Genomic DNA, 1,056,508 nt, shown 5'->3' with positions numbered 1-1,056,508 from the left:
ACAAGTTATTACAACTTATATTATTCCCTTTCCGCTTTGCGGGTGCGAGTGCTTCCTTGTAGCGGCATTAGCCTACTATTTTTTTGAAATCTACAAAGGTGTCCTTTACGCTCAAAGATATTGCTCATTCCTAACACGGATCAGCCATTTATCGTCCCCTTCCGAGGGACTATCATCGTTTTTCAAGACCATATCCGCAAATGAGGTCAAGGGAGAGCCAAAAGTTCAGTTCCTGAAATTTTCTCCCCGAAAGAAAGAGAAGTTGGTATATGGTGTTGGTACTTTCTTACTGAGAAAACATATGTTTACCTCATTTTGTTAAGAGGGTTACAGTAGCTGTTCTGTATAAAGAGATTTTGACATAATGCCAACACTGTCGTATTTATCGTTATTAAAATCCCAAATAAAACCGAGTGTGACTGTGTATCTATATATCAGAATCCGAATAGCTCTCTAATAGAGATTTACAATAAGTGTATGACTCCGACCCGAGTCTGAATACGAGTCGCAGTAAGACATTTTAGATGGAGGGAGCGATCTAAAAAAATAAAATTTATGTGAACATTCAATTTTAAGATGTTTAATCCTTATAGTATTAATCTAAAAGTTTTCATAGGCCGATGCGGCTCTCCGAAGCAGGGGCAAAATATTTTGTTCGCCTTCTACCTCGGTAAGCAATTTTCATAGGCCGATTGTTCGTCGATTGACAAAATAATGACTACCGAAAACATAGCTTAAAGTTTGTGACGAGGGAGGATCCAACGAGTTTCAATGACTTAAATTCGCTAATTACATGTTCAACGGAGACCCGGTATTTTGCAATGAGTCTGTTGAGTTTTTGTGTTACGATTTTCTAGTTTTTTTTTTACGGTCTGGGGAATGTCGTTTACGTCTGGTGAAATAATTCAAACTCTTTTATCTTGACTTGAAGAACCCAGGAGCCTTCTTGAAGCTACAAGACCCTCTCTAAAGGAATCTTTAATGCAATTGGTTCGCTATAACCATGAAAGACATGCAGCATTATTTACAGAACACGTGCCAAAGTTGTTTAAAAGCCTCGGAGTTGATTTAGAACATTCTTGCAACCGTAAAACAATCGTTCAGAAAACTTCAAGTCGTTTTTATTTGCCTTCATGTTCAATTATTGCCAGATTTATTTAATATAAAACAAAGGTGTATATCAGAGGTGTCTCAGACACTTCGTAAATTAGTGTTCATCAACTAAAACGAGATATGTTTCTTTCCATAGACAATTGAATTGTAGGTGTTCTCACGAATACAATTCGTGCCAGACATTAATAAAATTTGGTATTGCCCTTGGACACATAAAATTTGTGATTCTTGGGGAACATTGGAACTCAATGCGAAAACGAGTATGCATTACTACAGAGCCCCTTAATTAAGTGTCATGTAAATACAAATATTTTCGTATCAAGGAGATTTAATCTGGTGCGGACCAGTTTGAAAAATCTTGTTCACGACTTTGAATGTCGTGCGCAATACTTTAAAAATGGTGCGATCGACTTTGAAACGCGTGGACACGACAATTTATAATTTGTGCGCATAATTTTTAAACACACTCTATGCGAATTTGCACACGAGTTTGACAGTGGTGCGCATCAGATCAAATCTCCGGGAAACAAAAATAGTTATATTATCATATCACTTAATAGGCTCCTATCTATTGTCCAAGACTATACACAGTGGAAACAGATAGCTCCAATACAAAAAGAATACTACTAAATAAAACAAACTGATCTATAGTATTTAACTTTCTCAAATTAAATAATTCGGTAGTTTTGACTGGAGCAAGAAATACAAGTTTTGTTTTAATTCTGAACATATCTGTTAGAAATCTTACACGAAAAAGTGCAACTTCTGTCCTTTAATATAAAAAGGTCAATGAATTTGAGAAATTTATCCTCTCAACATTATTTATCTTTTGGTCCATTTTTCTTTATTGTCCATAGTTTGTGCTCTTTATTATCTAATCTGTAAACCGTCACTTACACATTCTTAAACATTTGTATGGCCCTGGTTGAAAATCGTGCTAAATGACAAACTAAGAATTTTATTATCACAAAGCATGACAGATTACAAGTCTACTCAGAGAAATGATATACTTTCGAAATTTTACAGTTGATCATAATGTTGGAAAGATAAATCAAATAAACGTGGTGCTAATATATATAAGGAGATATGATATTAGTGCCAATGAGACAACTCTCTCATCCAAGTCACAATTTGTAAAAGTAAACCATAATAGGTCAAAGTACGGTCTTCAACACGAAGACTTGGCTCACATCGAATAGCAAGTTTAAAGGGCCTCAAAAATAACATGTGTAAAACCATTCAAACGGGAAAACCAAAGGTCTAATCAACATAAAAAACAAAACAAACGAGAAACACGTATGAACCATCAACAAACAACATCTACTGAACATCATATTCCTGACTTAGGACAGGTTCAAACAAATGCAGAGGGTTTAAATGTTTTAATAGGTACCAACCTCTACCCTAATCTGAAACAATGGTGTAACATAACAACTTAAATAAAAAACACATTATAAAATATCAATTGAAATGGCTTAACTCTATCAAAGGACATATTAACACAAGTGAACGAAAAAATGTGATCTATGACGCAATGTAAATGACTAGATAATTGAAAAAAATGATACGTTGTTGTTTTTGTTTAAAATTACGTGCGTCCGAAGCGCTTTTCAATATTGCCTTTATAAGGAACGTCAAAATTCAAACATTTGAAAGCCAAAGATGTGGTCGTACTGAAACACGTGAATTTTATGCAAACTTTGCCTTGGGAAGCTGGAAAAGTTATCAAAGGTACCAGGCTTATAATTGGATACACCAGACGCGGGTTTCGTCTACATTCGACTCATCAGTGACGCTCAGATCAAAAAAGTTAGAAAGTCAAACTTTCTTTCTTATAATTTCTGAATATATCAACGGAGAAATTAAGAAAGTGTTATTAAAAAAACATATAAGTACCGAAGAACTGACTACTGAGCCTACCCCTTTTGGTAATAACATTAACGATACCATTTTTTTCTGAAACCAATTTGTAAACGTAGAATACTATTATCGAATCAAAATGGCATATTTAAACGCCTGACATCGATGTTTTTGTAATATTCTTCATCAGATACTCTTGAGACCAAAACTTTGGAAAGTAAAATCTAGAGTAAAATGTGTTAAACACAGACAAGCACCAAGCAAAAAAGAGCAACAACTGAAGAGGAAAAATAGGAAGGGTCCAAGACAACAGCATTCAAATTTTTCAAACAATTAAAACTATATAAACCGAAAAGTTACAATAAAAACATTTTCCAAATGGATTCTAGAACAACACAAATTGTAGAATTAAGGAGTTTGAAACGGAACTAAAAGAAAATCCCTTTGTATACATTTTTTTTTTAATTTTGTTTTCAGAATTACAAATATAACCCTCTCCCTTTATGGTATGAGTTTGATGATAAGCCCGTCAACAAATCAGTGAGAATGGCCATTGTATTCACATGTATATCTGAAAGGCAACACTGCGTTACTTTTAATTATCATTCTAGAAAGCCATTAGTTATTTAGTGAATCCGTAATTAGTACATAGTTATATGCCACAATGACAAATCGGAAAAATGACAAATTTAATAGGGAAATAACTAATATGAGCTATTGTATTGTTACAGCATTTGATTTAGTCAAAAATAACTTGTTTTCTCTTATGGTTGTGGCCTGTTGTCTATTTCTTGCATGAATAGATAAATCTCTTATCACACTGCACGGAGTTTGATACAAAAAGGTGATACAAAAATCTGCGTTAATTTGATTGGCTTATCCAGTATCACAAAACGATATAACGGTATTTCAATTGGCTATTTGATAGGTCATTGATGAATTTCAAAGGTTAAGATAATGTACATTTCGTCCATGGTAATAGACATGTATGATTTCTTCAGTAGTATACAAACCACTTAGACATGTCACCTGACAGTCTTTTTTTTGTGAAATTTGATTACATTCTTAAGCGTACAAAACGTCTTAAAATGTCTGATAATTAAGTTTGACACCGGAAAAGGACATACAACGTCATACGAGAATGTGGAACAGACTAGATTAACATTTCGCAAATTTTTTACTTTACACATTGAGAGTGTTGACCATAAAAGAGATAGGTTAAACAACTTGTGAAAATTAGATATCGCTTGAAATCAACTCTCTTTATTTAATTTAAATAGTATTAATAAAATAGCCAAAGGCTCGTTTATTATTATATTGAAATTATATAACTCGAGTTGATATCGAGCGATATCCAATTCTAACTCGTTGTGAAACGTATAATTATCAGTTGATTTTGACAATTTAAAGTATATAACTCTAGAATGATAAGTCTAAATATCATTCTAATATGACGTGCTTTTTCGCTTTGTATACAACACCGTGATAAAATTTTCGATATATCTGTACTTAGACTCAGGGAGATACATAATAATGGATGTCACAATATACCTCCCACGTAAATCCACATGTATCAGAATCTATTTACAAACGCTATGCCGATATATTTTTTTAAAAACTGAAATTGAAATAAGACTACAGAACTTTTATTCTTATTCGAATGCATATCAAAAAGAATTAATGCACCAGAGATCGGAGTAATCTACAAATCAAAATAAAATAAAATCCGCGAAAGTTCATGAATGCTTTTGGCGCATTTAAGTCATTTCAAAACATGACGACATATAAATGAACACGCTAAAGCTAAAGGTTTTTCCATTACGTAAACCATTGAAATTCGTATACTTTTACATCAAAATGATTCATTGGGGTAGGTGTTGTTTTATTTTCTATTCAAATGCATTATTCGCATATTTACTGATTTCAGCAAGTCAACATGGCGGCTCCTTAGTTACGAAATGTCATCTTTGGATTTGACCGTAGCTTACGATAAAAACATGTAGATTAAAAATGGCAAATGTTCGGTTTGAGAATTAAAAGAATAAAGTTCATTTTTTCTAGCGGTTATTAACGAAATAATTCATGCAAGCAACAGATTTATTAGAAAGTTAAAGTTTTATCTAACAGGGAGTAAAAAAGAACAGCAGCACACACGTCATTCCCACTATCGCTTCAGTTTATAAATGACCGTATTTGTCCTATTAGAATCGAAATAATTCATGGAAGCCATAAATTTGTTGTAAATTTACACATGGCCTGGGCCGTGATATCCGTTAATTTTATCCCTTGCTAACACTCAGGAAAAAAATCGAATATCACGGCCCAGGCCATGTGTAAATTTCCAACAAATCTATGGCTTCCATGAATTATTTCTTAATTAACATAAAATAAAAGCTGTCTTTTTAAATCAATAAATTGGGTAAAAAGTCCCCCAGAATAAGTTGATTCAGAAGCATAGTCGGTTATCATCAGATATATTTAAAATTGAGTAGTTTTTGGCGTTGCAGCATGTTTGAAGTAAGAATTATGTAAAAATTGTCAAAATCGTAATTTAGTTAGTCTGTATGGAACTAATGAGTAAATGTTTGTAATGAATATATTTAGCAAAGTTTAACAATTGGAAGACGTGCTCAGACAGATAGTCAATAGTTCATAGGAATACGCATGCTTATAAATGAATATTAAACGCAATAGGTACATGTAGCAGTAATATATTAACCCTTCCTTAGAATATATATATATATATATATATAAAACCAAGAATGTGAAACAAATAGTAACTCCTCCTTCAGAATATTGATCAACAACGAAAACAAAAGACGAATTAACTCCTCATTCAAAGCATTGTTTCATGAATATTGACTTTTTCTACAAGGTATAGGTATAAATCAATACACGAAATGAATATCATCTTCTCTTTCAAAGAATGGCTACAAAGCAAAAGACGGAAGGAATATTAACTTCTCCTTCAAGGCATAGGTAAAAAATAAATAGACAAAATATATATGGAGATTAAAAATGGCAAATGTTCGGTTTGAGAATTAAAAGAATAAAGTTCATCTTTTCCAGCGGTTATTAACGAAATAATTCATGCAAGCAACAGATTTATTAGAAAGTTAAAGCTTTATCTAACAGGGAGTAAAAAAGAACAGCAGCACACACGTCATTCCCACTATCGCTTCAGTTTATAAATGACCGTATTTGTCCTATTAAAATCGAAATAATTCATGGAAGCCATAAATTTGTTGTAAATTTACACATGGCCTGGGCCGTGATATTCTTTAATTTTATCCATTGCGAACGCGCAGGAAAAAACTCGAATATCACGGCCCAGGCCATGTGTAAATTTCCAACAAATCTATGGCTTCCATGAATTATTTCTTAATTAACATAAAATAAAAGCTGTCTTTTTAAATCAATAAATTGGGTAAAAGGTCCCCCAGAATACGTTGATTCAGAAGCATAGTCGGTTATCATCAGATATGTTTAAAAATGAGTAGTTTTTGGCATTGCAGCATGTTTGAAGTAAGAATTATGTAAAAATTGTCAAAATCGTAATTTAGTTAGTCTGTATGGAACTAATGAGTAAATGTTTGTAATGAATATATTTAGCAAAGTTTAACAATTGGAAGACATGCTCAGACAGATAGACAATAGTTCATAGTAATACGCATGCTTATAAATGAATATTAAACGCAATAGGTACATGTAGCAGTAATATATTAACCCTTCCTTAGAATATATATATATAACCAAGATGAAACAAATAGTTACTCCTCCTTCAGAATATTGATTAACAACGAAAAATAAAGACGAAATCACTCCTCATTCAAAGCATGATTTCATGAATATTGACTTTTTCTACAAAGTATAGGTATAAATCAATACACGAAATGAATATCATCTTCTCTTTCAAAGAATGGCTACAAAGCAAAAGACGAAAGGAATATTAACTTCTCCTTCAAGGCATAGGTAAAAAATAAATAGATAAAATATATAATTACATTCCTGCAAAGCATGTGTATGCAATACAATTTGAAATGACAATTAAGATCTCATTCATAGCACTTGTATAAAACAATAAACGAAAATGGGAGAAAACTGAATTGCATTTAAAGCATTGACTACATCGGTATCAATGTAGCAGACTACAACATATGCTTGGCATAAAAGGTTACGCCAAGAAAATTAATTTTAGTGTTAAATATTTGTCATCAACTCTATTGGCAGAGAAAGGTTTTAATAAAATTAGATGCAATAATGCATGTCACCAAATCCAAAACCAACACATCATTAATCCACATGTAGAGGAATAAAATTTATTATTTTTAAAATACATCACTGTTTTTCTACCATAATGTTCTTTTCCAGTTTTTGTTTTCTTCAGACTAATAAAAAGTATGATTTGCATTCCCTATATCGCCATTGTGATATTCCTTGCAGTCGTATTTACCTCAATTCAAAATTTGATATTATCAGTAGAGACCTACATTCATTCTAGAGAGTCAATATTCTATATCAGTAATAAGCAAGGAAGATGATAATTCAACAATGCCATAAAATGTATATACCCCGGTAAACTTTTACTACAACGAGGTCTGTACAATTCTAGATTTAAAACACTGCATGAAGAAATAAAACCTGAATAAAAAAGACATCATTATGTAGTGAAAGATTTTATTGTAATCACAGATATACATGTTTTCACAATGTTATTCAAAAACACAAAATTACAAGCCAGTCTTAGAATCCAATCATAAAATAAATTTATGATCTTCATAAATGACTAAAATATAAATGTCTTAGTTGATGTTATAACAACAGTATATGAATTTATTAAGTTTGATTACATAATATATAAAAAGCATAGCATGAATTGCTAAAAATGTTTGACAGTAATAACAGATCACACCAACCACACACCCCTGCTCCTCCCAAGAAAAACCAACAACACATATTTGGTCCTCAATGCTCTTAAACTTTGTACTTGTTTTGGCTTTCGTACTTTTTTTATCTGAGCGTCACTGGTTAGTCTTGTGTGGATGAAACGCGCGTCTTACGTATTAAATTTTAAACCTGGTACCTTTTGTTAGCTATTATTCGTATGTTTCTCTGTCCTATATGTTCTCCCATTTATTTGTATTGTAGTCCTGTCATGTAATGTTGTCATTGTAATGTTATATTTAGCATTGCCATAAAAGCGGGAGGTTTGGCTAACCACAAAACCAGGTTCAACCCACCATTTTTTTCTTAAAATGTCCTGTACCAAGTCAGGAAAATGGCCATTGTTATATTATAGTTCGTTTCTGTGTGGGTTACATTTTAATGTTGTGTTTCTGTTGTGTCGTAGTTCTCCTCTTATATTTGATGTGTTTCCCTCAGTTTTAGTATGTAACCCGGATTTGTTTTTTTCTCAATCGATTTATGAATTTCGAACAGCGGTATACTACTGTTGCCTTTATCTATTCCAGATAACCAGATTTTTACAGACACAAATTTAAAACTACGATTAAATAGGAAATTTAGAGCACATAATCACATAAATTGAACATAAGTTTAACGCCATAAAGGCTTGTTTGCATAGTTTAAGCTATGTTTAATTTGACATCCTGAAAAGTAGGCAATTTATGGCATATTATATTTCAGTAATGGATACCTGTATGTAATTATTTTAATCTCAAGAACATCTTCTTTCGTTAAAATGGTGTTTTCAAGCTTTTCATTAAAAGTTTAGTTATGTTTTTCATTAACTACATCTACGATGTAATTTTTTAAATTAGAAAGAAATATGATTGTGCATGTTTTCTTTCCTTACTGAACAACGGGTTTCTGGAAATTAAGACTTTGATAAAAACACAAAAACACAAAATTTTCACTGCAAATCATCCACAACAAATAATTGAAAACATACATTTTTGAAAATAATGTTACTTTTGAATCTGTTGAATTTCATGTTCTATATAATTATTAGTTAATCTTAAAGAGAAAGTTTTCATTTCATAATGATGTTAGTCAATTTTTTTGGAATTAACAAAGTCATGGCATTAGATTCTTATATTGCAGTTTCTATAAAAGTTATTCATTTTATATCAAATCAATTGACCAGAAAAAATTGTGAATGTAAAAAAGTTACAGCAAACTTTGCAATTAAAATCTGTGCCTACAAATAATGGTACACTGTTGTTGTAAAAAGTCTCTTAATCTGATGATCTGTTTGATTTTGCAGAGCATAGATTTATATAACTAGCAGTTTTTGTTAAAAAGTGGCGAGAGATAATAGAAACTAGAGGCAAAGTCCAGTAAAAAACGGTTTAGTTAAATGAAAGTTTATCGTCTACTTTCACACAATCAAGTTGATTCAATTTCGAAAAGTTGTCTTACTCATATATGTCATATCTATCATGTGAAAATTGTAAATATTAGAAATTTCTACAGATACGAAGAAATGAATAAGAAAAGTAATTAATATTTTGATGAATGAAATAAATCAGAAAAAAATCATGTACTTGATGTAAATGAATAAAATGACAATATACTGCTGTATTCTTACAAATAAGAAAACGAAATTTTCAATAACTTGAATTACCAAATATTTTCAATAAAAACTGGAGAACACGAATACAATCATCGTATCATCAGTAAAAGTACCATAAAACAGCTTTCAGTAATAGGCAGTCATACCAGAAGTTATATCTTTAAACTTCGTAAAGTTCTCACACAATTATGTACACAATCAGAAAATATACTGCAAGTTATTATCCAATTATAAGTCCTATACCAAAGCGATATAGAGGTCTTTGAAAATTAGCAAAACTAGCCATTCCACTTAAAGCAAATGTGAACGGAAAAAGTGGTGATAATTCTTCTTCCAATGTTGCTTCTAGTCCCCAATTCGTATCTACGCTACCTGGAAACAGAAAAAAATTTATATCAGATTACATGATTCAATTTTTATTTTAAATATATAGAATAGTTATCTATGCCTGGGATAAGATAATCCTTAGTATTCGGAATAATTTATACTTTTGCAAACAGTGAATTTATAAAAATGACCATATAATTGATAATCATGTCAACACCGAAGTGCTGACTACTGGGCTGGTGATACCCTCGGGAACGAAACGTCTACTAACAATGGCATCGACCCAGTGGTGTTAACAGTTATCAAAGGTACCAGGCTTATACTTTAAAACGCCAGACGCGCGTTTCGTCTCCATAAGACTCATCAGTGACGCTCAAATCAAAATAGTAAGAAAGCGAAACAAGTGCAAAGTTGAAGAGCATTGATGCCCCAAAATTCCAAAACGTTGTGCCAAATACTGCTAAGGTTATCCATGCCTGGGATAAGAAAATCCTTAGGATTTCGAATGATTCATACTTTTGCAAACAGTAAATTTATAAAAATGATCATATAATTGATGTTCATGTCAACACCGAAGTGCTGACTACTGGGCTGGTGATACCCTCGGGGACGAAACGTCCACTAACAGTGGCATCGACCCAGTGGTGTTAACAGTTATCAAAGGTACCAGGCTTATAATTTAAAACGCCAGACGCATGTTTCGGCTACATAAGACTCATCAGTGACTCTCAGATCAAAATAGTAAGATAGCCATACAAGTCCAAAGTTGAAGAGCATTAATGCCCCAAAATTCCAAAAAGTTGTGCCAAATACGGCTAAGGTTATCTATGCCTTGGATAAGAAAATCCTTAATATTTCGAATAATTCATACTTTTGCAAACAGGAAATTTATAAAAATAATCATATAATTGATATTTATGTCAACACCGAAGTGCTGACTACTGGGCTGGTAATAACATCGGGACGAAACGTCCACCAGCAGTGGAATCGACCCATTGGTGTAAATAGTTATCGAAGGTGTCAGGCTTATACTTTAATACGTCAGACGCGCGTTTCGTCTACATAAGACTCATCAGTGTCGCTCAGATCAAAATAGTTAGAAAACCAAACAAGTACAAAGTTGAAGAGCATTGATGCCCACAAAATTCCAGATAGTTGTGCAAAATACGGCTACGGTTATCTATGCCTGGGATAAGAAAATCCTTAGTATTTCGAATAATTCATAATTTTACAAACAGTAAATTTATAAAAAATGACCATATAATTGATATTCATGTCAACACCGAAGTGCTGACTACTGGGCTGGTAATAACATCGGGACGAAACGTCCACCAGCAGTGGAATCGACCAAGTCGTGGAAATAGTTATCAAAGGTACCAGGCTTATAATTTTATACGCCAGACGCACGTTTCGTCTACAGAAGACTCACCAGTTACGCTCAGATCAAAATAGTTAGAAAGCCAAACAAGTACAAAGTTGAGGAGCATTGATGCCCCAAAATTCCAAAAAGTTGTGCCAAATACGGCTAAGGTGAGGTATGACTGGGATAAGAAAATCCTTTTTATTTCGAATAATTCATAATTTTGCAAAAGGTAAATTTATAAAAATGACCATATAATTGATATTCATGTCAACACAGAAGTGCTGACTACTAAGCTGGTGATACCCTCGGGGACAAAACGTCCACCAGCAGTGGAATCGACCCATTGGTGTTAATAGTTATCAAAGATGCCAGGCTTATAATTTAATACGCCAGACGAGCGTTTCGTCTACATAAGACTCATCAGTGTCTCTCAGATCAAAATAGTAAGAAAGCCAAACAAGTACAAAGTTGAAGAGCATTGATGCCCCAAAATTCCAAAACGTTGTGCCAAATACGGCTAAGGTTATCTATGCCTGGGATAAGAAAATCCTTAGTATTTCGAATAATTCAGAATTTTACAAACAGTAAATTTACAAAAATTACCATATAATTGATATTCATGTTAACACTGAAGTGCTGACTACTGGGCTGGCGATACCCTCGGGGACGAAACGTCCACCAGCAGTGGCATCGACCCAGTCGTGTAAATAGTTATCAGAGGAACCAGGCTTATAATTTAATACGCCAGACGCGCGTTTCGTCTACATTAGACTCATCAGTGTCGCTTAGATCAAAATAGTTAGAAAGCCAAACAAGTACAAAGTTGAAGAGCATTGGTGACCCAAAATTCCAAAAAGTTGTGCCAAATACGGCTAAGGTTATCTATGCCTGGGGGTAAGAAAATCCCTAGTTTTTCGAATAATTCATACTTTTGCAAACAGTAAATTTACAAAAATGACCATATAATTGATATTCATGTCAACACCGAAGTGCTGACTACTTGGCTGGTGATACCCTCGGGGAAGAAACGTCAACTAGCAGTGGCATTGACCCAGTGGTGTAAATAGTTATCAAAGGTACTAGGCTTATAATTTAATACGCCAGACGCGCGTTTCCTCTACAAAGACTCATCAGTGACGGTCAGATCAAAATTGTTTTTTTTTTTATTATTTACCCGGAGACGCTTACCGTTTCGATGCACCCAGTCTCCCTTCTTCTGGGGTTGAGACGATTTTCTCTTTTTTTTTGTTACCTTGAATTGTCTTTTTTATTGATTTAATTTATTTATATATTTTTAAGCAAAACTTGTAAATGGATAGATTTTACCTTCACGTATCCAGCTTTGATGATCTTTTGCTTTTTGAAAAAATAACAGTGGCGCATTTAGGACTGAACTGCACAAAAGCTACATATTTGACGTTGAATCAGAATGTGCACCGTTCCGAAATTTTCAATACCAACGAAACGGGTCTTTTTGGGTTCAGAACTTGTGATCGGCACGTACGCCCGGGAAATATCTCGATATTTCAATCGACTGGTGTTTTGAACGAAGATATCGCGGCATCGTATATGAAAAACCACAAAACGACAAAATATAGACCTACTTCTGAAATGATTCATACGAGGATCCATGTATCGACTTTCGTTGATCGGGTAGGGAGGGGAATGGCATGAAAAAATGGGATCCAGACCACATTTGTGAATGCCGAAAGCTTAGAGTAGCCTAAAACTACGCTACCTACTACTTTTCTCCCTATCAGCCAGTTTCCCATTTTAATCTAATGATTCCGGGGATTATGACAGGCAATATTAAATGCAAATATCATTTATTATTTAGCAACTTTGTTCTAGTAACGAATTACCATACCTCTGAATTTCATTGAAGCTTCTGGGAAATTCAACTGGTAACCAAGCTTACAAACACTCTCTCCATGTGCAAATCTAGTTTCTATCACCGCTCCTACGTCTAACTCTTCTGTTATTTTATGGTGATAACAAAGATGAGCATCACCAACTAAAGGACTGAAGTTACCAGACAAAGTCCATTCATCACCTACAAGAAAAAGTGTTTGCATAAAAACTGAAGTCACGTAACTGCTATCCATAGGTAAAAGTATTGTGATCAGATATATCAAATTAAATCAGTCTTTTCAATTCCACAGGCAAAGTTTCATTTATATCTGTTGAATGCACATGAAAATCAAGACTGTTGAATCAGATAGAGAAGTTAAAAAAATGCTTATCTCTGCATAATATATAAAGTGTTCATTCTCATTTCAAATAAAATTGAGAATGGAAATGGGGAATATGTCAAAGAGACAAAAACCCGACCATAGAGCAGACAACAGCCGAAGGCCACCAATGGGTCTTCAATGCATCGAGAAACTCCCGCACCCGGAGGCGTCCTTCAGCTGGCCCCTAAACAAATATGTATACTAGTTCAGTGATAATGGACGTCATACTAAACTCCAAATTATACACAAGAAACTAAAATTAAAAATGATACAAGTCTAACAAAGGCCAGAGGCTCCTAACTTGGGACAGACACAAAAATGTGGCGGGGTTAAACATGTTTTTTGAGATCTCAACCCTCCCCCTATACCTCTAACCAATGTAGAAAAAACAAACGTACAACAGTACGCACAGTAAAACTCAGTTCAAGAGAAGTCCGAGTCCGATGTCAGAATAGGAAACAAAAGAAAATAAACAAAATGACAATAATACATAAATAACAACAGACTACTAGCAGTTACTGACATGCCAGCTCCAGACCTCAATTAAACTGATTGAAAGATTATGTCTTCATCATATGAATATCAGGCACAATCCCTCCTGTTAGGGGTTTAGTATTATACTATCATAAAATATATGAGAAGAACATAACCCGTGTCATGCCAACAACTGGTTTTAGAATAAATATGTTTAATTCCGATGCAAAGACCCTATAAGTGAATCAATATTAAAGCCAAAATATGCAATCTTTAATGACCTGACAACAGTATCGTAACTATATCCCTTCTTAATAAGTCTGTTTAAAGGTTTTGTTAGCTTTTGAGGTGAATACTGACATTGTTTGTGCTTTGTAAAGAATATTACCATACATGCATACTTGAAGCAGAAAGGATTCCTTTATTATATATAAAAAAGGGTCTACCGTAGTGGTTATGATCAGGTTGGATGCCTGGTGTTGAGGATAAATAGAGCCTTTCATAATATATGCATGTATTTTTATGCGTTAGCGCTGTCCATGTAATGTCAAGCTATATATAACTACAAACCAGTAAAAGTCTGAAATGTCCTATACCTGTACTCGACTGTACTGATTTTTGCTCAACCAGTCTGCATTGGTCTGAATTTTTCTCGACATTACTCGACCCCAGTCTTAACCATGCTCGACTGTACTGATAACTTGAACCTTATCTATGTCATTGAAAATAGTCTGAATTATTACTCGACCAGTCTGAAACAATCAAAACCCATAATCGACCTGTACTCGACCTATATTTTCAGCCTAAACCAATACTCGACCAAAAGTCTGAACATCTCGACCAGTCTAACCATACTTGACCAAATAAGCTCTATTTTTTTTAAGTCTAACTGTTAAAACAAATTTCATTTTTTTTACCTAAAAACCACACCTATACTGAGGGTTATTAAAACTTATTAAGCTGCAACTTGTTTTCATGTGTGTGGGTTTTTTAAAATTAATTTCCCTAAATTCCTAAATAAAACCTACAATAGTTATATAATCATCTTTTCAATGAGGAAACAACAACCAACAAAATAAATGAAATTGTTTAACCAATTATTATAATTTGGGATATTTTATATATAATATATATCAAAAAGGGATAAAAAGAAAAATGAAATTAATAAAATTCTTCTGATTAGTGGTGATCGAAGTATGAAGTAATACCTCCTGCTTGGGACAAACTCGTTAAAAAGATCACACCTAGTCAAAGAGTATTAAATTTTAAATAACATTTATTCCAAATTGCAACATCCTGTTTAAATTAGTTTGCACGGCCTTTTGAATTCACTAGATAAGTAATACACAAGTTTAAGAAAAAAGGGCTTTCTTTTTACCTGTAAAACACACATGTACTGATGTAATTAATCATTATTAAAGTTCTTCTTGTTTGCCATGTCTTTAATTTTGACAAAATTTATTTAAATCTAATTGAAATGAATTTTTACAGTTACTTTGGAAAACACATTTCCTTTTTTAAAAGGTTATCAAGGATAGCTACGGAAGTTCCATTATTTTCATTATAAATTCAAAGGTGTCATTTTTTAAATTTATTAAGTTATAGCTTTATTTACTATTCTATATTTATTTTAATAAAAAAAAAGTTCACTGCATTATTAACTAAACTCAACTGACACCATAAATTAGCCTAGGTTAATGGTGAAATTAGTCCAGTAACCATAAAATATGTTTGAAACATTCAAAAAATTTTGAATAATATTGAATCTATTAGTCACAATCCAGTTTTGAGATTATATGGGCAGATTGTTTTATTTTTATTTTAAAGGTGATATATATACTAGTATTTATAAAGTGTTGATGAATATGGTGTTGAAGTTATAATATTTTTATTGTAAACTTTTGGTTTCAATGCTATATTGAATACATTTTTAATTTCAAATTGTTGTTTAAATTTCTAGCCAGGGGAAATAGCTGTTATTAAAAATAGTTCTTAAATTGATGAAATACAATAGATCAATACAAAAAATGGGTCTAGGTTGGTAAAGACTTGGTCGAGTATGGTTCAGACTAGGTCGAGTATGGTTCAGACTAGGTCGAGTATGGTTCAGACTAGGTCTGGCATGGTTCATATTGGAAAAAAACAAAGTGTAGTTCTTAAACTGGATAAACAGATCCAGGAAAAAACATAGGTAGAAAATATAGAAGTGAAAATCACAGATGCAGATGAGTTTAACTTATAATTTGAACCTTTTTACGACGCTATAAGAAAGTAACACAAAAAACTGCACGGACATGTGCAGAATTGTCGCATAAGAGCATCACAAGTGCAAGTCCTGTCCTGCCGGCGCGCATGAAGTACACCCAGGACCACGGCTTGTAATGAAAATTGAAACATGTAGCTTTTTATCGCAGACCAGTTCAATGTCAGGTCAAAATCATTGCTGGCCGAAGAACCCGTCCTACGTTTTCTAGGAACATACTTAAGTGGAAATACTTTAAGAGTCGTTCAAAACCACCATTTACAACAATCATACTTTAACAGATTTAGCAATTTACCTACCTACAGTCACGTCTTTGTGCAAACGCTAGGAATGTTACAACTGGTTTGAACTTAGACCGTAGAATTATTGATAAATAGCTTCGAAAAAACACACAAAATTTGCGAGCACCCTCAGATACATTTTTGGAAATGCAAGTATTCGTATGGTTGTTTTTCGAGACAAGTTATGCATTGGAAACTTCTCATTACCATGAAAAGCAACATAACAAGAGAAAACGGAAACGATGACTGGCACCTTAGAAATCTTCGATAGACCATACAAAGAGAACTATCGATTCAAGAAGCAAGTATACATGCAAAAGTAGCAAATGTTTTCACTACCGCAAGTTTTTATGCAGTTATCAGAAAGAGAAATAACTTATATAAACCAAAAATTGACAACTATCCCGAGAGTAAAAGTTGGATTTATTGCAATTGGTCAGTATTTCCCCCGCAGAATTGAAACGTTCACAGATTGCAATTTAAGAATGGAAATAATAAAGAAGAAAAATTTATGATTCAACTGTTAGATTTACCATTAGATATCAGAATGTAGATCGAAAAACACTTGTCGTGAATGTCACCGTATGCACAACACACGATTGTGTAATGCATCATCCAATCAACAATCACAGAGTCAGCATATTACTAGTTAAAGAGAAAATGGCACATCGATCATGCATGCCTCTGCTATTTAACAAAATTCGACCCTCTTCTTGAAAACCGAACAAATTCCCTTATGATCACAAAATCAGAGCGCCGACACTAACATATTTGCACCAGACGCACGATTCGTCTACAAAAGACTCAACAGTGACTCTCGATTAAAAAAAGGTTTAAAAGGCCAAAGTTGAAGAGCATTGAGGACCAAAAATACTAAACGTTTTGCCAAATACAGCTAAAGTTATCTATTTACTAGTCACTCAAAAGAGGACTATGATAATGAAAGGTGTAAAATTAAAGTCCATTCAAATAAACGAAAACTACAAACTAAAACAATAAAGAAGAATATCAAAGAACTTTCAACAACATTGATAGGATATGAGGATGAAACACAAGTAGCAAAACTCCTTCGGATTGAAGAATGTTCTGAACAAACAATAAACGATAAAGTTGCAAAACAGGAGATCAGCAGAGTCGTTAACCTCTAAAACCAGGGACTAAACTTTTTAAAATTTTGTGGCGACATAAATACAGACCAGGAGAAGCGCAGTTTCGTCGAAACGGTAGGAGGCAACGAGGACGAGCCATTCATTACATTCTGCACCACCCAGTAAAGAAAGATTCAACAAGTACCCGGAAAAGAGAAGAAAAAGAGGAAGAATGCATGTCTACACTCATATCAAACAATTTCAAATGAACACAGGGAAATCAAGGACACTAGAATAACACTAACGTTTGCACGAGCATTAAAGTGAAAGAGCTTATACACCACTATCGGACGAGATGATAGAAGAAGTACCTAACATCACTACGGGAATCCCAAAGAGCAAGAAGAAATAATATACAGAGGATAAATAACGTAGACATCGTATGGATTCATGATGAACTGTACGGAACAGTGGAATCATCGAGGACTTTGTGCGCGGTGGCGATGGTTTGACTATTATAAGCAATTAGGCGTAAAAAATTGGACTCACTAATAGACCGTTTGTCAAAGTACCTACTGAAGATAAATCATAATGACAAGGTTGGATCTAAAATACTTAGAGGAGTGTTCGTTTACAAAACAATAATCATAATAGACTGTTATCATAATTGAGAACAATTTCAAACGCAACTTGATTCAGTTATAATTTGATGTTGTTTTTAGAGTTTCAGTAATGTTATTTATATTCATTTCACAGACATTTTCTTAAGTTTGATACATTGTTGATTTAAACTTCAACTGTCGGTCCCGCTTATGTTGAAGATAAATAGACTAAAAAGTTCCACGGGATAGATCATAAGTGTATGTATATGAGTTAGCACTGTCTACGTAACCTCATGGCATCTATGTGTTAACGTCTTTAATATTGTCGTTTATTATTAAATCGTTCATTTGTATAGATGTTTGTTCTACTTCATATAAACACAACGCATTTTACTCTATACGATCACGAAATATGGAACAGTATGATATTGGAATGTTATTCCATAATTCATAAAAGTAGATTGATTGATTTTTGTTTGCTCAACGCATATGACAAACATTTCATCCTAATTCAAAGGGGGAAACAAATAAGAAATTACTCCTAAGTAGTTGGCGAAATAATGGATCATAATAGGGGTGGGTCGGAAAGTTCGACTATCACAGGCAAATGATGGAATATTGGATTAGATTGCATTTCACAAATATATTATATTCATAAAATCTACGAATGATTCATTGATTGAAGTAAATGTGCGTTAACTGAACAGTGGCTCGAACCCTATGTACATTTCTTTCCTCACCATGTCAGTTCAAAAATTGGTTTACCTTGTGTGTGATATGCAATATATATCTCAAAGAATGTACTTGGGATAAAAACAGTGTGGATTTGAAGTAGGTACATAATCTCGGCAGTCATCTATTTTTTTTGCCCAACTGGCAAAGAACATGCTTAAGAAATAATTTACCAGTAAATTTAGCAGCTAACGAAAATGCGGCTGTATATTTAGCTTGCAATACTTCTGGATAAGATCGAAGACAAGAGCTATCAGCATTTACTGTTGATACGGTTATGTTTTCACCATGTGGTATTTCCGGATATTGACGATATAAACCCTCGCAACCTAACGCTAAGTGTGGTGTAACTTGATGTAAATACTGTCCAACTAAAATACCTGTAAAAGAATTTTATTATTTTTGTCATTGAGTTTCTGTTTTGAGGAACATGCTAACGAATAATTTAGGGACGTTACAGACAATTAAAGGAAGAGGCCCGAGCTGTCAAACTTACTCAGGCTTGCACACATACTAACAAACTAACAGATTTGCAACCGACAATTTAACTCATTTTTTGAGAAATGTTATGAAAACTAACTCTATTTTTTTTAAGAAACTTGAAATACGATTAAGATTTTTCGAAGATAATGGCAATCTTACTAGTAATCATGCTTCAAGAGCATATATATAGATAATTGGCAATGGTTTCCGAAAAGGTTATCCTCTAATGGATTGAAATTCTACTTTGGATCAAATTTTGGTGACTTTTGTGACATTTTCACCGCCTTTTTGCAATATTGCGTATCATATGAATGCAGATTGTTGTCATGGTTACACCAAAAAAAGATAATATTTCACCACTTTAACTATTGGAAATAAAATCTATAGCATCACACAAATATTAAGCGTTATTTCTTAGAAAGCAATAGAAAGAGGGAGGTTTAAAATTATGAGTGTCAATTTTAAGTTTTTTCCTGATTGTGTATTTCTACCAAGTCTTGAGGAAAATACTGAAAATTTAACTCAAACTTTAGGATCGTACTGAAAATTTAACTCACACTTGCGGAACATACTGACAATACAGCATATACTTGAGGAATATTCTTCCAATCTTACTCAGACTTGCGGAACAACCTACATTTATCTTGAGGAACATTTTGAAAACCTTGATTAGCATAAAGTCAAACTAACTTAGACTTGATGAACATACTGACAATATATCTTTGGCTTCAGGAATAAACTGACAATACAACTCGCACTTGAAGAACATATAAACTATCTACCTCAGATTCGAAACTCATGCTAACTACATACCGTTGACTTGAAGAACCTACTAACTAAATACCGTCGACTTGACGAACACAATAACAATCTTTCACGGACTTGAAGAGCAAGCTGAAAAGCATCTCTAGTTTAAGAAACAAACCGACATCCTATATTTGACCGTAAGAATAAAAACTGACATTTTAATCAACACTTTAGGAACATATTGACAACATATCTCTGATTTTAGGAACGAAACTGACAATTCAATAAAGAACTAAGGAACATACAGAATTTATATATATATTTGACTTTAGGAATAAAAACTGGCACTTTAATGAAGATTTTAGGAATATACTGGCATCATATATTTGACTTTATGAATAAAACTTACAATTTAATTAAGACTTAAGGAACATACTGACAACATATCTTTGACTTTAGAAAAAGATACTGACAATTTAATTAATAATTTAGAAACATATTAACAATTCAGACTTTATGAACATACTGACAATATATCTTTGAATTTATGAACAAAGCTGACATTTCAGTTAAGTTTTTTATATAGATTATACCGTTGGTTTTCCCGTTTGAATGGTTTTACACATGTCATTTTAGGGCCCTTTATAGCTTGCTGTTTGGTGTGAGCCAAGGCTCCGTGTTGAAGACCGTACTTTGACCTATAATGGTTTACTTTTATAAATTGTGACTTGGATGGAGAGTTGTCTCATTGGCACTCATACCGTATCTTCTTATGTCTATTGACAACATATCTTTGACATAAGTATCAAAACTGAGACTTGAATACGACTATTTCTTTACTGGAGATGTTTTGACTAAGTTTCGACCAGTCTTGACAGTCACCTTTAAAATAATTTTTTTAACTTTTCCAAATTAACTTGGATTTTCATAAAACTATAGATTTATCTTAATTATATATTGATCTTACAGAATACCAGGTTGTTTGGTCGTTTAATGTATTGCTGTCAATTCTAATTAGTAGGTAGAAAAAAAGCTAAAATTTTCAGAACAGACTAAATTCAGATAGTCACCTTTAAATTTTTTTATAACTTTTTCATATCAACATGGATTTCATCGAACTTTACAGCTATCTCAATTATATACTGATCTTATAGAATGCCAGGTTGTTTTGTAGTTTGGTGTATTGCTGTCAAATTTAAGGAATTTTATTTATAGGTCAAATAAGTTAAATTTTCAGATCAGACTAAATTCAGACAATCACCTAGATAACATAAGTATACAGCGGTTCATAATTCGATTTAGCAAATTCAAATCCAGGTAACAAACAAAACAGAGGGGAACAAATCAACTATGAGAGGAAAACAACGGAACAACAGAAGCACTGAAGTGCAACAAACGAAAAATGCCAACATCCATAAAACCGGCTGTAGATGACAACTGCCATATTTCTGACTTTGTACAGGACATTTTTGAATCTGGTTTTATATTTTGTAATTTGTATTGCCTTAGCTATATAATGTCAAGATTGTCCACAATTACTGAAGTTTTTGTTTGTCTGAGCTTTTGACTATGTCACGATTATCTACAGTAGGTGAACTTTTCGTACATTTGAGCTATTGACTATGTCTAGATAGCCTAGAGATGGTTAATTTTTTGTTTATTTTGAGCTATTGACTACCTCTAGATTGTCTACAGACAGTCAAGTTTTAGTTTATCTAAGCTTTTGACGATGTCTAAATTGTCTACAGGCAGTGAAGTTTTGTTTATCTGATATTTTGACTATACATAGATTGCCTTCAGTTGGTAACGTTTTTGTATATCTGAGCTTTTGACTGTCTAAATTGTCTACAGTTAGTGAAGATTTTGTTTATCTGAGCTTTTGACTATGCATAGATTACCTACAGTAAGTAAAGTTTTTATATATCTGAGCGAGTTTTTGACTATGTTTAGATAGCCTTCACTTAGTTAAGTTCTTGTTTATCTGATATTTTGACTATTCATAGATTGCCTTCAGTTGGTAAAGTTTTTGTATATCTGAGCTTATGACTGTCTAAATTGTGTACAGTAAGTGAAGATTTTGTTAATCGGAGCTATTGACGATGTCTAGATTGGCTTAAATTAGTAAAGTTTTTGTATATCTGAGCGAGTTTTCGACTATGTCTTAATTGTCTACAGGCAGACAAGTCTTTTTTTATCTGAATTTTGGAATAATTCTAGATTGTCTACAGTCAGTAAAGTTTTTGTTTATCTGAGCATTTGACTATATCAAGATTGTCTACAGTTAGTAAAGTTTTTGTTTATCTGAGCTATTGACTATGTCTAGATTGTCTACAGTTAGTAAAGTTTTTGTTTATCTGCGCTATTGACTATGTCTAATTTGTCTACAGTTTTAAAGTTTTTGTTTATCTGAGCTATTGACTATGTCCAGATTGTCTACAGCTAGTGAAGTTTTGTTTAAATGAGCTTTATGTCTAGAATTTCTACAGTTAGTAAAGTTTTTGTTTATCTGAGCTATTGTCTATGTCAAGATTGTCTACAGTTAGTGAAGTTTATGTTTATCTGAGCTATTGACGATGTCTAGATTGTCTAAAGTTAGTAAAGTTTTTGTAGATCTGAGCGAGTTTTCGACTATGTCTAAATTGTCTACAGGCAGTCAAGTCTTTTTTTATCTGATCTTTTGAATAAGTCTAGATTGTCTACAGTCAGTAAAGATTTTGTTTATCTGAGCTATTGATCATATCAAGATTGTCTACAGTTAGTAAAGTTTTTGTTAATCTGAGCTATTGACTATGTCTAAATTGTCTACAGTTTTAAAGTTTTTGTTTATCTGAGCTATTGACCATGTCTAGATTGTCTACAGTTAGTGAAGATTTTATTGATCTGACCTTTTGACGATGTCTAGATAGTCTAAAATTAGTACAGTTTTTGTTGATCTGAGCTTTGGAATATGTGTAGATTTTCTACGGTTAGTAAAGTGTTTGTTTATCAGAACTTTTGAATATGTCTAAATTGTCTACAGCAAGTGATTTTTTTGTTGATCTGAGCTATTGACTATGTCTAGATTGTTTACAGTTAGTAAAGTTTTTGTTTATCTGAGCTATTGACTATATCAAGATTGTCTACAGTTAGTGATGTTTTTGTTTATCTGAGCATTTGACTATATCAAGATTGTCTACAGTTAGTAAAGTTTTTGATTATCTGAGCATTTGAATATGTCTAGATTGTCTATAATAAGTAAGATTTTTGTTTATCTAAACTTACGAGAAGGTCTATATTGTCTATGGTAAGTGAAGTTTTTGTTTATATGAGCTTTTGACGACGTTTAGATTGTCTACAGTTAGTAAAGTTTTTGTTGATCTGAACTTTTGAATATGTCAAGATGGTCTACGTTCATTGAAGTTTTTGTTTATCCGAGCTATTGACTGTCTCGATGTCTACAATCAGTGAAGTTTTTGTTAATCTGATCTATTGAGTATGCATAGATTGCTTACAGTTAGTGAAGTTTTTATTTGAGCTTTTCACTATGTCTTTATTGTCTACTGTTGGTGAAGTTTTTGTTTATCAGAAATTTTTTAATATGCATTGATTGTCTTCAGTTGATGAAGATTTCGTTTATCATAGCTATTTGAGCTATTGACTGTCTAGATTGTGTACAGTCAGTAAAGTTTTTTGTTTATCTGAGCTTTTGACTATGTCAAGGTGGTCTACAACAAGTAGACGTTTTGTTGATCTGACCTTTTTATTGTCTAGATTATCTACAGTTAGTGAAGTTTTTTTCTTTATCTGAGCTATTGACTATGTCTAGATTATCTACAATTAGTAAAGTTTTTGTTTATCTGAACTATTGACTATGTCTAGATTGTCTACAGTAAGTGAAGTTTTTGTTTATCTGAGCTATTGACTATGTCAAGACTGTCTTCAATTAGTGAAGTTTTTTGTTTATCTGAGCTTTTGAATATGTCTAGATTGTCTAAAATTAGTAAAGCTTTTGATTATCTGAACTTTGGTCTAGATCTATATTGTCTATGGTAAGTGAATTTTTTGTATATATGAGCTTTTGACGATATTCCCTACAATAAGTGAAGTTTTTGTTTATCTGAACTTTTGGCTAGGTCTATATTTTCTATGGTTAGTGAAGTTTTTGTTTATATGAGCTTTTCACTATGTCTATATTGCCTACAATAAGTGAAGGTTTTGTTTATCTTGCCCTTTGACTGTCTAGATCATCTACAGTTAGTGAGGTTTTTGTTCATCTGAGCTTTTGACTATGTCTAGATTGTCTACAGTTAGTAAAGTTTTTGTTTATCTGAGCTATTGACTATATCAAGACTGTCTTCAATAAGTGAAGTTTTTGTTGATCTGAACTTTTGAATATATCTAGATTCTCTACAATTAGTCAAGTTTGTGTTTATCTGAGCATTTGAATATGTCTAGATTGTCGATAGTTGTTATTGAGGTTTTTGTTTATCTAAACTTTTGATTAGGTCTATTTTGTCTATGCTTAGTGAAGTTTTCGTTAATATGAGCTATTGAATATGTCTATATTGTCTACAGTAAGTGATTTTTTCGTTTATCTGAGCTAGCCCTTGTCTAGATTGTCTACAGTAAGTAAACGTTTTTGTTTATCTGACCTTTTGACTGTCTACATCATCTACAGTTAGTGAGGTTTTTGTTTATCTGAGCTTTTGACTATGCCTAGATTGTCTACAGTAAGTGAAGTTTTTATTTACCTGAGATATTGACAAGGTCTAGATTGTCTATAATTAGTAAAGTTATTGTTGATATAAACTATCTTGACGATATCTAGATAGTCTACAGTTAGTGAAGTTTTTGTTTATCTGAGCTATTGACTATCTATATTGTCTACAGTTAGTAAAACTTTTGTTTATCTGAGCTTTTGACTATGTCTAGATTGTCTACAGTGAGTAAAGTTTTTGTTTATCTGAGCTATTGACTATCTCTAGATTGTCTACAGTAAATCATTTTTTTATTCTTGGAGGAAACTGCAGTACGCAGAGAGAACCACTAACCTTCGGCAGGAAAAAATTACAATCCTAGTCAAGCACACCTGCCACATGCGGAGTCCAAACTCACAACCTCAATACTTACAAGCTAGTTATACAGATGTTTGACTACTTAGATCACTCGGTCACAGAGAATCCTTGTTTACTTGAGAACAGTTTGTGAAGTTTTATTAATTATAATTAGTTCCCATCGATAGTAAAAAGATAAGAGTTTTTCTGAATTATAATAATATTCAGATTGCCTACAGCTAGTTATTTTTGTTTTGTTTACATGAGCCATTGGATATGTCTAGAATATCTAGTATTAGCGAAGTGTATACTTACCTGATTTATTCACTATGTCTGGATTGCCTACAGTGACAGATAATGTTTCATTTATTCCCCTATATTCCATACTGCCTTGGAATGCTACAAACTTGTTGCCTTTAATCTGGAAAAGAATATTGACAATAAACTGAAAAATCATTATGGGCCAAATTTCTACATATCAGTATGTTTACAAAGCTTTTAGTTATTCAACTATTGCCAACTATATATCTTTATTGTCACCAGATACATTGTATAATTACGCATTACTAATCAATTTTATTCCAAAATATATGTATTAAAAGTATAATTGACCTGAAAATTTGGCGTTTCTATTCTATTTCTGTGTCTTCCACAAAAGTCTTGTAGACTTTAAATCTATACACATTGTACATAAATCAGATTGTTTTGGGTTCTATATCACTTATCATTTGTTTAAATGAAGCTGCATTTAAACGTGCTTTTTTTCTTGAAGTTTTAACTTTTGACGGAATTTTTTATTACTCCTTGTAAATAATTTCAATAAGGTGAAATATACGTAATTTGAGAAATATTTCGCAGTTTTTTTTGTTTTTTTGGTTTGTACGTTTAACTGAACCTGAGTATCGAAAAATTATGTATGTAGCTTTATTACTTCATAAGTTACAATCAATTAAAATAAAAGCCTGAAACGATTGCTTGGCAAATGCTATTTTGATTTTTGCATGTTCTCATGTATTCCAATATTTCGTTGCTGTATATCTTATTTGTTTTTCATTCATTGTCAATTCGGGGCTTTAAATAACTGATTATGCGGTATGGGTTTTGCCCATAGTTCAAGGCCATACGGTGACATTTAGTTATCAACTTCTATGTCATCTGGTCTTTAGTGAAGAGTTGTCTCATTGGTGGTGATCATAATACCACATCTTCTTATTCTTATAATAACTCTATCAAACAGTTTTTTTACAGTGTCAGTAATGCTACCAGTTTGTATATATATGATGGTTGCTATTAAATTCTATCTATCTATTATATATTTGAAGATGATACTTAAGTAGGTTAAATTTGTTAAATATTATCATTTAAAGATATTAACTTCTGTAAATTCATTATTGAACTTTTCGTTCATATTGTCATTATTGTATATCTTGTATTGTAAATCATTTTTCTGTTGAAGGCCTTTTGTACTACTAGTAGTAGTTTTCAAGATAATAGGCATACACGCTACAATTAGTTTAAAATTGCCATATTTTAAAAGAGTTATATCTCCTATCGGAAGTCATTCTATGGATACAGTCATTTTTGTTTTTGTTTTGTATTGATAATAAATGTTTACCTTTTTTAACATTTTACATTTTCTGCCTCACAATTAAGGTTTTTTCGAGATAAAAGGCAAAATATGGAAAAAGATCACATGTGGAGAAGGATCTGCTTACCCTTCCGGAGCCCCTGAGATCACCCCCATTTTTTGATGGGTTTGTGTTGCTTAGTCTTAAGCTTTCTATGTGTGTTTTGTGTACTATTGTTTGTCTGTTTGTCTTTTTCTTTTTTAGCCATGGCGTTTGTCAGTTTGATTTCGACTTATGAGTTTAAATGTCCCTCTGGTATCTTTCGCCTCTCTTTTTCAAACATTTTGATTTAAAGATAAACTATCAAAGACGACGTCGTCAAATGTTGTCGGTTATATGCATTTGTTTTAGATATTGTAATGTTGATCTTTTGGCTATTATCATTTTTATCTTATCTGTTAAATGTTTCGAGAGAATTGAAAAACAACTACAAAATTAGTCAAAAATCGTCATCTAAGGGGATGACTCTTATAATAAATCATCTTGACTATGGGTCCAGGTGAGTAAAACACAATCAAATTGGAATTTCACTAAATTTCGTCCATAAAGTTTTATTTTAAACTGATTTGCTATTGCTTACAATAATCCCGAATTAATGATATAAAAATGACAGCAGTCAACGGCTTTGGTTTTGCTATCTAAATCATTAACGTTTGTGTGCTGTATGACCAAAACATAAAAAACTACGATCTTACAACATGCCTTGGCTTTGTCACGATGTTAGACTTATTATTTGTTTACTGTTTATATCGATAGTACTTGGTATCTTTTAACCAAATGAGTTCTGTCATTAAACTTTAAATTTTCATAGAAATAACATATTATTTTTTAAATAAGTTCTGGGAACAGGTTTTCGAAAAAATAGCGATTTAAAGTGACATAATGCATATTTATGACGCTTTTTATGTACATTTATTTTATGTTAAAAGATGTATTTCACAGTTTTTTAAATATTTACGTAGGATAAAATCCGAAGTAATGATATAGACCAATTCCTTGACTGTCCCGATTGCTTTTGATTTCTGAGTAGTGCGTTTAAAACACCTTTACTGCGTAAATACGCTGACGTTATCGAGTGCAATATAGCATTCCTTATTTCTTCATATATATTATTCTTATCAATCAATGAAATTTCATGAACATTTATTTTTAACATCAACATGTTTTGTCGTGAGAAATATATATCAGTATAAAATCATGAATATCTGTGCACGAGGGAGAATTAGTCCGAAAAACAGTCGAAAATATTCAAAAAAACCAGAACACGTTTTTACTTCCAAAACATTTAACCATATTTTCTTTTCAAGTCAATTATAATAAAATAAAGAAACTAATTATTGGGTTGCATATCTGTTTTACTAAATTTCAACATAATATATGTATGGTTTTTATAACTTGTATAAAATTGAGAATGGAAATGGGGAATGTGTCAAAGAGACAACAATCCGACCATAGATCAGACAACAGCCGAAGGCCACCAATGGGTCTTCAATGCAGCGAGAAACTCCCGCACCCGGAGGCGTCCTTCAGCTGGCCCCTAAACAAATATGTATACTAGTTCAGTAATAATGGACGCCATACCAAACTCCAAATTATACACAAGAAACTAAAATTAAAAATGATACAAGACTAACAAAGGCCAGAGGCTCCTGACTTGGGACAGGCGCAAAAATGCGGCGGGGTTAAACATGTTTTTTGAGATTTCAACCCTCCCCCTATACCTCTAGCCAATGTAGAAAAAACAAACGTACAACAGTACGCACAGTAAAACTCAGTTCAAGTGAAGTCCGAGTCCGATGTCAGAATAGGAAACAAAAGAAAATAAACAAAATGACAATAATACATAAATAACAACAGACTACTAGCAGTTACTGACATGCCAGCTCCAGACCTCAATTAAACTGATTGAAAGATTATGTCTTCATCATATGAATATCAGGCACAATCCCTCCTGTTAGGGGTTTAGTATTATACCGTCATAAAATATATGAGAAAAACATAACCCGTGTCATGCCAACAACTGGTTTTAGAATAAATATGTTTAATTCCGATGCAAAGACCCTATAAGTGAATCAATATTAAAGCCAAAATATGCAATCTTTAATGACCTGACAACAGTATCGTAACTATATCCCTTCTTAATAAGTCTGTTTAAAGGTTTTGTTAGCTTTTGAGGTGAATACTGACATTTTTGTGTTTTGTAAAGAATATTACCATAAAAGATTGGATGTGAAATACCCGAACGTATAAGATGTCTGCATGTTGAGTTATGTTTACGAATGATGTCCTTATACCGATGATAAAATTTAGTAAATGTTTTGACTAGTTTATGATATCGAAAACCCTGGTGTAATAATTTTTCAGTAATACATAAATTTCTTTCGCTAAAATCTAATACGTTGTTACATACACGAGCGAATCGTACAAGTTGAGATATATAAACACCATAAGATGGTGACAAGGGAACGTCACCATCTAAAAATGGATAATTAACGATAGGAAATGAAAAATCATCTCTTTTATCATAAATTTTTGTATTAAGCTTCCCGTTAATGATATAGATATCAAGATCGAGGAAAGGAGAGTGGTCATTGTTAGTATTAGCTTTATTTAAAGTAAGTTCAACAGGATAAATTTCTTTAGTATACATACTGAAGTCGTCATTATTGAGAGCCAATATATCATCCAAATATCTAAAAGTATTGTTAAATTTTTGTATCAGATGTTGTTTCGATGGGTCTTTGCTGATTTTAGTCATAAATTGTAACTCATAACAATACAAAAACAGGTCCGCAATAAGTGGTGCACAGTTAGTCCCCATTGGAATTCCGACAACTTGACGATATACGGAATCTCCAAAGCGAACAAAAATGTTATCAAGTAAAAATTCAAGGGCAGATATAGTATCAAAGCATGTCCAATTGACATAGCTCTTTTGTTTGTTGCTACTGAAAAATGACCTAAAAGGGTTTGAACATATGTATTCGCATTCCGACTTTTTAAATGCCCATTTAATCAGGTTTGTGAATTTTTCTTAATAAGAATATGAGGCAAAGTGGTATATACGGTAGAAAAATCAAAACTTTGAACAGATTCAAAATCACCAATATATGCATGCAATTTATCAAGTACTTCCAACGAGTTTTTGACACTCCAAAAGTAGTTAATTCCACTATTTTCAAAGGCCTTATTTGAACAATTTATTATATGGTTTTTGATTGTACCAAGTGTACAAGTAAGTAGAATAGACAATTTAGTAGTGGAACAATGACTTGAAGACGAAATAAATCTATATTTGTAAGGTGATTTGTGTAGCTTCGGAAGCCAGTACATAGTTGGGACTTTCATTGTATTTGGTTATGCTTGTAAAGAAGTAGCTAATAGTTTATGTTTGTTACAGATATCGTTTTCTGAAAATGAAGTCAGTTGGAATGTTGGTGAATTCGTGATTTCCTTTTGCAGAACCTCAATGTAAAATTTACGTCAAACTATAATGATATTATTAGCAGCTTTATCAGCCGGGACAAAAACAAATTCATTGGCTAGTTCTTTTAGTTTATGTTTGATACGAGAAATAGGATTTTTATGGTTGTTGTTAAGAGTAAAATGTTCTTTAAAATGTTGTATACGTATATCAACTATCTATGGGTATGCATGTTTCGGTGTGTTCCCATTTCGCCTTAGCTGTGAATTCCAGGTAAAAAAGGTAAAAAAAATATTAAGGCGAGATGGGAATTGAACTAAGGCGAAATGTGAATTTAGATAAAATTGTTTACCGCAGTCCTCAGTGATAGACTTACATAGTTCTCTGATGAATTTTCCATTCTATGTGAAAATCAGTGTGGATATAGGAAGATGTGGTATGAGTGCCAATGAGACAACTCTCCATCCAAGTTACAATTTATAAAAGTAAACCATTATAGGTCAAGGTACGGCCTTCAACACGGAGCATTGGCTCACACCGAACACCAAGCTATAAAGGGCCCCAAAAATTACGTGTAAAACCATTCAAACGGAAAAACCAACGGTCTAATCTATATAAAAACGAGAAACGAGAAACACGTATGAACTCCATAAACAGACGACAACTACTGTAATCAGATTCCTGACTTAGGACAGGGGCAAACATTTGCAGCGGGATTAAACGTTTTAATGGTACCAAACCTTCTCATTGGGTTCAGAAAACATTATTCCACATTAGATAATTTGTTTGTATTGCAATCTTTTTTTCATATTTTACAATCAAAAAAGAAAAAGATGTACTGTGCATTTGTAGACTTCGAAAAGGCATTTGACACTGTCTGGCAAGACGGGTTATGGTACAAACTGTTTTTAGTAAATAACATGAATGGGAACATGTACAACGTCATAGTAAACATGTACAAAGATACAAAATCCCGAATCGTTTATATCAACGAAGTATCAGAATATTTTTCCTGCCTAAATGCAGTGTACGACAAGGGTAAAATATATCGCCTTTTCTTTTTGTTATTTACTTAAATGATCTTGATAATTTTTTCAAAAAGCTGTAACGTCATCGCCTAACCTCAATAAGCGCAGAAGTTAACGAAAAATTAGAAATCTATATTCAATTATTTGCTATTTTATACGCGGACAATACTGTTATCATGGCTGAAACACCCTCTGACTTGCAATATCAGTTAATTGTGTTCTCAAGTTATTGTGTAAAATGGAAACTAAAGGTTAATGTAGACAAAACATAAATAGTAATATTTTCGAGAGGAAGAATTCCAAGTGGAATAGAATTTCGATATAGAGGAAACATAATAGAGACAGTTAAAGATTTTAACTATCTGGGAGTTTTTCTTAATCGTAATGGAAACTTTAAAAAAGCAAAGGAAAAGGCCTCTCGTAAAGGTCTAAAAGCCAATGTATGAGGTTTTAAAGCTAGGAAGATTACACAATTTGTCTATTAAAATACAGTCAGACCTATTTGATAAAATGGTCGTGCCTGCTCTTTTGTATGGTTGTGAAATATGGGGAACAGGTAACAACGATATCATTGAAAGGGTTCACTTAAAGTTTTGTAAGATGCTTTTACAACTAAAATCGTCAACACCGTCTTTTATGGTATATGGCGAACTTGGAAGGTTTCCTCTCGAAATACAAAATAAAAACAAGAATTTTATCATTTTGGATAAAATTAGTTGAGGATAAAAGTTCGAAACTGTCCTCTATAACATACAACCTGATTTATCAATTGAATATTGTCAATAATGTTGGGTCACCATGGTTATCGAGTATAATGAGTATACTCAATAATTGTGGATTGGCATATGTATGGAACACACAAACTTTTATTAACAAGGGATGGTTGGTAAAAACAGTTGTTTAAGATCAATATGAACAAAATTGGCATAGTGAAATGGAAAATTCGTCAAAATCACTTTGTTACCGGCAATTCAAACAAAAACGTGAATTTGAGAGTTATTTTAATATTTTAGAAACCAACGAAATAATTGAACTCTGCAAGTTTAGGACAACAAATCACAAGTTGCCCATTGAACAAGGAAGATGGCAAAATATCCAACGCGAAAAAAGAATTTGCACATTATGCGACTTGAATGAAATTGGGGACGAATTTCATTACATAATGTCATGCAGGAAATTTGCCAACACTCTAAGTTTATTAACCTATTACTACTGCAAGACATCACTCTACCACCAAAGGTCACTCAACAGACCCTTCCTACCCAAAACAACTATCGACATCGACCTGCAGGATGAATGTTGCCTTACTACTACAAGACAACAGTTCCTTTTACCGTCGGACAACATCTACCCGACCATACTAATCTTCTCAAAAACAAACAACTTAACACACCTTGCTGCTGCCAACACGATCTTCTGCGGCGGCACATTCTACTCATGTCCAACTATCTTCCATCAGCTGTAGTACACAGTTCATGCAATGGTAGATGGTTCTACGTTCCCACTAGTGTATGCTCTACTACCAGGAAAAGACTAGGTCATCTATTCACGCTTCTTCGGCCACATACGATACATCGCTCAACAACATCAGTTACAACTTCAACCAGAAACAGTATTTATTGATTACGAGACAGTAACCAACAACGCAGCACGGACAGTGTTCCCAGGGGTAACCGTGAAAGGCTGCTTCTTCCACTTTACCCAGTGTATTTGGCGAAAGGCACAGGAATGTGGACTATAGTCGTATTGTAAAAAAAATGAAGACATCACTCGACTTATACGACGAGCCGCAGTATTACTTCTTGTTCTACCCCACCTTGTTGAGGATGTTTGGCTTACAACTTTAGAAGACATTGTTGAAGCTGACAACATACCCGCTACAACATCATTTACTGATTACGTGACAGAGTTATGGGTTGAAGTATACCGCTTTCTATAAAACCATTACCACACAGAAGGACCACGCACCACCAATCACCTTGAAGGATGGCACAACAAAATTAAGAAGAGACTCCAACATGCCCACCCCAACACCTACGAGATCATTGAGTTACCAGGTACTAACAGAATGTAATATTATCCAGTATGCAACAGGAGGAGCCCGCCTACCAAAAAGACGAAGATACAGAGTAATAGACACCAGACTCCAACTACTGAAAGACAGATACCAACAAGGACTCATCAGCGTGCTCTGACGCAGCATCCCATCTCCTCCATTTGAACTGAACAACTTAGTGAAATATTGTAATGTGTGACTTTGTGAATATAATTATAATGTTTTGTGACTTTGTGAATATATATAAAATATTGTATTTCCCATCATTATTCATATAGTGCCCCATATTACTTATTTTACCATAGTGCTTTATTTATTTCCTTATGCAATGCATTTATAAACTTGATTCATATATTATATAAATTATGTTTGCAATAAAAGAGAACTTGTATTGGTGTATTTATATCATGAAAATCATTCAGAAACTAATGAATTATTAAGACACTTTTATAACTGAATGTCATTGTTTAGTCATTAGTTGTACATGTATGTTAAATGAATCGATTGAATTGATATTAAATTATTGAGAGAAAAAATATTTGATTTTTTTATTTTTCAATACAAATGAAAATAAAATTACAAAATAAAAAATACCTGAATTTATAGAAAACACTAATAAACTATATACCTAAGTTGGAACAGACTATACAATTGTATGTTCATTAAACCTTTTGTCTTTTTTGTTTTCTTTACTAATAGATAATTGGCATAATTAAAAGTGGGCAAACCAATACTTATAATATTTAGTAGTATCTTTTAATTATATTCAAAACACCGTGTCCAATACACAGCTTCCAAACTGTGAACTTTCCATTTCTATGTAACAACATTCCAGCAACGCCTGCATATGGAATATGTGTATTCTTATTGATACGATATTCCAAAGCTTGCATTTCCTATCATGATTTCCTTGATACAGGGTTGCTGCTCCCTAGCAAGCTATTAAACCAAGAGTTCCAAGTGGTGGAGTTGAAATCACCAATTCGAAAATCTAACGGACGCCATCGCGAGTTGGTTGACCATAACGGAATATCTGTTTCACAGATGACGACGAATATGTTCCAATTGTCGTAACCACATCCCGTCCTGTTTCCTCGAATGTGACCTACAGAATTGGAATTATCACCAGGTTTATACTCACATGATCAACTAGACGGGTACCACATGTGGAGCAGGATTGGCTTACTCTTCCGGAGCACCTGACACCTCCCCTAGTTTTTGGTGGGTTTCTTTTGCACAGTCTTTAGTTTTCTATGTTGTGTTTTGTATACTGTTGTTTGTCCTTTCGTCCTTTTTATTTGTATTTTGTCATGGCGTTGTCAGTTTAATTTCGACTTGTGAGTTTGAACTTCCCTTTGGTATCTTTTTGCTTTCCTTGGCTATATCATATCATTTTATAGAAGAATTGTTTGATAACGAGACTATGAAAAATTATTTTAAGTAAACGCTTTAATCAAAAATAAAATGTTGTCCCTTTCCTTGGTATTTGTTAAATGCTTGTAAGGATTAGTTAAATTTTGTGTTTCACAAATTATACTTCATTAGTTATACATGTCACCAGTGGTGGTTTCAGGATACCGATTCATTCTGTAATTGAGCTAAAATTTTATGTCAAAGTCTGTCAACATTATGTTCTGTCATTACTCATGGAAAATTGAAATAAGACTAAAGGAAAGTGGTATGACAAATTTCCCCTGTATACATGATTGTATTTGTTTCACTCACGGAGTAAAAATCTTAAAGTTGTCAAGTCCAACTGGAAATTGTATACTTTTTTTCAACAATTTTAATCATGTTTCCATGAAATCTAATTGGAATTTGGCTTTCTATTTTGAAGTCAGTTTGATGCAGAAATATACATCTTAAATGTTTTTATAAAAACATCGCAGGACGTCCCTAATCAAAATGAAATAACATATAACTGACAATTTACAACATTAGTTCCAACATAATTTTTGTTTTGATTATGAATATCTTTCTAATACATTTTTGGATAAATACTCATAATTTACCAATTTTTGTCAAACTTGCGGTTTTGGGCTATATAATTAGCCATACTATTGTAAGATTCTCAAACTGCAAACATAGAGCCGTGAAGCTGTTACATTAACTTAAGATTAACATTTCGTTTAAAATGGCCGTATTGTTAAATAAATTACGGTAACATTGGCACATCCTCTTTGATATGAAAGTCAAATCTATCTTTAATATGAATTCTCACAAACCATGCACTCAAGCAATATGCACACGGCCTTAATAAATAGAGATGTATCTATACTATATATATCAAGATCAATATCGAGTATTAAAATGTAAAGTTTAGTTCTCTATGATGTTACCATTTTAAAGAATAGATAGAGTAGAGAAGGATATGCTTATCATTTCGGGAATATGAGATTACCCCCAGTTTTTTTGTGCAACATTGTGGGGTTCATATTTGTCAGTCTTTCGTTTTTCAATGTAGTGTTTTGTGGACTTGTTTTTCTATTCTGCGTCTTTCGTTTGGCGTTATCTGCTTCCTTTCGTCTTTTTAATACAATTGAGAATGGAAATGGGGAATGTGTCAAAGAGACAACAACCCGATCAAAGAGCAGAAAACAGCCGAAGGCCACCAATGGGTCTCGAACACAGCGAGAAAATCCCGCACCGGAGGCCAGCCCGAGCTGGCCCCCAAACAAAATGTGCACCAGCTCAATGAAAACGGACGTCACACCAAACACAAACATATAAATGAACTAAAATAAAAATAAAACATACAAGAATAACAAAGGCCAGAGGCTCCTGACATAGGACAGGCGCAAAAATGCCTAAATGGTATCTTCCGCCAATTTTTATAGGTATATATGAATTTTTGCAAAAGTTAGTTAGTCAAAATAGACAAAAAAGACGAAACATATAAATTGTCCCAGTTCAGTGCATATTAAAGACATAGCTAACAAAATAACATTTTATTAAAATAAAAAGTGCAAGTCATATATATTTTCGAGCAGTAGATTGTTTGTGAAGTCTTGAAATTGCGTAGGATTAGACTGAAAAGAGTAAGTGTGTGTGTGTGTTTCTGGGGGGAAGGGGGGGGGGGGGGCATTGCAATATGTTTAAAAGAAAAACCTTTTTCTATAGTCTATTACTCTAGAAATTAGTCAGTTTTGCCTCTTCAATGCCCCAGCTCCTACATGCCTAAATTATACAAACCCCTTTATTCCGATGTCTGAATTCTGGCAATCAAACAGTGTTTCCGATAGATTTTGAATTTTCAATATCGCAAAAGTCTATAGATGTTTATGCGTGTATTTTAAAGAGTCTTTACGTTTTGAACAGACATGTATTTTCCACTTAACTCTGGCTGATGAAGATATGTGAATGTTCTAGCCTTGATTGAAATATTATCATATTCACATGTGTAAACTAAACAAAGGTTCCAATTCTCCCAGTTTAACTTGACCTTCGAAGGTTTATGCAATTCTTTGTGTTCAAATAGCTCTTCAAGTATTTTAACAAGCTCTTCAAGTAACTTAACAAGCTCTTCAAGTAACTTAATATCCTTGGGTGTAGAAAATTGTGGGTATATACATTCCTTTGTAAATTAAATCCCGGAAAGCGCTTCCGACGCATTAAATTTATAAATGTTATTCTCATTGCAAATACCTGTGTTATAAGCTTTGACCTTAACTTTTGGGTCAATCCATAAATCAAGGTTGCATTAAGGTTACCGTTACCATCAATATCGCCTGAAACCACTGGATACATCTGTAAAAAAACCCAAAGCAAAAGTTATTTTAAAGTACAATAACAATTTAATTGTTTAAAACAAAACAAAATAGATAAGAAACGAGTTTAACGTTAGGTAAAATTAAAAAAAAAATACTGATAATTTTTTTCTCGAAAATATCGAACACATGTTCACCCCGTATAACCCCGATACAAATGAATCCGGAGTTTGACGCGTTCGAATCGAACACACTGTAACACTGAGTTCAGACTGTGGAGAATTTACACTTTTAAAGAAAGTCCAATATTTATTCTTCGGATATTTTGCTCCAAAATATTCTTTGCCGTACTACTCTTACTTGCTGCAAGGTTTTTCAAATATGTGATATTTTTATAGGCAAACAATAAAAAACGCACGACCATGCCACTGATAAAAGCATGCTTGATGTTTTTATTTAATCAAAATTTTCAGTTTCTTGTGCCTCATATTTTTTAAAACATACATTTTTGAAAATACCCTTGTTTAAAATTAACAAACTAATTAAGATCGTGTACGGTTTGTTATCATTACACTTTTTATACTGTACGATTCATTGCGACAATATTGTATTGGTCAAATGAATTTTGCATGTATTAAAGTATGCTTTCATATGTTTTTAACCAATATACATGTTTAAAAAAATAATTTATCACCATAACATGCATAACTTGGTGGATAATTGTGTCATTGGCAAGCACACCACATCTTCTTATTTTTATATAAAGCAATATGAATAGGAACCTGATGTTCAGTGGTTGTCGTTTTTTGATGTGGTTCATAAGTGTTTCTCTTTTCTCGTTTTTATATAGATTAGATCGTTGGTTTTCCTGTTTGAATGGTTTTACACTAGTCATTTTTGGGGCCCTTTATAGCTTGCTGTTCGGTGTGAGCCAAGGCTCCGTGTTGAAGGCCGTACTTGGACCTATAATGGTTTACTTTTACAAATTGTGACTTGGATGGAGAGTTGTCTCATTGGCACTCATACCACATCTTCTTATATCTATGTTATATCCGTTGTATTGTTGAAATATTCTTGGAGGTATTTTGTACATGTAAGAAGTTTCATTATCTATATGAAAGTGTAAATTGGTAGGAAAATACAATTGCTCGACAAATGCAAATAGCACTGGCTGATCATACGGATCTATAGACGCGTCCGACTGCCAATATGATATCATTTTTTAAAACGTTTACCGTACGACATTCAACAATGAGCAACCCCATACCGTATAGGACCGTATAGGATGAACAAACGTGAGCTAATTAAAAAAGATAAAAACAAGAGATCTAATCTATACTAGCAAGAAATGAAAACATGCAAAACATGGTAGACAGCAATCAAAGACGACCATTGAATTATAGGCTCTTGGCCGGAATCTCAGAGGCGGATTCAATAGGGTCATTCAATACAAATACAATATATTTACATTAAGGCTCAATGACATGTTTATACAATGAACATGTAACTAATTGCCATCGTAAATTAGTAATTTGGTTCCTTTGTTGTGGAGATGTACAAATGGAGAAATAATTCTCAATATTAACTGGTTTGCTTTCTTCAATTATGTTTTTTTTTATCTTTAAGATATAAACGTTATGCTTAATTTCCCCGAACATTACAGTTTTGCTACTGTGATGCCAAAATCCAATTGATTTGTAATTCGTTCTGATTATTATAAACATCTTAAAATCTATACCCACCCATATGAATTTCATTCAAATTTTGACTTCTTATGTGTTTTACCCTCTTAAAGCCCCAGTCACACTGTCACGTTTCGACAGCTAGGTTTTAGTACGTTTAGAAATGCTACGTTTCATGTAATTTTTTGTAATTTTTTGTCATTTTTTAACGGTCCGTACATTTTACTAGGTTTATGCCACGTTTTGGTACGTTCTTCTACGTATTGTTACGTTTTGTTACGGTTTGTTAGGTTTTCGATAAATACACGGGGCACGTTCTACTAGGTTTCTATACGTTTCATTACGTATAAACTACGTTTTACTACGTTTCACTACGTATTACAAGGGTTCAGTACGTTTCTAATTCAGTACATTACGGTTGAAGTACGTTTTCGCACGTTTTCCTACGGTTTTGCACGTTTATTCTACGCAGTATCACGTGTCACTATGCTGTGATCATTGACCTATGAAACGGCGTCATTAACTAATAAAAAACAGAAAAGACAGAGATGCAGAGAGGGAGCAAAGCAACTCCAGAAAATCAAGAGACTTCAACAGAAGTACACTTTATTAATATTAATACATCTGTCATTTCAATTAGATTATTTTGTTTCTATTTTATGAGGGGCCTGATGGGTAATTTTCGTTCTTCGTGATCGGCGCATTTTCGCTATCGTGATCCGTTTTTCTACAGATTTATTTTTTATTATTATTTTTGTGATCCGTGATCATGGAAATTTATTTTCTGTGAATCGTGATTGACAAAAAAATAAACTCGTGAATCGTGATGAGACCCCCCCCCCCCCCCCATATCAGGCCCCTCTTTTATGGTCTAAAAATTTTGATTTTTTTGTACTCCAAAAGCAAGATTTTTGTGTTTTTGGTTTTTTTTTCAGATAACATTTTTGTTGAGGGGATACATGAATCATGAAAAAATTTCAAAGCCATCGTGGGAACCTTGTCAATGCTTTTCCTTTTATGTTAATTGCTCTTTTGAAATGTTTTATGTTGCACATTGTTGTTTTAATTCCAATTTTCCTCCTACCGGTATTTGATTTATCTTTTTAGTGTGTTTCAAACCATACCGTTCTGATGAGGACCAGAGGCAGAGGAAGGGGTCGTGGATGGCGTGGTAGAGGCCGCAAAGTTAGTCCGTTAAAAAATTAGTTAAAAAATTAATGTGACCGAATTTTTTCTTCTCTTTCAGCTCATTATCAGTACAAAGATACAGCTCTCAAGAATACACGATGGCAAGCAAAAGAGAATGAGCTAGGGGTAGAGGATAGGACAAGTCTCAGGATATGGGTTGAGTCAATGAGAACTCAGCTCGGAAGACTGACACGAGAAGGAAATAAATCTGGTTCTGGTAGAAAAGAAGATACACCAAGAGACAAATGGATTAAAGAGAAATTTGGCTTCTTGGGTCCCCATATTGCCAGAGTAGAAACCAGAGGAGGAGTAAACGTGTGCATTACATTTTCCTATTACTTAATATTTCAGTTCACTTCTTTGACCTTTTATTGTTGTTTCCTTTGTTGATTTTCCCGTACCCTTTCTTTTTCTAAATAATACCAAATGTTCTGATTGTACGAAATTCATTTTACAGCTCTTTCATTTCAAAACGTTTGACTCTATCTCTCTGTACTCTGTACGAATACATATGTGTTCAGATTATGTCTGTATATTTCAGCTGAAAGAGAAACTCAAGGCAAAATACGGAACATATGATTCTCCTAGTGAACATGAGGACGAAGAGGAAAGTCAAGAAGACGATGATAGTAGGTCAGTAACCATTTACCTCTTTGTATTAGTTTATATCTACACATTAGGACGTATTATAATGTTTTGGTCCGTCCGTCCACCCATCCACCCATCACACTTACATTTGTAAATATTTTTCAGTTAAAAGTAATTGTATATGAAAGATTATGCTTGATCTTCATAAAAATTGATTGTACTTCCGGCATTTCTTGTTTTCTTGTTATGAGATAGAGTGTGTTATTGTATTGTTTAGATCAATATATATAGCTTTGATCGTTTAATAATTCTTTAGATCGCAACGATGAAGTACGGAATGTCTTTGTCATCATTCGGAAGAGGCTCTGCTTGTAGTATGTGAATATTCTCATCAATTATATGATTTTTTAAGTCTGACTGGTTCCAAATTTGTGCATCAGAGCAATCGCCTGGTGCGCCAACGTTAACCCATTTGAATTTATAGTTAGCGTCTACCAAGCCCATTAGAACTATATAATGGAATCCTTTATAATTATAGTATTTAGACCAACCACCAGCCGGACATTTGATAGCAACGTGTTTCCCATCTAGTGCACCTAGCACAAGATGAAACTGCCACATATCACTAAATTCTTTCGAAATGGCTCGCCATTCAGCTTCTTCCGTAGGTGTGTTGATAACATCTTCAGCATACTCGGAAATAATTCTTTCACAGACTTGTACTACAAGATTGGATATCGTGTTGTGCGGCACCCTAAATAAATACATAAGTGAATGATAACTGTCTCCTGTAGCGAGATGTCGAAGGGTTATTGCTACTTAAAGACCAACTGGCAATGACTTTCGGTACCACGTATCTTTCTTTTGTAGCCTTGGTGTTAATCTATTAACAATTTTCTGAAACATGGTCGGATCAACTCTCAAAACGATTTTGAAAGAAACAATGTCTTCACATCTCAATTCATCCAACAGCTGTGCATAAACACCAAATTGAGATCTTCTACCTATCCAATCCCTTACCCATATCGTGCGCACTCTGCGATCCATTTGTCTATGTCTGCACCTGTTTAACAACATTCTCAATTGCAAAATGTATGTGTCTAACAAGAATTCATAATTTGTCAATTCCATCCATTGTCTGTCCATCTTGCTCTTAGACTGACAAAATATTTTAGCAAATGGCGGAAAATATGGATAAAACGTGGTTTGATTATACGTAGAAGAAGGTAAACATGCGTAGTAATACACATCGACACGTAAATATGCCTAGAAAAACCGTAACGAAACCTAGTATTGCGTAACATGAAGCGTAATATACCGTACAAAAACCTAATGAAACGTGGCAGATACGTTCTAAAACGTAATAACACCTAGTGATTAGAATCAAATACGTTTTAGTACGTATCAGGTACGTTTCTAATACGTATTTCTACGTTCCTTCTACGTTTTACTGCGCTTTTCTACGTTCCTACTACGTTTATAGTTTTAGTCACGTTTGTATTGTGCAGACCAATACAAACGGGACCGATCACGTATCAATCCACACATAGCTACGCATATAGCCGTTTTGCAACGTTTTGAAAACGTAGAAAAACGGGATAGCCGAAACGTGACAGTGTGACTAGGCTTTATCTTCATGAAAAACCACAAATGAGCATCAATCTGAAGAACTAACGACTCTTGATAGACTTAGCATTGTTATGGACCTTGTTCTCGAACCCTGACAAACTCAGTGTTTCTTGATTTTTGTTAGCCGGACTTCTTTAGTTCGAGTGAACTATCATTCGAATATAAAGTGTTGTTGTATTTGTCGTGAAAGACAAATTCAATGTTACCAAAGTCAGCAACTACAAGCATTATAAACACAAAAAGTCTTGATCGGGATGAGATGGTGGTGGTGGTGGGGGATATAGGTGGATTAAGACTGGCATTTGAAAATAAAAAATGCCACCTATGGACCCCTCAAAGAATTGTTGCAGTGGTTTTAGACGTGCAGAGGGCATGGCACTCTCTACTCGAGGCATCGGAGTGTAGTCCCAAATCTGACCGGACGTGGCTGCTAACTTAGACACTCAACACAGCCAAACGAACACCCCACTTCGGCGTGGGTTTTACTGCCGGTCGGAAGAAGACCAAAGTGACCATATGTATATTCCATCGTCACCATTTGGGTCATCGGTACATGATACGGTTGGATGAAACATCAATCATCTACCTAACCCAAGACATTTGTTGCTAGGTTCATGTCTTTATAATTACCAATAATAAATGAAACTTTTGAAAGTTCGTATTGGTGACACTGCCCTGAAAAATTTCTGGACCACCCTTTGTCAATGACACCGGTACGTAATGGTTGAGTGTTGGTTGGTTAACGCTCACTTGCAAATATTCCATGCATGTTCAGTATGAGCACAAATTAACAATACATGCAATAGGTAGTGACAGTAATAGAGGTCGTCCAGAATTACGTCGGGGAAGTTTGGACTGCCACTAGATAAAATGAAGGTATCTTGGATAAGGACAAACATTTTGCCTTGCAACAGGCCACCTACGGACCCCTCATATATTTGTTGCAAGGGTTCTTAAAGTGCACAGAGCGAGGCACTCTCTCTACACGAGGCATCGGATCTAACATCCCCATTCTGACTGGACGTGCCTGCGTACTTGTACATCCCGCACAGCTAAAAGGGCGCCTCACTTCGGCGAGGGTCTTACCACCGGTCAGAAGAAGACCAAAATTACCAAATTTATATTCCCCAATCACCCTTTGGGGTCACCAGTACACAATGCGGATGGATTAAACATGTTTGCAAGTCAATCATCTGCTTGAACTGAGACAGTGGTGTAAAAAGTATGACAATAGACTTTACTTTATTCTTTCATAGATAAAAAAAGATTTGGTTAGAAAGTTTGGCTGAACCTGTCGAATTCTTATTTAAAACGAGATACCATATCCTAATTTTTACGGTGATGCTGTTTAAATAGCCCGTAAATTTATACTCGATCCATGTAAACTATTTGACCCTTAGAATAAAATTATTCTTAAAGGAAAACTTATCAATTTAATAGTAGTAAAATCTTTAAATATTGTTTTATTGGTACTAACATTGAATTTGTGTTTGAAAAATCAAAACATAACTAAATACATATTACTATACATGCACACTTATGAGAACTCATGAGATCGTACATCCTCTCGATACTATTTGCTTATATTTTGGCATTGCACAAGTTCATGCTTTCTATGACGACTTTACTCTTAATCCGTTGGATAAATACTGATTGATACTTGAGTCTTGAAGAACATGACTTATCTTTGAGTTGTAATAGGCATCTCTTATTTCGGTACTTTATGCGTATTGTATTTATGTTAGATGTGTTTGTGCCTCGTACCGATATTTTGAGCTAGGCCAATTGCAACTGATTTGTACAGTTTGTCATCTAATTCATTTCGCAAACAATGTTCAACAAGCCTCCCTGGCCGGTTCCGTTTAGGTTAAATTAGACCAACATCTGCATTTAAAAGAGCCTCAAATTGTGTAAAAAGTAAGAGGTATTGAAATTTTATTGGCTGTAATATATTTTTTAAAACTTTATTTCATCTGGAATAACGTTGAAAGTCCTAGTCTTCAATATAAAAGTTGCCGTCAGATGTGCGCTGGTTAAAACATTTCAATTTTGGCTTTGGCTGACTGATAATTTTATGGTCTACTATTTCGACAAAGTTTACAGATAAAAATTTACAATAAAACACAGAGAAAGGGTCGCCGATGCCATTCGACATCTCGAATACATTAAAAAGAAAGGGATTGATGACGGTTTTTGTCAACGAATTGTACAGTGAATATGTGTAAGAGAACAACGAACACGACACATTTAGTGAAACGAACGGTAAAGTAAGAGAACACTTATTTAGTATGATATCGTATTTATTCTGAGTTCTAGAGAACATTTGAAGGCACGTAGTAATTTAACGTGTAGCTATTTATTATTGCTTAAAGTATTGCTACGAAAAAGTTTATGTAAGAAAAGATATTCATCATTGTTTACCTCATAAAACGTAGAACATTGCACCATGTATGTGCGTTTTGCATCTAGCAGTTTCATCAAACGTTCTATACAAAATCTGAAACTTGCAACAGCTATATAATTGATTAGATAAACTACCATGTGCATGTACACATTGATATATACTCAAATAAGTTATAGAAAGTCATTCAAAATTGTTGTCATCCCAAATGTTGTCCTGATTATTGCTTCTAACGCGTCAACGTCCGGATTCATTTGTATCGGGGTTATACGGGGTGATGTTGTAATTTAACATTTCATAACCAACAGCACTTTTAAATAAAAGAGTAAGTAGTTAACCTTTAACACATTCTTTTTTTTACGTTGGTTTAAAGACTAATAATACTGAAATTGAAAAAGGGGTCAAGTGTTTTTATTTCCTACTCACTTTCGACAAAGCCTTAGGCAAAGGAACGTCCATATTACTAGCGTTCTTTTTGTCTTAGTCACAGTTAGATTTTATTCTGTATTTTTGGCATTTATGAATGTCAAATTAGCGCTTCGGATGCATACAAATTATAACGTGTTAGTTAAATGTTCCTGCTGTAAGCATGCTTATAATGTAATTCGCTATTTATTTTCTTGTTCCGTTCTGTTTTGTGATCTTTGCTTTCACATTCTTGTGTATATTCATATAGGGAAAACGGTAGTAATATTTCCTAAACATTTTCTGAGTTTGCTTTTTTGTATGATAAAAATTTTGACAAGAACATTATGTTTCATAGAAGAATTTTATCAAATGGTGGCATGGCCATCTAGATCACCCCCAGTTTTTGGTGGGGTTCGTGTTGCTTAGTCGTTAGTTAATTATGTTGTGTCATCTGTACTATTATTTGTCCATTTGTCTTTTTATTTTTGGCCATGGCGTTGTCAGTTTGTTCTGGATTTATGAGTTTGGCTGTCCCTCTGGTATCTTTCGTCCATCCTTTTCCAACTAAGCTGTTATAGTATCCATAGCAACCCGGGCCTCAGTGGACTAGTGGTCTCAGTAGTCCATTGACAGGTGATGACAAGCATTTCAACACTGAGGTTGTTAACTCGGACCAAGTTCGTGACATGTGCGCTCAATCTCAATTGACTAAAACTGCCGAAAGTCGATGGTTTTCTTCTGGCATTCAATCAATCAAAATTGGCTGCCATAATATAGCCAAGGATGCGTTAAACACCAACAAATAATAAACCAAAACTTGCAACCGTCATGCTACAAAACATTTACAAAATAACTGAAACCATTACGAAGAAATATCAAAAGAATATGTGTTTCAAAATATGTATTGTAAATACACGTAGCAGTGATGCATAGTTAAATAAAACATTAAAAGTATACTTAATTATCAAATTACAGTCCTCAAAAGTTGACTTCATTCCCCTGAGTGGGATAAACAAAAGGGCAATATAATGCCAGTTAAATTTAACACTACTATTTTCCTATTACAAAAAGCGGAGAGTGCCAAGGTGATCAAATAATCATTATTAGGACATGATTGGTTTATAGTTAATGTTGATCATACAATCTCATAAATATTGAATTAGAATCAAAGGATAAGGGTATTGTATCTATTATTTCTGATCGGAAATAAAATTCGTAATTAACTTTCATAATGCTGCGAAAGTATTGTGTTTTGATTCAAAGTTGTAAAATAAATGTAGGGACACACTTGTAACGGATGGAGAAGCATCTAGACTTTTTCTCTTTGATGTGGAAGATTAATTCTCATATAAAAAAAAATACAAAATATACTTAAGTGAAATAAAAAAAAAGGCAACAGTAGTATACCGCTGTTCAATAGTCATAATTCGATTAAGCAAAATAAAAAAAAATCCGAGTAACAAACTTAAACCGACGGAAACACATCAACTATAAGAGGAAAATAACGGAATAGCTGAAACATTGAAATACAACAAAAACAAACGCCAAGCTACATAGAAACGCACTGTAGAAAACAACTGCCATATTCCTGACTTGGTACAGGATATTTTAAGAAAAAATGGTGGGCTGAACCTGGTTTTATGGCTAGCCAAACCTCCCGCTTATATGGTAATGTTAAAAATACCGCTAAAATGACAACACTACGTGACAGGACTACAGTACAAACAAACGCAAGAACACTCAGCACTGAGAAATGCACAAATTAATAATATAATAGTTAATTACAATATGTAAACTGCAGAATAACAACGGACACCTCCCATGAATTTACGACCGCACACCAGGACACCACGAACAAAATATTAACTGCGCATCACATGAATGGATCAACGTCACAAAAAGTGTCGTTTTTTTGTGAAGTTTATATTGTTACAGGTTTATTTCTAAAAATGAAATAGATTTTTGTTTTATTTATAGACATTTACAAAAATATCAAATTTGGATTGAGTTTGTAATGGTGTTATTTTGTGTATTTTCTAACCATGACAACAACATTAATATGAAATTGTGTTTGTAATGATGTTATTATTTGTATTTTCTAACCATGTCGGTTTTTCTTCTAAATCAAAACTGTATAAACAAAACAATCCTGTACATATAGTTGCTTTAAACTTAAAATCATATAAATGAAGTAGCTGATTTTTTTATCTTAACTTTTGCATACATATAGAAGATAAAAAAAATATAACTGTAATATAAAGCAAAATCATGTGAGACCAAACAGTAAACACACATGAAAACAAACAACATGAAACAAAAACCCTGTAGACGAAACACGAGTAACTCGACTATACTGACATATAAGACATATTTGAAATGTACCGAAAATACAGAATTCAAACCACAAGCCACAAACGAAATAAACAGACAACAACTCAGCACACAATGACATACCGGACCCACGTCGTCTCCAACAACGAACATAAGACATAACAAAATATCAAACAGGACTTACAAAAGAAACATCATATAATATATATATATCATGTACTATTGTATCATTATACACGTTTAGTTTAGTGTTGTAGATATTTACAGATATATTTAAATTTACGAACCAGATTACTTTTAAGGATTAGATACTCCTTTGGTGTTCAAATGCCAAACATATATGGAAAACTCTAAGAAAATCTGCAGAATTGTACTGTCATATTTTTAAATTCGGTACGTAATCAACAATGAATTATTGCGTCATGCAAGGCTATTTTCCTGATCAAGTTTTTAAATATAGATATTACCACGATATTTTTTATAATTAAGGTAGTGTCACACTTTCCGCGGACAATGAAAAAGTGGTGGGAGATCAAAACTAAGTCCAAGGGAGACAGACAAAATCATGAGAAAAACGAAAAACGACGAAAAGACGAACACCTGACTACAGAGCATAAAATAAAAAACTAAAAACTAGGCAATATGAACCAAACGAAACCTGTAGATTATCTCATGTGCTATGCAAGAGTAAACAGATTTTGCTCCATATATGGTACCTATCATATTGCTCATAATATGGAGAAATTCGGCGACAAGTCTTATTTGGTGATGTCATGATCGAGGAAATGAGAACTTGATTGTGGCTACGACAATTTGAACATATCCGTGGTCATGTGTGACAAAAATATTTCATAACAGGCGATCAAATCATAATGACGCCCGTAATTCCTTTAACTTAGGGATAACTTCACCGTTACCACAGGTTACCTTTGTTTCAAGCTTCTTTGTAAGCAGCAACCTTATATAAAGGAAGTCATGATAGGAAGCCAGCTCTGGAATACCTTATCACCTAGTCGATATATTCCCTTTATGCAGGCACTGTTCGAATTAAACTATATTGAAAATCCACAAATTGAAAGCTAAAACCATCTCTTTAGTCCTTACATTGGTTCTTAAACTACCCTTATTATCAATTTCTAGATGCAAGTCAAGCTATGAATTTATGCAACAGTATTTTACCAATGGTAAAATATCCTGAATCGATTAAGAAGATACAAATCAAGATGAGAAACACAAACTGAGGGAATCGCATAGACTCTTTAAAGAGCGGGACCGGCCCGTCGACAAAGATACATTTCACATATGTCTTATTGTCAGTATAGTCGAGTTAATTTCCATTTTCCATGGATAAAGTATTGTGTTAGTCCAAATAATTATGACGTCGTCACAGCATTAATTAAAAATAGCCTTTCAAGACCGTCATAATCATGATAATTATTAGGACTAGTATTGTAAAAATAATTATGAATTTTTGGATCTCGTTCCATGTAATTGTATTACGTTCAAGATTATATATACGTGACAAAAATACGTCGCTGTTTGTGGTGTCCTGTGCTGTCGTTAATGGGAGATGTCCGTTGTTATTCTACGGTTTACATGTTGTAATGTACTATTATGTTATTTATTTATACATGTCTCTGTGCTGAATGTTCTTGCGTTTGTTTGTACTGTATTCCTGTCACGTAGTGTTGTTATTTTAGCGATATGTTTTTAACATTGCCATATAAGCGGGAGGTTTGGCTAGCCATAAAACCAGGTTCAACCCACCATTTTTTCTTAAAATGTCCTGACAGTTGTTATCAAATAATCCTATGTATGTTAGAATTTGTTTTTGTTGCAGTACAGTGTTATGTTGTTCCGTTGTTTTCCTCTAATTGTTGATGTGTTTCCCTCGGTTTAAGTTTGTAACCAGGATTTGTTTTCTCTTAATCGATTTATGACTTTTGAACAGCGGTATACTACTGGTGCTTCTATTTAGCGTCTCGTGCTATGCATGCAAAAATGTCCATTCAAACCCACACACAGTGAAAATGTCACATTCTTCCACAATCAGTAAAATTAATAATTTGACGACTAATTTGTACTAAGACCTATGACAGCGAAAAAATGTGGCTTGTGTTTTGTAACTCAGACACATCGTATCCATGGAAAAGTTTTTGTGGTAATAATCGTAAAACTGTATGCATTGTCGATTTCCAACGTTCAGTAGAGATAGACTCAACTGTATCTGTAATATCCTATATTTCAAGTTCGATAGAATAGATGTTTTCAATATAGTCACCAAATTTTAAAATATTTAGCGAGAAAACATAATTTTTATAGTGTTACCTGAATTTGAAGGATAATGCTTTATTCTTTTCATTCTTCATGAAAAGCTTCTGTATGAAGTTTCATATGGATTGAAACAAGTTGGGAAGAAAAGGAGAAAAATTGGTTCCCATAGAAATACAGATTTTCTGTTGAAAAACAAGTCCTCAAAACATAGCAAATAAGTTGTCAATACAATGATGTAGCATTTTGATGATGTCTTTTTCAGAAAAGATATTGTTTGAATAAGAGTGTTGTTTTTTAATTAAGTACGATCTTTTCCGTCCTAACACAAGTTATTTGCATTCACGTTTTCCTTTCACTCTTTTGAAACAATGTTGGATTAATTCTTCCTATCTGCCTTTAAATTTAAAACGATGAAAAGTAGTTTAACGGTTGATAAGTTAACTGCGATTTTTTATGATATTGCAAAGGTAAAGATACTTAGATCAAATTTGAAATCTAACAAATCTTTGGATTTTTAAGTTAAAACCCTCGATATAGTAGGTAATTTCACAAAAACGATGTTGTTGAGGGCTTTATATGTTGTATTGGTACAGCAGCACATTTGTCATACAGGAAAGAAAGGTATTTAGTAACATTTGGCTCTTTAAAGATAGATGCAGCATAAGTTTTCATATACACGGTAGCATAACAGGAACAAATAGGTGAGTTATCTATATTCAAAATTTTACATAGAAAATTCAATTAAAAAATTTAAAAAAATCAGTTTTTGTAAAACAAATTTTATGCAATGAAACAATAAAAATCATTGTTTTGAATGATGTTTTCTCGTGGTATATGTACCTAATTTGATAACTGTTTTGTTCCTTTCTTATGCAGTTCTGATATCATTTGTTCAAAATTTCGCAATACACAGCCTAGAAAAAGGAGCATAAACCTTTCAGTTTCGTTTGCCTTACTAAATAATTGTTATGAATTACCTCATTTACAAGAAACATCTGAAGGAAAGGATAATGTTTATGACTTTTCTTGTAAACGAAGAGTATAAAAATATGTTCACATAATGTCAACAGACTTGAACACTTTAGATGAAATCAAATACAATTTAATGTTCTCTGAAAACCCTCCAGATATATACTGTTGTTGTGAAACATTTTGGACAGTAACACCCAGGATAATTTTATACAAATTCCTGGATTTATTTTAAAGAGAAAAGATAGAATATTTGAAATAAGTGACATTGAAACAATGTGGTTTGAAATTAAACCAGTTCACAAAAAATCATTTTTATTATGTTCAGTATACAGACCTAGTTCATTAATTAATTGGATTGATGAATTTGAAAAAGGAATAATAACTGCCATCAATCATAATTCAGATATAATTTTAGTTGGTGATTTTAATATAGATTTTTTTAACCTAATAAACAACCACAAAAATGGATAAGTTTATTAGAAACCTATAATCTCAACCAGATAACCAAGAAGCAACAAGAGTTACACCTGATTCTAGTACACTGATTGATCATGTATATGTCACCAATAAGGATTTGATACTAGAATCACATGTTGCTAAATTCTCGATAAGTGATCATTATCCAGTGTGTTTAACTAGAAAAGAAAAAAAAATCCACTTACATTAAAAAAGATATTCATACTACCATTTCTTACAGAAATTTTAAAAAATTCAATGAGACAAATTTTCTAAGTGACTTAGCTATTGCACCTTGTGATAAAATTGAACATGAAAGTCACCGAAATACATGTATGCAGATGTGGTATGACATATTTAATGGAGTTCTAGATAAACATGCACCAATTGTTACTAAAAGAGTAAAAAGAGACAGACAACATGAATGGTTCAATAATGAAATTACATATGCCAGAAAAATGAGAGAGAAAAACCATAGACTAAGAATATTGTTCGAGTTAAAATTTTGGCAAAACAGGACAAAACACATAATTAATGAATCTAAAAGAAATTTTACTCAAAGATGGTAAAAAATTTAAAAGCTTCAAAAGATTTGTGGAAATGTATTCAGTCTCAACCCATCCCAATAAGAAAAACCATATGAACTTTTAAATGAAGATGGTGATAAAACAGACAATGTCAGTGACATTTGTAATGTTTTTGATAAGTTTTTTACAGCATGTGTTCAAAACCTGAGAACTGAGAGATGTATGAGCAATAATCATGATTATGCAAAATTAACTCAATTTGTACAAAAGAAATTTACTAAGTCAAAACATGTAAAATTTTCAATTCTATCAGTCACAATAAATAATCTATTTATCGAGTTGATTAAACTTGACATTAATAAATCCACTGGATCTGATAACATAGGACCAAAATTTTTAAAATTGAGTGCTCCTTTCATAACTTCATCTTTAATTTACATTTTTAACAGAATTATAGATACAAGTACATTACCCAGTGTTCTAAAGAATGCAAGAGTAACCGCTGTTTTTAAAGCTGGGGAAAATTCATGGCAACAAATTATAGACCAATTTCTGTACTTCCTGTTTTATCAAAACTTTTAGAAAAGCATTTGTGTGACTATCTAAAAAGATTAGATCTTTTACACCCAGCACAGTCTGGGTTTCGACAAGAACACTGTTGCCAAACTGCCCTTATAAATATCATAGATAAATGGGTACACGATATGAATGACGGTAATATCAACTTAGCAGTCTTGTTGGATTTTAATAAAGCTTTTGATGTAGTAGATCATGATATTCTCTGTAAAAAACTTGAAATTTATGGATTTGATAATGCTGCTGTTTCTTTTCTTAAATCCTATTTGAATGAAAGAACTCAACAAGTACAAATTGGTAATGCTCATTCCGAAAAACTTTTTATCAAATATGGTGTCCCTCAAGGCTTCATATTAGGGCCCCTTCTGTTTATATTATACATAAACGACCTTCCTATCTATATGAAAAATTATTGCACTGATTTATATGCTGATGATTCAACTTTACATCTTTCTGGTAGTTGTTATCAAACTCTGCAGTCAAAGGTACAAAAAGATTTACATGGTGTTGAGGAATGGTGTAATGATAACAATATGTTCATCAATAAAAATAAAACAAAATATATGATTATTGTAACCAAGCAAAAAGCAATGCCACAGTACACTGAGAGTTGTTAAACTATTAACAATCAAGTGATACAATCTTCGACATGCAAATGTCTCTTAGGCATTAAAATTGACCCTGCCCTCACATGGACAAACCAAATTGATTTTGATCTGCTCAAAAATTTCATCTAGGCTATATCTACTATTAAAGATTAAGAAATTTCTAAATTTATACTGCAGAAATTTATTCTATAATGGTTATATCTTGCCACTAATTGATTATTGTTGTATAGTGTGGAGTAGTTGTAACAGTGGGGGTTTAAATAGGATTTTAAAATTACAAAAGAGAACTGCTAGATTAATACTAGAAACAGACCCTTTCGCTTCTTCCGAGACCTTATTCAAACACTTAAACTGGATGACAGTTGAACAGAGAATAAAATAACACAAGTTTGTAATGACATTTAAGTGCATCAATTATGATGCCCCATCATATCTTACTAACAAGTTTCATTATGTTTCAGACAGAAATCCATATCCCTTGAGAAATGCTGTTCAAGGAAACCTTATACTCCCTAAACCAAAAATAAAATTGTTCAAAAAATCTTTTAAGTATTCTGGACCATTCTTGTGGAATAATTTGCTAATACCGTTAAGAAATATAACAAATGTTAATTCTTTCAAATACAAAATAACAGATCACTTATTGAAATCAACCTGTTGAAAAAAAAATTGAAAACTGATTATGTCATCACGTTTATTTTTCATAACATTTTATCAAGTTGTATTGAACATTATTATCATACTTGACTTTTTATAATAATGTATGCAATGTATATGTTTGCATTTTGTTTATGATTTTTTTATGATGAGGGCCTGCGGGAAGATTAGTTATATAGCTAACTGTATAACCCTCTTAAAATAAAGTATTGTTGTTGTTGTTGTTGTTGTTGTTGTTGTTGTTGTTTCTTTTAAGTTTAAAGTATAATTCAAATCTGGTTTTGAAACTATTATAGATAGTGTAGATTTTGTTCTCGTCGAGCTATGTAAATTGATAAACCTTTCAAAGTTATGATTCGATTTGTGTCATAATCTCGGTCTGCAATCTTGCCAAAGACTATGACTTTCAGCGATATTATCTTTCTAAAATCAACGATTTTCATTTAATTTGATATTTATTCTAGAAATCTTTAACAAACTTGCACTTGTGATAGTTATCTGTGCATATGAAATTTACGTTTCGTGTATTTTTCACTGCAAAGAATGGTAAATAATTGTACAGTTTGTAGTGAGTTGCCATTTTATAACTCCATTGTCGTTGATTGTTTTCTTTATAAAATATCTATAAATGTTTTGATTGTCCAGTATGTAAATTGATATGTTTTTTTCCCGAGGCAGTCAATATAGTTTCGAATTCGAAACCTTTAACCCTAATGATGCAGAAAGATGGTATCCGTGTGAGTTTGTTCTCTGATTGGACTAAATGTCATTGTCGATATTCCAACATACCTTCGTTTAATATTTTGTGACGAACAACAGGTGATAGTTTAAGATATAAATATCTGAGATAAAAACTATCGTATAGCAATGGTACATTTAATATATTCTCGATAAATGCATTTTTACTACAGCAGAACATATTACTTATGGACAATTTCAAATTTCATTACAAAACTAATTAGAAGGTATAAGTCCATGCTATATACTTGGCGGGGTTTTAAAGACGGTAAACATTCAATCCAAAAATCAAAACGAAAAGCACATACTACATAGAAATTCATATATAAATAGACTAATTTACGGACGGAAATCTCAAATCTTTAATCACAAATCGAAATCATTTCCAAACTTGTATGTTTTCAGTTCACTAACATCGCGATAGCGTACTCTAAATAATGTATGACTGATAATACCGTCTCTACAAGCAAATCAGATTCAATATATCTACAACTGAAGCTTTATTAGCTCAAATGCTAAAAAAACTATATTTCATTGACACTTCTAAAGGGAAATTTTAATTTCCACATTAATACAATTTGCAAGTTCAGTCAAAAGTTGATGAATATCTATGGGTATAAATAACACTTGAAATAAAGAGCGTCCAAATACATGTAAAAATTTAATAACCTGTCAAAAGACAATAGATCATCTTCCTTCGGAGTCCGTCCGTTATACACGCCTAAGGGGTCTCTTATTGTAAGATCTATGATTTACATTTCTTCTATGTTCTTTAACCTTTTCGAGTTCAAATTGTTATGTGTTACATTGTATATGTTTTATTTTAGCTTAATTTAACAGGCAATTACCTCTGAGAAAACACTCTACATATATGTATATTTGTGTGAGACAAGTATGTGCGCTTAATTTTCACAATTGTCAGACTTTGAACGTCACATTTTGAACTAAATATGATGAAAAAGACATAAAACATTTAAGTTTTGAAATATGCTCCCATCTGAAAGAGTCGAATATCTGTTTAAAAAATAGTACTGGTTTAATTTTACTTTTTTCTCAATGTTGAACTAAGTTTAAAGAAAGTTATTGGGTATTGCTTGTTTGAGCATTATACTTTGGCTAAATAGTAGTTTTTTGTTTACTTTGCATTGTTGCAGTATTGTGATATTTCCGATTTTTTCAATTAAATCATTTGTATAGGTTATACTGCTTTAATTCAGTTCAATTTCAGGTCTGATATCTATGTAACTTTGACATATTAACTACCCTACCATACAGACACCTTGTTAACGCAATTCATCTTAGAACGTTAAACGGAAAGCTCTCATTCTTGTAAGGATTGTCTGCAATCATGTGTAGTTGACCAGAATGTACAGTCATTCTGATTTGATCATTTTTACGGACGAAATGGGACTAAAACCATGTATACAACAATAACAAGATGGTTAGCCTTTTGAATTCCGATTTAATGTTGATTTCTGAATGTGCAGAAACACCACATTTACTTTGTAATGACAACACTTACAGCAACACACACAACAGCTCTAACTTCAGTTTGTAATGAAAGCTATGTTCCTGTTTCTCAAATTGGTACCGCGTAGAAATCTTGTCTACTAAGTCTTTACATTTGTTTAGTCTTCCTACCCATATGACCTCTGCCAAGTTCTTATATTGTTTGAAACTAAAAGGTGAGCCTTTATTGTCGATTACATTTAATGCTTTTAGAATTTCCTTCTTTGATTTGAGTATTACTGTACATGTGTCGTCCACTGTTTATTTTTTTTTAAATTGTGTTTTTATTTGTCAAGTTTTTTTTTCGATCCATTTACATTTTTTGTCATATCTTAATTTTTAAGCCTGGTATATAACCCGTTATAATTCTACAAATAAAGGCAACAGTAGTATACCGCTGTTCAAAAATCATAAATCGATTGAGGGAAAACAAATCCGGGTTACAAACTAAAACCGAGGGAAACACACCAACTGTAAGAGGAAAACAACGGAACAACAGAAACACTGAAGTGCAACAAAAACTATTTGATATTTATCATGATTTTCAATAACATATGATCAAAACGCCCTCAGGATGTATCTAATACAAACAGAACTAGTTGTTTCCGTATAAACCATTTAAGTCCTATGTAAAATACTGTTTTGAATCTGAAGTGTTTGACAGATTGGTTAATTAAGTTCATGTCAATATCTTAAATGCCTTTGAACAATCTATTGAGAAAGTTGAGCCTCCGACCTTTGATATGCCCGCGTAATCGAAGGTGTATTTTTTTGACTGAGATGTATGCCAATATGTCGCTATATGATTCACTCTATTCGGTCTGCGTTTATGATCAGATAAAGAACATTTCATATTCTTTTTAAAATTTCATCATCTGAATTTAACAAGGAAAGGAAGTTAGTCGACAGTTTGAAAGATCAAGTGGATCATTCGTGGTTTTTTTTTAAGGAATATTTTGTCTTTTGGAAAATTAGAAATTCCGTAATAATTTGTTTTGAAAATGTTTACTTGGATAGAATCTGTTGATTTGCTAGATTATTTTTATTTTTTTGTGTGACACCGTCTGTACCCGGGCTATTATTTGGTTTTGAACTATTAACTGCGTTGATAATTTCTCGTATGAGACATATATGTTGCACATTTGGTTTTCATTTTGTGAATTTTTGTTTGTTTTACTTTCTTGTAAGGAAATTAGACAAATTAAAAACCTGTAAGAATATTGTGAGGGAGGCGGAAGATACCAAATGGATTTTCAAACTCATATGTCGAAGAAAAATTGACAACGCCATGGCAAAAAAAGGAACAGATTTTTTCCAGGTTTTTATATCAAGTTTAAGTGTATTTGAAAGTAGATTTAGAGGAAAACATACATCTTGAAAATTGAAATTTTAACGCGTGAAAATCATGAAATTAGGACCTAAAAAAAAAGCTCACTGATGAAACAATTTATCTACCTTGCCTTTATATTATTGACGATATCTTTTTTCATGAAATACTTGAAGCAGAACCAGACATGTCCAAAGACTGCATGCAGTAAAATGTGTCCGATATATGCGGAAACGGATTTGGAAAAATTTATAGCGAAAATCAATAAATCGCACGGGCTTGGTTCACAGAAACAAGATCATATGAGACATTAACTAGTACACTTTGATTATTAACCGTCATAACCAAAGTTGGTTCTAAAATTTACAAGCTAATCTATACCAACATTGGCATATTCCAAGAGTCTCAAAGGAGTGCTAACTTGATAAGTCAAAAGGATATTGTGTATAGCATTATTTCGTTAGATACAATAAACACGTAAATAAATGCGTTTCTACTCCTTTATATTATTTTATGGAAGTTTTCAGTATTCTTTGGACGTCTGGGGTCTTCATGAGTATTTCTACGGACCCTCTTTAACCACGTGGATGGAAATGTAAATTATAACTCATCTGCTAATGAACGATAAATACCGAGGATGATCTGTATACAATAATGGCCTTGCAAAGTATTTTTATCTGTAAAAATCTATAGAAACTCCCTAGTAAAGCTTTAAAAAGACCTTTATTGTTGATTCTCATATAATATTCTTATATATTTAATTTTTATGCTTTAAATTCTTTTAAATAGTATTTTTTCTAAAGTAGAACGTTGAAGTTTGTAGTTTTTCGGGCTGTTCATTTTGACAGACACCACTTCGTAATTTGAGAGATACGCCTTTTTGATCCGTATATTCAGGCAAAGTTGACCTTAGATGATTTTGGCTATTTGTTTTAGGTATTTTTGTCATATAGCTCTTCAACTGTTTCGGTACTTATGCATCCCTCGGATTTCAAATGTTTGGCATTGAGCGTTCCTGATGAAGGTAAATCCAGAAAAGCGCTTCGGACGCATGAACTTATTAAACGTGTTGTCTTCAATTTTTTTAATTAGCGTTGGTATCATGTCACTTGATTTTATATTTCAATGCAACAACAAAATCACTTTTCATCTAGAGGAACGCAATTTATATTGCATGATTGAAATTATATGTCTTTTAAACATAAATAAATCTTATTTGGATTATACTATCACCCTTTATCGATAAAGAGTTTTGTTTAATGATTTGATGAAGACAACAATAGTTTATTCAAGAGCTTACAGCTGCTACTCAGTCTTTGTAAAACGTCACCACTATCTGAGCAGAAAGTTGATAAACCAGCGTTATTTTAAAGAACGTCTCGTCCTTTTTCTAAAAAAGTTCATTGGAAGATACCAACACCTTGTTGATTCATATTCCGTATCAACTTCACAAATAATACACGATGGTCTTGAAGTATAGATTCTAGTTAAGATTCTAGGAATTGACGTTGTTTTTCATCTCAATTACGTGTTAAAGTGTTCTTTTATCTGTCTTTGTAAATTATTACTTTGTTCTGTTTAGTCTATTTTTGGTAATAGGCATTTGACGTGGCTGGGTACTTATACATCCCGTCATTGTGTTATTGTGCTATGGTACATTTTGTATTCTTATCTTTCGTTTTTGCTTATGTGCTTTGTCTATATGTGTTTTCGTGTTTTTCTTTGTTGGCATATTTGTTTGTTTTTATAGTGATTAAGATTATAACACAATGTTGACTGCTGTATCCCTATTTTAGACATTTTAACCTATTATGTATGTTTGTTTTGTTCACTCAATGGTGTCAATATAATGAAATTTCATGCGACTGTCATACAAGTGAGAGGTTTAGCTTGCTATAAAACCAGGTTTAATCCTCCATTTTCTACATAAAAAAAATACCTGTACCAAGTCAGTAATATGACAAATGTAATCCATTCGTATGATGTGTTTGAGCTTTTAATTTTGCAATTTGATTAGGCTCTTTCCGTTTTGAATTTTCCTCGGATTTCAGTATTTTTGTTATTTTACTTTTTACCGATACTCGAATCTCGTGAAAACATTAAGATGAGACAAATCGAAGTAATAAAAACAAAAACTGAGGGAACTGCATGAATGAACGAGACCGGGTGCTTCGACAGGGTACGCGTCTCCTGCTATGCGAATCAACACTGAGTCAAAATGTCACAAAACCAAGGAATACAAATTTCATATCAGACGACACACATGATATCTGAAGGTTTAAATCTCTAAAACATGTCGGTAGACAGTTAAAGTACAGACACATTGTATTTGGCAACCAAATCGTGGTGATGACCGTAAAATTATGAAGCATCGATTTCAGTACTTCTTCCTCATAACTGTGTTGGATCAGTTTTTTGAAAGGAGCACATTACTGTTAATGCAGTTCGTATATTGAAACTTGCACGATTGTTACGTATTAATTGAGATATTTCAACGTTATATGATAGGACAGAGGATATGTTACTGCAGAGAAATGTGAAGCTGACAATTGGAAAGTTGAAATCGTCACGTTTTCAATGATTCCAGTTAAAAGTCGTTCACCTGCGTCGACAACGAGGAAAATATCAAGATATAAAGCAGTTTCTAGTTTCGGGTACTACCCTTAATTTCAAGTTTACTAAAGTATATGAGATTCGAAAATTTTCTTATTTGTCAGTATAGTTGAGTTGTTGAAAAACACGTCCTCAAAACATAGCAAATAAGTTGTCAATACATTTATGTAGCATCTTGCTGATGTCATTTTCAGAAAAAATATTGTTTGAATAAGAGTGTTTTTTTCAAGTACGATCTATTCCGTCCTAACACAAGTTATTTGTATTTACGTTTTCCATTCACTCTTTTGAAACAATGTTGGACTAATTCTTCCTATCTGCCTTTAAGTTTAAAACGATGAAAAGTAGTTTAACGGTAGAGAAGTTAACTGCGATTTTTATGATATTGCAAAGGGAAAGATACTAAAATTATATGTAATCTAACAAATCTTTGGATTTTTAAGTTAAAACCCTCGATTAAGTAGGTAGTTTCACAAAAACGATGTTGTTGGGGGATTTATATGTTGTTTTGGTACATCAGCACATTTGTCATACAGGAAAGAAAGGTATTTAGTAACATTTGGCTCTTTGAAGATAGATGCAGCATAAGCTTTCATATAAACGGTAGCATAACAGGGACAAAAATTCCACTTTCATTAGAAAAGATATCCATACTACCATTTCTTACAGAAATTTAAAAAAATTCAATGAGACAAATTTTCCAAGTGACTTAGCTATTGCAACTTTTGATAAAACTGAACATGAGAGTTACCAAAATACATGTATTCAGATGTGGTATGACATATTTAATGGAGTTCTAGACAAACATGCACCAATTGTTACTAAAAGAGTAAAAAGAGACAGACAACATGAATGGTTCAATAATGAAATTACATATGCCAGAAAAATGAGAGAGAAATACCATAGACTAAGATTGTGGTTCGAGTTCAAATTTTTGCCAAACAGGACAAAACACATAATTAATGAATCTAAAAGAAATTTTTACTCAAAGATGGTAAAAAATTCAAAAGCTTCAAAAGATTTGTGGAAATGTATTCAGTCTCAACCCATCCCAACAAGAAAAACCATTTGAACTTTTAAATGAAGATGGTGATAAAACTAAAAATATCAATGACATTTGTAATGTTTTTTATAAGTTTTTTACATCATGTCTTGAAAACCTGAGAACTGATAGATGTATAAGCAATAATAATGATTATGCAAAGTTAACTCAATTTGTACAAAAGAAATTTACTAAGTCAAAACAAGTAAAATTTTCAATTCCACCAGTCACAATAAATAATAATTTAATGAGTTGATCAAACTTGACATTAATAAATCCACTGGATCTGATAACATAGGACCAAACATTTTAAAATTGAGTGCTCCTTTCATAACTTCATCTTTAATTTACATTTTTAACAGAATAATAGATACAAGTACATTACCCAGTGTTCTAAAAAATGCAAGAGTAACCGCTGTTTTTAAAGCTAGGGAAAAATTCATGGCAACAAATTATAGACCAATTTCTGTACTTCCTGTTTTATCAAAACTTTTAGAAAAGCATGTTTCAAAACATTTGTGTGACTATCTAAAAAGATTAGATCTTTTACACCCAGCACAGTCTGGGTTTCGACAAGAACACTCTTGCCAAACTGCCCTTATCAATATCATAGATAAATGGGTACAGGATATGAATGACGGTAATATCAACTTAGCAGTCCTTTTGGATTTTAATAAAGCTTTTGATGTAGTAGATCATGATATTCTCTGTAAAAAACTTGAAATTTATGGATTTGATAATGCTGCTGTTTCTTTTCTTAAATCCTATTTGAATGAAAGAACTCAACAAGTACAAATTGGTAATGATCATTCCGAAAAACTTTATATCAAGTATGGTGTCCCCCAAGGCTTCATATTAGGGCCCCTTCTGTTTATATTATACATAAACGACCTTCCTATCTATTGAAAAAAATTGTTGTACTGATTTATATGCTGATGTTTCAACTTCACATCTTTCTGGTAGTTGTTATCAAACTCTGCATTCAAAGGTACAAGAAGATTTACATGGTGTTGAGGAATGGTGTAATGATAACAATATGTTCATCAATGAAAATAAAACAAAAAATATGATTATTGGAACCAAGCAAAAAGCAATGCCACAGTACAGTGAAATTTTTTAACTATTAACAATCAAGTGATACAATCTTTGACATGCGAATGTCTCTTAGGCATTAAAATTTACCCTTCCCTCACATGGAAAAACCAAATTGATTTTGATCTGCTAAAAATTTTTATCTAGGCTATATCTACTATTGAAGATTAAGAAATTTCTAAATCCATACTGCAGAAATTTATTCTATAATGGTTATATCTTGCCACTAATTGATTATTGTTGTAACGTGTGGAGTAGTTGTAACAGTGGGGGTTTGAATAGGATTTTAAAATTACAAAAGAGAACCGATAGATTTATACTAGAAACAGACCCTTTCGCTTCTTCCGAGACCTTATTCAAACACTTAAACTGGATGACAGTTGAACAGAGAATAAAATATCACAAGTTTGTAATGACATTTAAGTGCATCAAAAATGATGCCCCATCATATCTTACTAACAAGTTTCATTATGTTTCAGACAGAAATCGATACCCCTTGAGAAATGCTGTTCAAGGAAACCTTATACTCCCTAAACCAAAAATAGAATTGTTCAAAAATTCTTTTATGTACATTTGTATTCTGGACCATTCTTGTGGAATAATTTGCCAATACCGTTAAGAAATATTACAAATGTTAATTCTTTCAAAGATAAAATAACAGATTATTTATTGAAATCAACCTGTTGAAAAAAAAATTGAAAACTGATTATGTCATCACGTTCATTTTTCATAACATTTTATCAAGTTGTATTGAACATTATTATCATACTTGACTTTTTATAATAATGTATGCAATGTATATGTTTGCATTTTGTTTATGATTTTTTTATGATGAGGGCCTCAGAGAAGATTAGTTATATAGCTAACTGTGTAACCCTCTTAAAATAAAAGTATTGTTGTTGTTGTTGTTTCTTTTAAGTTTTAAGTATAATTCAAATCTGGTTTTGAAACTATTATAGATAGTGAAGATTTTGTTCTCGTTGAGCTATGTAAATTGATAAACCTTTCAAAGTTATGATTAGATTTGCGTCATTATAATCTCGGTCTACAATCTTGTATCCAAAGACTATGACTTTCAGCGATATTATCTTTCTAAAATCAACGATTTTCATTTAATTTGATATTTATTCTAGAAATCTTTAACAAACTTGCACTTGTGATAGTTATCTGTGCATATCTGTGCATAATAAATTTACGTTTCGTGTATTTTTCACTGCAAAGAATGGTAAATAATTGTAAAGTTTGTAGTGAGTTGCCATTGTCGTAGATTGTTTTCTTTATAAAATATTTATAAATGTTTTGATTGTCCAGTATGTAAATTGATATGTTTTTTCCCGACGCAGTCAATATAGTTTCGAATTCGAAACCTTTAACCCTAATGATGCAGAAAGATGGTAACCGTGCGAGTTTGTTCTCTGATTGGACTAAATGCCATTGTCGATATTCCAACATACCTTCGTTTAATATTTTGTGACGAACAATAGGTGATAGTTTTAGATATAAATATCTGAGATAAAAACTATCGTTTAACAATGGTACATTTAATATATTCTCGATAAAAGTATTTTTACTACAGCAGAACAAATTACTTATGAACAATTTCAAATTTCATTACAAAACTAATTAGAAGGTATCATTCCATGCTATATACTTGGCAGGGTTTTAAAGACGGTAAACATTCAATCAAAAAATCAAAACGAAAAGCACATACTAAATACAAATTTATATATAAATAGACTAATTTACGGACGGAAATCTCAAATCTTTAATCACAAATCGAAATCATTTCCAAACTTGTATGTTTTCAGTTCACTAACATCGCGATAGCGTACTCTAAATAATTTATGACTGATAATACCGTCTCTACAAGCAAATCAGATTCAATATATCTACAACTGAAGCTTTATTAGCTCAAATGCTAAAAAAACTATATTTCATTGACACTTCTAAAGGGAAATTTTATTTTCCACATTAATACAATTTGCAAGTTCAGTCAAAAGTTGATGAATATCTATGGGTATAAATAGCACTTGAAATAAAAGCGTCCAAATACATGTAAAAAGTTTAATAACCTGTCAAAAGACAATAGATCATCTTCCTTCGGAGTCCGTCCGTTATACACGCCTAAGTGTTTTCGTCTCTTATTGTCAAATCTATGATTTACATTTCTTCCCGGTTCTTTAACCTTTTCTAGTTCAAATTGTTATGTGTTACATTGTATATGTTTTATTTTAGCTTAATTTAGCAGGCAATTACCTCTGAGAAAACACTTTACATATATGTATATTCGTGAGAGACAAGTATGTGCGCTTAATTTTTAGAATTGTCAGACTTTAGACGTCACATCTTGAACTAAATATGATGAAAAAGACATAAAACATTTAAGTTTTGAAATATGCTTCCATCTGAAAGAGTCGAATATCTGTTTAAAAGATAGTACTGGTTTAATTTTACTTTTTTCTCAATGTTGAACTAAGTTTAAAGAAAGTTATTGGGTATTGCTTGTTTGAGCATTATACTTTGGCTAAATAGTAGTTTTTTGTTTACTTTGCATTGTTGCAGTATTGTGATATTTCCGATTTTTTCAATTAAATCATTTGTATAGGTTATACTGCTTTAATTCAGTTCAATTTCAGGTCTGATATCTATGTAACTTTGACATATTAACTACCCTACCATACAGACACCTTGTTAACGCAATTCATCTTAGAAGGTTAAACGGAAAGCTCTCATTCTTGTAAGGATTGTCTGCCATCATGTGTAGTTGACCAGAATGTACAGTCATTCTGACTTGATCATTTTTACGGAAGAAATGGGACTAAAACCATGTATACAACAATAACAAGATGGTTAGCCTTTTGAATTCCGATTTAATGTTGATTTCTGAATGTGCAGATACACCACATTTACTTTGTAATGACAAGACTAACAGCAACACACACAACAACTCGAACTACAGTTTGTAATGAAAGCTATGTTCCTGTTTCTCATATTGGTACCGCGTAGCAATCTTGTCTACTTAGTCTTTACATTTGTTTAGTCTTCCTACCCATATGACCTCTGCCAAGTTCTTATATTGTTTAAAACTAAAAGGTGAGCCTATATTGTCGATTACATTTAATGCTTTTAGAATTTCCTTCGTTCTTTGATTTGAGTATTACTGTACATGTGTCGTCCACTGTTTAATTTATTTTAAATTGTGGTTTTATTTGTCAAGATTTTTTTTTCGATCCATTTACGTTTTTTGTCATATCTTAATTTTTAAGCCTGGTATTTAACCCGTTATAATTCTACAAATAAAGGCAACAGTAGTATACCGCTGTTCAAAAATCATAAATCGATTGAGAGAAAACAAATCCCGTTTTCAAACTAAAACCGACGGAAACACACCAACTGTAAGAGAAAAACAACGGAACAACAGAAACACTGAAGTGCAACAAAAACAAATGCCAACATACACAGAAACGAACTATTTGATATTTATCATGCTTTTCAATAACATATGATCAAAACGCCCTCAGGATGTATCTAATACAAACAGAACTAGTTGTTTCCGTATAAACCATTTAAGTCCTATCTAAAATACTGTTTTGAATCTGAAGTGTTTGACAGATTGGTTAATTAAGTTCATGTCAATATCTTAAATGCCTTTGAACAATCTATTGAGAAAGTTATGCCTCCGACCATTGATTTGCCCGCGTAATCGAAGGTGTAAATTTTTTTGCCATAGATGTATGCAAATATGTCGCTATATGATACACTATATTCGGTCTGGGTTTATGATAAGATAAAGAACATTTCATATTCTTTTTAAAACTTCATCATCTGAATTTAACAAGGAAAGGAAGTTAGTCGGCAGTTTGAAAGATCAAGTGGACCATTCGTGGTTTTTTTAAGGAATATTTGTCTTTGGGAAAATTAGAAATACCGTAATAATTTGTTTTGAAAATGTTTACTTGGATAGAATCTGTTTGATTTGCTAGATTATTTTTATTATTTTGTGTGACACCGAGAAAACGAAGAAAATATCAAGATATCAGTTTCTAGTTTCGGGTACTACCCTTAATTTCAAGTTTGTTAATGTATATGAGATTCAAAAATTCCATGAAATGTTGTATATTGATTGTGTGACAACACATCATCAAAAACCTTGCAAAATTTCATTTTGCGTTTGCGAGGATTCTGTATGAATTCTGCTTCAAATGAGCACAAAAATAAGTCGATCAGTAGGTTTACTCAATTTCAATCCTATGAAATATCGACTGCCAGCTAAGATATATATCTACTAAACTCAATAAAATGTTGTTGATCAAAAAGCCTAGTATTCGATGATATGAAAATGACTTTCTATAAATGAAATAAAATTTGTTTTATTGTTTTTTCATCTGGTAACAAAATCATCTCTTACTCTTTTTATACTAAACGTAATCTTACATATTGTTTTTACCGGTATAGATTAAATTATTACATGATTAAAAGAACATTTGATGTTTCTTTATTATAAATATCTGCAGAAGGGGTACCTTACAGTTTGATATGTAAGATATCGTCTTACCTGAAAATCCATTTATTTAAATTCAATGTTGTTTAAAATGTCATATTAAATGTTTCATGATTTGATTATTCTTTTTTCTTTATCATACTTTTATTTTCAAACATTTTAAAAAAAAGTATACGCTTTTCTTTATGAAAACAATTTGAATTCACGGATCCTGGACCTTTTAACGATACCGTTGTATATGGTTTACTTTGTTTTGGTTGTTTAATTTATTTAAAGATCCATAGTTTAAAAGTATAGCTTTTGAATTGTTCACTTATGTTTACTTTGAATATTGCATTTTGTTGTTATTATAGTTTTGTGTTTTGTACAATGTATACAATATATTAAAATGAGTACATCACAATAGAGCCAATGCATTGTTTTGGCTGTCGAAATCATTTAAGATTGTGTATTCTATGAATAAATATTGTTTTTAATAAAGAACGATTTTGCAGCGTACCATTGCGTCCAAGTTAGACTAATTTTGTCATTTTGACGCCTTTTTCACAGCTCAAATCGAGACTAATTGATATCTACTGAACAATAAATCATGTGACCTAATTTCAATTTTATATCATTTTAGTAAAAGTTTTCATAGAAATATAGTATTTTTTTTTAAATTATGTGCACAGGATAACGAGCAATAGCGCTTGAAAATGGATGAATCTAAATGATAATTGTACTTATATGTCTGATATGTATACAAGAAATGGCTTATATAACACATTTTAGAATATTTTGTTTACATTTCCTTGTTGTGATGATTTTCGGTTTCACAAGCGTGTATTTTCCCGTAAAATGCTTATATTCTTACGTCATCGTTCTATGACGTCGGATATCTCATTTATAAAAAAGCATATGACGCGGGAGTACGATCGGAACAGCCCAAATGATATATTCATATTTTACCACGGGTGTGTACTCAAAGCGTTTGAAGAACGTCATGTTAGAATTTGTCTTTAAAAATATTACGACATTTTGAACACTTTGTTATTTTCCATATAATGCAACTAGTTGAAAAGACAACCAAGACAATTTATTTACATCTTGAGCGCAAGTAAGGAGCTACAGAGGGATAGCGATAATACATAAACAAATATATTAACATTTGCACGCAATTAAAACTATAAATAATTGAGCAATATAAAAAACATCTAAAACTTTACAACAATTACATGCGGTTTATCATTTCATCGGAAAACAATATAAATAAATTGATATTTATGTTTGAGAAAATATACTAACAGAAGAATTCTTATAAAGATAGCTTTTCAATACGTCCAAAAACTTGCACAGTTATGTAAAGTTTTCAATATGACAGTAGTTCTATAAATTAAGTTTCAGATGGATTTTGGATTTTTATTGTAAAATGTGGGTATATACTGAAGATAAATGAACTTTTTAACTTTTATTAAAAGATTTGTATATATTTATGATTCAATTGAACATACCTGTGTTACCAGTTTTGGCCTAATATCTGCAGATGCATATCTTTTTGTGGCTTTAAGAACATAGACTTCTTTACGATTCGCTTTACGTCGTTTAGTTTCACGATTAGCTTCATTATTAGCTTCACGATTAGCTTCATTATTAGCTTTACGATTAGCTTCATAAGTAGCTGTACTATTAGCTATACTGGCAGGGTTAATATCAATATCAACTAAACCCGCTGGAGTTATCTGCAAAATAAACATAAAAAGCAATACATAAAATAATATTTTGTATTTTTGTTAGTTTAAGCCTTTCAAAGAATAAGGCATGACTTAATGAGTCGATAGTTGATCTGAAAAAGTTTAACTTTTTTACTACATTGTGGAAAAACTGTATTAAGTATAAATTCTATTTAGCTATTTGATTTAGCTTGAAGTATTGCTAACTATCGATTTCATTTTGACTATTGATTAACAATCAAGACAATTTACTGGTTTATCGGTTTTTGTTTGGAAGTAGCAGTTTTCTATCCGAGTTTGACATATCAACTACTATTTTAGAGTACCAATTCATTGTCAAATCCTTTACTTAAATAATAAATGTTTTTGTCGTTTCTGTTTTTGGTGTAATATGTTAATTAGCTAAGAAAATGCCATTGTCTGTTTTTACGTTTAAAATAATAATTCTTCCTTGTGTGCTTTGTTTTCATGAATCACTCCTACTCTTATCTTTTTTCTTCTATAAAAGATTACACTTTATTTCTGTTGTGCCATGACAAAAATAACAAGAACGCACACAGGTTGACTATCAAGGTATCATCAGCTCAGTAGTCCGAGCTTCGGTACCGACATGATTTGTAACATAGTTTTCCTAAATGCATAGTTGATAAAACTAGGCATTTTTATAAAACTAAGGTCACAAATCCGTACGACAAAGTTGACATAGATTGATTTATATATAACTTTTAGCCCCTTTTGGTTATAAATATACATGTAGCTCTTCAAGTGATTCTTATCTAAGACACCATTGGCTTTAAAAAGTGTGGCTTCGAGCTATTTTTTATGAACATTTCATAAAGTACTATTTTCATTTCATAGCACATTCAACATTTGGAAAAAAAAGATCGAGGTATCGGCTAATAAGAAAATGCTGTCAACAGATTTGAAAAGAGATCACACTTAACAACTCTTCACAGTGCCACAGATTGAAATGTTTTATAAACATTTTGGTATATCTTAACCATCATATTGATGCTTAAGGTTGGCTCAAAATTTCAAGTTTCACAAAATTTGGCAAATTTTTAGTACTCATAAAAAAACATTTATAAAAAAAACATCTTTAACGCAAGACACTATTCTGTGGGAACCAGATTTTTTTTTCGAATGCAAGTGACTCATTTTGGTTAGAGATGTCCTTCGATGCAAATTTCTTTAAAAATATGCAAAATATTGTCTTTAACAGTAATTACAGTCCCGAAAAAATACCCCAATTTTATTAGATTGAAATTTGTAAAATTGTTAATAAAATGTGTGAGTATATAAGAAAGAATCTTCAATATTGGAATTCTAGTAGGTTTTAACAACTGTCAGATTTTGACCATATGAAAACAAAAAGTTTAAATTTGCTCTTCCTCTTTGTGACAAAAATGTTTAGCTAAATTCATTATATTAATAAATTCAACCAATTTCTACATAAGGAAAATGACAGTTGTTAACCATTCGTTTAATATGTTTGAGCTTTTGCCATGTGATTAAGGACTTTCCGTTTTCAATTTTCCTTGGAGTTCGGTATTTTTTGTAATTTTACGTTTTTCAAAGTATCGGTATAATATGAAGTAGGTGTCAAACAGATTTAGTAAGAGGTCACACTGTCCAACTTATCATTGTTAAGCTGCTCATCAAATATGACGTCTTTTGTTCGATACTCAGATGAATTACATAAGTTCTAAATGCACACAAAATTATTAAATAAAACGAAATATCTCTTAATTTAGAACACCTTTGTGTTTTCCTCCTTGATAATATACATACATAACCTCTCTTACCTTGGTTAAAATTCTATTATATATCTATAAGTAAATTGAACGTACACGTGTAACAAGTTTTTCTGTTGGATCCTTTGTTTCACTATCAACAGTATCAACTAAACCTGGTGGACACATCTATGAAATAAAAATGAAAAGTAATGTACAAGTACCAACATAATGAAATGTTCAAAACCAAACAAAATTGTACGTGTTTAATCCTTTAAAAAATAAGGTATTACATCACGGATCAATAGTTGGTTGATCTGGGAATTTTGTAAATTAAGTAATTTCAGGCAGTTCAATCGTCTCACTACATTGTACAACAAAAGAAAAATGCTTTTCCTTGATCAGTTAAAATGTACAATGATTCATTTATTTATTTTTGTTTTATTTTAATTTTCCTAAAACAAAATTTTATTAACATATATTGTATTTACATTTGTTAATATGTACATCAAATATAGGTACCATACCCCGGCCTCGTTAACATTAGTATAGAGCATGTACTATAATTATTTGCGTTAGTACACAAATTTTCATTTATCCGGATATAATATATGTCTTCACCTGAATGATTGTTTTGATTAATTGTTTTGTTTAAGACGTGCAGTGCTATTTAACCCATTTCTCTGACGTCAGTCTATTGTTCTTACTGTAGATTATTTTTCAAGAATCCACTGACCATAGTATTAACTTAAGAGAACTTATATTATAACTTTAAAGATTTAACTTACGATCTTTTATCCTCTCAAAAAAGAGTGGCATATGTAGGATTCGAACTCGCGCGTATTTTCGTCATAATCAATAGAGTCTTCAGTCTATGCATGATACCACTAGACCAATTAATATATGAATAGTACTCTTAAAGCGCTTAATTGTGAAAGACATGTCATTTAATTGTATTTCTGTCTCATTGATAATTCGCCTTTGTAATTTACATGAAATATATATATCTTTGTTTGTTCATGTTTATTGAATTTGTTCTATTTTGGGTGTTATTATTTTTTTAAGAAATGGGTTAAAACTACTTCTTGGACAGTAAAAACAGAAACAAAAATATTTTGGTCCAGACAAAAATTACAAATGAAAAAATTTCATTCCGGGTACAAGGTTCGAACTTTGCACTGTTAATATCACCGTTATGACATTCGTTACCAACGACTAGACGATCACGACTATGAACAGCTTGATGTTAAGTTTGTGAAATCAACATGATCATTCATTGTACATCCGTTGCAAGAGCAATTATAATGGGGATTCAGAATGCGTACCACAGATAAAACTAGTTTATTGATATATGCCAAATGTAATAACGTTAAAATAATCTTAACTTAAAGAAACGGAAACAGTTTGAACAAAATTTGAATATTATTGTTCAATTTAAATCGTAAGCACATAATTTTAATACTTTAGGAAAGCAACATAAATTTGAGCATTTTGAAATGGCAGATTTACGGCATCTACGCTATTAATATTTATTTGATTAAGAACGGCTTAACTGTATTTAGTCTTCAATATACCAAACCATGTTGCTAAATATTATATATATAAATTTTGAAGGTTCTAAATTTTGGTAATTAAAAACTTTTCAAAACAAGATAAATAAATTCAGTATATTAATATATGCCTTTTTGAATAATTTAAATATACCAAAATCTATTCAATTTCAATAATTTGTAATGATTAAACATTAAATGAAATATGTATTTACAAAAATAAAATCTGGTGTTAAAAGGGGGAGCTAACACCCCATTTAAGTTATCTTAAACTTATGTTAACTTGTCAAATGTCTAAATATAGATGCGAACCGTGTGGATATAATCATTTCCAGCTATTATAGAATAAAAAAGAAAAAATACGAATCTATTTTTATGAAATATCGTTGATTCATTGTCAAAACGTAGAACAGACAGTCGTTTTACTAGAAATGGGTTAAGCTAGAGAATTGATAAGAAGTAGTGGATTCGGAAACGATAATCAACTTGCGACTAAAGTCTCTCGTTGATTATCCTTTATGAATCCACTACTTCTTATCAATTTTCTACTACGGAATACATCTAATCAAATGGATTAGCCATGGAATGTTTCAAAACATTTGTTTTGCAGGAATTATGATATGTTCTTATTTTATTCTGTGGTAGTTGTTTGATCGAAATTCATATGTGTTTTACAAAATTTATATCTATAGTAAAATCGGATGCTATCTTATCGAGTCATTCAGTTGAAAGTAATATTCATGTACTAAGTGTTCTTGTCATGTCAGATTCCTTATATCTTGAATATCATTGTACCAGTAAATGGTTAGTTGCCAACAACATAAAGAGACTAGTAATATAGCACAATAAGAATAAAACTCAATGTACAGTCAAAGCTCTATACAAACAATAAAAAATAGGTGAACACACATGTATGTAGAAATTACAGTAATACTATCTATATTTGAAAGAAGTATTATTTTTACCAGAATAGCAATAAAATTGAGAATGGAAATGGGTAATGTGTCAAAGAGACAACAACCCGACCATAGAGCAGACAACCGCCGAAGGCCACCAATGGGTCTTCAATGCAGCGAGAAACTCCCGCACCCGGAGGCGTCCTTCAGCTGGCCCCTAAACAAATATGTATACTAATTCAGTGATAATGGACGTCATACTAAACTCCAAATTATACACAAGAAACTAAAATTAAAAATGATACAAGACTAACAAAGTTTATCTCATTATGTAAATCAAGTTCACTCCGCTCTCTTCAAATTTATTTTAAATTAGTTCATCAAATAGCTTGCATTCTTGAATAATTTACCAATCGTGTATCCTAAAAAGTTTCTTGTTTCAATATAATTTCCGACTTCGTGTCGAAATATTTTGAGTAATTAAATATTTTTTATTTCTTTGTCTGACATATAGTATACTTTATATTTAGTGTAACTAATTATGGTTAGAAGTAAATTAATTTCATAATACTCTATATCCTATGCTTTATATTGAAAAACTATACTTTTCAGATAAATAGCATGTCTTCCAATGTTTAATTTCTCGAGAATCATAATCCTCTTATTCTTTGCAGTGTGAACATGTATCTGTTTCTAGTATATGCCATTGTTTTGATAGTTTATTACCGGGAAGTATATAGTGTAGCAGTTTCCGTCTAAATATTTCATATCTATTATCATCTAGAAATGTAGAGATAAATTTTAATGTTTCATATGTAGGGGTTAGTATTTTTAGTGTCAAATGTGATTTCAATTTTAAAAAGCAAATGTTTTTTTTAATTTTTTAATTTGTTTATATTTCTTTGACTTTAAGTCTTCTATCTATTGAATTCGTTAACATAGAAGATAATCTACTTAAAGATTTTGATATTTTAGAACACTAATATATTTTCAATTATGAATTTTCTAACATAAGTTAAGGAACTGTCATTCACCAACGAATAAATTAAACATACCTGTGTTACAACGCTAGACCAAATATTCTGTGTAAATGGCCGAATTATGTTGAAATTAAGATTACCAGTAGGATCAATATCACCTAAAACCACGTTTAGCACCTATTAAATAAAAATTTGAAGAAAAAAAAAAAAACAATACAGTTAAAAAGCAAAAGGTGCAGTTAATGGTTTAGTAAACAAAAGTGTTTCAGACTTTCACAGAATAGAGTAAATGTAAGAAAATTTTTCTATTTATGTGATTTCGTAATAATATTGTAGGTGGTGATATAATTAAAATAATTTGATTTTGGCGTAAATAAACTGATTACATTAAAATGGAAAAAATAGTTATGGAGTATTAATTCATAGCACATGACCCCTAACCATACTTACTAAAACATAAAACAAAGAAATTGCACTACGAATTCAACTTAAATTATGTTTTTTTTCTGTATTTTCTTCGTTTATAAATATGAATATCGATTTTCAATGAATAACCTGATTTCTTGCATTAATGAATATTGACAATAAGAGAACTACTTCATTCAATAACAACTAAATCCACTGAACACTTCTATAGAATGTAATTGGGGAAAAAAACAACAATACAATAGCCCAAATGTAATTCGCAGTTAAAGACCAAAAACAAACAAGCTTGGCTGTTGCATACTATCAAAGACGAATATTTGGAGAATATTTTGTTTAAGTGTTTCCCTCGGATAACTGTTAGTCATTGATTAATTCACCACTAAAGTCATTTACATAATAAATCTAGATATGAATATCACTCAACCATTTAATTTTAGACTGAAAAAAATATTTGATAACGTTGAAACGTAAAAAAGGTTGTTATTAGTCAAATACATATTCTACTGCTATTGCAGCAACCATACCAAAAATCGTTCCTACTATGATACAATTCACTTTTCAAGACGAATTATGCTTAAGAGTTTGTCAACAAAAAATTCTGTAATAAAATCTTCCCGTGGATAGATTGAAAATTCGAACCTCTTGTGAATCTAATTTTCTTGTGCCAACATATGTAGCACCGAATTTGTATCCAGAACTGGCACGCTCTACTGTACTGAAATTGATGGTATGACTGACTTGAAAATGACTGCTTAATTCTTTTGAAACTATAATCTTTCCTCCCTGGAAGCATTGTGGAAATATGTCTGAAAAACAAGATTCATATGTACATAATATATGTTCAGTCAACATTCACATTTTTTAACGAAATGTACCATACCATTATATATATCATATTTATATTGCCATTTTTTATATGAAAAAAAAAATCATGTTGGTCTTCATGAACAGGCATTTTTGTAACATAGTTCGAGACAATAATGTGGAAATAAAAATTATGAACCTCCAATACACATAATATGAAAGTACTAGATGTTAAGCAAGGAACAATCAATCATAAAATCAAGTAGGGATCGGCCAAAATAAATTCTATTAAAAAGAATAAAGTCACACATGCTCTTTCAATCTGACAGGTATGGTGCATTTGAATATATTAGCTTCATTGGCTAATAATAAAAGCTCGTTATTGTGCATTTTAAGTACATTTATTCATAATTTTTCTATACCTTGGGTTAATCAGATCTTGACATATAGTATAAACACTTGTATATTGTCGTCGACGGTATATTGGATGTATTTTGTTTTATTGCGTTGTTGGGTCCCTGTTTCACTGATGTGTACACTCTACATCTCCTTTTATTAAAGTTATATACAGTATTTGTTGAAATTCAGTAATGTTCGAATTCTAATTATATTTAGCATGATTAACAAGATATCGTGCTGTTGTCTTCTCTGATCAGACAATCTTCTAAAACAACAAGTGTTCATAAAGAAAATATTATAGATATATGATGTCTATAAAAATATAATGTTCTTTTTTCAGGAAATGAAATTATATAGAATGAAATGTATTTATTACTTTCACAGTGTTCCTTCAAATCAATAACAAGGCCTACTGCGTATGTCAGAGCTAGGGATCATCCTGAGGTTGCTGTCAAGTCTGATATTTTTACAGCCTACTTAAAGAACATCGATGAAAGTCTTGTTTCATTGATATTGTCATAGTTCATTTTAAATGTTTAACGCCAATGATATTTATTCATTACGGATCTTTTGACATTCTTAAGAAATAATCCTTATTTCTAGTTTGAAATCATTTATTGTTTTTATTCGTTTCGGTTCGTTAGAGGAAATCACATTAAGTTTCATCATTGATCTTATTGGTCCAATAAATTTAAACAGCATAATTAATTGGAAACCTATTATCATGACTTTCCGGGTATTTTAGTTTTTAGTTTTGGAAATAGAAATGAAATAACACGATGCCAAGCAATGACAAATCAAAATCTAAGTAATCGATAAAAACCTCTAACCGACAAATTTGTCAAATCTAACACATCACTTTTAATAAATGAACTCTTTTTGTAAAAAATATTTTTTAGCGAGGGTCAACATTTGCTATTGTTGTAGCTGTTATAATTGATACATGTAAATGCGAATGTTGGGAGCATTGTTGGAATGGTAATATGTGTGAATTGGTCTAAAGACATAGGCTTGTTTTGGATTTTTTCACACGATATTTACCAGTCCTTGATTTTTAATGGCTGCAGACCGAATTTATAAACTATATTTATATGTACCACTTTCAGTGGATATATTTCGTAGCTGTCAACACTCATGCTACCGGTGGGAGCATCCCAAATTTCTTTTCTCATTTGAAAATATCCCTCGGTATGTCAGAATCCTGACAGTGATGTCAAGCTCTTCACTTGAAAAAAACAGTCGCCCTATTTCTCTGTTTTTCACCATTATTAATTAATAGTTGTTGTTTGTGTCAAAACAAATAGCAAGGTTCATGTACTGTCACATTCAAACATTGTTTGTTTATCAAATGTATATAGAACACATTTAAATGCAAATCAATAATTGAATTTCATAAATTTTGAAAAATTTCGAATGTTGTTTAAACTTATTCATTTAAGAATGAGTTTCATTCGAGTTTAATCATTTCACCCATAAATAGTATAACTACAAAATATAAAATACTATGACAGCAAAATGAAAACGTCTTGAAATGTCTTCATGGTTTACACCTATGCTACAAATTTTTCATCTCAGGAAATACTTCCCTTTTGTTTGCTGTGCTCAGACTGGTTACGTAATGCAACAGAAACCAAGATCCACGTAAATGACGAAATTGTGACCAAGAACATATACAAAACGAAAGATATTTCCACGATGTCATGGGAAAGTTCCAAACCTTCGCATTTTCTGTGGAGTTCTTCAAATGTTCCTGGGTTATGACCAGATGCTATTTGTTCAATTGGTTTTGGTGGTTCTGTGGATGAAGAAGATGAATCAGAAGGAGTAATAATCGACTGTGGCGATGCCAGACAACCTGCGGTTTCGTTTTGACCTGCAGCTGAAATTTTGTTACCCATATTTATAATTGTCAATGAATGTTGAATAAAATGCTGAATTTAAGTTGCCGTAATGAAAATTTTATGGAAATTAACTTCCGTGTTGCTGCAATGGATTTTCATGCGCATTCGTCCATGGACAACGTCTAAATTTAAAAAGCAAACGGTTGACAATTCTTATTTCCGCAATTATTTTCATTGTTTTTGCATTTTAAGAACCTTTTTTTTTTTCTTGAACCTTCAAATTTCGTTTGTGTAATCGGGGTTGATGTCTCAAAGGTAAATATTCACACAATCATTATTTCCAGTTTTTGTTCTGTTTATTCGTTAATATTCGATGAAGAGTATGCCTTTATTGTCTCCTTATACTCCTGCCACTAAGTGGTAATGTCAAACAATGGTACCCTTGTCTCTCCTTCAGTCTTATTCGAATAAAAAGTAATTCGTACTTTTTTATATATTGATCTTATTTTTCAACGATGTTTATGGACGTACAGCCTCGGTTTCGTAAATTGTTTACCGTTTTATGTAACTTAAACAGATTAAAAACAAGAACTAAAAATTAACCGTAGAACAATAACACAATTACGGGGTGTATAAGTACCCAGCCACGTCGTGAGTGGTAGGTGTAATGTTACATGTCTGTTCTAGTCTGGAATTTATTTCGTAGAGAACAAACTTAATGGACCCATGTTAACCCCATGTACAATACTGTTCATAAAATAGGAACTGTTCCTTCTTGCCTAAATAGAGGTGCACATTCACCTATACTTCTTATTTTGATATATGTTGATGTTTGCCATTTTATTATAATACCAATGCTATTCCTGATCTTTCAATATTCTATCTATCATATAACGGTAGTGATCACATATTACACTTTTCTTTCGTCTGTTTATTTTAACAGCATTTATTTCCATGATTAACCAAAACGTAAATGCTAACAACTTAAACATTGAGCCAGCATAAATTACTGTTCATTGTTCTAGTGTGGTAAGTAGGATTTAACAAAGTAGGTTTTCACTAAAATGGGCTATTGAAAATACAAGTGAACGGATTAATCCTGCTCCCTCTGAAATCGGTTTTAATATCTTAATCTAAAATGTTTCCTAGTAGTTCAAAATATTTTTCCAAAATGCCCTGCGCCCGTCTTATCTATATATATATATAAAATGTAAACATGTTATCTGTTGGAGTTTGTGTTTATGAACCGAATTAGTCATAGCTATCACATTACAAAAGAGCGGTGAAAGTGAATCAACGGTGGTCTGGTGGCGACAACAGGGCGGTAAGACAAGAATATACAAATGTAGTAAATACATTGAAATTGGAAAAAAACTAGAAACTCGAAGAAACATCAACAGAGTAACAATGACGTACTAAATCAATAACAATCAAATAGCAATAGACCCAAATCTATACTTGTTCTACAGTTATGAACAACACCAGACACACTTCAGATATCAAAGCTATGCATAAGGGAGATACCTTTCTTAACTTGAAATTGTGTCATGGTTTCATGTGTTTGCCTAAGAAAATATCTGTTCTACAAATCGTCAAACCGGCCGTACAATAACTGCCATGTTTTGGAAGTTACAGTACGGGAAGTAATAAGTTCACAAAAAGTGCTTCTCACTGAAAAAATAAAGACGAGGAAGAATGCCACATGAACAAATTCTTTCGATTTAATCTCTGTTTTGATATATATAATATAACAATGGCCATTGTTATATTATAGTTCGTTTCTGTGTGTGTTACATTTTAATTTTGTGTTTCTGTTGTGTCGTAGTTCTCCTCTTACATGTAATGTGTTTCCCTCAGTTTTAGTTTGTAACCCGAATTTGTTTGTTCTCAATCGATTTCTGAATTTCGAACAGCGGTAAACTACTGTTGCATTTATTGAACAACGGTCATCTGCCAAATAAAATATTTAAAAAAAAATTAATCATAGGGAATAAATAAATGACTTTTGAATTTGCAAAGCAGTAGTTACATGCTATATCAACACAAACACATTTACAATGTGACACAACAAACAGCAGAGAACAATAGACATTCAATCTAGGAATCAAATGTGATCTAATCTGCTAAGCAGATTTCAAATAGTTACAAAATTTTGCAACTAATAATCTAGATTTTATTTGATACAAATACCTTAGTTTTGTCATATTGGGCCAAAAACAATAGTACTTTGGTAAAAATTGCAGCCTTACTTATCTATTCACAGGACACCCTAAAGTCAAATGGTACCCAACACTTTTCATATTACAACAAGTACATAATTCGTTTTCTCTTGGTATATATGTATACCGCCCAACCTTAACATTTAACTTCATAGTACCACTACGTAGCGTTGAGAAACTAGAGGCTCCAAGGAGCCTGTGTCGCTCACCTGATATTTTTGTTTACAATTAATGCATGAAATAATGCAACCAATGTGTTATTTTTAAAGGAAACTGCATGCGTGGACCAAAATCTAATCTTTCTTATGATTTTAACTGCTTTCAACCTTTTTATCATTTTAAGTTTTCAAGGTTAAAACACACTTAAATATTCATAGGAAACTATCTAAAGGAAGCAATGTTATTTGATACATTCTGACTTTCATAGCGAAGTTTTGTATGTGATACTGTATATAGTTTACCAAGTCATAGCGTCAAGACAGTGGCGCTTTGTTTATGATGACATTGGATCTTCATAGATTTATTCTCATGTATGAGGTTTTTATTTCTTTTGTAGTCTATAGAAAACAGCAACTTTGTATTGTTAATTGTTCCTGTGAAACTGAGAGAAAAGATTTAATGATTTCTGAAAAAAAAATGTTGTTTTTACGCCAATACCATATACCAACTTCTATTTCTCCCCAAGTACAGGAAACTTGTTAATCCAATTTAACGCTGCAGAAATATGAGTTATACACAATGCAAACTATACTTATTCTTTCCGTGGGACCGGATGAAAACATTTGACGGAGTTAAACTTCTATTTGAAATACTCAACTCTGTTCCTTCTGAGCATTCATATAAGAAGAATGTTTTGTGATAGACAAGAATTTAAAACCAAATCACCATGTTTTCATATGATAATTGTTTGAGATTTTCCTCCGGCATTTGACTTTATATTTTTGAACAAAGATTTCTTTTAATGTGCATTAAAGCTTGTAAATTGTTATTTTATTATCTTTTATAAGGAGAAAATTGCTTTATGAATAAGAATGGAAGGCAAACTTCAGACCAAACACATCATTTTAACTCATTATTCACAAAGCTGATTGAAAATGAATTGATTCACTGAGTGCAATACTCAAGATTCGTTGAAGTGAGGCAACAAGTAGATAAATCATACACACTCTCTAAGACTCTCTCATCTTGCAATAGTATTAAAACATATGACTTTTCTACACTTTACACAAGTATTCCCCATTCAAAACTAAAAGACAAATTGAAAGAGTTGGTATTACTTTGTTTCATTAAAAAGAATGGCGAACGTAGATACAAGTACTTTGTAAAGAATCACTCTGATTCAAACAAAAAAATTCTCTGAAACTGACATTATCAAGATGCTTGATTTCTTGATTGACAACATATTTGTTACGTTTGGAGGACGTGTTTTTCAACAGACTGTCGGAATTCCAATGGGAACCAATTGTGCCCCTCTTTTTGCCGACTTGTTTCTTTATTATTGATGAGGCTGACTTCATACAGGAACTTCTTAGGAAGAAAGATAAGAAGTTAGCAATATCATTTAACCTTACGTTCCGCTATATAGATGATGTTCTCTCACTAAATAATACAAAATTTGGTGACTATGTTGACGAATCTATCCCATCGAACTAGAGATAAAGGATACTACAGATACAGTTAAGTCTGGCTTATATCTTGACTTACATCTAGAAATTGACAATGAGGGTCGATTGAAAACAAAAATTTACGACAAAAGAGATGATTTCAGCTTCCCAATTGTAAACTTTCCATTTCTATGTAGCAACATTCCAGCAGCGCCTGCATACGGAGTATATATCTCCCAATTGATACGATATTCCCGGTCTTGTATTTCCTATCATGATTTTCTTGATAGAGGATTGCTGCTCACAAGGAAGCTGTTAAACCAAGAGTTCCAAATGGCGAAGTTGAAATCATCCCTTCGTAAATTTTACGGACGCCATCACGAGTTGGTTGACCGTTATGGAATAACCGTTTCACAGATGATATCGGATATGTTCCATATGTCGTAACTACAATACTCTTCCCTTTTCACCAATGTGACCTACCGAATAAGACAATTTACCGGATTTGTAATAACATAAGCAACACGACGGGTGCCACATGTGGAGCAGAATCTGCTTACCCTTCCGGAGCACCTGAGATCACCCCAAGTTTTTGGTGGGGTTTGTGTTGCTTAGTCATTAGTTTTCTATGTTATGTCATCTGTACTATTATTTGTCTGTTTGTCTTTTCATTTTTGGCCATGGCGTTGTCAGTTTGTTTTCGATCTATGAGTTTGACTGTCCCTCTGGTATCTTTCGTCCCTCTTTTGTGAAACGAGAACCAAAAAATTTCTTTGGTAGTATAATTAGTTTAAATTTTTTTTAAATACTAACTATCTTAATATAATCAAAAGCTAAAATATATATTAATTTAACAGAATTACAAAAAAATATTATCACAGTTTATGAAAAAGTACAAACACAATAACAGATTTTAATTGTAAGAAAAGCTCCACAAAAAGTGTATTTCTTTTTTTAAAGAATGAGGACCAAAGCAGAGAACACCCACACATTAGTTTTCAATGTGTTATTTTTTAGGCATGGTGTTTTCATTTCACGTTTTCACAGTTTTTTCATTTTTTAATATTCAGGTCATTTTTTTTTATAAACACGAATAAATGGCAAAGGATTAACTAATATTCCTTACATTGAATCAAGTATAAATAAAATTGTAAAAATAATAAAAAAAATATATTTGAATGAAATATGGAATAATACGGAGAGAGGAGAACATAATCAAGGATGAGGATATGCAAGACCTTTAAGACATTACCAGTTGAATATAAACTTTAACTTGACAAATCTTTTTCAACTGTTTTGATTGATTAATTGTTGTTTCCTTAACGTCCTGATATCAAACGATTCCATCGTATCCTCATCATGTCGTCAGGCATCAGATCAAGCTCGATTTATGCAAAAGGTGAGCTACATGTAAAAAATATATACTTATTAACGAACATGCTTCTTTGCCTTCATTAAGCTCTCGTTTTGGTGAATAGTTTTTTTTAAAACCAAACAAATCTACATTTTTTCTCATCAAAGGTTATAGTGAAATGCACTATAAAATAAAACAAATATTCCATTATTCACAAAAAGTCCCATATAGACATTTAAATAATATAAATTCAAAAAGGGAAGCTAGTTTCACTTCTGTTGAATTTTATACGTAATAGATTATAATGCCAATACACTCTTAAATTATAACCGAATTAACGCATTTTTCTCAGCCTACATCTGTTAACCACATGCCAAAAGTCAACTGGCTGTCTGTAAGAAACCTAAGTTGATCATCCATGTCTGATGGCATTTGACCGACGACTACAATTAATTAATCATCAATTTGTAAGTCTTCTTCAAACGGTGATTTATCTGTATATCCAATTAACGGATCATGGAAACTGTAAAATAAGAAATATTTCACGGAGGAAAAGTAATCCGTTATGAACTTTGAAAGTTCTCATTGACCTAACAAATAGCCAATGGAAATGTCGGAATTTCGTTTCACACTGTTTGATATGGCAACCATATCAACACATTTTTCGTATCAATTATCCTGCAATGTGAAACAGTGTGAAGTTTCCGATCAGAACTTAAGATAACTCAATTAACGTGATCTCTTTTGTAACTGTATCTTGATCTTTTCAGCAATCATATTGTCTGTTACAATATCGATATATGATCATAAAACTCATCATATATACCAGGATTACAATTGTGTACGACAGACGCGCGTTTCGTCTACAAAAGACTCATCAGTGACGCTCAAATCAAAAAATTAAAAAGACCGAAGTTGAAAAGCATATGAGATCAGTCTCCATTGACAAAATCTAAGCTGTCCTCAGCAGACAAACTGCTATGAGTACACACAGAGATACTAGTATTAAATATATTAAAAAGAAAAGGTCATGGGTTACGGCCGAAGTTATATATGCTACAAACTGTTATACGTTATAAATAAATGGACTAAGACTGTCATTTCAAAATGCACAATGCATAATTAAGAGGTCAAACCTTCATAATCTATAATGTGATATGCTAAAAAAAAGTTACTTTGAATAACTAGATATATCACATCTATTTCTTTATAAAATTTGTTGAAATCTCTAGGTAAAAACAACCCACATATTGAATAAATTGTAGCCCTTCGGGTACGGTACTCCTCCTTAGCCATATGAGGAGAAAGGAATATAGTTTTGAAAATATTTACCTTATTTGTGAGATATGTAATCCTCATCATTAATATTCTGTGGTACATCTATCTTGAAAACGATACATTCAAATATTAACTCTAGCAATGTATTGATCTGTTCTGCTGGAAATCTTGCTAATATTTCTTCCATTTCGTGTATTTGTTCCAATGTTAAATCCATTTTAAAGGAATCCGAAACTCCTTCGAAAGCTTTCTAAAAAAAAAGAAAAAGAAAAAAAAATTTTTGTTCATGAAATTTTAAATATTGCAATTTACACTTATATTCAATTCATGTTTACCGATAGTGAAAAGATAACTTAGAGTTAAATGATTTTCAAATATAATTAAGAAAATTTTCTTGTTCTCAAAAAGGTGAATGTATAGAGGTAAAATGTGACAGTAAGTACACAACTATATAAAGTAATCTTAAATTGACCTACTAATCTAAACTCAGTCTATTGAAACTTCTACAGGTTTAACGATGATTTACATATATTTTCAATCTAGAACATAAACTCAAACAGACCTAGAAAAATCGTCATTATACGATTGCACGTGCTTGTCTTTCTATTTTATTTCAATAGGTTTATGTCGGGTTATATGACCATCGGCAGTGTTTGGAGGTCATGTCGATGGACAATTTAGATGGCGTCTAATCTAAAATACGCACGAGATGCTGATACATTATATCGAGTCAGTGTGTTATTTTTTTTGGTTTTTTGGTTTTTTTTTGTAGTTTGGATAAATACATTTTAGTATCAAATATCTATTTTATGATTGTGTCACATTTTGATTGACATACATATTATACAATAACATTAAAACATACATAGTACAATCAATACCAAGCCATATCAATTTGGCTTATGAGACACATTGCACAAAATATGTACATGTTCTTAAAAATACAACGATACTTTGAAATTCTATATTTGAACATTATAACTATCATATAAGTGTTATATAGTACGTTATAGTGTTTGTTACGTTATCAGGTCAGATCGGTAATTAGTTAGACCGGAAGTGGGAGATTGTCGTCAGGACGAAATAGTGTGGCAGATTTAAAAAGACGATTACTTGTTACTGAACCAGATGAGTTAAGTTGAACACATTTTAATACTAACAATCTCAACTGTTATTTGTTGTACATATTCAATTACCAATGTAAATAATAAATCGATTGATACGTTTACTTCTTGTGTGTTACAGTGGTGACAGCGGTGTGGATGGAGCGCCAATTGGGCCACTAGCGTTTATTGTGACTGATTCACGTGGTAACAATTTTGACAATAACAGAATATTTGAACAGCCGCCTGACCTTAAAATAGAATATTGTATTGTCCGTGGAGCCACAGTAAATGAATTAAAGGACGTTTTCATACAAAGACTGAATAGTGTGGACACAAATAGATGTCTCCCAATAATCGTAAAAATTGCAGTTGGGATAAACTACTTCACAAAATTTATTAAAAATAAAAACAGGGAACGTGAGCTAGTATATTCAGGTGCTAAAGGTCTTGAAATATACGAGAAGATATTAGAATTTAAAGCAGCTGTTAAAGAGAAATTACCAAATGCTTTAGTCGGTTTTATAACGGTGCCACCAATAAGTTTTAAAAAATATAAGGAACACTGTTTTGAGAATAAGAAGTTGACAGTTTCAGAGATATCGGACGATGATCTGCTGAAATTTCAAAAGGATTTAGAAAAGGAGGTTGAACTGTTAAATGAAAAAATATTTTTTGGAAATTGTGAAAAACAGTCGGGACATTTAAACGGCTGTCGTACAATTTCTTGGCACAGATCAGTTTGCAGGCTTGGAAAAGTAAAACGAGGTAAAAAGTATCAAAAAGTATATAAAAACGATTTTCGGGAATTGTATGACGGAATACATGGTACGTCGGATATTAAACAAAAGTGGTTTTCACAGTTAATTATAGCTATTAGAGCTGAAATTGGTTATACAAAAACGGAGGCTGCACAATCATCAGATGATATACTAGCTGGTAGCTCGGTTGCAGAACATTCACAGTCAGAGGATAGTGATAAGGAAGACTCCTGGGATTTTAAGAGAGGACAATTAATGTAAAACTGTGAATGCTATATTGTATCCTTTTGGTAATAAGTTTTTTATGTTTCAATTAAGGTATTAAGAAATAACTGTTGTTTTCTTGATACATGTTGAGCAGCAGGTGGTAGCTCATACATTGTAGTCAAGTTTTGCTTGAATGGTAACTGGTATATGTATATATATATTTATATAAAAAGAATTTCAATATAAATATATTTGAACCATAATTTGTTATTTTATATTTTTCTAAAGACAAACTTAACCTAGATATTTTTTGAAGTATTATAAAAATGGCGGAGAACGGAGACGCAGGTCAGCAGGGCGCAAAAACTAAAAGACCAGTTGTTATGCCAGATGTCTTTACTGGTGAAGAAGAATGGACAGATTGGCTATTTCAGTTTGAAAGCTGCTCATCATTGAACGACTGGGATGATGACTTAAAATGTAAATTCATTATAGATAGATTGAAAGGAACTGCAGGTAAGGTTTTAAGCGATCTGGATGATGACACTAAGAAAGATTGGACTAAATTAAAGGCAGAACTAACTGCAAGGTTTGACACAACTACAAGGCCAGATCTTTATAAATCAGAGTTTATGGGAAGAAGGAAGAAACCTTCGGAAACATATTTGGAAATGGGTAATTCAATTAGAACTCTGGCACGTAAGGCCTATCCATCTTTGTCAAATAATGTCCGAGACGAATTGGCTAAGGATCAGTTTTTAAGGGGCCTAGATAAGACAGAATTAGCTTTGAAAGTTAGACATGCCAATCCGAAAACGCTTGATGAAGCTATAAGAATGACGTTAGAATGGGAAGCGGTGGAGAAAGACGTTAAGGATACAAATACTGCATCAGAACATAAAATTTTGGCCACGATGACAGAGGAAACAAGTGCATGTGCAAGTATCAACCCGTCAAAAACAGACGAGCTTATTGGTCTGATGACAGAAATGATGAAACTGATGAAAGAGGATAAAGAGAGAACAACAGTTTCTTCTAGATATCAACCACGTGGAAGAGGAGGCTATGGTCGAGGTCAGCGAGGAGGCAACCAAAAAGACTTGCAATGTTGGACTTGTTTTGATTTTGGCCATACTAGTAGAGAATGCAATAAAAATAGACAGACGGGACAGCGCGGGAAACCTGGTGGGTGCTGGACATGTGGGAGACCGGGGCACATGAGCAGGGATTGCCCAAACAGACAGAATTCGGGAAACTAAAACAGGCTGATGTGAAGGGTCACACATCAGCCAAGATATTGGACCCTGATAAAAATTATCCTTTGGATGTAGGCAAGGTAGAAACTGACTGTTTTAGCACGGGACTGTCAATTGTTTGCAGTGGGAAGATTGAAGGAAGATCGGTGGATATGTTAGTCGATACCGGCTCAGTTTATACACTGATAAGCGAAACTTTGTGGGAGACCCTACGGAGTAACTTGTGCACGAGTGATAGGTACAGGTGTGCAGCAGGTAGTAGCACTAATGTACCTAGTACACTTGAGTTAGTAAGGGAACAGCACAAGGTCGTTTCAGCAAATGGTGAACCTATTGATATACTAGGGAAAACACAACTTAGTATTTGTATAGGACAGGAAGTGGGAATACAGTCAGTTTTAGTAGCTAGGGACCTGGCACAGGAATGCATCCTTGGGGTTGATTTTATGAGGGGCCCATGAATTGATAATTGATTTTGATACCATGGCATTGAAAACTAAAACAACAAAAATTTGCTTAAAGAAAGGAAACGCAAATCTTGCGTGTAACATAAAGTCTGCAAAAACAGAAGTAATTCCTGCTGGACATGAAAAGATTATTGACGGGAAACTTGCTGAAGAGGAGAGATTATGACGACAAATTATGTCAATTTTTCAAGTGAAGATGTGACAATCTACAAAAACACTACTCTAGGGATTTTCTCTACGATTGATGAGGACTTTGATAAAGACATGGGTGTTTGTGGTGCGGTAAACAGTTCTACAGTTTGTACTGGCAGTAAGAACACAATTGATAATATTCATGTTGATTGTTCATAAGATCTTAAACAAAAAGAAAGACTCAATTCCCTGTTAGAGGAATATAGCAACATTTTTTCAAAAGGACCAGCTGATCTTGGTCGAACCTCATTGGTGAAACACCACATTGAAACAGGGAGTAGTTGTCCCATGCGACAAGGGGTAAGACGTGTGCCTATACACAAACAGAAAGAAATCAAAGATCACATCGACAATATGTTACAGGAAGAGATTATTCAGCCATCATGTAGCCTTTCCCTACAAACCTCCCCCCCCCCCAAAAATCTGCAACAGAGGTTCAGCAGTTTTTAGGATTCGCCTCGTATTATAGACGATTTGTTGAAAAGTTTTCAGATATTGCATCACCATTATATAGATTGACTCAACAAAATACACCATTTATTTGGAATGATCGATGCCAAGATGCATTCTTGGAGTTGAAGAGGAGACTAACGACGGCACCTATTTTAGCTTTTCCGCGCAGTGACTGTGAGTTCATAGTTGATACTGATGCGAGTGATTTTGGAATAGGCGCTGTCCTCTCACAGATCCAGAATGAAAAGGAAGTCGTTATAGCTTATTCGAGTCGAACATTGAGCAAGTCTGAAAGGAACTACTGTACTACGAGAAAAGAGCTTCTAGCATTAGTGTTTTTCATTAAACAATATCGTCATTATCTGTATGGCAAGAAATTTCAGGCAAGAACAGATCACAAAGCATTGAAATGGCTTTTCTCAATGAAGGAACCGGAAGGACAGACTGCTCGTTGGATCACACAGTTATCAGAGTATGAATTTTCTATAGAACACAGAGAAGGTAAACGTGATAGAAATCCAGACGGAATGTCTAGAATACCTTGCCACCAGTGTGGTAATGATGAGAATAATATCGCTACCTCTGCTGTAAATAGGCAATTTTGTTATGTACAGAATGATACGATGAGGAGACAACAAGAATTAGTGAATAAGAATGATATATCAGATGGTTCTGGAACAGCATGTTGCAGCTCTAGAATCACTGATACGTCATCAACGTTAAGAGACCAGTCTTCATATAATAGTTTCCAGAAAGCGCAACAGGAACAAGACAAAGACATTCATGTGGTTTTATCTTGGGACATTGGAAATAGACGACCAGAATTCCGTGACGTTGAAGGGAAAAGTCCTGTGTTTAAAGACTTGTGGAGTAAATTTTACCAATTGGGATTACACAATGAAATGTTATATATTAGTTTGGAAAATGCAAGGAAAGAATAATATAAATTGAAGATGGTTGTACCACGTAAATTAGTTAATGAAATACTATACAACCTTCATACTAGCCCACTAGGGGGACATTTTGGGAGTGTCAAAAACATTTGGAAAAGTTTCTGAAAGATTCTATTGGTTTGGAATGAGGCGTGTCGTCGAAAATTATGTCGCTAACTGTGTTGAATGTGTTACAAGAAAGAATCCGAGTAGAACAGCTAGAGCGCCGTTACAACCACATAATTTTTGAGCTCCATTTGAGAAAATAGCAATAGACATATTGGAAGTGCCTATGTCGGATCAAGGGAACAGATATATTGCGGTAATTTGAGATTATTTCTCTAAGTGGGCAGAACCTTTCCCTTTAAAGAATCACACAGCTCCTGTGATCGCCGAAATCCTCATTGATCAGTTTATAAGTAGATTTGATGCACCATTCCAATTGCATAGTGACCAGGGGCATGAATTTGAGTCTCGACTGATATCCGAATTATGTAAGTTACTAAGAATTGATAAAACTAGGACGACTACTTACCACCCTCAATCAGACGGTCAAGTTGAGAGATTCAATAGAACACTGCTCTCTATGCTCAGCAAGTACGTCAAAGAAAACCAACGAGAGTGGGATGTTCACCTACAAAAAGTGATGATGGGGTATAGAACTAGTGAACATGAATCTACAAAGTTTTCCCCGGCTTATGTTCTATTTGGAAGGGAACTGGATGTACAGTATCAGTTACCTGATGGCAGCACTGCAAAAAATGCCAGTGAATATGTAACAAGGACTAAGGAGAGATTTTTACAGGCATACGAAGTAGTAAGGGAAAATCTAGGATAGTCACAAAAAACAATGAAAGATCACTATGACAGGAAGGCATTCGGTGAAGTGTTTGCTGTGGGTTACAAAGTTTGGTACTATGATCCTCGAGTTAAGAAGGGGCGATCGCCTAAGTTAAATCGTCCGTGGAAAGGTCCATATACCATAAAAAAGAAGATTTCAGATCTAGTGTATAGAATACAGTTAGATAACACAAGAATGAGAAAAGTTGTTCATTTTAACAAACTGAAAAAGTGTGCATTACAGGAGAGAAATAACCAACATGAGATAAACACAACAGGAGATGATATATGTACAGATGTTGATGAAGAAGAACAACCGACAAACCGTCAGCCGTTTGGAGGATTAGATATAAACTTTCCACCTACTCCTCCAGAATCTCCGATTACCAACAACAGGGAGGAACGATTAGATGAAGATGTTTCAAATGAAGATGAGGATGAAACAAACAATAGTTTAAGAGAAAAGCAGATTGGGGATTTATCCGACGAGGAGTGGGAAGACGCCGTTACAGACCATGGGAATTTAGCAAACGAAACAACACCAATCGTTGAGGACACTCATATGGATGATACAGAAGAGACAACCGGAACTGCTTTGCGACGTTCATCAAGGAATCGGAAAAACCCAAAATACTTTGAAGACTTTGTGCTTGGCGATGGAATTGACTAACTTTGGGACATTCATATGCAATGTGTGCTTACAATAAACTGAAAATTGAAATATTTTTAACATGTGTATATATTTTTGTTGTGGAAAAAAAGAATGTTTTATTCATATGGACACGAGGACGTGTCTAACATAGAGGAGGACAATGTTATATAGTACGTTATAGTGTTTGTTACGTTATCAGGTTAGATCGGTAATTAGTTAGACCGGAAGTGGGAGATTGTCGTCAGGACGAAATAGTGTGGCAGATTTAAAAAGACGATTACTTGTTACTGAACCAGATGAGTTAAGTTGAACACATTTTAATACTTACAATCTCAACTGTTATTTGTTGTACATATTCAATTACCAATGTAAATAATAAATCGATTGATACGTTTACTTCTTGAGTGTTACATAAGAGTATTTTCAACATGAATAAAACGAAAGAAATACACAGCTGCGCCATGTTACTCTTTCAAAGAATAAAGTTCAATAACTTCTCAATGTCATATCAGAAATTTAAGAAAAACTAAAAGGAGGTTATCTTAATAGATATACACTAGTCACCAAAGTATCAAAAAAATGCTCAAAGCACTTATATGAGATTGTCTGAAAACTGAAAAATCACCCCTTTTTTATGAATAAAATCCTATTACTCGGAAAAGTAAAAAGTAAAATCTAAAATTTAAATCGAAAGGGAGTTTACGTCAATAGATATAAACAATTCACCAAAGTTTCATGAAAACTGCTGAAAGCATTTTGAGTTATTGTCCGAAAACTGGAAAATCCTCCCTGTTTTAATGAATAAAACCCCATAACTTGGAAACGTAAAATATAAATTTATAAAAATCGAAAGGGAGCTCATGTCAATAGATATAAACAATTCACCAAGGTTTCTTGCAAAATGATGAAAGTGTTTTTGAGTTATTGTCCAAAAAAATGGAAATCCCCTTTTTTAATGAATAAAACCCCTATAACTCGGAAACGTAAAATCTAAAATTTACATTTACGAAAGGGAGCTCACGTCAGTAGATATAATCAATTCACCAAAGTTTCAGACAACGATATACCATACTACGTCCCGTAAACGGGCGTATAAAAACAAATAAAAATATTTATGTAAAAAATATTTACTTTACATTTAGTTAAAACTTAAGACATATTAAAAACAATATTTACGTTAGGATATCCCAGCAAACACAAAAACATCTTTAAAATGTTTTTAAAATGTTGTGTCTAATGTCATGAAAATATCACAAAAAAACGTCAGAAAAACATTAAATGTATGGTAGAATATATATCGCTAAAACGTTTTCTAATATATTTCCTAAAATATTTGCATAATATAATTAAAATGTTGCAAAGAAATATCATGATAATGTGAAAAACAATGGCGTATAAAACATTTTGATAATCTTTTAAAAAATATTTTCTAGAAATATTTTCTGAACGTTTGAAAAACATCATGAACCTCAAATAATGTTATAAAAATGTTTTTTGGATGTTTTCTTGCAAGTGAGACTGTGCCTAAAAAATGTTTTCAAAATGTTTTAAGAAGATGTTTTTGGTTGATATCTAGATCATATCAATATAAAAATTTCTGTACTTTTGATTGAGTTTCCTGCTTTTTTAAATAACAAATCATTAGTTAAATTAATTTATACACAGTGATTAATTCTATATACAAACAAGAATAAATCAGTTGTTTTGATAGGCATATGAAATTCATATCAAAGTTTCTAAAAACAAGAAGTATCTACAAATTTTGACACATCCAAAATGGCAGACACAACTCATCATGATCAAGCCACTTACCAAATATGAAGTCATTCTGTTCATCAGCATTACTAATCAAGGTAATGAAAAATTTGAGAACATTCAACATTTTGAAATACAATGTATAAGCAAACAGGAAACAGGTGCCAGATACAAAAATGTTCTCACATCACAGTTCATCACTATCAAGCAGCTCATTAAATATGAACTCATCTTTATCAGCAGTTTTGGGAAAAACAGTGACGAAAATATTTGTTGGACAAAATCCGACAAATATAGGTGGACAGACGACAGACAGTGCAAGAAAGCCAACATTCCAACCACAATGGTATAATGTTTAGTTTTTCACTCTCAACTTTTATTACCTATCTTATACACATCATGCATATGTCAACCTGAACATGCATGACATATATGCCATTGGACATTAAGCAAACATTATACACATTTTTAAGTTCAAGTTACATTGACTAAAACTTGTGTCCCAAATTCAGATTTTTCAATACAACTTCTCTTTCTAAACTAAAACACTACACTTCTAATAGGGTTACATCTTAAGTCAATAATCATTGATAATTGGCTGAAGAGATGAGAACAAAACACCATTTTACATCAACTATTTGATTTATTTAAGAATACATTGAAAAAGTCAATCAATTGTATTATTCAAAATCACTTGGAATGTCTTGTAGTGTCTTATATCTTTTTCTTGCTGTGCCATGCTTCTGAAAAAAAAATTAATCTTACATTCGTATATAAACTTCTTGCACATTCCTTTATTATAGAACGATTCACGTTGCCTGAAGGATATACATCACCTCGCCTTTAAAGTTTTGAAACAAATAACGATGATAGTCTGTCGGAAGGGGACGATAAATGGTTGACCGTGTTAAGAGAGAGCAATGTGCCATGCTGAACTTCATTTAGTTATTAAAAAAAAAACATTTAAAAAACTTTAGACTAGATATGTGTCCAGTCAAGAGCCAAGAGTCTTATTTCATTATAGTATACTTGTTTTTTTTCTTTTATTGTTTTGTATAAATCAGTCTGTTGTTTTTCTTGTTTTTTTTAGTTTTCATTAAATGCATTGTATCATGTAGGGGCCTTTAAAAGCCCTGCTACATAATGTCATTAAACATCTTATTGTCCTTTTTAAGTGTTAAACTCTGTAGAGTGACATAGTTTATAACTTGTCATTTGTATCTAAGGGCATATGATACAGTCCTAGAAGTATACTATAGGCACATAATAACTTATCGAAGTGTTACGCATTGTTTTCGCAATGATGATAATAATATAACTTAACTTCCGAGAAACACACAGATGTCATTAAATGAGTTGTTTATATATGTATTTGAAATACTTCAAAGGAAAGCATATTTGTTGTTTATGAAAGCACACTGTTGGACTAAAAGATTGATTTAAATAAACAACTCGTTTCTATTTTGTCACAAAAAAAATAATTTATTCAAATATCCAGATATCTTTTCTGTATTGTATGCCCTTAATCTTGAATGTAATGCATTGTTTATGCTAAATATTTGAATTAAATATGGAATAACAGTAATTCTGTATGAAAATCTTACTTCAAAAAAAATTCTCCTGAAAGGTTGTAGACATTCTAAAGAACCTGCGCCACTTCCAAATTGTAAACCTGCATATTGAACTTGTCCTTTGTGGCTTTTCTTTTAGCTCCTGTTAAAAAATAAAAGATACATTGTATGTACATTGTGTGTATGAAGCAATAAATATAATTTTAAGCAACAGTTTATATTATTTTGCTTGTACTGAAGTCTTACATAGTCTTTGTAATGTTCATTAAGCTGTTAAGGGAAATTTAATTTACTGTTTTGCAAATACATACATACACTGATTTTACTAGAAAAAAAAATCTCCATATTCAAATGGTGCTTATATTAGTGTTATTGTAACTTGTTTGTGTGCTTCGGAAACAAGGTATTGAGTCATGCTTGTTGCAATAGTTGTTGTTGGTTTAAGTCTGTCAAATTTCTTTTTCATAATTTAATGTAGGCAGTTAGTTGTTTTGTTTCAATTGTGTTGAGAAAAATTTAACATTTGTTTGTCAAGGCTTCAAAGTGGACTATATGGCATTGGTTTTCTCAGTTTTGAAAGCCGTACAGTGACATATAATTTCTTTTATCCAAGTCATTTAAATTCTGGTGGATAGCTATAGCTGTCTCATACACCTTATCGCTATTTCAGTATTTGGAAATCTGTCCCGCTTGAACTTTTTACGTCAGCATACGTCATACAATAATACACCTTATCACTTTTCCATTGTGGCATCAGATATTTTTTATGATGACGTCAAAATTTTAAGGGAACTCGTGACAGTTGTGTGATGTCCAGTAATAGCGGAGAAATAGCAATAAGGTGTATTACTTTCAATTGTGGTGTCAAATATCATTATATGACGGCAACTTTTTACGGGAACTTTTGTGATGTCCATGGCCAGTAATGGTGGACAAATAGCAATAAGGTGTATTGCCGATTTGGCAATCAAACACACAAGCCACATATCCTGATATTTTTTTTATATTAATGAACAAATTCATAATTGTTGTACGTAGATGCTTGAACAGTGGCGGATTTAGGGGCCCCGACACCCCTTATGGAGCTACTTATAAGATAAATGTATATACTATTTACAAGTATCACTCCAAACGTTTGCTTGCCTTGGGCAGGGGCCCCCTTTTTTCAAAACATTGATCCGCACCTCCAGAAACAGATGTAATTTGGTTCCGATTATGATTGAACACACATAATCAATGCACAAGTTTCATCTTAACAGATTAATCATTCTTACCAAGTGAGTATATATCGCGTAACAAACAATTTTCTTGGCTCTCTTTGTTGATATCCTGTCATCGTTTCGAAATTCAAATTTCAAAATCATTTCCGGTGATAAAACAAAAGTCGATTCCGGAAAAGGTCGGTTTTCCGTAAGGCATATAAACGATACGAAAATTGAACTTAGTACAGTTACAGTTTTCATTTCTTAATTTCTAAAATATACACGAACGAAATGAATAAACATTAAAGAAAGGTGATTGTTTATTAATACATTATTGCTTAATTTAATGTTGACTCTTTTGAATTTTAATATCAGAAGGAATAAAATCTGACTTCAAGGATCTTCAAGATATCAATTAAGGATTTCAACCATAGTATCTTGCTTGTCATGATATTGATGAAATGTAGTACTATATCTTATCCTAAAAAAAAACGAGCTAATTCCACAATACGTTGTTTGTGTGGTTTTGAATAAAGTTTAAATAAAATGTTATTTTTATATCCGTAAAATGTTGAATAAAACATCAGTAAGACTATTAAGTAATGTGTATGTCAGAATATTTTATAGAAAACATTTAGCTGATATTTTTCAGATGTTTTATGTGAAACATTTTAATTTTACGTTATAAAACATTTTATGCAAATAGCAAAACTATATTTTCTGTAAAACATTTTTTTGTAGAATGTTTTTTGGATATTTGGAAAATATTTACTTTAAATGTTGTTAAAATATAAAATACCAATTGAAGAAAATATTATTTTTTTATATTATGAAATATCTACGGGATATTTTAGAACAATGTTTGAGAACATGAATAAAAGATAATAACAAATAATATTTTGTTAATGTTGTAAAAACATTTTACTTAAATGTTAGAAATAAAACATTTCAAAAACAATAAAATAAACATTTTTTTTATGTCTAAATGATATCTTATTGAAATATTTTGTGAGAGACGTCCATATGACATTTAAAAAATGTTTTTAAAATGTTGTGTGTTTGCTGGGATCACGATGAACTAATATGCATAGTGTAAATAGGCAGAATTAACCAAAATAATTCATTCGTAGTTAAAAATTTATGAAAACAATTTACGTCGCTTAAAAAACTTATAAATACTTTTACATAAAAATGGCTGAATCTCGGAGCAGTTCATGAATTTCAGTATAAATTTAAAATCATCATTCAAGTTTTCGAAACTATTAATATGTTCTGAACATTCAGAGTAAAGGTCAAATCTTAAGTCATTATATAAAAAACAGTTCATTAAAAAAATATTTCTCATTTACAACACGTTTGTCAGAACAATAAATACACAATCGATCTTCAACAGGTATTGGCGGCCTGGTGTATCTGCCAGTCTCGATGGCTAAGGGAGCGAGCCTGCACGAAACACGTCGGTACGACCGTGAAATAACTTTTGAAACATACGGTTCGACGGAACAGTTACTTTGTATGCCTGTATGTTCTATTTTTTCCCCATTATCGTTCCGCGATCGTAATAGATATAAAAATAAGTAGATGTGGAATGAGTGCTAATGAGACAACTCTCCACAAGAGACCAAATGACACTGAAATTGACAACTATAGATCACCGCATGGCCTTCAATAAGGAGCAAAAGCCATACCGCATAGTCAGCTATACAAGGCCCCGAAATGAAAAATGTAAAACAATTCAAACGAAGACTAACGGCTTAATTTATGTACAAAATTAATAACGAAAAACAAATATGATACACAGCAACACACGACAACAAATGAATTACATGCTCCTGACTTGGGACAGGCACATAAATGTGGTGGGGTTAAACTAGTGTGTTGGCGCCAAACCCTCCCCCTAACCTGGTGTAGCAGTACAACACACGACCAATTTATTAAAAACCAGTTGATAAAAGCCTTAACTCATCAGATGGATACAAATAGAAATACATCTAACAAAAATCCAGAGTGAACGTGGCAGGGCACTTAGATATCCCCACAACAAAAAAGACACCATGTACAGGTCTGAGAGTACTCGCAGTTACTGACATGTTCATTTTTACTAGATTGTAATCAATATTTGACTTTCATCCTTTGAGCTGTTTGCCTCTGTCAATGATTCCTATAAATCCCCAATTCTAGCTTGCATTATTTCAATGTATGATTTTACCTCTATCTTCACATCATCTACCTTGTTTTTAGTTTATTGTCAATAATGACATATATTTTCTCATATAACTGTTTAAAAACCCTCTCCACAAAATTCGTCATTAGTTCATCAATTCTACTTTTAAGTTTTTGAATAACATTTTTTAATTCGACGATAACTGAAGTAACAGTGTTTTTATTACATTAAATACCTCACCTTCATAAATTTAGATATCAGTCCACTCGCTGCATTATTCAAACCAGCCATAAAAAAGAACCATACCCCTGTGACAACATCTCCCACCTGACGCATGCCCGGCATAAACCTTCATCATTTTTTCCGGTTCCATGGTTCATACTAGACGCTTTTGAGAAAAAAAAGTGTTTTGGTTAAGCACGTTGTTTCTTAATAGAAAAATTGTAGTTATATTATTTTGTAATAGTAATTTGTATTATTAATTTATTTTATACGGATAATTTGTTTAATTTTTCTTAATAATGGCTGATAAAACACCAACTTCGTCAACGCAAGAGGTAAGTCACACACACACAAGTGCAAGTGGTTTGTTGTCCCCTTGGCGTTCGGCCACTAATTCGGATGAGTTTTGGGATAGAAGTATGGAGTTTATCCCTGGTGTTTGGAACAGGACCCAGACCCCGTTAGGACTGCCTTTCACTTCTGGTGCTAGTCAGTTGAGGTTATCAATTATCCCCAGCCCTTCGATCCGTATTCGGCTCTGTCAGTTTGGTCTGGTCAGGGTTCCATTTTCAGAATCATCCTCTTTTAAGGATGAGATGAGGACTCTGACAACTTCTATCCATAAGATACAAGCAACTGTTAACTCATTATTCATTGAGTTTGGTAACAGGCTTACCCTTATGGAGTCTAGGGGTCTGTCTCAGGATCCTCCACAGGACCCTCCCAGACCTTCTAAACATCTGATGGAAGATGATTCTGTTTCCTTGGCTCCCAGAAGCCAAGAAGGTAACTTTCTTGAAGACTAAGGTGCTTCTCCTGATAATGACAGTGTTTGGAGCACAGAGGGAGCTGCTATGATTTCTAAGGAGCCTTCTTCAGGCAACCCCTCTGAACGTCTTAGGAGTCAAGTTTATTCTATTCGTAGGGATAAGTCAGATGCGAGCTTGATGGGTTGGGGAGCTTATCTGGAGGGCAGAACAGCTTCAGGTTTTTTAGTCAGGTGCTCAGTTGGAGGAACACATCACTCTTCTAGAGATGAGAGCTGTCTTACTTTCTCTCTTTCATTTTCAGGCTGTGATTCAGGGTCAGTCACTACTGGTTGCCACGGACAACTCCACAGTAGTGGCTTATCTTCAGAATCAAGGGGGAACTCATTCCATTTCTCTGTATCATCTGATCAAGGAGATTCTTCTTTTGTGTCACAGTCTCGATATGATTCTGTCAGTGAGACATGTTCCAGGCAGTCAAAATCTTCTGGCGGATGCTCTTTCCCGTTCGCGTGTTCCAGTGAACACAGAATGGGAACTTCATCCATCAGTGTTTCAGGAGATCACTCTTTGTTGGTATTGTCACTACAAAAGTCAAAAAGTCTGAAAAGACCAGTTTTTGTCTGAATTTGCATGAATTTTTACTCGACATTCTTAATTTGTCTGAATAATTTTTAAAAATTCTTGACATAGTATGAATTTGTCTAATAAGGTTCTTGATTTTTCTTGACAAGTGTCTTGACAGAATGAACATTGTCTTAAAATTTCTCGACACTTCCTGTATCATCTGACAAGAGTCTGGATTAGTCTCGACCAATTCTTGACTGTCTTAAATTTGTCTCGATCTGTCTTGACATATTCTCGACATTCTTAATAATGTCTGAATATGTCTCGACATATTCTTGACATTCTAAATAATGTCTGAATATGTCTCGACACATTCTTGACAGTCTCAAATATGTCTTGACACTATCTCAACAGTATAAATTTCGCCTGAAATGTGAACAGACTTATTCTGCACTGTTTATGACATTCTATTGCTGTTATATACTCCTTTTTATATTGGCTAAACTAAACTTTGAAGAATCAAGGATTAATTTGGTATAGTAAGATACCCTTTTGGTGCAACTAAGTTGGAATACCCTGAATAATCCCCCATGTAGTTTAATTTAGATTTTTTTTTATTAAACATTTAAGTAATTGTTTTTCACTTGGAATATAAGTCGAAGGTATTGACAAACAGCATTTAGATTTTTGCCGTTCGCAAAACTGCCAGTCAAATTTGCTTTACTAAAATAGGTGTCTTGTTTCTCTTTTGGACCCCACAATTCATCTTTTGGGTTTGTGTGGCTAAAAAAAGAGGGGGGGGGCTTTCGTTTAGGTCAAAGAATTTGTTCCCATCTTGATCCAAAAACCTTGTTCATTTTTTAGAACAACCCAAAAACATTTTTTATTCAATTTGAGTGTTGAATTTTATAATTTTTTATCAAAAATAAATATTTGTGATAACTCCTTCCTGAAAAGAAAAAAATGTTTAGATCTATATTATGCATGTCTGTTAGGAACCCATTATATATACATTTTTTTTATTATTCCTGGAGTAGATAATAATTTTCTTTTAATCTTTGGGAATTATTCAATTTGTTTTTATGTTAAAATAATTAACTTCATAATTTTGATGAAGAAAATCCATTTCAATTCAATTTTTTTTCATCAAAATGATGATTTTCATTTTCATCTATCAACAAACTTTTTAAATTGTAGTGGCATGGTCGGTCAACTGATAAATTGTATGGCTGATTACAGGTAAAGCAATAACTTCTATTTGACAGTTGCGTGTACTCTGGGGTGTGGAATACCTTAATTTTATGGGGAACATCCTGTCCATGTGTAATACTTAATATATTCCAACAGATGACATTACACAAATTTTTCTTCTGTTAAATGAATGATTTGTATATCATCATAATTTGCTATTTATAAAACCACATTTTGGTATAATAATTATTTACCATATCAACATTGAATATTATGAATGTAGAATGAAATATGTCTACAGTATGATTGGTTTGAATCATTTAATTTATAAGATTTAGGAATCAAAATTTGTAATTATTTAAAAACCCTCATTGAAATTGTTTTATATCAAGACACCCACATTTGAATTATTTTATACTTTAGATTTCATAGCCTTGTTTGCATTTGTAAAAATATTCATATACCCAAATTTTCAATTATTTTACATGCCCAACTTTTATTTTTGTTGTAAAGAGGTGTAACTTGAAACAACAGTATATCATATAAAGAGAAATAAAGATTAAAGTTATATCATGAATATTGGTCATGATTTGTAAAACTCAGAACTGTCAAGTAAATTAACGACACGATTCAAAATGTTCAGAATATGTCAAGCCATACTGAGAGAAAATAAGAATGTCGAGAATATGTCGAGAAATTTCAAGACAGTATTCAAATGTCAAGAATTTGTCAAGAAATTTTAAGACCATATTCAGAATGTCGAGAATATGTCGAGTAAATTTCATACAAATTTAATATAAATGAGAATTTGTCAAGAAAAATTAAGACACAAGTCATACTTTTGGAGAATGTCGAGTAAAAGTTCATGCAAATTAAGACAAAAACTGGTCTTTTCAGACTTTTAGACTTTTGTAGTGTGTCCTCATATAGATCTGTTTGCCACCAGTCTGAATCACAAGTTGGAGACTTACGTTTCCAGACGGGAAAGCTTGGGCAGTAGATGCTATGACCCTATCTTGGAAGGGAATGTTCAGTTACATGTTTCCCCCCTTATGTCTTCTTCCAAAGATCTTGCACAAAATTCAGAGGGATCTTTGCAAGACCATTCTTATTGCTCCGGCTTTGCCAAGACTGTCTTGGTTCCCAGAACTACTTCTTCTGTGTTGTGCAAAGCCGTTTCGACTTCGTCTAAGGTACGATCTACTTTTTCAGTTCAAGGGAAGAAAGATTCATCAGGGTCTAGAAAATCTCCATCTGCACGCTTGGTTACTGTCAGGAATTCCCTCAGAAAGTAAGGCTTTTCTGAAGGAGCAATCAAGCGTATCGCAAGGTCAGTCAGGCAATCTACAGGAGCCGTTTATGACTCCAAATGGTCAATTTTCTGTTTTTGGTGTCATTCGAAACAGATTGATCCTTTCTCAGTTACTGTGCAACAGATAGCGGTTTTTTTCCTTTATCTTTTTGAAGAAAAAGGTTATACTCCGTCTACTATAAAGGGATATAAATCTGCCATAGCCAGAACTATATTCCTTTCAGGAGGCTCAGATTTTGGTGACAATGTGTTTTTGTCCTTGTTGATTAAATTCTTTTGCCATAATAGTCGACAAAAATCCCAAAGCTTGGGTATATTTAGAAGTGGACTGGACAAGTTTTATAGGACTGATGATATATTTAAACCTTTCAACTATGGGATAAGGAAACTTAATATAAGTCATTGTCAACTCAAAAATAGTGCTAGCAACCTAAAATCTCATTTGTTTAATCAGTTCTTATCCGAGAACACTTTTTGTGCAAACTGTAATCACCCTGTTGAGGATAAGGAACATTTCTTTTTTATTTGCCTTAAGTACAATGATGTAAGACAGATCCTACTTGATTTCATTTACTCCATTGCTGATAATGTTGACATAAATATTGAATTATTACTTTTTGAAAACAGTTTATTTTCATATGATATGAATATTGCTATTTTTAAATCTGTTCAGAAATTTATCAGTGACACCAGACATGGGGTAATTGAAAAATGTAATTGTAATTAGCTGTAATTAATTACAATTTCTCAAGTAATTGAATGTAATGTGTAATTGAGCATTTTTTCAATTACAAGTAATAGAAAGTAATGAATTACAAAGTCAAAATTGTCTGTAGTTGGCAATTACTTTTCAATTACAATTCAATTACATTTGAAATTTGGGATCAGAAAGATTGAATCTTGTGTTTTCTCAAAAGATTATGAAAAACCATGACCTTAGCAAATGTAGTTAGCTGACAAATCAAAGCCTACACAGTATACCTTCTGTAATTACACAACCATGGAAGATTCTTTATTTTGTAATGAATGAACAAAAAAGAAAAAAAAAAAACAATATTGTAGAAACATGCCATAATTTGTGTTTAAAAGAAACAATTAGTAAATCACTGTGTTATACCTTTATTAGCTTGTTACCTACAAGTATATTCAGATGGATATTGTTAGACATTGATTTAACATAATCAATTTAAAAGGTAATAAGTCAATCAATAAATATAACCTCTGGCTATTTGTTTTATCATAAACTATATAATGACTGTTTTTACAACAGTTATGTTTGCATGTTAAACAGGTGTTAAGCCAATTAGAGAGAGATAAATATACCCCTAGGTATATGATTTTTTTTTTAAATTAATTAATTGTGATTAAAACTACATTACATTTTTAAAAAAGTCAGACTTTGAATATCATTTCTTTAGGAAAAATAATTTTAACTTAAGTTGTGATCAAATTAAAAAAATAAAATTTTATCTATAGGGCTCTCTTCTTGTATCATTTTCAATGAAATACATTAAAACATAAAATTTCAATAGGTAATTAAACAAAATTTTATATTTTCCAAATATAATATAAGGCTTTTTATCATTTTGCGCATTAAATTAAACCAGACATCTAGTCCTAACGATTCCTGATAGACAAAGTATTATGTGCACTTCAGATTTATGTTTGTTTTTTCTTTATTCCCGTAACACACCAGATATTTAACTTTTACTCTTCTTTGAAACTGGCTGAATTTGAAAATAGTCAATGTAGATCTCATTTATTATTACTATAAAGCAAAGTATGATAATTATGTACATATGATAGAACAAATGCATGTTATAAATTTTCCTTTCAAAAGTAATTGAAGTAATTAATTACATTTGCCAAGTAATTGGAAAGTAACTAATTACATTGTCAAAAAAGTCAAATGTAATGTGTAATTTAATTGAAGATTTTGTAATTGTAATTGAATGTAATTAATTACTTTCAAAAGTAATTGACCCCCTGTCTGAGTGACACTCAACGTTTTGTTTGAAATTTACTCAATTTTTGTTTTATTTAGTTTTATTTTTTATTTTTTTTCTCCTCCACGTCAACATTAATTCATTTTTTCAACTAAGTAAGCTTAGTGTCTCTTTCAAGCCATACATATATATTTCTAACGACTTATAATGGATACTTGCATGTTTCAAGGCACTTGAATAAATGATTAGTAATTGCCTATATACTTAAATATACTTTACATTTAGTAAGTAACACTGTAAACATATATTTGCTCGTGTGTGCTCATAAGTAGCATGCATGTTCCACTATATTAAATTATTTTAAATACAGCTGTTATAATTGAATTATACCTTGTACATGTAATATGGAGAGAGCTTGTATAGGCTGTGCCTGTTGCTTAATCCTTTTCATATCTTAATGAATAAAATATGTTTAAAATCAAATTAAAAAATAAAGGTTCTGGGCTAGTCACTATTCTTGCCATACCTGCTTCTACAGGTAATCAGGTTTTATTTTCTATGAGAACTTTGCCTATGTACCTAGCTTCTTCAGCAAAATTAAGACCTGCTAGTTCTTCGAGCTTGTTCATTCCTATTAAAAAAGAAATTTCTGATATTTCTGCTTAAAGCATTTCTACCTGGATTTGCAATACTGTCATGTTGGCATATAAGTCTGCTTCATTTGATGTTTTAGCTAAACATCAAGTTAAAACTCATGAAGTCAGAGCCTAAGCCTCTTCTTAGAATATTTTTAAGTCCTCCTCTATGTTGGAAATCATGTCAGCTAGTTTTTGGAGGTCAGATAATTTCTTTTATAACTACTGTTTACAACCTCTATTCTTTAGGAACTTTAGTTGCTGCTCAACAGGTTTTTTTTTCCTCCTCCTAATAAGGGGAATTCAGCGCTTCGTTAAATTCTGTTTATCTAAATTTATGATGGTGAGGTATTTAATGTAATAAAAATCAAATTTTTAGAGTTAAAATTTAGTTTTGTAAATCAAATACTCACCTTTATAAATCAGAGGTCCCGCCCCCCTCAAAGAACAAATGATGAAGGTTTATGGCGCGCATGCGTCAGGTGGGAGAGGTTGTCACAGGGGTATGGTTCTTTTTTCTGGCTGGTTTCCGTTTGAATAATGCAGCGAGTGGACTGACATCTAAATTTATGAAGGTGAATATTCAATTTACAAAACTAAATTTCAATTGTAAAAATTTGATTTCTATTCTATTTAAAGGGCTGTTATCATAAGGTGCACTCGACATGTTGTTACTATTGCATTGTTTTGATTTCTTGTGTTCGTTACTTTGTGATTGTGTACCCATTGAACTGTGATTGTTTTCATCAGATATGTGTCTCGTTCTTTCTGATTGAGGTCTCAAATGTTCGTTACTTACAGTATGTTCATACAACTGATTATTAGTGTGTCTTACATATTGACTTCCGCCATTTACACCACACATTGAATAGTGAACCTATTGTGCCATATTGTTTTGCAATTTGAATTTTTTGTTAACACTGATATCGGTAGATATCTAACCGATACTTTTAAAGTTCTAGTTCACACTAATTTAGTTCAACTTGCTACGTTTTACAATAAACAAACTTATTTTCTATGAGCTGAAATTAAGGCGACCATATACAACGTATAATCAGTGTGTAGTTAGGACTGTCCTAAGATGGCTTTGTTTTACATCCCAAGACATGTCGCAGACACGTCCGAAAACTATCCTAAACAATATCATAGGATACTTTCTTTGACATAGCCCCTTGTGATTGAGATTTAATATAAATAAAAATGTGAAGGTATTAAAAAATGTTTTAAACCTTTTTATTTATATGTTATATATATTTGTTAAAAAAAAAGAGGACAAAATATAAAAAAATCAGAAATTTGTCTGATCATTGATTTTTTTGAAAGTTACATTAGTCAATACCGTGCAACAAATAAAAGGGAGCATAAAATTGCATCCATATCATTTAAGAAATATAAGTATTTGCATTGTTGTAGTATCAACAAGAATATACCAAACTTATAATCCATGTGATTTTGAAATGACTATTTTCAACTAGTTTCTCATCAAATAATGAAATACGTATATGGCACTAATCCACATCATGAAATTTCAAATAATTTTCCAGTGAATTTTTTAAATGTACAAAATTGGACAATATTTCATAACATATTTGTGACTTTTGTCGTACTTAGATCATATATGCGTGACTTTTTTTCCTACATATATCATATATGTATGACTTTTTTCCGTCAATCCTCTGAATATATTTAATTTCAATTAAAACTTTTCAATGGAAATTTTAATCGAAATAATTTTTACGTGAAAAACGCATGCAGGATACTTGTTTTACGGAAATAACCCGTAGGAGATACATTTACCTATTGGTTAAAAAAAATCCTAAGGGATTCAAATGTCCCACTGGAATATGTCTTTATCTTATAGAATTTCAAAAATTCCCGTAGGATTTTTAAAAATCGTATGGCAAAAAAATCTTATCCTACAGGATTTTTGCACTGTTTTCACTCATACTACAGAACTTGGCGAGCTATATCAAAAGTTTGTTTGCATTGTTTTACCCATACCCAGAGTGATATTTTTGCCAAGTTTGACGATTCTACCGTTACAAAATGTGGTCCTAATGTGTATTCATGAGAAACTGTTCTTTCTACTTCTTATTCCCATACGAATTTCCACCAAAAATACTGATATAAAAATAAGGAGTTGCGGTATGATTACCAACAAGACAACTATCCACCAAAGTTTAAATAAAGTGAATGTTAGCAATATTAAAGGCAACCGTATGGATTTCAACAATGAGAAACGCCCATACCGTATAGTCAGCTATAAATGGACCCGACATGAAAAATATGAAACAATTCAATTGAAAAACTAACGGCCTAATTTATAACAAAATAATTTACGAAAAACAAAAATGACAAACGTCAACCAACGACAACCACTGAACTGCAGGCTCCTGACTTGGGACAGGCGAATAAACAATGACGCGGGTTAAACATGTTTGTTAGCGTTCAGCCCTCCCCCTAACCTGTGACAAAGGTGTAACAGCACAACATAAAAGCAAAATATAAAAATCAGTTGAAAAGGCTTAACTCATCAGATCGATACAAAGAAAAACATCAAACAGACAGGACGTGGCAAGGTATATATTCATCCCTCATCCCTAATAACAAAAAAGACACTAAGTACAGATCTGAGAGTACTCGCAGTAACTAACAGCTAGTTCAAAGCCAATAACAACTAATAAAAAAAATCACGTATCTAAGACTAAAATATCAATCAGTACATAATCAACATCCAATGGATTTAGTGTAAAGACGCCATTAACAGTCAGAGAAAAACATGACGTTGTGCAATGCCAAAATATAAGTATCGACAGATTGTAGTACCATGAAAGTACAAATGTGTGGTATTAAATATGGTTTAATTTACTACAAAATCAATGTTCATACCAATAAAACAATATTCAAAGATTAAATTACAGTGTTGAATAGGTAATCTTTTCGAATAAGTTCATTTAAGGATTTATAAGTTTACCCGGATCGTATCTAAATTTCCGAGCTCGATTAACAACATCACCGTAAAATTTAGGATGTGCTATTTTATTTGAAATAATTTTTTTACAGGTACAGACAAACTTACAAACCAAATTTCTATTTTGCGTTACATTCCCGGGAAAATAATTCAGCGGAGGCTCGAAGGGCCGACGTCCTTTATTTCCGAGGAATGGACAGTTATTTGGACTTTCGCTAACTTAAAATAGCCATAAAAATTAAGAATAAATCTTCAAATTATATCATTTTAAAGAATTTTATTTCGTTTTGTAATGGTTAATGTTTCTTTTTTCCCGTTGTACCAAATAATCCACATGTACTTTACAAATAAATTGAGTCTATTAACAAACTATCAATACAATACACTTCACACTACTGTCGAATTCCCATGTGGAGTAGGAAGGTTGCTTGGTCAGCGTAATCCTCGACGGTAAGTTCACCTTAAAGAAAGCGTTCTTTCAGTGTTGATAGTCTGTTGTTGATATTTCTGTATTTCAAAGATGTTGGTCGTTGGGTTCCACCTGCTGCTACTTGTATCTGGTTGGCTTCTGTGTTGTCTTGTGTCTTCTTAAGAATTTCAATCAGGATGTAGATATTTGGGTGCGCATGGTTGACGTTTGCTGTACCATTCCTCTAAGTTGTTGTTGGTGCGTGATCCTTCGTTGCTGAAATGGTTCCATTGTTGGCGGTTGTTTCCTTCTACCCAGTACTCTGTGACATAGTCGGCGAAAGCGGTTGTGTCGATGGCGATCTCTTCGGCGTCTTCTTTTGTTGTAAACCATACATCTACAACTATCTCTGATGGGACAAGGTCTGCTGCACGTATTACTAGTAGTCGTAGGTCGTCGTTGTCTTTATAAGCGGTGGCGAGTCCCAGTTTCTGTGTCTTCCTCCATATGCATGAGTAAAGTGGAAAAAGCAGCTTCTCAGTGTGATGTTGGCGAATGATCGTTGGTAGGAATTATGTATAGCTATCTCAAAGTCAGTGAAGAATATCTGTGGTGCTAGTTGGAGTTGGTGTGGTTGACAAGCAGTCCAGCAAGTTGAATAAAAGGTCTTACGTCTGTTTACTTTTATTGGGTAGTAGACTGAAGACGAGTGGGTACATGACTTCATCGAACATTGAGTGTAGTGTGTAGAGTTGAAAAAAACTGGATTGGAGATGTGTAGAAGGTGCCATCTGCATAAATGATGCCTGCTGCTTCAAGGTTGGTGAGATTGCGAGTAGTTGTTAACATCAGGATTTTTTTCTGCATTGCCGTCGTCTGCGAACGGGAACTGTTCCGCCGCCGATGTCTGTGTCCATTTTCTATCAAAGTTAATATCTATACGGGTGATTGGTAATAATGGTGTTTCTTTACTGCGGGCTCTGTAAAGTGACATGCGTTTTTCGCAGTACGTAGGCAGTTTGGCGATGACATCATCATGATCTGGATTTGCTTCCATATACTATTAGCTGCTGCATAATTTGGCCCTCTCATCGTCCTAAATTTTGGGTATTGGTGTGGTCTCTTTCATACAGCGTTCTCCCATGATGTTCAGTACTGCCTCGGCTTTAACTCTGATGGTACTTGGTGGGTAAGCATGGTGGTTAGCATTTTTGGTGACAGTGTCGTAATGCGTGTTAATTGTAGCTTGACATAACGGTACGATGCATTTCCAATAACGCCTGTCACCTCTGGTAGTCTTTACCATGTACCATTCTGCTCTTGTCGAACTCTACCAAACTCGTTTGGTACAAAATTAACAACAAGCATGGCGTTGGCCATACTGTATTATTATGTAGGTAATAGTGTTGTCGATATGAAAAGATGTGAATGAATGAAAGCTTAATGCAGATTGAGCACATATGAAGATGAACTGAATTTTGTTCACAACGTTTGGTAAAGCTTTTAACAAGTACTCTCACTTTGGTGTAGAGAAGAGTTCAGTTTGTTAGGCTTGGTTTTGCCACAATTATGATACGAGATTGAAATAATTATTTTATATTTTTTTAATAAGATATTTCTGTATTTCCATCAATTTCTTGTTACATTGTCTTCAACAAGCCCAAGCTCCTTGTGAAGAATAAATATTATTTACAATTCTATTATATTAATAAATTATAAAACATTAATCTAATAAATGTTTTTTTACAATTACTAAGAATTTAACTTTTCCAACTTTTAGTATAACGCATTCGTTTTGTAAAATCTCTAATGAATAGACAAAATATATCAAGTCCTTTCATTTTCTGATCAGATAAATAGTAGGATTTATAAATTGAATATTCAATAATAGTTATAAAATAGTTAAAGCCAAAATAATATTTATCTGATATTTTATAGCCAAAAACAAGATCGTTAATGTAATAGTTTTTTCTATATTTTCTTTTTGCAATAAATTATGAACTTTTCTCCGAAAATTGTTTAAAAAGGAATATGATATAAAATAATGATAATAATCTTTTTCAGTAAAGCATTTGTTACATAAATCATTGTTTGTTACCTTCCATCTAAACAAAAACTTTTTTGTAGGTAATATACTTTGTAAAAGTTTCCATCGATACATCGTCAATTTATTTTCTTCTAAATAGTAAAAAATAAGGCTGTACAATGATTTCAAATGAAATTCTGTTTGTAATGGTAATTAATACATTCAACCATATATTTATACCAATCGGAACTTTTTTCTTTACTAATTTGTTATATAATAACTTATTTGACAAAAAAGAAATATCAATATAATTACGACTTATTGACAAACATTGTCTTTTTTACCTTGACTCTACTTCTCATGGAATTCTCTGATCTAAGACATTGTACCAAATCCTTTGGGATTGCGTTTTTTGAGGATGTTAACTAAGCTATCCAGTTGGTTTTAATTTCTTTTTTTTTTGGCAAAGTTACATCTTGTGAAATTTCCTCATTTTCATCTAAAATATCATTTATATAATTCAAATTACCGTTTATCCAATTTTTGAAACAAAGACTTTTGTTATCAAATTTAATGTATTTAATTCCCCAAATAATATGTTTTCTAATTTCGTAAAAGGTTTTTGGTTTATCTGTCTGTCCTTTTCCTGCTTTCATCAAGCTTTTTAATACATTTTTATAAAATTTTGGATAAAAAATTTGGTAAATATTGATCAACTTTATTATACTCCATATTCATATAAATTACTAGGCAATTTTTTCCTAAGCCTTGTAAATATTTTAATGGTATCAGTTGCCATCTGGCAATATCTGTATTTAATATTCTACCTATCAATGATGCTTTTAGTGATTCAAAGTTACTTTCAATATCAATCATATTCAAACCCCCGTTTTCATAACTACCAATTATCGTATTTCATTTAACTTTGTCTGGTTTGTTATTCCAGATAAATTTAAAACAATTTCTTTCTATTTCTTTTTTATGTTTTTCTTTAAATACACATGAGCTAGCTAAAAAGTTGAAGAGTGGTATACGCAAAGATTTGATGATCAAAATTTTTCCTAACATAGTGAGATTTCGCTTTTTCCAAAGAAATAACAATTTGTCCATTTTCTCTTTTTTATTTTAAATATTTACTGTGACTTGACTGTTAGTGTTGCTCTCCACCTATTGCAACTTATTCAAAATTCTGACCAAATTGCAATTTGTTTTATAAAACCAAACTGTTCAACTGGTCAGAAATTTGAACAAACTGCTGTAGAAAACCACAGTCAAGTCGAGAAAGTGCAAGGTGATAAAATAAAGCATACTTACAACCCTATAAGACTTTAATTTCACTTCAATGTTATTATGAAAAATCAGTCTTACAGTTTGTAAAGAAATTTACTTTTTTCGAAAGAAAAACTTATGATCTCCCATCGAAACTTCCTAACAACGTATTGTAATTTCACACACATTCTTCTTTATCATGTCCAAAATAAATTCCTAAAGCTTTTACAGGTCTATCTGTCCAATAAATATTTGCTATCTTGTCTTTACTGTTTTTCGAGCTTTCCTATCCATATCCCTTCTGTTTTATTTTTATTTATAATTATTCCCGAATAAGATCCAAAGATTTCACTTTCATTCAATGCTAGTTCGATATCATTTTTATCATTAAAAAATAAAGTTGTATCATCAGCTAATTGTTTTTTTTTTAATACAATGTGTTTTCCTATTAAATTTTATCTTAAATCCTTTTATATCTTTGTTATTTCGAAGTCTCAGTGCCAATATTTCAACGGATATGGCAAAAAGTAGGGCAAATAAAGGACACCATTGTCTAATCCGTTTTAAATTTTAAAACATTTCTGAAATCTACCCATTATTAATAATACATCATTATACAAAGTTTTAACCCAATTTATGAATGATTCATTGAATCCAAAGTGATTTAAAGTATCTAAAATAAATTTCCATTCAAGAGTGTCAAAGGCTTTTTGAAAATCGACAAAACAATAGTCCCTTTTATATTATATATGTCTGCATAATCTATAATATCTTGTATTTGCCTTAAATTGAATCCAATAAATCTATTTTTTATGTATCTGAGTTTTGGTGGAACTTTTTTCAGTCGTTGAGCTAGTACATGGGACAGAATTTTAAGATCTACGTTTGTCATACACTTATCAGGGAATAACCTTTATGCCGATAATAAACTCTTACGAAAAACTCTTATATCCTGGAAATTTAAATTTTCTGAAGTAAATATGTCTACACGTATCAATAACGGTTCTTTTATTTGAGATGGTAAATTATATTGATGAATTGTCATTTATATATTTTTTTTTAAATTTTAGTTATCTTTTCATCAAACTAATACTGAAATAAGAATAGTAGCTGTCGAGATCTAAAATAATGTCTCCCGTGTATCTTGTAAGAACAAATTAAAACAGGAACCAGCTCACTTTCGCGGTATTTTTGAAGTCTGTTTTTAATTTTAAAGGGGAGAATAGATGATTTTTTACATAAGTACTTTTGTTCAAAATATATATATATCGAATAAATTGAATCAAACGAAATAAGAAATTGACACTAGACACCACTTGCGGATAAGAGAATATGTTGTGCATACAGTTATAACCTAAAAAAGGATAAATAAATTAACAAATCTAACACAAGTGTTCGTATAATACCTTTCACTCGATGAAATAACCTTGTCTGGGGCCAGTGATGTTAAATCTTAAAATGGACACCCTCAGTTTTAAATACTGTACAACTACACGAACATTATCACAAACCGAATACAAATGTTACTGAAACAGCAGAAACTCAAAACACAGCTCTTTACCTCTTCTTTGGTGTTATGTTTCGAAATAAGACGTATGTGCAACTGAACCAAATAAATATGTTACCATTCAGTCATTGTGAACTAGCATTTAAACAAATAAAAGTGAAGGAAGAGCCATTAACGACCTTATAATCTAGCATCGCGTTTCGAACCATAGGTTATCATCTGATGTAGATTGTATGTATTATGCGTTCCGAAAAGTTCTAACAGGTGTTAACTTCACATACGATGTATTTATATAAGTCATATGCTATCAATAACAGTCATCAGCCGTATAAAACTGATGAAAATGTACTGTGTAATGCTTATTCATCTTTATACATTTTTTAATTCAATTCATCAACTAATTTATAAATTTTTAATATTAAATTCTTTTTGTTGATTAAGAATTGTGTCTTTTGGTTTATTTTCTTTGTAACGATACTTTGTTTATTGTTATGTTTAGGAGAATAATCAATTTTCAAATATGATATTAAAGATATTTGATGCTAAACTTTTTTACTTAGTATACATCCTAAAATTGATTGGTTTTTAAAGATGAAAAAGAAAGGATATTGAATATTAATTCGAGATACAAAATCACTACGGGTGAATACTTTTATTATTGTTGTAAGTCTCAAAGTCATAGTGAGTCATTCAACAATAGCAAAAGTTTGCATGTTTATATCGTAAAGTACTAAAAAGTAAAATCACAAAAATACTGAACTCCGAGGAAAATTCAAAAAGGAAAGTCCCTCATCAAATGGCAAAATCAAAAGCTCAAACACATCAAACGAATGAATAACAACTGTCATATTCTTGACTTGGTACAGGCATTTTCTTATGTAGAAAATGGTGGATTGAACCTGGTTTTATAGCTAGCTAAACCTCTCACTTGTATGACAGTCGCATCAAATTCCATTATATTGACAACTATGCGTGAACAAAACAAACAGACACAATAGGTAAAAATGTCAAAAATAGGGGTACAGCAGTCAACATTGTGTTATAATCTTAATCACTATAAAAACAAACAAATGTAACAAAGAAGCACAAAATGGCATACATCATATTTAACATCCTCATTTTGCTTTTTTATTATACGATCTTATTTATCTATGTAAAATCCACCCATAAAGGATGGAAGGTTTTAAGTACTGGCGTAGAATCGCGCGTTTGACGTCACACAGGTAGATATAAAATAATTTTGTCGTTCAAAATATGACGGGATACATAAGTACAGAGTCACGTCAAATGGATATAACAAAAAAACAGACTTAACAGTAAAAGTAATATTAATAAAATAAAATAATTGTGTCGTTCAAAGTATGACGGGATACGTTAGTACAGAGTCACGTCAAATGGATATCACAAAAAACAGACTTAACAGTAAAAGTAATATTACTATTATAGTAAATTATTGGTAAACGTTATCATGGTAGAACGGAATCGAGTCGTTTCTTACTTTAAAAGTTACATTTTACCCCCTATTGTTCTCCTTCATATTGGATATATTCCTGTTCCTGATTAAAAATAAAGTGGAAAGACAGTTGTTACGTATATGTACGGATCATCTGAAAGTTGGCGGCGCTAACCTGTATATGTACGTTAAATTTTGACTATTATATACCGGTAAAACGGAATCGAAACGATTATTTTTAATAAAGGTCTATATAAAAATAAGAAGATGTGGTATAATTGTCAATGAGACAATTCTCCACAAGAGACCAAATGACACAAAAATTAACAACTATAGGTCACCGTACGGCCTTCAGTAATGAGCAAAGCCCATACCGCATAGTCAGCTATAAAAGGCCCCGAAATGACAAATGTCTGTTTGCTAGGCATTCGTACAAACAATCCTATAATTACTGAAAGAAAGATTTAGTCTATGTACTACGGAAGCCTATTTAGGACCTCCTAAAATCTACGTTAAATTCGATAGATCGTACTCACGGATTAAAATTCTTATCAAACATTGTATCCTCCTTTATCACGAATTATTATTCCCCTTGAGCAGTTTGCACAGACTAGAAGAAGCAATACTGTGTCATTTTGAAAAGAAAGGGAAGATAATTGAAAGCATCACATCTATACTAACCACTTTCTCTGCAACAAATTCTCAACTTCTTAACATATTTCAGGGATAAGAGTACCGGCATATAAAAATAAATTGTAGGCTTAATTTTTTAGACTACATCGAGTAATGGTAAACTCGAAGCATGCTAACATTATGCATGTGCCTGTCCCAAGTCAGGATCCTGTAATTCAGTGGTTGTCGTTTGTTGCTGTATATCATATTTGTTTTTCGTTCATTGTTTTGTACATAATCAGGCCGTTAATTTTCTTGTTTAAATTGTTTTACATTTATCATTTCGGGGTCTTTTATAACTGACTATCCGGTATGGGTTTTGCTTATCGTTGAAGGTCGTACGGTGACCTATAAATGTAAAATTCTATGTCATTTGGTCTCTGGTGGAGAGTTGTCTAATTGGCAATCATACCGCATCTTATTATTCTTATATAAATAAGTATAACATTGTTTAAAATTATTTCTGCTAATTGTGTCGTTTTGATACGTTTTGTAGGTTTGGAGGTATATAGGAACTGGAACTTCTATAAAAAAGTATTATAGTAGTCTCAGAAAGGAAAAGTTTTCTCAGAATATACGTAACATTAGAACAAAATGGGAGGCAACTGAATGCATTGCAGTTAATATACCATGTTTCCCTGCAACACATATGTCATCCCTTCATATCTTGTTTCTGGAAAAAGAGTATCGACGTATAAAGATAAATTGCCTGCTAATTTCAGATCAATTTAGAAAAAGGTTTATTTTAAAAAAGTATCACATTGTTTAATTGTTATTTCTGTTTACTGTGTCGTATTTTAATATGTCGTGGAAACAAAGTTTGGGATATAATCCAATCATTATGCTGGCTCGACTTTCTTTTAGAACGTGGAAGTATTTTTAAAGGTATCGTGTGAGCAGATTTCTCGTAAATAAGAATTTTATATTGTGTCACTTTGGAAAAAAGCAGACAACTGGTTGCATCGCAGCTAAATAACCCTTTCCCTGCAACAAAAATACTTTGCCGTCATAACATATTTCCGGGATAAGGGTAATGACATTTAAAGTAAAGTTCAAGGATAAATTTTTCAGATTTTTTCGGATGAAAGCATTATTCAAAAAAATATTGCATTGTTTTATCGTTATTTTTGTGGTTTGTGACGAATATATGTATACGCCTGGCAAACGAATTTGAGGGCATATAGGAATCAACCTGTCCGAACGACTGTCCGTTTAGAATTGTTGAGTATTAAAAAATTATGATGTGAGCAGTTGCAAAGAATATAAGAAACAATTTTGTGTCATATTTGAACAGAAAGGAGAGACAACTGACAGCATCGTAGCTACTACCCCTTTCCATGAAACACTTATCTTCTCTTTATACCATATTTCCGGGATAAGAGTAACAACATAAAAAGTAAAATTACAGGCTAAAATTTTTAGACTAATTCAGATCAAGGTATAATCTGAAAAAGGCAATACGGTCTTAATGGTGTTTTTGTTAAATATGTTGTAATTTTACATGTCTTGCAAACAATTTGGAGGTACATAGGAAATATTCTGTCAAAACGACTGTCAGGTCAAAGGGTCATTATTTTATGTCTATATGTTTTAATATATGATGTTAGCAGTTTCCCTTCCCAGATTACAAGAAACAATGTTTCTTTTTGAAAAGAAATGAGACACAATCGAAAGCATCACATGTACCCCATTTTCTCCATTTCACTGCAACATACTTTTCTTTTAAAAAATATTGAAGAGATAATAGTATAGACATGAAAAATTGCAGACTAAAGCCAGACCAATTCAGATGAAGAAGATATAATCTAAATGATTTAGCATAGTCGTATCATTATATGAATTAGTGACTCTTAATTAATATGCGTGTCGTAAAGAATGTTTTTAGTTCAAAAAGAATTATACTCTCCACACAACTGTCCGCTATAAATGTAAAATTATTTGAGAGTATAATCACATAGAATGATCTATTAAAAACTTTTTTTTATTACAGACTCATTTTGTCAGATGAAGCCGTAATCTAATTATTTGTTAATAAGTTTTAGTGTATCTCTATATAATGAGCCGTGTCTGAGGCCAAGGGTTTGGCTGGGGCACAGACATTGCATTTTTAATAGTGTTGGAAAAAAAAACCCAGCTGTTGGTCGAATTTCCGTCAAACGAGCACTCATCCGTATTTCCAGAATAAGAGTATTGAAATAGAGTAGAACATAACACTTTATCTTACCTCCTATTTCTAGGAATATGATTGGTTAAAAGTGTCCGCTTGGAGACCGTGTATATTCCATATTAGGTAAGTAGGGAGTCGGGGCTTATTTCATACACGGTTAGTAGTGGTGTTACGTCCCTTTATAAAAACAAAACGGTACTGAGAAAAAATCTTAAAGGTTTCAACAGACGAAGAAATTGATGATGAAGATTGAAATAAATTCATAAAACACATTTAAACCTAACAAGTTGTTTATGTTGGCATCTGTTTTTGTAGGATCAATGGAAGTAGTTTCTTAATGCTAAAGGTATTGAAGTCTTGCTCATTTTGATAGGTCACTAGTCTAAATTTCACACGTTAAGATAGTCGGTAAGATAAATTCGTTACATAGTGTGCTAGTGACGTAATACGGTATATATGGGGTCAGTAAATTCCATATATACCGTATTAGGTCACTAGCACACTATGTAACTAATAATATTCAGAAGAAACTATTTAGTCTGTTTTTTGTTCGTCAAACTAAAATTGCAAGCTACCAAGTGTCGTATAAGAGCTTGACTAGCTCACATGTCAAAATGTATTTTTCATAGCTGCTCATTTACAGTTTCGACCCATCTTTTATTGTTATCAAAAACAAAAACAAAATGTACGAAGAAGAAAACGCTCACGAGCTAAGTGATGTCAATAACCATGTTGATATGAGTTGAAAAACAGTCATACACTTACATGCATGATATATTTTTTTAAGGAAATATATCACTCAATGATATTTTATATTACTTTTCGATAAAGACTGGATCTGTGAATGAGTGAAACCAAAAAGGATATTCTGCCGTACAATACTATTTGTATATGAAAGAAAGAAGATTTAATTTTCTCAACTTTAACATGTTAGACCGGGACAATAATCCTTTCTGCACATCATCAGGTAGTGTTATACAACTGTGGAAATTTTCATCAAATATCTACCTAACCGTTTAGGGGAAGTTGCGCTTACAATTCACATCGGTAGATAAGTCGAGGGTTCGTGTATATACACACCAAAACTTTGTTTGTGGAGATACAACTATTTTAAAACTGCACGATTGTTGAAAGAAATAAGATTACATCATTTGGGTTTCATTTATTTACAAATATTTATTATGTAGTTGATTAAATGTTTGATGTGCATTTTTGTGTTGAGATATGCATTTTGTTTTTTTATAATAGCAATTCTTCTTAGAAGTTGTGCATTCAATATTTTACATATTGTATTTTCTAGATAAAAAGTAAATATGTTTCCGTTTAAGAGTAATACGTTGCAGTTGTCTCCCTTTACATTAAATACAAATTTTTTCATGAATTCTTCCTTTACATATAAGGATTTATTCAATATTTGTGCATTTTATCCCAATCATCATAATGCTACTCATTCAAAAATACTTATTACTTTACTTTATATCCTATCAAAAGTCCTACTATCAAATGGTTTGCTTCGTTGAAAATACTTTGGAAAAGTATTTATTTCCAGGTTAAGGGTAATGGATAAAAGTAAATTTCCGGGTTAAAGGTATATCATGGATAAGTGTATGACATACGTTTAATAATGAAATCGGTAATTATTTTATAATTAATGTATTAATATAGTATTTATATAGTAAAATGCAACAAACGATTTTTGCGGTACAAAATCAAAATACAACATTTCAAATTTCAAGGAAATGATATCTTAAATGGTAAAATACCGATAAGAGATTAAACAAGGACCCGAGTATTGCAAAAAGTTATACACAAACTATAGAGAAATATATTGAAAAAGGATATGTGCGCAAAGTTTCGGGAAAGGTGGACACTACTATCATGACTATAGGAAAGTCGTATTTGCCTCATTTTTCGGTGATTAGACCTGACAAGGAAACTACAAAAACAAGGACTGTATTTCATGCGTCTGCAAAGTTTAAAGGGATTTCGCTAAATAAACTCATCATAGATACCAGGATTGAAATTTTATATTTACGCCAGACGCGCGTTTCGTCTACAAAAGACTCATCAGTGACGCTCGAATCAAAAAATATTAAAAAGGCCAAATAAAGTACGAAGTTGAAGAACATTGAGGACCAAAAATTCCTAAAAGTTTTGCCAAATACAGCTAAGGTAAATGACACTATTCGTCAGGGACTGAAGTTACAACAGTTCCTAAATCTACGTACATTGCCGACAGTATGGACTCTGTACTCAACGATAAACAAGGCATCGAATTTTATAACCAATTATCGCAGTTATGGGCAAAAGCCGGAATGTATGCACGAAAATAGCTATCAGAGTCAAAGGAAGTTTTGCAATGTATTCCAAAAGAAGATCGCGCGTCAAAAGTTGATTTAGATGAGGGATATTTACCGTCTGTGAAAACTCTAGGAATTTATTATCTCGGTCTGTAGCGCTTCTAATTAGTATGATTTTGTTATTCGAAAGAGAAACATCGAAATTTTATGTTAAATAATGTGAACAGTTGTCAAGGAATATTATGTATATATTGTAAATATAAAAAGTAGATTACAGAATATTCGTTTTGTGAGCAGCCAAATCTTGTATGGATATGATGCTAATGGTATAACATTGTCGTCAAACTCCAAGCCCAAAACCGTCCAACTTTATATCGAACTTTATTCCACTGCAATCGTTTCTCCGCATCAATGAACACCATTAAAATCGTCGTTCCACTTCTGAATATTTATTTCAAATTTTTAAATGGCCTCTTTTGTATATCTTATATATCCGCTTTACATCACTTTCCTCTAATAACACAATTAAAAATGTGATACTAGTACTTGTTGATGTTTCAAAAGTTTCTCATAAATTGACTAAAGGAAGCATATGTTAGTTTGAGTTGAACAACGACTTTACGAAATTAATAATTCTTATCGCTTCGCTTCATGTAATCATTAAAAATATGATTTTTGCAGAACTCGAAAAAACTGTATTGTACAAATAGTATAGAACCCGTATCTATCAGTTTAAAATAGTACAAAAAAAAAAGTAAAATCACAAAAATACTGAACTCCCAGGAAAATTCAAAACGGAAAGTCCCTAATCAAATGGCAAAATCAAATGATAAAACACATCAAACGAATGGACAACAACTGTCATATTCCTGACTTGGTACAATGCATGTCAATAACATTTATAAAATAGAAGTTTTCGGAAGTTTACTTCTTTAAAGTACACTTCATATAGCGGGTCATAACCTAGTTTTTTTTTCCTTTGATTTGTGTTGGATTTAAACTCAACATATGAACTCGAATAATGTTTGGCTCACTTGGATCAAATGGTCGGTGCAAGCTTTTACCATCACTTAGAGTCCGTCGTTTTTCGTTTATCATCGTCGTTGTTCCTCTTCTGTTAACTTTTACACAAATCTTCTTCGAAACAACTGGCAAACTGAAAACAAACTTCGACAAAATTATCCTTGGTGATAAAAACAATTGTCCGATTATTCCACCTGTCAACGAATCTATAGAAAGAAAATGTCTACAGAAAAAAAAAGATTTTCCAACTGTCCATTTTGGCGAAAAATTATAAGACGAATCCCTATAGCAATTATTGCCCCTGAGGGCAAACAATAAAGTAGCAAGGTTATATAATAATGCATCCAAAGTTAATGTGATGTTTACGCAACTTTATTAATGATAAGCAACGAGAGAAAATGAAAGAAGGAATTTTCTGACAACCAAGTAAGTTGTAAGATAGTTGCTCCGTACAGTTCGGAATATACTTTCATCCACCCAATACCATTATCTCCTCATCTGACAAACCTTCAATTGCACAACTTGTGTGGATCTTCCGATATCTGGATTGAATGGAACCGAACATTTTTTTTCAACATTTAAACATTTAGAAGGGCTTTTTCAAAACTGACGAAAATTGCAAAAACGAGATAGTACTGCAATCAAAATGGCATCGGATTGTATTGAGATCAACCTGGTAAAGTTTTCTCTGTATTGGTCAGATTTTTTGAGTGCTAATTGAATTCTAAGTCCTCGTTTAAGATTGTTTTATTAATAATATTCACTATATGCAGTACCATATTTTACGGCCAATTCATTTACCCTCATAAATCTAAATGTTAACAAAATGAGACAATAATCAACTTTGACTCAAAGCTCGATATGCAAACTTCGGATTGTACGGTAAGTTTTTGAGTAAGCAATTGTTTTGTAGCTGCATCCCTTCTTGCATTCCGTCAACGCTTGGCATTTTACAATTGTGAACTTTCCATTTCTATGTATAAACTTCAACAGCGCCTCCATGTGGAATATATATCTCCCATTTGAAAGGATATTGGGAATCCCCACAAATCACTCGGATGAACTCGAATAAACAGTTAAAATAATACATGCAAAACTTCTTGTCCTTGTGCAAATTTGTGACGCAACTAGCAAAAAAGTGAGAGTGCTGCAATCAAAATAGCATCGGATTGGTTTGAGATCAACCTTGTAAAGTTTTCTCTGTTCTGGTCAGATTTTTTGAGTGCAAGTGGAATTTCAAGCCCTCATTTAAGATTGTTTTATTAATAATATTCACTATATGCAGTACCACTTTTTCCCCTACTATCATAAATCTAAATGCTAACAAAAATGAGACTAATGAATTTTGACTCTAAGCTCGAATTGCAAACTTGGGTTGTACGGTAAGGTTTTTAGTTAGCAATTGTATTCGTGGTTGCATCTCTTTTGGCATTCCGTCAACGCTTGGAATTTTTGACTTGTAAACTTTCCATTTCGATGTATAAACTTCAACATCGCCTCCATATGGAATATATATCTCCCATTTGATACTGGGAAGCCCCATACTAATCACTCGGATGAACTCGAATGAACAGTTAAAAAATTACATACAAAATTTCTTGTCCTTGTGCAAATTTGTTGAAATTCCGTCAATCTGTTTTCAACAATTGTTCTTGATTAACAAATTGGGAGGCGGACGACGACAGAAATGATCTATATGTATAGCTATCAGGCGACATAATAAAGGTGTGTTAAAAAGCGAATAAAAGTCATAATAACACACGACAGTTTGGCGAAAAATTGAACGGATTTGTAACAAAAAATCTTTGAAAAAATAAGTTAAAATTATTTTAATTATTTTTTATTCGTATTCATAAAGACAAGACCCTGAAAACATATGTAACAACAACTATTTCATTATCTTATTTTGGATTTTCAAAAAAGAAAATATATGAAATAAGAAGAATATCCCATCGTATGGCGTTTGCTATCTCAGTTGATACGTTACACTCGTTTATACTGTACGGAATTCATTAGCAGGGGTGTGCTCCATACACAAAAACTGTTCCAAAGGTGGTTTGAGGAAAAACGACTGAAATCGACAACACATATAATTTACGGTCACAATCACGTATTGACTGCGTGTGGATTTGCATGGTAGATGGATGATGTATGTATGTCCAGAAGGAGCTGCTAACCCTGTTGACGCACTCGATCTTGTTCCTTTTTAATATGGTGCGATTACCTCAGTTTTTTAGTCAAACTTGTCTTCTTACTCAATTTAAAAGATTTGAACATCGTTAAGCTTGTTTTGTCTTAATATAAGTATAACGGTGAGTTTTCAAACTGTTGCTTTATGTTTAAAGGCCAGATTGGAAAGTGTTGCATGTGTAATAAATGAATTCAGATTGTTTTGAATATGATAGTCAATCATTAAACCATTTAGACAAGTGTGGTTTAAGTTGTTTTCAAAACTGGTTTCAGTTTGGGATAGATAAAGGAAAATGCATGTTAGGGTTTTGAGCAATTTTTTGAGCTGACATACAGTGTTCAAACACAAATGCAGATTGCAATAGACTTCTAAAACACATGTTGTGTTCATACACCGCTGTCCTCGGTTAAGGAGATGGTTGAGCGTTCGAAAACATGTTTAATCCCGTCACAGTCTGTGTGTGCCTGTCCTAATTCTGGAGTCTATAATCAAGTGGTTGTAGTTTAATTTTCATTAAATTCCATTAAATGATAGAAAAGTGATATCAAAGCCAATGTGCTATGGAAAAGTATATATACTGACCGGCTTTAAACACGCAACCATAGATTATTATTTTCAATTTTCAATTTCAGATATGCAATACTTGTAAAAATTGATATATATAAGTAAATTTCATTCATTACTGCATTGTCTAAAAAAGTTTGCAACTCAAAAGTTGAATTGATCACGTCACGTTTATGTTCATTACATGTGGTGTGCACTGAAACCCTGGTGGTCTCCTTATCAATGGATGAGTCACCGTCAAATGCAATGACTGATTGTAACCAACGCCTAATCGATTGACAGAAAAGTCAACCAGTTCTTTTATGCATGATTTGAGTTCTGTTTTCTCCATTCAGATTTGACCTCTTTCTTACCCATTCAGTCTGTTTGGCAATTACAAGGTTTAGATTGTAGGCTTTAAAATGGTTTTTGTTTTGCAGTCGATTCTATAGTATTTCAGAATAATTGAAACGTTTATGGGTTGAAACTGGCTGCCGTGACATCCGCAAACTTGGTTAGCAGTTGACTTTGCATTCGTTAACCTGTCTTGAAAATAGTGTTACGTAATGAGATTTAATTGACGTGGCGTTGTCACTACATGTTGATCTGGTAATGGGTGGTCACTTACAAATCCCGTCTTTCTGTTCCGTTGTTGTAAGGACTGTAAGGGGATATTCTGACGTGAAATCGTCTTGCATCAGGACGGTCACGTATTCCTGCATGCAACATTCTTATGGCCTGATTCCGATTTTTATTGCTCAGTCTCAGCAATATTGAAATGCAATATTTGTGTACTGATTTAAGTTGGGGGTATGGACTCAAAGGAATTTTTCACAAAAAACTAAAAAAAAAACGATTTTTTTTTCAAGCTTTGCTTTTAGATATTCTTGCGACGTGCATAATTCGATTTTCAAATACTTCAGGTAATATAAAAATAAGGAGATGAGGTATGATTTCCAATGAGAAAATTATCCACCAAAGTGAATGTAAGCAATTATAGGGAACCATACGGCCTTCAACAATGAGAAAAACCCATACCGTATAGTCGGCTATGAAAGTCAGGTATAGAATTTTTCTAAACAGAACAAGTATTGTAAGCATGTATTGGTTACAAAAAACACCAAAATGTGTTGCGTTTTTAATGTCCGTCAGCAGATGTTCAGCTTTTATATAAAGATGAATCATGTATTGGTTTAAAAATCACCAAAATGTGTGTTGCGTTTTAAAATCCGTCAGTATATGTTCCGCTCTTAACCTGGTATATTTGATTAATTTTTTTAAAACCAACGACGAGTCTGCTAAAGATATGTTTAACTATCTAATGTAGTAGTTACAATTATTTGTATTTTTTTATATAGGACTTGCAAATATTTAAATATTTGAACATAAACTCAAATAATTAAAGGGCGTATCAACAAATTTGGAATTTACAAAAAAAGAGGAAAAAAAGAAAGGATCGCATGAATTGCAAACAGAGACAGAATTTACGCGTCGACAGAGTAAGCGTCCCTACTATCATAAAGCGGTTAACATTTTACAGAATAAAAACTTATTTTGATTGTGTTTTCCGGTGAGGAATTACTGATTTCTTTCATCGCATATGTGTTTCATTTACAGTTCTGAATCTAACTTAAAACACATTTTCAACATTACCTGCTTTTATTAAGACGACATATTTTTTTAATGGAAATTTTTCGATTGAACTTACTCTTGTTAAATCCAACGTTTCAGAAATAAATTCACAGTGAATATATTTGAAGTAATATTCAGACTAAGAACCTTTGCTTATTCCTTTTCTTATGAAGTATAAATGCCTTAACTGGTTTTAGATGCGCTATACACTGACATGTGTAAAACAGAAGGAATATCAATTGATCGAAGTTGAACCTTGTTGTATCAAATATATTAATCTATTGTGGGAGTATGATTCAACTTGCAGAAATTTGATAAGATATTTTGTGGTTACATTAATCATACATGTATGACTCTTTACCTCAACCGTATAACGTACAACCACCTTGAGAACCAATATGACATAGGTCATAACAATCATGAAAAGTACTAAAACTAATTTTTATTCAGATATCAAGTCAAATGATGTACAAAATATATACATTATGAATTAAGATTGGACACTTATACAACTGTATAAAATATTTAATTATCCCCCTAGCACAGAGTGAGATAACAACCGATATATAAAGTGGAAACTTGAGAATGAGATATAAAATTAAAACTTAGACCAAAATTTTGAATCGAAATAGCCAAATATAGATGCTTGCAGCTGTTGACCCAAGTTTAAAGTAATAATAGTAAACAACAACTACCATTTGTTGTCAGTACATCATTCTAATCTTTCTGAAATCATTTCACAATTTGAATCTGAACTTACCTCAATATATCAGGTGAAATGTGTATGTGCAAGTATAGGAATCTGAGAACCATCTCCCTAACGTCTGGATGAGATGACCTTCTTAACGAGCTACATGAACTGAGGTAACCCCACCACTACGAGAAATGATCGTTATGTTTTTCACTTATATAAACCAACTTTTTTAACAATTGCATGACATGTGAGATAAAAAATTATTCTGATGAATGAAAACATGCTTTTCTTACAAAGAAAGATTGTGAACTAAGTCTTTCTCCTATCTATATATTTTGCAATAAAAGTCACCAGACATAAGATAGAATCATCTTTAAATAAAGGAATAGTAACCCCATCTAAACTGATCGCTTTTTGATTGCTTTAAACATAAAAAAAACTCATTTATTAGTAAGTTTAAAACCGTTTACCTTGATAAAAGCCACCATAACCTATTGTAGAAGATGCGTCTGTAAATAAGTGCAAATCAGCAGTAGAAGTGAGCCGAAAGTCACAAAACATACTGATACCGTTCCAATTAGTGGGAAATTGTTACCACATTTTAAGATCATGTTAATTTCTTTATAAGCAGCATTTATATTAAACAGATAATCACAAAAGCACGCTCAGGTAAAATAACTCGCATTGCAAAGATGACTTAAAAGTTACTCTTGTTCCTTTCTAGTAAATTATGTTTTATTTGGGATAAACATAATCCTTTCTGTGATACATTAACTTTATAGATCGGGAATTTTGCTTGCATATTTATTGTGTCCAAAATAATACCTAAATATTCTAACTCGCGGACGGGTTCAACTGTCTAATTGTGTGATAACGGAATACTGAACTTATTGACAATTAAACTTAATAAAGCCATACATAGTTCTTCCGGCACAGTCTGATGGTTTGTCTATCAAAATTATCAAGTAAATGAAAAATAACGGAAATTTCATAATTATTCTACTACTCGATAACGTATCAAACAAACGACCGAGAGCTTGATCTCAATCCAAAAGGTAATCGCACAAAATGATAATAAATACTTTCCCACCGTATGCAGCATAATACCACTGCTCTTTACAGACCGGAGGTTGTTCAAATCAGATATGTCCACTTTGCAACATTTGGACCCATAACCGTATTTCTGGATAGCATTGAAAGCATAATCTATTCTTATGTAAGTCAAAGAACACAGCTTTTGTCAATAAGATCATTAATACTAGAATGATCACTTTTATTATGTGTTGAAGATAAATCTAAAATCAATCTTTGTACTTGTGATTATTTATATGCAAAGTGGACTAATTCTATAATGAACAAAATAAAGCTTAACAAAAACGCCCCTTACAAAGCCTTAATCCAAAAGCGGGTTCTGAATTGTCCTTCAAGTATTTCCTTCTTGGTTTTATTGATTTTTTTATAACGGTTATCATTTTTCTGTTTTCTTTTCATTACATTTGAAATTTTTTGGGTTGATTGAAATTCGCTCATTTATCATGTTTATACTTTAAAACTACACTGACATGTTTACACGACTGGAAAAGCCATTGAAATCGACATGACACAGTTTTTACGATTATTTTCAGGAATTTATTGACCAATACGGTGTGTATGCGTCTCAATAAAAAGGAGGGGTAATTTCGCGCTATTTCATTTTAATTTACTAGAAAAGTCGTCTGATTTGAAAACTAACTGATTGTTTCCTATTCTCTTTCGTAAATTAATTTAATTTGAAAACTTTATTCTTATGACGGAGAAACATGCATAGCAAGAAAAACTAACTCTATCAAAGTTCCAGGCCTCGTATTTTTTTCAATTTTTTTTTCTGGAGTTCAAGCAATTCACTTAATTTGTTTCCAAAATGAATTTACAAGATTTGAACACCGGTAAAATAATGTTGCCTATTATTTAAAACAAAACTGATTGTTTGTTATGTTAAAGAATATGAAAATAACACTTTATAAATTGTATTTGTTCGAAGCGCATTTTTGTTGAATTACCTTCATCGGGGACTCTGACATAAAAGAGAAAAAATGTAAGCCAATGATGTATAAGTACCGAAACACCTGACGGTTAAACCCCTTAAAATCATAGCCAAATGCATCTAAGATAGAAATTCACCCGAGGAAGTTGAAACCTTAGTTTCATAATACTTTCTAAATTTATTATTTATTATAACAGAAAATTTTAAAAATCAAAATAGTACCGATGAACTGACTAATGCTAATAATATCCTCCGGGACTTGTAGTACATCAGTAGCGGTGTCGACAAGGTGCTTGAAAATAAAAAAAATCACTAACTTCATAAATTTAATGCCTCTGAATTGGTTAAATGGATTTACTTTCATCAGGAACGTCCAAAGCAGAAGAATTGAAAGGTAACGACTGTTCATGGGGTTGCTGTATGAAATGAACTCAAAAATTACAACCAATTGGGTCGGTATGATTTGTACAACAACAAATAAGGCACTCCTTTTACGACTATTCTCTGTTTATGATAAGTTCTTATCATTAAATATCTCAGTACTGTGTTTTGTTTTGTTTTTAGGAATTACATTCCGTATTGAAGATTTTTGTTTGAAATACATTTCATTTAATTGCTTCATGAGAACAATTTTAAAAGTTGTATGAAGGTCATTTTTATCTTGTTTAATTTTTGTTTTGATTTTGACAATGATAATTTATTTATTAGTCTGAAGCTGTTGCAACTACCTTATTGTTACAGCTTTCACGAACAAGGTACCCTGATTTATTAATATATTTGTTAAAGATAACACTAACTTTATAATTATTAGTTAGTTACATACTTTAATACATGCATATATAAATACAAATCATCTAAATTGGTAATTACGTAATTTTTGTTCGAGATTTGACCTTTACTTTTCCATCCTTATACATTATACTTGATACATACTTGACTCGTTTAAAAAAATCATACGTGTCTAGTGTGATAAAATAATCATAACCTGACATGATTGAAGGATATATTATTTATGCTCATTTTTTAAATTTTGGATTACAATCAAAGGCAAGGTATGTTATTAATTATCGATAAAGTTTTCTTTTTCTTTCATCATGTTTCGATCCAAATCTTTGTTATGATTAAAAGTTGTAAAATAAATGCAATTTAAAGGTCTTTTTGACGGATAGAGAGTAGTCAATTCAAAATTTACATGTGTTGTATCCTTTTTTATAGATACAATAATTCTTCATTATTATCGTTGTGTAACACGACTATATACATACCAATTACTATATTCCTAAAAAACTTTTGATTTATATTTTTTTCTTCTTTAACAGAAACGTATTGAATTAACGAATTAGATTACTTTCACTTTTTTATGTGTCTGTTTACTTCAAAGTATATATATTATTCAAATTTGTTTTTGAAAATATTGAATATGTTTGCTTATTTTGTTCTTTGTTCTGATATGTAAAATGATTTGTAGATTGAGAAATCTTCAAGGTTATGATAAGATTTATATCATTATACATTTTGTCTCCAATCTTATAGCCAGACTATGTCTTTTATCAAAATAGAATCTCAGAATAAAAGTTGATCATTTTTCCTATTTTGACCCTATCATTCTTGATACCCATCTAATTTTACAGCACATTGACTTGAGTGTGTTGTAGGTAAATGTAGTATCTTTTGTTAGCTTGCTAGCTAGCTGAACTATGAATACATAATAAGCCAAGGTCCTACCTTCCATTGGGCGGAGTCAATAGTTAAGCAGAAAACAAATTAAAAGTGTTGCTCAGTCTTTAGTTTTTGGTCGTTTATCGTTTTGCCATGGCCTTGTCAGTTTGTTTTAGACTTACAAGTTTGACTATTCCTTTGGTATCTTTCGCCTCTCCTTTATTGACGTCAAACCCTATATAGTTATTTCTATATACATGCAGTGTTTTCCATTCTGCATTTAAGCCGGGTGTGCCGACCACTTTCTTTTGAAAGCCGACCACCTTTCTATTTGAGGAGGTGGTCGGCTTTTTTTTTTTCAAATTCCGGATTTTTTTCGGTTCCGCATCGTAAAAATTTGAAGACTAATCGCGCCTCGCTGATTTGTTTTCATTGACAAAAATGGCGGATCGTCAAATTTCAATGTTTTCTATTATTATTCGGGGGAAGAGAAAGGCAGATGACGATGGTGATAAGGAAAACTTTTGGCAAAATAAGTCAACTAAAACGGATAGTTGTATTGAAATTGTTAAAATTGAAACAAAAAGTATCAAAACAACGGAAAAGGCACGCGAGCGATCGCGAAGGTAAACAGGTTGGACACAATTCCCTATTAAATGAGGGATATTCCTTAAATGAGTGACAAGAGGTCGTCTTATTGTTGAAGAAAAGAAAAAAAAAGAAAAACTAAGATTTTTTAACTTAAAAGGGGGAAAACTCGTTATAATATCGAATCAAATCAATAGTTTATTATTCCAATCAGGGTCTCACAGGGGGCATTTACAATTAACAATAATTTATGATAGTATCACTATAAGCAAAAAACATGAGACATTGTACAGTTATGTAATATTTGGAACAACTTTTCTAAAAGAGGGTCCCTTTTTTTAATGATAAAGTAGATATAAGTCCAGGATTATTACAATATTCTTGGACATGTTTTGACCATATAATACCAAATAGATGTATACATGTAGTTCTTTGGAAAAAGTTTCTGTAAATGAAATAAATATGTGCTCATTTGTATCTCTTGAAAAGTATCCTTCATAAAAGGGATAGTCATTACATTGAGAGGTTGTTCCCAAGCTGAGAAATATGAACAGGACTTTAAATGGCTAGTCGTCACAGAAGAAGGATGTTACTGTTCTGTGTACCAAAAATACAGCACTAAAGCAAGGAATAGGACAGAAACTTGGCAGGAGGAGGGAGTCCTGCAAAAGCCATCTGCTATTCAATTCCATTAAATGTGAATACAATACTAACCATTCTTTTTGTGACAACACCCACAGTAAAAAAAACTGGTTGGAAAAGTATAAAAAAAATAATACGACCGGTTGCAAGTGATTTTTTTAAAAGTATTTAAGAACCTCTTTGGAAATTTAGAATCAAAATATGTTTTACAATTGCTGTTGCATAACAAGAAAATTAGATAAAAAAAACCAATATCATTGTCAAAGGAAATCTTAAATTTCAAGTAATAAAACAATTCTTAGATGAATAAATAAAGGTACTTTGCAGTTTTGTCTATTTTACTCTATATGATTCTCATCCTGTTAATTACTAAGTATCCTTCTCAAAATGACAATTTTATGAAATATAAATAATTTCGCTATTTGAAAAATCAATAAATTTGATCTTATTTACAAAAGCATCTAAAACAATTTCCTTCAATTTGGTTTTTATTCTATTAAAAAAATATGTCTTCAATTAGCATGTCATTACGCTGATGCCAAGTGATAGTCTATAAAATATATTGCCTCCTTGTCGTTATATCATTTCCTCCTCGTACATTATTGATACTTAACGACATGTCATCAAATTGGCGGCAACATTAGTCTACCGATGCTCAAATCTCACAAATTCACCAAGAAGACACAAAGAAAGGCAAAAAAAAAGTGGGAAACGCAAATAGAACGAGACCGATCGTGTCCAAAAGCAAAGGAGGAGGTCCGGTAAGGGCAGATTTTGGCCTCACAATTCAGGTTCATCTGATGAAAGATTTTGGACACTTTTTAAACACTTAAGTGTCTTCTTCAGTCGATTCAATTATTTTATGTGAAAGATTTGAACTGATTCAGTCATTAAAGACGGTCAAATTAAGCTTAAATATGAAAAATCTATCAAATATGCCATAATATGTCACTTTTCAGACGGTTTTTGTCAAAAATGAAAGTGGCCGCATCCGTGTTCATTCTCAACCTTTATATATGTTACGTATTATCATCGAATACAACTTATATTTAAATATTAAGAATGAACACAAATGCGGCCACACCCATTTCAGAAGGAAACCGTCTAAAAATTAACCAAAATGCTAAAATTTCCAAGATTTCAGAAATTTAGCATGACTTAATGATGCTAGTACCCGATACATGTGCATTGTATTATCAAAAACATCTCATATTTATGTAACACAAGTATTCTTCTTTCCAATAAATAGCTAAAAAATTACATTTTAACAATTTTGTTAAACTGCTTTATTTTGGGGCCAAAAAGGGGTCTTACTAGGCCTACTCCTTTGAGCAAGTTTTCTAACATGATTTTATGTCGTAATAACTTGAATTATTGTTGCATTGCTGTATAAATGCAGAGATCAATAAGATGCATTGTTATTTAAACGTATGTTCTGTTACAAACCCCTCATTCAAACCAATACATACTTACAACTATCATCTTAGATATTGCCAGTCACAGACTGCAAAGATGAAAAGGAGAAAAGATCCTTTCTAAAACTTTCCTTTGCCAACAAAGGTCTCGATGCCATCAACTTGGGCAATATCCTTCATCATGAATCAGTTCACTCGAAAATACCTCCCTTCTTCAAAGATCAGTCTGTACCTATCATCTCTTATACCAATACTAAACCGACTAAAAATTTTCAATTACAAACACGTGTTGCAGGATCTCAATATTGACGACTTAAAGTCTAAACCTCCTAATTGCACATGTGCTAGCTCCCTATTCATATATAATCCGACTGGCCATCTTATTACAGGAGACCTGCGTATTTTCAATTACACTTCTCTGCGAAATGTTTTATCCAAAGGCTCAAAATATCGTGAGCTTAAATCCATAAATTGGAAACACAACTTTAAAATACTGATGGATTCAGTCGAGGACTTTGCCAGAAAATTGGCTAAAAGCTAAAATGAAGACGTAGATACTCTTTTCGAGTGGGTTAAGGCTGTGTGGTCGTTGAACGGGTCTATGAATACACATGGTACATCGATCTTTAAAGACATAAATGTTGCTAAGCACATGTCCTATATCCATGACAAATATGTTGTTGTCCCCGCAGATAAAGCCCCACAAAAAATAACAAAAATACCGAACTCCAAGGGAAATTCAAAACGGAAAGTCCTTTATAAAATGGCAAAAAACAAAAGCTCAAACACATCAAACGAATAGAAAACAACTGTCATATTCCTGACTTGGTAAATGTGTTTCCTTATGCAGAACATGGTGGATTAAAATCTGGTTTTATAGCTAGCTAAACCTCTTACATTGACAACAATGTGTGAGCAAAACAAACAGACATAATAGGTAAAGAAGTCAAGAATTGGGGTGCAGTAGACAACATTGTAATATTATCTTAATCACTATAAAAACAAAATAACTATTTCAACATAGAAACACAAACATCGTTTTCGTATTTAAATCACATTACATAAACTGCTTGATAAAGGAAATAGATACTGACAATTCGTTTGGAAACTCAGCATATACCCCAACGACACTTAATCATAGATTTGTTCTATGTTCCTTTATAATTTCAACCAAAGATAAAGAACTGAATCTCTCTTCACTGTATTGGAGACTCAAACTACATAAATGTCCTTACAAACAACGTTATATTGCTTGGTCTTCCAAGTGCTCCATGGACCTCTTTCTAATTTATTAACATCAATTGTATCAGCAATCAAAGCCAGATTTAAAGTTATTGTAAACTACCTACTATAGGGGCGGCGTGAATCAGATGCTTAGAAATTCTAAAGATCTGTTAGAGTACGTACAATCTAAGTCTCTGTCCTCTTGCAATAGTATTAAAATATTTGATTTTTCTACCCTATACAAGTATTTCCAATTCCAAACTAAAAAAACAAATTGAAAGAATTGGTTCTACTTTGTTTCATAAAAAGAATGGCCAACGTAGTATCTTGTCTATGGTGGGGATCACTCGTTCTTTATAAAAACAAATCATTCTGATATAAACAAAAACTATTCTGAAACTGACATTATGAAGATGCTTGATTTCTTGATTGACAACATATTTGTAACGTTGGGAGTACGTATTTCTCAACAAACAATCGACTTTTCCATGGAAAACAACTTTGCTCCTCTTCTTGCCAACTTGTCTTTTATTCATATGAGGCCGAATTCATACAGGATCTTTTAAGGAAGAATGAGAAGAAGCTAGCATTATCCTTTAACTTCACAGTCTGCTATATAAATGATGTCCCCTCACTAAATAGATCAAAGTTTGGTGACTATGTTAAACGCATCTATCCCAACGAACTTGTATAAGGGATACATTGTACAACAGATACAGTTAAGTCTGCCTCATATCTTGACTTACATCTACAAATTGACAATAAAGGTCTGTTGAGAACAAACTTTACGACAAAATGGATGATTTCAGCTTCCCAATTGTGAACTTTCCATTTCTCTGTAGCAACATTCTATGCATATGGAGTATATATCTCCCAATTGATACGATATTCCAAAGCTTGCATTTCCTATCATGATTTCCTTGATGAAGGGTTGCTGCTTACACAGAAAGCTATTAAACCAAGAAATCCAAGTGGTGAAGTTGAAAATCATACCTTCGCAAATTTTACAGACGCCATCACAGATGACGACGGGTATGTTCCAATTGTCGTAACCATAATCACATCCTCATTTCCTTGAATGTGACCTACCGAATAAGACTTATCACCGGATTTGTACATTCATAAGCAACACGACGGGAAACACATGTTGAAAGTAAAATCACAAACATACTGAACTCCGAGGAAAATTCAAAAAGGAAAGTCCATAATCAAATGGCAAAAATGGAGGAGGATCTGTTTACTCTTCCGTAGCACCTGAGATCACCCCCAATTTTTGGTGGGGTACGTGTTGCTCAGTATTTAGTTTTCTTTGGTGTGTTTTGTGTTCTGCTTGTCTTTTCGTCGTTTTTCATTGTTTTTTGCCATGGCAGTGTCAGTTTGTTTTCGACTTTTGAGTTTGAATATCCCTTTGGTATCTTTCGCCTCTCTTTTAGTCTATATAAAATTTAATCCTGGTATCTATGATGAGTTTATTTGCATACTGTTGTACCATTTTATGCTTATCCATTTTACTTGTTTGATTATTTTGTTACAAGATAGATATATATATAAATACCTGTAAATTCACGAAGAAAAAATAACTTGGAAAAATAAGATAAATCAAACATGCATAATTATAGTACATCAAAAATATATCAAAAACACACTCAATACATACTAAAGTCAAATTATTTAGTAGACCCAGTAGCTTTCGTGCAAAAAGAAAGACATTTGAAAAGAGGAAATCCTGTTTTCATTTGTAGATATATTGTAAAGAACATGCGTGTTATTGACAATTTAAATGGGTTGAGAAAAAAAAACCAGATATAACACAGAAGGTGGTAAATTAGATTATTCCTAATATAAAAATAAGAAGATATGATATGATTGCCAATGAGACAAATCTCCACAATAGACCAAATTACACAGAAATTAACAACTATAGGTCTCCGTACAGCCTTCAACAATGAGCAAAGCTAAGTCTATATTTCTAGTGCATTTTTTTAAATTAAATATTTGTCATTATTACTCATATATTTGGTCTTTTTTTGGGGTATTTATTTTGTTCTTGTGTATGTATGATAAGATAACTAAGTGTTTTAAAAATTAACTCGAAGAAAAAAAAACAGACGAACAACAGTTTGCAAAACACAACACAAAAACATTTACAATTAAAATTCAATTCTGCATGAACAATTGAGAGGTCTTTCCTTCCATATTTTTTTTTAGATATACTGTTATACACTTGTTGCATTAACATACTGGTATTGTCTCTTGTTAGGGAGAACTAAGTGATATATCTATAACTAACGTTTAAATCACGTAACAATCCCTTAAACCATGGGTCCCCAAGTTGTTTACTTCATTTTACCGGGAATTTTTTGAACCCCTGCAACTGTGGTTTAAGAGTTAAATCTAATTTTTTCTGTCAGAAACCGTTATGCCCCTTACGGAAAGGTTATATTTCTTCGATCCAAACGTAACAAAGTTGCGCCTTAATGACCCAAATATTTATCACTATTCACGATTCCTGTAAGTATAAGAATTCCTGAGATATCCCTTAACAAGTAGTAAGGTGAAAGGTCAATGTCAACCTACAAAAGCATTAAAACACACATAAAACCCTTTAGATAGCGTCAAAAACACATAATTTGCCTTTGTGGACATGACCTTGACCTTTGACCTTGTGACCTTGGCCAAGGTCACTGGTTCAGAATGTCATTGCAAAAGACCCTATGGGTCTAGGACCTTTGGTTTAAGAGTTTTGCCTAAAAATGTCTTTTAATAAACCATCAATGGGGGTTATGTCCCTTACACAATGACAAAATCAATACAGTCATAGTTTGACAAAGTTGCCCCTTGTAAACCCAAACATTTTTCATTATTTAAATTTTTTCTCTCTATAACCATTCGGGAACAATAGGAAAACAAAGAAATGTCAAAATCTAAAATATGACATTGACCTTTGACCTTGACCGATATTTTCTAGTTTTGGTCCAAGGATCTCATATCAAAAGACCCTAGGTCTTTACAACTGACGGTTTATGACATTACTCTGCATACCTAGAAAGTAAAATATTCAAGGGGAGATAACCTCTATAAGAAGTCAATGGATCGCTGCGGTTAATATTATTTAAAGTTGCGACATGTGGCAAGGAACATTTAAAAAAAAAACATTTGTCGCTAACTCTTATAGTTTCTGATGAGTAGCAATAACAATGTTTTTGGTAATTGGGGTGATAACTCTTATAAGGTTAATAGTACACTTTGGTGCCCGTAATACAAGATAGATTTTCATAACTCGATACTTGGTACCAAAGATCATTATGATATGTCGCATACTTTTTTTGACTTTTGACTGTGAAATCGGCGTAGGGAAAATAATAATAATAATAATAATAATAATAATAATAATAATAATAATAATAATAATAATAATAATAATAAACAGACGAAATACAGTAAGGTCTTTCCTTTAAGAAAGGAAAGACCTTAATGAACAAATTAGTCCGTTAATACGTTAGTGAACAGGAAATGTTAAAGAAAGGAAAAGAGATTGTGACACCAGTATTTGTTAATGGCAAGTAAAACTCTAGTGATGAGTCCCATTCATTGATAATTGACTATTTGAAAAACATAACAGTATCAGTTAAACTTTCGGATGACTTCGGTTTTTCCCACTAAGAAAGCTCAGTTCAACTGGTTTGTGTTTTTTTCTAAATCGATTTTGTGTCTGATATTATGTCATTTATTACAAGGATTCAAAAATAAACAGCTAACTTGAAATACGACATTTATAAAAATAGATAAAACGGATATCGGGATTTGAAAATTAGAATGATTCCAAGTATTGTAGAGTGTCTGAAAAAGTTATTTAAAGTACGCTTTCCGCTTTAAAGATGATGTCTTGTCAATGAATAATTCAGTTTGGTGACTATTTTCATTGCATCTACTCCCATTGAATTCGAAATAAAGGACTTTACATTTCTCTGTAGTAACTTTCGTGCATATGGAGTATATATATATATATATATATATATCTCTCAGTTGATACGAAATTACGGGGCTTGTCATGATTTTCTTGATAGAGGGCTGCTAACATTAGGCTATTGAATCAAGAATTACAATGATGAAGTTAAAGTCGCTCTTCGAAAGTTTAACAAACGCCATTAGGAATTTTGTTGACCGTTATGGAATGTCGGTTAATGTTTCGGTACCAACATGATTTATAATATACATCTCCCTCCTTACGGCAATTTACGACTGATAGTCACCGAGGATATGATAAGCTCAGTGCTTACGTACTGACATGATTTATAACATACATTTCTTTTATTCAGAAATTACTTTCAAACTAAGGTAATATACCTTCTTACGTATCCCACTTTTCAAATGTTAAGGTTTTGAGCGTTTCTGATGTTAAATGATGCAAAATTGACCACAAAATTCATAAGGTGTTATTTTCATTTTTTTTAAAACACACACAAAATTTACTTTGTGTCTATAAAATTCATCTTGTTAACAACAATATCGTAGAAATTTCCATTTTCAATTTAGTTGTTATTGATTAACCAAAAATAATGACTTGAATATTTCAAAAAATATTTTTTTAAAGAAATATGTTTTGAGTGTCTTCATGGTGTATATAATTAAATGTATAGTTCAATGTTTCCACAATCGATTTTGCGTCTGATATAAAAACATTGGTACAATTACGTGATCGAGTCTACATTGTAAGGTGTATTACTTTGTTTTAAAAATAACTTAACTTTGAAATTTAACATTGAAAAAATAAAATAAAACGAATTTAGGGTTTTTAAAATTGAATCATTCAAAGTATTAGAGATTTTCCCGAAGTGTTATAACAGGTAGGCAATATTTATGTTACTAATCATTCTACCACAATATGAGATATTTACCTTACCATTAGATCAAATTTCATGAATCAAATTTCACGTAAGTTCTACTTTACTGATATGTTAATTTTTATTCCTTGAATCTCGGCTTGTGTCAACATTCTAAACTTCTCAAAGAATTGGCTCTAATGTCAATTGGTCATTATCACGTTAAAAGGGAATCGCATGGATTTTGGATTGGTATTGTAAAAATATCAGACCATTCTTTTGTCTGAAAGTTTCAATGTTCGACCTTTCATCGTGGAATTTCTTATCAATCATTATTCATATTTATGGGATCTGTTGTGAAGTTAACATTCAACAGGATTTAAGTAGAAGTCATAAAATTTATCAATTAAAAGAAAAAGATCATGTTGTTGATTGTCGTATTTTTTGTTTTTGTTGATGGCTATTGATACACAAATTAGAAATGTGGTGACAAATTCCCATTGACGTGATAACGGTCCACTTGAAAATGTTGTCAGAAAATGCATATTTTGATATAGAACAATGACTAACAGTTGTCATGCACACATTTTTGATGAATATTGTAATATTTGTTCATTAGAATATATCTTTTGATTGGAAAGAGAAAAGACAAAAATCATAATCAAAAGGGAGATGGCGACACTGATTAATATAAGGGGTTTTCATTGTATCTAAGAAGGCAAATTTTAGGCATTTTGCATAAACAAATTAAATACTTTTGCAACCACACCCATTTGAATTGATGTTATTATATTCAATAATACTGCAGCCTAGTAATAATTAACATCAAAAGTTCTAGATTCAGGTTGCTAGAGTTGTTGCTAGGGAAAACTAAAAGTATCTTTTTTTCATATTTTGTAAATGAATTTTTACCTTGTTATTAAAATCTTTAAAAAACCTGACAGATAGTGGATAAAAATTAAGTGAAAACTGTTTTTTGCCCATTCAATGACCTTTGTTTGACCAAAAGGCTAAATGTCACCTATGGTTTTGACCTTTGACATTGACCTTTGATCTTGACCTTGAGTCTTGTTATTTGATTTTGTCGGAAACGGTAACAAAAAGATGCAAACAGTAAATAGGGAAAATTTCAGAACGAATATAATATTATTTGATAAGGTAAAATGTCACATGTCAAGGTCATGTCTAAAATGCTAAGTAACGACTCTTACTTGTTAAAAAAACTACCTAGTAACCATGCTTGATTCAAGACTATATGAACTACAATAATCAATCACAATTAAAAGGCTAGGGACAAATATCGTCACCAAAGTCTTAGATACTTAGTGAGAGGTTTCGCTTGCTATAAAACCAGGTTTAATCCACCATTTTCTACATAAGATAATGCCTGTATCAAATCAGGAATATGACAGTTGTTTTCCATTTGTTTGAAGTGTTTGAGCTTTTGATTTTGCTATTTTATAAAGGACTTCCTGTTTTGAATTTTCCTTGGAGTTCGGTATTTTTGTTATTTTAATTTTTTATTCGACGAAGAAAAATGTATATACATGGAGACGCTTAAAACCAGTTACATGTCCCACATTCTTTGTGAAAAAAAGGTTAAAAAAATTGTTTGTGTACAGAAGATTGTCAGATGATACAGGCTTAATTTTTTTTTAAGAAAAAAAAACTGTGTCTGTCTGTCAAGAACAAGTTGTGCAGGCATCAAAAGTTGATAATATCTGTTTTGTCATGCTTATTTGTATCACTGTAAAAAACTGGAATAAAAAAACAAGTAATTATACAATATAAAGTTGTTAGAGTAATGTTAGTCTTCTGCTTATTCTTAAGCGCAATAAATTGCATTGCCGTAGCACATTTTACATAAAGATGGGAGGCTTCTTATGAAAGGGGATCGATACAGTTGCAGGGGAGATAGTTGTTAACGCAATAATGCAAATTGAGTGCCTTATTATTACCAGTTATTTTTATGATGACATCGTATAACAGAATCTAATGACATAGCTTAAGATTTAAAAATATATAACCATGAAAGTTTACAAAAGAAATAAATAGTGGTCAAATTAAACATAAGGAACATCTTGGAATTTTTCAAAGTTGTCGTTTTCATTTGCACTGTACTACGAATTTTAGACTCCTTCAAACTTTCCCGAACGTGAGAACATGGATTTACCTTAAGGATGTACTTAGGTGAAATTAAAAAAAAATTAGAATTTAAAATTGATACTATAAGTCAGAAGAACATTAGTTAAGGAACAAAATAAGCTAAAATATTGATAGGTTATGGAACTACTAGATAATTGATTTAAAAAAAAATGGCGGGAAAAGGCTGACTCGGACTTTTATCTTATATTTAGCATTGGCATTAAAATGGTCTCAAATCGTAAGAAAATAATCTAGAATCTGCTTAAATTTTAGCAATGACCTTTTCATGAGCTATTGGAGTCTTCTATGAAAAGAAAAGTGGGTGATTCGGGGCAAAATAATTTACCCTGTATTGTAGGAAAAAACCCAAGAAGTCCAATCATCTGAATGAGGTGAGAATTGGACAAACATATTCCAAGGATCAAATTATTCATGTTTCACATACTTTAACTGAACTTATTTCAAAATTCACAACTACACAGGTAAATTTTGCTCATATGAATTTCACATGCATCTCACACCCCAAACGAGCTTATACATGAAACTCAAGTGAAAATTTTCACATGAATCTCACGTAAATTTCATGTAAACTTTACCAAAAATAATAGTATTTTTCATAATTTTAATTAAATTTTAAAATTTAGATGTTATTTGAACTTTCTTTTTAAAATTCACGTGAATTTCGCATGAAAAAAATTCATATAATTTCACGTGAAATTCATGTGAGTTTAACTTGAGATTCACATGAAACTCGCTTGAAAATGATTCACGTGAGTTTCACGTATAAGCTCGTTTGAGGTGAAATTCACGTGGGTTTCACGTATAAGCTTGTTTGAGGTGAAATTCACATGAGTTTCACGTATAAGCTCGTTTGGGGTGAAATTCACGCGAGTGAAATTTTCCTTCTGTTAAGCCACATCATATAAATGTCATTGAAATTTTGGCACAACAAATAACCTTTGTTTGTGTCAGTTTGTTTTCAGAAATACACTTAGACCATATCTTATATGTTTGACGCCACGATGGACAAAAGACGCGTTGTTTACATTTCTTATGACCTTCTTCAATATAAATTGATGCATAGGATTCAAATATTGAAAACATCATTATTCCAATGGGTACTAATTGTGCACCCCTACTGGCCGATTTGTTTTTATACTCATATGAAGCAGAATTCATTCAAAACCTTCTAAAAGACAAAAAGAAAAAGCACCTTGCGAAATTCTTTAATTTTACTTTCAGATATATTGATGATGTTCTATCACTGAATAACCCATAACCCATATATCAGCCATTACTTACATCTCATATATCCCAGTGAACTTGAAATTAAGGATACTACTGATACTAGAAGGACTGCTTCATACCTTGATCTTTTCCTCAATATTGACACATATGTACGACTTCATACTCAAATCTATGACAAACGGGACGATTTCAATTTCCAAATTATCAATTTCCCATTTCTCAACAGTAACATACCCTCTGCCCCATCGTATGGCGTTTACATATCTCAATTGATACGTTATGCTCGTGCATGTTCACACTATACGGACTTCATAAACAGGAGTGTGCTCCTTACGAAGAAACTGTTCCAACATAGTTATGAGGAGGAAAGATTAAAAATGACACTGCGTAAATTTTATAGACACCATCACGAATTAGTTGATTTATACGATGTGGCTGTGTTTAAACTAACTAACGACATTTTTACCACGTCTTAGATTGTGTTTTACCATCTACGTCGTCTGGTCTTCTAAGTACCGAACGTGATCTATTCCCGAATATGACTGTTTTTCTGAGTGTAAATTCGCATTGCTATTAGACATGTCTCGGTATTTGTACATCCAACATTCATGTATTTAGTTATGATGTTTCATTTGTAATTCTGGTTGAATGTTGTTTTATGTCTTATCGTTTGTGGTTTTAATTCTATTTTTATTTTCTATATGTATGTAAAAGTAAAGTTATTAATCACCTAGTTCATTTATATGATTTTTAGAATAAAGCAACACAATTCTATATTAATATTCTTGTAATGGTTAGAAAATGACACCATTACAAATTTAATCCCAATTTTATATTCTAGTTTACGAAATTTACCTGTGACGTCATTTTTTGAGGCGTTGACACATTCATGTGACGCACAGTTCATTATTCTATTGTGCTTTATTTGTGTTCTGTCGTAAATTAATTTTAGGTGTTCGTTGTTATTCTGTGATTTACATGTTGAAATGTACTATTATATTATTTATTCATGTATTTCTCTGTCCTGAGTGTTCTTGCGTTTATTTGTAATGTATGTAATTTTAGTGGTATTTTTAACATTGCCATATAAGTGGGAGGTTTGGCTAGCCATAAAACCAGGTTCAACCCACCATTGTTTCTTAAAATGTCCTGTACCAAGTCAGGAATATGGCAGTTGTTATCACACAGTCCGTTTCTATGTATATTGGCGTTTGTTTTTGTAGCAGTTCAGTGTTTCTGTTGTTCCGTTTTGTTTCCTCTATATTTCATGTGTTTCCCTCAGTTTTGGTTTGTGACCCGGATTTGTTTCAGTTAAATCGATTTATGATTATTGAACAGCGGTATACTACTATTGCCTTTATTTAAGGAATACTCCCCTGTTGATTAAGTTCGTATATTGTACACATATATGAACGTAACTTATTAAAAGAGATATGTAAAACTGTATTCGACGTAAAGTGCTATATATTTAACTTAACTTATATATATATATAAATATATATACATATGATACATATAAATATAATATATATCAACCCTCCCCCTAACCTGGGACAGTTGAATAACAGCACAACATAAGAGCAAACTATAAAATTCAGCTGAAAAAGGCTTAACTCATCAGATCGATACAAAGCAGAAAAATATCAAACAATAAACACAGACCGGACGTGGCAGGGTATTTATCCATCCCTCATCCCTTACAACAAAAAGGATACTAAGTACAGATCTGAGGGTACTCGCAGTTACTGACAGCTAGTTCAAAGCCAATAACAACTAATTAAAGACAAATCATGTATCTTAAACTAAAATATCAATCAGTACACATCCAACATCCAATGAATTTAGTGTAAATACGTCATTAACAGTCAGAGAAAAACGTGACCTTGTGCAATGCCCAAATAAAGGTATCGACAGATTGAAGTACCGTTAAAGTGCATGTGTGTATAACAAAACTATTTAGTATGATTTTAATTTACTGATAACAAAATCAATATTTATACCAATAAAAATAATATTCAAAGATCTAATTACAATGTTGAATTGGTAAAGTTTATTTAAAGGATTGATAAGTTTATATCGTATATAAATTTCCGGTCTCGGTAAACAAGATCACTGTAAAGTTTAGGATGTGCAATTCCGTCTGAAATAAGTTTTTTACAGGTACAGCCAAACTTACTCTTTATGGAAGAATGTAGTAAAGGTGTTAAGTAATTTGTGGTAACGAAATCCTTGACTTAATAATTTACCAGTAATACATAGGTTAAGCTCATTGAAATCCAAAACGTCACTACAGACAGGGACATAACGAACAAGCTGGGATATATAAACACCATAAGATGGTGCCAGAGGAACATCACCGTCCAAAAGAAGGAAAATTTACAATAGGGAAAGAAAAATCATCCTTTTTGTCGTAAATGTTAGTGTAGTTTCTGGTGTTAAACTGAAATGTCTAAATCTAGGAAAGGACACTTATTGCTGTTAATATTTGATTTATCTAAAGTAAGTTGCTGTGGGTAAATTTCAGCAGTATATTAAGAGAATTCTTGATTATTTAACGAAAAAATGTCATCAAGATAACGGTAAGTATTGTTGAATTTATCAATTAAATGGAATTTAGTCGGGTCTTCACTGATATGGCCATAAACTGTGATTCAAAACAGTACAGGAACAAGTCTGTTATTAAAGGGGCACAATTGGTGCCCATAGGAATACCTACAATCTGAACATAAATGTTGTGAAGGAGAAAATTTATGGCTGTAATCATCTCATCACATCTCAAGTAAGTATATCTAGCATATTTACCTTTCTCGTTTGCGAAAAAGGCTTTATTATGAGTTGCTGCAAATAAATTTGCAATTAGATTTATCGAACGACCATTTAATTAAATAGGAAAACTTTTGTTTGATAAGATTGTTTGAAAGTGTAGTGTAAAGAGTGGAAAAGTCAAAACTGTCAACCGAATTAAAAGAATCACCAAAAGCATGTAATTTATCTAAAATGTCCCCAAAAAAATTTACACACCAAAACTGGTTAATTCAACTATTTTCATATGTTTTATAACAAAAATTAATGAGCAGTTCTTTGATAGAAATTGATGAACTCGTTAAAAGCACTTTTAAAAATTCTAGTAGTAGAACACTTTCTAGAAAAAAGTAAAATAACAAAAATACCAAACTAAAAAGAAAATTCAAATTTCTTGGTAGAGGGGTCTAAATACAGCACAAACAGCATTTTCCAAAAGACCAAAATAGTGAATTAGTATATTTTAACAAAACGCATTTGACTAACAGGTCGAACAACGGCCTGTACCAAGTTAGGAGCCTGTAATTCAGTGGTTGTCGTTTGCTGCTGTGTGCCATATTTTTTTTTCGTTCATTATTTTGTACATACATTAGGCCGTTATTTTTCTCGTTTGAATTGTTTCACATTTGTCATTTCGGGGCCTTTTATAGCTGACTATGCGGTATGGGCTATACGTTGACCTATAGTTGTTAATTTCTGTGTCATTTGGTCTCTTGTGGAGAGTTGTCTCATTGGCAATCCTACCACATCCTTTTTATATTAAGAGTCAAGTGAGTTAAAAGAAAATATTGTTGATTCATGAGAGAAGTAAAGATATATGATATATTTTGCCACCAGATTCCTGAAAATTGAAGGTTGCTAGGTATTTTTCCACTATATAAAAATGACTATTATAGACTTTTGGGACGATATACACTCCTGACACCCTTGTTTTAAACATATATATATATATATAAGTGCCTAACTGCTGCAGTTACTATTTTAAATTATATAAGTGCCTAAGAATGTAACTTTAACACACTAATGAGTGTTATAAAATTAGTTGTTATATTTTATATTATTCACGCAATATTTCAAAATTATAACAACTAATTTTATAACACTCATTAGTGTGTTAAAGTTACATTCTTTAACACACTAAAGTTACATTCTTTAACACGCTAAACAAATTTGTTTAGCGAAATATTGCGTGAATAATATAAAATATAACAACTAATTGTATTACACTCATTAGTGTGTTAAAGTTACATTTTTAGGCACTTATATAATTTAAAATAGTAACTGCATCAGTTTAGAATCATGTGCAAAACAGTGTAGGCGAGACCATTGATTGGCGCGCTAAAATATCCCATTGACTGGGTCAGATTAGGTGAACGTTCGTCTGTAACGCCCACAACTCACGACGTATTTATTATAAACATTTAAACTGTGGGGTTGCCAAAGGGAACAGTATATATACGAACTACAGTGCACAGTATATTATATACATATTTTATTTGCGATCATAAAATGTACGAAGTCGTCCATTACTATGTAAATTGGGTCGATTAAAAAAAAGCTGAAAATGTTTCTGTTGCCAAGGGTTTTTCACAAGTATAGTAGTTAGCAGAAAAGTTCACCAAACTATACATTTTACCTATTCAAAAACGTAAATGCAAATTCCACAAGGCTTGATCCAAATAGCCTTTTTATTGTCTAATAACTTGCAAGTACGAAAAAGACAGGACAGAAGTATATTTTGTCTATATGTTTTGTGTACGCACACTTTTTAAAGTTGATCATGCATTCGTTCTAAAATAAAATTTTGACCAGATAAAAGTTAAAAGATGACATATAATTGGACATGCAACCGCAATTGTTAAATCGCTTTGACGTCCGAAAAAAAAGATAATAATCAACACATGCATTGTAACTTTTAAAGCCAGTTAAATCCTTTTTTTTTTTGTTGAAAGAACGTGCGATGTCATAAAAATTGATTATCAAAACATAACAAAAACACAAGTAAAGAACGTTTACACTGAAATGCAGTCAAGTTTAGCGATTGATAATTCATTGATAACATTCTGGCGTATCACAAACAAACAACTTGTAACGTCTCACTTCATTGGCCGAAAGATTTAAATACAACAACAATTGTTGTGTGCACGTGAATTGACACAGGTGACCGACAATGGAATGTACTACGTTACTACGAACGTAAAAAACAATGATTTTTGGTCGAAATAATTAAATAAGTATTTTGTGAATTTCAAATAAAGAGGTCGAAATATTATACTAATAATTTGTGTTAAGTAATATTCTTTATGCATGCAGCACTTGTACCGCACTATGAAAAATATAAGGATAAAATAAAATACATGTGCCGCTTTCATACGGATGAATGTATGAACCACTTTAATTTCTTTCATATTGACGCTAGGTTATTATCCTGACAATGTCGTAGTTACTTATAATAAGGATCTCATAATACTGATCCATTTCAAATTTATGATGGGTTGCACATTCCTCTTTTATTGTTTTCATGCTATAAAACGAAAATAAAAAAGCTAAGCGTTTGGTCTTCAGAAATGACGTGTCATAAACGAGCAAATTGTCCCCGAAAGATCGTACCATGTGTGCACGTGAATATAGATGTACTATGCAATGTACTATCATGGTCACCACGAAATTCAAATGAATTCAGTGAAGGCATGTTGGTGTAAAAAGGTTTGAAATGTTTCATCGGCGAAGATTTTATTTTTGCATGTGTGGAACTAAAAAATAAATAAATACTTGTGAGAAATGTCGTAGTTTATAAGGAACTATATAAATGTACTGTTTTCGATTTTGATTGGTTGAAAATTTATCCTTTAATTTCATACCGTAAGAATAGAGCTTTGCATAACATTGTTGAACAATCCGCCAAAGTAACGTGTGGCATGCGTGCGTATTAAAATGAAATACAAAATCATACATGTATGATAAACTTATAAACGAAATATTAAGAAATTAAGGATGACTACTGTAAAAGTATGTACAAAAATGGAGTCACCTTTTATCAATACATTTAGTGAATAACCACACTGTTTAAAACTGATTGTTTTCTATGCAACTATTTAAATATTTACAATATATAATTTTCAACCGAGGATAGCAAAACAGTTAATTATAAATTAAGAAAGTATATCGCTGGAGTTTATAAAGTACATTTCCTTCCACTGTGCCATGGTTTGCCATCTCCATTTTTTCTCTAAACAAAGCATGGCTGGTTACATGTTCTGAATTTACTTAGAATTTCGGGATTTTTTTTTCAAAATCAAGTAAACTAAATCAGAAAAAAAATCACACTATCCTAAAACTTATGAAAGAATATGAATAATGAACATGACAGTTTATAACACAAACCCATTTACTATAAAAATCGAGCAATATCTTTAGTATGTAATTTGGTTATTTTTGTAGTTAAGTACGGTTTCATTTCAAGTACAACGTTAATTCATCAAGTCCATTGAATAAAAGATAAGGCAGGGTGAGCAACTTGACAAAAAAAAGGCAGGATGACGATTTATGTAAAAAATCAGGATAAACGAATAAATATAGTCAGGACCTAACAGACTGAAAAATAGAAAGACAGGACAGAGATAACAACTAAAAAAAATGCAGGACAAAATGTTTCATCCAAGTCCTTCACCCCCAATCAAAATAAAATGGTAGCTCCCTTAATCCAGGACCAATTGAGAGGAGACAGTTGAATTAAATATTTCGACGTGACTGTTAAGATTAAAGTTTAAAATTTTACATGCACATGTATAAAAGCTAGAATTGCCATGCGATAATCAAGAACACAATCATGTTCGGGAATACGACGATGGAAGTTTTTAACGACCTTGACCGGCTACGTGAATACTGATCAGTCCATTCAGCTTTATAGTACGCGTGTTCTATTTTCGCAGGTGTGAGGTCGAAGGTTTGAATTGACCAATGAAAACGATCGTTCCTTAACGAGTTAATCTAATAAAGTTTGTTTGACTGATTATGTTGCACGACCTTTCGCTAAGCTTGACCGCAGTTCAGTGTAAGTATTCAATATAAATCAAAACACAAAGGTAATTCCTGATTAGTTTTTCGAATTATTTTATTTAGGCGTTGAGACCCTTTGGTGACCTCACAGTTTAAATGTCTATAATAAATACGTCGTGAGTTTTGGGCGTTACAGACAAACGTTCACCTAATTTGACCCAGTCAATGGGATATTTATGCGCGCCAATCAATGGTCTCGGCTACACTGTTATGCACATGATTCTATTTACAAACTGATCCACGCCTAGATAGATTGAATTTTGATTGTTGCTATTTTTAGACACTATATATATATTTTGATAAGTCTTATTCGGTAGGTCACATTCGGTGAAAAAGAGACGGGATTGTAGTTACGACAATTGGAACATATCCGTTGTCATCTGCGAAACGGATATTCCATAACGGTCAACCAATTTGTGATGGCGTCCGTAAAATTTAACAAGTGATGATTTCAACTTCACCACTTGGAACTCTTGGTTTCATAGCTTCCTTGTAAGCAGCAACCCTCTAACAAGGAAATCATGATAGGAAATACAAGCCCTCGAATATCGTAACAACTGGTAGATTTAAAATCTGTATGCAGGCGCTGCTGGAATGTTGCTACATAGAAATGGAAAGTTCACAATTGAGAAGCTGAAATCATCACTTTTATCCTAAAGTTCAATTTCAACCGACCCTCATTGTCAATTTCAAGATACAAGTCAAGATATGAGGCAAACTTAACTGTATCTGTTGTGTCCTTTATCTCAAGTTCGATGGGATGGATGCGTTCAACATAGGCACCAAATTTTGAATTATTTAGTGAGAGAACATCATCTATATAGCGGAAAGTGAAGTTTAAGGATACTGCTAACTTCTTTTCTTTCTTCCTAAGAAATAACATGTATGAAGTCAGCCATATATGAATAAAGGAACAACTCAGCAAGAAGAGGAGCACAGTTGGTTCCTATGGCAATCCCGATTGTTTGTTGAAAAAGACGTCCTTCAAACGTAAAGAATATGTAAGAAATCAAGCATCTTGATAATGTCAGTTTCAGAAAATATTTGGTTTGAATAAGAGTGATTTTTTACAAAGTACGATTTATCCCTCTCTAAGACAAGATAATTATAACTACGTTGGCCATTCATTTTGATAAAACAAAGCAGGACCAATTCTTTCAATTTGTCTTTTAGTTGGAATGGGGAATACTTGTGTAAAGTGAAGAAAAGTCAAATGTTTTAATACTATTGCAAGACGAAAGAGTCTTAAATTGTATGTACTCTAAAAGATCTTTGGAATTTTCTAGTATCCACATCTGATCCCTCCACCTCTAGAGTAGGTAGTTTCTATAGTTTTGCATTATATCTCAGTAACTAAAGCAGTTAGAGAAAAACCAGCCTATTGTTAATAGGTCATAATCTACCTTGAAATTTTCAGAACAATTTGACAACCGGAAATGTCAGGTTTTAAATGGTTTCTCAGTTTTTTTTCCTTGAAAACTAATTTGAATAGAGAGATGCTAAAGTAGATTACACGATAAACATGAAAATAAATATCAATGTATACCTTATTGCCCTGAAATTACTACTGTTTTACCCTTTTTAGCTAACATGGCCCACAGGGCCAATTGGATACAAAACGCATCATCCTTAGGGTATCTATAAAAAAATATTGAAAATCCCACATTCCAACCGACATGGACGCCACAGCTGAAATAAAACAAAGGATTAAATGAAACTTTTTGTCTTTTACTTTGTATACCGATGTAGAGAACATCCAAATGGACACACATGTTCAGGATGTCAAGATCTGCCTACTGCTTATTGTATAGGAATTGTTGGTCTTAAAAAATTTGTTTGTACCAATTTTTGCAATTTGGCTATCACAAATGTATTTTGAAATTTTTAATGGATGAAGAGAAAGTATTCGGCAAAAATTAGTCGCAAATCGTATGTCGACTCCATCCGAATCATCCTTTTCTCGGTTTTTGTATGAATTGTTTGCTACTACCTTTAAAACTTTAATAGATAACAATAAAATTTTATTGCAATATAATCAGCAGGATACGATCTACAAAAAATTAAATATGACCAAACTCATCCGGCAACTCCTGATACACTTTTTTGCAATTGAATGGCGATTTTCACCATTTTTGTTGTTTTGTGCAATCTATAGTAGATAGACATGGACAAAATCATAGCTGAAATTATTAGTTGACAATTGTCTTTTACTAATCACGATTTCTTCAATTTGTTGAAACCAGAAAGTAGTCCCACTTTCTTCGTTTATTTATTTAATCGGCTGCGTCCTTTTGCTAGATTATAATATATCAACACCAACACGAATAGTGCTATTATTGCTTTAATTGATTCGACGTTTTTGACATCAAGAAGATGTTTTGATGGGGGATAAATTAGGATTTTGCAAACATTGACTTAAATGCATGTAAAATATTGACATGAAAGAGAGAGAACATTTTAGATTTTTTCCCGTCGTTAAACCGGAAATTTGAATAATATTTGAGAAAACGAAATCACATGTTAAGAACTTTTTTACTACGGTACTGTTTTGTTTTTTATTAAACAGATATTTATTCTGCGATTAATAACATGATTTAAGAATCAGCATTCTGGTCTGGTATGTATGGTGATGTCGCGATAAAATTATATTCTTATAATTGAATGCTTGCAATTCTGAAGATATTGTCCACCTTAAAAAATGTTATGCAACTTGCATGAATCTTTATTATTTAATTATCTATCTTAAGCAAGCAGTTATTTTATCATTATCGTTTGTATCAATTTAAGATTTAATTCATTTTCAGATATTTTTCGACTAGTTGACAAAATGTGGCTTCAGAAATATCGTTCGTGTTTTCTATTAAACTGTCGCTGACATTTTTTCGTGAGGTAAGATATTGCCTTCTGACTATGAACATTTTAGTAAAATCTAACATTATTGTTATGTGAAATATAAGCCGGTGAGACAAAATATCATAAATGAAATCCGCAACAAAACCCTAAAAGACTTCAGTTTCATTTTAATGAAAATCATAAAAAAAAAATTAAAACAACAAGTTATAATTTTTTTGCGTTCGAAGCGCTTTTCTGGATTTAAATCCACCAGGACAACTCAAAGCCAAATAATTCAAAGCCAAGCATTTATAGGAACCCAAACAGTTGATGAGATATTGATAAAAGTAGATAAGTGCCTACAAAATTTTACTCTAAATTGCCCGATGTTAAGAAAAGGGGTTGAATAATATACCGATTTAAAAGACTACCAAAAATCTGCTTTCAAGGCTACATTTCTTAATTGAATGTTAACAACAAGATCTACCAATATCGAATACTCTGACTTGGGTGAGACGCATTTATATTTTTAACAAGTTTCAGAGTTATAAGATTACCGTTCATATTATATCAGTCGGTTAAATCGCAAAAATGTTTCTCGAGTAAGTGCTGATTTTCTCAAATATATCCAAGCAATCATTAAATAAGGTTAGAAACAAAGATGATATTGTGGGTTTCATATCTAATGATTTATTAGAAATGAAATTGATTGGATTTTATTATTTCTATCGATGACAGTAGCCGATATTTCGGAGCGGAGCAGACTATTTTGAATATCTATGTGACCCTTACATCAAGGGTAAAACAGAGATGACATGGTGTGTTCCATATCAAATTCTTTATTTGATTTGATCTTTGAATTACTATTTATGACAAAAGCCCAAGATATAGATATAAGTATTAACTTTTTTTAATTAATATTCTGCAACTTATCACATCTGGGTCTGTGTTGTAAAATATTTTGAAGTAATGCAAATAATCAGTATTGAATTTCAAACAAATGCATAGTGAAATCAACTGAGATATACGCCCCTTTATAAAAAAAAATATGAGGTCTAGGTCAAGAAAATAAATCAAAAGTTTAAAAGTAAACATCAACACGTTGGTCATACATTTTGGTACGAATGATATCGTAAAATCAAATGTCCAGGTATTATAAAAGAAACAACGAAAGTTTTCAAAATTAAGATCTCCTGGTCGAATCATGATTTTTTTTTAAACATTTAAGTTTAAAATTGGTTCAGTATAAAACTCAATTTATTTACAGACTTTGAAGTGTCGTAATAAAACTGGGATTTTTGTTTCATAACTTTCATGACATGTTTATTCCTGATTTATTTATCATGATTACAACAGGGGTATTTGGTAAACAAACTACATGGCCGTATTACAAAATGCACGGCAGTTCATACTAAATGATAAAACAATAGCTTTTAACTTTAATCGAAGCTCTATTCTTTGTTTAAAAATGTTAGGGACCTGACATCCTTTTGATAGATTTTATGACTACAGAAAATTTCTCAGGAAAACTGTGGGCTGTGAAAGAAAAAAATAGGATTGTAGCGTAAAATGTGTGGAATAGATTGAAAGAAGTTATACATTAAACAATTTCAATAATACATCATATTTATCAAGCCTTGATTTTCTTTTACCATTCTATCATTGAATAGAAAATAAGTTCATTATTTTTCAATGTATCGCTATTGCATTAATGACTTCTCATTTGTTAATTTTATTTTGAATCGATAGAAGAAATGTCAAAGAGGCAGACAATGACAGAGAACATACCTATCAAAAGTAAAAAAATGAAGACACCTGAAGACTCATATGACGAAAAGTCAGATTATTATGAAAACGAAGGTATTCATACTACACATTATTTATCTTATTGTAATTATTTAATTTGAATTTGACCACGAATGAAAGTTCTGTTCATCATATGATTTTGTTTGAACAATTCGTATATGTAACCAAAGAAAGATATGAAAATTATGGTTTCATTACAGCTGTAGTTTCATAATTACATCCCATTAAATAGCCACAATAGATGGTCTTCTTTTTACTGATTGTTTATATTCAGAGCATAATAATAAAGCGCTTCGGCTGTTAATGAAATGTTTATGTGTCAATAATCTGAATCACAATAAAGGACATGTCGTCTCGTTTATTTAAAAACATTTGTGTTTTTTTTTCTAAAAAAAAGTTCATTGGAAGATACCAAGACCTTGTTGATAAATATGCCGTATCAACTTCACAAATAATACATGACGGTCTTGAAGTATAGATTTTAGGTACTGACGTTATTTATCGTCTTAATTACGTGTTATAATGATCCTTTTTTTGTTGTTGTCCTTGTACATTTTTAACCTTCACTGTTAAGTCCATTTTTTGTTAATATTCTTTTGGCGTGGCTCGGTACTTATACATCCCGCCATTGTGTTATTGTGCTATGGTCAATTTGTATTCTTGTCTTTCATTTTTGCTTATGTACTTTCTCTATAGTGTCTATATGCCATTTTGTTTTTCTTTGTTGAAATTGTTATTTGTTTTAATAGTGATTAAGATTACATTACAATGTTGACTGCTGTACTCCAATTTTTGTTATTTTTACTTATTATGTCTGTTTGTTTGTTTACACATTCTTGTCAATATAATGGAATTCTAAGCGACTGTCATTCAAGTGAGAGGTTTCGCTTGCTATAAAACCAGGTTTAATCCACCATTTTCTACATAAGATAATGCCTGTATCAAATCAGGAATATGACAGTTGTTTTCCATTCGTTTGAAGTGTTTGAGCTTTTTATTTTGCTATTTTATAAAGGACTTCCTGTTTTGAATTTTCCTTGGAGTTCGGTATTTTTGTTATTTTAATTTTTTATTCGACGACGAAAAATGTATATACATGGAGACGCTTAAAACCAGTTACATGTCCCACATTCTTTGTGAAAAAAGGTTAAAAATATTGTTTGTGTACAGAAGATTGCCAGATGATACAGGCTTAATTTTTTTTAAGAAAAAAAAAACTGTGTCTGTCTGTCAAGAACAAGTTGTGCAGGCGTCAAAAGTTGATAATATCCGTTTTGTCATGCTTATTTGTATCGCTGTAAAAAACTGGAATAAAAAAAACAAGTAATTATACAATATAAAGTTGTTAGAGTAATGTAAGTCTTCTGCTTATTTTTAAGCGCAATAAATTTCATTGCCGTAGCACATTTTACATTAAGATGGGAGGCTTCTTATGAAAGGGGATCGATACAATTGCAGGGGAGATAGTTGTTAACGCAATAATGCAAATTGAATGCCTTATTGTTACCAGTTATTTTTATGATGACATCGTATAACAGAATCTAATAACATAGCTTAAGATTTCAAAATATATAACCATGAAAGTTTACAAAAGAAATAAATGGTGGTCAAATTAAACATAAGGAACATCTTGGAATTTTTCAAAGTTGTTGTTTTCATTTGCACTGTACTACGAATTTTAGACTCCTTGAAACTTTCCTGAACGTGAGAACATGAATTTACCTTAAGGATGTACTTAGGTGAAATTAAAAAACAATTAGAATTTAAAATTGATACTATAAGTCAGAAGAACATTAGTTAAGGAACAAAATAAGCTAAAATATTGATAGGTTATGGAACTACTAGATATTTGATTTAAAAAAAATGGCGGGAAAAGGCTGACTCAGACTTTTACCTTATATTTAGCATTGGCATTAATAGGGTCTCAAATCGTAAGAAAAAAAATCTAGAATCTGCTTAAATTTTAGTAATGACCATTTCATGAGCTATTGAAGTCTTCTATGAAAAGAAAAGTGGGTGATTCGGGGCAAAATATTTTACCCTGTATTGTAGGAAAAAAAACAAGAAGTCCAAACATCTGAATGAGGTGACAATTGGACAAACATATTTCAAGGATCCAGTTATTCATGTTTCACATACTTTAACTGAACTTATTTCAAAATTCACAACTACACAGGTAAATTTTGCTCATATGAATTCACATGCATCTCACACCCCAAACGAGCTTATACATGAAACTCAAGTGAAAATTTTCACATGAACCTCACGTAAATTTCATGTAAACTTTACCAAAAATAATAGTATTTTTCATGATTTTAATTAAATTTAAAATTTTAGATGTTATTTGAACTTTCTTTTGAAAATTCACGTGAATTTCGCATGAAAAAAATTCATATGATTTCACGTGAAATTCATGTGAGTTTAACTTGAGATTCACATGAAACTCGCGTGAAATTAATTCACGTGAGTTTCACGTATAAGCTCGTTTGAGGTTAAATTCACGTGGGTTTCACGTATAAGCTTGTTTGAGGTGAAATTCACATGAGTTTCACGTATAAGCTCGTTTGGGGTGATATTCACGCGTGTCCGTGTCAGTTTGTTTTCAGAAATACAATTAGACCATGTCTCATATGTTTGACGATTTGTTTTTGTACTCATATGAAGCAGAATTCATTCAAAACCTTCTAAAAGACAAAAAGAAAAAGCACCTTGCGAAATTCTTTAATTTTACTTTCAGATATATTGATGATGTTCTATCACTGAATAACCCATAACCCATATTTCAGCTAGTACTTGCATCTTATATATCCCAGTGAACTTGAAATTAATGATACTACTGATACTAGAAGGACTGCTTCATACCTTGATCTTTTTCTCAATATTGACACATATGTACGACTTCATACTAAAATCTATGACAAACGGGACGATTTCAATTTCCCAATTATTAATTTCCAATTTCTCAACAGTAACATACCCTCTGCCCCATCGTATGGCGTTTACATATCTCAATTGATACGTTATGCTCGTGCATGTTCACACTTTACGGACTTCATATACAGGAGTGTGCTCAACGCAGAAACTGTTCCAACATAGTTATGAGGAGGAAAGATTAAAAATTACACCCGTAAATTTTATGGACACCATCACGAATTGGTTGATCTATACGATGTGGCTGTGTTTAAACTAACTAACGACATTTTTACCACGTCTTAGATTGTGGTTTACCATCTACGTCGTCTGGTCTTCTAAGTACCAGTGATCTATTCCCGAATATGACTGTTTTTTTTTAGTGTCAATTCGCATTGCTATTAGACGTGTCTCGGTATTTGTACATCCAACATTCATGTATTTAGTTATGATGTTTCATTTGTAATTCTGGTTGGATGTTGTTTTATGTCTAATCGTTTGTGGTTTTAAGGTAGATGGGGTGTCTAAATTGTAATCCATAGAATTTTTTAATAATTTGCCAAAATGTAGTTTATATCATGCTTTTTAAAAAAAATAATAAAAAGAATAAGTCACGGGGCTTATTTTCACGCTACAGGTTGTGCAAAATTGACAGATTTTGTATAGATTATGCATGGAAAACCCAATTTTCTGCAATAAAACGAAAACTACAGCATAGAATTTTGAGATAAAATATGAGAAGATAGCTCTAATATTATGCTTTCAGGTAAGAAAAAGAAAAAAATGGGGTCACGGGACCCGTTTTCTTGCTACATAATAAAATAAGTAAATTCCTAACACATTCTATTGTAAAAGTAACTTTATCTGAATTATCTGCCCTTACATTTGAGTTGCCTCCCCTTATGTGGCAAAGTTGGGAAAAAATTATTCAAACAAAAGTATTCCGTTTTTTGTAAAATACAACCATAAATATAATAAAACGAATTAATAAATTGAAATGAAAATTCTTACACGTGAATTACCTATTACTCTCAAAATTTGCACATTTTATTAAAAATCTAGACCGATTGTTTTCTTGTATTTCAAAATCCAAGATGGAGGAAGACACCCTATCTACCTTAATTCTATTTTTATTTTCTATATGTATGTAAAAGTAAAGTTATTAATCACCTAGTTCATTTATATGATTTTTAGAGTAAAGCAACACAATTCTATATTAATATTCTTGTAATGGTTAGAGAATAACACCATTACAAATTTAATCCCAATTTTATATTCTATTTTACGAAATTTACCTGTGACGTCACTTTTTGAGGCGTTGATACATTCGTGTGACGCATAGTTCATTATTCTATTGTGATTTATTTGTGTTCTGTCGTTGTTATTCTGTGGTTTACATGTTAAAATGTACCATTATATTATTTATTCATGTATTTCTCTGTCCAGAGTGTTCTTGCGTTTATTTGTACTGTATGTAATTTTAGTGGTATTTTTAACATTGCCATATAAGTGGGAGGTTTGGCTAGCCATAAAACCAGGTTCAACCCACCATTGTTTCTTAAAATGTCCTGTACCAAGTGAGGAATATGGCAGTTGTTATCACATAGACCGTTTCTATGTATGTTGGCGTTTGTTTTTGTAGCAGTTCGGTGTTTCTGTTGTTCCGTTTTGTTTCCTCTATACTTCATGTGTTTCCCTCAGTTTTGGTTTGTGACCCGGATTTGTTTCAGTTAAATCGATTTATGACTATTGAACAGCGGTATACTACTATTGCCTTTATTTAAGGAATACACCCCTGTTAATTAAGTTCGTACATTGTGAACATGTATGAACGTAACTTATTAAAAGAGATATGTAAAACTGTATTCGACGTAAAGTGCTATATATTTAACTTAACTTATATATATATATATATATATATATATATATATATATATACATATGATACATATAAATATAATATATATCAACCCTCCCCCGAACTTGGGACAGTTGCGTAACAGCACAACATAAGAGCAAACTATAAAATTCAGCTGAAAAAGGCTTAACTCCTCAGATCGATACGAAGCAGAAAAATATCAAACAATATACACAGACCGAACGTAGCAGGGTATTTATCCATCCCTCATCCCTTACAACAAAAAGGATACTAAGTACAGATCTGAGGGTACTCGCAGTTACTGACAGCTAGTTCAAAGCCAATAACAACTTATTAAAGACAAATCATGTATCTTAAACTAAAATATCAATCAGTACACATCCAACATCCAATGAATTTAGTGTAAATACGTCATTAACAGTCAGAGAAAAACATGACCTTGTGCAATGCCAAAATAAAGGTATCGACAGATTGTAGTACCGTTAAAGTGCATATGTGTATAACAAAACTATTTAGTATGATTTTAATTTATGTGTATAACAAAACTATTTAGTATGATTTTAATTTACTGATAACAAAATCAATATTTATACCAATAAAAATAATATTCAAAGATCTAATTACAATATTGAATTGGTAAAGTTTATTTAAAGGATTGATAAGTTTACCCGGATCGTATATAAATTTCCGGTCTCGGTAAACAAGATCACTGTAAAATTTAGGATGTGCTATTCCGTCTGAAATAAGTTTTTTACAGGTACAGCCAAACTTACAAACCAAATCTTTGTCTTTATGGAAGAATTTAGTAAAGGTGCTAAGTAATTTGTGATAACGAAATCCTTGACTTAATAATTTACCAGTAATACATAGATTAAGCTCATTGAAATCCAAAACGTCACTACAGACTAGGACATAACAAACGAGCTGGGATATATAAACACCATAAGATGGTACAAGAGGAACATCACCGTCAAAAAAAGGAAAATTAACAATAGGGAAAGAAAAATCATCCTTTTTGTCGTAAATTTTTGCGTAGTTTCTGGTGTAAAACTGAAATGTCTAAATCTAGGGAAGGACACTTATTGCTGTTAATATTTGATTTATCTAAAGTAAGTTGCTGTGGGTAAATTTCAGCAGTAGATTTAGAGAATTTACACACCAAAACTGGTTAATTCCACTATTTTCATATGTTTTATAACAAAAATTAATGAGCAGTTCTTTGATAGTAATTGAAGAACTCGTTAAAAGCACTGAAATTGTAGTAGTAGAACATTTTCTAGAAAAAAGAAAAAATAACAAAAATACCAAACTAAAAAGAAAATTATAATCGGAAAGTCCCCTGTCAAATGGCAAAATCAAAAGCTCAAACACATCAAACGAATGGAAAACAATTGTCATATTCCTGACTTGGTACAGGCATTTCCTTATGTAGAAAATGGTGGATTAAACCTGGTTTTATAGGTAGTTAAACCTCTCACTTGTATGAGAGTCGCATAAATTTCCATTATACTAGATGTTTATTCTTTTTATTTTTGTTTATTAATATTCTATGGATAACTTCATATTAGTCCTGATTGTTTGTTTCGATGTCACATGTGATTCCTCTGCACTAACGGTATTGTCATTGATCAATGTAACTGATGATTCAGTTGTTTATACGGATGTTTGTTTCAATTTAGAATCTAGAATTTGGTCAGAATATCTTCTCTTTTGCATTCCTGCATTATATTCTAGCCTTTATCATACAGATCCAGTTTATTTGACAATTGACGCTGGTATCTTTTTATTTTCCCCTTAATAATCACTAACGGCAACAAATTGTCCATTTGTGAAATAACTCTCATGTGTGTTACGACGATTGCAAATTTATTTCTGTTTCGATTCTACTACAACTCTTGAGTCTTCAGTTGCCTTCTCATGAATAACAGCGACGGAGATGAATTATTAGTTGAATAATTGAGCTACGGTATTCTTATACGAATTTTGCTATCTTCTTTGCAATTTCTCGATTATTTTCTGCTAGCTCGCATAGCTTACTTTAATGATTGTACAAAACGTTAGACTTATCGATTACAAGAAGGATGATACGGTGTTGTTTTCATGTGTTATACACAGTTAATTTCCATACAATTCTTGAATTCTTGTGAAGTAAACTGTGGACCATTGTCGTTGACAACACTTGTTGGTGGTCCATTTCTACTGTTGCCTTTACCTTTCTTTATCTTGCAGACATACCTCGTTGGCATGTATTGCTGTTGTTTTAGTTTCAAGCCATTTTGTCATCTTATCAACCACGGTTAAGGCCATCGATCCTAGGAATGGTCCCGTATAATCTACATACACCCTCTGCCGTGGTTAACATTCTAATTTTCATGGCATTAATGGAGCTTCTGGTGGCATATTTCGGTTTTCTTGACTTCGGTTTTTATGATTCCTTACGAAATTTCCTTTAGCCATTGTCTTTCAAAATGTATCGGTCATCCCTTTTCGACTGCGTACGGCTTTAAATCTTCTTCAGTGTATGTTTTCAATAATGACTCATTTCTTGGACAATACGGGATTTTGAAAGAGCTTAACAATATCATTCCTGGCTATCACTGAGACAGCATACCATTGTGCAACTACATTCACCAGTTTACAAATTCTTCATTGCATGCTACACAGATTGCTTTGATTTTGTGGTTGACATTATTAACTTGTAGTGTTCTATTTACCATTCCACAATTTCTTTCAAATCAAGTTTCCTCGCCAGTCTGATGCAAATATTTACTCTTGTGTTTTGTTAATTTTGTTTTGAATTGTATGCCTTAATTATGTGTTCCTTCCTAATGTAAATAGATATAGGAAGATGTGGTATGAGTACCAATGAGACAACTCTCCATCCAAGTTACAATTTATAAAAGTAAACCATTATAGGTCAAGGTACGGCCTTCAACACGGAGCATTGGCTCACACCGAACAGCAAGCTATAAAGGGCCCCAAAAAATTATTAATGTAAAACCATTCAAACGGAAAAACCAACGGTTTAATCTATATAAAAACGAGAAACGAGAAACACGTATGAACTACATAAACAGACGACAACAACTGTCATCAGATTCCTGACTAGGGACAGGTGCAAACATTTGCAGCGGGATTAAACGTTATAATGGTACCAAACCTTCTCCCTTTTCTGAAACAATAGTATAACATCACAACATAGAAAAACACACTATAAAATATCAATTGGAAAGCTTAACTCAATCGAAAAACGTAAATTAACACACAATGAACGAATAAATTTGACCTGTGACACCTGAATGCAAATACACAGTTAGTTAAAAATTACAAGGGATAAATAATTAAAGTCAAAAGTAAATAAACAGGTTTAAACAAAGTTTAAGTATGATATCACTGTGAAATGTCAAACAATTTTTAGAAAATCATCACTTTTGAGGAACCTGCTTCATATTATACACAGGTAAATGAAAATAATTTTGTTGTTAAGTATACTTCTTCTTCTGTGTGTATATAATCTTCCGTTTAGGAATACCAAAAAAATTTCTTTAATATCAATAACTATGGCATACTGCCTCTTTAAATTTTCAGTCTTGTGGTAATTGATTTTTCCTTTATCATATTTATATACGTCCCTGGCATTCAAATGTTTGGATAGCAGGATTCCAGATGGTTGTTAATCCAAATAAGCGCTTCACATGAAATGTATAGAGTGTTATTTTTACTACAAGTCCCCGAGGGTGTAATTACTAGAATTAACGCTAGTTATAACCCTAGGTTTATCCCACCATTTTCTTCGAAAAATGACAGTTTATTCACCTTTTCTGTTGATTGGTAGCGTTAATTTTGATAGTTTTTATTAATTTGCTTTGGAGTTCGGTATTTTTTTTATACATTGTGTACTTTATTTCAGTACTGACATGATTAGTTACCTATTTTTCTAAAATTTCCAATTAATGAATAAATAAATTACTAAAAAAATGATTAGTTACCTATTATTCTAAAATCATTTTTGGTTATGAAGCTTCTACATAGGAAAAATTGCAAGATATGTTTTCATATGTTTAACATATGTTTTTCATATGTTTGAAAACATATGGAAACATATGTTTAGGCCCGACATGAAAACATATGTTTTTGAACATACGAAAAACATATGTTTTGAAAACATATGAAAAACATATGTTGCAATTTTTCCTGTGTAATGTTTCTACTATTTATACATCCCTGCATTCAAATGTTTGGGTTTAACCGTATCTGATGGGGGCTTTTCGAGAAAAAGCGTCGGATGCAAAAATTTATAGGGTGTCAATATAACTAGCACTGGATCGATACTGCTGCCGATGCAATGTAGTCCTCGAGGGTATCATCAACTCAGTAGTCAGTGCATCAGTACTGACATGATTGATAACCTCTATTTCTGAAATTCTCCTATAATAAATTAAGTAATTACTAAAAAAAAACTAAGGTTCCAACTCAGTTGACCTTGGATGAATTCGTCTATTCTGTTTCGGTTCCTTTTGGTTGCTCAGCTCCTAACGTTTCTTAGTTTTTATACATCCCTTCTATTGAAATGTTTGGTTTTGTGCAAATCCAGGTGACATCGCATCCCTTAAGTAAAAAATATTTGAAATGCAAACCAAAAGACAAAATACTGTTTTCATAGTTGTTTACTGTTGAATGGACGTTAATGCACATATTTACGTTATTTTGTATGCATTAAGAGATTCAAGATTATGCTGTAATAAAAAACGGAATTTATATATTATTATAGAAACAGATTCGGATGACGATATCGCTATTGTTGGTGTGGGCTGCAAGTTTCCAGGAGCAGATAATATTGAGGAGTTTTGGAAAGTTTTATACAATGGAGAAAATCATGTTAACGAAATTCCAATAGATCGATGGAATGTGGAGGCATTTCATTCTGAAGACTTGGACAGTTCTGGAAAAACATATGCCAAGCATGCTGGACTGGTTAAAAAGTAACTTTTTCTAAATTGTAATATTAATTTTATGTTTGAATTGGTTTTATCAGTACGCATTTAACAAATTTAGTCTTAATACGTCATAGACTGTCTAAAAAAAGCACGACTTTGTGCAATTCAAAAATATAAGTATTGATAATATGTAGAACCATGAGTTTTAATAACAATAGCAATACATGTTTAGTTCAGTTTTAATTCATTGAAAAGAAAATCAATGTTAGTACCGACAAAGAAAAAAATTCAAAGATATTACTACAATTTTAACAGATAACCCTCAAGAATAAGCTTATTCAAAGGATATTTTCTTAACGATACTGAAATTTATATCCAAAATAAATGATTTAGAATCAATACATGCACCTTTATTTAAATTCGAATTTCAGATTTATCACTATCTTTGCATAAAGCCATTTAATTTATTATTGTTCACTTAAGATGAATAAATGGGGTGTTGGGATATTTATCAAGGTAGTTAGCTAAGTATTCAACTAAAAGTACATAAACACTACATCAAACTCTAAACTGTACCGTAACTAGATAAATATAACTGCGACGGTCAAAGAACTAGCATCAATGCAAAGTTCCTTGAATGACAAAATACATTAACATATAACCATAAGATAGTATGACTTTTCGAGGTTCTTAGCGTTAAACAGACGGCGTTAGATTATTTCAAGATCGTTTTTCGTTTTGTGTTGGAGTATATTTTTTATGAATTCTGCTTCATATGAGTACAAAAACAAGTCGGCGTACCGACACTGTTATCCACCATTATTTTAAGATACTTGTTATAATGATCATTTTACATCCACATTTTATTGGTATAATATGTAACTTTTTAATGGAAAGTTTTGTTAAATTTTTAAACGTTAAACCTGAAATTTTTCGGTTTTTTTTTTTTTATTTTTGTAGAATTAAATTTTACATTAATGTTCCTAAATTGTATAAGCAAATATCCGATGTACAAATTATTTTTTTTCTGCATTGTTGCAAAAAATGCTGTAGCGGCTTAAATCAGCTTTTTACATTTTTTTTTCTGACATGAAATTATATATTAATTAAGTAACGTTTGAGTATTAACGATTTATCGTTCTAATAGTTTCATATGTTTACTCTGTATAAATAGCTACATTGGATCTATATAATTCACGTTTATATTCTAAACGAAAGTAGGCTTTATTGACCTTACTTTTTGTCTTTTTTCAGCTTTACTCAATGGGACAATAAATGTTTTGGTATAAACGATACTGAAGCCAAAGAAATAGATCCTCAGCAGCGTTATGTCCTGGAATGTGTACACATGGCTCTCGAAGATGGTGGTATTACAAGAAAAAGCATAAAAGGGTCTGATACTGGTGTTTTCATAGGTAACTTTCAATAATTGATTTATGTAACTATTTCACATTTCACAGAAAAAAATGGTTTTATGACAAATACTACTTTAATAATATCGCTTTGTACATATTTAGTAAATGACTATTTAAATCCCCTATCCTATTCAAAAATTTCTAGCAATGCATAGTTAACCATGAGTCAAAGAAATGCAGATAAGACCATGACCGAAACAAAAATGATGAATTAAAATTACAATGAAATTACAAAAAACAGCGCACTAAGAGTCACATGTATATCAATAAACTCATCATAGATACCAGAATAAATATTTTGTATGCCAGACGCACGTTATGTTTATAAAAGATCCATCAGTGACGCTCGACTCGAAAAAGTTAAAAATGCCAAATAAACTACGAAGCTGAAGAGCGTTGAGGAACCAATTTCCGAAAGTTTTTTCCAAATGCAGTTCAGGTCATTTATTCCTGGGGTAGAAAATCCTTAGTTTTTCGAAAAATTCTAAAAATTGTGAACAGTTAATTTATAAGTATGACCATATCAATGATAATTCATGTCAGTTCCTTGGTTCAAAATTTACGATATCTTTATTTTTATTTTTGTACTAGCATATTTTACCAACATTTTGTAAAGAAGTACCATCTAAAACTTTTTAGACTGGATACCTACACTTCATAAAAACGTCACAAAGAACATTATATAGCAGGATCGTTAAGTTTTTCTACTAAACATCTTTCTTCATTCTTTACACTGGATATCCACACTTCATGGGATGATAAAAATATTTCTACTAAATATCATGATAATATGGTGTCACATTCAAGAACATAACGCTGCTGAGGATCCATTTCTTTGGCTTCAGTGTCGTTTATAACATTGCCATATAAGCGGGAGGTTTGGCTAGCCATAAAACCAGGTTCAACCCACCATTGTTTCTAACAATGTCCTGTACCAAGTCAGGAATATGGCAGTTGTTATTAAATAATCCGTTTATATGTATGTTGGCGTTTGTTTTTGTGCAGTTCAGTGTTTCTGTTGTTCCGTTGTTTTTCTCTTTTTTTATAGTTGATGTGTTTCCCTCTGTTTTGGTTTGTGACCCGGATTTGTTTTTGTTTAATCTACTCATAATCTTCAATCACAATCATTACAATTTGTAGTAATTTCAAAACTTGTGATTTGTTTACACTCTATACTACTATTCCCCTTACTCAAAAGAAAGATTCACTACTTCTTCTCATTAAACTGCCATTTTTCGACAATGATGGAAAAAGTAGTCGATATCCATCATAAAAAACTTTTGTCAAGAGCTGTACTGTTTCCAACAACAATTACACACCCGATGACATCTTTAAAATGCTCGACTTTTTGATAGACTGCATATTTGATGAATTTTCTGCATAAGGAAATGCCTGTACCAAGTCAGGAATAGACAGTTGTTTTCCAGTCGTTTGATGTTTTTGTTTGAGCTTTTGATTTTGCCATTTGAGTATTTTCCTTTGAGTTTGGTATTATTGTTATTTTACTTTTTAATCCTATTTATTTACATCAGTGTTTACCTTAATTATTTATAAATCCAGATAATAGCTCTTATGATACTTTCTCCTTCCGCTTGGATATGTAAACTCTCGGAAATTGACTGTGTTCATTAAATATAAATTGAATCTACCTCTTAGATTAAGGCTTTGTATCAGTCTTTTTTATCGACAGAAGTGAAAGAATTTTTTGTCTATTTTTAGGAGTGATGAATGATGATTATAAAGGAATAGGTGCTGATGATTTCAAATCGATGTCCAATTATACACTAACTGGTGCTTCAATGAGTCTGATTGCTGCTCGGGTATCATATGTATACGATTTATCAGGACAATCAATGTGTATCGATACAGCCTGTTCATCATCGTTAGTAGCAATAGATGTTGGAATTCAATATTTAAAATCAGGTAGGTGTTAAATCATTCTGACATTTTAACTTAATTAACAAGCACCTATACTATAAATATCAAACATATAATATCAATTATATCTACTCATGATATGTGTTTCTGAAAACCACTCATCAAGTACACTATGAGTCAAAAACTTAATGAAGTAAAAATTCTTTCGAATGTTCAATTCATAACCACAAATACTCTCAAACAAATTAATCTAAATAGCCAAAGATATGCTTTGCATTACGAGATTGCAACCTGAGTTACTTTCAGTGAGCATTTATAAAGGATATGTCAAAAGGTAATACTGAAATCATTTATTGGTATTTTATGACTTTTTAATGAAATAGGGGTATCATCGAAAGTTTGTAAGTTTCAGTTCACTTTGAAATACGTTAAATATTAAGTTTATGTAATGAAAACAGTCATGTATTTAGTATGTATTTATTATATTGTTTTAAGCAGACTCTGTGCATTTGAATGGTATCCAACTGTACTCCTAATCGCCAACATGCTTTTCTTTCAATGTAATTAAAATCATCTTTGGATAACAGTTTTTGTAGCCTAAAATATCTTACAAGTATTTTTTTATTAAAAAATTGTCACTTTTTTCTCCTAACTATATCGGAATCCATCTTCTTGACAATGAAAAAGATTACATCTTGAGATATGCTCGTGTTTTCTTTGTCGTCGGGGCCTCGGTGCCCGATTGGTCTAAGTAGTTCAACTACTGTAATAACTAGCCAGTCAACACTAAGGTTGTGAGTTCGAATCCCGCTCTTGCAGGTGCACTCGACTCCAATCTTAATTTACTAGGATTGTAAGTTTTCGTACCGAAGGTCAGTGGTTTTCTCAGGAACTCCGGCTTCCTCCACCAATAAAAACTGACCGCTACGAAATAGCACAATAGTGTTGAAAGTGGCGTTTAACACCAATCAATCAATCAATCTTTGTCGTCATTAAATAAACATAATCCGTTTTAACCCATTTTTTTTACAGTACGTTTGTGCCAAGAGATATATTATGCTGTCCTTATGTCTATAATATAGTAAAATATTTTATCTATTGGTATTGCTAATATGCACAGTATATAGTTATTCAATAAGGGGGGATATCAAATATTAGTATTTAAAAAACAGACAACAATATGGTCAAGATAAAAGTGAAGAAAAGACAAACAACATATATAGAACAGTAAACCGAATAATACAGATGTAGCAACACGAACAAACAAACATCGTGGGTTAATACAATGGCTTTGGAAAAGTAATAAGTGAGTTTAATATATTGAAACAGTTGCTGTCTAGTTTAGTGTATTATTAATGGTTAATGGTAATGAACTAGTGTTGCGTATATAACCCTCTTTGTTAATTTATTTAATAAGATTTCAGTGTAATTTCAAGTTACCTATTTTATTCTAACACATAGGAAGCACGTCTATGGCCATATGCGGGGGAGTAAATAGTATACTGTCACCAGACCTGTTTATTGCTCTAAGTCAGGCAAAGATGTTATCACCAACGGGACAATGCAAAGCCTTTTCAGAAAATGCGGATGGTTATGCAAGGGGAGAAGGTTGTGGAATCGTGATACTAAAGAAATTGAAGCAGGTATTTATAAAATTTATATCTGATTGCTTTCTCAAACCTTAACACTATCCTTAAACCCAAGTGTGTCAACAACATTGTTAAAACTTTAAAATTGAACCCTACTAAGTCACATATATGGTCCATATAAACTTACTGTTCCTTTGAATAAACTCATTCTTAAAGGTTGTCAAAATATTAACGGTGCCAATTTTATTGCCACGGCATTGATTTTTAAGTTGTTTATTGGTACAAACATTGATAGTTTAATACATTGCTAATCATGTATTTTCATCCAGTTATTAACACTTATGGTCCTACATCTTGTCGAGATAGTTTAGTTTTAGTATTACACATCGTAATTCTTTTCTCAGTCTGCTTATTAGGTTTTTCGATGTTGCCATTATTTTTAAACAAACCTTTCTTAAATTCTTTGTTGATAAATTCAGAAATTATGACGAAACTACGGTTCCATTCACTTCTGGCAAAGTTGAACTTCGACGAATTTCGGCTAAATTTCAGGTCCATGTTGATCATATTGCTCGTCACGTGTTAAGATAGCACTCCACAGCTAGGTGTGTAGTTTCGCATTTTGGCCCCTGTGGATTTTTCAAATATGAGAGCTAGTGTGCAATAAAATTCATTTTTGGATAGCTGAAGATTAATATAGCCTTCATATTGGCTTTATAGGAACATCAAGATTGTGTTATGTATGTATTATGAGCTGTTTCCTGTATGACAGTCCGTATTTTCATATCCATATCAGACATTTTGTAGTTCAATTTTAATTTTATTTTCTAACTGTGGAGTGCTACCTAAAGTCTTTTACACCCTGGCTTTTACTTAGTAAATGCTTAGGTTTTAGCGTTTCTGATGCAGGTTAATCCTGAAAAGGGATTCGGACAGACGAAATTGTTATTTTCTTTAACACTAAATTCTTCGGTAATGTACTGATATATATGTTAGTCTTGGAAAACACAATTGATTTATAAGTTAAAAAATTAGGTTAAAAAAAACCATTAAAGATATTTATAATAGATTACTGTAACTGCGAGTACTCATATATTGGTACTTAGTGTCTTTTGTCGTTTTGTTATTTGTTTTGTGCTTATTACCTATCCGATGAGTCAAGCTCTATCCAACCAATTTATACAGTTTGTTCTTTTAGCCTGTGTTCTGTTACATCATTGTCCCATGTTCATTGAAGATTTGACACTCGCAAACATGGTATTGTTCTCATTTGGACTAATGGTTACAAGGAAGTAATTATTTACATAGGCGACAATGGTAGCCTTTTTTGGTCCTGTGTTTTCCTTATCAAAGATCTATTGAAAAAAATGTCGAAATCTGAATTATCAACACCTTTGGGTGTAATTAAAACTGCAAAACACATATGGTGCCGCAGCTTTTTTGATAGAAAAATGGCATTTTTTTAGGGTACTCAACGGTTCCGGAATTTTCGAAATAGTATAAATGAAGAACACCCCTTGATAAATTTGGCACAGAAAATGTTTCTCGTCACAGAGAGTTTTCTCTAAATTTCTCGCTATTTCTACCCCAATGGCCAACACTCATTTCTCACTATTTCAATTTTGATTTCTAATTACTAGGGTAGCAAAAAATAAATTTACTTCTACCTATTATCTTTGATGTGAAATCTAGGTGGCGCCAATCATCTTTATTTACTTCCTTTTAACCTATACTGACATGTATTGAAATAAAATCGGACAATCTTTACATTAGTCGATTACTATATTCCCCTGCTGCTTAAGTTCAAATTTTTGGATTAAAGATACAATTGTTCACCATTTAAATTGACTTTCTTTACAGGTACCCCCCTTTGCAGAAAACGTTACTTTTTACAAACTTGGGGCCATTGACCAGCTTATTTTGACTGTTTGGCTATATTTAAAACGAGGTGTTTGATTAATAAGGTTCGATATAGGCCTATTAAAGACTTTAGGCTGATGATTTGATAAATGTGTCCAACTTATATGTCTTTATCACGAATATATGAACACCGTTGCATAAGAGTCAAAATATTTTATGAAATAGACTATAAAAATGTTAAAACTAAGAATTTATCATTGCTGTTATGTGTTTTATATGAATCGTGTGCAGAACATTCAATTTGACGATACTAAGGAGAAACATGTATAGCCCTTGATTTTTTACCTAATTTTAATATTTTAGGGGCATTTTGGCACATTTTTCTATTAAAAATACAAAAATGTCGCTAACGTCAGCAAAAATAACCCCCCCCTTTTTTTTAGATATGCATAAATACATGCAGTGTTATCGAGGATGAGGAGAAATGATTAAAGACAGAGTCCTTGACGGAATTCTCGTTCTTACAGTAGGTTAATGAACCCTACCCCTTAGGCAGAAGAATAAAAAAACAGTAAAAATTTGATATAGACTATAGTTTCATGGCGATCAGAAAATTTCTTCTGATACAGTTTATCACTTATTACCTTATTAATTTGCCTTTCCAATTTCTAAAATATCTCGAAAAATAAAGTGATGCGCCAGAAATCGTTATTTCGCTTTAGGTTACAAGGAAGTAATTATTTACATAGGCGACAATGGTAGCCTTTTTTGGTCCTGTGTTTTCCCTATCAAAGATCCATTGAAAAAAATGTCGAAATCTGAATTATCAACACCTTTGGGTGTAATTGAAACTGCAAAACACATATGATGCCGCAGCTTTTTTGATAGAAAAATGGCATTTTTTTAGGGTACTCAACGGTTCCGGAATTTTCGAAATAGTATGAATGAAGAACACCCCTTGCTAAATTTGGCACAGAAAATGTTTCTCGTCACAGAGAGTTTTCTCTAAATTTCTCGCTATTTCTACACCAATGGCCAACACTCATTTCTCACTATTTCAATTTTGATTTCTAATTACTAGGGCAGCAGAAAATAGATTTACTTCTACCTATTATCTTTGATGTGAAATCTAGGTGGCGCCAATCATCTTTATTTACTTCCTTTTAACCTATAATCACATTCCTTTATACTTGTACGTTGATCAGTATGAATTCAATAGTGTGTGTGTGGGGATGTTTTATTTTTCTATTTTTCAGCTTCATTAATAATACTTAACATTTAGTAAAACAAATATATATATATATATAAATGTCTGACAAATACAAACTGTACAATCTCAGACGCATTACAACAGTACAAATGTCATTATGATGTCCCAATTGTGCATTCGTTAGATGGATATTATTATTGTGAACATTTTTTGTCAGACAATAGTGGCCACATGCATTGTTCTTCATAATTTATTGTTATGATTTGAAATTTCCCATATACACTTTTTATAACAAATACTAGTATATGTTGGTGAAAGGGCAAAGTTAATGTAGACCGTTAATGTAAATGCACATCAAGTGATTACTTAGATTACGTAAAAGTCGCTAATAAATCAAAGTTTGCAAGGGTTTCCAAATACTGATTAAAAACAAGCATTTATTGAAATATGAGTACACATATTAGTTTCTTAATTTGTTATTGTGACATCACTTTAAGCTGAATATAACTCTGATTCACAAGTTTACGAAACCTTGAATCTACCCCCTATTCAAGTACGTAACTCTACTGCAGAACATGCACGTTTTTGTGGATATTTATTTCCTTTTTATTATTCAAAACACTAAAGGTTTTTTTTACAATCTCATATGATTTTGCAAAATCGTCTTTTTTCGTATTTTTATGCGTAATGTATTTCTCATTTCATATTATAATTCACAAAATGTCTTATATGTTTAATTTTTCCTTGAATGTTACATAAAGATTCAAAAGCTTTTCCGATTTAGTATTGAATAATCCACTTTCACAAGTATCCAAATGTCCTCTTATCGGTTTGACTCATTTGTTTTTAGAAAATTTGGTGTTTGTTTACTCTCATCCGTCCTCATTTGTGAAGCTTTTACAAACGCACTTATTAGACTTGCCATACAGTTATGTCTGTGCTTCTTTTATTAGACTTTTGAATAATTCCCTTTTTTGGTCATGATAATTTATAGGCAAAGACAGATGGGAATAAAATATGGGGTGTTATTGCAACTGCCTGCAATCAAGATGGACAAAATGTAAGACCAATATCAGCTCCATCACAGACACAGCAAGAAAAACTACTAAAAAGCATTTACGAACGTAACAAAGTCAACCCTCATGATATTCAAGTAATAGAGGCTCATGGTAAGTGATAATATTCAAATTATCCATAAAAACTGCTACCACCATCTGGCGTGACTGTGTATTTATACATCTGTAGAACTGGTTATAACGAGCCTGGTGACTTCTTCGGCCTTTTTTTAAAAACATAAATAAATATTTATTTCAATAACAGGCTTAATTTCCAACATTTAAGGATACTTTTATAAAAATCTAGGATTCTTTAAAGGCTTTCTTCTGGATTATTCCCACTGTTTGTTTGAAACACAAGCCAGTTTGACCCTAACTTACATAAAAAGCGCTGAGGTATAATATTCCATTCTCCTTCACAATCACTTGCTAGTCTTTTTTTTTCCACATAGCTTTTAAAGCAATGAAATATCTTCTTATATCTATCATATCTAATTCACCCATTTCATATGGAACAATGATCGATGTAATTTTTTTTTACTTTATCTGGTTTAATATCCCAAATGAATTTAAAAAAACATTTTCTATATCTTTCAAATATTTCTCAAGAACTATACAAGCAGTTTCTTTAAAAGTGAAAATAGGTGCAATGAATGTTTTAATTATCAACTATAATTTCCAAAAATAATGATTTCTTTTGTGCCCAGAACAAAATAACTTATTCATCTTTTCAATTTTATTTTCCAAATATAGTTTTTCACATTCACATTCTTTACAATGCCCAGCATGTATGCCAAGAGTTCTAACTGAACCATCGCTCCAGTTGATTCCCTCCTCTTGATCCTGATTAAAACAGTTCTAGTAAATAAAGTTTTTAATGCTATATATTAGTAATCAAAGTTTTAAACAATGTGTTACTGAAACCGCTTTTCATAATTCAATTTCCAAAGTTACGCTCTAGACCAATATTTCAAAACCTAAACCATATACTGTGAAAGTACTTTTATTTGTGGTGTACCAATTTCCGTGGTTTTGGTGGATGGCTGTATCGACAAATATAAGTATCCAATGCAATATAACAACTTTTGTCCCAATCAAGACATGGAAAGTTTACCTGTTAGTTTGACTACGTGGATACGGACATATGACATGTGTATAATCTATAGAAAACATCGAATATCAGCAAACGCACTATGAACTATATGCAGTGGCGTAGCACCAGTGTAGCATGTACAACTTCAGACAGGATTTTAATCTCTAAAAAAAAAGAAGTTGTACGACTTTTAACCTTTTAATTCTCATGAAAAAATAGTTTTGAAAGATGATTGATTGATTGATTGATTGGTTTTTAACGCCACTTTCAACACTATTGTGCTATTTCGTGGCGGTCAGTTTTTATTGGTGGAGGAAACCGGAGTGCCCGGAGAGAACCACCGACCTTCGGTAGGAACACTGACAATCCTAGTCAATTAAGATTGGAGTCAAGTGCACCTGCCCCCAGCAGGATTCGAACTCACAACCTCAGTGTTGACTGGCTAGTGATATAGTAGTTCGACTACTTAGACCACTCGGCCACCGAGGCCCCTTTTGAAAGATGAAAGTCAGACTTCAGGTGGTGATATATATATATATATATGATGAAGTGTTAATTTTATTTCCTCATAATTCTCTCACGAAAAAAAATTAATTTCATATTGGCCTTACTTTTTTATTTCACAAGTATTATTTCATAAGTATTAATTCAAAGTACATTTGTAGCATTCCTTATGCAACAATTTTTTAATGACATGTTTATAGTCCAATTAACGCCTTCGATGATCCTTAATCTGCTGATCATTCGATCTCGGGTAAATTAGTGTCACCACTTCTGATTACACATGTGCAGCAATTAAAATGTTGACTTTGCAATTTCCTTCAACCGAGACAATTTGTATCTAGAGATGAATCAGCTTATATCTGAAAGCAATTATTTTATTAAAAATTTGATGAATGTTGTGAAAAATGAAAGACGAATTCGAACAAGTAAGTGAAAATGAACAGCATATGATTATTTTCAAGAATCTTCGTTTCTGATGGTTTCTAATTCTTCACCCGCATTTTTTTTCAGAAAACTAAAATCCACTTATTTAAAAACCCATGAACATGTAACTTTTGCCCAATCAACGGAAATTGATACCCACGAATAAAATTACTTACACAGTATATCTATTAAAAAGTAATTAAAGAAACTTTCAATTACAAATTTTAACCTATAAACGGTTGCTTTAGAAATTAAAAGTTTAACATTTTATAAACAGAGCTGTGTCCTAGTATCTATTTATTGATAAAAATGCATACAATGTGTGATTTTTTTGTGCGATTCCGTTTTGTGCTATTGTGTTTGTGTGTGTTATTTCATTATTTCATTGTATTTATTGATGTATTTCGGAAGGTTCAATTTATTTAAGTATGATCAGTCACGGCCATTGCTTTTCTTCTTTCTCTAGTAATGTAACTCGGCTGATGTCTTTTTCAATGTAGGCTGTATTTAGTAAGACAGTGTGAGGACCAAATATCGTGTAGGAAACATCCGGTCACTACGGGACGTAAAATATAATGCCTTGTATGGCGAGGGTGTCGCGTTAAAAACATGAAATAACTCTTTTACGGGTCCGATCGTGACCTGTTGAAATGCAAAATCACTGCCTATAATATCATTTAAACCTAAAGTACTTTTTTACATATAAACTATTATGCCACTCCGGATTTTGACCTTGAACCATTGACTCCCAAGCCATATTGCGGTCTTCGATTTCGCGCTGAATTCTTAGCTCCTAAACTTCAGATCGTTTCTTTTTTCACTTATAAAAGGTCAACAAAATAGGTGGAAAGGAGGCATCAAAACTAATCATTCGTAGAGAAAATGACAATAGGTCTATTCAATAAACTCATCATAGATACCAGGATTGAAATTTTGTATTTGCGCCAGACGCGCGTTGCGTCTACAAAAGACTCATCAGTGACGCTAGAATAAAAAAAAAGTTAAAAAGGCCAAATAAAGTACGAAGTTGAAGAGCATTGATGACCAAACATTCCTAAATATTTTGCCAAATACAGCTAAGGTAATCTATTCCTGAGGTAGAAAAGCCTTAGTATTTCAAAAATTCAAAGTTTTGTAAACAATTTATTTTTTGCAAATCTTAGTTTTTCGTAATTGTTTCAGACCTGAATTTTCATATCAATTATTCAACGTTGGATGCCGAAATTTGTACTTTCAACATTCTTGATAAAAATTATTCTAAAAAAAAAACAGTTTTGGACGAAGCAAAAAGAAAAGAATACACAAATTACCATTTTGCAGTAATGGTTAGTAATATAATTAACCCTCCCCGTCATATGTTGATTCTGTGTGATTTCAGGCACAGGAACACCCAAAGGAGACCCAATAGAGGCAAACAGCCTAGGAACGGTTTTAGGAAGAATGTTTTATTCAGAAACAAAGAAAGTTGACGAACCAGTTTATATTGGTTCAGTGAAAACTAACATTGGACATTTGGAATCAGCAGCAGGGGTAGCAGGTCTAATTAAAATGTTGTTGATGATGAAGAATAGAATAATTGTTACCTCCTTACATTTTATGAAAGCAAATCCGTTGGCCAATTTTGACAGGTTTAATTTTTGCGTACCTACATCAAATTTGGAATGGAAATGTCATCCCTATCAGAGACGAATGGGATGCATTAATTCTTTTGGGTTTGGAGGCACCAATGCACATGCAATTGTAAGAGAATATCGAGGAAACAAAGAAGCTGAGTGTGAGACGGAGAAAATTTGCTTGGTATTTCATTCTGCAATGACCCCAGACGGATTATACAAAGCCATTGAAGCGTTTATTGAGCAGCTCAATCGTACCGGTGATTCTCTACACAGTATTTCCTATACTTCTCTTTGCCGACGAGATCATTTCAAATGCAGATCAGCTTTTTATGGAAAGTCTGTCATTGAAATACAGATGAAATGCCAAGAAAGGATTAAACAAAAATATAAGCCTCCAATTTTCAAAAGTCATCAAAATATAGTAGCAGTTTTTTGTGGTGTGGGAACTGAATGGCAAGGTATGTGTAGGGAATTGATGATGCAAGAGGAAGTTGTTTATCAAACGATTGATAACATTGATGAACTTCTGAAAAATTATACAGTAGAATTTTCATTGTTTAATATACTTTATAACTGTCGCGATATATGTAGTCCATTACAAAAACATATTGCTATATTTGCTTGCCAAGTTGCACTCTGGAATCTATGGATTCATTGGGGTATTAGAATTAATGCAGTTATAGGTCAGTCAGTTGGGGAAGTTGCTGCGGCCTTTGCATCAGGGGCATTATCACTTGAGGAAGCAGTGAAAATCATATATTATCGGTCCTTATGCCTTTCCAACGTTACTGCTGGTAAAATGTTTGTTGTAGGAAATTGTAATATCGATTTGATAAAAGAGGTATGCAGTATTTTCCCTGGAAAAACTAGTATAGCAGTTCAACATAGTCCCGTTTCATGCACTCTATCATGTGATAATGACATCATAGATATCCTGAAAGAGGCTTTACAGAACAAATGTACAAATATCCTATTTCATGATCTAAATGTTCCATGTGGCTATCACAGTCACCACACACTGAAGGCAGGAACTATTTTAGAAAATACACTGATGAATGTAACAGCTTCTCCACCGTCAATACCTCTAATGTCTACTGTGACAGGGCAGTGGATAAATCCGACTGAATTAGGACAATCTTCATATTGGCGAAAAAATGTTTGTAATACTGTTTTGTTAAATGATGCTGTAAAAGGTGTAGGCAAAACAGGAGTTTTCAATATTTTTCTAGAAATAGGTCCTTCTCAAGTATTATCTTCACATATATCAAACTGCTACAGTAAAGATGATGCTGTATGTTTTCCATCAGTAAAGAGGGGTAAAGAAAACGAGACTATTATGTCGACAGTGGCAAGGTTGTTCGAGGAAGGTGTTGATTTGAATTGGAATAAAATACACAAAGGACAAAGGATCATGAGTAATATACCAACATATGTTTTCATGAAAAAAGACGGATTGTTCCAATCAGAATCTACGCAACTGAAGCATCATGGTTTAGAATGTACTCAAAGTTCTCACTTATTTGTAAGCCGAACGGGAAAAAACAAATTTAAATTGACAATCACTCCAGAATGTACGCCATTTGTGTATACACATATTGTATCTGATGAAAAACTTGTACCAGGTACTTTATATGCTGAGGCGGCAGCTGAAATAGGACACCAACTGACCAAATATAAAGTAGAAGACATGACCTTTTCAGTAGAATATGTGAGACCTGTCCGTGTTATAGAACACCAAATGTCCAGTTTAGCAGTTTACATAGCAGATGATTCTGATGAACATAACATTTATGGTATTATTAGAAATAATAAAGACATAGTTGCACGATTTTCATCCTGCGCTTCCACTAGGTTGTTTACCAGAGTAGAAATTGATATACAAAATATTCGACATTATTGCACGGATTATAATTCCAAGGAAGAAATATATCATGATTTGTTAAAGTCCGGATTCGAATATGGCAGCGAGCTACAGATGATCGAGGAAGTGTATACAAACAAAGATCAGTGCTTGGTGAAACTTTGTGTGTCAGATGAAATTTGGAGAGATGTCAAAAGTACACATTTGCATCCATCTATACTAGATGCTTTATTCCAGAGTGTAATAGTTTTAAAGACAAAGGAACAAAAAGGAGAATTTCTTCCTACAGGAATAGGCGAACTTTTGATTAGGAAACGACCAGAGAAAAACATGTATGGATTTGTACAAAGAACCTACGTCTCAGCCATTGAAAACTCCTTTAATCTTTTATTGATGGGCGAAGATGCAAAAGTAATTGCAAAAATCAAGAACTTCAAAATTCAAAATGTAGATTTGAAGACATCATTCAAAACCACAACTGAATGTCAATTAATTTGGCGGGAAATAGAATATTTACCCTTGCAGAAGCTTTTGACAATAAATAAGGAACCGGAAAGTTTTTCATTGGTATTCTGCTTAAATGATAAGCTGGTTGAGAGCCTAATGCCAGTACATTTAAACGAAAAGATTCTGTTGAAAGATATCTATAATGTATCATGTTTAGAGACAGTAGTTCAATCTGCCTTGTGTCACAAAGAAGGTATAGGAAATGTGTTTTTCATACCTGGTATACGATATAATGACCAAATGAGCGAAACTGATATATACGAAATTGTTCACCAATCTTGTAGGGGACTTCTCGTAATATTGCAGTGCATAGCTAAGTCAAAGATTCAATTCAACGGTTCTAACTGAAAGCTGTCAATTCCTAGATGGTCTTAATGGGGATGCATGCAATATACTTGGATCTGAATTATGGGGTCAAGTAAGATCCATCTTAAGGGAGGAAACAGATATAAAAATTCATCTGATAGATGTTCAGCCTTCTCTATCGGAAGCGAAAGAATTTATTAAATGTCTACTTGTAGATGCAAAAGATATGTGGTCTAAAAAGGCGGAACTTGTATACAGGAAAGGTCGCCTCTTCACCAGTATTATAAAGCAAAATGAACCCGAAACTTGGCATTATAGAAATTCGTTCTTTGATAATAGCTGTACAGTTCAGTTAAAGTCGCGAAATCCGAATAGCTTGTCAGACATGTTCTATGCATTATACAGTAAGGATAGGATTAAAAATAGCCAACAAAATGCAAATGGGAGAAATCCGTATGTAATGATCCATGCAATTGAGTTTTGTCAGCATTCACGACAGGTGCATCCTTTAGTTTTAAGAAATGAGACGAATAGACTATTCATATGGCCCGAAACAGAAGCAAATGGTTTTGATGTGGTATCGTTTGAGGCTGTTGGCTATTTATGCGAAAACGGAGATGTTTGCAAATGTCTGGATTATAGTAAAAACCATGTAAAATGCATTGTATGTTTTCCGTTTACAGTAAAAACAGACCTGTTCGTGCCACTATGTTGTGTGTACCAGACTGCTGATTTACCTGATTATAAACCTGGTGTTCTTTCCGTATCTGTTTTGCTTTGGGAAATAAAAACTCATATTCAAGCTAACCAAGAAATCAATATACTTTGTCAATCTAAACAAAGTTTCGTTGGAAGATTGTTACAGCTTCTATTGCAAAGATCTATAAAAAATGTTCGAGTAGACGTTACCGAATTACCTCATATTAATAATCACGCCGCTGTATTAATACCATTGATAAGTCTCGATGTACCGACAATAGAATGTATCTTACAATCAGACACGTTAAATCACATTCTTGTTTTTGAATCTTTTCTACATCAAGATTTAAAAGACCATTTAAAAACGGGAAAATTCAAGGTGCAAATCTTAAAAGTAGAAAATATTTTTATGAAGAGCAAAATACAAGAAACAGCACCTGATGTCTTTCTTTGGCTCTCAAAGGATTTGCATAAGGCATTCACGGATACCGTGTTTGATAATGACAGTGTTTTTCCTTTGCCAACTAGAACAATACTAGTTGACAGAAAAAACATAGTTAAAGTTAAAGCACCAGTAGGAACACCTTTCAGAAAAGATTGCTCTTACATTATCGTAGGGGGTCTGTCTGGTCTAGGCTGGGTTCTCCTGAAATTGCTGGCCAAACAAGGGGCCGGACAGGTAATAAGTTTGTCAAGACGTCAAATCACACAAGAAAAGCAAAATCAATTGAATGAGTTGAATGAAGCAACCGGGTGTAAATTTAAAACATTTGCTGTCGATATCACAAGACTTGATGACCTGCGATCTGTATTCTGTGAAATAAAAACGGCACACTTCCAGATTAAAGGTATTTTTCAAGGCGCAGGAGTAATTGATGATAAACTGTTTTTCGAAATGAACGAAGAAAAACTAAATGTTCTTCAGCCAAAAGTTCTTGGTACTTGGAATCTTCACTTATTGTCGGCACATATTCCTTTGGATTACTTTGTTGTTCAGTCCTCAATAACAGCTGTTTTTGGAAATCCGGGGCAAAGCAATTATGGAGCTGGAAATTCGTTTATGGACTGCTTAGTGCATTTTCGAAGACAGAAAGGTATGTGCGGACAAACGATAAATTGGGGTCCTTTAAATGTTGGAATGGCAAATGAAATTCCCGAACTAGAGAACATCCTTAAAGAAGCAGGATATCTTTTACTCTCTGAGGCGGAAATAGAACGGATCACTCTAAAAATCCTTGACTCTCCATTGATTCAGTTACTCACAGGAAAATTTGACTGGAATACAATTGGAAGCAATTTATCAAATACAACTGTTGGAAATCAATTAACTATGCAAAAGTTTCATTTAGCATTGACAGAAACAAGTAGAAAAATTGTACCTGGGTGTCTATCATTGGAAAACTTTTCTACTGCGGACATCCAAAACAGATATACCGAACATGTCTTCAAAGTAACAAATGAAATTTGTGGAATCGAAATGGAAAAACTTAGTCTGGAAACACAGATACAAGACCTTGGCATTGATTCTTTACAGGCAATGAGATTTGCACGAAGCATTAACCAGATAAACGGGAACACGACTATAACTGCTGTACACCTCTTGTCACATAATCTATCAATTGGTGATATTGTTGCTAAATTGAAAGAAACAACTATCATTCCGCTAAAAGAAAAAAATGATCATGATATAACGGAAAGCAGAATCACGCTCATGGAAAAGTCTTTATACGAACAGTTTGAGCAAAATAATCTTGATCCTTCGTTGGTCATATACGTAGATTTGGAAGTGTCGCTGAATCTTGCTGATTCGAACAAATGGCAAGATCTTTTTAGAAATGTGGTGAATACGCATCCGGCTTTGCGAACACTATTTGTTAAAAAAGAAGGCCTTGTTCAAAAGAAGATAGTTGACATCAATAAAATAACTCTTCCATTTCAAATTGTCCCCATGACAGAAATTAATCACGTTGAACATCTCCCTCCAAATCAACATTTATTTTTCTTTAACCCATCGAAAGACCTTCCATGCCGACTACTTTTTGCAATCGAAAATGATGTTTGCGTTGTTCGTTTTCTGTTCAATCATATCTGTCTTGACTTTACGTCTGCTGAAATGATACTGGAAGAATTCTTCAGAAGTAAATATTCGATGGTACAAGATCATTTGTCGAGTACTGATGTCGCCATTCTCGTGGAAAAGAAACTTCAAGAAGATCGTGAAAAACTTCGAGAATTCTGGAAATGGTATACTCCAAATGATACTCTGCCTAGTATGAATTTTAACAAACCGAGCCTGGAATTGAATCCACTGTGTTTTGATTTTGCTAAAGTCAGTGTTGAAGCGGATACGGTGAATAACTTGAAAATGTTTCTCAAAAGTCATAACATCAGATTATTTGACTTTATGACAAGCTTGTTTCAGATTCTGTTGCATGCATTTCTCAAACAAAATGTTATCTCCATTTTTACGGATATGGATATGCGAATCCATTTTCCACAGTTTGATAGGACTGTTGGAAAGTTTACCAAGTCAGTTCCCTTGTTTATAAAGATTGACGAGAATTTTAAATTTATTGAATTTGTCAAACGTAACAAAGAACTACATGAAAGAGTTATTGAACACAGCCTTTTGTCTATGGGAGAAATTCTAGAATTGAGCGGACAATCCAAGTTGAATCAAACGGATGTTTTTGCCCATTCTATCATCATGGAAGATAAATCCCAATGGAATATTTTACGGAGAAGCGAAGAGTATACTATAACCGTTAAGAGAATAGTGACTGGCGATTACAATCATGAAAGTGGACTCCTCGTGTGGTATGATATTGAAGGAAAAGGAAATTTAGTCGAGTTTGAATTGTTTTATAATACAATTGCTTTAGACAAGCATCGATCATTGATTTTACTTAAAGCTTTGACAAAATTTATCACTGCTGCAATAAAAAATCCAAATATGAAGATCAAGGAATTCTGTGATTTAATGAAAGATGACCGTCATATTAGTTTACCAATTGAGGAAGGTATCAGTCGCACTGATAAAGAAAGCGGGAAAAGAAAGAAAGCTTTTTGGACCAAATAGTCTCAGTTTTATACAAGTTTTAAGGTTTGTTTAGCTATTTGTTTGTTGATAGGTTTACTTTTTAGTCAACTATATTTCAGAAGCAGCTGTTTTAATAAAAACATCTGACTGAAAAAAGTATGGAATAAACGTCAATGAGAAACTAACAAAACAAGGCATAAAACATGATGACACACTAAGAAAAAAAGTCCTTTTTGAAACGACAAAATGAATCGTTTTCATGGAATGTCATAGTTGAAAGGTTGAAGATTATGTTAAATCTCAACAAAGTTACCATACGATCGTTTCGTCGACATAACAGTTATTGGTGGCGCTCTCGCTTAGAGAAAATGTCTATCCTCATGAAATACCAGTTGAGACCTATTGACTTTAAGAGAAAAAAGTATTTTGTTACTAATTACAATAATTTTTTACTGATTTTGATTTAATAAATTTGTGGGTTCATTCACTCAATAATGCTACTTAGTAAGTGCTAATTACCAGAGAACGTTAAATTACTACTAACAGAACCAATAATGTCTTATTAATTTCATCGAAACTAACATGGCCGATATAGTCTGCACATTTGATAAGAGGATATCAATATGACCTATGTGAATAATTTCAGGACAAGACCTAGTGATAAGCTGCGTACAAAAATAAATAAAAAGTAATGTAAAAAGTAAAATCACAAAAATACTGAACTCCGAGGAAAATTCAATCGGAAAGCCCCTAATCACATGGCAAAATCAAATGATGAAACACATCAAACGAATGGACAACAACTGTCATATTCCTGACTTGGTACAGGCATTTTCAAATGTAGAAAATGGTGGATTGAACCTGGTTTTATAGCGCTAAACCTCTCACTTGTACGACAGTCTCATCAAATTCCGTTATATTTACAACGATGACAAATAATAAAGTATAATGTAAAGTTAGATATATTGATGACGACAGGTTTTGAAGAAAAAAAAAACAATAGCAATTTATGCATATACTTAATCCATGACAATGTGCTTGTTTTATCCAATTATGTTAACGGGTTCGCAAAATCCTAATAAATTGAACACAACTTCTGTATAAATCCTAATATGTGCATACTAAACCCTTTTGTTTACACAATTATAAAATAAGAAGATGTGGTATGACTGTCAATGAGACAACTGTAGGTATAAAGAATTTTATTACTACAGGAGTTTCAATATTTTAAACACCAAAACCATATTAATAAAGCATAAAACAGTTTTACTTTTTTTACTTTTTTCATTGCAGGAAATTTTCATAAGCTGTAGAAAGCTGTAGTTAACAGATACAGGAAAAAAAACGACCTTTTCAAATTAATTATATCGTTTTTGTTCTGAAATGAAACTAAACTGAATACTAAGAACTGGTTAAATATTTTAGAAAAGTTTTATTATAGTATATTTGATGGGAATTGTTGAATATGTTGTGGTTGAAATGTGTATGCGTTCACAAATATTATTGATGTTACTGCATATTTGTGGACTACTCTATAATAACCTCTGATATATCTATAATGCATTTTACAAACCTTTATTGTGTGCTCATTGATTTTTACCAAGGGTTCTTATCCATGTATTTAATGAAAATTAATCTCTATTTGTATTTATACTTGATAGTGATATATATTTGTTTAAACTATGTAGAATTTTGTCCCACAATTACGCGTCTGGTGTACAAAATTGCAACTTGATATATTTGATGAGTTTTTATATGCCCGTTTACGAGACGTATTATGGTAAACAGTTATCCATCCGTCCGTCCGTCGTCAACATGTCGGAAAATAATTCAAAAACGCTTTCACCAATTTTCATAAAACTTTGGTGAATTGTTTATATTTATTGACGTGAGCTACCTTTCGATTTTTAGATTTCTATAAACTTTCGATTTCACGTCTCCCAGTTATGGGATTTTATTCATAAAAAAATGCGGGATTTTCCAGTTTTCTGACTACAAAATGTATAACTCAAAAATTCTTTGAACAATGTTCATGAAACTTTTGTGAATTGTCTATATATATTGACATAAGTTCCCTTTCGAATTTAAAACAATTCTTATTTTATGTTTTGAAGTATTGAGACTTTATTCATAAAAAAGGGGGGACTTTCCAGTATTTCGGACAATAACTCAAGAATGCTTTTAGCAGTTATCATGAAACTTTGGTAACTTTGTTACATCTTTTGAACAAACTCCCTTTTGTTTTTTTTTTCTGATTTCTGAACTTGTCGAAAACTGTCCACTTGGTGACGGGCGTATCATGCGCTCATGGCGCAGTTCTTTATCATACATGATTAAGCAGTTGTACACTAAATAATTGTTAGTTTTTGTCTTATCACTTCTGTGAAATTCTGTCATGTATAATTTTTTTCCTGTGGTTTTCTGTACGTTTATTATGATAAATCACCAGTTAAAGCTTTTAATTTCGCATTTATAAGTACATGTATTAAAGTTTTATTATTTGTAGTAATTCATTGTGAAAATCAACTTAACAATGTTAGAGTAGATCTGATTCATTACTTCCTCTCTGATCGTGGCTGGAACCTGCACTTACTTCTACATCAATCCCGCCCAGCATAGCGCAGACGCCTTGTCCCCTCCTCCAACTATAGATGTTAATAATCAGCTTTCGAAAATACGATGTACAAGGTATATTACACATAGGCAGACATATATCTTTATATATATATACCAGGCATGGGGCGAATTACATTACAATGTAATGCATTATATTACAATTACTTTGACAAAACCATGCATTAAATTACAATTACATGCATTTATCAAAGTAATGCATTAAATTACAATAACTTTTGCAAAGTAATGCATTGAATTACACATTACATTTGTAAATTTTATTATCAAGTGAAAAGAAAAATCAAACATTTTGAAAAGCAACATGAAGTCACAAAAGATTCTGCAGTAACTGTTCCATGTTTTGAATTTAAGTATACATGTAAATGTCTATTCAATACGACTATTACATTTTAACATCATAAGGGTTTCGAAGGTTTTATCCTTCATGCACATTCTATGTTTCAAGGTATACATCTCTGTGTTTTCTCCAAAAAGAAATTACAGGGATGAAGTTTAATACTTATTTTAACTAAATGTTAATTTTAACTTTACTTTTATAAATATACATTTGTTTTTTTTAATTTCAATCAAAATCTTTACTGAGAATTTCTTTCCTAATTATATAATAAACACAGAGCTTAATGCATTAATGTATGACCAAGTGTCAAAATGGTGAAATATTCATTGTAAAACAAACTAATTATTGTCTTATGACAATGTTCAATTATCTTTTATTTAATCATGACAAGGTATTGATTAATCTTTTGGCAACAATAGAATACAGTAAAGCTTTTCAAATATCAATCTTTTTATGCAGGAAAATGTATGAAATAAAATGAAATAAAAAAAAAGAACTCAATCTAAGTATATGTAAGAGAATCATAATCCCTTTCTCCATGAATAAGTACGAGCGTTAGCGAGTACTTATCATGAAGTCAGGGATTATCATTCTCTTACAAACTTAGAATATTGTAAAGTGCTCAAGGCTCAAATGATCTATTCAAGAATTAGTTTCATTGTCAGTACAATGTTTATAATTGATGCATGACTTCCTTTTTCGGCATGTCATTTATGGATAAGTTTTAGTGATGTGAGGATTTCCTTATCATTTGGGAAATATTTTTATAAAAAATGCGTTATAGATATTAGGTGACACAACAGTAGAAAGAAAAGGTAGGAATTGTATGTTTCCTGATTGTGAGTATGAATGTAAATCATGTAATATTTTAGTGAGGAATTATCCTTTTTTATTTACAGTTTAAATCAATTAATACATTTGAGTTACAACTAAATTTTATTTCACAGCCAATAATTTAGTCCGGCTTTTACATCAAATACTGTTTCATTATGTCAGGGAAATGTTCAAAAATAATGCCCTTAAAAGTTATTAATACTGTTTCATTATGTCAGGGAAATTTTCCAAAATAATGCCTTTAAAAGTTTTTAATATGTTCAAAATTAAATTCCTGTTTTTTTTTTATCGGAATACATGTATTGGAAATAACTATTCTTCCCGACCGCTGATCGAGTAATCAAAGTTTTGGAAAGCTAAAGATTTAGGTTATCTTTTATCTGAAAGATTTTTTAATTTTTTTTTTTTTGCATTGCTTTGGTATTGTTTAATTTTATAGTAATTTGAAGTTATTAATATTTTCATAATAAATTCACGGAACCAATTTTACTGCACCAGTAAACTTCAACTTATTTTGAGATTTTTGTTTGTTTCACAATTCAACTTTTAGTCAGTTTCAATTACTGTGTGATAAATCCTTTCAATCTGATAAATGTGCTTCGGGGCAGTTGTAACTCATTTATAGAGACTCTTTGTTTTGAACTGTTACAGTAAATAGACCTAAATAATAGGATAATCCCTTACTAAGAACATGATTTACATTCATTCTTCACAATTAAGAGGCATCCAATTCTACAATTTCATTGGTCGAGAGTACTTTGCTATATTCTAATATACAGTGTTGTGTTATTCATTTAGAATTGTAATTTGGTCATTCTAGTATTTATACCAATTCTTTTCAAGTTCTACCTGGGGCAAGGCTTAATCTCCAAATTCCCTCTAGTGATTTATGAAAAATAAATAGAAAATAGAAAATCAATATTCAAATGATTAGTTCTTAGTTGATAAAGAAATCATAAATTCTGCTTTAGTTAAATCTCCAACAAGCTGTTAAAGATATAAAGTATGTGAAAAAAGTAATACACTGTAATGCATGAAATTACACAACTTTTTGCTAAAGTAATGCATTAGATTACAATTACATGTAATTCAAAAATTGCTGCATTACACATTACATGCAATTACTTGGAAAAATGTAATGCATTACAATTACAAATTTGCATTACCTCATGCCTGATATATACTTCGTCTCTGTAAAAATAAAATTATAAAACAGCATTGAACATCAGTTATAGAATGTAATGAATATCGTGTAATATTAAAAAAACATAATTGTGGCTATCATTTTTAGAAAGTCGAATATCATGCTTCACAGTGTAAAAAAATATTAATACAAAAACCTTTTAATTAAATACAGAAATAAAATCCGTGATGTATAGTTATTGGCACTATGTTATAGGTGTTATTATTATTTTTATGAATTATGATTATTGGCATTATCTTGTATAATTAGTTAATATTATTATTAATATATGATTATTGGCATTATACACCTTATCGCTATTCCCGGCTGACCCGGCCGCTTGAACTTTTGACGTCAACAACAATCACTTTTCCATTGTGGCGTCAGATATTTTGTATTATGACGTCAAAATTTTACGGGAACCTGTGTGATATCCAGTAATGGCGGACAAATAGCGATAAGGTGTATTTTAATATCATCACGATTAGTATGTAACTGGTGCATATTTAATATATACACATGAATCTTAATGTTAATTTAATAATGGTCACGATGTATATTCTATAAGCTGTATTTCATTTGGATAAAGAAATTTTTATCATTCACCATGAGTTCGAGCTAACTGCAGCTTACAGCTTAGAACAGGCAATGATGATAAGCACCAATATCGTATATAGGTTCATGTTTTATGTACCATTTTTGGCCTGTTGTGTGCAGTGTATAACTTTAAATTGAAAGGGTTGGGAACTACTTATTTGGCAAGCTCTTCATTTCAATTTTAAAACTGTTGATTTTGAACATATATCAAAACATTATATCGAATTCCACCAGTATGGTAATCATTATCTCCATATTTTCCTACTTATCAGATTTAGCATCCCATTCTGATCGCACATTCATGATACATGTATATGAATTCAAAAACCAAATACCATATGCATTTATTAATAAGAAATATAATTTTAAAAAGAGTGCAAAATAACCAAGATTAAAAAGATTCTGTTGGCGACCGGGTGTAGGGCAAACATATTGTGTTTGGCAAACCATCCCTATTCCATGGTTATAGGTAATTTGTAATATTTCTACTTTATGCAACAATGTGGGATTAAATCTGCACAACTGGGATTATTTTCAAGGAAAAAAATATTTTATAAAATTTGTTTACATTTTTTATGGAAGGTGGGGAAAGGGATAAGTTTTTACGAATTGTCAGTTGATGGATGAACTGTAACTCTATGTGGTTAGCAGCTGTAATTTATTGAAGCACGACTTTCTGGACTTTGGTTGGTTCAGCTCATTAGTGGACTGCCCCCTAGGAAGATGAATCAAGAGGAAAAAGCATCACTGTAAAGTAAAGAGAGCGTGTAGTGCCGAGTATTGTGTATTTTATATGTTCTCTAGCAATAAATATTACATAAGAACATGCGAGTATGAACTCTGTAGTCTGAGTTTTGGTGTTTGATTTGATTTATAGCGTTATCTGCATGTAAGGGCTCATTTATTCTTGTTCGACTCTCGAAAGATGATTCATCTTTATTGGTAATTTTTTTATTGATAAGATTAGAAACCGTGATAAATTATGTATTCCATACGAAGCCCGTAATAAGGGGTTCGCCTTCGAAGTTCAAATGAGCCCTGGAAAAGTAGAATAACAAGACCAACGCCTAGCTAAATTGTATTGTATTGGAAAGATATGACGTGACATGCACTTTTGGTATAGATACATTAAAATAGTCAATTAATTTCCGGTCTTAATTTGTTCTTACTACTTAAATCATATATATTAAAACTTTGTTTAAACGATGCCAATCGTTTACTGCTCTGGATAAAAGTCCGCATTCTTAAGCTGTTTATGAGGTTGCTGTATGAAATAAAGCAACAGATTTAAAGAGTTCAGTGATTTTCTTTCTTTTTTTTACTCCTCTCTTAATATAAAAGAGCTTATTTTATCTAAAAAAAATGAAAACAGTTTTAACCCAGCCATATGATCATGCTCTCACCCATACCAGGAACTTTGTCAATGAATTTCTTTAGTCATGTTTGTATGTGTAGTCCCTTATAGTATCTGATGTTGATGACAGAGCTTTAATTATCTTTGTTAAATTTGTTCATAACTTTTTTCGACTCTCAGCGAGGATGACCTTGAATTGTTTGCTATAGAAACATGTCTTCTGTTGAAGACTGTGTGTTGATTCCTATATAAAAGTAAGGAGATGCTATATGATTACCAATGAGACAACTATCTTTTTTTTTTAATCTGGCACTATCGTTTTACTTCACTTTTAGCTTTCACTAAAAAAATCAATTTTTGGAGACTATATATTAAAAAGAAGACATAGTATGATTGCTGATGAGACAAAATCTCCACCAGAGTCCAAAGGACGTTGAAAGTTAGCAACTAAATAGGTCACCGTACGGCTTTCAACAAATGGCACGTACATAACAATAATTGAAAAACAACAACAACAAATGACAACAACCGAATTACATGCCTCTTGACTTCGGACAGGCACATACAATACGGGTAGGGTTAACCATATTTGCAGCCGCGCCAACACTCCCAATAATCTGGGACAGTGGTGTAACAGAGAAAACTATAATAATCAGTTGGAAAGGGCTAAACTCATCAGATCAATACAAGGCACAAAAACAGCAAAACAAAAACATAAAAGACACAAAGTACAGATCTGAGAGTACTCGAGATACTGAAAGCAGCTAAGTCAAAACCAATAACAACTATTGAGAAAATCATGTTTCATAAAAATCATGTATGGTGGCTACATCAATATTGGCGAACTTGAAATATAGGATACCATAGATACCGCTAGGTCCGCCGCATATCTCACTTACATCTAGAAGTTGGCAATGATGGCCAGTTGACAACTAATCTTTCCGGCAAAATAAATGATTTCAGTTTTCCCATTGTGGCCGTTCCATTTCTGAGTACTAACATTCCAGCAGCAACTGAATATGGATTATATATCTTCAAGTTGATAAGATATTCAAGGGCATGCATTTCCTATCATTATTCCCTTAATAGACGGTCACTGCTTACGAGGAAGGTCATCTTGATTTGGTTGACCGTTATGGATGACAAGAGATATGTTCCACTTGTCGTTACCACACCCATCATCTTTACCTTAACTTACAAAAACGACTTATCAACGTGCTTTTATTTGCCTTACATGTAGCAACACGACGGATACAAGAAGTAGAGCAGAAACTGCCCAACATTCCAGGGCACCTTAGAGAACCGCAAGCCGTTTTTGTTGTGTTCAAGTTGCTATATTTGTACCCTTCTGTGTACTATTTTTATTATTTTCCATGAGGCATTCTCGTTTTGGCCACGGCGTTTTTCTGTTGTTGGTTTTTATTTTTGCTTTTTTTTTTGTATGATGCAAATTTATAATGAAAAGACTCAGTAAAGGCTAAAGAATAGTTTGACCCGTTCTTTCCTTAAAAATAATTGACCAAAGAAACTTTTTTTTCATATTTACCCCTATTCAAATGAGTGAATAATCCCATACTGTATAGTTACCTGAAAAGGCACCGTTATGACAAAAAAAGAAAACAATTAAAAAGAGATATCCAACGGCCTGATTTATTATACATCAACAGTGAACGCAAAGGCAAACAGCAACCTACGACAACCACTTGGTAACGGATAGGTTTGGGACAGAAACATAAATAATGTGGCGTGGTTTAACATGTGAGTGACGGCTCCACCGGTCTACTAATTTTGAAGAATGGCTTAACAAAACATGTTAAGAACAAAGTGTAAAAGTCAGCTGGAAAGGGCTTTACACATCAGAATGGTACATAGCGCACAAAAAATAACAAAATAATAAAAGACTCTAACAATTAATCTAAGAGTACTCACAGATACTTAAAGTTAGTTCAAAGTTCAATTTTAAATAAACCCTGCTCTTTTACACAAAATCTCAATCTGCACACCTCCAACGGATTTAGCCTAAAGACGTCAGTAACAGTCTGAGAATACTGAACAACATGACCATGCGTAATACCAACATATAATAGCTATCGGCAATATGAAGAATCGTAAGTGTTAATATCTGGATAAGCAGCACTTGTTTTGTTATGTATCGAAATATTGAAAATAAAATTAGTGTTAGTAACGTAAAGGCAACTAGTAAACATAATCTTACTATACATATGAATCTCAACAGGACAGCATACTGCAATTTTCGCCAAAAACACGCGTGGTGTTTATATCATTTTAAATCATTCAGTTATAATCATCATTTCGTAATTTTTACGGACGCCATCACGAGTTGGTTGACCGTTATGGAATATCCGTTTCACGGCTAGTATAGCGGATCTGTTCTTATTGTTGTAACTACAATCCCGTCCCCTTTTCACGAATGTGAACTACCGAATCAGACTTATTACCAGGTTTGTCCTAACATGAGCAACACGACGGGTGCCACATGTGGAGCAGGATCTGCTTACCCTTCCAGAGCACCTGAGATAACCCTCAATTTTTGACGCGGTTCGTGTTGCTTAGTCTTTAGTTTTCTATGTTGTGTATTGTGTGCTATTGTTTGTCTGTTGTCTTTATTCTTTTTTATTTATCACTCAAAGTGTAGACAAGTGAAATATCAGTCACAACGTTGATATTGATATAATTTTCACTTCAAAGAATGTACGCGGGTACGAGGTCAGATCAAACTTCTTAATAAACTGATGTAGAAATTGTGCTTTTTTACATTGGAATATCGGTGGGTGAACTTCTTATAAGATCCCGGTCACGCACTTCTTCCATTAAACTGCAGTTCTCTAATTGAGTATTAGCGCACTATTGCCCATACAACAAATGTGCAAGAAAATACTTTACACTCGGTGCAAGATGAAAAAAAGTCTGATGTTGCGATTACGGGATGCTGTGCACAGCTCAGTTCCCCGTGCTTGAAACCATCTATTGAGATAATATCCACCAAAGGTTGTTGAAGGCTGACCAAGGAATGTCTGTATGTTGATATTCTTCTGGCATGTGAGACCAGGAATCATGTTTGTGTTTCCTCTAGCTACTGATGATTTAGTATGCATCTCTAGCGTTGTAATTGATACGGGGCCATGTACTATTCTGTAGATCATCATATAATCTTTTTGCAGTGGCTATTTTGCCGAGAAAATAGCGATAATATAGAGTTTTGCTATTATTCCGGTCTTAATTAAGATTTTCAGTATATAAATTAAGAATAGAAAAATATAGAAACAAACACTTTGATAAGAAAATCTCTTAACAATATGTCTTCTTTAAAACATTTATACAATGTGTATATATGTCTCTGACTATAGAATAGACTGTCCATGCACAAAGCGTGCATATTAAAATTAATATTTAAAAATAAAAAATCTCTAAAAAGTATGTCTTTCAGTTTAAAACATATTTACAAAGAATAAATATAAAAATTTATATTTAAAAAAACATATTTATACACATTAATAAATCGACATTCTAATTAAAACTTTAAATAAAAATATCCTATTAGTTTTGAAATTAAAAGTAACATTCAACAACCTCAAAATGTTCTACAAGTGTTACAAAACCAGTGACTTGCTTTTGGTGCATTTTTAAGTCTTGCACAAGAAAGAAGATGTTGTCACTGCTAACATGATGAACTGCACATGACACTTGTTTCTTTTGCGTTAGCATCACTTTTGCAAAAATTGCAGATATATACATTAAAATCAACTTTCATAGAAAAAATACTGACTCAATAGATTGCCATTCATCGTCTGTTACAAGAAAGACCCATGATTTTCTAAGAAGGTTGGTGGATAGGGTTCTTAAAATAGTGTATTTATTATTTGTTAATTTTGTGAATTTTATAGTCCTCAAATCACGTTTCCAAAGTTGTAAATAGTTGTCGTTTTCAAAGTGTTCCAAAACCTGTTGTTGTAAGAGGCAAGGATGTACATGTTAGTTATACGTCCTTGTAAGAGGTCAGTGTTTTTTTGTTGTTTTTTTTACTAAGTATGATTTTTGTCTCTCCATAAAACAAGATATTTGTATCTGTGTTATTCTTTTTCTTATAAAACAAAATAAAACTAATTTTCATTTTTTCTGTAAGTTTAAAAAAGGGGAATACTTGGGTTTCAATACATCATTTCCTTAATGAAAGCAACGTATGCATTGCCGCATATATGGCATAGATAAAGAACAGGTGCTTAGCAACATTTGATTCTCTAAAGATCGATATACTTGTGATCATTTTTGTTTTGATATTTGCAAATCGTGTTGTCGGGTTCACGACAGTGAATTTAGCTTCAATTTTTTTTCGCGGGTATTTTTACAGAAACGAAACCGAAAGTAGAAATACATTTTTTGGAAGTAATGGAACTTTCAAACTTTCAGTATAAGTTATTATCAGCAGTTAAAGGTCAGCTATTCAGATTGTAGAAAATCCACGGGGAAATCATTTTCATGATCTCTGAATATTTTAGGTAAGTTATTTACTATATTTGTTTTACCAAGGATTTGTATAGTTTCTATACAAATCCTTTGTTTTACTAGAGCATTTGCAGTTCATAACCAAAAATAAAGACTGTTAAAGTGAAAAATAAGTAAAAAGTACAAGAAAAATTAGGAAATATCAGCAACCAACTAGTAAGAAAAACGTTTGCCACCATTACACTACATTTTAAATCCGGAAGAAGTATTAAGGTTCATGTGGACCCTTCGTCTAAAATGGCTGCATTTTCACCTCAAAATTTACTCTGAGTACAGACAAACCTGTGCATCTGGAAAAGTTTTAAGGCATAGCATGCCCTAGATAAATAAAATTCAAATATATTTTATGTTTATGAAAATTAAAAACTTAACCAGATTTTGCAGTGCACTTTTTTTCATTCCACCAGAAGGTGCCAAAATAAACAAAGTTGGGAAAGAGGTTTGAGAACTTCCCCACAGGTAATAATTGAAGTGAACTGTTTTGATTGACATGGACAATAGATGGACAATAGATACCTGACAATAATTGGTGATTTAAACTGTGTACCTGAGTGGACCATATCAAGAGAAACTCAACTGTTTGTTAATTTTATCATCTTCTGCAGGGACGAAAAAAAGTGCACTGCTAAATCCAGTTAAGTTTTAAATTTTCTAAAACATACAATGCATTAGAAGTTTATTTATCTAGGGCATGCTATGCCTTAAAACTTTTCCAGATGCGCAGGTATGTCTGTCCTCAGAGTAAATTTTGAGGTGAAAATGCAGCCATTTCAGCCAAAGGGTCCACATGAACCTTAAGCATCTATCTCCCATAATAGAATTCCTGTTAATTTCTCTTAGGGAGAAATTGATCAGGAATGAAAGGGGTTGATCTGTTGAAAAGTTCATCATTAGAGTGATAAAGGAGTAGGTTCGATATGGCCATAATTTTGGGATTTTATTGATCAATATTAAAATGAGCTATAGCGAACAAATACAATGCATAGATAGGAATTAGATATGACTTTAAATGTAGCAAATTTACGTCCTAAGTGTGTTATATTCATGACATCAAAAATACCACTTATTTTTATTTTCCACGAAAATTTTAAGAAAACAGGTAAATTTTCATTGATTTTTGGGATAGGAAACATAGAGACCATGTGTTGAAAAAAAAGATCTTATAACGCAATGTTTTTTATGACATTTTATATAAGTGACTTGAATATCAAGTTTGTCAATACCTGCACTCTGCATTTCCAGGTCTTAGTTTGGTCAAATTGAGACTGTTTTGTAAATCTAGCAAAAAACTAATTCAGATGTAATAATCAACCTTTGATAAAAGACCTTTATCATTTAACTTTTCTGTCTTTTTATCAACTTAATCCTTTTTTCATTTTGAAACATTGAACTTAATAATAAAATTTCAAACCCTTCATACCCAGAAGTAAAATAATCAGAATTTTACACTTTTGGTTTCACTTTTGAGGCAAAAGTAGTTTTGAACAGTATCAAGTGTCAAAATATAAAGTGATTTTAATATTTCTGGTTTTGTTTGGTTCAATTGTTTTTATCATCTTGAAGACTTAAGAGAAACAGCATTCAATCTATCAAAAGCTTTTAAAAATGAAGCTTCAGACATTGTAAAAAAAAAGCTCAATAAAACCTGTTGCAGCTGTTGGTGATAAAGCTAGTATTTAACTTGCCTTTTCCTTTTATCTACAGAAATCGTCTCTGAAACTACCATGACTGCAGGGCATATTAAAAACAAATTTGGCCAAAATCATCATTTTGGTATCTAGTTTAAATAATTTTTCTGATGATCCTGTGTGTCAAAAGGGCATGGTCAACATGGCTAAAGATAGAACAAGGGACAAAATGCATTATTTGTCTTTTATTTTTAAACCTAGATATATAGAAAGTCTGACAGGGGCAGAGATGTTCAGAATGTCAAGGTCTTTGTAATATCCATTTTGTCAAAAATTGTCAGACACTCTTTAAACTTTTAATAGCAAAAATAATTACCAAGACAGGATCTTCAATTATGTAAACATGGTCAATATTATCAGTGTGATTTTTAATGTCTTGGACAAACCAACAAAAATGCAACCAGCAAAAATGATCAGCAAGACAAGATGAACAAATAGGTGAACTATTCAGAAATTTTCTGTTAACTTCTTCCAGTTGTCATTGCCCTTTAATGACAATTTTTATCACTTTTTGTCTCGTCTTGACAGAGTCAAAAAGCGAGACATAGGTATGCTGTTTCCGGTGTGGGCAGCGGCAGCAGCGGCATCAACAATGTATTAGTTTATGATTAGGTCTAGTTTACGGTGAACCACTAGTGGTAGGTCAGTGATATTTGGTATGCAGTTGTATTAGCATTGGCACATCTCATCACCATGGAGATTATGTGGCCCTGCCCTGCCCCCTCAGTCATGGTCTATTGACTTCTAAACTTTGCTTAGTTTACATGTATTAGTTTGTGATTAGGTCAGTTTATGGGGAACCACTAGTGGTAGGTCAATGATATTTGGTATGCAGTTGTATAAGCATTGGCATATCTCATTTCCATGGAGATTATTTGGCCCCGCCCCCTCTGTCATGGTCTATTGGCTTTGAAACTTTTGCTTAGTTTTCATGTATTAGTTTGTGATAAGGTCAGTTAAGAGGGACTGTTAGTGGTAGGCCAATGTTAATTGGTATGCAGTTGTATAAGCATTAGCACATCTCTTTTATAGCTTACTGTACGGTATGGGCTTTGCTCATTGTTGAAGGCCGTACAGTGACCTATAGTTGTTAATTTCTGTGTCATTTGGTCTCTTGTGGAGAGTTGTCTCATTGGCAATCATACCACATCTTTTTTTTTATATTTACATGTTTAAGTATTGCTATTTTAATTTCAACATTTGCATTATCAAAAAAACAAATAGACAAGACATTTCTCTGTGTTAACAGTGTTGTTCATGGCAAAATCTATTTTGATAGAGATAAACTGTACACAGAAAAAATGGTGAGTGACACTAAGAATTTTGTAAAACCTGAAATCCACAAAAATTATTATGTCCATTTGATTCAAACTTTAAGACTATTCCTGATAGTTGTTGACCATAAATTCAAATTTTACCTTTTTTGTGTTCAAGTTATAATCTTTGAAACTAAAATAGTAATCAGGATTTTGAAATAGGGGGTCCAAGGGCCCAAGACTTTTGGAGTGGAACAGGTAAAAAGACTGGATTAACCCTAAATGTTGCTCCCCTTAAATCAGCCTCTGGTAGTTTGATCTACAAGAAAAGATATACAAATTTGTGGTCAATATAGAGAAATGGGCAATATACTCCTTACAAGAGTTATTACCCTTTAATGGACTTTTTTTCACATTTTTGCCAGTTTTTTTGTTTTGTTTATTTGTTTCTATCTATTTTTTAACATTGTTGTACCATAGTTTTGAATTTTTCACAGTTTAAACTGTAAATAGCAAAAATTATCATCAAGATAGATCTAAAGAAAAATCAAAATGATGACTCCTTACACACACACATTTTTTTTTTTGGGGGGGGGGACGGGGGTGGCAATTTTTTTCCCTCAAGATCTAAGAAATTAAATAGAAAATTTCTTCAAATACTATTTGTTTTGGAGGGAGGGGGTCAATTTTTTTCCCTCAAGATTTAAGAAATTATCAGTTTTCCAAAAAAAAAATTGAGGGTCACAATTCATTTTGCAAATTCTTTGTATATATAGTCTGAAAACTGATTTACTAAGTATTGTGCAACAGCACAGTGTATTGCACAACAGCAAGAAATCTTCAATTGAATATAAATTCAAATCATATAACCAATTTCAAGTTCTTTGACTACATTTATTGTGTGTCAGAAACCAGTATAATGTGTCAAATATTTAATTACAATTCAAATTCAGACCTGTATCAAGCTTGAATATTGTGTCCATTTTTGCACCAGCTGTTCAGGATTGGACATCTGCAGTCATATCCAGCTTAGTTTGGTGAAGCAGTTTATTTTTTATTTTCATGAAAACTACAGGAGAGCTTTTGTGTTCATTTAGACATTTTAAATATATTTTTTGTATATAACCTAAGAACTGTTTAGTCCAAATTTTATAGCTTTTACCATCACTTGTAGTTCGTCCTCTGACATCATCCTTTAACTTTTAAAAATTATTGGAATTACAGTATTGTGATGTTTTCCCCACCTAAAAAATTGAATCAATTTGATCTATAGTAATATCAAAGTCAATTATATCTCCTTCCAAAAGTTATTTCTCTTTGCCTATTTATACATTCTTTGATTCACTTGAATGTATTCCGTAGATTAGTTTAATGGGTGAACTGCACTTGCCAGTTTCAAATTAACAATTATATGAATCCGTCAAAGAAAAAAAATAATAGAAAAAATCACATTAAAGTAACTCAATTTGATGCTTTATGTTATGTGCAGATATATGCCCTTGAAATCAATGTAAGCAATATGTCTATACATCTATAAGAGGACATTGGATAGAGCGATAATGGCAATATATTGTTCATTGGCAAATTTGACAAAGGAGTAGGCCCAGTAAGACCCCTTTTTGGCCCCAAAATATAGCAGTTTTACAAAATTGTTAAAATATAAATGATTAGCTATTTATTGTAAAGAAGAATACTTTTGTTACATAAATATGAGCTGTTTTTGACAATACAATGCATGCACATGTTTAGGGTACTAGCATAGATAATTAAGTCATGCTAAATTACTGAAATCTTCGAAATTATAGCATTTTGGTTAATTTTTAGACGGTTTCCGTCTGAAATGGAAGTGGCCGCATTTGTGTTCATTCTTAATATTTAAATGTAAGTTGTATTTAATGATAATACATAACATATATAAAGGTTGAGAATGAACACGGCTGCCGCCAATTTCATTTTTGACAAAAACCATCTGAAAAGTGACATATTATGGCATATTTGATAGATTTTTCATATTTAAGCTTGAATTTGAGTGTCTTTAATGACTAAATTAGTTCAAATCTTTCACATAAACTAATTGAATCGACTGAAGTAGACACTTAAGTGTTTAAAAAGTGTCCAAAATCTTTCATCAGATGAACCTGAAATTTGAGGCCAAAATCGGCCCTTACCGGACCTACTCCTTTGAAAGTTCTTTGATACAATGATCTGTATTCTACAGTGACTTATTAAGCATATCCTACAATACATTCAATTGTAAGAAAATTATAACATAATAAAAATACTTTTCCTAGTAATGTGTAAATAATGATTTATCAAATTTATAGAAATGTAAATGAAAGTAGATATGGGATATGTGCATGAAGGAAATGTACAACAACCTAATGTACAACAACCTAGTGACACAAATATGAAATATGATTAGTTTTAATAAATTATCTTTAACATATATATGAATGAACTGTTTATCTGATAAAGTTCATGTTATCTTATCATATTCTAATAAATTAAAAAGTTAAATACCTACCAGTACATTTGTAATTTTATACCACTTAAATATGCAGTTAGAATTGATTAGTACATTGTATTGTATCAATTTAAAATGCCAGTTTTCTGTGATATGGTATGATATTTTTAGCTCACCTTGCCCAAAGGGCCAAGTGAGCTTTTCTCATCACTTGATGTCCGTCGTCCGTCGTCGTCGTTAACTTTTTACATTTTGAACATCTTCTAGAGAACCACTGAATGGAATTAAACCAAACATGGCATGAATGTTCCTTATGAGGTGCTGACCAAGTGTTGTTACTTTGTAGCCGATCCATCATCCAAGATGGCCGCCAGCGGGGGACTTCGTTTAACATAGGACCCTATGGACAATTCATACAAATGTCTTCTTTTAGAGAACCACTGAATGGAATTAAACCAAATATGGCATGAATGTTCCTTATGAGGTGCAGACCAAGTGTTGTTAACTTTGAAGCCAATCTATCATCCAAGATGGCCGTCAGAGGGGGACTTAGTTTAACAAAGGACCCTATGGACAATACATACAGATGTCTTCTTTTAGAGAACCACTGAATGGAATGAAACTAAACATGGGATACATGAGGTGCTGATGAAGACCTTAATACATGTATCTTTATAGATTGAGATCTACTGTAAACTGCAAAAATATCAAGAAAAGAAGATCTACACATAAGTCAACATGAGCAATATTGTCTATTGACATCTTGTTGGAGTTATTGTCCTTATAAAGTCATTTTCAAGCTTGATAATATGTGAATAGGTCAGGAAAACTATCAGAAATATATGATAAGGTCAATAAAGTTCCCTTAATTTCTTCTTCTGTCATATTTCTTGGTGTTCCCGGCTGTGTTTTATTAACCAATAATTTTTCCCTTTTGACACTTTGGTATTCCACTCTAAGTCTTACATTATACACCACATGAATTACCTATGCAATATATGAAAAGATATACATTTTTTAAAAACTAAATTATATGAAAAGGGTGGGGTAACAGAACCCCAGCGGCACCCCTACCAATTAAGTATTAAGCCCCTCTCCCCAAGAGTAGAAGCTTTTGAGAGTATGAAACAAGAATTTTTCTGTTCCTAACTTCTATGGTTATTAATTGCATATATAATTTTATCTTGATCATGTTAATGCTATTCTTCAAACATGCATATGGAATACATGAATCTGATGTTCATAAGTGTTTCTTGTTTGTTGATGTGGTTCATAAGTGTTTCTCGTTTCTCGTTTTTTATATAGATTATACCGTTGGTTTTCCCATTTGAATGGTTTAACACTAGTCATTTTTGGGGCCCTTTTATAGCTTGCTGTTCAGTGTGACAGTACTTTGACCTATAATGGTTTACTTTTACAAATTGTGACATGGATGGAGAGTTGTCTCATTGGCACTCATACCACATCTTCTTATATCTATATGTTTGTTGGTTTTATTAATTTTTTTTTTTGGGGGGGGAGGGGGGGGGGGTTGTGTTTGTAAATAACAGATTACTTTTGTTTTATTTGACACCTAGGGAATAATCTTTAATAAATCATATGAAGGTTTGGTAGAAAATGAAAGTAGGAGAAGACAAGGGATTTCAAGATGCACTTGTGTTTGTATTTCTTTTACTATTGAAAATGATCATTTGTTTCATGCATGATCAGCATCAACCCATGCACATGATGCATATACATTGTATATGAATGCACCATGATGACTATAGTGCCTAAGTCCTGTTCTACTTACTGCCATTAGCTAAGACTTCAAGATTAAGAGAGCCCATGTACTAGATGCCCTCCTCAATTGATAACTATTTTCACTTGATTTTTTTTCTTTTCAGGAAGACAGTTAACATTTATAACATGTGAAATATACTGTGTTAACTAGCATAGCTGATAAATTCCAAGAGTAACAATAGCAATAAGTGTTATTTCATACAGCTGCACAATGCATAGTTGTCCACAGTGTGGAGACATAGTAACAAAAGAACAGAAGTTTTGTTCAAACTGTGCATGGAAAGTTGACAGCGCCATATTTGACCAGGAAGGAATTATCTGCACAGGACATAATGATGATGGTACTGATTGTGGAAGACAGCTTACAATCAATACAAAGTTTTGTCCAGATTGTGCTACACCAGTCAAGAAAGCAGGTTAGATAGTTTAGATAAAAGCATTGACATTAAGAATATTTGCATCAGAAGATTGCTTGATCAGAACCAAACACATACAGTTTGGGTTAGTTTACTTCATGTTTTTAAAGCCACTGTGGAACTTAAGTAATCATTCAATGTATAACTGTATGTAAAATATAACATCTTCCAAACAATACTTTTTAAATATCCTAAATAAAAATCCTAAATGAACATGCACTGCTTTCATTTTGATATCTATGGAAAGCCTCAGCTGTCATATATTAGAGATTTACAAAACGTTATGCTGAAGCTTAAAATGTAAAGTTAAGACAGCGTGGTGTTGAATTGAGTCATCAAAATGCTTACTCTAAATTACAATTTGCTAAGTTGAATTTGCGCAATGTTGACTTGCAAGGACAAGTGCTTTAGTCGTGATAGTATAATGATAAGTCATGATGTTGTGATGATATGCCAAACACACGTAACGTTGGGTTTAAAGTACATAATGTGAAGTTGACGTTGCATGATGTTAGCTTGCAGATGGATACTGCTCAGTCATCCACTTCGATAGCTATGATAACAAATAAAATGAATAGCTAAACTGTATGGTGCTAACTTGTTATTAATAAATGTTGAGCTGAGATAGTACAATGTTATATCATTGTGATATTACGATAGGTCTATCATGCAATCTGTTGATTTAAAACACCATGATGCACAGTTGAAAGTACATGATGTTAAGTTAAGATAACACGATGCTCCACCACTATATTGAAACGAAAGGCTTACCATACAATTTGTTGACTTAAAACAACACGATGCAACGTGTTAAGCTAAGATGCTCACTTGAAACTACACGACGTACAGTTGAAATTTCGTAATGTTAAGCTACGATAGCACGATGGTATATCATTATAATGTCACAATAGGCTTATTATACAATTTGCTCATTTAAAACTACACAACGTACAGTTGAAAGTACGTAATGTTAAGCTAAGATGGCACGTTGTTATATCATTAGAATGTCACGATAGGCTTACCACACGATATGCTCGTTTAAAACTACACGACGTACAGTTGAAAGTACGTGATGTTGAGCTAAGTTGCAATATCTTATATCATAATAATATCGCGATAGGCTTGCCATACAATATGCTCATTTAAAACTACACGACGTACAGTTGAAAGTATGTTTTGTTCAGCTAAGACAGCACAATGTTATATCATTATAATGTCACGATAGGCTTATTATACAATTTGCTCATTTAAAATTACACCACGTACAGCTGAAAGTACGTGCTGTTAAGCCAAGATAGCACGTTGTTATATCATTAGAATGTCACGATAGGCTTACCACACGATATGCTCATTTAAAACTACATGATTTTCAGTCCAAACTAGGTGATGTTAAGCTAAGATAGCATGTTGTTATATCATTTGAATGTCACGATAGGCTTTCCATACAATATGCTCATTTAAAACTACACAACGTACAGTTGAAAGTATGTGATGTTGAGGTATGATAGCAGGATGTTAAATCATAATAATATCACGATAGGCTTGCCATACAATATGCTCATTCAAAACTACACGACGTACAGTTGAAAGGACGTGTTGTTGAGCTAAGATAGCACGATGTTATCTCATTATGACGTCACGAGAGGATTATCATACAATGTGTTGACTTGAAACTACACGATGTAAATTTGAAGTAGTTTGGTCTTGACTTGAAACAGTAAAATGTTAAGTTATAAAAACAGAACGTAAAGGCAAAATAAAACAATGATAGGATGACATATATTTGTGCAGAATTGAAGATTTTTGGTGTTGACTTCGAATATAGTACAAATATTACATCGTTTAATGTAAAATTGAAAGACAATAATGATGCGTAAAACATTACAGAATTATGTGAATTGAAACTGCAATTCTATGGAAAAGAATGAGGGACAAATCCCCAGGATTTTTTCTTCCTCATTTGCAAGTTCTGAGGCAAAATGATATACAAAGAATGTTTTCCATAAATTTATAAAGCAAAAGAATTGCCCATCGCTATATATTACACTTGAATACAGTTTTGCCGTATATTTTACATGTTTTGTTTGGATTTTTTTTTATGATTAAAAACCAGACTTTTTTTATGAACAATATTTAAGAAAATATGTATCTACATTGTGTGTTAATAAATACAACACAATAATGGGCTTATAAGACTTATGACTGTGAGGGTCAAATTTTATTCATATAAAATCACATCTATGTAAGAGTTATCGGAGAATTTGTATTTACCATGCACTCCCGTTTTCCCCGAAATTAAACATAAGAATCTGGAGTCTTAATCTTAAAAAAAAACATGATCAACTGATATGACAAATAATACGCTTAGCGTAGGACTGAGAGGGTCAGAGCTATATGAGAATTTGCCCCCTCCCTTGTTAGAGGTATCTGAAAATTTGAATTTTCTTTTCCACGAAATAAAACAAAAAGAATTGATAGGTGGAAGAATCCTACTGCATGGGGCCAACCCAAACATAAAGTATGGTAGATTCTGTTGTATACTTTTCGCTCATACATTAAGTCTATATGAAACCTAATGAAATTTGACCTAGAGCCTCCAGTCTAAATCGTCAACTTTAAAAAAAAAAATACATCATTTACAGCAGTGCCAACTATTTTTCCAGCACCAAGTAAGATAGTGCCCAGGTTTATGTATATATCCACTCGGAGAATATCTTATTTTTTTAAATTGGTAAAGTCTTTAATGGACAATGACCCCTATAACTTAAAATAAGAAGCCAATTAATGATTTCCATCACTTATTTTCTTGTCCATAGTGATTTTCTTGGTTCTTTGCAGCTTCTCTCCATCTATTTGTGTTTTCAAAGAAAAAGAAAAAAAATCAAAAATCTGTAAAAATTGTTAAAGTCCATGAATTCTTTTGGTATTGCTTTGATTAATTTGTAGATATGTTTTTTGATGTCAACAGTTTCTCTCTCTCTCTCTCTCTCTCTCTCTCTCTCTCTCATAGTTTTCATGAGTGTGGTCTAAATTAAAATCGGTAGATTTTTTTTAAATTATTTTCCAAAATGTAGTTTATTCTTTTTTGAAAAACATAATAAAAAGTTTGGGCCACAGAGCATTTTGCAAGCTACAGGTTATGCAGTATTGTCAGATTTTGTATAAACTTTACATGGAAAACTCAATGTTAGAAAATAAAAATAAAAATTGGGATCACGAGACTCGTTTTCTGTCTACAAAATAAAATAGTTAAGTCCCTACACATTTCATCATTAGAGACGAAATATGCCAAAGGGATTTCAAACACATAAGTCGAAAACAGACTGACAATGCCATGGCAAAAAATTTAAAAAAAATTAAAAAAACGACAAAAAATAATGTTATCCGAGTTATCTCCCCTATATGAAAACGTTGAAAAACATATGCAAAAAACGTTCTGTATTCAAAAACAAATAGTCGTTTTAATCAGATAAATCTCATAATTTTCTTCATCAAGATGAAAAGTACTACATATGAATTACATTCCTCTCTCAAAATGTGTATATTGTTTTAGATCTAGACCGATTGTGTTGAACTATATGAGAATCTAAGGGAGCGGGGGGGGGGGGGGGGGGGGGGGGGGGGCTAGGATGAAAAATTTTGTCCTGCCTTTTTTTAGTTGTTTTTAGTTGCAATCTCTGTCCTGCCTTTTTATTTATCACTCTATTCGGTCCTGCATTTTTTTTTTTGTATTAGTTTATTCTGACTTTTTTTTACATAAATTGTCATCCTGCCTTTTTATTTAGCCAAGTTGCTCATCCTGCCTTTTTTTTTACTCAAAACTCCTGTACTGCCTTTTTTCAAATTTCATCCTAGCCCTCCAATTAAAATCAAATGGTAGCTCTCTAAGATGGCGGAAGACACCCGATCTACCCAAAGGGCAATATATCTAATGAGGAAGAAATTTACAATTTCGGTTACGTCGAGTTACTTGTAGCTCTCCTTTTGTTGAAAAGGGTTTCTTTTTTCATTCATCCATCTATTGTACTGTTCAGGGGGAGGGGAGAATCGAAAAAAAAAATACACAAAAATGGATAAAAGAAGGCGAACGATACAAAAGGGATAGTAAAAATATTAACCAAACTGACAATGTCATGACAAAAACTCATCAGCCGAAATAAACGAGAGAAAAAAGACCAAAAGCCAAACAACAGTATATTAAGCGCAACATATAGAAAACCAAAAACTGAGTAACACGAAACCCTAAAAAAAGGGGTGATCTCAGGTGCTCCAGAAGGGTAGGCAGATCCTGTTTCATAAGTGGCACCCGTCACTTGGCGATTTTGCAAATAAGAAGGAATGTGTTATAATTTTCGAGGAACTCCCAAAAAACACGATTTACAGAGTGTCAAATCGATGAACGTGCTTAAAATAGTCTCCTTTTCGTAAAAAAGAATTGATGAAAATGTATTTGTATTTTGTGTACAGTGGCAAATATTACATGCATATAAGGACGAGAATATGTAAATGAATAAATCTTGGCTCTGTACAAGACCTATTTTGCTTGCTTAGCCGAATTTTTAACAAACTAGTTGACAAACCGTCTCTGACAATCTATGGAAATCCAAAATAGCATCGGTTTTGATTAAGTCCAGATGTTTTGGTTTTATTTCGGGGAAAAGAGGTGCCTTTTACATACAGTGGCAAATATTACATGCATATCAGGACGAGAACATGTAAGTGTGATATGAATATGAATAAACCCTGCTTTGTTACAAGACACACTTTACTTGCCTAGCCGAATTTTCAACGAACTAGTCGACAAACTGTCTCTGGCATTCTATGGAAATCGTAATCGCATCGCTTTTGATTAAGTCCAGATTCTTTAGTTTTATTTCGTGGAAAAGAAAATTCAAATTTTCAGATACCTCTAACATGACCAGGGGGGGGGGGGGGAGGTCACATTCTGATATAGCTCTGACCCTCTCAGTCCTACGCTAAGCGTCATATCAGTTGATCTTTGTTTTTTTAAGATTAAGACTCCAGATTCTTATGTTCTATTTCGTGGAAAACGGGAGTGGTAAATACAAATTCTCCGCTAACTCTTACATAGATGTGATTTTATATGAGTAAAATTTGACCCTCACAGTCATAAGTCTTATAAGCACAATATTATGTTGTATATATTAACACACAACATAGATAAATATTTTCTTAAATCTTGTTCAAAAAAAAAGTTTGGTTTAATCATAAAAAAAAATCCAAACAAAACATGTAAAATATACGGCAAAACTGTATTCAAGTGTAATATATAGCGATGGGTTATTCTTTTGCTTTATGAATTTATGGAAAACTTTCTTTGTATATCATTTTGCCTCCGGAGTTAAATTACTTTAATATTCATCAACTTGCAAATGAAGAAGAAAAATCCTGGGGATTTGTCCCTCATTCTTTTCCATAGAATTGCAGTTTCAATTCACATAATTCTGTAATGTTTTACGCATCGTTATTGTCTTTCAATTTAACATAAAACGATGTAATATTTGTACTATATTCGAAGTCAACACCAAAAATCTTCAATTCTGCACAAGTATATGTCATCCTATCATTGTTTATTTTGACTTTACGTTCTGTTTTTATAACTTAACATTTTACTGTTTCAAGTCAAGGCCAAACTACTTCAAATTTACATCGTGTAGTTTCAAGTCAACACATTGTATGATAATCCTCTCGTGACGTCATAATGAGATAACATCGTGCTATCTTAGCTCAACAACACGTACTTTCAACTGTACGTCATGTAGTTTTGAATGAGCATATTGTATGGCAAGCCTATCGTGATATTATTTTGATATAACATCGTGCTATCATAGCTCAACATCACATACTTTCAACTGTACATTGTGTAGTTCTAAATGAGCATATTGTATGGTAAGCCTATCGTGACATTCAAATGATATAACAACATGCTATCTTAGCTTAACATCACCTAGTTTCAACTGAAAATCATGTAGTTTTAAATGAGCATATCGTGTGGTAAGCCTATCGTGACATTCTAATGATATAACAACGTGCTGTCTTAGCTTAACATCACGTACTTTCAGCTGTACGTGGTGTAATTTTAAATGAGCAAATTGTATAATAAGCCTATCGTGACATTATAATGATATAACATCGTGCTGTCTTAGCTGAACAACACGTATTTTCAACTGTACGTCGTGTAGTTTTAAATGAGCATATTGTGTGGCAAGCCTATCGTGATATTATTATGATATAAGATATTGCTATCATAGCTCAACATCACGTACTTTCAATTGTACGTCATGTAGTTTTAAACGAGCATATCGTGTGGTAAGCCTATCGTGACATTCTAATGATATAACGACGTACCATCTTAGCTTAACATCACGTACTTTCAACTGTACGTTGTGTAGTTTTAAATGAGCAAATTGTAGAACAAGCCTATTGTGACATTATAATGATATAACATCGTGCTATCGTAGCTTAACATTACAAAATTTCAGCTGTACGTCGTGTAGTTTCAAGTGAGCATCTTAGCTTAACACGTTGCATCGTGTTGTTTTAAGTCAACAAATTGTATGGTAAGCCTTTCGTTTCAATATAGTGGTATAGGATCGTGTTATCTTAACTTAACATCATGTATTTTCAACTGTGCATCATGGTGTTTTAAATCAACAGATTGCATGATAGACCTATCGTAATATCACAATGATATAACATCGTACTATCTCAGCTCAACATTTATTAATAACAAGTCAGCACCATACAGTTTAGCTATTCATTTTATTTGTTATCATAGCTATCGAAGTGGATGACTGAGCAGTGTCCATCTGCAAGCTAACATCATGCAACGTCAACTTCACATCATGTACTTTAAACCCAACGTTACGTGTGTTTGGCATATCATCACAACATCGTGACTTATCATTATACTATCACGATTAAAGCACTTGTCATTGCAAGTCAACATTGCGCAAATTCAACTTAGCAAATTGTAATTTAGAGTTAGCATTTTGATGACTCAATTCAACATCACGCTGTCTTAAATTTACATTTTAAGCTTCAGCATAACGTTTTGTAAATCTCTAATATATGACAGCTGAGGCTTTCCATAGATATCTATATTTCAGATGCAGACATGCCCGTCTCTGATTCTAACCTGTCGGATGCAGATAATCCCATAAACGGACATGATGTACATAAACCAGTTGGTTCAACAGACTCTGAAGTAAAACAACACAACAATGGTATAACTCATTCAACAGAACAAGATGGAGAAGGTCAAAATGTTCCAAATCAAAATGAGTCTGAAGACAGCATGATAAAGAATAGTGATGTTGCTAATGGTAACAGTAAGGAAATTACTTCTTCAACAGACAGTACTCCATCTGATACTAAAGCATCAGTAAAACTGGCAACAGGTCAAAAGACTCCAGAGCCTAATTCTGAAGGTCAAAAAGATAATCCAGATTCTTCACCAGAAAGTCAAGAGCTGATTCAGGAATCAAAATCGGCCAGTAAAGAACAGACTCAAGAAATTCCTACTAGTCAGATACAGATACCAGATTCAGATTCTAAACCTTTCAGCCATGAACAAACAGGATCAAATAGGGATGAAGACAAAATGGAAGTTTCATCATCACAAGTACCAGGATCAAAGAATAAAACCTGTCATACCAAAAGTACTACTGATGAGCCAATTCCTGAAACACCATCAAGTAAGCAAATCCTTTTGTAACATACATTTATGTTATTAAAGACCAGCTAAGTATCTAAAAAAATATTCTGCACCTCCTGTTTTCCTTTTTTAATTGTAATGATGTTTGGGGTCTCAGATAGCACAACATGGACTGTCTAATGGGAGTGGGGTATGAATTTGTGAGTTCTGCTCACATGATTTTCTATATTTTTGGTGGTTGTGGCCTTTTTTGCCTCAACTTACAACTAAGATGTGTAAACAATGTTATTTTGTATATTGCTCCTACTGATTTTTATTTTTTATTTCCTGAAATTTGATTTAAAAATTTAGTTTTCATTTGACCTGTTTATGTATCTGTTCTTTCAGAAAAACTGAAATTAGCAAATGAAAGAGATTCATCTAGATTCAAGGAAAGTTCCATAAAGGACAGAACAGTAACAACACAGCGTCACTCAGTATTTGGACATGACAATAATCAAGACAAGCCAACTGTCTCTGATGAAACTACAACAGACTCTCCACCAGGACCAAGTTCTGAAAGATTCAAAGATTCATTTATTTTTGGTGCATCATCTAACCTCACAAATCCAAGTTACTGCAAAGGGGAATCAAGTTCACAAAAAGATGATACTGATGTGTCTCAAGGTAGAGAAGATGGGCACAAGGAAAAAGACAAAACTGATAAAGAAAATACTGCAATATCAGAGAAAGAAGGGAAACAAGATGAAGAAAGCACTGAGGATGACAGTAGTGATAGTAAAGATTCTGATAGTGAAAAGTCTGATGAAGACAGCAAAAACTTGCCTGCTAGTCAAAAGAGGAAGAAAGATAGAAAGAAAAACAAAAAGATAAAGGAAGGAAAGAAGAAGGAAAGAAAGAAAAGGAAGGAGAATAAAGATGGAAATTCAAATACAAACAGCTCATCTTCTAAAGTTACTAAATCTTCAACAGGAAATAATTCTGCTAGTACTAAGGTAAAAATACGAAATATGTATATAATATAGAAGACCTTTATGCTTTATACCTTTTATACAGTTGCCTAATATGTTAAGAAGTTTCCTTCTAGTTTTTTTGTCATGTGAATTTCTCATTTATTATGAGTAAAAGAATAACTTACTTGATATATATATGGGCTCCTTGCAGGGTCTATTTATCCATCAGACAGTCTTTATCTGACCTGAACTTCATTTTGTGTATTATTTTTTCGATCAAGGTTCAGTTTTTGTGGTTAAGTCTCTGTTTCAGATACTATAAGCAGAAAGTCAACTTGATTTGGTGTATTGAGTGATTGTAAGGTAAAAATGCTTGTCTGGCAGTTTTATTATAACTTTGACCTAATTTTCATGGCTTATTGGTCAATATGTTTTAATATGACTGCAAAACTTTTGCAATCATATAATGTTATGAAGTTGTCATGGTCTGAAGACTTTTGGTTTCCAGACAATAACTTGAGTATAAGTGTATGGATCTCTATGAAATTGTAGCACAAGGTTTAATACCACAAAAGGAAGGTTGTAATTGATTATGGGTGGTTCTTGGCCAAAAAGAGACCCAAAAAAACTAGGATTTTCGAGTTTCCTGACAATAACTTGAGTATAAGTCTATGGATACTTGTGAAATTGTACTAAAAGGTTCCATACCTAAAAAGGAAGGTTGGGATTGAGTTTGGGGGCTATGGCCCCTGATGTTTAAGATAAAGGGCCCAAAAAACAATACATTTCTAACATAACAAACAACAACTGTTGACGTTTTACTTGTAATCAAATCAAGCTAAAATGATGTCGACCTAGTATACAAAAGCAATTGGAGACATAGCCAATTGCATGGTCTTCTTAACATTTATAAGCAATTGGTTAAATATATTTTGTGTATGGAATGATTGTAAGGTGTTACAGTACATGTCTGTCTGGCAAGTTTGCCTGACTTTGACTTCATCTTCATTGTTCATTTGTCAATGTTAATTTTTTGTTGCTTAGTCTATGTTTCAGATACTATAACCAAAAGCTCAATTTTATTTGGTGTATGGAATACATGTGTGTCTTATATAGATATAGGAAGATGTGGTATGAGTGCCAATTAGACAACCCTCCATCCAAGTCACAATTTGTAAAAAGTAAACCATTATAGGTCAAAGTACGGCCTTCAACACAGAGCCTTGGCTCACACCAAACAGCAAGCTGTGAAAGGCCCCCAAAATGACTAGTGTAAAACCATTCAAACAGGAAAACCAACAGTCTAATATATATAAAATACGAGAAACACTTATGAACCACATCAACAAACGACAACCACTGCACAACAGGTTCCTGACTTAGGACAGGTGCAAACAAATGCAGTGCGTTTAAAAGTTTTAACAGGCACCAGCCTTCACCCTTACCTAAAATAGTAGTATAACATTACAACTTAGAAAGACACACTATAAAATATCAATTGAAATGGCTTAACTCGATCAAAAAGAAATATTAACAAAACAAGTAAACATACACTGAACTAGATGCAACTTGTAAAATAGGTTTGGTGTATGGAATAAGTGTTTGGTGTACATGTCTGTCTAGCATGTTCAACTGACTTTGACCTCATTTTCATGGTTCATAGGTGGGAAATTTTATGTTGAGGTCTGTTTCTCAGATATTGTAAGCAATGAATTTTAACTATATTTGGTGAATGGAGTGATTGTAAGGTGACATGGTTCATCTGACCGTGACCTCATTTACATAAATCATTGATAATGTTTATATTATGTTATGTAGTATAAGCACTTTCTTTATGACTTTAGACATATATTTAATTATGATCTGACTGTAAACCAGGCGAGATGTTTCGGTCTGTGCAATTTGTGTATGACAATTTAGAAGTAAATAACCATGCAGTTTAAGATATGTTATTTTTAAATGACCAATGAAAATCATTGTATAATTAAAAGAAGTTATATATGAAATAATGTTGGAAATTAATTATGTTTTGTGGTTTGTTTAAACCATGCACACAAGCTGCTAAAATATCAATGAACAGCAAAATTGTGCAATATGAATGTTGTCATGTAAATATCTATTAGAATATAAAATTGATTAACAATTATTTTTTTTTTTCAGAGTTATGGGACTGGTGGAAAAACATCTGTGGGAGAAACTACAGGGTATGTGTTCAATCCAGGTTATTTAAAAATATTAATATTATGAATAAGAAAGTAAGATCGTAGTCCTTTGTTTATTTATAAATTTGTTTAAGAAGTTAGACTTTTAAACTCTGCCATTCAATCACAAGATGTTGCAACTTACATCTGAAGCTTTTGTCTTGCCTGCCAGACAAAGAGATGTTACTTTGTCAGGAATGGGGTTAGTTGGAGTTTAGTATGGCGTTCATTATCACTGAACTAGTATATATATTTGTTTAGGGGCCAGCTGAAGGACGCCTCCGGGTGCGATAATTTCTCGCTGCATTGAAGACCTGTTGGTGACCTTCTGCTGTTGTCTGTTTTATGGTCGGGTTGTTGTCTCTTTGACACATTCCCCATTTCCATTCTCAATTTTATTAGCTAGTGCAGTAATAATGTAAACTTTATGAATGAAGCTTTATATTTCAGAAGTTAGAAGAGCTTTTATACTGTATTTAGGAAACAGATACCTTATGGTGTGAAGAGTATGTCTAGCATTTGTCAACAATCTCAATAGTCTAGTTTTAGCTTGTTCCCCTCAAGTGCAGAAAGTCTTGGGATCAATTCCCAGTCTGGTCAAACCAAAGACTTGAAATTTGATATTTGCTCCTTATCCACTAAGCATTAAGCATTTAAGAGCCACTAAGCTTTTAGCATTTTTAAAAAAGAGCAAAGACTGGTCATCCTGGTGTCAGAATAATGAATCAGGGAAGGCTGACATGTCTTCCTGAGGACTGTTACCTTGTAAACTAGCAAGTTAAAAAATCAGGCTCAGTGTTTTGGTCTAGTACAAGAAGGGTTCATATATTCCTATCACATTAACATGTCCTTGTCCTGACTGTGCATTTAACTTGCCACTGGACGATAAACAGCCATTCATCATTATCATCTAGCAGATGTGATGTGTCCATGCATGACATCATTTTTATAGATCTTTGATAATATAAAGCGTTTGTGATACCTTTCCTTGAAAGACACAAATTCAGTCATTGTCAGTAAACCAGGGGATTCATTTTAGTGTGTGCATAATCTTGTGTATGTTTTGCACAAGATTTGGTAGTGGGATCTGATTTATAGATAATTAACGGTAATATGTTGACAAACACCAATCCTTCTTTTTTCATGACTTCCAAAAAAAAAAGGAAATTAAGTGAAAAGCAAGAAAATTTGATGTCATAACTGGATTTTGAACAATGAAGAACTGAGATCAAACAAACCACATGTTGATTAAATAAAAAATAATCACAGGTCAGGAAAATTATAAAACGGTTAAGAATTAGAGAAATGAAATAATAACTGGTATTAAATTATTTTTATTATATTGATTTGTAGAATAGAATAGCTGTTTAATTATCACAATATGTTTGTTTTTTAATTATTTTATTTTTTTAAGTTCAACAATAATACATTTAATATGATTTTTTCTCTAAACAATAAGAGTAGATCAGCATACACAAATACATGCCTATATAGAGAACGATGGAACATCATCATATGCTTCACAATTACAATACAAAGTCCATAAATGATATAGTTTGCTTTGTCTTTTAATTTGAGAAAGGTGCTTGCTTCTGTATTTTCTATTTTCTTTTTTTACAATTCAAGCAGTAGTAAAAAGCCAGAAGGGAAGAAACCAAATACAAGTTCCTTTATAGACGTATGTTTTCATGCTGTTATTTCACCCACAATTCTGACCAATCCAGATAAAGACTTTGTGGTTGTTACATTTGAGAAGTATGGTGGTGGTTGGGAGAGCAAAAAATACAAATTAAAATTGGAAAGGTATCTATGCTTTATTTATTGTCATCACTCCTTTCTCAGACCAATGTAATGAAGGTGAGACTAAGACATGTTATTCAGGCTGTGGCGTCAACAATGAATAAGTTTGTGATTAAGTCAGCTAATAAACAAACGATAAAGGGAACCACTAGTATATATGTATCAACAGAGTAACGATCATTAAAGGTGTTAATTGGGCCATAAGCACTTTATAGAGAAAACAGTAACGTAAAAAATGCTACAAATGTACTTTGACTTGTAGAATTAATTCTTTTGAAAAAAAAGCAAGCCATATATGAATTTTTTTTTTTCGTATAAAAATTATCAGAAGATTAAATGAACACTTCATCACCACACCTGAAGTCTAACTTTCATTGATCAAAACTAATTTTTTCATGAGAATTAAAATGTTAAAAGTTGTACAATTTAGGTTTTTTAAAGATTAAATGAGTAAAATCCTGTCTAAAGTTGAATTTATAGTTCATAGTGTGTTTGCTGATATTCCTTGTATTCTCTAGATTATATGCCCTTAGTCGTGTAGTAAAACCTACATGGGTATCTTTCCATGTTTTGATTTCAACAACAGTTGTTATATTACATTGGGCACATAAATTTGTGGATAAAGCCATCCACAAAAACCACTAAATTTGTACCCACAAATAAAAGTACTTTCAAAGTATAATATGTAGTTTTATTATTGTTTGCAAATCTCTTATGCATGTGAATTATTTGACTCTGCCCCCTCAGTCATGGCCTATTGGCTTTGAAGATTATTTGGCTCTGCCCCTCAGTCAGTCTATTGGCTTTAGTCTACCGGTATTGGCTTTGAAGATTATTTGGCTCTTCCCCCTCAGTCATGGCCTATTGGCTTTGAAGATTATTTGGCTCTTCCCCCTCAGTCATGGCCTATTGGCTTTGAAGATTTAATTTGGCTCTGCCCCCTCAGTCATGGTCTATTGGCTTTGAAGATTATTTTGCTCTGCCCCCTCAGTCATGGCCTATTGGCTTTGAAGATTATTTGGTTCTGTCCCCTCAGTCATGGTCTATTGGCTTTGAAGATTATTTGGCTCTGCCCCTTCAGTCATGGTCTATTGGCTTTAGTCTATTGGCTTTGAAGATAATTTGGCTCTGCCCCTCAGTCATGGTCTATTGGCTTTAGTCTACCAGTATTGGCTTTGAAGATTATTTGGCTCTGCCCCTTAGTCATGGTCTATTGGCTTTAGTCTACCGGTATTGGCTTTGAAGATTATTTGGCTCTGCCCCTTCAGTCATGGTCTATTGGCTTTAGTCTATTGGCTTTGAAGATTATTTGGCTCTGCCCCTTCAGTCATGGTCTATTGACTTTAAAGATTATTTGGCTCTGCCCCTTCAGTCATGGTCTATTGGCTTTAGTCTATTGGCTTTGAAGATTATTTGGTTAAAATGCTAATGTTTTTTTTCAATGATTATTGATTTTATTACCAAGTTCACAAATGGCTTCCACTGCAAAGCTCATTTATTTAACATTGTTCATGTCTTGAAAATTTCAAGGTTTTGAAGAGGTCATTTTCTGGACTGGTAAGGAAAAGGGTATGAATTGGAGGTGAACTTAAACAAGTGATTGTGGGCTGAATAAAGTGTTTGCTTTTCATCCTTGTAGCTTGAACTGTAATTTGTATTTATATTTTCTTTCGTAGTTTCATTAACTTTGATAGAAAAAATGTAACAATACTTTAATTGTCATGAATATGGATCAAGCTTAGATGTTCTAATTTAGCTTAGCAGGCAACTGTTGTATATGATAACAGTTTAGTTTTCATTGTAAAGTCATGGAAATTATATGTCTCTCTCTTTTAATTGTACTTATATTTGATTGGATGATTTTCAGAGCCAAAAAAAGGGCACATATTTTACTCACATTTTGGCATGTCATATAATGTTATGACATGATTTCTCATTTCTAGAGGTTGGCATGTATGTTTGAATTGACAGTCAAAGGTCTTCAAAGTAACAATATTGCATTTTTTACAGGCCAAGAGCAGATGGTTACATAGTTGGCACTGTGACAGTTGCCATTCCAAAAGATATGGTTTCATCACAATCAGGTCCATTTTACTATAACTATGTGGCATATCATGAAGATGGCAAGAACAGCAAAACTTTCGAATATTTTCACCGTACATTTGCTGGAAGAGATTTGACAGAAAAGGGTTATAAAAGAACTTTATCATTACCTTTAAAGCATTCATCTAAAGGTGCTACAATTTACAATTTTAAAATATTATTATTTTATGCTGTTTTCTTTCAAATTAAAATAATTAGAAAAATTTAAACTGCATAAGGGATTAGGTATTGATAATTCACTTGGCAACCCAGAATATACTAACAACACTTTACAAACTGAAGATGAAATTCTAATTAATCATAGATCTGTTTATGTTCTATTTGAATATCAACCAAAAAACTGGATTGGCCTTTCCTCTACTGAATACTTTAACTACCAAGGTTATATTGCTGGGTCCCCAAATGCTCTATGAAAAAATGTACGGTACCCGATTATTTTAAACATCTTTTTATCAGCATTCAAGACCAGGCTTCAGACTGTGACACTGCCTAATCAATGGGTGATGTGAATCTAAAGTGTATAATAAAAATTATCAAAGATCTGTTTGAGTATATACAACCTCAAATCCCAATCCTCTAGCAATAATATAAATCATTTAATTTCTTTTCCATTTACACATTGGAATTTTAAAACTTGTCCAACTTTCTTTTGTTAAAAAGAATTGCCAGTGTAGATGTGGACATAATTTTTGTGGAAAAGTGGATTAAATAAAAGAAGGTAAAAACTTGTTACAATAAAACTACAATTTTGAGAAACATCTATATTTGTGCTAGGATTTCCACAAAAAATGCTATAAAAGTGTAAGTTAGTGCCAAGACCCTCACGGGTAGTCAAGGTCTTTAAAAACCACCGTTGTTATCCGTGCCTCTGTGGTTTGAATGTTCAACATAGTTTATCTACAACAATCTTTAGCCTGTCAACACTACAGTTGTGAGTTATAGCCTGTCAACACTGAGGTTGTGAATTACAACCCCACTTGTTCAACTTTAATCCTCATTGTCTTAACTAAGGATTGTCAGTTTTCCTGCCAAAAGTCTATGGTTCTCTCAGAATAATCCTGCTTCCTCATCCAAGATAAACTTACTGCCACGATATAGTCAAATGCTGAATGTGGTGTTAAACACCAACAATCAATTAGTAATATGCATCCAAATTCTCAGTGTCTGAAATTATCTGTTGGCAGCCTTTTTCAAAATGGTTATAAATAAGGATTTATTTAGACAGTTTGGATTACCTAAGGTTTGGAAATTTAATAATGTCTTATGGTTAGACAAGAGGCATTTACAAATTAAGTAATGTGAGCTTGACTTTAACTTTGATTAACTTCTAATAATTCTAACAATTGATATAGCTTATTAGACAGACATTTTTGCCTGTTTCTAGATATATACCATAGTTATGATGGAGTTGTTAGAGAAGACCCAAGGCTAGGCAGAATTAAAAGCAAAAATTTTTGGGACAATGTGAAAAAGTTCTTTGGAGTAGATAGCTACTATAAACTACTTTGTGAAGATGCAGAACTTGCAGTGTCAGCATTCCAACCAGATTGGCAGTTAAAATCTTTGAAAAGTGATGGATTAAATGGTGAACAAATGATTTTGCAAGTGGGCCAGATAAGGGATGGACTTAGGAAACTTTTTGTCAACGATATGTCAGTAATGTATGGATCTGACTTTGATCCAATATTTTCCAAAGTAAGTAATCAGTTACTGGAGTAAGGTAATAAACAGATGCCTACGGTGAAAAAGTTAACCCTGGTTTGACCTCTTTATGCCTGTATAGTATACTAGTATATTATTAACTTTCAGAGATCAACATAGTCATTATCAATTTTCAGTCAACAAATTTATTCTGCAAGACGCTTAATCACCGGTCTTTCGGTTTGAAAATGAGGATGCTTGAAATTTTTTGTAATTATCACCAGCTCTGTATTTGTATTTTCTTCCAAATAATGACCATTTAGAAAATTTCATCACTATTTTCTAAGGGATTGGCAATCAGAATACCCTGAAATTTGGTACCGACCTTCATGTGGGCATACTATACTGTGTGATGCATCTTTTTAACTTTCTGTTTGCCGAATACTTATAGGGGGTATCATAAGTGAGCAGTAACTCACAGCTCAACTTGTTATTTAAATGACTTTTCTGCTTGGATTTTAATTTAAATAGATTCTGTGATACTTTTTATTATTGCGCCACCAGAGTTGTACAAGGTTTAAATGTCTGTTAGCAAGGTGAAAGTCTGAAGCGTAGTTTCAAATATATAAAGTGTGCAATTATTGACAAAATGTCTTTTACAAATTTTTATTGCAGGGTTTTTCATCACATATGAAAAAAGTCATACATGGGTTGGACAAAATTGGCAAAGAACCAGTCAATATTGAAACAAAGTCTCTTCGCTTAACTACAGCAGTCTCTGTCACATACTTAATCAATGAATATGATGTTAAAATAGAATACAAAGAGAAGAGAATGTTATGTGAGGCACTGTTGCCAATGCCAGATTTTGAAAATAAAACATCAACAGATCTAGAAGACTTAAAGAATTTTCTACCGAATGTTTTCAGGTCTGTAATTTATTGATTGAAATAAATATTGCAAATTTTTGCAAAGAAATAAGGAAAAATATTTACAATTCTCATTTTTGGTATATTTTTTAGTCTCAGTTAGTCTTTAATAATTTGGTTTGAGTATGTAACATAACACTTATTATCTTAACAAAAAAACATTTTCTGTTTAAAGGTGAGTTGATATCCTAAGATGAAGCCAGTTGTTGTGATATGTTTTAAAAACAAACAAAAATTACCTACAAATTTGAGGGTGTTGCAAAATATCATTGGTCATCCATTCATATGGTGATCAGTGTTAATTATATATGATTATACATCTAAATAGCAAATCATGCAAAAGAGCCATTGTCAACCATACTTTTTTTTAACATGGGAAACCATACAAAAATTTCATTCAAATAAATTGTGAACTTTTGAATTCTTTTGTTTAAATTATCTCCATTCAATGCAAACTCTTCTTTCTACAGTAAAGTAGCTGATTCTGTATTGAAGTTTTCAAGAACGATTGCCGGAAAATCATCAGACCCTTGTTGGATGTTTTGTGTTCCTGTTATTCATTTTATGTTAAATGATATAAGACCTTTTGAAGAACCAACTGTAAAAGTGAACCATAATGACAGCGTTCCAAAATGGTGGGGCATTGACCAGTTTGGATACGACATTGACCATTTCAAATATCAATCAAAATGGGACAGGTAATCATATTTATATAGTTATATGGAAAAGCTTGGTGGTTAATGTCCTTCTGTCTTTATTTTTTGGGTATGAATACCAGTAAATGTTTTTTGGGAAAGACGGCTTCAAGCCGTCAATTCCCTATGTGGCTGGCCAGTCTTCCAAGCCCATCACGTCACTCATTTTGTTTTTATAGTTGGGGAAAACACCTCAAAGTTTCATACTGAATTGATGAGAAGGAGACACACAAATGAACAGATTGACTTTATAAACACTTTTTAACACATTTGCCTTCTGTATCTCGTGAAATTATCGTATCTTGTGCTCTCCTTAACATTATTTACGTTTCTTTTACAATCCGGAAAAATCAGTATTACGAAATATTCTAAATATATCCAACCTAGTGACGTCATGGTTGGAATTCCACACTTGGGCTGTGTTTGGATATACGCCAGAGGTGGCCTATGGTTATCCATAGGTACCTTTGGTTTGATATTCTATATATCAAAATATCAAACCATGGGTACCCAAAGATACCTATGGGTAACCATAGGCTGCCTTAGGCGTATATCCAAACACAGCCAATGTAGAAGCAGGGATATCCTTTCCTCATTATTAAAATCATTCACAGAAATCGTGTATGATTTAGAAATCGGTATTTGTTTATTTAAAAACATAATTATGTTTGCTGTAGATGATTCAAACATGCAATGCTTTGATTTGTAGGTCAACTTTCACGGTAAACAATGGGGATACATGGGATTGGGGAGAGAAACATCAGTTTTCATTCTTTTCTGTAACTGTATTGAGAATCTCTTCTCCAATACAGAAACACCTCAAATTGATGAGTAATTATCCACCTAAAGAAAAGTTTCTGTATCTGAACACTTCAAATGTGATATTTATTATATGATAAGTATAAGTTTTCCATTAAAACAAAATTTTATGTACCAACATAATCATTGTAATGGTAAAAAAAATATTAAAATTTTCAAATGGCTTTTTGTAGTTTAAACATATTTAAATGGAAATTTAAAACTGAATAGACTATTCAGTCCTCACTTTATCGAGAAAAAATTTATAAAATCTTAGATCCCTGTCACAAAAAATGGAGAAATGCCCTAGCTTGCAGTTCAGTGGTATACAATAAAAAAAATATATATTGTTGTAGTTATTAAATGATAGAATTCAATTGAATTTTAGATAATTAACTTTCACTTTACTTTAATGAAATGTTTTGAATTAGAAGATGCCAAACTCTTTATTGGTCCAAATTGATTCTATGATGAATTCTTGGCTAAGGAAATGAAATTACATTATTAACCAACAATTCATTTCAATATTATCAATCTTTCTACATGTTTTTGCTCATTCTTTGTATGAAGACTATCAAAAGATACACAAAAAAAATAGAAACATTTGCCGTCTTTTCCCTCAGAGCTTTTAAGCTCTTTGATTAACAGATTTTAGTCTGGGATGAGAACATGACATGTACCACTAGAGGGTCAGCATACCTGCCAACTTATGAAAATCCCTATGAGGATTTTAGTGTGCAACAACAATTTTAAAGGTTACATTTTTTATTGCTGTTTTGGACTCTAGAAAAGTGTCAAATTTTTTTTAATGGTATACTGTGATGATGAGCTAATAAGCCCTTTTATTCTTTTTACTTGCATGATTCTTGTTCTTATACAATTGTGAAGCAAAGATGAACATGTAGCTACAATACCAGGAAATATTTTCTTGTGTATAAGGAATATTAAAGTGACTTTTCCAATTGACATTTTTCCAATTTAAAATTTTGACAAAGAAGTATATTTATCTGATTCCTTGTGAAAAATAAAAGACAGTACATTGTACTTTAAATTATTTGATATTTGAATAACAAGAATGATAACACTGTATGATTTGTTACAATAAGTGATAATGTCCATAAGCTACTATTTATTATGTTGATGGTAGCACTGCATGCTTTTCTTCTTGAGCTGTGTATTAAACTTTTTGCAGATGAAAATCCATCAGCCATGATGAAGATTTTTACTATTCTGACAAATGGACAGGGAATTTTTTAAGTTCAGTTAGACGTCACAAATACAGTATTACTTGCATACGTTGAAATGACGTTTTAATTACGAATTAATTTACGTAAAAAAATAACGTCATAATTGATGATAAAGGAAAAATTAATAAAAATAAGATTTTAGATAAACTATCTTGCCATGCTAATTGGTTTTCGGAAATATTCTAAATTGATGAAAGCAATACCAAAACAGTGGTTACAAGAGCTCATAAAAGAAGAGTCAATCAAAACAAAAGTTGCTACCGACTCCGAATTTAAATTCAAAGATAGAGAAGGAAAAATGGTACCAATAAAAATATTTTCCTCGAAAGATATCTACATCTGGCTTTTAAATAGATATTATGAGAAAGCAATAGGATTTCAAAAATGGGACAGAATTTTGAATTTAGATAACAATACAAGGAAAAGAGAACAAATGTTGTACTTCATCTTTAACTATATCCAAGATAATAAATTGAGAATGTTAAGATGGAAATTTCTACATTACATTTTACCAACAAAACAATTACTTTTCTCTTGGAAAATAACTAAAACTCCTCTATGTAATATATGTAATGTCATTGAAGATTATGATCATTACTTTCTGACATGCAAATATCTAAAATCATTTTGGGATCAAATAAAACTAATACTAGACAAACTTAAAATAGGACATCATATAATATCACTGGCATCACTTTTGTATGGATATAAGATAAACGATACAAATTATTACAATATCAACGATTTTCTAACAATCATTCTTTTAACTATATATAAAGTGTATTACATATCCGAGCAGAAAACAAAACAAATTAATGTGTTTGAAATTTTTAAAAGTGAACTTCTCCAACATTACGAAATATTGACAAATAAACAAGGCAAATATAAAAACTTCTACAATTTGGTTGCAGAAAAAATTAATTTATCTCCTTAACTAAGATTTATAATATATCATAGTAATTTCTTTTTATTCTGTTATACATTATTTATTAGCAAAACTGTATGTTGTGTACTAACAAGTACTAACCTTATGAAATGCTATATACTAACGTCAACGAGACCGGGATAAGGTACCGGTACTTTATGTATCTCTAACAAATGTACATTTCAACAAAAAAAAAAAAAAATACCGTCAGAACAACGTCATTTTAACGTATTTGTAAAATTCAATTACGTAAATGTTACGTTTATTATACGTCTTGTAATACGTTAAAGTTCGACGTTATAAAAACATCATTACAACGTATTCTCAAAAGTTCATTACGTAAATATTACGTAAAAATATGTTATGCTTTATGTTACCAAACCCAGACGTCACAATGACATCAAACTAAGGTAATGTCAGCAGTTACTTATATACGACCAAATGATTACGTCGTATGTTTCTTGGGTTATAGCTGACTATGTGGTATTGGTTGTACTTATTGTTGAAGGCCTTACAGTGACCTATAGTTGTCAATATCTGTGTCATTTGGTCTCTTCAAGCAGAGGAGAGTTGTCTCATTGGCAATCATACCACATCTTCTTATTTTCATATAATAGATTGAACAAATGTGAATTACGCTGAATCTTGACTTATTTGAGATTTTTACACAACCAAGTTCAACTAATCAGTTATAATTAATTTGATATATTTATAAAATATTTGTGAATAAAAGGAGATTTTGGATAAGCATCAATGAAACAGCAACCTAACAGTATGGTTCTAGTGTTTGTAATTTGAATAATATGTTTATATAAAAAGAATTTCTATTTCTTTTTTACAGGTCAGCTGGTGACATGTTTAAAGTGTTGAATCCATATTTTGATGTGGATTATTTATTACCCAGGACTTTGATAGCATCACTAAAGCTAGAGATGTTGCAAGATGTTTTAACAACCAATAGAATTCCACTAGATATTACCATAGCTGTTCTTTACTACTATTTGAGAGTTACCTACACCAACCTTGTGAGTGTCAGGATTATAGATATATAACCTATATGTTTGACTTTTTCACAATATTTTTTGTTTTGTTTTTCTTGTAGATCAAAGTAATTAAGGTCATTTTGTAAAGGTATATTATATTTGTTTTTGGGTAAAGATTGCATGAAATACTATCAAAACCCTATGGGACTGATTGGATGTCTAAATCTTCCAAGGTTGATCACTACTTTTGAGATACACAAAATATAGTGGATTGATCATAACATTCTAAACATCCTATCCATGAAAATTTCCCGAAATTTATTAATGAAATATATGCTCGGATATTCAAGTTACAAATGATGTTATGCTTGTCAAGAAAATTACATAACTTGTACAAGGTGCAGTAATCTAATGTCTGTTCTAAAAATATCAATGATGTAATTGTTAATTGTAGTTATCTTCCTTTGTCCATATATAATTGTAGTTGAATTTAATTGTTTAATTTTACTTCCCACTGAAAAATTAAAGCAATCTTTACCCTTCAGTGCTTACCAGCACTTTGATTCGTTCATTGTTTTGTACATAAATCAGGCCGTAAGTTTTCTAGTTTGAATTGTTTTACATTTATCACTTCTCATAGCTGACTATGAGGTATGGGTTTTGCTCATTGTTGATGGCCGTACGGTGACCTATAGTTGTTAGCTTCTACCGTCATTTGGTCTCTTGTGGAGAGTTGTCTCATTTGCAATCATACCACATCTTATTTTTATATTGAATGACTCACTGGGGAACAGGATAAAGTTTGAAGGAGGTGGGTTTAACCCCAAGTTTACAAATCAACCTTTAGCAATAAACTTAAAATCAACATTATGGAATGACAGGCAAACATTTTATCCAAATGGGTCGTAAACAGAAGATATATAAAATAATATGCCCAGGTGCAGACAAGATAAACATCACTCATCACATATTTGAGGAAACGTGACTTAGGAACATAATTTCTTGTTTACTTGGGAAGCAGCATCCACCCAACAGCTGTAGCTATCTTAGCTAGTTTCAGTCAGTACCAAACACGTTTTGACCCATCATACTTGATTATTTATCAATTTTTAAAGCAATTTCTTTCATGCTATAGCATATAGCCATCTTTGTAACCTAGATCTATCAACCCAAATTTTTGAGCAGATAAAACTGATTCCTCGTCTGTCATTCTAAAAATCCTCTGTATGTTTTCTAATGGAATACATTAATTGAAACAGTTGAAAAACAACAGTTGGTTTGTAAAGTTTCAACATATGTTCTTGTAGATGTATTTGTATTTAAGAGGACAACCGATTGACTTATCAAAGAACGTAGAAGGCAGAGTGAGAAAGTGCATTTTTTATACCTGCAATTTCCTTCTTGAGACGTTTCATCAAAATATTGAAACATGTCAGTTGTTGATTTAATATTGAAAATTTGACTGAATTATACCTTATACAGTTAAATGTTATTTAATTCATGTTTCTTTTTTGAAAGAGGTCAAGTTGCTCTTGTCCATTCATAAAATCTTCGTTCATTCATAAAATTATCGTAAAATCACTACGCACGTTATAGTATTGTAAAAATCAAGATCTCGAGACATTGTCAAATGTCATAATGACCCTACACAATGCATGACCATCGTCTTTTCATTTAAAGGTTTAAAAATAGATCTCTCTAGCATTGACCGTGTACCAGTTTGATCTTTTTCATAGGGCGGTCCACCAGCCCTTTCCCGATTGAAACCCTGTATTCTTTTAATTTGCCCTGCCCGATTTTGTGAATTTGTACATGAACAAAAAATTGTCTGATTTTGAACTTTTCCCCAGGTAGACAATCATGATCAGCTAATCAAAATCGTAGTTTCTCGTGATTATTGGGCTGTATTTGATCAGCCTATCAAAATCGTTGTTTTCTCATGATTATTGGGCTGCATTGCAAACATGCTAAATTTTGAACTTGTTTGGAACATCGGAATTGTACAAATCGTGATCATGGCAGATGATAGTTCGGTGAAACACTCGTGTCAGGAAAGTTGAAATCATCAACTCAATGGTTAAATTTAAACCAATTACATGTATGATATACTTAAAATTAAAATAGAAGCAATAGAGATAATGAAGCCAGATGCATGGATTGTCATGTTAATAATTGTTCAGTAATAAACACTCTACAAGGGAATAATCTGTTATGTCTTTTTCAGGAGTTATACATTTCCACAAATATATTTGCCTCCCCAGAAGCCGGGTAAACAGGTTGTCACCCTGGGAAATGTTAAACATTGTAAAATTGACTTTCTGATAGATAATAAAATTGAGAATGGAAATGGGGAATATGTCAAAGAGACAACAACCCGACCAAAGAGCAGACAACAGCTGAAGGCCACCATTGGGTCTTCAATGCAGCGAGAAAATCCCACACCCGTAGGTGGTCCTCAGCTGGCCCCTAAATAAAATTGTGTGCTAGTTCAGTGAAAATGGACGTCACAGTCACACTAAACTCCAAAACATATAAATGAATTAAGATTAAAAAACATACAAGACTAACAAAGGCCAGAGGCTCCTGACTTGGGACAGGCGCAAAAATGTGGTGGGGTTAAACATGTTTTGTGAGATCTCAACCCTCCCCCTATACCTCTAGTCAATGTAGAAAAAAGAAACACATAGCAATACGCACAGTAAAACTCAGTTTAAAAGAAGTCCGAGTCCGATGTCAGAATAGGTAACAAAAGAAACTAAGCAAAATGACAATGATACATAAATGAACAAAGGACTACTAGCAGTTACTGACATGCCAGCTCCAAACCTCAATTAAACTGATTGAAAGATTAGGTCTTCATCATATGAAAATCAAGTACAATCCCTCCCGTTAGGGGTTTAGTATCATACCATCATAAAATATATGAGAAGAACATAACCCTTTAACAAGTCTTTTATTGATTTTAAGTTAAAACATCATTACTTCTCACTAGATAAGACTCCTCTCGGGTTTAATTGTTTTACATGTGGATGAAAAATAAAAGTCACAAACACATTAACTAGGCAGCAATTGATTTAACAGCCTTTAAGGCTTTGATTTTATTTTCTTGTGGAAGTTTATGGTCACCCTGCTGATAGCTGCACTGTGTTTTTATTATAGCCCACCTAGGGGCATTATGTTTTTCGGCCTGTGCGTCTGTTCATTCATCCGTCCATCCGTTCGTCTGTCTGTCCCGCTTCAGGTTAAAGTTTTTGGCCAAGGTAGTTTTTGATGAAGTTGGAAGTCCAATCAACTTGAAACTTAGTACACATGTTCCCTATGATATGATCTTTCTAATTTTAATGAAAAATTTGGAGTTTTGACCCCAATTTCACGGTCCACTGTGAGTGGGGCATATGTGTACTATGGGCACATTCTTGTTTTTTTTGTGTTTTAGCTTTAGAACATGGTCTATATGGGGAAAGGGGATGTTTGTGCACAAATACAATTGATTTAAAGCCACCAAAAATTGTGCCTGTAACAAGTTAGGCTATCAAAAGCATATGTGTTCTTGGTTGTAGTTTATTCTTTGTTAGTCTCTCTGATATTTCAGAGGAGTTGTGTGTTTGTGGTTAGTTTGGTATATTGAACTATGCCATGTTGGTGATTCCTGTTATCCATTTTTATGTATTATCTGAATGGGAAATATAAAATTGTTAGTCAAAGAAGGATAGATTCAGGAGATCTAAATTTACAACAACTAATATCTGCAATGGTTATTTTTTTATATTAAGAAAAATCAATAATTTAATGGAGAGAAATTCTAGTGGAGCTGAATTTTTATTTACCTGAATTCTACTTCATATTATTGTAGGGTTTAGTAAAGAAACTGATAAAGTTTGTGGCCTCCAAGTATCTTGATATGAACATAGATATGTAAGTTTATTCTTATATTTACTGCTTTTGTGTAGATATTATTATTACATTTACAGAAAATGTTTTTTTAATATCTAACAATAAGAATTGAATACGGAAATATTGCTTTCTTTGATGGTGTGCTTAGGAGCAATATTATTTCCCTGGACTTCTACGAATTATTGGTGAATTTTTTTATGCCTTTTTTATTGTAAATGAGCCATGTGTGATAGACTGAGACAAATGTAATTATTGTGTATATTCAAAAGACATAGTTATTTTACAATACCAATTTTCCTAAATTTCTATGTTTTACTGGGCGAGACAAAAGATGTTAGTATTGAAGAAGTGAAATATTTATATGGCTATACATTTTCTGTTTTCTATTGGCTAAAAGCAGAGGAAAATCCTTTTTTATTAAACGTAATATTCACCGCTGCAAAAATCACGAGAGGTTAATATAAGATTTGGAACAGTGTCTGTGTACCTAAAAATAGATTTTCCAAGGTAACGTCAATGACATAGGTTTATGACGTCAAGTAAATTCCCGTTTTTTTTTTTTCTTTTTCTTCTTGTTTTCGGTGTATTTTTTCTCTTCTTCTTGTTTTTGGTGTATTTATTTATAGTAAACTTTATTGAAAATTTCGACTTATGAAAATTAGCAACTGCAAAAGCACATTATATATTTAGTGTCTTGAGTAAATACTAGAAAATTAAAGAAGGATAAAAAGTTATATTATAAAGCAATTGTTGTCTTTTGATTTCAGTTGATACAATGATTTACCAACCCAAGAGATATGACATTCACCCTCGGCCTTTGGACTTGGTGAATATCATATCTCTGGGGTTGATAAATAATTGTATCAACCTCATCAAAAGTCAATAATTGTATAATATTCTTACCATACAATTTTAGGGCACTAACAAAGATTCACTAGAATGAGCTAAAAAAGACATTATTTATTGATAGGTCCAAAACAGGATTAACCAATGCATTCAGAGAATATAGAATAGCAGCTGACCTACTGGAAGCAAGTCTGAAGTATCCTTCTGGAAACAGCATGATCCATCTTCCAGCTACTGAGGTGTTTTTAATCACTTTGGATAGGTTTGATAAAATTCAGGATAAACTTGACCTCAGTAGAAATATCTATCAACAGCTGAATATAACAAAGGATGGTCACTTGAGAAAATATGATTATTTAAGAGGGAGGATTGTTAATTGGCTTGCTGATGAGCCTATATATAAGGAAGAGTTAAAGTTTTTGAAGGTAAATATTTATAAAATTCCACAAAAGATCATTCAAAGAGGACTTCCATTGTAATGCTACAGTGTTTTTGAAAAAAAAATATCAGAAGAATCAGTGTGATGTGATGCTGTAAATTTCTTTGCCTAAAATAAAAACTTGTTCTAAATGAAAAATGGATGTATATTTTAGATAAAATAGAGGAACACCAGCAAGATCTTTGGTATAACCAAAGATTAGTAACTTTGTTTGATACTTAGGAAATCACCCATTATTGTCTGCTGTTGTAAAGAACTATATATTTTTCACAAAATGACCCTTATGTTTTTTATTTTTCCTCCAGGTGTGGAATGCAGCACTTAGTATAAAAATTCCAGATGGTAAAGTGAGAGATTCCTTTTTGAAGACATTAGAAGAACGGTTACACAAATTACTTCAAGAAAAGGTAACAGATATGATATATTTGTAATGTATGTTGGACTTTTCTGTATGAGCTATTGAAAAATGCAGTAAACCGTAATAACAAAACATAGGTTAACCAAAATAGATTTTCAGAAGTCACCATACAACCTTCAACAATGGGCAACTCAATTACTACCCTAGCTAGTTTAAAGTACTACAAACATATGAAATCAAACCAGCTTACCAGAATTTTGCAACTTTAATTTTTTTTCAATTTTAAGGCAGTCCAATGTGTTATATAAAAAGTATTTCACCACTAAATCTAATATATTGTAAAACAAAAAATTAATAAAGTTAAATTTAAAAAAAATTATAAACCTTGACCTACACTATACCAATTTTTGAAGTTGAGATTAATACATCAGAGTAGTGTTTTATAAATAATTTTTCACTGACATCTGTTTGATTGCTGTTTGTAAATTTAAGTGCACATTGTTCTACTTATATTTTCATATTTGTAATTGGGCCTTTATTTTCCAAGTACATATTCTAGTCTATATTTATCCACAATTTGAAAAAAAAAAATTTCATAAATATGTTTGATATTCAGGGCATTGAAGAGAAGTTGATAGAGATCTACTGTATACATATAGAATCATTTGATGGAATTGTACAAGAGATTCTTAGCAAAGTTGCATTAAAGGTAAAACAAGTATGAGTTATTTTATATAGCAAACTTTTCTCAATCTCAAAAAAGATTCATAAAATATAGTTGTTAGCTGTGCACATGGAAGGTGTTATAGACTCAAATCTTAATTGACTAGGATTGTCAACTTTTTTTACAAAAGGTGGGTGGTTCTCTTCAGGCAATTTGGCTTCCTCCATCAATAACTGACCTCCACAAAATATGGCCAATAGTGCTGAAAGTGGTGTTAAAACATCAACAATCAATCTCAGTTGATAGCCAGTTGTTTTACTAAAAATATGGATGATGAAGTTGTCTATGTTTATTCATATAAGTTTAAAAATTGGATCAAAGGTGCATACAAGCATCTAAATGTTAAATCTGTAGCACATAGTGATAAGATAAGAACTTTCAGTATCATAAGTCAAGTTTGTTATTTTAGGCTGTCAGTAAATGTAGCAGTTTTGACTGGAGAAATGTCAAGGATGAAAGAGGCAACATGAGACTTGGAATGCTTTTTTCCAATGTTTTTGAGCGGAGCTGGGATGTACGCAAGCTGGATGATCCATATGAAGTTCTTCATCATGCTGTTACATGGGGACCTTTTCCTACATATATGGAGATGTTTTGTAAGCTGTATTGATATATTTTTTAATTTATATGAGATTTCAAAGGAATGCAAAGAAGTCTCTCAAAGTATACATTGTTTTACCCTTCTATAAGAAACATGTGATATAGGGATGGTGCATGACATGACTATCAAATAATTATTCACAATTGAAAGTTTTAACAAAATTATGTAAAAGATCGTCCTTGGAATTGAATTTATACACTTATGTGCTTCACACAGTGATATGCTGGAAACAAGAAATTTTCTAAACTTACTCTTTTTAACATTATGTTTTCAAAATGGTTATTGATGAAAACACACCAATAAAGAAATCCTTTTGAGACAATCTGTTGATACTGTAAATTGTGATATTATTGCGAGTTTTTATTAATGCACAAAATTGGACAGTATCAGGTTGGCAATAATAAAAACTCCCATTTATGATTTTTGTAGTGATTTACCTCCACAAGCATTAATGAGTATCTCACTGTTTTACCAGTCATCAGCAATTTTTCAATAGTAAATGAATGTATTAAATTCTTAATTGACAGTATACAGGAAAACCATACATGATATTGAATTAGAAATTATTCTTTAAGTGCATTTTTGTATTTCGTTTTATTATTTTTACACTTTAGGCAATATTCCAAAAGCAGTAACGGAAGACTGTCTGAAGTTGTTGAAAACATTCATGGAAATAATACAGGGATTTATTAACAAGTTACTACAAGGAAACATAGTAATTAAAACATTGAGGTTGCTAAACAGCAGAAGTGGAAGTTTTGAAAAAGTACTTATTGCTATGAAAGTTGAACATGCGGAAGCCATCATGATAACATTATTCATAAGATTCAGAGAACTAGAGGCATTTGATAAAACCTTTCAAATTGTACAAGATTTCACCTATATCTGCATTCACTGCAAAGGTATGTAGCTATTTTTGAAAGAAAGACTTTTATGTTCTCTACATTGAGAAACAATGCAGTTCTTCAGATTTAATTGATTTGATAAGTAAAACAAAATGATCTCCCATTTTGGAAGTTTGAAAGATAAAACCTACGTATTTATGACATCATAATGATACCACAACTGACATTTCTACACTAGAAAGCAGATTATTTCATTTTTAAAATTCAGATATCAACAAAATTTACATGACTTTGAAAGGTTTAAAGAACTTAGCAACTTAAGGGGCAAAATAATTGTCCACATTATACATACTCCTATTGCGTCTATTGACGTGATATGTGATCTCTTATTTGATAAACTATTAGATCTGTATTGGTTGCTTTATCATTGAACTCATTCTTATAATAAAAAAAATAATGAGATGTGGTGTGATTGCCAATGAGACAACTATCCACCAAAGTTCAAATGAATTGGATGTAAGCAATTATAGGCAATGGTACAGCCTTCAACAATGAGAAAACCCCATACTGTGTGGTTGGCTATAAAAGGTCCAGACATGAAAAATATGAAACAATTTAATTGAGAAAACTAACAGCCTAATTTATAACAAAACAGTTTACGAAAAACAGATATGGCAGACATGAACCAACAACAACCACTGAACTACAAACTCCTGACTTGGGACAGGCACATGAGAAGGTGGCGGGTTGTTCTTTAATTAAACAAAATTTAAGTCATCAAACTCCTCTTCATCATCTTCCTCAGCAGTTAAAAAATGCACAATAAAAACAAATGTAAACATTGTTGTTTTTGATTGGTTCTCTTCAAGAGTTTGTATGAAGACTTTGAAAATAAGTAATTTTAGTTTAAATAATATGTATTTCTCCTGTCTCTCTGTAGCTGATACTGCACTTTTGGAAACCAAGCTAAAGATTTTCAGTGCACCAGATATGGTTTGTTTAAACAAACTTGTCAAAACACCATTACTAGAAAATATAAAGAATCCTGATACTTACCAACCAATAGTGACTGTGTTTGATCTATGTCCAGAAGAATTGAATATACTTCCAAATATTTTGGAATGTTGCAAAGGATTACTTTTCCTGAAGATTTGGGAAAAGAAGGGAATTGAACAACAGAAACAACTTGGTAGGAATGTTCACATTAATGAAGTCTTCGAGAAAGTTTGGCAACCAGCACTGGAACAGTGGAAGACTTTGAGCAAGAACTTGAAACAAGGAGATATGTTTTTCACTGATTTTGAGAAATGGTTCAAGAATAAAGATAGCAGTACTTTGGAGAAAGAGTTCAGATTACTGGATAATGATGGAGATACCAGTTGGATAAAAGAAAGATTGTACCAGATCAAGCAACATGGGAATATTAGGAACTATGTGCATGGAGCTAAAGCAATAATAGAAGTAGTTAATGCATTTGATTTAAAAGGAGATTTTAGCCAAATACAAGAGATAATAAAATTGGTAAGTACCTAGTACAAATGTAATTTTGGTTCATAGTAAGGATCCAGAAGTTTTTTTCACACAACTTCTGTTATTTTAAGAGGACTTGAAAGTGGAATCATTTTTAAAATTCATTTTCTGGGGGTAAAATTTGATCTCTGTTTGTGGATAGAAATAGAGAACTGTACACAGGCAAATTTTGTTCACATGAATTTAATGTGAAATTAACGTGAATTTCACGTGAAAAAATTCACGTGAATTTCACGTTAATCGAGCTTATACCTGAATTCACGTGAAATATTTCACGTGAATTTCACGTTTAACTCACGTGATTTTCACGTGAAATTCACGTGAATTGAGCCTTCACGTGAAATTAACATGAATCGAGCTTCTTTTTTTTAATGAAATTAAAGTGAATTCAGCCTCAATCACACTAATTTCACAGGATTTGAGCTTATTTATGTAAGTCAATTCTAATCTAATACAAATTCTGTTTTGATATATATATAAACATGAAAAATATTATTCTTGGTCTGGACCATGTGTTCATACTTCCATTCTGTTTTACTTTCTTTGTTTCCAAAATTTTTTGGTCTTAAACAATGAAGGCAAGCAAATGCATCACAGGATATAAATTATATCCAGGGCACCTTAGTTCACTCCTAGAACTTTTTTGGTTGTGTTGAGTCTCAATCCTTTTTTGTAAATGATTTATGGACTGTGGTCATTTATAGAAGTTGATTGCACTGATGTATATTTCATTTGAGTTGATTTTTATTATGTTTGTATAAGTCATATTGTGTGGTCATCAGTTTTGACACAAACCAATCACATTATGGAAAAGACTTACTTGCAAAAGATGCCAATTCTCTTTAAGAAGGTTTTGAAGAAAAAAAACTAGTTCACCTCGCCACTTATTCATGTACCTGCTTAAAGCCAGAAATCTTTTCAGTGGTTGTCAAAAATCTTGACTTAATAAAAAAAAAATATTCAGAGAATTTGGTGTTGATGGCTATTCTTGATTCATATTGTAATTTTTTTTATAGCCTCTGGTCAATTAAATAGATCATGGCATATCTTTTAGACACCTGTCTTTTGTTGAGGACTGCATGTTAGCACCTTAATGCCTTTCAGGTGTTTTTGTTGTTATATTGCTGGCTGATTGATGTATACCTCATGTCTCATTGTACTAATAAACTAAAATAGAAAGTTCTGTGAAATATAGCTGATATACAAATGTACCATATTGAAAGGCTCTCTGTAATTTACAACCATTTACTTCTTATTTCATATATGCAAAAATAGTTTTTTTCTCATTTTAACACTGATCTTAAGGTTAAGGCAAAATGTTGACAAACAACAGGCATATACCATTAAAAGATCTCAAAGTTTGGCTGCACAATAAGCTAAAAATTCTTGTTATTTCATTTTTTTATATAAAATTCATTTTAAAACATGCATTTTCATTTTTTTACTGTAACTTGTATGTTGACACAATAATTTGAATTTGAATTGTATTATATTCTGAAAGTACTTGTGGTTGAAAAAATATACACAATTGTTAATTCCAGTTGGTTTACGTTTCTTGAAAACACCACTACTATGACTACATGTCTGTTAATAATGTTTAAGAGTCCTCTTCTGCATATAATTGCTATTTGTACCCAAGGATTCCTTCATACATTTGCACTTCTCCTCCTAAGATGTTGCTCCAAAAATTATTTGGGAGCGAACGAAAACGATACCAAAATCGAAGATGAAAACCATTCTCATTCAGTCATTGCAGATTTCTGTTTATTCCTGCACTATTAAATCATTTGTTTGAGTTACCTGTAGTACATCCTCGAGTATTCATTGATTCATAGCTCCTTGGTATTGTTTGTCTTGTTAAATTAACTGAAACAAGTACTGTTGTTGACAATTGGCTGACGGCGTTCTTCTCTTTAAGACGCGTCATAATCTGTATCTTTCAAGCGTTTTAAAAAAACCCGACTCCGGACGAGAGATTCACGGATATTGTCCTGATCTGATGTTCAAAGTATTTCTCCATGTGAAAAGTGAGAAATAGGTACCTGCTAGTTCCCCCATTCCTACTATACAAATCCTTGGAACATATAACAAATTATTTTGTTAATAAGCATCCTTTACATAGGAGCACCTCCACATGGAGCTGTTAGTTAATTAAACCCTTACAACTATTTAATATATATATTTATAAAATCTGGGACTATTATACTAACTTAATATAATAGTCCCAGATAAAATATAATAAATATAATTTCAATTATGACTGTGATTTCATTGTGTAAAAGAATATATATATATATCTATACAAAAGTAAAATGTTTAACCTTAATTCAATGAGCAAGCCTTGTCTAATTGGCAATCATTTACCACACATTTATTAAAGCTTAAAGAATGTAAGTTTTTTTTAATAATAAAGTGTAAATGTAACCAAGGAATTGTATATTTAAATATTCAATTCCTTGATGTAACCATTCATTTTTTCTAAATAAAAACATTAATCTAAGAATACAGGGACGTAAAATTGTTTTGTAATTTTAAAATGTGTCCCAGTGCAACAATTGATCATGCAATCTTTCAGTTTCAAAGATTATAAACAAAATTTGCTTCTTGTATAGATGTCATGTTATAAAAAGCAATACAAAAAATTTTATACTGCACTTTCAATATACTTAAAAAATTGATAAACATTCAAATTTACATTTATTGACAAAATTTAGTACATATAAAATTCTTTTCTGTATTCTTACTAGTTTTTATTCATATATGTCCTAATGTTAAACTTATGTGCGATTCAATGCTCACAAATTTTCTTGACTTATAAGTTTGAGGAAAAGTTTTATGCACAGTAAAAAAGGGAGATAACTCATGTTTGGAAGTTAATGATATATATATGATATATATTATCCTTTTTTTCTTTGCAATAATGGGAAGTAAAGAATCTATTACAGTAACAGTAATCTATTTCATAAGTTGGAGTTACCTCCCACATTTTTTAAAAGTATAAAAGTAAAGAAGACATAAGATGTGTGAAAGTAATTAAATTTACTACTTAATAATTATAGAAATATTACTAGTAAATCAAATTAGTCCATCAATATAATATAGGCATCTAGGAATTTGAAATAAGAGATACACATGTATACAAAATTCCATCCTAATGACTCTACTAGAGATAAATATAAACAGTGATAGAAAATATAATTCAAAACCAACATGTTTTTGTAGTTGCATCTAACCCACTATCAAGGGAGATAATTCATGCTTAACAAAAAGATAAATATTTATCATTTACAATGATTGTATGTCCAAATGTGTAAATCTTGAGAGACAAAGAATAACAGTTTTTAAAATGATTCAATTTTGCAAAAAGAAAATTGGAATGAATAATAGCAAAATTCAGGTGAATTTGTTTCTCATGTTACAAAAATTTAACTCAATAAAGTTAAATTTCTCTTATGAATTCATGGTTTAATTCAGATAAAATGAAACATAACATTTTCACATGAGTTTTGATTCATGTTAATTTCATGTGAAATTGTTCACGTGAATTTAACGTGAAATTTTTCATGTGAATATATCATGAAATATTCACATGAATTTAACGTGAAACATTCACGTGAATTTCACGTGAAATACTCACATGAATTTCACGTGAAATATTCACGTGAATTTCACGTGAAAATAGAATTTTTCAAATTAAATTAAGATTTCCATGGAATATATGATACATATAATACAAGATATTAGAGGTTGACAAAATGTTTGATTTTCGGTTATTTTTTTTTAACTTAGACACCATTTATATTTTTTCACGTGAAATTCACATGAAATGTTTTACGTGAAATTCACGTGAAATAATTTCACGTGAAAATTTAACGTGAATTTCACGTGAAATTCATGTGAAATTCACGTGAAATGAGATTCACGTGAAATTCACGTGAGCAAAATTTGGCTGTGTAGTTCAATTTGTTTAATTGAAATCCATTATTGTATTTTGTTTTTTTTTTAATTTTGGGTCATTGATATTTGGTATGCAAGTTGTATTAGCATTGGCACATCTCATTACCATGGAGATTATTTGGCCCTGCCCCCTCAGTCATTGTCTATTGACTTTGAAACTTTGCTTAGTTCACATGTATAAGTTTCAGATTAGGTCAGTTTATGGGGAACCACTAGTGGAAAGTCAATGATATTTGGTATACAGTTGTATAAGCATTGACATATCTGATTTCCATGGGGATTATTTGGCGCCGCTCCCTCAGTCATGTTCTATTGACTTTGAACTTTTTGCTTAGTTTTCATGTATTAGTTTGTGATTAGGTCAGTTTAAGGAGAACTGTTAGAGGTAGGTCAATTATAATTGGTATGCAGTTGTATAAACATTAGCACATCTCATTTCCATGGAGAATATTTGGTCCTTACTCTTCAGTCACGGTCTATTGACTTTGAAACTTTTGCTTAGTTTACATGTATTAGTTTGTGATTAGGTCAGTTTAAGATGAACCACTCATGTTAAGTCATTGATATTTGGTAAGCAATTGTATAGGCATTTGCAAGTTTCATTTCCATGGAGATTATATAACCCCTCATTATGGTTCATTGACTTTGAAACTATTGCATAGTTTACAAGATTATGTTGTGTTTAGGTTTGTTTAAAAGGAACATCTTATGAAAAGTCAATGGTATTTGGTATGCAGATGTATTAGCATTGGCACATCTGATTTCTATGGAGATTGTTTAACCCTGTACCTTCAGTCATGGTTCATTGACTTTGAATATTTGCATAACTGACATGTGTCAAGTATTGCTATTTTAATTTAAACATTTGCGTTATCAAAATAACAAATGGGCAAGACATATCTCTGTGTTAACAGTTTATTATTATTGTTGTTGTTGTGTTTTGATTTCTTGAACATTTTGCCCTCAGAGTCATGTGTTATTGGGCTATATTGTGGTTCAGTGTATATGTATATTGTTATGTTAACAATCTTACAGCAGTTTACACATACAAGATAAGAATAAGAAGATGTGGTTTGATTACTAATGAGACAACTATCCACCAGAGATCAAATGAGTGATTATGTAAGCAATTATATACAAACGTACTTTGAACGTAATTTGAAGTTTCATTACTTTCAGTATGCTTCATTTTTAGCTCACCTCATCATCTCCTCTGAAACTAAAATCCAAATTTAACCAAACTTGGCCACAATCAGCAATGGGGTATCTAGTTTGAAAATTTGTCTGATTACCCCGTCTGCTGACAAATATGGCCCACATAGCTAAAAATAGAACATGGGGGTAAAATGAAAACTTTGTCTATTATCTTGAAAAAAAGCTATAGATTTTCTTGGCTAAGATAAAATACTAATTTCAAAGAAAACAATAGCCATCTTTTCCCCTTACATATTCCAGACTGGCGGTGAGGACACAGTGATGAAGAAATTGGACAGTAATCTGCTGGATACTTGCTCTATACTAGGAGGGATTACTCAGGATAGATCTGAATGTCTGCAGGTTTTTATTAAATGTAAACCACTTGTTGATTGGATAAAAGAATCAATGCCAGGTAATAGTATTTACTTTGTATAAATTCTTTTAAAATTGTTCAACTGATTATTGCCATTTCTCATGTATAAAAACAATATTTAGGGAACTCACTGAGGGGAATTTTTATGATAATAACAATTTTGTTTGTTGTATGTGCTGTTAGTGTCAACAGTGCTTTGACTCAGTCTGAGTTTTTATTACATTAAATACCTCACCTTCATAAATTTGATATCAGTCCACTCGCTGCATTTTTCATCCAGAAACCAGCCAGCCATACCCCCGTGACCTCTCCCACCTGACGCATGTGCGCCATAAACCTTCATCATTTTTTCCAGTTCCATCGTACATGCTGCACGTTTTTTGAGTAGGAAAAAGGTTTTTGCTTAACCACGTTATTTTTCTGTATAGAAATTTATATTTATATTATTTCAATAGTAATTTGTATTTATTAATTGTTTTATTTGGATAATTTTGTTTATATTATCTGAATTATGGACAAAACTCAAACTTCAGTAACGCAAGGCCAAGAGGTAAGTGACACACACACAAGTTCCAGTGGTTTGTTGTCCCCTTGGTGTTCGGCTACTCATTCATATGAGTTTTGGGATAGGAGTATGGCGTTTATCCCTGGTGTTTCTGGTGTTAGTCTGGAACAGAACCCAGACCCTGTTAAGACTTTGCCTTTCACTTCTGGTGCTAGTCAGTTGAGGTTATCTAGGCCTAACAAGGTATCACATACCGTAATTAGGCCTGTTGAGATACCAATGTCTCCAGTTTCTTACACGACAAGTATGCAGGAGACGCTACCAGCTGGCATCAGGAATGACCCCTTTTCCAGGACTAGGTGGCCTCCCATGCCTATGGGTATGCCCAACTTGCCTCTTTATTCACAGGCGGTAGACCGTCTTCAGAATCATTCTCTTTTAAGGATGAGATGAGGAGTCTTACCACTTCTATCCATAAGATAAAAGCAACTGTTAACGCTAAATTCATTGAGTTTGGTAACAGGCTTACTCTTATTGAGTCTAGGGGTCTGTCTCAGGATTCTCCACATGACCCTCCCAGACCTCCTAGACATCTGGTGGAAGATGATTCTGTTTCTTTGGCTCCTAGAAGCCAAGAAGGTAACTTTCTTGAAGACCAAGGTGCTTCTTCTGATATTGACAGTGTTGCTAGCACAGAGGGAGATGCTATGATTCCTAAGGAGCCTTCTTCTGCCAACTCTTCTGAATATCTTAGGAGTCTAGTTTATTCTATTCGCAGGGATATGTCAGATATGCCCATGTCTTCTCCACCAAGGGTTTCGTCTACCCTCTCAGATTTTATGGCTTGCTCTGGTTTAGTCAAGCCAGATTTGAAGGGGTATCATTCTTTTCCAGAGTCGGGTCATTTCACTACAGCTTTGTCTTTTGTTAACTTGTCTTTGGCTGAGAACCATGTTAACACTAGCAAAACGGGTGGTAGTAAGTTCTCTGGTTTCGGACCTGCCTCTTACCCAGGGAAATGCAGATCTAAGGACTTTGAGATTCATGGATCTTCCTTGGGTATGTCGGCTCCTGTCTGTGATAAGGCTTTTTCTGGTTTACTTGGTTTCAAAACCTGTGGACGGCCTCAAACTTTCGGGGAATAATCTAAGGTGTCTTACTTTTGTTCTTGAGACAGCTGAACACTTTTTGTTGGCAGCTGGGTCTCTTTTAAAGGACAAAGGGGAGGAATTTTCAGACTTGAGGTCTATGCTTCTACAGGTAGACAAGAGTCTTGGAATGTCTCAATTCCTTCTTCTTGGCACTGTGGCCAACTTTACTCTTGCTAAGAGACAGGAGATTCTTGATAAATCGAGCGTCTCTGAAGCTCTCCAGCAGAGACTTCTCAGTTCTCTTCTGTCTAAGGACAAGTTGTTCTCTGTTTCCTTAGATCAGCTACGGGAGGAGGTGAATAAGGCCCTCCTGTTGTCAAGGTGGATGTTAAGGTCACTGATGGGAAGAGATTTGTCGAGACTACTCAGATAAACAAGCCTTCTTCCTCTCATCAACCCAAGGCTTCTTCCTCTTCTTCTTCACAGCCTATGAAGAGATCAGCTTTTTCTCATCCTAACCTTACAGGTGGGAAGAAAGCTAAAGTTGTAAAGGGTAAGAAGCAGGGTAAGTGATGTGTAGTCCCCTCCGTTGAATCGTTCCCCACTGGAAGAGGAAATTTATACTACTCCTCTACCTCATCTTCCAGTGGGGGGCAGGCTTTCCTACTTTCTAGATCAATGGTCTCTGATAACTTCAGACAAATGGGTACTTTTGATTTTACAGAGGGGATCGGAGCTTCAGTTTATGGGACGTATTATGGTATACCATTTTACCGTCTGTCCGTCGTCAACATTTTGGACATTAACTCAAAAAAGCTTTAACCAATAAGCATGAAACTTTGGTGAATTGTTTATATCTATTGACGTGAGCTTCCTTTCGTTTTTTTATAAATTTCAGATTTACCGTTTCTGAGTTTTGGGGTTTTATTGATTAAAAAAGGGGGGATTTTCTAGTTTTTCAACAATAACTCAAGAATGCTCTCACCAACTTGCAAGAAATTTTGGTGTATGGTTTATATCTATTGACATGAGCTCCCTTTTGATTTTTATAAATTTTAGATTTTAATTTTCCGAGTTACAGGGTTTTATTCATAAAAAAGGGTGATTTTCCAGTTTTCGGACAATAACTAGACCTGTATCAAGCTTGAATATTGTGTCCATTTTTGCCCCAACTGTTCAGGGTTGGACCTCTGTGGGCGTATCCAGCTGCGCTCAGCGAAGCAGTTTATTGGAACAGCCTCCTCTTTCTCCTGTTCCAATCAATCTTTCAGTGACAAAGCTTTCTCAAAAGAATCAGTTGTTACAAGACGTAGTGAACATTCTTATTCAGAAGGGTGTGTTAGAGGAGGTAAATCCTCCATTTCATCTAGGGTTTTATTCCCGGCTGTTCTTGGTTACCAAGAAGAACGGGAAAATGAGAACGGTTCTAGATCTTTCTGTTCTCAATCAGTGCCTGGTGGTCCCACATTTCAAAATGGAAACCAACAGGTCGATCAGGACGACTATTCATTCAGGAATTTGGACGACCTCTCTAGATTTGATTGACGCTTATTTTCAAATCCCAATTTCTCACAAGTTTCGTCATTTCCTGAAACTGGTTTGGGCAGACAAGGTGTACAGTTTCAAGGCTATGCCTTTTGGCCTGGCTATAGCACCCCTCGTTTTTATCAGGATTTTTCAGACGGTGGTGTCTTATCTTCATACTCAGGCAGTACTCATTCACTCCTACCTAGACGATTCTCTTATCAAGAATCATTGCCGATCTCTTTTGGAGGAACACACCGATTTGGCTATCTTTTTACTCCTGAGACTGGGTTTTTTTATTTCATGGGAAAAATCAGAGATAATTCCCAGTCAGAGTTTCATTTTCCTGGGAGAACATTTTCGGATAGATATGGGTCTAGTGCTTCCTCCAGAAGAGAAGGTAATCAAGGTACGTCAGTTAGTCAGTGCTCTGATGCAGTTTTCAACTGTCCCAGCTTGTCAATTTCTTCTGCTGGTGGGTTTCTTGATTTCAATCATGGACGTCATTCCACTATAACGTCTACACATTCGTCCAATCCAGTGGTATCTGTTGGAGTTTTGGCACCCAATTTCTCAGTTGTGGGAGGCACCTGTTCCAATTCTTCCTCAGTTGTTACCTCATCTTCAGTGGTGGCTTCAGGAAAAACATCTTCTGAAGGGAGTTTTGTTGGATCCTCCAGACCCCAGTCTATCTCTGTTCACAGATGTGATTTTGATGGGTTGGGGAGCCTATCTGGAGGGCAGAACAGCTTCAGGTCTTTGGTCAGGTGCTCAGTTGGAGGAACACATCAATCTTCTAGAGATGAGAGCTGTATTTCTTTCTCTCCTTCATTTTCAGGCTGGGATTCAGGGTCAGTCACTTCTGGTTGCCACGGACAACTCCACAGTAGTGGCTTATCTTTATAATCAAGGGGGAACTCACTCCTTTTCTCTGTATCATCTGAGCAAGGAAATTCTTCTACTGTGTCACAGTCTCGATATAATTCTGTCAGTGAGACATGTTCCAGGCAGTCAAAAACATCTGGCGGATGCTCTTTCCCGTTTGCATGTTCCAGTGAACACAGAATGGGAACTTCATCCATCAGTGTTTCAGGAGATCGTTCTTCGTTGGGATCGTCCTAATATAGATCTTTTTGCCACCAGTCTGAATCACAAGTTGGAGACTTACGTTTCTCCCATTCCAGACGAAAAAGCTTGGGCAGTAGATGCTATAACCCTATCTTGGAAGGGAATGTTCAGTTACATGTTCCTTCCCTTATGTCTTCTTCCCAAGATCTTGCACAAAATTCAGAGGGATCTTTGCAAGACCATTCGAATTGCTCCGGCTTGGCCAAGACAGTCTTGGTTCCCAGAACTACTTCTTCTGTGTTGTGCGAAGCCGTTTCGACTTCTTCTAAGGGAGGATCGTCTCTCTCAGTTCAAGGGAAGAAAGCTTCATCAGGGTCTAGAGAATCTCCATCTGCACACTTGGATGCTGTCAGGAATTCCCTCAGAAAGGGAGGCTTTTCTGAAGGAGCAACCAAGCATATCACAGGGTCAGTCAGGCAATCTACAGGATCAGTATATGACTCCAAATGGTCAATTTTCTGTTCTTGGTGTCAGTTGAAACAGATTGATCCTATCTCAGTTACTGTTCAGCAGTTAGTCGATTTTTTCCTTTATCTTTTTGAAGAAAAGGATTACACTACGTCTATTATAAAGGGATATAGATCTGCCATAGCCAGAACTATGTTTTTCTGGAGGCTCAGAATTTGGTGATAATGAGTTTTAATACGCCCGTCAAAATTTTGACGGGACGTATTATGGTATACAAATGTCGTCTGTCTGGCGTAAACATGTTGCACCGTAACTTGAGAACAACTTATCCAAATTTCATGAAACTTAACATAGTTGTTTCTTTTGATGGTCAAATGATCTGTATACTTTTTGGTGAAAATAAGGTTGAAACTTTTTGAGTTACGGGACTTAGTAACTAAAACAGGTGTGTGTTTTTTTTTCACATGTCGCGCCGTATCTCAAAAACAATTTATGATTATTGCTTAAAACTTTACACACTTCTTAGTTATATTAATCTTAAGATCTGTATACTTTTTGGTGATGATTCAAAATTTTATTTTTGAGTTATTGAGTATTTTGTAAAAAAAGGGGGAGGGGTTTTTCACATGTCGTGCCGTATCTCAAAAACGATTTTTGATTATTGCTTAAAATTTTACACACTTTTTAGTTATATTAATCTAAAGATCTGTATACTTTTTGGTTTTGATTCAAAATTTTATTTTAGAGATATTGATTTTTTTTTTTTAAAGGGGGGTTTTCACATGTCGCGCCGTATCTCAAAAATGATTCATGATTATTGCTTAAAATTTTACACACTTCTTATTTATATTAATCTAAAGATCTGTATACTTTTTGGTTTTGATTCAAAATTTTATTTAGAGATATTGAGTTTTTTGTAAAAAAAAAGGGGGTTTTTCGCATGTTGCGCCGTATGTCAGAAACCATTTATGATTATTGCATAAAAATTCACACACAAGACTACGGGCGTATCATGCGTTCATGGCGCAGCTGTTTATTGTCTTTGTTGATAAAAAACTTTTGCCTTAATAGACCTTGTCAAAGGCGTTTGGTTCCTTCTTGGGACTTAGGTTTAGTCTTGAAGGTTCTTCAGTTTTCGCCTTTTGAACTTTTGCATTCAGCCTCCTTCAAATATTTATCGTATAAATGTTGTTTTCTTATAGCTTTGGCTACTGGTCATAGAAGGAGCGAGATTCATGCCTTGTCAATTTCTGAGTCTTGTCTCTGCTTTGCGGCTGATAAGACCTCAGTTACCCTTCTCACTGATCCTTCTTTTCTAGCAAAGAATCAATTACTTAATAAAGGTTCTGGGTTAATTACTATTCCTGCCTAACCTGCTTCTGCAGATAATCAGGTGTTGTGTCCTGTGAGAACTTTGCTTTTGTACCTAGCCTTGTCAGCAAATTTAAGATCTACTGGTTCTTCTAGGTTGTTCATTCCTATTAAAAAAGGAATTTCTGACATTTCTACTAAAACCATTTCTACCTGGATTTGCAATACTGTCATGTTGACCTATAAGTCAGCTTCATCTGAAGTTTTAGCTAAACATCAAGTTAAAGCTCATGAAGTCAGAGCCTAATCCTCTTCTTGGAACATTTTTAATTTCTCCTTTATGTCGGAAATCATGTCAGCTGGTTTTTGGAGGTCAGATAGTGCCTTTTATAACCATTATTTACGCTCTATGCTTCTTCATTGTGACAACCTCTATTCTTTAGGGCCTTTAGTTGCTGCTCAGCAGGTTGTTTTTCCTCCTCCTAGTGAGAGGGATTCAGCGCTTCGTTAAATTCTGTTATCTAAATTTATGAAGGTGAGCTATTTAATGTAATAAAATTCAAATTTTTAGAACCAAAATTTAGTTTTGTAAATTAAATACTCACCTTCATAAATCAGATGTCCCACCCCCATCCCCTTCATCCCCCTTAGTGCCTGGCATTTCAAGGAACAAATAATGAAGGTTTATGGCGCACATGCGTCAGGTGGGAGAGGTTGTCACAGGGGTATGGTTCTTTTTTCTGGCTAGTTTCCGGTTGAATAATACAGCAAGTGGACTGATATCTAAATTTATGAAGGTGAGTATTTAATTTACAAAACTAAATTTTAATTCTAAAAATTTGATATTTATCAATGCTGTATTAAGAAATACTTTATTTTACATTTAGCTGTGTCTTTATGATTAAGCATCCCATACCTAAATTTGGTCATGATCTTTATTTCATGCTAGACTGACTTCATTGTTTTTGGTTGAAATTCATATTTCTGACAGTTTTAAGTTTTAGTGATGTATATTAACTTGTAAATAGATGCATTAGCGTTCAGTTAGAATAGATCATTTTGAAATCTGGTTATGTTATACCTACTGTAATAAAATATTTTTTTTCACCACAGCTGGACTGAAGGAGTTAAAAGTATTTGTAGACCTGGCTAGTATATCAGCAGGTGAAGGTGACATGGAGATTGCCAAGGTCAACTGTTTACATTCTGCTACAACTGGATATGCTCCACTCATCTTTAATTTGGAAAAAGAATGTGATACAAAGATGTTCCTGGAAAAGTGTGAGGTTGTTTGGAAAGAATTAGTTCCAAATCCTCAACTGCCACAGAAGTTGGTAAGAATTTTTTATATGCAATGAATTATTGAGATGTATTTTTCAAGTACAATCAGAGCATCCATGCCTAAATGTTGGTGTTCAAAATAAAAGTTGCCAGATTTTCTGTGTTTAAAGTGCTTATCTGTAGTTCATAAGGAATTGTTTGAGCCAAAAGTTTGGATAGCCAAAGGTTTGTGAATACTTGTGAATGTATGACCAAAAGTCCTAAAGGATAGCTTTGTGCACATCCAAATCATATTTTACTTTTTTCCAACACTTATTCTTTATTGCTCATATATTTTTTTATCGTTTTTTTTTTTATTTTACTTTCAGCTTGATACAACTAGACAGCTTGAATGGCTAAAATCAGTGAAAAAATCTCATGGGTCTGTAGAAGTTACTTCCCTTGCTCAAGCTGAAGCTATCAATGGAAAGGGTATTTACCAAGTTGGAAACTTAGAGAAAAAGACTTTTTTGAAAATTCCAGTAAGTTTTATTGGATCAAAGAATGTTTCTTGAATTCTTATACTATTTTTAGACACTGTTGGAGATAGTGTATTTAGATATATCATTCAGTGTTTAGGTAAAATACTTTAATGTTTCATAGGTCTCATAATGTTCGCCATTGTTACAGAGTTTATTCTTGGAAATTATTTCTTTGCACACTTCAAAAGCAATTGGGACATTTCAATATAGCATAGCATTCTTATTCAAATTGAACTATTTAATGATAACATATGGTTTAAGTCCATTTTAGGCATGATACAAAGTTTTTCATAAGAAGCAACTTATTTTATATTATATAGGAGTTGACAGATGTATTAGAGTTACGTGTCCCTGAAGAGGAGGGGAATATGGCTCAGAGAAATCATTACAGATACGATCAACTTCACGACCTCCAGTCACGACTGATGTTAGTGGCAGGGAAAGCTGAGAAAGGCAAAGATGATGTCGATAGATTTATGTTGGTAAGGTTTATAACAAGGAACAGAAAATGACATCTGAACTATCAAATACTAACTTTTAAGAAGATAAATATATTTGGTAAAGTAAAATACAACCATGACAAGCACCTACTGGTTGAGACAGTAAAAAAAGACAATTTAGAATGAAAAGATACAAAGTTGATTGAAATTAGTTGTTAAGAAAATAATTGTAAATCTTCTGCCATACACCTGGTCTCATAATTTGTTTTTATTGTTTTAGATCTTAGATTCAGTTGTTAGACTTGGTAATATATACAAAAAGCTGGTCACTGAAGGTTGTGTGCTTTTTTCTCAATGGCATGTGAAATTTCTATGTGACAAAGATAGAAAAGCATGTGCTTTTATAAACTTTGGATTTGGAGAAGAAAGGCTTACTTTAAAAGGTAGAATTGACGAGGAAAACCATGATGTCAGTTTCATCATTCCCAAACTAGCCAGATTTCTGGAGCAATGCCATGAGAAATGGTTGGACTATATTGACCAAAAACGTGAAAAGTATTACTGTCTGAATTTCTTCACAATAGATCAGATGGTGATTTTGCAACAGGAACTTGTCAAGATAGGATCTGCCCAAGAACCAGCAGCTTTGATTTATCCATTGATGTCTGCAGTAAAACATGGATGTACAAAGGACGATCTTGTTAAAGCCATGTCTGCTGCCAAACTTGATGTTGATAGAGCTGACACAGAGAGGGAAACACAGAAAGAAGATGAAGAGAAAGATAAAAATGAAGAGAAAGTAGAAGTATCGGATGATTTGAAAACACAGACATTTTTCAATGAAATGACAAAATCTGGATATCCCTTAGGGTTAGCGAGAGAAGCTTTGAAGCATGTAGAGGCTGATGATATAGATGGAGGTAAGGTTTGAAAACATGCCTGAAAAATGAAAAAGTGAAATTGGAATAGAAGCAACGTGTTAAAAAAACAAAATTAAATTATTGCAAATGAAATAAAACCTTTCATGAGAATCAGTTTACAATAAGTTTAAGGAAACAAATTTAACAGTTTGAAATCAATTTTACCACCCTGCCAACCATACTTTTTATACGCCCGTCAATTTTTGACGGGACGTATTATGGTATACAAATGTCCAGCGTCCGTCCGTCCGTCCATCTGTCTGTCCGGCGTAAACATGTCGCACCATAACTTGAGAATGACTTATCCAAATTTCATGAAACTTAACATAGTTGTTTCTTATGATGGTCAAACGATCTGTATACTTTTTGGTGAAAATAAGATTAAATTTTATTTTAGAGATATTGAGTATTTTGTTAAAAAAGGGGGAGGGGTTTTTCACATGTCGCGTCGTATCTCAAAAACAGTTTATGATTATTGCTTAAAACTTTACACACTTCTTAGTTATATTAACCTTAAGATCTGTATACTTTTTGGTGATGATTCAAAATTTTATTTTTGAGTTATTGAGTATTTTGTAAAAAAAGGGGGAGGGGTTTTTCACATGTCGCGCCGTATCTCAAAAACGATTTATGATTATTGCTTAAAATTTTACACACTTCTTAGTTATATTAATCTAAAGATCTGTATACTTTTTGTTTTTGATTCAAAATTTTATTTTTGAGATATTGATTTTTTTTTTTAAAAGGGGGATTTTCACATGTCGTGCCGTATCTCAAAAACGATTTATGATTATTGCTTAAAACTTTACACACTTCTTAGTTATATTAATCTAAAGATCTGTATACTTTTTGGTTTTGATTCAAAATTTTATTTTAGAGATATTGAGTTTTTTGTAAAAAAAAAAAAAAGGGGGTTTTCGCATGTCACGCCGTATGTCATAAACTATTTATGCTTATTGCATAAAAATTCACACACAAGACGACGGGTGTATCATGCGCTCATGGCGCAGCTGTTTATTATTAATCAATTCTTTTTTTTTTGTTAAAAAAAACCCAATGAATTTGCATTGAAACAGATGTTAACCTTCTTCATGATTTAAAAAAAAAGAAAAAGGTGCAAATAATAGGTATATAAGCCTTGATTCTCTGGTTATAAACAGGAATTGTTTGGTGTATGGACAATGAAGATGAATATGGAACAGAAGAACAGAGCATGAGTGAGACGGCACCTGACGAAGTTCCAGATTTCCATGGATGGACACAAACAGATCAGTCTCTAGCCTCAATAACTGAGGGCCTTGTAAATCAGCTGGTTGGAGTTGGATCTAGGTTAAAATGCGTTTTTTTTTTATATTTGATTTATCATATAAACTTTATATATGCAATGAAACTAGTTTTAAAATGTAATGCTAAGATGTGTCAAGATTTTTCCAACTCATCACCTGATTTGTTCCTTTCCAGATTTGTTCGGGTTTATTTTGCCTTTGATGGTAAACCTTTGTATTATTTAAGACATTAATAGTGTCACCTCCTTTTCAATTTAAAAAGAACAGAAGAAAAAACTGAAAATATTAAACAATTATTTCAAATCCTATTCACCAGGATTAATTTTCAACAAAGAAAAATGTAAATTATATTAAAACAGAACTTGTAGAGGAATTAGTTAAAATAAAGAAAACATTTTGGTCTTAATTTTGTTACAGGTAACAGTATGTATACAAATGTTGTCATTACATGGAAGAAACTCTATTATTTTTAAACTAATTTGTAGAGAGAATTCTGTTGACAAATTGATAAAAACCTTAGAAGACTTGTGGAAGACATTCCTGGTGTCCATTTCATCCAGTGTGTCTGATTATCTTAGTGTAGAACATCTTGGCATCATTCTTAATAGACTTAATGAACAAGGTATATATTTATATATATTAATTACATAAAGAGCACATTAAACTTAGCACATACAGATAGTTACAATGGCTGAGGCCTTATTTTTGTCTCACCTGCAACGAAAGTCGCAGAATTTCGTCGCAGAATGCAACCGACCTGGATGCTTCATAGCTTGTATGCAGGTACCTAAAGTTTCCGTCTGTCGTATGTGCATTGCCCCTGACCCCATTTTCATGGTTCAGTGACTGCTTGAAAAAAAATTACTGTTTTTTTGGAAAAAATGAAATACTCTCTTATTATGAGTAATAGGATAACTATATTTAGTCAAAGGTCTTTGTGTCTGTCAGGTAGGGTTCACTTGACCTCTACCTCATTTGATGAATTAGTGGTCAAGGTTAAAGTTACATGGTCAAGTCCTTACCTTAGTTTTTGTGGTTTGGTCTATTTCTCAGATACTATAAGCAATAGGGCCACTATATTTGGTGTATGGAATGATTGCAAGGTGTACATGTCCAACTGACAGGTTTCATCTGTCTTTGACCTCATTTTCATGGTTCATTGAACAATCTTTAGTTTTTGTGGTTTGGTCTATTTCTCAGATACTATCAGCAATAAATCAAGTATATTTGGTGTATGGAATAATTGTAAGGTGTACATGTCTGTCTGGCAAGGTTCATATGACCTAGACCTCATTTTCATGTCACATTGGTCAATGATAGATTTTTGTGGTTATGTGATTATAAAAAAGAAGATGTGGTATGATTGCCAATGAGACAACTCTCCACAAGAGACCAAATGACACAGAAGATTTAACAACTATACAGCCTTCATTAATGAGCAAAGCCCATACCGCACAGTCAGCTATAAAAGGCCCCGAAATGACAATGTAAATAGATATAAGAAGATGTGGTATGAGTGCCAATGAGACAACTCTCCATCCAAATCAAAATTTATAAAAGTAAACCATGGGAAAACCAACGGTCTAATCTATAAAAAAAACGAGAAACAAGAAACACTTATGAACCACATCAACAAACAACAACTACTGAACATCTGATTCCTGACTTAGGACAGGTGCAAACAATTGCAGCGGATTTAAACGTTTTAATGGTACCAAACCTTCAGCCTTTTTCCTGAAACAATAGTGTAACATCACAACATAGACATACACACTATAAAATATCAACTGAAATGGCTTAACTCAATCAAAGGACATATTAACACCAGTGAACATACACGTAACAAATAAAATTTGATCTATGATACAATGTAAATACAAAATAAATAAAAACAATTCAAACGAGAAAACTAACAGCCTAATTTATGTACAAAAAATAAACGAAAAACAAATATGTAACACATAAACAAACGACAACCCCTGAATTACAGGCTCCTGACTTGGGACAGGCACATACATACAGAATGTGGCGGGGGTTAAACATGTCAGCGGGATCCCAACCCTCCCCCTAACCTGGGACAGTGGTGTAACAGTACATCATAAGAACGAACTATAAAAATCAGTTGAAAGAGGCTTTACTCATCAGATGGATAAAAATACAAATACTACAAATACAAGTGGACGTGGCCGGGTACTTGTACATCCAAACAACAAAAAGACACTAAGTACAGATCTGAGAGTACTCGCAGTTACTGACAGCTAGTTCAAAGCCACTAACAACTAATAAAAAAAAATCATGCATCTAAGACTAAATTATCAATCCGTTTATCAGTTATTATAAACAATAGGTTAACTATATTTGGTGTATGGAATAATGATTGTAAGGTGTACATGGCTGTCTGTCTGGCAGGGTTCATATTACCTTGACCTCATTTTCATGGTTCATTGGTCAATGATAGGTTTTTGTGGTTATGTGAGTTTATCAGTTATTATAAACAATAGGTTAACTATATTTGTATATGGAATAAAGATTGTAAGGTGTACATGTCTGTCTGTCTGGTAGCTATAGGGTTCATATTACCTTGACCTCATTTTCATGGTTCATTGGTCAATGTTAAGTTTTTGTGATACTTGTTGTAAAACCTTCATATTACAGTTTTTCAACACAAATTCAATCATAAGTAAAACAGGCGAGACATTTCACTCATGTGCACTCTTGTTCCTTAAATTGATTGAAATATAAATACCTTTAATTTTGTTGGATGCTTGCATTCAATTGACAAATGTATTTATTGAAGTTATAGATAATAGGTAAAACTGTTCATTTTCTTACAGAAATCATTCATTATAAAAAAAGAATATTTGATTTTGACTTGCAGAATGAATAAAAGGAGATTTAAGGTTAAAATCAATAAGATACTAACAATACATAAAAGGGACGGAGAATAAGAGATATCAGGATTTGTTTTAAGACAGCTTTTCTATAATAGTTTTGTAGATGCATCCTTTCTAATAATAATCTCAAATAAAGACTAAAATTGTTTGATATTCATTTCAGATGACTTTACAGTAAACAGAACATTACTACCATGCTTTACTGCTGGAGAACCAAACTTGTTAATTTGTCCTCAGAGTAAGTCTCTTGTGTATTTGAAAGATAGATACAAAATATTTTATATTGAACTTATGTTTGAGCGTCTTTCTACAAAACCAGCCAGAGATGCAATTTATGATATTTGTCTTCGGCACTCGATTGTTTATAGCCCTATTTCAAAAGAGGAGGGGCATAACTCTTTTCTTTGAATTGATCTGTCAATAAAACACTTAGTCACATTTTTCTGACGAACTACAAGTGATTAATATTGCTTCTTATTATATAGAGCTGTGATCTTTTCATGCTAAGCCATACGTTGTGACACAGTTTAAGTTACCTCAATATTCTACTTCCTGTTTGTTGAAAACATAAAATTTTCATCATTTTTCAGTGAGCATTGGTATAATAATTGAGCAATAGCTCACAGTACTTCTTGATATTCTCCCTTTATTTACAGTGCTTTGAATATACTCTACATTTAAAAGACACAATTTTTGGTGGAGATTAGTCATATGTATCAAGTAATTCATCAAAATGTAACTCTTATCTCAAAGAACTGATGAATCCTTACAAAACTAATGAAGAAAGAACATATTTGTTAAATGAATCAATGTATTTCAGGTGAGATCTACAACACAGTATTATCAGTGTACAGTCATGAAGTAGCAAGACCTTTACCTCAATCTGACGAAGTTCTACTATGTACTCCCACTACAGCTCTGGATATGGTTAATGAATCTTTGAAACATAGAATATTTTAGAATGTGCTCTCAACAAAATAGTACTATATTTACCAAATTAGGCCACTCCAAATTAATTTAAAGTTATTCAGATTCGTGCTCCAAACGTTTTAGATACCTAAAAAATATGTTACTGTCATTCCTGAAAACTTTCTGAATTATCACTCCATTTAAATGAAAATTAATTCTTTAAATGTCATCTCTTGCCCCACAAGGTTATTTTTATAAGAATAATATTTACTCATATAATATTTTGTGATTCCTATGCAGGTTTGTATATTATAGCTATATATTTTAATGACTATTTGTGTATGTAAGTAATAAAATCGATGAACTTGATATGATATCTTACCTAGGTTTAATTCTTTTCTCTATTTAAACCTTTTATGAAAAAAACATTCCAATTTTTCTAATGTGATTATTTCATTCAGCTTGAAATTTTCTGGAGACGAGCATTGTTTACCAACAATGACCGAGTATTTTGTCTAGTGAATGCTGATCTGCTGAATTATGATGTGAGTGACAAGGGAGAGAACTCACTAGAGAGACATCTCAGGAAAGCTGAGAGTAAAGGTAAGATTTACTTACACTTTTATGATTTCAAGATAAATGAATTATTTTAAGATTGAAAGTTATGTTTCATATCAATTTTTAATATAGGGAAATAGTTAGGCTCATCTTGTAAAAGAAAATAAGAAGATGCCAAAAACATTGAAAAAAGAAAAAATATGGAAAGACAAAACATCTCAAAATACCACACAGAAAATCAAAGATTGAGCAACAGGAGGTGTAAAAAAAACAGGTTGAACTCCAAGGACAAGCACATTTTCCTCTACTTGCTTCACTCATCATGTTGCTCATGATAAGTATAAGAGCTAGTGAACATGCTATTATGAGATAACTGTTAGAACACCTTCCGTAAATATTGACATGTGACCTGTTTCTTGGTTCATTATTTTTTTTTAGGTATAAAGTATAGACTAGTAGTTATATGTAGTAGTGAGAATGAGTACAGATCCAGAATAGTAGCTGCTCTAGACAAATACCACAAACCCCCATTACATACAGATGTCAACATGGTTAGAAAATATCTCCTGACAAAATTTAAAGTGGACAAATCAGACAAAGAATGGACACCAGCATCAACTGTAGATTATGAAAGGTACTAAGTTACAAATGATATAGTAAGATTGGAAGAGTAATAAACACAGACTATGTTGGTCACAAAACCTGTCAAACCATTTATGGGAAAGTTAGTAGCTAGAATACTGAAAACATAAATTTTGGTGTATATCAGGTTATTTAAGACTTTTACTTTGACATAAAAGTTATTGTACCTTCTTTCAGATGCAGTGTACGTGTTGTAAAGTCATGGAGAGCAGGTGTGGGGAAGTCCCTGTACAAGAAAAGAATGGTAGAAAGTTTACTGAAACAAGTTTCTTCTACACAGAACAGTATCACTATTCCACTTCATGAAAAGACATTAAACAATGATGAAATTATGGATGTTTTCAAGGAAGAAATTTTACCTCCACAGAAATACAGACCTAGAATATTCCACATTGATATATCTCACGAGGTAAGCACAACAACAATATTCCACTTTCATACATATCATGAGGTTAGCACAAACACATTATTGTACATAGATATATCTCATGAGGTTAGTTAGCACAAACACAATATTCTCCTTTGATATATCTCATGAGGTTAGTTAGCACAAACACAATATTCCACATTGATATATCTCATGAGGTTAGTTAGCACAAACACAATATTCCACATTGATATATCTCACGAGGTTATTCAGCACAAACACAATATTCCACATTGATATATCTCATGAGGTTAGTTAGCACAAACACAATATTCTCCTTTGATATATGTCATGAGGTTAGTTAGCACAAACACAATATTCCACATTGATATATCTCATGAGGTTAGTAAGCACAAACACAATATTCTTCTTTGATATATCTTTTTAGGTTAGCACAAACACAATGTTCCATATTGTTATATCTTTTGGGGTAAGCACAATTAGAATTTCTTTGGCATCTAACTGGGAGGGAAAGATGAGAAAAAAATTCTAATTTGTGTAATTCAAAATTTGAAAATTCAAAGTTTGATTTTTCTATTTGTATATGTTTTACATCAATTAGGTCCAGGAAGGAGTAGATGTGTTCTTGTTTCAATTGTTGATACTTGGATGTTTAGGCCATAGTTCTGGATTTGTATGGAGAAGATCTGAGTTGGACTACTACATCATTGAGTCTATGCCACTATTAGCTAGGGATACAGATGTACAAGTTAAAGAGGTAAGACCACTGTTAGCTATAGATATGTATGGAGAAGATCTTAGTTAGACTACTACATCATTGAGTCTATGCCACTATTAGCTAGGGATACAGATGTACAAGTAAAAGAGGTAAGGCCACTGTTAGCTATAGATATGTATGGAGGAGATCTGAGTTAGACTACTACATCATAGAGTCTATGCCACTATTAGCTAGGGATACAGATGTACAAGTTAAAGAGGTAAGTCCACTGTTAGCTATAGATATGTATGGAGAAGATCTGAGTTAGACTACTACATCATCGAGTCTATGCCACTATTAGCTAGGGATACAGATGTACAAGTTAAAGAGGTAAGGCCACTGTTAGCTATAGATATGTATGGAGAAGATCTGAGTTAGACTACTACATCATTGAGTCTATGCCACTATTAGCTAGGGATACAGATGTACAAGTTAAAGAGGTAAGGCCACTGTTAGCTATGGATATGTATGGAGAAGATCTGAGTTAGACTACTACATCATTGAGTCCATGCCTCTACTAGCTAGGGATACAGATGTACAAGTTAAAGAGGTAAGTCCACTGTTAGCTATGGATATGTATGGAGAAGATCTGAGTTAGACTACTACATCATCGAGTCTATGCCACTATTAGCTAGGGATACAGATGTACAAGTTAAAGAGGTAAGGCCACTGTTAGCTATAGATATGTATGGAGAAGATCTGAGTTAGACTACTACATCATCGAGTCTATGCCACTATTAGCTAGGGATACAGATGTACAAGTTAAAGAGGTAAGGCCACTGTTAGCTATAGATATGTATGGAGGAGATCTGAGTTTGACTACTACATCATTGAGTCTATGCCACTATTAGCTAGGGATACAGATGTACAAGTTAAAGAGGTAAGGCCACTGTTAGCTATGGATATGTATGGAGGAGATCTGAGTTAGACTACTACATCATCGAGTCTATACAACTATTAGCTAGGGATACAGATGTACAAGTTAAAGAGGTAAGGCCACTGTTAGCTATGGATATGTATGGAGAAGATCTGAGTTAGACTACTACATCATTGAGTCTATGCCACTATTAGCTAGAGATACAGATGTACATGTTAAAGAGGTAAGGCCACTGTTAGCTATAGATATGTATGGAGAAGATCTGAGTTGGACTACTACATCATTGAGTCTATGCCACTATTAGCTAGAGATACAGATGTACAAGTTAAAGAGGTAAGGCCACTGTTAGCTATAGATATGTATGGAGAAGATCTAAGTTAGACTACTACATCATTGAGTCTATGCCACTATTAGCTAGGGATACAGATGTACATGTTAAAGAGGTAAGGCCACTGTTAGCTAAAGATATGTATGGAGGAGGTCTGAGTTAGACTACTACATCATTGAGTCTATGCCACTATTAGCTAGGGATACAGATGTACATGTTAAAGAGGTAAGGCCACTGTTAGCTATAGATATGTATGGAGAAGATCTGAGTTAGACTACTACATCATCGAGTCTATGCCACTATTAGCTAGGGATACAGATGTACAAGTTAAAGAGGTAAGGCCACTGTTAGCTATAGATATGTATGGAGAAGATCTGAGTTAGACTACTACATTATTGAGTCTATGCCACTATTAGCTAGGGATACAGATGTACAAGTTAAAGAGGTAAGTCCACTGTTAGCTATGGATATGTATGGAGAAGATCTGAGTTAGACTACTACATCATCGAGTCTATGCCACTATTAGCTAGGGATATAGATGTACTAGTTAAAGAGGTAAGGCCACTGTTAGCTATAGATATGTATGGAGAAGATCTGAGTTAGACTACTACATTATTGAGTCTATGCCACTATTAGCTAGGGATACAGATGTACAAGTTAAAGAGGTAAGTCCACTGTTAGCTATGGATATGTATGGAGAAGATCTGAGTTAGACTACTACATCATCGAGTCTATGCCACTATTAGCTAGGGATACAGATGTACTAGTTAAAGAGGTAAGGCCACTGTTAGCTATAGATATGTATGGAGAAGATCTGAGTTAGACTACTACATCATTGAGTCTATGCCACTATTAGCCAGAGATACAGATGTACATGTTAAAGAGGTAAGGCCACTGTTAGCTATAGATATGTATGGAGACGATCTGAGTTAGACTACTACATCATTGAGTCTATGCCACTATTAGCTAGGGATACAGATGTACAAGTTAAAGAGGTAAGGCCACTGTTAGCTATAGATATGTATGGAGAAGATCTGAGTTAGACTACTACATCATTGAGTCTATTCCACTATTAGCTAGAGATACAGATGTACAAGTTAAAGAGGTAAGGCCACTGTTAGCTAAAGATATGTATGAAGAAGATCTGAGTTAGACTACTACATCATCGAGTCTATGCCACTATTAGCTAGGGATACAGATGTACAAGTTAAAGAGGTAAGTCCACTGTTAGCTATAGATATGTATGGAGAAGATCTGAGTTAGACTACTACATCATCGAGTCTATGCCACTATTAGCTAGGGATACAGATGTACATGTTAAAGAGGTAAGGCCACTGTTAGCTATAGATATGTATGGAGAAGATCTGAGTTAGACTACTACATCATTGAGTCTATGCCACTATTAGCTAGGGATACAGATGTACAAGTCAAAGAGGTAAGGCCACTGTTAGCTATAGATATGTATGGAGTTAGACTACTACATCATTGAGTCTATGCCACTATTAGCTAGGGATACAGATGTACATGTTAAAGAGGTAAGGCCACTGTTAGCTATAGATATGTATGGAGAAGATCTGAGTTAGACTACTACATCATTGAGTCTATGCCACTATTAGCTAGAGATACAGATGTACATGTTAAAGAGGTAAGGCCACTGTTAGCTATAGATATGTATGGAGAAGATCTGAGTTAGACTACTACATCATTGAGTCTATGCCACTATTAGCTAGGGATACAGATGTACATGTTAAAGAGGTAAGGCCACTGTTAGCTATAGATATGTATGGAGAAGATCTGAGTTAGACTACTACATCATTGAGTCTATGCCACTATTAGCTAGGGATACAGATGTACAAGTCAAAGAGGTAAGGCCACTGTTAGCTATGGATATAGATTACAATTTAAAAAGGTAAAGGTATTGTTACATGTAGCTATTGATACAGAGTTACAAGTCAAATGATGTAAGGTCACCATTAACTAGAATACAAATGTACCAGTCAAAGACCACTGTAAGCTAATGATACACATGTTAAAGTCAAATTGGGGAGGTATATTTTAGCTATTGATAAAGATGAACAAGTCATTGAGCATGAGCCACTTTAAGCTTGGGATAAAGATGGCATTGTGATTAGACCACTTTTAAGTTAGGGATTCTGGCAAAGAGGTAAGCCTATTTTTAGCTGAAATTGAAAGATGACTTGCATATTTAGCTAAATATTAAATTTTTTGTGTTTCAATTTTTGTCTCAATTAAATAGCAATTTTCAATGATTAGTTTTCTGCTTAAGTTAAGTTGATATGAACTACTTGCGATGATATTTTCTATAAAGTTGCATTACTGTCTGTATATCTCAGTTTGTCAACCATTTCCAGGCCCTACCCACTAGTTGGTCCAGCGACTTTGAATTAATTAGCAATGTTGCTGTCCCTCAGATTGTCTTTATCTGAATCTAATTCTGACAGGCGAGACATATCTCTGTGTCAACAGTTTATTTATGGTAGGTTGTCGATTCATTGTTATTTGTTGGGTACCAATTTTCTTGGATTTAATTGGTATATAAAGTGAACCACAAATTTATTGTTCAACTAAGAACAAAGTAGCTATGGACTTGTTTGCAAACTGTTCAAAACAATGAAATCATGTGTTAACATAAATACAATTTTTTGCTAATCCACGGAAATTGGTACACACAAAAATAAATGAATCTAGTCAGTACATGGTCCTATTTATGATTCCAGGGAAGGAAGCTGAAGTGTTTACATCACTGCCTGGACATTCTACCTCACATTATCTGTAGATCTCCACAGGAAAGTTTAGACATCCTACGACAGCCTGATGATAATACAATTCATGATAGATTGTTTGATAATATAGAGTTCAGGAGTAAAACTTTCCAGAGACCATACCAGTACCTAAAGAGACTTGACACAAACTGTAAACTTGACAGTGTTAATCCTAGTCAGGCAGAAGGAGATAAAAAGGATTGTTTAGTTGTTTTACTCAGGTATGTAACAATGCCAATTGTTCATTTTTGGTTGATGACTCTTATGACAATATGAATCTGATATATTTCTTAACCAAATGCTTAGAAGGGGTATGTTGTATTGATCTAGTTGTTGCTTGCATGTAACAATCTAAAGAGAAATCATATTCTTCTGACTTCTCCCATCAGGCAATAAAACCCTTACTAAATTGGGGTGTCCTTTTGGCTGTGGTGGATGCTTAAATACACAGTCACTTCTGGTTGGAATAGGGATGTTAATATATTTTTATAGATAAAAGAAATATAGCTTGTTTTATGCCCGATTATTGTTGATGAATGGGTTTTAAACATAGGTTATAATTGACAGAAAAAAATCAGACAATATCTCTTTTTAAATATGAAGAGCATTATATTTTTCAGACACTGTGGTATAAGAGATCCGTCTTGGTCCGAGTTATATCATTTTGTCAGCTTCCTGAACAAACAGCTACAAGACTTTGAGGTGTCAGCTTTCTGTTGTTTAGCTGCCTCAGAAGATTTACCAGGATTTTCCAAGTTTGTACTGAGATTCCTTATACAGATGTCCAGAGTGAGTTCGACTATTAACATCAGCTTATAACTTTTTTAAAGACCTGCTGAAAAAGTGATTCCTTTATTTGCTATTTGCAACACAAAATTAGTCTTCAGATCTAAAACATGCAAAATTCATAGAGCATTCATGCTAATTCCTATATTCATTCATCCTGTAATTAGCTAATTTTGGTAATGATAAACACATGTGTACAATTTTTGTGTGTTAATAATGCAGAATTGATACCTTATTAATTTAAAAAAAAAAAAAAAAAAAAAAAAAAAAAAAAAGGGACAAAATTGACGAAATTTATATCTTGTTTTGTTATTTAGCAATAGAATATATAAATTTGGATTAGAACCATTTCAATCATCAATCATAATTAATCTTTTAAAAAAAAATTGTTTTCATTGTTATTCCAAAAGGTGTATAATTATATAAGTAAAGTCAACAGAAAAATAGATAAAAAGCTAAGATAACAGTGGAATTCTATTCAGAAATTCGAACAGGAAGAAATTTCATCAGTTGGTTACATATACATATGCATACTAAGAAAATGTAGTTTGATGGAATATTTACTTGCAGGATTTTTCTACGAGATCATTAGAAGTGAGTGAAGAATCACCAATACACCTGTTACAGAGACAAATCAGTCAGGACGATGGAGATGGGGAGGATGTAGTACAACAATACAAAATGAGACGAACCTGGGAAACTAGGTAATATTTAATAAATGAACCAGATTGTGCAATAGGAAATCAAAATAGTTGTTAGATATAAGAATAAGGTATAAAATATAGAACAAATTAAAGTTCATAGATTAAAGATGCATGCAACTCTGCCCTTATGTAAATTGCAAAGTTTGAACAGTATATATGATATTTCTTTCAGCCCACATCCATATCTATTCTTCAACCCAGACCATCACAGCATGACATTCCTTGGGTTCAACATTGAAAGAGGAAGTGGTAACTTGATAGATCAGCAGACCAGAAAGGTTTTAGAGGCAGCAATCATGCAACATACATTGTTTGATGCTTTAGTTAGAAACAGGGTCAATCTGTCAGAAAACTTTGATGCATTGCCTAGGTATTTAACTTTACATATTACTTTATCATGACAAGTTCAAAGGCATTCCTTATATGGAATTTCAAGGCATAGTGCCTCCCTTATGAACATTAATGTTAAGTTTTAAAAGGAATATTGTATTTTCTACCATGTAAACTTCACTTTAAAAACCTCCAGTTGTCACAAAAAGATTTACTTAAAATGTAAGAGAAGCATTGAATTTTTTAAGTAGAACTTTTTGTTGTCTTTTATGAAGTATTCTCTTGTTTACTATATGGTATGGAAAGTACAAAATGTAAGTCTTGACAATTGATCAATTCAAAATTCTCTGACTTTCAGACAGTCCTCCACAATAGTTGCTAGGTATCCATTATGTAAAAAAATTACCTGTGTTGCCTCATGTAAAGTTAACAGGAAAATGAATTCATTTAAGAAAAAAAGTACTTTTGAAACGGGAGTCATTAAAACGAAATTGTACTTTTTCAGACATGAGAAAATCAATAAGCTATGTAATGTGATGGGACTAGAGTTACCACATGACCCTGATGAGACGTATGAACTGACAACAGACAATGTGAAAAAGATTCTGGCTATTTATATGAGATTTAGGTAATAAAAGATTGACTTCTGAGGTAAAAGATCTAGTTTAAAGCCTTATAGGTATATGGAAACATTAATTGAATATGTTTCCTTTGGTATATTTTACTTTTGTTTGATAGTTTTCTTTAGGATTTATTTCAGAATTTTTTTTTAAATTCATCTAATTTATAAAACTGTCTTGTTAAGAATTAATATCATTGCATGTTTGAATTAGAAGAAGTACTGTGAACCAATCTATAATGATACTGATGATTTTAACTATTGTTCAAATTCTTTCAAAATGCACCGGCCTCCAAAACAGAAAGTAGACAGATTAGCTATTATTTGTACTAAATCTGTACACACTGAAATAAAGTTCCCAATAATTCTTATGTATGTGTACATATGTACATATGAACTGGGCTAAATTTGGGGTATATTTTTTTTCAGTCAATCAGCCAATCTATAGTTGTGATTAAAATTTCATCTATCTTTGCCCCTTGAATCATTGTGTTGAGAAGTAAATTTTAGCTGCGCTATAAACCAATATAAAAATTTTGCTATTTTTAGCCCCTCATGAAAGTTATCACATAAATATAACTAAGCAATATTTGATATCACTTCAGATGTGACATACCAGTTATCATTATGGGGGAGACAGGATGTGGTAAAACTCGTCTTATAAAGTTTATGTGCGCACTTCAGCAACCTCCTGGTGTAAAAGTGGAAAATATGATTCTTATGAAGGTAAGAGTAAGGTCTATATGCCAAGACTGAGGAAACTAATCAAGTTTATGTGCTCAATTTAGCAATCTTCAGGTTTTAACATAGAAGTGAAAGAAGGCGTGGCCTTCAATACATTTGGAAGAAACAGTTTCAGGCTATCAAATCAGACTGCATTTTGAGAAGAGTAGAAGATTTACCATATCTCTACTAGCTCTGTTTAGACTAGACTTAATAAAAAATTATCAAGTTTATGTGGTCACTGTAGCAATCTGCTTGTATTTATGCATATGATGTAATTCTTTTGAAGATATTCACACAGATTTCATGTTTTATTCATGGAATTGTGCATGCATAACTTTTACAACTTTCTTCGTCCTATATTTACACAGGTTCATGGTGGAACAAAGCCATCTGACATAATTAGAAAAGTGAAGAAAGCAGAAGAAATTGCAAGCAAAAATTCTGCAACCTATAAAAATATGGACACTGTGTTGTTCTTTGATGAAGCTAATACAACTGAAGCCATTGGCGTAATCAAGGAAATTATGTGTGACAAGTCTCTTGGAGGAAAACCAATTAATCTTCATGAGAGGTTGAAAATAGTGGCAGCTTGTAATCCATATAGAAAGTAAGTTTTATTTTATGAATTCTACTGCAATTTTTATGTAACAAGTTTTTTCATTGGCTAAAAGTTACTATCAATTTCACAGTTGACATGTTTTATCTAAGGAGTTACCCGCCATTGTAAATTGCTTGAATCAACAAATGTTGGATTACTACAATATTATTGAAAATAAAATAAAACCATCTCAAAAATGCTGTTTTGATGTGATTTTATCCAAATTTGAATTGTTATAGTAAAGTAATAACCTTCAGTTTGTAATTTCTCATTTGTATGACGTCACGTTTAGCCGTGACGTCAATGCTCCAAAATCTTTCATGAAGTTTCACGGAATTTTGTTAGGGTCTTATATATTATTTCTATTTGTAATGCATTAGAATCGTAAAACAGTACTGTAGTTGAAGAGTTGCCACCATCAATTTTGATATGATGGTCACAAATATCCGTTTTACTGTCTCTGCTTCTCGTTGCCTGTAAAACTGCATTTGTGACCATCCAATGGCAAATGGACAGCAGCAACTCTTATAACTACAGTACTGTTATTCCTTAATTTTTTTATGATTAATACTAACTCTTGTCATATTAATGCAAGCTCTTGTGGAAAAAATAGAATAAACTTTCTGTAAAATTTGTACAACCATGCAAGATTACTTAAATGTGGAATGGAATACATGTATGGCAAATAAATTCATGATATAAAATGATGAAATCCTTACTTCTTGAAAAAAACCAAAAGTAAAGAAACAACTCTGTTATTATTGTTTTTTTTTTTCTCAAAGTCAAATTCATTTCTGGTTTGTACCTAACCAAAGATGCATTTGAATTAAGCTTTTTTTTATAAGCAAATAAATAGTATATTTAAACATACTTGGAAAGAAATCTAAAGGATAAAATTTTTTTTAGGGTGTATGGCATTTGATTTTATAACTACAACTGTTTTGTTTTCTTTATCTGAAATTTAGACATTCAGAGAAGTTGATAAAGAGATTAGAACAGGCAGGACTTGGCTATTATGTCAGTTCTGACAAAACTACGGACAAACTTGGTATGTAAACACTTATTAACCCTTTCAGCTATTTCTCGTTGCCAGTTTCGCCATAGAAATGCTGAAATATTTCCATATTTACAGCGTCTTTTTCGATTTCCGCCATTTGCATTTTGTCAAAATATTTTTTTTATTTTGCTTCTACTGCATGCTTTTACCATTAAAGTTCCCGCGATTTCAACCGCAAAAGGGACCTTGTATATCATCGATTCATATGAGGAAAAATTAGAGAGGACCCAAATGAAAACCGAATGGTTACGTGTCTGGATGAAAAATCCATCGTCATCACGACATATGCCGCGAACAGCAGTAGCAGGCGGCATACGTCATCGTGGAATATGCCGTGTATAGCTTTGACAGGGTTAACTTTTTCATATTCAGTAAAGATTGTACCCCTGCATCCACTGACTGCAAAGTCTGCCTTTAAAAATGCCTGTGCCAAGTCAGGAATATGGCAGTTGTTTTTCACTTGTTCCGTTGATTGATAGCATTTTTATAGACTTCAGCTTTTTTTTTTTAATTTGAATTTGAATTTTGGAGTTCGGTATTTTTATTATACTTGTTTTCCTTACATACCAAACAATAACAATCTGCAAACTTTAAGGTTGCAAAGCCTTGATATTTTTAGGAAATATAAGAGACTAATTACCATAGAATACTATTCAGGTTTAATTTTAAATATCGCAGCTTTATATATTATTCTTGGACTAAATTATACTCCCCTGGAAAACAGTTATAAAATGTATCTATCCATTGGCTTTCCATATTGTTATTTCCATTTCTTTGTTTAATATAGGAAAATAATTTGCTGACTGATTCCTTTAACAAATATATCAATCAATCAGATACATATTTTCAGGGATGTGATTTATATGTTATATTTTACAGGGAGAATACCAATGAGACACTTAGTATACCGTGTCCAGCCACTCCCACAAAGTATGTTGCCCCTAGTCTGGGACTTCGGACAATTAAACACAGTTGTAGAGGAAATGTATATCAAACAGATGGTTCTCAGATATGTATGTACTTCAATATATTATTTTTGAGCTGAATCAATGCAATCTTGAATAAAACTGCCTCAGTCATGGACCTGAATAATATACGCAATGTAACACAAAATCAATTATTATAAAATCTTTGGTGTTTTTACAACTGAATTAGATTTTCACATATGAAGTAAACAAAAGCTTTCTGAAATTGAAACATCTGATTCTGCTTTAGAACTGTATGTGAAAACCTTCAATATATGATGATTTTGTTAAGTACTTTTTGTGATTTGTTAAAAAAAAAACTGTCAAGAAATCAATCGTAATTATCTTTTTAATATTTAACATGATTTCATACAGATGATTGTTTCATTATTAATTTTTTAGATAAAAAATGGGGAACTACCTTCTGGAATAGAAACAATTTTAAGCAAGATACTTACTGTATCTCAAGATTTTATGAGAGATCAAAAGGTACAGTTTTGTTTATAAAATTAATACTCCCTGAATACTCCCTGAATGTCTTGATAATTATTTTTTATTTTTTCAGTATAAGAATTTATGAACTCCTAATTTTAGATTTGTATGCTTAGCCTAGGATAGCACAGGGGCATTATTTTTTCTGGCCTGTGTTGTATGTCCTTCAAATCATTCGTCTGTCAGTCCTTCCATTAGAGTGTCTGTTCCTTATCAGGTTAAAGTTTTGGTTAAGGGTATTTTTTGACTGCATCAACTTGAAACTTAGTATGCATGTTCATTATTAAGTGAACTATTTTATATACCGGTATGATAGATTAGGGTTTGGCCTAGTTTCCGGTTTCACTTAACTTGGAAATGTGATAGTGCGGGTGAGGCATGGTGTCCTATGGACACATATTTCTTTTTTTTTTTAATTAATTTACTTTCCTGAATTACTAGAATTTCCTAAGGAGGGATAGATTTTCTCTTAAAATATTTGTATTGACTTTATATATTATTAAGTGTAACCAAAACTGGAAACGATGTGTTGATAAAAGAAAAGTTAATTAAAATTTAATATCAATTTTATATTTAGGATGAGTGTAGTTTTGTTAGCTTGAGAGATGTAGAGAGAGTTTTACAGATGATGAGTTGGTTCTACAAACAGAGTAGGGAAGACCAGTTATTGTTCAGGAGACTTCACAACATGAATGATGCAGAAGATTCAGAGGAAGATTCAGAAGATGAATCAATGGAAGTAGAAACACATCAGGTAAATGTGAAACATCTCTTTGTTATGCCCCTGTTGTAGCCACCAGGGTTCCAATTTAGGCAGTGAGTCACTTACCGTTCTAGAGTTATGCCCATTTTTAACTGTAAAGTATTTTGTAAATGTGAAACACCCCATCAGGTAAATGGGATACACCTTGTCGTGTAAATGTAAAACACCACATCCCGTAAAGAGAAAGATCTCATCAGGTAAATGGGAAACACCTTATCAGATAAATGTCCTTTACACAGCAATTATGCTATTTGTGCATTCATGTAATGTGTGAATAAGCATTTATATACAGATATACAGTCACTGACCATATAAAGTCTTATTTGTGACGTTAACAATATTTTCCCATAGACTTATCTCTCATTTTATGAATGAATTTTTACTTTAAGTTCAATAAAGCCAATTACTATACATTGTCTCACATATAAAAAGTTGCAGCTCTAATATGTCAGTTGTGAAAAAAACCATAGCTATAACAGATCTGGTCTACATAGAAATCAATTTTTCACGATCATTTTAACAAGTTGTTATAAAACTTTTATAGCAAATAGATGATGTGACCAGGTCACTGGTGCTTGCCCTTGGGGTCTGTTACCATGCCTGTTTGAAGAACAGAAAAGAATACAGGGATACAGTTGCCAAGTATTTCACACAACCCTTGGTGTTACCAGGAGGTGCTGATCAGATTGAAGAGGAAATTTCTAAGTAAGCATTTACAATAAACTGACTTTTACAAAGTGGCAGAGATGTGTATAGTCCACATGATTAAAAAAAGTAGAGTACAAAAGACCAAGATAGAAAGAAAAAGAAAAATTGAAAATTAATCATGAGAAACTATTGTTTGAGTCAATGAAATAGAAGAAGAAACGAATCTGAAATGTTAATCTATCTTAACAAAGTAAACAAATAAAGACAGATACTTATATAAATGTTACAAGTAATAAAGTTAATATTTAAGCTGAAAAAATCATAGGTTTTTTAGTATAAAAGGTTTAAAAGGAAAGATATAAATATTAGATAAAGCATTCCTCTATATATAATTACAGATGTCAGTCTGTATTCTTGGATAGTGTTAGCTTAGCACCAAATATAGCCAGAAATCAGGCTTTAAAGGAGAATGTATTTATGATGATAGTGTGTATAGAGCTGAGGATTCCTATGTTCCTGGTGGGTAAACCTGGAAGTTCTAAATCTCTAGCTAAGACCATAGTAGCTGATGCCATGCAGGGAAATGCTGCTCAGAATGAACTCTTCAAAAATTACAAACAGGTGATTATCTTTATGTCAATGTCTTGAGAGATCTTTAATATGTCTTAGACTGACTTGTTAAGGGAAGCATTTTCTGTATATCCTTAATGATGATTATATACAGAAGTTAACTGTTATTGTAAATGTAGAAGAAAATAACAATTTATACATTTTTAAAAAATACTTTTCTAGATTTACCGTTATCAGAAATGTCATATGAAATCAAACTGTTAGATAATTTGTAAAAATGTAAAATGAACGACTCTTTAGCTTTTGGAAGGAAAAGCATTGTAACAAATTTCATAGAATGTGGGTAGATCACATTATGTTCACTTAATGAAGCAGTTCCACCTCAGAATTAAATTTGTCTGTTGAAAATGATACTTTTTGTCTGTTGAAAATTTGCATTTAGAATCTATTCAAATTTTCGTTGTTAACCCACTCAAGACTGTGCTGGAATGAACATGTCTAATTAAAATGATTTGTCTTATCTTAATGTTAGTGGTCTTACCCCTGGTTGCCAAAGGGTTAACTACCGCCTCAGTGGTCTTGTGGGAGGTCATGGGTTTAAACCCCCACGACGTCAAACCAAAGACTTGCAAATTGGTATTTGCTGCTTCTCCACTAAGCATCCAGCATTTAGGAGTAAGAGCAAAGACTGGTCAACTGGGAGTCGGAATAATGTGTCCAGGTTAGGTGACCTATCTTCCTACAGAATGATACCTTGTGAACTTACATGTTCAGCTCAGTGTGTACTTCTAGTACAAAGCAGGGTTAATAATCATTTCACATAATCATCTTAATGTCCTGAATATGCATTTAATTTGCCACTGAAAGTTAAACAGCCATCCATCCATCCATCAATCCATCCATCCATCCAAAGAGTTAACAAATAGCTAGTTATGAGGGTCTTTTTTGCTGAAAGATAGATATGAGATTTTTCTGTGAACTACTTTTTCTCTTTGTACATAAGGTCACCTACTTAACTAATTTTACAGGTACAAATGGTATCTTTCCAATGCAGTCATTTGTCAGTACCGGAAGGTATAGTGGGTACATTCAGACAATGTGCTAACTTCCAGAAAGGTAAACCTCTAGATAGATTTGTGTCTATAGTTGTATTGGATGAAATTGGTCTGGCTGAAGATTCACCAAGAATGCCGTTGAAGGTAGGTACAGTTCTTCCTGTTGATATTTAATAAACAGTAAATTTCTTTGTGTTTTTTATGGCCCCACCACAATGTGGAGCCATATAGTGTTACCCTTATCCCTCATTCCGCAACAAACAGTTATACAGACTTTTTTTCTAAATGCCTCCACATATTGAGCTGATTTTTAGTATGTGAGTCTACTATGATGAGTTACAGATCGAGTTTATGTTTGGTTTTTCTCTGCTGATATTTGACGAAACTACAGGCTTTTGAACTTTGATAATTTGATGAAAATAACATTTGTACAGACTTTCTTCTCAAATTTCCTCACCAAAAAATGGCTTCAAACTTTTTTTTTATAGTGTTACCCTTATCCGTCATTCCGCAACAAACAGTTATACAGACTTTTTTTCTAAACGCCTTCGCATATTGAGCTGAATTTTAGTATGTGAGTCTACTATGATGAGTTAAGTTTGGTTCTGCTCCACTGATTTTTGTGGAAATTACAGGCTTTGAACTTTGATAATTTCATGAAAATAACAGTTATACAGACTTTGAATCTACTATGATGAGTTACAGATCAAGTTTAGGTTTGTTTCCTCTCTGCTGATTTTTGCCGAAATTAAGGGCTTTTGACTTTGAAAATTTCGTGAAAGTAACATTTATACGGACTTTCGTTTTCAAATTTCCAGTCCAAAAGATGGCTTCAAACTTTTTGGCGAGCGGGGCCATTTGTGTTGTTTCGACACATATAGTTTCTAAATATTTTTACCAGTGCAAGTAGATCTGAATTCTTAGAAATTGTAATATTTAATGAAATACAGTTAAGGGATTGTAGGATAACATGGTGATAAATATTAAGCATAGTTTTTACTATAAATACATGGCTGAAAATTAATTTGCTTTAGCTGTCATCAATCTGAAAATTCTTATTCTGCACTTCATGACTCTGAATAGCTCACAGAAAATTTATTTATTATTTAGATTTTTTTCTTCTTCATGAATTGTACTCCACAGTTTCTGCTTTTTGTTAATTTACATCTATTTCCACCTGTTCCGTATTAGTTCTATTCAACTTAATTTACAATAGCTGGCAAAACTCTGAAAACAACAGTATCAATTGTGTAATTAGCTATTCAATGGAAATTTATCTCTAGATTAAAACAGAATTAAGTCTACTTTTTCATACTGAGCAGTGTTTACCAGTTCCTAAAGAAAAATGAAAAGAAAAACAATATAGTCATGATCTCTATCAAAGTACAATTCAATATATAAATATTTTTTTGTAGACCTTACATCCACTCCTTGAAGATGGTTGCCCTGACGATGAAGAACCAGCAGACTATAAAAAGGTAAATTGTGTTTACTGATTCCTAAATACAAATCAATAGGCAAAAACCAAACTGTGTACTTAGATTTCACCAATAGCTTCAATCCCTCCCAAAAAACAAAGTTCAATACTTTCAATAAGATATTCAAAACTTTTAATGAATTGAATAGTTGACAATTTATTTTACAAGTCCATTTAGCATGTTAGCAGTCAATATATGGAAGCCTTGCAAGTAAATTTGCTGAATTCTAACTATGTTAGTACTGCTAAATTACTGTGTTAATTCTGGTTCATACCCTATAAAGAATAAATATTTTCCTGCATATGATATGTTTCCTTAAATACTTGTAGGTTGCTTTCATTGGTATATCAAACTGGGCCCTGGATCCAGCCAAAATGAATAGAGGTATCCTTGTACAACGTGAAGTTCCTGATATCACAGAACTCATCGAAAGTGCTAGGTATGGAAAAAATTTAATAATATAATTCATAAGATATGTATACACCTTATCGACACCATTTTAACCTGCATCACTAACGGCAAAAGCAGGTCTGGTAACCGCTGAATTCTGTCTGGCATTCCCTGCATCCATCCATCCAAAAGACTTTGAGAAGAAAAGTTTAACTTTCCTCAAATATTTCTTGGTTTCTAGGACAGGTATTGATTTTGTATTTGGTATGCAGCTTGATAATGTTGAGTTGAAGTGTATTAGCAATTTTTAAATCTGCTATGCAACCACTTCCAGTTTGCCAATAGTTTGAAATTTTACACTCATTGCAAAAGGAAAATTTTCATCCAAGTTTATATGGCTTCAATGATTTTAGGGAATAATCATTATGCTTTAGTATACATGTTGCTTCAATTGTTTTGTATGCAGCGACGCATGTGTTTCTTTGAAACACTTATTAAGTGTTCAACCAATGCTATTCAAATTTTGACATGAAATTACCAATAACAAAATGAAGGTCAAGTTCAATATTGCTGATTTTCACTTTTATCGTTCAGAGCATATGATTCTTGAAAGATTGGAAAATAGGCACAGAACATGGTAGTTCAAATAAGCCTGATAGCTCTATATATAAGAATACATCATATTCATTTGAACTAGCTGCCCTCTTTAAGTAAAACAATGGTTACCTTCAAAATACAGGAAACCCTTGCTTTTAATTTGACAGATCATTTCTTGTTATAGCATAAGATACAGTCTTTATATTGCCTATAACAAATTTCTTCTTGATATCAAAGTTCAGGACCATCAAGCATTGGGAAGTTTTTGTTAAATTGATGGTGAATACTAATTATTGTCCCCCGCGCAACACATTGCGGGGAACATAGAAACACAGGCTGTGCGTCCGGTCTTGTTATCGCTCTCACATGTACAACACTTGAAAGATTTTTTTAGAACTTATATCATAGGTTTATATCAGCAATGTAATGGGATAAGTTTGAAAATCAGTGCTGATGAACTATTTTTAAAAGAGTTATGCCCCTTGAAAATATTAATTATATGGAAAATTGCATTGTTAGCGCTCTCATGTGTACAATTCTTGCCACATTTTTATCCAAATTTATATCAAAGGTTTATATCAGAAATGTCTCGAATAAGTTCGAAAATCAGTGCCGATCTATTATTTTTAAAAGTTCTTTTATTCTATTAAAAAATGTTGAATGGAGCTCTTCATTATACTTAATTGTTAGACAAAACAAAATTTAGATTTGCAAAGAAGATTAAATTATAAAGGAACAAGGTTTTTCTTATGGGAAGGTATAATTTTTTCTTTATTATAAAAGTATTGTAACTCTCTTTAAGGATAAACATTGACATTTAATGCATAAAATTGTTTTATTAGAGGGATATGTACTACAAAGAAACAGAAAGTATTGAAATACATAGAACCAATGATACACCCAATGGCTGATTCTTATTTGGCTTTGTTTAAAGAGGCTTCTACAGAGATGAGAGAATTCTTTGGTCTTCGAGACTTTTACAGGTAAATATAACAGGTTATCTTGAGTTTTAGTAGTTAACTGCCCAGAAGATCCACTGATTTTGTGCTGCTTTAACACTATGACAAAAAGTAATGAAGATAATAGCTAAATATAATGATATAAGAAAGATGAATTAGATGCATTAATACACAGTATGTATAAAAGTAACAGGGAAAAAAATATTTACCGGTAGTCTTGCTTCTTATGCATTGTTTTTTTTAAGTATGGGGTATCACAACAACAAATGAATTCTTGTTATTTTAGTTTACTGAAGATGTTATATGGCTTTGTGTCAGAATCAAAGAGGAAGCCAACATGGTTCCAACTACAGCATTCCATACTGAGAAATTTTGGAGGATTAGAGAATGTAAAACCAGTTGACATTTTCTGCAAAAAATTGGCACATCTAGTGGACAAAAATGATAAGGTATTCCAACAACAAGATACATATTATCAGATCATAATTTTAGTCTGGCAAACAAATCATAGAAAAATTGTTCATACATGATTGAGTTTTTTTACTTTTGGGAAGTATGATTTGATTTACGTATTAGAATGTGAGAGACAAAACTAATCAACTGTCTTAACATATCCCTGATGAACCTCAAAGTGAGCATCACAATTACAATTCATAAACAAAAATTATGTTGCTATTTTAGAAACTTTGTAGAGTTTAACCATTTGTACTAACCACAGAATGAAAATGTAAATACTTTGGAGTTCTTAATAGTTTATATCCAAACAACCAAATTTCTAGAGAATTAATGGAAGGACAATAGGAATTTTCTTCCTGAGTATCACAAAGGCTCTTCTGGAATAACTATATTGCAGAAAATAATAGAATTTTGTGGTAACCACAAAATCAAACCACATATGTAAAAATCCATAACTTTGAAAACAAGCCATGATACAGATCAAAATTTAGTTTATGAATATATTTATATATATGAGCTGAATTAAACAATTAAATTAATGTCAATATCTGTGTTACCATCATCTGTTATAACTCTTATGGAATATTTCCAGCCAAGAAAAACTGATCCAGATTGTACCCCAGCAGGAATGATCCAGGCTTGTCTGACAGGTCAAGACACATCTATCAGGTATGTCAGATTTAATCAAAGAAGATGTGGAGTATAAATCTATTTAACAGCAACCCAACAGAAAACAAAAAAGACATTCAAAGGTCAACTTATACAAATACATATTAATCATCAGTGTTTACTTGCAAAGGAAAAGACATCTTTTTCACAATTTGCATGCAGTGTTTCTTGGCTGTATTGCCCTTAAACACCAATATATGTTAATCAGTGTCTAGAAACAGCTATTGAATGTTGTCTTGGTCAGCCTTCATTTTTGCCTTTTATTTTTGCAGTGAGACCAGATACCTGTTACTACTGACAGAGAATTATGGAGCCCTGACAATATTACAACAGAAAATCTTTACCATGGAGAATGCTGTTGTTATATTTGGAAGTAGTTTTCCCAGTGATCAAGAATATACACAGGTATGTCTTTATCCCAAGTCTGATCTGAATGTGTGGAGTATTGTCCCTTCTTTTGCTCAACTTGATTTATATCTCTAATGGGCCATATTGTGAAGAACATGATAATTAAAAACTGAACAAAAATCTCACCATAATTATATTTTGCTATTTTAAAGAATTACTTTTGCTTAGAGGTAATTTCCTTATGCTTGTAGTTTAAAGGTTTGGTTGGCTTGCTTGCTTTGTTTGTATAAGTGTTTGCTCATCCATTGTAATTAAGATTGGCATCTGCAATAAATAGATAGACGGGACTTCAGCTTGTATATATTATACTTAAAATGTTATTGGATGTTAAGTAGAATGCAGAGAATAACGTATACAAGCTGATGCTCTGTCTATCTATTGATTGCAGATGTCACTCTTAATTGCAATGCTTGAGCAAACATTTATACAAAGCAAGCAAGCAGACCAAACCTTTGAACTAAAATCATTAGGAAAAAAGCTCTAACCATTAGTGATGTTTTAGAGAACCATTGAATAGTTATATTGAGTTATGTAATATTTGCAAAGAACTGACTTTACACTGAATTGAGGCATATCATAGATTTAAATTTACATATAATTAAGTCTGCTTCAAATCTTGGCTTGCATCTTGAAATTGACAATGCAGGTTGATTAAACTTTACTCATTTAAAAATTTTACTGGATACTGAATCAACTTTACAGTCTCATTGTGCCAAATTTTGTGTAAGTGACTTATGATGTATATTATACAGAAAGAATTTGTTTTAGGTGTGTAGAAATATAAACCGTATCAAAGTTTGTATGGAGACTGGCAGTACTGTTATCCTGTTGAACTTGGAGAATCTATATGAAAGTCTTTACGATGCTCTGAATCAGGTAAAATCTGTTCAATAAAACAAAAAGGGGTTGCATATTGCAATTAAAACTGATATGAACAAGTAAATAATTTGTACAGTGTTGGTTGTCTATTGAATATTAGCCCATATTTATAGTTATTTTCTTTGTACCAAAAATTCTGCTAAAAATAATGTGAGCTCACATTAAAAGGTTTATTTAAGCACACAAAAAAACAACAAAGTGGAAAGTTTTAATCCTTAATTTAGGTGTACATAGTCATAATGAATTGACAAAATATTTAGTACTCGGTAGGTTGGTGGACTATCAGTACCCAAGGGTGTCATCAGCTCAGTAGTCGATACTTCTTTTTCTTAAATTGTTCATTTATAGATTTATAAATTATTAAGAAACTTGAAGTTTAAACTCGCTCAGGCAAAGTTGACCTTAGATGGATTTGGCTATTATGTGTAGGTCCTTTTTGGTCATATGGCTTTTCAGATGTTTCAATTCCTACACATCCTAGGCTTTCAAATATTTTCTGCTTTGAGCATTCCTGATGAAAGTAAATCCAGAAAAATGCTTCCAAAGCATAACATTTATTGTATTGTTTTCATTTTTTTTTTAATAAGACAGTAAAATTTAAAAAAAACACTAAAATTATATTTATTAAATTTTCAAATATATATATTGACAATTGTTGTACATTACAGTATTATGTAGAGTTTGGAGGAGAGAGGTATGTAGACTTAGGTCTTGGTTCACACAGAGTGAAATGTAGAGTACACAGAAAGTTCAGGTAAATATTAATTTTTATATAGTTTTCAGTCTGGAGTAGGTTACTAAGCACCTGATAAGTGGAAGTCATTCTGATAATAGATAAAAAAACAAATATAAGAGTCGTTTCCTAACAAGTAGCTGGGAATTATGTAAAATTTCTAGATTTTGACTGTTGTTGAAAAAATGGATAATGCTGAAATTCAAGAAAAAGTGAAAACAAATCTATTTTCACATGACATCAGTCCCTCTGAAACAATTTTTGATAGAAACCTATAATGATTTCTGTTTAGGTTTTGGTAGAGCCATTAGAAATCAATTTTCATGAAAGTCAAAGTTGGAATCTATTATAACAGTAGTGGAAGTGTAATCTTTTTATACATATAAAAATAAGAACTTTTTCTAGACTTTATAATTGTATTGAAAGTAGAAATAGTGGTTGCCACTTATGACCATTTTTCACATATATCAATGCCTCAAGTAATTGTCCCTGCACCTGAAAAGTGACAAATGAGCATCAGTGACTAAAGTGTATACCGGTAGTTTATCTTTAATGGGTTAAAAATATCAATTTGCTCTTACTTAGACTGATTGTAGTAGCAGAGAAACAGATTGTTTATGACAAGTTTCCAATTCCACTGATCAATCGTCTGGAGAAACATTTCTTATCATTGAAGACCATGCTGACACCTTCTCATCTAAAACTAACAGTTAAGTTACAGGAATGGGCACAGCAGTTCTGTGAGGTCAAAGTTCCTATGCATATGAGGCATTATAGGCAAAAGTAAGTGTTTTGTTATTAAACGCATCAGATACTCTGTTCTTTATTTACATTGCCATATATTATAAGATCTAATGTTTCACATTTGAATTTGCTGTCAATACGAATATGAACAAAGATCAAATCTAAACTGAGGTGAGAGCAATCCAATAATGAAAGCATTCAAAAACATATTTTCTAGAGGTTTCACTAATTGCTTATTCCTGATATGTCAAATCTTGGATCTGCTCCTTACTTTTATTTTTAACATTAATTTATAGTTCCAAATTAAGATAAACAATAAATCTAAATTCTAATGCAACATTGTTTGTAACATTCATTTTGATTGGATAACGTCACCAATTTTCATGGCATCAATTCACAATTGATGCCATAAAAACGTTTGCGCAAGCACAGACGAGGTATGACAGATTTTAAATGTATGATTTGACATTGTTTTCTGTCAGTTTCATTAGAATGGAGAAAACAATATTGTATTTTAAGCTCCGAAGGCATCAATTGGTGATTTGATGGTCGCAAATACCTGTTAATTGGCTACCCTAATGCAGTAAACTTAATTTACAACCATCAAATCACCAATTGATGCTGTCGGAGCTTAAAATACAATACAGTTATCTCCTAATTCTTGCATGACTAAAAGGAGATGTAGAATATTTTTCAATAAAACAAAAACCCAGGACAGCTGGAAATGTGCTTGTTTGTCATTTTTGTTGCATTTCTGCAACAATTAATTTTGAAAGTTATGTAAAGTTTGAAAAAATGAATGTTTTTTTTTTAACTGGTAGTAAAAGAAACTTTTAATGTGTAGAGACATTTTCTTCATAATAGAAAAGAAAGCAGACAAATTGGAGATGCATTTATGGGTTACCATGACGACACTTGTGCTGCTATTATACTGTATGCCTGTCTTGAAAGAGAGTGTAATGACCAGGCTATACCAGAAATGGAAAATGAGGTATCATAAAACATCTATTCAGAAAAATCAGCATTTACATAAAGTTTCAATTGATAGAACTATCAGTAAATTTTTGTTAAATCAGACTCAGTTTATCCAAACATAGTCTTTAGTAAAAAATTTTGGTAACTTATACATTTTCTACTGGCAGATTTTCTGGAGAGCCCAGCTATCAAATTTTAACTTTAATCATTTTGAATGATCATTTGCAATTTTGATGATTTTCATATATAGTTCTGTTAAAGTTACGTTTTAACCATAGAAATGTTTTTCTTTTAGATTCTAAAAGATGCAGAAGGTATCCTTTTATGGTGTGCTACACCTGCAGCAGTGCTAGAACTTGAAGATCAAGGCATATTTGACACATACTTCTCAGAACAGAACCATGAAAGTCTGGCAGATTATCTACGTTATAAAGTAGCAAACCAAAAACAGAAAAACATCCATGCTCAGGTTAGATTTAGCTAGTTGTGTTTGGTCTGTTTATCTAGGAAGAACTGACAGTGTTTAAAATGGATTATTTGTGAATAGAAGGTGGCATTTGATGTGTTGTAAATATCAATGAGACATCAAACCAACAATTATAGACTATCAAAGGTTTTTGACCGATCTTTCACTCATATTACAAAGACATTGACAACTTTCTTGTAAGAACACCTTATAATAGTTTAGTAACCATCGAAAAATTCAAACAAATTACAAGTAATTATAAATTGTCAGGATAACTGTGATCTGCACTTGAATAATTTATTCAGCAAAAATGGATTTTATTGACCCTCCAACCCCCTGTTAAATTTTGTATCAATCAAACAAAAATTTCAGTGGCAATAACATACTGTTTTTAGCTCACCTGGCCCAAAAGGGCCAAGTGAGCTTTTCTCATCACTTGGCGTCCGTTGTCGACTTTTAACTTTTACAAAAATATTCTCCTCTGAAACTACTGGGCTAAATAAAACCAAACTTGGCCTAAATCATCCTAAGGGTATCTAGTTTAAAAAATGTATCCGATGACCCCACCCATTCAACCAAGATGGCCGCCATGGCTAAAAAAAGAACATGGGGGTAAAATGCAGTTTTTTATTTTATATATCTGAAACTAAAGCATTTGACGGAGCAAAAATTTTCATCAAGTCAAGATCTATCTGCCCTGAAATTTTCAGACGCATCAGACAACCCGTTGTTGGGTTGCTGCCCCTGAATTGGTAATTTTAAGGAAATTTTGCAGTTTTTGGTTATTGTCTTGAATATTATTATAGATAGAGATAAACTGTAAACAGCAAAATTGTTCAGCAAAGTAAGATCTACAAATAAGTCAACATGACCAAAATTGTCAATTGACCCCATAAGGAGTTATGGCCCTTTAAAGTAAATTTTTCACTATTTTTCTAAAATTTTTGTAATCTTTTACAAAAATCTTCTCCTCTGAAACTACTGGACCAAATTTAACCAAACTTGGCCTAAATCATCCTTAGGGTATCTGGTTTAATAAAGTATTAAAATATTAAAATATTGTTGACCCGCCCATCGGCCAAGATGGCCGCCATGGCTAAAAATAGAACATAGGGGTTTACTATAGAAGTCTATGGGAAAATTGTAAAAAAAACAATTTCAAATGGTCACAACTTGAAAACTAATTTAAATAATGATAAGGCCTCTTCAGTAACTATTGTAAGACTACAATGGGATGACCTGCTTTTAATTTAACTACTGGGCCAAATTAAACCAAACTTGGTCTCAATCATTATTGGGGTATCTAATACTATTTATTATGATTTTAACCTTATTTTACATGATTTCCAAAACCACAGTAGATACAGGTGCGCGACACAGGCTCTTGAGAGCCTCTAGTTAAGAAAATTTATAGGACAGTTTTTTTTTAAAAAGGGTAAATAAATGTCAAAAATAAATATTATTCAAGCTTTTTTTTCTGTATTTATGTCCAATCTATACCTTTTTTCTTCTATCTACTGGAAATTGAATTGTTTATCCTCCAAAGTATTGAATAACATACATGTATATATTTTTTTATATTCATAAGCAGTTCCTTTAATATGCTCTTGTTGCCTGAAGAATTTCATAAAAATCACCATATACCATATCCTTTTTAGGTACCTTTACCTGTTACTTTAATGGAGTAAGTTTTATATATTTTCAGATAACAACCAATTCCAAGTTGCTGTCCATAGCAGATATAGATATATTGTGTAGATTTCTACCTATTCTGAGGAAGAACATAGTTTTACTGAATCTTCAGTCATTTGACACAGAACAACAATTCAGTAGACAAATCAAGTATGAGTTATATATATACTGTTATTTTTGATTGTCTGATATTTACTCTAATAGCCAATTGGAACCAAACTTAGCAGGACAATATATGGAAGGTTCTAAATGCAAATTTCCTCATTTAATGTTCATCTGGTGGCAAACACAAAATTCCCAATGAAACTGTATGGATCGTCACATTTTCATTTTCTTTCAAACTACTGGACCAATTTTAAACAGACTTAGCAAGAATTACTTATTACAGGCCCATTATAAAATTCCATTTTTGTTTTGATTGGATGGAAAACATGGCTGCAAGAGGTAATTCCTGATTCTGATTAACTTATTTTATAAAATCTCTAATTCAGTTCACCTGCCTACAAGGCCATGTGAGCTTTACTCATCACTTGGCGTCCAATGTTAATGTCTGTTGTCTGTTGTCCGTCAGCCATCGTAAATTTAAAAAAAAAAAGAATAGAGAATGGAAATTGGGAAGTTGTCAAAGAGACAACAACCTGTCCAAAGAGCAGAAAACAGCCCAAGGCCACCAATGGGTCTTCAAAGCAGCGAGATAATCCTGTGTCCAAAGGCGGGCTTCAGCTATCTCCTAAACAATAATGTACACTAGTTCAGCACAACCGATGCCACACTTACCTCAGAAACATACAAATGAACCCAAATTTATAAAAACAACACATGAGTAACAAAGGCTTGAGGCTCCTGAATTAGGACAATTGCAAAAATGCAGCGCGGTTTAACATGTTTTGTGACAACTCAACCCTCCCCCTATACCTCTAGCCAATGTGGAATAAACAAACACACAGCAAACGCACAGTAAAGCTCAGTTCAAATGAAGTACAAGTCCGATGTTAAAATAGGTAACAGAAGACACTAAGCAAAATGACAATGATAAACACAAATTAACAAAGGACTACTAGCAATTACTGACATGCCAGCTCCAGACCTCAGTTAAACTGACTGAAAGATTATGTCTTCATCATTTGAAAATCAACAACAACCCCTCTCGTTAGGCGTTTAGTATTAGGCCATCATAAATTATACGAGAAGAACATAACCAGTATCATGCCAACAACTGGTTTTAGAATAAATGTGTTTATTTCCGATGCAAAGACCCTATGAGTGAAACAATATTAATTCCAAAAAATGCCATTTTTAATGATTTGACAACAGTATTGTAACTATATCCCTTCTGAATAAGTCTGTTCAAAGGTTTGGTTAGCTTTTGAAGTGAATGACGACCTTTTTGTGAATTGGCATATATATCAATCAAAAAAATAACACAGTTAGAGGAAATCTGAGATGGTTAGAAATTATCAGCAGGTCCTGGTCTATCACCTGTAAATCTGACATGGTTAGAAATTATCAGCAGGTCCTGGTCGATCACCTGCAGAATTCAGAAAAATCAGACAATCCATTGAGGAGTTATTGCCCCAGAAATGTCAATTTTTAAGTAAACTTCAAAGTTTTTGACTTATATCTCAAAAACAATAGCAGTTACAGCAAATCTGATATAAGGATTCTTCACGAGAAAACTATTTGGTCAATCTTAACCAATCTTTGAAACTTTAAGGGTTTGATGAAAATATTCTCTTGTTGAACTTTTAAATGTAGCAGTAATTTTGGTCAATGTTATACATAGATACCAGGTGAGTAATACAAGCTGCCTGCTCTGAAAGTTAAAGAATAAAAGACAGAAATGCCGTACTCACGGCATAAACTATTTGATTTAAGCTTTTATATTTCAGAAAGTAAAAACCCTGAAAACTTCATATTTCGCATACAGATCATCCAACTGCTGAAGTTTACATCTGGAATATATCTGTTGTCCTAACTGTGTAGTCATATTCATGGTTTAGGGACTACTTGAAAAAACTTAAGTTTTTTTTATCACATGATTTTCTCATTTATTATATTAGAAGAACAACTATAATTGGTATACATGTCTCTCAAGACAGAATTCAGCTAACCTTGACCTCATTTTATAGTTCAGAGATCAACATTAAGTTTTCGTGGTTAGGTCTATTTTGAAGATACTATAAACAATAGGTCAATTTTATTTGGTGTAAGGTATACATGCTTGTCTATCAGGGTTCATCTGACCTTGACATCATTTTCATGGTTCATTGGTCAACATTGTTTTGTGGTAAGATTAATTTCTCAGTCAATAGGTCAACTATATTTGGTGAATAAAACAATATGTAAAGTGTACATTTCTTGCTGGCAGATATGGATCATTTGACCTTGACCTCATTTTTTTAATGGATCATTGAAAATGTTACATTTTATGTAAAACCTGTAGTAACACCTTGATATTAAAGGCTTTCAATGAGAAACTCAGTCATGATCAATAAACCAAACAAGACATCACAGAGGTTATGTATATTAAAATTACCATTACGTTTAATATAGTGGACACTTTATTATATTTTGATAGGTCATTCTTGGACCAGACTACTTCAGATGACATGTTGTTGATTATACAATGTGATAGTGGTGACCAGAATGGAGACTTAATAGCCTGTGCTAGAAACACTTTACAGGATGAGCTGCAACAGATACATCACAGAGTGTCTAATATCCATGTTGTCCTCCTTATACAACTCCCAGGTATAGCTGGAGGATGCTTCACAGGATTTCAGGTAAGTTACATCATGATTTAGGGATAACTACAACAGATCCATGACAGAGTGTCTAATATCCATGTTGTCCTCCTTATACAACTCCCAGGTATAGCTGGAGGATGCTTCACAGGATTTCAGGTAAGTTACATCATGATTTAGGGATAACTACAACAGATCCATGACAGAGTGTCTAATATCCATGGTGTCCTCCTTATACAACTCCCTGGTATAGCTGGGTGATGCTTTACTGGATTTCAGGTAAGTTACATCATGATTTAGGGATAACTACAACAGATCCATGACAGAGTGTCTAATATCCATGTTGTCCTCCTTATACAACTCCCAGGTATAGCTGGAGGCTGCGTCACAGGATTTCAGGTAAGTTACATGACTAATGTAGGATTACAACATATTATTCGAAGAATTTATAACTGGCTAGGTATAGCTAGGACTGCCTCACTGGTGTTCATATTCATACACCCATTAAATAAATGAGACTTCAACAGACTATACTACACTTGATAGAATTTGATTTCTTTTGGAATTTTTATTTATATAAATCTCCAGTTTGTTTTTAGCTCACCAGGGCCCGAAGGGCCCCATGTGAGCTTATGCCATCACTTGGCATCCGTCGTCATCGTCGTCTGTCGTCGTAAACTATTTCAAAAATCTTCTCCTCTGAACTACTGGGCCAAATACCTTCAAACTTTAACTAAATGTTCCTTAGGGTATCTAGTTTATAAATTGTATCCGAAGTTTTGATCCATCGACAAACATGGCCACCGTGGCTAAAAATAGAACATAGGAGTCAAATGCAGTTTTTGGCTTATATCTCGAAAACTAAATCTTTTAGAGCAAATCTGACATGGGGTAAAATTGATCAATTGGTCAAGATCTATCAGCTCTGAAATTTTCAGACGAATCGAACAACCCATTGTTGGGTTGCTGCCACCGAATTGGTAGTTTTAACAAAATTTAGCATTTTTAGCTCACCTGGTCCAAAGGGCCGAGTGAGCTTTTCTCATCACTTGGCGTCCGTCGTCCGTCGTCGTTGTCCGTCGTCGTTTACTTTTACAAAAATCTTCTCCTCTGAAACTACTGGGCCAAATTTGACCAAACTTGGTCACAATCATCATTGGGGTATCTAGTTTAAAAAATGTGTCCAACCAACCAAGATGGCCGCCATGGCTAAAAATAGAACATAGGGGTAAAATGTAGATTTTGGCTTATATCTCTGAAACCAAAGCATTTAGAGCAAATCTGACATGGGGTAAAATTGTTTATCAGGTCAAGATCTATCTGCCCTGAAATTTTCAGATGAATCAGACAACCCGTTGTTGGGTTGCTGCCCCTGAATTGGTAATTTTAAGGAAATTTTGCCGTTTTTGGTTATTATCTTGAATATTATTATAGATAGAGATAAACTGTAAACAGCAATAATGTTCAGCAAAGTAAGATCTACAAATAAGTCAATTTGACCAAAATGGTCAGTTGACCCCTTAAGGAGTTATTGCCCTATATAGTCAATTTTTAACCATTTTTCGTAAATTTTTGTAATCTTTTACAAAAATCTTCTCCTCTGAAACTACTAAGACAAATTTAACCAAACTTGTCCACAATCATCATTAGGGTATTTAGTTTAAAAAAATGTGTCCGATGACCCCGCCCACGAACCAAGATGGCCGACATGGCTAAAAAATAGTACATAGGTTGAAATGCAGTTTTTGGCTCATATCTCTGAAACCAAAGCATTTAGAGCAAATCTGATGAGGATAAAATTGTTCATTAGGTCAAGATCTATCTGCCCTGTAATTTTCAGACCAATCAGGCAACACGTTGTTGGATTGCTGCCCCTGAATTGGTAATTTTAAAAAAATTTTGCAGCTTTTGGTTATTATCTTGAATATTATTATAGATAGAGATAAACTGTAAACAGCAATAATGTACAGCAAAGTTAGATCTACAAATAAGTCACATGACCAAAATTGTCAATTGACCCCTTAAGGAGTTATTGCCCTTTATAGTAAATTTTTTACAATTTTCATAAATTTTGTAAATTTTTGTAATTTTTTACAAAATATTTTCCACTGTAACTTCCGGGCCAAGTTCATTATAGATAGAGATAATAGTAAGGAGCAAGAATGTTCAGTAAAGTAAGATCTACAAACACATCACCATCACCAAAACACAAATTTGTCATGAATCCATCTGTGTCCTTTGTTTAATATGCACATAGACCAAGGTGAGCGACACAGGCTCTTTAGAGCCTCTAGTTTTGTTATTATTTTGAATATTATTATAGATATATATAAACTGTAAGCAGCAATAATGTTCAGCAAAGAAAGATCTACAAAAAAGTTAATATGACCATAATTGTCAATTGACCCCTTAAGGAGTTATTGCCCTTTAAAGACAATTTTACACAATTTGTTCGTCAAGTTTGCTAACATTTGAAAATCTTCTCCTCTGAAACTACTGGGCCAATTACCTTCAAACTTTAAATAAATGTTGCTTAGGGTATCTTGTTTATAAATTGTATCCGAAGTTTGTATCCATCGACAAACATGGCTGCCATGGCTAAAAATAGAACATAAGGGTCAAATGCAGTTTTTGGCTTATATCTCAAAAACTAAATCTTTTAGAGCAAATGTGACATGGGGTAAAATTGTTAAATTGGTCAAGATCTATCGGCCCTGAAATTTTCAGACGAATCGAACAACCCATTGTTGGGTTGCTGCCACTGAATTGGTAGTTTTAACAAAATTTTGCAGTTTTTTGTTATTATTTTGAATATTATTATAGATATATATAAACTGTAAGCAGCAATAATGTTCAGCAAAGTAAGATCTACAAAAAAGTTAATATGACCATAATTGTCAATTGACCCCTTAAGGAGTTATTGCCCTTTAAAGACAATTTTACACAATTTGTTCATCAAGTTTGCTAACATTTAAAAATCTTCTCCTCTGAAACTACTGGGCCAATTACCTTCAAACTTTAACTAAATGTTCCTTAGGGTATCTTGTTTATAAATTGTGTCCGAAGTTTGTATTAATCGACAAACATGGCCGCCATGGCTAAAAATAGAACATAAGAGTCAAATGCAGTTTTTGGCTTATATCTCAAAAACTTAATCTTTTAGAGCAAATGTGACATGGGGTAAAATTGTTTAATTGGTCAAGATCTATCGGCTTTGAAATTATCAGACGAATCGAACAACCCATTGTTGGGTTGCTGCCACCGAATTGGTAGTTTTAACAAAATTTTGCAGTTTTTTGTTATTATTTTGAATATTATTATAGATATATATAAACTGTAAGCAGCAATAATGTTCAGCAAAGTAAGATCTACAAAAAAGTTAATATGACCAAAATTGTCAATTGACCCCTTAAGGAGTTATTGCCCTTTAAAGACAATTTTACACAATTAGTTCAAGTTTGCTAACATTTAAAAATATTCTCCTCTGAAATAAAGGTGAGCGATTCAGGCTCTTGAGAGCCTCTTGTTATTTCAGTAGGGTTTATTCATTTCAATGGGATTTTTTTTATTTCATTGTGGTTTATTCATTGGAGTGTGATTTATTTATTTCATTGTGGTTTATTCATTACAGTGTGATTTATTTATTTCGTTGTGGTTTATTCATTGGAGTGTGGTTTATTTATTTCATTGTGGTTTATTCATTACAGTGTGATTTAATTATTTCAATGTGGTTTATTGTCTCGCCTTGACGGAGTCAAAAAGCGAGACAAAGGTATGCTGTTTCCGGCGTCGGTGGCGGCGGCGTCAACAATGTATTAGTTTGTGATTAGGTCTAGTTCATGGTGAACCACTAGTGGTAGGTCAATAATATTTGGTATGCAGTTGTTTTAGCATTGGCACATCTCATTACCATGGAGATTATTTGGCCCCGCCCCCTCAGTCAAGGTCTATTGACATTGAAACTTTTCATAGTTTACATGTATTAGTTTGTGATTAGGTCAGTTTATGGGGAACCACTAGTGGTAGGTCAATGATATTTGGTATGCAGTTGTATAAGCATTGGCATATCTCATTTCCATGGAGATTATTTGGCTCCACCTCCTTAGTCATGGTCTATAGACTTTGAAACTTTTTCTTAGTTTACATGTATTAGTTTGTGATTAGATCAGTTTAAGATGAACTGCTAATGTTAAGTCAATGATTTTTGGTATGCAAATTTATTGGCATTTGCAAGTATCGTTTCCATGGAGATTATATAGCCCCACCCCTGATCATGGTTCATTGACTTTGAAACTTTTACATAGTTTACAAGTTAATGTTTGTGTTTAGGTTTGTTTAAAGGGAACGACTTTTAATCAGTCAATGGTATTTGGTATGCAGTTGTATTAGCATTGGCACATCTCATTCCATGGAGATTGTTTAGTCATATACCTTCACTCATGGTTCATCGACTTTGAATATTTGCATAACTTACATGTTAAAGTATTGCTATTTTAATTTCAACATTTGTATTATCAAAATTACAAAAAGGCGAGACATATTTCTGTGATAACAGTTTATTAATTACAGTATGATTTATTTATTTCATTGTGGTTTATTCATTGGAGTGTGGTTTATTTATTTCATTGTGGTTTATTCATTACAGTGTGATTTATTTATTTCAATGTGGTTTATTCTTTATTTCATTGTGGTTTATTATTTCAATGTGGTTTATTCATATCAATGGGGTTTATTCATTGCAGTGTGGTTTATGGCACTCAGTTCACATTGATGATATCCATCCTGCTCCTCAAGATATTCCATCAGTTGCAGAAATGTCTGGGAAATCTGTCAGTGCATTGTTAGATGTAACCAAGGACCAATCTGAGGTCGATATGGAAATAGAGAGAGATCAGGAGGACCGAGACATAGAGACAATGGAAACAAATGAAGAAATAGATTTAATGGACATATATATAGAAGAAAAAGCTGAAACAAAGAAACAGTTTAAAATTGATTATTTGATTAAGAAATGTATACAACCAGCCTTGGGAAATGTAAAAGATCCAAAGTCAGATGAAACTAGAGCTGTAGACAGACTAAAGATTATACTTAACTGGATGCAGGTTGAAGAAGGTAATTTATAAGCTTTGATTTTGAATAGCATTTGGAATTCATTAAAATACAAATTTGAAAAGAAAGTGTCCAAATATCATCCTGGCTGGTCTTATTTATCTGATATTGTACTTGATGCAAGGTAGTTGCTCTGTATAACCTGTGTTGTGTAATTTGTACCTCATCTTGACATTAGATTTTTTTAATTTCTTTAATATTAACAGAGGTGTCAATAAAATTTGAATTGGAAATAGATAAAGAAATCTAACCAAATAATAGAGTGAAAGGTATTACTTACATGTGTCAGTCTCTAATGCACAGGCGTGGATTTATCCACATCTAGCAAAGAATCTGCTTAAACCTGAAAGTGACTGTCTTGGAGTATCCTTTGTTCCAATTTGTGTTGAAGGCCTCATTACTTTGAGATGAATAAAGCAATAAAAACATATTCCCTGTCAAGTATGTGTAAGGATTTAATTCCTATGTTTTTATTTCAGGTCAAATGACAGTACTGTCAGGAATAGCAAAACATATGACAGGTATTCTTAAAGAAAAAGAGCAGAATATTGGGAGACAAATCAGGAACTGGTTGACTACAGAAGCTACTAAACCAGAAAACTTGAACAGAGCTGGTACATTCAGGTTGGTGGATTTGGCACATGTTTTTTACATTTTTCTCAGGAACTACAAATCAGGCTTTGTTGTCATAATAATTTCTAGCACGATTATTGTACTCAGACTCAGAAATCAACCAATCAAAATACTGTACTGTGGATTCATTAATATTCGTGGGATACCAATTTTCGTGGACTTCATTGTTACAGGTGATCCACGAAATTAAATGTTCAACGAATTACAAATTTCCTATAGTCATGTATGCAGACTTTTGCAAAACCACGAAATCAAATATCCGTAAAAATGCAAGAATTCCTGAATCCACGAAAATTGGTACCCACGAAAATAAATGAATCCACAGTATTTGTGTTTATTTAAAATACAAGTTTTGTACTTTAAGTACTGAGCCCAGAGCTTCATGATATTTTTTACCAAACTTCATATTTGTAGTAAAGCAGTTATGTGTGACATGGTGTGCTTGACTCAGATCTTAATTGACAAGTCCTCCCCTTGTTCTCTGGCTTCCTTTATCAATAAAAAGTGGCGCCATGAAATAGCCAAAGTCGCTATAAGTGGCATTAAGTACCCCAAAAAAAGCAAACATCCATACATATAAGAAATTGTTGCATTTTTTTCAGTAACGGAAGAATAAAAGTTCTTGATATTTTTTATCTAGCTAAATATTGGTAAGCTAAACCGTGTTCTTATCTACTTTTTGTATCACTTTAACTTTTATTTTGATTTATGTTTTTCCTTTCACTCAAAAGCAAAAGTGGGGGTATAGATAAAGGGAGTTGGAATTTCAAATATATGAACATATCTTTACATTTTATTGTTTAAAATAACTACACCTAGCTGTTTATTTTTCCTATTCGGGTGATTCAAGTAAGAATCAGAACATTTGTTTTATATGGCCTTTTCAATGGTATGGGAATGTTTTGTTAAAAATTGTCTTTTATTTTGTAGAAACTTTGCTGTTCAATGTTTAGAGGCGAAAGTAATTCCTGTTTTGGCTGGAATCATTGCTTTCATGGATACGAATAGAAATTTAGACATTTTAGAAAACTCAAGTGACCAAGATTGGCAAGTTGCCATTTGGTTACAAATCCTGAATGATCCAGAACTAACCCAATTGAAATATTCTTTAATGGTATCTCCTACACGTCTACAAGAACTGCAGGAAATAACTGTCAAAACAACATCTGTAGATGGAAGGGTATTCTCTGCCAAGATGCCATTCTCCTGGATCATTTTTGGACAGATAGAGGATGTTTTAAGAAATTCTATGGAAACAAAAGAAGTTTCAGGTAAAACTTTGCATATAAAAGAATCTTTCCCTTTCACATATTTTTCAGTGAAATTAAGATTTTTAAGATGAAGTTGCCAATATTGATCATGCAAGTTCCAAAGAATTGAAAAATCTAAATTTTTGGTATTCACAAAAACAGATAATATTAAATAGTTTGTAAAACTCAAGAAATGATGAATTCTATTCATATCATATAAGTGTGTAAAATAATTTACTTGGCATGCTTTAGCTGAAATGATATCCTATTGTTTTACAGATAGTGATTTTGATGTGGTATTGAAAGCCTCAGATATTTTCCAGTCATTACCATTAGGTATACTTCTGTCAGGTATTGAGGGAACTTACATCCACCAAGTTCTAAAAGCTTACATACAGGATTTTGTCTACATGGTTCATCCTGTACAGTCGGACCCAGAATGCAATGTAATGTATCCAATAAATACTCTGTGGATCCATTTATTTTCATGAATACCAATTTTTGTGGATTGAGAAAAAACTGTATTTTCATGAATATTTGATTTCGTGGATTTGCTAAAGTATGCACAGAAGCCTATAGAAAAGTTATACTTCTTTGCTCATTAAAATTTATAACCATGAAATCCCACGAATAATAATTAATCCACAATAGATGATTTATTGAAATATTTGGTGAAGCTGAAAGAATTTCTATAACAAATTTATTGTATATATAGTAATGATTGAGTTTCTTACTTGACGTTTCATATTTCTTTTAAAATAATGGTAAGAATAGTTGTGTTATATAAAGTTCCATATTGTTTTATGATGATTTAAAGAGAATTTAACACTGATGAAGAAGCTGATCAGTGTTTAAATTTTGATATGGATAGTAGAAAAGCACTGATCTTTTGACATCGTTTTACTCATTCCTATACACATCCATCCCATCAATCTTATCCAGTTGTTTTTGTTGAAGATAATATGAGTTGAATATTTACTTGTACCTTATATAGAATTGTCGTAAATTATGTTTTTGATATTTTCTGTAGTGTGTAATTAACATGATTTTTTTCAGCTAATTTGTGAGAGTTTGATAGTAGGTTGTAAGCATCTACTGAGAGGAGAATTTGGAAGATTGTTACCCTCCATATTAGGCTGTCACATGACTTTTATACTACAAAATACAAGGTTTAAAAACTTTTCACACATTGTTCATGTGTGGCCAGGATGTAGTCAAAAGACGTTGGAATTCCAGCAGAACCAATCATCCTTCTACTTAGTGACTGAAGACGAACTTGTAAGTTTTTTCTAAAAGTACCTGCTTAGTTATTTTAAATGTAAATTTTCTTTGGTATATTTTCTCACTGTCAGTTAAAAAATGATTTAGTAGGAGATTTTTAAAACAAAAGGCAACAAGGCAGTAACAGATTTCGAAAACAGAAAGCAGCTACGAAATAAGAAAAGTGTACAGAACTAAATTTGTTGTCAAACCAAGCAGTCTATATGAATCGGTTCTATGCAGCAGTTTATTGTTGTATTAAAAATAGACTGTATTAATGTTAATTTTTTTTAAACAATTGCAAGTTAATGCATAATATATTAAATATATATATAGTTGGGTGTTGGTGTGGTCTGTTGTATAGTCCAATATTTTTATGCCCCACCTAGGGGCATAATGTTTTTCGGTCTGTTCGTCCGTCTGTCTGTCCATCTGTCCCGCTTCAGTTTAAAGTTTTTGGTCATGGTAGTTTTTGATGAAGTTGAAGTCCAATCAACTTGAAACTTAGTACACATGTTTCCTATGATATGATCTTTCTAATCCTAATGCCAAATTAGAGTTTTGGCCCCAATTTCATGGTCCACTGAACATAGAAAATTATAGTGCGAGTGGGGCTCCCATGTACTATGGACACATTCTTGTTTGTAATTCCTGCTATCGTTATCTTGTATTATCTTTTTACAGACATTGGATGTCCTTGCATTACATATGTTAGTTGATAATCTGGAACCCAACAGAGATGACTTAAACAAAATAGAAACTAGGACAAAATGGCTACGACGAGTCTGTGATTATCGGCCAGTGGTAGAAAGAATTATTGGACATTTTATGCAGGATGTAGAGAATAGAGAATATCATTATGGGGATCGTTGTCAGAAAGGAATCGAAAATGCTAGGTATATTAGTTCTCTACTCATTGGTACTATAGTAGACTAGACCATGATACAAGAACAAAAGTACCATATTGATCTCCATGTCAGTACAAAAGTATTATCTTGATCATCATAGAAATACAAAAAAACAGACCTGATCCTCATACCAGTACAACAGTTTTCTCTTGATCTTCTTACAAGTACAAAAGTAGTCTTGATCTTCATACCAATACAAATGTACAATCTTGATCTTGATTCAAAAACTTTCTAAAAACTGTGGTTGATGACCCAACTGAAATCCTACATTGTATTTATTGTTACTAAAAATAATAAATTGGATAAACATTTCAATTATCCAAACCATATTTCTAAATCTGATTAGCCCTATGTTTAAGAAATAATTCATGGGGGCTTGAATATATCGTGATTTTACCACGGGTTGGCCCTTTATGACAAATATTTTACCCTGAGCGATAGCCAGGGGTAAAATATCGGCATAAAGGGACAACCCGTGGTAAAATCTCGATATATTCAAGCCCCCATGAATTATTTCGATTCTAATAGGACAAATACGGCAATTGTTTTGGATCGAAGCACTCTAGATGAAGGCATTATTTGCCGTTCCCATAAATAAAAGCACTATTAAATTGACGTAAAAGACCGGAGCAAACTGAATAAATGACATGCTTAAACTATTTACAATAACATATTTAGATAGGTTTGGATGAATCTAATTGATAATTGTACTTATATGTCTTATATGTATACAAAAATGGCTTATATAACACATTTTTGCATCGTTTGTTTACGTTTCCTTGTTGTGATGATTTTCGGTTTCACAAGCGTGTATTTCCCCGTAAAATGCTTATATTCCTACGTCATCGTTCTATGAAGTTGGGTAGCTCATTCATAAAAAAACATATGACGCGGGAGTACGATTGGAACAGCCCAAACAATATATTCATATTTTACCACGGGTGTGTACTCAAAGCGTTTGAAGAACGTCATGTTAGAAATCCTGTTATATGGTATACGTCATAGACCATAATAACTATTAATGACTTGCACTAAAGTCAGAACCAAATTCTGTAAATTTTGCCATATAACTACTGAAATCATTAGGGAAATAAATTTTACTATAGCAGCACATGGGATATAACACTTCACCTCTCTAAATTGTTGTGTCTCTTGACAGCAACACAGTACACACAAATCACTTCCAATGTCTAGCTTCATCATCTCTTTAGTTCTAGTTGCTAAAATATTTTAACCTCTGTGTGTAAAAGTTAATATTTCTTCCAACATATTTAAATGTATATCAATTCTTATTGATTTTTTTAAAGATACCAGTGGACCAGGGTGGTTGTAGTGAAGTTATTTATAGAACATGTTTGTACTACGGATAAAGATGAGATTAGTATCAAAAGATGTATGCCATTCTGGGGAGTGAGTATATATGTTTCTCTAATTCTTCGTCAATTTATCCCTTTCTGCACCCATTGTATAAAAAAATTTAATCAACGTGTGGTTTGTTTGATCTCAGTTCTTCATTGGTTAAAATCCGATTATGACGTCGAATTTACTTGCTTTCCTCTGAATTTCCTATTGTGACGGCATGAAAAAAGGTGACCATGCCTGATGACTTCACATAGAAAGAACACATCTTTTTACAGATCATCCGAAAAGACGGAATAAGTATGCCTGCATATTGTTTGAAAATCATTAGAGAAACAGATTCCACCACCAAATCTCGTGTAATAGGATATTTATCCGCTCTTGACAGTTAAATTTTAAATATTTAAAACGCTCGGCAAGCCTCGCGTTTTAAATTTGAAAATTTAACTGTCTCGAGTGGATAAATATAGTATCACACTCGATGCAGTGGTAGAATCTATATATATAATGTTAAACGGTAATTGCATGAATATTGGTGAATATTGCCCAAAGGAGATTTTGATATTGTATGAGTTTGCAAGTGCAATAAATATTCTACGAGGGATAATATTCACCATTATTTATACGATAATAAAATTGAGAATGGAAATGGGGAATGTGTCAAAGAGACAACAACCCGACCATAGAGCAGACAACAGCCGAAGGCCACCAATGGGTCTTCAATGCAGCGAGATACTCCCACACCCGGAGGTGTCCTTCAGCTGGCCCCTAAACAAATATGTATACTAGTTCAGTGATAATGGACGTCATACTAAACTACAAATTATACACAAGAAACTAAAATTAAAAATGATACAAGACTAACAAAGGCCAGAGGCTCCTGACTTGGGACAGGTGCAAAAATGTGGTGGGTTAAACATGTTTTATTGTATAGCAATGCTTGAAAAACAGTTTAAAACATATTTTTGTCACTGATGTCATCAATAATGTTGAGCAATATTTGCACTAGTTCAATAAGACAGAATATTATATGCTTACTTTTTGTTACATCTGTATTATATTGCTAAATAATAAATAGAATAGTTTGCATGCTGGAAATATGCATAAATTTTTGAAATTGAATCTAGTACAAACCGGAACCAAGGGGATATTGATATAGCTTGTATCTCATAGTTTATGCATTTCTATGCTTGTTCAATGTTTCTGAATAAGGTTTTTGTGGGTCAAAATGTTTATGAATGAAATTGAAACTTGTTTTATATAGTGGATACATTATTATTTATGGGGCGATTAATTGAGTTTCTTAGATTTCAAAGATAAAGGTGAACCAAAAATAATTAAGTATTTAATGAAATATAATTTCATTATAGGCATATGTGAAAAATTGGTCAAAACCTTGAAATCAATTGTTTACTAAATTACAACTTTTCTTTTTACCCAGGGAAAATAAGTTGGTACAAAAATAAAAGAATCAAGAGTACTTTTAGATTGATATGAATACTTAAATAATAGAAAATTATCAAATTGATGTTAATAGTATATTTTTATTTTGAACAGACACTTAGAGAAGGGGCAGACATGAAAGATTTGAAAAGTCTTGAAAAAGTGGAAAAGTTTATAAAACACTGCAACAAAGATGTTGTGACACAATGTTTTGGGTAAGAATCAACCTATTGTATTTTTTGTTAACTTTAAAAAGGAAATATGTTATGAATAATACATTAAGGTGTAACAGGAATTAACAAAGATATTGAATATAGAAACAATCCACACCACCCACGCCAACCACTGTGGTTCATTATTTAAACAGACCAATTTCGAGTTTCCAATTTATGAATTTGTTTCGCTTGTTGAACCTTGACTAATCAGCATTAATGACATCATTGAACAATTAACTCTTTCTGTGATGTGATAACATAAGCATTGTGACATTGGAAATATACTAGAAAATGCATGAATGTGAAAGTCATCAATAGTTCAAAGTGGTGAAGTTGAAATCATCCCTTCGAAAATTTTACGGACACCATCACAAGTTGATTGACCATTATGGAATATCTGTTTCACAGATGATGATGGATATGTTCCATATGTTGTACTGACAATCCTGTCCTATTTTCCTCAAATGTGACCTACCGAATAAGTCTAATTAATGGCTTTGTACTTGCATGAGAAAACCTGAGATAACCCCCGGTTTTTGGTGGGGTTCGTGTTGCTCAGTCTTTAGTTTTTTATGTTGTGCTTTATGTTCTGGTGTTTGTCCTTTTGTCGTTTTTCGTTTTTTGCCATTGTCAATTTGTTTTGGACTTTTGAGTTTGAATGTCCCTCTGATATCTTTTCCCTCTCTTCTTCATTTCTCATCTGTTACGTCAAATGTTTTCTTATTTGATGCTGAAAAATTATGAATAAACATCTTTTAGGCAGTTAAGCTGCCTTATGCGAGCACCCTAGATTTGTGTTCTACCCAATAAATGCTGAAATACGTGCCATTGTTATTATCTAGCTGGCTATTATGTTATTTATAACTAATTGGACATTTTTTTAATACTTTTATTTCTGGAATGCAAAAAATAGGACCAGAAAAACCTTAAATGATCGTCGAACTACCCAAAACTTTTGAAGTTGCACATAGGAAGTAGTGCTCAATAGAAATCCGTACGTAGTTTATTATCCCCTGTGCTTTTGGCTACGATGTCAAGGAACAATTGTATGAAATATTTCATCGCCGAAAATCGGTAATTACAAGTCGTTTATACTTCCCAAAGGGCAAAATGCTCAGGAATATTGTTCATGTACAACAAATCTCTATGATAGAGGAAATAAAGTTATATAAGTGGGCAGTAATTTTTAACTTATCTTGCCAAATAAGGTGGTTATTTTATGAATGAAACAAGGTCATGAAACAGATGCGGAAATCGACGTTGATGGGATGTTTTAAGTGATGTGGACAACTCGACCCCGAGACAAGTCGGACCGAATCCACTCAAACCGTCTAAGAAGACATCTTTGACCGTTTGTCAGATTACTAAGGGTTTCATAAAATATTAGACTAACATGTCTAGCGGAGCCATTAATCTTTTGTTTGTGCATTGGGGTCTATTTAAGGGTATTTGGAGGGGCCTGAAGAAGGGAGGGGTTTACTATAGAACCATGGCTTCCAAAACGGTCATATATTCCGGACTTGACCGAAATTTATATAAAAAGTCCGGCGGCTCTCAGCCTCAAACGGTCAAATATCATAGGTTTGCCACTTTTTGTTATTCAAGGCATTTTCATAAAACGGTCATATCACTTTTTTTTACCAACTATTGATCGGTAAAAATGTCCGTTTGGGCATTATAGTTTATAATTGTGGCAATCTATTTCACAAAGATATTTCGGTCATATTTGGGTTTAATTAAACAGATGCAGCATATTTCATACTTTGAAGTGTCTCAGTTAGTCTAATCCTCTGGGTACACAAATGCACGGCTTGGTACATCAATAAAAAGTAGAAAAAAAAATTGTTCTTTCATTTAAAAAACAACAAGCTGTCAAACAATTATCCCTTCAATAAGTAATATTGAAGCCATAAATCATTCACTGATTACAGGTAATTATCTTTGATGAGAGACCTTAGCTTGTCTTAATCAATAGAATTGATGATGCATAACAATGAACATAAAGGTGATCAGGTAAACGAGGTCAAACATGTAAGCGTGTATGGAACAACATCCTATTTAATTACGCTTTGTAGATATTATTGTAAATGACCATTCAGTTTTAAAAAAATTTCCTTAGATTTTAAAATAATTCTTCAAATAAGAATATTTATAAATGAATTCGAATATGTATGATATTCATTATTATATTTAAAAACACTGTACATCGTGTTAAATACTGGGGTACGCTAAAGGGTATTCAAAGTTATTTTCTTACATTTCAGCGGGTTACATCTAATTAATTTAGTCTAAAAGATTGAAATTATAAGAAATACGTTAATAAATATGATTTGATGAAAAATTTGAAAAGGTTTTAAACGAATAATCGTCAGAACCACGTTGTTTGAACTAGTACACGTGTGCGCATGTGTCTATTGTCCGCTGGTGGGAAATTTAATTATGCATCCTAATTCTTCAATAATGCTAAAATTATCATTGATTCCTATCTAACGTTCATTTCGAGTATTTTCTTGAAGAAATAACTTGAAAAGGCTACTTAACTCAATCGTAAACTTACACGGATATTATGTATCCGTCTCTGATCCGTGATTTACCATTATCAAGTCAACATCCGGCATTAGGAAAATGTGATTTTAAAAACAAAAGTAAAGCTTTTGACAGCGTTGTTTTGCACAAATAAAGAGTCTAAAGCGGAATTAGTACGCTGATGTTGCACACTTCGAATGCTGCACTTTCAATTTAACACTTTACGTCAGAACATCGAATTTATATCAAAGTAAAGTTTAACATCGTTTTAATGTCAATCATTGGTTATATCATATATGATGGCCAACTGATTATCATAGTTGCCTCATTTACTAAGTCTAAAGGGATTTAAAATCGGGATAAGATATGAAATGTCCGGCTGGCTCAACAAAATTTTGGAAGCCCTGTATAGAACCCTTTGGGATTTTATTTTTTTAAATTTTCAAATGACTATTTTTCGAAAACAGTAAGTGATAGACACGTGTAGTCTTCAGTAATGAGAACAGGTCAATAAAAAAAAAAATAAAGGGTGAGTCCCTTGGGGTCATCCAAACCCCCTTCAATTTGAAAATGTACTTTTATCTTGTAAACCGTTGCGATCCCCACCCCTAAACAATATATATACTTGTATGGGACAATAAAAGAAATCAAATGAAAATAATTTGGGGGAGTCCCCGGTGTAGCCCCACCCCCTCCTGTTTGAGAACTTGGAAATGGTCGAGATCCCCACCCCTAAACCATATATATTCATGTATTGGACAATAAAACAAATCAAATGAAATATAGGGAGAGTCCCTGGGGTCACCCCACCCCTCCTGTTTGAGAACTTGTAAACGGTCGAGATCCCCACCCCTAAACCATATATATTCATGTATGGGACAATATAACAAATCAAATGAAATATATGGGGAGTCCCTGGAATCACCCAAACTCCTCCTATTTGAGAACTTGGAAATGGTTGAGATCCCCACCCCTTAACCATATACATTCATGTATTGGACAATAAAACAAATCAAATGAAATATAGGGGGAGTCCCTGGGGACACCCCACCCCCTCCTGTTTGAGAACTTGTAAACAGTCAAGATCCCCACCCCTAAACCATATATATTCATGTATGGGACAATATAACAAATCAAACGAAATATATGGGGAGTTCCTCTGGTCACCCCACCCCCTCCTGTTTGAGAACTTGGAAATGGTCGAGATCCCCACCCCTAAACCATATATATTCATGTATGGGACAATAAAACAAATCAAATGAAATATAGGGGGAGTCCATGGGGACACCCCATCCCCTCTTGTTTGAGAACTTGTAAACAGTCAAGATCCCCACCCCTAAACCATATATATTCATGTATGGGACAATATAACAAATCAAATGAAATATTTGGGGAGTCCCTTGGGTCACCCCACCCCCTCCTGTTTGAGAACTTGGAAATGGTCGAGATCCCCACCCCTAAACCATATGTATCCATGTATGGGACAATATAACAAATCAAATGAAATATAGGGGGAGTCCCTGGGGTCACCCCACCCCCTCCTGTTTGAGAACTTGTAAACGGTCGAGATACCCACACCTAAACCATATTTATTCCTGTTCATCATTTCAAAAAGATTTGAATGACATACAGGGTCAATCTCCTAGGTGTCACATATGCATATCACTTTACTAGACCAAACCAATATGAACTGGACTTTGCCCAATGTCAGGAGACCATGGGAATGACGAATTATGGGGGCTTTGTTTGGGAGACTTCGTAACGGCATCCTGTTGCAATTATTTCTTGTTTATTATAAAAATTTGTTGATGCAAAAATGAGTCTAGGTTAATTGAATTTACTTTAATTATTTATTAAATTATTTCTGGGCCTATAATAATTTTCATTTATGGCTCATTTTAAAGAAAACATAAATCTTTCAGGTAGTGTAAAGCCCGAGAAAGTTTGACCAACTGTTTTATAATCACCTGTCATTTTATTCCAAACTTGGTATGGAGTAACATCATGCACTTCGGGGTGAAGATGGGGGTCATTTACATTGATATATGAGTTGCTTTTGAAAACCTTGACGAAATATTAATTAATTTGCCTTAATAATCAATTCATTTAATGAACATAAATGTACAATATACGAATGTTTAATGTTTTTTCTTTCAAATCTTAAAAAAAAATTTAAGCAACACTGCCACAGTTTTCATAATTACGTTTGCCTTGGTTTTTAAAGGCAGTGCTTTAATGCCTTTCTGGTTGCCGGGTTAATCCTTCCTTCCGCGGTATCCAACTTATCTACGTTGGGGGTCATTAGGCTCCAAGTAGATCCGGAAATGTTTAATTCTCTCCTCTTCTTATGGTGATATAAAATGTTTGTTGTTTCATTTCATTTACATTGGGAAATAGAGAAACGATCATTGTGTTTTGTTAGTTTTAAAAACTTTTGATATATTTGTATTTTGCATTATAAGCAGTCAACCGATTGACAAACTAGAATTATTTGAATTCCGTGTGGAAAGAGCTCGGGTTAATTTCGAGTGTTATCTGCAATCTAGATGTTTATAAATCATTTCAGTCGTTGATATAATAATTAAAGGTCGACTGAACATGAATTATATTATACAATTTATAGCGTATTTCTGTTTATGCACATGAACCCGTCTAACGTTATTGTTATTTCGCAGTTATATAAAGTAGCAAATTATCGTTCCTGAATAGGTGGCGCCGTGGTAGCCGATCCTGTTCCTCAACTTCCGGTTTCTGCACTGTGCAACTATTTCAGTTACATTTTTAATTAACGATGCCAAGTACTTGTTGTGTACCTGGATGTCATTTAAGAGGAGGACATGCATTTCCAAATGACTTAAAAAGAAGGAAAAGTTGGATCAACGCCATGGCCCATACGCAGATTGGACGAGAACACGATGTCGATGAAATCGAGGAGTCCATCTCAATCAGCTGTTGTTTGCAAGGCACGTTTTACTGAAAAAGACTACGTGCAGGAAACTATTCATGGTAAAACTCTATTTTCTTTTTGAAATATATAGTTATATATGTAATCGCCATGCGAATAAACCAAAGTCTGTTTACAACCGCAATTATCGTTTTAGAATAAAAGGGGGTGGTTAATTCAAGACGTCATAATTTTTGGATTACGATTCAATGTGATCTGTTTGAGATTTTTTGGTGATTGCTACAATTATAATGATTTCTTACAAGAGGTATATCATACTGAGAATTATTTTAGCAGTAATTATGCTAATGTAGTAATGACAGGAATGCATAAGCTATGCCTCATAGACTTTCTTGAAAAATATCAATGACAATGTTAACAGGAACAAAACTATGACATGCTCTCATCTATATTATAGTTATTTAGGTACATTCAATGTACGATTGTTGCATAAGTCTCTCATTGTTTGTCCTTTAGATTTACATAACATACATTGAATCAGGCAAACATAGTTTTATCCAGATTGTAATGAATAGATCTAGTTAATATTTCGCCAGGTAGTACAAAGTATACATTGCTAATGGAAGTTCATTTAATTATCAAAAAAACTAATGTTTTATAACTTTTTTCAGGGCGCAAACCCACCATACAGAGACTTAAGTCTACTGCCATTCCCAGCCTATTTTCCTGGACCAAGCAAGAGACTGAATCGTCCGCAAAAAGAAAAATCAGGCAGCAGTTTCCTTTGAAAACAAAAGAACTAAACTTGATGAATATTGTAGTAGAAATCTAGAGGAAAGTTTTGATTGTAAAGTTGGTTTTCCTGAAGAAGTCATTTATACTGCAGAAAGGATTTATGACTGTCCACCACCAACTGCCGAGCTAATGTTGAGCTTCACAGATGGAATTACGCAAACACCATCAATGCCTATGTTTTCAGCAGAGAATTTTGAAATGAATACATGTGACACAGCCATGCATTTTTATACCGGTTTAGAGTTGTATACTAAATTTTTATTTGTTTTGACCACACTTGGTCAAGCAGCACATTGTTTGAGATACATATATTTTCAAATTGATAGGGTGTCAGTTGAAAATCAGTTTTTTTATGACTTTGATGAAATTGAGGCATTATACAACCAACTTTGAACTGTCTAGATTCTAGATTGAATCTAGTGTTAAGAATATTGTGTATACATGGATTGTTTTTATGTCCATACAGTGGTGTGAGGCTAACACTTGGCCATCTAGCTATATATATAGTGGTTTAGTCATTTATTTTTCGCCATCCAACTTCAAATTAAAGTTTCCTACGACTTGGATTATTATTGACAGCACAGAATATCCCGTGATAAAACCTAAAGCTCCTAGAGCTCAGGCAACCTTTTCATCATATAAAAACAGAAACACTGAAAATTCTTGTATGTTCGACACCTGGTGGTTTAGTCAACTATGTCCCTAATGCATATGTTGGTTGTACCAGTGACTATGAAATAGTTGAAAGATGTAGAATAGTTCAATTATGTGATCCAGGTGACTGTGATGGCAGACAAAGGTTTAAATGTGCATGATTTGTTTGCTAACTTTTTTCAAAAAAAGAAACAGAATTAGTTCCAAAACTCTTATACGGGATAGAAAAGTCTCCAATTAACACGTGCACATAGAGCGAATTATTGGACTTGGCAAAACATACAAAATTCTAATAAATCCTATGAATGGAACTGAAACAAAACTTTCATCTGAAATAACATTTAGTTGTTTTATGTTGTGTAATTTTAGAACTTGTATTGTGCCAAAGGATGCATAAATAAAAGTGACGCAATGAATTTTGTTCTGATATATATATATATTTACAATAACATGCACATGTAAATTGTAATGCATATAAAGATAAGGAGATGTGGTATGATATTCAGTGAGTTTATCGAACTAAAGTGCATAAGAAATGGGTTTAAGCAGTTACAGGTGTTACTGTCACCGTACAATCTCCAACAATGAGAAAAACTCGTACAGTGTAAAAAATTTCAGAGATCTTACAACTAAGTTTTGTTGTCTCACCTTGACTTTTGTGAATTGTTTATATCTGTTGATGTAAATATAAAAAAGAAGATGTGGTATGATTGCCAATGAGACAACTCTCCACAAGAGACCAAATGACACAAAAATTAACAGCTATAGGTCACAGTACGGCCTTCAACAATGAGCAAAGCCCATACCGCACAGTCAGCTATAAAAGGCCCTGAAATGACAATGTAAAACAATTCAAACAAGAAAACTAACGGCCTAATTTATGTACAAAAAATGAACGAATATAACAAATATGCAACACATAAACAAACGACAACCACTGAATTACAGGCTCCTGACTTGGGACAGGCACATACATGTACATACAGAATGTGGCGGGGTTAAACATGTTAGCTGGATCCCAACCCTCCCCCTAACCTGGGACAATGGTGTAACAGTACAATATAAGAACGAACTATAAAAATCAGTTGGAAGAGGCTTAACTCATCAGATGGATAAATACAAATACAAGTGGACGTGGTCGGGTAGTTGTACATCCAAACAACAAAAAGACACTAAGTACAGATCTGAGAGTACTCGCAGTTACTGACAGCTAGTTCAAAGCCACTAACAACTGATAAAAAAATCTTGCATCTAAGACTAAATTATCAATCCGTAAGCTCCCTTTAGAATTTTATAAATTTTACATTTTACATTTCTGAGTTATGGGGTTTTATTCATTAAAAAAGGGGGGATTTTCCAGTTTTTGGACAACTCAAAAATGCTTTAAGCAGTTCACATGAAACTTTGGTGAATTATTTATAGCTATTGATGTAAATCTCTCCTATTGATTTTCATAAATTTCAAATATGACATTGAGAGGAAATTGAACTTTATTTGTTTATAGTCTGGCAACAGATTTATTAAGTATTGCGCAACAGCACAGTGTATCGCACAACAGCAAGAAATCTTTAATTGAATAAAAATTCAATTCATATAACCGATTTCAACATCGTTGACTACATTTATTCAGAAACTATAATATGTCAAATATTTAATTACAATCCAAATTCAGACCTGTATCAAGCTTGAATATTGTGTCCATTTTTGCTCCAACTGTTCAGGGTTGGACCTCTGCGGGTGTATCCAGCTGCGCTCAGGGAATCAGTTTATTTCTTAATTAAGAACTCCTTTTTTCATTAATAAATTACTTTATACTTGGAAATATAATTTTGCTTGGAGTTATAGTTTCTAAAAAAAGTATTGTCATTGAAAGAGTTGACATGTTGCAATGTACATTTATTCTACATAGTTCTATAATACCAAATCAAAAGTTTATATAAAAGAAAGAAGTCAAAGGTTTCCCATCATAGTTTAGTTACAAACATTTTTTTTGTACCTGAGGTCGTTGAATATAGATCATTATATAAATAAGGAGATGTGTTATGATTGCCAATGAAACAACTATCATCCATACTTACCAGTAACAAACCACATTTGCAGAGTTGAATAAAATACAGTTGATAACATTTACTAATTACTAAAAAGAAAATGCCTAACTATTTTAAACAGTATTTGAATATCAATTATATGGTCATTTTTAAAGGCAGTGCTTTAATGCCTTTCTAGTTGCCGGGTTAATCCTTCCTTCCGCGATATCCAACTTATCTACGTGGGGGGTCATTAGGCTCCAAGTAGATCCGGAAATGTTGAATTCTCTCCTCTTCTTATTGCGATATAAAATGTTTTTTGTTTCATTTCATTTACATTGGGAAATAGAGAAACGATCATTGTGTTTTGTTAGTTTTAAAAACTTTTGATATATTAGTATTTTGCATTATAAGCAGTCAACCGATTGACAAACTAGAATTATTTGAATTCCGTGTGGAAAGAGCTCGGGTTAATTTCGAGTGTTATCTGCAATCAAGATGTTTATAAATCATTTCAGTCGTTGATATAATAATTCAAGGTCGACTGAACATGAATTATATTATACAATTTAAAGCGCATTTCTGTTTATGCATGTGAACCCGTCTAACGTTATTGTAATTTCGCAGTTATATAAAGTAGCAAATTATCGTTCCTGAATAGGTGGCGCCGTGGTAGCGGATCCTGTTCCTCAACTTCCGGTTTCTGCACTGTGCAACTATTTCAGTTATATTTTTAATTAACGATGCCAAGTACTTGTTGTTGTGTACCTGGATGTCATTTAAGAGGAGGACATGCATTTCCAAATGACTTAAAAAGAAGGAAAAGTTGGATCAACGCCATGGCCCATACGCAGATTGGACGAGAACACGATGATATCGTGGAGTCCATCTCAAATTAGACTCAATCAGCTGTTGGTTGCAAGGCACGTTTTACTGAAAAAGACTACGTGCAGGAAACTATTCATGGTAAAACTCTATTTTCTTTGTGAAATATATAGTTATATATGTAATCGCCATGCGAATAAACCAAAGTCTGTTTACAACCGCAATTATCGTTTTAGAATAAAAGGGGGTGGGTAATTCAAGACGTCATAATTTTTTGGATTACGATTCAATGTGATCTGTTTGAGATTTTTTGGTGATTGCTACAATTATAATGATTTCTTACAAGAGGTATATCATACTGAGAATTATTTTAGCAGTAATTATGCTAATGTAGCATGTGTAGTAATGACAGGAATGCATAAGCTATGCCTCATAGACTTTCTTGAAAAAAATAACAATGACAATGTTAACAGGAACAAAACAATGACATGCTCTCATCTATATTATAGTTATTTAGGTACAAACAATGTACGTTTGTTGCATAAGTCTCTCATTGTTTGTCCTTTGGATTTACATAACATACATTGAATCAGGCAAACATAGTTTTATCCAGATTGTAATGAATAAATCTAGTTAATATTTCGCCAGGTAGTACAAAGTATATATTGCTAATAGAAGTTCATTTAATTATCAAAAAACTAATGTTTTATAACCTTTTTCAGGGCGCAAACCCACCATACAGAGACTTAAGTCTACTGCCATTCCCAGCCTATTTTCCTGGACCAAGCAAGAGACTGAATCGTCAGCAAAAAGAAAAATCAGGGCAGTTTCCTGTGAAAACAAAAGAACTAAACTTGATGAATATTGTAGTAGAAATCTAGAGGAAAATTTTGATTGTAAAGTTGGTTTTCCTGAAGAAGTCATTCATACTGCAGAAAGGATTTATGACTGTCCACCACCAACTGCCGAGCTAATGTTGAGCTTCACAGATGGAATTACGCAAACACCATCAATGCCTATGTTTTCAGCAGAGAATTTTGAAATGAAGACACGTGACACAGCCATGCATTTTTATACCGGTTTAGAGTTGTATACTAAATTTTTATTTGTTTTGACCACACTTGGTCCAGCAGCACATTGTTTGAGATACATATATTTTCAAATTGATAGGGTGTCAGTTGAAAATCAGTTTTTTTATGACTTTGATGAAATTGAGGCATCATACAACCAACTTTGAACTGTCTAGATTCTAGATTGAATCTAGTGTTAAGAATATTGTGTATACATGGATTGTTTTTATGTCTAAACAGTGGTGTGAGGCTAACACTTGGCCATCTAGTGGTTTAGTCAGGTATTTTTCACCATCCAACTTCAAATTAAAGTTTCCTACGACTTGGATTATTATTGACAGCACAGAATATCCCGTGATAAAACCTAAAGCTCCTAGAGCTCAGGCAACCTTTTCATCAAATAAAAACAGAAACACTGAAAATTCTTGAATGTTCGACACCTGGTGGTTTAGTCAACTATGTCTCTATGTCACATAGAGCGAATTATTGGACTTGGCAAAACATACAAAATTCTAATAAATCCTATGAATGGAACTGAAACAAAACTTTCATCTGAAATAACATTTAGTTGTTTTATGTTGTGTAATTTTAGAACTTGTATTGTGCCAAAGGATGCATAAATAAAAGTGACGCAATGAATTTTATTCTGATATATATATATATATTTACAATTACATGCACATGTAAATTGTAATGCATATAAAAATAAGGAGATGTGGTATGATATTCAGTGAGTTTATCAAACTAAAGTGCATAAGAAATGGGTTTAAGCAGTTACAGGTGTTACTGTCACCGTACAATCTCCAACAATGAGAAAAACTCGTACCCTGTAAAAAATTTCAGAGATCTTACAACTAAGTTTTGTTGTCTCACCTTGACTTTGGTGAATTTTTTATATCTGTTGATGTAAATATAAAAAAGAAGATGTGGTATGATTGCCATTGAGACAACTCTCCACAAGAGACCAAATGACACAGAAATTAACAGCTATAGGTCACAGTACGGCCTTCAACAATGAGCAAAGCCCATACCGCACAGTCAGCTATAAAAGACCCCGAAATGACAATGTAAAACAATTCAAACAAGAAAACTAACGGCCTATTTTATGTAAAAAAAATGAACAAATATAACAAATATGCAACACATAAACAAACGACAACCACTGAATTACACTTTTACAGGCTCCTGACTTGGGACAGGCACATACATGTACATACAGAATGTGGCGGGCTTAAACATGTTAGCTGGATCCCAACCCTCCCCCTAACCTGGGACAGTGGTGTAACAGTACAATATAAGAAAGAACTATAAAAATCAGTTGAAAGAGGCTAAACTCATCAGATGGATAAATACAAATACAAGTGGACGTGGTCGGGTAGTTGTACATCCAAACAACAAAAAGACACTAAGTACAGATCTGAGAGTACTCGCAGTTACTGACAGCTAGTTCAAAGCCACTAACAACTGATAAAAAAATCTTGCATCTAAGACTAAATTATCAATCCGTAAGCTCCCTTTAGAATTTTATAAATTTTAGATTTTACATTTCTGAGTTACATGTATGGGGTTTTATTCATTAAAAAAGGGGGGATTTTCCAGTTTTTGGACAACAACTCAAAAATGCTTTAAGCAGTTCACATGAAACTTTGGTCAATTATTTATAGCTATTGATGTAATCTCCCTATTGATTTTCATAAATTTCAAATATGACATTGAAAACAAATTGAACTTTATTTGTTTATAGTCTGGCAACAAATTTATTAAGTATTGCGCAACAGCACAGTGTATTGCACAACAGCAAGAAATCTTTAATTGAATATAAATTCAATTCATATAACTGATTTCAAGTTCATTGACTACATTTATTCAGAAACTATAATATGTCAAATATTTAATTACAATCCAAATTCAGACCTGTATCAAGCTTGAATATTGTGTCCATTTTTGCCCCAGCTGTTCAGGGTTGGACCTCTGCAGGTGTATCCAGCTGCGCTCAGCGAATCAGTTTATTTCTTAATTAAGAACTCCTTTTTTTCATTCATAAATTACTTTATGCTTGGAAATATAATTTTGCTTGGAGTTGAAAGAGTTGACATGTTGCAATGTACATTTACTCTACATAGTTCTATGGTACCAAATCAAAAGTTTATATAAAAGAAAGAAGTCAAGGTTTCCCATCATAGTTTAGTTATATACATTTTTTTTGTACCTGAGGTCGTTGAATATAGATCATTATATAAATAAGGAGATGTGTTATGATTGCCAATGAAAAAACTAAGGATTTTCTTATCCAAGGAATAGATTACCTTAGCCGTATTTGGCACAACTTTTTGGAATTTTGGGTCCTCAATGCTCTTCAACTTTGTACTTGTTTGGCTTTGTTACTATTTTGATCTGAACGTCACTGATGAGTCTTATGTAGACGAAACACATGTCTGGCGTATTAAATTATAATCCTGGTACCTTTGATAACTAATTTGACTATAAACATAGATAAAAAAGGTACAAACTGGACATAATGCACTAGTTCATAAACAAGTGAGAACAATCGCCTTCATATAGTGCTCAGAATATGACATTCATAAAACTTGTTCAATATCAGAGAACTCTAAACCTTAAATACTGAAAGCCACCTCTGATAAGTACACTGTACTATGCAAGATAATGATATAACTGGACTAAAAATACACACAACCTGTAATTAACTGCCTTTACAGCGCTTTCGCGCTTTGATTATAAATTTCCTGTTACAAAACTTTGAATTTTTCGACAAACTAAGGATTTTCTTATCCAAGGAATAGATTACCTTAGCCGTATTTGGCACACTTTTTTGGAATTTTGGGTCCTCAATGCTCTTCAACTTTGTACTTGTTTGGCTTTGTAACTATTTTGATCTGAGCGTCACTGATGAGTCTTATGTAGACGAAACGCGCGTCTGGCGTATTAAATTATAATCCTGGTACCTTTGATAACTAATTTGACTATAAACATAGATAAAAAAGGAACAAACTGGACATAATGCACCTGTTCATAAACAAGTGAGAACAATCACCTTCATATAGTGCTCAGAATATGACATTCATAAAACTTGTTCAATATCATTAGAAAACTCTAAATCCTAAATACTGAAAGCCACCTCTGATAAGTACATGTACACTGTACTATGCAAGATAATGATATAACTGGACTAAAAATACACACAACCTGTAATTAACTGCCTTTACAGCGCTTTCGCGCTTTGATTGGTTAAATGCCTACAGCGCTTACAGTGCTTTGATTTAATTCAATGGTGATTATATTCAAATATGTGGATTGATGAAGTGGGATGATTTTGGAAGATGCTGAGGGAACATTCATAACTCATAATTCAAGATAAACTGACAAGGTCATGGAAAAAAACCAAAGACAAGGAAAAGACAAACAAGTTAAGATAACATTACCAGGAAATCTATATTTGTAAAAAATCAAAGTTTTTAATTTGTTTAGCTCATGATCATCTTTTTGATTCATTTCTGCTATAGCTCTATAAACTTTACCTTTATGGTTTTTACTTTCAGCAAACAAACAGACTGTGTTTCATGTGAAACCATGATAGATGGAGCACCAGTCAGGCTACCTTGTAGTCATGTGATGTGCAGAAAATGTTTCCTTGGCAACATTCAACTGAAGGAATATGATTGTCCAGATTGTCGCAAGAAATTCCCAGAAGACCTGGATCCTGACAAAACTGATAAAGAGTAAGGTTTATAACTAAAGTTCTGCTTGTGTGATAAGATGTAACAAATTAAGCTTCAAGGTACATATTTGTGTAAAATATGTTCTTTAATATTAAACAAACAGTTTATAATTAAGTTAAGTCACATCATCTTAAAGCTTAGTACACATGTTCATTATGATGTGAACATTTTTAAAATGTATGCCAAATTAGGGTTTTGACCCAGATTTCATGGTTCACTGATCAGGTTACAGTTTTGGTTTAAGGTAGTCTACTATGGAGTGGTGTCCAATCAACTTAAAACTTAGTTCACATTAGGGTTTAGACCCAGATTTCATGGTTCACTGATCAGGTTAAAGTTTTGGTTTAAGGTAGTCTAACATGGAGTGGTGTCCTATCAACTTAAAACTTAGTTCACATTAGGGTTTTGACCCAGATTTCATGGTTCACTGATCAGGTTACAGTTTTGGTTTAAGGTAGTCTACTATGGAGTGGTGTCCAATCAACTTAAAACTTAGTTCACATTAGGGTTTTGACCCAGATTTCATGGTTCACTGATCAGGTTACAGTTTTGGTTTAAGGTAGTCTACTATGGAGTGGTGTCCAATCAACTTAAAACTTAGTTCACATTAGGGTTTTGACCCAGATTTCATGGTTCACTGATCAGGTTACAGTTTTGGTTTAAGGTAGTCTACTATGGAGTGGTGTCCAATCAACTTAAAACTTAGTTCACATTAGGGTTTAGACCCAGATTTCATGGTTCACTGATCAGGTTAAAGTTTTGGTTTAAGGTAGTCTAACATGGAGTGGTGTCCAATCAACTTAAAACTTAGTTCACATTAGGGTTTTGACCCAGATTTCATGGTTCACTGATCAGGTTACAGTTTTGGTTTAAGGTAGTCTACTATGGAGTGGTGTCCAATCAACTTAAAACTTAGTTCACATTAGGGTTTAGACCCAGATTTCATGGTTCACTGATCAGGTTAAAGTTTTGGTTTAAGGTAGTCTAACATGGAGTGGTGTCCTATCAACTTAAAACTTAGTTCACATTAGGGTTTTGACCCAGATTTCATGGTTCACTGATCAGGTTACAGTTTTGGTTTAAGGTAGTCTACTATGGAGTGGTGTCCAATCAACTTAAAACTTAGTTCACATTAGGGTTTTGACCCAGATTTCATGGTTCACTGATCAGGTTACAGTTTTGGTTTAAGGTAGTCTACTATGGAGTGGTGTCCAATCAACTTAAAACTTAGTTCACATTAGGGTTTTGACCCAGATTTCATGGTTCACTGATCAGGTTACAGTTTTGGTTTAAGGTAGTCTACTATGGAGTGGTGTCCAATCAACTTAAAACTTAGTTCACATTAGGGTTTAGACCCAGATTTCATGGTTCACTGATCAGGTTAAAGTTTTGGTTTAAGGTAGTCTAACATGGAGTGGTGTCCAATCAACTTAAAACTTAGTTCACATTAGGGTTTTGACCCAGATTTCATGGTTCACTGATCAGGTTACAGTTTTGGTTTAAGGTAGTCTACTATGGAGTGGTGTCCAATCAACTTAAAACTTAGTTCACATTAGGGTTTAGACCCAGATTTCATGGTTCACTGATCAGGTTAAAGTTTTGGTTTAAGGTAGTCTAACATGGAGTGGTGTCCTATCAACTTAAAACTTAGTTCACATTAGGGTTTTGACCCAGATTTCATGGTTCACTGATCAGGTTACAGTTTTGGTTTAAGGTAGTCTACTATGGAGTGGTGTCCAATCAACTTAAAACTTAGTTCACATTAGGGTTTAGACCCAGCTTTCATGGTTCACTGATCAGGTTAAAGTTTTGGTTTAAGGTAGTCTAACATGGAGTGGTGTCCTATCAAATTAAAACTTAGTTCACATTAGGGTTTTGACCCAGATTTCATGGTTCACTGATCAGGTTACAGTTTTGGTTTAAGGTAGTCTAACAATACCATGGTGTGGTGTCCAATCAACTTAAAACTTAGTTCACATTAGGGTTTTGACCCAGATTTCATGGTTCACTGCTCAGGTTAAAGTTTTGGTTTAAGTTAGTCTACCATGAAGTGGTGGTTCCATCAACTTAAAAGTTCATTATGTTCATTACGATGTTAAGTTATTTTTTCAAATGACTAAATTATGGATATTAGGGTTTTGACTCAGATTTTGCAAGTCAGTGAACATAGGAATGTGAAAGTGCATACAGGGCATGATGGCCTATGAACACATATTCTTGTTAATTATCAATATCTATGGATTCATTATTATGCTCGGGATACCATTTTTATGCGACACCTAAGGGCATTATGTTTTTCGGTCTGTGCGTCCGTTCCTTCGTCCGTCCGTCTTTCCCGCTTCAGGTTAAAGTTTTTGGTCAAGGTAGTTTTTGATGAAGTTGAAGTCTAATCAACTTGAAACTTAGTACACATGTTCCCTATGATATGATCTTTCTAATTTTAATGCCAAATTAGAGTTTTGACCCCAATTTCATGGTCCACTGACCATAGAAAATGATAGTGCGAGTGGTGCATCCATGTACTATGGACACATTTGTCATATTTTTATTTCGTGGGTAAACGAAAGGTAAACCACAAATTTAAATGTTCAACGAAGTATGAATTTTTAATAGGTTTGTATGCAGACTGCGTCATAACCATGAAATCAAATACCACAAAAATACAAATTTCCCTCATTTCATGAAAATTGGTACACACAAAAATTAAATGAATCCACAGTATATTAACTTTACACAGCAACAGTTGGATAAATGATGACCATCAATATTTAAATGTTGTTCCTTGTAAAGTCTGATTTTACATAGAAACAAAATATGGAAACCTTTCTACCATATTTTGCCAACAATAATATTTTGTTATCTAGTTCCGATTCGTAAAATGAGAACTTTTTTATGCAGATTAGAAATGAAGAAGTACCATGACTACAGAAGACGCTGTAATAGTTTCTTCATGGAGGTTGTATCACAACTCTGTTTTGCTGATGGAACTCCACCGTCCAAGGAGGTAATTGATAAACTCCTGTCATATATCACTGGTCAAAGTAAGACGAAGAAGAGCGGGAGAGTTTTGTCTAAAGAACTGACCATATTTGACGATACAATAGACCCTACACCAGTGGTCAGATCCTTTCTGTTACAGCAGTTGATGCAAACCAGGTAAGATTATTTCAGTAGTCGACCCGTAGATTGTGTGAATGGTCTACAATCTTACCTTGATAAAATAAATTTTTAATTTTCAACCTGGCAGGATTATCATTTGAGACTCTTTTTTTCATTGTGAGTGCTATATAAATGCACTATTTCTTTATTTCGGATGTTATCAAGGCATATAGAAGGTAGTACGGTGACCTGTAGTTGTTAATTTATGTGTCATTTGGTCTCTTGTGGAGAGTTGTCTCATTGGCAATCATACCACATCTTCTTTTTTATATATATAGATTTTTTCTTCCATAAATCATTACACCATATTACTTTCTTTCAATTGCAAAATTATAATTCTTGACCTCGAAAGTTTTAAAATCAGTAATGACAGGATTATCATTTGGGGTCTTTTTTCACGGTTAATTTCATAATATAGTTTCAGTTAATTATAAGTACCTGTTGATTACAATTTTAACTTTAATGCAATGTATTGGATCAGAAGGTTAACCTATAGAATGATGTTTCTATTTTCAGTAGTGACCATGAAATACAGAATCACTTGTCTGCCTACTTTACCCTTGCCAATGATGTAGTTAAAACGTCTGCAGATCCTCACAATTCTGTGGAGCTATGTCTTCTTGTTCTTCAATGTATGGAGGTAAGAAAAACATCTGAGTTGTCGTAGCAGATTTTAAAGAACTTGAATGTAAAACATCACATATTAAATTGTAAAATTTCTGTTTAAGTGCAGAGGATAGTTTAAAAATGAATGAATTTTTCTCCAGCATTTTTTCTTAAAATCAATAGAATAATCACTATGAATCAAAAAAAGTTTATTGGGCAGCAAGTTATGAATTTAATGAAGTTTTGTTTAAATTGCACATACCTGGCATAAATATGATGACCTATCTATGTGGAGTTGTGTGATTACAATGTAACTAAACCCATGAAGTTTTGCATTATAAAAATGTCACAGTTTAAATGTGTAACAAGCTGACCAGTATATAGAACTGTGACCTAGAATGCTATTGTTATATGGGTAAATATATAGACTGATATACCCTGTCGTAAATTTAAATGACATGTGTCATAATTGTTTCAAAATAAAAAAATCATTGATTTTTAGGATTCACTGCATCAACAGTACAAGGGAGAGGAAGAAGTTACCGTAGCAACTCAGATGTTGAGAGAGGCAGTTCCATACATTGTGTGTGATAGTGATGTCCTTGATAAGATAGATCATATTGCCAGGGTTCGGTTTTCTTTGACTGTAGTGGCAAGGCATATTCACAGATTATATGGAACATCAAAGAAATCTATGCCTGATGAGAAAATTAGGAGAATGTTCGAGGCGGCTGCTAAACTTTGTGATGAATGTAAATCTCCATGGCCTAGGTAATAAATTATAAAATTGTTATGATTTTTTCAATAATTTACTTTTTCTATATTTTTTTTAAACTTTTTTAAACTGTGCATATAATGCGTCTGTATATTTCTGTTCAAACATTTCTATATTTTTATCTGCAAGTATTGTCAAAAGATGATGCTTATGATAAAAGGCAGATTTCTTTTATAATTTTTGTTGTTGTCATTGGATTGCTATTTCATTTATATATACCTCATAACTCATTGATATATACCTCATATCTCATTGATATATACCTCATATCTCATTGATATATACCTCATATCTCATCTAATTCAAATTTAAATTTAAATTGTTCCATAACTTTATTAACATTTACTGCGTTTTGAATTGAATTCAGTGAAGATTTTCTCTAATTTATAGGAGATATTTTGTAAAGCAGCTGTGTAGGTGTCATGGTATAGACAGTTACCACACAGTCATAGCGAACAGTGAAGCAAGTTTTCTAAAATGGGTCTGTCTACCAGAACTACAGGCAAATGAGGTAGAGCTTTTTTTAAGTTTGCAAACAGATATGACCAAATTTGAAAGGGATTGATTAAAGTCCATGCTATGACCAAATTTGAAAGGGATTGCTTAAAGTCCATGCTGTGACCAAATTTGAAAGGGATTGATTAAAGTCCATGCTATGACCAAATTTGAAAGGGTTTGATTAAAGTCCATGCTATGACCAAATTTGAAAGGGATTGATTAAAGTCCATGCTATGACCAAATTTGAAAGGGATTGATTGAAGTCCATGCTATGACCAAATTTGAAAGAGATTGATCAAATTCGATGCTATGACCAAATTTGAAAGGGATTGATCAAATTCCATGCTATGACCTAATTTGAAAGGGAAGATCAAATTCCATGCTATGACCTAATTTGAATGGGAGTGATGAAGTACCATTTTACAATAATTTATGACAGTTTGCAAACTTATTGGGCTTTTTTAATGACCGATACATTTATTTTGATAGGTAAAAGAATGCCATGACAGATATATTGTGATTGGAGATGAGTACAAACAGCTAAGAGAAATCATCGTTACCACAATACTCAGTGAAAACAGTGACAAAATAGACACACTTTTGAAGGTATGATACAATCAGTTAGGCAAGTTGATTATATAGCTAACGTTAATATTTTAAGTTCCATGTGATTTATTTCCATCATCTTGTGTATATTGGTATTATCCTAGATTGTCGTCTGCTGTCAAAAACTTCTAAAAAGAATCACAGGACACAATCTTTGTAGGTGAATTAAAGAAATATTAGTATGTGTTCCAAGTACAATATAGCATACTTTTGTAGTACAAAATGTCCTAATCCTTATGAAAATCAATTCTTGCATTTTTAAAGCAGATGTTTTTGCAGAACTTTTACAGTTTCCATGCTATATATAAGGACTTCAACTTTGGTAAGCACTCAAAGCTTATATATTTGATGAAATCTAGAATTGACATTACAAACATGATATCTGCTAAGTCTCAAATAGATTAACCTACATTGAGTGTTGGTTAGTTTAGATCTTGAATCAAACATGTTTTAACAGAATTTTTTTTTTCAATCAGAGCCCTCAAAATGAATGGCAGTGTAGAGTAAAGTTGAATTTAGCTTTACACAGGGAAATATGTATGAACAAAGTAACAGATAGAAGTCCACAAAAGTTTACAGAAGAGGTAGGTATTAGTAATGTAATATCTAGTTAATCTCTCTATATAATTGATTTATGCATAGTTTTCAACATTTGCTTTATACTATCAAAATTACATAAAGGTCAGACATATCTCGGTGACAACGTTTTATTTTTTATGCATTCACTATTCAAAACCAAGTTTTTGTCTAAACATGCAAAACTGAATTAAAACTAACTGATGCTCTTCCTGCATACATTATGTAGGTATGGACACTCTTGGGACACATTCTGTTTTTTTATGTTTGGCATTGCTATAAGGCTGAAAATTTAACATATGTCCAACATATACTTTTGTTAATTTTTAAAATATGGAGGCTTAGGGATTGTATTTTAGGATAAATTATGTTTGTTGTTTCCATTGCAGGGAATAAACTCCATCAGCAAGTACATACTAAGTGAACACTGTCAGCTGATTACAGATAAGGTAAAAATATCAAGTATAGAAGGAGATCCTACCCAATTTGTTTCATTTGATCACTAATTTTATGATTTTGGTTTTGCCATCCCTTGATATATAGATAGTTTGTCACTGCAAAATTTAATGAAAAAAACACAAAATTGAATTATTTCAAACCATTTGTATATAAGTATATAAGAAGATGTGGTATAATTGCTAATGAGACAACTCTCTACCAGAGACCACATGACGTAGAAGTTAACAACTATAGGTCAATGTATGGCCTTCAACAATGAGCAAAATACATACCGCATAGTCTGCTTTAAAAGGTCCCGAAATGACAATATAAAACAATTCAAACAAGAAAACTAACGACCTGACTTATGAACAAAACAATGAACGAAAAAAAAATTAAATACAGCAACAAACAACAACCGCTGAATTACAGGCTCCTGACTTGGGATAGGCACATACAGAATGTGGCAGGGTTGAACAAACCAATGTCTTCTTGTGCTCCCCTTATTAGATTTTTTAGGTTTCTAAAGCAAAACATAAAACCTTACATTTCTACTTATGGAAAGTGTGGCTATAGAAAAACTACTATAGTTTACACACAAATAAAAGAAAACTTGACTATAACTCATACCAAATGTAAGCGCACATATTTATTCTTTTATCAGCTTTTATGCATAGGGTCTTCTTTGTTTGAACATGGATTTCCTCAGTTAAAGCATGCACTTAGGTCATCTAAAGTTAGAACATTTGATTGGTACAAAACTTGAAAGAAATTACTTCAATAGTTTTTTAGCAGGTGAGCTTTTCTCATCACTTGGCGTCCGTCGTCATTGTCCGTTAACTTTTACAAATTTCTTCTCCTCTGAAACTACTGGACCAAATTTAACCAAACTTGGGACAATTATCATTGGGGTATCTAGTTTAAAAAATTTGTCCGATGACCCCGCCTGCCAACCAAGATGGCCAACATAGCTAAAAATAGAAAATAGGGGTAAAATGCAAGTTTTCCCTATTATTATGAAAACCATTATCAATAGAGAAAATCTGACAGGGCAGAAATATTCAGAATGTTGAGCTCTACCAATTGTGTATTTACATCAAAACTGTCAGGGCACTTCTTATAGGAGTTATTGCCCTTAAATGTCAAATTTTACCATTTTTTTTTGTCATTTCTGCTTATTATTTTAAAAACTATATTAGATACAGAGAAACTTTAAAATGCAAAAATAATCAGGAAGATAAGATCTACATATAAGTCCCCCCCCCCCATGTTCGAAATCATCCAATGTCTCTTTATTAGAGTTATGACCCTTTAATGACGATTTTTACCAATTATTTGCGTATTTGTCTTATATCTTAAAAATTATACATTTTGTAATAAATAGAAACTTAAATAAGTTAAAATGATCAGCAAGACAAGATCTACAATTAAGACAAAATGGAGGAAATCGTCAGACGACTCCTTATTGGAGTTATTGCCCTTTAATGACAATTTTTACCAATTTTTCTATGTTTTACCTTATATGATAAACATTATGATAGATAAATAAAAACTTTAAATAACAAAAATGATCAGCAAGGCAAGATCTACAAACAAGTCAAATTTTGCCAATATAGTTAGTAGTCTGTCACTCTTTATAGGAGTGAGTGCCCTTAAATGAGGATTTTTTTTACCCTCTTTTGTGTTTTGAGCAAAAACTAAAGAAGATGGAGAGAAACTAAACAGACAAAAGAACAGCAATACAAGGTAAAAAAAAGAAAAAGATGTTTTACTTGAACTCTATTCTCGTCTACATTGTTGGAGAGTGTCCTTTGTTGAATATGCACATAGACCTAGGCGAGCGACACAGGCTCTTTAGAGACTCTAGTTTGTATTTTTCATATATATTAATTTCTTACTTATTGCTTGACCTTTGTTAGGATTTTGCACAAAGATTACTGAATAATGAAGTTTGGAAACTGAAGGGAAACATCATCAAAGGAATGGATCTAGCTCAACAGAATGTGTTCTGTCTTCTAACACATTATATGATTCTAATGTCTGAAATTCCAGGGAAGACAACTCTGCTAACACCTTTACAGAAAATAGCACTAGACCCTACTAGTATGGTGGTAAGATATATTTGTTATCAGTGTATGTTAACATGCACACATGCATATACATTTCTATGATTCTTTTACAAATAAACCAAGAAAAGAAAAAAACTACTTTGGTATTAAAATATTTCTTTGAGCTATTTTCTAATACCAGATCACTTTAAAATCAGTGGTTCTATGCCTATTGCTGCACAGAAGTCTCCAGTATTTGTGTTTGATTTTTATCCTGTTTTCAAAAAGAAAAACTTCAGACTGAGGTGGAATTGTTATTAATATTTTCATCATCCATGATTACAAACCATTTATTTGGTATCATCTCTGAGATTTAGATAATTTTTTTATATGTCTTGATGTATAATGATATTTTAGCATGTTTCAAATACAATCATGTGTTCTTCATTGTAGAATTCCTTCTTCCCCACAATGCCCCAGGATGAAATACAGGAAATAAAGGAGGCACTCTTAGCTGCAAGGGACAAAACTCCTAATGAAAATCCTGTATTTTATAGTAAGTAACCCTTCCGAAGGGACAAAACTCCTAATGAAAATCCTGTATTTTATAGTAAGTAACCCTTCCCAAGGGACAAAACTAATGAAAGTCCTGTATTTTATAGTAAGTAACCCTTCCCAAGGGACAAAACTCCTAATGAAAATCCTGTATTTTATAATAAGTAACCCTTCCCTATTACATCATTGTCAGGCTGTTTTATTTCTGCAAATTAACTATAAATATATTTAAATGTAATCTGTTATTGTAATAGAATATCCAAATCTTGGTCCAGAAACCATCACATTTGCAAGTGACGAATATTGCGACATGAATGACAGAGAAAAATAATCAAATCTACAAGAAGTTATGTAGGAAATAAACTTTGAATTTCTGTTTTTTTTGGTCAAGTCACACACATAGGTTCTATTTGAAAGTTAAACATCTAAAAATAAAGAATGATGTAATACATATTGCAGTAACATAACTATTTATGTTATTTCCAGGATGTCCAACTGGCCACCCATATGTTATAGGTGATGTAAGTATAAATATAAACCTCTGTATAACAGTTCATGATCCCTGACATTGTTATGCTGGCTTAAATATTTTTCTTCATTAGATATAGAACACTGTTACATTTATTGCTCAAAATATTTTGACTCAGAGGGTCTCTTTGAGTGTTTGCAATACTTTGGCATCCATTGTCCTAGCCCATCAATAAAGTATTTAAATTTTGAACCATACTTTGCTTAAAAATGTTTAGGCTTTGCATTTCAATTTTGTTTACATCAACTCATACCAATGATGTATTTATAAATAGATCAGCTTTAAACGCTAAACATATTTTCAATTTCTGATAAATAACTCAGCCAACTCTATCCAGTTATTAGTCTAATAGTCCTATAATGGTCACCATTTCAATAGCTTACATTACGGCATTTGTAATCCACCAAAAATTACTGAAATAACAATGACTATAAAATGATTCAAAATATGCATAAAAAAATGAACATAATAAATTTATTATTTATTTTTAGAAATTTTCTTTGAAATCATTTTACCAGTTTTAATATACTTTGGTTTAATCATACTTAGAATTATAGGATGATATGGGGGAATGGGGGAACCAAAGATGTACATGTCCTGGTTTCCATGACCGTCAACTTATTTGGCCTTTAATAAAGGGACAAGATTTGAACACTTAAAAAAGTTAACCTCTACCACACGTTAATGTCCCTTTTGCAAATTAGGAAGCGAAACGCACTGGTTGTCTTTGTTTTAATCTAGTGATTTTGTCTTTGGTATTTATAACAGACTTTTGGATTTTGAACAGTTCTTAGGTATATGGTATACATACGTCTTTGATATTGAAGAATATGAGTTGTTTCTGCCTAGACATCTTGGTTTTATTGTGTTTTTTGGGTTGCAGTATCATTGACACATACACCATATCTCTATTTAATCATACTTATTTTTTATGAAAAAACATAACTGAAAGGCAAGATCAGTTCTTGTGAAAATTACTTTGTCTTGAAAAACTTTGTTAAAAGTGAAGAATGAACAGTTTATTATGCAAAATAAATTAATTAGTGTAAGTAAGCCAATGTCAACGGTTTGAATTTTAGATTGAGTTTCAAAGAAATGTTCGCTGAAGTTTCATTTTGGCGTTTCAACTCTTACCTTGAAATACGCAAAAATTGAACTGCAGCAAAATTATCCTTGCTTTCATTATTACTCTAGTCTACAATACTCGTTTTAAGCTAAACTTAAAAAATGATTAACATTCATATAGTATAATGATATTTTAACCATCTTTGTATCATAGTGTGGAAGACCTTATTATCTTGGTCATTGTAAAGAATGTGGACTACAGATTGGAGGTGAACGTCATGTACTAAGGCCAGATAATGTTATAGATTCTGGGTAAGTTACTATCATGTGTCATATACTAAGGCCAGATGATGTTCAGGATTCTGGGTAAGTTACTATCATGTGTCATATACTAAGGCCAGATGATGATCAGGATTCTGGATAAGTTACTATCATGTGTCATATACTAAGGCCAGATAATGTTCAGGATACTGGGTAAGTTACTATCATGTGTCATATACTAAGGCCAGATAATGTTCAGGATTCTGGATAAGTTACTATGAGTCATATACTAAGGCCAGATAATGTTATAGATTCTGGGTAAGTTACTATCATATGTCATGTACTAAGGCCAGATAATGTTATAGATTCTGGGTAAGTTACTATCATGTGTCATATACTAAGGCCAGATGATGTTCAGGATTCTGGATAAGTTACTATCATGTGTCATATACTAAGGCCAGATGATGTTCAGGATTCTGGATAAGTTACTATCATGTGTCATATACTAAGGCCAGATGATGTTCAGGATTCTGGATAAGTTACTATCATGTGTCATATACTAAGGCCAGATAATGTTCAGGATTCTGGATAAGTTACTACTGTGGATTCATTTTTATTCGTGGGATACCAATTTTCGTGGGTTTCGTGGGTCACAGCGAACCACGAATTTAAGAATTCAACGAAGAATAATCCCGAAAAATGTGAATGGAGTCAGATGTTTATTTCCGGTTATGTTATGCAGTTCTAGTATAGTGTTGACTGGCGATAAACATTGTAATATAACACATGTTTTTATTGAAAGAAGATACAAGTATTTTGATTAAATCAATAATAAATATATCGAATATCAGTGATAATTTACTTTTAAAATTGATTAAAACTGTTCATGGAAAATAACAGCAAGTTGTTAATTACCGTGTCATAGTTTGGTTTACTGGTGATTAAAACTCAATAGGATTAAGTACGGGGATATTGCCCATAGGTAATATTGTTTATGACAGGAACATTTATTTTCACACCTTTTACTTATATGACTGTTTATTTATATCGTGATTAGGGAAATGAGCTTTCAATCATAGAGTTTTGAATGCCTTATAAAATTCCAACAAGAATTTATAAATTGTAAAACAAACAAATAATTAGTTGTCTCTGTCCATTATTGTAATAGAAGTTTTCAATGAACACTTTAACCTAGAATGATCAAGCAAGGATTTTGACAATTCAAAACTTTTTCAATGAATTCCTTCTTTTTTGTTTGTTTTATTATTGATCAAACCACGGAGGTTATATGATCTCCTAAATCAAAAAGAAATCCACAAATTACGTATCTGATTTTTTTTTTTTTTTTGTAATCAGCGATCCACGTATTTACGTATACCACGAAACGTCTTTTTTTCTCTATCCATGAAAATTGATACCCACGAAAATAAATGAATCCACAGTATCATCTGTCATATACTAAGGCCAGATAATGTTCAGAAAACTGGGTAAGTTACTATCATGTGTCATATACTAAGGCCATATAATGTTCAGGATACTGGGTAAGTTACTTTCATGTGTCATAAACTAAGGCCAAATAATGTTCAGGACTCTGGGTAAGTTACTATGAGTCATGTACTAAGGCCAGATAATGTTCAGGACTCTGAGTAAGTAACTATGAGATTTTTGGTAAGTTGTTATTATGTGTCATGCTTTGAGGCCAGATAACGTTCAGGATTCTTGGTAAGCTGTTATTATGAGTCATGTTCTGAGGCCAGATAATGTTCTGGATTCAAGGTAAGCTGTTTATTATGTGTCATGTTCTAAGGCCAAATAATGTTCAGGATTTTAGGTAAGCTGTTATTATGTGTCATGCTCTTTGACCAGATAATGTTCAGGATTCTTGTTAAGCTGTTATTATGTGTCATGTTCTGATGCCAGATAACATTCAGAATTCTTGGTAAGTTGTTATGTGTCCTGTTCTAAGGCCAGATAATGTTCAAGATTCTAGGTAAGCTGTTATTATGTGTCATGTTCTGTGGTTGGATAATGTTCAGGATTCTTGTTAAGCTGTTATTATGGGTCATGTACTAAGGCCAGATAAGGTTCAAGATTCTTGGTAAGCTGTTATTATGTGTCATGTACTAAGGCCAGATATTGTGCTAGATTCTGGGTAAGCTGGTATTATGTGTCATGTTCGAAGGCTAGATAATGTTCAAGATTTTGGGTAAGCTGTTATTATAGGCCATAAAACAGATGCTGTTTAGTCTTCCAGTTGACACCAGTTTATACATTATACTATGTTTTGATATAGGAAAAAGGCTCTTCCAAAAGGCTCTTGATAAAATGTTAAAACAACTTTTATTAGATAATACATTTTTTATTCGCCCGTATACGGGACATATTATGGTATACCGTTGTCTGTCCGTCCGTCGTCAACATGTCGGATAATAACTCAAAAACACTTTAACCAATTTGCATTAAACTTTGGTGAATTGTTTATATCTATTGACATGAGCTCCTTTCAATTTTTATAAATTTTAGATTTTACTTTTCCAAGTTGTTGGGTTTTATTCCTCAAAAAAAGGAGGATTTTCCAGTTTTCTGACAATAACTCAAAAATGCTATGAGCAGTTTTCATGAAACTTTGGTGAATTGTTCATATCTTTTGACGTAAGCTCAATTTTGATTTTTATAAATTTTAGATTTTACGTTTCCGAGTTATGATTGATTGATTGATTGATTGTTGGTTGCTTAACGTCCAGTGGCAAATATTTCATGCATATTCAGGACGAGAACAAATTAACAATAAATACAATAGGTAGGTTCTGTAATAGAGGCGTCTGGGGTTGAGGTCGGAGAAATTTAGACTGCCACGGGAAATGAGGGTATATTGGATAGGGACAGAAATTTAGCTTTGCAACAGGTCACCTACGGACCCCTCAAAGAGTTGTTGCAAAGGTTCTTGACGTGCAAAGAGCGTGGCACTCTCTTTACAGAGCAGTTTTCATGAAACTTTGGTGACTGGTTTATATATATTAAAATGACCTCCCTTCAGTTTTTTATAAATTTCTGATATGACATTGAGGAGTTATGGAACTTTATTCTTTGAAAAAGCGTTGGGCGTATCATGCGCTCATGGCACAGTTCTTTATTAGACAATAGTCCTAAGACATTTCTTATGCCATTAGTATGGAACATCCTTCTTACTGTAAATGACAAAATAAGAATGATTGATAATGTTCCATTTTGTTTCAGAGGTGACAGGACAGAGACAGGACATATTTTAGGTAGAGCCACAAATCTTGGTCCTATAACAGCACCAGAGAGGCAGTTGAACAGAGCATCTTTTTCTATACTTAGATTACTGACTCATATCTCTATGTACATTGGAGCAAATAATAATATACAGGTAATTTAAACGGTATCTGTCTAAATTTGTCACATAGTAAAATTGAGTGCAAAAGTCTGCAACTTTTTTTAAGCACTTTTATAATCAGAAACAAAGTCTGAATGCTTTTGCATTTCTGAATTGATAACAAACATTGTTCACTTTCTAAGCCTTTAACCTCTAGTAGACCCCAAAGAAGTTAAGAAAATATCTCCAGTGGTAAATTATGACCACAAAAGCATGGTGCATTTAGTGGTACATTTTTTTTTTTCAGAATAGAAAAATACAAATAAAACATGAATCACCTGCATTTCACACCAAAATGAGTGGTGAATGTAAGACATCCAATAAAATTGAGAATGGAAATGGGGAATGTGTCAAAGAGACAACAACACGACCAAAGAGCATAAAACAGCCCAAGGACACCAATTGGTCTTCAACACAGCGAGAAAATCCCACACCCAAAGGTGGGCTTCAGCTAGCCCCTAAACAAAAATGTGTACTATTTCAGTAAAAATGGACGTCACACTAAACTACGAAACATATAAATGAACTAGAGATGTCAACGAGTATCGATTACCAAAATGATACTCGACTGATCGGTTTCCTGATAGAATGTTGTTGCTTTCTTAAGTTTAATAAAAAAAATATTTTTATTGAGAGTGCCTCCCGGGAAATTATATATTAATTAAAATTAATAAAAATTAAAATACGATTCGAATGTTAGCGTTTAACTGTCATTTAAAATTCCTCCAAACAGAGGTACGTGTAGGATATATGAGGCTTACACGTTTAACTAATTTTAATCCCCCACTTCTGTACCGTCAGAGAATATATTTTCATCAGCGGTACTGTTAGTTACCTAAAAAATTTAGAAATTGCTACGCCCACGAAAAAGTTGACAAGATAATATTTTTGAATAAGAACAAATTCGTTGCACCCTGTAACGACCCTCAGGAAATGATTAATGGCATCAGTAAGTTCTAATCATCACCCCTTTGTTGATCATTAAATGTGTTTTTTTACGGTTCTTAAATACTGTTGTTTGAGTAATATTTTTTTCTATAGATATTAATCAATTACTTGATAAGATTATTTCCAGTTTACATAATTAGTACATGTAGTAAATGAGCTATTGATTATGGTATTAACTTCCTTGGACTATTATCTAGTCCTAAGTGATAATGTTGAGGGTTTTACTATCATAAGACAACGACCCACAATGAATAAAATAGGTATAAGTTAGTGTTTCCATTTTGAAAATGTTTTACCGAGCGAGTACTCCAGTATCGCTCGGTAAATCCAACGAGTAATCAATTAGTAAATCTTCACCGAGTTGACATCCCTAAAATGAACTAAAATTTAAAAAAAAACATACAAGACTAACAAAGGCCAGAGGCTCCTGACTTGGGACAGGCGCAAAAATGTGGCAGGGTTAAACATGTTTTGTTAGATCTCAACCCTCCTCCTACACCTCTAGCCAATGTAGAATAAACAAACACACAGTAAAACTCAGTTTAAAAGAAGTCTGATGTCAGAATAGGTAACAGAAGAAACTAAGCAAAATGACAATGATAAACATAAATTAACAAAGGACTACAAGCAGTTACTGAAATGCCAGCTCCAGGCCTCAATTAAACTGATTGAAAGATTATGTCTTCATCATATGAAAATTGGGTTAAGTATCATACATCATAAAATATATGAGAAGAACATATCCCGTATCATGCCAACAACTATTTTTAGAATAAATGTGTTTATTTCCGATGCAAAGACCCTATGAGTAAATCAATATTTATTCCTAAATATGCCTTCTTCAATGACCTGACAACTTGTATTTTTTGCTGTTTCCCATTCCCTCAGCACCACACATATCAAAAGTTAAAAAGTTTCAAAAATACCATAAGAAGTGGTAACATTAGAATAGTATATGTATATTTATTTTTCAGGCTGTTGGTCTGTCCATCAAACCCAATATAGAGGAGACTGAAGTTGGAAGATATATACTGGAACATATTGACCTTGATATGACCTCTATACAGAATATCCTGGGTAAAAATAAGGATGATATATTGTTATTAATTCATCATCTGCTGGCGAGGATGATGGAAGAACACACTATGGCAGTTATAGGTAGGATTATTTTATCACAGTACCGGTATATGCTAATATATGAATTGTGGAATTTATCAGCATCTTCACGACAGTTATTATACCCAAGCAAATGGACTTTTGGGGATATTGAGGAATTACCCTGCCGATCTATCCATTAGTCTGTCAGTCTGTGCCTTTGTCTGTATATGAATTTGTCTGTCTGTTCATGTGTCTATGTGCCTTGTTATAACCACTTCTAAAAGTCGGTACAGATGGTGATAACCCTACACAATTGTAGAACACTAAGGATGTGCATATAGGAAATTAATCCTGGATCTACATGTCAAAGGGAAAGATAACCCAACTGACTTATTTGGATATTGTAATATGTGGTAATTGTCTCTTGTAAGCACAAAACCTTCAAAAGAAAGGACAGATATTGATGACACTTTACTCTGTTGTAGAAAGCTACCTGAGAATATAGATATAAATAAACTTCTTGTCCAATATGCTTAAGGGGAGATAATCAAATTTGTGGGAATGGGGGTAACCTTTACAAGTTCACTCACAGTTCTAGATAGGTTAGTGATTATCTTTGATACTATACATTTACTTTTTTTGAAAGTTTGACAATGACAAAAAATTCATTAATCAAGAAAATTATATGTTGAGTGAAAGTTTAGCAATTTTAACTTATAGTTCTATTAAATTTCAGGAGAAAATTATCCAGCAGATATGTGTGGATTGTTAAACAAAAAGTCCAGATCAAAATGGGAAGAAGAATTTGCCAAGAAATATATAACTCCAGTATTGCAGGTAAATAATTATCAGAGAATACAGTGTTTAAACTTAAAATTGAAAAGTTGGTATTGCCAAGCCTTAATATTTCTAAGTGTTCAAGATTAGTTTTTTTTATTGCACTTAAGACAATTTTGTATTTATTTTAATTGATGTTTTACTGCTTACAGAATATGGATCAAGTCTTAAAGCAAAGCAATGGGAAAATACAGAAAGATCAGAGACTTGGTAAGGCTTTAGTTATTAGAAACAGTATGGTAAAAAAAAAGGGGGAAGAACTATTCTGTGTTATTTCTAAATATTTAAATGATGAGCTTAACATTATAAAACTCATGGTCTGAAGGAGGGGGTAAACTGTATGACCCATGTCTGTCACTCTGTCCCATGAAATTTCTGTCACATTTTTCTTATGGAACTTCAATTCAAAAATTTCTGTTCTATACCATTTGATGCATTTTCATTTTCATATTCTTTAACTTCCTGTTTAGTGAAAAACATATTTGTTGTTACACATAATCCCCATGTATGAAATTTTCCTCACATTTTCCCTAGGAACAACAAATCAGAGCACCCTAAAATTTGATATAAAGATTCATATGAACATGTTCTACTCTGTGACGTATTTCAAGGTTAACTTGTGGTCAAGTCTGTGTGGCAGATATTATAGGCAATAGGTCAACTATAGTTGGTGTCTGGAATGATTGAATGAAGTACATGTCTATCTGGATGGCTCATTGGACCTTGACCTCATTTTCATGGTTCATTGGGTTTAAATGAATTGATGCATAATTGACTGCTCTTTTTGGAATATTTTTTTTCTCTAGGTGCGGATGCACTATTACAGATACTGTATGAAACGGACAAAGTACAAGAAAATCAGGATATCCTAAAACTACAAGAAATACCTGGAGTATGGAGATACAGGGATCTTATATCAATCAATCATCTCGGACAAAATCTAGAAAGATCAGAGGAGAAACTACCTGTACTCAGACTTTTCCTGAAAGAGGTAATAGTTGTAAATGAAACACAGAATTCTTATATTTAAAAAATAATTCCTGGGTGCTTGAGTTAATATTGATTTTACCACGGGTTGGCCTTTTATGCTAAATATTTTACCACAAGTAATAGCAATGGGTAAAATACAAGCATAAAGGCTCACCTTGTGGAACAAAAATCAATATAAATTCCACATGAATTATTTCTATTCTAAAAGAATAGACAGCAATTCTTCTCGACCCAAAAGCTGTAGGTGAAGACAAATGTTTTATGTCCCAATAATTGAACACACTATTGATATTAACAAAACAATAGACAATTTGTTTCCCATTAGAGAAGTATTATCTTTTATGCATCAAAACATATCCTTTAATGAAGTTGCCACCAATATTACAAAGGTTAGTTTCTTCTTTAATCAGTACTATTGCAATTAACATTGTGTATGATATTTCAGCCATAGTTTACTTGTTTGTACCCTCCAAATCTGTTGCATACCACAAACTTAAAGAATGTTGACATCTTTGGACCTATTTTTTTTACAGGAACATCATCTTAGAGCTATAAGATTTATACCAAGTATAATGAGATTACAGAGAATGTTAATACAGAAATATGGTAGAAAGTTAGACAGAGCAGAAGCTACAACTCTCAAAATACAAGATGTTAAACAGGAAATGGAAAAAGGTTTGTATGTGTGTAAAACATTTCCAAGTTTAAGTAAAAGACAAAAGATTAAAAATTAACATACAGTCATATTCATTAAACTCTTCTAACACAGATAAACAGGATTAGTGTAATGTTTAAGGGATAGTTGTACATTTTTATTAGAGATATATAATATTATCAGCAATTTGTACATTTTCCCATTGATTCTTCTGCCAAATATTTTTTTGGATTGCAGACAGAACCTGAAACTTAAAACTGTTAGGCGCTGATGCCATATTACAATGCATCCACGTCACATTTTTCATGTTCTTCCGCCTCATTTTATCAGTGAAATGCAAATAATGACATTCACACAAATGAACAAGTTTCCTTACATTTTTGATGCATAAAAAAGTTGTTATAACAACTTCATCTAATATATTATCTTTTACCTAAAGAAACATATTGACAAGACAAATTGCTGATAAAAGAATAATAGCATTATATTTATTTAACTTGACTTCATTAGAATCAATATATAAGCTCACCTTTGCGGGCTTGCTTGAGATTCTTGCTGATAAAGTCTGTATCAAAAATAAAAATGCCATTATTCTATATGTATTATTTTGTAGGGAAGTGGATACTTTGAGGTGATTTAAGGATATTGTGTATTACTTTTATGTCAACATTTTCAGAATATCGGATATTTCAACTCTGGTATACAAAGACTTGCATGAAAACATTTTTTTTTTCGTTGCAGATAGAAAAATTGATGAATTTGAACAATTGTTGAAGGATTTTACAGAAGCATGGAGTATTGTAAAAGAATCACTTAAAACAACTGGTAAGAATAGATAGAAGTCCAGATTATTAGAGGCTATTTAAACTTAAGTCTAAGTTACGGAGAACAGATAGACTTAATACCATTAGTTATTTGTAGCATTATGGATTATTGTTATAGAGTTATGTCTCATAGGGCACCATTATTGCTGAATTTGTCATATATATGCTAATCTAGACAACCATTGACGAGGTTCTTACTTGAGACTAGTACTGTTTGGTCTGTAGGGTCATTGTTATGTATGCCTGTCTGAGAGAGTTCATTAGACCAATACCTCATTTTCTTTTTTCTCTTTTTTTATAGAAAGGGTCTAAATATGTCACACTGTTTTCCACATCTTCATATTGCATTCATAAGAGTGAAAAGTTCGTAGAAAAAATATGATATTGATGAAAATTTGTAGTTTGACGATTAAGTTTATGATTTTTCCCTGTATCTTTTCAGTTTGCCTGTTAGAGAACAATGTATTGGCCATTGACAAATCGTACTTCAGATCAGCAATATCAGATGACACACCTATATCATACCTCATACCAACATATCGTGATGCTGGACTCTGTTCCTATATCTTGTTATATTTCTTGTTAAAGAAGCAAAACATGTTCATAGAACAGTACTGTTATCAGAGAAGACTCTCGTAAGTATGAATAGTTAATATTTCATTGAACAGTACTGTTATCAAAGAAGACTCTCGTAAGTATGAATAGTTAATATTTCATTGAACAGTACTGTTATCGAGGAAGACTCTCGTAAGTATGAATAGTTAATATTTCATTGAACAGTACTGTTATCAAAGGAGACTCTCGTAAGTAAGTATAGTTAATATTTCATTGTACAGTACTGTTATCAAAGAAGACTCTCGTAAGTATGAATATTTAATATTCCATAAAACAGTACTGTTATCAAAGGAGACTCTCGTAAGTATGAATATTTAATATTCCATAAAACAGTACTGTTATCAAAGGAGACTCTCGTAAGTATGAATATTTAATATTCCATAAAACAGTACTGTTATCAAAGGAGACTCTCGTGAGTATGAATAGTAAATATTTCATTGAACAGTACTGTTATCAAAGAAGACTCTCATAAGTATGAATATTTAATATTCCATAAAACAGTACTGTTATCAAAGGAGACTCTCGTAAGTATGAATATTTAATATTTCATTGAACAGTACTGTTATCAAAGAAGACTCTCATAAGTATGAATATTTAATATTCCATAAAACAGTACTGTTATCAAAGGAGACTCTCTTAAGTATGAATAGTAAATATTTCATTGAACAGTACTGTTATCAAAGAAGACTCTCGTAAGTATGAATAGTAAATATTTCATTGAACAGTACTGTTATCAAAGAAGACTCTCTCAAGTATGAATAGTAAATATTTCATTGAACAGTACTGTTATCAAAGAAGACTCTCGTAAGTATGAATATTTAATATTCCATAAAACAGTACTGTTATCAAAGGAGACTCTCGTAAGTATGAATAGTAAATATTTCATTGAACAGTACTGTTATCAAAGAAGACTCTCGTAAGTATGAATATTTAATATTCCATAAAACAGTACTGTTATCAAAGGAGACTCTTGTAAGTATGAATAGTAAATATTTCATTGAACAGTACTGTTATCAAAGAAGACTCTCGTAAGTATGAATATTTAATATTCCATAAAACAGTACTGTTATCAAAGGAGACTCTCGTAAGTATGAATAGTAAATATTTCATTGAACAGTACTGTTATCAAAGAAGACTCTCTCAAGTATGAATAGTAAATATTTCATTGAACAGTACTGTTATCAAAGAAGACTCTCGCAAGTATGAATATTTAATATTCCATAAAACAGTACTGTTATCAAAGGAGACTCTCGTAAGTATGAATAGTAAATATTTCATTGAACAGTACTGTTATCAAAGAAGACTCTCGTAAGTATGAATATTTAATATTCCATAAAACAGTACTGTTATCAAAGGAGACTCTCGTAAGTATGAATAGTAAATATTTCATTGAACAGTACTGTTATCAAAGAAGACTCTCATTAGTATGAATATTTAATATTTCATATAACAGTACTGTTATCAAAGAAGACTCTCGTAAGTATGAATAGTTAATATTTCATTGAACAGAACTGTTATCGAGGAAGACTCTCGTAAGTATGAATATTTAATATTCCATAAAACAGTACTGTTATCAAAGGAGACTCTCGTAAGTATGAATAGTAAATATTTCATTGAACAGTACTGTTATCAAAGAAGACTCTCATAAGTATGAATATTTAATATTCCATAAAACAGTACTGTTATCAAAGGAAACTCTCGTAGGTATGAATAGTAAATATTTCATTGAACAGTACTGTTATCAAAGAAGACTCTCGTAAGTATGAATATTTAATATTCCATAAAACAGTACTGTTATCAAAGGAGACTCTCGTAAGTATGAATAGTAAATATTTCATTGAACAGTACTGTTATCAAAGAAGACTCTCGTAAGTATGAATAGTAAATATTTCATTGAACAGAACTGTTATCAAAGAAGACTCTCATTAGTATGAATATTTAATATTTCATAAAACAGTACTGTTATCAAAGGAGACTCTCGTAAGTATGAATATTTAATATTCCATAAAACAGTACTGTTATCAAAGAAGACTCTCGTAAGTATGAATAGTTAATATTTCATTGAACAGTACTGTTATCGAGGAAGACTCTCGTAAGTATGAATAGTTAATATTTCATTAAACAGTACTGTTATCAAAGAAGACTCTCTCAAGTATGAATAGTTAATATTTCATTGAACAGTACTGTTATCGAGGAAGACTCTCGTAAGTATGAATAGTTAATATTTCATAAAACAGTACTGTTATCAAAGAAGACTCTCATTAGTATGAATATTTAATATTTCATATAACAGTACTGTTATCAAAGAAGACTCTCGTAAGTATGAATAGTTAATATTTCATTGAACAGAACTGTTATCGAGGAAGACTCTTGTAAGTATGAATATTTAATATTCCATAAAACAGTACTGTTATCAAAGTAGACTCTTGTAAGTATGAATAGTAAATATTTCATTGAACAGTACTGTTATCAAAGAAGACTCTCGTAAGTATGAATATTTAATATTCCATAAAACAGTACTGTTATCAAAGAAGACTCTCATTAGTATGAATAGTAAATATTTCATTGTACAGTACTGTTATCAAAGGAGACTCTCGTAAGTATGAATATTTAATATTCCATAAAACAGTACTGTTATCAAAGAAGACTCTCATTAGTATGAATATTTAATATTTCATTGTACAGTACTGTTATCAAAGGAGACTCTCATTAGTATGAATATTTAATATTTCATTGTACAGTACTGTTATCAAAGGAGACTCTCGTAAGTATGAATATTTAATATTCCATAAAACAGTACTGTTATCAAAGGAGACTCTCGTAAGTATGAATAGTAAATATTTCATTGATAAGTACTGTTATCAAAGAAGACTCTCATTAGTATGAATATTTAATATTTCATTGTACAGTACTGTTATCAAAGGAGACTCTCGTAAGTATGAATATTTAATATTCCATAAAACAGTACTGTTATCAACGAAGACTCTCATTAGTATGAATATTTAATATTTCATAAAACAGTACTGTTATCAAAGAAGACTCTCGTAAGTATGAATAGTTAATATTTCATTGAACAGTACTGTTATCGAGGAAGACTCTCGTAAGTATGAATAGTTAATATTTCATTGTACAGTACTGTTATCAAAGGAGACTCTCGTAAGTATGAATAGTTAATATTTCATTGTACAGTACTGTTATCAAAGAAGACGCTCGTAAATATGAATAGTTAATTTTCCATTGAACAGTACTGTTATCGAGGAAGACTCTCGTAAGTAAGTATAGTTAATATTCCATTGAACAATACTGTTGTCGAGGAAGACTCTCGTAAGTATGAATATTTAATATTTCATAGAACAGTACTGTTGTGGAAATTATGAATTTTTAATATTTTATTGTATTCTAAAAACTACTAAAAAATTCCTTATGACTTAATGTTATAAAACCTCCATTTTGTCAACAAAAGACACTAAAGAATCATTTTATTACTGATACTGTTTTTGTAATAAATCGTAAGCAAATAAACGGTGCTTTCAGTCAACATGAAACATGTACTATGGACACATTCTTGTTTTAAAGACAGTCTTCCATGAACCTTTCAGTGAGAAAAGGGACATTTTTGCACCATTAGATGTTCAGTTATTGCTTCTTTGAACTTTGTTTTGAATTTTGTGCTATTTTTTTAGGGCAGAAACTCTTCCTCAAGTTCATGTGAAAGACATATCTTCAGCCCATTTAATCAGTTACCATCCAGACAAAGACCTGTTACCCATGGTGTTGGCTAACTGTAACTACACATTTGAAGTGGGACAGGGAACCAGGATAGAATATAACTTTACCAATCTTGAGAGACAACTGATGGACAGATTCCTCTTCTCAAAGTCAATTATAACTGGAATAGCAGAGGTCAGAATTTTAATTGTTTGTAGTTCATACTTCCCTTGTCAGAGCAATCCCCTTCACTTCACATCACATTTATTTATCTATTAATTGATCTCCTTGTCAACTTTTAATGACCCAGAAATTAAACTTGGCAGTAGTTCATGCTGCAATGTTCCCAGCATTAGACTACCATGTAAAAAGGCTATATTTCATTTAAGAATTGAATGCTTTTTTTTGTAAATTTATTGGGGTGTAAAAGCATTGACCGAAGTACATTTTGTATGAAGTGCGGAAGCGCACGGTCAACGCTTTTACAGAACCCTGTAAAATTACTGAAAGAAGCATTCAATACTTATGATTACATTTTATTGCTAGGATCATAAAAACACTATTATGTTATATAGATACAATGGATAAGCGTGGATTCTTGAAAAAGAAACCATGAGCCCAGAGGGCGAATGGTTTGTTTTTCATGAATCTACGCTTATCCATTGTATCTATAACTTAAACTATTGTGTTAATTTCTTTTCAAAATTAAAGCCTTTTCTTAATTAGATGGTATTGTAAGTGAGTTTAAATAACCATGTTATCGTGTCCAACGATGCATTGATAAATCTCAGATCACAATTAATTGGTTAACAAAATACAAATATAACACTTCTACCTTTAAAGATCTTTATATTACCAGGCATATGAATATTATCTGTTTATACAAAATAAGACATATTCGAAATAATTCTAATAAAATTGAAAATGGAAATGGAGAACGTGTCACAGAGACAACAACCCGACCAAAAAGCATATATAAAGTATATATAATAAGTATGTTATCGAAATTTTTCTAGCACTCTAGGCACATCACGATTTTCTCGCATAGGAATTTGCAACAAACCTTTGTAAAATTATGTAGTAAAACAGATGAAATCATACTATATTTATAAAACAAAAATTGACAAATAAAATGTAATAATTTTTGTTTTAAACATGTGAAATAGCCAATAATAATAAAAAAAAAACGGTAAAACTCGCTATTATTACAAAAATATCCACTATAACATGCAAAATTAGAAAAAAACCAGGGTAACTTAAGAATTGGAACAACAGAGAGAATACAGGGATTCGAACCTAAACCGACAAATCCCTATCTTTAACTCATTGATTTTAACCATGCTAACCTCGCGGCTACCAACTCATACTATACGACTGCCTATTGTGTCTATATAAAGGTACAAGCCCTGTGTGTCCGATGAACCGATGTATATCAGATGTTTATTTAAATATATAAAATAGACATCTATAATGTAACCCATCGGTAGCCGAGAGGTTTCGTGGATGTGTTGATGTCAGTCACACATAACATATTTCAAGGAAGGGTTCGATTCCCAGTGAAGGCATATAACAATTACAAAAATTAAAGGTAAGTTTTTAAATTAATTCCATTAGTGAACAGAAATCAGTAAATTAGCCAATTCAAACTTAATGAAATTAGGCACACAAAGGAAACAATTGAATATAATTTGGTGAGTTAATTTCAGCGGCAGATTTAGGAAGCGTTGATTCTAGAAAAAGAATCCACGGTAAATGAATAGGCTGACGTCACCACAATGGTTTAACAAGTTTTTCTGTACCTGTGCACTTTATTGTGGAAGCTCGTGTCATCAGGAATGATAAATTTCATTCTGAAATGAAGGTTAATATCAGAATGACGCAAGATTGCTGTTAGCCAATCAAAATAACGTATTATTGAAACATATATGTAATGTTATTATAACTTGGTATTGATTTGAGCAAAATTAAAAATGTAGCTTGAAAAAGTAGATAATGAATGTGTCTGCTTTAGTAAATTTTGTTATACATTATTTGTGTTCTGCATTATCTTCACTTTTATACACAAGGGAGATAACTAGAAACACTGGAGGGTTTTCCTTTAATTTGGGTTTTCTATAGATAAGTGATTAATATGGCTAAAATAATACCTTTTAAAATACTGAGGTAGTTCAAATTTATTTTGAAAAATGATTTGTATTTCAGATAGAAACAATTACATACAGATCAGAATCTACAAATGCTGTTGTTTTTAAGACTTTATGCGACAAGGTCCAACAAGTAAGTAATATGATATATTCTGCAAGAACAGTATGGTTTGTTTAAGCCATATGACTATAAATAAGTCTCTAAACTGGACTCTATGTAAACTGGACACATGTGTAAACTGGATACCTGTGTTAACTGAACACTGTAAATTTGACACCTTTGTAAACTGGATACTTGTGTTAACTGGACACCTTTCTAAACTAAACAGATTATTTGTGTACAATGAGTAGTCATCAGTAAATTAATCTGTACAAAAGGAACACCTGCCTAACCAAACAAAATGTCCAGACAAGGAGGCAATAGAATTAGTCAGATTCTACTGATAATGTTGAAAAAAATCCATTAAATGTTAATTTACCATAATTATGTTAATCACTGTATATTAACATTTCTGTATTTGACAGGAAAGATTAAGTCCAGCAGTAAGAAGTCAGATTTGTGCTGAGATACGTATGAAGCATGCAGCTGATTTGTGGGAAAGCTTGGATAAGTTAGACATTGCCATTAGTTTCCTAAAGTCTGTAGGTTCAGATCCTGACAATTCACTCAGTGACTTCATCACAAATACTCTCAAGATAGATAATCCATTTTCAAGTCCAAAGGTGAGGGTCAATATAGTAATAGCTAAGTTTAATAACCTACCAAAAATGATTGTTTACAGGTAGGTTATTTTTAAATTGACATGTGATCAGTTCGATTTGATCTACACCGTTTAAAGAAATGAATGGATTGATTTAAAGATGATGAAACAAACATAAAAAGATGAGATGCCTAAGTATTCCTTTACAACATGCATTTTGAAAAAGATGTCATTTTAAAGTAGCAACTAGAAATCTTATAATCAGTAATACAATGATTTCCATTAAAAGTTGCTTAGGTTGTAAAAAATATGATATGGAACCCTATTACTTTTTACCTGGAATAACACTAAATTTTAAATACCTGCTCTTTTCCTGCTTTGAATTTTGATAAATGAGATTGAGAATAATTTATTTTAAATACGGTGTCAAACCTGCTATAAAGGTCACCTCTTTTAAGCAAAAACCTGTCTTGGCAGGTCACCTTCTTTTTTTTCCGCTGTAGTAATGCCTTACCATTTTAAACCTCAAATCAAAGGTCAGTTTTCTCTGGTCTCAAGGGTGACCTTTATATACAGGTTTGACTGTACTTTGTAAATGAGCTTCAGACATATTACTTGGTATCCAAACAAACAAAAAAAAAACATATATTTTATGGAATTCCATATAATAAGTTGTTCAGCATTAAATGTTTAAATTATTATAGGCACAACAGTCCAGCAGGTGTAAGCATACCATGTCATTATGGATGACATTAGCATTGGAAAGAGCCAAAGAAATAGCTAAAAATAATAGAGTAAGTGTATGTTACCATTTTTAAGTCTCAGCTTGTGTAAAGGATATTTTGCAACTTCAAAAGCCCAAAAGTTAAAAAATTTAATTTAAGACTTCACATTCTGAAATTTCTGTCTGTCTGTCTGTCTGTTGGTCTGCAAGTGCATCTCTCCTTAAACAGCTTGATAGATTTGGGTGAAACTTTACATAGTTGAAGAACACTACATTAGTATATGCATAAAGGAATAGAATTTATTTTACATGCTAAAGGGGAGATAATCTAGGGCCCTTTATAGCTTGCTGTTCAGTGTGAGCCTAGGCTCTGTGTTGAAGGCTGACTTTGACCTATAATTGTTTACTTTTTATAGGCCGCAAAAAAAATTTGCGGTCGTATATTGGTATGACGTTGGCGTCATCGTCATCGTCATCCGAAGACACATTGGTTTTCACACTCTAACTTTAGTTTAAGTTAATGGATCTCTATGAAATTTTACCATAAGGTTCATTACCGCAAAAGGAAGGTTGGGATTGATTTTGGGGGTTATGGTACCAACAGTTAAGGAATTAGGGGCCAAAAAGGGGTAAAAAATAAGCATTTTTCTAGTTTCCAGACAATAACTTCAAGTGTTCAAGTGTATGGATCTCTCTGAAATTGTACTGCAAGGTACCATACCACAAAGGGAAGGCTGGGATTGATTTTTGGGGTAATTGCTTCAAAATTTTTGGAATTAGGGGCAAAAAACAAGCATTTTTCTAGTTCCATGACAATAACTTGTGTGTACTTGTATGGATCTTTATGAAATTGTACTACAAGGTTCCATATCACAAAGGGAAAGCTGGGTTGGAGTTTGGGGGTAATTGCCCTAAACGTTTAGGAATTTGGGGCCAAAAAACAAGCATTTTTCTAGTTTCCAGACAATAACTTGTGTTCAAGTGTATGGATCTCTCTGAAATTGTACTGCAGGTACCATACCACAAAGGGAAGGCTGGGATTGAGTTTGGGGGTGATGAATCATAAGGGGGTTCAAAAAATTGGAGAGGGGGGATTTTTCTTTCATTAAAATTTTCCATTTTAAATTGGTTAGTTCTGATTTATATATAAAAGCAAATAATAATGACATGGTTTGAATAGGTAAATTAAAAAATTTTAAGTTCTTAGACCACATTCATTCTGTGTCAGAAACCTGTGCTGTGTCAAATATTTAATCACAATCCAAATTCAGTGCTGTATCAAGCTTGAATGTTGTGTCCATACTTGCCCCAACTGTTCAGGGTTCGACCTCTGCAGTCGTATCAAGCTGCGCCCAGCGGAAGCATTTTATTATACATTGTGACTTGGATGGAGAGTTGTCTCATTGGCACTTATACTACATCTTCTTATTTATATTTATTGACTTTATGTAACAATATGTGGACATAGTCTCTTGTAAACGTAAATCCTCCTAAACAACTTGACAGACATTGATTAAACTTAAGAGTTTCATATAAAAAACTAAGGGTTATTCCTAGACTAAAAATAGCCATGGAGGGAAATCCCTTTTTATTTACATAATTGGTGAAAAAGTATCATGTTTTTTGTATTTGATTGTAAAAATTAGTTAATTTAAGCTTTCAATTAAAACAGGTTGAATCATTTAAATAATTTTAAAAATTATATTAACTATACATGTTTTAAGGGGAGACAACACTGTAAACTTCCTGTTCTTTGGTAGTGAAAACTGAAAACTTATTTGTAGCTCTTTTCGAAGCAGGCGAAAATATCCGGAAACGAGAATTTTTTAAAAGACCAGGTAAAAATCTATGAAATTCATACAGTTTTGATTATCTGAAATGTGGTTTTAGGGTTTATATAAGTCAGCTGTACAGTGTGATGTGTTTTCAGATTCATCATTCAACAACTTCCTGTTTACCGAACACGTGTATCCTTTTTACACATGATAGCCAAGTTGAAAATTTTCGTCACATTTTTCTCAGTAACTACAATGCAAGGATTTCTGAAATTTGGTTTCAGGGTTTATATGAGTCAGCTATATCGTGTGATGTGTTTTCAAATTCATCACTCAACAACTTCCTGTTTACCTTATACTTTTAGCAGGGCAGGGGTATCATTAGTGAGCAGTAGCTCACAGATTCACTTGTTTTTATTTCATAATAAACTAGATAAAATTCTGATTCTAGTGATATCTAGTTTTATACAAGTATCTTTATTAACAATACCACCACTAAGGGTCACTTATGCATGGTCCCTCAAAATATGACTTCATAGAAAAAACTGTTGATTGCACCCTTATGTAGTTGTAGAACACAACATTAGTATATGCATAAAGGAATATATGCTTAAGGGGAGATAATCACTTATTATGTCAATACAACAGTATGTTGTTATAGTCTCTTGTAAACGCAAATCATCCTAATCAACTTGACAGATATTGATAAAACTTTACAGTTGTAAAACACTACCTGAGATAATAGAATGTGCAGGTTGTGGGTTTCCTTTCATCAATTCTTTAACAAACCTAGTTGAAATGCAGCTTAAAAATAAACCTTGTATTTTTTTCCATTGTGCAAACATTGTAATTATAAATAAGGGGTTGGACAGGAATAAGGGAACCATTGAATGAGGGTTTGGAAGCATGAGTTAGGGGCAGGAACCAGGACTTCTCCATATATTTTACATATTAATCAAAAGTTTTTGATTTTTGCCTGAGATCTTATGGGACTTATCTCAAATCTTCTTTATTTTCCATTGGTAGATTCCAGATATCACTATATCTAAACGTTTAAGCAACCTTTTGCAGTGTTGATGCAATAAAATCATTAAACTCAGGGTTTTTTTTTAAATCAAAGAGAGTTATCTCCTTGTAGCGAAAAATTCCAGCTTATATGAAATATTTTTATTACATTGTAACTTGAAAGAACAATATCAATAAACTAAAGCAAACTTGATTTGAATACATCGAAACCAGTTTTGACGTTATCACGATAGAGCTCTGGCAGCTAGTTCTGCTGTATTAGCTTTGATAACCCTGGAAATTACTTTCTAATCATTTATTATTTTTTATATTAGATGCAAGTTTTGAGGAATTCTTATTAAGTAAGTTTAGAATAAAAAAATAACCATGTTTTACATTGCAAATATTAAAATTGGTTTGTGGAGACCCAACTTGATATGATAAATCATTCTACTGAAAATTTCAGAATGAAGCATCATTAACATTTTTGCCTTTCCTTTCCAGAAAGCCTTTGAAGGAATCTCAGAAAACTTCAAGAAAAATTTAACAGAGGAACAAAGAAAAGTTATTTTTGAAATAATTAGCAGTTTACCCATAGAACAAATAGACACATTGGTGGAAGTGATATTTGAATGTATTGTATTCAAAGTAGACGTTCCACAGGATGATGAAGAGGAAGAATTGTTCTCTAAAGTCAGGTATGTATTGAAGCATCTAGAAATGAGATAGTATATGTAAGAATTGTTCTCTGAAGTCAGGTATGTATTGAAGCATCACGAAATGAGGCTGTATATGTAAGAATTGTTCTCTGAAGTCAGGTATGTATTGAAGCATCAAGAAATGAGGCTGTATATGTAAGAATTGTTCTCTAAAGTCTGGTATGTATTGAAGCATCAAGAAATGAGGCTGTATATGTAAGAATTGTTCTCTAAAGTCAGGTATGTATTGAAGCATCAAGAAATGAGGCTGTTTATGTAAGAATTGTTCTCTGAAGTCAGGTATGTATTGAAGCATCAAGAAATGAGATCGTATATGTAAGAATTGTTCTCTGAAGTCAGGTATGTATTGAAGCATCAAGAAATGAGATCGTATATGTAAGAATTGTTCTCTGAAGTCAGGTATGTATTGAAGCATCAAGAAATGAGGTTGTATATGTAAGAATTGTTCTCTAAAGTCAGGTATGTATTGAAGCATCAAGAAATGAGGCTGTATATGTAAGAATTGTTCTCTAAAGTCAGGTATGTATTGAAGCATCAAGAAATGAGGCTGTATATGTAAGAATTGTTCTCTAAAGTCAGGTATGTATTGAAATATCAAGAAATGAGGCTGTATATGTAAGAATTGTTCTCTAAAGTCAGGTATGTATTGAAGCATCAAGAAATGAGGCTGTATATGTAAGAATTGTTCTCTAAAGTCAGGTATGTATTGAAGCATCAAGAAATGAGGTTGTATATGTAAGAATTGTTCTCTAAAGTCAGGTATGTATTGAAATATCAAGAAATGAGGCTGTATATGTAAGAATTGTTCTCAAAGTCAGGTATGTATTGAAGCATCAAGAAATGAGGCTGTATATGTAAGAATTGTTCTCTAAAGTCAGGTATGTATTGAAGCATTAAGAAATGAGACTGTATATGTAAGAATTGTTCTCTAAAGTCAGGTATGTATTGAAGCATCAAGAAATGAGGTTGTATATGTAAGAATTGTTCTCTGAAGTCAGGTATGTATTGAAGCATCAAGAAATGAGGCTGTATATGTAAGAATTGTGCTATAAAGTCAGGTATGTATTGAAGCATCAAGAAATGAGGTTGTATATGTAAGAATTGTTCTCTAAAGTCAGGTATGTATTGAAGCATTAAGAAATGAGGCTGTATATGTAAGAATTGTTCTCTAAAGCCAGGTATGTATTGAAGCATTAAGAAATGAGGCTGTATATGTAAGAATTGTTCTCTAAAGTCAGGTATGTATTGAAGCATTAAGAAATGAGGCTGTATATGTAAGAATTGTTCTCTAAAGTCAGGTATGTATTGAAGCATCAAGAAATGAGGTTGTATATGTAAGAATTGTTCTCTAAAGTCAGGTATGTATTGAAATATCAAGAAATGAGGCTGTATATGTAAGAATTGTTCTCTAAAGTCAGGTATGTATTGAAGCATTAAGAAATGAGACTGTATATGTAAGAATTGTTCTTTAAAGTCAGGTATGTATTGAAGCATTAAGAAATGAGGCTGTATATGTAAGAATTGTTCTCTAAAGTCAGGTATGTATTGAAGCATTAAGAAATGAGACTGTATATGTAAGAATTGTTCTCTAAAGTCAGGTATGTATTGAAGCATTAAGAAATGAGGCTGTATATGTAAGAATTGTTCTCTAAAGTCAGGTATGTATTGAAGCATTAAGAAATGAGACTGTATATGTAAGAATTGTTCTCTAAAGTCAGGTATGTATTGAAGCATCAAGAAATGAGACTGTTTATGTAAGAATTGTTCTTTAAAGTCAGGTATGTATTGAAGCATCACGAAATGAGGATGTATAGGTAAGAATTGTTCTCTAAAAGTCAGGTATGTATTGAAGCATCAAGAAATGAGGCTGTATATGTAAGAATTGTTCTCTAAAGTCAGGTATGTATTGAAGCATCAAGAAATGAGGTTGTATATGTAAGAATTGTTCTCTAAAGTCAGGTATGGACGTATTGAAGCATCAAGAAATGAGGCTGTATATGTAAGAATTGTTCTTTAAAGTCAGGTATGTATTGAAATATCAAGAAATGAGGTTGTATATGTAAGAATTGTTCTCTAAAGTCAGGTATGTATTGAAGCATCACGAAATGAGGCTGTATATGTAAGAATCGTTCTCTAAAGTCAGGTATGTATTGAAGCATCACGAAATGAGGCTGTATATGTAAGAATTGATCTCTAGTCAGGTATGTATTGAAATATCAAGAAATGAGGTTGTATATGTAAGAATTGTTCTCTAAAGTCAGGTATGTATTGAAGCATCAAGAAATGAGGCTGTATATGTAAGAATTGTTCTCTAAAGTCAGGTATGTATTGAAGCATCAAGAAATGAGGTTGTATATGTAAGAATTGATCTCTAAAGTCAGGTATGTATTGAAGCATCAAGAAATGAGGCTGTATATGTAAGAATTGTTCTCTAAAGTCAGGTATGTATTGAAGCATTAAGAAATGAGGCTGTATATGTAAGAATTGATCTCTAAAGTCAGGTATGTATTGAAGCATCAAGAAATGAGACTGTATATGCAAGAATAAATGTGATTGATTCATTTATTATCGGTATACATGAAAAACTGTCTTAATTTTGCATTGCTGTTGTAACACATGTGTACCATCATTCCTCTGCCATTCTTAATAGAATAAGTAACACACATTATAAGAGATTGAATAGGTATTATACTTTATAAGACACTGGACATTAAGCAACCAACAATCAATAACATTATAAGAAAAAAAAATGTCCATGCTTAGGTATATTTTTAAAGAATTCATGATGATATATTAATGATATTTCTAATATGTGTCTTTTATACAGTTTTGCAAATGTCTTTGAAAATAGTATCACTGTGACCTACATTTCAAACTAATACAACTTTGTTTAACTTTTGTATTGAAGTCCATTCCTGTAAACCTAAAATGGTAGAAATGAAATATTAAAGATATTTTGCCACTCCACTCCTTGTTTTACACAATTCATAAATACATTTATAGTGACAATTTATTCACAGTGACCAGTTTCATTTAATGGCTTGACATCAGTATTTTACAAACAGATCATATATATAGATTTTATATACTTCCAGCTTTCATGATACTTTGATTGGGTATATGGATACCTGTCCCTATGAAGAAGATAAACAGTTGGAAGAAACACTGAAGGCAGTCATTGATCTAATACCATCAGATGATCAATTTGGTGTTGTTACATGTCAGTCTGTGGAATTGTGGCATTTAGTCCAGAAAATTCACATGGATAAACAGAAAAGGAAACATTAGAGAATTTCCATACAGATAATTACATATACACCTGACTAAGATGTGCCATATGTATAGTTTTGTATTTTCAAACCAAAGATATGCATACTTTTCCTTAAAGGATTCTATTTTATGTTTTGCAATTTATTTCAAAGATATTTAAGATTATGTGCCTTACATATATGTACATTTATTTTTATAAGACAGGAACAGTTTGTTTTGGTTTGGTTGTTATGTCCTTACATCGAATAATTATAAGTGTATCATTGTATCTGACTCTACTGTCAAACAGTGAGACATGATCACAATTAACTATAATATATATTGAAAAATAACTAAAAGATGTTTTTTTTTAAAGGAATTCAAAATTGTTTGTGTTGGTATTTATGTTTGTATGTTCACAGCTTGTCTTTCAGTACCAGTGTTCAATAATGAAATGTTTTAGTTTGTATGTATAATATTGTATGATGATAAGGGTAATTCTGTCAACTACATGTAGAGTATACAATTTGAGATCATATGTTGCATTAATGAAAAATTTATCAGAATTATTGTGTTGTTGCCAATATATTGTAATTTTACATATTTCACCAAGACACCGTTTTCAAAAGCTGTTGATTTTGATTAATACAAAATTAAAATGCTGTTTCATTTTTCTCTCTTTTGTACATTTTTATTTGTACACATTTTTTATATCTACATTTTTATAAGCCCGTTTACGTGATGTATTATGGTATACCGTTGACCGTCTGTCCGTCCGTCCGTCGTCAACATGTCGGACATTAACTCAAAAAAGCTTTAACCAATATGCATGAAACTTTGGTGAGTTGTTTATATCTATTGACGTGAGCTCCCTTTCGTTTTTTATAAATTTCAGATTTACCGTTTCTGAGTTTTGGGGTTTTATTCATTAAAAAAGGGGGGATTTTCCAATTTTCCGACAATAACTCAAGAATGCTTTCACCAACTTGCAAGAAATTTTGGTGAATTGTTTATATCTATTGACATGAGCTCCCTTTCGATTTTTATAAATTTTAGATTTTACATTTCCTAGTTATGGGGTGTTATTCATAAAAAAAAAGGGTGATTTTCAAGTTTTCGGCCAATAACTAAATAATGCTTTCAGCAGTGCTCTTGAAACTTTGGTGAATTGTTTATATCTGTTGATGTAAGCTCCCTTTAGAATTTTATAAATTTTAGATTTTACATTTCTGAGTTATGGGGTTTTATTCATTAAAAAAGGGGGGATTTTCCAGTTTTTGGACAATAACTCAAAAATGCTTTCAGCAGTTCTCATGAAACTTTGGTGAATTATTGATAGCTATTGATGTAATCTCCCTATTGAATTTCATAAATTTCAAATATGACATTGAGAAGAAATTGAACTTTATTTGTTTATAGTCTGACAACAGATTTACTAAGTATTGCGCAACAGCACAGTGTATTGCACAACAGCAAGAAATCTTTAATTGAATATAAATTCAATTCATATAACCAATTTCAAGTTCTTTGACTACATTTATTCAGAAACCTATAATATGTCAAATATATGATTACAATCCAAATTCAGAACTCTATCAAGCTTGAATATTGTGTCCATTTTTGCCCCAACTGTTCAGGGTTGGACCTCTGTGGGCGTATCCAGCTGCGCTCAGCGAAGCAGTTTATTATAACTTTTCCACAGTTGCATATTATTAGTTTTTTCTTTGAGATTTATGCAATATTTGATGTTTATGGCATGATACATTTAGTTTCAACATGAGGACAGCTATGTCTCAATTTTTTACCCCCCTCCCCCAATAAAATTCCGAATTTGAGAAGCATTATACTTGGCAGTTACTTTTGACATATCTTGCAACCACATAAATATTACTTTCAATGTGTTTTGATTAAAATTTTCAAATGAAGTGGGAAAGTTTTCATATTAAAAAAGGTAAAAAAAATATTCTAAGATAAATACATTTTATTAGAAACTAAAGATATAAAATTTGCAAACATTTTATAAAAAAAATGTCCTTTTAGTGTTATGAGTTTTACTGTCCAATATTTTTGTTAATTCCTGCCATCATTGTATACTGTTGTGTTTGGGCTTTTGATTTTCATCTTTTCATAACTGTAAATTTACAATTCTGTGATATAAATTTAAAATCTTTTACAAACACCTTTGAACAATATAAATCTGTAATGATTTTTAAAGGGAGATAATCATTTGTTTTACTGTTAATCACAGTAAACTCAATGTTAAGGTTTGTTTCAAAAATAATTGTGATAAAATTGTAAAGATATGTTTTTCATTCCTGTATTTTTTATTGTTGTTTTTTTAAGTAGTGCTAGTTCAAAGTATTATGTATTAGAAGATTCCAAATGGTGATCCAAATAATATTGATTAATTTATATTTTTATGAAAATAATTGTTTTCTTATATTATGACTGTGTGATGTTTTGTGAAACTAAAAAGGAACATTTTTTGTTTTGTATCATTTTCTTCATTAAATGATTTTTCAAATATCAATAAAGTGTTATTAGTTTCCCTCTGTATCTGCATTGTAACCAGAATAATTACTTAATTTTAGCAGGTGTGTTAGACTCCCATCATAATTGAATAGGTTTGTTAGTTTTCCTATTGACAGTCAGGGGTTTTCTCTGGCTACCTCCACCATTAAAAACTGGTCACACTAGACCCAAGAGTGCTGAAAGTGGCGTTAAACACAAACAATCAATTAATCAATTTATGATGAGAATCTGAATTTCATTTTTGTTGAGCCTTCGACTTTAGTTCAAAAAGCGAGACATATCGATCCTACATTCCGTCGGCGGCGGCGGCGTCCACAAATATTCACTCTGTGGTTAAAGTTTTTTAAATTTTAATAACTTTCTTAAACTATCCTGGGTTTGTACCAAACTTGGACAGAAGCTTGTTTATGATCATAAGATAGTATCCAGAAGTAAATTTTGTAAAAAAATAAATCCATTTTTTCCTTATTTTACTTTTAAATGGACTAAGATTTTCTGCCAGGAAACAACACATTCACTCTGTGGTTAAAGTTTTTAAAATTTTAATAACTTTCTTATACTATTTTGGATTTGTACCAAACTTGGACAGAAGCTTGTTTATGATCAAAAGCTAGTATCTAGAAGGAAATTTTGTAAAAAAAATAAATCCATTTTTTCCTTATTTTACTTTTAAATGGACTAAGATTTTCTGCCAGGAAACAACACATTCACTCTGTGGTTAAAGTTTTTAAAATTTTAATAACTTTCTTATACTATTTTGGATTTGTACCAAACTTGGACAGAAGCTTGTTTATGATCAAATGCTAGTATCTAGAGGGAAATTTTGTTTTCTTCCAGTTAACATTACATTCAGTTTGCAGTTAAAGTTTTTAAACATTTATTAGATTCATAAACTATCCTGGATTTTTACCAAACTTGGACAGAAGCTTCTTACAATCAAAAGATAGTATCAAGAGGAATATTTTTATTGATTTACTTCCTCATTTTTGTTGAGCCTGGGATTAACAGAAAAAGTAGGCGAGACACTGGGTTCCGCGGAACCCTTACGAATTTTTATTTAATAAAGAGTTAAAATACACTGTTGTATTGAATGTGTGCACTTTTCATTGTGAGTCACTTTACAATGTATTGATTTGGAATGTTACACAAACTTACAATACTTCACTGTATAAGGAACAGCAATAAGAGTGTCAGAAATAGCAGTACTAATGATGGAATTATTTTCTGTACCTTAGCTTGCTTCTTTATCAACATTTATCCTTCAGGAGTCTAAAATGTCTACTACAAATAAAATGACTTGTCTCCCCTTGGCACTTATTACAATGTAATGCACATGTTGCTCTAAGTTTACCAACTTTCGTAATTCAAAGTAAAGAGCAAACAGAACGAAGGTGTCAGACAAATCTGAACAGCACTCAAAAGTTACATCTTGTTAAGGTCAAGCAGCTGACTTTGTATGAAGTCATTCTGTTTCTTAATTTTCTAAGAAGAGTGACTAAAATAGTTTTTTTCATTCAGCATGTTGGCAAAGCAGAAGTATGTGTCCGACTTATTCCAAAAAGTGAACATTAAAACTTCTCACTGTCAAGCTGTTGACCTAATATGAAGTCACTCTTTTCTTTAGTCTTCGAATTTAGCATAGGACCGCCAGCCCCTTGTGCCTGTGAAAATCTCTTCGGTCCTGTTTGATTTTTGTGAATTTTGCAATATAATCTTAAGAAAAATTTGAAGATTCATGAAATCGGTCCTGTAAAAGCCAAACCCCAATTTCTATGACTGTCTATAGTTCCAGAAAAAGGTTTGATGGACAGACCAACAAGGTGATTATGAGTGCAGGTATAGTAATAACTGTTTATATTCACATCACATGGCCCATTGTGGAATTGTTAAAAGGAAGTTTCATCGTTTGTTGATTTGAGGCGAGACCATTCTGGTCTCTGAATGTTTTTCCTTCCTATATACCTTTATTTAATGTGTTATATAAATGGTACATGTATAGAGGTAAAAAAATCACTTACCTGTTTATTCTATGAGAAAATTGAGATGTATCGGGAATTTTTGGGATAGATGTCTAATTGATGAGGATGAATTGGTGTTTAACATACAGTTGCAATTATTACAAGCATATCAGAATGAGAACATGTTGATTCAATTTGAATATGAACCTTCGTTTGTTTTAGACTGATATGTTGTGTCTAATTTTAACATGCAAGTGAACATGGAAACAGTCAGCAGGAAATATGTCTCCCTACCTGGACACATTTTGCTGTCTGCGAGTTAACCCGTCTTCACTCTTACTCCTAAATTGCAAGTCCAGATTGAAAGAAGTGGTCAAATTCCCAAGGTTCAAGCCTATGAAAATAACGATATGTGGTATGATTGGCAACAAGACAACTATCCACCAGACCAAAGGACATAGATGTAAGCAACTATAGGTTACCGTACAGCCTTCAACAATGAGCAAAACCCACAGTAAGCAATTAAAAGCATTGGCATGACAAAATGTGATTTATGCAATAAAAAAACCCAAATATGACAGCAATCAATGTACCACTGAATTACAGGATTTCGATTTGGGACAGGCATATATAGAAAGTGGCTGGGTTAAACATGTTGGAGACCCTAACCTTGGACAGTGGTATATAACATCATAAACTGTAAAAAAAGACAAAAGACAACAAATACCAATCTAAGAGTACTCACAGTTGCTGAAAGCTAGTTCAACACCCATTACAACTTAGGTCTTCCCAGACTTAAATATCAATCAGTACATATACATGCAGGGTTAAGATTTCACAAAACATGTTTAACCCCGCCTTATTTTGGCACCTGTCCCAAGTCAGGAGACTCTGGTTTGTTAGTCTTATATGATTTTTAATTTTAGTTCATTTATATGTTTTGGAGTTTAGTGTGACGTCCATTTCACTGAACTAGTACACATTTTTGTTTAGGGGCCAGCTGAAGCCTGCCTTTGGGTGCGGGATTTTCTCACCGTGTTGAAGACCCTTTGGTGGCCTTCGGCTGTTGTCTGCTCTTTGGTCTGGTTGTTGTCTCTTTGACACATTCCCCATATCCATTCTCAATTTTAGTGACATACATCTATGACATTTGGTCTCTTGTGGATAGATGTCTCATTAACAATCGCACCATATCGTCTTATTTCTATAGACTTATCTATTCATCTCTATAGATTTTTGAAACTCTTCATATTCACATACCATTACTTGATTAGTGATCATGTTTTTTTCTTTTCAGGAAAATTACAATTCCATAAACAAACTCATAAGGTAAATTTTTTCGTCGTGTATTTTACCATGTGTATTCATCTTACAGTAGGTAACTCTCATGCATAATTATGTAGATGATATTCTTCATATAATACTGGTACAAGATTTTCATGAAATATTCAATTACATGCACATCTACATCCAGTTCTTCTTTATATATGTACAGGAAAAAAAAATTAAAAGGTCAATCAATAATGTCTTACACTTTACAGTGTATAATGGTGTGTGTTTTAGGGAACATAAGTGCTCAAGCTGAAATGTCTCTCCTGCTTTAATGACCATTGATTTTATGTTGAAAGTCTTCAAGATAGACGTTTAAATACATGTATCAAATAAACTTAAAATTTTTAAAGATCCATGACAATGAGGTCAACGTCAGATAAAGCCGGTCAGACATGTATACCCTAAAATTAATCCATACACCAAATATAGTTGATCTATTGCTTATGGTAATTGAAAAACAGACCAAAACATAAAAATTTAACATCGACCAATGAACCATGAAAATGAGGTGAGGGTCAGATGATGCCTGCCAGACAGACATGTACCCCTTACAATTATTCCTTACACCAAATATAGATGACCTATTGCTATTAGTATTTGAAAAAAACACCAAAAACACAAAAACTTAACATTGATCAATGAACCAGGAAGATGAGGTCAAGGTCAGATGAAACCTGCTAGACTGACATGCACCCCTTACAATCATTCCATACACCATATATAGTTGACCTACTGCTTGTAGTATCTGAGAAACAGACCTAATTTCAACCTTGATTACTGATCCATGAAACGAAGGTTGATGTCAGGTGAACCCTGTCTGATGGACATGTAGACGTTACATGGAACCCATATACCAAACGTTTATTTCATTACTCATAATAAGTGAGAAATTCACATGACAAAAACCTAAAAACTTATATGATGTAAAATAAATTGCTTCACAGAGCGCAGCTGGATACGACCGCAGAGGTCCAACCCTGAACAGTTGGGGTAAAAATGGACGCAATATTTGCGCTTTATACACGTCTGAATTTGGATTGTAATTCAATATTTGACACATAATAGGTTTCTGACACAGAATAACTGTAGTCAAAGAACTTAGAATTGGTTATATGATTTGAATTTATATTCAATTTTTGCTTTTGTGCAATACACTTTGCTGTTGCGAATTGACCTTCCCCCCACCCCTTTCTTTTAAAAAAAAAAACAAATTTGAAGGATTTTCTTTTTGATTTCTGAAATCTTGAGAAAAAATTGCCCCCCCCCCCCCCAAATTTTTTTTAACCCCCCACCCCCTCTTTTTTCCAAAAAAATTCTTTCCCTCAGTCATGGTCATAATTTCAATTCAAATTTCCAATGGAGTTTTCAACCATAATAACCCATTTAAATACATCATTAAAGTCTTAAAATAGAAAATGACATACATAATCATAGCTAAAATTAATTTACCTTAATCAGCATTTCTAAAATTATAAAATAGTAACTTCTAAAGATGAATTGACAGCTAATCACATCAAGACATTACAAAAATTCTGTATACATAATTCAAAAGCAGTGTAAGGGAGGTAATTCAAAGTTGTGTTTGAATTACCTCCCTTACACTGTAATTTGTACTTAAGTAATTGTCCATTAACCAGGACACCCTTGTTTTTTCTCACTTTTTTGCCCCTAATTCCTAAACGGTTTGAGTTATAACCCCCCAAAGCCAATCCTAACCATCCCTTTGTGATATGGAAACTTGTGGTATAATTTCAGAGAGATCCATACACTGTTCCACAAGTTATTGTCATGAAACTAGAAAAATGCTTATTTGGGCCCCTTTTTGGCCCGCTTATTCCTAAAATGTGGGACCATAACCCCCAAAATCAATCCCAACCTTCCTTTTGTGGTTATAAAACTTATGTTTAAATTTCATAGATTTCTATTTACTAGTACTAAAGTTATTGTCCGGAAACCAAATGTCTTCGGACGATGACGACGTGATACCAATTTAGGACCGCAAATTTTTTTGAATTTTTGCGGTCGTATAAAAATTATAGGGTCACTGACTTTGTTTTTATGCTATACATTATTCAAACAAGTGCTCTAGGTGAAAAAATACCAAAAAACGTCGAAATAAGCGTAACTTCATTGGTTGTAGGCTGTAAAATATCAATTGTTGATGTTTTTCTCTACAAAATAGGCAACAGATTGTTAATACACCGAAAACAAAGTCAGTGACCATTAGATTATGTTATGTCATTTAAATGGAAATTTATGTATCAACAACAAATCATTTTTAAAGAAAAATTTATGGACTTGAAATGGAGATTTTGTGATTTAAAGATGAATTTAAGAACTTTTTCATTTATTTTATGTGCTTTCTATACAAATGTTCAACTTTTTTGAAAGAATTCAATTAATAATATTTCAGACAATAAAAGAGATATATGCCTTATTTTTTTTGTTGGATTGTCAGTCATAATTCAATGAGCCAAGAGTGTATGCAAATTTTACCAAAATCTGTGACAAAACCCATTTACTGTATCTTGACCTTAAATTTATATACAAGTTAAAATATAAAAATATCTTTACTAAAAAATTTAAAACAGACACAAGATATTTATATATAGAAAAAGGGAGGTCCATTGACATTCCCTTAGTTCCTGTGACTTTGTAGTAGGTTCACTAACGACTTTCTCTGAGGTAAATGCAACATTCGAAACTTAACAGGAGAATAGTCTCACAGACAAGGTACTGACTGAACATGTTTCGAGATTCATCACAATAAGGTCTTCAGTGGTTGTCGTTTGTTGATGTGGTTCATAAGTGTTTCTTGTTTCTCGTTTTTTAAATAGATTAGACCGCTGGTTTTCCTGTTTGAATGGTTTTACACTAGTCATTTTTGGGGCCCTTTATAGCTTGCTGTTCAGTGTGAGCCAAGGCTCCGTGTTTAAGGCTGTACTTTGACCTATAATGGTTTACTTTTACAAATTGTGACTTGGATGGAGAGTTGTCTCATTGGCACTCATACCACATCTTCTTATATCTATTAGAATGACTAGATCTCGGTTTATGAATTTCTCCAAAATAAGTATATCAGTTGAACTGGTTAAGAAAAACATACATGTGATATGAGTTTTTCATTGTTGAAGGTGACCTATAGCTATAGTTGTTCACTTCTACATCATTTGGTCTCTGGTAATGATGGTGGAGAGTTGTCTCACTGGCAATCATACCACATCTTCTTATTTATATATGTATTCAATGTCTATGTAGATCATTCCTTCATTGTAATAAAATGCTACAGAAAACACTAATACTAAATACAAATTAACCAATTGATATTGAAACCATGATAGAGAATGAAGTTCGTCCCTTTAAAGAGCAGTGTACATGTGCACATATATATATATGCAGCTGCCGTTTTTGATAAGTAATACAATGTCTGGGTAAAAAAGAAAACATTATTTCAGTTTCCACCATGATTTGGTATTTGTTTTTTAATATTGTATTTTTTCATCTGTAATGTAAAGTGAGACAAGTCATACTATTTTAAAAGATAGAGTTTTAAAGAACACACTATAAAACCATGAAATTTAAGCAAATGGTATTTAACTTGTATAATAGAGTCAGTGGTAATACTTGTACAAGTGTCTTTAATTTACTGGTATAGGTAAGTTATTTTGGAGGTAAAGAGTTATATCCCTTAGACATTCAGATTTTTTTACTTATATAAGCCAAAAAGTCTTATTTTCTTCTTTTCTTGAATTTCTCTAATGAAGTATTAAATAGTCTGTCATTAATAGCTGTCCTTACTGGTACTTTTCATAAAAGTATCATTTCATGGACAATGAAAATCTCATTAGTCTGTTATCTTCAAAATACTGCTCATTTACAAGCCTACGGGGAGCAATTTTTGAAGGCCTTGGCAGTTACTTAACATCTGTGGGCAATTGATTTCTTTGTTAAGATCTTGAGACTAAATTTTAAACTCTGAATTAAAAAATAATTGGGCAAAAACCTCGAAAATATAGTTAAGGCATGTTTTGACCCCCCAATTACTTGTATAAGTAAATTTTTGGAGAAGATTAAGGGGAGATTATTCAAACCTTGAAAATAAAATAAAAATCTTACAAATATACTTATATAAGTAAATATTACTTACATCTTCAAGTAAATAATTATGACTTGCGTAAGTATTTCCAATGACTGAGAGTTGTGCTAGATTGATTTTTATCGAGGATATTTGATCTGTACCATATAGATATCATGAAAATTCAAAATTTATAATATAACATGTGTTGTTCTAGTTTGCTATCTCCCTTAAGCTTACTTTTACCCAGTAACCCTCTTCATTTTGTTCATACACAGGTGTATGTTATAAATACAATGTGCCTGTCCCAAGTCAGGAACCTCTAGCCTTTGTTTTCATTTATATGTAGCGTCCATTTTGCTGAACTAGTATACATTATTGCTTATGGGCCAGCTGAAGCCGCCTCTGGGTGTGGGAATTTCTTGCTGCATTGAAGACCCATTGGTGGCACTGGGCTGTGTTCTGCTCGTTGGTCAGGTTGTTGTCTCCTTGACACATTCCCTGTTTCCATTCTCAATTCTACATTAAATAGTTATAAAAAACAAACATTATTTTTCATCATAAATACTGTTTTTTTTAATATACATACAAGTAACAATTAATTCTCTAGTTTAGTTATTAATTGATATGGTATTTCAAATTTAGATGCCACAAGTGTGATGGGAACAGATTCTCCTCCTGGTTGCTGTATGTATACTTTTGTCTCTAAATCATTCAATGATATCTGGCCTAAACTAATATCAGAATTCTCAATATGAATTACACTAGGCATTGGAGGCTCTTCTTCATCAGGAGGAACTAAACTTTTGGGATAATCAGAAAGTCTAAACCTTTTGCTTGGTGCCTCTCCATGACTATGAATTTTGAGCAAATGTTCTTTTAACTTATCATATCTTGTTGTTGCGAAGTTACAAACCTCATTAAATTTACATTTATATGGTCGTACATCAGTATGAAGTAATGCATGTCTGTTTAGATTTTTTTTCAATGAAAAACTTTGCCCACAGATTTCACATTGATGAGGTTTTTCCTGAGTATGTGTTAGTATATGATATTTCAAACTCTGCTTTTTGATTGACTGGAATTTACAATTTGGATATTCACATTTATATGTGTCTCCTGTATGAATGAGTTTATGTGCTTTTAATTGACTTTTGTGAGCTGTTGCAAATCCACAAACATCACACAGATGATCTTTTGTTTCACTGTGAGTGGCCATGTGACATTTAAGTGCATGTTTCCACTTGAATGCAGCTTGACAAATTTCACAGACAAAAGGTTTAACAGTTAAATGTTTTGGAAGATGGACATTTAACTGAGCTCTTGTTTTATATTTGCTGTCACAATAAATACAATGATACGGATGGGGTGGTTTATGAATCGGGATGTGTTCAAGTAGTGAGTCTGAATTTTCAGCTTCAAAATCACAGAAACTGCAAATGTTTTCAGCATGTAGATGTTCTTGAATATGTGTCTGTAGAACTTTGTATTTGTGAGCTGAAAAATCACAACGATCACATTTATATTCTTTTTCACTTCCTTCAAGGCGATCTCTATCATTCTGATGAGCTTTTGCATGTCTATTATATTGATATGACGAGTTTGTAGAATACGGACATTCATCACAGTTGTGCCATATATTTTCAAGCTTTAGCTGACTTGGGGAAGATTCATCTACTGTTTCATCAACCACAAGAGCATCAGAATCTGATTCAGCATCATCTAAAAATTTTGATGGTTTCTTTCCTCTATTTTTTCGTGAAGGAAATCTGCCTCCTGTCTGTTCCATGTTTGTTTCTTTGCTGCTTTTCTTTGCTTCCAATGTTTCAGCATTTTCAAATTTAATGCGTTTACAATTTGTACCTTCATGACTTTCTTCATGGATGTGCTTGTTATTTGATTCAGGTGCTATTGTTGTTGAATTTTCTTCTACCTGATCAATCTCGCCTTCTTTTTTCATTTGATTTTGTTCAATAAGATTATTAATTTTAACATTAAATGGTAATGGTGGGCGGCCTCTTTTTCTGCGAGTTACTCCAGGTAATGAAATATTTTTCTTGCTATCCTTTTTCCTGTCCAATAGAAATGCACTTGATTTTTTTATAAGTTTCTTGCATTTTTCTGCTGCCTGTATTTGTTTATCTTTCACTTTTAGACTCTCAACTTTCTCTACATCAGGATTTGGAACTTGCTTAATTTTGCAGCCAATGTCAAAAATTGTGTTAGTTTGACACGTCTGAACAGATTTGTTTTCTAAAAATGTAAATTGTGGTTCTGTCTGAGTTTGTACTGGTGTGGTTCTAACTAATGGTATGTCAACATCTAATTGTTTGCCAGATTCAAATTTGTTGCAAAATTCCAAAACTTTTTCCATTTGCATTATTTTTGCAATTTCTACAACTTGAACGAGGTAATTAGAGTCTAATGTTATGTTGCTGCTGTACATATAATCAAGTACTAAAGACACGGCCGTAGTAAACCCGTGGTTATCACAATCACCGTCAATGTGTATTTCGATAACTTGTGGAGTTTTCTGTGAAAATGCCCTCGGGTGATCCTGACCCTGTCCTAAGAACGCACCGAAATAAGGGCTTGTTGCTGCTAATACATTTGAATGTGCATAGAATTGTTCTTTTCCAACTCGCAAAATCACATCACAGAACCGCCGTGCCTTTCTTTGATCATTTAAAAGTTCAATGACAGATTTATACTGGTTTTCACAAGAGAATGTTTGAGCTTTGGCAACAGCCGACGCCATCTTGCGAGTTATTTTTACGCTGGTTCAATTACGAATTTGATTGGTTATAAAGGATTTTTCCGTAAAAAAATCTGTCTAATTAAATTCAAAAAGTAAAAATACATTAACTTGTGTTTGTATCTTATTTTAAAAGTCTTGTTTTTTTCTCCTCTCTGGGAAAACAGATTTTTATTGAAAGTGACCGCTCCTGCAACCGGAAGTAAATGTGAAAATGTAAACAAAGTGTCAGTAAATAATATGACTATGCCACTGTCTATGGACTAGTACATGTATAATGCAGCTGCCGTCAATCAAATATTTAATAAAATGCCTTTAAAGCGACTAGACTGCAATGATGGTCATTCAGAAGAATCACAGGATGAACTTTTAGCAGATGATTCAGATGTCTTTGAAAATAGGAGCTCAAACTTAACCCTAGAAATAGGCTTGGGAGACCTAAATGAAGAGCCATGTAAATGATATTTTATTACAATTTATTTATCCATCACTGTTTCTTCATCTGTTTGATTCGGGTTTCAAAGATTTTTTTTTCCTCGGAATTTTTAATTTGAAAAAGTAAGAAGATGTACCAAAATTCAGCTAAAAAAAGTCTTGGACCCTTTATATATATAGAGATTATAGTAATATACATGTACATTGTGTAAATGTATTAGTCTAAAGTCAAATCAAGAAAGGTGCAAGTTGTGTGTCTTTCGACAATCAACTGAATTTCTAGCAATAAAAGATAGTAAAAAGGTGGACAAAATTATAAATTATAATGTAAATGCATGCTTAAAAATACAATTTTGTTTACAATACACCTTATCGCTATTTGTCCGCCATTACTGGACATCACAGAAGTTCCTGTTAAATTTTGATGTCACAAGAGAAAATGGCTGATTCCACAAAGGAAAAGTGAATGTTGGTCTTTTGTTTTTTCTCTTTGATCTTTACAATTTTGGCCAAATCTTGCGCATTTGCTTCATGAAAACTTGGCAGTACTGCAATATATACATTGTAAAAATCAATGTACACTTTTTCACCTAGACATTGTAGTGTTGATTATATCAATTGAAAAGTTGTTTTAAAACTGGGAGCATAGCTTCATATTCAAGTACGGCATCACACCAAGACAGGCACATCTACCGGTCACTGAAAAAAAAATATTAATCCGGTTTATATAACATTTCTCTCCAGTTTTTAGTGAAATCACCTCAATGTATGGAATTCCCCCCTTTTTTTTTGACGATCAATGCATTTGAATGGGGACATATAGTTGGAACACCCCTTTTTCCTGGGTTGGGAACCCCCTTTTAAAAATGGCTGGATCCACCCTGTACATGTATTATGGATAAATAAGAATACGAATATAAATGGTAAAGTAAAGGTTTTCTAATGGATTTTTATTTGATAAGGCATGCACACCTACATGATTTGATACAGATATAATCAATGTATGGAAAATTTTGCAGAATAAAAAAAGTAGAAATGGTAGACATGATTATGTAGATTAAACATTTATCATTTAAATACATTACTATTATATGATAGAATAAAACTATAATAATGCATTAGTATTTTCAAGGAGATGTGGGTTTACATTAAATGAGACGGCATCCTAAACACAAAAGACATCTAGAGGTCATTATATTAGTCTTCAACAAAAGACAGGTGTCTATACAATATGCCAAGCTCTTAATTGGTCATGTCTAATAGTTCTGAATAAATTTAACAGAGCTTATAAAAGATCTGCCACTAATACAAAATCCATCAAATAATAAAGACATTAACTATATAAGCTGTAACAAAAAAAAACTGATGTGTTTCCTGACTTTGACTATTTTGAATAGGAACATAAACATGTGACAGGGAACCAGTTTTATGAAATAAATTAAAGAGAAAAAGTTTCATAATTGTAATTTTATTTTCAAGCTTAACCAGCGAGTCCAGGATGTGTGTCAATAGAGAGTAACAGAGAAAGTGTTGGATATGTAAACTTTGATTGTAATTTTATTTTCAAGCTACACCATCAAGTCCAGGATGTGTGTCAATAGAGAGTAACAGAGAAAGTGTTGGATATGTAAACTTTGAAGTCATATCTGCTGAAAGAGTCAAAGATGGCAATTCTACTTATGTGGTAGGTAATATTATAAAACAAGTTATTTGTTTGTTTGTTTGTTGGTAATTAATGCCACTTTCATGGACCTTGGCTAAATCATGGTGGCTTGTTAGTCCCCTACTGATGAAGTCTAAGGGGACTTTAGGTTTGCAATCCGTCCGTCTGTCTGTCTGTCCATCTGTCAGTCCGGCAAATCAGTTTTTCAGACTTCTTTTCTTTGTGTTGAAGATATTGATTTGATATTTGCTTTATTGATTTATCATGACAAGTTACAGGTCAAGTTCAATTTTCACAATTTTAGCTTTTCTCTTTGTTCAGTTAAAGCCCTTTCCCTAGAATAAAATTTTTGATGAAATACTTATTAATTAGTAGATTTCTGTTCAAAGGGAAATAACTCATTTTTTAAAAGACAAAATGACATTTTGGATTTTTTTCCTTTTCTTTGGTAAATTGTTTGAAGAATTTAGTGGTAGGTTTGTTTGTCATTCTTAAGCTTGAAGTTATTGATTTGATAATTAGTATTTAGTTTTATCATGACAAGTTACAGATCAAGTTGGAGTTTTGTTTCAGTCTGATAATTTTGTGCAGAGTTATTGTCTTTGGACATAGAAAATTCACTTAATAATCAGTTTTCAACAGTTTTTTTCGTCATGCATGAAGATTTTGACTTGATATTTTTATGTAGTTTACACCATGACAAGTTATAGATCAAGTTAGAATTTCGTTCCATTACAATGAAATTGTAACCAGTAGGGGACTATGTATTTCCATGCAATACTCACAGAATGCTTGTTTTAATGAGTGAAGGACCCTTAAATACCAGGAGAGAACCACTGACATTCAGCAGCAAAACTGACAAACTGTTAAAATTGAGATCGAAGTCAAACACACCTTGTGACGACCAGGGTTCAAAAATACAACCTCAGGGTTGACACACTACAGATCACTCTAGATGAACAACTTCAACCACTTTACCACTGAGGTCCCTACATGTATATATACACTAGTTATTATTATTGAAAAATGTGTCTAAATAATCTTGCCTGAAAATAATTAAAAAATTTGCAACAACTCTAAAATTACCAACCTAAACAAAGTACAATACACATGTCTACAGCATTGTTAAAGAAAACTTGGACTTCATAAGCAATGGTTGTCTAAAAGTTTATATGTTTGTTAAATATCTAGGAAGTATTTAATTTAGGACAAAACTTTTACATGTACAAGGTTTAGAACTGTATATACAATGTGCCTATGTAACAAAATGATACCCCTTGGTAGTTTTATTGCAACAGTAAATTGTACTGCTTACATTAAGAGTAAACAAATATCTTTATTCTGATCATGAAGTGGTGGATTCATTGCAATTGGATGATAATCGAAAAGTATTGTTAAACTTTCCTTTGAAAAAATAGATTATTGTAATTCCTAGGAAAGTAACTTGTTTCCATGATTCTGCATCTTGTGACTTCACAACACAAATCAGTAAAAATAAACATGGTAAATTCAGATTAATTTGTTTTCAAAACATATTAACAAAAATATATATCTTTATTTTACAGGTATATCAAATTTTAATTTCTGGACATGGAATAGAAAAAACACCAGGTATTTTGCACAAAAGATACTCTGATTTTGAAAAGTTTAATGTGAAGCTGAGGAAAAAGTTTCCAGAAATAATGGACAGTGTGTCATTTCCTGGGAAAGTCTTAGTTGGTAATTTCAAAAATGAAACCATTGCTAAGAGAAGCAGAGCTTTTGAACAATATCTGAATCATTTAATGTCACTGAATGAGATTAGATTTTCTGGAGAAACAAAGGAATTTTTCTATGAAAATGAAATCAGTAATGCAAACGAAATGATTGGTTCGAAGAATTATTCAGAAGCAATTTCATTATTGGAAAAATGTCTGCCAGTGCAAGAAAAACTAATTGGAACCACACACATTGATGTTATAAAAACCTTATGTGCGTTAGTGGTCTGTTACCAGGCTCTCAAAGACCCTGAAAGAGCTTTGAAGTATTCTACAACAGGACTGTCCTGTATGGAGGACTCAACAGATAACCCTTATTATCTCCCCTTGTTGCATACATCAATCTATTTACATTGGATGCTGGGAAAAGAAAAAACTCATTTAGAAGTCAAACTTGGGGAATTGAGAGACCAAGGTATTGCCACAGAAACAAATACTAATTTGTTAGACACAGTAGTCAAAGAATTGAAGAGCTGATGTAACTAAAAAAGCTAATTACATAAAATGTTCTGTGATATGGCATATGATTGTTTAAATTGGTGCTTAATAGGCTTATATATATATATACTGGAGATTTATGTTGCTGTATTTCAAATTTCAGAAATCAGAAAAGTATAAAGTAGTCACATGTACAATGTCATGTGCCCTCGTATTTTACAAATTGCCAAAATAAGACTATTTTATAGTTGATACATATACATATTCATCTCTTTGTGGATGAAAATCTTATTTTATATGATTTAAAAATATGCCAGACATATTTTGATTTGATTGAATCTCATTCATAAATAGATATTTTTTCCCTTAATAATTATGGTTAAGAATTTTTTATACTAAATTTTTATAACTAGTGGCAATATATCTTGTTACCTGTACTTCACTGATAATTATGAACAAACAATTAAGGGGAGTCCATACAGTTTCACATGTTATTGTAATTTTTGTGATTTTGTCTTAAGTGTGAAGATTGAGATGAGATCTTTGAAAATCCTAAAATTGAACAAAAGTTACTATGCTGGTTTCCAGAAAAAAGAGGTTAAATATTATAATTCTTTCGTTAAAATTTTTCTACCAATTTTAAGATTTAATTAAATCAGAATTTTTGTCAATAAAATTGTCAAATTCATTTTATTTGAAATCTCGGATAGATAGGAAAAATTAATTAACATATGAACAGTTCTACTGTTTAATTTCAAAACTGCATTGAACTATTGTATTCCATTCCTAATATGAAAATAAGAAGATGTGGTATGATTGCCAATGACACAACCCTCCACAAGAGACAAAATGACATAAAAATTAACAACTATAGGTCACCGTACGACCTTCAACATGTTAGATTAATTTGTAGACCTTTATTGATCAGTTTTGCAAGGTTTTGGTATTGTAATTTTTCTAGACAAAAATTACATAAGAAATTGAGACAACTGTCCCCCAAAGTTCAAATGAAGTGGATGAAAGCAATTATAGGCAACGGTACGGCTTTCAACAATAAGAAAAATCCCATACCATATGGTCGCCTAAAAATTAAATGAAATCATGTTAACATCAATTATCTCTTTAAACTGTATTATCTCCCCTTAATTATAAACTTTTGATATGACAGTGTAAAACTGTAGATTCATAAATTGAATCATTGACATTATTTTGTACACTTGTATTTTTATAGATAGCTATGTGCTAGGTATGATGTAATGACAGAATAATCAGATGGTTGTAGATTTACGTCAGTTATATTCCAGAAATTTTTAGATTGTCTTTCATGTTTGTATGATTTTTATATTATAATATTTTGTATTATTTGTATGGATAAGTTGTGTTGTCTTTCCTGTTTACTAGTCAATTATTGTTAGGTTTAATAAAAAAGATCTGATATATGTTCTACACACAAATTATTAGTAAATTTTGTAAAAGAAACACTATAGCTTATTGGGTTTACGGGTAAAAAATTAGATCTGTTGTTTCCCTAATATAACCTTCGACAAATTAATGTAACACAATCTAGTATTTTTTCTCTGACTAATTTCTAAAGATTGAATTAGTTAAGTTAACCAATCAAAAGATGTGTGGTTTGTGAAAAGTTACTGATACTTTGAATTTTTATTTTTGGGATGAAAAAGAAAGGATATAATATATTGATTCATGACACAAAATCCCTGCACAGACTTGACAAAATTACAAACAAAGAAGCAGTACATAGGCCTAGGTCTGTATCAAACATAAAATACTGAATTTACAATTTAAATTTACTTGTATTATCCTCTTGTTGTAAGTTTGTTTATCTGATAGTTGTTATTGATATGTTTTTTTTTTCTTCTAATTATTAATTCACTATTTGATAGTTTGAAGTACATATGTATTACGTTGTTTTAAGAATACTCATGTATCAGTCTGTTAAAATTACAAATCAGTATTTATACCACCACTGTAAAGACAGAGTATACTGGTTAACGTCTATTCATCCATCTATCAGTCAGTAACATATTTATATCACTTTTAATTTTCTTTATCAAAAACTATAAGTCATATAACAATATTTTGTAATATAATCTGGTTGAAATATATAGTTAATTACAGGAAAAATATAATACATGTGATTATATCATCAGAAGATGAGAACAATTCACAACAAAAATAAAACCAAATATTCACAGAAACCTATGAGAATTTTGCTTCTATTTGTACCAAGTTGATTAAAATTCAACAAGGAATGATGTCATAATAATTTTTTTTTAAATTGTATTTAAATTGTATTCTGTATATATTGCGCAACACTTTCATTGAGATTATTGGGGTCAAACTTTGAGGGCTCATATCTTTGTAGAAAATGCTCAAAATGATCTGAAGTTAACAGCATTACTGTTTTAAAGGGTGTTGAATTGATTAAAGAAAAATACTGAAACAAAATAAGAATTTCGACCATGTGCACAAAATTGTTAAAATTGTGACTTTCAATTTTGACCCCTTTCCTCAAAGTTTGTGAACAGTGTAATTGGCTGAAATTTAACCAACATAACTGTAGAACTTTTGAATACACAAATGATTGAAGATTAAGAAAACACATACTTGTAAGATAGATCAAGATTTTGATTTACTTTATTTTCAGTCAGAAGTTGTATTACATTTATCTGAGTAGTATAGAATAAAATATAGGTGAATAATACTTAATTGTTTAATTTTTTCAATGCCTTTATTTTTTTGGAATTTTGTAATCCAATATTTCCAATGTTTTCATTACAAAGTAAGTGTTATATATTTTTGTGAAGAGGAAGTGAATATTTATTATTTGTTATCTCCCTTTTTTTATGAACTATAAAGATCTTTGTAATTTTTGTTATGTAGTTATGAGCCACAATTATGATCAAATAAACAAAAATAATATTAACTCATGGTCTTTTATGTATGGAATAAAAATATATTGTTATAACCAATAAAACTTTTGGTTTACTTGACCTATATATCTCACCTGAAAGCTCAATGCCTTGTGAGAGCTGACAAACTATTCAAACAATAATTCTTCTACTCCACTTTGTTGAAGAGTCAATCTGGTTGCCTCATTAATTAAAAAAACAAAGGAAAAAAACCAACAACAGAACCAAAAGAAGTTGTTGATTCATCATAGCTGCCAATTTTTGCCTTAATATATTTATCTGTAAGAGGTCAAACGTAAAGAATGTTGTACACATGTATGAACGTTGCCATGTATGCATCAAAATAACAGCACTTTGTTTCTACAATTATACCCTCATGGCTGCATATATTTGGTTTCAACCGGTTCTGTAGTTTTCAAGAAGTATAAAATTTTTTATTTCAAATGGGTTCAACTGTCACCTATTTAGGCCATATTGTTTAGCTTTAAAGCACCAATTAACAAATTTTCAGTCAGTTCATCACAAGAATCCTTCCTGTCATTTCTTATTTAAGTCTCAAGAGGATTTTAGACTGCCTTATACTCCAGATTATAAGATAGCATAATTTAAGAGAGAACTCAGCGTTTAAGCCATATGATAAAAGTAAAGATGTGTTTAAGATTTACAAACTGTATAAAACAACATCTTAAACTATATAATCCTTGTCAAATCTTCATGGAAAAAAGTAAAATAACAAAAATACCAAACTTCAGGAAAATTCAAAATGGAAAGTTCCTGATCAAATGGCAAAATCAAAATCTCAAACACGTCAAATGAATGGTAAAAACTGTCATATTTCTGACTTGGTACAGGCATTTCCTTATGTAGAAAATGGTGGATTAAATCTGGTTTAATAGCTAGCTAAACCTCTCACTTTTATGACAGTCGCATAAAATTCCATAATATTGACAGCAATGTATGAACAAAACAAACAGACATAATAGGTAAAAATGTCAAAAATAGGGGTACAGCAGTCAACATTGTGCTATAATCTTAATCATTACAAAAACAAACAAATATGTCAACAAAGATTAACAAAATGGCATATAGACGAAGCACATAAGCAAAAATAAAAGGCAGGTATACAAAAAATGACAATAGCACAACAACACAATGGGGGGATGTATAAGTACCGAGCCACGCCAAAACGATATTACCAAAAATGGAAGTTAATGAAACTTTGACAGAAGCTTTTTTTTTAAATATTAAAATATTTTGTTTTCTTCATTTTTTCGTATTTCACTGATAAATGAACTAGTTCTCTGTCGGATTGTTGATTATTATAGCTTTAAATGCTGTATGGGTTTTTCTGGCTGTACGATAAACTGTAGATGCTTACTTCTTCCTCATTTGGTCTCTGGTGGAAATTTGTCATGTTGGCAATCGTACCACACCTTATTTACATATAAAAGCCACATCTTATTTTTATATAGTAACCACATGTACCATTTACATACAGTCTGAAGTTAAACTATTTTAGTCATTAATTACTTTGTCAAACCTTCATATCTCACAGCTAAAGTAGAAGCATGTTGTTGTAAATTTTCAACTAGTACATTCATTTGTTTGCCTGCTTCTGTAAAATTCTGCAATTAGGTTCATAATTTATCATTTACGGGCGTATAACTAGTTGATACAAGTAAACATGTTTTCATTCATGATCACATATTACTTTTTTAACCAGAATATTTTATGAGAAAAATAACAGAATAAAACATTGGTATCATAGTTTGAATGTTATTGAATACATTCTTTATTTTCCCTTATCTAAACACATGCATTTCATTTGCAAAAATTGATTCACATAATTATTTAGATGTCTACAAATTAATTTGAATAACATCATTCAATCTAGATTAACAGTTTACAAAAATGTAACTGTGTTCTTCCCCCAAAGTGAGGGAAAGACGTCCTTGTCGAATACTGGACAAAAACAAGTAATAATTCCTCATCTACTCGTATGTCTAATTGATAAGCTTTAATATCATTCTAGAAACATGTCAGTCATGTTCATTACTGTTACAGAGGATGCTGCTGTCCTCAGTTAACCAGCACTAATCATCTGTTTCGGTTGTGCACTCTCGAAGACTGGTGGTACAGCAAAATCCTTGTACTTTGTTGTTGCTGTTGATGTCTTTGTTTTGATGTATCATCTTTGTTATCTTCATCATCATTGTTGTCATATGTCATGGTGATATATGTCATGCTATCACCATCCGTTCTATCTTCAAGTGAAGCATATTCTTCTAAGCCATGCTCTTGATCTCATAGTGATGTATCTTGCTCTCAATCTCTTGATCCACAGGCAAAGAAGCGTCTTCTGTTCAGATTGATCCTCCGCGTTGCGATTCTTGTCGTCGACAGCGTTACCAGGTACAGGTGTATTAGCATCTTCCTAAATCGATGGTATGTCATCCTCCCTGGAACAATGTCATCCAGCTAAATATCTCGTTGAGGCTTTCTATCTCGACATACATCATTGATTCATCCTCTCGGTCTGATTTGGAGTCTGTGGGAACTTCTACTAGTACTTGAACAGATTTTGCCTTTGACGATGCTTGTTTTCTTTTACTTTTCCTTGGCAAAGGGACTAGTTTCAGGCGAGTTGTGCTCTCTTCCTCAAGTTCCTCGTTGATTCTTCCAATGTGTAGGCGGAGTTTTCTATGAAACGTTTGTTTTCTTTCATGACCACTCTCTATTTTACTGCATACACCAGTAGTTCTGCATTAGGTTCTTCTCATTTGTCTTGTAATTTGTAGGTTCAGTCATTGTTTTGTCAAGGACTCGATCATCCTTGTGTTGTGTGGCTTTTGTGTTAGATCTTTCAACACCGTGCAGTGGATGGATATAGTAACATTTTATCCTTGAAGCTTTTCATCACTGCATCGGTATTAGTTTGTATGATAATCGGATTTGTTTTTGCTGAATTAAGGTGATGCATCTGAATGCTAAGTAGGTAGCCTTTGCAAAAAAACGTTTGCAATATTGTTGTTTTTTATCCTCCAAAATTTCCTATAAAATGGATGTTCTGATGAACTGTGATACTTGATTATTGAACTCGCTGTCTGGAATGATCAGGAATAAAACAGAATTCATCTAGTGGTCAGCTGCTCATAGCAGATGTTAATCAACCTCGAAGTATCCCTAATAAGATGTCTTTTTCCTTAGCGCATTCGATATTCAAAAGTTAGCTGAGTAAATGTTATATGGCGTTGAATATATTGGCTGATTGTAGAAGCTCTCGTTAACTGTTGATACAGTTGAAACTGCATCGAGAAGTGCTGTTGTATCGATTTCGTTGATGGAATGAATAACCTCATTGGATGAACAAAGGAGTCTGATGTTGAGGATATCTGTTCTGTTTATTGATGAAAGCCTGTTGGAGGTTCAGCGCACGACGTGTCTTTCATGAATGACCAAGTCTTACATTACATGGTAATCTACTGCGTTTTGTGTCAATATGTGAAATCCTTGTGTTTGTGTTTTCTGACTTGTTGTACTACTGGCTGATATATACTGGTTTGGTCTAAGTAGAATGGTGTCAATGATGCATCTCTTCTTGTCAATGTAAGGTATATAGCTAGTCTTATAATGAATTCCAAGAGAATTTTTTATTACATTATTTTAAAGTATGTATCAATCTGAACATTTAAAAAAAAAAAATAATCCCAGAGTCATTATAATGTCACATAGCATATTGATAATTAAAGTATGTACATAAAAGGACATGATAATTATCCTAAATACTAGTATAGGAGGGGACAATCTACCAATCATTTATTGATACTAAGTGTCTATCTGTTAAATTCTGATAAATATGGTGGTTGTATCTCATTGTTTTGCAGTCAAAAGTAATTTATAAAACTAACGAGGTAAACAGAGAAAAAAGAAAAAAAAAATATAAAGGGAAAAATCTAAACTGAAAATGTATTGATAAATGTGTAAGAGTATCTTTGAAATGAAAGCTTTTGACGAAGTTTCATTCTACAAGCAAACATGATTTGTCTCTGAATTTGACACCAGTAACAGTGGTAACAATCTGTATGCTAAAATAATATCAATGTACGATGATCAACTGAAATCACTGAAAATATGGAAACTTACGTCTATTGAAGAATCAATCAGTCAACAACAAGAACTGAAGCAACGTGTCTACCTATACAACCAACAACATCAAAAGATAAAAACAACACGCTATAAATTTTTATGCGTCCGAAGCGCTTTTCCAGATTTACCTTCCTCAGCTAGAAACGCTCAAAGCGAATATTTGAAAGCCAAGGATGTTAAAGAACCGACACAGTTGAAGTGCTATAACCTTAAAGGCACATAAAAAAATTTAGACATTTCAAGCAGCATCACTCAAACAATGTATACTTACTGAGCTATGTTACCTCCAACGTTCATATTGAGCTTTACTACTCAAAATATGTAGACTTCTCCCGTTAGTTACTTCTGTACTTTTTTTTTTGGTTCTGCGGAACTTTACGATCAAAAGAGTGTTTGTTATGTCTTAGATGGATTTGGCTATTACTTTTTGGTCATATTTTAGTCATAAAGCTCTTTAGCTACTTCCGTTCTTATACATAATAGGCTTTCAAAATATTCGGCTTTGAGAGTTCCTGATGAAGGCATATTCAGAAAAGAGCTCCGGGACGCATACAATTTATATATCGTTATTTTCATTTTTAAGATCTTGCGAGTAATAGTCGAAACTGAAAACTAGCAACAAAAAAGTACAATGGTTTAATTCTACTGTATCAGCTTAGATTTGAATGAAAATATAAATAGATATATGATAAATGACAAACATATTATGCCTAATTCCAAAATACTTTTAGGTTCAGGCTGTTAATTATAAGTAAGAGCAGACTTGAATTTTATTCAAAAATATAACATGTCATATCTTATATTACAGCTAGTAGCAAATTTTTTCATGCAAGTTCGTACTGGAAAAGATGAAAAGGAGAAAACTTCATTTATAAAACCTTCCTTTGCTGACAATTAAAGTTCTCCAATCATATATAATCCTACTGGCCACGTTATTACTGAACATTGCCAAAACTTCTCTGCGAAATGTGTTATCCAAAGGACCGAAATATCGTGAACCTTAATCCATCAATTGGAAACACAACTTCAAAATACTGATGGATTCAGTTGAGGATTATGCCAGGCAATGGAATAAACGCGAAAAAGACAATGTAGATAACTTTTCTGAATGGGTGAAGGCTGTGAGGTCGTTGATACAAATTAGAAATAAAAAATAAAGACCCAAATTGTGCTAAGCACATGTCCTACCTCTATGAAAGGTATGTTATTGTCCCCGCAGATAAAGCCCCAAATGACATCGATTTTGTGTGTAAATCACATTATATAAACTGCTTGATAAAGGAATTAGGTACTTGGAAACTTAACACATACCGCCACGACACTTACCAAGTAGGAAATTCTAAATAATCATAGGTCTGTATATACGTTATATTGCTGGGTTGCTCCACGAAACCTCTTTCTAAATTATGAAAATCAATTTCATAGGCAATCAAAACCACACTTCAAAGTTATTATGAAACTACCTTCTCTAGGGGCGGCGTAAATGAGATAAGGATACTTGAAAATTCCAAAGATATGTTTTAGTACTAATACAATCTATGCCTCTTTTCTCTTGCAATAGTATTAAAACATTTGACTTTTCTACCCTTTTCACAAATATTCCCCAGTCCAAACTAAAAGACAAATTGAAATAATTGGTCCTTCATTGTTTTATAAAAACTTCTTATCTTAAGGAGGGAAAATCGTATATTGTTAAAATCACTCTGATTCAAACAAAAAAAAACAAAACAAAAAATTCTCTGAAACTGACATTATCAAGATGCTTGCTTTCTTGATTGACAACGTATTTGTTACGTTTTCAACAAACAATCGGCATTCCCATGGGAACCAACTGTGCTCCTCTTCTTGCCGACTTGTTCCTATATTATTCATATGATACTGACTATATATATATATAGTATTTATTCCCAGTTTCGTCCTAAACATACATGCAATATTTGCCACTGGACGTTATCACCCCACAATCATTCAATATATATCCCAGTTGATACGATATTTAAGAGCTTGTATTTCCTATCACGATGTCCTTGATAGAGGGTTGCTGCTTACAAGAAAGCTATTAAAGTGGTGAAGTTGAAATCTTCCCTTCGAAAAAGTTTACAGACGCCATCACAAATGACGAGGGATATATTCCAATTGTGGTATATGGTTTGTACTTACATGAGCGGTACGACGGATGCCACGTGTGGAGCAGGATCGGCTTATCCTTCCGGAGCACTTATGATAAACCCCGGTTTTTGGTGCTTTTATGTAGTGTTTTGTGTACTTTGTTCATGACAGTTATCGATTTATGAGTTTGAATATCCATTTGGCAACTTTCGCCTCTCTTTTACTGATTTTAAACTGTTCAAAGTCTGTAAAAAAAAATCTCTACTAGCAAACGGTCGTCCACAGCTTGTGATTCTGAATTAAATTGGTCGATGCCACTGCTTGTGAAGGTTTCCTCTCCAGCCCAGTAGTCAGCACTTCTGTGTTGACACGAGTTATCATTGATATAATCATAACTATAAATTAACTATTTACAAAACTTTGAATTTTTCGAAATACTATAGAATTTTTACTCCCAGGAATAGATGACCTTATAGCTGTATTTGGCAAACCATTCGGAATTTTGGGTCTTCAATGATCAATTTCGCACTTTATTTTTGCCTTTTTAACTTTTTTGAATCGAGTGTCACTGAACAGATGAGTCTTTTGTAGAGCGTCACTGACGAGTCTTTTGTAGGCGAAACGTGCGGCTAGCGAACAAAATTTTAATTCTGATATCTATGATGAGTTTATTTTTAGAGTCGCCCGAAATCATGACATAATTTATACTTTTTGCAAGTATCAGACGCATGAGGCAATTGTAATAAGTGCTCAGGTATGATTCAAATTGGATTTTCTCCAATTTACTAGAAATAAACATCAACCCAAATAACAATACCACTTATATAACATTGCAATGAATTGTCAAATATTAAAGAAAAGAAAAAGTCACGTAGTGGGTCCAGACGTCTCTAATAAGACATAATTGTTCAAGTACAATGTATTTCATAAATAAATGGTTGAGTCATAATTTTAATTTAGGAAAAACCGAAAACATCAGTGAGATAGGGGAAATTGGTGACATTGCATATAATCTAGATAGTTTCCGTCACACAGTCACAAACACTTGTTCTCAATAACACTTAAAATCTTAAAGGTCTATTTTAAACGTAAATAAAGATTGCATAATACAAATTTCAAGTACCACTATTTACATAATAATTCATGTTCCGTACTCACCAGCGAAATGATTGATATTTTCCAGAAAATCCGTGTTCAAGTCCGTTAATACAGATGTTTTATCAACATATCAACCTGTGTAAACGAAATGAGTTCTTGCTGGAAATGCCCAAGACTGAATGTGTAGAAGTCAATATTACATTAATATGTCTTGCTGTGTAAAAAGGAGATCGATGTAGCATGATTGCAAAAATGACAAAAATCAAACAAAGACCAAAGGACAATGATATGAACACAAACAGGTTATCGTACTATCGTCAACAATGAGCAAAACTCATACTGTATTGTCAACTATATATCATGACAAAATTTGAAACAACTCAAAAGAGAAAAAAACAAAGGCCTGACTAACATTTTGAAAGCAAAACAAGTAAGGGACAACAGACAGCAAAACGCACAACCACTGTACTACAGATTCCTGGGATTGGACATGCACATAAAGTAAGTGATGGTGTTAATTTAAACGTTTCTGAGCGCTAAACCCTAACCAAACATGGGACAGAGGTGTAGCAGCATAACCCACGAACAAACAGTAAACATCTATTGGAAGGGCTCGACTCATTACACCAGTACTAGTTATAAAAAATACCACAAAAAAACCAACACAACCCCAAAAGACCGAAATTCAAATTTATGTGAATATGCATACTGAAAACTAGTTCAGAGCACAGAATTTTATAAAAAATGTTTTCAGGGACTTAAAAATAAAACGATTGACCTCCCACAGATTTATTGTGAAGATGTCATAAGGCAAAAAGCATGACTTTGTGCAATGCCAATATATAAGTATGAACAGGATGTAATACATTAAGTGAATTAACTCGTATATCAAACTACATTAAAATAGAAATAGTATAAGTACCAATAATGACAATATCTAAAGATCTCACTATATTGATAAACATTACGAATATATCAATTCAAATCAGCAAAAACAACATAATACAAAGCAAGAAAATACCTTTTAAATTACATGCTTGAAACCGCTTAATATACGCAATGAAAATGGATCAATAATTGATTTTTGATTGTTTAAAGCCGTTTTCGTTAAAGGGCAAATGCAGATCTATACCACCCCGTGCATTTGCGTAGTTTAAAAGAAACATTCAGAAGCTCTTATTTGAACAGTTCGCATTTGAAAAGAGGAAAAGGAGAGAAGATCTTTTCTAAAACTTTGCTTTGCCAACAAAGGTCTCGACGCCACCAACGTGGGCAATATCCTTCATCATAAATCAGTTCACTCGAAAATTCCTCCCTATATATATATTTTTAAAGTTCAGTCTGTACTATACCAACCCAATTGCAACTAAAATTTTCAATTATAAACACTTGTTGCAGGATCTCAATATTCGCGACTTCAAGTCTAAACCTCCTGATTGCACCTGTGCTAGTTCCCCGTTCATATATAATCCGGATGGCCACAGTATTACTGGTGAACTAAACATTGTCAATAACACTTCTCTGCGAAATGTGTTATCCAAAGGACCGACATATCGTGAGCCTAAATCCATCAATTGGAAACACAATTTGAAAATACTGATGGATTCAGTCGAGGATTATGCCAGGCAATGGGCTAAACGCGAGAAAGAAGACATAGATACTCTTTCCGAATGGATTAAGGCTGTGAGGTAGTTCATACAAATTAGAATTAAAAAAACTAAATGGTTCTACGAATACCAATGCTACATCAATCTTTAAAGACCCAAATGTTGCAAAACACCTGTCCTATCTCCATGACAAATATGTTGTTGTCCCCGCAGATAAACCCACAAGCAACATCGTTTTTCTGTTTATATCACATTACATAAACTGCTCGATAAATGAATTAGGAATTGAAAATTCACTTGGAAACTCAACATATACCCCAACGACACTTACCAAGGAGGAAATCCTTGATAATCATAGGTCTGTTCTATGTTCCTTTGGAATTTCAACCAAAGATGAAGAACTTGATCTTCCATCACTGTATTGGATACCTAAACTACATAAGTGTCCTTACAAACAACATCATAGTGCAGGGTCTTCCAATTGCTCCACGAAACCTCTTTCTAAATGATTAACATCAATTTTATCAGCAATCAAAGTCGGGCTTCAAAGTTATTGTGAAACTACCTATTCTAGAGGTGGCGTGAATCAGATGTGGATACGAAAAAATTCCAAGATCTTTTAGAGTACATGCAATCTAAGACTCTTTCATCCTGCAATAGTATTGAAACTATTCTACCCTTTTCACAAATATTCCTCAATCCAAACTAAAAGATAATTTGAAATAATTGGTCCTTCATTGTTTTATAAAAACTTCTTGTCTTAAGGAGGGATAAATCGTACTTTGTAAAACATCACCCTGATTCAAACAAAAAATTCTCTGAAACTGACATTATCAAGATGCTTGCTTTCTTCATTGACAACATATTTGTTACGTTTAGAGGACGTGTTTTTCAACAAACAATCGGCATTCCCATGGAAATCAACTGTGCTCCGCTCCTTGTTGACTTGTTCATTTATTCATATGAGGCTGACTTCATAGAGGAACTTCTAAGGAAGAAAGAAAAGAAGTTAGCAGTATCCTTTAACGCACTTTCCGCTATATAGATGATGTTCTCTCACTAAATAATTCAACATTTGGGGACTATGTTGAACGCATCTATCCCATCGAATCTGAGATAAAGGATACTACAGATACAGTTAAGTCTGCCTCATATCTTGACTTACATCTAGAAATTGACAATGAGGGTCGGTTGAAAACAAAACTTTACGACAAAAGAGATGATTTCAGCTTACCAATTGTGAACTTTCCATATCTATGTAGCAACATTCCAACAGCGCCTGTAAACTGAGTATATATCTCCCAGTTGATACGATATTCCAGGGCTTGTATTTCAAATCATGATTTCCTTGATATAGGGTTAATGCTAACAAGGAAGCTATTAAACCAAGAGTTCCAAGCGGTGAAGTTGAAATCATCACTTCGTAAATTGTACGGACGCCAGTTGGAGTTGGTTGACTGTTATGGAACATCCGTTTAACAGATGATAGCGGATATGTTCCAATTGTCGTAACTACTATCCCGTCCCCTTTTCCCCGAATGTGACCTACCGAATTAGACTTATTAAAGGGTTTGTACTAACATGAGCAACACGACGAGTGCCATATGTGGAGCAGGATCTGCTTACCCTTCCAGAGCACCTGAGATCGCCCCCTGTTTTTGGTGGGGTTCGTGTTGCTCAGTCTTTAGTTTTCTATGTTATGTTTTTGTAGTGTTGTTTGTTGGTATTTTTCTTTTTTTAGCAATGACGTTGTCAGTTTATTTTCGACTTATGAGTTTGATAGTCCCTTTTGTATCTTTCGAATCTCTTCTCAAAATGGGAGGGTATATTAAGGCGACAGTAGTTCACCGGTGTTCAAATCTCATAAATCGATGGAGAAGAGACAACTCAAGGTAATAAACAAAGTTGAATTGCGTAAAACTCCAAAAGGAACGAGTTTGGGTGCGTCTACATAGCGTATACTAGAATGCATGCCATTAGAATCCAAACTTAGTCAAAATGTTAAAATCTGGAAATACTATGGATTTTCTACCCCAGGAATAGATAACATTAGCTGTATTTGGCAAAACCTTTCTGAATTTTGGGTCCTCAATGCTCTTCAGGCCTTTTTAACTTTATTGTTTTATTTCGAGCGTCACTGCATGATGAGTCTTTTGTAGACAAAACACGCGTCTGGCGTCCACAATTTTAATCTTGGTGTCTATGAAGAGTTTATATAGGACACAAACTGTTGAATTAAAAACTAGGCGACTGTACTTATGTTTAAAGACGGAGAAAACATGTCGTTAGTTATTTGAGACACTGATACATCGTATCGGTCAACCCATTCGTGATGGTGTCGTGTAGTGTCGATTTAAGTCGTTCATTCTCATAGCTTTGTTGAAGCAGTTTTTGTATAAGAAACACACCGCTGTCAACGAAGTTCGTGTGTTGTGAACATGCACGAGAGTAACGTATAAACTGAGATATGTAAAAGCCATACACCGGAGCAGATTTTATTTTACACATGAGAAATGTAAAGTTGAAAATTTGAAAGTTGAAATCATCACATTTGTCATAAATTCTAGTTTTAAAGTCGTCCATCTGTGTAGAGGAATAGATCAAGATATGAAACAGACCATGAACTTTCGGTAGTATCCTTAATTCAAGTTCACTGGGATATATGAGATGTAAGTGCTCATTTAAATGTGGGTCATTGAGTGGCAGGATCTCATCAATATATCTGAAAGCGAAATTTAAAAACTTTGCAAGAAGTTTTTTCTTTTTGACTTTGAGAAGGTTTTACATGGATTTTGCTTCAAATGAGTACAAAACAAGTCAGCCAATAGAATGCACAGTTGATACCCATTGGAATACGTACTGTCTGCTTAAATATCAAATATGTTATTGATTAGTAACAGATGGCAGCAGATGGTAACCGGTTAAAGTGGAATGCATTATGATAACGTGTTCTTTAAAACTATAAATAGAGAAAAATCAAATCAAACAATATATTATCAGTGATATATGGAAATGGGTGACATTAAACTACTGTCGCGTTAATTGCTTATCCTGAGTTTTTACCAACCACTGGGTCGATGCCATTGCTGGTAGACATTTCGTGCCCTAGGATATCACCAGCCAAGAAGTCAGCACTTTTGCGTTAACATGAAATATCATTGATATGTTCATTTTCTATAAAACATAGCTCTTATAAAGTGTTAAAAAAGATTCGAAACAGTAAGACTTTTCTATCCCCAGGCTTAGATTGCCTTACCCGTATTTGGCACAACGTTTTGGATTTGTTTTGTGCTTTTAATGCTCCGAAACATCGTGTTTCTTTTGGACTTCTAACTGGTTTGATTGAGTCTGATGTAGACGAAACGGCGTCTAGCGTACCTAATCATAAGTCTGCATGTTATCTTTGATAAATTTATACAACCACTGGGTCGATGTCACTACTGATTGACGTTTCTTGCCGGAGGACAGTTTATGTACTTCAATGTAATGATTCTTACTCGAACATTCTGAATTCTGAATAAGTCTTAATCTAATGGGAATTACTTAACCCCCATCTTATCCATACTTGACTGTACCGAGTTCTACTTGCTTGTGACGTAATAATGGTCTCTCATTGTAGGTGCTGGTATACGCCTTTTAAAGTATTTCATATATTTAGTTTTTACCATAAGGGTTATATGTAGTTCAAGAAACAAAAATGTAAGAACATATTTTGAAATGAAATAAGCGGATTCCAGTTCACATGAACCTTAAACATATGAAAAAACTAAAACAACAAACATACCGAACTCCACAGGAAAATTCAAATCGGAAAGTCCGTTATCAAATGACAACATCAAAAGCTCAAAGACATCAAATGAATGGAAAACAACTGTCATGTGTTTGACTTGGTACAGGCATTTCCTTATGCAGAAAATTAGTGGATTAAACCTGGTTTTATAGCAAAGCATTCAAAGACCTTGCCGTCACCAGGTTATTCCACTGGTCCACTGAGACCCAATTTCACTGACGGCTAGACACGTTTGCATATATACTATTTCTTACCTTTTCTTTGATGCAAAGTATCCAAAAGAAATGATAAAATGTCCAGCTGAGATACGATGACCCAATTTTAGGAGAACATAAAAGGAGAACTCCATCAAATTTCACGTAGCTGAATTTCCGGATTATATAAATCGAAAGTTCCGGAAAATTTCTCACAAACAAGGTGTAAAGTTAAGAATTTTGCAACAAAAACATCAGTTCATCGATACAGGCCTAATTTATATGTATGATTATGTGTTTCGTGTCAACCCGTAAAACTTAATTTGTTATAAATAAAACACTTCCGCCCGCCATGAGCCAGAAAATTTTCAATTTGTAAAAAGGGTAGTTTATTAAATAGAAAAAAATAAATAACTGCTTTAATTAAATATAAAAAAGTATATTGAGTTTGCAAAACAAGGAATGAAATAAACATATTTTGAAAAGTTAACCAAAGTAAATTGATAAAAACAAATCAATTACTAATTTACAAACATAAAGCTACAAATTTCATAGTATTGAAAACAAACGTGCTACCAAAAATGGAACAGGAGAACAAGCCAATCGTTGACAAGAAACGTCAACGATGTTGTGCAATACACCAGCAGTCAACAGAAGGATGTATATAGAATTTAGACTGCTTTGTGCTAGCCTAGCATAGTTGCAGAGTTTTAGTTGCTATGTTAGTACACAAGAACGCCGTCCGCATGAAGCTAATCCCGTATTCCTTATAAGAACATACTTGAAAAAAACACAAGTTTTCGACCAATCAAAATCCAAGATACTTGAATAAGGTTTCATAAAAACTCGAGGTGAACGTATGTTTTAGTTGTTTACTTCACAAATCTTCATTCATATCGAGATTATTCTCACTAGATAATAAGCTTTCAAATTGGTAATTTTTCAACTTTAAGTAAGTAGTTTTATACTTGTATTTAACAAAAATCATATCTCTTTTATACATATATTTAACAAACATCATATCTCTTTTATACATATTTAAACAAAAATCATATTATTTAGACAATAACAGTAAATACAGAGGTAATGGATTTAACTTTTGAAAAACTTCGAATTCATAACTTAAGAATCAAGTCGGCTAATGGCCTTTTATTTGTTAATGTTAATGTTTTCATAATTTAAGTTTAATGATGTGACGTCCGTTACAATGTTTACGTTAGATAGATGCTCAATTTGTCTAGGAGAGTGTGTGTTCCGTTTATCATTATTTGTATTTATTAAAGTATTGTGATGTTTAACAATTACTTCCATATCAACTAATGCCCGTGTTGCATTACTTCGAAGCTGCAACATATGGAAATTGACTATTTTATTTATACCCCCCAGGAAATCGGTCCGATAAAGGCTTCTGTTGTTTTGTATTTGTTCTTGCGGGTTGTTATTTGTCTTTCTTTTCAGTCAGTTTTTATTTCACATATAGTTCGTTTACAACGTAAATATACAAGTAATTTAAAGAAGTAAATCGAGATTTTCTCAATTTAAGGTAGCACAATACAAAAGCAACCAAATTTGATCAAAATGTCATTTTCAGCTGTTTTTGTAACTTCTTGATATTACAAAACCACAGAAGAAAAATAAGTTTCCATATCTTGCACTGTTAATGAGTAAATTTTGATGATAATTAGTTTTATAAACAAATGCACGTGTCTGACTGATACAAATAAGAACATGTGGGCAGTACTTTGTGGTTAATCAATAGAATAATTTGATAGCTTTATGACCAATGACCAGCTATAAAAATAACAGTCATAGAAAAGAGGTTCAATTAGGGTTTTATAGAAAAAAGAAGATAGTGAAATCCAAATAAAAAACATTTCAATTTGAAACTGCTAGGAGAAAAAAACAAAAAAATAATTTGGAGCTATAGAGGGAATCAAATATAAATGTATTTCATGTTCACCGATTTGACTCAAATTCTCAAATTTGATTTATAACAATGTAAAAGATTTATCCAAATTATAAAAAGTCTAAAATAAACAATATACAGGGCATGGGCTCGATAATATGTAGCTTCGTTTCGTGTGTATTTTAGTCTAGACGCCATCTAACTAACTGTCGAGTTGACCTCCGAAAACATCCGATTGCCATATAAGCGATATAAACATAAATATAGATATCAGACTCGTGCATTTGGGTTTTTGTAGGTCTGTTTAATTTCATATTTTAGATTAAAAATATATGTTAAACATCGTTTTTACCTGTATAAGAATGATTTTTTGTGGATCGAATCAGTTAATCAAATGATTTACCTTTGTTTCACTTTCAATGTTGACATTCTTTTCCTTTAAATAGTTGAATACGCACAATGCATGCGGTATCCATCTCTAGCTAAGGGGTTAAATTGAAGTTCACATGAATACGGATTCAATGAAGTCGAATTATTCACTTGCAAGTGAATAATTCACCATCAATGTTTCTTAGCTTATTTTGACAAAATTGAACCATACTGGCTGCTGAAAGAGGTATATTATTTCACTATTTCACTTTCATTAATGAGTGAACCAAAAAATCATATTTTATATTTTTTATATATGTCGTGCCCCTTTAAACAAATATAAAGTGCAACAATTAATGTTGTTTATGTTAATGCTGATGGTTATATCAGATTTTCTTGAGGAGAATGTGTAAATATGAATTCTTTTTAAAAGAAAAAAAACAAATTAAATATTTTATTTTCAAACTACAAAAATAAGAAAAAATTCTACTTTGTGTTAACACCATATTTTCATTGTATACAATTATAATTGTAGAAATCCCCCCATAAGAATCATCTAGACTGACCAACTGATGATTTTATGTATACATGCATAACTTATTTTTTGGGAAAACGTTAAAAACAAAATATATTGTTTCATATACTAATTGAATAAAATATCCATATTGAAAACAAGCATATGCAATGTGTAATTAAACTTCTGAGATCATTGATGGTTGATGTTTATCTAGGTGGGCGGTGTTTTGACCATATCAGTAGTAACTGACTTACAGCAAGGTCAATAATGATATAACTTCTCCCGCCAGATCTGGTTTTTGATGCATAGGGTGTTCATTTTCTTTATATATTAGAATTGCTTAAATGGATTGCTTTCTTACTGGTAAAACCTAATTGATTTATGATTTATGATTAAAGGCCAATCCTTAAGTATTCCCATGGTACATGTGTGAATGATATTGAAGTTAGTGAGGTTCAAATAGAAAAATCCTTATTGATTCAATTGTGACACATATATTTTTGTCATGAAAATGTAGTTTTAAATGAAATTAGCTCCTAGACGGGTGCCCCCATATGCCCGATTTTACCACATGTTGTTCCTTGACCAGTGATCTTCAAAACCGTGTCTCAGATTTCCAAAAACATCAATAGAACAAATTTTATACCCAATAAAATTGAGGGATTTCTTATGACTTAAGGTTGCAAACTTAATTGAAGGGTTAAAAGAGAATGAAATACAAAAGGAAAAATCTGGGACACGGTTTTGGAGGTCAAACTGTGTTGCACAAGAATCTATCAAAAATGTTGAGATGCTATGAAAAACAAAGAAGCTAATTTCATTCAAATGTGGACATCAGAATCTAGCCACTAATTACATAATAATAAATTATGTAATAATTATGTAATAATGAAATTATCACCATTTGAAAGATTAATCTTTCTTCTTTCTTTTGATTCCTCATTTATGAATTTTAGAGCTTGATGAAAGAAATTACATCAGTTTAAAGTTGTCTGATTGGGGGTGACAAAAATCTTTCTATTGTGCTACCTTAAGCATTGTCCCTTATCAATCAAAAGATATTCATATGAAATCGAACAACATCGTAATAAAGTAGACTGGTTGTTTTTTAAATAATATTGTGAAGAAGAATAACAATACTTTTTCAGTACTAATTGACAGTGACTTGTTTTCCATAGGAGTAGCTGTAGACGTTGTAATAGACACAGAATGGCATCAGCGAAGTCATTTGAAACAGGTACTGTTTGTTGTTATACTTTATTTAATGTTACTTTTATACATTTCCATGCGCATGAAAATCAGGTATTTGCCTAATTTAACACAGACATGTATATTGAAGGTTTAAGGTACTACAATAACATGCACTGGTTACTTTGTCTTTCGGAGAAAACTGGATTCTGAATATTTAATTTTAAAACATTGTCTTAAAATTCAATTTATATACCATGGGCTTATCATAATTTTTTAATTGAATCAAACTATTCTCAAAAGACAGTTAATGCCATAAATGATACATTTTGGTTTCGTGTTGTGATTATCGAAGCGTTTGTGTATAGGGAGATTTACAGATAAACCTCAAATCAAACCAAATGTATATACTCGTCGAAAACTTATGAGACGAGGAATTGAGAAAATACATTTTTGATGATGCACAACATGCCTATAGTCATTATTCTATTAAAAATAAAATTGTATTTGCAAAACAGAAAACTTTGTTTTACGATTGAAGTCAGAATTTTAATTTAATCAATAAAAAATATCCCGCTTTAAAATCAACTAAATTAATTATCTTAAAGGGAAGTTACACTTTGCATAATATTTTAAAGTAAAACAATATTTACTTTCACATGTTTCAGAATTATATCCCAGGCTTATATTCCCTACAGTAATGGTCAAATAACTTTAAAAACACAAGAACATGTTAATTTTTCTGATTACAAGAGAATAATTGACCTTGTACTTCTCTTTTTTCACCCCTGACCATTTCAATTTTGTTTTGGTCTTATTATTCTTAGATGGTATTATATCTGTAAAAAGCGAAACATATCTAAACCTAGTACGGCATGGTTGAAACAACAAATTCGTAATAATTTGTCCAGTCAGGGGCAATGCCTCTGAAAAACATGATAGATCAAAACTTCATAATTCAAGGAATATGCTTATGAGCCTGTTGTTCAGTGGTTGTCGTTTGTTGGTCTGGTCATAAGTGTTTCTTCTTTCTCCTTTTTTAATTAGATTAGACCGTTAGTTTTCCTGTTTGAATTATCTTACAATAGACTTTTTTGGGGCCCTGTATAGCTTGCTGTTCGGTGTGAGCCAAGGCTCCGTGTTAAAGGACGTACTTTGACCTATAATTGTTTACTTTTTACACATTATGACTTGGATTGATAGTTGTCTCATTTGCACTCATACCACATCTTCTTATTTAAGGAATGACTGTAATATTTTTTCTGTCTATGAAGAAATAACATCAAAAATGTGTTGCACACTGAATAACTGAATAATAATTTATTTTATAGTGTGCACCACATTTATTATGTTAATTCGAATAGACAGAAAAAATATTACAGTCATTTCTTATAATTTAATTCTAAATTCCATTTTAAACCGGAGTAAACCATGAAAAAACGTTGATGACGTCACGGTCACATGACAAAATTATGTCTATGAGCTGATAAACAAAACAACGTCAGCCAATCAGAAGACGCGTTACATCCGAAATTAAATTATTTATAATTATGAATAATTTTTAACACAGTAGTATTTTGTCATTATAAATCTTTTTAACCGTACATGGCAAAGCGAAAATGAAAATTTGGTAGATGTAGAATACTGACGACGTCAATCCTGCATGATCTTGTTTAGTTTGTTTTTATAATCCAAATCATTTGTATGTATTTCATGTGAGTTTGATTATATTGTATTGAATCTTTGGATTTACGATAGACCGTTACTGAGCCGTTCGATAAAAATATATTTGGTGACTGCCATTACATGATGTGTGCATGGGTATTAAACTTTCATTGAGTAAGACCGCATGAAAAGGCATCAGATTATTTCCATTTTTTTTTTCAGTTGATACTAGAGTGATTGTCGAAGAGGCACTAAAAGAATTAAAAAATAACAACTTAATAGAAGATTTCCAAAAGTATGAGGCCAAAATAATGGATGTATTGGAAGAGGCAGCAAAAACGGAAGAAACAATTACGAAAGAAATGTTTAATATGGTTGACAAAATATCAGCCGAGGATGTTGAAAAGAAAATGTCACCAATAATTGGTCAGGATCGGGTAGACTTGATCAAGAAAGCTTTCAGCATTGAAACATACCAAATGAAATTGGTCAAAAAGTCAAATGGCCAGACGGTTGTACAGGTACGTCGAGGTGGAGCAGACTTCAGACCAGAAATAAATCTGGCAACAATTCAAGATGTTGAAATTGCAGATGTATTACAGTGGGCGAGCATAGCAGTTGAAATATTTATGTTGGTCTTAAGCTGTGTGGATATTGCTGTTGATTTAAGCATATCAAAAACAACAGTAAAACACTCATCTTCATACCTACCATTTCTACAAAATTTGTTGAAGGTTTAATCGAAACCCCGTGTCCCGCCTTTGATTGTTACAGTCAATGTAAAAATGACATATTGACTGCCAAAAACTTAGTCCAACAATTTAAACCGAGTTTGTTTCTAAATATTAACTAAGTCTATTTATCAGTATAATACAGAAAAATGAGGACGATAGTTATCATAGGTACCAGGATTATAATTTAATACGCCAGACGCGCGTTTCGTCTACATAAGACTCATCAGTGACGCTCAGATCAAAATAGTTATAAAGCCAAACAAGTACAAAGTTGAAGAGCATAGAGGACCCAAAATTCCAAAAAGTTGTGCCAAATACGGCTAAGGTAATCTATTCCTGGGATAAAAAAATCCTTAGTTTTTCGAAAAATTCAAAGTTTTGTAACAGGAAATTTATAAAAATGACCATATAATTGATATTCATGTCAACACCGAAGTGCTGACTACTGGGCTGACAAAATATTTAAAAATTTTGCTATATATATTGTTTTTATAATGGTTCCAAGTGATGACAAACATTTAGAAAAAATCCACTTAGATAAATAGAATCCAGTGAAAATGAGTATGCTCCTTGCTTTTAACATCATGGCGAATTGTTGTATCTTTTTTTACAGAATCTTTGGAATACTATTACAAAAATATTGTTATTAGATACGATTTAGTAATGACTAATGTATCCAGTTATTTTCCACATTGTACAAACAACTATCTAATAGAAATATTATAGCTTTGTTATGTATCTGTTATATTCTAATAAATTATATGTTCAAATAAACATTGATAAGAAGATGTGGAATGAGTGCCAATGAGACAACTCTCCATCCAAGTCACAATGTATAAAAAGTTAACAATTATAGGTCAAAATACGGCCTTCAACACGGAGCCTTGGCTCACACCGAACAGCAAGCTATGAAGGGCCCTAAAATGACTTGCGTAAAACCATTCAAACAGGAAAACCAACGATCTAATCTATATAAAAATTGAGAAAGAAGAAACACTTATGAACCACACCAACAAACGACAACCACTGAATAACAGGCTCCTGACTTAGGTCAGGTGTATAAAATATTATTATTATCAATTAATCACAGTCTCCTGGGGTTTGCACAGGAAGGCAGACTTCAACCACTTGAAATGGAAAGGGGGAGAAATGAAACTTTTATTTTTGTTTTAGCAAAAAGGAGCAAATAGTATTGCAACATCTGACTTTTTACCCTTTACCCTTTACACGAAAAGTCCCTATTGCAAACTGAAAGACAAACTGAAAAAAATATGGTCCTGCTTTGTTTCATAAAATGAATGGCCAACGTAGATACAAATATCTTGTCTCTTGTTTTACGGAGGGATAAATCGTACTTTGAAAAAAACCAAACAAATAATTAAATGAATCTGATATTACCCAGACACGTGATTTCTTGATTGACAACATATTTGTTACGTTATGAGGATGTGTTTTTCCCCCAATCAATCGGCATACCAATGGGAACCAACTGTGCTCCCGATCCTTACCAATCTTGTTTCTTCATACACGTGCTTATAAGTGAGAATGAAAAGAAACTAGCATTATCAATTCAGGTTCTGCTATAGAGATGATGCCCTCTCACTGAATAATTCAAAGTTTGGGGACTATGTTGAAAGCATCTTTCCCATCGAACTTGACATAAAGGATAAACAGATGCATTTAAGTTTGCCTCATAACTTGACTTACATCTAGAAAGTGACAATGAAGGTCGGTTGAGAAATGACTTTACGACAAAAGAGATGATTTCAGCTTCCCAACTGTGAACTTTCCATTTCTATGTAGCAACATTTCATCAGCGTCTGCATATGGAGTATATATCTCATAATATTCCAAAGCTTGTGTTTCCTATCATGATTTCCTTAATAGAGGGTTGCTGCTTGCCAGGAAGCTATTAAACCTAGAGTTCCAAATGATGAAGTTGAAATCATTCCTTCGAAAATTTGACAAACACCATCACGAGTTGGTTAACCGTCGAAAATATCTGTTTCAAAAATGACGACGGATATGTTCAAATCGTCATAACCACAATCCCGTCCTATTTTTCCCTGAATGTGACCTACCGAATTAGACTTATCACCGGGTTTTTACTTACATGATGTGTTTTATATACTGTTGTTTGTCTTTTTGTCTTTTTCTTTTTGCCATGGGGTTGTCAGTTTATTTTCGACTTATGATTTTGAATGTCCCTATGGTATCTTTCGCCTCTCTTTTATGTGCCCTTAATGTGCCAAGTCCAGGTTTTCAGAGCTCTAAATAGAAATTTAATTTCCATAAATTTACTCATCTTGTTGCAGTCATTTTGGATTTAAAACAGTGGTATTGACTTTTTTTCTAGAATTCATAGATATATATGCTAGAACCTTATAACATGAGAAGATAGTATTGTGTGTTTGTGAGTTACTGATGAGTTGTTTACATGATCTAATAATGGCAGACGACTCTAATAAATCCCACCTTCAGCGACAGTTATCTTTACACTTCGGTATTAGTTTCACCAAGGGCATTACAAATACTGATGTATTGAATGAACATAAAACTGTGATAGTCCAAAAAGCTATTCAAACCATACAAATTACGCAGGAAGAATGTATAGTTATAGTACACGACCAGAACACACACCATACATTACTCGCACGAGGAATAAACTTGAAAAACCGTTATAAAAAAATGGTAGATGAAGAGAAGCAAGTTACAAATGTGATTATAAAAGATGCTCGTGTGAAATGTTCGACACTACAATATGTGGCCATATTTCGTGGTGATGTTGTGCATAAGATAAGATAAAATAAGAAAAAAATATTTTGATTCGGTATAAATCAAATATACAACACAAGTTCCAAGGAGCTTTTGACCGAATATAAAAACATATAAATAACATAAAAACAGTCAAAGATATAACAAAATGCAATACAAAATTAGAATCTCACACCAGAGGTGGATTTAGAGGGTTTTTTAGGGGGCCCGGCCCCCCTTTTGTGGGAAAAATTTGGTTGATTATATAGGGAATCACTGAAGCATGACTGGATCGGGCCCCTCTTAGGCAGTCAGTGCCCCCCCCCCCCCCCCCCCCCTTTATCAAAATTTCTGGATCCGCCACTGCACACATAGCATATGCAATAAAAATGAAGTAAAGTATTTATCTATATGATTTACCTCTTGAAAAGTTATAAAAAACTAAGATTGAAATATGGATAAATATATTACATCGGACTCTGACTTCTATCAAACTGAGTTTTACTGTGCGTATTGCTATGTGTTTCTTTATTCTACATTGGCTAGATGTATAGGGGGAGGGTTGAGATCTCACAAAACATATTTAACCCCGCCGCATTTTTGCTTTCAAAATGTGAAAAACTATTTTCAGTCCTGAAATGGTTTGGAAGGCCGTTCCATAAAGTTGCGGCAGCAAATTTGAAAGATGTTTTTACCGAAATGGGTCGACCTTACCTGTGGCACATCCAGAACATTTACATACCTGAAACAATATTTAGTTTTTTTTAAACTGACCAATTTTTTGTAAACACACAAGAGCTATATTGTTCATAATCTTTCATAAAGTTTCTAAAGCCATTGTTCTTATCCGTCTGATCTGCAAGGAAGGCACCTTAGCTTAATGTAAGAGGTCCTCGTAGGAGCTGCTGTAATCCTCGTATACAAAACGGAGTGCTTTTCCTTCCAGCAGTGGTTTAATAAAAGATACGAATATCGAGACCAGTACACGTTATGCACAACTGACAAACTGCATCCAATTAATCCCAACTGCAACCAAATTCGCAAGATTCATTGTCCGTGTTTTCGCAGATAATAACAGGACAGAGTGTCCGTGCTATATGAGAACAGATAATCAATCTTTCGATGTGCAAATAAAGCTTCCTTCAAAATCAAGTGGCAAGGTAACAAATACTAAATAAATTGCATTTAAGTTATAATATATTGACCACAAAAGACAAGTTTCGATTTTTTATTATCCGAATACATGTATTTCTTATGGTAGAAATTTGGCTTGGCAGACTCAAAGATAATAAAAATGGTATATTTTTATCCAAGGAATAATGAATCAAACAACAGCTCAAGGAAAATTTATTACAACCAAGGTCAAAGCTTTTTGTCTCAGTCGAACACAATTAAAATCTTATTCAGAGTGGCTGATACTTTCATCCTATATCTTATGATTCTGTTTCTTACCTTGGACAAGCATGTTCACTTGAAAATAATCTAAGCCGCCTTGTAAGATGTCATATGTAATAACAAAGGGAAAAGGATTTAAAAAACTTCGGAAATACCTAATTGAATATGAATAAAAGAAGATGTCGGTCATATGTTAAAGGGTTATGCAACGACCAAACAACACAAAAAAAAAGAAGCAGAAACAGACATTTTGAGGTCAATTTATAGTCTTTAACAATGGAATAAGGTCAAGCTCTTACTTGTTTCAATGCCTTTATTTTCTTTGAATTTTATAATCCAACATTTCCACTGTTTTCATAACAAAGTAAGTGTTATACATTTTTAGTTTGTGTAAATGAAGTGAATATTTATTATTTGTTATCTCCCGGGCCTTTTTACGAGCTTGAAAGATCTTTGTAATTTTTGTTATGCAGTACTGGGCCACAATTATGATCAATTAAACAAAATAATATCTACTCAGGGTCTTTTATATATGGAATAAAAAATATATTGTCATAACTAATTTAACTTTTGGTTTACTTGGCCTATATATCTCACCTTAAGGTTAATTGTCTTGTGAAAGGTGACAAAGTTTTCAATAAATAATTCTTCCACTTTGTTGAAGAGTCAGTCTTGATGTCTTGTTTATTAAGAATCAAAACAAAACAGTCGTTGATTCATCATAGTTACAAATTTTTTCCATAACATAAGTATCTGTTAGAAGTCAAATGTAAAAACTATCCTATAAAAGATGCCATATATGCATCAATGTCACAAGACTTTGTATCTACAACTGTACCCTCATGGCTGCATAATTCTTGTTTTAACCTGTTCAACAGTTTTCAAGAATTATATGATATTATTTCCAATGTTTTCACCTGTTCATACCATATTGTCACACTTAGCTTTTAAGCACCAAGTTACAAACTCTCAGTTCATTACAAGAATCCTTCCGATCATTTTAACCGGGTTTTCTTAAGGAAAAATCGGGTTATTGAATTGGTGATCGAAGTATGGCGGGCTGTTGCCAACAGTTTCCGTGTAATAACTTATTAATTTTTCAACCAATGCGTTTCAAATTTTAGTATGTTAATACTGCCGTTAACAAAATGGAGGTGAAGGTCGATTTTGACGATTTTCAGTTTAACCATAAATAGTTATGCTCCTTGGTGTATTGGAAAATGGCAATTTATGTCAATGTCATTTCTGTTCGATTCGCCGTTTCAGAATCTAATACATTCTGGATAATATTTTCAAAAGTGTACAACAAAACGTTGTTATTGTTTAATTTAAAACGTAAGTTAACAATGGAAATTCCACCAATGATTTTTGTCATTTTCATTTTGGTGTACGAACAATGAGATTACCTATCATAGTCCTTTAGATTCTAAGAAGGCTAATTACTTATGAACCCGCCTACCAACGGTTTTCAAACTATAGTATGTTCTTAATGAGGACAAAATTGAGGTCAAGTTTCATATTGACGATTTTCTCTTTAAATACCGTTCAGGAGTTATAATCCTTGATCTATTTGAAAATTGTACTTTATGTCACTTTCGTGCAATTACGTATGAACCAGTTGACCAATGCTTTTATAATTTTAATATGTTGTTAATGAATATTTGGGATTTTGACTTCTGTCGTCCAGGAGTTATGGTTCTTGATAGATTGGAAAGTGGCACGTTTTGTTGTTTTCGTGCAATTACTTATAAACCGTCCAGCCAATGCTTTTTAAAATTTCAATTTGTTTTTACTGATGACAAAAATGGAGGTTAAGTTCAATATTGAGGATTTTTACTTCTGTCGTTCAGGGGTTATGGTTCTTGATAGATTGGAAAATGGCACTTTATATTTTTTTTGTGCAATAAATTATGAACCGCCCAGCCAATGCTTTTAAAATTTTAATATGTTGTTAATGAATATAAATATATATTTATGGAAGGTGGAGGTTGTGAATGGTGGCGGTTGTGTAATTTGAAGAAGGAGAGACTTTCACATATTTAACAGATTTTACAGATTTTACACACATCATAGTGTTTTTAGTGTGAACATTTATTTCCCAAGAACCTAACGAAAACCCAGAAGGACTTGTTATCAGAGGAAAAGTCCAAATATAGCAATATTTCAGAAAGTTTGATACTTGAGACAAAGAACAATAGCTGACGCGCAGTCGCCATCTTGATTTTACATAGAAATTTTTTTTTACCTTTTAGACAGAGAATATTTTTAACATATAAATAATAGTTTTAAGAAAGACAATGAACATTTTTTTAAATATCACTGTTCCTGAGTAGACAACACGTATTATAGTAGTAGACGTAATATATTCAGAATGACCAGAAGGTCAAATAGAGACTTGGTTCCAACCAAAATTTATACACCTAGCAAGAGTAACCAAACTACTAGAAATTATGTCTTAAACTAGAAAAGAACATTGAATAAAATCAAAGAAGCTGCAAATAGAGATATTGATATTCAACCAACTTTAAAAAGGAGCAATTTGATTATACAGTTTTCGTTGACTGCATTTTTACAATTCAACACATGGTTCGACCAGTATAATAGTTCAAGTCTATATCTAAAATTAACAGTACATGAGAGGTTTGATTTATCGAAAAAAATTATCAGAGAGGTCAATTTCATTTGCTGATATTAACAATCCTTCAAAGCAACTATATAGGGTGAACATTTTCAAAACAACATGTCGTATTGAAGTGAACGGGAAACATTTTCTTGTCATTTATTGATAAACTGTCTGAAATTACATCGCAGATGAGTAATGATGTAGACTAAACACATCTTAATACCAAAATTAAAGAAGAATGTGTTATTTATTGTTATCAATTAACAATGATCATTTTTCATCAGCTGTAGTGAATAATACAAAGATTACTCCATCTAAAGCTGTTACAAGCACTTGTTAAAATGACATTAAGAACCCTGAAGAATGTTTAAAATGTAAAAGAAAATGTTTATCAAGAAGTGTATGGTGTAGTAGAGGAAATCATTGGATACATCATCATTGTGAGAAATTAAAAAGTGAAATGATTAAAACAGCCATAGTGATAATAGTGATGAACTACTAGTACAAAAGAAGAACAAAGTCACAAAATTTGGGCAGGATCGAAAATGAACTTGATAAATTAACTGACAATCTCAGTGAAAATAATGATAAACAAAGGATACACAAAATGTTTTAAATCAACAAAATAAATGAATGACAATTTAGAAAATTATAACTCGCAACAAACTTGGGGATATCAAAATTGTTACTATCAACAATATCCATATTATCATGATTATCAGAACTCATATTATACAGAAAGTTATGAAACTGAAAATGAGGGTTATAGCGATTAATACGTCAGATGTGATAATGAAAATCAATGGTTTCAAGATTCTACTCAGGACAATAGTCAAAACGTTAGTCATTCGAATCTTATAGATTTACTCGCATTGATCAACCAATTACTGTACCTTGACCAGTGGATCACAAAATAGTCAAACTAAGAACTAATAAGGCCAAAATTTGTATTTTCAAAGTAAGAACATTATCCACACTAAACATGAAAATGATTTTTTATGGAATGCAAGTCTCGGTGTAAAACAACCAACATAAAGAAACAAATAGATCATGAACGTGGTGGGGATGATGAAAAGAAAGAACTCAATATTTTAACTTTTAATTGTAAAAATGTACAAACGTGTGGTATGTTTTTTTGACAGACATATCTTAATCCAAGAACATTGGTTGTTTAATTGTCAACTACATTTACTTAATGAGCTCCATCAAAACATTTGTGGAATTGGAAAAGCTGTCGATGATAAAGATCCAATTAATCATACCAATTTTTCCTCGTGGTTATGGGGGAACAGGAATAGTATGGAGAAAAGATCTCAACAATTTTATTACTCCATTAGATAAAGAAAATGACAAAACTTGCTGTGTTGAACTTTTAGGAACTTCAAAGCTACTTTTTGTTTTAGTTTATTTACCATGTAAAGGTTCTCCATCTGGCACAATAGAATTTTATAACTGTATAGATCAATTACATGAAATTGTTCAAAGCTATAGTGACTCTCACTCTATTATAATTGGTGGCGATTTTAACGAAAGTATTTTCAGTAAGATCAATACAAGAAGAAACAAATATTTAGTAGATTTCTTGAATGAAAATCGTTTATATACTTTGGAAATTCTAGTGGTAAAGGAACCTCAACTATTGATGCGAAATTCCCAGGCTTGTATTTCCTATCATGATTTCCTTGATAGAGGGTTGCTGCTCACAAGGAAGCTATTAAACCAAGAGTTCCAAATGGTGAAGTTGAAATCATCTCTTCGTAAATTTTACGGACGCCATCACGAGTTGGTTGACCGTTTTGGAATAACCGTTTCACAGATGATATCGGATATGTTCCTTATGTCGTAATTACAATCCACTTCCTTTTTCACCACGAATGTGACCTACCTAGACTATTTACCGGATTTGTAATAACATGAGCAACACGACGGGTGCCACATGTGGAGCAGGATCTACTTACCCTTCCGGAGCACCTGAGATCACCCCAGTTTTTGGTGGGGTTCGTGTTGCTTAGTCTTTAGTTTTCTATGTTGTGTCTTGTGTACTATTATTTGTCTGTATGTCTTTTAATTTTTTAGCCATAGCGTTGTCAGTTTATTTTCGATCTATGAGTTTGACTGTCCCTCTGGTATCTTTCGCTCCTCTTCTATTGAGTTTTTACTTTTTAAACAGGATTTTAAAGAGAAGGTGATTTTTATAGAAACGTTAGACAATGTGACTAATAATGTATCTGATCATTATCCAATAAAAGCGAAAGTGAAATTTACCATCAATCCCAAAGAAAAATCAAAATGTTCAAATTCAAAAATATTACCCATGTCAGGTAGAATTCCGTGGAATAAAATAGAAAAAGACGTATATAAAACTGTAATAGAAAATGGTTTGAATACTTTTTCATCATCTTTAGAAAACAGATATGAAGTGGTCCTTGCTTTTCAAAATATGAACAATTTACTATATAATTCTGCAAAAAGTTGTTGTCCAGCTCTACGAAAAAGTTTTAGAAACCGAAATTAAAAGTAATGAACGAAGAAATTTCTGACGCAATTACAAAGAAGAAAATGGCCTTTTACAGCGGTATACTACTGTTGCCTTTCTTTATCTTTTACCAACGGAAGAATAATGGCCGTTCTGAAAATCCCACGAATGAACTTTATATCCAGAAAAAAGAAACAACTAACGTAAACATTGTTGCAAGGCGGTTGCTGTGAATAGAATCGATGAAAGAGAAAAGATAATGGAAGCAAATATTAAAAAATAAAAATTCATTTTATAAACTTATTAAAAAACAGAGGGGAAAATTAAGTAATCACATAGATGAATTATCTGTAGGTGACACAGTGTATAGCACAGAAGACAATATTCTAATGGGATGGAAACACCATTTTGAAGATTTAACGAAAAATTCTTTTCATGAACATTTTGATAATAAATATCAACAAAAGGTTGAACAAGAATATATTGATATAATTGACATTTGTAGAGCTATGTTTCAACACCAAAGTATTACTAAAAATGGAGTAGAAGGAGCTATAAAGTTATTAAATCTAAATAAATCACCAGATATTTTAGAAATTTCAACTGAAAGCTTATTATATGGTGGACCATCTCTTTATTATCTTAAAAAACGTTTGGATAGTACTTTTAGAATTTGTTATATACCAGATGAACAGAAGTTAGGGATAGTAATTCCGCTTTTTACGAATAAGGGAAGCTGTAAAGATAGTAAAAATTACGGTGGAATTTCAATTACTCCAACATTATCTAAACTCATTGAAGCAGTTTTAAAAATCAGAATTAATCCTGACATTATAAAATATCAAAATCCATTACAACGTGGTTTAACTAGACGGACAGCACCATTAAACTGCTCTTTTATTATAGAAGAATTTCATAAAGAATGTGTTGAGTTAAATAATCAAACAATAATTAGTATACTTGATGCAACGTCGGCATTTGATGCAGTAAAACATGCAGGCCTTATAAGAAGATTATATCAAATGAAAATTCCAGAATAATCTACTTTGATTATTGATAATTTATACAAAAGTTCTGTTTCTTGTGTAAAATGGAATAACCAAATATCAGACACATATTTACTACAACCAGCAAAAAATTGTTTTATACAGTCTAAATCTCGTCACCATGAGAAAGTTAATGAACATTTTTGGACTCTAGGCAATTCTATTTTTCCAACTTCTAGTAAAGCAACACATATTGGAATTTGTCGTACAGACGATGATTCATGTAAAGCTACAATAGATAATAATTTAAAGAAATCAAGAAGGACACTTTATAGTTTAATGGGGGTTGGACTTTATGGAGAAAATGGATTAGATCCACAAACCTCGATATCAATTATGAATACTTATATACTACCAATAATGTTATATGAATTGGAAAATAGTAATCTCAAGAGGAAAATTTTTAGAAACTTTAAATATTCAGCTTAAATTTTTTTTGAAACAGCTGTTATCTTTACCAAAAACAGTAGCTGATCCTGCAATATATATAATTTCTGGAATGTTACCTGTAGAAGCTCAAATAGATGTTAAAATTTTTACTTTTTATGGAAATATTACTAGACAAGAAAAAAGTTCTATTGAATGGCAACTAGCAGAAAGGCAATTAAATGTAAAATCTATAAATAGTAATAGTTGGTTCAGTTTACTGAGAAAAACATTTTTGAAATATGAATTGAATGATCCTGAACAGTATTTAGTCAACCCAATTTTTAAATACCAATGGAAGCGTGAAATAACTTCCAAGTTTCATAAATTTTGGACTCAGAAGATATTAAATCAAGCAAACCTTTATACCAGTATAAAGTACTTGTCAATGATATACATACCAGGACGTTATCATCCTATTACTAATACAAACACTATGAATACAAAAGATATTATCAGAATTCCTACTAAACTTAAAATAACTACTGGAAGTTACATTCTACAAGCAGTTAGAGCCAATTTTTTTTTTAAAATCGAAACTGTCTTTATGTCAAGTGTGTAACGAAACAGAATAAAATTCATCACATTTTTTATTTAACATGTAAAAGTATAGAAGATACTAGAAAACCGATTTTGGAAGATTTAATCAATTCCTGTAGTAAAGAATTGGCTATTTTTAATATGAAAGATGAACAATTTGACATTTTACAACTGATTATAGATCCATTTGCTTATTTAGCAATATTTAGAAAAAAAAGGCTTTTACAGTGTTACAGAAATTTATAGAACCAAAATGTAGACGATTATGCTATAATTTTCATTGTGAAAGATATAGACTGTTGCAATTAGATAATATAAAGAAAAAGAAGGAAAAATAATACTGACTGTATATATATCTTTAAAAAAAAAATCTAAATTTTTTTTAGAAATTTACCTGTGACGTCCCTTTTGTGGCGTTGATCCAGTCGAGTGAAAGACAGTTCGTGGTTCTGTTGTGCTGTTTTGTGTGCTGTCCTATGTTGTTTTACGTGTTCGTTTTTATTCCGTGGTTAGTTTGTCCAAATGTACTATTGTATTGTTTATTTGTTTATTTCTCTGTCCTGAATGTTCTTGCATTTATATGTACTGTATTCCTGTCATGTAATGGTGTCATTTTAGTGTTATATTTAACATTGCCATAAAAGTGCGAGGTTTGGCTAGCCACAAAACCAGGTTCAACCCAACATTTTTTTCTTAATATGTCCTGTACCAAGTCAGGAAAATGGCAGTTGTTATCTTATAGTTCGTTTCTGTGTGTGTTGCATTGTCGTTTGTTTTTTGTTCACTTCAGTGTTTCCGTTGTTTCGTTGTTTTCCTCTTATAGTTGATGTGTTTCCCTCGGTTTTAGTTTGTAACCCGGATTTGTTTTTGTCTCAATCGATTTATGACTTTCGAACAGCGGTATACTACTGCTGCCTTTATTTAAGTAATTGGTGGTTCTCTACTTAGAAACAGTAATATCTGTAGCTAGATATTTTTAGATTTTATAGTAAAAGTGTTGGTATTCAGTGGGAAATCTAATGACAGCAGGCCATAGAAGCTTGGTGTAAAATTGGTTTAAAATGTTGCTATGCGAATAAATTCCTGAAGAACCAACTTCAATATATTTTTTTACTGTCTGTATAACTCTACATGCTAATTTTTCGTATATATATACAGCTAGATCAGAGAAAGTCAGGGAAAAAATCCAAAGGAATCGATTGATATGCAGCAAAGATTGGCACTTTTGAAATTAAGTTATTATGCAAAATCAAACAGATCTTATGTCGATGTAAACATTGAATGTGAATAGATCGAGAAGACCGCAAATACTTGTACAAAACTCGAGACGACCTTTTCTTAATATTTTATACAAAATAGTAGAAAGATACCTACTTTATAAAAATAGTTATCTTTAATTTTTTTACCAGCACAGACAGACTTTTAAATGTTTATAATCACGAAAAGACATTATAGTTTTACAGCTATAAATACTTTACCATCATAAATTCTGAGTGTACCCCAACTGCGTTATTAGGTCAGATTGAAATCCCCGACTAAAAATAAACGTACTATCACTGGTCCGGACATATACACCTGTGTACCCTTATTCTTCCATTCAATTTCCATCTGCGACATTGGTCACACGTGTAATTACCGATTTAACAGAAAAGATTTTTTGCTGTTGCAAAGTTTTCTGGAATTGCTTAATTGCTTTTCAAATTTATATTGTGTACTATTGGAAAATTATTCCCTTGTTTGGTGTTAATTTCTAGACAAAATTATTTGTTTTTTCTGACTAAATTTAATTATGGACTATAATTTGAATAGTCCTTTCGTCGCTATTCCTGGTTCGGACTATCTCTTGGATGGTTCACTACCTTTAAGTCCCCCAAACTACCAGTCCATTAACCGGAGTTTCGACAACGGTGTCTGGTAATGCTACCTATCCGACCCTTTCACAAGGTTCGGCCAAGCATTTGGGGGAGGGTGGTCCCTACGTCAACTTCGGCGACTCATACCTTATCTAGGCCTGTTAATTCATCGGGTACAATTCGTTCTGTCCCAGGTACAGCTATGGGCTTGAACTTGCCAGGTTCTAGACCCCAGTTTTCTATTGTGGATATATGCTTTCCAACTCGGGCACCCAACCTTTACCCTCATGGTCTCAGCCACCTTGGCCACAGTCTTACCGTTATGTTGGGTTTATGCCAAACCAACCTGGTTTTTGGCCTTATAGGGACAATATCTATGGTCCCCCTTCTGGGGTAGCTACTGCTTCACTAGTAGCAGTATCTTTGACTCCTGCAGTAGCTCCTTCTAACCCTGTAAATGACTCTCGAGCTCAGTCTTCTAGCTCTTCTCATGGTAATCAGGATTCTGAGTCTGCACCATCCTTAGATGGTTTTCAGAAGTTACTTTTGGACTTTGGTGAGTCTTTCAAGGCTGAGTTTAGTACTCTATCCAGTCGTATGTCTCTACTGGAGAATAGAGTTTCTTCTCATCAACCTTTTCCAGCTAAGTCTTTAGAATATGATTAGAGGGAAGTTGACGAGCTTTCTGTTTTCCCTGGGAGTCAAGAAAGGGCTTTCCTCACTGATGAGGATGTTGATAGTTCTTCTTCTCCCAAGGTATCGAAGACGGCCCCTGAGCCTACTTCTAAGTCAACTCACCAACCTTCCACCTAGAGACTGAGGATCCGACTTCATCCTTGAAGGATCTTAGGGATAAGGTGTATACCCTGATGAGGGATGAAGTACATATCCCTTTTGCCTCTCCTTCCAAGCCGAAGAGACATTCTTCAACTTATGAAGCTTCTTGTGGTATTTCCCAGGATACTGTGACTTCTCACAATTCTTTTCCTAAATCTGGCCATATGGCATTTGCTTTACAAATTATCAATGAAGGTATTGCTAATTCGGCTAGTGAAAAGGTTGCTAATACCAATATCTCTGGATTTGGTATGTCTTCCTTTTCTGATCACTTCAAGTACAAAGATTTTGATATCTCTGAATCTTCGCTGGGTAGACTTGTTCCCATTTGTGACAAATCTTTTTCATCTTTATTGGGAACAAAGCCAGCAGATGGTCTTCGTCTCACTCATACTGTTTGGGCAAAGACTGAGAATCTCCTTCGTAGTTCTTCTCAAGTTCTTGGCACAGCCGAACATTTTCTAGCTGCAACCGGACATTTGCATAACATCGAAGATTCGGGTGTTCCAGCAGAAGTACGATCTTTCTTACTTCAACTGGATAAAGCCCTAGTTCATCTCAGTTTTCTCAGTGCTTTTAATGGGTTCTATTGCTAATTGCACCCTATCTAAAAGAGCAGAGTTTCTTGAAAAAACTTCTGTTGCTGAGTCTTGGAAAAAAATCCCATAACTCCGGTAAAAGCTCAGGTAAGCCTACTGGTGGTTTTAAGGGCCCCAAGAAATCTGGGTCTAGTACATAGGTTCTTGCCCCCTCGTACGTTATTGACAGCTTCCCCAGGGGAAAATTTATAACAACTTCCTGAAAAATCTATACCAGTAGGGGGAGGTTAAGTTTTTTTCTAAAGCAGTGGAAGAAAATCACCTCAGACTGTTATGTGCTGTCAATAATTCGAGGGGGATTAACACTTAAGTTCAAGAACCCACCTCCTCTGTCTGTAGTTCCGATAAGTTTGTCTCACACTCAGTCAAGTATCAACTTCTATCAGTAGGAGTAGAAACTATGTTACAGAAATCTGCATTAGAGGAGGTGTCGCTCTTAACTCTGTCTCCGGGATTTTATTCCCGTCTTTTTCAACATTCTAATTTTTCCCCATTTCAAAATGGAAACCAACAGATCAATCAGGGCTTCAATCCTTCCAGGAATGTGGACTACCTCTCTTGATCTTTCAGATGCTTACTTCCACATTCCCATTTCCAATACTTACTGGAAATACCTTCGCTTCGTTTGGAACAACAAAGTTTTTCAGTTCAAGGCTCTCCCTTTTGGCCTATCTACAGCCCCTTTGGCTTTTACCAAAATCATGCAGGCAGCTATAGCTCACCTACATTCCTTGTCTATTCAAAATCATTCCTACCTAGACGATTCCCTTCTCAAGGAATTTTTCCCAATCAAATTGATGGTTCAGACAGATTTGGTCATCAATTGCTTTCTGTCCCTAGGCTCCCTTATTTCCCGGAAAAAGTCAGAGATAGTTCCTTCTGAAGACTTTGTTTTCCTGGGAGAAAATTTCCTAACCAATCTAGGCCTAGTTCTCCCCCCAGAGGAAAAAATTACAAAACTATGTCAGAAAATACATTTATTCCTGACTGTTCAATCAGTCACAGCACGTCAATTCTTGCAACTTCTGGGTCTATTGAATTCTCTGGCAGATGTAATTCCATTGGGACGCCTCACATTCGTCCGCTTCAGTTTTATCTGCACAAGTTTTGAATTCCAGCTTCACAAGAATGGGAAGCATTGATTCCAATCACTCAGCATCTATTTTCACATCTTCAATGGTGGTTAGTACGGGGAAATGTAATGAGGGGCCTATCTCTGTCCTCTCAAGTTCCCAGTCTAACTTTATTCACAGATGCCTCCACCCTCGGTTGGGGAGCATATCTGGAGGGGCTTAAAATCTCGGGAGTCTGGAATCCAGATCTTTTGGAAGAGCATATCAATGTATTGAAAATGAAAGCAGCTCTGTTTGCACTGAATCATTTCCAACTGTCTCTAAAGAATCAGTCTGTCATTCTGGCCACGGACAACACAACAGTTGTAGCTTATCTCAAGAATCAGGGAGGAACTCACTCACCTTCTCTTTATCAGATAGCCAGAGACATTCTCCTTCTGTGTTTTCAACTCCAGGTTCATCTAGTGGTGTGACATATTGCGGGGCACCTCAATATTCTAGCCGACACTCCATCCAGATACCTTGCTCCAGTATACACGGAGTGGGAACTACTTCAAGAAGTTTTCAAAGCTGTGACTCTTCATTGGGGTCACCTCAGATAGATCTGTTTGGGACCAGTCTCAATCACAAACTTCCCACATTTGTGTCTCCGGTTCCAGATCCGAAATCTTTTGCGGTAGACGCAATGAGCCTATCTTAGAAAGGAATGTTCGGGTACGCCTTCCCTCCTTTCAGGTTTCTCTCCCCAGTACTTCAGAAAATAGCAGGGTAGAATTTCAAGATCATAGTTATTGCTCCAGAAAGAGAGGTTTTTCTGAAGGAGCAACCAAGCATCTCACAAAGTCTTTAGAGACTCCACTAGCCAAATGGTCAATCTTCTCAGATTGGTCAATCATCTCAGATTGGTGTAGTGAGCGGGAAATCGATCCTTTTCAAGTCACTGTACAACAATTAGCAGACTTTCTAGTTTTTCTTTTTGAATCCAAAGGACTATGTCCCTCTACTATTAAGGGATATAGATCAGCTATTTCAAGAACTATTCATATTTCTTGTGGTCCAGATTTTGGAAACAATGGGCATATTTCTCTTTTGGTTCGTAGTTTTAGTCGTGAAAGACCAAGACAAAAAACTTTAGTTCCTAAGTGGGACCTTGGACTAGTTTTATCTTTTTCAAAACTTTCTCCTTTTCAACCAGCAGAAAAAATAGATTTAAGGTTTCTTTCGTATAAATGCTGTTTTCTTTTTTTTTCTGGACGGAGAAGGAGTGAAATCCATGCCTTCTCTATTTCTGAAGCTTGCCTTCGATTTAACAGGGATAAATCTTCTGTTACTCTTTTAACTGATCCTGCTTTTTTGGCCAAGAATCAGATTTCAGATAAAGTTGCACTACCAGTCGTGATTCCTGCAATCCCTAGCAATTCTATTTTTGTACTTTTATGTCCAGTAAGAATCCTTTTTATTTATCTGGATAGAACGAAGAGTTTACGTTCTGTTTGTAACTCAAGACTCTTTATACCTATTAAAAAAGGAATCTCAGATCTTTCTGTTAAAACTATTTGGATATGCAAATGCATAAATTTAGCTTATGGTTCTTCTAAGGTAGAACTTTTGGATAGTTTTAATGTTAAAGCTCATGATGTTAGGGGTATCTCTACATCCTGGGCTCTGTTTAACAGTGCATCTTAAGACGAGGTGCTGTCTGCAGGTTTCTGGAGAAATGAAATGAGAACTCTTTTATCTTTCATTACCTCCAATCTATGGCTTATTGCCGAGAGTTTATACTCTCTTGGACCTATAGTTTCAGCACAAAGATTAAACTTTCCTCCTGTTTCTTCTGTTACAGGGGATTCAGCTTTACGTTAGATTCTGTTACTCAGAGTTTATGATGGTAACGTATCTATAGCTATAAAATAATCATATTTTAAAGTAAATTTGGATTTTATTAGATAAATACTTACCATCATAAATTATAGGTCCCACCCGCCTCCCCTCCATCCCCATTCCTTACGTTTCTGTCTTGAGGAAATTGAATGGGAGAATATGGGTACACAGGGGTATATGTCCGGACCAGTGAAAGTACGTTTATTTTAAGTCGGGGATATTCCATCTGACCTAATGACGCAGTTGGGGTACACTCAGAATTTATGATGTACCTAATAAAATCCAAATTTACTTTAAAATTTGATTATTCTCTATTGAATATACATGTGACAAGAGCAGACCGGTGTGCTTGATAACTTAGGTGTGAAAAAAATAAGCACAGTTTGGGAAATTGTAACATGCTAAGGACTTTTTGCAACACTCAGAAAATTGGTGACCCGATAGATCATTCGATTTTGTATGTACATGATTTTTTCCAATTTTTTTTATCAATATGCAGCAAAGATTGGCAGTTTTTAAATTTCAGTTTCACAATCTTCTTAAGCAATTATCTCGATAAATACTGAACATAAAACATCGTGTATTTGCATGTATATTTCTAATAACACAGTTTAACAAATTATTTCTTTAAAATGTACAATTATTATTTAGAAATAACTTTTGATCAGTATCCTCACCGGTATTGTTTTCTTATTGACTTTCTCGACTCTATCATGAGAAGAGTGAATTTTCTTTTGTTTTCGTTCACTGGATATCCCACTGTAATGCTTAAACAAACATTAAGCCTGATTTTAACGACAAGAATATGATGTAAATATTGTACAGTGATATTGGTGGAAGAAACTTTTATTCATATTGTGAACCAGAATTCTTAGAAGAGGTGTGCCTACATTGACAGAGTTTATATAACAGATTACAGTTTCTTCAATATTGAGGATTTTTGTCTCGCCTATGACGAAAGTCTCAGAATGCGGACATAGTTTTCCAATTTGGAGACGGCGACAGAGGTGTAAACTATTTGTTAAATGCTTTATATTTTTTAGAAGTTAGAAGACCTGCATGATTCATACCGTAAATTGTATGCAGATACCTTATGGTAGGAAGTTTTTGTCCGTCATCCTTGATCTCTTTTGCATGGTCCAGCGACTGCTTGAAAAGTTTAGTTTTTTTTGTCATGTGAATTTCTCACTAATTATGAGTAATAGGATAACTATATTTGGTTTATGGTTCCTTGCAAGGTATACATGTCCGTCAGATAAGTTTCACCTGACCTCAACCTCATTTCATGGATCAGTGATCAAGTTTAAATTACGTGATTTTTCTCGGATACTGTAAGCAGTAGGTCACTGCATGTTTTGCATGGAATGCTTGTAAATGGTACATGTTAGTCTGGCAGGTTTCATTTGACCGTGACCTCATTTTCACGGTTCATTGGTCAATGTTTAGTTTTTGTGTTTTGGTCTGTTTTTCTTACACTATTAGACACAGGTCAACTTTAATTGGAGTATGGAATGATTGTAAGGTATATATGTATGTCTGGCAGGTATCATCTGCCCTTTACCTCATTTTCATGGTTCTTTGGTCAGTGTTATGTTTCAGTAGTTAGGTCCTCTTCTAAGATACTATAAGCAATTGGTCATTATTATTTAATGCATGGAACGATTGAAATGTGTACATGTTCGTCTTCGAGGTTTCATTTGACCTTGACCTCATTTTCATGGTTCATTGGTCAATATTATATTTACATGGTTTTGTCTGTTTCTTTTATAATATAAGCAGTTGGTCAACTATACTTGGTGTATGGAATGATTGTAATATGTTCATGTCTGTCTACCTTGACCATATTTTCATGGATCATTGATAATGCTATGTTTATGTAATAGTTGTAGTAAAACCTTTATCTTTAGGACTATCAACATAAAATCAATCATCATAAGTAAAGCAGGCCTGATTTCATCGTGTGCACTCTTGTTACTTCTGACCTCCGGGAGTTATGATCCTTGGTCTATTGGAAAATTGCACTTGTCATTTCCATGCAATTAATTATGAACCACTGGACCGATCCTTTTAAATTATCAGTATGCTGTTACTGATGACCAAAATTGGTCAAGTAAGATATTGACAATTTTCACTTTTGCCGTTCACAATTTATGGTCCTTGATAAATTGGAAAATACCTTAATAGGCTTAGAATGTGGCAGGTAAAAAAAGCATGAAAGCGCTTTTTACAATACAGAAAACCAGGTTTTCGTTGTTATTCTGTGTTTTTCGTGTTTTAATGTACTATTATATTATTTATCTATGTATTTCTCTGTCCTGAGTGTTCTTGCGTTTATTTGTACTGTATTCCTGTCCCGTAATGTTGTCATTTTAGCGGTATTTCTAACATTGCCATATAAGCAGGAGGTTTGGCTAGCAATATAACCATGTTCAACCCACCATTTTTTCTTAAAATGTCCTGTACCAAGTCAGGAATATGGCAATTGTTATCAAATAGTCCGTTTCTATGTATGCTGGCGTGTGTTTTTGTAGCAGTTCAGTTTTTCTATTGTTTCGTTGTTTTCCTCTTATAGTTGATGTGTTTCCTTCGGTTTTGGTTTGTGACCCGGATTTGTTTCAGTTAAATCAATTTATGGCTATTGAACAGCGGTATACTGCTATTGCCTTTATTCTATCAATTTGACAGCTCATTCCCTTTTCATAATTAAGCAGGTCTCATTATATAATGCCTTATGTTAGGACTCACGATTTTAAGAAAACTTAATCCAAAAGAGAATTCAGAATTTAAGGTATTTAATAAAATTGTTAAAAGATTTGCACACATTATAAAACATCATCTTAACTGTATAATCCTTGTCAAACCTTCATGGAAGTCTATGAAACTTGGACAGAAGCTTTTTTACAATCGAAATCTAGAGCAATTTTTTTAAATATTTTTTCTTCCATTTTTTCGTATTTCACAAATAAATGGACTAATCATTTGTCATGTCGTGGAATATTTGCTCATTGTTGAAGGCCGTACTATAACATATAGTTGCTAACTTATTTGTCATTTGGTCTCTGGTGGTAATTTGTCTCTTTGCCATGGGCAATCATACCACATCTTATTAGCTCAACTGGCCCAAAGGTCTGTTAACTTTTACAAAGATCCACTCTGAAACTTCTGGGCCAAATTAAATCAAACTTGGCCACACTCATCATTGGGATATCTAGATTAAAAATGTGTTTGTTGACCCCACCTGCCTCCCAACATGGTACTCTTAGATTGGTACTTGTGTCATTTGCCTTTTGGTTACATGTTTTTGTACTCTATACAGATCTGATGAGTCAAAGCCCTATCCAATGATTTTTTTAGGTTGTTCTTATGTTGTGCTGTTATACCACTGTCCTAGTTAGGGGAGGGTTGAGTGCTCACAAACATGTTTAATCAAGTCACATTCTTTATGTGCCTGTCCCAAGTCAAGAGTCTGTAATTCATTGGTTGTACCAGTATGTTGATTGCTGTCCATTATATATATATATTTTTTACTGTTTTGAGATTAATCAGACAATTTTTTCAGGTTTGAGTTCTTTTACATTTTGTCATGATGGGGCTTTTAATAGCTTACCCTGGGCTTTGCTCATTGCTGGAGGCAGTATATGGTGACATATAGTTGCTTACATCCACATCCGTTGGTCTGGTGGATAGATGTCTCATTAGCTATCATACCACATCTTATTTTTAGAGGCTTGAACATGGGGAATCATTGCAACCACTTCTCTCCATCCGGACATGTAATTTATGAGTAAGAGCAAAAAGACTGGTCAACTCCCAGTTAGCACCATTTGTCCAGGTGGGGTGACATATCTTCCTGTGGGCTGTTACCTTATTCACTAGCCCATTATAATCAGACACCTAGTACAAAGGAGGATTCATATTCATATCATGTTCTTCTATCCCAAAATTCCACAAACACATTAAATTGTTCTAGAATGAACAGGTGAGTGCCTCACCTGGAATCAGAAAACTGCGAAACTTTTTATAAGCAATTTCAAAATGGACGACTTTGATGTAAGTATACAGTTATTATAATTATATCCCTCTACAATCATCTTGTCTTCCGTTCATCCAAATCATATTTTCATCCCACTTCTTCGGAGCTCCTAAACAGACTAACTTCATATTAGATCTACAGCTTGACAGTGATGAGTTTTAATGTTGGACTAATTTTAGGATCAGTCAGACACATACTTTCTGTTTGCAGATACTTTGAATTTATAAGGAAATGATGTCATTAGAGATTGTTAAAACAGCCCAGTGTCAAGAGTCCCACAACTCCTACAATAGTTGTCAAATGAAAATGGTGGAGATACGGTATGGTCAACTACACATAACAAACAATCCTATCAAGGGCGAAAGGGTTCTGGCAAATGATTGTAGTGAATTAGTGTTAAAATAATGTTACAGATGGACAAAAGGTCATTAATATGTCCCTTTGTCATAGTGTGGCTTGCTAAAAGAACCCCTTAAATTCCTCAAAATTATTTGGTAAAAATTGGTTCCATGTTGACAGCCCATCAAAATATTCATATTTGCAGCCATCATAAAATAAAATAATCTCAAATCTAGTTATTTTTACCAATAAAATAACATTATTTACTAAAGTATTGGACAAATAGTTTCCATGCATAGACTAATCCAAGATATTTGCAGTTTTGACATCAAATATAGTTTGCAACCATGTCGTTATATTCTAATCAGAACATTAACATGACTTTTCTGTACTTTTTTTGTTGGTATCTTTCAGCTTTCAAAATTTTAATAAAAATGAAAGGTTCAACAACAGTACAAATAAGTCAAATAACCTAGAATTGTATAATCTACCTAAAATAAAGTTTTTATTGTGACGATGATAAACTATTTGCAATGCAGATACTGATGGAAGCTTATAACACATTATTTTATTTTTTAAAAATCATTTAATGAAGAAAAGGATATAAAACAATGTTCCCTTTTTGTTTCCCAAACATCACACAGTCAGAATATAAGAAAACAATAAATTTCATAAAAATATAATAAAACCAATACTATCTGAATCACAATTTAGAATCATCTTATACATGATTTTTTGAACTAGCACTAAAAAAACAATAACAAATACAGCAATCAAAAAACATATCAATAAAATTTTATCAGAATTATTGTTGATACATACTATAACATTGAGTTCTTGCTTTTAAACAATCGCTTCTATAAAAGAAATTACTGGGCATAGTAAAACAAATGATTATCTCCCTTTAAAATTCATTACTAATTTAATATTAATTCTGAAAGCATATATACTATATGTTGAAAAGAGTTTGACAAATACTCTCATTTTATCACATCATTTCAAATTTACATTTATGTTTTGATGAAAACAAATTGGTCAAACACAACAATATACAATAATTCATAAAGAGGATAAAAGGAATTACTTCACGTATTGGACAGTACAATAGATACCACTAACCACCAACATTAACTCATCCAACAAACCAAATTCATTGGTTTCTCTAAAATGTTTGCAAATTTTAAACCAGTATTTTCTAAATTTAAAAAAAAAAAATTTTTTACCTTTTTAAATTGGAAAATTTTCCAATTTCACTTGAAAATTCTAATCAAATTACATTGAAAGTATTATTTATTTGGTTGCAAGTTATGTTACGAATTATGTATAATGCTCCTTAAATTCTGAATTTTATTTGGGAAGGGGGGTAAAAAAGTGAGACATAGCTGTCCTTTTTCTCATGTTGGAACTAAATGTACTTCATCTCATGTTGAAACTAAATGTATTATGCCATATACTTCAAATATTACATAAATCTACAAGAAAAGCTGATGAAAACTTACAAAAATGTAGGTAGAAAAAAGTGTACAAATAAAAATGCACAAAAATAAAAAAAATAAAACAGCATTTAAATTTTGTATTAATCAAAATCAACAGCTTCACAAATGATTTAAATTAAGGTCACAACTTTAACAAAAAACTATATGAGAAAAACATGTTTTAGTGAAATATGTAAAATGAATAAATTGGCAATGACACAATAATTCTGATAAATTTTCACCAATACAACAGATGATCTTTTCTTGAATACCCTACATGTAATAAACAGAATTACCCTTATCCTCATACAATATTATATATAAAAATCAACACATTTCATTATTGAACACTGGTACTGAAAGACAACCTGTGAACATACAAACATAAATACCAACACAAACAATTTTGAATTCCTTAAATTTTTATTTAAAAGAAACATCTGTTTGTTTTTTTCAATGTATTATAGTTAATTGTGATCCTGCCTCACTGTTTGACAATAGAGTTAGATAGAATACAATGATATGTTTATAATTATTGGATGTTAGGATGTTGCATTGTGTCAATTACTGACATGTGGCTGTAAATATTCATCTTGCCACAGAATTGCTGAAAATAACTTACAAAAATATCATAAGTTAAAAATAGTAAACATAACCACAAAACCAACAACTAACTGTTAACGTTCCAGTAATACAAAAATACATCAATAACATTAATTTTGATAAGGCACACAACTTAAAATATCTTTGGAATGAATTACAAAACACAAAATGGACTCCTTTAAGGAAAAGTATGCATATCTTTGGTTTGAAGAAAAAAGAACTGTATATATGGCACATGTTCATTTATGTTTGTAAGGCACATAATCTTAAATATCTTTAAAATAAATTGCAAAACACAAAATGGACTCCTTTAAGGAAAAGTATGCATATCTTTGATTTGAAAATACAAAACTATACATATGACACATCTTAGTCAGTGTATGTGTAATTATATGTATGGAAATTCTCTAATGTTTCCTTTTCTGTTTATCCATGTGAATTTTCTGGACTAAATGCCACAATTCCACAGACTGACATGTTACAACACCAAATTGATCTTCTGATGGTATTAGATCAATGACTGCCTTCAGTGTTTCATCCAACTGTTTATCTTCTTCATAGGGACAAGTATCCATATACCCAATCAAAGTATCATGAAAGCTGGAAGTATATAAAATATATATACATGTATATGATGTGTCTGTATAAAACTCAGTTGTCAAGCCCCTAAATGATATCTGTCACTTTGAAAAAATTATCACTTGTACCCAAATGCAGAACTTATGATTGTGTAAAACAAGGAATACAGTGGTGAAATATCATAAATATTTCATCTCTACCAATTTAGGTTTGGAGGAATGGACTTCAAGAATAAACTTAACCAAAGTTGTATTAGTTTGAAATGTAGGTCACAGTGATACTATTTTCAGAATGCATAAAAGAAATATTATGAATTCTTCAAAAATATACAAAAGCATGGAAATGTGTAATACCTATTTAATCAAGAATGGCAGAGGAATAAGGATAAACATGTGTTACAACAAAAATGCAAAATTAACACAGTTATTCATGTATACCAAAACCAAATGAATCAACTACAGATATTCTTACATAAACAGCCTCATTTCTTGATGCTTCAATATATACATGAAGTTAGAGAACAATTCTTACCTATGCAGCCTCATTTCTTGATGCTTCAAAACATACCGGACTTTAGAGAACAATTCTTACATATACAACCTCATTTCTTAATGCTTCAATACATACCTGACTTTAGAGAACACTTCTTATATATACAGCCTCATTTCTTAATGCTTCAATACATACCTGACTTTAGAGAACACTTCTTATATATACAGCCTCATTTCTTGATACTTCAATACATACCTGACTTTAGAGAACAATTCTTACATATACAGCCTCATTTCTTGATGCTTCAATACATACCTGACTTTAGAGAACAGTTCTAACATATTAAGCCTCATTTCTTGATGCTTCAATACATATCTGACTTTAGAGAACAATTCTTACATATACAGCCTCATTTCTTGATGCTTCAATACATACCTGACTTTAGAGAACAGTTCTAACATATTAAGCCTCATTTCTTGATGCTTCAATACATACCTGACTTTAGAGAACAATTCTTACATATACAGCCTCATTTCTTGATGCTTAAATACATACCTGACTTTAGAGAACAATTCTTACATATACAGCCTCATTTCTTGATGCTTCAATACATACCTGACTTTAGAGAACAATTCTTACATATACAGCCTCATTTCTTGATGCTTAAATACATACCTGACTTTAGAGAACAATTCTTACATATACAGCCTCATTTCTTGATGCTTCAATACATACCTGACTTTAGAGAACAATTCTTCTTCTTCATCTTCCTGTGGAACGTCTACTTTGAATACAATACATTCAAATATCACTTCCACCAATGTGTCTATTTGTTCTATAGGTAAACTGCTTATAACTTCAACAATAACTTTTCTTTGTTCCTCTGATAAATTTTTCTTGAACTTTTCTGAGATTCCTTCAAAGGCTTTCTGGAAAAGTTAAAAATTTTAAATGATAAATTGCTTCAATCTGAAATGTTCAGTAGAATGATTTGTAACATCAAATTGGTTCTCCACATGGTTATCTTTTTGTTTTAAACTTACTTAATAAGAATTCATCAACACTAGGATTTAATAAAAAAAAAAAAGATAACGAATGCTTAGAAATTCTAATGCAACATCGTTTGTAATGTTAATTTTGATTGGATAACGTCACTAATTTTAATGGCATCAATCAGCGCAGACGAAGTATGCCAGATTTTAAATGTATGGTTTCACGTTGTTTTCTGTCAGTTTCATTAAAATGGAGATAACAATATTGAATTTGGTCACAAATTAAGTTTACTGGCAACGTGTCATATCACCAATTGATACCGTCGGAGCTTAAAATACAATACAGTTATCTCCTAAGTAACTTCCTGGGTAATCAAAGCCAACACAACAGAGCGAACTGTCAGAGCTCTACTGTGATAACATCAAAACTAATTTTGATGTACTTAAATCTTGTTTACTTTGTATAAAAATAAGGAGATGAGGTATGATTGCCAATGAGACAACTATCCACCAAAGTTCAAATAAAGTGGATGTAAGCAATTATAGGCAACTGAACCGCCTTCAACAATGAGAAAAATCAATACCGTATAGACAGCTATAAAAGGCCCCCACATGAAAAATATGAAACAATTCAATTGAGGAACTAACCACCTAATTTATAACATAACAGTTTATGAATAAAATGCTCCGCTGGGGCCCAGCTTGATACGACCGCAGAGGTTGAACCCTGAACAGTTGGGGTAAGTATGGACACAACATTCAAGCTTGATACAGCACTGAATTTGGATTGTAATTAAATATTTGACACAGCATAGGTTTCTGACACAGAATGAATGTGGTCTAAGAACTTAAATTTTTTTAATTTACCTATTCAAACCATATCATTATTATCTGCTTTTATATATAAATCAGAAATAACCAATTTAAAATAGAAAATTTTAAAGAAAAAAAAGGAAAAAAAATCCCCCCTAAATTTTTTGAACCCCCTTATGATTCATCACCCCCAAACTCAATCCCAGCCTTCCCTTTGTTGTATGGTACCTTGCAGTACAATTTCAGAGAGATCCATACACTTGAACACCAGTTATTGTCTGGAAACTAGAAAAATGCTTGTTTTTTGGCCCCAAATTCCAAAACGTTTAGGGCAATTACCCCCAAACTCAAACCCAGCTTTCCCTTTGTGATATGGAACCTTGCAGTACAATTTCATAAAGATCCATACACTTGAACACAAGTTATTGTCTATAAACTAGAAAAATGCTTATTTTTGGCCCCTTATTCCTAAACGTTTGGGTCAATTACCCCAAAACTCAATTCCAGCTTTCCCTTTGTGATATGGAACCTTGTAGTACAATTTCATAAAGATCCATACACTTACACACAAGTTATTGTCATGAAACTAGAAAAATGCTTGTTTTTTGCCCCTTTTTGGCCCCTAATTCCTAAAATTTGGAGGCAATTAACCCCAAAAATCAATCCCAGCATTCCCTTTGTGATATGGAACCTTGTGGTACAATGTCAGAGAAATCCATACACTTACACACAAGTTATTGTCATGAAACTAGAAAAATGCTAGTTTTTTGCCCCTTTTTGGCCACTAATTCCTAAAATTTGGAGGCTAATTACCCCCATAATCAATCCCAGCATTCCCTTTGTGATATGAAACCTTGTGGTACAATGTCAGAGAGATCCATACACTAACACACAAGTTATGTCTGGAAGTTACAAAAATGCTTATTTTTGGCCCCTAATTCATTAACTGTTGGTACCATAACCCCCAAAATCAATCCCCACCTTCCTTTTGTGGTATTGAACCTTATGGTAAAATTTCATAGAGATCCATTAACTTAAACTAAAGTTAGAGTGCGAAAACCAATGTGTCTTCGGACGACGACGACGACGCCAACGTCATACCAATATACGACCGCAAATTTTTTTGGCGGCCGTATAAAAACAAATATGACAGACATGAACCAACGACAACCACTGAACTACAGTGTCCTGACTTGGGACAGGCACATAAAGAATGTGGCGGGGTAAAACATGTTTGTGAGCGCTCAACCCTCCCCCTAACCTGGGACAGTGGTGTAACAGTACAACATAAGAACAAATTATAATAAAAGGCTTAAGGCTGTTAAAGCAATTGCTACCTAGTTAATGTTTTTGTGACTTTTATTTTCATCCACATATAAAAGAATTAAACCTGACAGAAGTCATGTCTAGTGAGAAGTAAGGAGGTTTTAACTTTATATCAATAAAAGACTCTGACCTTTGTTAGTCTTGTATATCTTTTTTTAATTTTAGTTCATTTATATGTCTCAGAGTTTAGTGACATCCATTTTCACTGAACTAGTACACATTTTTGTTGAGGGGGTCAGCTGAAGCCCGCCTCCGGGTGCAGGATTTCCTCACTGTGTTGAAGACTCATTGGTGGCCTTATGCTGTTTTCTGCTCTTTGGTCGGGTTGTTGTTTCTTCCCTATTTCCAATTTTATTATCCAGCAGAAAGTCATTTTTACAATGTTTTACATTTCCCAGGGGGACAACATGTTAACCGGCTTACAGTGGAGGCAAATATATGTGTGGAAACGTATATCTCCAGAAGAATTCATAATAGATTATCCCCTTGTAGAGTATTCATTACTGGGCAATAATTTACAGGACAACCCATGCACCTGACTTCGTTATCTTTATTGCTTTAATTTTAATTATATAATAATGGGTTTAAATTTAACCATTCAGTTTATGTTGATGTTCTACCTTACAATAGTTTTTTATAGTAAGAATCATTCATTCATACATACCGATTAAATATTTTGAAGACAGGATCGGCTTTTAAAATTTTCATGAAATGCACCTTAACTGTATACTTTACCCCTTTCATCACTAAGGCCAGGTTTTTTTTAAATTTGTTGGTTTACGGATTTTTCACATGAAAAAGTCTGGTCGGAAAAAAAAAAAAAATAAATATGTTAAAAATAAATATATATTTCAGATTACTAACAATATTTTTGGTATGCTACTTTGTCTTCATTTCTTAAATCTTAGTTCCAAACTGAGGTCCCAAACATTATTGCTCAGCTGTTTTAAACATACAAAATTCCATCGTCATATAATTACGAAAAAGAGGGTATCAGGGACAAACATGAAATTAAATCGTCATTTCATGACCAAGAAAAAACAGCTCCACGTAGCTTTTCATCAATTTTCAGGAAACATGGTGAATATCTTCAAGCATGAAAACATGTGAAATAAAATTGCAAACATGTCGTACAAAAATAAGACTTTACTGTGTCAAAAACGAAATAGACTCATCCACTGGAAAGACGAGGATATTGGATTCATCATTTGTCATGCATTTCCATTTTTGATATCCAAATGGAAGAACTTTTTTTTCAATCTATGAAACAAGAAATTCCAAATTGTTTGTGAATATCTCTTACTCTTCACTTGGCTTTTACGTTTGGACGGGTCCATTTCATCTATAAGATGATAAATCTTACAGAATTATGACAAAATGGAAAACGAACTTATTGTAATGTGTTTTAAACACAGGTTTTCGTTCCACAAAATTATTTCGCAAACAACAATTCAAGATCAGTTATGATCGTCTATTTTTAGATACGTAAACATAGAGAATTACAGGTAACCATTTTCAATTGCCTAGAGGGTCATTATGACTTTTGACACTGTCATTATATCATTTGTCTACAGAATGGAGTCTATCAGTATCAACAGCAATTAAGAAAATCCTTAATAAATAACATGTGAGAACATGTAAACTCTGCTAATTTTAATTTAAAACAATTAATGCAAGATAAGATGATATTACTATAATGTGCTTAGTGATTTTACAATAACTTTATGAATGAACAATAATTTTATGAATGAACAAGAGCAACTCTTTCAAAAAGAAACACGAATTAAAAACAACATAAGACCGTATCGGTGATAATTCAGTCAAATTTTCAATATTAAATCAACAACTGAAACGGTTGAATATTTTGTTGAAATATCTCAAGAACGAAATCGCAGGTATAAAAATGCACTTTTTTACTCGGACTTCCATGTGCCTTGAAAGTCAAACGGTTGTCCCCTTAAATACAAAAATACATCTACATGAACATATGTTGAAACTTCGCAAACCCAATAATGTATTTTAACTGTTTCAATTAATGTATTTCATTAGAAAACATACATAGGAGTTTTAGAATGACAGACCAGGAATCTGCTAATAAAATTTTGGCTTAATCTGGTTCACAAAGATGGCTATATGCCATAACATGAAAGCAATTGCTTTAAAAAATCAGTTGAAAAAGGCTTAGATACATACAAAGCAGAAAAACATCAAACATAAACACAGACCGGACGTGGCAGGGTATTTATCCATCCCTCATCCCTAACAACAAAAAGGACACTAAGTACAGAGATGATAGTTCTCTTTACTGACAGCTAGTTCAAAGCCAATTACAACTAATAAAAAATGATGTATCTAAGACTTAAATATCAATCAGTTCACATCCAACATCCAATGGATTTAGTGTAAAAACATCATTTACAGTGAGAGAAAAACATGACCTTGTGCAAAGCCAAAATAAAGGATGGACAAATTGTATTACTGTTAAAGTGCATATGTGTATAACAAAACTATCAGTATGGTATTAATTTACTGATAACAAAGTCAATATTTATACCAATAAAAACAATATTCAAAGATCTAATTACAGTGTTGAATTGGTAACCTTTTAAAATAAGTTTATTTAAAGGATTGACAAGTTTACTCAGATTGTATATAAATTTCCAGGCTCAGTAAACAACATCACAGTAAAATTTTGGATGTGCTATTCCGTCTGAAATAAGTTTTTTTACAGATACAGCCAAACTTGCAAACCAAATCTTTGTATCTATTGAAGAATTTGGTAAAGGTTTTAAGTACTTTGTGGTAATGAAATCCCTGACTGAATAATTTAACAGTAATATATAGATTAGGCTCATTGAAATCCAAAACGTCACTACAGACACGGACATAATGAACAAGTTGGGATATATAAACAGAAGATGGTGCCAAAAGAACATCAATGTCCAAAAAAGGAAAATTAACAATAGGGCAAGAAAAATCATCCCTTTTGTCGTAATTTTTTGTGCAGGGTTTCTGGTGTAAAACTGAAATATTTAAATCTAAGAAAGGACACTTATTGCTGTATTTGATTTATTTAAAGTAAGTTGCTGATATTTTCTTTCAAGGTACAATGTCATAAAAATATTTCATTTGTGGCGAAATTTTACTGCTACAGGGAGATAACTCTCTTGGTTTATAAATAAGAAATGTTAGTGACCTAATGATAGGAAACCCACACCTTGCAAGTTCTATTATCTCCTCTTTATCATGTAGGACATGTGCAAATCCTTAGGTAGTGCTCTACAACTATGTAAAGTTTTATCAATATCAGTCGAGTTGTTTAGGAGGATTTTCATATTCGAGATACTATTCCCACATATTGTTATATTGAAGTTAATAAGTGTGATTATCTCCTCTTTAGCAAATTCTACCAAATTATACTCTGTATGCACATACTAATGTAGTAATCTATAACTGTGTAAAGTTTTATTAATATCTGTCTAGCTGATTAGGGAGACTTGAGCTTGCAGATCAACAGACAGACAACCAATCTATTTGAAAAATTTCAGAATGTGCAGTACAATGCATTTATTTTTGTTTTTTCCTGGGGGCTTCTTCAATTACTCAAGCTCTGGCTGAAAAACAGTGACATAGACTTACTTTTTTATTTTTAGCTATTTCTTTGGCTCTTTCCAATTCTAATGTCATCCACAGTGACATAGTATGTTTACACTTGCTGGACTGTTGTGCCTAGAACAATTTAAACATTTAATGCTTAACTACTTAATTACATTTTTTTATACCACGTTATATGCAAAATATTATTGCAAACCAAATGAGAGTTTTCCAGAGTCATCTGCTCTTGGTCAAGGTATTTAAACTTTTGTCAGTTCTATTGTCCCATTCAATAAATACAATAACTATTGTTCTCTGTGTAGTTTATTCACTGGGACCTTTAAATTTCTTCTAAGAGAAATCTATCATTCATTGTTTAATTTACCTGAGTAAAATAATTATCTTCTAAAAAATGAAAATACACATGTTTTTTACTCACAAAACTGCATGTGATGTTGTATTTATTCAATATCAATAATATATTTTCAATATGTTCAATATTAACAGTGATTCAAACATTAAAAGTTGATTTCTGACAAAGTTTTCACGATGGTTCCTACTGATTTTTTAAATTTTTTTTTATTTGACAAATAAAAACTGGAAAATAACGATGTTTAATTTAAGGCCTTCTTAAATAGGAACAATGCTAAAAAATATGTCCGAAATCAACTTTTTATGATTAAATCAGTGTTTATATTGAACAGATTGAAAATATACAGGGACAAAAGGACTTACAAAAGTTTGAATCTACAGGTAACTTTAAAGTGAATCTGTGGAAATGTATCATTTCTTTCACAATAAAAAAAAAATCATCTCTTAACCATCAAAATTCAAAGCAGGGCAGATTTTTACAAAATCAATTTCGCGAAATACCATTAGTGTTTTTCTACAGAAAAAAGTAATACATATTTGTAACCACCTAAGCAATTTTCAATGGTAATCATTGTATTACTTATTATAGACTTTCTAATAACTACTTTAAAATGAGAGGACTTTTTTCAACTAGAGGCTCTCAAGAGCTTGTGTCGCTCACCTGATTCTACTTTGGTTTCGGAAATCATGTAAAAATAGATTAAAATCATAACAGATACCCTAATAATGAGTGAGGCCAAATTTGGTTTAATATTAGTCCTGTAATTTAATAAAAAATCCTGGTGGCCATCTTGAACAGTAAATCGGCAACAAAGTAGCAACACTTAATCAGCACCTCATAAGAAACATTTATGCCATGTTTTGGTTTCATTCCATTCAGTGCACCTCTAGAAGAAGCATTTAAAATTGAGAATGGAAATGGGGAATGTTTCAAAGAGACAACAACCCGACCACAGAACAGACAACAGCAGAAGGCCACCAACAGGTCTTCAATGCAGCGAGAAATTCCCGCACCCGGAGGCGTCCTTCAGCTGGCCCCTAAACAAATATATATACTATTTATATTGTATGTATTTCCCATAGGGTCTTATGTTAAAGGAAGTCCCCCCATTGGCGGCCATCATGGATGAAGGATCAGCTTCAAAGTAACAAAACTTAGTCAGCACCTCATAAGGAACATTCATGCCATGTTTGGTTTCAATCCATTCAGTATGTGGTTCTCTAAAAGAAGACATTTGTATGTATTGTACATAGGGTCCTTTGTTAAACATTGTCCCCATCTGGCAGCCATCATGGATGAAGGATCAACTTCAAAGTAACAACACTTGGTCAGCACCTCATAAGGAACATTCTTGCCATGTTTGGTTTCATTGCATTCAGTGGTTCTCTAAAAGAAGACGTTTGTATGTATTTCCCATAGGGTCTTATGTTAAAGGAAGTCCCCCCATTGGCGGCCATCATGGATGAAGGATCAGCTTCAAAGTAACAAAACTTAGTCAGCACCTCATAAGGAACATTCATGCTATGTTTGGTTTCATTCCATTCAGTGGTTCTCTAAAAGAAGACATTTGTATGTATTTCTCATAGGGTCCCATGTTAAACTAAGTCCCCTGCAGGCGGCCATCTTGGATCATGGATTGGCTTCAAAGTAACAACACTCGGTCAGCACCTCATAGAAACATTCATGCCATGTTTGGTTTCATTCCATTCAGTGGTTCTCTAAAAGAAGACATTTGTATGTATTTCCCATAGGGTCCCATGTTAAACTAAGTCCCCTGCTGGCGGCCATCTTGGATTATGGATCAGCTTCAAAGTAACAACACTCGGTCAGCACCTCATAAGGAACATTCATACCATTTTTGGTTTCATTCTATTCAGTGGTTCTCTAAAAGAAGACATTTGTATGTATTTCCCATAGGGTCCTATGTTAAACTAAGTCCCCCGCTGGCGGCCATCTTGGATTATGGATCGGCTTCAAAGTAACAACACTCGGTCAGCACCTCATAAGAAACATTCATGCCATGTTTGGTTTCGTTCCATTCAGTGGTTCTCTAAAAGAAGACATTTGTATGTATTTCCCATAGGGTCCTATGTTAAACTAAGTCCCCCGCTGGCGGCCATCTTGGATGATGGATCCGCTACAAAGTAACAACACTTGGTCAGCACCTCATAAGGAACATTCATGCCATATTTGGTTTCATTCCATTCAGTGGTTCTCTAGAAGAAGTTCAAAATGTAAAAAGTTAACACTGACGACGGACGACGGACGCCAAGTGATGAGAAAAGCTCACTTGGCCCTTCGGGCCAGGTGAGCTAAAAATACAAGTTGTTAAGGAATACTTAGGTGTCTCATCTTTTTATGACAATATGTTTCTTCATCTTTAAATCTATCCATTCATTTCTATAAATGGTGAAGATCAACTAAAACTGATCAAATGTCAATTTAAAAATAACCTACCTGTAAACTATTATTTTAGGTGCGTTAATTAACTTAGCTATTAATAAATTGACCCTCACCTTTGGACTTGAAAATGGATTATCTATCTTGAGAGTATTTGTGATGAAGTCACTGAGAGAACTGTCAGGATCTGAACCAACAGACTTTAGGAAACTAATGGCAATGTCTAACTTATCCAAGCTTTCCCACAAATCAGCTGCAGGCTTCATACGTATCTCAGCACAAATCTGACTTCTTACTGCTGGATTTAATCTTTCCTGTCAAATACAGAAATGTTAGTACAAAGTGATTTACATAATTGCTGGTAAATTAGATTTTTATGGATATTTTATTATAATGGAATCTGTCTTATCTGCATTTCCTCATTTTGTTTGGATTAGGAAGGCATTCCTTTTGTACAGGTTAATTTACTGAATAATTTTTGTCATACCAAACTAACTATTCAGTTTAGACAGGTGTCCAGTTTATACAGGGTTCAATTTAGACAAGAATCAAATTTACACATGTTTCCAGTTTATGTAGGTGTCCAGTTTATGTAGTTGTCTACTTTACAGTGTTCAGTTAAAATAAGTAAAATAAAATTGAGAATGGAAATGGGGAATGTGTCAAAGAGACAACAACCTGACCATAGAGCAGACAACAGCCGAAGGCCACCAATAGGTCTTCAATGCAGCGAGACACTCCCGCACCTGGAGGCGTCCTTCAGCTGGCCCCTAAACAAATGTGTATACTAGTTCAGTGATAATGGACGTCATACCTAACTCCAAATTATACACAGGAAACTAAAATTAAAAATGATACAAGACTAACAAAGGCCAGAGGCTCCTGACTTGGGACAGGCGCAAAAATATGGCGGGGTTAGACATGTTTTTATCTAGTTTACATAGTATAACAATAAGAACATGCAGTATAAATGCCAATGAGACAATCCTCCACCAGATAACAAATGACAACTATAGGTCACTGTACTGCCTTCAACAATGAGCAAAACCCATACTGCATAGCAAGCTTTAAAATGCCCCGAAATGACAAATGTAAAACAATTTAAAAGGGAAAATTAAAAAAATGGCCTGATTTATGTACAAAAGAATAAACGAAAAACAGATAAGATATACAGCAACAAACAACAACCACTGAATTACAGGTCTGACTTAGGACAGACACATAGAGAATGTGGCAGAGTTAAATATGTTTGCAGGTGCCCAGTTTCCAGTTTAGACATGTGTCCAGTTTAGACAGAGTTCAGTTTAGACAAGCTAAACTTGCATACTTAAATCAACCAACAGTTTGTTTCAGACTTCTCCTTGACTAATTCATAGTTATATGGTTTAAACAAACCATACTGTTATAACAGAATATAATGTATTGCTTACTTGTTGGACTTTGTCACATAAAGTTTTAAAAACTACAGCATTTGTAGATTCTGATCTGTATGTGATTGTATCTATCTGAAATACAAATAATTTTTCAAAATTATTTTGAACTACCTTAGTATTGTTAAAAGGTATCATTCTAAGTAATGATAATCACTTATCTATGGAAAAGATCCAAATCAATGAAAAAAACACCAGTGTTGCTATTTCTCTAGCTTGTATATATAAATTACTATAATATATTAGATATGAAAAAGATAAAAATAAAAAATAATGCATGACAAAATACATTTTCAATTTTGCTCAAACTAATACCCTGTTATGAAATAACCTTTTTTACATGAGTCTAACACTGGGAACATCACAACTTGAACTATTGCCATGTTTGTCTTCTGGTGTCAGACCACCAATTCACTCCCTCCAATTAAGAACGTATGTAAAAGTAGCCCTACTCTAACACAAAATAGTTCTTTTGATGTCATTGTTTACTTAAACTAACCATCACATTACAGAAATGAAACTTTTGGTGAAAGAGAAATATATTTAGATCATTTTGAGCCAAAATTTACTTGTCCATGAGTTTGCATTAAAAATTGAGGATTAATGTGCTCCATAGTATACTTATTTAACATTTCCAGAAAACCAGGGTTATTTTTAGTAGTACTTGTGTTCCGAAGGTCATTTCTTTCTTATTAGACTTTAAAGGTAGGTTGAAAATTGGCATGTAGAAAGGTGATACATGTACAATTCAGGATATACCTGGTTTCTATGAAGTTAAACTTAAGATAAAATGTTAAGAAAGCTGTGAAAATTGTAAAATTTAATTGAATAGATAGGGATTTTGAATTGGTGGTCTGACACCTCTTCTGTATCTTTAAAAGTTGACAAGGAGATTAGAATAATAGATAAAGAAATGAGAGATGACAAGTGAAGGAGATTGCTCTGACAGGGGAAGTATGAACTACAAACAATTAAAATTCTGACCTCTGCTATTCCAGTTATAATAGACTTTGAGAAGAGGAATCTGTCCATCAATTGTCTCTCAAGATTGGTAAAGTTATATTCTATCCTGGTTCCCTGTCCCACTTCAAATGTGTAGTTACAGTTAGCCAACACCATGGGTAACAGGTCTTTGTCTGGATGGTAACTGATTAAATGGGCTGAAGATATGTCTTTCACATGAACTTTAGGAAGAGTTTCTGCCCTGAAAAAAAAGTGCAAAATTCATTACTTCAAAAAGCCTTTACTGAAAAACAAATGCAAAAATGTCCCTTTTACTAAATGACTCATGGAAGACTTAATTGTTTCCATAAATAATCCATTTTCTTACTTAAAAAACTTTAAAATCATAATAAAGTTGATGTTCAGATATCATTTATGCTGTCTTTCATTTCATCAATAGTTGTATGATAAATATGTTAAAACCAAGAAATAAAGTATCTTAAAAAACACAGTTTTCCCTCAATCCATGAAAATTCATGCAGACAAAAACCAATGAATCCACAGTACTTGCATACCTGTCAACTGACCCGGATCCTGCGGGTGTGACCTGAGATTTTCTCAATTCTGAGGGGTCACCCTGAACACCTGACGGGTGACCAAATAACCCGGGAATTCAGAAAATAACCCGTTTTCACCCGGATTCCTTAGCCTTCAGACTGATTAGATATAAAGTGATTTCAATGAAATACCGGCAAATTTATTGTTCTTCCTGGACAAGGAGTTCAACTAGCTGTGTAAACTCAGCTCAATTGACCCATTTCAGTGCATGGCTTCACTTGACAGCTTTGGTGTCAAACACACTGTTAATTAACTCCAATTACCTTAGCTTTAGGTTGTAAATAATTTGTGTATTTCAAAGTTGTTTTAAAAACAATTTGAGTTACTTCCCCTTTTTTGTCAATTCACAATATACTCCTTAAACTTATGTTTTCTTTTATAAAAAGATTAAATCTAAAATGAATTGAATGCACAAACATATCAGAATAATACTTTTACTTATTGTTCTACCTTAGAACAATTAAAAAATAAAAATTTTGAAAATTACTTTTTTCATCTGTACCTCCTTTAATTGTTTAACTTTATTTTATTATATTCTAATATCAAATTTTATTTTACTGTTACCGACTGTGCAAGGGCTGTATAGCCAGTCAAGGTCGTTAAAAACTTCCATTTGTTATTTTACTGTTCAAAAGCTGCATAAAAGTATGTAAAGAAAACACATATTGGCACATTGTATATCATGAAATGAATATGAACAGGAATTAAGGCAAAGTAACACAAATCTATCAATGGCCTCCAAGTGCAATGAAATAATAATATGTACAATTTTAAATTACTCAGCCATGTGGACATGTTTTGGAAACTTTGATATAAATTATAAGAAAAATGTCCCCTAAATACTGAAATTCAGCTCGAAAAAGTTTGTACGCGTTATGACCTGAGATTTCATTCTTCTATGCAGATCATCACCTGCATTTTCATTGTCATAGGTTGACAGGTATGTACTTGACATGTGCATTTTGTTTTGTTTTGTATCACAGGATGAAATAATGGTTGTCATTATATACACTATCAATAAATATCAAGAGTTTCAAGATGCTTTTCTCATGTGGAATCCACAATCATATTAGCAGAAGGAACAGGAGATATAACAAACCAGTATTAGGCACCATCTTGCTTGGTGTTGAAGGACATATTGTGATGAAGAACAGCAATAAAAGCACTGTCCCTTTGCTGATGATTTTGTCAAATGTATGTATGGATTTTGATATGGTTATATACACTAAATTCCTTTTTCTTTTACAAAAACAGTATCATACTTACGAGAGTCTTCTTCGATAACAGTACTGTTCTATAAAATACCAACTATTCGTCCTTACGAGAGACTTCCCTGATAATAGTACTGTTCTATGAAATATGAACTATTCATACTTACGAGAGTCTTCTCTGATAACAGTACTGTTCTATGAAATATGAACTATTCATACTTACGAGAGTCTTCTCTGATAACAGTACTGTTCTATGAAATATGAACTATTCATACTTACGAGAGTCTTCTCTGATAACAGTACTGTTCTATGAAATATTAACTTTTCATACTTACGAGAGTCTTCTTTAATAACAGTACTGTTCTATGAAATATGAACTATTCATACTTAAGAGAGTCTTCTTTGATAACAGTACTGTTCTATGAAATATATTAACTATTCAAACTTACGAGAGTCTTCTTTGATAACAGTACTGTTCAATGAAATATGAACTATTCATACTTACGAGAGTCTTCTTTGATAACAGTACTGTTCTATGAACATGTTTTGTTTCTTAAACAAGAAATATAACAAGATATAGGAACAGAGGCCAGCATCACGATATGTTGGTATAAGGTATGATATAGGTGTGTCATCTGATATCGCTGCTCTGAAGTAGGATTTGTCGATAGCCAATACATTGTTATCTAACAAACATACTGAAAAAACATGTGAAAAAAATTTAAAATTTAGCCAAACTGCCATTACTCCTCAATGTCTAATCAGAAAGTTTTAAAAAAAAACTAAACAGAGCTTGTTTTAATAGATATAAACCAGTCACTAAAGTTTCATGAAAACTGCTTAAAGCATTGTCTGAAAAGTAGAAAATCACTCTTTTTTTTTATAAATAAAATCTCATAACTCGGAAACTTAAAATCTCAAATTTATAAAAATTGAAAGGGACAAATTTTACTACCGGACCAAATTTACTATTACACAAACACCCAGTCACAAGTAAGGAACCTCATTGAACGATATAAATTAAGTCAAGGACATCAGACATATGCCTTAATGAAACTTGGGACCATCAGGCATCTGGAAACAAAATGACCTCCTTAGCTCTTTTACCCTAAAAATATAAAACTTTAAAGCATGTAGATTTTACATGTAATCATCGATGCCAGATTGGCATACATATGAAAAATTCAACGACAATGGTATCCAGTGAAACAGAATTGCTATAACAATAATTCCTAGTGCTGCAAATAACTAATGATTCTGTTTTCTGCAACTTATAAAGTTAGCCTCTATAAATTATAGCCTCTAATAATCTGGACTTCTATTTATTGTTACCAGTTGTTTTAAGTGATTCTTTCACACAACTCCATGCCTCTGTAAAATCCTTCAACAATTGTTCAAATTCATCAATTTTTCTATCTGTAATGAAAAACATTTTCTTATGCAATTTTGTATATTAGATTCTAAACATCTCAAATCCTACAAATTTTGATATATAAGTAATACACAATATTCTATATCCTTAAATTACTCTAAAGTATCCACAACCCTACAAAATAATTCATATAGAAAAATCGCATTTTTGTTTTTTAATACTTATGCTATCAACAAGAATATCAAGCTAGCCTGCAAGGGCAGGCTTATATTGGAGCTGATGAAGTCAGTATAAAAAACAAATGCTATAATTCTTTTTAATGGGAATTGGTCTTAACAATCTTTCTTTTGGTAGAATATGATATTAAATGAAGTTGCTAAAAAAACTATTTCTACATATCAACAAGAGGCTCTCAAGAGCCTGAATTGCTCACCTGTATTTCAGAGGAGAAGATTTTTAAATGTTAGCAAACTTGAACAAATTGTGTAAAATTGTCTTTAAAGGGCAATAACTCCTTAAGGGGTCAATTGACAATTTTGGTCACATTAACTTTTTTGTAGATCTTACTTTGCTGAACATTATTGCTGGTTACAGTTTATATATATCTATAATAATATTCAAAATAATAACAAATAAAATGCTCCGCTGGGGCGCAGCTTGATACGACCGCAGAGGTCAAACCCTGAACAGTTGGGGCAAGTATGGACACAACATTCAAGTTTGATACAGCACTGAATTTGGATTGTAATTAAATATTTGACACAGCATAGGTTTCTGACACAAAATGAAAGTGGTCTAAGAACTTATAATTTTTTAATTTACCTATTCATACATGTGATGGACTGTGAAACTCAGATCAGGAGATTGGGAAATTTTGGTCAGGAGATTAGGACTCAGATCAGGAGGTTTTTAATCGACATAAATTTTGTCGTAAATGTAACTGTGTGCTGTAAAAATGGTCTTTTAAAGTGTGTTTTCTTCAACTTTCCATCCAATTTATTATGTTTATAGTACCCTTGTACTTATAAAGTTTCTCCATCTTTATATTTTACATGTTCAATCTAACATTTTTTTTTTTCAGTATGTTCTTTAAATTTTTTACTTCATATTCTATAAAACATTTATTGCAACCAGAACATTTGTTTAACTATCTGCAAATAGCTTTTGTTTGCATACTCAGAAAATCATTCTAACTGTAAAACAAGGGTCATAGTTATTATATAAATTTCAATTTAAGCCTTGAAAGGAAGTATAGAAACCTCAAATAATTTTCAAATTATTATTTTTTTATTTGTCCTAAGACATTTAAAATCATTTATTTACCATCCTTTTATGATTATTTGTTCAATTTATATTTTATTTATATTCTTTTAAAAATTTTCATTATTAAAAGGAAAGTAACTTAAAACAGGATAAATCAAGGGAAGTAACCCAATAAATACACAGTTTTTGTTACACAACGGCAGTTAGCCTGAGGTAAAAAATCATTGATTACCAGTATGTTTGACACCCAAGCTGACAAGTGAAGCCATATAATTATGCATGCTAATTGATTTACAGGTAAAATATAACTTCAGGTAATGTGAGTTACACCAGATGCCTGAGATGATATGTTGGGCAGAAATTTTTCATTCATGAAAAATTTCATACACGGGATTATAATTTTCCTCTTCAACCGGAGGTCGGGAGGAGACTCCTGAAAACAGGATTATTGTACTCCTGTCGGGAGGTTCACATGTAGTTATTCAAACCATATCATTATTATTTGCTTTTATATATAAATCAGAAATAACCAATTTAAAATGGAAAATTTTAAAGAAAAAAAAGGAAAAAAAAATCCCCCCCCCAAATTTTTTGAACCCCCTTATGATTCATCGCCCCCACACTCAATCCCAGCTTTCCCTTTGTGGTATGGTACCTTGCAGTACAATTTTAGAGAGATCCATTCACTTGAACACAAGTTATTGTCTGGAAACTAGAAAAATGCTTGTTTTTTTGTCCCTTTTTGGCCCCTAATTCCTAAACGTTTAGGGCAATTACCCCCAAACTCCAACCCAGCTTTCCCTTTGTGATATGGAACCTTGCAGTACAATTTCATAAAGATCCATACACTTACAAACAAGTTATTGTCCTGAAACTAGAAAAATGCTTGTTTTTTGCCCCTTTTTGGCCCCTAATTCCCAAAATTTGGAGGAAATTACCCCCAAAAATCAATCCCAGTATTCCCTTTGTGATATGGAACCTTGTGATACAATGTCAGAGAGATCCATACACTTACACACAAGTTATTGTCATGAAACTAGAAAAATGCTTGTTTTTTGCCCCTTTTTGGCCCCTAATTCCTAAAATTTGGAGGCAATTACCCCCAAAATCAATCCCAGCATTCCCTTTGTGATATGGAACCTTGTGGTACAATGTCAGAGAGATCCATATACTTACACACAAGTTATGTCTGGAAGTTACAAAAATGCTTATTTTTGGCCCCTTTTTGGCCCCTTATTCCTTAACTGTTAGTACCATAACCCCCAAAATCAATCCCCACCTTCCTTTTGTGGTATTGAACCTTATGGTAAAATTTCATTGAGATCCATTCACTTAAACTAAAGTTAGAGTGCGAAAACTAATGTGTATTCGGACGACGACGCCGGACGACGACGACGACGACGACGATGACGACGACGACGACGCCAACGTCATACCAATATACGACCACAAAAATTTTTTTGCGGTCGTATAAAAACTGCAAAATTTTGTTAAAACTACCAATTCCATGGCAGCAACCCAACAATGGGTTGTTCGATTCGTCTGATAATTTCAGGGCCGATAGATCTTGACCAATTAAACAAATTTACCCCTGTCACATTTGCTCTAACAGATTTAGTTTTTGAGATTTAAGCCAAAAACTGCATTTGACCCTTATGTTCTATTTTTAGCTATGGCGGCCATGTTTGTCAATGGATATAAACTTCGGATACAATTTATAAACAAGATACCCTAAGGAACATTTAGTTAAAGTTTGAAGGTAATTGGCCCAGTAGTTTCAGAGGAGAAGATTTTTAAATGTTAGCAAACTTGATGAACAAATTGTGTAAAATTGTCTTTAAAGGGCAATAACTCCTTAAGGGGTCAATTGACAATTATGGTCATATTAACTTTTTTGTAGATCTTACTTTGCTGAACATTATTGCTGGGTACAGTTTATATATATCTATAATAATATTCATAATAATAACAAAAAACTGCAAAATTTTGTTAAAACTACCAATTCGGTGGCAGCAACCCAACAATGGGTTGTTCGATTCATCTAAAAATTTCAGAGCTGATAGATCTTGACCAATTGAACAATTTTATCCCATGTCACATTTGCTCTAAAAGCTTTAGTTTTTGAGATATAAGCCAAAAACTGCATTTGACCCCTATGTTCTATTTTTAGCCATGGCGGCCATGTTTGTCGATGGATCAAAACTTCGGATACACTATATAAACTAGATACCCTAAGGAACATTTATTTAAGTTTGAAGGTATTTGGCCCAGTAGTTTCAGAGGAGAAGATTTTTGAAATAGTTTACGACGACAGACGACGGACGCCAAGTGATGGCATAAGGTCACATGGGGACCTTTGGGCCCCGGTGAGCTAAAAATGTTGACTGCATGAATGTCATCATGTGCATTTCATTGATAAATTGATGTAAATGGTCATGAAAAATGTGATGTTACTACATTGCTATGTGGTGTCATTGCCTAATATTTTGAAGTTTCACATCTTGTCAGAAGTTGAGAAAAATAAATGTGGATAGTGTCCACATGTGGACTCAGATGATGCCCCCGCTTGCATATCATATAGTTATAAAGGGACATAACTGAAGAACGGTAAAAGTGACGCTACCCAAATTTGAACTTGATCTGAGTTTTGTGGTAATAAGCATTGTGTGTAAGTCTCATAACATTTGGTTGAGGCTAACTTAAGTAGAGAACAGAAACTAAAAATTTCAGCAATTTTTCTATTTGTAAACACGCATAACTCTAGAACAGTTGTGTATAAGTTTTATAAAATTTGGTTGAGACAAACTGGAGTTAGAGAACGGAAACGAAAAATTCAGCAATTTTTATGTTTATAAATGAACATAACTCAAGAATGGTAAAAGTGTCGCCACCAAATTCCGTACTTAATCTGTATTATGTAGTAATAAGCATTGTGTATAAGTTTCATAACATTTGGTTGAGGCAAACTTGAGTTAGAAAACAGAAACAAAAAATTTGTACTTGATCTTAGTTTTGTGGTAATGAATATTGTGTATAGGTTTCATAATGTTTGGTAGGGGCAAACTTAAGTTACAGAATGGAAACTAAAAATTTTGCAATCTTTCGATTTATAAAGGGGCATAACTCAATAATGGTTAAAGTGACACTACCCAAATTCAACTTGATCGGTGTTTTATCAGTGGAAGTCAAATTAAACATTGCATTGTATAAAGCATTTATTGTAGTTGCTTCAACTATAATCATGGACAAAGGAAGATAACTCCAATTTTAAAAATTACTTGATATTAAGAAGAAAATAAAAATTTTGCAAAGGAGTAGGCCCAGTATAACCCCTTTATGGGCCCAAAATATAGCAGTTTTACAAAATTGTTAAAATGTAAATTTTTAGCTATTTATTGGAAAGAAGAATACTTCTGTTACATAAATATGGGCTGTTTTTGACAATACAATACTCATGTATCGGGTACTAGCATCATTAAGTCATGCTAAATTACTGAAATCTTCGAAATTTTAGCATTTTGGTTAATTTTTAGACGGTTTCCGTCTAAAATGGAAGTGGCCGCATTTGTGTTCATTCTTAATATTTAAATGTAAGTTGTATTTGACGATAATACATAACATATATAAAGGTTGAGAATGAACACAGATGCGGCCACTTTCATTTTTGACAAAAACCATCTGAAAAGTGACATATTATGGCATATTGATAGATTTTTCATATTTAAGCTTGAATTTGAGAGTCTTAAATGACTAAATCAGTTCAAATCTTTCACATAAACTAATTGAATCGACTGAAGTAGACATTTAAGTGTTTAAAAAGTGTCCAAAATCTTTTATCAGATGAACCTGAATTTTGAGGCCAAAATCGGCCCTTACCGGACCTACTCCTTTTCCATTTATAAAGGGACATAACTCTATAACGGTTACAGTGACGCCACCAAAATTCAAACTTGATCTGTGTTTTGTGGTAATAAGCATTGTGAATAAGTTTCATAACATTTGGTTGAGGTAAACTCAAGTTAGAGAATGGAAATCAATTTTGGTACGTACATACAAACCGACAAGGGTAAAACTTAAAGCCCCCCCCCCCGCTACGGCGGGGGCATAAAAAAACATAGGCAGTAGGATCTAAAAGAAAATGTACAAATTGCCCATAATATCCTATATACAGTCGAACCTTGTTATGTCAAAGGCGAAGGGACCAGACAAAAGTATTTGACTCATCCGAGGTCAAGTGTGTCGTCATAAATTTTGAATGCATGAAATACGGTATGATATTTGTGTAAACTAGACACTTTGAACAAAGTGCCTTTTTTTGATTTGACACTTTATAATTATGTATTCAATCTCCATATTTTTTGGTCCTTCATAATAATTAAACACACAAGTACAGATACAAATCATGCACAAATAAAATCAATAGTATACACAAATATTTAGAAAGGTCAGTCACTATAATATATGAAATCACTCACGGAACAAAACAAGATCTGAACAGTCTCTGATGATATAAAAAAGTAGATGTGGTATGATTGCCAATGAGACAACTCTTTACAAGAGACCAAATAACACAGAAATTAACAACTGTAGGTTGCTTTACATTCAATTATGATGAACTTATCGTAATTGTCTTAATCCTTTTATTTATTGTAGTTTATGAATTTTTATTCTAACGATTCATTTAATTTCGGCTTGGGTCATTTATATTCGTTTCATTTTTATGTCAGGTGAAATATATTCAACGTTCAGCTTGGACGATCAACACAGGTGTTAATTACCGGTCATCATAAACATGTCATTTTAACTGTTATACAAACAAGTATGTTTACTCAGCTTTAATCTCTTTTGAAAATGATTAGTTACATAAGAAATACATCTGATTTGAATTTTTATCATTAGGTCAGCATCTTTCAAAAATTCTTATTTTCGAACTTCGAGACATCTTGGTCAATTTACATTAATTTTACATCGACCAGACTATAAATTTACTCAACTTAACCGAGTATTCAAATCAACCAATTTCGACTCATCAGAAGTAATTATGCATTGATCAAACGGGAATTTTACCAGTGTCATATGGTATTTTGAACCCCTGAAAGTGAACCTGGGGTAATTATACTGCATGTTTATTTTTCCCATATGGTAATTTGAACCTGGCACCATGGAAAATTGAACCCCCTGTTTTAGATAAATAGCATTGCAGATTATCTAATGTACAATATGTTGGCTATGATTTTTTTGAAATTGGAGGTATATAGTAAGGGGTTTAGTATACCATTGCAGGGGGTCAAAATACCATGGCTTAGTAAAATTTTCTAAACATCTTTATAAGCATGTTTAATACATAGCAACTACTTATTGGAGTATTATTACCATGTAAAGGAGTTAGAATAGCTATAATTTTTGAAATGAGAGGTGTATAGGAAGGGGTTCAACATACCTTAGCAGGCAGTAAAAATACCATGGCTAAGTAAAATTTTCCAAACATCTTTATAAGCATGTTTAATACATGTACATAGCAACTACTTATTGGAGTATTATTACTATGCAAAGGAGTTAGAATAGCTATGATTCTTGAAATTGGAGGTTAATCTAACACCTTCACATAGTAATAATACTCCAATAAGTAGTTGGTATGTATCAAACATGCTGGAAAAGAAGTTTGAAAATTTTTACTTAGCCATGGTATTTTGACCCCCTGCCATGGTATATTGAACCCCCTCCTATACACCTCCAATTTCAAGAATTATAGCTATTCTAATTCCTTTTCATAGTAGTAATACTCCAATAAGTAGTTGGTTGAACCCCATACTATGCACCTCAAATTAAAAAAAATTATGGCTATGCTAACTCCTTTATAGTAATAATACTCCAATAAGTAGTTGGCATGCATTTAACATGTTCAGTAGTTGTCATTTGTTGATGTGGTTCATAATTGTTTCTCGTTTTTTATGTAGATTAGACCGTTGGTTTTCCTGTTTGAATGGTTTTACACTAGTAATTTTTGGGGCCCTTTATAGCTTGCTGTTCAGTGTGAGCCAAGGCTCCTTGTTGAAGACCATACTTTGACCTATAATGGTTTACTTTTATAAATTTTGACTTGGATGGAGAGTTGTCTCATTGGCACTCATACCACATCTTCTTATATCTATTTATAAAAATGTTTGGAAAATAATCTAATGACTGTGACTATAGTCTAATGACTGTGACTGTATAGTCTAATGTCTGTGACTGTATAGTCTAATGTCTGTGACTGTATAGTCTAATGACTGTGACTGTAGAGTCTAATGACTGTGACTGTATGTAGTATTCTTAGTTGCAATCTTTTGTCTTTTCCTTTGACTTGTCAATATCTTAACACAAACCTTTTTCCATTTCCTGTTTAACATCTTGTATTCTGAGAATTGTAGCTTCTGCTCTATCTAACTTTCTACCATATTTCTGTATCAACATTCTCTGTAATCTCATTATACTTGGTATAAATCTTATAGCTCTAAGATGATGTTCCTGTCATAGTATAGGTCAAAAGATGTGAATATTGTGTTATGGTATTTTAAACATATTTGGAGGCTACAAACAAGTGACATATGATATGATCCATGGTAACAATGTTAATTGATTATTCTTTTTTGATATTGGTTGCAACTTCATTAGAGGATATGTATTAATATAAATATAAGATGTGGTATGATTGCCAATGAGACAACTTTTCACCAGAGACCAAATGATGTAGAAGTTTTGAACAACTATAGGTCACCATAAGGCCTTCAACAATGAGCAAAACCCATACCTCACAGTCAGCTATAAAATGCATACAAGACAATTCTGACTTCTACACATAAACATTGAAAACAAATTAAAAGTATCTTGCAAGGGGACATCACAGAATTACATGGAACTGTACACACTTTAATGAACATTGGCTTCTCCACCAGATTCCAACCTTGTGGTCATTGTAGTTCTGAGTCTGAATGAGATTCTATGATGTCCGAGAGGTAATGGCCAAGCACAGTACACATAAAAACTTAACATGGGGGAGTGGGGGGTAGCTAAAAGAGTTATGTTTGGATTAATAGATCTAAATCATCCCAAATTTGTACTAATCCCTTCATGTAGAAAGGGTAAAATTACCAAGAATAAGAATTCTGTGTTTCATTTACACCTATTACCTCTTTCAGGAAAAGTCTGAGTACAGGTAGTTTCTCCTGAGATCGTTCAAGATTTTGTCTTAGATGATTGATGGATATAAGATCCCTGTATCTCCATACTCCAGGTATTTCTTGTAGTTTAAGAATATCCTGATTCTCTTGTACTTTGTCTGTTTCATACAGAATCTGTAATAGTGCATCTGCACCTAAGGAAAACAATAATTCAAAATGAATGATTAATAATCATCAAAGTGGGATACCAATTATCGTGGGTTTTGTAGTTAAAGGTGAACCACAAATTTTTTTAACAAAGTACAAATTTTCTATAGGACTGGCAAATCCATGAAATAAAACATCCATGCAATTTTCCTCAATCAACGAAAATTGGTACCCATGAAAATAAATGTATGCGTCATAGAGACAGCAAACTAATGACATAAAAAACAAAAAAACATCTCGAGTGCAACATATGGTCTTCAACAACCCATAGGTGTCTGTAACTATACAATATGCCAAACTCTAAACTGTCCATGTTTTAAAAACATGTGGATATTTTCATGAGACTTTAAATGTTTTAAAGTCAACACCACATCCCAAAAATTACTAGAAACATTCAGATATAATATCAGAAAACCACAGCAAAGGTTCTTAACTTGGCATATGCACATGAACAGGTGACAAAGGAGTTAATATCACAGGCATAAAGAGGAAAATGTAAAAAAAAAATTCCTGACTGTCTTTTTTTACATATATGGTTTTTTTTTTCTTCCTTTTTTATGTTTGATTTTGACAGTCCTTGTGTCCTATGTATCATTTTCTGTGGTTATGTATAGTATAAAATACTCCAGATTTTTTTCTAGTCCATATCAAAATATTCCTGTTAGGACTGACAAGACAGATGAATTTCAACATCTATGTTTAGATATAAGAATTTTTAACTCAAGTGTACAGTGTTGTGTGATTTTATGTGGGTTATGGGTCAAATGGAGGTAAATAATACAACCAGATAGATACAGATACAAAAGTCGTTAGTTAAACAATGTTTTATGCAGACTGTATGCATTGCATGTCATGTTGTTTTTTGTATGGCAGTCTTATAATGTTTCATCAATTGAAATATTGAAATCAATCGCAGTGAAACAATTATAAGGGAAGACAAGTTCATTTCAGAGCATGTTTAAATTATTATGAAGAAATGACAAAAATTTGTTCCTTTTTCCTTTCTATTGACATAAAATATAACTGTTTCTAATAACTAAAGCCTTACCAAGTCTCTGATCTTTCTGTATTTTCTCATTGCTTTGCTTCAATATTTGATCCATATTCTGTAAGCAATAAAACATCAATTAAAATTGTCTTGAATGTAATAAATAAAAACAATTCTTTAACACTTACAAATATTAAGGCTTGCAATACAAACTTTTAAATTATAAGTTTAAAGAACTTGTTGGTCATTTCATTGCCTTTAGTTTTTTGCTATTACATGGTCTCGACTTTTGAATGTTTCCTTGGTATCTTTCGCCCTTTATAAATTTCAATGTTCATTTTTTAAAAGTTACCTGCAATACTGGAGATATATATTTCTTGGCAAATTCTTCTTCCCATTTTGATCTTGACTTTTTGTTTAACAATCCACACATATCTGCTGGATAATCTTCTTCTGAAATTCAAAAGAGTTAAATAAGTAAAATTTATACTTAACTTTCACTCAAAATATTATTTTTTTTTCATCTTAATTCTCAAAAGCATAATTGTATATTTGCATTGTGAAGCTTCCAAAAATATCAAATATATCAACAGAGATACTTATACAATTTCTATAAAAGCTTTTGTTCATTTATGTATCATTGTCATTATGCTTAGTTTCTTTTGTTATCTATTCTGAAATCGGACTCAGACTTCTTTTAAACTGAGTTTTACTGTGGGTATTGCTATGTGTTTCTTTATTCTACATTGGCTAGAGGTATAGGGGAGGGTTGAGATCTCACAAAACATGTTTAACCCCGCCGCATTTTTGCGCCTGTCCCAAGTCAGGAGCCTTTGGCCTTTGTTAGTCTTGTATGTTTTTTAATTTGAGTTCATTTATATGTTTAAGAGTTTAGTGTGATGTCCATTTTCACTGAACTAGTACACAATTTTATTTAGGGGCCGGCTGAGGACCACCTCTGGGTGCGGGATTTTCTTGCTGCGTTGAAGACCCATTGGTGGCCTTCGGCTGTTGTCTGCTCTTTAGTCAGGTTGTTGTCTCTTTGACATATTCCCCATTTCCATTCTCAATTTTATTTCTAACCTAAACTGGAACTGTGAGTTAACTCATAAAGGTTATCCCAATTCTAGCAAATTTGATTATCTCCCCTTAGCATAGTGAACTAGAATTTTATTTCTTAAACTACATCCACAGGTAGCGTTCTTCATTTGAGTAAAATTTCATCAATATCTGTCCAGTCTTTTAGCATGTTTAGGAGAAGTTGAGCTTACAAAAGCAAACATTACATTATTCAAGTTAGTAAGTAGGAAAATCACTTTGATATGTTGGACTGGGATAAATTTCACCATGTTCCTCAAATATGTGTTCTACAATTGTGTAGTTTTATCAATATATATCAAGTCTTCAGGAAAAGTGGTACTTTGCAGGCACCTAGACAGATGAACAGACAGACAGGGTGATTCCTAAATACTCTTAAAAGTCCATTTGCTAGGGTACGTATAATAACTGTCCAGGAGATGCTGAAAAATTCGACAATTCATATATTAGCGCATACTGTGATAAAATAATCATACCTATAACTGCCATGGTGTGTTCTTCCATCATCCTCGCCAGCAGATGATGAATTAACAACAATATATCATCCTTATTTTTACCCAGGATATTCTGTATAGAGGTCATATCAAGGTCAATATGTTCCAGTATATATCTACCAACCTCAGTCTCCTCTATATTGGGTTTGATGGACTGACCAACAGCCTGAATAAATAAATATATACATATATTATTCTATTTATATTACCAGTAACACAATATCTCTATTTATGGTATTTTTGAAACTTATCAGATTTTGTATGTGGGGTGATGAGTTATTTGATTATAGTGGAAATATATTAGACTTCTGAGATATTTCAAAACTTTAAAGTCAAACCTTCATCATTCAATTTGGTGTAAAATGCAGGTGATTCAAATTTTTACAGGTATTTTTCTATTTTAATTAAAAAAAATTGTATCACTAAAATCCACCAGTGCAGTATTGAGATATTTTCTTAACTTCTTTGGAGTCTACTAGAGGTTTAAGGCTTAGAAAGTGAACAATATTTGATATTAATGATACACAAAGACAACAACATCCTAGATTACTGCAAGGAAATTCTTTATTCTGGTCTACATGTTTCGCCACTTATGGTGGCGTCTTCAGGACAATTTAATGATAGGAAACAAATACAGAAGTACATAAAATGCAGTGTATATGGGGTTACAAAGGTTAACAAGACGTTACGTCACAATAATTGGTTTGACGACGTTAAAATGAAAGTGAAAGTAAAAGTTAAGAATGAATTGTCAGTGTCTTTTCCAAAATGGACAACAATATTTGTTATTACTTCAGAAATGCAAAAGCCTTGTCATTGTCAGACTTTGTTTTAACATTGCAGACTTTTGCACTCAATTTTACAAAGAAATCTCAAGAGAATATATATCTACCTTTGTTGAGAAATTTGAATCAATAATACAGATTTGCTGACAATAGTAAATCTATATCTGGCTATCTGTAAGCAAGGCATAACTGTGTGTCAAGAATCAAATAGATAAAAAAATACCTGTATATCTTTATTTGCTCCAATGTACATGGAGATATGGGTCAGTAATCTAAGTATAGCAAAAGATGCTCTGTTTAACTGCCTCTCTGGTGCTGTTATAAGATCAAGATGTGTGGCTCTACCTAATATATGTCCTGTCTCAGTCCTGTCAGCTCTGAAACATAATAAGGAATTGTTAATCACTTTTATTTTGCCATTTTCCGTAAGAAGGATGTTCAATCTTATTGGCAAATAGGGAATATTTTAGGAAATTGTTTAAAAAAGTATAAAAGTTGTTATGGCCGTTTAATCAATCATAAATATAATGTCATGGAAAAGCCTTATTTCCTATGTCAAAAACATAGCATTATAAACACTAAAAATTAGGACCCTAAACTGGTGTCAATACATTCTTCCTTAACCTCTTATCTTATCAAATCATATATATGTGAGAAGTGTGCAAGTGATAATAGATAATAATAAATAATCCAGAATCTTGAACATTATCTGGTCTATGTACAATATTATCATCATTTCTATTACAAAATAACCAGAATCTTAAATATAATCTGAGTTTCACCTAGAAGACTGAACAGCATCTGTTTCATGACCCATAATATTAACTTACCCAGAACATTGAATGTTATCTGGCCTTAAGTACATAACTCCTAATAATAGCTTACCCAGAACATTGAATGTTATCTGGCCTTAAGTACCTAACTCATAATAATAGCTTACTCAGAATTGTGAATATTATCTGGCCTTAATACCTGAGTGACTCATAACAGCTTACCAAGAATCCTAAACATTGTCTGGCCTTAATACCCAACTCAGAATCTTGAACATTATCTGGTCTTAATACCTGAGTGACTCATACCAGCTTACCCAGAATCTTTGAATGTTATCTGGCCTTAATACTGGACTCATAACAATTTATCCAGAATCCTGAACATTATCTGACTTTAATACCTAACTCATAACAGCTTACCCAAAATCTTGAACATATAAAAGCTTACCCAGAATCTTGAACATTATCTGGCCTTAGCACATGACTCATAGTAACTTACCCAGAATCCTGAACATTATCTGGCCTTAACACATGACTCATAATAACTTACCAAGAATCTTGAACATTATCTGACCTTAGTGCATGACTCATAATAACTTACCCATAATCCTGAACATTATCTGACCTTAGTGCATGACTCATAGTAACTAACCCAGAATCCTGAACATTATCTGACCTTAATGCATGACTCATAGTAACTTACTCAGAATCTTGAACATTATCTGACCTTAGTATATGACTAATAGAAACTTACCCAGAATCTTGAACATTATCTGACCTTACTGCATGACTCAAAGTAACTTACCCAGAATCTTGAACATTATCTGGCCTTAGTGCATGACTCATAGTAACTTTACCCAGAATCCTGAACATTATCTGGCCTTAGCACATGACTCATAATAACTTACCCAGAATCCTGAACATGATCTGACCTTAGTGCACAACTCATAATAACAGTTTACCCAGAATCTTTATTTGGCCTTAATACCTGACTCATATCAGCTTACCCAGAATCCTGAACATTATCTTGCCTGAGTACATAACTCATATCAGCTTACCCAGAACTCTAACATTATCTGGCTTTAATATTGTACTCATGGTAACAACTTACCCAGAATCCTGAACATTATCTGGCCTTAGTACATGACGTTCACCTCCAATCTTTAGTCCACATTCTTTACACAGACCAAGTTCATAAGGTCTTCCACACTATGATACAAAGTTTGGACAAAATATGATTACACAATAGAAAGGAATGTTAATGAATTTTTAAGTTTTGCTTAAAACATTGAAGTATTGTAGACTAGAGTAATATTGTAAACAGAGATATTTTTGCTGAAGTATTATTTTTGCTATTTCAAGGTAAGTGTTGATACGTCAAGATAAAACTTCAGCACATATTTCATGGACCTCAAATTTATGGAAAAAGATCCAGAATTCAAAGCATCACAAATTTTTAAGTTGACAAATCTTTGATTTAAAAGAAGGTGCAAAAGATTTCCAGGTTTACAGTATATTATTTAATGGAAAACAGTAAATAATGTTAGGTGTTCTATATCTGACAAGGAAAAATGTTAGAGTCAGCCAAACATGTTGGAGATCATGAACTGTAATAAAGGTTTTTATTTATACTTACATCACCTATAACATATGGGTGGCCTGTTGGACATCCTAAAAAAATAATGTGAATAGTATTGTAACTAATATGCATTGCTAAGTTCTTTATTTTTAGATGTTAGAATTTCAAATTGAAACTTTGCATGGGACTTGATCTTTAAACTTTATTTTCTACATAACTTCTTCTAGATTTGAATATTTTTCTCAGCCATTCATGTCCAAAAATCAGTCAACACTGGCAAATGCTGTCCTGTTAGAATAAAAGATTACAATATTTGATTTACAGAAAGAAAATCTTTAAAACGGCCTGACAATGTTGTACAAGGGAAGGATAACTCACTATAAAATACAGGATTTTCATTAGGAGTTTTGTCCCTTGCAGCTAAGAGTGCCTCTTTTATTTCCTGTATTTCATCCTGGGGCATTGTAGGGAAGAAGGAATTCTACAATTAAAAATAAATGATTGTCACAGAGTCATGCTAAAATATCATTACATCAAGATCATATTAAAAATAAATTACATAAATTTCAGATACAACACAAAATAAATCACCTGCTGGTTTGAATTCATTGATGATGAAATTGTTCCTCATCTGAATTTCCAGCAAGTATTATCATTGAAAACAGGAGAAAACTATCACACAAAAATTCTGGAAATTGCTCAACAGCAATATAGACACAGAACTATTAATCAATTGTTAATTGGTGTTAGAAAAATACCTACAGTAGTTCTTTCTTTTCTTGGTTTAATTTGTGAAAGAATCAGAAATTTATAATTTGTATAAGTGTGGATGTTAATGTATAGTTATAAGTAACCATTAGGTAGTTAGTTTTCTCAATTGAAGTTTCATATTTTTCATGTTGGGGCCTTTTATAGCCGACTATACGATATGGGTTTTCTCATTGTTGAAGGCCGTATGGTTGCCTATTACTGCTTACATCCACTTTATTTGAACTTTGGTGGATAGTTGTCTCATTGGCAATCATACCTCATACCCCTATTTTTAAAATGAAATTTGATTACATTTAGAAAATGTTTACATGCACTGATAACAAATATCTCTTACCACCATACTAGTAGGGTCTAGTGCTATTTTCTGTAAAGGAGTCAACAGAGTTGTCTTCCCTGGAATTTCAGACATCAGAATCATATAGTGTGTTAGAAGACAGAGCACATTCTGCTGAGCTAGTTCCATTCCTTTAATGATGTTTCCCTTCAGTTTCCAAACTTCGTTATTCAGTAACCTTTGAGCAAAATCCTATTAAAGATTAAGTAATAAGTGATCAAATATATATGCAAGAATACAAAAATATATTGAAGTAATTCTATCAAGTTTTGTACCAATCCAATGTTTTAACTGTAAGTTTATGCCTAACTGTAACAGATGAAATCCATGTTTGAACAAAGAAGACCCTATATAAAAAGCTGATAAAAGATTAAATAAGAAATGCAATTGCATGTGGTTTCAGTAATTAAGGAAACCCTAAAAATCTAATCAGAAGAGCTCTACAAAACATTGTTTGAAATAACTCAACTGTATTTTTAACATGAGAACTTTGCATTAAATTTTGCAGCAACAAAATATCCATATATAAAGGAATCAGAATTATAAAATTATTGATATTATTTTTTCTGAATAAATATGGAAGGATCTCCTTTCTTTATTAATATTTTTACCTTATCCTTAACCAGGCCTTGACTTAGTATGTCCTGGCTGATGAAGTCAATTCCCTACAATGAAAATAACAAACTCAATTAATCTAAATTACAATCCCTAGGCCTCTATATTCTAAAAATTAATAAAGGAATAGTTACTTTTACTTCCGTTTTGTATATTTAGACTAAAACTTGGTTTTGAATAGTGAATGCATAAAAAATAAAATGTTGACACAGAGATATGTCTGACCTTTATGTAATTTTGATAGTATAAAGCAAACGTTGAAATTAAAATGGCAATAGTCCAGCATTTAAACTATGCATATATTAATTAAACAGAGAGATTAACTAGATATTACAATACTTATACCTACCTCTTCTGAAAACTTTTGTGGACTTCTATCGGTTACTTTGTTCATACATATTTCCCTGTGTAAAGCTAAGTACAATTTAACTCTGCACTGCCATTTATTTTGAGGGCTCTGATAAAAAAACAAAACATTCTGTTAAAACATGTTTGATTCAAGATTTAAACTAATGAACACTCAATGTAGTTTAATCTTTTTGAGAATCAGCAGATATCATGTTTTCTAAGGTCAATTTAAATTTCATCAACTCTCTTTGTTTTGGACAGCAAGCTGCATCAATTGGACTTTGAACAATTCGTTATGAGTGTTTACCAAAGTTGAACGGCTTACATATAGTATGGAAACTGCAGAAGTTCTGCACATAACCAATAGTTCTTGTCACAATTCAATGACCAAAAAACCCTTCCACATTAAATGAAAAGTAAAAATTCTATATACTATTTTCAGTCCATTGCAAGTGAATTCGAAACAGCTTTCACATCTGCTTGAATAATGCAGGCATTGATTTTCATAAGGTATAGTACGTTTGTACTACAATACGTACCAAACTTACCACCATTTTGCTATATTATACAAAAATAAGGAGGTGTGTTATGGTTGCTAATGGGACAACTATCCAAAAAAGACCAAATGACATATATACTAAGTACATGTACTTATAATTCTTACATCAATTTTACCTATTCACATCATTTCAGGGCGAGTTTGACTCTGTGATTAAAGTATTCTATTTAAAGTGTATGACAACAGAAAACAATATCATAAGATAATGCCAACATACATCAAGTGATGGTTCTAAATAACATGGACCTTTCCAAAAAAAGTTAGCTATATAATCAACTTGCCTAACTGATTGTATCATACCTTCAAAAATGTGTCTATTTTGTCACTGTTTTCACTGAGTATTGTGGTAACGATGATTTCTCTTAGTTGTTTGTACTCATCTCCAATCACAATATATCTGTCATGGCATTCTTTTACCTATCAAAATAAATGTATCAGTCATTAAAACAGCCCAATAAATTTGCAATGGAAAACTGTCATAAATTATTGTAACATCGTATTTCATAAATCCTTTCCAAATTCAATCATATTTATTTGTTAACTTTAAAAAAAACCCAAATTTATTTTTACCTCATTTGCCTGTAGTTCTGGTAGACAGACCCATCGTAGGTAACTTGCTTCACTGTTCGCTATGACTGTTTGGTAACTGTCTATACCATGACATCTACATAACTGCTTAACAAAATATCTCCTTTAAATAAAAGAAAATCTTCACTGAATTTAGTATCAAAAGACAGCAAATGCCAATATAATGATGTGTCTTTTTAAATTTATACTTAAATCAAAGGAGATATAAAATATACGTCATTAAAATAGCAATCAAAGGACAACAACAAAAAACAAAACAAAAATCATAAAAGAAATCAGCATATTTTTTGTAAGCATTATATAATTACAATACTTGCAGATAAAAAACAGAGAAAAGTGTGAAAGAAACATTATAAACATATTTTGAAACAGTAAAAATAAATGGGGAATGTGTCCATGAGACACAGATGATGCCACCGCTTGCATATAATGTTAAAAAGGTACATAACTCAAGAACTGTAAACGTGACGTTACCCAAATTTGTACTTGATCTGAGTTTTGTGGTAATAAGCATTGTGTATATGTTTCATAACATTTAATTGAGGCAAACTTAAGTGAGAGAACGGAAACGAAAAATTCAGCAATTTTTCCATTTGCAAAGGGACGTGACTCTAGAACAGTAACAGTGACGCCACCAAAATTCAAACTTGATCTGTGTTTTGTGGTAATAACTATTGTGTATAAGTTTCATAACATTTGGTAGAGGCAAACTTAAGTTAGAGAACGGAAACCAATTTCGGGACGTACAGACGCACAAGGGTAAAACTTAATGCCCTCTGCCAGGGAGGGGGCATAAAAATATATTTAAAAGTAAAATGTTTAAAAAATCTTTTTACACAACAATTTTATAATTTATTACCTAGGCCATGGAGATTTACATTCATCACAAAGTTTAGAAGCCGCCTCAAACATTCTCCTTAATTTCTCATCAGGCATAGATTTCTTTGATGTTCCATATAATCTGTGGATATGCCTTGCCACTATTGTCAAAGAAAACCGAACCCTAGCAATATGATCTATCTTATCAAGGACATCACTATCACATACAATGTATGGAACTGCCTCTCTCAACATATGAGTTGCTACGGTAACTTCTTCCTCTCCCTTGTACTGTTGATGCAGTGAATCCTAAAAATCAATGATTCTTGTTTTGAATTATGTCATGTCTATCAATTTCGACAGGTCATATAAGGGCATTCTAGGTTACAGTTCTAAAAATAATATATTATCACACTTTTCTGTTTATTACCTAATAATGAACAAAACACTTCTGTTTAGGACAAAGTCATTTTTTATACTGGTCCTCTGGTTACACATTTCAACAGTGACATCTTTATTATGAAAAAAGTCATGGGTTTAGTTACATCTGAATCAAAGCACTCCACATAGATAGTTTCATCATGCTCATGCCAGGTTTGAACAATATGAACAAAACTTGATTATATTCATAACTGGTTGCCCAAATACGAACAATTGATGTAGAAAATTATTATTCTATTGATGTAAAGATGAAATGGAGAAATATTCATTCATTTTAAGACTATCCTCTACACATAATTAGAAAAATTACAATTCAATATTTGATGTTTTAAATTCAGGTTCTTCAACACCTGCACCAACAACTCAAGAGGTTTTTCTTACCTCCATACATTGGAGAACAAGAAGACATAGCTCCACAGAATTATGAGGATCTCCAAATGTTTTAACTACATCATTGGCAAGGGTAAAGTAGGCAGACAAGTGATTCTGTATTTCTTGGTCACTACTGAAAATAGAAACATCATACTATAGATCAACATAGATCTAAAACATAAATTTATGGTAAACCAAGAATGTGTCCAGAGTACACGGATGCCCCACTTGCACTATCAATTTCTATGTTCAGTGTACCGTGAAATTGGGGCCAAAACTCTAATTTGGCATTAAAATTAGAAAGATCATATCATTGGGAACATGTGTATTAAGTTTCAAGTTGATTGAATTTCAACTTCATCAAAAACTACCTTGACCAAAAACTTTAACCAAAAACGTTAACCTGAAGCGGGACAGACGGTACGAACGAACGAACAGACTCACAGACCGAAAAACATAATGCCTCTAGATGGGGCATGAAAATCTCTACATTCCCTTGATCAAATCCATAACAAAAGAACACTGCATTTATTGCTGTTCTTCATATCACACTCACAGTGATAATTCTGACAGACTTTATTTTATAAAGTTCAGATTGTGACATTCGATGGGAGTAAATATAAGTTCTAATAAGACGTGCTTCTTTCTCTTTGTAAACAACACTGTGATAAAATTCTTGATATATCTATACTTGGTGTAGACTCAGAGATGTACATATTATTAATGGCTGTTACAATTTAACTTGTTATTCCACATGTACTGTAAACTATGTGCTGTACTAAAATTGAAATTGAAAAATATTCTTATTCTAATGCATAACACATATAATTAATGAATCAGAGCTTTGAACATGTACAAAATTAGATTAATTTAAAATTCTGCGAAATAACATGAAAGCCTTTGGCACATTAACGTCATTTCAAAACATGACATCATACAAATGAAAACTCTCAAGCTGAACATTATTCCATACATGTACGCTCCAAATTCATATAAAATCGCATCAAAATTGAGTTTACAGGTAAGTTTTGTTTATTTGCTTGTCTATTGCATTATTCTTATATTCATGGATTTCATCAATTCAACATGGAGACTCACTTCATAGTTACGACATGTCAACTGTGGATTTGACGGTAAATAGTAGCCACCCCAAAAAAATGTTTGGGTTAAGAATTATAAGAACGAAACACATTTTTTCTAGAGGTTGTATAAGAAATAATTGATACAAGCCATAGATTTATTGCAAATTTTAGCTTTATCTTACAGGGGTAAAACGGAACAGCCACACTCACAGCAAATTTATCTTCCCTTCAGATTTAATTGAATAACAGTATTTGACCTATTAGAATCGAAATAATTCATGAAAGCCATATATTTGTTATCATTTGTAATGCTCTGGATAAAATTTGAATGGAACGGCCCTAGGGTTGCATGAATTATTTCTTAAATATAGAATCACATGCATACATGCATAACAGACAATTCACAGCAAAAAAATTACTTTCAATAAAAGAACCAATGTCACCCACGTTCCACATATTTTTACATCTATCTGTCCATGGTCCAAGGGCAATAACTAATAAAAACAAAACTTTTTTTTTCTTTCTTTAAAACTTTTAATACATATCTTAGAGAAATGAAGGCTTGAGAGAAAATGCAATGCAATTTCTGATATTATGAACATTTCCAAGGGGCATAACTCTTTTTAAAATAATTGATCGACACTGATTTTCGAACTAGTGCGAGACAATGTTGATATATACCTATGATGTAAGTTTCATATAAATCTGGCAAGAATTGTTCCATATAATTAACTCTTTTAAAAATAATTGATGGGCACTGATTTTCAGACTTGTCCCAGACATTGTTGATATAAGCCTATGATATAAGTTTCATAAAAATCTGGCAAGAATTGTACACATGGGAGCTCTCACAATGCAATTTTCCATATAATTAACATTTCCAAGGGGCATAACTCTTTTAAAATAATTGATCGGCACTGATTTTCGTACTTGTCCGAGCCATTGTTGATATAAACCTATGATATAAGTTTCATAAAAATCTGGCAAGAATTGTACACATTGCAATTTTCCATATAATTAATGTTTCGAAGGGACATTACTCTTTTAAAAATAATTGATCGGCATTGATAACCGTACTCTTCAAAGACATTGCTGATATAAACCTACAATATAAGTTTCATAAAAATCTGGCAAAAAATGTACAAATGAGAGAACTAACCATGTAATTTTCCATATAATTAATGTTTCCAATGGACATAACTCTTTTAAAAATAGTTCATTGGCACTGGTTTTCAAACTCGTCAGAGACATTGCTGATGTAACTCTGTGATATAAGTTTTATAAAAATCTGGCAAGAATTGTACATGTGAGAGCGCTAACAAGACTGGACGGACAGACAGATGGACGAATGGACGAAATGGTATTTCTATGTTCCCCACAATGCATCATGTGAGGGACAATTAAGTATAGCTACAATCTCAGGGTTGAAATGAAGTAAATATTGTACTACATGCATAAAAGACCATTCACAGCTAAATATATTCATACTTGCCAACCTCTGACAATGAAAAATCATGTCATGGCATGACATGACATGTGAAAACGCGTGATGTAGATGCGGACTTTTTAAAATGAACATTATACAAATTTTAAAAAGTAAAAATATATAAGTGAACCAACACCTGAAGTAGTGATCGTGTGGTAGGGTAAAAACGAGTGGATAACGCTAGGTATTCACAGTCATCTTGAAAAAAATTAATATGTCGACAATAAAGACAACAACACTCACAAATTATACAAATTTGTTAATATTGAAAAAAAAAAAAAACAATATTCTACAGTAAACTTTTATTACATTCAACAGTGGCCTATTTTTGCTGCTTTCAAAACAACATTACTAGGCAAATATTCAAAATAACTGCCAGTTTGGTTACATTTACATGATAACAAGGCACACAATATATCATTGAGTTCTGATCTGAATTCAGTGTAAATTTCTTTATAATTGAATATGCTCTCTCACAGTCAGAATTGTTTTTTGGCAAAACTAAAATAGCTTTAACGTTTAAATAGCAAGCTTCGAAAGAATGTCATGACGTTTTTTTGTTTTTTTTTGCCATTAAAAATGTCATCTACGTCTGCCATTGCTCCCCACAAATTATATACGTTGCTATTGTCTGGTCAAAACTGGGTAGTTCATCAGAAGACAGCTGGTACTCTGAGAACTGATCCAACAGTTCTGTGATATTCCCTTCCCATATGGCCTGTGGAAATCTGTTGGCTAGATTTGAAACTGAAAAAGAAAAATATTTTATAATTTGAATACCATTGAATGTTTTATCAAATAGTTACATCCTCTCACACATGTTGTTATGATTGCAAATGATTGATAATGTTTGAAGATGATCAAATATAAATATCAGAGTAACATAGGGTGCACAATGCATTGTTCGGCCCTCGATCACTTTCTTTTGATTCATTTTAACATGGACTCCCAACTTTTTTGGTACGTACACACGTATCGTTTTTGCTTAGCACTCCGCTCTTTAGACGACAGTACAGGCCCAGAAAGTGATGTCTTTCTGCTGGACATTTCCCCAGAGTGAATTTGGGAGAAGGAAGTCACAAAATCTTAAAACCTTCTTACAAACTTACCTGAAGTGAAGGGCTTTTGTTGTTCGTCCATATCGTAAATAAACAATGGCGACTCAATAATAACTTCAAAATTCTCGGTATTTATCGTCTATCAATAAAAACACCCGTGAATCGCGATCTCACTAACAACCAAAAAATCAGAACAACGAAAAAGCGTGCAATGGCGTGTAAAGTGACGAAAAGCGTGTACACGCCATGTGACAAAATTATCGCGTGTTAACCGTTGAAAAAGCGTGTATTACACGCGAATATCATGTGAGTTGGCAAGTATGAATATATTCAGGGTAAGCAACAATCTCGGGGTCGACTATAGCAATAATCTTACCTGGTTTGCATCAACTGTTGTAACAGAAAGGATCTGACCACTGGTGTAGGGTCTATTGTATCGTCAAATATGGTCAATTCTTTTGACACAATTCTCTCAGTCCTCATTGTCTTACTATGACCTGTGATATATGACAGAAGTTTATCAATGACCTCCTTAGACGGTGGTGTTCCATCAGCAAAACAGAGCTGTGATACAACCTCCATAAAGAAACTATTACAGCGTCTTCTGTAGTCATTGTATTTCTTCATTTCCAATCTGCATAAAAAAGTACTCATTTGACAAATAGAAACTAGATTACCAACCATTTTTTTGTAAAATGTTACCATTGTCAATTTATAGTAGGAAGTTTTTCATATTTAGATATTAGACAAAATAAAAAATTTGCAAGGAACAATGTTCAGATATTGAAGTCATCAATTATCAGTATAAGTAATCTTATTGGTAATTAACTAGAATACTTGTAGATATTACATTTACATGTTCAGCGAAACCAAAAATCTGTGTCAAAATCCTAAATAACACACTTTATTTTTTTTAAATATCACATTATAATGAACATGTGAAATAAGTTTTAATTTGATTGGACACCACTCCATGGTAGACTACCTTAAACCAAAACTGTAACCTGATCAGTGAACCATGAAATTTGGGTCAAAACCCTAATTTGAACTAAGTTTTAAGTTGATTGGACACCACTCCATGGTAGACTACTTTAAACCAAATCTGTAACCTGATCAGTGAACCATGAAATTTGGGTCAAAACCCTAATGTGAATAAGTTTTAAGTTGATTGGACACCACTTCATGGTAGACTACCTTAAACCAATACTTTAAACTGATCAGTGAACCATGAAATCTGGGTCAAAACCCTAATGTGAAGTAAGTTTTAAGTTGATTGGACACCACTTCATGGTAGACTACCTTAAACCAATACTTTAAACTGATCAGTGAACCATGAAATCTGGGTCAAATATTTTAATAAGTTCACATCATAATGAACATGTGTTCTAATTTTAAGATGATGTGATTCAACTTCATTGTAAATTATTGATATAATATATTTAAATGTGCCTGATGCTGTGAAAAAGTGTCCATTCAATCGGACACAATTTCATGATAAAATACTTTAAATTCTGTCCTTTAAAGGTTGATTTTCAATAAGAGGACACTTTTTCACAGTAAAAAGTGTCCTTTAAAGGGAGATAATAAACAAGTCGCAGAAATGTTTTAGCTATATTTAATTTTCTATTACTAAAACAAACCAATTAAGATCCAGTTATAATTTGATATAAACAACTAGAGGCTCTCAAGAGCCTGTGTCGCTCACCTTGGTCTATATGCATATTCAACAGGGGACACTCTCCAACATTGTAGATGAGAATAGAATTAATGACAAAAATCTCTGTTTTTTTTTTGTATCTTATATTGCTGATCATTGAAGTCTGTTTAGTTTCTCTCTATCTTCATGATCTTATTTAGCTTTTGCTCTAAACACAAAAGAGGGTAAAAAAACTCCTATAAAGAGTAACAGTCTACTTATTATATCAGCAAAATTTGACTTGTTAGTAGGTCTCGTCTTGCTTATCATTTTTGATTATTTAAGTTTCTATCTATCTATTACAATTAATATCATACAAGGAAAAACACCCAAAAAATAGTAAAAATCATAATTAAAGGGCAATAACTCCGATAAGGAGTCATTGGACAATTTCTGCCATTTGTCTTAATTGTAGATTTTGTCTTGCTGATCATTTTTGTATATTTAAGTTTCTTTCTATCTATTATAAGTTTTAAGATATAAGACAAAAACTCAAAAATAATTGTACAAATCGGCTTCAAAGGGAAATAACTCTAATAAGGAGTCAACTGATGATTTCAACCATAAGACTTATTTGAAGAACTTGTCCTTCTGATCATTTTTGCAATTTAAAGTTTCTCTCTATCTTTTATAGTTTTCAAAATATGATAATAGGTAAAAATCGAAAAAAAGTGGTAAAATTTGTCATTTAAGGGCAATAACTCCTACAGGAAATTGTCTAACAGTTTTGACGTATTTGGATAATTGGTAGAGCTCAACATTCTGAACATTTTTACCTGCTTCAGATTTCCTCTTTTTATAACGGTTATCAGAATAATAGACAAAACTTGCATTTTACCCCATATGTTCTATTTTTTGCCATGTCGGCCATCTTTGTTGGCAGGCAGGGTCATTAGGCAAATTTTTAAAACTGAATTCCCTAATGATGATTGTGGCTAAGTTTGATTCTATTTGGCCCAGTAGTTTCAGAGGAAAAGATTTTTGTAAAAGATTACAAAAATTTACGAAAATTGTAAAAAATTTACTATAAAGGGCAATAACTCCTTAAGGGGTCAATTGACAATTTTGGTCATGTTGACTTATTTGTAGATCTTACTTTGCTGAACATTATTGCTGTTTACAGTTTCTCTCTATCTATAATAATATTCAAGATAATAACCAAAAGCAGCAAAATTTTCTTAAAATTACCAATTCAGAGGCAGCAACCCAACAACTTGTTGCCTGATTGGTCTGAAAGTTTCAGGGCAGATAGATCTTGACCTAATGAACAATTTTATCCTAGTCAGATTTGCTCTAAATGCTTTGGTTTCAGAGATATGAGCCAAAAACTGCATTTTACCCTATGTACTATTTTTTAGCCATGTCAGCCATATTTGTTCGCGGGCGGGGTTATCAGACACATTTTTTAAACTAGATACCCTAATAATGATTGTGGACAAGTTTGGTTAAATTTGTCTTAGTAGTTTCAGAGGAAAAGATTTTTGTAAAAGATTACAAAAATTTACAAAAAATGGTTAAAAATTAACTATAAAGGGCAATAACTCCTTAAGGGGTCAACTGACCATTTTGGTCACGTTGACTTATTTGTAGATCTTACTTTGCTGAACATTATTGCTGTTTACAGTTTCTCTCTATCTATAATAATATTCAAGATAATAACCAAAAACGGCAAAATTTCCTTAAAATTACCAATTCAGGGGCAGCAACCCAACAACGGGTTGTCCGATTCATCTGAAAATTTCAGGGCAGATAGATCTTGACCTGATAAACAATTTTATCCCCATGTCAGAATTGCTCTAAATGCTTTGGTTTCAGAGATATAATCCAAAATCTACATTTTACCCCTATGTTCTATTTTTAGCCATGGTGGCCATCTTGGTTGGGTGGCCCGGTCACTGGACACTTTTTTTAAACAAGACGGACGCCAAGTGATGAGAAAAGCTCACTTGGCCCTTTGGGCCAGGTGAGCTAAAAATGGAACAAGAAAGGCCAAATGTAGGAAGAACAGTATTTATGAGTTCTATTCTTGAATATTACATGATTTTGTAAATCGAAATGTATTATTATTCACATAGTTAATATTAAGTTCTATCAAATGTATTACTGTTTGTGTGTGTATTGGTACATGTTTTATTGTATAATTTATGTTTAATTACACATGGTGATGATCACATTTTGTATGAAATCAATACTCCAGTTTACATGCAATATTTTAATAGAGATAAAACCCCCTTGCTAATTTTAAAACTTCAAATTGGATAAAGAACTGAAGCTATGTATACATTTTGTAGGTATTGAGAGTGGACACTTTTTCACGTGAAATTCTGTCCTTACTATGAAGGACACTTTTTCATATGAAATAATGTCCTTTCTTTGAAGGACTATTTTTCACATGTGTGGACACGATTTCATAGGTAAATATGATCCGGATGATATTTCATAATAACATTATGTCCGTGGACACAATTTACTATGAAAAAGTGTCTGGCGGACATAATTTCATAGTGGACAATATTTAATCCTATATAATTTTAGTTGTAAACCTTACTCTTTATCAGTTTTCTCAGGATCCAGGTTTTCTGGAAATTTCTTGTGACAATCTGGACAATCATATTCCTTGAGTTGGATGTTGCCAAGGAAACATTTTCTACACATCACATGACTACAAGGCAGCCTGACTGGTGCTCCATCTATTATGATTTCACAATAGACACAGTCTGTTTGTTTGCTGAAAAGTAAAATGGTATAGTTTATAGAACTATAGCAGAAATGAATCAATAAGATAATCATGGGCTGAACAAATTGAAAACTCTGATTTATACTAATGCAGATTTCATGTAATGTTATGTTAACTTGTTTGTGCTTTTGTCGTCTTTTGATTTTTGACAGTTTATATTGACTTAGTATCTTCTACATCTATTTTCTTTCTATATCATTCCACTCCACCTATTTGAATTTATCAGCAATTTGTATATTTTCCCTTTGATCTTATAGTCTAATATTTTTCTGTGTCACGGACAGGACCTGATTCATGTACTAGAAAATATTAGGCAATGACATCATGTAACAGTGCAGCAACATCACGCTTTCATGTCCATCCATTCCAATTTAGAGTCTGATACAAAAATGCCATTATTCTATATATATTCACCATTTGTGAATTTTCCTATATATTTCCAATGTTACAATGCTTATGTTATCACATCACAGTAAGAGTCGATCGTTCAATGATGTCATTTATGCTAATCTACCTCTGTTCAACTAGTGTAATTCATTCAAAATTCGTAAGGGTTCTGCGGAACCCAGTGTCTCGCCTACTTTTGCTGTTAATCGCAGGCTCAAAAAAATGAGATTAGGAAAAAATTTAATAAAAACATTCCTCGCGATAAATTTTTTTATTGTAAGAAGCTTCTGTCCAAGTTTGGTAAAAATCCAGGATCGTTTATGAATCTAATAAATGTTTTAAAAAATTTAAGTGCAGACTGTATGTAATGTTAACTCGAAGAAAAACTAAGTCCATTCATAAGTAAAATATGGATAAACAAGTACAAAATTTTAATAAAAATTTCCTTCTAGATACTAGCTTTTGATCATGTACAAACTTCTGTCCATGTTTGGTACAAATCCAGGATAGTTTAAGAAAGTTATTAAAATTTTAAAAACTTTAACCACAGAGAGAATGTAATGTTTCCTGGCAGAAAAACTAAGTCCATTTATAAGTAAAATACGGAAAAACAGGAATTTTTTTTTCTTAAATTTACTTCTGGATACTATCTTATGATCATAAACAAGCTTCTGTTCAAGTTTGGTAGAAATCCAGGATACTTTGAGAAAGTTATTAAAATTTTAAAAACTTTAACCACAGAGTGAATGTAATGTTTCCTGGCAGAAAAACTAAGTCCATTTAAGAGTAAAATACGGAAAAACAGGGGATATTTTTTTTTACAAAATTTACTTCTGGATACTACCTTATGATCATAAACAAGCTTCTGTCCAAGTTTGGTAGAAATCCAGGATAGTTTAAGAAAGTTATTAAAATTTCAAAAACTTTAACCACAGAATGAATATTTGTAGACGCCGCTGACAACGACGCCGACAGAATGTAGGATCGCTATGTCTCACTTTTTCGACAAAAGTCAAAGGCTCGACAATAAAAAGGAACTCCAAATTGATCTATTCAAATAATAAAGCACAGTGGTAGGTGTGGTTTGTTGCAATGTCTAATATCTTTGCTAATTCCTGTTACATTTTTTTTGGTATTATTCAAAACATCTTTGCTATCTAAAGTTAAAAAATACATTTGATAAATTCTTACCCAAAACATTGTGTCACAACATCTTTGTTGCAGTGTTTTATAAACTTTTCCACTTTTTCAAGACTTTTCAAGTCTTTCATGTCTGCCCCTTCTCTGAGTGTCTGTTAAAAATAAATATAATATTAACATCAATTTGAACATTTCATTCTTTACTAGTTATTATTTAAGTAGTCATATCAATCTTAAAGTACTGTTGCTACTTTTATTTAAGGTAAAAGGAAAAGTTGTATTTTAGTGGACACTTGATTTCATGGTTATGACCAATTCTTCACATATATAGTATGAGTGGCCGTTCATGTCATTTGCGGGATATTCTATCGCATTACAGAAAATCCACATGCTTTAATACAGAGATTTTTGTTATAAACTTTATATGCCTATAATGAAATTATATTTATTTGAACACTTAACTTTTTAGGTTCACCTTTTATCCTTGAGATCTAATAAACTCAATTAATCGCCCCATAAATAATAATGTATCCACAATGTGGAACACATTTCAATTTCATTTATAATCATTTTGACCCACAAAAAACATATTCAGTAACATTAAAAAAGCATTATGCATAAACTATGAGATACAAGCTATATCAATATCTCTTACGTTCAGGTTTGTACTAATTTCCATATCTATAATTTACCAATAATTCCAGAATGCAATTATTTTATTTATTGTATTTCCCACAGACGTAAGAAAAGTAAGCATGTAATATTCTGTTAAATTGCACTAGTGCAAATATAGCTCTATATTATAAACTTGATCAGTGACAAGAATATAATTTAAACATTTTTTTCAATCTTAACTATACAATAAAAGGGTAATCCCATGCACATTAGTGAATACTATCCCTTGCAGAATATATATTGCAATCACAAGCTTGTGCAATTTAAAAATATTCTATTAGAACAATATTCATGCAATAACTGTCTAATATTATTTACACTGTGTGCTAGTGACCTAATACAATATATATGGGGTCTAACTTTACTGACCCCATATATATTGTATTAGGTCACTAGCACACTTTGTAACGAATTTATCTTACCGACTATCTTAACATGTGGCATTTAGACTAGTGGCCTATCAAAGTGATCCAAGTCTTTTAAACATAAAGAACCTACTTCCATTGGTCTATACAAAAACAAATGCCAACAATAACAACTTGTTAGATTTAAATGTGTTTTCTGCATTTATTTCAATCGTTCATCAATAAATTCTTCATCTGTTGTCTGGGGGCAATGTTCAGATTTTTCCTCAACACTGTGTTGATTTTATAAAGGGATGTAACAACACTACTAACCGTGTATTAAAATAAACCATGCCTACTAACCCCATATGAAATTTACAGGGTCTCCAAATGGTTGCTTTTAATCAATGATATTCCTAGAAATGAGTAGAAGGTAAGAAATCATTATATACATATATACTCACACCCCAAAGTGGCATACATCTTCTGATATCAACATCCTCTTTATCTGTGGTACAAACATGTTCTATAAATAACTTCACTACAACCACCCTGGTCCACTGGTATCTGAAAAAATCCATTAGAATCGATATACATTTAAATATGTTGAAAGAAATATAAACTTTTACCCACACAGGTAAAAATAATTGTAGCAACTAAAACTTAAGAGATTCAAGTAAGATACATTTTGGCTGCTGTCACCATAAAATTCAAGCAGAAATGGCAAAGTCAATATTTTGGTATCAGAATTACCAAAAATCACTCAGATCAAAAATCAAAATAGAAGGTGCAACAACCTGTGCAAGTTTGGTTAAATTCTGTCAAGTTTTTTGTCAAAGAGTAGTTAATTAATAAAGTGTGTCATGGATGACAATGAAGAAAATATCAGAAGTGAACTGTTTGTGTTGCTACAGCTTTACTGTCAAGGGATACAATTTAGAGAGGTGTTGTATCCCATGTGTTGTTTTTGTATGATCTGTATCTCTAATGATTTCAATAGTAACATGGCAAAATCTCAAGAATTTGGTACTGACTTAAATGTAAGTCATTTAGTCTTTTATCATAGTCTATGACATGTACCACAGAACAAGATACCTGGGGCAAATCAGACCTTGAAATATGGTATTGACAATTGAAATGCTTTGCCCAATTTTTTTTAAAGTAGCAACGAATGCAATGTTGGATGGCAGTTTTGGTCACCAACCACAGTTTTTAGACACGTTTTTGTATAAAGATCAAGATGGTAATTGTGATTTAGTATGACAATCAAGATGTTACTTTTGTAATAGTATGACGATCAAGACTATACTTTTTGTACTTTATCAAGTTAAAGATGATTCTTTTGTACTGGTATGGAGATCAAAATAGTACTTTGTACTGGTATGAAGATCAAAATAGTACTTTGTACTGGTATGAAGATCAAGAGATTATTTTTGTACCGATGTGGTGATCAAAATTGTACTTTTGTACTGGTATGAAGATCAAGAGAATATTTTTGTACTTATATTAAGATCAATATGGTACTTGTGTACTTTTATTAAGATCAAAATGATACATTTGTATGGGTACAAGCATAAAGATGGTACTTTTTTACTTGTAACAAAATGAAGATGGTACTTTTTACTGGTATCATAACCAAGATGATACTAGTTCTTGTATCAAGAGCAAGATGGTACTGTTGTACTTGTATCATTGTCTGGTCTATTATGGTACTGATGCTTGAAGAATTAATCTACCTAGCATTTTCTATTCCTTTCTGACAACGATCCCCATAATGGTATTCTCTATTCTCTACATCCTGCATAAAATGTCCAATAATTCTTTCTACCACTGGCCGATAATCACAGACTTGTCGTAGCCACTTTGTCCTGGTTTCTATTTTGTTTAAGGCATCTCTGTTGGGTTCCAGATTATCAACTAACATGTGTAATGCAAGGACATCCAATGTCTGTAAAAAGATAATACAAGATAAAGACAGCAGGAATTAATACAAAATATTGAACAATACAACAGACCACACCAACCATCTTACTATATATGATTTAATATTGAACTTGCTATTGTTAAAAAGTTGACATTGATATAGCATATTTTTAATACTATAACAATAAACTGCTTGCATAGAACCTATTCATATAGACTGCTTGGTTGGACAACAAATTTAGTTCTGAACACAGTCTTATTTAATTGCTGCTTTCTGTTTCAGAAATCTGTTACATGTACTGCATGTGTTGCCTTTCATTTTAGGTTTCTCCTACTGAATCATTTTTTACTGACAGTGCATTCATTTAGGTAAAAAAATGTTATGCCAAAAATTGTAATTTGAAGTAATTAACATGTACCTTGAGAAAATATCATTAATTGAATATCAAATATTTCTACATAATCCTTTCATGTTATTTACTCCAGTTAAACTTACAAGTTCATCTTCAGTTACTAGGTAGAAGGATGACTTGTTCTGCTGGAATTCCAATATCTTTTGACTACATTCGGGCCACACATGAACAATATGTGAAAAGTTTTTAAACCTTGTATTATGTAGTATAAAAGTCATATGACAGCCTAATATAGATGGTAACAATCTTCCAAATTCTCCTCTCAGAAGATGCTTACAGCCTACTATCAAACTTTCACAAATAAGCTGAAAAAATAATACAAAAATAAACACTACAGGAAATATTTAAACTGTCTGGTAAAACCTGTTGAAAGAGATGATTTACAATCAATTCTTTTCATGGTAAACAAATCTCAAAACTCATATTATCTTGAACTAAAACAACTAAAGACTGGATATTGAGTGGATGATTATATTACAAAAGTTCCTATAATTTAGTATCAAATGAACAGTGCTTTAATCTGTTTGTTTATTCCACATTGGCTAGAGGTATAGAGGGAGGGTTGAGATCTCACAAAACATGTTTTACCCTGCAGCATTTTTGCGCCTGTCCCAAGTCAGGAACCTCTGTCCTTTGTTAGTCTTGTATGTCTTTTTATATTGGTTCCTTTATATCTTTTGGAGTTTAGTTGACGTCCATTTTCGCTGAACTAGTCAATTATACATTATTGTTTAGGGGCCAGCTGAAGACCACCTCTGGGTGCGGGATTTTCTCGCTGTGTTGAAGACCCATTGGTGGCCTTGGTCTGTTTTCTGCTCTTTGGTCAGGTTGTTGTCTCTTTGACACATTCCCCATTTCCATTCTCAACTTTATTTTATTATATCCATATCAAAAGTTGAACCCTGATGTGTCAAATTCTGTTATTCACTATAAAACCATATGGAGTAAATATAAGTCAAGCAAGATACCCAATCACCACTGTATATACAATAAATATACAATATATGTACATTGTCGGAAAATATAAAATTTATTTATATGAGCTTTAGAAACAGGACGAAAAGCGAGGCTCGCCAAGCTTTTCTCCTGTTTCGTAGCGAGTACAAATAAATTTTATATTTTCCAACATTATGTACATATATTGTTTTTATCCTGAAATTTACACCCAACACTTGAAACTTTAGTTGTTAAAATCTTAATCATTGTTTCAAAGAAATCGACATAGTTTAAACGCGGACCGCAAAGAGGACCCCAAAATGAACTGGTACGCAAAAAGAAATATCCACATAACTGCTTGCTCAGCATGGAAGCGGGGTAACAGGAGACTTTATTTGTACAAGTACAAATAAAGCAAAAATTTATTTGTGTACCTGTTATTTGTACAATAGTTAGCTGATTGCAGGATAAACTATGATAAAGATATATTTTCAGCATCTCCAATAACTACAGTATACCATCTATCTATTTATCTATACATTACATTGCATTCTTCTTCAGACTGTACAGGATGAACCATGTAGACAAAATCCTGTATGTAAGCTTTAAGAACTTGATGGATGTAAGTTCCCTCAATACCTGACAGGAGTCTGCCCATTGGTAATGATTGGAAAATATCTGATGCTTTCAATACCACATCAAAATCACTATCTGTAAAACAATAGGATATCGTTTCAGCTAAATCATGCCAATCTAATAATTCTACTACTTATTTGATAAACAGATCATCATTTCTTGAGTCTTACAGACTAATTTACACTTCCGGTATTTGTTGTTTGAAAATACCAAAAATCTTTAATTTTCATTTCTTGAATGCTGCCTTTAAACAAAGATTTCTTTGGAACGTACTTGATCAATATTTACAATTTTATCTTGAAATTAACTAAGATAAAAGGGAACCATCACCTACCTATGGTGGTCATATGGTAGAATAGCTAAAGTGGATACCTATAAGCGGTATGTGGTGGTTGTCTATCGCATACTCAGTCAGTGTTCCAGCTAGGATTTCAAAAAGGCAGGGAGCCAATCATGAAAAGGGCACTTTAGCACAATGATTGATATTTCAAAAAGGGCATGTCAAACATTGTCTTATATTAACTGCAGGGGTTTCAGCTAGGAGTTTTGAGGGGGTTTAGTCACTTTTTAGCTAGATGAAAATCAACCTTATTTTGGGTAACAGTATTAAAGGGACCATGCAAGGACGTATATTACTAGCTCAGTCTTCCCTAGAACATTTTTGATGCATGGTAGGTCTAAGGTTAAGTTGCAAAGCAGATCGCAGCGGCGTTTTGTAGAATTATTTTTATTTCATTAGTCAAATGAATTGTGCATGTCAGTTAAAATACTACACTAGATCTGCAATACAGTCAGGAACAATACCGGTACCTTACATTTTCTCCAGGGGCCAACCTGGATCCGTCAAACTTTTTTCCAAGGGCCCAGTAGAAATTTTAAGGCCCTACCAGGGTATTTTTACTACAGGTACATACTTATTAATAGTCTTGAATGTTCTTATAAAGGCAATAATATATGTTTGAAATGCCTAATACATGTAGCCCAGTGTTTCTGATTATGATAGAAATAATAAATGAATTATAATAAACCACATTGAGTTTTTCAGAATTAAAATCCATTTAACCATGTCATTTCAGACTGTTAAACTTAATTTGTTATATTATATATAAAAAATATACAAAAAATCCCCACCCCCCCTTTTCCATTTTACACACCCCTAGATGTAGAGTATTAAAGTATTATCAGTTTCACCCCAAGAAAGTATTCATTTTTAATGAAATAATCTTAGCAGTTAATCAAAATGAAAATCTTACTGTCTATAAATAACAATGAAAAGTAACTGTTTCTTGTTAAAGGGGTTTTCCGAATTTTCCTGCCAAAAAAGCACATGGCTTTCAACAAATGTAAACAAAGCAGTCAATTTGTGATCATGGATTACAGCTTAAATTAATTTAATTTGGATATAGATATTCAATGAAAGGTACAGTCAAGCATTGTTTTTACTTTCTTCTGGATTAAAACTAGTTTAAAAGATCAATTTAAAAAAAATGATTTTGACATATAAACAACAGACGATCTACGGATACATCAAACGCAAATTGTCATCTTTTGAGAAATATTGAAATTGATATGCTGACTGACCGAATTTAATGATAAAAATTATTACAATGGTCAATTATGAAGTTTAATTAACGGATTAATAACCCATCCGATGTCAATAAGCAGATTATCTGTAATCACAATTTATTACACCTGCTGTAAATGTTAATTAGCTGAGGGTCATAAACTTGTCACAAATATGAAGACAGGTAGAATAATTGTATTTTCATCAAAATATTACGGCAATAAAGGCATGGACTTACAAAATAGGGCAGGGCATCTTAAAAAGGGGACAGGGCGTCAGAAAAAGGGCACAGGTCGGCACTCGATAAAGGGCGGGTGGACCGCCCTGTGAAAACGACCTAGCTGGAAAACTGTCAGTATACAAGAAGATTCAAAGACAACAACACTAAGGCTATCACTAAGTTGCGGTATCTTTTATTGTGTTGACTAGTTTTGTCACGGGTGTGACGTCATCAGGACCTAGTGATAGCCTTAGTGTTGTTTTCTTAATCTTCTTTTATATCTAAAATTAACTGGTAAATATATGAAATGAAAAGAGATTTGTTCAATTGGTCTTACCTGAAGTTTCTTTTGTTTCCATAGAATTCCTTAAAACATCCTCTATCTGTCCAAAAATGATCCAGGAAAATGGCATCTTGGTAGAGAATACCCTTCCATCTGCAGATGTTGTTTTGACAGTTATTTCCTGCAGTTCTTGTCGACGTGTAGGAGGTACCATTAAAGAATATTTCAATTGGGTAAGTTCTGGATCATTCAGGATTTGTAACCAAATGGCAACTTGCCAATCTTGGTCACTTGAGTTTTCTAAAATGTCTAAATTTCTATTCGTATCCATGAAAGCAATGAATCCAGCTAACACAGGAATGATTGTTGCCTCTAAGCATTGAACGGCAAAGTTTCTACAAAATTAAGGATAATCTTTAAATAACCAACCCTTATAGTTGATTTTGTTTTTAGTTTAAATAAAGTGACAGTCATTCCTTGTTACCATTATCTTAGCCGGACTTGTGTTGAATTTTGTGTTGAAAAATTCCACATATCTTTAATTGCATATAAGATTGCACTGGTTCCCAGAAGTTTGGTAGTACAAAAACAGAGACTACTGATCTGAGCATCAGACACAATATGCCTTCCTATTTCAATTTCAAATAATTTTTTATTCTTCAAAAGAAACTTTAAACAGGGGTTTTACATTGATCTCATTTAATACCAAAACTACCAAATATTTTACTTATGTACAAAGTTACTGCTTTGCGTAGGAACAATTAATGTAAAATATGCACTACTATCTTGTAAGTTTTTTCTGACCGAGCCCAAATTAGTGGTTACTAAACCATAAGATATATCCATTTATTTGAATTTCGCTTTAAAGAGTTGCTATTTTCAAGATTTCAATGCATAAATTTTTTGTGCTTAGTCTAATTCATACAATGAACCATAACTTTGTCCTTCATGCCAATATAGTTGCTTGATACAAGCTATTCACACAGCAGATTTTTTCATCCATTTTACGTTGTTGTGAAATGAGCGAAAATAACCCCCACATGAAAATTTCCACATTTACAGAAAAAGATAAGAATGTTTTACTACAACTGAATAATGGTCAGCAAAAGGCTGCTTCATAACCACCTGTCAAATATCGGCCTCTAGCATCAAGTGTGAACCTTCATTTAAATTCTGAAAACATTATGATAAAAATGATCTAAGTTCAAAAGGGATAACTCCATAGAGCAGAAAAATTCTTATGGCAATGCACACCATCTGGGTCAATTTTGTGCAATTCGTTTCAGGTAGGCGACAATGCTTATTTCTATGTCATTTGGTCTCTAGTGGAGATTTGTCACATTGGCAATCATACCACATCTTCTTATTTTGATTATTGTAACCTTTTCTTCCATTCCTCTATCCATAGGATTGTCCATATCAACATAATTCCAAATTAAAGAAACTCTTCCAATTAAAACAGTTGGAGTTGAATTATGTAGCTTTATTCGTATTCATGACAATTCCATATAGGAATATCATAAAATATAATAACACTCTAAATTTAAGAAATTGATGTGATGCCACCAATTCACCAACCTGAAGGTACCAGCTCTGTTCAAGTTTTCTGGTTTAGTAGCTTCTGTAGTCAACCAATTCTTCCTGATTTGTTTTTCAAAATTCTGATCTTTTTCTTTAAGAATACCTGTCACATGTTTTACTATTCCAGATAGCACTGTCATATCACCTGAAAAAAGAATCTATACTGTGTGTGTTTTGCTTATTGTTGAAGGCCGTACAGTAACATTGAGTTACTTATATCTACATAATTTGGTGAAAAGCTATCTCCTTTGCAGTCATACCACATCTTCTTAATTTTATAAAGGAATTCATTCATTGCAATAAATTATTTATAATAAAAGGAGATATTGGGGAAAAGGACAATGAGACAACACTAAAGGTAAAATATAATGAAATAGAAGGTATATTGAACATTATATCATAACATAAAATCCTTACATATACTTGACTAAGAATATGCTTTTATTTCTCTTCTTCCTCTCAAAGTTATAAGGAAGCCTTAAACATAGAGCAAAAACTTATACCACACTGCAAGTTCAATATATTTCCCTACACAAGTTCAAGCAAATTCTTTGAATAAGCCACACCTATGCATTGGAAACACATACAAGTACCTACCTATCTCTGACATTGCTACAACAAATCATTTTTTGATTTTAAAAATGGTTTTCTTATTTTTCAGTTCATTTTATTATTCATTTTGATATCATTTTCATTTTATTGCAAACTCTATTAATATTAAGGAAATTTCAAATGCCAAGATGAGGTACAAATTACACAAGACAACAGTTCTACAGAGCAACTACCTAGCACCGACTACAAAATAAAGCATACATAAGACCAGGCCAGAATGATGTTTGGACATAACTTACCTTTAAAACTTGAATTTTTAAATGAATTTCAAATGCTATTCAAAATTAAAGCTTATATATACCTTCTTCAACCTGCATCCAATTAAGTATAATCTTTAGTCTGTCTACAGCTCTAGTTTCATCAGACTTTGGATCTTTTACATTTCCCAAGGCAGGTTGTATACATTTCTTAATCAAGTTATCAATTTTAAACTGTTTCTTTGTTTCAGCCTTTTCTTCTATATGTGTGTCCATGAAATCTATTTCTTCATTTGTTTCCATTGTTTCTATGTCTCTGTCCTCCTGATCTCTGTCTATTTCCATATCGACCTCAGATCGGTCCTTAGTAACATCTAACAAGGCACTGACAGATTTCCCAGACATTTCTGCAACTGATGGAATATCTTTAGGAGCAGGATGGATATCATCAATATGAACTGAGTGCCATAAACCACACTGAAATGAATAAACCACAATGAAATGAATAAACCCACTGAAATGAATACACCACACTAAAATAAATAAAAGAACAGAGTTCCAATGCCCCTCGCCTTGCACATATTTTATTTATCCAAGGTACAAGGGCAATAACTAAAAAAAGCACTTTTTTGTTTGGTTCTTTAAAACTTTTTATTAATATCTTAAGAGAAATGAAGGCTTCTGAGCAAATGCAATGTGATTTCCATTATAATTTATATTTCCAAGGGGCATAACTCATTAAAAATATTTGATCAGAACTTATTTTCGAAAGTGTCAAAGACATTGCTGATACAAACCTATTATATAAGTTTCTGGCAAGAATTGAACACATGAGAGCGATAACATTGCAATTTTCCATATAATCAATATTTTCAAGGAGCATAACTCTTTAAAAAAAATAATTGATCGGCACTGATTTTTGAACTCTTAAAGTACATTAATGATATAAACCTATAATATAAATTTCATAAAAATTGAGTTGTACACATTAGAGCACTCATAAGGCAATTTTCCAAATCATTAATATTTCCAAAGGGCAAAATTCTTTTAAAATTTATTGATTGGCACTGATTTTCGAATTCGTCCAAGACATTGCTAATATAAACCTCTGATTTAAGTTTCATAACATTCTGGCAAGAATTGTACATATGAGAGTGCTAACAATGTAATTCTCCATATAAATAATGTTTCCAAGGGGCATAACTCTTTTAAAAGTAATTGATCGACACTGATTTTCGAACTTGTTCAAAACATTGCTAATATAAACCTATGATATAAGTTTCATTAAAATCTGGCAAGAATTGTACAAATGAGAGGGCTACCGATGCAATTTTCCATAAAATTAATGTTTCCAAAGGGCATAACTCTTTTAAAAATAATTGATCGGCACTGATTTTCGAACTCATCCAAGACATTGCATATATAAACCTATGATATAAGTTTCATAAAATATAAGTTTCATAAAAATCTGGCAAGAATTGTACAAATGAGAGCACTAACGATGCAATTTTCAATATAATTAATGTTTCCAAGGGGCATAATTTTTTTTTGAATTATTGATCGGCACTGATTTTCAAACTCGTCCAAGACATTGCTGAATTAAACCTATGAAATAAGTTTCATAAAAATCTGGCAAGAATTGTACACGTGAGAGCGCTAACAAGACCGGACGGATGCCCGTATTTCCATGTCGGGGACAACAAACTACACTGAAATAATTAAACCCACTGAAATGAATAAACCCACTGAAATAAATAAAATGCACTGAAATAAATAAACCCAGTGAAAAGAATAAATTTATTGACATAAATACACCACACTGAAATTACTAAACAATGCTGAAATAAATAAACCACACTGAAATGAATCATCCAACTTAAATAAATATACCACAATGAAACGAATAAACCCACTGAAAAAAATACACCACACTGAAATAAATAAACTACACTGAAATGATTAAACCCACTGAAATAAATAAACCACAGTGAAATGAATAAACCCAGTGAAGTGAATAAACCACACTGAAATAAATAAACCCACTGAAAAGAAAACTTATTGACATAAATACACCACACTGAAAGTAATAAACCATACTGAAATAAATAAATGACACTGAAAAGAATAAACCCCACTGAAAAGAATAAACCCAATGTAATAAACAAGAGATGATTGTAACAGGATGCTGTTACGAAGTCTCCCAAACAAATCCCCATAAGTATAAACCCCTAAGGACTCTCCCTATTGAATAAATTGAAAAAAAAATTCAAGGTCAAAGGTCAAAGTCATAATTGACCATTGACCTTTAGACCTTTTAGTAGACTATATGTTCCCATGGTCATTACTTAAGACCTCATGTGTCTATCACTAACTGTTCTCAAGTTATAATCATTTGAAAATAAAATCACATAGGGGTCTATAGTAAACCCCTCCTTTCATTTTGCCCCTCAAAGTACCCCTTTATCAACTCCATTGCACGAACAAAACCCTGATTGCACCACTAGACATGTTAGTCTAACATATTGTGGAACTCTATGCTCATCTGACAAGCGGTGTGGACAATAAGACGAAGAAGAAGGTCTCCAAACTTTGTTTGGGAGACGCAATAAACCACACTGAAACAAATAAACCTAACTTAACATAAATAAACCACACAGAAATAAATAAACCACATTAAAATGAATGAACCTCTAACTTATCTGAAAACATGTAAAGTAGCCTCCAGCTATACCTGTGAGTTGTATAAGAAGGACAACATGGATATTAGACACTCTGTAATAGATCTGTTGTAATTCTCCCTACATTGTGATGTAACTTACCTTAAATCCTGTGAAGCATTCTCCAGCTATACCTAGGAGTTGTATAAGGAGGACAACATGGATATTAGACACTCTGTCATGGATCTGTTGTAGTTATCTCTACATTGTGATATAACTTACCTGAAATCCTGTGAAGCATCCTCCAGCTATACCTGGGAGTTGTATAAGGAGGACAACATGGATATTGGACAATCTGTCATGGATCTGTTGTAATTCTCCCTACATTGTGATGTAACTTACCTGAAATCCTGTAAAGCATCCTCCAGCTATGCCTGGGAGTTGTATAAGGAGGACAACATGGATATTAGACACTCTGTCATGGATCTGTTGTAATTCTCCCTACATTGTGATGTAACTTACCTGAAATCCTGTGAAGCATCCTCCAGCTATACCTGGGAGTTGTATAAGAAGGACAACATGGATATTGGACAATCTGTCATGGATCTGTTGTAATTATCCCTACATTGTGATGTAACTTACCTGAAATCCTGTAAAGCATCCTCCAGCTATGCCTGGGAGTTGTATAAGGAGGACAACATGGATATTAGACACTCTGTCATGGATCTGTTGTAATTATCCCTACATTGTGATGTAACTTACCTGAAATCCTGTAAAGCATCCTCCAGCTATGCCTGGGAGTTGTATAAGGAGGACAACATGGATATTGGACAATCTGTCATGGATCTGTTGTAATTCTCCCTACATTGTGATGTAACTTACCTGAAATCCTGTAAAGCATCCTCCAGCTATGCCTGGGAGTTGTATAAGGAGGACAACATGGATATTAGACACTCTGTCATGGATCTGTTGTAATTATCCCTACATTGTGATGTAACTTACCTGAAATCCTGTAAAGCATCCTCCAGCTATGCCTGGGAGTTGTATAAGGAGCACAACATGGATATTAGACACTCTGTGATGTATCTGTTGCAGCTCATCCTGTAAAGCGTTTCTAGCACAGGCTATTAAGTCTCCATTCTGGTCACCACTATCACATTGTATAATCAACAACATGTCATCTGAAGTAGTCTGGTCCAAGAATGACCTATCAAAATATCAGAAAGTCTTCACTGTAATATGAACTTATGAATAAGCAACCTCTGTGAAGTCTTGCTTGGTTTATTGATCGAGATTGAATTTCCTGTAGATAGTACTTAAGATCAAGGTGTTACTACAGGTTTTACATAAGACTTAACATTATCAATGATCCATTTAAAAAATGAGGTCAAGGTCAGATGAACTGCCCTTGCTAGACAGACATGTACACCTTACAAACATTTTATTCACAAAATATAGTTGACCTATTGACTTAGAAATTGACCTTACCACAACACAAACATTGATTAATGAACCATGAAAATGATGTCAAGGTCAGGTGAACTCTGTCTGACAGACATGTATACCTTGTAATGATTCTATATACCAAATACAGCTGTTCTACTATTCATTAATAAACTGTTGACACAGAGATATGTCTCACCTTTTGTAATTTCAATAGTATAATGCAAATGTTGAAATTTAAAGGGCAATATTTAAACATGTAAATTATGCAAATCATTCAAAGTCAATTTACCATGACTGAAGGCACAGAGTCAAATAACCTCCATGGAAATGAGAAATGCCAATGCTTATAAAACTGCATACAAAATACCATTGACTTATCATAAGTCGTTCCCTTTAAACAAACCTAAACACAAACTCTGTAAAAGTTTCAAAGTCAATGAACCATGATGAGGGGGTGGAGCCATATAATCTCCATGGAAATGAGACTTGCCAATGCTAATACATATGCATACTAAATATCATTGACTTAACATTAGTGGTTCATCTTAAACTAATCTAATCACAAACTTCAACATGTAAACTATGCAAAACATTCAAAGTCAATAGACCATGACTGAGGGGGTGGGCCAAATAATCTCCATGGAAATGAGATGTGCTCATGGTTATACATCTGCATACAAAAATATCATTGACCTACTACTAATGGTTCCCCTTTAAACTGACCTAATCACAAACTAATACATGTAAACTAAGCAAAAGTTTAAAGTCAATAGACCATTACTGAGGGGCAGGGGCCAAATAATCTCCATGGAAATGATATGTGCCAATGCTTATACAGCTGCATACCAAATATCATTGACATACCACTAGTGGTTCCCCATAAACTGACCTAATCTCAATCTAATACATTGTTGACACTGCCACTGCCACCGACACAGGAAACAGCACACCTAAGTCTCGCTTTTTCGACTTCGTCGACACGAAACAAAAATGAGAAAATCATGTGTCACTGAACCACAGAGTCTCCAACTCAATCAATATTAAATGAATATCCTCAAATGTTTAATAACGTTTGACTAGTTTGAACAAAGAAAAAACTTAGTCAATCCGAATCAAAGACGACCTCTGGATCCATGTTTTTAATCCTAATGCAATTTAAAAAGGATCTTCCATATATTATAAAGGCCAAGTTTGTTTTAAATTGGCTATGCAGTTTTAGATAAAGATAAAATTTCCATAGGTATTTCAATTGATCCACCAGTACCATCATGAATACCTCCTTATAAAAATCAAAAGACAAAAGTTTGTACAGGATCTTCCAATCATCAAACTCCTGAAATCTGCAAACATTAAAGAGAAGATTTTATAAAAAAAAGCTAATAAGAATCAGGAATTGCCTCTTCTGGCCATGTTTTCCTTCTGATTAAAACAAAAGATGGAACTTTATGAAGACCTTTCATACGTTATTCCTGATACATCTGGTTAAAATTGGCCAAAGAGTTCTAGAGAAAATGAAAAATGTGATTTTCCATACAGTTTCAGTGGGAATTTTGTATCACCATTGCCACCATGTCTGCCACCAGATCAACTTTTAATGATGAAATTTTGTATAGTGATCAAATGACCATAGTTTGTAGAGGATCCTCAAATCCATCAAACCCCTGAAGTTTAAAATTTGCCTTGTAGTTTCAGTGGAAATTCTTGAGAATTGACCAATCAGAAACAAAGATTGCCTCTGGCAGTCTTATTTTTTTTCTGATCAGATTGAAATTAGAGAGTTGTATAAATAACCTTCAATTTAATATTCCTGCTAAAATATAAGACCAGTAAAAATAACAGTATATATCTAACTCATACTTGATTTGTCTACTGAATTGTTGTTCTGTGTCAAATGACTGAAGATTCAGTAAAACTATATTCTTCCTCAGAATAGGTAGAAATCTACACAATATATCTATATCTGCTATGGACAGTAACTTGGAATTTGTTGTTATCTGAAAAAATAAATTTACTCCATTATGGTAAAGGGTACCTGAAGAGTTCATGGGTGATCTTGCAGATTTTTGTGAAATTTTGAAAGCAACTTGAGCATAAGGAACTGCACTTGAATATAAAAAAATTATATACATGTATGTGATTTTAATACTGTGAGATAAAGCAATTCAATTTCGCATAAATAGAGGAACAAAGGTATAGATTGAACTTAAATATTGCAAAAAAGCTTAAATAATTTGACTTTTAAATGCTCTTTCTCAAAACCTGTCCTATAGATTTTCTTAAAATAGTATCACAATTTGCCCATTTTAAACACTTTCAGGTGTTTCTTAATTAGGTAAGTCTAACCTGAGCATGTATGTTTTTCTGTTGTTGATTTGTTACTTTATAACGTAGATAATCTTCCAGACTTCCATGGTGCTGTTCTGAGAAGTATGTGTTAGATATATGGTCATGTTCAAGTTCTAGCACTGCTGCAGGTGTAGCACACCATAAAAGGATACCTTCTGCATCTTTTAGAATCTAAAAGAAAAACATTTCTATAGTTAAAATGTAACTCAACAGAGCTATATCAGATAATCTTTTAAAAATGCAAATGACCATTCAAAAGCATTAAAGGATGTGAGGGATGCATAAATACCCTGCCACATCTGGTCTGTGTTTTTGTTAGATGTTTTTCTGCTTTGAATTGATCTGATGAGTTAAGCCCTTTTCAACTGATTTTTATAGTTTGTTCTTATGTTGTAATGTTACACCACTGTCCCAGGTTAGGGGAGTGTTTGCACCTTCAATCATGTTTAACCCGCCACATTCTTTATGTGTCTGTCCCAAGTCAGGAGACTGTAGTTCAGTGGTTGTCTTTTGTTCTTGTCTGTCATATTTGTTTTGTTATAAATTAGGCCGTTATTTTTCTCAATTTAATTGTTTCACATTTTTCATGTCAGGGCCTTTTATAGCCAACTATATGGTATGGGTTTTTCTCATTGTTGAAGGCAGTACAGATGCCTATAATTGCTTATATCCCTTTCATTTGAACTTTGGTGGATAATTGTCTCCTTGGCAATCATACCACATCTCCTTATTTTTATAAAGTAATGATTTGATATGCAGCTGGGCTCTCCAGTAAAACAGGTAATAGAGAAATGAAATAGCCTACAAAATTTATCACTAAAGACTTTGTTTGAATAAATTGAGTCTGATTCTAATATGACATTCTTCCTTTCTAAATTCTAAATTTTCCTATCAGAATCGAAATAATTCTTTCATGCCATGCTCTATGCTCATTTTAACATGGGTAGGCATTATATTTGTCAACATTTTACACCTCACTAATGCTCGGTATAAAGATATTGACAAATAAAATGCCTGCCCATGTTAAAATGAGCATATAGCATGGCACGAAAGAATTATTTCTTAATCTAAGGTAAAGGAACAGTAGGCTATGTCACAGATTTTGCTAAAAGTTTGCATACAACATTGGAATAACTGAAAATTGAAAAAATAATGCATTTATCTCTTTTATTATCTGAAATTTTACTGATTGAATTCTTCCAAAATAGGTGACCATTTGTATAGAAAGCAAATAAAGTCAGCGAAAAAACTACTGAAATTTGTCTTAAAATCATTAAATCTCTAATTTTTAATACATTGATTTTTCTTAAAAAAAACTATATGTTGTTGATACACAAATTTCTATTTTTGATGATATAAAATAATCATATGGTCATCTACTACGTTTTTGTCTTATAATCAATCTGATACCTAGTTGGTATTGAAAAACAACAAAAATTAAAGTTTTACAGCCTGCAACGGGATGAAGTTGCGATTATTCCGACGTTTTATGGTATTTTTCTCATAGAACACTACTTTGAATGATGAATACAGTAAAAACAAAGTCTTTTGATACCTCATTTTCCATTTCTGGTATAGCCTGGTCATTACACTTTCTTTCAAGATATATGTACTGTATAATAGCAGCACAAGTGTCGTCATGGTAACCCATAAAAGCATCTCCAATTTGTCTGCTTTCTTTCCTATTATAGAGAATATATATTTACACATTATAAATTTCTTTTCCTACCAGTTTGTAAAAAGCATCTCCAATTTGTCTGCTTTCTTTCCTATTATAGAGAATATATATTTACACATTATAAATTTCTTTTCATACCAGTTTGTAAAAAAAAAAACATTATTTTTTTTAAACTTCAAATAAGGTGTTCATGAAATTGTTGCGGATATGCAAACATGATGACAAACAAGTTTCAAATGTCCCTTGGTTTTCGTCTCATTGTTGTATATCTTACATCTCTTTTAATTCATACAAGAATTCGGATTTATTTTGTCTCTTATTTTAGAGCTATAAAAATTTATGTTGAAAACATTAGACCTTGTAATATATTGCAATGTAAATGAAGGACAGAATATCTTATGCATTTAATAACAAAGCACTTACTTTTGCCTATAATATCTCAAATGCATAGGAACTTTGACTTCACAGAACTGCTGTGCCCATTCCTGTAACTTAACTGTTAGTTTTAGAAGAGAAGGTGTCAGCATGGTCTTCAATGATAAGAAATGTTTCTCCAGACGATTGATCAGTGGAATTGGAAACTTGTCATATACAATCTGTTTCTCTGCTACTACAATCAGTCTAAGTAAGAGAAAATTCCAATTGATATTTGCAAAGGATACCTTTTAGTGACTACTGCTTATCTGTCACTTGTCAGGTGCAGGGACAACTCCTCAGCGTATTGAAATATGTGAAAGTGATCATATTTGGACCGAGAATCAAAATAATATCATATTCTGAAAAAGCTTCTTTTTGTGTGGGAACTTGATACAGTAGAAAATCAAGTGACTTTTTTTCTTTTTTTTCATTGACAGCCACTTTCAAGCAAAGAGGGTCGGAGTCATACAGCAAAGTATAGTGAGGCTGAACATTTTTCAATAGCAAACTTGACCTTGTATAATAAATTCAATAAAAATTTCTTATTTGAAGAATTGTGTTTAACATAGTATGACCGGACAATTTGGACTGTGCAGTGTGAAAATAGTTTTAAACAACATTTTATTTATTCAATTGTTTTAATGTATATTTAGGTTTTGCATTTATTTTATTATTCTGAACTTTGTCGTAAATTTAGGCATAAGTGTTTTACACGGATTATATGTCATAATCTTGGACAAAGGACTTAAATTCATTTACTCTATTCATTTAATTATTTATTCTCTGTAACAGTTTAGACAATAATTTACTTATACGTGTCGGACATTAATTACTCTTCTAATCTATTGTTATTTCTATTTGGCATATGTTAATCTTCTTAATCCTTTAATTGCTTGTGCTTATATATATTGTTATTGTTTGTATGTTACTTTACATTTGGTTCGGAGTTTGTTGTTCGGTCTTGCCGGACTGCTAAAATAAAAGTTTAAGGAGCGAAATATTCCTTCTTGATTTCCATTTAGCCGGAACGCCATTTTACCCGGCTATATCTGGTGTTAGGACATCCGGGCAATGCATCTATCGGATACCTTGTTCTACCTGTGAAGCTGAACCCCCAGCAAACAGAAAAATGGATACGCGGAGAACCAGAAATTTTGGCCGAGACTGGAGATACCAGAAGTCTGATCATGGAACTACCTTTCAGACAAGAAATTTTCAACATATGGACAACTACCTATGTAAGTTTTGTGGAAAGACTGTGAATAATCAATTTCATTTTAGACAATGTATAGCAAAAACGTCATTTTGCTATAAGTGCAGAAGTTTTGGACATTACGCCAGAATGTGTAATTTTCACAGACAACCGGACGTGAAAGTTGTTAAGGTTAAATCGAAATCTAAGTTACGTCGTGACGCAGAAAGAATGAGAAAATTCAAAGAACAGAAAGCTATGTCAATTTTTCCTTGTGCGGAACTCAATACTATTGAACTGATGGACTTCTTTCCAACCTTAGATTATAATAGGGAATTTATAGATAACGTTAGACTCAGGCACGACCGAGTGAATTCCGAGAGAGTTAAATTCAAAATTAAAAGTGTACACTATGAAAAGAAATTTAAAGAATTAAATCAAAAGCATACCAGTGTTGTTAGCAATCTAGAAAAACTTCAAAAACAAGGTGCAGATGATAAAAAAGATATGGAAAAATTACGGGAACGCATTACTGATCTTGAAGAAGCTAATTTTCGGATTTACGATCAAAGGTGTGATGCAATCGACCAGCAATACCAATTACAACGCGATAAAGAACATATGCGGGATCGAATCACCAAACTAGAAGACGAATTGGACAATTTTCGGAAAAATACAAGAGAAGATAATCATCCAAACCAAAACTATCGTTACAGAGGACGCCACAACCACAGAAAAAAATTTCGGAACAATTTCAGATGAACAGTAAGACCCGGGTCGTGTCTTCAAGGGCCGCGGGAATATATGACCGGACAATTTGGACTGTGCAGTGTGAAAATAGTTTTGAACAACATTTTATTTATTCAATTGTTTTAATGTATATTTAGGTTTTGCATTTATTTTATTATTCTGAACTTTGTCGTAAATTTAGGCATAAGTGTTTTACACGGATTATGTGTCATAATCTTGGACAAAGGACTTAAATTCATTTACTCTATTCATTTAATTATTTATTCTCTGTAACAGTTTAGACAATAATTTACTTATACGTGTCGGACATTAATTACTCTTCTAATCTATTGTTATTTCTATTTGGCATATGTTAATCTTCTTAATCCTTTAATTGCTTGTGCTTATATATATTGTTATTGTTTGTATGTTACTTTACATTTGGTTCGGAGTTTGTTGTTCGGTCTTGCCGGACTGCTAAAATAAAAGTTTAAGGAGCGAAATATTCCTTCTTGATTTCCATTTAGCCGGAACGCCATTTTACCCGGCTATAATAGCATTAATTTACATGTGAAAAGATTACATGTCAACTGCTGATTTAAAAGATTCTAACTTAGACTTTGCCAGAAAATTGATTTCTAATAGCTCTACCACAACCTCAAATGAAAGCTATATAGGTTTCTATTAAAAATTGTTTAAGAAGGTCTGAAAAAGGCATGTAAAAATACATTTTATTTCACTTTTATTTTTATTTTTCTGCATTATCCATTTTTTAACTACAGCCAGAATCTTTAAACTTAACCAATTCACTCATAATTCATAGCTACTTGTTAGTACAGCTCTAATATTGTTTTCTCTATTTTCTGAATTTCTTCCACTTATCAGAAGCTTGGAAAAAACCCTGTAAACTACTCCAGACTGAAAACTATATAAAACTAGACAAAGTGATGCCCCCGCACTCCACTCTGAAGTAACTGTATAATAACAAAGTCAATGTAGGACTTTCTTTGAGATATTATTAGGTCTGGGAGACACAAATGATGCCCAAGCAGATGCAAAGTGTTATTTTAAAACAAACAAGTGAATCTGTGAGCTACTGCTCACTAATGATACCCCCACCCCGCTAAAAGTATAAGGTAAACAGGAAGTTGTTGAGTGGTGAATCTGAAAACGCATCACACGGTATAGCTGACTCATATAAACCCTGAACCCAAATTTCAGAAATCCTTGTAATGCAGTTCCTGAGAAAGATGCGACGAAAAATATTCATGGGACGGAAGGACTGACTTACGGATGGATGGATGGATGGATGGACGGACAGACAGAGGTAAAACAGTATAACCCCACTTTTTTAAGGCGGGGGTATAACAAAGTTAAGCATGGGAGCACATAGGTCTATGGTTCACTGTAGGGTGAGTTATCTGGAAACGATATGCACTTCTTATGCAAGTAAATACTCCAAAAAATGACAAAGTTCAACTATCTCCCAAAAGAGCAAATATTAATAAAAATCAAAACACTGAATGCTCACCTTCAATATATGTACAAACAGCCAGCAAAGTGAAAACTTCCTAGCATTCAAACTGTAGGAGGAGTTATCTGGAATAACTATATACACATAATGGGACGGACAGAAGGGAGGACGGACTGAAGGACAGGGTAAAACAATATGCCCATCAACTTTCAGTTGCAGAGCATAAAAAAAATATTTACCTGAACTTTCTGTGTACTCTACATTTCACTCGATGTGAACCAAGACCTAAGTCTACATATCTCTCTCCTCCAAACTCTACATAATACTGTAATGTACAAGAATTTTTAATATATATACTTAGAAATTCAATAAATATTTTTATTTATTAAACACCATGGGTGCCAAAAGTGGAGCAGGATCTGCTTACCCTTCAGGAACACCTCAGATCACTTTTGTTGGGGTTCGTGTTGCTCAGTCTTTAGGTTTCTATGCTGTGTTTTGTATACTGATGTTTATCTTTTAATCATTTTTTCGTCATTCTTCCATGACATTGTCAACTAATGAGTTTGAATGTCCCTTTGGTATCTTTCACCTTACTTTTTAGGTGTCTTTTGTTGTTATCTTTTTTTTTTTTAGTTTTACTGTCTTAAATAAAATTGAGAATGGAAATGGGGAATATGTCAAAGAGACAACAACCCGACCAAAGAGTAGACAACAGCCGAAGGCCACAATGGGTCTTCAACGCAGCGATAAAGTCCCGCACCCGGAGGTGGTCCTCAGCTGGCCCCTAAATAAAATTGTGTACTAGTTCAGTGAAAATGGACGTCATACTAAACTCCAAAACATATAAAAGAACTAAAATTAAAAAACATACAAGACTAACAAAGGCCAGAGGCTCCTGACTTGGGACGGGCGCAAAAATTAAGTTATACTAAATATTTTGTCAATTAATTACGGTATGACTATGTACACCTTGATCCAGGATTCAAACTTTCCACTTTTTTGTTCTTCTTTGTGTAAACCTCGTAATGTGAACTCACAGAACTTTTATCAGGATTTTTGGGAAGAAAATAAATATTCACTTGACAACCAATACAGTCCTTATAATTGTTTAGATTTTTATATCAGCTTTAATTTCAATATACAAACCCTTTTTTCTTCTTCTATGAAACAGATTTTACCTGATTCAGAGCATCATAAAGACTTTCATATAGATTCTCCAAGTTCAACAGGATAACAGTACTCCCAGTCTCCATACAAACTTTGATACGGTTTATATTTCTACACACCTAAAACAAATTCTTTCTGTATAATATACACGACGATTCACTTACAAAATTTGCAAGATTAGAATGCAAGTTAAGACTGTGTAAAATTTAAACCCTCATTGTCCATTTCAATATATGAAGCAGATTTAACTGTATCTATGGTATCCTTCATTTCTGTGTCAAGTCAGTTCTTTGCAAACATTACATAACTCCATACATGTTTATTCTATGTTTCTCTGCTCTTTAAAACAACTCTAATGGTTAAGCATAATCATTCTTTAAAGTAGTAAAATGTCTCATATCACTATGGCGAGATTTTTGTTCATAATTGTTAATCATGTCCCTCACAATAGGGCCCATTAAGGATACTGATCAAGATGAGGAAAAGGAGCAAAAATACCCCTACACCTTTGCAGCAAATTCATGATTAAGACATACCTGTGTATATTCTTGATCACTGGGAAAACTGCTTCCAAATATAACAACGGCATTCTCCATGGTAAATATTTTCTGTTGTAGTATTGTCAGGGCTCCATAGTTCTCTGTCAGCAGTAACAGGTATCTGGTTTCACTGGGAAAAAAAAGGGCAAAAATGAAGGCTGACCAATACAATATTCAACAGCTGTTACCAGACACTGATTAACATATAGTAACCTATGATTGTAAAGTCTCTTTGGACAAAGTAAATTTCATATTGACTGACTTTTGATGTGAATGCACCAGACTGCAGTAAATACATCTTCATTGAAAGTCAACAAAGTATACAAAAAACTACTAACAGACTCACAATTCAGTGAATTGTAAGATGAGAGTCAGGGTCACCTTTATTTAGTGGATGCTGATTGATTTTACTACATGAAAAGTCATAAGGCGGTTTAAGGAGGGGCAATACAGCAAGGGAGGGAGCACTGTTTATTGTAAAAAAAATAAAATTTTGGATATACAAATGGATATCTTAATGGTTTTCTGTTGTATCACATTGATGTATATCCCACATCTCCTTTGATCTGATATATAAATATACCTAATAGATGTGTCTTCACCTGTCAGACACGCCTGGATCATTCCTGCTGGTGTACAATCTGGATCATTTTTTCTTTGCTGGAAATATCACATAACAGTTATAACACAGATGGTATCACAGATATTGAAATTAACTTTATTGTTAAACGTCAAATTTTCCAGATCTAATTTGACAGAAAATTATTACAGATTATTTTCAAGGTATTCCTGGAAAGTATATGGTGAATATTTCAATGTATATATATATATGTAGGACTCAGAAGACGCTGAAGTGCGATGGTCCTTTCACTGATGTGCAATGGTTTATAAGACCCATGATCAATGATGGCTAGTTTAAAATCTACTAATGTTAGTATAAATACCAAACATTCAATATTTTCTCCATTTGCAGTAAAAACCATCTTGCTCCCTGTTCTTTTGACAGCAGTTGTAGAAATTTTTTCGCATATTTTATTCTGTTCTGACTAATCAAGCAGAATTTGCATTTCAAACAACTACCATGTTTTTCAGTCATTGCATTTAGTATGGTTTTAAGGAAAATAACCTTTAATGTAGTGTCTATAGTGGTCAATATTAGAATGATTATATGAACTATTGGTTTTTTGTCTTAAGCTACTTACAAAATACACTACAACGTTACAGTTAGGACTGGAAATACAATGACTATTTGTATCTAACATTAAAGTTAGGAGATGTGGTATGATTGCCAATGAGACAACTATCCACCGAAGTTCAAATGAAGTGGATGTAAGTAAGCAATTATCAGGCAACCATACAGCCTTCAACAATGAGAAAAACCCATACCTTATAGTCGGCTATAAAATGCCTCCAACCATGACTGTTTTAAATTAAACAGATTATACTCTCCATGTTTTACTTTAAAAATACTAAAAAGCTACTTCCAACAAACAAATTGACTTCTACATTGACATGTGAACATGAAAAAACATTGAACATTTATTTATGTAATCCATCACACTCCAGCATTACCACCATCGCACTTCGGAGTAGCTATCAGCAAGAAAACTTCATAATCCCACCATAGCACTCCAGTGTGATTAAAACCCACTACAGCGTCAAACCATCCGATCAGCATGACCATCGCAGTTTGGAGTACCATCTCGGTTCAGAGTCTTACATATATATAATATATATATGTAGGACTTGCATCCATGGAGGTTTCCAGATCTATGGCAGATTTTTTAGAATCCAAATCTATGGCAAATTTTCTAGTTTCCTAATCTATTTTAAAGAGTCCCATAGTGATAAAAAATTTTAATAAACCAGCATAGGGCCAAAAATTTTATGATGCAAATCGTTTCAAATTTATTTTTATAGTTTTCTTCATGTCGTTTTCTTGTCTAAAACATGTTTCCTATGTTGTTGGCCAAAAAAAAAAATACTCACATCCATGATGACAAAGTAATATGACGTTATTTAATTGTGGCAATATAGTTTACTTTTTTTGTTTGAAATAATGCAATTTCAAAATCTGCCATAGATTATGATTTGTACAGCATTTGTGGGGTCATATTTGCCATAGATTTGAAATCTGCCATACATCTGGAACTCACCATAGATTTGAGTCCTACATATATATATATATTTATTATCAATTATGGACTTTTGACGAGGTCAATACGTTATATATGGACTTGTTATTTGATATGTGTGACACCACAGATTTTTAATATTGACCGTCAATATACGTATAAATAGAAACATAGCGTCAATATACTTAAAAATAGAATCAAGGCTTCAGATATATAAAATATTATTTGAAACACGTGATCGTAATATTCAATGAAAACAAGAGAATGCTACACCATATGTAATATACATATGCAAGTCTAAATTGAAAACAGCATTCAAAGCTATGATTGTGTTGGATAAAAACCGCAATTTTTATAGGTGTGCATGCAAAACAAATTTCTTGGTAGAGGGGTCTAAATACAGCACAAACAACATTTTCCAAAAGACCAAAAAAAGTGAAAAAGTATATTATTAACAAACGCATTTGACTAGCAGGTCGAACAACGGATGTTCTTAAACCCTGCTGACTGCCATTGGCGATTCCCAAATAAACGGATCACCAGATGTAACAAAATGGATCTTAACTATTAATTTAATACCAAACCGAAAACAATAAACTTGCGGAAAAGATGGTATACCCCAAACAAAAAGGTGCAAAAATTAGTACACCATATCCGAATTTCGACAATTAAGGTAGCTATACACAGTTAGGAAAAAAACTTAAAATTGACACTCATAATTTTTAAACACCCTCTTTCCCTTCCGTTCTAACAAATAAGGCTTAATATTTGTGTTATGCATGTGTATATTTATAGGAAGAAAATCTTCCATAGATTTGATTTCTAATGGTTATAATGGTGAAATATAATCTCTTTTGGGAGTAACCATGGCAACAATCTGCATTTCTTTGATACAAAATATTGCCAAAAAAAAGGGGGTGAACATGTCACAAAAGTCTCCAAAATTTGGTCCAAAGGAAAATTTCAATTAATTACAGTGATACCTTTCCTGAATCCATAGACATATATCTATCAAGAGGTTCAAAAAAAATCATATGCATTTCTGCTCGTTTTTCCATAAAATTGAATTGAATAGATCGAGCGCAAAATCTTTGTTGATAAACACTACAATAATTTATGGACATATGGGCGGTACGGATAGGAAAATACGGACTGTCAAACAGAAAAATGGCCTATAAAACATGCTAAAAACAATCTAAATGTTCATATAAACCCACTAAGAAGGCTACATTATTCTTCAATTATCTAAAAATCAATTTTATTGTACAAAAACTTTCATATTTAAAAAATTCACCATGGCCATAATGCGAAACTAAACTTCTAACTGTGTATTGCTACCTTAAGGAAAAACATTTTTTTTTCCAATTCCATTTTAAATGGATTTCTGTGTTCTGCTAGCTTAAACGAGCAAATTGGCCTGCTAGTTTTGAAAATTGGTTCAGAAATAAATATTTTATGAAGGTTAGCAGTTGACATTGAAATGCAACAAAAAAGTGATTTGGTGAAACATGCCATGTCAAAGTGTAAATTCTCCTTTTTTAGTCAAATTTCTAAAACTATACCTTCTGTGCTTGTCTTTTCTTGTTTAAAAACTTAAATTAACCTAACAGTAGACAAATTTTACAAGTTAAAGCTATTTTAAGGCTTTAGAATGTCAATTTTGTTGTGTATTAGCATACCAAAGACTCGGTTAAAATTTAGCAAATACTGAATTAATTTATAACAGCGGGAACAAATTTAGACTTAATTCATGCTAAATTGTGACTTTATACTTGCTAAAATAATAAATTTGATTTAGTCGCATGAAAAAATATAAAGCGTTCTCTTCTGAGGTTTCTACATAACGCGCATTGTTTCTTTTCCAAGGGGTAGCCAATAAAGTATCAATTTATGACCGAACCAAGTCTTTGTGTCAAAATGTCTATATTGGTTGCTAAGGACAATAAACAACAAAACTAACATATATTGTCATACTAAAAGATGTTTCTCCCTTAGAATTGTATCTATAATCTAAATATCAATAGATTTGTGGTATGATTTGTCTAAAAATAAGCAATTCTGTGCTTTGTCAAATGCCATAAGGTAGCAATACACAGTTAGGAAAAAAACTTAAAATTGACACTCATAATTTTTAAACACCCTCTTTCCCTTCCTTTCTAACAAATAAGGCTTAATATTTGAGTTATGCATGTGTATATTTATAGGAAGAAAATCTTCCATAGATTTGATTTCTAATGGTTATAATGGTGAAATATAATCTCTTTTGGGAGTAACCATGGCAACAATCTGCATTTCTTTGATACAAAATATTGCAAAAAAAGGGGGTGAACATGTCACAAAAGTCTCCAAAATTTGGTCCAAAGGAAAATTTCAATTAATTACAGTGATACCTTTCCTGAATTCATAGACATATATCCATCAAGAGGTCCAAAAAAAATCATATGCATTTCTGCTCGTTTTTCCATAAAATTGAATTGAAAAGATCGAGCGCAAAATCTTTGTTGATAAACACTACAATAATTTATGGACATATGGGCGGTACGGATAGGAAAATACGGACTGTCAAACAGAAAAATGGCCTATAAAACATGCTAAAAACAATCTAAATGTTCATATAAATCCACTAAGAAGGCTGTATTATTCTTCAATTATCTAAAAATCAATTTTATTGTACAAAAACTTTCATATTTTAAAAATTCACCATGGCCATAATGCGAAACTAAACTTCTAACTGTGTATTGCTACCTAATGTCTCTTCAGTGATGTTAGGAATCGAAACGGTATTTGGAAGACCATATAATTTACCTCAATTTAGGATAGACTCTTGAATTTTGAAGAGTCGAAATAGGATGAACGGATCATATAAACCCGAAGGCAAATATAATACAAGCCCAAAGGAAAAAATATAAACAGGTCTAAATTGAAAATCAACGTTCAAACCTATGATTGCGTTGGATAAAAACCGCAATTTTTATACGTGTGCATGGAAAACAAATTTCTTGGTAGAGGGGTATGTATACTTTGTCTGTACTTTAGTCATTATATATATATATATATTCATATAAAATGGAAAATTTTATGTGTTGAAAGTAAAGCATATTTACATGTGTAGTATGATTTTACTATACCATGAGTAACAATTATTTTCTGCAATATTGCGAATCCAGAAGAACCCTTCTCAGAATGAAAATTCCCATTGTTCTTCAATTAAATTCTCTGGAATTGGATCAGTTTTGTGCAAATTAGAAAATTACATCTTTTTAGTCTAAATACCTTATCATATTTGTCCACTAGATGTGACAATTTTTTGCTGAAAATGTCAACTGGTTTTACATTCTCTAATCCTCCAAAATTTCTCAGTATGGAATGCTTTATTTGGAACCATGTTGGCTTCCTCTTTGATTCTGACACAAAGCCATATAACATCTTCAGTAAACTAAAAAAAAAGAATTCATTTGTTGTTGTGCTAAGCATATTCCAACTCGTAATTCAAAGTATTGGGAAAATTGGAAGTTCACTTTTTACCAACGATATTCCTAGAAATGTATAGGAGGTGAGATAATGATCATTGAACATATTAAAAACTTCAATGTATCAGAAAACAGGGAGAATGTGCCTGACAGATCACACCTTACAATTCAACACAGTCAAGCTACTTACCAGATATGAAGTCATTCTGTTCAGTAGTGCCTGAGAAAAGTGTGACAAAACATTTGTTGGATGGACATACAAGGTGGTGCAATATAGCTCCCACTCCTAGAGTTGGGATATAAAAAATAAACATTTGTTTGATGGACATACAAGGTGATGGAATACAGCCCTCACTCCTAGAGGGGGTATAAAAATAAATATTTGTTGGATGGACATACAAGGTGGTGCAATATAGCTCCCACTCCTAGAGTTGGGATATAAAAAATAAACATTTGTTTGATGGACATACAAGGTGATGGAATACAGCCTTCACTCCTAGAGGGGGTATACAAAATAAATATTTGTTGGATGGACATACAAGGTGATGGAATACAGCCCGCGCTCCTAGAGTTGGGATATAAAAAATAAATATTTGTTGGATGGACATACAAGGTGATGAAATAGAGCCCTCACTCCTAGAGTTGGGATATAAAAAATAAACATTTGTTGGATGGACATACAAGGTGATGGAATACAGCCCTCACTCCTAGAGTTGGGATATAAAAAATAAACATTTGTTGGTTGGACATACAAGGTGATGGAATACAGCCTTCACTCCTAGAGGGGGTATACAAAATAAATATTTGTTGGATGGACATACAAGGTGATGGAATACAGCCCTCGCTCCTAGAGTTGGGATATAAAAAATAAATATTTGTTGGATGGACATACAAGGTGATGAAATAGAGCCCTCACTCCTAGAGTTGGGATATAAAAAATAAACATTTGTTGGATGGACATACAAGGTGATGGAATACAGCCCTCACTCCTAGAGTTGGGATATAAAAAATAAATATTTGTTGGATGGACATACAAGGTGATGAAATAGAGCCCTCACTCCTAGAGTTGGGATATAAAAAATAAACATTTGTTGGATGGACATACAAGGTGATGGAATACAGCCCTCACTCCTAGAGTTGGGATATAAAAAATAAATATTTGTTGGATGGACATACAAGGTGATGAAATAGAGCCCTCACTCCTAGAGGGGGTATAAAAAATAAACATTTGTTGGATGGACATACAAGGTGATGAAATATAGCCCTCACTCCTAGAGGGGGTATAAAAAATAAACATTTGTTGGATGGACATACAAGGTGATGAAATACAGCCCTCACTCCTAGAGGGGGTATAAAAAATAAACATTTGTTGGATGGATATACAAGGTGATGAAATACAGCCCTCACTCCTAGAGGGGGTATAAAAAATAAACATTTGTTGGATGGACATAAAAGGTGATGAAATACAGCCCTCACTCCTAGAGTTAGGATATAAAAAATAAACATTTGTTGGATGGACATACAAGGTGATGAAATACAGCCCTCACTCCTAAAGGGGGTATAAAAAAATAAAAATTTGTTGGATGAACATACAAGGTGATGAAATACAGCCCTCACTCCTAGAGGGGGTATAAAAAATAAACATTTGTTGGATGGACATACAAGGTGATGAAATACAGCCCTCACTCCTAGAGGGGTATAAAAAATAAACATTTGTTGGATGGACATACAAGGTGATGAAATACAGCCCTCACTCCTAGAGGGGGTATAAAAAATAAATATTTGTTGGATGGACATACAAGATGATGAAATACAGCCCTCACTCCTAGAGTTGGGGTATAAAAAAATACATATTTGTTCATTTTCAATTTTTTCCTTTCCACTTCTATGAGCAACACTCTTATCTTATTGTTAAAATGTTGCTCACTTTTTGTTGAAATCTTTATCAATTTTTACAATGGATATCAATTTTGGTACTTAAAAATCCAATGCATAAAAAGCAACAAACTATATATTTGCTTTCTGTTACTTTTATTCATATATATTGAGTATTATGCATCCTTTTAATATCAGTAGCTTAAGATTTTCATTCCTTTTTGTCATAGTGCCAGAGCAGAAATTAATCAGTGGCCAAACCACTGTGTACAGCTTCTATCCAGCAAATCAATATAACAAAATGAATTACAAAAACACAAGGTTAAGACAGTTGGTCATATTTACCTGTAAAAGTCTCGAAGACCAAAGAATTCTCTCATCTCTGTGGAAGCCTCTTTAAACAATGCCAAATAAGAATCAGCCATTGGGGGTATCATTGGGTCTATGTATTTCAATACTTTCTGTTTCTTTGTAGTACAAATCCCTCTAATAATAAATTTCATTTTTCATTAAACATAAAGTTTATTCTAAGATGGGATAACAAGAAAACTTCAAATTTTCACCTAGGAAAAACCTTGTTTCTTTGGTACAGCTACATTTAAATACCACAATGGAGATTCCAAAAAAAGAGCTTCAATACAGCATTACACAAAAGAAATCTGATTGATATCTAAATGTTGCTCTGTCTAATAATAACATTAACGGAACCAATTTTTCTGCACCAGATGCACATTTCGACAATAAATGTCTCTTCAGTGATGCTCAAGGTCTAAATATTTGAAAATCCAAAGCTTACTAAAAAGATGAAGAGCTGTAATCCAGCTGATGAAATAATGTAATCTAACTCTTACATAAACTCAAGAGCTCCATTTAAATTTTTATTTGGAATAATTAGTATTCCCAATCAAGTTTACCATAAAATCCTTATAATTGATGACCTTGACCTTTGATACACATAAAGAAGTTATATTCAGAAATTTGTTTTACACAATACAAATACTTTACACATCTTAAGCTACAAAAAAGAAGCCACTTGAGACAATGATTAACCAGACATTTGATTGATTGATTTGGTGTTTAACACCACTGTCAGCACTGTTGTCTGTCATTTGTTATTGGTGGAGGAACCCTTTTGTAGGAACACTGACAATCCTAGTTAATTAAATTGGAGTCAAACACACCTCATGTGGGACTCAAACTCATGACCTCAGTGTTGACAGGCTAGTGATACAGTAGTTGAACTCCTAAGACCACATGGCCACCGATGCTCCCCTAGCAATTTGAAAGGTTTCTTTAGGCACATAGATGAAATGCTAAATGTTAAGATAATAGGCATGATTAGAATACAGTTTTCTGCTTCATAATTTTTCTTAAGCCCCAGAGCTTCAATGTTATAAATACATGTAGTTTGCTTCTACTTTCACTTTAGATTTTCTATAACAAGAATTGTGTTGTAAAGTTACATTATTTCATCAGCCGGCAATTGTTGCTACTATTTTGTTAATGATTCTTTATAGTACTTTTAAGTTATGTTCAAATAGAAGTTATTGTTATTTTCAATCTGCAACACTTGAACTATTAACCTAATACAACAATCACTAGTGCTTTGAGGTAGCCAATTTTGTTTTTTTTAACTTCAAAATTTTACCGGAACATCGTTTTTTTCAATAATGACAACCAAATAGAGATTAGGTTATACTTTACTAATAAATTACATAAAAGTGTTTACATACTTTGCACTTTCAATGAGTTCTGTGATATCAGGAACTTCTCTCTGTACTAGGATACCACGATTCATTTTAGCTGGATCCAGGGCCCAGTTTGATATACCAATGAAGGCAACCTGCAAGTATTAAAAGAAATATATCATATGCCTAGAAAGTAGATAGCAATTATTTTTTGGCATTTGCTTCAATATGTTGCCTGCTAAAATACTAAATGAGCTTGCATCCACTTCATTTCAACTTTGGTGGATAGTTGTCTCATTGGCAATCATACCACATCTCCTTATTTTTATATTGTACAATAATTTGTCAATTATGTATATCATTAAAGGTTTGGAATATTTTATTCGAAAGTATTGAACTTTGTTTTTTGGGAGGGATTGAAACTATTGATGAATTAAGTACACAGTTTGGTTTTTGTCAATTGATCTGTATTTAGGAATCAGTAAACACAATTTACCTTTTTATAGTCTGCTGGTTCTTCATCGTCAGGGCAACCATCTTCAAGGAGTGGATGTAAGGTCTATAAAAACATATTTATAAATTGAATTGTACTTTGATAGAGATAATGATAAAATTGGTTTTACTTTTTCGTGAGCTGGTAACACTGGCTCAGTATGAACTAAGAAAACGTAGATTCAATTCTGCTAAATATACATGTATAGATAAATTTCCCCTGAAAAGCTAATTATACAAACGATACTGTTACTTCTTGAGTTTTGCCAGCTATTGTAAATTCAGTTGAATGAAATTAAAAATAAAAGCTCATTATTGAAGGCCGTACAGTGACCTATAAATGCTACGCTATTTCCTGCCAAGTTTTCTAACATATATTTCAATGTGCCCCATAGTTGTCTAAATGTTTGTGTTGTTTTTTGCACACCTCAGTGTGATTGTCGAGCTAAACTATGACAGTACATGTTTGATATCTTTGCCAGATTTATAATTTTATTGATATTACTCCATGGCTTTGTTCTTCAATTCACAGTTGTGGCTTGATTGTCAGTTTGCAAGAATTCCACTCAAACTGGTGCTAGGTGTCGTCTTCAACTTGCACTGAAGTGAGAGTTTTTTTTGCTCTGTGTTGAAGGCCTCACTAGGACTTTTTGATGAAGAACAGCAATAACAGCTCTGTTCCTTTGCTTTTTGTGTTTTTAGCTGTGCATATACTGATTTTGTGTCATGGATGGATACCCCATATCCTTTGTTTTCAAAGATATCCATGTCTTTTGGTCTGAGGTGGATGGTTGTCTTATTGACAATCATACCAGATCTCCTTATTCTATAATATGGAACAACTTCAAATAGATTTGAATTTACAAAATTTTGAAACAGAATTATAGTATAATTCTTACTGATGAAAAAAACAAATAGTAATGAGCCATTCAGAGATTTGGAAAGCAGGATTATTTTTCAGCCATATATACTCTCCTGCTATGCTTAATTGTTATCCCATACTGCCTTACCTTCATTTCTAAGAATTCAGATTTACTTGAACTACCTGGTATAACATTAATGAAATTCACTCTCCAATAAATATTAACAAGAACTATAATTACCTTCAGTGGCATTCTTGGTGAATCTTCAGCCAGACCAATTTCATCCAATACAACTATAGACACGAATCTATCAAGTGGTTTATCTTTCTGGAAGTTAGCACATTGTCTGAATGTACCCACAATACCTTCTGGTACTGACAAATGACTACATTGGAAAGATACCATTTGTACCTGTAAAAGAAGTTACGTAGATGACCTTATGTACATAGACTGAAATGAAATTACTGACTAAGTTTACTTAAAGAAATGGTAGCTCACAGAAAAATGTAATATCTATCTTTCAGCAATAAAGATCCACGTAATTTGTTATTTGTTAACACTTTGGATGGATGGATGGCAGCTGTTTAACATTCAGTGGCAAATTAAATGCATATTCAGGACATTAAGATGATATGAAATATTAACCCTCCTTTGTACTAAACCTACACACTGAGCTGAATGTGCTAGTTTACAAGGTTCACAAGGTATCATTTGGCAGAAAGACATGTCACCCTACCCCGACATTATTGTGACTCTGAGCCGACTAGTCTTTGCTCTTACTCCTTCATGTTGAATGCTTAGTGTAGAGCAGCAAATACCAATTTTGAAGACTCTGGTTTGCCCTGGCCGGGTTTGAACCAACAACCTCCCACTCTCACACAACCTCCCACACTCAGGGAATTCACTCTAGAGAGGATAAACATCATAGTTCAGTGGAAAATTTGGAATAGATTCTAAATCCAAATTTTCAATAGGAAAAAGTATCATTTTCAACTCGATAATTTTATTCTGAACAGGAACTTTATAATTACAAAGTTATCTAAGGCCACACCAAATTAATTTCTAGTTCTTTGGACACTTTCTGTAAAACAGAGTAGCTAGCGAGCGAAATTCTTTTTTTTGTTTTTTTTTTTTCAAAGTTTGATTTTTGGCAGGCGAAAGCATTTTTTACTAGCGAGTGATATTATTTTTGAAATATTAAAAAAATAAAATCTATGAAAAGCATTTTATGCAAGCGAGCGATCAGAAATTTACAGTTTTGGTGCTTCATGTTTATATATATCATATCCTAGTTCTTATATTACCCTACTTTGCCTCTTAATTTGTTCTCAGGCACCCTGTTGAATCTTTTCACAACATTTCCAGTACAAAAATTGTTAACTAGAGCAAAACCTACAACTTCGTGTAGTCTGCTCAAATAAAGATCCAGCTGAACATGAAATAGTACAACAGCATTGAACAGGTAGACATCCATGTTTGATGTCAGTTATAATTGATGCATTATAAAAATTGTGGTATGATTGCCAATGAAACAACTATCCACCAAAGTTCAAATGAAATGGATATATTTAATTATAGGCGACCGTACAGCCTTCAACAATGAGAAAACCCATACCGCATAGTCAGTAAAAGCCCTGACATGAAAAATATGAAACAATTCAATTGAGAAAACTTAAACAGCCTAATTCATAAAACAATTTACAAAAAACAAATTTGACAGACATGAACCAACGACAACCAGTGAACTACAGGCTCCTGATTTGGGACAGGCACATATAGAATGGTCCGTTGTTTCAATTAAATGTATGCAAAGCATATATGCATGTATAAAGCTTTTATATACAACTATACATATTTGCGTATACAACAAGATGAAAATTTATAAAGGACTGTCCTTCAAAAACCACACCAATTTATACATTACTACTATCACACCAGATGCTATATTCTAATTAAACAAAAGGAACATTTCAATACATTCCACTTAGTCATTGCTTTGCTGAAGAATTTAATATGACTGATTGATTGTTGGTTGCTTAACATCCAGTGGCAATATTTTATGCATGTTCAGGATGAGAACAAATTAACAATAAATACAATGAGTAGGTCCTGTAATAGAGGCCGTATGATACGACAGTTGGTGAAATTTGGACAGCCACGGGAAAATGAGGGTACAGTGGACAGGGACAGAAATTCAGCCTTGCAACAGGCCACCTAGGGACCCCTCAAAGAGTTGTTGCAAGGGTTCTTAACATGCAAAGAGCGTAGAACTCTCCCTACACAAGGCATCAGATTTAACGTCCCCATTCTGACCGGACATGGCTGCAAACTTGTACATCTGGCACAGCTAAACGAACGACCCACTCCGGCGAGGGTTTTACTGCATGTTGGAGGAAAACCTATGGTGACCATATTTCTATTCCCCAGTCACCCTTGGGGGGAAAGATGAATTTAAAAGCAATCAAATCTGTATGTACATGTGTATATTGGGATATTGCTCTGTGTTGAAGGCCATACCGTAAACTTTACTGGTTGAAAACCTCAACAAATTAGGTCTCTGACTCTGGTTGAAGTTTGTCTCATTGATAATCATACAAATTCTTATTTTTAGAAGATTTTGTAAAATTGTAAAGTTGGTTTTATGTGTTATATTCAATTACCACAAACACTTTCTTGTCAAATTCTATGTTTTATAACTTTGTTATGATACTAACAAATATAAAATAAAAGTTTCAAGGGAAAAAAAACTTTTATTCTAAAAGATAAAAAAAAGTAAAAAATATAATAGTATCATTGCAGTGTCTTTTCAATGCATGTACCGTCATCTTCAGGATTCTCTTTTATTTTGATGCATGTTATATTGTCATCATTTAAATCTTTAAATTTGGAGGCGTTGGTGATTTGTCCGTTGTGGTCTTGCACAGAGCCCTTCAAACATATCGGTAAAAGAACTGTCCAAATCACATTCCACTGCACATACATCATAAAGGATAAACAGATTCCCCTAAGACCTATTTAAGTTCTCTAAAGACATATATGATAAATCACCTGTTTGTAATTCTTGAAGAGTTCATTCTGAGCAGCATTTCCCTGCATGGCATCAGCGACTATGGTCTTAGCTAGAGATTTAGAACTTCCAGGTTTACCCACCAAGAACATAGGGATTCTCAGCTCTATACACACTATCATCATAAATACATTCTCCTTTAAAGCCTGATTTCTGGCTATGTTTGGTGCTAAGATAACACTATCCAAGAATACAGACTGACATCTGTAATAATATATAGAGGAATGCTTGATCAAATACTTATATCTTTCCTTTTTAAAGCTTTTATACAAAATCAATGATTTTTTTCAGCTTAAATCTTAATTTTTATAATTCTTATATATATACTGTGAAAGTACTTTTATTTCTTGGGTATCAATTTTCGTGGTTTGAGCGAAAGTTACATGTTCGTGGGTTCTTAAATTCGTGGATTTTATTTTTCTGAAGAAAAAAAATATAGTGAAGAGTTTTGAAGCCATCACAAAACAAAGATTTTTGAGAATAGTCATATGTTGTCTTATAATAATTTGTTGGACTTTGCAAAATGAGGTGTTCATTTTCACTTACTTGATCATCTTTCATATCTGACAAAATTCATAATTTTTTATTAAATAATTGCTTTCGCAAAAAAACTGATTCATCTACGCTTATAATTTGTCTCGATTGAAGGAAATTGCTAAGTAAAATTGTTGCACATGTTTAACCCTAAGTTATGACACTGATTAACCCGAGACCTAATGAACAACAGATTAACTATCATCAAAGGTGTAAATTGGGCAATAAACATGTCACGTAAAAAAAAAAAAGGTTACATAAAAAAAAAGCTACAACATGTACTTTGAATTGTGAAATTCATTCTTATGAAATAAAAAAAACAAGCCCAATATGAATTGTTTTTTTGTATGAGAACTATGAGGAGATAAAATGAACATTCCATCATCGCACATCATCACCGGAAGTCTGACTTTCATCGATTAAAACCATTTTTTTTCATGAAAATTAAAAGGTCAAAAGTGATTCAGTTTAGGTTTTTAAAAGATTACATGGGTAAAATCCTGTCTGAAGTTGTATATATATAGTTCATAATGTATTTGCTGGTATTCGATGTATTCTCTACATTAAATTTCCGTATCCATGTAGTCAAAATTAAATGGGGATCTTTCCATGTCTTGATTTAGATAACAGTTGTTATATTTCGTTGGACACTTAAATTTGTGGACAAAGCCTTCCACAAAAACCACGAAAATTGGTACCCCACGAATGAAAGTACTTTCACAGTATATATTACTTTCCTTAATATCTTTATTTGTTAACATTTGTTGAAATAGAGTATCATTTGAGATTCTTTTCTACAGCCATTTCACTGACTCAAACAATAATTTCTCATAACTATTTTTTTTGGTTATTTTATTCTATCTTGGTCCTTTGTGCTCTACTTTTTAATCTAAAGACTATACAAATCTATATCAGTATGTATAAGTCTGTTTATTGTAAATGCTTACTTTGAAATTTCCTCTTCAATCTGATCAGCACCTCCTGGTAACACCAAGGGATGTGTGAAATACTTGGCAACTGTATCCCTGTATTCTTTTCTGTTCTTCAGACAGGCATGATAACAGACTCCAAGGGCAAGAACCAGTGATCTGGTCACATCATCTATGTGCTATAAAAGTTTTATAATGATTGTGAAAAACACCATTTCTCAGTAGACTATAATCTTATCTGAAATAGCTGTATTTTTTCACTACTTACATAAAAGGGCTGCAACATTTTTTCTATCCCTGACAATGTATGGTTATTAACTTTAAACTGCAACACTCAGAATTTTGGACTAGAATTTGTGAATGAAGTAAAAATTCCTGCATAATGTTATACAATTCTATGGAAGCATACTGTTCATGTCACAAATAAGACTTTATATGGTTACTGACACATATGCTTCTACACTCAATACATGAATGCACAAATAGCATGGTTGTTGTATAAAAGATATCTACCTGATGAGGTATTTCACATTTACCAAATAGAGCGTAATTTCTCATTTACCTCTGTGGTTTTTCAATTACCTGATTGGGCATTTCCCATTTACCTAATGAGGTGTTTCCTATTTACCTGATTGGGAGTTTCACATTTAACTGATGGAGTGTTTCACATTTATCTGATGGGGTGTTTCACATTTACCTGATGAGCTGTTTCACATTTACCTGATGAGCTGTTTCACGTTTACCTCATGGGGTGTTTCTTATTTACCTGATGCGAGGTTTCTACTTCCATTAATTCATCCTCTGAATCTTCCTCTGAATCTTCTGCATCGCATATATCTCGAAGTCTCTCAAACAATAACTGGTCTTCCCTACTCTGTTTGTAGAACCAACTCATCATCTGTAAAACTCTCTCTACATCCCTCAAGCTAACAAAACTACACTCATCCTGAAATACAAGTGATTTTATTTCAATCAACTTTTCTTTATTCGAAATATCATTTCCAGTTGTGGTTACACTTATACTAGAGGCTCTAAAGAGCGTGTGTTGTTCACCTAGGGGTATGTGCATTTTAATTAATAAACACTCTCCAATATAGTAGACTTAAGAATAAAATTCATGACAAACATATTTTTTTTGTTGATCTTGGATCGCTGATCATTGTTTCTGTTACATTTTCACTCTATCTTTTTTAGTTTTTGCAGAAAACACAAAAAAAGGTTAATTTAACCATTTAAGGGCAATCTCTCCTATAAAGAGTCTACTAACGATTTGAGCAAAATTTCACTTCATGCTGATCATTTTTTTTATTTAAAGTTTCTGTCTATCTTTTTTTGTAGTTTTCAAGATATTAGATAAAAATGCCAACAATTGGTAAACGAACTCCAATAAGGAGTCAACTGACATTTCAGCCATTGGATGTATTTGTTGATCATGTCTTCCCGATCATTTTTGCTATTTAAATTGTCTATCTATCAATCATAGTTTTCAAGATAATAGGTAAAAACATAAAAAAAATCTGTAAAAATTGTCAATAAAAAGCAATCATACTCCAGTTAGGAGTAGACTGTCAATTTAGACTAAATACTGAATAAACTAAGAATAATCAAGACATCAAGGGAGCATTTATTTCATAAACTAAATTTTACCTTTTGAGCTCTCATAAAATCTTGAGATACAGTAAGAATCTTGCTCAAAGTTGTCTCTATTCCAGACGGTAGTTCCCCTTTTTTTATCTGAAAATCCATATCAATATTAATAATGAATAAATCATCTGTATGAAATCATGTTTAAAAACATTAAAAATATAATTACTTAATTGGAATGGCACATATTTCATCTAAGGATTTTTAAACAATATTTTAAAAGATTTTTTGCCTGTTTGTTTCTACAAATCATAAAAAGTACTGAACAAGTTCTTCATATATTATCAATTGTGAATTTCTAATTTTCAGAAAGCTTTTGTTTATACTTTGAATAAGTACATTTCTACATTCACTTGTATGCAACATAAAAGAAATTTCAAGATCACACTGATTTAACTCAAAAACAGAAACTATTATAACATTTTGTACATACATATCTGAGAACCATCTGTCTGATATACATCTCCTCTACATCTGTATTTAATTGTCCAAAGTCCCAGACTAGGGGCAACATACTTTGTGGGAGTGGTTGGACACGGTATACTAAGTGTCTCATTGGTATTCTTCCTGTAAAATATATAACATGGAAATCATATTTCTGTATATAACATGGAAATCATATTTCTGTATATAACATGGAAATCACATTTCTGTATATAACATGGAAATCATATCTCTGTATATAACATGGAAATCACGTTTCTGTATATAACATGGAAATCACATTTCTGTATATAACATGGAAATCACATTTCTGTATATAACATGGAAATCATATCTCTGTATATAACATGGAAATCACGTTTCTGTATATAACATGGAAATCATATTTCTGTATATAACATGGAAATCACATTTCTGTATATAACATGGAAATCATATCTCTGTATATAACATGGAAATCACGTTTCTGTATATAACATGGAAATCATATCTCTGTATATAACATGGAAATCACGTTTCTGTATATAACATGGAAATCACATTTCTGTATCTGTTTGACCGAAATTTTGAAGAAGGAAGCAGTCAGCAACCATTTTACTGTTTAATTCAATGATATGGAAATAAGAACTGGAAAAGCAAACAGAAGTTCTTAAAATGCTTAATCATCTGATTCATAAAACTGTTTATTTTTTCCAATAACTAAATAATGAAAGAACCTGAACCAGAAAGTCGCCGCATTTTTCCAAATTGTGTTTGTGCAGAGAAGAGGTTGAAGTATAACTAGCCAGTCAACAGATACAGGGAATTTCAACTGAACTTTTCTCAATCTTGACCCCAAAAACAGAACCATACTGAATATGAAAAGTAAAGAAGTGTTTACATACCAAGTTTGTCTGTAGTTTTGTCAGAACTAACATAATAGCCAAGCCCTGCCTGTTCTAATCTCTTTATCAACTTCTCTGAATGTCTAAAATTGTAAATTTGAATAAATCTATTGTTATACACCTCAAAAGTTTATATCATTTATAATTTTGTAAATAAATTGCAAACTTTTCTCTTGACTGTTTATTATATATTTTTTCATAAAAATACTCAATTCAAAAGCATCTTTGGTAAACCTTATTATTTTAAACTGGAAATGAATTTGACTTTGAGAAAAAGAACAGTCATAAAAGTGATGTTCCTTGTAACTTTCATATTTAAGTACATGTTAGGAATTTATTCACCTGCCATGATACATATGTCCTTTTCCACATTCATTTACTATAGCACAATGGTGAAAAATGAAAGATTTTTTTTTTCTTATCTCAAAAGAGTATTAATTAACATGAAATAACATAAAATATCCAAGCACTGTAAGCGCTGTGGACAGTTAATTGACAACCAAGCCAAAGTGGAAGAGTTGGTTAAATCATTGATCACAGCTTACAAAAATTTCAAGTATCAACATTTGTTTTGAATTGTACTGTTTTTTGTTCCACTATCCTACACAATTTTCATAACCACCATACAATTTGTTTTCAGAAGTCGATTACCAGATTTAAAATTACTTTAAAATATGTATCCTTTTATAAAGACTCAAAGTGTGAGAAGATGTTTGCATGTCTCCATTGAATAATTGAATAAAGCAAATGCTTCTGTCGTGGGAATTTATGAAAAGGTGGTTTAGTGAGTTTTATATGAAGCTTCAATCTTACGATACATTTTATCCACAAAATATATAGAGGCTAATGTGGATATAAATGTTTCGGCGATGATATATTTCATACAATTGTTCTTTAACATCTTTATTGAAAGCATAGAACATAAAAAACAATGTAAGGCTTTTCGATGAGCACTATTTCATATGTGATACATCATTTATTTTGGGTTGTTCAACGATCATTTTAGGTAATTTTCAACATATTTTTTGTTTCCCAGAATTAAAAGCATGAAAAAAATGTCCAATTAGTTATAATTAACCTACCAGCACTCTAGATAAGGACAATGGAACCTATTGCAGTATTCCTGAGGAAAAAATAAAATCTGATGTGTTAGCAAAGGGCAGCTTAACTGACCGAAAATCAAACTTGGGTACACCAAACCCTTGATAAACCAATTTTTTGCAAATTCAAATTCAAAGTGAAAGTAAATTTACGGACAGAAACTGAAGCTACAGGGTCAAAATTGAATATGAGGAGACAGAACTATAACATGTTGCAAGCAAATTATCTGACGTCACAAGTCAATATCTTCCTGTTAACCTTTTCAAACCAACACCTTTTCAAACCAACCCTTTTCATAGTCTAATAGCTGGCTGGTTAATACAGATTTTACTGTACTATTAAGTCATAATCATAAAAAAAATTACATATATAAATTACATACTTTCTATATGGATTACAAGCAGCCACTATTTTCAATCTCTTGTGTAGATTAATTGGTTTTCCACCAAGAGATTTGTCACACATGATTTCCTTGATAACACCAATGGCTTCAGTTGTATTAGCTTCATCAAAGAACAACACAGTGTCCATATTTTTATAATTTGCAGAGTTTTTGCTGGCAATTTCCTCAGCTTTCTTCACTTTTCTAACTATATCAGATGTCTTTGTTCCACCATGAACCTGTGTAAAAAAGAAAATAGAAGGCTGTCTGAATGTAATACACACATAAAATGTTTGCATTTTCCTAAATTTTAATCACTTCCAGTTTTAAAATTCCCTGAAAAAAATGTGAAATCTGTAAATACCTTCATAAAATTTTTTTTATACACATATACACAAGTTGATTCCTACAATAACCACATAAACTCTATGAATTCTATATTTTGCTTCCAACAGCACTCAGTAAGGAGCAGTTTTCAACCTGCTTCTCTTCTCAAAATGACGCCTGCTTTAATAGCTATAAACACTGCTACTTCAAATTTTATTGTAAGCCCTGTCTACAGATTTTAATTTTAACCTACATAATAACATTCTATGCATTTATTTGAGCAATTTACTAAATTGAGAACATAAAGATGATTAGTTTTCTCTATCTGGTCAATAGACTCTTACCTTCATAAGAATCATATTTTCCACTTTAACCCCTTGAGGTTGCTGTAGTGAGCACATAAACTTGATAAGACGTGTTTTACCACATCCTGTCTCTCCCATGATGATTACTGGTATGTCACATCTGAAACAATATTATATATTGTTTAATAACAGGAATGTGATAACTTTCATGAGGGCTGAAAATTAAAATAAAATGCTCTGCTAGGCGCAGCCGGATACGACCGCAGAGGTCAAACCCTGAACAGTTGGGGCAAGTATGGACACTACATTCAAGCTTGATACAGCTCCGAATTTGGATTGTCATTAAATATTTGACACATCATAGGTTTCTGTCACAGAACGAATGTGTTCAAAGAACTGAAAAATTTGAAATTGGATTTTACCTATTATGGTCCAATATCTAAAACCTAAACACACGGTTAGATTCAGCATATCAATGTACACCAAGAATTTAATTCATTTACTTATTAATGGACCATAATATCTTAGTACACCAAGAATTTGATTTACTTATTTGTTAATGGACAATATTATAATTAGCTAAGTTTTTAAGGTGGCTGGGGTGTCATCCTCCATCTTGGATTTTGAAGTAGCAGATATCAATTGGTCTAGATCTTTAATGAAATGTGCAAATTTTGAGAGTAGTATGTAATTCATGTGTAAGAATTTTCATGTCGATATAGAAAATTGTGTATTTTATCATATTTATGGCTGTTTTTTCTAAAAACACATTATTTTTGTTTGATTCATTTTTTTTCAACTTTGCCACATAAGGTGAGATAACTCGGATAGTAGGGGAGATAACTCAGATAAAGTAATTTTTATAATAGAAAGTGTTGTGAATTTACCTATTTTAATATGTAGCAAAAAAACAAGTTAGGTGACCCCATTTTTTCTTTTTCTTATCGGAAAGCATGTTATAAGAGCTATCTTCTCACATTTTATCTTCAAATTCTGTGGTGTAGTTTATTTTTTATCACACAAAATTGGATTTTCCATGCATTATCTATACAAAATCTGACAATTTTGCACAACCTGTAGCGTGAAAAAAAGTCCGGTGACCCATACTTTTTATGATATTTTGGAAAAAAGCACGATGAAAACTACATTTTGACAAATTATCAAAAAATTCTATGGATTTTAATTAAGACCCCCCATCAAACTTAAAGGGGTTTGCACCATAAAAAAAATATATATATAACATTCTGAAAATTAATTTATGCAGAATAACAAACAAACCTACCAAGAAGTTCTTCAAAAAATTTACAAAAAAAATTGAAAAAAAAAACAATTTCGAAAATATCATTCATCATTAATACAGTGTCTTTAAAAAATCTTTTCAAAATATCTAATATTGAAGAGTAAATTTCAAACTATATTCATACATAATTTCTAAAATTAAATATGAGTGATTATTCTAAAACCAGTTGTTGTTGCATGATAAGGGTTAAGTTCTTCTCATATATTTTATGATGGTATGATACTAAACCCCTAACGGGAGGGATTGTGCTTGATTTTCATGATGAAGACATAATCTTTCAATCAGTTTAAGTGAGGTCTGGAGCTGGCATGTCAGTAACTGCTAGTTGTCCTTTGTTAATTTATGTATCATTGTCATTTTGCTTAGTTTCTTCTGTTACCTATTCTGACATCGGACACTGACTTCTTTTAAACTGAGTTTTACTGTGCATATTGCTGTGTGTTTATTTATTCTACATTGGCTAGAGGTATAGGGGGAGGGTTGAGATCTCACAAAACATGTTTAACCCCACTGCATTTTTTCGCCTGTCCCAAGTCAAGAGCCTCTGGCCTTTGTTAGTCTTGTATGTTTTTTTAATTTTAGTTCATTTATATGTTTCAGAAAAGAGGGACAGTCAAACTCATAGATCGAAAAAACAAACTGACAACGCCATGGCCAAAAATAAAAAGACAAACAGATAAATAATAGTACAGATGACACAACATAGAAAACTAAAGACTAAGCAACACGAACCCCACCTAAAACTGGGGGTGATCTCAGGTGCTCCGGAAGGGTAAGCAGATCCTGTTCCACATGTTGCACCCGTTGTGTTGCTTATGTTATTACAAATCCGGTAAATAGTCTAACTCGGTAGGTCACATTCGTGAAAAGGGAAGGGTATTGTAGTTACGACATAAGTAACATATCCGATATCATCTGTGAAACGGTTATTCCATAACGATCAACCAACTCGATATGGCGTCCGTAAAATTTACAAAGGGATGATTTCAACTTCACCATTTGGAACTCTTGGTTTAACAGCTTCCTTGTGAGCAGCAATCATCTATCAAGGAAATCATGATAGGAAATACAAGCCCGGGAATATCGTATCAATTGGGAGATATATACTCCGTATGCAGGTGCTGCTGGAATGTTGCTACATAGAAATGGAAACTTCACAATTGGGAAGCTGAAATCATCTCTTTTGTTGTAAAGTTTTGTTTTCAACCGACCCTCATTGTCAATTTCTAGATGTAAGTCAAGATATGAGGCAGACTTAACTGTATCTGTAGTATCCTTTATCTCTAGTTCGATGGGATAGATTTGTTCAACATAGTCACCAAATTTTGTATTATTTAGTGAGAGAACATCATCTATATAGCGGAACGTAAAGTTAAAGGATATTGCTAACTTCTTATCTTTCTTCCTAAGAAGTTCCTGTATGAAGTCAGCCTCATAATAATTAAGAAACAAGTCGGCAAGAAGAGGGGCACAATTGGTTCCCATTGGAATTCCGACAGTCTGTTGAAAAACACGTCCTCCAAATGTAACAAATATGTTGTCAATCAAGAAACAAGCATCTTGATAATGTAAGTTTCAGAGAATTTTTTGTTTGAATCAGAGTGATTCTTTATAAAGTAGAATTTATCCCTCCCCAAGACAAGATACTTGTATCTACGTTCGCCATTCTTTTTAATGAAACAAATAATACCAACTCTTTCAATATGTCTTTTAGTTTGGAATGGGGAATACTTGTGTAAAGTGTAAAAAAGTCAAATGTTTTAATACTATTGCAAGATGAGAGAGTCTTAGATTGTATGTACTCTAAAAGATCTTTGGAATTTTTTAGTATCCACATCTGATTCACGCCACCTCTAGAACAGGCAGTTTCAGAATAACTATGGAGCCCGGCTTTGATTGCTGATAAAATAGATGTTAATAATTTAGAAAGAGGTTTCATGTAGCACTTGGAAGACCCAGAAATATACCGTTGTTTGTAAGGACACTTATGAAGTTTAGGTATCCAATACAGTGATGGAAGATCCAGTTCTTCATCTTTGGTTGAAATTCCAAAGGAAGATAGAACAGACCTATGATTATCCAGGATTTCCACTTTGGTAAGTGTCGTGAGGGTATATGTTGAGTTTCCAAATGAATTGTCAATACCTAATTCATTTATCAAGCAGTTTATGTAATGATATTTACACACAAAAACGATGTTGTTTGGGGCTTTATCTGCGGGGACAACAACATATTTGTCATGGAGGTAGGACAAGTGTTTTGCAACATTTGGGTCTTTAAAAATTGACGTAGCGTGGGTATTGATAGACCCATTTAGTTTCTTAATTCGGATTTGTATCAACGACCTCACAGCCTTAATCCATTCGAAAAAAGTATCTACGTCTTCTTTCACTCGTTTAGCCCATTGCCTGGCATAATCCTCGACTGAATCCATCAGTATTTTGAAGTTGTATTTCCAATTGATGGATTTAGGCTCACGATATTTCGGACCTTTGAATAACAAATTTCGCAGGGAAGTGTTATTGACAATGTTGAGGTCTCCAGTAATAACGTGTGTTTGACAAATAAAAACTGGAAAATGACGATGATTAAATTAAGGCCTTCTTATATAAATGTATTCTATAACTAAACAAACACAAAAAATTGCAAATTTCAATAGGAACAATTCTAAAATTTTTGTCAGAAATCAAATTATTATGATTAATTCAGTGTTATATTGAACAGAATGAAAATCTAATATTGTTATTGAATAAATACAACATCACATGCAGCTTTGTTTAATTTGGGACCCCAATATGAACCAACTTGAAAACTATGCCCAAAATCAAAAATCTAAATACATGCTTGATTCAGCATATCAAAGAACCCCAAGAATTAATTTTTTTTTTTAAATCAAACAATTTTGGGCCTTTTGAACCTTAATGTTGACCAATTTGAAGACAGGCCCCAAAATTAAAAATCTAAATACACGGTTAGATTCAGCTTATCAACACCAATAATTCAATTTTTGACAAAAGCAAAGAAAGTTTAATTTGGAACACTTTGGACCTAAATATGGTGTTATGATATTGTAACTAACATATTTATTTAGTTGGCCTAATTTGTTTTGTGTGGCCTAAGAATGTTTACATTATATATTTTTTACATTGTGTACAAAATGATACACATTGTGTTACAATTATGCAGTTTAGAAATCACTGGAACAATCATAGATACTCATGGAATGATTAGAACTTTCTATTTCACTTATATAACGTTTCCAGAATGATCAAAACAAAAGATGCAGATATCTAGAAGTTTCCGTTACAAGTATATATATGCAGATCCTAAAGTCAGACATAGACATCGATAGACATCAACATTCTCAGCAGTTGGATTGACACTTTATTTACTAACAACATCATACTAAATTGTGACCTATTGGGCGTAATATTCTGGGGATTCCCGTGAAGATTTCCGGATAAAGAAAAGATAAAAGATTGGACTCATATTTTGACAGTTAAGTTGACATTTCTATTTGTGTAATACTTCTTGTAAACTAGTGTATAATAAATCTTGTTAAATTTTATTATTGATTTGTGTCTTTTGTTGGCTACAATTAAAAGTCGATTTTTCTGGTTGTAACAATGGATCAATTCAAAAACAGGGCTCAAAATCCAAATTTTAAATACCAAACTCCATTGGAATTGGTTAAGAAATAAGCAATTTATACAAGGCATTACAAAAGTATTGTTTTTGGACCCTTTTTCCTAAACTGTTAGGGTCATTATTATAAACCCCAACATTGGTTCCAACCTTCCTTTTATGGTATAACACCTTGTGGCACAATTAAATAGCAATCCATAAACACATTCTCAAATTATTGTCCAAGAACCAGAAAATTCTAGTTTTTTGGCCCCTTTTCGGCCCCTAATTCCTAAATGGTTTGGGCAATGACCCCCAAAATCAATCCCAACTTTCTTTTTGAAGTATGAAACCTTGTGGTAAAATTTCATAGAGATCCATACTCTCATACACAAATAATGGTCCTGAAACATGAAAAATGCTTGTTTTTGACCCCTTTTTGGCCCTCTATTTACTAAACAGCTATAACAATGATCCCCAAAATAAGTCCTAACCTTCCTACTGTGGTAAGAAACCATGTGCTATAATTTAAAAGAGGTCCATACACTTATACTCAAGTTATTGTCTGTGAACCTGACAAAAAATTGTTTTTGTTAGGCCCTTTTTAGCCCCTAATTCCTAAACGGCTATGACAATGACCCTCAAAATAAATCCCAACCTTTCTATTGTGGTGTGGAACCTTGTGCTAAAATTTTGACTAGAGAAATATCTCATATACTCAAGTTCTTGTCTTATAACAAGAGGCTGTCACGTGACAACAAACCGGATTTTACTGCAGAGGTCAGACCCTGAAACAGTTGAGCAAGTATGGACACAACATTTAAGCTATTAAAACAGCTCTGAATTTGGATTGTGATTAAATATTTAAAATAGATTATTATCTAATTAAATGATATTTGCAAATCTGAACCCCAAACAAGATCATGTAAAAATAAAACATTAACACACACAACAAAAATAAAATACCACATAATAACTGTGACATCTACTTTCATAACACACATGACTTAAAAAAAATAGTTATAAAGAAATTTTGATGTTATCATGTGTTCATGGAATAAGTTTGAGTTATTTCCCTTTGAACAGAAATATGGTTTAACATAGTACTCTAACATTAGATATGATTAATAGTTCTCTAAAACTAGATATGATGTAACACAATGTATATCTATTTTCAAATTATATTCAAATATAATTAATAGTTCCAAATATTTTTTCTTTCATTTGTCACAAACTAATACAGATCTGCAACTTATCTATGATCAATGTCAACAACTTTAAATGTAATGAAATATATCATATAATAAAAAGATTATTATCTAATTAAAGGAGTTGACTTCATAAAAAAAAAATATATATATAGCATTCAGAAAATAAGTTTATGACCTTCATTTCGTCACAGGAAACAACATATCTAAATTTGAAAAAAAATCTTCAAAGCATTTTCATGTAAATAAACGGACACTGTTTGGCAGCCGCCTGCCAGCCCGCCTTACATCCCCAAATCAATAACTGATTTTTACTTCGAAAATCCGGTTAACCAGACAAATAATTGTTTTTGGTCCCTTTCTGGCCCCTAATTACAAAACAGCTATGATAATAACCCCCAAAATCAATCCCAACCTTCCTATTGTGGTGTGGAACCATGTGCTAAAATTTTGACCATAGAAATGTCTCTTATTCTCAAGTCATTGTCTTAAAACCAGACAAATAATTGTTTTTGGCCCTTTTCGGACCCCTAATTACAAAACAGCTAAGACAATAACCCCCAAAATCAATCCCAACCCTCCTATTGTGGTATGGAACCTTGTGCTAAAATTTCTTACACATCCATACACTTATACTAAAGTTATTGTCTTGGAACCAATTTATTTTCCATGAAGCAGTAAAACTGACCTTTTTTGACCCCTAATTACAAACCCGTTAGGACAATAGCCCCCCAAAACAATCCCAACCATTCTTTAGCGGTATGGAACCTTATTCTAAAATTTCATAGAGATCCATGAACTTATAGGTACTAAAGTTATTATCTGCAAACCAAAATGTTTTCAGATGCAGACGCAGACAGCACCATAACATAATACGAACGCAAATAAATAAGCACTCGTATAAAAAATTAATACTGGTTAATAGCTCAGTTACAATCTACAACTCAATTCAATAACACTACAAGTTGAATTTTTTACTTTCAAGTGGTTGATTGATGTAGGATTCTGAACCGCGATGGTCACACTATGGTTTAATGCTGAATTGCTATGGTTTGATGCTGAAATGTGTTTTTTATTACGCTAGAGTGCGATGGTGGCATTGTGATGTTATCTTGTTGATAGCAAAGCCAAAGTGAGATGATGGTAACCCTGAAGTGGGATGGATTACGTAAACTATATAAGCTCTGTTATGATCCCATCACGGAATACCATCTCACTACAATGTCCATATACAAAACAAAAAGACATTGGAAACACAACTCTTTTATTTGTGAAACAAAATGATCAATAGATTGATGGGGATGTCTGATGTTCAAGTTCCAGTCGCAAATATTGTATGCATATTCAACACGAGTAAGTTATTAGGGGCTTGGCTTATAAATTTTTAATACTTTTAGTAGAGAGTGGACATTTAGCCTTCTGTAACGGATCCTTTTAGTTTTGAAATCTACAGGTTTTTTTTACTTACAACAGAGCTTGGTATTTTGCTGAAACATAAGGGTCCACAGACAGACTTATTATAATATTACAGTAAACATGGAACTCGTTAGAGGAACAAAGTAAAGATAAACTGTTAACGCAGAATTATGTCCACATGCAGCAAAACTAAAGAGGACAACCTCTCATTTAGTATGAAACTATATAACTAAGGACATATACACAATCACTCTTCAGTGAAAGGACCATCACACTTCAAGGCAGACCATCGCACTTCAGCATGACCATTGCACCTCAGAGTCCTACATATATTTGACAGATTTTGAACCTTTACTTTTTCTGAAATAAACTGAAGAGAATCATTTAACAAAATTAAAATATTCCATAAGTAAACTACTGGTATTCATTTTTTTATACTAATATTAATTTCGACAATTTGTTGATTGTGCTTTAAAATTAATATTTTCATGTAGAAGTAACACCTCGCTTACTTTTAGGCTGTATATCAGATCTTTTACTAAAATTCATTTTTTTATTACCTGAATCTCATATAAATAGCCAGAATCTTTTTCACATTGTCTGTTGTCAGTTCATACGTCTCATCAGGGTCATGTGGAAACTCTAGTCCCATCACATTACATAGCTTATTTATTTTCTCATGTCTGAAAAAGTACAATTTCTTTTTTAATGATTCCTGTTTCAAAAGTGACTTTTTTTTCTGACAGCTGAGATCAAATGAATTCATTTTCCAGCCAAGCTTACATGAGGCAACAAAGGTAAAATTTTAACATATTGGATACTTAGTAACTTAAATAAGGAAGAGATAGAGAGAAAACTAAAACCATAATGCCAACACTATAAATAAATGGTGTTTAAACAACAAAATGGTAATATATCCTTTGAAAACAACTACTATGCTGGTTGGAAGGAATCAAAAACAAGCTTTGGTAGGTCATAAACTATATATATCAATACAAGATAGCCCAATAACATCTGTTGAAACACAAAAGCTTCTAGGTATATATATTGACAAAAATTTAGACTGGAAATTTCAAATGGATCATGTATGTAAAAGCATAAGTTCTCGTATTGCACTGTTATCCAGAATTAAGAAATATCTAGATATATTAGTAGTAGAACATTATTTTATAATGCTTATATTCTGCTCATATTTGATTTGTGTTGCTCAATATGGGGGATTATAATACAGATTGAATTCAAAGAATTGGTAAGATGCAGAAAAGAGCTGCCAGAATTATACTGAATGCATCAATACCAACACCTACTGTATATTTATTTAAAGAGCTAAAATGGTTAAATTTCAAATCTAGGATTTCTTATCATAAATTGATACTTGTTCATAAAATTCTCAATAATAAAGCACCTAATTACCTTAAAGAACTATGTTGTCCAATTATAAACCTTCACAGCAGAAATTTATGATCTTCTGCAAATATTAATTACACACATATTTACATTTTGTCCTATCCATATCATATAGTTAACAAAAGTATACTTTGTTATAAGCAACACAAATTTCTACTTAAAAATTCCATGCCTCTCCTACATTTTTTAAAAGTAAATCTTTTTGTGACAACTGGAGGTTTTTAAAGTGAAGTCTACATGGTAGAAAATACAATATTCCTTTTAAAACTAACATCAATGTTCATAAGGGAGGTACTATCCCTTGAAATTCCATATAAGGAATGCCTTTGAACTTGTCATAATAAAATACAATGCAGATGTCATATACCTAGGCAGTGCATCAAAGTTTTCTGACAGATTGACCCTGTTTCTATCTAAAGCATCAAACAAGGTATGTTGCATGATAGCTTCCTCTAGGACTTTCCTGGTCTGCTGATCTACCAAGTTTCCACTACCTTTTTCAATGTTGAACCCAAGGAATGTCATGCTGTGATGGTCTGGGTTGAAGAATAGATATGGATGTGGGCTGCAAGAAATATCATACACTGTTCAAACTTTACAATAGAAATAAAAGGGAAGTTGCATATCTTTAAATTATTCACTTTCATTAGTTTTATCTTTCCATAAGAAATTTTACTGTATTGATATTGTCTCCGTGAATTATGCTTCTATTATGATCAAAAGAAAATATTCCAATTATGTTTGTATTAGTTCATTTTGATTTTGAAGGCCACATTTATGCAATGTAAAACTCTTCAAACGAAAAAAAAAAACCAAAGAAACCAATGGGTATTAAAATAAGAGACTACCAAGTGCCTGAATTGCTTACCTGGTAAAAAATAAGTCATATTGATGGGCAATAACTCCAAAAAGGAGTAAGTTGACAATTTCAGCCATAGATATAAGAACGTGTGGTATGAGTGCCAATGAGACGACTCTCCATTCAAGTCACAATTTGTAAAAGTAAACCATTATAGGAGGGTAGGAATGCCCTTTACCATCAGGCGTCTAACAGTCATTTTCGGCTACCGTTAGCGTCAAATTAGTTAAATTTTTTTACCGTGATTCATCAAAATATCCTTATTGTGATTCGTCAGAGGTCTAAAATAATTATCGTTACTGTTATTTTTGGAAAAAATTTAACGTGATTCGTCAAAATCAGTCGATTTTTTTATCGTCTAAAAGAAAGTGTACATTTTATCGTCATATACCAAAAATTACCGTTAACGTCATTTGGCAAGAATTTTTACCGTTATTCGTCATGATGGTACCCCCATTACTACCCTCTTATAGGTCAAAGTACGGCCTTCAACACAGAGCCTTGGCTCACACCGAACAGCAAGCTATAAAGGGCCCCAAAAATGACATCTTGACTTATTTGAGGATCTTATTGTGCTAAACAGTTTTGCTTTTTACAATTTCTCTCTATCTATAATGGTTTGCATAAAATGCAAAAGTCATCTCTCAAGGGCAATAACTTCTGTAAGTGGGCAGGACAATTTCAGTTCAGTTAATTCATTTGAAGATCTTATTTTGCTGTTAAGTTCTGCTTTTCACAATTTCTCTCTATCTATAATAGTTTCTGAAAAAAAAACACAAAAAATGAACAAAGTTAGTCTTTCAAGGGCTATACTCCCTATAAGGGGTTTATTGAAGATTCTTGCTTGTTGACTTATTTGTAGATCTTATTTTACTTAACACATTTGATTTTACAAATTCTCTCCCCATCTATAATGGTTTCTGCAAAAAATGAGTAAAATTAGTCTTCCTATGGCCATTACTTCTATAAGCGGTCAATTGACAATTTGTCCATGTTAACTAATTTGTAGGTCAAGTTTACTGTACAAAATTTCTGTCAAACTGTTATAGGTTTTGAGATGATAACCAAAAACTGCTAAATTTGCAAAATATTGACATTTTAGGGCCAACAACTCAAAAATGGGTAGCTATTTTTCTGAAAATTTTGCAGTCGATAACCTTGACTTGTTGGTCAATTTCACCCATGTCAGATTTCCTCTAACTGTTTTAGTTTTTCTGATATAAGCCAAAAACGTTGAAATTTACTAAAACTTGACATTTCAGGGGGGAATAACTCCAAAACATGTTGTCTGATTTTTCTGAAAATTTTACAGGAGATAGACCTGGGCTTGCTGCTATTTTTTTCCCCATAAGATTTGCTTTAAATGCTTTAGTTTTTGTTTACAAGCCAAAACCTGAGTTCATCCTTATGTTAAATTTTTAGCAACAGTGGCCATGATTCTTGATGGATCAAATCCTGGGATACAATTTTCGAACTAGATACCCAAAAGGAACTTTAAGGTAACTTTTTGTAACACTTGGCCCAGTAGTTTCAGAGGAGAAGATTTTTTAAAAAGTTTTCTATGACGGATAGAAGATGGACGATGACAACAATGCACGAATAGTGATGGAAAATAATCACATAGTCTTTTAAGGGCAGGTGAGCTAAAAATGCATTTTAAGCATCCCTCAATAAATTGCAGAATAAAAACTTCATTCTTGCAGTACTGGAAATAAAAAAAAAATATATCTGTATTAACTTTGAAACATCCTCCAAGATAAGCATGGCAAGTCCTACCTTTTGTTTCTGAAGCTGGTAGATATCAATTTCACATTTCCAGCAATGCACTTACTTAATATATATGGCAGTTTAACTAACCTTAGACCTAGGGTTATATTGAAGTTAAAAAAAAGACTACAAGTGTTTTTATTTACTATCGCACTATCTAGCAAATGTTCCGAAATCTTTTTTTATTATTGATTGGCGTTGTCAGTTTATTTTTGACTTATAAGTTTGAATGTCCCTTTGGTATCTTTCGGCTCTCTTTTACCTAGTTTCCCATGTTCTTCTCATTTTGTATTGTTGTACAACATCAACATCCCCCTCCTCCTCTCCATCGCCCTGACTAATCTGTCTCTGTAACAGGTGTATTGGAGATTCTTCACTCACTTCTAAGGATCTGGTAGAAAAATCCTGAAAGTATGCAAGCAATTTATTTTATCTATTAATGTTTGAACACTGTTTAATTCAAATTTCTAAATAAATTTCTACTAAAATGTGGGGCGTTTTTTTAATTTATTCTCTGCAAGTACTTACTTAATCTAAACCCGTGGCACATGTACTGTAAAAGCAGAAATTTTCGTGGAGGATTTAATTTCGTTTATTTCGTGGAAAGAATATATCCACAAAATTAAAACCTCCTCGAAAATTTAACCTAAATATAAGATCACTTCTAAATACTGGAAACCACGGAATTAAATCCCCATGAAATCTTATATAGAGACAAAACCACGAAATTTTAACCCCACGAAAATTAATGTTTCTACAGTATTTGGAACTGAAAATTACAACATAAATGGAGCCTATTCCAAATTTGCTGCTTCTCTGCTAAGCATGCAGCATTTAAGAGGAAGATGGGTTGGCTCACTGTTAAAATAATGTGTCCAGGTAGCATGACATGTCTTCCAGCAGACTACTACTACCTTCTGAACTAGCACCTTAAAAATCCAGCTAAGCCTGTTGGTCTAGTACAAAGTAGTGTTAATATTCATATCACATTAACATGTTCTTGTCTCCAATATGCATTAAATATGCCGCTTGACGTTAGAAAGCATTCCATTATCATCATCATCTAACAGTTATTTCATTCTTTTTAAAAAAATATTAAAGATTAAATATGGGATTAATTTTGAATTGTTTTCAAAATTATAAAACTTAGCTATTTCCAACATAGATAAATTTGGAAAATAAGAAGGAATGTCCTATAAACTTTGCAGATAATTCCCTTTTTTACAAAAGATTGAACAAAATTTGTGAATAAATGTAAGCTGAATTTATTGTCATACTCACTCTGGACATCTGTATCAAAAATCTGAGTACAAATTTAGAAAACCCAGGTAAATCCTCCACTGCTGCCGGACCACAGAAAGCTGACACTTCAAAGTCTTGTAACTGTTTGTTCAGGAAGCTGACAAAATGATATAACTCTGACCAAGATGGATCTCTTATACCACAGTGTCTGAAAAATATAAAGGTCATCATAATGATTTAACTCTGACCAAGATGGATCTAATATACCACAGTGTCTGAAAAATATAAAGGTCATCATAATGATATAACTCTGACCAAGATGAATCTCTTATACAACAGTGTCTGAAAAATATAAAGGTCCTCAAAATGATATAACTTTGACCAAGATGGATCTCTTATACCACAGTGTCTGAAAAATACAAAGGTCCTCAAAATGAAATAACTCTGACCAAGATGAATCTCTTATACCACAGTGTCTGAAAAATAAAAAGGTCATCATAATGACATAACTCTGACCAAGATGGATATCTTATACAACAGTGTCTGAAAATTTAAAGGTCATCATAATGATATAACTCTGACCAAGATGGATCTCTTATACAACAGTGTCTGAAAAATATAAAGGTCCTCAAAATGAAATAACTCTGACCAAGATGAATCTCTTATACCACAGTGTCTGAAAAATAAAAAGGTCATCATAATGATATAACTCTGACCAAGATGGATCTCTTATACAACAGTGTCTGAAAAATATAAAGGTCCTCAAAATGAAATAACTCTGACCAAGATGAATCTCTTATACCACAGTGTCTGAAAAACAAAAAGTCATCAAAATGATATAACTTTGACCAAGATGGATCTCTTATACCACAGTGTCTGAAAAATATAAGAGGTCCTTAAGTTAACTTGATATCTTTTCCCAATAGATTGGGAATATTTCATGCATATTCAGGATGAGAACATGTTAACACAATAGGTAATTTCTGTTAAGTATTTTAGACTTTCACTTGAAAATGAGGATGTGTTGGATATGGGCTGATATTTTGCATTGCAAAAGACCACCTACAGACCACTCAATCTTCATGGGCCATTCACTTTGATGTCCTCATTCAGACTGGACATGACTGCTTATTTATAAATTCAACACAGCCAAATAGACACATCCTGCAGACAGGTTTATATTGTTACATGAGAGAAGTCCAGGGGTGACAATATTTCTATAACCCAGCCAACCCTTGATGTGCAAGAATATGAAATTTAAAAAAAAAAAAAAAAAACATACAAGCACAAACTAGATCAATACAACATACATATTCTAAAATTTTAGTTATAACATTATATATACATAAGAGTCATACAGGTTTATGAGTCATCAACCAAACATTCTTAAGATAACATAAAAACCTGATTCTTTCAATGTAAATGAACCAAGGATATTACTACATACTTGAGTACAACAACTAAACAATCCTTTTTATCTCCTTCTGTCCTTCTGCCTGGCTGGGATTAACACTATCAAGTCTCTTAAGGTATTGGTACTTACCTGAGTAAGACAACTAAACAATCCCTTTTATCGCCTTCTGCCTGGCTGGGATTAACACTGTCAAGTTTACAGTTAGTGTCAAGTCTCTTAAGGATTGGTACTTACCTGAGTAAGACAACTAAATAATTCTTTTTATCTCCTTCTGCTTGGCTGGGATTAATACTGTCAAGTTTACAGTTAGTGTCAAGTCTCTTAAGGCATTGGTACTTACCTGAGTAAGACAACTAAACAATCCCTTTTATCTCCTTCTGCCTGGCTAGGATTAACACTGTCAAGTTTACAGTTAGTGTCAAGTCACTTTAGGTGTTGCTACATACATGAGTAAGACAATTAAACAATCCTTTTTATCTCCTTCTGCCTGGCTGGGATTAACACTGTCAAGTTTACAGTTAGTGTCAAGTCTCTTAAGGTATTGGTACTTACCTGAGTAAGACAACTAAACAATCCCTTTTATCTCCTTCTGCCTTGCTGGGATTAACACTGTCAAGTCTCTTAAGGTATTGGTACTTACCTGAGTAAGACAACTAAATAATCCTTTTTATCTCCTTCTGCTTGGCTGGGATTAATACTGTCAAGTTTACAGTTAGTGTCAAGTCTCTTAAGGCATTGGTCCTTACCTGAGTAAGACAACTAAACAATCCTTTTTATCTCCTTCTGCCTGGCTGGGATTAACACTGTCAAGTTTACAGTTAGTGTCAAGTCTCTTTAGGTATTGGTATGGTCTCTGGAACGTTTTACTCCTGAACTCTATATTATCAAACAATCTATCACGAATTGTATTATCATCAGGCTGTCTCAGGATGTCTAAACTTTCCTGTGGAGATCTACAGATAATGTGAGGTAGAATGTCCAGGCAGTGGTGTAAACACTTCAGCTTCCTTCCCTGAAATTATAAATGGTATCATGAGTTTCTTAAAATTGAAAACAAGATTTAGACATTCAGTTAAAAGTTAGGTTACCTCTCAGACTTGTATATTTGTATATGGTCTCCTCTCTTTGACTTGAAGATAAGTATCCAGTGTTAGCCCCACAAATTTCATGTAGAATTCTGACAAACAGGGAATTTTGAAATACAGTATGTTTCTATATATTATAACATCACATTATCATAATTGTTTTACTTCTTGTAAATATATATATCCATACCTTAACGATAGATGGACTACCAAAGGGATATTCAAACTCATAAGGCCATGACCACACCATGGCAAAAGTTGTCTCATCTCTTTGACTGGAATGTTTGTAACCTTAACTAACAGTGGTCTCATCTGACTTGTACATATGTATCCTTACTTAATAGTGGTCTATTGTACATCTATATTCCTAGTTAACACTGATCTTACCTCTTTAAAGGGAAATCACACTATTGTTTATACGCATCGCTCTCGGCGCCGCTATAGTGTCGTGACCGTATTATGACGTCGCCGTTTTCGAGTCCGTCGTAAAGGTTGCTAATTTCTAAAATGGCGGCCCGCTCAAAGGGACGTTCACTAAAGCAGAAAAAGCAAATGACGTTTTGATGAAAATTCTACTCGAAACGGACAAAATGTATGGCAAAAAAATAGCCGAAAGTGGTCTTGATATGGTCTTGATATGAATTACCTTACGATTGGGTTCAAATGAGTTACTCTCTTTAAATAAAGATATTATTATTATTATTTTTATTTACTGTAAAGTTTATATTTTCATATATTAACATATTTATTGATCTCGCAGATTTCTTAGTTTCACGAAGAAAAAAAAAAATTTAAAAACAAAAGAGATATGTATAACTCTTTTTGTCGATCATTTCAGTATAATCAAAGCGTACATCGGCAAATGTGAAATCCGTCCGGTCAACTTTGTTTTTTTAGAAAAACATTTTGTTTTACTATAAAGTTTAAATTTTCATATAAGATAACTATTAATCTCGCAGATTTCTTAGTTGTATGAAAAAATATTGTAAAACAAAAGAGATATTACTAGTAACACTTTTTGTCGATCAGTTCAATATATGTAAAGCGTACACCAGTGAGTGTGAAATCCGTCCGGTCAACTTTTTTTTATTAGATTTTCATAAAATATAGTCTAGTATTTCTAAGGTCTTCAAATATTAAAATAATCTATCAAATAACAAAAAAGTTCTGACTATTTATATATCATCCGGTCAATACGGGCAATTGTCCTGTCATTAGTGTAACCCAACTGTTGGCATCGTATCGTCGCGATGCGGTATGTGGGAGGCGGGGGGGGGGGGGGGGGGGGGGGGCACAAACACATGGACACGAGTGATTCGTAGAGTAATCATATTTGTTGAAATATCAAACGTTATTTAAGAATAACGCCATGCAGTTAAACATCACTGTAAAAGAAGCATACACAATTTTACATCGGTTGCTGGCTGTCGAAATCAAAGTAAATTTAGCACCGTATTATATAGTACATTATACTCAATCTTCCTTTAATTCTTTGTACAGGCTTACATAATTTGGGCACAAAAAAAATCATATTTTGTAGTATTTCTTCAAACTGTCAATTATAGCGAACTGTACGACCAGCAAATTAAAAAATAAGGCCGCTAGACGTCAGAGCAATCTGGGAATATCAAACACTATGCCTTGTTATTTTTGTCCTATTGATGACCGTACTGCCTACAACAACAAAAAATCCACACTGTATATTTGGCTTTACAAGTCTCCTACAAGAGAAATATTTAACACACACACACATGTATTTATGTAGAGAAACATGTATTTCAGAGTGCTAAACTGTAACCATCACATTAAGGTCCGTCTTGTGAAAGAGTATTCATCTCATATAGAAAAAAAATTTGTGCTGATATTCATGTAATATTTGCCACTGAAAGTTTTGCAAAAATCAAGAAAAAAACAAAAACAAAACAAAAAATAGTAGTTTAGATGTAGGTTCGTGATCAGATCACTCAATGTGATCACTTGCATGTCAACAAACAGTGATATAGGGAGATTGTCAGATTCCGATCATGACTGTAAAGGACAACCATTTGTTTAATACAAAGGTAGCTGATTTACTCTTGATACCTTGGTTCTTTAAAAAAAATGACCAACATGATATAGCAGAGTGCTGAAAGTGGCACACACAATCAATCAGTTATTTTCTAATTACCTATCATTAATCAGTGTATAGGCTATACCATACTAAACATAAATGTGATAAAAGAATATACAATTCAAGAAAGAGAGGTGCACCAACAGAAAATGTATAGAAACTGCAATCTTCTTTTAATTTCATCGGATCTCAAAATTTTTACTCTTACCAGAATTTATTCTATCTTACAGTATAACTCTCTAAGTGGAACTCGGGCTTTAACTAGAACTCTTACTCGAATTAACATTCGAACTAAAAATAAAACTGGAACTTTCACTCAAAATTTAGCTGGAACTCGAACTCTTATTCTACCTCAAAGGTTATCCACACTCTCATTTGTCATCTGATAAAAAAATTCGTAAAGGTTCCACGGAACCCAGTGTCTCGCCTACTTTTGCTGTTAATCGCAGGCTCAACAAAAATGAGGAAAAAAATCAATAAAAATATTCCTCTCGATACTATCTTTTGATTGTAAGAAGCTTCTGTCCAAGTTTGGTATAAATCTAGGATAGTTTATGGATCTAATAAATGTTTTAAAAACTTTAACTGCATACTGTATGTAATGTTACATGGAAGAAAAACTAAGTCCATTTATAAGTAAAATACGGATAAACAGGTACAAAATTTTGACAAAATTTCCTTCGAGATACAAGCTTTTGATCATAAACAAGCTTCTGTCCAAGTTTGATAAATATCCAGGATAGTTTAAGAAAGTTATTAAAATCTTAAAAACTTTAACCACAGAGTGAATGTAATGTTTCCTGGCAGAAAAACTAAGTCAATTTATAAGTAAAATACGGAAAAAATAGATTTTGGTTTTACAAAATTTACTTCTGGATACTATCTTTTGATCATAAACAAGCTTCTGACCAAGTTTGGTACGAATCCAGGATAGTTTAAGAAAGTTATTAAAAATTTAAAAACTCTAACCACAGAGTGACTGTATTGTTTCCTGGCAGAAAAACTAAGTCCATTTATAAGTCAAATATGGAAAAACAGGAATTTTATTTTTACAAAATTTACTTCTGGATACTATCTTATGATCATAAACAAGCTTCTGTCCAAGTTTGGTAGAAATCCAGGATAGTTTAAGAAAGTTATTAAAACTTCAAAAACTTTAACCACAGAGTGAATATTTGTGGACGCCGCCGCCGGCGACGATGACGACGACGACGACGCCGACGACGGAATGTAGGATCGCTATGTCTCGCTTTTTCGACTAAAGTCGAAGGCTCGACAAAAAACTAGAGTTAGATAAAATATATCAACATGTCCACAGAAACACGGATAGATGTATAGCAGAACAAGAAAAAAACTAGATCCGTTTATTACAAATTAAAAGATTTTTGTCGAGCCTGTGACTTTTGTCGCAAAAGCGAGACATAGCGATCCTACATTCCGTCGTCGTTGGCGGCGGCGGCGTCCACAAATATTCACTCTGTGGTTAAAGTTTTTGAAATTTTAATAACTTTCTTAAACTATCCTGGATTTCTACCAAACTTGGACAGAAGCTTGTTTATGATCATAAGATAGTATCCAGAAGTAAATTTTGTAAAAAAAAAAAATCCTGATTATCCGTATTTTACTTATAAATGGACTTACTTTTTCTGCCAGTTAACATTTAACATTCACTCTGTGGTTAAAGTTTTAAAATTTTTAATAACTTTCTTAAACTATCCTGGATTTGTACCAAACTTGGACAGAAGCTTGTTTATGATCAAAAGCTAGTATTTAGAAGGAAATTTTGTAAAAATTTATTTCCTGTTTTTCCGTATATTACTTATAAATGGACTTAGTTTTTCTTCCAGTTAACATTACATAGAGTCTGCAGTTGAAGTTTTTAAAACATTTATTATATTCATAAACCATTTCATTAACTGTATCAATTATGTGCATTCCCCTATCACACTGAAAACATAGACAATAGCAAAAGTAGGCTAGACACTGGGTTCCGCGGAACCGTTACGAATTTTTTTATTACATATCAACTGGGAACATTATATGTTCCCGATATCAATATGGCGATGTGTATTTTATTGTCAATTAACTCTAAATTATCAGATGCATTGTATTTCTCATAACATACCAAAGTTGAGCGATTAATCGAACGGTAATAAAATATACGTAATACATAAAGTTTTAATACACAGGCAATGAACATTGAACATATTATGTACAATCAGAGACATATAATACAATGTCTCTGGTACAATGAACATGAAACGATGTATGAAAAATGGATGCGGGATGATAGAACCCAGAAAAAAATTTGGTTTCCACAGTTCGAAGAAATTATGAAGCGTTGTGTTATTACGGAAATGTTAGCCAATTTTAAATTCCTACCGAAAATAGGTTTCTCTTAACGTGCTGAATTTGTGGCATTTTTAACACGGCATTTCAGATTTTATCTTCCCGGTGCGTATGGACAAGCTAGTGAAATTATTCTGCCTGCAGTCTAAAAGGAAAGTGTTCTTTTCAGCACGGATACCCTCAGTCTTCCGAGGTAGAAGATTCTTTATCTGGAAGCCGAAAATTATTTCTATAATACGGCATGAGGCAAACATTCGTTTTCCCCATACAACAAATGCAATTAAAAAAATGAGATGACTTCAACTTTGACAATTACATTATAATAAACTGTTATTGTATCTATGTTTAACGATTTGATAGATTGATAAAAATATCAATGAATTATCAAAATACCTTAAAAAATGTTAAAAAATGATATTATATTTTGTAATGAAAAGGTTTAATTCCACCCAAGCGTTGCAAGAAATGCTGTTATGCCAGCAACGTCATTCTATAACGTAAAACTGAAAAGGTTATTATAGTTCCCGCCAAAATTCAATAATAAGATTATATCCGTTTTAGCGGACTTAAAACATCGGTGACCCCCCTTTTTTATTTATGCTTTTAAAATCTTCCCTGAAGCTGCAACTTATGCAGAAGTTTGAAGGGAAAAACATTAGTAGATTTTTTTTATTTCAAGAAAAATCTATTATAAATAGCAATTAAAAATGGCAGGAACTGTTCAAAGGCCTTCAAAAATAAGGAAACCGAGACAAATAAATGCTCATAAGGTACAAGTTACATTCGACTGTATTTGTTATTCCGGTTAAACAACGTTTTTTAATAAGTTTGTCTTTTTTTAGAAATTTAGAGCGCTATTTCTATATTTCGTTATAACTCGATTCTGTAAGTTTTGATGACGTCATATCTCGAAAACAACATCGGTGACCCCAATTTTTTTTTCGCCTAAAATATCGTAATACGTATGATCTGTCTACATGCAAAATTTCAATGAATTATTATTAGTAGTATAAATAGTGTGATTTCCCTTTAACATGTACATCTGTATCTCTAGCTAATAGTGGCATAGACTCGATGATGTAGTAGTCTAACTCAGATCTTCTCCATACATATCTATAGCTAACAGTGGCCTTACCTCTTTAACTTGTACATCTGTATCCCTAGCTAATAGTGGCATAGACTCAATGATGTAGTAGTCTAACTCAGATCTTCTCCATACATATCTATAGCTAACAGTGGTCTTACCTCTTTAACTTGTACATCTGTATCCCTAGCTAATAGTGGCATAGACTCAATGATGTAGTAGTCTAACTCAGATCTTCTCCATACATATCTATAGCTAACAGTGGCCTTACCTCTTTAACTTGTACATCTGTATCTCTAGCTAATAGTGGCATAGACTCAATGATGTAGTAGTCTAACTCAGATCTTCTCCATACATATCTATAGCTAACAGTGGCCTTACCTCTTTAACTTGTACATCTTTATCTCTAGCTAATAGTGGCATAGACTCAATGATGTAGTAGTCTAACTCAGATCTTCTCCATACATATCTATAGCTAACAGTGGTCTTACCTCTTTAACTTGTACATCTGTATCCCTAGCTAATAGTGGCATAGACTCAATGATGTAGTAGTCTAACTCAGATCTCCTCCATACATATCTATAGCTAACAGTAGCCTTACCTCTTTAACATGTACATCTGTATCTCTAGCTAATAGTGGCATAGACTCAATGATGTAGTAGTCTAACTCAGATCTCCTCCATACATATCTATAGCTAACAGTGGTCTTACCTCTTTAACATGTACATCTGTATCCCTAGCTAATAGTGGCATAGACTCGATGATGTAGTAGTCTAACTCAGATCTTCTCCATACATATCTATAGCTAACAGTGGCCTTACCTCTTTAACTTGTACATCTGTATCCCTAGCTAATAGTGGCATAGACTCAATGATGTAGTAGTCTAACTCAGATCTCCTCCATACATATCTATAGCTAACAGTGGCCTTACCTCTTTAACTTGTACATCTGTATCTCTAGCTAATAGTGGCATAGACTCGATGATGTAGTAGTCTAACTCAGATCTTCTCCATACATATCTATAGCTAACAGTGGCCTTACCTCGTTAACATGTACATCTGTATCTCTAGCTAATAGTGGCATAGACTCGATGATGTAGTAGTCTAACTCAGATCTTCTCCATACATATCTATAGCTAACAGTGGCCTTACCTCTTTAACTTGTACTTCTGTATCCCTAGCTAATAGTGGCATAGACTCAATGATGTAGTAGTCTAACTCAGATCTTCTCCATACATATCTATAGCTAACAGTGGCCTTACCTCTTTAACTTGTACATCTGTATCCCTAGCTAATAGTGGCATAGACTCAATGATGTAGTAGTCTAACTCAGATCTCCTCCATACATATCTATAGCTAACAGTGGTCTTACCTCTTTAACTTGTACATCTGTATCCCTAGCTAATAGTGGCATAGACTCAATGATGTAGTAGTCCAACTCAGACCTCCTCCATACATATCTATAGCTAACAGTGGCCTTACCTCTTTAAATTGTACATCTGTATCCCTAGCTAATAGTGGCATAGACTCGATGATGTAGTAGTCTAACTCAGATCTTCTCCATACATATCTATAGCTAACAGTGGCCTTACCTCTTTAACATGTACATCTGTATCCCTAGCTAATAGTGGCATAGACTCAATGATGTAGTAGTCTAACTCAGATCTTCTCCATACATATCTATAGCTAACAGTGGCCTTACCTCTTTAACTTGTACATCTGTATCTCTAGCTAATAGTGGCATAGACTCAATGATGTAGTAGTCTAACTCAGATCTTCTCCATACATATCTATAGCTAACAGTGGCCTTACCTCTTTAACATGTACATCTGTATCTCTAGCTAATAGTGGCATAGACTCAATGATGTAGTAGTCCAACTCAGATCTTCTCCATACATATCTATAGCTAACAGTGGTCTTACCTCTTTAACTTGTACATCTGTATCCCTAGCTAATAGTGGCATAGACTCAATGATGTAGTAGTCCAACTCAGACCTCCTCCATACATATCTATAGCTAACAGTGGCCTTACCTCTTTAAATTGTACATCTGTATCCCTAGCTAATAGTGGCATAGACTCGATGATGTAGTAGTCTAACTAAGATCTTCTCCATACATATCTATAGCTAACAGTGGCCTTACCTCTTTAACATGTACATCTGTATCCCTAGCTAATAGTGGCATAGACTCAATGATGTAGTAGTCTAACTCAGATCTTCTCCATACATATCTATAGCTAACAGTGGCCTTACCTCTTTAACTTGTACATCTGTATCTCTAGCTAATAGTGGCATAGACTCAATGATGTAGTAGTCTAACTCAGATCTTCTCCATACATATCTATAGCTAACAGTGGCCTTACCTCTTTAACATGTACATCTGTATCTCTAGCTAATAGTGGCATAGACTCAATGATGTAGTAGTCCAACTCAGATCTTCTCCATACATATCTATAGCTAACAGTGGTCTTACCTCTTTAACTTGTACATCTGTATCCCTAGCTAATAGTGGCATAGACTCAATGATGTAGTAGTCTAACTCAGATCTCCTCCATACATATCTATAGCTAACACTGATCTTACCTCTTTAACATGTACATCTGTATCCCTAGCTAATAGTGGCATAGACTCAATGATGTAGTAGTCTAACTCAGATCTTCTCCATACATATCTATAGCTAACAGTGGCCTTACCTCTTTAACTTGTACATTTGTATCCCTAGCTAATAGTGGCATAGACTCAATGATGTAGTAGTCTAACTCAGATCTCCTCCATACATATCTATAGCTAACAGTGGCCTTACCTCTTTAACATGTACATCTGTATCCCTAGCTAATAGTGGCATAGACTCAATGATGTAGTAGTCTAACTCAGATCTTCTCCATACATATCTATAGCTAACAGTGATCTTACCTCTTTAACTTGTACATCTGTATCTCTAGCTAATAGTGGCATAGACTCAATGATGTAGTAGTCTAACTCAGATCTTCTCCATACATATCTATAGCTAACAGTGGCCTTACCTCTTTAACATGTACATCTGTATCCCTAGCTAATAGTGGCATAGACTCGATGATGTAGTAGTCTAACTCAGATCTTCTCCATACATATCTATAGCTAACAGTGGCCTTACCTCTTTAACTTGTACATCTGTATCCCTAGCTAGTAGTGGCATAGACTCAATGATGTAGTAGTCTAACTCAGATCTTCTCCATACATATCTATAGCTAACAGTGGTCTTACCTCTTTAACTTGTACATCTGTATCCCTAGCTAATAGTGGCATAGACTCGATGATGTAGTAGTCTAACTCAGATCTTCTCCATACATATCTATAGCTAACAGTGGCCTTACCTCTCTAACTTGTACATCTGTATCTCTAGCTAATAGTGGCATAGACTCAATGATGTAGTAGTCTAACTCAGATCTTCTCCATACATATCTATAGCTAACAGTGGCCTTACCTCTCTAACTTGTACATCTGTATCTCTAGCTAATAGTGGCATAGACTCAATGATGTAGTAGTCTAACTCAGATCTTCTCCATACATATCTATAGCTAACAGTGGTCTTACCTCTTTAACTTGTAAATCTGTATCTCTAGCTAATAGTGGCATAGACTCGATGATGTAGTAGTCTAACTCAGATCTTCTCCATACATATCTATAGCTAACAGTGGCCTTACCTCTCTAACTTGTACATCTGTATCTCTAGCTAATAGTGGCATAGACTCAATGAAGTAGTAGTCTAACTCAGATCTTCTCCATACATATCTATAGCTAACAGTGGTCTTACCTCTTTAACTTGTACATCTGTATCCCTAGCTAATAGTGGCATAGACTCAATGATGTAGTAGTCTAACTCAGATCTTCTCCATACATATCTATAGCTAACAGTGGTCTTACCTCTTTAACTTGTACATCTGTATCCCTAGCTAATAGTGGCATAGACTCAATGATGTAGTAGTCTAACTCAGATCTCCTCCATACATATCTATAGCTAACAGTGGCCTTACCTCTTTAACACGTACATCTGTATCCCTAGCTAATAGTGGCATAGACTCAATGATGTAGTAGTCTAACTCAGATCTTCTCCATACATATCTATAGCTAACAGTGGCCTTACCTCTTTAACATGTACATCTGTATCCCTAGCTAATAGTGGCATAGACTCGATGATGTAGTAGTCTAACTCAGATCTTCTCCATACATATCTATAGCTAACAGTGGCCTTACCTCTTTAACTTGTACATCTGTATCCCTAGCTAGTAGTGGCATAGACTCAATGATGTAGTAGTCTAACTCAGATCTTCTCCATACATATCTATAGCTAACAGTGGTCTTACCTCTTTAACTTGTACATCTGTATCCCTAGCTAATAGTGGCATAGACTTGATGATGTAGTAGTCTAACTCAGATCTTCTCCATACATATCTATAGCTAACAGTGGCCTTACCTCTCTAACTTGTACATCTGTATCTCTAGCTAATAGTGGCATAGACTCAATGATGTAGTAGTCTAACTCAGATCTTCTCCATACATATCTATAGCTAACAGTGGCCTTACCTCTCTAACTTGTACATCTGTATCTCTAGCTAATAGTGGCATAGACTCAATGATGTAGTAGTCTAACTCAGATCTTCTCCATACATATCTATAGCTAACAGTGGTCTTACCTCTTTAACTTGTACATCTGTATCTCTAGCTAATAGTGGCATAGACTCGATGATGTAGTAGTCTAACTCAGATCTTCTCCATACATATCTATAGCTAACAGTGGCCTTACCTCTCTAACTTGTACATCTGTATCTCTAGCTAATAGTGGCATAGACTCAATGAAGTAGTAGTCTAACTCAGATCTTCTCCATACATATCTATAGCTAACAGTGGTCTTACCTCTTTAACTTGTACATCTGTATCCCTAGCTAATAGTGGCATAGACTCAATGATGTAGTAGTCTAACTCAGATCTTCTCCATACATATTTATAGCTAACAGTGGCCTTACCTCTTTAACTTGTACATCTGTATCTCTAGCTAATAGTGGCATAGACTCAATGATGTAGTAGTCTAACTCAGATCTCCTCCATACATATCTATAGCTAACAGTGGCCTTACCTCTTTAACTTGTACATCTGTATCTCTAGCTAATAGTGGCATAGACTCGATGATGTAGTAGTCGAACTCAGATCTTCTCCATACATATCTATAGCTAACAGTGGCCTTACCTCTTTAACTTGTACATCTGTATCCCTAGCTAATAGAGGCATAGACTCAATGATGTAGTAGTCTAACTCAGATCTTCTCCATACATATCTATAGCTAACAGTGGTCTTACCTCTTTAACATGTACATCTGTATCCCTAGCTAATAGTGGCATAGACTCAATGATGTAGTAGTCTAACTCAGATCTTCTCCATACATATCTATAGCTAACAGTGGCCTTACCTCTTTAACTTGTACATCTGTATCCCTAGCTAATAGTGGCATAGACTCGATGATGTAGTAGTCCAACTCAGATCTTCTCCATACATATCTATAGCTAACAGTGGTCTTACCTCTTTAACTTGTACATCTGTATCACTAGCTAATAGTGGCATAGACTCAATGATGTAGTAGTCTAACTCAGATCTCCTCCATACATATCTATAGCTAACAGTGGTCTTACCTCTTTAACTTGTACATCTGTATCCCTAGCTAATAGTGGCATAGACTCGATGATGTAGTAGTCTAACTCAGATCTTCTCCATACATATCTATAGCTAACAGTGGCCTTACCTCTTTAACTTGTACATCTGTATCCCTAGCTAATAGTGGCATAGACTCAATGATGTAGTAGTCTAACTCAGATCTTCTCCATACATATCTATAGCTAACAGTGGTCTTACCTCTTTAACTTGTACATCTGTATCCCTAGCTAATAGTGGCATAGACTCAATGATGTAGTAGTCTAACTCAGATCTTCTCCATACATATCTATAGCTAACAGTGGCCTTACCTCTTTAACTTGTACATCTGTATCCCTAGCTAATAGTGGCATAGACTCGATGATGTAGTAGTCTAACTCAGATCTTCTCCATACATATCTATAGCTAACAGTGGTCTTACCTCTTTAACTTGTACATCTGTATCCCTAGCTAATAGTGGCATAGACTCAATGATGTAGTAGTCTAACTCAGATCTTCTCCATACATATCTATAGCTAACAGTGGCCTTACCTCTTTAACTTGTACATCTGTATCCCTAGCTAATAGTGGCATAGACTCAATGATGTAGTAGTCTAACTCAGATCTCCTCCATACATATCTATAGCTAACAGTGGCCTTACCTCTTTAACTTGTACATCTGTATCTCTAGCTAATAGTGGCATAGACTCAATGATGTAGTAGTCTAACTCAGATCTTCTCCATACATATCCAGAACTATGACCTATACAGCCCAATATCAACAACTGGAATAGGAACACATCTACTCCTTCCTGGACCTAATTCATATAAAATAAATGTAAATAGATGAAATGAACTTTGAGCTGTTTTTTATTTTTACATTTCATTTAAACCCTTTTCCACCTAAAAAGGGCCAAGAAAAAAATATAAAAACATAATGGAATTCACAAGGCAAGTAATTTAAATAAATGAAAACATAGTTGATATTATAAGATTAAACACATTCTTTGTAGAGGTTATTCATGTGTAAACTGCAGAATTTTGTGGACTTCTATTTAATTTTTATTTTATACATTTCCAAGCTTAAACGCTTTTTTTCTGTTTGTGCTATGAATAATTACAGAAACATGCATTGTTTTTTTCTATTTTAGTTTGCTTGAAACCCTGGAACCCACATCTGTGTATTGCTCATGAATAGATCACAGTGATAGTTAGAAAGTAGTTTCGACAACATGATCTATCATAGTGTAAAACAATGGAAATAAATGTGGATAGTGTCCACATGTGGACACAGATGATGCCCCCGCTTGCATAGCATAAAGTTATAAAGGGACATAACTGAAGAACGGTAAAAGTGACACTACCCAAATTTGAACTTGATCTGAGTTTTGTGGTAATAAGCATTGTGTGTAAGTCTCATAACATTTGGTTGAGGCAAACTTAAGTTAGAGAATGGATACAAAAAATTTTGCAATTTTTCCATTTATAAAGGAACATAACACTAGAACGGTTAAAGTGACGCCACCAAAATTCAAACTTGAACTGTGTTTTGTAGTAATAAGCATTGTGTATAAGTTTCATAACATTTGGTTGAGGCAAACTTAAGTTAGAGAACGGAAACTAAAAATTTTGCAATTTTTCCATTTATAAAGGGACATAACTCTAGAACGGTTAAAGCGACGTCACCAAAATTCAAACTTGATCTGTGTTTTGTGGTTATAAGTATTGTGTATAAGTTTCATAACATTTGGTTGAGGCAAACTCAAAGTTAGAGAACGGAAACCAATTTTGGGATGTATGTACGTACGTACAGACGGACAAGGGTAAAACTTAATGCCCCCTCCGCTACGGCAGGGGCATAAAAATTGTAACGGACCAATCCGATTTAATTATTTGTAGACAAGCAAATTATACAAGAATTGTCCAGTGATATTAAGACATCTGGCCTTTTAATGGCCTGAGTGTGCATTTATAACTTGAGGCATTGCCACCAATAGCAAAATATATATACTGCAACAACAATAGATCTAAAGTTCATGTTCAGTAAAAGTTTTCAAGCAAGTATGTTATGCTGTCCATTCTGCTTTTGTGCATCTCTGTATGAAAGTATCTTTTATGCCAACCTCATGAGATGTATCAAAATTGTGGAATAATCTGTTTATGTTTAACTCATGGGATATATCAATCTGGATTATTCTTTTGTGATTGCCTCATGAGAAATTTCAATGTGGAATAGTGTGTTTAAGCTAACCTCATGAGAAATTTCAATGTAGAATAGTGTGTTTGTGCTAACCCCATGAGATATATCAATGTGGAATAGTGTGTTTTAGCTAACCATGTGAGATATATCAATGAGGAATAGTGTGTTTGTGCTAACCCAATGAGATATATCAATGTGGAAAAGTGTGTTTGTGCTAACCCCATGAGATATATCAATGTGGAATAGTGTGTTTGTGCTAACCCCATGAGATATATCAATGTGGAATAGTGTGTTTAAGCTAACCCCATGAGATATATCAATGTGGAACAGTGTGTTTAAGCTAACCCCATGAGATATATCAATGTGAAATAGTGTGTTTAAGCTAACCCCATGAGATATACAGTCGATTCCGGTTATTTGCATAGCCTATTTGTCAGACAAAAATTATGCAATTAAGCTGAATATGCTTATATCCAAAATGCCAAATTACGGTGTCAAATAACATCGATAGTAAAGATCAGTAAAGGAAATCCCTGAAGAAAATTAAACAGCCATAATCCACTTACAACATGTTGAATGTTGATTTATTCTAATAAAAGTTATAAGTCTAGTGACATACATGTTATTGTATTTTGTATTCTTTCAATAAAGTTTATAAACACATTTTGTTTTAGTTTATTTGCGTACTGACGTTTCCTTTACCTGGGATGCAAAAATAGAACAAATTATTCTAAAAATAGATTTGTTTCTATGACCCGTATGTACAATGTCCATTATTATGCTTTGATTAAAATAAACTGTTTAACAAAACTACACAGTTTATAATCATTTTTAACAATAAATGTGTAATGAGCTGCCTTTGATAAGCAGTATTTGTAACAGCCACTATGTTCCGTCAGTTACTTTGTTCCGGCGGAACTTTTCAACTAGTTATTTCGTTCCGATGGAACTTTCCAACTAGTTGTTTTATTCCGAGTGCAGTCGAAAAGTTCCGGAAAAAAGTAGCTAGTTGAAAAGTCCCGGAACAATTAATGTAGCTAGTTAAATAGTTCTGGCGGAACAGAACAACTAGTTACATCGTTCCGAATATACCATATTTCGTCCTTTTTGTAGAAAGAGGGGGAAGAATGAGTATCAGTACGTATATATAAGAGCAAATCATTAATTTACAAGAATACCCAACGCACTTAAAGGGGTTTCTTTGGGGACAAATATGCAAAATTTAAGTTGTATTTCATAGCTCACATAAAACGGAATAAGTTGCATTATCATGCAAATTTAGTATTCATAGTACCCTCAAGGGAGGGATCGAAGAATACCCCCCTCCTCATGTGGTTCTTTGCATCAATTCTCCAAATGGAACTTTGTAACTGGTTGATAAGTTCCGTTGGAACTTTTGGGCTAGTTTGTTAGTTCCGATTTGGACTTATTTGCCAAAGAGGAACTTTGTGGCTGGTTGATAAGTTCCTTTTGACTTTTGTAATCAGTATCTTGGTTTCCCTTTAAAAGGTTCAAATATAATATGTTGCGCTTTTACTTTGCATCAATTCTCCAAATGGAACTTTCTGCCTGGTTGATAAGTTCCGTTGGAACTTTTGGGCTAGTTTGTTAGTTCCGGTTTTGACTAATTTGGCAAAAAGGAACTTTCTAACTAGTTGATATGTTCCGTTGGAACTTTTCAACTAGTCACTTTGTTCCGGTGGAACTATTAAACCAGAGGAAGAACAAAGTAACTAGTTAATAAGTTCCTCCGGAACTTTTCGGCTAGTTAGTTCTTTCCGCATGGAACTTTCCAACGTCGGAACAAAAGAGCATTTACATATTTACTGCTTGCACAGTGATGTAACACTGTTTCTTTAACCCTGTTAGTTTCTTATATGCAAAGCAGTAAACAGGTAAAGGGGCCCTGTATGGGTTATTTGCTGGACACTAGTGTTGAACGTGAGAAAATATAATAATTAGAAGTAAATACACTTTTCAAATAAATGGGCAAAGTGTCCATGGGACACAGATGATGCCCCCCCTTGCATATCATATAAAGTTATAAAGGGACATAATTGAAGAACTGTAAAAGTGACCCTACCCATATTTGTACTTGATCTGAGTTTTGTGGTAATAAGCATTGTGTATAAGTTTCATAACATTTGGTTGAGGCAAACTTGAGTTAGAGGACGGAAACGAAAAATTCTGCAATTTTTCAATTTGTACAGGGGCATAACTCTATAACAGTACAAGTGACACCTCCAAAATTCAAACTTGATCTGTATTTTATGGTTATAAGAATTGTGTATAAGTTTCATAACATTTGGTTGAGGCTAACTTAAGTTAGAGAATGGAAACGAAAAATTCAGCAATTTTTTCCATTTGTAAAGGAGCATAATTCTAGAACAGTTAAAGTGACACAACCAAAATTCAAACTTGATCTGTGTTTTGTAGTAATAAGCATTGTATATAAGTTTCATAACATTTGGTCGAGGTAAACTTAAGTTAGAGAACGGAAACCAACTGTAATTTGGGACGTACGGAGATACGTACGGACGTACGGACGGACAGACGTACAGACGGACAAGGGTACAACTTAATGCCTCCTCCGCTACGTTGGGGGCATAAAGATAATAAAAATAAATGATTGCCGCATAAATTCTTCAACCATACACTAAATGCCCTTTAATGTTTAACATAAATGCAAATCACCCCAAGCCGAATTACGACAGTACACATTGGATGGTCTTTCAAAGTGAATAAGCAGGCGTTATTGTTTTTAAAATTCACCCCAAATGTAATCTATGGACAATATTTGAAATCCAGTTAATAATTAACACCTTTTGAGATAGAATGGTCGTGTTTTTACAACAATTACCTGTTTGACATTTTAAGACCTCGAGGCTTAAAATAGAACATGGGAAACTTTACCTGTGTACATATCGAGGCTTATTTTAAAATCAAATTCCATCATATAAACATGAAAGAAACTGTTTTAAAACTTTATTCAAATAACACAAAAGTGAAATTGAAATAATATCGAAAATAATGATGCATTCAAGAAAAAATTACTTAACAAATTGCCGTTTCCGGTAAAAAATCTCGTCAGTTTTAACTAAGCATATCCAACTGGCGATTATTTTCTATGCAATTAACCGAAAGGCCACTTGTAAGGCTATCTATGCATATAGCCAGACAATTTAACACTATATGAATGGGAAATGGTTTTGTGCAGTAGAAAATTATGCAATTAACCAAATTATGCTATTAAGCGGTATGCGATTAAGTGGAGTCGACTGTATCAATGTGGAATAGTGTGTTTAAGCTAACCTCGTGAGATATATCAATGTGGAACAGTGTGTTTAAGCTAACCCAATGAGATATATCAATGTGGAATAGTGTGTTTAAGCTAACCCAATGAGATATATCAATGTGGAATAGTGTGTTTAAGCTAACCCCATGAGATATATCAATGTGGAATAGTGTGTTTAAGCTAACCCCATGAGATATATCAATGTGGAATAGTGTGTTTAAGATAACCTTGTGAGATAAATCAATGTGGAATAGTGTGTTTAAGATAACCCCATGAGATATATCAATGTGAAATAGTGTGTTTTAGATAACCTTGTGAGATAAATCAATGTGGAATAGTGTGTTGAAGCTAGCTGTGTGAGATATATTAATGTGGAATATTCTGTTTGTGCTAATATCATGAGATATATCAATGTGAAATAGTGTGTTCAAGCTTATCTCATGAGATATATCAATGAAGAATAATGTGTTTATGCTTACCTCGTGAGATATATCAATGTGGAATATTCTAGGTCTGTATATCTGTGGAGGTAAAATTTCCTCCCTGAAAACATCTATAATTTCATCATTGTTTAATGTCTTTTCATGAATTGGAATAGTGATACTGTTCTGTGTGGAAGAAACTTGTTTCACTAAACTTTCTACCATTCTTTTCTTGTACAGGGACTTCCCCACACCTGCTCTCCACGACTTTACAACACGTACACTGCATCTGAAAAAAAAAATATTCTAATGGCAACCATTTTCTATAAATATATTCTTTTTGTGCAGGCCTAGGGGATAAATAATTAACGGTATGTTGTATTATTTTTATAAGATATTTTAAATATTCAGTACTTCATTTCACAGGTTTTTCTCCTGAATTTTTACAGCTATAAATATGATATTTCAAAATCAACATTTTATGTTGAACTGTATTCTATGGGTCAAAAATTTCCCCAATACCAAAATTAACATCCCTTGCATCTATATGTTTAAGGGTAAATCCCCAGTTTGATAATAAATGTTGACGTGCAATCTTAATATTTCTACTGTATACACATTCCCAAAAGATATGCAATAAGCTTTCTTTGGTTTCAGTGCAAAAAGTGCAAATTTCTGTTTCTGTTAAACCACATTTTATAAAGAAAAGAGTTTGTACCTATAATTCTATGTTATAACTTTAACTGAAAATTTTGAACTTTTGAAATGCAGCGGTGTAGATTTTTCCTCAATCTTCAATTTTAACACATGAATCCTTGGACCATTTGTATTGTGAGCTTGAAGGGATTTTCTTTAATATTTTCTAAAAACCATGGATAAAATTATTTAAATGTTTGGTTTTTTTTTTTTATCATTTTATAGTTTTTCTACAATATCATTTTCAATTATATCTAATCAACAGTGCTCTGAAATTGTTTTCTTCTAGATACCAGGGATTACATTAACAATTAAGACCATAATATTCAACAAAATTAATATTAACTGTATACTGAGATTTAAGCTGTTCAAATGTCAGTATGTTTTTTTGATCTGAGATTTGATCATTTACTGAAAATTCTGAAATTATTGCGTGCATTTATTATTGCAATTTTCGAAGAAAGGATGAAAATGTGAGAATAATTTTTGCAATTCTGGAAAAAACTGCCTACAGACATATGTATCAGATATAATAATGCGACTTCTTATTATTGCCATTCCCATCCAGTGGCATTATTCACATTAATAAAAACCTCACAATAATTTCTGAATTTACTGTATAAAAAATTTACCCTCATTACAATAATTTTCATAAATAAATGGCTTTCCACATCTTTTCATATTAATATTCACCCAAACGGATCTGTTACTTAAACAACAAATCACTGTCCAAAACAAGATGATATGAAGTAGTTTGAGTAACTGAAAACTGGCCAAAATATTTATTTTCCACAAAATTTTACTTCTTTGTATTCTTGTTTCTATCATTCATAAATTAGCAGTTTCGCAAATAATAAACTTGAAATATTATTTCAATTATAGCTGTTTACCTTTCATAATCTACAGTTGACGCAGGTGTCCATTCTTTGTCCCATTTGTCCACTTTAAACTTAGATAGGAGATATTTTCTGACCATGTTTACATCTGTATGTAATGGGGGTTTGTGGTATTTGTCTAGAGCTGCTACTATTCTGGATCTGTACTCATTTTCACTACTACATATAACTACCAATCTATACTTTATACCTGAAACAAATCAAATAAATAATTTAGCTAGAAATAGGTCGTATGTCAATATTGTTTTCTGTTTGGTATCAAATTAGTAATAAAGATCCATTTTGTTACATCTTGTGATCCGTTTATTTGGCAATCGCCAATGGCAGTCAGCAGGGTTTAAGAACATCCGTTGTTCGACCTTTTAGTCAAATGTGTTCTGTTTAAATATACTTTTTCACTTTTTTGGTCTTTTGGAAAATGTTGTTTGTGCTGTATTTAGACCCCTCTACCAAGAAATATGTTTTGCATGCACACATATAAAGATTGCGGTTTTTATCCAATGCAATCATAGGTTTGAACCTTGTTTTCAATTTAGACTTAAATATATATATGTTTTGTATGCACACGTATAAAAATTGCGGTTTTTATCCAACGCAATCATAGGTTTGAACGTTGTTTTCAATTTAGACTTGTTTATATTTTTTCGTTTGGGCTTGTATTATATTTGCCTTCAGGTTTATATGATCCGTTCATCCTATTTTGACTCCTCAAAATTAAAGAGTCTATCCTAAATTGAGGTAAATTGTATGGCTTTCCAAATACCGTTTCGATTCCTAACATCACTGAAGAGACATTAATTGTCGAAATCAGGATATGGTGTACAAAAACCTTTGCACCTTTTGTTTGCGGTATACCATCTTTTCCTCAAGTTTATTGTTTTCTGTTTAGTATTAAATTTATAATCAAGATCCATTTATTACATAGATGATCCCTTTATTTGGCAATCACCAATGGCAGTCAGCAAGGTTTAAGAACATTTGTTGTTCGACCTGTTAGTCAAATGCGTTTTGTTAAAATATACTTTTTCAATTTTTTGGTCTTTTGGAAAATGTTGTTTGTGCTGTATTTAGACCCCTCTAACAAGAAATTTGTTTTGCATGCACACATATAAAAATTTAGGATTTTATCCAATGCAATCATAGGTTTGAACGTTGTTTTCAATTTAGACTTGTTTATATTTATCCAACGCAATCATAGGTTTGAACGTTGTTTTCGTTGTTTTCAATTTAGACTTGTTCAAACCTATGATTGCGTTGGATAAAAACCGCAATTTATATATGTGTGCATGCAAAACAAATTTCTTGTTAGAGGGGTCTAATATATATATATATATAAAACGTCTGAATAATAGCCAATGATAAATCTTACCGGGCGATGGATAATATTATTCTGATACAGTACACTTCAAAATATAATATATAAAAGGCAAGTCTAAAAGTGTACAACATCACCAAAAAAAAGTAAAAATTAAATATTTCGGATCACTAATATCAGTAAGATGTCAAATAATTCTTATCTTGACATGTGGTAGTCACACTGTAATAGTAATCTTAATCATTATATATACAAATAAATGGGGAATGTGTCCATTGGACACAGACAGGCGCGTAGCTCCCTATACGCCAACACGCAGTTGCGTGCACTTCGGCATGCTAAAAAATATATGAATAAAATGTTTAAAGGAAACACATATATGATGACGATTTTTTAATTGATGAAATGACATTAAATAACGGCATTTGGTTTCAACATGAAAGTTTTATTTAAATCATGACATTTCTGGTATTTATAAGCACATAAGATGTGTGGCGTTGAACACGACATGACATCGAAACGTAGCGAAAAAGGTGAAAAGGCTAAATGGAAAACTATTGACATTTTTTGCTAAACCCGTTTCAACAGAAACAAAAGTTTCTTCAGAAGAACCCATTTCCCAACAATCCTTGCCAGAGTCAGAGAGAATAAATCATGATAGTGAAAAAGCAAATGCAAGCTCCAGCTCAGTTTCGACCTCCAAAGCCAACACCCCTCCGTACCCAGACATGTCAACTCTGCACGATTCTAATTTGCAGATGACAGAAGTTAAGATGCGATTACTAACATCCAACTAGAAAGATGTAAATTATTTTGACTTCCTGGTGAGGTATGTTGATTTTAATTCTTCCAAGTCACTCTAAGTGTGTAAAACGTTTCCCAAAATCATGGAATAGCGTATGCCAGTGGTAACTCTTTGGATTTGAAGGGGTATGCAGAAATGAATTTAGAATTGTGTCCAATTCATTAGTAGAAATCATGTCTGAGTCAAAAGTATACTGACAAAAAAATATATAGTGTTTATGAAAATTCCTACCCTGAAAAACAGTCAATTTGGAAAAGAGTATTATGTTGACAATACACCCCGATAACAAGTGCTACCACGGAGAGATGGTTCAGTGTACTACGTCGGTTGAATACATATGTACAATTCACCATGAATAACGATAGGTTATCATCGCAAGCATTAATGCATATTCATCGGGGTTTCAGTGTGAATATTGACAAAGTAATGGAGAAGTTCGTTTCTGCTAAGATCCGAAGAGCAGATTTTGGACAATTTTGAGTAAATTCTGTCTCACAAAAATGTGTTGCTTATGTATTGAATTTACCATGATTTACCCTATTCAAAAAAATTCTGAATAGTTTTGCACTCATGAATTGTCTATTAGTCTTATGTAGCAACTCTTTTTTACCCTGTTATAACCTCTTTTAACACTCCTTTGACCGAAAACGGAAAAAAAATATCAATTTCTACATAAAATGGTCCAAAAAAATTTCATGCAGTAGATAGGTGTGCACATCATTTTAGTCTAGCTACGCCCCTGACAGATGATGCCCACACTTGCATATCATATAAAGTTATAAAGGGACATAACTGTAGAACAGTAAAAGTGACTCTACCCAAATTTGTACTTGATCTGAGTTTTGTGGTAATAAGTATTGTGTATAAGTTTCATAACATTTGGTTGAGGCAAACTAAAGTTAGAGAACGGAAAAAAAAAATTCAGCAATTTTTTCCTTTTAAAGGGGCATAACTCTAGATCAGTAAAAGTGACACCACCAAAATTCAAACTTGATCTTTATTTTGTAGTACTGTGGATTCATTTATTTTCGTGGGTACCAATTTTCGTGGATTAAGGAAAACTTACATGTTCGTTGATATTTAATTTCGTGGTTTTGACGAAGTCTGCATACAAGCCTATGGAAAATTTGTTATTCATTGAACATTTAATTTCGTGGTTCACCTGTAACCACGAGACCCACGAAAATTGGTATCCAACGAATAATAATGAATCCACAGTAATAAGCATTGTGTATAAGTTTCATAATATTTGGTTGAGGCTAACTTAAGTAAGAGAACGGAAACGAAAAATTTAGCAATTTTACCATTTGTGAAGGGGCATAACTCTAGAACTGTTAAAATGACACCACCAAAATTCAAATCTGATCTGCATTTTGTAGTAATAAGCATTGTGTATAAGTTTCATAACATTTGGTTGAGGCAAACTAAAGTGAGAGAACGGAAACGAAAAATTCAGCAATTTTTCCATTTGTGAAAGGGCATAACTCTAGAACAGTAAAAGTGACACCACAAAAATTCAAACTTGGTCTTTATTTTGTAGTAATAAGCATTGTGTATAAGTTTCATAACATTTGGTTGAGGCAAACTAAAGTTAGAGAAGGGAAACCAACTTTGGGACGTACGGACTGACGGACAAGGGTAAAACTTAATGCCCCCTCCGCTACGGCGGGGGCATAAAAAGTTCCTTTCAAGTCGTGCACAGAATTATATGTTAAAAATCAAATACACAAAACGAGTTTTAAAAGCAGCATTGTCTAGTGCTTTCATCCATTTGAGACTTTTCAAGACTATGAACGTCGTTATGGGGAACACATTAGTATTATGATGCAACGTCTTTGTACATGTAACTGTTATGTATTTAGCTTGGCGTCAAACACTTTTATGAATTTTCTTACTAGTTCTTTACGGTATTCCTCTGTTGGTACCGTACATTTAAAGAACGGGAAAAATTTGAAATTCCCTCCCACACAAATGTATAAATGTTCGCTCAACAGAATTTGTCTGTACTCGGGTTGCCGTATTTGCTGTTTATGGATCCTGTCCCGTTTGCAAACACTATTTCCTGTTTGACCTATGTAGTTTTCTTTACAGTTGACACATTTAGACATTTGTGCCGGAGAGAAATTAAAAATTTTCCCGTTCGTCAAATGTACGGTCAGTGGAGCAAAAACTGCTTGTCATTTTGAGTTTTACCCTGCTTTTAGTTTACAGTTCCTGTTGCATAAATAAATAATCATTATATTAATGGCATTTAATTGGTAGGAATTCATGGATGTTGAATGTCATGTTTTTTAACAATCAATCTTTGATTTTCTGTATGGTATTTTGTGGACTGATGTTTTGTCGTTGTATCTTTTTTTTTCAATAGTTTTGGCATTTTTTTAAAATAAGCATAAATATTAACCTATATTAACAATTTTTATGAGATACAATTTTCACTCTATAAATATTCATGAATGATCAAATCACAAAAGGGTTGCTTTAATCATACCTTTATTCTCAGCTTTCCTGAGATGTCTCTCTAATGAGTTCTCTCCCTTGTCACTCACATCATAATTCAGCAGATCAGCATTCACTAGACAATACACTCTGTCATTGTTGGCAAACAATGCTCGTCTCCAGAAAATTTCAAGCTGAAGGAAACAAAAGTAAAATCAGAATTAAGCCTAGTTAAGATTTATCAAACTAGAGTCTCCTAGGAGCCTTTTCAGCTCTGACACCTGGTTTATTCATCATGACATAATCAACACCATACTCATTATGATGTATAGCCAATTCACATAAAGTCATAGAAATCACAAAATATTATATGACCAAATAACATTCTATTAGGAATAATTCATTAAATTACAGACTAAGTATCATATTTTAGGGTTATTGACTCAGTCTCATGGATAAAATTATACTTATTTGAAAATCAAAGTTTTAAATTGGCAAAACAAATTCCAAAGTAAGTATGGTAAATATAATCCTTTTTTGTTAAGTATAAAGATAAGAAGATTTGGCATATAGGACTAGAGAACAAAAGACATAGAAGTAAACTACTATAGATTACTGTAAGACCTTCAACAATGAGCAAAACCTATACCGCATAGTCAGCTATTAAAGGTAACGAATTGACAACAGCAAACAAATGCCTGATTTAAGTACAAAACAATGATCGAAACGAAATGCCCCAAGGGACCAAGCTTGATATGAATGCAGAATGGTATGGACACTACATTCAAGCTTGATATGAATGCAGAATGGTATGGACACTACATTCAAGATTGATACACTTCTGAATTTAGATTGTGTTTAAATATTTGACACAGAAAGAATGTGGTCAAAGAACTGAAAAAATTTAAATCTTTACCTATTATGATCCAATATCCAAAATCTAAATACAAGGTTAGATTCAGCATATCCAAGTACACAAAGAATTTAATTAATTCATTTATCATTGGACAATATATGGCAAAGTTTTTAAATGCTCCATAAAGAAATTTAGTTTAAACTGCAATTGGTAGATAATTTTTCATTAAATTAATTACTGATAATAACTTTTTAGTGTATGAATATTGCTACAAGTGGGAAACAGATGGGTGTGTATGGTTGTTGAGGTTTATTTGTCATCAGGAAATGATTGAAGTTTTTAAACATATTGTGACTTTGAGTGATGGGAAAAGGGAGGAAATTAATTTTTCTTGACATTGTTGAAAAGGGCTTAACTCATCAGATAGATACAAAGCAGATAAATTGGGAATGTATCCATGGGACACAGATGATGCCCCCACTTGCATATAACGTTATAAAGGGACATAACTCTAGAACAGTGAAAGTTTTGCTACCCAAATTCATTTCATAACATTTGGTTGAGGCAAACTTAAGTAGAGAAGGAAAAAAACGAAAATCAGCAATTTTTCTATTTGTAAAGGGGCATAACTCTAAAACCATATAAGTGATGCAACCAAAATTCAAACTTGATTTGTGTTTTGTGGTAATAAGCATTGTGTATAAGTTTCTTAACATTTGGTTGAGGCAAACTCAAGTTAGAGAGTGGAAATGAAAAATTCAGCAATTTTTCCATTTGTAAAGGGGCAAACTAAAGTTACTAAGAGAACAGAAACCAATTTCGTGACATACAGTCTGACAAGGGTGAAACTTAATGCCCCTTCCCCTACAGGCGAAGCATAAAAAACAAGTAAAAATAAATGACGAATGTGCCCATTAGACACAGATGCCCATGCTTGTAAATATATGGCCCGAGAACACAGTTATTTCGTAGTGCATTTCTTTTAGACAATAAATTCAAATTAAAAAAATCGCACCTGCTCTATCTCATAAAGATTTTTACAGTGTAGTGTACTACTATTGATACAAATAATATCAAAATTATAGAAACTTCTACCAGCTCTAACTCAAAATATTGACAATTCTGTATTAAGGGGGGCTACAATTCAGTTTGACAGCCTCCGACATTCTAATTTTTGACCTTTTTTAACTGGACCAAATCACTACTTAACATAAAGATTCAGCACCCAAATTTTTTTAACATGTAATTTCATCCCCTTACTTAATATTTCATGCATAAAATATCAGGAAATAAATTGGGAAAGTGTATCAAAAAAAAATGCAAGTTATACACTGTTCACACAAGGGACTATATTCGTAGACAACGAAAACCAAAGGACGATAACTGTGTCCTTGGACCTAATAGGATAGAAAGACTTAACCAATTTTAATAAAACTTTGCATGACTTAAGCTTAGGCAATTTTAAGATAGTTGGCCAAGTTTCATGGCCATAGGATATATATTAAAGAGACTAGGGCCATTTTAATATTGAAATTTGGATGTTTATTTTTGACGTTTAAATCAAATATTTTCAACTGTCAAGATTTTGGCCTAAAAAAATTAAATATTGCAAAAATTTGCTTTTTAAATACTCTTGAATATAATATAATAAGTATTTAAAGCAAAGGAACACTCATTTGATTTATCAGATTTATTACAGTTATTCAAAAGTCAAATTTATATGAGCCTGTGCCTGAAAATAGAGATTTTCGAATTAAGGGAAGCCTTACATAAACATTCATTTTTTTCAACCAATTTGAAGTTTTTGAAGGTTTTTAACCATACATTATTCTTCCATATATATTAAATGTACTTTAAATGTAAAGAAAAGTTACAAAAAGCATACCACATGAGTATAAAATGGTCTTAGGCCATGTAAGACTGAGAATTATTTAGAGTCGATTTAGGCCGTAGCCCATATTTACATATAAAAATGCACACAGAGGCTATAAGGAAGTGAAATTTGTTACTTTTTGCTCATTTCTATGCTAAGATGTCATGATACAAGAAGTCTAATTGCAAAAGGACTCTTGAATTCAACTTTTTTTTGCAGACAGTATGGTCTGATGACCAGTTTTTCACTTTTCAATGGAAAACTTGCATGTAGTTTTAGTCTCATTTGGCATATATTTGAACCACTTACTATCCTAAAGAAGAAATTATGGTAGCATATGAAATGAATAGGGTGTTATGATCATTGTCAAGGTTTTTTTTTACAGATTTAGTGAAATATTTGTGACGGACTACAGATTTTATGTACAAAGCTCTTCACATTTCACATACATCAAACAGGCCGTTTAACCAGGGACATAAATACAAATATTCTGCACATTTTTTCTGTGATAATCTACTTTTCTCTAGATTCCGAGTTCACAAATGGTTAATTAAATTTGATTTAAGCATAGAAACACAAATATCAGGAACATAAAAAGCTGTCAGATAGAAAGTCAGCATGGCTCTTAGGCATAAAATGGAAACTGCTTTAAAATGCTTATTTTAGCCGTATAATGCCAAAATGGGACATTTTAACAGAATTTCTATCAAACAAAGATGTAAATCCTTTACTTTTATTGAGTTTGACAAATTGAAACCAGAAAACCATTCAGGAAAGTTGCCAAAGTACAGAATCTACATTTACGGAATTCATCTCTTAGGCCCGAGAACACAGTTATTTCGTAGTGCATTTCTTTTAGACAATAAATTCAAATTAAAAAAATCGCACCTGCTCTATCTCAAAAAGATTTTTACAGTGTAGTGTACTACTATTGATACAAATAATATCAAAATTATAGAAACTTCTACCAGCTCTAACTCAAAATATTGACAATTCTGTGTTAAGGGGGGCTACAATTCAGTTTGACAGCCTCCGACATTCTAATTTTTGACCTTTTTTAACTGGACCAAATCACTACTTAACATAAAGATTCAGCACCCAAATTTTTTTAACATGTAATTTCATCCCCTTACTTAATATTTCATGCATAAAATATCAGGAAATAAATTGGGAAAGTGTATCAAAAAAAAATGCAAGTTATACACTGTTCACACTAGGGACTATATTCGTAGACAACGAAAACCAAAGGACGATAACTGTGTCCTTGGACCATATGGCAAAATCCACAATTTTTCATTTTACAAAGGGACATAACTCCAGAAAGCTGAAAGTGACTCCACCAAAATTCAAACTTGAACTGTGTTTGGTGGTAATAAGAATTGAGTTTCATGACATTTGGCTGAGGCAAATAAAGTTAGATTTGAGAAACCGCAAGTTTGTCAATATTTCCATTTATAAAGGGACATAACTCGAGTGATACCACCAAAATTCAAATTTGATCTGTGTTTGTTGTATGAGTTGTATAACATTTGGTTGAGGCAAACTAAAGTTAAAGGGAGGAAACAGTAAATTTAGCAATTTTCCATTTAAAAAAAGGGATATAACTTGAGAAAGGTGAAAGCGACGCCACCCAAATTCAACTTAATCTGTGTCTGTTGGTCATAAGCATTATTTTAATTATGAAACTGGTTGAGGCAAACTAAAGTTAGAGAATGGAAAATATATTTGGGATGTACTGACAGACTTACTGACGGACAAGGATAAAACTTAATGCTCACCCTTCTTGCAGTGGGGAGGGGGGCTGGGGGGCATGAAAACAAACGGGACGTGGCAGGGTATCTAAACGTCCCAAAAACATTTTTACTGTCAGCTAGTTCTAAGCCAATTACAACTAACATAAAAATCATGCATCTAAAATTCTAAAATTATCTATTTTTGAAGATTAACACACCATATCCAGAGTTGTAGTGGGAGTACATAGTAGAACTTCGTCAGATTGTGGCAGAGGTCTGTTTACTTCATGACTGTATACTGATAATACTGTGTTGTAGATATCACCTGAAATACATAGATACATTTAACCAATATACACTTGCTTCATAGTTATAACAATTCATCTTGTCTTGAAATAAGAGTTTTAAAACTTTGGTGTATTAATTGATACATTTCACTACCCTTCATACAAGTGTTATAATAAAAGAACAGAGTTCCAATGTCCCCTGCATTGCACATATTTTATCTGTCCAAGGCCAATAGCTAAAAAAAAAATTTGTATACCATAATACGTCCTGTAAACGGGAGTATAAAAATTGATCGGCACTGATTTTCTAACTTGTCTGAGACATTGCTGATATATAAACATAATGATACAAGTTTCACAAAAATCTGGCAAGAATTGTACAGACTGACGGATGCCAGTATTTCTATGTCCCTAAAATGACATTCAAAGGCTTGTAGATAACTGGAAAATAATTGTGACAAAAATAGTTCATCAACATATTCATGCATTGTTGAAAGAGGTAAGCCAGTATACCCCCTCCTTCTTTGAAGCAGGAGTTTTAAATAGTGCTGAAAATAAATATCATTACATTAAATTATCTGCCTGTTTGTGGACATAAGCTAAAATATGAGTTAAATATCTGATATTTTTTATCTAGCTTTCCAAATACATTAGAGACTTACTCTGAGGACAAATTAACAAGTTTGGTTCTCCTGCAGTAAAGCATGGTAGTAATGTCCTGTTAACTGTAAAGTCATCTGAAAGAATATCAAACAGGTTGGTCTATATTTGAAGTTATAATTTAGGCTGATATCCAGTTAAATTAAACAAAAGAAATGGAACTCTTTATTAGAGAAGGTTAGAAAGGCCAAGTGAGTGTATTTGAATTGTTTACATCTGTTTCTAAGGGCTTTAAAAAGTGTAATATAGGTGCATAATTAAAGATTTTTTGCATCATATATACATGTTTTTATCTAATTATAGTTATTTGTGAACTTTTAAATTAAAGACAAATTTTCACAAAACAGTCGATTGTGGTAGGTAAAAATACATCATTATACATGTGGATCTTTTTTGTGCATAAGCATAAATTACGCTGAAAGAAAATCCACAGAAAGATAAAAGAATGATCTTCTTAAAGCATTAATTAGCATCTATGACCCTGTTGACAGTTTTTTGTAAAAAAAAATCCTAAAAATGGACAACAATCTAATTGTAAAGAGACAGTCGAGTACACTTTTTATGTTCAGGTGTGTTTGAGTTGACTGTTTTGTCTTGAAAACGTATAAAGCAAATATATATGATGCATCTTCTCGCTTCAGATTTTATCATTTTTATATATCAAGGCTACAGGTTGATATAATAACATTAAAAATTAGCAGTACTAAAACATGAAATTAATGGCTCAAGTGAAATACCTTTCTAATGAGTCATAATAACAGAGCAGGTGATTAACATATTTTTATTAAAAGTACTTGAAGACAGACTTTGCAAGTTGATCTAAAAAATGCATAACTTAAAAAAAAAATTGTGTATGGTATCTTGGGTAATAAGTCTTCAACTTCTGAAAATATTTATTTTGCCCTTCCATTGAATATTTAAGTAGGAATTTTTAAGTATTTTTTAACTTTCGAAAAACTCCCCCTGGCAACTGATCAGAAAATTGTTTTAAGTTGACAAAAGGCCTAAAAGTACATTTAATGATGCTTAATAGCTAGTATATACATTTGTCTTTTGATATACAACTGTCATGTAAGGATCGTAATGAAGCTATGTGGATAAATTTATTGGTTTTCAAGAGCTAAATTGAAAGCTATCCCTACAATGGCTTTCAGTTTCACGATAAAAAAAATTAGTTGGCGTAATGGGGAGATAATCTTGACAATGTAGAATCCTGACTGAATTGAATAGACATCTCTACAAAAAAAGTTGTTGATAAAAAAATATACTGTTTACACAGAGATATGTCTAGTATGTCAACATAAAACCCAGAAAAAGACAATCTGATGGATAGCAACATTGCTAATTAATCAAAAGTCACTGGACTATGACTTATGGGAGCAAGGAGTTGAAAAAACCTACTAAAGTTCTATCAATATGGAATAAAAATATTTATGGGTTGTTCACCAATGTAACTTTTTCTACGTTTATTTTCTTAATTGCTTAATGTGCTCTTTCTAAAATTTATATACATATATATATATACCTTGCTCATTTAGTCTATAAAGAATGATGCCTAGATGTTCAACACTAAGATAATCAGATACACTAGATGAAATGGACACCAGGAATGTCTTCCACAAGACTTCTAATGTTTTTATCAATTTGTCAACAGAATTCTCTCTACAAGAAAGTTAAAAATATTGATTATTTTTCTATATAATGACACAACTTTTGTTTACATACTTCTATATGTAACAAAACAAGCATTCTGTGAGTATTGTATGGCAATACATAGTCACCTACCAGTTAAAAATTCATTGTATTGGAACAAATTCTAACTTGATCCATAACTTGTCATGGTGTAAACTATATAACAAATATCGAGTCAATATCTTCAAACATGACGAAAATAAATTGGGAATGCGTCCATGGGACACAGATGATGCCCCCCCCCCCTTTTGCATATATCGTTATAAAGGGACATAACTCAAGAACTGTAAAAGTGACACTACTCAAATTTGTACATGATCTGTGTTTTGTGGTAATAAGCATTGTGTATATGTTTCATAACATTTGGTTGAGGCAAACTAAAGTAAGAGAACGGAAATGAAAAATTCAGCAATTTTTCAATTTGTAAAGGGGCATAACTCTAGAACGGTAAAAGTGATGCCACCAAAATTCAAACATGATTTGTGTTTTGTGGTAATTAGCATTGTGTATAAGTCGCATAACATTTGGTAGAGGCAAACTAAAGTTAGGGAACGGAAACGAAAAATTCAGCAATTTTTCCATTTGTAAAGGGGCATAAATCTAGAACGGTAAAAATGACGCCACCAAAATTCAATCTTGATCTGTGTTTTGTGGTAATAAGCATTGTGTATAAGTTTCATAACATTTGGTGGCAAACTAAAGTTAGAGAACAATAACCAATTTTGGGACTACGGACGGACGTAAGTATAGAGGGACAAGGGTAAAACTAAAGCCCCCTCTGCTATAGCGGGGGCATTCAATGTGTTGAAAACTGATTATTTAAGTGAATTTTCTAAGTCCAAGGACCATAACTCTGCACAAAATCATCAGACCGGAACAAAATTCGAACTTGATCTGTAACTTGTCATGATAAATCTATATACCAATTTTCAAATCAATATCGTCAAGCATGACGAAAAAAAGTGTGGAAAACTGATTATTTGAGTGAGTTTTCAAGTCCAAGGACCATAACTCTGCACAAAATCATCAGACTGGAACAAAATTCAAACTTGATCTGTAACTTGTCATGATAAAACAATAAACCAAATATCAAATCAATATCTTCAAGCATGAAGAAAAAAAGTGTGGAAAACAGACAGACAGAGTGCAAACCTAAAGTTCCCTTCGACTCCGTCGGTATGGGACTAATAATGACCAAAGAGTTTCTTCATTTTTAACACATTTGTCTATACAAAGTTCAGATATAATGTGATTTCCATTTCTTTTTCTTTTGAAAATTAATCCTGGTGAGCTGGGTACAAAATAATTACTTAATATTTTCAATTTTGGTTTCTGTTTATATTGAGAATAAAAATGGAGGTGGCATGATTCAATTTCCGAACTAATACAAAAGTTCATTAGCAATGGCAAAAAAAAATCCACACAAATATTGGAAATTTGCAAATCAGGTGATGAGTTTGAGAAATCCTCACACATCTATATTTCAAAACTATTTTTATTCCATATCTAAAGTTTATAGAAAAGACTTAATCATTGAATAAATACTAGATATCACTGAGATGGGAGCCATCTCTGTATGCCCCGCTGTGAATAATGTGTGGTAAAAAATTTGTATCTTTATCATAGGACATGGGGTTGTCAAATGAAACCAAAGTTTTTGACCTTGACCTTTGACCTAGGAAGTTGTACATAAATTATGACACCATCTCTGGTTTTGGTTGATATACATAACAAGTATAAACTTTGAAATCATAACGGTTCTCAAGATATAGAGCGGACACGATCTTTACCATAGGACATGGGGTTGTCAACTAAAACCAAAGTTTTTGACCTTGACCTTTGTCCTAGGAAGTTGACCATACATTATGACACACCCTCTGGTGTTGGTTAATATACATGTCAAGTATAAACTTTGAAATCATAACGGTTCTCTAGATATAGAGCGGACACGATTTGTTACGGACGGATGGACGGACGGACAGACGGACGGACGGACAGACGGACGGACAGACTGATCACTATAGGGCGGCCGCCGTTCGGCGGGGCTCTAATAAACATCTTCAATTTAGAAAAACAAATTTTAACCTAGATCCAACTCCAACAAACTGATTAACAAGGCCCTCAGTAATAGAGGCAAGAGACTGATTTGATTGTATCCATCCATGGAAATCTGGAACTTCGTCAGGTGCCATCTCGCACATGCTGTGTTCTTCTGTTCCATATTCATCTTCATTGTCCATACACCAAACAATTCCTGTTTATAAATATTAAGTTACATAAATAGATATAAGAAGATGTGATATGAGTGCCAATGAGACAACTATCTATCCAAGTCACAATTTGTAACAAGAGGCTGTCAGAGTGACAGCAAATCGGATTTTCCTGCAGAGGTCGAACCATGAACAGTGGAGCAAGTATGGACACTACATTTAAGCTTAAAACAGCTCTGAATTTGGATTGTGATTGAATATTTGACCCAGCATAGGTTTGTGACACAAAATGAATGTGGTCAAAGAACTGAAATATTTGAAATTGGACATTTACCTATTATAGTCCAATATCCAAAATCTAAGTACATTGTTAGAATCAGCATATCAAAGAACCCCAAGAATTCAATTTTTGATGAAATCAAACAAAAGTTTAATTTAGGACCCTTTGGACCACAATGTGGACCAATTTAATAAAGGAGCCCACAATCCAAAATCTCTCAATACATGGTTAGATTCAGCATTTCAAGGAACCACATAAATTCAATTTTTGTGAATCAAACAAAGTTTAATTTTGGACCCTGATTTGGACCAACTTGAAAACTGGGCCCAAAAATCTAATATTTAAATACAGGTTTAGATTCAGCATTTGAAAGAACCCCATATATTTTTAATTTAAATTGAAATGAAACACAATTTAATTTTATCCATATATTTTCTGTGCAAAGGGAAATAACTCAAACTGGATAAATAGATATGATTATAATCAATAAACCAGTGATGACTAAGTTCTATAAAATAAGATATGATGTAATTTTTCAAATTATAATCAATAATATAATAACAACAATCAGTGATGACTAAGTTCTCTAAAATTAGAAATGATTTAACACTCAAACATTGTTAGAATCAGCATATCAAAGAACCCAAGAATTCAATTGTTGATTAAACAAAAGTTTAATTTAGGACCCTTTGGACCTCAATGTGGTATTATCTAACTAATAATGAAAATAAATACAGGTTTAGATTCAGCATTTCAAAGAACCCTTTATATATTCAATTTATGTTGAAATCAAACACAGTTTAATTTTGGACCCCGATTTGGACCAACTTGAAAACTGGGCCCAAAATCAGAAATCTAAATATATGTTTATTAATAGATAATATAAGCTTAGTTTTAAAAGGAGTTCACCTTATTAAAAAAAAAAGATATATAGCATTCAGAAAATTAGTTTTTACAGAATAACAAACAAACTTGCCACAAAATTCTTCAAACAATTTACCAAAGAAAAGAAAAAAAAATCCAAAATATTATTTATCATTAATACAATGTCTTTTAAAAATCTATAAAACTTATCTGTAATTATCTTCAAAATGTCTAATAATGAACAGTAAATTTCTAACTATATTTACTCCTATATAACTTTTAATCATCAACACTTAGAAAACAGAAAATTTTCATATAAATCTGTCACTCCAATTATAATTGTGAGATAAGACATTAACCATATGTTTAGTAAACTGCTAACAGGTGAAAATTATCTATAAAGGCTAAGTGTAATCAAACTTTATGTATATAACTAACAATTTCTGTTCACAAAAAAGTACCACTTATGGATATTAAAAAGGGCGATAACTCAGTTACAACTAGAGAAAAGCTAAAATCATGAAAATTGAACTTGACCTTCATTAAGTCGCAGGAAACAACATATCTAAATTTGAAAAAATTTTGTCAAAGGGATTTCATGTTATTGAACAGACACTGTTTGGCAGCCGCCCACCCGTCCCTACATCCGCCCGCCTACCCAAAGCCCGCTCGCCCGCCCGCCGTACATCCCTATATCAATTACTGATATTTCCTTCGAAAATCCGGTTAAAAAGTAAACCATTATAGGTCAAAGTACAGCCTTCAACAAGAAGCCTTGGCTCACATCAAACAGCAAGCTATAAAGGGACCCATAAATGACTAGTGTAAAACCATTCATACAGGAAAACCAACGGTCTAATCTATATAAAAAACTAGAAACACTTATGAACCACATCAACAAACGACAACCACTGAAAATCCAGATAACTGTACTAATTACTTCCACTTTTATCTTTAAAAATCATGAAGAAGGTTTAAAACATTGTTTTCATTGTTTCTGACTTAACAAAACAAAACTTTGGAGAAATAAATAAATATAAAAGTATTGTTTTAAGGGTGGTTTGCTTTTACAATGTCAAATATGTTTCCTTGAACATAATTTAATTTAACTTTTGACATGTTAATTCAATTTCAATTTCAATGTTTTCATTTTTCAGGCATGTTGTCAAACCTTACCTCCATCTATATCATCAGCCTCTACATGTTTCAATGCTTCCCTTGCTAACCCTAAGGGGTATCCTGATTTTGTCATTTCATTGAAAAATGTCTGTGTTTTCAAATCATCTGTTACTTCTACTCTATCTTCATTTTTATCTTTCTCTTCATCTTCTTTCTGTGTTTCCCTCTCAGTGTCAGCTCTATCAACATCAAGTTTGGCAGCAGACATGGCTTTAACAAGATCGTCCTTTGTACATCCATGTTTTACTGCAGACAACAATGGATAAATTACAGCTGCAGGTTCTAGGGCAGATCCTATCTTGACAAGTTCCTGTTGTAAAATCACCATCTGATCTGTTGTGAAGAAATTCAGACAGTAATACTTTTCACGTTTTTGATCAATATAGTCCAACCATTTCTCATGGCATTGCTCCAGAAATCTGGCTAGTTTGGGAATGATGAAACTGACATCATGGTTTTCCTCATCAATTCTGCCTTTTAACGTATGCCTGTCTTCTCCAAATCCAAAGTTTATAAAAGCACATGCCTTTGTCTTTTTGTCACACAGAAATTTCACGTGCCAGTGTGAAAATAACACACATCCTTCAGTTACCAGCTTTTTGTAAATATTTCCAAGTCTAACAACTGAATCTAAGATCTGAAAAAAAATTACATATACGATACACATTCAGCATATACATTACAGAAGATTCAACAGTCATATTCTAACAAGATTAAAATTAAGTACACATTAAAGATAGGAATTTCTATTCAGGGGGGTTATCAAACTGTTGGATTGCTTCTGAATGATGTGTAAAATGAAGAACCATATTGTTGTTGGCTAGATGGAACTGGAAAGGTGAAAGGCTCAACAAAAACATTTTAGAACTCACGAAAGGTAATGTCATTGCAGATAAGAATATGTTTGGTTAATGGTCAGAGTACTAAATTGTTTTCAAAATATCTAATAATTTATAATATGAAAAGGAAGGTAGTAACCAAATCCTTTGGTGCACTGAAAAGGCCTTGTCAATACAAGCAAGAATATATATATACATATTACATATGGTGTAGCATTCTCCAGTTTTCATTGGATATAATGATCATGGTTATTTTATGTATCCAAATCCTTGTTTCTATTTTTAAGTATATTGACGCTATGTTTCTATTTATATGTATATTGACTGTCAATATAAAATTTTTTGCTAAATTTAGATCCGATGTAAGGCGTTCCAGTCCAAAATTATTCTATGTAATGACGTCACACATAACAACCATGGAGGAAGCACAGCAGCAGAAAAGGAAATTTGCAAGTTTATGCAAAATACAATTTAAAAATACACAGAAAGAACATTGAAGTCCATTTTCCTAACACATTATTTACATATGTAATATATAAATTTAAAACTTTCACTCAGTTACTACATTATATATGAACAGGTTAGATTATATTGACAATTAGACTTCTTCAATATAATATTAACAGGTCCATATATAACGCATTGACCTCGTCAAAAGTCCATAATTGATGAATATAACATCTACACATGCTTAAAACACATGTCTTATGTCTATCTCTAGATTCGCCTTACGTGACAAGGTAACTTAACGACTATTGAAGTTACAGTTTTATATAGCGGATGTGGTCGAGTGGTCTAGAGCACTGGACATGAGGCTAAGCGATTGGTGCTGTAGTGTATCAAAGGTGTGAGTTCGAATCCTGTCGAGGAACAAAAAATTTTCAGCATAAAAATCTAACTCTAACACTGTTGGGTTCAATTTTCAGACTTTTATATATATATCCATGTTACATCTCGTGATCAATTTATTTGGCAATCGTCAATGGCAGTCAGCAGGGTTTAAGAACATCAGTTGTTCGACCTGTAAGTCAAATGCGATTTGTTAAAATATATTTTTCACTTTTTTGGTCTTTTGAAAAATGTTGTTTGTGTTGTATTTAGACCCCTCTACCAAGAAATTTGTTTTACATGCACATGTATAAAAATTGCGGTTTTTATCCAACGCAATCATAGGTTAGAACGTTGTTTTCAATTTAGACTTGTATATATAAATATGTATATACACAACTCGTCTAAACATCAGCCCCACAATGTTAGATCTGTAAATTTGCTTTTAGTTCTTCTTCATGAAGCCTAGGTGGTCAAGTGGTCGAGTGGTCTAGCACGTCGGATACAGTGCAGGCGATTTGGTGTCACGATATCTCAGTAGCATGAGTTCGAATCCCGGCAAGGGAAGAACTAAAAATTTGTGAAAGCAAATTTACAGATCTAACATTGTTGGGCTGATGTTTAGACGAGTTGTGCATACAGAATGTACACAGCCATGTATCACCATCACTGCTGGTGATCCGATGGATAAATCTGTTATAGAGTTGTCACTGGTTCAGACATACTTATAAATATATATATATATATATATGTTCTTCCCTTAGCGGGATTCAAACCTTTGGGTCTGGGACATCATGGCAACACCACTTGCACCGTGTTTAGCGCCCTAGACCACTAACGAATAGCCAATGAATGACATAATATTGTCTTGTGACGCTTGATAAGCCAATCAAATTAACGCAGATTTTCGTATCACTTTTTTGTATCACACTCCATGCAGTGTGATATGAGAAATATCTATTCATGCAAGAAATAGATAACAGGCCACAACCGTAAGAGAATATTGTTTTTACTTTACAAGATATGTTTCACTTTATCCAAGTTTAACTAAGGTCATGTCAAAATCTGTTAGTCATTCTAAACCTTACCAACATAAACCTATCCACGTCATCTTTGCCTTTCTCAGCTTTCCCTGCCACTAACATCAGTCGTGACTGGAGGTCGTGAAGTTGATCATATCTGTAATGGTTTCTCTGAGCCATGTTCCCCTCCTCTTCAGGGACACGTAACTCTAATACATCTGTCAACTCCTGTATCAAAAAACAGGTAATTTCTTATTGCATTCAATTTAATAAATAAACTTAAATAAGACACTAACATCAGTCGTGACTGGAGGTCATGAAGTTGATCATATCTGTAATGGTTTCTCTGAGCCATGTTCCCCTCCTCTTCAGGGACACGTAACTCTAATACATCTGTCAACTCCTCTATCAAAAAACAGGTAATTTCTTATTGCATTCAATTTAATAAATAAACTTAAATAAGACAATGAAATATAAAAAATAGGTCAGAGTGACCTAACATTAGTGGGAGGCTGTTAAACATGCAATCTTGAATGCCTTTCCTGCTTGTAATATGATTATACATGTATGTCACTTAAAGCTGATATTGATATAAATCTTCATTTAAACAATGTTGTCATTTGGTATATTACATCTGAATATAAACATTAAACTAAATAATTTGTATAGGATTTTGCAAAATATTGTGTTTCGATTGCCTGACAGCCGCTGTCAGTGTAAACTGAAGCATAATATTGACTGCTAAAACCTTTGTCCATGTATCAGTAAAATGTGGCACAATATAATAAAAGCAATCCTTCTTCTTCAGATGTTTTTTCTTGATCATGAAACAGTAGCTGTACAAGTTCTGTAACATTCCATGAAAGTTTATAACCATGTTATTAGTGTCTAAAAATCAAATTAAAAACAAAGTCCATCTATAAGTAAAATACTTATAAATGAAAAACATATATTTTCAAAACCTTGCAACAGGTGTTACTTCTTCACCGTAAAAAAGCTTCTGTCCAAGTTTCATCAAATATTATGAAGGTTTGGCAAAGCAATTGATGTTTAGGATGTCTTAAAAAGAACTGCGCCATGAGCACATAATATGCCTGTCACTTTTTCAATGAATAAAGTTCCATATCTCATAAATGTCATATCAGAAATTTATCCAAAAAAAACTAAAGGGAGAGGTTATTTTTATAGATATAAACCAGTCACCATGACAAAAAGGCAAAGGTATGTTCATGAAAACTGCTCAAAGCACTTTTGAGTTATTGTCTGAAAACTTGAAAACTTGAAAACTTGAAAATCCCCCTTTTTTATGAATAAAATCCCATAACTCAGAAACGTAACATATAAAATTTATAAAATCGAGTGGGAGCTTAAGTCAATAGATATAAACAACTCTTTAAAATTCATGAAAACTGCTCTAAGCACTTTTGCCTTTTTTAATGAATAAAACCCCATAACTCGGAAAAATAAAATCTAAAATTTATAAAAATAGAAAGGGAGCTTACGTCAATAGATATAAACAATTCACCTAAGTTTCATGAAAAGTGCTCTAAGCAATTTGGAGTTATTGTTTGAAAACTGTAAAATCCCCCTCTTTTAATGAATAAAACCCCATAACTCGGAACCCTACAATCAAAATTTTAAACTGAATAGAGACAAACAGGCTAATGAACCTACTCAAATATGCATTTACATATTATGCATGACAACTTTGCAAAATTTCATCGGTACCAATTTTGGAGTTTTTGCTTTTATAAAAATTGTTGAGAGACAGATATAGTAAACAAGTGAAAACTAAAGAACTTCAAAATCCTTACTGCAGGTCCCTAATAATTCTATTTCATTTCATTAGAACTTACTGGAATCTTCAGAAATGTTTTTTTCTGTATGTTCCCAACTTGATATATGCCTTTTCCATTGATAGCTTCAGCTTGGGCAAGGGAAGTAACCTCTACAGAGCCATGAGATTTTTTTACTGACTGCAGCCAATCAAGCTGTCTTTTTGTATCAAGCTGAAAGTTTCAAGAATATGATAAAGAGATTTTGTTTATAATTAATCAATCAAACAATACCAATAAAATAAAGCATTCATTTTAACAAATACACATAATATGGATACAAACATAAAACTCAATACATAAAGCATGCTTAAAATTTCCTTTCATTCGTTACATACATCTGGCGATTCTTCTAGATAAAAAATAAATTGAAAAAACATAATGATTTGTGAATAATGTGTTTTTCTCAATATTTTGATTGCCAAATGTTCATTTTTGATTGTGATCAATAAACAATTAATTAAGGTATACATGATTTGATTTGATTTGATTTTTGGTGTTTTAACACCACTTTTAAGCACCGCATTTGGGCTATTTCGTGGCGGCCAGTTTTTATTGGTGGAGGAAGCCTGAGTGCCCGGAGAAAACCACCAACCTTCGATAGGAAAACTGACAATCCTAGTCAATTAAGATTGGAGTCGAGTGCACCCGCACGAGCGGGGTTCGAACTCACAACCTCAGTGTTGACTGGCTAGTAATTACAGTAGTAACTACTTAAACCACTCGGCCACCGAGGCCCCAGGTATACATGAGAAGACCCAATAGAGGCTCTAAAGTGTTGCTCACCTAGATCTATGTGTATCTTAAACAATGGACAATCTCCAACATTGTAGACTAGTATAGAATTCAAAATCTCTGTTTTTGTTGGTCTTGTATAAGTTGTATTGCTGATCTTTTTTTTTTTGTTTACAGTTGCTCTATATCTTCTTTAGTTTTTGCCCAAAACACAAAAGATAGTAAATAAATCCTCAATTAAGGGCCATAACTCCTATAAAGAGTCTACTAACTATTTCGGCAAAATTTGACATGTTTGTAGATCTCGTCTTGCTGATCATTTTTATCATGTACAGTTTCTATCTATCTTTTTATAGTTTTCAAATAATAAGCAAAAAAGCCAAAAAATGGTAAAAACACAAAAGATAGTAAATAAATCCTCAATTAAGGGCCATAACTCCTATAAAGAGTCTACTAACTATTTTCGGCAAAATTTGACATGTTTGTAGATCTCGTCTAGCTGATCATTTTTATCATGTAAAGTTTCTATCTATCTTTTTATAGTTTTCAAATAATAAGCAAAAAAGCCAAAAAATGTCACTTAAGAGCAATAACTCCAATAAGGAGTCGAGTAAGACTTTCTACTATGTTGACTTATTTGTAGATCTTGTTTTGCTGATTATTTTTTCTATTTAAAGTATCTATCTATCTATTTATGGAGGGGGGGGGGGGGGGTCGGACCTTTATCGGGACTCCGGGATTGGGTGTTTTTAAGATCGGGATTTCGGGATTGATCCTTTCTGGATCCGGAAATTCTTTTTTCGAATTTCAGGATGTCAGGATTTAAATTTCTTTAAATTCGGGGCCTCTGGATTTCATGTTTTTAAGCCCGGGATTTTCGGATCAGGACCCCTCCGACCCCCCTCATTTATCATAGATTGCAACATAACAGGCAAAACACACTAAAAATTGGTAAAAGCAAGAACTCCAGTAATGGAAAGACTGATGATTTCTTCCCTGTTGACTTATTTGTACATCTTGTCTTACAGATCATTTTTACTGTTTAAAGTGTCTTTTTATTTATTATAGTTTTCAAGATAATAGGGAAAAACAATTAACACATTTAATGGCAATAACTTCTATAAGAGGTTGTCTGATAGTTTTGACATAAATAGACAATAGACAGAGCTGAACATTCTGAGCATTTTTGCCTCTGTCGGAATTACTCTATTGATGGGGTTTAAAGATAATAGACAAGACAACTTGATTTTACCTCTATGTTCTATTTTCAGCAATGTCCGCCATTTTGGTTGTCAAGCGGTGTCATCCAATTCCTTTTTTAAACTAGATACCCCAATGATGATTGTTTAAATTTGGTCCAGCAGTTTCAGAGTAGAAATTTTTGTAAAAACTTATTACATAAATCACTTACCAATTTCTGTGGCAGTTGAGGATTTGAATCTAATTCTTTCCAAACTTCCTGACACTTTTCCAGGAACATCTTTGTATTACAGTGTTTTTCCAAATTGAAGATGAGTGGAGCATATCCAGTAGTAGCAGAATGTAAACAGTTGACCTTGGCAATCTCCATGTCACCTTCACCAGCTGATATACTGGCCAAGTCTACAAATACTTTTAACTCCTTTAATCCACCTGTTCAATAATAATGGGAAAAAAATTAGCTTGCTATATTTTAAACCAAGAAATATTGCATTGTATGTAATTGGAAATAAAAGACAGAAGACATTTTTTAATCACAGTGAGCAAATGTCTTTGAGTATAATATTTCTTTACCAAATTCAAACATAATGGGTGCACATGTGTAGCTGGATTTGCTTGCCATTCTAGAGCACATGTAATCACCACTGTTTTTGATGGGGTTTATTTTGCTCAACTTATGATTTGTTAATGTCCCTTTGTTATCTTCTGCCTCTTTTAAGTCATGATATATTGTTTTATCTTGAAAATTAGACTTAAAACAGTTGTACATGGCAGGTAATTCTCTCAACTAATGTGTATTATGAAATATTGAATATTTTGCATTTAGTAGCATAAACTGATTTCACAATAACCCCTATCCTTTGTAGTCATCTTATTAAACAAAGTATTGGCCTTGGTTTTCTACTGGCTCCTTCTTGTAAATTGTATATTTCTAAGATGATTCAACGAAACATAAGTTTGATGAATGAATTTAGGTTAAATCAAAAATATTGCAGCATCTGTGTTTAAAGCTACATATCAGTATTAGACCTTGAGTACGTTCACCCAGCTGGTGAGATTATGACTGCTGACATTTGAGGTCAAGGACAATAGACATATGACATTTCGGCATTTAATTAGCCTATAGAGGTCTTGCCTTAAGCAACTTGAGTCACGAGTGAGAAAAAACTGTTACATAATCTTCCGTACAGATACTAAAAGATGATATCAATGTTTTCTTTATTTGACTCACATACTAGAATAATGTGAAGTAAAAAAGTAAATATAGATACCTGGCATTGATTTTTTTAACCAATCAACAAGTGGTTTACATTTAATGAAATCCTTCAAACATTCAGATCTTTCTGGAGTAACTTGACCAAGTATAGAGCAAGTAGTCAGCAGATTTTGGTTCAATTTCTTCATCACCGTGTCCTGACCTCCAGTCTGTACAAAAAAATGAACTGATATGCTATAACAAGTCAACACAAACTGAATATGTATATGTTAGATACACTGATTCCTATACACAGCTGACTGGGTTGAAAGATATAGTTTTTTAGCAGAAATATTTGACAACAAAATAAAAATAATTTTAAACAAGCATTCTGAGAGTATTGCATGACAATACATCGTCCCCTTCCGGTTAAAAATTCATTGTAATGGAACGAAATTCTAACTTGATCTATATCTTGTCATGGTGTATTTAACTACATAAAAATATCAAGTCAATATCTTCAATCATGACGAAAAAAAACTGTTGAAAACTGATTATTTAAGTGAATTTTTTATGTCCAAAGACCATAACTCTGCACAAAATCATCAGACCGGAATAAAATTAGAACTTGATCTGTAACTTGTCATGATAAAACTATATACTAATTATCAAATCAATATCTTCAAGAATGACAAAAAAAAAGTGTGGAAAACTGATTATTTTAATGATTCACACTTGGCCTGGTTGATAATATTCGTTTATTTTATCCCTCACTAACACTCAGGATAAATTTGGATATCATGGCCGAGGCCATGTGTAAATTTCCAACAAATCTATGGCTTAAATGAAATATATCCTTTATCAACAATAGATTATCATCTTCATAAAAGAGTTCACTTCATCCAAAAAAAATTTTAATACATAGCATCAGAAAATTAGTTTATACAGAGTCAATAACAAACAAACCTACCACTAAATTCTTCAAACAATTTACCAAAGAAAAGGGAACAAATCCAAAATGTCATTTATCATTAATAAAAATATCTTTTAAAAATCTTTTAAAAATGATTTATTTCCCTTTGAACAGAAATCTAGTAATTAATAAGTATTTTGTCAAAAATTTAATTCTAGGGAAAGGGCTTTAACTGAACAAGGAGAAAAGCTAAAATCGTGAAAACTGAACTTGACCTGTAACTTGTCATGATAAAACAATACACCAAATATCAAATCAATATCTTCAAGCATGAAGAAAAAAAGTCTGGAAAACTGATTTGCCGGACTGACAGATGACAGACAGACAGATGGACAGACAGACAGACGGACGGAGTGCAAACCTAAAGTCCCCTTCGACTTCGTCGGTAGGGGTCTAATAAATGTATAGGGGAAAAGCATTTCCATTAACAGACAGCAGTAAAATTTTTCTTCAGGCAATATTGCATAAAACCAAAATTACTCACACAGAATATATCAATAATTTGCGAGTTCTGAATTTGATCTCTATTTTTTTTATTATACATATTTGTCTTTTTTTATATTTTGTTCTTTTTTCATTTCAATTTTTTTTTTTTTTTTTTTGATTTTGTCTGCTTTTTTCTTTCTAAAATTTCCATTCACAAGGTTCACCAATTTGATGTCTAATTCTTTGGACGAAAGCTCCAAAAAATATGGGGCGAGCAATTAAGAAGTTGTACAATTTATGTACATGTTATAACTGGGTTACTTCATAGAAAACTAGGAGAAACAGATGCTCTAATGCATATAACTTTGATTTATTGGTGACTGTACCATACCAGACTTTCTTGTCTCACTGTGGTATAGTTAATTATGGTTATTTTCTTCAAGTAAGCTTTGTCTGCGTGAATTTTCATTTAAATCCATATATATATATTTAGGAAGCATAGCAGATGCAGTTTTACAATTAAGTTAGTTAGGTAAATGACACATGTTGAATAAAATTAAATAATGTGTATGTATCCAAAAATGTCCCTGAAAGATATTTGATAGAAGTTGTTTTCATTATATGGTAATGATTCTTTATTAGCTGCTTGACATCCAGTTGGAACTATTTATCCATATTTAGGATCAAAATAATGAGTGAGGTGAATATTTCATGCTTTGTACTAAAACAACATCCTGAATAAGATAGTTAAATTGCTATACATGTAGATCCAAATGTATTAAAATATTCCCTTAAAATACCTGTCACCCCATTCACATGCATTATTCTGACTGAGATAAATTCTCTTTCCTTTTGCTCTTAAAAGCTGCAATGCATTTAAAGCTCTTTAGTTTAACTAGAAGTGGTTGAACCAATTACACACCCCTAATTATTATGAGCATGCCAATCACAATACCTGACCAACTTGGTCTCTTTGGAACTCTTTAAATTCCCCCTAACAAAAGAGTCCTGCTTGCATGCCAAAAGACTAACAAGGGGATATGGGGTTTCATCAAAATTAAACACTTCTGTGATTTTTTAATAAATTGCTTCGCCAAGCGCAACCCTGAACAGTTGGGGCAAAAATGGACACAATATTTGCGCTTGATACAGGTCTGAATTTGGATTGTAATTAAATATTTGACACATAATAGGTTTCTGACACAGAATAACTGTAGTCAAAGAACTTAGAATTGGTTATATGATTTGAATTTATATTCAATTTCTTGCTTTTGTGCAAGAATTTTCTTTTTAATTTCTGAAATCTTGATAAAAAATTGTCCCCATCCCCCCCCATCAAATATTTTTTTTAACCTCCCCCTCCCTTTTCCAAAAAGAAAATTTTTTCCCTCAAGATATGGTCATAATCTCAATTCAAATTTCCAATGGAGTTTGCAACCATAAAAACCCATTTAAATACATCAAATAGAATTAAAATAGAAATAGAATACATTAAAATAGAAAATGATATACAAAATCATGATTAAAATTAATATACCTTCATCAGCATTTAATAGTAATTTCAAAAAATAAATTGACAGCTAATCACCTCAAGACAATACAACAATTCTTTATAACAAAACCATTGTAAGGGAGGTAACTCTTAATGCTAAAAAACCCAAACAAATGATATTGAATTCTGAATATGAAAATTTATTACCACTGAACCCTATTGTTATATTATATATACTTCCATCACAATATTTGATGTTTCTAGAAACAGCTAAAAAATAATTCATACTAGAACTAGCTGACAACTTTACATAATTTAAAAGCAATGTAAGGGAGGTAATTCAAGTATAACATTGTAATTATTATTTTTTAAATTTTATTAAATCAAACAAAACCTTAGGACCAAAATTTGGACCAATTAGAAAATGGGCCCAACAACCAAATACACAGTTAGATTCAGCATATGAAAAAAATTGTAATACTAATAGCATGAAAATTGCAATATTTATAGCAAGAAGTCCCAACATAAAGAATCAAAGCTTTCTCAAAATCAAAATCCAAAAATATTGTTCTCTACTATATACTGTAAATTATCATGAATCATCGAATGCTATCCCTTATATAATGCTTAATGGTCCAATAACTATTTCATAGAGATCCAAAGACCAATACTTAAGTAATTGTCCATTAACCAGGAAACCCTTGTTCTCCCCCCCCCCCCCCCCCCCCCCCATTTTTGCCCCTAATTCCTAAACGGTTTGAGCCATAACCCCACAAAGCCAATCCTAACCATCCCTTTGTGGTATGGAAACTTGTGGTATAATTTCAGAGAGATCCATACACTGTTCCACAAGTTATTGTCATGAAACTAGAAAAATGCTTATTTGGGCCCCTTTTTGGCCCCTAATTCCTAAACTGTTGGAACCATAACCCCCAAAATCAATCCCAACCTTCCTTTTGTGGTTTCAACCCTTGTGTTTAAATTTCATAGATTTCTGTTTACTTATACTAAAGTTATTGTCCAGAAACCAAATGTCTTCGGACGACACTGACACCGACGACGACGTGATACCAAAATTTTTTGCAGTTGTATAAATTGTTCATGGGAATTTACAATTAATTTCATCCAAGATAGATAGGTCTATGCCTGTTGAAACAAGGATTGGGGATGACGATGGTTCTAACAAATATTGATGTGATTGTGGTCCTCTAACGAAATATTTAAAATTTTTGCCTCCTAGAACAAGTCTTCAAAGGTAAAACGAGAAGCATTTCAGATAACTTTATGTTCTATAACTACTTGTTACACCACTGTCCCAGGTTAGGGGGAGGGTTAGGATCCCGCTAACATGTTTAACCCCGCCACATTCTGTATGTATGTGCCTGTCCCAAGTCAGGAGCCTGTAATTCAGTTGCTGTCTTTTGTTTATGTGTTACATATTTGTTTTTCGTTCATTTTTTGTACACAAATTAGGCCGTTAGTTTTCTCGTTTGAATTGTTTTACATTGTCATTTCAGGGCCTTTTACAGCTGACTGTGAGGTATGGGCTTTGCTCATTGTTGAAGGCCGTACGGTGACCTATAGTTGTTAATTTCTGTGTCATTTGGTCTCTTGTGGAGAGTTGTCTCATCGGCAATCATACCACATCTTCTTTTTTATATTGTCCACGGCAATGAGCTGACACAACCACATGTTGGCATCCCAATGTTTGACCTTTTATTTACAAATGGATTTGAAATGATGGGAGCAATATATGCAACAGAAAAGCGTCTGAAAAAAAAATTTCAAGGAGAAACTGATTTTGGAGCTCATGCGGAACAAAAATTTGCAGAAGCAGTAATTATTTTTTTTTCTTGAAAAGTCAATTTCTCCAAAACATGAGCAGGAATATCCAAAGAACTCGGAATCAAAGTGGTGTGTCCCAACCTAAGACTTTTGAAGTATATACATACCAATTTGATTATGTCTTTTATTTGACTGAAATCTCCTTTTAAATTAAATGCATTGACTACTTCCATTATAGCTTTTGCTCCATACAAATAATTCCTGATATTTCCATGCCGTTCTATCTGGTCTAATCTTTCTTCTATCCAACTAACATTCTTATTATTATCAAATAACAAGAACTCTTTCTTCAAAGTACTTCTATCTTTTGTTGTGAACCATTTATCAAATTCAGTGAAGAGCATGTTTCCTGATCTTAACTTCTTACTCAAAGACCTCCATTGTTCTAAAGCTGGTTTCCACACTTTTTCAAATACTTCATCCATGTGCACATCTCTTCCAAGCTGTTTTTTTAAATCAGTTCCTTTCTTTTCCCAAATCTTTATGAAAAGTAGTCCTTTACAATGTTCTAGTATTTTTGGTAGTATATTCAATTCTTCTTGACACAGACCAAACACAGTCACCATCGGTTTGTAATTTTCTGGATCTTTTAAATTTTCTAATAGTTCTGTTTTAACAAGTTTTTTCAGTGAAGTCATAACTGGTTCATGAAAATCTTTCAACTTGGTTTGTAGAATAGTAGTATCAGCTATAAAAGAAAAGCCAAATACTTATAATAATAATAATAATAATAATAATAATTCTTTATTTAAAGAGGGTTACACAGTTAGCTATAAAACTAATCTTCCCTGAGGCCCTTATGACTAGTATAAGCTATATGCATAAAGAAATTTTAAATCAATGAACCAAAAAAATGTATCACAGTCAGGTTAGACTGGCTGAGCATGTACAGCTGACATCATTTCTATAGACCAAGTATCAGAGGTTCCAGTCATATCTGAAGTCGCCACTTGCATCATGTTTCCAAGGGGCACTATTGTGGCTACACAACATATTCAGGTCGAGGTAGTTTTTACTATTCTAATTCATCTGCATCAATAGTGTTAGACAATATATTTCACAGAAAATCAAGATAGAGCCTCAACAATACACCTATGATGTGTACAAAGATAAGTTTACTGTAATCTGAGGACTTTTGTATTTAATTTTTTTCGTAACTTTTAAATCAATTATAATTTCAATGATCTGTTTGTCTTTAAAGGATTTGTTGGCTTGGTTATTTTTCGTTCTATAAGTATCTCATGTAAAATATGTTCTACAAATATAATTTCAGAGGCATTACATTTGCACGCATTTGAGGATTAATTTTTTTTTACGTTTTTGTGCAGCTTTTAATAACATTTACTTGCATTCATTTGGCAGGGAATACAGGTATATATATAGATAGTTCAGAGTAAACATGTCAATAGTTATTAATCTAGAACATGCTTATCTCATTCTAAAATGTATTTTTTTCATATTGAATTCTAAAAAAATATATATGATCATGAGAAATCCTGTAGTCACTTAAGGCATACAAATAACTTAATTGCAAATATTGCAGAATGAATAGTATTAAGAGCAGTTGTAAGTAGAAATGCGAAAGAGAAAACAGAGTATCTGATGGAACAATTCAGAAAATTCCAGACTTGAGAAGTTGATAGTATTCAGTTTCAATTATTCAGCACACACATGTAAAATAGGAACTTTTAAAGATTTCAGATTCGCTATGTTTTTACATTTTTACCTGTATTTATTTCCAGGACTTAGTGCTTGTGCTTAATTAAATGTTTATCCTGCTCATAACCCTACTTCTTCCCCCTCATTGGTGAACAGAGGACTTAGACTAATGGAAGGGGTACTTGTTAATAGTTAAATAAATAAATAAGTATTATTTACTTCTGTTTACCTGCAAAAATGAATCTGTGCAAATGTAAGTAAAAAAAAGAGAGGCGAAAGATACCAAAGGGACATTCAAACTCTTGAGTTGAAAATAAACTGACAACGCAATTGCTAAAAAAAAAGAAAGACAAACAGACAGACAAACAACAGTACACAAAAGCTGCACACAAATGTAATGCACTAAAAATTTCCACTGTAAATCATCAAAGGTATCTGATTGTTGTACAAAATAACTGATTGACCTAATATTAATTAAAGAACCTTAGTGAGCACGCTCACATACCCCACGTCCCCACATTGTCACTGGAGAAATAAAATAACAGTAAGAAAAAAAAATTGTATAAGAAAAAAAAATTGAATCATAATTTCCTGTCAATCTGCACATCTACGTAGTATGTCTTTATTATCTACAAAGTTTCATGAAATTCTGTTGTGTGGTTTCGGAGGAGTTGCGATGACAAACTGTTGCAGTAGTATATTGAAGCAAATAAGTTCAAAGGGGCATAACTCCTAGAGAAAAAATTGAAACGTAATTTCCTGTCAATATGCACATCTGCATAGTATGTCCTAATTATCTAAAAAGGTTTCATGAAATTCTGTTGTGTGGTTTCAGAGGAGTTGCGATGACAAACTGTTGCAGTAGTATATTGAAGCAAATAAGTTCAAAGGGGCATAACTCCTAGAAAAAAAATTGAATCGTAATTTCCTGTCGATATGCACATCTGCATAGTATGTCCTTATTATCTAAAAAGGTTTCATGAAATTCTGTTGTGTGGTTTCAGAGGAGTTGCGATGACAAACTGTTGCAGTAGTATATTGAAGCAAATTAGTTCAAAGGGGCATAACTCCTAGAAAAAAAAATTGAATCGTAATTTCCTGTCGATATGCACATCTACATAGTATGTCCTTATTATCTAAAAATGTTTCATGAAGTTCTGTTGTGTGGTTTCAGAGGAGTTGCGATGACAAGAAACAGGACTGATGGACTGACAGACAGACGGACGGACGGGTCAAAAACATTATACCCTCCTCAACTCGTTGCGTGGTGTATAATTAAGGAAACTCATGTTCATGCAAATTAAAAAGTAGAATATTTGAATCAAAATTCATGAAATTCTGTTGTGTGGTTTGAGAGGAGTTGCGATGACAAGAAACAGGACTGACGGACTGACGGACAGACGGACTGACGGACAGACGGACGGACGGGTCAAAAACATTATACCCTCCGCAACTTGTTGCGTGGGGTATAATTAAGGAAACTCATGTTCATGCAAATTAAAAAGTAGAATATTTGAATCAAAATTTTGAACTAAAGATGTTTTTGTTTTCTTCCAAAGTTTTACACACCAGGGTAATTTATGATATTTTTACTTTGAGGGGACTTCAAAGATGACAGATTTTGAATCAACTGAGTCTGACTCATCAGAGCTAGAAATGGATTAAATAAATGGAGAATGTGTCCCCATGGACACAGATGATGCCCTCGCTTGCATACAACATTATAAAGGGACATAACTCAAGAGCAATAAAAGTGACGCTACCCAAATTTGTACTTGATCTTAGTTTTGTGGTAATAAGTATTGTGTATAGGTTTCATGTTTGGTTGGGGCAAACTTAAGTTACAGAACGGAAACTAAAAATTTTGCAATTTTTCCATTTATAAAGGGGCATAAGTCAATAATGGTTAAAGTGACACTACCCAAATTCAACTTGATCTGTGTTTTATCGGTGGAAGGCAAAATTGAACATTGCATTGTATAAAGCATTGATTGTAGTTGATTCAACTATAATCATGGACAAAGGAAGATAACTCCAATTTAAAAAATTACTTGAACAATGACATCATTGATATTTTTAGAAAAAAAATGAAAAATTTAGCAATTTTTTCATTTGTAAAGGGGTATAACTCTAGAACAGTAAAAGTGACGCCATCAAAATTCAAACTTGATCTGTGTATTGTGGTAATATGCATTGTGTATAAGTTTCATAATATTTGGTTGAGGCAAACTTAAGTTAGAGAACGGAAACCAATTTTGGGACGTACGGACGTACGTACGGACAAACGGACAAACTTAATGCCCCCTTCGCTTCGGCGGGCCCATAAAAAATGGGAAATTACAGAGGCTGACAAATACCATAAACTTAAGAGTTTTCCACTTTGCCAACCAAGTTTTAAACAAGGAGGTTCCACTAAATTGATTATTGAACTATGGAACGGGGCAAAGTAAAGAGAACCTAGGTTGTTGTTTTTTCATTTGAATTGTTTAAAATTTAGCCATGTCTGGTCTTTGTAAGCGCACTGTACAGCATCGGTTTTGTTCATTGATGTACGCTGTACTGTTACCTATATTTGAAAACATTTTGTGACATCCCCAATTTCCACTACAAGATGAAATTACTTTAATAGCCAAGAAGGAAATTTAACTTACCTTTGCAGTGAATACTGACAAGAGTAAATTCTTGTACAATTTGGTAAGTTTGATCAAAGGCCTGTAATTCTTTGGATCTGATGATTAGTGTATTCATGATGACTTCAACATTGTTGAGTTTCATTGCGATAATCACTTTTTGAAAGTTTTCATGATTTTCTATAAGTTTTCTCAATGTTTTGATTAAAATAGTCCCCTGTAATAATCTCTGAACAAAATCCTGTATGATTTCTACAAACTTCTTCAACATTTTCTGACATTCTTCACCTAATGCCTTGGGCTTATTACCTGAAATAAAGATATAGCCAAATCAAGTGCCTAATTAGTGTTTTCCTAATCTTAAATTGAATATTTGATGCAAATTCAACTAGGTAGAACTGTTTTATTAGACTAAAACTAATGTATCCCCTTCATCTTTAGAAGTCATTCTAATACAGATAAGGCTCAACAAATACATAAGCCAATACTAATATATCTGCATACAAAATATAGTTGACCTACCACCAAAGATTCCCCTTAAACTGACCTAATCCATGTAAACTAAGCAAAAGTTTCAATAAACCATGACTGAGGGGGAGTGGCCAAATAATCTCTACGGAAATGAGATGTGCCAATTCTAATACAACTGCATACAAATTTAAAATTTAATGGACCTACCACTATTGCTTCCCCATAAACTAACCTAATTACAAACTAATACATAGTTGCTGACGCCGTTGCCTGAAACAGCACGCCTAAGTCTCGCTTTTTAACTTTGTTGTATTGAGACAAAAAGCTGTGATTTACTGAAACGTCATGTAGTGAGGATAAAGAATATATATGGTAAGAGGTGGGGATATGAACAGTTTTTAAGCTACTTAACAGTTAATGATATCTAGGGGGGTAAAGCATGTCTCCAGGGACAAAACATATGGATATCTAGGGAGGTCTTATAAAGACAATTAACACTAATTTTTTCATTTGATTTAATCTTTTTTTTTTACCAATATTAACATATTTTAGGAATCGATCCCATAATAGATTGATGACCATGGTCATCTTACATTACTGTTCAAGAAGATTCTTTTTAGATAAAACAGAGTTTTACACAGGAAGCTCAACACAAAAATTTAGGACAAAAGGGACAATTTTTCATTCCCTATTGTTAATTTTCCTTTTTTTGACAGTGATGTTCCTAAGGCACTACTTACAGTGTTTATATATCATAACCCGTTTGCTATGCCCATGTCTGTTGTGATGTTTAGGATTTCAATGAACGTAATTTGTGTATTACTGGTAAATTATTAAGTCAGGGATTTCTTTACCACAAATTTCTTAAAACCTTTACTAAATTCTTCCATAAATACAAAGATTTGGTTTGCAAGTTTGGCTGTACCTGTAGAAAACTTATTTCAAAGTTATAGCACATCCTAATTTTTAGGGAGATGTTGTTTACCGAGCCCAGAAATTTAGATATGATCCATGTAAACTTGTCGATCCTTTAAATAAACTTATTCTAAAAGGTTACCAACACCAACAAACTTTTTTAACCCTGCCACATTTTGTATGTGCCTGTCCCAAGTCAGGAGCCTGTAATTCAATAGTCGTCATTGTTGCTGTATATCATACTTGTTTTTCGTTCATTGTTTCGTACATAAATCAGGCTGTTAGTTTTCTCGTTGGAATTGTTTTACATTTGTCATTTTGGCTTTTTATAGCTTTTTATGCGGTATAGGTTTTGCTCATTGTTGAAGACTGTACAGTGACCTATAGTTGTAAACTTCTATGTCATTTGGTCTCTGGTGGAGAGTTGTCTCATTGGCAATCATACCACATCTTATTTTTAAAGTTTGGTCAAATTAGAGGTTCTCAAGGGAAGGTTTTTAAAAAAGTTTACAGCAAATGATGGACCACAAACAATGAATGTAATTTAAAAGATAAAAGCTTACAATACCCTTTTGGGCCTGGTGACCTGAAAATTATAAATTTTTTTTTTGTATTATTATGTGGCATCAAATATCATTGTCTATATTGAATAACACTGAATGTACAAAAGCCATTGTCATGTAATCATGGCTATTATAATAATTCTATGCTGACATTAAGTAATAATAGCATATGTTGAGCAGCTTTTTTGAGAATTTAATGGTTCCAACATTGTCTTTTTTAAAAAACACAGATATGTTGTACAATCAAACATCAAACAAAAACAATCATTTACAAAAGTATCTGTCATGGTACCAAAATCTTGGATTATTAAGCTTATCAAACCAAGAAAAGTATGAGAAGGAGTGATGTTGTAATATTCAATTTAGTATATGATGTTACATGCCAAAAACAAAGATTCATTCATTGTGGCAAATTTTTAATGTCATACTTCATGAAATTTGTGACCTAACATAAATACTAAAGGCTCTAAAGAGCCTGTGTCGCTCACCTTGGTCTATGTGAATATTAAACAAAGGACGCAGATGGATTCATGACAAAATTGTGTTTTGGTGATGGTGATGTGTTTGTACATCTTAATTTACTGAACATTTTTCCTGCTTACAATTATCTCTATCTATAATTAACTTGGCCCAGTAGTTTCAGAGGAGAAGATTTTTGTAAAAGATTACTAAGATTTACGAAAAAATGGTTAAAAATTGACTATAAAGGGCAATAACTCCTAAAGGGGTCAACTGACAATTTCGGTCATGTTGACTTATTTGTAGATCTTACTTTGCCGACATTTATTGTTTTTTACAGTTTATCTCTATCTATAATAATATTCAAGATAATAACCAAAAACAGCAAAATCACCTTAAAATTACCAATTCAGGGGCAGCAACCCAACAACGGGTTGTCCGATTCATCTGAAAATTTCAGGGCAGATAGATCTTGACCTGATAAACAATTTTACTTCATGTCAGATTTGCTTTAAATGCTTTGGTTTTTGAGTTAAAAGCCAAAAACTGAATTTTACCCCTATGTTCTATTTTTAGCCGTGGCGGCCATCTTGGTTGGTTGACCAGGTCACGCCACACATTTTCAAAACTAGATAACCAAATGATGATTGTGGCCAAGTTTGGTTTAATTTGGCCCAGTTGTTTCAGAGGAGAAGATTTTTGTAAAAGATTACTAAGATTTACGAAAAATGGTTAAAAATTGACTATAAAGGGCAATTACTCCTAAAGGGGTCAACTGACCATTTCGGTTATATTGACTTATTTGTAAATCTTACTTTGCTGAACATTATTGCTGTTTACAGTTTATCTCTATCTATAATAATATTCAAGATAATAACCAAAAACAGCAAAATTTCCTTAAAATTACCAATTCAGGGGCAGCAACCCAATAACGGGTTGTCCGATTCATCTGAAAATTTCAGGGCAGATAGATCTTGACCTGATAAACAATTTTACTTCATGTCAGATTTGCTTTAAATGCTTTGGTTTTTGAGTTAAAAGCCAAAAACTGAATTTTACCCCTATGTTCTATTTTTAGCCGTGGCGGCCATCTTGGTTGGTTGACCAGGTCACGCCACACATTTTTAAAACTAGATAACCAAATGATGATTGTGGCCAAGTTTGGTATAATTTGGCCACGGAGTTTCAGAGGAGAAGATTTTTGTAAAAGATTACTAAGATTTACGAAAAATTGTTAAAAATTGACTATAAAGGGCAATAACTCCTAAAGGGGTCAACTGACCATTTCAGTCATGTTGACTTATTTGTTAATCTTACTTTGCTGAACATTATTGCTGTTTACAGTTTATCTCTATCTATAATAATATTCAAGATAATAACCAAAAACAGCAAAATTTCCTTAAAATTACCAATTCAGGGGCAGCAACCCAACAACAGGTTGTTCGATTCATCTGAAAATTTCAGGGCAGATAGATCTTGACCTGATAAACAATTTTACTTCATGTCAGATTTGCTCTAAATGCTTTGGTTTTTGAGTTATAAGCCAAAAACTGAATTTTACCCCTATGTTTTATTTTTAGCTGTGGCGGCCATCTTGGTTGGTTGGCCGGGTCACGCCACACATTTTTTAAACTAGATACCCCAATGATGATTGTGGCCAAGTTTGGTTTAATTTGGCCCAGTTGTTTCAGAGGAGAAGATTTTTGTAAAAGATTACTAAGATTTACGAAAAATGGTTAAAAATTGACTATAAAGGGCAATTACTCCTAAAGGGGTCAACTGACCATTTCGGTTATATTGACTTATTTGTAAATCTTACTTTGCTGAACATTATTGCTGTTTACAGTTTATCTCTATCTATAATAATATTCAAGATAATAACCAAAAACAGCAAAATTTCCTTAAAATTACCAATTCAGGGGCAGCAACCCAATAACGGGTTGTCCGATTCATCTGAAAATTTCAGGGCAGATAGATCTTGACCTGATGAACAATTTTACTCCATGTCAGATTTGCTCTTAATGCTTTGGTTTTTGAGTTATAAGCTAAAAACTGCATTTTACCCCTATGTTCTATTTTTAGCCGTGGCGGCCATCTTGGTTGGTTGACCGGGTCACGCCACACATTTTTAAAACTAGATACCCCAATGATGATTGTGGCCAAGTTTGGTTAAATTTGGCCCAGTAGTTTCAGAGGAGAAGATTTTTGTAAAAGTTTACGGACGACGGACGACGGACGACGGACGACGGACGCAGGACGACGGACGACGGACGCAAAGTGATGAGAAAAGCTCACTTGACCTTTCAGGTCAGGTGAGCTAAAAAATGCTAGTTATTATCTCCCCTGACACTGGTAGATATGCCATTAAATGATAATGTCATTTCAGCACACATTAATTCAATATAACTTACGATACATCTCCATATATGTAGGAAATGGCCTCCATGAGAGAGCATGTCCAAAAACTTCATGAGGGTCATCCAGCTTTTTTACATCCCAGCTCTTTTCAAAAACATTAGATAAAAGTTCTCCTAGACGTATGATGCAGCGTTCATCTTTTTCAGTTCTCCATTCAAATTTGTCACATTCGTTCACTGCCTTTAAAAACAAATAATAAAAATAACTACAATCTGGTCTCGTATTTGTACTTTTTTGGTTAATTCATTTAAAATCCTAAATAATTGAAAGAGCTACCTAAACTTTGATTGACATATCAAGATGCTATTTTTCATTAGGATTTTAAAAAAAAGCACAAATTTAGACTTACAATACATGTAACAGAAATATGTGTTAATAGGACATAATGCCTCACTCACACTTTTATATTTCCATGTTCATTGAACCCAGAAATCTGGGTCAAAAACCTAATTTGGAACTGTGGGCAAAGCTCATAAATTTTGGCCCCCTCCCATTGCATAGTCCATGATTTGCTATAGGAATGCCCAAAAATTATTTAGATAAATAATCAAAATAGGAGTTGCACAATGTTCAAAGTTGCAGATACACTGATTACCCCTAACCAAGATAAAGCAAAAAATTAAGATCATAAACAATTAGGAGGTACAAAATGTATTTATATGGTTAAGATTTACAAAAAAGTCAATAAATTCTAATTAAGGATGTAGGAGGAGCAGATACAAAAATAGTAGCCCTAGATAAACAATGGCAAATTCCATGATTTGCTAACTGAAACCCAAAGTATAACTCATATAAACTAGAGGCTCTAAAGGGCCTGTGTTACTTAACTAGGTATATGTGCATCTTCAACAATTGACACTCTCCAAAAAAATGAAAACAACACTTTATAAATCTAATGCATCTGAAGTGCTTCTCTGGATTTACCTTCATCAGGAACATTCAAAGCAAATCTATAATACTAAAATAACGATATCCAATTTGTTAGCCAGCATGGCATAAAAACGGCGAATCAAAGAATTCAACTTTATATATAAGTAATATAGGACATTGATGTTGTTTAAAAATTACACCATTCCAGGCTCTTTTGTTTTCCACATAATTAATATTACCAATAATTAACAAGTTCGGGTCGAATCTGATACCAATAGTATATGTTGCATGTAGTTTCTGGATGTAAATACCTGTTACCTTCTGTAAATCTCTCCTCTACCAGGAGAACCTGGAATTCTTCCAGTAACTGTTTTATATCTGTGTTACATTATAGTATACTATTTAACAAGTCTGTTTTCTTCCACCTCAATACCACTATTAATTTGGTTGATTAGTTTAAAAATTAAATTTAGTTTATAGTAAGTTTATTGAAGTAAGAAAACAGAAAGATTTTGAAAGCAGAGAAAACTGTGCACCTTACAATCAGCATGACTTTATTAGATGACAATACGAATACTAAAAATAAGGCATAGGTACTTTAATTCAGTCACAGATCCGCCATGTCGCGGGTTTGTTCTAGTATATTTGAAAGCAAGGATCCGGAAATTTTTAACATGATTTCAGTCATTTTGAGATGACTTAAAAGTTGTGGCCCTTTTTTTAAAATATCGAAATTATTCACACTAGATTCATAGCATCAACAATTTTTTTCATCGCATTTACTTCATTAATTTTCTGACAGTTTTTCTAAAAACGCTCAAGATCAGTTAATGGAATGCAACAGTTTAAAATTAAAATGATTTTTAAATGACCCAAAATGGTAAATTCCTCAAACATCGCTAACGTTTCTTTCGATTTTGAAGACAAGAAATTCCGGATTGATTTCCGGGATTCATTCTGTTTATCAAATTAATAGGAAATCACAGGATTTTTTATTTTATTAACTTAAAAAGTGTTTGAATATAACAGAATTATTATTAATAGTTGCACTCATTTAATTCAGCATGAAATCATTTTGCATTTTAAGATTTAGTGTCTAATCTGGAGACAATTTCAGGCATGCATATTACAAAGTAAATAAAGCACATGTTTGTCTCATGAGAAATTCCTTTTTTTCTACATGAATTAAATCAAGTCTTAATTTTTAAATCAGAATTGACGATTGTCTTTGCTGAAAAGTAATTGAATAATGAAGAACCTTGTCATGGAATTGAATTTTTTTGTACTATTAGTTCTGAGCTGGTGATCACTGTCAGGTGTGAATTAAAAACACAGGTAAAAAGTGATTAGCGATCATTAATAACCAATATTTCCTGGAGCCTCAGGATTATCATACTTTACTGGAGTGGCAGCTTTATTACAGGAAAGGGATTACAAAAAAAAAAAGTGCAAAATGCCGATAAAGAAACCAGATCTCAATGAAATGACCAAAATTATTTCTGTGAAAAAAAAATTGTCCTAAATCCCAATCTGCCATTTAGGACAAATAGCTTTCAGTTTAGCCTTAGGTCATGACTAGCAAATATGACTGTTTCAGGACCCTTGTTTGAAAGTCAAGGATATATGAGAACCATAACTGTTGAAGAGCTATATGACAAAAAAAAACTACAAACAATAGCCAAATCAACCCTAGGTCAACTTTGCCTGAGGGAGTTGTAACCTTAATTGCTTCATATTTTAAAAATTTATAAACGGACAATTTAAGAAAGGTTTGTTATATATCATGTAAGTACTGAAGTACTGACTACTGAGCTGATGATACCCTCTTGGACTGATAGTCCACCTGCAGAGGTATCAACCAATGAACAGACCAAATGTAGACACAAAATAATGAATATCAGATAAATAGACAGGGTTTTAGAGAAAAGGATAAAATTGTGTTCTATAGTGAGCAGATATGACAAAGTTCATGGTAAACCAAAATATTTATATGAAGTCATAAAATAGGCTGCGCAAAGTACATTTATATATGACTAAGATTCTATGATAGTTTTAAAAAAATTCTGTCCAGTGGGTGGTTTAGGAGTTGATGCAGACACAAAAGTGAGACGAAGGATGAACAGACAAACAGAAGGCCACAGTTTCCATGGTAGTTAAACTATTGTTATGTGTCCTTTTGAAAAAAAACAACGTAATTGATTTGGTAGGCAAATGAAAATATGATATTAAAGGGACACAAAGATGATGTCACTGATTTCAATGTAAATATTATTATGCACCTGTTCACCTTCTATTATGGTTTTGAGATCAATAAACAATTTAAACTTATATTCTGGTTTTAGCCACAATGGTCATGCTGGTTTGTTATATGAATTTTATACTAAATACCCTTAGACATTCAGGCTAAGTTAGGTTAAAATTATTCCAATAGTTCAAAGACTTTATGAACTTACAACACCAGTTACCAAGTGTTGGTAATAGCTCACAGAGCACAAATGGGGAGAGTGAAACCCCTGATGAAAATAAATGCTGTACACAAAAAGTTAGTGAAATCACTGGCACTATAATTTTGGCTCTTCTTCAGACACTGTTGGTGTCACTTAAAACTTTTACTTACTTTTAAAGCAACTTTGGTAAGAATCTCTTGCACTATTCCATCAAATGACTGAGTGTGTTCACAGTAAATCTCTATCAACTTCTCAAATGAACCCTGCAAATATATGTTCATTGATGACATATTTGATATAAGAATTGTTGAAACTTTCTTAAGATTGTCTTAAATCATCTCTTCTAAACCTGAGCAACTGTTTATTTCTACACTTTGAAGGACTCATTATTAGTTTACTGCTTTTTCCACTTTAAATGATGTATACAATTTTTTGATGTTTTGTTTTACTTTTATGAGGTACAGTCTAGATTATATAAAGAAGGGGGAGGTTGTTGTGCATATAAACTTGTTTAACCTGCTATTACTAAGTCTAGGTAACTAGATCATGTGTTTTCTGTTGTTTTCTGTCTTTGTTTGTCCTTTTATTCTATTGAAGGAGTTAGTTGGTGTTGTCTGTTAAACTGTCCAATATTTTGGTTTTAGAAAATTTCTTCTATCCTTTTTATGATTTTTAGTTATACTGATACTTTCTAACCTTGTATATTTTAATATTAATTTGATAATTAACATTAAGAGAGATAATTTAATTGTTTTTCTATTCTTTTTTATATTTAGAAACTTTTGTACCAATTTGCCAAGAGCAACAACATGGGCACGACAATGGATTAGGATCTTTTTACCCATCTGGAAAGTTCATTCCCCCTTTTTAGTTGGGTTTGCGTTACTCAATCTGAAGTTCCATTGTAGTGTTTTGTGAACTTGTCTTTTTGTCATTTTTCATTTTGGCCATTGTGTTGTCTGTTATCCTTGACTTGTGGTGTTGATTGTCCTCTTTATATCTCCTCCATCCTCCTAAAAAGGGCACTGAGTTCACTACAATGTGTCTTTCACTGTATTTCCTAATCTGATATATGACAGCTATTAGTAGGTACAGTCACAAACATCAGAGCAAGAAAGTACACCATTTATATTTATTGAATTGAGTAGTCAGAATTTGTTTTAAAGAGGAGAGCCCGTGACCTTTAGATGTCTTATTTAGAACTTTTACTGTTTTACCTGGTGAACATAATCTAATTTTACTTACAAATATCATTCATTTTCAAACAGCATAACATTATATTAACTTTACATCATAATGTAACACATGTATATTGTATTTAAAATTAATAAATTATTCGCTTGAAGTTCTTACATATACTGCATATTGGGTTATTTTCAAAGGGTGATTATTTTTGCTTATTTTGGTGGATAAATATAAATCGCAAAAATAAATTATGCTAAAGATTAATGCATATGTTTGGTTTTTACTAATAACTAAAGTGTTTATGAATGATCTATTTTTCCAGGCCAGTAGGTCAATATCTGTATATGTTAGTTTTAACAACATTAATGCCGAAGGGATTTGTGCATATGTGCATTTTATAAACTGTGAAAACCCTTATTAATTAGTGTCAAATAATATCCGAGTTGTAGGTCACTCCAGAAAGTACATCAAAGTGAAATTGAGAATCGAAACAGGAAATGTGTCAAAGAGACAACAACCCGACCAAACAGCAGAAAACAGCCCAAGGACACCAATGGGTCTTCAACACAGCGATATAATCCCACACCCGGAGGCAGGCTTCAGCTGGCCCCTAAATAAAAATGTGTACTAGTTCAGAGAAAATGGACGTCACACTAAAAATGTGGCGGGGTTAAACATGTTTTCTGAGATCTCAACCATCCCCCTATACCTCTAGCAAATGTAGAATAAACAAACACATAGCAATTTGCACATTTAAACTCAGTTTAAAGGAAGTCCGAGTTCGATGTTAGAACAGATAACAGAAGAAACTAAGCAAAATGACAATGATACATAAATTAACATAGGACTACAAGCAGTTACTGACATGCCAGCTCCAGACCTCAATTAAACTGATTGAAAGATTATGTCTTAATCATATGAAAATCAAGCACAATCCCTCCTGTTAGGGGTTTAGTATCATACCTTCATAAAATATATGAGAAGAACATAACCCGTATCATGCCAACAACTGGTTTTAGAATAAATGGGTTTATTTCCAATGCAAAGACCCTATGAGTGAATCAATATTAATTCCAAAAAATGCCATCTTTAATGACCTGACAACAGTATCGTAACTATATCGATATATTCCTTCTGCATAAGTCTGTTAAAAGGTTTGGTTAGCTTTTGAGGTGAATGACGACATTTTTGTGCTTTGTACAGAATATTACCATAAAATATTGGATATGAAATACCTGAACATATAAGATGTCTACACATTGATTTATATTTACGAATAATGTCCATGATAAAATTTAGTAAATGTTTTGACAAGTTTGTGATATTGAAAACCCTGGTGTAATAATTTTTCTGTAATACAGCGATTTCTTTCGTTAAAATCAAATATGTTGTTACATACATGAGTGAATCGAACAAGTTGAGATATATAAACACAATAAGATGGTGACAAGGGAATGTCACCATCTAAAAATGGATAATTAACAATGGGAAATGAAAAAAATCATCTCTTTATTGTAAATTTTGGTATTAAGCTTCCTGTTAAAGATAAAGATATCAAGATCCAGGAAAGGGCAGTGTTAGTATTAGCTTTATTAAAAGTCAGTTCAGCAGGATAAATCTCTTTAGTGTACATACTGAAGTCGTCATTATTGAGAGCCAATATATCATCCAAATATCTAAAAGTGAAAAGTGTTATTAAATTTTTGTATCAGATGTTGTTTCGGTACAACTTTTTAACTGCAAATATTTCAATATCCACCAAAATATTTAATTGGGAATTAGAATCTGCCAAAATAAAAACCACAAAAAAATTTCATATACTTTGTTGCCCCTCAATTGCGAAATTTTATACCCGTGAAAACAACCTGCTATACAGTAATATAAAACTGCTGATTTTCATGAACTATGATTTTATTAGAATAATAAAAAACCTTGATTTGCAGTATTTCTAGTAATGAATTCTCCAAGGCTGTTGTGTAAGAACTTTTTATTTTGCCATTTGGAACTTTCAATTTAAATGCTGAATTCCAACGCTGAAATAAGAAAAAAAAAACATATGATTACAAACAGGTATCTAAAGACTGTCTCTTGAAGGTAAAAATCAATGTGTAAATTCTTTCTTAGGCCAAATCAACTTATTTAATAGTTTCCAATTCATTATTGCCACAATAAATGTGCCTGGCAAGGATGAAGAATAGCAAAAACTATCAGTATTAAATTCTATCTTAACAATAACTGCTTAAAGAATTTAATTTTGTTTTGCTGATGAGTAGTAAAGGAATTAAACTCTTAGTTGTTGTATGTGCTTGGTGCCAATCTGATGAGTCAAGCCCTTACCATCTGGTTTTAAAAGTTTGATCTTATGTTCTTATGGTGTGATGTTACACCACTGTCCTAGGTTAGGGGAGGGTTCAGCACTCCCAAACATGTCTAACCCTACCACATGCTCATCGTGCCTGTCCCAACTCAGGAGCCTGTATTTAAATGATTGTAGTTGGTTGCTGTCTGTTTAATGAGTGGTAATCAGAACTGTTGTATGAACTTTTGAATTATCCAACAAATAAAAGAACAGAGTTTCAATGTCCCCCATGTTGCATATATTTTACCTGTCTAAGGAAAAAAGAAATTAATTTTTTTCTTTTAAACTTTTTATAAATTTCTTAGAAATATGTAGGCTTGAGAGCACTTACAATGCAATTTTACATATAATTAATATTTCCAAGGAGAATAACTCTTTTAAACGTAATTGATGGGCACTGATTTTCCAACATGTCAGAGACATTGCTGATACAAACCTTTGATATAAATTTCATAACCATCTGACAAGAACTGTACACATAAGAACACTTACAATGCAATTTTCTATCTAGCAAATAATGATATGATGGTAGCAGGAAAGGCCCCTCACAGACAAAACCTTTGGTGCACTAGAAAGGTCTTATTGTGGCAATTAATTATTGTGACAATTAAAGGGGCATTAGCTACGAAGTTGACCAAAAAATCAAAACTATTGGCTCTCAAGAGCCTGTGTCGCTCACCTGTATCTACTGTGTTTTTGGAAATCATGTAAAATAAGGTTAAAATCATAATAAATAGTATTAGATACCCTAATAATGATTGAGGCCAAGTTTGGTTTAATTTGGCCCAGTAGTTAAATTAAAAGCAGGTCATCCTATTTTAGTCTTACGATACCCTATTGAAAATTGTGGCTAAGTTTAATTCTATTTGGCCCAGTAGATTATGTGGAGAAGATTTTTGTAAAAGATTACAAAAATTTACGAAAAATTGACTATAAAGGCCAATAACTCCTTAAGGGGTCAATTGACAATTTTGGTCATACTAACTTATTTGTAGATCGTACTTTGCTGAACATTATTGCTGTTTACAGTTTATCTCTATCTATAATAATATTTAAGATAATAACCAATAAACAGCTGCGCCATGAGCACATGATACACCCGTCGTCTTGTGTGTGAATTTTTATGCAATAATCATAAATAGTTTCTGACATACGGCCTGACATGCGAAAACCCCCTTTTTTTTTACAAAAAACTCAATATCTCTAAAATAAAATTTTGAATCAAAACCAAAAAGTATACAGATCTTTAGATTAATATAACTTAGAAGTGAGTAAAATTTTAAGCAATAATCATAAATCATTTTTGAGATACGGCGCGACATGTGAAAACCCCCCTTTTAAAAAAAAAATAAAATCAATATCTCAAAAATAAAATTTTGAATCAAAACCAAAAAGTATACAGATCTTTAGATTAATATAACTAAGAAGTGTGTAAAATTTTAAGCAATAATCATAAATCGTTTTTGAGATACGGCGCAACATGTGAAAAACCCCTCCCCCTTTTTTAAGAAAATACTCAATATCTCTAAAATAAAATTTTTAATGATCACCCAAAAGTATACAGATATTAAGATTAATATAACTAAGAAGTGTGTAAAATTTTAAGCAATAATCATAAATCGTTTTTGAGATATGGCGCGACATGTGAAAAACCCCTCCCCCTTTTTTAACAAAATACTCAATATCTCTAAAATAAAATTTTGTATCATCACCAAAAAGTATACAGATCTTAAGATTAATATAACTAAGAAGTGTGTAAAGTTTAAAGCAATAATCATAAATTGTTTTTGAGATACGGCGCGACATGTGAAAAAAAACACACACCTGTTTTAGTTACTAAGTCCCGTAACTCAAAAAGTTTTAATCTTATTTTCACCAAAAAGTATACAGATCGTTTGACCATCATAAGAAACAACTATGTTAAGTTTCATGAAATTTGGATAAGTCGTTCTCAAGTTACGGTGCGACATGTTTACGCCGGACAGACAGACGGACAGACGACATTTGTATACCATAATACGTCCTGCAAAATTTTGACTGGGGTATAAAAACTGCAAAATTTCCTTAAAGTTACCAATTCAGGGGCAGCAACCCAACAACGGGTTGTCTGATTTGTATGCAAATTTCATGGCAGGTAGATATAAACCTGATAAACATTTTTACCCAACATCAGATTTGCTCTAAATGCTTTAGTTTCAGAGATATAAGCCAAAAACTGCATTTTACCCCTATATTCTATTTTTAGCCATGTCGGCCATGTTGGTTGGCAGGCTGGGTCATCGGACACATTTTTTAAACTAGATAACCTAATGATGATTACTTCCAAGTTTGGTAAAATTTGTCTCAGTAGTTTCAGAGAAGATTTTTGTAAAAGATTACAAAAATTTACGAAAAATTGTTAAAAATTGACTATAAGGGCAATAACTCCTTAAGGGGTCAATTGACAATTTTGGTCATGTGACTTATTTGTAGATCTTACTTTGCTGAACATTATCGTGTTACAGTTTATTTCTATCTATAATAATATTCAAGATAATAACCAAAAACTGCAAAATTTCCTTAAAATTAACAATTCAAGGGCAGCAACCCAACAACGGGATGTCTGATTTGTATGAAAATTTCAGGGTGGACAGATCTCAACCTGATAAACACATGTTTTAAACTAGATACCCTAATGATGATTGTGGCCAAGTTTGGTTAAATTTGGCCCCGTAGTTTCAGAGAAGCTTTTTGTAAAAGTTAATGGACGACGATGACGGAGAACGGACAACAAGTGATGAGAAAAGCTCACTTGGCCAATTTGGCCAGGTGAGCTAAAAAGAGTTTTTTTGTTTCAAACATTTATAAAAGCAGGATTGTGAAATATCATTTTATTTAATTCAATTTTGTCAAAATAAGCATAATTAGAATTATTTTGGCATTGCACAAGGTCATGTTTTTCTCCGACTTTAATGACGTCTTTACACTAAATCTATTATTAGATACATGATTTTTTATGAGTTGTTACAGTGGCTTTGAACTAGCTGTAAGTAACTGTGAGTACTCTCAGATCTGTACTTATTTTTTTTTTATGGTGAGTTATAAATACCCTACCACGTCTGGTCTGTGTTTTTGTTACTTGTTGAATTTTAAAAAAATCTCTTGGTGTCAAAATTTTATATTTTAAGAACATTTATAATTATTTAAACTTTGTATTAATTGTACCTTTAAGAATTCTAATTCTTTATTACAGAAGTCTTCATTTTCCAGCAAATCAATTATTCTTCCTTTGCAGTCTTCAAACTTCTTCCAATGGACATCTTTTGTAATATTAAACTGTGTAAAGACATTTCTGCTTGGGTCTAGATTGCTCTGTATTTTATCATATGCATCCAAACTTATAAGGAACACTTCTATAGCAGGCATATGAATAACTTTATATGTATAACAAAGTTTTAAACTTTCTACAAGCAGATCAGCTGCAATTCTGTATGTTCTGTATGCAGTGACAAATCCATGGTCAGATCTGAAGTGGTTACATTCAAATAGAAAAATGAACTTTTTTAACTATTAAGTCTACCTCCCAGAATCAAATAGCTTGCTGAATGGCCTAAATAACCAAACTTGATCTATGTCTTATGTAAAGAATGGTCACACTACGAACTAACAATAAAACATAAGTTTGGAAAACATATGCATTTTTTTATATTGAAGTTTTTAACATAAAAACTCACATTACAGAAAAAATTATGAAACGTTTTGGATTCAGTCAAGCATGAAAATTCAAAACAAATCTAATAAAAGATACCAGGAAGTTGTAAAATATAAATAATAATCTATATAAAAACAGCTCACTCTGAACTTACAGATCAAGCTCCTTATTCAAAGTTTTCACAGTCACATGGTGAATAATTTTCTTAATCAGTTCCTAAAAAACAGAATGTTTCCTTTTATTCATACATTGGATGAGTTTCACATGAGGACAACATCTTAAGTAACAGTAAGAAAATCAAATGAATGCAAAGTAGTTAACTTTTTTTTGCAACAGGCCCGAGAACACAGTTATTTCATAATGCATTTCTTTTAGACAATAAATTCAAATAAAAAAAAATCGCACCTGCTCTATCTCAAAAAGATTTTTACAGTGTAGTGTACTACTATTGGGACAAATAATATCAAAATTATAGAAAAGTCTACCAGCTCTAACTCAAAATATTGACAATTCTATGTTAAGGGGGTCTAAAATTCAGTTTGACAGCTTCAGACATACTAGTTTTTGACCTTTTTTAACTGGACCAAATCACTACTTAACATAAAGATTCAGCACCCAAATTTTTTCAACATGTAATTTCATCCGCTTACTTAATATTTCATGTATACAATATAAAGAAATAAATTTGCAAGTTATACACTGTCCACACTAGGGACTATATTTGTAGACAACGAAAATCAAAGGACGATAACTGTGTCCTCGGACTAACAGCTGCACTTGCACATTACCCTGTTGACGGATGCTGCCATATTGTAAGTCATACAATTTCCCACAAATTTCTATATCTGATTACCAAAAAGAATCTAAACAATGATATGAGGATCAATATTTTGAATTTTGTATGTGTACGTAATAAAATGAATCTTGTGCTTACATGGCTAATTCATCATACGATGTTATAGCTAACAAAAAGAGTTCTCTGGGGAAACTCATCTAATAAGGCAGATTTTTTGTATCCTTATCTGATGCATGAAGAATATTTGTAAGCCGATATGGTATTTTTGTCATTTCAGGTATAAAAAATTTTCTCTTATGGTTGTGGTCTGTTATCTATTTCTTGCATGGAATGATATATCTCGTATCACACTGCACGGAGTGTGATAGGAAAGTGATACAAAAACTACGTTAATTTGATTGGCTTATCTAGCATCATGAGACGATATTATGATATTTCCTTTGGCTATTCAAAAGGTCATTGATAACTTTCGAAGATTAAGACGATGTACATTTCGTCCATGGCAACAAACATATGTGATTTCTCCAATAATATACAAAAGACTCACACTTTTCACCTGGAAATCTTCTTTTTGTCAACTTTTATTACATTCTGAAGCATCCAAAAAGTTTTCAAATGTCTGATGTTAAAGATTGCTGCCGGAAAAGGAAATATGACACCATACTGTTATGTGCAAAAGACTAGATCAACGAATTTTCAATTCAACACAATAAGAGTGTTGATCATAAAAGAAATAGGTTTAACAACTCTTGAGAATTGGATATCGCCACTTGATATCAACTCTCGTTATTTATTTTAAAAAGTAATAATAAACTCGCCACAGGCTCGTTTATTATTATATTGAAATTAAATAACTCGAGTTGATACCAAGCGATATCCAATTCTCACTCGTTATGAAACCTATAAATATTTTTAATTAAATAATACAAAATAATATAAACAAGCATTCTGAGAGTATTGCATGGCAATACATAGTCCCCTACCGGTTAAAAATTCATTGTTTTTGAACAAAATGCTAACTTGATCTATAACTTGTCATGGTGTAAACTATATAACAAATATCAAGTCAATATCTTCAAGCATGACAAAAAAAGTGTAGAAAACTGATTTTTAAAGTAAATTTTCTAAGTCCAAGGACCATTACTCTGCACAAAATCATCAGACCGAAACAAAATTCAAACTTGATCTGTAACTTGTCATGATTAAACTATATACCAATTATCAAATCAATATCTTCAAGCATGACGAAAAAAATGCGGAAAACTGATTATTTGAGTGAATTTTCTAAGTCCAAGGTCATAACTCTGCACAAAATCATCAAACCGGAACAAAATTCGAAATTGATTTGTAACTTGTCATGATAAAACATTACACCAAATATCAAATCAATCTCTTCAAGCACGAAGAAAAAAAGTGTGGAAAATTGATTTGCCGGACTGACAGATGGACAGACAGAGAGACAGACGGAGTGCAAAAATAAAGTCCGCTTCGACTTCGTCGGTAGGGGACTAAAAAAATATTACCTGTAGATGGCATTTCTTTGTTTACATTGAACATCAATGATGTCTTGAATAAAATTCCTAACAGCAGGATTAACATGAGATAAGTTTTTGTATTTCAGTTACTTTTTCAACAGAAATTATGCTGCTAATAGTTTTGCAATTTGTTAAAGAGGTACTTCTTGTCAAATCCTCAGTCATAAAGCCAGTAATGAAGGGCTGTTTTGGTACGCTTTGGTAAAAAGACAGATCGAAATTAGCCGTTAGAGGGCGCTGAATTTTTTGTATCACTGTGTTTGAAAATGAAGTCAGTTACGTAACCTTTAGCAGATCAAAATTTCTAAGTAAAGGATTAACTATTTAACTTCCATTTAAATATTGTGTTTGAGGAATGCTTAATCAAATTAACTTAATTTTCAACACAAAGTCAAGCAAACACATAATTTTACACAATTTTTTTTTACACTCTATTTCATGTAAACAAAATGACATTTACACGATGACCATAAAGAAAATGCTTTAAAAAACACAGAATTTGCAGTTATATCATTTACAAAAATATAACTTACATAGTTATTACTAGATCTCAAATAATAATACATTGATGCTAGGATTATATCAGGAGAGATATTGTTAGTAGCTTCAACAACAGGAATGAGCATGTCAAGATTGAGTGATCCTATCAAAGTCCTCGGTAAAAAGTAATCCACATCAAAGTACGGTGTCAGCTTTGCCACTATTTCTTCATCTGTTCTGTAACATAAAAGGTTGTACGATTAAAATTTTTATCAGACTTCTCATACATTGTCAACACAAAAAGACAAAAATTGTAAAGGGTTCCACTGAACTCTTGTGTCCTCCATGCAATTGCTGCTGTTAGTGTAAAAGTGTAATGTGTGACTGTAATAAGTATACAATTTATCAGATAAATACATAATTTTTTTTTTCAAGTCACTTACATTTCTACAGATGCAAAGTCTCATAGCAATCCATGAAGATTTACAAATTTATCAAGTCAGCACAATTTAATACCAGAATCTGTAAATGTTAATTACAAAAACACATAATTCCATCTATCAGTAAATTACTGAAAAATGAAAAAAACACATTTTCAAAAAATTGTTTCAGACTTTAGTTGGAAAACTGATAACCGTAGTCAATTAAGATCAAGCACACATACTACTTGAGGGATTAGAACTCACAATCAATCGGCCACCGAAGCTCCCCTATATTTCTATGGAGGTTTGACAAAATAATTGATGTCTAAAAAAATTAAACATAAAAAACTTCTGTCCAATTTATGTAAAATTCCATTGGGGTTTGACAAAGTATTGATGACTGAAAAACTTTAACCTTAGACTGTATCTAGATTGTGGCACAGCCAAAGATGTAGACAAAGGAACGTAGGATTGTTTTGTCTGGCTAATCTGCAATCTTAATGTCACAGGTTTGACAGTGCTAACAAAACCGGACAGACAGAAAGATAGATGCTACGGAGGGGGCATAAAAATGAAGGAAAAACAGTTACGATAGACAGCAACCAAATGACAACCAATGATTTAGAGGCCTCATTGACTTCAGGACAGGCACACATACACTTCACCAATCTCAAGTTGTTTTTTAATGAATGAGTTACACCAGTTGACCTGAGGTCAATTGGAGTAAGCAATGTTATCGAACAATCAGTTCTTACAGTGACATAATAACATAAGCAATATGACATGTGACATAAGAAATTAACACGAAAGTGCACGAATTCGAAAGTTGTCTATAAGGCAGAGTTAAACATGTCTGTGATAACTAATACCTCCCTAACATGGGACAGTGGTGTAACAGCACAATATGACTACTCACTGTGCATTCATGATAAAAATTTCTATTAAATAAGTTTATAATAAAATGCTTCGCTGGGGTGCAGCTTGATACGACCGCAGAGGTCGAACCCTGAACAGTTGGGGCAAGTATGGACACAACATTCAAGCTTGATACAGCTCTGAATTTGGATTGTTATTAAAAATTTGACACAGCATAGGTTTCTGACACAGAAAGAATGTGGTCTAAGAACTTGAATTTTTTTCATTTACCTATTATGGTCCAATGTCCAAAATCAAAATACATGGTAAGATTCAGCATATCAAAGAACCCCATATATTCAATTTTTGTTAAAATCAAACAAAGTTTAATTTTGGACCCCAACTTGGACAAACTTGAAAACTGGGCCCATAATCAAAAATCTAAACACATGTTTAGATTCAGCATATCAAAGAACCCCAAGAATTCAATTTTTGCTAAAATCAAACTAAGTTTAATTTTGGACCCTTTGGACCTTAATGTAGACCAATTTAAAAAACCGGACTTAAAACTAAAAATCTAAATACAAGGTTAGATTTGGAATATCAAAGAACCCAATAATTCAATTTTTGATGAAATCAAACAAAGTTTAATTTTGGACCCTTTTGACCTCAATATGAACCAATTTGATAGCGGGGCCCACAAATAAAAAATCTAAATTCATGGTTAGATTCAGCATATCAAAGAACCCCATATATTCAATTTTTGTTGAAATCAAAAAAAGTTTACTTTTGGACCCCAACTTGGACCAACTTGAAAACTGGGCCCATAATTAAAAATCTAAACACATGTTTAGATTCAGCATATCAAAGAAACCCAACAATTCAATTTTTGTTAAAATCAAACTAAGTTTAATTTTGGACCCTTTGGACCTCAATGAAGACCAATTTAAAAAACAGGACCAAAATTAAAATCTAAAAACACGGTTAGATTTGGCATATCAAAGAACCCCAATAATTCAATTTTTGATGAAATCAAACAAAGTTTAATTTTGGACCCTTTTGACCTCAATATGAACCAATTTGATAGCGGGGCCCACAAATAAAAAATCTAAATACATGGTTAGATTCAGCATATCAAGAACCTCATATATTCAATTTTTGTTGAAATCAAACAAAGTTTAATTTTGGACCCCAATTTGGACCAACTTGAAAACTGGGCCCATAATCAAAAATCTAAATACATGTTTAGATTCGGCATATCAAAGAACCCCATGTATTCAATTTTTGTTGAAATCAAACAAAGTTTATATACTGGACCCTATCTTGGACCAACTTGAAAACTGGGCCCATAATCAAAAATCTAAACACATGTTTAGATTCAGCATATCAAAGAACCACAAGAATTCAATTTTTGTAAAAATCAAACTAAGTTTAATTTTAGACCCTTTGGACCTTAATGTAGATCAATTTAAAAAAACAGGACCCAAAATTTAAAATCTAAATACACGGTTAGATTTGCAATATCAAAGAACCCCAATAATTCAATTTTAGATGAAATCAAACAAAGTTTAATTTTGGACCCTTTTGACCTCAATATGAACCAATTTGATAACGGGGTCCACAAATAAAAAATCTAAATACATGGTTAGATTCAGCATATCAAAGAACCCCATATATTCAATTTTTGTTGAAATCAAACAAAGTTTAATTTTGGACCCCAATTTGGACCAACTTGAAAACTGGGCCAAAAATCAAAAATCTAAATACATGTTTAGATTCAGCATATCAAAGAACCTTATATATTCAAATTTTGCTAAAATCAAACAAAGTTTAATTTTGGACCCTTTGGACCTTAATGTAGACCAATTTGAAAACTGGACCCAAAATTAAAAATCTAAATACACTGTTAGATTCGGCATAACAAATAAATAAATGTGATCAAAGATTTTACAAATCTAATGCGCGATACTGTGCAATTAAAGATTACTTCTTGAAATTTTTCAATATTTGAAATTTGAAAAAAAATAATATTTGAAGAATAATTCTTTTTAATTTCTGAAATCTGAAATGAGAAAAAATTGACCCCCCACAATTTCTTTTTATCCCCCCCCCCCCCCCCCCCCCTTTTTTCCCCCAAAAAATTCTTTCCCTCAAGATATGGTCATAATCTCAATTCAAATTTCCAATGGAGTTGGCAACCATAATTACCCATTTAAATTTACCATAGTGCTAACTTAATCTATTTTATAATAGAATTAAAAATATAGTGTCAAATTTTTCATATGGATTTTTTTGTAAAAAAAAAAGATGCAGCATTTGCAGATATTTTTACTGGTCTTCCTTTATAAATATGCATTTCTTTAAACATAATTTAAAAGCAGTGTAAGGGAAGTAACCAAAACGTTGTATTTGGATTACCTCCCTTACACTGTTTTAAATTATCTTTATTGTTCATTAACCATTACTTTATACATAATTTAAAAGCAGTGTAAGGGAGATAATTTCAATGATGTATTTGATTTATCTCCCTTACACTGCTTTAAATTATGTTTTGTACTAAAGTATTTGTCCATTAACCAGGACAACCTTGTTTTTCCCCCTTTTTTGCCCCTAATTCCTAAACGGTTTGAGCCATAACCCCCCAAAGCAAATCCTAACCATCCCTTTGTGGTATGGAAACTTGTAGTATAATTTCAGAGAGATCCATACACCGTTCCACAGTTATTGTCTGGAAACTAGAAAATGCTTATTTTTGGCCCCTTATTCCTTAACTGTTGGTACCATAACCCCCAAAATCAATCCCAACCTTCCTTATGTGGTATTTAACCTTATGGTCAAATTTCAAAAAGATCCATTCACTTAAACTAAAGTTAGAGTGCGAAAACCAATGTGTCTTCGGACGACGACGACGACAACGACGCCAACGTCATACCAATATACGACCACAAAATTTTTTTGCGGTCGTATAAAAATATCAGTTTTTAACTTTTTCTTATTCAAATAAACAAAATACTGGATTCAAGTCATATCATGTGACAAGAGGCAAGAAGCACTACAAAGTCAAATGTATACAAGCTAAGTATTTTATATTAAACTTAATGTTTTATTCTAATCTCGTCTCAAGCTATTTTTCTTTCTTCATATATATTTTATCTAAAAAGTTCTTGGAAGTTTTAATCTTAATATGTCAGTTTTCTCTCTAAATTTCTGCAGAAAACTACAAATCATTTTTATTTGTCAATTCATTAAGAAATACTTATACAATAATTGATAGGTTTTTTAATATTACATTTTGTACTTTTAAAAAATTTATTTTTGTAAATTGTTCACTGTAAATAAGTAAAATGGTGGAACTATGTATGCAGAACCATTCAACTGTTGACCATTTTTTTTGGCGCATTGGACCAGAAACCCAAATGGCTGTAATCTTTATAATCATTTTGTATGTACTTTGTCACTATAAAATGCTGATTTCAGTACTCATTTTCATTTCATTTTAGGGAGATTTCTGTAATAAGATGTACCAATGGTCTGGTGAGAAAAATAAATACTCATATTACTCCAACATCTGTGTAACTATTATAATACTACAAACATAAAATGGACAAGGGATTGCACAGTCAAGTCAAATTTTCAATATTAACCCTTACAATGCGGTGGCCGTAATATTACAGCCTCAACCCAGAATATAGTTTTTGGCTCCAATGGCTCTCCATACTTTTAGAAGTCAACTGTATGGTATGTAATTCTATGTTGACAAATGTTCCCTCAACCTAAGGCTATTTATTGTCATGTTTCTCAGGTTTAAGGTGCAGTTTGACCCCAAATACGAACCTCATGAATTGAAATCAGATAAAAGTGGTTTTTCTAGGGGGAGTAGGAGTAGGCTTCCCTTCGGTGTCTGAGACACACAGTACATAGGCATAAAACTTCCAAAAATAGTGTCAACTCGCGGGCATATTACTACTGTTTGTGCTTATTATTGAAATACGCTTAGGGAATGACTACTTCCGGTTGCAGGTCCAGATGAAGCCAAAAATCGGGAAAAATCAGCAAATTCCAGATTTGGGGTGGAAATGCCATTCTTTAGACTACCATACTTAGATCAGATTCACTCTGATCTCAGCACTTTTGGGTTCAATGTGTTCACTAGGGTCCACTCTTCATGCAGACTACAGTGAGACACATCTATCAGCATCCCTCGATCTTCCAGGTCAAGAGATTGACGCTTTATGAACCTGATGACCAACTATGGGGCAGATGATCCATGAAATGAGGTCGCAGTCAGGTGAACCTTGTCTGATGAACATGTAGACCTTGCAAGAAACCCATCTTAAATATAGTTATCCTATGAAACCCATCTTAAATATAGTTATCCTATAAGTAAGAAATTCATAGAAAAACTAAACATTTTTATTAAGCAGTCTTTGAACCATGAAAATGAGGTCAAGGACAATGGACATATGACTGACAGAAACTTTGTAAAATAAGGCATCTGTATAATAGGTATCCATTTTCACTTAACTAGTACACATTTTTGTTTAGGGGCCAGCTGAAGCCCGCCTTCAGGTGTGGGATTTTCTCGCTGTGTCGAAGACCCATTGGTGGCCTTGAGCTGTTTTCTGCTCTTTGGTCTGGTTTTTGTCTCTTTGACACATTCCCAATTTCCATTCTCAACTTTATGAAGCATCCAGGTCTTCTACCCTCTAAAAAAGAAAGCTATATACCAATAGTTTATGCCGCCACCAGATAGTTATCCCTATCACTCGCATTCTATGACTTTCATTGCAGGATTGACAAAAACTTTTTCACTATAAAAATATAAAAAGTAAGGAGATGTGGTATGATTGCCAATGAGACAACTATCCACCAGAGTTCCAATGAAGTAAATGTATCCAATTATAGACAACCATACGGCCTTCAACAATAAGAAAAACCCATACCATATAGTCAGTTTAAAAAGACCAGACATGAAAAATGTAAAACAATTCAAACGAGAAAACTAACGGACTAATTCATAACAGAACAATTTACTAATAAAAGAAGGAAGTGTCTTAGGACATGAATGCCCCTGCTCAAGCTTGGCAATTTTCCAAGTTAAAAAGGGGTATAACTGTAGAAAAGTGAGTGACTCCCTGCCCAAATTCGAACTCTGTATGCAAGTTTTGGTTCTTAGCATTGTGTATGACTTTCATAAAATTTGGATGAGGCAAACTTAAGTTAGAGCGTGGAAACAAACAAATTTGCAATTTTTCAAGTTATAAAGGGCTCCTGACTTGGGACAGGCTCACAAAAAATGTGGTACGGTTAAACATGTTTATGAGCTCTTAATTAACCCTCCCCATAACCTGGGACAGTGGTGTAACATGATAACATAAGAACAAACTGTAATAAAATGCTCCGCTGTGCGCAGCTTGATAGGATCGCAGAGGTCGAACCCTGAACTGTTGGGGCAAGTATGGACACAACATTCAAGCTTGATACAGCACTGAATTTGGATTGTGATTAAATATTTGACACAGCATAGGTTTCTGACACAGAATGAATGTGGTCTAAGAACTTGAAATTTTTTTTATTTACCAATTCAAACCATATCATTATTATTTGCTTATATATATAAATCAGGAATAACCAATTTAATATGGAAAATTTTAAAGAAAAAAAAGGAAAAAAAATCCCCCCTCAAATTTTTTGAACCCCCTTATGATTCATCACCCCAAAACTCAATCCCAGCCTTCCCTTTGTGTTACAATGTATGGTGCCTTGCAGTACAATTTCAGAGAGATCCGTACACTTGAACACAAGTTATTGTCTGGAAACTAGAAAAATGCTTGTTTTTTTGCCCCTTTTTGGCCCCAAATTCCTAAACATTTAGGACAATTACCCCCAAACTCAAACCCAGATTTCCCTTTGTGATATGGAACCTTGTTGTACAATTTCATAAAGATCCATACACTTACACACAAGTTATTGTCCTGAAACTAGAAAAATGCTTGTTTTTTTTGCCCCTTTTTGGCCCCTAATTCCTAAAATTTTGAGGCAATTACCCCCAAAATTAATCCCAGCCTTTCCTTTAGTGGTATGGTACCTTGCAGTACAATTTCAGAGAGATCCATACACTTGAACACAAGTTATTGTCTGGAAACTAGAAAAATGCTTATTTTTGGCCCCCTTTTGGCCCCTTTTTCCTAAACGTTTTGGGCAATTACTCCCAAACTCAATTCAAGCATTCCCTTTGTAATATGAAACCTTGTAGTACAATTTCAGAAAGATCCATACACTTACATACAAGTTATTGTCATGAAACGAGAAAAATGCTTGTTTTTTGCCCCTTTTTTGGCCCCTAATTCCTAAAATTTTGAGGCAATTATCCCCAAAATCAATCCCAGCATTCCTTTTGTGATATGGAACCTTGTGGTACAATGTCAGAGAGATCCATACACTAACACACAAGTTATGTCTGGAAGTTACAAAAATGCTTATTTTTGGCTCCTTTTTGGCCCTAATTCCTTTACTGTTGGTACCATAACCCCCAAAATCAATCCCAACATTCCTTTTGTGGTATTGAGCCTTGTGGTAAAATTTCATAGAGATCCATTCACTTAAACTAAAGTTAGAGTGCAAAAACCAATGTGTCTTCGGACGACGACGACGATGACAACGACGACGACGATGACGCCAACGTCATACCAATATACGACCACAAAAATTTTTGCGGTCGTATAAAAACCAATTGGACTTGGCTTAACTCAAACATACATGTGATGGACTGTGAAACTCATATCAGGAGATTGGGAAATTTTGGTCAGGAGTTTAGACCTCAGATCAGGTGGTTTATTATTGACATAACTTTTGTCGTAAATGTAACCGTCTGATGTAAAAATTGTCTTTTAAAGTGTTTTTTCTTCAATCTTCCATCTGAATGTAATGTGTTTACGGTACCCTTTTAGCCTTCCTATTTGGATGATATCACTTGAAAGAAATATTGAGAAGCTTCTGTTTCTTGGGTTTTTTTATTGTTGATTGTTGACTGCTTGTTAATAAAGTACTATGATTTAACCTTTTCTTTGGGTACTTATTGAAAATATAAGTATAGTGTTTTATTCATGCCTCAATCAGTTTTATTAGTATGCAATGTCATATAGGCATAGATATATAAAAAAGTTTTGCTATACATTTATAACGTGATAAATAGATAAAGAATTAACAAACAACAACAATAGTTATGCATGGTTTTTAAGCGTTAAGAAAGTCATTTTGCTAGAAAATTTCATTGTTTCAGACACTTGAAAATATATAAGTTAAAGCACTGTCTATATTACATGGACAAATGTTATCTAATTACTAAAGCACTGGTCTTGGCACACTGGGTTCTTCTACGAAGTAGAAGCTGACTTGGCTGTCTGTCTTTAATCCACTTTTCTATCAATGCCAGTATTTACCTTAAATCATCTTTGGCATGTTCCATAGACAGAAGCAATATGATGATCGAGTATTTAATATCCTGTCACCTGTTTATTGTTCAATCAAACTATTATCACTTGTTAATTACCCGCTGGCCAGGTCAAAATCTACACATATTGCATAATCAGGTAATGTCAGATACACCGGATACGTTCAATATACTCGGGTTTTTACCTCTTTAATAATAAACATTTGTAAACATCGTAGTAAAAAATGGTGTCTGAAAATTTTCATTCATGAAATATTTTAAACACAGGATTTTTTTTTCTTCAGCAGGAGGATGGGAGGAGACTCCTGAAAACCGGATTATTGTACTCTTGTCGGGAAGTTCACATGTATGCTCAAAAGATCAATATGAGAAAAAAGTATAGCAAAAATACCAAACTCCAAGGTAATTTCAAAAAAGGGGAAAAACTGACAACCAAAGGAAAGAGTGAAAAACAAAAGTCAATTTCCCTAAGCTTTGCAATATATATAAGTAATCAATGAGTTAACAACCCAGAATGCAAAATATATCTATAATAAATGTTTTGAAAACTTCACAAAGCCATGTTATTGTTTTTTAAATGCTTATTTTTCTGAAATCATTAACATTTTGATCCTGCCATAAGGTATTTACTGTGAATTCATAATGTTTTACAATGTTTTCATTATTGACAAAATAAGATAGGATTCAAAAACTTAATAAAATGCTTCGCTGAGCGCAGCTGGATACGACCGCAGAGGTCCAACCCTGAACAGTTGGGGTAAAAATGGACACAATATTCACGCTTGATACAGGTCTGAATTTGGATTGTAATTAAATATTTGACACAGAATAACTGTAGTCAAAGAACTTAGAATTGGTTATATGATTTGAATTTATATTCAATTTTTTGCTTTTGTGCAATACACTATGCTGTTGTGAATTGACCCCCCCCCCCCCTTCCAACAAAAAAAAAAATTTACCCCCTTTTTTTTTGCTTTTGTGAAATACACAATGCTGTTGCATATTGACCCCCCCCCCCCCTCAAAAAAAAAATTAAATATTTGAAGAAATTTTTATTTTTAATTTCTTTCCCTCAAGATATGGTCATAATCTCAATTCAAATTTCCAATGGAGTTTGCAACCATAATTACCAATTCAAATACATCATAAAAGTCTTAAATAGATAATTTAAAAGCAGTGTAAGGGAGGTAATCCAACATTGTACAACATTGTACAATTTTGTTTTTGGGTTACCTCCCTTACACTGCTTTTAAATTGTCCATTAACCAGGAAACCCTTGTTTTTCCCCCTTTTTGCCCCTAATTCCTAAATGGTTTAAGCCATAATCCCCAACAGCCAATCCTAACCATCCCTTTGTGGTATAATTTCAGAGAGATCCATGCACTTAAACACAAGTTATTGTCTGGAAGTTACAAAAATATGAAAAAAAATTTTGCGCTCGTATAAAAATTGACATTTTTCATGTTGATTATCATTACTTGTATGCAGCTCTCCTGAAATCGCAATATTTAATCTAACATGTGTATCAATTTTCAACAATCGCATTAATAAATGCACACAATAATATCTGAATTTATATTAAGTAATTCATTACCTGTCCCATTTAACCTTGTCTTTAAAATGGTCAATGTCCTTTCTATACTCCACTATTCCCCACCATTCTGGCTCCCTCACATCATGGTCAACTTTAGCTGGTGCTTCTTCAAAAGGTTTACATTTTTTCAATAGAAAATGAATCATTGGTACACAAAACATCCAGCTGGGGTCAGATGCTTTTGCAGCTATGTTTCTTGAAAATTTCAAAACTGATACTGAAACATTTCTGTAAAAAAAAAATTTTCATGAATAGACATGACAATTTGATTGGCAAAAACAGAATGGCAATGATTGGTATCACTCAATATTACAAATTTGTACACAAAAACATATAACATATTTATACATATCATGGTATTGTTATGAATATGGTATAACACCAGTTTACTCAGAACTACATATACTTGACTTTACTATTACCAATGTACATTCGGAAGACTACTACGTCATATTGTGGAATTCCGGGATTCCCCATGGTATATTTGACAGTCATTACCCTAGTTGTTATCCTGATCGGACGTCCCCACATTGATGAGCGACCAGATAAATGACCAAATGACTCAAGCCTAGGATTGTTATATTCAGGTAATATAACACATACACACAACCCTATAAAATCATTACAGTATTAATAACAAGAAATGATTGTAACAGGATGCTGTTACGAAGTCTCCCAAACGAAGCTCCCATAATTCGAAATTCCCAGTGTCGCCTGACATTGGACAAAGTCCAGTGAAAATTGGTTTGGTCCAGTAAAGTATATGCATTAGTGATGCCTGGGGACTAACCCTGTATATCATTCAAATCATCTTGGCATGACAAACCAGAATATATATGGTTTAGGGGTGGGGATCTCGATCATTTACAAGATACTAGAACATTGGGGGTGGGGGGAACCCCTGGGGACTGACCCTATACATCATTCAAATGTTCGAGACACGACGAACAGGAATATATATGGTTAAGGGGTGGGGATCCTGACCATTTACAAGATATTAGAACATTGGGGGTGGGGGGAACCCCTGGGGACTGACCGTATACGTCATTCAAATGTTCCAGACATAATGAACAGGAATATATATGGTTTAGGGGTGGGGATCTCGACCATTTACAAGATATATGAACTTTCTTAAATGGCAGGGGGTCGGGATGACCCCTGGGGACTAACCCTGTATATCATTCAAACCATCTTGGTATGACAAACCAGAATATATATGGTTTAGGGGTGGGGATCTTGACCACTTACAAGATATTAGAACTTTCTTAAATAGCAGGGGATGGGGGTGACCCCTGGGGACTAGCCCTCTATATCATTAAAACCATCTTCGCATGACAAACCAGAATATATATGGTTTAGGGGTGGGGATCTTGACCACTTACAAGATATTAGAACTTTCTTAAATGGCAGGGGGTGGGGATGACCCCTGGGGACTAACCCTGTATTTCATTTGATGTGCTTTATCATGACAAACCAGAATATATATGGTTTAGGGGTGGGGATCTGGACCATTTACAAGATATTAGAACTTTCTCAAATGGCAGGGGGTCGGGATGACCCCTGGGGACTAACCTTGTATATCATTCAAACCATCATAGCATGACAAACCAGAATATATATGGTTAAGGGGTGGGGATCTTGACCACTTACAAGATATTAGAACTTTCCTTAAATGGCAGGGGGTGGGGGTGACCCCTGGGGACTTACCCTGTATTTCATTTGATGTGCTTTATCATGACAAACCAGAATATATATGGTTTAGGGGTGGGGATCTCAACCATTTACAAGATATTAGAACTTTGTCAAATGGCAGGGGGTCGGGTTGACCCCTGGGGACTAACCCTGTGAATCATTCAAACCATCTTAGCATGACAAACCAGAATATATATGGTTTAGGGGTGGGGATCTCGACCATTTACAAGATATTAGAACTTTCTCAAATAGCAGGGGGTCGGGATGACCCCTGGGGACTAACCCTGTATATCATTCAAACCATCATAGCATGACAAACCAGAATATATATGGTTTAGGGGTGGGGATCTTGACCACTTACAAGATATTAGAACTTTCTCAAATGGCAGGGGGTGGGGGTGACCCCTGGGGATTAACCCTGTATTTCATTTGATGTGCTTTATCATGACAAACCAGAATATATATGGTTTAGGGGTGGGGATCTGGACCATTTACAAGATATTAGAACTTTCTCAAATGGCAGGGGGTCGGGATGACCCCTGGGGACTAACCCTGTATATCATTCAAACCATCTTAGTATGACAAACCAGAATATATATGGTTTAGGGGTGGGGATCTCGACCATTTACAAGATATTAGAACTTTCTCAAATGGCAGGGGGTTGGGATGACCCCTGGGGACTAACCCTGTATATCATTCAAACCATCTTAGCATGACAAACCAGAATATATATAGTTTAGGGGTGGGGATCTCAACCATTTAAAAGATATAAGAACTTTCTTAAATGGCAGGGGGTGGGGGTGACCCCTGGGGACTAACCCGGTATTTCATTTAATGTGCTTTATCATTTAGAACATTTTCAATTAAAAAGATTGTGTCTATCACAAACGGTTTTCAATTTATAATCATTTCAAAATTTTAAAAAATAAAATCCCATAGGGTTCTATAGTAAAACCCTCCTTTCTTTTTGCCCCTCAAAGTACCCCTTTAAAAACCCCAATGCACAAACAAAACCCTGATTGCACCACTAGACATGTTAGTCTAGCATATTGTGAAACCCTAAGTTAATCTGACAAGCGGTTTTGGAGAACGGGTGCGGACAAGTTCAAATTTAAAAGTGGCGGAAGAGGAAGAGGAAGAAGAATAATAATAATAATAAGAACTGAGCAAAAACAATAAGTCTTCCCAAACTTCGTTTGGGAGACTTAATAAAGAGAGTAAAAGTAATATCTCACAATAACAATTGAAATTATGCAAGTTCATACATATAATAAATAATTATACCTCAGCATGCTTTGTATGCATTTTCTTTATAAAATTATAGACAAATAAATGTACTATTTTAACGAAATTGAGACTTCAGAATGATTGTTAGTACTGCGACTGTGCTATTTAAATTGCATTGAACATACAGTCATTTGTGGTATACAGTAACTGAACGTAAATCAACTTGTTTATTATGTTTACAATGCATTTCCGTAGAGTTTTATTTATGTCATCAATAAAGAATGTAGGTTTGCAGAATTGTAATGTCCACTGCTTCAAACTAAAAAATGATGGTTTACCCAAAATATTTCATTTGGAACAGTTGTAAGAGCCATACATTGTCTCGAAATATATATCAGTTTCTTTCAGTATAATGAAAAACTAGGTAACAAGTTTATTGTACCCCTAGACAGAAACTGTTTCACTCTGCTTTTTGTCAGGAAATAATTGGTGTCTTAGGAAACAATAAACTTGATATTCTCCTCAAATCTAGTAAATAAGTGTATAAAGAGAATATTATATGGCTTCTACAGTATCACACCAGAGATACTAATATAATCCAAAGAGCTTTAACACTTGATCTGAGAATTTGTGACACTTGGAGCTATAGACGTCATACTACTATCCCTTTTCCTGCATCATGTCAGACTCTTACCTTGTGACATCATAACATCATAATTTTATGTGATGTCCATCGGTGACGGACAAATAACGATAAAGTGAATTGAAATGATCAGTATATGAAACCAAAACTGCTGAATTTAAGGCTAATTATGAAGTTAAGTGACATTCATGTAGTTGACAATTGGCCTTTCTGCTTAGATTAGCATATAATTTCTGTTGCCATTGTACTGGGGTGCATTTTTCTGGTTTTGACCATCGGACCATTCTGTATTCTATTTAAGGTTAAGATCTGATGTCTTCTTCCATCTTGGATTGTAAAATAGCCGAAAACAATATGTCTGGATTCCTAATTAAATTTGCAAATTTGAGAAAGGGATGTAATTAATGGTATGACATATAAATCATGTATCTAATCTTCATTTAAGTCTATTGAAAGTTAAAGTATCATATAAGTTTGTTTGTTCAATTAACTCTTTTTTGTAATATTATTTGTTTAATCAATTAATTTAAAAGTCATAATCATTGAAATAGTACTTTTATCATGTAATTAATATTAATTCATTTCATAAGAGTAAAAGTTAATAATTAGTAATCCCTTTTGATATTATACATTTATTTCCCGTGCCTGAGGGAGATATGAAGATTTGTTCACCCCCAAGAAAATTCATATTTCCTGAGGGCCTTGCCCGAGGGAAATATGACTTTTGGAGGGTGAAAAAATCTTCATATCTCCCTAAGTCAAAGGAAATGAATGCTATATTCCACTGCCTATACTTTGTTTACTACTAAGTAACTGAATATAAAACATTAAGTTACAAACATTATTCTTAACCACTTGTTTTCATAACTAAAAACGACAGTACTGATCAAAAGGTAATTATCTATTATTTATGATTAATTTTATGTCTGAAATAATTTTGAACATGACAGTGACTTTACTACTGCAATTTGAAAACGTTCAAAATGTTTCTTACATTAACCGTGCGTAACGTCGCATGAGCAAGTCCCGATGTTCAGAGTGGTCTCAACCAATCAAACATTGATTTAGCTGTCAAAGGAGTAAGTTCACAAAGGGTTAAAATTGGCCCTAAGATTTTGATTTTTTTTCAGTCAGGCCATTATATTACAAATTTCACATAGAAATAGTTATGATATTACTATTAATACAAAATAACTTCATTTTTGCACATCATATTAAAAATGACTAAGTATTGACTCTTTAAGTATGCATTATTTGCATTGTAACGTCAGTTTTGGTCAAATTTTCAATAATTCCTAACAGTTTTTAGCATAGTTTACTTTGGCCGCCACCCAAGATCCAAAAAGTTTTTGTGTCTAGGGATTCAATATCATCATTGGCATCTTTAATTTTTTAGTTACAGAACATTTTGGATCCTAGGTTGTGGCCTAGGATTTTCTCAAGCTTTTAGGTCCGAAAAATGCACAAAATCATCATATTTTGACAAAATATCAAAAATGTGCTGATTTTGAACTCAAAAATGTACTCTAATGAAGAGATTTCTTTAGCAAAGAAGTAAATTTTTTTAAATTGATCCATTTAAAAACCAAATTATGACCATTTTGAAATTTTATGATAAAGTTGAAATTTAAGGCAATATTTGGCCTAAAGTGAACCTTGTCCTTTAACTTATAGTGGAAAAACAATGTTTGTCTAAGCTTATCCAAACTGATGCACTGTTCAAATATTATAAAAGAAATATTTGGAATGTTATGGAACAAAAGAAAATAGATATCAAATATTTATCTAAATTGATTACAGTAATTAAAATGTTATAACATTTTAATCCTATTGTAGTAAAGGTCTGGAAAGACGATATCATAACTGGATTTGATACCGGAACTTAACTAATTATCTACTGCAAAACTTCGCAGATTATTTCCTGAACTCATTTGATCCTGTTGTGTTGGATTCCAGTCCTGAGTTTCCTGCCATTACATTGTATTATATACGAAGACTATAACTGCTATTAGGAAAGGTATATCTAATTATTGCACCAATACAACATTGGTGTCAGAAGTCGGTTCCAATCTACTTTAAATCGACTCGAGACACTCTGTGTTTACTGACATAGTGGCGCCAAATTTGAAAAAAGGAAAATTGGTCACAACAAAGAAAATCAAATAAATATAGTACCTTTGAAAAAGAACATTGCACTTTTTATGAGTATAATAATCATGGATATTTAATGTCAGACTTTCTGACAACTGATTGCCCAAATATCCACTTGTTTTCATAGGCAATACTGACTTTGATATTTTTCAATTTCTAAAACGACAAAATTCCTTGTCAGTTTTACTGACAATCCGCAACACTGTTAATCATTAAAAAACAAACCGCATATTTATAAACATTGCGTCAAGATAAAATGGCAAAACCTATAAATAAAAACAAAGCAAAATTTACACAGTTGAAAGCTATTAAAAAGATTGGTGAAACTAGAGCCTTAGCAATAATTGCAAAGAGAGAAGAAGAAGGCTTACTAGGCAAAGTTGACCTAAGATGAATTTGGCTATTTGTTTTAGGTATTTTTGTCATATAGCTCTTCAACTGTTTCGTACTTATACATCCCTCTGATTTCAAATGTTTGGCATTGAGCGTTCCTGATGAAGGTAAATCCAGAAAAGCGCTTAGAACGCATGAAATTATTAAACGTGTTGTTTTCAATTTTTTACATTACTGGGTCGATACCTCTGCTGGTGGACTATCAGTCCCCGAGGGTATCATCAGCTCAGTAGTCAGTACTTCGGTACTGACATGATTTATAACAAAGTTTTCTAAAATTGTCCGTTTATAAATTTTGAAATTATAAAGAAACTAAGGTTTCAACTCCCTCAGGCAAAGTGGACCTTAGATGAATTTGGCTATTTGTTTTAGGTATTTTTGTCATATAGCTCTTCAACTGTTTCGGTACTTATACATCCCTCGGATTTCAAATGTTTGACATTGAGCGTTCCTGATGAAGGTAAATCCAGAAAAGCGTTTCGAACGCATGAAATTATTAAACGTGTTGTTTTCAATTTTTTACTTAGTTTAGATAATTTAAAAGAGATAGCAGAAATACCCAATAATTGTGGACTGCACTGTTAAGTGAGAACATTATTTGTTTAGAAGACCCAGAAGATGCAGATGACGGTCAAGAGGTCTTGCAAAACACCATTGAGTCACTACGTCATAAAATTTTGTCAGTAGAAAAGTCAAGAGATGATATGGCAGAGACATTACAAACAAAAATAGAAAAAATTTCAGAACAGAGTAAAGCACATCTAGAAGAACAAAGGCTTATTTTTGAACAACAAAGAGACGTTTATATAAAACAGAAAGAAGAACAAATTGAACAAATGAGAGAAATGATTAAAACACAAAATGAAGAAACAAAGGATTTACATGAATATTCAAAAAAGCTTCAGGCTCAACTTAATAAAAAAGATACATTGATTAAAGTAGAAAAAGTCATAGCAGATAAAGAGGAAAAGAGTGGTCCTGTTCCATTAATGAAAGGAAAGTACAATGCTAATGACCACAAAAACTCAGAATTTTGTGGTCCCACAGCACCGAAGATGTCAACATAAGATGGCAAAAATGACTGGCACCCTTATCATTTACAATTTACCACTATAGCTGATAGATATAAGTGGACAGGTGAGCAAAGACTATACAAATTGATAGAATGTTTGCGAGATAAAGCCTTAAAATTTTATAGCTTGAGACTGAAATTAGTACAAACTAATTATGAAGGCTTATGTAAAAAGATGGATGAGCGTTTTGGCAGAAAGGAACTGCCACACATTGTGAGAAGATTTTTGCAAGATTTGAAACAAGACCAAGAAGAGTCCTTGGAATTTGCAGAACGAGCACAAGAGCTGGCTACAGATGGCTATCCAGACACACCAGATAGGTTTGTACAAACTTTGGCAACAGATGCTTTTCTTAAAGGTTGTGTAGATAAGCGTGCAGCTTTGACTGCTATGGACAAAAATCCGGATTCTCTAGATCAAGCGGTACATGTACAAAACGCAGTAGCAAATCAAAAAGTTATAATGGGCACAATATTTGATTGATTTGATTTTTGGTGTTTAAACGGCACTTTTAAGCACCGCTTTTGGGCTATTTCGTGGCGGCCAGTTTTTATTGGTGGAGGAAGCTGGAGTGCCAGGAGAAAACCATGACCTTCAATAGGAAAACTGACAATCCTAGTCAATTAAGATTGGAGTCAAGTGCACCCGTACGAGCGGGGTTCGAAATCACAACCTCAGTGTTGACTGGCTAGTGATTACAGTAGTAACTACTTAGACCACTCGGCCACCGAGGCCACATGGGTACAAGAAGAACAGAAATTAAACGGGTTTCTTTTTATGGAACAAGATGATGAAAATGAAGATCAACAGGAAATATCAGTACGTGCAATTATAAAGTCCGAAGAAGGAACAAATAAGATGAATATTTTTGAGAAAAGATTACAGAAGACAGAAGATGATTTATTATAAACAAAGATTATGGTGAAAAAAGTATTATATATATAAGAATAGTTAGCCAGAATATGAGGTCAAGGTCACCACAGAGATCAGATCGGGCATTTTCTCCACAAAGAAGATACAATAGTCCTATAAGAGGTAATTGCTACAATTGCGGGGAAGAAGTTGATTTTAGTAGGGATTGCAAAAAAGCAAGAAACAGTTCTCCTTATCGTAATAGGTCTCCATCACCAAAAGCTTTAAACGACTTGGGGTCAAGAAATTTTTTCATACGATAAAAACAAAAATCTAAAACCTTGTTCATTGAGATGAAAATTTCAGGAAAAAAATTTAAAGCTGTAGTAGATAGTGCTGCTCAAATATCTGTTTTGAGTACTTCAATTTTACCACTTTCGCAGTCAACAATTAAACTAAAAGAGCATTTAGTTTAACGTGGAGCCGGAAAGAACTCCAAGATTGATGCTAGATATACAGAAAAGATATCTATTGAAATAGGAAAGTTGAAATCAAAATGGAGGTTTGTTACTGCTAACATAAATGATAATATCATTCTGGGTATTGATTTCTTGGAGAATTTTGGTGCAGTTATTGATATGGCAAACTACACAGTCTGCATAAATAATGAGGCAATACCAGCTGTCTGTTTGGTTGGAAATGAAGGAGAAGAAATAAATTTATACAGAATTAGTATTAAGAAAAAGACAGTTGTTCCACCTCATAGCTTGAAAATAGTTGATATGGAAATTGATCATACCCTTACAGATAATATAATCATTCAACCGAAATCTTATTTGAAAGGTCTATTGTCCCCTAACACTTTAATTTCTAAAGACGAAACAGTGAAGGCTATATTTCGAAATGATACAGACAGTTTTATTACATTGAAAGGAGGTCATAAATTTGGTATTGGTATGGAAGTAGACAATATTGTAACTGATCATGATGATTATTTGGCTGAAAATTCCACATTACATAGTGACAGATTTTCTGTCAATGCCGAAAATCTGTATGGTTACAAAACATCAAAAAACATTAGTGACAGATTTTCTGTCAATTCGTCATCTTGTAATTTCGAGACATGTGAAAAGGTAGGTGACAGATTTTCTGTCAGTCCACTCCTAGGTGACAGATTTATTGAATTTCAAGATACTTTTGCTAAAGGAGACATGGATCTAGGATTGTTTAATGGAAACATTAAACATCAAATACAAACAGGAGAAGCAGTAGCGATTAAACAACAAATGTGTAGAACTCCACATAAATTTGAAAATGAAGAAGAAAAACACCTAAATCAAATGCTGGATAAGGCGGTTATTAAACCTTCTATCTCTGATTGGTGTTCCTGTCCTGTTTTAGTAAGAAAGAAAGATGGCAGTCTGCAATACTGTAATAATTTTCGTCCGTTAAATAAAGTAATGACTAAAGATGTCTTTCCTTTGCCAAAGATTGAGTCCTGCATGGATACATTGAGAGGAAATGTCTATATGAGTACTTTAGATATGGCTACAGGATACTGGCAAATAGAAATTGATGAGAAAGATCGACATAAGGCAGCTTTCGTAACGAAATATGGACTTTTAGAACATGTCCGTTTGCCGTTTGGACTATGCAACTCACCAGCAACTTTCAGTAAAGTCATTCAGCTAGTTTTGAAAGGACTTACATGGAAAGAATGCCTTGCATATCTGGATGATGTCATTGTTCTAGGTCACAGCTTTGATGATCATTTGATAAAGCTTGAAAACATCTTAAAAAGATTTCAGTTCTACAATTTAAAACTTAAACCATCAAAATGCTTCCTATTGCAAAAAGAAGTCAAGTTTTAGGGAAAATTGTAAACAAAGATGGCATTTTGGTAAATCCAGAGAATATGCAGACAGTACAAAATTGGCCAAGACCAAAGAAAAAGAAAGAGCTTGAATCTTTTCTCCGGTTTACAAACTACCACAGAGAGCACATAAATAATTATGCTGAAATTGCTGTTTCTTTGCATCAATTAACAGGAGAAAAATCAGAGTTTGTCTGGACTGAAGAACAGGAAAATGCTTTTGAACAATTAAAAATGGCGCTGATACATTCTTCAGTTTTGGCCTATCCCGATCCAGAAGCTACCTTCATACTCGATACGGATGCCTCCGACAAGACCATCGGTGCTGAACTTAGCCAACTACAAGAGGGAAAAGAGAGAACAATAAGCTTTTCAAGTAAAGTTCTTACACCAGCTCAAAAGAAGTACTGCATGACTCAAAAGGAGTTATTAGCTATTGTCACATTTACAAGGCAATATAGGCATTATCTACTAGGCAATCAGTTTGTTGTGCGTACAGACCATAATAGCCTTACTTGGCTATTAAATTCAAAAATATCGAAGGTCAACTGGCTTGGTGGATTGAGGAATTATCACAATACAATATGATAGTTAAACATAGACCAGGTAAAAAACATGCAAACGCAGATGCACTGTCCCGAATTCTGAATACACTTAATGAATGCAACTCGTACTTGCCAAGTATTCCACTTAATAATCTTCCATGCGGAGGTTGTAAATACTGTACAAGAGCCCGAAATCAGTGGTTCATATTTGAAGAAGAAGTAGACTTCGTTAAACCACTAACAGTTCGTTCTGTAAGTATTAAAGATGTCACATCCACAGAAGAGAAGATGTTACAGCCTTATACTGAAACTGAACTGAGAGATGCGCAGAAGAATGACATAGATCTGAGCACCATTATTACCTGGTTATCAGCCGATTTCTCTCCTACAAAACAAGATCTACAGATGAGTAGTCCATTTGTAAGACATTTGTGGCAGTCGAAATCTCAACTTGAATTCAGAAACGGTATACTTTACTATTTTTGGGAAGATGCTGTTGCACCAAGATTATTGTTTATAATACCAAAGAAACTTAGACAGGAAATGCTTCATCTCTGTCATGATTTACGATCAGCAGGACATTTAGGACAAGATAAAAGCTTGGCAAAATTAAGACAAACAGTTTATATGTACGGAATGACAATGGATTGTTAACTCTATGTTTCAACATGTCAGATATGCAATAGATATAAAAAAAACATTTGAAGAGAGCCAATGCAGAATTGGGTTGGTACCACTATGGCATTCCTTTTGAACGCATTCATTTGGACATACTTGGACCATTGCCAGTCACTAAACAAAATAATAAGTATGTTCTAGTTATCATAGATCAATTTACCAAGTGGTTGGAATGTTGTCCCTTGCCAAATCAGAATGCTGAAATAGTAGCCAAAGCTTTAATGGATAGCACTATATCCAGATTTGGTTGTCCCATGTGTCGTAATTTCTGCTTCTTGCTGTTTTTGTATAGTTTTAAAGCCAGCAAATACGAATAAACTCACAAAACTTGTGACTAAACTAAGGAATAAATAAATACGGCCGTCAAATCTGTTGTCTGTTCTCTCTCATCATTGGTAGCGTGAATAAATAATCAATAGTAGAAAATGATACTTTTATTAAACTTCTAGAACAGCCGATATATTTCCATACATGTACGATATTCGAGCAACAATTATATAATTTACATACGGGGCGGAGCTACTAAAATAACATTCTTTCTCCTGTATTTTTGTACAGACCTAACGGGATTATCTTAATAAATTCTACAATGACAACGTAAATAAATACAAGGCATACAGCTATCTGCGCTGCTTCTTACCTCTAAACTACGACCCTTACTTGTAATATAAACTGCGAGGCATACAGCTAAATGCTCTGCTTCTCACCTCTAGGAACCCCCGGGCTGAGTCATGCTGCAAGCCAAATGTAAACACAGCAAAGACTGACGAACGTGACGTTGCACTGGTATTTATTTGAAATTCCCGGAAGTAAATATTCTAAGCAAGAAGAAAAACATAACGTCAAACGCTGACATAAAATATACAAGTCCTCGACTCAAAATGCTTATAATAATACACTTTTGTTACTAAAACAATCAAGACATATTATTTCTTCCAGTTGAGAGCTCACAAATGAACACGTTTGGGTTCACGATTACAATATTTACCCAACGGTAACGTTCTGAATAATACATGACAAATTTGCGCCATATATGACGTTATCGATACATCTAATAACATAAAGTAAAACGTACGTTAATTACTCATTCAATATACTAGAAATACTAGAAATAACTTCTGACAACTCATATAAACTCTCTTAATACAATAATAACAATATTTCTTTACTTGGAAATAACCAATACACACATTTACAACACCATGGAATTGCATACAGATCAAGGCAAAAATGTAGATGGAAGGGTAATTAGACAACTGTGTGATCTTCTTGAAGTTTCCAAGACAAGAACATCGACATATCATCCTGCTTCCAACGGTCAAGTAGAGAGATATAATAGAATTATCACTCAAATAATCTGTTGCTTCTTGAAGAAGACTCAAAACAGATGGGATATACACCTACAACAGTTAGCAGGTGCTATCAGAGCAACAGAGATTCGACAAACTGGTTTTACACCAAATTTCATGGTTTTTGGACGAGAGGTAAATCAACCTATTGATCTTGTTTTAGGACAGATAAAAGAACGTTTGCAGGATCAAGATATTTGTAAGTATGTTCAAAATTTAAGATATCATTAGAGGACGCTCATAACATCGCCAGGGAAAATCTTAAATCCGCACAGAAACGTCAAAAACAAGATTACGTTTTAAATCTTAACTTCAGAAAATATTGTATTAAAATTAGGTACAGCTAGGAAAGTAGGGATATCTCCGAAATTAAAAGCTCCTTGGAAAGGTCCATATGTGGTTGTTGAAGTTAAGTCTCCTGTATTGCTAAAGATTAAAGACAGGAGAAGAGAGGAAGTTGTGCATCATGATAGACTCAAACTGTGCATTGACAGAGAAATACCTCTATGGTTACAGAGACTTAGATATGATATTCTCGGAAAGGTCGAGAATAAATTGGAAGAAAACATCAACATGGATCTGGAAGATTTATATCTTGATATATTATTTAATGATGAGAATCAAAATGATTTGAATTCTTTGTCAGAATCTCTGACTATCCATTTTCATAATGATAATCCCTTTTTTGTGTCAGATTCTCTGACAACCGATTCAAATAAAATGCTCCGCTGGGCGCAGCTTGATACGACTGCAGAGGTCAAAACCCTGAACAGTTGGGACAAGTATGGACACAACATTCAAGCTTAATACAGCACTGAATTTGGATTGTGATTAAATATTTGATACAGCATAGGTTTCTGACACAGAATGAATGTGGTCTAAGAACTTAAAAATTTTTAATTTACCTATTCAAACCATATCATTATTATTTGCTTTTATATATAAATCAGAAATAACCAATTAAAAATGGAAAATTTTAAAGAAAAAAAATCCCCCCCTATAACTGCTATAAAGAAAGTTATATCTAATTATTGCAGCAATACAACACTATATCTTTTTAATCCACCGTTTTCTACATAAGGAAATGCCTGTACCAAGTCAGGAATATGACAGTTGTTTTCCATTTGTTTGATGTGTTTGAGCTTTTAATTTTGCCATTTGATAAGGAACTTTCCGTTTTGAATTTTCCTTGGAGTTAGGAATTTTTTTGTTATTTTACTTTTTATTGATTATGTTGATTTGGGGCAATTTCTGAGGTTATTATATTGAACACCTGTCAAAAGTTGACATGATAATCTTATTGCTACACAACCACACTTAATTCTTAATTACCCCTTAAGCTCACTAATGCAAGATGTCATACCTGTACTTTAAATTTTCAATAATGAGTAGAAAAAAAAAGTTTTTTTTAAATAAGAAAATGAATAATAAACTGCTTACGCTTTGCTGGATACACAGAGGTCCAACCCTGAACAGTTGGGGCAAAAATTGACACAATATTCAAGCTTGATACAGGTCTGAATTTGGATTGTAACTAAATATTTGATATATTACAGGTTTCTGAATAAATGTAGTCAAAGAACTTGAAATTGGTTATATGAAAGATTTCTTGCTGTTGTGCAATACACTGTGCTGTTGCGCAATACTTAGTAAATCTGTTGTCAGACTATAAACAAATAAAATCTAATAACTCGGAAACATAAAATCGAAAATTTATAAAAATCAAAAGGGAGCTTACAAAAATAGATATAGACAATTTACCAAAGTTTCATAAAAAATGCTGAAAGCATTTTTGAGTTATTGTCCGAAAACTGGAAAATACCCCTTATTGTAATGAACAAGAGTGCACACGCTGAAATGTCTCGCCTTCTTTACTAACCATTGATTTTATGTTGATAGTCCTAAATATAAAGCTTTACTACAAGTAACACCTAAACTTAACATGATCCAAGAAAATGAGGTCAAGGTCAGATAAACCAAATGAGAAATACATGTACACCTTACAATCATTCAATAAACCAAACATAGTTGACCTATTGCTTATAGTTTCTAAGAAACAGTCTTAACCAAGAAAACTTAACATTGACCAATGAACCATGAAAATGAGGTCAAGGTCAGATGAACCATGCCAGACAGACATGACACCTTACAATCAATGTATGCATTAAATATAGTTGACCTATTGCTTATAGTATCTAAGAAACAAACTTAACCATGAAAACTTAACATTGACCAATTAACCATGAAAATGAGGTCAAGGTCAGACGATACCTGCCAGACAGACATATACACCTTACAATCCTTCCATACAACAAATATAGTTGATATATTGCTTATAGTTGAAGAAAAACAGACCAAAACACAAAAACTTAACACTGAGAAATGAACCGTGAAAATGAGGTCAAGGTCAAATAAAACCTGTGAGACTGACATGTACATCATAAAATATTTCCATACACCAAATATAGTTGACCTATTGCATATAGTATTAGAAAAAAAGACCAAAACTCAAAAACTTAACTTTAACCACTGAACCATGAAAATGAGGTCAAGGTCAGATGACACCTACCAGTTGGACATGTACACCTTACAATCATTCCATATACCAAATATAGTAGACCTACTGCTTATAGTATCTGATATATGGACTTGACCACGAAAACTTAACCTTGTTCACTGATCCATGAAATGAGGTCGAGGTCAAATGAAAATTGTCTGACGGGCATGAGGACCTTGCAAGGTACGCACATACTAAATAAAGTTATCCTATTACTCATAATAAGAAAGAAATTAACATTACAAAAAATTTTGACTTTTTTTTCAAGTAGTCACTGAACCATGCAAATGAGGTCAAGGACAATGGACATATGACAGACGGAAATTCATATCATAAGGCATCTATATACAAAGTATGAAGCATCCAGGTCTTCTAGCTTCTAAAATATAATGCTTTTAAGAAGTTAGCTAATGCCGTGGCCGCCGCCGCCGGATCACTATCCCTATATCAAGCTTTCTGTGACAAAAGTCACAGGCTCGACAACAAAACCCCATAAATCGGAAACGTATAGTCTGAAATTTATAAAAATCAAAAGGGAGCTCATGTCGATAAAACTAAACAATTCACCAAAGTTTCTTGCAAATTGGTGAAATTGTTTTTGAGTTATTGTCCGAAAACTGTAAAATCCCCCCTTTTTTAATGAATAAAACCCCAAAACTCGGAAATGGTAAATCTGAAATTTATAAAAAAAGAAAGGGAGCTCAAGTCAATAGATATAAACAATTCAACAAAGTTTCATGCATATTGGTTAAAGCGTTTTTGAATTAATGTCCGACATGTTGACGACGGACGGACGGACGGACGGACGGACGGACGGATGGACGGACGGACTGACAGACAGACAGACAGACAGACAGACGGACGGACGGACGGACGGACGGACGGACGGACGGACGGACGGTCAACGGTATACCATAATACGTCCCATAAACGGGCGTATAAAAACCGTTTTGAATATATAATGATGAAGAAAAAACATTATCATTTATAAAAAAAACAAAAAATTCAATTAGAAAAAAATGTCTACAGTTGTGTATAATATGCAACCCTCTACCAACTATGTATCAGAGGTAAAAAAAATGTGTATCATAGACGACAATATACAGTAATTATCTTTCTAACAAACAAAAATTGGTTTTTCCATCCAAAATCAGACAATTTTGCAAAACCTGTAGCTTGAAGAAAACCTCCATGACCCATACTTTTTATATTTTTACAGAAAATGAACTGTCAATTTTTTTTTATTTTGAAGGCATTTTCAGACTTGTTTGACCTGCCACATTCTGTGCCTATTTTTCAATCTATCAAGGACTACAGTATATCTCCTAAGCAGCAAAAGTGAAAAATATTGAACATATAAAAATTTGAAAAGCATTAGTTAAACGATTCAAAAGTAATTACATGGAAACAACATAAAGTGCCATTTTCCAATCGATCAAGTACCATAACTTCTGAATGTCAAAATCGAAAATTTGTAAATAACCACCTTGACCTTTTTGTCATCAGGTACAGGATATCAAATATTGAAAACCATTAATTGAACGGAACGGTTCAAAAGTTATTACACGAAAATAACATAAAGTGTCAATTTTCCTGATATCAAGGACCATAACTTCTAATCATCAAAAGTGAAATCTAACTTGACCTCCATTTTGATATAAGTAACAAGATAATAAAATTTGACAAGCATTTGTTAAATAGTTCATAAGTTATTGCATGGAAACTGTTGACCACTGCCAACCACCCTCCGCTGTACTTCCCCCTTTTAATAACCAGATTTTTCCTGTTGGAAAATTTGAAAAGCATTGGTTAAACGGTAAATAAGTTATTGCAGGTAACTGTTGGCAGACGCTTGACCACCCTGTCTGCCCACCACCTGCCAACTGTACTCCATTTTACTCAATTTAAATAACCAGATTTTTCTAGTTAAAAAAGGATGATACATGTATAAACTTTATTTTGGCAAATTATTAAAATACTCTGTAGATTTTAATTTAGACTCCAAATATACCTAAATTACGGTGTAAATGTAATTAAATCATACTTAATATCTTTAGGAAGAAATTTTACTGCTTCCTCAACATCAAGTGATGTTTTACTGTCAAAATCAGGACTAGGTAGTAAAGCCTCACACAACATTCTTCTTTCATCGCTTGCCAAATGGACCTCAAACTCAACAACTATATGTGTTACGGTGACAGCAGTTACTAAGCAAAGAGTCTTTCCCTCCAAATCAAGTTTTTCTGTCTTCCTTCTTTCCAATTCATGAATGATCTTTTTTATGGGAGACATAAGGCCCTTAAATACATAAAATCATTGTGTGAAATGCTGCTAAGACATTGATCTCAATACAAGTTTTTCAAATAGTTATTTTATCTAGCATTGCAATACAAATTGTGCTAATTCTTATAATTTTTTACAATTATATTTTTTTACAATCTATGTGATCCTACAGCAAGTAAAAAATGTTTGTACAAATGTCCTTACATATTTAAGTGTTTCACTTTACAACTCATCACAAGGAAAAGATGGTTTGTCATCAACATTGGAAGGAAAGAATTTTATAACACTACACTTGCTTATTATAGTGAGTATTATCAATCAGATTTTGGGATAGAGTTTGAAATTTGCTCTACAGCAGTGTTGGAATTTAAAACAATAATTTGATCTCATAATTTTTTTTAAATGAGAATGCACACAATAAAACTGTCTTGCTTGCTGAATTGATCATTACTGAATATATTGACAGAGTTAGAGATAAAGGTCTTACAACAATAAAACTTCAAGGTGTGTGCAACACACATTGAAACTACAGAACAAATAAAGAAGACTCAATGTAACTAAGAGACTGACCTATATGCATGAAACATGAAAGCTTAACATTGATTTTTAAACCAAATTTAGATACCCTTGTGCTTATAGTTGATGGGAAACTGACCTAATAATGAATATTTAACAATGAACAATGTAAAGATGTCATATATGCCTTTTGTCACTCAATATAGTTGACTAATTCCTCATAGTCAATGAGAAATAACCTTAGCACAAAACTTGACATTTATAAGCCCAACATGTACAGCTTAAAAGGAATCTATACACCAAAATATTATTAAACAATAACTGTTAGTTACTATTGAACTTATCTTAGGCTTGAGAAGCTAAGAAAGTAGGACAAACCTTTTACCCTTTTAGAGGCTAAACAGACAAGGGTTAACAACAATATGCTTCATCTCCTTGCTTTGTAGCAGGGCCATACAAAAATCTTCATAATCATTGCAGACGCAAAATAAAATGTTTCACTGAGCGCAGCCTGATACGACTGCAGAGGTTGAACCCTGAACAGTTGTGGCAAGTTTGGACACAATATTCAAGCTTGATCATGTTGATACTATATGAATTTGGATTGTTATCAAATTTTTGACATAATATAGGTTTCTGACACAAAATAAATGTGGTCAAAGATCTTAAAAATCTATTGTGCAATTGAAGATTAATTGAAACTATTGCGCAATACTGTGCAATTGAAGATTTCTTGAATCTTTTCAAACAATTTGAAATTTCGACGACAACATCATAGCATTATACGAACCAAAAAAAAATTTTGCAGCCGTATAAATACATTATCATCATCATAGTGAAGCTATTCAATTAAATGTGAAATTTTCGTCTTTTGGGAAAGAACTTACTTTTGCAAACACCTTATCAAACATATTTCCCTGTAACATGTCCATCTGCTTGACATACACATTTCTAAGTCCTTCATTGATATTCACAATCAAAGATATCATTTCTTTCCCATTCACTCCATCTGATGACATTGATTTCAGTTGCCACTTTGGCAGAAAGGCTGACACTGCTTGCTGTGCATCTTCCTTCAGTAAAGTCAAATAGTCATCTTTCCCAATTAGCTTTTTGACAGATTCTTTAATGTTGTCAAATTTTTTATACCAAAATCCTCTACTTTTATCTATTCTGGGATCTTCTCTTATAATCCCATCATAAGAATAATAAAATCCTGTTAAAACAGATAAAGTATTATTATTTTAAAGATTATTAAATGTTGCAGAGAAGATTTTTGTAAAAGTGAACAGACGATGACAGAAGATGGACACCAAGTGATGAGAAAAGCTCTATGGACTTTTGAGCCAGGTGAGCTTTGAAAAAGACTTCTTTTCCATACAATAGTTTTCCATGGAAATGAGAAACGCTTATAAAACTGCATACCAAAAAAAATGGCTTATCATAATAAGTTCCCTTTAAACTTAACTGTAAACCAACTTATTGTCACGACTTTCACAAATACAAAAATAAAGTGAATATAATGGGTGTGAATATGTAAAACTTGGATTTTTCCTTACTTATCTTCACCAAGATAATTTTAGAATTTTGAAATGGGTTAGAAAGGGCTAAAGCGAAATAAAGTATCAGCAAAAATAGGTTGGTTTACAGTAACCTAAACACAAACTTGTAAAATATATAAAAATTTTAAAGTCAATGAACCATGATAATAGGACAGGGCCATATAATCTCCATGGAAGTGAGACATGCAAATGCTTATACAACTACATACAATTAATTGTCCTAACTATTAGTTTATCTTAAACTGATATAATCACAAACTTTAACATGTAAACAAAGCAAAATATTCAAAGTCAATAGACTAAAGGGGGAGCGCAATAATCTCCATGGAAATGAGATGTGCCAATGCTTATATAACTGCATACCAATATCATTGACCTACTACTAATGTTTCCCCTTAAACTGATCTAATTACAAACTGATACATGTAAACTAAGCAAAAGTTTCAAGGACAATAGACCACGACTGAGGGGATGGGGTAAAATAGTCTTCTTGGAAATGAGATGTGCCAAAATATATCTGATGGACTGTGAAACTCAGATCAGGAGATTGGGAAATTTTGGTCAGGAGATTAGGACTCAGATCAGGAGGTTTTTAATTGACATAAATTTTGTCGTAAATGTAACCGTGTGCTGTAGAAATTGTCTTTTAAAGTGTGTTTTCTTCAACTTTCCATCCGAATGTATTATGTTTATAGTACCCTTGTACTTATAAATTTCTCTATCTTTATTCAACATGTTCAATCTAACATTCTTTTTTTTTTATAGTATGTTCTTTAAATTTTTTATTTGTTGTCTTCTTTCTCATTATTCTTTAGAACAATCATTGCAATAAGAACATTTGTTAACCTATCTGCAAGTAGATTTTTTTTTGCATGTAAAGACACACATTCAAACAAGAATTAAGGGTCATAGTTAATATATAAATTTCAATTTAAGCCTTGAAAGGAAGTTTAGAACCTCAAATAATTTTCAAATTATTATTTTTTCATTTGTCCTAAGACATTTAATATCGTTTTATTACCATCCTTTTATGATTATTTGTTCAATTTATATTTTATTTATATTCGTTTAAAAATTTACATTATTTAAAGGAAAGTAACTTAAAACAGGAAAAATCAAGGGAAGTAACCCAAAATTCATTTCAATTATTTTTAAATACACACAGTTTTTATTACACAACGGCAGTTAGCCTGAGGTAAAAATCGTTGATTACCAGTATGTTTGACACCCAAGCTGACAAGTGAAGCCATATAATTATGCATGTTAATTGATTTACAGGTAAAATATAACTTCAGGTAATGTCAGTTACACCAGATATGTTGGGCTGAAATTTTTCATTCATGAAATATTTCATACACAGGATTTTTTTTTCTTTTAAAAAAGAGATCCGAAGGAGACCCCTGAAAACGGGATTATTGTACTCCCGTCGGGAGGTTCACATGTATGTGCCAATGCTAATACAACAGCATGCAAATACCATTGACCTATCACTAGTGGTTCCCCATAAAATGATCTAATCACAAACTAATATATGTAAACTAAGAAAAGCTGAAAAGCTTCAAAGTCACTAGAAAAATGGTCGAGAGGGAGGGGCTAAATAATCTCCATGAAATTGGAACATGTCAACTACTGTGGATTCATTTATTTTCGTGGGTATCAATTTTCGTGGATTTAGGAAAACATGCTTTTTCGTGGAAATTTGCTTTCATGGTTTTCCAATCTCTCCATACAAAGCCTATAGAAAATTTGTAATTCGTTGATCATTTGAATTCTTGGTTCACCTGTACCCACTTAACCAACGAAAATTGGTATCCAAAGAATAATAATGAATCAACAGTATGCAAAAGTCTAAAAGTCAATTAAAACTGATTGAGGGGGAAAGGCCAAATAAACTCTCGTTGAATTGAGATGTGCCATTGCTAATACAATTGCATACCAAATATCATGGACCTTAAACACTAGTGGTTCCCCATAAACTGACCTTATCACAAACTATTATGTTGTTGACCCGCCACCCCCAGCAGAATCAGCATGTCTTAGTCTCACTTATTAGATTCAGTCTAGCAAGACAAATACAGCAATACTTTAATATGCTAATTTTACAAAATATTCACAAAGTCAATGAAACATGACTGATGGTACATGGCCAAACAAGTTTGAAGGAAATGAAACATGGCAATGCTAATACAACTGCATACCAAATACCATTTACTTATCATAAGTGGTTCCACTTAAACTGACCAAATCACAAAATTGCACATGTCAACTATGCAAAAGTCTCAAAGTCAATTGAACATGATTGAGGGGGGAAGGCCAAATAATCTTCATGGAAATGAGATGTGCAAATGCTTATACAACTGCATTCCAAATACTTTGACCTGCCACTAATGGTTCCCCTTAAACTAATCTCAACTATCTGAGAGACTCAGAGCATCCTAAAGAGAACATAAAGTGACCATGAGAGAACTAAAGGACAATTAGCAGCAATAAAGCTTAGAATGCATGTATCCTGTGGACCATAATAGATGTAATATTTGGACATGATGATGATATTGTCACCAAAATATCATAAAACTAGAGGCTCTAAAGAACCTGTGTTGCTCACCTGCATCTTCAACAATGGCCACTTTTTAGTAAAAATCGTCATTAAAGGGCAACAACTCTATTTTAAGAGTTAATTGAAAATTTCAGTCACATTGACATATTTGTAGATCTTATCCTGTTGATGACTTAAACTAACTCAAGTTTCTATTTATCTATTATAAGTAACAAGAAAAAGGCAAAAAAAACTCAAAAAGTTAAATATTAATATTAAAGGCTAACTAGATATCATTGAGATTGGAGCCATCTCTGTGGGCCCCGCTGTGAATAATGTGTGGTAAAAAATTTGTATCTTTATCATTGGACATGAGGTTGTCAACTGAAACCGAAGTTTATGACCTTTGACCTAGGAAGTTTTACATAAATTATGACACATCCTCTGGTGTTGGTTTATATACATGTCAAGTATAAACATTGAAATCATAACAGTTCTCAAGATATAGAGCAGAAACGATCTTTACCATAGGACATGGGTTTGTCAACTAAAACCAAAGTTTTTGACCTTGACCTTTGACCTAGGAAGTTGTACATACATTATGACACACCCTCTAGTGTTGGTTTATACACAGCCGTACTGTGACCTATAATGGTTTACTTTTATAAATTTTTACTTGGATGGAGAATTGTCTCATTGGCACTCATACCACATCTTCTTATATCCAAGTATGAACTTTGAAATCATAACGGTTCTCAAGATATAGAGCGGACACGATCTTTACCATAGGACATGGGGTTGTCAACTGAAACCAAAGTTTTTAACCTTGATCTTTGACCAAGGAAGTTGTACATACATTATGACACACCCTCTGGTGTTGGTTTATATACATGTCAAGTATAAACTTTGAAATCATAACGGTTCTTAAGATATAGAGCGGACACGACTTTGCCAAAGGACATGGGTTTGTCAACTAAAACCAAGTTTTTGACCTTGACCTTTGACCTAGGAATTTGTACATACATTATGACACACCCTCTGGTGTTGGTTAATATACATGTCAAGTATAAACTTTGAAATCATAACGGTTCTCTAGATATAGAGCGGACACAATTTGTTAAGGACGGACGGACAGACAGACAGACGGATGGACAGACGGACAGACAGACGGACAGACAGACAGACTGATCACTATAGGGAGTCGACTAAAGATTTCAATCATTAACCTTACTTGCTTTTAAAAGATTCTATGTATCTATTATAGTTTTTAAGGTATTAGGCAATAATGCAAAAAATGATAACAATCATAATTAAAGGGCAATAACTCTTATAAGGAGTCGTCTGACGGTTTTGGTCATTTGTCTTCTTTGTAAATCTTGTCTTACTGATAATTTTTTCTATTTTGAGTTTTGTCTATCTATTATAATTTTCGAGATAATAGGGGAAAAATTTTAAATTGGTAAAATTCCTTATTTAAGGGCAGAACTTCCTATAAGAAGTTGTCTGTTGGTTTTGACATAAATTGATAACAGGCTCCGTGTTGAAGACCGTACTGTGACCTATAATGGTTTACTTTTATAAATTTTGACTTGGATGGAGAGTTGTCTCATTGGCACTCATACCACATCTTCTTATATCTAGAGCTCAACATTCTGAACATTTTTGCGAGGTCAGAAATTCTCTATTAATAGCAGTTTTCAAAATAATAGGCAAAACTATGGATGACAGACACGTCAGAAGTTGGATGAAGGATAAGACGCCAAGCAACTGAGCTAAAAAACTTGGAAATAAGTAAAAACAAGTCAATACAATCAGAATTCAATTCAATACCATCAGAATTCAAACAGCACTTGATTGGATATAGGCTGTGATTCTGAATGCATGTTAAGACACACATTCAAACAAGAATAAAGGGTCATAGTTAATATATAAATTTCAATTTAAGCTTTGAAATGAAGTTTAGAACCTCAAATAATTTTCAAATTATTATTTTTTCATTTGTCCTAAGACATTTAATATCGTTTTATTACCATCCTTTTATGATTATTTGTTCAATTTATATTTTATTTATATTCGTTTAAAAATTTACATTATTTAAAGGAAAGTAACTTAAAACAGGAAAAATCAAGGGAAGTAACCCAAAATTCATTTCAATTATTTTTAAATACACACAGTTTTTATTACACAACGGCAGTTAGCCTGAGGTAAAAATCGTTGATTACCAGTATGTTTGACACCCAAGCTGACAAGTGAAGCCATATAATTATGCATGTTAATTGATTTACAGGTAAAATATAACTTCAGGTAATGTCAGTTACACCAGATATGTTGGGCTGAAATTTTTCATTCATGAAATATTTCATACACAGGATTTTTTTTTCTTTTAAAAAAGAGATCTGAAGGAGACCCCTGAAAACGGGATTATTGTACTCCCGTCGGGAGGTTCACATGTATGTGCCAATGCTAATACAACAGCATGCAAATACCATTGACCTATCACTAGTGGTTCCCCATAAAATGATCTAATCACAAACTAATATATGTAAACTAAGAAAAGCTGAAAAGCTTCAAAGTCACTAGAAAAATGGTCGAGAGGGAGGGGCTAAATAATCTCCATGAAATTGGAACATGTCAACTACTGTGGATTCATTTATTTTCGTGGGTATCAATTTTCGTGGATTTAGGAAAACATGCTTTTTCGTGGAAATTTGCTTTCATGGTTTTCCAATCTCTCCATACAAAGCCTATAGAAAATTTGTAATTCGTTGATCATTTGAATTCTTGGTTCACCTGTACCCACTTAACCAACGAAAATTGGTATCCAAAGAATAATAATGAATCAACAGTATGCAAAAGTCTAAAAGTCAATTAAAACTGATTGAGGGGGAAAGGCCAAATAAACTCTCGTTGAATTGAGATGTGCCATTGCTAATACAATTGCATACCAAATATCATGGACCTTAAACACTAGTGGTTCCCCATAAACTGACCTTATCACAAACTATTATGTTGTTGACCCGCCACCCCCAGCAGAATCAGCATGTCTTAGTCTCACTTATTAGATTCAGTCTAGCAAGACAAATACAGCAATACTTTAATATGCTAATTTTACAAAATATTCACAAAGTCAATGAAACATGACTGATGGTACATGGCCAAACAAGTTTGAAGGAAATGAAACATGGCAATGCTAATACAACTGCATACCAAATACCATTTACTTATCATAAGTGGTTCCACTTAAACTGACCAAATCACAAAATTGCACATGTCAACTATGCAAAAGTCTCAAAGTCAATTGAACATGATTGAGGGGGGAAGGCCAAATAATCTTCATGGAAATGAGATGTGCAAATGCTTATACAACTGCATTCCAAATACTTTGACCTGCCACTAATGGTTCCCCTTAAACTAATCTCAACTATCTGAGAGACTCAGAGCATCCTAAAGAGAACATAAAGTGACCATGAGAGAACTAAAGGACAATTAGCAGCAATAAAGCTTAGAATGCATGTATCCTGTGGACCATAATAGATGTAATATTTGGACATGATGATGATATTGTCACCAAAATATCATAAAACTAGAGGCTCTAAAGAACCTGTGTTGCTCACCTGCATCTTCAACAATGGCCACTTTTTAGTAAAAATCGTCATTAAAGGGCAACAACTCTATTTTAAGAGTTAATTGAAAATTTCAGTCACATTGACATATTTGTAGATCTTATCCTGCTGATGACTTAATCTAACTCAAGTTTCTATTTATCTATTATAAGTAACAAGAAAAAGGCAAAAAAAACTCAAAAAGTTAAAAATTAATATTAAAGGCTCAACTAGATATCATTGAGATTGGAGCCATCTCTGTGGGCCCCGCTGTGAATAATGTGTGGTAAAAAATTTGTATCTTTATCATTGGACATGAGGTTGTCAACTGAAACCGAAGTTTATGACCTTTGACCTAGGAAGTTTTACATAAATTATGACACATCCTCTGGTGTTGGTTTATATACATGTCAAGTATAAACATTGAAATCATAACAGTTCTCAAGATATAGAGCAGAAACGATCTTTACCATAGGACATGGGGTTGTCAACTAAAACCAAAGTTTTTGACCTTGACCTTTGACCTAGGAAGTTGTACATACATTATGACACACCCTCTAGTGTTGGTTTATACACAGCCGTACTGTGACCTATAATGGTTTACTTTTATAAATTTTTACTTGGATGGAGAATTGTCTCATTGGCACTCATACCACATCTTCTTATATCCAAGTATGAACTTTGAAATCATAACGGTTCTCAAGATATAGAGCGGACACGATCTTTACCATAGGACATGGGGTTGTCAACTGAAACCAAAGTTTTTAACCTTGATCTTTGACCAAGGAAGTTGTACATACATTATGACACACCCTCTGGTGTTGGTTTATATACATGTCAAGTATAAACTTTGAAATCATAACGGTTCTTAAGATATAGAGCGGACACGACTTTGCCAAAGGACATGGGTTTGTCAACTAAAACCAAGTTTTTGACCTTGACCTTTGACCTAGGAATTTGTACATACATTATGACACACCCTCTGGTGTTGGTTAATATACATGTCAAGTATAAACTTTGAAATCATAACGGTTCTCTAGATATAGAGCGGACACAATTTGTTAAGGACAGACGGACAGACAGACAGACGGATGGACAGACGGACAGACAGACGGACAGACAGACAGACTGATCACTATAGGGAGTCGACTAAAGATTTCAATCATTAACCTTACTTGCTTTTAAAAGATTCTATGTATCTATTATAGTTTTTAAGGTATTAGGCAATAATGCAAAAAATGATAACAATCATAATTAAAGGGCAATAACTCTTATAAGGAGTCGTCTGACGGTTTTGGTCATTTGTCTTCTTTGTAAATCTTGTCTTACTGATAATTTTTTCTATTTTGAGTTTTGTCTATCTATTATAATTTTCGAGATAATAGGGGAAAATTTTAAATTGGTAAAATTCCTTATTTAAGGGCAGAACTTCCTATAAGAAGTTGTCTGTTGGTTTTGACATAAATTGATAACAGGCTCCGTGTTGAAGACCGTACTGTGACCTATAATGGTTTACTTTTATAAATTTTGACTTGGATGGAGAGTTGTCTCATTGGCACTCATACCACATCTTCTTATATCTAGAGCTCAACATTCTGAACATTTTTGCGAGGTCAGAAATTCTCTATTAATAGCAGTTTTCAAAATAATAGGCAAAACTATGGATGACAGACACGTCAGAAGTTGGATGAAGGATAAGACGCCAAGCAACTGAGCTAAAAAACTTGGAAATAAGTAAATACAAGTCAATACAATCAGAATTCAATTCAATACCATCAGAATTCAAACAGCACTTGATTGGATATAGGCTGTGATTCTGAAACTATGTTGAGCTACTTTATTAAATTATCAAAGTACTTTAAGTTTTGAAAACACTATACTATTACAAGCCTTTTACTTGAATTTAAACTTGCATTTTGAAATATTTTAACTGAATTCAACACTGTAGTTTATTTATACACTTTTGTTGGCAATTAAAATTTACCTTGTGATAAATATTTAAACGGTATTAAGACTTTTCTCATGTGTCCCTCTTTTCCACCTGAGAAATGAAAATATTCCAAAGTTGCTTTTTCCTTTGCTTCTCCATGATAAACCTTATAGTTGTAGTGTAATGGCCTATAATTTCCTGAAACTAAGTCCTTTGCTATAGGTACAGTCACAGAGCCAATTATATATCCATCTGATATAAACCTACAACAACAAAATTGACAAATACAAATATATTGCAACTGTTAAGTTTTACTACACATTTCTTTAAAATGATTGCTGGACTAGGTGAATGCAATTAAGCCCCACAAATATAGATTTTCTTTTTCTTCTCAAACACATTGCTTACAATAGAATTTTGAAGATTAAAACTATTTGGAAATTTAATTATTGTAATCAGCCATGTATATAGTACACATTTGGAAGTTTTCAAAATCACAACCGATCATTCCTTCCCCATACCTGTCCAGTTTCATCTTAAATTCTTCGTTGACAAATCTTGGAAAAGTCACAACCACAGAGTCTGTTTCTGGATTTGAAAGTAGTGTAGGTGATATGACAGCATTGAAACAAACATCAATACAGGAACTGGAAATTTGTCGTCTTCCTTGTGTTTTATCTGCATTACCAGAACTATGAAACAAAAAAGTACTTGTAATTTAAATTAGAGGCTCTAAAGATCCTGTGTCACTCACCTAGGTCTTTGTGAACTTTAACCAATGGACACACTCCAAAATTCAAGACCAGAATCTAATTCATGACTAATATCTCGATGATAATTGTGGAAAAGTTTAGTTCCAATTGGCCCTGTAGTTCCAAATCATTGTTATTGAAATTGTAGAGGGTAAGTTTATTTCTTTTCAAAACCATTAACTTACTTATCATTATAAATACGCAAATTTTTATTTAGAAATTCAATATTAACTGATATGTATTAAAATCAAAAGCTTCTTCACAAATTTCTCATTTCTTTTCACAGCATTGCATAACTTAAACAGGATTCTGCTTGTTACAAACGATTCGAAAAAAGAAAAGGAGTCAGTCGGGAACCAGCTCAACATAATGATGTATAAAATACAAAACATAATCGGTTATTGGTTATGGTTTGGAGTTTCATACTGCTGCATGTGTTTAATTTTACCTTAGGGTCCTTCAACAATTAATGTGATGACTATATCTGACAGTCTTTCAATAAAGAACAGATAAGTTTTAGTTTCAAAGTTGTATTCTTAAAAGTGACCTCTCTTAAGTACAGATTTTCCACACACTCTCACTGTATTTTTGCCCTATTTACAAGTTCTATTCCAATATCTGGTTCATGTAAAAAAAACTTTTACAATTGTTCTTCTTGTGATTTTGTCTTAATTCAACACCTGTGAAGTGTTCTAGAATCATTTACAAGCATTTCTAATTGATGATGGAGATTGGCCTTTTCCATGAAAATACTGCAAAACATTACACACGCTTCAAATTTACTAGAGTTCCCTTGGATGTTTTCAACAAGTGAAAAAAAATATTTCCTGAATACCCGGTGGCAAAAAGGGGGTAAAACAATGTACTAGTGGGGACTCAACAAAGCTGATTAGGGTAAATCTTTTACCATTTTTTCCTATTTTATTTTTCCATTCATCAAAATTAAGAAACAATCTGTGGATCCTGGCCATTTGATAATTGGTATACTTGAGTAGATCCTATCTTGCTCTGTTGCTGATCATTTATGCATTATAAAGTGTATATTTATCTTTAATAGTTTTCTAGATATTAAACAAAAACACAAATATTGGTTGAAATTGCATTTAAAAAGCAAGAACTCCAATATGGAGTCAATATACAATTTTGACAATGTTAATGTGACTTGACTGTTAGTGTTGCTCTCCACCTATTGCAACTTATTCAAAATTCTGACCAAATTGCAATTTGTTTTGTAATACCAATTTGAACAAACTGCTGTAGAAAACCACAGTCAAGTCGTGAAAGTGCAAGGTGATAAAATAAAGCATACTTACAATCCTATAAGACTTTAATTAAAACATCTTATATTCAGTAAAATATATGTGAAATTACAATACAGTGTTAATAAGTTTCCATGGGAGATAACCTAAAACATTATTCTTTTGAATATAGAATACTTTTCGAAAGATAAATTGATTATCTCCCATGGAAACTTCCTAACAACGTATTATAATTTCACACATATTTTACTGAATATGAAATGTTTTAACTCAAATGATGTCTGATTCTTATGAATATAGAAGACTTTTCGAAAGAAAAATTGTATGAAAGCTTAGTTTGAACATTTTTATAGCAATTCAAAATTACTACCTATCACCTTTAGCATGACAATAACAATAAAATTTCTATACAAACTGTTAGACTGATTTTTCATAATAACATTGAAGTGGAATTAAAGTCTTATAGGATTGTAAGTATCCTTTATTTTATCACCTCGTACTTTCACGACTTGACTGTGGTTTTCTACAGCAGTTTGTTCAAATTTCTGACCCGTTGAACAGTTTGGTTTTATAAAACAAATTGCAATTTGGTCAGAATTTTGAATCAGTTGCAATAGGTGGAGAGCAACACTTACAGTCAAGTCACTGTAATTCATTTGTAGATATCGTCTTGCTTATAAATTCTGCTTATTTAAGTTTCTATCTATTTATTGTAGGGGCCTCGGTGGCCGAGTGGTCTAAGTAGTTACTACTGTAATCACTAGCCAGTCACAACTGAGGTTGTGAGTTCGAACCCCGCTCGTGCGGGTGCACTCGACTCCAATCTTAATTGACTAGGATTGTCATTTATCCTATCGAAGGTCGTGGTTTTCTCCTGGCACTCCGGCTTCCTCCACCAATAAAAACTGGCCGCCACGAAATAGCCCAAAAGCGGTACTTAAAAGTGGCGTTAAAACACCAAAAATCAAAATCAAATTTATTTATTGTATTTTTAAGATATTAGGCTAAAACTCCAACAAATGATAAAAATTGTCACTAAATTGTCACTCATTGGCAAACACTCCAATAAGGAGTCGAAGATTTTAGGCAAGTTGACTTAAATGCAGATCTTGTCTTGCTGATCATTTTTGCCATTTCAAGTTTCATTCTGTTATAGTTTTCAGGTTAATAGGCAATAAATGCTGCGCCATGAGCGCATGATACGCCTGTCACACTTTTAGCTCATCTATATGCTTTAAATATGATCAACTAGAAATACAGCGAGAACTACTCAAATAGATTCCCCCCCCCCCCCCCCCCCCCCCCACTTCCCCTTAAAAGGAAAAAAATACATGCACACACAGTGGTACCCTTCGCAATGTCATATAAGAATTTATAAAAAAAACAAAAGGGAGCTTATTTCAATAAATATAAACACGCCCCCGAAGTTTCATGAAAAAAGCATTTAAGCATTTTTTGAGTTATTGTGGACAAGTTTGGTAAAATTTAGCCCAGTAGTTTCAGAGTACAACATTTTGCAAAAGTTAACAGATGACGAGGGATAACGGAGGCAAAGTGATGATAAAAGAACACTTGGCCTTATGGGCCAAAAAAGTAAAAATAATTAATCTGTAAAAACTCCACTATGGGATATGTTCAAGTTTTTTCCCAAATCAATGAGCCAAATTCACAAAATATAATATGCACATCCACATATAATGCACAACATCTGTGCAAAATTTCATTGGCCTCCTACAATGTACATTTAAGGACGAATGGAAAGACAGACAGACAGAAGGACAAACAGAAAGACAGACAAAGGGATAGACAGGCAAAGTGAAAAAATGAAAACAAAACATTATAGAATTTAGGTGTCAAAAGTGGATTTCTGGATTTACCTTCATCCAAAGCCAAATATTTGAAAGCCAAGGATGTTTAAGGACTAAAACAGTTGAAGAGCTGATATAATAAAAAAGGACCTAAAATATTAGCCAAATCCTTCTAAGGCTAACTTTGCCTGAGGGAGTTGAAAAACTATAGGAATCTGGCATCCTCGATGAAGGGTCCTAAAAATTATTTAGTTCTAAAGTCTTGTAGAGTCCTCAACCAATTCATTATAGCAGGTGTATGTATACCTTTAAAGCATAGAACCACTGATACAGGCCCGGTCACAAAGAACATTAAGGTCTTGAGATCACTGAATAATCCTTGTTGGAAGTTTCTTTTGAATAATAAAAATATGTATGAAATTTAAATAGGAAGAGCCCTGTTGCTCATATAAGAAGTACCTGTTTTTGAACTACCAAACTTGCAGGAACCAGTGTGCACTAAAATGCAATTAAATGTACCGGTAAGTTGAATTTTTCAGCACAAATCAGGATCAGGTATAGTTTAGACATGAAATGACTGTCATTTTATCTGAACTATACGCAAAATTATCTATGAATGGATGAAATTGCAGAATTTAACATAGAAAGCAATAGGGCTATGAATTAGTAGTTTTAATCCTTAATATGTGTGCAATCTTTCTATAAATTTTCAAGGATCTGGGTTGAAACTGCTGTTGATTTCACAAAAAATGCACTTTTCCACAACCACCAGCTACCTGCTTGACATCCTCATACTATAAGCTTGTATTAAATTTCCTTAAACCTTGACTAAAATCAATCAAAATGAAAATATCTGCATAAGCCATTTGTATATATAGCTAGGACACATTTTGTTTAGGAGCCAGCTGAAGCCCGCCTCCGGGTGCAGAATTTTTTTGCTGTGTTGAAGACCCATTGGTGGCCTTCTGCAGTTTTCTGCTCTTTGGTTCTAGTTGTTGTCTCTTTGACACATTCCCCATTTCCATTCTCAATTTTATCAATGATTATGACAGCTATCTGTACCTACCCATTTCCTGCTTTAGTCAATCTTGTTCCATCCATTTTCTGTCTCTTAATAAGAAAAAAATAGAATTATTGTTGACATTTATCATAACTAACTTGGTTTTGTAATTTGGAAATAATTATGTAATGATAAGACTATAGAAAATAAATTGTACTGTGAGTTTTTATTAATGAAAATATTGGTTATTATATAATGAAATAAAAATTATAAGCAATATATTAGCTTGTTCACCATTCCTTACATGGTATGAAGGAATGAAATACTTTCAAGCACACTGTAGATGTTGGGTTTTGTTATGGTGAAAGTTCCTCCATCCTTAAATTTTCATCCATGGATGATATTCAAGGTTAAATTAAACAACATTACATTTTTACGCTTACATCAGATACTTTTGCTGATTCAGGTTTGTCCACTTTTGTTTCAGGATTTTGTTTAGTTTCTGTATCACCTTTTCCCCTCTTTTTTCTTAATTTTCTTTTCTTCTTCTTCTTCCCTGTTGGATCCTCTTGCATTTTTGTGTTACCTGTACCTGATTTGCTAGCGTCAGAATCATTACTATCAGAACTGTCATCCTCTGAAGTGTCTTTATCCTGTTTCCCATCTTTTTTAAATGGAACTCTTTCTCTCTCAGCTTGGTCTTTGTTTTTCTGCTCAGTTTCAGATTCCTTAGCTTCTTTTATTGAAGGTCTTGATTTACCTCCTGAACTGTTTTCATTTGTGCTTTTACCTGTGTTACCAAAAATTAAAGAATTTTCAAATCTGCTAGTACTAGGTCCAGCTTGTGTTTCTGCATATTTTTCCTGGATATTCACTTTATCTTTTATTGTTCCAAATACAGTTTCCAGCTGTCCTATCTGAGTACTACTATCACCTGATGTTTGTGGGTCTACAGATGATTCTCCTACATCTTCAACTTTGAGTTTTTCTGAAGGAGAAAACAAAACTTGACATTAATCTAAAGTAACAGCAATCATTGTTCTGATGTTTCTCTGGCGCCATCTTAAGTGTATATTCCCCCGACTCTTTTTCTATAATGGTGTCTGTAGTGACATATATAGATTTCAATGAATGTATTCCTGGTAAAAAATGAATTCAGAGATTTTGTAACCATGAATTACTTAAAAACTCTCTAACTAAATTCTTAAGTGAATACAAAGATTCGGTTTTAAAGTTTGCATATACAGCATGTGGCCATAATTATATGTCAATTGTGATTTTTCAAAATATATTTCATATAAAACCACATTTTTTTCAATAATAATTTTGATAATGCAAATGTTGAAATTAAAATTGCAATACTTTAACATGTAAGTAATGCAAATATTCAAAGTCGATGAACCATGACTGAAGGTACATGGCTAAACAATCTCCATGGAATGAGATGTGCCAATGCTAATACAACTGCATACCAAATACCATTGACTTATTATAAGTCGTTCCCTTTAAACAAACCTAAACACAAACATTAACTTGTAAACTATGTAAAAGTTTCAAAGTCAATGAACCATGATCAGGGGTGGGGCTATATAATCTCCATGGAAACGATACTTGCAAATGTCAATAAATTTGCATACCAAATATCATTGACTTAACATTTGCAGCTCATCTTAAACTGATCTAATCACAAACTAATACATGTAAACTAAGCAAAAGTTTCAAAGTAAATAGACCATGACTGATGGGGCGGGGCCAAATATTCTCCATGGAAATGAGATGTGCTAATGCTTATACAACTGAACACCAATTAACATTGGCCTACCACTAATGGTTCCCCTTGAACTGACCTAATTACAAACTAATACATGTAAACTTAGCAAAATTTTCAAAGTTTATAGACCATGACTAAGGGGGCGGAGCCAAATAATCTCAATGGAAATGAGATATGCCCATGCTTATACAACTGCATACCAAATATCATTGACCTACCACTAGTGGTTCCCCATAAATTGACCTAATCACAAACTAATACATGTTAACTATGAAAAGTTTCAAAGTCAATAGACCTTGACTCAGAGGGGGCAGGGCCAAATAATTTCCATGGTAATGAGATGTGCCAATGCTAAAACAACTGCATACCAAATATCATTGACCTACCACTAGTGGTTCACCATGAACTAGACCTAATCACAAACTAATACATTGTTGACGCCACCGCCGCCACAGCCGACGCCGGAAACAGCATACCTATGTCTCGCTTTTTGACTCCGTCAAGGCGAGACAAAAACTATGACCAAATAACCAGATATAATTTAGCTTTTGTCTATATTCCTTTTTGTGCTTCTTTGTTACATATTTGTTTGTTATCATAGTGATTAAGATTATAACACAATGTTGACTACTGTACCCCTATTTTTGACATTTTTACCTATTATGCCTGTTTGTTTTGTTCACACATCATTGTCAAGTGAGAGGTTTAGCTAGTTATAAAACCAGGTTTAATCCACCATTTTCTACATAAGGAAATGCCTGTACCAAGTCAGGAATATAACAGTTGTTATCCATTTGTTTGATGTGTTTGAGCTTTTGATTTTGCCATTTGATTAGGGACTTTCCATTTTGAATTTTCCTCGGAGTTCAGTATTTTTGTGATTTTACATTTTAGACAATTCTGCATCTTCTAATATATTTATTTTTGAAAAAAAAAATGTTTTATATGATATATATAGAAAGTTGATAGTGACATATCCTTTAGCCATGTACTATACCTGTGGAAATCTGATTAAAAGGTATATATTAATGACATTTTCATATGCATCATTATATGGTACAATAAATAAGAATATTTTGGTAGTTGGCATATTTTGGCCGTTAAAAAAATAGTGGTTAATTTTTTAGCGAATCAAATTTTGGCATTTTAATTTTGATTTGGGGATAATAAATAATTTTTTGTACAATCTGTTTAAAGCAGAATAAAATTAGATGGTGAATGTATGCCTTATAAAAAGTATTTCTAGCACTAAAAGATTTTTCTTAAATTATAAAGAAGGTTAAAATATTCTTGGTTATATATTGGCAAAAACTTAGTCAATTTATTTCTCAAGATGAGTGTGGTGTCAATATTGAATTTTATAATTTTTCACCTCAGAAATTTGTTATATTTCAGAATCTATTTGTTAGTTAGGTAAATCTATCAGCAGCATCACTAAATCCAAAAGTTTTATAAGAGTATCATGTATGTTAGATCATAAGCTCTCTTTTGAAGTCCAACAATATTATTTGCTAAACTGATATTACTGTCATTCATTTGTGCCAACCTTTTGTCAGTGATAGTTACTGTGCATTCATGTATTATTTGTGGAATACTAATTTGGTGGATTTCGTGGGAAAGGGTGAACCATGAATTTAAATGTTCAACGAAAACACATTTTCAAAAGGCTTACTTGTATGCAGACTTTGGCTAAACCATCAAATCATATATCCACAAAAATACAATTTTTTCTCAATCCACAAAAATTGGTACTGTAAATTCAGAAAATTTTGCGTGCATTTATTATTGGGATTATTCAAAGAATGGATAAAAATGCGAGTTTAGTTACTGCGATTTCAAAAAAATCTGCATACAGGTCTATGTTTCAGTAATCAGAAAGCCAGTTCACATCATTGCATTACTCACCTAGTTGCATTACTCGCATAAAAACCTCACACAAATTTCTGAATTTACAGTACCCATGAAAATGAATGAATTCACAGTATTAGTGAAACACTATCTGTATGATAACTGATTAATTTCTAATAAACATAACTTAAAAATTTAGAGTATATATATTCTGCTATTTGTAATGGATCTGTATCTGCTGAAAGTTTTACAAGAAACAAAAGATAGCAAGAGAAAGAGATGCACAACAAGCTTGTTTGAGACAATACACTGAATTTAAATTAAGAGAAAGAAGACAATAATCGGCTGGCTTTTAAAATAACTCACAGGAAAGAAACAAAGCACACCCCAAAAAAATAATTTTTGCATTTCATTATCTTCTACATCTGTCAAAATGCTTGTAAATTGTTTTCAAATAATCATTATTGTATGAAAAAGGTGAAAACTACTGAGCATATGTGTATGTGTGTTAAGCTGTGATAAGAATGGTAATGATTATACTTTTTCCTTTTCCAATCATGCTCTGTTTTCTCTTTCTGTCATCATTCTTTTCTTCTTTGATAACAGAAGATTCTCCTTTATCTGTTACTTTCATTTTCTCTGAATTACAAAAATTGCCAGTAATTAAGTACAAATGATAAGTCTAAAGCTTTGTACACCTTCTAAGTCATTAAAAATACTGAAATTTGCCTTCTTCATTGTTTAGATTTAAATCAAAAGAACATATTATTTGCAAGATAGCTTTGTTTGAGCATTAATTATAATGAAAACTTGGCAGAGGAAGCCATTTACATGTTCTTCCAACATAGTTGTACATTGTAGCCATCTTGGATAACCGGTAAGTATTGAGCATAAAATCAATAGTTTGAAAATATGAAAGGAATTTATACTTGATGCAATGGAATACTGGTGATAATCATGTATAAAAAGCTCTTGATGGTTGCATACAAGTTCATACTTTTCTGATGTCCATCTTTATACTGCTTCCTTTTGTGTTGACCAATAGGAACGTTTTCAGTACTACTGCTAGACAACTCGCTGCCAGAACAATCCATTGCAGAATTTGTCTTTTCATCATCTTTTACTTCTTTCTCATTTGAAAATTTTCTTGTTACATCAACTCTGTATTGTTTACGTGTTTCAAAATTTTCATTCTTTTTTGTATCTTCATCAAATTTATCTTCTTTACAGTTATCTGTCTGTTTAATTGATTCCTCTTTAAACTTATTTTCACCTGTGTGTAAACATGCAACTAAATGTAAAGGATAGAAAACTTGTAAGATCAGTAACTGCAATCATGAAACATTTTCTAAGGGAGCTACCATATAATTTAATGGGGGGGGGGGGGGATGGGGCTAGGATGAAATTTGAAAAAAAAAGGCAGGACAGGAGTTTTGAGTAAAAAAAAAAAGGCGGATGAGCAACTTGGCAAAAAAAAAGGCAGGATGACAATTTATGTAAAAAAAAGTCAGGATAAACTAATAAAAAAAAAAGGCAGGACAGACGACAGAGATTACAACCAAAAAAAAATGCAGGACAAAATTTTTCATCCTAGCCCCCCATAAAAATCAAATGGTAGCTCTCTAATCAATACTGGCAAAATATTTCATCATATCCTCATCAAAAAAATAAAACGCTGTGCAAACAGGAGCTAGCTTTCATTGAATTCAAAACTTATCTTTATAACGAAAATGAATCTCCACAAAAAAAAGAAGTTTTATTCTTTGTGATATCATATATATTAAATCACAAGCCAAAAACTTCAACTAACTCAAACAAATAGCGTGAATATTATCCATATTTGTCCAAATGATTCTGCAAAAAGTTATAAGGTTTGATCTCAATTTTAATTTATGAGTGAAAATCTCCAAGGAAAAGATAGAAAAGAAGTAAAAGAACAGGTTCTCCATCTTGATCATAACAATGGAATATGTGAAAATCTTTGTCTCCTGAAAAGGCTACCTTCAGTAAGAACATTCAATAAAGCTTGTTCAAATCATGTAGTTGTCCTTTTCTAGATTAAGACATTTCAATTTCTAATGGGTAACTCCATACTAAAATTTACGAGGAAAGAGACGATTTTTCATTCCCTGTTGTTAATTTTCCTTTTTTAGATGGCAATGTTCCTTTGGCTCCATCATACGGTGTTTATATATCTCAACTCGTTCGTTATGCCAGTGTGTGTAGTGATGTCATAGATTTTAATGAACGTAATCAATGCATCACTGATAAATTATAAAGTCAGGGATTTCGTTACCTTAAATAACTTAAAGCATTTACTAAATTTTTTCATAGATACAAAGATTTGATTAGTAAATTTGGCTGTACCTGTAGAAAACTTATTAAAAACAGTATTTCACATCCTAAATTTTACGGTAATATTGTACTAAAAGCGCGGAAATTACTATGTGATCCGTGTAAACTCATCCAACCTTTAAACAAACTTAATTTTTATTAGTAAAGGTTATCTTATAAATGTTGTAATAAGATCTTTGAATATTGTTTACATTGGCACTTACATCGATTTTGTCATCAACAAATTAAAAAATAACTAAATTTGTATTCTTTTCGAATGGTTTTTGGGATGTTTAAATACACATCCATGTTTATTTTCTATTTAGAGATTGCTTTATCTTTATATAACATGATACATATCTATTATAAGGTTAAATCCTAACGATCCTACTGCCTGTCGATACTTTTATTTTGGCATTGCACAAGTCATGTCTTCTTTGACTATCCATGGCATTAATACACTAAATCCCTGGGATGTGTTTTAATTGATTTTAGTCTCAGATGCATGATTTCATATTATTAATTGTTTTCGTCTTTTAACTATCTTTCAGTAGCTGCGAGTACTCTCAAATCTTACTTTTGTGTTGATTTGACCTGTTAACACAATTTGTAATGCATTTCTGAAATTCAATGTTTACTTATTTTGTGTAATAACTCGTCTCACTATTTTTAATATGTACCACCTTTGATAAGAATTTAGTACGACGATAAATTTTCACTTCTGTACTGTTAACAACAAATTTGTTTATTTTGTAAAAAAATGTTTACTTCCTTACTCCTAACAACAAAATTATTATATTAAAATTTATCGTTTGTTGATGTGGTTCATAAGTGTTTCTTGTTTCATGTTTTTTATATAGATTAGACCATTGGTTTTCCTGTTTGAATTTTTGTTCAAACAAGTACAAGTGCTCGCCAATCATTTTTAGGCTTTCACAGGTCAGAATTTGCTGATTCATTGTGCATATATTATTTTTCTGGCACAGCATAAAGACGGCAGTGTTTTACTTGAAATGCACCGGAACACAGACAGATTAGTAGCAATTGACCAACTGACCAATGCCAATAATCTTCTAGTACAGATAATGGATTTATTACCCAATTTGGAGATTGAATACAAAGATTCTGATTGGTTGGTATCATAAAAGTAGCTATATTTATCACAAAGAATTCTTACTACGCAAAACTGAGTGCTTTGAAAATGGGACATTATATATTGGCCTAGTTATCCTCTTCCCAGTTTGAGTGTCATATAATTAAGACTTGCTGTTGTTTTTTTTTGTTGACTCAAATCATCTAAACAATTTTCTATTGATGACTTCCGATCAGTTGTTGAAATACCAACCTACCGTTATAGTCAGACAAGTTCCTGAGGCATACTGAAAATTTTACACATGGAACCAACCTATATTTAGATGGTATGAATTAGGGCACATTATGGGGAAATTGCTTCAGATTTTTGGCTATCTGATTAAATACATATTCTTTCATCGATCATACATAATCGTGATGTTTCAAGCAGTGGAATATAAAAGACTGAATTATTGGGACTACATTTATCCCTTTATTGTATCTCGTGGCTTACACATTCGTATCTGACAATATACAAAGTAATGGTTGCTTTATTTTGCAAACAGAGTATTGTCTTGTAAATCACAAAAAGAATAATGACAGCAGGTATAAAGGTATTATATGTTAAGCTCATACATATCCAACAGTTTTCTCTGGTACTGTAATTAATTCCTTTTTGATTGTTGATGCACAGATATGCTGTAACTGTTACATAATTCAGTGACCTCTGACTAGCTGATATTTGCTCTAGGTGAATTTCTTATAGGATTAACTCTTTGACATATTCTAAGACTTTTTTCCCGATTTAGGCAAAAAAGTGGCTTATCAACCAGATATTTTGATACTTGAAATATTTTTAGTTTACAAAGCAATATAATTTTTTTTAATTGTATTATCTGTGTTACCTGACCCTGTACCTTTATGGTCACCAGCATCCCCCTGGCCATTATTTTCATGTCTACTTGAATCATTTGTCTGGGAGTCTTCAGTAGACTGTTCTGGTATTTGTGGAGAATGGCTACCTGGTGGACTCTCTCCAGATACACTCTGGTCACCTGTAACTTATAAAAAAGGAACATTCTGTACTTTTGTGGTTTCTGTAGTATAACTCTGTAGTACAAATACATCTATATATGCTTTTTCTTGGTCTATGCGCATATTCAACAATGGACACTCTCCAACATCGTAGACGAGAATAAAATTTATGACAAAAATCTCTGTTTTGTTGATCTTATATTGCTGATCACTTAGTCTGTTTAGTTTCTCTATATCTTCTTTAGTTTTTGGTTAAAACACAAAAGAGGGTAAAAAAAATCCTCATTTAAGGGTAATTACTCCTATCAAGATTGACAGTCTACTAACTATCGGCAAAATTTGACTTGTTAGTAGATCTTGCCTTGCTGATCATTTTTGTGATTTAAAGTGTCTATTTATCTATTATAATTTTTATTATATAAGGCAAAACGCAAAAAAAATGGTAGAAATCGTCATTAAAGGGCAATAACTCCAATATGAATCGTCAGACAAATTCCTCTTCTTATCTTCGTTGTAGATCCTGTCTTGCTGATCATTTTTGCTTATTTAAGTTCCTATCTATCTATTATAATTTTTAAGATATAAGGAAAAAAAAGCAAAAAATTGGTAAAAATCATCATCAAAGGGCAATTACTCTAATAAGGAGTCGACTGACAATTTCAACCATGAGAATTATTTGTAGAACTTATCTTGCTGATCATTTTTGCAACTTAAAGTTACTCTCTATCTATTATAATTTTCAAGGTAATAGGAAAAAATGAAATAAAGTGCTTCGTCGAGTGCAGCTGGATAAGACCGCAGAGGTCCAACCCTGAACAGTTGGGGCAAAAATGGACACAGTATTCAAGCTTGATACAGGTCTGAATTTGCATTGTAATTAAATATTTGCCACATTATAGGTATCTGACACAGAATAAATGTAGTCAAAGAACTTGAAATTGGTTATATGATTTGAATTTATATTCAATTGAAGATTTCTTACTGTTGTGCAATACATTGTGCTGTTGCGCAATACTTAGTAAATCTGTTTTCAGACTATATACAAAGAATTAGCAAAATAAATTGTGACCCCCAATTTATTTTTTGGAAAATTGATAAATTTCTTAAATCTTGAGGGAAAAAAATTTACAACCCCCCGCCGACGATGACGAGGACGACGACCTGATAGCATTATACAAACGCAAATTCTTTTGCGGTCGTATAAAAAAATGGTAAAATTTGACATTAAAGGGCAATAACTCCTATAAGAAGTCATCTGACAGTTTTGACCTAAACAGACAATTGGTAGAGCTCAACATTCTGAACATTTTTGTTTCCAACAGATTTTCTCTGTTTATAACGGTTTTCAAAATAATAGACAAAACTTGCATTTTACCCCAATGTTCTATATTTAGCCATGTCAGCCATCTTGGTTGGCAGGCGGGGTCATAATACAAATTTTTTAAACTAGATACCCTAATGATGATAGTGGCCAAGTTTAGTTAAATTTGGCCCAGTAGTTACAGAGGAGAAGATTTTTGTAAAAGTTAACAGACGACGACGGACGCCAAGTGATGAGAAAAGCTCATTTGGCCTATGGACCAGGTGAGCTAAAAAAGAATCATGTATCCAAGACAAAGTATCAATTAGTACACATCTAATGGAATCAGTGTAAAGAAGGCATACACAGTCTGAAAAAAATACCTTGTGTAATGCCAAAAGATGTAGGACTGTAAGTGTTAAATACTATATAAGAATACATATTTATTTATGTTTTTATTCATTGATAACAAAATCAATGTTAGTACCAATTAAAACAATATCCAAAGATCTTTTTACAGTGGTACATGTATATTGATAAACTCTTTAAATAAGTTTATTCAATGGAAGTTTATTCAAAGGAAATATAAGTTTGCATGGATCCTAGTTAAGCTTTTTGATTTTTTGTGGATATGCTTCTCTCAACAGCAGTAGGAAGTTAGGGACAAAAAGAAGATGAAGATAACTAGAAATTATCAATGCAAAATAAAAGTAACATTGAACATTTATTCAAATCAGTTTATTATATAAGGTCAGTTTAATTAACCTGATTTTTATGCTTTAATTTTTTTTCCACATACTTTTTTAATAGAAGTTACCAATATTGAACCATTTCTTATCTTACCTTGTATTTTGACTGGTGTACCACATTCTGGACAAAACTTCATATCTTTTGCCAGCTGTCGTTTGCAGGTATTGCCTTCTTCATTCTTTCCTGTGCAGATCATTTTGTCATCAACTCTCTATGCACATTTACAAAATTTCTGTCCTTTTAATACATTATAACCACAACGTAAACTAAATACACTTGGTTATCTGTTCTTAGTCTGAAAGTAGAATAATTAAAAATCATTGTATGTATTCAAAAATATATACAAATATACTACATAAATGTCATAATATGGCTTACCAAATTGTTACTTGTGCAGAGCAATAAGGCACTTGTAACTACTGTGGATTCATTTATTTTCATGGCTACCAATTTCCGTGGATTTAGGTAAAACTGTATTTTTGTGAATTTTTGATTTCATGGATTTTCCTAAATCTGCTTTTAAGCCTTTAGAACATTAGTACTCTGTTGAATATTTAAATTCGTGGTTAACCTTTATCCACGAAATCCATGAAAGTTAGTATCCCAATGAATAATAATGAATCTACAGTAAACAAGGAATTATTTGAATCTGGAATAATTCTGAATTCTGGAAAATTGATAAGAAAAAAAATACAACTTTTTTCTTAGTGGGTTAGCCATGCATGCATGGCTTAGGTTCAAGTTACTTTCACTGATATTTCAGTATGAACTTACTAACCCCCTTAGCCATGCATGCATGGCTAACCATCCTTAATTAAGTTAGTTTATACACCTTTTATCAGTTTTCCAGAATTCAAAACGATTCCAGATTGAAATAATTCATTGTTACTATTGAACTAGGAACAGACGATCAAACTCAAACACCTGATTGATTGATTGATTTATTGTTTCTTACTGTCCAGTGGCAAATATTTCATGCATGTTTAGGATGATCAAACACATGCGCTTACCCCAGGATTTTGGTTTGTGTTTCTCTGTGGTATTTGTGTTCTGTTTTGTCTAATATGTTGTCTGTCCCTTGATTTATGATGCAATAGTTCTAATAATAGACTGCTGAACAATCAAAAACAATGAAGAGTGCAATGAAACATAAGTATCTTAACCTAAATATAATAAACATAATATGAATCGCAACTAGAAAACTGACATGCATAAGGTCAATTTCTATCTGACACAGCTCACATGTTTGTGAAAATCCAAATACTATGTATTTTGGTGGACATTTTTGTAAATGATGGACAACAATAATTTTGACACAGAGAACCAATTTGTAATAGCAAATGATACCTTTTTCGTTTAAATCCTAGCAAAAAGTATGATTCTCAGAATTTATAATTTTTTAAACAAAAATTAAGTTTTTTACACATTTTTTGACAAGAGGAAATAATTTGAAATTCATATTATGCCTATTTTATCTATAAATTTTTTTTATGACATCCTACCACAAGATGCTTCTCAAAATTTTTATCAAAAAGTTTTTTTTTACCATTTTTTCTTTAATTTGCCAATCACATTTTAAATATCTTAATACACCTACATACCATTTTTTAATAAAAATTCTATTATAAGATGACATTTCTCAAAACTTTTTTTCCAAAAGTAATGAGCCTAATTTCACCAAAATATATGATATGCACATTTAGAAATTAGGCACAACAGCTGAGCTAAATTTCATTGGTCTGCTACCTATGCTTTTGGAGTTTTTGCGTTTACAAACGACATTACCAAAAATTTGTGATTTTTAAAAAAAAAAGGACATTTTTCAAAAAAATAATGAGCCTAATTTCACCATGATTTATTATTCCACTGTTTATACATATTGATAGTTTAATCAATATTTGATTGGTTGAGACTATCCCACGTGTCATTGAACAAATCTTCATATTCCCTTCTGAGGATCATTTAATTCCCCTCTGAAATGTCGGGATTACATGGTGCGACGTTACGCGCGGTTAATGTACATAACGTTTTGAACTTCTTATTCTTCTTAAAATAGTGATAGCAAAAATCATTATCATGTTCAAATTTATTTCAGACGATAAAACAAAAAGACTAATAATGAACTTTTGATCCGTACTGTTTATCAATGTGTATGTCATGTTTAGTTTGACTTATAAAAACAAGCAGATAAGAAAAAAAATATATGCAAAATAATAATTAATGTAATGATAGTAAACAAAGCATAGGCTGTGGAATAAAACATTCATTTCCCTTTGCCTCGGGAGATATGAAGATTTGCTCACCCTCGAAAAATCATATTTCCCTCGGGCAGAGCCCTCGTGAAATATGAATATTCTTGGGTGAACAAATCTTCATATCTCCCTCAGTCATGGGAAATAAATGTTTAATATTCACATCTGTATATTAAGCATATCTACAACAACTGTGCACAATTTCAGTGGCCTACTACCTATACTTTTGGAGTTTTTGCATTTACAAAAATTGACAAGACAGATGGGTGGATGGCAAGACAGATGGACAAAACTAGGGCTTGGTGACCTATCGTTTTTATTATATTTCTGAACTTATCACATCACATAATACATTTTGGCAAAGTATGTAAAAATAACATTTAACGTTAGCAACCTCATTATCTCCCCTGTAACTGTAATGTATGCCCTTAAGGTCAAAACTCCTATAAGGAGACAACCTCAGATTTCAGCAATGTTGACAAACTTTTACATATTTTCATGCTGATAATTTTTGCAGTTTTAGTGTCTCTTTGATCTATATAAAGATTGTAGGCAATTTTTTTTCAATAGGTTAAATCCTCATTTAAGGGCAATACTCCTATAAGGAGTCATCTGACATGTTTTGGTTGAACTATTATAGCAGGTGGTGTCAACGTATATTTGTTCTGTATAACAGAAGTTCCACTGGAAACTTTGTTATAAACAATGCCATTATATCTGTTCCTGTTGGAACAAATATTCTATACCATTCCGTTAGGAACATATACTGTAATATTCATTCCAGTGGAAAAAATATTCCAACATATTTTTTCCATTTGGAACTTATCTTATGAAGGAACTTCTATTTCGTGACACTGAACTTTTAATTCTGCTTCTGTCAGATTTAATCTATCTATTGCAGTTTTCCAGATAATATACAAAACTTGCATTTTACCCCTTTGTTCTATTTTTAGCTATGTCAGCCTTGTTGGTGGGTAGGCGGGATCATTGGACATATTTTTTTAAACTAGACATCCTAATGATGATTGTGGCCAAGTTGGTTCCAATAAGTGTCAATCTGGAGTTTTAAAAAAAGTTTTTGTCATAGTTGTGTAACCAGAGAGCATGATTCTGCATACAAAATCACTTTGTCTCCTCCGGGACTGGAACCCTGTACCTCTGTGTTACATGGCAGCACTCTAACCGACTGAGATAAAGAATTACTTCCCTAGCTCAACCACTTATGGCTGGCTAAGTATCTAATACATGTACTAAGGGAAGCAATCTTGTCACAGTTGTTTGTCTTTTTTATCATTTTTCTTTTAAGCAATTTGTCGTTTTGTTTTTATTGGACTTATTATTTTTGGTTGTCCACATGGTATCTTCTCTCTATTTCAACAAGTATTCATTGGGAGGGAGTACCTTCCATTCTTGATTGTGATACATCTGAAGGACATGATTACAGTTGTCTTTGCATCCCTCATGAAGCATACCCCCCCCCTTTTTTTTCTCTGAAATCAAAATATACCATTTATACAAAAGACTATTAAAATCGAGATTCAGATTGAAGTTTGACAATTAAAGTTTGAGCACCATGACTGAAAAAAAAACCTCAGAGACATCCTTTCTACGAGCCTGCAAAGCTTTCAAAACATTAAAACTTGTTTTCTGATTGTAGGTTGTGGTCTTTGTTCAATATTGTGAAAAACAGTAGTTTTATTTCTTCTATCGAAGGGAGAAACTATACATTGAATATGCATGATGGTAGCAGAGACCTGTATATATATATATTTACAGTATATTTGTGTCTCTGATGGTGCTTTACTCCCTTTAGCCTTTATATTCAACATTGTGGTATTTCAATCTGAATCCGATTTTTCTTTTTTTGCTGAATGGGATAAAATAACACCATGAACACATCAGAAATTTGTTTTGATTTGCTTTGTCTTTACCTGTCATGATTAATACAAATTAATGTTGTACATTCTAATTTAAATGGCTGACATTAAGATATTTTAAACGTTTCCTCAAATGCATTTCTACTTTCACTTTTGTTTTCCAACGAATATGCATATATATATGGTACAACTCGCCTCGCATATTCTATCAATTCAATCGGACCGGACCGTCTATATAATGTCAACTCAGACCGTCTATAATTTTCAATAAAAAAAATTGGTTTTGTTATAAAATAGAAGAATATATTTTATTCCAAATTAAAGGGCCCACAAGGGGCAACATGAGATTATAACATTACACATAATGATATTAAACAAATACAAAAGAACAATACTGAGGGAAAGAATTACTTGATTGATAGACATAACAAAAAACTAGAGGCTCTCAAGAGCCTGTTTCGCTCACCTGATTCTACTTTGGTTTTGGAAATCAGGTAAAAATAGATTAAAAGAGGGTGTTAAAGGGTTATTTTCGTGCAACGGTTTCGGCCTTTTTATTTCACATGTTTTCGTGTTTTGACGTTTTATTTCTCGTTTTCTCGTGTTTGGTTCGATGTGCGTGCTTCGTGTTTAGTCCCCCAGCTTGCGGCCATCTTGGATGATGGATCAGCTACAAAGTAATAATACTTGGTACAGCACCTCAAAAGGAACATTCATGACATATTTGGTTTCATTCCATTCAGTTGTTCTCTAGAAGAGGTTCAAAATGTAAAAAGTTAACGACGACGACGACGGACGACGACGACGACAGACGTCGGACGCCGCAGGTGATGAGAAAAGCTCACTAGGCCCTCGGGCCAGGTGAGCTAAAAACGAAATACATATTATTTAACTATTTCGTATATATGTTGTTAGAGTCAATAGGAAGGTCAATAGCATTCACAAACATTAATACATATACATCCACGAAATGAAAGAATTTGCATAAAATGCTCCTCTGGCTGTGTTGAAGATGAAATCCATTATTTAACTTCATCTGAAAAATTTAACACTGATAGAGATGCTCTCTTTGACTTTGTTTTCCAAAAAAAATCCAAACTATTTTTTACTGGACAATCAGCAAAAATTCATTTAATTATTACGCTGTGAAGACAATCAGGTCCTTAATGCTGTTGGAAAATTTATTAAAGTCAATATGACTTAGATCTATTTATTTTTCATATACTATGCTAATCAATGTTCTTTTTCATTATATACATGTATTCTCTATATGCCTTTTGAGGGCCCTTGATTGGTAAAAAAATATGTTCTTGATCTTGTTCTTGTTCTATGGGATCACATATCTTAGATAATATTAAGATTACTTGTTCATCTGCTTTTGACACGAGGAAGAATGATGTTGCAGCTATTACAACAGTATATCCATAAGCATCGTTTCTTGTAGCTGCGGAACCGTAGCTCATATAGGTCTATCTATGAGCTACGGTTCCGCAGAACGAACTATATATCTTAACCAGAGACGTATATATGATAGCTGTGCTGATGTGAACACGAGGTACACTGCTGGACATAGAAATAACAGAGACATAATATGCATTATATGTCTCTGGAAATAATAACGGAACAAATATTCAAGAGAACTTATAATATATTTTTATTATTAATGCTATTTTCATTTGTCTATTATGATATCTGTCACATACATTATATGCTGTACAATGTCTCATGTTTTTTGCTTATATTGTCATCTAATTATAATTGTTAATTGTAAATACCCCCTGTGGGACCCTGATTGGAATAATAGAATATTTGAATTGTCAATTCAGACCGTCTATAATGTCAACTCATGTCAATTCAGACCGTCTATAAAGTCAACTCGTCCGTCTATAAAGTCAACTCGGACCGTCACTATAATCTATAAGGTCAAATCAAACGAAGTATAATACTATAAATAGAGCTTGAACTTCTTATATTCATGATCAAATTATCCTTTAATATATGTTGTTGCATTTGAAAAAAACTATCAAAATGAATTGTTTAACCATAGACATAATTATATGCATATGTCTCTCGTTTAAAAAGTTTAATGAGAGTCAGAGACATGCATGTTTTTTGGATATAGGCGGAACAGTAAAGACTAAAGAAAAAAAAACAATAAAAGAAAAGTTTTTATGGCATACGATACAGTTTCGATCCTACGGTGATTTTTTTACGAAAATTTGCATACAAGGTATTTTTCACATTTTTATAAATTTTCACTTTGTCAATTCAAATATGTAATAAAAAATATACCTTCATGTGCTAAATTTAGAGAATATTGGGAACGAACATTTAGAGATTTATCTAAAATTTCGGATTCTTGGACATTTCTATCCTTTAAATACTTAACTTTTTTGTTTCAAAAGATAAACCGTGACTACGGATTTTTGTAAAACGATTTGGAATAACTTCTTTACAAAAGTATCATCTTATAGAATGTAACAATTCTTTGGAAATAATTCATTTTTATCAAATTTTCATGATTTTAGAAGAAAAAAACCTGCATTTAGCTGCGGAACCGTAGCTCCTTTATGTTCTTATGATTTTGTGAAATTTGCGGACCCAGATATATCTGAAAAGAGACTCGTTTGTAGCTCTTTTTTAAACGTACGTGTTCAGTTATTCAATTGACCATAACACTGGATACTGAAAGCAACGAACAATCAATCAATCAATGAACGAATTCATGTTATTTTTATCAATGAAAGCTTAGAGTCTCAGATGAAACAAAAGCTTCGATTTGCCAGTTCCTACTTTTTCACAAAGTATTTTTTAATACATAGAATTTTTACAATATCGAATTAGAGCTTTTTTCAGATATTTGAGAAACTTTAAAGATCATGCGTTTTCAGTCTTTCAAAAAGTTATCAATTCGAAGAAAAACATTGAAATATTACACAAGGTAAAAAGCTTGTGTGATTTAACAGAAAATAGCATTTCCAGTCAAATTAATCCAAATGAAAGCAGTTTATGGCAAAACTCAGTAACACCCGTCTAAAATCCATATAATTGATAAATTCAGCAACACTTTCCGTTATCTTGATGATATTTTTTCCGGTTAAATAATCAAGAATTCTATAAATGTACTTTAGAAATTAACCCAAAGGAACTTTCGTTAAATAAATCAAGTATTTACAGCAATGACTGATAAATTTAGATATTTCAGCTGTACACGAGAAATTCTACACACAAAATTATGACAAAAAGAACGATTTTCCTTTCCTTATTGTTAATTTTCCCTTTTTTGGACGATGATGTTCCTTTGGCACGACTTACGGTGTTTACATACCCCAACTCGTTCGCTATGGCGTGTCTGTAGTGACGTTTTGAACTACAATGAGCGTAATCTATATATGTATTATTAGAAAATTAATAAGTCAGGGATTTCGTTACCACAGATTACTTAAAACCTTTTCTAAATTCTTCCATGGATACAAATATTTTAAGTTTGGCTGTATATGTAGGAAACTTATTTCAAACGGAACAGCACATCCTAGTTTTTACGGTTATGTTGTTTACCGAGCCCGGAAATTTTAATAGATATGATCAGTCCTTTAAATAAATTTGTTCTAAAAGGTTACCAATTCAACACTGTAATTAGATCTTTGAATATTGTTTTTATTGGTATAAATATTGATTTTGTTATCAGTAAATTAAAACCATACTAAATGTTATTGTTATACACATATGCACTTTCACGGTACTACAATATGTCGATACCCATATTTTGGCATTGCACAAGGTTATGTTTTCTCTGACTGTTAATGACGATTTTACGCTAAATCCATTGGATGCTGGATGTGTACTGATTAATATTTTAGTCTTAGATACATGATTTTTTTATTAGTTGGTATTGGCTTTGAACTCGCTGTCAGTATAACTGCGAGTACTCTCATATCTGTACTTTGTGTCTTTTTTCGTTGTTAGGGACGTATAAATACCCTGCCACGGCCCGTCTGTGTTTTTGTTGGATGTTTTTTTCTGCTTTGTTTCGATCTGATGAGTTAAGTCCTTTTCAACTGATTTTTATAGTTTGTTCTTATGTTGTGTTGTAACACCACTTTCCCAGGTTAGGGGGGTTGAACGCTCACAAACATGTTTAACCCCGCCACATTCTTTATGTGCCTGTCCCAAGTCAGGAGCCTGTAGTTCAGTGGTTGTCGTTGGTTAATGTCTGTCTTATTTGTTTTTCGTAAATTGTTTTGTCACGGTTTACATCGAGATAAGGTCCGTTTGAATTTGCTTAATAATATAATTTAAAAAGTGCCAAACTTTGCTGCATATCAATCGATTCCTTTGGATTTTTTTCCCTGACTTTTTCTGATCTAGCTGTATATATATTCGGATAATTAGCATGTTCCAGAAATGTATACAGCCAGTAGAAAAATAAGTTGAAGTTGGTACTCCAGGAATTTATTCGCATAGCAACATTTTACACCAATTTTACATCAAGCTTCTATACCCTGCTGTACTCGTCGTTTGCTACTTAAGGAGGGAAATGATAACATTGAATGGAAGTTTTGTTTTTATTTCAACTTATTTCTATTTTGACTATTTACCAGAACATTTTCCCGTGAATCCATAATTGATAGCGTCCTTGCTAAAATCGGACAAACATTGAGAAGATCTAGTTTTCAATATTTACAGGGGAGGTAATATTTTGTCACCAGATTTCCCACTGTACACATCCAACATCCAATGGATTTAGTGTAAAGACGTCATTAACAGTTAGAGAAAAACATGACCTTGTGCAATGCCAAAATGAAGGATCGAGATGCAGATTGTAGTACCGTTAAAAATGCATATGTGTATAACAAAACTATAAGTATGATTTTAATTTACTGATAACAAAATCAATATGTATACCAATGAAAACGATATTCAAAGATCTAATTACAGTGTTGAATTGGCAACCTTTTAGAATAAGTTTATTTAAAGGATTAATAAGTTAACCCGGATCGTATATAAATTCCCGGGCTCGGTAAACAACATCACCGTAAAATTTAGGATGCTATTCCGTCTGAAATAAGTTATTTTACAGGTACAGCTAAAGTTGCAAACCAAATCTTTGTATCCATGGAAGAATTTAGTAAAGGTTTTAAGTAATGTGTGGTAACGAAATCCCTGACTTAATAATCTACCAGTACTGATTACATAGATTACGTGCATTGAAAACCAAAACGTCACTACAGATACAGGCATAACGAACGAGTTGGGATATATAAACACCGTAAGATGGTGCCAGAGGAACATCATCGTCAAAAAAAGAAAAATTAACAATAGGGAAAGAAAAATCATCCCTTTTGTCGTAATTTTTTGTGTAGAGTTTCTGGTGTAAAACTGAAATATCTAAATCTAGGAAAGGACACTTATTGCTCTTAATAATTGATTTATTCAAAGTAAGTTGCTGTGGGTAAATTTCGGCAGTATATTTAGAGAATTCTTGATTATTTAACGAAAAATATCATCAAGATAACGGTAAATGTTGTTGAATTTATCAATTTAATTTGTAGAAAAACTATCAAAATCATCTAAAAAATAAAAAAAAGTTTGGATATTTAATACTGTTTAATCTAGCCTCAACGTGTTTTTTTTTATTATTATTTCGGGTTTCATTAAAAAAAAAGTGTTTTGGTGGGGGAGGGGGGAGGGGGTACACAGTTTAGAAAAAATAATCCACCAAGAGCACAAATGTTCGGTCATAATGGGGACCCTGGGTTCCTTGGTTTCTTTGAGAGAAAAAAAAGGGAGGACAGGAGTTTTGAGTAAAAAAAAAGGCAGGATGAGCAACTTTGCAAAAAATAAAAAAGGCAGGGTGACAATTTATGTCATTGAAAAAAAGGCAGGACCGAATAGAGTGAAAAATAAAAAGGCAGGACAGAGATTACAACTAAAAAAAAAATGCAGGACAAAATTTTTCATCTTCCCCCCCCCCCCCCCCGTAAAAATCAAATGGTAGCTCCCTTAGGTATAGCCTGGGATCCTGGCTCACTGCTCGACAGTAGACGAAGTATTAGATTGGGTCAGGATGCCAGGCTACCTTAGGAAGATCGGGTGTTTTTTTCTGTTTTCTGAGCATCCCTTTTGGACATGTTGCAAAACATAGTTTTTTGGTTTAAAAGTATTTTACCAAGTTTCATTCAATATACAACAGAAACATCTAAAATTTAAATTATCAAAAAAAAAATAAGTGTCGTTAATTAAGAAATATCTATCGTCAAACATTTGAGTTATTATATAATTAGCTGAATATTTGACACCCAAAGCAGCTACGTTAAAGTGGACATAACTCTTCTCTTTTTTTGCGGGAATTAACGGCCCGGAATTTAAGATGAAAAGCGAAAGTAGATTCTTCAATATTTTCTGAAAACTATATTGATCTTCGCACTTTTTAGAAATATGGACAGGAGAAAGCAAAGGACAAAGAGGCAAGTACAATAAATCAAATAAATCAATCAATTCATTTTATTTCCTAATTAAAGGGCCCGTAAGGGCATATCAATTACAAACAAGACAATAGTAGACAAATTAACATGTATATACATAATTTTATACAAAAACATTCATTAAACATTATTTTATGATTAATATAACATGTACAATAGTCCCTGTTGCTAAAAGCAGTATATTTGTAATATGAAAATCTAACATTCCGTTATTCTAAACTTTGAATTTGTGTCAGGTGAGCTAAGTCAGTATTTCCAGGGATATTATTTTTATCATAAAAAAAATGGTACTTTCTGTTTACATTTTTTCCTCAATCTCCAATGTGATTTCGCCCAGGTAGGTGAAATTCAAATGTATATAGCTACTTGTGACATAGTAGTGTAACGTGTTTGGCCTATATATGAACTATCTAGCTTGTATCTGTTTTCATTGAATCTGAGATGCACCAATATCAATCTTTATATTAACCCAATATAGGGTTGTAAAAGCGTTGACAGTGCGCACATTTTTAGAAGGAAGCGCTTCATACAAAATGTACTTTGGTCAACGCTAAAAAAAACCCCAATAAATGTACAAAAAGAAGCATTCAATTCTTAAGTAAAACTTCCAAGTTGTAGTTTGAATGATGCTGGATATAAAAAATGGCTGCAAGTTGCAAACTTCAGAGGCAGATTTAAGGGGGTGGGGCACTTATGGACCTAAATATCTGATAAATGCAGACTTTTAACATGTCAAACTCCTAATGTTACATAGTTTGCCCCCCATCCCCCTTTTCAAAAATCCTGGATTCATCTGAACTTGTAGTGTAAGTCTGCTTCAAACATAAAAGTTCAAAATTTTCCTAATAGAAATAATTCTTTCATGTCATGCTCTATGTTCACCTCAACATAAGGTAGGCATCATATTTGTTAACATTTTACCCCATACTAACACTCAATATAAAAATGTTTACAAATTTAAACTGTGTTAAAATGAGCATAGACCATGACAGGAAAGAATTATTTCAAAATTAAAATTTGGAAAAAAATATATGATATGTAAGTTATTACTTTTCCTGTGACGTAACATATTTACTGCCCAATTTAATCATATTTTGTCAGCCCATCACGAGTTTGTATTTTTTAAAACTGTGATTGAAAAATTGTAAAAAGATTTATAAACACGTAGATTTTAGTTTTGAAATTACTTGTAATATTGAGGACCACAAGCTACAAATGTGAAGAATAAAGAATAAGGCAAGTTACATTAACAGTATGTTTATGTTTTCTAGATTCATATGAAAGGAAAGTAACTGACTCCTAAAATTCATGTGAAAATGTATTCCTGTCCTAATTGTGGAAGTGAGGTCAATCAGGGACAGAAATTCTGTGGAGAATGTGGTTCAAAAATAGATGTCAGTATTTATTTAAAGACTGCAGTTAGTATTTGCCAAAAACTGAAGAGTGATGGAACACAGTGTGGGACAGAGTTAACAACAGCAGTGAATATCTGTCCAGAATGTTCCCCACCAGTGAAAAAAGGTACTGCACTTTTACATTTAACTTGCTTCATCTACCCTGGTACCTCCATGACTTTGAGTTTTACCTTGTAATTTTGAAACACATGTGTGAGTTTTGTAGCCCTTTACTGGATCACTCTTTACTCTGACATAAACAAGTCAGAATATTTGGTGTCATGAGTTACCTCCCATCATTTTTAAACAAAAACTGACTTCTACAAGTCAGATGAGATATCATGCCATTTTTTCCTAAAAACAAAAACATTTAAAATTTTGACTTCTACAAGTCAAAAATATACCTAAAATTCCTACATTTTTGGGTCATGCACCCATATCTAAAAGTTAAGCATCCACAATACAATATTAAAAATGTCTTCTACAAACACATTTATCAACAAAAAATATGAATAAAACCATAAAAAAATGGAATCATATGAAATTAACCATTTTATGTATATTAGTATGTATTTGTGATAACATATGAAAAATATTTTGTGTAAGTAATAGATTTATGTGAAAAGCAGCATGTAAAGATATTTTGATATTGTAAAGCATCTTATGACAAATAGTCCTTGTCATTTATTGAATTATGGTTTGCTACAAATGTTAAGGTATTGAGATTTCACAATCAACTGAACAGAATCTGACCCGAATAAGATGGGCACATTCTGACTTTAATTGTTGAGTCTAGAAATGCTGTTAATCCTTTTTAAAAATGAGTTAACAGACTTGCACAAGTCTTGACAATCCTACTTGTTTATGTCAGAGGTCTGACTGATTATGGCCTGATGGTTAGTTTTTATTTGCATTATGATTACCAGTAGAAAAAAATGGGTAGAAGACACCAAGAAAACCATAGGTAGAAGAAAAACAGATGACACCATGGCCTATTAGAGCTCTGACATAAACAAGTCAGAATATTTGGTGTCATGAGTTACCTCCCATCATTTTTTCCAATTTTTTTTATCAATATGCAGCAAAGATTGGCAGTTTTTAAATTTCAGTTTCACAAGCTTCTAAAGCAATTATATCGATAAACACTGAACATAAAACATCGTGTATTTGCATGAATATATTTAATAACACAGTTTAATAAATAATTTCTTTAAAATGTACAATTATTATTTAGAAATAACTTTTGATCAGTATCGTCACCGGTATTGTTTTATTATTGACTTTCTCTACTCTATCATAAGAAGAGTGAATTTTCTTTTGTTTTCATTCACTGGATATCCCACTGCTTGAGTCCAAATAGAATTATACTTACATGTGTTATATGTCACATGGGGAAATTTTTTTACTAAAATATCATCCATATTTGGGACACTATGACTTTAATTGTGCTTATTGGAAAATTGACAAAGAAGTTTGGGAGGGAGTTAAGAATTAGGAATATTGGGTAGGTCAGGTGATAGTATACACACTTTTTATGTTGGCCTTAATTTTATACTAATTTTTAAATATTAAATTATTATAATCACTTTTTAAAGTAATATTGGACATTATATAATATGACATGCTTCTTTCACTTTTTAAACAATGCCATGTTCTTAGTACAATAAAACATGGACTACACATGCTTGTTTTGGACAAAAAAATGAACAACAGTCCACAAAACACTACACTGAAACTAAAAGATTAAGCAACACTAACCCACCAAAAACCAGGGTCAACTCAGATGCTCCTGAAGGATCTGCAGTTCCAGCTCTACTAGTGACACCCCTCATGTTAAAATATGGTGATGAAACAAATCTGGACCAGGCGATGGGTATTGTCTATATCTAAGACACTACCAATATATAAAACATTGGTAAATTTAAATTTTCTAACCCTAATACAAGACAGCGTAAACAGACTAAACAGTTAACTGATTTTACAAATTCAGTTAAGCCTTTTTCCATTTTCCCCAAGTTATTATTGTTAGGATAACAGTATTTTATACTATTACATGTATTAAGAAGTACTGTATTATTTCAGATGATGAACACACTGTTAATGTTGCCAATGATGGATCAATCCAAGGACCTACTGACACTGCTTCTCTTCAGGGGAGTATTAAAATTACTGAAGAGGCTGTAAGTAAATTAGATACTATTAATGACATTCAATCACCACCAGACAGAGCACAACCAAATCCATCAAATATGGTTGAAGGACAAGCATCAACAGACAGTTCAAAACCAAATCCAGCAAATATGGTGGGAGGACAAGCATCAGCAGACAGTTCACAACCAAATCCAGCAAATATGGTGGGAGGACAAGTGTCAACAGACAGAGCACAACCAAATCCAGCAAATATGGTGGGAGGACAAGCATCAACAGACAGTTCACAACCAAATCCAGCAAATATGGTGGGAGGACAAGCATCAGCAGACAGTTCACAACCAAATCCAGCAAATATGGTGGGAGGACAAGCATCAACAGACAGTTCACAACAAAATCCAGCAAATATGGTGGGAGGACAAGCATCAGCAGACAGTTCACAACCAAATCCAGCAAATATGGTGGGAGGACAAGCATCAGCCGACAGTTCACAACCATGTCAAGAAAATATGGCGGGAGGATTAGCATCAACAGACAGTAATATAGCCTCTCAGAATCAACAAAATGAAGCACAGTTGATGGAGAATAAAATCAATCTAACACAAAGTTTGACAGGCAACCAGTCTGGTAAATTATATTCAGTAAATAAGCATGCATTGGAGTTTGTACATTCAGAGGTACCGTCAAGTAAGTGTGATTGAATTCTTGTGTGCATATTTTATACCTTTTTTAAAGAAGAGTGACCCAAGGATGACTGGGGAATAGAAATATGGTAACTCTTGGTCTTCTTCTGACTGGCAGTAAAACCCTTGCCAAAGTGGGACGTTCGTTTGGCTGTGCAGGATGTATAAGTACGCAGTCACGTCTGGTCAGAATGGGATTGCTAAATCTGATGCCTCGTGTCAAGAGAGTTCCACAATCTTTGCATGTTAAGAACCTTTGCAACAATTCTTTGAGGGGTCATTAGGTGGCCCGTTGCAAGGCAAAATTTCTGTTCCTATCCAATAAATCCTCATTTTCCAGTGGCGGTCAAAATTTCCCTATTACAGGACCTACCTATTGTATTTGTTCTCGTCCTGAACATGCATGAACTATTTGCCACTGGATAACCAATAATCAATCAATCAAAGAAGAGTTTGTCAGTCTGTCTACAGTATATATTTTACAATTTCAATCATCATTTTGATCTCACCTGGCCAAAGGGCTTGTGTGAACTTTTGCCATCACTTGGCATTTCCTCATCTTTTGTCTTTCTTCTGTGGTTGTCATCCTTCAACCTCCATGAACTTAAAAAAATCTTCTCTGAAACAACTGCCTCGGCCAATTGGAACCAAACTTTGCAACAATCTTTATGTGGGTATTTATTTAAAAAAACATGTCTAATGATCCAGCCTGTAAACCAACATTGCAAACATGGTTAAAACTAAAATATAGGGGTAAAGTGCAAGTTTTGTCTATTATCTTGGAAATTGATATGGATAAAGAAAATCTGATGGGGCAGAAATGTCCAGAATGACATGATCGACCTTCTGTCCATTTGGGCAAAAATTGTTGAAGGATGCCTTATAGAGAGTTATTGCCCTGAAAAGAAAATTCATGTCCATTTTTTTCATTTTTGCTTATCATCTTGAAAAATATAATAGAAATAGATTAACTTTCAATTGCAAAAATGACCTGAGTAAGACAAGATCTACAAATAAGTAAATTTTGCTGAAATTGTCAGTCTACTCCTTTCAGGTGATCTCTGTCAACTGATTTAAAACAGATACTAAATTTTGTAAATACTGTTAATTTTAATCACTTTTTATACGCCCGTTTACGGGACGTATTATGGTATACCTCTGTCCGTCCGTCTGTCTGTCCGTCGTCAACATGTCGGACATTAACTCAAAAAAGCTTTAACCAATTTGCATAAAATTTTGGTGAATTGTTTATATCTATTGATGTGAGCTCCCTTTCATTTTTTATAAATTTAATATCTTACGTTTCCGAGTTATGGGGTTTTATTCATTAAAATAAAGGGGATTTTCCAGTTTTCGGACAATTACTCAATAATGCTTTCACCAACTTGCAAGAAATTGTGGTGAATTGTTTATATCTGTTGACATGAGCTCCCTTTTGATTTTTATAAATTTTAGAATTTACGTTTCTGAGTTACAGGGTTTTATTCATAAAAAAAGGGTGATTTTCCAGTTTTCAGACAATAACTAAAAAAAGCTTTCAGCAGTTCTCATGAAACTTTGGTGAATTGTTTATATCTGTTGATGTAAGCTCCCTTTAGAATTTTATAAATTTTAGATTTTACATTTCTGAGTTATGGGGTTTTATTCATTAAAAAAGGGGGGATTTTCCAGTTTTCAGACAATAATTCAAAAATGCTGTCAGCAATTCTCATGAAACTTTGGTGAATTGTTTATATCTATTGATGTAAGCTCCCTTTACATTTTCATTAATTTCTAAAATGACATTGAGAATTAATTGAACTTTAATTGTTTATAGTCTGACAACAGATTTACTAAGTATTGCACAACAGCACAGTGTATTGTACAACAGTAAGAAATCTTTAATTGAATATCAATTCAATTCATATATACAATTTCAAGTTCTTTGACTGCATTTATTCAGAAACCTATAATATGTCAAATATTTAATACAATCCAAATTCAGACCTGTATCAAGCTTGAATATTGTGTCCATTTTTGCCCCAACTGTTCAGGGTTGGACCTCTGCGGGCGTATCCAGCTGCGCTCAGCAAAGCAGTTTATTTGTATTATGCATGCACATATTGTTAAATTTATATATTACTCTTTGGCATTTACAAGAGAAATAACTTTAGGTAAATACCATGCATGCGCAATGACAAGTATCTTCTGTATCTTGAAGTTTTGTTGTATAACTGTAGAAGAAGAAGAGTAGTTAGTGCCCTTAAACGATGATCCTTTTATGCCCCCGCCGTAGCGGTGGGGGCATAAGTTTTACCCTTGTCCGTCTGTACGTACGTCCCAAAATTGGTTTCTCTAACTTGAGTTTGCCCCAATCAAATGTTATGTAACGTATACACAATGCTTATTACCACAACATAGATCAAGTTTGAATTTTGGTGGCGTCACTTTAACCATTCTAGAGTTATGCCCCTTTATAAATGGAAAAATTGCAAAATTTTTATTTTCTTCTTAATATCAAGTAATTTTTAAAATTGGAGTTATCTTCCTTTGTCCATCATTATAGTTGAATCAACTACAATCTATGCTTTATACAATGCAATGTTTAATTTTGACTTCCACTGATAAAACACAGATCAAGTTGAATTGGGCAGTGTCACTTTAACCATTATTGAGTTATGCCCCTTTATAAATCGAAAGATTGCAAAATGTTTAGTTTCCATTCTGTAACTTAACTTTGCCCCAACCAAACATTATGAAACCTATACACTATATTCATTACCACAAAACTAAGATCAAGTACAAAATTTTTGTTTCCGTTTACTAACTTTAGTTTGCCTCAACCAAATGTTATGAAACTTATGCACAATGCTTATTACTACATAATACAGATTAAGTACAAAATTTGATGGCGAGACTTTTACCATTCTTGAGTTATGTCCCTTTATAAACTTAAAAATTGCTGAATTTTTCGTTTCCGTTCTCTAACTTTAGTTTGTCTCAACCAAATGTTATAAAACTTATACATAACCGTTCTAGAGTTATGCGTGTTTACAAATAGAAAAATTGCTGAATTTTTATACGCCCTTTTACGGGACGTATTATTGTATACCGTTGACCGTCTATAAATTTTAGATTTTACATTTCTGAGTTATGGGGTTTTATTCATTAAAAAAGGGGGGATTTTCCAGTTTTTTATTCATTAAAAAAGAGGGGATTTTCCAGTTTTTGGACAATTACTCAAAAATGCTTTCAGCAGTTCTCCAGAAACTTTGATGAATTATTTATAGCTATTGATGTAATCTCCCTATTCATTTTCATAAATTTCAAATATGACATTGAGCAGAAATTGAACTTTATTTGTTTATAGTCTGACAACAGATTTACTAAGTATTAGTATATAAATATAAATTCAATTCATATAACAAATTTCAAGTTCTTTGACTGCATTTATTCAGAAACCTATAATATGTCAAATATTTAATTACAATCAAAATTCAGACCTGTATCAAGCTTGAATATTGTGTCCATTTTTGCCCCAACTGTTCAGAGTTGGAGCTCTGCGGGTGTATCCAGCTGCGCTCAGCAAAGCAGTTTATTAGTTTCTGTTCTCTACTTAAGTTAGCCTCAACCAAATGTTATGAGACTTACACACAATGCTTATTACCACAAAACTCAGATCAAGTTCAAATTTGGGTAGCGTCACTTTTACTGTTCTTCAGTTATGTCCCTTTATAACTATATGATATGCAAGCGGGGGCATCATCTGTGTCCACATGTGGACACTTATAATCCACATTTATTGAACTCATACTTTGCTTACTAGCCTATTATCTTAAAAACTATAATAGATAGAAAGAAATTTTAAAAAGAAAAAAAAGATCAGCAGTACAAGAGCTACAAATACCGGCCAAAATTGTCAGTTGACTCTTTGTTGCCCTTTATATGATGGTTTTTACACATTTTTTGCATTAATTACACAATTTAGACTATACGAGATAATGAAATTTAACCAGCAAAAATAGTTAGAAAAACAAGATTTACAAATTGGTCAACATAGCCAAAATTATCAGTCTACTCCTTATAGGAGTTATTGCCCTTTAATGATGCTTTTACCAATTTTTTGCAATTTTGGTGAAAGCTATCAGGAAAAATGATGAGCAAGACAATATCTTAAAACACGTCAGCATAGCCAAAATTGTTAGTTGACTCCTCTTCAGAGTTATTGCCCTTGAATGACAATTTTTATCCATTTTTGTGTTTTGAGCAAAAGCTATAGTAGATCAGAGAGAAACTGTACACAGAATTTTGGGGGCATATTGTTGTTTACCCCTGTTTGTCTGTCAGTCCTTCCTTCCAAATATTTCATGTAGGGTACACTGCTTTGTTCAGCTAACTTTTCCTGCAGTTTTTAAGCTAGAACTTTTATATTATGCAGGGTGTTAATACATATATGTAATACTCAGAAATGTGTCCTTCCCCCCAAACGTGTCCGATTCCCCCAAACGTGTCCACATGACGTCACTGAACTGCAAAACATGTCTAGTTGTCAAAGGGCGCCAAAGCGTGTCATTTGTATAAACACCCAAACGTGTCCAACCCCCCAAACGTGTCCATATCAACCTCAATTGTTTTCTTTAAATGAACTATCATTTGCGTCCATATTATAAATACGTACGTTGTTTGGTTATTGCTATTTCATTAAAAAAAATACTTTAGGTCATTTGGTAAACCAATAGTATAACCTGGGAAAAAGTGGGGGGCGTTCGTTCGGTTATGTTGGATGTAAATGTAAGGAACCATGCTCAGTTAAATTGTAGACATTAAATCAGATAACCCGTGTAGGGAGAATGTCACTTTCTCTGCGCATTAAAATCTTTGTAGCAATTCGATCACTCTTTCATGGTGACATCAGTTGTATTTTGGAAGGCAACATTTCAAAAAAAAATTTGCAATTTTTATTTAAAACGGTCTCTATTACATAACGGAGATTGAAGTAGTTTCTTACTGAAATTATAAAAAAAATCGGTCTCTACTGGCTCTTAATTTTTTTAGATTAAAATCCAAACTAGTGTTAATCCCGAAAAACCGTCAAAAAATTAGGCCCAATCCTAAATTCCCGGTATGATAATAAAACCTATCTACAGTATTTATTGTTAACATGATGTCGTTCAAATAATGCATGAAATATTTGGCACTGGACGTTACATGTCTCTTGTTTGTGTGTCTTTAGTGATGCTCGAAACCTAAAATTTATTAAAAAAAACCAGCTGATAAACAGTTTATGATTTGAAGAGCTTTTAGAATATCAGAACTGTTGAAAAAAGGGAAGTCAATACTGTTGAAAGCCTGCCGTCGGATTAATATTAAAGGCATAATCGGAGTTTATTAGTAACAAATAATTTACATAAGTAAACTATTAATTCAACTGCACTAGACTTTTTTGTATGTTCGCTCTAAATGAACATGTAATACTTGCAACTGGACAAAATTAAATTCATATGTTACAGATTAAATTTGCAATTATGATAATCATTAACAACCGGCATTGAACAAACTAATGCTAATAAATGACTACATCATCAACTGTTTTCCCAATCATAGAATTGCTGGACAAGTTATTGATTTCATTTATGACATACATGTATTAGCGCTAAAAGACGTGAGACGTTCTGGCGTTTAACAGTGGACACGTTTTGGTGAATAACAATTATCGGACACGTTTGAGGGTTATGAAATCGGACACGTTTGGGGAATATTGAATTTTATGGACACGTTTGGGGGAATCGGACATGTTTGGGGGGAAGGACACGTTTGGGAGTGTTACATATATGCAAAAGGTTTATGTATTATCAGGATTTTGAGTTTGATTTTTCTTTCAGTACTATGTTCATATAACAGTGTGGAAGTTGTCAGGATTTTGATTTTCTTTAAATTTTCCTCAAATGACAGGCTGTTGAACTTTGTCATTTTTGGGGGAAATTATTCATGTGGGGTTTGTCCATCTAACATGCAACTACAATTGTTAGCAATTTTTTGTACAGATATCTATTTGCATTTTATCAGGAATTGATTATTTTTTACAGAAAAATTCAAGTCAAATACAGAATCATCAGGACCAGTTCAACCTAAAAATGCTAATGTTAGTGAACAACAGCAACCTGTATTTGGTGGAGCAATGAAGGACTTTAAAAAAGAGGATGTTCAAGAAGGTGCAAACTCAGAGTTACCTTCAGATAGATTTCAGGGCTCTTTTATTTTTCCTAGAGGTCAAACTATTGAATCAGGAGAAAATAAGTCTTTGAGGGAAGGTCAAGTTCAAGGAAATAATGTGCATCAGCATAAAGATAATTGGACTGATTCAGAAAAAAATGGAAAATTAATGCAGAATAATGAAGCACAGGATCAAAGTAATAAAACACCAACGCAAAATAATGATGGATCAAAACAACAGAGCCATGAACAACAGCAGACTATTGGGCAATCACAAAGTAATGATGGACAGAGGGGAGCCAATGGTAGGAACCAAAGTAAAGATACTGAAGAAAAAAACAGGAATTCCGGGGATACTGGTAATAAGGAGAATACAGCAGGTAGCCAAGATAACAAAACGACACAAGATGAGGATAGTGCAGATACATCTGAAAGTGATAGTTCTGAAGAGGAGGTACAGAGAGTACAAGCATACAAGAAAAGGAAAAGAGGAAAAAAGAACAAAAAGAAAAAAGAGGATAAGAAGAAAGAAAGAAAAGAAGAAAGTAATAAAAGAAAACAGAAAACTAAAGACAATAAAAACCAAAATGAAAATTTGTCTGAAAATTTGGAAACAGATAACAATGGTTCCAATACTACTGAAACACACAACAACACAAGTGTGGCAGAAACTCCTGGAGGAAGTAAAACTCCTGGCAATAAGGTTGGTTATTTGATGCTTAAATTCTTTATTCTTGTATTATGGGCTAATTAATTCAGTAAATATTACAAAAGCATACAGATAAATTTCTTTTATACAGAATTCTCAATGAATATGATTAAGGGGAGATCAAGTTAAAATGTCAAACATTTGTTGAGAGAAGACAGCAAACAATAGCACTAGACAACAAAAGCCATCTCAATGTCAACATACAATTGTCAAGAATGGAGAAGTTTATATACCATATCTTAAGCTGTACACCTTCCCCTCCTTTGAGTCTAGACAATTTGTTGATTAATTCAAAAGAGATTGTGCTCAGTATAAAGAAATCAGTTGTAGTTTTGCTGTGATTTTCATTCTGTATTTTTATTTCTACTTGAGCAAACAAGTAGGCAACTTTCAAATTATATGTAAATTTGAACATCATTTTTTTTCAGATTTTTTTATTTCATATAGCAACAGGTGTAAACATATTTTTATTCAGGGATATTTTTCTTGACATTTTCTTAGAATTTAACACATCTGATAAAGTGAGTAGATTTAATCCTAGACAGATTGGTTAATGAAATATTCTTGGGAACATAAGCATGGCAGCATGTTTGTACACATTATTTCTAGTTGAAGAGTTCTTTTCATTTCAGAGAGAAGAAGGAAGAAAGACTTTTGCAGATGCAGCTGCTTCAAGGTAAGGCAATTGAATATTTAACAGTTCAATTAATAGTTATCAAAGGTACCAGGATTATAATTTAATATGCCAGACGCGCGTTTCGTCTACATAAGACTCACCAGTGACACTCTGATCAAAATTAAGGCAATGTTCATTTAATTGGGTGATATTTCAGATTTTGATGAAATTTTGTAAGCATTTAGAACTCATTGAACTCCATCTGAATATTGAAAAAAATATATATATATGTAGCATTCATATTTCCAGAGATACAATCAATTTTAAATTTGTGAAGAAGGTTTATTAATAGAATGTTTGTGAAAAGTGACAAAAACTATGCATTTTTATGCCCCACCTAGGGGCATTATGTTTTTAGGTCTGTGAGTCCGTTCGTTTGTTCGTCCGTCGGTCTGTCCCGCTTCAGGTTAAAGTTTTTGGTCAAGGTAGTTTTTGATGAAGTTGAAGTCCAATCAACTTGAAACTTAGTGCACATGTTGCCTATGATATGATCTTTCTAATTTTAATGCCAAATTAGAGTTTTGACCCCAATTTCACGGTCCACTGAACATAGAAAATGATAGTGCGAGTGGGGCATCCGTGTACTATGGACACATTCTTGTTCACTTTAAATTGTGTTTTCTCAAAAAATTTGTACACAGAATTTTGATATAGAATTATGTGTTATTGCTGTATTTTTTTCTTGGATGTTTTAAACATATCATGCATGTCATCGTCATATCAGTTTGAAAAAGGGAAGGTGTAGGGGTATGTGCATTTACAAATAGGACATAAATGGTAAGTTCAGATAAACCAAAAAATGTAAAAAAAACTATATGCTGCTTTTTACCAATTTTTCATGAAACATGATCTTAAGCAGGAAAGCATGTGAAAAAAATGGCAATAACCTTGCATGAAATAACATGTGTACCACCCTCGAAGTAGTCCAATTTGAAAGACAAAGATATTGGTTTTGTCCTTATTTTTCAGGTAACCCTGCTTTTGATATCCAAATGGACAAAAAAATTTCATACAGCCTATGAAAAAAAAAATTCCAAATTGTTTGTGGTCATCTTCTGTTACTTTTAACCTAATGTCTTTCCTGTTTGGGTCAATTTCATATAAAATTTATTGTTTGATGAGAATGCTATACTCTTAAAATTTGTGTGTCCCCTAGATGGCCTTTATGTCTAAAATCATTGGTGTAGTAACAAGTAAGAATCCTTACTTTTTTCAGTAAGAACGAGCCTGCGAAATCAGCAGAAAACAAGCCAGGATCAAATAACTTTATAGATGTATGTTTCCATGCTGTTATTTCACCAACAATAATGGACCCTCAAAAAGACTATGTGGTATTGGCATTTGAGAAATATGGAGGTGGATGGAATAGTAAAAGATACAAGTTAAAACTGGAAAGGTATTAATAAATACTAAAAATTAGAAACTAATAACTATTATAGAATAAATCTTTAACTGGTTTTTCAGTGGAAAATAGCATTTATATTTTGGAGTAAAATGGGTGCTTTTGTTTGTTTGTTGGGCTCAAACAGATTGTTAGAATTTAATATGTTGTTTTCAGTGACAAAATATAGGTCAACAAGTTTGATATTCATTATTGATGATTTTTGCTTTTGCTGTTAAGGAGTTATGGTCCTTGATTTATTGAAAAATTGGCTTTTTTGTAGATTCTGTGAAATAACTTCTGAAAGGTTGAACCAATCTTTTTCAAATTTTAATATGTTGTTTCTGATGAGGGAAGTCAAGATCCTTATCAATGAAGATTTTCACTTTTAAAAATCAGGAGTTATAGTCCTAGAATGATTGAATAATGGGCGTTAAAGTCTGTCTGTCTGTATGTCCATCCAGGTGTCCAAATAAAATGACACTTACTGATTTTGGGTCAAATAGTCAAAGATCAAGGTCACTGTTACTAAAATAGAAAAAAAATGGGTTTATGGTTTAAGGATGGCCCTCCAGTTTCTCTTGCTTTATTGGAAATATAGGGATATTTGGGGATCACTAGGTCAAAGAGCAGGGTTACTTAAAAAAAAATATTTGGGAAATGGTTTTTGGATGATAAATTGAGTTTTCCTTTCTTGATTTTGAGGTATAGTTTTGAGTTGCATAGTTTAAATTTTAAAGTTTATGAGTAGATCAGTTTAAGATGGACCTCTTATATTAAGTCAATGATAGTTGGTATGCAGTTGTATAAGCATTGGCATTTGTCATTTCCATGAAGGTTATTTGGCCTTGCATCTACAGTCATGGTTGAATGTTTAACATAGTTAACATGTATAAATATTGCCATTTTAATTTCAATATTTGCATTTTACTATCAAAATCACAATATTGAGACATATATCTGTATCAACAGTTTATTTATTATTATAAAGTTATTTACTTGTTTGCAGCCCTAGATCAGATGGATACACACTAGGTACAGTAACAGTTGGATTTCCAAAGTATATGCTTAAAGGATATTCAAGTCAAACATTTTGGTACAACTATCGTGTATATCATGGAGGAACAAGTAATAGCAGTACTTTTGAATATTTTTACCAAAGTGGAGAAGAAATGACTAAAATTGGATTTTTCAGAAAGTTGTGGGTACCTTCAGAATACTTATCTAGAGGTAATTATATCCCATTTTAGATGGCATAATGCATTGACACTTTTGTCTGTCTTCCATCTGACAAGAAATATGGCATGACTTTATCGTTGACAGGATATCAACATAATTTCTTTTACCCTTCAACTGTGCTATTGAACAGTCAAAATTCACTGACAGTATAGAGCTTTGTTTCTGTTTCTGTAGAATTTAATCTATGACATTGGGAAAAAATGCAAGTTCGAGATGTTCTTATGTAGTCCTTATGTAGTCCTATGAGTTGAAAGAATTTGGAAATACTGCACTGAAGATAGAATTGTTGCCGTATTTATTTGCAATTTACATGTTCTATTCCGATATGTCCGGTAATGTCAACTCTGACTTTTACAATTGTTTTTCATGTGATTTTGGCCTATTTCAACACTCGTGAAGTGTTCTAGAATCAGTTACAAGCATTTTCAACTTCTAATTGATGATGAAAAACAGCGTTTTCCATGAAAATACTGCAATTGATCACACATGCTTTGAAATTAATGGGGTTCCCATAGATGTTTTCAACAAGTGTATAAAAAAGTTTTTTTCCTGAATTCCCGGTGGCAAAATGGGTTTGTGGACTTTACAAGGCCGATTATGGTACCCCTCAATTACAGGCGATTTATAGTGATGGGTGACCATCCATCTGTCAAACTGTTCATTCATTTGTTATTCCTCCTGTCCCACTTTTATATCTGCAACTGAATTTTTGTATACTACTGATAATTCAGAAATTATCAAGATGTTTTTATTCATGCAAAAAATGTGACAATTTCAGGCTCGTAATAATAAAAACTTGCAATCATAGTTTCAGAAGTGATTTTCTTTTTACAAAAATTTTGCAATCCCCTTAATTAGATCTTACATTTTTACCATTAAAGAGTGATTCTTAATATTAAATGCACCCATTAATTTCTGAATTTACAGTCTTAGGAATAGGTCAACTATATTTGGTGTATGGAATGAATGTAAGGTGTACATGTCTGTCTTGCTTGGTTAATCTGACCTTGACCTCGTCATGGATCATTGATAATGTTAAGTTTATTTGATACTGGTAGTAAAACTTTACCTTTATGACTATAAGCATAAAATCAATTATGGTCAGTAAAGCAGGCGAGACATTTCAGTGCCTGCGCTATTGAGTTTCTGTAATTTTCATTTGTTAAACATCTTAGTGAATAGGAGAAAGTTATGTCAAACACCATACCAGTATTTGGTAAGAAATTTTGGGCAATTAGCATATAGATCATTTATATAATAACAATTTGGATGGAATTCATTGATCTATTATATTTGGTGTATTACATGATTGCAAGGTTCATGATGTCTTTCTGATAGGGTTCATCTGACCTTGACCTTATTTTAATGGTTTATTGTTCAGTCTAAAATCTTCATGCTTTAGTCTGTTTCTGATCAGTTACTATAAGCAGTTGGTCAACTATATATGGAATAATTGTAAGGTGTACAAGTCTGTCTGGCAGAGTATATCTGGCATTGACCTTATTTATATGGATAATTGGTAATGTTTTGTATATATGATACTTGTATTTAACATTTATCTTAAAGACTTTCAATATAAATTCAATCAAGATAAGTAAAGCTGGTAAGACATTTCAGATTGTGCACTCTTGTTGAATCTAAACTGTTGATAATTAGACTAAGCCTTCGATGAACAGTTTTTAAATAATGAAGTAAATACTCTGAACTATATAAAACTTATTCTCCTATCAGATGTCTGATTAACGATCATTAGCCTGATATTTAAACATAAACTTGCAGGGCCATAGCAGGGTTTGACATTACAGGTAACTTCTGTAACAACTTGCCTTTCAGCCAAGTGACCAAAATATATTACCTGACCCAAAAAGAAAACCACTTGTCCAAATTTTTTACTTGCTCAAGAAATTTCGAAACTTCTATTTATGGAAATAAAATTTTGTAAAATTCAGCTTTCAATTTTTCTGATAATTTTACTGAAAAACTTCCAAAGTAAGCTTCCATGCTATCTTAAATCACAGGGGCTTGAAAATGTTATTTTAGAACGTTATGTATGCTCTTTTTCTATTTAAAAGACTGAATAAAACAACTTTCCCCAGGCCCTGTGCAATATCTTGGGATTGATAATGATGTGGCTCTTGTATGAAATAAAGTAATGCTGATGGTTTAAATTTATCGATATATATTTTTTAATCTTCCTTTCTTTCACTTTGGTTCAGGGTTTTTGAAAATCCATGATATTTATGTTTTAAGGTGATCTAAGGAATTTATTGCTTTGTCTCAAATAGTTTTCCTAAAATAGCCGGGTCTAATCCAATTGGTTCATCAAAATATTTGTCAACAACAGAATCATGCTCTCTGATTGGCCAATATTGTCAGAAAGGGGAAATTACCGGAGAAATTTTCCATATTGGTAGGAGTATTCTCCTGAACATGCATGAAATATATGCCACTAGACGTTAAGCAACCAACAATCAATCAATCGATATTCACTGGTGTTAAACTGGTTGTGGTAACTGCAGTTACCACAATCCCAATACGGTGGAAGTAGAAATAGGTAAAATTGTTTTCTGCTAATTTCTTGGTGTAAACATGCAAAAACAGATATTGATTGACTCTGGGACTTACAGTTCACTAACAGATCTATCGACCCGGTGGTAGTTCTACGATTAACGGTACCAATTTTCCTGCATCCGTATTTGACAACTCATATTATGTCTCTTCAGTGATGCCCGAGGCCATATTTGAAAATCCAAACCCAAATACAAACATTGAAGAGCTTACAAAACCAAAAAGGACCTAAATATGGCCAAATCTGGATAAGGAATAAAAAATCAAAATGTGGGAGATATATTCCTTACTTTAAATGTTTTTCAATATTTTATAACAGCAAATTTCAATCAAACAATTTCCGTATTTGCATGCCAGTAACAACATACTGGCTACGTGGCTGGTACTACCCTTGGTGACTAACAGTCCACCAGCAGAGGTATCGACACTGTGGTAGAAATGACAGTTACCGTACCAGTTGTACTTCACTAGATGCGCATTTTGACAATTATTGTCTCTTGGTCAAAGCCAAAATTTTTGAAAATCCAAGTCCAATACAAACGTTAAAGAGCTGATAAAACAGAAAAGGAGATGAAGGAAAACCAAATTTTGGACATGGAATCGTAGCCTTGCATGAGGGATATATTTTCCTTAATGCAAAATGATTATCAAAATTTCATAACAGCAAATTTCAATCAAACAATATCTGTTTTCGGATGCCAGTACTGAAGTTGGTCAACATAGCATTAACCTTACACATGTTATTGCACAAAATGCGCATTTCAATATCCGTCAGATGTCTTTTCATGTATGAGGCCAAAAATCTTGAAAATTTGAAACCTATTACAAACGTTGTAGACCTGATAAAACCATAAAGGACCTAAAGTATACCCGAATCCGAACAAGGAATCAGAGCTTTGCATTAGGGATATACATTTCTTTATTTAAATGATTTCTAAAATTTTATATCAGCAATAAAAAATATATTCGTATTTTAACCCAAGTACCTAAGTAGTGGCTACTGAACAAGTGATATACCCGGGGACTGATAGTCCACTAGCATCGCTTTCAACTACTAATGCTGATCCTGAAAAAAATGGATGCCCTTGATGACAGCAGATATAAGATTGATTGATTGATTGTTAGTTACTTTAAGTCCAGTGGCAAATATTTCATGCATGTTCAGGATGAGAACAAATTAAGAATAAATACAATAGGTAGGTCCTATAATAGGGCCATACAGGATGAAGGTCGGAAAATTTGGACTGCCTCTGGAAAATGAGGATATGTTGGAAAGGGACAACTTTTCCTTGTATCAGGTCACCTACGGACCCCTCAAAGATTTGTTGCAAGGGTTCTTAACATGCAGAGAGCTTGGCACTCTCTCTACATGAGGCATCGGATTTAACGTCCCCATTCTGACCAGACATTGTTGCGTATTTATACATCCAGCACAGCCAAAACGGACGCCCCACTTTGGCAACGGTTTAACAGCTAGTTGGAAGAAGAACAAGAGTGACCATATTTCTATTCCCCAGTCACCCTTGGGGAAGCAGATATAAGAAGACTAATCAAAAGATAGAATAGAGCATACAAAAAGAATAAGAAATCTGGGAATAAAAGAGATGCTACTACATAAATAGAACTGAAGAGCAAAACCCAGTGAGAAATTAAGAAAGCAGTTTTTGGAAATACATAGATGACATAGTAACAGTAATTATTAAGTAGTGAAGCTGACACTGTGACAGCAGTACTGACTGCATGAAACAATTTGGACCTATATGAAGCATAAGCGATCAGATGGGAGTAATATATCATAATTATAAGAATAGCAGGATTACTACAAGACGATTCATCAGACAAAGCTTTTATCATAAATGCAGAGTTTAAAAAAGCAATCTCAGGTAAAAAGACCTAAATAAAACACAAACCCAGACATGCAACATGCCTGGTCAGGATAAAACAGCAACTGCTGCTGGACTGCCTCATCAAGACATTTGACTAGGACATCTATAGTCTACTTATCCACAAGCTACATCAGTATGGACATTACAATGAATACAAACAACTGGATCAAGAGTTTTTTTTAGGTTTCCCATATTTCGGTTTTTGTCTCACCTGTCGCGGAAAGCGAAACATAGGGATTGCATTTCAGGTGACGGCGACAGCCTCAACAATTGTTAAGTTTTCTGCTTAAGTTAGTTTGATAGGAACTACTGTGGATTGATTATTATTCGTGGGATACCAATTTTCTTGGATTTCGTGGATAAAGGTGAACCACGAATTCAATTGTTCAACAGAATTACAAATTTTCTATAGGAATGTATGCAGACTTTAGAAAAACCATGCAATTAAAGATCCACGAAAATGCAAGTTTTCCTTAATCCACGAAAATTGGTACCAACGAAAATAAATGAATCTACAGTACTTGTAATAGATCAATGATATTTTGTATGAAGTTGCATTGCTATCAGAACATATCAGAGTGACAACTTTTTTGAGGCCCTTCCCCTAGGCCATAGTCCAGTGACTTTGAATTAATTAGCGATTTTCAATGTTGAGTTTTCTGCTTAAGTAAGATTGATAGGAACTACTTGTGATAGATGAATGATATTTTGTATGAAGTTGCATTGCTATCAGTACATATAAGTTTGATGTTTATGACTTCACTTGTTCTAGACCAATAATATAGCGTGATTATATCTAATATCAAATTTAAGTCTCTTTCATTTACCCCATATCACACTTTAAACACAGCAATGATAATTCTTGCTTTGAGTTGCTGTCTCATATGCATAAACCCAAACCTCAATTCCTAAACAACACATGTCTGCAGTTTGTAATTAACTAAGTACGATGAAAGTATACTAATATATACAAAGACTAAGTACTAAACTACTATTTATTCAAGAATATAAAAACATGTAAATTTATTTACAACATGGCAACTGGCCCGAGAACACAGTTATTTCGTAGTGCATTTCTTTTAGACAATAAATTCAAATTAAAAAAATCACACCTGCTCTATCTTAAAAAGATTTTTACAGTGTAGTGTACTACTATTGATACAAATAATATCAAAATTATAGAAACTTGTACCAGCTCTAACTCAAAATATTGACAATTCTGTGTTAAGGGGGGCTAAAATTCAGTTTGACAGCTTCAGACATTCTAATTTTTGACCTTTTTAACTGGACCAAATCACTACTTAACATAAAGATTCAGCACCCAAATTTTTTTAACATGTAATTTCATCCCCTTACTTAATATTTCATGCATAAAATATCAAGAAATAAATTGGGAAAGTGTATAAAAAAAAAATGCAAGTTATACACTGATCACACTAGGGACTATATTTGTAGACAACGAAAACCAAAGGACGATAACTGTGTCCTTGGACCTAATAGGATAGAAAGACTTGACCAATTTTAATAAAACTTTGCATGACCTAAGCTTAGGCAATTATAAGATAGTTGGCCAAGTTTCATGGCCATGGGATATATATTATAGAAACTAGGGCCATTTTAATATTGAAATTTGAATGTTTATTTTTGACGTTTAAATCAAATATTTTCAACTGTCAAGATTTTGGCCTAAAAAATTTAAATATTGCAAAAATTTGCTTTTTAAATACTCTTGAATTTAATATAATAAGTATTAAAAGCAACGGAACACTCTTTTGATTTATCAGATTTATTACAGTTATTCAAAAGTCAAATTTATATGAGCCTGTGCCTGAAAATAGAGATTTTCGAATTAAGGGAAGCCTTACATAAACATGCATTTTTTTCAACCAATTTGAAGTTTTTGAAGTTTTTTAACCATACATTATTCTTCCATATATATTAAATGTACTTTAAATGTAAAGAAAAGTAACAAAAAGCATACCACATGAGTATAAAATGGTCTTAGGCCATGTAAGACTGAGAATTATTTAGAGTCGATTTAGGCCGTAGCCCATATTTACATATAAAAATGCACACAGAGGCGATAAGAAATTGAAATTTGTTACTTTTTGCTCATTTCTATGCTAAGATGTCATGATACAAGAAGTTTAATTGCAAAAGGACTCTTGAATTCAACTTTTTTTTGCAGACAGTATGGTCTGATGACCAGTTTTTCACTTTTCAATGGAAAACTTGCATGTAGTTTTAGTCTCATTTGGCATATATTTGAACCACTTACTATCCTAAAGAAGAAAATTATGGTAGCATATGAAATGAATAGGGTGTACTGATCATTGTAAAGTGTTTTTTTTTACAGATTTAGTGAAATATTTGTGATGGACTACAGATTTTATGTACAAAGCTCTTCACATTTCACATACATCAAACAAGGCCGTTTAACCAGGGACATAAATACAAATATTCTGCACATTTTTTCTGTGATAATCTACTTTTCTCTAGATTCCGAGTTCACAAATGGTTAATTAAATTTGATTTAAGCATAGAAACACAAATATCAGGAACATAAAAAGCTGTCAGATAGAAAGTCAGCATGGCTCTTAGGCATAAAATGGAAACTGCTTTAAAATGCTTATTTTAGCCGTATAATGCCAAAAATGGGACATTTAAACAGAATTTCTGTCAAACAAAGATGTAAATGCTTTACTTTTATTGAGTTTGACAAATTGAAACCAGCAAACCATTCAGGAAAGTTGCCAAAGTACAGAATCTACATTTACGGAATTCCTCTCTTAGGCCCGAGAACACAGTTATTTCGTAGTGCATTTCTTTTAGACAATAAATTCAAATTAAAAAAATCGCACCTGCTCTATCTTAAAAAGATTTTTACAGTGTAGTGTACTACTATTGATACAAATAATATCAAAATTATAGAAACTTGTACCAGCTCTAACTCAAAATATTGACAATTCTGTGTTAAGGGGGGCTAAAATTCAGTTTGACAGCTTCAGACATTCTAATTTTTGACCTTTTTTAACTGGACCAAATCACTACTTAACATAAAGATTCAGCACCCAAATTTTTTTAACATGTAATTTCATCCCCTTACTTAATATTTCATGCATAAAATATCAAGAAATAAATTGGGAAAGTGTATAAAAAAAAAATGCAAGTTATACACTGTTCACACTAGGGACTATATTTGTAGACAACGAAAACCAAAGGACGATAACTGTGTCCTTGGACCAACTGGTGACTTATACAACTGCATGGTAAAAACCAATAATGTATAATGTTCTATCTCCATATGCAAAGGGAGATAACTACAGCCAAATCTTGAAACTTGGAATTGAGATATATTTTTTAGAGATTGACTAAAATTTTGTATCGAAATAGCCATTCATAAAATAAAGAAAAAGTAAGATTTTAACATACACAAATATAATAAGTTCATAAATACGTATTGTACCAACAATAGCAAAGTCAAAACCATACATTAGTATGGTATAAAAATAACAAGATGCTGCTCTAGACCATACGTCAGTATGGTATCAAAATGAGGTTCTTAGACCATACGTCAGTATGGTGTCAAAAAGAGGTTTCTTAGACTATATCAGTATTGTATCAAAAAGAGGTAATTTAAACCATACATCAGTATGGTGTCAAAATGAGGTACTTAGACCATACGTTAGTATGGTGTCAAATGAGGTACTTAGACCATACGTCAGTATGGTGTCAAAATGAGGTACTTAGACCATACGTCAATATGGTAACAAAATAATTAACTTTGACTATACTTCAGCATGGTGTCAAATGATGTGTTGAGACCATACGTCAGTATGGTGTCAAAACGCTGACCAAAACAATAGAAGTTCATGTATTACTTGCAGACACTAACATCGTGTGAAGTAATGACGTAGCAAAATTAGATTAGAATGGAATGTGCATTGTGACATCATTGACCGTGTGCAAAGATAAATAACTACCCAATAGAGTGAGCTTATAAGTTCATAATAAACTCCAATTATAATTCATATGATTTTAATACTATTTTCAGGCCCCCGCCCCCTAGGCCATGGTTTAGTGACTTTGAATTAATTAGCAATTTTCAATGTTAAGTTTTCTGCTTAAGTTAGATTGATTGGAACTACTTGTGATAGATCAATGATATTTTGTATGAAGTTGCATTATTATCATTACGGATCAGTTTGACGGCTATTTTGAAACCCTGCCCCGTAGGTCATGGTCTAGTGACTTTGAATTAATTAGCAATTTTCAATGTTACTTTTTCAGCTTAAGTTAGTTTGATAGGAACTACTTGTGATAGATCAATGATATTTTCTATAAAGTTGCATTGCTATTAAAATTGAGAATGGAAATGGGGAATATGTCAAAGAGACAACAACCCGACCAAAGAGCAGACAACAGCCGAAGGCCACCAATGGGTCTTCAACACAGCGAGAAAATCCCACACCCAGAGGCGGGCTTCAACTGGCCCCTTAACAAAAATGTGTACTAGTTCATAGAAAATGGACCTCACACTACACTCCGAAACATATAAATGAACCAAAATTAAAAAAAAAACATACAAGACTAACAATTGCCAGAGGTTCCTGACTTGGGACAGGTGCAAAAATGCGGCGGGGTTAAACATGTTTTGTGAGATCTCAACCCTACCCCTATACCTCTAGCAAATGTAGAATAAACAAACATACAGCAACACGCACAATAAAACTCAGTTTAAAAGAAGTCAAGTCCGATGTTAGAATAGGTAACAGAAGAAACTAAGCAAAATGACAATGATATCATAAATTAACAAGGGGCTACTACCAGTTACTGAAATGCCAGCTCAAGACCTCAATTAAACTGATTGAAAGATAATGTCTTCATCATATGAAAATCAAGCACAATCCCTCCAGTTAGGGGTTTAGTATCATACCATCATAAAATATACGTGAAGAACATAGCCTGTATCATACCAACAACTGGTTTTAGAATAAATGTGTTTATTTCAGATGCAAAGACCCTATGAGTGAATCAATATTAATTCCAAAAAATGCCATCTTTAATGACCTGACAACAGTATCGTAACTATATCCCTTCTGAATAAGTCTGTTTAAAGGTTTGGTTAGCTTTTGAGGACATTTTTGTGCTTTGTATAGAATATTATCATAAAAGATTGGATGTGAAATACCTGAACATATAAGATGTCTTCACGTTGATTTATATTTACGAATAGTGTCCTTGTACTGATGACAAAATTTAGTAAATTTTTTGACAAGTTTGTGATATCAAAAACCCTGGTTTATTAATTTTTCAGTAATACAGCAATTTCTTGTGTTAAAATCAAATACGTTGTTACATACTAGAGCGAACCGAACAAGTTGAGATATATAAACACCATAAGATGGTGACAAGGGAACATCACCATCTAAAAATGGATATTTAACAATAGGAAATGAAAAATCATCTCTTTAATCGTAAATTTTGGTATTAAGCTTCCCGTGAAAGATATAGATATCAAGATCCAGGAAGGGGCAGTGTTCATTGTGAGTATTATCTTTATTTAAAGTCAGTTCAGCAGGATAAATCTCTTTAGTGTACATACTGAAATCGTCATTATTGAGAGCCAATATATCATCCAAATATCTAAAAGTGTTATTAAATTTTTGTATCAGGTGTTGTTTCCATAGGTCTTTGCTGATTTTAGTCATAAATTGTAACTCGTAACAATACAGAAACAGGTCCACTTATAGGTATACTCCATGTAAGTATATATCAATCCTTTTTTTAAATTTATTCTAAAAGATTATAAATTCAACATTGTAATTAGAGTTTTGAATATTGTTTTTATCAGTTCTTCCATTGATTTTGTTATAAATAAATTAAAACATATACAGTTTTAACACTTATTATCCTATATATCCAGCCAATACTTATATTTTGATATTGCACTAGGTCATGTTTTTCTCAGATTTTTTTGGACATTTTACAATAAATCCAATGGATGTGTAATTATTGATTTTAATTTGGAAAACATGATTTATGTATTAGTTGTAGTTAGCTTTTGAAGTAGCTTTCAGTAACTGTGAAAACTCATAGATCTGTTCTTTGTGTCTTTAGTGTTTCTGTTAGTTTTTTGGAAAGATTGGAACTATTGTTCCAAGTCTTTCCTAAGGCACTGGTCTCCCAAACAAGATGTAGTACAGGTTAGCTACTAAATCTACAAAATTTATACATACTGAAATAAAGTTCTCTATATTTCTCATGTCTGTGCACATATGAACTGTGAAATTTTGGGTTATATCTTTATAGCTTTACATTCAAGTATGTATGTCTTTCAGATTTGTCAATTTGAAGGTCAGTTTTGTCATTTTAATTAGGTAAGAGTAATGAAACAATACCTACTTGATTGACAACTGCCATGATCACCAAACAATCAGAGACAAGGTGGGGCCTTAATTACAATGTCCCACCTCCTTAAATGCCAATCATATTGACCAAATTACTAATTAACCTCTAACCCGAATAATTCAATCCCTCACCATAATCGATCTATCCTACTTGCAAGGGCCTGAATTCCTAACACGATAAAAACTCTTCACGAATCCTGGATTTTGATTGGTGCCCTGTAGATAGAAGAAGTGACCAATCAGCAATCAGCTCAACTTTATCGAGATAGGTAAATCCAGAGCTTATTCGGAATGATTGATTGAAGATTTTTCATTGTCCATGCATTCCGGCATTTATGAAGTAATCGAAGATCAACGGAATATAACGATTGTATTATTCAGGTTAATCAACTTCAGTCTTACATAATTAAACAGAGTCCTCATTATTGAATCCAAAAATGTATATATTAAATGTTTGATATATAGAAATGATAGATTTATTCATTGACTATTACTTTTGATTTACATTACATAATTTGATTCTATTAATTATGTCTGAAAGATAAATGATTAAAGATGAACAATATCTTTCTTTCAAAAGAAAAAACAAAATATGAAATCTACATACATGTATAAGAAAAGTTATTTAAGAGGTGAATACAGGAAGTGTATTTTTGCGTTTGTTGAATCTCTGTAATTTTCACTTTGCCCAAAATAGGGAATTTCATTTCAATAATTCTAAATTCAAATCAGTCATCACTGGCTAAAATGAATTTTCTAGACCCTTGCTTTACACATTGAAAGAAGTGAAAGCCAAATTGTTCAAACGGGGACATTGTTGACAGTTATAAATGTAAATTGTTCTATAGGTATTTGAATTTTTATATTTGCCTTATGGACAGAATTATAGGCAAAACAATAATAAGATTACCATTCATTCAGTAACTTCTCCTAAACTCCTAGGGATAGAAAGTTCAAACTTGAATTACAAGTATCATTATGTTTGGAACTTGAGTAATATCAACTAGAGAATAATGCAACCCTTTAAATCTTCAAGCCCCTCCTTCCCAAAAAATATAATGATAGTCCCAAAACTACTTTTGTACTATCTAAGATAGGTTCATGAAAATTGGTTTGTAATTAAAATGATAGTTGTCAGTGCCAAAGGTATTTAAAAAAAAAAGATAGTTGCCCTAAGAACTGAAAGATAGAAAAATAAATGTATTTTGGGGTTATCTAGTAATTAGTGTTTTTTTTTTAAACTACTATGTATTGAAAGTTATAACTTGATTCACATGTCACCTTATAAATACTGACTTTACCACTGCTGTAGGAATTTCCGAACAACTTTTTGTATGGCCTCTAGGGGCATGGTCATTTAAAATTAATACTATCTACATAAAACTGACACTGGGATATGTTGCTTGGCTGTCATCTCCATATAAAATGCAAAATACTGATGTACTTTTTTAAAAGAAATATATTCAGATTGAGCCATCATAAAAATATGGTATATCATTTTTTAACATGTGGAGTTAGAGAATATTGGGATGTTGACAGTCAGAGTAATTAGCTCAATCTCAGTTGAAGTTTCTTGTATTTTTAAAATGTTCAGCACTGTATTTGAAAAGGATGCCATCATCAATTTAGGATTTTATGTTCACAAATATCAGTATATCTGGTTCCACACTGTGTTGACAGTAAAACTGGATTTGTAATTGTCAAATTCTCATTAGATGGTGGCAATTCTTCAAATACAGTACTATTATTCTAAAACAACATGTACAGGAATCAAATACAGTAATCATCTGTTGTTGAAGATTCATTACAGATTCATTATATTAAATGCAAAATTGAATTGTGAAATCACAGTAGGTCTTTCTAGTTAGCTTGATAACTTAAGCTGTCTTTTCCAGAAGGTGGTTTGATGTTATTTTTGCTATATATTTATATTATATATCATTTCAGGTATTCACCATTGCTATGATGGAATTGTTAGGGAGGATCCAAGATTAGGAAAAGGCATTTTGGGTAGTTTGAAAGAATCAGTTAAAAATTTCTTTGGAAAGAATCAGTACGACAAGTTACTTCAAGAAGAAACAGAATTTTCAATATTGGCATTTCAACCAGCCTGGCAGTTAAAGTCTATGCAAACTGATGGTTTAAATGGAGAAGAAATGATATCAAAAATGAAAGAGATAAATGAAGGGCTAAGGAATGTCTGTGTCAAAGGAATTAAATTGATGTTTGGTGGAGCTTTTGATTCTATGTTTTCTAGTGTGAGCCAAACACATTTTTTTAGATTTGCTTTCTTTTTAATTTTTTGTTTAAATGCCAGTCTTTACAGCATCCTTTTTATACGACCGCAAAATTTTGTGTTCGTATTATGCTCATAATGGCGATGTCTGCGTTGTCATCCAAAGACATTTTGGTTCACAGACAATAACTTGAGTATACGTATTAGTATTTGGATCTCTATGAAATTTTAGCACAAGGTGCCATACCATTATAAGAAGGTTGGGATGGATTTTGGGGGTTATTGTCATAGCTGTTTAGTAATTAAGGGCCAAAAAGGGACCAACAACAAGCATTTTTCTTGTCGTCCAAAGACATTTGTCGTCGGAAGACATTTTGGTTCGCAGACAATAAGTTGAGTATAAGTGTATGGATCTCTATGAAATTTTAGCACAAGGTTTCATACCATAATAGAAAGGTTGGGATTGATTTTGGGGGTTATGTCATAGCTGTTTAGTAATTAAGGGCAAAAAAGGGATCAAAAACAAGCATTTTTCTTGTTGTCTGAAGACATTTTGGTTCACAGACAATAAGTTGAGTATAAGTGTATGGATCTCTATGAAATTTCAGCACAAGGTTTCATACCATAATAGGAAGGTTGGGATTGATTTTAGTGGTTATTGTCATAGCTGTTTAGTAATTAAGGGCCAAAAGGGGCCTAAAACATGCATTTTTCTTGTTTCAGGACAGTAACTTGTGTATAAGTATATGGATCTCTATGAAATTTTACCACAAGGTTCCATACCTCAAAATGAAGGTTGGGATTGATTTTGGAGGGTCATGGCCCAAATTGTTTAGGATTAATTAGGGGCCAAAATATTAGGATTTTCTGGTTTCTGGACAATAACTTGAGTATAAGTCTATGGATTGCTTTTTAATTGTGCCACAAGGTTTTATGCCTTAAAAGGAAGGTTGGGATTGATTTTGGGGGTTATGACCCTAACAGTTTAGGAGAAAAAGGGTCCAAAAACAATACTTTTGTATTACTTTGTATGAATTGCTTATTTCTTGGCAAATTTCAATGAGGTTTAATTCAATGTCTTGAATTGGTGGGGTTCTTTAACATGCTGAATCTAACCCTGTATTTAGAATTAGGATTTTGGGCCCTGTTTTTGAATTGGTCCATATTAAGGTCTAAAGGGTCCAAAATTATACTTTTTGAAGAACTTCGTGATAGGTTTGTTTGTTATTCTGTATAAATTACTTTTCAGAATGATATATATATTTTTTTTTGATGAAGCGAACCCCTTTAAAAACTTAGCTCATATTGTCCATTTATAGTTAAATTCTTGGTGAACTTGGATATATTTAATCTGTCCAAATCGAGGTTCCAAAATTGAACATATGGGGTTCTTTGATATACTGAATTTAACCTTGTATTTAGATTTTGGATTTTCAGGGCCCTGTTATCAAATTGGTCCACATTGAGGTCCAATGTGGTTAGGGTCCAAAATTGAACTTTTTTTGAATTCAACAAAAACTAAACTCTTGGGGTTCTATGATATGCTGAATCTACCTAACCATGTATTCAGATAATGGATATTGGACCATAAAAGGATTAAAAGTCCAATTTTAATTTTTCAGTTCTTTGACCACATTTATTCTGTGTGAGAAACCTATGATGTGTCAAATATTTAATCACAATCCAAATTCAGAGCTGTATCAAGCTTGAATGTAGTGTCCATGTAAAGCAAAATTCTATCCGGATGAAAATATGTTACAGAAGTTGTTGTTATTTTTTTATCCGGAGGAAAATATTTCACTGTGATATATTACCCATTGCCGTGAAATTCTATCTGGGAAGTTAAAATATTGAATAGTTAATAAAAAAACTTAATCTTTGCAAATACTATGTACTAATAATAGTGTATTTGAATATAAGCTGAATTAGTAAATAAAAAAACAAATAAATGTATTATAATGGGAAATAATTTCACAGATTATAATTGAAAATAATATCCTGAAATATTAAAGTAAATATCATTCTTTTAAAAGACAAATATCATGAAAGATATGAAACAAAACCAGTAGTAATTTCACAGATCTTAATTGTGAAATGATATCATGATCAATTTAATATATAAAATAAGGTAAGTGAAATACAGGTAAAAGTGAGTTGTTTTCAGATCTCAGTACAAATAAATCAAAGTACTGAAGTACTGAACATCGGATGACCGCAGGTTCTTGTGGATGGTCAAAAGCACATGTCACAGAAACAGATCACATCTCTATACCTGAAACTGAGGTTAATTTACAGAGATTTTTTTTTCTTATACAAGTTCGTGCTTGGATGATGAATAAATGACAGGAAATTCAACCTCACTGTAATAACTATTATATTGTAGTGATACAAATCAGTATACCTTAGACTATTATACTAATATAATAATAGTTCCAGAGAATACACTGGTTTGTTGTTATATATTATATTAATATTACGGTTGCATGTATATATAATTTTCATCTATTTGTATATCATACTATTCTACTATTATTATAGTGTAATGCAAGTGCATGGTGGACACTCTTCTGTAAAAAAAAATCAAAGTCTTAAAGGCTGTAAAAGCAATTGCTGCCATGTTAATGTTTTGTGGACTTTTATTTTTCATCCATATATATAAGAATTAAACCTGACAGGACAGGAGTGTTGACTAGTGAGAAGCAAGACGGTTTTAACTTTATATCAATATAAGACTTTAGCAGGAAATCATTTTAAATATGTTTTATATTTTACAAGGAGACAACAAGTTTACCAGGCTAAAGTTGGGGTTAATTATACATGTGCTGAAACATATAACTGAAAAAAAAATCATTATGGATTATCCCCTGGTAGTGTTTGTAACTGGGCAATAATTTCCTTTATTGATTTAATTTTAACCATTTTCATAATTAATTTAAATTAACCATTCAGTTAAAACATTTCAACTTTCCAGACGCTAATGTTGAAAAACGGGACAGAAATAAAATATCTTACAAGACATAAACATGTAAAAAATAAATATATATTTCAGCTTACTAAAAATATTTTCATAATGTTACTTTGACATCATTTCTTAAAACTAAGTCCCAAACATAATTGCTCAGTTGACATGTGTCATCCTCATGCGATACGAGATAACTATAATTCTGATGCAATCCCGAAAAGGGGGGTCATCACAAACAAACATGACATTAAATTGTCATTATACGAACTAGAACAAACAGCTCTATGTTGCTTTGATATTTATCAATTTTCAGGAAACATGTGAAATAAATTTCAGGTCCATTTCATTATAGTGCCCAACAAGATTGTGTGAGGTAGACGAAATTGACCTTAAAACGATCGTATTGTCTTTTGATGTCCAAAAATAGGCAGATCGGACATATACGGACTTTATCTAATGACTACATAAATTTGGGATTTATTATTATTATAATATTCTAATGAAACTGAAAATTGTATTTTTTTTAGGATTAACAACAATTTTACCTGGCGTAGCCGTTCATAAATGTTTTTCTGCATTTATCTTCGAAAAATGGCGTATTTAATGGAATAGAACGTTAATACAGTAAACTTTCTCTTTTTTCTCCGCAATAGGCTATCAAAAATAATTTATCTAATGTGTATGTGGAAAATTATGTGAAAAGATAAAAAGTGGCAATTGTTACCTTTCATACCTTAAGTTTCGTTCATCTGATTCTGACCAATGCTTATATACTAAATATCTATTTATATGCCGCTATTATTGTTGTTGTTACCAATTATGTAAATCAATTGTATCTGATTTTATGCCCTTTATGGGCACTGTAATTTGGGAAATAAAAAAAAATCTATTCATTGATAAAACGTAATATGGACTGGTCCAGTGTCCAGTTTGCAGGTCATTTAATTTTCTGTACACATTCATGCACGCTCTGATTTAATCAATATACTCGTACGAAAAAGCATGAACAGTTTGAAGGTAATCTAATAATAACTTAATCCAATCAAATTGCATAAGATTCAATAACAATGTCAAGTCCACATCATAATGAGTAATAGAGGTAAACTGGGTAGGGAGAAAATGACAGATATTTCAAGTTAATATTTATGCAATAACGAATTAAAATTTGTCAACCAAAAGTTTTGCTACAATTTCAAAAACATGTCGTTCTGTATGGGTATAGTTTTCGGATCTTTCATTAGCGTATTTAAGGCTATAAAAAGTTTGGGCTTCAAAAGTTCACACAATTATTGACTTTATACAGAAAATTCGTCCTTGTAAAACATTTAATAGTTCACAAATGATACGCGATTTTAAAGTAAAATTATTTCTTAAAACACTGCAAAAATTTTTATTCATATTGATAAAGTGGTATCGTCATAATGTGCGTTGAAATGAACAGTGGTATAGCAAACATCGAATTCCCTCACAAAATGTTATCACACACTACAGTAAGGGGAGTCAGTTAAGTTTGTCTATTTTTAGATACTATACAGGTAATCTTTTGACACCACGTATACAACCTGTGTGACCTGTGTAGTGATTTTGATTTTACGATAAATTCATGAATGAACGATAATTTTATGAATGAACATGAGCACCTGACCTCTTTCTTAAACACCTATTAAACATATAAAAACGTATTTAATAAGGAGATAATTCAGTCAAATTTTCAGTACTAAATCAACAACTGAAATGATTCCATTTTTTGATGAAACATCGTACGAACGGAGAACGGAATCGCAGGTATAAAAATGCAGTTTTTTCACTTGTAATGACCGCGGATCTATAATTTTTATAGATCGGTTGAAATCCCAAAACTAATTTGCATAATGGAAATTTAGGCGATAGCAATACATCGGAGTGACCTCAAGGTCATCCTCTGTAAAAAGTAAGTAGAAATATAGTTTTTTTTTTAAATCATGTTTTAAGTCATCTTTTTATATAAATTAATATAAAAAATTAAGAATAAAGGAAAAATTTCACTATGAAATAGATTCTGGTCTCTGGAATATAATATCTGTAAAATATAAATGGCTCATAATTACCTCCCTTTGATTGATAAATTATGCAAATATGTTCTACCTTGGTGAAACATTTATAATAATGGTCAGGTATATATTGATTGCGAGTACCTTACATAGTAGACAGTGGGACTCTATTTTACAAGATTCTGTGAAATATGGAACGGGAAACATATACTGGTCAATACTATCTGCATAAGACAGATAGAATTTCACTCCTCTGGATAAAATCTACCTGTGAAATACCATGTCTGGAAAAAAATTTCTGTGACAAATTATACCCAGGATAAAATATCACAGAGGAAGAAATAAACCGTTACATCCATACTTGCCCCAACTGTTCAGGGTTCAACCTCTGCGGAACATTTTATTCTACTTTGAAATTATCATTTTCTTAGCTTGTCTTGCCCTATATATAGGCCATGTGAGCTAGTGTAATAATTTTGTGTCCATCGTTATCTTCTGTTCTTGTCTTTCGTCTTCATTGTCATAAACTTTTTTAAGAAATCTTCTCCTCTGAAACCACTTAATGTAAATTCAAACATTATTGCAAGTTTTTATACGACCGCAAAAAAATTTTGTGGTCGCATATTGGTATGACGTTGGTGTCGTCGTCATCCGAAGACACATTGGTTTTCGCACTCTAACTTTAGTTTAAATGAATGGATCTCTATGAAATTTTACCATAAGGTTCAATACCACAAAAGGAAGGTTGGGATTGATTTTGGGGATTATGGTACCAAGAGTTAAGGAATTAGGGGCCAAAAAAAGGCCAAAAATAAGCATTTTTGTAACTTCCAGACATAACTTGTGTGTTAGTGTATGGATCTCTCTGAAATTGTACCACAATGTTCCATATCACAAAGGGAAGCATTTTTCTAGTTTCATGACAATAACTTGTGTGTTAGTGTATGGATCTCTCTGAAATTGTACTGCAAGGTACCATACCACAAATGGAAGGCTGGGGTTGATTTTGGGGGTTATTGCCTCAAAATTTTAGGAATTAGGGGCCAAAAAGGTGCAAAAAACAAGCATTTTTCTAGTTTCTGGACAATAAATTGTGTGTTAGTGTATGGATCTTTATGAAATTGTACTACAAGGTTCCATATCACAAAGGGAAAGCTGGAATTGAGTTTGGGGGTAATTGCCCAAAACGTTTAGGAATAGGGGGCCAAAAATAAGCATTTTTCTAGTTTCCAGAGAATAACTTGTGTTCAAGTGCATGGATCTCTCTGAAATTGTACTGCAAGGTACTATACCACAAATGGAAGGCTGGGGTTGATTTTGGGGGTAATTGCCTCAAAATTTTAGGAATTAGGGGCCAAAAAGGTGCAAAAAACAAGCATTTTTCTAGTTTCAGGACAATAACTTGTGTGTAAGTGTATGGATCTTTCTGAAATTGTACTACAAGGTTCCATATCACAAAGGGAAGCTGGGTTTGAGTTTGGGGGTAATTGCCCTTAACGTTTAGGAATTTGAGGCCAAAAAGGGGCCAAAAACAAGCATTTTTCTAGTTTCCAGACAATAACTTGTGTTCAAGTGTATGGATCTCTCTGAAATTGTACTGCAAGGTACCATACCACAAAGGGAAAGCTGGGATTGAGTTTGGGGGTGATGAATCATAAGGGGGTTCAAAAAATTTGGGGGGGGGATTTTTTTTCCCCTTTTTTTTCTTTAAAATTTTCCATTTTAAATTGGTTATTTCTGATTTATATATAAAAGCAAATAATAATGATATGGTTTGAATAGGTAAATTAAAAAATTTTTAGTTCTTAGACCACATTCATTCTGTGTCAGAAACCTATGCTGTGTCAAATATTTAATCACAATCCAAATTCAGTGCTGTATCAAGCTTGAATGTTGTGTCCATACTTGCCCCAACTGTTCAGTGTTCGACCTCTGCGGTCGTATCTAGCTGCGCCCAGCAGAGCATTTTATTTATTAATGCGAATACAATGACCGAGTGAATATTGCAATAATAAGAACTAGCATTCTGATATCACATACATATATCTGTATGCAGATTTCCCTGAAATCGCAATTATTAATTCGCATTTTTGTCCATTTTTCAAAAATCGCAATAATAAATGCTCGCAATAATTTCTGAATTTACAGTTATCAATTTCACCCAAACTTAACCTTAAGATTCTTAAAGTATTTATTGTTCCAATTCTTTCCTAAGGCACCAGACTCCCAATATCAGGAAGAATACAGATTAGCTACGTTACTAAATCTACACACATAAAAAATAGAAAATATAGTTCACAATAATTCTCATGTCTGTATACATGTGAGCATATGAACTGTGAAACATTTAAGTATCTTGAGAGCAGTTCATATAAGTATTATGTCTTTTGTTGTCAATTTGTTGGCTCATTTTGTCATTTTTGTCGAGCCTGCAACTTCTGTCACAGCGTCATGAACTCACTAATTAAAAGCTTAATATTTCAGAAGGTAGAAGACCTGGATGCTTCATACTTTGTATATAGATGCCTTATATTGTGAAGTTACCGTCTGTCATATGTCCATTGTCTTTGACCTCATTTTTATGGTTCAGTGACTACTTGGAAAAAAGTGAAGATTTTTTGTAATGTTAATATCTCTCTTATTATGAGTAATAGGATAGCAATATTTGGTTAAGGTCCTCATGCCTGTCAGACAGTTTTCACTTGACCTCAACCTCATTGCACGGATCAGTGAACAAGGTTAAGTTTTCATGGTCAAATCCATATCTCTGATACTATAAACAATGACCTCATTTTTATGGTTCAGTGGTAAAAGTTAAGTTTTTGTGTTTTGGTCTGTTATTTTAATACTGTATGCAATAGGTCAACTACATTTGGTGTATGGAAATATTTTATGATATATATGTCAGTCTGGCAGGTTTTATTTGAATTGACTTCGACCTTATTTTCACGCTTCATTGCTCAACGTTAAGTTTTTGTGTTTTGGTCTGTTTTTCTTAAACTATAAGCAATAGGTCAACTATATTTGGTGTATGGAATGATTGTAAGGTGTTTATGTCTGTCAAACAGGTATCATCTGACCTTTACCTCATTTTCATTGTTAATTGGTCAATGTTAAGTTTTCCTGGTTAAGTTTGTTTCTTAGATACTATAAGCAGTAGGTCAACTGTAGTTGATGCATGGAATGATTTTAAGGTATGCATGCCTGTCTGGCAGGGTTCATCTGACCTTGACTTCATTTTCACAGTTCATTGGTTAATATAAAGATTTCATGGTTTGGTCTGTTTATTGTATACTATAAGCAATAGGTCAACTATATTAGGTGTATGAAATAATTGTAAGGTGTACATGTATTTTCGCCTTGATTTATCTGACTTTGACCTCATTTTCTTGGATCATGTTGAGTGTATGTGATACTTGTAGTAAAACTTTATGTTTGGACTATCAACATAAAATCAATTGTCAGTAAAGCAGGCGAGACATTTCAGCGTGTGCACTATTGTTATTAGTAAAAAGTACTGACACAATACTAGTAGTATGATTGACAACTTTCATGACTAACAAACAATGTTCGTCCTTCCTGAATGTAAGACTGAAGTTAATTAGTAATTTGGTCAATATGATTGGCATTCAGGAAGGACGAACATTGTTTGTTAGTCATGAAAGTTGTCAATTGTCTGCAACAGTACTATATCTTTTTTTTTGTCAACACGATGATGATACCTAATTATGGCTTGAAATTGTGTGATTTGGATCACTTTGATTTTTGTTCCTGCCAATCAACCAACATTGAAGTTAGGCTAAATATAGAAAATAAGGGTGAAAACATTGGTTGTCGAATTTCTAGAAAACCATAATATTTGGGCATCATGATATCTGACATGGAAAAAATGTTTAGAATGTCAAGATCTACCTTTTTTTTTATCTCACCTGATCACTCACTTGACCTGAAGTGTCAAGTGAGCTTTTCTCATCACTTGGCGTCCTTCAATTGTTCGTCTTTGTCATTGTCCGTTAACTTTTCCAAAAATATTCTCCTCTGAAACTACTGGACTAATTGGAACCAAATTTGGCAACAATCATCATTTGGGTCTCAAGTATTAAGAAATGTGTCAAATGATCCTGCCTCTCAACCAACATGGCTAAAAAATAGAACATGGGATGAAATGCAAGTTTTGTCTGTTATCTTGAAATGGCTTTAGACAGAGAAAATCTAACAGGACAGAAATTTTACAAAATGATGAGATATATCTACTGTCTATGTATGTCAAAACTGTGATGACTTCTAATAGGAGTTATTACCCAAATTTCAGGAATTTTTTTTTCATTTTTGCTTATTATCTTGAAAATTATAATAGATAGAAAGAAACTTTGATTAGCAAAAATAAAAATAATCAAGGCAAGATCTAAAGTCAGTTTACTCCTCATTGGAGTTATTGCCCTTTATTGACAATTTTTACCATTTTTTGCTTTTTTGCCTTTTATCTTGAAAATTCTATTAGATCAATAGGAACTTTTCAAAGCGAACATTATCAGAAAAACAAGATCCACAAATAATTGAAATGGCTGAAATTTTCAGTTGTCTCTTTATAAGAGTTATTGCCCCTAGAAGACAATTTTACAGTAATGGATAGAGAGAAACTGTAAATTGTTAGCTTTGATAAACAAACATTTAGATCTTCAAATCATTTGTGGTCTTTGATTTTATGATGAGAACCATGTCAAATAAGTAGGGGTTAGGGTTGGAGGCTTGGAAGATTTTGCAATAAATTCATCACAATATTCTTCAAAAATAACTTTGTGTTCCTGGTACTGAAAAAAAATATTCCTCTTGGTTTTAATTTGTTTGTTTCTGGTTGAATAGAGAATAGAATATTTATATTATGCAAATATTGATAAGCAAACAATATTTTTTAAAGGTTTTATGTCAACACCTACAGGCAGTTATACATGAATTGGATGTAGTAAGCGGACAACAACTTACTGACGAAGCTAAGGGCATGTGTTTACTCACAGCTGTGACTCTAACACACATTATATGTGAATATGGAATCAAATTAGAAACCAAAGAAAGAAGAATGTTATGTGAAGCTTTGTTGCCAAGACCAGATTTTGAAAACAAAGTTTCTCAAGATGTTGAAGATTTGAAGAGTTTTCTTCCTAATCAGTTGAAGTAATGTATAATATAATGCAGTGTTATTTTCAAATATATTGCATGCTGGAAATAGACAAAATATCTATATGAAATAGTTAGAAGCAGGCAAAATATTTGAAGGGAATTATTGTTAGTTGGTGTTGAGGCCTTTTAGGGTTGATTCTATAGAGAGAAACTTTAAATTGCAAAAATGATCAGAAGGACAAGTTCTTCAATTAAGTCTTATGGTTGAAATCATCAGTTGACTCCTTATTAGAGTTATTTCCCTTTGAAGCCGATTTGTATAATTTTTTTTGCGTTTTTGTCTTATATCTTAAAACTTATAATAGATAGAAAGAAACTTAAATATACAAAAATGATCAGCAAGACAAAATCTACAATTAAGACAAATGGCAGAACTTGTCCAACGACTCCTTATTGGAGTGATTGCCCTTTAATTATGATTTTTACCATTTTTTTGCCTTTTTTCCTTGTATGATATTAATTATAATAGATAGATAGAAACTTAAATAATCAAAAATGATAAGCAAGACGAGACCTACTAATAAGTCAAATTTTGCTGATATAATAAGTAGACTGTTACTCTTTATAGGAGTTTTTTTACCTTCTTTTGTGTTTAGAGCAAAAGCTAAATAAGATCATGAAGATAGAGAGAAACTAAACAGACTTCAATGATCAGCAAAATAAGATACAAAAAAAAACAGAGATTTTTGTCATTAATTCTATTCTCGTCTACAATGTTGGAGAGTGTCCCCTGTTGAATATGCATATAGACCAAGGTGAGCGACACAGGCTCTTGAGAGCCTCTAGTTTCAGTTCATCTTGGATCAAAAATGTGTTATGAGATCCATGCTACCATAGGATCTTATTGCTTACACTTCAATATGAACTTTTCTGGTTAAGTTTGATGTGAAGGTGAAGGTCCATATTTAAGAAACTAAAGTCATGGAGAGATAATATTTTAGACACATTTTGATAGTATTGGTGGTCAACTTGACAATATTCAATGACTGATTTAGTTTTGTGTTTTGCAGTTAAATGCCTAAATTTCAGCATTTACAACTCATAGAGAAATGAGTAATGTCAGTGGACAAATTCTTGGATAGTAGCCAATGTTAGGCAAACACAGATGACCTTGACCTATATTTTATCTTTGAATATCAAACTGTTCAACTGGTTCTTTCTTTAATCAAACTATCATGTATGAGTCATAGCCAAGTCATAAGTGTAAATAGTGCAAGGTCAAAAAGAAACCATACTTTTGATAATGAAGCAACTGAAATTTTATGCCTCTCCAACATTTCTATGGTCATGATTTCCAGTCTGCTTTCGATTAGGTTAAACTTTTGGTTTATGATAGTTTACCATGAAATTTTTATCATATCAACATGAAACTTAGTACTGTACAAATGTTCATTATGATGTTAGATTTTTAAAATGTATTGAAACATTAAGAGTTTTGGCTAGATATTGTTGTTCACTGAACATGGAAATGTGATAGTGTGATCGGGGGCTTGATGTCCTTTGGACACATGTTCTTTGTTTATATAAAAATCCAAATTGTAAAGTTGATGAAAGGGAAGAATGTTATTTTTTTATTAATATTACACAAACTGTTAAATCAAATCTTAAAATCTATGCTTGCCCTAAAAGTGCATTCTCCTCTACTGATTTTAGTGACCTAAAATTACTTGCCATAAGGGCTATAAGAGGTTGGCACCCTGGCATGCCTTTATTTCTATAGCTACATTAGAATGTGTTGAAAGCCCCATTTATGAGATTGCTTCCATTTTTATAAATGTTGATTGCAAAGTACATTTTCTCTAGTTTAGGAATGTTTTTTTATTTGTTATTCTTTTTTTACAGAAATGTTGCTGATTCAGTATTGAAATTTGCAAGAGGCATAGCATTTAGTACATCAGATCCAAGCTGGATGTTCTGTGTTCCTGTCATTCATTCAATGTTCAAGTATAGTTTTCCATTTGAAAATGCACCACCAAAAGTAGACCATGCTGAGAAAACACCATTTTGGTGGGGTGTTAGTGACTTTGGTGGTGATCATGAATATTTTAAAGGAAAATCTAATTGGGACCGGTAAACATTTAAAAATTTAATGTCATCAGATTAAAGTTGATTAAGAATTGACACTCACTGCTCATGGATAATCACATGCGACTCTTTTCACAAAAAATATCACAATTAAAATTGATCGTAAGTTATACTGAAATGTGTATGACTTACGAGTATTTTTACTCTTAAGTTTTTTTGTGAAAAGAGCCGCTGATTCTCAACACAATAAAAACTTAAAGCTGAACTTGTTAGGGCAATACACCATTTTCATTTAAAAGTGTTTGGACTAAAACAAGAAATCACATACTGTTCCCATTAGGATTTCCAAGAAATGATTACTAAATATATGGACATTGATAAATGTTGACCATTAGGTAATCAAAAGTTATGTCATCCATGGAATTTCAATTCTTTTGAACAATATCATAGTTATCCTTATGTAATAGTAAAAGGAAAAACATATATTTGCTCTGAATGATTTTCTATCTAATTCTATATTCATTATAAAAATAAGAAGAGGTGGTATGATTTCCAATAAGACAACTATCTACCCAAGTTCAAATGAAGTGGATGTAAGCAATTAAAGGCAACCATACGGCCTTCAACAATGAGAAAAACCCATACCCTATAGTCGGCTATAAAAGGCCTGACAGGTTTTCGGGATAGATCAACAATATATAGTAGTGGGTTTGATGCAAGAAGTATATGTCTGTCTGACATATGTCATATCACCTTGAACTCAATATCTGACTCCATTAGTCAGTTTAAGTTTTTAGAATGAGATCTGTTCCTCATTGAAAATATATACGAATACGAATACGAAAGTTTTATTTTGATTCGGTTCACATATAACAATACAAACATAAGCTCTTAAGAGCTTTTTACCGAATATAAGGTAACACAAACACAACATTAAAACACACAACATGCAGACAGGATATATAACAGCACAGTCATATCGAAATACATGCAAAGCACTTTTAAAATACATATCTAAAGCCAAAGCTGAAGCACAACTAAAAATTAAGCACAACTAAAATTAAGCACAAATAAAATATAGCACACATGCAAAAATTTAAGGCATAATAACATGTTAGAGCAACTTCTAAAATATGATAAAGCTTATCTGATATATCAACACTATTTGGTATATTGGTTGTGAGGAGTTTATTTCTTTGTTATAATGACCTTTATCCCTCTTTTATGCTTGATGGTCAAGGTTAAGTTTTAAGGGTGTTGTCTATTCTTCATACTTATATTTGATTGGTCAACAATTATTGGTTTATGAATTTGTAATGAGGTGTATATGTTAGTCTTACTCAATTTCACACTTCATTGATCAGATTAAGTTTTCAAAACTAGGTCTATTTTTCAGTAACTATGTGATAGGTTATTAATATTTTGTTTGTCGATTGGTTGGGAGTTGTATATATCAGTCTGCTGTACATCATATGGTTTAGCTTGACCACATTTCCAGTGTTATTTTTAGTTTTATTAATAAGAACAAAGCAAACAACCATAGAAAGCAGTTAGTTACTTATAACTCATTGATTATGCCAGACAACTGTGTATGGCACTTCGTATCTAGAAATGTTTAAAGTATCCTGTCCTCAAAAAAATTAGATATAACAATGTACAGTGTTCAAGATTTTAAAATTTAGAAGTTATATATTTTTGCAGGCCAAAGGATGAGATATTAGAGAAACTGAAACCATACTTTGAAGTTGATTATCTACTTCCAAGGACATTTTTGGCATCATTGAAGCTAGAGCTGATACACACTGTTGTCATAAGTCACTACATTCCTCCTGAAATATCACTGGCATCATCTATTTATTACTTGAAAAAAAATGCAGATATTGTAAGTATATGAGAAAGTTTTAAATATTACATTGACTGGAAAATTTATTATTACTCCAATAAATATAATTTTCTTTTCCGTCATGGTATTATTAAAACAATATCTTTTCTATAAAGTATCCATCTTCTGCAACATTTTCTTATTTGTATATGGACACCAATATAGGAAATAGGGCATTGGGAGTAATACAGGCAAAATGCTTTTATTTATACGTTTCTTTATATTTATAAATAATTTTTAGTTCATATATTAAATTTTCTTGGAGATATTTGTTTTTATCAGGTAGATCAAACTTTTTATGCCCCCTGGGGCATTTAGTGTAACCCTTGAATTTCTGTCCGTCCCATTTTCGTTTCCGCACTCTCACATAAGCTTTTTCCATCCAAATTTTAAGAAACTCATACACAATGCTGAGAACCAAAACTTGCAGACAGAGTTCAAATTTGGGCAGTGAGTCACTTACTGTTCTAGATTGGAAACTCACATTAGGTAAATAACAATTTTTATTGGTATGACGTTGGCGTCGTCGTCGTCATCGTTGTCGTCTGAAGACACATTGGTTTTCGCACTCTAACTTTAGTTTAAGTGAATGGATCTCTATGAAATTTTACCATAAGGTTCAATACCACAAAAGGAAGGTGGGGATTGATTTTGGGGGTTATGATACCAACAGTTAAGGAATTGGGGGCCAAAAAGGGGCCAAAAATAAGCATTCTTGTAACTTCCAGACATAACTTGTGTGTTAGTGTATGGATCTCTATGACATTGTACCACAAGGTTCCATATCACAAAGGGAATACTGGGATTGATTTGGGGGGTAATTGCCTCCAAATTTTAGGAATTAGGGGCCAAAAAGGAGCAAAAAAAAAGCATTTTTCTAGTTTCATGACAATAACTTGTGTGTAAGTGTATGGATCTCTCTGACATTGTACCACAAGGTTCCATATCACAAACAGTTGAACGGCAAACGCCTGAATCTGACAGATAGAGGTCAATTTGTCGACAAAAAAAGTACCCGTATGTAAAATGTTTACGCCCACAAACAGCGCCACCTATAATTTTTTCTACGGCGTCTTTGAGAACGATGTTCCGTTCTGTAGTAAATTAAAACATTAAATTAACTAAAACATAGAAAAGTAAGTGTATAAAACTAATTAAAAGATATATTTGCACATGACTGGTTATGCATGATATGCTGGAAATGTGCACAATGTCCTTTAATCCAAGATTCAAAATTAGTTTGTTTCCTATGTCAAAATGGCGGATTCCAATGTTTATATTTTTCCATCGATTTGAGAGCTGACACAAATTCGTATCCAATCATTAATTTGCATATTATGTACTGTGTAGGGTAGCTTATCCAATGGGATTTACTGTTATAAAGTGGCTATACGTTACCATCCATCGTTACAAAAGTGCCATGTGTTTTGTGTGTATAGCTCAGGAATGATGTGTATTCAATATTTACGGTAAATAATCAATGTTATGTTCATTATATTTCCATGCATACACAAGTCATAACAGCAAATGCATTTTTTATAGAACTTATTAGGTAAACAGACATGTTTAACTGTCTGCTTTAGCAAAAATTCGTGTAAATAAACCCGATGGGTCGTTTTGAATATTCAAGCACAGCAGACAAACACGTGGTAGATAATTGATGTTTGTTTACCTAAATTGCACGCTGTTGTTACTAAATACTTAGAAATAACCATTATCGTGTTATTATTGTTTAACAGCAGATAAAATTAATTTTACAATTGCATTTAACTACTTTCAAGAGTTATATAATACACCTTGCCTAAGAAATAGGTCTAGCTAGGTCCAGGGACCTCCTTTACTAGGTCCTTAAAAAAAGAGGCTGTAATAATGTACATGATGTAAATTACCATATTTACATTCCAGCATATTTTTGCATTTGATATATTTCATATACATGTACATGTATGTACATAGAGAACAATAGAGTAAATGAACATACATGGGTTTAATTCCCACCCTATGTATTAATTTTAATACTCATTAGAGGTTGGAGCAAATAGGGCAGATTGCAATTGACCATAATGTAGTGTCTAAAAATGCTGATTGATGTGGCCAAGTCCTCAACATCCTTTTTTCTAAGTATACAGCAGCTCCTTTAAGGATTAGTAAGGGAACACTTTACATATAGTCCAGTGGCTAAGTCCTGTCTTTTTTGTCTCTATTGTTTCCTTATTTATATTATTATATTTCTTATATTCTCTTGTACATGTAGTAAGCTAAAAAGCTATCATTACTCTTTTTCCTCATCTGTCTGATAACAATGAAATGTATTCATTGTTGATGTCTGTAAAGTGACTTATAATTTAACTGCTAACAGACATTTGGACTCTGGTGGATAGTTTCTATACTGTTATCTCATTGGCAATCATACCACATCTCTTTATTTTAGTACAGGTTAAGTATCTAAAGTAAGTGACTAACAAACATTAAATCATTTGAAAGAAAAATTCTGCAATAATTTCAGTTTACATATATCAACAATAAAATTTGGTAGTATAAATTGTGTCATTATGTTTAAAATGACCACTGTAATTGTGAACTGCCATGACTGTCTTGTACAAAATATATTTGAATAAGTTCCCTAATGAATAGTATATAGATGTTTAAAAAAAACAAATGTATGTACTAGTTCCAGATCTATCAATTCAAAAATAATTGATGTTTTTTTTAATTAATTGAATAATAACAACTTATTGCAATAATCATGATATTAAAATACAAACTAGCATTCTTATATGTGATACATATATAACTTAATGCAGCTTATTCTGAAATTGTAAGGTATGTCATAAAAAAGAGATTTTTTGTAAAAGTTACCAAAATTGTCTGTATTTCAACCACATTTAGGCCTAGGAACCTTAAATTTTTAAGTGTAGAGGTTGACAAGCTAAGTCATGACTGTAAATTCAGATATTATCATGAGGTTTTTATTAAAGTAAATAATGCGATTAAATTGATTATCTCAATAAAAAGAACTCTCATTCTGATTTGATACTATGAGATTTTTTCTGATATCAGAAAAATAAATATCTCATTGTTGTCCATTCTTCAAAAAATTTCTGAACATACTGTACATGTATTTAAGTCAGCTTTGTTTTTGTCTGAGACTACTATAACATGGGAAGTGACCAATCTCTATGTTAATTGTTATAGTAGTCTCAGGTTTTTGTTTTGTAGTTCAATTGACTATGGATTTTAGAGCAGTTAAATATGAATTTGGATTAAATTTGAAGTTGATTCAGTATATTTTATGACAAAATAACACTCTTTTATTTAAACAAAGCATTTTCAGACTTTATTTACAGACCAGCTTAGCTAATCATTCATTATTTAATCAATAATTTAATTAAAGGACTCAACAGTTGTTTGTAGGACTTATGAATTCAAATATAAGGAAAAAAAATCAAAACTTGAAGTAATACATATAATAGGAATTATGAGAACTGCATGATATCAGATTGCAATACAGCTTTTTGTTCAGTTTTCTTTGTGTTGATTATAATGTTTTAAATCCCTTTCTGGCTTTTTGGATGTTCAGATTTTTTCTCTTGATTAAGAGCGAACAACGGAACTTGTACATCTTATATAGTTTCTTATCTCGGGGGTGGATCAAGCCAATTTTCAAAGAGGAGGGGGGCATGTATTGTCTACATTTTCTTTTTTTCCATATTGTATTTTAATGTAATGCAAAGTTAAATTCTATTGTAACACAAGTTCTGCTGACAAATGGCTGATAAACCCCTCTTGTATGTAATTATTTGGCATGAAATGAAATATGTTTTTTCTGTATACGGAAATTAGGAATAATCCACCCTCTCTTTATAAAAGACCTGGATCTGCTTAAAAGTTCTTGCTTTTCTCAGAATTTTCCATTGTTACATCAGGAATAAAGGCTACCAATAATCATGCTTGACGATCATTGAGGTCACACATAAAGAACCCATCTCTTTGCAGATCATAGTAGAAAAACAAAGATACAATGTAGTTGGTAACATAAATGTATTTAAAAATATCAAGAGAAACATTCCCATACAGAATCTCTGTCAATAAGTTATTTTTCCACTCTTAACAGTGAAATCTTAAATATGTAAATTGATCGGCAAGCCTCGCATCTTGAAAAATAAAATGTCTGTAGGAAAGAACTATTGTTTCACAATTGATGCTGTGTTAGAATTTATAATATCACTCTTTTTTCCCCATATGATCAGCATAAAAAGTGACAAGTTCTTCAGTCTAAATAACTTTGTTAAATCTCATTTCTGATGGAACATTTTCAGTGCACCAGATTAACAACTTTCTATGTTAGATACTTATTTAAATATAAAAATTCAAGTCTAATTTTAGAGTGAAATTTTAATATATTTAAACAAACTGTTCTAAACAACCAACATGTACAAACACTGAGTTTATTTTCATATCCTTTCTAAGAATATTGATACAAAGAAAGTAAAACAAAGACTTGTATCATTCCATCTACCAAAAGGGTGTTTGAGAATATACAAATAAGTCCAAGTTTCAGAGAAAAGTCAGTTATCTATAATTTTCTTCTTTGGAAGTTTTCAAAAACCTGTTTTATGGTACTTGAAAAAATGCCATATTCAAACATTCCATGACTATTTTAATGTTACAAGAGTAGAGGAACATTAAATATTGAATGGTTATTCAAGAAAGTGTCGAAATATAACTACAATCATTAATTTTACTCGAATTTACTGTTGTGAACTTGCAGTTTCCTACGACGCGTGTACGGAGTTATCTCCCGTTGATCTCCGCTTCGCCACGAATAAGCTGACACAATTGCGTATCCGGGGAATTTATGATCTATAATTAATATATAAGATCCAAAAAATGGTTTTACTTCATATTTTATACCCCTCCATACGTTACCAAACCCATTTAAGAAGTGATTTGGGATTTTCCGTAGACCTACGCAAATTTTCCAAAAAAAATTTCAACTTCCATAGTTGTTTTAGAATACATTTATAACACCTTTCATAAATAAGTATACATAATAATGAAGCTTATTCACTCAAGATTTGGACCCTACAAGTTTTATTTATGTACGAGTTACAATTAGACGATACGAGGTAAAAAACCAAGAGGTGTACACGTTCACAAGAAAACGGTAAACTCTGACCTTTTATCACGTGACCAATGTCTTGAACTTAGACGCCATTAAATCGTTTGCCGTTCAACTGAAAGGGAATGCTGGGATTGATTTTGGGGGTAATTGCCTCCAAATTTTAGGAATTAGGGGCAAAAAAGGGGCAAAAAACAAGCATTTTTCTAGTTTCATAACAATAACTTGTGTGTAAGTGTATGAATCTTTATGAAATTGTACTACAAGGTTCCATATCACAAAGGGAAAGCTGGAATTGAGTTTGGGGGTAATTGCCCAAAATGTTTAGGAATAAGGGGCCAAAAAGGGGCAAAAAAAACCAAGCATTTTTCTAGTTTCATGACAATAACTTGTGTGTAAGTGTATGGATCTTTATGAAATTGTACTACAAGTTCCATATCACAAAGGGAAAGCTGGAATTGAGTTTGGGGGTAATTGCCCAAAACATTTAGGAATAAGGGGCCAAAAATAAGCATTTTTCTAGTTTCCAGACAATAACTTGTGTTCAAGTTTATGGATCTCTATGAAATTGTACTGCAAGGTACCATACCACAAAGGGAAGGCTGGGATTGAGTTTGGTGGTTATGAATCATAAGGGGGTTCAAAAGATTTGGATTTTTTTTCCTTTTTTTCCTTTTTTTTTTCTTTAAAATTTTCCATTTTAAATTGATTATTTCTGATTTATATATAAAAGCAAATAATAATGATATGGTTTGAATAGGTAAATTAAAAAATTTTAAGTTCTTAGACCACATTCATTCTGTGTCAGGAACCTATGCTGTGTCAAATATTTAATTACAATCCAAATTCAGTGCTGTATCAAGCTTGAATGTTGTGTCCATACTTGCCCCAACTGTTCAGGGTTCGACCTCTGCGGTCGTATCAAGCTGCGCCCCAGCGGAGCATTTTATTATTTATTATAATATCGTAATGATAAAAATAAACCAGAGGGCACAAAAAGTGTGATCTTCACTTATAACTACTATTACATTCATAAATGCTTAGTTTAACAAATAAACAAGTAAAGCTATGAAAAATATTTGAAGTAAAAGAACCAAAGCATTATTCAAGAACTGAGAAATTCACTGGACAGAAAACTTGTAAATAAGAAATAAAAGCAAAACAGTGAAAATATGAAAATAATTAACACACTGCACAAAAACCTAAGACTAGAACAAGTGAACTCTTTAAAAACTAGCAGTGAGATCAAATGCTCTCAAAAAGTTTTATCTATTATAAGCAAGTTTGAGACGGGCATTCATGTCCTCGCACACATTCTTCTTTTATTTTGGTTAGGCTTTAATAAGTTTTTGAGACGTCTTTGTTTTTTTTGAGGTATGAAAGGTCTTAAGTGGCTAAATCAATTAATAAAATGAAAATAATTACATATTGCTCTCCTGTATGAAACCTGATGAGTGATTATAGAGTTTTTTATTTCTGTTTGTAGGGATTTATTAAGAAGATAATTCAGCATGTGGCAGAACAGTGTTATAATGATTGTCCAGATATGTAAGTTGTTAAGGCAGGCTTGTAGCAAGATTTGTTTGAGAGGGATTATTTTGGGTCATGACACTTTGACTTTAATAGTCAAACCTCAATCTGAAATCTGGACTTATATAGTCTTTTATAGTATTTTTTTTGTTTTTAAAAGGTGTTCTTATGAACAAGGTGTGTAAAATATTATATTTCATGAAGAAAAATAATTGATAAAATTCTTAAACATTGAGGAAATGATGAATCTTGATAAAAAAAATCACCAAACAGTCCAACTACTAAATGATGTCCTCATGTGCCTGGACAGTATGAGGCTGAGTATTTTAGATTGATTACTCCCATGTGACAAAAAGAAATTGTATTTTGGGGATTACATGAACTTTTTGAATAAAGCATTTTTTGCAGAATGTTGAATAGTTTTATAATAAAGTCTCGCATATGCCTAATGATGGTCTTAGGTTTCTGTCTGGCATATGCTTGACCCCAATTTCATGGTTCATTGACTACATAAAAAACTGTATAGGTCCTTTTTTCTCACATGATTTTTATGTCTGGCCTTAGATAGTAGGGTGGCATTATGTTTTAGGTCTGTTTGTCTGTCCCTCTTTTCATCAGTTCAACCATCCCATATCAGGTTAAGTTTTTTGGTAAAAGTATGAAGTTGTGGACCTTAGTGGAAATGTATCTTTAGATTTTTTTTTTATTTGCCAAACTATTGTGTTGACCCTAATTTGATTTAATGGTTCACTGGACATTGAAATGTGACAGTGTGAAATTTGTACATTCTCATGGTAAAGTTTTGGGTTATTGCATGATACGTATATACTATCCATCTGACAGGGTTCATCTGACCTCAAACTAATTTTTTTCATGGATTATAGCTTTTGTTATTCCACTGATCAAGATTTAAAAGGGGAGGGTTGAGTGAAAAATATTATTTGTTTGTCCCTCACTGCAACTTGATTATAATCAGTCACTCTGGTCTTGTAAGTGCATTAGATTCTGATGTACAATCCTAGCCAGATTTTTATGTAATTTATACCAAAGGTTTATATCAGCAATGTCTGGGATGAGTTCTAAAAATCTATGCATAAGTTATGTCCCTTGGAAATGTAAATTCTATGGAAAATTGCATTGTATGCAATCTTGCCCCTACATTTCTTGTTGGAATTTTATAGAATTAATATCTAAGGTTAATATCAGCAAGATCAGTGACAAGTTGGATAATTAGTGCTGATCAATTTTTGGAAAGATTGGAACCATTGTTCCTAAGGCACCGGCCTCCCAAACATGAAGTAGCACAGGTTAGCTACTAAATCTACAGAATGTATAAACCATGTAATTCTCATTCCTTTGTACATAAGCACATATGAGCTGTGAAAAATTTGGGTTATATCTTGGGAGCAGTTCATTCAAGTATGTGAGTCTCTAGTTTTTGTCGAGCCCGCGACTTTTGTCGCAGAAAGCTCGACATAGGGATAGTGATCGGTGGCGTTAACTAACTTCTAAAAAGCTTTATATTTTAGAAGGTGGAAGACCTGGATGCCTCATACTTTGCATATAGATGCCTTATGTTATGAAGTTTCCGTCTGTCCCATGTCCATTGTCCTTGACCTCATTTTCATGGTCCAGTGACTACTTGAAAAAAGTTAAGATTTTTTGTAATGTTAATTTCTCTCTTATTAAGAGTAATAGGATAACTATATTTGGTATGTGCATACCTTGCAAGGTCCTCATGCCCGTCAGTCAGTTTTCACTTGACCTCGACCTCATTTCATGGATCAGTGAACAAGGTTGAGTTTTCGTGGTCAAGTCCATATCTCAGATACTATAAGCAATAGGTCTAGTATATTTGGTGTATGGAAGGATTGTAAGGTGTACATGTCCAACTGGCAGGTGTCATCTGACCTTGACCTCATTTTCATGGTTCAGTGGTTATAGTTAAGTTTTTGTGTTTTGGGCTGTTTTTCTATTATTATATGCAATAGGTCAACTATATTTGGTGTATGGAATGATTTTAAGGTGTACATGTCCAACTGGCAGGTGTCATCTGACCTTGACCTCATTTTCATGGTTCAGTGGTCAAAGTTAAGTTTTTGAGTTTTGGTCTTTTTTTCTATTATTATATTCAAAAGGTCAACTATATTTGCTGTATATTTTTTGTATAGAAGGATTGAAAGCTGTATATGTCTGTCTGGCAAGTATCATCTGACCTTGACCTCATTTGTTGGTTCATTGGTCAATGTTAAGTTTGTTTCTTAGATACTATAAGCAATAGGTCAACTATATTTAATGCATAGGTTGATTGTAAGGTGTACATGTCTGTCTGGCATGATTTATCTGACCTTGACCTCATTTTCATGGTTCATTGGTCAATGTTTAGTTTTCTTGGTTAAGTCTGTTTCTTAGAAACTATAAGCAATAGGTCAACTATATTTAGTGTATTGAATGATTGTAAGGTTGATAGTTGTAGTAAAGCTTTATATTTAGGACTATCAACATAATATCAATGGTTAGTAAAGAAGGCGAGACATTTCAGCGTGTGCACTCTTGTGTCAATTTACAGGCTAGCTTTGTAATTCCAATTAGGTAAGAGTAATAATACATTACCAGCATGATTGACAACTGCAATGATCACCAAACAGTCAGAGACAAGGTGGGGCTCTTAATTAGATTGTCCCACCTCCTTAAATACCAATCATCTTGACCAAATTACTAATCAACCTCAGTCTTACATAATTAAGCAGATCCTTCATTATACATCTCAATACCCAAATATTTGACCTTATTATTGAATACACAAAATGTATATATTAGATGTTTGATATATAGAAATGATAGATTTATTCATTGCCTATATATAGCTATTACTTTTGATCTACACTACATAAAATGATTCTATAAATTATGTCTGAAAGATAAATGATTAAGGATTAACAAGATTTTTTTTTTCAATAGAAAAAATTAAATATAAATGTAAAAAAAGGTATCCAAGTAAGGTCTATATTTTACTTGATAAATTTGTGCAATAATCATCTGGAATGAATCGGGGTCTCAGTGGCCGAGTGGTCTAATTAGTTACTACTGTAATCACTAGCCAGTCAACACTGAGGTTGTGAGTTCGAACCCCGCTCGTGGGGGTGCACTCGACTCCAATCTTTATTGACTAGGATTGTCAGTTTTCCTATCGAAGGTCGGTGGTTTTCTCCGGGCACTATGGCTTTCTCCACCAATAAAAACTGGCCGCCACGAAATAGCCCAAAAGCGGTGCTCAAAAGTGGGTTAAAACACCAAAAATTAATCAATCTGGAATGAATCAATAATTTAGGTTACACTTATCAGTGATTGGCTTGAAACAGTAAGTAAAATTAACTTAGCAAACCAATATTTTTTATGCCCCCGCAGTAGCAGTGGAGGCATTAAGTTTTACCCTTGTCCGTCTGTACGTACGAACGTAAGTATGTACGTCCCAAAATTGGTTATGAAACAATGCTTATTACCACAAAACACAGATCGAGTTTGAATTTTGGTGGCGTCACATTAACCGTTCTAGAGTTATGCCCCTTTATAAATGGAAAAATTGCAAAATTTTTAGTTTCCGTTCTCTAACTTAAGTTTGCCTCAACCAAATGTTGTGAAACTTATACACAATGCTTATTACCACAAAACACAGATCAAATTTGAATTTTGGTGGCGTCACTTTAACCGTTATAGAGTTATTTCCCTTTATAAATGGAAAAATTGCAAAATTTTTAGTTTCCGTTCTCTAACTTAAGTTTGCCTCAACCAAATGTTGTGAAACTTATACACAATGCTTATTACCACAAAACACAGATCAAGTTTGAATTTTGATGGCGTCACTTCAACCGTTCTAGAGTTATGCCCCTTTATAAATGGAAAAATTGCAAATTTTTTATTTTCTTCTAAATATCAAGTAATTTTTTAAATTTGAGTTATCTTCATTTGTCCATGATTATAGTTGAATCAACTACAATCATTGCTTTATACAATGCAATGTTTAATTTTGACTTCCACTGATAAAACACAGATCAAGTTGAATTTGGGTAGTGTCACTTTAACCATTATTGAGTTATGCCCCTTTATAAATCGAAAGATTGCAAAATATTTAGTTTCCATTCTGTAACTTAAGTTTGCCCCAACCAAACATTATGAAACCTATACACAATATTCATTACCACAAAACTAAGATCAAGTACAAATTTTTTGTTTCCGTTTTCTAACTTTAGTTTGTCTCAACCAAATGTTATAAAACTTATACACAACCGTTCTAGAGTTATGTGTGTTTACAAATAGAAAAATTGCTGAATTTTTAGTTTCTGTTCTCTACTTAAGTTAGCCTCAACCAAATGTTATGAGACTAACACACAATGCTTATTACCACAAAACTCAGATCAAGTTCAAATTTGGGTAGCGTCACTTTTACCATTCTTCAGTTATGTCCCTTTATAACTATATGATATGCAAGCGGGGGCATCATCTGTGTCCACATGTGGACACTATCCACATTTATTTAATTTTTTTTCCCTATCAAATTTCTTTGAACACATGAACAAAATTAGTCATTTGAATACAGAAAGTGTATTTTTGTAATGAAGAATGAATCCCAATTTCAATAAAATCAGTTTTTATACGACCGCAAAAAAATTTTTTGGATCGTATAATGGTATGATGTCGTCGTCGTCCGAAGACACATTGGTTTCCGGACAATAACTTTAGTTTAAGAGAATGGATCTCTATGAATTTTTTTAAGAAGGTTCAATACCACAAAAGGGATGGTTGGGATTGATTTTGGTGATGATGGTCTTAACCGTTTAGGAATTAGGGGCCTAAAAGGGGCCAAAACAAGCATTTTTCTAGTTTCAGGATAATAACTTGTGTATAAGTATTTTGATTGCTCCGAAATTGTACCACAATGTTTAATACCACAAGTAAAAGGTTGGGATTCATTCAAGGGGTTATGGGGCCAACAGTTTAGGAATTAAGGGCCAAAAAGGGGCCAAAAACAAGCATTTTTCTAGTTTCCAGACAATAACTTGTTTGTAAGTGTATGGATCTCTCTGACATTGTACCACAAGGTTCCATATAACAAAGGGAAGGCTGTGATTGAGTTTGGGGTTAATTGCCCCAAACATGTAGGAATTAGGGGCCAAAAAGGGCCAAAAACAAGCATTTTTCTTAGTTTCCAGACAATAACTTGTGTTTAAGTGTATGGATCTCTCTGAAATAATACTACAATGTTCCATACTACAAAGGAAAGGCTGGGATTGAGTTTTTGGGTTATTGCTCCAAGGGGGGTTTCAAAAAGTTGGGGGGGGGGGGGGGGATTTTTTTTCCAATTTTTTTAAGGGATTCATATTTTTTTCAAAATTTTTCAAATTTTGAATTGTTGAAAAGTTTCAAGAAGAAATCTTCAATTGCACAGTGTTGCGCAATAGATTTGTAAGATCTTTGACCACATTTATTTTGTGTCAGAAACCTATATTATGTCAAAAATTTGATCACAATCCAAATTCAGACAATATCAAACTTGAATATTGTGTCCAAATTTGCCCAAACTGTTCAGGGTTTGACCTCTGCGAACGTATCAGGCTGCGCTCAGCGAAGCATTTTATTTAATTTGAAATGCCCTTTTCTGAAAAATATTAAATTATAAATTGAATTAAAATACACCCTATAACTTTTAATGTTCAGGGTCGTATAATCATAATTGTTTTTAAAATGCAATTCTTAAAGGAGAAAAATATTATACCTATGTTTCAACTTACAAAATGTCCCCAAAACAACCTTTTTAAATTAATTTTTGGAGACAATAAAGATCTTAGTTTCAAGGTTATCTGTTGGTCCCATGTCCTACAAGGATACTTGATAAACTTTATTTGGTATTTTCTTGTGTTTCTATAGATAAAATGTAAAAGGTGAAACATGTAACCGGGAACATTAATTGGTTAAGATATTAATTGCAATTTCAACAAAATTGTTGACCCACTCTCATTAATTCATATTTAGCTCATTTTATCTACTAAAAAAGTGCTTTTCCTTCTAAAGACCTGTAGGAAATGCAAATGTCTGCAATAGTGCTATATTAATGGAAGTATTTGTTTGAAAATACAGTATTAATATAGATACATGTATTGTAGAAGCATTTGTACATTCTTTAGTTTCGTATTATTTGATTGCTACAGGTTTGGGATACTTTAATTGGAGAACCACAGTTTGACTTACACTTTCAGTTATTCATGTTTTAAAATTTTGTTTATCATGCATATACATTTGTACATGTATTGTATATTTCTTGCCTTATTTGAAATTTTAACTATGCTTAATAAACTGTGGTTAGTTTTTCCCAAACCTGTCTTTGTTTACATTTATATATTATTTCACCATTACTTTATGTTATACTTGTTACACTGTATCCATGCCGGTTACCGGTGTGGTGTATCCAACCTTGATGTATAAGTTCAAGAAACATCAAGTGTTGGCAGGGAGGCAAAGAAGAAGTAATGCTGTGTCCTGGCATTGATATATGCTCCTTCACATTGCATCTTATGATATCTACATATGTCATCGGGTGCTGCGTGGCCTAGGGTGGATGCCTGTATAAGGGAGGGGGTCTCTTAATGTATCCTAAGATTAATGTTCTCTATTTGTCCACACCATACTTATATATATAATTTGAAACTACTCTTCTAATCTTTCCATGAGTGATTTCCATCACTTTGATTTTAACACAGAGAGGACCATTTGGAAAACAATAAGAATTTCAAGATATAACATAAAAGGCACTATTTAAAATAAATGTATTTCATCTTTTTTTTAATTGTTTTTTTTTTTATTTTGTTTAAAAGTTATGATAATATTTCCCTTTCATTACAGGTCCTCAAATGGTTTGATAAAGTGGTTTATGATATATAAGATTGCAGCTGACCTTCTTGCAGAAAGTTTAAGATTCCCTCAAAGCGGAAATCGAGAAATTCATCTATCAGCAGCAGAGGTGTTTTTGACAGCTGTAGATAGATTTCATAAAATCCAGGAAAAGCTTAATCCAAACAGAAATGAATATAAAGAACTTAGTATGACCAAGGATGAACACTTAACAAAATTTCATGAATTAAGACTAAAAATTGTTGCATGGTTAGCGGGAGAAGAATTTACATACAAAGAACTGGAATATATGAAGGTAAAACTGATGAAGATAAAAAAATGTCAATGAGTTTAATATTTTTTAGAATAAAGTGGCCTCAGTGAATATCAGTTTTCAAAAGTCAATTAAACCACATATTTACCGAAACAAAAGACAGTAATTGTTTTATTCCATATTCCTAGAGAAAACAATGTATTTAATGACAATTATTTACCTAAAACCAACTGTACATCAAACATTTTACGTGCAAATTATATCACAGCAATTGCTTAGGTGTTATTTAAAAGAATATTGGAGTAAACATAAATGGCATAGCTTGACCATGATGTTCCATGTCAAATTAAGACATAAAAACTGATTAGATGATATATATACATGTATCTATATATATTTAAAGTCTTCATGCTCTTCATATAATTGTTTAGTTGGTAGGAACTTATATTTGAAAACTGTTTGCCTACTTTGATCTTTACTTTAATTTCTAATTTAATTGCAGGAAATAGGTATTATAACAACTTTTGATACATAAGATTGTATTTTTTTTCTTCAGAAATGGAATGCAGCATTATCTTTGAAAATACCGAATGGCAGGATAAAAGACTCATATATAAAAGAACTAGCAGATAGTTTACGGAGTATCCTTCAAAAGAGGGTAATTATTTGAACTACCTATCACTTTTTATAATTGTTGAATTTGTGAAACCTTCAGATTGAAAGAAATCTGCTGAAAAGAAATTGTAATGATTATTATAACATATATTTAAAAAGGAGTAAGTTCACAAAGGATTAGAATTGGCCCTTAAATTTTGATTTTTTTTTTTACATTTTTGCAGTGAGAGTTAACCAGTAGAGTATGACTCTGACTATCAATTGCACATTCCAATATTATCAAGCTCCTCTATATTAAAGTTTATATTTTGCTGTTTGGTGTGAGCCAAGGCTCCGTGTTGAAGGCCTGCCTTTGACCTATAATTGTTGACTTTTTATACATTGTGACTTGGATGGAGAGTTGTCTCATTGGCAGTCATACCACATCTTCTTATTTATATTATATTTTGTATTATTTCAGGGATCAGAAGAAGAACTGATTGAGATCTACTGTTTACACACTGACTCATTTGAGGGAGTAGTGCAAGAGATTCTCCTTAAAGTTGCTCTAAATGTATGTTTGCACACAAACATGAATTTAGATTTAAAGCTTTGTTTTATCATCAATATACAAAATCAACAGAATTCTTTAATACTTTGCCATAATGAAGATTATATCATGATGTTTTTAATAATTCAATATCAGTATTATGGGTTACAGAGCTTTCTTTCTAGTTACAGATTTTGTAAAGATTATACATGGAAAAAACGCTTATGCATGAATAGAAAGAAATAAACAATAAGAATTTTATGTGAAAAACTGAACTTGCTTTCTTTTTTTTTTTTAACACTATTAATTCTTAATTGCACTCCTTGCTGTTTAACAAAATACTTTCATATAAGATTCTAATACAGTTTGATTTTTTTTAAATCTATAATTATTATATAATTATAATACCAAAATGGTCGTATTGTCTTGACTTGACCAGTAAATTATATTTTTGACTTGTTGTGCCGAACCTGAACTGGACATTTAACGTGGGTTTGCCATTTTTAACATAATTCAGAGAAAAAAATAGAAGTTTATGCAATCTTTTTGACCTGACCTTTTGCCTTAAACAACCACACATATCTGGCCATAAAAGTGACATGAAGAATAAGTACTATCAAAACAAACCCTTCTTTAATACTCTCTCATTACAATTAAGGGCATACAATACAGTTTTGATCCCATTATGAAAATTTGATGAAAATTTGCAAATAGGCTATTTTTTACCTGATTAAATCAAATATGTAATAAAAAATATACCTTCATGTGCTACTTTTTGAGTAAAATGAGTTTGAAATTTCATATATTTGCTCAAAATTCGGATTTGTGGACGTATTTTTCCTTCCGACAGAAATGCATAACTTTTTTGTTTTAAAAGATAAACACAAGCTGTTTTTTGTTAAATTATTTGTAATTTCTGTTTAATATAAGTATCCTATGAATTTATGAAATCTTTTGTTAAGAAATAACTCAAATTCATCAAATGTTCATGAATGTTGAAAATAACGTCATTTTTTGCTATATATTTATCAAATTTAAAAAAATTCCATTATTGACTTTTTCATGAAAATTGGTACAAATAATCTTCATACGTAATCAAACCGAATGTCATTTTAAAAAAGAGGGGTCCATGAACTCGTTTTCAAGTTAAATCAGTTTGAATGATAAAAATCAGTCGAAAAATACAATTTTTACCGATATGTCACAGTTTGACGTCGCCAAAATAACATTTTACGTTAGCAACGTCATTACCTCCCCTGTAACTGTATCGTATGCCCTTAAGGTTAATTAGTTCTCTGACAGCTGAAATTTACCTAATCAGGCGACAGGTAAACTATTATGTACCTTATATTGATCTGTCTATTTAAAGTTATTTTCTTAAATTTTGCATCTAATTAATTTATTCAAAATGGTTAAGATTATCAGAAATACGTTTATAATATGATTTGATGAAAAATTTAGAAAGTAAATAATAAAAGTTTTAAGCGAAAAATCTTAAGAACCACGTTGTTTGATCTAGTAAACATGTATGTACACATGTGTGCAGGTGTGAGATTTTATTATGCATCCTAATTTTTACAAAAATGCTAAAATTATCTTTGATACCTTTATCTAACCTTCATTTTGACTATTTAAAGAAATAACGTTGCAAGAGCTACTTAAATTCAATCGTGCTTTGTAAACAGATTTTACGTATCTCTCTGGTCCGTGTTTTACCATTGTCAAGTCAGCATCCCGTATTAGGAAAATGTGCATTATAAAAATGAAAGTGTAGTTGTTGACAGCGTAATTTTGCACAATTAAAGAGTGTAAGGCAGTTATTAGCCTTTTGTTACGAAGTCTTATGAGATTAAAATCAGAATAAGACAAAAAAATGTTCGACTGGCTCAAATATTTTTTTAGAAGCCCTCATAAAACACATCAATATAGTACATATAAATGTAAATAACATTGCAAGAAACTGTGTTTACATCTTTGAACATTGAAATTTATTATCTAAGTTTTTGTCTATATTACTCATTTTCTGGCAAAAAAAAAACAAAACTAGGTAAATTTTCTTATGCATCCCTTTTTAAAACTTAATTATCCAACTTATCTCCCCTTAAATAAGTAAGTGAGAATTTGTTTACATCAAACAAAAATATTGTGTATTAGTTAAAACAGTGGTAGTAATATAATCAATCCTACAATTTTCTTCATTGAAATGAAAAGTCTTACAAATGAATTGTCTCAAAATTTGTATAATGCATTAGAGATGCAGACCGCTTAGTTTCAAGAATCCAAGATTGCAGAAGACATCTGATCTTCCTCTAACGTAAATTAAGTCATCTGAATTTGATTGTCTATTTAATTTGTTCTTTTCAGGTTTGTCAGTTGCTCTAAGATGTAGTTTAGTTGCAATGTAAAGTATCAAAAATTCGTAAGGGTTCCGCGGAACCCAGTGTCTCGCCTACTTTTTCTGTTAATCGCAGGCTCAACAAAAATGAGGAAGTAAATCAATAAAAATATTCCTCTTGAAACTATCTTTTGATTGTAAGAAGCTTCTGTCCAAGTTTGGTAAAAATCCAGGATAGTTTATGAATCTAATAAATGTTTAAAAACTTTAACTGCAGACTGAAATGTAATGTTAACTGGAAGAAAACAAAATTTCCTTCTAGATACTAGCATTTGATCATAAACAAGCTTCTGTCGAAGTTTCGTACAAATCCAAAATAGTATAAGAAAGTTATTAAAATTTTAAAAACTTTAACCACAGAGTGAATGTGTTGTTTCCTGGCAGAAAATCTAAGTCCATTTAAAAGTAAAATACGGAAAAACAAGGATTTATTTTTTTACAAAATTTCCTTCTAGATATTAGCTTTTGATTATAAACAAGCGTCTGTCCAAGTTTGGTACAAATCCAAAATAGTATAAGAAAGTTATTAAAATTTTAAAAACTTTAACCACAGAGTGAATGTTGTTTCCTGGCAGAAAATCTAAGTCCAGTTAAAAGTAAAATAAGGAAAAAATGGATTTTTTTTTTTACAAAATTTACTTCTGGATACTATCTTATGATCATAAACAAGCTTCTGTCCAAGTTTGGTAGAAACCCAGGATAGTTTAAGAAAGTTATTAAAATTTTAAAAACTTTAACCACAGAGTGAATGTAATATTTCCTGGCAGAAAAACTAAGTCCACTTATAAGTAAAATACGGAAAAAATGGAATTTTATTTTTACAAAATTTACTTCTGGATACTATCTTATGATCATAAACAAGCTTCTGTCCAAGTTTGGTAGAAATCCAGGATAGTTAAAGAAAGTTATTAAAATTTCAAAAACTTTAACCACAGAGTGAATATTTGTGGACGCCGCCGACGACGACGCCGACGGAATGTAGGATCGCTATGTCTCACTTTTTCGACTAAAGTCGAAGGCTCGACAAAAATGAGCCAAATTTTTGATATGTATATGTAGCTCCAACATGGTCAAAATCTTGGGGGTTTGGCAGACGACCTTGCAACATGACATCTCATTTAAAAAGACCTGTAACCTTTAAAAATGTTCCAAATAGAGAATCAGATCAACAAAGAACTATTTAGTTTGCTTATAAGTGACCTGGTGACCTGAGGCAATTTTTAAATGTGACCTTGTGACTTAAGGGAGGTATCCTACTGGAACCTCACAAATAACTATAAGTTATAATTTTTGGTCCCTGTTGATTGGTCTGTTTTTAAAATGTTTTAAATCTATTTATATAAAATCACTGAAGTCTGGTTTGTCATATTGTATACTATTTCAGGCAGTAGGTAGGTGTAGTCATTTTAAGTTCAAAAATATTCATGATGAAAGATGTAACTTGCGTTTGGGAGAGCTTCTATCCAATGTGTTTGAAACCAGCTGGGATGTAAAAAAGCTAGATAACTTCCATGAAGCAGTGGATCATGCCATTACATGGGGACCTTTCCCAACATATATGGAGTTGTACTGTAAGTATATGAGTCAGCAGATCGATGAAATTCTATACTTTACACTCTTCTTTGTATGAAAATATGAATAAAATTTTTTGGTGTAAATGTAAATTTGACAAAAACTTCTATTTCACTTTCTCACACATTAATTCATCAACTTGAGACACTTTATTTGGAAATAATGACTTCATAATAGGGCAAAGAAGGGACCCAACCCTTTACTTTTAATTCCTTTATGAAATTAGAATATCTTAAGTGATCTCCCCTTATATGTGTAATTTTTTTAAAAATGAATCAAACAAAAATATTCTGTTCTTGTAAAAACAGTTGTTTTATTAGGACAAATCACATAGTTTCCTTCCTTAAGATGAAAAGTCTTGCAAATGAATTTCTTGTCTCAAACTATCCTAACCCTAATAATTCAGTCCCTCCCCGTAATCGATCTCTCCTACTCGTGAGGGCCTGAATTCTTAACACGATAAAAACTCTTCACGAATCCTGAATTTTGATTGGTGACCATTCAGCTCAATTATATTGAGAGAGGTAAGTCCCAAGCTAATTCAAAATGATATATTGAAGATTTTTGATGGTCTGTGCATTCAGGCGTTAATGTAGTAATCATAGATCACTGGAATATAACAACAGAATTATTTGGGTTAAAAATTTCCATATTTCATTGATGCCAATGATGTAAGTACAACAATGTACTTACTGATTTTTTTACAGGATACATTTTATCTTTTCATAGATTTATTCACATCATTTTCAGGTGACAGTCCAAATGTGTTGAGTGATTATTGTCAAGGCTTGCTGGAGAAGTTTAAAGCAATTATTCTGGATTTTATTCAACAGTTGTTCAAAGGAAATATTGTAATTAAAGATTTGATGAACTTGTCAAATAAATGGAATAGTTTCCAGAAATTACTTATTGCCATAAAAATTGATGATACAGATAGCATATTGGAGATCATGAATCTGAGAATAAAAGAATATGAGACATTCAAGACAACTTTTCAGACTGTCCAAGAATTTGTTTACTACAGCAAGCATTGCAGAGGTTTGTTGCTATATTCTATACAGTATTTGCTAATTTCACTTTTGATCATTAGTATGAATAGCTCCTAAATAAGTTTAAAGAAATGAACGTTTTCATATGTGCCATTTAGCTTATTCACAGCAAATTACAATTTAACCTCTAAACCTTATTGACCTAGATGAGTAATACAAGTATTGAAAATCAGTAAACATTGACAAGGGGTAAATATCAATGAGACAGTAAGGTAACAATCCCATAAAATCATAGCATATTTAGATGTCAGCATCTAGTCTTAAATGATACACAAGTTTTGAAAGTATTTTAACCTTTTTTTTTTATGAACCCATTATTTTATTAAAATAAACACAGCTGATGCTGGCCTGTTGGAAACCAAACTCAAAGAATTCAGCAATACAGATATGGTTATTCTCAATACACTTGTTCAGACTAGGAATTTAGAACATTTGAAAGGTGTAGAACATTATAAGCCGGTAGTAATTGTGTTTGAACTCAGTTCTGAAGAATTGGAAATAGTCCCCAAAATTCTCAAATGCTGTAAAGGATATCTTTTCTTGAGAATTTGGGAAAAGAAGGGAATAGAATTGGAAAAGAAGACTGGAAAACTTCTACCAGTGAATGAAATCTTTGGAAAGATTTGGCAACCATCCTTTGAATTATGGACAAATTTGTGTAACCAGTTGAAAACAGGAGACATGTTGTTCTCAGATTTTGAAAAGTGGTTCAAAGAAATTGCAGGAAATACTAACAGTTTGAGAAAAGAATTTTTAAATATTGAAAGCTTTGAAAATGTAGAAAATACAAATTGGATCAAAGAGAGGCTGTTTCAGATAGAAAAGCACAGAGATTTGAAAAGCTGTTTATACGGAGCAACAGCTATTATGGAGGTAGTGACTGTATATGAATTGAAAGGGAATTTTACTCAGATTCAGGATATAATTGGATTGGTAAGTTTAGTTTGGAAGATCAAAATCAAAACAAATAGTTAAATACTTTAGATATATTTAATGATCCAACAGTCTGAACCCTGTCTGATTAAATTTGCCTTATGCTGTATAAACAAATTTTCAGTCATGCAGAGAAATGCCTTTGTGGTCTTGAGGTAGCATATTCACCTTGAATTGTGGAAGTTTATTCGATTCCAGGCCAGGTCAAACCATAGATTGTAAAATTTGTACTTTCTTCTATTTATGTTTTTAAGACAGTCTCATTGTATTATTTTAATAACACAAAATGAAAAACATATGACAATATAATCTTGTAGTTTCGATAAAAAATTTGAAAAATATTTTGAAATGTCTCACTACCTATATAACGTGAGGGTACCCAAATTGCACATATTTTGACAGTTTTTTCACCTACGTTTTTTATGATCCAGACAAAGTTTCCATTATTGGTTTATTTTGAAGATGTATCCTTATTTACTATATAATTCCACCAGTTTAATTTTGAATCCATATTAAAACATAGTTAAATGGGTTTGAACCGACCTGCAAACTATCCATGATTCTGTAATAAGGAGTACCCAAATTGCATCCATGCTTAAATTCACATCCTTAAAAATCGAATAACAGATGTTTTTGATTTATTTCTTCAAATATTTAGAACAATTTGACATTAGTCTATGCTTAGTATTCATTTTTGTCTCTCCTTGACGTAGTCAAAAAGCGAGACATAGGTATGCTGTTTCCGGCGTTGGCGGCGGCAACGGCAGTGGTGGCTTCAACAATGTATTAGTTTGTGATAAGGTCAATTTATGGGGAACCACTAGTGGTAGGTCAATGATATTTGGTATGCAGTTGTATACGCATTGGCATATCTCATTTCCATGGAGATTATTTGGCTCCGCCCCCTTAGTCATGGTCTATAGACTTTGAAAATTTTGCTAGGTTAACATGTATTAGTTTGTGATTAGGTCAGTTCAAGGGGAACCATTAGTGGTAGGCCAATGTTAATTGGTGTTCAGTTGTATAAGCAATTAGCACATCTCATTTCCATGGAGAATATTTGGCCCCGCCCCCTCAGTCATGGTCTATTTACTTTGAAACTTTTGCTTACTTTATATGTATTAGTTTGTGATTAGATCAGTTTAAGATGAACTGCTAATGTTAAGTCAATGATATTTGGTATGCAAATTTATTGGCATTGGCAAGTATCGTTTCCATGGAGATTATATAGCCCCACCCCTGATCATGGTTCATTGACTTTGAAACTTTTACATAGTTTACAAGTTAATGTTTGTGTTTAGGTTTGTTTAAAGGGAACAACTTATAATAAGTCAATGGTATTTGGTATGCAGTTGTATTAGCATTGGCACATCTCATTCCATGGAGATTGTTTAGCCATGTACCTTCAGTCATGGTTCATCGACTTTGAATATTTGCATAACTTACATGTTAAAGTATTGCTATTTTAATTTCAACATTTGCATTATCAAAATTACAAAAAGGCGAGACATATCTCTGTGATAACAGTTTATTTAAGAAATGGATGCTTGTAACCTATTTTATTTGCTCATTTTTAAAAGATGACTTTTTGTGAACGTCGCATGGTGACGTTTCCGTAGTTTAACTTTTTCCAGTGAATGCTTCATCTGTTGATATATACTGTGAATGTTTAATGTATATTTAGATACATTCACATATGTTGAAAGACGTGTATAATGTCAAATCTTAAAAATACAAATTGTTTTGTCTCAAAGCAAACTTGTAAGATTTCCTCATCTATTTTCGTTGAATAGGTACAATTTGGGTACTCGGTGCAATTTGGGTACTGTGACGTTACCAACTTTATACAGCAAAACAAAGTTACAAGTGAAACAATATATAATAAGATATTTTTAAAATGACATTTGGTCTTATTTATCTTTGGATCAGATTCATTTATAATGCTCATGCACTTCTAAAATTGAAACCATCCAGTGGTCTTATGAAAGTGTGTATGCCTTGAGTGGGGTATGTTGTGTGTTTGCTTGAACTGGTAAAAACAAGAAAATGAGTTACCATGTGGCAATTACCAGTAAGAGCAAAGTCTGGTCAAAGTTAGGATTATGTGTCTAGGTAAGATGACATGTGTTCATTTGGACTGTTACTTTGTGGAAAAACATCACATTAGTGAAACCAATACATTCATCCATACAAAAAAATTAACACCTTTTGATTAAAGAGAGTATACATGCTTTCAAATTGAATAAAAAATTTCTAATTTATTTTAATTTTCAATTAATATAGACTGGTGGTGCTGATACTAGCATGAGGAAACTGGATAACAATCTACTAGCTACTTGCTCTATACTTGGGGAAGTTACTAATGAAAGGGCCGAATGTCTTAAGGCATTTATCAAATGTAAACCACTTGTTGATTGGCTAACAGAATCTATGCCAGGTAATAGTAGTTTGATAGTGACATTCTCATGTATGTTGATAATAACAAGGTTAAAACATGAAAATCAAAGTATCCCATCAGTGTTGAATTAAAAGGGATAAAACTTGGAACACAGGACTTGAAATCTGTGTACTATTTTGGCAAGCAACCAGACCTGCCAACCTTCATGATTTATGGGGGATTTCCCCCATGATAGGTGTTTAACTGAATTTTGAAATTTTTTGCTGCCATCTCAATATTTAGTAATTCTTTGTACTTTCTCTTTAGAAATTAATTGCTGAGAGGAACAAAATAGTAAATAAAAAAATATATATGGTAAACATGAGACAGTAACCCAACTACACTTAATATTCAAAATACATCTAGAGGTTAACATATAGTGTTCAACAATAGACAGTTTTCTATTTAACATCCCCTTGAGTAAAAAAAAAGAAGTGAATTAATTTTACAGAGAGTCTGACTATTAAAGATCTCTCATCAATAATAAATTCACCCAAAAGTCAAAACAATGACACAAAATGTTTCAGTATATTTATAAAAATAAAAAGATGTGGTATGATTGCCAATAAGACAACTATCCACCAGAGATCAAATGATGCAGAAACTAGCTAATAACTGTAGATCACTGTACTGTTTCAACAACTAGCAAAACCCATACAGCATAGCAATATATAAATGGCCCCAAAATGAAAAATGTAAAACAACTCAAATGAGAAAACTAAAGGCCTGATTTATGTTAAAAGCAATAAATGGAAAAAAAAAAATGATAAACAGCAACAAATGACAACCACTGAATTATAGGCTCCTGCCTTAGGACAGGCACATACAGAATGTTGCAGGGTTAAACATTTTGCAGGCGGGCCAACCCTCCTCATACCTGGGACAATGGTTGAACAGCACAACACAAGAACAAAATATAAAAACTAGGATTATATAATATATTTTGGTTAGATATGTTTAACTGAAAACCATTCAATCCTATAAAATAAAAAACTTTAATATTTGTTTTTATTTCGTAGCTGGTTTGAAGGAATTAAAAGTATTTGTAGACTTGGCCAGTATATCAGCTGGGGAGTTACCATATGAAATTGCCAAGGTCAATTGTTTACATTCTGCTACCACTGGATATGCTCCACTCATCTTCAATTTAGAAAAAAAATGTGACACAGAATTATTCTTAAAAAAATGTGAAGAAGTGTGGAAGGAACTTGAATCAAACTGTAACCTTCCTGAAAAACTGGTATGTTATAATGTTCTCTAAGGATCATGATGATGATTATGATGAGTAGGGCCTGTATACATTTTGGTGATTCATTTTTGGGAATCCAGAGTTAAAGGAATTTAATCTCTTCCAGAAATGGAACTATTTTGTATAAATAGATTATTAATACACAATACGTTTTTGTGCAATGCCTGTACATATAATTTTAATTGGGAATTCCTGTCTATTATTTGGTCTAATCAGTGTGGGGGTTTCCCAGTTACTGCTGCATGTGAAATCTCGTTTACTAATTGCTTTTTCGAGATCATACTAATTAACCAATCAAAATTAACATTGCATTTGAATTAACCAATCAGCGCTTAATTAACAGGGCTTTTGTTTTAGGCACAAGCACATAATTATTCTGAAAGCAACACTTGCTTCGAGCAGACATTCAAATTTTTCTGGGAAATAATTTATTCCCACCCTCCGCTCTCTAGAGGATATATTTTACTTTGCTATGTCATTTCAGCCTTTTATATAATATATTGTTAATAAGTAGAGTAGTAATGTTTTCAAAAGAACTCACAGTTATCATGTACTTTGTGTTAGGAGTACCACAGATTTTCAACTTGATTTTGCTTTGTTTGTAATTATGTTTATTGCTTTATTGATATGCAAAGAAAATATTAAACTGTGGTTCTTTGTCCCAAACCTGTGTTTGTTCAGTTTATACTTTTAACCAAGAACCAGTTAACATGTCTTGGGCCCCTTACTGATCTCTGATTAGTGTAAAACAGATGCTTTCATTTGCACTGTATCTTTTCAGCGTTTGGTTCGGCCCCCAAAAGAAGAAGCACTTAAGTAATAGCACCTTAGTCCCTATATAGAATAAGGAGCATAATATAGGGAGGATTGGGGGGGGGAGGACTAGTAATGTGGATTAATATGCAAATTCTGATATGTTGCACATTAACTTGAGTCTGCCCTCAGTGATATGCAGGGAAGTTAATTAGATCGCCGTCGCCAAACCAGTTTAGTCAGATACTGTGGATTCATAATTATTTGTGGCATATCAATTTTTGTTGATATTTTTGATTATACTTAAAACACAAAGAAGTACCCATTTTCTAAGGGCTTGTTTTTCTCAATCCACAAAAATTGGTATCCCTAAAAATAAATGAATCCACAGTTAATAAATTGTAAATGATTTGGCTGTATGACAGCCTGTAAAAGTATATACAGACATAGACACTTAGGATCTTAAACTTTATTTAGGCAAATTTAAAACACTGCTTTATATAATTGTCTAAGATTGGGTGAATGGTAACAGGCTCTATTCATCTTCTTATTTTAATGCAATGGAATATGCATCACCATTGATCTAATTGTGGTATCAAACAGGGATTGTTTGCAGCTTTTTTAAATCACAGCAAAGGCATATATATTAATGTTATTTGTTATAATCTGATACACCACAGTATCTTTATTTTAAAGTAATAAACTTTTCACTTTTCAGGTTCGCACCACACAACAACTTGAATGGTTACAATCTGTAAAAAAATCTCATGGATCAGTAGAGGTTACCTCCCTTGCTCAGACAGAAGCTATTAATGGAAAGGGCATCTTTCAAATAGGGAACTTGATGAAAACAGGCACTTTGAAAAGCCCAGTGAGTATTCTAAAAGTTACCTTCCTCCAGGAAATGGTTGACATAAATAAGAATAGAATCTCGATCTTCTTGTGTGGTAATAATTTCTAAAGAGAAATATTTTAGGAGCATATGGTTAAGGCTTTGTCCTTCTATCCTTCCAGGCTTCTGTGTGTATGAAACAAATAGTTTCTTTGTGAGTATCCCATGCTTGGTTGGAATTTGATTTTTACAGATGGAATATATAGGAAAGGGAAAGAAGCCTATTGATTTTGGTGTTAATTTGTCAAAGGTCAAGGTCACTATTAAAATTTAAAAAGTTTTTGGGATCCTTTTGATTTTTGGGTCAAAGGTCAATGTTACTTAAACAGCTTTTTTTATTTGGTTTTCAGGATGAAATCCCACTAAAAAGGTCATGTTTATATGTCCCTCCAAGCATGCCAGTATTTAAAACTATTGAAATAAAAATGTTTTCTCTCAACAAATGTATACAGTTTCATGGAGAATCAGCATTAGCTGAACAACTGTTTTGGAAGAATTATATTTACACTGTTTAAATGGAACTTCATTTTTCTGTAAGGATGGACATATGTGTGTGTGTGCAGTTCAATTATTTTTGGGAAAGAATACTAGATATCAAAGGAAACAACAGTACTCTTTTCCATCAGAGCTACCAAGATCTTTGATTTATCTTGTTGCATATGTTGGATGTTGTTCAAATCAACCAACACGAAACCATGTATATTCTAAATTTTCATGACCAGATCTTTCCAGTGCACCATAGGTTTTGTCCCTGAGTGGATGTGTTATGCCCCTATACCCTCATAATATATATTTTTGAAATTCTAACAAGATATCCCTGCATTTTAACCAAATGTTTCCTCTTATTTGTGATGTCAAGCTCTTTCTAGTGCACCAAAGCTTTTGTTCCAGGGGTCTTGCTATCAACCTCATACCATACATTGCCTAATAACCATCAACTTTTTAGCTTTTTATCCTTTCCCCACATGTATTCTAAATTGCAATGGTAAAACCTCTCTGTTGCTGTAAATGTAACTTATGGTTTAGATCTAATATAAGGTTTGTTTTTTAGGAGTTATCAGATGTAACAAGGTTTGTTTTTTAGGAGTTATCAGATGTAATAGAGTTATTTGTTCCCAAAGAGGAAGGAAGTGAGGGTGAGAAGAAACACTACAGATATGAACAGTTACATGACCTTAAGTCACGTCTTATGTTAGTTGCTGGCAAAGCTGAGAGAGGCAAAGATGATGTTGACAGATTTATGTGGGTAGGTTTGATATATATACATAAACCTTGGTCAGTTGAAACAAATAATTTAGGAGAAACATTAAGATAATTTGTAACTCCATTGCATTATAAGTGGACTTCACTTAATTTCGTTCCTGTTTATTGCATAATCCTGTTGTTTGCACAAAAATTAAAAACACAGAATCTTTTTTCAACATGTCGAAACAGCTATTCTTATTAATTGGAAAATAGCTTGCAAACACAAAAAACACTTAAATTAGTTTATTTCAAATCATATTCATAAATATCTAAAGTGTCCTTCAAACCTGCAAGCACAGTTTGAATATGCATATTAAAAGTGATCATATTTTTAGATTCTAGATTCAGTTGAGAGACTTGGAAGATTTTATTCAAAGCTTGTTACTGAAGGATGTGTCCTGTTTTCACATTGGCATGTGAAGTTTTTATGTGACAGAGAGTGTAAAGCATGTGCTTTTATAAACTTTGGCTCTGAAGGAGATAGACAGATATTAAAAGGTAGAGTGGATGAAGCAAATAAAGATGTCAGTGATATTATACCACAGCTTGCTAGATTTCTAGAGCAGTGTCATAACAAATGGCTGGAGTATATTGACCACACAAGGGACAAATATTACTGCTTGAATAACTTTACAATTGACCAGATGGTGATTTTACAACAAGAACTTGTAAAACTAGGGTCTGACAAAGAGCCATCAGCTTTGATTTATCCATTACTGTCTGCTGTGAAGCAAGGGTGTACTAAAGATGACTTGGTGAAAGCTATGACTGCTGCTAAGTCAGATATTGATAATGTCAAGGAAGAGAGAAAAACAGAAATGGAGACCACCGACAGTGATCAGATTTTGGTTGATGAAGAACCAGAAGATGTGAAAGTACAGAAATTTATAGAAGAAATGGCAAGTGCTGGATATTCACCTGTAATAGCAAGGGAAGCCTTGAAACATGTAGAGTCTGATAATATTGACGAGGGTAGGTATAGTTTATTCTATTTATTGCGAACCCAATGAAAGTTTTCCACAGTGCCATCTCTATCTTGACCAGGTATTTAAACTTTTGCAAGTTCACCTGTCCTATTGAATAAATACAATAGCTATTGTTCTCTGTGTAGTTTATTCTCTGGGACCTTTAAATTTCTTCTTAGAATATAGCAAAGTACTCTCGACCAATGAAATTGTAGGATTGGATGCCTCTTAATTGTGAAGAATGAATGTAAATCATGTTCTTAGGAAGGGATTATCCTATTATTTGGGTCTATTTACAGTTCAAAACAAAGAGTTTCTATAAATGAGTTACAACTGCCCTGAAGCACATTGTATCAGATTGAAAGGATTTATCACAGAGTGATTGAACCTGACTAAAAGTTGAAGTGTGAAACAAACAAAAATCTCAAAATAAGTTGTTCACTGGTGCAGTAAAATTGGTACCGTGAATGTTATTATGAAAATATTAATAACTTCAAATTACTATAAAATTAAACAATACCAAAGCAATGCAAAAAAAAAGGAAAAAAATCTTTCAGATAAAAAATAACCTAAATCTTTAGCTTTCCAAAACTTTGATTACTTGATCAGCGTTTGGGGAGAATAGTTATTTCCAATACATGTATTCGGATAAAAAAAAAAACAGGAATTTAGTTTTGAACATATTAAAAACTTTTAAGGGCATTATTTTTTAACATTTCCCTGACATAATGAAACAGTATTTGATGTAAAAAGCCGGACCAAATTATTGGCTGTGAAATAAAATTTAGTTGTAACTCAAATGTATTAATTGATTTAAACTGTAAATAAAAAAAAGGATAATTCCTCACTAAAATATTACATGATTTACATTCATACTCACAATCAGGAAACATACAATTCCTACCTTTTCTTTCTACTGTTGTGTCACCTAATATCTATAACGCATTTTTTTAAAAATATTTCCCAAATGATAAGAAAGTCCTCACATCACTAAAACTAATCCATAAATGACATGCGGAAAAAGGAAGTCATGCATCAATTATAAACATTGCACTGACAATGAAACTAATTGATAGATCATTTGAGCCTTGAGCACTTTACAATATTCTAAGTTTGTAAGAGAATGATAATCCCTTACTTCATGATAAGTACTCGCTAACGCTCGTACTTAATCATGAAGAAAGGGATTATCATTCTCTTACATATACTAAGAGAAATCTATCATTCATTGATTAAATTACCTGAGTAAAAAAAAATTCTTATATATAAACAAAAATACTTTTTTTATACTCATTATTTGTGATGTATTTATTCAATATTAATAATATATTTTCATTCAGTTTAATATAAACATTGATTCAATCATAAAAAGTTAATTTCTAACAAAAGTTTTATCAATGTTCCTATTGAAATTTGATTTTTTTTTTGTTTAGTTATAGAATACATTTAAGAAGATCTTAATTTGAAACATCATTATTTTTAAGTTCTTATTCATGTCAAACAATCTTTTTTTTAAAAGGAACAATGTTGAAAGTTTTGTCAGAAATCAACTTTTTATGATTGAATCAATGTTTATATTAAAATGAATGAAAATATATTATTAATATTGAATAACTACATCGTCACACGCAGTTAATAAGTATAAAAAAAGTATTTTTGTCTACATATAAGATAATTTTTTTACTAAGGTAATTTAATCAATGAATGATAGATTTCTCTTAGAAGAAATTTAAAGGTCCCAGAGAATAAACTACACAGAGAACAATAGCTATTGTATTTATTAAATAGGACAGGTGAACTTGCAAAAGTTTAAATACCTGGTCAAGATGGAGATGGCACTGTGGAAAACTTTCATTGGGTTCGCAATAATATTGAATAAATACATCATCACACACATTTAATGAGTATAAAAACAGTATTTTTGTCTATATATAAGAAAATTTTTTTACTCAGGTAAAGTAATCAATGAGTGATAGATTTCTCTTAGAAGAAATTTAAAGGTCCCATGCAGTGAATAAACTACACAGAGAAAAATAGCTATTGTATTCATTCAATAGGACAGGTGAACTTGCAAAAGTTTAAATACCTGGTCAAGATAGAGATGGCACTGTGGAAATTTTTCATTGGGTTCGCAATAAATGTACATGACTCATATTGTAAACCATAAAATTTTTATAGCATCTTACTTAAAACACATAAGACATTTTGGACAAAAGAAAATTGAAAAATGCATGATAAAGATTTACAGTCTGATAAAACTATACAGTGCCAATAGCAGGGAAAAAGAGACATGATAAGAACTGTTCTATTTTCCCCCAGTATCTCACAAAATATCAAAATAATAAAAAGAGATGCTCAAAAAGTAGGTGTTTTTTTTTGTAGATTTTAGTGAAACTAAATAGAAGTTGACCTATGGACCAAGGATCTCTAATTTTTATTACACAATTTTGAGATAACTTAAAAGTTGGGCCTCTTTTTCAAGCTGTCGAAATTATTCACACTAGATTTACAGCATCAACGAACTTCTATTGACTTTTTCATCGCATTTACTTCATGAATTTTCTTACTGTTATTTCTAAAAACGGTTCAAGAACAGTTAATGGAATGCAACACTTTAAAATTAAAATGATTTTAATGACTCAAAATGGTAAATTTCTCAGACATTTCTAACGTTTCTTTTGATTTTGAACACGAAATTAAAACCGAAAGTTTCACGACAATACCAAAGTACAAGTAATTCCAAATTCATTTCCGGGATTCGTTCTGTTTATTAAATTGACAGGAAATCATGGGATTTTTTTATTAACTTGAAATGTCTTTGAATATAACAGAAAATAGTTGCATTAATTTAGCATGAAAAAAGTGGGGGTATACTGTTTTACCTCTGTCTGTCCATCCGTCCGTCAGTCAGTCCATCCTTCCCATGAAAATTTTTCGTCGCATTTTTCTTAGGAACTACAATACAAGGATTTCTGAAATTTGGTTTCAGGGTTTATATAAGTCGGGTATACCGTGTGATGCTTTTTCAGATTGATCACTCAACAACTTCCTGTTAACCGAACACTTACATCATTTTACACAACACATCCAAGTTGAAAATTTTCGTCACATTTTTCTCAGGAACTACATTACAAGGATTTCTGAAATTTGGTTTCAGTGTTTATATAATTCAGCTATACCGTGTGATGCGTTTTCAGATTCATCACTCAACAACTTCCTGTTTACCGTCAAATATTTGGGCTGGGGTTATCATCAGTGAGCTGTAGCTCACAGTTTCACTTGTTCTTTCAGTTTTGAAAACCTTTCATGCCATTATATTTCATCAGGATTGTTAATTTCTATTCAGGATTAGTATGGTGTATGACCAACGAAGATGATTTCAAGCCAGAAGAACAAAATATAGATGAAGCTCAGAGAGAGGAAGTCAGACAACAGGAAGTGTTTACAGGATGGATAAAGACTGATCAATCCTTAGCTTCAGTTACAAAAGGTCTTGTTCATGACCTGGGTGGTGCCACTAGGTATTTAACTATATCTGTTTCCTAAGAACCATTTCCAGAACAAAAAACTCTGCAAGCAAAGTTTGGGGGTATACAGGAATCATTTTGTCTGTCTGTCTGTCTCCAGACCTACTTCTTTATGTTTTGTTGGATTTGCTTCAAACTTTGTAGAATAATTAAACCCCCGTTCTAAAAAAGTGGGAGTATACTGTTTTACCTCTGTCTGTCTGTCCGTCAGTCTGTCAGTTCGGCCTATGAATATTTTCTGTCCCATTTTTCTCAGGAACTACATCATAAGGATTTCTGAAATTTGGTTTCAGGGTTTATATAAGTCAGCTATACCGTGTGATGCATTTTCAGATTCATCACTCAACAACTTCCTGTTTACTGAACACTTACATATTTTAACACTATTAAAATTATCCAGTTGCAGCGGGGGTATCATCAGTGAGCAGTAGCTCGCAGTTTCACTTGTTGATTGTGATATGCACAAACATCACCATGTGAAGGATTTTTTTATTTCTTTTAAGTTTATTCAGAATTATGCCTCTTTCATCTAAGACTTTTTACCCTGTCCAACACTGACCTTGTCATTGCAACTCTTTCTAAATGTTTTAATAATTTCTGCATAAATCTTGATATATTATTAGATCCGTTATATGAAGATGTAAAGGAGGGTCAGATGCTCCAGTCCATTGAGTTTTCCCAAACACACGACTCTTTCAGCACACAATATAAAGTATTCAAAATATGTTGCCTATGAGCTGTTGGCTCATTAATGGCAGAAAACCAGAAACACACTGTCATTTTGCAAATATCAAGAAAGTTGATATTTACTTTACAGGGAGAATGCTGTAGAGAAATTAATCAAAACTCTGGAGGAACTATGGAAGAATTTTCTGATGTCTGTTTCATCTAGTGTTTCTGACTATCTTAGTGTGGAACATCTAGGCATGATTTTGAACAGACTTGCTGAGCAAGGTATGCTTTAGATATTAAAAATTAGAGTTGAAAGTCATTCGAGCTAGGGAAAAAAGGATGACAAAATTAATTGTTGTTAAATTGTAAATGATGATGATGTGAATTTACCACAAATGCACTAATATAATTGATTATCAGATAAAAAGACCAACAAATTCTTTATAACATTCTTTTAGAAATTATATAAAGAAATCCCTTGGGCAAAGTTGCCAGCACATGGTTTTGATGGCAAGTAGGGGTATCACTTTGTGAGCTTTTCTTGCAGTACTCTTAGTTTAATCATTTCTGTGTCACCTTGACTTCTGAGACATAGGTATGCTGTTTCCGGCATCGACTGTGGTGGCTTCTTCAACAATGTATTAGTTTCTTATTAGGTCAGTTTTGTGGGGAACCACTAGTGGTAGGTCAATGATATTTGGTATTCAGTTGTATTAGCATTGGCACACCACATTTCCATGTAGATTGTTTGGTCCTGCCCCCTCAGTCGTGATCTATTGACTTTAAAGCTTTTGCTTAGTTTACATGTATTAGTTTGTGATTAGGTCAGTTTATAGGGAACCACTAGAGGTAGGTCAATGATATTTGGTATTCAGTTGTATTAGCATTGGCACATCACATTTCCATGTAGATTGTTTGGCCGGCCCCTTCAATCGTGGTCTATTGACTTTGAAACATTTGCTTAGTTTGCATGTATTAGTTTGTAATTAGGTCAGTTATTTGGGAACCACTTGTGGTAGGTCAATGATATTTGGTATGCATATGTTTTAGCATTGGCACATCTCATTTTCATGTAGATTGTTTGGCCCATGTACCTTCAGTCATGGTTCATTGACATTGAATATTTTGAATAGCTTACATGATAAAGTATTGCTGTTTTAATTTCAACATTTGCATTTTACTATCAAAATAACAAAAAGGCATTACATATCTCTGTGTTTACAGGTTATTAAATGTATTATGCTTCAAGATATCCATCAGTTTTATTAAAAAGAGTCACTTGTACCTTGAATTATTTTTTTTCAGAAACCTTCATGGTAGAAAGAACCTTGTTGCCATGTTTTGCTTCCTCAGAGCCTAACCTTATAATTTGCCCACAAAGTAAGTGTTTCCATTTTTCAGAATCCCTTAGATATTTAAGGAGGGACTTTGAAATCAAATTTATTTTGGTATTTAATCTGAAATTTCAATCAAGTTTTATAGGGAAATATTAGTTAATGTTAAGTAATTTTATTTTCCCAAAATGTTCATGCATCAGAGCTTGAAATATAACCACATTAAATTTTATGTCAGTGCCAATAATATGTAAAACTGTCTGATACATTTACATAATTTCTCGAAAGGTACACATCTTAGATAAGAGAAGTGCAGATCCCATCAAATACATTACATTGCTTGCCATCAAAATGTATCCTATGTATTTCAGGTGATATCTACAACACAGTATTATCTGTATACAGTCATGAAGTGAACAGACCTCTACCACAGTCTGATGAGGTTCTCTTGTGTACACCTTACACTACATTGGATATGGTAAGTAGATAGCTCTTTGAATTGAAGTTATGTGCCTGTTTTATTGAAAATCTAATGGTTGAAAAGTAACTGGTAGATATGAAAAAATCTTTAAAACTTACTATCAATGTTTGTCAGATTAAAAAGAATCATTGCTGTATACTTATCTTAGACTGCTGGAATGTTAGGTGATGCTTAACATTGACAGGCCTTTGTTTTTGTTTTTGTTTGAAGTACTGGTATGATTTTAAGGAAAATGATGATGCAATCATGTCCTGTTGGACTAAATGCTTAATTCAATGTAATGAGTAAACAAAAGGAGGTTACATTTATTTTTACATTAAATACAAAACTTTAAATTTGTATCTTTTTCAGCTTGAAACATTCTGGAGAAGAGCATTATTTGCTGACAACAGTAAAATCTACTGTCTTGTCAATGCTGATCTGCTTGATTATGATGTCAGTGATAAGGGAGAGAAATCTTTGGAAAGACACATGAAAAGTGCTAAAAGTAGAGGTAATTTTCTTCAAAGCCCTTTTATTTATACAATAGACTGACTATAATTAAAAAATACTGTCACTAAAAATATTTTTATCGTGCCGGGGCATTATGTTTTCTTGTCTGTGCATCTGTCTGTCATGTGTCAGGTTAAAGCTGTTGGTCAGTGTTGAATGATTTTGGAAGATGGAGCTAATAATTATATTATCCTTGGTTGCTTTCATATAGCATGAGTTGTTTTCATAGGAAATGAAAGCATATAACAGAATCAAATGAGATTCGTCCTTTATTCAATGAAAGATCAGCATTTGTATGAATTAAACACCTACTGTAAATTTTATGTGTTAAAACAAAACTTGAATGTATAGGAAAAGTATAGTGTACCTTCTTTATTATTTTTCAAGGCATACAGTACCGACTCGTAGTTATTTGCAGTAGTGAAAATGAATACAAATCTAGAATAGTAGCAGCCCTTGACAAATATCACAAGAACCCTTTAAATACAGAGGTGTCTGCTATTAGGAAATACTTGCTGGCAAAATTAAAGGTAGATGAGGAGAACAACACAAAACCAGCATCTGTCGTAGATTATGAAAGGTAATGTCAAATTTTAAATGAAGCGATGTGAAATCAGTTTTTTTTTCCAGCTGTACCAGGATATTGAGTATAAAACTGCTTGTGTTTTCTATTAAGGTTTTCTTGATTGGAAGTTGATAATTTTTAAGAAAACTATTGAACCAAGGGCTTTTATGGTAGAATTGAAATCACTTTTCAAAATTTTTCGTACAGTTGCTATCCTTGATTTACAATTATTGAATATCTGTATCACAGATACAGTAGAAGTCTTGTTTGATAAAAGTCATGTAGATTTAATATTTAACTCTGCAAAGTGGAATAATTTTTAAAAGCTATAATATTAAGGCATATATTGGTCATTTTCTTTAAATGAAATTTAGATATTTATTTTCAATCATAGGACAAAAAATAACATAAATAACCAACAGACATCTTCATACTTTATTCCTTATGCTTCATTTAGATGCAGTGTTCGTGTTGTAAAGTCATGGAGAGCTGGCATTGGGAAGACATTATACAAGATGAGAATGGTAGAGAGTTTACAGCAACAAGTTCCTACCATGGAAAACAGTATCACTATTCCTCTTCATGAAAAGGCATTGAATAATGATGAAATTATGGACATCTTCAAAGATGAAATTTCACCTCCACAAGATTATAGACCAAGGATATTTCATATAGACATTTCACACGAGGTAATATCTCTATTATGCAGAGGTATAAAAGTAAGAAGATGTGGTATGATTGCCAATGAGACAAATTGATCTCCACCAGATATCAAATGACATAGAAGTTAACAACTAAAGGTCACTGTACAGCCTTCAACAATAATCAACACCCATTCCACATAGTCAGCTATAAAAGGCCCGAAATGACAAATGTGAAACAATTCAAACGAGAAAACTAATAGCCTGATTTATGTACATAACAATGAACAAAAACAAATATGATATACAGCAACAAATTTCAACCACTGAATAACAGGCTCCTGACTTGGTACAGGCACATACAGAATGTGGCGGGGTGAAACTAGATTGCTGGGGCCAAACCATCCCCCTAACTTGGGACAGTGGTGTAACAGTACAACATAAGAACAAACTATAAAAATCAATTGAAAAGGGCTTAACTCATCAGATCGATACAAAGCAGAAAAACATCTAACAAAAACATAGACCAGACGTGGCAGGGTATTTATACATCCCCACAACAAAAAAGACACTAAATACAGATCTGAGAGTACTCACAGAGACTGACAGCTAGTTCAAATCCAATAACAACTAATAAAAAAAATCATGTAACTAAGACTAAAATATCAATCAGTACACATTCAAAATCCAATGGATTTAGTGTAAAGATGTCATTAACAGTCGGTGAGAAACATGCCCTTGTACAATGTCTAGTTTGTTTTTCTTATAATATCTTAAATTTCTGAAATTAAACCGTCCATAAATTTATTGTATTGGATAGAATAGCTGATAGAAAAGCTGCTTTTTAGCTCAACTGTCCATCACTTTGCGTCCATTGTCTTAAGGTTAGTCATCCGCTGTATGTAAACTTGTCTTTAAAAATCTTCCTGAAGAAACTGCTGAATGGATTGAAACTAAAGTATGGCTATAGGATGTCTACATAAAGTTTGTTAATTTCAAAAGGTAGATACACCAATTTGGCCTGTTTTTGAGTTTGAAAATGGCAATTTATACTTGTTATATACATGTTCCACAACTTTTTTTCCTTGATTTATTTGCAGGTCCAGGAAGGAGTAGATGCTTTTCTCTTTCAGTTGTTAATACTTGGATGTTTAGGCCATAGTTCTGGATATGTATGGAGAAGATCTGAGTTGGATTACTACATCATCGAGTCTATGCCTCTATTAGCTAAGGATACAGATGCAAAAGTCAAAGAGGTGTGAATTCATAAATATTTGAAAACATGTTACAAAAATAAATAATCAATCTTGTACATGATTTTTTTATTTTTAAGATTTCACAATTTTAAACTGACTGCTGTTCAAGATTCTAAGATAAGAACTTGTATTGAAAAACCAATTGAATTCATCATTCAGAATAAAATAAGATGTAGGATATACATCAATGAGACAGAAATCCTCCAACAACAAAAAAAACATAAACAACAGACATGTACAAATCAACATTCCCTCTCTAACAGTTGAGTTATGTCCATACAATATTTCAAAATTTCTCTCTGTCTAGGGTTGTAGATATACTTAACAGAGACTATAGAACAGCCAGAAATACCAGCTTTCCTTAATGACAAAATATCTAAGATATAACTAAAGACCTTTGACTGTTGGTACTTGCTTAGAAAGAAGTTATACAAAGTCACATCTACACCCCACAAAAAAATAACCCACTATTTCATAACTAGTAGACACAAAATGTAAATATGTATTGCACAAATTATTTTAAGCGTTCTGTTCAATCCACCTTTTTGTCTCTGCTTTAATGTTATCTTTCATGAAAAAAAGTTTTGATTTCCTATAAATTAAGGATTATTTTGTACATGTATGATAACTATTCATTTATATTACATACAGGTAGGAAAGTTGAAGTGTTTACATCATTGCTTGGACATTCTACCCTATGTAACCTGTAGATCTCCTCAGGATAGTCTGGATATACTCAATAATACTAGGATACCAAAAGACCATACCACCCATGATAGACTCTTTGATCGCATTGAATTTCAAAGTGCCACATTCCAAAGACCATACCAGTATCTAAAGAGACTTGATAATAACCAGAAACTTGATGGTGTTGACCCAAACAAGGTTGAAGGAGATGAGAGAAACTGTTTGACAGTATTAATCAGGTACAATAGCTACATAACAGTACTAGTTGATAGAAATTGTGAACAAATAATTTTTGTTTATGTAATAGTGCTCACCAACAATTTCCTTTGTCACATGTGAAATGATAATAATAAGAATAACTAGGACCCCATATATTAAGTGGCGGTTTTCATTTGTAGGACGTTGTGTTTTGTCTTCAATGTTCTAAAATTGTTTTTGAAATTTAGCCAAATTTTATTAATTTCAGTTTTTTACATTTTTTTCAAGCTCTAATGTATTATTCTCTTTGTAATGTTATATAAAGAAAGCAGATATTCTAACAAATATCAGATGATGAGGGGTAAGGCTTAATTTGACAGCAACCCAACAACACAAAAAACAATATGTCAAGCTCTTAATTTCAACATGTCTAAAAAGTTGTGAATAGATTTGACAGACTTTATTATATATTTTAGCCAAAATCCATGTAAAATAAGTGTTTCACATTATTTTGTAATGAAATAAATATAACTTTATTTTAGTCACTGTGGTATTAAAGATCCATCTTGGTCTGAGTTGTATCATTTTGTCAGCTTCTTGAACAAACAGCTGCAAGACTTTGAGGTGTCAGCTTTCTGTGGTCTGGCAGCAATGGAGGATTTACCTGGATTTTCTAAATTTGTACTCAGATTTCTGATACAAATGTCAAGGGTAAGCCTTCTTTTGGACTGTAGGAATTAAAAATAAAGTGGAACCAATTTGCAACTTTTACACCAATCAGATGAAGAGTTTTAGGTTAGAGAAAATAACCATCCAGTTGCAGAGGTATATAGTTTTATCTTTGTAGGTCATTCTCATTTTCCCTCATGTCAGCATATACATAAAGTTGACTACAGTTGGTTGTGTCTGGAGATATCAACCTGAGTTTTTGTATGTAGCTAAAATGATAAAGTTACAGATTTTTGAATTTTGTTCCTGTACTTCTTTGCATGACAAATACAGAAGACAAGAAATAATGCTGATAGTGTAAAGATTGATGTGAATGCATATGTGGACATGTGCTAGCAGTACCTTCAGAAATATCAACTTACACCTCACATTTTAATTTTAAATTCATGCTAATTTGTACAAAAATATGTAATATCATACTAATGAATTTTGTTTAATTGCTTAAATATGTTTTAATATATTTATTAATAACCAAATTTGAAATGTAGTTCCTTTTTTTTTTTTTTTTGTGGTTAAAAATGTATGATTTTAATTGTCTTAATTTTGAAGGATTTTTCCACAAGATCATTAGAAGTAAGTGAGGAGTCACCAATACAGATGTTAAAGAGAGAAATAAATCCGGAGGAGGGCGATGATGACGTTGTACAACAATACAAAATGAGGCGTACATGGGAAACTAGGTATTTAAAAAGCAATGAAATTTTAGTACAAATTGACCATCAGTCTATTATTTGCTGTTTTCCCCCTAAATGCAAGAAGGCTAAAAGCAAATAAGTAAGACCAAATTTAAAAATGCTATTACTGATATATGACAGACTAATATAGATGTCTCACCACCAATTCAACCAATCAGCATTGAGAACATATTTCAGATAGTCTTACTCTGACAAAACATAGTGCTTTTGATGTTATTTACTTAAATCTTTGCTGCTGAGTTGGTAATATATTGAGCCAATCTCATTTGTTCCAAAAAATAAAGAAGAAAGTTTATGTTTTTTTGAGTAATTGTTTTATTATTGAGTCTTATTTTCATGATTTATTTTGTTCTGTAGTCCACATCCATACTTGTTCTTCAACCCAGACCATCATAGCATGACATTCCTTGGTTTTAACATAGAAAAAAGAACAGGAAACTTAGTTGATTTACAGACAGGAACAGTCTTAGAAAAAGGAATAATGCAAAAAAATTTATTTGATGCACTTCAAAGAAACAAGGTCAACCTGGCAGAAAACTTTGATGCCCTTAAAAGGTGAGTTATACCTTTTGATAGATTTTCAAATAGATTATAATGTAAAGATTTAAAAAAAAAAAACTGATATTTTATAATAAGGAATTTTCTTTTAGTTTTGACATCAGCTTGATAATTGGCTGTAAACGTTTACCTTTTAATAGAAATTTACAAGGTATATGCTACATGTATAATTTATATATTCTGAATTAATGCATTCCTAATTTTTTGTATTAATAATAGTTTGAACACTATATTTTGTATAGATTTAAGCTTTTTTTCTGTTTTTATAGATCTGAACAAATTACTAAGCTATGTAATGTGATGGGATTAGATATACCACATGACCCTGATGAGACGTATGAACTGACAACAGATAATGTGAAGAAGATTCTGGCTATATATATGAGATTCAAGTAAATATTGAATTAAAGTAATATCAAAACTTTTAAATGTTTTTATATTTTGAAAAGATAATTCTTATATTGCAAACCAATTTGAAGTTTAAAAGTAAAGTAACAATATCCTAACAAAAATCTTCTCTCATTCTCACTTACATTTAATTTTATAAAAGTTAAATGGGTCAAGTGAAACAAAACCAACACCCTTTGACAGCAGGTTCAGGTAGACTTACCAATTTGGATACCAAAGAATCTATGAACTTCTTTTTTATGCCCGCCTACGATAAAAGAGGGTCATTATGTTTTCCAGGATGTGGGTCTGTCCATCTGTTACGTCTGTCCACCCTGTATCAGGTTAAAGTTTTGTAATTCATCATCTTGAAACATTGTTCATTATTAAGTGAATTATTTAATATACATGTTAAATTAGTGTTTAGACTCGGGTTTACTGAACATGAGAATGTATTAGTGTGATGTGTATTCGTCTTTAACTTTTTATTCTGTTTTACAGTTTGTTATGGAATTTTATGCGACTGTCATACAAGTGAGAGGTTAAGCTAGCTATAAAACCAGGTTTAATCCACCATTTTCTACATAAGGAAATGTCTGTACAGAGTCAGGAATATGACAGTTGTTTTCCATTAGTATGATGTGTTTGAGCTTTTGATTTTGCCATTTGATGAGGGACTTTCCGTTTTGAATTTTCCTTGGAGTTCATTTTTTTTTGTTGTTTTACTTTTTATTAAGTTACTGTTGCTGAATGATTTATTAAATTGTAGATGTCATATACCAGTTATCATTATGGGAGAGACAGGATGTGGTAAAACTCGTCTTATCAAGTTTATGTGCGCACTACAGCAACCTCCTGGTGTAAAAGTGGAAAATATGATTCTTATGAAGGTAAGAAATAAGGTCTGGTCTTTTTTGGATAGAGCAGGTGCTATTTTTTTAATTTGCGTTTTTTGTCTAAAAGAAATGCACTACGAAATAACTGTGTTCTCGGGCCGTCTACCGACTAGATGGAGAAAACTTATCATGTTCATGTGCTCAATTTAGCAAACTGCTCATGTAAATGCATTAGTTAGGGTTCTTATGTAGGTAAAAGTATAGACAAGGCTTGCAATAGATTTTGAAGTAGCATTTTTTGGCTATTAATTATAAAGAAGGCAGTATATTACACTACAACAAACCTACAGTTGTTATCATAGAAATTATAATTGTGTTGAAGGTAAAAGAAAGTTTCCCTTGATAGTCTAGTAAAAAAGATATTTATATTCAGACTTCTCAATGTACTCTGAATAACATGGCAGTCAGATCATAGTTATTTTCAACTAATACCAATGTTCTTTATAAGACTGCAGGCTGGAGCATTCGACGTCCTATTGACTCATTTAATTTTTCAGTGTACAATAACAGATTATTTAACTCATTTGCATAATTTGCATAAATGACATAGTATGTGCAGTGCTTCCTGTAGGCTTGGATGTAAATAACTGGAGTCTCCAGTTTAAAAAAAAACATCACATATTAGTGTACATATATCCTTTTGTTTAAATTTCCAGTGTTCTTGTAGTCATTGTGCTCTTTGTAAAACTATGCTTTTATCATTTTTATCAGATTTTGAATTATTTTTGGACTTTATAATTTCCTCAATCATGCTATTAGAAATTTATTGATAATTAAAGGTACATGGTGGTACAAAACCGTCAGACATTGTAAAAAAGGTCCAGCTAGCTGAAGTAGTTGCCATGGATAATGCTCAAAAGTACAAAAATATGGACACAGTGCTGTTCTTTGATGAAGCTAATACAACTGAAGCCATTGGTGTTATCAAGGAAATTATGTGTGACAAGTCTCTTGGAGGAAAACCGATTAATCTACACGAGAGATTGAAAATAGTGGCAGCTTGTAATCCATATAGAAAGTAAGTTATATATTATAAATATTATTCTTTATGTTAACCACTATTTTCTTGTTGTTAGTACATGCTTATAACTCCTAACTATCTGATCAGTTTACAGGATAGTTCAATATGTTTTACTGCTGACCAGGATCATATGAAAATTCAATAATGATTTTTATAAACACAGCTTGAAGATTGTTTAGTTTGAAAGATTAATGAATTCAGAGCTCCAGATAAGCTACGTATTTGCGTGATTAAGCAATAAAAACAACTGAAAACCCAATTCAATTGAAAATTGCAGTGTTCAAAAACCCAATTCATGCAAAGGAAAACCCAATTATATGTCAAAACTATGCGTTCTCAACCCTAATTGTCGCTATTGTGTGCATTATTTACCCTAATCGATAAATTGTTGTCGCGTAAATCTATTTTTGTAATATTAGGAAATCAGAGTTAGGAAATCTACTTTCATTCTAAAATTAGAGCGTTACATCAAACATCTGATCTGGGTCCCTGTTGGAAGGAATTGTCTGTTACTCAAAGCTGTATCCCCGGTAAACATTAGGGACCAGTTTATAAAATTTTCTTTGGCAAAACATGAGTGGGAGAGGCAGAAAAAAGCACCGCTAGTAACAATATCGTATATTCTGTTGAACTATTTGATAACAGACCGCTGTGCGGAAGCACAAAAGTACGCAAGTCACATTATCAATTCCTTAATGGAGAAGGCGACAACTCCGTATATATGTGACATTTTAGACGAAATCATCGATGGTGTCCTTTCTTCCTTCTATGAAAATACTACTTAATTTAAGCAAAGACATGCAGTGTCAGATAAGACATTCTTTGCCTCGAAAGAAAAGAACCCATGGCTAAATAAAATCGATTAAACGGGGGTCTAATATATATATTGCTCTGAATGTAAGTCTACGGCAAGCCGCTGAGACAACAAAATTACAACATGTACAAGTGTTTGGGGCCACGAAGGGACCCCAAATATTCAGCAGTCAGCAGCGACAAGACAAAATGAGAGGGCTGAACATATGGATATCATCAATAAAAATTTGACTGACACTTCACTCTTATAAATCATGACAACATTTTGTTCAAAACTATTTACCATACTTGAAAAAATAAAATGCCAACAAGCAATATCAACGGATTGTTATAGTAACCCCAACAAATACTAGGGATGAAAAACCCAATATGATTTTTGCTTGAGGGGTGAATTGAATTCCCAAACTTTCGTGCACACTATTGTAAAGCTATTGTCACGTATCTACTAGTAATAAGAATCATACAGCATCTCAACTAGCAAGACATTATTTTCGTTACACTGAAATCTAACAAAGTTTACCATCAAGATAGCGATGTTTAAATACTTTATTTTTGCAGACATTCTGATGAGTTGATTAAGAGATTAGAACAGGCAGGACTTGGTTATCACGTAGATGCTGACAAAACAACAGACAAACTTGGTAAAATGTCAAAAATTTATTATTTTTTACTATTAAGTTGTCAAAACATAAGTTAGAATACTTTTCAGTTAATAAAGTGCTTGATTAGATGAGAATTTTTTTTAGTCCCCTACCGACGAAGTCGAAGGGGACTTTAGGTTTGCACTCTGTCCGTCTGTCTGTCTGTCCATCCGTCAGTCAGGCAAATCAGTTTTCCACATTTTTTTCTTCGTGCTTGAAGATATTGATTTGATATTTGATATATTGTTTTATCATGACAAGTTACAGATCAAGTTCGAATTTTGTTCCGGTCTGATGATTTTGTGCAGAGTTATGGTCCTTGGACTTAGAAAATTCACTCAAATAATCAGTTTTCCCCACTTTTTTTCGTCATGCTTGAAGAAATTGATTTGATAGTTGGTATATAGTTTTATCATGACAAGTTACAGATCAAGTTTGAATTTTGTTCCGGTCTGATGATTTTGTGAAGAGTTATGGTCCTTGGACCAAGTTAGCATTTTGTTCCAGTACAATGAATTTTTAAACGGTAGGGGACTATGTATTGCCATGCAATACTCTCAGAATGCTTGTTAATTTAAAACATCCAATCATATGTAATAGAGGCAGTAGATGATGTAGAATAATTGAGCACATTTATATGATTGCTAGACACTGCTTCGTACTATTTCAGGGCGTGTACCAATGAGGAGGTTGGTATATAGAGTTCAGCCACTCCCACAAAGCATGCTTCCCTTAGTTTGGGACTTTGGACAATTGAAAACCGAAGTAGAGGAGATGTACATAAAACAGATGGTCCGTAGATATGTAAGTATCAATACCCTGTTTGTTTTGTGGAACCTGTTTAGGATTAGGCAAATAATGTCAGAACTTGTAACACTTATTCACCAGTTTTTGTCGAGCCTGCGACTTTTGTCGCAGAAAGCTCGACATAGGGATAGTGATCCGGCGTTGGCGGCGGCGGCGGCGTTAGCTAACTTCTTAAAAGCTTTATATTTTAGAAGGTGGAAGGTCTGGATGCTTCATACTTTGTATATGGATGCCTCATGTTACGAAGTTTCCGTCAGTCACATGTCCAATGTCCTTGACCTCATTTTCATGGTTCAGTGACTACTTGAAAAAAAAGTTCAGATTTTTTGTAATGTTAGATTCTCTCTTATTATAAGTAATAGGATAACTCTATTTGGTATGTGCGTACCTTGCAAGGTCCTCATGCCCGTCAGACAGTTTTCACTTGACCTCGACCTCATTTCATGGATCAGTGAACAAGGTTAAGTTTTGGTGGTCAAGTCCATATCTCAGATACTATAAGCAATAGGTCTAGTATATTCGGTGTATGGAAGGACTGTAAGGTGTACATGTCCAACTGGCAGGTGTCATCTGACCTTGACCTCATTTTCATGGTTCAGTGGTTATAGTTAAGTTTTTGTGTTTTGGTCTGTTTTTCCTATACTGTATGCCATAGGTCTACTATATTTGGTGTATGGAATGATTGTAAGGTGTACATGTCTAGTGGGCAGGTGTCATCTAACCTTGACCTCATTTTCATGGTTCAGTGGTCAAAGTTAAGTTTTTGAGTTTTGGTCTTTTTTTCTAATACTATATGCAATAGTTCAACTATATTTGGTATGTGCGTACCTTGCAAGGTCCTCATGCCCGTCAGACAGTTTTCACTTGACCTCGACCTCATTTCATGGATCAGTGAACAAGGTTAAGTTTTGGTGGTCAAGTCCATATCTCAGATACTATAAGCAATAGGTCTAGTATATTCGGTGTATGGAAGGACTGTAAGGTGTACATGTCCAACTGGCAGGTGTCATCTGACCTTGACCTCATTTTCATGGTTCAGTGGTTATAGTTAAGTTTTTGTGTTTTGGTCTGTTTTTCTTATACTGTATGCAATAGGCCTACTATAGTTGGTGTATGGAATGATTGTAAGGTGTACATGTCTAGTGGGCAGGTGTCATCTAACCTTGACCTCATTTTCATGGTTCAGTGGTCAAAGTTAAGTTTTTGAGTTTTGGTCTTTTTTTCTAATACTATATGCAATAGTTCAACTATATTTGGTGTATGGAAATATTTTATGATCTATTTGTCAGTCACACAGTTTTTTTTTTACCTTGACCTCATTTTCAAGGTTCATTGCTCAGTGTTAAGTTTTTGTGTTTTGGTCTGTTTTTCTTAAACTAAAAGCAATAGGTCAACTATATTTGTTGTATGGAAGAATTGTTAGCTGTACATGCCTGCCTAGCATGGTTCATATGACCTTGACCTCATTTTCATGGTTCATTGGTCAATGTTTAGTTAACTTGGTTAATAATAAGTTTATGTGACAGTTGTAATAAAGCTTTATATTTAGGACTATCAACATAATATCAATGATAAGTAAAGAAGGCGAGACATTTCAGTGTGTGCACTCTTGTGTTAATAAAATATTGATATATCTTTGTATATGATAGTGGTAAAGAAATATATGTTGTGGTTATCACTAATTAGCTTGGAGCCTTCTTTCTTGCTCTAGGACTTTAGGGTTTCTTCTACGGTAAACAGCAGCAATTAATCCACAAAACTTGTCCCGCCCAGATCCTCCCTTATTTGATGTTGATTAATAAGGCCAGTGGTACCAATAACCAGGTGGCTATCCCTTTGGTGCCCAAACCAAATGCTGAAGAGATACAGTGCAGATAAAGGCACTTGATTTACACTAATCAGAGTTAAGTAAAGGAACCAAGACATATGCCAACTGGTTCTTGTATAAAGGTATAAACTGAACAAACAGGTTTGGGAGAAGAATCACAGTTTAATATTTTCTTTGCATATCAATAATCAATAAACATATTTACAAAGAAAGCAAAATCATGTTGAAAAACTGTGGTACTCCATACAAAAAGTACATAATAACTGTGAGTTCTTTGAAACATTACTACTCTACTAAATTAAACAATATAAATTTTTTTTTTTTAAATGCAAAGGTGACTCTACTTATGCAAAAATATCTGTAAAATATGTATATAGCAAATAAAAATAACTGTCATCAAGGGAGTTGAGGGTGGGAAGAAAATATTTTCCAGAAAATTTAAAATGACTGCTACAAGCAAGTGCTGCTTTGAGAATAATTAAGCATGCATGTTTAAAACAAAAGCCCTGCTAATTAAGCGCTGATTGGTTAATTCAAAATTAATGAGCAATCTTATTGGTTAATTAGTATGATCTCGCAAAACAATTAGTACAAGAGAAGCACATGCAGCAGTGACTGGGGAACCCCCTTGTTGATTGGATAATAATCTGAACACTTGAGGACCACTGAATAACTAATGAACAGCATTCCAAAGCGTATTGTGTCTTAATAATCTATTTATATCAAATAGTTCCAACAAACACTGATTTTTTGTATACAATTTGAAGTTTTATACATTACATTTTACACATATTTAGCTTTTTATACCCCACGCAACGGGTTGCGGAGGGTATAATGTTTTTGACCCGTCCGTCCGTCAGTCCGTCCGTATGTCAGTCCTGTTTCTTGTCATCGCAACTCCTCTTAAACCACCCAACAGAATTTCATGAAACCTTTTTAGATAATAAGGACATACTATGTAGTTGTGCATATCGACAGGAAATTGCGTTTCAATTTTTTTTCTAGGAGTTACGCCCCTTTGAACTTATTTACTTTAATGTACTACTGCAACAGTTTGTCATCGCAACTCCTCTCAAACCACACAACAGAATTTCATGAAACCTTTTCAGATAATAAGGACATACTACGTAGATGTGCATATCGACAGGAAATTACGATTCAATTTTTTTTCAAGGAGTTATGCCCCTTTGAACTTATTTGCCCAATATACTACCGTCCGTCAGTCCTGTTTCTTGTCATCGCAACTCCTCTCAAACCACCCAACAGAATTTCACGAAACCTTTTTAGATAATAAGGACATACTATGTAGTTGTGCATATCGACAGGAAATTACGATTCAATTATTTACCCAGGAGTTCCGCCCCTTTGAACTTATTTACTTTAATGTACTACTGCAACAGTTTGTCATCGCAACTCCTCTCAAACCACACAACAGAATTTCATGAAACCTTTTCAGATAATAAGGACATACTACGTAGATGTGCATATGGACAGGAAATTACGATTCAATTTTTTTTCCAGGAGTTATGCCCCTTTGAACTTATTTGCCCAATATACTACCGTCCGTCAGTCCTGTTTCTTGTCATCGCAACTCCTCTCAAACCACCCAACAGAATTTCATGAAACCTTTTTAGATAATAAGGACATACTATGTAGTTATGCATATCGACAGGAAATTACGATTCAATTATTTTCCCAGGAGTTACGCCCCTTTGAACTTATTTGCCCAATATACTACTGCAACCTTTTGTCATCGCAACTCCTCTCAAACCACACAACAGAATTTCATGAAACCTTTTCAGATAATAAGGACATACTACGTAGATGTGCATATCGACAGGAAATTAAGATTCAATTTTTTTTCCAGGAGTTACGCCCCTTTGAACTCATTTGCCCAATATACTACTGCAACCTTTTGTCATCGCAACTCCTCTCAAACCTCACAACAGAATTTCATGAAACTTTTTCAGATAATAAGGACATACTACGTAGATGTGCATATCGACAGGAAATTACGATTCAATTATTTTCCCAGGAGTTACGCCCCTTTGAACTTATTTGCCCAATATACTACTGCAACCTTTTGTCATCGCAACTCCTCTCAAACCACACAACAGAATTTCATGAAACCTTTTCAGATAATAAGGACATACTACGTAGATGTGCATATCGACAGGAAATTACGATTCAATTTTTTTTCCAGGAGTTACGCCCCTTTGAACTTATTTGCCCAATATACTACTGCAACCTTTTGTCATCGCAACTCCTCTCAAACCACACAGCAGAATTTCATGAAAATGTGTAGATAATAAGGACATACTATGTAGATGTGCATATTGACAGGAAATTATGATTCAATTTTTTTTTCTGATACAATTTTTTTTTCTTACACTTATTTTATTTCTCCAATGACAATGTGGGGACGTGGGGTATGTGAGCACGCTCACTAAGGTTCTTTCATTATTTACTGATATTATCAAAACCTATTTTTGTCAGAGGCAGTTCTCCTACAGTATGCATTAAAATGCAGTAAAATTGATTGCATTAATTGTGAAAAAATCTCTGAAAGATTATGGAAGGCATAATGTTGTGACTGCATCATGCAGGGACCTTCTTTTTTTTCCAAGAATACTGTGTTGTTTATAGCCTCGTTAAGACTTGCTTTGGATGTGGACATCATAGCACAGTGCATATAGGTTCTTTTGAAATTTCCCCATCAGACTAGGGGTAGCAAGTGTCTGTCTTGAAATCATAATATACTCATTGTCAAGCAGATAAATCATGTACCATTTGTTTCCTTATTCATTTTTATCTACAATTATATAGCTTTTTCTGTACTTCTTAAAATGTTTTTCATTGGACTTTAAGCACAAGTCAACAAGTCATGTATTGTAAGTGAAATTCATGATATTCTTAACAATACTTAAAACAGCTTGAAAAGAAGAAATTAAAAAAAATTAAGAATTTGAATTTGAACTTTTGCATTTAATTTATGCATATTATATTTTAGGTAAAGAATGGAGAACTCCCTGACATTCAAGGATTGGAGACAGTCTTAAGTAAGATACTGACTGTATCACAAGACTTTATGAGACAACAGAAGGTAATTGTATTGAAAGGCTCAATAAATTTGCCTTTGAGCCATAATAGGAATGATGCAGAATTTATGTGTAAAATTTTAAAGATATACTTGCCTTCCAAAATATGGTGTCCATCATTTAACTTTTAAGAAACTCTTCTCCCCAACTGCATCTCAATCGTCCTTAGAACATCTATTCTAAAGCTTGCCTCGACATCTTTCCCAACGTTGATATGATTACAATATATAGGAGTAAAAACTGACAAAAGGATAAGTTTTTATGGCTGACCTTGTTCATATATTGCCAATTTAAGAATATTTTTTCCACATAAATACTTAAAAATTACCTGTCAGTTTCATTCAAAAGGACTTAACCTAAGTATGACCCATGGATTTAGAAAATAGTAAAATTATCATTATCGGGTTTCCATTACAACATTAAACTTATGTTTGGCACATAATTGTATAATGAGTAGTGATATACAGTTTGGATGTGACTGACTTTATTAAAGCAAAAAGTGCTGTAAACAACAAGATAGACATAGAAAATTAGATGTGAATGATTCTTGTCTCCGATATTTGGTATATGGTCATAAAATTGAGACAATACATTGCTCTGTTGGTCTATCTCAAAGATATCTATTCTAAAATAAAATTTCGATTTGTATTTCAAGATGAGTGTAGTTGTTTTAGCTTGATAGATGTAGAGAGAGTTTTACAAGTGATGAGTTGGTTCAACAGACAGAGAAATGAAGACAGTTGTTATTTAGAAGACTTCACTTTATATATTTGTATTTCAAGATAGTGTAGTTTTGTTAGTTTGAGAGATGTAGAGAGAATTTGACAAGTGATGATTTGGTTCTTCAGAGAAATTAAGACAGTTGTTATTTAGAAGACTTCACTTTATATATTTGTATTTCAGGATGAGTGTAGTTTTGTTAGTTTGAGAGATGTAGAGAGAGTTTTACAAGTGATGAGTTGGTTCTTCAGACAGAGCAATGAAGACCAGTTGTTATTTAGGAGAATGAGAGGTGAATTGGAAGATTCTGATTCAGAAACAGACTCAGATGATGAATCTATGGAAGATGTACTACCACCACAGGTATATTTTATAATTAACCTTTGTCTTTTCCTAACAAGAAAATAACTGTATTGCACACATGCACTGTTAAAAACTAACTTTGAAACCAGCATATTTCTGTTTGTTGAAAAATATTATTTCTCAAGAGATTTTCAGATTTTCATGCAGAGTTGAATTTTTACTTTTCGTCCTTCCCTTTGCCTATATCACCCTGCTCCGTAATTCTTGTTTCATGGGTTTGAGATGTGAGCAGACATTTTCAGTGACGTCACAATTTCTGAGGAGAAGTTATCAGCGACGTCACAATGTGTGAGGAGAGATTATCAAGCTTACTTTCGTCAAGTAATTAACTTTCAAGGGAGGGGAAAAGACCAGTAATAGGACGATAAACAGATTATCCGGTTTTCTATGACATTGTATACATATCATAAAATACCAGCCGCTCAACACAATGGGAAGGTTTTTTGCTCATTTCCTACACTCACTCACTAAAAAAGGCTTGCGGCTGATATTTTTACGATATCAGCAGACCTGCCAACTTTTGAAAATCTCTATGGGAGATTTATTGTGCGACCAGATTTTTAAGGGTTAACATTTTTGCGACTTTTCTGTGTGCACTGTTTTATACTTTTGAAATAGTCTCATATCGCTTATTTTTTTCTTTTGGTATACTGATGATGAGCTCATAAGCCTTTTATTTGTATGATTTTTGTACTCATTAATTGGCAAAATAACTTCAGAATAGAGACATGAAAGAAAAATGGCCTAAAAAAATAAAGGATACAAAATGAAGACCCTCCTTTTCCCCCTCCAAAGACCTTTTTTTATCTTTACACTATGAATCAAATGATCTAAACCTGAATGTCCTAAAGTTAGAATTGTGGAGACAGATCTTAAGTTAGTTTGTCAGTAATGAGAAAATGGAAACAATTTGAGTTATCTTTCTTGGTATTCAAAGGTGCTCCTACTGGCGGAGGCTTATACACAGTAGAAGTGAATATAATATGGTGTTGATTTTAAATCAGAAACTGGACAGAAACAAGTCTGATTTCAAAAATTTTCACGGATTTCAAGATGTTTCATAATTACAGTTTTCGTCTTTCAGTTAATTAAGTTTTTGTCATAATACTATGGTAAACATTGCAAAGTGTGATCGTATGATAAAATGATTAAAATTGAAATGCCGACTGACCGATTCTATTTATCAAATTCATTAATTTTGAGGATCATTATGACCCATCAGATAAGCAGATTACCTGTAACAACAAATTATGGCACCTGTTGTGACTGTTGATTAGCTGGGGTCATAAACTTCTCATAAATATGTTGACAGGTAAAATTATAGATTTATAGAAATTTTGATCAGAAAAACTTCATAATCAGTAACCAACAATTTTTCAGGTAGATTTTGTAAAAATCAGGATTTTGACTTGTTTTACGATCCTGATATCGTGATTTGGGTTGAGGCATGAAAATTGGGATGATACTGCCAAAATCAGGATAGTTGGCAGGTCTGTATCAATGTGTGGACACCCAATAATCTATACATATAACATATGAACAGAATATCACTCCATTTTATAAATTAATCTTTACTAACGATATTTTAATTTCTGTATATTAGATAAATGAGATCACTAGATCATTGGTTCTCGCACTTGGAGTTTGTTATCATGCTTGTTTAAAAAATCGAGAAGAGTACAGGGATACAGTAGCCAAGTATTTTAAACAACCATTACTTCTGGTAGGAGGAGCTAACCAGATAGAAGAGGAAATTTCAAAGTATGTTCGGTTTGACATTTTATGATGCTACCTTCTAATCTAAATATTAATAGTCATTTAAGCATACTTTCTAAAAGAGAGGCGAAAGATACCAATGGGACAATCAAAGTCATAAGTCGATTCTAAATGATTAATGCCTTCACATTTTTTTATATAAAGAAAAATATTGATTATAAAATGTGAAATTAAAAAGCATTGAGGTCCATTTAGGAGCTTACAATTGAAGTGTTTGTATGGCTGACAATATTCTACAATATATAGAACTTTACATGTTACTTTGTTGAACATTTAAATTATACTTTAACCCAAGAAATCCACAAAAATTGGCATCCCACAAATAATAATGGATCCCCTGTATATTGAATCCTTTTTGGTTGTTCATGACGTAGGGAAGATCAGCTGATGTTCACTTCTGATAAATTATCACTGGTATAACTTATTCTTATGTAGGTATTCCAAATCTTTGTAACTTCAAAAGGTAAATGAATATGTATTTTCAGTTGCCAGTCTGTGTTTCTTGATAGTGTAAACTTAGCACCAAACATAGCCAAAAACCAGGCTTTGAAAGAGAATGTATTTATGATGATTGTGTGTATAGAGCTGAGGATCCCTATGTTTCTGGTGGGTAAACCTGGAAGTTCTAAATCTCTAGCCAAAACAATAGTAGCTGATGCCATGCAGGGAAATGCTGCTCAAGATGATCTATTCAAAAACTACAAACAGGTATATCTTATTAAACTTCCACTCATGGGGTGGGTGGTATTTTGCTTTGAGCTGATCTTTCCTTTTTTCCATTCATCTTTCTGTAAAACATCCTCTACGTAAGAAATTTCAGACCTGCCTAGGCTTTACTTCCTATTTGAAGATCCTTTCATTACACCAACTTAGAATTATAGAATTACAGTAAGGGTTGGAAACGGTCATTTTGGCCAGACATGAACTAAGCTGTAAGGTTAATGACCGAAATGGTATATTGAGATCGTGAGATAGGGTTTCTTATTAAATTGCCATTTGGCACTAATTTTGTTTTGAAATGCTTTTCTGGTAATAAAACTGCCACTTGAGTATAGTGTGATAACACAGAGGGCCATCCCAATAATTATATTAATTCCTCCGGGAGATATTGGCTAATGATCACTTATCACTTTTTACCTGTGTTCTTCACACCTGACATAAGCGATCAAGCTCTGAATTAAGTATTATAAAGAAATTATATTCCATGACAAATTATTATCACTTCACTATTTAATAACTTTTCAACATAGACAATTGCCAATTAATTCTGATTTAAAAAGTTAAACTTTTATTAAATTACGTGGAAAAAAGTACACAAGTCAAACGTGTGCTTTACTTACTATGTAATACACATGCGTGAAATTGTCTTCACCAGATTAGACACTTTATGCAAAATGATTTCATGCTAAATTATTTCTAACACTTTTACAGACAATAAAATAAAAAAATACAACAATTTCCTGTCATTTCCTGTAAATGAATCAGGAATCTTTTTAAACTAGTATTAACTTGAAACTTCTGGTTTCTATTTCGTCTTCAAAATCGAAAAAAGTGTTAGCTATTCCTGAGAAATTTACCGTTTTAAGTCACTAGAATCATTTCAATTTTTATACGCCCGTTTACAGGACGTGCTATGGTATACCATTGTCTGTCAGTCTGTCCGTCCGTCGTCAACATGTCGGACAATAACACAAAAACGATTTAACCAAATTTCATGAAACTTCATATTAAAAAAGGGGATTTTCCAGTTTTCGGACAATAATTCAAAATTTTTTTAGCAGTTTTCATGAAACTTAAGTGACTGGTTTATATGTATTAAAATAAGCTCCCTTTAGTTGTTTTTATGTATTTCTGATACCGTTGATGCCATGAATCTATGAATAATTTCAACAGTTTGAAAAAAGGACCATACTTTCAAGTCTTCTCAAAATGACAGAAATTATATGCAAAAAGGAGTAGAGCCAGTAACCCCAATAAATGGCTCTGTAAAGGTGTTTATTTTAAACTTTATTGTTTGAGTAAATCTTATGTGTATGTATTACTACATTTACTTTTTTTGAAAGTATAATAAGAAAATTTATACATCTTCGAATTTATAAACATTTTAACCTGAAATGGGGAAAGATTTCATTTAAGTTCATTTTTCAAGAAATTTGTCAAGTTTTTGAACCTTCTTTCATGATTTCATATGTGGCCCAAACTCTCACCCATTTAAATTTTTGTTGAAAAGTAAAGAATATGGTATTTAAAGAATATTTCAGCAAAAATATTTGTGGTGGAGGGGTGGCGCCGCTTTTAATTTTTCTGAAAACTGACATAAATTTTGCCAAATTATGGAAAAAATCAGCTTTTAACAAAATTCAACTACATTAATGACATCACAAATACATCACTAATGACGCAATTGGTGAAAAATCTTTTTTGACTGAAACAATTGAACATTTCAACATATATTTTCATCCAATTTTCACGACATTATAGCAGTTACAAATTTTCAGATATTTAGGGCCAAAATTATGAGTTAGTGAACCAACTCCTTTCCAGATCCTTGAATTATAGTATTTTTAAATCCAGCGGCTCTTTTCACAAAAATTCTTATGAATATAAATACTCGTAAGTTATACACATTTTAGTATAACTTACAATCAATTTTAATCGTAAGATTTTTTATTAAAAGAGTCACAGATCTGTTGAATTACTAACATGTCACAGAAGGAAGGCAAGACCAGTGTATTGGTTCTGATTTCTCTACAGGTTCAGATGGTATCCTACCAGTGCAGTCCCTTATCAGTACCAGAAGGTATAGTTGGTATGTTCAGACAATGTGCTAACTTCCAGAAAGATAAACCACTAGATAGATTTGTGTCAATTGTTGTATTGGATGAGATTGGTCTGGCTGAAGATTCACCAAGAATGCCTTTGAAGGTAGGTAAATTTTCATATAATTATTATTGAAATCTTAATTATACCTAATGCAACTGAAGGTTGGAGGGCATAATCTTTTTATTTGTCAGTCTATCTGTCCATCACCACTTTGTTGTCACATGCTAGTGCCTTCATATTACTATCAGATCCTATCAAATATAAAAGAAGGTTACTATTCATCAAAACCCCTGATGAGTTCAATAATCAGAACAACATGAAAGTGGGAAATTACTCCTGTCCGTCCATACGTCCCAAAATTAGTTTCTGTTTCTAACTTTAGTTTGCCTCAACCAAATTTATGAAACTTATACTCAATGCTTATTACCATAAAACACAGATCAAGTTCAAATTTGGGTAGTGTCACTTTTACTGTTCTTGAGTTATGCCCCTTTATAATGTTATATGCAAGCGGGGGCTTCATGTTTATCCCATGATGGTCACATTCTCCATTTATTTTTTTTATTTTTCAAAAAAGGGACTTGTAAATATATCCCATATTATAATTCTTGTCAACAGGACAGGTCTTTCTTTCCTATCAGATTATCTCCAAATTTGTATGCATGTTTACAAATCAAAACCTCAAAAGGGCGAGTGAGAGCTTTTGCCATCACTTGGCATCATTTATCTGCTGTCCACCCACCGTTTACTATAACAAAAATCATCATCTATGAAACTGCTGAGCAAATGGACCTAAACTTGGCCACAATCATCCTTGGGGAATCTATTTTTTTAAAACACAGATCAAGATTGAATTTTGGTGGCGTCACTTTAACCATTCTAGAGTTATGCTCCTTTACAAATGGAAAAATTGCTGAATTTTAGTTTCTGTTCTCTAACTTTAGTTTGTCTCAACCAAATGTTATGAAACTTATACACAATGCTTATTACCACAAAATACAGATCAAGTTTGAATTTTGGTGGTGTCACTTTAACCATTCTAGAGTTATGCTCCTTTACAAAAGGAAAAATTGCTGAATTTTTCGTTTCCGTTCTCTAACTTAAGTTTGCCTCAACCAAATGTTATGAAACTTATACCCAATGCTTATTACCACAAAACACAGATCAAGTTTGAATTTGGGTAGTGTCACTTTTACTGTTCTAGAGTTATGCTCCTTTACAAAAGGAAAAATTGCTGAATTTTTCCTTTCAGTTCTCTAACTTAAGTTTTCCTCAACCAAGTGTAATGAAACTTATACACAATACTTATTACTACAAAACTCAGATCAATTACAGATTTGGGTAGCGTCACTTTTACCGTTCTTCAGTTATGTTCCTTTATAACTTTATATGATATGCAAGCGGGGGCATCATCTGTGTCCCATGGACACATTCCCCATTTATTTCAAAATGTGTCCTTGGTAAAATGCAAGTATTGGCTATTTTCTTGTAAAACATTATAGGTAAAGAAAATCTGATGGGGCAGAAATGTCATACTGTTTATAGGAGTTATTGCCTTTTGAATTAATGATTTTTTTTACCAATTTTAAAATATTTTGGCTTTAATCTTTAAAACTGTAATAGATATAGTAATCTAAAAACTTTGAATCCTTAATGCCAATATGTAAGAAAAATTAAAAATATGTAAAACTGATGTCCAACAGACCTGTGTCTTGAGATTGCAATATATTAGGAAAAGCAAAAGTATGCCACTGAAAATGAAGGGTTGATGGAGATTAAACTTTCATTTGTGCTTCAGGGAGTTGGTATGTGAATAAAAAGTACATATTCATGGAGAAAATTTAAAAGGTATCAAATGATGTATGATTAATCAACTTGAAAATGGATCTATTGTGACTTTGAGACAGAAACTTGCCGCCCCAAGTCCGGGTTGGCAATTTCCATGTTTTCTATATTGGGTGGTCTCTGATGTCCCACTACCCCAGCAAGTCATAGATAAGGAACCCAGACAACATAGCAATCTCATGAAATAATAATTTAAACTTGTTATTTATAGCAATTTTGATTTTTTACAGACTCTACATCCTCTGTTGGAAGATGGATGCCCTGATGATGAAAAACCAGAAAAATATAAAAAGGTATGTTATGCATAAAGGCTTTAGAATGATCAAATATTATTTTTGACAATTTTCTTCTTAATTTGATAGAAATATACTCTAAACCCACTCACAGAGTAGAAATTATAGTTAAATAAATGTGTTTTCCATAACTTTCCCTTTATATTATTCAGTTACTGTATTTAGGAAGGATTTGATAATATGTGGTCTGTAATTTTTAAGAATTCAGATCTGTCAGGCAGTAACTTCCTGTTTGACAATTCTTTGAATTTATTAAAGTATAGCCACGGAGAATGGAATTTTTCTTGTGCATGTGTTATGTTGGCAAATATGGGTTACCTTAAGAATGTTTTTAGATGATGATTAGAAAATGTAACATAATAGTATGTGTTATAATGAACAAATATGGCTTTCCAATTAACATAATGAAATGCTTTTTAAATAGGTTGCCTTCATTGGTATATCAAACTGGGCACTGGATCCAGCCAAAATGAATCGTGGTATCCTGGTACAGAGAGAAGTTCCTGATATCACAGAACTCATCGAAAGTGCTGAGTATGATTTTTAATTTGTTTGTAACTTGATGTAGCATATAAATCTCTGAAAACTAATATTTGATTAGTTTTAACAGTTGAAACTTCCATGTCACGATTTGTTTTTATTTGCCCAAATCCAAAAGAAGGAGGACATACAGGTTTACATCTATATATCTGTCTCTCCAGAACACATTTCTGTCCCATTTTCTCAGCAACTACAAGTAATAATTTCTTGATATATGGTGCCAAGCTTCATCTGGTTGTGCCATGCTTTGTAACGTCATCAGTTCCATAAATATTCTAATTACTATTTGAGGAAATAGATTGTCATGCACATATATGAAATTTTGTAAGATTGACCAGGATTTACTAAAAAGAAAATAGATCATGGTATAAGGTTGTCCACTTAAGTAGAAAAAGCAGTAACCTCCCAGCTGAGAAGGACAGATTTGAAAAAAAGATACAACCAATAAATGTATATATTTGAAGAATCTACAAACAATGATTAGGTCAAATGCTTAGTTCATATAGGAACTCAACAAAGATACATATAAACTTATAAAAATAACATATCAATATTTATAGTTGATTGTTCAGTATTTTTAGCACAAGATGATTTTCCTTGTCAGCTGATAAATGAGAACTATGGAGTATTTTTTCTTTCTTTTCAGGGGAATTTGTACTACAAAAAGACAAAAGATACTGAAGTATATAAAACCACTGATTCCAGATTTAGCTGAATCTTACTTAGCCCTGTTTAAAGAAGCATCCACAGAAATGAGAGAATTCTTTGGTCTCAGAGACTTTTATAGGTATTTATATACATGTATTGTTTCTATTTCTGTTTATTTCCTGCGGTCCAGAAGGCAGAAGTAGGTCTAGTAACTGCTCGACTGTTCGTCCGTCAGTCAGAAAGAAAACTTTTGTCAAAGTTTTCTTGGCTTCTATGAAACGGAATGATGTGATATTTGGTCTGCAACTCCATAATGTTGAGTTGTAGGGAGTAAGCAATTTTTTATGCCCCACCTACGATAGTAGAGGGGCATTATGTTTTCTGGTCTGTGTGTCCGTTGGTTCTTCCGTCCGTCCGTTTGTCCATTCATTCTTCGTTCACTGGTTTGTTCATCCATCTGTCCTGCTTCAGATTAAAGTTTTTGGTCATGGTAGTTTTTATTTTTTGCGGTCGTATATTGGTATCACGTCGTTGTCTTCGGCGTCGTCCGAAGACATTTGGTTTCCCGACAATAACTTTAGTTTAAGTGTATGGATCTCTATTAAATTTAATCAAAAGGTTCAATACCACAAAAGGAAGGTTTGGATTGTTTTTGGGGGTGATGGTCCCAACCGTTTAGGAATTAAGGGCCAAAAAGGGGCCAAAACAAGCATTTTTCTAGTTTCAGGACAATAACTTGTGTATAAGTATTTTGATTGCTCTGAAATTGTACCACAAGGTTCAATACCACAAAAAGAAGGTTGGGATTCATTTTGGGTGTAATTGCCCAAACTGTTCAGGAATTAGGGGCCAAAAAGGGTCTAAAACAAGCATTTTTCTAGTTTTCAGACAATAACTTGTGTTTAGGTGTATGGATGTCTCTTGATTTGTACCACATTTTACAAAAAGAAAATTTCTTCAAAATGATTTTTTTTGGAAAAAGGGGAAGGGGGGTAAAAAAAAAATTGTTTTGGGTGGGTCATTTTTTTCCCTCAAGATTTAAGAAATTGTTAATTTTCCAAATAAAAAAATTGGGGTGTCACAATTTATTTTGCTAATTCTTTGTATATAGTCTGAAAACAGGTTTACTAAGTATTGTGCAACAGCACAGTGTATTACACAACAGCAAGAAATCTTCAATTGAATATAAATTCATATCATACAACCAATTTCAAGTTCTATGACACATTTATTCTGTGTCAGAAACCTGTAATGTGTCAAATATTTAATTACAATCCAAATTCAGACCAGTATCAAGCTTGAATATTGTGTCCATTTTTCAGGGTTGGACCTCTGCGTTTGTATCCAGCTGCGCTCGGCGAAGCAGTTTATCGATGAAGTTGAAGTCCAATCAATTTGAAACTTAGTAAACATGTTCCCTATGATATGATCTTTCTAATTTTAATACCAAATTAGAGTTTTGACCCCAATTTCACGGTCCACTGAACATAGAAAATGATAGTGTGAGTGGGGCATCCGTGTACTATGGACAAATTCTTGTTACATCTGCCATTTAGCCACTTCCTGTTTGCCTATAGTTTGAAATTTTTCAACACTCATTGCGCTAGGAAAAGTTTCGTCAAAATTTTCGATGCTTCTATCAAAGGAAATGATTTAATATTTGATCTTCAGCTTCATAATGTTGAGTTGTAGCGAGTAAACCTTTTTTTTTGGCCCTGCAACAAAGTTGTTGGGGCCATATAGTTTACCCTCTGTGTTAGCAGTAGTCAAAAAATGTAAATAGCCAAAGTGGCTATTCACTTTTTTTTTGCTTAGCCACATTTTGATGTGGTTAGCCACAACTTTAGTGTCAACGTTGAGCACACTCAAAGTGATCCGAACCTGCTAGGGGGGTTTGAAGATTGTGGAAAATGAGATGTGAAATTCTGCATTCTGAGGTTACATTTTTGTAACTGGAAGTGTATATAACTTATCAAAAATGTTGTTTTTTTCTCCAGGTCAGATAAAAAATTCTCCTTTCTCTCAATAAATTAAAGTGCTAGATAGAATGCAGCTGTAGATGTATAATTTATAATTTTATCCAAGCTATGTTCTTTATGGTTGGTTAATAATAACAGTGAATGTATCCATTTTCCCTGAAATGTTGAATGATACAAACCGGCACTAACAGTCTCTTAAATTTGGAGTGAGGTGAGAGTGTTTGCTCCGTGTTAAAAGCCTCACTGTAACTTTGAGATGAAGATCAGCAATGAAAGTGCTGTTCCTTTGCTTTTTTGGTTTTTCCTGTTCATGTACTGATTTTGTGTCATGATGATGGGTTACCATATCCCATTTCTTTTTGTATTGCATTAAGTGAGTTAGTGATGTTTTCCTGCCATTGAACCATATCCATTCTTTTTGTTTTTCATAATATAAAATCAACAAACACCCATTTGAAATTATGTAACACTTTATTAAACTTCAGAATCAACAAATGAATAAAAAATGATACATGTAACGATGTCCTTTGTTGTTTTCTTGGATTCCAATCATCCGTGACCATATGATCTTTATCTGATTCTTTCGGGTCGTGGACCCTTACTTCAAGGTCAGATTCGTCGGCCATGTTAAAAACATTAAAAGTAAAAGAAAACTTGATATCTGAAACGGATTTTCGTGCCCAGAATCGTTACGTTTGATAGTTTTTTTTCCCCGGATATGACTAAAAAGACCCGTTTTTGTGTTTGGTTCTGCAAATTACTTTTGTTAAGATCTTGTCAGCTAAACGTTTGTTCGAATCCACACTTCTGGCTTGAAATTTGACAAAGATTTTTTTCCTTTCATGTAAATTTTTGTTCGCCAATGTAGCAATTGCAACTGAATTTTTATTAGCCACATAATAAAAACATTCGCCCATGGCGAATGTGGCGACCTTTACCGCTAACACAGACCCTTATGCATCTTTCTGTTATTCCATCATTCTGTCATTCCGTCATTGCGCAACTAACAGCTGTACTTTTTTTCTAAATGCCTTTATTTTGAGCTGAATTTTAGTATGTGAGTCTATTTTGTTGAGTTACAGATCATATTAAGGTTTGGTTCTGCTCTGCTGATTTTTGCCAAAATTATGTATTTGGACTTTGAAAATTTCATGTAAATAGCTGTAAGTTATACCGACTTTTTTCGTAAACGCCTTCACATATTGAGCTGATTTTTGTCTCGCCAGCGACGAAAGTCATAGAAAGCAGGACATAGGGATTGCTTTTCCAGCTAAAGTGACGGCTGCGGTGACAGCTGCAATGATGGCGTCAACAATTGTTAAGTTTTCAGCTTAAGTTAGTTTGATAGGAACTATTTGTAAAAGATTATTGATATTTTGTATGAAGAAGCATTACTATCAGTACATGTCAGTTTAACGACAATTTTGAGGCCCTGCCTTCTAGGCCATCGTCCTGTGACTTTGAATTAATTAGCCATTTTCAATGTTAAGGTTTCTGCTTGTAAAAGTTAGTTTGATAGGAACTACTTTGATAGATCAATGATATTTTGTATGAAGTTGCATTAATTTACTATCAGTACATATCTTTTTGACGACTATTTTGAGGCCCTGCCCCCTAGGTCATGGTTCAGTGACTTTCAATTAATTAGCAATAATCAATGAATAGTTTTCTGCTTAAGTAAGTTTGATATGAACTACTTGCGATAGATCAATGATATTTTCTATAAAGTTGCATTACTATCAGTACATAAAAGTTTGATGACTATATCAAGGCCCTGCCCCCTAGGTCATGGTCCACTTACTTTCAATAAGATAACAATTTCAATGTTAAGTTTTCTGATTAAGTTAGTTTGATAGGAACTACTTACAATAGACAATATTTTCTATAAAGTTACATTGCTGTCTGTACATCTCAGTTTGTCAACCATTTCGAGGCCCTACCCACTAGTTGGTCCAGCGACTTTGAATTAATAAGCAATGTTGCTGTCCATCAAATTGTCTTTTTCTGAATTTTATGCCGACAGGCGAGACATATCTCTGTGTCAACAGTTTATTAGTATGTGAGTCCACTATGATGAGTTACAGATCAAGTTTACATTTGGTTTTACTCTGCTGATTTTTGTAGAAATTACAGGCTTTGGACTTGGAACATTTCATGAAAATAACAGTTATACAGACTTTTTTTTCTAAACGCCTACACATATTGGGCTGATTTTTAGTATGTGAGTCTACTATGATGAGTTACAGAACATGTTTATGTTTGGTTCTGCTCTAATGATTTTTGCCGAAACAAGGGGCTTGGACTTTAAACATTTTGAGAAGATAACAGTTATGCAGATTTTTTTTTCAAAACTACTTCACATATTGAGCTGATCTTTAGTATGTGAGTATACAATGATGAGTTACTGATCGAGTCAACGTTTGATTCTGCTCTATTGATTTTTGCTGAAATTACTTGCTTTGCACTCGGAAAATTTCTTGAAAATAACAGATATTAAGACTTTCATTCTCAAATTTCCATTCCTTAATATGGCTTCAAGCTTTTTTGCTAGCAGGGCCATTCGTGTTGTTCTGACACATCTAGTTACATCTTTTCTTTTGCCAGATGTAAAATTTAGTTTTATTTATTTCAGTTTATTGAAGATGTTGTATGGTTTCCTGTCAAGATCTAGAAAGAAACCCTCATGGCTACAACTAAAGCATTCGATCCTTAGAAATTTTGGTGGATTAGAGAATGTCAAACCTGTTGACATTTTCTATGATAAATTGTCACATCTTGTTGACAAAGATGAGGAGGTAAAACAAACAATTAAATTATGTTATGAAATATATATTAATGTCTCTGATTTATACAATCACTATGTATAGCAAAGAGCAGAAAATATGTTTATGTTTTATTTGAACTTTAAAAAAATCAAACTAGTGCAATACTCTATTTTAATCATGCATTTTAAACCAGGTTTTACTCCATTTTCTACATAAGGAAATGACTGTACCATTAGTCAGGAATATGAAAGTTGTTTTCCAATCGTTTGATGTGTTTGAGCTTTTGATTTTGCCATTTGATAAGGGACTTTCCATTTTGAATTTTCCTTGGAGTTATTTTTGTTATTTTACTTTTTAAAAAGCCAGGATTTTTTTTTTACAATTTGTGTTAACTATGAAATCATCATTTTGTCTTAAAATTGTTAAATCTTTTCCGAAATATTTATAGGATAATTTTAATGAAAATTTGGCTGATTGTGCACATTTCATCAAAAACAAAATGTTGCTACTCTTAAAATCTTTTTGAGGTATTTAATAGAAAGGAAAGGGGGGGGTTAAGTCAATGAGACAGTATTCAATAACATACACAGAATTATTTTCTTGATTTACCTTCATTTGTCTTACAATAGCCAAGCCATTTCTTTTTTTATAAACATATATTGACAGAAACATGTTTTTTTTTTTAACATTTTAGAACAGGTATACCTTGCTTCTAATTCTCATTGTTTGGGTTCCTTTATCTTGTTTTATTTCAGCCAAGAGAAGATGATCCGGACTGTACATCAGCAGGAATGATTCAGGCATGTCTGACAGGGGACAAGATGTCAAATAGGTACCACTTTACTGTATGACATCAATATCACCTGTTATACAAACTTGTTTCTATAAATAAAAGATTTGGTGTATACATCAATGAGACAGCAGCCTAACAACTAAAAACACAAAGACATCAAGAGATCAACAATAGACAGGTGACTATACAAAAAAAAATATTAACACAAACCAAATATATTATATAGGTGTTTTATCATGATTTGAAATGTAAAAATTTCCTTGCAATTCAAAATGTAGCTGATAATAACGTTGTATGATCCTTCATTAATAAAAACTCTTGATAAAAATCATAATACTAAATGTTTTTAAATGTTTTATATCTATAGTGAGACAAGATACATGTTGTTACTGACAGAGAATTATGGAGCCCTGACAATATTACAACAGAAAATCTTTACCATGGAGAACGCTGTTGTTATATTTGGTAGTAGTTTCCGTAGTGATCAAGAATATACACAGGTACATATATATTTGATGTGTTTTAATTCATAATTGTTAGATTTAGTTATCTTTTTGCTACTGTGGATTCTCAATTGATGGAGGAATACCAATTTTTGTGGATTTTTTGGGTACAGGTGAACCATGAATTTAAATGTTCAACAATTTAGAAATTTTCTATAGGCTTGTAGGCAAAACCACAAAACAAAGTATCCATGAAATTGCAAGTTTTCATCAATCCACATATTGGTACCCAAGAAAATAAATTAATCCATAATATTTTAACAACTGTGGTTATCATGTGGCCTTCAACAAAAGACAAATGTATGAAAAGTGCTGGACAAAATTTGGCTAAGACAAGCATATTCAATTTAAAGTAAAATGTATAGTAATGTTTATATTTCTTTTACCATAGAATTGTTTTAATATATAGAATTAGAATAAATGAAATGTTTTGACTATTATTTTTGAAGGTGTGTAGAAATATAAACCGTATCAAAGTTTGTATGGAGACTGGGAGTACTGTTATCCTGTTGAACTTGGAGAATCTTTATGAAAGTCTTTACGATGCTCTGAATCAGGTAAAATATGTTCTACAGAAATATAAACTGTATCACAGTTTGTATGGAGACTGGGAGTACTGTTATCCTGTTGAACTTGGAGAATCTTTATGAAAGTCTTTATGATGCTCTGAATCAGGTAAAATATGTTCTACAGAAATATAAACTGTATCACAGTTTGTATGGAGACTGGGAGTACTGTTATCCTGTTGAACTTGGAGAATTTGTATGAAAGTCTTTACGATGCTCTGAATCAGGTAAAATATGTTCTACAGAAATATAAACTGTATCACAGTTTGTATGGAGACTGGGAGTACTGTTATCCTGTTGAACTTGGAGAATTTGTATGAAAGTCTTTATGATGCTCTGAATCAGGTAAAATATGTTCTACAGAAATATAAACCGTATCAAAGTTTGTATGGAGACTGGGAGTACTGTTATCCTGTTGAACTTGGAGAATTTGTATGAAAGTCTTTATGATGCTCTTAACCAGGTAGGGAATTGTTACATCAGTGTTGTTTTCTACATTTTGCTTCAAAAAATATTAAATAGCAGATGATGAATTTTAACCTAAGTTTTCTGACTTTTAAGAAGGTTGAATAGTAAAAATGTTTGTCAATTTTTCATGCCTACAAATTGCTATAAATTGCTTATTATACTATTTCAGTATTATGTAGAGTTTGGTGATGAGAGATATGTAGATTTAGGACTTGGAACACACAGAGTTAAATGTAGAGTACATAGAGCTTTCAGGTAAAATTTTACTTCTTCAAAATATAGCACTTTTGACATGTCAACTTTCTTTTGAAAATTTTTGTAAAATGAGAAATTAAAGGCATTTAATGGTGGTGTCAAATTGTATATTAAAAAAAGGTAAATAGCCAGTATCTTATGAAAATTGGCTTTTTTAGATTATCATGTAGTTGTCCAGGAACAAGTAACTTTGATGCACTAATATATTACTTGTAACCTGGATGACATTTATTTTTCCCTAGATTTGTCACAATTTGGTTCTAGAAATATTTCTCACTTAAGGTGGTACCAAACACCTTGACTAAAATTAATTTGGCTCATTTAATTTTCATAAAATATTCAAATTTTCAAATTTTCGGCATTATATAGGTGAAATTCTCAAAATTCTGCTCTTTCACCCAAAATCGTAATTTTTTAACCCAAAACGGCAAATTCCTTACACTGAACGATGTCCATTCCAAGTGTTTTGTACATAAAATGACATTTTATGTCAGAAAAGTATACTAGTTTGGCTTAAATTCTTCCATATTCTTTCAAAAAAAATGTTCCCTCATTTCAAATTCTTGTAAATTCCGTAAATTTCCTCTGATTTTGACATGGTTTTCAACAAACGGAAGCGCCATGTTTACACTTTCATCCGGGTATTCAACAAAGAAAGATAACTTGTGTTTGCACTGTTTTGAGCGGGAAATATAAAAGAGGTATTCCGATCCCAGTAAAACGGGACTCCTCGTCAGCTGTCTGAAGCGTGAATCCTGGTAAACAGGGACTCATCGGCGAAAGGGTTAACCTACCTTCTACTGGTTACACCACACATGTTTGGGAAGTTTGGAATACCACAGATTATTAATTAATTTGTGTATTGTTTTCAAACTGTACTGTTGTTTGTGTTTTATTAATATGAAATTTAAGCATTAAACTGGTTCTTTTCCCAAACATGTCTTTGTTTTTACACTAGTAACCATCTGGATTCACAGGTTTCCTGACTGGATTCCGATCAGAGTTAGACATTGACATGCATCTGATCTGATACCGGTTTAGATTCCAACAGCATTTATACTCACACAAGAGGGAGGGAAATGAGTGGAGCTGTTTAAATCCAACCCAATGACAGTTTTTTTTTGTGTTAAAATTAGCCTATTCTTACATGTTTTGTTTGAGAGGTTAATATAGTAAATTCACTGACTGCCTTGATATTTACAGTTTTTTCAGTTTCTTTTGCTATTCATTGTAAAATGAGTATCCCTGGTTAAAAAATCAAAAGTGTTGTTCATGGAATGTTTATATTGTATGAAAGAATATTTCTGAAGTTTTTGATCAAATTGTCTTTTAGACTGATTGTAGTAGCAGAGAAACAGATTGTATATGACAAGTTTCCAATTCCACTGATCAATCGTCTGGAGAAACATTTCTTATCATTGAAGACCATGCTGACACCTTCTCAGTTAGAGCTTACAGTCAAATTACAGGATTGGGCACAGCAGTTTTGTGAGGTCAAAGTTCCATTAGATATGAGATACTTGATACAAAAGTAATTATATACTGTGTACTTTCACAAGTATGAAGCTATATCCTTTACTATAAAACTTCATTTTAGGTTCTTAAAGCTCTTTCTGCACACTGTTCTAAATTTCAGCTACATATCTCTAAAAAAGGACAACTAAATAGAATAAATACTGAAGCTAAAGTATTGTAACCTGTGTTTGAAATTCAATAAAATGTACATTTGTATAAATTTAAAATGTGCAAGATATAATAAACAATTCATGCCTTCATCCTGTTCATTGAGAAAATTTTAAATCCTACATTTATGAAAAAGGCTTTTTGCTTTTATTGACAGAAGTTGTTGGTTTTATCCTCAGTTCTATGACTACAAAATTGGTATTTGTTGCTTCTATGCCAAGCATTAGGCATTTATGTGATTGAGCATAGATTGGTTGGCTTAGAGTCAAATTAATTTGCCCCAGATGGGATGATATGTCCTTTTGGGGGACCAATACCTTGTGAGGAAGACCTTTAAAAATCTAGCTCAGCATGTTGGTTAAGTACAAAGTATGATACATTCATATCACATTAACACGTTGTCATCTTGAATATGCACGTAATATTTGCTACTTAATATTAAGGATATTTCAGCATTTTGATTTTATTTGCAGGAAAGAGACTAAAAAAATAGGAGATGTTTTTATGGGTTACCATGATGACACATGTGCTGCGATCATTCTGCATGTTTGTCAAGAATTAGAATGTACAGATCTTACTATAGCACAGATGGAGAAACAGGTATTTTTGTAAGATAAGTAGAACTGCACACTTAAGAGGATTGTAAGAATGTTTTTTAATTTTAAAAAGAGAAGTAATGCTGTATTTTATTACCGAGGTCAAACTTTATCGCCTTTATTGTTTTTGATAATATAAAAAACATTTCCCTTCTTTGATAACATATTTTCCTTTTTAGTGTATAGGGGCATTATGATAAGACAAAACTATGTTTGAAAATCACTTTTTGTCTCCATCATTATTGCAAAAAGATATTTTAAAACAATTTATAACCCAGCAACAGGGGTAGAAGATTTTATCTATGTTCTTTATATTGAAGAAAAATTCATAATGAAACAAAATTGTCAGTAAATATTTTTTAAAATATTTTGCATCAATCCAAATTGCATGAATTCTAATTTTAAGAAAGTTTTCTTTGAAAAATAGATAATGAGAGATGCAGAGACGATGCTTTTATGGTGTGCAACACCTTCAGCTGTAGTTGATCTTGAAGACGAACATTTTTTGTACACATATTTCTTGGATCAGCACCATGAAAGCCTAGAGGATTATATGCATTATAAGATAGTGGAACAAGAACTACACAGCATTCGTTCTCAGGTAATATAGATGTAGTATGCAAAGATAATTCCATACTTTTTGTTTTACTTTTAATTTTACTTTTACCAGTAATTAGAGAGTTATTCATTATTTGTCTAATGATATGTTCTGTCATGAATGTTTAATTACTACCCTCATTGACATTAAGTAGGGAACTGACGTGTAAAAGAGTATAACAAAAATACTGAACACCAAGGTAAATTCAAAAGGGGGAAGGAAGTGAGGTTAACGTAATAATAAAAAAAAACACTACACTGAAAACTAAAGCTTGAGCAACTTGAAACCCCAAAAAACTGGAGTTGAACCCAGGTGCTCCCTAATAGTAAGAAGATCTTGCTCCACTAGTAGCACCTATCATGTTACTAATTGCAAGGGAAAATTTGCTGATGTAAGAAGCATTGAGTCTTGATGTCACAGTCCAGTAAACAAATTATTGTGGCAACTGTAAAAGTTTTGAAGGGATAGGTTTGACTTTTACTATTTGGTTCTTTGGAACCTTGGGAGATGTTGGAACACTCTCCTTTTAAGGGATGATGAAAAGCTTAGAAAGTGAAATAAGAATATTAAATTTAGCTAAAATATAACATTGAATACCTTTTCAGATCACAACTAATTCAAAGTTGCTCTCTGTAGCAGATATTGAAATCCTGTGTAAAGTAATTTCAATCCAGAGAAAGAATGTAGAATTACTGAATCTTCAATCATTTGATACAGAACAACAGTTTAGTAGACAGATCAAGTAATTACTTTAATACTCATATCAAATTCACTTGTATCTGAACTAAAATTTCTGTAATTCTGAGCTTATTTTTACTTTTTGAGTTTGTTATGCCCCTGCCGAAGCAGAGGGGGCATTAAGTTTTACCCTTGTCCGTCTGTCCGTACGTCCCAAAATTTGTTTCCGTTCTCTAACTTAAGTTTGCCTCAACCAAATGTTATAAAACCTATACACAATGCTTATTACCACAATACACAGATCAAGTTTGAAATTTGGTGGCATCACTTTTACTGTTCTAGAGTTATGCCCCTTTACAAATGGAAAAATTGCTAAATTTTTCATTTTTTTAAAAAAAATATCAATGATGTCATTGTTCAAGTAATTTTTAAAATTGGAGTTATCTTCCTTTGTCCATGATTGTAGTTGAATCAACTACAATCAATGCTTTATACAATGCAATGTTTAATTTTGCCTTCCACTGATAAAACACAGATCAAGTTGAATTTGGGTAGTGTCACTTTAACCAATATTGAGTTATGCCCCTTTATAAATCGAAAAATTGCTAAATTTTTAGTTTCTGTTCTGTAACTTAAGTTTGCCCCAACCAAACATGAAACCTATACACAAATACTTATTACCACAAAACTAAGATCAAGTAGTCGCTTTTATTGTTCTTGAGTTATGTCCCTTTATAATGTTGTATGCAAGCAGGGGCATCATCTGTGTCCATGGGGACACATTCTCCATTTTTTTTTTTTTTGTAATTGAAAGATTCGAGCAAACTTGATAATTCAGATGGTATTTTAATATTGACTAACAATAATACAATTGGTAGCAACTTTACGTAATACGTTAATATCCCAAATGTTTGTGTGGTACGTTCTCTGAGTAATCGCAAATATTACAGTAATCGGCAGAGGATCCTCTTATTCTCATTTCTTTATTGGTTAAGATTACATGACAACTTATTTTCTTGCTGTTTTTTTTAGGTTTGCCTTTGTAAAAAAGGTAATCATTATCTGATAATATCACACAGAAAAATACAATTTCTATTTGAAGCTGGGTTTTCATATATTTATTTCATGCTGGTATAATGGTTATTAAGAGAATAAATTATGTAGTTGTGTCTTTCTTTTTTCACAGCAAAAGTTTTGAGTATCAAAATCCTACATAATTTATTTTTATTCTGTATAGGGCATTTTTTGACAAAGAAGATACTACTGAAGACCTTCTACTGATTATACAATGTGATAGTGGTGATCAGAACAATGACTTGATAGCCTGTGCTAGAAACACTTTACAGGATGAATTACAACAGATACATGACCAGGCATTGAATGTTCATGTGGTGTTTCTGATACAGCTGCCTGGAATAGCTGGAAGTAGCTTTACTGGTTTCCAGGTATATTTTTTTAATTATGCCCATGCAACAAAGTTGTGTAGTGTATAATGTTTTTGACTCGTCTGTCTGTCTGTCCGTCAGTCCTGTTCTTGTCATCACAACTCCTCTGAAACCACACAACAGAATTTCATGAAACTTTGTAGATAATAAGGATGTAATATGCAGATGTGTATATCGACAGGAAATTATAATTCAATTATTTACCTAGGAGTTATGCTCCTTTGAACTTAGAATTTTGACATAAATATACTACTGCAACAGTTTGTCATCGCAACTCCTCAGAAACCACACAACAGAATCTCATGAAACTTTATAGATACTAAGGACACACTATGAAGATGTGCACATGGACAGGAAATTATGATTCAATTAATTTTCTGGGAGTTATGCCCTTTGAACTTAGAATTATTGTTTTAATATACTACTGCAACAGTTTGTCATCTCAACACCTCTGAAACCACAGAATTTCATGAAACTTTGTAGTTAATGAGGACATAATATGTAGATGTGCATATCCACATGAAATTTTTATTAGTTGCCTATTGTAGGAGTTATGAGTCTTTAAACTTAGGAATCTGGTGAGATTTTGTTTGCCCAGTGATAATGTGGAGGCGTGGGGTATGTGAGCATGCTCACTAAGGTTCTTTAATTTTCAAAATTAATGTTTTGTGTTTTTCTACTACGTTTACAGATAGTTTTTATTCCCCAAAAACACCATAGCAAAGGATAAAGTTATAGTTTCCTTAACACAATACTTGTCAGAGACTTTTATGAGAAAGCTTTTATATTTGAAAGGCTTTTCAACATTATGTGAACTATGTTAACTAGTTCAATTGCTCTAATGTCATTTTGATAAGTATGTGAAATATCATGAAAATTAAAAATAATTACACATAAAAATATTTAAACATTTTCATTTTAGTGTGGGTTATGGCATTCTGTTCACATAGATGACATCCACCCTCCACCATTGGAGCTACCCTCTATTGCTGATATGTATGGAATGTCTGTTAGTGCTCTGTTAGACTCTAAGGGAGATAACCTCAGCTTAAGAGAGAGAAAACCTGAAGACCTTGAAAGATTGCAAACAGCAGAGGATATAGATTTGACTGATATACACCTAGAAGAAAAAATTATTAGGAGAAGTTTTGCACCAAAGAGACAGTTTAACATTGAATATTTAATAGAGAAATGTATTCAGCCTGCTGTAGGAAATGTGAAAGACTCGGAATCTGAATCTTCCAGAGCTATAGAAAGACTAACTTTAATTCTGAATTGTATGCACAATGAGACAGGTTTGTCTTTATATTACAAACTCTTATATATTGAAATGGAGGCAGATGTCTGGTTTAAATCAAATCCTTAATTACTGTAATGTTGAACACAACTGATTTGTAATATAATGTATTTATGATATTTGCATTTGTTGTTGTCTTAAACTTTAAAAAAAAAAGACCATACTTGGACTGAATTATCATTAGGGTACCTATAGTGTTATGTTTATATTTTTGTGGTAGCCTATGTCTTAGATGCTTTCATGGGATTCTTCTTTGAAAGGAAAAGATGCTTACCTCCTACCAGAACTATGTTCAGAGTAGGGAAGAGATCAATTCAAATAATGATAGAGTTATTCAAAAGGGTTGGCTGAAGAAAAATCCTGTGGATACATGAAATAATTCATACATAGCTTCAATACTTATTGTTTACAGGTGAAATGACCATCTTGTCTGGAATTGCAAAACACTTAACTTGTATACTGAAGGAAAAAGACAAGAGTGTCCAAAGAGTTGTAAATAACTGGCTGGCTAGAGAAGCTGCTAAACCAGAAAATGTAAACAGAGCTGGTACTTTTAGGTTTGTATATATATACAGGTCTGGTCAAGATCACACTGATTTCACAGTTTTACTCCTGAAAACACATAGTTTTTTTAGAAGTTTTGTTTCAGATGTTTTATTATTTTTAAAATTTATTTTGACCACAGAAATTACCACTTCCATGATGAAATTTTTTCATAGTGTTTAATGTAGCTAGGGTGTCTTCCACCATCTTGGATTTTGAAATAGCAGATAACAATCGGTCTAGATCTTTAATGAAATGTGCAAATTTCGAGAGTAGTATGTAATTCATGTGTAAGACTTTTCATGTTAATATAGAAAAGTTTGTGTTTTATCGTATTTACGGCTGTAAAAATATTTTTGTTTGATTCATTTTTTTTCAACTTTGTCACATAAGGGGAGATAACTCATATGAAAGGGGAGGTAACTCAGATAAAGTAACTTTAAAAATACAAGATGTTGTGAATTTACCTATTTTATTATGAAGCAAGAAAATGAGTCTGGTGACCCCATTTTTTCTGTTTCTTATCTGAAAGCATAGAATTAGAGCTATCTTCTCATATTTTATCTTAGAATTCTATGGTGTAGTTTTCTTTGTATCACACAAAATTGGACTGAAAAAAGCCTTAAAATCTAAAACATTAACTTTTTGTATGCAATCATTCTATAGTATACATATTCTTTTTTAGGAACTTTGCCCTTCAGTGTTTGGAATCTAAAGTTATTCCTGTTTTAGCTGGTATTATAGCCTTCATAGACACAAACAAAAATCTAGATATACTAGCTAATAGAAACCAAAATGATTGGCAGTTTAATCTTTGGTCACAAATTTTGAACGATCCAGAATTGACAAATCTGAAATATTCATTAATGGTATCACCAAAAAGACATAAAGAACTGCATGAAGTTTCTGTGAAAACAACTTCTATGGATGGAAAACTGTTTTCAGCCAGTATGCCATTTTCCTGGATTATTTTTGGGCAGATTGAAGAAGTCTTAAGAAAAACTATTGATGCAAAAGATATCAAAGGTAGATTAGTAAACTGTTTAATCTATAAAACGAAAATAACATTTCATAAATTTTATGCCTCCAAAACACTTTCCTGGATTTATCTTCATCAGGAACACTCAAAGACATATCTTAGAATACCATACCTGCCAACCCTCCCGTTTTGAGCTGGAGATTCCCGCTGAAATGACGAAATTCTGGAAATCTCCCGCTTGCCGGTCTCCTCCTGCGCGGGAGTATCGAATCTCCCGCTTTTGGATATTTTACCTTGAATTGACCAGTCAACATTAATAACGTTTTTGTGTCACTGATGAGGGTATTTTTTACCTGTAAATCACAGTCCATGTGAAAATTAAATGGCTTCACATGACAGCTTGGGTGTCAAACATAATACTAATTAACGATCATAAACGACTTTTACCTCAAGCTTTGTTATTTGAAAACACTTCAAAGAAATTTCAGGTTACTTCCCCTGTTTGATCCTGTTTAAAGTATTCAATGTTTAAATTGAAATTTATAAGAGATGTATTTCACCACGGTGATTATAATGTGACTGTTCATACATAAGACTAAGAATAAGAATAAGAATATTTCATTTCCAATTACAGGGCCTTATAAAGAGCCTTCATCACATTACATACAAGTACAAAAGATTAGACATAAATTTAGAGACATATAAGAAAACAACACCGTTTAACACTATTAAAAATGCTATAAAAGGCCAGGACAGAATCAGTTAATATAATTCACATCTTAAAAATATACCATTGAAAATCATATACCACTCAAAATATGTATATTTGTGGCTAATTTGCATTTATTATCTTTGAACTTCTCCTTATCTCTAGATTTTTAGATAAATACTTTCCCAAACATTTATATACATTTAAATTTTCTTGTGTAAATAGCCACGAAAACTTTGAAAAATTGTCTTAAGATTGAAAATTATTGCAAGTTAAAGAAATTTCAGTAAAAAACTCATTTCTATTATCAACATATAGTGGACATTCAGTCACAAAGTGTATCTCATCCTCAACTTTATTTAATGTACAGTATAAACATTTTCTAAGTGTTCTCTTCACATAAATTTTGGCATATCAATCAGTCTCAATCCTTAATGGATGAGAGCTTATTCTAATCTTACAGACTGATTGCCTTAATCTAAAATCTTTTAGATCCAAATATTTTTCAAAACAAAATAGAGTTTTAAAGGAAAAATAGATATTAAGTTTACCTTGATCTGATTGTAATACTTTATGTCTATTTTCCTTCCAGAAATGAAGATTGTTTTTATATAGCTTATCTTTGACAAATTTTGTGAAAGAGTAGATAGTGGTTTTTAAATTACATGTTTGTATGCCCAGCTTTTTGTAAAATACAGTCTATACTTGAGAACCATGTATTCACTTTATTATTGTGAAGTTCTTTACTACATAAATATGCATCATATAATAACATGTTCTTAGAATTATCTAGTCGATGATAATATTTTAACATTGCTAATATAATATTAAAATACATTGGGTATCTCCCTAGTTCAGAAGACACAGCAAGATTACTTGATTTCTTATTTACACTTAGTACATATTTCATAAATTTGATATGTGATTTTTCAGCTGTATCATTGTAAACACCTTTTCTAAAATATATTGATCATTTTTAGCTCACCTGACCTGAAAGGTCAAGTGAGCTTTTCTCATCACTTGGCGTCCGTCGTCCTGCGTCCGTCGTCCGTCGTCCGTAAACTTTTACAAAAATCTTCTCCTCTGAAACTACTGGGCCAAATTTGACCAAACTTGGCCACAATCATCATTGGGGTATCTAGTTTAAAAAATGTGTCCGATGACCCCGCCCGCGAACCAAGATGGCCGACATGGTTAAAAAATAGTACATAGGGTAAAATGCAGTTTTTGGCTCATATCTCTGAAACCAAAGCATTAAGAGCAAATCTGATGATGATAAAATTGTTCATTAGGTCAAGATCTATCTGCCCTGAAATTTTCAGACCAATCAGGCAACCCGTTGTTGGGTTGCTGCCCCTGAATTGGTAATTTTAAGGAAATTTTGCAGTTTTTGGTTATTATCTTGAACATTATTATAGATAGAGATAAACTGTAAACAGCAATAATGTTCAGCAAAGTAAGATCTACAAATAAGTCAACTTGACCAAAATGGTCAGTTGACCCCTTAAGGAGTTATTGCCCTTTATAGTCAATTTTTAACCATTTTTCGTAATTTTTTGTAATTTTTTACAAAAATCTTCTCCTCTGAAACTACTAAGACAAATTTAACCAAACTTGTCCACAATCATCATTAGGGTATCTAGTTTAAAAAATGTGTCCGATGACCCCGCCCGCGAACCAAGATGGCCGACATAGCTAAAAAATAGTACATAGGGTAAAATGCAGTTTTTGGCTCATATCTCTGAAACCAAAGCATTTAGAGCAAATCTGATGAGGATAAAATTGTTCATTAGGTCAAGATCTATCTGCCCTGAAATTTTCAGACCAATCAGGCAACCCGTTGTTGGGTTGCTGCCCCTGAATTGGTAATTTTAAGAAAATTTTGCAGCTTTTGGTTATTATCTTGAATATTGTTATAGATAGAGATAAACTGTTAACAGCAAAAATGTACAGCAAAGTTAGATCTACAAATAAGGCAACATGACCAAAATTGTCAATTGACCCCTTAAGGAGTTATTGCCCTTTATAGTCAATTTTTTACAATTTTTGTAAATTTTTACAAAGTATTTTCCACTGTAACTACCGGGCCAAGTTCATTATAGATAGCGATAATAGTAAGGAGCAAGAATGTTCAGTAAAGTAAGATCTACAAACACATCACCATCACCAAAACACAATTTTGTCATGAATCCATCTGTGTCCTTTGTTTAATATGCACATAGACCAAGGTGAGCGACACAGGCTCTTTAGAGCCTCTAGTTCTTACATGCAGCTGAGTTAACAAAATACATACCCATACATATATTGCACCATTCTTGACATTAAAGATGATCACTTGAAACAGACATATCTTTGATGTATGCTGGCCTGAAGGGACATATGAATGTCAAAGATATTGAAAAAAAGTAAAAAACAAACGAACACACCTTTTATAGGATATAACCATGATTGAAGAAATAAAGTATATCTATTTACTCTTATTTATGTTTTGTAAATGAATAAATAAACAGGTCATATTTTTCACTTGAAAATGTCGTTCCCGCAAAATCTCCCTCTTTGAAGGTTTCAGAGGTTGGCAGGTATGGAATACTACTCACTAAAAGTTAGAGTACAGTGTAGGATAACAACTGAACAGGCTCCAAATCCCACCTCATACAAAACTTTATGAATGTTGATTGCTAGATTAAACAAACCCTTTCAATTATTTGATGCAATTCCTAAAATAATACTAAAACCAATTTATTTTATATGATAAATAAATACTGGAAACATCAATATAACATTAACCAAATGAGGAAAAAAGTAAAGCACATCTAGAGCTCAGCATCAGTCTTCTAATTGAAATAAACACAAATGTGTGTAATTTGTGTCATGTAAGGAAGAAGGTGTCAAATCTTTGCTACAATACTTACAATTTGTACCTGTTGGATGTTTTTTTTTTAAATATTTTTATTGTTTTTATATTACGCCCGTTTATGGGACATATTATGGTGTACAGTTGTCATCCGTCCATCGTCAACATGTCGGACAATAATTCAAAAACTTTTTAACCAATTTACATGAAACTTTGGTGAGTTGTTTATATCTAATGACATAAGCTCCCTTTCATTTTCTATAAATTTTAGATTTTATATTTCCGAGTTATTCCTAAAAAATGGGGGATTTTCCAGTTTTCTGACTATAACTCCAAAACACTTTAAACAATTTTCATGAAACTTTGGTGAATTGTTCAGATATACATGTATATTGACATAAGTTCCCTTTCAATTTTTTAAATTTTCTGATTTTACATTATGGAGTATTGGGACTTTATTCATAAAAAAGGGGGATATTCCAGATTTGGGACAAAAACTCAAAAATGCTTTGAGCAGTTTTCATGAAACTTTATGGAACTTTATTCGTTGAAAAGCGATGGTCGTATCATGCGCTCATGGCGCAGCTCTTTATTTGTTGAATTGATTCTTCATTGACATATCTCATATTTATATTTATACTTTGTTGTTTTGTACATGCCTACTTCTACTTTACAGACAGTTATTATGATGTGGTGATGAAGGCTTCAGAAATCTTCCAGTCAATACCATTGGGTAGACTACTTGACAGTATAGAGGGTACATATATCCATGATGTACTAAAGGCATATCTTAAAGATTTCATTCATATGGTTTATCCTGTGCAGTCAGATGAGGAATGTAGTGTAAGTTATTATCACAATTTATTTGAAAAATAAAGTACTGAGACAACTAAATTAAAAGTAACACATAATGATTGAGAAACTATATGAATGTAATACATGTATGCTTACATTCAAATTATAAATAGTAAAAAGTAGAAAACTATTGTGTTTTTTTCTTTGAAAAATAAGATAATTTTATGGGAGGAAGAAAGGACAACAGCATGGCCAAACAATGAATGAAAAGACAATATATCCCAAACACTGCACAGAAAACTAATGATTGATCAACAGTAACCCCATGAAAACACATTGGTGAACTCAAAGTGCTCTTATTGTCATTGCTTGGTTCTACTAAAGGTCTAAAATGACAATACCTTATTGACAGAAAACTAATATTCCTAAAAACTGAATATTCATGAAATATTTTGTTAACTCATGAATCAAAGTTTGATCAGCACTATTTTTGAACAATGTAAGACTTTACGAATTAATAATTGATTTAATTCTTTAGTAAGCAGTAAATGTTTGTATGTTTTTTTTATAGCTTAGAATATTTTTCAACTGATTCATATAATCTTCTTATAATAGCTGATGTGTGAAAGTGTAGTAATTGGATGTCGACATCTGATTCATGGAGAGTTTGGAAGAATGCTACCATCCATTGTAGGTTGTCATATGACTTTTATTCAACATGACACCCGATTTAAAAACTTTTCAAACATTGTACATGTATGGCCAGGATGCAGCCAGAGGACCCTGGATTATCAGCAGAAACAGTCAACAGCTTATTTAGTAACTGAAGAGGAAATTGTAAGCAATTTTAATGATTTAGACTCTTATTTCTTTTTTATGCCCCATTTAAGGGCATTATGTTTTTCAGTCTGTGCGTCCGTTCGTTGGTTCGTCCGTCTGTCCCGCTTCAGGTTAAAGTTTTTCAGGATAAAGTTTTTGGTCAAGGTAGTTTTTGATGAAGTTGAAGTCCAATCAACTTAAAACTTAGTACACATGTTCCCTATGATATGATCTTTCTAATTTTAATGCCAAATTAGAGTTTTGACCTCAATTTCACGGTCCACTGAACATAGAAAATGATAGTGCGAGTGGGGCATCCATGTACTATGGACACATTCTTGTTATTTTATATCAAAATCAGGAGAGATTTAATGTAGAACCTTTATTATCATGCAGGGTGATATTTCATAAACTAAGGGTTTGAATATTATTAGGATTTTAATTTCTGTCCAACTTTTTCTACAGATGACTAGATGGTGAACTTTGTCATTTTTAGCTCACCTGGCCTAAAGGGCCAAGTGTGCTTTTCTCATTACTTGACATCCGTCGTCTGTTGTCCGTTAACTTTTAAAAAAATCTTCTCTGAAACTACTGTACCAAATTTAACCAAACTTGGCCACAGTTATCATTGGGGTTTCTAGTTTTAAAAAAAAAATGTCTAATGACCCCGCCTGCCAACCAAGTTATAGGGGTAAAATGCAAGTTTTGTCTATTATTTTGAAAACTGTTTATAAAAGAGAAAATCTAACAAGGGCAGAAATGTTTGAAATGTTGAGCTCTACAAAAATTGTCTATTTATGTCAAAACAGTCAGTTGACTTCTTATAGGAGTTATTGCCCTTAAATGACAAATTTTACCATATTTTTTCATTTTTGCCTATTATCATGAAAAATATAATAGTTACAGAGAAAATTTTTAAAACTGAAAAAATTATCAGTAGACAAGATCTACAAATAAGCCTGCATGGTCAAAATTGTCAGTCGACTCCTTATTAGAGTTGTTGCCCATTGATGACGATTTTTACCAATTTTTTGCGTTTTTGCCTTATATCTTAAAAATCATAATAGATAGATAGAAACTTAAATAAGAAAAAATGATCAGCAAGACAAGATCTGCAATTAAAGCAATATGGAGGAAATCGTCCGACAACTCGTTATTGCCCTTTAATGACAAATTTTACCAATTTTTTTGCGTTTTGACTTATGATTAAAATTATTATAGAAAAATAGAAACTTTAAATAACAAAAATGATCAGCAAGGCAAGATCTACAAACAAGTCAAAATTTGCTGATATAGTTAGTAGACTATCACTCTTTATAGGAGTGGTTGCCCTTAAATGAGATTTTTTTTACCCCCTTTTGTATTTTGAGCAAAAACTAAAGAAGATAGAAAGAAAGTAAACATACTAAAGGATCAGCAATACAAGATCAACAAAAAATGGATTTTTGTCATGAATTCTATTCTCATCTACAATGTTGGATGCACATTATGTTCACACATTAATGAAACCAAAGTATTCTGTGATAACACAGGAAAAGAATATAGCGGTACCATTCAGGGACAAATAGACTGTAAAACTGTGGGCAAAATGTATGCAATTAACTGTACAAAATGCGAAAAACTTATCTATGTAAGACAACTAGGTGATACACTGTATCAAAGGATGTTATTGAACTTTTCAAAAATAAGAACAAACAAAACAGACAATCCAGTAGCAAACCACTTCATACAGTTCGGTTGAAAATTTAAAGTCACTGCTATAGAAAGAGTATTTGGCACAGAAATTAAAGAAGCTTTTTGGATTAAAGATTAATAACTTTAGAGCCGGACGGACTGAACACTATGTATGAACGGTAGTAAAAAAAATTATGAAAAAGGAAAAAGCGTGGCAAAGGAACGTCATAGAAGTTATTGTAATGTAATGTATCCAAGCGATGTAATTGTTGTTTTAATATTGTAATTTAATTCCAATGAAAAAGGCACTAACGGCCAAAATGTATAAAAAACTTGTGTTATATAAAAATAAGAAGATGTGGTATGATTGCCAATGAGACAACTCTCCACGAGAGACCAAATGACACATTAATTAACAACTACGGCCTTCAACAATGAGCAAAACCCATACCGCATAGTCAGCAATTAAAGGCCCTGAAATGACAAATGCAAAACAATTTAAACGAGAAAACTAACGGCCTAATTTATGTACAAAATAATGAACGAAAAACAAATATGATACACAGCAACAAACGGCAACCACTGAATTACAGGCTCCTGACTTGGAACAGACACATACAGAATTTGTCTGGGATAAACTAGTTTGAAGGTGCCAACCCTCCCTATATATATCTTGGACATCAAATATGTCTTTTATTCAAAATCATTTAAAGTTGTAATTCAACATCACTATTATTGACTGCTCTATAAGCCTATCCCAGGCCACAATCATTGTCATGTCAGTAATTTGTTAACACATGGGTAACATAGTATTGTTTACAAGGCATTTTTTTTTCAGACATTAGATATACTAGCGCTTCACATGTTAATTGGTAAACTTGAGCCGAATAGAGATGAGCTGAATATGACAGAAGGTCGGACAAAATGGATGAGGCTAATGTGTGATTACAGACCAGTTGTGGAAAGGATTTTTGGACATTTTAATCAGGAATTAGACGACAAATGCTATCAGTATGGGGAGAGGTGTGCAAAAGGAATAGAAGAAGCAAGGTATTAATTAATTTTCTTAGATTTTTTATCTTTACCTGTTTAAGCAATAGAAATTTCTTCAATATGATTTGTGACTTATTACAGATTTATTATTTAAATTCAATCCTTGAATCATTTAAATAGTCACGCATTCAATATATTATTATAAGGTATCAGTGGACCAGAGCAGTGGTGGTAAAGTTATTGATAGAACATGTATGCAGTACTGGGAAAGAAGACCTTGATATCAAACGATGCATGACACTCTGGGGCGTGAGTAACTTATCAGTAAATAATGTAACTTAGATGTTATTGACACTCTGGGGCGTGAGTAACTTATCAGTAAATAATGTAACATAAATGTTACTGACACTTTAGGGCGTGAGTAACTTATCAGTAAATAGTGTAACATCAATGTTATTGGCACTCTGAGGTGTGAGTAACTTATCAGTAAATAATGTAACTTAGATGTTATTTGCACTCTGGGGCGTGAGTAACTTATCAGTAAATAATGTAACATAAATGTTACTGACACTTTAGGGCGTGAGTAACTTATCAGTAAATAGTGTAACATCAATGTTATTGGCACTCTGAGGTGTGAGTAACTTATCAGTAAATAATGTAACTTAGATGTTATTTGCACTCTGGGGCGTGAGTAACTTATCAGTAAATAATGTAACATAAATGTTACTGACACTTTAGGGCGTGAGTAACTTATCAGTAAATAGTGTAACATCAATGTTATTGGCACTCTGAGGTGTGAGTAACTTATCAGTAAATAATGTTACTTAGATGTTATTTGCACTCTGGGGCGTGAGTAACTTATCAGTAAATAATGTAACATAAATGTTACTGGCACTCTGGGGTGTGAGTAACTTATCAGTAAATAATGTAACATCAATGTTATTGGCACTCTGGGGTGTGAGTAACTTATCAGCAAATAATGTAACATAAATGTTACTGGCACTCTGGGGTGTGAGTAACTTATCAGTAAATAATGTAACATAAATGTTACTGGCACTCTGGGGCGTGAGTAACTTATCAGTAAATAATGTAACATAAATGTTACTGGCACTCTGGGGTGTGAGTAACTTATCAGTAAATAATGTAACATAAATGTTACTGGCACTCTGGGGCGTGAGTAACTTATCAGTAAATAATGTAATATAGATGTTATTGACACTCTGGGGCGTGAGTAAACATCAGTAAATAATGTAACATAGATGTTACTGACACTCTTGGGCGTGAGTAAACATCAGTAAATAATGTAACATAAATGTTATTGACACTCTGGGCGGTGAGTAACTTATCAGTTAATAGTGTAACTTAGATGTTATTGACACTCTGGGGCATGAGTAACTTATCAGTAAATAAAGTTACATCGATGTTACTGACACTCTTGGGTGTGAGTAAACATCAGTAAATAATGTAACATAAATGTTATTGACACTCTGGGGCGTGAGTAACTTATCAGTTAATAGTGTAACTTAGATGTTATTGACACTCTGGGGCATGAGTAACTTATCAGTAAATAATGTAACATAAATGTTACTGGCACTGTGGGGCATGAGTAACTTATCAGTAAATAATGTGACATCGATGTTATTGGCACTCTAGGGCATGAGTAACTTCTTGGTAAATAATGTAACATAAATGTTATTGACACTCTGGGGCGTGAGTAACTTATCAGTAAATAATGTAACATAAATGTTACTGACACTCTGGGGTGTGAGTAACTTATCAGTAAATAATGTAACATAGATGTTACTGACACTCTGGGGCGTGAGTAACTTATCAGTAAATAATGTAACATAGATGTTACTGACACTCTTGGGCGTGAGTAACTTATCAGTAAATAATGTAACATTGATGTTACTGACACTCTGGGGCGTGAGTAACTTATCAGTAAATAATGTAACATAGATGTTACTGACACTCTTGGGCGTGAGTAACTTATCAGTAAATAATGTTACATCGATGTTATTGGCACTCTGGGGCATGAGTAACTTATCAGTAAATAATGTAACATGGATGTTATTGGCACTGTAGGGCATGAGTAACTTATTGGTAAATAATGTAACATAAATGTTATTGACACCCTGGGGCGTGAGTAACTTATCAGTAAATAATGTAACATAAATGTTATTGACACTCTGGGGCGTGAGTAACTTATCAGTAAATAATGTAACATAAATGTTACTGGCACTCTGGGGCATGAGTAACTTATCAGTAAATAATGTAACATAAATGTTATTGGCACTCTGGGGTGTGAGTAACTTATCAGTAAATAATGTAACATAAATGTTATTGACACCCTGGGGCGTGAGTAACTTATCAGTAAATAATGTAACATAAATGTTATTGACACTCTGGGGCGTGAGTAACTTATCAGTAAATAATGTAACATAAATGTTATTGACACTCTGGGGCATGAGTAACTTATCAGTAAATAATGTAACATAAATGTTATTGACACTCTCGGGCGTGAGTAACTTATCATTAAATAATGTAACTTAGATGTTATTGACACTCTGGTGCGTGAGTAACTTATCAGTAAATAATGTAACATTGATGTTATTGGCACTCTGGGGCATGAGTAACTTATCAGTAAATAATGTATCTTAGATGTTATTGACACTCTAGGGCGTGAGTAACTGAGTAACTTATCAGTTAATAATGTAACTTAGATGTTATTGACACTCTGGGGCTTGAGTAACTTATCAGTAAATAATGTAACATAAATGTTATTGACACTCTGGGGCGTGAGTAACTTATCAGTAAATAATGTAACATAAATGTTATTGACACTCTGGTGCGTGAGTAACTTATCAGTAAATAATGTAACATCGATGTTATTGGCACTCTGGGGCATGAGTAACTTATCAGTAAATAATGTATCTTAGATGTTATTGACACTCTAGGGCGTGAGTAACTGAGTAACTTATCAGTTAATAATGTAACTTAGATGTTATTGACACTCTGGGGCTTGAGTAACTTATCAGTAAATAATGTAACATAAATGTTATTGACACTCTGGGGTGTGAGTAGCTTATCAGTTAATAATGTAACTTAGATGTAGTTGGCACCTTTAATAAAAAAGGAGTATTGTAAAAACTAAAAATGTTATATTGTGATGTTCAGAAATGGCTTTTGCCAGGGTCAGATACTTTGACTTAGAAATTAGTTCTGTTGAGCGTGAAATTCAGTTTTTATCAGGGTTTGGTTTAGACAGTTTTCACAGATTATGGACTATTACCTTTAAAAACTTCTTTTTCCTTTTGACTGAAACACACTGATATTAAGATATATTGTTTTCTTGAAAGCTTTGTCATTCATATGCAATGAGTCATGTCACACCAATTTTGATTGAATGAATTTTGCTGTTGATGCAACGATTAACTGTCCATTCATTGGCAACAACTTTGCCCAATTGCAGTAGAAATTTCTATGACATTTGAATTGTTTAATTTTGTAGAGAATAACAACTCTTCAAATACATTACTGTGTTATTCCTTAATTATATTATCTTGACCATGCTAAACTATCAATTTTATTCGCCTGTTTACGGGACGTATTATGGTTTACCGTTGTACGTCCGTCCCTCTGTCTGTTCGTCCATTGTCAACATGTAGGACAACAACTCAAAAACACTTTCACCAATTTTCATGAAACTTTGGTGAATTATTTATATATATATTGATGTAAGCTCCCTTTCTATTTTTATAAATTCTAGATTTTTCGTTTCCGAGTATTGGGACTTTATTCATAAAAAAAAGTGGGATTTTCCAGTATTTCGGACAATAACTCAAAAACGCTTTAAGCAGTTATGAAACTTTGGTGACTTGTTTTATCTATTGAAATAAGCTCCCTTTTGTTTTTTATTAATTTCCGATATGACATTGCGGAGTTATGGAATTTTATTAGTTGAAAAATTGTCGAAAACTGTCAACTTGGTGACGGGCGTATCATGTGCTCATGGCGCAGCTCTTTATTTTGATAAGGATACACAATGACAACTTGTGAACACAACTCCTCTGAGACTCTTTGCTAGAAAGATCTCATACTTTGTAGGATTATTTATCATTAGAGTGTAGATGACAATACTGTATACAGTGTATCGATTTTGTAGTAATTGTTTCTAGTTAGATTTTGCTTGCCATGCACATTTAGAAAACAGGCTATAGTTAAGGTATACAAATTTTGTTATCCTTAACCATAGCCTGTTTTCTAAATATGCATGGCAAGAAAATCTTACTAGTAACAATTACTTTCAAATAATCATATATGCAGCTGTGTTCAGATCTTTCATTAAAAAAAAACATCTCTTTTCTTGTCACTAAAGATACCAACCTACAATTTATACACATTCACAATTTATTTTCCAGTTGCTCAGACAGAAGGCTGATATGAAAACAATCCAGTCACTCAAGAAAGTTGCGGACTTCTTGAAACTCTGCAACAAGGATATAGTGACACAGTGCTTTGGGTACGAAAAAAATACTGGCATCACATAATTATACATTGACCATGACAATATGAAAGTCCTAACATTCTTTGGATGTGAAATTTTTCTTAAGTGGAAATATAAATACTGAATGGAATGCATACTTTTCATAGATTTGAAAATCACAAATTAAAATGTCTTATACAAGTGAATGTATAGTTTTCATTATATCAAGGGCATCCCCTTATTTTTTTTTTTGTATGTTAAAATGTTATTCTCTTATGGTTTTGGCCTGTTATCTATTTTTTTCATGAAGAGATATTTCTCGTATCACAATGCACAGAGTGTGATACGAAAATGTGATATGAAAACTGCTTTAATTTCATTGGCTTATCAAGCGTCATGAGACGAAATTTCAACATTTCAATTGGTTTTTCGTTGGGTCATTGATGACTTTCAAAGATTAAGATGATGTACATTTCATCCATGGCAACAGACTTAAGTGATTTCTTCAATAATATACAAAACATTCACACTTTTCACCTGAAAATCTTCTTTTTGTCAAATTTCATTACATTCTTAAGCACACAAAAAGTTTTAAAATGTGTGATGTTAAAGTTTGTCGCCAGAACAGGAAATATGACGTCATACTTGTATGTGCAAAAGACTAGATCAACGATTCGGGGAATTTTTGATTTAACACAATGAGAGTGTTGACCATAAGAGAAATAGGTTTAACAACTCGTGAGAATTGGATATTGCTTGATAACAACTCTCGTTATTTAATTCAAATAGTAATAATAAACTCGCCAAGGCTCATTTAATATTATATTGAAATTAAATAGCTCAAATCCTGAAGTTTTTGTCTTTTTACATTTTACATCCAACAAATAAAAGAGTTAATTTTTATTTCCATAAGGGTTAAAAAGAAAAGAGGAATGATGAATTTGTGTACACTGTTCATGTCAATCCTAGTTAAACCAGGAATCAGCTGAGAGAAAATCTGGACTAATCAGTCAACACATTTAAAGTGGAAACTATCCTGGCAGTTATAAATTTACATTTTTCATCATTATTTGCTGGTTTTTTTTGCAGCCAGCAAGATAAATGTACCCAGTGTGAGATGTTGATAGAGGGAGCTCCAGTCAGACTTCCTTGTGATCATGTGATATGTAGGAAATGTTTCCATGGACTTGTAGCGACAGAAGAATTTGCATGTCCAAATCAAAACTGTCAGGAGATATTCCCAAATAATTTGGATCCTAATACTTGTGATACAAAGTAAGATTCAAAATTGTAATTTTGCATCTATTGTCTTTAAACCAACTTAATTATGACAGCTTCCTAAATGTTTTTTTTTTATTTTATTTTAATGAAATATTAATACAGGTGAACTTGTTCTTGACTTGCACTTGGATTCTTTATGGTATATATTTTTGTGTATGTTTTCATGGTTCATTGGTTTCTGTTCAGTTTTTGTGGTTAGGTCTGCTTCTCAGAATCTTTAAGCAATAAGTCAACTATATGATGTGTATAGATTGATTGTAAGGTGTACATGTCAGTCTGGCGGAGCTCTTCTGACCTTGACCTCAGTTTCATGTTTCATTGGTCAATGTGAAGTTTTTGGTCGTAAGGTTGGTGTCTTAGATTCATCAGCAATAGGTCAACTATAATTTGGTATATAGAATAATTGTAAACACCATATGAGCTATTGCCATCGCTTAGCCTCAGTTGTCATAAACTTTTTAAAACATCTTCCTCTCTTAAGCTACAAAACTTTTTTCAACCAAACTGGAAAAGAATGATCCTTAGGGTATCTAGTATAAAGTTTGTGTTTTTTATTCGTCCGTTAATAAACATGGCGGCAATGGCTTAAAATTGAACATTAGGATAACATGCATTAATTATTTTTATATCTAAGACAATTTGACAGCGCAAAATCTACCCACTTCCTATTTGCACCAAAATCATCAGACGACTCCTTAAATTTTTTCAGGGTGGAAACAAAAAAGTACAATGACTTCAGGAGAAGATGTAATAGTTTCTTTATGGAGGTTGTATCCCAGCTTTGTTTTGCTGATGGAACACCACCGTCCAAGGAGGTTATTGATAAACTCCTGTCTTATATAACTGGTCATAGTAGGACAAAGAGGGCTGAGAGAATTGTGTCAAAAGAACTGACCATATTTGAAGATTCTATTGACCCCACACCAGTCGTGAGGTCATTCCTCTTACAGCAGTTGATGCAGACAAGGTGAGTTAAAAAGTATTGTATTCCAAAATTACTGTACAATGGCCATATCTTTTTATATTCTGTCATATCAGTTTGGCTTGTCACCAATTATTTACCTGTCATGCATATCATTACAAGCATTGCAAATACAACCAGAATGATTATCTTTCAAGACAAGAAGATAGATCATTAGCCAAGTTGCGAAGTTAGGAGGAAGTGTTGTTACCAGGACTTTCTGAAATTGAATCCATAGCCTACAATTGTTAACTGCATTGCTAACGCTGAAAGCAGGTCTAGTAACCCCTCAACTCCATTTGTCCATCTGTCTGTCCATCCAAAAGGCCTTGGGAAGAGTACTCTCATCAAAGTTTTTTGGCTTCAATGAAAGGGAAACATCAATTATATTCCAGTTTACATGTTACCTCAGCCAGTTGCATATAGCAGCCAAGTCTAAACCCAGTATTGGTCTTGTCTACAATGAGAAGAAACAGATTATAAATATCTTGACATAATTATTTACTCTCTCCAGCAGTGACAATGAAATACAGAAGTACTTATCAGCCTATTTTACCAGTGCCTCTGACTTAGTTAAGACCTCTGGAGATCCTCATCAGTTGGTGGAATTGTGTCTTCTTGTTTTGCAGTGTATGGAGGTAAGTTGCTTTCATCTACATATCTCAAAGGTTGATGCGTGGTTATGTATACATCAATGGAGACATATTTTCCTGATGTAAGAAAAAAAATTATTTTGTTTGGTAGACATAGAAATTTACTGTAATGTTTTCATATGAAAAAATAAACCAAAAACAGAAATAAGTATAAGATCAAATCTTGCATATGGATTTTGAAATCCTTTAATTTTTTGTTGCCTGTGGATATGGACTCTCTCACATATAGAATTTCTGGTCTATAGAGAAACTAGAAATATTTGAACCAGCCTGTATAAGTGTTGACAATATTAACCAAACTATATGATTTTGTGTGGCCAAAAAAATTTTAGGTCATATTTGCTGTATCATTTGAATTATGCTAGAATTGTAACAATCAAATAATTGTTGTATAGAACTATCTAAATTAGAGTTGATTTATGTAAAAATTATTAGAAGTGGTATGATTGCTAATGAGACAATATAAGTTATATGGTTTGCTACTAACCCTCTATGGATTAGGAGGAGGTCAGTCCTGAACCGTATAATGATTTTATCGCACACTTGACTTTTCCTGCCAAGTTTTGTATAATATTAAACAATGAAATACAATAAGATTAATAGATGATGTCACCATTAATAGAAGATGTGATGCCACGAACCCCATATGAAATCTACTAACCCCATACAGATCCTTAGGGGTCACAACGTGACGGCGTTAAACCAATCAAATTGTCTATATTTATCCGAGGTGTGATAACTATCAACAAGAGTTCAAATGACGAATACATAAGCTATTACCATCAAAGTACAGCCTTCAATGATAATGTGATTAGATGTTATTATTAATTTTATGTTGATTTTGTTCAGGATTCATTGCATCAGCAGTTTGACCAAGATGAACAGATTGCTGCTGCAACTCAGATGTTGAGGGAGGCTGTTCCAAACATTGCAAGTGATATTGAAATTTTGGACAAAATTGGACATATTTCTAGAGTGCGTTTTTCACTGACTGTTGTTGCCAAATATATTCATAAATTGTACGGAACATCAAAGAAATCCATGCCTGATGCATCCATGAGAAATCTTTTTGAGGAAGCAGCCAGACTTTGTGATGAATGTAATTCACCATGGCCAAGGTATGGATGGATTGTAATTTCAAATTATGCTAAAGTTATTAATGTTAGCAGCCTGCTACATAAGATTTAATGGATAGAGCCAGTGTGAACAGTTTAATACAAATGATACAGCAGATATTGTTATTAACTAAATTTTACTATCACTCAATACATATTTACTGAAAACAACAGAATTACATATAAGGTATCTAATAGCAATATACAGTACTCCACAGCAATATACAGTACAGTAAATTTTATCATGTTACTATACCTTTGCTGTGTTTTATTTTGCTTTTGTTGGTTGCTGTACATTTTCCTCAATTATTGAATTTTGAAAAATAGAAAAAGTAGTTTTAAAGGTGAAAGTCAGCAATAGATAATGGTTTCTTTAAAGCTTGTTATCTAAACAACTGTCATCCCTTTCCTTTCTCTTACATTGCAGAAGATTCTTTGTAAAACAGTTGTGTAGACAGTATGGAATAGATAATTACCAGACAATTGTGGCAAAAAGTGAATCAGGACTCTTAAGATGGGTCAATCTACCAGAACTGAAAGGACGACAGGTAATCCTGACAACTTAACATAACAATGAATTAAATTCATGAACTCTCCTCAATTAACCCTAGATGGCCTAATGTAAAGTATCCTGTTTATTCCTGATGTAAGGTTAAGAATTCAAATATCATTTTTTGTCTCGCCTGCGACAATGTGAGACATAGGTATTACTATCCAGCAGCGGCCCTGTAAACTATTTATATAAAGCTTTATATTTCAGAAGGTAGAAGACCTAGATGCTTCATACCTTGTATACAGATACCTTATGTTACTAAGTTTCTGTCTGTCATATGTCCATTGTCCTTGACCTCATTTTCATGGTTCAGTGACTGCTTGAAAAAAAATTACAGTTTTTTTGTCATGTTAATTTCTCACTTATTATGAGTAATAGGATAACTATATTTGGTATATGGGTTCCTTGCAACGTCTACATGTCAGTAAGACAGGGTTCACCTGACCTCGACCTCATTTCATGGATCAGTGAACAAGGTTAAAGTTAGGTGATTAGGTCCATTTCTCAGATACAATAAGCAGTAGGTCAACTTTATGTTGTGTATGAAATGATTGTTAGAGGTACATGTCAGTCTGGCAGGTTTCATCTGTCCTTGACCTCAATTCATGGTTCATTGGTCAATGTTAAGTTTTTGTGTTTTGGTCTGTTTTTGTTATTCTATAAGCAATAGTTCATCTATATTTGGTGTATGGAATTATTGTAAGGTGTACATGTTGGTCTAGCTGGTATCATCTGACCTTGATCTTATTTTCCTGGTTCATTAGTCAATGTTTGGTTTTTGTGTTTTGGTCTGTTTTTCAAATACTAATAGCAATAGGTCAGCTATATATGGTGTATAGAATAATTGTAAGGTGTGAATATCTGTTTGGCAGGTATTATATGTCCTTGACCCCATTTTCATGGTTCATTGGTCAATGATATGTTTCGTAATTTTGTCAATTTATCAGATACTATAAGCAACAGGTTAACTATATTTAGTGTATGAAATGATTGTTAGGTGTAAATATCTGTTATATGGAACATTGATAATGTTAAGTTTATGCGATACTTGTAAAAATGTAATAAAACCTTCATGTTAGACTTTCAACATTAATTCAATGATAAGTAAAACAGGCGAGACATTTCAGTGTGTACACTCTTGTTTGCACAAATCATGACAAAACAATTTCACAATCGTTCGAGTCAAGCACCCAACAATACATGCCAGCTAAATTGGTTGATGTGAGACCAGAGCTCCTGATTTAAGGATCATAATTCTTTCAGTGCTCATTATGTGATATGAAAACAAGATCAGATCTTTAAACAGTCATGACATGATTAACGCTGAGCAGAAGCTCATTTTTCTACTAACAAACACAAGCCAGACAATTACAGTTCAAATAATATTTGCGTATTTACATCATAAAGCTAAACCAAATAACAATGAAACAGTTATATGTTCATTTTGCACAAACACAAAAAGTCTGTGAAAAGTCAGTGGTTCATAAAACTATGATATTTAACTACACATAGATAAGAAAAATTATGTTTTTGAGAACTATTCCAAATTTGCAAATAACGTTTGTAATGCAAAAGATTTACAAACATTTTGATACAACAGGTTGAAGAATGTCATGACAGATATATAGTAATGGGAGATGCCTACAAACAACTGAGAGAGACTTTGGTCACAACATTGTTAAGTGAAGAGAATGAAACACTAGAGAAGATTTTATTGGTATTTATATCATAATGTTCATTGTAGCTTTATTGAAATATAAGGCACAAGCAAAATGTTCTTAAATAGTTACCAAGCAAAGTAAAACAACCTCTGTTTTGTATAAAAATAAATTTTGTCTGTAGATTTGCTAACTGTGAACCATAACTTCAAGCAGCGAATGAAAGAATAACACACTGACACACTTATGTTGGACCTGTAGATTAATCAGCAAGTAGCTTGTCTTTGTGTGGATTGCACAAATCCTTGTTGCTGTACTAAGTTAAACAACCCTTTGAGTCCAGTGATGAAACTGAATAATTTTATGAATAACGGAAATTTTTGGTCTTGTGATATTGTTTTACCTTCGCTCATTCAGAAGTTCACTCTATAGTCACATATATGTATACAAGTTCTATATTTACAGAATCCTGGTAAAAAATGGCAGACTAGAATAAAGTTATCACTGGCCATACACAGAGAGATCTGTATGAAGAATGTATATGATGAAGATAGACAAAAGTTAACTCTCAAAGTTTGTTCTTGCTTTATATATTACTTTTATGATTAAACATGAAATATATCCCCATCAGTACCTGTTTGATTTTATCATATGAGATAAGCATTCCAATATTCATGGACTTAAATTGTCAATTTTTTGTATAATATGTTTAACTATAACATTATTACGTTGTTATGAAATCTTATGATGTTTTTGCACAGTTACTTAAGTGGTTGAAACGATCAATTGCCATTCACATTAACCTTCCTTAAGGATGTAGTCATGTCAGGTTTAGGAATTTTTGTCAGATGTTCGGACTCCTTGGGATTTTTTCCTACAATAAAGTGTAAAATATTTTACCCAATATCACCCACTTCTCTTTTCAAAGAAGACTTTAATAGCTCATAAAAGGTGATTAACAGAATTTAAGCAGATTCTAGATTTCTTTTCGAACGATTTGAGACCCATCTAATACCAATGCTAAGTATAAGGTAAAAGTCTGAGTCAGACTTTTCCCGCCATTTTTTAAAAATCAAATATCTCGAAAAGAAGTTTCATATCCTATCAATATTTTTAGCTTATTTTGTTCCTTAACTAATGCTCTTTTGACTTATAGTATCAATTTTAAATTTTAGATTTTTTTAATTTCACATCTGACTACATCCTTAAGTTAATTTATAAACTGCAATAATATCAAATTTTTGAATGAACATCTTTTGATTTCAGGGAAAGACTTTTCTAAGTGAACACATAATGAACCATACTTTGGTGAAAAATAAGGTAAGAGTATATCATTCCATTAAATTTTATTCATAAGAATAGTGCAGTTGTTGTTAAATAATGAAAATTGTATCTTATAACACCCCACCAAACTAAAATGGTATTTAGTGAAAAGAATGCTTCAAATATATGAATGATCTTATATTTTATGTGAAGAAAGGCTTGTAAACATTCCACAGTCCCAAAGTCTAATTGACACTCTAACAGTTCCTTTTGACATCAAAATAAAAGAAAATGATCTTTTAAAAAACTGAACTTCAAAGACTAAAAACCCTTTGGAAACACTGGACATATCAGAAGATAATACAAATAAAAAAAAAAGAAATGTCATATTCCTGCAACCATATTTTTAACAGGAGTTCACAGAGAGACTACTGAATAATTCCATGTGGAAATATGGAGGAAACATAACCAAAGGAATGGATCTAGGAGAACAAAACATTTTCTGTCTGTTGACACATTATTTTACTCTGATGACAGAGATTCCAGGGGAGAGCACTCTACTGACACCACTGAAGAAAATAGCACTAGAGTCTGCCAGTATGGTGGTGAGTGTTGTGGTGACATTAATATCAAAAGATTCTCATATTAAGTAAGGTTAATATAAAAAGAAGATGTAATATGATTGCTAATGAGACAACTCTCCACAGTAGACCAAATGACACAGAACAGTAACAAAAATAGAACATTAATAAAATGGAATATGTAGACAGCTCTCTCACAAGCAAAAAAAAACCTAACTGTAAAAATATAAGGGCATACACTACAGGCAAGGGAACACCTTCTACTGCATCCACACAGCACGAGTAACAAACCCTGCAGTAAATATAAAAAGAAGTCTGTTAAATTGCTTGAAATAATCTGAAAATCATTTGGTTAATACAATTCTCAGTAGTGATTCATTGTATTCTTTAACATTGTTAAGAGTATGGTTCAATGAGTTATTTTTGACAAAATGGTCTCAGTGCTTAAACTTGAATTACTGTCTGTATTACAATATTTGTTTAACGTGTGTCTTGGGAAATATATGTTTGATTTTTACTTTAATAAATGCTTTTAAGTATTTTAACATTTTATCCTTTTAAAATAAAATATTTTGTGTTATGTATATATACAGACTCTTTTAGTCTGAAATAAAGATCATCTAATTTTATCTTATATCTGTACAAATGGAAGGACCTGATAGTATGCATTTAAGTTTAGTTTAATCTTTTTCATTGATAGGGTTCATATTACCCTACTATGCCACAGGATGACTTTATAGAATTACAAAAAGCCCTTGCAGATGCCAAAACTAAAAACCCAGATGATTACAACCTTGAATTTTATAGTAAGTAGTTGTACAATGTTACAAACAAGTGTTAATTTAATTTAACATGTTCATGATATCACAAAAATGTGTGTGCACAAAATCTCCTTTCGGCAAAAATTGAAGCAACCCAATGTAAATTTTGGGAAAATATCCTAATATAGCTAAACATGGAGTTGCGTTGGAAGGTATTAAAGACCAATTAGATTTATTATATGAAAATTCTGTTGACTCGTTTTATCAGTTTGATTTGTGTAGTGATTATTAGTCCCCTACCGACGAAGTCGAAGGGGACTTTAGGTTTGCACTCCGTCCGTCTGTCTGTCTATCCGTCAGTCCGGCAAATCAGTTTTTTCTTCATACTTGCAGATATTGATTTGATATTTGGTATATTGTTTTATCATGACAAGTTACAGATCAAGTTCAAATTTTGTTCCGGTCTGATAATTTTGTGCAGAGTTATGGTCCTTTGACTTAGAAAATTAACTCAAATATTCAGTTTTCTGAACTATTTTCGTCATGCTTGAAGATATTGATTTGATAATTGGTACATTGTTTTATCATGACAAGTTACAGATCAAGTTTGAATTTTGTTCCGGTCTGATGATTTTGTGCAGAGTTATGGTCCTTGAACTTAGAAAATTCACTCAAATAATCAGTTTTCCACACTTTTTTTTGTCATGCTTGAAGATATTGATTTGATAATTGGTATATAGTTTTATCATGACAAGTTACAGATCAAGTTCGAATTTTGTTCCGGTCTGATGATTTTGTGCAGAGTTATGGTCCTTGGACTTAGAAAATTCACTTTAATAATCAGTTTTCCACACTTTTTGTCATCATGCTTGAAGATATTGACTTAATATTTGTTATATAGTTCTGATGGTTTTGTCCCTAAATAAGATTTAAAGTAAAATTAATAAAGATGATATTTCCTAAGGCTATAATGTACAAAATTTTATTTAATAGGATGTCCAAATGGCCATGGATATGTTATTGGTAATGTGAGTATAGATTATTTATTTAATGGAAATTAGAGAAATAACTTATAAAAATTGGTTTGTTGAAGATTTTACAATTGGTTGGCTTCATTCTTTTGGTAAAGATTACATGAAATGCAATCAGAACCATTATTTCAGATCCTATATGGCCCATGTCATGCGATTAATATTATATACTCAAATATACAAGTAAGAAAGCTCATTTCAGTTCATTACATGTTAAATAATGACAAAAGTTTTCATAATTAGGTTACTGTAAATTCAGACATTATTGCATGCAATTGTTTATTGCGGTATTTGAAGAATAAACAAAAATTTGAGATTATTTATTGTGATGTCAGTCCTGATATGTATCAGATGTCAGAATTCAAGTTTTTATTATTTTGATAATCACCAAGTCACATTATTCGCATTAATAAAAACCTCGCAATTATTTCTGAATTCACATTATTTGAGGCATGCTGGAAACCTGCTTTCAAATATTTATAAACATTCTTTTAATCTGCATTTACAATAACATTTCTGTATAACAAAGTCCTGAATGCCTGATCATTTGGAATGATTTTTTTTTTTTATTTTAGTGTGGAAACCCTCAAGAAATAAAAACCTGCAGAGGTTGTGGAGAGAAAATAGGTGGAGAAAGTCATAAACTGGTGGCTGGTAATGTCAAGGGTACTGGGTATGTTGATAATAAATAAAGAAGATGTGAAGTATACGTCAATGAGACATCAGCCCAACAAAAAAAAAAACAAAAAAACATCTAGTCCATGGTTGGCGTAGGTTGCTGACTGTCATATTTGTTTTCATTTATTGTTTTAGCATAAATCTGACAGTTTCTATTTTTGTTAGAATTGCTTCACATTTTGTCATGACCAGGACTTTTATAGCTCACTCAGAGGTATGGGTTTTGTCATTAATGAAGCCCTTACAGTGACCCATAGTTGCTAACATCAAGATACTTTGGTAGATAGTTGTCTAATTCACAGTCATACCACATCTCCTTATTTTTATATATGGAGGATAATATACAGTTAACAATAGGCAGGCTTTCCCTGAATGTGACCCACCAAATAAAGACATCACTGGGTTTGTACTTTCGGGAGTAACATGACCGGTGCCACATGTGGAGCAGGATCTGCTTACCCTTCCAGAGCACCTGAGATCACCCCACCTGGTTTTTGGTGGGGTTTGTGTTGCTCAGTCTTTAGTTTTCTATGTTGTGTTTTGTATACTGTTGTTTGTGTTTTGGTCTTTTTACTTTATTTTGCCATGGCGTTCTCAGTTTATTTTCAACTTATGAGTTTGAATGTCCCTTTGGTAACTTCAGCCTCTCTTTTTGTCTCGCCTTGACGGAGGTATGCTGTTTCCGGCAGCAGTGGTGTCAACAATGTATTAGTTTGTGATTAGGTCTAGTTTATGGTGAACCACTAGTGGTAGGTCATTGATATTTGGTGTGCATTTGTATTAGCATTGGCACATCTCATTACCATGGAGACTATTTGGCCCGCCCGCTCAGTCATGGTCTATTGACTTTGAAACTTTGCTTAGTTTACATGTATTAGTTTGTGATTAGGTCAGTATATGGGGAATCACTTGTGGTAGGTCAATGATATTTGGTATGCAGTTGTATAAGCATTATCATATCTCTTTTCCATCGAGATTATTTGGCCCCGCCCCCTCAGTCATGGACTATTACTTTGAAACTTTTGCTTAGTTTTTGTCCCCCACGCAATGTGTTGCAGGGGACATAGAAATAATGTGCATCCGTCCAGTCTAGTTAGCGCTTTCACGTGTACAGTTATTGCCAGATTTTTATGAAACTTATATGATAGGTTTATATCAGTTATGTCTTTGATGAGTTCAAAAATCAGAGTTGATCAATTATTTTTGAAAGAGTAATGCCCCTTGGAAACATTAATTATATGGAAAATTGCATTGTTAGCGCTGTCATGTGTACAATTCTTGCCAGATTTTTATGAAACATATATCATAGGTTTATATAAGCAATGTCTTCGATGAGTTCGAAAATCAATGCCGATCAATTTAATTTTAAAAGAGTTATGCCCCTTAGAATCATTAATTATATGGAAAATTGCATTGTTAGCGCTCTCATGTGTACAATTCTTGCCAGAATTTTATGAAACTTATATAATAGGTTTATATCAGCAATGTCTTGGACAAGTTCGAAAAATAGTGCAGATCAATTATTTTTGAAAGAGTTATTCCCCTTGGAAATATTGATTATATTGAAAATTGTAATATTTGCACTTTCATGTGTACAATTCTTGCCAGAATTTTATGAAACTTATATCATAGTTTATATTAGCAATGTCTTTGGTGAGTTGGAAAATCAGTGCAGATCAATTATTTTTAAAAGAGTTATTCCCCTTGGAAATATTAATTAAATGGAAAATTGCCTTATGAGCACTCTAATGTGTACAATTCTTGCCAGATTTTTATGAAATTTATATTATAGGTTTATATCATCAATGTTTTTGACAAATTAGAGAATCAGTGCCGATCAAAAATTTTTGAAAGAGTTAAGCCCCTTGGAAATATTGATTTATATGGAAAATTGCATTGTTAGTGTTCCTATGTGTACAATTCTTGCCAGAATTTTATGAAACTTATATCATAGGTTTAAATCAGCAATGTCTTTGACACTTTTGAAAACAAGTGCTGATCAAATATCGCATTTCTCTAAGATATTTATAAATTGTTTTAAAAAACAAAACAAAATATTTTTTTTTAGTTATTGCCCTTGTACCTTTGATAGATAAAATATGTGCAAAGTTGGGGACATTAGAACTCTGTTCTTTTATCATGTATTAGTTTGTGATTAGGTCAGTTTAAGGGGAACTGTTAGTGGTAGGGCAATGATAATTGGTATGCAGTTGTATAAGCATTGGCATATCTCATTTCCATGGAGATTATTTGGCCCCATCCCCTCAGTCATGGTCTATTGACTTTGAAAATTTTGCTTAGTTTAAAAATATTAGTTTGTGATTAGGTTTATTTAAAAGGAATGACTTATGAAAAGTAAATGGTATTTGGTATGCAGTTGTATTAGCATTGGTACATCTCATTTCCATGAACATTGTTTAGCCCTGTACCTTCAGTCATGGTTCATTGACTTTGAATATTTGCATAACTTACATGTTAAAGTATTGCTATTTTAATTTCAACATTTGCATTATCAAAATAACAAAAAGGCGAGACATATCTCTGTGTTAACAGTTTAGTTAACAATAGGCAGATGTCTCTACAGTATGTCAAGCGTGGTTTATCATGTATCAGTAGTTTTGATTTTTTCACTTTATGAAATTGAAAATTTAATACTATCACTGAAACAGATAATCTTTAAGAAATCATTCTTTCTTTCCACCCTGATTATTGTTGCTATTTGTTTAAAAATTTAAATGCGGCACACCTTTTTTCTACAAAATCATAATCGAAATTCAATAGTAAGATGTCTTCATTACAATTAAATGATCCATTAAACCTGTTTGAGTAATATTATATATGATTCTTTTGTTATAAGTGCTGATAGAACAGAGACCGGACATACATTAGGAAGAGCAGCCAAATTAGACCCTGTTACTGGAACAGAAAGGAGGTTAAACAGAACATCATTGGCAGTTCTTAGATTGTTGACACATATCTCTATGTATTTGGGAGCAAACATAAACTTGCAGGTAAATCTTGTTTACTGTTATAATGATTTATAGAATGGACAACATGAATTACTAAAAATAAATCAAATGATTCTCTAATGCAGAATCAACCGTACCTAAAAAAATCATTTTGAATGTTGACGACAGGCTATTATTAGCAGCTCCTGTAACTTTGGAATCACAGTGGTTAAACAAAATCTTTTTTCATTTAATATTTGTTTAGATTTCCTTCCTTTGTATTCTTGATGTGACATTCTTTTACATTTTTCCAGGCAGTTTGTCAGTCTATCAAACCCAATATAGAGGAGACTGAAGTCTGTTGTTATATACTGGAACATATTGACCTTGATTTGACCTCTCTACAAAATATTCTGGGTAAAAATAGAGATGATGTCATGGTTTTGATGCACTATTTGTTGGTGCAGATCATGGTTAGTCACACAGCGGCTGTAGTAGGTAAGATCTTAAGTAATCGTTTTGTTTTCACAAAAATTTTTGAGAAAACTACCACTTTTCTTGTAAGGCCACACCAAATTAATTTCTAGTTCCTCTGACTCTTTCTTTTGAAAAAGGGTAGCGAGAGAGCGTAAAATTTTTTACTAGCGAGCAATATTATTTTTGAAATATTTAAAAAAAATAAATCTATGAAAAGAATTTTAAGCAAGCGAGCAATTAGAAATTTACATAGTTTTGGTGCTTGATATTTAATATATCTCATATCCTAGTTCTTATATTACCCTACTGTGCTTCTCAACTTGTTCTCTGACACCCAGTTTAATCTTTTCACTACATTTCCAAGTATAAAATGGTTAACTTGCAGCAAAACCTAAAACTTTGTGTAGTCTGATCAAATAAATATGATCCTGCTGAACATGAAAAAGTGCAACAGCTTTGAACAGGCATGCCTTGCATCCATGTTTAATGTAAGTTATAATTGATGCATAGTATGTTGTTTTAAATGAATGTATGCAAAGCATAAATGCATGTATAAAGCTTGTATATACAACCATAAATATTTGTTTATTCAACAAGCTGACAATAAAGGACTGTCCTTCAAAAACCACAACAATTTATACCATTCAAATGAACCAGTCAGATGCTATATACTAACTAAACAAAAGGAACATTTCAATTCATTCTACTAAAGTCATTGTTTTCCTGTAGAATTTAATGACAATCTTTGCATGTGGATATTGCTCTGTGCTGAAGGCCATACCGTTAACTAGTTGCAAACCTCAACAAATGTGGTCTCTGGTGGAAGGTTGTCTCATTGACAATCATACAAATTCTTATTTTTAGAAGATTTTCTGAAAGTTTTAGCTAGTTTTTCTGCTGTTTGAATCTTAGTGAAAATATCCAGTGGTAGTAGGTTCCAATCTTTAATTATGTTTGGTATGAAGCAGAATTTGAATTTGTCTGGTTTTGTTTGCAGTCTCAGGAAATGTTGAACATAATGCATGTTCTTGGTTGTCCTAGATGGGTTTTTTTCAGTTGATCAGATGGTAAATTGGCTTCACCGTGTATGCCATTGAAGAAGAGGATATTATCTGTTTTCGGTTTGACGATCTTTTAGGGATGGTAGTTGCAGCTGGTTTTAAAATTGCTGTCATATTGCCTGGGTCGTAATTGTAGTTTGATGTTATGAACGTTTGTGATCTTGGACGGAGCACTTCCAACAAATCGGTAAAAGAATTGCCCAAATCATATTCTACTGATGTTTTAGCCTGCGCTACCACTGTAATTACAAATAGTCCACTCATGTCTTGCGTAAAGAATGCTTATCATACTAAATTTGGTAATAATATTGTAACAACAACGTTGTGAATGTTAGATCTAGATCGTTTTTGGTGTCAATTTCTGTGTCTGTCTGGTGAAACTTTCAAACGCACAACTGATTAAAATTTTTGTTTCATAAATTTAGAAACGGAGGCGCGCGGCTCCATACTGGACACTGGTTTTTAAAAAAAGTACTTTCTTCTTGTTGACCTTTCACAACATGCGGGGAATCCTATGAACAAGGTTTTAATTTGGTGTGGCCTAAAATCTTAATTTATTTCAATTTGGAAAAAAAAATATTTGAAACTAGATTCTATTGAGCTATATGTAGTCTGTCGGATTCCTTATTTGTGTTCCTCCATACAAGGATTTTGTTAATCCAGTTGGTCTAGAAATGGTTTATTAGGAAGATTAATAGCAACTTGATGAAATAGTTCCATCATTTTATATTAATGTCAGGCTCACATTTTAAAGGCCAAGGCCAAAGTGATTAGAAAGAAAACCTTTTGAAATTGAGTGGGTGTTTTCATACTATCTTATTATTATAAATAAGAGGGATGCATAGTATGACACAAAAATCAAAAGTAGTAATATACTTCTCAAATTTTGTACATGGATATATTTTAAACTTATTTTATTAAATTATTTCATGAATTCACCCTTTTTTAGCTGAAAATCATCCACCAGATATTTGTGGATTAGTCAGCAAAGAATCCAGATCTGAATGGGAGGAAAACTTTGCTGGAAAGTTTATTATACCAGTTTTACAGGTATATCTAGACACATGTGTAACTATTTTAATGTAATACTTGTATTTGATTGAACCAAAATCACAAAATAGCGGCTTCAAATTAAAAGAAGGTCTTGAAGCCACTATAAAATGAGAACAAGACAGACTTATGTCATTCCACCTTGAAACGAGAAATATGAATCAAAACCAAGAGAAACCCTGTTCACTTCTATAACAACATGAGTGACCACGTATTAGAATCTGTTCAAAATGCAAAATAAACAGATATCACACTTTCGACTGACCTAAGATGGAACACATGCATCCAGCAAACTGCAGCTAAAGCTAAAAAATATTCATGTTTTATCTAAAGAAATTTAAAGGTTTCTGTAATCATGAACAATCAAAGAAGAACTTTCCAAACTTTGATGAGACATAAATTACCAACACATATGAAAACATAAAATCAATAATACAAGAACAATGGTAGGTATGTAACAGACACCACATCACCTGCAATGTGTCTGATATGCTAAACACCCTAAACTGGCAATCATTCAAGAATGAAGATTTTTACACATTTGTTCCACAAAAAAGGGCATGAAAATACTGCTATTCCATTGCTTCAAAAAAAATTAAAAATCAATCTAAATATAGATCTGTTCATAAAAATTCCTACAGATAACTGCATTGCAACAAAAACGGCTTGAAATATTTTATTCTTTTGACAAAAATAAAATTATCCTCCTCCATTACCAAAATTATCCACTACTTTTGTTACACATTTTGAAATATTGATTTATTTTTTTAAAGATTTAATATCCATTGTTATTGTGACAATATCAAAGAATACTTTAATATATTTGATACACAATATTGATTAATTCAGATAAATAACTGATGTGATAATGATATAAAACTTATTTTGTAGAATATGGAGAATATCTTGAGAGATTGTAATCAAAAAATACTGAACGATGAAAGACTTGGTAAGGAATATATGCTTTGATATTTTTTATTAGGGCCCAGCCTATTGGCGGGTCACCCTATAGTGATCAGTCTGTCCGTCCGTAACAAATTGTGTCCGCTCTATATCTAGAGAACTGTTATAATTTCATACTTAATACTTGACATGTATATTATCCAACACCAGAGGGTGTGTCATAATGTTTGTACAACTTCCTAGGTCAAAGTTAAAGGTCAGCAGGGTCCACAGAGATGGCTCCCATCTCAATGATGTCTAGTTGGACTGTATGAGGGTGATGGGGGTTCAGTCTTATTTTTTTATTTTCTATTTATTCCATGAAATGAAATATATAACTTTGGGTAACTTTTTCACTAAAAAAATAGAAATGTAAACAATTTAATTTTTTTTTTAAATTAGCAACATATTTCAACATCTGGAATGTTTTAGGAGCTGATCCATTACTACAGATATTGTATGAAACAGACATACCACCAGAGAGGCAGGATATGTTGACCTTGCATGACATACCAGCAGTGTGGAGATATAGAGAACTGATTTCTGTTAACCATCTCAGACAGAACCTGGATACAGTCAAAATAGACCTACCTGTTCTTCAACTATTCCTAAAAGAGGTAAAGCTAAATTCTGATAATAACTGAAATAGGTTAATCATAAAATTCTGGTATGTTAGTGGAGAGAAAAAAGAATAGGGATTTAGAAATGTACTAAATTTCAAAGGAAATGAAAAAAAAATAGTATCAATTTTTTCAGAAAAAAGAAGTGGTATGAAAAGTTCAATTTTTTTTCTGTCCTTGATATAGCAAAACATTAAGATTTTTATTATTTTGAAATTATTATAATTTTATAGATAGGTGAATTGGATGATAACAGAAAGCAAAACTCATACCGTATAGTATACATAAGCTATATAATTTACAATTCACGACTTCATTTGTAGGAACATCATCTTAGAGCTATAAGATTTATACCAAGTATAATGAGATTACAGAGAATGTTGATACAGAAATATGGTAGAAAGTTAGATAGAGCAGAAGCTACAATATTGACCATTGACACTGTTAAACAACAAATGAAGCAAGGTTTGTAGTTATAATTACAAAAAATCGTTGAAATTATATCTCCTGATATACAAAGCTTTGTTACCCTTAAACTGATAATCTAGTATTACTTGTACATGAATTAAAATAACTTATTTTTAATTTGTCTCTCATGAAAGACTGTGATTTGACCTCTTGTTGTCTTCATCTTATACCCCTGCGATTAAAAAAAAAACTGTAAAGGGGTGTACATAGGCATGGATAAAATGACTATTTCATAATGAAAAGAAATAGCTTACTTTTTTTGTTGCCATTTTACCAATATTCAGGAAACACTGGAATAATGGTCTTCAAGCATGGAAACAAGTGAAATAAAAATTACAAAAAATAACCCTTAACCACCCACATTTAAAATATATGATTAAACGTGTGTAAGTTATCTCTTTTCTTGAAATGTATGCTGTTGATATTCAGTGCCTTGCTTTTCAAATGTTTTTATATTTTACTTTTTAGATAGAAAACTGAAAGAATTTGTAGGCTTGTTGAAAGAGTTCACAGAAGCTTGGAATTGTGTAAAGGAATCTTTGGAGACATATTGTAAGCAATGATCTGTCTTTGTACAATACAACTGTTAGTTCATATTGACCATATAGCTAAATTTAAGTTTTAACCTATAATAGTTACTTGTTAATGGTCAGTTCCATGTTAACTATTGAAAACTCTAAACAAAGTTTGTATGGCTCATTCAAGGGTATTCATTTTACAGAAACATTTGCAGTATTCATTGCCACAAAAGCCTCTAAATTATTGACATATTTGCCTAACATTTAAAGTTGGTATCATGTGAGCTGTTTCATTAAATAAAAGGCATCGTTTCCAAAGGAAAAAACTCCATATAGGTATATAAACTTCATTATACAACCTCAAACACACTTAACGATTACACATTTAAGTTTTTAAAAATACATTATTATCAAAGATGATTTTGTAATTATTGTTTTATGATTTAAAAAAACTGCCACCAGTTTGTAATGTAAATTATGTATTAATTGAAATAAACTTTATGTTGTAGCATGTCCAGCTGATGGAAATTTATTGATGATTGACAAGGCCTACTGTAGGTCAAAGTTCACAGATGATACACCAGTGTCGTATCTGATTCCAACATATCAGGATGCAGGACTTTGTTCCTATGTCTTGTTGTTTTTCCTGTTAGAAAAGCAGGATTTGTTTTTGCAAAGTTATTGTTCTCAGAGAAAATTGAAGTAAGAATATTGTATCAGCTTCTTCAACATAAAGTCACTTATATATTAAAGCATTAAATTAATGACATGTTGGCCTTATCCTGGTAAACAAATAATCGCATATCACGTACATGTTTCATTGATATTTATATTTTAATGACACTTGGGGTTTAAACAGATCTTTAAAGGGAAACTGACAACTCCAGTAGTTTAAAACTAACTGATATTGGAATATAAATAATGATAGCCTAATCAAGAATAAGGTAACAAAATACAAATGAAAACATATGCTTAGATTTATCTTCATATGCATTCATATATTTACCAATGAATACACTTCTGCAGCAAGGTTATTACATTTTGAGATAACAATTTAAGTCAAAGTTGATGGATGGATGAATACAACTTATCACTATTTGTCAACCATTATTGGACATCACAGAGGTTCCTGTAAAATTTAGACATCACAACAGAAAATGTCTGATGCCTCAAAGGAAAAGTGATTGTTATATGACGTCAAAAGTTCAAGTGTCGCAAATTCTCAGTTCAAGTGTCGCAGATTCCCAAATAGCGATAAGGTCTATGGCTGTTTAACCTCAAGTGTCAAAGTAAGTGCATATTCAGGACGAGAGCACGATTATGTGATACAAGTATAAATTGTGCTTTGTACTAGACCAACATGCTGAACCGGATTTTTTTTGTGCCAATTCACAAGGTAATAGTCTGCAGGAAGACATGTCACCCTACCTGTATTCTGACTCCAAGCAGACCAATCTTTGCTCTTAGTCCTAAATGCTGCATGCTTAAGGGATAAGCAGCAAATACCAATTTCCAAGTCTTTTGATTTACCTGGTTTGGGTTCGAACCCACAACCTCCGGCACTCGAGGCAAACACGAGATCAAGGTTGATTTTAGTCCGTTAACCATGTTATTCCTTTATATATGTAACTTTTATCAATATATATAAGTATTTCTACATTTTAGGGAGGAAAGTCTTCCAACAGTGCATGTGAAAGACATATCTTCAGCCCATTTAATCAGTTACCATCCAGACAAAGACCTGTTACCCATGGTGTTGGCTAACTGTAACTATTCCTTTAAGGTTGGCCAAGGTACTGAGATAGAATATAACTATGCCAACTTGGAAAGACAACTTATGGATAGATTTCTATTCTCAAAATCATTTATAAAAGGATATGGAGAGGTAAGTTTTGATATGATAAAAATTTGTGACACCTAGCTCGATTAATTATTTTTTGAAAGTTCGGAGGATTTTCTTTTTTTTCAAGATCTGTTTTAAAAAAGAGGTGTTGAAACAAACTTTCCTGTGTGGGTATTCAGGTAAATGTAAGAAAGGGTTACCTGAGTCAAGCTCTTTCACCTTAAGTAATTTTATTCATTTATGGCAGAACATATTTTGACCAAACTTTGTTTGAATGTTCATTAAGATATCTATTTTCTAAATTATATTCAATGTTCTGATTCATCAAGAATCATGATTGCTGTTTTTAAAAATAAAACACAGGGTCGAACTGAAGTTTTCTGCTTACATTTCAAAAATTATGAGAGATAAAGAATATTTGGCAGAATGTAAAGTGATCAACATGACAAGATCAATTACAAGAAAATTACAAGAGTGGGTGTAAAGTGTAAAATGATCAGCAAGTTACAATCTTCAAAAGTTGCCATTTTGTTGAAAAATATTGATAACTTTTGTAAGAGTTTTTGTCACCGAAATGTGTGCCTTTTATGTGCTTTGCTTTGCTCATATATCAAAAGCTAAAAGAAAAGAACTAAAAGAAAATGATCAGTGCATCAAAACCTACCACGGATTAATTAGCTGAAATTGTCTTCAAGAGTTATTGCCCTTGAAACATGCTATATAACAATTTTTATTGAGGAAATTTTTAAAATGTAGCTATATTTGAACCAGCTCATTATATTCAGGCATACAGAGAGCTAACAACACATTACAACAAAATCTATTTGCTGCTAATTTCTACTTACACAGTGTATTTCCAAAATCAACTTATAGACATAAATCCACCATGAAAACCTACACTGAATGATACTACTTGTATTATTAGACCTCTATCAGGGTATAGAAGAGGGGGTTTGATAAAAGGCAGACAAGTGTACATTTACAGTGTGATAATAATTTCTACTTTTAGATAGAAACCATCATATACAGATCTGAATCTACAAATGCTATTGTTTTCAAAACTTTATGTGACAAGATTCCACAGGTTGGTACTTTGAATTACCCAACTTCATTGTATGGCTAGAGCAATGATTGTTATATATTGTGTATATTTTTTTTGCTGAATATCAAGACTTAAGTACTGTTATGTAGGACCTAAGCTTGAATTTTTATTGATTTCTTATGTAAAACATGACTGACCACCACATATCGTCAACACCAATCAATAACATTTTAATGTAGATGGAACTTTGTACATTTATTTCCCTTACCTGAAGGAGATATGAAGATTTGTTAACCCAAGTAAATTTCAAGGGTGAACAAATCTTCATATCTCCCTAAGCCAAGGGAAATAAATGTTTTATTCCACTGCCTATACTTCTGACTTTATGAACATACAATATTGATTTACATACAATGTTTCTTATCTGCTTGCTTCTATAACTAAACATGACATTAACATTGATAAACAATACCGATCAAAAGTTAATCATTTATTCTAGTGTGACAAGTTTTTCTCTGAATATTTTTTGATGCCTGAAATAATTTTGATCACAATAATAACTATTTTATCCAATTTGCCGATATATTCTTATATCCGATATTCAATTACACGATAAAATTAGCATTAAACATATAGGAAAGGGTTTGGTGTTTTGAAATAATATTACAATAGCCGATATATTTGTTTAGCCGATATCCGATTAGGTGTAGTATACTGTACTATTTTAAAAAAAAAAACATTCTAAACCATGGCTTCCAAAACGGTCATATATTCCGGACATTTATAAATTTACTGGACATTGTCCGTCTGGGAAAAGCATGAAATGGTCATCTACTTTTAGTTTTCAAGGCTTCCTTAAGAGACGGTCATTTTAACATAATTAAAAAAAAATCGGAAGTTTGATCTTTTTGACCCGACATTTTGCCTTAAACAGTCACACATTTCCGGTTATAAAAGTGACATGATGATTAAGTACTATCAAAACAAACCCTACTTTAATACCTTATCATTTTAATCAAGGTTAATTAGTTGTCAGACAGCTGAAATTTACCTGTTCAGGCGACAGGTAAACTATTTTGTACTGGACATTGATCGGTCAATTCAAAGTTATTTTCTTACATTTAAGCGGTTTGCATCTAATTAATTTAGTCAGAAAGATTAAAATTGTCAGAAATACGTTTATAAATATGATTTGATGAAAATTTTAAAAAGGTTAATCGAAAAATCGTCGGAACCATTTTGTTTGAACTAGTACACGAGTGCGCAGGTGGGAAATTTAATTATGCATCCTAATTCTTCAAAAATGATAAAATTATCATTGATACCTTTATCTAACGTTCATTTCGAGTATTTTCTTGAAGAAATAACTCGGAAAGAGCTACTTAAACTCAATCGTGCTTTGTAAATGTACACGGATTTTACATATCCGTCTCTGGTCCATGTTTTACCATTGTCAAGTCAACATCCGGTATTAGGAAATGTGCTTTTTAAAAACGAAAGTAAAGTTTTTGACAACGTTATTTTGCACAAAAAAAGAGTCTAAGGCAGATATTAGTACGCTGATGTTGCACACTTCGAATAATGCACTGTCAATTTAACATTTTACGTCAGAACATCGAGTTTATATCAAAGTAAAGTTTAAAATCGTTTTTTAATGTCAATCATTGGTTATATGATGGCCAAATGATAACCATGGTCCATAATTGCCTTTTGTTATCAAGTCTTAAAGGATTAAAATCGGGATAAGACATAAAATGTCCGGCTGGCTCAAATATTTTTTGGAAGCCCTGTTCTAAACATTTTGTACATTAACCGCATGTAAAGTCACATGAGATAGTCCCTATCTTCTGAGGGGAATATAAAGTTTGTTCAATGTCACGTGGGATTTTCTCAACCAATCAAATGTTGATTTAGCTATCAATATTAACATGCAGTGGAATAATATTATTTGTTTGGTCAAAATATGAAAATTAATAGTTTTGATATCTTACAGGAAAGATTACATCATGCAGTGCAGAGTCAGATATGTGGAGAGTTACGTACAAAATCATTCCCAGAATTGTGTGAAAGTCTTGACAAATTAGACATTGCCATTAGTTTCCTAAAGTCTGTGGGATCAGACCCTAATAGTTCTCTGGCAGACTTTATGTCTAACATCAAGATAGATAACCCATTTCCAAGTCCAAAGGTAATTGTATTAAATGCTAGTTTAATATTTGTTACAAAAACAATTTTATAATATGTTTTAATTGTTTAAAAAATTATTGTGGTGTTTTTCTCTAATAGGTTTGCTTTAATTGAACTCAGATAATTGAATGTGTGATATTGTTTATTTGGTTTTAAATTGGCATTGCATTAGTCTGTTATTCCACAATACTGATATATTTTTGTCCCTTGGCAACGCGTTACTGGAACATAGAAATACCAGGCGTCCGTCCATCTGTCTGTACTACAGTCCGTACGGTCTTGTTAACACTCTCACATGTACAATTTTTGCCAGATTTTTATGAAACTTCTATCATAGGTTTATATCAGCAATGTATGAACGATTTCGAAAATCAGTGCCGATCAATTATTTTCAAAAGAGTTATGCCCCTTTGAAACATTATTTATATGGAAAATTACATTGTTAGCGCTATCATTTGTACAATTCTTCCCAGATTTTTATGAAACTTAAATCATTGATCTATATTAGCAATGTCTTGGACAAGTTCGAAAACCAGTGGGTAACAATTATTTTTAACAGAGTTATGCCCCTTGGAAACATTAATTATATGGAAAATTGCATTATTAGTGCTCTCATGTGTTCAACTCTTGCCAGATTTTTATGAAACTTATATCATAGGTTTATATCAGCAATGTCTTTGATGATTTCGGAAAACAGTGCCGATCAAATAAATCAATTATTTTTAAAAGAGTTATGCCCGATGGAAATATTAATTTTATGGAAAATTGCCCTGTGAACGCTCTCATGTGTACAATTCTTGCCAGATTTTTATGAAATTCATATTATAGGTTTACATCATCAGTTTCTTTGACGAGTTCGAAAATCAGTGGCAATCTATTATTTTTTTTAAAGAGTTATGCCCCTTGGAAATATTGATTATATGGAAAATTGCATTGTTAGTGCTCTCATGTGTACAATTCTTGAAAATATTTATAAAGGAAATCGAATAGCATTTGCTCTGAAGCCTTCATTTCCGCAAGATATTTATGAAAACTTTTTAAAGAACAAAAAAAAAAGGTGTTTTTTAGCTCACCTGGCATAAAGGGCCAAGTGAGCTTTTCTTATCACTTGGCATCTGTCATCGTCCATTGTCGTTAACTTATGAAAAAATCTTCTCCTCTGGAACTGTTCGACCAAATTTTACCAAACTTGGCCACAATCATCATTGGGGTATCCAGTTTTAAAAATGTGTCTGATGACCCTGCCCGCCAACCAAGATGGCCGATATGTGTAAAAATACAACATAGGGGTAAAATGCAAGTTTTATCTCATTATTTGGAAAACCGTTATAAAAAGAGAAATTCTGACAAGGCAAAAGTGTTTAGAAAGTTGTTTTGCCTTTTATCTTTAAAACTATAATAGATAGAGAGAAACTTTAAATATGGAGGAAATTTTCCAACAACTCCTTATTGGAGTTATTGCCCTTTAATGACGATTTTTAACAATTTTTTGTGTTTTGCATTATGATAAAAATTATAGATAGATAGAAACTTTAACAAGAGTGCACACGCTGAAATGTCTCGCCTTCTTTACTAATCATTGATATTATGTTGATAGTCCTAAATATAAAGCTTTATTACAACTGTCAAATAAACTTAACATTAACCAAGTAAACTAAACATTGACCAATGAACCATGAAAATGAGGTCAAGGTCAGATGAACCATGCTAGGCAGGCATGTACAGCTAACAATTCTTCCATACAACAAATATAGTTGACCTATTGCTTATAGTTTAAGAAAAACAGACCAAAACACAAAAACTTAACACTGAGCAATGAACCTTGAAAATGAGGTCAAGGTCAAATAAAACCTGCGTGACTGACATATAGATCATAAAATATTTCGATACACCAAATATAGTTGAACTATTGCATATAGTATTAGAAAAAAATTTGTAAGGGTTCCGCGGAACCCAGTGTCTCGCCTACTCTTTCTGTTAATCGCAGGCTCAACAAAAATGAGGAAGTAAATCAATAAAAATATTCCTCTTGATAATATCTTTTGATTGTAAGAAGCTTCTGTCCAAGTTTGGTAAAAATCCAGGATAGTTTATGAATCTAATAAATGTTTAAAAACTTTAACTGCAGACTGAATGTAATGTTAACTGGAAGAAAACAAAATTTCCTTCTAGATACTAGCATTTGATCATAAACAAGCTTCTGTCCAAGTTTGGTACAAATCCAAAATAGTATAAGAAAGTTATTAAAATTTTTAAAACTTTAACCACAGAGTGAATGTGTTGTTTCCTGGCAGAAAAACTAAGTCCATTTCAAAGTAAAATAGGGAAAAAATGGATTTATTTTTTTACAAAATTTCCTTCTAGATACTAGCTTTTGTTCATAAACAAGCTTCTGTCCAAGTTTGGTACAAATCCAAAATAGTATAAGAAAGATATTAAAATTTTAAAAACTTAAACCACAGAGTGAATGTGTTGTTTCCTGGCAGAAAATCTAAGTCCATTTAAAAGTAAAATACAGAAAAAATGGATTTTTTTTTTTACAAAATTTACTTCTGGATACTATCTTATGATCATAAACAAGCTTCTGTCCAAGTTTGGTAGAAATCCAGGATAGTTTAAGAAAGTTATTAAAATTTCAAAAACTTTAACCACAGAGTGAATATTTGTGGACGACGCCGACGGAATGTTGGATCGCTATGTCTCGCTTTTTTGACTAAAGTCGAAGGCTCGACAAAAAGACCAAAACTCAAAAACTTAACTTTGACCACTGAACCATGAAAATGAGTTCAAGGTCAGATGACACCTGCCAGCTAGACATGTACACCTTACAATCATTCCATACACCAAATATAGTAGACCTATTGCATACAGTATAAGAAAAACAGACCAAAACACAAAAACTTAACTATAACCACTGAACCATGAAAATGAGGTCAAGGTCAGATGACACCTGCCAGTTGGACATGTACACCTTACAGTCCTTCCATACACTGAATATACTAGACATATTGCTTATAGTATCTGAGATATGGACTTGACCACCAAAACTTAACCTTGTTCACTGATCCATGAAATGATGTCAAGGTCAAGTGAAAACTGTCTGACGGGCATGAGGACCTTGCAAGGTATGCACATACCAAATATAGTTATCCTATTACTTATAATAAGAGAGAATTTAACATTACAAAAAATCTTAACTTTTTTTTCAAGTAGTCACTGAACCATAAAAATGAGGTCAAGGACATTGGACATGTGACTGACGTAAACTTCGTAACATGAGGCATCCATATACAAAGTATGAAGCATCCAGATCTTCCACCTTCTAAAATATAAAGCTTTTAAGAAGTTGACTAACGCCGCCGCCGGATTACTATCCCTATGTCGAGCTTTCTGCGACAAAAGTCGCAGGCTCGACATAAACCAAATAAGATCAGCAAGGCAAGATCCATAAACAAGTTAAATTTTGCAGATATAGTTAGTAGAATGTCACTCTTCATAGGAGTGATTGCCCCTAAATGAGGATTTTTTAACCCTCTTTTGTCTTTTGAGCAAAAATTAAAGAAGATAGAGAGAAACAAAACAGAAAAAATTATCAGCAATATAAGATCAACAAAAAAGAATTTTTTGTCATGAATTTATTCTTGTCTAAAATGTTGGTGAGAGTCCATTGTTGATTATGCACATAGACCTAGGTGAGCGACACAGGCTGTTTAGAGCCTCTAGTTTTTAATAATTGCCCTTGTACATTGGATAGATAAAATATCTTCAATGCGGGAGATATTGGTACTCTGTTCTTTTATTGTTATTATTATTTTCAGGCTAAGCAGACTAGCAAGTGTAAACACACCATGTCTCTATGGATTTTATTTGCTCTGGAGAGAGCTAGGACCCTAGCCAAATATGAAAAGGTATCTAATATTGTATCAAAATTACTTAAACTGTAAAGCAACTGCATAAAAACTGTAGCAATTTATAGACATTTAACCATAGTTATACAAGTTTCACCAATTATCACTGCTGTTATGTGTGAAAATTGTAACAAAAAATTTGAACAGGATTTTAATATGAAAAATATTATTTGTTTGAAGATTGATTGATTGCTTAATGTCATAAAATAATATATAATAGGAACCTTTATGATGTGGATGCACTACACCAATAATGCTTCTGTGTCATTTGCTGTAAGTCAGTGTCCCACGGACAGGCTCTAATCCTGTCTTACAGATGGAATTTCTTTTACAAAATGATAATGCCATAGTTGGATACAGTTTTTGTTACCTGACAAGGTATCATTTAAAATTTTGGATTCTAAACTTGGACCATTTTAAGTAAAAATGTTGTTGGACTGTATATGCAATTTCCGCAAAGAAAGTGAAAGAATTTGCTGCCTTTACATGTAATTAATGGCAATCATTCAGTTAAATTCTACATTATTTCAGAAAGCTTTTGAAAGTATAGGAGAGACTTTCAGAACAACACTGACAGAAGATCAAACAAAGATAATAGAAGAAATTTTGAAGAGCCTTACTGTAGAACAAATTAGTGAAATGGTGGAATTATTGTTTGAATGTATTGTATTGAAAATAGATGTTCCACAAAATCGAGATGATGAGGATTACTTTGATATGTCTAAAATGAAGTGAGTGTATAAATAACATGAGATCATCACCCTTCGAAGGGCATTTGAATTATTAGTCAAAGGACTATATCTGACAAGCACTTAACTCCTGTATGGAACATAGTAAAAGTAAATGTCCATATGTCTGAAATTCACAAAGTATACATACCGGTAAGCAAATAAACAAATATACTTCAGACAATCTTGCTTCTGTTGGTACCAAGGTAATTAAAATCCAACTAGAAATGACCTCACAATATTTTTTTGAAAAAAACATTGTTTTATATGAAGGTGAAGAATACTTATGCGTCATGCTGTAAGGTTCTAACTTTCTCAGGCAAATTTGACATTAAGTACAATTAACTCTTCTTTTTAGGGTGCTCATAAAGTTCTTTAAGTTTCAATTATTTATACAGCCTTGGCTTTTGGAATTTGACCTTAATTTGAAATAAAGCATGCTGAAGCAGAATATTCAACTACATTTAATGACTTCATGGTGTATTGATGATACATTATTAACTATTTTTCATCCTAGTTTATCATGGGTTTACAAAAGCTGCAGACTAGTGTATAAATTTCATAAAGAACTACCGGTATTCATTAGTGTTTTGATTGAAAATCTATTATTTCTAATTTTCTTGTATTTTAAGTTTGCGAGATGCTTTGATTGGATATCAGGACTCCTGTCCCTTTGAAGGCAAACAGCAGATTGAAGAAACAACTATGAATGTCTTAGGTCAAATACCATCAGACATAGAAGATCCTAACAGGGTGCTGACCGCCCACTCTGTTGAATTTTGGATCCTTGCCAATAAAATATGCACAAGCAAACAGCAAAGGAGACATTGATGATACCATAAATAGAAACTGATTGGATTTATAAACTTTTAAAACTTATTAAGTAGATATAGAATATATTTATATGTATATATGATCAAGGAAAAAGGATTTGTGATAAGAATTAGGCTATATCTATGCATTCATATCGTTAAAATATCAGTGATGTCAAAAATGGTATGAATAATGTTTTTAGTTTTTTGTGAAGTAGTGATATTAGTTGTATTTGCTGAATTCGAGGACCACTGATAATTTTGTTTTATTTTGTGTAATTCTGATTATATATAACGAATCTCATGATTACACAGTAAATCTAAATCCCTGAAACTTCACAGGTAAATAACACACATTGAAGTTTGAAGATTGTTTTCCCATTTTTCCATACTTGGAAACTGAGTAATTGTTCTGTAAAATTTTCAAAAGATGGTGCAATTTTTTGTTTTCTACCCAAATCTTTGGAACTTCATAGAAAGTTTTCTAGCATATAGAGGTTGTGCAATTTCTATTATTGAGTTGTTTAAAGTTTTAAGTTATCCAATTTTATATTTACATATAATTTCCATTGTTTAAGAAACATTCTACGCAAACCCAGACATGTTAAATTTAAATTACATGTAGTTCTGTAAGCTGGACATACAGAAAGGTTTAGTAAGTATCTGAAAGATAGTTGACAGCTCTAAAAACACTGTGATTTCTGAATTTAAGGGTAAAAAAAGTGTCCATTTCATATTTGACTCAAGTTGTGATAATTTTTCAGCATTACATTTTAAAAATTTTATATTTACCTGTGTATACCTTGTTGGTTAAGTTTTGATAACCTTATTTTTGATGATTTTTTGAATGAAGAAATATAGGTATTGTTGAATTATGATACATGTATTAAGCTTTAATTACTGTTAAATTATTATATGAGTTTTATGAAAAGATTTGGGGACCAGTCATTGTTTGTAATGATAGATCTTTTTGTTGTTGCTGTGACTCATTATTCCTATTGGACATTTTATAAGTAAATGAACAATATCTTCTTGTTCTTACTTCACAAACACAAATTTTTGGTGAATTCTTTTGTTGGCAGTGTAATTGAAAAAAAGATAGTTACTGGTATATGAAAATTAGTGGAAATAACATTAATTTTTTTTAATTTAAAATATTATTATTTTCAGCTAATAACAAAATCATGACCAATTTGTTTCAGTTTACATATATATTGAAATTAGAAAATTATGTTTAAATTTGAATCAGTGAGTACATTATTTTTTATTTTGAAGATTATTTTGTCTAGACAATGTTAATAATAAATACAAAAATATATTTTTGAAATTGCAATGAAATTTACATTTTGAATGTGGGAAGTGAAATGGATTCTTTTATATAAGCTTATTGTTTGAAATAAAAAACGAGATCATGCATTTCTTCTTATTATTAAATTCTCAAGAAATCAGATATGTCAGTAAGTGGTATGCATAGTCTTCCAAACATATACTTTAATACATGAATGCCCCATGTGACCATAATTGTCAGATTTTCAAGTATATAGCCTGAGAACAGTTTTTGTCTCGCCTGCGAGACATAGGGATTGCTTTTCCGGTGACGGCTGAGGCGTTGGCGTCAACAATTGTTACGTTTTCTGCTTAAGTTAATTTGATAGGAACTACTTGTGATAGATCATTGATATATAATATAAAGTTGCATTACTATCAGCACATATCAGTTTGATGACTATTTTGAGGCACTAACCCCTAGGTCATGGTCAAGTGACTTTGAATGAATTAGCAATTTTCAATGTTAAGTTTTCTGCTCAAGTCAGTTTGATAGGAACTACTTGTGATAGATCAATGATATTTTGTATGAAGTCACATTACTATCAGTATATATCAGTTTGACAAATATTTTGAGGCACCGCCCCCTTGGACATGGTCTAGTGACTGAAATATTTCCCATACAATTTGATTTACCTTTAATAGGCAAAAAAACATTTACCATGCAAGTATTTTTATACAATGAATTTGTTTTGAACTATTGTTAATTGCTAATTCGGTTTCTTTAATGTGGAGGTGTGAAAATGAAGAGACAATTCTCAATTCTAAACGTTTTTTCATTCTTCAATTTTAAAAATTAATATGTGTTATGTTTAAACATTATTTCCAACTTTTCCCAAACATTAATATTTGCTACTGTGATGCCTTCAAATTTTGCTATTATTACATGGTTTGAACCTATTAATCCTTTTCTTCAGGGAAAAAACACAATTCAGCCCAAATCTAAGTATCGATGAACCTTTAATGAACCTAGCATATAATGGCTCGAAAATCTAAAACTGTTCTTTATTTTTATAACTTCAACTTGTTTTGACAAGTGGGCTTTCTTCCAAAGTAAAAATGTGGTTGTATCTCTGGCAAAATGGTCAAAGTCAGCAACTTAGCATAAAGAAATCCAAACATCTTTGTCATTCTTAAAATTGTCTGCAGGTTAGTAACCAGTTGTGAAAATGAGCTTTCAAATAATGAGCCTGAAAATGTTTTTCTTGCAAACAATAGGCCAGAAATGACTAAATGAAAAGCACTGATGTATGTGCATTTTGATTTACACTTAGTCCTTGATATGATCGTTTACACTTTTGCTTGCAGACATCAAAGAAAATTTTTTTTATGAAATCATGGATGGCTATTAAATTTATTTCTCGTTTGGAATTGTTTTACATTTTGTCATTCAGGGTCTAGTGTGAGTTTTGCTCATTGATGAAGGCCGTATGGTGACCTTTAATTGCTTGCATACATGTACTTTGGTCTCTGGTAGGTAGTTGTCTAATTGGCAATCACACCATATATCCTTATTTTTATATAGGGTAAATAAAGGTAATAGGTAAAGATCTACCCATCTTGAATTTTTAACAGAAATCGTACAAAACTTATTTTAGGGTTATTGCTCCTGAAATATCAATTTTTTGCATATTTTGCAGTTTTGTCTATTATAAAAAATATAATAGAGAAAAATTAAATTGCAAAAATGATCAGCTACACAAGATTCACAAATAAGTCTACATATCAGAAATCATCAGTCGACTGCCAATAGGTTTTATTGCCCTAAAATGACACTTTTCACCTGTTTTTTGTGTTTTTGGCCATAATTTCAGAAACTACAATAGATAAAACTTTAAGCAGCAAAAATGATTGCTGATGATTTTGATGTTGCTTACCAATATTTTGCAAAAAGGATTCAGACTCCTTAAATTGGAGTATTCTCGTATTGAGGTCAATTGGATGGATAAATGAATGGTTCTTTAATGTCTACCACCAAATGTTTCATGCATATTCAGAATGAAAGCATGTTAGTTTGATATGAATGTATCCTGCTTAGTACTAGACCTAAATGCTAAGCCAGATATTTAATATGCTAGATCACAAGGTTACAGTCCTAAGGAAAACTTGTCAATCTTACTGGATACAATAATCTTACATTAAGCTGACCAGTGTTTGTTCTTACTAATAAACGTGTCATACTTAGCAGAGAAGCAGTCCATAGTAATTTTAAAGTCTGGTTTGAATGTCAATCGCTTAGTATTATTTGAAGAATATTCCTGCATATTGTGGATTCATTTATTTTCGTGGATTGATCTAAATTTGTATTTTTGAGGATATTTGATTTTGTGTTTTGCCAAAGTCTGTAAACAAGCCTATAGAAAATGTGTTTAGCCATTTCAATTGATATTTTATAGTGTCTTTTCATGTTGTAATGTTATACTACCGTCTCAGGTTAGGGTGAAAGTTGGCACCTGTTAAAACGTTTAAACCCGTTGCATTTGTATGTACCTGTTGGGAGCCTGTTGTTCAGTGGTTGTCATTTGTTGGTGTGGTTCATAAGTGTTTCTCGTTTTATATATAGATTAGACCTTTGGTTTTCCTGTTTGAATTGTTTTACACTAGTCATTTTGGGGCCCTTTATAGCTTGCTGTTCGGTGTGAGCCAAGGCTACATGTTGAAGGCTGTACTTTAACCTATAATTGTTTACTTTTTATGCATTGTGACTTGGATGGAGAGTTGTCTCATTGGCACTCATACCACATTTTCTTATATCTATTGGATGGAGAGTTGTCTCATTGGCACTCATACCACATTTTTTTATCTATATTTGTTGGTTATTTAAGGTTTACCTTTACCCATGAGTAATAATGAATCCAAAGAGGTTTTATTATATTTCACCACATCTTAAAATGTATCCTTTGGTTTTCCTTGTAAACATTTTGCCTCAGGCTGGCAACCATTTTGAATTATGGATTGGCACTCAAGTCACATGTTTTATCCTACTGAAATTTGACTTGGCTTTCATCACCTGGAAAACCTGCATTTTTTTTCCAAATCAGTACAAAGTGAGGTGTATATCTTCTATGTATATACAAACATCTAGAAAGTTTGAAGGCTCTAGGTGAACACTGAAGGAGGACTTGATTCAACAAAATTTGTACTCTATAAAGAATGCTGCCTAAATTGACCAAGTTTCATTATTTGAAAAATCTCCAAAATTTTCCAAAGTGAATTGCACATTTCAAAGAACATATAATCATTCAAGAAGTAGGTTATTACTCAAAAAAGAGTACATTTTATAATAGGTTAGAGAATGGAGGATATGGGTAGAAACTGTTGGTGGGATATATAGAATACACCAAACAGGTGCCCTCTTTCCCCTACCAAACATTTATCTTTTCAAATTCTGCGGAAAATAAACAAGGGGCTTAACTCCTTGTTGGCCAAGAAATCAACAAACAAATATCATGTATATAATATTTTGTTCAGGTTGTGCCATTCTCCCTCTCAAGGTGATAACATACTTCATTGTAACATCATACTTAACAGTGAGCAATGTTTACTTTAAAAAATAAAATTTACAAATTAAAAAAATGTACAAAATATTGTATATTATTATGTACTGACAACCTTACAAACACAGAAAGGTGTTTTACATATCTTCTTCAATAAATAAGCAATCTTTAAAACAGTATAATATTTCTGCATGAAAATCAAGGCAATACTTCAATTTGAACCCCCCTCATCTGTGTATTTTGCTTTCTCGTCAATCCGGGGTTTAGAATAGAAATATTCACAAAATCAATGAACTGGTTATACTGAAGATGAAAATATGATTGAATTAATAATAAGTATCATTTATTGTAAAAATAACATTGTTTATATCTTTATGATAATGGGAATGGAGATAAAGTTGTCAGTCTATGGGATGATCAAAGATACAGTAGACAATGCTAATACAGTTATCTTTGTTGTCTTTATCACATGAAAACTGTGTTGTTTAATTAAGGTAAAACTTTAAAATTATATATATTTTTACTATAAACAAAATACTTTATTTATAATATGTTTTTACCTTCTGGCAATCTTGACATCCACTTTTGAAAATTCATCAATTAAATAAGTATAAACAGTGTAGAAAATATTTAAATTTATTTTTAAGTTCATATTTTCAGCTTAATTGGAAATTCATAACCAATTATACTACAAAGTCTGTATTACTACTTGAATATGATAAACAACCGTTATGTATACAATCTTGGCATGAAATTCTGTTTGTCCTGAAAGTTCATTAATTTTATGTTGAGTCAACAAAATGCACAGACTACCTGAGGATGAACAGAATAATTGATTTGACCTTATATAATTTTTAAATTAATTTATAACATGTCAAATTTGTCCTCATTATTTCTATTAAAATGAATTACTTCCTGGTTAGCTAGTGAATGCACATTAGTCTTGTAGTTCGTGAAAACAAATGAATGTTTGAACATGTGAGCAAAACAAATATTGGAATGGTAAATTGGTGTTACACTTCTAAGACAAATTATAATGTAACAAATCATTGATAAATTACTTCATATTTTTATCATTTTGTTTTCTACTGAATTCAGTTAGACTTAAATGCTTTTGGGGATACAGTTTTCAAAATGCTTTTGGGGATACAGTTTTCAAAATCTATAAGTTATAAATGAATTATCCTATTCTTATGTTTACTTTTAATTAATCAAATTGATAAAAAAATAAAACATAGCATTTTGATATTATGTACAACAATGGCTGAAACCATAGTTCAGTGCTAATCTGTGGAAACTATTGGCTAAAACTAGTTTCCCAATAGGAAGTATATCAATGGGGATTTTGTATATGTGACAATGAAATTCATTCCAAATCAAACAAATTGTCATCGTTTTTGCATTTCTGCTGTTTGAACACTGGCTGTCAATAAAAATGAATTTAAAATGATAATTGAACAGTTTCACTTACACTGAAGTTTTAGAAATTGTCTTAAACAATATATATTTAAAGGGAGATAACTCAGCTATATTGTTGCAAGTGTTTACATGTTCTCTAAATAAAAAATAAATGTTTCCAGAACTAACTATCATCTGCTTCTTAAACAAATGAAACTGAATGACTTACTTTAAGATATACATGGACCATTGCACAATATATAGCAAAATTAATAAGTGTATGAGGTATACAAATCAGACCTAAATGAAAATCATGTAAAATTACACTGAACACACACCAACATACACATATCCACTCAAACTTATTTAAATCCTATTCTAATGCTATTCTCAGTAAGCATGGAATGTTTGTTTTAAATTTGACTGATTTATGTACATATTGCTGTTCAAAAGGACTTTCTTTTATTTTGGATTTTGATCGGAGATTTTACTGTAACTTATACCAAAACAGTAAGATACAATTGAAATTATCTGAATACTTCATTTGTTTTGTTTTTTTTAATCTGAACTATATTAGATCATAATTTTTAATAATTAATTTGTTAAGTTTAGTAAAAAAAAGTAGTATTAATTTTGCTCTCAACTATGACATTTTAAATTAAAGGTATGTCATATTTCATGCTTGTCAAAAACGGCATCTAAGAAACTCATGAGCATTTTAATTACTGACAAACTGTGGATTCATTATTATTCGTTGTTGATACTAATTTCCGTGGATTTCTTAAATACAGGTGAACCATGAATTACATGTTCAACGAATAACAAATTTTCTTTACGCTTGTATGCAGACTTTGGCAAAACCACGAAATCAAATATCCACAAAAATGTAAGTTTTTCTCAATCCATGAAAATTGTTATCCAAGAAAATAACTGAATCCACAGTAGTTAAAATTCCACACAGATAGCTGAAAAAATAGGTTTTTGAAGAGTTATCTTCAATTTAAAATATAGCTTGTGTTTTTTTAACAATTTACCAAAATTCGACATAAAAAAGTGGTCAGAATATTTACCATATGACAAACTTATGCCATGATATATGTGAACCAAAAGTGTGATCATATCTAATTACTTTAACGGTACAATTAAAAAATAATCTTTTTTATCATGTTGTGATTATTTTTATCAATGTAGACCTGCATTATAAACCAATTAGACTGATAACATTAAAGTAAGTACTGACAGTCTCAATAAGATATTGAAATAACACATCCTCCTCATGCACAAAATATAACAAGGCTTGACAAACAAATAGATTCAATTCTTATAAAAATGAGTGGGTATATAAAGAAGCACTGCAACTTAAATATATATGTTTATATGTGTTTATCTAACAAAAATCTAGTACAAAACAAACAAAAAATCTTGATGTAAATATATGAATACTAATGTACTATTAACCTAATCTTTAAGAAATGAAAACATTTGTATTAACAAGAAAACATAGATAGTGTTATTTATAAAATATAGAGTTCTTTTAATGATATTCAATGGATCAATTAAAGTTTACTAAATAGTTAAATATTGCATTTAGAATAAGTTTGCTTTAATATTTGAAAAAAAAAATCTTTATTAAAAAATGAGTGAATAGAAAGAAAAGAAGGAATACTTTTTTTGAAAATAAAAATACTTAAGGGAGATAATTTTCATACAATTAGGGGAGATAATCATATTTTACAGCTGTTGCTATCTTCAAACAGTAAAGACTGTTTTTACCTAGGAATCTTGATAGATACATGACAGAATTAACAAAACTAGCCCTCATGAATAAAACCTAATCTTTAGCCAATATATTTGTAATTCTATTTAATTCTTTTCACTACATTTAAAAGGTTCCAAAAACAAACCCTTTCTAGAGTATAAAGTTAGCGTATAAAAAGCTTTATATTTCTATATTAGTTACAGAATATCTCTCAATTTTCAAATCATATACACTATACTGCTATGTTTACTTGAAAAATAAAACTAAATCCAGAAATAATACATATATGTACACCAATAGATTTTTTTTATTCGAAGACATGATTTTAATTATCATAAAATACAAAATATTGGCATTTATCTAAAGGGAAACTGTAATTATATAACTTATATTCGCAGAAATTAATACTTATATAGTCCTCCCAATAAAGTTCTACATTTATAAAATTCAACTCCAAGTAACTATTACACATCTTTATCATATTAGGAACCATGTTAAATAAAATATACTTAGCACTTTTAATATGTTATTTAATTTTTAAATGTGACATTCAAAGAATCATATCATACATCAACCTATAAACAAAAGACTGCATAAAGTTATATCCATTTTTCATGGTTATATGTTTTTAAAGTACATTGTTTCAACCTTTTATATGAAAAAGTAAACAAAAATTATAATTTGCCATGTACATTCATCCTTTAAAAAAAAACTGAGTAAGGACAATTTTCTTTTTGGGTCTAATACTCCATACATTATAGAAATTTAAGTTTATATAAAATGTTTAAAAATTAATACCCTAAAATATCAGAATTATATCACAGGATACTACAACATCCATCTTTTTCTTCTCCTCCTACGACAGGAGCACTACTTGGAGCTTTGAATTTCTTCATACTTTCATTTTGAAAGTATGGCGTATTATTATTATGTCCGTTATTTTTGGAATGTTGATGTTGATCTTTACTTTGTGAAGGTGATGAACTGTATTTATTTCCTTTCATCTGAAGAGAAATTAAAAACATGTCCTGTACAGCACTGTCAACAGCTGTCACGCTATTTTCTCGGCTTCGACTCTCAGACCTATGTTTTTTGAGTTCAGACAAATTCAATGATGGGGTCCCTGAAGGATATCTATTTGATGTCAGTGAGGAAGATGAACCAGAGTTTACATTTGGTAAGTTTGTTGATGAATTTTCATGATCATAGTTCTGAGACCGCTGAGAATCATCATGATTGAGTTCATAAGGTTTGTCTGGCACTGACTGGTCCCTGTTTTGTGGAATGTCAGGTTTTTGATTTCGTTTGTTGAAGGAGCTCCGTCGTGAGACATCTTTTCCTCCAACACTCCGTGAGCTTCTTTCGCTGTCTTCCCTCCTGATTTCCTGTCGTATGATGTTCGGTTTTTCTTGTTGATGTTTTTCTTGTTGATGTTTTTCTTGTTGATGTCTTTCTTGTTGATGATCACTCCTTGGACGATTTTTGTCAACTTCATCATCAATAATCAACTCGACATCATCGATATTTGTGGTCTGTGCGTTCTCTTTATCCTCCTCCTAAAGAAAATATAAGATTATATACCACATAAATTAATTGTAGTACAATCATGGTACAGGAATATATAAAAATGTGGAAATTGTGTAAAATCAGGATTAAACAAGGAATTATTTGAATCAGGAATAATTTTGAATTCTGGAGAATTTATAAGAAATGTATGAAGAACAAGAATGTGTCCATAGTACACGGATGCACCACTCGCACTATCATTTTCTATGTTCAGTGGACCATGAAATTGGGGTCAAAACTCTAATTTGGCATTAAAATTAGAAAGATCGTATCATAGGGAACATGTTTACTAAGTTTCAAGTTGATTGGACTTCAACTTCATCAAAAACTACCTTGACCAAAAACTTTAACCTGCCCACTCGCATTATCATTTTCTATGTTCAGTGGACCGTGAAATTGGGGTCAAAACTCTAATTTGGCATTAACATTAGAAAGATCATATCATAGGGAACATGTGTACTAAGTTTCAAGTTGATTGTACTTCAACTTCATCAAAAACTACCTTGACCAAAAACTTTAACCTGAAGCGGGACAGACAGACGGACGAACGGACAAACGAATGGACACACAGACCGAAAAACATAATGCCCCTAGGTGGGGCATAAAAATAACCAAACTAAAGAAAGAGGGTTATCCATGGCGCATGGCTAAAGTTATTTTACTTTCACTGATATTTCAGTACGTATGAACTAACCTAATTGGGTTAGTTTTCATCATTCATTTCTTATCAATTTTCCATAATTCAATAAATGTGGAAAGTGTCCACATGTGGACACAGATGATGCCCCCGCTTGCATATCATATATTTTTAAAGGGACATAACTGAAGAACGGAAAAAGTGACACTACCCAAATTTGAACTTGATCTGAGTTTTGTGGTAATAAGCATTGTGTGTAAGTCTCATAACATTTGGTTGAGGCTAACTTAAGTAGAGAACAGAAACTAAAAATTCAGCAATTTTTCGATTTATAAACACACATAAATCTAGAAGGGTTTTGTATAAGTTTTATAACATTTGGTTGAGACAAACTATATTAGAGAACGGAAACGAAAAATTCAGCAATTTTTCTGTTTATAAAGGGACATAACTCAAGAATGGTAAAAGTGTCACCACCAAATTTCGTACTTACTCTGTATTATGTAGTAAAAAGCATTGTGTATAAGTTTCATAACATTTGGTTGAGGCAAACTCAAGTTAGAAAACGGAAACAAAAATTTTGTACTTGATCTTAGTTTTGTGGTAATGAATATTGTGTATAGGTTTCATAATGTTTGGTTGGGGCAAACTTAAGTTACAGAATGGAAACTAAAAATTTTGCAATCTTTCAATTTATAAAGGGGCATAACTCAATAATGGTTAAAGTGACACTACCCAAATTCAACTTGATCTGTGTTTTATCAGTGGAAGTCAAAATTAAACATTGCATTGTATAAAGCATTGATTGTAGTTGATTCAACTATAATCATGGACAAAGGAAGATAACTCCAATTTTTTGTAAAAATTACTTGATATTTATTAGAAAATAAAAATTTAGCAATTTTTCCATTTATAAAGGGCATAACTCTAGAACTGTTAAAGTGACGCCACCAAAATTCAAACTTGATCTGTGTTTTGTGGTAATAAGCATTGTGTATAAGTTTCATATCATTTAATTGAGGCAAACTTAAGTTAGAGAACGGAAACTAAAAATTTTGCAATTTTTCCATTTATAAAGGGGCATAACTCTAGAACAGTTAAAGGTTGCACTTTGTAAATAGAGCTGTTTCTCAAACCACGCCTCTTTTGGGGAGATATAGAATATTAATAGATAATTAATTTTGTTTACATACTGGTTCCCAGTTATGATCTCTATGTTTCATCTCATAGTGACATAACTTGGGAATGTTACCAGTAAATCTACATATGCATATTGTTTATATTGAAATCTGTGGTAATCCTACAGTCAAGGTAGGGATAGTTAAGAAATTTAGTGTTAGTTTAAACTCTTAGAAGTTCGGGGCATATAAACGTTGAAAATATGCCGCACAGCCCTATATTTTGACCTTCGAAAAAAATTGTACTGCATATGAAATTTCCATTCTAGGATATGATTTTTTTCAAAACTTCATAGTAAAAGTGGTACAGTTTTAGCCGTAAAAGGAGTTCCTATGGGAAATTGCATTGTCAATATTTACAGAAATGCAACCTATATTGGGTGAAAAAAAAAGAACATACAGAATTTAACCAAATTTGGTTTAACTCACAGATTTGAAAGAAATTAACTCAAATATGAAGTTTTATAAATATTTCATGAAGATTGAGAAAATCCTGGGCCTTAACTATGATGACTCAGCATAAATTCACAGTTTACACTATGCATAGTTTACTTAAAGCCCTGAATGCAAAATAAATTCATAATATATGCATATTGGTAAGTTAAATTGTTTAGAAGATGCTTATATTTACTCTTCACAGTCATTGAAACTCATAGATCCTTCCTGAATATTATTGGTGGGGTGTTTTTGTCCTGTCGATAACCCAAAAGTAAGCCGTAACGCCTAAATCTGCTTTTTTGTCACCGCGGTATAAAAAATACAAGCTAGAAATACAAAAATATCTCAACAAAACTTACAATAGTGTGTGTTCTATCCTGAATATGTACTAAATATTCCATATTGCTAGAAACAGCAGAATAATTTAGAAAATTTGAGGCCCCAGGGGCAAAAAACAGAGAAAATTGCCTACCCCCTGGGTCATAAAACAAATTATTTAACTTGTAAATGCTATGATTTTATGATTTTAAAGGTCTTTATACAGAAAACAATAACTGTGCTTGGAAGTTATGCAAATATCAAATGTTAGCAGTCATTCCTATAAAATTTTAAGTGAATTTATACATCAGACGGGTTATTCCCGATTGTCCCACTTTTTAAAATTTTAGAGTTCTGATTGTCCCACATGAAAAGTTCTGATTGTCCCACATTATTTTATGAAGTAAAATGTTCTTAGATAAACAATGTAACTGTTGTTTGTTTTGCTAAATAAACAAGAATTAATTTATTGCACATTTATTATTAATTTTATAGAAGTATAAAAAAAATGTTTTTTAAATCATTAGATTAATGCACTTTTGATTAAAAAAAAATTATTTCTGATTTATGAAATATATCTACAATGTTACGTTATTTATAAAACAAATTTCAATACCGTAATTTTAATTATACATTTTCTCTAAAGTTTTTGAATAAATAATGCATGCAATTTAAAAAAAAAAAAGGTATAAACTCATTTACATTGTACACTTTACACGAACTTGTTGATGGAGAGATTTTTCCAGAAGACTTTACAATTTTACTAGGGAAGTCAGAGGACATTAATACAACATTCTCTGCACTATTGAAGACTACTAACACCCAACGTCAGATTCACCTGAACCCAACAACTTCCTTTTTTTGATAACGAAGCTGTTGTCTAGAATTCTGCCAGATCAGCCTTTCTAAGAATCAATATCAAAGGTTGTTTTTCCAATATTCCCAGTGTCTTTGCCATAAAGTGCAGTCAACAGGACTCGTCACCAACTATAAAGAAGAACCAGACTTCCATAAAAAAAAAGATGTGGTATGATTTCCAATGAGACAACTCTCCAAAAAAGACTAAATGACACAGAAATTAACAACTATAGGTCACAATACGGCCTTCAACAATGAGCAAAGCCCATACAGCAGAGTCAGCTTTAAAGGTCCCATATGAAAAATGTAAAAAAATTCAAACTAGAAAAACTAATGACCGAATTTATGTACAAAATAATGAACAAAAAACAAATGTGTTACACAGTAACAAACGACAACCACTGAATTACAGGCTCCTGACTTGGGACAGACACATACAGAACGTGGCGGGGTTATACTTATTTGAAGGCGCCAATCCTCCCACTAACCTGGGACAGTGATGTTACAGTACAACATAAGAATAAACTAAAAAAAATAAGTTGAAAAAGGCTTGTCTCATCAGATGGGTACAGACAGAAATACATTTAACAAATCACAGAGTGGACATGGACGTGGGCGGCTACTTATACATCCCCACAACAAAGACAGTAAGTACAGATCTTAGAGTATTCGCAGTTACTGACAGCTAGTTCAAAGCCAATAAAAACTAATTAAAAAAATCATGCATCTAAGACTAAAATTTTATGATTTCATATTATATTCCATGTTTGATTATACTTCAATTGTTCCTACTACATGTATGTGCAAAATATAATATGTTAGTATTATTATTTGTTCATGTTTTTTTTCATATTTTATAAGTTACAGTGATTAGTAACTTGTAATTAACTGACACAGACTATAAAAACAAATTAATCACTATCAAAACAATTCCCAATTGTCCCACATTTAAACTTCCCAATTGTCCCACAAACATATTCCCGATTGTCCCACAAAATTTCATTACTTTTTTACCTGTAATTTCAAAAAGTGGGACAATCGGGAAGACACCTTGGATACTTTATATAATCTTGAATGTTGGAATGATTGACTGCTAAACATTACATTTACAGTATTCTGAAATGCTTTCAATATGTTATCAGAACAGTTTTAAACAGGTTCTAGGCATTTCGTGTCAGAAAACATGCAAATAGGGTAAGCTGGCAATAATTAAAGTCTTGTTTTCAAATTCTTTAAAAAATTGAAACAGGGGAGGGGGTATAAAATGTACAGTAAAAGAAAACTTAAGGGAACAGAAACTAAAAATTTTGCAATTTTTCCATTTATAAAGGGGCATAACTCTAGAACGGTTAAAGTGATGCCACCAAAATTTAAACTTGATCTGTGTTTTGTGGTAATAAGCATTGTGTATAAGTTTCATAACATTTGGTTGAGGCAAACTCAAGTTAGAGAACGGAAACCAATTTCAGGACGTACGTTCGTACGTACGTACAGACGGACAAGGATAAAACTTAATGCCCCCACTGCTACGGCGGGGGCATAAAAACATTCCAGATTCATATAATTCCCTGTTTTTATCTGCTCACTAAGAAATTTTTCAAAAATCAAACCTTCAATATTTATTTGAAAGGTCTGGGCTTTGTAACTGAAGCAATTTTTTTTCAATTTAGAATAAAAGCAAAGATAAGAAAGCGCTGCTCACAACATTAATTATGTGCCTGTCCCAAGTTAGGAGTCTGTAGTTCAGTATTGTTATAAATTAGGCCTTTAGTTTTCTCAATTGAATTGTTTCATATTTTTCATGTCGGGGCCTTTAATAGTCGACTATAAGGTATGGGTTAATTGTTGAAGGCCGTACGGTTGCCTATAATTGCTTAAACCCACTTTATTTGAACTTTGGTGGATAGTTGTCTCATTGGCAATCATACCACATCTCCTTATTTTTATATAGAAACTCATCTCAAGGACATGTTATAAATATCATTTCACTAATTCTCTAAGTGACCCATTATGATAGTGAATCTAGAAATACATAGTCTGCTCTGGTGATTTGTGATGTTTCATCAGTACATTTTATTAATGTCTACACCATTTCCAATCATTTATTTACAGATATTTCAAGTTATCAATGCAGTGCTTAATTATATCAAAGACAGAGCTAAAATTCAAGACAAAAACATGTGAATTTCTTTTTGGTCTATTTTTTAATATTTGTTTAGTTCAGAAACATTGGTTAATTGCTCATCTGCAATGAATTTCTGTGATTATGCTTAACTTACCTATAAACATCTGTTTATTAGAATTTTTTTGTTGTTAGAAAAGGTATGCTTAAAAGAAGATGCTTTCATAAATTCTATAAAAATATCAAGTTTTGGTAATACATTGGTCCAGAAATCTTCCACTTGAAGGTTCAGATATGTTTTTCTAAAAATGCATGCATTAAAAATAATAAATGCCTGCATGCCGAAGTCAAATTGAACTGCTATCATTAGCTGTTTTTTAGCTGTTATTTACCAGTTCTTCATATTTTTAGCAGTCTTTCAGCAGTTCTTAGCAGTCTATCTAATAGCAGTTTGAAAAACCGCCTTATTTCACCATTTCTTAGCATTCGTCTTAGCAGTTTGGATACCTTCTAAAACTGCTGTCAATTTGTCAATTGGACAACAGTTATGACAGCAGTTCGATAGCAGTTTAGGTTTTAATCTTTGTTATAAAAATGCTTGGATCTGGCTGTGTTTTCAGCTTGATAGTAAACCTTTATTTGAAGATTATTTGATCATTTTCAAATGTGCATTTTGGCTCCAAACAGTGTGTAAATACTTGCTGGTGAAAAACTGTATTTTTGTCAAATACAGTTTAATTTAGGCTAAATGGAATACTTTCACACACCTGCAGTACAGTAAGTTGAAGTTACAGATAATGCATGTTTATTTTCTGGCATAACTTTGTAGGGGAAAACACAAATCATACAGAAAGCCCCAAAAAAGGGGGATAGTTGTTTATTCACATAGAATATCTGATGTTTACAGGATTGTAATAAAATACTAGCATATACTTACAGTGCAAGATGTTATTTGAAAATAAAAATATGAATATTTTAATATAATTTTGTAAAAAAAGAAAAACAAATCATATTGAAGAGTTGAAAAAAGGGGGAGGGAATATTAGGGGAAACCTAGGCCGCAAATAGCTGATCGGTTAATATTGACCAAACAATCAATTTAATGATACAATGAAGTTAATATATGTAACTAAGGTTTGTTTAAGAAATTGAAACATAATAATTATTGCATGTATTAAGAAATTTTTTTGTTTAAATCCAAAAGAGAAATTAAGAGGAGATAACTGTTGTCTTTTGGTTCACGTAAAATATATATAGAGAGAGAGAAATTAGTAATACATTTGGTATTTAAATATTAATTAAAAAGAAATAACTTTTAATCTGAAAATCACTTAGTCAAGGTAATAAATAGTCTCTAGTAACCACTCTTATTGAATAAGTTGCTTTTTATAAGCACTGATATTTAAAGTGCATTAATTCTTAACTGTTCCTATTATTTGGCCACTGACATAATTAATAAGGGGTCTAAGGCCAGGTACTCACAAAACATGTTTACACACCCCTTAACAAGTCTGTTATTGGATTAAAAAAGAGTCATTTGATTGCAGTTACTGCTCAAATCACAAATATAAGTTGGTACAACTTTTTAAAATTTCAACAAGAATTACAGTAAAATATTAGCATTTTATTTTTGCATTCATATCTTGTACACTGTATATTCATGTACCTTTGTATTCCAACTTTTGACAGATCTGATAGCATTCCATAGCAGTTATTAGCAGTTTAGAAAACCATATTAGGATGTACAACTTAGCAGTTTGTATGAATATTCATTATTGATAGCTGTTATTATAGCAGTTCTCATGAATATTCAGAGAAGATAACAGTTTTGGGGTATCTCATTTAAATTTTTCATCAAAAATAACTGCTAAATAACTGTGAAGGCTAAATAAACTGCCAAGAAACTTCTATGGAATGCTATTTGAATGCCTATATGCAAATTAACCATTGCCTTGAATTTGGCAACTGTGAATGCTAATGAACTGCTAAAGAACAGCTGTCAAGTAAGAACTGTGAATGCTAATAAACTGCTTAAGAACTGATGTCCTCTTTGACTTGGGTGGTGCAATATAACATACTTTGATTTTCCGAATCAATATATGACATTACTGGACATACTTCATTGATGGATTGGTCTGTCCAATCAGAATCAGTATATGACATAACCAGACATATTCCTTTGACAGATTGGTCTGTCCAGACTAACTTTACATTTACATTTTCGACTGCATTGTTGGTTCGCCTTTGAACATATTGAATTTTTTCAACCATAGAAATTCGAATAAATAATATGCTCAACTACATTGGTATTGCCTCCAAATATACCCTGATATACAATATTAGTAAAAATTCAATCCACCAATTGAATGTAAGGATTTTACAATTCAGTGCAGTTAATACTTACATCTAAATCATTTTTTCCCCAACCAAAATGCATAGCTTCTTCTTTAGCCTCTTTCATAAACAGCTGACTCTTCTCACCTCTCATGCTACTTCTTCTGATAGAGGCACTGAAAAGACAAAATATATATTATCTGATACTACTTCTTCTCATAGACAATTATAAATATGTCAATGCTTTTTTCCATCAATAATGCTGTCAATTTTGCATAATAATTATCCTGATAGATGTGCTGAAAGTAGAACAACAAAAGAAACTGAATTGCCTCACCTTATATATCATTAGATCATCTGTCTCATCAACAAAAACTCATTGAATAGTTCTAACTTAAATCGTTTTATTTTTTCATTCATATTTAAGTTTTCAAAGGTCTTCCAAGTTTATAATTTTAGCAGGTCCATAAACATCAATAAAAAGTGTTAATAACAATCATATTTTATAATTCTTAAAAAGATACACGCCTAAGTACAAATATGCCATTATTCAGTATATGGGTGAGATATACTTTCTAACAAAATATTATGGAGGTTCATGCATGTAGCTAATGTTATCTGAAAAGTCACAATGACACTGATAAAAGATGCCAAAACTTGTTAATTTTTTATTAATATGGTGATTCACATTTTTCATCAAATAATTTTAAATACTTCACTTAAACTTTTAGATACTACACGACCAAGATTGACCTTTTGTGTGAACTATACAAGGTATTGTAAAAGCAAAAAGAAAAATTCAATACTTTTATAATTGATAGTCATCCTAAATAAATGCTTCAGGCCGTTAGTTTTCTCATTTTAATGTTTTGCATTTGTTGTTTTAGGGCCTTTTATAACTTGCTGTGTGGTAAAGGTTTTGCTCATTGTTGAAGGCTGTACAGTGACCTATAGTTGCTCACCTTCTACATCATTTGGTCTTTAATCTTTAGCAATTTAAAGAAGGTTAAAGTTCTAAAGTTTATAACAGGACAAAATTTAAAACACTGGTTACTGTATTATCAAACTACAGTAAAACACTTACAGCAATATTTAATGTGTTTATAATTTGAAAAGTAACTAACTGTTTTCTCCATCTATAATATATATATCTTTATCACAAAATTACAAAAATAAATTTACCTTTTAAGCCACAAGATTAGTGATTTGATGACTTGATGGAAGGTGATGACAAGAATAAAATCTACCGGTAATCAAATATGTTATACAGATATATATATACCCGGTATACTATTTTATGTTTTAATGTTTCTATGCAAATACAGCTTTTCAATATTGGTTTTAGGGACACTAATTTTACATCATGCTAAGTTGATTGTAGTTTTAACCATGCTGTGAGTTTGATACACAAGTTTTTTATATGTGAAATGAAGACTCAAATTTTAAACCAAAATCCGTTTGACTTCACCAAATGTTAATGTGCATGTCAATGGTCAGAAATCTTGTAAGTTATTGTCAGACTGACTGATTTTCTCATTAGATATTTGGCATCAGTCCTATGATTCACAGTGCATTTAGAGGTTGACCAAATATATGGACACTTTTATATCTTTCAGGAGTGTTTATGTCTTTTTATTTTGCATTACATGTATTGTTGGGTACCTGTCTTCTACAGTATACTTTTATTACTTATACCATTTATTTATTCCATTTATATATAATCAAAGCACTTGTCAGTACTGAGGGATAAAGATTGCATTCATTATGCATTACAAACTGCATTGTATTAAGCAATGGAACAAATTCAGGCAATATTTTGAGTAACTTTCCTTTGTCCATAATTGTAGCTTAGACAAATATATCAAAATGCTATGCGCTACTTTGTGCAACTTAAGTTATTTTTACTAAAATAGTTTTATTGGTCAAGAATGGTTATACATATAATTTTGTAACTGGAATATCTGAGTTTATATTACTGATAAATTAATTGACATGGGCATGTAAAACTCTGTAAAGAAAACTTTTACTGGTGTTTTAATGTTATGCCATGACTGAGTGTATATGACTGAGTGTATATTGACTGAGTGTATATGACTGAGTGTATCTATCACCAAATTGTAGTGTTATACCACAGTGTTTCTATCACCATGTTGTACATTTTATGCCACAGTGTTTCTATCACCATGTTGTACATTTTATGCCACAGTGTTTCTATCACCATGTTGTACATTTTATGCCACAGTGTTTCTATCACCATGTTGTACATTTTATGCCGCAGTGTTTATATCACAATGTTATATCTATCTTATGCCAGACATATTTTTTTTTATTTCTGACTTCATTTTGAATGTAGTATGATTCTTTTTGTGTTTACCCTGGGCTTGCAGAGGACATTATATTTTTTCAAAACAATGCTGACAAGGAATGACTGATGTCAAGTTATGGATGGACCTTTCAGTCATGTGATAAATGGAGTACTGTGAAAAAGAATAGTTAGTATAAACAATTATATAACATAAATACTACTAACCAACAAAATAATAAGTCAAAAGTTAGATAAACATAAAGCTCATTCCAAACGTATAACATAAAATGAAAGAATATAACAAAAAACACATTCCAACGAAAAAATATAGGGATACCTATGGGAATGATCCGAAGAATGCCTGAAAAGAAGGAACATTTATTACTACATTTAAAAAAAATCATGAATAAAGGCTTTCTAGATGATTGACCAATGTAACTGACTTGTGATGAATTACTCTATATCATAATTTAAAATACTAAAGCTATGACAAAGTATATACCATCTGTCTAATCATGATGACTGACAAATAACTATACAAAAACAACTGTAGTATTTTTGTCATCTAATAGTTTATTAGTCTATTGGTGATGCATTTGACTACAGTCATGAAAATGTGTGATTATTTTACCATCTATGTTATACTACTTTTACATATTCATGATTACATTTATTAAATGTGCATATTCATGATGATATTAACTAAATTTGCATATTCATGATGATATTTACTGATTTGCATATTCATGATGACATTGACTACAGGTATGACAATGCATGATTATATTTGCATCTAAGTGAAAATAAGTTTGTCCTTTCATGGATTTTGTATTTTAAATGATAATGTAGGACAGTTTTGGCAGTTTAAAAATTACTTGCAGAATTGCACACAATGTAAGAAGATTGGCACTTTAGAATGACTTGCAGAAATGCACACAATGTCATTAGATTTGCACTTTAGAATGACTTGCAGAATTGCACACAATGTCATAAGATTGGCACTTTAGAATAACTTGCAGAATTGCATACAATGTCATAAGATTGGCACTTTAGAATGACTTGAAGCATTGAACACAATGTCATAAGACTGGCACATAAGAATGACTTGCAGCATTGAACACAATGTCATAAAATTGGCACTTTAGAATAACTTGCAGCATTGTACACAATGTAATAAGACTGGCATAAAAGAAGGACTTGCAGCATTGAAAACAAAGTCATAAGATTAGCACTTTTGACTGATTTGCAGCATTGCACACAATGTCATAAGATAAGCACTTTTGATTGATTTGCAGCATTGCACACAATGTCATAAGATTAGCACTTTTGATTGATTTGCAGTATTGCACACAATGTCATAAGATTGGCACTTTTGAATGACTTGCAGCATTGTACACAATGTCATATGATTTGTACTTTAGAATGACTTGAAGCATTGAACACAATGTCATAAGACTGGCACATAAGAATGACTTGCAGCTTTGAACACAATGTCATAAAATTGGCACTTTAAATTAACTTGCAGCATTGCACACAATGTCAAATGATTGTCACATGAAAATGACTTGCAGCATTATATACAATGTCAAATGATTGGCACATTAGAATGACTTCCAGCATTGTATACAATGTCATATAATTTGTTCTTTGGAATGACTTGCAGCAATGCACACAATGTCATAAGATTGGCACTTTAGAATGACTTGCAGCATTGTACACAATGTCATATGATTTGTACTTTAGAATGACTTGCAGCAATGCACACAATGTCATAAGACTGGCACTTTAGAATGACTTGCAGCATTGTACACAATGTCATATGATTTGTACTTTAGAATGACTTGCAGCAATGCACACAATGTCATAAGACTGGCAATTTAGAATGACTTGCAGCAATGCACACAATGTCATAAGACTGGCATTTTAGAATGACTTGCAGTAATGCACACAATGTCATAAGACTGGCACTTTAGAATGACTTGCAGCATTGTACACAATGTCACCAGATATTGATAGGCACAGGAAATAAAAATTAAATATTCCAATAATTCCAAGATTTTTAAACTTTAATATATGTATAAGCCTGCCTTCAGGTTCAGGATTTTCTCGCTGTGTTGAAGACCCATTGGTGGCCTTGGGCTGTTTTCTGCTCTTTGGTCGGGTTGTTGTCTTTGAGGCATTCCCTGTTTCCATTCTCAATTTTATTGTTAAAAATACAAGGATTGACTTCAAGAATTTTAGAATCCATGTAAATTAAAATCTTAATGATAGCCTATTTGACAAGACCCTATCAAATGTAACTAAATAAATAAATGAACAAGCATCAACATTAAATCAAATAAATAAACAGTGAATCTAAATCAGCACTTCAGGTCTAAATGAACATGTACACATAGAACATAATCATAAATAAGTCAATACAACACATGTAGCAGATAGCAGCATTATGTAGATAGAAGTTCTCTGTGATTTCTTATTTATAAGGGTATAAAAGGAACTGATCTTGTAGTATTGCCACATATAGAAAATGATCAGTGATATGAAAACTGTTTTAAGAGTTATTTTATTTTGAAAAAGTTTGAAATTTTTTTTCCATGCGATTTCAAAGGAAAAAGAAATTTGAAACATGCCAATTAGAATCTAAAATTGCATCTTTATGACGATGACTTTTATCAATCAGAACTAACTACATAATTTTCATAAAACAATTACATGAATTATTCCTGTCAAGTTTATTTTAATTTGGCCAATCAATTACAGAAAAGATGAGTACAAAAGATAGTAGATGTTCAACTTGCTATTTGGACTGAAAATGAGGCAAGTAAATCAGTATATCTAAAACCAATATAAACAGAGAAAATCCACCTTTAGAAAGTTTACATAAATACAATTATTATATCATGCAGCTATTAGTTATATTGTCAACAAAAATAGAACAACTAAATCATTCAGTTAGATAAACAGTCCATGCCAAAATCATGCTGAAGAAATATGACATTCTACTTTAGGTTGTCAAATTTTGCCCTTGCTTTTAACTGGATGTGTCAATCATGCAAACTAATACAGGTGTTGAAAACAATATAACAGTATGAGAAAAAATTAAAGAGGTACTTAAGAGTATAATAATTTGTAATTAAGAGTAAGACCAAGGGAACTATAAAAATTCAGAGGTCCCGGGTACCGTCCATTTTGAAATCATTACAAAAAGTCATTTGCCTTTAGAAAACAAATAGAATTTGAATTTCCCATTATCCGCCGTTTATTTGGGTACTTAGAATCTTAATGAATGACGTTAAGCATGAGGATTACTGCAAATTTATTGGAATTCCCTAAAATCAGATGTGTATTTCTATAAATAAATTAGGATTCCCACTAGGACTGGCATGTGACGTACAACACTATTAATATCTTAGGGATACTCTTGATGTATATTTCTACAAGTATAATTAATTTCCCTGGGTTCAGATTATATGACTTTGATTAACTTAGGTATTCCCTTGATTCAGATGCATATCACAATATATAACACAGAATTCCCTTGACTTGTGTGTATAACTATAAATATATTAGGATTCCCTTGACTGCATGCTCCTAGTCGTCAAAACATCATGTGCAGCTATTGGAATTTTACATCTGAAAGAATGTTCAGTTCACTGATTTTACTGTTCTAATGGAAAGACAAAGAATATCTCCTTAATATGCAGGGTCCCCTTTCTATATCAAAGCCACACTTTTTTACAGTTGAAACACTGATTAAAAGATATGAAAATTAGTTAGCAGTTGAACTATAACCTTTAATATACAGGTAAAAAACAAGCAACCACATTAACCACACAGAATAGTTTACAAAGTAGATTTTTCCAATAATTTATCATTTGATTTTATGCACAGATAACCAAATGGTTAATACAGTAGAAGATCAATTTCTAGAACAAACAAGAATTCATTTCTGCAACTGTATATTTCAAATGTTTGAAAAATAAGAATGAAATGATTCTTTCCCAATATTTTTGACACAGCTGATGAGACTATGTTTTATTCTGAGTGGTGATAACTGCACATGACAGAATGACTTAGATGTTACGTTAGCCACAGTTAAATGAAGGTTACAGTGATGTCACCTGTGATGGAGACCATGAGACCGAGGCTCGTTCAATGAACTAGTGGAGCTATACATCGTGCTCGAACTACCTAAGCTGAAAAATTACAACACACATATAAAGATATTAGTCCCTTAATATGCTAAACTTTTATGTAAGGAGAAAATTACCAAGTAAGTGGCTGAATACAAATACCTGCATACGGATTGTATATAAATATGTAAGGGAGATAATTCCTACTTTCACTGGGAAAAATCCCATCCATAATCCTTATTGTTCCATAAAAGCTTAACTGTAATTTGCATGAATATGTAAAATATTCATGTTTCAATCTTGAAATATGTTTATCTTGTAAGTCAATTATGAAAATCCTGGGTCAAAACAGAAATCCCATAACAATTTAATTGTTAAAAATTCTGAGCACCCAATAAAATTTCAGCAAAATTTAAATCAGTCCTGTAAAAATAAGCTGAAATCTTCAGGGCGCAAGATTTACATTTATTTGACTACATCCAAACTCATAACGGTGCAAATTATATTTTCTTGCAATTGGTCAATCTTATCTAATTTTTAAAAAATACAATGTGTCGAAACTTTAATTCTGAGGTAGAACTCAGGTAAATCTAAGGTTAAGTTAATACAAACAATCTGGTTCACATTAGAAACATTGATACCAATTTCTAGGTAAAATTCAAACTGAACTGACCAGCTGTAAGTAATTGAGTTAACACCTTTATAAGTTTGGGTGTAAAATACATAAATAATAATAAGTGTACTACCCTTTATATGTATTAATTGATAAACAGTACACTGCAAAGTAACTTCATTCAAGGGAAACTAATTCTCAAGGATTCATTAATATTAATATCATTGGTGAGTCTATTAGTTAATTTAAACCAAAAATATAAATATTGAATCAAATTTTTCTACGGATTTGTTTAAACAGTCTGAAACTAAAACAGGCTTTTCCAGAATTAAAAATAAAAAACATGGTGATGACCAATCATCCAATTTTCGTTGAAGTGCTTACTGATTGTCCTAAATATGTATGAAGTATTTGCCACTTGACATTAAGCAACCAGCAATCAATCAATCAATTTAATCCTCCAATACAATTATGTCTGATTGCTTAATGTTGTTAGCTTAATGTCCAGTGGCAAATATTTCAAACAAATTCAGGACAACCAATTATTTCTGGAAAACCTAAATGATAAATCCCACAAAATATTACCCCTCCAATGAAAGTACTTTTAAAGTAAGAGAAGCATTAGTTTATGTTTATTTATGATCAGCTCAGTGTTAAGTCGTCAGTTAACGAGTAGCTATTGAAGATCTGAAAAGTAGGTGACATAAAACTGTGGAGAATTGTCCAATAACATCAAGACAACCATACTCACTTAGAAGACCCACTCCTAAAAAGACATATAAAAATGGATGGTGCAACAAAATGAGCTAATAAAGGAATTATTTTGTGGGGTAAAAACTTTCACAGATTTTTGTATTTGTGAACAATATCATCTTCGTATCCAAAATCATCTTCATATTAAAAAATTAGATGTATCTTTATTTTTTTCTTGCTATATGCTGCAATGTTATAAAACTTAATATTTTTCAAATATGCTTTTAAAAAGCATGAGAAATTAGTGCACAGATACTATTGATATCTTTCTCAGAGATAAAAAAAAAAAAAATAAATAACTTAAAAAATGTATGTAAAAAACAAAAACATATAAATATTTTTTTCTGAAAGTTGTTGCCTAAGCTTTGCTGTGAAAATTGATAACCCACATACAAAGGTACCCCTGGTTTGGTTCACCAGTACTACAAACATTGGTTAATTGTCAGTCTATACAGAGCCCAAATAACCATCATTAAAAAAGACTAATAATAAAAAAACAAACTTTTAATATAGATGTTAATAAATGATATGAAAGTGCTATCAAAATGGGCATGAAATGCTTGTTAATGATAACTACGATCCTCAAAATTATTTCCTAAGTTTGTTTATTATAATATGGTTATCAAGTTTACTTGATAAATTTTATGAAATCATATGCTTTTTCATGCAAAATAAATAATACGTTCTGAATAATATAAAGTTATTAATATTTCTTCTTGGCATATAAAAGCATGAATGAGCAAATTCTACAAAAACTGCATGCTAACAAATTTACATACTGTTACATAAAAGATTTCAAATACATTTTATGCTTTTAGCAGTAGAAGGACATGAAGTGCACATTTATAATAATAGATTATCTCCCCTTTTTTTAATATTTTCTAATTTTTCTATTGGCCTAAGATTATTTTGTGTGTTTATATTTTAATGCTGGTGGTTCCAAAAATAATTATGATGTCTTATTTTGTGTTATATCTTGTGCACTTGTTTGTTTTGAATAATAAATGTTATAGTCATTGCCCACCTTTGACTTTTAGTCCCCTTAAATATCTGATTCTATTTTGGTACAATTTCCTTTTCTTATTTTGAAGTTCTATCATTATCAATCATATTTCTTAACTTTCAAATTTCTATGGTTCCATTCAAAATAATGAAAAATGAATGAGCATGAGGAAAAATATATCCTTTATCCAAAACCACCCTAAATGAACTAATAAATACTAAAAACATGACAAGACACAATGAAACGTGTACTTGACACAAAACAAAACACTGATATGGTTATAATCTGCGGGTATAAACTTACGATCGTGAGGTTTGATGTTTTGCACGTTTGGTACTACCAGATGATCGACTGGCCTTTTTATTTTCTAGGTCATCTTTCAAGTCTAAAATCTTCTGTTTCATTTCAGGATCTTCACACAAATCTGAGAAAAATTATAAAATTTGAATTTGACTTCAATCAATTAATAGTTAATAAATTATGAATTAAAAAGTAACTAATATATCTTTATAGTATTTGTAATTATAATTGTCATGTCTATACAATGATAGAAAGGTTATTTTATCAACTGATTTCCCAAAATAAATTGTGAAAGGATAAGTCTTATTATATGTTATTTGGATACCAAATTTATTTTCCTATTCATATATTTGTTATCAATGCTTTAATCATATCAATACAAAACCTTGGTTATTCTTTTATTCATTTTGGTTTCCAAAGGAATAAGTTCGGTATGGGTCATATTTGGCCCAGATTATTATGTTCGATGTTTCAGGATAAAAAATGTTTTAAGTTGTTAAAAGACATGCGAGTAAGTTAAATAGAACTATTTTTGTCAAGTTTTATTCTGAAGCGTTGATGTTTTTACATCCAAAATAGGTCATCAATGGTGATTTTGCAAAATTTGACAAAATCATACTGATTTCAACCAAATTAAGGCCTAGGAAACATAGAGTGCAGGTGTCAACAAACTAAATATTTAAGTCAGATATGTAAAATTGTCGACACCAGTCCTGCGCTCTATATTTCCTGTCCAAGAAATCAATGGAAATTTGCCTGTTTTCATTGATTTTCTTGGAAAATCAAAAAGATTGCTATTTGTGACATCTTGAATAGAACATAAGTATGTTATCTTAATTTTAAATTTAAGCTAGAAATAGGGGCCAGTTTAGGGCCTTATCAAACCTACTCCTTTGTTTAAGTAAAATTTTGATATGATTTTCCTGTTTTTGAAAATTGTCTGCAGATCTTTTTTTCCCCAACCTATTTTTACAGATTCCATTTTATTTTTTTCTAAATTAGCCATATATCATCCTTGGAATTTGTCAATGCTTAAGACAGATTGATTAACTTTTTGTGTTTTGTTATCCATCAAAAAAAGAAAAAGTGAAACGATCTAACAATTTATTTTAGTGCATACATCTTTGGATATCTTCTTTTTTATCTATTGGTTACAAAACATTTAGATATCCAAACCATAACATTTCCTAATCAATAAAAATATTGCATGCTTTAAAACATTTATTTCGACTTTTTAAGGAAGTATTCAATCATCAGTAAACTTGGTCATATTGCAGTTCGTTACGTTTGTTTCTTTGATTGGGATTAACATTATTTTCTACAAATTGGTACAATTAAGTGGTGGTCAGCTTCATTGGTAGAGAAAACCAGAGTGGCCACAGTAAACAATTGACCATTGGTAAGAAAAATATATCATTGGTTAGTTAACATCTAGATCAATACAACATATCCCCATTAGGGTAAGGGTTCTAAACTTGTTTCACCATTTGCAATAGTAACATGGCCTACCTTACATATAAGTAGGTGGTTAATTTCTAAACTAGCGGAAGAGAGACGTATTACCAACATTTACACTGGTTTCTTTAACCAAAAAAACTTTCATGAAATTTAACAATCAAAAAAAAAAAAGAAAATGAATGTTTGATAAATACCAAAAGGTGTTTCTCCATTCCGTGTTTTGGCATCTATGTCTGCACCATTTTTAACTAAAAGTTCCAAAACATCTTGCTGAAAAGAAAAAATATTAATTATGAAATGTAAATTAGATGGAATTCTATATAACTGTCATACAAGTGAGAGGTTTAGCTAGCTATAAAACCAGGTTTAATCCACCATTTTCTACATAAGGAAATGCCTGTACCAAGTCAGAACTATGATAGTTGTTTTCCATTCGTTTGGTGTGTTTGAGCTTTTGATTTTGCAATTTGATAAAGAACTTTTCTGTTTTGAATTTTTCTTGGAGTTCGGTATTTTTATTATTTTACTTTTTAATTCATGCAAACTATCCTGGAAAGTTGAAGTTTTGTTTTCAAACAGTCATATACTGTAATATATAACAACTTTTTATTTGTCTTTCTAAAACTAGACATGTTTTTTCAGTTAGTTCTTTCCTTTCCACTCAATGATGATGATGCTGATGGATTTTAACATCCAGTGGTAAATATAACATGCAAATCATCGGGACAAGAAGAAGTTAATGTGAAATAAAAATGAACTCTGCATTGAACTTGATCGAGTTATGCGCCAAATTTTTAATATGCTTTTTCACAAGGAATAGACATGTCACCCTAGACCAACTAATCTATGTTAACCCTAAAAGCAGCATGCTCAGTGGTGAGGCAGCAAATACTATTTTTCAAGTCTTTGGTTTGACCTAAGCACTAAAGGCATTTCGGCTAAATATCCTCTGCTATTGTTAAGTAATCTCTTGTGTCAGAAGCTATCTCTTAAACTTTGTACTTTTTCACATACATTCAGTTACAGATATAAACATTGAATTGGCCACTTCACGGTTATTGCAGCTATATTGAATAGAGGGTAGATTTTTTTAATAGAGGTGGAAATAGTATGAAAGTACGGGAAATCCTATGCATATTTCTAAGCAACTGTTCCTTTTCAATGATGTTTTCCCATATTTTTCAAACCATTTTTACCTCCATTATGAAAATCTCCCCCCTTTTCAACATGGCTGCAATAACCGTGAAAGGGCCTATTAAAAGATAAAAATATATTAATTTAACCCTGACAATGCAAAGCCAAACGTAATCTATCAGATCTACTAAGTTCAAATTGTCTTCCTCTTATTTGAATTGAGAAACCATTACAAATTAACCAAAAATCAATTTCAAGTTGTCCAAGAGTAATCTCAACTTTCCATAAGTGGAAGCAAGCTTCTAAATCAATTATGATCTTAACCAAGATGGAATAAAAAGACTGAATTCATACAATAAATTGGGTTACTTCACAAACTGATAAATGACATACTGTCCTTATTTAAGATAGTTACAAAATGTCATGTACAGCATGTCCTGTTGTTTTCATGTGGCTGTCAAAACTTCTTTTGACTACAATTTTTTAGACAAAAATAACACAAAAAGCACTGTCCAAAAAGCATGCCAGCAATATTTTCAAGTCATTATTTGCTTTTAAGGGGAATATATGCAAGAGCTATTTCAGGAATCAAGATAGTATTATTCCAGCATTAGCAGGTGAAGGGGGAGGGATCATAAATAACATTTTCCTTCTTTTCACTAGGTATGAAATGAAAGTTTATTTTAGGACACAATGAACTTTCTCAATGTATTTTATTTGCTATAAATCCCCCTTTTTCATATTTTATGTGGTCCAAATAATAAATCTACTAACTTCTAACATTAGCTCTATATGGTTTACTGCTCCCAGTTTCCAAATAACACCATATGACTTTTCTCAATATCAATGAATTATTGTATATTGATGTAAAATAGACAAGTTGATAATTCAATTAAACAATGGTAACAGTAATACAACATGTCTGACCAATCAGAAATTCTCTTACGATTAATGAGAATTGACATGTAACAAATTGTGCGCCCAAGCGTTAAATAATTGGGGCTGGAGTTATTCTTAATAGGATTTGAGTACTGGTAATAATACTAAACTCCTACCACATAACACTTTATTTCAATCATTGGACCAGCATGGATGGCAGAAATTGACATTTTTTATGGTTATTTTACTTTTGTATTAAAACATAACCATGGTATTATTCTATCGCATCTGCCTTGGGAATATTTCTATGACAAAATGAATTATATGAATAAAATTCCTTAACCACTGAAGAACTGTACAGACATCTGCACGAAAAACTGATGACGTAAAACAGTATTTAGAAATCATGTGGATTCGTCATTATACGTGGTTTACTAACTGTGTAGATTGTGTGGGTATAGGTAAATGGACATCTTAATGTTCAACAAAATGAAAAATTACAAAAGGATTGCATGCGGAATTAAAAGGGGAAAAATTATGTTTCAGGAAACAATTTTTCTTAATCTACGAACAGACAGAAAGACGAAAAGACAGAAGTCAAGGGTAATACTTAATGCCCCAGTCACCTACTGTGGGGGCCCACACCCAAATTTGAACTTGGTCTGAGGTTTGTGTATACGTTTCATAACATTTGGTTGAGGTAAACTAAAGTTAGAGAAAGAAACCAATTTTGGGACGTACATACAGACAAGGGTAACACTTAATACTCCCACCGTTGTGGCATTAAAACATTTATTGATTAATGTCTGTATCCCATAACACCCCATCATCCTTCAAACTTTAAGTTTAACTGACCTGGCACCAAAAAGCTGCTGCATGAATTGGCTGATATGAATCGCTGTCTCTTTTATCAACAGAAACATGGTGGTCAAGTAAAAACTCCGCCACCTGCATGTAACCATTAGCAGCTGCTATATGAAGCTGAAAAGAAATATTATAAAACATTATATAATTTACAAATTAATAAAAACATGACCTAATTCTGTTAGTTGAATTTAAAGGGTATATGTACATATGAACAGCTATATCAGTTTTTTGCTTATACATATACACAAATAAATAAGATTTTCACAAACCAATTTTGATCATAAAAATGAACATGGAGTACTTCATATATCTTGGCTGATCATAAAACTGAACATGGAGTACCACATATATCTTGGTTGATCATAAAACTGAACATGGAGTACTTCATATATCTTGGCTGATCATAAAACTGATCATGGAGTACCAAATATATCTTGGTTGATCATAAAACTGAACATGGAGTACTTCATATATCTTGGCTGATCATAAAACTGAACATGGAATACCACATAAATCTTGGTTGATCATAAAACTGAACATGGAGTACTTCATATATCTTGGTTGATCATAAAACTGAACATGGAGTACAGCATAAATCTTGGTTGATCATAAAACTGAACATGGAGCACTTCATATATCTTGGTTGATCATAAAACTGAACAGGAAGTACCACATATATCTTGGTTGATCATATACCTAAACATGGAGTACTTCATATATCTTGGCTGATCATATAACTGAACAGGAAGTACCACATATATCTTGGTTGATCATATACCTGAACATGGAGTACCACATAAATCTTGGTTGATCATATGACTGAACAGGAAGTACCACATATATCTTGGTTGATCATAAAACTGAACATGGAGTACTTCATATATCTTGGTTGATCATAAAACTGAATGTGGAGTACTTCATATATCTTGGTTGATCATAAAACTGAACATGGAGTACCACATATATCATGGTTGATCATAAAACTGAACATGGAGTACTTCATATATCTTGGTTGATCATAAAACTGAACATGGAGTACCACATATATCTTGGTTGATCTTAAAACTGAACATGGAGTACTTCATATATCTTGGTTGATCATAAAACTGAACATGGAGTACCACATATATCTTGGTTGATCATAAAACTGAACATGGAGTACCACATATATCTTGGTTGATCATAAAACTGAATATGGAGTACTTCATATATCTTGGTTGATCATAAAACTGAATATGGAGTTCTACATATATCTTGGTTGATCATAAAACTGAATATGGAGTACCACATATATCTTGGTTGATCATAAAACTGAACATGGAGTACCAAATATATCTTGGTTGATCATAAAACTGAATATGGAGTACATCATATATCTTGGTTGATCATAAAACTGAATATGGAATTCTACATATATCTTGGTTGATCATAAAACTGAATATGGAGTTCTACATATATCTTGGTTGATCATAAAACTGAATATGGAGTTCTACATATATCTTGGTTGATCATAAAACTGAATATGGAGTTCTACATATATCTTGGTTGATCATAAAACTGAACATGGAGTACTTCATATATCTTAGTTGATCATAAAATTGAACATTAGGACAAAGACTTGAAATGAGGAAAACTTGAATCTAAATGCATATGCCAATGTTAACACTGAAGTACTCCATTAGTGACATCTCTTCTTCATTCAATCATAATTTGGATTAGCCCTAAAGCCCTGGTATTCAGAGACAGTGCCATGTTCTTTATATTTTTTTCTTCATCTGAACAGAAGGCATAAGAATGTTTACCTTTCCATTAGTTTGTACTTTTCTCTATCTACACAGTGTTATATATAAACCAAAGACTTATTCATGTCACATGACCTAAACTATAACATCAAGAAATGTTGTTTACAACTTTTAAGTCTTTCCTTACATTACTTAATCATTAGTTAATTTTCTTCATTCAAATGACCTTCTATCACGTAACATACAAAACCAATGGTCAACAAACTATGAAGGATAATCATTACAACCTCTCGACATCTGAGTCTGTTGAGAGTTTGTAGGAGTCAGCTAATTTCAGGAAATAATTATATACATCAATTACTGTGAATTTGTATTAAATTCTTTTGTGATTTGGCTAATCTAATCAATAAGATAGTTGATTTGTTGTTATATTGGTTTAGTAATTGCTTAACACTTTAGTCTAGTCTCAGGTGTGTCTATTCATTATATAAGTCAACTCCAGTTCAATTATTCACTAATAGTTTTAGTCACATGCAATATCTGGCTTTGAATTTGAAAGATAATTCTTCCTAACTGCTTTCAGGTACAGTTCTTAAAACATCCTGAATAAAGATGCTGTGAGTTATTCTAGGTGCATCGGACCCAGGTTTGATCAGAAAGGACATTTCCACCAGGCAGGATATATATACAGTATATAAAATAATCATACATGCAGATCTCTATCAAGAACCAAGATCACAATCAGAATATGTTTTTATTTGTTTATTCATATTTGAGTTTCTACCTTTGTTTGGTCATTCATCTTGCTAGCTTTTTATTATTTTATTTCTGGTTTGTTTACTTACTAAAGTAGCACCATCAGAGCCTCTCTCATCCAGGGGCCCACCTGTCTTGGCTAACCGAGACACATCATTTAACATATTTCTCTCTGGTATCAACCTTCTCTCGTCTATTTCTTCCTGAGTGATTCCTAAAATAATATTACAATCATAACAATTAAAGTGGGTTTAAATGATAATAAACTGCTTCGCTGAGCGCAGCTGGATACGCCCGCAGAGGTCCAACCCTGAACAGTTGGGGCAAAAATGGACACAATATTCAAGCTTGATACAGGTCTGAATTTGGATTGTAATTAAATATTTGATATATTGTAGGTTTCTGAATAAATGTAGTCAAAGAACTTGAAATTGGTTATATGAAAGATTTCTTGCTGTTGTGTAATACACTGTGCTGTTGCGCAGTACTTAGTAAATCTGTTGTCAGACTATAAACAAATAAAATCTTTTAACTCGGAAACGTAAAATCGAAAATTTATAGAAATCAAAAGGGAGCTTACAAAAATAGATATAAACAATTTACCAAAGTTTCATAAAAAGTGCTGAAAGCATTTTTGAGTTATTGTCCGAAAACTGGAAAATCCCTATTTTGTAATGAATAAAACCCAATAAATCGGAAACGTATAGTCTGAAATTTATAAAAATCAAAACGGAGCTCATGTCAATAGAAATAAACAAGTCACCAAAGTTTCATGTAAATTGGTGAAATTTTTTTTGAGTTATTGTCCGAAAACTGGAAAATCCCCCCTTTTTAATGAATAAAACCCCAAAACTTGGAAACGGTAAATCCGAAATTTATAAAAAAACGAAAGGGAGCTCATGTCAATAGATATGAACAATTCACAAAACGTTTCATGCAAATTGGTCAAATTGTTTTTGAGTTATTGTCCGAAAACTGGAAAATCCCCTTTTTTTTAATGAATAAAACCCCAAAACTCGGAAATGGTAAATCTAAAATTTATAAAAAACGAAAGGGAGCTCACGTCAATAGATATAAACAATTCACCAAAGTTTCATGCATATTGGTTAAAGTGTTTTTGAATTAATGTCCGACATGTTGACAACGGACGGACAGACGGACAACGGTATACCATAATACGTCCCGTAAACGGGCGTATAAAAAGTGGATTTGTTTTTAATTTATGGCTTCTAAAATCAAAGGAGAATTCTGATGTCATTTTTGGTACAACAGATATATATATCTTTTATAAGAAAAGGATACAATAAATTTGAGATTTCTATATCTATGATGTTTTTCACTTAATAATAATATGTCATTAACTAGTAAACGTTTTCTGCCTTTTTTTCAACTTTGGACAAGTCTACTTTCACTATACCTGGAAATGACAAATCAGCCAGCTAGATCTCTTACTATTTGGTACTGTGGATATATTATAATTCGTGGGATACCAATGTCCAAGGATTTCATGGTTATAGGTAAACCACAAATTTAAATGTTCCACGAAGTACAAATTTATTATAGGCTTGTCTGCAGAATTAGGTAGCACCACAAAATCAAATATCCAATAATTTTTCATCAATTCACGAAAATCGGTATCCACAACAATTAATGAATCCAGTAATATTTGTTTTGGTTTCTGTGTCTATTTAGGTTGAAAACATTCAAATAATAAGGATAAAGAGTGTTTTCAGAATAAGGTTTAACAGATCAAATAAAATGTTTGAGATATTTCATATTTTGTTTACAGAAAAATATCCACATATTCATTCTAAACTTTATTTTAAGTATAAAATACAAAATAAAAAAGTAATTAATAAATACAAGTTCTAAATGAACTTTGCATGGAAATCAAAACATTAATTAGCCTGAATGTATAATGTTTACATAACGAAAAACTAATGTTCATACCCTGTAATAGTACAAAGTAATCTTTTTTGTTGTGATCAATTGGTTTGGTATAAAACAGATACGTGTACAAAGAGATTGGAGCTATTATGGTATTTACCAATGAAATATTGCACTACCATTTCTAATGATTATTTCCTAATTGTGTAATACTATCAAAACCCATCTATAAATTACATGACCATTCTGGAATCAATTACAAAAATTATACATCTACGGTCCCTATGACGATCAAGTTTTTACTGAATTAATTGTTATGAATAAGAATATTATATATTGAGGCTTGTTTTTGTCATATTAATATTATTCCCTGGATCTGAAATATTAATGTTTTCGTGGCAATAAATTACATATGACAAAACAAAGATGAATGTTCATATCAATTTATACAATAAAACCATACTGAATTGTTTGTATTGACCACTATTTTGCTACTGAAGATATTATACATCCTTCCTTTTTCCTTGAATTTAATGGTTCCCTGACATTAAATTAACTCTCAACAGAATATATTCAAGTTAATTACTTTATTCAATTCATGGTCATTTTCCTGTTGGAAAGACCACTATTGACTGTAAGACACTGATGCTCCATACAACTGTACAATACTATTAAAGATACCTCTCCAGGGAAAAACATCACAATATTTTCTTTATCACAAAATAAGTAATCAAATTGAAATTTTCAGTAATACACTTTCACTTACAGACTTAATTACTGCACCTGCATACTTTTTGTTATTAATAAATTAGGACATTTTTTTACTACTGATGATTTGAATCTGTTGAAGAAATGTCATTTGTACCAAACATGTTGCTTTTTTTTTTTTAATCATACCAACTTAGGTCATGTATAGACTTGTATCAGCGTCTCAGTCATATCTACATTGATTAAAGATTGTTGCTTGCTCAATGTCCAGTGGCAAATATTTCAGGCATATTCAGAATGATCTGAGACATAGCTCAACTATTCTGATGATGATGACAAAAAGTTTGTACAGTCCAGTGGCAAATATTACATACACTAAAGGATAAGAAAGTGTTTATGTGAATATGAACTCTGTTTTGTACTGGACAGACATACCAATTTTTAACATGTTTGTTCACAGGAAGACATGTCACCCTACCTGGCTGACCAATCTTTGCTCTGACTCTTAAATGTTGGGTGCTTATCAGAGAAGCAGCAAATACTTCTTTTCAAATCTTTTTAGTTTGACCATTGCAGCAATTAAACCCATGTCCTCCAGAACTCAAGGAGAGCATGATGCTGTTTCACCATCCTGATTAAAATTGTAACTATCTTTAGTCGCCTATTGAATTAATCAATAATAATCTGAGAGGGTTCCTTCCATCAACAATGTCTCAATATCATCCAGAGTGACTCCAAACATGGCATCTTAATTTATTAGAAAGAGAAATACTTTCTCACTTTTCTATTCTGTTTTTATATCAAATCATGGTTAATAATTCTGAGATAAATGTCAAATTAACTTAGGGCATCTCTCTCAATCAAATCCAGTGACATTAAATTTTACAATCTTAATACATTTTCTTACCAACTTTGGCCATCTCTGTCTCAATATAGTCCAGAGTGACTTCATCTTCACAGATGTCATATGGCATGTTTCCATCAGCATTCACTGATAAAAGTTCTGCTCCCCTGAAAAAAAGTCAAAAATTAAATCAAGAAAGTACGAAAACCACTAATTCAGGTCTCATTTCACTCTATGTGAAATTCTGCAATTCACAGAATTTTTAGCTCAAAAAAACAGTCCATAGAATTTTCTTTAAAATAATTTATGTAGATTATTTATTCTATTGAATTGAGAAATGATGACTTTAAAAGAATTTTAAGAACATTTCTACATTATTTTTTTTTAAATCAGAGAATTTTCTAGAAAATAAAGTTGTAAAAGCATTATTTTTCTTTTTAGTTACAGTGCAGCTTGTCCAAATGGAATGCAAAATCTGTAGTCTTGTCCACTTTCTGTTACTTGACCTTAACAACTTGAAAGTTTAACAATCTGTATGCAAAACCATGTAATATTTACTACTATTTGGCCTTCTAAATGGGTCTTTCTGTAATTCAATTTTCGTTCATTCAACTTAGTGCTTACCATTTATCTGTTAAAGTGTAACCTCTGCATGATTATTCCTAGTTTTTCTGTGACCTTTACATGATTATTTTTAACTTGTATTATCTGGTTATTGCCTTATTGACATTAACATACATCCCATAATATTTATATTACATCTACAACAGTTGATCCATCATTCATAATGTTCTGCAGGTACTGTTGATGTAATTTACAACACACTTCTATGGCAACTTTTATTTAAACAATTTTACAATGCCAAAAGTAATAATTCCAGGAAAAAAATGTCAACCATATTTGTCCCATACTGCAGTAATTCTATTGAGCAACTAACTTTAAATTAATTAGTTTATTGTTAACTGATCACATATTTTCCATTAAAACAAAAATCACTTTATTTAAATACTTGTTAACGTCAATCAGTAATTTTATTGTTTTGAGATTTGTTTCTGGGTGCATGATACATTTGCTGAACCAGAAAATATACTTGTGAAAGTAAAATTTAAGATAATCATTGGTAATATGTAAACAATTTATAATGATAATACTATTACAATTCTGATGCAGAAGTTTATTTCTGTCTTACAAACTAATTTTATAATTACTGGAAATATCTACTAATGTTGCACCAGATGATGTATAATCAAGGTTGTCTCCCCCTTTTTTCATTACTACAAATTTGTTTTTCACCCTTTAAAGTTTTCACAAGAGTGGATACATGTATACACACATTACACCCAAATAACCAATCAATCATTCCGATAAAGCTTAAGGTTTAATCAAAATCTAATGCTCGACAAGATTCATATTCATAACAGAATAAAAACCTTATAAATTTATTTACCCTCTCTATGACATTATCAACTTAATGAAGTAGAAATCAATGTTCAATTTGGAAAAAATAATTGGACACATAATGTATAATCTTTATTAATGTATTCGGAATATGTTTTACCATACTGAAATCAAAATTATTGTTCACCAATTTATAAGCAAATCAGCTGGATCATTAAATGGATAGGAAGTTCAATGATCTGTGTCAGTAATGATCTTCCATCTTGAAGATGCTGGGTATAAACATGCTCTGTAATACATTTACCATTTAAAACAAGGCCTAACCACTCATCATAAACAAGTATTAGTTACACCTTGAGGGCGTTAGCCAGAATGGGTGTATTTAATTTACACCAAGATATTATTGTGAATGCAGAATGATAGTTTTCAATAATTTAGGAAGGGGTCTTGCAGCAATTTGACCTTATGTTAATAAAAAGCATGATAAATGCAGGGTATCCAATTTCATTTAACGACATCTTGGTGTAAATGAATAAAAGGATATATGACAGGGTATGGCAAAGAGAAAGCAAAGAGAAAGCAAACCCAACAACACAAAAAATAAAATGCTTTGCTGAGCGCAGCCTGATACGACCGCAGAGGTCGAACCCTGAACAGTTGGGGCAAATTTGGACACAATATTCAAGCCTGAATTTGGATTGTGATCAAATTTTTGACATAATATAGGTTTCTGATACAAAATAAATGTGGTCAAAGATCTTACAAATCTATTGCACAATACTGTGCAATTAAAGATTTCTTCTTGAAACTTTTCAAAATTCGCAATTTGAAAAATTTTGAAAAAAAAATATGAATTAATCCCTTAAAAAAATTGTAAACAAAAAATCCCGCCCCCTTTTCAACTTATTGAAACCCCCCCCCTTCGAGCAATAACCCCAAAACTCCATCCCAGCCTTTCCTTTGTAGTATGGAACCTTGTAGTACAATTTCAGAGAAATCCATACACTTAATCACAAGTTATTGTCTGGAAACTAGAAAAATGCTTCTTTTGGCCCTTTTTTGGCCCCTAATTCCTACATGTTTGGGGCAATTAACCCCAAACTCAATCCGAACCTTCCATTTGTTATATGGAACCTTGTGGTACAATGACAGAGAGATCCATACACTTACACACAAGTTATTGTCTGGAAACTAGAAAAATGCTTGTTTTTGGCCCCTTTTTGGCCCTTTATTCCTAAACTGTTGGCCCCATAACCCCTAAAATGAATCCCAACCTTCTACTTGTGGTATTAAACATTGTGGTACAATTTCAGAGCAATCGAAATACTTATACACAAGTTATTATCCTGAAACAGAAAAACTGTTGTTTTGGGCCCCTTTTGGGCCCCTTATTCCTAAACCGTTGGGACCATCATCCCCAAAATCAATCCCAACCTTCCTTTTGTGGTATTGAACCTTCTTAAAAAATTTCATAGAGATCCATTCACTTAAACTAAAGTTATTGTCCGGAAACCAATGTGTCTTCGGACGACGACGCAGACGACGACGACATCATACCATTAAACGATCCCAAAAAATTTTTTGCGGTCGTATAAAAACAGACAATATCTAGAGGTGCACACCCATGTAAATTTTATACTGGAAGATTATAAAAATTTTGAAAATATAAAGCATGTTGGTGAGTGATTCATATATCCTGTACAACAAATATGATTTTCTAAAAAACAACCAACAAAAAAAACAGCCTTCTATTGCCCTTCATTTGAACTTTGGTGGATAGTTGTCTCATTGGCAATCATACCACATCTGCATTTTTTTATATCAGATGGACTAAATAACACCAATTGATGCCGTCGCAGCTTAAAATACAATATCATTATCTCCATTCTAATGAAATTGACAGAAAACAACATCAAATCGTACATTTAAAATCTGTCATACGTCGTCTGCCCTTGCGCGTACGTTTTCATGGCATAAATTTACAATTGATGCCATGAAAATTGGTGACGTTATCCAATAAAAATGAACGTTAAAAAGGATGTTGCATTAGAATTATGAATTTAAACCATCTTAACTGTAAAAAAAACTCCTTAACAAAACTCAGTTTTGAAGATAGAGTTTTCGTTTGGGTTGGACCAAAGTTTGGTTTACAAAGGTTTTCAATAATCAATGAATATTCATTGTTCTCTACAGATACAAGAATTGTGTTTAGACAGTTAAGGTAAAGTTTGAACAAAAATTTATTAATCTTCATTTTTGTTATTTTATCTCTTATTGCTTACAAATTTTCCAGTTTATTAAACTTTACTTTTCCAATATTTTCGTCACTTTGTATTATAATATATTCTTAAAGACAAACTGTTTCCCTAGTGGCTGATTTAAAATGTTTAAAATGAGGATAAAAAAGTTGAAGCGAAAGTATTTAGTAAATAAAATATGCATATGTTCAATATAATCATGCAGAAAATACATGTACAACTAACTGGTTTTTAATTTGTTTCGTCATATATTGCTTTTCATTATGAATTTCATTTAATCTCAATAATTGATGACTATTTTGTTCTGTGTGAAGCTTTAAGTCGATATCTCTTTGTATGTTTTGTAGGTGATTTCTAACAATAACGGATGTTAAAGAGTCGTATGTTATCTGAGAATCCGACAACAAGGACATCGCTGAATGGCTTCTTCAACTAATGGTTAATCCACTTCATCAATCACACATAGAAAATGTTATCTTTCTTTCTTCCTACTCTTCAGTCACTTCAGCAAATTAAAATGGGCGTGAATTGAGAAGATACGTAGCCAGGATCACCCACATCAATCAAATCTCTCTTGAAAACATGTAAGGCTAAGCTTCAATTAAACAAAGTTTAATACATTTTATGTCAAAATGAAACACTCACGATTTAACATCGGTGAATGGATCAATCACCTTATCCCTAATACATAATCAGTAGTTGAACTGATGTAATACGGTAAACTTGATAGCTAAATGTCATTTTAACTGAACAATTTATGAAAAATGCTATGATTTTTCAAACAAGTGTATATCAAAGAACCATAATTTACATTTTAATTAAAAACTCCCTGTGCTATTTTGCTTAATCAAAAATGAAGGACAAAACACTATTTTTTTGGTATGTATAGTTCGAAGGTGTTATAGTATGTTTCATTGTAAGGGAGAACACAGCTGTTGGTTAAAACAGACAAATTTGTTACCATTACTGAAAATAATGCCAACAGTTTATTGAAATTTTATATTGGTGTCATCACTGGCAACTTTACTGGCAATTTGTTTTTAAATTTACTACAATGTCTTTTAAAATATATTACTACGTACCTTGTACTATGAAGATATCTAGATCTGTTATGACACTCTTTATTATTTTTGCTACAAGCCGATTGTGCTATTTGTCTATAGCATGAAATATAACAACAAATCATCACTGAATTTGCTACAGACTACTTATTTATTTCATAATATACATGTCTAATACAAATTTATTAGAATTAATTATCAAGTCATTGGTTATTGACCCACAAATCGACAGTGCCCGATATTTCTCAATCTGATATATACCAAAGTATGTCTAATGAAATGAAATGTCCATACCAGTTATTGACGATGAAGACAGATGAACTTTTTACTTTTCCTAACTTTTAAATCAAATTTCTTAGAAAAACCTTAATTTTGAAATTAAAAGCATTTAACCTATCCATGGAAACTGAATTAGATTTCTCACATGGATTTCACGGTAAATTTATCATGTTCTACTTTCAAATGAATGTTACGGGTCTGCAGACAGTCAAGTTGATTACCCCACAATGCTCTGACATCTAAATTAATGAAGTCATTCATAACTTCAATGGATTCATTCCAGCAGCTTTCTACATACTTTTTTATTCAATCTTTATATAAGTCGCTGATCAATCTCGGGATACAATTTACATTTATGCAACTCATCAACTTTATTGTCAGCAACAAACTGACAGTGTTAAAGCTCAAATGAAAAATCAAGACCATTTTGTCACCAATACTTAGATAAATGGATATCACAATTAAGAAAGTCAGCCGATTTTACTGCTTTATCGATTATTTAGTTTTAATATGTAATAAAATGAAGAGTTTATGGAACGTATTCACCAATATAATCACAGTATTAAGCAGAAGCACTAAACTTAATTGTTCCTTATAACTCTTCTCGGAAACCTTGATTGCCCTGAACATTTATTTTGAAGTGATGTGATGAGTTGTGGTGAAATCAAACTTTTTGTTAAACCTTTGTTCATTCCAATTAAACTTCCAACCGATAAAGATAAATCATTCAACAAAAAATATTGGTAAAATGTTTGCACATCTGACATGGGACTGCATGGATACTTATACAGTTATTATTTTCAAATAATCAATTTTCTGAGGTTGGTAGATCATAATTAAAAACAACTTTTTCATTCAGATAAAAGACTATTACAAGACAAGGTTTGAGTGGGTATTTTAGTTTAGTAGCATTGATTAAACAATACCTGTTTCTTATAAAATAAAGAGTTTTTGCAGTCAACAAAGATAAGAAACTGTCATAGGAGTTTGCATACATTTAATAAGAGTAGACCTCTCACCAGTTGGAAGCTTGTATTAATTTGTAGCAATCTAGTCCAAATATTGTTTGAAGGACCATCAGGGGCTCAAAATGGTAACATAATGATTTGTGCCAAAATTTGAAAATATAGAGCAATGATTTGTGAACTATAGGACATATCATTCTTTTGACAATTATCTTTACAGCTCACATTTTTACACATATATCAATTCATCAAATTAAAGTACTTAATTTATCTCTTGTAACAAAAACTTAATAATAATCACTAAACCATGAAATATAGGCTCCGTAGGTGGGGTCTATGGATCAGCCTCTGCTGACATTATCATTTTCACCAACTTTAACTATTGGCTGATGATAAGACATTGTATCAAGCACTAGGCAGACCTGGGTAAAAGTTTAATACAATCATATTCTGACAAAGATATCTGTCAAATCTGTTTTCATTTCTTCTTTATTTCAGAAAAGGTTATCATGTTTATGACAAACAACAGATGGATACCATATGATGACAACAGATCTAATAGTCATACTTAAAGTGCAGATTCTTCATAAAACCATGCAGAACAAATGGCCAAGTTATAATAAATCAAATGCACAATAAATCCTGGATTAGGAAATCATATTAGATCAATATATTGTCATGTAATCGACAATTCTCTCGTGACCTTTTTCGGTCTTATATTTATGCATTAAATTGGCAATATTTTGTTGATCACATAATACGCTGACAGTTACGATATTCCCAACGGATATTTCAAGTCTAGTGATCATTTATGTTAAAAACCCACTTAACCAAGTACTTGAGTTACAACAAAAATAACACATAGGAGCTGTCAATCAGATATATATGTCAAATACATTCCCCTTCCACAGCCGATTCTGTCAAATATATTCCCCTACCAGTCAAATCTGTATATTTTTATTCTCGTTACAGTCTGATCTGCTAAAACCTTCTGTCTTTATTAGGCTATTAAGTCTGATAATCAATAACTACACTCTTATGATACTGAACGTTAGGGCACAGAAAAAACAGGACAAACTTGTTCATCTGAGTTTCAAGAATGCGGTTCGATAATTTTGAAAAATCGCTTTGTATTCATGAATATACATCCAGCTAAAATTATATAATACTTAAGTAACAGACAGACAGACAGACAGACAGAAATGGTGAAAACTAAATATTGCCCACTGGAAGCAGCACCATGAAGGCAGTACTTACTTAGTAATGAGATGTTTACATAGGTGGGAATGTCCACAAGTAGCAGCAGCGTGGAGAGGAGTCCAAAGTTCACTGTCCCTGGCATTAACATTGGCACCATATTCCAGTAAAAGTTTTAACATTTCTTCATTGTCATCAATACAAGCCTATATTATAAAATACAAATGTCATTTCTTCATTTTCATTCATATACACTTATATAATAATATCAACAAAATTGTTGGTGCTGTGAGGCAGCTTATCTCATTTCTTAAGAACTATTTTATACAAAGCAGTTACTGGAATAGAACACAAAGGATATTGTGTATCAATCTGTGACAAAAAAATCAGTACACACACATGAAAAAACCCAAAGGAGCAGTGCTTTCATTGCTATTCTTCATCTCAAAGGCACAGTTAGGCCTTCAACAGTGAGCAAAAACTCTCACCTCATTCCTAGTTAAAGAACGGGTTTGAGTGGAGTTCTTTGTTAGATGTCAATCAACCTATATCTGTACATTGAACAACGCAGCTGTGGTGTAATACCATAAAGTTATAAATCATATCAGGCAAAGAAAGAGCTCTTTTCAAGTACTACAAAGGATATACATTGCATACAACTGCAACTTTTATAGATATTCTAAAGAAATTCTGGTATCTAATACAACAGTAAAGTAAACTTTGATTGATATAGTTATTGGTTATTATTTTCATATATTTCATCACAAACTTTTGAAAATTATTTGGGTTTTAGTGCTTGACATCATTTTTGAGAGTTTAAATTTTCACAGAGTTCTTTCTGGTGAAATATATGGACAAATCATATAAAAGTCACCAAAATATTTCTGAATATGAATTATCCGAAGTATAAAATTATAAAAACATGTATTTAACATTAATATTTAAAGAGAAAATCTAAATCAGTGAGGTACATATTATAATCAGAAATCTAGAAATCTGACCAAACCATGTGACCATTGTATTCAATTATATCCTGGTTACCTGCTGACACCATACATATCAGTTTAAATTAGATATGTCAATAACAGCAGAAGTCAACATCTAATTCAATAAATCATTTTCATTTCACACAACTTTTTCTTGTGTTAATTGTCCTTCAATAGATTGCACATAATGTGCACATGTATATAAAACTAAAGAGATGTGGTATGATTGCTAAATGAGATATTAACTATCCACCAAAGTTCAAATGAAGAGGATGCATGAATATTCTTTTGTTTTATAGTCATCTAGTTTTCAGTAGCTGCAATTCAAGGATTTTGAAAAAGGGTCCCATTAAAGGTAACACTTTGTGTGAAACTTATAAAAAGTCCATGTATTAACCATATATGTAGCTCCATAAGTGTACCCCCCCCCCCTAAACCTCCTCTGTTCAGTGTTACTTAAGGATGTTTTTTTTGTACAGTACAGTCTCTCATACATTTGGCATGTTATCATTTTGCATTTTAATTTGCTATGTATGCCAGGTGACACATTTTTTAGAAGTGATGAATAATCATGCTAACTTTCTTTACTCCAAAGGAATTTAAGTTAAGTGAGCATAACTGCTTTTTTTACCTATGCATCTGTAAGGCTAGGTTGAATTCACTTTTTTTTGTAATCATTTTCACAGTAATTTTTTCCATCAGTTTGCAACACACCTTCTTGTAATGGTGTGAATAATCATACCAAGTTTAATCATGGACCTCCGAGGGGTTTTAAAGTCAGAGAGCAGAACAAAGTGACAGACACACAGAAGGACAATCTGATTACTTTAGATCTCAGTATATTAATTTTAAAGTTTACCTACTAATCAAAAACTTTTTTAATATTGAACATTAGTAGATTTTGAATGAACAACTTTTGAAAGCTGTGAAGACTTACCTGATGAAGAGCTGTTAAACCATCTTCATTAGTTACATCTGGATTAACACCCTGATTCAGTAATTTTCGTACTGAAAAAAATACATATATTTACATAAATTTATTTACACAATTTAAGTACTTAGCTAGTTTTGTAAATAATAATTTTTTTCTTGACATTAAATATTTCTCCATTCTAAAATAACAAACAAAATTCTTACATAAAAATAAGCCTAAGCCCCTTTAATAATGAGACAACTATCCACCAGAGGTTGAAGGATAAGAATGTATATAACTATAGGTCATTCTACAGCCTTAGCCCTTTAATAATGAGACAACTATCCACCAGAGGTTGAAGGATAAGACTGTATATATCTATAGGTCACTCTACAGCCTAAGCCCCTTTAATAATGAGACAACTATCTACCAGAGGTTGAAGGATAAGAATGTATATAACTATAGGTCATCCTACAGCCTAAGTCCCTTTAATAATGAGACAACTATCCACCAGAGGTTGAAGGATAAGAATGTATATAACTATAGGTCATTCTACAGCCTTAGCCCCTTTAATAATGAGACAACTATCCACCAGGGGTTGAAGGATAAGAATGTATATAACTATAGGTCATTCTACAGCCTAAGCCCCTTTAATAATGAGACAACTCTCCATCAGAGGTTGAAGGATAAGAATGTATATAACTATAGGTCATTCTACAGCCTAAGTCCCTTTAATAATGAGACAACTATCCACCAGAGGTTGAAGGATAAGAATGTATATAACTATAGGTCACTCTACAGACTAAGCCCCTTTAATAATGAGACAACTATCCACCAGAGGTTGAAGGATAAGAATGTATATAACTATAGGTCACTCTACAGACTAAGCCCCTTTAATAATGAGACAACTATCTACCAGAGGTTGAAGGATAAGAATGTATATAACTATAGGTCATTCTACAGCCTAAGTCCCTTTAATAATGAGATAACTATCCACCAGGGGTTGAAGGATAAGAATGTATATAATTATAGGTCATTCTACAGCCTTAGTCCCTTTAATAATGAGAAGGAGCTACATGTAATACCTTTAAGTATGATATAAAAGGTCTTAGGATAACAAATGGGATACAATTCAAAAAAAGAAAACCCAACAACCTGGATTAAGTAAATTACATTAAAAGAAAAACAACAACCAGAGACAACCACTGAACTACAGCTGCCTTTGGACTTCGTAAACAACAAAAGTTACTTATTAACAATCAAAAAGTCTTAGCAAAGTAATTACTCCAGATGAAAACTTTGGATATATTTTCACTATTTTGAGAGGTTGGAATAGCTGATTAATACTGCCCTGATCTTAACTTCTCAATCTGAGAGGATATTCAGTACATGTATTAGAAACTTTTGGGCAATAAATACCACAGGCTGATATCTGGTACAAGAGTTATAACAGATCCTGTAACACAATTAAAACCACAGGCTGATATCTAGTACAAGAGTTATAACAGATCCTGTAACACAATTAATACCACAGGCTGTATCTGATACAAGAGTTATAACAGATCATGTAACACAATCAATTAGTAATAGTATTACCATCTTCAATGTCCCCTCTTGCTGCTGATTCTAAAAGCATAATATTTCCACGAAACTTTACTCTCGGACGACGTTTTTTTCCTGTCCCCTTCTTGTTCTTTTTAGCAAATTCTTTATCCACCTGTTTTTCATAATTTGCAAATTTTTTCAGTTGCTGACTCCTTCTTTTCTTTGCATGTTTGAGTCGCTCCTGCGTACTCATTTTCTCCACCATTGCAATTTCCAGAACTAAATCGTTGTGGTCTGACATTTTGAAATTCTCTTTCTATTAAATCCTCAAAAGGTAACTTTGAAAAATTGTTCCTTATATTCCAAGATTATATTTAGGAATCATTATCCATATCTCTCCATATTACATAATGTTAGTTATTCTTATACGGTATAATAACATCCAATGTGTGCCGAAACATTCTATCCAAAGCTTAAAAAATAAAACTGTTCATCTTGCTACACTTTCCATTACTCAATGTTTCTGTATAATTTCTTTTAACATCTGAAAAATAAAAATGTTATCATGACTAAAACACATTTGAATTAATCATTCTGCATACATATCGAATAGAATGAAATGTGGGCTAAACATCAATGGAACAGTAACCGAACTATATTAGTTAAATAAAATTAATATAATGAGGTCAGCATACAGTACATAATTATTAATTATTTTATGCAAATTTGCTATGTAAGAAAATAGTCAATAAAGGATTCTCTTCATAGTACATACCGGTACAGTACAAGTGAACTAAAACATTCTTAAGTAAAACATAATTAACAAACTCATCTTTGTGAATTTAACAGTTTATTTAAACAGGAAATAAAACTTATTAAAATATCTTTTTTTGTGTTAAATTATAATGATACAAATTTGACTAAAAGCATGTATTTAATTCAGTTCCTGTGCAACAGTTATAGTCCATCTGCAAGTTTATATGGTTCTAGCTGCTACCGAAGACATAATGATGTCCTTAATGTCATTAAATGGATGCTCAATAGAACTAAATAACACATAATTCAATATGAAAGAGTGACACTTTATGGAGGATAGAGTATGGATGTAAGATCAATCTAAAATTGAATGCACTGTAAAATACAACAAATCAGCACATTCTGTTAAAACTCAGGATCTTCAACAAGTTGCTTGGATGCATTGCATATTGCAATTATTCTTAATTTCTGCTACATAAGCTAGGATTTTTTTCCAGCCAAGTCAGTAGATGTGAAAAGATACGTCCCATTTTTTTCAGAAAACTGTGAGCTTGAAACAAGCAAAAGATTTTAGTTGTCTCCTGCGAAATGACCATTGCCAGACTTCAGCGTCTCCTGAGTTAGATATAACTGACCATAACATGTGATTGTCAGTGACACTGGAGTTAAGAGAGGATTGACCATTGCCAGACTTCAGTGTCTCCTGAGTAAGATATAACTGACCATAACATGTGATTGTCAGTGACACTGGAGTAAGGAGAAGATTGACCATTGCCAGACTTCAGTGTCTCCTGAGTAAGATATAACTGACCATAACATGTGATTGTCAGTGACACTGGAGTAAGGAGAGGATTGACCATTGCCAGACTTCAGTGTCTCCTGAGTAAGATATAACTGACCATAACATGTGATTGTCAGTGACACTGGAGTAAGGAGAGGATTGACCATTGCCAGACTTCAGTGTCTCCTGAGTTAGATATAACTGACCATAACATGTGATTGTCAGTGACACTGGAGTAAGGAGAGGATTGACCATTGCCAGACTTCAGTGCCTCCTGAGTTAGATATAATTGACCATAACATGTGATTGTCAGTGACACAGGAGTTAAGAGAGGATTGACCATTGCCAGACTTCAGTGTCTCCTGAGTAAGATATAACTGACCATAACATGTGATTGTCAGTGACACTGGAGTAAGGAGAGGATTGACCATTGCCAGACTTCAGTGTCTCCTGAGTAAGATATAACTGACCATAACATGTGATTGTCAGTGACACTGGAGTTAAGAGAGGATTGACCATTGCCAGACTTCAGTGTCTCCTGAGTAAGATATAACTGACCATAACATGTGATTGTCAGTGACACAGGAGTTAAGAGAGGATTGACCATTGCCAGACTTCAGTGTCTCCAGAGTCAGACATAACTGACCATAACATGTGATTGTCAGTGACACTGGAGTAAGGAGAGGATTGACCATTGCCAGACTTCAGTGTCTCCTGAGTTAGATATAACTGACCATAACATGTGATTGTCAGTGACACTGGAGTAAGGAGAGGATTGACCATTGCCAGACTTCAGTGTCTCCTGAGTTAGATATAATTGACCATAACATGTGATTGTCAGTGACACAGGAGTTAAGAGAGGATTGGCCATTGGCAGACTTCAGTGTCTCCTGAGTTAGATATAACTGACCATAACATGTGATTGTCAGTGACACTGGAGTTAAGAGAGGATTGACCATTGCCAGACTTCAGTGTCTCCTGAGTTAGATATAACTGACCATAACATGTGATTGTCAGTGACACAGGAGTTAAGAGAGGATTGACCATTGCCAGACTTCAGTGTCTCCAGAGTCAGACATAACTGACCATAACATGTGATTGTCAGTGACACTGGAGTAAGGAGAGGATTGACCATTGCCAGACTTCAGTGTCTCCTGAGTTAGATATAACTGACCATAACATGTGATTGTCAGTGACACTGGAGTAAGGAGAGGATTGACCATTGCCAGACTTCAGTGTCTCCTGAGTTAGATATAATTGACCATAACATGTGATTGTCAGTGACACAGGAGTTAAGAGAGGATTGGCCATTGGCAGACTTCAGTGTCTCCTGAGTTAGATATAACTGACCATAACATGTGATTGTCAGTGACACTGGAGTTAAGAGAGGATTGACCATTGCCAGACTTCAGTGTCTCCTGAGTTAGATATAACTGACCATAACATGTGATTGTCAGTGACACAGGAGTTAAGAGAGGATTGACCATTGCCAGACTTCAGTGTCTCCTGAGTAAGATATAACTGACCATAACATGTGATTGTCAGTGACACTGGAGTTAAGAGAGGATTGACCATTGGCAGACTTCAGTGTCTCCTGAGTTAGATATAACTGACCATAACATGTGATTGTCAGTGACACAGGAGTTAAGAGAGGATTGACTATTGCCAGACTTCAGTGTCTCCTGAGTTAGATATAACTGACCATAACATGTGATTGTCAGTGACACAGGAGTTAAGAGAGGATTGACCATTGCCAGACTTCAGTGTCTCCAGAGTCAGACATAACTGACCATAACATGTGATTGTCAGTGACACTGGAGTAAGGAGAGGATTGACCATTGCCGTGTCTCCTGAGTTAGATATAACTGACCATAACATGTGATTGTCAGTGACACTGGAGTAAGGAGAGGATTGACCATTGCCAGACTTCAGTGTCTCCTGAGTTAGATATAATTGACCATAACATGTGATTGTCAGTGACACAGGAGTTAAGAGAGGATTGGCCATTGGCAGACTTCAGTGTCTCCTGAGTTAGATATAACTGACCATAACATGTGATTGTCAGTGACACTGGAGTTAAGAGAGGATTGACCATTGCCAGACTTCAGTGTCTCCTGAGTTAGATATAACTGACCATAACATGTGATTGTCAGTGACACAGGAGTTAAGAGAGGATTGACCATTGCCAGACTTCAGTGTCTCCAGAGTCAGACATAACTGACCATAACATGTGATTGTCAGTGACACTGGAGTAAGGAGAGGATTGACCATTGCCAGACTTCAGTGTCTCCTGAGTTAGATATAACTGACCATAACATGTGATTGTCAGTGACACTGGAGTTAAGAGAGGATTGACCATTGCCAGACTTCAGTGTCTCCAGAGTTAGATATAACTGACCATAACATGTGATTGTCAGTGACACTGGAGTTAAGAGAGGATTGACCATTGCCAGACCAGCGTCTCCTGAGTAAGATATAACTGACCATAACATGTGATTGTCAGTGACACTGGAGTTAAGAGAGGATTGACCATTGCCAGACTTCAGTGTCTCCAGAGTTAGACATAACAGATTGTCAGTGATACTGGAGTTGAGAAAGGACTGTACATTTCCTGACATTGAGTGTCACATATTTCATGTTTCATCTGTAATCAGGGTTGGCAAAGTATTACCCTCCCGGGAAAACCCAGGTCCGGGTTGGGCTGGGCAATACTCCCAGAAACGGGTAATACTGGGCAATACTGGGCAATATGACTTTTTAAGCTTATAACAACACAAAATAGTAAAGACTTGTTGTAGTTTCATAGTATTATAGCTAAATATATACATTTTATACAGATAACCATTGAGAGTCATTTCTAGAAGATTGAAAATTCAATCACTAATTCTATGTAGGCAGAATACAAGATTTGCACATTTTAGGATATCTTGTTAATTTCCAAGCATTGTTTCAATAATCCAAACTTTGAAAAAAATGCATTTTATTGCAGTGTTTAAGTGAATTGTAAATTTAAATTGCTATGCAATCATATTGCTAAATAAACACCCTACAGGGTCATGTCATTAACACTCATAGAAATGAAAAGGCTGATTATTGTTATATAAACAAATCTGTGTTCTAATCTGAATAATTACTTATTAATTAGTGATGTACATATAAATTATTTAAAAGCAATTTTTCTTACATGTAATTGTTAATTCTTTATATTAGTTATATATATTTGAAAAAAATGAATTATTTTGCTTCATGTTAACAGTTTGACCAATCTAGAAAGAAGGGTGATTTAATAGATTTTTAGGAGAATTATTGAGAAAGGTTTTTTCCCTGAATATTTTCTAATGTGTCTTCATGTACACTTGTCTCAGAGTTGCTAGAATAATACTTTCTCAAATGCATACACTTGTATTATAAGACTCTCAAACAAGTAAACTTATTTATAAATCAAAATATGTTTATAAATATCTTAAATGTATTGCATTTGTGTTTGATCACTGAATCCTCTTTAAAATTCAGGCCAGTATTTTATATTACCCAGTATTGCCCAGTATTACCCAGTAAAACCCGGGTTTTCCCAGTATTTCCCACTGGGCTGGGCAATACTCATAAAACCCGGATTTTTGCCAACCCTGCATGATCTGTTCGACTCTGTTTGGGTTTAAATATCAGAAAATCACACAAAAATACTTGTGTGTTGACAGGTGGGATAAAAACATTAATTTTAAGGTAATGCAATGTTATGTTATCACTGTAAATCACAAAGCAACCCCCCCCCCCCCCCCCCCCCCTGTGGTTCACTCAACATAAGCAATGGAGATCTCACTGCACTGTCATACAAGTGGCAGGTTTAGCCAGCCATAAAACCAGGTCTAACCCACTATTTTCTTCAGAAAATGCCTGTACCAAGTCAGGAATATGGCAGTTGTGTTTCACTTGCTCCGTGGATTGATAGCCGTTGATTTCGTCAGTTTTTATGGACTTCCTAATTTGAATTTGCCTAGAGTTCAGTATTTTTGTTATACTTTTTCACCTACTTACTCCTGACCACAATATCATAACTACTACAACATTGCAAGACATTTGTCTTTAATATCTCAGGAGCAAAATATCATAACTACTATAACATTGTAAGACATTTGTCTTTAATATCTCAGGGTCATAATGTCATAACTACAACAACATTGTAAGACATTTGTCTTTAATATCTCAGGACCACAATGTCATAACTACAACAACATTGTCAGACATTTGTCTTTAATATCTCAGGACCATAATGTCATAACTACAACAACATTGTCAGACATTTGTCTTTAATATCTCAGGACCACAATATCATAACTACAACAACATTGTCAGACATTTGTCTTTAATATCTCAGGACCACAATGTCATAACTACAACAACATTGTCAGACATTTGTCTTTAATATCTCAGGACCACAATATCATAACTACAACAACATTGTCAGACATTTGTCTTTAATATCTCAGGACCACAATGTCATAACTACAACAACATTGTCCGACATTTGTCTTTAATATCTCAGGACCACAATGTCATAACTACTACAACATTGTAAGACATTCATCATTAATATCTCAGGACCACAATGTCATAACTACAACAACATTGTAACTTGTAAGACATGTGTCTTTAATATCTCAGGACCACACTATCATAACTATAACAACATTGTAAGACATTTGTCTTTAATATCTCAGGACCACAATGTCATAACTACAACAACATTGTAAGACATTTGTCTTTAATATCTCAGGAGCAAAATATCATAACTACTATAACATTGTAAGACATTTGTCTTTAATATCTCAGGGTCATAATGTCATAACTACAACAACATTGTAAGACATTTGTCTTTAATATCTCAGGACCACAATGTCATAACTACAACAACATTGTCAGACATTTGTCTTTAATATCTCAGGACCATAATGTCATAACTACAACAACATTGTCAGACATTTGTCTTTAATATCTCAGGACCACAATATCATAACTACAACAACATTGTCAGACATTTGTCTTTAATATCTCAGGACCACAATGTCATAACTACAACAACATTGTCAGACATTTGTCTTTAATATCTCAGGACCACAATATCATAACTACAACAACATTGTCAGACATTTGTCTTTAATATCTCAGGACCACAATGTCATAACTACAACAACATTGTCAGACATTTGTCTTTAATATCTCAGGACCACAATGTCATAACTACTACAACATTGTAAGACATTCATCATTAATATCTCAGGACCACAATGTCATAACTACAACAACATTGTAACTTGTAAGACATGTGTCTTTAATATCTCAGGACCACACTATCATAACTACAACAACATTGTAAGACATTTGTCTTTAATATCTCAGGACCACAATGTCATAACTACAACAACATTGTAAGACATTTGTCTTTAATATCTCAGGACCACAATGTCATAACTACTATAACATTGTAAGACATGTGTCTTTAATATCTCAGGACCACAATGTCATAACTACAACAACATTGTAAGACATTTGTCTTTAATATCTCAGGACCATAATGTCATAACTACAACAACATTGTAAGACATTTGTCTTTAATATCTCAGGACCACAATGTCATAACTACAACAACATTGTAAGACATTTGTCTTTAATATCTCAGGACCACAATGTCATAACTACTATAACATTGTAAGACATGTGTCTTTAATATCTCAGGACCACAATGTCATAACTACTATAACATTGTAAGACATGTGTCTTTAATATCTCAGGACCACAATGTCATAACTACAACAACATTGTAAGACATATGTCTTTAATATCTCAGGACCACAATGTCATAACTACAACAACATTGTAAGACATGTGTCTTTAATATCTCAGGACCATAATGTCATAACTACCACATCATTGTAAGACATTTGTCTTTAATATCTCAGGACCACAATGTCATAACTACAACAACATTGTAAGACATTTGTCTTTAATATCTCAGGACCACAATGTCATAACTACTATAACATTGTAAGACATGTGTCTTTAATATCTCAGGACCACAATGTCATAACTACAACAACATTGTAAGACATATGTCTTTAATATCTCAGGACCACAATGTCATAACTACAACAACATTGTAAGACATGTGTCTTTAATATCTCAGGACCACAATGTCATAACTACTATAACATTGTAAGACATGTGTCTTTAATATCTCAGGACCACAATGTCATAACTACTATAACATTGTAAGACATGTGTCTTTAATATCTCAGGACCACACTGTCATAACTACAACAACATTGTAAGACATGTGTCTTTAATATCTCAGGACCACAATGTCATAACAACAACAACATTGTAAGACATTTGTCTTTAATATCCAAGGACCACAATGCCAACTTCTACAACATTGTAAGACATTTGTCTATAGTTTCTCAGGAGAATAATTACATGAATTATATAACTGTAGCTGACAAACAATCTGATTTAGTGATGTTTTGCCAAACTTGCTGTTAACATACATATACATGTAAAGGTTATTGTACATTATCTTTACTTTTTTCTATAGAAATGTTACTGCAAACAAGCTGATTTTGATCACAATATTTGCAACTTTTATGATTTTCTTAATCAAAAACAGTTTACCAAGGACATTCAAATATAAATACAAAGCAATAACAAATATTAGAGGGATAAAGAAATGTAATAAATGAGCAATCATCTTAGGCCATATCTAACAACTTAAAAGTACAAAAAAAAAATTATTCTTTATTACCCAACAAACATCAAATAAGTCTATAGACTAAGGCTATGAGATTCTGTTATAAAAATTTTCCTGGACACCCACGAAATATTTGTCACTGGACATTTAGCAACAATCAATCAATCTTTTCTTACTTTAATCTTACTCTTTTTCAGTGGTGGTATGAATATCTGATAATCTGCTATGATAACTTATATTTTTAATTAAACTGAAAGGACTTTCCAAAAGCATTCTACATCCAATATTACAACTAGTGCCTTGATATTTGACTTTGAACAAGATGCACTTACAAGTACATTTAAAAAATCTATAAGTGTATAACTTTTAAAAACTAGAGGCTATTTTAAAGCCTGTGTCGCTCACCTTGGTCTATGTGCATATTCAACAAAGGACACTCTTCGTTATTGTAGACGAAGATAGAATTCTTGACAAAAATCTCTATTTTGATGATCTTGTGTTGTTGATCATTTAGTCTGTTTAGTTTCTCTCTATCTTCTTTAGTTTGGGGGCCTCTCTGGCCGAGTGGTCTAAGTAGTTACTACTGTAATTACTAGCCAGTCAACACTGAGGTTGTGAGTTCGAACCCCGCTCGTGCGAGTGCACTCGACTCCAATCTTAATTGACTAGCTAGGATTGTCAGTTTTCCTATTGAAAGTCGGTGGTTTTCCCCGGGCACTCTGGCTTATTCCACCTATAAAAACTGGCCGCCACGTAATAGCCTAAAAGCGGTGCTTAAAAGTGGCGTTAAAACACCAAAAAATCAAAAATCAAATCTTCTTTAGTTTTTGCTCAAAACACAAAAGAGGTAATAAAAATCCTCATTTAAGGGCAATCACTCCTATAAAGACAGTCTACTAACTATATCAGCAAAATTTGACTTGTTAGTAGATCTTGCCTTGCTGAACATTTTGTGTGTCTATCTATCATATATAATTTTTTTTATCTTATAAGGCAAAATTCAAATAAAAATCATAAAAATCGTCATTAAAGGGCAATAACTCCAATAAGGAGTTGTCGGAACGATTTCATCCATAAGTCTTAATTGTAGATCTTGTCTTGTTGATAATTTTTGCTTATGTAATTTTCTGTCTTTCTATCATAATTTTTAAGATATAAGGCAAAAACGCAAAAAATTGGTAAAAATCATCATCAATGAGCAGTAACTTTAATAAGTCGACAGATAATTTCGACCATGTAACTTATTTGTAGAACTTCTATTGCTGATCATTTTTGAAATTCATTTTTGAAATTTAATGTTTCCCTCTATCTATTATAGTTTTCAAGATAATAGGCAACAAGAGTGCACACGCTGAAATGTCTCGCCTTCTTTACTAACCATTGATATTATGTTGATAGTCCTAAATGAAAGCTTTACTACAACTATTACATAAACATAACATGATCCAAGAAAATGAAGTCAAGGTCATATAAACCAAACGAGAAATACATGTACACCTTACAATCATTCAATACACTAAATATAGTTGACCTATTGCTTATAGTTTCTAAGAAACAGACTTAACCGAGAAAACTAAACATTGACCAATGAATTGTGAAAATGAGGTCAAGGTCAGATGAACCATGCCAGGCAGACATGAACAGCTTACAATCCTTCCATACACCAAATATAGCTGATCTATTGCTTATAGTTTTAAAAAAACAGACTGAAACACATAAACTTCACACTGAGCAATGAACCGTGAAAATGAGGTCAAGGTCAAATAAAACCTGCGAGACTGACATGTACATCATAGAAAAGACAAAAACTTAACTTTGACCACTGAACCATGAAAATGAGGTCAAAGTCAGATGACAACTGCCAGTTGGACATGTACACCTTACAATCATTCCATACACCAAATAAAGTAGACCTATTGCATAAAGTATAAGAAAAACGGACCAAAACACAAAAACTTAACTATAACCACTGAACCATGAAAATGAGGTCAAGGTCAGATGACACCTGCCAGCTAGACATGTACACCTTACAATCATTCCATACACCAAATATAGTAGACCTATTGCATACAGTATAAGAAAAACAGACTAAAACACAAAAACTTAACTATAACCACTGAACCATGAAAATGAGGTCAAGGTCAGATGACACCTGCCAGCTAGACATGTACACCTTACAATCATTCCATACACCAAATATAGTAGACCTATTGCATACAGTATAAGAAAAACAGACCAAAACACAAAAACTTAACTATAACCACTGAACCATGAAAATGAGGTCAAGGTCAGATGACACCTGCCAGTTGGACATGTACACCTTATAGTCCTTCCATACACCGAATATACTAGACCTATTGCTTATAGTATCTGAGATATGGACTTGACCACCAAAACTTAACCTTGTTCACTGATCCATGAAATGAGGTCGAGGTCAAGTGAAAACTGTCTGACAGGCATGAGGACCTTGCAAGGTACGCACATACCAAATATAGTTATCCTATTACTTATAATAAGAGAGAATTTAACATTACAAAAAATCTGAACTTTTTTTTCAAGTAGTCACTGAACCATGAAAATGAGGTCAAGGACATTGGACATGTGACTGACGGAAACTTCGTAACATGAGGCATCCATATACAAAGTATGAAGCATCCAGGTCTTCCACCTTCTAAAATATAAAGCTTTTAAGAAGTTAGCTAACGCCGCTGCCGCCGCCACCGCCAGATCACTATCCCTACGTCGAGCTTTCTGCGACAAAAGTCGCAGGCTCATCAAAAACGAAAAAAATGGTAAAATTTGTCATTTAAGGGCAATAACATATATCAGAAGTCGTCTGACAGTTTTGAATATGTGGACAATTAGTAGAGCTCAACATTGTGAACATTTCTGCCCCTGTCAGATTTTCTTTATTTATAACGGTTTTCAAAATAGACAAAACTTGCATTTTACTTCTATGTTCTATTTCTAGAAATGTCGGCCATCTTTGTTGGCAGGCGGGGTCATTGGACAAATTTTTAAAATAGATACCCCAATGATGATTGTGGCCAAGTTTGGTTAAATTTGGCCCAATAGTTTCAGAGGAAAAGATTTTTGTAAAAGTTAACAGATGACGACGGACGATGGACGACCGACGCCAAGTGATGAGAAAAGCTCACTGAGCCCTTTGTGCCAGGTGAGCTAAAACTATACAGATGTCACTCAATAACCGTGTCACATGAGGAGATTTCTATGTACCTATTATGACCACATAAAACCTGGTTTTTTGGTTAATTTGTGCCACTTAGGTTCTAATTTTTAGTGAAAAACTGATTACAAGGTGACTGTGGTAAATACAGCCAAGATATTTTCATCTGTTTGTTTAAATCATACTCAAAAACCTGTAATAATATAGATGTTGACCTCACAAGTCAAAATATGAACAAATATTCAAGTTTGTCATACTAAAATTGATTAAAAAAAAATTGTGAAGTAAATTTTTTTTTTGTTCAAGTACAAACAACAAATCACTACCATATCCCTTTAGAAATGTTTTACATATAACCTGGAACACAGAACAATCGTGTACACAGAACATCAATCACCAAAAATGTGTACATTATTATGTTAACATCAAGTCTCGTTAAAGTCATCACCTCCGACAGGGAATTCAGTTGTAGTTCACAAAAAAAAAATTTCAGTATCCTGTTACATAGGCTTTTTCTCAATTAAATCTTAATGTATTTATATCAGTCAGACTAAATCAAATTTTAAGATGGATACAAAGTTTTCATGTACTCTTGAATTTGTCACCAAATCAAACATCACAGAGGGTTAAGGATGTTTGAAACTCATGTTTTTGAATTTTTGTCAGATATTCGGAATCCTCTAGTTTTATCCATGTAGTGCCAATAAAAACTTTTACTTTCAAAACAGAGGAGCCAACATCCTTAATGACAATTAACGATTATAATTCAAGACATACAGACACTGTAAAGTTGGACTTCTTAAGAGAAAATCGAGCAACCTCCTCTTCAAAATATTTCATCTCTAGGAAAAATCAGAGGTGTGAAGCAAAAAATGAAAAAATAAAACCTCATTATCACAGTTAGTCCCTAAAAATTGTGAAATTTAAAACTCTGCTAAAGTATCCACTTTTCAGCAAATCATGCTTAAAAAATTAATTCTATAAAAAAAATGATTAAAGTTCAACTTGGAATACTAAGGACAGCAGGGAACACTCTGAGTCTCTAGGCTAAAAATTCCTTTACAGGAAACACCAAGAAATGTTCTTACACCCATCATTAATAACATTGACCAGAATCAAGTCATAATGAAAATAATTTCTTTAAACAAAGTTTGCAGTTATTTCCCTTTGTAGCACTATAAAATATAGCACTGCTAAAAAATAGTGACCACAATGACCTTAAAATAAAGAAATATCCGTACAGTTCTTAAGCCATACTGGCGTCAATTGTGATCACAAATAAATTTCTTTTGGGGATGATAAGAAGAGCCAATAAACAAGATCATTGTGACTATGAAATCCAGGTTAACGCCAGCAATGCTTCCAACAGTGCTGATATTTCTTAATATTCTAGCAAAACACAAAAAATGTTCAAAAGAAAACATTTGAATAATTCAGTGAATTGTTAATGGCAATTGTGCAGAGTTGTTGTCAATGACTCCCAATGTCGATGGCAGCTGTCATCCAGTACAAATTGGTATTCAATGTCACATTGCATTAGAATAATTCATTTCATTACAAGTTAAATAAATTGACTTCCTTCCATCCATAGAGCAAATCAACAAGTTTTCGTTTAAAAAGGTGTAATTGAACCATTTTATTTTTATGCATTATCTTTAAATGATAACATGTCTATTTTTCATTAAACTGCAGAGCTACAAGAACATACAGACCTAGGTTATAGACATCACGAAAGCAAGCTACATTTAATTCAAGATATCTAGTACTCTTCCAATTATCAAGCTTACCTTACCTCATAAACACTCTTAACAAACCTAACTGCATGAAGATATGTCAACAACATGACTACTCTACTAAATCTTAATTACATGTATCAATCATGATTTACAGCTGTATCCCCTCTTACTACAATCCCTTAATTTACTCTTCCTGACCTTCTGGAACCTGCAGAAACTATTCCTATATATCTACGTCAGCTATACATCAACACAATAATTACAGATCAGTATTCTCCTGAACAATTTTCTGGACATTAATCCATTAACTTAAGTATCCCTCTAAATTGACCATTCAGTATGTGTTACGGAGACTTAATTAACTGGTATTTAAGCCAGGAAACAGACAAAATTGCTCAAAACAATTATCAACTGTGCTGATTGCAGACAATACTACGGTAACAATAATTATACAGTGCTGATTGCAGACCATTCCACTGAAAACTTTACTGTGGTAATTGATCATTTAAAAGTATTTGTTTCACAAATGGAAAAGCATTGTAAAAACAACATCTTCAAACTGCAAATAAAACAATGTTTAAAGGGTTACTTGCTAAAATATCATCCATGTGCATGATGTTTTCAGATTACTAGATTTTCTGTGCTATCTATGAATAAATAGTATGCTTTATCTTGGTGAGACAAGTTACCAAATTGTATCCAACAACAGGAGAAAATTCACACAATATTGCAAGCTAAAGGCCCAAACATGGTCTTTTTTGAAGAACCTTTCAATCCTGCATCGCCCAGGGACATTTTTAATATTTCTATACATTTCAACATTTGCAACCTTGTGCAATATACATGCAAATGAGATGAAATACTGAAATGAAAATGCATAGTAACATAAAATGTCAACTTGTCTGGAGGATGACTAAGTGAGACAGAAGGGATTGTATTGGGTAGAGGGTGGGTTCACGTCAGGAATACATAACTTAGAATGTTACTTTTGATGAATAACCATGGAAATTCCATGCTCCAGTTTTTAATCTTTTAATGTTCTCAATAAGTGGAAGCCTAATAGCTGTATGTGAGTGCATGTGTCTTAGGAGATTTATCATGAAAAGCCTTAATATTAGCATCCAAACCTAAGAGTTTTGTTAACTTTTCAATTAAACTACACCAACAAAATATTTTTCAAGTTTTTGAAATTATATTGAAAAAATATATATATAAATATTTTAAGATGCAAAATATGCTGATGTATTTAGTTACCTCCCCTGTTGATAGACAACTTGTCTTATAGAAAAAGTTCCAATTATCTCCCCTTGAAAAAGTATAATATTATTAATTCATACCATTATTTAGGTCATCTTTTCATGAACTTTCCCACTGGTAATAACTTATATCTTAAATAACTAACTGAAAACAGATGTCAATCAAGAGAAAGGAAATCAATTTCAAGGTCAATACCCATAGAAAATTTCAAGGTCAATACCCATAGAAATCACAACAATTCAGGCCTATAGTGTACTGTCTAAAGAACAATAAAGAGCAAGCTTTCATTACTGTAAAATAGGTCAAAATACCAAGTCCATAAAAACTCTACACTAACATGCTATAGTCCTGCACTCCCAAGATTCAGCACTTTAAGACATACTCATCGTATAAGATGAAAAAAAAAATATAAAAATCCTTATCATTTTGGTCTATTTCAATCATTTAATAATATTCTTTTTGTACCAAACCTCTTTTATCTATACATCTTTGTTATGCAACATTGTCCCAGGAAACCTTGATGGTTTTTATCTTTTTGGCTGTCCATCAAAATCAACAGTAATCAATTACAGTAAATATATATTGACTTCTGAAGTCTGATACCAGACCAACAATTATTGTTGATAACATCACTTAATTTACTGTAAACTTCACAATTTATTTTGATGATAGAACCCAGGCAAATTATCTCCCCTGTTCACCAAAAATAATCAACTAACTGGTTATACTCAATTCACTGGTGATAATTAAGATACATGTAGTTGAACAAGCAGGCATTACCATTAAAGGGAAAAATCATCACAATCCTTATATATACAAATCACCTTGCTTAATTTTCAAATGTATACATGTTGAAGCTTTTAAACTAACATTATTCAGCCTTTCAGAATTTTTTGTCCTCAATGCACTTCAACTTCATACTTTATTTGGCCTTTTTAACTTTTTTGATTCAAGCTTCAATGATGAGTCTTTTGTAGACGAAATGTGTGTCTGGGGTCTGGCTGCCAACCCCAACTCTGGCATACACAATCCTGGTATCTATGATGAGTTTATGATAACTGGCATTATATGATATCAAAAGGTCTTATCGATTCTATCTAATTAGAGAAAATGATTGCTAGGATTATTGTCTGTACCTTTTTGAAATTAAATTGAACTGTTCAGTAGCAAAAAATTTGTTGACTTAGTATACGATATGGGTTTTATCTCATTGTTTGAGGTCATACAGTGACCTATAACTGCTCCATGTCATTTGAACTCTGGTGGATAGCTGTCATCCACTTTTTTATATGGTCTTTTATTTAAACCAATGTCTAAAACTATTAATATTTATTGACTGTTGATTTTACAGAGTAATCTCCCCTGGGACATTGTATTAATTGACTTTATGGTAAAATAATTGAAAACAGCAACAGGTCTTACATCCCGACTGCTAAATTGAATATCTTTAAGTGAATATGGAAATTTTCTTAATCTCACTTTGTCTGCGGTCATGTTAACCACAGAACAAATATGTAGGAAAATTGATTTTATTTTTCCATTATAAGAGGACTAATCTAAAACAAGTTTATTGTGCACCTTGCAAGGTTGGATACCATCTTCATTTAAAAACTTTCAATCTATTTAAATATGATCTATTAAAATATACTGCATAAAAAAATAATGCAAAAAAGTTGTTTCAACCTAAATTTAGACATGAACTTTGGATAAAGAAAATCTGCTGTGATTTCCACATTGATCTTTATATAAATGCATGTTTGTTTTTTCATTATTTTTTAAGTCTGAATTAAAATGCCTTGAAATTTTGCACAGTAGATTATTGAAAATCATTGAAAATACTTTTTTTCAGCTTTTTAAACTGCTCCATTCAAATCTAAATGTTTGACTAAAAATTCCTACATAAAAAAAGACAAAAATAATTTACTTTGAAAGAAAAATTTTCTATACATTACCTAAATCACATTTTCTTACAGTCATGAGTAGATATAAGATAAAACAAATGTATTCACTTTTTACAAATCACCTACATATTGTATTGCTGAAGGGTCCAGACAAGAACTATTTAATATTTGAACTAAATACATGCTTAACTTTAATCTAATTTTTTAACAGAATGCAGGGTAATTTTAACGACAGTTTTGCATTTTCAATGCAACTGATAACAACAATAAAATCTAACATTTTGAGAATGGCTTGTTTATTAAGGTTAATCCCCTTTCCTTATTGGCACATCATGAATGTTAGATTAATGGGACATTTAACTCAGAATCATACAAATCTTTAGGTATGTAGGTGGTCTAACAGATGGTCATATTTTCTGATATAAGCATTTTGTAAATGAAAATTGTAGTCCTGATTCTGTGTGTTAATTTCTTATATTAATTATAGTTTCTACTCTTGTGATGTTGGGTAGCTGTCTCATAGACCGAATTCTTCTGTCTCTATAGATGTCAGACCACCAATTAAAAATCCCTATCTGTTCAACCAAATTTTGCAATTTTCACAGCTTTCTAAATATTTTACCTTGTTTAACTTCATAGAAACCAGGTATATCCTTAATTTGTACGTGTATCACCTTTCTACATGCCAAATTCAACCTACCTTTAAAGACTCATAAGAAAAATCTGACCTTGGGAACACAGGTACTACCAAAATAACTCCTGGTTTTCTGGAAATCTTAAATTACATTTCCTTTTTTACATATTAAATGTCATAAAACACTATCTCACTTACCTTATAAATCTAAGGACATAAAACATTTAATTCCAGGCTATAAATGTTGAATTTTCCTAATCCTTTTTTTTTTAATTTTAAAATTGATACTTCACAAACTAATGTCTCCTGGCTAAAAAATAGGTTTTTTATGTAATTAGTTTGGTTAAAGGTCAATGTTAAATAATGGGTTTACAATCTGGTCAATGTTATATCCTAACCCTGAAAGACTGATGAAAGTCAACATCACTTAACAAACAGGATCAGCAATTCATTGGAAATGCCCCAGACAGTAGCCTTACATTAGTTCAACCTCCTAAGGTAGTTTTCTGTAGTGTACAAACATTAATTCAGTCTCCAAAGAACTGACAAATGCCCAATATAGTACGTTCACTGTACAAACATTAATTGAGTCTCTGAAGAACTGAAATACTACAGACGCTATAGCTTCACAGAACAAACATTACTTCAGCCTCCTTAGAATTTGACTTTAATTAACTTCCTTTTTCCCTTTGAGAACAAAAACTATTGTTACACAATGGAATTATTTTGGGTAAGATAAATAGTTATCATATTCTGCGACTATTTAACGATACGATACGTAATTATGACACGAGAGAGATAAACGATTCGATGAGACAAAACTGCATCATCAATACCATTACTACAGATTTACTACCAAGAAATCGTCTCCCAAATCAGCAGAAAATTAAGTCAACTCTTTCACTCGGCAGATAGTAGATGTATATTAAATCTGTATAAATAAGTTAGTCTTGATTGAAAGTGGCTGTCCTTTATTCATGTGACATATTCAGATGACACAAATTACTCATCACTTTTCTTGATCAAGATTATTAATTCTGAATAATCGGACATTCTAATCAGATCTTTACTTACATGTACCTCATTGATTTTATAAAGTTTGCACTTTTCAAATAATTATTAAATCCTTTAAGATTTTGTTGGTTAAGACTTTGTGAAAAGATAAATTGTAATATTAGAATTACAGACAATTACTAAGAGAACTTTTAATCATAATTCCTGGTTTCATGTGATAAGAAAGAATAGATAGTCTATTAATAAATCTGAATATACACAATGTATATAACTGGTGTGGTAAAAGACTGTGTCAAGTGAATAAGATGACTAGGAGTTTTTCCATTCTTTTAACAATCCCCTTTCAACCACATGTACAAGTAAGGTAAAAACTGCATCAATACTACTTTTTATGTGTGTACATCATTACATGATCTGCTCACTAGAAATAAATTATCTTTACTGAATTTAAAACACCCATAAACTAGTGCATACATATACCTTTGTATTAATATCCTATATTCATTACAGTGATTTTTCCCAAAAAATGTTACAAGCCAAACATACAATTATAGATTAAGGCTAGACTGGGGTGATCTTAACCACATTCACTTTCTCCCAGCTGTTACAACAGTCTACTTTAATTTTAAAATGACATCAGATATATATCTCATCTAATGGATTCTAATTGTTAAAATTATATAAGGATGCAAACTTACACACAGTGGAATTCCAATTGAAAACCGTAACTTAAGAACTTTAACTGTAGAAACCAAATAAAGGATGCATACCATGCAGAAAAGCCAACTGGGAAGGTAAACATCCTCGAGACAGCATTCAGACAACACAACAAAACAAGAAAATTTATTAAACATCCTGGAGACAGTATTCAGACAACACAACAAAACAAGAAAATTTATTAAACATCCTGGAGACAGAATTCAGACAACACAACAAAACAAGAAAATTTATTTAACATCCTGGAGACAGCATTCAGACAACACAACAAAACAAGAAAATTTATTGATACCTATAGAATTCAATAACTATGGCTGTCATATTGTTTTACAATACAGACAAATCTCCAAATTTTGACACTTTAATAATGTCATCTTAGGAAACATTCAAATGTAGAATACAAATAAAGAAAAACAAAAGTAGAAGACAATTACTCAGTATAAAATGCATAATTCTACTTTATATTAATAATTTGTAAGTTAATCTGAAATCCATTCATTAGTCTCTCAGGTGATATTGACTTAATATTAAAGAGCTATGGGAGACTTCACACTATTACTGGTTGGAATACAGAGCATTATAAAATGAGTGCAACTTCTGACTGAATTTCTTTGGTTTCGTACAGCAGTGAATGTGCAATTGACTTTTATTTACTCTTTCACTGGTATTACAGGCATACACACACATTGTTTTTTACATGGGGTGAAAACTATGAAATCGATTAATATAAAATCAAAGAGGTGTGGTATGGTTGCAAATGAGACAGCTATCACCAGAACAGGATGTGAACATCTAAAAGAGAGGCAAAAGATACCAGAGAGATATTCAAACTCATAAGTGAAGGACAAACTGACAACGCCATGGCAAAAAAAAAGGGAGGAAAAGACAAACAATAGTCTACAAAACACAACATAAAAAACTAAATTTCTTTGCTACACTGACTCTCAGATAACTTGCTACACTGACTCTCACAGATAACTTGCTACACTGACTCTCAGATAACTTGCTACACTGACTCTCACAGATAACTTGCTACACTGACTCTCACAGATAACTTGCTACACTGACTCTCACAGATAACTTGCTACACTGACTCTCAGATAACTTGCTACACTGACTCTCAGATAACTTGCTACACTGACTCTCACAGATAACTTGCTACACTGACTCTCACAGATAACTTGCTACACTGACTCTCACAGATAACTTGCTACACTGACTCTCACAGATAACTTGCTACACTGACTCTCACAGATAACTTGCTACACTGACTCTCACAGATAACTTGCTACACTGACTCTCACAGATAACTTGCTACACTGACTCTCATAGATAAATCTTGCTACACTGACTCTCACAGATAACTTGCTACACTGACTCTCACAGATAACTTGCTACACTGACTCTCACAGATAACTTATTGCATCAAAAACCAACAAATAAACAAAAACATACATACGAGTATGTTAACTGTCACATGAAAAATAATTAAGGTCTGTAGGCAGGGATTTTTTTTAATCAAAATATGTTTACCCTGACTCTACTGAGGAGACATTGTTACTTTAATGGGACACGGGTAAAATAAAATTAGGGTAGGAGGTTAAAACACAGGGAACCTCATGTGACAGTGAACATGCATACTTTTTTATATTGGCCTGAGATGACATATTTTCCTGTTAAAAGAATTTGCAATCCTCAGTCCTTCCTGTGTGAAAGTTGATGGTCTGGATTCTTATCAGTGACACATTTAGTACTTGGCCCCATATTTGAACATGTAATCGCTAAAATGAACAGGATTTATATGAATAAAAAGAGATATGAACTTAAATCAGACAGCTACCCAACGTCAAAGATATCAATGTACTAACATAGTTTAGGTAAATTTCAGATTTCCTCACAAGTAGAACATGATGTTCATTAGAATATCTGACTTGATACTAATGTGATATCCACCAGAAAACGTTCCCTAATATATCCAATCATACAATAATGTATATCTTATGGTTCAATACAATCAGCAAAATTAACTTTTGATAATTCAGATTTACAAGTGCTGTGAAAGTTATATGTTTCATAATATAACTATTTTAATTTGATTTCCTATGGCAAGTCAAAACACAAACTTTATACTGAATGAAGGCAAATTTTCTATTGATATGGTATGTACAAAGTATAGCAAACTGAATTCTTACTCCGATTGAATAATCACAAAAAATTGACAGTACCTATTGGTTATATGATTCAATGTCTTAGCAACAGGAATCAGCTATTGTAATCAATAACCATCAAGTTCAGCTATATAAACCTAAATATTTCAGTCAAATTTACAAAAAAAAATACAGGTAAAAAATTACAGGTAAAAAAAGGTCTGTTTTCTTATACTATAATTACCTATAATTTGCTTTGTGTTCATTCATCACACTTCCTTTAACATTGTGGGAAAACTGACTTTCTTATTGGAGTAGGTAAACAGATATTTAATGTTGCATATAATAGAGAAACAAAGGACATGGGTATCCATCCAAGACACAAAATCAGTACATGCACAGCAAAAAACACACAAAAAGCAAAGGAACAGCCTTCAATAATATATATTTAGCTGTTCTTCATCTCAAAGTCACAGTGAAGCCTTTACAACACATATTTAGCAATGTATTATTGGCTTTGACTATCTTTTCTCCCGTTACAACAGGTGATGGAAGGTAAACACATTGGGTAAATACAAACATCAACCACCATCAACATCAAGGGTTTATACAAACTGGATGTAGTTCTCATGTAGCAATTGTTACCTAATAGATGTCTCATGACCTTGATTTAAAACCAAGGTTAGAAATTGAAGTTCTACAATAATGTTTTTTTGTATGGATCTGCTCATGTATTCATGAAATATGACTGCAAAAATATGTGTAAGAGTAGATGTGGGGTATACATAAATGATACAGCAACCCAATAACAAAAGTAAACAAAAGACAACTAGGGGACAGTATACAATCTTCAACAATAAACAAAAAAGTAAAATAACAAAAATACTGCTCCAAGAAAAATTCAAAACAGAAAATCCTTTATCAAATGGCAAAATTAAAAGCTCAAACACACCAATTGAATGGTGGTACAAGCATTTCCTTATGTAGAAAATGGTGGATTAAACCTGGTTTTATAGCTAGCTAAATCTCTATTCTAAAGTGTCATACATCAATCTGATTCCCTACATCATGTTGTAATCATTAGAAATATTGATGCTTTGTTGTTAGTCATACTGAAATGTTTTGAGATGACTTGTCATTAAAGCAGATAGCTAACAACAGGTGTATTTGTTACATGTACATGTATATGTATTGATAATATTTTATAAACACCAAAACAGATAGGCAAAACAAAACTCTAGGGGGGACTATGGAAGAGAGGGGAGAGAAATCTATGGTGAGGCAAAAGAAATCTCTTATCTTCTTTTCTGTTCTTTTATTGTTTAACCGTTTTCTATTTTAGGTGTTCTCCCTCATCATTTTATAGTTCTCATCTCCTGTAATTTTCTCTCCTCTAAACCTTAGTGTTCTCTCTCTTGAATTTCTGAACTTTTTCCTCAGGCTCTAACAAATTTTTTTATGTTTTTAATATTTATCTATTATATTGTTGACGAAAACTCATGCAATGATATAGCAACTGAATCAAATCTTATGATGTCAAAGATATTTAACCCTTAAAAACCTAAGCTACTTGTACATCCAACTAAATAAGAGTGGTTGAGGGTAATTTGTTGGAATTTGTCTAGTTTAATGCAAATGTTAACTTCAATATTATTTGGTTTCTGGTGGAGAGTTGTCTCATCGGCAATCATACCACATCTTCTTATTTTTATATTACATAATGCATGTGAATCATTCATTTTAAATTTTAAATTTTGATTTGTGGTGAAATTACACTTTCATTTACTAAAACAGCTCTATTTTTCTCTCTCACATAACAGAGCAATTGTTGTTTAACTGTCAAACATTCAACTATTCCCAATTCATATCTATCCATCAAAACAGGTTCAAACCTCAATAGTAGAAAGTAAGTTCATTTATAGTCCATTAATTTCCAATACATTATTATTTAATCCAACCAAACATTGAGTATTATTATACTTACCTTGAAAGAACAAATTATTGATGGCCATAAATCATCCTTGATATTATTGTACTTAATCCATGTTTATGACAAACTTTTCTATATCACATTGACAAGCAGATACTAAATCTAGGTCAATATCGTTATGAATTAATCAACAAAAATGTAAATAATTTCTCCATCATACTGTAAACCGACTACTTTGCATTCACTTTGAATTGTCAATTTCCTCAGAGTAATATGGTATGTACTTCAAGGCCAAGGAAATTTATTATGTGAGTGATGGCCGTCATGGTTCACTACGATTATGTAACTTCAATGAAATTTTATTCTCTGCAGCTTAATTAACAAAATTACTACTTATACAGTTTTCTTTTTTATAAAAGAGAGATTAGTTATTAACAACTATAACTAGAGGCTGCACGAAACATGTATCACTCATACAAACTTATGTCAAATGTTTGCTACTGATTTGGGAAGGGGAGAGAGAGGGTCAGTCAATGTCAACAAGGGCCACCCTCCAAACTAATTAAACCTGGTCGATCTTTTGGACGTCAAAAGAATTAGTCAGATAAATATATATATGTATGTATATACATGAATTATCATAATTTGTAGTTGCATTTGAAAATCAATCAGAATTCATATTTATTTCAGACTCCTTGCATTAGTGTCTAATATGAAAATTCAAGATTTTCTATTTTTAGAAGCATTATAGTTTAAAACTGATAGAGTCGTCAACCATACTTCATAAAGAAGATGATAAATGTATGGTTTCTTCAAAGTTTGAAAGCAATTGGTCCCTATAGTTTTTTTAGTTTTTTTATTGAACAGGATTACATTTTCCCTATTTTCTATTTTTAACAATAGTGGCCATTTTACTTTCATTACAGGGCCATATAAGTTCTAATTATTAAGGCAGACCCCTAAGAAAAGCAACGGATGGTCCTAAAACACCAACTTGTTTGTGGAAGATTTCTGAAAACTTTCAGATGGATGATGGGTAGACCGTAAACAGAGTAGGAATATGACATGATAGTAATTGACAATTCTGAGCTGTATAGGCCAGATAATCTAAATATAAAAAATCCTCCCACAAACTTTCAAAAATATTTGTAAGAAGATGTGCCAAATCATTTTCTATCAAGTGTCTAATTTTTCTATAATTGTTTTTCTTTCTGTTGACACCTGTATAGATCAATATAATCATAAAATCATGAGCCAAACCATGCAGTAAGCATGCACCTGCTTGTTTTGTTTTTTTTTATCCCACATTCTTCTCTTAAAATATTAATAAAACAGGATTCAAATCTGTTGTATTACGTAACTGTAAGAAATATCATATTATGATTGTACAAACTTAAATAGAAAACAATCATTTTATTGCACACAAAAAGCGCATTTTTGATAATTATAAATTTTAAGTTTTATTCCAGTGCATTTTCTCTCTGCATGTAGATCTACAACTGAAGATAATTTTCTTCTCCATCAAAGTTTCAGGTGATTTGACCTGATGCACTAAAAATACCGATTTCAATATAAACTCTTTCATCATAAATGAATTTCCGTTGAGGTATACATGATAAGGATGAGAAAGTTAATAACTACAACTGGCAGAGTTTATCATTATATATGATCAGTGATGTTACTTTTAATGTGGTATTTAGCCAAAACATGATCAATAAACGATAATTAACATCAAATACATTAATTACATCTGAATATAACTACATCCTACAGACATGTTTGAAAATCACAACTTCTACAGAGAAAGATGAGAAACTGTTAATGCCAATCATCAGATGTAATCATGTTTTCACTGGAATATTTGTTAAAATCGATAAAATTGATTTAACATAAAATAAAGGGAAAAAAATTAGGGTATGGGGTTAAAAATATGAAAGATCAAGTGTCAGACATGAATACTTTTTATGTTGGCCTAAAGAGATTTATTTTCTGTTAAAATAGTTTGCAATGTTGTTATAAATCCTTGGTTTTGTGAGTATATAAGAGTTATTTCCCCTTATGTGTCATGCATTTTTTTTTTTGCTCCGTGTTGAAGGCCTCACTGTGACTTTGAGATGAAGAACAGCAATAAAAGCGCTGTTCCTTTGCTTTTTGTGTATTTTTTTGCTGTGCATATACTGATTTTGTGTCATGGATGGATTCCCCACATCCTTTGTTTTTCAATTAAAATAAACAAAAATGTATATTACACTTGACAAATAACTTTAAAACCCCAGCTTACAGCATGACTCAACTAGTACGGCAGAAAAAATTCAAAAATATACTGCAAACATTCACATTATACACATACTATTATAGGGTAGGTCACATACTTATTACTTTCATTATATACATGTACTGAATTCAAAGATTCAGTCCAAAAACCTGTGTTGATACACAAAGTATCAGATTATAATTTTCATTAACTTACAAATACTGCCACGTGAAACAAAAAACCAACAAAATTATCGAGATGTTAACATACAGTATTCAATAATAGACAGGTGTCTATAGAATATGCAAATATCTTATACTAAATGCCCCAAGTCTAAAAAAGCTGTGAATATATTTAAGAGAGACCATGGAAGGTTTGTCTTTAAGTCAAGACAACCATTTCAATGTCTATCCCATCCACTATACATGTAGGTTAATGCTATTTTGATCAATTCACATGCATCATTGTATGAAGTCTAGAGTATGCTCACAGGTTACCGTTACTATGGCTATTCGTTCTTTTATTTCCCATTTATTACCCAGAAGACCTCATTACTGACCAATAGTCAGAAAAGTGATTTTATAAATCAAGATTACCATTTGGTAAAATAAAGATTGACAAGATAATAACCACACTGGTGCTTCTAATGCTTATTTATATGTATACTAATGTTGCTCGGACATTTGTCTATTTATGTATAAGTGCTCATCAAACTGTGTTAGTCTTAAGAAACAGAAGGTTTATAAATATGAATAAAAGGAGATTTGGGATACTGTGGACTCATTTATATTTGTGGGTACAATTTTTGTGGATCTATGAAAATTGTGTTATTGTGGATATTCATTTCATGGTTTTGCCAATGTCTGCATACAAGCCTTTAAGGAAAATTTGTACTTCTTTAAAACATTTAAATTCATTGTTCACCGTAACCCATGAAATCCAACAAAAAAACTGGTATCCCAAGAATAACAATGAATCCACAGTATACATGAACATAAAAAACAGCAACCCAACTACACAAACAATCAAGACATCAGCTAGAGGTCAACATACAGTCTTCAACAATAGACAGGTCTCGACACAATGTGCCAAGCTGTAAATTGTCCAAAGTCTGAAAAAAGACAATGTAATTTCAAAACATATAGCATTTCTTGCAAAGACTGTCAAGAGCTCCTTACTTTTTCTGATTTCCCCCTGAGGGTGGAATAACATTAATCCACTAGCTACCATACTCTATAATCCTATACACAAATTCAGCTTCCTTTGATGATATACTGTTAAGGGAAAGACGTTTTCTAATCATCACTGTGTATCATCGCCACCGGAAATTGGGTACTAACGAAGCGGAGAGAAATGGGAAAAAAAAGTAAACAAGGTAAGAATTCATTCAATTTAAAGCATTTCTACTGATTTGACGAGGGTACCGCTTAAGAAATGATTTTCTGATATATAATTCTTTAAATTATTAGGCCGATAAGTACAAAATTAAGACAATATTTTGTGTTATACTCAAGAACTTGCCACTTAGTACCTGAAAATTTCGAGGTCGATCGTCCTCTGTCGCCCCATTGGCAAGATATTCAACTGTTTTTCATTATGTTTCCAGACACTTTTTTAGATTATTATAGTGTGGCATCATATTTACTGAAATTTGTTGTCAAAATGAACGTTTTTAAAGAAAATAGACCATAAAAAATAAAGTCTAGGGTACGGCAACTTGCTCATGTTGACAAATTTACTGTATGGCAACTTGTTTTCAACTGTATGGCAACTTGCTAATTTCAAAATATTTATTTGCCCTCTTTTTGAAGAAAATAAAGTATTAGGTTAAAATATTAATTATGCATTTGATAAAAATACAATTCGCTTGACACCATTTAAGATGTATACACAATATAAGGCTTGAACACAGTCCTATTAAATCTTTTACATACCGGATGTATACAATATGAAAACGGCATATACAAAAGCTGGCAAATGTTGTAACTTTCGGAAAGGCATGTCACTGTTTTACTGACCTGTTGTTCAGCCCTGACGTAGCGTTAAATGTTACCCATGTCCGTCCGTCCCGTCTCTCCTGTCCGTCCAGAAAGTCCCAATAATTGGTTTCCGTTCTCTAACTTTAGTATGCCTTAACCAAATGTTTTAAAACTTACATGAAATGCTTATCACCACAAAACACAGATCAAGTTATAAATTGGGTAGCGTCACTGTTACCGTTCTTGAGTTATGCCCTTTTATAAATGAAAAAATCTAAAGCTGTCGTTTCTGTCCTCAAACTTTAGATTGCCTCAACCAAATGTTTAAACCATACAACATTAGTCAGCTTTTCATATAAGTGATGAACATTTCGGGGATGGGTTGTGGGTGGAGGGAAGGAAGGAGGTAATGGAAGGAGAATTTTTCCGCATTGAATATTTAGAACCATTAAGTGAATGAATTCTCTTTCAACTTTCAGATAAAATGAAATATAAATGAATAATCATTCTCTGCAAAAAAAATGTTGAATTGCTACACCACGGCACCATGTTAAGGGAGGTTTGAGTGCTCACAAACATGTTTAAGCCCGCCTCAATATATATGTGTCTGTCCCTGGTCAGGAACATGTAATATAGCGGCTGTCGTAAGCTGCTGCCTGACATTTTTGTTTATGATTTTGTCATAAATCAGGCAATTTTGATACGGTATGGGTTTTGTTCATTGTGAAGTGTATAGTAACCAATAGTTGGTCAAATCTATTTCATTTGGACTTTGTTTGAAAGTCCTCTCAGTGAAAACCATTCCACGTCTCCTTTTTCAATTAATGTTATTGTCTTATTTGTAAAAGGCAGATACAGCCAATATATTAGAATAAAGAACATTGATTTTCTAAAAAAAAACTTCATCTCTATATAGAAAGAAACGAACAAGCTCGGTGGCTAACACTGTTTAAATTTAAAAAAAATATTAACCGTAGATTAATCATTTTTGGAAAGAATGAAAGAAGAATCCGATACAAGGGATACAAATCCGGCTGTGGCTATGGCATAAACTATTTATATAAACTTTCTACTTGAGAATACAGATGACCTTGTATAAAGTTTTTTTTTGTTGTCATCTTATATTATATACTTATTAATACAATTCACAAAAGCTAGCATCTTCGACTTGTAAGTTTAAAGAAATATAATGAAATAACATCTAATAAGGACAGGTTGAAATATTTTTAAAACCTGATGGTGCAAACTCATAAATTCTTTTGGAAAAATCCACGTAAATTTAAATGTTGATTTGATAGCGTTCATTTATTTATTTGCCCTCGTAAACAGTTTTGTTAAAATACCGAAATCGGTAAATTCTTATCGTGAACGAATAATTAAGTCGGGTACACCTTTTTACATTCAGGCGTGCTTAAGTTGCATTTTTTTCTTCTTATTAAGAAAAATGATTTTAATTTTAGCATCTATCTAAAGATTAGATTATTTACACACACACACAAAAATAGGGCTTACTGTTGATTTTGAAACTCTATAAATTCACATTTATATTCAACCAAACAGATAGGCCGATATCCATACCTTTATAAGTTTCAAAACAGAGAAGGTGTGTTTGAAAACAAATAATCACGTACTGCTATATCTTTTAAGGCAAATGCAAGTCTTACTTGTATTAAGTATATAATTTTAATTGGCACAATATCACATTAAAATTTACTGAGAAATATTATACATAGTAATCATGAAAATGTACTACTGTAACAATGAAAATTCGGACGAATACGAGTTCCTTTTCACTACCCCTCCATCTACTCATTTAAGTTTAGGCCAAACAGCCTTAGCAACAGTCTTTTATTATTTTTTCCCTGTATATAAAAAGATTGATTGAATTTACTTAAACTAAAAAAAAAAAATACAATCTCATTTTAAATAAGAAACAAGAAAATTAATTCGAACCACAATTCATGAATTATTTCTCCTAATTTTCAATGAAAACAAAGTATTTTCTTCACTTTTCTTTTAACAAATTATTCATTTCAGAAATTTAAAAAATAAACAATAAACAATGTTGAAGACCGTACACTGACCTTTTAATGGTTTACTTTTATAAATTGTGACTTGGATGGAGAGTTGTCTCATTGGCACTCATACCACATCTTCCTATATCTATTTAACCCATCACATTCTTTATGTGTCTGTCCGAAGCCACGAGCCTGTAGTTTGGTGGTTGTCGTTGGTTCATCTCTATCTATTGTTATTTTTCGTTAATTGTTTTGTTATGAGTTAGGCCGTTAGTTTTCTTGTTGAATCCTTCCACAATTTTCATGTCGGGGCTTTTTATAGCCGACTGTAAGGTACGATTTTTCGTTGTTGAAGGCCAAACGATAGCATATAATTGCTTACATACACTTTATTTGACCCTGGTGGATAGTTATCTTATTTGCAATTATACAACATCTCCACTGTTTATATTTAAAGAAAAAAACAGCGCCAACAAAAGATGAATGGTCGTTTTTTTTTTATTGAACTTACAAAATTTCACCCTGACAACAAATAAGACAATAGTCGTTAGTATTATAACGATATATGAATGTATTTAGGATAATATGGTTGAAAAAAAACCTTTTTGTCTTTAAAAACACAAAGTCAAATAGAGGTACGCAACGACGACTTCTGAACGAAATTAACGGCTTATATTTTATAATATTCGATAAGTAGTTTATTTTGTATATTTGTAAGCCGGTAAAGCTTTGATACAGCCAAAATTTCGTCACTTGGTATTATCTAAACAGTGATTAATTTCATCTTTAAATTACAATATATTGCAAGACGCCGTACAGACAAAAGTTGTTATTTTGCAATTCGCCGTACAACGTCCTGCAATTCGCCGTACAATAAACAAACAATGTTTTGGTCCATATTCTTTAAAAACATCTTTATGACAACAGATTTCAGTCAATATGATGTCACACTATCATAATCTAAAAACGTGTCTAGAAAAATAATGAAAAACAGTTGAATATCTTGCTAATGGGGCAACAGAGGACAATCGACCTCGAAATTTTCAGGTACTTAGTGGCAAGCTTTGGAGTATAACACAAAATATTGTCTTAATTTTGTACTTATCGGCCTAATCATTTAAAGAATTATATATCAGAAAATCATTTCTTAAGCGGTACCCTCGTCAAATCAGTAGAAATGCTTTTAACTGAATGAATTCTTACCTTGTTTACTTTTTTTTTTCATTTCTCTCCGCTTCGTTAGTACCCAATTTCCGGTGGCGATGATACACAGTGATCATGATGCTATCAAAATCTCTACGGAAAAACTGACAAACTTTTTCACAAAATGATAAAGCTTCAAACATCAAAAATCTGACAGTTTGTCTTTGTTTCATTTTTTGCAAGACTCCTGTATAGACACTTTATTTACTTATTACATAATATATCTTCAGAAGATTGTCCAGTGGCAAGATGATCATTTAAATTCTAACAATCTTATTATCTAGTATGCAAATAGACTTTTTCAACTGTTACTTTATGTCATGGATAATGGCCTATTGAATGATATATATGTTAAACATTGGGGGTAAAACCTCCCTTACAGTTACATATACAATTTATAACATATTTCAGAATTTGCACTTCTCTGGCTCTATCCACAAAAAATCTGACGATAAAAGTTGATGGTATACTAAATTGTACATGATTTATGAGTGATTTTTCCATAAGAATGCTGTGTACAACCCAGACAAGCTAATTTAAATAATCTTATAAATCTTACAAACTGAGTTCAGCTAATAATAATTGCAATTTTATAAGTAATGCAGTACAAGTTTGAACATTAAATACTACCAGTTAAATATCAGTATTTCTCAATCCACCTACACGCAACACAACTATTTTAATTTTTAACTTCCTTAATTGTACTTTAATATTTTAATGACATGAAAATTATCAGTTACATATGCTACATTACATTAAACTATATACAAATGTAGGTAGAACTGTCTCCGACAGGTAAATTTCATCAATACAATTTATACAACCATAAAATTTCGCACCTAACAACTTAAAATTTAACTTGGGAAAGGACACACCTACTTTTGTAGCAAACTGTTACATAACCGGCTGGAGGGTTCAATGTAATTAAACACTTTGTAAATTGGCACAGCTATGAAAATCCTTTTAATGTTTTAACTTGGAGTTCAACAGTTTTATTTTTTATTTCTTATATTTTTTGCCTGTTCAGAAATACAGGTAATTTAATGCAAAATCACTTATTACATTGGATAAATTTTCTCAAATTGTCATAGAGTGAAACTTTGCACATTTATTTCTTATCTCAGATCGGTATTTAATTGCCCACATTAATTTACTATGGTCAAGCGTGTTAAGTATTTGTAGATTTATTGTTTTCATGAACTTTAGCAGACTGTCTGATTGACCGTTAAATTTAATGTATGATGCAGCTGTGTTTTAACTGTAATCATTTCTAATTAGTAGCCGTATAATTTATGGTTCTGTTTGTTTATATTCTGTCCCTATACTTGTGTGATCTTGAGGTGAAAGACGATTTAATGTGTGAGAAAGTCATGAAAGTAGGAAAGGCCTTTTCGATGATAAAAAGTAGGTGAATGTTGAGATGCGGGAGAGTTTAAGATAGTTAGTGTTAGAGAATGGATGTGTCTCTATATTGAACAATGTAATTAAATGAAAGTATATATATATGAACTTGTACATAATAAATATGTATATATGAAAATTAGTTTTTAAAGCCAGTGCCTTAGAATAGCTCCGTGACATTATGGTGGCCAGCGACGGGATTTATTTTGGATTTTAATTAAACATTTTGGACTTTAACTTTCAACTCTGCAATATGCCACCCAAAGGACGATCAAGAAGAAATAGATCGGAAGATGATGAAATTGAAATACGGACAAACTTAAGTACATTTAAACCATCACCTACTAAAGACATTGTGAAACCAACTATATTTTATGGAAATCTGGACGAAGATATTGACAGTTGGCTGAAAAATTTTGATAGAATTGCAACTGCAAATGAATGGAGCCGTGAAAGAAAATCAAATACGCTTCCTGCATTTTTGAGAGACCGTGCAGCGGAATTCTACGAATCTCTAGAGGACGACAAAAAGGAAGATATAGCAACATTATGTGAATCTCTAAGGAAAAGATTTATGCCCAAGGAATTACAATCATTGTATTACAGTAACCTTTTTCAGGCAAGACAACGTGAAGGACAAAATGTTGAAGATTTCGCATCAGAAATTAATAAACTTGCAACACGTGCATATTCCGATATGAAAAGAGACCAGAAAGACGTTCTAATTAAAGAGCATTTTATTCAAGGACTCAAGCAGGATATTAAACGATTCGTCATGTTATCGAACCCTACAACATTTGAAGAAGCGTTCAGGTCAGCGAAAAGAGAGGAATGCAACAATACTTTGACAAATCGGGACAGACAAACAGTTGCAGCATGCGCAATAAGTACTAACAATTTGGAGGACAACATTAAAGATCTTTCTGAACAAATGAAAGTGTTGGCAATGCAGATGAACAATATACCCACGAGAGGAAGAGGTGGTTTTGGAAATCGTGGGAATAGATTTCAACAATCGAGAGGACAAGGAAGAGGACGAGGATATGGTAGTAACAGAAATTTACGTGCATCAGACGGTAGGCCGATTTGCAATTACTGTATGAAAGTTGGACACGTAGAGAGAAGTTGTGATGAGAAGAATTCTACTTATGCGTCGGGAAACTAAGAGCTGCTTCCTTAATAGGAGGGAAGGCAGCAGGAAAGGAAATGAATCCTCCTAATGTATGTGGAAATAGGAATTTCGGAAATTCGTCTGTCGCGACGTCTGTTCTGAATGATGTAGATATTAGTTCTGAAAAATCTTGTCTCGCCAAGGTTAGTTCAGATGTTTTAAAGGAAAATGAAATGAATCCTCCTGAAGTACGTGGAAATAGAAATTTCGGAAATTCGTCTGTCGCGACGTCTGTTCTGAATGATGTGGTTATTTCCGATGTTGTAAAGGAAAATGTTATTTCCTGTGAATTAAATCCAAAGTTTTGTGTCGCCAAAATTAGAGGATTAGTCAATGAGAAAAGTGTTTTAATGTTAGTTGATACGGGATCAACAGTTAGTATTGTAAATGATTGCTTTGTTAATAGGAGGGATGTATCTGAAGTAAATAATGTATGTATCACTTCGGCATCAGGTGATAAAATTGAAATAATTGGAAAAGCAAATGTGGAATTCAAGTTTGGAAAAAAGTGTGATTTTGTGTATAATGTTTATGTAGCTAGTAATTTTTCTTATCAGTGTATTATAGGATTAGATATTCTGTGTGATTTTTCATGCAATGTAGATTTAGGAAATAATTGTATTGTGATTAATAATGAGGAATCTATTAATTTTGAATGTTTAGAAGATATGCAGTTATCCGATAGCGATAATATACAGTATGATTCTATGAATGGAATAGATATAGTAGAAAGTATTGATGAAAATACAAATACATTCAATATAGATGAAGGATTAGAGAAAAGTGAACTAGAGAAATTAGAAGTTCTTTTGCAAAAGTACAAGTCTATATTCGCATTTTCTGATAATCAGCTTGGAAATACTACATTGATGGAACATTCGATTGATATTGGTGAAAGCAAACCAATCTATCAACGTCCGTTTAGAATCCCATTCAGTGAAAGGAATGTGATAGATAATAAAATTAAAGTTTTATGTGATCAAGGGATTATTCGGAAGTCTAAAAGTCCGTTCTCTGCTCCGATCGTTTTGGTCCCCAAACGTGATGGATCGATAAGACTGTGCATCGATTATCGTCGGATTAATGAAATTACAAAAAAGGACGTATATCCGATTCCAAGAATTGACGAAATGCTAGATGCTCTAAACAAATCGAAATACTATACCGTTCTAGATATGTGCCAAGGATATCATCAGGTACCTGTTAAGGAATCCGATAAAGAGAAAACAGCCTTTTCATATTTCGGTGGTCACTTTGAATTTAACTTTATGCCGTTTGGATTATGTAATAGTGCTCCAACGTTTCAACGACTTATGGATACACTACTTTCTGGATTATTGTGGAATTCTTGTCTTGTATATATTGATGATGTTATAATCTTCTCTGAAACCTTTGATGAACACATGAATAGACTAGAAAGTGTCTTTACAAGATTTCAAGAATCAGGATTAAAACTCAAGGCTAAAAAGTGCTTCTTTGCGAAACGGGAAGTCACTTTCTTAGGACATTGTGTAAATGAACATGGTATTTCACCTGATAAAGAAAAAGTTAGTGCAATCAAAAACTTTCCGAAGCCAAACAATGTCAGTGAACTCAGAAGTTTTGTAGGATTGATATCATATTATAGGAAATTTATTCCAGACTTTGCTAGTAAAGCAGACAGTTTTCATAAGCTTTTACGAAAAGGGACCAAATTCATTTGGGACGAAAATTGTGTAAGAACCTTTGACATGTTTAAGCAGGCCTTGACACAATATCCCATACTACACTATCCGGATTTTAATTTGCCTTTCCTATTGATGACAGATGCTTGTGATACAGGCCTTGGAATAGTCTTGGCTCAACAGGGACCAGAAGGTGAAAGGGCGATCGCGTATGCAAGTAGAACACTAAAACCGAACGAACGTAATTATGCTGTGATAGAAAAAGAAGCTCTAGCTATCGTGTGGGGTGTGAAATATTTCAGACATTATCTCTATGGAAGAAAAGTAACAATTATTACTGATCATAATCCATTGAAATGGCTCATGAACATTAAAGACCCAGCTGGAAGGTTAGCACGTTGGTCATTGACCTTACAGGAATATGATCTTCAAATTGAACATAGAGCCGGTCGAAAGCATCAAAACGCAGATGCACTATCGCGAATTCCTCCTATTGCGCCATTAAAAGACCATAAAATTGAAGATGTTATTCCAAAACTTTCTATCGATAGACTTTGTGAAATGCAGAGAAAAGATTCAAATTTGTTTGCAATAATAAACTACTTGGAAAAAGGGGAACTGCCTGACCAGTCATCGAAAGCGCGAGAAACTGTGATTTTATCGGATAATTATGAATTAGACAATAGTGGTATTTTATATCATTTATTCACACCGGGATCCAGAAAACGACGACAATGTTTAAGAAGACAATTAGCAATACCGAGATGTTTAATTGATGAGATACTGTATGCGTGTCATGATGATGCCACAGCGGGACATCTATCTCTAAATAAAATGTACACTAAGATTCAAGATCGATTTTATTGGAAAGGAATGTATTCTGATGTCGAATTTTGGTGCAAATCTTGTGTTGACTGTGCGACTAAGAAGACTCCGAAACACCGACCTAAAGCGCCATTAAATCCATTACCTGCAGTATCAGGACCGTTCGACCGTGTTGCAGTTGATGTACTTGGACCTTTTCCACCAACATATAACTCTAATAAATATATATTAATATTTAGTGATTATCTGACAAGATGGCCTGAGGCAATACCTGTGCCTAATGCCGATGCTACCACTACTGCAAAAGTCTTTATAGAAGAAGTTGTTTGTCGTCATGGGGCGCCAAGACAGCTACTTTCAGACAACGGGAAAAACTTTCGATCAAACCTTGTTAAAGAAATTTGTAAACTTATGAACACGAAGAAAACATTTACAACAGCATACCATCCTGAGACTGATGGCTTAGTGGAACGTTTTAACGGAACATTAACTGCCATGTTATCCATGTATGTTAGTGGACACCAGCGTGATTGGGATACCTTTATTCCTTTTGTTTTGTTCGCTTACAGAACTTCGTTGCACGAAAGTATACAAGAGACTCCGTTTTTCTTAATGCATGGCCGTGATCCAGTACTACCAGTAGAAGCAGCGATGTGTCCGCCTACTATAACGTATACCTCGAGTGCTGATTACAAATCAGAAATGGTGACCAGACTACAAGAGGCATTTACACTAGCCAAAGACAATTTGCAAGCAGCGCAGCGGAAGCAGAAAGAACAATATGACTTGAAGTCTGATGTAATAAACTATGCTATCGGTGATAAGATATGGGTTTTTAATCCAAGTACAAAACCAGGACTATCAACAAAACTGTTACACAATTGGCATGGACCATATGTGATAATTGGCAAACTTTCAGATGTGAACTATAAGATTCAAATGTGTGATTCGAAAAAGTCTGAACAAACTGTACACGTTAATCGCATCAAACAATTTGTTGATCCAGATGATAGGCCCATTATAGACGGAGAGGACATTGTTCCGAACATTAATCCAATTGAAAATAGTGACAATACAATGGTGAAAATTTTAGATACAATGCGATCACGAAATGAGTCTAAGAGATTAGAAAAACATTATTTTGTACAATATGAGAATGGTGAGACCCAGTGGGTAAAAGAGGATGCTATTAAAGATTTTGCCATTATAAATGACTTTCATATTTCAAATGAGAACAATGATTAGACTTTGAATTTGTTTAAATGTGTTATAAAAGAAAATTAAAAGAACGAAATTTATTAAAAAGAAAAAAAAAATATTGTGTATGTATATATATATCATGTATGAGTAAGCGTGTGTTTGTGTGTCGGGACGTCACAGTTAATTGGGGAGGTATGTCATAGAGTGAAACTTTGCACATTTATTTCTTATCTCAGATCGGTATTTAATTGCCCACATTAATTTACTATGGTCAAGCGTGTTAAGTATTTGTAGATTTATTGTTTTCATGAACTTTAGCAGACTGTCTGATTGACCGTTAAATTTAATGTATGATGCAGCTGTGTTTTAACTGTAATCATTTCTAATTAGTAGCCGTATAATTTATGGTTCTGTTTGTTTATATTCTGTCCCTATACTTGTGTGATCTTGAGGTGAAAGACGATTTAATGTGTGAGAAAGTCATGAAAGTAGGAAAGGCCTTTTCGATGATAAAAAGTAGGTGAATGTTGAGATGCGGGAGAGTTTAAGATAGTTAGTGTTAGAGAATGGATGTGTCTCTATATTGAACAATGTAATTAAATGAAAGTATATATATATGAACTTGTACATAATAAATATGTATATATGAAAATTAGTTTTTAAAGCCAGTGCCTTAGAATAGCTCCGTGACAAAATGATAAATTCTATTGTAGTAAATAGTTTTCTAATGTTAATCAAACAAGATTGCACATGTTGTCATACTAAGCATACCGCTACTTTACTCATAATTCAAAGTATCAGAAATCAGGAAGTAGGTGCCTGACAGATTCAAAAAAGGGTACAAATGCATGACATTGCAAGCGAATTCAAATGTGTTAGTTTTAATTGGATTATATATTCTCCTGAAATAACATTTTTAGTTGAATTTTATGCAGCAATCAATCAACTCATGATGTGACAATCATTTCTCCTTTAACTTCATATTTTCAATCTTACTGACCATTATTTTTCAAGGTAAATATTATCTACATCTACATTTTATGGACATATTAAATGTTTGACAGGCTGTTATGTCTCAAGGTGTTTAAAAAATTGACCTCATAATTATATAAACTTACTAGGTCAAAATGTCATAGATTCCTAAGTAAATACATAATGTTGTGTAGTTGTACCATATCCCAATTTTCAATGTCAGCTGGAAGTGATGTAGAAATTTCTGAAGAAAGCAGGAAAAAGTACTTAAAAAATTCCAAAAAAAGAACCCCTTTTAAATAATTGAAAGCTATCATTTTGCCTTAACAATAATAGCATGGTGTAAATATGATATACCCGTCAGGTTAACCCCATTAGTGATGTGATTTATATACAAATGTAGTTGTGAGAAATATTGCACATTATAATATAAAGTAACTTTTATTCAAACATATATATGTCTATTAAAGGAATACCAGATATCAGAGAGTTGTTCTCTAGCTATAACCATTTGTCTTTTATATAACATACATGTAGAACCATCATTATTTATCATTTATCTAAAATTAACTCACCTGTCTAAACTTAGACAGGTAAGAATGTCTGAAGTAGTTAACCTCATGAGTACACCAGGTCAAATTTGTCATTGTAATATCAATATATGTTCCACCTGTCATGTCCTTATCTTCAAATTACTTCACTAGGTCATTTTTAAAAAATCTTTGACAAGAAAAAGACCTTGGATCTATCTGCAATTTTCCAGACTACTTCTCTGACTTTGATAACCGACCGTGCAAGGGCTGTATAGCCAGTCAAGGTCGTTAAAAACTTCCATTTGTTGTTGACTTTGATAAAACATGTCAACCATCCATTTCAAGACAAATCACACAAAACTTGGATCAAATGGTCAATAATCTTAATATTTACCTACTAAAACATACATATAAATTTAATAAAAAAAAGTTTTAATATAAAAATTATACATGTATACCAAACAAAGTTTTGCTCAAGTTTGAAAGTAAATCATTTTGATTTTTATTTGAAATTGGTCATTATGATAAAATCAATGTGCAAAATCTAGTGATACTGAGTCTCATCTAAAATGGTAATTATGATGGTGTGAGTTCTATCTGATGTTTTGCACACTGCATATAGCACCAAACATAATCAAATGCAACTTAATAATGTCAATCATGTGATCACTGATGGGTTGTAGTCTTAATTACTTGTACACCCTTCATCTATACTGATTGATTAATGTTTGTTTATACCATCAACAAATATTTCCTGCATACATGTACATGTATCTTGGACAAGAACAAATAAAATACAATTTAGGTTATGTCTAGCAAAAGGTAACTGACAATTTGATTCTTTTATTGCTTGTTTTATGTGTTGGAGATAAATAATATAAAAAGTCCCAAAAATGTATACCACAAGTTTAAAAATAAATTGTAATATTTTGGCCAATGTTAAATAAAATTTTCACTGAAAACTGCTGTTTTTCCAACAACAAAAATTTAATGGCACAATTTGTAAATCAATAATGTTATTACAATCAACAAAACGTTAACGTTTTTTTTTTAAACTATTACATATATAAACAACAGATATCACCTCCCGTCCTTCAAAATTCATGACCACCATCCTTCAATTTATATTTAGTGAAATTGTTCAGATTACAAGACCAATCTAAGGGAGATAACCAAGCATAGTGAATGACAATATAGGTTACAATACACCATTAGATTTTAGGGGCGCAGCCATTTTATGAGCATAACATGGTATTCAGAATTAAGAGTATAGCTAATCCTGATTGGTTGATACGTGCGCCCGTTATTTTTTGTAATTAAAGACTTCGTGCATTCTGCATTATACCAAAGGCCAAATAAATTATTTTCCTTAGCCCTAACGGAAGTGAGATGGCTTTTAAACGCTAGGATGAGACACGTATTTTAAAGTGCAAAATTGATAGGCATGGGAGATAAGTACAAATTAGGCTAAGAAAAGCAACGCGAACCTATATTTTTTGGACCAAAAAATACTGTCCTAATAACTTTTCTTTAATTCTAGCAAGGTTTCGTTAAAAAAATCAACTTTCTGAAGTCTGTATCTCGAAAAAGGCTATCATTGTCGCCTATGGGGAAATTAATTGTTTATTTCAATCTATACCACTATGGTGAGTTCAAAGTTCATCTAATTTCTCAATCAAGTATTTTGTCAGTGTTGAACAACAATCAGCATTTTGAAATTTGGATTATGCTAATAAACATGAAAAACGGTATTGAAGGACTTTAAGGTTAATTTGATTTTAATAAAAGATTAAGAAAAACTTCCATCACATTTGATTACACCATATATATGCAATCATATTTTGTATACATGTATCATAAAAAGGCCATGCAAGAGGGTCTGGATGGGGTTAACAGAATAGAGAATAATGGACAAAAAGGACAGAATTAATCAATGTTGAAAAAAAATGAACAGAGAAAAAAAGGCCAAAAAATAAAGTATGGAGAAAAATGGTAAACAAATATAAAGAATGGAGGAAAATAACCATAAAATTACGAAATAAAAATTTGAAAGACCCAATCCAAACCCTCATGCAAAAATGTAATAAAAAGTTGCTAAATACTTATGAATGTAGATGTATGGGACAAGGGTTTAATCCTTCCTTTGGTTGTTTCTGACAGAAACAATCACATGCAAACTTCTTATTAACTGATTTTTTAACTTGTTGGAATATTACAAGTATATACATGTACATGTATATTTCCAACAGTGTGATGACAAGAAACTAAGTAATAGAGGTTTTAATGATTGCTATGTTTAAAACAAGACAAAACAGTAAAATATCATTACATGAACATCCTTTTTCCATCTTAATACTTACCAGAAGTTAATTCATTTTAGGTCGAAAAAAAAAATTTCAATTTCCTCCATTAGAAATATAGGGTAGGTACATGTACATGTAGGTAGGATTCTTGTTTTTCTAAAAAAAATAATTTAAAGTAGCTGAGTGAGTATAAATATATTTGTTATACTTCATGTCAAAATGCCAGATTTTGATTGGTTAATACGAGGGAGACAATTTACTCTATTCTACGGTAAATACTCTATTACCCTTCACGGAGATGCTTGATCAAGTGTGCGCTTTATTAAATACCGATGGTTGTTATGTACAAGGCGTCATAGTTTATTACTTTGAATTTGAAATTAAATTGACAGTAATAACAGAACATTCAGTATAATAAATTAAATAACACATATCTGAGAGGGTGATAGAGCAGATTGGTACCCCTCGAAAAGACATTGTCAACCTTGGCTTCGCCACAATTATGATATGATTCACAATCAAAATTTCCAACAAAAGTTTTAGGGTAGACATGAAAAGCCCTAAATAAAAGTCTTCTTTTTCTTCTTGACCTTAGGTAAACTGTAAGGAGATGTACTAGACGAAATATAATCATGTACTGGTACACATCGTCCTCAACTTATGAACTAAAGATCTAAAAATTTACATAGAAGATAGATACATGTATAGCAAACATGCACATACTTTGTTTTAAAAATACTCCATCCATAGTAAGGCTTACTTAAAGCAGAAGGTAAAAGTATAGTGTCCAGGGAAAAAGATATAAGCTCTATTCAATCCTCTTTACCTTTCCCAAAATACAAAGATAGCAATTAGCCATTGTAAATTTTCACATTCCATGGGAGATAACTCTATTTTTTTTTCTAAAAAATTTCAGGGAAAATCATTTTGTTATAAAACTTTGTTACATATATACTTTATATATTGTACATATAGCATTTTGCAACAATTCTAATATTTCCCTCTTCTAAAATGTGGTGTTGAATTTTTATCAAACAATTCATATACTTCTCTACATGAAGGTAACTTGCAAGTGGTTTGAGTTTAAAATCATTCTCATTGTTATATTACTTTTGTTTTATTTTCTGTAGATTCAATTTTTGATTTTTCAACTGTCCACCTATATAATTTTATCAATGATGATTATTGCATTTATCTTTCTTCATATACATTTTAAATGCAAAGAAATTATCCAATATACTCCATAGATATTTTGAGTTTGTAAAATTAGTCATTTTGCAAAATTAGTTAAAATTGACTCTAGCTCCATGTACAATGTTCGTAATTCAGGAATTCAAAATTTTAACATACAGAGTACTGATTGTTTTATAATTTTCATTTCTATTTATAGATTATTACATCATCTAAAAATGCAGCATCATTAAAAAAATTCATAGTTTGTACATAGTTCAAAGTTTAAACAATATAATGACTTGAATTTATAAAATAATAAGAAATCAAAGCTTATTTGTTAGACCATATGCAAATTTATAACAATAAACACTTAAGTGTACATTAAACATCTCAAATAAAAAAGCCAGAGATCAGGTTAACAAAGGTTATCTTAAGATTAAGTAATATCTTAACTAATGCATAAAAAGGATAATAGTAGTAACCAAAAGCATAAGTCAGTACAAGAGACCAAACCTACCACTCAGACAAACAACAACGAACAATCCAGATAGTTTAACTTGGAACAGACACAAAATGTGGTGGGGCTAATTCTAACAAGAGTGCACACGCTGAAATGTCTAGCCTTCTTTACTAATCATCGATATTATGTTGATAGTCCTAAATATAAAGCTTTATTACAACTGTCACATAAACTTAACATTAACCAAGTAAACTAAACATTGACCAATGAACCATGAAAATGAGGTCAAGGTCAGATGAACCATGCTAGGCAGGCATGTACAGCTAATAATTCTTCCATACAACAAATATAGTTGACCTATTGCTTATAGTTTAAGAAAAACAGACGAAAACACAAAAACTTAACACTGAGCAATGAACCTTGAAAATGAGGTCAAGGTAAAAAAAAACCTGCGTGACTTACAAATAGATCATAAAATATTTCCATACACCAAATATAGTTGAACTATTGCATATAGTATTAGAAAAAAAGACCAAAACTCAATAACTTAACTTTGACCACTGAACCATGAAAATGAGGTCAAGGTCAGATGACACCTGCCAGCTAGACATGTACACCTTACAATCATTCCATACACCAAATATAGTAGACCTATTGCATACAGTATAAGAAAAACAGACCAAAACACAAAAACTTAACTATAACCACTGAACCATGAAAATGAGGTCAAGGTCAGATGACACCTGCCAGTTGGACATGTACACCTTACAGTCCTTCCATACACCGAATATACTAGACCTATTGCTTATAGTATCTGAGATATGGACTTGACCACCAAACTTAACCTTGTTCACTGATCCATGAAATGAGGTCGAGGTCAAGTGAAAACTGTCTGATGGGCATGAGGACCTTGCAAGGTACGCACATACCAAATATAGTTATCCTATTACTTAAAATAAGAGAGAATTTAACATTACAAAAAATCTTAACTTTTTTTTCAAGTAGTCAATGAACCATGAAAATGAGGTCAAGGACATTGGACATGTGACTGACGGAAACTTCGTAACATGAGGCATCCATATACAAAGTATGAAGCATCCAGACCTTCCACATTCTAAAATATAAAGCTTTTAAGAAGTTAGCTAACGCCACCGCCGGATCACTACCCCTATGTCAAGCTTTCTGCGACAAAAGTCGCAGGCTCGACAAAAATGAGGAGATGTGGTAGAATTGAGAACTATCCTACAAATACCAAAGGAAAAGCATACCTGCCAAATTTTCAAAATTTCTATGGGTGATTTTAAGCACAAGAGGACCTAATGTTTCTCTTATATTGTCATTAGGGTTTTTAATCTATAGCTTTATTGTCTGAATTAGTACGTATGTGCTTAAATACCCTAATTACTCATTTGAATGACTGTTTGGAGGTGTTCAGGTCATACAACACAGAATTCCCAAATTCAGGTCAACACCTCATATATATGTCCCCCACAAATCGTGAAAGTTGGCATGTCCGGAAAAGGATGTGAGCAACTACAGGACACCATAAGGCTTTCAGCAGAATTGAGTAAATCCCATACCATACAGTTACACTGTAGATATTGCCTTTTTGGAAGCTATCTATTTACAAAGTTCACTGGATGACAAAATGGAGAAACTATTCAAAAGAGAAAACTAACAACCTGATTTTACTATTTACATTAATTTTGTCATTTTCAATTACTCAATCATCCGATTCAAACCTACATGTAACTAAATTTGTCAATTAATCGAACAAAGTCAAATTTTTCAGGCATTATAAAATACCTTAAAATGGCATTTTCCTTTATGTTGCTCAGACTTAAGTTTTCTACGTAGACTGGTTTTGTTATGTATACTTATAATAATTTTTAATAACCCTTTTATGGCATGGTATTGGTTGCAAAAATTTGATATTTTTCATTTAAATGCAATATTTTTCATTTAATTGGTATATTTTTTCATTTATATGCAATATTTTTTCATTTATATGCAATATTTTTTCATTTATATGCAATATTTTTCATTTGTATGGTATATTTTTTCATTTAAATGGTATATTTTTTCATTTATATGCAATATTTTTTATTTTAATGGTATAATTTTTCATTTATATGGTATATTTTTTCATTTAAATGCAATATTTTTTATTCAAATGGTATAATTTTTCATTCAAATGGTATAATTTTTCATTCAAATGGTATAATTTTTCATTCAAATGGTATAATTTTCATTCAAATGCAATAGTTTTTATTCAATTGGTATAAAATGATATTTGAATGCAATATGTTTTATTCAATTGGTATAGTAGTTTTTTTATTTATATGCAATAATTGCATTATGGGAAATTCTTTGACGTCATAAGGTCAAATTTGCAACAACGTTTGTGATTGGTCGGAAATTGTTTGGATTTCTCCCCTTTCTTTCTAAACATGGGTGACCAAGAATTAAAAAACGCGTCAGAATATCGCCCCTCTAACTAAATCTAACGTTCGTGCGAGTCCTGCACTGGCTGTTAAAATCTTGTGGTCATAACTAGTATTTCTATTTCAAAATTTCGATGGTCAAAACGTTCGGTCCACTTTTCAAAAACCGTTTCATTGTATATGGATTTATATGCAAGTATATCGGGTTTTTAAATAGATTAGACACCGTTGGTTTTCCCGTTTGAATGGTTTTACACTACTAATTTTTGGGGGCCCTTTGTAGCTTGCTGTTCGGTTTGAGCCAAGGCTCGGTGTTGAAGACCGTACGTTGACCTTTAATGGTTTACATTTACAAATTATGACTTTGATGGAGAGTTGTCTCATCGGCACTCATACCACATCTTCTTATATGTATATTCAACGTAAACCAGACGTTTCTCAGACTGTTTTCTTTTTTTAATAAATCCTTTGCCGCGCGTTGTGTACTGATTGATAACTCGGTCTGGGAGAACAAGATTTATTTCAGTACCAGTTGTAATTAGGTTTGAGCAAACTTCCAGTGATTGCAAATACTCTTATGTCGGTGCTTTGTGTCTATTGTCTTAATGTTAGTTTTTGTGTGTGTCTCCTACCGATCTTTTGAGTAATTTGCTGATTTGTGCAGGTTGTTATTTTATTGTACCGTTACACCACTGTCCCAGCTTCGGGATGGGTTGCTCAAAAACATGTTGTTGTACTGTTACACCGCTGTCCCAGATTAGGGGGAGGATTGGGATCCCGTTAACATGTTTAACCCCGCCACATTCTGTATGTATGTGCTTGTCCCAAGTTAGGAGCCTGTAACTCAGTGGTTGCCGTTTGTTGCTTTGTTATACATATTTGTGTTTCGTTCATTTTTTTGTACATTAATTCGGCCGTTAGTTTTCTCGATTGCATTGTTTTACATTTTTGATTTCGGGGCCTATTATAGCTGACTATGCGGTGTAGGCTTTGCTTATTGTCGAAGGCCGTACGGTGACTTATAGCTGTTGATTTCTGTGTCATTTGATCTCTTGTGGAGAGTTGTCTCATCTGCAATCATACCACATCTTCGTTTTTATATCCACCCTGCCATATTCTTTATTTGCCTGTCCCAGGGATGGAGCCTGTAGTTTAATGGTTGTCGTTGGTTCCTGTCTCGATTCATATTTGATATTTTGTAAATTGTTTTGTTATGTATAATTAGGCTGTTAGTTTTTTCGTTTGAATTGTCAGTCACACTTTTAATGTAGGGCCTTTTATAGACGACTTTACAGTATCAGGTTTTTGTCATTGTTGAAGGCCTTACGATTGTCTACAAAAATCATTTGTCTACATGACGGCAAAAAGCTCATGTTTGTAGTATTTCATGTAACCCGTATTAAAATAAATTTTTCTTATCTTATCTTATCTATAATTGCTTACATCCACTTCATATTTGAACTCCGGTGGATAGTTGCCTTATTAGCAATCATATTCCATCTCTTCATTTTTATATTATATACGTGACTTCTAAACTCGTGTTTTCCTGAACAAGCATGAAATAATTTTCACTGGGCGTTAAAATTAGCAACAAACAATCAATCAATTTAAACTTGTGTTAAATTAGAGGAAACCCATTTGATATTTATTTATTTGTTGGGTCGGGGGACAGAAGGATTTCATATATGAATATGGTTGCCTGGTAAGAGCTAAAAAATAGGCATGATTAGCGACAGATTGAAATGAATAATAATGCCCCCTCTCCCCTTCCCCATCCTTCATCTATAAATTTAAACTGACCACCACGGAATAGCCCAATAGTGTTGAAAGTAGCGTAAAACACCAATCAATCAAAATCCCTTCCCTAGAATATCAAATAATCGTCCCTTAACTGTTATTGTCCGTGTAGTTCTTATATTTATCCAGCTTATCGTCCTACAGGGATGTCCTACTAAGGCTGTCATACCATAAAACGTTTATAAAACAGCTCACATTCTAATATATCTGCATTCATAAATTTATTAATTTCATTTAGACTAAACGACACCATGTTTGTTATGTGCCTCTGCCGTCAACCTATCAAAAAGAAGAGGTGGAAGAGAGCCAGAAGATCTTCCCAATGCAAAAAAAAACAGAAATGGACTTCTTCTGGCTCACTTCCGAAGAACAAAAAAAAAAAAAAACGCGTCCCATTGATATGTTTTAAAAACGCCTTGCCCCTACCTTTTTTCCAAAAAATGGCATTATTAAATATATAAACATATATATAATCATCAAAATTAAAATGCTATTGTATTTTTATAAGACCTACTTCATTACATGACCTGGGACTAATGACATCTATCTATAAGTCCTAGCATACATTAATTATTATAATATGAATATGTTTCTTGTTTTAATAACCACATATGATGCTATGCATGAGTCACCATTTATCAGGACATGAATTGGGTTTACATAGAGAGGATAAGGGACGACATCAGAAAATCAATGAAGGATAAAAAAACTTAATTCAAATAGTTTGGGGGGGGGGGGTCAAAATTGCTGCAAGTTTTGTTTAATTAACATCGATTTTATATATATCCTTATTTTAAATTAAGAGGGGGGGGGGGGGGTAGGGGGTCAGTGAAAAAAACTATATGAATTATTTTTTTTTTTATCCTACATTTAACTTTTGATGTCGTCCCTAATGTGCAAAAAAATAGATAAGGGGCGGGACCAAACCTATAGAAAACATAATAAAGAAATGATGAAATATACAGAATACGTTGATTGATTTTTGGTTGCCTTATGTCCAGTGGCAAATATGTCACGCATGTTTAGAACAAATATAATAGAGATCAAAGGATAAAGAATAGAGGGGAAATGGTAAAAACTAAAAGATATAGAATTATAGAAACGATCTTTGATCTGAAACCCCCTACCCTCACACACACACCATAACCATTACTGCCAATACTCGCATATATACATCTCTATACAAATATCTAAATTTGAACCTACTCCCCCCCCCCCCCCTTTCTAGACACCGAGGTTTTGGATCCGCCCCTGTTTAATGTGTCTAATTATATGCATTGTGTACGGGTCTAGATAATAGCTAAACGTACAATCATATAATTTGTTGGATACCTAATTATATTATATAATGTGTCACAAAATAAACTTGTATACCCCCCTTCCCAATGCAGTATTGAAAAGTAAATCATTTAAAAGTCCTGAAGATAAAATATGTTTTGAAATATGCCCTGCATACTTATTTATGCAAAGACATATAGTAATTATTGAACTACTGTGGGGCTTGAAAAAAAATCTATTTAAGGGATTCGGAGGTGAGAACAGTAAAAAAAAGCTCAGCAACGAATCCTAAATGTAAAATGATTTGCAGCATAAGACATGAGAGCACACATCATAGATAGTATTAAATATGAAGTTCACGCCTCATATAGTGAAGTCCTATGTCATAGGACTATTGTTGTAACATGGGTTAGTAACTGGTTCCAATTTATCCTGAATTGTCTTTATTAAAGAATTAGTTCCGGAGTATAACAGCTTATGTCTCTACTTGTGGGTTTCTAGTTCTGCTGTCGTAATTAGGTGATTTTTTTTCTACATGTAGTAAAAAAGAGGGGGCTTAGTCCAAATAATTGTAACGTCCTGGATGCTTTTTATTCTTTTTTCATGTGCCTTCCTGCAACGTCTCTGAGGATCAAGAAAAGTAAAAAATGATATAGCACTAAAGAACGTCATGATTACATGTATCTGGACTTAGAAGGGGGAGGGGGGCTAGCTATGTATTTTTTTTTATTTCAATGTGTAGACTGTAGGAGAGTTTCTTCAGAAAAGGTTTTCATTGGAGGTGTTTTTGCCATGCACGCAGGCATCTGTTTCAGCGCTATCCATGAACAAGTTGTGTGTCAAATTAATTATTATTACTTGTCACTCGCATTTTTTGCTCGTCCTGGCCATTATTGGCATTAACTGCCAGTGCAGGACTCGCACGAACGTTAGATTTAGTTAGAGGGGCGATATTCTGACGCGTTTTTTAATTCTTGGTCACCCATGTTTAGAAAGAAAGGGGAGACATCCAAACAATTTCCGACCAATCACAAACGTTGTTGCAAATTTGACCTTATGACGTCAAAGAATTTCCCATAATGCAATTATTGCATATAAATAAAAAACTACTATACCAATTGAATAAAAAATATCGCATTCAATTGACATTTTATACCAATTGAATAAAAACTATTGCATTTGAATGAAAATTATACCATTTGAATGAAAAATTATTCCATTTGAATGAAAAATTATACCATTTGAATGAAAAATTATACCATTTGAATAAAAAATATTGCATTTAAATGAAAAAATATACCATATAAATGAAAAATTATACCGTTAAAATAAAAAATATTGCATATAAATGAAAAAATATACCATTTAAATGAAAAAATATACCATACAAATGAAAAAATATTGCATATAAATGAAAAAATATTGCATATAAATGAAAAAATATACCAATTAAATGAAAAATATTGCATTTAAATGAAAAATATCAAATTTTTGCAACCAATACCATGCCATACCCTTTGATGATTTCAACTTTTTAATCTTAAACCTCCCATTTCTTAGTTCAAAATAAAATTATTTAGTACCTGGAAAAATTGCTAACCAAAATTTGCTTATGACAAAAACTCTTAATGAAGCATTTATAAACAAATAGTTCTTCTTTGACAAGAGCACAAATTAAGCAGATATACTCATTTGAGGAATTATCTTTCCACTTTCAGGATTCTGTTCCAAATCCTTTGAAGGAATCACAATATTATTCTGTTGTTTTTTTCACGCCAAAATAAAAAGTTGTTGGCTCTACGGCTTTTTGTATTTATATGCTGACCAGAAAATTACTAGATGGGCTGACACTCCCTTGTGTCTGCTCTTTCATCCCTTTCGACAGAAGCAGGTGCAGGGTTTCATTATTGTTTTACCAAAAACAAGTTATAAATGTGCAGCTAGTTATGTGACACCTTGTTTGCAGAACAATTATTTGTTAATTCAATAAATTGGAAAGTAAAACAGGTATTTTTTTCAATCAAATACTTGGATATTCAAACACAAACATGTAGTGATGTTTATATATTTTTCATAAAACTACTTGTTAATTTGATCTCTCAGCTTCTATAGGTGTAACTTCTGACTCAAGCGAGTGGGCGATTTTCTTATAACAACTATTTTTTATACAACATGACGCCATTTTTCGAGTTTTTGTTTACATGTAACTTTTTTTAGGTTGTGTTTGTGCAAAAACATATGAACCTACCACTCTTTAGATTTGCTGAAATTTGGGGACTACTACAGAATCATTCTGTGGATGGGGCTTCTTTTCCGGTTTAATCCATTATGTCGGTACGACAGGTGTCGCAACTTTACCTGGTTCCGTTTTGGCAAGTTAAGACAGAACACGTGACTCAGGTGTCATTTCAGGTAAATATTTGTTTACCTGTTAATAATGTTCCTCCTACTTATGGAGAACCCATTACATTGGAAAAGACTAAATATGTATAACTCCGTCGTTATGTGTCAGAATTAGTAGATAGAGTAAAGTTTCAAAAATGGTTTCAATTTTTTTAAATAAATAAATAAATCACTTTATAAGTTCTTCTTAATTCTGAATCTATGTATTTATATTGTACAATTGTAATTTGTGTACTATTGAAAAAAAATACAATATTTAGGCTCGTCATGGGGTTTTTGATTATGTGATTACTTGGCGGATTTTATAGTGATTAATTGATTACCAGATTAATGTTTCATGATTATTTGATCATTTGATAATCTAGGACTGTATTTTTGATTATTTGATTCATGATCTTGTTTAAAAAAATAATAAGTGATTATATTGGCAACAAATTTGTGATTGTGTGATTACTTGGACACCCCCACGAGGGGCCTCGATATTGTTTAAACTAATCAAATGCAGCCAATGACAGCTCACCACGAGGAGCAGAAATTAATTACAAATTTCTTACAAGGATCTTATATACCTGGATCTAAAAGATTTTAGATTAAGGCAATCAATCCGAGGCTGTAAGATTGGAATATTATAAGTGCTCATCCATTAAGGATTGAGGCTGATAGATATGCAAAAATTTATGTGAATAGAACACTAATAGAAAATGTTTATACTGTACATTGAATAAAGTTGGGGATGAGATACACTTTGTCACTGAATGCCCACTATATGTTGATAATAGAAATGAGTTTTTTACTGAAATTTCTTTAACCTGCAATAATTTTCAATTTTTAGACAATCTTTTGAATTTACCCAAGAAAATTTAGATGTATATAAATGTTTGGGAAAGTATTTATCTAAAAATCTGGAGATAAGGAAAAGTTCAAAGATAATAAATGCAAATTAGCCACAAATATACTTATTCTACTTTAAACATATTTTATTTTAAAAAATCATGTACATGACATATACATATAAATACAATAATACATAAATACAAAGGGATTCGGAAACAATGTTTCCGTTATATTAATCCGTCTCCCCCAGCTATCAAAAAGAAAAAGGGAAATAACTGTTGATAAATAGTTGATTTTTTTCATCAGATCTTCCTATATGTATGTTCCGGTGGCGGTGTGTGTTTCCAGGACTTTGTCAAGATTGTCTCACCCAAATCGCAATCCTAACCATAAAAGACGCTATAGGCCAAATCGCTTTGAATCTACTAAAAAAAATTGCAGAACTTATTTAAACACGAGTAGATTTCCCTCTTGACTGAGAATAATGCTGCCAAACAGGAGTGTTTTTATATTGTATTGGAACGGAATTGTTTCTATCGTATGTTTTCGAACAAGGGAGTAATTATAATATTACACTCAAGCAGAAAATGCTTAATACTGCTCTCGATTCTACCGCAAGTACAGTTTTTACTTTCTACAAGATTTCTCTGAAATGAATGTTCATTTAGACTACTGCAATACATCCGAAGTCTGGCATGAAGTATTTGTCCCTTCCTTTCTCCATAAGAATAATAATTTGGTATTTTACTTACGTTTTGATTTAGGTAACGTTTAAGTGTAAACTTAGATGGCTTAATCTGATATCATCCGGAATATCATTCCAGGATCGAATAACTGATGGAAGAAAAGATTTCTGATAAAATGCTGTTCTACAGTTTATATGTTGAAACTTATTTTGAGTGGTATGTTTTATAGATGTTATTTGCATTATCTGGTTCTGTCCTGACCTTATATAACAGTTATTGTAAAACGGTGTTGTTTTCTTTTATGTTTCTCAATTTATGTGTAATCTTATGTATTTGTATGTAATATGATAAAAGCTGTTTATAGGGCCCTTTAATTGGAAATTAAAATATTCTTATTCTATTCTATTCTATGCCGTAAATTACTATGAGTGTCTAGATAGAGGGTCCTTCATTTCTGTAATTTTTTAGGCCATTTTTCTTTTTTTTCAAATTTTGCCTGCTCTTTTCTATTCTTTATAGCTCACCATTATTCTCTATTCTTTATCTTTTTTGCCCTATTTTTCTCTATTTTTTTTTTTTGCCCTTTATTCTGCACTTTTTGCCCATAATTCTCTATTCTGTAACCCCATCCACATCCTCTACTATTACTATGGTGTGTGATAGTAGACTCAGGGGACTTTAATTTGGAGATCAGAGCAGTTACATGTGAAGAATTTGAAGATTTCTAGAACAAGCTACAACTAGATCAAATCTATAGTTATAACTTGTTGTTGGGTTGTTGACTTATTGTCTCACACCCTTTTGTTCATATTAAATTATCTGCACCTTTCCAAGTGCCAAACACACTCTCAAAACAGTTGTGTGGCCTGAGACTACTGTAACACATATACTAGTCTTATAGTTATGGTGGGGGGAGGGGTGTCAACAAAATTTATTTTAGGGGGTATCAAAAGGTGCTTAAAAGGATGATTTTCTCTCCCTGATTCAACTGTGTTCCTCTTTTCGCTGACTCCACTGTTCCGTCATTCGTATAAAGCAGACATCATAATTATGCAGGTGCTTCACAGGATAAATGAAAAGAAGATCGCATAACATTTAACGATTCCATGCATGTTCCGCTATACTGAAACTTTCAAAGTTCGGTAACGATCTTGATCAGCGACCAGCTTTGAACTTGATTCGAAGTACATAAGTTAAACCTCCCTAATATCTGAATTTACTCATAGAAACTGATAATGAGGATGGGAACTAAACCTTACTACAAAAAAGAGATGATTTCATTTTCCCATCATGAACTCTCCATTTCAATGTCCTGAGCAACATATTCCAGCAGCACATGTCGTGATCAGGAATATGTATTTCAGAAGTGATATGATATTCCATTGGGTTCATATCCTGATTTCCTTGATAAATAAAGGTAACAGTAGTATACCGCTGTCCAATAGTCATAAATCGATTAAGCGAAAACAAATCCGGGTAACAAACTAAAACCGAGGAAAACACATCAACTATACAAGAGGAAAACAACGGAACAACAGCATCACTGAACTGCAACAAAAACAAACGCCAACATACATAGAAACGGGCTATTTCATAACAACTGCCATATTCCTGACTTGGTAAGGACATATTAAGAAAAAATGGTAGGTTGAACCTGGTATTATGGCTAGCCAAACCTCCCGCTTATATGGCAATGTTAAAAATGCAGCTAAAATAACAACACTACGTGACAGGAATACAGTACAAATCAACGCAAGAACACTCAGGACAGAGAAATACATGAATAAATAATATAATAGTACATTACAACATGTAAACCGCAGAAGAAAAAAAAAACGGAAACCTCCCATGAATTTACGACAGTATACCAGGACACCACAAACGAATTATAAACTGTGCGTCACATGAATGTGTCAACGCCACAAAAAGTGACGTAGTTTTTGTGACGTTTATATTATCACAGGTAAATTTCTAAAAATAAAATAGATTTGTTGAATTTATAGACACGTACAAGAATATGAAATTAGGATTGGGTTTGTAATGGTGTTATTTTGTGTATATTCTAACCAAGACAAGAATATTGAAATGGAATTGTGTTTGTAATGGTGTTATTATTTGTATTTTCTAACCATGTCGGTTTTTCTTCTATATCAAAACTGTGTATAAACAAAAAATCCTGAGCATATAGTTGCTTTAAACTTAAAATCGTATACTAGTAAATGTAATAGCTGATTGTTTATCTTAACTTTTACACACATATAGAAAATAAAAATAAAATAACAGTAATATAAGGCAAGATCATGTAAGGCCAAACAGTAAACACACTTGAAAAAAAACAACATAAAACAAAACACCGTAGACGAACCACGAGTAACTCGACTATACTGACAAATAACACATCACAAACTAGTCAAAACATTTACTAAATTTTATCATCGGTACAAGGACATAATTCGTAAATATAAACCAACATGCAGACATCTTATGCGTTCAGGTATTTCACATCCAACATTTTATGGTAACATTCTATACAAAGCATAAAAATGTCGGCATTCAACTCAAAAGCTAACCAAACCTTTAAACAGACTTATTCAGAAGGAATATAGTTACGATACTGTTGTCAGGTCATTAAAGATGGCATATTTTGGTATAAATATTGATTCACTCATAGGGTCTTTGCATCGGAAATAAACACATTTATTCTAAAACCAGTTGTTGGCATGATACGGGTTTTGTTCTTCTCATAATTTTATGATGGTATGATACTAAACCCCTAACGGGAGGGATTGTGCTTAATTTTCATATGACGAAGACATAATCTTTCAATCAGTTTAATTGAGGTCTGGAGCTGGCATGTCAGTAACTGCTAGTAGTCCTTTGTTAATTTATGTATCATTGTCAGTTTGTTTAGTTTCTTTGGTTACCTATTCTGGCATCGGACTCGGACTTCTTTTAAACTGAGTTTTAATGTGCGTATTGCTGTGTGTTTGTTTATTCTACATTGGGTAGAGGTATAGGGGGAGGGTTGAGATATCACAAAACATATTTAACCCCGCCGCATTTTTGCGCCCGTCCTACGTCAGGAGCCTCTGGCCTTTGTTAGTCTTGTATGTTTTTTAATTTTAGTTCATCTGTATGTTTTGGAGTTTAGTGTGACGTCCATTTTCACTGAAGTAGTACACATTTTTGTTTAGGGGCCAGGTGAAGCCCGTCTCCGGGTACGGGATTTTCTCGCTGAAGACTCATTGGTGGCCTTCGGCTGTTTTCGGTTCTTTGGTCGGGTTGTTATCTCTTTGACATATTCCCCATTTCCATTCTCAATTTTATATGTGAAATGTACCGAAAATACAGAATTCAAACCACAAACGATAAGACATAACACAATATCACACCGGACTTACAAAAGAAACATCATAACTAAATACATGAATATTGGATGTATAAATACCGAGACACGTCGTATAGCAATGAGAATTCACACACTTCAAAACAGTCATAATCGGGAATAGGTCACGTTCGGAACTTAGCAGACCAGACGACGTAGATGGTAAACCACAATCTAAGACGTGGTAAAAATGTCGTTAGTTAGTTTAGACACAGACACATCGTATAGATTAACCAATTCGTGATGGTGTCCATAAAATTTACAGAGTGTCATTTGAACTGATGATAAAAAATTAACCTATCAAGCAAAAGCTTAATAATAATAAGGTTGGAGTCATTCCTTCGAATTGATTTGCTGACGCCCTCGTCCTGCTTTTCTCGGTGTGGGTTGAACTGATGATATCTTCAGACTGGCAAAATTCGAAATTCGTCAAAATGACGTTTTTCAAAGTTTTCCATCGGCTTTCATGTTTGTCTCAGAAAATTACTCATGACATAACTTTTAATTGTAATCCTATGCATTGTTGACGAAAATCGGTGTGTTGGGTTAGCTTGATACGGAAATTGTCCGAACAGGACAACGAAAACCAAAGTTCCATGGTTACGTTTTTTCTCTCTAACGATTCCCGCCTATACAATCTGTCCATGCAGCGCCCTGTTAGATGTAGCAAATTGTTGTCCATCCAACAGCGGGATTCAGTTGATCAATTGTCACTTTCTTTATGTCCAGTGGCATTTATTTCATGTATATTTAGGACGAAAAACAACACTTCTATTTACTTCCAGTGTTTTTGCATTCCACAAAAAAGAAAATTTTAAACTTCTAAAGATTTAGTGATCTTTTCTCCTGTCTAGGGTTTGTAACTGCAATACATTTTTTTATAGAAAGGAGTTTTCTGAATGTAAGAAACTACATCTCAACATAATCAGCTATAAGACGGCAAGCTTTAAAACAAAACTATTACTTAATTGTATAGTTATTAGAAGTTGAATTCGAATGATATTTGATTCCGTTACTTTAGTATATTCATTAGATATGCATTCACACTATCGGTAAAATCATTCCTTCTGATTGGTCGTCGAAGCGAAATTTCGAAAATGTGCCATAACATTTAACAAATTCTTGTTGAAAAAAACAAAATGAGAATTCTCAAAAACCAATAAAGATACAAACTACAACATAGATCTATGGGTGATGCTAAAGTTTTTAGTGTCTCGTTAATGTATATGGGCTGTCTTTCTCGTGCTGCCTTCATCTCCTTTTCGAATACATTTTGAGGTTCTCTAATTGTTTCACTTTCATATTGTGACGGACATTAAAAACGCAACACTACTGAGATTATTCTTTTGAAATCTCATTTTCAAATATGCAATTCTTTTGTAAAATAAATGTATAAACATACTTCATCCATTACTTAATTGATTGTCTAAAAAAAATTGCAGTTCGAAAGTTGAATTGATTACGTTATGTTTAATGTTCAAACGATGTGGTATGCACTGAAACCCTGGTTTTCCCCTTATTAAGGGAAGGGAATGACTGCCTATAACCAACGCCTAAATGATTGACAGAAAGGTCAACTATATAGTTTTGTTGGGCATGTTTTGAGTTCTGTTTTGTACCTTCTGATTTGGCCTCTGTCCATCTATTACTGTGTGTTTTTGGCAATTATGCGGTGTAATCTTTAATAAGGGGTTTAAATATTTTTCCGCAATAGATTATTTGGCATTTCAGTATATGGGAAACATTTATGGCGTGAATCTGTCTGCCATGGCATTCGACGACTTGATAAGCGGTTGACATTCCAAAGTGATTCATATTAAAACTCTTACTGTAAACAAAATGATGGGTCCATTCTTCAAGTTTCACAAAACAGATATCATACGTAACCGTCATGTCTTATTATCTTAGCAAATGAATTCTCATATAAATTGTCATTGATTTAATTTTTCTTCTCTCATTTTCAACTTAGACTGCTACCGGTATAACACATATTGTATGTGTTATATTAGTCTCAGTTTTCAACTTGGAAATGAACAGATCACGTGTCTGTTGAGACAGGGAGTCCCCGGACGTTCTATACTATTATTATTATTCTTGTCAACTTAAATTGAGTTGGGTTTTGTAAGAAGTCCCTGGTTGAGAAAACTGGCTTATCAATAAACTTAAATAAACAAACTTTGAAAAGGAAAAGTGTAGCAGCGGAACTGTACCTCTTGTGGTCCTTATGATATGTTTTGACAATTTGCAATATGGTCCGCAAATAGTCAATTAAAAACATATGGTAATAACTGGGACTGTTATAATAGTCCCAGGCTGAGACTACTGTGTAGCTAAAATAAGTGTTAAACGCTATTAGATATTCTAAAGCAAACAAGGCTTAAAATATGTACATAGACAGTAAATCAAGTTTTAGACCCAATTTCCTCAGAATGAATGTTTTATTTCTCAAAACCCAACTCAATTTAAGTTGACAAGTTTTGCCACATATGATCACATATTGCTTTTCTATTTTACCAGTTATTACCTCCCTTGTATGTACTCTTTTGACTAGTTTCATTTTCATTACACAAAAAAAATTCATTGCAGGTAAAAAAAGGTAGATTTACGACATTATTGGTAATTTAATGACACAATTCTCAAATGGCAATCTCATATTAGAAAGAGATACGAAAATCTCTGTCTATCGACAGAGCTTGTCACATGATGGGATCTATATTTAGTTATGATATCTAAGATATCTGTTGCTTGGGGGAGTTCATCTTTAGTACTTTACCTCAGTCTCAATCTGCCTCAGACATGTTAATCCATATTGGGATTTGGTCGTCAGAGATGTTTTTCTCCTGATTTTGCTGCCAATCAGCTCTGACCTCTTAAATCCAAAAAGATGGATAAGCATAGAAAAGCGGCAGGGGGACAGCCCCCTTATGGAGCTACATCTATGAGGGCCCTGATGGGTTATTTTCGTTCTTCGTGATCGGCGCATTTTCGCTATCATGATCCGTTTTTCTTCAGATTTTTTTTTTTTTTTTTATATTTTCGTGATCCGTGATCATGGAAATTTATTTTCTGTGAATCGTGATTGACAAAAAAATCAACTTGTGAATCGTGATGAGACCCCCCCCCCCCCCCCCCCCATCAGGCCCCTCATCTATGTCTAATGCATAGACTTTATACATTTCCCACTTCAAACGTTGCCCAGTTTGCCTTCTTTTAAAATCCTTGATCCGCATCTAATAAGTGTTGAATTTCCATTGGCAAATATTACATGCATATCAGGATAAGAACTTGTTAAGGTTCATCTGGGCCATGTTTATTAAAAAATGGGATTATTGTCCTCCCATCAGAAGATTCACTTGTATGTTTTAAACACTAAATAAACTCTTGAGGACAGACATACCTGTGCACATGGAAAAAGTTTACAGCATGTATATAAAAGTTATATGCATTTGTATTTCAGAAAATTAAAAACTTCAGAATATGGTAAACTAAACAAACACCTGAATAGAATTTAATTGATATGGTCCTCTCAGTTACAGTTTGAACCACTTTTTGTTGTGTAGATTATATCTATTGTCTATTTGTATCAATATAATTCACTACAAATTTTATGTGAGAGGAACATCTCAAACATTTTTCCAAACTTAATTTAGTTTGACACATTCTGTAGGAACAAAACAAAAACGCTCATCAAAATCAAGGAAAGTTTTAATGTTCTGAAACGTAAAATGCACTAAAATGTTATTTATCTAGGTCAAGCCATGCATTTAAAACTTTTCAGTTGCACAGGAGTTAATGTACTTAAAACAAATTTCCTATTTGACAAAAGGATGAGATGAGTTTTAATATGATATAATATGAACCCTGAAAACACCAATTTTGAGGTGTTTGGTAATTAAACCACAACATTCTGCACTCAAGGCAATCACACTAAAACAAAACTATACTTACTAAGGCCATTATTGACTACTGCTGTATTATTTGGGGTGAATGTAAAAATGAAGGGATAACAAGAATTTTAAAACTCCAAAAAAGGGCAGCAAGATTAATTCTAGATGCAGATCCTTTATCCCCCCTCAGCCCCCTTATTTAAAAAACTTGGGTGGATGACAGTTGACAATAGAATCAAATACCACAAATATTTACTTCTATATAAATGTATGCGTATGGAAGCACCAATGTACCTAGTTCAAAAGTTTAAACTGAAATCAGATAATAATCCTTACTCCTTGAGAGGTGTCACTCAAGGTAATCTGATAGTTCCTAAGCCAAAAGCTGAGCTATTTAAGAAATCTTTTGTTTATTCTGGATCAGTGTTATGGAATGGACTACCACACTAAATGCGTAAAGCTCAAAACACTTATACTTTTAAACAAAGTATCAAGAAGTACTTAACACAGTCCTGATAAGATTATGTTTTGTACAATGTTTTTGTATATTTTTTGTTTTTTTATTTTTATTTGATTTTTTTACTACATGTACATCTTGAACAGCTTTATACATTGTTATATCTTATTATGTTAACAATATTACATTGAACTACTTGACAGTAAATTAACTATGTGTAAATATCTGTTTTTGATTGTATTGTAATTTGTATGTGAGGGCCTCAGGGAAGATTAGTTTATTGTAACTAACTGAGTTTACCCTCTTTAAATAAAGAATTTATTATTATTATTATTATTATTATTATTATTGAAACAAAAAGGGATAAACAGAAATGACTGAATGTTTAAGATTTGGCTGCAATGGAGACTAGCTAGAAAGACTATTGACTTATTGTGCCATTGAAATTTAAATCCTAAACAGATTTTAATATTCTGAAACATAAATGTATTTAACATACATCTATGGCCTGCTAAGCATTAAAAACTTTTCAGGTGTACAGGAATGTCTGTACTTAGAATAAATTTCTTACTGTAATCACAGCCATTTTTGCCAATTGGTTATGAAGAACCTTAATAATTGATATGCTTAGATATCCAATTGACAAAATAATGTATATTACCAGACTTGACAAGAAAAAACATTTTATTGGAAATTACATAAGTTGCAGAAGAAAGTGCATTTTGCACATGCAAACATGCAATGTATTAAATAAAGAAACAAAGTTTTGCAATATTTTGAACTGAGTTATCTCCCCTTGTCTATAATTGTAGGTAGAACAAGAATTTATTTGTTCTACCTACAATTATAGACAAGGGGAGATAACTCAGTTCAAAAAATTGCAAAACTTTGTTTCTTTGTTTAATACATTGCATGTTTGACTTAAAGTTTACAGTTCTAAGTGATACCAATTGTAAGGCTTTACCCTTTTATCAAGCTCTTTGATTCATTGATCTATTTACTTTAGACAAAATTCCAAAAGTTTCTGTTAATAAAAAAAATATTACTAAATTAATTTAGGGATAACATAGTATAAACATAGTTGTGTTTCACATATAGAATGATAAGTGATGTATCTTTTAAAGAGATACAACACATGTAAATTTAAAATAGACTCCTCTCCATCCGTTAAAAAGACCCTTAAATTACATTTGTTTTACAACTTCAAATCATAACACAAAATTTACAAAACATGATGAAAGAAAATTAAAATTCAATTTCTTTCACAAAGAACATACAATACCTTACCTTTTGATTATAATCCAAAATTTATAAGATCAATGGTAATGATTATTTGATCGCAATGGACATGCACAATTCTAAACGAGCAAAGTATGTATCAGGTATCTGGAACAAAAATACATGATTACCAATTTGGATGATTTGGCTTTATATAATTTATGTATGTATTAAAGTATGTAACTAACTAACAATTATAAAGTAAGTCTTATCTTTAAGATATTAATATATCAGGGTACCTTGTTCGTGAAAGCTGTAGCAATAAGGTAATTGTAACAGCTTTAGACTAATAAATTAATTATGATTGAAAAAAAAACACTTGTTTTCTGGGAATTTTATTGTTTTCTCTTTCCTATCTCTCCCTGAAAACTACTTTTAAAATATTTTGATGTAAGTCTATTGAAGATTGTATTTTAGCAATGCTTTAAGAGTTTCTGTGTAAAAGCTGCTTGATCTCATTTGCTTGTTTCGTTTACAAAATTAACAAAGATAACGATACTTCTTAGTAATGATTGTTACCTTCCACAGATTATGATTGACTGATCAGAATGAGTGCATATGTACTACAACATGACATTGAGGACCAACAGACTGGGGAGGCACCGTCACCTCCAGAGACGGCCACAGAAAACAATGTAAGGAACCGTGGGCCGTGGAAAAAATCAGGTCACAGCGTAGAACCTCCCCGTGATGATGCTGTGTATTATCCTAAAGATGATACTTATGGAGTCTTCGCTCAGGTATGACAAAAATTATCTTGTTTCTCATTTCTGCTCCTATATGATATCATTTTACATTTTTCCATAAATAAGAAATTATATGATTTGCGTGTTATAAATCATGTGTGTACCAAAGCACTAACTACTAAACTGATGATACTTAGGGACAGCGTATATACACAGCGACAGTGTATATACACAGCTACTTCATACAAGTACACGAAGACATGATCTTGTGCCATGCCAGAAAAACATTGTACAAAATTTCAATTCATAATTCCCTCTTGAAACACAATGATTATGGTACTGGTACGCTATTCAAAACTAACAATTTTTCTGGAAACCACTATATGACTACAGTTCTTTCTTTTATTCCCATTACATTCCAAAATACATCTATATATATATCTAGATTTTTCTCACATGTTGTCTTTACATCCTTTATCAAGTATTCATATCCAATATTTTAGCTAAAATTGAGAATGGAATGCATTACTATGATAATCCTTAGCTTTGTTGACTTTTTCAATCTTTTATTCATCACTTAAACAGTTTAGCTGTTTTCCAATTAAACAAAGAAAAAATGTAGTCAAAAGAAACAAAGAAAAAATGTAGCCAAAAGAGCTGTATCTCTTTTCATATTTTTATCTGTTCATCTCTCATTTGGCATTAGGTTTCTCTAGAATGCAGCTATTATAAGTTATATGGTTCGCTACTGACCCCCTACGGATCCATAAGGGGTTAGTAAAATCCATAGGGGGTGAGGCCGAAGGCACGCGAGACTTTTTCTGCAGCGTTTTGTAGAAAAATAAACAATGAAATACAACAACATCAATAGATGACGTCACCATTAACAGTAGACGTGACGTCATGAAGCCACTATGAAATTTACTAACCCCCTACGGATCCATAGGGGGTCACCACCTGACGGCGTTAAACCAATCACAACGTAATAATTTACCCGCAGTGCGATAAGTTAGCTTATTTAGAACAAACTGGTAATCATATATGCCCTTCTTTGCAACCAAGACAAAAGCACACAACTGCATGGAAGACTAACATCTTAGATTCTGTTTCATACTTGCAAAAGCCATACCAACCTCCCTAGACTTTAATTCCACATTTTTACCCCTTCATATCAGTTTAAAAAAAGATTCATGATTAAAACACAGAGTTTTAACTCTAATAATATAAGGGAATAAATGTATGCGTTCTTGATACTGAACTAGAATTTATTATTGTACAATTTCCAGAATTATAGGTAATAGACTTGAACAGATTAAAATGGTTTTGAACTTTTTAGAAATTTTAAATGTATATGTGCACATGTGACAGCAACACAATAGAACAAATATTTAATATGGATTTTATTGCACAAGATGTGCATTTCAACAATTAATGTCTCATCAGTGATGCTAGAGGCCAAAATATTTAAAAGTCCAAACATACAAATGTACTTTGACAAAAAACAATATTTACTATGACAAATGCTAGAATAACAATCAGTAACAGCTCAATACAAAGTACATTATATTATAATACATAAAATATGTGACTGGCAACTATTATAATATGCATAAGTTGTATACAGGTTAACTGAGTGTTTTAATATATATATATTATATAATATAATTAATATTTTGACAAAAAAGCAAGTCTAACTTTAGACAATACAGAAATATAAGAAGATCACATCTTAAGTACATGCAAGGACCCACTGTTGAATAATAATTTTCATTTAGTTTTAAAATTTAAATAAATGGTTGAGTTTTTTGCCACAAGTATAAGATCTACTTATGAGTTAACTTAAATGAAATTTTCAATAGACAGCTTATAGGAGTTATTGCCCTTTTTTAGCTCACCTGGCTCGAAGGGCCAAGTGAGCTTTTCTCATCACTTGGCGTCCGTCGTCCGTCGTCGTCGTTAACTTTTTATATTTTGAACTTCTTCTAGAGAACCACTGAATGGAATGAAACCAAACATGGCATGAATGTTCCTTATGAGGTGCTGACCAAGTATTGTTACTTTGTAGCGGATCCATCATCCAAGATGGCCGCCAGCAGGGGACTTAGTTTAACATAGGACCCTATGGGAAATACATACAAATGTCTTCTTTTAGAGAACCACTGAATGGAATGAAACCAAACATGGCATGAATGTTCCTTATGAGGTGCTGACCAAGTGTTGTTACTTTGAAGCTGATCCATTATCCAAGATGGATGCCAGCAGGGGACTTAGTTTAACATGGGACCCTATAGGAAATACATACAAATGTCTTCTTTTAGAGAACCACTGAATGGAATGAAACCAAACATGGCATGAATGTTCCTTATGAGGTGCTGACCAAGTGTTGTTACTATGAAGCCGATCCATAATCCAAGATGGCCGCCAGCAGGGGACTTAGTTTAACATTGGACCCTATGGGAAATACATACAAATGTCTTCTTTTAGAGAACCACTGAATGGAATGAAACCAAACATGGCATGAATGTTTCTTATGAGGTGCTGACCGAATGTTGTTACTTTGAAGCCGATCCATAATCCAAGATGGCCGCCAGCAGGGGACTTTGTTTAACATGGGACCCTATGAGAAATACATATAAATGTCTTCTTTTAAAGAACCACTGAATGGAATGAAACCAAACATGGCATGAATGTTCCTTATGAGGTGCTGACCGAGTGTTGTTACTTTGAAGCCGATCCATCATCCAAGATGGCAAGCTAGCGGGGGACTTAGTATAACATGGAACCCTATGGGAAATACATACAAATGTCTTCTTTTAGAGAACCACTGAATGGAATGGAACCAAACATGGCATGAATGTTCCTTATGAGGTGCTGACCAAGTGTTGTTACTTTGAAGCTGATCCATCATCCAAGATGGACGCCAGCGGGGGACTTAGTTTAACATAGGAGCCTATGGGAAATACATACAAATGTCTTCTTTTAGAGAACCACTGAATGCAATGAATTCAAACATGGCATGAATGTTCCTTATGAGGTGCTGACCAAGTGTTGTTACTACATGTATGAAGCCGATCCATAATCTAAGATGGCAGCCAGCAGATGACTTAGTTTAACATAGGACCCTATGAGAAATACATACAAATGTTTTCTTTTAGAGAACAATTGAATGGAACGAAACCAAACATGGCATGCATGTTCCTTTTGAGGTGCTGACCAAGTGTTGTTACTTTGCAGTCGATCCATTATCCAAGATGGCCGCCAGCTGGTGACTTAATTTAACATAGGACCCTATGGGAAATACATACAAATGTCTTCTTTTAGAAAACCAGTGAATGGAATAAAACCAAACATGGCATGAATGTTCCTTATGAGGTTGACCAAGTGTTGTTACTTTGTATACGATCCATCATCCAAGATGGCCGCCAGCGGGGGACTTAGTTTAACATAGGACCCTATGGGAAATACATACAAATGTCTTCTTTTAGAGAACCATTGAATGGAATGGAACCAAACATGGCATGAATGTTCCTTATGAGGTGCTGACCAAGTGTTGTTACTTTGCAGTCGGTCCATCATCCAAGATGGCCGCCAGGGGGGGACTTAGTTTAACATAGGACCCTAAGGGAATTACATACAAATGTCTTCTTTTAGAGAACCACTGAATGCAATGAATTCAAACATGGCATGAATGTTCCTTATGAGGTGCTGACCGAGTGTTGTTACTATGAAGCCGATCCATAATCTAAGATAGTAGCCAGCAGATGACTTAGTTTAACATAGGACCCTATGAGAAATACATACAAATGTTTTCTTTTAGAGAACAATTGAATGGAATGAAACCAAACATGGCATGCATGTTCCTTTTGAGGTGCTGACCAAGTGTTGTTACTTTGAAGCTGATCCTTCATCAATGATGGCCGCCATATGGGGACAATGTTTAACAAAGGACCCTATGGACAATACATACAAATATCTTCTTTTAGAGAACCACATACTGAATGGATTGAAACCAAACATGGCATGAATGTTCCTTATGAGGTGCTGACTAAGTTTTGTTACTTTAAAGCTGATCCTTCATCCATGATGGCCACCAATGGGGACACTTCCTTTAACATAAGACCCTATGGGAAATACATACAAATGCTTCTTCTAGAGGTGCACTGAATGGAATGAAACCAAAACATGGCATAAATGATTCTTATGAGGTGCTGATGAAGTGTTGCTACTTTGTTGCCGATTTACTGTTCAAGATGGCCACGAGGATTTTTTATTAAATTACAGGACCAATATTAAACCAAATTTGGCCTCACTTATTATTAGGGTATCTGTTATGATTTTAATCTATTTTTACATGATTTCCAAAACCAAAGTAGAATCAGGTGAGCGACACAGGCTCTTGAGAGCCTCTAGTTCAGTTTTTGCAACAATATTAGGTAGTGACAAATCGTATATTACAAAGGTGTTATTGCGAACCCAATGAAAGTTTTCCACAGTGCCATCTCTATCTTGACCAGGTATTTAAACTTTTACAAGTTCACCTGTCCTATTGAATAAATACAATAGCTATTGTTCTCTGTGTAGTTATTCTCTGGGACCTTTAAATTTCTTCTAAGAGAAATCTATCATTCATTGGTTAATTTACCTGAGTAAAAAAAAATTCTTATATATAGACAAAAATACTTTTTTTATACTCATAAATTGCGTGTGATGATGTATTTATTCAATATTAATAATATATTTTCATTCAGTTTAATATAAACATTGATTCAATCATAAAAAGTTGATTTCTAACAAAAGTTTTATCAATGTTCCTTTTTTAGCTCACCTGGCCCAAAGGGCCAAGTGAGCTTTTCTCATCACTTGGCGTCCGTCGTCCGTCGTCCGTCGTCGTCGTCGTCTGTCGTCGTCCGTCGTTAACTTTTTACATTTTGAACTTCTTCTAGAGAACCACTGAATGGAATGAAACCAAACATTGCATGAATGTTCCTTATGAGGTGCTGACCAAGTGTTGTTACTTTGTAGCCGATCCATCATCCAAGATGGCCGCCAGCGGGGGACTTAGTTTAACAAAGGACCCTATGGGAAATACATACAAATGTCTTCTTTTAGAGAACCACTGAATGGAATGAAACAAAACATGGCATGAATGTTCCTTATGAGGTGCTGACCAAGTGTTGTTACTTTGCAGTCGGTCCATCATCCAAGATGGCCGCCAGCGGGTGACTTAGTTTAACATAGGACCCTAAGGGAAATACATTCAAATGTCTTCTTTTAGAGAACCAGTGAATGGAATGAAACCAAATATGGCATGAATGTTCCTTATGAGGTGCTGACCAAGTGTTGTTACTTTGAAGCCGATCCATAATCCAAGATGGCCGCCAGCGGGGGACTTAGTTTAACAAAGGACCCTATGGGAAATACATACAAATGTCTTCTTTTAGAGAACCACTGAATGGAATGAAACAAAACATGGCATGAATGTTCCTTATGAGGTTGACCAAGTGTTGTTACTTTGCAGTTGGTCCATCATCCAAGATGGCCGCCAGCAGGTGACTTAGTTTAACATAGGACCCTAAGGGAAATACATTCAAATGTCTTCTTTTAGAGAACCAGTGAATGGAATGAAACCAAACATGGCATGAATGTTCCTTATGAGGTGCTGACCAAGTGTTGTTACTTTGCAGTCGATCCATTATCCAAGATGGCCGCCAGCGGGTGACTTAATTTAACATAGGACCCTATGGGAAATACATACAAATGTCTTCTTTTAGAAAACCAGTGAATGGAATAAAACCAAACATGGCATGAATGTTCCTTATGAGGTTGACCAAGTGTTGTTACTTTGTAGCCGATCCATCATCCAAGATGGCCGCCAGCGGGGGACTTAGTTTAACATAGGAGCCTATGGGAAATACATACAAATGTCTTCTTTTAGAGAACCATTGAATGGAATGGAACCAAACATGGCATGAATGTTCCTTATGAGGTGCTGACCAAGTGTTGTTACTTTGCAGTCGGTCCATCATCCAAGATGGCCGCCAGGGGGGGACTTAGTTTAACATAGGACCCTAAGGGAATTACATACAAATGTCTTCTTTTAGAGAACCACTGAATGGAATGGAACCAAACATGGCATGAATGTTCCTTATGAGGTGTTGACCAAGTGTTGTTACTTTGCAGTTGGTCCATCATCCAAGATGGCTGCCAGCGGGGGACTTAGTTTAACATAGGACCCTATGGGAAATACATACAAATGTCTTCTTTTAGAGAGCCAGTGAATGGAATGGAACCAAACATGGCATGCATGTTCCTTATGAGGTGCTGACCAAGTGTTGTTACTTGACAGTGGGTCCATCATCCAAGATGGCCGCCAGGGGGGGGGGGGGCTTAGTTTAACATCGGACCCTTTGGGAATTACATACAAATGTCTTCTTTTAGAGAACCACTGAATGGAATGAAACCAAACATGGCATGAATGGTCCTTATGAGGTGCTGACCAAGTGTTGTTACATTGCAGCGGATCCATCATCCAAGATGGCCACCAGGGGGGACTTAGTTTAACATAGGACCCTTTGGGAAATACATACAAATGTCTCCTTTAGAGTACCACTGAATGGAATGAAACCAAACATGGCATGAATGTTCCTTATGAGGTGCTGACCAAGTGTTGCTTCTTTGTTGCCGATTTACTGTTCAAGATGGCCACCAGGATATTTTATTAAATAACGGGGACCAATATTAAACCAAATTTGGCCTCAATCATTATTTGGGTATCTGTTATGATTTTTATCTATCTTTACATGATTTCTGAAACCAAAGTAGAGTCAGGTGAGCGACACAGGCTCTTGAGAGCCTCTAGTTTTGTTTAGTTATAGAATACATTTAAGAAGATCTTAATTTGAAACATCATTATTTTCAAGTTCTTATTCATGTCAAACAAATTAAAAGGAACAATGTTGAAAGTTTTGTCAGAAATCAACTTTTTATGATTGAATCAATGTTTATATTAAACTGAATGAAAATATATTATTAATATTGAATAACTACATCATCACACGCAGTTAACGTTAAATTTCTGTTATGTGTGGAACTTTGTTTTTTTTGTTTATAGTTTAACAGATTTACTAAGTATTGCGCAACAGCACAGTGTATTGCACAACAGCAAGAAATCTTTAATTGAATATAAATTCAATTCATATAACCAATTTCAAGTTCTTTGACTACATTTATTCAGAAACCTATAATATGTCAAATATTTAATTACAATCCAAATTCAGACCTGTATCAAGCTTGAATATTGTGTCCATTTTCGCCCCAACTGTTCAGGGTTGGACCTCTGCGGTCGTATCCAGCTGCACTCAGCAAAGCATTTTATTTAATTTTGCTCTTATAGATTTTGATATGATGTGATTGGTTAAAAAATGGTGTAAGAGTTAAATTTGAATTTTGGTCTAAAAGGAAAACCCAAGTGTTTGTTTGTTTTTGTTTTTGAATCCCCAGGCTATACTAAAGGTGGTGTCAGCACATTTTTACCACAGAAATAGTTGGATTGTCATAAAACATGTAAACCACAAATTTTTTTTTTTTTTTTTTATTATTTCAACAAGGTGTGTTATAACAAAAGATTGCTGATCTCACTCCCTTTTCTTTACCTTTATTTTAACCTTCAACATTTAAACTAGGTTAAGAAATAAATGAAATTAAAATGAATCAGGTTGAACAAGGATGTAAAAGTGGAATTTCCACACAAATAAAATATGCAAATTTGAATTTGTTACTATGGTAGCTCATTTTGATAAATCAGCATTACAGTATAACATTCAATACTCGAGCAAAAGTCAATTATTTCATCATGTTAGAAGAATCTACTTTACTGGATTTGAGAAAATTTGTCAGGGATTTTTTTGTAAGTAATTATCAAGTTCAAGGAAAATTCTTCAAATGGTGTGCTGCAGTATAAATTATAATTGTTGGTGTGAAAAAAGAAATTCAATATTATTGCATGTAAACTTAAATTCATTTTCAAGAAAAGAATAAAATTTAGAAGAACTTGGAAGAAGAAATTATTATGCAAAATTAATTGGGACAATGCAGTAGTTAATTTTGCAACCTTTAAATTTGCTTCTTTTGTTTGTTGTTAAACCAAAGTTATGGATAAATGATATAGTATTACAGATTTAAAAATATACAATTATCATATGTTTGTTTAAAATATTTGTTGTTCTACTACTAAATAGAGGTTAGAGACTACCCTTGTGGGTATTGCACAAGATTGCCTTATCATATAAAGAATATAATTTAATATTTTTTCTTTATAATTAGTATTAATTAAGAATTAACCTGTATTTTATATTCGTATTTAAAAAAAAAAAAAAAATTATCCCTGACAATATATGTATTTAACAGTACATAGTCAATACACTTGTAGAACATAAGTATGTTTTAAAATGTATTGTATAGAACAGGAAATAAATTAATAGAATTGTTGAAATAGCTTATGATAAATGATAACAATGCAGAAACTTGTTATTAGAGTTCATTCTACTAGAACATTTGAATTTATTGTTATTTACAACTTGAATATTGATTGAATGGAGACTGTATAAAACATGGATAGAATTTTTTGATTTAAAAAAACATCTATAATTTATCACTTATAGAACATGTAACGTTGTGGTAACTTTGCATATCTATATGAGGATGTGGTATGATTGCCAATGAGACAATTATCCACCCAAAAACCAACTGATGTGGATTAAAGCAATATATGTTTATTTCACACTTTTTGTTAGCAGGGATATAAAATGAGCGAAAATATTCATAAGTATGCACTATTATATCTAATATTTAAAATTTAAATTTTTTTATAATTAATTGTTTTTTTTATTTTGTTTTTTTAATTTTGTTCTCATGGTTTTATCATTACTGTCATTGAAGATAATTGAGACAATATATCCTGTTACAGTATTATTACGGTATTATTTGATCAAAGTTTGGTTCTTACATTAACATCTGATCTTGTATACTTTGATTTAAATTAGATATTCTCATTTTCACATAGTTGACATCTAGGTATCTGTATTGATTGTATAGTGTTGTTGGGCTTCTGTCTTATTGATGTTAACCTAACATTTTATTCTTTGTTAACATGCAATTTACATTTCTTTATAAGAAGGGATAAGAGGAATCTCCTTACAAAACGACAGACCACAACAACCACCAACACCCAACTCTACCCGAAAAAAATACAGACATACAAAAAAAGACAACAACGAACAAAACATGTTTATGTGAAGTTTGGAATCAGTATAAGACTTGTTCTTATGAATATTTTTGTTCAACTGCTAATGTTTTGCTATATGACAGAGGAATTGTACACTGTACATAACAAATACTATTATTTACAGTATCTGCGGCTCTTTTCACAAAAAATCTTAAGAGTAAAAATACTCGTAAGTCATACACATTTCAGTATAACTTATGATCAATTTCAATCGTAAGATTTTTTGTAAAAAGTGTTGCTGGACTGTATTTCAACCTGCTTAGTCAGCAATAAATAGATCTCAGACTACAGCAAGTCATTAGTGTTATTTTTGCAAATGAAAAACATGAATAAATGAAATGTGGGGAGACAGCAACCCAACAACCACAATCACCAAAAAAGAACATATCCATTGTATGAAAAAATTGAATAAGATTGGTAATGCAGATTTAAAATTTACTGTCTTAAAGATAGTTGAATATATTGTACCACCTGTAAACTTAATTTGATGTTAGACAAAAGTTTGATGAAAAAAACATTTCATTCCAGGGTCGAGACTACGAGCCAGTTTATATCACCCACAAATACACAGAAGAGGAAAAGAAAACACTTAGTTCATTTGAAAGTGAGGATTATCTCCCTTCCCATAGTGAAATCTATAAATCATGGTTAAAGAGACAAGGACCACTTGGGTAAGAATGTTTAGTTTCAATCAGCTGGCAAAAGATACAAGAGTATGGGAAAATTAAAATTGAATGACTTTTAGCAAATTAAATGCAAAATATTTTGATTCATTTTAAGAGTTTTATTTATGTGGTTAGTTAATTTTAAATAATACAATTTTATTTTATAATAAACTGTAATATGGATTATCTTTTTTACTTAAAACCTATTTATCTTTAATAAATCTAATTTCATTTGGTTGAAAGCAGTCATTTGACGGATAACAAAACTAATGATTTTATCAAACTAGATACTTAGGGGAAGTACCCCAGTATTACATGACTTTACTTGGCTTATAACCATGGGGTCATTTGCGTTATATTCATCACTGTGGCCTCCATTGTCCATCCATCTATTTGTTCATCTTTCCATCCCATTACATTTTCATCATCATCTCTGAAACCACCAAACCAGTTTGAATCAAATTTGACAGTAATAATCATTGAAAGGTCCTTATTAAAATTCCCCATCCTTTATTTCTATCATAAAGTGTTTGATTGAAAGAAAAGACCTCTTGACCTTTTGATAGATGTATTAGAGAGCTATAGTAACATGTCAAAGTGACACTATGTTACATAAAGCGCGGCAACTAGTGAATGTTCTGTGTGCAGTATTTATGGTATTATTGTGCGGTAACAACCCAGGTTCAAATCCTGGTCACGGCACCATAATATCATTAAGTGATTGATTGAAAAAAAAAGACGTCTTGACCATTTGATAGACTTATTAGAAAGCTATATTATCTTTATCACATCAAGTTAAAATGTTTGAAACTTTTAAATTTGATGATTGGAAGACATCTTCAAACATTTCTTATTTAAAGTTGATTCAATGGCGAACATGGTGACATTTGTGCCACATGTTTCCAATTGAAACCCAATGTAAATACCTTTTTCATCTTATTCTTTGAATATACTTGGCCAATTTAACCAAACTCTGGGGAAAAAAGGTACTGTTTAAGAGCCTCCAATTAGTTACAATAAGTTAAAAAAACACATTACTGATAGAGACATTCTTTGATTTTGAGTGGCAACATTTAAATAATCTTTTCCTCCGATTTTGTTTCAACAAGGGTTCAAAAAGATTTTGATACAATTTTACATTTTTTTAACATTTCAATTTAAGTTTCAAAGGAAGTATTCAAAAAATAATAATAGAATTATATTAGTGTTTGTAAAGTTCTATCTTTCATTGTGTTATATAATATAGAAACAACAAAACAAAATGGTAAGTTAAATAATTATACATGTATATCCTATAGTCCTCGCTTAATATGGTTAGGACAAAACGGAGAATGAAAAATTAGATAATAGCAGAAATGTATCATTTGCTTAATAATTTGTAAATACTTTTTGCAGGTTTTCCCATTCCCCTAATAAAACACATTTGCTTTGTTCTTCTTATGCACAATCACTCTATTCCATAAACATACTCCCTTCAATTGCTTTTAATGATATGAAATTCAGTTAAAATATAAAGTAAAAATGAGGATCAGGATGCTGATAAGTTGAATATTAGCCATATTCTTCACTGAGTATTTTGAAATATTTTTGGCATTGAAGTCAAAACAGGAATGTACGAGGCAGGTCCAGACAATATCTTATTCCTTGTGTTTTAATTCAATCCCTCATTCCTTAATCTATTGTGTTCTATTTGACTCCCTTATTCCATGTTCTACTGTTTTCCAATTTAATTCCCTTCTTCCTTATTCTACTGTGTTCCAATTGAAACCCTTTATTTCCTGTTCTACTGTGTTCCAATTTAACCCCCTTATTCCTTGTTCTATGGTGTTCCAATTTACCCCCCTTATTCCCTGTTCTACTGTATTCCAAAATAAACTCTTTATTTCCTGTTCCATCTTTGTTCCAATTAAACCCCCTTTTCTCTGTTCTACTGTTTTCAAATTTAACCATCTTATTTCCTGTTCCTCTGTTTTTCTTTTAAGCCATTATATTCCATGTTCTTTTACCATGTTCTGATTAAACACCCTAAGTAAATTTTTAACATGATTGAGAATACACTATTTTAACACATTTTCTATCATGTCCCATTATTTTATTACCATTCTTGATTCTTGTCATTCCTGTAGCAATAGTAGTTACAATCCCTTAATATCCCAAGTTGAATTTATAATGTTTTAAGATAAATATTGCTTGGACAGGAGTATTTGATATGTACATTGATGTGAACATGCTTTATGTATTTCAAGGGTACATGACAGAAAAGGGAATTATAAAGGTACACATACATGTATTTGACATTGTTCTATGTATATTATAGGTACATGTCGGGAAAGGGAATTTGATGGGAACATTTATAAGACCATGTTCTATGTATTTTAAAGGTACATTGATAAAACCATGTACTGTATATTTTATGATTTATATATTTTAAAGGTACATGCTAGGGAAATGGATAATCATGGGACTAATTGGATTTTGTGTTGGTATCATTGGTTTCCTGCTGCATGATCTGATTGAAGAAATCGCTAAACTTAAGTGGAACATGGTGGAAAAATATCTCAAGGTAAGGAATTATACTCTAGGTGATATCAAATGGAGAGATGTTAATATAAAAAAGAAGATGTGGTATGATTGCCAATGAGACAACTCTCCACAAGAGATGGTACAGTTTGTAAATCTTGAACTGTAAGAAACAAGAATTACTGAGACATAAATCAGAATATGATAGAATAAGAAATATGATGGATGAATTGGAACACAGTAGGACAGTTGCAAAATTGGAACGCATTCGAAACATAAAATAAGATGGTTGAATTTCAAAACACTGTTTAACAGTTGTACAGAAAAAATAATGGTTAAACTCAAACACAGTAAAACAATTCTTAAGTTGGAACACAGTATAATAAGAAATCAGGGGTAAAAGTTGACCTCTTGAAAAAGGTGTTGAACTTAGATAAAGTTAAAAAGGGAATAATGCAGTTAATGTGGAACGTGGGAAAACGGAACTAGCTGGTAAAAATAAGACAAAGAAGAATAGGGAATAAGATGGTTAAATTGGAACACGGTGGAACTGGGAATGAGGTAATAAATTAGAACACATTTGAAGCAAATTAGAACAGGAGGAAGTAGTGTGATTAAATTGGAACATGATAGAGAGGGGGTGTAGGTGGTGAAGTTATAAAACTTTACAGCAGAGAATAATGTGTTTTAACTGTAAAACAGTAAAACAGGGAATAATGTGGTTAATGTCAAAAATGGTAGAAATAATCCCAATTTTATATTTGTATATTTTACAGAATCAAGATTTTGCAGTGGCCAGTTTATTTGCTACAGGTTACAGTGTTATATTTGTCCTGTTTAGTGCATTTATTGTGGTTGTGAGTATTTGTATTACTATTAGTTTGATTAGGTAATTGTATTCATGCAGTTCTCGTAAAATTAAAAAAAAAAGGAGATGAAGATATTATGTACTGTTAGTGATTTATTTCCTTGAAAGGCCAAACATGTTTGCCTTTTCTGATGATGACTCTTTTATTTTTATACCCCCGCTTTAACAAAGTGAGGTATACTGTTTTACCTCTGTCTGTACGTCCATCCGTCCATCTGTCAGTCTGTTCATCCGTCCCATGAATATTTTTCGTCGCATCTTTCTCAGGAACTACATCATAAGGATTTCTGAAATTTGGTTTCAGGGTTTATATTTAGTCAGCTATACCGTGTGATGCATTTTCAGATTCATCACTCGATAAATTCCTGTTTACCGAACACTTACATATTTTTACACTATTAAAATTATCCAGTGGCGGTGGGTGTAACATCAGTGAGCAGTAGCTCGCAGCTTCACTTGTTTAAACATCAAATTTATGATGGTATGATACTAATCTATCTTAATCACTAAATCAGTGATGATAAACTTCTTGCTAAATTATCCCACTTTACAGTATACTACATACAGGAATGAACCAATTTTTATGCCCCCGCCGTAGCGGAGGGGGCGTTAAGTTTTACCCTTGTCCGTCTGTACATCCGTCTGTCCATCCGTACATCCCAAATATGGTTTCCGTTCTCTAACTTTAGTTTGCCTCTACCAAATGTTATGAAACTTAAACACAATGCTTATTACCACAAGACACTGATCAAATTTGAATTTTGGTTGCGTCATTTTTACTGTTTTAGAGTTATGCCCCTTTACAAATGGAAATATTGCTGAAATTTTCGTTTCCGTTCTCTAACTTAAATTTGCCTCAACCAAATGTTATGAAACTTATACACAATACTTATTACCACAAAACTCAGATCATGTACATATTTGGATAGCGTCACTTTTACTGTTCTTCAGTTATGTCCCTTTATAACTTTATATGATATGCAAGCGGAGGCATCATCTGTGTCCCATGGACACATTCCCCATTTATTTTTAATAAAATTATATAGGAGTAAATATGTTAAGGATCTCTACTGTATGGTTTGTCCATTAGATTAAAGTGATTACTGTTTCTATTATAGTTTCTACGACCAAGTGCCAGTGGATCAGGTATTCCGGAAGTATCGGGGTTTCTCAATGGTACACATCTCCGTCATATTTTCAATATCAAGACATTAGCAGTAAAGTTCTTCTCTTGTGTGGCAGCTGTTGGTTGTGGTCTTCCTGTTGGACCAGAGGGACCAATGATTCATATGGGGTAAGTTCTTTTGTGTGGCAGCTGTTGGTTGTGGTCTTCCTGTTGGACCAGAGGGACCAATGATTCATATGGGGTAAGTTCTTTTGTGTGGCAGCTGTTGGTTGTGGTCTTCCTGTTGGACCAGAGGGACCAATGATTCATATGGGGTAAGTCCTCTTGTAAGGCAGCTGTTGATTATGGTCTTCCTGTTGTACCAAACAGACCAAATATTCCTATGGGTTAAGTTCTATTGTGTAGCAGCTATTGGTTGTGATCTTTGTGTTAGACCAGAGGGAACAATGATTCATATGGGATAAGTTCTCTTGTGTGGCAGATGTTGATTATGGTCTTCCTGTTGGACCAGAGGGACCAATGATTATAATAAATTCTTTATTTTCAGAAGTTTACACAGTTAACAAAACAATGAATTCGCCCCGTGGCCTTCTAATCTACATATAAGAATACAAAATTTTTAAAAGATAATAACACAGAGCACATATATAGTACAGGTAGACAATTACCATTTACTTAAATAAAAAAGTATATATATAGTAAAATAGTTGTATTTACAAGAGATAAGCTTGACATTTTGTTTTAAAAACATTTATACTTTTACTTTCTTTCAAAGTCAAAGGCAAGTAATTCCACAACAAGGTTCCAGAATACATAAATATTCTTTTACCATAATTAGTTTCATATCATTGAACAAATATATTATTTTGGGAAGATGATCCTAATGTGTATTTATTCATATGGGGTAAGTCTTCTTGTGTGGCAGCTGTTGGTTATGGTCTTCTTGGTGGACCAGAGGGACCAATGATAATAGGATATGTTCTCTTTGTGTGGCAACTATTGGTTGTGATCTTCTTGTTGGACCAGAGGGGCCAATTATTCACAAGGGATAAGTCCTTTAATGCTACCACTAGAATGTGTTTTTCCTGTTGGAACAGATGGACTAAAGATTTGTATGGTGTAAGTCCTCTTGTGTATGACCACTAGAGTATGGTATTTTTGTTATATTAGGTATGCAGTGTTATCTCCAGTTTATCCAGTAATGACTATAATAGTATGTATATGAATATATCCATTACATGGTTAGAGCCTTTTTTGGTTTAAATACTAAGAAAAGATTCCGTCTTTTATTATACCCCACGCAACGAGTTGCGGAGGGTATAATGATTTGACCCGTCTGTCCGTCTGTCCGTCTGTCAGTCCGTCAGTCCGTCAGTCCTATTTCTTGTCATCACAACTCCTCTCAAACCACACAACAGAATTTCACGAAACCTTTTTATATAATAAGGACATACTATGTAGTTGTGAATATCGACAGGAAATTACGATTCAATTTTTTTTCTAGGAGTTACGCCCCTTTGAACTTATTTACTTTAATGTACTACTGCAACCTTTTGTCATCACAACTCCTCTCAAACCACACAACAGAATTTCATGAAACCTTTTCAGATAATAAGGACATACAAGGTAGATGTGCATATCGACAGGAAATTACGATTCAATTTTTTTTCCAGGAGTTACGCCCCTTTGAACTTATTTGCCAAATATACTACTGCAACCTTTTGTCATCGCAACTCCTCTCAAACCACACAACAGAATTTCATGAAACCTTTTCAGATAATAAGGACATACAACGTAGATGTGCATATCGACAGGAAATTACGATTCAATTTTTTTTCCAGGAGTTACGCCCCTTTGAACTTATTTGCCAAATATACTACTGCAACCTTTTGTCATCGCAACTCCTCTCAAACCTCACAACAGAATGTCATGAAACCTTTTCTGATAATAAGGACATACTATGTAGATGTGCATATCGACAGGAAATTAAGATTCAATTTTTTTTCCAGGAGTTACACCCCTTTGAACTTATTTGCCCAATATACTACTGCAACCTTTTGTCATCGCAACTCCTCTCAAACCACACAACAGAATTTCATGAAACTGTGTAGATAATAAGGACATACTATGTAAATGTGCATATTGACAGGAAATTATGATTCAATTTTTTTTTCTGATACAATTTTTTTTTCTTACACTTATTTTATTTCTCCAATGACAATGTGGGGACGTGGGGTATGTGAGCGCGCTCACTAAGGTTCTTTAATCTTAAAATGTCAATATTTCGTTTTCATGATGAATTTATTTGTATATTTCAGTGCCTTAGTTGGTGCTGGACTGAGTCAGTTCAAGTCAGAAACACTGAGATTAACTATACCTGTGTTTGAGAGGTTTAGGACATCAGAAGACAAGTAAGTTTCAATATTAAAAGCAAGATTTTGGATTGACCAAATGAGACAGCTACCCAACAATCCATGTTCAAAGATGGTTCATTATATTTATATGAAACTTAGTATATTGTTGGATCCTGATATGCAAAATGCATGTATATAGGATGAACGCACAAGTCAAAATTCCTATTAACTATTTTGATTCACTGTATAACAGTCGCTAGCATACTCAAACATTAATCCAGGATGCGGGGAGTATAAGTTTAGCCTAGAAGACAGTTCTGATGAAATAAATTTTTATTTTCAGGAGAAACTTTATATCAGCAGGTGCTGCAGCAGGAGTGTCGTCTGCCTTTGGGGCACCAGTGGGTGGATTGTTGTTTTCCATGGAAGAAGTGTCCTCATTTTGGACAACAACTTTGTCTTGGCAGATATTTTTCTGTTGTATGATAGCAACTTTCACCACAGATTTGTTTAATTCAGCATTTGATGGGTTTTCTTACACAGGAAACTTTGGCCAGTTTAAAACTCAGAAATATATATTGTTCCAGGTAAGGCTGATCAATTAATGGTTGCAATACAAGGCTTTCTGATTGGAAAGATAATTATGTGCTCACTTTACTTTGAAATGTTGGTCTGAAAAGTAGGATTTCAGAAATAATTTACCTGCTCTCAATAGTTTGCCAGACTGCATTGAAGTTTTTGTATTTCTTTAACACCCTTTAAATTTCTATTTTCATATTAAAGACTTTTCAATCCAGTTTAGATCTAAAAATATTGGCACTATCATATACTAAAAAGACATATTTTCTGAGTAAACTTAGTTTGAAAATTAAATTTGTCTATTTTGTAGATAGAGAAAGGAATTGATGTAAATATTTTAATGTTTATTCCAACCATGATTATTGGTGTGATTGGAGGGATTCTTGGTGCTGTGTTTACCATCATGACCTTGAAGATGACCAGAGGTAGAAAACGTCTGCTTAATGCAATCAGTAATGAATGGGTCCAGAAAATGGTCAGAATATTTGAACCTGCATTGATTATGGTAAGGATGACTTATGGGATTTTTTACCTATGGTTGTAGGAACCCGACTTATAATGACCCCAAAAAAGGACATGTAGAGGTCAACATACAGTCTTTTAAAATTGACAAATTTTTGTATTAAGTTCTAAATGGTCCAGGGTTTAGGAAAATTGTGAAAATTTTGAAAGACAATATCAAAAGGGTTTATATCAATACCAAATTCATTTTATTATACTTCATTTCAAAATGCCAGATTTTGATTGGTCAATACGAGAGAGACAATTTACTCTATCCCATGGCAAAGACTCTATCACCCTTCACGGAGACGCTTACTCAAGTGTGCGCTTTAATAAATACAGATGATTGTTATGTGCAAGACAACATAGTTTATTACTTTGAATTTGAAATTTAATAGACAGTAATAACAGAACATTCAGTATGATAAATTAAATAACACATATCTGTGAGGGTGATAGAGCAGATTGTTACCCCTCGAAAAGACATTGTCAACCTTGGCTTCGCCTCAGTTGACAACGTTTTCTTGGGGTAACAATCTGCTCTATCACCCTCTCAGCTATGTTATTTATATAATGATATTACAAGATAAACACTGACAAGGTTTCTGACTTGGGAGAAGCATGCGTCACCTAAATCACTTTTAAAGATAACTTAAATTTGGGACAGACACACAACATAAAATTCTTTAAGGGCAAAAATAACTTTCTAAGATATAACTTGAATAGAGGGAGTGTTAAATGAAGAAATAATCATGTTTCTAATAACTTGATTCAGATATTATTGAGTGGAAATACTTATAATATTGATTTCAGTCAGTGAGTAAATGGTTTATAAAATTTGGTGATTATATTTCAGATAATAGTCACAGTGTTTTCGCTGTATTTGCCAGGTGCTTTCTCCTGTACTAAGAAATCCTGTATTGAATCTAAAATAGGCTCACCTATGTAAGTATATACACTCATAAACTTTTCATTAACATAATATATTTCTGGAGTCTGGAATAAATGCAAAAACTCTATCAAAAATTCAGAAAATGTATTGATAGTTATTGTATAATTAAGTCTGTAAGAGCTATTTCATATACTGTAAATTCAGAAATTTGTGGGATGTTTTTGTTATTGCAAAAAAAAATATGTAAGGATAGGGTTAGCTAAAATAAATACTACCATTTAGAATTTTGATAGCATTATTAATCACAATAATCTCACATTTGTGTCCCATGTTTAACAACGGCAATAATAAATGCATGCAAAAATGTCTAAATTTAGAATTATATATGTAATACTTTTGTACTCATACACCTGGATATGTGTATGAATTCAAAGGAAATACACCTGGATATGTGTATGAATTCAAAGGAAATACACCTGGATATGTGTAGGAATTCATAGGAAATACACCTGGATATGTGTAGGAATTCAAAGGAAATACACCTGGATATGTGTAGGAATTCAAAGGAATTTTACAATGAATGAAAAATAAATTCTATCATTAGCGCAGATCAAAATGACTACGATAGTACATAAAAGGATGACAGGATTATCACAAAAAATACTCATATACTCTGTACATTATGCAATCTTGACTGTACAACATCAACCACTAACACCATACTTCTCTGAAAAAAACATGATATACAATCAAGGATCAACAACAACAAACAGCAGATTGTCCAGATATTCTGTCTTCATATGGGTACAACATTTGGATGGGTTAAACCAGTTGACAGTTCAACAAACCACATCAACCACCTGCACCTGACTAATATAAAAAACTGATGTACAAATAACAGTGAACAGCACAAAGCAACACATTGTCCAGCTATCCTGACTTAATAAAGGCACAAAATGTGGTTGGGTTAAACCAATATTACATGTCAGACCACAATCCTTCACCTTTGTCTATGCATGTGTTGTAAAAATAAAACATTCAATAAAAAAAGCAGTACAATGCAACTACCAACAGGAAGATTACAGACCTAAATAACAAATAAAAAAGGCATATGATTTGGAACGCAAGTTCAAACTATGCTTGCTACAACACCACAAAGCAGAATGAATGATGACCCTCAAACACAAAAACAAATGATAAATAACTGTTTACATACAGTACCAAAAAAAAAACTGTCCATTATACCATCTTTAAAACTGTTATTTTCAACATTTGGAAAAAATGTGATAAACAATATGTGAACATTGTATACAACATAAGGAGAACATTGGGAGGTAACCAAGAAAGAACTGCAAATAAAACATTTTGAACTTACTTCAATTTCATTGTGTAGAATTCTTTTTTTTTTAAGTTAAATCTCTGAAATATTACAAACATTTGACTAAATATTTTAGTGAAAATTGTCTGAACGATACCAGAAATCCTCTGCATGTAGAACATAATGTCAGAAAATACACTTGTCCTGATTGCCAGGACTGGCAAGTTAGTGAAACAACGTGGAAAACCAACTGTACTTATAATGAAAGTAAGTAAGGGAGATAAACCAGGGAAACATTACTTAAAAGTAATTATATTTATAATGAAAGTAAGTAAGGGAAATAAGTCAGGGAAACAATATGGGAAAGTAACTGCTTATAATGAATGTAATTAGGGAAGATAACTTTTATGGTACTTTGATCATAAAAACGGGGGGGATTTTTTTTATGTATTCTAGTTATAACTCTAGTCTGCTTTCACTGAATCATATGAAACTTTTAACAATGTTACAACTAATTAAAAGTAACTTCCATCTGATTTTGCCAAATTGACCATGCAAGAACATCATGGGTAGTCAAGGTGGTTAAACATACCTGTAGTAGTAGTATTTTGCCAATCTATAGATTAAAAGGACTTGCAATCATCTTTACTCGGCAATCATGTTAACTCAAGTTGATGCTTTCACCAATCCTTATCATTTTTTATCAAACTGTTTTATGAAAATAAGAATATTTGGTATGACTGTCAGTAAGAAAACTTTCCTTATAGAATTTCCTTATAACAATTACAGGTCACCATACAGCCTTCAACAATGAGCACCACCTATATGGTAGTGTAAGTTATATTAAAGCCCAGGGATGACATACATGTAATGGGAAAAAATTCAAATGTGAAAACAAACAGTCTCATTTATGCAACAACAATTAGAATAAAAACAACAGACAACAGTAAATACTGGTTACAGGTTCCTGACTTGGGACAGGCACATTAAGAATGTTTTGGGGTTGTGAGCGCTTTGTACATTCAATAACCTGTATTAAATATACCTACAATTTCCATTCTCCTTTTTGTGACTGAAATACCATTTATCTATCTGGTTTTTTTTTAGAATGTCATATTGTAAAAATTAATTTGTAATAATGAATAAAGTATCAAGCAATATTGACATTTTTGATTGAATTTTGGAAAAAAATTGTTTATAAGAATTGATTATATTGTCTGTTTCTAGTGGCAACCTTAATGTTTGGAACTTTAGAGGAAGCAGTAACGCATCTGTTTTCTAGAGATACACATTTAGAGTTTGGTTATGGTTCCCTGTTGACTGCTCTAGTTTTCTACTTTGTGATGATATGTTGGGCAACAGGAACCAGTGTATCATGTGGAGCTCTGGTACCTATGCTGTAAGTATATACTCCAAAATCAGTCTGTTCTGTTAAATTCATGACTAAATGGTCTTATATGTATTATAATTTACATTTTAGGTGAAAATCAAGTAAATGAAAACTGTGACCTATATTAAAGCACATTATTATTATGATAATCACAGATTTTTCTGTTCAGTGTAATAGGTTTTCATATGGTTAATTATTTGGTATCTGTGTTTGAAAAACCACTGTCATTGTACAGTTGCATTTCTAATAAGGAACCTGTGACACACATGATGTTGAGGCTCCTAATGATATCACTTCTTATTATGTCACCACAGAGTCAAGTTTTAGTTTGGTTCTACTGTTGATGAAAGCTTTATCAAAATTAAAACCTCAATGAGACAGCAACCTAATAACACAATATAATCAAAATGATGCTTTAAAATTGAAACTGCTTAATATACAAGTAGGTCTTATGAGAAAATATATACAGATAAAACGAATACTTTGTTCAAATGATTATATATAGCGTAATGTATGAATATATAGCTAGATGATAATCATTTATAATGGGAGTTTTTTATGCCCCCGTCGTAGTGGAGGGGGCATTAAGTGTTACCCATGTCTGTCCCGAAAGTCCCAAAAAATTGGTTTCCATTCTTTAACTTTAGTTTGCCTCAACCAAATATTATAAAACTTATACACAATGCATTTTACCACAAAACACAGATCAAGTTGGAAATTGGGTGGCGTCACTTTTACAGTTCATGAGTTATGCCCCTTTATAAACAAAAATTGCTAAATCTGTCATTTCCGTTCTCTTACTTTAGTTTGCCTCAACCAAATGTTATGAAGCTTATACACAATGCTTATTACCACAAAACACAGATCAAGTTCGAAATTCGGTGGTGTCACTTTTACCGCTCATGAGTTATGCCCCTTTATAAACATAAAAATTGCTAAATCTGTTGTTTCCGTTTTCTAACTTTAGTTTGCCTCAACCAAATGTTATGAAACTTATACACAATGCTTATAATCACAAAACATTCTTAACTACGTGAATCCTGCATCTGTTTGTGGAAGTTGACTCATGCATATTTACAACAAGGTGCATCTGTTGCACATAGACACATTCTCCATTTATTTTACCTCATTTACATTTTCCCCGACAAATGAGACTGTAGTAATGTGGGGTCCCCTAAGTTACTTCCCTGGACAACTTAGGGTTTATGTAACAAGTGATAATTAATAAAGTATGCTTTAAATTTAAAAGAAAAAAAAAGATGTTTCAATAAGAGACAGATGTATCAATCTTTTTAGTGGAGATTGATAAAAAGAATATGTTTTCTTTATAACTAGTCTGGTAGGTGCATTATACGGAAGATTAATTGGTGTACTGATGACAAGTATGTTTGGTGTACACAGTGAAGACACAGGATACTGGGCGTGGATAGATCCAGGTTCGTTTGCTTTGATTGGTGCAGCATCATTCTTTGGAGGTGTAACCAGACTGACATTAGCAGTAACAGTTATAATGGTGGGTACATATAAAGGGGAGACAATTTTATGTCAACTATTGTTCTTTAATTGCACACCAGTATCTACTGTTATGGTGACAATAGTATCATATTGCTTAGTCTACAAAATAACATATTTGTCTACTTAATTGTTGTTTTATTGACAGTGTTATTTTTAAAGTCATTCAGAAGTTAAAATATAAGTCATATAACTGTAAGGAAAAAGAAAAGCTGAAAGTTTCTTGAGTATATTGGTTTAAAAAACTGTCATGCTTTAGAATTTTTTAGATGAGTTTAAAGAATTCTTGGTGAATGGAAATGTTTAATATTGTTACCAGTTCTTTTTTTATTGCAGATTTTGTTATGAATTTAGATTCATTTCTGTTAAAAAAGTGTTTTATATTAGTGTTTACTTGTATTTTTAATTTTATACCCTCTCTACAACCTGGTAATAAATTGCATTCACCTTTATCATTCATTCATTTTTCTGTTTGTCCAAAAAAAAATTTACACTTTAGTCCTGCTGTGCAGACAGTTCTAGTTTGAATTGTTTCATTTTGCTCACCAGATGGAGCTGACAAACGATGTACAAATTCTACTTCCTGTTATGGTAGCAGTGATGGTAGCCAAATGGGTTGGAGACTTCTTCACTCACCCTGTATACCATGCTTTGATGGAGATGAAATGTATACCATTCCTTGATCCAGAGCCCAGAGTCACCATAGAAAAGAAAAGGTACCCTGTTAATAGTCACAATGGGATTTTTAAAAAAAAATTTTGTTGCAAAGTATGAATTTCTCTGCAATAGATAAGCTAGGTATACGTATATACATATTGTGAGCATGATATATTTAGTGGATTAAACTATTTTGTTATGCCTCCGCCGTAGCTGAGGGGGCATTAAGTTTTACCCTTGTCCGTCTATACGTACGTACGTACAGACGTTCGTACTTCCCAAAATTGGTGTCCGTTCTCTAACTTGAGTTTGCCTCAACCAAATGTTATGAAACTTATACACAATGCTTATTACCACAAAACACAGATCACCTTTGAATTTTGGTGGCGTCACTATAACCGTTCTAGGGTTATGCCCCTTTATAAATTGAAAAATTACAAAATTTTTAGTTTCCGTTCTCTTAACTTAAGTTTGCCTCAACCAAATGTTATGAAACTTATACACAGTTCCTTATTACCACAAAACACAGATCAAGTTTGAATTTTGGTGTCGTCACTTTAACCGTTCTTTTATCATTCTTGAGTTATGTCCCTTTATAATGTTGTATGCAAGCGGGGGCAACATCTGTGTCTATGGGGACACATTCTCCATTTTAGCAAATTAAGATATCATTATAAAATCTAAACAAACTGTACTATAAAGCCAATACAAAAGGGAGACTGACATGGTAGATGTGGTATTATTACCAATTAGACAACTATCCACCAAAGGACAAGGAAATGTTGGTTTGTAACTTTTTAGTTTATGTGACATATTCTTGAGAACTTCATGAAATAGAATAGCATTGAGTATCATGTTGTTTCAGTAATTTAATAGAATCATTAACCAAATTTACCATTCTCATTGCAACTGAATTGTAAAAACCTAAAAAGAATCCTCAACTAGATCAGAATGAGAGAATTATCTTACTTAAACCAATTTAAAAGTAAGCGTTTATTTGTTCACTTTTTTCCCTTGATCACTTGACTCAAAATAGATTCATAAAGTATTGTATATTTCAAAGTACTGCATATTATTAAATCAGTATTTTAACTCAAATTCCCAACTTATATGTTTATATATGATAAGGTAAAATGGTATAGGAAACAAAATGCATGTGACATGAAGTTGAAAACTTAAGATGGATGGATAGCTTTTTAAAGGTCTTGTGGCAAATTAAATGCATATTCAGGACAAGAACATGTTAATGTTATATGAATATGAACCCTGCTCTGTACTAGACCGACATGCGGAGCTAGATTTTTAACATGCTAGTTCACAGGCTAACACTCCACAGGAAGACATGTCACCCTACCTGGACACATTATTCTGACTCTAAGCAGACCAGTCTTTGTTTGCTCTTACTCATTAATAGTGTGTGCTAAGCAAAAAAGCAGCAAATACTAATTTTACAGTCATTGAAATTTAGTTAAGAACACTAGTACAAGGACAACAATACATAGCAATATGTTCTGGTTATTTTATTGTAAATATTTATAATTATAGAATTGAGTTAGAGTTATATTGTGCTAAAGATATCATGGCATCACCTGTTTTAACCATTCAACGAAGAGAACTTGTCACTGTCTTATCAAATTTACTACTTAACACAACTCACTGTGGGTTTCCTATCGTCAAGACAACCAAGTATGGAGATCATTGCTTCCTGGGTATTATAGGCAGGTATGTAGTTACCAAAACTTCATTTAGGTAGGATGAAAAAAAATATGTTGGTTATGCAAGAACCAATGATACAAAAATTCAAGAACCATTTAGAGGTCCCCATTTAGTCCTTAATTTAGATACAGTTATCATTGATAAGTGATTCAGTCTTTCTTTCACCATAAATAAACACTCAGCTTAAAATTGAATTTTATAAATATATACTGTGGTTTCATTAAGGGCTATTCCATTAAAATGTATATGGGAGGGTAGGAAGGGAAGTTTAATTATTGAATGTGGGTCATGGGTCTTTTTATGCCCCCACCATAGTGGTGGGGGCATTAAAATTTACCCTTGTCCGTCTGTACGTACGTATGTACGTACAGAGGGACAAGGGTAAATTTTAACGTACGTACGTCCCAAAATTGGTTTCCGTTCTCTAACTTGAGTGTGCTTCAACCAAATGTTATGAAACTTATACACAATGCTTATTGCCACAAAACACAGATCAAGTTTGAATTTTGGTGGCGTCACTTTAACTGTTCTAGAGTTATGCCCCTTTATAAATGGAAAAATTGCAAAATATTTAGTTTCCATTCTCTAACTTAAGTTTGCCTCAACCAAATGTTATGAAACTTATACACAATGCTTATTACCACAAAACACAGATCAAGGTTGAATTTTGGTGGCGTCACTTTAACCGTTCTAGAGTTATGCCCCTTTACAAATGGAAAAAATTGCTTAATTTTTAGTTTCTGTTCTCTAACTTAAGTTTGCCTCAACCAAATGTTATGAAACTTATACACAATGCTTATTACCACAAAACACAGATCAAGTTTGAATTTTAGTGGCTTCACTTTAACCGTTCTAGAGTTATGCCCCTTTATAGATGGAAAAATTGCAAAATTTTTACCGTAGAAAGCCTTGTATAGTCCACGGTTTTATTCTCCAAAATTGGACCTTCCAGACGGGGTGCGGACTATAGAGTACAATAAGCAAGAAATAAGAGAAAAATTTCAATTTCGCGGGTGAGGTGGTTTGTTTACGTTCCGCCATCTTTGTTATTTATATTGTAGAGGGCGCTCTTATCATTTTTCAAACTAATAATTTTAACTCATCCATATTAATAAGTTATTTCTATTCAATATCAAATTAATACTGATAAATATAAAAACTAAACCTTTGATTACAAATTTCTCGTTTCTTTTCAATGCATTGGTTGAAATAAACTGGTATCTGCTTGATTGAAACGATACAAACATAGTGAAAAAGACAACCGTAAACTAGCTTAGAATTTGTAAACTACAAAACGTAATCGGTTATTGTTCGTTCCATTTTGGTGTTTCATACTGACTAATATGGTTTGTATTAGCTTAAGACCCTTCAAACATTAATGTGATAGATATATTAAAGACTGTTTTACAAAAGGATGGAACTGTTTTACTTTCAAAGTCGTATTATAGTGATATCTGTTATGTACGGATTTCGACTCTCACCGGTTAGTTTCTTCTTTTACACGTGCTTTTTAAACTTCCTGTTTAAACATACACAAGTTTCTAAATTGTTTTTTAAGTGAATTAAACTTATTTTAACAATCATGAAGCGTTCTAGAATCATTTACAAGCAGTTTCAGCTTCTGTTTGATGATGGAAAACAGGTTTTTCCAAGAAAATACAGCAAACGACCGCACAGGATTTGAAATTACCGGAGTTTCATTAGACCTTTTCTAACAGTTACAAAAAGTTTTTTTACCTAAAATTTCGTGGGGAGAAGGGGGTGCGGACTATGTACCAGTGCGAACTATACAAGCCTTTCTATGGTAGTTTCCGTTCTCTAACTTAAGTTTGCCTCAACCAAATGTTATGAAACTTATACACAATGTTTACTACCACAAAACACAGATCAAGTTGAATTTGGGTAGTGTCCCTTTAACCATTATTGAGTTATGTTCCTTTATGAATCGAAAGATTGCAAAATTTTTAGTTTCCATTCTGTAACTTAAGTTTGCCCCAACCAAACATTATGAAACCTATACACAATATTCATTACCACAAAACTAAGATCAAGTACAAATTTTTTGTTTCCGTTTTCTAACTTTAGTTTGCCTCAACCAAATGTTATGAAACTTATACACAATGCTTATTACTACATAATACAGATTAAGTACGAAATTTGGTGGCGATACTTTTACCATTCTTGAGTTATGTCCCTTTATAAACATAGAAATTGCTGAATTTTTCGTTTCCATTCTCTAACTTTAGTTTGTCTCAACCAAATGTTATAAAACTTATACACAACCGTTCTAGAGTTATGCGTGTTTACAAATAGATAAATTGCTGAATTTTTTCATGTGAACAGGTCAACCACAAATTTATAAGTTCAACAAATCACAATTTTTCTACAGGCCTGTATGCAGACTTTGGCAAAACCATGAAATCAGTTATCCAGGAAAATGCAAGTTTTCTACAGTCGATGAGAATTGGTACCCATAAAAATAAATGAATCCACAGTACATGTATATTTATTTAGGTCATCTTTGTTTGTAGCTCTCATTCATTGTTCTATGTTTTTGGCTAAGAAAAGTGTCAGTCTTGGTAAGTATAGAATCTAGGTTTATTTCTACAACAAAACCAAAACCAGAGATTCATATATTAGACACTCAGACAAAGAGAATTTTTATTTATTTTGTTTTCTTATAGATTGGAGTTGACAGTCTTGTTGATGAATGAAAGAATATTTCAGACAGGCAGCCTAGAAGCAGACAACATGGAACCACAGGAGGGCACATGGATTGATTATGAACAGGTCAGTTTATACAGGGATTTCATTAATGCAGTTATATTTGGCTGTTCTACAATGGCTGCTGATTGTCTCGAACACCTGTAAAGAGCTTATCAAAATCCAGGATTTCTGACCATTCTTATTGTTTAAAGAGTTTAAGCCCTTGTGAGTAGGAAAGATAGATTAATGGGTAGGCCTGAATTATTTAGATAAATGTTCCAGTAGTTAAATCTCTACAGCCACAACATTTATAAGAAGAATGAAAAACTTAATAGTATTGTTTTCTGCCAAGTTGACACTATTTCAGTTTTGTCAAACCTACGACATTTATGTCATGAAGGCGAGACATAGAAATCCTAGATTCTGTCGGCATCATCAACATTTAGGTTCAGCCTGTGGTTTAAGTTTTTTTAGACATCAATAACTTAATCAAACCTTCATAGAATTTTATGAAATTTGGACAGAAGTTTGTTTATGACCAAAAAACAGCAAAAATTTTTAAATATATAAAATATTAATTTTCAACGTTTCTTGTTCTTTACTGATAATTCTAATATGACGTGCTTCTTTCGCTTTGTAAACAACACTGTGATAAAATTCTCGATATATCTATACTTAGCGCAGACTCAGAGATGTACATAATAATGACTGTTACAATACACCTCCCACGTAAATCCACATGTATCGTAACCTATGTGCAAACGCTATGCAGATTTCGCTGTGTTAAAAATTGCAATTGAAAAAAAACATTTTATTCTTATGCTGAGGCATAACAAAAAGAATTAATGCATTAGAGCTTGGAAAAATGTACAAAATAAAAAAAAATTAAATTCCACGAAATTCCATTAATGTTTTTGGCGCATTAAAGTCATTTCAAAACATAACGTCATACGAATGAAAACGCCAAATCTGAAGGCTTTTCAGTTGCGTTAACCCTCCAAATTCGAATAATATTGCATTAAAATGGAGTTTTGAGGTAGGTGTTGTCTTATTTGCTATTCTGTTGCATTATTCGCACATTTACTAATTTCAGCAAGTCAACAAAGCAGCTCCTTAGTAACGAAATGTCAACAGTGGATTTAACAGTAGCTAACGAGAAAAAAATGTAAATCAAAAATAGCAAATGTTGGGGTTGAGAATTAAAAGAATAAAACACATTTTTTTCTAGCGAGTCATGCAAGTTATAGATTTATTAGAATTTTTAAGCTTTATTTAACAGGGGGTAAAATAGAACAGCCACACACACGGTATACCCACCCTCGCTTCAGTTTTTTAATGACCGTATTTGTCCTATTAGAATCGAAATATTTCATGGAAGCCATAGATTTGTTGGAAATTAACACATGGCTTGGGCTGTGATATTCGTTGATTTTATCCCTCACTAACACTTAGGATAAAATTTTGAATATCTAGGTCTAAGGTTAAATTTTTCAGTCATCACTGCCTTTGTTATATCTTTATGGAATTTTACTAAAGTACTTTTTTTCGATCAAAAGACAGTATCAAAAGCAAAATATGGAAAATATTTATTTTTGTCTTTCCGTATTTTACTGGTAAATGGTTGACTTTGGCACAGTAGTTTGTAAATCAAGTTGACTTTGGTACAGGGATATTGTAAATCAAGTTCACCTTGGAACATTAGTTTGTTAATCTAGATGACCTTGGTGCAAAAGTTTGTTAATCTAGTTGACCTTGGTACAGGGATATTGTAAATCAAGTTGACCTTGGTACAGAGTTATTGTAAATCAAGTTGACTTTGGTACAGTAGTTTGTAAATCTAGTTGACCTTGGTACAGAGATATTGTAAATCAAGTTGACCTTGTTACAGAGATAGTGTCAATCTATTTGACCTTGGTACAGTAGTTTGTAAATCTAGTTGACCTTGGTACAGATATATTGTAAATCAAGTTGACCATGGTACAGTAGTTTGTAAATCTAAATGACCTTGGTACAGTAGTTTGTAAATCTAAATGACCTTGATACAGTAGTTTGTGAATCTAGTTGACCTGGGTTTAGTAGTTTTTAAATCAAGTTGACCTTGGTACAGTGATATTGTAAATCTAGTTGAACTTTGTACAGCAGTTTGTAAATCTAGTTGACCTTGTTACAGAGATATTGTAAATCTAGTTAAGCTTGGTACAGAGATATTGTCAATCTAGTTGACTTTGGTACAGTATTTTGTAATCTAGTTGACCTAGGTACAGAAGTTTGTAAATCTAGTTAACCTAGGTACAGAAGTTTGTAAATCTAGTTGATCTTGGTACAGAGATATTGTCAACCTAGTTGACCTTGGTAAAGAAGTTTGTAAATGTAGTTGACCTTTGTTACAGAGATATTGTAAATCTAGTTGACCTGGGTACAGTAGTTTGTAAATCTAGTTGACCTTGGTACAGTAGTTTGTAAATCTAGTTGACCTTGATACAGTTGCTTGTAAATCTAGTTGACCTTGGTACAGTAGCTTGTAACTCTTTTTGACCTTGGTACATTAGTTTGTTAATCTAGTTGACCTTGGTACAGAGATATTGTAAATCTAGTTGACCTTGGTACAGAGATATTGAAATCTAGTTGACCTGGGTACAGTTGTTTGTAAATCTAGTTGACCTTGGTTCAGTAGTTTGTAAATCTAGTTGACCTTGGTACAGAGATATTGTAAATCTAGTTGACCTTTGTACAGTAGTTTGTAAATATAGTTGAACTTGGTACAGTTGCTTGTAAATCTAGTTGACCTTGGTTCAGTAGCTTGTTAATCTTTTTATATGCCCGTTTACGGGATGTATTTTGGTATACTGTTGTCCGTCTGTCCGTTCGTCTGTCCGTCCGTCGTCAACATGTCGGACATTAACTCAAAAATGCTTTAACCAATTTGCATAAAACTTTGGTGAATTGTTTATATCTATTGACGTGAGCTCCCTTTCGTTTTTCATAAATTTTAGATTTTACGTTTCCGAGTTATGGGCTTTTATTCATTAAAAAAAGGGGGATTTTCCAGTTTTCGGACAATAACTCAAGAATGCTTTCACCAACTTGCAAGAAATTGTGGTGAATTGTTTATATATATTGACATGAGCTCCCTTTTGATTTTTATATATTTTAGATTTTATGTTTCTGAGTTACAGGGTTTTATTCATAAAAAAAGGGTGATTTTCCAGTTTTCAGACAAAAAATCATGAATGCGTTCAGCAGTTCTTATGAAACTTTGGTGAATTGTTTATATCTATTGATGTAAGCTCCATTTAGAATTTTATAAATTTTACATTTTACATTTCTGAGTTATGGGGTTTTATTCATTAAAAAAGGGGGGATTTTCCAGTTTTCAGACAATAACTCAAAAATGCTGTCAGCAATTCTCATGAAACTTTGGTGAATTGTTTATATCTATTGATGTAAGCTCCCTTTTCATTTTCAAAAATTTCTAATATGACATTGAGAATTAATTGAACTTTAATTGTTTATAGTCTGACAACAGATTTACTAAGTATTGCGCAACAGCACAGTGTATTGCACAACAGCAAGAAATCTTTAATTGAATATAAATTTAATTTATATAACCAATTTCAAGTTCTTTGACTACATTTATTCAGAAACCTATTATATGTCAAATATTTAATACAATCCAAATTCAGACCTGTATCAAGCTTGAATATTGTGTCCATTTTTGCCCCAACTGTTCAGGGTTGGACCTCTGCGGGCGTATCCAGCTGTGCTCAGCGAAGCAGTTTATTGACCTTGGTACACTAGTTTGTAAATCTAGTTGACCTTGGTACTGAAGTTTGTAAATTTAGTTGACCTTGGTACAGAGATATTGTAAATCAATTTGACTTTGGTACAGTAGTTTGTAAATCTAGTTGACCTTGGTACAGAGATATTGTAAATCAAGTTGACCTTGTTACAGAGATAGTGTCAATCTATTTGACCTTGGTACAGTAGTTTATAAATCTAGTTGACCTTGGTACAGATATATTGTAAATCAAGTTGACCATGGTACAGTAGTTTGTAAATCTAAATGACCTTGGTACAGTAGTTTGTAAATCTAAATGACCTTGGTACAGTAGTTTGTGAATCTAGTTGACCTGGGTTTAGTAGTTTTTAAATCAAGTTGACCTTGGTACAGTGATATTGTAAATCTAGTTGAACTTTGTACAGCAGTTTGTAAATCTAGTTGACCTTGTTACAGAGATATTGTAAACCTAGTTAAGCTTGGTACAGAGATATTGTCAATCTAGTTGACTTTGGTACAGTATTTTGTAAATCTAGTTGACCTAGGTACAGAAGTTTGTAAATCTAGTTAACCTAGGTACAGAAGGTTTTAAATCTAGTTGACCTTGGTACAGAGATATTGTCAACCTAGTTGACCTTGGTAAAGAAGTTTGTAAATGTAGTTGACCTTTGTTACAGAGATATTGTAAATCTAGTTGACCTGGGTACAGTAGTTCGTAAATCTAGTTGACCTTGGTACAGTAGTTTGTAAATCTAGTTGACCTTGGTACAGAAATATTGTAAATCTAGTTGACCTTGGTACAGTAGCTTGTAAATCTAGTTGACCTTGGTACAGAAGGTTGTTAATCTAGTTGGCCTTGGTACAGAGATATTGTCAATCTGGTTGACCATGGTACAGAGATGGTGTCAATCTAGTTGATCTTGGATATTGTAAATCTAGTAGACCTTGGTACAGTAGTTTGATTGTTTTAAATTACATTGTAGATGAATATTACCAAGTTAGATGATCCACAATTAGTAAATGCAGCTTTACATAGATACTCAGAGCAAGAGAAATACAGAGATACTTATATTGATTTAGTAAGTTCTATATGTTTACAGTCAATATTAGAAAATATTTTGAATGAAAAAATTTTTTTTTATCAGTTTTTTATTTCTATCTTTTTTTTAACACTGATGTGGAGCTTTTTCAAAAGCTTTCATCTAATGAAATGAAATTAGATGAGTTAAAAGAAAAAGGTCTGTATGAAAAGTTAAGCCAAGTGCTATGAAATATCAAGGTATGTGCTAAGCACTGGCTTATTAATTTCCATTTATTAGACTGTCTTTCAAAAACATTTCTGCGAAGCCAATGAAACAGTGTGACAGTCATAATTTTAAGACAATTTAAGAAAACATCAGTATGAAAAATTATATGTTATTTACAAAAAATTATTGTTTATTTCAGTCCAAGTACATGAATGACTCTGGCTTAGCTGTTCCAGAAAAGTTCTCTGTACAACGAACATACATCATTTTCCGTACTTTAGGCCTGCGGCATCTAAGTGTTATTGATACATCCAATCAAGTTACAGGTATTATAACGAGGAAGGACCTAATGGGACATAACATTGTCGAGAAGTTATCAAAAATTTTATCTCAGCCGAGTCGGCTTGAAATGATGGAAATTAATGACAATGGAGTGGTTTAGTCAGCCAGGTTGACTGTTAAGATGTTAATGACAATGGAATAGTTGGGAATTCATTGTACAAATAATGCTCAGTACCTTGCCAAATACTCTGTGATGCATTTTTAAGTGTTTTTTTTTAACCCATTTTTTTTTCTTGCCTGAAGTTAAAATTGACCTCTTTGTATGTATATTGAGTGTTATAGTGACCTTGACACTTGATTGTATATCTCACGAGGACCATGCCATTATTTAACCTTTAACCTCCATTTTATAACATTGATTGACAAGGTCAACAGAAAACAAAAATGATGTTTCTAAAATAAAGATTAAATGAATGTTTTCCATGACAGATTATTTTTTGAAAGATCAGTAGAGAGAAGTTAATAGGTGTTATTGTTGTTGTTTTTTTTTTTTAATTGATTTGCTGTAGTTGTGATATTTTTTACTAACATTTGACATTTTGTATGTTATAAATTTGCCTGTATGTAATTTATGCATTTAGGTTGTTTTGAAATTGAAAATATTAATTATATTAATTATTTTATAGATTTCTTAGTATTGAATTATATTAATTATTTTAGATATTTTTTGTATGTTTATCCATCTTTTAGACACCTTCATCATCTTTAAAAAATACTTTTAACTTTTTTAAGTTAAGAATAAATCATTTCTGTTGGTAGAATGGAATGCCTATTCATATCTTAATAATCAAAAATTGGTGCAGAAGAAGGGGAATCAATATAAATCCAAATTCTGTTTGCCCTAATTCTTTTTTTCTCAAAATTTGTCGAAATACGCTCATGACCAAATCATTTATTTGGATACTCTTGCGTCAATAGTTACTCAGTTCTGTAATGATGTGCATATTTCATTGAATTGATATATAACTGACAAAAAATATGTGTTTTAGATACTTAAAATCTCTCCTCCTTTTGGATCAGTGTTTAATTAAAAAAAATCAAAATATTCTAAATTAAATAATCCATTAAAGGCTTTCTCTGCACACACTCATATGCAAATTATATTTAAACCTTAAGGTGGATTATTGGTATATATTTCCTCAGAAAGAATTTACTTATACTTTGCCACAATGTTGATTTTACAATGCTTTTTTCAAAAATATAATAAAAAGTGTGGGTCACCGTGCTATTTTTCAAGCTACAAGTCATGCAAAATTGCCCAACTTTGCATATATTGTTCATGAAAAAACACTTTGTTGTGAATAAAAAGAAATCTATGAGATAGAATTTTTAAATAAAATATGACAAGATAGGTTTTAAAATATGCTTAAAGATAATAAAAATAAAAAAATTTAATTATGTCACCGACCTTGTTTTCTTGCTACAAGTAAAAATTTTTTTGAGTTATCTCCCCTTAAATGGCTAAGTTCACAATTTGATTGGAACAAACACAAATATTTGGTATTTGATAAATCAGTCTGAATAATGCAACAAATCACTTATTTTTCTTTATTCTAATAAACAGTCTAACCCATTAATTACCAATCTGTCTCAAAATTTGCAGATTTAAGCAAAGAACTAACCCTATAGTGAACAGCTATTTTTACAATCCAAGATGGCCATATCCAGTTAATCTTGCTTAAATACATTAAAAGTTCCTTAAAAGCCTTTCAGAATTACAAAATGGTGGGTGCTTGTTCAACTGTGACACCAGGTCCCCTCAAGTTTCCAAAATATTTCATAGGATAACCAAATAAAAAAAGAATGATACTTTGAAACACCCAAGAAATATGTTTATGACTCGGATAAAATTAAATGTCCGGTTAATTTCCTACAACTGTCAAATTCAAGAAAATAGTTTTTTTCGTCCCTTTTAACATGAAACCAGATGTGACATACTATGTTTTGGTGATCTTACACCCAAATAGTACATTTTTGTTTATGAAAATTATTCGTAATTTGTTTGTTGAAATCTTGATTTCAGACTTTAGCTTACCAAATCTACTGAAAATGTGATTTTTATTTAGTTATTAACAAAATAATGAGAATAAATGTATATTGTAATATTAACTTTCTTCAGGGTTATAGTAATATAATATGAACTTTATTCTTAATTAATCTAATCAAATGGAGAAATTCCCATGTGCCAAATGTATTAAATAACTTTTGCCAAAGTGTAACATTAGAATAGATTATATTGTTTTATTGTGGTGCAAATTGTTAATCATAACAATTTTGAAATGGTCTCATATCTTTACAGTTAGGTGACATCAGCTTAGACTACATGTAATAATGTAAATTGTATAGGTGGAAATTTTCAACACCAAAAGGATTATCTGGAATAAATTGCTATATACTGTAAATTATTTTATTTTCACAGAGGTCAAAATTTTGGATTTCAAAGACCAAACCTGTTTGCAAATTGTTACTCTTGTGTTCTTTTTTTATGTGTCCTTGATTATGAACTTCCTTTAGAACAAATTTGCATGAGAAGAAATGTTGGTAATTTATTTCAATCACAAAATCAGTGAAAATAACCCCTTGCGAAAATTCTGACATTATTTTAGATGCATTGAGTTGAGATAAGACAGTGTTCAGATTAAGGTCTAAACTTACAATTTATTTACAACATAAGCTGATTGTCATGGAAGAAAAATTAACTCCATCCAATTCCATTTTTCTTTCCCCTTTTTTTAAGATACAAAATCACTAATTTGTTGACAAAATTTCTACACCCTTCATCAGTTCTTCATATTCATATTTTGATCAGTATTATTTGTTATTCTCATCACATGCTGTGTAATTATAAGAAAATGGACCAACAGTTTCCTCCCTTTTTCAGGTTAAATACAAATATAAACGACCATGTGGGTTCTTGAAACTACGAAACAATTTTGTACTGTAGAAAATTATCCATGTATTATAATTATGACAATCACTGTCCATTGGTTATCTCCATAAAAGTCAGATGGATTATTTCAAAGCTTATGCTCATAGGAACACAAATTTCAATATTGTTGGAGGTATCTAGGACCCCGTTTACACTTGTATGAAATTGAACCGATCTTTATATGAATCGATCTTAAAAAGACCAGTTCGCATTTACATTTGCACATGCAAGATCGATCAAGATCGATCTTATTTAATCTAGTGACGGTCGGACCTTATTAACTTGCATTTCGTAAACAAATAATCATAAAAATAGAATAGTAAAATAACTTCTGCATCTCGCGCTGACTATCACACACTGCAAAATCATGGAGAATAGTTGGATCATTGGAAGTTGGTACGGTGTTACTAATAATCTTGTTGGTTCACACATCACAAGTCATTAAACAAAGACATTTGAGTAGACTAAAGTCATTAAACAAAGACATGTGAGAAGACTATCACTTAAAAACGAACGGTCAATGTGTTTAAAGATGAGGATTTGCAGTAAAGAAAAAGAATTTATCGATTCAGAAGAATGATCCAAAAACGGCGGAATCTAGGTTTACCTTTCTTATCCCATCCATCATTTTTAAACACGTGTGTTTTTGTCACCAAACATGCGCAGATGTATTTTCATATCTAAATTATACATTCACTTGAAGAAAGAAGAAAGATCGAACCCAATCGATCTAAGCATTTACACTTGAAGAAAGATCGATTCAATTAAGATCGATCTTTTTAAAACCACCTCTGGAGGTGGACTTTGTAAGTCCGATTGAAGATCGATCTTTCCCGTTTACATTAGACTAAAGATCGATCCTTTTTACAAGTGTAAACGGGGTCTTAAATGTCTGTTGGTGTGTTCCCTCAACCAAAATTAAATTACATTCCATTGTACAAGGTTTCATTAGCTGATTATTTTGATACCTTCCAATCAGAGATGCCGATACAAATGCACTTTTAAAAAATACTGATTCACATCCTGAATAAACGCTTGGATTAAATGCTGCAAATCTTCAAAATTCTAGCATTTATAACTGCTTTGTGGTAGATAAAGTAGTTCATTAAGACAGTTCCTCCTAGTTATTCCTGGGATGTTATAAAAGATTCCTGTGTTATAATTTAGTTATTTTTGTTAATCTTTATATAGTATGATATGAGCTGTGTTGGATAGAAATCGACCTTATACAAATGAATATCAATACATTTGTTAATCTATTTCGGGCTGAAAAAAATCTCTTTGGAAAATCTGTAACTGTTTGAAAATTGAGTTGCTTTACAAACTCAACAAAACAGACTAACATTCATCTTTTATTTCGTATTTGAATGTTCCAAAATCAATCAAAGTCTTATACAAGTACATGTAATTATGTGTTGATTTCTATCTGAAGCAGCTCATATTATGGATGAATATAATAATGAAGAAATAAAATTGTTGAATTGTTATGGTTGGTAAATCATGTTGTTAAATTCTATTGTTTATATCATTTATTTTTGTATGATTTTCAATAAAAAAGAATTGATTTTTTTTCTAGTTTTATCTGAAAAGCCTTTTTTAGCTCACCTTGCTAAATATATGAATTGAGCTATTGACATCACTTGACCTCCGCAATCATAAACTTTTTGCCAAAATTGTCTCTGTTGAAACAGATAGAACATACCTGTTAAATGTAAGACATAGTCCAATATCTTGAACATTATTATCAAAAGGTAGAAATTGTAAACATCAAATATAATCAGCAGTAAAAAGTCTACAAAAATACTAAAATGTCTAAAAGTACTAATATGTCTAAAAATACTAATATGTCTAAAAATACTAAATGACTCCTAATAGGAGTTATTGTTCTAAAAGAAGTATGGGTGTATAATTAAAAATGACAAAAAAAATGCATACTTTGCAAAATTGTAGTTTATATGGTCCAATTACTGTACATATTATAAAATTTATCTCCTCTTATTTTATTGAGGTAAAAAATTGTGGATTCAACTAAAGAATATAATGTATTTGTATCAGTCAAAATAATAAGATATAGTCACAAAGATGTTTTCATTTAAATGAAAAGTCTTACAAAATGAGTTGCATTTATTCCTCAATAATTGCTTATTTCATTAAAGATATAGACCAATTGTATTCTGCTATTTTAAAATCCAAGGGGGTAGAAGACATTCATACTTCCTTAAAGAATAGTTTTTGACATTATTTTTTGGTGATGTGTTTTTGGCTATAGAAAATAATAAATATACAGAAACTGTCATGTTGCGAAGGCATTGTCAACATTTAGGTACAGTCTGTGGATACAGATTTTTAGACATCAAATACTTTGACAAACCTTCATGGAATTTTACAAAACGGACTGAAGCTTCTTCTTTATCAATGGACAGCATCCAGTCAAAGTTCCAGGCAACCCTTTATGATTTATTTTTACTTTCATTTTTTTATATTCTCTTAAAAAGTATTATCTATACAAAGAAACTAAACATGAAGATTTACAAATCATTGCATTGTTCTTTAATATTATGATGAATTGGGGGCTTGGACTTTTTATACGGCTGCAAAAATTAAAAATTTTTTGGTCGTATATTGGTATCACGTTGTCGTCGTCGTCGTTGTCAGCGTCGTCCGAAGGCAGATGGTTTCGGATAATAACTTCAGTATAAGTTAATAGAAATCAATAAAATTTTAACACAAGGTTTATAACCACTAAAGAAAGGTTGGGATTGATTTTGGTGGTTATGGTCCACACTGTTTAGGAATTAGGGGCCAAAAAAGGGACCCAAATAAGCATTTTTGTAGTTTCCAGACAATAACTTGTGTTAAAGTGTATGAATCTCTCTGAAATTATACCACAAACTTCCATACAACAAAGGGATGGTTAGGATTGACTTTGGGGGGTATGGCTCAAACCATTTAGTAATTAGGGGCAAAAAAAGGGGAAAACAAGGGTTTTTCTGGTTAAAGGACAATTGAGACAATTTAAAAGCAGTGTAAGGGAGGTAATACAATTCAAATTAAAGAACACTGTTTGATTACCTCCCTTACATTGCTTGTAAATTATGTATTAAGAAATGATGATTGTCTTGAGGTGATTAGCTGTCAATTTATTTTTAGCAGTTACTATTAATCAATATTAATTTTAGCCATGACTATGTATGTCATTTTATATTTTAAAACTTTTATGATGTATTTAAATGGGTAATTTTGGTTGCAAATTGCATTAGAAATTTGAATTGAGATACTGACCATATCTTGAGGGAAAGAATTTTTTTGGGGAATAAGGGAAAGGGGGGAGGTGAAAAAAATTGGAGGGGGGACAATTTTTCTCATTTCAGATTTCAGGAACTAAAAGAAAATTTCTTCAAATATTTTTTTTGGGGGGTTAATATTCAACAGCATAGTGTATTGCACAAAAGCAAAAAACTGGGGTAAAATAAAAAAAAAATTGGTTAGGGGGGGGGGGGGGGAGGGGTCAATTCGCAACAGCATAGTGTATTGCACAAAAGCAATAAATTGAATATAAATTCAAATCATATAACCAATTTGAAGTTCTTTGACTACAGTTATTCTGTGTCAGAAACCTATTATGTGTCAAAAATTTAGTTACAATCCAAATTCAGACCCAACTTTTCAGGGTTGGACATCTGCGGTCGTATCCAGCTGCGCTCAGCGAAGCAATTTATTCTAAAATAAATGTTATCCTGTTTTTGTATGCTCATGGTTCTGAAGAAAAAACAATGATTTGATTTTGCCTAAAAAGTTGTATATATGATAATATGGATATATAAATGACTTATTTCTTGAGAAAGAAAAACACAAAAGGGGTGAAAATAAAAATCAAAATCACCTGATTTTTGCAGGTAAACAATTCAGGCACTCATTTGTATTTCAGACTTGTCAACTAGTTCCTTAATTTCCTGTATATCATTGGCTTAAGCTGTTGTCAACCCTTTATTAACATTCACGAACAACTGGTACTACGGAGTTGTATACTGGTTCCGGCAATTCAGATATAGTTGGTGTTTTGGTATTTTAAACTGCCTCCTAATATTCAGGTTTAAATTTGAATTCACCCCAAGTACTTCTCACTTGTATCAGGGCTGATATGCATAAAACTACTTAAGTTAACATATCAAATCGTAGTATTAATTTATCGTCCTACATGTAAAAAAATCTGTCCGTTTGGAACAAATCTTAACTTAAGTAGTTTTATTGTCAAGCCTGCGACTTTTGTCGCAGAAAGCTCGACATAGGGATAGTGATCCGGCGGCGGCGGCATTAGCTAACTTCTTAAAAGCTTTATATTTTAGAAGCTAAAAGACCTGGATGCTTCATACTTTGTATATATATGCCTTATGTTACGAAGTTTCCTTCTGTCATATGTCCATTGTCCTTGACCTCATTTTCATGGTTCAGTGACTACTTGAAAAAAAGTCAACATTTTTTGTAATGTTAATTTCTTTCTTATTATGAGTAATAGGATAACTATATTTAGTATGTGCATACCTTGCAAGGTCCTAATGCCCGTCAGACAATTTTCATTTGACCTCCACCTCATTTCATGGATCAGTGAACAAGGTTAAGTTTTCATGGTCAAGTCCATATATCAGATACTATAAGCAGTAGGTCTACTATATTTGGTATATGGAATGATTGTAAGGTGTACATGTCCAACTGGTAGGTGTCATCTGACCTTGACCTTATTTTCATGGTTCAGTGGTCAAAGTTAAGTTTTTGAGTTTTGGTCTTTTTTTCTAATACTTTATGCAATAGGTCAACTATATTTGGTGTATGGAAATATTTTATGATGTACATGTCAGTCCCGCAGGTTTTATTTGACCTTGACCTCATTTTCAAGGTTCATTTCTCAGTGTTAAGTTTTTGTGTTTTGGTCCGTTTTTCTTCAACTATAAGCAATAGATCAGCTATATTTGTTGTATGGAAGGATTGTAAGGTGTATATGTCTGTCTGGCAGGTATCATCTGACCTTGACCTCATTTTCATGGTTCATTGGTCAATGTTAAGATTTCATGGTTGAGTTTGTTTCTTAGATACTATAAGCAATAGGTCAACTATATTTAATGCATAAATTGATTTTAAGGTGTACATGTCTGTCTGGCATGGTTCATCTGACCTTGACCTCATTTTCATGGTTCATTGGTCAATGTTAAGTTTTCTTGGTTAAGACTGTTTCTTAGAAACTGTAAGCAATAGGTCAACTATGTTTGTTTTATTGAATGATTGTAAGGTGTACATGTATTTCTTGCTTGGTTTAACTGACCTTGACCTCATTTTCTTGGATCATGTTAAGTTTATGTTTTTACTTGTAGTAAAGCTTTATATTTAGGACTATCAACATAAAATCAATGGTTAGTAAAGAAGGCGAGACATTTCAGCGTGTGCACTCTTGTGCATATCAGCCCAGGCACATAACTCTCCCTAAAGTGGAGCGCCCAGCAGAGCCTACCTGAATGTCTTCTTGTCCTGAATATGCATGTAATATTTGCCACTGGGCATGTTTAATTTGTATATGAGTGTTAACTTGTTAATCAATTACAGTTTGATTATTGTCTCACCTGCGACGAAATCCGGCTGCGACTGCGGCGTAAAGTGATTGTATGAAGCTTTATATATTGCAAGTTAGAAGACATAGATGCTTCATATCTTGTATGCAGATGCCTCATGTTACGAAGTTTCCGTCTGTCATATGTCATTCTTGACCAAATTTTCCGAGGGTCATGGTTTTAAAAATGAAAGAAAAATATTTTTTCAATTTTGCTTGAGACATTATCTCTTACTCATAAAAAAAGCTTCTGTCCGTTAAATTCTATGAAGCCTTCATAGAATTTAACGGACAGAAGCTTTGTTTATGAGTAAGAGATAATGTCTCAAGCGAAATTGAACAAATATTTTTCAAGATTTGACAAATAAATTGTTGTGTAACAAACTTTAACCCCAGACTGTATCTACTTGTCCTTGTAACAGTAAAATACTGCAAAATGATTTTTTTTTTTATTATTTTGCTCTGGATACTGTCTTTTTGCCATAAAAAGCTTCTGCCCAAGTGATGTAAAATTCCATGAATATTTGACAAAAGTTATTGATGGAAAGTCTTAAAAACTTTAACCTTAGACTTTATTTATATGTTTTGTCCATTCATTAGTGAAATACGGGAAAAAGAAACAAATAGTTTCTAAATAGTGCTCTGGACGCTGTCTTTTGGTCATAAAAAGTTCTTGTGCAAATTTCATAAAATTCATTATCTGTTATGAATTTTTCACCATAAACATGCATGATTTTCATTCGATTACGCAGCCACGCTTTCTTTCTGTTAAAGAACACTTGCAACAACAATGTGATGGATTTGTACAAGTGGTTTGTTGCAAGACAAAGTGTCTCTCCCTATCCAACATACAAGATGTCGACCCACCTTGCAAAACCTACCTTTTGGATTTATTGTTAATTTTTTTCGTCGAAATAGTATAGCTTTACATTTGTAAACAGTAGAAGATTCAAACCAAAGAACAAATATTTAATATCAAAATAAGTTTAAAAAGATATAAAAAAAAATGAAAATTACTCAGATCATAAAAGTATTATCAGATCTACTACTTGCCCTGTTAATAATGCTTGCTAAAATATCTGCTGTTTTCATTTGAATGAATAGTTTAATATACTATACTGATAAAACAAATATAGCAATTGGATCAGAACTCAAATGAACTGCAAAAGGAGACAATAGGTGGAGAGAAAAACGAATAGCCAAGTTAAAGTAATAAAAAAAACTAATTTGCATTTGTTTCAAGATAAGTATAATATTGCGCAATGGTTTGGGAGACTCTTGCTACAAGGCGGTCTGGTCCCCTGTAATACACCTCATTATTCCTCTGCAGGTTGGGCACGTGCATAGTCACCTGGTGTTATTATTTGTATATAACAATGTATCATGGTTACATCTTCGTTATCATAACATTATTAATATGCAAAAACTAACGGTATGATTGTGGATATCGTATACATGTTTCCATTGTAGATAAAGATACGCAGTAGATAATCTACTATCACAGACTTTGATGAGCAGTCCCGCAGGGAAGCCACTTGAGAACATTTATCATAAATACATGGTAATTATCAGGCTAGAGTAAATATTTAAATTTTTGGGGAAAGAGAAAACAGAATAGAATTCCTGCATCAGTTTCAACAAAAGGAGATTAAATAGATCAAAGTAGAATGCTTACGTCCCATTGTTCTCATGGCGGCAGTGATGATCAATTGCAAACTGAGAAACATTAAAACATAATCGTCTTTTTTTCCCTTTAAACGACAAACTTTATCTTTTTTAAAAGAATATGTAAAAACGCGTTAAAAATTAGTATTTAAATACAAGATAAATTTTTCTCCCTTTACCTTTACCGTGTCCTTCTTTATTTTTTTATTTTTATTACTATTTTCGTCAAATCTCTGAGCATTTTTTTGGGCATGCTTATCTCAGGTGCACGATATTTCTTTTAGTTTATGGCATTACATTTTCCGTTTTTCACTATTAAACTAGAGCTAAGTTCATATTTGTGCCGACAAAGACTACCCCGTTGATTCAGCTGATTATAATTTTATATTTTAAATTTTCAAATATTTTCATTCAATTAAATGACAAAAATGTTCTTAAACTTTCTTAATAGTACTCAGTTATTGTCTAAAACGAAATATTTTCAAATTCTTTAAAGTTTATTGATTTTGACCATTCAAATGCAATACCTTTAACTAAAACAAAGTTTTTAAAATCGAACAAAAGATCAAACACCTATCGTTAATCTGATGGATTAGGATACAAGTGTCTAAATCTGAAATTAGGAAAACAATTACGGAAATCTTATTTCGAATTTTCAAGTTGTTTGGTTACACTTAAGTTAAAGTAATGTTACAGTTAAAAAGTAAATACTTAAGAAGTTCGTAAATACCTGTTTTTATAAATCGATGTATTTAAGGAAAACAAGTGTTTAATCAAGTTCATTATACCGCTTACCATGTAAACACAAAGTGTTACAACCAAGTGTTGGCATAAATAAATATTTTCCTTCACATAAATTTCTCTTATTCTTAAAAATGTACCGTTATTATCAATTCACATCTTTCTTGAAATTCATGGTAGGTACTTCAGAATTCACATCATCCAGTCTGTGGTTAAAACTTCAAAATTATATTACTTCAAATGATTTTCGATTGCTAACAAATGGCAACAACCTGCTGCTCAAATAACAAACAAATTAATTAAATGTTGTAATTTCATGTCTAAAAAATAAGTTTAAGAGACAAGAAAAACTACAGGAATGCATTAATTAAGACTATAGAAGTGTATACACAGAATTGAATTGTAAAAATCATTTTGTTTGATTAATTGATGGTTTTTTATTTATCGTGCAGTGGCAAATATTTCATGCATATTCAGGACAAGATATTGTTTAAAGATTTCACATAAATGTATCGGGACAAGCCAATGTATGTTTAGTAGAAAAGATAAATTAATATGGGCAAGTGACTTCTTATTTTTATTTTTCTAATTTGTTTTGACTAAAATCAACAAATGTGTGGGACTTATAGTATATAAAAATAAGGAGATGTGGTATGATTGCCAATGAAACAACTATCCACCAAAGTTCAAATGAAGTGGATGTAAGTAATTATAGGCAACCGTACGGCCTTCAACAATGAGAAAAACCCATACCGTATGGTCGGCTATAAAAGGCCCCGACATGAAAAATATGAAACAATTCAATTGATAAAACTAACGGCCTAATTTATAACAAAACAATTTACGAAAAACAAATATGACAGACATGAACCAATGACAACCGCTGAACTACAGGCTCCTGACTTGGGACAGGCACATAAAGAGTGTGTGTGGGGGGGGGGGGGGGGGGGTAAACATGTTTGTGAGCGCTCAACCCCCTCTAACCTGAGACAGTGGTGTAACAGTACAACATAAGAACAAACTATAAAAAATCTGTTGAAAAAGGCTTAACTCATCAGATGAATTCAAATGGAAATACATCTAACAAAAATACAGAGCGGACGTGGACGGGTACTTATACATCCACACAACAAAAAGACTCTAAGTACAGATTTGAGAGTACTCGCAGTTACGGACAATAACAACTAATAAAAAAAATCATGTATCTAAGAATAAAATATGTTCTTTTTTAGTTATTGTTTTCTCTTTTCATGAGTCTTATATATTAGTTTTAATTAATGTAGCGAAAAGGGCTTTTGATGCGACTTTGGGTTTTTGTTTGCGAGTTGCTTTTTTTTTTGGGGGGGGGGGGGGTATTTCATTGAACATATCGTATGCCGCAATTGTTGTTGGCCGGGGAGACCTGTTTGAAGAACAAAACTTGTGCTTATAGAATTTAACAAGCTTGAAGTTCAAGTTTTGGAGAAAAAAATTCGAATAACGTATATATTTTTTTATCATTATTGTTGCAAATAAACAGAACACTCGAGATCAATTCAGATTTTTTTCTGGAAGCGTGAGAAAGATTTTTTTCCGAACTTTTAAGCACGAGATTTTCTGAGATAATATCTCATATTGAAATATGTGATCATAAAACTTTAATTATTTTTATAAAGTGGCCACTTCCTTTTAAACAAAAATGATTTCTTATCTGATTCAGTCAACTAATATTTTGTGTATTTCAAATTAATATCAAACGGTGGTTTGAATTTAAAAATGTGTTAATACACTTGCAACATGGGGAGAAAATATATATTTTTAACAACAAGCAAATTTGAATCAAGGACATGTCCTCAGTTTGGTGCAGCTGAGAACGGTTTGATAGATGCCTTCTTAAATACGATTTCATCAACCTTGGACGGGAGCCATGATAATTGCCAATGAGACAACTATCAACCCATCAAAATGACGTGGATGTGAGCATATAAGTGGTCAAGGTTTGTTTTAGGATCTTGATTAAATTCGATTGTGCTTACAGTTGAAGAAAAATAATTATTATGTCCGTGTTAGTTACTTTTGAAATAAGATGAATTATCAAAAAATAAGATATGGTAATGAGGGGGGGGGGGGGGGGACAATGAACCACGAATTTGGTCGAATACGTGAAATTTCAAGTTGAATCATTTCATTTGAAAGTTACTAATCTTCATAACTCTCAATTCTATTTTAATAAGATGCGAAGTAGTTCGGAAAAATATCACTTTTATTTGCAGAAAATAATAAAGTTACAAGAAAGGTGATTAAAAACAGGTGAATAACTCATTTTTCTTTTTAATTTGTGTCAAAAATGGCACCGACACTTATCTATTTTGAGAAGAAATTAACTGAAATGGCAAGGATTCCAGTGGGAAGAAATTTTCAGCTAGTTTGCCACACTTCGTTTTCTTTACATTACTTATGCTTGTCTTTAAACAGTAGGAGGTGCCATAGCGTGAAATTGATTAGTTGTAAATAGCTTCGGTAAACCACGCGTTCTGATTGGTTAATTAAAGGACAACGTAATGGTTCTCATCAGAAACACTTTCTCTCCAACAGAGTTATTACTTATATTATATGAGAAAAAAATTGGGACTGTCATTTTTTATTTTATATTCCGTCAAATAAACATCGTATCGAAAAAATAAACTTGACAACAACAACTACAAAAAAACCAATAGTTTTTAAAAGGAATTAGTCAACAGAACACAGAAAATAAATTCTGGTAAGTCAATTTAAAGTGAATTAATTATACATTTATTTTTCAATTTATTCATTGCAATATTTGTTACTTTACTTGTGGGAATTATTTTTTAACACTTGATTCGACTTTTGGGAACTGCAGACTATAGATAGTAGTGCGGTAACCGTTCATTGTGTTTAATCATCTTTTTATATGAAATTCTTATTTGCATAATATATGTCATCGAAAAGAAAATAATTACGTACACAAATTAACAATTTGTTATGGTAACTAAAATTATTAATAAATTCCTTTCTCTCTTTCTATATGTAACACAGAATAATTACAAGATTCACGGAATAAAGATAATTATTATATTAAAAACTCTTGTGTCATTGTGCACTTTTAATGAATTCTAATGAACACATTGAATGGTTGGAAGAAGATTTATTGATAGTAAAAATTTCCAGGACAATATGTATTATCTTTATTAATAGTAATAATATCATTATTGTTCTTATTATAATTATTTCTACCGTTTAAAGTTTATAATATTTTTTTCCGTAGATTTCAATAAGAAATTAAGTCAAAAGTTCTTTTCGCGAAAAATGACAATTTCCAAATATTATTCAAATCATATCGAAGCTACATCAGCCTTTGAGTTTATGTAAAAGTGACTCAGATGTACAGATATTAAGAGTGGCAAACTGTTGTTGTTTTTGCAGATGTTGTGTTGTTGTTTTTGCAGTTGTCGTGTTGGATTTTTATTTTGCTGTCATTGTGTTTTAGTTTTTTCTGCCGTTGCTGTGTTGTTTTTCTTTGTAGTTGTTGATTATTTAATGTGAAATATTTGATATTGCCATTTGTCTATTATTTATTATTTAATTTTTATAGAAAATTGTGTAGCAGAAACAGTAATAGAGGCGCGATGCCAGAAGAAGAAAACGCAAGTAGCAGAGCCGAAAGAAGAAAACGGGATCCAATTGGTCAAATACTCGACTTGTTAAGTAACTCTAATCATAGAACCACAACAACAGACCATTCGGTTATATCATCTGTCCAGTCATTAAATTCGTCCGCAGATGACTCACCATTATCTTCTGCATCAGTTGTATCGTCTGCCAAGTCGAGTGTGTCGTCTGTCCAGTCGGTTGTTTCGCCTTCTTTTCCAACAATGCCATCTTCTAGCAAAGAGAAAAACAACAATATCCAACCAGTTAAGCACAACAAAAACGAACATGGACACAAAAACTCAATGCAAAATAGCTTCGCAACACCGTTTGAAAAACAATACAATGATGAACCAGTAGTCCATGATGAAAGTAGTGCATTTCAGCCATTTTCAAAGAACATGCAGAACGTATCAAACGGATTCACCAATGATAACTATTCATATTGCGTACAAAAAGGTTTTGCAATGATGAATAACTATGCAGCCGCACACATGCATACATCTCAAAGTGCAATGATTCCATTTACTGCAGGAAACGTTCCAGTTCCGGTAACAGCAGGACATTTGTATGGAATTTCCGGATATTCTTTACCGTACACAAACATTCCGAACACAATAACGCAGACAACTGTGCCACAAGTAGGATATCCGTTCCCACATAGCTGTGGACTTTTCTCAAATTTTGACGTCACCAGAAATATAAACATGTTTTCATGGCTGGACAAGAAAATTGGAAGCGATAGTTCTTTCAATCCGGCATGCATTCTTAATTCTGAAAATACAGGAAACCATGTGACGCATACACCACCAAGGTACCAATGCGATTCTTGCAAAAAGAGCTATTCAACATATGGCGGCCTATCGAAACATAAACAGTTTCATTGTGTTAATCAGGTGAAAAAGGAATTTAGTTGCAAGTTTTGTGGTAAATGTTACGGTTCGCTTGGTGCTCTGAAGATGCACATCAGGACTCATACTTTACCTTGTAAGTGCAAAATTTGCGGTAAAGCGTTTTCGCGACCATGGCTTTTGCAAGGACACATTCGTACTCATACAGGAGAAAAACCATTCAGGTGTGACCACTGTAGTCGAGCATTTGCAGACCGTTCAAACCTCAGAGCGCATCTACAAACACATTCTGAAATTAAAAAATACGGATGCAAAAGTTGTAATAAAACATTTTCTAGAATGTCCCTACTTGTTAAACACAAAGAAAATCATTGTTATAGATAAATTGTGTTTAATTGTCAACTGTTTAATTTGATTCATATATATATAGATGAAATATTTGTAATAAAAATATAATTTAATTAAAATTTAGTGCTACAAATAATTTTGTTTAATTTCTGAAAGCACAAAGTCTTTAGAAATACGCATGTTTATACATATTATGTTATCCGTATGCTAAATGTATAGTACTTCTTAAGGCTTAATTTGATATTCTAAAGCATGGACCTTGTACATACATGAGAGGTTTCTATTATAATGAAAAAAATCATAATTTCACAATTAAACTTTTTTTCATACTTTCACTAAAGATGAAGTGGACCAATCTGAATACATTTAACTAAAAAAACTATAGGTTGGTGTTAAAATAAGAAAGTTTATAAAATGTTGTTGCTTTTTCGTGTCAAATTTACCATGCTGTCAATTTTGTAAATTTTGGATTATTCTCTTCTTTTTTTTTTATAACAAAAACATATTATTTCAAATTCTTTGTTATAAATGATCGAAAAAAATACATATCTAAGAACTTTGAAAAGAAAGAGTTGATATGGGATGTACATATGTTTGGTAAAATCATTTGTTTGTACCCTCAACTATTTTCTCAACATTTTGGCTGATAACACTGACCAGATTGGTTATAAAATTTGAAAATTTTATTACTCAAAAACTACTTATTGTAAGTACACAATTTTTTCACAGAGTTTAGCTTGATTATAATATTGTTTATATTCATTGAAATTTTCCACTTGAATCACATGTTTTGGAAATAATTCCCGAACGAGATTTCAACGAGACTGAAACCTCAGAAGAATACATCCTTAAATGTGAGATTAATGAAAGTACTGCAAAATTAACTGAATTCGTTAATGTGGACATTTGAAATCGATTTCAAAATATAAAAAAAAAAACAACAACAGAAATTAGATATTGCTTTATTGAGAAACTTACAAGAACAAATTAAAGAATTCGCGATAACTCATTACCAAAAATTATGAAGAATAAACCCATTTTTGATATTTTAAAACAGATTAGATATATTTCCGACTTTGCATACATTTATAAATCCCTTATCACAAATCCGTTTTTTACAAGTTTGATGAATTCATTATTAGCAATTCTGAAATTTTAAAATACAGAAGAAATTAAAAAAAGATGCACTTTTGAATTGAAGAACTCGTAATAAAAAAAATCCGAAACGCGACTTAAAACCTTCGAATTAACAAATTAAATTCGTAATAACAATTGAAATAAAAATAAAAAGATGTGGTATGACAACTCCCCACAAGAGACCAAACGACACAGAAATTAACAACGGAATATATAAACAATTTATAAAATAGTCGAAGAATTCTTATAAAAACTAGATTGAACAGCCCGACAGAAAGACGTTAGTAAAACAAGGCAGACATATAACAAACACTGGTCCGAGAAAACAGTTATCGTAGTGCATTAAGTTAATTTTTTAAATGTGATTCCTTAAATAGGCCCTTCATTAATTAAATCATCAGACAGACAGTCTCTGTTGAGGATAAATTTTCTGTTTCTTCATAAAAATGATCCATGATCGGAATTAAATTTTTATATATTATAGAATTTTCTATAGCTTGTCTGCTTCCCTTTTTTTTTAAAACGACCACCAAATCCTCAATTTCCCCCAATTAAATACTCCACAGAAAATCAAAACAATCGGGGTTTCGTAGCCTTTTAACTTTATATTTTCATTATAGGTTTTGTACATTAAAAGAATTCTAAGAGCAGATGTAACCGATATTTATTTACTTTTTGTTTGATTGAAATTAGCATCTCCAAAATAGACAGGAGATAATGGCAGCACAGCTCACAAAAAGATACACATGTACCTTGAAAAGTTAATAGTGTTATATAAGGGAACCCAGAAATTAATTTGGATAAAAAATGAGGTGCACAATGGGATTTTATTTGGTAAATTTTCTAAGAAAGTTTCATTTAATTCTGATTAGGGTTTAGAACGGGAACAATGAATGCAAATGTGTACTGTAGCCAGTTTGCAGATATAACAAAGTCCATGTCATGCCAAAGTAAACCAATGAAGAAGAAAAAAAATTCAGATGAACAAAATTGAGTCAAATTCTGTGAAAGTTTCATAAAATTCTGTAACGCTGTTTAAATATGAAGAATAATGGACAAAATAAATAAAAAATATATATAGAATGGCATTTTTGTTTTTGATACTGACTTTATCAGTAAGAATATCAAGCGATCCCGCCGTTAGGGCGAGCTGATATTCGAGCTGATGAAGTCAGTATAAAAAAATAAAATGTCATTATTCTTTTTATCGGAAATTTTTCTTAACAATAGTTTCTTTTTTTTTGGTTGAGAATATGAAATAAAGTGAAATAGTTAGTAAAACTATATTTACGCGTACAAATCGTTGTGGTAGTTATTCGGTCGTATGAACGAAAAAGAGAGGCGAAAGATACCAGAGGGACATTCAAACTCATTATTCGAAAATAAATTGACAACGCCATGGCTAAAAAAAGAAAAAGACCAACAGACAAACAATAGTAAACAAAACACAAAAAGGAACATAGAAAACTGAAGACTGAGCTACACGAACCCCACCAAAAACTGTGAGTGATCTCAGGTGCTCCGGAAGGGTAGGCAGATCCTGCTCCACATGTGGCACCCGTCGTGTTGCTCATGTTAGTACAAACCCGGTAATAAGCCCAATTCGGTAGGTCACATTCGGAAAAAAGGGAACATAAGAAACATATCCGCTATCATCTGTGAAACTCGAGATGGCGTCCGTTAAACTTACGAAAGGATGATTTCAGCTTCACCACATGGAACTTTTGGTTTAATAGCTTCCTTGTGAGCAGCAACCCTCTATCAAGGAAATCATGATAGGAAAAACAAGCCCTAGAATATCGTATCAACTGGGAGATATATATATCTATTATATTGTTTGTTATCTATATCAACCACACTTGCATTATAATGCATTATATATTTAAAATTATAGGTTCTTTATCTATATATTATTTTAAGAACTTAAATTGTTCTTTGTTTTGTTTTTTGTTTTTTGTTTTTTATCTCATTGTTTGTATTGTATTGTGAAAATTATTGATGTTGTAATGTGTATGTCCTTTTGGGCCCATAATTGGAAATATAATATTCTTCATTTATACTCCGTATGCAGGCGCTGCTGGAATGTTGCTACATAGAAATGGAAAGTTCACAATTTGGAAGCTGAAATCGTCTCTTTTGTCGTAAAGTTTAGTTTTCAACCGACCCTCATTGTCAATTTCTATATGTTAGTCAAGATATGAGGCAGACTTAACTGTATCTGTTGTATCCTGTATCTCAAGTTCGATGGGATAGATGCGTTCAACATAGTCACCAAATTATTTAGTGAGAGAACATTGCTCTATATAGCGGAAAGTATAGTTAAAGGATACTGCTAACTTCTTTCCTTTCTTCCTAAGAAGTTCCTGTATGAAGTCAGCCTCCTATGAATAAAGGTACAAGTCGGCAAGAAGAGGGGCACAGTTTGTTCCCATGGGAATGCCGATTGTTTGTCGCGTGCATTTCATTGATAAATTGACGCGGATTGACATGAAAACGCGACGTTGCTGTACTGATATGTGACGTCGTTGCCTAATATTTTCGAGTATCAGGTCCTGTCCATGATCTTAAAAAAAAATAGGCATTAAGATCAAAGGGAAAATGCACAAATTGCCGATAAAGAGAATTATGGCCTTAAAATCAAAGAATACAGAAATGAAGACTCCCTTCCCGACCCTCATTAATTTTGCTCATTGCTTTGTCACAATCTTATAACGAGTGTATCGATTTAAACAGTTATATCGTTTTAAGAGAACAGGGGCCTGTTTATCGAAACTGTCCTAAGATCGGTCCTAAGAATTTCTTAGGACAGAAATTAGGATAAAGTTAGGACCGACTTACGACATGTCTCAGCATGCACATCGAAGCTATCTTAGGATTATCTTAGCTAGGATGTCCTAACCGCTGTCCTAAGTATTGGCGTAAAAGAAAATAACAAATTAAAAATGAAAAAATGAAAATATTGTATCAAATTTAACCAATAACTATAATTTAAAAAAAAAGATAAATAATTAGAAAATAATCATTAGTTTTAAATTAAAGGTGATAAATACTTTTTATATTATAATTGTACATTTAAACTCATAAAAAAAAATAAGACAAAAAATATAACCACGCTTTATATAAGAATTGAACAAACGAATTGTAAATAGTTAAAATAAAATATATAATCGGCAAAATCATTATATGCTTTGAGCTTTGAGTGAGCTGAATTCGAAGTGTCACGGTTTCATACTTAAAAGTTCAAAGGCAAATCTCGTGCAACTTTCATATAAATACTGAGTACTTCAACTATTTTATTACTGCAAATAACATGCGATGATACGTGTGAATATAAGAGACGAAATTCGAATTCTACCGATGCCAAACTACAGACTCTCCTGGACGACGTGGACAAGAGAAACACTTTGCTTTTTGGTAAATTGCAAAATGTTGCAACAAATGGTGCTGAAAAGAGGGATAGGAATTTAATATGCATTAAGGGAACTTTTATTGGGGGGACTAGGATGATATTTGAAAAAAAGGCAGGACAGGAGTTTGGAGTAAAAAAAAAAGGCAGAATGAGCAACTTTGCAAAAAAAAAGGCAGGATGACAATTTACATGTATGTAAAAAAAAGTCAGGATAAACTAATAAAAAAAGGCAGGACCGAATAGAGCGAAAAATAAAAAGGAAGGACAGAGATTACAAAAAAAAAAAAAGCAGAACAACATTTTCATCCTAGCCCTCCCCCCTCCCCCGGTCATAAAAATCAAATGGTAGTTCCCTAAAGTAAATGCAACCAATACAGGCCATATTTGTGTATATAAAATAACCATCCTAAATATATCCTAAAGTTAGGACCATTCTAAGACCATCTTAAGACACCTAAATTGGTATCCTAAAGTTAGGACAATTCCTAGGATTTTCCTAAGTTACGACATGTTTGATAAACCCACTTAGGACTAAGATATGTGCTAAGTTGGTCTTAGGACACGTCCTAATCCTAAGACTGCTTCGATAAACAGGCCCCAGACCTATTTGTAGTTGAACAGATATACCGTGTGCATGTATTTATACACAAGGGATAAAGGCGCAATACACAGTAGCTTCTTTTTTGTGCTCAGTATAAACTAAGGAGATGTGGTACAATGAGACAACTATCCACCAAGGTTCAAATGAAGTGGGTGTAAGCAATTATAGGCAACTGTACGGCTTTTGATAATGAGAAAAACCCCATACCGTATAGTCGGAAATAAAAGGCCCCGACATGAAAAATATGAAACAATTCAACTGAGAAAACTAACGGCCTTATTTGTGACAAAACAATTTACGAAACACAAATATGACATACAGAGTACATCTTCTATGGTCTTATATCAAGTAAAATTAAAGGACATACAAATATCTCGGTATAATTATTACATAAAAACAACCGAAAACTTGTGTGTCATTTGAGGTAGGATATATTTTTCCTTCTATTTTTTTACACTCACAACTTTACATTTTGCTGTTGAAAACATTATTTCAAAATTTACCATACACATTTTTTTGTAAAAACTTGTATCGAAGGACACCTTAAACCGAAATGACATAATTTGTTTCTGAATGACAATATTTGGCTTTATGTTCAATAGAATTTTGGCTTTGGTAGATAGTGTCCTTCTTGTACATTTAAAAAATATATAATGTAAGACCTTTGTAACACGCGAAAAGAAGACATAGATAATCTTTCCAAATTGGTTAAGTCTGTGAGGTCGTTGATACAAATTAGAATAAAAAACTAAATGGGTCTATGAATTCACATGCTACATAAATCGTTCAACACCCTAATATTGCTAAACACCTGTCCTACCTCCGTGACAAATGTGATGTAGTCCCCGCATATAAAGCACCAAACAACATAATTTGTGTGTAAATCACATTACATAAACTACTTGATGAAGAAAGAAGTATTGAAAAACTAAATATATACTCCTACGACCTTTATCAAAGGGGAAATCCTGAATAACCATAGGTGTGATGTTCCTTTGAAAAATCCACCAAAGATGAAGAACTGGATCTATCTTCACTGTATTAGATATCTAAATTACATAAAGTTGCTGATAAAATTAATGTTACAAACATCGTAAGTATGGGTGCTCCACAAAGCCCCTTTCTTAATTATTAGCATTAATTTTATCAGCAATTAAAGCAAGGCTTCAAAGTTAATGTGGAACTACCTATACTATATAAAAAGTTAGAGGCTGTGTGAATCGGAGTGTGTATATTACAAAAATACCAAAGATCTGTTAGAGTATACATACAATATAAGTCTCTTACCTCTTGCAATGGTATTAAAGCATTTGACTTGTCTTCCCTTTATGCAAGTATTCCCCAAACAACTAAAAGACAAATTGAAATAATTGGTCCTGCTTGTTTCATAAAAAAGAAATAACAACGTAGATACAAATAGCTTGTTTTGAGGAGGGATAAATCGTTCTTTGTGAAAAAAACCACTCTTATTCAAACAAACAAATCTCTAAAACTGGTATCCTTGATTGACACCATATTTGTTACATTTGGTGGACGTATTTTTCAACAAACATCGGCATTCCCATGGGAACCAACTGCCGCGATGATGATGTGCTCCTTTTCTTGCCGACTTGTTCCTTAATGCACATGAGGCAGACTTCAAAAAGGAGCTTCTTATGAACAACGATAAAAACCTAGCATTATCCTTAACTTCACGCTCCGCTACAAAGAATATGTCTTTTCATTGAATAATTCAAAGTTAAGTGACTATGTTGAACGCATCTATCCCATCGGACTTTAAATAAAAAAATACAACAGATACAGTTCAGTCTGCCTTATGTTTTGACTTACATTTAGAAATTGACAACGGGGGTCAGTTGAGAACAAAACTTTATTATAAAACAGACGATTTCAGCTTCCCAATTGTGAACTTTCCATTTCTATGTAGCAATATTTCAGTGAATGAATAGTAGTCGAAACAACCAAAGATTTGATATCACTATTCAAATTTCTATACGAATAACATCACGATAAAGCGACCACCAGTGACGAGAAACTTACCGAGTAAAAAAGGACATCTGGGTAACGTATATTACTGTTTTACTTATTATCAGATTTAAACAAAACTACAGCAACCCGAACTCATATAATCTTGTAATTACTATCCACGATTCCTCTTCAATTCCACTATTAAGCAATAAGAGATACTTTAACATACAACTGAAAAACGGATCAAAGCAAACATTTTGTGCATATTATTGTTATTGAAACCATTGTATTAAGTCCGCTTAGCCATTTTATGTTCCCTTAGCATAAGTGGAAATATTGAAATACGTCTTATCTTTGCCAAAATTTAAATTATCCCCTCTCTCTGCCGTAATGTGTTAATTATCATGGTTTTGAGTAACACGTGTAAGTGCTTGAGTGAAGGTGTAGTGTTCATTTGTTTAATAACAACAGTCTTTCAGCACTTTACGATATAGCTTCCGAATACAATTTATACAAATGTATTGAATGGGTTTGTTACTTTTAGTAGCCATTTCTTGCTCTGTAATTGTTCCGGTCAAGTTGTAGTTGGCGTCTACAAGATGATAAAACTGATTTATACAAGTGTGTTGCATACGATCTCCTAGTCAAGTTAATGTAGTAACATTGTATTACACATATTAATATAACATTTACATTGTTATAGTTATTTGTAACAGCAAGTATACATCTTTAAGGTACCATGGAGAACAATCAGGTATCGTAAATCGAAGAAAGAAAAAGAAGATATCATCATGATTAGAAGATATTAAAAAAAAACAGACTATCACCTGCAAAACATTATAGAGAAATCACATCTGACTGCTGGTTGTCTGTCTCTACCACATATGACTGCTGGTTGTCTGTTTATATCATATCTGACTGACGATTGTCTGTTTTTATCACAACTGCGTGACGATTGTCTGTTTCTATTACATTTGACTGACGGTTGTCTGTTTCCATCACATCTGACTGACGGGTATCTGTTTCTATCACAATTGACTGACGATTGTCTGTTTCTATCACAACTGCGTGACGATTGTATGTTTCTATCACATCTGACTGACGATTGCCTATTACAATTGCATCTGACTGACTGTTGTCTGTTTCTATCACATCTGACTAACGATTGTCTGTTTCTATCACATCAGACTGCTAGTTGTCTGGCTCTATCTGTTTCTATAACATCTGACTGCTGGTTGTCTGTTTCTATCACATCTGACTGTCGATTGTCTGTTTCCATCACATCTGACTGCTGGTTGTCTGTTTCTGCGTGACGATTGTCTGTTTCTATCACATCTGACTGACGGTTGTCTGTTTCCATCACATCTGACTGCTGGTTGTCTGTCTCTATCTGTTTCTATCACATCTGACTGACGGTTGTCTGTTTCCATCACATCTGACTGCTGGCTGTCTGTCTTTATCTGTTTCTATCACATCTGACTGACGGTTGTCTGTTTCCATCACATCTGACTGACGGTTGTCTGTTTCCATCACACCTGACTGACGGTTGTCTGTTTCCATCACATCTGACTAACGATTGTCTGTTTCTATCACACCAGACTGCTAGTTGTTTGGCTCTATCTGCTTCTATAACATCCGACTGCTGGTTGTCTGTTTCTATCACATCTGACTGACAATTGTCTGTTTCTATCACAACTGCGTGACGATTGTCTGTTTCTATCACATCTGACTGACGTTTGTCTGTTTCCATTACATCTGACTGCTGGTTGTCTGTCTCTATCTGTTTCTATCACATCTGACTGAAGGTTGTCTGTTTCCATCACATCTGACTGCTGGCTGTCTGTCTTCGTCTATTTCTATCACATCTGACTGACGGTTGTCTGTTTCCATCATATCTGACTGACGGTTGTCTGTTTCCATCATACCTGACTGACGGGTGTCTGTTTCTATCACATCTGACTGATGGGTTTATGTATCTATCAAAACTGAGTGACGGTTGTCTATTTCTATCACATCTTAGTGACGGTTGTCAGTTACCCTAACATTTGATTGACGATTGTCTGCTACTATCACACCTGAGTGACTGTAGTGTATAATACTATCACACATGAGTGACTGTGGTGTATACTACTATCACACATAAGTGACTGTGGTGTATACTACTATCACACATGAGTGACTGTAGTGTATATGTGGTGTATACTACTATCACACATAAGTGACTGTGGTGTATACTACTATCACACATGAGTGACTGTAGTGTATACTACTATCACACATAAGTGACGGTGGTGTATACTACAATCACACATGAGTGACTGTGGTGTATACTACTATCACACATGAGTGACTGTGATGTATATTGCTATCACACATGAGTGACTGTAGTGTATACTACTATCACACATGAGTGACTGTGGTGTATACTACTATCACACATAAGTGACTGTGATGTATATTGCTATCACACATGAGTGATTGTGATGTATATAGCTATCACACATGAGTGACTGTAGTGTATACTACTATCATACATGAATGACTGTGATGTATACTGCTATCACACATGAGTGACTGTAGTGTATACTACTATCACACATGAGTGACTGTGATGTATACTGCTATCACACATGAGTGACTGTAGTGTATACTGCTATCACACTGGATTGATCTTTGTCTGAAAGTACTAACTGACATTTGTCTACATCATTGTCATCACTATTTTCTGCTAATATCAAAACACATGGCTGATATTTGACACTATCATTACATTAGACTTATGTTTGTATTAAACTATGACATCTGACAGACATTCGTATGCTACTGTAACATTGAACTAAAGTTTGCTTATACTAAGACATTTTACTATACAGACATTTGTATGGTATTATACTATAGCATTGAATTATAATTCTTACTACCATCACCCCTGATCAATGTATTTAACTGTTTTTGTTTCCTGAATATCTTATAATCTAAACAACATTAGTTTAAATTTGTTTATATAATCACATTATCATATTGGCTTTTATGACTTCTGCATCATCTGCATGATTGACGCTGTTACCACAACATTTACTGAAAACTATCACATCTTATGATTGTTTTTCTGTTCTTATCACACGTTTTGTATAACGTCTGTTTGCTCAACCTGCTACCATACAATTATCTTTTTGAAGCTCTCATCATCCAACTAACGCATCTTTAATTCTAGTTACAAGTATCAAAACATTTTGAGGAAGTTTGTCTGCTATCACATCATAATCTGACGGCCGTTAGACTAACATCATCATGATATCAAATCATTTCTGTGACGTCTGTCTGCTATCACAACATTTGTCGTACTTTCCTGTATCTATAGTCGCTTCGTAATTCTCGTATCACGGCTTTGAGACGTGAATATGCAGAACTTATCAGCGACTTAACAATATGATAGCAGAACTTATCAAATTATTTAGGACAACTTGGGACATAAAATATTGTTAGTATACTATTCTCAGGGACAACTAAGCGTAAAACTGTTGAAGGGCGGGAACGAAAAAACAGAAATAACATAACAAACATATATTATAGGATTTTCTGCGTATAGATCGACTCGACGCATAGCGGTCTACATTGTTAAGTGGCTCCAAGCTGACGGTTTACATTGTTATGTGGCTCCAAGCTGACGGTCTACATTGTTATGTGGCTCCTAGCTGGTGTTTGACGATATCAATGTGTAGTTAACCATCTATAATTATCATTCCACTGACTTCCAGTTATCGTTAAAAAAGGAGGCGCAAAACATAGCGAATTAGGATACTACTAGTATATATAACAAATATAAGATATAGCTCGAAAGAAATACATAAACTCAATGCATGCTTGTAATTGCCTCAGATACTTAAACACGTTCTTATTCTTGTGAATAAAATGCACAAAATAATCATTTTAAACCAAAGAGGGCGAAGGTTTTATGTAGAGATTTACTGCTGCAAAAAAAGTTAGAGAAATGTAAATATTCAAATCAATTTAAAACAAAACTCGTGTTCCTTTTATTGGAGGATAAGTCTTTAAAAATAACCCGAGGTTCAATATAAGAGAGAGTAGGAGAAAAAATGTAGTGTTTCGAATTGCACTAATAGAACAACGTCTGGTGCTGTCATGTATAATTTAGTGTTAAAAGCTTGTAATCTGCCGCACTCGTCTCATTATATAGTGACTACTGTTTTCCTCATTAATACTTTAAAGACTACATCTTAGCATATTGAAATAAGACGTCAAGTACTGGAATTACGTAATGCAAAACGACATAAAATGTGCAACAAGAAATATTTTGTCATCATAAATTTGACACAAATGGTCCATATTATCATGCTAAATACTTGATAATCTGAGAAATTCCATTGGGATATTATTTAATTACTGTTGTCAATCGTCCGTTTCCATATTGCAGAAAACTCTCTCATTTTCTGTGTGTATTTTAGATTGTTTATATTTACGCTGACGTTCAACATGGAGGGGGCTAATTTGATTTTTCATTATTTTCTATGTATTAATACGTTTAAAATAGCAACCTGTTGTGAAATGTAGAAATTCAGTTTCCCATGGAATTTTTAGTCATATTGAAAAAATGCAATCTCTGTCACCTGTGTTTAAGCTATTTTATATAAATTTTCCGCCCGCTTCAAATCTGGGAAATCCTATAATTCTCAAGATACAGGCTTGCAATATTTCTTATGGCAAATTGACCATTTCAGTTATTTATTTATTTTTCATAATTATGTCCTTACACTCTGTTTTTTTTTTTATTTATTCTATCTTAAAAAGTGTAAAAATAAAGTCTTATAATCAGTAAGTTTGCAAAAGATGCCTTTAAACATGTATAAAATGTAGAATTTTAGTTTATTGAATATATGTAATATACATTGTCGATATCAATAAAATAGTTTCAATGCATGCACTTAACGGAGCTTTATAAACATATATAATATATTTCAGACAAATCGAAGTGAAAACGCATGACAAAATCATGATAGTGAAAATTTTGACGGTCGTGTCCGATTGACAATTTGCTAGTTGAAATTTTATTCAACAGAAGCTCTCAACATTGTTCCAGAATATCACAACCGATACCAGACAATCTCAACATGACATAATTCATAACAAATTCAGCTTAATAAAATCATATTCGTACAGAAATAGGAAAAACTGTTATTATACGTTCATACTGGTTAAGAAAAACACTTATATACTGATATATACGTTAGCTTTATTGGTGAACTCACTGTCATTTTGTCAAAAACTCACTTACCTGCGGGGAAAAAGTGATTTCGGTCTTATTTTGAATTATATTGGTCCGAGTAATAAACGAGACAAGATCTCATTCAGTTATCTATGGCATGACATTCTCCTATATAACAAAATATTTACAGATTGACAATAAATTGACGAAAAGTCGACCTACCCTATCTATATTTTTGATATTTTGTACCAGAAAAGCTCAACGGGAAGTGCCAGTAAACTTTTGTCTCGCTTAACCATTTGGTTGAGATTTAATGGTTTACCAGGCGTGATCATATATTAATAGGATAAATCCATGCGATAACAAACTCAACGTGTAATGTGTCAACTATTATTTCCTTTTTTTTTGAAAATATAAAACTAAATGAAAGCAAGTGACCATAACATTTTGCTGGTCATTCAGGTCAATATTGCTTGCATTTCATATTATGATTTCCACGCACGGTCATTTTTTTTAAATCATTACTATCAACTATTACATCAAAAGTATTTAATGAGATCTTAAGAAATTTATCAAATCATTACTATTAATTATCATATATACAATCTTAATTGACTCTCCATGATATTAAAAGTCATTTATTGAAAAAAATAAAAATATATTTTGATGCTCATCAAAAGGTAATATAATGACGATGTCCATGCCAGGGTTGAGATAATGTAGTTGAAATTATTTTAAGAATATGTTTTTGGTTCATATTAAAACATTCAAAACTATTAACTTTTGTGAGATGAATACATTTCCTCTAGCTATTATTTTCAGTTATTGTGTTGTTGGCTTGCTGTATGTTAAATCAGAGACTATATATATTTCTGACTAAACTCCTTTACGTATACCCGAAATCTCCTTTACCTCATATTCAAAAGCTAATCTCAATCTAAAAAATATTTCAAATGCTAATAATAACCTAAACATTATTTCAAATGATTGATTGATATATGTTTGCTTAAAGTCCAGTGGGAACAGTAATTTAAAAGCTTATTATAAACTACAAAGTATTTCAAAAGCTTATGATACATTAAACAGTATTTCAAATGCATTATAATAAACTAAACAGTATATCAGAAGCTTATAAAAAAATTAAAAGTATTTCATAAACTTTAATATAATACCTAACAGTACTGCACAAGCTTATCACAAACATACAGTATTTCATTTACTTATAACAGACTTAACAGTATTTCATTTACTTATAACAGCCTTAACAGTATTTCATTTACTTATAACAGGCTTAACAGTATTTCATTTACTTATAACAGGCTTAACAGTATTTCATTTACTTATAACAGACTTAACAGTATTTCATTTACTTATAACAGACTTAACAGTATTTCATTTACTTATAACAGACTTAACAGTATTTCATTTACTTATAACAGACGTAACAGTATTTCATTTACTTATAACAGACTTAACAGTATTTCATTTACTTATAACAGACTTAACAGTATTTCATTTACTTATAACAGACTTAACAGTATTTCATTTACTTATAACAGCCTTAACAGTATTTCTTAAGCTTTTCACCAAACTAAGGCGTATTTCTTAAGTTTTTCACCAAACTAAGGCGTATTTCTTAAGTTTTTCACCAGACTAAGGCGTATTTCTTAAGTTTTTCACCAAACTAAGGCGTATTTCTTAAGCTTTTCACCAAACTAAGGCGTATTTCTTAAGCTTTTCACCAAACTAAGGCGTATTTCTTAAGTTTTTCACCAGACTAAGGCGTATTTCTTAAGTTTTTCACCAGACTAAGGCGTATTTCTTAAGCTTTTCACCAGACTAAGGCGTATTTCTTAAGCTTTTCACCAAACTAAGGCGTATTTCTTAAGCTTTTCACCAAACTAAGGCGTATTTCTTAAGCTTTTCACCAAACTAAGGCGTATTTCTTAAGCTTTTCACCAAACTAAGCCGTATTTCATTAACAGAACAAACGATGGCATGGATTGTAAAAAGGAAAACATATACGTATAAGGGGAAAATATAAAAACTCATATATATGTGAGGTAAACGTCAATAAGACATCAACCCAACAACATGAAAACCAAAAGACATCTACAAGTCAACATCTAGTACTCGATAATATAAGAGTTATGTCAGGCAACTATATGATATGGTAAGTTCTACATTGCAAGAGTGAAAAAATAAAATTTAATAGGGACCATTTGAGACTTCAACACCAAAATTCTTAACATGTATAAGGGTAAAGAAAACAAGTCACAGAAAATATGACAGAAAATAACAAAAATTGAGGAAGGCCTTTATAGCACATATACTTCAAATATAACGAAAAATGCACACGTCATATATAAATTCCCTTAATTTCGTAATTACATAACAAAAAACAAGACATTTGACGTGTCTTTGTAGAACAAAGTATCAGCAAATGATTCTATCCATCTTTTATGTAGACATCTGTTAACACCTCACACGAGTTGACAGCTAAATCTCTGTAATGCAGAAATTCAAATTTGCATCCGGTAAAAGAGATCATTATCATCAACTTGTAGCGAAACATAATCACTTTCTCTTAATTGTTTTAAAATTAATAATCCTAGCGCGTGCGGCAACAACAGACGATAGCTGAAATGAACGTTCGGAAGTTTCGGGTTAATAGCTCGCTAATTTCATCAACACTAGAAAAGAAATGGCGCGTTTGACAGTTACACTTGTACTTCTAATTTACATAGTGCAAAACGAGAGGAAATGAATAAAGTAAAACAGAACAAAACATATGTTCAAGCACTTTCCGGTCATATAATTTTAAAGATTTCTTTTTCTAATAGTAACATCAAACGATTTCAATGGTTTCCTCAAGGAACATTTAGGCACTTTCCTGAAATGTTGAAGAGCAAAAAGTCAAGATTCGGTTTCGTCAATGATGTATTACGAACTGCTGAACAACTATAAATTTAGCTTTATTTCAGTAATAACAATTAGAGAATCCCCGTAACCTGTTCAGCCAAATGATATACTATACGCATATTACATTTGCATATAACTTTGTGCAATGTAATGATGACTGTTAAACGTTTAAAACAAACACGTATTCCAATAAAGAGCTGCGCCATGAGCGCATGATATGCCGTCGCTTTTTCAAAGAATAAAGTCCCATAACTTCTCAATGTCATATCAGAAATTTATAAAAAACTAAAGGGAGTTTATTTTAATAGATATACAACAGTCACCAAAGTTTCATGAAAACTGCTCAAAGCATTTTTTTAGTTATTGACCGAAAACTGGAAAATTCCCCTTTTTAATGAATAAAACCCCATAACTCGGAAACGTAAAATCCAAAATTTAAAAAATCGAAAGGGAGCTTACGTCTATAGATATAAATAATTCACCAAAGTTTCAAGAAAACTGATCAAAGCATTTTTGAGTTATTGTACGAAAACTGGAAAATCCAAACCCCCTTTTTAATGAATAAAACCCCATACCTCGGAAACGTAAAATCTAAAATGTATAAAAATCGAAAGTGAGCTCACGTCAATAGATATCATAGATATAAACAATTCACCAGCGTGCACGATACTGACAGGATGTTGACACCTATTCCTTGACGGTCTCTTCACTGGCTGTCGCCTGTCATTCATAGTTCGTGTTTTTAAAAGTTTAAACGGTTAGTTTCAGTAACTGGTGGTTCCGTAGAATATCTCGATACTCAGTTTTCTATAGACTTAGGGCGATTTGAAGCTTTTCATGTTGAAGGGAAGGCCGTATGGTGACCTCGCTATTAGTATTGTGGTAAACTTCATAATTATGGATTGGTTGCTGTCTAATACCTGTTACCACGCATATCATCCTTTATTTATATGTTTGAATAATTCTATACTGGTAACATATCCGCTATATTGAAAAATGATCCGTTTGATAAATCTCCTAAATAGTCTATCAGTAAAATACGTATTCTAAACACACTGTAATTGTGTGTTGTATATTGGTAATTTATATTTTGATTATATATCTGTTAGAAGGGAAGAAGATAAAAAATATAACAAATTGCCCTTATCCCACTCAAAAGTACATTCCACTACAGGCCTAAAAATCAATAATTACTACAAAACCGTGAAATAGTATCACTGAATAATATTCACGACGGGTGCCACATGTTGAGAGCAAGATCTGCTTACCCTTCCAGAGCACTCGAGATCACCCACAGTTTTTGGTGGGGTTCGTGTTGCTCAGTCTTCAGGTTTTTATGTAGTGTTTTGTGTACTATTGTTTGTCTGTTAGTCTTTTTCTTTTTGTTAGCCATGGCGTTGTGAGTTTATTTTCTACTTATCTAGTCTGTATGTCTCTTTGGTATCTATCACCTCTCTTTTAAGATGGTGTAGTCAAGTTGTTGACATCGTTAACTTTCTCGTTTGAATTGTATCATATCGGTTTTACGGTCATAAAACTTTACTTAGTACTCGGAGTACAATACTTGTGATCGAAACACCAATTCCAGCTGTAGTATTTTGATTGGTTGATTTCGGAGTACGATAATCGGGCTCTAAAGTTTGAACACCTGACTTGTTAAGCGATTAATAAAAAAATTATTGTTTTCCAGACTTAACTTTAGTTAATTATTTTTTTGTGGTTTTGAAACATCCTATTTTTGATAAATTCATACCCTATTACCAGCTATATCGGTACTGCATATACAACAAGTAATACAGTTCAAAAGCTGCTGTACACAAGTGTCAAGGCAATCGGAAAAGCAGGCACAAATCTACTGTACATGGAAAGTTGAATGGAAATCGGGAACACAGATCCTATTGCTTCACAGATCTGGTACTAATAGGATGTAAAATTCGACGAGGGAAAATATATCTAAATACTGAAGATGACTGATACCAAACAAAAAGAACAAGTTGACACAGTTGGCTCAGAATGACATAGACACATCACGACCTATAATGGCCAGAGTGGGCCGTCTGTTTATAATTCCGGACAATTCCACATACAAGCCAAGATATAACCTGCAAATTAAGCTAGATAACATACCTCAAACAAAACTATTTTACCTGTATTTATGACTAATAATAAGTCAATTTGCAAAGTGTGAAAGAATAATGGAAACCAAATACTCAAAGAGAACATGGTAAACAAATACGCTGTGTTTATCATAACAAATAAACTTGTTCTGCAGTTGTTAATTTTGTGTTGATTGACAGGCTCATTTGTTACCAGTTGTAGATTTCACTTGTGTTCGCATCAATCCTTCCGTCTACGAGCTCAAATGGAACTTTGTAATGATACGTGACTATGGAATGTGTGCATATTTAACGGAACACTTGAAACTAATTGTTTATTAACGTGTATTAGTGCTGGTGAACATCTATCTTAACAACTCAAACAGAAAAAAATAAATTGAAAGAAAATAATGAGAGTAAATAAATAGTCTTGATATTTTCTTTTGTTCTCCTCTTCGAGTGATGAAATTATCTTTTCGATGATAATTTTGTAGTTAAAATATTGAAGGACCTTCATTGACGAAAAAAGTGTACATAATTTGAAAGCATTATTATTTGAAAGTTTTTTTCTTTGTTTTGACGCATATCACTACATTATGGAATCTTGTCTTTATCGAAATGTGTCGTCACGTTAATTTCTGGTGTATTGAGAATTAATTTTTGTAGTCTATTCGTGATTATGTGTCATATAGATGTCTTAATTGTGTCCTTGTCTTGATTTAAACACAAAAGAATTAATCACATAGGACACTCCATACAATAACAAAATAACTCAGTATACCAGAAACAGGACGCCACAATTACCGAGGACACTGCATTCACTACAAAGTCACCAGAAACAGGACGCCACAATTACAGAGGACACTACACACAGCGCAAAGTCACCATACACCATAAGTATGGAGCCTCAATGCACAGGACAGAGTCATAATACATAAGAAACACGAGGCCACAATTTGCAAAGAACAACCATACAAAAACGAAGTCCTGTGCAGTACACCAGGGCCACGTAGCCAATCTGCAAAGCAGTCACGTGTTTCCGATCGAGGGCCCCAAAATAAATTTTCGGAACTTTTATCATATAGTCTTTCTTATTGTCTCAGTCTATTTTGCAGTTTATGTCCTTAAAATACTGAATTTTGATTTCAGATATCACGATGCCTATACATTTGATTTGCATTATTTTAGCTTAAGAATTTCAAGTTTCACGTGTCTTTGGTTTCTGTATAATTGATTTGTTTTGTCTCAGATTCAGACTTTCTAATTTTAGATATATTTTCGCTTGTCTGTAAGGTTAATTTATATTGTGTTCAGTCTTCTAATTGTTTATGTAGCTGTAATGTTAATTTGTTTTATCCAAGTCTATACAGTAGGGTTTAAGATGGCTTTGTTGTCTATGTAATTTATGGGTATTGTCAAAGTTTGATGTAAGCTAGGATGTGTTGTCTATATAAAAGGCTTTTGATTTTCGGTTTTCTCTGTTGTCGCAGAGATCTTTATTGTCTTAGTCTAATTTTAGATTTCTCTGTTTGTCTTTTACAGCTGTTCTTTATTGTCCGAGTCTAATTTCAGATGTCTCTTTTGTCTATACAGTTGATTTGTATTATCTAAGTCTGATTTTATCTAGATGTATCTGTTGTCTATTCAGTTGATTTGTATTATCTAAGTCTGATTTTATCTAGATGTCTCTGTTGTCTATACAGTTGATTTGTATGATCTAAGTCTGATTTTAGATGTCTCTGTTGTCTATACAGTTGATTTGTATTATCTAAGTCTGATTTTATCTAGATGTATCTGTTGTCTATACAGTTGATTTGTATTATCTAAGTCTGATTTTATCTAGATGTCTCTGTTGTCTATACAGTTGATTTGTATTATCTAAATCTGATTTAAGTTGTATGTTGTCTATACAGTTGATTTGTATTATCTAAGTCTGATTTTAGATGTCTCTGTTGTCTATACAGTTGATTTGTATTATCTTAGTCTGATTTTAGATGTCTCTGTTGTCTATACAGTTGATTTGTATTATCTAAGTCTGATTTTATCTAGATGTCTCTGTTGTCTATACAGTTGATTTGTATTATCTAAGTCTGATTTTATCTAGATGTATCTGTTGTCTATACAGTTGATTGGTATTAACTTAATCTGATTTAAGTTGTCTCTGTTGTCTATACAGTTGACTTGTATTATATAAGTCTGATTTAGATGTCTCTGTTGTCTATACAGTTGATTTGTATTATCTAAGTCTGATTTACGTTGTCTCTGTTGTCTATACAGTTGATTAGTATTATCTAAGTCTGATTTAAGATGTCTCTGTTGTCTATACAGTTAATTTGTATTATTAAAGTCCGATTTTAGATGTCTCTGTTGTCTATACAGTTGATTTGTATGATCTAAGTCTGATTTACGTGTGTCTCTGTTGTCTATACAGTTGATTTGTATTATCTAAGTCTGATTTTATCTAGATGTATCTGTTGTCTATTCAGTTGATTTGTATTATCTAAGTCTGATTTTATCTAGATGTCTCTGTTGTCTATACAGTTGATTTGTATGATCTAAGTCTGATTTTAGATGTCTCTGTTGTCTATACAGTTGATTTGTATTATCTAAGTCTGATTTTATCTAGATGTATCTGTTGTCTATACAGTTGATTTGTATTATCTAAGTCTGATTTTATCTAGATGTCTCTGTTGTCTATACAGTTGATTTGTATTATCTAAGTCTGATTTAAGATGTCTCTGTTGTCTATACAGTTGATTTGTATTATTAAAGTCTGATTTTAGATGTCTCTGTTGTCTATACAGTTCATTTGTATTATCTAAGTCTGATTTTAGTTGTCTCTGTTGTCTATACAGTTTATTTGTATTATCTTAGTCTGATTTAAAATGTCTCTGTTGTCTATACAGTTGATTTGTATGATCTAAGTCTGATTTTAGTTGTATCTGTTGTCTATACAGTTGATTTGTTTTATCTAAGTCTGATTTTAGATGTCTCTGTTGTCTATACGGTTGATTTGTATTATCTTAGTCTGATTTAAGTTGTATCTGTTGTCTATACAGTTGATTTGTATGATCTTAGTCTGATTTTAGATGTCTCTGTTGTCTATACAGTTGATTAGTATTATCTAAGTTTGATTTTAGATGTTTCTGTGTCTATGAAGGTTTTGGAATATCACGTTGGATGCACATTGAAATCGGTATAAAAGGTTTTGTATGAAGTAGACTGAGATACCCATCATTTTGTTATTGTAAGAGCTCTGAAATTTGTCTTGTATGAACCGTCTGTAATAGGATGATGCTTTTCTAATTGTTGACTTTTCCCCGGGTTTTCAGTTATCAATATCCTATTCAACAGAATTTCAACAAAGGAGAAGAAAACTTAGAAGACAACGCAATGACGTGCAATAAAATTTTATGTTGTAAGTGTGAACCTGTTACTTCAAATTCCTGTGTTTGTGAGGTATTTTAAACGCTATTATTTCAAAGTAGAACAAGTTAATAGGATACATAATGGAATTAAAGCTACTACCATTAAACGCTGTATTCACTTGCATCTTCACTTTGAAAAACTGAAGAAATAAGAAAATAACACGAATCTGAGGTTCCAACAGTTATTATTTTGTAATATTGAGAGTTTTCGGTGAAACGATTCCAATAAGTCATTTTTACATTCATTTCTTTCTTATAAATCTAATTACAATGCTGAAATACAATCCACAGTAATAATGGTGTCATTTTTCGAAATTAATGAAATCGAACAACCCTCTTTTGTCCCTCATCTATATGACTTATAATGTTTGCCTCTCCTTTGTACTTTTACAACAATAAATAAGATATAAGTAGTTACATGTAGTATAAAGTCAAACGAGTTGTAATTACAATACTTATAATAAAGAATGCAACAGTCCTTTCTCAAGAAATTTACTATTGGCGCCCATTAACAAGACTCATTTTAGTTTTCTTTTGATTATGAAAATTAATACGAGGAATCGCTTTGTCGTGCTGTCTTAAACAGGTGCGCTTACATTGCACATATTGCTTTTGACAGGAGAATCAATGACTTCTAACATCAAAAATCAAGTGTTTGCACGTGGTTCAATCAAAAACCAATACACGTTCTAAATTGGAAACTTGTACACTGTCATTAAGACAGCTCTTTTTAATCGGATGAATAAAAGGAGAAATAATTATACTTCAATAGTAGTGTAGAATATTAAATTATCTTTCAACGTGCATCAGAATGCAAAACAAAGCAAGAATGAGAGCGACGTCTAAAGCCAATCGAAATTCCTTATACAGTCATTCGATGCAGGACGATGAGATAATAAAAATTACTCCTGCATATCCGTATTGTTTGAAACGTCACTTTTTGTACACTTGTGGTTTTAAACGTCACTGTTTGTACCCTTGTGGTTTTAAAAAGCATGGGATGGATGCATACATACGAATGGGTAAAGACATAAAATAAACATTCCGTATAGACATTAATCGAAAACACAAAATCGCTTATTATTACTTCGAGTCTAACTTAGTCAAGGCTGTTTCGGCATAAATTCGAACACTTTTTTCAAACTGCTTACATTAGAGAATGGATGGGGTTACCAGAATAGAGACTCTTGCTAAAAATAAAAAATAGAGAATATTTTTATTTTTTTTTTTTTGGGGGGGGGGGGGGGGGGGGGGGGCTAAAAAAAGAATAGATAAAAAAATAATGTTTAAAAAAGACAATACAGAAGTGAAGACCCATCACACCCTCCTGAAACCGTTTGATTTATTAGTGGAAGTGACAAACCACAGAAAATGTATATTAGAAACGAAATGCTGTTTATTATTTTGTGTCATACCAAATAGGACTTTTTACCACTGACTTACGATTAAAGGGAAATAAGCCATTGTGTGCTTGGCGCTCGCAAGCCTGTTTTCACCGCCTTCTCTGCCATGAGATTGTAGTGTAGTGGTTGTCGTTTGTTGCTGTTTACCATAATTGGTATTCGATAAATGTTATGAGTTTAAAACAGGATGTTGTATTTTGTTTCTTTTGAATTGTTTCACATTTGGTTATCCCGCGGCTTTGAACAGCCGACTATATAATGCAGTTTTTTGCTTATTGTTGAAGGTCTTTCGTTGACCTATAGTTGTCTACATCCTTGTCTTGTTGGTCTTTAATGAATATTTGTTTCATTGGCAACCATTCCTTATCCCCTTAATGTCATACAATAAAAAAAGTGAAATCGAAAAGGAAATGAATTTTCTTCTAAATTGTTCTTCACTAAATAAGAAGAGAACTAAACTATTATTATGTGCTATACGGATTATTGTGTTAACTTTGATAAGTTGGCTGCTATTTAAGGATCATTTTATTTGGTTAATGAATAGTTGGAATGTGGATATCTTGTTCGACTATCTCCTTTTACAAAAAATAATAAAAAATCCTCATTATTTATCTATTTATCTTTAATTTTTTGTATCCTTTTTTTTAATCCAACAACTCTTGCACCAAATTTATATATATATATATATATATGTATGTATGATGCTGCTTCTGGTGCATGGTAAACAAACACTGAACATTATTGATTATGTGGTTATATAGTTACTCATGTTATATTCCATTTTTTCTTTTCTTTTTTTTTTTTTTAATTATCTTATATTCAATAAAATATTGTACATGTATGTGCTAATCGTTGTACAGATTTTGAGTGTGCTATTAAAAATAAAGTTAGTTTATCTGAACATCACGCAAAAATAAGTTCAAACAACCCTATATGTCAAAAAAAAAACGAAAAAAATATTCCCATATTCAGATCCTTTTTCAGTCTTTTGTAGACGAAATGCGCGTCTGGCGTACAGAATCTTAACCCTGGTGTCAAAGAAAATAGACAAACGTAGGGATTTCAGCGTAAATTCAAACACAAATGAGTGTAAAATTTCAGAAATCTAAATTGTTTTATTTGATTTAAGGGTCAAAGAGACAAACCACTCTTTTTTTATAAGACACAAGACAGTCTCTGTTTAATTTAGTTAATTATGGGAAACATTGGGGTCCTATCGAAGAAAATAAATTATATCTCGGAAAATGCTAGTAACTCATTATAAATTTGGTGCGTCCGGCGCGTTTTCCTGGAGTAGCCCTTCATCAGGAATGCACAAACTCAAAAGTTTGAGAGCCAATGGTGCATATATACATGAATACGTAAGGGTCTATAGTTTGAGAGCCAATGGTGTATATATACATGAATACGTAAGGATCTATAGTTTGAGAGCCAATGGTGCATATATACATGAATACGTAAGGGTCTATAGTTTGAGAGCCAATGGTGTATATATACATGAATACGTAAGGATCTATAGTTTGAGAGCCAATGGTGCATATATACATGAATACGTAAGGGTCTATAGTTTGAGAGCCAATGGTGCATATATACATGAATACGTAAGGGTCTATAGTTTGAGAGCCAATGGTGCATATATACATATATACATGAATACGTGAGGATCTATAGTTTGAGCCAATGGTGCATATATACATGAATACGTGAGGGTCTATAGTTTGAGAGCCAATGGTGCATATATACATGAATACGTGAGGGTCTATAGTTTGAGAGCCAATGGTGCATATATACATGAATACGTAAGGATCTATAGTTTGAGAGCCAATGGTGCATATATACATGAATACGTAAGGGTCTATAGTTTGAGCCAATGGTGCATATATACATGAATACGTAAGGATCTATAGTTTGAGAGCCAATGGTGCATATATACATGAATACGTAAGGGTCTATAGTTTGAGAGCCAATGGTGCATATATACATGAATACGTAGGGTCTATAGTTTGAGAGCCAATGGTGCATATATACATGAATACGTAAGGGTCTATAGTTTGAGCCAATGGTGCATATATACATGAATACGTAAGGATCTATAGTTTGAGAGCCAATGGTGCATATATACATGAATACGTAAGGGTCTATAGTTTGAGAGCCAATGATGCATATATACATGAATACGTAAGGGTCTACAGTTTGAGAGCCAATGGTGCATATATACATGAATACATAAGGGTCTATAGTTTGAGAGCCAATGGTGCATATATACATGAATACGTAAGGGTCTATAGTTTGAGCCAATGGTGCATATATACATGAATACGTAAGGATCTATAGTTTGAGAGCCAATGGTGCATATATACATGAATACGTAAGGGTCTATAGTTTGAGCCAATGGCGATCGAATTAAGGAAATGTATCCTATATAAATTATGTCAGTATCGCGAAGCACTGGCTATACTTAGCTGATGATACTCTCGGAAACTTACTGTACACATGCAGCGGTATCAAATCAGTACTAGAACATGAAAATAACCCTTTATAATATTGGTGTTTCCGAAGTTCTTTTTTATTAAAAACATCTATTTGACGTAAAAAGAATGAGAATGCCGAGTTTTCCTGTTTTGGTGAAAAGTATCATATCTCGATCAAGATCTGTATATATACATTGGAACAGACGGGATTCAAATCAAGAGTCCAGTACACTATACTATTGGATCTGTTTTCTGTAAAAAAAAGAATTCCAGGATGAAAATATCTAGATTATTCTTAAAACATTGTTCCACTGTCTTCGCGCATCTAGCACTTTTACACTTGCAGTTTAGATGCTTTCATCTTGTATGTATATGGAAATTAATGACCATTTTGTTCTATTATAATTACTATTCTGTAGATTACTGCTGTTGGTTGTACTTTATATGCACACAGTGTCAGATAGCTATTGCATAACGTCCTTAATGGGTTTGCCAAAAAAACTCATGCAGGCTCCCTTCAGAAAAATAAAATTTGTAACTTCAAAGCTACCAGATCACAAAGAAATAAAATATTTCATAGATACCTATTACTAAATAACAGATATAAAATAAAACCTCAATCGATCTTCAGCTTCTAGGTAGAAAACACGACTGCCTTTGTCATAAAAGATCATACGCAAGAATAAACGTAATTTTTACACTTTTTCTTTGTAATTTGGACATTTGCTAGCATGTTCTGTTGTAGAATGTCACCTTGGAGAAAATAAAGAAGTAAAAGGTGTTATATTTCCTAAACCACTCAGTATCAATCCATCTTTTCTTACAACTCACAACACTTAAAAACAAGTGTACAGTTGAACAACAAAGAATATTTACATTGAAGAAAAGAAGAAATAGAACATTAATTCAAGTATCATAAATGAAGTTTTTCTTTTTAAAACATTAAATAGAAAAAATCAATTATGCAGCACTTTTATTAATTCATTCATGTGTGATGGATAACAAAGATGAATATAGGTCAGGAAAGAGGTACCCCCATCCAAAAAAACAAAATCCAACAAAAAAAAAAAAAAAAGAATGTTAAAAGGAATCAATGTAAGTAGAGACCAATAATACATATCATATGTCTCTGATGAGAGGAAAGCAAAAGTATTTAAACGGTTGAAATATTTTTTGCTTCCTCGGTTCAGGGACAGTCTAGGTGACTGTCCCTGCTCGGTTGCACGATTTGTTTGACCGTCTATGTTATTCAAATAGTAAACTTCTTAAAAAGGCATCACACGAACCAATTATTCCCAAACCCTCATCCGTGTATTGAAATTAAATTAGATAATTAAAATATTTATTAAATTTTTATTTGGAAAATTATTTTTTTGTCTGGCTTGTGTTGCATTTATGCATTGAAAAGGGACTGTAAGAAGAAAAAGAAAGAACATTTAGACTCTTCTTTATGAATAAAATACAAATTCCTCCAACATTTTTTTTATTTGTTATTTTTGTAATTAACCATACATGTATGCCTTTTACTATAGACCTGTACTGTATATTAAAAAATCCTTGATAAACGTCTCTGATGCGATTAGTGACATAAGTATATTCATTGAATTATTCAGATAGATTGGAAGTAAAATGTTATATTAAAGGTGTTTATAGTAATTATCGAAATATAATTCATCAACTAAACAACATTTAAGCTGGGACTATTATACTACCATATGTACATTCAACACGGAAAATATTCAAAGCGGACCTTCTAAATCTTTAGATCTCTAAAGTTACACTACTTCCGGTTTTAATGTTGATTTCTGATTTTTGTTATTCTTGCACATCTAACAGCTTTGTTTCTAAAATGATATTGATTCTTTCAGTGATATCAGGTAATATTTATTAACAAAGGAAAGATAGTCGTCATAGAATTCCTTTCAAATTAACATCAACTGACCGAAATAATGGTGATAGACGAGCCCAGATAAGCACCTGTCTGTAATTTTTTTTACCATTTGGGTTTTACAGAAACTGGTTTATTTTCTTTAGACTCAAGTGTCTGTGAGTTTACCTAGTCATACTGTCAAAACAGTTTTATATAAAATTAGATGAAAGTAGAATGCACTGTGGTATAAATTTGTAATTCAATAGATCTGAATCTGGAACACTTCACCAATGGCAATGATTTGCATTGTTGCTTCAGAAATTTCCCTTTGTGACCAATATTTTTCAGGAATGTATATGATGGCCTGTAATGGTTGACAAATAGCAATAAGATATCAGAATTTTGAAATGAACTAAGGCATTGCCTAAGCTAAGAAGTGGTTTGCTTCTCTGTAAAGATTTGAATCACATGATAATATTCAGCAGATAAATGCTGTGGTGATCAAAATAATAAATCTGCTACATTTATGTTAACCTAAGAAAAAGTATACTTTGAATATTTTCAAGTTAATGCTAAGCAAACAACTATTAATTTGTATAAGGAATCTATATAGTTCATATCTAAATCTAAACATATTATCTTTTTGCCTGATGACATAAAAAATAATGGCATTTTATTAAAAAGAAATCTGTTTTCAGTTATATGATTTATTAAATTTTAATTTGACGTACATGTATTTTATAATTTCAGTTGTTTGCTGGTTATGATGCTGGAATAATATGGAAACTTTAAAATAAGGAAATGCCACATTTTTGTTGAGATGAAACTTAAAAAAAAGTTAAAATTATTGATAGAAACTGAACATTGTCACAGATGTGAACTTGAACACTTATAATTATTTGATTGGATAAAAAATATGACCTCATTTGAAGAAAAAATAAAAACTGTTCTTCTTGCAATTTGATAAAAAAAAGTATAACAACCAATGGCTTTTCAGACATTTCAAAGTTAAGACAGAAAATAATCTTGCTTTGAAATGACACAAGAAAATGGAAATCGGTTTACAGGGATGAAATATGGAGACAGAGAAAATGTTGGTGGAAGTGAAAAGATGTTTTCAGACAAATTCAATTCACTAAACTTCTCTCAATATGATACTGATTCATGGAAGTCTGAAGAATCATCTAGAAGTCACTGGTACCAGTCTCCTGTCTTAGACAATGGAAACAACACTGGCATATCATCTTCAGAGAAAAACTATAAAAATGGTAGTATTTTAAATGTACCAAATGTAAAGTGTAATGTCACATTTTCTAGAAATATGGTGTCAAATGGAATAAGTAAATTAAATAGAAATTTTCATCAATCAGATGAGTTGCAAAAGCAGATGAGTGAAGGAGTTTTAGACCCAATCACATCAGTTACAAGTGAATATGAACAAATTCCATTATTTGAACAAGGGTCTATAAATCATGGAAAAACTTATAATAATAGAAATTCACAAAATCATAACCACGGTAATGAAATAAAGCAAAAAACTTTTACGTCCAGAAGAAAGAGTACCATTCCAAAACGAAGACCACAGCAAATTACTACAAAGTGTGACGAAGATCTTCTCGAAAGAGAAGTGAAGAAATATTTATTGAAAATTCCATCATGGAAAACTGCACTTCCAAATACCGATTCTGATAAAACAGAGAAGTCAAACGCCATCACTGATTCTGATAAAACAGAGAAGTCAAACTCCATCACTGAATCTATTGATGCTGATGTACAGGATGTATCAGTATCTTGTGCTGACATTTCAGAAAATAAAAGTTCAGTTGATACCTACTCAGATATTGGAATTATTCGGGAACATGAAAATTCTGATTCAGAAAAAACTGAGGAAGACATTCAAAAACAACCAATGCATGGAAATTTATTAAATATCCCATCATATACAAATACAGTTAAAGAATATAAAACAGATAATGATTTAGATGCTAAATCAAGAAACAAAACTAAAACGTACAAACCAAAAGACAGAGTTGTTTGTAAGCTATGTGGTAAATCTTTTGGCCGACCAAGTGAATTACGAAGACATTCTGTTATACATACCGGGGAAAGAAATCATAAATGTGAAGAGTGTGAAAAAGTATTTACACAGCGATATCATTTGATTCGACATGTTAAAAATGTACATAAGAAAGAGCTAGAAAATTTAGTTTGCGGTATTTGTAATGAAACATTTAACAGTGAATATCTATTAAAAAGGCATGTCACAAGGCATGGGGTTATGACCTATGCATGTGAAGTTTGTAGAAAAGAGTTTAAAACTAAACGTCAAATGAAAGAACACATACTTAGCCTGCATGCTGGTGTGAAGCCTTTCAAGTGTGACCAGTGTGACAAAATGTTTACTCGTAAATATCACTTGGAAAGACATTTAATGATGCATGCTGGAACAAAAGATTACCAATGTGAATACTGCGGAAAAGAATTCAGCACCAAAGGTAATTTATTGTCACATGTGAGACGAGTACATTTGCAAATTAAAGAATATACATGTGGAGTATGTCAAAAAGGATTCTTTTCACCAAAAGATTTACAGACCCATTTCAAAACACACACTGGTGAAAAACCATATCAGTGTGACATCTGCTTAAAAAAATTTACAGAAAAATCTAACATGGAGTGGCATTTACGAATTCATTCTGGTGAACGGCCATACCAGTGTGAGTATTGTGAAAAAACTTACACAAGGATGCCACATCTACTGAGACACAGAAAGGAGGGCTTGTGTGCATTACGGGCACTTAGATTTAAAAATTCAAAAATGGAATCAAAACTTAATGATATGATAATGGATCAAGTCGAAAAAGAAAATTGCTTGACGAGCAGAGACAAAAATTCTGAAGTGACATCTGATAGTGACATTGAAAACATTTATACAGCAGAGAAAATCACGGACGATGAAGAGTCTAATGCAGAGTTATCTTCCATGGTCAGACATAACATTTCTAAATCAAATGAAACTGATAGTGAATCAACTTATGATGAAGATTCTTCTGATGAAGACATGGATGTGAATGGAGATTATAGCATGGAGGATAAATATTTCTCTGAGAATGAAGAAACAGATTTACAAACTTAAATATAAATCCACTTGTTTGTACATGGATACTATGAGAATTTTTTAATTCATTGATGACATAAAAAAAATTGTTTTGCCTAAGATCTGATACAGTACTAGTACATCAAGGATTTAGTATAGTTAGACTATACAAGTTCCAGTCAATAGATAATTTATATTTTGTTGGAAATTTATTTTTGTAAACAATAAAATTATTAATTATTAATAACCCCACAAATAAAGTCCTGTTTAAATTCATAAGTACAAAATGTAATTACAAGTTTTCTAGTGGTTCAGAGGACATTATTTTCCTTTAATATATATTTTGTTGTATGCAAAATATTTACAGATTTGTTGAAAGTTATTTATTAAGATTCATGGCTTTGATGATATATATATTATTGGCATGGAAGATAACTCCATTACATGCATAACAATCACATGTGTAATGCGATAAATTAAAATATCTGTTTCTAGCTAAATGTTCATAAGGTCATGAAGGTCAAGTTCTGTCAGCCCTGAAATTTTCATATGAATCTAACAACTCATAGTTGGGTTGCTGCCACTCAATTGGTAATTTTAAGGAAATTTTGCAGTTTTGGTTATTATCTTGAATATTATTATAGATAAAGATAAACTGTAAACCACAAAAATGTTCAGCAAAGTAAGATCTACAAATAAGTTTAATTTGACCAAAATTGTCAATTGACCCCTTAAGGAGTTATTGTCCTTTAAAAGACAATTTTTTCACAATTTGTACATCTTGTTTGCTTACTTTAAAAAATCTTCTCCTTTGAAACTGCTGAATCAATTATGAGTTTCAGAGTATCTAGTATAAATAATGAATTTTATTTCCTTGTACGTCAAGAAACATTGCCACTATGGCTAAAATGGATCATAGGGGTAAAATGCATTTTTTTTGCTTTTGAAGAAAATATGACAGATACAAAGAACATTTAAATGGCATTTTTAAGCCACTCATTAATTTATATTGAAAAGCAAAAATAATCATTGATGAAAGAGTTAAGCAAAAAATTAAGGTGAGCGATTCAGGCTCTTGAGAGCCTCTTGTTTATAATCATCATGAATATATATAGAATTGTTAATCATGTTCAGTTCTAAATTAACTGTTGTCAGTGTATGGTTTACACCTCATATTTTTATGGTTTTGAAACACTGTAATACATTTTATATACACAGTGACACATCATAAATTATGAATCTCTGTTTTATAATACATGTTTAAAAGTTTTATACTTTCTGTTAACTACATGTATGCTTTAGGTAAATACTTTTGAAGCTGTTCAAAATGTGTATGAAAAAATAATGAAGCATCAACAATATCATGCATCATGTAATATATAATTAGTATATTTGAGCAAAAGTCCTTATTCATGTACATGTAAATTTATGTTTTTTTCTGGTTTTTTTTGCCAATATTAAAAAATAAACTTGGTTTTTTTTTTTGGCCTGGCCAAGTAAGGTTGTTAAAAAATTCAAGAGTCACTTAGTATATGTGATCTGGGCTACTTAAGCAATTGTATATCAGGAATGATTTATTTTCAGCTTTAAAAAATTGAACTGTCTTCGTCCAAAGAAATTTTTGGAATTGTGTCAACACACTTTAAAAAAGTGCTCTAATCATATATACTTACTTTCTACTTTTATTGTAATTTATTTTAGTAGGAACATTTGGTTTTGACAGCTATTTTCCGAGAAAGTCCATGAAGTACCCAAACACTTGTAAGGTAACTAAATGCAAAATCCAAAATTCTCATTAGGCTTAGTTCCAAGAATTCCAATTGATCAAATTGAATCCATTTCTACTTTTTCAATATATTTTTTGAGATAAGGTTCTTTATATTAGTCTATCTTTTTAACACATCCACATTCAGAATTCAGAAGAGTGAACAAGATATATTATTTGTATAATAATAATAATTATAATACTATTATAGTCTATACATTTTTTTTAAGAACTACAACTGTAGAATTTAATAATGATTATTATATAATTAAAACAGAATATTAATAATATAATTTTTCAATTTATAATTATTGATACAATATCAATGTAATTGTTGTAATTGTATTTATTATTAACAGATAATAAAAAAGATGTTGTATAAATTATAATTCTTTTAGCTTTTTAATTAATCAGCTTATTTGATTTTACTGCAATAAGTAAACCAACACTTTGACTAAAATAAATGATGATGGATGTCTGCTTAACATCCAGTGGCATATTAATATGCATATTCAGGAACAAGAACATGTTAATGTAATATGAAAATTTACCCTGCTTTGTACTAGACCGATGGGCTGAGCCGGATTTTTAACGTGCTAGTTCACAAGGTAACAATCAGCAGGAAGACATGTCACCTTATCGGGACACATTACTCTGACTCCAAGCCGACCAGCATTTGCTTTTACTCCTTAATGCTGCCAGCTTAGCGGAGAAGCAGCAAATACCAATTTTTTTTAAGTCTTTCGTTTGACCCGGCCGTGGTTCGAACCCACGACCTCCCACACTCGAGACGAAATGCTACAAAGAAACAATAACTAATATAGATTTGGCTTGTTTAACTTTCATTAAACTTTGACAAAATATTTACTTTGTCCTGATGACATAAATATAAAATTTCAGGAAATTAGAATGACACAATTTACAGGAATAATTTCATCATGTTCATTGGATAAAGCAGTTTGACAAATACAAATTTTGATCATTGAGAAGCTTGATTTCTCTTTACTTATAGCATGTGATTAAAGCGTTCTGCTGATTTTTAAAGAGCTAACTCCCTTAGGTGTTCTGTAACCCCTTAAGTCACGTGTATCTGTTATTATTGAAGCCTATCAGTATCAGTACTTTTCATACAACTCACTTGACACATCATTTGGTGAAATCAGATGACAAATTTGGCCACTAGGGGCAATCTGTGATTCTGATTGACAAAATTTGAAAAATATTCTCCTTTGATGTTGATTGTGAAGAGAAACAAGGTGACATTAGTTTCATATAGTTCCTAATGTAATTCTAACGAAACCACAATTTCACTTTATTATTTGAAATAACTACACTAATTTTAATCCAATCTGATTGATATACTGTTAAACAGATCCTGTGTTCATTCTTTGCTTGCAAGGTTCTGACAACACTGTTTTAATTTCTGTTCTGGTAACTATAACATCAGCCAGCTGCCTATGAAATTTCAGCCCTCGGATTTTCAAAGGTGTGCATCATGAGAAACGAAAACCAGATGATCCTGAAAATTCTCTAAAACAGAAAGTAGAACTGAATGTAATCAGATCCTTGTATAAAGCAAAGTGTGGACACAGGATCATATTTTAATCAATCATTACACAAATGATGCATGGAAGGGCCACAACAATTGGTCAGTATCTCATTCCAATTTGGTGAAAAAAAGATTACCACCAGTCAATCTTTGATTCTTATTGGTCAAAATTTTCTACCATAACGAAACCAGATTAGGATTATAGGAATGGTCATTCAAAACTTTTTCTAGCTCTTGATTCCCACAAAACCATGTTAGCTATAGCCATTATATTACTTGGTGTCTGTCATGGCCATAACTTTAAAAAAAATCTTCTCTGAAACCACTGGATCAATTTCAACCAAATTATAACTTTTACTTATATTGCTAAAAATGCCGAGATTTATTTCTATCAAAATTATCTCATGTAATTGTTTGCCAGCCTGCCTGTGTGTAAAGAAACAAAATGATCACATGACTACTTATTACAGGAGGTATTGCCCTTATATAGTAATTGTTTTGCCAGCCTGTCTGTGTGTGATAAAACAAAGTGATCACATGACTACTTATTACAGGAGGTATTGCCCTTATATAGTAATTACTTTGCCAGCCTGCCAGTGTGTGATGAAACAAATTGTTTGGGATGATAACTTTAGAATTCCTTGCTTTTTTGGAATCAAAGATTTGTACATATAGTGATACAAATCCTTGTTGGAATGACGCTTATATATATTAAAGATCAATAGATCAAAGATCACACTTACTAAAAATAGGTCAGTTGGTTTCTGAATGGCATTCCTCTATGAGTTGCAGCACATTTACACAGGTGAAAATTTGCAATAATAGTCCCATGTTTATTATAAGTCCCTCAAATCATATTAGTATTTTGATTGTTTGAAATAAGTGTTTTTCTCTCAATAATGTACAGTGCAAGGGAGCATCAGTTGGCAGTGCCAGCTTTTACTTGTTAACCTGTGATTATTTTGTCCATTATACTGGTCTTATAGAGGTAGGTGTTTTTTTCTGAATTGATTTTCATTTTCCCATTGATTTAGATTAAATTGTGGATGTATGTGACATCATAAAACTAGTTGAATATCGTTTATGACCCCTTCTGTAGGCATGTGTATTTTGAAATTTTTAAGGGTCAATAATATCAAAATGGCAAAAATATTGAATTCAAGAGACATGCCATTTTGTTCATATACCAAAGAGAAACATTTACAGCAATAATATTTATTGTTTCATTGCATTTAATAGAAAATTGGGATTTTGTGGCAAATCAAGCCTAGATTTTTACAGAAAATCCACACACTTTATTAAATAAAGAGATATTCATTGTAGCATTTTAAACATAGATGACACTTGTTTTTCCATGTGCTAGCATTTATTATTACAAAAAGTCCTCAACAACCTTAGCGACCCAAAAACACTCCTGATGTGTGACTAAAGAGCCCACTTTAGAAGTAGTACGGTACTTGAATTGGTCATTATTTGTACTTGTTTTAATTAATATCTTAATCTTAAAACTTGTTTAAGGGAAATCATTGCTAATACTGCATGCAGTAATCCCCCATCTATTAAGTACCCAAATGTCAAGGCGAAAAGCTGGATTTTTTATAATATTACCATGTTTAGCATTGAAACAACAAAAGGGTACTTAAACCTTAATGCTGCTACAGGTTAACAAGTGGTCTTACAATGTATTACGAAAGAAATCTCTGAATTACTGAAAAAGATTTACTAAATTTTATCATCGGTACAAGGACATCATTCGTAAATATAAATCAACATGCAGACATCTTATACGTTCAAGTATTTCACATCCAATCTTTTATAGTAATATTCTATACAAAGCACAAAAATGTCAGCATTCACCTCAAAAGCTAACCAAACCTTTAAACAGAGTTATTCAGAAGGGAAATAGTTACAATACTGTTGTCAGGTCATTAAAGATGGCATATTTTGGAATTAATATTGATTCACTCACAGGGTCTTTGCATCGGAAATAAACACCAGTAGTCCTTTGTTAATTTATGTATCATTGTCATTTTCTTAGTTTCTTCTGTTACCTTTTCTGACATCAGACTCGGACTTCTTTTAAACTGAGTTTTAATACTGTGCGTATTGCTGTGTGTTTGTTTATTCTATATTGGCTAGAGGTATAGAGGGAGGGTTGAGATCTCATAAAACATGTTTAACCCCGCTGCATTTTTTCGCCTGTCCCAAGTCAGGAGCCTCTGGCCTTTGTTAGTCTTGTATGTTTTTTAATTTAAGTTCATTTATATGTTTCAGAGTTTAGTGTAACGTCCATTTTCACTGAACTAGTACACATTTTTGTTTAGGGGCCAGCTGAAGCCCCCCTCCTGGTGCGGGATTTTCTTGCTGTGTTGGACTCATTGGTGGCCTTGGGTTGTTTTCTGCTCTTTGGTCGGGTTGTTGTCTCTTTGATATATTCCCCATTTCCATTCTCAATTTTATTTGATGTTGATGACAAAGATTTATAAGTATTTTCGCTAACTTTCATAACTTGCGGTGATTCAAAACTGTCAATTGAACTGTAAATGTCTTTGGTTATTCGTGTCAGTGGGTTGCTGTCTCATTGACATATGTGATAAAACTTTACTTTGCCTTGTGCTAGCAATACATACTTTATCAGATTTTTAACAAATACTTCATAAGTTACTGGTATTCCAAGTCCACACTGAGAAGACAATACTTTCTACTAAATCCCATGTGATTGACACTTAAGCAGCAGTTGCTAGTTTAACATCTTTTGTTGACACAGCTGAGGATCTAACCCTTTACCTTTAGCCTTCAAGGTCAGCATTCTAACCCTAGAAGACCAAGGGTGCTCTTATCCTCATGTAGTGAACCAAACAGCACCAACCTATCAAGACAGTAATATGTGCATACCTATTCATAAACCATATAACAAAACTAAGGACTTTAAACATGATGCAAAAAAAACATGACTGTGTGTCCATAGGATCCCATGCCCTACTTTCACTGTCACATTTGTACATTGAAAAAACCAAAGGTCCGTCATAAAAATTTTGTGATCAAAGATGAAGGAAAAGCCTTTGAGGTATGATTTATCAACTGAAACTTCATAAATATATAAAATAACTAACCAGAAAACACTTCAATCTCTGAGGTACAACCAAGCCTCACATTCTGCTTGAAACTGAGCAATTATAAGACTGAAGACTAAATTGTCAATCATATGAAATTAATATGAAACAAATAGTTAAAGTCCATTGAGAAGTTTGTCCACACCTAAATATTAATCTCACTATATTTTATCCAGCTAAGTTATGTGTTGTTTTCTTTGTATGTCAGAGGAGTCAAGTGTTGGTGTTGAGTGTTTATTGATAATTCCTGTCAACCTTTCAGTGTTTTATATATAAAATGTGAACAATTTCGTTTTCATTGGAGCACTTGGTATTTTAAATAATTCCTTCCATGTCTGAAGAAGGTCTTGCTTTTTGGCATTGCACAAGGTCATGCCTTTCTCAGACAGTTTATGAGGTTTTTACACTTAATCTGTTGGATGTGTATTGATTGATACTTTAGTCTGGGAGAAAATGAATTATCTATTAATTGTAATTGGCTTTAAACTAGATTTCAGTAACTGTGAGTACTCTTGATTTCAGTGCTTTGTGTCCATTGTTTTTAAGTTAGTTGATTTTGTGCCTCGTACAGATCATTGGAGTTAAGCCATTTGCAACTGATTTTTACAGTTTTTTCTTATGTTGTGGTGTTACACCACTGCCCAAGTTGAGATTAGGGGAGAGTTGAGCACTCACAAACAAGTTAAACCCTGCCACATTTTTATGTGTCTGTCCCAAGTTGGGAGCCTGTAGTTCAGAGGTTGTGGTTGGTTCGTGTCTGTGACTGTCATTTTTTTTTCTGGTAAATTTTGTTTTGTTATAGATTAAGTCGTTCTGTTAGTGTTCTCTTTTGAATTATTTAACTTTTTTTATGTTGGGTCCTTTGATAGCCGACTATAAGGTGTGGATTTAACTCATCGTTGAAGGCCATACAGATTCATATAATTGCTTACATCCACTTCATTTGAACTCTGGTGGATAGTTGTCTCATTGGCAAGCATACCACATATCCTTATTTCTACATTGTAATGTTGACTATATAGAAGCACTAACACAGCTAATAACAAAATTTGTTGGCAAGGAAATATTACTCAAATTATCGATCTATTTATTTATTTTTTTGTATATCACACAATTCTTTAGACATTATATATTAAAAATGTCCAAATATTTGTATTTTTTCATAAATAATAATATAAAATATTTCACTTCATCAACAAAGTCAACATATACAACATGATGACCACATGGGCAACAACTGTTTTCTCATCATATATTATTTGCATTTATAATACCAAGGGGTATAACCCAATCATTCTTCGTCAATGGTGTAAATTGAGAATGTATGTAACATCTATACACTTTCATATATTCTCAGTTGATTTTCACAAGACTTTTATGCAGCATTTGTGATAATTGCAACAAGTTACATAAAATCATTCTCACGTTGTATAAATCATCATTAATAAGACTGAAACATGACTATACGCATAGTAAGGTCACATGATATGGTGTAAATATCAACGCTAAATTGGCACTTTGAATAATAATCTACAGAACATGCCTTTTCCAATACCTTTCACCAGTATAGCATTAATAATTCAACTGTAAATAATAGTATAAGAAACCATAGCATTTATTTAACTAAACAGGAACAAAATTTCATAAAAGAAGATTTCATAGATTTCTTTATAATTTTGAATGCAACACATGTATTTCAACATGTAAATGCTTTTTTTATTCCCATATCAACATTTTCTATCAAATATTCTACAAAAATGAAGATACATTTGATAGCTGACAAGATCATAAAGGATATTTTCAAATGAATGAAATTATGAATCAAATTAAATTGGCACATAACAAGTTGCATGGGTTAATAGAATATAAATATGGTTGGTGGTTTAAACTTGATAAAATCCTTAAAGGAATGCTAAAATCTGTTATAGTCAGATATCTTCTAAGACTGACAATGCTTCTAAAGTATGACTAAGTGAAAAATGAGGCTGAATGATAAAACTTTCACTCTATATCACAACTTTATAAATGTTCTGCCTGCATATTTGAAGCTTTGGTGTTTAATGTTGTTGGTTTGTACAGGACAAAATCAATACTACATACACATGGACTGTTCCAGTTCATGTAATAAAGAACCAGGTTTCTTTTATCAACCAATTCTATTGCTCTCTTTGTACAATGTATCTCAAGCAAGCGTTACAAGTTTTTCTAAGATTTTATATAGCATTAATTTACACATATCATTACTGTCAAACAATACTTCAAACTGGGTTAACATAATGTTTTTACTGAATCCACTGTAGGTAGTAGAGATTTTGGCCTAAATTTATCACAATTTTCGTTAAAGGCACTCTGTTGGTCAACGTAGGTAGTCTGCCACACTGGCGAATGCACATGACCCGATTGCTGCCTTTGACATCAGTTTCATGCATTCTGTTGATTGAGCGATCACTAATTCTAATGGAGGCTGTTTAGGCAAACCATAGGATTCTGAAAAATATTAAGAAAAGTTAGGAATCAGAAATAAAAGAAGAATGTGTCCATGGGACATAGATGCCCGTGCTTGTAAATATACAGCAAATTCAGCAATTTTCCATTTATAAAGAGACATAACTCGAAAACTGTTTAAGTGATGTCACCCAAATTTCTAACTTGATCTGTGTTTAGTGGAAATAAGCCTTGTGTATAAATCTCACCACATTTGGTTAAATTAGAGGAAAGTCAGAGTGTGGAAACAGCAAATTCAGCAATTTTTCCATTTATAAAGGACATAACTCAAGAACGATGAAAGTTATGCCACACAATTTCCATCTTGATCCGTGTTTGGTGGTAATAAGCATTGTGTATAAGTTTTATAACATTTTGTTATAAAAATAGTCTTGGATCTTTTGAGACACTTAATATAAACTTGTGCAGAAAGATCATTCTTTGGAATCATTCTATGGGTTGTGGAGGTTGAAAATTGCCTTCAAAGTATTCAAGACAATTTTTTCTTCAACAGTACTTAATTATTCATGGAATACTGGTATACTTTAAAGACATCAAAGAATTTCATACTAAAAGAAACTCGCTTAATGGCAGGCATTCTGTTGTGTGCTGTTTTCCTAAGTTGTATTTTTTATTGGTTTTTAGTGTTTTTTTTTCAATCACTTTGATGCATTGTTGTTTTGTTGATTAAATAACGATGACCTGGTTAAAATATATGTTTTACAATATTGCTTTTATATAGCCCATACTGGTCTTAGAATGTAAACTTCATTTTATATTTTGATTTGAGTGAGCAAGAATGAACCTGTTCTTGTGCTAAGCATATCCCCCTTGCAATTCAAAGTATGGGAAAAAACAAGATAGGCATCTGAAAGATCCTAAAAATACTCAAAACTTTACAATACAACTGATCACTGTCAAGCTGTTGACCAAATATGAAGTCATTCTATTTAGTAGTAACAGAGAAAAGTATGGCTGAAATATTTGAGGTACTTACAGATATGGTGAATGCAATATAGCTCTCATTCATAGAGTGGGGGTATAATACATACTATTATTATGTTGCACTAATCTTACCTAATATAGAACTATTGAGGGAAGCACAAACTTTTTCTCTTTGCACTGGATCTAACTGGTATCCCATAGGACTACTCCATGGATCAGAATAAGCTACTAAACTAAAAGCATCCTGAAATAATATATTAAAATCAATCATTCCTTTTATACTGGTAATGGATTTATACAGTGACATAATGAATTGATCTGGAAAATTTCCTTTTATGGACTTCTAACAAACTAATAAATTAATAATTAACAAGAGTGCAGATGCTGAAATGTCTTTTCTACTTATAACTGAATTATACTTTGAAAGTATTTAAGATTAAGATTTTACTACTAGGATCACATACCTTAATATTATCAATAATGCATGTAAATGTGGTCAAAGGCAAATGAACCATGCCAGACGCACATGAACAACTCAATATCATTTCATATACCTATTCCTTATTGTATCTGCTAAACAGACCTCAAATCATAAAATTAACACTCAGCAATGGACCTTTAAAATGAGGTCAAGGTTCCGGTGATTGACATGTGCACCTTCTAAATACTCCATAAAACAAATATACTTGATCTATGGCTTATAGTAGTGTCTGTGAAACAGACCTTACCAAAAAAAACCTAATGTTGATCAATGAACCACTGAAATGAAGAAAAGGTCAGATGAACCCTACTAGATGAACATGTTCACTTAACAATCATCCAATACACCAAACAATTTTGTCTTGAACCCCTTCATAATTTGTAATTGGTAAATATAGTTTATACAGGAAATATTTGGTCACCTACCTAAATCACAGGATAGCTTAAACCTGTACCTGAAAACATCACTAATTTGCAAATTAGGACTTTTACATGTACATACTATAGGTACTCTTTGTGTTACTGATCCTTTTTGCAATTCTGCAATTTACAGGTTAACCTTGGCTACTATAGTTTATTTTAGAAAACTATGAAAACAGTAAAAATCAACATGTTAGGGGCAATATTTTTCAGGGTTAATAAATCGTTTACAATTTAAACCTAGCTCCAATATTTTTCTCCGATGCAAAAAAAAAGATACATCAGGGGTAATAATTCCAAACACAGTTGATAGATTTGTCTCCAATTTTCAGGGTAGATACATCTTGTCATGTTGATCCTTTTTGCAATTTACACTTTTAAACTAGATCCTATAGTTTTCACAATTGACAACCAACTATTGGAAAAAATCTGGGCAATAACCCCAAAATGAGTAGTTAGATTTTTCTTGAATTTTCAGGGCGGATACATCTTGTCATGCAGATAATTTTTGAAATTTACACTTTTAACTAGCCAATATAGTTTTTGAAACAATGGATTGGAAATGCAAAAAATGTTAAAAAAAAAATTTCAGGAATAATAACTCCATAACAGGTGGACAGATTTTTCCAGATTTTCAGGAAAGATAAAACTTACACTGATAATTTCTTCCCTCTTAATTATTCTCTAATTGCTATAGTTTAAGAAATATTTACAAAACTGTAGTTTGACCCCTATGTTCTATTTTAGACCTGGGAGCAATGTTGGTTGATAAACCTGAACAAAATCACAGTTTGTAGTTGTTGACATCCTACAGATGAAGCAAGACAAACTTTGGTTTCAATCCATTAAGCAGTTAAAGATATGGTTTTTAAAAAAAAGTATCTGAACAATGGACGCAAAAAGATGGCAAAAGCTGACACAAGCTAAAATTGAATGATTTCAGATGCAACTTTATCCCACTCTATAACTGGCTATCAGTACTGCAGATGTAATAGGTAATACATATCAAAATCTGTTGTACACGATTGGAAAAAATTCATTGTATTACAATGGCAATTGGAAAATGCAGACAAAAATCTATTGTATACAATTCCCAAACCAATTGTTTTTAAAAGTAACTGAGAACACAGAGCATATGGTATCTGCCTTACCAATAGCCCCTAATAGGATCACTGGTGTGTATATATTTTTCCAGATTTTACACCTATATCAGCCATGATTATCTTACTTGTAACATTTTTTCATTAGGATCATTATGTCCATATTGTGCCTTTAGTTGGTTGTGCATGGCTTTAAGTTCCCTACCGAAAACCAACATCTTTTCTATAGCTCCCTGACTGCCACCACATAGATGTCGTTTCCCTGAGTGATTATCTATATCTGTAATAAACAACAACCTATTTCAGCTACTTAGTTTCAATATCTGACTAATACTAAATAGATTAAATTTGTTTCTGAACAAGATTTTGACCTCATCATGCTCATCTGATGCAATGGTAAAAGTTATAAAATAATCTTGTTATGTAACTGTGTTTATATTTATTTTGTTCAGAATGTTTTTCATACCTAAATTTTAATGTCAAAATGTCAAAATATGGCTATTACTGGAAGTTTTTCCTTAAATGCAATTGAAGGCCTAAAGCAAATATGTAAGACCAAATAAAAAATATAAACACTGATACCTGACAGACTAATGTCTTGTAAACATCTGAAGGATGTTTAATGGAGATTTATTAAACTTCCCAAATCAAAAATGCAAAATAATTAGCCTGATCCTATCTTCTCCTTTAGAAGTATACATAATATTGCAAACCTACCCATTTCTTCTGAATTATTACAAACGTCACCATTTTTACTAAATCCGTTAACACAGAGGGAGGTACCGTTAGTCACATGTTTACCATCGTCTATTACATTGTCACACATATCTACATCGTCACTTTCAATCACCGGTATGTCTTTGCCATTCATGGCTATGTTTGCTGCATTCATTTCTTCCTCATTTATTGGTTTGAGATCACAATTACTGTTCTGATTATTTATTTGTGAACTTTGACTTGTTGACCCTGAACAGTAACCTTTGACCCCAATGGGTCTACTGGGACTACTGCCCCGAGATCCAACTGGAGTGTTTCTGGCTGAATTCAAACTGTGATGTACCGGACTCATATTTGGACTTGACCGATTACTTCCTTGTGATTTTGGGCTCCTTATGGCAGGGCCACGTACTTCACTGTCCGTCCCGTTCACCATTTCAATAAATTGTCTACATTTTAACATAAATAATAAATTAAGATTGTGTTCTAATAATCCAGGATATAATTCTTGTGCTGTCTCTATAGCTTCTCCCATTCTTCCTGCTAGCACTAACTTCTGTATTCCTGCAAAAATTCATATACTAATTATCATTTTATTAATACCTAGCAAAAATGTATATACTGTACTACTAATCATTATATAAGTAGAGAGCAAGAAACACAGTAAAGGGCTGAAAGGAACTGTTTCTGTTTGTAAACTTTAGCATTTTATTTTGACAGTAATGAATTAAACTCAACAAGTGAAACTGCGAGCTACTGCTCACTGATGATACCCCCGCCCAAATATTTCGGTAAACAGGAAGTTGTTGAGTGATGAATCTGAAAACAGTATACCCCACTTTTTTTAAAGCGGGGGTATAAAAAGGTTATTTATTAATCATTGGTCTTTTCAATAGACATTCACTACTATTTTAAATTTCCTAGTATTCAATATACGCTTCTTCGCTTGTTTTAGAATATCACTAAAACATATTTTGTGTGTGTGTGTTTATTATATGTAGGGATTGTTTGTGTTATAAGGAACTTTTTCTTTTACCCAACCAAGCATTAAGTACTGATATGATATGACTGTATCATGATATCCTGTACTCCTTTTAACAAATTTCCATCACCATATATATTTATGAGGATAATGGAGGGCTGTTTAATGTCCACAGGTATTTTCATAAGTAGCTCTCAAATTAATCTTTCCCCTAAATATTTTTCTTGAACATCTGTATTGTATTCTCATTTGAATACTCTTAATAACAATACTCTCAGGGCAGTATTGTCAGCTTTGACATTTATCTATTGATGTATCTAAATCAATATCAGGACTAAAAAGTATATAATTTTTGTAGATTTTATGTTACCAAACATGGACATAAAAAATGTTATTATTTTGCTTCCTTTTCAGCTCACCTGGCCCGAAGGGCCAAGTGAGCTTTTCTCATCACTTGGCGTCCGTCGACGTCGTCGTCCGTCTTCGTCCGTCGTTCACTTTTTACATTTTGAACTTCTTTTAGAGAACCACTGAATGGAATGAAACCAAACATGGCATGAATGTTTCTTATGAGGTGCTGACAGAGTGTTGTTACTTTGAAGCCGAACCATAATCCAAGATGGCCGCCAGCAGGGGACTTAGTTTAACATGGGACCCTATGAGAAATACATACAAACGTCTTCTTTTAGAGAACCACTGAATGGAATGAAACCAAACATGGCATGAATATTCCTTATGAGGTGCTGACCAAGTGTTGTTACTATGAAGCCGATCCATTATCCAAGATGGCCGCCAGCAGGGGACTTAGTTTAACATAGGACCCTATGGGAAATACATACAAATGTCTTCTTTTAGAGAACCACTGAATGGAATGAAACCAAACATGACATGAATGTACCTTATGAGGTGCTGACCAAGTGTTGTTACTTTGAAGCTGATCCATCATCCAAGATGGCCGCCAGTGGGGGACTTAGTTTAACATAGGACCCTATGGGAAATACATACAAATGTCTTCTTTTAGAGAACCAATGAATGGAATGAAACCAAATATGGCATGAATGTTCCTTATGAGGTGCTGACCATGTGTTGTTACTATGAAGCCGATCCATAATCTAAGATGGCTGCAGCGGAGGACTTGTTTAACATAGGACCCTATGAGAAATACATACAAATGTCTTCTTTTAGAGAACCATTGAATGGAATGAAACCAAACATGACATGCATGTTCCTTTTGAGGTGATGACCAAGTGTTGTTACTTTGAAGCTGATCCTTCATCCACGATGGCCGCCAGATGGGGACAATGTTTAACAAAGGACCCTATGGACAATACATACAAATGTCTTCTTTTAGAGATCCACATACTGAATGGATTGAAACCAAACATGGCATGAATGTTCCTTATGAGGTGCTAACTAAGTTTTGTTACTTTGAAGCTGATCCTTCATCCATGATGGCCGCCAATGGGGGGACTTCCTTTAACATAACACCCTATGGGAAATACATACAAATGATGTGCACTGAATGGAATGAAACCAAAACATGGCATAAATGTTTCTTATGAGGTGCTGATGAAGTGTTGCTACTTTGTTGCTGATTTACTGTTCAAGATGGCCACCAGGATTTTTTATTAAATTACAGGACCAATATTAAACCAAATTTGGCCTCACTCATTATTAGGGTATCTGTTATGATTTTAATCTATTTTTACATGATTTCCAAAACCAAAGTAGAATCAGGTGAGCGACACAGGCTCTTGAGAGCCTCTAGTTATTATATACGTTTATGTAACTTTATTGCTGGCATGTGTACTTATAAAGGAAGACCCACTTTGTCTGTTTTTAACTGAGGCAAGATCTTCGTCAAACGACTGTCCTGTAGATTTCGAAAATGCTTCAGCTGTAGCACAATACCCATAATGCACTAGATATGTTGAAACAATTCTAAAATTAAAGAGAATTAAAAATAAAGTTGTATTTAATTAATTAGTTATGATATTCAGTGATTTAAAGTTTAACAGGAAGATTGGGAGATTACAAGAATCTTAATCCATATGAACAATTTTCTTCAAATAACCAAAAGAAACATTCAAAATTACATGCAATTCTTGTAATTTGTTGCTGTATATCTTATTTGTTTCTTGTTTTTTGTTCTGTACATAAATCAGGTTGTTAGTTTTCTTGTTTGGGTTGTTTTATATTTGTCATTTTGGGGTCTTTCATAGCTTACTATGCAGTATGGGTTTTGCTCATTGTTAAAGGCCTATGGTTGTCAGGAAATAGAAGTTCCTTCATAATATAAGTTCAAAGGGGAAGAAATATTCTGTAATAATATTTCCACTGGAACAAATATTACAGTGTCAGTATTAGTTCCTTCAGGAACAGATATTACTGGATTGTTTATAACAAAGTTTCCAGGGGAACTTCTGTTAGGCAGAACAAATATACATTGACACGGTAACATATAGTTTTTATCTTCTACAACATTTGGTCTTCGGTGGAAACTTGTCCCATTGGCAATCATACCACATCTTATTTTTTTTAAAATTAATTACATTTTAGGGCCAAATAAGCTTTAAAAGTAACTTTTTCTTCTGTTGGTAAGGAACTGAAGGTCATGGTCACAAATTAAATTAAACAGATGTTAACATTTACAAATTTTCATTTTCCACTGGTATTCTTTAAAAGAAAGGACGATAAAAATTGCACAAATCTTACTGACCTTTGTAATGCTGTCTGCCATTCCCCCTTTTTGTCATTGACTGGGAATCTTTCTATTGTCAGTTTTGTCTTCATGTGCCATTCCTAGAGAGACAATTTTCAATGAAATAAACTTTAAAAATGAGAGTAACACTCAATGCCCCCTCCGCTGCGGCGGGGGCATACAAATTAATGATAATCAACAAAATTTGTAGTTTACAGATATGAACTTACAAGTTCCACAAATAATCTGATTCTGCCAAGAAATGTTTGTATTTTTACTGGTAATTTGATGAAATTCAAATAATCACTTTCATGTTTATTGCTTTTTAGTACAGTTGCCTATTGAAATAATACAATTTTATTTTTAAATTCTGTAGTTTCAAAATCAGGAATGCCCACATTCAATTATGTTAAGTTAGCTGGGTTAAACCAAACAATTAAAATTTGTATTTGCTGCTTCTTGATAAAGAACGCAACATTTTTACACCAAACAGACTGCTCTTATTGTTTATAGCTGATATCTTAAGTAAAAAGAAATTAATTTGTTTAGCTAAATCTTTAACATTGGTGTGATGGTTTGACAGGATAACTGCTGCATTATAAAGTTAGCTCTTAAAATATCTATGTACCTTCATATAATCTTCTATGTCAAATATAAATGGTAATTGTCCAAAGTTTGCTTCAACAACCTCTCCTGGTGTCTGCAGTCCTACTGTAGGGTATAGTGACAGCTATAAAAGGTAAATACTTACAAATAAAATTAAACATTTTATGATTTATATCAATCTCAAATTTACAAGTAACAATCACTATATATTCTAACTTATACATATACAATATAAGCAAACAAACACCAAACCTTTTCAACTGATTTTATAGTATATTTTGATGCTGTGCTGATACACACCACTGTCCATGGTCAGAGGAGGGTTGGTCACCCACAAACATGTTTAACCCCACCATATGCTGTATGTGTTGCGTCCAAAGTCAGAAGCCTATAATTAGTTTCTGTATGACATATTTGTTTTTCTTTTGTTGTTTTGTACACAATTCAGGTACTGAATTGAGGCTTGTATAGTAAGCGGTTTTTATCTCAAAAATTAGTATTGCCAGACAGGGGTGCGGATTATAGAGTACAATAAGCAAGAAATAAGAGAAAAACTTAATTTTGCGAGGTTTGATTACGTTCCGCCATGTTTGTTTATCAGCCGGGAACCAGCTTAATCATTCAATGTATAAACTACAAAACGTAATCAGTTATTCGTTCCGTTGGTGTTTCATACTGACGCATGCATTTTGTTTTAGCTGAAGATCATTCAAACATCAATGTTATGGATATATTTAATAGTGTTTAACCAAAGAAGAGAACTGTTTTAGCTTCAAAATCATATTCTAGTAGTAACTATGAAGAACAGGTTTTCTGCACACTCTCACCGTAATTATTTTCAATTTGCACATGCTATCAGAACTTCCAGTTAAAAGGAAATACAACTTCCCCAATTGCTCATTCATGATTTTTACTTATTTTAACACTCATGGACTTTTCTTGTATCATTTACAAGCATTTTCAACTTCTACTTTATGATGGAAAACAGGTTTTTCCATGAAAATACGGCAAACAATCACACACGATTTGAAATTACTGAAATTTCACAAGGCATTTTCAAGTTAGTTACAAAAAGTTTATTTTCTTGAATATTCGCGAAAAGGGGGGTGCCCACAATATACCAATGCGGACTTTACAAGCCTGATTACGGTAGATGGTTTTCTCTTTTGAATTGTTTTACATTTTGATAAGTCAGGGCCTTTTAGAGCTTGCTATGCCATTTGGGTTTTGTTCATTGTTGAAGGCCTCTTGGTGACCTATAGTTGCTAACATCTCTCTGTAGGATAGTTGTCTCATTTGCAATCATACCACATGTCCTTATGTATAAAATACATATATGCATAGAGTAGTACAATATAAGACATGCAACATTGGTGAAAACACAATATCTTCTTGATTGTGACTTTACATATACTTTTATATTTGTGTGTATTTGCTTGAGTGTCCTTTAAGCACCTGCCCTTGGTGACTCCTGCATATGGACAACAATACTATTTGGTCATATGCATCAGTCAGGAGATGGCTTAACTCATAAAAGCTATTTTTATAATGGATGTGATGCTGCTTATGGTGCATGGTCAATTATTGTTTATAAGGCTATATATATTATTAATTCAATTTATATTTCATGTTTGAGTTGTTTTTCTTGTGTATTGTCTATATTGCAATTGTTTAATATAAAAAATCACTGTACTGATTATGCCCATAATGGGTCGTCTATTGAAAATAAAAATTTATCTATCTATCTATACAGAATAAAGTAAAATCAAGTTTTTCCAGCAAAGAAAATCAGGCACTCAAATAACAACATTACAATGATTCATTTTGATAAGTTCTAGATTTAAGTATTTGATATTTTTTTCTGATTCTGATATACTTTGCAGACTAAAGCATTTTATTAACTATGACTTACTGTATTTATAGGTAGATCTGTAAATGCTACTCCTGTAAGAAGAAATAAAGCATTAAATATACAGGTATTCATCATCAAAAAATACATCCAATATTATTTGAATTTAATTTGCTTTACTGATATAACTTTAGGAAATTTCAGCGAATGTACTGGATCATAACCAATGCAGAAATCATGGGTCATAATATCTTCAAAAAAGTTTTGAAGATGTCATCTTGTTTTGGTTGCCTGTTACTGATTTTTTTTGTCCCAGATGTTATGTTGAACATGTAATATGTTATAACTTATATATTTTCAGTGAATATTACTCCCTGTATGACCCTAATCTATCCCTGTATCAATAGATACTAGTACCCAATAAATCGGATGAAATTTTAAATAAAGTAAACAAATAATGCCAGACGATTTTAATTTTTTCATATGGTAAGTTTTTTCTTTATATTTACTTTTCTCTTGATGATACCATTTCAATGTTATAAATGTTCAATAAAGTTACAAATCTATATGACTGTACCTAAATTAATTCCATTTTTAGTATAGAAACATGTGTGATCGATCATGTTAACACAACAACCAATCACATCTCCTGTAGTAAATGTTGGACCATACGGCTGACCGGAACCTGACGAGCAGAAGGAATGACCATCGTCACCATGGTAACCAAATGAATTCTTATCCCAGCCTGGAAGTCTGTTCATATTAACACCCTGAGCTGATAATCCAATTCCCATGTACCTACAAATAAACAATAAAAATACAAATTATGGCAGCCATATAAAAAAATCCATTGGCAAGAATATGTAAAACTCTGCTTTCCTCAAATGAATAATCCTGAAAAAAAGTATGAAAAATAAAATAAGGTATTGCAATGTGCTACATCAGTTGTCATTTTGGGGATTTTCTTCTCAATGTTATAAAACAACAAAGTACTTATAAGCCCCATTTGATTTAATCAACAATCCAGACAACTGTTATCAGACACCTATCATGGATGATTGTTTGGTGTTTAATGCCACTTTCAGCACTATTGTGCTATTTCATGGTGGTCAGTTCTTATTGGTGGAGGAAGCTGGAGTCCCCAGAAAGGACCAACGACCTTTGGTAGGAAAACTGACAATCGTAGTTAATTATGATTGAAATCTAGCCCACCTGCCACATACAGGAGTCAAACTCACAACCTCAGTGTTGACAGGCTAGTGATACAGTACTTTGACTTTTAGACCACTTGGTCACCGAAGCCCTGACTTGCATCATGACCTAACTAGATTAAAGGAATGCATATTCATACATGTTTATAAACACAAGTTCAATATTTGTAGGTTTGTTAAAAAAATAGAAGAAAAGTATTTAAATTTGACTGCTTCTGATTTTTTAAAAGTTTTTATCCATCATTTAGGGCATGAGATAAATAGACTTCATGGTTATCACATGTATTAATTTTGTTTATATCAAATCTTTTCATTTTTCATGTATTAATTTTGTTTATATCAAATCTTTTCATTTTTCATGTTATTAATTTCTGTCCACCTTATGCTTCATATGCTGTAATGTATTCTATTATCGGACTAAATTTAAAGTGAAATTTGTATTTAATAACCGTCAAATATGAATTCAAGTGTATAAATTTAATGCCTCTTCAATGTTGTCCTTTCCATGATTGTAAATTTGAAATAAGTTGCCTTAGCCATTCTATCAGAAGACAACGTTAACCATGCATTAGAAGATCTGTTGAACGAACAGATGTCTGATGTACAATACATATCCTATGGCCCATCTATTTTTAGCACTTCTATTAAGGAAGAACTACATATCAATCAGAGAAAATTGATAAGTGGTTGGTGCACAGAAGTCAGGACCAAAATTCACCATGCAGTATGCTATAAATCTTGTAAAATCTATCAGAAAGGTGATTGGTATTGTAATTTATTTACGACTGTAGGGTAATGAAAACCATATGCTCACAGCTACATCAATCTCACTAAGAGGATTGACCACCTATTTATAACTAAAAATCATATTATGACCTCAGCAAGTTATTTTCATCTTGTTGATCAGTAGGTAAATCATTAGCACTGACACTTATTTCTCTTAATATTCACTTTTTTAGTTACTTATAATAATATAACTAAGCACACTGCTTGTTCTTTATATCTTTGTATTGAAACATGTAATTCTTGAGCCAACTTGGCTGATAAACTGTTTCAAACAGAGTTTCTAAATTCTATTCTTTCACATGTAATTACATGTATTAGAATATGTGTATGTATTTTTATATTCGATTGGAGGAAGCAGATTGTGCATCTCATAAACATACCTGCATGATAAGTGTCAATAATATTCACTGCTATTCATCAGATAGATATGTATTTATAATTTCTTATGACATTTCCTGACAAAACTCACAAATCAACATAAAACCAGACATTTCAAATGAAGAATAAGATACATGTATAAATTATTCCATAACAGGTCATATAGTACGATTGACTGATATTCTCCATATTACCTTCCTTATCAATTCATGCAAGTTACCATTTGCCAACTAGTATACAAATATATCATTACTTCTATCTATAAATAAATTGGTTCATTGTCTTTTCTCTGTCAGCTTGAAAATACTCGCAAATAAGGCCAAAAATAACATTGTAGCTTCTCATATTTTTACTTGAACATAAAGGCAAATTTTTATTCACATCCTTATTGCTGATACTGAACAAAAGAACGGATAATTCTCAGATATAGAGCTCTGTTATAAATAAATTTTCAGCAATTTTGCAATTAACAAGATAGGATGATCAGTTATTTCATATAGTTTGACAATTTCGAACTTCTCATTTTTTGGGATATCCCCCCCCCCCCCCCCCCCCCTTTCCCCTTATTACATGAATTTAAGAACCACTGAAACTTGGATTTATTCCATATTCTAATACTTTTCATGCTTTCAACTATCCTAACATATAATCAGTAAAATCACAATACATATCTATAAACTTTCAAATATATAATTTATAATCTTTAATTCATATTTGTAAATCAATTTTTGATTATTCAAAAATAATTTCCAATTTAAGAGACAGCAGTTCTTGTAAATTCAAGATTATGTTGAATGTTGCTCTACAAAAATAGAATTTTTCAAATGACATTCACCTTACAAATAATTTTATAAACTATTAAATGTCCTTGCCATTTCCTTTATAGAAAACAAACAATATGAGAAGTTCTAATTTGATTAATGGTTGTCCTACTTTTCAACCTGATATACAAGATCATCTTCCTAAAGTCCCACGTCTCTAACATTACCTTTAGGAGGTATTACTGATATACAAGGTCATCTTCCTAAAGTTAGAATTTTCCATGTCTCTACCATTACCTTTAGGAGGTATTATTGATATACAAGGTCATCTTCCTAAAGTTAGAATTGTCCACATCTCTACCATTACCTTTAGGAGGTATTATTGATATGCAAAGTCATCTTCCTAAAGTTAGAATTGTCCATGTCTCTACCATTACCTTTAGGAGGTATTATTGATATACAAGGTCATCTTCCTAAAGTTAGAATTGTCCACATCTCTACCATTACCTTTAGGAGGTATTATTGATATACAAGGTCATCTTCCTAAAGTTAGAAGTGACCACGTCTCTACCATTACCTTTAGGAGGTATTATTGATATACAAGGTCATCTTCCTAAAGTTAGAATTTTCCATGTCTCTACCATTACCTTTAGGAGGTATTATTGATATACAAGGTCATCTTCCTAAAGTTAGAAATGTCCACGTCTCTACCATTACCTTTAGGAGGTATTATTGATATACAAGGTCATCTTCCTAAAGTTAGAATTGTCCACGTCTCTACCATTACCTTTAGGAGGTATTATTGATATACAAGGTCATCTTCCTAAAGTTAGAATTGTCCACGTCTCTACCATTACCTTTAGGAGGTATTATTGATATACAAGGTCATCTTCCTAAAGTTAGAAATGTCCATGTCTCTACCATTACCTTTAGGAGGTATTATTGATATACAAGGTCATCTTCCTAAAGTTAGAAATGTCCATGTCTCTACCATTACCTTTAGGAGGTATTATTGACATAGAAGGTCATCTTCCTAAAGTTAGCATTGTCCATGTCTCTACCATTACCTTTAGGAGGTATTATTGATATACAAGGTCATCTTCCTAAAGTTAGAATTGTCCATGTCTCTATCATTACCTTGAGGAGGTATTATTGATATACAAGGTCATCTCCCTAAAGTTAGAATTGTCCATGTCTCTATCATTACCTTGAGGAGGTATTATTGATATACAAAGTCATCTTCCTAAAGTTAGAAATGTCCATGTCTCTACCATTACCTTTAGGAGGTATTATTGATATACAAGGTCATCTTCCTAAAGTTAAAATTGTTCATGTCTCTATCATTACCTTGAGGAGGTATTATTGATATACAAGGTCATCTTCCTAAAGTTAGAATTGTCCATGTCTCTATCATTACCTTGAGGAGGTATTATTGATATACAAGGTCATCTTCCTAAGGTTAGAATTGTCCATGTCTCTATCATTACCTTTAGGAGGTATTATTGACATAGAAGGTCATCTTCCTAAAGTTAGAAATGTCCATGTCTCTACCATTACCTTTAGGAGGTATTATTGATATACAAGGTCATCTTCCTAAAGTTAGAATTGTCCATGTCTCTACCATTACCTTTAGGAGGTATTATTGATACAGGGAAATGTGTGTGTGTGTTGTCTTTTGACAAAAACATCTGTATGCACAGATTATTATAATTTATTTTCAAATAAAATGCTCCGCAGGGCGCAGCTTGATACGACCGCAGAGGTCGAACCCCTGAACAGTTGGGGCAAGTATGGACACAACATTCAAGCTTGATACAGCTCTGAATTTGGATTGTGATTAAATATTTGACACAGCATAGGTTTCTGACACAGAATGAATGTGGTCTAAGAACTTAAAAATTTTAAATTGGACATTCACCTATTATGGTCCAATATCCAAAATCTAAATACATGGTTAGATTCAGCATATCAAAGAACCCCAAGAATTCAATTTTTGATGAAATCAAACAAAGTTTAATTTTGGACCCTTTTGACCTCAATGTGGACAAAGTTGATAACGGGGCCCAAAAATCAAAAATCTAAATACATGGTTAGATTCAGCATATCAAAAAACCCCATATATTCAATTTTTGTTGAAATCAAACAAAGTTTAATTTTGGACCCCGATTTGGACCAACTTGAAAACTGGGCCCATAATCAAAAATCTAAATACATGTTTAGATTCAGCATATCAAAGAACCCTAAGAATTCAATTTTTGTTAAAATCAAACTTAGTTTAATTTTGGACCCTTTGGACCTTAATGTAGACCAATTTGAAAACGGAACCAAAAATTAAGAATCTAAATACACAGTTAGATTCGTCATATCAACCAAAGAACCCCAATAATTCAATTTTTGATGAAATCAAACAAAGTTTAATTTTGGACCCTTTGGACCTCAATGTGGACCAATTTAAAAACGGGGCCCAAAATCCAAAAACTTAATACACAGTTAGATTCAGCATATTAAAGAACCCCAAGAATTCAAGAAGAAAACCCCATTGAAATTGGTCAAGAAATAAGCAATTTATACGAAGTATCTTCTTTTGCACAATACTGTGCAATTGAATATTTCTTGCTATTGCGCAATACTGCACAATTGACAATTTCTTGCTATTGCGCAATATTGTGCTATTGGATATTTCTTGCTATTGCGCAATACTGTGCAATTGAAGATTTCTTGCTATTGCGCAATACTGTGCAATTGAAGATTTCTTGCTATTGTGCAATACTGTGCAATTGAAAATTTCTTGCTATTGCACAATACTAATTATATATAAATTTACACATCCTGTTTGGTGTGTATCTCCTACCATATCATTATTATTTGCTTTTAAATATTAATCAGAAATAACCAACTTAAAATGGAAAATTTTAAAAGAAAAAAAAAAGGAAAAAAAAAAAAATCCCCCCCCAATTTTTTTTAACCCCCTTATGATTCATCACCCCCCAAACTCAATCCCAGCCTTCCCTTTGTGGTATGGTACCTTGCAGTACAATTTCAGAGAGATCCATACACTTGAACACAAGTTATTGTCTGGAAAATAGAAAAATGTGTTTTTTGGCCCCTTTTTGGCTCCCAATTCCCAAACATTTTGGGCAATTACCCCCAAACTCAATTCCAGCTTTCCCTTTGTGATATGGAACCTTGTAGTACAATTTCAGAAATATCCAAACACTTACACACAAGTTATTGTCATGAAACTAGAAAAATGCTTGTTTTTTGCCCCTTTTTTGGCCCCTAATTCCTAAAATTTTCAGGCAATTACCCCCAAAATCAATCCCAGCATTCCCTGTGTGATATGGAACCTTGTGGTACAATTTCAGAGAGATCCATACACTTGAACACAAGTTATTGTCTGGAAACTAGAAAAATGCTTATTTTTGGCCCCTTTTTGGCCCCTTATTCCTAAACGTTTCGGGCAATTACCCCCAAACTCAATTCCAGCTTTCCCTTTGTGATATGGAACCTTGTAGTACAATTTCAGAAAGATCCATACACTTTCACACAAGTTATTGTCATGAAACTAGAAAAATGCTTGTTTTTTGCCCCTTTTTTTGCCCCTAATTCCTAATATTTTGAGGCAATTACCCCCAAAATCAATCCCAGCATTCCCTTTGTGATATGGAACCTTGTGGTACAATGTCAGAGAGATCCATACACTAACACACAAGTAATGTCTGGAAGTTACAAAAATGCTCATTTTTGGCCCCTTTTTGGCCCCTAATTCCTTAACTGTACCATAACCCCCAAAATCAATCCCAACCTTCCTTTTGTGGTATTGAACCTTATGGTAAAATTTCATAGAGATCCATTCACTTAAACTAAAGTTAGAGTGCGAAAACCAATGTGTCTTCGGACGACGCCAGACGACGCCGACGACGACGACGCCAACGTCATACCAATATACGACCGCAAAAATTTTTGCGGTCGTATAAAAACTTCATTTGAACCAATATGTGTGGACCATTTTTTCTTGGAACATGGGAATTTAGTTGTAACTTTATCTATAGCAACTTAAGGAATCATTATGTACTGAAATACATTTTTAATTAACCTGACCTTTTTCAGAACAGGTCTTGATAAAGTAGAAATAGAATTAACCACATGCAAGATGGATTGGCGTTTTAATGTCATGTAGTAAATATTACATGTTTTTCTGGATGATAACATGTTGATGTGATATTAATATGAACCCTGCTTTGTATTTATAGACTGACACACTGAGCAAGATTTTTCATGTGCTACCAAGTACCAGTCCACAGGAAGACATCGCACTTTTACCCAAAGATATAATTCTGACTCAAAGCCAAACAGATTTTGCTTTTACTCCTATGTGCTTGGCACAATCAAGAAAACTGGTTAAACATGCATGGTTCAAATATAACAATTGGCTATTTTCAGCTGGAAGTTTTTCATATCATTCATGATAAAGATTACTTAAATATTGTACAATTTCAGTCTTATTTTCATGTCCCTCCAGAACTTTCTGCCCAATGTAAAAGTTGAAAATCTGCTAGTATTGGTCCTTTGTTTGGCTTCCATTTTACCCAAATTTCAGACTTAGATAACAAATCTAATCAAGAAAACTATCCAGTACATCTTATTTAATCTTCCTTTTATGACATGTGATTACTTAGGAGAAACTCAAATCAATTAAATAAACACTTTTAAAAACTTGTAAACATTTACAATGAATCATGTCTGTCATCTAAAGCTATGATAAATGTGTCCTGTACATTCATCAATACGTTGTTAAATATTCATACAGCCCATGTTTTACAGTGCATCTATAATCAAATTTCAATAGTGCACATATAAATGACAGATATACCAATTGGCTATTGGTTTGGTGTTGAGTTAGTTTTTGTCTGGGTAGAGAACTTAAAGAGTACGTAATGGGAGTATCCCAATCAGCGATATCTTGGAGAAGAGTGTTATCTATTAATAGGAGTCTCCCGGTCAGTGCCACACTGACATCTGTCAATAATTTCTAGAAGAGAATATCATACCGTCATACTGGTGGCCCAAAATTAGTGGCTAAATCTCACTGAATTTACCAATAAACTGGTATATAAGAAATTAAAGGAAAAGTGCTTCCTCAAATTAACTCATAAGGAAAGGCAATCTGCCTTGTATAGTTGAACTTTTCTAATTCTTTAAAAATAATTATAAGACTTCAAACTTTTCCCCCCAGATCTAATAAGAAGTGATACACAATCCAGGTTACAGGAATAACTACATATATCTGGTTTACCATTTAGTTTTCTGATACATTTATAACTGATCAAAGATGAACAATCATCAAATTTAAGAATGATTCTAAAAGAAAAATGGCTTTATCCAATATGTCCAATGGACTTCGAAATGATGACTGACAGATCAGTCAAATATAAATATAGCTGGTAAGATTATCATTCTGAAAGTTTTACAGGACAAATGTACTCTTACAAACTTGCAGTTTTGGGGAATGAGTGGTCTATATAGCCTTGAACTTCAAGAAATGCCACGATTATAAGTTGTTTTTCCCTTCACTAACTTGTTTGTATGTCTGTGTCCAACTTCAATGGAAATGTATACTTAGTAGGTAATATCATGAACAATAAAAGACAAAAATAGGTTGTATCAGTTACAACAGATCCCACATGATCTATATAGATATATAGCACATTAAACCATGTTAATGTGACCTCTATATTTTAGATGCTATCACTATATACTTTCCAATAAATTTCACCCTTTTATAATCTAGTGCAATAACATTAATCAATAGAGATTAATCATAGAAGAATGTTGTGGTTAAGGCACCATTTAATGACATATTGAAGTTTTTATGGATGTTGAAGATCAAACAACATATTTTTACAACTTGGTATTAGCTAGCCATTACCATTCCCTAAACAATGAGAAGGTATAATATACAATTATAATTAACTGTTCACACTGAGATATGTCTTGCATGTAGGTAGTTTAAAACCATGCAAAACTATAAGTCAATGAACCATGACTGAGGGTAAAGAGCCAAATAATCTTTGTATACAAGAGATGTGTCAATGCTAAATACAACTGCATGCATACAAAATGACATTGACTAAGAGACTAATTTACCAAGAGAACCACATTTATCTAAGCAGGAAATATAAAGAATAAAAAAAAAAAAAATTTGATGCAGCAATTTCATGAAATGGTATGTGGCGTCACTGGAAGGAAATGTATTGTATTTGTTTAAATAAACTGATAAAAGAGAGTAGAAAAATACCAAAGGGACATAAGAGAGTAAAAAGAACATATATGTTTGAAACTAAATAATTTCACCAAGCACATTTGCACTAAGTTTTCTGAGCTGTTTATATATAATACCATAATATATGGATAATAAATAGCATTATGTCCAATATTTTCCAAAAAGTTGTCAGATGTGGTCTGTTGTACAGTCCAATATTTTTTGGTAGTTCCTACATGCATTATCCTTTTAATGTACTTGTATTACGAAATAATTTCAATTAATGGACATATAGTCTATTTCTGTGTTTAGATTAGTGGACAACTAGAATGTCCAGGATAAACTATTAACCTTAGATAAACATCTTATCACAATCAAATGCACTGCAAGTCAAATCTGGATTTCTTGAAATTCTTATTCAAACAAAATTGCCAAATATATATTGAACACACTTTTCATTAAATAATTGTTTCACTGAGGAAGTACATATAATGTGCAAGCAAGTATCTAAGCAAAATTTGTCATTAGTGCACTTACTAACTTTCTACATTATATGTGTTATCAAATTAAGAAATTATATTTATTAAAGGAAGTGTTATTTTTAACTATCAGTAAATCAAAGGAAATTTTCTAAACTTCATGGAAGAATAATTTAAGGATGTCTTGTTTGTGCTCCATAATGTAAACAACTCAGAAAAATAAACAATAACAGTCTAATAGAATACACTTTTGATAAACAAAGATTATTTTTCCTTAGGTAAAAAAATATTTCAACCATGATCAATATCTAAATATTATGAAATTGTCATGACTCTGGCTGAAAGTATATACATCAGTTACTATAAATAGAAACAAAAGGTATATAACCTGTAGATCATACAGGTACAACATAAGTGACCACTGAACAAGAGTGGCCCTGAGAATTTAAAAGGTCAAACTGTTATACATGTACAGAGGATATGTAACTTGTATTACAAATGTACAGGTACATGTAGCCACAATTTGTGAACAGGTTTACCTTTGTGACATACCTACAAATGTATCTACAATATTTGGGTCAATGAGGCATGGCATAGGCCTTTATATTTCTGTTGTTTACAGGACATTTCTACTGTTATATAATATTTAAATTAAATGTATTTTTATTTTGCATTTGCATACAATATCATTTTAAAATAGAGTTATATATGCCCTGTTCTGTCAAACTGATTAAAATGATATACATTTGATTTATTGAAAACAGATAAAAATAATACCAACTAAATATTGGAAGAATGATTTTACATTGTCAACTCTAATAGTGGGTAAAAATAAACTGTTGACACAGAGATATGTCTCGCCTGAAGGCATAAAATTCAGAAAAAGACAATCTGATGGACAGCAACATTGCAGCTGATTGCTAATTAATTCAAAGTTGTTGGACCAACTAGTGGGTAGGGCCTTGAAATGGTTGACAAACTGAGATATACAGACAGCAATGTAACTTTACAGAAAATATTGTCTATTGTTAGTAGTTCCTATCAAACTAACTTAATTAGAAAACTTAACATTGAAAATTGTTAATTGATTGAAAGTCACTGGATCATGACCTAGGGGACAAAGCCTTCAAATAGTCGTCAAACTGATATGTACTGATAGTAATGCATCTTTATAGAAAATATCATTGATTTATCGCAAGTAGTTTCTATCAATCTAACTTAAGCAGAAAACTTAACATTTAAAATTTTTTAAATCAGATAGGCATGAAGACTAAAAATCATCTGACACTTCAATTTCTCTTTGCGAAAAAACAAAACAAAATGCCTACCTACCTACCCACTGTCTCTACCTTTGGGTAGGGTTTGGGCAAACCAAAATATACTAAGTGTGGCCTAATTAGTTCAAAGTGAGACACTGGCCTATGGCCTAGGGAGCAGGGCTTCAAAATAGTCATCAAACTGATATGTACTGATAGTAATCCAACTTCATACAAAATATCATTGATCTATCACAAGTAGTTCCCATCAAACAAACTTAAGCAGAAAACTTAACATTGAAAATGGTTAATTAATTTAAAGTCACTGGACCATGGCCTAGGGGGCAGGGCCTCAAAATTGTTGTCAAACTGATATGTACTGATAGTAATGCATCTTCATACAAAATATCAATGATCTATTACAAGTAGTTCCTATCAAACTAACTTAAGCAGAAAACTTAACAATTGTTGACGCCATCACTGCAGCTGGAAAAGCAATCCATATGTCCCGCTAGGAGAGATAAAAACTCTAGAAATGATATATTGTAATGACACTTGTTCATAGTTGAAGACTGTACGGCTACAATTTACATCACATCATGATACCTACTTTTTTTCTTGGATTCTTCAGGCAGAGTCCTGTAAATGGGCCATTTCCTAATAAGATTTATTTCAAAATCATGTATAGTTGTCAATTAACCATGCCAATTACCCAAATAATTTTGTCTCCTATAAATTGACCATTCAAATCTTTTAATACCCAATAGTATAGATACATTTATATTGAACTTTATCACTTTGGTTAGCCAAAGCTCTAGATCATATATGTAACATGTAGCTAAGTTCTAGATCACATATGGTTAGCTAAAGTTCTACATCACATACATTTGTACACACATATGTTGAGCCAAAGTTTTAGATCGTGTAATGGTGAGCTAAAATTTTAGATGATGGATGGTTTGATAAAGTTCTAATCACAGGTGGTTAGCCAAAGTTTTAGATCATATATCATATATGATCTAAAACCATTTGGCTAACCATATATTTAATGTATTGCTGTGGTTATTATGGTTAGCTAAAGTTCTAGATCACATATGGTTAGCTAAATCTCTATTTCACATAAGCTATAGTTCTAGATCATGTATGGTTAGCTTAAGTCCTAGATCATGTATGTATGGTTAGCCAAATGGTTTCACATACCAAATAGCAAAAGTTCTATATTTAACCTAAGGCTATAACATATTGACATCCAAAACGTCTCATGTACATACATAATGTACATATCAACAGCATAGTCTTAAACACAAACTTATGGTTAAAGGTCTAACAGTTTCACTCACTGATTTTCACAACTGTCACAAATGGACACCTAAGGTTCTATCACTAATCAATATTAAAATAAAAAAATAAGGAGATGTGCTACATGTATGATTGCCAATGAGACAACTATCCACCAAAGTTCAAATGAAGTGGAAGTACTTAAGCAATTATAGGCAACCGTACAGCCTTCAACAATGAGGAAAACCCATACTGTGTGATCGGCTATAAAAGGCCCTGACTAAAAAATATGAAACAATTCAATTGCGAAAACTAACGGCCTAATTTATTACAAAACAAATATGACAGACATGAACCAACGACAACCACTAAACTACAGGCTCCTGACTTGGGACAGGCACATAAAGAATGTGGGGGGGGGGGGGGGGTTTAACATGTTTGTGAGCACTCAATCATCTCCCTAACCTGGGACAGTGGTGTAGCAGTACAACATAAGAATAAACTATAATAAAATGCTCCGCTGGGGCGCAGCTTGATACGACCGCAGAGGTCGAACCCTGAACAGTTGGGGCAACTATGGACACAACATTCAAGCTTGATACAGCACTGAATTTGGATTGTAATTAAATATTTGACACAGCATAGGTTTCTGACACAGAATGAAAGTGGTCTAAAAACTTAAAAATTTTTAATTTAACTTTTCAATCCATATCATAATTATTTGCTTTTATATATAAATCAGAAATAACCAATTTAAAATGGAAAATTTTAAAGAAAAAAAAGGAAAAAAAAATCCCCTCCAATTTTTTTGAACCTCCTTATGATTCATCACCCCCAAACTCAATCCCAGCCTTCCCTTTGTGGTATGGTAACTTCCAGTACCATTTCAGAGAGATCCATACACTTGAACACAAGTTATTGTCTGGAAACTAGAAAAATGCTTATTTTTGGCCCCTTATTCCTAAACTTTTTGGGCAATTACCCCCAAACTCAATTCCAGCTTTCCCTTTGTGATATGGAACCTTGTAGTACAATTTCATAAAGATCCATACACTTACACACAAGTTATTGTCATGAAACTAGAAAAATGCTTGTTTTTTGCCCCTTTTTGGCCCCTAATTCCTAAAATTTTCAGGCAATTACCCCCAAAATCAATCCCAGCATTCCCTTTGTGATATGGAACCTTGTGATACAATGTCAGAGAGATCCATAGACTTACACACAAGTTATTGTCATGAAACTAGAAAAATGCTTGTTTTTTACCCCTTTTTGGCCCCTAATTCCTAAAATTTGGAGGCAATAATTTACCCCCAAAATCAATCCCAGCATTCCTTTTGTGATATGGAACCTTGTGGTACAATGTCAGAGAGATCCATACACTTACACACAAGTTATTGTCTGGAAACTAGAATAAACAGCTGCGCCATGAGTGCATGATACGCCCGTCGTCTTGTGTGTGAATTTTTATGCAATAATCATAAATCGTTTTTGAGATACGGCGCGACATGTGAAAACCCCCCCTTAAAAAAAAAAAATAATCAATATCTCAAAAATAAAATTTTGAATCAAAACCAAAAAGTATACAGATCTTTAGAATAATATAACTAAGAAGTGTGTAAAATTTTAAGCAATAATCATAAATCGTTTTTGAGATAAGGCGCGACATGTGAAAAACCCCTCCCCCTTTTTTAACAAAATACTCAATATCTCTAAAATTAAATTTTGAATCATCACCAAAAAGTATACAGATCTTAAGATTAATATTACTAAGAAGTGTGTAAAGTTTTAAGCAATAATCATAAATTGTTTTTGAGATACGGCGCGACATGTGAAAAAAAACACACACCTGTTTTAGTTACTAAGTCCCGTAACTCAAAAAGTTTTAATATTATTTTCACCAAAAAGTATACAGATCGTTTGACCATCATAAGAAACAACTATTTAAGTTTCATGTAATTTGGATAAGTCATTCTCAAGTTACGGTGCAACATGTTTACGCCAGACAGACAGATGGACAGACGGACAGACAGACAGACAAACGGACAGACAGACAGACGGACGCCGGACATTTGTATACCATACCGGTAATATGTCCCGTCAAAAATTTGCAGCGTATAAAAATGCTAGTTTTTGGCCCCTTTTTGGCCCTTAATTCCTAAACTGTTGGTCCAATAACCCCTAAAATCAATCCCTGCCTTCCTTTTATGGTATTGAACCTTATGGTAAAATTTCATTGAGATCCATTCACTTAAACTAAAGTTAGAGTGCGAAAACTAATGTGTCTTTGGACGACGACGACGCCAATGTCATACCAATATACGACCACAAAAATTTGCTTGCGGTCGTATAAAAATCAGTTAAAAAGGCTTAACTCATCAGATGGATACAAATAGAAATACATCTAACAAAAACAAAGAGTGGACGTGGACGGGTACTTATACATCCACACAACAAAAAGACACTAAGTACAGATCTGAGAGTACTCTCAGTTACTGGCAGCTAGTTCAAAGCCAATAACAACTAATAAAACAAATCCTGTATCTAACATTGTCTAAGTCATGTATCTAACATTGTCTAAGTCATGTATCTAAGTCATGTATCTAACATTGTCTAAGTCATGTATCTAAGTCATGTATCTAACATTGTCTAAGTCATGTATCTAACATTATCTAAGTCATGTATCTAAGTCATGTATCTAACATTATCTAAGTCATGTATCTAAGTCATGTATCTAACATTATCTAAGTCATGTATCTAGATTTCAAAAATATTTTCATTAATGATTTTGTAAACTAGATGAGTTTCAACAATTCATCTATGAAAATCCCCTGTTAGTCATAATATACACATTAATCAATAATTTGTCATTATTTTCAATAAATTTATCTACAAACATCATATTTTCATTGCATCATTTAGCTTAATGAATGATGGTTTACAAATAGTAAAAAGAAAATTATTATACATGTATATATATACATGTAGAGGGGCTGTAGTGTTCTCCCTACAAATTTCTTATTGCACTTTAAAATACCATTTTCTTTCTCGTTATTATAGTATCATATATCCCTAACACAAGCTATACGAAAATCATTTCAGATAGTAAACAATATATATATCACATTACCATGATGCTGAAGGGCCCTATGGAGAACACTGGTCATACTAAATTACATCTGATCTGCACTGGATAACAAACGATTACCTCAAATTACATATATATATGTCTCATCTCAAATGAAGCCCAATAATGTAAGATCTGCGAATCTACGTTCTTCCCTTAGCGGGATTCGAACCCTTGCATCTGAAACATCATGGCCCGTCCAGTGCCCTAGGCAGGGTTGGCAAAAACCCGGGTTTTATGAGTATTGCCTAGCCCACTGTTTTACCAGGTACTACTGGGCAATACTGGGTAATATGAAATACTGGCCTGTATTCAACGAGGATTCAATGATTATTAATCACTGATTAATCACAAATCAAATACATTAAAGATATCTATAATAAAATGTTCCGCTGGGCGCAGCTTGATACAACCGCAGAGGTCGAACCCTGAACAGTTGGGGCAAGTATGGACACAACACTCAAGCTTGATGCAGCTCTGAATTTGGATTGTGATTAAATATTTGACACAGCATAGGTTTCTGACACAGAATGAATGTGGTCTAAGAACTTAAAAATTTTTAATTTACCTATTATGTTCCAATATCCAAAATCTAAATACATACACGGTTAGATTCAGCATATCAAAGAACCCCAAGAATTCAATTTTTGTTAAAATCAAATTTAGTTTAATTTTAGACCCTTTGGACTTTATAATGTAGACCAATTTGAAAACGGGACCAAAAATTAAGAATCTAAATACACGGTTAGATTCAGCATATCAAAGAACCCCAATATTTCAATTTTTGATGAAATCAAACCATATCATTATTATTTGCTTTTATATGTAAATAAAAAATAACCAACTTAAAATGGAAAGTTTTAAAGAAAAAGAAAAAGGAAAAAAAGGAAAAAATTCCTAAACATTTAGGGCAATTACCCCCAAAATCAATCCCAGCCTTCCCTTTGTGGTATGGTACCTTGCAGTACAATTTCAGAGAGATCCATACACTTGAACACAAGTTATTGTCTGGAAACTAGAAAAATGCTTATTTTTGGCCCCTTATTCCTTAACGTTTTGGGCAATTACCCCCAAACTCAATTCCAGCTTTCCATTTGTGATATGGAACCTTGTAGTACAATTTCAGAAAGATCCATACACTTACACACAAGTTATTGTCAGGAAACTAGAAAAATGCTTGTTTTTTGCCCCTTTTTCTGCCCTAATTCCTAAAATTTTGAGGCAATTACCCCCAAAATCAATCCAAGCATTCCCTTTGTGATATGGAACCTTGTGGTACAATGTCAGAGAGATCCATACACTAACACATTAGTTATTGTCTGGAAGTTACAAAAATGCTTATTTTTGGCCCCTAATTCCTTAACTGTTTGTACCATAACCCCCAAAATCAATCCCAACCTTCCTTTTGTGGTATTAAACCTTATGGTAAAATTTCATAGAGATCCATTCACTTAAACTTAAGTTATTGTGTGAAAACCTATGTGTCTTCAACAACGACGATGCCAACGTCATACCAATATACGATTTGCGGTCGTATAAAAATAAGACAGTATTCTAATTTATAAGTTCACTTGTTTTGAGACTCTTATTATAAAGTGTATAAATGTAAGAAAGTATCGTTCCAGCAACTCTATGACAAGTGTACATCAAGACAAATTTATAAGACAAATGTGAAAAGCTTTTCTCAATAATCCTCCTAATAAACTATTAATTTGCCATTCTGTCTAAATTAGTCAAACTGTTAACATAAATCCAAAGAATTCATTTTGGTTTTTGTTTAAATATAAATTTAACTAATATTTTTAAAGAATGAACAATTATATATAAGGAAAATAACTTTTAAACAATTTTAGTTCATTGCTAAAAATGTTTACTAAATTTTAGCATATTTATATGTACATCACTAATTAATAAGTAATTAGTCAGATTATAACACAGATTTGTTTATATAACAATAATCAGCCTTTACATTTCTATAAGTGTTCATGACATGTCCCCTAATGGTTTTTATTTAGCAATATGATTGCATAACAATTAAAATTTACAATTCACTTAAAAACTGCAATAAAATGATTTTTTCAAAGTTTGGATTATTGAAACAAAGCTTGGAAATTAACAAGGTATCCAAAAATGTGCAAAACTTGTATTCTGCCTTCATAGAATTTATAGTGGAGAAAGGAAGTAATTGAATTTTCAATCTTCTAGAAATGACTTTGAATGGTTATCTTAATAAAATGTAAATATTTAGCTATAATACTATGAATCTGCAACAAGTCTTTACTATTCTGTGTATAAAAAAGGCTGAAAAATTATATTGCCCAGTATTACCTGTTTCTGTTAGTATTGCCTAGCCCGGGAAAACCTGAACCCAGGTTTTTCCACCCGGGTAATACTTTGCCAACCCTGGCCCTAGGCCACTCGACCAATTAGGCTATATAAAAATATAGCTTTCATTAGTCGAGTAATGCCTTTCCCTCTTCAGCTTTATCTAGGGTTGTAACACAGTACATGATGAATAGTTGCAAGTTGATGGTATACCTTGCAGATGAGCTGTTTTTGTCTGTTGTAAAGGATGACTTACCATGCCATCACATTATATAGGTCTAAATATGTGACAACTTTTCGACGGACATTCTCCATGGGATAAATATGTGACAACTTTTCGACGGACATTCTCCATGGGATAACCTGTGGTTATACGTGGCTAACACAATAATTTATGTTTACTTCGTCTTAAATTTAGCCCAACAATGTTAGATGTGCAAATTTGCGTTAGCTAATTTTTGGTATTCCCTCAGCAGGATTTGAATCCCTGCATCTTAGACATTGTGGCAACACATCCTGCACTGTGTACAGCTCCCGACGAGGTAGGGCATTACTCTACTATTGAAAGCTATATTTTATATAGCCTAGTTGGTCAAGTGGTCTAGGGCCTTCCAATGATTCTTTCTATCAATCAAATTTGTCCTTCATATTAATTCTAAATAACTGATTTTTCTTGAGATTTTCAACTATACAGTTTTTAAGCAGTTGCTGAACCATGAAATTTTGGTCAAGGATATTAAACATACACACATGACAAATGGAAACTTCAGAAGATGTGACAGTGTGTGAAAATGAGGATTTTTCATTCCAAAAATGTGGTATCATAAAGGACTCTCCTAAATTAACTTCATTGTGAAAAATGTATTAAACAATTTTGACTGCAACAAAAATATTGTGTCCATGACAAAGCAAATTAAGACAGTTGGTCTTTGGATAAATCTCATTTCTTATTTTGATAACTTACCCATCCCTGCCTTTACTGATGATCTTGATTTCAAAATAATATATCCCACATGATGCAGGTATTGGATGTGTTGCTCTCACACTGGCAGCATCTTTGGCAGCTTTTCCTATCCCTTTGAAAATCAAATTAAAAATGTAGAAAATCAACACTCAAATGTGGTGAATTGTGAACACAATTTAAGACAAAAAGTAAATTGAAAAATCATACATTTTAAAAAGGACAAAAATATGGTCATAAGTTGATTTTAAGAATCAGCATATTTATTACCATATCTGAATAATAATTATAATGTACAAGTAAATGTAAGAAAGAAATGATAAACCATAGTTTCGAATTTCCAAACATGTCAAACAAACAGCATTTTCTATCTATTCACTTTGATCATGTTGATTCAGATTTGGTGAGTCTTCTGATCATTTCTAAACAAAAATCAGCAAAATATTGCAAGATACGTATTAATTTTTAGCAAGTTTTTTTTAACAATTACAGTTACATGAAAACCATAAAGCATTTATGACAGCTTTTTTTAATCTAGAAAACAAATACCAGGAAGGGCCTAATTTGCACATTTTTGTATCATACACACAATCGAACAATCAATACAGATGCAATCAAAGCAATTTATATAATATATATATGTTCCTGGGGTATCAAATTTCATGGATTTTGTGTTACAAGTGAAACTAAGTTAAAAAGTAAGTGCAGAACAAAATAAATATTTTCTTGATGAGTAAGTAAAAACCTTTCCTACTTGAGATTCATTTTTTCATCCCCACAGAAGATGATGAAGCAAACAAATACCAGAAATTGTTGAAACTGCCCACTAAGTTGCACAGTTTAAAAAAACTATTGTTATGCAGATAGCAATTGTCCTCAATCAATACAATAAACACAATTATTATCTGGGGGAACATTTCAAGGATTTTCTTAACTGAAGTGTGGTATGATTGCCAATGAGAAAAATACCCACCAGACCAAAGGACTAGGATGTATATATGTAACATTGTACAATGTGCTTTCATGTCGATCCGGCCCCACGTCGATCCGGCCCAAGTCGATCCGGCCCACGTCGATCCGGCCCAACGTCGATCCGGCCCATATTTAAAGTCGATCCGGCCCAATAAAAAAATATATTTATAAGGAATAAAAATAAAGATATATATTGATTGTAATTCATAAATGTTTATGAATTTTATTATAATGTAAAAGGTGTACGGTAAAAAAAAAAAGGCCGTTGACAAATATTTTCTTTAGATGAGTTTAAAACAACTATGTTGATTATGTTTTCATTACAAGTTTTCAAGTTTATTGGGTATAATTATAATAAAAACGTATATAATTGAATTTAGTACAATCAACAGACATCAACATTAATCAGCAGTAATTAGCATTTTCTTTCAATCAGTTGACTGTGATCTTAACAAGTCTTTCATCCTGTGTAATAACAAAAAGTCACATACACAACGGTACAAGCCGATCCCCAAGCTGATACATGTATACAAACTTTGTTTTTGTTTTAAGTTCTTAAAACTTCTCTAGGAATATCTAGGGAAAATAGAATTAAATAAACAAAATAAAACAGGAAGATTGGTCAGTTTCGAGGCAAGTGCGTCTGGTAGATGAACAGAGTCTTGCCCGTTGGTAACGCACCAAGTATCAACGGTCACAGGGACGCCTCTCTTCACTATGGGAGCAACTTCAAGACGGTACCATCACCACCTCCTTCTTCCTTCGTGCCGTCGTACACATGTACGACATTCATGTGCCAGACCCAGAACCAGAAGAAGACACTGACAGCGAGTGATTTAATTGACATTGAGTGAACTGTATGACTTGTATTATGTTAGTGCATATGTGGCTACAATCTATATGTTTATATAACATTTATTTATTAAATGCTTAATAAGTATTCTTTATGTTTAGAATAATATAGTGCGTTTGTTCTTGGTGAGCTAATCAAATTGAACAATTATAGTGCTGTTAGTTGTTCTATATATTATATATGTACTGCGTATGCCCGGATAGTTATTGTATATGTTATTGTAGTGCTGCAAGTGTGATCCCTTTTATATTATGTAAGTGACAGTGTAACTGTTAGTGTAAATGCTTTAAGAGTTATATATATTTATGTGAGTGTCAGAGATAGTGTGTTTGTTAGTGTGTATGAATTTATTGTTATATTATAGTAGTGCTGATATTATATTTTAGAGAGTGAACATGTGCATTCAGTGTAACTATTTTGTTATTATCTTGCAATAAAGAATAATGGATACTCATATATAACTTGTTTTTTATCTACATACAACTATTCAAAATATTGTCAACTTTAAAAAATATATTGACTATATTCGATATTACAAAAAAAAACATGTGTTATAGAAGCCTTTGATGTTACCTGAAAAAAAATACAATTAATTATTATAAGACATAATACCAAACAAAAGATCAAACTATAAAGACCTTGTTGATTACGTAACTTTAATCAATCAGGATTTGATTGAATTAAGTGATTACGAGTGGCATTACCTTAGTTTACAATCAGTAGACAATTGTTGAATAAACAATTAAACCAACTAGTATCTCAATTGTTTGTAAAACAATTGAAAGGTCTTTCCTGTAAAAGTGATGTTTTCGTAATGTACTTTTTACGACCTTTCATTTGATATACGACAAGCATAACTTCTGAAACTTTTCGCATTTTACACTTAATGACCCCATCCGCCTTAATTTTCGAGATCGGAAGTATGATACATGTAATGTAGACTTGATGATCTTTCATTTGATATGCGACAAGGCCATGTTCTAGAAAGTTTTATTTTAGCACTTAATAACCCCATCCAACTCATTTACTTTTAAGAATTATCTTGATGTAACTTTTGAACAGACGGTCGGACATTTTTGAGCTTAATGTATACAATGTAGAGCTCGTCGAGAGGAACATTTTATACGCAGTATGTATGCAGCAAACTCTTAACGTTTTCTTAATATGTAAGCTTGAAATTGCAGCGTAATTTTTTTTTTGCACTCAGTGACCTTTGTCCTTGGGTGTAAGTTAAAGGTCACATGAATTAAAGATTATTGGTGAAGGTCCCAAGTCTCTACGACTTCCGGTTCTCGAAACAGAATTTTTCAAAAAATGTGTATAATTTTTCAAGAGAAATAACTCCTTATAAGGGTAAATAACAAAATAATTGTTTATGTTTATTAACATTGCCAACTGTTCTTGTATATGCTGCCATTTTCAAATCAATTCTATTTCTAATACTTTTAAAGAAAAATGCAACTAAAAGAAATTGCTTCAAGGGGACATAACTCTCAAAGGGGATGATGAAATCATACGCAGCCTCATATGGTAATACATCTTGATGAGATCTACCTATTGTTTACATAAAGTCATGATATCTTTAAAAACAACGACGGGGGGCCATGTCGAAAAAACCCAATAAAAGTGAGATAACTTCGAAAGGGGATGATGAAATCCTTAACAGGGACATCTGGTAATACTTCATGATGAGGTCTATCGATGGTCCATATTTGGTCTTGATAACTTCAACAGAAACGGGGGGCGGTCATGTAAAAAAAAATGTTGGAAGAAAAAAAAGAGAAAAAAAAAAGAAAAAACATTAGAAAAACAATAAGGTCTTTCCCAACGGAGTGGAAAGACCTTAATTATAGACTAATGATTTGATTAAACAAGTCATTATGATGAGTTAAATTTTATAGGTTCCATTGGACTGTAAATATTAATTTAGCTATTCTGTGTATGAATTAAATAAAATAAAATCGCCATGACATTCAAAGTTATCATGGAAAATAACTTCATATTAACAAGGATTTGTATACAAATCTTTAATATTAATATGTTGAAGCTGCTATACAAACAGACACAATCACACTCATTTTCGTATCGATGTAAAATAATTCTTTGACTGGTACTCCAATACTTCACTTACCTGTTGTCATCCATCAACGATACTTTTTACAAATTCCATTTATACTGTTAAAATTTGTCACAAAATCCTCCAAAGTCAATATAGTTTATTCATATTTTATTATGGGGCCGGATCGACGTAGGGACGGATCGACGTGGGCCGGATCGACTTGGGACGGATCGACTTTGGGCCGGATCGACTTGGGGCCGGATCGGTTTGGGGACGGAACGACCGGATACCTACAATGTAGGTTAGTTCAATAGTTGATAACTAATCTGAAACATTAAATGGACATTAAAATCTAGGAAAAATTTTAGTCTGTAAAGTTAAACACTGTCATATTAGACAAAACATGCTAAAGGTATGATGAACTTTAACGATTGTCATAAAAGAATACATCAGGAGAACAATTAGAATTTACATAAATTATAATATTAAGTCTGGGGCTATTGAAGTGAAAGCAGATCAGACTTATTGTTTACATATTTTTCCTTTTTTTTTTTTAAACAATAATGAACTGGTAAAGGATATAACTATTTGAAAATAAGATAAATCACTGAACAGACAGGGGAAAATCGAATATTTTGATCAGATTGATGAGTTTAATTGCTTCACTGAACTCTCAACAGATGATCAGCTGATCATGTTGACAACTTCGGACTTTCTTTGTTCATTTACCTTCTACAGTTCTATTTAAACAAAGATAATAACTTCTTTGATAGAACAAAAACAAAAATTTTAAATATATTTCCATTCTCTTTTTTCAATAAGTTGTGATTTTACACCTTCCTAAATTACGTTTTCTTTTGTTTATTTACGTTGATTTCGTAAAGTCAACAAAAAGTCGATACCTTTGTAGTGAACCCGAAGGTTATTTTGAGATAATCCGATGCAAGTAAATTTGTCTTTTTGGCTCCAACATTTAGGCAGTGGTGTCTCTTCTTCATTAACTGCTGGATATAAAGATTTTATACGATCTACTGACTCCTGAACACTAGAAATCAGCGATTCAGTGGAACTCGATTCACTTATCGCAGCCATCTTCTTTTCTAGTTAATAAGTTACCCGGATGTGTATTTGGGTTAAGTTAAGGTATGTTATCTAATACATAATTGGGTTTCTATTTTTATTTGTCCAATCAAAACTTCTAAAACATGCGATGATCTTATGTTGTTATTTAACAGTTTCATATCCTCACTGAGAACGCAACCGAAAGAACAATCTTCATGGTTGATTGAACGATTAAGAGCATACGATAAAGAAAAGATCTCTCCTTGATTGTTTTTCTTTCAATTTTGACTTAAAGTCAATTTTGATATGCACAATCGAAATATACAAAGAAAACTACACCTTCGTGACTTACTTTTAATAAGTTTTAAATTTTCATGTTTCATGTAAAAACGCAAACTTTCATTTTTCAAAACATTTTCCGAAAAAAAACCAAAGCTCTGAAAAAAAGACATACTTTCGTCTGTTTTTTTTTAGCAAAGTGTTCAATAAATTATTTTTATAAAAAAAGTTTCTAAGATTAAGTATAACTGTGATAAAAAAAATTGTGAAATCATACAATTATGAGAAATAAAAAGCCGTCGACATTTATTTACCAATAGAAATGTATAAATATATATATATAAGCTACCGTTGATTGTTTGCCTTGAGTTTCTTCTAATTTCTATAAAAGATAAAACATTCCCAAAGTAGTACATAGTCGATTGCAAAAGAAAAATTGAGGGTCCATGTAATCATTAAAATTTTTTTAGCCGTTGAGATTGCCGGGCGGAAAACCTAGTTTGTTTTATTCGAATTACTATCATATATGAATTTACTTATGATAGAAGGTAAACAGTCTTCATTTGCCTAGAAGTTTATGCCCTCCGCAGTATATTTCGGGAGATTAAATCATGTAAATGTTCGTTTTCCTTTGCATATACTATCAAATCCACATAGACCGATTTGATGACGTGATTTGAATTTTCTGCGAATTTTGGATGATTATATCATAATTAAGTAACCGGTTGCGAAAATAACACGTTAAATTTGGATGCATTATTATCCGCCATTGCTAATGTATCGTATGCCCTTAAGAACGTGCGACATCAAATATTTCAAAGTCAAACTAAAAGATTTTTTTAATTTAAACAGAGATATATGTCTCTGATTTAAATAAAAAAAAAATAAGATTTTCAACAACTCAACACAAATGAATCAGCATTTATCACTATATATATAAGTCGTTTATTGTTTTCTGTTTGGTATTAAATTAATATAATTAAGATCCATTGTGTTACATCTGTGATCCGTTTATTTGGCAATCGCCATAGCAGTCAGCAGGGTTTAAGAACATCCGTTGTTCGACCTGCTAGTCAAATGCGTTTTGTAAAAATATACTTTTTCACTTTTTTGGTCTTTTGGAAAATGTTGTTTGTGCTATATTTAGACCCCTCTACAAAGAAATTTGTTTTGCATGCACACGTATAAAAATTGCGGTTTTTATCCAACGCAATCATAGGTTTGAACGTTATTTTCAATTTAGACTTGTTTATATTTTTTCGTTTGGGCTTGAATTATATTTGCCTTCGGGTTTATATGATCCGTTCATCCTATTTCGACTCTTCAAATTTCAAGAGTCAATCCCAAATTGAGGTAAATTATATGGCCTTCCAAATACCGTTTCGATTCCTAACATCACTGAAGAGACATTAATTGTCGAAATCCGGATATGGTGTACAAATTTTTGCACCTCATGCTTGCGGTATACCATCTTTTCCGCAAGTTTATTGTTTTCTGTTTGGTATTAAATTAATATAATTAAAATTCAAACGAGACCGTTTAAACCAGCAAAGTTCCGTTTTGGAAGAAGATCAAATTTTAAAACATGTTAAAAGAGAGTAAATCAAAACAAACGAGAAAAAGACGTTTTAAAAAACAGAAACACTCAGTTCAAGATAATTTAGTTGTAAATCTGTCATCAATAGAACTAACTGACTCTGAAGAAAAACTATTGAGTAAAGGCCTTAATTTCTGTCCAGTTCCAGCAACCGTCAATAATTTACAACTTGAGACAGATGTAGAAGCATTTGCCAGGCGTCTTCGTTTGAAAGAACATTTCCATAGACAACAGAAGAAAAATTTAAAAGAAGCCGGAATGAATGAATCTGATTATGAGAGTGATGAAGGAGACATATGCATCCCAAAATTTAAAAAGAAAAGTACATGGAATCCACCTAAAAGCAAAAACGATAATTTGGAATCATTTATTACATCAGTCAAAGCTGAAGTCAGATCTTCAATCAGTGGTAAACAAATGCGAAATATTTCAAAGTCAGAAAGCCAAGCCATGATAAACTTAAAAGACCGTGATGACATTGTTATCAAACAAGCGGACAAAGGAAGTGCCGTTGTTGTGATGAACAAGGCAGACTACCATCGAAGAAGGGAATCGTCAGCTCTCCAACACTAAATTTTATAAAGAATTAACATGTGATCCAACCAAAGAAATCATCAAAAAAAATAATGACGTCCTCTCAGAAATGAATAAAGATAAACAAATTGATGACGATACGTACGATTATCTACGCCCAGACGAAACTTGCACAGCCGGTCGATTTTACTTACTTCCAAAACTCCATAAAGAAGGGATTCCAAGGAGACCTATAGTATCAGCTAATGGCCATCCCACCGAAAAAAATTCAGAATTTGTTGATTACCACCTTAGACCAAATGTTAGACAACTGCCATCTCATAGTCAAGATACAACTGACTATTTGAAGAAAATGAATTCCTTAAGTCCTTAGCCTAATTACATAATGTTGGTTTCGATGGATGTGTGTTCTTTATACACAAATATTTCAAAAGATGAAGGAATAGCCGCGTGTGAAAAAGTATGGAACACTCGAAAGTATAAACATCCACAAACCGACTGTCTAGTTCAATTGCTCAAGCTAGTGCTTGAAAATAACAACTTTATTTTCAACGACAAGCACTTTTTACAGATTGACGGAACTAGTATGGGAACAAAAATGGCACCTTCTTTTGCCAACATTTTTATGGGGGATCTTGAAGAACGCATCCTTTTGAGTGTGCCATACAAACCCTTGTCATGGCTCCGTTTTATTGATGATATTGACATGAAATGGAACGATACTGCAGAACATTTACAAGATTTCTTAGATCATTGTAATCAGTTCCATCATTCAATTAAATTTACATCTGAATTTTCAAGCGAGAAAATTGCTTTTCTCGACACCACCACATTTGTAAAAAACGGGGTCATGGCAACTGATCTCCACACAAAGCAATCTAATTAAAATAATTAAAATTCGTATGTAGTATAACGTAGTATAACGAAATCCGAGATCTATATTTTAATTAGATTGCTTTAATATTGGCCCCGTAATTTAATCAAAAGCAGAAGACTTTTGTATAGTTTACAGAAACTACCAATCAATACATTGAAATAGTAGAAAATGACTTTATAAGGACAATAACTCCAACAAGATGTCAATTGACAATTTTGTTCATGTTGACTTATGTGTAGATCTTCTTTTCTTGATATTTTTGCAGTTTACAGTATATCTCAATCTATAAAGATACATGTATTAAGGTCTTCATCAGCACCTCGTAAGAAACATTTATCTCATGTTTGGTTTCATTTCATTCAGTGCTCCTCAAGAAGAAGCATTTGTATGTATTTCCCATATGGTCTTATGTTAAACTAAGTCCCCTGCTTGTGGCCATCTTGGATGACAAATCAGCTACAAAGTAACAACACGTGGTCAGCACCTCAAAAGAAACATTCATACCATGTTTGATTTCATTCCATTCACTGGTTCTCTAAAAGAAGACATTTGTATATTTGTCCATAGGTTCCTATGTTAAACTAAGTTCCCCGCTGGCAGCCATCTTGGATGATTGATTGGCTACAAAGTAACGACACTTGGCCAGCACCTCATTAGGAACATTCATGCCATGTTTGGGTTCATTCCATTCGGTGGTTCTCTAAAAGAAAACCTTTGTATGTATTTCCGTAGGGTCCTATGTTAAACTAAGTCCCCGCTCGTGGCCATCTTGGATGATTGATCGCCTACAAAGTTACAACACTTGGTCAGCACCTCATAAGGAACATTCATGCCATGTTTTATTTCATTCCATTTAGTGGTTCTCTAAAAGAAGACATTTGTATGTCTTTCCCATAGGGTCCTATGTTAAACTAAGTCCTTCTATGGCAGCCATCTTGGATGATGGATCGGCTTCAAAGTAACAACACTTGGTCAGCACCCTGCGGGCCAGGTGAGCTAAATAATGACTTCAACAGGTTTACTAACTTTATTAACGTTTTTTTCACATTCTGTTTTACAATTAGGATTGTAATTATTCTGTTCACTCTGTGCAAGGATTTGTATAGTAGTCTTACTATTAGTATACAAATCCTTGCTCTGTGCGTCGTGGCTGGCAAATAAAAATATTTGTTTGTTTGGTGTCTCGTTATCATGGGGTCATATATGAGATCAAATCTTTTAATGTGGTTCCCGTGTTTCATAGACATAATAACGATGAATTCTAGAGAGTTGAACTGGTCAGTGCCAATCTGAATATGGATTTCAGGCTGTCAAGTATTTGATGTCGCAATATAATCATTTCTAGAAAGTCTTCTTATTTTCACTATACGTTCAACTAGATCGCATTAATTTGAATTTGATAAGTTATGTGATACACGAAAAAAATAATTAACAGAAATAATAGACTTAAAAAATCTTACCTATTACGTCCTACCGTTAACTGTTCTGTTACCCCGACGACGACGCCATTTTCCATAATTTCATCTGCAGAATGTAAATAAACTAAATAAATGCCGAATACACATTGATTTCTGCTTCATAAATCAACTGAAATGGATGGAAGAATGGCAGTAGCTCGTCTTCCGCCTCTGAATGGGTAATTTTGCAAAAATAATTTAATTTCTGTTCTTTTTTGCAAAGTTGTATACATTGTCATTGTACTCAATCTGTAGTAAAGTAAAGACTTGTCCAGTGCCATTTCTTGGATTCTTTACAAGATTTTTATTTATTTTGCTGTTTAAACTCTAAATTATAGAATTATACATGTACCTCTAGCCCTAACCTTATCATAACCTAAAAGTACAGGGGCGCCAAAAGTAAAAGAAGGCCTAGCCGTCATACGGCCTTCTTTTACTTTACTTTAGTCTATTAGGCTGAGTTTAGGGGTCCCAACCCATATAGAGCTATAATATGAGGCAGGCATTACCTGTGAAAGGGGACGAAGTCCGCATAAATTTTTTTTTTAATTCGAACATATTTTAACTTCAAAAGAAAGACTGTAATGTTTCCGATGTTGGTTAGGTATTTTATTTGTGATGCCATTTTCAATGTTAACAAAGAAACGCTATCAGGTAACGTATTTTTCCTATAAAAGAATACTTAAAATGAAATTGTGCTCCTTACTATATTTCACTAGACTGATAAATATATATATTTTACTCAAAGTCTCATGACAAACGAGACAGGAAGAACGAAAGAGATTTCTGTGCAAATGAGGGAAAATAAAAAAGTTAGAAAATAAAAAGTGAACAATTTTGAGTTCATTAGTAGATTGGATTTTTTGTTGTTGATTTTTCTACTGTAATTAGGGACTTCATCCCCATACTAAACTATCCTTTACCCTAACCCATACCTAAACCTAACACTAGCGCTAACCCTAAAACCTAACCCTAACCTAGAACATCCCCTAACCTAACCATAACCATGAATGAACAATAAACCCTAAAGTATAGGGACCCCTAAAGTAAAAGAAGGCCCATCATACTAACCTTATAACCCTAAAGTTCTACTACAGGGACACCAAAAAGTCAAAGAAGGCCATCATACATGTATCACCAAGGACTGAAAGTGCATACTAATATGACAGGATTGCTTCCCTTGAGTAGTAGATACTTAGCCAGCCATAAACGGTTGAGCTAGGGAAGTACTTCTTTAGCTCAGGTTGTTAAAGCACTGCCTTGTAACAAAGAGGTCCCATGTTCGAGTCCCAGAGGAGACAATGTGATTTTGCACTGGGAATCATGCTCTCAGGCTACACTAAACTAGAATTAATTATGCTCTGTTAAAATATTTTTCAAAATATCTTGTAAAGGTTAAGATTGCATTTATGAATTTGACCTGAAAAAAAATACTCAAGACTACAAATGCTTTGATGATATGTAAACTATGAAAATTAACTCTTGCAAACAATCTTTTTTCTTTAAAGTTTAAAGGCAATATAGATTGTACATGTACTATGTTACAAAATTTTCTGAATCTTATTTTATTTTTCCTCTGACATGTTGATGTTTTTTAAGCCTACATCAGTTGTTGTTTACTGTATATATATGCTAAGATGACTAAAACATGCTTTTTGTTTTATAAATAGGGCTAAAACAATAGGGATGCCCCCTACAAAGTTTGATGGATTAACTGGACCTTCCTATAAACTTGGTGATACTTCTCATCCTCTACCTAACCCTAGAGCACTGAGGGTAAGTACTTAGACATATTCATTTTCTGAAACAATTTATGTAAGACAGGCATCAGCATAATTTTTATTTCGGAAGAAAAATAAAATAGGAGGTGGACAATAGGATTGTGTAACACATGTTCTGTGAATTTCATTGAAATTTCTGCCCCTATCCAATATACCCTCATTTTCCGGTGGCAGTCCAAATTTCCCAGTTCTTTATCCCGGACGACCTATATTTACAGGACCTACCTATTGTATTTATTGTTAATTTGTTCTCGTCTTGAACATGCATGAAATATTTGCCACTGATCATTAAGCAACCAAAATTCAATCAATTAAGGAATTACAGATTATAGATATAAAAATGTCTTTTCACAGTTTACTTATACTAAACCACAAAAACAAATTGAATAAAAAATAAAATTGTAGTGCACACTGAACTTATGTTTTAATTATTCTTTGCAAACCTAATTATATAAGTAAAAGCTAGTGTGTGGTAAAGGAGATGTTACAGAGACTAAATGCTGTTTGTCAGATTGAATATACTATATATATTGCAATGTCACTGTTTTTCTATTAGAACCTTCAAAATCCACAAAAGTGAGAATTAATCTGTTAAAGTTTCATTTGAATTGAGTCATTAGGGGTGTTACAGTTTACCTTTCCAAAAGGAAATGGAACCTGCAAGTCAGTGAAATTTATTTATTAATAGTTTGTATTCATTTAGCATGGGGCTTTAGAAATAAAAGAAATCAATGCTGCTGAAGCCCGCCTCTGGGTGTGGGATTTTCTCGCTGTGTTGAAGACCCATTGGTGGCCTTGAGCTGTTTTCTGCTCTTTTGTCGCGTTGTTGTCTCTTTGACACATTCCCCATTTCCATTCTCAATTTTATTGATATACTGATTACACATTATATTTAATTACAGCCTTATGTTGACACTATGTCAGGAGAGGTAGACACATGGCCAGCCCATGCCAGTGGTCATGCTGTGGGAAATGTATCCATGATGTTGTCCAAAAATAAAAGCTTAGTCATATATAATGATGAAGATTTTGGTAAACCTCAAGTCATTCCAAAACCACGATTTTTGGACCAATTAGAAACATACTTAAAGAAAGAGTTAAGGGCTTTAGGTGTTACAGAGGTCATGCCAAATGAACTGAGATTACAGGTAAGTTTCAGAATGACTGCATTTATAAAAACAAAATTCTAACACTAATTTCAGGATGCAAAACACATCATTGTTGTTTGTTTCTGAACTAACAGTATGCAAGTATGGTGAATAAAGTGTAATTGTTTTACTTATAAATCATCAATTTGTTAACTTTTCAATGAAGAACACATTCGTTTAATCTGGTTTCTTTTTATTTCAGAAAAAGAAGGGATAGGTTGTATTGATTCATGATACAAGTCCTTACACATATTAGATATAGCGTTATTTTATGTTGCTTTAAATAAATCTTTTTTTTTATTGTTTAATTAATCTCCAAATGTTGATATTTCCAGGCACACAGAGAAGTATTTGAATATCTGATTGAAGATTTCAAGACATATAAGCCATTGTTATCAGCAATTAAGAATGAATATGAAATGATGTTGGCCTATCAGAGACAACAGATTAGAGATTTAGAACCATTAAAAGTAAGAGGAGACATATAAAAAAAAAAATGATATTTATTTGATATCTTTCAGGTTGTCACAATTCTACATATGTATAGGTTGCACTTAGCAATTCAAACCATGACCAATTAAATTTTCTATTAAATTTTCTATTCAATTGAGTCTTAAGAATACCAGAGTTTTCAAACTTTCTCCTTATTTTCGATTATTTGGTTTCGTTTACCAAAAACTATGATGAATCCTAATTGATTTGCCTTGATTATGTCCTTCTGAAATTAAAAACAAAAATTAGGGTGGATAAGAGTCATAAGTCATAGCCCAATTGTTTTTTTTTCAGGAAGGTGACATGTGAATTGTTTGCATGTATAAAAAAAGTGTGGAAAAACAATACACATCTATGATTTAATTTCAAAATGAAATGGCAACTACTGTTAAGAGATGTTGTAAATATTGTTGTTCTTACTTCAAATAACTGAAATTTCACTCATCTTTAATTCCACAGTCTAAGCAGTTACACAGCTGTAAAAATTAAAAAAAAAAAACAAAGCTAGCTTTATACATGTATTTAGATTTAAGTTAATATTTAAAATAAATGTTATTTTTTGTAGCAAATGTTAATAACAGTATCAGAACAGTGCGACCAGAAGATAATGTCAATCAGAGACGAAGAAAAACAAGGTAATTTATGCATACATTTATTATCTCTATATTTGTTTTAAAAACACATTTTAATGGAGGAATATATTTTAGAGTTAAAATATTTTTCCTTATCAAATTTTTTAGAGTAAACATATAGTTTTAAAATTTTATCGAAAATTTGTTAATTTTGATAATGAAATAATCTGTAAGTTTTCAGATGAAATAATTTGATAAAAAATGAAGTTTTACAATTAAAGAAAATAATGTATGATTATGAATTTATAGGACAAAACTAACATTTATTTGTTTAAATTTTGTTTTAATTTTTAATAAGGATATTGTTTCATCAAATTGAAAATTTAAAAGCACAAATGTAATCTAGCTAAATTTAGTAGTCTTGTCACTTTTTATACAAAATATTTTATTTTGTAATTATAATAATGTTTTGGACAATGTTTTTTTTTCTTAAAACTTATTTCTTCAAGTTTGTTTGATTTTGTTTGTGTTATTAGTACTTTTATAAAATATTACTTACAGAAATGACAGATTTAAAAATGGAAAACAAGAAATTAAAAGAAAGAATACAAGCTATGAACAATGAACGAGGGGATCTAAACAGTCAGGTGCATAAACTACAGGAGGAACTAGCAGCAGAATACAGACGTTACAGGGACGAATGTGATGCTAGGAAAATGTTGATTGAAGATATTAATGAAATGAGGGCAGCAGAAATGGCCGATGAAAGTAAACAACCAACAATGTCAGGAGAGGCTGTAGAGGATGATCCAGAAATGATGAAAATTGCTCTTAGGTAAAAGGGAGATAATAGAAGATGAACACAAGACTACAAAAAAGATTTTCTTTAGCTCACCTGGCCCGAAGGGCCAAGTGACCTTTTCTCATCACTTGGCGTCCGTCGTCATTAGCTTTTTACAAAAATCTTCTCCTCTGAAACCACTGGGCCAAATTTAACCAAACTTGGCCACAATCATTATTAGGGTATGTAGTTTAAAAATGTGTCCGATGACCCCGCCAACCAACCAAGATGGCCGCCATGGCTAAAAATAGAACATAGGGGGAAAATGCAGATTTTGGCTTATATCTCTGAAACCAAAGCATTTAGAGTAAATCTGACAAGGTAAAACTGATTATCAGGTCAAGATCCACCTAGCCTGAAATTTTCAGACAAATCTGACAACCTGTTGTTGGGTTGCTGCCCCTGAATTGGTAATTTTAAGGAAATTTTGCAGTTTTTGGTTATTATCTTGAATATTATTATAGATAGAGATAAACTGTAAACAGCAATAATGTTCAGCAAAGTAAGATCTACAAATAAGTTGTCATGACCAAAATTGTCAGTCAACCCCTTTAGGAGTTATTGCACTTAATAGTCAATTTTTAACAATTTTTTGTAAATTTTTGTAATCTTTTACAAAAATCTTCTTCTCTGAAACTACTGAGACAAATTTAACCATACTTGGCCATAATCATTATTAGGGTATCTAGTTTAAAAAATTTGTCCGATGACCCCGCCTTCCAACCATCATGGCCGACTTTGTTAAAAATAGAACATAAGGGGAAAATGCAGTTTTTGGTTTATATCTCTGAAATTAAAGCATTTAGAGCAAATCTGACAGGTGGCAAAAATGGTCATCAGATTTAGATTTATCTGCCCTGAAATTTTCAGACGAATCCGACAACCCGTTGTTGGGTTGCTGCCCCTGAGTTAGTAATTTTACAAAAATTTTGCAGTTTTTTGTTATTATCTTAGATATCATTATAATATCTAATATCTAATACTATTAATTATGATTTTAACCTTTTTTTACATGGTTTCCAAAGCATCAGTAAATACAGGTGAGTGACACAGGCTCTTGAGAGCCTCTAGTTTCAATTTTGATGACTATTTATGAAACCATTTCCTATTTTTGTTCCCAATCCTACTTTTATGGCACTATCTTGTTAAAAAGCAAATTCATGGATTATTGTCTGTTGCTTAACTGACCTGGCTCAATGGACCAGTTTAAAGCTTTTATATCACTGTGGATTAGGGCTGTTCCATTAAAATGTATGTGGGAGGGTAGGAAGGGACTTTCAAAATATCCCTACAACCAAGAACCATTTTTTAGATAATTTTGCATAATGGTAATAGACGCATATTGAAAAAAGACCCATGACCCACATTCAATAATTAAACTTCCCTTCCTACCCTCCCACATACATTTTAATGGAAAAGCCCTTAGTAGTTAGGTATAACCTTTTTGAAGTCAAATGTTGCTAAAAGGATTTTTTATTTGTATAATTGTAGATTTTTTTTACCCCCATGATTACTTCTGTGTAATATTTTTCATCATTGAGTAAGATTTATTCATAGAAGCTGGATGGGGAGACAGGAACATTATTTGATGATTTATTTTTTTTTTATCCCAGGGGGATTATCATTTTCTGTTTTTTTATTGGTAGTGGGTAGTGCTTCATTTTCACTGTGTAAAAGAACCAGATTTTTAGTCCCCTACGGACGAAGTCGAAGGGGACTTTAGGTTTGCACTCTGTCCATCTGTCCGTCTGTCCATCCGTCAGTCCGGCAAATCAGCTTTCCACACTTTTTTTCTTCATTCTTGAAGATATTGATTTGATATTTGGTATATAGTTTTATCATGACAAGTTATAGATCAAGTTCGAATTTTGTTCCGGTCTGATGATTTAGTCCAGAGTTATGGACCATAACTCTGGACCATATCTAATGTTAGAGTACTATGTTAAACCATTATTTCTGTACAAAGGGAGATAACTCATTTTTTTAAAAGACATTCTTTGATAAATTATTTTGAAGAATTTTTTGGCAAGTTTGTTTGTTATTTAGTATAAACTAATTTTCTGAGTGCTATATATATATATATAAAAAATTATGAAGAGAAGTCCTTTAATTAGATAATAATCTTTTTTTATTAATGTATATATTTCAATACATTACATTGTGTAGATAAAAGTTGTTGACATTTTATAGATATTAAAGTTACATATCTATATTAGTTTGTGACAAATGAAAGAAAAAATATTTGGAACTATTAATTATATTTGATTATAATTTGAAAATAGATATACACTGTATTACATCATATCTAATTTTAGAGAACTATTAATCATATCTAATGTTTTTTTCACTCATATAATCTGTTTTCCACACTGTTTTTAGTCATGCTTGAAGATATTGACATGATATTTACTTTTTGTTTACACCATGACAAGTTATAGAACAAGTTAGCGTGTTCCAGTAAAATGATTTTTTACCTGATAGGGGACTATGTATTGCATGCAATACTCTCAGAATGCTTGTTATATTAGATAATCATTTGATCACTATAAAATGTATTTGTACAACAAACATTTTAATTGATTTATTTTCCTGTCAAACAGACAAGCCAGAATAGATGAGAAAAATGCTACAACAAGACTGAATGATATGGTAGCCAATTATGGAGATGTAATACCAAGGAGAGATTTTGAAGCTCTGACTATCAAATCCCAGGTAAGTATTAAACCTCTTGAAACTGTAAAAGAAATGATAAATAGAAATCTTTTTTTCTCTTTATTGATGGGTTTTTATTTTTCAAGAGAGTCTAAAATTAGCGAGGGGAAACCATTTAAAAGTGAATACTGAAAATTGAATTTTTGTCTCGCCTTGACGGAGTCAAAAAGTGAGACATAGGTATGCTGTTTCCGGCGGCGACGGCATCAACAATGTATTAGTTTGTGATTAGGTCTAGTTCATTGTGAACAACTAGTGGTAGTTCAATGATATTTGGTATGCAGTTGTATTAGCATTGGCACATCTCATTACCATGGAGATTATTTGGCCCCGCTCCCTCAGTCAAGGTCTATTGACTTTGAAACTTTTCATAGTTTACATGTATTAGTTTGTGATTAGGTCAATTTATGGGGAACCACTAGTGGTAGGTCAATGATATTTGGTATGCAGTTGTATAAGCATTGGCATATCTCATTTCCATGGAGATTATTTGGCTCCGCCCCCTTAGTCATGGTCTATAGACTTTGAAAGTTTTGCTAAGTTAACATGTATTAGTTTGTGATTAGGTCAGTTCAAGGGGAACCATTAGTGGTAGGTCAATGTTAATTGGTATTCAGTTGTATAAGCATTAGCACATCTCATTTCCATGGAGAATATTTGGCCCCACCCCCTCAGTCATGGTCTATTTACTTTGAAACTTTTGCTTAGTTTACATGTATTAGTTTGTGATTAGATCAGTTTAAGATGAACTGCTAATGTTAAGTCAATGATATTTGGTATGCAAATTTATTGGCATTTGCAAGTATCGTTTCCATGGAGATTATATAGCCCCACCCCTGATCATGGTTCATTGACTTTGAAACTTTTACATAGTTTTACAAGTTAATGTTTGTGTTTAGGTTTGTTTAAAGGGAATTACTTATAGTTTGTGATTAGGACAATTTATGGGGAACCACTAGTGGTAGGTCAATGGTATTTGGTATTTAGTTGTATTAGCATTGGCACATCTCATTTCCATGGAGATTGTTTATCCATGTACCTTCAGTCATGGTTCATCGACTTTGAATATTTGCATAACTTACATGTTAAAGTATTGCTATTTTAATTTCACCATTTGCATTATCAAAATTACAAAAAGGCGAGACATATCTCTGTGTCAACAGTTTATATATATTTGTTTTTGTTAGATGTGAAACCTAAAATATAACTGTATTTAGTTTGGCTTGTAAAAGTCACGAAAGCATTTCTTTTATCAGAAATTACCTTGACCGTATGCTTTTTTCATTACACATAAAAGGTACAATGTGAAATCCCATCTAATTGGGAACAAATATTTAATGTTTTCTAAAGCTCTAGTCACAGTGACTGCATATGTGAAAGTACATGATTTTACAACATATTGAATTCATTTATTTGGATTAAAAACTTCACAAAATTCATTTTTTATGATTTAGATATTTCAGTGTTCTTCATAATTGGTTAAAGGAGAAAAAAATGTATCCACCAAAATAAGTTTGATTACAGTATATATAAAAAAGATTTGTCATAATTGCAATATAATTTAATCTTATAACCTGAATTTCTCAGTAGATTATCCATTTATTCCATCTTTCAGAAAATGGAAGAAGATTACACTACATCTAAAGATGATTTTGCAAAACTGAAAGCTGAACATGAGTATGTGTTTTTTATTATTAAATCAATAAGGGTGTGGTTGTCTTAATCTGAGGTAATGCTGTATTGAATATGAGGGGAGTGATTGTCTGAATTTGAGGACTGTGATTTTCATTATTCAATTTTAGGGTTAATGATTACGAATATGGGGTATTTGTCATGAAACTACCCAATGAATAGCATTGCTTCTATATTTTTTAGTAAATGATTTTTGGAGAAAACTTATGCATGAAAGAAACCTTAGATGTCATTGGGACTGTCAGACATCTTCTGTTTTAGATACTTTGAATTACTAGTGGGGATATGCTTAGCAGGACAATGTATGCAATCTTCTTGTATCTTTTTTGAAAATTGAGTTAATTTTTTTTCTTACTGACATATTTTATGACCCACCTATGATAGTAGAGAGCATCATGTTCTCTAGTTAGTGTATCCACCCATTTGCCTGTACATCCAATATCAGATTTCAGCTTTTGTTTAAGGTAGTATTTGGTCACATCAAGTTTAAACTTAGTACACATGAACATCATGAAGTGAGCTGTTTACTGTATGTCAAAGTAGGTTTTTGGACAAGGAAATGTGATAGTGTGAATGGGACATAGTGTTCAGTGGTCAATTTAATTGTAAACCATGTCCTTGTTTTGAATGTAATAATATGTCCTTGCCTTTAATTTCAGTGCCCTTCTTGAAATGCATACCAAGATCACAAAACAAAGAGATGAGTTCTATGTGGAATTAGAAACAATGAAGAGAAGCTCTACACCAAGGTAAGTTTTACTGATGTGACAATAGTCTTTGAAACTGTGATCTGTACATTCTTGACTCAGATCTACTCTTTGGAATAGCATGAACATTGACTGAATACTTTATTATTTTAATAGAAAAAATATAATTGTGTTTCCACAATTGTGTTTTGAAATGTAAAACTTAAAGCAAAAATTATTTTCCTTTTTCCAGCCTTTGTAACAGGGTTACTGTTCGGTGTGAGCCAATGCTCCGTGTTGAAGACCGTACTGTGACCTATAATGGTTTACTTTTATAATAAATTGTAACTTGGATGGAGAGTTGTCTCATTGGCACTCATACCACATCTTCCTATATCTATATATGGTTTGTTATTATTTTCTCACAGGAATGGCATTTTAAGTTTGAATACATATGCAATTTTGTGTAATTTTAGGCCAGACTGGGACAAGTGTGCAGATTTTATACAAGGAGGTATGGGTAGATGGAAGGAAATATCACAGAACAAATCAACCAATGAATGTGTAGATGTGTTACTGAATGAGATTGCTGCTGGTGGGGGATCTGATGCAGGAGGAGCTGAATATTTTGATGGAAAGGTGAAATGACCAATCAAAACAAGGAATAATGTTTATAATAATCAAGTCTAGGGGTGAAATTACTTTTCCAACAGAACATGATCCCAGTTTTAGTGAAAATCTGCAATATTTAATCAGATATGACCAGATATTTTACAATTATCTTCAACTTCAAACATACTACTGAAGCAACACATATTAAAAAGGATTTAGTTTTTTTATAATTTATCGATAACCAATATGCAGCAAAATTTAAACAACACTAAGGATTACCAAATCAGACATATTTGTTAAAATTTGTATAAAATACTGGGGTAACAGGAAATAACAGGAAATTATTTAATTCAAATTGCCTGAATAAAAAACAATGATCTACCAGCATATCAATGTGTTTCAAAACATGAAAAATCAATTAGTTGTAATAATTTAAAATGTATAAACATATACGAATTACAAAATGTGTTTAGTTAGACATTTTCATCAAAATGATATTTTAAGCAATCATTTTTAAATAATCAAAGGTACCATTATTTTCATGTGTATGCTTGTTATATTGAAAATATTGAATTATATTGATACAGAAAGGAGTTATCTAACTTTCGTATCTTAAATAATATCTGTTTTGTTAATAGGGAACAGGACCTGAAATTCCAGCCTATTTACGAGTTGATGGTCAAGTACGGAACAGAAGACTTGGTAAACGTGACTGCTCACTAATCATAAGAGATATTTGGAGGGAAAAGGCAGCAAATGATGCAGGAGTAAGAATTATCTCCCTTGATAATTTCATTTATTTTCATACTACACGGAAATAATTGACATAAGAAAAAATATTTTAAAAACAACCAGCACCCTTTGCCAATAAAATAAAATATTAATATGATCGACAGGCCTAGACAAAGTCATGGAGGCAAGATTTAGGCATGCAGTTTCTGGTGTCAGTGGCAGACGTCACTTATTTGTTTAAGTTTGCGATTAGGTCAGTAAAGAGGATCCACTTGCATAGTATGATAAATAACTGATATTTGGTATGCAGTTATATTTAAGTTTATGATTAGGTAATTTAAAGGGTGACCTCTCAAGATAAGTCAATAATATTTGGTATTCAGTTGTATTAGCATCAACACTTCTGATTTTCATGAAGATATTTTGCCCTACCTCCTCTTTTATGGTTCATTGACTTTGAATACTTGACATGTTAGAATGTTGTCGTTTTTAATTTTAGCATTTGTTTTATACTATCAAAATTACATAAAGGTGAGATATATATCGCTGTGTCAAGAGTTTATAAATATTTTCTTATAAAAAGGCAGCTATTCATTGAAAAACGGAAGTGTATTCAGTACTAAAAATATTCCCCATAATTTCAGAAAAGTACTCGCTTGAAAAAGAACAAGAAGATAAAGATAAATTCTGTTTGCTAATTGAATTGCCATCTGTAATCATGTATCGTAATTAAATTGTAAAGCAAAGGACACTAGGTCCTTCAAAAGTAAAAAATTTAGTGAAGAATAAAATAGAAACTTGACTTTTTCAACCTTTATAGTTTATTTAAATTGAAATATTTTCTTCAGAAAACAGATGGTGTACGAGATAAAATGCAGGACTTCCTGTATGAATATTTGAGTCGGAGGTTTTCTATGGAACAGATGAGGATTGAATGGGGCTATAATTTAGAGGATGCCTGCACAAGATATGCTCATGATGAAATGATTGGGTTGTTCCAGGGTGTGCTTTCAGGGGAGGTAATTATTATGAGTGTTGGTCACAAATGAAGTTTTGAAGCCATGACTGTCAATTATGATCATAACAATTAATTATTTTTCATATAGTCACCAAAGCCAAATAAGCAATGTTGTAAAGTTTAAATCAGCATAAAGGTTTTAGTGTACTGAAAAAAATAAACTTGACAAGAAAACTATTACCTGATAGTAAAGTCAACAATGGACATTGATGGTAACATTATTCTTTAGGGTTGTTCTATTCAAACATATGTATGGTACCAAGGAAAAGAGGACTTTTTAATCATTTTTATCATTTCTCAAGTATTTTCATGCTGAAATGTGATCTTCCTAAACAACCTGTACTAGAGATTTTTGAAAGTCTTCCCAGAATTTATATAAAACAGCTCCGACTATGATTTAAAGGATAATTAATAATTCCACTATTTACTCCATCAGCCAAAATTAGATGACTTTTGGACAAATCCTGGCTATTTTTGCGATACATTTTTGTGAAATATTTATAGAAATATGTCAGCATTGCAATTTATTGTCTATAATATGGTGTTCAGGTTGAAATTTAAGTTTTAGCATGCAGCTTTTTCAAAGTTATACGAATGAGACATTACATATTTATTAACTATAGCTTTTGTGCTGTACAGTATTTCTTAAACAGCAGGAAATAATATGCATGTTTGTCAATTATGTGTTATGAGTCTTTTATTATAAAAAAACTGATATATTGTAGATTGATGAAGAAGTTTACCATGGTACAATGGAACAAATAGAACAACTAATGGCAACTTTCAACAAAATAGATTTTGATAAAGGGAACCCTGGGAAGGTTACCAAAGACGAATTACGACAAGGTTTGAAGGAAGTCTTCCCTACGATAGATCCAGAGATGATTGTTGCTATTGTTACTGCTGCTGAAGTAGAATTAGATGCTAGAGATAAAGACGAACTGGAATATCAAGAAATGTTTAAAGAGGTTTATTATTATTGATTGAAGCCCAAATGTGGCGCATAAAAGTGGCGTTAAAACACCAACAATCAATCAATATTGTTGATTGAATTTTGAATTTTTTCTATATTTATTCCTTTTTTTTATTACTCACATTAGATGAAAGTTGTTTCCTTGGGCTCTTGATAGAGGAAAACACACCATATCACAATCTATAGAGCTGACATGAACTGAATTCATTGCATTTGTGACTTTCAGCATTGGTTATCAAAACAAATTATTTTATTTTAATAATATCCATTCAATGCACTCCACCTAATTATTTCATGAATTGCGGCACCTTGTTTTCATTATATTGCTTCTGTCTTAGTTGAGGTTTTAAAATTAAAATTCTATATTCACTTTTGTTTCTCTAATAGAATTATTTACTTTCTATGATGTTTTTTAGAAACTAAACATTACAATATGATTTATTTTCCTTTCACTTGTTTGAGTTATCTCCCTTCTATACCATTTTTGATAATTTTAGGACGATGAAGGAAGAACTGGACCATTCCTTGATGAAGTTAGAAAATGGATTAAACAAGAAAAAAATAATTATGCTGAAGATGTTAAACAACAGTTATCAGATTTAAAGTAGGTCACATGATTGTAAAGAAGTTACCTAGATAATGATTATTGTTGTGAAAACCACACAATTAAGCAGCATTTTATGTGTAAAGAACAGTACAATCATAAATTTATTTATCAACACAGAAAAATATTTAATTGAAACGGCACTAGTCAAATAGAAGAAAAAGTTTAAAATCTTATTCTTGTTCTGTGATAACTCATTTGAAAAAAAAATCAATTATATATATGTCTAGCATTTTACTTTAATTTTTTTTAGTATACTGTGAAAGTACTTTTATTTGTGGGTATCAATTTTCATGGTTTAAGCAAAAGTTACATGTTCGTGGGTTCTTAATTTCGTGGATTTGAGTTTTCTGAAATAATCGAGTGAGGAATTTGAAGCCATCAAAAACAAAGATTATTGAAAATAATCATTTGCTGTTTTATAATGATTTGTGGGACATTGCAAAATAAGGTGTTCATTTTCACTTACTTGTTTGTCTGTCATTACTGACAACATTCATCAAATTTTTTAACAAAATTATTGCTTTCGGAAATAAGCTGATTCATCTATGCTTACAAATTGTCTCGATTGAAAGAAATTGCAAAGTAAACATTTTAATTGTTCCTCAAGTGTATTCAGAAGTCATGACACTATTTAACCCGAGATCGAATGACCAACAGACTAACTCTCATCAAAGGTGTTAATTGGGCCATAAACATGTCACTTACAGAAAACAGTTACCTAAAAAAAATGCTACAAATGTACTTGAATTGTAGAATTAATTCTTATGAAATAAAAAGCAAACCAAAATTTGTTTTCGTATGAGAATTATGAAGAGATAAAATGAACACTTCATCATCGCATATCATCACTGGAAGTCTGACTTTCAACAATCAAAACTAATTTTTCATGAAAATTAAAAGGTTAAAAGTCGTACAGTAAAGTTTTTTAAAGATTAAAGATTAAATGGATAAAATCCTGTCTGAAGTTGTATATATATAGTTCATAGTGCATTGCTGATATACAATGTATTCTCTAGTTATATGCATGTATCCATGTAGTCAAACCTACATGGGGACCTTGCCGTGTCTTGAAATGGACAACAGTTGTTATATTTCATTGGACACTTAAATTCGTGGATAAAGCCATCCACGAAAATTGGTACCCAACGAATAAAAGTACTTTCACAGTATATAACAAAAGTTGATACTGGTTTAAAATTTATGATGAAACATATTTCTTTTACTTCTTCTTATTATGTGTTTGTTTTAATGTGTATGTCCAATAAAGATTTATATATGTGTATTTTTATATCATCTTTTGTTTTCCAGAACTGTGTCTGTGGATGAATTAAAGAGAGGATTAAGCTTAGCAGACCCTGAAATTGACAATAAGACAATGGACAAATATGTGTTATGGGTCTTTGATACCACACCAGAAAAAATTGCTGAAGTAGAATCAATAGAACTATCTAAAGTTATTAGTCGATTACAGAATGGCAATGTCAGACGGTCAGGGAGGAAGTTTTAAATATATGATCAATATATAGTATTTTATCAAATCTAAATGCAGATGATATTTTTTCAAACATTTTAAAATATGTTTTACCTTTTGTCTGTGATAATCTGTTTGTTGTATGATAGGAGATGGATGTTCTTGTTGTGTGTGAATGTATCATTAGAAGTTTTCACATAATTTCTAACAGTTTATTAAGCACCAATATTCAGTGCATTTTCTAGATAAAAAAAAATAAAATCTTATTGGTTGAAGAATAGGCATAGAAAAGAGAAATTTGGTGTATCAATTAATCACACGAAGCAGCAATATGTATGCTGCCAAAATAAGAAATTTAGGTATACACATTGATAATGTAAAAGGGAAAATTTCATGTGTGCTCAATAATTTCTGTTAAGATTTGACATCTGAATTATTTTTTTTTTATTTTATTGCATTTACTTATTTATTTCATGAATAAGAGAAAGAGATCTGTGATATGAAAGTTTATTATTTTATAAACCCGTCCAAATAGCTTGATTTTAAACTTTTTTTATTAAGATAATTAATCTAGTAATAAAGAAAACATGTTTGATCAGATTTGTATTGCTTAAGATATTAAATGTCACTAGAAGTATGTACTTCAGGGAAACAACTGAGATGACATTGAAAATCAAGTGTTGATAATACATATCCAGTACATTCAGTGCTATATTTATGTATGTGTAGAAAACAAACACTATTAAGAAATACAAAAAGTTATAAAGTCTTGTTCTTTTGATTTATGCCTACTGCGTGAATAGTATTGATTCTATCATTCTTTGTCATACCTGCTTTGAAATTAGATGACTTATGATGTTTTAGTAACATGCCTTGTACATAGTTATAAAAACATTCAGATCTTTGTAATCATGTCATCCAGATTTTATATTGAAGTATAATGTACACATATCAAATGTACATGTCTACAGATGGTGTGCACTATCAAGCTGAAGGATGAATTATCAGGCAAAAAGATGTGTACTGAAGGGGTGTACTGACATCTCTTAGGATAAATATAAAGATAAGATGTGGTATGATTGCCAATGAGACCAATAGACACAAAAAAGATCAAAACTAATGGACAACTAAAGGTCACAGCACATATATTGGTGGCATAAACTATCACTACTGTATGTAAACTATCGGAGAGAAAAAAAGTGTTCTGGTAAGCTTTAGTGTGGAAAGTCTCCTCTCTGTTACAAAAAAATGAACTGGCAAGACTTAGTGATAGCTTTATGAAAAAGGGATATTGGACAGGATTAAGCTTGACTGTACACATTTTGATACAGGACTGAACTGATGAGCCTAATGGTAAACTATTGGACAATGACTGATTTATTGTGGTTTTGGTAATGTCTAGTCGATAATATTTACAGGCAAAACATCTAACAAACTGATAAGGACAATATACTGATAAGCTAGAGAGTAAACTGAAAAAGGAAGTATACTGGCAAACTTGTTTGATTGATAGATTGGATTGTTGGTAGCTTAACGTTCAGTGGCAAATATCATGCATGTTCAGGACTAGAACAAATTAACAATACATACAATAGGTAGGTCATGTAAACATGGTCGACTGAAATGAAGGATGGAAAATGAGGGTAAGTGGGATATGGAATGAAATTAAGCATTGCAAGAGACCACCTACGGATCCATCAAAGAGTTGTTGCAAGGGCTCTTAAGGTTTTGTCAGGCATCAGAGAAAACTATCTTATAAAGATACACAGTGATAAGCTTAATGTTACCTCCTTGACAATTGATGTGCACTGGGTACACTATTTTACAAAAGGAATTGCACTGACAAGTTCATGAGTTTGTGGTATACTTTTTTGACAAAGGAAGTGCACTGACAAGTTCATGAGTTTGTGGTATACTTTTTTGACAAAGGAAGTGCACTGACAAGTTCATGAGTTTGTGGTATACTGTTTGACATAGGAAGTGCACTGACAAGTTCATGAGTTTGTGGTATACTTTTTTGACAAAGAAAGTGCACTGACAAGTTCATGAGTTTGTGGTATACTGTTTGACAAAGGAAGTGCACTGACAAGTTCATGAGTTTGTGGTTATACTGTTTGACAAAGGAAGTGCACTGACAAGTTCATGAGTTTATGGTAAACTTTTTTGACAAAGGAAGTGCACTGACAAGTTCATGAGTTTGTGGTACTAGTATACTGTTTGACAAAGGAAGTGCACTGACAAGTTCATGAGTTTGTGGTATACTTTTTTGACAAAGGAAGTGCACTGACAAGTTCATGAGTTTGTGGTATACTATTTGACAAAAGGAGAGAACTGACTAGTTCTTGAGCTTTTGGTATACTATTTGACAAATGAACTGCAGTGACAAGTTCATGAGTTTGTGGTATACTTTTTGACAAAGGAAGTGCACTGACAAGATCATGAGTTTGTGGTATACTTTTTGACAAAGGAAGTGCACTGACAAGTTCATGAGTTTGTGGTATACTTTTTTGACAAAGGAAGTGCACTGACAAGTTCATGAGTTTGTGGTATACTGTTTGACAAAGGAAGTGCACTGACAAGTTCATGAGTTTGTGGTATACTTTTTTGAAAAAGGAAGTGCACTGACAAGTTCATGAGTTTGTGGTATACTATTTGACAAAAGGAGAGAACTGACTAGTTCTTGAGCTTTTGGTATACTATTTGACAAATGAACTGCAGTGACAAGTTCATGAGTTTGTGGTATACTTTTTGACAAAGGAAGTGCACTGACAAGATCATGAGTTTGTGGTATACTTTTTTGACAAAGGAAGAGCACTGGCAAGTTCATGAGTTTGTGGTTATACTGTTTGACAAAGGAAGTGCACTGACAAGTTCATGAGTTTGTGGTATACTTTTTTAACAAAGGAAGTGCACTGACAAGTTCATGAGTTTGCGGTATACTGTTTGACAAAGGAAGTGCACTGACAAGTTCATGAGTTAGTGGTATACTTTTTTGAAAAAGGAAGTGCACTGACAAGTTCATGAGTTTGTGGTATACTATTTGACAAAAGGAGAGAACTGACTAGTTCTTGAGCTTTTGGTATACTATTTGACAAATGAACTGCAGTGACAAGTTCATGAGTTTGTGGTATACTTTTTGACAAAGGAAGTGCACTGACAAGATCATGAGTTTGTGGTATACTTTTTTGACAAAGGAAGTGCACTGGCAAGTTCATGAGTTTGTGGTTATACTGTTTGACAAAGGAAGTGCACTGACAAGTTCATGAGTTTGTGGTATACTTTTTTAACAAAGGAAGTGCACTGACAAGTTCATGAGTTTGCGGTATACTGTTTGACAAAGGAAGTGCACTGACAAGTTCATGAGTTTGTGGTATACTTGTTTGACAAAGGAAGTGCACTGACAAGTTCATGAGTTTGTGGTATACTATTTGACAAAAGGAGAGAACTGACTAGTTCTTAAGGTTTTGGTATACTATTTGACAAATGAACTGCAGTGACAAGTTCATGAGTTTGTGGTATACTTTTTGACAAAGGAAGTGCACTGACAAGATCATGAGTTTGTGGTATACTTTTTTGACAAAGGAAGTGCACTGACAAGTTCATAAGTTTGTGGTATACTTTTTTTGACAAAGGAGGTGCACTAACAAGTTCATGAGTTTGTGGTATACTGTTTGACAAAGGAAGTGCACTGACAAGTTCAAGAGTTTGTGGTTTACTTTTTTGAAAAAGGAAGTGCACTGACAAGTTCATGAGTTTGTGGTATACTGTTTGACAAAGGAAGTGCACTGACAAGTTCATGAGTTTGTGGTATACTTTTTTGACAAAGGAAGTGCACTGACAAGTTCATGAGTTTGTGGTATACTGTTTGACAAAGGAAGTACATTGACAAGTTCATGAGTTTGTGGTATACTTTTTTGACAAAGAAAGTGCAATGACAAGTTCATGAGTTTGTGGTATACTGTTTGACAAAGGAAGTGCACTGACATGTTCATGAGTTTGTGGTATACTGTTTGACAAAGGAAGTGCACTGACTAGTTCATGATGTTTTTGGTTATACTATTTGACAAAGGAAGTGAACTAACAAGTTCAGGAGTTTGTGGTAAAATATTTGACAAGAGGAGAGAAATGACTAGTTCTTGTGCTTTTGGTTAATTATTTGACAAATGAACTGCAGTGACAAGTTCATGAGTTTGTGGTAAACTTTTTGACAAAGGAAGTGCACTGACAAGTTCATGAGTTTGTGGTATATTGTTTGACAAAGGAATTGCGCTAACAAGTTCATGAGTTTGTGGTAAACTTTTTGACAAAGGAAGTGCACTGACAAGTTCATGAGTTTGTGGTATATTGTTTGACAAAGGAATTGCGCTAACAAGTTCATGAGTTTGTGGTAATCTTTTTGACATAGGAAGTGCACTAACAAGTTCTTGAGCTTTTGGTATTCTATTTGACAAATGAACTGCAGTGACAAGTTCATGAGTTTGCGGTATACTTTTTGACAAAGGAAGTGCAATTACAAGTTCATGAGTTTGTGGTATACTGTTTGACAAAAGAATACTCACTGACAAGTTAATGAGTTTGTGGTACAATATTTGACAAAGGAAGTACATTGACGAGTTCACAAGTTTGTGGTATACTATTTGAATAAGGAAGTGCACTGACAAGTTCACGAGTTTTTGATTATACTATTTCACAAAGGTACTGCACTAACAAGTTCGTGAGTTTATGGTAAACAGTTTGACTAAGGAATGCACTGACAAGTACACAAGTTTGTGGTATACTATTTGATGAAGGAATGCACTGACGAGTTCATGAGTTTGTGGTATACTATTTGACACAGGAACTGCACTGACATGTTCATGAGTTTGTGGTATACTATTTGACACAGGAACTGCACTGACATGTTCATGAGTTTGTGGTATACAATTTAACAAAAGGAAGTGCACTAACAAGTTCATGAGTTTGTGGTATACTATTTGACAAAGGATCGACAAGTCCATGTGTTTTGGGTACACTATTCGATAACCGAGGTGAAATGAAAAGTTCATGAGTTGTAGGGTACACTATTTGACTAAAGGAGTGCACTAGCACATTCATGATTCTTTTGCTACACTATTTGACAAAGGAAGTGCACTAACAAATTCATGAGTATGTGGTATACTTTAAGTTCATGAGTTTGTGGTATACTTTAAGTACATGAGTTTGTGGTATACTTTAAGTTCATGAGTTTGTGGTATACTATTTGACAAAAGAAGTGCACTGGAAAGTTCATGAGTTTTTGTACAATATTTGACAAAGGCACGATTAGTTCATCAGTTATTTTAGATACATTAGTCTATTTTACAAAAAAAGGGAGCGCACTGACAAGTCAATGAATTTTTGGTCAAATATTTGACAAAGGTTGTGTACGGACAGTTAATGAGTTATTGAATACAATATTCGAAAAAGAGAGTACTGACGAGTGCATGATTTATTGGGTGAATTATTTGACAAATGGACTGCACTGTCAAGTCCATGAGTTTTTTTACAAACTATTTACCCAAGGAAATGTACTAACAAGTCTATTAGCATTAGGGTAAACAATTTTACACAAGGAATTAACTGACAAGTCCATGAAGTTTTGAGTAAACTGTGTGACAAAAGGAGTGTAATGACAGTCCATGCGCTTTATGCAATGCTGTGGGACAGAGGGAATGCCCTGACAGTTAATGATTGGTTGATTGATTAGTGATTGATTTACGACGCATCAGCAGACTGATAAATAGAGAATATAATATGGAGTTTTCAATATCACATCCGTATCAACCCGAGACACCAATATAATCCCAAGAGCTCTGCTCGAGGGGTTAAATTGGTTGAGGGTTGATACGGTGTGTCATATCACATACACTTTATTATATACATATACCTCACGTAGATGTTTTTTATGTGACATGACGTCATACAGGTAAGGAGGTTTGAAATGACGTCATACAGATTATAGGTTTGACATGACGTCATACAGATTAGGGGTTTGATAAAGCCTTTGCAACAGTGACTGCAATCGATGACGTGACGTCATACAGATTAAAGGTGTGATAAAGCCTTTGAAACCGTGATGATATCGATATCATCACGGGTGGCTGATACAGCACGCTTGCCAATGACTGTATTACACATACAATTTATCTGTATTTACTACTAAGTATATAATAATGAGTTTTATTGAACGCTGTTTGCCAAATTGAATGAACTGACGAGTTCATACGTTGTTTTTTTTGTGTAAACTATTTGACAAAGAAATGCAGTGACGAGTCCATAAGTTTTGGAGTAGAGTATTTTATAAATCCACGAGTTTTTTTTTTGTACACTGCTTCAGAAAAGAGAGTGTACTGACAAGTCCATTCTGAGATAAACTTTTTGACAAAGGGACTGTACTGACAAGTCGATGAATTTTGAGGTAAATTATTCGACAAAGGGACTGCACTGGCAATTCTACGTGGAAGCTTCTGACAGAAGTGTATACTGGCATCAAGTCTTACCATTGCAAACTTTCTGATAAAGGCTATACACTGATATTCCTAAGGTTAAATTAACTGATAAAAGATTTGTATCGTCAATTTATTGGTAAGCAATCTAATAAAAATGTGTATTGATAAACTATCTGACAACTTATGTATTGACAAGCTTGATTGAAGGTCATTTAGTTGATGAGCTTTAAGAGAAAGTACTAGTATATAAAACAGGGATATGTAGACTGACAAGTTTGATGGTACTATCTGACAATAGAAGTACAATGATATGTATAGTTATATCATGTGTTATTGGGTTGCTGTTTCATTGACACACCCATATCTTATATTCATATGATTTGAGTTATGCCTTGTAAGAGAGGCCCGTAGCTGGTATGTTGCAAGATAAATTTCTGCTCCTATATCCAACATACCGTTAGTTTCCATTGCCAGTTCAAATGTTCCACCATTCATTCCTGGCGTTACTTTTTGTATTAACTTAATAGCTGTCGACCTGAATATGCCGACACTGATGAAATAATTCCCATTGGACGTTCAGCAAGCAACAAACAATCTAATCATATGACATTTCTATGGTTAGACTATCTGGCAAATTAATTCAGGAAAAATTCTGGAAAAAGACATGCATTAACAAGTCATAAGACTGTCGTATTGACAAGATCGATCAACATTAATCAAATCAAGGGACTATACAATGAGCCGTTCAGCATATATTGTAGAGCAGCCGCCACTCACAAACATCGGAACTGTTCAACAGTCCAATATTCAATACTTTTCTCATGTTCTGTTTATCAACGACTTTCAGTCTTGGCAGGGGTTATTCCTTTAAAATGAACTCTACGAGAATGATCCCAAACCATCTTAAATAAGTGAAAACTAACGGTTTAAGAAAATGATGTGTAAATGTCAAATAATCTATGGTGTTTAATGAGCACTATGCAGTTAGCCAAATTTTCATAAGAAGGGGGGGGGGGGGGGGGGGGGGTGGCACTGACTGCGTAAGAGGGGGCCCGCTTAGTCATGCTTCAGTGATTCCCTAATTAATCAACCAAATTTTTCCCACAAAAGGTGGGCACCCAGGCCCCCACCCCCCCCTAAAATACCTTGTACATATGATGATACCTTATGTTACGAAGTTTCCGTCTGTCATGTGTTCAATCAGGGACTTTCTATTCTTAGTATAGACTATCCCTGGTTCAATGTACTTGACCTAATTTTCCTAGTTCGGTCAATGCTTTAAAAAAAAACACTAGGATGAAATTTGAAATAAATAGGCAGGACAGGAGTTTTGAGTAAAAAAAAAGGCAGGATGACATAATTGCAAAGAAAAAAGGCAGGATGACAATTTAGTTAAATAAAAAAGTCAGGATAAACTAAAAAAAAAAGGCAGGACCGAATAGAGTGAAAAATAAAAGGCAGGACCGAATAGAGTGAAAAATAAAAAGGCAGGACCGAATAGAGGGAAAAATAAAAAGGCAGGACAACATACCGAACAGCAAGCTATAAAAGGCCCCAAAATGACTAGTGTAAAACAATTCAAACAGGAAAACAAACGGTCTAATCTATATTAAAATCCGAGAAACGCGTAAGAACCACATCAACACAACAAACGACAACCACTTAGTTTTTGTGATTTGGTCAATTTCTCAGACACTATAAATAATTGTTCAAATACAGTTGGTGTATGAAATGATTGTAATTACGGTGTACATGTCTGTCTGGCAAGTTTCATATGACCTTGGCCATTTTCATGGTTCATTTGTCAATGATAAGTGTTCGTGTTTTTGTCAGTTTAGCAGATGCTATAAGCAGAATGTCAATTATATTTGTTGTATGGAACGATTTTAAGGTGAACATGTCTGTCTGGCAGGGCTCATATGACTTTGACCGCATTTTCATGGTTTTACTGGTCAATGGTAAGTTTTTGTGGTTTTGTCAGTTAATCGGATACTATAAACAATAGGCCAACTATATTTGTTGTATGGAATGATTGTAAAGTGTACATGTCTGTCTGGCAGGGTCCATATTACCTTGACCTAATTTTCATGGCTCATTGGTCAATGTTTGATCTGTTTCTCATGTACTTTAAGCAATATGACCGCTATATTTAGTTTAGGGAATGATTGTAAGGTGTGCATGCATGTCTGTCTTGCATGGTTCATATTACCTTGACCTAATTTTCATTGCTCATTGGTCAATGTTAAGATTTTATGGTTTGTTCTATTTCTTAGGTTCTATAAGCGATAGGGCCACTATATTTGGTGTATGGAATGATTATAAGGTGTACATGTCTGCCTTGCATGGTAAATCTTACGGTGAGCTCATTTACTTATCCCCGGCTTAGTATATTTCTAGGATTTTGATTGGTTAACGCACGTCGTTACAAAATCCATAGCCCCTGGGTGTTGCTAACCCATATCCCCGGACGTTGCTATCCATTTACCCGGGGGACGGCACGCGCGTTTATACGCTGACGGCGTCCATATTGAAAATGGCAAAGCGTTTTGCTTCCCACACGGAGAATGAAATTCTTGACAAAAGATCTAAAAACATTGCGTCATCAACAGAAAAAGCAAACAAAAGGGCTGGTAATTTGCTACGAGAATATCTCTCTGAGAAAAATGAAGACACACACTTTGAACAGTATAGTCCTAGTCGGCTATATGATGTTCTGAAACATTTTTATCTTGACGCCCGTAAACCTGATGGAGAAATGTATAAAGTCAATTCACTTGATTCATTCCGGTACTCTCTGAATAGATATCTTAAGGCTCCCCCCTTTTTAAAGGAATTTGACATAATGAAGCATGAAGACTTTAATGAATCAAATCAAGTATTTAAAACAGCCCTTACAGAATTAAAAGCCAACGGAAAAGGAGCCACACAGCACTTTCCAATAATATCAGAAATTGACAGGACAAAATTGTACTCTTCAACTTTCATGCAACCAAGCTCCCCTACTGGTTTATTAAATAAAGTACAATTTGACATAAGAATGTACTTCTTTAGACGAGGGGCTGAAAATATGGATAAGATGACAAAAGACACTTTTATCGTCAAAACAGATCCAAAAACAAAAACAAAGTACGTTACAAAAGAAATGGACGAACTTACCAAGAATCACCGCTTCAATGACAAGGAAAATGTCACTGCAATTATGCCAGAGCAACCTGATAGTCCGTCTTGTCCAGTGGCAGCTTTTCAGAAATACATTTCAAAATTGCATCCTAAATGCAACAGGTTATGGCAAAGACCACTGGGATCCTTTTATGAAGATTCTGCTACTTGGTATTGTAATTCTCCAGTTGGTCGTGACACTTTGGCTCAATTTATGAATAAGTTAAGTAAACTT

General features: G+C 32.6%; 15 protein-coding genes and 3 long non-coding RNA genes across 38 annotated transcripts; 12 read left to right on the top strand and 6 right to left on the bottom strand.

Moving 5' to 3' along the window:
* Window positions 1-7,633: 7,633 nt before the first annotated feature.
* On the bottom strand, window positions 7,634-76,601 carry LOC127700523 (mitochondrial import receptor subunit TOM40 homolog 1-like). 3 transcript variants are annotated; one of them, XM_052204047.1, is made up of 10 exons: window positions 76,312-76,601; window positions 74,031-74,197; window positions 73,041-73,142; window positions 69,657-69,728; window positions 67,588-67,815; window positions 36,917-37,018; window positions 25,451-25,556; window positions 19,046-19,252; window positions 13,066-13,251; window positions 7,634-9,880 (listed from the first exon to the last, which is right to left on the bottom strand). In XM_052204047.1, the coding sequence occupies exons 1-10, from the start codon at window positions 76,490-76,492 to the stop codon at window positions 9,729-9,731; spliced, it is 1,503 nt and encodes a 500-aa protein (XP_052060007.1). In that variant the 5' UTR covers window positions 76,493-76,601; the 3' UTR covers window positions 7,634-9,728. The 3 variants fall into 3 exon arrangements, with proteins under 3 accessions (XP_052060007.1, XP_052060009.1, XP_052060008.1); XM_052204049.1 differs by lacking the exon at window positions 19,046-19,252; XM_052204048.1 differs by lacking the exon at window positions 73,041-73,142.
* A 15,530-nt stretch (window positions 76,602-92,131) lies between these two features.
* Window positions 92,132-94,840, bottom strand: LOC127702220 (uncharacterized). Its single transcript, XR_007982326.1, has 3 exons — window positions 94,354-94,840; window positions 93,113-93,221; window positions 92,132-92,251 (listed from the first exon to the last, which is right to left on the bottom strand). It is a non-coding gene; the product is annotated as an uncharacterized LOC127702220 (long non-coding RNA).
* A 56,310-nt stretch (window positions 94,841-151,150) lies between these two features.
* LOC127701799 (putative uncharacterized protein encoded by LINC00614) lies at window positions 151,151-162,363 on the top strand. Its single transcript, XM_052205764.1, has 3 exons — window positions 151,151-151,262; window positions 160,769-160,979; window positions 162,189-162,363. Exons 1-3 carry the CDS (start codon window positions 151,157-151,159, stop codon window positions 162,361-162,363), a joined length of 492 nt encoding a protein of 163 aa, XP_052061724.1. The 5' UTR covers window positions 151,151-151,156.
* A 1,719-nt stretch (window positions 162,364-164,082) lies between these two features.
* On the top strand, window positions 164,083-183,464 carry LOC127701798 (probable polyketide synthase 16). Its single transcript, XM_052205763.1, has 5 exons — window positions 164,083-164,272; window positions 165,689-165,870; window positions 169,881-170,055; window positions 173,340-180,053; window positions 181,284-183,464. The coding sequence occupies exons 1-4, from the start codon at window positions 164,119-164,121 to the stop codon at window positions 176,291-176,293; spliced, it is 3,465 nt and encodes a 1,154-aa protein (XP_052061723.1). The 5' UTR covers window positions 164,083-164,118; the 3' UTR covers window positions 176,294-180,053; window positions 181,284-183,464.
* A 7,809-nt stretch (window positions 183,465-191,273) lies between these two features.
* Window positions 191,274-342,587, top strand: LOC127702551 (E3 ubiquitin-protein ligase rnf213-alpha-like). 2 transcript variants are annotated; one of them, XM_052206794.1, is made up of 92 exons: window positions 191,274-191,449; window positions 198,751-199,062; window positions 206,193-206,780; window positions 207,128-207,735; window positions 209,854-209,897; window positions 211,524-211,697; window positions 213,705-213,928; window positions 215,182-215,492; window positions 216,114-216,367; window positions 216,838-217,065; window positions 220,874-221,057; window positions 224,869-224,930; window positions 225,880-226,180; window positions 226,500-226,601; window positions 227,169-227,261; window positions 227,686-227,872; window positions 228,492-228,779; window positions 229,663-230,243; window positions 235,665-235,818; window positions 242,860-243,080; window positions 243,396-243,548; window positions 243,869-244,030; window positions 244,269-244,908; window positions 246,069-246,237; window positions 246,680-246,816; window positions 249,252-249,326; window positions 249,909-250,015; window positions 250,459-250,600; window positions 250,994-251,189; window positions 251,375-251,606; window positions 252,187-252,342; window positions 256,286-256,551; window positions 256,951-257,119; window positions 257,687-257,820; window positions 257,993-258,190; window positions 258,656-258,778; window positions 259,375-259,495; window positions 259,864-260,102; window positions 261,059-261,141; window positions 262,030-262,163; window positions 262,518-262,604; window positions 263,185-263,361; window positions 263,915-264,075; window positions 264,417-264,639; window positions 265,617-265,787; window positions 267,059-267,121; window positions 267,451-267,560; window positions 268,951-269,091; window positions 269,354-269,516; window positions 270,116-270,192; window positions 270,465-270,597; window positions 271,369-271,476; window positions 272,148-272,233; window positions 272,798-272,995; window positions 273,821-273,947; window positions 274,227-274,400; window positions 276,103-276,239; window positions 278,668-278,872; window positions 283,576-283,948; window positions 284,425-284,569; window positions 285,509-285,849; window positions 286,108-286,274; window positions 286,885-287,106; window positions 287,773-287,984; window positions 289,304-289,406; window positions 290,913-291,013; window positions 305,373-305,552; window positions 308,451-308,708; window positions 309,228-309,351; window positions 309,820-310,088; window positions 310,483-310,603; window positions 311,080-311,196; window positions 311,673-311,780; window positions 312,162-312,221; window positions 314,130-314,321; window positions 314,712-314,814; window positions 315,300-315,334; window positions 316,622-316,719; window positions 319,906-320,059; window positions 321,988-322,171; window positions 322,848-322,948; window positions 323,101-323,158; window positions 323,755-323,939; window positions 324,472-324,613; window positions 325,335-325,418; window positions 325,860-326,052; window positions 329,716-329,935; window positions 331,943-332,017; window positions 332,410-332,607; window positions 333,290-333,379; window positions 336,594-336,787; window positions 339,904-342,587. In XM_052206794.1, the coding sequence occupies exons 2-92, from the start codon at window positions 198,858-198,860 to the stop codon at window positions 340,094-340,096; spliced, it is 16,386 nt and encodes a 5,461-aa protein (XP_052062754.1). In that variant the 5' UTR covers window positions 191,274-191,449; window positions 198,751-198,857; the 3' UTR covers window positions 340,097-342,587. The 2 variants fall into 2 exon arrangements, with proteins under 2 accessions (XP_052062754.1, XP_052062753.1); XM_052206793.1 differs by having other exon boundaries at window positions 211,521-211,697.
* Window positions 295,933-302,454, top strand: LOC127702552 (uncharacterized). 3 transcript variants are annotated; one of them, XR_007982484.1, is made up of 2 exons: window positions 295,933-296,545; window positions 297,116-297,799. XR_007982484.1 is itself a non-coding variant. In XM_052206795.1 (2 exons), exons 1-2 carry the CDS (start codon window positions 296,455-296,457, stop codon window positions 301,980-301,982), a joined length of 606 nt encoding a protein of 201 aa, XP_052062755.1. In that variant the 5' UTR covers window positions 295,934-296,454; the 3' UTR covers window positions 301,983-302,454. The 3 variants fall into 3 exon arrangements, 1 of the variants encoding a protein (XP_052062755.1); XM_052206795.1 differs by lacking the exon at window positions 297,116-297,799 and adding an exon at window positions 301,468-302,454 and having other exon boundaries at window positions 295,934-296,545; XR_007982485.1 differs by lacking the exons at window positions 295,933-296,545; window positions 297,116-297,799 and adding exons at window positions 300,463-300,886; window positions 301,468-302,454.
* Window positions 342,588-350,502: 7,915 nt separating the features above from the next.
* On the bottom strand, window positions 350,503-352,818 carry LOC127702517 (zinc finger protein ZFP2-like). The gene has a single exon (XM_052206748.1). The coding sequence runs from the start codon at window positions 352,710-352,712 to the stop codon at window positions 350,553-350,555; it is 2,160 nt and encodes a 719-aa protein (XP_052062708.1). The 5' UTR covers window positions 352,713-352,818; the 3' UTR covers window positions 350,503-350,552.
* A 48-nt stretch (window positions 352,819-352,866) lies between these two features.
* LOC127702534 (sorting nexin-21-like) lies at window positions 352,867-359,977 on the top strand. Its single transcript, XM_052206778.1, has 3 exons — window positions 352,867-353,163; window positions 354,713-354,828; window positions 356,373-359,977. Exons 1-3 carry the CDS (start codon window positions 352,980-352,982, stop codon window positions 357,039-357,041), a joined length of 969 nt encoding a protein of 322 aa, XP_052062738.1. The 5' UTR covers window positions 352,867-352,979; the 3' UTR covers window positions 357,042-359,977.
* A 13,741-nt stretch (window positions 359,978-373,718) lies between these two features.
* On the top strand, window positions 373,719-379,192 carry LOC127702545 (uncharacterized). Of its 2 annotated transcripts, none has more exons than XR_007982477.1 (3): window positions 373,719-373,831; window positions 376,820-376,908; window positions 378,747-379,192. It is a non-coding gene; the product is annotated as an uncharacterized LOC127702545 (long non-coding RNA). The 2 variants fall into 2 exon arrangements; XR_007982476.1 differs by having other exon boundaries at window positions 373,725-373,831; window positions 376,850-376,908.
* A 22,504-nt stretch (window positions 379,193-401,696) lies between these two features.
* On the bottom strand, window positions 401,697-735,091 carry LOC127702509 (E3 ubiquitin-protein ligase rnf213-alpha-like). Of its 4 annotated transcripts, none has more exons than XM_052206719.1 (94): window positions 633,294-633,414; window positions 629,204-629,405; window positions 626,931-627,086; window positions 623,618-623,893; window positions 623,161-623,259; window positions 619,445-619,989; window positions 619,068-619,111; window positions 614,704-614,874; window positions 614,237-614,445; window positions 605,440-605,768; window positions 603,798-604,051; window positions 586,721-586,948; window positions 576,450-576,633; window positions 573,740-573,801; window positions 573,099-573,399; window positions 569,467-569,568; window positions 566,521-566,613; window positions 563,027-563,213; window positions 558,229-558,516; window positions 554,026-554,606; window positions 549,259-549,412; window positions 548,199-548,419; window positions 546,074-546,226; window positions 544,284-544,445; window positions 541,526-542,165; window positions 539,081-539,249; window positions 536,829-536,965; window positions 535,306-535,380; window positions 534,575-534,681; window positions 529,947-530,088; window positions 525,330-525,525; window positions 523,801-524,032; window positions 518,489-518,644; window positions 506,286-506,551; window positions 504,165-504,333; window positions 503,146-503,288; window positions 500,625-500,822; window positions 499,411-499,533; window positions 491,342-491,462; window positions 490,671-490,909; window positions 489,188-489,270; window positions 488,293-488,426; window positions 487,863-487,949; window positions 486,982-487,161; window positions 486,234-486,394; window positions 484,734-484,956; window positions 481,926-482,096; window positions 480,827-480,889; window positions 480,376-480,485; window positions 478,988-479,128; window positions 476,571-476,733; window positions 471,746-471,822; window positions 471,160-471,292; window positions 470,635-470,742; window positions 469,693-469,778; window positions 466,065-466,262; window positions 465,519-465,645; window positions 463,961-464,134; window positions 463,475-463,611; window positions 461,174-461,378; window positions 457,619-457,991; window positions 456,703-456,850; window positions 455,179-455,519; window positions 452,966-453,132; window positions 451,569-451,790; window positions 450,886-451,097; window positions 449,614-449,716; window positions 448,182-448,282; window positions 446,415-446,594; window positions 442,547-442,804; window positions 438,554-438,677; window positions 437,772-438,040; window positions 436,895-437,015; window positions 436,625-436,741; window positions 435,767-435,874; window positions 435,414-435,467; window positions 434,803-434,994; window positions 434,076-434,178; window positions 433,755-433,789; window positions 433,230-433,327; window positions 431,572-431,725; window positions 430,546-430,729; window positions 429,324-429,424; window positions 429,032-429,089; window positions 427,786-427,970; window positions 426,982-427,123; window positions 419,314-419,397; window positions 418,487-418,679; window positions 416,195-416,414; window positions 415,211-415,285; window positions 413,897-414,094; window positions 411,053-411,142; window positions 405,018-405,211; window positions 401,697-403,811 (listed from the first exon to the last, which is right to left on the bottom strand). In XM_052206719.1, the coding sequence occupies exons 2-94, from the start codon at window positions 629,304-629,306 to the stop codon at window positions 403,619-403,621; spliced, it is 16,173 nt and encodes a 5,390-aa protein (XP_052062679.1). In that variant the 5' UTR covers window positions 629,307-629,405; window positions 633,294-633,414; the 3' UTR covers window positions 401,697-403,618. The 4 variants fall into 4 exon arrangements, with proteins under 4 accessions (XP_052062679.1, XP_052062681.1, XP_052062680.1 ...); XM_052206721.1 differs by having other exon boundaries at window positions 626,943-627,086; XM_052206720.1 differs by having other exon boundaries at window positions 626,931-627,080.
* Window positions 640,999-798,135, top strand: LOC127702508 (E3 ubiquitin-protein ligase rnf213-alpha-like). Of its 2 annotated transcripts, none has more exons than XM_052206718.1 (91): window positions 640,999-641,245; window positions 643,201-643,893; window positions 650,015-650,844; window positions 651,483-651,526; window positions 652,743-652,922; window positions 653,917-654,137; window positions 666,958-667,268; window positions 677,157-677,410; window positions 679,259-679,486; window positions 681,143-681,323; window positions 687,932-687,993; window positions 694,873-695,176; window positions 695,691-695,792; window positions 696,210-696,302; window positions 700,058-700,244; window positions 700,996-701,283; window positions 701,632-702,227; window positions 704,511-704,664; window positions 705,684-705,904; window positions 707,385-707,537; window positions 708,643-708,804; window positions 709,139-709,775; window positions 713,115-713,289; window positions 714,113-714,249; window positions 715,273-715,347; window positions 715,673-715,779; window positions 716,134-716,275; window positions 716,662-716,854; window positions 717,297-717,528; window positions 718,581-718,736; window positions 719,388-719,662; window positions 720,164-720,332; window positions 720,900-721,030; window positions 721,403-721,600; window positions 721,873-721,995; window positions 722,760-722,880; window positions 723,666-723,904; window positions 725,279-725,361; window positions 726,032-726,165; window positions 731,007-731,099; window positions 731,998-732,177; window positions 733,781-733,938; window positions 734,439-734,661; window positions 736,708-736,878; window positions 738,852-738,914; window positions 739,339-739,448; window positions 740,101-740,241; window positions 744,714-744,876; window positions 745,602-745,678; window positions 746,007-746,139; window positions 746,592-746,699; window positions 747,346-747,431; window positions 748,765-748,962; window positions 749,588-749,714; window positions 750,138-750,311; window positions 750,914-751,050; window positions 752,224-752,431; window positions 753,354-753,726; window positions 754,141-754,285; window positions 754,957-755,297; window positions 759,490-759,656; window positions 760,224-760,445; window positions 762,940-763,151; window positions 763,301-763,403; window positions 767,516-767,616; window positions 768,670-768,855; window positions 769,571-769,828; window positions 770,337-770,460; window positions 771,325-771,593; window positions 772,018-772,138; window positions 773,744-773,860; window positions 774,267-774,374; window positions 775,068-775,121; window positions 775,478-775,669; window positions 776,346-776,451; window positions 777,400-777,434; window positions 778,013-778,110; window positions 780,973-781,126; window positions 781,378-781,561; window positions 783,551-783,651; window positions 784,543-784,600; window positions 785,026-785,210; window positions 785,537-785,678; window positions 786,150-786,233; window positions 786,709-786,901; window positions 787,865-788,084; window positions 789,052-789,126; window positions 791,078-791,272; window positions 795,090-795,179; window positions 795,711-795,910; window positions 796,540-798,135. In XM_052206718.1, exons 1-91 carry the CDS (start codon window positions 641,041-641,043, stop codon window positions 796,736-796,738), a joined length of 16,758 nt encoding a protein of 5,585 aa, XP_052062678.1. In that variant the 5' UTR covers window positions 640,999-641,040; the 3' UTR covers window positions 796,739-798,135. The 2 variants fall into 2 exon arrangements, with proteins under 2 accessions (XP_052062678.1, XP_052062676.1); XM_052206716.1 differs by having other exon boundaries at window positions 643,201-643,953.
* Window positions 798,136-801,490: 3,355 nt separating this feature from the next.
* On the bottom strand, window positions 801,491-893,997 carry LOC127702521 (protein phosphatase 1 regulatory subunit 16A-like). 8 transcript variants are annotated; one of them, XM_052206752.1, is made up of 14 exons: window positions 893,860-893,997; window positions 844,186-844,678; window positions 842,614-842,684; window positions 840,751-840,896; window positions 833,596-833,699; window positions 830,183-830,307; window positions 827,584-827,709; window positions 824,910-824,985; window positions 823,261-823,381; window positions 821,953-821,967; window positions 820,577-820,651; window positions 816,793-816,816; window positions 814,221-814,326; window positions 801,491-806,255 (listed from the first exon to the last, which is right to left on the bottom strand). In XM_052206752.1, exons 2-14 carry the CDS (start codon window positions 844,433-844,435, stop codon window positions 805,518-805,520), a joined length of 1,977 nt encoding a protein of 658 aa, XP_052062712.1. In that variant the 5' UTR covers window positions 844,436-844,678; window positions 893,860-893,997; the 3' UTR covers window positions 801,491-805,517. The 8 variants fall into 8 exon arrangements, with proteins under 8 accessions (XP_052062712.1, XP_052062714.1, XP_052062716.1 ...); XM_052206754.1 differs by lacking the exon at window positions 893,860-893,997 and adding an exon at window positions 866,991-867,299; XM_052206756.1 differs by lacking the exon at window positions 816,793-816,816.
* Window positions 893,998-901,463: 7,466 nt separating this feature from the next.
* On the top strand, window positions 901,464-939,342 carry LOC127702516 (H(+)/Cl(-) exchange transporter 6-like). 3 transcript variants are annotated; one of them, XM_052206744.1, is made up of 18 exons: window positions 901,464-901,505; window positions 905,070-905,281; window positions 915,039-915,181; window positions 917,609-917,738; window positions 918,472-918,552; window positions 919,682-919,857; window positions 922,008-922,100; window positions 922,387-922,630; window positions 922,933-923,127; window positions 923,980-924,068; window positions 925,470-925,600; window positions 926,561-926,732; window positions 928,059-928,236; window positions 928,785-928,951; window positions 930,438-930,614; window positions 933,293-933,398; window positions 938,076-938,171; window positions 938,539-939,342. In XM_052206744.1, the coding sequence occupies exons 2-18, from the start codon at window positions 905,090-905,092 to the stop codon at window positions 938,779-938,781; spliced, it is 2,613 nt and encodes an 870-aa protein (XP_052062704.1). In that variant the 5' UTR covers window positions 901,464-901,505; window positions 905,070-905,089; the 3' UTR covers window positions 938,782-939,342. The 3 variants fall into 3 exon arrangements, with proteins under 3 accessions (XP_052062704.1, XP_052062706.1, XP_052062707.1); XM_052206746.1 differs by having other exon boundaries at window positions 901,464-901,515; XM_052206747.1 differs by lacking the exons at window positions 901,464-901,505; window positions 905,070-905,281 and adding an exon at window positions 912,943-913,133.
* Window positions 907,117-912,084, top strand: LOC127702546 (uncharacterized). 2 transcript variants are annotated; one of them, XR_007982479.1, is made up of 3 exons: window positions 907,117-907,928; window positions 910,222-910,387; window positions 911,717-912,084. It is a non-coding gene; the product is annotated as an uncharacterized LOC127702546 (long non-coding RNA). The 2 variants fall into 2 exon arrangements; XR_007982478.1 differs by having other exon boundaries at window positions 910,222-910,719.
* Window positions 939,343-952,255: 12,913 nt separating the features above from the next.
* LOC127702528 (zinc finger protein SNAI2-like) lies at window positions 952,256-954,537 on the top strand. The gene is made up of 2 exons (XM_052206768.1): window positions 952,256-952,355; window positions 953,208-954,537. Exon 2 carries the CDS (start codon window positions 953,242-953,244, stop codon window positions 954,496-954,498), a length of 1,257 nt encoding a protein of 418 aa, XP_052062728.1. The 5' UTR covers window positions 952,256-952,355; window positions 953,208-953,241; the 3' UTR covers window positions 954,499-954,537.
* Window positions 954,538-980,917: 26,380 nt separating this feature from the next.
* On the top strand, window positions 980,918-984,579 carry LOC127702519 (zinc finger protein 431-like). Its single transcript, XM_052206750.1, has 2 exons — window positions 980,918-980,998; window positions 981,742-984,579. The coding sequence occupies exon 2, from the start codon at window positions 982,028-982,030 to the stop codon at window positions 984,125-984,127; it is 2,100 nt and encodes a 699-aa protein (XP_052062710.1). The 5' UTR covers window positions 980,918-980,998; window positions 981,742-982,027; the 3' UTR covers window positions 984,128-984,579.
* Window positions 984,580-991,590: 7,011 nt separating this feature from the next.
* LOC127702522 (ran-binding protein 9-like) lies at window positions 991,591-1,026,622 on the bottom strand. Its single transcript, XM_052206761.1, has 11 exons — window positions 1,026,407-1,026,622; window positions 1,021,624-1,021,735; window positions 1,003,377-1,003,597; window positions 1,002,863-1,002,894; window positions 1,000,973-1,001,074; window positions 1,000,363-1,000,445; window positions 999,472-999,584; window positions 996,662-997,225; window positions 996,073-996,224; window positions 994,077-994,188; window positions 991,591-993,002 (listed from the first exon to the last, which is right to left on the bottom strand). Exons 1-11 carry the CDS (start codon window positions 1,026,594-1,026,596, stop codon window positions 992,872-992,874), a joined length of 1,812 nt encoding a protein of 603 aa, XP_052062721.1. The 5' UTR covers window positions 1,026,597-1,026,622; the 3' UTR covers window positions 991,591-992,871.
* Window positions 1,026,623-1,031,339: 4,717 nt separating this feature from the next.
* Window positions 1,031,340-1,047,418, top strand: LOC127702518 (translin-associated factor X-interacting protein 1-like). Its single transcript, XM_052206749.1, has 15 exons — window positions 1,031,340-1,031,489; window positions 1,032,981-1,033,086; window positions 1,033,994-1,034,239; window positions 1,034,575-1,034,709; window positions 1,035,297-1,035,366; window positions 1,035,865-1,036,138; window positions 1,038,745-1,038,856; window positions 1,040,472-1,040,533; window positions 1,041,208-1,041,297; window positions 1,041,711-1,041,873; window positions 1,042,485-1,042,613; window positions 1,043,427-1,043,597; window positions 1,044,322-1,044,564; window positions 1,045,067-1,045,173; window positions 1,046,485-1,047,418. The coding sequence occupies exons 1-15, from the start codon at window positions 1,031,446-1,031,448 to the stop codon at window positions 1,046,681-1,046,683; spliced, it is 2,151 nt and encodes a 716-aa protein (XP_052062709.1). The 5' UTR covers window positions 1,031,340-1,031,445; the 3' UTR covers window positions 1,046,684-1,047,418.
* Window positions 1,047,419-1,056,508: the final 9,090 nt, after the last annotated feature.

The sequence above is a fragment of the Mytilus californianus genome, unplaced genomic scaffold (assembly GCF_021869535.1).
Source record: "Mytilus californianus isolate M0D057914Y unplaced genomic scaffold, xbMytCali1.0.p SCAF_5, whole genome shotgun sequence".
Lineage (NCBI taxonomy): Eukaryota > Metazoa > Mollusca > Bivalvia > Mytilida > Mytilidae > Mytilus > Mytilus californianus.
The sequence above is the reverse complement of the archived record's forward strand: the minus strand, read 5'-3'. Positions and strand labels throughout refer to the sequence as shown.

Coding starts and splice junctions, on each gene's coding strand:
- LOC127702528 (XM_052206768.1), top strand. CDS start 953,242: ATGCCAGAAGAAGAAAACGCAAGTAGCAGAGCCGAAAGAAGAAAACGG.
- LOC127702551 (XM_052206793.1), top strand. CDS start 198,858: ATGCATAGTTGTCCACAGTGTGGAGACATAGTAACAAAAGAACAGAAG. Junction 226,181..226,499: donor AAGAGTTAAAGTTTTTGAAG/GTAAATATTTAT, acceptor TTTTTCCTCCAG/GTGTGGAATGCAGCACTTAG. Junction 264,640..265,616: donor TCTTCAAAAATTACAAACAG/GTGATTATCTTT, acceptor CTAATTTTACAG/GTACAAATGGTATCTTTCCA.
- LOC127701799 (XM_052205764.1), top strand. CDS start 151,157: ATGTCAAAGAGGCAGACAATGACAGAGAACATACCTATCAAAAGTAAA. Junction 151,263..160,768: donor AGATTATTATGAAAACGAAG/GTATTCATACTA, acceptor ATATTATTATAG/AAACAGATTCGGATGACGAT. Junction 160,980..162,188: donor CATGCTGGACTGGTTAAAAA/GTAACTTTTTCT, acceptor GTCTTTTTTCAG/CTTTACTCAATGGGACAATA.
- LOC127702509 (XM_052206719.1), bottom strand. CDS start 629,306: ATGATCTGCACAGGAAAGAATGAAGAAGGCAATACCTGCAAACGACAG. Junction 503,289..504,164: donor TTTTGATACAGATGTCCAGA/GTGAGTATGACA, acceptor GCATACTTTCAG/GATTTTTCTACCAGATCCTT. Junction 448,283..449,613: donor GATGTATGCCACTTTGGGGT/GTGAGTATATAT, acceptor TATTTTTAACAG/ACACTCAGAGAAGGGGCAGA.
- LOC127702519 (XM_052206750.1), top strand. CDS start 982,028: ATGACACAAGAAAATGGAAATCGGTTTACAGGGATGAAATATGGAGAC.
- LOC127702508 (XM_052206716.1), top strand. CDS start 641,041: ATGTATTCCTGTCCTAATTGTGGAAGTGAGGTCAATCAGGGACAGAAA. Junction 752,432..753,353: donor GTAGCTTTACTGGTTTCCAG/GTATATTTTTTT, acceptor TTTTCATTTTAG/TGTGGGTTATGGCATTCTGT. Junction 791,273..795,089: donor ACCCATTTCCAAGTCCAAAG/GTAATTGTATTA, acceptor TATTATTTTCAG/GCTAAGCAGACTAGCAAGTG.
- LOC127702516 (XM_052206744.1), top strand. CDS start 905,090: ATGAGTGCATATGTACTACAACATGACATTGAGGACCAACAGACTGGG. Junction 919,858..922,007: donor GGACCAATGATTCATATGGG/GTAAGTTCTTTT, acceptor TGTATATTTCAG/TGCCTTAGTTGGTGCTGGAC. Junction 938,172..938,538: donor GAGATACTTATATTGATTTA/GTAAGTTCTATA, acceptor TGTTTATTTCAG/TCCAAGTACATGAATGACTC.
- LOC127702534 (XM_052206778.1), top strand. CDS start 352,980: ATGTATAATGCAGCTGCCGTCAATCAAATATTTAATAAAATGCCTTTA. Junction 353,164..354,712: donor AGACCTAAATGAAGAGCCAT/GTAAATGATATT, acceptor TTTATTTTCAAG/CTACACCATCAAGTCCAGGA. Junction 354,829..356,372: donor ATGGCAATTCTACTTATGTG/GTAGGTAATATT, acceptor TTTATTTTACAG/GTATATCAAATTTTAATTTC.
- LOC127702517 (XM_052206748.1), bottom strand. CDS start 352,712: ATGGCGTCGGCTGTTGCCAAAGCTCAAACATTCTCTTGTGAAAACCAG.
- LOC127702521 (XM_052206752.1), bottom strand. CDS start 844,435: ATGTCAGACCACAACGATTTAGTTCTGGAAATTGCAATGGTGGAGAAA. Junction 833,700..840,750: donor TGTAAACATCTCATTACTAA/GTAAGTACTGCC, acceptor ACTTTTTTTCAG/GGGAGCAGAACTTTTATCAG. Junction 806,256..814,220: donor GGGGAAAAAATGATTTAGAT/GTAAGTATTAAC, acceptor TATTTTCTTTAG/GAGGAGGATAAAGAGAACGC.
- LOC127702552 (XM_052206795.1), top strand. CDS start 296,455: ATGTCGATGAAATCGAGGAGTCCATCTCAATCAGCTGTTGTTTGCAAG. Junction 296,546..301,467: donor CGTGCAGGAAACTATTCATG/GTAAAACTCTAT, acceptor AACCTTTTTCAG/GGCGCAAACCCACCATACAG.
- LOC127702522 (XM_052206761.1), bottom strand. CDS start 1,026,596: ATGGCTGCGATAAGTGAATCGAGTTCCACTGAATCGCTGATTTCTAGT. Junction 1,021,736..1,026,406: donor CCTTCGGGTTCACTACAAAG/GTATCGACTTTT, acceptor TGATTTTCAAAG/GGATAGGAAAAGCTGCCAAA. Junction 993,003..994,076: donor CCTCAATAGTTCTATATTAG/GTAAGATTAGTG, acceptor AATATTTTTCAG/AATCCTATGGTTTGCCTAAA.
- LOC127701798 (XM_052205763.1), top strand. CDS start 164,119: ATGTCCAATTATACACTAACTGGTGCTTCAATGAGTCTGATTGCTGCT. Junction 164,273..165,688: donor AATTCAATATTTAAAATCAG/GTAGGTGTTAAA, acceptor TCTAACACATAG/GAAGCACGTCTATGGCCATA. Junction 170,056..173,339: donor TCAAGTAATAGAGGCTCATG/GTAAGTGATAAT, acceptor GTGTGATTTCAG/GCACAGGAACACCCAAAGGA.
- LOC127700523 (XM_052204047.1), bottom strand. CDS start 76,492: ATGGGTAACAAAATTTCAGCTGCAGGTCAAAACGAAACCGCAGGTTGT. Junction 74,198..76,311: donor ACTCCACAGAAAATGCGAAG/GTTTGGAACTTT, acceptor CTTGTTTTTCAG/ACATATTTCCACAATGCTTC. Junction 13,252..19,045: donor GTTAGCTGCTAAATTTACTG/GTAAATTATTTC, acceptor TTTTTCTTGTAG/GTGATGAATGGACTTTGTCT.
- LOC127702518 (XM_052206749.1), top strand. CDS start 1,031,446: ATGGATGGAAGAATGGCAGTAGCTCGTCTTCCGCCTCTGAATGG. Junction 1,036,139..1,038,744: donor ATGATGAAAATTGCTCTTAG/GTAAAAGGGAGA, acceptor CCTGTCAAACAG/ACAAGCCAGAATAGATGAGA. Junction 1,040,534..1,041,207: donor AAACTGAAAGCTGAACATGA/GTATGTGTTTTT, acceptor CTTTAATTTCAG/TGCCCTTCTTGAAATGCATA.